Here is a 1,153,433-nt window from a genome sequence, read left to right on the forward strand (position 1 = left end):
AGATGGCCCAAGTTCTTGGGCCCCTGCACCCGCATGGGAGACCTGGAAAAAGCTCCCGGTTCCTGGTTTCGGATCAGTGCAGATCCGGCTGTTGTGGCCATCTGGGGAGTGAACCAGCGGATGGAAGACCTCTCTCTGTGTCTCTACCTCTCTCTGTAACTCTTTCAAATAAATAAAATAAATCTTTAAAAAAATTTAGAAGCAGCATTTCCTTAGGAGGACAGGAAGCACCAATATCTTTGAATGTTGATAGGTTGTTAAGTAAGTTGCAGCCTAGGTACCTGCCCGTGTCTTGTGTGCCACTAAGTAGTCTGAGAGGAAGGTCAGCTCAGCCAAACGGACTGAGGACATGTCTTCAGACAAAAAAAAATGTGCAAGGGAAAGGGAACAGAGTTGCATTTTTATCTACTCTCTACCCTAAGATTTTCCCCTGGGAATTTCAAATTCTTCTCCTGGCTAATTGGCTTTACCAGGAATGATATAGGACTGGCATGCCTATTCCCACCTACTTGGGGTTTCCCTGTTTGCTCCTTTAGTCCCTTTGTCACAGATATTCTTGACTTTGGCTGCAATCAACAGCACTGAGAAACTGACATTAACATTGTCTCTGGACCAAATTTTGTGGGCACCCTTCCCTCTCTGAAAGACACTCCCACTGGCTTTTGCTTTGACTGGCTCCTAGGCTGGAAGATCATATCCAGTCACGGGCATCCTGTGGAGTGTGCAGCCTCAATCCCTGGGGCCACAGCTGAGGTTCTTTCCCCTGTGTTTGCCCTTGGTGAGGGAGAACATCCACCTTCACAAGAAATCATTGGCCACAGTGAAAAAAGGAGACTCCAATTTGTATTGCAGAAGCCGGTTCTCATCAGTCTTACTGAGATGCAGACTAGCTGGAGATCTTGGAGTCACGTGAGAGAGGGCTTCTGAGCTCTTGTGACATCTGTTGCTGTATCAAGGGCACCAGATGAACATCTCCAAGTGTGTTGACCGGAGCTATACATCATCAAGGAAGAGAAGCCAAAAATAGACATGTAGACACCTTTAAATGCTGCCTGTTGACCTTGTGTTTTGGGCTGCAGGTGTAAAAGAGTGAAGGTAAAAACACAGTTTAGCCTGCTCTTGTTACAAAAAAAAAAAAAAAAAGCTTACAAAATAAAACTAAAGAACAAAAGTGGCCCCTACAAACATAGTATTTGAAATACAGACACATGACTGCCTTCTCTTGTAGTCAGGTTAAGCAGGAAAGTTGTTGCAGTATAAGAGTACGGTACAATTATTCTAAAACTTCAGAGCTAATAGGAAAAAAATTGCAAACGAGAAACTCCATCACAATTTTGAGAGATGTATGAAAAAGGCCTCCCCCCAGCCCAAGCACTTGGGTCATCTTCTTTTGCTTTCCCAGGATCAGAAGTGGTGCAGCTGGGACTCAAACCAGTGCTCATATGGGATGCCAGTATCACAGGTGGCAACTTAACCTGTGCCATGACATGTGCCTCATACAACAGCATATGTTTTATAAAGAATCAAAAGAGAGGTTGCCTGAAGACTTCAAACATTAAGAAATGATGAAGAAAGAGAAATGCTAATTACCCAATTTGATCAATACATGTTTTGTACATGTGTTGAAATATATTCTGTACCCATAAAAATGTGCAAGTATTCATGTTATTTTTAAAAAGTTGATTACATCTGAAACTCTTTCAAATAAAATTGGAAATATTAAGAGAAAAGTAGCAATACTTCATTTAGTTATTAAATCACTTAAAACAATAGTAAATCAATATTGATAAAATAACATAAATAATATGGTTTATTAAAATAAGTTCTATTTTCCAAATAAGAAGTATAGTGGAAAGAGTAGCATTGTTTCACAGTTTTCCAAATCTTTTTAACATCTGGCTTAATAGAAGATAACTTGCTGGATTCTCCTATCGGCTTTCACCTTCACATTGTGATTTCACGTCATGTAGCATCTGGAAAATCTCACTGTTCACTCATGAGGCTAATGGTGGTGGAAAAGGCAGGTAACATCTTAGGAATGCTATGATAATAATTTTTATCTGGTGAACCTGCAAAAGTCTTGGAGAAGTACCTGAGACACACTCTGGGAACCACAGTGACTCTTAAACACACATAGTACAAGGGTGATTTTCTGTGTATTATACAGATGCTCATTTTTGTTGTGTTTTTTGATGTTAATACATATTAATAATTATGTTCTCTTTTTTGGCAATTGATATAATTTTATTTATATTTGATGGTAAAAATGTTACCTTAACAATAAATTTATTTGGATTTTTAAAATGATCAGTATGTACTTTCATTTATATGAAGTTTGGGAATGGACAGTGTTAGGAAAATACCAGGCTGGTGTTTCCTTAGGGTGGAGATAGGGATTAACATGAAGGAACTCTCACAGATGATATAGGTTGGGCATTCCTAACCTGCACTCTGAGATCTGAAACACCCAAAATTCAAAACAGTTGAGCACAATATGGTACCACCCACAGAAAATCTCCCACCATGCGACTTTCTGTTTCATGCACTAAATTATTAAGCATACTGTCTAAAATTACCTTCAGGCTAAGGGAATAAGGTATATATGAGACATAAATGAATTTTGTGTGTACACTGGGTCCTGTCCTTAAGATAGCTCATTATGTATATGCAAATATTCCAAAATATGAAAAAATACAATGTCTGGAACATTTCTGGTTTGAAGTATTTCAGATAATGAATAATCAACTTGTAGTAATCTTCATTATTTTTGATAGAAGATTGGGTCAAAGCTCATCAAATAGTATACTTCTGAGTTTCACGTTCATCTTATGTAAATTTTACAAAAACATTGTAAAATATATTCATTTCTGGCCAATGATATGCATGCTGAAGTAGAATCGGGGAAGTGTATGGTTATCTACAACTCACTTATAAATGCACCAGAAATAAGATGAATTGTTGGAAAAACAGCAGATGGATAGATGTGATAAAGTGAATATTCATATAATAAAATGTTAAAGATGGAATCTAGACAGTATGGGAACTTTGTATTAAATTCTTTCACCTTTTTACTATGAAAACTTTTATAGTGAAATATTAGGAGAAATTGACTAGATGTGAAGAAAGCTAATGGTCGATGATGGCTGGGACAAGCATGATGAGACTTGAAGAAAAGGCGGGGAAGCAGGGATTTAATGAGCAAGTGCTGTGCTTCTCCCCCGCCACATATCCCCATGGTAATGTGCCAGGTCACTTGTGGATAAGGAGGGTTTAGTGTGTGGTAGTGCTTGTGCTTGGTGCTGGGGACAAGGAACAGACAGGATACAACATAGTCTAACAGGTATGATACAGTATAATCTAGCAGATGTATAATATGTTCTAACAGATATGATATAACATGTTCTCTAACAGATATGATATAATGTGGTCTACCAGGCATGAATATAACAAGGACCTCTCTCTCACAGAGCTGACCATTGAGCAGGACAGCCAAGGGGCCAGAAAAGTAGCAACTATCTTGTGAGTGTTCACTTGAATCCTTATAACAACATTTCAAGGTGGGTTTTACCACTCCTGTGTAACAGCTGGAGAAATAGGCTCAGAATAGCTCATAAGTAATGATCCCATGGTAAGCAAGTGATGGAGCTGGATTTGAACTCATGATTTGATGGCTCCTCTATGTAGCTGACTGCTTACTGAACTAATTGTAATGAAAGGCAGCATTAGCTAGCAGGCTAAATAGTGGTCTAAGAGAGTTGGTGTGAAAGTACAGAGAGAAGGGAAGTAGATTCTGACTTCAAGCAGGAAGGTTTATGTAAGTGGAGCCTTGAAGAAAAAGCATCATTTTAATAAATGGAGAAAAGGATTAGGGAAAAACTGGTCATATAGCATCATGCTTGGCAGCTATTGAACCTAGGTGCCCTGAAGAGTGATCCTCTCCCCCCATATGAATCCCAGCTCCACCCCTTTCCAGCTCTGTGACCTTGGGAACTTGCCCCAGCTTTAGTTTCCTTATCTGCAAATTCTGGTGATAACAAGAAGACTTAAAATGGTTGTTATGGGAATTCAGTGAAATGATGCATGAAAAGTATTTAGTTCAATGCTTTTTAAGGGCTCATTGAATATGAGCTATTATTATTTCAGTTGTAGGCAAGAAAGGGCATGTCGTGTTGTGATGTTTTTTTCCTGTTCTATTAATTTTAGCCCAAATGTATAGAACATTTTGGTCCACGAAGTGGAAGAAGAATACATGAGCTGCTTTCCCCGAGTCCCATAGGAAATGTTTTGATCATCAGCCTCAAGGGGACTCTCGAAGGCGTAGCTTTTGTCTTTGTGTTCTGACTCCTCTGGTAGCCAGCACAGTGCTCTTTCTAAGTAGAAGCTTTAAAATGATTATAGAATTCTATTGTGAATTCCAAATCCCTTCTAGTCAGCCTAGGCTCAAACTCTAGAAGGTAAGAGCTATTTTCAGGCTCTTTTTATCTTTACTCATAGTTCTCTCGCTGTTCATCTCCTGTTAGGGTCCTGCCCCAACTCTCTGAATCTTCCCATTGCTTTTATAACTCCTCCCTAACCCTCACCCTACTCAAAATTCTGTCCTTTCTTGAAGCTAGTCATACTTTAACCCAGATGACCCCTCTTGCCTTCCTCATTGCCCCTTTCCCTTGATGGGCATGGATGGGAAAAGAAGCTTGGGGCTGGTGTCTCCTGGTTGGTGGTTGAAGTGGGGGCTCACTGACTCAAATAAATGATGGATGGAGAAGAACAAGAAATCCGCTGGACTGTCCAGCTGGTGACTGAAGGCAAAAGTTAAGGCAGAGTATGAAGTCAGTCTGGGTGACTGAGAAATGGATGCAGATGCATCTGTAATAAATGAGGGCAAAGGGATGTTGAGGGCAGAGACTGGATAGCATTACATCATTTCACTTCTGTCAAACACTTGAGCTGTGGTCCTGGCAGGTACTACATTGAGGAAAGAACTGAGCAATAAATCAGACAGACCCAGTGTCTTCTTCATGGAGCTTATCCCCGAGTGGAAAGCTCTGGATGCACAAAAGGAAAAGAAAGTGTTCAGGCTGATTCTCAGAGAGCGATGAGTTAGGGAAGGGAGGAAGATGTGTTTAAGAGAGCCTGCAAGGGAAAGCAGATCTTACAGTGGATGTTGCACGTGGTGAGAGGACGGGAAGGAGTGATCTCACTTTAACGGAGAAGAATTGCTTGCATAGAGACTTGTGAAAGCACAGATCCTGAAAAGGTGACAAAATTAACATTTTCAAAGAAGAGCAAGAAGGTGTGATTGATGCATCTGGATTTTGTTGGATGTCCTGCACAGAACCCATTTCCGGATTTTTAGGTGGGTTACCTTTTGATGAGAGGCAGGACCCACTTTTCACTAAGAAAGTATAAATGGGATGATAATTGCCACCTCAGCAGCCCTTGTTAAGAATGTGATTTAGAACCTTCCAGCCCAGAGGGGTACCCCTGATGGGACACTGAGCTTTGGGCAAGTTATTCAAAGATGAAAAGTCAGGAAGATTAGAATCTACCCAACTTGTCACTTGTGAAAGCATATTGAATACAAATGCATGGAAAACTCGACCTTTAAACTACAGACAGCAATGGACATCCCAGGCACCTGAGCTGGTCTGGGTGGCAAAATCGTTTCTCCCGCAGATCAAACCCCATGGGAATGAACTTTATCCCTTTAGACTGGGACATGCTTTGGCTTATTATTCAGACACCTGGTGTCTAGGGATGTGCTGTGGTTTAATGAGTATCTTATGTTGCACATTGTAGCAAGTAAAGGATACAGCGAACCCTAAGTAGCTATGTTGCAATAAGCAGTATCTTGTCAGGATTCTGCTTGCTTTTTGTTTACTAACTTTTATATTAGAACTCATTTACCAGTGTCAATACTTGGTGTGATATGGAGACTCAGCTCCCATGTTTATGGACTAGTGATCCTCCAATTAAAAGATATGATAATCTCTCCTGCAATTTACGGGTTTGTTGCCAGTAATTTCACTTCTTGGGTTGTTAGATATAAATATTTTATACATAGCTAAATTAGTAAATTTAAAAATAAGTATAAATTTTAAATTTGTTCACTCCCTGAAGACGATGCACAGGTGGAAATATGCATGTAAAATCATGCTTTACATCATTAGTCATTAAGAAAATGCAAATTAAAATGAGATACTACTATCTATACTACTATATACCTCTTCACTATATAGCTATTATTAACACAGCCAAAGCCAAATCTATGACACTGACAGCATCCAGTTCTGGCAAGTATGTGGAACAATAGGCACTCTGTTCTGTTCAATGATGGGGAATGCAAAATGACACAGCCACTTCGGAAAACAGTTTTGTAGTTTCTTTCTTTCTTTTTTTAAAGATTTCATTTATTTATTTGAGACGTAAAGTTACAGACAGACAGAGGGAGAGAGAGAGAGAGAGAGAGAGAGAGAGAGAGAGAAGTCTTCCATCCACTGGTTCATTCCCCAAAATGACTGCAATGGTCGGAGCTGAGCCGATCCAAAGCCAGGACCCAGGAGCTTCTTTTGGGTCCCTGATGCAGGTGCAGTGGCCCAAGGCCTTGGGCCATCCTCCACTGTTTACCCAGGCATAATCAAGAGCTGGATCAGAAATGGAACAGCCAGGATACAAATCAGCACCCATATGGGTTGCCAGAGCCACAAGCAGAGGCTTAGCCTACTATGCCACAGCGCTGGCCCCTGGTACTTTCTTACAATACTAAATATACACTTATTATTTTTGTAAGCTACAGTAATCAATCTCTTCGATATCTACCCACACAAATTGAAAACTTATATCCCCACAAAACCCTATATGCGATGTTTACAGGTGCTTTATTCACAATTACCAAATCTTGGAATAATCAAGATGTCCTTTGGTGAATGAGGAACTAAACTAGTACATCTAGAAAATTGAATTTTATTCAGTGCTGAAAACACAGGTGCCCTCAAGGAGTACACACTGTTACTTAGGGCAATGCACTACTCTTAAATGAAAGAAGCCAATGGAGACGGTTAAAACAACAGTGGTTTCCAGAGAGGAAGAAGGGATTAATAGGTGGAGAACCATGGAGTTTTAGGACAAAAAATATTCTGTGTAAGTTATTACAGAAATGGGGGCCAGTGCTGTGGCACAGCAGGTAAAAGCACTGGCCTACAGTGCCAGAGTCTCATATGGCACCAGCTGCTCCACTTCCAATCCAACTTCCTACTAATGCACCTGGGTAAGCTGCGAGGGATGGCCCAAGTCTTTGGGCCCCTGCACTCACCTGGGAGACCCCGAAGTAACTCCTGGCTCCTGGCTCCTGGCTTCAGATTAGCTCAACTCTGGCTATTGTAGAGCCATTTGGGGGGTGAACCGGCAGATGGAAGACGGCTCTTTCTGTGTCTCTGCTTCTCTCTGTAACTCTTTCAAGTAAATAAAATAAATATTTTTTAAAAATGATATTACATGGGGGCTGGTGCCGTGGTGCAGTAGGTTAATCCTCCGCCTGTGGCACCGGCATCCCATATGGGCGCCGGTTCTACTCTCGGCTGCCCCTCTTCCAATCTAGCTCTCTGCTGTGGCCTGGGAAAGCAGTAAAAGATGGCCCAAGTGTTTGGGCCCCTGTACCCATGTGGGAGACTGGGAAGATATGCACCTGGCTCCTGGCTTCAGATTGGTGCAGCTCCGGCTGTTGCGGCCATCTGGGGAGTGAACCAACTGAAGGAAGACCTTTCTCTTTGTCTCTCCCTCTCACTGTCCATACTCTATCTCTCAAATAAATAAAATCTTTAAAAAATGATATTACAGAAATGGATACATGAACTTACCTGGGTCTCCCATGTGGCTGGCAGGGGCTCAAGTACTTGGACCATCTTCCACAACTTCCACAAATGCTTTAGCAGGGAACTAGATGAGGAGCATAGCAGCTGGGACTTGAACCAAAGCAAAGCTCCAATATGGGATGCTGACATGTCAGAGGGCAGCTTATGCTGCTGTGCCACAAGGCTGGTCCTTAGAATTAACCCTTCTGTAAGAATAAAGTTTCTATGTACATTTTAAAATATGCTGTAAATAAAGAGTAACAAACAAATATAGATAAAAATAATAGACTTTTAAAATGCGGTTATGATTCTAGTGAGTTTTTTTAGATTCATCTAAAAGGCTTGATGTTTGGTTATCATGAGGATGCCCCAGAGTGAGTGTCAGGGCTTGTGGGGATCTGACAGGGGTGGGGGGTCCTCCAGGAGATCCTCTGTAGGCGTTCATTTGATCTCACTGGGATGAATGAGCACTAGCAGTGTCTTAACAGTTGGAGTAAAGAAAATGTCTCTCCCTATGGCACAAAATTATTTCTGCTTTTGGATTGGGGAGCCCATCATTTCTGTTGTAACAAGACAGCAGCTCAGGAAGAGATAGACAGTATCATTTGAAATTGCAACCACATTTAGTGTATTTAATGAACACTGCCCTCCACACTCGACCTTAACCCAGCAATTCTTATCAATGCCAGAAACCTGGCTCATTAATTAAAGCTGCCCTTGGACTGAGCTGCATCCCAAATGATGACTTGCTAGAGAAAAAAACAAAAAATAAAATAAAAAGAACTGGTGAGGAAATAGAATGCTTGAAAGGACTTTTAGGAGCTAACAGCTTTGGTGCAGCCTGTCAGTTGAGGGATTCTGGGGCTCCAGGCTGGTTCCAAGGACAAATTTCACAAAAGATTATTAAGTATAATACCCAGATATGTAAAACTCTCCTGTAAATACCAGACAGAGTCCATGTCTCTCAAGCAAAACAGAGGTGAGAGCCTCACATCTTGGGAAAGTGAGGTTATAATATTTCAAGTTTGGCCAGCACTTTGCTGTTTGGAGACTCTGCACTTGGAGATCAAGGTCATACAGGGAACAAGTAGTGAAATCACAATTTGTATGCAGGTCTGTGTGACTTGATAATGTGTGTTATGTCAGCACAACACTGACACTTATTTAATGCTCATTAAAAAGTATGTATTGGTGAGAACCTAGCAAGTGATGAGAATGAATGCTACAGTACCTGTTAATATGACTGTTACTAGTATAAAATATGGAAAATAGAAATAATATTCTTTTGGCCAGAACTTAGTGTTTCTTTCCTCATGAATGAGATGAATTTATAGGAGTTTTCATTGGGTTATTCTCATTATCCATCTCCTATGAAATACTTTTCTTCTTAAGGTTCTATGTTGCTCAGTGCTAGTTCTCCCCACTTGGGATTTTTAGAAACTTAACACTTGGAATTGGGCGAGGTTTGATCTTCAAATGAATAAAAATGAGCCAGCCCCACCATCTAGTAGATTTTAGTAACACCATTCTGAGAGATTTAGCTGGAGCAAATCTCAAAAGTGATTTTTTTTTTCTTCCTCAAATATCATCAGCAGGTTATTTCCGCCTTTCAGGAAGCTATAATTGCATTTTTCTTTGGAAATGTCAAATCAGGCTATGAATACAGGATAATTACTGCACAGGGAGGAAACTGAACAGGTGATGACTGGTGTTAGAAAGAGAACTTGAAAGAATTTGAAGGCATAACTTTTCCCAAAGAGTCAGATATACCATGAAGTTAGCTGGCTTGGGGGCGCACCGGCTGGCTGGCCAGTGCGCATGACAGGTAAGGAAGGCAGAGGAGGCCAAGAACAGCAGGTGCTCTAGGACGTGGTATATGTGTTTCAGGAGAGGCAGCCAGGTGGAGGCACAGCCTCAGCATTTGTGCAGAGCTGTCTTGATAAAGCGAGTAATGCCTAGGCTGAATGAAAACCAAGGGATGGGGTATAAGAAGTGAAAGAAGCAGAATCATCTCTGTCAGGGGTGAAGTTTGCACACATAGATCCAAATAAAGTATTGCTATTGAGACTGAAGTTTTTGCAAAGGTGGTTTTTGATTGTGAAATAACATCCACACTATGTTGACTGCTTCATATCATTTTTTATCTAAATGGCTTTTGAAACTTATACTGATCAACAAAATTTCTACTGGAAACAGAAAGGCTGCCATATGTGTACATATGTGTGTATATGTTTATATATATATGTACATATACACATGTGTGTATGTATGTATATATAACAATCATAATTTTTAGTTTTATCTTTACCAAGGTTTTTTTAAAAAAATTAAATAGTTGGGGCGTTGACTTGGATCTGGGTACATATCTCTACAATCCATTCCCCTTTATAGTATACAGAAATTAAAACAAAGGACTACTTCAATTTTTCTTAGTAGATGTATATCCACTCATTTATTTTATCTGGTAATTTGACTACCCATTACTAATTCAATATATTTTTGTTTAGTTCTTCCTGCTTGGAAATTTAGCAATTCTTCCCACATTTAATTGTAATTTTTACCTTCTATTTCTAAGTCACTAATACACAATATTATAACTGATTATATAATTACCTACCTACACAACACATTGTGTCATCTTCTAAAATAAGAAATGTCTGATCAGATTTCCACATAGTCTGCTACATGCTGACACAGAGTAGATGCTCGTAGACGTTTGTGAGAATAAATGAACAAATGAATGGGTGAATTAAAGAACGTATAGCAATAGGGGTGATTGCACACCTGAAGACAAAACTGTTGTCTCATGCCCTTTCCCTATTGTTTGGAGTGTCTGCCATGTGCTAGGTATACTTTGAACTCTTGAGAATAGAGTGGTGGGGAAGGAGAACCAAGGTTTTAGCTCTCATAGGGATAATAATCTATTGGACAAGACAGAAAAGAAATGAACATATACATGCTATTTAGCTTTTTTAACCACGAGGCGAAATAAGTCAGTTATTTCACAGAGAGAATAGGGGGGAGAGAGAGAGAGAGAGAGAGAGAGAGAGAGAGAGATGAAATGGGAGGAAAGGTGGCTTTTTAAGCTGAGACCAGAAAGTATCTTGGGGAAGAGTTCAGTAATTGGAGAGGCCATTCTGGGGACATCCAGATGGCCAGTGTAAGTGGAGAATGGAGGGTGAGGGTGAGAATGGGAATGTGCTGGGAAATGAGGCGGTAAATGGATGAGAAGAGATGGTGTATGCTACTAGAGGCCATTACAAGGAGCTTGGATCTTTATTCTCAGCTGTGATAAGAGCCACTGGAGGGTTCCAACCTTGGGGCTTCTTTCTAGAAAAATGTTAACACAGACTAAGCTTTTAATTAATTACCATGAATTTTAAAGATCTTTAGTTGAAAGAGAATAAGCTAAGTAAGAAAGACCTAATTTACTATCAATCCTTACCCTAGGCTTGCTTATGTATTTACTGACTTAATAGCATTTTCTATTAATCTTATTTGATAATTTAGGATTTAAAATGTTCAGTTTTATTTTTCATCATGATCTTGTTCAGTTAAAGCTATTTATGGATTTTTACAGGGTAAAGGGAAGAATATATATAATAAATATATATTTTTTAAAGATTTATCTATTTATTTGAAAGGCAGAATTAATGAGAAGAGGAGAGACAGAGATATCTTCCATCCATAGGTTTACTCCTCAGATAGCTGCAACGGCCAGGGCTGGGCCAGGCTAAAGCCAGGAATCCCCAGGTCTCCTACATGGAGGTCAGGGGCCCAAATACTTGAGCCATCTTCTACTAATTTTCCCATTAGCAGGGAGCTGGAGCTGGATAAGAAGTGGAGCAGTTGGGGCATGAACCATCACCCATATAGGATGCTGACAATGCAGGCAGTTGTTTTACCCACTATGCCACAATGCTGGCCCCTTAACAAATATTTTTGTCACAGAGATGTCAGGCTTTGGTAATTCGCTGGATGTGCAGATTGAAGTAGAAAGTGATACAAAGAGCACACTAGGCTTTCAGCTCTTCCCTCCATTGTAGCATCCTCTGGTTTTACTGATACTAAGCTTTTCTCATGGCTTGTGTTCCCAAACTAGATAAAGAGCTCACTCAGTAATAAGCCCACTACAGTGTCTCCTAGGAAGGAAAACCTATACATTTAGTCAATTACCTAGGAACCTGAGCATCTGCTTTTCCTGTCTTAGGTTTAAAAGCCCCTGGAGGAACAATGAAAATTTACATTTGGTTCAGATACTCACCTTTGAACCAATCATGGTAGTTGGGAGAGTAATTGAGTTTTCACTATGTCCTGCCCACTGTCTTGATTAAGGAAAAATGAGGTCTGTATGAAGGTGGCATCCCAATTTAAATAGCACATTGGAGTCAGATTACAGTTTTGTGTATAAAAAATGCTAGACATCCACCTTACCTCTCTTTTGAGCTCTCCAAAGATCAAGTAGAACTTTCTATTATGCATCTCCCTTGAATAGATTTCACACTTCAAACTCAATTGTTTTTCATTACACTGTTCCCAGAATGAATACTTCACAGTGTATGGCTCTGCCATATATCTAGATGTTCAAATCAGACACCTAGGAATTATCCTTTACCCCTTCTCTCTCATTCCTTATGCTTTTACAGTTTCTGATTCAGGTATATGATTTTGCCCCATTTCCCGCTGCTAATACCTCATTTAAGCCAGAATCATTTCTTTCCTGAAATAGTTAATCTACTTGCATCCTAACATTCACTTTTACCTATCTCCATTCTGTACCTGGACTGTCCAAAGCAGCAACCACTAGCTACATGTGGCTATCAGTTTCTCAGTTGTACTGGTCATATTCCAAGTGGTCATTCAATATCTCTCTGTGTTGGGGCTGCCATATAGAGACCCCGTAGAGAACATCTAGTTGGAGGTGTTGCATGGAAAGTCTCAGCCGCAGGTGTTGTGCTGAGAAGACATGCAATTAGACAATCAGACATCAGAAGTTTGCTTTACCCTTGCAAAAAAGCCCCCCCCCCCTTTTTTTTTGACAGGCAGAGTTAGAGAGAGAGAGACAGAGAGAAAGGTCTTCCTTCCGTTGGTTCACTCCCCAAATGGCCGCCACGGTTGGAGATATGCCTTCGGTCAACCCGAAGCCAGGAGCCAGGCACTTCCTCCTGGTCTCCCACGTGGGTGCAGGGCCCAAGGACCTAGGCCATCCTCCACTGCCTTCCTGGGCCACAGCAGAGAGATGGACTGGAAGAAGAGCAACCGGGACAGGATCTGGCGCCCCAACTGGGACTAGAACCTGGGGTGCTGGTGCCGCAGGCGGAGGATTAGCCTAGTGAGCCATAGTGCCGGCCATAAGTCCATTTAACACTTCATCCTGCATCTTCCAGTATCACTGAGTTCTTCCATTACCACAATGTGACATGTTCTTCTCACCTCGTCTTGGCCAGCACCTGAACTTTTAACTTATAGATATTTTGGCTTATGATTTTCTACTTTACAATGGTGTGAAAATAATATGCATTCAGAAGAAATACACTTGGAATTTTGAGTTCTGGGAGCTCGCATCTGGGCAGAGTGTGTTAAGCTGCCCCTGACATGGGCAACCCATCTCAGAGCACAGGTTTGAGTCCTGAATGCCCTGTTTCAGATCCAGCTCCCTGCTAATGGGTCTGGGAAAGCAGCGCAAGGTGGTCCAAGAACTTGGGCTACTGTCACTCATGTGAGAGACCTGGAAGGGGTTCCAGGCTCCTGGCTTTGGGTTGACCCAGCCTTGGTCTTTGTGAATAGTTGGAGAAGGAACCAGCAGATGGAAGATCTCTTTCACTCTTTGTCACTGTTTCTGTCTCTGTCACTTGCCTGTCAAATTAATGAAAGAATTAAAAAAGAAATATTGAATTCTGATCTTCTTACAGGCTAACAGTATGCTCTCTGAGTGTCTCTCTTTTGAAGTTGGCAGTGGCAGTGGGTTGCAGCTCCCAGTTGACTGTGCGATCATGGAAGAAAACATAAGATTCTCTCTCTCTCTTTTTTTTTTTAAAGATTTATTTATTTGAAAGTTCGAGTTACACAGAGAGAGGAGGAGAGGTAGAGAGAGAAAGGTCTTCCATCCGCTGGTTCACTCCCCAATTGGCTGCAATGGCTGGAACTGTGCCAATCCGAAGCCAGGAGCCAGGAGCTTCTTCCAGGTCTCCTATGCAGGTTCAGAGGCCCAATTTCTTGGGCCATCTTCCACTGCTTTCCTAGGCCATAGCAGAGAGCTGGATCGGAAGAGGAGCAGCCGGTACTAAAACCAACATCCATATAGGATGCCAGCACCACTGGTGGAGGATTAACCCACTGCACCACAGCACCAGCCCCATGATTCTCTACAATGTACTGAATTATTAAGCTAAGATATTTAGTGGGTTAGGTGTATTAACTGTATTTTCAACTTAGAATATTCTCAATTTGCAACAAATTTGTCAAGATATATTTCCATTTTAAGTTGAGGAGCATCTGTACCATAAACTAAGTGGTTTATAAACAAGAGTTCTTTGGAGATTAGAATTTTTACTAAGAATTTGGGGTGAGGGGGAGGCACAAACATTCACACCATAACAAAGCTCAAGGACTTCACAAACACAAGGCTTACTTTTCCTTATTCTTTTACCATCATTCCCGGGTGAACTATCAGGGTTTGAGCACCTAAAGTCCCACATACCATGAAGCCCCTCAGTCCCAGGCAATCTGAAACCCATATTTAACTTGGTCATCTACTACTTATCCTTGAAGTTTCAGCTTAAGTGTCCTCCAGGACTTTGGTTCTTAAATATGGTCCTTGGGCTGCCATCTCCATTCTTCTAACTCTGGAGTTTACCACAATTGCAGAGTGATTCAGATGAACAATAAAGGGTTAAAGACTTCAGGGAACGTGTCATCTCAGACTAGTGCATATACCACTATCCTCCCCAATAGATGAGGGCGCGGGCATGTTTGCTTTGTGTCTTAATATAGTCGTGAGTGTCACAAAAGGTTTAATAAGCCTTTGTGTGGAAGAAAGAATGGATGGATGAATGAATGAAACTAGATTATACAAGGTGAAAGGCCTTGGCAGATGCAGTTGATGCTCAGCTGATAGCCCCTTGATCCAGCTGTGTTCATCTGAAGTTGCAGTGGGCACATTTCAGGAAAGTCTCCACTTCCTACCTCAAATCCTGGTCTCTCTTCTGCCCGAGAGCTTTCTAATTACTGTAGCTCTCAGCCTTCAGTGGGCATCCAAATACCCTGGAAAACTTGTTAAAACACAAATTGGGGTGGGTGTTTGGTGCTGGTTAGGATGCCCACATCTCACATCAGAGTACCTGGGTATGACTCCTGGCTCGAGCTCTGCCTGCTGACTCCAGCTCGCAGCTTTCAGACCCTGGGAGGCAGCACTGTTGGTTAAAATAAATGGATTCCTGCTGTCCATGTGGAAAACCTGGTTTGAGTTCCTGGCTCTCAGATTTATTCCTGTTCTCACCTGTTGCAGGCATCTGGGGAGTGAACCAGCAGATGAGACCTCTTTCTCTCTGTATCTCTCCTACCATTCCTCTTTCTGTCTCTCTGCCTTTCAAATAAATTAAATAATTACTTTTTTTTTTTTTAAAAACTGAGAATGCTGGGCTCTGCCCTTAGATATGGTGACTCAGTAGGTCTCAGAAAGGATCTGAGGATTGCACTTTAAGTTCCCAGGTGATGGTAACAGTGGTGCTGCGAGTCCAGGAGTCACTGTTCCAATAAAGTAGCTCCAATGTGTGGGGAAGTTAGGTGGGAACCCTTTATTGGTGGGAAATTACTCATTGGATAAATGCTTTTGCTTCCCCATGGGATGATTCTAAAGCGTGTCTCACAGTTTCCTAAGGGTCTCCAGTGGTATTGAGCTGCAGCCCTTCAGTCACGTTCCCTTCATTGAACTTTTTCCCTGTCTCATTTCTTCATGGGGTTTCCTCGCACGTAAGTTATCTGCACTCAAGTTCTTATCTTAGGCTTTTTTTTTTTTTTTTGAGGGAAATCCAAACTAAGTTGAAGTCTTATATCGAAATCCTTCAAGGTCCCTTGACTCTGATCACTGATTTTTTCCTTGTTATATTCCCACTCCATCTTGTACAGAGCTCAGAGAGATAAAATCCGCTCAACTGAGACAAAGGAAAGTGCAGGTACTGTGTGCTCACAACATTGATCACTCCTCTTTTGTGCCATTTGTCAAAATTCTATTTTTAATGAGTTGTGTAATTATGTGTTGAATATCTGTCTTCCCTGCTAGAGTTTGAAGGCTGGATCTTTCTTGCTTGCTATAATCTCTTTTATGTCTAAAACCATACTTTGAAAATAGTAGATACTCATTGAACATTGCAAAGTGAATGACCTACTGAACCACTTCTTCATACATGAGCTAGTGTTAGAACTTCGTGTTTGTAAGGCTGTTTACAAAGAACTTTGCTATTCACTTTCATTTTATTCTTCAAAAACAAAAGAAGAAAAATGTACATTTTTGTTGATTTTTTTTCTAGAATTACAAGGATTATAGGAGTGGGGAACATCTGGCTTATGGGCCATTTAGAGTCTGCAAAATCATTAGGTCTGGCCCTGCAAGGCAACTAAAGGTGAGAGTCAACATACAATAAATCCATAGCTGGCTAATTTTTAAATTAATAATTTTGTATTATCTGTGAATGACATCATAAATATCCAAACAGCCCTAGGCAAAAAAAAAAAAAAGCCAACTTCCTTGCCCTGGTTCTATGCTCTTTCCTAGGGTGTTGGGTGCAGAGGTGTATGAGATAGAGCTTCACAAATTCCAATGCACGTTCAAGTCGTCCTACAATCTGGTTAACCTGCAGGCTCTGATCCAGTGTGTCCGACATGGAATCTGAGACTCTACAGTTTTTTTTTTTTTTTTTTTTTTTTTTTTTTTTTTTTTTTTTGACAGGCAGAGTGGATAGAGAGAGACAGAGAGAAAGGTCTTCCTTTTTGCCGTTGGTTCACCCTCCAATGGCCGCTGCGGCTGGCGCATCTCACTGATCCAAAGCCAGGAGCCAGGTGCTTCTCCTGGTCTCCCATGCGGGTGCAGGGCCCAAGCACTTGGGCCATCCTCCACCGCCTTTCTGGGCCATAGCAGAGAGCTGGCCTGGAAGAGGGGCAACCGGGATAGAATCCGGTGCCCTGACCGGGACTAGAACCCGGTGTGCCGGCCCCGCAAGACGGAGGATTAGCCTGTTAAGCCACGGCGCCGGCCATGAGACTCTATGTTTTTAACAAGTTCTCAGGCGGTGCTTGTGCTGTACTTCTTGTGATGCACATTGAGAAGAATGTAGAGCAGTGGATTCTCTGGGAACTTTGAAAATAATGACCTCAAAATCTCATGCTTAGGTGACCCTCCCCTGCTATTTAATTGCCATGGGATCTAATGTTTGTCCAACTCGTCAAGGAGACTGGTTCTGGTACTTCATTGTGTGCCTGCCTCCCTTTGAGGACGTTTTAACACACATATTGCTGGACCTCAACCTCAGTGTGCCTGGCTCAGTGAGTATGAAGTATACCCTGAAAATCCATGTTGCTAACAGTTTCCAAGTGATGCAAGGCTGTTGGTCTGTGGGAGCACACACTGAGAACCACTAGGCTAGAAGCAAAGACAAGCATATAAATAGACGTGCAGTAAAAGGTGAGAAGTTCAGCATAGAATTATACAAGGGCATAGCAAAAAAGAGAGACCCGGGTTAAAAAGGGCTCCATGCAGATGACTTTTGATTTGGGTTTTGAATAACAGCGAGTATGAGGAGCCATGAAAGAAAGAGCATCAGCCAGAGAGAACATGTTCCAGAGTATGCAGAGATGAAAATAAAGGGGCACATTTTGGGGAAGTTTGATATTCTAAGAGCATAAACTTAGAGCAAAGCAGTTACTGTAGGAAACAAGACACGATCAATAGACTGGGACAAAGCCATTAAGGACATGCCATACTATTGTTACACTTTATTCTCAAACCAGTGAGGAGCCAGTAAAAGTGGAGCTAGGGGACACAAAGTTGTGTGTTTTTTTTAAAGATTTATTTATTTGTTTGAAAGTCAGAGTTACAGAGAGACAGAGACAGAGAGAGAGAGAGAGAGAGAGCAAGAGAGGGAGAGAGAGAGAGAGAGAGAGAGAGAGAGAGAGAGGTCTTCCTTCCACTGGTTCACTCTCCAAATGGCTGCATTGACCGGAGCTGGGTTGATCCAAAGTCAGGAGCTTGGAACTTCTTCCAGGTCTCCCAAGTGGATGCCGGGGCCCAAGGGCTTGAGCCATCCTCTGCTACTTTCCCAGGCACATTAGTAGGGAGCTGGATTGGAAATAGAACAGCTGGGACTTGAACTGGTGCCCATATGGGATGCCAACACTGCAGGTAGTGGCTTTACCCACTGTACTACAGTGCCATCCCTGCTAAGTTATTCTTGATAATAACTTGCAGGATAGTGATGGTGTCTTGGGAATAACAGATGCAACCAGAAATATTTGGATCATCTCAAGATGATGGCACTGAAGCACAAACCAGTGGAGGCCAGAGAGTGCAAAGAGAAAGACAGAAACTAGAGGTGTCAATCTGACAGCAGCACCAAACTATTGTTGGTCAGGGAATGTTGACTTAATCATCCACATTGGTGAAAGGCCCAAATAAACGTGGAAAAAGGCAGTTTGGAGTGGGGTAAGGATGGGAATGGGTTAGAGGATGTGATAAAGATTTGTTGGGCATATTGGAGCAATTAGATTTATGTCTCTGTAGCTTAACAGGGACTCCAAGTAGATAGTGATTTTAATAATGGGATCAGATTATACAGAAAGATAAGAAGATTCAGGAAGTAGTTGAAGCCTTTTCTCCAAATACTGCTGATACATGAAAAGCACCCCCAAATTTGAGGCTTACAGAAACAAGGATCACTAATTGTGTTCACAAATCTGCCATTTGAGGGGAGCATGTAAGAGAGAACTCACCTCTACAAACGTTCTGATGGTACAGTGTGGCTGAAGGGAAGGGATCCACTTCTAAGATGGATTTGACAAGAGGTGGTGGTGGTCAACGGAGCTCTTCAGGATGTTTGGGCTTCCTTCCAAGATGGCAGCTGTGCTCAGAGTGAGTGTCCCAGGAGAACCATGCTTAAACTGCGTCCCCGTCTATGGCCCACTCTTAGAAGCTACCACGTCATCGGCATTCCTAAGTCCAGTCCGATTTAAGGGGAGGCAGCACGGGTCCTGCTTCTCAATGAGAGGAGAGTCAGTCATACTGCAAGAATAACTTGTGGATGGGAGCTATTATGTTTGCAAAGTACAGCTCCCATGTCCTGTGTCTGAGGGAGGCAGTGGGGGTGAGGGGGCAGAGCCTGAGAGACAGAATCAGTCCAGGTGTTCTGACTTGGAGCCTAATGCTCTTTCCTTTGTGCATAGCATCAGCTTCATCCTGTGCTTGTTAGAAATGCAGCATCCAATCCCAGCCCTGGGAACTGAATGCTAATACAATGCCTAGGTAAGGCATTTGCACAGAAGTTGTGAGAAACAGTTTTCTATACCATGCAGGCTCCTCTGACTGCTAATGCCCAGGGCGTCATCACAGCTCTCAGCTGCTGCATGACATACCCTTGTGCCTCCTCTCCAAGTCCAGTACACACAATGTGTCAAAATTATGCTCCACAGAGACACCTCAGAGGCAGGTGCAAGGGTTTATAAAGCAGTGTGTACACACTTTCTCTCGCAAGCTAATCACTGGCACGGTTTTGTAGGGAAGGCATTTTTTGAGGACACGGCAAACATCCTCTGACAACAGGCTAGTCCCAGCTGACTGGCAGACGGGCACTCGGAGAGAGCTGTTCAGTTCATTACCTTCCTGCTCAACGGCTCGGCTCTCGGGAAAACAGAACATACTCAAAGTGCCTATGGAAGTCCCATTAACCCTCATGGGCTGGCACGCAGGCCCTTAGGCCATCTGCCCCTGGCAACAGATTAAAAAATAGCTTCTGTTGTCATTTGTCAGAGCTCTGTGCATGCAGCAAGGGAAGTGGAAATGGGCCTTTTAGAAAAAAAAAAAAACACAGCCCTTCTGCATACATATGAAGGCCACTAGTCAATTATGGACATTCAAGACTGATGCCACCAAAAATTGGACATCCTATTCTGTGTGTCCTTGTATGCATCAAGGAGTTTTGAGCTCTGATGCCATGCATGGTACTGCAGTTGCAATTGTGTGCAGATCACCTCGCTGTATGGGGCAGGGATGGATATAGAAGCAGGAAGTCCTATATTAGGGGTATGAAACCAGGAGGGTTGCAATCGGCCTCACCAGCCCATTCTAAGCCCGAGTTCTTTAGATTCGTCATAATTTGCCCCCCTGCCTTCCCACCCTCACCTCAGCCCCGACTCTGCAAATGTGCAACTGTGAATGGCAGATGACTAAGGTTTAAGAATCTTGGGCTCTGAAATGGGAGCCTGTGCTGGCCAGTGTTTGCCACCCTCATGCTGATGGAGGAAGGAAAGGCCAGCACCTGCTTAAGGGACAGCTCCTTTGCTGGCAAAGAGGCCAGGGCTCAGGCTGCAGCTACCTACAATTCACATTACTGCAGTACATTATTTATAACTTTCAAATTCCTTACTCAGGGGAAAGGTCCCTTCAATAAAGGAAACTTTTGAATAATAAGAACAGTTTTATGGACAAAGGAGCTGGTGCTCCGAGACTCAAATACCTCCCAAAGCTGCACCACTGAGCACTGTTTACCCTATGCCTACTTCTCCCACTTCAGTGAACTGCAGGCATCTTTGGATCTTGCTACAAAACTGAATGTGCTTTGGGAGGGTTTTGTGGTGGGGTTGGAGCCAGTATTTCTCACAGGCTCCTGTGGAATGTTGAATCATTACAAGGGTCTAGAGCTAGAGCTTACAACTACAGTTTTTGTGGAAGCTTGCTGCACATACCCTATGCTGTTGTCTGGGGCTACATAATGGCAGGACTGAGTAGTTGAGACAGAGACTGTATGGTACTCAATGTCTAAAATGTTTAATATTTTTTTGTTTTCTGGCCTTTTACAGATGAAGTTTGAAGACCTACTCTTGCTTTTGAGTCAGGCCAAGCTATTGATTGAAATCACTTGGAAAGCTCTCAGACGCAGGCTACCTAGACACAGCCCATAGTGATTCTGATTTAATTGCTCTGGGGTGCAGCCAGGGTAGTGGGATGTTTGAATGCAATGCATATGGGCTGTAGGCCCTAATGGGTTAACTGAAACATTGTTCGCTGCCCTCACCTCCCTTCTCTCCCTGCCATGTGACTTTCATTTTTAGATTTGGAATTTGCAGTTGATTCCTGCAGCTGCTTTGGGGACAGATTTTAAGGAGAAAGTTAGAATGCATGGCTGAGTATGATGGCTCCCCCACCTCCAGCACATTTATATGCAAATAACCAAGAGTCTTGTTTTTGGAACCACTAAAATGGAATCAGAATCCAGAGATCTTCTTATGTTGCTTAACCTTCCTTGCTTTTCCCCTTAGCTTTTCTGGGCACATTTCTGTGTACCTTTTGTTTTCCCACTTGCATCCTCCAGTGCATGGTCAGACTTTTGCTGCCTTCTTATTAGTCAAAGCAGATTAAGCCTGATTTTCTTATAGCTGTATTTTCTGAAAGAGGTTGGTATCTGGTGTTTGCCAATTTCCACAGGGAAGAGTGCATCCCACTGTGTTACAATAAGATAAAATTATTTGAAGAAGGAACATCCCCAAACTGACAGTGGAGGATCCCATAGTGTGTTTAAGTTTTGTGTCTTCTTAGTCTCCTTTAATCAGAGCCGATTCCTCAGTCTTTCTTTGTCTTTCATGACCTTGACACCTTGGAAGAGCATGAGATAGGTAATTGTGTAGAATGTCCTTTCATTTGGTTTTGGGCAGGGCAGCACAGATGCTCCCTAGATGATTCTAATGTGCCCTAAAGATTGAGGACACTGATTCAAGATAGCTTTGGGCAAGATCAACATGCTTAGTAAGTTACCCCTTAGGGTTATGAGAAAATGGGTAGGAACTGGATAGAAGAGTAAGGACCAAGAGAGTCTGTGTGTCTCTCAGGTGTTACCTCCCTCGGTCCTTCTCTTAGACTCCCGCTCTTCATTCTGTTTTTGTTTCTACCTCTGCATCCAGCTCCCAGATGAGAGACTTTATTTTGTATCAGCCCAACTGACATGGAGTCACTCTCAAAGTTGGTTCATGTCCTCTCTCTACTTAAAATCTCGTGAATGTAAATCTATCATCCTATCAGACTATCAGACCAGACATCACGTGACTGGTGTCTGATCTGGTCTCCTCTCTTCCATCCCCCTTTCCTCGTAGTCTCACCGCCTGTTCTTGGAGACTGAGCGTGAACTGACCTCCAGGACTTGGCACCTGCTGTTCCCTCTGCTAGAAGCCTTGCTTTCAAATGGCCACACAAACAGTGTCCTCATTTCACCCTCTGGGCCGTCTTCTCTCTACCTCCACGGTCTTCACGCAGTCCTCCCATACTCCATGAGGAGGTGATCTTTCACTTTCGGTTCCCTCTGTATTTTCAGAATCTGGGGTAGTGGTTGATCCAAATCAAGAGCTTCACACGAATTTGTTGAATAAATGGAAAGCATAGTAAAGACAATTTTAAAAATCAGTTTAATTATTGGCTGAGAGGAGAGAGAGCCCCATGGTTACACTGAGTACATTTATTTCAAATTATCTCTTTTGCTTTGCCAGTTGTCCAGACTCTGATTACACAAATGGACCTTTCCTTTCTGTCACCTCACATTTCCCAGGTCACCTGGATCTTCTGCACACACAAAAATGGCCCCTACAATGAGTCAGCCAATAAGTCCCTCTCCCTTCAACGGGACTGGGAAGAGAGCAGATTGTCAAATCTGCGTGCTTTCTCCTCTATTCTTGTCATAGTTGTAAGCTCTGAAGAAACTCTGGATACCTGGTGTGACCCTGGCAACTCTTCCTGTGGTGACTTCTCAAAGTTAAATTCCTTTGCTGGTGTCAGAGAGGGAGGAAGGAAACCATGTACCCTTTCCTTGTGAAAATAATTAACCACCACCATTTTTGTGTACAGACAATGGGTATGTGTGTGTGTGCACACATATAAAGTTTATCTTTGTTAGTGTCCTAAATGTTAAATAGTTATCCTCACTATTTTATGGATGTGACAACTGAGGCTTGGGAGTTTACAGCCAGCTGGTAAACCACAAAGCTGAGATTTAAAAGGAAATTTTTGATGCGCCAACCAATATTCTTAACACTATTCAATATTTGAAGAGCTGACTTGAAACTTGACAGAAAGAGGAAGCTGTTGGCATGAAACACCAGCTTTGGATTGCTTCAGGAGCTGGAAGAACACAGATATACCGACTTTAACAACTGAGCATTAGTTGCATATCCCCAGGTCTGTTTACCCGTCCTCATCTTCTTGAGAACACACCTGCCAATCATTTTGGTGCAATGCTATCGTTCTCAAAGTGTGGTCCCAGGATGGCAATAGTAGCCACATCAGCTGAAGTTTCACAACAATGTTATAAACCTACAGTAAACAAAAAAACAGGGTGTGGTGCCAGAGAAAGCAAAGGGAGACGCATCCAAGAAAACCGATCCTTAGATGTATCTTGATTGAGAAACTGAATGAGGTTGAGATCTAGGATATCTGTGATTGGTCAAGGCCTCCAGATGGATTCTGGCACTGGTCAAGTTTGAGATCTCATAATACAGTGGTTAGGAGAGCAACCTGTGGCTCAAGACTTCTCAGGCTCAGATGACATGCTTGCTGCTTACTGGCTAGTGGTCTTGTGCAAACTACTTAGCCTCTTGGTGCCTCAGTTTGTTTACCTATAAAGTGAGGACAATAATAGTACCTACCTCATTGTTGTCAAGATTGACATCCTCAAAAAGTTCAGGGAAAATACATACTATGAGAAGCTATCCATGAATGTCAATTTTTTTGCATTGCAACAAACTTGTAATTCCATTGTCCATGAATTTTTTTTTTTTTTGACAGGCAGAGTGGACAGTGAGAGAGAGAGAAAGAAAGGTCTTCCTTTGCCGTTGCTTCACCCTCCAATGGCCGCTGCGGCTGGCACACTGCGCTGATCTGAAGCCAGGAGTCAGGTGCTTCTCCTGGTCTAACCATGCGGGTGCAGGGCCCAAGAACTTGGGCCATCCTCCACTGCACTCCCGGGCCACAGCAGAGAGCTGGCCTGGAAGAGGGGCAACCAGGACAGAATCCGGTGCCCCGACCAGGGCTAGAACCCAGTGTACTGGCACCGCAAGGCAGAGGATTAGCCTATTGAGCCACGGCGCCGGCCTGTCCATGAATTTTTGAAGTATCCTTGTACAAAAAAGCAATATGAATACATAGTGCTATTGATCCTTTCTGCCCATATTTATTATGCATTCTTTTTACCAAAAACAGAAAGGAAAACAATATTTTTTTTCTCTTGGCTGGCCTGGATCCTTTCAGGAAAACCCAGAATCCCTGAGGAAGCATTTGTGTAGACTTTGCTAAACCAGGCTGTTGAGTCTAGGCTGAGCTGTAGAAAGTCAGCAACTAGTATAAGGTGAAATGGAATCAAAAGACATTTCAGTTTCCTTCAGGACTAACTCAGAGCTATGCAGTAGTAGCAGGAATCATTTGATAACAAAAGGCTGTGCTCCTGTGTCTTAAGCTCCACAGATAAAGAGTCTTGTGGACCAGCTGTGTTGAGCCCTTTAGCACTTGTTTGCAAAATGGATGATTACTTAAAGAGGATGGTCACTCAGGACACAGTGACATTTACCTAGCTTTTGCCTCCTGACTCACACGGCAGAACCAGATGACTCAGATGAGACTGATGGCGCTGGAGGCCAAGACAGTCAGGAAGAGGCTTCAGAACAGAATGTTTTTTAAACTGATTATCATTCAGACCATTGCCTAGCCTTCTCGGGAGGCTGGGAATGGACAGAAACGTTGGAAAATTTCAGGAAGCTGCATTTATATCGGATGCTGTCTCCCCTTAATGTCTGAACCAAGCATGGGCAGGTGAAACTGTCTGAATCACCCATTTTCCTGTGAATGTTGACACAATATTGTGAAATCGGAAAAGGTAGAGTGTCTATGGGGTAGAAGTATGATAATAAACATTTTGAAGGATTATCTGGAACACTAGACAGTAAGCAATAGCCAAGAACATTTATAAATGAAGAAAGGTAGAGTCATTGAATTGACCTTAGTAGACATCAGTGATGTAGGCAGGCAGATAGGATAAAATTGATTAGGTTTATGAGCCGGAAGACCACGCCTTCACCATGCCCCTGTGTGATCTCATGCCCCTACATGACCACACCTATACTCCCAGCTGCCAATCAGACTAATTAGCCACGCCCCTCTGGAAGTAGATAAAGGATCTGCAGGATGGTGGGCCTCTCCCTTATTTTCCCCCTTGCTGCCCTTGTTGCTCCCTGCCTCTGGGGTGGGTGACATTTGGGCCCTCCAAGCTCTCTGCCTTCGTTTCGCTACCTGTGCTAACCTACTTGTAGCTGCTCATTCTTAAACATTTATTTTATTTTATTTGAAAGGCAGAATTGAGAGACAGAGAGAGAGAGAGAGAGAGAGAGAGCAAGAGAGAGAGATATATATAGATAGCTATCATCTCTTGGTTCACTGCCTAAACGTCTGTAACAGCCAGGGCTGGGTCAGGCTGAAGCCAAGAGCTTGGAACTTCATCCAGGTCTCCCATGTGGGTGGCAGGGGCCCAAGTGCTTGGGTCATTTTCTGCCGCTTTCCCAGGCATACTAGCATGGAGGTGGCTTGGAAGTGGAACAGCCTGGACAAAAACTGGTGCCCATGTGGGATGTTGGCATCACAAATACTGGCCTGTAGTTCTATTTTCAAAGCTAAATTAAATCAAATTACTCCTCATTAAATGGCAAGTACCAAAATAAATTCAAGGTGCATTATAGATGTAGTTGTGAAAATGGAATTACACATTCAAACACAAGAATAAAGAAAAGGAAAAGAGAAGAAAAAAGAAAACATAGGTGAACATCTGGAACTTTACCCTATTGCTAGATAGGAAAAGACTTTTGAAGTTCAAAAACCACACATTCCAAGACTTAGAAAAACCAGATATACACACATCCTCTGAACCAGATCTTCTCTTGATTTTCATAATAACAAATGAAAAGTCAGTTCCGAGGCAGCAGCAATAGGGGCCCAGCACAGGCAATATTCTACTATGTCCTCAAGTCTTTATCGAAGATAACTCAGTACACTATTCAGATTATTTCTACCTATTATGCCCTCTGTCCAGTGTAAGATGGCTTTGATCACCTCAGATATGCAGTTGACACTCCTTCTCTAAGTTGATATGGTTCAGTGTGTTATTGAGAGTTGAAACTGAGAGTTTGTCCACAGTACGGAGCTAGATCTCAAAGGAAGGAAGACAGAAGGAATGCTAGGAAACCATCAAACACATATCATTTTCCTGTTGGCACTTGGCCTAACTACATTTTCCAGGAATTACAGTGTGGCCAGTGAACTGAGTTTTGGCCAATGAAATATGAGCAGTGTTGATGTGCAATCTCTTCCGTGTGTAGCTCTTAGAAATTTTCATTTTCCCTCTTTGTTCTGTAGTGACCTTGGAAGCCATAATGCTGGAAATGACAGCCCCATAGTGTGAAAGCCTGTAGGAAAGACACCACCTCACAAGGGGCTGTGATGTAGGTGAAGAGTCAGGCTTCGTTGTACTCATCTATAGGCATCTAATTCCTTCTGACAGGAGTCTGGTCAGTCCTACCTGAACAGTTGATTGTTGTCATCTATCAGAGAAAAAAAGATGGGCTAGGAAAAGGTAACACGAAAGTACAGTGAAAAGGCCCACCTCTCCTCTACCCCATTTATGAATTAAATAAAGAGTAGCTGTAATTTCTGAACCAAAGGCAAGATGTTACCCTAATTTTGCAAATATTATTTGTTCTTCCATTGTTCTACTATTTGTCTTCTGGGACAGGATGTGGAGTGAGCCTTCTGTTAACTTGCTTCGAAGTCACAGTTTAATTCTATCTCACCTCCATATTTTTCCCCAAAAAAGAAGAGACTCCAGTCAGGTGGTCATCAGTCTCTTAGAAAGGAATTTACTCAGGGTTCCCCAAAACAGAGTATTGAACGAATTCCTTTATTTATCCAACTAATGTTTATTGAGAACCTAATGTATATTGGGTATTGTTCTGATGCTTGGTATACTCCAGTGAGCAAAATAAAAAAATCCCTGACTTCATGGATTTCCTCATGGAACAAGGGGACGTTTTGATTTATAGTTTTGTACCGAAGTAATGAATAAATGCGTTATATAAGTGCCACAGAAAAGGGAAGAAAATAGAATCTTTAAGGAGGGCTGCAGCTGGTGCACTTGAGAGGATGGTTGTGGCAATTATCACTCAGAAAGTTTTGAGCAGGGCCGGCACTGTGGTGCAGTGGGTTAAGTCACTGCCTGCAGTGCTGGCATCCCATCCGCACCCTGGTTCAAGTGCAGGCTGATCCACTTCCCATCCAGCTTCTGATAGCGTGCTAGCATAGGATGATGGCCCACGTCCTTGGGCTCCTGCCACCCACATGGAGACCTGGAAAAAGCTCTTGGCTTTGTGGCCATCTGGGGAGTGAAACAGCGGATGAAAGATCTCTCCCTCTCTGTCTCACCTCTCTCTTCTCTCTCTCACTCCAAATAAAATAAAATAAAATAAAATAAAATAAAATAAACCTTAAAAAATACTCCAAAGAAATGAGTACAGTAGCTATATGTGTGAATATGCAGAGGAGGAGAATTCTAGAAGAGCTAATGGGAAGCTCTAATGTGAGAACTTGCTGGCCTTTTTGACACCAGTGTGGCAGGAGTAGAGAAGTCCATGGGAAGAATATGAGGAGATGAATTTGCAGAAAGAGGTATAACAGAGAGAGGGCCCTCAGGACACCCTAAGAATTTTATTCTTTACTTTGAAAGAACTGGAGAGTCATTCAGTTATATGCGCCTTAAAAAGAATTGAGTGGCCGATGCTGTGGTGTTGCGGATAAAGCCGTAACCTGCAGTGCCCGTATCCCATATGGGCGATGGTTCAAGTTCCTGCTGCTCAACTTCTGATCCAGCTTTCTGTTATGGCCTGGGAAAGCAGTAGAGCATGGCCAAGTCCTTGAGCCCCTACAAGCGTGTGGGAGACCCGGAGAAAGCTCCTGGCTTTGGATCAGCGTAGCTCCGGCCGTTGTGGCCAATTGGGGAGTGAACCAGAGGATGAAAGACCTTTCTTTCTGCCTCTGCCTGTCTGTAACTCTGCCTTTCAAATAAATAAATAAATAAATATTTTTAAAAAGTGAATTGACTGACTCATTTAACAGAGTCAGAAAAAAGGAGGACAAATCAAAGTTTCGATGCTCACTGTGACTTGTGAATCTCTTGGTCCCAAATACTACCTGTCAAATATAAGGAAAGATACTGATTGGTCCAGCGTGGGTCATATGATCTTTCTAATCCAATCAGTGAGAACTAGGAGATAAAGCACCATGATTGGTCAGCCTGGAGCCCATGCTTGTGTCTTTTAGCCAGAGGGCGGTGATTGAGGCCACTTCCAGAAAATGCATACGAGAGGTCTTTTAAAAGTTCCTGGAAAATGCATACTATGAAAAAATTAAATGGATTTTTTTTTTTTTTACAAAATAAAGTTACCTTTTAATAATAGTTCTTACAAACTTTGCAAAGCACCCTTGTACAAGCTTTCTGCTAGGATGAAGGGCTTCATCACCCGAGGAACTGGGAATGCATGCTCAGCAGGCAAAAACAATAAATGTCAACTACAAAAGTGATGAAAGCCAGCAGAAAAGGAAAGAGAGGCTTGATTGCATAAGAGCATAAAAAGATGTCTGTGTGTCAGAAAGTATCACTATCACAATTATAAGACAAAGCACAAGTAGAAAACTGTATGCAAGGAATATGACAAAAAGATAATAATCTCAGGATATAAAGACTCTTGCATACTAGTAAAGAAAAACAACCCAAAATCCCAGTTGATAAATGACCAAAGAACATGAACATATTAGTTCTCCCCTCAAGAAATGTACGCAGCTCACAGAAATATGTCCACTTTCATCAGTAAATAAAGAAGTACTAATTAAAATAATAATGATAAGACGTTTCTTACACTGATGTGGTTTAGTGTTATGTTTTCAGGGCCCTCAACTCAGTGAGGGTTCTATAACATAGAAGTTCTCATTTTGTAGTTGTTAGCAGGAAGACTTTGCAAAGTAATTTGGTGGTAAGTATTAAGTGTTCAAATCCTGGAATTCCTCCTCTGGAAATATACTTTGAGGGAAACAGAAATTTGTAGCCAAAAGCATTCTTTCTAGTGTCCTTAAAAATAGGAAAACCCTTCTAATAATCTAAGTATCACAGAAAAAGGAAGTGGTTACATAATTTACAGCCATATGATGAATACTTGTAAATGACTTAGCAAAATCTTTGACAGACAAGAAAATGCTTGCAATACAACGCAGTAAAAAAGCAGTGTACTCAAATTACATGAAGTATGATTTAGTTACCAAAATAGTATGTCATGAAAACAAGTCAAGACTATTATCTGTGATTATTCCTGTTTTTCATAATTTTACATATTATTTTGATATAGATGATACATGAAATAAATGAAGAGTCTTCAGAAAGTTTTTTAGAAAATATGTATTATAAACTAACTGCATTGTTTTCAAAATTTGTTACAACAAAATAAACATCTTTCAATTACTTTTTCTGTAAACTTTTTGAAGTTCTCTTGAAGATAATTATCATTGGTAAGTTTTTACTATCTTTTCTCATTTCTGCCATAAATTTGTCTTATGTGGCTCTTTCACTTCATATTATATTGTTCGGTAAATTTTATTTTTTAAAAAATTTTGGACTTGGATTAGTTATTGATTAAATAGTCATGCATAAACTTTAGATTTATTGTGCTCATACTTCAAATTTCTATATTGCTATGCTTTTAAATTTATTCATGATAGTAGTTGGATATTTATGTTTTAATGGATTTTCAAAAAGGTAGCAGATTTATCTCCTTTTTATATTAATTTTTTCAAAAAATGAAAAATATACACATATACATGTATATATATATATGTATGCACGTTTATATGTATGTACATATATATGTCTTAATTTTCTTGAGTGCCTTTAGTATATTTTTTCATTTTTAATGGAAATATGCTTTGATACAATTAGAGCACTGATAGCTAAATTTTCCTCTAAGAACAGCTTTGACTTCACCTCCCATTTTTTTTTTAAGATTTATTTATTTATTTGAAAGTCAGAGTTACCCAGAGGGAGAAGGAGAGGTAGAGAAAGAGGTCTTCCATCCACTGGTTCACTTCCCAGTTGGCCACAATGGCTGGAGCTGTGCCAATCCGAAGCCATGAGCCAAGAGCTTCTGCCAGGTCTCCCACGTGGGTGCAGGGGCCCAAGAACTTGGGCCATCTCCTACGCTTTCCCAGGCCATAACAGAGAGGTGGCTTGGAAGTGGAACAGCCGGGACTTGAACCGGAGCATATATAGGATGCTGGCACTGCAGGTGGTGGCTTTACCAGATATGCCACAATGCCAGCCCCACCTCCCATTTTTAGTATTGTTAATCTTAGTCTGTTTTGTGCAGCTACAACAAAATACCATAGATTGAGTGATTTATAAACAACAGAAAATATTGCTCAGCATTCTGGAGGCTGGCAAGGCCAATGTCAAGGCACCAGCAGATTCTGTATCTTTTGAGGGCTCGCTAGCAGAACGGGATGGGCAACTCCCTTTAACCTCTAATCAGATACATGGGAACAGAGCCCTCCTGCTTTATGACTGCTCCCCTTAATACTGTCACACTGGATATTGGGCTCCAGCCTAGGAGCTGGAGGGGATAATAACATTCAGACTGTAGCAGATTCTTCTTTTGTTGCTTTTTCAACAATCCATCATTTAAATCTTAATATCCTTCTTAACAAAACACTTAGAATATTATTCTTTAAATACTGTAGTATCTGTTGTTTTTATCTTTATATTTATTGGCTACTTCACAGTTTTATCATACAATGATTAGAAACCAAGGCTTTTAATCTAAGCACACAAAAATTTGAATGGCCTCAGTCAGGAATTTAAACCTTGAATCTGATTACATCTTTGTCCTGGAATGAAAAGTTTACCCTGGAAAAGGCTGAAATAACTTTACTCAATAGATTTAAGGTTTTTTCTCCATAATCTTCTCTGATCAACTGGATAGAATCTTGGGAATCAGACCAGTACAGCTATTGGGCTAGAAAAAGAGCTACCTAATTTTGCATGTCTGAGTTGTGACTGACAAATTTCTGCTCCTGTTCTATAAACAGACTGTATAAATTATTACAAATGTTCTGAAGTGGCAAATATGAGGTCAGATAGGCAAACACAATTTGTGAAGGGGGATCTACTGTGAAATTGGGTTGTCAGGAAAGCATCTCAAGGAAGTGACATGACAGCTGAGACCTTAAAGATGACAAGCTACCAGTCTAGTGGGCATGGGAATAAAGACCTTTAAAGTTCAAAGACCTCAAGACTGGAAAGAACTTGGACTGTTTTAGGAATAGACAGAAGGTCAATATGCTGACAGGACTGTAAACCAAGTTGTAAATTATAGAAGATGAGGTTGGGTGAGCAGATCATATTGATTTTGGATTTTTTTTTTTAAGATTTATGTATATGAGAGGTAGAGTTACAGATAGAGAGAGGGAGAGGGGGGGAGTCTTCTATCAGCTGGTTCACTCCCCAGAGCTGGGCTGATCCAAAGCCAGGAGCTTCTTTCAGGTCTCCCACATAGGTGCAGGGGCCCAAGCACTTGGGCCATCTTGTGCTGCTTTCCCAGGCCATTATCAGGGAGCTGGATTAAATGGAGTAGCCGGGGCTCGAACTGGAGCCCATATAGGACACCAGTGCTGCAGACAGAGGCTTAACTTACTATGCCACAGCATCGGCCCCTGATTTTGGATTTTTAAAAATTTCATTTATTTATTTGAGAAGGAGGGAGAGAGGGAGAGAGGGAGAGAGGGGGAGAGGGGGAGAGAGAGAGAGAGAGAGACAGACAGACAGAGAGAGAGAGATTCTATTTGTTTGTTAACTTCCCAAATATCTGCAATTGTTAGGGCTGGTTTCAGGCCAAAGCTGGGAGCCAGGAACTCCAACCAGGTCTCACAGGTGGGTGGCAGGAATCCAATTACTTGTACCATCACAACTACCTCGTAGAGTGTGCATTAGCAGGAAGCTGGAGTCAGGAGCTGGAACTGGGTTTTGAACCCAGGTACTCCAATATGAGATGCAGGCATCTAGTCCAGTCTTTAACCACTAGACTAAAAGCCAAAAAAAAAAAAATGTGTTGATGCCATATGTATCAATAAGTATAGGCTAGGATACACTAGAGTAACAAATGACCCCAGATCTCAAACCATAATTTTATTTCCCACTCATGTTACCTTCTCAATGGGGGTTGCTTGAAACTCAAAGCTCCGTCTTCACTGCAGGGTCTATGCTGACACAGCAGCCTGTCTGGGATGGTGCTGATCACGGCAGAAGGGAGAAGAGTGAGTTCTCACGGTTCTACTCGAAGTGACACATGTCATTGCTGCCCACAGATCATTGGACAAAGCAAGTCACATTGCCACATTCAATTTAGGTAGAGTGAGCAAACGTGTGTCTTCCTTAGAGAAGCAAATTATCTCCAGCTATATTCCCTGCATACATACCAAGAGGTAGAGAGCTGCACTTTCCTTTCCTTTACTTCATATTCATCACAGTTACTGTCAGAGATGACTTTAACAAGTGTCAGTGTTTTGTGTGTATGTGTTTTACAAATGTCTTAATTCTCTAAATTTCTGAAAAATAATCTTCTCTTGTCCTCATGGGTCTTCATATGGGGGCAAAGTTTAAATCCACTTTGATAGAACTGGATTTCCTGTTTATTTCCTAATTGTAAGCACTACTGATTCTTTTGGTAAAGAGGCCCGAGGTGGAAAAAAGACCATTTGCCTACAGTATCAAACTGCAAGAATCTTAGCCCAATCATTTACCAAGTGCTTTCCCAGTTGACACAGTCTAATATGTTGACATGTATCCATGCTAAATTTGTAAGAGAGTTCAGGTACGTACTACTGTTTCCATCTTCCAAAACAAGTAACAGAGGTGCTATGTTTTTCAGTCTCACAACTGAGCCGTAGTCTTGGCACAAAGAACTTAAATAGGTATCATTATCCCTTTTAGCCCTGGGAGCTATCACTCAGGAAAAGTTTTGTGGCATCTTTGGTCAATGTAATGCAAAGAAAGGGACAGAAGTGTTGAGTGAGAAACACAAGAATGACAGGCAAAGAGATGAAAAATTGAGTGTAGATGAAAAATGGTATCCAGAAGTGCTAGATTCATGTCAAATTATCTTTTCTGTCACTCTGAAGAATTTGTGTTGAGGTTGCCCATTGCAGCATGAGACTATCCTGCCTACAATTTTCCCTCATCAAACTATCTTTACTACTGGAAAAAATGCTCCTAACCTATCCTCCTTAAACATTAAATCTCTGGCTTTTTTGATGATAGGGTTGACTTTCTTGATTGCCTTCTAGAACAATAACTGTGGAAGCACCTCTTCTGCAGGAGATAAAGGGAGTTAAATTTGATGGAATACATGCATTTTTCCACTTCCAAAAGAACACTGAGTTTTTCCCATAGTGATTTTTGGTGGCCCATTGCCAGCTTTTAGCAAATGTGCAATTCTATTGTAATTCTGTCAGCAGTAGACTGAGCAGGACCATGGCCACCCCGACTCCATGGCCATTATACTGCCTGGTTCATAAAAGTGGTTCAGAAAGAATCCTATAAATGGATGATGGGCCCCAAAGATTGAACCAATGCTCTTGGAACTACTGACTTTAAATCTCAACAAGGACTTGGACCATCTTCTGCTACTTCTTAAACTATTTCACAGCTTGAATGTTGACGCACATGGCCAGAACCCTAACCAGTGTTAGCACTAACCACTGTTAATTTAAGGTTGATTTACATGGGCAATTTTAAACACACATAATTACAATGATTATAATTTTAAACATACACAGTTAAAACCAAACAGTATTATATGAACTTTTCAAGTTATTAATCACTTGTGGCTAAAGAATAAATTTCACATAACACAAATAATTCCACATTATCCTCTCAAACAATTTTATTTGTACTCTGCTCTAACAAATATAGTATGAAGGCAACAGCTGTTTAAGTTTCTTAGTGTATGGCACAGATGAAAAGAAATAAAAAGATTTAGAAGCAGGCCAGCATTTAAGTGCTGGTTCAACAAAAGAGGCACATATTATCCTATTTAGCAGTTTATACCAGATATCAGAAGACTTTTTTTTTTCCTTGCAAGCAACAGACTACATTTATTTGTATTAAGTAAAAACATATCTTGATCAAGAAAATTACTTTTTTTCTGGTTTTCCTTTATATCACAAATGTCAGGGTAAGGCAAATCCTCCATGAGTCATATGATAAAAACCCTATTCCCCAAGAAAATATATTGAACGTATTCTGCTAACTTTGTTATTTTTCAAAGCAAAGCTGACATGCACCACATACAGAGAAATGTCTTTTCAAATCGAGTGCATCAAGCAGAACTGTATTAATTCACAAAGAGGCTTTTCAGTGTTTCATAGAAAGATTTACAATTAGCTACGGTGATTAATATGTGACCCAGTATCACAGACAGTGTTTCAGATGCCTCCTTTGTAAGCTTTTATGAAAGAAGACTTGTCCATCATCTGAATAGTTACCAGCTAGAGGAAAAGCCCCTTTGTCTCTCCTTTAGTGAGTACCTTTTTAATTAGAACTATTATGTTGAAGACCTACTTCGATCCTCTGTATGCAAACATGACTAATGCAGAACAATTTTCTTCCCTCCTTCCTGTAACCCTTTCCACCACACAGTGTGGTAGAAGTGTGGTTGGAAACTTACACCCACAATTCATGTGGGGGGAACTCAATCAACTTTTCAAATTTATTCCATTATGCGGCCTGTGCAATGACAGTGCCAGTGAATACAAGTTTTCTCTCTTGAGGTGTCTTCAATCTGGCCAATAACTAGATTTTTAATTTTTCACTATTGAAATGTGAATTTTTACTACTTGTTTTAAAGCATTAAATCATAGAGCCAAATAGAGTTCAAAAAGCATAAGGAAGGGAAAAAAATTGAAAAATGCATTGTAATCACTAATTGAAGTTTAAATAAATTCAGGCATGGGGCTGATGATATTTATTCTTCATCCTTAGTTTTCTGGATACAAAACTCACTTTCCTTTCTCTTTAGTTTTCAGGCAAAAAATGCCCTTCTCCCATTCCTAAGCCACCCACATTTAAGATGAATGAATAAAGTGGCTGTCAATGATAAGTAGGGGGTCAGGGTGGGAACAATTCCCATCTCTGCGGTTCCTAGCAGGGACGTTCATCTTTGTCCATTAGACAACCTCTGTCCATCTTATCTGCCTGTGTTTTCCACTGTAACTCATTACTGAGGCTGAGTGGCACTAACATTTAGGAGTCATAGGAAAATGAGCTCCTAGCAGATTGCGCTTGTCAAGTACTTCACAAGAATGATGGCAACTTTCAATTGAGTTATAAAGATGGCATGAAATATAGGCGCGATCAGTATTTGGATGGCATTATTTCGGGGATTATTTAAAATCAGCCTCTTCCTAGCTTTTCTAGGAGGTAAAGTCTAATGGCAGTCAAGGATGTATGTGCTTCTATATCAAATTGTAGAATAATGAGGGGGAGAAGGAGAAAGGCCAGACTCCAGAATCATGAGGTCACTTAAATATCACTGCTGCTATGTTGATGAGCAGCTCAAAAAAAATAAATAAATAAAGGATGTTAAAACATGCTACCTGTGGTGAATTATAACTTGCTGCTATCCCAACATACAAAATGAGCCATTTCAATGGGGCAAAAAATTCAGAAAGGCTAAAATGAAAATCATAAAAGATAAAAGTGAATTTTCCACAAGGGAAAGGGAAAAACTGAAGAATTTTATGGGATATTTAGAAAGTAGAATGTACTTATATGTTTGAAATATCCAATTTGATATGCTAATTTCCCCCATTAAGAAAAATAATATAAATAATGGATGATTTTAAGACAATGCGCAACAAAATGATGATCAGTTTCCATGGAAAACAAAGGGATGGTCTTGGGACCCAAAGGAGACTGGGGAGCAGCCATCTTTACCATGGGTGGCTGTGGGACAGACATCTATAATGACATCTGGCCCCAGGATCTCTTTGCCCACCATACCAGTGACATCTGGGGTTGTTAGTACTTCTGTTTTCCTTAAAGGACACACTCATTGGTTTTCTGGGTGAGGGAGCTAGCCACTAAGTCAGCCTTGGACTTTGGGTGAGCAAATCAGACCAGTTAAATGCAGACCACAAGGCAAACACTGCTGGCTACAGCTCTGACTGCCTCTCATTTCAAATGAGAAACCTTGTCGACCGTAAGACCTTGGGTCAAGGTGGGTTGACCTTCCATGAAAAGCATGAATATCAAGAGACATTCAAGTGGAGCTTTTAATATTCCTAGGCATCTGCTTGGGTCCTAACAACAACAGCCCCTTTTCTTAGCAGGTAACGCCAGCACCTATCCACGTGACAACCCCTGTGGTTGTAGAGTGAAGACTTACATCTCACTGGGGGGCTCTGTGTGAAGACTGCGGTGACGACCTCACGGACCAAGGAAACTCTACTCGAAGTCAGCGTCCAAGTAGAGTGCACCTGCCATCCCGGCTAGGGAGGAAGGATCTCTGAGAGCCAGGGCCCGCCTCCACATTGTGCCTTGCATTCTGCTCTGCTTTAAACCCTGCTCCCGTATTCCTCACTGCCTGCCTGAAACACACCGGATCTTGGGAATCCCTGATTAAAGTATGTTCAACCCCTCGTAGAGAACTCTTCAAGTGGTTTCTGAGGATTTGGCCCATTTCTTCCTCAGCCTTCACTGTCTGTGGATTGTGCTCATGTTGCATTTGCTGATGCCTGAAAGTTAGCCCGCAGCTTATCAAACAGTCGTCTTCCTTCTCTTTCTCTGAAGAAACCACTGTACAACCAGCTTTGTGAAATAACTGAGAGAGCGGACAGGGGCCAGGACACGCACACTAGTGTTAATCCACGCCACCGTGACTGTGGAGGCAAAGTTGTGAGCGAAAACACAGAAATGACAAGGATAGTGCCTGAAAGATGCATTAACAAGAGGCCTCCCACTAAAATAAAGAAAATGTTTTGTTCCCCTTTCTTTTTCTGCAGGTAAACAGAACAAAATGCAGCTGGAGAAATTAGAGCAAAGGATTCCCCATTCTTTCATGGGACTTGCCTTCCCCACCCCACCCCCACCCACCCTCCTCCTCAGCGTATGCCACCAGTCTTCCTGAAGTCCTGCAGAACCAGGAGAGGCCTTGCAGAGCTGAACATACTCATTTAGGTTCATTTCATTGTTCCTTTGCTTCCTCTTGTGCCCCTGTCGAAGACAAAGAGAAGCCACCTGTTAGGTGAAAGATCAGGCATTTTCCTAAGCTTAGCAAGGAAGGTCTTTATAACACAGCCATTTCAATGTTTCCCACCTAGGAAACTCTTACTGGAGAATCAGAGAGCTTTGGATAGCTGAGCTGTAATTGCTAGCACGTCGTGTCTTCCAAGAGCATGTAAGTCACTGCTAACAAATGTCTGCCAATTTGAGTGCCTGCTTCGGCTGATGGGGAAGATTAACTCAATTCTTCAAAGTGTTCTCTGAAAAATCTAATCTTGAATTGATGTGTACTCCCTTTGGGGGTCCGTGCACACACTCCAGTTTCCAGGGAACGGCATGTACATTGTAAATAACAATTTAGACAGTGTCAATTTGCAAAAGTCATTGATGAGTATGCCACACCTTGGGACCTTTTTTGTTTGTTTGCTAAATATCTGCTGTGTTCTCTGCTCATGAGGGCAATCTAGGCCAGTACTGCATCCTAGAAGACCCTATGTCCTGTACTTATTAAGATGCACGGCCAGTGTGGTTGCGTAGCTGGTAAAGCGGCTGCCTGTGATGCCGGCATCCCATATGGGCACCAGTTTGAATCCCAGATGCTCCACATCCAATCCAGCTCCCTGTTAACATGCCTGGGAGAGCAGAGGAGGACAGTCCAACCGCTTGGGCCCCTGCAACCCCATGGGAAATCTGGATGAAGTTCCAGGCTCCTGGCTTCAACCTGGCCCTGCCCCAGCCATTGAGGCCTTTGGGGAGTGAATCAGCTGATGGAATAACTCTCTATATCTTTCCCCCCCACCCCCTGTAACTCTACCTTTCAAATAAATAAAATAAATCTTTAAAAAAAGGGGGGGGAGGAGAAAAATTGATATGCAATCAAGGGACATGCACAGAACTGTAAGCATGGATTCATTATTTTGTGACACATTTGGCTTGTGTCAAGTTTGGGGCTTTTGTGAGTTAAATCGCTATGAATACTCATGTCCAAAGTTTTTGTGGGTATTAGTTTTAATTTCTCCAAGGCAAAAACTTGAGCATGGAATTTTTGAGTTGTAGGGTAGATATATGCTTCAGTTTATAACAAACCAACTGTTTTCTTTCTTTTTTTTTTTTTTTTATGTCAGCAGGTGCTGTGTAACTACTGCACAAACCAACTGTTTTCTAACGTGGTTGTGTCATTTGTATTGTCCCAGTCATATGTGGAAGTTCAGGTGCTCCCCATCTCCTGTAACAGTGGATGTTAAGTTTGTAATTCAGTACTAATGGGGGTTGTGGGTCTGTATTTTGTGTTCACAATCCCTGGTTTTCAGTGACATCAATCCAAATCAAATTAAACCTGTACAGTTCAGTGGGCACCAACCAGGTGCACCTTGCCTTTTGAGAGAACAGCAGCGTAAGTTGCAGATTATAAATACATTTTAACAGCTGTTTGATCCTAATTAATAGCTACTTTCTTTGGTTCCAATAGGGAGAGAATCTACTATAACAGGAATAGAGGGCAAAGATAGTCCAACTTCCTTTATCTTTGCTGTGAGAAGCAAAGGATGCCCTTTGTATTATGACGCATACTAGGCTGGGGAGATGTGGGAATGCAGTAGGAACCGCCACTAGTGTTCCAAAACCTAGAGTGAAGTATCCATTGGGTATTGGCAAAGTGGAAGAGGCCCTGGACTCAGAAACCTCTTGTTTTAATGCTGAATGTGAATGCAGGCAGGTCAGTAAGTTGCTCAAGATCCCAGATCAATCACCTTACAAGGAGAATTAGAGGAGATGATCACTGAGCTTTCTTCTCTGAAGACTACGAATCTTATAGAAGACAATCTTCAGGGTGTGTGAGCATACATACAAGCAATATCATGCTTATTGGAGACAATATTGAAAGTATTCAAAGTGGAAGCAATAATCCTGCAAATTCCTTTCACTGACAATGGCTTCTGTAGTTAGTATTACAGAGTATCTCCTTGTAGCGTCTAGCTCTTTCCATATATATGCACACAATCATATTTTTGAATTTTAATAATGAAAATTTCCAACATGAAGAAAAGTACAGACAACAAACCTATCCAGATACATGTTATTATTTTTAAATTTCCTTGTAATATTTAATGTTATACACCATTTACATATACGTTAATATGATTTACAGATAAATTAAAATTATTTCTCTCCAGTATTAACCAAAATCCTGACATTTATGTATGTCAGCAACTTGCATGTTTTTATACTTTCATAGTCATATATATTGACAAATACATATACACACAGTATAATGGGGAGTATATAATATTATTTTGTGTACTACAAAATGTACATAAACAGTAATTTTGCTTTAGTCTTTTTTAAACATGCCAATTAATTATTAGAATAGTCCTTTTTTATCCACAGTTTTGTTTTCCGTGGTTTCAATGACCAGTATTATGTAGAAAGTTCCAGAAATAAGTCAAATGTTTTAAATTACATTCCACTCTGAGCAGCATGATGAAATCTCAGCCATCCTTTCCATCCTGCCTGGGATGGAGATCTTCAATTTGTCCACTTTATCAATGCTGTGCATGCTATCTGTCCATCAGTCAGGCAGTAGCCATATTACCTATTGGGTCTACTGGTATTACAGTGTTAATGTTCAAATAACCCTTTTCAAACTTAGTTATGGCCCAAAAGAACAAAAATAGTGATGCAAGGAGGCACCAAGGCATAAAACACAAATGGACAGATTGATTCTGGTACTATGTGGTAACACTGAAGGATAGATAGGAAAAAACATGGTGTATACAGGGTTTGGTACTCTCCACCACTTCAGGCATCCACTGGGGGTCTTGGAACACATCCTCCTCTGCACACAGGGAAATTGTTGTATTATAATTTCCACAGTCTATTTTGATTCACTTTTATCATGTTTTAGCTTTCAACAGTCATGTACCCTACTCCTTCTGGGTTCAATTTCCTTTTTATTGTTGTGCATCCTTAAGTAGTTTTTAAAAAGTAGGTATGTGAGCAACAAACATTTTTTTCTGAAAATGATATATGTAATTGTTTAAATGATAGTGAAGCTGGTAGAGAAATTTATATTGGTAATTATTTTCTCTAGGTTTTAAGGCTTAGTGTTATTCCACTATCTTCTGACCTAAATTCTTGATGGCAAGAAGCCTGCTGTTTGAGCAGTGCTTCTTTCTTTATAGAAAAACTGCTCTTTCTCTCTGATTGCTTTATGTTTTTTCTTGGTCATTGGTTTTCTGCAGTGTTCCAATGTGGATTTAAGTATGTTCTTTTATGGCTTATTGTACTTCTGCTAACTTAAAATTCATGATTTTTTTAAAACTCTGATCAATTCTCAGCCTTTATCTTTCAAATATTGATGATCTATTCACTTTTAGAGCTCTAACTGAACAAAACATGTCTTGGATATTCTATTTCTATCCTTTGTGTCCTTTCATGTGCTTTTTGCACTATTACATTCTTATTTGTTGTTGCCAGGTTGTTAACTTTTCATACTCTTGTACTTTCCATTTTTTTTTTTAACTTGAGAGTCGGGGGAGGGGTGGGTGGAGAGTGTTCTCATCTACTGGTTCACTTCCCTAAATGCCTGCAAAGCTGAGCATGGGCCTTCCTGAAGCTGAGAGCTGAGAACTCAATTCAGTTTTCCCACGTGGGCAGAGACCCAACTTCTTGAACCATTACCTGTTGACTCCCAGAATCTGGGAACTAGCACTGGGAGTGGAGCCAGGATTCAAACCCAGGCACTTTAATATAGGATGCAGGCATATTAACTGTAATGCCAAATACCCACCCTTTCTTATTTTTTATGTCAGCTTTTATCTGTCCTGTTATTTAAATTCAGCTATTTCAGAAAGTCTTCAAAGCTTTCTGTCCTTTCAAGTTCTCATAGTCTAATCATCATTGAAATGTATATATATCTCATTCAGGATGCATCATTTCCTTATGTGTTTTGCAAGTCTTCGGATTGTGAACTCATACTGAGAATTTTACACTGGTATTTAATCATTTAGTGATTTTTTTCCAGTTATATTTGTGTGTCAGTTTATCTCTTAGTGTATCTTTGTGTATTACTGCATAACTTTGGATGGCATAAATTTGTATTTGAAACTCATGGTGTATTTGTGGTTTCTATTTACCAAGGGAGTCCTTTGTTTCTCCATGCAGTGCCCTGAGCAGACACAAATCTTGTTAATTTCTTGAGCTGAGAGTCCCAGACTTACTTATGCAGAGGTATCAGTTCCAACTCTTTACCTTGAGTGGCTCAAGGTCCCAGGTGGACATTAAAACCCAACTCCCTAGCCATAGAGCCTATCTCTGTATCATAATCTGAAACCCCAGATTTAGTGCCTTAAACTTTAATAATTTTTTTCTCATGATTCTATAATCAGCCTGGACTCAGATGGGTACTTCATCTGCTCCAGTTACTATCTGCTGGGGCCAGAACATTAGAAATGGCTTCTCAGTTTCTGGGACATCTTTCCACATGGTCTCCCTCATTCTATGTTAAACACCATGAGCTTTTTACAAGGTGTCTGGATCTCAGATGAAACGTATGTGAGTACAAACTTGGAACTTATTCCGTCTCTTGAAGCTCAACCCAGAAGTCATGTCCAGCCTGTCATGTTTGTTCTGACCCCATGGTTCAGATTATAGCTATCTTTACCATCTTTACCACCACCAAATACTTGTTGAAAATACTTTTGGGGGCTGGCGCTGTGGCTCACTTGGCTAATCCTCTACCTGCGGCACCAGCATCCCATATGGGCACCAGGTTCTAGTCCCGGCTGCTCCTCTTCCAGTCCAGCTCTCTGCTGTGGCCTGGGAGGGCAGTGGAGGATGGCCAAGTGTTTGGGTCCCTGCACCTGCATGGGAGACCAGGAGGAAGCACCTGGCTCCTGGCTTCAGATCAGTGCAGTGCTGGCCATGGCGGTAATCACATGCCCTACTATTGTCATTTATGGTATCCCTAAGTTTTTCCAGTTATCAGTTGCACAGCTTTCAATGTTCTTATATTATGTCCTTGAACTCTATAATTCTAATACCACTTCACTTTACTTCTTTAATTTCCTTGAAGGTATGAGTCATAGAACTAAACCTTCATTCTTTTGATTGAATTGCCAAATAATATCTGCAAACTCCTGTGAGACCGCTGAAGCTCCACAGGTTACGCTGTCCCTGGGATAACTCACTGTTGTTTAGGGAGTGGTATGGTATCATCAAACATTTTTGAATTGGGAATATTTACAATTCTATTTATTAGTCACTAAGCAAGGCACTTTTCCTGCTTGGAATTCAATTTCCTTCAGTTAATTTTGGGGAATTTAAGCTTTGACAACTTATTCATTTGGGTTAATGGATGGGCTTATGCCAAAGGATATTGTAACATTTCTTGACATTAACCAATTTTGACATTAATCAAGAAAATATATTTTTCTGGTACTTTATCTGGATATGGACCACAGAGAAAAATGAGAGGATCCATAGGAAAAAAAATTCTAAATAAAACGTCTATAGATTTTTGGCAACAAAAGGGGAAAAGGCTAGCATTCAAATTGTCCAGGGTCAGTCTTCATTTATCTCGTTTAATGGAAACATTTCAGCTATATCATCTTTATTGTTTCTGTAGCTTAGGATATTTAACATATATGAACAATGTTAAAAAAGGAAGAAGTATTTATAAGATTATGTTTGTATGAGCACATTTAAAATTTTATTTATTTATGAGGCAGTCAGTGAGAGCTCCCATCTGCTGGTTCACTCTCCAAATGCCTGTAATGGCCCCGCTAGGAGCTGGAGAATGCAATCCAGGTCTCTCACAGGGAACATGGGATGATGAAGGGACTCAACCACTTGAGACATCACCATTGCTTCCAAAGGTCCACATTAGCAGAAGCTGTAATCAAGAACCATAGCTGGGAATCTAACCCAGGCACTCTGATATGCGATATGAGCATCTTCACTGCCAGACTAAATACCAGCTCCTGACTTTATTTTTTTCAGCAGCCCTATGTCATGTGTGTATTACACAGATGGTACTGTATTTAGTTTTAAGTGATGTTGAAACCATCATGGAGGGGCAGATGCACACGTTTTCAACCTTTGCTTTACCTCAATGATGTTGGTGCAATGGCCTCCTGGGAGAGTGCAGGGACCTACAGAGAGGGTGCAGGGGTTGCAAGAGGTGCTGCTCTGCAGTGGTGTCCACACATCATTTGTGTTTTACACTGTAGGGCCCACAATGCATTTATTCATTAGAATTTTTTTTAAACTAAATATTTTAGGCTAGGAATTGGAACAGTTACAGCAGTGAGGCTGACTTCTTTCTTATAATTTTGCTTACCAGTCCTCACAGAAAAGTAAAGGGTTACAGACCACTCATCATTCCAGATATCCTTCAATCTCTGATGGGATTTTGAATGCTAGTCTGGAAAAGCTCCTAAACCTGGTCTGGTTCAGACTTTTTATCATCCTTGGGAGTTTCGAGAGGCTCCTTCAACTCAATAAACCTTTGTGCAGACGCATAGGTCTGCAGGTAGTAGGGGAGAAGACAGGACCCAAGGAAGGCTTGTTTCTATCCAAACATACTCTTGTGCTGTACACATTCTCCAGGGCAAAGATTTAGTGTTATACTTAAAAACAGATACACCAAACAACACAGCAGGTAACTTCTGGAAAAGCAATGCTTCAGAATAAGCTTAGAGTTGTTGAAATAATTTGATCCCTCCAGGAGGCTAGGTGGTGAGACAGATGGAAAAATTGTGTTTTAGCTGTCAAAGCACAGAAAGCCACGGTATTGTATGATTTGAATATGCTGTGGTTTGGCTTTTTCCCTTGTAGATGGCACGCTTCAGGGCAGGCATCTGGCTTAGCAGTTAAAAGAGCGGTCAGGATGCCTGTGCGATACTGTGCCTACTTGGGTTTGAGTCCCAGCTCGATTCCTGATTCCCAATTCCCACTAATAGACCCCAGGAGGCACCGGATGATAGCTCAGGTAGTTGGGTGTCTGTCACCCATAAGGGTGACCTGGATTAAGTTTCTGGCTCCTGGCTTAATCCACCTAGTTCCAACTGTTGTAGGCATTTGGGGGAATGAACCAGTGGCTGGGAGTGCATGCTCTCCCTCTTTTTCTTTGCCTCTTGAATAATAAAGAAGAAAATATGGCAAGTTTCTGGGGGGGGGTAATTCTTCTTTTTCATACAGTGTATTTGGTTTAAAGATTTTACAAGTTTAGCCCATGACATGCTGTGGTACATGGTTAAACCAAAGGAAATCCAATTAGTCATTTGCAAACAGTTCCTATGGTCAGTTAATCAACTTAAAATTCCACTACAGGGGCATCTTACCTGTCAGTTAATCTTCTGGCTGACATTCTGTGGGGTCATTACCGCTGTCAACCTGACTACTCATTTCAACTGTAACCAAAAAAGAAAATAGAAAAGGTTAAATATGTATTAAACCCATGTATTGTAAATACATTAAAATGGCTTATGATTTTGTTTTTTAAGTTATGTCTTCTCTCAGTGTGTTTTCATTCCTTCAAGATTTGAGGATCATTTTTATGGATTTTTACTGGTAGGTATTGGGTGGGCATTTTTTCTCTTCACTGAATTCAGAAACACAGTTTTCATTTTATATCAGGGTTTTGGGTGGACAATCTGGATGTATTTATTTCCATCCTTTGATAAATTCAAAGGCTTTGCAGATATCTATGAAAACAAAGGGAGGGACAAAAAAAGCCAAACAGGTCATTAACATGCAGAATAGTAAGCAGGTCCCTCCAAAATGGCAATGTCAACAGATCTGTTTCATTTGCCATGTTTTCAATTTCAGAATTCAAAACAGACTTGAAAATATGCCAGTGGGGGCAGCAGCAGTAGATACCATGAAATGGAAAAGCAGAAACCTCTAACCAGATTATACAGCCATGAGCCGATGTGTGCTTCTACTTGACCGTGTGTATTCTACACAAGCATTTGCATAATAGCAGAAGGCATAATTACTGCTATTCTCCAGAAGTAGCCCAGGGCAGGCATAGCAGTCACTTGGAAATGTCCAAGGGTCAGCAGGTTTCATGAGACTGATATTTTTAGAGCATCAAAGCCCACATTATAAGCTGAGAGACTGAATGTACCCATGGACAATGGCCAGATCATGTGTAACAATCAAACTCTGACTTTAAAAGCCCTCTAGCAATCAGCTGGGGCAACCACGCCACAGCCTCTGTAGGAATTGGCTCAGGATGGTCAGGACTTGGTCAGTGACTGTCAGCTGCCCTATTGTTGTTTCTACCAGGGCCCAACCATGAAAAGCCAAATATGCTCCCCAGTCCAATCACCTAAGATGGTCCTCTTCTGGTTAGTATTTTCCAGCTTCCACTGTGCCAACAACCTCCAATCATAGGATGCTGAATTCTTCCATCTTTCTCTTTTGTTATCTATAAAGGTTTCCCACTCCCTTGCCTATTTTTGAGTCTGCCGAACACAAGTGATAATGGCTGATAGCAGCACTACAGTAACCCCTGAATAAGTAACCTCTGTTTATTCTCATTTGAGCGGTTTCAATTATTTGCACAAAACCAACTATCTAAATCTGTTTTTCGTGAACGTGAAAGCTTGATTATAGTAAAATAGTGGCAGATGCTTGTTGCACACACCAAAGAGCCTTGAAAGAGGGAATGACATTGTTTAGCATCCCACCCAACTCTCTCCCGACGAGGAAGGTTTCAAGAGTAGATCTTGTTCTCACCTGAAGACTAACTTAAGTTCCTAATGACATGTGATCTCATTTTAAACTCCCATATGTAAACTGACCTGGTGTATGTAAAGAGAGTCATTCATACAAGTTATTTCAAGTTCACACATTTCTTCTTTCAACTAAGGGACAGTAACTTCAAAGTCTATTAATAAACATCGCTATAAAAATCATTCCATGATCAAATAACTCTGAAAGAAGCAATGATAAACTATGTTAAATAAGGGTGTTTTTTTTTTTTTTTTTTTTTTTTACTGCCAAAACTTCTGAGAACCCATAATCCTCCCTGCACGCGGTGAATCTAAAATACAGACTAAAAGTTAGTATTTTACATACTGTTTCTCTTTTACTTAGGGAGTATTGTATGGGCCTGATATTCCTCAGAATGTGTTGTTAATTACCTAGTTAAGTACTATGTCTATAGCATCACAATCAGGCTGACTTAGTTCAAGTGAGCATGACTAACAGTTTTAACGGATGGTGTTTTAGAAACATTATTCTCTAGGTAATGCATGTCCATGAGTAGAAAATCAGTTTGTTCAGTGGGACTTATGATTCATGGAGGCAATTCAGGTGATGGGAAGCATATAGGAGGGAGAAAGACTTCATGTAAGAAACTCTGTTTAAGGCCACCATGTAATTTCCACCACTGGCTGGAGTTTTCCCAAAGTCATTATTAACTCCCAGAATACATTTTACTTCTTTGGCGAAAATGACCCAAATAACAAGATATATAAACCGTTGGTCACCTGCCCAATTCTGGATTTCCTAAGCTCTATGAGTCAGAGGAATAAAATATTAAATAATGTGTGTTCAAATGGGTGCTTTTCTAATGCAAGTAATGGTATTTCAAAGGGTTCTGAGAATTCTTTTCCAGGACAAGAGGACATTAGCATTTTTGAGGCTCAAAATCTTTAGATGCCTTCAAAATTAGATGTGAATAATGAAAGCTTTTTGTAAATTTATTTTTAAAATTCTTTCAAAGACATGGCATTTTGGCAGAGACATAAGATGTAATAAGGCAAGGTGAAGTAATGCAGGCCCTTGAATGCTATTAGCCTAAACTCAAGCTAGGGCTCCCCTGAATGTTGAGTAGATTGGGGACTGCAGTAGGGGAACTTTTTGCAGAAGTAAGTGATATTTCCAAAGTTCACCAGCTAGACTTCAGTTCAGTTTAGACTTGGAATGACCCACTGCGGGCTCAGTAAAGTATGTTTAAACTGAAGCACGTGGTTTATTAAAACATCTAGCATCAGTTAAAATAAAAAGAGGCTGCCATTCCTATTAGCTCCTTGAATACAGCTTTTGAAATGTGTCTTGTTCTAACTGAATATGTTGATTCTTGGAACAGAAAACTCCTTTAATCCTAGCTGACACTCAGCCAAGGGCCCCGTGCACAGTTTTCCTGAGCTCAGCTTCCTCAGAACCTTACCCTCAGGACCTGTCACATTGTCTGTGTCACCGGAGGCTTCACTTTTCACAGCCACCCTTGGTGTGTCCTCATCTTGAGCTGCAAGAGAGAAAGCAGACCGTCTCTGATGAATAGAGAACAGATAACAGCCCGAGTCCAAGCACTCTGCCCCTCCGCACTACCCTCTTCTATTTAAACAGACTCCTGCGATTCAGCTTCTGCAGGAAAGGAGACAGGAGGAAACAGCCGACTGAGCTACCTGTGTACTCTATGCTGTCTCCTACACTCTCTTTAATTTGGGAGATAATCATGCACATACATATGCAATCTCTCAAACCAGAAATCTGGTACCATGATAAGGAAAACAGAACAACCTACAATTTTAATTTAGGGAAGTGTGTGTGTGTATGTGTGTGTGTGTGTTTAACCTTTGAAGAAAAAAAAAAGAAAATCTATCTTGCCTTAGGCACACCTGAAAACTGAAAGATACATTCTCTTGACAGTGAGTTTTTTTTTTTCTTTTATTGTTTAAACACAAATGATTGGCTTTATTGCCTCCCAAGGAGACGATCTCGTGTTGGCATTTTGGGTTGCTGAGAAGTCAGTTTTAAGTTGATTTCCACTGTGGCTCTTTGTTTCCATAGCTTCAAATGACGCATTATCCATTTGTTTTTGTTGAAGTTGTATAACATGTTTAGATGTAGTAGAAATAGAATTGTTTTATGTATTGTGAGAAAATTTCCAGATGTTTCAAAGGACAATACTCTCTTCTTTCTTAAATATCTATTACATGTTCCAATTTTGAATAGCAAGGATATTTGTAAATACAAATGCAGATACAGGTAAAGTGCTAGAAAACACCTAATTTTAAAGGTTTATTTAAAATCGTGTATGTACTTTTTTTAAAGCAGAAGATTAAATTCATTTTTTTTTTAAATTTTTGACAGGCAGAGTGGACACTGAGAGAGAGAGAGAGACAGAGAAAGGTCTTCCTTTGCTGTTGGTTCACCCTCCAATGGCCGCCGCGGCCGGCGTGCTGAGGCTGGCGTGCTGAGGCCGGCACACCACGCTGATCCGAAGGCAGGAGCCAGGTGCTTCTCCTGGTCTCCCATGGGGTGCAGGGCCCAAGCACTTGGGCCATCCTCCACTGCACTCCCGGGCCACAGCAGAGAGCTGGCCTGGAAGAGGGGCAACCAGGACAGAATCCGGTGCCCTGACTGGGACTAGAACCCAGTGTGCCAGCGCCGCAAGGCAGAGGATTAGCCTGTTGAGCCATGGCGCCAGCCTAAATTCATTTTTATTACATGAGTACTGATTGAGCCCAGAGTGTGTTAAACTTTGTGTCTCTTGGTGAGGATGAAGCCAGGAAGGAAAAGCTCCAGTTCCTCATCTCTTCAAAGGAAGAGAACAGCAGAGGTATACTTTGCACTCTTGTTAATGATTTACTGAAGATGACAATGGAGAAGTATGATTCTGGGCAGGCATTTGGTGCAGTGGTTAAGATGCCCTGTGGGGCACCCACAACATCCCATATCACATTGCCAGGGTTGAGTCCTGGCTCCAGGTCCTGATTCCGGCTTCCTGCTAATATGCACTTTGGGAGGCAGCTGGTGCTGGTTCATGTACTTGGGTCCTGGGAGACATGGATTGAGTATCTCCTCCTGTCTTTCTTTTCTCTCTCTGCCTTTCAAATGAATAAATAAATGGAAGTCTTTAAAAATGGTTTATGATTAAAAGATGACAGAACTCTGATTCTGGGTGGACAGATAGTAAGGAGGACAGCACTTGAAAACACAGAACATAAGCAGAATGGGGAAAGATGAACAATCATTTTAGATTTAAGTTCCTAAGCCTAAGATCACCCAAGAGAAGATGCCAACAAGCTCCGTGGTGGAACTGTGAAGTAAATATGTGGGTGTCCGGGAAACACCACTATAGACTAATATTGACTTTGAGAGAATCCAGGGAAAGTCTAGCACAAGCAAGGGAAAAGTAACTCCTGGTTTCTCAAGTTCTTTAAGGATATCATGAAAGTCACTGTGTCCATGAGTTATTTCCATTAGTTCCTGAAGTCAAGGCTGGGCAAAGGAAAACAAAACTTGAAACTCACAGCATGACTTATTAACACTATATCATACACTTACTCTGTCAGTTCTGGGAGGTATACCATTTCTCAAGTGCTCATCAACATACTCTTTGAACACAGAATCACAGAAGAAATCATTAATGGTTTTTTGTAGGCCTGGCAGCAGGAAAAAATTTTCTATCTAATCCTCAAACATAGAAGTAGTAAGGAAAAATGGAAATGTCTGACTATAAGCAAAAAGGTTTGGAGGGAAAAAATACCATAAGGAATATAGAAAAATGAAAAGTAACAAGTTGAAGGAAAATGTTTTCACCATTCATCACAGGTAAAAGTTTAAAAATATCTTTAATACATAAAAGGTTTTTACAAATATGAATCTCAAGAACCCAATAGAAAAATGGGCAGAAGATTTGAGCCATTCATAAAAGAAGAAATAAAAAAGAGCTACCATCATATACAAAAGGATTCATTTTGTTGATAATGAAATAAATGCAAATTAAAATTACAGTGATAAAGGGGTTTCTACCAAGAACAGATGGAAACACTGAACAGATTATTTCAAAAAATATTTTAAGGTAATAGAAGAGTGCAACACCAACTCAAGAAGGCACAAAATAGTGAGCCTAACACTCTGAACACCCAACAAGTCCAACAGAGCCTCCAGGCATCTAATAAGGGTAGATGAGACGTGCAAACCTTGCATGGGTTAAAAAAAACAAAACCTATCTATTTGCTGCCTACAAGAAACACATATCAACAAAAAAGATACATGCAGAATGAAACTGAAAGGATGGAAAAATATTCCATGCTAACAGAAATGAAAAAAAGAGCTGGTATAGCCATCCTAGTATCACAAAAATGGAATTTAATACAAAAACTGTTAAAGGAGACAAAGAAGGGAACCATGTAATGATTAAGGGATCATTCAACAGGAGGAAGATGTGACTATAATAAATGTATATGCACCTAATTACAGGGCACCTGGCTATTTAATAGAAACATTAATGGATCAAAAGGGAGATATAGATCTACTCCAATACAATAGTAATGGGGAACTTTAATACTCCACGTTCAGCAATAAACAGATCAACCAGACAGAAAATCAACAAGGAAATAGCAGAGTTAATCAACATTATATGGACATAACAGAAACCTACAGAACTTTTCAACCTACAGATGTTGAATGCACATTCTTCTCAGCAGCGCATGGAACTTTCTCTAGGATAGACCACATGCTAGGCTATAGAACAAGTCTCAGGAAATTCAAACATATCAAAATCATACCATGCATATTCTCTGACCACAACAGAATGAAGTTCGGAATCAACAATTCAAGAATCTCCAGAACATATGTAAACACATGGAGACTGAACAACATGCTCTTGAAAAATAGTGGGTCATTAAAGACACATAAAGGAAAATTTTAAAAAATTCTGGAAACGAATGAAGATGAAAATACAACATCAAAACTTAGGAGATACAGCAAAAGCAGTGATAAGAGGACAGTTTATAGCAATTGTTGCCTACATCAAGAAATTGGAAAGGCACCAAATAAATGAGCTATCAATACATCTCAAGGATCTAGAAAAACAACAGCAAACCAAACCCAAAACTAGCAGAGAAGAGAGATAATTAAAATTAGAGAAGAAATCAACAAAACTGAATAAAAAAAAATACAAAAGATCAGCAAATGAAGAGCTGGTTTTTCGAAAAAATTAATAAAATTGACACATCATTGGCTCAACTAATCAAAAGAAGGAGACAGAAGACCCAAATCAATAAATTAGAGATGAAAAAGGAAATGTAATAACAAACACCATGGAAATAAAACGAATCATCAGAAATTACCACAAAGAGCTGTATACCAAAAAACTAGGAAGCCTAGAAGAAATGGATCGATTCCTGGACATATACAACTTACCTAAGTTGAGCCATGAAGACATAGAAAACCTAAACAGACCCATAACCAAGATGGAAATTGAATCAGTAATAAAGACCCTACCAGCAAAGAAAAGCCCAGGACCTAATGCCTTCATTGCTGAATTCTACCAGACATTTAAAGAACTAACTCCAATTCTTCTGATGCTATTCAAAACAATTGAAAGGGAGGGAATCCTCCCAAATTTTTTCTATGAAGCCAGCATCACCTTAACTCCTAAACCTGAAAAAGATACAACAGAGAAAGAGAACTCCAAACCAATTTCACTGATGAATATAGATGCAGAAATCCTCAACAGAATTCTAGCCAATTGATCCAAAAACACATCAGAAAGATCATTCACCCAGAACAAATTGGATTTATCCCTGATATACAGGGATGGTTCAACATTCACAAATCAATCAATGTGGTACATCACATTAACAAACTGAAGAACAAAAACCATATGATTATCTCAACAGATGCAGAGAAAGCATTAGATAAAATGCAACACCCTTTCATGATGAAAACTTTAAGTAAATTGATTATAAAAGGAACATTTCTCAACACAATCAAGGCAATTTATGACAAACCCACAGCCAGTGTCTTATTGAATGGGGTCAAGAGGGAAGCATTCCCTCTGAGATCCAGAACCAGAAAAGGATGCTCACTCTCACCGTTGCTATTCAATATAGTCCTGGAAGTTTTAGCCAGAGCCATTAGGCAAGAAAAAGAAATCAAAGGAATACAAATTAGGAAGGAGAAAGTCAAATTATCCCTATTTGCAGATGACATGATTCTGTATATAGGGGATCCAAAAGACTCCACGAAGAGACTGTTAAAACTCATAGAAGAGTTTGGTAAAATGGCAGGATATAAAATCAACACAAAAAAATAAATAGCCTTTGTATACACAGACAATGCCTTAACTGAGAAGGATTTCTAAGCTCAATCTCATTCACAATAGCTACAAAAAATTAAATAACTTGGAATAAATATAACCAAGGATGTCAGAGATCTCTATGATGAGAATTACAAAGCATTAAAGAAAGAAACAAAAATAGACACAAAAAAAATGGAAAAATCTTTCGTGTTCATGGATTGGAAGAATCAATATAAACAAAATGTCCATACTACTGAGAGCAATTCACAGATTCAATGCAGTACCAATCAGAATACCAAGGACATTCTTCTCAGATATAGAAAAAATGCTGCTGAAATTCATATGGAAACACAGGAGACTCTGAATAGCTAAACCAATCTCATATAACAAAAACAAAGCAGGAGGCATCACAATACCAGATTTCAAGATATACTACAGGGTAATTTTGATCAAAACAGCCTGGTACTGATATAAAAACAGATGGATAGCCCAATGGACTTGGATAGAAATGCCAGAAATCAATTTAAGCAACTACAACCAACTTACATTTGACAAAGGAGCTAAAAATCAATCTTTGGAGCAAAGACAGTCTCTTCAACAAATGGTGCTGGGATACTGGATCTCCAATTGCAGAAGTATGAAGCAAGACCCCTACCTTACACCTTACACAAAAATCCACTCAACATGGATTAAAGACAAATCTATGACCCACTACTATCAAATTATTAGAGAACATTGGGGAAAACTCAGTAAGACATTGGCATTGAAAAAGAGTTCTTGGAAAAGAGCCCAGAAGCACAGACAATCAGAGTCAAAATTGATAAATTATATTACATCAAATTGAGAAGCTTCTGCACTGCAAAAGAAACAGTCAGGAAAGTGAAGAGGCAACTGACAGAATTAGAGAAAATATTTGCAAACTATGCAACTGATAAAGGATTAATAGCCAAATTCTATGAAGAGCTCAAGAAACTCAACAACAAAACAACCCAGTTAAGAAACAGGCAAATGACTTAAACAGGAATTTTTTTCAGAAGAGAAAATCCAAATAGCCTACACACACATGAAAAAATGCTTATGATCAGTAGCTATCAGAGAAATGCAAATCAAAACCACAATGAGGTTTCACCTCACCCAGTTAGAAAAACTTTCGTACAGTAATCAACAAACAACAAATGCTGGTGAGGATATGGGGAAAAAGGTACCCTAATCCACTGTTGGTGAGATTTAAACTGGTACAGCCACTGTGGGAGACAGTATGGAGATATCTTAAAAATCTGAATATAGACCATATGACCCAGCCATCCCACTTCTGGGAATTTACCCAAAAATGAAATCAGCATATGAAAGAGTTATCTGTACCCCCATGTTTATTGCAGCTCAATTTACAATAGCTAAGATATGGAATCAACACAAGTGCCTGCCTGTCAACTGAAGACTGGATAAAGAAATTATGGGATATATACATCATGGAATACTACACAGAGGTAAAAAAAAAATGAAATCCTGTCATTTGCAACAAAATGGATGAAACTAGAAAACACCATACTTAGTGAAATAAGCCAGTCTCAAAGGTACAAATACCATATGTTCTTCCTGAACCGTGATACCTAATAGAGCACCTAAAAGGTAATATATAGAAGTGAAATTAACACTTCAAGATGCAATGACTTTGTACAGCCCTTGTCTCAACTGCTGAGGAGCAGTTTTTTTTTTTTTTCATACAATTTGTTGAACTCTTAGTATAGCGTTAATTATATGTGTATAAAGCTAATTGAAAAGAGATCTCAATAAAAAATAAGAATAGGAATAGGAGAGGGAGGAGGGGGAGGGGAGAGGAGGATAGGAGGATGGGTACGGTGGGAAGAATCACTATATTCCTGAATTTGTGTTTATAAGATGCATGCAGTTTGTATTCCTTAAATAAAACGTTTCTGGGGAAGAAAAGAAAACCTTGGCGGTCGTGGCCCACTAAGGAAGAGGTACACAGGTTTACTGTGGAGTACCCTGAAGGGTCCCCGAGGGCAAGGCTGAACTTAAAAATGATTATAAAATGTTCTGACTCCTTGTCTGAGTCTTCTGGCATACCATCATAACTAATTAAAAACATAACATTACTGTTATTTTTAGGAGAAGTGATTACTTTGGAAGGAAAATTAATAGACCTAACTCTACTTAACCACCACTATTTTGACTTGGTTCCTAGGGTCCTTGTTTGTGATGGGATGTACAGGTACCTGCAGCTGATTCTTTTAGGTAATCACTTTCAAAGTTATTACTGTCCATGGAATTAGCCATGATGACATTGATACGGAAAAGCTCCTCTAGCATCGTGGATAATTTTCTAATAGACATCATGCTCATCTATTAAGTAATGCTCAGTGAGAATGAAGGGGGATGCAAACCAATTTTAAGAGCTGGATACAAGGGGCCAGTGTTGTGGTATAGCAGTTAAAGCTACCACCTGCAATACTCTACTTCCAATCAGCTCCCTGCTAATGGCCTAGGGAAAGCAGTGAAAGGTGGTCCAAGTGGTTGGACCCCTGCCACCCACGTGAGAGTCCTGGATGAAGCTCTTGGATCCTGGTTTCACCTTGAGTTAGTTGGCTGCTGCAGCTATCTGGGGAATGAACCAGAAGATGGAAGAGCTCTCCCTCTCTGTCTCTCCTTCTCTCACTCTGTAACTCTGACTTTCAAATAAATAAATACTTTTTTTTAAAAAAGGGCTGGATAAGAGAGGAAGGAAAAAAAGGTGAATAAAGCATTGCTGAAAATCCAAATCAGGAAATAGTAAGCATTGTTTGCCCTGTTTGTCCTTTGAACCTCAATATTTTACAATAGAATGTGTGAGAAGTCTCATGTTGTACCACTTTACTGGCTTAGGTTATTTTGGGATGCAATGACAGGTTCAAAAATCTCAGAGAAGCACATAAATTAAAGTTGTACCTCTACATAGCACTACATTCTTGGAACAGGAGGAGGCACTGTAAAATCTGCTTTCAACAACTCTAAAGGTAAGTATGATGGATGTTTTCTATTTATTTAATATTTAATATCATGAGTGTACATGAGAGGTCATGTATGTTTATGTGTACATGTGACATATGTGAATATATGACTGATTATGTGTGCAATGGCATGCGCATGCCTACATGAATTTGTACGCTTACGTGTGTATATGCAAGCACATGTTTGCATGGGTGTTTGCTGGATATTTAGAAAGAAGAACAACAGACATTCATCACTCTGGCCTGCTGTGGAACTGATATCCTAATGGCTTCTATCCTGCAGGGCAACGGACTAGAACGTTCCAGAGAAATGAATCCATTTCATAGAGGCAATAGAATCTGATCAAAATAAAAATTTCCTCTGCAGAATATTTATTCCAGTTTGCCTATTCTTTTCTCCACTTTGATTGCTGCTGCTTGGAACACAAACAGGGGGTACATTTCTGGGCGCATAGCAGGAGATAAAAGACGCTGAAATAGGAAGAGTCTGGGACATTCAGTACCATTTTCATTTTCAATTACCAACCACAACTGTACTCTTCAAAGCCTTGATTATAGCAACCTTTTGTAGGTCAGTGGCATTACATAAAAAGTAATAAGTGAAGCAGTTTTCACCATAGAAGAAAAGATACTGAGATGCATACAGAATGCACAATGCAGTTAACCAGATTTTAAAATACATAATGTTGGAGGAGCTGCCAAACTTTTCTTTTGATATTTGTATTGACAGCAAGTCCCAAATAACAAGTAGAATTACAAATAATTCTATCTCATAGGTGATGTGACAGGTACAGAGAGTGGGGCATGCTGAGATTCACCTGTATCAAATTAAAGTAGTGTTGGCCTAACGCAAACATTCATGAACCATCCTGACAAGTTTCAGGATAATCACGTTCTAATTTTGCTATTAATGTAACACATTAGATAATCAGAAATGTTCAACTTTTAGCTGCCGCCTTCGTAGGCATCTATTTCAGTTTCCTTTGAGATTGGGCTTGGCCATGACATTGGCTTTGGTCAATGGGATACTATCATGAATGGGTTAAGTGGAGCCTTTAAATACATTTGTACAGGTGAGGCTTTCCCTTTCATGTTGCTGCCTTTCATCCAGGAAATTGTTTAGGGAGCAGCTGGTCCAAGGTGGAATGAGACCAGGACTCCACTCACTGCCCATATTAGTTATAGATGATCCAACTACAAAAGAATGGATGAGTGTTATTCTAAACCCCTTTGATTGAATATGGTTTGACATGTAGCATTATTTGTAGTGGTAGATAACTAATATGCCCAATAATTTAAACAGACTCAGTCCTGACATATTTTCTCAATTCTGTCCTACAGAAATTATAGCTATTAAATCTTGAACTTGATTTTTTTCCCAAATTTTTGGAACTCGATAATAAGTACATTTATTTCCGAATCATCTAAAGTCATCTAACAAACTATAAATGGAGCATGTATGAATCTTTCAGAAACACTGAGTGAATGTTTACAGAGGGGAAATTTCTGAACAGGTGGAACTCTGCTGACTTTGTAACAGTACTAAAACAGAAGAGAAGTGGTCTTAGAGTTGACAGCATCTGTCATATTCAATTCTCAAGCTCAAAAGGAAGAAAAGTATTATCCTATATGTGTACAGACCAATTTAGAGTTGTGTGGGGGCTGGCATGGTGGCACGGCGGGTTAAAGTCCTGGCCTGCAGTGCCAGCATCCCACATGGGCACCGATTCTAGTCCTGGCTGCTTCTCTTCCAATCCAGCTCTCTGCTGTGGCCTGGGAAAGCCGTAGAAGATGGCCCAAGTGCTTGGGCCCCTGCACCTACATGGGAGACCTGGAGGGAGCTCTTGGCTCCTGACTTTGGATCTGCTCAGCTCTGGCCATTGCGGCCAATTGAGGAGTGAACCAGCGGATAGAAGACCTCTCTCTCTCTGTAACTCTGCCTTTCAAATAAATAAAAATAAATTTAAAAAATAAATCTTAAAAAAATTAAATGGCTTGTGTGCCCTTCACGTTACTGATGTTAGGGAAGAGGAACTCAATTAGATCTTACCTTACCCTACATCTCCAAGTTGACTACCTAGGTCTAGAAGTCAAGTGTAACTTAGTGAAAGGAGATCAAAGACCAACTCAAGAATGAAGGAGAGTCAGTGTCAACATGAGCCCTGAGGAGAAGTTGAGTCTCTCCGATACACTGTGTTACAGTGAAGCTTTCTCACAAACTTCTCTCTGAAGTCAAGTCACCAGCACTACTTTAAATTATCTTAAAAGTCACACTGAAGCTAAATTAATTCTCAGAAAACAAGGCGCTGTTGCTTTTCAGCATCGTATTTATCTTTTATTACTTCTTCTCCTCTGTAATTAGCTTTCTTGAATTTTAGATGAAGAACAAATAAGTATCAAAAATAAAATGTCACATATTTCTTTCTTTCTGGCTTTGGAACAAAACTCACTCTTTCAATTTGCTAAAGGTAAATTGGTCCAGACATTTTCATTTTTTAAAAAAATCAAACTTCAGATATAAATTTTATTAATACATGTCAGTTTTTCTTTCAGTCTTTAAGTTTTGGATTGGTAATGGGCTATTTTAATTAACAATGTTTGTATGTCAAAAGCTAATGTTGAAAACAAATTCCTCATTCAGAATAAGCCAGATGCTTTTAATCCATGGGTGCTGCATTTCAAAGGTGTTTTGTGTTTTTCCCTCTTGGCATGGGAGGTGAACAGATTCTTCCCTCCTCTCCTGTCCTCCTTCTTCATTCCCTTTCCCTTCTTTTCTTTTTTTTTTTTAATTTAATGAATATAAATTTCCAAAGTACAGCTTATGAATTACAAAGGCTTCCCCCCCCACAACTTCCCCCCACCCGCAACCCTCCCCTTTCCCACTCCCTCTCCCCTTCCATTCCCATCAAGATTCACTTTCAATTCTCTTTATATACAGAAAATCAGTTTAGTATATATAAAGATTTCAACAGTTTGCCCTCACATAGCAACACAAAGTGAAAAAATACTGTTGGATTACTAGTTATAGTATTAAATAACAGTGTACATCACATTAATGACAGAGATCCTGCATGATATTTTTTTAAAAAGATTGATTACTTTTCTATGTAATTTCCAATTTAACACCAAGGTTTTTTTTTTTTTTCATTTTCAATTATCTTTATATACAGAAGATCACTTCAGTATATACTAAGTAAGGATTTCATCAGTTTGCACCCACACATAACCACAAAGTGTAAATATACTGTTTCAGTACTAGCTATATCATTACTTCACCTTGGACAACCTATTATGGACAGATCCCACATGGGACATAAGTACACAGTGACTCCTGATGTTGATTTAACAATTTAACACTCTTGTTTATGGCGTCAGTAATCTCCCTAGGCTCTAGCCATGAGTTGCCGAGGCTATGGAAGCCTTTAGGGTTCACCGACTTCGATCCTATTCCGACAGGGCCATAGTCAAATCCCTCCTCCTTCCCTCCTCTCCCTCTCCCCCCTTCTTTTCTTTCTTTTTTGTGGAATTTAAGATTGGTTATTATGGAGAGTTATTATTTTAGGAAGACTTAATTAACTGAAACGAACTATAATTTAGTGGGATATGTACTAATATTTTTAAAGTAGCATATATTTATTTATAAATAAAAATAAAGAAAAATTCCAAAAGCCTAAACCTTAAATAAATCTAGTGATATTAAAAACACAAAAACAGGGGCAAGTATTTACCCTAGTGCTTAAGAGACTGCTTGGGATACCTGTATCCCATATCTGAGTTCCTGGGTTTTGAACCTGGCTCTGCTCCTAATTCTGGCTTCCTGCTGATGCACACTCTGTGATGTCTTAAGTAGCTGGGCCCGTGCCACCCACTTGGGAGACCTGGATCAAGTTTCCAGTTTCTAGATCCTGGCTTTGTCCTGGCCCAGCCCTGTCCATTGTGGGTAACTGGGGAGTGAATCAAAAGATGGGAAATTTCCATCTCCGTCTCTGTCTCTGTCTCTCTCTGCTTCTCAAATAAATACAAATTTAAAAACTCACGAAGAACATTTATATGTGATTATAACTTTTAAACTGCTCAGAAAAATGCTGATGAAAAATTACCCTAAATAACTCTGTTACAATTTTCCTATGATACCCCCAGAAAAAATACTGCACATAATCCAATCTCTCCTACTCTGATTGCCTGCCTCTTTCTTGACCTCCCGTCTCTCCTCTTTTTTATTCATATAAAACATAGATGATATTTCATTTTCTGTGCAGTATAGCCTTCTCCTATTATACACAAATATATTTGTTTATAGTATAAATACTCCAGTATTTAATATGTATTAATGTGTACATGAACTAGTATTGTATTTTAATGTATACATTGATTTTAATGCATATTTTATAGATAAATTTGCTATACACCAGTGAGTATTCCATTGTAATATAAGGGAACTTCAAGAAGTTCATGGAAAATGGAATTAATGGAATTAAAAGTTTATTTTTGTCCATAGTTTTTCAAATCCATGCATAGTTTTTCATAATATTCATTTCCTGAGAACTCTGAATATCTCTGGAGGTATTAATATAGCATTGCACAAATGTGGATATATCATAATTTCTTTAACAAGGCGCCTGCTGGATATGTTTCTACACCATTGATTTATAAGTAGCTGCAGTGAATATTCTTGTGTCTTGGCAAAATTTTGTGACTATTTCCCTAGGAAAAATTCTTAGTGGATTTCTCAATCAAATATATGTGCACTTTTAATTTTCATAAATGTTGCAAAATTGCCTTCCAGAAATGTCAGATCAATCTGTGGCCCAATTAGCGGAGTATGAAAATGATTTCCCCATTTTCTCCCAGTGCTGAGTATCCTCAAACTTCCAAAGGAGAAAAATGGTCTGTCTTTATTGTTTTGACTTGCATTAGATTATGAGTAAGGTTATTCTTCCTTTAACTTTTCCTGCCTCTCTCCTTCCCTTCCTTCCTTTTGTCTATTTTTACAAAACTTTTATCAATTTTCTTACCTAGTCATTCATTTTTTTTCCCTCATTGATATTTACATATTCCTCATAAATTAAGAAAATTAACCATCTCTCTCTGTGATTTAAAGAAATCAACCCTCACTCTACTATGTTGCAACTATTTTCTCCTGGGTTGTCACTTGTTCGTTTATTTTAAACTCAACCATGTTTTCTTCTAAAAGCTTTAAATATTTCTTGAAGTGACATGTTATGGGCCAACATCACTGTGAAATTCAAAGATGTGTCTTGGGTGAGATTCCTACATAGATTTTTTTTGAATATCATTTGCTCATTGGATCATAAATTCGTTTTCCCTTCAGTTTGGGGAGTTCTAATTTTCTTGTGTTGTGTCTTTCTTCTTCCATAATAGACTGTTCGTCTGTCTGTGGCTGGCTGGCCTGCTAACTTCCATGCTTTCTTCCTTTCCTCTGCGCAGGCAGGTGCACATTAGCATGCTACTCCCCTCTTAGTCCTCCAGGAGCTATCTAGAAGGAACTCTTTCTTCAGGATTTTCAACAGAGAGTATCTACCACGTTAGCTGCGTTGACTCTGAGCAAGTGTGCAGTATGTCCCATTCCTTGCCCGGGTACATTCCACTTTGCCTGCTATTGGGGGGGGGGGGGGGGGGCTTGGATCATTTTTTCTAATTCAACACGTGATTTCCCAAGAGCTGTTGTCTTCTGCTGTTTTCCCTCTCACCCTTCCAAGCCACAAGGTGAAAAGCCTTCCACAGACCCCTCAGGGAAGGAAAGGAGCAATGCCTCGGGCTCTCCGGCTCCTCCTCCTCCTCCTCTCCTTCCTTGCTCAAGCTAAAGATCTTACCTTATATATTTCCTCTTTTGTTTTGTATTTGGTGAAATTCTTGATTTTTTACTAGAGCAATTTGTTCTAGGCACTTGTTATTCTCCAGCTTTCCTTTCCCATTGTCCACCCAGTGGGGGATATAGAAATAGAGAATTACAGTGGGGTTTTCCTATCTCCTGGGGCATTGGAGGATTCAAAAAGTATTCATGGTTGACCTGTGTTCTTGTGGAAATTCCCCCAGGCTACTCCTCTGTTAGGTGAGGAGGTGAATGGTCACTAATGAGAGAATACTCAGGGTTATTTCCGAGCCTGAGGGTTAGGAGGGAGGTTGGGGTAACACCAGGTGCTTTGCTTCCACGTTAATGGGAATATTCTTTCCTTTTGCTGGCTGCTAGCACCCCTTATTTTTTGTTTTATTATTGTTTTCTAAAGATTTATTTATTTATTTGAAAGGGTAAAGTTACAGAGAGACAGGGAGAGATAGGAGAGAGAGAGAGAGAGAGAGAGAGAGAGAGAGAGAGAGAGAGAGAGAGAAATCTTTCATTCACTGGCTCATTCACCAAATGGCCAAATGGGGCTGACCAAATGGGGCTGGACCAGGATGAAGCCAGGAACCCAGAACTCTGTCTAGGTCTCAGGGACCCAAATATTCAGGCCATCTTCTGTTGCCTTCCCAGGAGCATTAGCTGGGATCTGGTTGGGAAGCGAAGCAGCTGGAACTTGAACTGGTACTCATGTGGGATGCCAGTGTTGCAGGCAGCAGCTTAACCCTCTGCCACAATGCCAGCCCCTGATTACTAATTTGGTTAATGTTATTTGCTTGTTTGTTTTATTCATCCACCTTCATATTATTATGTTTGGGGAAGAGTGAAGTTTTGAAATCTGAATATTCCTTGTCAAACCCAGGATCAGAAATACACATGCTTTTGATTTTGGTTATCTGTGACTAGTAATCCACGCACCTGGCCCTAGCCAGCAGCTGGTTTAAAAAAATATTTTTCAAATGATGGCTCTGATCAGACTTGCGATGATTATGGATTGAATGTTTGTGTCTCCCTCAACTTCATGTGTAGAAGACCTAGTCCCTAAATCGCTGTATTTGGAGACAAGACTTTTCCAAAGGTAATGAAGGTTAAATGAGGTCATAAGAGTAAGGCCCTAATCGGGTAAGACCATTGCCTTGTAAGAGGAAGTGTGAGATCTCTCTGTCTCCACTCCCTCTTCTCTCTTCCTCTCCCTCTCTCCCTCTGCCTCTTTTTTCTCTTAGGAGAGAACACAGTGGGAAGGTCTATGGATCAGGGAGTGGGGCCCTCACCACACATCAAGTCAGCTAGCATCTCGATCTTGGACTTCCAGCATCCAGAACTGTGAGAAACAAGTGTCTATTGTTGAAGCCCAGTCTCTAATATTTTGTTGCCCTAGTAGATGGATACACTAGATTCATGCTTGGTCTATGCTTCTTTGTGGCAAAGGCACCAACTAATTGTAAGCTGTTGCTCCCCTATTCTATTCTCTCCCTAAAAACCCACATCCTAAAGCTGCCACTTGATCTCTGAACCTTTCCTAATCACTCAGTCACTGTAGACGAAGTCAGATAATAAAGATTAAGCCAGCAGGAACATCCTTGTGGAAGATGTGTGTGTGTTTCCACAAAAGGACCTTTCCATGACACACCTCTTCATGTATTAATCGGAAATACTTATCCTCAATCACAACCTGTAGCTGTCTGGGTGGGCATGAGATCCCAATATAGCTACATCCTTCTTTTAAATCTAACCAGACAGTATGCATCTCTATAGTTGCTTTGAGAATGGTTTGGAAATTTTTCACCAGAATAACCACTCTACAGAAAATCCCAATATTCAAGAAGAAGAGGAAAAAAAGGCCATCAGGTATTTTTAGTACCTGTCATATGGCTGGGGTACAAGATGAATGCAGCATCCAGTTGTCCTCATGGAGTTCACCAGCCAGCCAAGACACAGAGGAAGTTAACCACAAGGCCAAATGGCAAGGGGCTGTGAAGTGAACTGCACAGCTACAAAGGAGAGGATGAGTCACCTTTCCTGAGTGGGGATGAAGAGAAATCTTTGAGGACAAGGAGATAACATTTAAGTCGGAGCTAAATGGATGAGTCAGTTTCCAATGTTTTGAGCCCATGCCAAGCATTTGGATAGGTGGAAATATCTCCTGAGTGTCAAACATCAGGAGGATCCTGTGTCCAACATTTTCTAACTGAGTCCTGGTCCTTCTAGCTCCTCTCTGGTCCCCACGCCAACCCCTGACCCCTGGCTGGGTTGTGCAGCTTCCACTGATGTCAAAGGCCATTTCAGCACCTCTGTAAGTGGTCAGTGCGGCAGCAGCCTTCCCATGTGCTGTCATGTTTGGCCCAATGGAGCTGGATTCTGATCACATTCTATGTGTCTGGCTTTTTCTTTGCCTTTTCCAGGCCCCAATTAAGCATCTAATTCTCATTCAGCCTTATTCTGCATTCACCACTCCCCCCCAGAGCTTGGCAAGAATTAAGACTACAAGGAGGCCCTGCTCAGCTGGGGCCTGCTAGCCCTATCGCAGATCAGGGTCTTTCCAGAAGGAACAATACAAATTGGGTGTCTCTGAAACTGCCCCCCCCCCCAACACGTTTGTTCCACATCCTTTGTGGCTGTTGTTTCTCTACAACAACCAGCTCAATCTGTTCACAGCAAGGTCCTAGTGAACAGAGAGATAGGTCTTTTTTTTCCAGGGGAGTTTCTTGATTCTCTCACTCTAATAGGGTTTTAACTGTGTGAGGAGCCACAGTAGGAGCTGCTTGGGCCTTTTCAATGGTTCTTTATGTGAAATCTTTCACAAGGAAGGAACTTACTGCAGGAAATAACCGAGGCCCAGTTCTCTGAGACTTCATCACTCAAGGATCCCAAAACAAAGCAACTCTGACTGCTGTGATTGAAATCCTGAGTGATTATGTAGATAGTGCTTTAGCCAAAGAATAACTTAATCCTCCAAACTCTGAATTATGAATGCCCTTAATTATTTACACTAGATGCTACCCTTTTTATATACTATGTTTTCCTAAATAGCACAATTTATTATTGAATATTTAGCAGACTCCCATGCATCACCCTTGTCTATGACCAAAGTACTAAAAAATCTATATCCATGAAGAAAGCTGCATCCCAGAAACAACCTGTGGATTTATGAAGCACCAGAGGACAATGGTCAGAGGGCTCAGAACTGGAAGTAAGAGCATTCTGCTCTGCTAAGTTAATTCCACTCTGGTCTCAGCCCCTCAACACCAACTCTTTCAGCTTCAAGGCAAATGATAGAATTTTCCCAACCTGGAGTTTTCAAACACATCTGATATTAAACTAAAGCCCATTTTCCATTCTGTGTGTCTTTACAAAGCCCCATCACAGATACCTGGGTCTTAGTCTTTGAACTTCTTTGGATTTAACCACTTTAATGCCATCTGGAGACACTTAAAGACATACCTGGAAGACTGTCTAAGCCACCTTCACCAAACATGTTACTAAAACTGCTGGCAAAATTCAACCAGATGGCTTATGTGAAAGAGAATTTGAAGTTGCTTATGAGAAGCTGATGCTGTGTTTGGCAAAGCCCTCTGCATAGGGGCTTTCTCCCCTTTTTTACACTACAGGTTTAGGAACAAGTGTCCACATTGTATTTTATTGTCTCAATGAGGCTGCTCAGAGCAAGAAACAGAAAACTATTTACAACTATCTTCCAGTCCAGACACTCCATTTCACAGATATAAATACTGGGCCCCAGCTGCCCCATGTCCCCAAGTGATGAGGTTGGAAATGAAAGTTCCCTTAACTCCACTTCTGGGCAATTTCTGGAACCCTCAGAGAGAGGTGAAATGCAGGTGGAATCAGGGTGGTGGCTCTAGTCTTCTTTTGCTGACCTGCTAGGGATCAAGGTCTAATCCATGAGAAAGCAATGGGCTTGAATGTCTTCCCCATGCCTGAGATGGGTGGGGGAAGCAGAGCTGAGTGAATGCATTCAGAACGGAGACAGTAAGTTCTGTTATGTGTCTGGGATGTCCTGTGGTCTGGACCATCAGGGGCAGGTGGAACAGTCAAATGGAAGCATGATCAGGTTCTTCCTTCCCACAGGATCTAAGGACCCTGGAGCTGGACCCCTTTCCTTGTCAGATAATTTAGTAGTAATGTTTGATGGTGAGATTCTCCTAAGATGGACTCACTTTGTGGCTGTAATCTGGAAAAAAACAGGCAAATATCACATTGGAACTCTTATCACTGGGATCTGAAGTACCTTATGGCAAGATCTGTAAAGTCAGCAAAGAAATCTGTTAAATGAGGTAGTTCGTGGTTTCATGGCTTCCTGGGGCAGCAGGAGGTTGCAGGGGCCCCAGGAGCAAAGATGGCGGTCAACACACAGAAGCTGGGTCTGCGATGGTGTCACCTGCCTTGGGCCTCAGGAGTCTTCCTGAATTCATGGAGCCGCACCAGCCCCTCACAGGGCTGACATAGCTGGCTTGCTCAGTGCTTGTCCAGAATCCCTGTGTGTTGTCTATTTTAGTCTGTTCCTTTGAGATTCGTGGACTTCTGACTGCTGAATTTTGCTTTTGTTCTGACTACTTCTATCTGCAGGTACCCTGGTCTTTCCCATAATCATGAATCCTTTACTTGTTCCAGAAGTTTGACAGCCAATGAGTCCTTAGCCCTCTGTTTGGGCTTTGCCTCTGCCTCTTCTCTCAGACTGTCATGAATACTCCTGCAGCTGTCAAGCTGGTTTCATTCTCTGTGTGAAAACAGTGTCTCCAGTGAGAGAATAGGTTCTGGCAGCACTAAATAAAGGTCCCTGCACCTGCTTTATCTCTTGACATTTAATCTCTTGTTCTAGGAGACAATTCAGAAAGCTATCCCCATAATAGAAAAAAATAGCATCCAAAATTCTCCTTTCAGCCAAAGAAATCTTAATCCTTTTTTTTCTTCATGTATTTTACCAAACTAGAGATCCTGTCCCATAACCTCTTCAGCAAGATAACAATTCACCTTTGAGGAAAAGGCAATTCAATTTTGATTTATTGATCGCAGGACACAATTTTTTTTTTAAGTGTAGGACAGTCTATATGTGATTGTCAAATAAAAGCCTGAAGACCAGGCTTTATAAAGGAGAGAACCCAATAGAGTTTAATTTTTCTTTGTTACAGAATTACATAGATATTTTTGCCTGTAAAAAAAAATCTCTGAAAGTTCATAATAATGCAGCTAGAAGCAGGGACCCTTTGCACAAAGGGGAGGAGTTACAGTAAAGGCTACCCTTGAATTTCAGCTTTCTCATTCTGCTGCATTTAATCTGGTTGGTATTTAGCTGATTTCAGAGGAGCATGGACTATGTGTGTGGTTGAAAACCTTGGAGAAAGAAAAAAGACAGGTTCTCATATGCCAGTAAGTGTCCTCTGTTACCAAGAGACTATTAGATATGTGCTGGTTCACATGCCCACATTCACGTGTTGAGAGAAGGGAAAGAAGTACTCTAAGTTTTTATTATGTAGGAATAATAATAAAATGTGTATCTATTTTGTAGTTAAAACTGTCACTGTGGTGTTTCATTGATTTGAAGACACTTTTTTTCCCCCCCACGTTTTAACAGCAGGAAATTTGAGATAAATTGAACAGTCAATGACTCCACAATTGTTGCTAACCTGGATTGAAGCCAATTTCAGACAGAGGATTTGCACTTGTTTGCCAGTAACTGTACAGCACTACCAATCCCAGATCTCTTAAGTTCCCAGACCAAGCTCTCTATAGACCTCACTGCTATATGCATTCAGGATATAAACCTACATAATTAAGGCCAGCCTGTGGTATAAATTCTTGAGGGAGAAATTTTGTTTTTAAACCTCATTCATCAATGCCAAAGTTAAGACACCAAGTCTCTCTCTCTCTCTCTCTCTTCTTTTTTTTTTTTTTTTGCAGGAGTATTGTTGATGCTTGGGCCTCCATCCCTGAGGCCTGGTTGTGGGTCCCCTGCTGCTTCAGTGAATAGTACCTGTGTGCTCTGACAGCTCTCACCACCAGCACTTGCCTCTCCCTGCTTTTCTACTACCAGCACAGAGTAACTTGTCTAGTCCAGGTAGAGGACAGCCTGAGGTGATGAGCTCACAGAAATTTGAGAATCATTTGCTCCGTGACTGCTCTTCAGTAAAAATGCTGCAGATAGACCACCCACCGTGGGCAAACTTCAATCAGTGAGGAGAGGGCATCATTGGATGACACTCCAGCTTCCCCATAATGGAGGGAGCAATTCCCCTTGTGTGTTCTACATGACTCCTCATTGTGATTATCTGATCACTAGCAAACGTCCCTCCCCTGTTTCTTTTCCCTGCTATGGTCTCAAGCCAAAACACTGTTCCTTATATGTCCTTCTACCTCACTGGAGGGCCTAACTCTTTGTTGTCTTATACTGAATTCTCTATACTGAGATTATTTTTTCCTTTCACAGTGATATAGAAAAGTCATTCCTTACAGTGGAATAATATCTTAATGTCAATAGCATAAAATTAATTTAAAAGCTTGATTGTAATGACATAAACACATTAAAAACATAAAATGAATCACCAGTTCTTCCCCTAAAAATCAATGGTGCAGTGTTAAGTAGCTGTGAAAAGCTGTATCCACCTTGATCCAACTAAGGTGAGTTGGCACACATGCATCATGCGACAGGTCTCAGGTCTCGTCAGACAGTTCTACAAATCATTAAAGGAAATAACAGACATCAAAGAGTTTTATGCCAGTGGTGACTTTACCTTTCAGAAAAGCTTTATGTGTTTCAAGATTTCTCCTACGTGACATGGAGACTGATTAGCCCATTAACAGCCCTGCTGATCTACCTGAGTTCTTGAAAAGGCTCCATGGATTAACTGCCTTGGACTCACTCAGGTTGATTATAAAATGTAGATTTCCAGGCTTCCTACCAGATCTATGGAATAAGACTCAGTGGTTTGCAGGCCATGGCAATCTGCCCTAGTGATTCCTGTGCACATGGAAGCTTGGAAGTCATCTGTTTATCCACTGCTTTTCATTCAAACAGCAACTTTAAGGTTTCTGGGCCTCTCTCATGCGTATGCTTAATGTTCTATCTGCTAGAAATGTTATTCATAGTATGAAATATAGCTAACATGTTAAATGGAAAAATTCAGAATAGCATGATCTCAATAACTTTTTTTTTTTGCTAAACAACCACAATATCCATCATTCCATATAAATTCTGAAAAAGTACTTCCTTCAATAATTCACTAACTCAGCAAAATCTTATTCAAGAATGTTTAAGTTGTCCGACTAACTCAAAATAAATGACATTATTAAGGAAAAGTGGAGTTAGGGTGAACATGAGCTTAAGGAGTGAATCCTGACTCGGGCACATTGTTTAATCTCACTGTGACTGAAGTTCCTGATATGTAAAAAGCAGAGAATAGCATCTGTCTCACAAATGCTCAATGCATAAAATAAGGTAATACATTCTGAGTGGAGTGTTTGACCCATACTAGGCAGTTACAAAATGCTATGTTTTGGTGTTAGTAAAATGTGTTATTTATCAGGGCAAGAAAAAAGACACAGTACGAGGCAGTGGTTATGTACCTGGGTTCTGGAGCCAGATTTGCCTGGTTTCCATCCTGGCTTTGCCACTTCCTAGCAGTGTGATGCTGGGAAAGTGACACCACCTTTGTCTGCCCCTACACAACTTAGCTTCTGCCCCTTTGCTTATTTCTCACGAAGCCTTTTGCTCTCCTGACTCTAAGTGTCTACTTCCTGGAGAACCCAACCTGCTCAGCGGTTGTGTGGGCATGTTTGTAACGATGGAAGCAGAAATCATGCTGACTCTGTGAGGGGACAGTGAGTAGAGAGGGAGAGACGGCCAGAACTGTGAAGTCCAGCAGAGAAGGGGCTCATGACATCATTGAGGATGTAGGCAAGGGGGAAGACCTGGGGAAGACCAGGTCCTAAGTACCCGAACCAGTTTAGCTTTTGGAGGCTAAACTGACTTATTTTCATCTCCTGGTGGAAGGATGCTGTCATACTTTCTAAGTGAACATCTTCTGAGTTTACCATTTTCAACTAAGAATCAGTCCACCAGGATGAGTCAGAGCAGATCACTGACAGGAAAAGGGGACTGATTCATCTGACGGATGATTAAGCTACCGAGAGATCTTTGTTGACCTATTCGCAGCAGTAAGCTTTATTTTCTGTTTGCTAAACAATGTAATTTGATTACACTTGAAATACCACACTTCCTTATTTTCCTATTTATTATGTAAATTACACATGTAAATTCATGTGGGAAGAAGATGTGCAGACTTTTGTCTGTGGAAATGATGGGCTGACTGTGACCACAGCTGGGCTCTGAGTGGATCTGCTAGTGATGGGGCTGGGTCTCCTTCTCCCAGTCCCTCTCACAGAGCCAGCACTTTATGGTCAGTGGTGAAGGTCTTGCCTGTCGTTAAGCTGTGGTGCTCAGTTAAGTCCAACCTGGACTTGATCTCAAATTCTAGCCAAACTACAATGCAGTTATCATCCTCATCCATAAGCACCCATTGAACGTCTATTATTATTACTTTGCACTCATTACTTACCAGATATTCACTGAGCATTTACCATGTGCCAGGTTCTTTGTGGGCAACAAAGAACCTGCTAACTGTAAGATACTGCTGCCCACCTTCCAGAGACTTCTGTGATTAAAATTCAAAGTGTCTCAGAATGATTCTGGATAGGAGGAAATCTAATCTAATCTAGGCACGGGGCAGAATGGAGGTAGGGAGATATTCTCAGGCAAAGTTGCCCTCCTGGCTTAGCCCTGAGCAATGAAAGTGAGTGGTGGTGAGGAAAGGATCCTGGGAGGAGCAGCCAGTGCAGAGGGTCACAGAGGAGGCACATGGCTGGCTGGAGGATCGGCCAGTTGTTGCTGCACTAGTTTAATGGAGCTGGAGATTAGGGTTTGGGATGGGGCAGAGGGCAAACCTCAAAGCCAGACAGGCAACAGCCCTTGGAGGACTAAGAAATATCATCTGGGAAGTTATGAGGCTATGGAGCCCTTGCTCGGCAAGTGGCAGAACAGAGTTGCATTTTAGGAAGATAGGCTGACTGCTGGGGGAGAAGGGATTTGAGGGGCAGAGACTAAAAGCGGGAGGAACAGCTATGAGGGGAGATCTTTTCTTCCCGAGCACAGAACTCAGCTGTCTCTCGGCTTCCCATACAGGTAGGCGGGACTTTGGGCAGAGCAGCAGCCGGAGACCATGAGCAGAGGTGATGGTGCAACTTCTGGAACACATACTTTCCAAACCCTCTGGTGAGATCTCCGTGGGCCCTGCTCTCCTCTGCCAGGGCTTTGGCAAGGGGTTGTCAAACTTGAATGAGCACCAGAATCACCTAGCCAGCTTTGAAATACCTACCCTTCTGGAGGGCAGGCATTTGTCCCACTGGTTTAGATGCCACTTGGGATGCCCCCTTCCCATATCAGAGCACCTGGATTCTAGACCTAGCTATGCTCCCAATTCTACTTTCCTGCTAATGGAACCCAGGAAGGCAACAATGATTGCTCAAGTTGTTGGATTCCTACCACCCATATGGGAGACCTGGATTGAATTCCTGGCCCTGGATTTGAGCCTGGCCCATCTGTGAGCTGTTGTGTGCACTTAGAAGAGAAATATGTGAACGGAAGATCTCTCTCTCTCTCTCTCTCTCTCTGCCTCTCCCTCTTCTCTTTGCCTTTCAAAAACCCATACATACAAAACATTTTTAAAGGACATTCTAGTTACTATCCCAGAGCCTCTGATTTAGCTGGTCTATGATGGAGCCCAAGAATGTGCATTTTGCAAATTCAAGTTGATGCTATGTCTGCTGGACTAGGTGCCACATTTTGGACACTGAGGCCCTAAGAAATGCAAATGCACAAGATACACAGGGTGGAATAATTCTGGGTTCCTGAATAATAGTGTGGAACAGTTCGAGTCAAGCACCTCCAAATCAGAACCAATTTGGAGTGTGAAGCAAGCAAAGAAGGGTATATTTCTCAAGTGAAGGCACTAAGATTTTGAGGTTGTTTGTTTTTGTAGGTAATCTACTCATATTAATACAGGACACAAAAGGGACATCCAAGGATATCTGAAAAAGTTCTTAGAAAAGGAATGAGGGGCCGGTGCTGTGGCACAGCAGGTTAATGCCCTGGCCTGAAGTGCTGGCATCCCATATGGGCGCCGGTTCGACGAGACCCAGCTGCTCCACTTCCCATTCAGTTCTCTGCTATGGCCTGGGAAAGCAGCAGAAGATGGCCCAAGTCCTTGGGCCCCTGCACCCACGTGGAAGACCTGGAGGAAGCCCCTGGCTCCTGGCTTTGGATCGGCGCAGCTCCAGCCGTTGCGGCCATCTGGAGAGTGAACCAGCGGATGGAAGACCTCTCTCTCTCTCTCTCTCTCTCTCTCTCTCTCTCTGCTTCTCCTTCTCTCTCTGTGTAACTCTGACTTTCAAATAAATAAATAAATCTTTTAAAAAGAAAGAAAATGGAATGAAAGGATAAGTTTATTTTGGCAAAATTTTTTAAATGTATGCTTAGTTTTTTCATAATACACATTTTCAGCAACTTTTTGAAGATCCCGCATATGCATGGATTTCAAACTTTTTGCACTAAAATAAACATAGTTAAATTTCACTTCCCATGAACCTTTTATAGTACCCTTAGATTTGATAAATTCATAATATTAGTGATTGAACAGTGTGCATCTGGAAAAATGACAGTTTGATCAGAACTGGATCAAGTGTTAGAGTTTGTTTAAGGCTCAGCATACCTGCCTATCTCTGTCTACCCCAGTCCAGAGCTTTCTCTTTCATTTCACAGTGGACCTACTATGTTCATTCCAACGGCCTTCCCCCACTAAGCTAGGGACTCTTCAGCTAGGAGTTCTACTTCATATCCTGACAGTACCTGAAGAGTTAAAGAAACAGGGTACTCAAATACTGGGGGGGGGGGGGGGGGTGGCACTGTGGCACACTAGGTTAATCCTCCGCCTGCAGTGCCGGCATCCCATGTGGGTGCTTGTTCAAGTTCTGGCTGCTTCACTTCTAATCCAGCTCTCTGCTATGGCCTGGGAAAGCAGTAGAAGATGGCCCAAGTCCTTGGGCCCTTGTATCTGCATGGGAGACCAGGAGGAGGCTCCTGGCTCCTGGCTTCATTGCAGCCATTTGGGGAGTGAACCAATGGAAGAAAGACCTTTCTCTCTGTCTCTCTCACTGCCTGTAACTCTACCTGTCAAATCAATAAATAAAATCTTTTAAAAAAAATACTGGGTATATATCTAGAAGAAATGAAATCAGTATGTCCAAAAAAATTACCTGAACTTCCATATTTATTCTAACAATATTTAGACTGATCAAAATTTGGAAGGACTCTAAATCTCTGTAATGGATGAATGGATAAATAAAATACAGTATATATACCCAACGGAATACTATTCAATCATAAAAAATAAAATCTTGTCATTTTTGTCAATAGGGATAAGACTAGAAAATATTTTGTATTCCATGAAGTAAATGAGGTAAAGAAAATGATGAGAAATATTCAAAAAGTTCATGAAAATACATATATGAAAAAATTATGTATGAAATTCAATTTTTTGCACCAAAGCAAACATATATTGAAATTAAAATTTTCCATAAGATTTGATTTCTGTTTGAATCTAAAGTTGATCTTATAGAAGTAGAGAGATGGGGTTGGGCTGGGCAATGGGTACAAAGTTTCAGTCAGATTGGAGGAATAAGTTTTAGTGCTTGCTCCATTGCACAGTAAGGTGACTATAGTTAACTATATATATCGTATGTTTCAGAACAGTTATAAGGGAGGATTTTGAATGCTGTCACAGCAAAAAACAATTATAAATGCTTGATGTGCTGCAAATGCTAATGCTAATTACTCTTATTTGATCATTATAAAATGTATAAAGGTATCAGACACCATACCATTCCCTAAAGTACAATTATTATGTGCCAATTAAGCATAAAACTTTAGGGTTCCACATTGTGGCACGGCAGGTTAAACCACGACCTGCAGCACTGGCATCCCATATGGACACTGATTCAAGTCCCAGCTGCTTTTGATCCAGCTTGCTGCTAATGGCCTGGGAAAAGCAGCAGAAGATGGCTCAAGTGCTTGGGCCCCTGCACCCACATGGGAGACCCTGATAAAGCTTCTGGCTCTTGACTTTGAATGACCCAGTCCTGGCCATTGCAGGTGAACCAGCAGGTAGCAAATCTCTGTCTCTGTCTCTCTCTGTCTCTGCTTCTCCCTGTCTCTCTGTAACTCTGCCTTTCAAATAAGTAAATAAATTAAAAAAAAAAGAGTCCAACTTTAAAAAGAGAGATAATTGTTACTCCTCTTGATAATGTGTCAGTAGAAACGCAGGGGAGAATGTGAAGAGGAGCACCATGCAAGGAGCTCTTTCTCCTTGCCACATTCAGTCTACCTTTACTCTACCCAGGTAGCTGACTCAGCTCATGCCCTGGTCCCAGCTTAGCCATCACTTTCACCAGAGTGGCTATGCAGATGAAATCCTGACTAGTTGTCTATCTACTGCCTTCTGAAGTACATTTCATGCACACACAAATGCGCACACTCAAAAAACTATTTTATAACCTATTATTCTAAGTTAGTTTGTTCTTTTTAAACTTTTTCCAAGTTTTAGTTCTCTTTGCAGCTCTGTAAGAATCATATCGATGTTTGACTCAATATTCATCCAATAAGTGCAGTGTTCTATTTCCATGAACCATTCAAATATTTAATGAACGATGCCCAAATATTGTCTAACCCTCAGTATGCGCTAAGTGATCTTGGAAATTGATTTATTGCTTTACTGAAGAGATAAAAGTGGAAAAAAATTCCATGGAAGACTTTTTAAATTAAAAAAAGAGGAGTGCTTGGGATGTCCAATGTCAGCATAGCCGTCACCTGAAGCAGGAGTGGTACTCTATGACAGTGCAGGAACTAGATGTTAAAAACAAGAAAAAACAAACAAACAAAAAAAACAAAGATAATATGTTGTGTCAGTGCTGTGGCGTAGTGGGTTAAGCCTCCACCTGCAGGGCCGGCATCCCATATAGGCGCTGGTTTGTGTTCTGGGTGCTCTTCTTCCGATCCAGCTCTCTGCTATAGCCTGGGAAAGCAGTGGCAGATGGCCCAAGTCCTTGGGCTCCTGCATCCACGTGGGAGACCTGGAGGAAGCACCTGGCTCCTGGCTTTGGATCGGCTCAGCTCTGGTCACTGCAGCCATCTGGGGAGTGAATCAGCAGGTGGAAGACCTTTCTCTTTGTCTCTCCCTCTCTCTGTCTGTAACTTTACCTCTCAAATAAATAAATAAAATCTTTAAAAAGGTAATATGTTGTACATATAAGAGAGTTAACTATAAAGGAAAATATGGTGTCTTTCTTGTTGGCCACAATAGCAGACAGAAACGGCTGAGTATATTTGAAGCCAGCGGGAGGGACTGGTGGAGAGATCATATGCAAAAGATGGAAAATAGGAAATAATTTAAACAGTGTGCTGGATCACAATAAATAAACAGTGAGTTGGATCATAAAAGAGAGAAAAGGATCCAGATTCAATGTTAAGATCAACTTTTGGAGAGTTATTATGCTGAGATAGAAGAGGGAGAGGAGAGGTTGTGGGTCTGGTCAAAGATAATTTTGGTGGAGAAGGTGGGAAGTTAGTGGATTTACCCTCTAATGACTCTGATTTTCTCAGCCAATTCAGATAGGACTATCTGCAAAGATAAAGGCTTTGGAGGCAGAAAAAGAAAAAGAAATAGGTAGATTTAGAACAGCTACTGTGAGGACACATAGGCAATCAAAAAGATGACATACTTCCAGGAACCATTAAAGATATATCAATAAAAATTTCATTGTAGGCACAAAAAGGACCAGGTAAATTTTTAGCATCAGAGGCTTGGTATTACTCAATGTGAGTATTCTGATTCACGATTTCACTCCTACATTTCTCCTCCCTATGAGGGCTAATTCTAGGCACTAAATTTCTCCAGATCTTAGCTCTGCTTTGTACTCTTTCTCTTAGGGGCTCCACAGGCTTTCTCATAATATTCATCTTTGCTTCCTGTGATTCAGACTCCCCACCCCCCACCAAGTAAAATGAAATTTGGTGAAGAGGGCGCCTGGCCTTTCTGTAGCTTCATGAGAGTTCAGCAACTATCTCTGGAATTCCACTAAGTGACAGAAGCTGTGGGAGATGATGAGGAAAGTGGCCGAATTAAACATTTTTCTTCTCTCAGAGGTTTCCACAGATTACTGGAGACAGCCCCACAAACACATCATTTCAGCACCATGTGGCTTGTGCTCTCATGGAGGCATAAGTCTTAGGATCTTTAGCAGCTAGATTAATAGCATTCACTATTTATCATTCCACATATTTTGTGAGCACCCCCTAAGTGTCATGGAATGTGAGCCTGTGGCAACACAGTGGTAGAGGTCTTTGCTCTTTGGATATGTGCTTTGAGGACAATAATAGTGAGGTATGCTAGAAATATAGGAAAGGGTGGGTAGCTGTTTAGTTTGTGTGATTGGAGAATGGGAGAGCTTCAAACTGAGACTTGAGTGAGGAGTCAGCTATGCAAAGATCCAAGACCAGATGTCCATGGTCCCAAGGGAACCTCCAGCAAAGTTGCTGAAAGGCAGAGGCTCGTTCTTGGCCTGTTCAAGAATGGAAAGGAGGCCAGTGTGGCTGGAGAATAGCAAAGGAGGGTGAGAGAGGAGTGAGACTGATAGGACCAGAAATTTGAGTTTTATTCTAAGGCAGTGATTTAGTATCTGAGCAGTAACATCTTAGCTCTAGAAACTCAACCAGTTCTTCAAAGACCACATCATGCTGCAAAATATTTATTCTACCACCAAGAAATAATTTTTGGTGAGTATGGTTCATTCCGTCATTCAACAATCTCTTATCACCTGCTTAGTAAGACACTGTTCTAGGTCCTGAGCATACAGCAGCCACGAGGCAGGAAAAAAACCCTAGTAGTCATACTACTTATAGCTGAGTATTGTGGTGATGAGCATTTCAGGCACAGGAGTAGTAAGTACAAAGGCCGTGAGGTAAGAGTGTACTTAAAATGTTTGAAGAAAAACAAAGGCATGCATGGAATAAAGGAAACTGATGTCAGGGGAAAAATAACCCTACGGGAAAGGGAGGGTGGATCAAGATCACATAGGTCATTATATGGATGTTGGATTATAGTCTCCATGAGACTGGGCATCATTGGAGCATTTTGAGGATCAGTGGGACATTATACACTTATTTTATAAGAGAATCCTCTAGCTGCAGAGACAATAAACTAAGGAGCTGAAGATGAAAGTGGGAAACTGAACAAGAGATTATGACGGTAATTGATGTAAAAGGTAGCTTTGAGGTGAATGCTGGGAGTGGAGATGGGAGAAGTGATCATATATGGGTATATTTTGAAAATAGACAGATGGGATTTGGTTATTAATTAGATTGGGAGTTTGGGATAAAGAGAAAAGCCAAGGACAGCTTGAAAAGCTTGGATCTGGCCATCAGGAAAACTGGAATTGCCATTTGTTCAGATGAGGGAGACTAACAATTGCTGGCAGGGGAGTAGATATTAAAAGCTCAGTTTTGAAAAGATTAAATTGGAGATGTGAATGAGACATCCAAGTGGAAATGTTTAGTAGAAAAGTCTGGAGTTCAGAGGAGGTATCTGAAATTCAGATAAGACTGGGGAGTTGGTAACTCTTGATGATTCATTTCCTGAGCTGGGAAACCAAATTATTGCAAATTTGAATCAAATCAAGTAACCCAGTAATGTTTAATTTAAGAGGAAAAAGGGAAAAACGAATGCAAGGAGGCAAGAGGCTGGGAAAGAAACCTCTAAAAGGACCCAAGAGACCTACTTTTAGTCTTGATTATCCACTAAGTTTCTGTGTGATTCTGGAAAAGTCACTCACCTCAATTTATTCATCTGTAGGAAAAAGGAGTGGGATAGGATAAACTCTTAATTCTCTCCCTCGGTATGCCATTCGCCTGCGGAGCCTGCCAGACCCCTGGCTCTAGGAGGCTGCTCAGCCAGCGCTGTCAAGTGGCCCCAGGTGCTAGCTAGAGGCAGCGGCCAGCCTCAGGAGCACACCTGCGGGCGTCCCTGGGCAAAAAAAAAAAAAAAAAAAATTCTCTCCCTCCTCTAAACTAAAGTTGTAAAAGCAATAGCTATAATATATAAAGGGCTCTTATAAACCAAGAAGAAAAAGAAAATTACATTAGAAATATGGACAAAATATAATACACAATTCTAAAAGATAACAATAGCAATAAATGATGGAAAATAGTTCTGACACTCAGCTTCAATTATATCACTAAATTTTAAAAACTCAATTATGCAATATGAATAGTAATAATAAAACACATTTTTAAAATAATCTCAACAAAAAATAGAAAAGATTTACATAAATGAAAATGGCAAATGCTAGAGAAAAATTCAGAAGAGAGGTTGTTTGGTTTGTGTACCTTTTATCAGTGCTAGAGTTAGAGCATTAAACTTATTCTTGTATTTTCATCTTCTACCCAGATTTCTGGGAGAGGGAAGTAGAAGAAGAAAAGGAGAGGAAATGAAGACTCATAAGAATGGCCTAAGTTTAGTTCAGTTGAATTCCAATAAAATATCAATCAGGATTTTTTTTTTTTTTTTTTTGGTACAGCAGGTGCTTAGGCTGGGGGAAAATGGAAGTTATAAAATTTGTATGGAAAAATAAACATCCAACAGAAAAATTTCATTAGTGAGTTCATTCAACATAGAACTGCTTTGGTTTAAAGTGGATAAACAGAGATAACATCTGGATGAGAACTGGGTGAGATAGTTTAATAATGAGCAGTTGGATAGGGACTCTACCTTCCATTCCCTTGGTCACTACTGTCTTATTCTCTGCAGAGATAGAACAGCAACAATAAAAAAAACCAGGAAAACCCTGCATGGGCACCACTGATATTAACTTACTCGGGATTTTACTTCTATGAAGAGTATTTCAGCTTGGTGTGCACTTAACCCATGATATTCAGTTGTGTCTAAATTGCTTAGTGCTAATGATTAAATCAACAGCAAGTTACTATATGACAGCATGGTTGAATTAAAAACAAAAGACCATGCTTCTAAACACGTAGACACATCTTTCTTTTCCAGTTATGAAGGTGTTAACAGCAACAAAAAAATAAAATTAAAAGAAAGAGCAAAGAGGAATGAAGGAATATTGCTTCCACACTACAAAAATAAAAAACAAATAAATCATAGCCATTAAGATGCACCTCTCCTTTTCTTCTTCTACTTCCCTCTCCCAGAAATCTGGGTAAAAGATGAAAATACAAGAATAAGTTTAACGCTCTAACTCTAGCACTGATAAAAGGTACACAAACCAAGGAATGCCAAATGGGGATTGCTGGTTACCCTGGGAGGTGAAGGAGGGCCTTTACTTAGCCAAAGGGAGACTTGTCCCATGGATATCCTGTACCAAAGGACACGTATGGAATGTCACGTGTCCTGAACACAACAGCAGAAGCTTAGATTGGGGAAAATTTTCTAGGATATGAAAGGGATGTGGCCCAGTGATATTTAATTTGCTGTCTTTTATATTTCTTGGCTTCTGTTGGACCCAGATGGCAATTAGGGTTTTCCATAGCGCGTGCATGCACACACACACACATTATGTGTGAGCAGAAGGCTAGTTAAGGGAAATGAGAAAATTTGACCTAGTCATCTGCAAACCCACATGGGACTTGTGGGCTGGTGATAACACATCTCCCAATCTAGAGAGTGTGGTTACAAGGCTGTTAATGCTAACAAATACTTGCTCAGTGTATCCACCGTTGCCATTTATTGAGACTCTTTAGGGACTAGAGAGCACACATACCTCAGATTCTCATAATAGTAGTGGACATTCAATCTGTCTTAAAGGTGAGAAACCAAGGCGGGAAGAAATTAAGTAACATTCACAAATCATCCAGCCAAAAAGTGAGAGTCCTAGAATTCTAATCCATTCTATTTGGAGATAAGGCATGTTGCTTTACAGGCATAATAGGCAGACCTATATTTTAAAGTTAAGTAGAGGTGGTAGGAAAATAAATTAGGAAAGCTCAGATGCAAATACTGACACTTCCTATGCTCAAAGAAACCCTTGGTGTGCAAAGTATTAATACTTGGTGGGGGCCGGCGCCACAGCTCACTTGGCTAATCCTCCGCCTGCGGCGCCAGCACCCCAGGTTCTAGTCCTGGTTGGGGCGCCAGATTCTGTCCCGGTTGCCCCTCTTCCAGGCCAGCTCTCTGCTGTGGCCTGGGAGTGCAGTGGAGGATGGCCCAAGTGCTTGGGCCCTGCACCTGCATGGGAGCCTAGGAGGAGGCACCTGGCTCTTGGCTTTGGATAGGCTCAGCGCTCTGGCCCATGTGGCCATTTGGGGGGTGAAACAATGGAAAAGAAAGACCTTTCTCTCTGTCTCTCTTTCTCTCTGTCTAACTCTGCCTGTCAAAAAGAAAAAAAAAATACTTGATGGGAATCTGAGTCAGTGGATCCTCTCACTGCAGATTCTAAGAAGTGGAATGCCACAGATAAGGATGCAGAACCAGCTGACAATAGGGACAGCAGGATGGGGGATCAGAGATGCTCTAGTCCATCCAGTATGCTATCCATATAGGGTTTATCTCAACAGATGATTCTCAGAATAGCTAATTGCACCTGGAATATAGACCGAAACCACCTGCTAAGGCCTTCTGGCACCAACAAAACATCATAACTTTTAGTGATGGTCAGAAAAGAATGTGCAAGGTGGTAAACTGAAATGCTACTCCATAAATGTGAGTTCTCCATTTCTCTCCTGAGAGTTCTAGAAAAACTCAAGAGACTATAAACAAAGCAACGTGGCAGTGGGCCATTTACTTACTAAAACTGAAGGAGCTGGCCATGGAGAATTAGAGCACCAATCCCACAGGCATTTAACACTGCTGCCATGAGGGCGCCACTACCGCATTCCCATATGGCACAGTTAGTGCCAACAAAACTACTTCGATTTGGGCGGTTTTTCCAAACCATCCCTTGATGTGCACCACTGTATGGAATCCCGAATTCTGGATGTTTTAAATCTGTAATTTGTATTAGAAATATGCGCAAGTACAGACCTCTTTCCTCTCCTAAATCCATCCCTAAAAGATAGCCTTTATGATTTCTGCTTTTTGTTCTTCTGGTGGTCACCTTACAGTTAAGCAACATGGAATTGAGTTGTTAATTTATTCATCTGCTTCAGGTGACAAGAATGTCGAAGGGTGATAAATATATCACTTACACTACTCTCTTCCTAGATTTTGATAGCTAACCTAATTTTCTAGTGTTTCTATCAGTTACCTGTAATTCTTCAACTGACCTGATAGATAAAAGTTTTTCAAATTGCCCCTCTGGCCTTCCTTATTCTCAGTATATATCCTACTGCCCATTTTATACATACCCTGTCAAGAATATTAGTTTATATTCTGCTCTATAAACATAATGAACCAAAACTGTTCATTCTAAACATTAAACCTAAAAAATAGCATGTGTACTATAAAGTGTAATCAGATAATGTATTTAAAATATCATTCTTATTGTATCTTGGTCCTCTGGCCTACACATCACATTCCCTAAGCAACAAATTGCCATTTTAGCACCAGGAAGTGAGAGAGGGCAATGGTACCCCAAGAAAAGGAAGGGAGGAACACAGAGCAAGACTTCCCAACCTTGACTACATACTGGAAATACTTAGAGAAGTTAATTAAAAAATAGCCTGATGCCTGGTGCCCAGCTCCAGCAAGTCTGATTTAATTGGTCTAGAGCATGGCTTGATGGGATTTTGAAAGTTCTCTATTTATAGTCAAAGCTGAGAACCACTGAGGTAGAGGAAGTGCCATTCAGAACAAGAGAGCAAATGGTACCCCTAATGGTAACTCCTTCAAATCTGGGACAGAGCCAGGAACCAGAGGAAGGAGGCACACTGAGGTTGAGGGGAAAACCAAAAGTTGTGGAGGAGCTCACTCACACACTTCTTATTTCAGATTCAGAACATCCATCCTACAAGAGTGACTCCCCCAAACCCTCACACACACAACTCCAATAAGCTCACAAACACTGATGTCTCGGCCTGATGAGGTTTAGCTCCTCACAATCTCTTCATGGCCTGATGGTGACCACAAGCTCCCATGTGCCTCAGTGCAGGACCAAGAATGCAGTCTGTGATGATCCATCACGTGCCACCATGCAGAGCGTGTCTCCAAGGGGCAGCCTTCACGGACACTGTGCCCCCATGGAGTTGCGAGTTGATCGTGGAATTGTAAAGAGCGAGATGAAGGACTCTGTGGGCCCCTTCACTACAGGCCACCCTTCCCACAGGCTGTTCCCAGTCAAGGACTGAGTGTCGGCTGTTCTTGGCTGGGTTTGCCTCAGAGGCATCTGCGTGCTGTGCCAAAGCTTCCTTAGGCTGAACACCTCCCAACTTTCCTTCCTGCCTCCTTCTCTTGGGGGTTGTAATTGCAGCATGGGTTGATGACTCTCCCAGTCTGCTGTGGCACTACACAAACATATACCTTAATAAATCCCTCGCATTATCCAAATAAATCCCATGTTAGCATGCACTCCCTATAAGGACGAGACTAACAGTCTGCACCGCAGAACAGCTTGTAGTACTAAGAAGCACAAGAACCTGCCAGCATTTCAGCCTCTGGTTCAACCCTGGAGAACTGGTAACATGCATCTATCTCAGAAATTTCAGATAGAAGTCACTTTCAGCCAGAGGGAATGGGTCTCTGGTCCATTCTCAGGCAACGGGTATGGTTTTGGCCTTGTAAATTCGGACCATGTGTAGCTGGTGCCATTTTATCCCATCAGTGACACTGACATTGACAAGTGTCATAATGTCAGTACTATTCCACAGGGAGAGAGCTGCCAGGCTCTGGTCTAAGGTGCACTTCTCAGATTCCCAGTTCCCAGCACTTCCCATTATGCCAACATTCTCTGCCTCTTCACCACCAGCCTGACTTGACCCAAACCATCTTTCGCTTTCCATTTGTGATCGCATATTCCTTTGCAGGCGTTTTGAGCTTAATCTGTTCAGGAAAGCTTTTCCTCACAGGCTGTCAAATATCTGCAATGCATTTCCTCCATTTGTAAAGCACTGGCTTGCTTTCAAAAAGAGAGAGTGACACTTGGGGAGAAAGGTCTTGATTTTAATAGATCATATAACATGGTATGTTGAGAGAGTCTTAGTCTCTGGGTTCCCAAGTCCACGTTCCCTCTTCAGTCCACTTTTGTCCCAGTTAATGATTTGTTGAAATCCAAGTCACAAAATGCGAATGGGGACTGATGCCCAGAGATTTCTAAGTCTGTTCCCTAAGAGGGCTGGAGGGGATGCTCAGTCTCCTGAAAGGATTCCTACACTCTAAGCCCCCAAAGATCCTGAGGACTCTGACCCAGGAACAGCACACCACAGGTTGGAGATCCATGGCTGGGCTGCTTGTGAGGACAATCAGAAACCTCACCATAGTGGAACACACGGACTCGCTTTAAAAAGAGTAAAAGCCAATGCAGTTTGATATAAGGTTGTGGCATCACTGTGCTATTTTCTCCGTAGTCTCTAGAACTGCCTTTATTGTTACAATATGGATTGTACAAAATATGGATTCTAGGGGAAAAATAAGATAAAATGGTAAAAAGACAAAGTACTATTCTTTTCTGTGCTGGTCTCTGTGGCTGTAATCACTGGCCTATGCTGAGATAAGAGGTGAGTGCCTGTAGGACTTTGTCCCCAACACAAAATGTCACAAGACGCTGATCCTGTGGGAGCCCTGCCACCAGGGGCTTTTGAAGGTCAGCTCTCTACAGCTGGGCTGTGTGATGTGGTCTAGGTGACCCACATGGGCCAGGATGTACACCACGAGCTTAGCTGGCTCCCACATTCGCTCTCTTCTCTTATTTCTCTTGTCTTTTTCTAAGGTGTGGTTTTCATAATCATTAATGATCTTAATCATGATTAAGACTCCAACGATAATAAAGTTTATTTGAAATAAGACCTTCAACCTTGGCATTTAAAATCAAGTACAGTGGGAGAAAAAAGTTGGACTTCTGCCATTATCATCGAAGATTAAACCCATCACGAATGACCTACAAGGATTATAAAGAAGGACCATTATCTCTCTCAGCAGTTTCTTCCAGTTACTCATTTGACAGGATGTAAGTGCCTGTTTGTCTTCAATCCAGTGCTTCTCTGAGAACGTGGCTCCTTTGGGGATGTTGAGTTCTTTATAGGATGGTTGGTAGACTGAGATGGAGCAAGGAGGGGGATGTTGTTTTTACCTCCTGCTCCATGAAATAATAGGGTTTGATTCCAATAGGAACAGCTAGAGGAAATTCTAGTAAATACAAAACCCCATAACTGGGAACATGCATAAGGGAATGGAATTAGTGATAAATCTTAAAACTTTAAATCTCCAACGTGAAGGGTAGCTGTTTCCATGCTCCTGAGCCTCTGTTTGGCCAGGTTTTGCTACAAATGTCAACCACAATTATCACAGTAATGTTGTACATGCCACAGAATTTACTATTTGGGGTTTAACTAAGAATAAAATCAGCGGGAGGACAGTGATCCAGCCCATCAACATTTTATTCCCTAAGTGAGTGGGCCCTTTTTGGCTAGATTTGGGAGTCATTTGCATGTCCCTCTCATTTCTGCATGAAGACAGAGCCGGCTGTGACAGGTGCAATTGCATGATGTAGAACATCTGCCAAAAATCCAAGGGCTGGGGGGAATTTTTCTCCATCAGCCACACCCCTTGCATGAGGTCTCTTTCTATCAAAGACATCAAGTTAATGGAGAACTACTGGACCTCTAGCTTGGCCACAGTCAGAGGATTAAAGTGGGTGGTCCACCTTCCTGGGCAACCCCAACATTACACATCGTGCTTATAGGAATCAAGAAAGTAGATGAGCCAAGTAACTGCAGAGCAGAAGGTAACATTTGCTCCAGTGCAGAAGTTAACCTTTGCTTCAGTGTTCCTGTCATTCTTAAGTGTCTCTCCACTCTTCACAAAAATAAGAGGATTTTCCTTGGTTTGTAGTATGGGCTTCTCCTCAGAATATTAATAACCACAGTAATTAATACTGATTGCTAGGCACTATTGCTAGAATGTTACACACATTGAATCATAGGAGAGTACTTCAAAAAGTTCACAGAAGAATAAAATTAAAAGTTTAGTGAGAAAGTTTTAAAATCCTTGCATAATTTTTTCATAGTAGACATTTTCCATGAAGTTCTTGAAGATCCGTTATAAGCATGGATTTCATTTTTTTTTGCACGAAAATAAACCTATATTTTAGTTCCAGTTTCCACAAGCTTTTTGAAGTATCCTTGTATAATCTCTATAAATAACCTCCAGAGGTAGGTACTATTATTGCCCCTATTTGAAGATAAGGAAACCAAGTTAAATAACTTGTTCAAGCCGCACTAAGAGTCTTCCTGCAAACACAGCAGGTCTGGCTTCAGCATCTGGCTGGCTCTTGGCCTCACTGCCAGGATAGTTCTAACCTCACCCAGGGAGAACTTCACACACTGAATTGGCAGAACTTGAACCAATTTCTTTTAAAAATAAGACTCTAGTCTTTGATTAAACAAATAAAAGTCTGGATCATTGTGTGCAATTCTATATCTGTGTTTTGAGAGAGAAGTTGGCAAATCTACATTGCTCAGAACTATGCAATCAGGATCATAAAAAGTTTGAGAACTGTGTAATATGAGGGGTATTTGGAATAAGTCAGACTTAATTAAAGTAGTAAACAGAAGAGAATAGAGGAGATGGTTTGTAAGGACTCTAGCTCCAGACACTCAAGGGGCTTTTGCCGTGTGGGCCAGGTTTATTTCACTTCTCTCTGCAGGCAGACCTGGGATGAATCAGCAGAAGGTTCATGAGGATCAAGTTCATTTCTGAACACTACTCAAAATCATCTGATAATGGAAGAGCCGGTGTGAAAGGTAATGAGCCCTCCACCACGTACTCTCCTTGTGAGAGGCTACAGCATCAGCTGGGAAGGAAAACATTAGGGGTTAGTGCATTAGATTGGGAGGTTGAACGAAGTGACCTTCAGGATCAAGTTCAACTCCAAGATTTATAGCTAGGTGGTTTTACCATTTCAAAAGGAGCTAAATTATAATGTAGCGCAGGCCTTCAGAATATCATACTCTGCAGGTAGGCCTCTTACGGCAGCTTATAGGGAGAAAGGGTGGAAAAAAGCTGAACTACGTGTTAGACCATGTATATCAAATGCTACCTCCATCCGCTGAACGTATGACCCTGGCCAGGTACACTTACCTTCTCATACCCTTATAACTCCAAACTGCCAGAAAGTTCCATTGCTTTGGAAAAATTACCAATACAAATTACTGCCTCCCAAAAGTTTTCTGATGAAGCACCGGTTATTTGGAAAGCAGAATGGACCAGAGTTATTCTGCTCAGCACTGTGTCAATAGTGAAACTGTAGTGGAAGGAGCTCCACAGAGGTCCTTTCTGCACATTTTCTGGATGTTGTGGTATCAGGTTAGCTGGAAGTCCATCCTTACCATCTCTTCAAAGAATAGAGTGATGGTCATGTCAGAAGTTTCTTTCTCTTTTCTTTTCATTTTACCAATTTTGCACCAATGCTGCTTGTTTCTATTATTCAGAACTGTCTCCCTGGCTGGGAGAGTCTAGTTTCTTTAGGCCTACTCTAGTCAAAGCAATAACAATGCAGCCTTACTGTAATTTGTCATTCTTCTGTGCCCAACATTTATGAAAAGCAGCTAGAAAAGACCATGTTCTTATTTTCTTACCCACAGAGACATGTTCTTATTTTCTTGCCCTGCTTATGTCTTTTTATAAGCCTATTTGTACCTCAAACATGATGTCATGTTTTCCAGACAGCAATAAATTAATTTGTAATTAATTATTGTCTGCTAAGCAAGCCAACCCCTTGTCATACCAGTGCTTAGAACATACTTTGCATGTTCTAAAAGGAATATTCCTCTAAGTTATGATGGCAATATCCTCCAAAGGTGTAGTATACATATATAATCTTTATTATGTAGGCACATCCCCCATATCTATGCATCACTATTCATAGAGAAATTAATTAGTGCACTTGAGACAAAATAAAAGTAATTCCAACCTAATGTAGGTGTTGGTTCCTTTTATCTGAAAAAGACAGCAGTTGGTTCACAAGGAAAAACTCCCCTTTTGCTTCAGTCTTGGTAATACAGACACACTGACTCATCCTACTACCAACACCTGAGGCCCCCTATCCCCATGCATGGGAGAAATGCACCTTGCAGGATTCAAGGCAAGCCTACCCTCTCTCCTAATATTGCACTAGCAATCTGTGCCTCACACACTTAAGCACTACTCCACTCTATTTCCATAAAAATAGAGCTCAGCTTTGTCTCAAAATTTTGTTTTCCCCTAAGATAGGGGAAAGCAGTTTGTGAGGGGAGGATCAACTGCTGCAATACTTGTAGCTGCTTAGAAATCAAGGGGGTCACCGGTCAGTCAATGGTAGGGTGCAAATCTGTGCTCCAGTTAATTAAGTTAGCCTTCATAGCAACTGCTCCAACTACAAAGAAACCTTGCCAGCTAGTTCCCAACAATCACAGGACAAAAAAAAATATGAATGAAACGGCTAAGAGATTTGGCAAACAAATTGTTGGCCATTTGGGAGTAACTTAAGGCAACCTGAAAAGAGCCCCTTGATTGAAATCAATTAAAAGGGACCAGACAGTGACCAGCTGAAGAATGAGATCTTAAATATCCCTCCTACCCAATAACGGTCCAAATAGTGCCCTAAAGCCCTGGGAGCTTCATGAATATTCTGAGATTTTTAAAAGCCTAAACAAGGAGGGGTGGGAGGAGGGGAAGCGCGGTCTTTGCTGCTAAATAATGGTGGCTCTCCTGTGGCTCTGCGTAGCCTTCCAGGATTCCCTTTTCAAGCTCTTTATTGAAATTGCTCAGGTCTTTAACGGATCTCCCGTGAGGACTCAAAAGCCTTAAGCTAATTACTCTTGGCTGAGATATGCCTGATGAGATGGGAAAAAACATAAAGCTTTTGAAAGGGTGAAAAATCTCCAACCATCTGCTGGTGGTGTTACTAAATGTACAATAGAGGGAGAAAGAGAGGGCAGCTAGCCTGAGTGGAAAGGTGCAGGATTTCTTTAATTACTGGGTCAATGAGACCATTACTGCTTGGAATGCTGGGAAAGGCAGGCCAAATCAGCTTAGAGCTCTGAGCATCAACAACAGCATTTTTAGTGTATAAGCAAAGACACGGGTGACCAGAAAGAAGACGAATTTTGAGGGAGGAAAGGAAAATTGTATAAAAGCTTGCTTTAGAAAAGTATGATTAATTACAAGTCGCAGGTATTTTATGGCACGGAGAGAAAGAAATGATCCTATGTGGGAGCTCCATTGCAGAACAACCTGTGTATTATTTTTTTTCTAATTACCTTTGGTCCTCAAAGGCAGTCACAGATGGAGCCTTGGTGAAGCCCATTGTCTCTGATGTCAGACCATTGCTTCTGTTATACGCGCCCATCTAGGTGAACAGCCTGTGTTTAGCTTTCAAATCAATACCCCAGGTGTTGATTCAATATGGCAAACAGATTATGCATGTTGTGCTCAGCTTCTCCTTTTTTCTTTTCTTTTTAGAAGCAACTAATCCCCTCGAATTCAGCTGAGAAAATGTTAGATTTTGGAAGACAAACTGACTTAAATCAGATAGGAGGTTTCGAAATCCAAGTTTATTTTTACTTTTATGTAGGGTAACTCCTGCAAGTTAAGCAGGAGTTATGTCCTAAATCCTATTTTTGTTCTTTTGTCAACCTTTGCAGAGGGAATGCCATTTTCTATCACATTTTCTCCTTGCTTCTGTGTCTGAGGATGGGCAAAAACTATGAAAATTATGGGGAAGGGGGGATTAACACCCTGGCCTGAAGCGCCAGCATCCCATGTGGGCACCGGTTCGAGATCCGGCTGCTCCACTTCTCTAGGCCTGGGAAAAGAGTAGAAGATAGCCCAGGTCCTTGGGCCCCTGCATCCGAGTGGGAGACCTGGAAGAAGCTCCTGGCTCCTGGCTTCGGATCAGTGCAGCTCCAGCCGTTGCGGCCAACTGGGGAGTGAACCATCGAATGGAAGACCTCTCTCTCTCTCTGCCTATCCTCTCCCTGTGTAACTCTTTCAAATAAATAAATAAACCTTAAAAAAATTATAAGGAAGTTATTTTTTCTTCATCCAACTCTCTCCGACCCCTTTACTATTCATTGAAAATAGGGAAAAATGACCTTTGGTAGTGAACATTGCTTTTCTTTTTGAGGATACACAACTCAAAATGTGTATACCCTGGATGCTCTCGGAGCATCCCTGGGCTGCTCTGCAACAAGCATACACTATCCTTAGTCCTATGCCCCTAACCTGGACATGCAGTCTGCATTTCCCCTTCCCTTTCACCTGCGATGGGGGGAGGGACACGCATCCATTGATCACAAAGAGGCTCCCGTGAGGGAAGAGATATTTCTAAGTGTTGGTCTCAGACATACTGTGGGTTCATGTGGAGGAAAGATTCCCATCTGTACCGCAGGTACCCTATTGTGTTCTGGCTGCAGGTCCTGGGATTCCTTGATGATGCTAGGGTATCTCTTTCCACAGTGCCTGAAGTGAATCAGCTGGTTAGGAACATGAGTGAGGTCCTTATCAGTGCTCTTCAAGGTGTGGTCCCTGGACCAGCTGCATCAGCATCACCTGGAAACTTGTTAAAAATGCGAAACTCTCGACTTCCCATCACCCTCAGTTTACTGAATCAGTAACTTGAGGGATAGGATGCAGCAGTCTTTGCTTAAACAAATAGGTGATTTGGACCACACTTAGGTGGAAAAGGTCTGCTCCTCAACTTTAGGACTATGCCTGGCAGAGTTATTGTCTCTGGCAAGCCAAGCAGGATTAGGCAGCATATTGCCAAGAAAACATTCCCCATAAACCTTCAAACTCTGCTTCTTTCACTGTCTGGTTGCTAGACTATATGAATGAATTCCTAGCTATAACATAAGAAATACACACACACACACACAGACACACAAAGCTCAAGACTTAATAACGTCCTAATAGTCTAATTGAGAAGTCAAACAATACTAATTATCATGTAACGAATCTGCTTGGGATGGAACTCAGGAACTTGCATGTCCAGCAAGGTCCCAGATGATGCTAATGCTGCTGGTCCAAGGAATACATTTTGAGAAATACCATGTTCATGAAATGGTTTCTGCTAATGGACACTCCTCCTCAAGAGTGGTGAATGTCTAATTGTCTATTTTATGTTTGCTTATGCTCTAGTCCTCAGGACAGTGTCTTGTATATCTAAATGTGAGATATTTAAATATTTATTTTATTTATTCGCTAAATTTTATTTATTTGAAATGCAGAGGGAGAGATAGAAAGAGGAAATCTTCCAACTACCGGTTTACCCCTCCACTGTTGCAACAGCCAAGGCTGGACCAGGCTGAAGCCAGGACCCAGGAACCCCATCCAGGTCTCCCATAAGGGTGGCGGGAACCCTAGTACTTGAGCCATCACCTGCTGCCTCCCACAGCGTGTATTAGCATGAAACTAGAGGAAGCAGAGGCAGCACCTGACCTCAGGCACTCCAATATGGGACATGAGCATCTCAAGTGGGTTGCTTAACAATGATTTTTTTTAAATAAATGTTGTTGAAAGTACAACTGAGATAACTGAGAAGGAAGCTACTCTGTGCTATCTACCTCCGTTTACTTCTCTGTCATTCATCATTAGGTTCTTCAAACACTGCCAATCAAAGTAAGACAGTGGAAAAGCTCTGAGGGATTTTCAAAAGCAATGTTCTAATTTTGGGTGTAAAACACTAGACTAGTGGCGCTGTTCAAAATGTGGGCAGACCAGCAGCCTACCACAACCCAGGAGCTTCTTAAAAGCTCTTATAAGTGCAGATTCCCAATCTCTTGAGGGTGGGAGGGTGCACACCAATCTGTATTTTAACAAATCAAAGGCTGTGGGTGTGTTTTGTTTTGTTTTGTTTTGTTTTGTTTTGTTTTTGGTGAGGGAGGGAGGGAGAGAGGGAGGAAGAGAGAGAGAGAGAGAGAGAGAGAGAGAGAGAGAGAGAGAGAAATCCTATCCCTAGGATCACTTTCCAAATGCCCCATTGGCAGGCCAGGGACTAAAGCTTGGAGCTGAAGCAGGGAGCTAAGATCTCAATCCACAAGAATAACAGGAACCCAACTACTTGAGCCATCATAGCTGCTTCTCAGGGCCTGTATTAGCAATAAACTGGAGTTAGGAGTCAACACTGGGTATCAAATATAGGCACTCAGTTGGGGGTATCTTAATTGCTAGGCCAAATGCCCACCTCCAAATTAATTCATATGCGTATCTAAGTTTGAGAGCCACTGTGATAGAATAAAATAGCAACTATGTTTGTGATTAGTTATTAGAGTCAGGTTCCGTACTCCCATTTTGAGAAGTTTCTTGCATGTTAATTTATATCTTCTCCCTTGCTGAGAATATTGGTTTGATTCTTGCTATTTCTTCCTGATGGGAAAATAGAAGCCAACTATTTTACTTCCATTTTCCTTCCTTTCTTTTCATAATTTCCTTGTTTCTCCTTCCCTCCTGCCTTCTTTTGTTTCCCAAATGCCTTTAATTTCTTTTCTTCTCATCTTCTAGAGATGCATAAGTATTCTACTGGCATTCACTATGACCGCAGAAATTAAATTTACTTGAACTAATTTCCAATTGTGCAACCAACAGAGACTGACATTACAAAGTGATAGGCCATAATAAAAAAAAAATCTGTCTAATTTAGCATAGATTATAGGCAGGATAATTTTATGGTAATTCCCAAGTTAAGACATGGAAGGATATTGAGGTCTGTCTTTATTCTGGGTAACTATTATGAGTTTTTCAATAAGGATAATGTATTAGGTTTTCTTTTTCTTTCTTTGTTTTTGCTGTTGTAAGTTACCTAGACTTAGTAGCTTAACATAGCCCAAATGTATTATCTCTTATAGCTCTGGATGGAGGCCAGATGTCTAGGGCTAAAATCAAAGCATCAGCTGAGCTGCCTCCCTGCTCATGGCTCCAGGGAGGAATCCATTCATTTCCTTGCCTATCCCAGTTTCTAGAGAACACCTGTATTCCTTGTCGCATGGCTCCTTCCTCCAACTGCAAAGCCAGCAGCATGGTTTCTTCAAATCTCAATCTCTGTCTCTTTTCTCATCTAACACGTATCTTTCTATAATTTTCCTGCCTCTGCGTTTTTCTTACAAATATATCTGTGATTATACTGGGGCCACCTGAGTAGTCTAGATTAATCTCTTGTTGAGATCCCTAACTTAATCATACCTGCAAATATGTCACAGAGCCACAGGTTGCAGGGATAAGGACATGGAAGACTTTGGAGTGACTTTACTGTGTCTACTTCAGGTAATTATAAAATAACTGCAAACCTTGATGTTCCCTTCACTCCCACATTTTATTTGGTGCCTGTCCTAGAATTTCTATTCCTTATCATTTGTGATGAAATAGTAATATATCTTTTGGATATCTTCTTGTATTGTCAGAATTAACTGTAAGGTCCCACTGATGCCTTCTGAAGTAAGAACCAAAAGTTTGGAAATATGAAACACATCTATATATGTAATTATATATAAGTTTATTTACAAACACATATATAAATACATATATGATATATACAATATAATATGAATCTATATCATTTCTAACTATGACATTTTATGCAAATTTTATTTTTTGATCACAAAATGTTCTATATTTTTAATGGGAAAAACAAGAGCAATATAACACAGTAAGAAATCCTGACTATATCCATTTTGAAAAAATACTCTCAACATTGAAATTGTATGTCTATACCTTAATATATTATGAATCATGTATCTCAATCCTGAATGTTATTACACTGTGAACTGTGCTTGTCAGTGTATGAAACATGACTAGTTAAAGTAAATTATATTTAATAATTGAAGAACAACACAAATATAATAAACTGAAAACAGCATTCTCCTTTCAATATGTTTTAAGGAGAAATGTCTTGTTTCCCCCTTTACTATTTCTTTGCTGCTTTTTAAAATTCAGTTTCAATTAAAACAAGGCAAATAAACTATGAGAATATAGCTGAAAATGAACTGATGTACTTTTAATGTCAAAAGTGTGAGTTTAACAATGGGATGATATTTACTGGTTAGAAGCATGACTGATTCATCTTGACACCACTTCCTTTGAAGATTCACAATGAAGTAAAGCAATCACATGCAATCAACCCAAACCCTTTGCTATTGTTAAGATGTTTACCTATCTTTTTCTTTTTTTTAAGTTATTGCAGCAGATGTCATAAAATAAATGTGGTGAAACATTCAAGCAACAAGTTCCCTAATTGTTTCCATCTTGATTATAAAAACAGATCGAAAGGTAAATCCTCACAGTGAAATAAATGCAAAAAATAATTAACATTCAAAGTACTCCTTATACCACCTGCTCTTTACATACTGTGCTGAAACAAAGGCACCTGATGTATGAAGAGTAATGAAAAGAAAATGAGTTTCCCTCCAAAGCAGAGAGAAAAGTAGCACTAACATTTGAAAGACAAATCAGAATGACTATATCTTTGGTACACTCATTAGGGCCTGGTAGTTCCTGTATCTGATGGCTCAAGTTCAGTGTAAATGCAAATGCAGTAAATATTTTATCAAAGGTAGGACATAATACTTTATGGCTATTTGTTTACTAAAAGTATCAAACAGCAACCTTTTAATTGAAATAATTATTGAATTTCTACTCCAACCAGTATCTGAATTAAGGCTAAACTTTTCAAATTGTATACAAATTCAGGTTAAACTCGACTTATAATAGTTTCCTTTTGCTTGTAAAAACATTTCCACTTATTTAGTTGAGAGGCAGAGAGACAGACAAGTGGGAGAGAGAATGACTGCCCATATGTTGATTAGTTCTCCAAATGCCCACAATGGCCAGAACTGGGCAAGGCCATGAACTGGGCTCTAGAAACTCAATCCAGATTTTCCCACAAGAACAGCAGGAGCCCAGCTACCTGAGCCATCATCACTGCCTCTCAGGATTTGCCCCAACAGGAAGTTGGAATCAGGAGCCCAAGCCAGGAATTGAAGTCAGGTACTCCACTGTGGAACAAATGAATCCTAACTGCTAGGCTAAGCAGCTACTCCAGAGAATATTTTTATTTATAATAAAACAATATGTTATCATATTTTATATTCATATTATTACAGTAATAGTTTCACCTACAGCTGTGATTGTTAGTTCCTTCACCTAGATGACCTTTCTGTACAAAGGGTTATGATTAGGAACTTTAGTTGACAGTCAAAATGCAAATAAGGAGAAAGCTACAATCACTTCACTGGGAAGTAGGTGAACCCTCCCTTTTATCGACAGGAACAAAAAATGGGTTTAAAGAAAATTAAAATTTTTAATCTAAGAAAGAAAGAGCCAAGCAAACTAGATTAACCAGATAGCAAAGCCAAATCACAAAGTAAGGAAGTAGGCTTCTAAATAGGGGGTTATAGAAATTATTTGATTCTACATATGGAGACACACTGCTTTGGGATCTCTCTCATGCATCAGAGGGAGCAATTTTTTTCAGCTTACAGGCTTGGGAAGGGGTATGGACAGACTAATGACTGTTCCTACAGGAGAGTAGGGCACTATGACAATAAACCCATTTCCAGGGATGCATCTCAAGGGTATGGTTGATAAAGACTTTATAATTTGGGAGTTCTTGTATTAAAAAGAGGACATTCAGATTCAAGGTAATTCATATAGGTGTTACAGAGTGAGGTTCAGCAAAATTCTCTTAACAGGTCATGTAATAAATGTTTCAGGTTTTGCATGTTCTAATAAATTTTATTTGTAGGCTCTGACATTTGAATTTTATATAATTCCACATGGATACTAAACCAAAGCCCAGAAGAATGTACTAAATGCTGTATTTTATAGTCCTTATTAGCTAAAGCTTTTAATTTAACATGAACAACACAAAAATCAATGATGAATCCATTTAATCCCCACACTTGTCTTGGGCTTTCACTCCATCACTTCTGCTTTGATAACTATACTATGCCACCATGATTTTCACTGACAACTTGGGAAGCCAGGAGAGCAGAGTTGGTTATATTTAAAGTAGACATTAATTCAAAAATGGTCAAAAGAAAAAGATGATTATATAATGATACAGGGATCAAAACATCAGGAAAACACAAGAACTGCAAATATTTATTCACCAAACATCAGAGCATCTAGTTAGGCAATGGAAATACTAACAGAGCTGTGGGGTTCTTAATGGCCCACTCTCAACAATGGATAGATAGTCCAGAAAGAATATCAAAAAGGAAACAATGGATTTGAACAACACTATGGACTAACTGGACTTTTATAGGACACTTGATCTGGCAGAGGCAGAATACATATTCTTCTCCAATGTGCATAGAACATTCTCCAGGATAGATCATGTTAGGCCACAAATAGCTGTTAATAAGTTCAAGATTGAAATCATATAAGGCGCGGCTGGCGCAGTGGTGCAGTAGTTTAATCCTCCACCTGCGGCGCCGGCATCCATAATGGGCACCAGTTCTAGTCCCGGCTGCTCCTCTTCCAATCCCAGCTCTATGGTGTGGTCTGGGAAAGCAGTAGAAGATGGCCCAAATCCTTGGGCCCCTGCACCCACATGGGAGACAAGGAAGAAGCACCTGGCTCCTGGCTCCAGATCGGCTCAGCTCTGGCTGTTGCAGTCATTTGGGGAGTGAACCAATGAACAGAAGGCCTTTCTCTCTGTCTCTCCCTCTCACTGACTGTAACTCTACCTCTCAAACAAATAAATAAAATCTTTTTTTAAAGATTTATTTATTTACTTGAAAGTCAGAGTTACACAGAGAGGGAAAGAGAGGCAGAGAGGCGGGGGGGGGGGGGGGGGGGAGTCTTCCACCTGGTGGTTTACTGCCTAGATGGCTGCAACAGCTAGAACTACGTCAATCTGAAGTCAGGAGCCAGGAGCCTCCTCCGGGTCTCCCACACGGGTTCAGGGGCCTAAGGACTTGGGCCATCCTCCGCTGTTTTCCCAGGCCGCAGCAGAAAGCTGGATCAGAAGTGGAGCAGCTGGGACTTGAACCAGCACCCATATGAGATGCCGGCAGGTGGAGGCTTTGCCCACTACACCACAGTGCTGGCCCCAATAAATAAAATCTCTTAAAAAAATCATATAGTGTATATATTTTAATCACAAGAATATGAAAGTAGAGACAAATAATAGGGGAACTTTCAGAAAATTCAAAAATATGTGGAAATTAAAAAGCATGCTCCTGAATTTCAAGGAAGAAATAAAAAAAGAAATAAAAAAATCTTGAAACAAACAGAAAAGGAAACATAGCAAATCAAAACTTATGGTATGCAGCAAAGCCTATATTAAGAAAAGTACGGGGGCCAGCACAGGTTAAGCATCAGCCTGCAGCACTGGCATTCAATATAGGCACCAGTTCATGTCCTGGCTGCTCCACTTCCAATCCAGATTCCTGCCATGGCCTAGGAAAGCAGTGGAAGATGGCTCAAGTGCTTGGGCCCCTGCACCCCTGTGGGAGACACTGAAGAAGCTCCAGTCTCCTGGGTTTGGATTAGCCTAGTTCTGCCCACTGTAGACATTTGGGGAGTGAATAAGCAGATGGAAGACCTCTCTCTCTGTCTCTGTCTCTCTCTGTCTCTCTCTGTAACTCTACCTGTCAAGTAAATATATCTTCAAAAAAACAAGTATGAAATAAACAACTCAATTTTAAATCTTGACCAACTAGGGAAAGAAGAAAAAAACTGAACTCAAAGTGAGCATCAGGAAGGAAAGAAGATTAAAGAAGAAATCTCTGATCACTAATGAAATAGAGACTAGAAAAACAATTTTTAAAGTTAAGAAAAATAACAGTTGGTTTTTTGAAAAGATAAACAAAATTGATGAAACTGTAGCTAGACTAATGATGAAACTAGAGAGGGAAGCCAAATAAAATTATCAACGAAAGAGGAGAATTATAACTATTACCAGAGAAATGCAAAGGATTATAAGATACTGCTATGAAAAAATTACATACTAAAAAATTGAAAAACATTAAATAAATGGAACATTTCTAGAAACATACAGTCTAACTAGACTGAAACATGAAGAAATAGAAAATCTCAATAGACCAAAACTGAGTACAGAGATTGAATTAGCAACCAAGAATCTCCCAGGAAAGAAGACCTCAGGACCAAGGAAGAAGTAATGGAAATTCTTCTTAAACCATTCCAAAAAATTAAGAGGGAAGGAACACTTCCAAACGTGTATGAAAAATAAACTTTTATTTTTATTCTGCTTTCCATGAACTTCTTGAAGCACCTTTGCAGTTCTACATAATTCCAAGATAGACAAGTTTTAAAAGACTTAAAAACCATTGAGTTTTAAATCCTTTATGAATTTTCTTAAATTCTTAACTTTACAGATTTTATTGAGAGAAAAGACCATATTATATTAAAATCATAATACTGATGACTCTGATTGAAAGAAATTCAGAAGTAGGACCCTAAGCCAGATGAAGTGTTAGTAATATACTAACTCATTGATTTACACTAAATTTTTGAATATAAGGTTCCATGTCTTGTTTCAATAAATGTAAGACAGAAAACCTAAATGATAAGAAATTATTATCTTACTTTAGCCAGATTTTAAAAATTTATTAATATACAAAGTGATGACGTATCGCACAGTTGAGCCATCCAATAAGTACAACTATATTTTAACACATGTGCATCTCCAGTATATGTAGAACAGTAGTCCCTGGCACAAAATGATACTGAATAAATTACAACCTCAAATGTAATTGGAGGCTACTGCTGTATCCCAATACTACATCAGTATTTTATTACTTCCTGTTAACACCAAGTGTCTAATAGTTAACACTGATGAAGACAGTGAAGTGGGTAAAAGGCTAAAAACGGCAGTTTCACTTTCAATATACTGTCAAGAAAAATTGTTCAAGGCTTGACAATAGACAAAGGCAATGCATGAGTATTATGTCCACGCAATGCTGGGAGTTGCCTAGTATATTCTATGGGTTATCTGACTAATCAAAATATTATTCCTTTGACTTTCTAGACAGTAGATTAATTTATAGGCACATCTGCAGAGATAGAAGTTAACTTGTAGAACACTTTTGGTAATGAAGATGAGATTTGTTTATAGCAATGAAATTGAATTTTGTGATGGAAATAAGGGGTACATCTTAGTCATGTATGATATTATCCAGTTCTGAAAATTCCAGTGCTCTTGAATGGTGTGTGCTTGTACTGACACTTTCAGTATTTCTGTGTGTGTATTATGACATATGTGTACATCTACAATCCCTAATCCAGATATACGGAGATGGATTACACACATATGCACACATGGTTCAAATTCTCCTTTGAACTGATTTTAACATCATTCCCTCATTAATGATTTAAATAAAGTATTTTACATGCATTAATTCTATCTTTATGAGAGCCATGATTGTTTTTAACCTAGAAAACTTTTATTTAAGGTATACAAACTTCATGCCTTTCATATATACAAATTTAGGAGCACAGTGTGAGTCGTTTTATCTTTCTAAAATAATAATTTGGCATTATATATGTCTTGGGAAAGAAATTGAATGCAATGAATAAGTCATCAAATGTTAGTAATTATATTGCCTTTGAAGAAGTTAATTTTCTGAAACATTTAAGAATCATATATCTTTAAATATTTATTTATAAAATATTAAAATGTAAAATAATTTAAAATATGTAAAACTTAAATGTAAAATAACATATGTAGATGCAAGTAAAAACTAATTTTATAGTAGTTGTGATCAGAATTTAGGTATTTCACCCACAGAGACTGGCAGAATTCTAATGTAGCAGAGAGGAAGAAGTTCAACATATGGGAGAATTCTTTTTGTTTTTGCAAATTGCTTTTAAGAAACCACATGGTCACAGAACCATATGGCTCAGGGCATGCCCAGACTGACCTAGGCTTGATACAATGGTATACTAAATTAAATTGAGGAGTTAGGGATGGGAGTAAATCATGACAAAAGAATTTCAGGATGCGACTGGATGATGGATGTTTATTATAAGAGATGGTTTCTGAAAATTCCCCAGATGAAGATGGGCTAATAACCAATTACAAGTTGCAGTTCTAACATTTACCTAAACCTACAAACATACGTGGGTTTGTGGTACTTCAGGGAACGGAGGGATGAGAGCCGTCGCAGTAGGAGGTACTCTGAGGACCAGAGAGACCGTGTGCAAAGAAGGAAAGATAGAGGTTGAGGTGAGAAGTTGCCACAAACAAAGCTTTCAACTTGAGATGAGAACAAGTGGTTCTTAAGCCAAAGAATTCTCAGAGATACTGGAAAGGACCATGGTATCCTCTAACATGTAAAATGGCATTCAGGATAATTTTTTTCTAGCTCTTAGAAGTTTGATGATAATGGTAAGCTAGAGAATTCAGATAAATTTAAGAGGCCTGAAAAACTTTTCTAATTGGGTAGCTACACATGACCTTTTTACATGCATAGTCCAAATTTGTACATGTACATATATACATATTATACAAACTGATCATACTGTAGCAGCAAATATACTTTTCATTTTCACTCTTCTTTTTAACTTTAAAATTATTGGTCAGTTACACTTTTGTTTGAGAAATACAGATAAAGATCAACATTCTAAAAATAAATTTTAAAAAAATCTTACCTTATACAGTGCTAATTTGAATGAACTGGTTCCATATGTAAATTGCACTCATAAATATATGTAGAAAACCTAAACAATTTATAAGGTAATCATTCTACCTTCAGTGTAAGAAATATCCTGAAGCATTTTAAAGTATTTATAAGATCCAATTAAGGGCCAGCGCTGTAGGGTAGTGGATAAAGCTGCCGCCTGTGGTGCCAGCATCCTATATGGGCGCCAGTTCAAGACACAGTCACTCTACTTCTGATTCAGCTCTCTGTTATGGCCTGGGAAAGCAGTAGAAGATGGCCCAAGTTCTTGGGCCCCTGCACCCATGTGGGAGACCTGGAAGAAGCTCCTGGCTCCTGGCTTCGGATCAGTGCAGTTCCAGCCCTTGAGGCCAATTAGGGAGTGAGCCGGTGGATAGAAGACCTCTCTCTCTCTCTCTCTCTCTCTCTTGGCCTCTCCTTCTCTCTGTGTAATTCTGACTTTCAAACAAATAAATTAATTAATCTTAAAAAAAATCCAATTAAGGACTGGCAGTTTGAATTTCATTTATATCTTAAAAATAAAGATTGGGTTGATAAATTCTAATTATAAAATATGATTAGGAAAGAAGGCCAGTAACAAAAGAAAGCCATTTGAAAGTAAAACTTCCTTAGAAAGCGAATAGTGCTGCTAATGTGAAAAATACAGTATCAGTAAAGTTGATGTCAGTTGAAAAGATGATGTACAAAGATTTTCTGAAAATAGAAAGTTCCAGGAAGTTGCTTTATTTCTCAAGATGCAAGCTGATATACTATTTTGCATGAATCAAAAATATGCCCAGCTACGATTCTCGGTAGCAAAGAACACCAGCTGGATATGAAAGCCTGAATGTTATTGATTCTGTGTATGGCTACATTGCTGGCATGGGGTCTGCTTTTCCAGGAGTGGTAAAAGGGCTCTGTCAGCGATATCAGAATTCCATTAATAATGGAAAAAACACCAAGGGCTGTGTAGTGATGCTTTGTAGTCGAGATAAATCCCTAATGGATTTGACTGGTAGGAGCAGAAAAGAAAGCGGCTCACTTACTATGAGTTCTCTCCAAGATGAAACAGGAGCCAGAGGAGCTGCAAGAAAAGATGTTTCCCATGTGGACTAAGAAAGATAGTGATGGAAATCAAGCCTGGTTCTAAGCAGACTGTGTGTAAACCTAATTTGAGCTAAATGGCTTTTTTCTTCCTTTAAAGTATCCTCAGGGAACAATTAGCTGTCCAATTATTGGTACGTTGTAATATAAAATACTGTTAATTTGGCTGATCTTTTTGCTCAGTCGAGGGTGCCTCGGCATTTTTTGTCAATAGAATAAATAAAGCTGGGAAAGATCTTCGAGTGTTCGGTGTCCTTGTGACCACTGGCTTCCGGGTCCTCATCGCTGTTTCATCCAGAAAGTGGCACTCAGAGTTGTCCTACTAAGCAAAGTTACAAACTGGAGAAAACTATGACTGCTTACCTGAGTTTATACCTCACACTACTGCCCTAGAAACTGGGACTCTTGAACTTTAAGGGATTGCCAGGGACCCCAGAGTTAGAGGTGGAAGCCACACTCCCCTGGACACTTCGTACACACGCCAGTCAATCAGCAAACCATGAACCCATGGATGTGACATTTTATACTTGTTGCTGATGTGCACTGTACTCTTGGCTTATGGGTCTGCCTACATTCATCTTTTCCCAGGAAAAAGCAAAATATACCCTGAGCTATCACCAATATTTTCATCAATCTTAGGTAAACAGTTAAAGGGGTACTATCCCATTCTATTTTTATTCATTGATGTAAGAAAAATAACAGGGACCACATATATGCATTCTGTATAATTCTGGAGAAGTCTAATATAACTAAAAATTAAATAGGAGTGGAGATTTTGGGAACCAATAAGGACATAATGTTGATTTGCTTGATATTTTACATCAAATATTTCTAAATTCAACCAGACATAAATCTTATGGGACATGTTTAAATGCTTGCTATATATCTTATGCTGAAACATGGGATCCTTTCGACAGAAATTTTTTTATTACATTACTCTGATGTTCAGTTATTAACCTAAATGATGTTATTCTACCGGCTTTCACATGTGTTGCAGATCCAGCTGGGAAAGCATACAACTGGACTCATTTAGGAAGAGACAATGAGGCTATAGGAGAAAAGCTACCATATGTGAAACCTCACTCTATGCCAGTTGAAATTTTTGTATTCCAGATCTCCCACGGGCATGGCCATTGTGTTATTGTGTAATTTTATCAGCATGAACTTCTGCTGAATATTTTCCCACCTTTTCAAAATCCATATTTTGGGAGAGCTAACTTCAAAACTTAATGTTGCAACATCTGTGCCCATACACCTGGGAACCATAGAAGATGTGTCTTAAAGATTATCTACATTTTCTAATCTTAAAAAATGCCACAAAATGAGAGAAAAAAAGGTGATACATTTTCCAGGTTTGGATTTTTTTTTTTCTTTAAAGGAACCACTTTCTGCCTGTTTAAAAAGATTCTTACAATAGGGCCGGCGCCGTGGCTCACTTGGTTAATCCTCCGCCTGCAGCACCGGCATCCCATATAGGCGCCGGGTTCTGGTCCTGGTTGCTCCTCTTCCAGTCCAGCTCTCTGCTGTGGCCCAGGTGCTTGGACCCTGCACCCGCATGGGAGAGCAGAAAGAAACACCTGGCTCCTGGCTTCGGATTGGCGCAGTGCACCGGCCGCAGCATGCTGGCCGTAGCAGCCACTTGGTGGGTGAACCAAAGGAAGGAAGATCTTTCTCTCTGTCTCTCTCTCTCACTGTCTAGCTCTGTCAAATAAAAAAAAAAGATTCTTACAATATAGGACAAATAATATATCTATAGCTACAAAGAATATCTCTACAAATGTAATAGAATACTCATTTGGATTTGTTTACATATAATTCCTATTACATATGTGTAGCTTTTTGTTAGGACATTATTTTGTAAATGTACACCAAACCTGGAGCTATAATCTCAAAATTTGTCCAAACAAGACTCTTTAATAATCACATTAAGCAAAGTAGAGGGAAAAAATATTCTAGTACTTTGAAATTCTTTTTTGTCTACTTTTTGTTCTGTGGATGTATGAAGAGCATAGTGGTATCTTTTTTAAAAAACAGAAATTATGGTTTTATCATAATTTCTCAAACAGAAGATTGAGATCTTCACAATAATAAAAGGAATATATGAATGGAGAGAAGTGCCTCCTACCCTACCTTCCACTGATTGTTCTTTTTATATACAATAAAATACAAGTTCATGAAATTTTGCTTGATGTTGTCATAATGAAGTAGACAGGCATATAGGTTAAAATTCATTAGGTTTGTGAGCTGGAAGACCATGCCTTCACCACACCCCTGTGTGACCTCATGCCTTACCTGATACCTTAGCCATGCCCCTGTGTGACCTCATCCCCTTACCTGGCCACACCTGGGTGCCCATCAGCTAATCAGGCTAATTAACCACTCCCCTTTGGAAGTGGGTTAATAGCCTGGGACACGTGTGTCCGGCCCTTCTCTCTTCCCAGGCCTTTTGCTGGGAGGGGACTTGCTGTAGCCCTGTGCCTCCCGAAGGCCACGCACCCTGGGTTTCCTGGCCAAGATGCTCCTCCACGTGGCTGGTTCCTGGTACTTGGTATGAACCCAGATTTACCTCTCTTTCTTAAATAAAGCTCTCACTCTCCTATGCATCTTTCTCACTAAATAAAGGCTTAAAATGTACCATGCTGTCTCTTTTATCTGTGTCGGTATTTAGAATTCTTCTCTAAATGTTAGGCAGGAACCCTCTTGGGCTTATTAATATTGGGGATTTAGTAATAAGCATATGGTGAAATCATATGCCACCCCAAATTCCGGTAGCACATGTGGCACCCCAGATAGCACTTCTGGGGTACTCTAAAGGGCCACAATTTTGTATAAATTTTAGGGGGTCATCTCTGATTTCAATTCCATTTTTCCGTGAACTCTTTGAAGCCCCCCATACACGGTAAGATAGGGTTTAGAGCCATATGAAAACTGTTAGCATGAGATGATGTTGCCATTCAAATGTGCAGAACCATTTGTTGTTGAAGGATAATACAAAATATGTGAAGTTTTTGTGGATTTCATATTGGATATTGGGGAACTCACATGTGGAATCTCTTGACTTTGTCATCAATTTATTAAGTTAAGATTGTTGCTGAGTGCTTATGGACTGTTTTCTATGTGCCAAGTATTACTATAATGCTTTATATGTGCTATTCACCAAAACTGTAAGTGGCAAGTGCTTCCATTATCACCATCTTACAGATGAGAAATTTGAAGCAGAGAAACCACACAACTTGCCCAAGGTCACCCAGCTTCACATGGTGGAGAAGTACTACTGCAGAGCCCCCACTAATCTGCACAACCCTCTCTTGCTTTGGGTACTTTTCCTACATGTAATAAAATAACTTTTTTTTTTTAAAGAAAAGTAGGATTTATTCAAGTTGGAAACCTCCTACTGAAGCAGCAAAGAGGAGGGTTCTAAGGGCTGGTGGTAGTGGGGCTTTTTAAACACAATCTTAGGGAAGAAAAAGTCAGTCAATACAAGGTGGGACAAACCCATCAAAAGACCTGATTTATATTTTAATTATTTTACCCTGTCTGTCTTGCTCCTGATAAAACAAAGAGCCATCAGAAGAGTGGCTAATTTACAATAGACTGGGAGCTCAGAAGGATAAAATCACCACTCTCCTACTCAGAATAGCTTTCAAGGTGGGTTGATGCAAAGAACAAGGTGAAAAGGTGAGGCATGTAAACTGATTTCAAATTTCAACACTGGAAATAATCAAGGCAGGGCCAACATAAGCATAATAAAACTTTAAAGGAAAATGTGGCTAATGTAAGCCCACTGGCATTGTCCTTTCACAGTGAAACAAGACTAGTGTCTGCTAATACTAACTGATAGAACCAAAAAGGGAGAGAATGATCCAATATGGGAAGAGGGATACACAGCAGACTCATAGAATGGCAGATGTCCTAAACAGCACTCTGGCCTCAGAATCAGCCCTTAAGGCATTTGGATCTGGCTGAAGAGCCCATGAAAGTATTTTAGGCATGGAAAGCCAAGACACTCTGGCAAAAACAACAACAACAAACAAACAAAAAACCTAAATGAAAGAACTGTATGAGTGAGATCCCAGTGGAAAGGTGGAAAGAACGAACGGTCCATCAAAGAAGGAGGTACCTTTCTCTGAAGGGAGGAGTGAACTTCCACTTTGACTATGACCTTGTCTAAATAAGATCGAAGTCGGAGAACTCAAAAGGCTTCCATAGCCTTGGCAACTCATGAGAAGAGCCTAGGGAGATTACTGACATCATAAACAATAGTGTCAATTTGTTAAGACTACAACAGGAGTCATTGTGCACTTACTCCTCATGTAGGATCTCTGTCCTTAATGTGTTGTTCAATGTGAATTAATGCTATAACTAACACTCAAACAGTATTTTACACTTTATGTTCTGTGTGGGTGCAAACTGTTGAAATCTTTACTTAATATATACTAAATTGATCTTCTGTATATAAAGATAATTGAAAATGAATCTTGATGTGAATGGAATGGGAGAGGGAGCAGGAATTGGGAGGGTTGTGAGTGGGAGGGAAATTATGGGGGGGAGCCATTGTAATCCATAAGCTATACTTTGGAAATTTATATTTACTAAACAAAAGTTTAAAAAAATGAAATTTAATGTCAGAGTTGCTATAGGCATATAACAGAATCTGATCTTGCTACTTCCCTATAAGTTGTTTCATCATTTATGGAAGAAGACTAGCATACCTATAAGGAAGAGAGGAAGAGTATTTAACTCCTAAGTAATTAGGAATGGGTTTAACTCTAGGGAAGGTACTGGAGGTAGGACAGCGAATCAATGCATGCTGAACACGTGCTTTTCCTTTATGGGTGAAGTTAAAAAAGAAAACATACCATCTGTTTCATGTTTTTTTTTTTTTTTTTCTCATAGCAAATAATTTCTGTTATGGAGAAATTAAGCAAATAGGTATGACATTATGCATTTTTCATTTTAGGAATACAGTTGAAGGAAGCAATTCCATAATTCCATGTATCTGAATCTGAGTAAGCATTGTATCAATTCTTTACTATCATTGTCAGGCATGAAATATTCTAAGTGTACCATTCACTTGACTTACCAGGAACATGGCATCATGAGTCTGAACTAGGATTTGCAACTGAGAAAGGATTATTAGATGCATAAAGAAGGAAAAATATTGTGCTATAAAAGCAGTGGAAAGTCAAAATCCCTAACATAGGTTAGCAGTTACATTGTGTCAATGTCCCTGCTGAGAAGAGTTCATAATTTGGAAGCTGTAGTTGCTATTGACCTGATTTTACAGTTGAGATGATGTCTGCATTTAATTTGGCAGGAAAATTGATCACTGTGTTCTATAAACAAGGCCTATCATGTCATTACCCTGAAACTGCTTTGCAAATACCTATTCATTTAAGAGCAGTCTGATTTATAATATAGTGTAACAGACAAATTATTTCATGAGCTATTTTAAAGAGATTGCTTTATATTGGAAAATTGGATTTGCCAATTTCTTCAATAAACACTAAATGTCTTTGATAATAGCTATTTTATAAAGATTTTTTTTCAAAAAGGTTTCTTTCTTCACTTCAATATATTGGCTTCTTGACCCAAATGCTGCTTAATATTTACAAAGTGTTCATTCTCCCTTTAACTTCACAAGTCATTATGGAGTCCACTTATTTTTAAAATACTATTCAATATTATTGTATCCTAATATTAGCAGAAAAAGTTTCCAATTTAGAAGGTTCATATAATGTGCATATTTTATATAAATTGCTTATTTAATCACTACCACATGAAGGAAGACAAAATGAAATCAATACAAAAGTATTACCTTACTCGTTTCAAAGCCATTTCAGATTTTCTATGACTTTTACCTCCTCCAGTCTATGATTTTATTTCTTTTCTAGAGCTATAAATTAAGAACTTTAAACTGAACCTAAGCGGGAAAAACATCTTCACGCTATTAGAAATGAAAAGTTACAGTGTCTTTGTTTTTCTACTTCTAGATTTTACTTCACTTTCGCAATGAGGGTCCACTGTATGTGGATGATTTTGGTGGTTCAACCCCAAGCAGGGATCCAGAGAATCTCTGCAACCTTGATGGGTTAATTTAAGAACACTCTTACCTTTTTCACCTTTTTCTTCTTGGTCATCTGTTAGTGGAATCACTTCTGGTTGCTCCACAACTGTGGCTTCTTCTTGGTTTGATGAAAGCTCTAAATAGAATGACACAGAGGATACCGAGGGATGTTTTAGTTGGCACCATTGAGAAAACAGTGACTACAGCACAAATAGTCAAAGTTCCCTTCGACAAAGCAGAACACTATTGCCATCCTCCAGTCGTCATTACCTAACACACACACACACACACACGCACACACAAACGCGTGTGCCATCCACACAGTTAATTCAGAAGTCATGGTTTATAGTTTCATCTCATTCTCTGATAACAATATATTCTGGTTTCAGTACCTTCTGTTTCCATACACGAGCTCTGGGATTCTGTCTCAATTTTTATTTCATTCTTCGTTGAATCATTCTCTTGTCCTGTTAAGAACAGCAATGGAAAAATAGAAGAAATGTGATATGCCTGACCATAGCTCTATTCTGAGTTTTACAAAAAGCAAAACTTTCAGAAACCATGCTTCAATCATGCATGGAGAGATAGAAGATGGTCCTGAACCAAAGTGAAGGGCAAAGATATGATTTTTCAAATCTTCAAATTCATATCAATTATTTTGTGAGAAATGTTCAGAAAAAGAATATTTTCTTTGAACTGATCGGTAGAATTGGTATTTAGATTATCAATGTTCTGGATATGAGTGGCCACACCCTGGAAGTTTTGAAAATGTAAAATAATTTCGGGGCTGTATGGGATAACTACATTTAATTTCCTTTTACTATATATTTATTTCCCATATTGAGGATTCAAAAAAAGTTAAAGCACTCTTCCATTATACAGCATAAAAATCTCGACTGACATGAGTATACAGGGATTGAACGGCATTACAGCTCAACCGTTCTCTCAAGACACCTATTAGATATAGCCAAGGTCAGGAGAGAATTCAACCAACTCTTGATTACTCTGAGGCTGATTATCTAGTAATGGCTTTTCTCCCACAACCCCTGGCTTCTCCCCCATTCTCCCCTGTAGAGTTTTGAACATTTAAGTGCTCATTAATAAAGGAAATTGAAATCGGCCCATTTTGCCTTATGCTAATGAAAGACGTTGTGCTCAGGATATTTAACTGTTCAAAGAAAAACTTCAGAGCTAGGGTTGGTTATAATCACGAAGGGGATGCAGAAGATTGGGCTCTTTGCCTGGGGCATGTGTGCGGGAGATAGTATTATTGCTCCAAACTGTCCCTACTTCTTCCTGCAAGAGGGCTATCTATTTTCTCTAGCTGGTCCCTGTGGGACAAGTATAGGTTCTCTCCCCATTGACAACAGGCTTGTACATGTGACTTGCTTTAGAGAACCGCACTGGAACAGACATTATGCTCATTGCATTTGAGCAGAACCTTTAAGACCCATTGCATGCTTCCTTCAACTCCTCTGTTTGTGATAGAGAATGCTACTTCAGCCTAGATCCTGGAATAAAAACAGAATGGAGCAGAGCCAAGCAGAGACTAAGCAAGCCTTTGTTATTGAAATCAGTGAGACTTTGGAGGTTGTCTGTTACTGCAGCCATATTGACTCACATTCCCTCACCTTCAAGCTTTCCATTTGGCATAACTGTTCTTAAACCGCTCACTGTCCTACTTCTACTTGATACAGATGGGGAAAAATAAATATTTTATACCATTCATTTCTCCTGAGCTCAATCTTAATAAAAGAATCTGGTAAAATAATTAAAACTACAGCATATTTATTTATCTGATCACTGAAGGTAGAATCCTCAAGCTGTCTGTGACAATTTTTTTTAGTCTTACAACAAAATGCCAAGTCGTGATGAGTTTGCAAATGGTGTTTCTTTTCCCACGTTCCATTCTCCTGCCCCCTTTCTTCATTCAGGGAAGCATCATCTGTCTCTTGGGTTTCTGTTTTCGTCTCTTGTAGTAGAGTTTGTGAATTGCTAGCAAAAATCTCTTTTCAAACATGGATTTGATGAAGAGCTTTCCCTTGCTTGTAATTCCCATTTATTGAATTATTTGCCATTGCTACTCAAAGTATTGCTCGTAGACAGGTAAAGTTGGACTTACTTGGGAGCTTTTAAAAATGTGGAATTCTAGGCCTCATTCCAGACCCGTAGAATCAGAGCCTGCATTTTAACCAGATCTCCATCTGATTTGTATATACATAAAAGCTTGAGCAGCATTGGCCTAGAGGATATAAATGTATCTGCAAATTATTGATCCCATAAAAAATGCCAGACTTTGCCTAGACACTTTATATATATTATCTCTAATCATCCCATTATCCTTGAAAAATAAGTATTATGATCCCCATTCTGCTTTCAAAATTTATAACTAGGTATGCTACAAATCCATTTTTGCTTTCTGTTTTGCCGTGGAATATTATTATCTTGCCCTTTAACTTTTTACATGAAAGTCTAACTTGCATTTAGTACAATGTGTGAATTATAAGTGTACAGTTTGATGACTGTTTGCATATGCACACATGTCTTCCTGTGTGATCAATATCCAGATCAAAACAGTTCTAGCATCAGTCTTTCTCTTGTCATCCCCAACATGTGTGAGTTTGACATTCACATATATGGAGCATACAGTATATGCTCTTTTATATCTTACTCTATCCCATCTATGAGATTAATCCAAGTTGCTGAATACATCACTTGTTCAACCTTTTTCATGGATAGTTTGTCACTGTATCCATACTGAATACAGTATGCCATATGAGCATTGAACAGATTTCAGTTTGGGGCTATTATGAGTAATAGTGATAGAAACATTCTTGTACATATCTTTTTATCTTTTTTAAAAAGATTTTTTGTTTATTTATTTGAGAGGTAGAATTACAGACAGAGAGAGACAGAGAGAAAGGTCTTCTATCCACAGGTTTACTCCCCCAGTGGCTGCAGCTGCTGGAGCTGAGCTGATCCAAAGCCAGGAACCAGGAGCTTCCTACAGGTCTCCCATGTGGGTGCAGGGGCCCAAACACCTGGACCATCCTCCACTTTCCCAGCCCATAGCAGAGAGCTGGATCTGAAGGGGAGATGTTGGTGACACAGGTAGAGGCTTAACCCACTATGCCACAGCCCCAGCCCCTCCTGTACATGTCTTTTCATGGACTTATATCACTTGGGTATGAACCCAGAAGTGAAATCGCATCCTTATCACTTTTGTGTACTATACAGAGTGATGACAATTGTCCTACCGTCACTCATTCTACAATGTACTGTCACTAAATCATGGCTATGTCAGGTGCTGGGAATAGTCCTTAAGTACGATAAAGAACTGGGGCTGGTGCTGTTGCGTAGCCAATAAAGCCAGCGCCTACAGTGCCGGCATCTCATATGGGCAGCTGTTCGAGTCCCAGCTGCTCCAATTCTGATCCAGCTCTCTGCTATGGCCTGGGAAAGCAGTAGAAGATGGCCCAAGTCCTTGGGCCCCTGCACCCACATGGGAGTCCTGAAAGAAGCCCCTGGCTCCTGGCTTCAGATTGGTGCAGCTCCAGCCGTTGCAACCAATTGGTGAGTGAACCAACGGATGGAAGACCTCTACCTCTCTCTGCCTCTTCTTCTCTGTGTAACTCTGACTTTCAAATAAGGAAATAAATCTTTTTTAAAAAAAGACAAAGAACTTGTCCTCAAAATGCACAGAGTTATAGGGATACAGATGTTATATGTGGAGATACTTCTTTCTTATGAGATGTGAAACAGAATTGGTCACAAGGAATGGGGTTGATGATATTAACTTTATTGCTGATAAAAGTATAGCTGTGTGGTTTGTATCTGAGATCATCTTTAGAGAAATACTAGATGGACACCAAAATGGCTGGATGGAGAAGATTCTTTTATGAATCACAATGACAGTAGAGGGAATATTTTCAACATGTTTTGGCAAACATCTTACCCAGATAACTCCAAAAAGGGAATTTAAAAATGGAGACAGAAGCAAATAATACTAAGGGAAATACTTTAAAAGTATACTCATAACACAAGAATATAGGGGCCAGCGTTGTGACATAATGGGTTAAGCCACTGCCTACAATGCTGGCATCCCACATAGGCACCAGTTCAAGTCCTGGCTGCTCCACTTTTGATCCAGCTCCCTGCTAATGTGCCTGGGAATGCAGTGGAAGATGGCCCAAGTGCTTGGGCCCCTGCATCCACATAGGAGATCAGGATGAAGCTTCTGGCTCCTGGCTTTGATCTGAACCAGCCATAGCCATTGCAGCTATTTGGGGAATGAACCAAAGGATAGGAGATCTCTTTGTCTTCTGCCTCTCTCTCTCTAACTCTACTTTTCAAATTCATTAAATAAAAAAAACTTCAAAATATAGAAAGTTTACTTGTGTTTACAAGGACATATAAGAACATATGGATAAAAAATGAATTAAGCAGGAAATTGAGATAATATGGGGAAAAAAGCTACAATGGCAAAACCACAATGATGGTATTAACCACTGCAATGGATTCATAAAGAGAATAAATACTATAAGCAAATTAACATTACACATATCAAACTTTTGAATGAAAATACACTAAGATATCAAAGGTAGTGAGTAAAATGAAATGATGAAGTGCAAAATGATGATAGATAATATAGAAGAGAAAACAGCAATAGAATTTCTACTATAAGAAGGTGGAGGTCTAAGCAACAGTATTTTATCTACATGATGCAACCATTAATTAACATTTTATGAAATTAAAAATACTGTAGAAGGTAGCATATAATTTCATTTTATTTAATTATACATTCCAAGCTGGCAATGTGGTATAATGTATAAAGCTACCACCTGCAGTGCCCACATCCCATATGGGTGCCTCCCTGGCTGCTCTATTTCCAGTCCAGCTCTCTGCTAATGGCCTGGGAAAAGCTGTGCAAGATGGCCCTAGTGTTTGAGCCCTGACACCATACTGGACATTGGGATGAAGCTCCTGGTTCCTGGGTTTGGCATGGCCCAGACCTGGCCATTGCGACCATTTGGGGAGTGAACTAGCAGATGGAAAGTCTCTTCCCTCTCTCTCTCCCACTCTGTTATCTCTCTTTCTGTAACTCTGGCTTTCAAATAAATAAATAAATCTTAAAAAACAATTACAATCAATGTATATTTATGTTAGTGGGGAATATTGATAAATACAAATACTGAAAAATTGTACCTCAAATGGTAACACTGATTATTTTTGAATGGTAGATGGAATTTCAATTTATAGGATTTTATTCTAGTAACATGTATATTTGTTTTATAAAAATTGTATATTTCACAATTTAATAATTCCAGTGAAAACATTAAAAATAAATTCCATCAATGATATCATAGAAGAAAAACTTCTAGCTAAAAGGTGTGTGCCTGTGTGTATATGAGTGTATGTGCATGTAGTCAAATACAATTACTTTTTGAGTCCATAACCTATTTGTATTCTAAGTCACTTGAGAAATACAACTTTTTTAGGTGACTTTTAAAAAAATACTCTTCTTTTTTGTCTTCTGGCCAAATCATCCAGCATTCCCTGTGGTCCTTATAATACCAACCTATTCACAATTTTCTAAATGCATTATTTTATTTTTTATATTCATTTAGTTACATATATATATAACTAGTATATTTATATATTCCCAGTGGCTGAAATATCCTATTCTTTCTTACATAGGGCAGTTCTCATTTTTCAAAGGAAAGCCATCACTTTATCTTTATTGTACAGAGTTCTCTGAATTGAGTTCCTTTGCTCATTTGTCAATTTATTATCCTCCTTATCACAGTTCAATATAGTTGTATGTTTTTCATATTAGATTATATGCATTACAGAGAGAGAAATTTTATTTATGCATATCCTCCTTCCCAGTTGTTAAAATAAAGACACATCAATAAATGTCTACTGATTGGCCCTATGATCGAATACTCATCAAAGTTTACCAACACTCATTAGAGATTTTTAAAGTACTTTCTCTTTCATCCTTTAACAACAATATAATTACGGTGTGCTCCTAAGTACTCCATATGCCATATTTATTGCAAAGAACCCAGGAATGAGAATAAAGATAATTAGATGTTTTAGGGAAACCGTGACTTCCTTGGATTTCAATTTCGTCATTTATGGAATTAAATCTATGGAAATCAAAAGCCAAGGGAAAGATCATATCACACTGGAGGATCTGAGCATCCTCCAACCAGCACACCAGGGACATTTAACTCCTGAATTGTGATCCAGCTTTGTCTGCATTCCTATGTGTCCCCTAGTCCCAGTGCTCCACCTGATTCGTTTTCAGAATAATTCACTCATGGATGGGAAGATTGTAATTCAACAGGGCCCAGGGCACCGCTGAAGAGGTGGTGCTGCTTGAGGTGGCAACCTGAGGCTGTTGATTTATGCGAGGGGTTTTTATAAGCCTTCACATTTCACCTGGAGGATGGAAGAGTTTTCCACAGTTCTCTTGAAGTGTTTCTCTCCCTTGCCCTGTTTTCTTGCTTCTACTTCTGATCTGATCACCTGTGTGCTTTATACATTTTGGCAATGTTTTCTTGCACTACAAATACACACATTTTCTTTTCTGCCAATTTTCTGAAATAAAGTCAGTAAAAAATGTGGGAAGGAAATGAAGTGCCCAGGTTTGGAATTCAAGAATGCCATGTTTGCTCATTCTGAAGCCTAGCCAGGATTTGGCCTATCACACAAGGGTAAGGGGTGTGTGAGCTTCTGGCCCAGTACTCAGGGCTGCCTTGTATCCATCAGGACTCAGGCTCTCCCTCCATCCCTGCACCTCCCCGCCCATCTGCTTCTCTGCTGGGTGCACTCAGTACACATTCCATTGTGCTTTCTTGGCCCCATGGGGGCAAGCTTTATGTTTGCCTTTCTACATTCCAGCCAGTTGAATTCCCCACTCTGTCCTTCGCGTTAATCCCTCCCCACAGAGGAAACAAAAGCACACAAAGGGTTCCACGGTTTAAATATATATATATATATTTTTCTTGCAGTGAACTCAATCATCCTTACTAATGGGAGGGTACCATTAGAACAGATAATCCAAAATCCGTTCACTTTTCTTTAGAAAGAGATCATGGGATTGTTTCTAGGATCCCTGGTAATTAAGTTTGGCTCAAGCCAACACTTTAGCTTTACTTAATTTGCATAAAAATTGGTCTGGGGACATCTGGAATTACGAATTTCTGAGGGATAAGCCTAAACTCATTTTGTAAATGGACTACTGTTGAAAAAAGCAACAACCATATAGTTTTATTGTTTTCAGGTTATTAAATGCTCACATTTTCAAAAGAGCCAAGACTTTCTTTCTTTGGTCCTTATCTAAAAGAGATAATGGAAATTGTATGTTTTTGTTAAATTTGAAAGTTGGTTGCTGCTAATTTTCAAAATTTTACTTTTGCCATGTCCCAAAATATCTCAAATTAAGAGTAAGATTTAAATCTAAATTAGTATGGATTTGATTACCTACTAGATACATTTGGTTTTATCTTATGGCCAGAAAACTTACTTGTCTAGTATAAACTATTTTTTCTTATATTGGAGTTACAAAAGAAATGCAATTTTCTTATAGATAGACTTAAAATCCACAAAAGTATTGACAATTATGGATACTTTTACAATTCCAGGATGGTCACTTTTAACACTGTGAGTTGTCATCTTGAAATCTCTATGTGAATGACACACATACATAGATACACAAATAAATGAATATATCCTGGAAATGAAACATTTCCACACTTCGGATTCCTGCTTTTTCATTTCATATTTTTATCAGCATCATCAACTGCCACCATAATTTCTTTAGAAATCTTATTTTGGAAAGGTGCATAATATTCTACATTTCTGGCTGTGTCTTGATTGTTTTCTGTCGGTAAGCACAATGTTGCAATGATCATTTTTGTGATTAGATCTCTCCCTCTTCTTGGTGAATGCTACTTTACAATAAATCCCTGAAGCATGATTCTTTCCTCAAAGTATGAACATTGACTAATTTTAGATTTTGCCAAAATTGCTAGCAAGATTATATCCCGTAGTCTCAAACTATGTGTGTGTGTGTGTGTGTGTCTTTGGAAACCCTACTCCTACTGATTTTATACATTTTCAATTCTACTTAAACTTATCTGCTATTCAAAAATACGTACTTCAGCCTTGTTTTATTTGCATTTCTTTAATAATAAAGGGATGGGATGTCTTTTCATATTTATAATGAATGCATTTCTGCTCTTGAGAATTATAATAATTGAATCCTTTGTCCATTTTTCTCTTGAGCTGTTTACTTTTTTCTCAGGGCTTTAATAAGAAAAATGAACTCTTTTGTTCCTTAGGTGAGAATATTTTCCCCAGTTTTCTTTACAAGTTGATTATAATTTTTATTTACTATGTCACAGTATATTCAGATTTAGTCATTTCCCTCTTCTGACACACAATGATGTACACTTACACACATAGAGTACAGACGCGCATGTGTACGTCTGTACTTTATAACACCTGTTCTACACATGCTTCAAAAAGCAAACTTTCTTCTCTAAAATTAGATTTCATTTTTTAATACACTTTGGGCTCACAGAAAAATTGAAAAGCACAGAGGCATCCATATGGCCTCTCACTCCACAGAAGCACTGTCTCCCTCATTATCAAGTTTCCCCTCATCAGAGCTCTACAATGAACCCTCATTGTCATGCCATTATTTCCCACAATTAATAGCTTATGTTAAGGCTCACTCTTTTTTTTTTTTTTTTAAAAAAGATTTATTTGTTTATTTGAAAAGCAAAGTTACAGAGAGGCAGAGGCAGGCAGAGAGAGAGGTCTTCCATCCAATGGTTCACTCCCCCAGATGGCTGCAAAGGCCAGAGCTGTGCTGATCTGAAGCCAGGAGCCAGAAGACTCCTCAGGGTCTCCTACGCGGGTGCAGAGACCCAAGATCTTAAGCCATCTTCCACTCTTTCACTGCTGTCCCAGGCCATAGCAGAGAGCTGGACTGGAAGTGGAACAGCCAGGACCTGAACCGGTATCCATATGGGATGCCAGCAGTGCAGGTGGCGGCTTTACCCGCTAACGCCACAGCACCAGCCCCAAGGGCTCACTCTTGATTCTGTATATTCTCTGGCTTTTGACAAATGTCCAACAACATATCCCCACCACTGAGTCTCATGCGAAGTATTTTAACTCTGCTAAAAATCCTCTGTGCTCTTCTTACCTGTCACTCCTCTTCAACCCATGGAAATGGATCTTTGTGTTGTTTCTATAGTTTTGACTTTTCTAGAATGTCATATAATTGGAATCACATAAGATGCAGTCTTTTCAGTTTGGATTCTTTTTCTTAGTAATGTACATTTAAGTTTCCTCCATCTCTTTAAGTAGCTTGATAGCTCATTTCATTTTAGTGCTGAGTTTTATAACCTTTGGTTCTTTAACTCTAGTATTTTTATAGTTCATTTTTCATTTCATCTTTGCTCCTCTTGGAATTTATGTTGGTATAAGGAATGAGATAGGGATTCAGCTTATTTTTCCAAATGGCCAACCGGTTGTCTTAATGCCATTTATTGAGTCATCTATCTTTGCAATGTCAGCCAGAATATATACTGCAATCCAGATCCACTTGGGTCTATTTCTAAACTATTTAGTCTATTTCATTGATCAGCCTGTCTATTCTTGCAGCAGGATTACCCTGCTAATCACATTTTTCAAACATTCCATGTCATTTTTAGTCTATTCATTCTGTCACTGACGGATAATATTCTATCTATGAATTCCCCATTGCATTTCCAACAGGTTTTTATTTGTATTGCACCTTGTCATATCATCTGACACATAAAGACTCATTGTTAATATATTTAATTAGAGATTTTTTTTTTCAATAAAAATGACCAAGTCCCAAGTCTTTCTCAGTGGAGACTTTTGGCCAGTATTATAACCACAGATATTCTAAAGTAGTTTTTCATGCTTACTGTGGATGTTCATTTCCCAAATATACCTTTTTCTAAACCTCTACTTTTAAACCTCTATAATTTTATTGCATTTAACTCTATTAGAATTGTTTTTACACTTAATAAAGTAACCTAATTACACTTACTGTCATAACTACTTGCTTGTGCTTCTGTCATCTTATTTGGCACACTATGCTTTGTTACACTGCTAGCTTATTTTTAATGTGCTCTACCGAATTTATTCTTATGTTATGATGTTTTGGTGAAATTTAGAAAGCAAGATATCTTTTTTTAATCCTACTGGAATTTAATTCCATTTATGATTACCACAAAATTTTTCAAAGATATCTTTAAAGGTCACATATTGGCAGAATCCACAGCACAGAAGGAGTTTTAGTTTGGTTTTGAGCTCTCTCTCTGCTGCCCACCATAATCATAATCCCTGACACTGAACCCTCCTTTCTACCTTCCTTCATTTTCTTTCTTCCTCTTTTAACCATATTATGAATGCTGCAACACACATGTAGGAAAAGACACATAAAATACACAGGGCTTAATTAAATGACCCAAAGCAATCCAAAGCCTATCTAATTTAGTAATAACCACTCAGCCCTAAACTCTCCTCATGGCCACATCCAGGAGTTCCTCCTTTGAAAACACCAAGGTGTATTCGACATCTTGAGTGTAATAGCAGTCAACTGTCTCTAGTTTTCACTACCTAGACATTCCCTTCTAAATGTTAGTCATTTCCCCCTGCATTTTGAATTTACAATGTAAATGAAACTGTAAAACATATAAGCTTTCATACTTCTTTAGTTTAACCTGACCTTTCTGAGAGCCATCCACATTTTGCATGTAGTTGTAGTTTCTGATGAGAAATTTCATCCTTCCAACTGTTCATTTCTCAGTCTTATTTTATGCTCCTTTCTAAATTTATTGTTTCTGCACAGGTTTCCTGTTAGTTTATTCAGGAAGGATACCTGGGTAGCATATTTTCTTAATCTTTGCATTCCAGAGAAAATACGAATCTTGATTTGGTAAATGAATAGTAACTTTGCTAACTTTAGAAAGCCTGTCTTAGTGCTTTGGAAATGTTGCCCTAATTTGACTGTGGTGATGTTGCTTATAACTTGATTTTGACTTTCTTCTGTGTTAAAAGCCTTTCCTTATCACTGATCTTCAAAAATTTCGTGGGGTTATGTTGGTTTTATTTTCATCTGAATATGCATTATCTTTGCTTATAAATATTATGTGTACTCTTATGTTTTGGGCAGAGAAATTGTTTGCATTAGGAAAACATTTTTTCTGTTACTTTTCTGAAGATTACTTCATTCCTGTTTATTCTGTTCTCCCTTCTTGGTATTCCAAGCCTACATAGATTTCATTCCCTGGGTTTATTTTCCATATGTCTCATATTTATTTTCATTGTTATCATGTATTCATTTCAGTAGCTGCAAATACAATGCTTATGGAATTCATGCAGCAAACTAAATAATAATAGCAAACTAAATAATAATAATAACAGCAAACTAAATAAATGAAACCAAACCTGTACAAAAATAATGAGTAATGACTATCTTGGAGAACAAAAGCCTTATCTAAAGATGGCAACTAGAGGGCAGGAGTCTGGTATAGCAGTTAAGCCATTACTTGCAATGTCTATACTCCCATATCAGAGTGCCTGGGCTTGAGTGCCTGTTCCACTTGCAATACAACCATCCTGCTAAGGCAGACTGTGGGAGGCAGCAGAGGTGGCTCTAAGAGTTGGGTTCCTGCCATTTGTATGGGAAATATGGATTGACTTCCCAGCTTCTGGCTTTGGCCTGGCCCAGCCTCGGCTGTCATGGACACTTAGGAAATGAACCAGCTGAGGGGCGCTCTCTGCCTATGTATCTGTTTCTGTCTCTTGGCCTTTCAAAAAAACATAATTAAATAAAAAGATGGCAGCTACCAATCAGTTGGCATTCAACACTAGCAAAATATTATTGGAATTCAGTTTTCTCCAGAAAGTGTTAAATTTTTAAAATGCAATATTCTCTAGCAGGAAATAAAAAAGAATTGAAAATTGATCTCACAACTCACCACTGGGATGCTCGTGGTCACACACAGAATGATCTGTTATTTCATTGTCTTTTGTGATGTTTTCATCCTTTGCAGAATCTAAAAACAAACAAGCAAAATCTTGAGTCAGCAATTTTAACAGGGAATTAGAGCAGCTTCCTGCACCAGGGGGATAGATTTATGTTTGAAAGAACAGACTTTAATTTTTAGAAATAACCACTAGAATGCTTAAACACTTTTATCAGTAAATAAGCTCTTCTTAAAGTATAGCATAAAGTATCTGTACAAAGCATACAAAGGCAGAGATAGAGTTGGAACACCTTATTATGATGAAGAAAATATAAGCAAACTTTATGCATTGTAACAGTCTTAAAATTGTGGGAAAGGATATGAAAGGGAGGCAGAATAGAGAAGATTAAGGGCATATCTAATTTTAAGGTTTTCCCTGCTTCTTTATTTGTGATTGCTCACATATGGGATCTTTGAGTCCTTGGAAAAGTAAGACCTAGAGTTTTGAAATCTAGTGGTCTTTCTCTGCAACCATACTGGCTGAACAAGAGTGATGAGGGAATGCAAACTTTCTGTTTTCTGTAACATCATTCCCTCCTTCATATAGCACAGGTTAATGTCAAATCAGCACACATTCATCTTTTATATTCTAAAATTTCTTTTCAAGAAATGACATGGCTACAATAATTCCATGATTATGGACTTTTGCAGTTCCTTCTGATTGAAAATGAAAGTTTCTCTGGGGGTTCCTTTAAAAGGCACTGAGGGGCAGGCACTGTGGCGTAGCCGGTAAAGCCGCCGGCTGCCTATAGCGCCGGCATCCCATATGGGTACTGGTTCCATTTCTCCACTTCTGATCCAGCTCTCTGCTGTGGCCTGGGAAAGCATTGGAAGATGGCCCAAGTCCTTGGGCCCTGGTTCTCATGTGGGAGACCAGGAAAAAGCTCCTGGCTCCTTGTGGCCAAATGGGGAGTGAACCAGTGGATGGAAGACCTCTTGCTCTCTCTATCTCTCCCTCTCTCTCTGTGTAACTCTGACTTTCAAATAAATAAACAATTCTTAAAAAAAAAAAAGGTGTTGAAAGAGGGGGCCAGCATTGTGGAGAAGTAGTTTAAGTCACTGCTTGTGATGTCACAGTGTCAATTTGAGTCCCAGATGCCCTCGCTTTGATCCAGCTTCCGGTTGATGTGTCTGGGAAAGCAACAGCAGATAGCTCACATGCCTGGGCCCCCGTCACCAACGGGAGAGACCCAGATGGACTTCCTGTCTCCTAGCCTCAGCCTAGCCCAGACCTGTCTATTGCAGCCATTTGGGGGGTCAACCAGCAGATGGCATAGCTCTCTCTCTCTCTCTCTCCTTTTCTCTCTGTTGTTTGTCTTTCAAATAAATAAATAAATAAATACATCTTTACTAAAAAAGCCCCAAAGGCACTGAAAGAGCCTTTTAAAAAGGTCAGTAGGAGGACAAATGGGGCCAGTTCTATGTCAACACAGTCCCTGATACTGAAGACCTAATAGAATGAAATATCAAATCTCTGCCATCATGGAATTTACCATTCAGTAGATTTCTCTCTTTTTCTTCCTTCCTTCCTTCCTTCCTTCCTTCCTTCCTTCCTTCCTTCCTTCCTCCCTCCCTCCCTCCCTCCCTTCCCCCCCCCTCTCTTTCTTTCTTTCTAGAATAATCTAAAGATTTCTAAAAGTCACATGCTACTCTTGTCAACATAAGGCCTTAGAAGTGAGGATGGTAGGACAAAATCTTTATTACTTACAAATTGATTCTCTACTGAGTTTGTATCTCTCAGTTGAGTTCTAACTTCCTAACAGAGCTGAATCAGATGGACTCTGAAATAAATCATCCTTTCTCTATTTCCCTCTGCTTCTCTCCCCCTCCCTCCCTAAGGCATCCTCAATACTGGGAAATAACTTTGAACAATATGATTTGTTGGTAATATTATGAGAAAGTTTATTTCTTGAAACCGCCATGAGCAATATTTGATGGGCACGTGAGAAACCTGGGTAGTTAACATATGATTCAGATTTAATAATCACCGAAGCAAGTGTATACCCAAAGTTGTGGTTTTAATTAACTGCAAATAATTCCCCCAAGGCAAATGTTTAATTATCTGCACTACTTCTTATTTCTTTCTGAGACTAACAATAAGTTTAAAAGTCCAAATTTTGAAGCAAAACCGAACAAAGCCACATTTTCCAAACTGCTGTCTCATTCATGTCAAATTATTTTAAACCAGATCCCATTAAAATATGCCTTTTCTAGGGGTGAGTATTGAGCCTAGCTGTTAATACACAAGTTAAGATTGTTGCAATACTCATCAGAGGACCTGGGTTTGAATCCTGGCTCTGGCTCCTGATTCCAGCTTTCTATTAATGTACATCCTGGGAGGCAGCATTGATGGCTCAAGTAATTGGATTCCACCACCCATCTGGCAGATCCAGATTGCATTCTGGGTTCCTGGTTCCAGCCATGGCCCAGCCCTTGCCCAGTTCTGGCACAGTTCTGGCTGAGACCAGGTCATTGTGGGCATTTGGGGAGCGAACCAGCAGATGAGGTCTCTCTTTCTCTCTCTCACTCTCTCTACACACACACACACACACACGTTAAACATTAAGTTAACTGAATTAAATATAATCATGATAAAAGATAAGGCAAATAGCTAGTGTAGGGCCATGAGCTGGATGCCATTCCTCTCATTCCCCATGTAATCTTATCTTCCTACCTGTCAATCAAATGACCACTCCCCAGGATGTACTTCCCTGACCACTCCCCTTTCCAAGTTCATAGGAAGCTTGGTAACAAGGACTGGAGTTCTCCCTTCTCATGGACATTGAAGAGCATGGTACTGTGTGTATGTACGTGTGTGTGGGTGTATACATACATACATACATATATATGTATATATATATAAATTTGCCTCTCAAATAAATAAGTAAAAATAAGCCTTTGGGGCTGGCAATGTGGCATAGTGGGTAAAGCCACTTCTATTTGAGGTAATGAAAGCTGCACTGTATACAAGGGTAATTCAAAAAGCTCACAGAGGGGCTGGCATTGTGGCACTATTGGTTAAGCTGCTGCCTGGGATGCTGGCCTCCCATGTTGGGTTTGAGTTCCTGCAACTCTGCTTCTGATCTCACTCCCAGTTAATGTCCCAGGGGAAGCAGTAGATGATGGCCTAAGTGTTTGAGCCCCTGCCACCCATATGGTAGCCCCAGATGGAGTTCCAGGTTCCTGGCTTCAGCCTGGCTTAGCAAAGGTCATTGTAGCCATTTAGGGGAATGAACCAGTGGATATGTCTCTCTGTAGCTCCCTCTCTGTCATTCTGCCATTCAAATAAATAAATAATTCACAGAAAAATTGAATTAAGAAATACATTTAGCTTGGTGCAGAATATTTTGAAATCCATGCATTGTTTCTTCATGATGTACATTTTGTGTAGCAAAATCAATACTTTTTAGTTTAATATCTATGAACTTTTTGCAGTATCTTCCTATAGATACAATGACATTATTTATAACAAGAGAAAGAGAAAACATATCCATTTGTTATGATCTGAATGCTTTTGTCTCCTTCATGGATCCACGTGCAGAAATCCTATCCCCAAGGTGATGGCATGTGGGAGCCTGGTAGACAGGATTAGTGCCCATACACAAGAGGCCTGAAAGAGCATCCTTATCTCTTTCTCCATGGTCACAGTGAGCATAATGGTATTTCAAAAACTTTATGGAAAATGGAATTAAAACACAGGCTTATTTTGGTGTGAGAAAAGTCAAAATCCATGAATAGTTTTTTTTTTACTAATAAGCATTTTCCATGAACATTCTAAATATCCCTCACATGAATCAGAAAGTATGTACACTAAATTCACTGGAACTTTGGTCTTGGGCTTCCCAGCCTACAGAACTGTGAGAAATTAAATTTTTTTTTGTAATATCCAATTTATGCTATTTTATTGTAAACACATAGACAAAGCATTAGTTTATAAGGTCGCTAAGTGGGCTTCCTATTTCTATACAAGTTCTGTAAACTATCATGAAAAATGTAGTTGTATATACAGAATTCTTCCAGCACCTTAGATTTGCATTTTATTTAATTTCAAAAAGCAGTGCTCAAAATATGTAAAATAGTTATCACTTAGTTCTGAGATTCAGTCAATGTTATTTTAATAGCAGAGAACAGGAATTAAATTTATATGTAGATTCTGACTTTCAACATCTTTAAGGTCAATGTCATATTTAAAGAATTTTTTCAAATGCAAATATTAGATCAAATATTCAAGCCAAAGGTCTATAGATAGATGTGCTTTTAAGATTAATAAGAATAAAAAAGAAACACTTCCATAAATTAAAGAATCCTCATTTAAAAAGTTGAAAAAGGTTTAAAAGAATATTTAAAATAGATTAAAATAAAATGAAAAATCCCATAAAACAGAAATTTCAAAAAGTAGATCATTTTTAATGCACTTACATATATCTACATTGAAGAGTCCACATATAGAGTTATAATGACAAATGATGAAACTATTGAATTTTTTATAAGCATATCTAAACTATAAATCAAAATAACTACTATCTCTAAGATGTTCCCTTGGAACAAAAGTTCTGTACCCTAGAGAATCCCTGAGTATACCCTGGGGATTTACAAATCCTTTGGAAAGATACACAAAATGCATGTGTATTTGCATGGGTTCATACTTCTGGGAGGTGAGGGTTTCCTGTATATTGTCACAGATATCCATGAACCCAGCAAGACTAAAAATAATTTAAAAACTTAGATCCCAACGCCTGTGACACTGCCATTTACAACAGATGTTTAGCATGATTTCTGAGTAATCAGCTCTTGAACTTCACAGCCACTCCATATCAAAGATGGCAAATCTTTTTTTTTTTTTTTTAAGATTTATTTATGGTTTTGAAAGGTAGAGTTACAGAAAGAGAGACAGAGAGAGAGGGAGACGGAGAGATCTTCCATCCCCTGGTTCACTTCCCAAATGCTGCAAAAACCAGGGCTGGACCAGGCCGAAGCTAGGAGTCAGGAGCTTCCTCCAGGTCTCCCACATGGGTGTAGGGGCTCAAGGACATGGAACATCTGCTGCTGCTTTCCCAGGCATATTAGCAGGGAGCTGGATTGGAAGTAGAGCAGCCAGGACTTGAAGTGATGCGCACATGGGATGCCAGCACTTTAAGTGTTGACTTCACCCACTATGCCATACTGCTGGCTCCAAAGATGGCAAATCTTAAATTTTAAAGGCAGATTTTACTTGAAGAAACAGAAAAAAAAGTGTATTTAATGAATGAGGAGAGCAATCTCGCTTGCAAACAACATTTTGTACCAGAGGTGAAAATAAAGTATGAAATTGAAAGAGGTTCTTAGCCAGAAGTTCCCCAAAATGCATCCAGTAAGAGAAGCAGCAGGTGGTCCTTTTGACATGGGTGTCTTAATGAATCTGAACAAAATAAATGCTATACACAAAAATCTACACAAAGATTTTCATTCTCTGATATGTGTAAATATCTAGAAATGAGTACCAGAGTTCTTTGCAACAGTCGTACAGGAACACAATCACCTGGATTTCCCTTGATTCCTGTAAACCGATTTGATTATACCATAGAGAAAGTATTTATCCTGGCGTGCTTGTTCAAATCGCTGGTTTATTATATGAAGCAATTAGGAAAAAGCATTTTTTTCCCTCCATCTGAACACTGTGCTTATGCACGGTACAGTCTGTACAATCAATTTTACGGCCTCCATGAAACTTTGCAGCTCCTATTCCTATCCATAGGAAAAAAATATCTCCTGCAGTACATCCCTGAGTATTCAAATGTCGATGCTCTAACTGCTTGGTCCCAGTGACGCTGGACATAAAAGGATAAACTCTATTTACCTGAGAGGTGCTAGGTGCACAGACAGGACATGGCTCTGGGTTTCGGGAGGCCCAGCTGAGCTATGGTTGGTCATTTGTCTTCATTATTCTCTCATTAACCCCCATGACAAGGTGGTCAATTACTCCCAGAGGTATGGAGTTGAGGCCACTAACAGTCTTCGCGGCATGGCTGGGATAAACTACCATCATGGACAACTAACCTGGTTTCTCTTAGAAAACACATTCCAAGTTCCAAAGAGTTAACTTTGGTAAATCAGCTGGAGCATTCCTACACTGCAAGCGATACTCTTCTGCAGGCTGTTATTGAAAATATGAGCAAATAAGAAAGTGGATAATTAGGGTGGGATGGAAGCTATCTGGGGGCTGTGATTCAGGATGTGGAACTGCTAGTTTCATACTTCAAAGGAGATCCACCCACCATTTTCCCCCAGGTGATCTAAGAAACCTCACAAAGCTAATTTGCCAAATGGCTTAAATAATCTCTTTGTTCCAAACAATAGTTCCCTGTCAATATTCCTAGTCTTCCTTCTTACCCAAGTACTCAGGTGGGACAGGTCACCCTGAGATTTTTCCAGTGTATTTACAGAACAAAGATCAATAGTGAAGGAAGAGCTGCGGCGTACCACTGGGGCCACACTGGCCATCTTTAACTCAGCGACCCAACAAAGAATCATCACATTGTAAAACAGAACAGCTGGATATGAAGCCTGGTTGGACCATAGTGAAAAAAGAAATGCTTAATTACCCTTTCCATCAACTTAATTTTTCCCCTTTGGCAGTGTAAACAAAGGCAAATCTGCTCTTATTTTTGGTTGTCTGTGTCCGGGCTGCTTCAGTATCCTTGACCTCCTCCTGATTCTTTTCTGATCTTGCCTCTCTTTATCCACAAACCCTCACATGGCAGGCTCTCTTGACCCCTTTATAAAACCAACAAATAAAAAAGTGACCAGGTTGTAGATATTAAAAATAACTATGATTCTAAGTATGAAAAGCCTTGAAATTCCGTTAAATAGTTCACCTATGTCACAAGATACATTGTACAACATGGCATATACAGTTAATAATAACACTGTACTGTATACAGCTTGCTCTCACTCTCTCTCTCTTATATATATATGCAGGGGATTTGTTCCTGGGCCTTCTGTGGATACTGAAAGCAATGGATGCTCAAGTCCCTTATATAAAATGGGGACAGGATTTGCATCCTCCTATATACTTTAAATCATCTTGAGATTACTTATAATAATTGACACAATGCAACTTCTGAGTAAAAAGCTGTGAAACTGTATTGTTCAGGGAACCATGACAAGGAGAAAAGTATGTACGTGTTAAGTACAGACACGGTATTTTTTTCCAAATATTTTTTATCTCGGTTGAATTCATGGATGTGGAACCCTCAAATTGGGAGGTCCAAACGTACTTATAAATTGCTAGGTGAGTAGATTTCAAGTGTTACCACAAAAACTTGGTAAGTATATAAGGAATGCACATATTAGCAGCTTGAGTTAGCCATTCCGCAATATGTACACACTAAAGTTATTCAAGAAGTTCATGGGGAAATGTGTAGTAGGAAAAACTATGCATGGATTTCAACCATTTCCATGCCAACATAAACGTATTTAGATTTTTAAACATTTATTTTCATTTTTTAAAATTTCAAAGTGACACACACACACACACACACACACAGAGAGAGAGAGAGAGAGAGAGAGAGAGAGAGAGAGATCCAGAGAAAGATCTTCCACCTGCGGTTCCACTCTCCAGATGTCCACAGTTGCCAGGATTGGGCCACGCTGAAGCCTGAAGCCTGAACTCAGTCTGGGTGTGGCCTGTGGGTGGCGGGAATCAAAGCACCTGAGCTGTCAGTGCTGATCCTAGAGGATCAGGAGGGAAGGGGAACGGGAAGCAGAGCTGCAACTCACACCAAGGCTCCTCGGTATGGGTATGGGACATGGGCATCTCAAGCTGCTGTATCAGATGCCTGCCCCCAGATAAACATATTCAGTTCTTCGGAGAATTTGTTGAAGTATTCTCATAGTACAAATCATTCCTGTTGTGTATATATATGCAGATATAAGACTTCTTTACTCTTTGATTTATTCTGACAATAAATGTTTATTATGACTGTGTGACTGAAAGTCCCTTTCTCATAGGAGAAATGATAACAGTTTTTGCAGCTCTCACAAGCAAAATTGCTGCCTGGCAGCAGGTCACTAGTTAGCACTACTTAGTTCTTTTATTGCAAGGAGAAATTGAGGCAGCAGACAGAATTTAGGCCTGGATTTAACTGTGGGCCCTGGGTAGTTTTCTGTCAGGTACCTGCAGAGTGTGATTGTGAGGCCGGGATACTCTTGGCTGCTAAGATCCCAAGATTTCAAAGATTAAGCCTATAAGGACTATGTCATAACCTAACCTGTTGGATCATGACATCATTTTCCCCGAATGATAAAAAAGCCAAAGTTTGGAGACTAAAAACGAGCATCTGTACCTTTTCTTGAGAGTTACTAATTCAAAGTGAGCTTCAAAGCCCTGGCTAATTTCTCCTGAACACCTGTTTGTTCTCACACCTTGCAGTCCATCAAGCTGAAAAAACAATAGAGTTCTAATCAGGAGTCTCCAGCTTCCCATGTGCTTGATTTTTTGCAGTTCATTTTTCTTCAACTTTCCCCCAAGCCATTGCATGCAATTCTAAAAATACAGGTGAGTGCACAGGAGTTCATTAAGCAAATCTACCACAATCTAGTTTAATACTGCTTTCATTGTTGGACATTCACATTAAATCTCATTTTTGGTCACTCTGAAAGAACCCCACATTGGTGTAGTGGATGTCTGAAGGTTGAATTCATCGCTCTTTCCTCTCTTACTCCTATTATCACACTCTCACCTCTGACATCCGGACAGGATGGATCTCTCTGGAGCTGGAGGAGTCAGAATTGAAACAGCCCATATCAGCTAAGCTTGCAGCACACATGCCTGTCTCATGTCTGTTTGCCTGATGCTGGGGCTGCAACAAATGGTTTCAGTAGATGAGCTGCTTTCTGAGGCCATGACCTGGGGCATTTTTGCCTGGGATGGTCAAGGCAAGAAGTACCCGGGGGTCAATGTCCACATCTTTGTTCTTAAAGGCTTCGGAAGATAAACAGTTTCTTCACCCAGCAGGAGACAATTCTAAATGCATTTCTACATGTCTCTTGTGAACATGGAGCCCCAGTTCCTTTGGCAGTATCCAAATCATCAATATCCTCCATTGACTATCATCCCTTCCATATCAGATATCCTCACGCTTCACCATGCTTCGGGGACCACTTTCCAAACAAACCACCTGAACACTGTTCTTGTGTCAGGATTTATTTTGGGGGAGCCCAAACTAAGACAGTCAAGTACCAAAATGTGAATGCCCAACCTGTGTATACTCACCTGGCGTCTGGTGTATACTCTGTTACTCCCTTATACAAATGCTCTCTTTAGTTAGGAACTTTGGGAAGAGTGCCTGCCACCTAACTAGGGAATGCTGGGGAAAGAAGTTGCCGGGCTTCGCTTGTGTACCCTGACAGCAGAGCCTCAGAAGACTGGAGAGGGAAAGACCCTGGGCAACTAAGGTAGATCGGACAATAGCCATCAAGGTGGCCTGACACCAGGAGGGAAATACTCCACCCACCAGGAGATGAATCACATTAGATTATGATGGAAGGAATTCGGTAGTTCCTTCAGTGGCTGACTGTTGAGGTTGTTGAGTCTCCAAGGGGACTGCTCAGACAACAGTCGTCTCCTCATTCATCTACCTCTTGGGCTAAGGGAATAGTTTCCTCACTCCCTGACTGTTACAGCAACAGCGGCAACTCAATAGGACTTAAAGAGTCTCACTCACTTTGTTGTTCTTTCAAGTTCATTATCTCATTTTAATCTCTCTCTATATATATACTTCAAGCATTTATAAAATATTTTTACAAATATTATTTTAAGAAACTTGATATTATTTTAGACTCATTTTAAACCATATTCTCCTTTGATTTCAAAAGTACAATGCTCTCCTAAAATTTATACACAGGTTGAAAAAATACCAGACCAATAAACTCAGAGAAAGTTAAAGAGCATAACAGTTGGTCATGCAGAATAGAACAAGTTCAATAAATTTCATTTTCAAATATGACCCCAGTGGTAGAAAAAAAATCCAGTGACATTTGATATTACAGGAAATGTGGTGTGTGTAGAGGTATTTATAGATTAGAACAACATTTTACCTCATAAACCAAGAAAAATGTGTTAAAACAAAATACTGTAAGATGTTATGAGGGCCTTGGTTTTGTTTCAATTTGCTACTATGTTATAGTAGGTTTAGCTATGATCCTAGGAATAATTAAATAGGTTTTCCATGCAATGACTGAATTGGTCTGTTTAAACTGTCATAATAAAATATCTCAGACTTGGTGACTTAAAGAATTCACATGTATTTCTCAAAGTTCTGGAGACTGGGAAGCCCATGACCAAGGTTCTAGACAATTCGGTTTCTAGTGAGGGCCAATACCCAGCTTGCAGATGGTAGCCTTCTGGTTGTGATCTCACATACCATTTCCTCAGTGTGTGTGTGTGTGTGTGCGCGTGTGTGTGTGTCTTGGAGAGAAACAGATCTCACTCTCTTCTCCTTTTGTGAACATGAATCCCACCATGAGGGCCTCCGCTAACCAGAATTACTTAACAAAGGACTCATCTCCAAATACCATTGCATTGGGGTTAGGTGTGAATTTTGGGGAGGACTCGAACATTCTATCCATAACACTGGCATCCATTCGTGTGTTTGGGCTACTTGAATGATTCACAGCTTTCGAATATGAGCTACTCAAACCAAGTTTTCTGCTACACATTGGAACAGAATCCCAAAATAGATTTAGAAATGGAATCTTCCTATACTGTGAGCTTCTCCTTGTCTGTTCTAGTTCCCTGGGATCACATTTTCATTGATTTTTAAACTTCATCAAGTAGTTAGTATTTGTACAACATGGATAAAATAGTGATAAGGGAGTCTTGAGTGAGACTCAACACATTTTTTGGCATTGGTATCGGCCAATAAGAATGAACACGTCCACAGCATTGGAGCAAAGCCCTGAAGTTGCTCTGCTATTCCTGACATGGCAGGGTGGTGGTGGAAAGGGTTATTTGCAAAAAGGAGAGGTATGTTATTGTTTGTTAGATACTGTATATGTATTTTAATATTTTAAAAATATTTACAGCAGTGCCCAGTTGTACTGGTAAGATATCAGTTGTTTTTCATAGAAAAAAATCTACTAATGAATTTTTCCAAAAGTTAACAAGAGTAGTTTATTAAGCAACAGCTGCTGTTGTTTTAGATATTGATGGTAAGAGTGGGCAGGCGCCGTGGCTTAACAGGCTAATCCTCTGCCTTGCGGCACCGGCACACCGGGTTCTAGTCCCGGTTGGGGTGCCAGATTCTATCCCGGTTGCCCCTCTTCCAGGCCAGCTCTCTGCTATGGCCCGGGAAGGCAGTGGAGGATGGCCCAAGTCCTTGGGCCCTGCACCTGCATGGGAGACCAGGAGAAGCACCTGGCTCCTGGCTTCGGATCAGCGAGATGCGCCGGCTGCAGCGGCCATTGGAGGGTGAACCAACAGCAAAAAGGAAGACCTTTCTCTCTGTCTCTCTCTCTCTCACTATCACTCTGCCTGTCAAAAAAAAAAAAAAAAAAAAAAAAGAGTGAATAATTACCCTAAGAGTCCACAGTGCGAAGACTGGATAATCCTCAAGCACACATTTTGTGATCACCTCTTGTTTTGTAGTCTTTACCTGATGAAGCATGATTGCAAATGGAATCAGCAAAAACTTTTGCTGCTTTTGTCTGGAGCCCCACGTGTCTTTATTCTGCTACTCCCTACATCACACAGAGAAACTGCCTTAGTCACTGAAGCTGATGACCACCATGTTGGAAGATAAAAGGAGACCAGGTAACACCATCTGTTCCAAACTATCCACCTTGCCCTCTCAGCTCCAGGGCAGTATTTCCTTTTTGGTAATTTCAACAGCTGTCTCTGGGGACTTTGCAGATGTCTTTGGAAAGATCCCACTTGAAGCTATTGAGTGCAACCACTTAATAATCAAGTGCTAGGGTTTGGTTTGAAGGCAGCCGAGAACAATGGAAGGAGGGCACTGAGTAGTGACCAAGAGGGAGCAAAGGACCTTTACTGAACAGAGGACCTGAGAGAACATGAAGGCAATATGTTTTTACCCTAAAATCTGGAGAAATTCTAATTGGAGCCTCTTTAAAGGGAAATCTATTTGTTATTTCTGGGTAGAGGGAAGAGGGAACACTGTGAAAGAGAGGACTTGTTAGTAAACAATTTTCCTTAAAAAATTGTGCTATATCTTTAGCAGAAAAAAACCTTGAATTCTTAGCTTTTCATTTAATACCAACATATGGAAAGAAAAGTATAAATTTCCTAAGTATACAATTTGATGGATTATCACAAACTGAAACTGTATAACCAGGACAGCTCAAAAAATAGAATGTCTAGCATCCTGGAAGTCCCTCTCCTCCTGCCTTACAGTCCTATTGTCACTCCAGAAATCACTGTTCTGACTACCAACAGGATTTGTCAGTTTCAGGATATGACTTAAATTGAGTTACACAGAATATGTGCTCTCTGTGCCTAACTGCTTTTGTGAAATTTATTCATCATGTTGCATGTGAAAGCAAATTTTAATTGTGCAATGAAGATTGACCATGTTAATAAATCCTGTGGTGAATATTTCAAGAGTGAAATAGTTATTATTTTTTATTTGCAAGAGAGAGAGAGAGAGAGAGAGGACCCAAGTACTTACCGCATAATCACTGCTACTTAGAGTCTACAGTAGCAGGAAGCTAGTCTCAGGAGTTAGATCCAAGTTTTGAGTCCAGGTGCTTGGGCTCAAATCACGGGACATGGGAATATTTTATTTTTTATTTTTTAAATTTTTTGCCAGGCAGAGTTAGACAGTGAGAGAGACAGAGAGAGAGAGTTATAGACAGTGAGAGAGAGAGACAGAGATGAAGGTCTTCCTTCCTTTGGTTCACTCCCCAAATGGTTGCTGATCCGAAGCCAGGAGCCAGGTACTTCCTCCTGGTCTCCCATGCAAGTGCAGGGACCCAAGCACTTGGGCCATCCTCCTCTGCCCTCCCAGGCCATATCAGAGAGCTGGACTGGAAGAGGAGCAACCGGGACTAGTACCCAGCACCCCAACCGTGACTAGAACCCGGGGTGCTGGCGCTGCAGGCGGAGGATTAGCCAAGTGAGCCACGGCGCCAGCCTGGGACATGGAGATCGTAATTGCTGTCTTAACCAATAAAGTACATAAGTACATGCTCATCCCTGAAAAAAATTTTTCAAACATCAAACATTCATTGTTCTCTCATACTCTACCCCAAACTTATTATTTCATTACTGCAATGTTCTTTTTTTAAAATTTTTTTTTAAATTTTTTACTACAATGGTTCTTAAGTGTTAGCACACAGTGGGATCTCCTGAGGACTTCTTAGCATATAGACTTTGGGACTTCAGAGTTTCAGATTCCCTATGTCCTGGTGTGTGTGTAGCAAATTTAGGAGTTATGGTTTAGTTACGTTTGTCCCCCAATGGTTCACGTACTATTAGCTTGATCCCCAGTGTAACAGTTTGAGAGGTGGTGGGGCCTTTAAGAGATAATTAAATCATATGACCCCACCCCCATGAAGGGATTAATGCAGTTCCTGCAATCATAGGTAGGTAGCACTAGAGTGGGTGGTTTAGCTTAAAGTAAGTGACATCTTTGGCTTGCTCTCCTTTCCACTCTCACACATGCCTTCTTCCTCATGTACCTGCTTTTCTTCTACTTCTCCACCATGCATGAATGGTATGAGGCCCTCACCAGAAGTCAAGGAAATGTTGCTGCCACATCCCTGGACCTCCCTGCCTCCACAACTGTAAGCTGACATAAACCTCCTTCCTTTATAAATCACCTAGTCTCAGGTGTTCTGTTATAGTAACACAACATGGACTAAGACAATAGGTGCTGCCAAGGTTACTGCTCTAGGAACCACTCTTATTGAACTATTGCCTTAGAATATTGATAGCACAATTAAAATTCGCTTTCATATGCAACACGATGAATGAATTTCACATAGTGTTGAACAACAGCAATCAGATACAGAGAGCACATATTCTGTGTAACTCAATTTAAGTCACATCCTGAAACTTATAAATGCTGTCCAACAAAGTATCTGTTGCTTTTATTTCCTGTATCTACTCCACCTTTCCTTAAAGTAAGATGTTTTGATAAGTATCCTCATCATATTTAGCCTGCAGATTTTCAACAGCAGGGGGAGAAGCATCTCATCTGTGGGGAGGAAGGATACACAGCTCTGTAAGCAGCTGCATCTCTGAGTTCCATACTATGTGAAGATGGGAGAGTCAATTTCAGAGTATCCCTTTCTTAACAGTAGCTACACTGGATCTTAGTGTTGAAAAATCTGAAGCTCCTTGCAGCTTGGCATGCATCCAGACAAAAACATGCTCAAGAATCAAAAAGGCCCAAGTTTACCATGACTGATTACATCAAACCCTGCAGGCAAGAGAGCTCCTTACAATAAAAGCTTAAAGGCTAAAAGAAATAGACCATCCACACAACATTTGTTTCTCAAGCTAATTCTAGACAGAGAAAAAAGACACAGAGTGGGCTCCCATCTATTGGATGGGGAAGGCTGAAGCCGGGAGCAGGAAACTCATTCCAGGTCTCTCATGTTGGTGACAAGGACCTAACTACTAGAATCATCACTACTGTCTCCCAGGGCTGCATTGGCAGGAAGCTGGAGTCAGGAGCCAAAGTTGGGGTAGAATGCCAACACTCCAGTATGACATAAGAGGGTCTTAACTGGTATTGTAACTTCTAGGCCAAACATTTGCTCTCAGATGACTGAAGATTTTTGCCTTACATTGATTTGACCCCAATTTTTGTTTGATAGTCACAGTTCTCTACTTCATCAATTAATCAATGAATGGATGATGTAAGCCAAGTGGTTAACTCAATGTACCTAAAATGGGGTTTTTGATGTTCCACTTCAACCTGTCATGGATACTCTTCTTCTCAACTAGAATAGGCTTCCATTTCCACATCTTTCATATCCTACCTTGAATCTCACACTCACTACCCACACTCCACAGAGAACTGCAAGCCATAGATGCTCCTCAACCCCAAGCTCCCTCAATACCTTTTGGTGTTGGCACTGATTCTTGCACCTGTCATGCTCTGGCTGGTTTTTAGTTATTTTATATCTAATACATGTGGCTGAAGGTCTTTGCTTCACTTTCATTGTCTCTCAATTGGGACACTGCATTTATATCACAGAGGAGATTGGAGAGAATGAAAACACCCTTATTGGTGTACAATAAGGAATAGACAAGTATTAATTGTGGATATTGTTGCTAGCATTACCTTTCAAACACATGTCTAAGTACCTCATTTTCCCATATAGATTATGAATTTCTTTGTATAGGATAATGACTTACAAAGAGTTAAGCCTCAATAAATATCTTTGGATTTTTTTTTGCCTTAACAGACAGCAATAAATTTTAATCAGTATCTTCTTTCTGTGAGTCAGACTGTATAATAATCACTAGGGATAAAATAATGTTCAACAAAGATACCATCTCTCCTCTTATAAAACTTAAGTTACAGTGGGAAGAGATGGACAAAAGGAAAAGCATTCAAAGAAGAAAATTATATAGTTAGAGACAGCAGTATGTCATAAAGAAACAAACAGGGGACTGAGGCAGATTTAGTGCAGCTGAACCCTATCTAAAAAAATGAACACAGAGTGGGAGTTTTGATTAGCAGTTAAGATGACCCCATCCCATATCAGAGTGCCTGAGTTCAACACCTCATTCTGGATCCTGATTCCAGCTTCCTGCTACTGCAGACCTTGGGAGGCAGTTGTGGTGACTCAAGTGGTTGGGTTCCTGCCACACATGATGGAGATCTTGATTGAGTTCCAAGTTTCTAGTACTTGGCTTTGGCATGGCCTATCTCTGTTGTGGGCATTTGGAGAGTGGACAAATGGATAGAGATCTCTCTCTCTCTCTCCCTAACCACCCTCTTCCTTTAAAAAAAATGATCTAAGAAGACAAAATAAGACTGAACACAATAAAAGGCAAGAAGTGAAGTGAGATAATACTTGAGAGACAGGAAGAGTGTGCAATGTCATGATGCACCCTTATAGTTGGCTGTTTGCATTTTACTTTGAGGCAGATAGGAAAGTACTATAGAAATTCAAGAAGGAAAGTGGTGTGATCTCTTTATTTCCTGTACTGGTGATGGCATTAGGCCTTAGGAGCTTAGGATATGAAATCATCATCAAGTGCAATAATTAATTTGACCATGAACTTTGACCTATGCATGTCTATAGACTTATATAGAGTTCAAACATACACATGACCTTGGACTCATTAAAACTGTATGTCTGATATATGGGCATGTGGAAACCCAAGACCAGATATCAAGTAAGATATTTACCAGTAGGGCATTTGCTGAGAATGTTCATGAGTCAGGGTTCTGTATGAGCTTCTAGCATGAATCACTTTCACTTATTAGCTTAATATAACGATGTATTCATGGTATGTATCTCACTTATACATACCATGTATCATGATGCGTTCTCATTTATTAGCTTACATATACACCCATGGCTTTATGATAGGTCTCTCTTTTGAAGAAACTGCTTCAAATATGATTTTGGAATATGGAAGGATATAAATAATAAAAAATAATAAAATATATATAGTGGGTCTGCTACAAACAAAGCATGAAAAAAATTTAAACATGTTATAATTTAGTTCTGTGAATCATTGACTTGAAAAACAGCAGACAACTTGAAATGTTCTATTTGTCTAGATACGAGAAATGTGAGAAAATCAGCTACTTATTACTCATTTTTTTTCTTTGTAGGAGTAGTTGAGATTCAATGAAGCTGTAATGGGCAGTATATGTGTGTGTTGTTACTGTTTTTTAATATAAAGCAAATTAATTATATAAGGTGAACAAGAACAACTCATAAAAATGGCTTTTCAAAATGTGTCAAGTCTTTTCTATAAATTTATTATTTTTTAGTTTTAAATTTAACAATTTTTAACATTTTTCCCATTCATTTCATATGCAGATATTATAACCCTCAATGCTTATGTGACCTTGGGCAAGTTATCCAACCTACATTTTGGTTGCCTCATTTGTAAAATTAGGGAAATGTTATCACCCATCCCTGGAAGATATTGGGCAGTTAGCTGTTCCAACAAATCCATTTCCCTTCTCTTAATCGCACAGGAAGGAGAAATCTGCAGATTCAGGAATTCCCTCCTTGCACATTTATGGGGCCATGTGATCATGTGACAGCCTGAAGGCTGATGGAAAGAGAATAGATGAGACAGCTGCCACTTTCAGGTGCACATCTGGTGCAAACGTTTTCTCTCTCTCTTCCCCATTTGCTGAATGGATGTTAAGATTCAGTACAGTTTTGGGGACCATCGGCTGAACAGTAATGCACCTAAATTAGCTTACATTCCTGGTTATAGCTACATGGTACATAACCTGTCATGGTGAATTTCATGTGCATAAAGACATGCCTTTCTCTGTGTTTTGTGTTTTTGTTACAGCAGCTAGCATTACGTAAATCATATTGCATCTCAAAGAATCATTGAAAGAATCAAGATAATATTTGGGCACTATGAATCATTCTTAATTTATTATTTTTCAAGTTCAATCAACTAGAATCTACTCATAAAGCTCTTTAGGGCACATATTTCATCATTATTGCTGAAAGTATTTTCAAAATAACAAAAGCAATTAGTAAACATGACATGACAGACAATACAGTGAAGATATTTGGGGTAAGGGAGTGGAGTATAACTACATTTTTAATGAGTCTCCATTTTTTTTTTTCTCATGACAAACTAGAAAAATACTTGTAGTAACAACAATCAAGTCTAGTTTCCTATGAGATAGTCTGTGCTCACATGGAAGTTATTTTTTTTCCTCCCAGAAATCATGCTATGTGGTCTGTCAAGAAGATAAAATCTCTGTGTTAGAGTTGTACTTAAAAACCCAGTGCATATGGTTACCATATGGACCACAAGCAAATTCCTGGATTTCTTTACACTTGATGAAAAAGGGAGATTGTTGAGTAGGAAGCACAGTTCAGAGAGGAGACCTACAAAGTAAGAGGAAGGGGAAGGGATTATCGGAAATGGAAGAATTGATACTTGTAAATCTAGGAGACGCACTTTAGGGAATAAAGTGGGAGCAGAGTTTGGTGTGCTCTGCTAGCTCCACCTTGGGCGGATCTCTGGGGAAGAATTTGTGGTGGGCTTCGATCCCAAAGAATTTTGTTCTGGAGAGGAATGGTTATGCATGGAACGGTAACTTGAGCCAAGTGCTCCTCCTGCTGATACTGGTATATATCACTGTTAGATAATACATCAAGCAGCTGTATATACAAGTTTGCTAGGCTAGTGTGCCCCAGAACTTCTGGTTGAAAGAATGCCCTATAAAGCAGACACAGGGAACAGGAAGTTACAGGGCTAAGCAAAACAAAACAAAACAAAAAACAAACAAAACCCAGCTTCTTATTTTCCTGACATCATGAAGAAAGTTTCAGAGAAAACCTGTGCCTGGTGCCGGATGTGATCTCAAGTCCTTAAATATCAAGCAGGAGGAAGAGGTTGTCAGAGAAAAAGAAAAAAGAAGTTGTCTCCCTACATGTTTAAGCCGGAGCTAGCCAGTGAATGTTGAGTGATTGACTCCCTCTCACTGCCTGTTGAGGGGAGAAGCGGTTAGCACAGACAATATTCATGGATGGCTGTAGTAAACTGAAGCAGTGTAAAGGTTTTACACCCTTTTCTGAATCCACTAGGATTCAAACACCATAGATCGAGCTCGGAGAAATGCTGCCTTGCAGAGACTTGTTAAGTCTCAAAACTCTGAGCCTGATACAAACACAGCATTTATATGAATGTCACTGTCTATTCTGCCCAAAGAGACTAACCTGCTTGCCTTTCCACTCTAATTTGACACATCTGTTGCAAAATATCAGGGCTAATTACAAAATGAAATAGGAAGACAAACTTTCCATTAAATGCCATCAATGCTTGTTAGGAAGCCTTGTCTTTGTATTTGATCAGAAAATGTTCCAGTCTTTGCCACTAGCTAGCCAATTATTCCTCTTCCTTAATAAGCAATGCAGCAGTTCTGAGACATTCACACCCTCTCTGTCCCTCTCCCCCTCCTCTTTCATCTCTCTCTCCTTGCTCTTTCCTTCCCTCTCTCAATATGTTCCTCTGAAACAGTGGCTGGTAGAATAGATGACAACAAACATCAGTAGGAACAGGAAAGGGAAACACGTTTCTGCACACGAAAATCTGTTGTCAAAAACTGGTAGGTTGCATCCTTTTCTGAAACTTGAGAGAATGTTTCCTCAAGTACCACTGTACCAACAAGAATTTAGGACCAAAGATCCTATTTTTCAAAAGTAACTGTACCATTGCTTATTTGGTATTATAACAGTGAGTATGATTCCTTGAAATCAAAGCTTTAAACCATGTACTTTACTTCTTCTAAATGAGATGTGCGATTATCTCTCAAATTCTGTTTTGTGGGATTTATTTTAAAAAGTCATACCAAGGCTGGCGCCGCGGCTCACCAGGCTAATTCTCCGCCTGCGGCGCTGGTACTCCAGGTTCTAGTCCCGGTTGGGGCACCGGTTCTGTCTCAGTTGCTTCTCTTCTAGTCCAGCGCTCTCCTGTGGCCTGGGAGTGCAGTGGAGGATGGCCCAAGTGCTTGGGCCCTGCACCCGCAAGGGAGACCAGGAGGAAGCAGCCATTTGGGGGGTGAACCAACGGAAGGAAGACCTTTCTCTCTGTCTCTCTCTCTCTGTCTAACTCTGCCCGTCAAAAAAAAAAAAAAAAAAAAGTCATACCAAAAAGGAACAAACGAAATTTTAAAAAATAAGATTTGGTCAATTAGTGTGAGATGTGAGAAATGCCAGGTACTTCAGTCTCCTCTGAGCTTCTCCATACGTGTTGGCATGTTGGATGCTCTGAAAACTTCTGCTCCATGGAAGCTACTTAACTTTCTTTAGCATTGTTTTTTCCAAATTATTTTGGCTGCTGAAGTCATTTATCAAGGAACAGTTAATAACATCTTCAAGGATGCTTTACAAGTCTAAGCATGGGGGCGTCCATGCAGGAACCCCACCATGTTGCCCATAAATTTGAAGTAAATTCTTTCACAATGTCTTTCTCAGTTGCTTTTACCCAGTCACAATAGGATCATGTTCCTTTCTACATGGACTGGCATTAGAACTTCTGCTTTTCCGTGGAGTCCTATCTTATATAGTGGCAAAAATGTGCATCTTCACAGCTAACTCTGGAAATCATTTAAAATGCCCTTAAAGTACTATATTTATTTTTTAATTTGAACATTTATGTGTATTTGAGTTCTATTTGTATTAAAGGTTGAGAATCATGGAGGTAGTCTAAAAGACATTTTGTAGAAAAATAGAGTGCACCTAATTAGCAAGTGAACTTCATCCAGACTGGCTAGACATACCACTTTTTCTAAGGATATTCTAAAGAGGCACTCCAAGTGTTATTTTTATATTAATTACCAAAAGAGATGGGAGCCGGCGCCATGGTCCACTTGGTTAATCCTTGGCCTGCGACACCTGCATCCCATATGTGTGCCTGGTTCTAGTCCCAGTTGCTCCTCTTCCAGTCCAGCTCTCTGCTGTGGCCTGGGAGGGCAGTGGAGGATGGCCCAAGTGTTTGGGCCCTGCACCCGCATGGGAGACCAGGAGGAAGCACCTGGCTCCTGGCTTCGGATCAGCGCAGCGCCGGCTATAGCAGCTATTTGGGAGGTGAACCAACGGAAAGAAGACCTTTCTCTGTCTCTCTCTCACTGTCTAACTCTATCTGTCAAATAATAGATGCAGCCAGCACTGCTCTCTTAATCATCGCTGGTATAACATTCTCTTCTAGCTTTAAAAAAAAAAAAAAGAAAAACAAAGAAAAATTATACTCTAAGAATAGTATAATTTTAGGAGTCAAAGTTAAAGATTTTTCATTATCAGTGAGAAATATCATGATTTTAATTTGTAGAAAGAAAAGAATTCTTGTATTTTAGGTTGGGAGACTGTACATCACGGATTTTTTCTGTTCTGGTTGTCATGCTATACTGTTAACAACACTGCTTATCTTTCACGAAAGTATTCTGGTTTTGAAATCACATGGTATTTTTATTAGGTCATACTCACAAAAGCATTCTAAAACATGGGCTATGGACCTTCCAATCTAGTTCTTATCTATAATAGAATAAACCACAAAGTTGGTATTAAAATATAGAGATTAACAAAAATCTATGTATGCTATTTAGCCAGGACATGCTGTCAAATTTCTACTAGTCAATGGCAAGTTGGTAGAGAGAGTTCTGTAATGTTCTTGCTTGTCTGTGTTATTTACTCCATGCCAATATTCAACTGGTGCACACCAGTATGGGTCTGTTCACCCTGATGGTCAGCTATTGGACCATACCTGCTGTTAAATAGGAGGCTACTTCAAAAGGCTAATAAAAGCTGGATGAAAAAGGTAAGTTCATTTTGGTGCAATAAATTTGGAATCTATGCTAAGTTTTTTCATAATATTCATTTTACACAAACTTTTTGAAGAAACCTCCTATTTTGAATATTTCCTGTTATTGACCTCTTTTTTTTTTAATAAAAATTTATTTTATTTATTTGAAAGGCAGAGTTACAGAGGGAGAGGGAAAGGCAAAGGGAGAGGTCTTCCATCTGCTGGTTCATTCCCCAAATGGCTACACAGCCAGAGTGGGCCAAGCTGAAGCCAGGAGTGAAGAGCTTCTTCCAGGTGTCTCACATGGGTGCAGGGGCCCAAGCACTTGAGCCATCCTCTAAATAGTGCCCATATGGGACACTGAAGCGGTGGCTTATCCCACTACACTGCAACGCAGGTCCCCAATACTGATCTCTCTAGTATGCATTAATACGTGAATAGATTTCTTAACGTGGTGATGATCCAATCAGATTTTGGAGTCCTACAAATTAGTAACGATAATTATAAAAGACTGTTGCCAAGACCTGTTGAAAGTGTGCTGCATTTGACAAGTAACTAACTTCTAATTCTTACAGATGGTCCTGGTTCCACATGAAATATTTTATCTTTTTAAAAAGATTTATTTTATTTATTTGAAAGGCAGAGTGACAGACAGAGGGAGAGACAGAGAGAAAGAGATCTTCCTACCGCTGCTTCATTCCCCAAATAGCCACAATGGAGGCAGCTCTGTCAGATCATCTGGGAGTGTTGAACTCCATCTGTGTCTCTTACATGGGTGGCTGGGGCCCAAGCACTTGAACCGTCATCTGCTGTCCCCCAGGGTACACATTAGCAGGGAGCTGGATTAGAAGTGGAGCAGCTGGGGCTCAAAGCAGCACCCCAGTATGGGATGCTAGTATCACAAGCAGCGACTTCCCACACTGTGCCACAATGCCAGCCCCCAGATTTTTCATCTTTACAATATTGTAAAGGCAATAGGCATTTGGTAGGAACTGTATTTCAACTTTTGAACTTGGGCCTTTCTCTAAGCTAGTGATACAAAGTCCAATGCTTCCTTGCCTTTTTGAGCAGTGAAAGCTATCACAGTTTCCAGGGAGCCCTGTGATTGCTAGCAGGGGTGGAGAACATCTGGCCCACAGGCCACATCAGGCCCACAAACTCATCTGGTCCGGCACTGCCAAGGCAACTGCAAGTGGGACTTGAAATTGAATACATCTGCAGCAGGTTTATGTTTAAACTGATAATTTTGTCTGGCGTGTGGATGATGTTATAAATATCCAACTGTCCCTTGGCGGGAAAACTGTTCCCCACTCCTGCAGGCTAGGGAAACGCACCACTGCTGTGCAGGGGGCTTGGTTTCTAAACTAAGATGTTTGTTAGGTTAGTTCAGATTAAATGCCTTGTCCGTTTAATAAGTTTTCAACTTACAATGGGGTCATCAGGACATAACTCCATCAGAAGGTAAGGAGCTTCTGTAAAATACTATAGGTTAAGCATCCTTAGCTGAAAAACTTGGGACAAAAAGCCTTTGGGATTTGGGAATATTTGCATATACACAATGAGATAACTTGAAGATGGGACCCAGGTCTGAACACATAATTAATTTGTGTTTTATGCACACCTTAAACACATAGCTTGAAAGTGATTTTATACAATAGTCTTACTGTATCTGTATCTTGACTATAACTTGCCATATGTGGTCTGATGTGGAATTTTCCACCTGTGGTATGATGTTTGCACTCAAAAATTTTGGATTTAGAGTGAACAATCTTCATTATTATCTGCATTTTATGGATAAGAAATTTGAGACACAAGCTAAGAGGTATCTAAGGTAACACAGAGGTGGTGATTTGAATAACAAATAAACTGAGGTTCACAAAGGATGCATGGTTTGGTCAAAGAACTGAAAGAAAAAGTCATTGTATTGAAAATGACCACAACAATTCTTATGCACATTGAGAACAAGGTGAACTTAAATTAAGGTCCAAAATGGTATTTTGGACAAAGGGAATGAACGCACACTCAAATAATCCCTGTGTCCTGGTCTGGGATGATTCTGTTTCCAAGTTTCATTCACTGGATCTTGAGAAATATGTCCCCAAAAATCATAAAACTGACTGGTTATTACAAATCATAAAACTGAACTGGTTATAACAAATATATTGTTACAGCCACCCTTAGCAAGAAAAAATAATATATAATATATTGATTTTTAATTGCCACTTGCCTTCTAATTTCAATTTAAGAATATATTAAACTGGGGCCAACATTGTAGTGTAGCAGGTAAAGCCACTGCATACAATGCCTGCATACCATATGGGAACTGGTTCATGTCCCAGCTACTCCACTTCCAATCCACCTCCTGCTAACGGCCTGGGAAAGGTAGCTCAAGACAGCTCCAGTGTTTTGGCCTATGACACTCACATGGGAGACCCAGATGAAGCTCCTGGCTCCTCTCTATGTGTAACTATGACTTTCAAATAAATAAACAATTTTTAAAAGAAACAATTGAGGCACCATTTCAAAAGATACTTAAAAGATACATTCTAGGGGCTGATGCTGTGGCATAACAGGTAAAGACATCACCTGCAATGCCAGCATCTCATATGAACACCGGTTCGAGTCCCAGCTGCCCCACTTCTGATCCAGCTCTCTGCTATGGCCTGGGAAAGCAGTAAAAGATGGTCCAAGTCCTTGGGCCCCTGCATCAGTGTGGGAGACTTGGAAGACGCTCCTGGCTCCTGGCTTCGGATTGGCACAGCTCTGGCAGTTGTGGCCAAAGTGAACCAGCAGATGGAAGACCCCTCTCTCTCTCTTTCTCTGCCTCTCCTTCTCTCTTTGGGTAACTCTTTCAAATAAATAAATAAATCTATTTTTTTTTAAAATATATATTCTGTGAGTTATACATGTCAGGTAACTAATACTGATAGAAGGTACATGAAAACATTTGAAATTCCATAAAATATTTTAAAAAACAGAATAGTGTTCTATTGTAAGGGCTGAATTACAATAAGGATAAGAGAAATCAAGAAAGGTGAAAATGGGGCTGGCGCTGTGACTCACTTGGTTAATCCTCCACCTGCAGTGCCGGCATCCCATATGGGCGCCGGTTTGGGTCCCGGCTGCTCCTCTTCCAGTCCAGCTCTCTGCTGTGGCCTGGGAGGGCAGTGGAGGATGACCCAGGTGCTTGGGCCCCTGCACCAGTGTGGGAGACTTGGAAGACGCTCCTGGCTCCTGGCTTTGGATCGGCGCAGTGTGCTGGCTTTAGTGGCTATTTGGGGGGTGTGCCAAAGGAGGCAGGACCTTTCTCTCTGTCTCTCTCTCTCTCTCTGTCTCTCTCACTGTCTAACTCTGCCTGTCAAATAATAATAAAAAATAATAAATAAAAAATAATAAAAAAAACCTCCTGCATACTCTGCTAAAATTTCTGTCATTAAAATATTTATTTTTTATTTATTTATTTTTTTTAATTTATTTTTTTGACAGGCAGAGTGGACAGTGAGAGACAGAGACAGAGAGAAAGGTCTTCCTTTTGCCGTTGGTTCACCCTCCAATGGCCGCCGCGGTAGCGTGCTGCGGCCGGCGCACCGCGCTGATCCGATGGCAGGAGCCAGGTGTTTATCCTGGTCTCCCATGGGGTGCAGGGCCCAAGGGCTTGGGCCATCCTCCACTGCACTCCCTGGCCACGCAGAGAGCTGGCCTGGAAGAGGGGCAACCGGGACAGGATCGGTGCCCCGACCGGGACTAGAACCCGGTGTGCCGGCGCCGCTAGGTGGAGGATTAGCCTATTGAGCCGCAGCGCCGGCCAAAATATTTATTAAGATAATTTGCTAAAGATGGTAGGAAGGTAGGAAGAAAGGAAGGGCAGAAATAAGAAATAAGTGAACAGAGCACATGAGGGCACTTCAAAAACACTTAATAGATTCAAAAGATGAATTTATTATGGTGTGAAATTTCTGAAATCTATGCATAGATTTTTCTAAGACCCTTTTAATACTTTCTTGTACAGGATACAAGGAAGCATAAAAGAACCATTAATGTCATACAGTCTGATTTCTTTTGGGGCCAGCATTTTGGCATAGCCAGTTTAGTTGCCAAGTGTAATGCCAGAATCCCACACGGAAGTGCCAGTTGGGTTGCAGGTGCTTCACTTCTGATCCAGCCTCCTGCTTATGCACCTGGGAAGGCAGTGGAACATGGTCCTAGTACTTGGACCCTTGCCATCCATGTGGGAGAACCAGCTGGAATTCCTGGCTCCTTGGCCTTAACGTGGGTTGCTGTGATCATTTGGGAAGAGAACCAGTAGATGAAAGATTTCTCGGGGCTGGCACTGTGGCACTGTGGCATAGTGGGTAAAGCCGCTGCCTGCAGTGGCAGCATCAAATAGGAGAGCTAGTTCAAGTCCTGGCTGCTCCACTTCTGATCTGGCTCTCCGCTATGGCCTGGGAAAGCAGTGGAATATGGCCCAAGTCCTTGAGCCCCTGCACCTGTGTGGGAGACCTGGAGGAGGCTCCTGGCTCCTGGCTTTGGATCAGCGCAGCTCCAGCAGATGCGGCCAACTGGGGAGTGAACCAGTGGATGGAAGACCTCTCTCTCTGCCTCTCCTTCTCTCTCTGTGTAACTCTGACTTTCAAATAAATAAATAAATCCTTATAAAACAAGATTTCTCACTCTCCCCCCACCCCCATTCTGACTTTCAAATGAATAAGTCTTTAATATACAAAAGAGCTTAGGCTTTATTTCTGTGTGCTTGTTTAATTAACAGGTTCCAGGTTGGTAACAGGGTTGACACATGGACCAAGGAGCTGACTCCAAACTGCCCTCCCTATTGCCTCGGTTTCACTCCCTGCTCACCTTGCACAGGTGTCAGCTTCCCTATGCTGCCCTCTGAGTGCTCTGTACCTATTTGCATCCTACTCCCTCCAGGCAAGGACCATCCCTGGGTTCCAAAAGCATGATTTGGGAGACAGCCTAGTAGACAGAAAAAGCAGGGGTTTTGTGTTCAGGCAGAATTGGTATTGAAATTATGGTCTCACTTTTTAGGTAACTGAAATTGAATCAAATTCAGATTTTCTGAGCCCCAGCTACCTGCAAAATTGAGATAGTAATACCGAGTTTTTAAACATAACAATGAAATATTCCTTTATACTCATGGAGTTGGCAAAAATTAGAAAGAACAAAATTAACAGTTGCCAATATAAGTATGAATCGTTATAGCCATTTGGGAAAGCAGGATGGCAATTTCTATTAAAAGCACATTCTCCTTAAAGCAGGACTCACATTCCTGGAATCTTTCCCATACAAATAAAAGCACCAGCTTATAAGGATATATGGGCAAGGACGTCTATCGCAGCATTGTTTGTATGGCAATAAAATGGAAAGAAAGTGCTTGCTCATCATAGGAGAATGGTTGAATAAATTATAGTACATCTAAACTACAGAATACCATGCAAGCTTTAAAATGGATGAATTATGTCTACACAAAATGACTTTGAATGTTTTTTGCATTGTTTTGCTCCCTGTATAACAGCAAGATTCATAGAAGTGTATAGAATGTGGTATAATATCTGAAAGGTAAGCATATATAAGAGTTGGTAGGAAAATAGAATTAAAGGCTAAATAAAATAATATAAATTAAAAGATAAAATATTTCAAAATATTTTGCACCAAAATAAGCATATCTTTTAACATTTAATAATGGCTAAAAATACCTAAGCCTCCTACTGTATATCAGACATGACTTGAAATGTTTTCAGGTAATTGGTATATTTGAATGCTCAGTATTCTGTAAGGCTATGTGCATTATTCATGTCATTTTACATGCAAGAAACTGAGGTGCAGAGAGACTGAGCAAAATCACCCAATTGTGTCAGTGGGAAAGTTGGACTCTGGACCTGGGAAGGTGGAGCCAGAGTCGAGATTCTTGACTGGTAACTGGGAGATGGGAAGTAACTGAGTGACAGCAGAAAACTGTTTAAGTCATCCATTATGCATGTGTTTATATGAAACTGTGTGTGTTCTTATATACAGAGATAGACGTATGGAAGGATGACGCATCCCCGTCCCCACCCCACACAAATGCGAATGGTAGCTACGCCAGGGTGAAGTGGTTGCATGCGGCTTTTTATTTTACTCTCTTGCATCATTTGAATTTTCTACAATGAGCATTCATGATTTGAAGAATGAGAAAATGAGATAGATTATTCATTATAGATCCCCCCAAATTTATACACATTTCCATTATTGGAATTTTCTTATAGGAATGATCAAGGGGGCAGGTTTCCGGCTCAGCCATTGGGGCACTGTTTGGATGACTTCATGCTATGTTGGAGGGCATAGCTCTGCTCTCCATAGCAGCCTCCTTCTCATGTGCACTCCGAAAGGCAGCAAGTAATGGATCAAGTGCCTGGGTCCTTGCCATCCTCATAGGAGACTCAGAATAAGATCTGGGCTCCAGGTTCAGAACGGACCCAGCCCTGTCTGTTTCAGGCATTTGGATTGTGAGTCTGGGAGTGCAAGTGCCCTTCTCTCTCTTTCTCTCTCTCTCTCTCTCTCTCTCCTTCCCTCCCTCTATCCCTCCCTTTCCCTTTCGAATAAATAAAAGAAGTAAACAGATTACAATACTTAAAGAGCAAAGAAATGATCATGAACGTTGATAAACCTAAACAGATATCCCTAGCCCATATAGAATTTAAAACTGAAACCAGAAAAACAAGCAGAAATGGAAAAACATTCATTTACTGGAGCGTATAATTAAATGATGTTAGACTATCAAAAGGCATGGGGAAATATTCCAAGTCTATTGTTATATTTAAAAGACCATTCCAAACTGGCTTGCATTTCAGAATAACCTGCAAATACATGTGAGCAAAATAAAGTTTTAACCTTTTCCCTAGTAAATCAACAGAAAATTGGGAATTTACCCAGAGGAAGTGATCATAGATACACACAAAGATTTATTTACAAGTATGCACTGCATTGCCCCATTATTTAGAACAGGGAGAAAACTATAAACAACTAAATAATCTAACACTAGGGCCCTGGCTATGTAAATTGTGGGACAACCAGATGATGAAATATTATACCTCCAATAAAAATCATGCCTGTGAGGAATATTTAAAGACATGGCAAAACATTCATGGTATACTGCTAACTGAAACAATAGGAAAAAAAACCTTTTTTTTACAATTTAATTCTTAAAGAGGAAATGATTATATACTTTCATATTTTTCTAGATTTTAATATATTTAAAATAAATTTGTATTTTTTTCTGTAAGCAGAAAAATAAATTTTATATTACATTAGCATAAAATATTATCTTTTTTAGGGATTGCATAAGCTCATGCAGGAATTAACTCTGATAGTTAATATGAATAAAGTCATCCCCCCCCAACCCATTCCTCCTTCACCAAACCTTTGTCCTTCCCTGATTCTCAGGTTAGCCTGAAGGATACATGTACATAAATGTAAGGCACTGAGCATAGGAGACTCTCCATATGTCTTAGCTCTTTCTCCACTGCACAACCAGCGGACAGCTGCTTTCATTCACCACTTGAGACTCTCAAAACCACAGAGTGATAATTCTGGGGTGCAAAAATGCATTCAGTGTGTCAATGCAGGTCCAGGAAAAGGGACAGTTTTGTCCCTGCTGTAATGGGGTGAGATGCCCAATGCACATACAGTGTGCACTGAGAGTAGGAAAAGGACCAAGACAACCGAGACTGGAGAAGCTGGAGGGGGTTTCTAACGGGAGGTGCAATGTTCGGATTATCTTCAACAGTTTAGGAAAGGAATGGAAAACAGTATTCAGAACAATTCTAGCCCAAAACCACGGACCCAGACTACCAGTGCTGATGGCTGGAATACTCGTGCCCCTGTCGTGCACACTCCTGAATCGGCCTCCTCATCCATAACCTTGTCTCTCACTCTGGTCTATGGCAAGGCTGACCATTGCTCTAGCTTCCTCCTGTTTTTGCATTGATTATGACTTCCAGGACGTGTGAGACTAGATTAAGGGTTAAGAAATCTTTTGCCCGGTGACATCGCACTTCACAAATGCCAGACAACCGTGATGTGACTTACACAGAGTTCCAGAGGAATACAAGCCCGGGTGTGCACCTGAGTATTAACTGATTTTGTGTTTAATATTAATGAGCCTATGATTTGGTCTGGTTGACCTTCAGATTCAAATTAGGTACTGATTAAATAATAAGACAGATGAAGCAGGATGTGTTTCAGAAGCACGTTTTACTCCCCCTGTAAGGTGCCTCAGCCTTGGCTGTGGGTGAGGGTAAACTAAGGAAAGTGTTGGAATAGCCAGAAAATGGAGTTCTCCTTGACTTAAAGAGATTGACTGCATCTTAAATAATAATGGTAATAACTTGGCAGAAGCTTCAATCAGATTATCTGATATTTCTATGGATGTTGCATTTGTTTATATGTTCCCCTCAAGTACTTGTATATTAGGTAATTTAAATGGCCTTAACCCTCATGCAGAATTTAAAGTGTAAAGCACAATTGAATTAATAGATTATTTTGACCATTTGTAAAATGTTCTATCTTACAAATAATCTCAGAATTCCTATCATCCCACAGACATTTTCCCAGGCCGGCTTTACCTTGTGGTGAATTTCAGTCCAGTCTTTGTTGCTACATCCCTGGCACGCATACCACATGGATGAATTATGCATTAGTATTCCTCTTCCTGAAATCCCATCCTCCCAATTCAACTCCTACCCAACCCGATGGCTGAAATGACTCACTGGGAGCAGGTGTTTCAGTGTGTGGATCACAGTCTAGCTCTGGATCCACGAACTAGTCAGTTGTACCTCCTTCTATTAGTGGCCCACACAGTTAATTCTTCTGTGGAATAAGCACTTAGCACTGGTTCTGGGTTCCCAGTGTGAAACATGTCTAGAACATTTGTACAAAATCACCGGCCCAGTAGACACCAGGATGATAACGCTTCTTTGGAAATTCTTCACATTTCACATAACTGTTTCCAATGTTTTTTTAAAAAAAATTCTTATCTCTAAACAAAGTGACATTAACCATCTCATTTTTGACTTGTTTGTTTTCAGTCCTTGCACTCTGGAAACCAAAGTTTGTAACAAATGCAAAGCTAGATAACCAACAAGAAAGCTGGAATTAACTGAATGGATCTCAAAATCCTTGGGAGTTCTATTGGAATGAGAATAAGAAGCCAGACCAGAATGTAGGTGATTCCAAAACCTAGGAAGATGCTTGGGCAGGATCAAAGACTGACAACAAAGTGAGGATGGCAAGGGCTCCTCGAGGACCTTTGATCAGCGAAAACGCTCAGCCACTTAGCTGGAGAGTGTAATAAGCATTTATATAAGTGATCTTATTACTGCAGAGCTCTAAAATAAGCCCTGATGTCACTGAGGAGAGATATTTCTGCATGAAAGCTAATATTGGAGAATATTTGAAATGAATTCTCAACGCATTTGACTGCCTTTTAACCTCATCGTGACCTCAATCTTAGAGGATTTCAATGGAAAAATTCTTTTTTTTTTTTTCCATTTTAAAGGCATGCATCTATCCGTTAACAGGGCAGTCCCACAAGCATTAGACACTTGATCTAATCTTTGAATTAATAATCAATTAAAAATACATGCTAGTTGGGAAGAAAAAGGCAAAAATCTTATCTTTCATGTTCTGTTTTTTAATTGAAACTAGATAACATGCTAATGTGAATTTCAAAACACTTATTTTTCCTTCAACAAATAGGTTAATGGATATTAACTATTTAAGTAAAATCCTGAAAACTTTACATTTAGTCTTTGAGGGAATTGCATTTGAAATACATGATAGAATTGCTTGGTGGAGTTACCACCATTAAAATTTTTATATAAAAAACCCTGTAAGTAGTCTAAAAAGATCCTGACAAGAGAAATTAATAGTGTGAGATCCTAAAAGCATCAAGAAAACTCTCAAGCCGGTTGTTTGTGTGAAGGTGTGATATCGCCCAACTAAACAACACAACAGGAAAGCTCTCAGCTTGAAGCACACAAATTAGATGATCTCTCTTTCCTTTTTCATAAACACAGCCGTTCAACTTCATGACACTTTAAAATTTTTATCACAAACTAAATGATTGGAATGTTCAAATTTTTTACTTCCTGTCATTTCAGTGTGATTCAGTCAGGTTTATTACTCTTGCTTTTTCTCAGTTGACAAAGAATTTCTTACCAGAACCTGTGTGGATAAATGAAATCCTTTTCATTTTAATTTTTTAAACACATAGCAGATATCATTTTCTTAATTTTTTTGTCTATTTATTTGAAAGGAAGAAAAAGAGAGGGAGAGAGGGAACACCTATCTGCTGATCTGCTCCCCAAATGCCTGCAACATCTGGGGCTGCACCAGACCAAATTCAGGAGCCTGCATCTCAATCCAACTCTCCCACATGGGGGACAGGGATCCGACTACTTGAGCCATCACCTGCTGCCAGAGTGTGCATCAGCAGGAACCTGGAATCCAGAACAGATTCAGGACTTGAACCCAAGTGTTTCAATATGAGATTCTGGCATCCAAAGCAGCCTCTTCCTGCTGTGCCAAAAATCTGCCACATCACTTATATTTTATATATACTAAATGGTTTTAGAACCAAAGACATAAGAAAATACATTTTAATAATATAAAAGAGGTATCAAGACATTCATTTGAGAAGTGGCAATGAACATGAAAAGGTCTACTCCAGTTGCAATAGTATGGTGGATGCTGTGTTAGGTCTCTGGACGAACCTTCAAGAATGAATTTCTTATCTCAGGTGCTATACTCCTTTCTGGCTCAACAGAAGAGAATCATCTCACCCAAATTCACCTCCCTTTCCCAGGCAGCCAGTGTGTAAATGACTTATCCCTGGGAGATTTCAATGGCCTGACTCTCACTCTGACCATGGACAGCTCAGTGAAGGTTGTACCATCTTCAGATCTTCCATAGGGGGTCAACTGACTTCTTCTGAGAATGCATTGCAGCTCAGCTTCCCTCTCCACCGAGTTCTACTTCTTTTTTTTTTCCTCTCTTACAGATTTTGATCCCAAGAGCTTTCCCTCATAAACGTTTGTGTGCTAATCTCCATCTCTCGGGAAGCTGGATTTGCACGTGTGCCGGAGTATTCTATGAGGTAGATTCTGTTCTTGTCTCCATTCTACAGAGGAGAAAGCTGAAGTGTACTTTACCTGTTATCCCTTGTTAATTCTTTGAATTACCTGTCAAAGGTCACCAGAATTCCAGAGCCAGGATTTAAACCCCAATCTTCTGAACCTCAAGTCCACATTCTTGGTGAGTACCTCACCACACAGGACATTTCAGTAAAAAAACAAAACAAAACAAAAACTACCAGGAAATGTAAACTGGAGCAGCTAATGATGCAAATGGTGAGTATAGAAATATCAAAATCACTTTGATTTCCTAGACGCCGATTCAAAGAGAAGCAAATATGAATAGAAAATGGAATGTATTGTGAATCATTCCAAATTGAAGAAATGCATTCAACATGTTGAACTAGAAGTTTCAAGAAGTTACACAAGTTATCAGATGTCCATCTGTACAAACACAGCCATCCATTCTGTCATTCACAGAAGGACTTTTAGTAGTTACCAATGACAGGCATAAAATAATAATGCCTCGATGTGTGGGGCTAAACAGTTCACTGGGATGGGGAGAAACGAAGGGACTATGTTATTTTCTCTGAGATATATACTTTTAAAGTTCTAACAGCATCACATCAATGTCTCCACTGCTTTTCCTTCCAAGAAGAGTAAAACTTTTCTTTTAGTTATTTCCTCTTCTAGGGACACTTGTGTCAGTGACATTGTCTCCTAGTAACTGTCTACTGAATAAAGAATTATGCTTTTGCCAAAGACTTACTTCTCAGGATACCTTTCAAACATATTTTTCTGGGATGATGAAACTCTGGTAGGTGGTCCTCACAGACTGCTCTTCCTAACTTGCTCCTGATAATTAACTGGGAATAGCAGAACCAACTCACTGTGCTGTCTTAAATAACCCTTTTCCCTAAACATCATTTGTCTGATCATTCTCTTCTTTCATAAACATTTATTTTTCAGCAGAACACATGTAACCGTATATATACATTCTAGAAAGGCTAGGCAAGAATACAATGCAGTGGGTGGGATATTTGAATGGGGCAGAAATAGAGAAGCTTAAAGAGAATTATTTAGATTTGCTGGCTGTCCCATTTTTCCCCCCTCATAAACAAAGCTGAAGTAGTTTTCTTTGGAAAGTGTGCGTGATTTTTAGAGATAGGAAGTGGCCTCATACCTTGTTCTTTGCAGACTTCAACTCCTTCCTGTGATGCAGGGCTGGGCACAGTGGTGGTGTTGACAGCATCTGTAGAGACAGAAACAAGGCCTCAGACTCTACTGTCAACTGATGCTTTCCTGTGCCCACACCACCCTCCCCACTGCACCGCAGAAAGAGTGAGCCCGTTTCATGCTATAAGACACAGAATCGTTTTTGAAGGAGTTCGTATTTGTGATTCCTTTAATAATAAAACAGAAACCTTCAGTGAAAACAGAGACCCATGGACCACAGGCTATATTTTTGGTGAAGAATACTTCAAGGGAACTTCAAAAAGCTCAAGAAAAATGGAATTAAAAATATGTTGTTGTTGTTGTTGTTTGCAAAAAAATTTGAAATCTGGGGCTGTCGCTGTGGCTTAGCAGGTAAAGCCGCCTCCTGCAGTGCCAGCACTCCATATGGGAGGTGGTTTGAGCCCCGGCTGATCCACTTCCGATCTTGCTCTCTGCTATGGGCTGGGAAAGCAGTGGAAGATGGCCCAAGTCCTTAGGTCCCTGTACCCACAGGGGTGACATGGAAGAAGCTCCTGGCTCCTGGCTTCAGATCAGCCCAGCTCTGGCCATTGGGGCTGTTTAGGGAGTGAACCAGCAGATGTAAGACTTTCTCTCTGCCTCTCTATAACTCTGCCTTTCAAATAAATAAATGAATCTTTTAAAAAAGTTGGAATCTGTACATAGAGGGGTCCTTTAGAAAGTTCATGGAGATTATGTATCATGAAAAAAACTGTCTGGATTTAAAAAAAAATATTTTTGCACCAAAATGAACCAATTTTTAAATTCCACTTTTCCAGGAACCTTTTTGAAGTGCCCTTGTATTTGTTGATAGTAGTATGTAAACTACTATAACATTTTGCTTCTTGCACATATCTGAAAGAACAGTATATTCTTCTTCTGGGTAACAGATTGTGAGAGAAATCATATTTCTTGCAAGTTTCTACAAAGTGTTTTTATGTGTGTGTTTTTAAAAAGTTGGGTTTTTCTTAGCATAGCACTTCTGCTGCATTATGCCAAGCTGTCAAACTGCAGGGAGCAGCTCCGTGGCTGTCAGTGCAGGGGCCTGGGAGAAGGGGACCATTCCAAGGAAGGCACTGGGAGCCATATGGAGGTATCTAGATGTGTCTCCAGCATGTGGCACACATAAGTCCATTCTGTCTCCATTTCCAGAAACTACCGCCATTGCTTTCCTGCAGTAGTCTTCTAACATTGCTTCTTTTGACCCATTTTCTTCTTTTTTTCCTCAGAAACCTTTTATTTAAGGTATGCAAACTTCATGCATTTTAGAAATACAACTTTAGGAACACAGTGATTCTTCCCACTGTACTCACCTCCCACCTGCATTCCCATCCTTCTTCCTCCTCCCTCTCCTATTCCCAATATAATTTTTTACTAAGGTCTATTTTAAATTAACTTTATACAAATAAGATTAATCTTACACTAAGTACAGAATTCAGCAAATAGTGTGAAAAAAAAAACTTACTTTAACATTTGAAACAAGGGTTGTTTAAAGTCACTACATCTCAAAGTATCAATTTCATTTCTATAGATTATCTTTTAGGTGCTCTATTAGTTACCACATATCAGGGAGAACATATTGTATGTGTTTCCTTGGGACTGGTTTATTTCACTGAGTATAATCGTTTGCAGTTGCATCCATTTTGTTGCAAACAACAGGATTTCATTTTTTTTTTACCACTCTGTAGTACATGGTGTAAATATCTCATAATTTCTTTATCCAGTCTTCAGTTGATGCATGCTTGGGTTGATTGTATATCTTAGCTATTGTGAATTGAGCTACAATAAATATGGGATACATATAACTCTTTCATATGCTGATTTCATTTCCTTTGGGTAAATTCTTAGGAGTAAGATTGCTGGGTCATATGGTAGGTCTATATTCAGATTTCCAAGGTATCTCCATACTGTCTTCCACAGTGGCTGTACCAGGTTACATTACCACCAACAGTGGATTAGGGTGCCCTTTTTCGCACATCCTCACCAGCATTTGTTGTTTGTTGATTTCTGTATGATAGTCATTCTAACTGGGGTGAGGTGAAACCTCATTGTGGTTCTGATTTGCATTTCCCTGATGGCTAGTAATCCTGGGCATTTTTTCATGTGTCTGTTGGCCATTTAGCTTTCCTTTTTTGAAAAATGTCTGTTTAAGTTCTTTGCCCATTTCTTAACCGATTGTTTGTTTTTCTGTTGTTGAGTTTCTTAAGCTCTTTATAGATTCTGAATATTAATCCTTTATCAGTTTCATAGTTTGCAAATATTTTCTCCCATTTTGTTGGTTGCCTCTTTGCTGAATGTTTCTTTTGCAATTCAGAAGCTTCTCAATTTGATGTAATCCCATTTGTCAATTTTGGCTTTGATTGCATGTGCTTCTGGGGTCTTTTTCAAGAACTCTTTGCTGATGCTAATGTCTAATAGGGTTTCACCAATGCTCCCTAATAATTTGATGGCATTGGGTCATGGATTTAGGTCTTTGTTCCATTTTGAGTTGATTTTTGTGAAGGTGTTAGGTAGGGGTCTAGATTCATACTTATGCATGTGGAGATCCAGTTTTCCCAATACCATTTGTTGAAGAGAATGTCCTTGCTTCCTGGGATTGGTTTTAGCTCCTTTGTCAAAGATAAGTTGACTGTAGATGTGTGGATTGTTTTCTGGAGTTTCTATCCTACCCCATTGGTCTAGCCATCTGTTTTTGTGCCAGTAGCAAGCTGTTTTGATTATAACTACTTGGTAGTTTGTCTTGAAATCTAGAATTGTGATGCCTCTGGTTTTGTTTGTGTTACATAAAATTGCTTTACCTATTTGGGGTTTTCTGTGTTGCTATATGAATTTCAGCATTGTGTTTTCTATATCTGAGAAGAATGTCCTTGGTAATTGATTGGTATTACATTGAATATGTAAATTGCTTTTGATGTATGGACACTTTGATAATATTGGCTCTCCCAGTCCATGAACATGGAAGATTTCTCCATTTTTTGTATCTTTTTCTATCTTTCTTTAATGTTTTGTAATTCTCATCATAGAGATCTTTGATGTCCTTGTTTAAATTTATTTGAAGGTATTTGATTTTTTTGTAGCTACTGTGAATCGGATTGATCTTAGAAGTCCTTTCTCATGCATGGCATTATCTGTGTATACAAAGGCTGTTGATTTTTGCACATTGACTTTATATCCTGCTACTTGACCAAACTCTTCCATGAATTCCAATAGTCTCTTAGTGGAGTCTTTTGGATCCCCTATTTATAGAATCATGTGGTCTGCACATAGGGATAGTTCAACTTCCTCCTTCCTAATTTGTATCCCTTTGTTTTCTTTTTCTTGCCTAATGGCTCTGGTTAAAATTTCTAGGGCTATATTGAACACCAATGGTGACAGTGGGCATCCTTGACTGGTTTCAGGTCATAGTGGGAATGCCTGTTGCTTTTCCCCATTCAATAGGATGCTGACCATGGGTTTGTCATGACCTGTCTTGATTGTGTTGAAGAATGTTCCTTCTGTACCCAATTTGCTTAAGGTTTTCATCATGAAAGGGTGTTGTATTTTATCTAATGCTTCTCTGTATCAATTGAAATTATCATATGGTTTTTGTTCTTCAATTTGTGAATGTGATGTACCACATTGATTGATTTGTGAATGCTGAACCATCCCTGCATATCAGGGATAAATCCAATTTGGTCCATGTAAATGATCTTTCTGATGTGTTGTTGGATTCATTTGGCTAATATTTTGTTGAGGATTTTTGCATCTATGTTCATCAGGGAAATTTTGAACCATTTTCACTCACAGGCAAAGTGAGCTTTATTAACACTTAAGTCATGTTTCTCTGATACTTAGAACTTTCTGTTAACTTCATTTTAGTAGCTCTAATAAAAGTAAGTCTTATTTAGCCATAAATTATCTGGCTCTACGATCTCTTATTAAATCTGACAGCATGCTACCCTCATGTCAATCCTGCACCCATCACCCTGGCCTTTCTCCAAAATGCTAACCCCCAGTCTGCTGTGAGGTATTTGCATAAAATGTTCCCTCTATCTAAAATATTCTTCCATCATCTCATCATGGAAATCTCAATTTAATGATCACTCTGATGGAGAGTCCTCCTCTAATCAAACCAACAGAGAGTTGTCTTCTAGATATTCCTATGTTACCTTACTTCCCTGTAAGACATTGATAATGGTCTGAAATTTTTATCATTGTTTCATTTGCTTATTGTTTGGGCTCCTCCCGCTAGAAGATAGACTTTAGGGAAGCTGGGATGTTGTCTTTATTATTTGCTTCTACATTCATGGTGCTCAGAACAGTACTTGGCACAAAGCACATTCTTGTTATGTATTTGTTGAATGACTTATCAGTAAATCATATATACAACCTTGAATTGATTTGATCATACACATCAAAACTTCTGAACTGTTTTGAGATTCATAGTCAAAAGTAGAGCTAGAAGTTATAATTCAATGAAAAGAAGATTTTTAAAAGGATTTATTTATTTATTTGAAAAACAGCATGACAGAGAGAGAAGGAGAGACAGAGTGTGACAAAAGTGATAGAGGCAAAGATCAGTCTCCCTTCTGCTGATTTACTGCCTGGACAGCCACGACATCCAGGGATGGGTCAGGCCAAAGCCAGGAGCCAAGACTTCATCTGGGTCTCTCACCTGGGTAGCAGGGGCCCAAGTACTTGTGCCAACCTCTGCTGCTTTCCCAGACACATTATCAGGGAGATCAGTCAGAGGCGTGACAGCTGGGACTCGCTCTGGCACTCTGATACAGGATGCCAGCTTTGCGAGTGGCAGCTTAACCCACTGTGCCACAACGCTGGCCCAGCAAACAAGTTACTTTTACTTCAGAAAAATGACAGCTGGTTCAAGGGGATTTAATTCTGTATCTCTGCACCCTGATTAGGGGACTATGGGGGTAGGTAGAGAGAACATAACAATGTATGTTGACATGGGCCAAGATCATAAACACATGTGGCCACTAGACTCCATACTAATCAGCTGGTTTACTTGGAATAGCAACAGGAACCACTCAGAGATGTAGTCAGGGCTCTCTGTTACATCGAGAGGTTCCCACAATGCTCTGAAGAGGTGGAGAAGAGGGCTTACATTCTCTCACTCTGCCCATAGGCAAGGTGATTGCAAATCCCTCCAAAACCTATCTGCTCTTAACTGATTAAGAGAAAAGGGATTGATTTTTAAAAGATAAAGCTCAGGAAAATCAGTTTGCATCAGTGTGTATGAGCGTGTATTTGAATATGGGTATGTGTATGTATAGAGGTAGGGAAAAATCTATGTTGAAAAAGACAGCTTGGGATAGAGCATTGAGAGAATAAAACCCATGAGACCACAGCAGTCATAGAACGGCCTCAGCTGTCAGCAGTTGGTTGACTAATACCTGTCAGCCTGCGACAGTAAAAGCAGTGACAGCTTTTCGCATAAGACTCATCTTCCACAGAGCATAATGATGTGTGGGCTGGGACCGAGGGCAGGGAGGGGTGGTTTGGATAACAACAGCTTGCTGTATCAGAAATGCATTTCCTCACAAGGACTGTGTTTCAGTAAAGGGAGCCAGCTGACCCAGTAACAGGTACACAAGGTCCTCTCTGCCTTGCTTCAGTGCTTTCTCTGATTGGCCTTCTTCAATTCCATCTTCCAGGTTAATAATAAAAGCTTTCTAGTTCCCTAGCAAAAGTTCCAAGGTTAATGTAGGAAGTTTTTAGTGAAAAACTTATCGTACTTCTTGGTTTAATTCCAAGAGTTCAGCATATGGTCGAGGACGTGTCTGGCGCATATTAGAGCCCACTATTTCTAAAAGGCCCCTCCATGGGTCTCATTAGGAGTGGGAGAATGACTTAGAAACCGAGGGGATGAAGGATATTTTTATTTTTGGGGTTATGTTGCTAACTGTGTGACTGTGCCTATCTTTCTTTTAAAGGAGAGCACACTTGAGTACAAAATTGGGTAGGAAGAGATGATAAATCAAAGATGATTTCCATCTCTTTTGAGCTGTAAGTGCTATTTTATTTAAAAATGCTCAATTTATAATCTACCGTGCAGAATCTATAGCGTTCAATTGACACATCTGTCCTTTAGCAAATAGAGGGGATGACAGGAAGGTTTGCAGTCTCACTTAGAGCTCTGTGTAGTGGGTAGTCAGCCTCCATAGCATCACACAAGGTGCAGAGACATAACCAGAAGACTCCTCACAGTTTAATGCAAAACAGCAAAGAACATTCCACTCACTGTACCTCTTCTTCATTTCCTTTGAACAATTTCATTTCATTTTTTCAAACAAATCCGCTAGTTTTGACCTGACTTTAGCCAGCCAAGATGACGAGGCACTTCCAACCACTGCTTGCTTCTCTTAGAGTATCAGCAAGCAACCGGTGTTATAGGAAGTAAAATGGCTTCGGTGCATGAAACATGAGATTGTACCATTCTGTCCGGAAGCACGCTCAAGTCATGGTTAACAGAGCTGGAGACCAGAATGAAGAGTGGAGGTAACCTGCTGAGTAGGTATAAGCATTTTCAGACAACAGCAGTGAGTAAAGTTATTGTTCACCTCTGTGGATGAGACCTAGGAGACTCCTCAAAAGAAATCTGAGCCCACCTGCTTCTTGGCTCTGCCCTTCCATTTCCTCCGCACCTTGCTTTTCCTCGGGACCGTTCTCATCTTTCAAGAAAACCACAGAGGGGAAAAAAATACATCAAGTCAATTTATGAAATATCTCTTTATGGCTAATATGCAGCGCTGAAATTAATTGTAACCAATGTAGCATGACTCTCCATAAAGCAAGTCAGAGAGATGAATCAGAGGCATGAAACAGAAAAATTACCTACATAAATAGGTACATTTATGCTGGTCCCTTCTCACATGATTTGCTGGATGAAATGTCGAACTGCAGTAAACAAAATTCACTCAGCAGTCCTGGTAATGCCTCTCTCCTGGCTTGGCATTTCCCAAACTGCAATACAGATTTCAATTCCAATCTGTTTTTCTCCTTTGACTTCAGTAACATGGACTGTGCAAAGAAGCTTGGCTGATTGAGTTTCTATGCCTTTTATTTTTCTGTTTGAAGTATGTTGCAAAAAAAAATCTATTTTCACTTAACTTGTACATGACAGTTTAACATACCTATGCAATGAAATATTTGGCCTTGAACAGAATATGTTGGTCCAGTTTAGGGCATAGTATTTAACTGTGGAAAACAAATGGCTGGACAGTTACAATGAAGGCTCTATACTAGCAACCACCTAAAATTATCTTTTAAAATATGTACTAAATCTGTGGATTTTACATGTAGAAAAAGCTCAACTTTCTAAAGGCAAGTAGAGGCATGGGTTTATAACTCTTTGCCTGGATGGTTTTCAAACTGCTTTTTGTTTCGAAAAAAAAAAAAAGAAAAGAAATTGTAAATATGTGTATGGACACAGAAATAAAAACATAAAGCATGCAACTGAACACTGAGAACAGAGAAGCACAAGTTATCAGCACAGATTAATATGGTTTAAAGATGTTCACATATCCTTTGTTTCTCGAGAAGATCGGTCTATTCCCCTTTGTGTTTAAATTCTGATTGGGTCTGTGACTTGTTTAGACCAATGGAATGTGATGGAAGTGATGTTCTGGGACTTCCAAGCTGCCCTTAGGGGACTGGCAGCTTCTGCTTCCTCCCTCTGGAAGCCAGACACAAAAAAAAACTTAAGAAATTCAGGCCAGTTCATTGACTGGAAAGAGTCACGTGAGGAAGAGAAGGGCCATGTTAACAAGCATGGAGGGTCAGATATGCGATGAAACCTTCTTGCACTTTTCAACCCAGCCCAGGTGCCTACCGAGTGCAGCTGGGTGATAACTTCAGCCAATGCCGGAAGAAAGCAGAAGAATCTTCCAGCTGAACCCCATTTAAACTCCTGACCCACGAGCAGGCCCAAATCACTTAGCCTTGTTATACTTAAGTGCTGTGGCCCACCATCTGCTCCTACCGCAGAGCCAAGAGCCCAGAGGAAGCTTTTACCAGTAAAGCCGAAAGAAGAACTTCAAAGCAATGGGGAAGCAATTTTACCAAGCAGCTCAGAAAAATAACCCACGGAAGAGAGTTTCGGTTGGGAAAACATTTGGATTTGACCCAGTGAAGGTAAAATATTGTTTATAATAGGAAAATGAAAGAGAGAGAATGAGAGAGAGAGAGAGAGAGAGAGAGAGGTGGGGGGGAGAGAGGAGCTGAAGCTGGGGAGGGCTCCAGTCAATGAATACACAAAAATGTGCAGAATCCCCCCTCTATTTGCTTATCAAGGTGCCCTTTGATATGGGAGACACAGTGTAATTTTTAACGAGATCCTGAGGATGGGGTGGGGGGGAGGAGTCAGGAGTCGAAGGTTCTAAATGGCATCTAATTATGTGACTTTGTTTCACTTCTGGTGCTCCCTGTGGGGATGGGGTTGGCTTTTCATCTACAAGGGAGGTAGCCTTCACAGCTGTTCTGCTCCCTTAATGAGGCCAAATTGGTGCAGGAGCATACCCCCAAAGCTTCACCAATATTTCCTCCCTTCCTTGGGAGAAATCTGCCAGTGTTTCTGTCTCCCCAGACAGATCTTATAATTCAGATTTCGAATCTTATAATTCAGAAGTGTTCAGGTGACAGGCTGCCTTTAAAATGAGTCTGGTTACCACCTCTGTTACAGAGTGGAGATAGCTCTGTTATGAAGAGGGGAAGATAAGAAGAAGAGCAATTAAGTCTAGGAATGTGAGAGATTGGTTCCTGCAGTTTTAAATGCACAAAAAGGAATTTCACAGTCAGACTTCAAATCCAAGGTTCTAATATCAACAACTGGCCTGGCACTTTACCTCATCTAGTGCTCTTGGATTTTCACCCTCAGTCCCCATGCAGGCCACGCCTCTCCCTGACACAGGCAGCTGGGGTGTCCTTTTGTTGTTCTCTTGGACTCTTGGCTGCACAGTTCTCTATTTGCAGTTTTTCTGCCCTTGGGAAGCAAACTCAAGCAGCGTTTGGCATGTTTATCGTGGAATAAATGCCTTCTAGAAGAATGCTGGATTTGCCATTTGAGCAACATGCCCTCGGATGAAAAGGTTCAAGTGGATCGTTTTCATAAATTTCCAAGACACTGCATCCTCAAATCCAGCAGGGGGAACCAATGTAGAAGTCATGCTTTCAAAGCCAAGCAAATGCATTCTTGGGCAATTAGATTAGCATTCACTTCCCTTGCTTTTAGAAGGGCATTTTGGTGGCTTATAACTTTCCATCCATTGAAAATGACTCAAATGGGTGACTTCTTAGAGGAACAGTGGGTTTCCACTGGTAGGAAAAAAAGGTCACATTACACAGCTCCCTTAAGTAGCTGATAATAACAGGTTTCTTTTTATCAGCCTTATCTGTCTAGCTACCTTCACAGGAAGCACATAAACAGTAAAAAGCTTAGTAGAGTGGGGATGTAAACTTGTGGTTTTTAGAAGTGATTTTAGAAGGTTTACAAAATCATTGTGAAACAAATGATACAGAGAAATGCCAGGCTATTTTGTTAGCTTGAGACTGTTGCACAGAAGTCAAAATCTCATGGCCAATACACCTTTTGAGATCCCATGCTTACTTCAGAGAATACATTTCCATAGCATTCATCTTGACTTTTATATGACATTTAGTTTCCCATGCCAGAAAGCATAGTGACTTGAGAGAAGCCAACTGGTTATATCTTTCTCATTTGTCTAGTGTTCAAACTCTGTCTCTCACTCACCCAACTTCTATTTGTTGGACATGTACTTTATGTAACAATATCTTGTAAATTTTATGGGAACAAAATTAAGAGGCTCCTGCTACAAAGTGAATGTAATTGGAAGTAATAACATCGGTAGGACTAGGATAAGAACGTGGCTCATGTTTAACTCCACTTGGGAGAGTTTCTCAAGGACAAAATCTCAACACCCTAGCCATGAATTGCTATCCTGATGTTTTCAGTTTCTTTTGTGAACTGTACAAGAGGATGGGAAGAAAAAGGGGAAGCAAATTGGGAAACAATCTCCTACTGCCTTTTCTTTTTTTTCCCTTAATTTTTATTTATTAATTTTTATCTGAGCAGAGAATGAGGGAAGAGAACTCCCATCTGATAGTTTACTTCCCATATGCCCCTAGCAATCAAGGCTGGCTCAGGTTGAAGCCAGGAATTGAGATCTCAGTCCATATCTCTAACATACATGGCAGGGATCTGCTTAGTAGAGCTATCACCTGCTGCCTCCCAGGTGATAGGGAGCTAGGCCTGGGAATAGAGCTTAAACTAGAATCCAGACAGTGTGATATGGGATTCAGGTGTCCCAACTGGCTGAGCCAAATGTCTGTTCCCTCCCTCTAGTTTTTCTTACATAGGTTTCAAATGTTTTGGATGCAATGTATAGGCAATTTAAATACAGAGGTTTGCAGATTGGATTATTGGTTTAATTCTTCAGTCTCTTATAACAGAATCATAGATCTAGTGTCCTCTCACTGTTGACAGAAAATATTTGCATCCTATTGATGTTGGGTTTGGATTTGTGTCATTATTTGGACAATGAAATGCTAGGTGACATGATATGAGCAAAAGGTTAAAATGTGCTCTTTAAATGGATCTGTTCCTTATTCTTCTGAGATTTGCCATGGCAAGCAGATGCCCTGATAGCTGCTGCTTTAAGGAGAATGAGATATGTGGAGACGACTTGAACCCAAACTATGGTTTAGAACCATGTACAGGTAACTCACATCTTGAAATAGAACAGGGGCTGGCACTGTGGAGTAGCAGGTAAAGCTGCTGCCTGCAGTGCTGGCATCCCACGTGGTTGTTGGTTCCAGTCCTGGCTGCCTCCACTTCCAATCCAGCTCTCTGCTTATGGCCTGGGAAAGCAGTAGAAAATGGCCCAAGTCCTTAGGACCCTCTGTCTGCATGAGAGACCTGATTCCTGACTCCTGGCTTCAGATCTGCCTGGCTCTGGCCATTGCGGCCATCTGGGGAGTGAATCAGTGGATGGAAGATTTCTCTCTCTCTCTCTGTCTCTCTCTCTGCCTCTGCCTCTCTGTAACTCTGCCTTTCATATAAATAAATAAATCTTTAAAAAAAACAGGAATGGAACAGCCCAGCTGAGCCCAGCCTACCTCAGCTGAGCCACAGTCAACTTGCAGATCTGAATGAGAAAGACTGCATCTGGGGGTAACTTGTTACACAGCATTATTATGACAATAGCTGACTAATAAAGCTGATATATTTATTTATTATTTTTTAGTTCAGGAAGACTTGAAGGGTTTTTTTCTTAAGTTAGCATTCTTTTACTTATAAGGAGTTTAGTCTTTAATGTTGTATTTTCCATTACATTTTAAACTTACACATTCTACAATTCTCTAGAAGGCACTCATTTGAAGAATAAAATTATTTTATATATGATTGGACTGCTCTTAAAAACTCAGCATCCTTATAATGATGCTTATGTTTTATTTAACTACAGAGCTATGTGGGCAGCAGAATAATGCTAGTTATTGCTAGCTAGTTCATTTAGCTAATAAAACATTTACTGAATACTCCCTCTATTCCACTCAGTATAGAAGTGTTTTGGATAGATAAGCAAATTTAACTGTCATAACAATCCCATGCGGTTGATATTGTTACAGGAGATGTATGAAATAGAAGTTCTTCTCTTCCTCTAAGACAGTAATTTCAGACATGAGTCAGAGTAGCGGTAAGCAAGGTAGCCAGGTTGAATGAAGTACGGTATCCACCAGAACAAATGGGCACCTCTCCAGCTGGAGTGGAGGGAGAGCGCAGCCAGTCATTCAGGCAGAGGTAAAGCGTGGTTACAAAGTTCAATGAAAACAATACACCTGACAGGCCTGCTCAGCTAAGACCCAAGAGCTGAGAGCTAAGGGTACAACTGTGTTCAGACTGGGGTTTAGAATGGAATGGGGTCCAGTTTTTCTTGCCATTTCTCCTTCCCTCCACTGTTCTCTTCTGAACAAAGGGTTTACTAGATGTGAAATAGGTAAAATTCCTCCCAAAGTTTTATTACTGGATGTTATCAGATTGGGTATCCTCTTGGTGCTGGGCAAAGAGGATTCTTCTAGGGTGCTTTCCTTGGGGGGAACCACTGGGACCACCTATCCAATTACTGAGGTATGGGCATGATTTTGTAGTGTAAAATGCTGGACTGCATCCAAGGTGTGCTTCTGAGGCTGCTACATTCCTTTCCTTGGGTGCTTTGTTTTCCTTTGGCCTCTTCCTCACACATAGGCTCACTTCCATTTCCCACCTAACAGTATTAGTAATCCATGTTTCATGGATTGGAAAACTGGAACACAGAGATGTTAAGTAATTTACTTATGATTGTGCAACCATCAAGTGATGGTGGGGAGGGATTGGCAGTTTCAATTCTGTCAGCTGATGCCAGAGCCCACCACTGCCTCCATGGAAAAAAAAAAAAAACTAATATTTGTTATCTGGGCAAGATAGATAAATTATGGGTCCAAAAATGTGGGAAGTAACAACAAAATGAGAATTGATAAGGGTAAGGGGCTGGGAGACAGAGGGAGGTTGGATAAAGGTTCCAAAATACAGTGATGGAAGGAGCAAGTTCTGATGTTCTACAGCACAGTGCAATGATCACTGTGATTATAGATTTTATGAATCATTAGAAGAGAGGAGCTCAAAGACTCCAAAAATACATAATGACAAGGAGACGGAAATACTAAGTATCCTGATTCGATTGGTACACATTGTATACTAAAATTCAAATATCACATTGTATGTGTCCCTAGAAATAGGTACTATTATTATGTTAATAAAATAATTGGGCTGACACTGTGGAGTAGCAAGTTAAATTGCTGCTGATGATGCTGGCATCCCATACTGGAGTGCCAATTCAAGTCCTGGCTGCTCTGCTTGCCTTTCAGTTTCCTGCTAATGTACCTGGGAAGGCAGAAGATGATGGCCTACTCACTGCACCCACGTGGGAGACCTGGATGGAGTTCTTGGCCCCTGGCTTCATGCTGGGTTAGCCCTGGATTTTGCAGACATTTAGGGAGTGAACCAGGGAATGGAAGAACGCCCCTCTCTCCCATCCTGTCTTTCTCTCTGTCTCTTCTAAGCTCTGTCTTTCAAAAAAATCTTTAAAAAATAAATTAAAAAATTTTAAGGAAATGGAAAAGCTAAACCCAGATTTAATCAATACACATTGCCTAAATGTATTGAAGTATTGCATTGTACCACATACATGTACAATAACAATTTTAAAAATAAAGTTACGACAATAAGAGGAGGCAAAGCACTAAGGTATAATCTCAGACGCGCTGATTAACATGGAGCACAAAGAGTACCAATAATCAAACCCTTTAACATTTCAAATCAGGTGCATGCAATGCTACAATTGCAAACTGTTTTTTCCTACCTCTAATGACAAATGTCTTACATTGGAATGATTTTAAACAAGAAGAAGTACAAGAACTATAGAAGAATTATTTCAACCTGAACCATTCATCACGTGAATACCTGAGTGTGTATTTTCTACAAACAAGGAAACTCATCCATAAACACAAGCCAACATCTGGATCAGGAGATTACAGATTTATTTATTTATTTATTTATTTTTTTTTTTTGACAGGCAGAGTGGACAGTAGAGGGAGACAGAGAGAAAGGTCTTCTTTTTGCCATTGGTTCACCCTCCAATGGCTGCCGCGGTAGGCGCGCTGCGGCCGGCGCACCACGCTGATCCGATGGCAGGAGCCAGGTGCTTCTCCTGGTCTCCCATGGGGTGCAGGGCCCAAGGACTTGGGCCATCCTCCACTGCACTCCCTGGCCACAGCAGAGAGCTGGCCTGGAAGAGGGGCAACCGGGACAGGATCGGTGCCCCGCCCAGGACTAGAACCCGGTGTGCCGGCGCCGCAAGGCGGAGGATTAGCCTAGTGAGCCGCGGCGCCGGCCAAGATTACAGATTATATTCCTACTATTTAAATCAGACTCAAGTTTTACCCTGTCCTTCAAAGAAATCTAGAAGCATACAATGCCTTTAGTTGTGTTTCTTTTTCCTACAGTCTTGCACCAAGACGCCCACCTGACCCTGTGGAAGCTGGAGACTGTTTGTACCCATCCTGCCACACTTCCTTCACTGTGAATGCACATCTTGTTCAGCCCTACTTGGTGGCTGCAGGAAGGAGAGAAGGAAAAGCAGGAAAAGTGGAGGGAAGGTTAGTTCTGAGCCTTTAACTTTCCTTTTTCTTTTTGTCTTGCGGCATCATCAGCTGATTGCTTTATTTTAATAGTTTACTCTTAGAAAAGCTTCCAAGTTGGCTGCCTTATTGTTTTAATGAAAAGGCCCCCATGCCTCTTTCAGTGCAGATAAATTTGTCCAGTAGAGTACTCAGCACCTTAAAAGAGTAGTAGCTGCCACTCACTAGGTGCCTCCTTTCCCCCAGGCATTTAACGTGCTTCTGTGCCACACAGGTAACTACGAATCCCACAACAGTCCTACTAAGTCAGATTTTCATCTCCACTTTCATGGATGCAGAAATCAGGTCACTTTCCTGAAGTCACACAGTTAGTAGTACAGCTGGGACTTAAACCCTAGACCAGTTGACACCAATGCCTGAGGATTCTCTTTCTTGGCTTGCAGATTTCCTGTGACTTTTCCTCAGCTGCAATAACTAAATTTTAACTTCTTTGCACACAGAGAGATGCCACTTGTTGTTCCAGAAGTGCCTATAGCACCCAGCGTGGTGCCCAATATCTGTTCTGTGTTCCATAAACACTAGCTAAGGCGCCGCAGCTCAATAGGCTAATCCTCCACCTGTGGCGCCAGCACCCCAGGTTCTAGTCCCGGTTGGGGTGCCGGATTCTGTCCCGGTTGCTCCTCTTCCATTCCAGCTCTCTGCTGTGGCCCGGGAGTGCAGTGGAGGATGGCCCAATCCTTGGGCCCTGCACCCGCAAGGGAGACCAGGAGAAACACCTGGCTCCTGGCTACAGATCAGCACAGTACACCAGCCGCAGCGGCCATTGTGGGGTGAACCAACAGAAAAGGAAGACCTTTCTCTCTTTCTCTCTCTCTCTCACTGTCTACTCTGCCTGTCAAAAAACAAAAAACAAACAAAAAAAAAACCACACTTGATTGTCTCTCTAGACAGTAAATTTTATTTTTTGCTTGAACTACACATATGTCTGTTCTCTATGTAGGAAAGGTATGATGTTTACTTGAGCTTCTGCTTGAATTTCATGACATTGAATATTAGTTTAAGAACTGCGTGTCTCTTCAATCTCAAATGATGGTCCCTAAAAACTGAATGTGGTGGAGTAGAGGATGCACAAGTAGTGCTCTCTGTTGCTGGTAGAAATGGTTTCCCAATGCATCTTTCTGCTTCAGCGCTTGTCCTCAAGGCCCACGTGCCACCTAAGATGACAGTCTGATTTATGATGTAAGTACTCTTAGGGCAGTGAGCCTTCTGTGGTGGAGACACCGATTGTTTATCTGTCCTCACTCCCATCTAGTGTCATCTCTGATCACTTGACTCCAGCCATGCTGGCCACTTAATGTTCCTTAGGTAGCCTTTTATGGCCTGATCTCCCTGCCCAAAGTACTTTAGACCCAGGTTCTTGAAGTTTTTGCACAAATGTGCCCTTTCCAAAGAAATCTGTGCTGAAAATTCCATTTAAAATTGCAACATCTTTTCACTCCCATACAGTCTTTCTTATCCAGATATACTTCTTCTCTTTTTTTCAATCACCCATCATCTTTTAATACTATGAAGATATTATGCTCACATTCATGTGTACCTGTCCCACACTCAGTAGAAACTCCTCCGAGGCAAGATTGTTGCTTCCTTAACTGATGTCTCCTGAGTACTTGGAATGAGTTCATGGCAGGTGTTTAATAGACACTTAGGAATTAATGAGATATGCTCCTGCCTTATCTGGACTTGCTTGGCTAGTTCACAAATTAATCAGGAAAAATTATCTTCTATTTTAAGATCTTGGAGTTACTTATGAGATAAGTTGTCCATACATGGTATAGGGCAGACTTTTTCAAGGAAGATGGTCCAGTTCTAAGAGTCCAGGCAGCTGTTATAACTTGTCTATCACCATATTGTATCCTCAGTGCAACAGTTCACTGAGAGAAGGGATCCATTTCTCAGGCCAGTAGAGATTTTGTGTGACAACACAGTTCTCCAGAATAATGGCTCAAAGCCTTCTGGGAAAGGGGCATCTGTAGCCAGTAAGGGAAATACTAAGCAGTGATCTCTTTGCTGCCAGTACAAGTTCTACCATGAATACACTCAAATAGTATTACAACTATTCACAGAAGCGGTGTCAGACCAACAGGCTGCTCTTCAGTTATAGGGCAGAGCAGAAAACCATCTCAGCCCCATCTGTTTATGAGCATTTCTCAAAAGAGTAACTATGTAGAAGGAGAAAAGAAAAAGAAAACTGTTAGTTCCAAAAATCTGTGTCTGTTGAGGGAGACCTACGTTGTGACCTGGGTTTAAGGAGAAGTAGCAAATGAAACCATGGTATGCAATTTTGCTCTCCATAGATTTTGTATGAATGGTAAATGACATGCCAAGTGTTCAATAACGGGCTCAACAAATATCTACTTCAGGATTGCACTCCATGGCACTTCAGCATTGAAGGTACAGCCCTGGCATACCTAACTTACTGTGGCATGTCGTGGTATAAAAATAGCACAAGTCAATGTACCGGAGATCTATTTTCAATAGCAGACATACTCTCTTAATAGATTACATATGGTTCTCCCATATGGTATGCTAATACAAATACTTTTACTCTGATATGGTTAGTTTTTAATCCAAGATTTCCAAGTACTTTACAAATGCTGTTCATTAATATAGGCTTCCCTAGGGAAGTTGCAGCGCCTTGCAGAGATACAAAACACACTCTATACAATCAATAACCATTAAGGATCAGCAATAATAAGAAATATATTAATGTGTTTTTTTTAAAGAAACCAACAAATTGGAATTAAGCAACTTTCCTGAAGTCTTCCAATGACTTCATGGTGCAGCTGAGATCAGAAATCAATCATACTGACACTTAATGGTAATTCTACTACTTGATCTATGCTGGTGAATTGACTATAAATCACATCAGTTCTTAGGTATGCACATAACCTAGTGTATACCCCATAGCTGGGAAAAGTATGACCAAAGTGAGGTTCTCATAATAGCATTATGATGATTCTCTCTACATCTCTATTTAACAAACCAAAAGTTGTGTTTTTCCATTAACTTTAAGCCTTGAGGTTAAATTTCCCTCTAAAAACTACATTTTTTCTGCATTGTCATTTATATTCTCGAATCAAGATAACCAGCATGCCTACACATTTGTCTAAAACAGGCATACTTTGTGCTCTGTGCAGATGTTAAGTACAGTACTGGCAAGATAAAATGCATTTTTATTTTTTTGCTGAAGAATGGAAAGTATATAAAGATGTTCTCTAAATAGAAAAATCATCCCATGAATAAATTCAAAAGCCGTTAAATATCTTTGTCATCAATTAATGTTTGTTGGGTACCTACAGGGTTCAAGATGCTGCAGAGGGAATATATTAGACTGTTTGGAAAAGTCTTTCTCTTTAGGAGTTAACAAATACAGAGAGCCAGAAAAGGTTCATGAGCCATATCTGCTTGTGTGAGCTGAGACTGAGGGTAGGGATGATTATCCTAAGAAAAAAAATATAAAACTTGATCTTGGCCAGCGCCGTGGCTCAATAGGCTAATCCTTTGCCTGCGGCGCTGGCACACCAGGTTCTAGTCCCGCTTGGGGCGCCAGATTCTGTCCCGGTTGCCCCTCTTCCAGTCCAGTTCTCTGCTAGGGCCCAGGAGTGCAGTGGAGGATGGCCCAAGTGCTTGGGCCTTGCACCCGCAAGGGAGACCAGGAGGAAGCACCTTGCTCCTGCCTTCGGATCAGCTGCGGTGCGCCGGCTGCAGTGGCCATTGGAGGGTGAACCAACGGTAAAGGAAGACCTTTCTCTCTCTCTCTCTCAGTGTCCACTCTGCTTGTCAAAAACAAAAACAAAAACAAAAACAAAAACTTGATCTTATACATGTAGGTATGAATAAATGTTGGTCATTTGAGCTGAATGACATGAGGAATTATGTAAGTGCCTCAATTCTCCACCTGATGTTGTCCACCTGCTCTTTGTGCAGACACCATTTGAAGATATTCATGTGTGAAGGCAGTGTTCCTCTGGGGTAACTCCAACAGAGGAAGTCCGTTGCTTTCCAAATAGCCTAGCTTATTCCTTCTCCAATGTATGGCTGAATAACGTTCATGAGCATCTGAGATCGTGTGCAGCCCCATATTAAAATGGGAATTAAAAAGCTTCCTTTCATATTTTTACCATTTTCTTCGTTTAAAATGTGTGTTCTTTTCATATAGAAATACACTATGTTAAGTGGTGAAACTAAAAATTTCAAAATGTTGATTTGGAATGTGAAGTTTAGGTTGAAAACAACCCAAAGTGAGGACGTCCCATGATTCTCTATGAACTTTTCATAATGATGTGCCCTCATCTGAATGATAATCCTGTAGATGAGAAAACTCAGCAACCAACAAAGCTGGCCAGTAAGTAATAATTAAAAAAGGAGTGCTCTCCATTTGCATGTTATCACAACTTAAAATAAAATAAAATTGTAAGAATGACTTTGTTTCACCAAATGCTTACTTAATAAATTTCAACATATTATTGCCTTTACTTCACATAAATAGTAATTTGCAAGTGGAGAAACTATACACATTTAGGAAGTAGAGCAATTGCTTTGTTTGTGTGGAGTTCTAGGCTCAATGAGTTGTTTTCCTGGAATCTTATGCTTTTCTTCTAAAAGAATGACTAGGAAGCTACTCTATTAGGAATCGTAGCATATAAACTAAACTGCGCGTTGTACTGTGTTATTAAAATACAGTTTGGAGACTTTTGACTCAGTAGAGTAGGACAGGGCCTGCACATTGATATCTGTTAACGTGCTCCGTTGATATTCTTGCTGTCGTCTGAGTACCAGGCTTTGAGAAACATTGGTTAAGATAGTAGTGTATTAACTAGCAAGACTGTAAAGTATATCACTGGGGCTGGTGCTGTGGCATGATGGGTAAAGCCACCATCTGCAGTGCTGGCATCCCATATGGGCACCAGTTTGAGTCCCGGCTGCTCCGCTTCTGATCCAGCTCTCTGCTATGGCCTGGGAAAGTCATAGAAGATGGCCCAAGTCCTTGTGCCCCTGCACACACATGGGAGACTTGGAAGAAACTCCTGGCTCCTGGCTTCGGATTGGCACAGCTCGAGCCATTGTGGCCAATTGAGGAGTAAACCAGTGATTGGAAGACCTCTCTCTCTCTCTCTCTCTCTCTCTCTCTGCCTCTCCTCTCTCTCTGTATAACTCTGATTTTCAAATAAATATATAAATCTTTTAAAAAAGGTATATCATTTATTTTTATTGATTACATACAAGTAGCTATAAACAGCCCACTCTTAGATTCATTATTGCATTGCTCATTTTCTAACTTCTGAATCTCTGCAGCCACAAATTAAATAATCCCTTGAGGCTACAGCAATATTTCTTAGAAAGAAAAAAAAAGTTAGACTTTCCATAAAATCAACATAAAAATTTTATCTTTTAACTCAATTAAATTACTTTATCTTAAAATGTATTTATCATTTAATAACTTTTTTTGCAGAGGTTTCCTCTGTTTTGAGAACTGTCTTGGGAGCTGCAGACATAGGAATGAGCAAAGTGGAGGAGCTCAGTCCTCCCACCTCCCAGAAGCTTATTGGGAAGAAATATGAGCAAACACACAGCTCCAGTTAAATACAATAAACACTTTGTTGGGGGAAGCAGAGATGATTGTAGGTGCCCTTAGGGTAAGCACCCAACTCAAGTCTTGAGAGCCAGCACTGCCAAACTGAGACCTTTGTCATTGAGCAAACATCTGTTGAGCATCCAATCTCTACCAGGCTCTGTCCTTTAGGCAGTGTTCCTGATGTGTTATCTAGTACCCATTACCTACTTGTCACATGGTTATTGAGCACTTTCAAAGAGTGTGAAAAAATAAACACTTCATTAACAATTTTAATATTGATTACATGTTAAAATGATAGTATTTTGGATATACCACATGCTGTACAATACAGAGGTAATATTAATTTCATTTGTTTCTCTTTTGCAATGTGGCTCCTCAAACAATTAAAATGATTTATGTTTTAAAAATTTTTTTAAGGAATACAAAATTCATAAGTACAACTTTAGGAATATAGTTATTCTTCCCACCATACCTGCCTTCCCACCCATACTCCCACCCTTCCTCCTCCTCCCTCTCCCCTTCATAATCCCATTCTCTATTAAGATTCATTTTCAATTTTGTTTGTACACAGAAGACCAACTCTATACTAATTAAAGAGTTCAATAATTTGCACGCAAATGCACACACAGAAAAAGCTGTTTGAGAACTAGTTGTATAGTGAGCTCTCATAATACAGCTCATTGAGGGCAGAGGTTTTGCAAGGGGAGTTAGTGCACAGTGACTCCTGTTCTTTAACAATTAACACTCATATATGATGTCAGTGACCACTGGAAGCTCTTGACATAAGCTGCCTAGGCTACAAAAGCCTTTTGAGTCCACAAACTCTGTCAATATTTAGACAAGGCCATAAGCAAAGTAGAAGTTCTCTCCTCCCTTTAGAGAAAAGTACATCCTCTTTGATGGTCACTTCTTTACACTGGGGTCTCACTCACAGAGATCTTTCATGTAGAACATTTTTTGCCATAGTGTCTTGGCTTTCCATGCCTTAAATGCTCTCATGGGCTTCTCAGCCAGACCAGGAAGACTTAAGGGCTGATTCTGAGGTCAGAGTGTTACTTAAAGCAATTGTCATTCTATGAGTCTGATGTGTGGATTGCTTCCCACGTTGGAACATTCTCTCCTTTTTAATTCTATTATTATTACCAGACACTTTATCCTATTTATGTGATCATTTTAACACTTAATTCTATCTACATATTCATTTTAACACTTAATATGATCATTTTAACAATTAAGATGTCATTTTTATCATCAAGCTTGATGGGATGTGGTGACCCACGACAAGTTTTTAAACTCTACTATTAGAAGTATGTAGGAATGTCTGCAGAACTATACAGATTTACAGTTACAAACTTCTTCCTCCCTCTCTTATTATCATGCTTATTTTTTACTGAAATCCATCCTCAATTGAGTATATACATATGATTAACTCTATGTTAAATAAAGAGTTCAACAAATAGTTTGAAGAGAACAAAACAAACAAACAAAAAAAACCCAAAAAACTGAAACTGTTCTTCAATAGTCAAGACAAGAGCAGCTCCAACCATCCCTTCTCAAAGTGTCAATTTCACCTCTATAGATTTTATTTTAAGTGCTCTAATAGTTCTTACAGATCAGGGAGAATATATTATACTTGTCCCTTTGGGACTGGCTTATTTCACTAAATATAATGTTCAGATTCATCCATTTTGTTGCAAATGACTGGATTTCATTCATTTTCCCTGCTATGTAGTATTCCATAGCATATATCCCATAATTTCTTTATCCAGCCTTCAGGTGATGGGCATTTAGGTTGATTTCATGTCTTAGCTATTGTGAACTGAGCTGCAATAAACACATAGGTGCAGATAGCTCTTTTATTTAATGATTTCATTTCCCTTGGGTAAATTCCCAGGAGACAGATGGCTGGATAAATTTGTAGGTCTATATTCAGAGTTTTGAGGTATCTCCATACTGTCTTGGCTTTACAGTTTTCATTCACACCAACAATGGATTAGGGTACATTTTCTCCCACATCCTTGCCAGCATTTGTTGCTTGTTGATTTCTGTATGAGAGCCATTGTAACTGGGGTGAGATGAAACCTCATTGTGGTTTTGATTTACATTTCCCTGCTGGCTAGTGATCCTGAGCATTTTTTAATGTGTCTGTTGGCTATTTGGATTTCTTCTTTTGAAAAATGTCTATTTAGGTCCTTGGCCCATCTCTTAACCAGGCCATTTGTTTTGTTGTTGTGGAGTTTCTTGATATCTTTGTAGACTCTGGTTATTAATCCTTTATCAGTTGCATAGTTTGCAAATAGTTTCTCCCATTCTGCCTCTTCACTTTCCTGACTGCTTCTTTTGCTGTACAGAAGCTTCTCAATTTGAAGTAATCCCAATTGTTAATTTTGGCTTTGACTGCCTGTACCTCTGGGATCTTTCTCAAAAACTCTTTGCATGTGCCAATGTCTTGCACGGTTTCACCAATGTTCTCAATTACTTTGATGGTGTCAGGTTGTAGATTTAGATCTTTAATCAATGTTAAGTGGATTTTTGTCTAAGGTATAAGGTGGAGGCCTTGCTTCATACTTCTGCATGTGGAAATCCAGTTTTCCCAGCACCATTTGTTGAAGAGACTGTCCTTGCTCCATGGTTTGGTTTTAGCTCCTATATCAGATATAAGTTGGCTGTAGATGTTTGCGTTGATTTCTGGTGTTTCTATTCTATTCCATTGCTGTATCTGTTTATGTACCAGTACCAGGCTGTTTTGATTATAACTGCCATGTGTTATGTCTTGAAATCTGGTATTGTGATGCCTCCGGCTTTGTTTTTGTTGTATATAATTGCTTTAGCTATTTGAGGTCTTTTGCACCTCCATGTGAATTTCAAAATCATTTTTTCTAGATCTGAGAAGAATTACTTTGGCATTTTGATTGGTGTCACATTGAATCTGTAAATTGCTTTTGGAAGAATGTACATTTTGATGATATTGATTCTTCAAATCCATGAACATAGATGATTTTTCCAATTTTTTTGTATCTTCTTCTATTTCTTTCTTTAAAGTTTTGTAATTCTCATCGTAGAGATCTTTGACATCCTTGGCTAAATTTATTCTGAGGTATCTGATTTTTTTAGCTATTGTGAATGGGATTGATCTTAGAAGCTCAATCTCAGCCTTGACTTGTCTGTGTATACAAAGGCTGTTGATTTTTGTGTATTGACTTTATATCCTGCTACTTTACCAAATTCTTCTTTGAGTTCCAAAAGTCTCTTTGCAGAGTCTTTTAGATCCCCCATATATGGAATCCTGTCATCTGCAAATAGGGATAATTTGACTTCCTCCTTCCTAATTTGTATCCTTTTGATTTCTATTTCTTGCCTAATGGCTCTGTCTAAAATGTCCAGAACTGTTCTGAACTGCAATGGTGAGAGTGAGCATCCTTTGTCTGGTTCTGGATCTCAGTAGGAATGTTTCCAACTATTCTCCATTCAATAGGACACTGGTTGCGGGTTTTTCATAAATTGCTTTGGTTGTGTTAAGGAATGTTCTATCTATACCTCATTTGCTTAAAGTTTTCCTCATGAAAGGTTGTTGTATTTTATCAAATTCTTTCTCTGCATCTATTGAAATAATCATAAGTTTTTTGTTCTACAGTTTGTTAATGTGATGTATCACATTGATTGATTTGTGAATGTTAAATCATCCCTGTATACCAGGGTAATCCCACTTGTTCTGGATGGATGATCTTTCTGATGTGTTGTTTGATTTGATTAGCTAGAATTTTGTTGAAGATTTTTGCATCTATTTTTATCAGGGAAAGTAGTCTGTAATTCTCTTTTCCTGTTGCATCTTTTTCAGGTTCAGGAATTAAGGTGGTGTTGGTTTCATAGAATTTGGAAGGATTCTCTCCCTTTCAATTGTTTTAAATAACCTTAGCAGAATTGGAGTTAGTTCTTCTTTAAATGTCTCATAGAATTCAGCAGTGAAGCCATCCAGTCCTGAGCTTTTTTTTTTTGTTGGGAGGGCCCTTATTACTGATTCAATTTCTGTCTTGGTTATGAGTCTGTTTAGGTTTTCTACATCTTCATGGCTCAATGTAGGTAAGTTGTTTGTGTCCAGGAATCTATCCATTTCTTCTAGATTTCTGAGTTTGTTGGCCTAAAACTCTTTTTAGTAATTTCTGATGATTCTTTCTATTTCTGTGGTGTCTGTTGTTACATTTCCTTTTTCATCTCTAATTTTATTGACTTGGGTTTTCCCTATCCTTTTTTTTTTTTTTTTTTTTTTTTAGTTAGGCCAATGGTTGTCAATTTTGTTTATTTTTTCAAAAACCCAGCTCTTCATTTTGCTTATCTTTTTTTTTGATTCATTTTTGTTGATTTCTTCTCTAATTTTCATTATTTCTTTTCTACTACTAATTTTACATTTGGTTTGCTGTTGTTTTTCTAGATTCTTGAGATGCATTGAAAGCTCACTTACTGGTGCCTTTCTAATTTCTTGATGTAGGCACCAATTGCTATACCTTTCCTCTTAACACTGTTTTTGTTGTATCCCATAAGTTTTATGTTGTGTTGTCATCTTCATTTGTTTCCAGAAATTATTTGATTTCTTCTATGATCCACTGTTCTTTCAGGAGCATGTTGTTCAGTCTCCATGTGTTTGCATATGCTCTAGAGATTCCTGAATTGCTTATTTCCAACTTCTTTCCACTGTGGTCTGAGAAGATGCATGGTACAATTTCCATTTTTTAAAATTTGCTGAGACTTGCTTTATGGCCCAGCATGTGGTCAATCCTAGAGAAAGTTCCATGCACTGCTGAGAAGAATGTGTATTTTGCAACTCTAGGATGTAAAGTTCTGTAGATATCTGTTAGATCCGTTTGGTCTATAGCGTCAATTAAATCTGCTGTTTCCTTGTTGATATTCTGTCTGGTTGATCTATCTATTGCTGAAAGTGGGGTATTGAAATCCTCCAATACTATTGTATTGGAGTCTATATCTCCCTTTAGATCCCTTAACATTTCTTCTAAATAGCCAGATGCCCTGTAATTAGGTGCATATACATTTATAATAGTTACATCTTCCTGTTGAATTGATCCCTTAATTATTACATAATAGTGCCCTTCTTTGTCTCTTTTAACAGTTTTTGTGTTAAAGTCTATTTTGTCTGATATTAAGATGGCTACACCAGCTCTTTTTGGTTTCTGTTGGCATGAAATATCTTTTTCCATCTTTTCACTTTCAGTCTGTGTGCATCTTTCTTGTAGGCAGCAAATAGATGGATTTTGTTTTTGAATCCATTCAGCCAGTCTGTGTCTTAACTGGAGAGTTGAAACCATTTACATTTCTGGTAACTATTGATTAGGAAACACTTGGCCCTGCCATTTTTCCAAAAATATTCCTACTTTTTACTTTGAATTTCCATTGACCTTTTACTGAGAGATTTTTTTTCCTTTATCTTCTTTCACAGTGATGACCATGTTTCTGTGTTTCTGTGCACAGCACATCCTTAAGCATCTTTTGGAGGCTGGGCAATTGGTGACAAATTCTTTCAAGTTTGTTTGTTATGGAAAGTCTTTATTTCACCTTCGTTCATAAATAAGAGCTTTGAAGGGTATAGTATTCTGGGTTGACAGTTTTTTTCTCTTAAGACTTGGAATATATCTTACCATTCTCTCCTAGCCTGCAGGGTTTCTGATGAAAAGTCTACTGTGAGTCTAATTGGAGATCCTCTAAAGGTAATTTGGTGTTTCTCCTGTACACATTTTAGAATCTTTTCCTTATGTTTTACTGTGGTGAGTTTGATTACAACGTGTCATGGTGAAGATCTTTCCTGGTCTTTTCTATTAGGAGTTATATGTGCTTCCTGCACTTGCATGTCCCTTTCTCTCTCAAAATTTAGGAAGTTTTCTGTTATTATTTCATTAAAAAGTCTGTATAATTCTTTCTCTCTTTACATGCCTTCAGGAACTCCTAGAACCCGTATGTTGGTCATTTTAGTATCCTGTAGATTCCCTACAGTGTTTTTTAGTTTCCTAATTTCCTCTTCTTGTTATTGGTTTGACTGTATAATTTCCTGTGCTTTGTCTTCTAAGTTGGATATTCTTTCTTCTGCTTTACCGATTCTGTTGTTAAGGCTTTCCATTGCATTTTTATTTGTTCTATTGAATTCTTCATTTCATTTTATTTTCCCTTTAAGATCTCAATTTCATGGGAGAAATTTTCTTTCATGTCCTGTATGGATTTCAGAAGTTCGCGCATTTGCTTCTTATTACTTCTATGTAATCTTATGATCACTTTTTTGAATTCAATTTCTTGCATTTCTTCAATCTCATCATATTCACAACCTAGTATTGAAGTGTTATGTTGTTTTGGGGGCATCATGTTTTCTTCCTTATTCTTGTTTCTTGAATTGGTACATTTGTTATCTGCATTTGTGGAGATACTCATTTGTTTTTTTTTTTTTTTTCCCTGTGCTGGCTCTCTTATATTTGTACTATGCCTTTTACTTTCCAATGCTGGTGCATAGGCTCCTGGCTGCTGGAGTCCCGAGTTGTGGGCATCCACATCCTCCATGTAGGTCTACCATGTCCCTCTAATTTGCATAGAGTTTCCTCTGCCATTTTCTCCCTAACTCTTCCTTGAGACTGCACTCTTTCCCTTTGTTTATACTATGTTCTCCTAAACTAGAGCAGCAGTTTCCCTCCCTACTCCGCCATCTTTGAACTCCCTCCTGATGTATATTTTTTGACAGTTATATTATGATTAGACAGCACTGCTCTGGAAATATCTGGTGAAGAAAGGAGTCATGGAAAGCAGAGTGCAGTGGGGTACATGGATATTGTTTCCAAAGCTGTCAAACCTCCATCTGTTGAACCTTAACACTCACCTCTGACATGTGTGTGCCACTGGATTTTCCTTGTGAACATGCTGCCCAAGTGCTTTTTCAAGATGTTGTTCTTGCCAGTACTGAAATGCTGGGGATTAAATACCCCAGAAGCAGCCCTCAATCAATGATGGGTAGGATTGACTGATTAATGCCCATACCCTGGCTTTCTTGTCCATTAAAGGGGACAACTCCGAGGCACATCCACGTGGTCTCCCATTGTTTCTCTACAGGACTGAATCCCACCTGCCCACAGGACAATCTATGTGTTCACATGCACTTATGTTTTTTTTTTTTCCTTCTCTTTCAGCCTCACTTCACTACTTCCCAGTGGGTATATCCTGGGATCATTCCTCACAATAACTCCTACTATGAGTTGAATTATTGTCTTAGGGTGTATTTCTGGGAAACCTCATATAAGAATTTTTTTTTTTTGACAGGCAGAGTGGACAGTGAGAGAGAGACAGGGAGAAAGGTCTTCCTTTGCCGTTGGTTCACCCTCCAATGGCCACCGCGGTAGCGCGCTGTGGCCGGCGCACCGCGCTGATCCGATGGCAGGAGCCAGGTGCTTCTCCTGGTCTCCCATGGAGTGCAGGGCCCAAGCACTTGGGCCATCCTCCACTGCACTCCCTGGCCACGGTAGAGAGCTGGCCTGGAAGAGGGGCAACCGGGACAGGATCGGTGCCCCGACCGGGACTAGAATCATATAAGAAATTTTAAGCCCCCAAATTTACAAATATATTATCTCCAATCATAATAAATGTGAATGAAAGGTAATGTAGGTTGGTGAAGATGGCTTCTAACAAGGTCATCAGAGGGGCCTCCCTGTAGTAGTGCCATTTGAGCTAACAAGTCAAAGGCATTTGCCAAGTGAAATTAATCAATTGGACTTAACAAAGTAAAAGGGGAAAGATGGGTAAGTATTCCAGGTGGAGTGATAAACATGTTGAGTTGTGCTGAGGTGGGAAAGACCTTAGTATCTTTGAAGACTTAGGAGGGGCCAGTGGGATTGAGTGCAAATGGGTTATGCTACAGTGAGAAATTTTTAGTTAAATGGAGTAGCACATGTTGAGAGGAGAGGCATTGTTCCCTAGGTTGGAGAATAAGACCTGGAGATGAGAGGGCCATGCATGCTTGGGGAGTCACAGTACTCTAGCATGGCTGGAGCACTGAGAGCAAAGGGAATGGAAGCAGCAGCAAAGTCAGAAGAAACAAGAAGCAGTAGTATCAGGAAGGTCATTACATCCTTTGCTAGGAATGAGACAATTCTGGAGAATAGAAGGGATCCATGGAAGGGACCTCTCTGACATGGCTACTCTGTGGGGCATGTACTGGGCTGAGCAATTCAGGATGAACATCAGTTAGCAGCCCACGTGGAATTGATTAAAATACTCCAGATAAGAGATGACAGAATTCTGAGATTCAGGGTTGGTATGTCAGGAGATAGAGAACTGGACGAACTGAGGAGCTACCCAAGGAATAGAGTCAATAGCTTTGGTGCATGGTTGAATGGAAGGTGTGAAAGATGAGGAATGACACCAATCTCTACTGTAAAACTTCTGAATTATTCTGATTATCACTCATAGAAACTTCATCCTAACCTATGGTAGATGTTCTATTCATAGGTGGAGAACTGATACTTCTAATTTCAGTAATTCTCCAGAGCCCTGGCTAGCAGAGGATGAAATAGGATTTGAAATTTGGCCATTTGGCTCCAATGTGTGAGCTGTTCATCTTTATGCTACCATGGTACCCTCACTTCTATCCCACTTGAAGGACACTGGGAAGCCTGGGAACATTGGGGACATGTGATTTTAAGGTGATCATGAGATAGGCAGCAGACATATTTCAGTAGAAAGGAAGGAAGGCTAAATGGATGGAGACAAAATATAGCCTAGCAGAAATCCCTATAAAATAATATCTAGAAAATTTGTATGAGATTTTTTAAAAGCCAAGTATGTATACAACAGCCCTTTTGTGGATAGCTATGCTATTTCCTGATATTCCTGTTGAGCTTTTTGTTTGTTCCTTTTGTGACCTTGTCTAGGTTGTACATTTTGATAGTCTGAGACAGTCATTTTTAGATCTGTTCTCTTAATGTCACAAATAGGAATATATCCTACTTACTCCCTCGGGGTCAGCCTAAGCAACAGGAGAGCTCTAGGGTCCTTTCTCCCATTTCTGCATATAAACTGGGTTTTCCAGACCTACTGCAATCCCTTCTTCTCCTACAAGTTTCCAATATCCTAATTATTTCTTTCTCTTCAAACCACACATTAAGAAGGTGTCAGTTGCCACTTTCAATTTAGTTCAAATTACTTTTATTTAGTAAGGAACTTTTCACCTCTTCCAAGAGTACCAATAACACTCTAATTAGCTAGTCTTCCTATTTATAACATTAATTTTACAATTACTATATTGAACAGAGAATGGTAATTCCTCCTAGTCTTTAATTTATCTAAAAATTTCCAGTATACATATTCCACAAAGAATGTATTTGCACCTTACTTCACTTTGGATGATGCATATAATAACTTCTAGAGATTTTCTTTTTTTTTATGTTCACTTCATGCTTTCCCCCTGTTCCTGGGCAATATTATCTGATAGCAATAGATCATCTTGAGATAAAGATCTTACTCTTTTTTATTTTTTAAAATAAGTATTTATTTTTAATTTGCATTTCATTTGAAAGGCAAAGAGACACAGAAGCAGAGAGAGAGAGAGAGAGAGAGAGAGACAGAGACAGAGAGAGAGAGATCTTCCATAGGTTGGTTCACTCCTCAAATTCTCACAAGAGCCAGGACAGGCTGAAGCCAGGAGCCTAGAACTCAAATTGGATCTCCCACATGGGTGGCAGGGACCCAAGTATTTGAGCCATTTTCCCTGTCTCCCAGGTGCTCATCAGCTGGCTCAAAGCATAGTAGTTGGGACTTGATTCCAGGCTCTCCAATATGGAATGCCAGTGTTCTAAGCAGTGACTTAACCACTAAGTCAAATGTCTGCCTCTAGGGCTGGCACTGTGGCATAGCAAGTAAAGCTGCCACCTGCAGTGCTAGCATCTCTTATGAGCACTGGTTCAAATACTGGCTGCTCTACTACCGACCCAGCTCTCCACTATGGCCTGGGAAAGCAGTAGAAGATGGCCTAAGTGCTTGGGCCCCTGAACCCATGTGGGAGACATGGAAGAAGCTCCTGGCTCCTGGCTCCTAGTTTCAGATCAGCCCAGCTCTGGCTGTTGCGGCCAACTGGGGAGTGAACCAGTGGATGGAAGCCCTCTCTCTTTCTCTCTTTCTCTCTGCCTCTCCTTTTCTTTCTGTGTAACTGACTTTCAAATAAATAAATAAATAAATCTTAAAAAAAATATGCCTGCCTCAATCTCATTCTTGATAGCCACCTGGAATAATCGGTCAACAGAATAAAGGACTAGAAAAATTGTTGAGGGTGGCTGATGCTGTTCTAGGCAAGTCAATATAAATATCAGAAGCCACATCAAAGGACAGATAGGAACATCTGTTTCTTCTTTCCTGGCAGCAGAGTATGCTATGGACAATTATGCATTGCCAGGATGTACAATGCTATAGACATAAAACAACATATGAATCACTAACTGAGTATTCTGACATATTCTTTGTTCTCTCTGCCAAATTGGTCAATTTTCAGAAATCTGTCCTTATCTAATGCACTTTTTTGGATAATGATAAAGAAATCCCAGCTGTCTCTTCACCACAGAATTATGCTTGTTTTTTAAAAAAATATGAGATAGCCATGTGATCATTGAAAAGAGAAATCTCTACAAGCGATTGTACTCATTCAAAATGGGAATCAACCTGCCCAGGGGATGTTGGTCTATTCTCTCCCATGGGTTCTGGGACCATCATTTAATATGTAGAGCCCCCTCCTACTCAAATAGATGACACCCCTTGAGGAGGCAGTAGATACGGGAGGGAGCAATTGGCAGAAGAAGTATGGTGGTGAGGGATGGTAGAGTATTACCAATATTAGGCCACAGAAGAACAATCCTACCACCACAGCTTGAGAAAGGCTGTTAGGGCTTTCTTCTTGGCAGCTTGCTTATGAGAAGAAATCACTCTACCTCTTTCAGTTATCATCATTCATGTCAGATAATCCAGAGCCTGGTGGAAATGTTTCCTTTTTCCCCTGCTGTATGTACCACCCCCACCCCCATCCTGAAGATCTGTAGTCTTCCAGGAATGTCAAATTTGCTTTGGTTGTTATCATTGATGCTGAGAATAAGATTTTCTTACAAAACCCTCAAATAATACTGTTATGAAAGCTGTCTTGTGACTGTAAATGCTAATAAAAAACATGTCAAATTAGATCAAAAGTTTGCTCACATGACAATATTAAAAACATTCAAATATATAAATATATCATTTGAACCATTTCAATGAATGGTGAGTGGATAATTTCCTCAACAACCGGCTAATAAGTTTATAACTGGAATCATTTACAAGAACAAAAAATTACAGGAAGAAACATTAGGTTTTCAAAATGAAAGATGACCCTCAATGTCTGTCCTATTAACGTTAATCTAATTATGGCTGGTCAGTTCTAATTGCAACTAACCATGATTCCTAAAAGGTACACTTTAAAAAAAGAGGGTTAAAAAAGATTTAAAACCATAATTAGGAAACACAGACAGATCACAGATTCATTGACCCTTTAAACATTTCTTTTATTCATACTCCAAACTCCTTACTCTTGCAAGTTTGTCAGTCTATGCATGATTTTTACATAGTACATCTAGTTAGCTATTTGGTAATGCTACAGGTCTGGCCATGGGAGTACAATAAGAAAATGGCCTTAAAAAACTGAGGCTGTGAAACTTTAAATATGACGTGTATCTTTCAATTTCTTCCTTAAGTTTTTTTGGTTTCATTTTTGCCTTTCTGGAATGGATTCAATAATTAATTGTTACATGTTCGTGCATTTCTTTTTGTTGATTCACAGGTTAACTAATATATTTACTAGTGCTCTGATAGGATTGAAATGTAAACTTGTATTTGCTTTTAACAATTATTTTCTGAGGATTTTGCTTCCAATGGTCAATAAAGATAAAGAATGTCTCTTTTTTTTGGTGGGGGGAGGCACTTTTGATGAAATGGATGAGGCACACTGATGTTAGACAAAACAGTGAAGATATAAATCATAAAATACAAGAATTCAAAAAGTCTGAAGAAAACGGAATTGGAAGATAAATGTATTTTGGTGCCCCAAATCATTGAAATCCATGCCTATGAGGGGTCTTCCAAAATTTATAGAAATGTAGACTTTGAAGAACCTAAGCATGGATCTCAAAAAACATTTTTTGGAACAAAATAAGCTTATTTTTTAAAAAATCAATTTTTCCACAAACATTATGAAATACCCTCATATGAAATTGTACTATTTCTTCTGTTACGGACAAAATATCAGAGAAATTGCTGTAGAAAGCATTCTTGGTATCACATCGAATGAGCAGGAAGGAACACCTACTGGCTGTCCATGTGTTCTTCATTCTGGTTGCCACGAAGGTCATTGTTATTCACATAATGGATAGAAATGCAAAATGAGTTTCTGAGAGATCATCACCTGCAGGTCTATAATTCGACGCTTAGGGCACCGAATTAGTCATTTTAGTGATTTCATTTTTTGATCATTTTTCTCACTTCCTGAAGTCACGGAAGAAATCCCACATAAAACGCATCTAGCCTATAAAGATTCCTGTCAGGTCATTACCCCAAGTAAAATAAATTAGATCACTTTTCAGAAATGTGAGGCTTGGAAAGGAGACCACCTTACGGTGGCTGGGTGATAGGGAAGAACATATACAAACAGTTTCAAAGAGACAATGAGCATCTCTCTACAGGGCCTAGAGTCTTGGCCTGCAGGCTTGTCTTTGTGCAATCAGCACATAAGAATTTTTTTTTTTACCTTTTTAAAGATTTGTAATAAAAACAAAGAAAACTACATGACAGAGACCATATGTGGCCTGTGAAACTGAAAACTGAAAAAAACTGAAAAACTGAAACTGAAACTGGTCCTTTCCAGAGGTGTACTGAGCCCTGTTTTAGAGCAACCCAATTGAATAGCAGGAAGTACTTCAGCTTAGAAAATCACAAGTCTGAACTTCTTGTTGAAGATGGAGTATCTGTGTGGGGTAGCAATCAGCTTGAACCTCTCTGAAGATTACCCCCAGCCGTCTCCTCTCTACCACACACGTCACTTTCTGCAAGACAGCAAACTGTCATTCTCTGCCATGTTCTTGCAATTTCAAGATATTAAGTGGTATGGGAAGGGAATTTTGAGCTTAAGTCAAAGGATTTAATATTTTAGGAGTTCTCAAAGAATTGAAGGACAGACATATAGCCAGGACATGACGTAAGAAGTCTTGGAGCTGGAAATCAGAAAACTATTTGAGATTACAGTGGTTTTAAAAATGTTCCCTTAAATTCTTAGATACTCCTTCCTTGAAGAGATAGAGCTTAATTCGCACCCCCTTCAGTGTCTATTGGATTTAGGGACTTGGTTCTAATTAACAGAATATGACTTGTCAGCTTTGGAGCTGGATTTTTTTTTTTTTTTTTTTTTTTTTTTTTTTTTTTTAGTTTTTGACAGGCAGAGTGGACAGTGAGAGAGAGAGACAGAGAGAAAGGTCTTCCTTTGCCATTGGTTCACCCTCCAATGGCCGCCGCGGTAGGCGTGCTGCGGCCGGCGCACCGCGCTGATCCGATGGCAGGAGCCAGGTGCTTCTCCTGGTCTCCCATGGGGTGCAGGGCCCAAGCACTTGGGCCATCCTCCACTGCACTCCCTGGCCACAGCAGAGAGCTGGCCTGGAAGAGGGGCAACCGGGACAGAATCCGGTGCCCCGACCGGGACTAGAACCCGGTGTGCCGGCGCCGCTAGGTGGAGGATTAGCCTATTGAGCCACGGCGCCGGCCTGGAGCTGGATTATTAAAGGACTGCTGCTTCTGTCTGGGATATGCTCTCATTCTCTTCAACCTCTTGCTTTGGGGACATACTCCAGCTTATAGAGACACCCACTTGACAAGGGACTTAGTCCTCTGACTTACAACCAATAACAAAGTGCCCAGGGCCAGCCTCCTCCAAAATAGCACATGGGGACACCGGGTTGAGTAGGCTTCAAAAATATCATGTTACACAGATTTAGCCCACCTTCTAATGAGCTGAGAGTATGAAGAACCCAACAGGAGTTGAGCTAGTTTTAGTGCACTTTTGTCCTTTTCTCTGTGCATCCTCCATTTATCTTCCTAGACTGTAGCTCTTCCTGACCTGGCTTAGTCCACCTAGCCCGCCCCCTTTTGTGGAAACTCATTTTAACTTTCTAAGTCCATGACCTTAGGTTGGCTTCCAAGAAATTCTGATATTGCTCAGAGAGAATTACCTTCTGGGAGTCAAGCTGCTCAACCATGCACTCTCCCTTGTGCTTTTCTCTCCCTCCTCTCCATCCGTACCTCCTTCTGCCTTAGCGGTGCCTCTTCTACCCAATCCTTGTGTTCCCTGCCCTATGCTGTCAGAGACATCACAGCCAGCAGAAAGCATCCCAGCCCGCCTCCCCACCGCAACATCCCCATGCCTTTAGCTCAAAGAGCCATGAGTGTGAAATGCAATTCCCTTCAGGTCTGATATAGTAATCTTATATTTTCACAGGAGGGAACTGCAACTGCGCAAGAGGAGTTTCAGGAATCAACCTTGCTGACACTTGGCATCAAAATGTGTAGAGGTTGGTTTGAACCCCATTTGTGTTACATTTGCTGAGCAGTGACTATGGCTTCATGTGATGCTATGCTACGGTAAGAACTATGTACTTGGTCTTCATCTCCAATTCCTGGCATAGAGCTGCTAATACTCTTTAATTTTCTGAGTTATAGTGGCATTTTTTTTTAGGATGAGAACTGGTTGCTGGAGAAGCCGATCATATTGTTAGAACTCAGCTTGCCCTGGGGGAGGGATACAGCGATTGAGTTCATCATCAATGGCCAGTGACTTAATCATTTGTTCCTGCATAATGGGGCCTCCACAAAGCCCCTAAACAACAGGGTTCAGAGAGCCTCCAGCCTCCACATGCTGCACCCCAACTGTGTTTGGTTTCAAAAACTCTGAGTTTGAGACCTTTCTGGATTTTATGCTATATATTGCTGCAACTGGCTGCTCATTGGTATCCTTTGTAATAGCCTTTAAAATAAAGTGGTTCTGGTAAGTGAACTGTGTTACTTGAGTTCTGTGAGCCACACCAGTGCATTTTCAAGGCAAGAGGGGGTGGTAATTAGGACTCTCTAAGCATATCTTTGGTCTGTGAGGAGTACAAGTGGCCTGGACTCTCTACAATTGGTGCCAGTTGAATTAAATTGTAGAACACCTAGTTGCTATCCATAGAGCTGGAGAATTCATTGCTATAACTGGGAAAAATCATGCATTTAGTGTCAAAAATATTATGGGTAGAAACAGATCGTGGTGGTAGTAAGGGTTAGGCATTGCACTAAATGTTTTACATGTATTACCTCACCTAAATCCTCACCCAAAATACTTTGAGATGGGAGCTATCCTTGCCTCATTTTTAATGCAGTTACAGTTTCTCATTAAATAATGTATCCAAATTCCCTCCTGATTAAGTGAAGATTTAAACCTCAGTCTAACTGCTCTAAGATTATGCCCATTTTCTGATTCTCATCTCACTTTCTGCATTCAGAAAACATCCTAACAAATTCATTGCTGTTTAGCACTGGGCTGAAATGACCTTCTTCCAAAGATCTTTGTTAGAAAGGATAACAAAAATTGCTGTGGGGTAGATTGAGCTGTGGTCAAATAGCCAAAGGGCTGAGATTCTGAGCCCTATTCTGCTGAGGAAATGGAAGATTTCAAAACTTCAATTACACACAAGGCAGCCAATCCTAGAAAAGAAAAGGATTGGAAGGCTTTTTGTAACTACCACATTCAGCTTTGTAGCAAGGTTTTATTACGACATTCACTAGTCTCTCAGTTCCTTAAACAATGTTTTATCTTAATTTACCCCATTATATCCTCAAGAAAACAAGCAGGACACTCTATTTAAGAGAAATGATTTGTAGGCATTGTAAAGCCCCTTTGTTTATTTGCTTACCGATTTATTCATTCATTTGGCCACCTGCAAATATCTACTGAGGACCAAGCATTAAAAAACTGTGGTTTCTCTAAAATGCTATAAGCCCTTTCACTTTCGGAGACTTTATGGCTCCAATTGTGTGTGTGTGTGTGTGTGTGTGTGTGTATATATATATATATATATATATATATACATATATATATATATATATATATATTCTCTTCTTTGACCAGAATTGAAGTTTTGTAGTAGAAATCTATTACCCTGGAGATAAAAAAGTAGCTAACATCCAGGAATAATTGATAGGTTTTCAACATAAAGATAAAGAGTGTTGTATAAAGCAAGCAAGAAAGACACAAACAAACAGGCACATTCCAAACATATCTATGTTATAATTTTCAGGAAACTGGCTTTTTATTTCTTTTCTCAGCTGAAACTTCACTGTTAGCTCATAAGGATTTATGATTCTTTTGGTTGGCACCTGTTGAAAAAATAATGACAGACTTACTGAAGGGACAACAACAGATAGATGGCTAGGAACGTTTCTACAAAGGATAAAGCAAAGGTCAAAAAGTTTTTAAGGAGGAAAAACACATACAGCAGGGGAAAAGTAGTTTGACCATACTTTGGGAAATTAGCAAGACCTTTTTCCTGTCCTGGACATAATTTTGTATACTCAGGCTATTATTTATTTACTTTCTTTTTCTGAGAAGCAGAGAAAGAGAGACAGAATATATAGAGAGAAACAGGAAGGGACGGGGAGAGAGACATTGTCCTCATCTGCTGGCCCACTCCTTAAATGCAACTGGGGCAGAGTCAGGCTGAAGCCGGGAGTCAGGAACCTAACCTAGGTTTCCCAGGTGGGTGGTGGCGATCCAAGTACTGGAGCCATCATCTGCTGCCTCCCAGGTGCACATCAGGAATGGAACCAGAATTGAAACCCAGACATTCTGACATGGGATGCAGGCATCCCAGGTGGAATCTTTTCTTGTTTGTTTTTAAAAGAGGTAAGCCTTTATTTCCTTGTTTTGCAAAGAAAGTTGGCTGTATTGGTTGCTTTATGGGCATAGGCTTAACCTACTATGCTACAGTACTGGCCCCCCAAAAAATAGAATTGCAACTGCTATGCCATATACCTACCCCATCAGATATTTTATAGAGCATTTGTATCTGGAATTTTTCTTACAGGGAGGAGTTGAAAAGTGGGTATCAATAACCCAGAAGAAATAACAATAATTATAATAAAAGTGATATGCTACTATTTTTAGTGACATATATAGTTTTACGTGTTAGCCACTATGCTTATTATTTTATTGACCATTGTTTAAATCCTAAGGAGTAAGGATTATAATTCCCATTTTACAGATGAAAAAACTGAGATTTTGAGAGATTTCTCAGACTCTACATGGTAGAACTAGGATTCACACCCATATTTGGTTGCCACTGTAGCCTATGCCTTTTCTATTATGAAACACTGTAGGGTGCCTCTCAGGCTGACCTTATACCAGAAAACCTTCCAAGTTTATGATATAAAATATTCATTGTCACATAATTAAAGAATTACATTTTAATTAGAAATAATTAAATTCCTGGGCATAGCATTCAATGTGCCTTCATTAGCATCTTTTGTTGGTCTGCTTTATATTCCCTGTCCCAATAAACATCCTCTTTGCATTTCAGTATCCTCTTCTGAAGACATCTTGTGCTAGTTTGGAGACGTGCTGTTTAAATCATGATTCATTGATCACTAACTTTTATGGTCAGTGGAGTTACGATGCTTCAAACTTGTCTTTAACACATGTAGTATTTGGAAATCTTAATACTGTGTAGTATCAATGAGAAAAACTCAGGATTCAGCCTCCTATACTGCATGTCAAAAGTTGGATCTTAAACTGACAAAGTCACTCTTCCCTTCTAAGATATATTTTCTAAAATGCATCCAGAGGAAACCATGACCTGGAAAACTGCACTGAAGGGCACCAGTTATTGAAACGTTGCTGGTAAAGTTGTTAGCAGACAATGAGGTCTAAAAGTCTCTAATTTAATAGGCAGTGGATTAGGAAATCTGGCAGAAATTGAACAGGAAGAGGTAAGTAATTCCCTGTGGCTGCCAATATATAAACAGGCTGCTAGAGACAAAGTTACCACTCAATCCAAAAAATTTCTAAGCATAAACAGAAGCTCAAATTCCCCCTTTGCCTGGGGCTGCCATTGAAAATGGAGCACTTTTGGCATTCCTTTGACCCACCGTTAAAAAGCTTGGAAATAAAGAATGACATATTAAAAAGTGAACAACCAAATTTCAAAAGTCCAGTTCCTCATTGCCTTCTAACACATACCCTTAGATTAATGCTACTATTTACTTCCCATAGTCCCTATTTTTCTTAGTCATTGAATCCCATTGTTTCCTATGGATTCATGCCAACGACCATATACAGTCATGACATGCTTCTCTTCTGGTTTACCTTTATTTCACCCTCTGGTGTTTTATCATTTCTCCTACCATATGCATTTTCATGTTATTTATCTTTGCTCCAATCTCTTTCACTTGCTAATGCTTACTTGTCAATCCTTTACATTTACCTCTGATTGGATACACATTTTCTCTAGCTTCTCTCAACCCTTCCAGGCTTCAAGAAAAAATGTTTAGTTAACATCAACACACCCCTGAACAAAAATCTTGTCATCCTTTGGAATGAAGCAAGAGTGGGAAGGGAAGAACTGATTAAAACAATTGTATTATTATCCATAACATTTTGCTCCCATATCTTTTGTTGTTTCTATATCCTAAAATATCTACATAAGGTCCAAGAATTCAACTATCCAGTAATACTTACTGATGATGGACTTTGATAGGATTCACACCATCCATTTCTGCTGTTGAAAGTTCCCCTGTTTCCTTTGGGGATCTACTTAGCTCTTAGTTATTAGGTTTCAACTGTAGTTTATTGTGTCCGCTCTCCTGACCCCAAGTCCCAGAACTTCCATGTGACATAGGCCTAGTCAGAGCGTTACACATCCTGGACCACATTGATTGGTTCTGGGTAGACACATAACCCCAATATGACTAATCAGAGACCATGAAACTCAATTTCAGATCTTATATCAGATCTGCTGAGAAAGAAGTACATCCTTTTCACTGGAGTGGACAAGAGGGAAAAATACCTGAAACAGAACCAACAAGAGAAGGTGCAGAACACAGCGACAGAGAGAGAGAGTTGTTTAATTTTCTGGTTCTGTGCCACCTGGAATTTTCTGATATGGGTTTGAGATGGTTTTCCTGAGTACGAGAGAGCAGGCAGGCCTCTACAAAGTGGGTTACTTATGGTTCTTGCATTTGTTTTCACAATAGTAACACCTGAGAGTCTTAAAAATTACTATTTAAAAATATCCATGGAAGTGAGCATTTGCCCTAGTGGTTACCATGCCACTTGGGATGCTTGTATCCCATACTGGAGTGCCTGGGTAGAAGTTCCACCTCTGCTCCTGATTCCAGCTGCTTGCTAATGTGCACCCTAGCAGACAACAGTAATGGCTCCAGTAGCTGGGTGCTTACCCCTGTCCCTCCTCCCCCATCCCCACAGGAGACCTGGATTGAATTCCAATCCAGCCATGTTCCACTGAGGATACTTGGGGCATAAGCCAGTGGATGAAAACTCTGTTGCCCTTTCTCTCTCTCTCTCTCTCTCTCTCTCTCTCTCTCTTTCCCTCTCCCCATCCCTTCCTTCCTGTCTCTCAAATAAACTTTATATATATCCATGAATTGATTTGTGCAGTCTCATCATTTCAGGGCTTCAGCCATGCTAAGTTCTTTTGTGACCTTTATCAGAAAGTACCTAAGTGTATCATTGCGTATAAAGATGGCTTTCCAAAGAGACTGCTTTTCACTTTATTTCCCATTTCTTTTATGTCCCCCACCCAATGGATTCCGTGCTCTTCTGCCTCCATCTACCAGAAAAGTTGTCTCTTAAGAACAGTGCCAGTTTGATACACACACACACACACACCCATGCTAGTATATATATGTATGTATAATCTTCCAACTTGGCTGCAGCACAATCCCCAATTTTCTATTACTTCTCGGATGGCACACATTCAAAATGCAAATTTTCATACACAAAAGAAGAATAACTCTTGAAATAACGCTTGGTGCCGTTGAGGACGTGAATCTCACACTTGATTTAGTGGAGCTGCATAGACAGCAGAGTGTGGCTGTCCGCTCAGCAAAAGCTATGGGGTTTAGAGTCAGCAAGTTTTGTGGGAGAGTGACTTTAAACAGGAAAAAGAGTGGTGTGTATATGACGGTAGAACTGAACTTCAACTTTTCACGAAACCAAGGTTTTGGAAGAGAGCATAAAGATCAGATAGACACTTGCAAAGGGCACTTAGCATAGACAAGAAGCCAGAATTTCTGTTTCCTGAGGGTGCCCACTCTGGATCTCCATACTCCTGAATCTTGATTTAAGAATACATGATTATACTGAGTCAATATTAAGATGCTCATATTCACATTTTCCTGTCTTGCTTGCTTTCTATTAGTTTTCTTTTTTTCTCATTCACATTCTACAAAGTTACAAAAATTAATTTATTTACTATGTACACATGTATGTATGTATGTATTTACTTATGTGTATATATATATATGTGTGTGTGTGTGTGTGTGTCAGCAGATTATGTTTTCCAAAAATGGCTGTACAAATACATACCCTATCCCATGTTCAGTTTCCTGTGTTTTTTTTTTTTTAAGATTTTTTTAATTTATTTATTTGACAGGTAGAGTTTCAGAGAGAGACAGAGAGAAAGGTCTTCCTTTTTCTGTTGGTTCACCCCCCAAATGGCCGTTACGGCCAGTGTGCTGCACTGATCCGAAGCCAGGAGCCAGGTGCTTCCTCCTGGTCTCCCATGCGAGTGCAGGGCCCAAGCACTTGGACCATCCTCCTCTGCCCTCCCGGGCCACAGCAGAGAGTTGGACTGCAAGAGGAGCAACCGGGACTAGAACCCAGAGCCCATATGGGATTCCGGCACCACAGGCGGAGGATTAGCCAAGTGAGCCATGGCGCCGGCCCTTCCTGTGTTTTTGAATTTTTCTTTTTATCATTTTATTTGAAAATCCAAGAATGGAGAGAGTCAGAGAGTGCCAGAGGAGGGATGGGTGAAGGAATTTTTTGTACAGGTTCACTTCCCAAATACCTTCAAACAGCCAAGGCTGGGACAGGCTGAAGCCAGGAGCCCTGAACTCATTCCAGTTCTCCTATGTGGGAGGCAGGGACCTATATACTTGATCCATTATCTGCTGCCTCCCGAGATTAACATTATCAGGAAACTGGATAGGCAGCAGAGTAGCCAGAACTTGAACCAGACACTTTGATATGGGATTTGGGCATCCTAAGTGGCAACATCACTGCTGCCCTAAACATCTGCCCCTATTTTTGTTTTCTTTTCTCCCTCCTCCTCCTCCTCCTCCTCCTTCTTCTATAAAGTGACATTGACACTCTCCATTTAAAAGTTGGGTTTATGTACTCTCTCCTTGAACACAGGAGTTTGTTGTTGTTGTTTTTTTTTTTTTTAACTGCTTTAACCAATAGAAGCTTGTCAAAATGACATTGAAGGATTTTGAAGCTTAAATCATGGAAGAGGATAAGGACTCCATATGGCTCTTTTCTCTTGAAGTGAGTGCCTTGTGACGTATGTAGAATGTCAGGCTGCCCTTCCGTGTCTCACACAGTTTGATGGCAGGAAGAAACTATATCAAGCTAGAGAAGATGTGGAAGAACAATAAATGCTGTTATTTTAAAACAACAAGTTTTAGGGTAATTGGCTATGCATCCAAGAGTAGGCATTCTCTACTCCTGCCAGCTAAGATCACTAGTTGTATGGAGAGAGTATTCAAGAGTCTGCCTATCTCTGGGTGATTCCAATGTTCATAAAATTGAGAAAGAGAAACTGGAGGCACACAAGAGCTTAAGAATTCATAGCTTATTTTCTAACTGCAAGTCCATGAAATGCAATGCAAATGCAACAGCAAGAGGAAAAACAAGAGAAATAAACAAAACCAAACCACCAGCGGAAAGCTGCATTTCAAAGGGTAAATGTTGAAGTTGAGTAACAACTCAAAGAGGAGGAAGACTCAAAAGAGGGAAGAGAAAGGAGTAAAGACAGAATGTGACAGAAGTGAAATGGTCTAACTGCAAGACCGGTCTTGGAAGAAAGCAGCCAGCATCCCAGCATGTTCAAAAACATGTGATGAGTTTCATGAAAGGATACTTTAAAATATGTAGGCAGAACCTAGGGAACCAATAAGGGATAGTGGAGATCCCCTGGGCTAGCAACGGATGGGGTCCAGTCCATCTAAGTGCTGTGTTCTTGGGTAGAAGAACATAGTCAGTTCTGTCTGGCAGCACAAGTCAAAGAGAACAAATGTTTTTAATGCTTTTCTATACACCCTTCAATCTCCTGTGAGCACCTTCCACTGATCTAGCCTATGCCTTCTCAATATGGGTCAGACTTTTTTTTTCTTAGCAGGGCAAAACTGACTATTTAACTAACTCAGCTATTACAACGGTCTATGTTCTCCAAAAGGCCATAGTACACAAATAGATATAAAGTATATTTATGGCATTAAACTTACATGGTGAGAGGAGACACTTAGGAATAATATACCTCTTTAGGGAGCATGATAATTTAAAAGAAAGTTTGAAAAATTTTGGTTAACCAATCCAAATCTCAAAGACAACCAAGTTCAGGAAACATAGCCTGTTTTAAGGGAGAGTCTCTGGGTTAAAAGTGGAATAAAGAATAATGTGGAGGGGCAGGCAGAGGTGATTGAGCATGTAGGACTTATTAAGATTCTTCCTGACTTCTACCCTTTAGATCTCTGAATCTATGCATAGGAACAGATGGTAGATATGTGGCCAATCCAGGGAAATCATCCATCCCAGCAGAAGGATGAATGAGAGGAATTAACCAAATGACTGCTCACACCATACAGAACCTTGCCATCACTGTAAAAATGACCTCTGTCATCCTTTCAAAAGGAGTAGTTAACAATTCAAGGGCAAGACTGTATATGTGTGTTAACATTTGGTCAGTTTGTTAATTTGATACTGCACAACAAACAAGAAAAACTTGACAACATGGCTAGATGAAGACTTTGAGCAACTCTATATGTGAGATAGAATTCAGTGCTTTCCCACACTCTCACCTAGTGCTGGGCTGAAATACACCACAGAAGGCTTACGCAAACTTGGGCAGTTTGTTTCCTTGATCATCACTGCCATGGAAGACATTGGACAGACTGTTCTGGCAATTAGAGGAAGTCTTTGAGAAAGCCTGATCCTGTGACTTGGCTCCCCACATTAAACCATCTAGACAATCCAATTACTATTTTAGGTAATGCTTCTGTAAAAAATATGATCAACACAAGTAGACTCAGATAAGCATTTCTACATGTTATCCACCATTAACGAGAACCAAAGTTGCTAGAACAAATGGTGGATGCCAGGTCCAAAGCATTACTCTTATCCATTGAATGGAGTAGGAGACCTTGAGTCCATAATGACATAAATATGTAAATGAGTAAATTAAAAGTATGATGAGCCACATGATGCTTCCATAGTTTCAACATGTCTTCCCAAAAGACACTCATTAAATTTCAGCTGCACAGTTGAGGAGCCTATTGGACTAATCAAATAATTGAAATGAACACTATCCTAATAGGATATCTGAGTTCATTGATACCTCATAGTGTGCTGTGAAAACAACACAACTGTCACTTCTTTGACATTCCTGCAAAGACTGGAATCCAGTTACGAGGAAACATCAGACAAACTCAAATGGGAAATATTCTACAATATAACTGCCCTATAATCTTCAAACACGTCAAGAACACTAAAGTCAAATTAAGGCATCAGAATCTTTCTAGACTGGAGGTGACTACAGAGATGTGACCTGAAAATGGAGCATTTGATTTTGAACTAGATCTTTTTGTAATAAAGTACATTATTGAGGAAATTGAGAAAACTTCACAGAGACTAAAAATCAGATGCTAGTAATGTATCAGTGTTTGTGTTCTTATTTTGAACTTTTTTATGCTCATGGAATTAGGAATGACCATGGTTGTAGAAATGCTCAATGGAATATTTGGGGGTGAAGGACAACAGATTAGCACCTAAATGTAAGGCAGGTCAGGCAAAAAATATTTTTGTAAGCTTGCTATAAATTTGAGATTATTTAAAATAAACAATGGCAACAGAAATGATGCCCCAAAGATTGCACTGCATCTAGTTAAAATGCCATTTTCTGGTTTGCCAAAAGGCTGGAATAAGGTGTAGGAAACTGCATTTTCAGCATTCAACCACAAGTGGTTGCTTTAGACTGAGGATAGAAGTTCCCCTAAGAGAAGTAATTTGCAACTGTTCATCAAGCATTGGGCAAAACCGCCCCACTTTCAGCCCACATCTAGAGCCAGCCTCCTCATGCATCCATCCCTTTTCCCCCTTCCTCTCATACCACGGATCCACTTTCCTTCTACCAGCAGCAAAGACTGTTAGAGGCCAGTGGGGAATTCTCAGGATGGAGAACTGAGGAATGATTCAAGTGTATCTGTTAATGTTTTTGTCCAAGGAGAATACAATACCCTGGTTTTCTGTGTACCATTCCTCAGGCAGGGTGATCCCTGGAGGTGAAATCATTTCCTAAGACTGCCTCTGATGGCTCCACAGTGACAAAGAGTTAGGAGAGAACAGGCACACTTGGGCTAGACATTAGGAGAGTGTGGCATGCATCCAGGTAATTCTAGTGTAGGTGGACAGTTTTAAAGCTCTCTCTGGTATAGTAGCAAAGCACAACTTTGTTACACGAGAAAATTGAAATTTTGAAATATAATGGTAAAACTCCAATGTGAAAATCCAATACTGTTCAAAAAGCCATACTTCTCCTTAAAGACAAAACAAAGCAAAAGCTTTCTTTGCTCAAAAATCAGTACCTAATATTATAAGCCTTCAAATGTTCTATTGGCATGGTGCCACCATCAAAAAAAAAAAATCGCTCTAATACCTCAACTCTATAAACTGAGTTTTCAATAAAACAAAGGTGAGTGCAGCTGACTAACTCATTCTTTAACCTAAGCATTAGACATCAAAATAGTTAAACAGTGCAATAATATAGTGTGAATTACTCAGACACCTGTAAGATTTAAAGAAACACACCTTCAAAAACATTATTAAAGGATTCACTATTGATAAATGGATCTTTTCCTTTGCTTTTAAAAGAGTTGACTTAGTGTCAATTTCAAAAGTCTCCAAGACAATTTTGGAAGAGATTTAAAAGAAAGTTTCCCCATCTGTGAATTGACAGTGTTGCCCTAGATGTTCTCAGAGGCCCACCTGGCTATTAAAAGCTAGGATTCAGAGTTTAAGAATTAAGAATGGAAATATTTACTGGGCATGCAGGAAAGCACTCGTAAAGAATCAATTTCACGAATAGTAGGCTTATGTGGACTCATGGAATTTGATAGCTAAGCAGGGCCTCAGAAATATTAGGTGAGTGATTAGATCATACACCTATGATTCTGTGAAAATGGAATTCAGGTGTGGTGAGTGCATTTTCACAGTTCTTTCCACTGGATTGCTAGTATAGTTTTCCTTCCCTCTTTCCCTTCTCACTTTCTTTTTCTTTCTGTCATTCCTCCCTTCCCTCTTCCTTTCTTTGCTCCTTCTGTCCTGACCTGGGGCAATCATAAATGATAGCCATCCCATGATCAGCTTTTAACTGGGAAATTGTTGATTGAAAGACCAACAAAATATTAATAGTGTACAGAGGAGAACATTTTGGAATTCACAATATCTAAAACATATAAAATATTCTTTTTATTCACTTACATTCTTTGTTATATACTTTTGTACTTTCATGTGTTTGTTATTATTTATGAGAATTTTCCTTAACCCTGAAAATTTTGCTTTTTTAAATGGAAATTAATTTTCACCATAAAGTTTGAATTAAGTGGGTACTTCACAAAGATTGTGAAAAATGAAATGAGAAGGTAACATATTTTTTGTGTAAAGATTTTGAAATCATGTATCCATTATAAGCATTTTTGCATGAGCTATTGGAAGACCCCTCATAAACATGGATTTCAAAATTTTTCAAAACAAAACAAACTAACCTTTCAATTCAATTTCATTGACTTCTTAAAGTATTTCTTTTTTTGAAAACTTTTATTTAATAAATATAAATTTCCAAAGTATAATTTTTGGATTATAGTAGGATTTCCCCCTATAACCACCCTTCCTCTTGCAAACCATTCTATCTCCTACTCCCTTTCCCATCCCATTCTTCATTAAGATTCATTTTTAATTATCTTTATATACAGAAGATCAACTTAGTGTATACTAAGTTAAGATTTCAAGAGTTTGCACCCACAGAGACACACAAAGTATAAAGTACTGTTTGAAGACTAGTTTTACCTTTAATTTGCATAGTACAACACATTAAGTACAGAGGTCCTACACGGGGAGTAAGCACACAGTAACTCCTTTTGTTGATTTAACAATTGACACTCTTATTTATGATGTCAGTAATCACCTGAGGCTCTTGTCATGAGCTGCCAAGGCTATGGAAACCTCTTGAGTTCACAAACTCTGACCTTATTTAGACAAGATCATAATCAAAGTAGAAGTTCTCTCCTCCCTTCAGAGAAAGGTACCTCCTTCTTCTTTGATGGCCTGTTCTTTCCACTGGGATTTCACTCAAAGAGATCTTTTATTTAGGTCATTTTTTTTTTTTTGCCACAGTGTCTTGGCTTTCCATGCCTGAGAAACTCTCGTGGGCTTTGTAGCCAGATCTGAATGCCTTAAGGGCTGATTCTGAGGCCAGAGTGCTATTTAGGGCATTTGTCATTCTATGAGTCTGCTGTGTATCCTGCTTGAAGTACTCTTACATACAAACAGTACAACTTGTATTGTAGATTTGGTATCTGTAGAGAGGATGAAAGGACTAATTCTTGCCTCTTCTCTTTCTATCATATGCCACATCCATCATGCCCATGAAATCTGTTGGCTTTTTCATTAAAATCTCTCAAAAATCACAGTAATTCTCTCTTCTTTTTCTGCTACTTGGGTCAAGTCATAAGTGTCTCTTGCTCCAATAACCTATATCCTATTTCTGCCCTTAGCCCTCCACAGCCTATTCTTTTTTTTTTTTTTTTTTTTTTTTTTTACTTTTTGACAGGCAGAGTGGACAGTGAGCAAGAGAGAGAGACAGAGAGAAAGGTCTTCCTTTTGCTGTTGGTTCACCCTCCAATGGCCGCCGCAGCTGGTGTGCTGCGGCTGGCACACCGCGCTGTTCCTAAGGCAGGAGCCAGGTGCTTCTCCTGGTCTCCCATGGGGTGCAGGACCCAACCACTTGGGCCATCCTCCACTGCACTCCCTGGCCACAGCAGAGAGCTGGCCTGGAAGAGGGGCAACCGGGACAGAATCCAGCACCCCGACCGGGACTAGAACCTGGTGTGCCGGCAGCGCTAGGCGGAGGATTAGCCTGTTGAGCCACGGCGCTGGCCCACAGCCTATTCTAAGCACAAAAACCCAAAAGTTCCTTTGAAATTGTAAGTTAGAGCATACTCCTTGTCATCTCAGAATGTTCCATTTTCACTTCCCTGGGAGAGAAAGCCTGCAATGCCCTATGCAGCAATTCTTCAAGTACAGTCCCCAGCACAGAGGATCAGCATAACCTGGAAGATCAATAGAAAGCCAAATTCTTGGGTCTCCCAACCTACTGAATTTGAGGCTTGAGGGTGGGGCCTGGAAACTCATGTTTAACACCACCCTCAGGGGATTCTGATGTGGTGTGGGATGTACCTACATCCATCAACCTGCAGTGGCTCTCCAGTTACTCTCTCCCATGCCCAGGCTGCTGCTGTCATGTTGACCTTCTTGCTGTTCTTAGAATAGTCAGACTTCTCTCTCATTAAGGTGTCAGCACTTACTGTTTCCTCTGCCAGGGCTTTTCCCAGATAGCAGCTTGGCTTACTGCTTCATGGTCTTCAAGTTTCTTCCCAAATATCAATGTAAGAGTCACTTAGGTCTAACATAGCTGAAACTATAACTCATCTGTCTTCCGGTTCTCTCTCCTACCCTCCTGCCCCACCACCACAAATGGGAATTCCCTATCTTTTCTCTTTTCACTTAATTTTTCTTCATGACATTTAGCTTGGGGTCTCTAAGATATCGGGTAGGCAAAATTTGCGTGAAGACTTGCCTGGGACTGGAAAACCTGATTCCAGCATGTCTTGGTGGTTGGGAGCTACGCTAATGTGATTGGAGGTAGGAAGTTGTCAGAATCTCTACAGTGTCATTACTTCGTGGAACTCTGGAGGGCTCATTCACATTCTAAGTGAGTGGAGACTTCTGGGAGCACATCGCCATGTGACACACACACACATATATATCTATATGTAGATATATATAGTCTATATATATATATATATATATATATATATATATATATGACTTGAAGATCAGGAGAACTGTGATCAGAAAGAAAAAGCTAGAGAAAGCCCATTTGGGACAGGAATTAATGTTGTTGGGGAGAGGAACAAGACAGGAAAAGTGTGCTGGGTGAAACCTAGGCAAAAGAGAAAAAAATCCTGGAAAGAAGTGAGATTTATTCAGTGCATCTTAAATCTTATCTCTGTTTGAAAATTATTTTGTTCACCTTAAAAGGAATTTCGAGTGTTGATAAACAAGGTAAGTCAGCTTTTGTTGGAAGAGAGCATTTCCTTTTTCAAATTCAATACACTTTGGCTCTGTTGTCCAGAGAAATGCACCAGGTGGCCTCCTTAGATCATCTTGTTTAAACCTCTCTCCAGTTCCACACAATAGACTTCTGCCTCCATCTAATAGATGAAGAAACTGAATTTTAGATTAGAAAACCACTGCCCAAGCAGGAAGCAGAATTCGGATAACAGAGAGTTCTGCCCACACTTGTACTAAGCTGTTTCACTGTGGGTGTAATGATCCCCACGCAAAGCAAGACACCTCCAAGAGTAAAAGAGAGCATTGCTAACAGATGATAATGAGAATAGGGATAAACTGTGATCATCTTTGGTCCACAGGACCTGTGGTTACTCTGCCACAGTAGGTTTAGTCCTTCTCACTATGGAAAAATGCTTCCATGCTCACATTCCCTAAGTCCCATTAAAAATCCTAGTGCTGAAGTGAAACAAGACCCTATGGTCCTGATCACAGTTTCTCTTTAATGAGAAAACGTGGCAAACACAACTGTAAATGAAATAGTGTTGGGTCCTCACACTAATTTACAAAATGGGGACAGCTCAGAATGGCCCTGAATTAAACAGGATGTAAAGAGTATAACTGGAGTGGGCATTCAGCCTTGTGGTTAAGATGCCAGCGCCATACAGGGTAGTGCTTGAGTTCAGCTCTTCGTTGTGGTTTTCTGCCTCAACTTCTTGCCAGTGCAGAACCTGGGAGGCAGCTGTGGTGGCTCAAGCAGTTAGGTCCCTGCCTCCTACAAGGGGGACTTGGATTTGAGTTCCTGGCTCCCTGCTTCGGTCCTTGCCCAATCTCAGCTGTTGCAGGCATGTGGGAAGCAAAGCAGTGGAAGAGAGCTTGCTCTTTTTCTCTCTCTGCCCCCCAAATCAGTAAATTTTTAATGGTATAATTGAAGCAACATGGAAGAACAGGCATTTATTGAATTTGGATTTTCATAATAGAAATTTATATCATGCATACATTCTTGATATTTTGAGGTCTAGAGGATAAAACAGACCTTTTCTTCATGCGAAATTAGCTTTTTCTCCCTTTTCCTTTTTTTTTTTTGTCAATACCTGGTCAATCACTGTATTCGTTTGAGTGATGGCAAGGTCAAAATTATGACTGCCTGATTTTATCCTCCACTGCACTTGTCAAAAAAATTAAATTAAAGATCATGCTTATGAATATAATGCATGAACTGCTCCATGGCATTTTGAAAGATAGAATGTCCCTTCTGCCCAGCCACTCACAAAACAGCATGTCACACCATACTTTAATATGCACAGAAAATCATAAAGCAGTGAGAAAATTCTGCCTCTCTGGAAATATGAGGCACATTCCACAAATGGTTCATGTATTCATAAAAATGATTTTATTAAAAATAATAACAACTCTAGCAATAACATTAGTTTCTTCAAACCTACAGAGTGCTTCCCAGTTTCCAAAATGTTTCCATGTATAATTTCATCTGACAAAAAAGATCATTGATATTTTACAGTGAAGTATAGGGCTGCTTGATTTAGTATCACAAGGGCTAGGTTTCCCAGAGGATGAGCATCCCAGACATGCTTGTCAAATGTTCTGTGCAAAGACAATTTAAGACCAGAAGTCAAAGTGCCACCACTTTCCATAAAAATATTATGGAAAAATGCTATTCATCACCAAAAGCCATTGAAGGTTTTGGAGATGTATGTACAGAGAAAATTATTGTTCTAAACATGTTACCTAAAATAGCAGCATGCAGTTTTTATTAAAATATGTTTTGTTTTATAAATATTAAAGAACTCATTATATAGTTTATAGTATTCCTAATTTGGCAGTATGTTTAGGTATTCCAAAAACCAAATGCAAGTAAACAAACTCATAAACCAACTTCAAAAATTACCACAAACAAATATCTGAGAAACATGTCACAAGGATAAAATATATAAAGAATTAAAAATTAACATATCTTTCCAACAAGAAACGGCATAGACTACTGTTTCTGAAATCTCACAAACATATTATTTAAAAAGATAACTTATGGGCCAATTAAATAAAGGAATGGGTAAATATATTTGAGAAGGATCCAAATAAATTCTTGTAAAAATGAAAACTATAATGATGGAAGTTTTGAAATTAGTGAAGCATTAAAATTCAGATGAAAGAGAAATGAATAAAAATTAGCAAATTTCATGGCAGATTTAAAAAATTAACTAGGAAGTGCTAGAGAGACAATCAATATAGTGGGAAGAAAAGGCCATGTGGATTAAATGCCATGAAGGACAGAAAAAGAAAGAAGAGATGGTCGTTGGAAAGTAATATTTGATGAAGCAGTAGGTGAGGATTGTTCAAAAATCATTAAGGATGCCCATTCCCAGGTCCTAGAAGAACAGAAAATCCTCAGAATGATAAGTAAAAAGAAATCCATATCTATGGCTAAAAGCAGCAGCAAATGCCAGAGAAATTACACTTCTCAATGACTGCAGAACTGACGAGATTGTGGGAAAACATCTTCAAATGTTACAAGAAAACAATAACCAGCCTGCATATTGCATTTAAAAGATTTTTTTTTAAAGAGAAACAAAATAATAACATTTTCAGACAAATAAAGCCTGGGAGACTTTCAAGGAACTTCTAGAAGATTTTGCTCCGAAGTGTGGAAGAAAGAGGTTGGAAAGAGATTTCTTTATTGAAGGAGCTAAGTGTTCTATCATGACATTTTTGCCCCATTTTTTGAATAAGAAAAATAAAGCTAGTTGAAATTATTGAATTAATGCAACTGACACTTACCAGGTTTTTCTCAAACAATTCTGTCTATAGATAGCATTATCATTGCAGCTTCATAGATAACGTTATCAATTGTATCAGATGCCAGTCAATCAATTAGTTGACTGAAATTACTGAAAATTTCTCTATTGGCATGGTGTTAGAGCAAGTCAAATCAAAGAGCATTGCATTATATGAGGCTTCTATCAAAATAATAATAAAAAATTCTACATCAAAAAGTTCACAATATAAAATGTAATAAACATACTTAGAAATTGTTTTTAAATTTTGATGTCCAATTTTTAAAAATTTATTTGACAGGTAGAGTCACAGACAAAATATTTACTAATCCTCAATCAAGTTTATAGCATTGGCAATAATTCCTTTTTTAAAAGAAGATTTGTTTGTTTATTTCAAAAGCAAAGTGACAGAAACAGAGAAAGAGATCTTTTGTACCCCCAACTGGCCACAATGACCAGGGCTGGGCCAGGCCAAAGCCATGGTCCAGGAGCTCCATCATGTGTGTGGCAGGGGCCCAAGTACTTGCTCCATCATCCCCTGCCTTCCCAGGCACAACAGTCGGGAACTGGATCAGAAGCAGAGCAGCCAGGACTTGAACTGGTGCCCAGATAGGGGATGCCAGTGTTGTAGGTGGCAGATTAACCCACTGAGCCCCAACATATCCTCCTTCAAAAAACTAGTTCTCAAAAGGGAAAAAACGATTACAGAAGATGTGTTGTGTCTAGACAAAAAAAAATAAAAAAAAGGTGGGGGGAGATGTGACATTAACAAACTTCATGGACTTGAGCAAATTAAATCATTTTCAGTTGTGTGTGTGTGTGTGTGTATGTGTTTCTTTTATTTGTAGAATGAGAAAATGTGGCCATATGCTCTCCAAATTCTTCTTCTGGATCAGAATACAGCTATGGCTACATATGCTGGGAAATCTAGGTGAGTGCGCTGTGTAGCGTCCTTTTGGAGACTGTGCTGTAAGGTGAACTGAGGCAACCACTAACTAGCACAAGTAGGACAGCAATCCCAAGGGAGTAGAGAAGTAGGATGGCGCCAAGTCATGGGGTATTAAATTGAGTGACCTATAAATAAAAATACCATAAGCTCTTGAGAGAGAGAGAGACAGAGACAGAGAGAGACAGAGAGACAGAGAAGAGAGAGGAGCAAGCTAGAAAAGGATTGATAAAGCTGATGGGAGAAAACTCCAGAGAGAAGGGTTGAGATCCACATTGAAATGTATCGGCCACCCAGTGATTCAGAACTGTACGTGCATATCCGTAGGGAAGAATGATTGGAACCCTATTCTGACAGCCAGTGAAACTTAGGCCACAGCATCAGGCAGAAATCCTGGTACACTCGCTCATTTTGTCAAAATAGAAACACTGATAAACAGCAAGCACGGCATCATGGAACTATCTGCCACTGCCTGTCAGATGGGGCTTCCTTTCTCATTTTCCCCAGCGATTTTTACTTACTTGTCTTTGAAGCCATCTTAGGAGCACATGAACAATTTCCCTGTTTCTGGAGAATGACTAATGTGTATGTTTCATTGGGACGCTACAGACAGAATGTCCCTGGTATCAGATCCACAGTCACACATTTTCCTCTTAGATGTCAGGACTCAGAGCTGATGCTCAGGTGCCCTGTTTGGAGGCAGTGAAGCTGTGTTATTGAGTCCTATTAAGCTGAAGGGATGGGAACTGTGCTGTGACACAGCAGGCTAAAACCCTGGCTTGCAGCGCCAGCATCCCATGAGGGTGCCCATTCAAGTCCCAGTTGCCCCACTTCCGATCCAACTTCCAGTAATGTGCCTGGGAAAGTTGCACAGGATGGCCCAAGTCCTTGGGCCCCTGCATCCACGTACGAGACCTGGAAGAAGCTCCTGGCTCCTGGCTTCGGATTGGCTCAGCTCTGGCCGTTTCCACCATTTGGAGAGTGAACCAGCAGATGGAGGACCTATGTGTCTACCTCTCTATGACTCTGCCTTTCAACTAAATAAAATAAGTTTAAAAAAAAAGAGAGAGAAATGAGGGGGTGATGTTCCTAAACAAAGCAACTTAATCTAGGAAGTAAACGAAGGTTTTACACGTTGGAAGGAGAAGCTTGCAAGGACACACTTCTTAATTAAAAGTGACATTATTGCTACAGTTTATTACCCACTGCATAAGTCCCAGAAAGGACCACACACTCAGGCTCTGGAAAACAACCGGTGAGGGAAGTCATGCCTTTGATGGAACCATTCAGTGAGGTAGAACCTCTCTAGGGGAAAGGCAAGCATCGTTTTGCTCCTAACTCATTTCCTGATCATGGCCTTAAGAGATTGCCCAGGAAATGACCTAAATAACAGTGAGACAGAAGCCCTGGCTACTCTGCCCATTAGAGACACTAACGGAGATCAATACCTTGAACCAGACAGAGCTGCTGGCTTTCTCCATGGTTCCAAGTGTTCTCCGAATGAGTTCATATTTTTAAGAGCATTTCAGTGAATTAGGGTAATGTGCAGTCTTATTACAGACCTCCTTATGATGGTAAAGATAATAACAGCCACTACTAACAGAATGCCAGACCTTTACATACGCAATTTCCATTCTTTACTGCTAGTAGGAAATGTTCATTCCTTTCTTATTGCCCATGGGGGAGGGAACATTTGCTTCTGTACCCTTTGTACCTCTCCTCGCTGACAGTGAGCCCAGGAGGAGGAACAGGCACATGGCAAGTCTCTCTCAGATCCACCTGCCTACAGAGAAGGTGTGCCCGGGTCTGCTCTCCAAATCATAAGCTCACCAGGACAGACTGTCCAGGTAACCAAGGCTAGCTGCACTTGCTTGTGATGAGGCAAAAGTTAAGTCTCTCACATTTAGAAGTGAAGCTGAGGGGCCAGCGTTGTGGTATAGCTGGTAAAGCTGCTGCCTGCAGTGTTGGCATCCCATATGGGCACCAGTTTGAGACCTGGCTGCTCCACTTCCTATCCAGCTCTCTGCTTTGGCCTGGGAAAACAGTGGAAGTTGGCCCAAGTCCTTGGGCCCCTACACCCTCATGGCAGACCGGGAAGAAGCTCCTGGCTCCTGGCTTCAGATCGGCGCAGGGGCAGCCATCTGGGGAGTGAACCAGCGGATGGAAGACCTCTCTCTTTCTCTTTCTTGGGCCATCTTCCAATGCTATCCCAGGCCATAGCAGAGAGCTGGATAGGAAGTGGAGCAGCCGGGTCTCGAATTGGCACCCATATGGGATGCCAACACTGCATCTCCTATCCTCAAGGTCCAAAATGACACAACTCATATCACTGATACTCTTCATTTCATGGTGGAGAAAGTAGGGATCAGGCAAGAAAGTAGATAGCATACATATGTTCTCCCTTTTAGGAACTTAATGCACAGTCTTAGTTTTGAGCTTCACCTTCACAAAAATGCCCTGTGTACATTTCAAAAGAAAATTCGAATGACTTGTACGTTGCATTGGTGTTACAGAACACAGTATCCTTTCTTCATAAAACTGAGCTCAGTCAGACTGGCCCATTCAATGCAAAGATATATTGGCTTCTAGAAAATGGAAGATGACAGTAAAGACAGCACCCCTTGATGAGGTTTGGTTCTAGAATCATTTAAAAATGTGTTAATGAGAAAAGTAGGTTATACCAAAAAAGTTAACAGCTACAGTGTTGACCAACATGCATAGATCTTGACCTCCACCTTACATGGCTTCAGAACCCCTAATTGTAAGCACCATCCATGATGTTCCACTTTGCAGGCATGGAAAATACATCACATTGAGAAAATTGATTTTTTTTATTTGACAGGTAGAGTTACAGACAGTGAGAGAGAGAAAGGTCCTCCTTCTGTTGGTTCACTCCCCAAATGGTCGCTATGGCTGGCCTCCACTACCCTCCCGGGCCACAGCAGAGAGCTAGACTGGAAGAGGAGCAACTGGGACTAGAACCTGGTACCCATATGGGATGCCGGTGCTGCAGGTGGAGGATTAACCAAGTGAGCCACTGCACTGGCCTCTGAGAAAATGGATTTTTAAAATCTCTACCCTGGCAAACAAAACTTGAATCTGATTTTCTGCCCTAACATGCAGGGGACAGTTAACATTTTAGGAAAGGATAAAAGAATTGCTCTGTGGTATTTTAACCCTTTAGCATATAAGTACATGATGGTATACATATCACTTAAAAATCAAATAGAAGCTGTTTTCTCATGGCACAGTTTCCTAAAGGAAGAAGGGATAGGTCTTACTCTCACTAGAATCTGTCAAACATTCTGGCTTTTTGTTTTGTTTTGTTTTGTTTTCACGCTCTTCTTAGGGGTGGAGAGAGGGCTTTTGGCTCTCACTCCTTTGAAAGTATAGGATGTAGTACATTCTTATTTAAATATTTACCAGTAGGGTTCAAAATCATGTTGAAGTTTAAAGATGTTTTCTCCTTGGTAAACCCACACACACACTGAATCTTAATTACAGATTCATCTGTCATCACGGCTGAGCTAAATTTTGACAAGGATCTGATTCAACAACGTACGTAGGCTTACACTTAAGGTTTAAGCTGAAACATTTTCTGTAGACATCGTCAATGATTTGAACAAATGTTAAATCTTAAACAAGTTTTTTTTTTTAATTTTAAAATTCTTCATAAGATAATCAAGAATCATTTTTTCCAGCTGTTTGATTGAAAACTTCATGGATTAATTGACAGTTGCCATAATGTACTTTCATTTCAGTCCTCAAAATATCACTAGATGAAATGCAGTGTCATCTCATCTTTGAAGGGTGAAGGGGAGCTTGAGATTATCATGCTTCTATTTTTTTTAAAGATTTATTTTATTTATTTGAAAGAGTTACAGAGTGGCAGAGGCAGAGAGAGGTCTTCCATCTGCTGGTTCACTCCCCAGATGACTGCAATGGCCAGAGCTGTGCCGATCTGAAGCCAGGAGCCAGGAGCTTCTTCCTGGTCTCCTACATGGGTGCAGGGGCCCAAGCACTTGGGCCATCTTCTACTGTTTTCCCAGGCCAAAGCAGAGAGCTGGATTGGAAAAAGAGCAGCAGGGACTAGAACCATATGGGATGCCAGCACTGAAGGCCAGGGCTTTAACCTGCTGCACCATAGCACAGGCCCCTCTACTTCTATTTAACAGACTTCTATAATAACCCAAATTCTAAAGAACTTCCATATGTTTTCAAGTAAATCCTTGTGCATTGCATTTTTTCTCAGTGTCCTTCCTAGCCGATCCAAGGGGAATGGTAAGTTAAATTGTGAAGAGAGTTTGTGGAACGTGTGTCTGAATTCACCCCATTTTGATCAATACTTTGGTAGGCACTCATTTATACATCCAGTCCAGATGTTTCCACTGAGCTTCTATCTTCATTTGCTTGCATGGCATCTTGCTTTGAATTTAGAACTGATTCTTCCATTTGTCCCTCCATATCCACTCCCCATTTTTTTCTTTTTAAAATATTTTTCATGTTAACATGATATTAATACAAAGAGAACAAATTTCAATGTAGTTCATAGATACAATTCTAAGTATATGATGATATTTCCTTTCTCCCCCCACTGTCTCCCTCCCTTTCCCCTCTTTTTTCTTTTCCTTCATTTTTTCCTTTGATTTTTCTCCCTTCCTTCCTTTTTAAAAGCTTTGAGATAATAGATTTTTAATTTACATTACAGTCAAAGGCTTAATGCTCTACTAAATGAGGAGTCCAACAAGTAAAGAAAGGCCTTAGTTCAGTGTTCAGTGGGAATACATGCAAGGGCTACAAATAATAAGCAGATGAAAAGATAGCCATTTCACTCATACGCAGTGAATTTTAAAACAATCACAGATCATTAAACGTAGATTCTTAACCATTGTGCACTCTTCCATTCTTTTTTAACCACCCCCAAACACACTCCAGGAGGATGGACCCTGTGGACCCCATCAAATAATTCCCTGATTCTCTGACTTCCTAGTAGAGTTGGCCAATAGGGAGGCTACTGCTTAGGCTTCTGGTGAGTAGTCTCCAAGGGAGAGTTGAGTCCCTCAATCCAAGCTTACAGCCCTTACCAGTGGGCCTCCTCCATAATGCCCCCTTCACCTCTTGGGTCCTGCAACTGCCCCTTCCTCATTGTCCCTTCAGTGTTGAAATTTAACTGTGCCACTCCCCTCACCATAATGGTTTCCCTTCACTCAACTCACATCAGGTATTACAAATTTTTGAAATGATCTTGTTAGGAATATCAAACTCAAATCCAGCCAGAACAAGGCACTGCTACTGACAGGTCTGTTCTCTCCAAAGTATTCCTCCTTTCAAGATATTGCAGATCACTTACCCAATAAATTAAACCCCAAATTGAGATGCCAGCCTTAATATTTCTCTTCATTTACTTTTCCAATCCCAGCAATCACATGTTCTATCAACCCTGCTATAAAATACCCCACAAATATCCACTATGCTCCTTCTTTATAATCATCACACTAGTCTATGCCAGCAACATCTCTTGCCTGGGTTTTCACAATAATCTTTCAAGTTGTAACTTCTTGCCTTCTAATCTCCCTACCTCTACTCTCTACTCCCATAACCTAACCTGCACATACAAATGAGTGTCATCTTTTAAAGCATCAACCAGATTGTGTTGCTCATCTGTTTAAAAACTATTTCTTAGAACAAGTTCCAAACCCAATTCCATGGCTTAGCACAGTATGGCATTTAGCCCACATGGATGGCTTTAATGTCATCTTCCGCCTGTTCTTTGGCTCTAGTTTGATTGTGTCCCTCATCATTGCTAAGCTGGTTCCTTCCTCAGGACCTCTGCAGCTGCTGTGGTTTCCTCCCACTGCTCCAGAACACATATATTCATATGTCTTCCTGTTTCTCATCCTTTGAATCGCAGATCAAATTCAACTCCCAAGAAAATCCTTCTGTTACCACCTAATCTAAATGGTCCCCATAAGGAAAATCTCTCTCAAATGTCACTTGTATCTAAAATTATTTGCTCTATCACTTATTTCCTTATTGTATGTTCCCATATATCCATCCCATCCCATAAAAATGTAAGTTCCATGAAAAAGGGGCACTTTTCTTTCCTAATCTCTCTTGTCTCCTTGGTACCTAGAGCTGCTGCAAGAATTTCATTTCAATTCTATTTTATTTCTGCTTCTTCTAGACCTTCCTTTAAGGCCAAGATATAAAGGAACCCGCGCCTAATTTTCTCTCTCTTAGCAGCTGTTGCCACATGCCAATTTTCTAAAATTATACAACAGAGCTATGGCGACTCATTTTTCTTTTCCTATTTATTTAAACAGGAACAGAACCTTAAAAAAAGCCTACATTTGATAGATGTGCTATTAAAAACATTGGCATTATAGACCACAAAGGTTTTGAGCATGATGCCAAGTTTTCTGTGGTTGCGAGTCAGTCACATCTAAGGTTAATACCATGGCCAGCATGAAAAATTTTGCCAATGACTAGATTATCAACTCTCCCCCAAACTTCTGTCACCAGGTATGAGATGGATGTTGACCCTTGGAATGGGTTCAGTAAAAACAGAAATGAGATGCTTGGAACAGCTCACTGCTTGCAAACACAGGGCTCCCAGGGACTCATCAAATGGGCAAAGCAGCATTTGCAAGCTCACTGGGAGGAGACTCCAACCTTTTCATGCCCCTGAAAAGTGCTGTCCACAACTGGGGCAAAGATGAGAGTTTCTGAGGCCAGTGTTGTGGTATAGCAGGTTAAGCTGCCACCTGCAGCACCGCCATCCCATATGAGTGCCAGTTCATGTCCTAACTGCTCCATTTCTGGTTCAGCTCCCTGCTAATGTGCCTGGAAATGTAGCAGAAGATGGGACCCTATACCCATGTGGGAGAACAGGAAGAAGCTCTTGGCTCCCAGCTTCAGCCTGGCACAGACCTGGCTGTTGCAGCCATTTGGGAGATAAATCAGTGGCTGGAAGACCGTCCTCTCTCTATATTTGTCTGTCCCTCTCTCTCCCTGTAACTCTGCCTTCCAAATAAAATACATAAGAAAGAAAGAAAGAGAGAGAGAGAGAGAGAGAGAGAGAGAGAGAGAGAGAAAGGAAGGAAGGAAGGAAGGAAGGAAGGAAGGAAGGAAGGAAGGAAGGAAGGAAGATTTTCAATGCTGGAAATTCAAGTCCAAATTAGCATTTCTTCAGAGAGGGTTTTTGCAAAAAATTTTTAATTCTATTTTTTAAGATTTATTTATCTATTTTAAAGGCAGAGTTACAGAGAGAGAGAGAGATATCTTTCATCTGCTGGTTCACTCTCCAAATGTCTGGGGCTGGGTGAGGCTGAACCCAGGAGCCAGAAGCTTCCTCTGGGTCTCCCCAGAAGTGGGTGCAGGGGTCCAAGGACTTGGGCCACCTTCTGCTTTCACAGGCACATTAGCAGGGAACTGGATTGGAAGTGGAACATCTGGGAGTCAAACTGGTGTCCAAATGGGATGACAGCGCTGCAGATGGAAGCTTAACCTGCTGTGCCATAGCACTAGCCCCAAATCTCTAAGTCTTGATTTTTCCACTTGAACAGCAATTCTTGAGGAATGGGTAGGATTTAAAAGATATATATTTGCCCACATTTTGAGACACTTAAACATCCACAAAGTATTAACATTTCATGTTTTAAAAAAAAACTTGTAGAGCACTCCTTGAGTAGGCATGGATATATATTATGAACAGTGATGAAAGTATGGTTGGTAGAGACTTTGGGGCATTCAGATGCAAGTCTCTGAAATACATGGCTTCTGGGCCCAAGTTTCTACTTGTGGCTCAGCAGGAACAACTCCCTTACTTGGTTTTGGGGAGCTAAAGGGGGCATTGTCTCTGCTCCTCCACAATAGCACACTGCTGCTCGACCTTGAGAATATATCCTGCTTTCTAGGCTGCCCCTGTTTCTGGCAGGAGGTGGAAACCTGGAGTTTGGCCATTAGCGTGGCCTTACTCCCCACCCCCAACCCTGAGGAACTCAACTATGTATCTAGCTTTGATGTGGTTGGGTTGCCAGGAACAGTTGCTGATTTTTGTTTGCTGGCTCAGATTTAGGTCCACTTTCAACAATGCATAATCATGAAAATGAAAAAACACAGGGAAAAATTTATCATGGATTAAATTTATCAGGATTAAAGATGATCAAAAGGAATTATAGACATGTGCATCAATCTGTTTCTTCATTTTTCTCTTTAAGGCAGATCCTCACCTTGGGGATGACCTTGTCTGATATCATCAGAGACATTCCTACCTCTACCTACTACAAGACTTTCAGGACAAGAGAAGAAAGTTGAGAACATTAACTTTGAGGTCATGCAAACCTGGATTCAAATTCTGGCTCTGTTATTTAAGCAAGGAACTAATCCCTCCTAAACCTCAATAATAACAGTCTCTGCTTCATAGACTTCTGTTTATTAAAAGAGTTCAATCATGTCAAGTGGATGGCAAAAAGTACATGCCCAATTAATGCCTGGCTCAGCAGAGGTGTGTGGGGGTGGCCAGCTCATCCCAACTAATTGTAACATCGAACTCTCACATTCATTGACCTCTTACTTGATATCTTGATAAAGACTGTGGCAGGTGTGCTTACACCATGAAAATCTGCAAACTCTTCACACTGAAGCTATCCCTATCCAGAAAGTCAATTTACCAGCACCTCACTGGATTTAGGTAATCAAGCGATTATTCATTATTCATTATTACTCGACAGCATGTTTCGGCAGGTGAGTCACTTAAGCAGGCCTTCGCACGTTTCAATTGCATTCTTAAAAGTTGCTCCAGCTCTTTTGTTGGTGTGAGAGGAGGTGATGTGGGGAGGGGGAGGGCAGCAGGTAATGGTCTGGGAAGGCTGACTCAGACTCATCTTGGTGACCAATATGCTCTAGTCTATAAGATCTGAATGAAGCCAGTCACACAGCAACGTCTGTCAAGGCCAGCTGCACACCATGGAACTATCCAGCATACAAACCCCCATGATTTCAGCACTCAAATGTTAGGAAACAAGAGTAGCTTCCCACGCTCATTCTGCCCTAGTGGCCAAGAAACCTTGGCCCCTTGAGTGTGATTTGAACATCTGCATCCAGCTGTGGGAGATGACATTCTCAGGAAACCTAGTGGGACTAGAATCAGAAGGATGATCCAATTAATGCCCAGAAACCTCAAATGCTGATTCCAATCTTGTAGACTCTGCATTAGCATTAATAATCATTTCCTTAAAATCACTCAGTAAGTTGGATACTTAGCAGGATCACATTAAGAAGTCAACTCCCTCTGCCTAGAAATATGCACTTAGACAAATGACCCATGGCAAGATAAGATCTTTACACTGGATGGATAAAAGGGCAGAATCCCCCACAGCTGAAGATATTCCAAGGACACTTCATGAGAGTTCGATGAATGAGAATAAACGAGAACAGAAAGCATTAAATTCATAGGTATTAATCCAAGAAAGTGTGACCCATTTAATGTCTTTTTGTCAACATACGGTCCTTTTTCACAGTAAGACATTCTATGTGAGTTTAGGAACTGACATTTTAATTGAAGTTTTACCTTGGGACTTTGTTTTACCAAAAGCCATCAGACAATCAGGTTGGATTCTCTCAGAAGCAGACACAAAGAAAAGGATTTGAGTGTAAGTATTTAATTTGAGACATTATCCCAGGAAGAACCAAATGAGTACTAGGCAAGTAGGATAGGAAGAGGATAGCAGCCAATACTGGGTATGTTAAAGAACAAGCTCCACTGTGGGCAACAAGGTCTCAATTCTACTGGGCACTTCTGGGGAATGTTTTAGAATTGAGCTGTCCATGACAGTAGCCACTAGTCAATATTGCCAATGAATAGTTAAAATGTGATTAATCTGAACTGAGATGTGAATGAAAAATACGCACCGATTTCAAAGTCAGTAAAAGAAAAAGAAAAGAATGGAGAGTATCTAATAAAATTACTTTAAAAAAATCGTTTCTTGAAGCTGAATGGTTTATTTGTAACTGGTTTATTCACTAACACTGGTCCTTTTCTTGTGGAACTGGTATGCACCTTAACTTCTGACAGTGGGAGGCATATACATGGCAAGTGTATTTCCCAAAGATGGCAACAGCGATCATTTAGGTCTTACATAATCTGCACAACCACCCCCCACCGAGAGACTTAGTCCATTCTCATGTCCCCAGGACTTGGGTGAGGTTGTGGCTGTTTCAAAGAATAGAGTTTGGTGGAAGTGATGCCATTGGACTGCTAAGCCTGGTCCTTAAGAAGGGTAGAGCTTCTTCTGAGTTCACTCACTTTTGTAAAAGAAACTCATTTGGAAGCTGGGCACCAGGCTGTGAGGAAGCCCAGGCCAAAGAAAAAGGCTGTGTCCGAGTATTTCGGAAAATCATCCCAGCTAAGTTGTCAACAGCCAGGCAGTATCAGTCAAGACAGGAAAACAAATGAGTTTTCAAGTCATCCCAGCTCCCTAGCTGTTGAATCCTTCTGCTGGACCCCAGATAGTGAGAAACAGAATGATTACATTTTCTCTACCATGCTCTGCCTCACCCACAGAATACATGAGCAAAATAAATGATTCTTTTAAGCTTAAAACTTTTGGAGGTGATTTCCACACAGCTCTATTAGCTGCAATGTCATGTTCCATTTTTACGTCAGCTCTCAGGAAACTCAAAGTGATATTTAATACATTTACTAATAATATAGCAAATGTTAGCCTTAGGAGTTAGTACAACTACCTCCTTATTTTATGACATTTAGCATATATTTCCATTTCATTTACCTTATTTTGAAAAAACATGGGAAGTCAACACAGATAAGATTACGTTTTTTCCCCCAAGTAATAAAATAAATAATATAATACCTGAATCTTCTTTCATGTCAACATCTTCTTCTTCATTATTGTCATCTATTAAAAAATAGGAGAAGACAAAGAAAAGGTCATGTGAAAGATGGAAATACCAAAACACCAGAATCCTTCCATTTAATGCTATGGCTTGAATGTCCCCTACAAAACACAGTTGAAACTTAGTAGTCATTGTGACAGTGTTAAGAGATGGGACGTTTGATAGGTGGTTAGATCAAGAATGATCCCCATGAGTGGATCAGTGCCATTAACTCAGACATGAGTTAGGTATTACAGGAGTGGGTTTCTCATTAAAGAAAGAGAGAGAGGGAGAGAGAGAGGGAGAGGAAGAGAAAGCTGAGTTTGGCTCAGTCTTCCTCTGTCAGCTCCACATGTGCTTTCTTGACCTTCTGCCATGTTATGGTGCACAGGAAGGCCCTTACAAAATGCTGACACTGCACTTTTGGATTTAGCAGCTTCCAGACCCATGGACCAAATAAACTTCTACTGTTTATAATTTCTCCAGTCTGTGGTATCCTGCGACATGGAGGGAAAAACCAGCTAGAGCCAAATAAAAGCCAAAAACTAAAGAAAAAAAGGAAAAGCTCAGTAGAAAAGAAAATACTTTACTATCATGCTGAGTGGAAAATGTACCCATTAGAGTGCAGCTTAACAATTAGGTTTTACTTTTCCTTTTTAACAATTATTATATTATGAACTACATGATGATTCTTTGCTTTATTTATTAGAGTTATATTTGATAACTCTGGCCATTTCCATTACTCAAAATTAAAAATCACTGATTTCAAATGACACATTTTCTACAGTCATTAAGGTATGCATGCTTACCACAAGTATTAGAAAACTGTGGACCTCAAAATTGGTTGTAGGCCAACAACACACACAAAATCCCCTGCATTGCACCATGAAAATTGCTGCCTCGATACACATGTAAATCCAAACCATTAACTGTGTATGTTCAGGGACTCCCACCAATGGCACCCTTCCCATTTAACTCCCTTCATCTCCCAATATAATCCTTTCTGATTAGACAAGCGTATGTGATTTCCTCTGCTTTGTAGATGACACACTTGCTTGTTTGAACTTTGACACATTATCATCTCTCCCCTTGAATGCTCTTCCATCCAGCACCGTGGTCTGAATGTGTCCCCCCCTCCAAGTTCAGACGTTGAAATCCTAACCCCTAAGGTGACTGGGAGATGGGGAGACCTGTGGAGTCATTAGATCATAAGGGTGGTGACATCATGAGCAGGATTAGTGTCCTAACAAAAGGGCCCCAAAAAGAACCTTTGCACATCCATCATGGGATGACACAAGGGGAAGAACAGATATCTATGAGGAAGAGAGCCCTCATCAGACACCACAGCTCTAAGCACCTCGATCTTGGACTTTGATCCTCCAAAACTGTGACAAATGAATTTCCATTATTTATAAGCCACTTGGTCCATGGTTGTTCTATGATTGTTACAACTGCCTGGATAGACTACAATGTAAGTCAATGCCAGATCTTACCTTGTTTCCACATTTCCCCCTCTCTACTCTCATTACTGCAGTCGAGTACAAATTCAGACTTTCAATAATCCTTTGCCTTAGCTAGTTTTTGGTAACTATTTCCTAACTACTCCTCTTCTCCTCCCAATACCATTCCTTTTACATGTGACTGTCAGAACAATCTTAAAATCCAGCTTTCATCTGATCTACTACTGTTCAGTGACTGCCCTCTGGTCATGAGAAGAGCCTAGACTCTTCCCAGGGAAGACTTAAGGCCAATGATATCTAGTCCCAACTGTATTTTTGTTTCACCACCTCTATTATACTGATGCTGGGGATGACAACACACTGACTCTTTCTTCTGTTTTCTCAAAGCCCCCTTCAGCCTTATCCATGTCTTAGTCCAGTTACAACTGTCCTCCCCAGCTCTATTCACTCTCATCCTTCAAGGCCACATTCAGACACCATAGCAACTGCTTGACTCAAGTTTGGATGAACAACATTCTCTTTACCATATCACATCTTTACTGTCTTCTGAGTAGGAAATTTAAGGATGTTTTGGGCTTAAAATCTGTCTATCTGTCTATTGGCTGCTTCACTCACCCATTTATTAGGCATGTGATTTTGGAGAAATGGTCTATTCTCCCTAACCTTCAGGTTCATCAACTATGAAGTGAGATACTAATAACCTTACTACCTAGAGCCGTTACAAAGATTAGATCAGCTAATGCCATGTAAAAAACTAGGATAACTATTGAGATATCACTAAATACTAAATATGAGCTATTATTACTATAAACTCCCTTGGTCTAATTACTCATTCATATATATGTTTTCTCTATGGACATCTCCTGATCCTAAATTCTGTGACTACAAAGACCATGTCTCAGGGTCCTTTGCATTCTTTGACACCGAATGCCATTCATTTTATATAGTAGAATCAATAAAGAAATTTCCACTGGATTACATTTCTATTGTTTCCTAGGTATTTCACACATATTATGACATTATGCATCTATACGATGCTTTGCATGTAATGAGACCTCAGTGAAGATTTGCAACTGCCTCCCAGATACTGCTTTATAACTTAGTCATCTCTTAGATTTATTCAATCTGGCACTCTGCTAAGTGTTGGTTTTTGATGAAGATCAGATATATATTAGTGGAAATGGAAAAATTCCTTTCATCTGAGCTTTAGAAATTCTTACTGACTATTGTTAACTTTCAAGAAGTAAACTTTTCACTAAATTGATCTTCTGTATATAAAGAGAATTGAAAATGAATCTTGAAGCAAATGGAAGGGGAGAGGGAGTGGGAGAGGGGAGGGTTGCGGGTGGGAGGGAAGTTATGGGAGGGGGAAGCCATTGTAATCCATAAGCTGTACACTGGAAATTTATATTCATTAAATAAAAGTTAAAAAAAAGAAGTAAACTTTTCTAATCATTCAAATGTGTTAGAAATTTTAGTGATTGTCTATATTTCTATGAATGAAATTTCAGAAGGAAGAATATTTGTCTTATAAATACAATTTCTTAGCAAATTATTATCTCTCATCACTGATTATTCACCTGAACTTACAACATTTAGTCAGAATTTTATTCTTCACAGTGATCTACAATCTCTATGACAACAGACTGTTTGGAATCTCAGTGGGGAATGAAAAGCTCTCCATGGTTTCTGGGGAAAAATAAAGGAAGAGTCAAATTCTTTTTTGTTTTTCACCCACATCTTCATTTTCTTCCATCCAGCAAACCCTCATTGGCAGCCTACTGTATACAAGGCTTTGGGTTTGGAGCTGGAGGAAACACTAAGATGAATCAGGCACTTCAGCAATTATCTGGAATTTTACTAGTCATAAGTAAACTACTACATGTTTGTGAATTCCAACATGTGATATAAAGCAGTCAGGGGCCTTATAAAGGTTTCAGAAAGAGGATTTATGCTTCCAGTTAGACTTCTGGGAAGTCTTCTTCGAAAAAATGACATAACAACATCATCCTTAGAATCACTCCTACATGTAGAAGAATGAAACTTGGTATCATCACTCATTCATTCCATTCCTTGACTAATTTATCTACACAGTGGCTAAGTGTCTGGACTTAGGCTGTGAAATTTACTTTCAGGTCCAACCATACATAACTATGTAACCTTGGGCAAACAATGTGAGACCTATACCTTAGTTTCTTCATTTGAAAATAGGAATAATAGAATTATCAACTTTCTATGGTTGGAAATATGCAAAGTACATATACATAATAAACATTCTATACTTATTATTGTTATGATGTCATTATTAGTACTATTTTTAAAACTATTTATTTATTTAAAAGGCAGAGTTACATAAAGACTGAGAGACAGAGAGAGATCTTCCAACTGCTGGTTCACTCCCCAGATTGCTAGGGCCAGGATGAAGCTAGGAGCTTGGAACTCCATCTGGGTTTCCCACATGCATGGTATGAACCCAGGCATTTGGGCCATCTGCTGCTTTCTCAGGGGCATTAGCAGGGAGCTGGATTGGAAATAGAGCAGTTGTGATTTGAACGGGTGCTTATATGAAATGCTGGTGTGACAGGTAGAAACTTAACTCACTGTGACACAATATCGGCCGTATTATTAAAGTAGTACTTTTGTTACTTATTGAGCTCTACCACATACAAAAACCTTGTTAGGCTTTAAAAATACAAGTTAGAAATCCCCACCCTCTAGGAGCTCATAAAGCAGGTAAAATAACAGAGCAGAAGCCAACAGATTCTCCGATGGAAGTCAGTAAAGGTTCTGGTGGGAAACAGTCGCGAGGCAGCTAAGTTAGAGAGAAGGTCTGTGGAAGCTTTCCAGAAGAGGCAAGAATTAGGCAGAACCCTAAAGGGTGAACTGAAATTGGCTATGGGGATAAGATCGGTTGCAGTGGCTGTCCTACAGGTGTGGATGCCCTGCCCAGAGCCTGACACTGCGGTGCACGCCAGCTTGACTTCCAGTCTCTAGCTCCCGGGTCTTTTTGTTTAAAGTCTTTCTTTCTCTCATTGCTGGATCTCACTCAAGAAGTAGTTGAGAATTAATACCGTCCATAGATCAGCATGTCACAAATGACTGACAAGATTTTCCTTTAAGTACCCCCAGCTCCTTTAAAGTCACAAGCAGGTTTGACATAGCTTCCTGAGCCTACCCCACCCTCCCTCTTGGGAATCAGGAACAGATGTCCAGTGGTAGCTGACCTAACTAAACCTGTTTGCCTTCCTTCCCCTCCCTCTCTCATTTTTCTACTTCCCTATGGTGTTTCCTGGGATTACCTCCAAAATAAATCACTTCTGCTTGAATCTTTGTTTTAAGCTTTGCTTCTGGAGGAATTCAAACTACGTGTGATCACACTCAAGCAGAGGGAAAAACATTTGGCTAAACACATGCATGAGAACCATCAGGATGCTCTCCAAAAAAAAAAAAAAAAAAAACAACAACAACAACAACAAAACTAGCTCTCAATGACAAGAGTGAGGTGTTTGCAGGAGAAACTGCAGACCGAGACCGAATGACCTTTACTGGTAGATCATAAAGAAGCTTCAAAGCTAGGTGTGGTGCTTGGTTTTATGTGTTAACATGCCCAGACCATGGGAGACCCAGACATGATTCTTGGTGTGCTTGCTTATAAGTGTATTTCTGGATGACCTAACGTCTGAACGGGTACACGGAGTAAAGAAGCTTGTCCTCTGTAATGTAGGGGCCCTCATCCAATCAGTGGAAGGCCCACATGAAGCAAACAGGCTGACCTTTCCCAGAGACGGAGATGCCTCCTGCCAAGTGCCCTCTTGCTGGGACTTCCGTTGTTTCTGCCTTCAAAGCCGCACGGAAACACCGGGTCCGGCTCTATCTCCAGCCTAGAGGTGTGCCATCACTTCACTGCTTTTGGGTCTTTCTACTCGTCACCAAACTACATGTCTGCTCTCCTAGGTCTCCAGTTTTCTGAGTGTAGTTCTTTGGACTTGTCAGCTTCCATAGTCACAGGAGCCATTCCTTATTACATCTCTCTCTCTCTCTCGCTCTCGCTCTCTCTCTCTCTCACACACACATACACACATTTAAGGATGCTTCAAAAAATGAAAAAAAACTGCATGTATTTCAACATCTTTTTTTATTCAAAAATAAACTTTTAATTCAATTTTCCACCAACTTTCTGAAATACATCTATATAGAAATGTCACTGTGGTTCTATTTCTCTGGAGGATCCCAACTGACACACCACCTTTAGGCAATTAAACTTCATCCTGAAATTGATAGAGGGATTAAACAACTCTAGTCAAAGAAGTGACACATCTTCTTTTGAAAGTAAACTTAGGGCTGGTGCTATGGTGTAGCGGGTAAGGCTGCCACCGGCAGTGCCAGCATCCCATATGGGCGCCAGTTTAAGTCCGGCTGCTCCGCTGCCGACCCAGTTCTCTGCTGTAGCCTGGGAAAGTCGTAGAAGATGGCCCGAGTCCTTGGGCCCCTGCACCCACGTGGGAGGCCTGGAGGAGGCTCCTGGCTCCTGGCTTTGGATTGGTACAGCTCCGGCCATTGCGGCCAATTGGGCAGTGAACCAGCGGTTGGAAGACCTCTCTCTCTCTCTCTCTCTCTCTCTCTGCCTCTCCTTCACACTCCATGTAACTCTGACTTTCAAATAAATAAGTAAATCTTTAAAAAAAGAAAAATTTTTATGATAGAAATTTTCTTAGAAATTATAAAATTTCTTAATATTTTGTCTTAATATTTTATTATTCTTTCAAAATTATTTCCTTTTTTATTTATATTTGTTTTTTTAAAGATTTATTTTATTTATTTGAAAGACAGAGTTAGAGAGAGGAGATTCTTCTGGGTCTCCCACTTGGGTGCAGGGGCCCAAGCACTTGGGCCATCTTCTACTGCTTTCCCAAGCCATAGCAGAGAGCTGGATCAGAAGTGGAGCAGCCAGGACTAGAACCGGCACCCATTTAGGATGCCGGCGCTTCAGGCCAGGGTGTTAACCTGCTGCGCAACAGTGCTGGCCCCTTTTATCTATATTTGAAAGGTAATCAGACAGATACAAAACCAATAGAGAGAGCTCTTCTATCCACTGGTTCATTCCCAAATGTCAGGCCAAAGCCATGAGCTCAGAATTCAGACGGATCCCTCCATGTAGTTGATATGGACCTAAGTACTTGAGCCATGACCTGCTGCTTCCCAGGTTATGCATCAGCAGCATACTGGAATCAGAAGCAAAGTTGGAACTTGAACCCAGACACTCTGACATAGGAGACAAGTATTCCAAAGAACATCTAAACCATAGTGCCAAAAACCTGCCCCTGCCTTAATATTTTAGCAATATGTGTATTAAAATCAAGGGCATGGATTCTTATCTGCAGAGCATCTAATGTGCTGTTACATATTAGTGAAATCTCTTTTAGTTCAACATTATTTCATATAATATGGTTGCTTAAATCATATTTACACAGCAAATTTCTAGCAAGAATTTGTTCCAGCAAAACCAGGAAACAAAAAGATAATATTTTTAAAAGATGTTACCCAATGGAGATAGAGAGAGTTCTATCATCCAAAGCTTGGAAGCGGTTAGGAAACTGATGGAATGTGGGCACAGAGCTGCTGCCCTTTTAAGCAGTTCTTCAAGCATCATGCTTCTTTGTTAGAGGACAAAAATGAAATAAAAGGTTTCTAGCCACAGTGATACAAATACCATTTCAAAATAGAGAGCCATCCATCAGATGGTATTGTTCTGTGTGTTCAGAAATGCCAATTCCAGAAAATCCCCTTCCCTTCCCACACACAGATCATACAGAGGCTAAAAGCTTCATTTAATCTTAAGGGGCCTCTTTGATGTTAATTTCATAACAGATGCTGATTTTATGCAGGGCATGTCTCTCTGTCCGATTACCGTGCTGAGTTCTGCATAAAATATACAAATATGACTAAAGTTCTTATTTTGATAAAAATGTATGTGAAAACCAATTAGTTTCTCATAATAGTCAGTTTTTGGTAGCAGCTGGCTATAGCTTGTATATATGTAAAAGTACTGAATAAAATAAATATAAATCCAAAGTCCCGTCACAAGAAACTGTCTAACCTACTGTGAGGTCAAATCAATAATATCTATTTCACCCACTTTTATGGGAGACAGAGTTAATATAAGTGACTTTTGTGTTAATCACTCTACCTATCTTTTGAAAAGCAACTAATTTCTCAATAAATAGTATAGAGCAGACTTCTTTGAAAAATGAAATAGATCATGGGTTTTGGAAAGATAAGATTTGTCTTTTTTATGTAGAAGCCCCATAAATAATCTATTTCTAGGGATATAGAACAAAAACAAAAAAAAAAAAACAAAAAACCCTACAGAAGTTGTCAACATATAGTGTCTGAATCAAGTGCATCATCGTCCCCTGGGAACTTGCTAGAAATGCAATTCTCAGGCCTTACTCAGCATCTATATTGCCCATTTCCCTCAAAAATGTGTGTTGTATCCAGTCCTTCAAGTGACGTTCATGCTCATGGAAGCTTGAGGCCCACTGGTCTAAGGTATATAGACCGGTGTGTTGGAAGAAAATCTTCCAAAAATGCAGATATCTCTCTTTTGTTATGGTAAGCTGAGCTAACAGGAGATGTGTCACTAATACTTACGCTACTTATGTGGTGAGGGGTACCCAAATCACATGGCTGCTGGGCCTGAGCAAGAACGATGCTCTTCATAGGCTGTTGGATGCTTTCTTGTGTGCTTGAACTCACCCAGCTCCGAGGCAGTTGGCTGGCAAGGTTGTCACGGTTCATGGCCAGGATTTGGAGATTGCCTAGGAGTTATGCACATGGATTCAGACTAGCATCCGTGTGCTGTATGGGAAGATGAGGATGCTGGGAAGGAGAAACTTACCCTACAGAGTTGCTAAGGCGTCTTCCCCACCTCCAAGGGAAACCAGACACCTGACATAGTTCATCCTGCCCTAGTCAACATTTCAGGGACATCCACAGATATGGGCCTTGTCTGGCAGGAACACCAATTCTCTGACCGTGTTTCATGGACTTCGAAGTCCTCTCCTGTAAAACTGATTTCTCACTGCAGGCTTCTTGCTCTTGCTTTATCTTTTTGATATTTCAATATTAAGGGCTTTTGGAAATTACTACCTGTAAATATTTTTAGCAAATGAAGCTGTTTATCAAAATTTGCATGCAACAGGGAAGATGAAAGAATCCTCATACCTTCTTATGAGATTTGACAAAGACTTGCCCACCATTAAGTTAGTGTGCCCACTAAATGTAACAAATTGCTAGATACACTTTAAGATGGATAAAAAGGTGGGAGGAACTAAAGTCCTTGGCCACAATGAGCACTCCAATATCATTAATTAATAAATAAATTAATCAATAAATGGCACAGTTTAGAAATCTGCATGGTCCTCCTTCTGTTTTGGCTGACCGTGCACATGACAACACCAATGACCGAGACACAGGATTCGGAAAGAGGAGGAACAGACAGTTCAGGGACAGCCTTTGAACTCAGTATTGGATGTGTTGAGTTGAAAGTGCCTGAGAGACGTCCAAGTGGAGATGGCCAGTGTGCCAGTGAATACACCAGAGAGAGCTGGTTCAGACACAGCTGGGCAGGAGCAGACGTAGAAGACAGAGCCCTTGCCAGGACAAAGGCTGCCCGGTCCAGTACAGTCAGGGCTCCAAAGGGTCATGTGAAATGAACTCACGTGCTCAAATAGGCTCTGGTTTCTGGAACCATGCTCAGCCCCTCAAAGAGTTTTTAGTAACGTCATCAAGGACAGCGACAGTAGAAGAGACAGAGACTGTCATGTGGTTGCTGTGGATTATGGAGTGAACAAGTGACTGAGGCTAACAGCTCTTCAAAGACAGGTGGTTGAGGGCAGAATGAGGTCCAAAGATAACACGGAATGTTGATTGAAAAACTTCTAGTTTCTCCACCTTTTTTTTTAATTCTTGTGTGCCTTATTAGGAATTATTTCACTCATCTATGATACCTCAAAAAAAATGCTTCCTTTGCAGTTGCCTCAATGTTTTCAATTAAACTAAAGGACAGAAACCAGTCTACCCAGTATGTCTGCAGGATTTTTGAATAGCAACCTGTTGGGGGCTCTCCAAAGATGCCTACAACATCCTCCCTTCTCCAAGTAGCATTTAGTCGCGTCTGTTTCAGCAGAACTTCCTAATGAGATCTAACTGGGCTTAGTCAAGGCTGGAGTTCCTAGGCCTTTATTTGTTCTGCTGTTTATCCAGATTTGCTACACTCACTGCATACTCACTCCTTTTGAAGGGAGAGATTGCTTTCTGTCTCTGCTCGCTGCTTGTTGCTATATTCAGGTTGCTTGGTTACAGCAACACTTCACTGGATTTTCATTGAAGACAAAATGTGTTTGTAGCATTGGAGGCCCATGAAGTGGAAATGGTTAGCATCCATTTCCTAAGAAGACAGTTAACTCATTTATGTCACATTACAGAGAGCATGTCTTGTAGCATTCTGAACATCAATGTGATTTGCACATTAAACATGCACAAATGTGCCATGTCCTGTAAATATTCATAATTATGGCAAACTCTGACATTTTTTTTTTGCTTTGTAGTTTTTCTGTACACTGAATATGCCATTTAGAAAATTTAAAGTATACAATTCAGACATGGTCAACAGTTTTTCTTGTGTTTCTTTTACTTATTTGAGGACAATTTATGGATTCGTTTTCTAATGCTGCTGCAATGAATTTGTAACCTAGTGACTCAACAGAACACAAATTCATTATTCTTCAGTTCTCTAAGTCAGGAGTCCCGCATGGGTCCAACTGGTTTAAACCCAACTCGTTGGCAGGGCTGCACATTCCCTTCTGGAGGCTCCATGGCAGAACATTTCCTTGGTTTTCTAGCTTCTGGAGACTGTCCACATGCCGCAACTCACAAGCCCTCCCTCTGTCTTGAAAGAGAACGATGTTGCACGTCATTGAACATTCTTCATTGGTCACATCTGTCTCAGCCTCTCTTCTCTTCCTTCCTCACTCTTCCAATTGTAGGGACTCTCCTGATTATAGTGGCCACATCCACATAAGCTCATTGCAACTGCATCTGAAACCTTATTTCCCCTTTGCAAAGACACCTGGCATCTTCACAGATTCTTGGGTTTAGGATGTAGACATCTTTAGGAATCAATTTTTTGCCTACCAGGGCGGGTAAGTCAGGAAGCAGATTGCTTGGCATAAAAGTGTCTGAGGAGTAAAACTGAGAACAAGTCTGTTTAGAAATAAGTTGGGTTTCCTGTGGGATCAAGCCCACAGGCTTAAAATGAAGGTCCTTTATGAGTCTTTGGTTTTTAACTTCATTATTCCATAAAAGGGTTTCTTTTACCTTTCTTTTTTAATACTTCTCTATTTTCATCTTTCTTTCCTTCCTTCCTCCCTCTCTGCTTTCTTTCTCCCATTCTTTTCAAAAATAGTTTCCTTCACTTTTCTTTGTCTTTCTACTTCTTACTGTTTTGGTTATAAAACCAAAATATTACAAAATCAACTGATGAACTGGGGAACTATTAGCAGCATGTATTAAAAGGAACAATAACCTTAATGTAAAGAGAATCCTTACAAATCAATAAGAAAGATGAAATAGTCAATAAAATATACAAGGAATATGATTAGCAATATCATCTAAAAATTCTGAGTTAAAATATGTAGCTGGAAAGAAAGGATAATCTACACTAATAATAACAATGCACATTGTTACTGGTTAGTTATTTATTTCTTGTGTAAAAGTGATGGCCTGGAAACATGATAATATGACTCACTGATATGAGTGGGAGAAAAATAAACTTTCATATACTTTTCATGGGAATGTAAATTAAGATTGCATACTATCAGGAGTTGGTGTTTGTGTTTTTGTCTCTGTGAATGGTAATCTCCACAATAATGTAGTTGATGACATTTATTTGCACTGAAATACACTGACTGATTTCATAATAACCAGCAAAAGCATCTTGATTTTTCTATGCATTTTGAAAAAGTAATTCTATAGGGGCCAGCACTGTGGCATAGTAGCCTAACCCTCTGCCTGTAGTGCCAGAATCCCATATGGGTGCTGATTCATGTCCTGGCTGCTACGCTTTTGAGTCAGCTCTCTGGAATGGCTTAGGGAAGTAGTAGATGATGGCCCAAGTGGTTGGGCCCCTGCACCCACATGGGAGACCCAGAAGAAGCTCCTGGCTCCTGGTTTGGGGTTGGCTCAGCTCCAGCCATTGAGGCCATTTGGGGAATGAACCAGCTGATGGAGGATCTCTTTGTCTGTTTCTCTTTCTCACTCTCTCTCTCTCTCTCTGTAACTCAAACTAGCAAATAAAGAAATAAATCTTTTTTTTAAAAAAGTAATTCTTTTTAAAAAATGTAAATGGTGATGACTTAAATGTTTGTTTATATAGCTTCCCAAAATCATTATTTATAAAGAAATATAGAATAAGTTGCAAAGATGATTCCAAAGTTTAATGATAAGGTTTTGAGTTAACCATAGTTAATTAAAATTATGTTATGTAAGGAAACATAATGACATGATAAAAATGTTCATGATTTGTGTTAAGTGACAAACAGCAAGTTATAAGACTGATTTTCTGATTGTTTGTATTTTCTATTTCTAGAGACCAAAAGGATAAGTAGCAAAATCAAATTCATCTCTGGATTGAAGGACAATGAATGGTTTGCATTTTCTTCTTTTTCACTTATCTGATTTTTACTATAAACCTGTATTTTTTTTGTAATAAGAGGTTGTGTTTTTAAAAGGATAATGACAAAAACTGAATTACTTTTATATTTATTTTTCATAAGAAATAAACATAGATTTTTAAAATTTATGATGCTTGGTGGAGATTTCTATCTGAATATTAATTTATGTTGCTACTCATTATATTTGGAATTGGCCTATTATGATATTTGCACATAAAATTGAAGCAAAGAAAATTTAAGTAACATACCAAGATACACAATTCTTAGGTTGTTATAAGATGATTAGAGATCATCTCTTGTGATGACAGATTCAGTGGTTAATTTTTCACTAAACTGTAGATGCCTTTGATTCTGTCAAGTTCTCCATTAGCTGTCAGTTTCCTCTGCCAGAAATTCACCACCCCTGCTACACATATTGCCTTCAGGCTGCTGCCTTCCAACTATCATGTTGACATGACAAAAGGAAAGAAAACCTTCGGGACTCCTGTTATTGTTCTTGACCAGGGAGTAGGTGAGAAGGGAAAGGAGAGAGGATTGAGGATATGTCCCGTGATTGGAGGAGCACTAGCTTTTCAGGAAGCTGGGACTATTACTGCAAACAGAACATTTGTGGCCTTGCTGGCACAGAAGTAGCATCAAAATATTGTCCATGCTTTCAGGACTGCTGTGAGAAAAAGCGTTGCTTAGAGGAGACGAAAGGCTTTGAAATCGAACACTTGCAACCATGTGGCTTTAGCCACTTGACCTTTGTCTGCATCGGTTCACTCCTTTTCCCCTGAAAGTGGATGATGAACCTGTGTCATAGGATTGTTGTTGGAAGGTCAATCTCAAAGTCATGGACTGAATTGCTTCTTCTAAAATACAAAGGAATGTAGACTTACAATGAAGTTATATTCTGATAAGCCCATCATAAATTGAAAGTATCATTAAGTCAAAAATACACTTATTCCCTCAAACCTACAAAATCTCACAGCCTAGGATACAACACATTGGAGTGACAGTGATTTCCTTTTGTGGTCCCAGGACTGACTGGGAACTACACTTGCTCCTGCTGCTCAGCATCATGAGAGTGGGTTGTACCACATAACACTATCTCACAAGAAAAATGAAAACTCAAAATGAGGTTTCTATGAGTGTGCATAGCCTTCTCACCATTATAAATCTGAAAAATCTAAAGTCTAACTACTGTACATAAGGAGCCATCTACATACAATATATCATATTATTTTCCCACTTAAAAACTTAGTCTTAGCTCCAGTTTCTTTTCATAGGAGGAAGAATATGAACATTTCTCAATCAGGGATTCACAAACTGCAAAGAAGCATCCCATTTTGTTTCATAATCTCTCCAATCTGTCTTCTGATGCGTTGCTGACGCGATTCCCAACATGACTTCTCCACTCCTGCTCATCTTTTAAAGACCACTGCAAGTGCCACATTCTTCATGAAGCTGGCTCCAACCAACCTCAGCTGCATATGTATTTGCCTCCGAATTTCTGGATGATATAACCACACACATGTTATAACTGATTACTTGCTAATATTGTGTTCCAAATGTTTGGCATAGTATTTGTCTCCTTAGGCAGACTATGATTTTATCTTAAATGTAGCAGTGACAAAAGCCTTGGGAACACAGTATGAATATAACAAATATTTGTCAGTTGATAGAAAGATAAATGATAATGGATGAGATAAACATGAAATCAATGAATAAAGGGGATGAAAAAGAAATAAAATGAATATTTCCTCTTGATTGCTTATTAAAGAGAACACCCAGATAATTTACCAAAAAAAAGACTATTTGCAGAGAATATAATTTTTCAAATTGTTTTGAGGGAAGGCATTCTTTCCTTAAAATGGAGGTTGAAAAACATGTGAAAGATAATATCATATTCTATGTAGCTATGTCAATAATTCTTACGGTTTCTGGGGGAAAATGACTTTTTACAGGTAGAGTTAGACAGTGGCTACTGTCTCACTGTACTAATGGTGTTTTGTCTAGGCTCATGGTAGGATTTTATTTACTTTATAATTTCTACTACACACACACACACATATATGTGTGTATATATATATATATATATATATATATAATTGTGTGGTTCTGGATTGGTAATGACATACAAGGAATACTCTCTTTTCTCTACAAACTTACTTTTTCACTGGCGACACAAAACAATAAGAAATAATAATAATATAAATCTCAACCAGTCTTAGAAAAATGCATGAAATTTAGATAAACAGAAATAAATAACAGAAACACATGGGTAGGAACATAAATAAAAGACATATCCATATCAACAATATTTGCTACATGTTTCAAAGACTATAAAAAGGCCAAAGTTACTGGGAAACATTAAAAAATCATTAAGAATTTTCTTGATTTGTTTATAGAATAATGGGCATGTATTAGAGATAGGAAAATTTTCATAAAAATCTAAATTTAGAATTGTCATTATCATGATTATGCAAAAATAGACTTTCTCAGCATTATATCTTTGGGTTAAGCTAAAATATGTCAAATCTAAGTATGTTGATCAGAGTGGGAGGGGCCAAGATGGCAGTATAGCAACAGGGTGTTCCAAGTTGCACAGGGGAAAATAGATGGTTAATAAGTAGAGGGGATACAAGCTGGCGATGGAATCACAGGAAGTTTGTGCAGAGTAGCCCAGGAGTCCACCAGAGATTGCTCAAGTCCACACTAAGGGAGCAAAGAGAAAGGAGAAGTGACAGAGGCGCAGGCAGCTGAGAGACCTAATGAGGAGATTGGTGCCACCCCAAGTCGCCAGTGAAAGAGATGAGAGGTCATGAGCCCATGGAGCTTGGATAGCAGCAGGTGGAAAATCTTGGTAAACTGTGCTTGAAGCTTCAAGGGGGAAGAAAGAATCCATCCATGTCTCCCCTCTTCCCCTAAACCAGACCTGCAGCAGGCAAGGAGAAGACATATTGATTGTTTATATTTTTGAGTGTAAGCAGGGGCCTGCTGCGTCTGCCTCCTGTACATACACCCATCAATTGTGGAGGCCACTTCACAACACCCCCCCCCCCAACCTGGGGACAAGGATCACATTTCAGAGTGATTTCCTCCCCACAACACAAGCTGTACAATAAGCAGTAGTCCTAAACAGCAAAAACCTGAGCTTGTCTCATGCACCAGTGAGAAGCCACCTGGCTCCACAGTAGGTGGGGCTTAGTGCACCAAAGCCCTGGTACTCACTTCCATCATGATCTAGAAGTAAACAGGGCTCGAGGAGGTGGGACTGTGTACTTCCACTTGCAATACACAGACACATAGCAGCTCACAGAAGGAAATCACACCACAGACACAGTCACAGTTTAAAAATAAAATCAACCAGAAATGCTGAAGAACAAAGGAAAAATGATGAATAAGAATTAGGAAGACTCTATGAACTCTTCAAAGGAACAATACAATTCAATAAAGGAGGCTGAAGAAGGAGATTGAGGGTATGCCAAAAATGAATTCAGAAAATTAACAGATTACTTAGAAGCAATCAGAAACAAATTCATGACCTAAATGAAAAGTGCTCCAGAGAAATTGAGGTTTTTAAAGAAAAGACAGAATGAAATACTGGAAATGAAGAATTCAATAGACCAAATAAAAAATCCAGTGGAAAGTCTTAGCAACAGAATAGATGAGACAGAGTAAAGAATATCAGAACTGGAAGACAAATTACCAGAAATAATACAGTCAGACCAAATACAAGAAGAAGAAATCAGAAAATTAAAAATCACTATTAGAGATTTGCAAGATTCTGTCAAATGACTCAACTAATGGAACCTAGGAATTACGGAAGGTGTGAAAAGAGAGAAAGGATTAGAAGGCCTTTTAAATGAAATAATAACAGAGAACTTTCCTAATCTGAGAATGAAAGAGACATACAAGTATAAGAAGTACACAGAACTTGCAATAGATGGGGCCAGAAAAGAACTTCACCATCACATATTGTAGCAAAACTTACTTCAGTGAAACACTAAGAAGAGACCTTAAAATGTGCACAAGAGAAATGACAAATCAGACTCAGAGGAAACTCAGTTAGACTCACTCCAGACTTCTCATCACAAACACTATAGGCATGAAACAATGGCAAGACATATTTCAAGTCCTAAGAGAAAAAAACTGTCAAGCCAGAATACTGTATCCTGCATAACTCTCATTTACAAATGAAGGAGAAACAAGGATCTTCCACAACAAGCAGAAATTGAAAGAATTTGTACCTACTCTCCCAGCCCTACAAAAGATGCTCGAGGATGTGCTACACACAGAAACAGGGACATCACTACAAAAGAAGATGAAGAAAATGACCCAGCAGAAGTTCAAATGAAAACCAAAATACATAAACGGACTATTTAAGGAAACATAGCAGGACAAAGACAGTATTTAACAATAGACACACTGAATGTAAATGGTCTCAGTTCACCAGTTAAAAGACACAGGTTGGCCGAATGGATTAAAAAACAAAACCCATCTCTTTGCTATCTAAAAGAAACACTCCTTACCAACAAAGACACATGCAGACTGAAAGTGAAAGGATGGAAAAAGGTAATCCATGCTAACAGAAACCAAAAAAGAGCTGGTGTGGCCATCCTAATATCAGACAAAATAGACTTTATCACGAAAACTACTGAAAATGACAAAGAAGGACACTATATAGTGATTAAAGGATCAATTCAACAGGACGATGTGACCATTATAAATGAATATGTACCTCATTACAGGGCACATGGCTATTTAAAGAATTGCTATGGGATTTAAAGGGAGGTATAGACTCAAATGTAATAGTAACAGGGGACTTCAATACCCACTTTCAGCAATGGACAGATCAATCATACAGAAAATCAACAAGGGAAAAACAAAGTTAACTGACACCATAGACCAAATAGACCTATCAGATATATACAAAGCCTTCCACCCTACACCCACAGAGTAAACATTTTTTTCTCAAGTGCATGGAGCTTTCTCTAGGATTGGCCATATGCTAGGCCATAAAGTGAGCCTCAGCAAATTAAAAAAATAATTGAAATCATACCATCCACCTTCTCAGATCACAATGTAATGAAACTGGAAATCAACAACTCAAGAATCTTTGTATCATATGCAAACACATGGAGAATGAACAACAGGTTTCTGAATGTACAGTGAGTCATAGAAGAAGTCAAAAGAGAAGTCAAAAAATTTCTGGAAACAAATAAAACAATACAAATACAAAAATTTGTGGGATGCAGCAAAGACAGTGTTAAGAGGAAAGTTTACAGGAATAGGTGCCTACATCAAGAAACTGGAAAGGCACAAATAAATGAACTATCTATGCACCTCAAGGATCTATAAAAACAACAGCAAACCAAATGCAAAACAGGCAGAAGAAAAGAAATAATTGAAATCAGAGAAGAAATCAACAAAATTGAATCCAAAAAAATCACAAATGATCAGCAAAAAAAGAGCTGGTTCTCTGGGAAAAAATTGACACACCATTGGACCAACTAACAAAAAGAAGGAGAAAGAAGACCCAATTCAATAAAATCAGAGATGAAAAAGGAAATGTAACAGACAAAAATTGACACACCATTTGGTCCAACTAACAAAAAGAAAGAAAAAAAAGATCCAATTCAATAAAGTTAGAGATGAAAAAGGAAATGTAACAACAGACACCACAGAAATAAAAAGAATCATCAGAAACCACTACAAAAAGCTGTATGCCAACAAACTGGGAAACCTAGAAAAAATGGATAGATTCCTGGACACATATAACCTATCTAAATTTAACAAGGAAGACATAGAAAAAAATACAGACTCATAACCAAGGCAGAAACTGAATCAGTAATAAATGCCCTCTCAACAAAGAAAATCCAAGGATTGGATGGTTTCACTGCTGAACTAAGATGAACTAACTCCAATTCTTCTCAAACTATTCAAAACAATTGAAAGTGAAGGAATCCTCTCAAATTCTTTCTGTGAAGTCAGCATCACCTTAATTCCTAAACTCATAAAAGATGCAACAGAGAAAGAGAACTACAGACCAATTTCCCTGATGAACATAGATGTAAAAATCCTCAATGAAATTAAGATCACTCACCTGGATAAAGTGCTGCTACACAGGGATGGTTCAACATTCACAAATCAATCAATGTGATACATCATGTTAACAAACTGAAGCATAAAAACCATATGATTATCTCAATAGATACAGAGAAGCATTAGATAAAATATAATACCCTTTCACGATGAAAACTCTAAGCAAATTGGGTTTAGAAGGGACATTTCTCAACACAATCAAGGCAATTTATGACAAACCCATGGCCAGCATCATATTCAATATGCAAAAGTTGGAAGCATTCCCACTGAGATCTGGTACCAGACAGGGATGCCCACTCTCACCGCTGTTGTTCAATATAGTCCTGGAAGATTTAGCCAAAGCCATTAGGCAAGAAAAAGAAATCAAAGGGATACAAATTGGGAAGGAGGAAGTCAAACTATCCCTATTTGCAGATGACATGATTCTATATATAGGGATCCAAAAAACTCCACTAAGAGACTGTTGGAACTCACAGAATAGTTTGGTAAAGTAGCAGGATATAAAGTCAACACACAATAATCAACAGCCTTTGTATACACAGGCAATGCCACGGCTGAGAAAGAACTTCTAAGATCAATCCCATTCACAATAGCTACAAAAACAATCAAATACCTTGGAATAAATTTAATCAAGGATGTCAAAGATCTCTATGATGAGAATTACAAAACATTGAAGAAAGAAATAGAAGAAGATACAAAAAAATGGAAAAATCTTCCATGCTCATGAATTGGAAGAATCAATATCAAAATGTCCATATACTGAAAGCAATTTATAGATTCAATGTGATACCAATCAAAATATCAGTCATTCGTCTCAGATCTAGAAAAAAATGATGCTGAAATTGACATGGAGGCACAGGAGATCTCGGATAGATAAAACAATTTTATATAACAAAAACAAAGCTGGAGGCATCACAATACCAGATTTCAAGACATAACACAAGGCAGTTATAATCAAAAATGCTTGGTAGTGGTACAAAAATAGATGGATAGACCAATGAAACAGAATAGAAACACCAGAAATCAATCCAAAGACCTACAATTACCTTATATTTAACAAAGGAGCTAAAATCGATCCCCAGAGCAAAGAAAGTCTCTTCAACAAATGGTGCTAGTTTAATTGGATTTCCACATGCAGAAGTATGAAGCAAGACCCCTACCTTACACTTTATACAAAAATTCACTAAACATGGATTAAAGACCTAAATCAGTGACTTGACATCATAAAAGTAATTAAGAACATTGGGGAAACCCTGCAAGGCATTGGCACAAGCAAAGAATTCTTGGGAAAGATCTCAGAAGTACAGGCAGTCAAAGCCAAAATTAACAAATGGGATTACTTCAAATTGAGAAGCTTCTGTACAGCAAAAGAAGCAGTCAGGAAAGTGAAGAGGCAACTGACAGAATGGGAGAAACTATTTGCAAACTATGCAACTGATAAAGGATTAATAACCAGAGTCTACAAAGATATCACGAAACTCCATAACAACAAAACAAACGACCCAGTTAAGAGATGGGTAAAGGACTTAAACAGACATTTTTCAAAAGAGTAAATCCAAATGGCCAACAGACACATGAAAAAATGTTCAGAACCACTAGCTGTCAGGAAAATGTAAATCAAAACCACAATGAGGTTTCACCTCACCCCAGTTACAATGGCTCTCATACAGAAATCAACAAGCAACAAATGCTGGCAAGGATGTGGGGAAAAAGGCACTGTAATCCACTGTTGGTGGGAATGTAAACTGGTAAATCCCCTATGGAATACAATATGGAGATACCTCAAAACTCTGAATATAGACCTACAAAATGACCCAGCCATCCGACTCCTGGGAATTTACCCTAGAGAAATGAAATCTGTAAACAAAAGAGCTATCTGCACCTCCATGTTTATTACAGCTCAATTCACATAGGTAAGACATGGATTCAACCTAAATGTCCACCAACTGAAGGCTGGATAAAAAAATTACGGGATATGTACACTATGGAATACTACCTAGCAGTGAAAAAAAATCAGGTCATTTGCAACAAGGTGGATCAATCTGGAAAACCTCATACTTAATGAAATAAGCCAGTCCCAAAGGGACAAATACTATATGTTCTCCCTGATTTGTGAGAACTAATAGCACACCTAAAATGAAAGCTGTAGAAGTGAAATTGACACTTTGAGAAACAATGACTTGAACAGCCCTTGTCTTGATTGTTGAGGAACAGTTTATTATTTTTTATTTATTTATTTTCTTTTCTTCATACTGTATGTTAACTCTTTACTTAACAAAGAGTTACTCATCTGTATATAAAGTCAACTGAAAATAGATCTCAGTAAAAAATAAGAGGAGGATTAAGAGAGGAGGAAATTTATAACTATAAAAGTGTATAGTTCTGCATATAGTCCTATGGACTTACTTCTAAGTGTATAGTTTAAAAACTTGTCATAGGACTTCAAATTCCATTAAAATTGGGGGTAAGATGGGGCCAGCATTGTGGCATAGCAGGTAAAGCCACTGCCTGCAGTGCCAGCATCCCATATGGGTGCCAGTTTGAGTCCCACTGCTCCACTTTCTATCCCACTCTCTGCTATGGCCTGGGAAAGTAGTAGAAGATGGTCCAAGCCCTTAGCCCCCTGCACCAGTGTGGGAGACCCAGAAGAAGCTCCTGGCTCCTGGCTTCAGATGGTCTCAGCTCTGGCTATTGTGGCCAATTAGGGAGTGAACCAGCGGATGGAAGATCTCTCTCTGCCTCTCCTTCTCTGTGTAACTCTGAATTTCAAGTAAAATAAATATTTTTCTTAAAATTAGGGGGTAAGAATGCTATCTTAATTGTTAAAGTGACAATATTGAGTGTGGAAGTGAACACATAGGTAGGACTAAGTGTTAAAGAGATCATATAAATAGCATCAAGTGCCTGGTAATAATAGAATTAAAAAGGAGAGAATGTCTAACATAGGAAGCAGTCCACACACTAGATTTATAGAAAGACAATTGCTTTAAGTAACACTTTGATCCCAGAATCAGCTCTTAAGGCATGTGGATGTGGCTGAAAAGCCTATGAAAGCATTTCAGGCATGGAAACCAAGCCAAGTTACCATGGCAAAAAAATATCCTACATGAAGGATGTTTGTGAGTGAGACCCCAGTGGAAAGAAGAGGCCACTAAAGAAGGATGTACTTTTCTCTGAAGGGAGGTGAGAACTTCCACTTCGCTTATGGCCTTGACTTAATACTGATGGAGTTTGCGGTAACAAAGGGCTTCCATAACAACAGAAGTCACTGTGCACTTATTCCCCATGTAGGACTTCTGTCCTTAATGAATTGTACTATGAGAATTAACTGCAAAAATTTTTCTCAAACAGTACTTCATACATTGTGTGTGTGTGTGTGTGTGTGTGTGGTTGCAACCTGTTGAAATCTTTTCTTAGTATAGAGTTTGTCTTTTGTATATAAAGTTAATTAAAAATGAATCTTAATGAAGAATAGGATGGGAGAGTGAGTAGGAAGTGGGGTGGGAGTGGGGGTGGGAGAGCAGGTATGGGAGGAAGAACCACTATATTCCTTGTTTTAAAAAACTATTATGGCTGGCACCGTGGCTCACTGGGCTAATCCTCTGCCTGTGGTGTCAGTACTCCGGGTTCTAGTCCCGGTTGGGGCACTGGGTTCTGTCCCAGTTTCTCCTCTTACAGTCCAGCTCTCTGCTGTGGCCCAGGAAGGCAGTGGAGGATGGCCCAAGTACTTGGGCCCCGCACCCGCATGGGAGACCAGGAGGAAGCATGTGTCTCCTGGCTTCGGATTGGCACAGTGTGCTGGCTGTGGCGGCCATTTGTGGGGTGAACCAGTGGAAGAAAGACCTTTCTCTCTGTCTGTCTCTCTCACTGTCTAACTCTGCCTGTCCAAAATAACAAAAACAAAAACAAAAAAAAAACAAAAACAAAAGAAACCTTTCATTTAATAAATATAAATTTTGAAAGTACAACTTTTGGATTATAGTGGTTTTTCCCCCATAACCACCCTCCCACCCACAACCATCCCATCTCTTACTCCCTTTCCCATCCCATTCTTCATTAAGATTCATTTTTTTTTACTTGTTTATTTATGTACTCCTTTTTTTATACTTTTATCTAGTAAATATAAATTTCCAAAGTACAGCTTATGGATTAAAATGGCTTCCCTCCCCCATAACTTCCCTCCCACCCATAAACCTCCCAACTCCCCCTCCCAAAATATTCATGTGTCAATTGGCTTATTAATATGATGTGTTCTATCAAGATCAAAAGGAAATTTTAAAAATAATTAAGTAATTATCAGAAAGATCAATGCATTTTTCTGTATAAAATAAATCTTTTTACAGACAGGTGCCAGGTTTGAGATGAGAGAGCATTTATATTTTGGAACTCATTTCCTATCTCGTTGCTTTTCCCAGGTAGTTACTATTTAAAAGTTACATAATAGTTCTATTTACTAAAAAGTTGACACAAATTTTTCTATAAGCTATATAAATTTCCTAGCTAGAATAATTGTGAATTCTATTGCTTTCAGGCTTAAAAAATTAATGAATGGATTTTTCCAATCATGAGTGTTTTCATTGTGAATCAATCAATTGAGCTCATAAATGAATCAGTAGGAGGTTGAAGTTTTCTAAAATTCAGACATTTGTGTGAGATCGCAGGGTAATTTTATGAACAATTTTCAATGATGAAAATGAAAACCATTAATCAAAGGAGCAATGAACTTTGCTTCAGGTATGTAGAAAAGAGTAATTAATGAATTTGTTCTTTTCTGCTTTAGTAGCCTTTACCTCCACATTTATTCATTAGCTGTATAAAGCCTATAAAACACTTCATCATACATTCTGAGATTATTACACTAGAGGAATGGACCACAACAAAATGAATGACATCAAGAATACGTTGGAGCTTGAAGAACTGGGCAGGTGTTTGGGGTTGGGGCATGCAGATGGTTCACAGAGGTCAATACATAGAAATTTAAGGATATAGAGTAATGGGGGAAAAAGTATAAATCCAGAAGTCTAGACTACAAGGGCATCATGTATGAATCCAGGACACGAAGGTCAGGCTGAGAGGATGGGTTCCAAATCCAGCCAGAGAAATTTGCACAAAGCATCAGCATGCAGAAACCTATCTGCATGCCCCATCTGCAGGCAAAGACTGTTTCAATGTCTTAAGCAGTTAAGAGAAGAGTGAATCCACAGAGGTTCTCGGTCTACACACTATTGACATATGTAGCTGAATCATTCTTTTTTTGCAGGAAACCATCCTGTGCATTGGAGAATGCTCAACAGCAACCACTACCTCCACCACTACATGCCAGAGGGGCTTCCCTTCCCCAAGTTGTGAAAAGCAAACATGTCTGGAAGGTAAAATCATCCCTAATTGAAAACCGCCATTCTATAAATCAGGCTTTTACTAAAGAGGATCTTTCAAGCTTCCAACATCAGGATTCTTGGATAGAATTAAAACATTCTCAATTACTACTCTATTGTGAGGCAAACTAATATCTATAAGTTCCCTATTGGGACTTAGACCCTAATAACATAATTTGTTTCCATATTCTGGATTAGGAATTGTGCTTTTTTTTGCATTCAATGAAAACTACACATAATAAATTCTACACACTGAAAACTACAAACCTTTTCTATAAAGAACAAAGAGCTACTTGAATTGAATCACACAAATATCATTTGCCATAGGCCATGTAAGGGTGCACTGTAACTATAAATTATTTGCAGCCAAAGTGTATGGTAATTCCATAAAGCTGCCATACTCTACTCACAAATAATACATTTGGAAGGAAAAAGTCAAATGTGTTTCACCCCACAATAAGATAAAAAAAAACTTTTAAAAAGTCATTGCTGATTTGTTTCTTTTCTTCTTTTTTGTTTTTGAGGTCTTTATTGCTTTCCATTATGGGTTGCCTTTCCATTATGGCTGCAACTAAGTTGTGTTCCTTTTCCCACCCTGAAGGAACCATTGAAGTCCTAATTCCCAGTACCTCCTATTATGACCGCTTTTCGATAGGACCATTAAATAGAAAGTTACATTAAAGTGAGGTCATAAGAGTGAGTACTTATCCAAATTGATTAGTGTCCTGATAAGAGGAAAGGAGGAAGGACAACCCAGAGAGAAGACTACCAAGGGAATCAGAAGATGATCATCAATAAGGCAAAGCGAGACCTCACAGGAAACCTGGACGCCCAGCACCCAGAACTCTGAGACAAGTACGTTTCTAGTTTTGATGCCATCCACTTTGTGGTATTCCATCTTTTCTTCGGTTTTGCTAAGTTATTATAGGGGACTTTTAGTCTTCTCCTGTAGCTCCTATATGAGAACTTTGACCCTCCCCATTACTTAGTTGCTCATCTAGTATCGCACATCCTGGATGATTGGATGCCACTGAATTTTGAGATCTGTGATAAAAGTTCCATTTGAATCAAGTCAGAAGATTTCCATGAGGACATTTACAGGTATTAGAAGAAAGGGGAGCATGGCAGTTCTAAAAAACGAAATTGGAAGTGGACCCCAGAAGCTGACCTTGGCCTTTCCTGAAGGTGCACTGCGGCCACTGACCTATTATTCCTTGTGCAATGATAGATGCCCTTTGCTGTTTCAAAATAGTGAAATATCTCTCTATCACTCTTTCTCCTCCTCTCCTCACACCCCTCTGTCTACCTTTCCTCACCTATTCTGCTGTCTCTAGGCTTCCCCTGGGTCTCCTAACAGCACCTCCAACCTCTCGCAGACCTGTGGGTAATACATTTATTCTGTATCATGCATTTAGGTTTCACTTCCTCATTGTGTCTCCCCTCCCCTGCCACACACATCCAAACAGGATTATACACATCTGTCAGACCCTCGTGGAGAGTGGCTAAAAGAGTGGCTCTCTGGGCATAAGGCTACTCTTGAGGGAAAAACCTCATCATCCAAATAGATAGAAAACTTCAAGACGGAAATCACAACACGGGGTAGATATAGTGCCTACTTTCTTAGACTTATGAAAATTAACTGGTACACTCCATTTAAAAAATAACAGGGGCTGGTGTTGTGGTGTGGCAGGTAAAGCTGCTCCAGTCCTGTCTGCTGCACCTCTGATCCAGCTGCCTGCTAATGCACCTGGGAAAGCAGCAGAAGATGGCCCAAGTGCTTGGGACCCTGCCACCCATGTGGGGAGACCTGGAAGAAGCTCCTGGCTCCTGGCTTTGGTCTGGCCATTGAGGTCATTTGGGGAGTGCAACAGTGGATAGAAGATTTCTCCTCTCTCTCTCTCTCTCTCCTTCTATTTCTCCCTCTTTCTCTTTAACTTTGCTTTTTAAATAAATAGAATAAGTCTTTAAAAAAGAATGATGTGTCTGGCTAATAAAAGCATTCTTAAATATTAGCTGTTACTCCTATAATTAATATTAGGTAGTACTTATGCTGTCATAATTTCGTTTGGTCTCTTCTAGTCTAACTTTTATTGTTTTTGCATATAACACATTTTTTCCTCAAATTTCTAATTAAGAAATTTATAAACATGGAATTAAGATACCCCAAAAATGAAGAGATTTGATTTTATGTAAAATTGACCTTTTTTTCCAAACTATTATCACTATTACACTGGTAAGAAATATGAACATTAGTTAAAGATATTCTAAATAAATCAGACTGGGGATATAGAATGCAAATAAGAAAAATTATATTCTAATCAAAGATGGTATGGTTATGAATTAATCATAAATTCAAATTAAGGAAAATAATGTATATCATCTATATTAGCAGTCACACATTCCATTAGAATCGCCTTTGTTTCATATTGTATACTTAAAATTTGCAAATGGATAATCTTGTAACAGTGAAGAAATACTCTACAACTTTGGGTCTAAAATGTATTTATCATTATAAATATGTACTGAAAATAACTGCGTGACCGGATCATGTCTCAAAGCATTGCTGAGAAACTGAGAACGATTTTTTTATTATTTCACTGGGGTATTGAGATGTATTTTTGAATTCATTTAAAGTAGCAATTTTTCAAACAGTAATTTATTTGCATGGTTATTAATATATTCTATATCCCTAAAACTGTCTTCATTTTTTAAAAATCTGCAGGGCAATTTTTGGTTCTATATCATTGGAAATACCTGCTGATGGGTAGATTTGTACCAATGCATCATAATTATGCAATTATTTTTATTATAAGTTAGAATAACACATTTTCCTTTTAGAAGATAGGAAAAATGAATATGATGTCATTATTTCCAAATGTCTCAAGTGCTAGGTTTGAGGATTTTGAGGGTTCAAAGAAGGCAAGAAGGCGGACAGTTAAAGTGGAAAAGACTTTATTTTGTGCCAGTTGTGGAAGGGGACAGATTAGAAGGTCAAGAGAGTGGGGGTTCAGCCTGCACAGACAGAGGCAGGGGATTTGAAGGCAGGCTTAATTCTGCTTGGCTAGCAGGCAGAGTCCCTTAAAGCTGCTTGTTGGGGAAGGTGCAGAACACCACATGGGACATGATAAGGAGGCTGGGGATGTGCAGTTACATTCAGGCTCCTTGGGGAAGTTTACAGAGACTGCCTCAGAGGTTTGGAATGTCCCAGGAGAGGGGCTTTCCTGAGCAGTAATCATCCCACTACCCTGTGGGTATCTCTGCCCAGATTCACTGGGCTTGGCGGTTTAGGCCTCTCCATGGCCCAACTGTTTCAAACATCAAGGAATTGATTGATGTTTGATTAAGTTGGTTAAGTCTTATAAACTATGGAATACTACTCAGCTATAAAAAAGAACGAAGTCTTATCTTTTGCAACAAAATGGATGTAACTGAAAACTATTAATGAAATAATCCAGTCCCCCAAATAAATAACATATGTTCTTGTTGATTTGTGGTAATTAATATACAGAGCATAAACAATCTATATAAGAGAAATTGAGATTTGATTATTATTTATAGCCCTTGTCTATACTCTTGAGCAACAGTGGTTTTTCTTTTTTTCTTTGATAGGTAGAGTCATAGACAGTGAGAGAGAGACAGAGAGATAGGTCTTCCTTTCGTTGGTTCAATCCCCAAATGGCTGCTATGGCTGGCGCTGTGCCGATCTGAAGCCAGGAGCCAGGTGCTTCTTCCTGATCTCCCATGTGGGTGCATGTGCCCAAGCACTTGGGCCATCCTCCACTGCCCTCCTGGGCCACAGCAGAGAGCTGGACTGGAAGAGGAGCAGCCAGGATTAGAACCTGGCGCCCATATGGGATGCCAGCCCCACAGGTGGAGGATTAACCAAGTGAGCCATGGTGCCGGACCCCAACAGTGGCTTTTCTACTTACTACTTGTTGAATTCTTACTTGGAGAATTAAGCTTGTGATTATAAAATAAACTATAAATATGTCATTGAAAAAATTAAAAGAAAAAATAAGAAAGGGAGGAGAGAGGATGGGAACAGTAGTGGAAGGGAGGGTAGGGTGGGAAGTATCATTGTGCTTTAAATCTGTAGACATGAAATGCATGACATTTATTCACCTTATTTAAATAAAAAGTTATATATAAAAACATCTCACAACCTATATTGTGATACTGACAAGAAATGAGAAAACATGCAGCACACAATGTGGAAAGTCCCAGTTTTTAGGTAATGAACACTTTCTTTTAAGAATACTTAAAAATGTAAGCACTAATCAGCTCACTATAATTCTAAATGATGTCTAGAGAAAAAATGAGACAAAGAGATTGAAACAGAAAGCCATCAGATAGGGTAAGAATTTATTAAACTCGCCAGCGCCGTGGCTCAATAGGCTAATCCTCCGCCTTGCGGCGCTAGCACACTGGGTTCTAGTCCCGGTCGGGGCGCTGGATTCTATCCCAGTTGCCCCTCTTCCAGGCCAGCTCTCTGCTGTGGCCAGGGAGTGCAGTGGAGAATGGCTCAAGTGCTTGGGCCCTGCACCTGCATGGGAGACCAGGAGAAGCACCTGGCTCCTGGCTTCGGATCAGCGCGGTGCGCTGGCCGCAGCGTGTTGGCCACGGCAGCCATTGGAGGGTGAACCAATGGCAAAGGAAGACCTTTCTCTCTGTCTCTCTCTCTCTCACTGTCCACTCTGCCTGTCAAAAAAAATTTTATTAAACTCAACTCTTCTCAACAACTACTTATCGTAGAACGATCCTGTGCTTTACGCTCTGTAAAGCATGAGTATACTTTGAAAAATGAAGAAAGGTGGGGCTGGCTTTGTGGCACAGGAGGTTAATCCTCCGCCTGTGGCACCGGCATCCCATATGGGCACCGGTTCTAGTCCCAGCTGCTCCTCTTTCAATCCAGCTCTCTGCTGTAGCCTAGGAAAGCAGTAGAAGATGGCCCAAGTGCTTGGGCCCCCGAATGGGAGACCAGGAGGAAGAACCTGGCTCTTGGCTTTGGATCGGCACAGCTCAAGCCATTGCAGCCATCTGGGGAGTGAACCAACAAGGAAGACCTTTCTCTCTGTCTCTCCCTCTCACTGTCTGTAACTCTACCTCTCAAATAAGTAAATAAAATATTTAAAAAAATGAAGAAAGGTGAGAAAAGAAGGAAGAGGAAAAGATTATAACTATAACTCCATTCTTCATCACATGGGAGTCTTTGAGGAATTAACATTATGTTTCAGTTAGGGAAATGTTTTCAATTCCTGAATCAAATACATCTAGTAGCTTCACCTGTCAATTATAAAATTAAGGAGAAGGGCTTCAAATTTCACAGAAGGACGTGGTCCACTTGGAGCTCTGGCACACAGCTGACTACCATCATTAGGTTTTCTGCTGTCATTCTCCACAGGACCCATGTCTTTCCCTGATCTATGGGAAGGGATTCCGTTTTATTGTTTGGCTCTGATGCACCCTTCAATCACTCCTTCTCGCCTGCTGGAGTTACCCATTACATGAAAAGTAACTTCAAATTGAGATGGAAATCTCAAAAGAAAGCTCTCTGAAAGGCAAACACCAACAATGCTCACAGTAGCTTGAAATTTCCTGGAAGCAATTCTCACCATGGCTAAGGACCACACTCTGGGCACTGTGACTTTAATGGCACCATAAAAATAACAAGGCATTAAACAAGCCTCAATCTTAATAGACTGGAAGAAGGAGGGTGAGGGTAAATATTCAAATCACCCACATCTAACTAATGGCGCATTCGATGGATGGAAACCCATTATTCAGAGTTCTGTAGTAATCCCGTGGTTCCTCCTACTTCTAAAAGGAAGTGTGAAATAAGACAAATGACTACCATTCTTAGATTTCCTACAAAGCTCTGAGAAAAGTCATTGCAATTTTGGGCATCAAAACTTAGTGGGGAGGATAGGGATGGAATGCAGGCACAGTTTGAATTCAGACCACAAAACGAAATGGGCTCCTCATACTTTCCAACAAAGGTGTTTATTGTGGATAATGTGAGGCATGAAGCCTGACAACCTTAGAAGTTAGAGAATGAAGCAAAGACCATGCAAATTAGAGCCAGAGGAAGCTTCTTTAGATGACTTTTGGGCCAACGCTTAGATTCTGATGTGAGAATGTGAGACTCGGATGAAATGGCTTCCCCAAGACAACACCATGACCTCGCGGGACAGCAAGGTCTCCAGCCTACGTTTGTCAGCACCTCGTTGAGTTCTTTCGAGCTGTGATGCATGTCCACATGGGTGACTGTGGTGTGGGAATCAGACTTGGAACAATCCTGAAAGTGTAAACTGAACCAAATGACCTCCACTTCTGCAGTCCTCAAGTCCAAAGACAAACAAATGACTTTACTCACCTACAGGGAAAAACTCGCTCATTTTCTTTTTGTAGATTTTGAAGTCAACTTCCAAGAAGACACAGAAGATGACCCGATCCACCTAGAGGCAAACAATAAATACTCAAAATGAAGAGAAATATGGGAATTGCTTTCCAAGAACATGATTTTTTTCCTAGAAAACAGATTTTTAGTGCTATAATGATAACCACATCACAGTATTGAGTGATATTCAAGGGTGTGTGTGTGTGTGTGTGTGCCCATGTGTACTCAATTCATGGGTTTCTTGGTTGAAACAGGTTACATAAATCAAATAAGAAATAAATGACAATAAGCCACTTTGCAGCAAGCTATAAATAAGATCTGAGATTCCAATAGTATACCTAGACTTTATGACAATAAATAAGATCTGAGATTCTAATAGTATACCTTGACTTTATGAACTATAAGATAGCTGCAGGAGAGGTATACAGCAGAATGACAATAAACTATGTCAGTAAACAAAGAGCTTTGTTCTACTCTTCTTATCAGACCTGTTATTATTTGAACAGGGCCTTAAATGCTTCTATGCAGTTTAATTTGTGACAAGTCACTTGCTTTAGCCTTAACATGCTTGGAAAATGCATAAGAAATAAAAAACAATTAGTTGCTGGTAACAAGAGGTCAACATGACATTTAATTTGGTAGATATTACTGAACAAGTAAACTCTGCCTCAGAAATAAAATGTGTGTGTTGTTCGTTTTTCTGAGAGTGCTTGCTTCTGCATCTAAGGAGTTCCTTTGAAACATTCAGAGAGTAACATGGTAAACAAGATGGATAGAAGACACATTATTGCTCACATATATCTGATAGTAAATCAGAAACCCGATTCTATGTCCTGAGAAAAAGGTACTTCTTTAGTAACTCTATTTTAGCAGCATAAAATAAATGTAACTACAACTGGTAAACTGAATAGAGCATCAAGTGAGCCATTTCTTCTGGCAGTAGTGAAATGAAAGTGGGGCATGCACATAGCGGGACAAGAAAGAACCAAAGAACCAGGTGGATGTCACCCATTTAACCCTTCAGCCTGCCCACCCTGTGGCATAAAGATTCTGCTAGCCAAGTAGGACAGTTCCCAGTAGGACAGAAAATCTACAGGGACAGAGCGTGGGAGCTGGGTTTGTAAGGATCACCAGGGTTCCCTGATGCAAAAGCAGATTTGGCTCCCTAATCTCTGCCCACGTCTTGACCTCGTTGAGAGTGGGTTGTCTTCTGGGTAGCCAGTGGATTTCTATGTTGCAATCGCCACAGACCATGCAGTCCCTGTAAGTACCTTTGTGGGATAGAGTGTATTCACCTTTGTGTGCAGTGCCCAATCCTGCCTGCCTAGTATCAATAATTTCTATGATTGCAAAAGCTGTCAGCATCCAGTCACTCCACAGTCCAACTATAAGCTTAATGAATAAACAGTGAACTTGTGCAATGGTGAAGGCACAGCTCCGGGCTCCTCAGGGAGTCTCATGCCCCATGGCTGAAGCTTGAAATCATAATGCCCAGTGGCAGAAACAACTTGCAAAAGGACACATCCTCTATGGTAGCACTATTACAAACTCCTCAACCACGAAATCACAGCAGTGTGGGGACCCATTTGTAGGCACTGCGACAATAAACAGCTGAGGGGCTGAGGTGGCTCCAGAGTCTCAGATTCCTACATCAGTAAACTGAATGTAAAGAAGTTTTTTAAAAAAATGAAACTTAAACTTGATCATCCAGAAACCGGCAACTAAACTCTTACTAAGGATTTCCCAGTAGAAGGACCCAAATAGAGCTTATTTTCTGCTCCACTTTAACTGATCAAATAGTTCCTTGACTTTGCTTCCGCACTCATCAAATAAAAGGCTTCCCCCTCCTACCCTTTCAGAGGAGCCCACAACCACCTACCATCTAGAGCTGCCGGATTCATGAATCAGTGCCATCTCAAGCCAACTGTTTAAAATTTGCGTATGCCTCTGTTTATCTTTGTAAAAGTACTGAGACACAAAAAATGCAAGGGAACATCACACACAACTTCAGGATGAAGATCTTCTGGGGAGTCAGGGGAGATAACAGAAGAGGTAGGTGGAGATGTAATTGGAAAGTTAATATTTTGTTATTTAGAAAGAAGATTTGCGAAAAAAACATGGTAAAAACATTTAATAGCTATTGCCTATGGTGGTATGTACAAATATTTCATATTATTTTCTTTATATTTGAAATATTTCACAACCAAAAGTCCTATAATGGATAACAGAACTCTATTCAGCTATACTATCTTCCTTTACACACACATGGAGCTACTTGGAATTTCCAAACACCATAGCGATTCTTACTTCTGTACCTATTAGTATTGGCATTTCTTTTTCCCCTGGCTTCATATTTGCAATCAAAACTCAAAACAACAAAATTTGGCTTAATGCAGTTCTAGTAAGACTGAGATGAACAGTCTTATTTTTACCATTCCCCTCCCTTTATCTTCAAAATGATTATACAGGGAGTCAGCATTGTGGCATAGCAGGTTCGTCCAGTACCTGAGATGCCAGCATCCCATATGGGTACTGGTTAGAGTCCCGGCTGCTCCACTTCCCATACAGCTCCTGGCTGATGTGCTTCAGGAAGCAGTGGAAGATGACTCAAACACATGGGCCCCTGCCACCCACAGGGGAGACCCGATGGAATTCCAGTCTCCTGACTTCAGCCTGGTCTAGCCTTGGCCACTGTGGACATTTGGGTAGTGAACCAGTAGATGAAAGAGCTCTTTCTCTGTCTTTCCTTCTCTCTAACTTTGCCTTTCAAATAAGTAAAATAATCTCTTTTAAAAATAAGGTGATTATTTAGTATAAGTTAAGGGATTTTTTTAAGCATTCATGCATGGTGTGGAGGTGTGTGAATATGTGTATGAATGTGTATATGTGAGTATGTTTGTGTTTAGGAGTGTTACTGATAATGTTATTCAATGCAGCTAAGTGCACTTTTAAAATCTATACAGACCTTCCTTTTTTTTAAAAAAAGATTTATTGATTTTTTATTTGAAAGGCAGAGTTACAGAGAGAGAAAGAGAGGTTTTCCATCTGCTGGTTCACTCCCTAAATGGCCACGATGGCCTAGGCTAGAGCAGGAGCCAGGAGCTTCTTCCAGGTCTCCCACGTGGGAGCAGGGGCCCAAGCACTTGGGTCATCTTCTACTGCTATCCCAGGCCATAGCAGAGAGCTGGATTAGAAGTGGAGCAGCTGGAACTTAAACCAGTGCCCATATGAGATGCTGACACTGCAGGCATTGGCTTTACCTGCCATGCCACAAAGCCAGCCTGCCCCCCCATATAGACTTTAAACAATTTTTTTTAAACATTGCAAGGAATTATAATCCACCATTTAGCTCATAAGCTCTGTTACCATGGAAATGGTTTAGGTCCAAATTTCAACAGCCCAATTTATTTTCCCTGAGAAAAAATTGATTATTAGAGTGAAGCATTTTTATTTTAAAATATTTAGAGCTGGCACTGTAGCACAGTGGTTAAAGCCCCGACCTGCACTGGCATCCCATATGGGCGCCAATTCGAACTGTGGCTGCTCCTCTTCCAATCCAGCTCTCTGCTATGGCCTGGGAAAGCAGTAAAAGAAGACCCAAGTGTGTGGGCCCCTGCATCCACATGGGAGACCCAGAAGAAGCTACAGGCTTCTGGCTTCGGATTGGCACAGCTCCAACCATTGTGGCCAATTGGGGAGTGAACAAGTCGGTGGAAGACCTCTCTCTCTCTCTGGTTCTCTCTGTAATGCTGTCTTTCAAATAAATAAAATAAATCTTTATTTTTTTTTTGACAAGCGGAGTTAGACAGTGAGAGAGAGACAGAGAAAAGGTCTTCCTTCCGTTGGTTCACCCCCTAAATGGCTGCTATGGCCGGCTCGCTGTGCGGATCGGAAGCCAGGAGCCAGGTGTTTCCTCCTGGTCTCCCATGAGGGTGCAGAGCCCAAGCACTTGGGCCATCCTCCACTGCCTTCCTGGGTCACAGCAGAGAGCTGGACTGGAAGAGAAGCACCCGGGACAGAATCAGGCGCCCCAACTGGGACTAGAACCTGATGTGCCAGCACCACAGACGGAGGATTAGCCTAGTGAGCCATGGCGCCGGCCAATAAAATAAATCTTAAAATCAATAAATAAAATAATTGAGTGGCCCAGTTGTCTGGCCACGCCCTTAGGCATGACACTGAAAATATAGAAAATATAATCCATGAGTTAACCTTAATCACTAAGTACTTAATTTGTATGTAAAAATGTACAGAATTACATGAATGTGCACATAGATATATGCTGTGGTTGTGGTTGGACAAAAGCTCATTTGGCTGACAACTTGTGTTGACACACTCATCATGCATCTTGATCATTGCTGCTGTCAGACTTTTCCAAGAATGTATAATGTATGCAATGAGCTTTCCCTCCCATAGCTCTTTTTTTTTTTTTTTTTTTTTTTGACAGGCAGAGTGGACAGTGAGAGAGAGAGAGAGACAGAGAGAAAGGTCTTGGCATGCTGCAGCCGGCGCACTGCGCTGATCCGAAGCCAGGAGCCAGATGCTTCTCCTGGTCTCCCATGGGGTGCAGGGCCCAAGCACTTGGGCCATCCTCCACTGCACTCCTGGGCCACAGCAGAAGAGGCCTGGAAGAGGGGCAACCGGGACAGAATCCGGCGCCCCGACCGGGACTAGAACCTGGTGTGCCGGCGCCACTAGGCAGAGGATTAGCCTGTTGAGCCATGGCGCTGGCCCCCATAGTGCTTCTTACCATGCTAGGATGATACTGCCTTCTTTGAGAGGTCTGAGGTGTATCTCTTCCTATGGAATCTGAGATGCCTGTGACTATGGCAGAAATAATGTTATGTGACTTCCATATCAGAAATCAGAAATATTCATATCAGAATATCATCAATATTTCTGCTGGTCTTCTTAAGAGACTCGCTCTTACAGGCAGACATCACGCCATGAGGAAGAGCGCGTGGTGAATCCAGGTGCAGCTGTTCTAACAAAGCCCTAGCCCAAGCAGGTAACCTTCAGATGATTGCAGCTCCAGACCTTTGAGTTAACCCAGAAGAGGCCACGTGGCACAGAGATGAGTCTTACTGAACACTAACTGCAAATTCATAGGCAAATCATAGAAATGCATGGTTAGGCCCCTGACAGTATTCCAGCTTCTTCTTGTCACCACTTTTGGGACCTCTTGATTCTCCAACTTTGTAGTATTTGGCTCCAGGTGAAAAACGCAGACTGAATGGATCAGGTGGAAGCCACACTAGGGTGATATGAAGAAGATAGATGTTCTAATTGCTACAAGGCTGAGAGATTGTGCCAAGGGAGAAGGGCCCCAGGTGACCCATCCCAGCTCCAGATAAGTCAGGAGAACCTACAGGAACACCTCACTACGGGGGCCTGGGAGCATGGCTTCTTTATTTTATTTTTTAGAAGTTAAGCAGTAGAATAATTTTGTGAAATGTTGGTTCTTGAGAGGCCATATTCATCAGATATTAAGTGTGCACTTTCAATTAGCCCCAGCTCATCTGCCATTCCCTTACTAGAAAACATGAATTCAGAAATTGAGTGATTTTTCTCCTCAAGGCCCAAAAAAATTAGTGGTAGGAGCTCAGGTGTCTTAATTTTGCATCCGGAATCCATTCTGTGATTGCACCCTGGTGGAGACACATGGGATTGAGTTTCTAGGCTTGTCACTAGCTCTGTGGCACAGGATAGAGCATTGTTATTCTGTGTCCTAGTTTTCACATCTGTATAATTTAAAAAAATGAATTATAGCATTTATATACATATATATTTCCTTTCTATACCTCTGCTGTATCTCTGTGGAAATCGTTTTATACTGTGTCAATTTAATTAACCTGGCACCACAATTCTCTGAATGGTTTTGAGTTAGGGTTGGCCACAGAGAAATTTCTAGGAGGCTGAAAAGACAGAAATTCAGCTGCAGCCACTGAGCTCGGATGGTGCTAAAGGGCCCTGGCAGGACCATTCCTGCTGTTGCTCATCACTTAGTATTGGGTGCAGGTGGATCCCGAGCGTCTCGGAGCCCTGCTGCTTCTCCTGTGGCAGAGGCTTAGCATCAAGTTTGGGCACACGTCCTGCTCCAACAGCAGGGGCAGTGGTTCCTGCCACAGGGTAACTCAGGCTCGGGGTTCAAGGCAGTGAGAAGCAGATACGCATGCCAGTGTGTCCATATGGGTTCTAGCTGATCCACGTGGCTTCTCTCCCTCTTACCACTTATCCCACTCTCCCTTGTACCGTCTGCCTTGCTGACCAATGCCAAGCCTGTCAGGAAGCTGAAGCAATGGCCTTCTATGGGCATCTGCACAAGCTACATTCAATGGACCCGTGAGAAGGTTCTCTCTGCTCAACCATGCCCCTCTGGAAATTTTCTTTCCAGGTTTCTTGCACCATTGTGTAAGATTTAACACTCATAATGAATCCTTTATTCCATATCACTCTTAGGGTTCTGCTTCCCTGATTAAATGCTGAGTGATGTCATTTTTCATATAATTTTGCTAAATATAATGTGGAGAAATGCAGTGAAGTGAAAAAATAACAAAGTTCCTTTATAGAGGTATGTTAGCTGTCCAGGCTGCTCGAATTCCAATCACTCCTTTCAAAGTAAACTTTTGTCAGTCTTAGTCCATCATTTCAGTGAACTTCCTAAAGTGTGCATCTACTTCTTTGTAATTAACTTAATATATTTAAAATCGGTTTTTATATATATATTAAGTACATATATGTGCTTATATGTGCTTACATGTACATATATATGTAGTATTTTTTTCACAAACATGTCAATAAACTCAGATGGATACCCAGCCTAAAATATTATATCAAATAATACAAAAGGCAACATTTTTGGAATGTCTTCCTTATACCTTAACCTAGAACCTTACAAAGTATACTGTGGTACATATCTTCGATTCCCAATGCAAGGCATATATACTGACTCATAACAGGAGCTCTGCAAATACTCACAGAGACTATGTTTAGAATATGGCTAAAATGTAGATATGTGGCAGGTATTTTCCAAAGGTGCTTAGTTGTAGAACCAAAACTAATTATATTTAGGAGAACTTTTTCTAGGTTTGCCAGAAGCCAGAGAACAAAATTATAGAGAATTCTGGATGGCTTTGCAAAGTAGAAAAAGCACTACATAAATAGTAGGAGTTATTAATTGTCACTTGTTGTGGACACATCCAATGATGCTATGTTGCATATAACAGTTCTTCAGCTCAGTACTAATGTTTTCATGTAAAGTGACTATTAGTTTCACAATAGCAACAATAATGCCTTGTAACTAGTATGCACTAAAAATAAAAGCTTTTTTTCAAATGAAAAGATCATATCAAGGTTTGGTACAACTGTAGATTGGCAAGAACTTTCATATACTGCTTTGTGGTATATAAAATTAACTGAACAGGCACATATCCTATGACCTAACTGCTTTACATCCAAGTAAGTATCTAGCAGAATGTACATATGTATCACAAAAGGACACATCCCAGAATCTTCAGTCAAGTTATTTGTAATACCTCCAAACTGGAAACTGCTAAAATGTCCATAAGTGGTGGAGTGGATAAACACATTTGTGATGTACTGATACAATGTAATATTACAAAGCAGTAAGAATGAAAAAATTTACAACTACACACAAAGGTAAATCTGTGGGTAAATCTCCCAGATAGAATGTTATATAAAATAATCCAGATAAAACATAGTGCACACATTGGAGGATTCTATTTCTTTAGGGTTCAAAAACATGATAGAAATAGGCAAAATCACCTATGGTGTTCAAAGTTAGTGTAGCAATTATTCTGAGGTGAGAGTTGGTGACAAGGGACCAAGGGGAATGCCTGGGATCTTGATTCTTTGATCTGGATGCTGTTTCCTTGGCTGTGTTCAGTTTGTGAAAATTCATCAAGCTGTGCACTCTGGATCTGTGTTCTTTTCTGTGTGTATGTTACACTTCAATAGGGATTTTTTTTTAAAGGTTGAAAGTCTTATGTTACAGTTGTCTCGGTCAACAATCAAAAAATCTATTTTCATGGACTTGGAGGTCAAAAAGCCCTTTAAAAGCTGACCTTCTAAAGGCAGTCTCTCCATATATTTCCACTGATGCCAACTGAGGCTCACCCATCAAGGCATAAAGGAGTAAAGATGTATTTCTTCTACCAAGACATCCATTAATCTGCAGTTGGGGGTTTTATGCCCCATAAACATGAAGACATAAGTCTTATTAATCTTTTCTAGCAACATACTCGCTGCTCCTAAAGAGGGTAACACGGTGAAACAGGTTTGGAATGTCTGCAGTCAACCTCCATTTTTCACGGCTACCAGTTACAGGCCAGCTGACACAGCCAAGATTATCCTGTGTTCAGCGATACTGGGAGAATGAATGGATTCTGATGAATGTAATTTGCTTCCCCAATGACAAACATTCATAGATCTGGTATGCATGTAAGTACTTCTTTAACTGAGGACTGATGGAGGGCTAGCCAGTGTAAATATAGCCTGATGGACATCTGGGGGTGAAATCCCAGTCTTTCTGAAAGAAAAACCAACAACCTCAGCAGGGAAGGCCTGGGTATGGTCAATCCACATTAAGTAGTGGCTGCTGATAATAGCAAATTAAACTGCAGGACTTAAGTAGCAAATTTGTAGAAAGATAGTTTGGAAATGGTAGAGGACCAGAATGACTGGAACTTCTCTGATGTGATGAATAAATCAGTGATAAACAGAGTAACCAAAATAAGGACAGTATTGATTAACAGAACAGAATAAGAAGGTAGTGTGCCTGGGTCCTAGTCCCGCCTCCCCCACCAACTGGAGTAAACTAGGACAAACTGTCATTCTCTTGGGGTATTAGTTTTCTGCTGCTGTGTAACAAATCATGACAAACACAATATCCCAACACAACAATGCTTTATATCTCAGTATCATGGTAGGTGGAAAATTCAGGCCCAAACTAGTTAGCTCCTCTGCCCAGAGTCACAAAAGTCACAATTCAGTTGTCAGTTGTGTTGCAATCTCCACGAGATGGTTTTGGTCCTTGTCCAAGTGCAATTAGGCTATTGATAGATTTGATTCCCTGCAATTGTACAACTGAGGTCCCTGGATTCTTGCTAGCTTTTGATTGGGGACAGTTGCTACCTACTAGAGGCCACCTGCAACTCCTTGCTTTATGAACCACAGAACAGTTCAGGACATGCTGTTTTCTTTCTTCTAGGCTAGCGAGAGGAATATGTTTCTATTACTTGCTCCATTTCCAACCTCTAGACTCCTTTTAAAATCTCTCAATTAGGTCAGGCCCACTAAGACACTTTCCCTTTTAGTTAACCCAACCAATTAAATCTCTTAATTACATGTGCAAAAATCTATTTTCCTAATCAAAGGAACCACATTCCCATAGTATTTTCAGGGTACACCCTCCTTGAAGGAGAGAAGATTCAGTGAGGTGTACACATCCACAGAAGGACAGTGCCCATCTGGAAGCTGTTGTCTTAGTGTTCCAACTTGACTGATGCATTTATTGGCTCTTGACCTTGAGCAAGTTGCTTAACCTTGGTAAGTCTCAGTCTCTTCATCTCTAAAGTGGAAACACTGAACTCTTGGATTAGGAGTTAATGGCTTAAAACAACACATATTCTTTGGCTCACAATTTTGTAGGTTCTATGTGCAGCACCATATTCAGGGTATCATCAGACTGAAGTCAAGGTATCAGCCGAACTAAGCTCTTGTCTGAAAGCTCTGGAGAGTAATCCACTTGTAAGCTCATGTTTGGTGGTTATAAAATTCAGTTCCTTCCAGTTGGAGGACTAGGATCCCTATTTCCTTGTTGGCTAGCTGCTGGGGGTCACTCTGAGCTCCTGGAGGTCTCTTGCATTCCTTGCCATATATCTGCTTCTATCTTCAAGTAATTCAAATGAATGTCAAATCCTCCTTGATTTTCAATCTCTGACTTCATTTTTTTATACTCTCCTGAACCAGATTTAAAGGACTAATGTGATGGGGTCAAGCCCACCCAATTAATCACCCTATCTTAAGGTCAACTGATTTGGGACCTTAATTACATCTGCAAAATCCTTTCAGAGTCAAATGTAGATCATGGTTTTGATAATTGGGAACTTTGTGTACCCCGTGGGTCAGGAATCTCAGAGCTCATCTCAGAATGCTGCCTGTACAACTCATTACAATGACCTCATGAAGTACTCAATGTCACGCCTTGGGCAGGGGACCTCACATACATGGGGGACTTGCAAAAGTTCATTGAAAAGTAGAATTAAAAGAGAAGTGCTTATGATAGAAAATTATGAAATTTTTTCACGCATATTATTTTTAGAAGACACATTTTCCTTGAACTTTCTGAAGATACTCCATATAGTAAATGACCCATAAACAAAGTTCTTATTCATTAGGCACTGAAACAGTGTAGCACTGGCAAACAGTTATAATCAGTATTCACATGGTGAGTCCTTTATTTCTACCCGATCTTTTAAAATACACCAAGACAAGCTATCAGCTTGTTGAAAATATCAGGGCATTTTTTTTTTCCTTCTGATACAGCAAAAGCTATTTTGTTCCAATTTCTGTGAAATTCCATCTTAAAAGTAACATTGATGAAAATGACCCATATTATATGTAAGGAGCTCTATTTTTGTCTGGCCATGTCGACCAATGACAGAAAGAGAAATTGGGTAAGCTGATATTCAAGCTTCTGTCATGGAAAATGTTTTACAAGACCGCAGAGGAGTCCCTGTTCTGGTATTTTAATGTCCTTGTCAAGTGTTGCCGAGTATCGCTTTTCTGCTTCTTCAAGGTGCTAAGTATGTTCTCACTGGTGCTCACCGTCACAGAAACTAGTATTTCAATCTCCAAATTATAGAATGGGAAAATTTTTCTCTCCTTGTTCCCAGAGATACTTGGATCAGTTGGCGAGCATTTATAGCCCATAAACACTCAAAGGGCATTTTTGCATTTTGATATTGCTTCTGTGTGCATAAAAAGGATCTTTTATTTTGGGGGCTTTTCTGCAAACCCAGTACATCTGTCATTACTCCCTGGAAGCACAATTTAGAGTCTTCCTGTTTTGTTTTGATAAATTGCTCTTTCTGACTTTTCTTCAACTCTCCAAGAAAAATGGCCATGTATCTAAAGAACCAAGAGTTATTTAGGTTTGGGCTGGAGGCTCCTTTGAACAAGTTAATTCATAAAGTCTGCCTCATATTGATCAAAATGGACAGTCTCGCCAATGACACATCTGTCGTGGTCCTTGAGGCTGTTCCAAATGTGTGGCAGAGGACAGACACATACACACAAGAAGAGGCTGAAGAGCTACAGTTCTGTATTCTAGCATAGCAAGCCTGCTGCCCATGTAACCCAAGATACGCACCTGGGAGATACTGGGCAAAAGCCGGGCAAAGACAAATAATAGGTTTGTTTCATTTTCTTTTCTTTTTAAAAGTTAAATTTATTTGAAAGGCAGAGTGAGAGGAAAAGACAGAGAGAGCAAGAGATCTTCCATCTGCTGGTACACTCCCCAAATGGGCCAGGTTGAAGCCAGGAGCAGGAGCTTCATCCAGGTCTCCCACATCAGTGGGAGGGGTCCAAGCACTTGGGTCATCGTCTACTGCTTTCCCAGGCTCATATATTGAAAGTGAGCAGCCGGACATGGGCTGCTGCTGTCAGAATTAGCAGTTTAACCCAATGCACCTCAATGCTGGCCCTATGAATAGGGGTTTTTCATAGCTGGACAGGAAGTTTTGCTGAGGCCACTCACAACCGCCCATTCCTCCAGGCCTAATACAGATCATTCTTCCTGGTGGAGGGGTGCTGGGGGGTGCTGGCCCCTGACAGCTATGAGGAGTCCCACTTAGAGACTTTGCCAAAGAGAGTGCCTCATGCATGCTGACCAGTTCCTCCTGGACTCAGGCAGCAGCCCGATGGCCGAACTCCCTCCTCTTGATTGCGTGCAACCCAGAGGGGCCATCTGTTAAGGACGTGTCCCCTTATTTTCACATGCAGGAAAGTTTTAACTCCCAGAATCTCAGAGGATGGTTGCATTTGGAGATAAAGCTTTAAAGAGAATATAAGGTTACAGTGAGGCATAGAGTTCCTTCCTGTACTTTGCCGTCACTCCCACAGTACCCTTAGCCCCCTTAAACTAAGAAGACAGTGCCAGGAATAGGTCTTTTGATTCCAATGTCTTCACCAGCTAGTCTGTGACATGAAATTACACTGCCGATGATAGAGCTATTGTGCATCAAGCATTTATGCCGTGCTCCTGTCAACCCCCAGCCCAGCTGCAACACTATTGTACATTTCATACTCCTGCTTCCCAGAACCCTGTTTCCGCTTTCTTTTATCTGATGGGGAACATCTGCAGAGGTGGTTCAGATACAAAAGTTAATAATTACGCTTTCTTTGTCCTAGTAATTAAAAATTTCAAGGAAGGATTGTCATTCATTGCTGCTGATGAAGATAGTGCTTTAAAAAGCCAACAGATCATGACCTTAAAAATGTCATCACTGATACATAGAAATATCAACTCAACTCAAGACGAGAGAATGCTATGCCAAGTCACTGGTGACCTGAAATCTGGTCAGGTGCTCACAGGAATGCTCCCCCCCCCCCCGCCCCACATACCTGCAAACTCTCCCACACAGCCTCATTTTCTCAACATTTCATTAGTATCTGACACACAAGTAGATGCCATTCACAGCTCAAAGGAAGCTCATTAACATGTCTTCCAGAAGAGCATTTTATGTGGACAAACGCTGTTTTTCTAACTGGTGTCCCTCCCACTCTTATAAAAAAGAATCTTGTTCTTCAAAAGGCAAATCTCAAGAGAACAATCTCCCTCGGGTGAATTTCCATAGGCTTACATCTGATACAATGTGAAGTAGTGGACCAAAATGGTTCCATTCCCAAGGTGTCTGAGGCTGTGTGGATGTGTATGTGCCTGTGTGCTTGAGCATGTGTGTGGCGATTTGTGTGTGTGTGTGTGTGTGTGTGTGTGGTGTATAGGAGAGAGAAAGGAAGAAAACAGGTGCATTGTATCTCTTCTCTAAGACACTGCCTCTTCACTGTCTCCTCCAACGTTCACTCTGTATCCAAGCCATTGGTTGTTTACTTTGTGTTTTTATCTACTTGTCACTGTCTCATGTCATTTCTCTCTTTTAAAGCCATATCAAAAAGCATGTACCTTAACTAACTTCTGAATCCCTCGGTGAGACTCTGCCTTTTTGCTTTAATCATCTTTCTACCTGGCAATCAAAGGCTCATTTGAACTGTTACATCTGACCAGTAGGGCTTACAGGACCTGACTCCAACATCTCCCCCGCTCAATCAGCCCCCCAAAGGAAAAATCATTTACAACAAAGGTGAAAACGTTGGCCTACGGTGCTGCTGTCCGTGACGGAAGGTGCCTTTATCTCCTCACTCCTCACCCTGTTTCTAAAGCACTTCATCATTGCCCTGAGACAGTTAAGTAAGGCTGATCTCCCATCCATATTTGTCAACCAAACCATCAGATTTCAGGGGTTTTATTAATTAAATGCTTTTCAAATGTTTCTCAGAGGATATGTCTCTCTCAGGGAATGGGACGATGGCCACAGTATTCCTGCAAAACTAAGTTTTTTTTTAATATGGTCTTTTATTTCATATATTATATAAAAGGTTTATGCATGTATGTGATTAAAAACAGTGATTTTATTTGCAGTCTGTACTGATCTGGAAGATGGGCTTAGCTTGTACAGTGGCTTCACTGCTTCCTAACACACTACAGTGGACCTTCTATAGGGGGAGTGGAACCCCCCCATCCAGAAAAATCATGATTTATGGCATAGACCAGCACACTTGGTACACATTTGTATGATAGATAGATATTCATGGAGAAAAAAACAAGATATCTGGGCTTCCAAATATACTTCTTCTTCATATACTATAATCCTCAGGTATAATACAGTCTTCTGAACTTTACATTTTAAAATCAAATCTACTATGAATATCAAAATCTTCTCACAGAAAGGGATGGGAAGAGAATGGGACTAGTAGTTGTTGAACACTTTGATGCTAGACTCTGATGTATGTGCTGTCACACGTGTTAGCTCAGTTCATCCAGATCATGCCCTGTAAATAATTATTACACTAATTTTGTAGTGACATCATCTCCTTTTTTTAGAAAAGTAACTAAGACAACAGCAAAAGAATACCTAACCAAATGAAAACAAGCACAAAAAGTAAAAGGAAGACAACTAAAGTCTACAAATGTCAACCTCGAGTCAATGTTTTTCTCTTCTGGAGAGAGAAGGGGAAAAAAAGCAACACCAGTCAGGAATACACTAGGTTATTTCAATAGAGGGCAACAGAATGATGACTTTCTGAACCTAGCCAACAGATGTCCCACCCATTATACTGATCTTGTTATATAATGTCTGCTGCTGTAATCCCTTAAAAATCCATTTTCTAAACTCAATTCCTCTCCAGCGTCTGCGAGGCTAACTGCTGCAGTGGCTGTTTCCTGGTCTGCACTGATGATTCCCATGCCAGTTACAGGTCAGAATTTAAGGGCAGTCAAAATAAAGCCTTGGTTTGCTTTTTCAGCAGGAAGACGATGATGCTTTTTTGCATCTGTGCTGCATCCAACAATGTTCCATCCAATCACCCTTCAGCAGGAGAGGAAGTGTCCAAATTACAGAAATGTACAAGTGGAATTGGCATATTGGCACAATTTAGAGTAACTACTCAATTGCTCAGAGGGACACATTCCTAAAATAATATTGCCGAAGTCCATGCTAAACTTTCTATCTGAAGTGTGGATTTGTTCCGTTGGACTTAACTGGATGATTTATTCTTTAAAACCAAACAAATCCACAATGATATACTTTTGGGAGGTTTTGGGGGGAGAAGCCAAAATATAAGTCTATGAACAGATGTGAAAAATATTTGGAAAGAAACAGTGATGATGTATTCATTGGAAAACTTTATCCAGGATTCTATTTTTCTATTTAGCTTATTTTCTGGGTTGTGAAACATATACACATATTCTGGGAAACAAATTATTTGAAGTATATTTAATTCCTAAGCCAAATCTTTGAGAAACCAGATATGGAACAGTCATAAATTTCTGAACTATGTTGAAGGTCCACTTTGAAAAAGTTCTATTTTTTAGGGAATTATCTTGATTTTTTTTTCTTGTGATGTCAGGGGTTTTACTGCTACCAATTTAATTACCACATGTTTTAGTCATGTGAGAGCCCATGTACTTTTTCTTAACTTTTGTTTGTTTATTTAATTTAAAAGGCAGAGAGACAGATGGACAGAGATCTCCCATCCATTGATTCACTAACCGGATTCTCGAAACATCTGGGGCTGGACCAAGGCCAAAGCCAGGAATAAGGAACTCAGTCTGGATCTTCCATGTGGGTGACAGGGACCCAACCACTTGCCCCATCACGTGCTGCCTCCCAGGGTGCACAATTACAGGAAGCTGCAATCACTCTGAGATGCAATGCAGGCATCCAAAGTAACATCTTAACCACTGTGCCAAACAGCTTCCTCCAGAACATGTTTTTTTTTTAATCTTAGCAAGCAACTCAACCCTGTAGCCACGCTTCTTCAGCCAGTGTGTGTGAGAGTCAGGCCCACTCTAGACTACATGGCCCATGAGGTTCCATACAACTTGCTATGGTACACTCTTGATGGCCACTCAGCAGTGCAAAGAGCATTTTTACTCTTCAGGGCTCAACTAGGAAATTGCTTTGTTCTGCCAAAATGGACCAAAACCACACGCTGATTGCCATTTACAGGGAAAACACAGTGGAAAAAAAGGTCAAGGGGCTCAGATTAGAGAAAATTGCTACTTCATCAAGCAAATAACTATCATGAATGCCTCTATTTTGCAGAATACACTAATACACTTGGCAAACTAATATAGAAATCAATTGAAAAGGATTGATTAAAACAAACTAATGAAACTGTGAAATCCCAGGCAGTCCAGTGTGAAGCAAAACCCACCGAGGGAGTCTATGAGATTATTTAATAATGTTTACCATGAAGTAGCCCAGAAGCTGGGAATTCTGAGAATGCTAAGAATTCTCAATGGGGATCATGCCACCCTCTGGCTCACTAACGATGGCCTGAGAAATTATGATAAAGTGTAAATTTTCTTCTTTTATCTTAAAACTACAGTTAATTTTTAAAGATTCTACTCAATCCTATGGTCATGTCTATTTTGGTATATAAAATGCTTCTTTCTTTAAATGTTTATATAACATTCTGACTTCTTGAAGAGATAGTACTTCCACCCTTTGTCTTCAGGCCCTCCCAGACCATGTTGCAAGCCTCAATTTTAGACAGGCCATGTGTATTTTTCAAGAGAGGTGCTCTATTCTTGAACCTGTGGTAGAGTGAATCAGGTATCAACAGAGAAACTTCAAGTTCAAGTGGTCCAGATTTTTTTGGTGTAGGTTTGGCCACTTACTTTGTCATTTCTAGTAAATTGTCCAGTTTCTCTAAATTCAGCACTTTTATCAGTAAAATAAGGCTAACAGAAGGACCCATGCCACACTGGAGCAATGTCTAGATTATACAAGGGATGGTGTGTGTTAAGTAATTATCATAACTATTGAAAATAGGCAAGCTAGTACTCTTTTTTTTAAAAGATTTATTTATTTATTTGAAAGTCAGAGTTATACACAGAGAGAAGGAGAGGCAGAGAGAAAGAGAGAGAGAGAGAGAGAGAGATCTTCCATCTGCTGGTTCACTTCCCAATTGGCCACAACAGCCAGAGCTGCGCTGATCTGAAGCCAGGAGCCAGGTGCTTCTTCTGGGTCCCCAACATGGGTGCAGGGGCCCAAAGACTCGGGCCATCTCCTACTTCTTTCCCAGGCCATAGCAGAGAGCTGGATCAGAAGTGGAGCAGCCGGGACTCAAACTGGAGCCCATGTGGGATGCTGGCACAGCAGGCAGTGGCTTAACCTGTTTTGCCACAGCACCGGCCCCAGAGCCAGCATTCTTCACAAGGTTTCATTTGGACTACTTTTGAACATCTTTAGAATATTTAGTGTGTACTGAAGTTGGAGGCAGAATTCTGTGAATTTCCTATCACACTAATCTAATGTATTCACAGTCATAATGGCCCCTTTTCTCTCTACTTCAATACAAGGTTATTGCCACAAGTAAGATTATTGCTTGCTATGTTACTTTACGTGACTTTGGCTCCTTAAAAGGAAGTCAGGCTAGTAGAAGCAGGAACTATGTCTTAAAAACCTTTACACCTCTAAAAACTGCAGTATTCAAATGTTAGTGAGCATAATCCTTCCAGGGTTCTTAATAAAAATGTTAGTTACTGACAGCCTCCACAGATACTAGGATTTGGTGGCTAGAGTGGTACCCAGGAATCAGTAGTTCTTATGGGAATTTGCCACCCCTGTGCTTTTCAATGTAGGTGGCTAGTTGTGCTTCATATGATCTTATAAGCACACCAGTGACTTCAAGGCCCACCCTAACCCAGAATTACCTCATTTTAACTAATTACATCTACAAAGACTCTACTCCAAAAAAGGACACATGATGATATTTCAGGTAGAAATGAATTTGAGGGAGGCTGGCATTGTGGCACAGTGGGTTACTAATAATGCCAGCATTCCATAAGGGTATCAGTTACAGTGCAGGCTGCCCCATTTCTGATCCAGCTCCCTGCTAATGTGCCTGGGAAAGCAGTGGAGGATTGTCTGAGTGCTTGGGCTGCTGCAGGCATATGGGAGACCTGAATGGAGTTCCGGGCTCCTAGCTTCAGCCTGGCTCAGCCCTGCCCATTGTAGATATTTGGGGAATGAGCCTGTGGATGGAAGACCTCTTTCTCTCTCTCTCTCTTTCTGTAACTCTGCCTTTCAAATAAATAAATAAATTGTAAAAAAAGAAGTGAATTTCAGGGAAGGGGAAATATCCAACTTGGAACATATCCCTACTCCCAATTTTGACTTTGAGAACAGTTATATCACTAGCTAATTATACTACATTGTAAATGAATGCCATGAAGTGTGATGCTACTTATTAAGGTTCTAGTTAATTAAAGGAATACTATTTAGTGCTATTTTCATAAAATATTCTCCTTGCAACATATATTTATGCTTCCTTGCAAATAAATCCTTTTCTTGGGTGTCATTATGGCACAGTAGTTATGATGCTGCTTGTGAAACCAACTGGCATCTCATATTGGAGTGCCAAGCTTCAAATCCTGGCTCTGCTTCTGGCTTTAGCTTCCTGCTAATAAGCACCTTGGAAGGCAGTAGATGATGGCTCAAGTACTTGGTTATCTGCCACCCAAGGAAGAGACCTGTTTGACTTCTCAGCTCCTGGCTTCAGCCTGGCCCAGCCCCAAGTATTGCAGGCATGTTGGAATCTCAATCACTGGACAGAAGATATCTCTCACTCATTCCCTCTCTCTGCTGTTAAAAATAAATGAAAATAAATTAATTAATTTAAAAAATAATATTTCTCACCAGGATATTTCTTACATTAAAATCTGCTGCTGACATGTATCCTACTGTTTTTTTATTGACAGGCAGAGTTAGACAGTGAGAGAGAGACACACAGAGAAAGGTCTTCCTTTTTCCGTTGGTTCACCCCCCAAATGGCTGCCACGGCCGGCACGCCGCGCTGATCTGAAGCCAGGAGCCAGGTACTTCCTCCGGGTCTCCCATGCAGGTGCAGGGCCCAAGCACTTGGGCCATCCTCCACTGCCTTCCCAGGCCACAGCAGAGAGCTGGACTGGAAGAGGAGCAACCAGGACAGAACCCGGGCCCCAACCAGGACTAGAACGCAGGGTGCCGGTGCTGCAGGCGGAGGATTAGCCTAATGAGCCATGGTTCCAGCCATGTATCCTGATTTTTAATGAGACTTTTTCATTCTGCCATCTAATTTTTCTTAGCTTTTTCCATGCCACTGTGTATCAGATATAGAGCTGACACTAAATAATTATTGTTACATATTTATATTCATCCTAAAAACACGGTGTGCATTGTGGAGGACACAGGAAGTGTGAGACACAAATTTTCCTGTTTTCAATGAGGTTTTATTAGAGAAGAATCAATCCTCACACAAATAGTACAAGCCAGGTGGACAGCATCTGCTTCCAAATCCTGCTGTCGCCCCCTGACAAATTGCATAACCTTAGAAAAGTCACTTAATCTCACTGCAGCTCAGTTTTCATGTCCATAAAATGGGGATTAAACTTACACCTACCTCACTAGGCTGCCTGAAGGAATAAATAAATTAAGAATCTGAGGGAAGTGTTGAGCTCACAGGAAGTGCTCCATACACTATGACAATTACAGGGAGTCAGCGGAAGACTGGATGTTTGGTAGGCTGACAATGACATTTTTCTGTGTTTATCCCGTTTCCTGACTGGGTTGTGAGTTTCCTGACTGCAGGGACCTCCCTCATAATTACACTGTCACAATTTCTCTCATAACTCCTGGCAGGTCTGTTCCTCATAGAGTATTTGTATAATTCACCCAGTGCAGTCCTGGCCAATGGATTCTTTGAATGATCCTGTTGGTCCCTTTACTGGAAGCACTAGCAAAACTTTCTGTTCTATGTTCCTGCTCCTATGTATGGTTTTTTTTTTTCTTTAGGCAATGCAAAATTCTGTTGCTAAAATATCTACAGGCAGATGGGAAGAGGTGGTAGATTGACAGTTGTCAAGAGAAGGAGAATGAACACCTGAGTGAAATGGGTTATGGGAGGTTAGGGTTGAGATCATTCATACAAAGCAAGAATGGAGATCGGTGAACTGTGAAAGTGGATGCTCCACGTTTGTAACTTTAAAGCCATGAAACCACAACCATTACTGATGCTCAAATTATATAGGTTGCAGCATGATTTGCCATAAAACTCCAGGTGCTTCAGGGAGCAATGCAAATTGCAGACGCTAATTACATGTCTCTCATTTTCCTGGAGTGACCGGACTTTCCTCTCAGTCACCACTTTCTCCATGCACATAATCCTTTGTTATTTTTGCTTTGATGTAATTATTATGATATTGATTTTTTAAAATGGGCCCATGGTAGAAATTCTACGCATATGCCAAAGAAAATTCTACCATGACTTTTACATTTGTACTTCAGAAATTATCCTAAATATCCGTCTGGAGCCTTGAAGTTAATGGATTTTCAGCTAGTTAATTTGGTCTGCAACACCAAAATACCTCCCACATAAATTCACTGAAGTATTGATTATTATGAACAGGTCTGCTTATTTAGCAGGAGTCACTTGATTATGCTGTTTTAGAAGCAAAAGCACTGGAGGGAAAACATCACACAGAATTCACATAAGGGTACTAACATATGAGTATGGATGGGTAGACGTGCTACATGAAGAATGTTCCTCTGCTCACAGTGTGCATTTAGAAAGAGCAGCGGTCAAACTTTACCTAAATAATAGTCAACATCATTAGTGCCAGTTCGAGTTCTGGCTGCTCCTCTTCCAATCCAGTTCTCTGCTATGGCCTGGGAAAGCAGTAGAAGATGGCCCAGGTCCTTGGGCCCCTGCACCCACATGGGAGACCCTGAAGAAACTCCTGGCTCCTGGCTTTGAATCAGTGCAGCTCCAGACATTGTGGCCATCTGGGGAGTGGACCAGTGGAAGAAAGACCTCTCTCTCTTTTACAAATAAAATAAAATAAATCTTTAAAAAAAAAAAAAAGAACAATGCCAGTTGGCACGAGCATGGGAATGTTTCATTGTCAGAGTTTTTCCTGTTGAACACCTCATGAAAGTCACTATTCCACTTAGGCTGGCCAGAGTGGAAGTGTGATGAATGACCCTGAAACATAGAGAGGACACAATGTGCTCAGTGCTACCAGCTGGTGGGGGGGGGGGTCAAGATTAAAATCTAGTCCCTGTTTCCTGTCTCTCTTCACTGTGCTTACTCCACTAAATAATTCTGCTTCAAAATTTAGCTCATCTGTAGTCAGATTATTTTGGGCAATGCATCTTCAGATATAAGCATAAATCACCTAAGTGTATCGAGTAAGACCAGATGTTCACTTCTTGACAGATGAAGCAAACCCCTAGGGCAAAGGAGATAGAGTATTATATGTCTCACACAGCCATGGGAGGTGCAGTTTGTTCATATCACTTATGATTCAGTTTTGTGTATTATCTTTCTGTGTCTATAAATGTATATCTGGGTCTATCTGTCCACCTAACTACCCAGCCACCCATCTCATATCTATGCTGTGAGAATGACTAACAATAGAATTTAAATGGTGATGTTCAAAATACAATTACGTGATGATTTTTGTGTATTTCTTTTACTCCCATTAATATGATAAGGAAGATAATTTGAAAAGAAATCATTAAAATTGGTCATTTTCTTCAATGTTTTCCAGGGAAACAAATTCTGGGTCTTGGTTGTTAACAAATTATAGAGACATTCAGCACCTCTATTTTCTTTTTTTTTAGAGAAAACTTTCATTTAATAAATATAAATTTTCAAAGTGCAACTTTTGGATTATAGCAGTTTTTCCCCCATAACTACCCTCCCACCCACAAACCATCCCATCTCCTACTTCCTTTCCCATTCCATTTTTCACTAAGATTCATTTTTAATTATCTTTAGATACAGAAGATCAACTCTATACTAGGTAAAGATTTTAAAAATTTGCACCCACACAGACACACAAAGTATAAAATACTGTTTGAGTACTAGTTTTACCATTAATTCGCATAGTACAACACATTAAGGTCAGAGGTCTTACATGGGGAGTAGTGCACAGTGACTCCTGTTGTTGATTTAACAATTGAAACTCTTATTTATTTATTTATTTACTTTTGACAGGCAGAGTGGACAGTGAGAGAGAGAGAGACAGAGAGAAAGGTCTTCCTTCGCCGTTGGTTCACCCTCCAATGGCCGCTGCGGCTGGCACCCTCCGGCCAGCGCACCGCGCCGATCCGATGGCAGGAGCCAGGTGCCTATCCTGGTCTCCCATGGGGTGCAGGGCCCAACCACTTGGGCCATCCTCCACTGCACTCCCTGGCCACAGCGGAGAGCTGGCCTGGAAGAGGGGCAACCAGGACAGAATCCGGCGCCCCGACCAGGACTAGAACCCGGTGTGCCGGCGCCGCAAGGCAGAGGATTAGCCTGTTGAGCCACAGCGCCGGCTTGAAACTCTTATTTATGACGTCAGTGATCTCCCAAGGCTCTTGTCATGAGTTGCCAAGGCTATGGAAGCCTCTTGAGTTCAGAAACTCTGACCTGATTAAGACAGGGCCATATCAAAGTGGAAGTTCTCTCCTCCCTTCAGAGAAAGGTACCTCCTTCTTTGATGGCCCACTCTTTCCGCTGGGATCTCACTCACAGAGAGCTTTCATTTAGGTCCTTTTTTTTGCCACAGTGTCTTCACTTTCCATGCCTGAAATACTCTCATGGGCTTTTTAGCCAGATCTGAATGCCTTAAGGGCTGATTCTGAGGCCAGAAGTCCCTCTATTTTCTCATATTTGAAACAAATGGGCTTAAATAGAAAGTTTCAAAGTCCCTGCTTCCTTTTAAATTCTCAATGTTACCCCTTTTCCAATATCTCTGTCAGTGCATACTCCAGGCATCCCAAATGAATGAAAGCTGGGCTCTGTAGATCCAGTCCTTAAATCAGGAAGTCACAAAGCCCTCCCAGTCAGGATCCTAACACTTACAGGTAGGATCAAGAAAGAATAAACTTGTCTTGCATCATTGCAGTGCTACAGTGTATTACCATGACATTGGCTCTAGAGTTTTGTTTCAGACTCTTCACCCTACCCTTCTCTTGGGTCCCTAGTATCCACTGTCTTTTCAGCCTCTCCCTCCAACTGGCCCAAAAGACCCACCTAACTCCTGTCAATTTCTAGCCCCTTGCTCTTGGCTTCCCTTTTCCTTCTTGAAATCAGTTCCAGTCTCACTTCTATTTGCTGAATCTCCTTGTTTAGTGTTTGGCATCCCTATTTGCTAGGGCTGTACATTCAGCTAGACACATTAAAAATCTCTTCTCCCTCTCTCTGTCTCTCTCTCTCACTGTCCACTCTGCCTGTCAAAAAAAAAAAAAATCTCTTCTCCCTTAGCAAACATATCTTTATCAGAACCCAGTAAAAGCACCAATGCCCTGGCCTCTTGTAGTCATTCTAAACCTCCCTGCTCATACTGGACCAACCCTGCATCGTGATTGGATTCTGACGCTGAAAAAGATGGTAAAGTCCATTTCAATGTCCTTGGCCACACAGCCCTTGATCTGCCTTTGCATTAATAGCCCTTTACCAAGAGTACTACCCTATGCACAAGTCATTCACTTTTCACAAGTGTGGGTCTTCCCACCACCAAGGTCAACATGTGAAGTTAAGATAAAGTCATTCCAACTCACCAGGTTAATGTGAGGATAAAAGGAGATTGCAAGGATGCTTTGAAAAGTTTAAAAGTGACATAACAAGCATGGTGTGTTATGATGCTATGAAGCAATGCCAAGAAAAAGTGATTTAAAAGGTTAAAATTTCGACAGACTTTTTTTTTGCTTGAAATCTGCTTTATAAGAACAACTGAAACCTCTATTCAATTTAGCATGCATAGACTCTTATAATTTAACGCATGTGGTTAGCATTTGATAGGATTTAGAGTCTTTCAAGACTTGCTTTGGAAAAGTATATTGCTTTATTTTTTTTATAGTCCTCAATTGTGATTTCAGTAGAATTAATCAATATATTTATATTTTACTTGATATTACTTGAAGAAGTTTATGCAGGCAACAGCCATTTGTCCAGGCATGGAATTCTTTCATTTCACAATCTGTAAAGTTTTAAGATGTAGCAATGCCTGTGGGACAGTAATAGTTTGTTCTTTAAGTATGGGTTCAATTCTGTGGAAGTGGACATATTTGAACTCAGTATAACGACTGATACCCTTTGAAACCATAGCTTATTCGCAAGGACATATTAAAATGAAAAGGAGCATTATTTTCAAGTGTGTGAAATGCCAATATTATTTTTCTGAGTTAAAAGGGAGAATGCTTTTTGGTTCACGCCACTGCTTAAGAGGGCAGGAGAAACTGAAAATAATGTTATTGAGCAACCACATATGGTTTTGCAAAGCACATTAGGAAAGGGAAGAATTATGGAATTGATTTCTGACTGGCTCAACATAAAATGGAAAGTAAAGATATGGTGAGAAATATTAAGATATTTGTCTTTGTTTTCTGCCCATGAATAAAGCAGTTCTTTTTAATCCAGCAGGGCAAAAGTCATAGCTGTAGCCTTTCAAATGTACAGGAAGATCTGGGAGGAAATTTTGTAGCGATCTGAGCCATTTTCACATACAAAGCGCCAGACTTTTCTGGGAGCATGACTGCACAGTGGTCCCATAGACTATTTTGGGAATAAAGTTGGAATAATGATAAAATAAACATTGAGTCCTGGCTGTTCCACTTACAATCCAGTTCCCAGCTAATGCACCTTGGAAAGCAGTGGAAGAAGGCCCAAGTGCTTGGATCTTTGCACCCACGTTGGAGACCTGAAAGAAGTTTCTGGCTCCTGGCTTCAGTCTGGTCCAGCCCTGGCTTTTGCTGCTATTTGGGGAGTAAACTAGGAGATGGAAGACCTCTCTGTCACTCTGTAACTCTGCTTTTCAAATTAATGAAATGAATCTTTAAAATAAATAAATAAAGATGGTTACCATTCATTTATCAGTTTCTATTTTTCAGCCACTAGTGTAAATAATTTAGTTTAAATTAACATTAAACTCTATAATTCTCTGAATTATCAGACTGTTATTTCTATTTCATAGATGACTTAATTGGGGCAGAGAAAATGTATGTAAGTTACCTAAAGTTCCACAGATTGCAAGTGGTTGCATTGGTTACCTATTGCTGCATAACATGTGGTCACAAGCTGCCAGTATAATATCACACTGAATAATTATTATTACAGGAATTGTGCACAAATATATGAAATACACACAGCCATATATTTTGTATGTATTGTAAATTCCAAAGCAGTCTTCCAAGCTGTCTAGGATTTTCTTCACACTTCTTTTCTTTTTGTTTGAAAGATTTATCTACTTATTTGGAAGGCAGCCACACATGAGAGGGGAAAAAGAAAGAAAGAAAAAGAGAGAAATGCAGAGAGAGATCTTCCACCCACAAAGTGCCTGGGGCTGGGCCAAGATGAATCCAGAAGCCAGGAACTCCATTTGGGTCTCCCACATGAGTGGCAGGGACCCAAGTACTTAGGCCACCTTCTTCTGCATTACTATGCACATTAGCGAGAAGCTGGATTGGATGTGGAGCAGCTGAGACTAAAGCAATGCTCACATGGGAAGTCGGCATGGCCCGTGGCAGTGGCTTAACCCAGTGCACCACAAAGCTCGCCTCTCCATCACATTCCTTACAGAGGTGTGGCCCAAGAGAGTCAGCAAATCTAGGTTTGAGATGGAGAGGAGTCTCTGGGCAAAGCTCTGTTTTTATCATAGTTTGGCTAGGACCATTCTGCTTCACATGTTTCTTATTCTTGCTGGACCAATGAGCTACTTAGAGAATGTGCTTGTGGTAGTTGCCAGAGAAGGAAGTGGAACCACACAAAGTTTTATAAGGGCTAGCCTTGAAACAAACACAATCACTTCATGTGTCCCTCCACGGCCCCAAAGAAAAGCCACATGACCAAGGTAAGCGTTAAGGATTTGGGACACACTTCTTCTCTCACGTGAGACATGACAAGAATGTAGACACAAGGAGTGGTTGGAAACTGGGACCATTGATTCAATCTATTGAAAGAGAGAGATTTGACCTTGGGCAGTCTGACCCATGGTACTCTGCTCTTAAGGGTAACACTGCACTTTCTGTCAAGAGATGTTTACTTTTCTTCATAGAGGGACATGTTTATGAGAAGAAGCCTCCCCTGAGGGATGAGGGATGAAAAAATTAGACCTCTGCCAATATTTGAGATGTAACCTGAAATAGGAGTTATACACTCAGAACGAGGAAAACATCACACACACACACATACCAGGAAATAATTTAGTTAAATGATAGTGTATATATTTGTACTATATCCATAACTAATTTGTATGTATATGTATGTATATTCATGTGTGTATAAACATCCATGAATACACTGACACGTGCGTGTGTGTGTGTAATATGTATGTATTCAGTACTACCCACAACAGTCCTCCATACTGTTTGGACTTTCATTGTAATTCTTACACTAGGAAAGCATTCTGACTTTTACAAATGCTTTATCAAATAAAACCAGACAGTAAGTTCACAATTGTATTTGTACATTTTACTGATGTATTTGTTGAAAAGATTCAATCTGTCTTAAATCAGAACAATTCTGAATGTAAAATGATGCTTATCACTTTTATTTTCATATGCTACTTTTGTGTGTATGAGATCCAAGAACTCATCAAAAGACTAGCTGGGCTGTACAGGATTTTATCTCATAGTTATTGTGATGTGGCTACACTACGCAATCTCTTCTCATCAAACCATGATTGCCATGGAAATAGCTAAGTGGATGAAATACAATTGCTGAAGAATAATAAAATGAAATGAACCCTCAAAGCCTTCTTTCCAATATAAATCACAAAGTTAAGTTGCAATGATCTGAAAACAGAATTTAAGGATGTGTGCAATCCAGAAAAAGCTAAATGATGCTTAATTTTTGCATCACATCTGGTAAGGATGTAATTAAGGGCTCCACAAGATGGAAACATTAAATATTTTGTATAGAAAGATAAGAAATGAGAAGATCAGTATTAGGATGAAAGAACTTCCTTTTCTTCCTTGGTAATGTGAAGTAATTTCTGTTAAAGACTCTTGGTAACTTCTATATTTATTCTTGTTTCTTATTAGAAAGGATGTTAGAGGGTTCTTAGATTAAAAATAAAAGAGTACCTTTTAGCCTTACAGACAAAAGGAGCTTGATATTATATTATAGGTCAAAAAATGTTCTACCTTGGTATGAAAATTAACTTGTATAGTAACTGAGTGAAGCACTATAAAATGTGTTATTCTCAAAATCTTCCATCCTGCAGATTCATGAGGTTTAGCTAAGGTGACAGCTCCTACTTGGTACTACACTAACTCAACCACCAATAGTCCAAATGATTCAGTTGCTGTTGACTCAAATATCTTTGAGATTTTCCATTTATATGGCATGTTCAGAGAAGGTGGGGTAAGAAACCAAGCCGTACATGATGGGTTAGGAATTCCACAAAAATTTTACAAAATCAGATGAGTCCTGTTAAGGTCCATATTCCTTGTGGTTGTCCAAACCTCGCCCCTTCCCACTTGTCTCTCCTGTGAACATGGCTACTATTGGAACTATAAAGATGTGGTGATCATGGAAGATGACTGTAAGCAGAGTTCTGGCCAGTGTTTTGTCTGTTTAAAAGGTCTATGCAAAAGCTTTGTGATGAATAAAGGAGATCAAGCTTTAAAAAAAAAATCAAATTATAGGAAGGCTAAACAGAGTCTAGAATCAACAACCAGAGGTATGGATCTGCTTCTTTTGTACAATGTTATAAAAAGAACTGACATTTTGTAACCAGAAGAATCAAAGATATCCATAGTCAGAAGCCACTCAGAGGCTAACACACATGTGAACCAAACTCTTTTTGTTAAATACTTGGGGCAAATTAAGTTTCCAGAGACTTAAGGTAGGTAGAAACGAAAGGCTGAGCCTTGGTGATCTGAGAAGGAATGGGTGTAGGATGTAGCCAGTTGGAAAGAACAGATCAGTGAAGCTACTGACCAAAGGACAGTCATGTACACACAGGGTTTGTTCAGCTGAGACCTCGAATTCTTGTGATGACTACAGCAGTTCATGACAGAGGTGGGTGAGAATCAAAGAGAATGGGCAGTTGGCTAAGGAGAAAGCTGAAGAAGCAGAATATTCTGGTCTAAAGGAAAAAGGGTCCTATTCAACAGGATTTTCTGTATTACTTTAGAAAATTTCACTTCTCAGGTTTAAGATACGATTATCCAAGCAAGATCTACAGAGCAAATTATTATATTTTTGAATGGTTGTGATAGTTAAAAATGCTGGGAAACACTGGGTACTTAACCTTCTTTAAAATTACAAATGTTTCCATCATGTCGACTCTTCTTGATGGTAGAGCACTGCCCATCAAAACCTACTATCTCAGCAATCTAAGGAGGAGCCTGTAGAACAAGTATATATGTGGGTTAGTGTGCACAGTCTAGTTTATAAAAGAAAAAGAGGATATCTTAACTCAGGCCAAGCCCCCTTATTTTTCTGATTCAAGAATAGACATAGAGTACACTGGTCCTTGTGGTTTCCATTTATTAAGGTAACCCTGAGGGGCCGGCGCCGTGGCTCACTTGGTTGATCCTCCACCTGAGGCACCCGCATCCCATATGGGTGCCGGGTTCTATTCCCAGTTGCTCCTCTTCCAGTCCAGCTCTCTGCTGTGGCCCAGGAAGGCAGTGGAGGATGGCCCAAGTGCTTGGGCCCTGCACCCATGTGGGAGACCAGGAGGAAGCACCTGGCTCCTGGCTTTGGATCGGCGCAGTGCACCAACTGTAGTGGCCATTTGGGGGGAGAACCAACGGAAGGAAGACCTTTCTCTCTGTCTCTCCCTCTCATTGTCTGTAACTCTAACTCTCAAATAAAATAAATAAAATCTTAAAAAAAAAGATAACCCTCACAGACATAATCTCTGTAATACACAACTGGATTTTCTAAAAAAAAAAAAAATAGCCATGCTGAGTTTCTGCCCAATTGGGTGCATAGTGCATCCTTGAAAACTCTTGAGGTTTACCATAATTAGGCATTGCTATTCTTTCTGTTCAGCCCAAAAGATTCATTGCTAGATCACATTAATGTGGTAAGTCCACCAGTCACTTGCATGCTAAAGTTATTATGGATAGTCAATCATCTTTCAATGTGTCACTTATCCTCTAAAAGCAATTTGTAAAATGAATAAAAATAGCATTGCACTTTACAACATGATCATAGAAATTATTTAAAAACCAAGATACATTTCCAGGTAAATGAATATTTTTGCTGGTCAACCACCTGAAATGAAATCAGTCTCAATAGATTTATGTGGTGAATTTTTTCCCTCTTTAAAAAGATCAAGCTTTGATTGTGAATAATGGAGAAATAACTTCTTCATAGACAATAACTTTCATGATTATGTTCTAGGTAACTAACCACTGATTTGCAGTAATGAAATTGCTTCTGCAGAAGATAAAAGTTTTAAAGAAGGAGCCTGTGTATCATTCATAGGAGGTTTGCTCCCACAAGTATTTTCCAATTCTCATTTTCTGGTCAATGAGATTCCCATCTGCATCCAACATATTTACCATTTCTAGTGTTTATTAGACAGCTACTATGCATTTTAGAAAGGGGAAAGGGACAGAGTTGAAATGATGTTTCTTCCACAAGAGACAGAAGAGTCTCCCAGATGCATGCTTGCCAGAGCCGCGATGTTGTCCGGAAACATATTCATTCTGTTTTCCCACCTGGGGTGGCTGCTGCTAACTGTGCCTAATGACCTGGGTTCCTGGGCGCTTCCTAGACTCACTCCACTAGAAACAGAGCAGATTGTGAGAATCAGGGAGAAAGAAGAACATTTGTTGCTTGTGAATTTTCTATACATTTTGTAAGCAACTTTACAGGCCTTCTTTCATTTAATTCTCATGACAGCAGTGTGGGTTCAACACTGCTAGCTCAGTTGTGCAAATGAGAAAACTCAAACTCTAGTGCTAGTTTTCTGCTGTTTAAGACAGATCTTGTGTAGAGTAATGGATTGTTACCCTACTAGCTGTTTAATTTTGAACAATTTAACTACTCTAAGCTTGTTTCCTTATCATTCAAATAAAGATAATACTGTATCACTGGTATATATCATAATTAATAGTAACTATTGTTCGCACTGTCATCAAAATATGTTTCAATAATATAACAATTATTATATTAGTGGCATACCCAGCATTTGTATATGTTAATTATTAATAATATAGTAATTATTTCAATGTTTGTAATGTATCAATAAAATCAATAATTGATAGTATTGATGAAAGAGTATTAATATTGATCCTAATGATCAGTCATGATCTCAATGGAAAACTCTGTTTTTACTTCACAATTTTGCTTCCAATGGAAAAGGGGAGGAGGACAATATTGGCATTAGCTATTATCACATAATAAATTTTTTCAACATTTAGTAGCTTGAAGCAATAACGATTATTTATTATGTCTCAGTTTATATGGGAATTTGGGAGTGGCTTGGTGAATAGATTCTAGCTGTGGGGGCTTTCATGAAGTCTCAGTCAGACACTGGGGCTACATGTGCAGAACTGACTGAGACTGCGATCTTTGTTTCTAATGTGCCACTCCCACAACATGGGGTTTGTGATTTGCAGGAGGCCCTAGTTTTTTCTGCATGCAACTCTACCGTGTTTCTTGAGTGTCTTGTTGGCTTGCTGGCTGTATTCTTCCACAACCAAAACAGAAGCCGCAAGACCTTTCATGGCCCAGCATCAGAACTCACCCATCAAATCCCGTGAGCCTTAAGTCAGCCTGGATTCAGTATGGGAGGGGACTACACAAGGCCATGAAGATTAAGCAGAGAGGATCACAGAATTCATCTTTGAGACTGCTTGCCATAAAATACAATATTTAGCTAAGCAAAGAAACCTATAACCATTTAATTTAGTCATTCCTAATGTCTATGATGTGCGGACCTCCTGGGACACAAAAATGTTCCGACAAAATCATCATCTTTGAAGAAATCTAAGTCAAACAGAGGAGTTCATAGCAAACAAAAATGACTTGAAACTGGAAAAAATTGGAAAAGCTAGTATATGATGAGACTCATCATTTGGATTTGAGTAAAGGTATAAATCTTGGAAGATATGTAGCAAATAACTGGCTATGATTGATAGCAAAAGGTGGAGACAAGATCTGATTTACCTTTACAGAACACAGGTAGGTTTTTATGTTATAGACTCATTGAAAGGTATGCTCCAAAGGGCCTTGTAGATCATCTAATTTCAATCCTCTCATTTGGGTGAGGAGCGAGAAGAACAGAGACTTGGCAGGATTGCACAAGGTTTTTTGAAGAGGGAGGGTACTGGAAATACAACACAACTTATTGTGAATTCCAGCCTCCTCTTAGTTTGTATCAAACCATGAAAGCAGTGATGAGAAGAATGATTGTCTCAAGGATGATTGTTTCTTATCAATCACTGGACATGTTTTTAAAGGGACAAATATGAGGAACAGCGGCACACAAATCTATTTATAATGAAATGGATTTCTTATATTAAAATGCAAATTAGCTATTGGGGCTATTCAATGATAAAGATGAGTCAATTCTTTTCGGTAAATCAAGTACTTGGTGCCTCTAAGCCTGTTTCTCAATAAAAAGTAGCAGCCCTGTTTGAATATGTCTTTCTTTGCTACGCTCATTCCACATTCTTGTTTTTCCCTTTTGGTTTACGTATAAATTCAAAAACTTTCAATTACACAAGTCCCAATCACTTTTAGTAGGACTAACTAAATCCAATACAGAATATTCCTCTAAGGCATGTCAAGCTGATTTTCTGTAGAATTCCACCAGATTAAATTGGCATGTTCATATCTGCTTCCCATGCCCTTACACACATAAAACATATCCATACATAAAAACTGCTATGACTACTAATTAGGGGAGGCAGTTTAAAACCTCAATAGTTAATGAAATGCAGTTTAGAACAAGGGAAAAAAGTCAGTGTATAGAGCATCTGGCTACCATACCCATGAGTTGCACAATTCACAATTAGTGTGCATGCAGTTTTGGATATTATTGTCATTTGAGGGTTTTATTTTCAGCTATCAGTTACAGACATTAATAGTGATGAATCCTGGAAAGTACTGTACTGTGTTGTGGAACTGATTTTAAGTAATTGCACCTCACTTTATTTTTATGGGGTTGGATTACTATGGGTGCCATTTTAATGGTTCCTAAGTGGTTGTACAAATGGAAGAAATGTTTTTATTAAATATCAATTTGCCATATAACCTATGTATTTTATATATCATATTCAGTTTAAAAGTTAGGGAAAGACAAAGGCCAACAAAACTCAAGGACCATCAGAACTGATGTAACCTTTTATGAGGGCATGGAAATTCTAGAGATTGCCATGTTATGGAAAGATTAGCAAACTTCAGTATACCAAAGAGTCTTCAGAACGATTTTTCGGAAACACAGATTTCAGGCTTCTCCCTGAGAGACTATACTTTATAGATGCCATTTGCCTGGTCACCTCCCCATTTGCCCTCATCTCAGCCTCCTGGTCTGCTCTGTGTCAGAGGGACCCTCCCACAAATTCCTGGCTATTCTGTTGTATAAGGTTCAGGAGAATTACTGACAGAAGATTGCTCACATGAGACTGAGAGAAGCTTTGGGTATTTCTTCCCCTCTTTTTGCTGTGTCAGGGGCATCTCTTACAGGGTCTGTGTGCTTCTGAAGTTCCAGCCCAAACAGAACAACCCATGTTCCCAAGGTCCCAGCTTCTGTCTAATGACACCAGTTTGAGCTTTTGGGTTCCTTCCAGTGCATGGTTGGCAATGGTTTTCTACTACTGACAATATTTAGTTGCCTCCTGGACTCTGACTGGCTGTCTCCTTGAACTCTTCCAGGAAGATATGAGCAACACATCATAGCATCTACAGAAAGCAATGTGCCCACCAAGAAGAGACCTTTTCTCTCTCATCTCTAGCATGGTGCTCCTTCAGAACTCATCCCTCACCCCTCACACACATAAAAAATTCACCGAGGACAGCATAGAAAATGAAAATACAACCCTCACATATTGTTTGGTTACTGACATCAGTATTGTCAATATTGGAACCCTTTTCTAGTTTGAACCCCTGGGTAAAATCAAATCATGCAGCTCTAACACAGGACACAGGTGGGTAGAAGCAATCTGGATTCTCAGCATTAGTCTCAGTTTAAGGCTTAGATAGTAAGTCTGACAAACCCCTGAGACAGCAGCATGACATTTATATAACATTTTCCATGAGAGTTGGGTAAACAACACAAACATATCAGCGCATGGAATCGACAGTCAAGGATTGGTCGCCTGGAGATGGGTTTTATTATTTTATTTAGCCAGATTGCTTCCAGGACAAAGGATTTGGACTCCAGACTGACTGACTTAGCTGCAGTCTGAAGCTCCTCTGGCAGAATCTGAGAAGTGATGGGTCACATCAGACAGGGCTATCCATGGGGTCCTGAGGACAAGAGGGAGAAGACAAGATCCTGGGTACAATCCAAGCTATGTCAAGGGAAAATAGAAGATAAAGTCGTGAGTGTGGAGTTCAGAGGAAGAACATATTAAAACCTTCAAGTAGGATAGAAGTTGGAGCAAACAGCAGGATGGCCCATGAATCCATCTGTTTGGCACAAAGCAAATGCAGATGGAGGGAGAATTGGCTCAGGTCACCCCTGGGTCAGGACAGCAATGCTATATTTTGCATACATCACTTTCATGTGCGAGTCAAGCCAAGGGAGGTACATGCAAGCTTTGGTCTCTTCCCTTCAGATACTGCTCTAACTCTTCACACATTTAAGTTTCTCAATGTGGCTCTTGCAAGCAAGCCCATTTCTTTAGCTAAAGTAGGGAACTTTTCTTTAGCTACACAAGCAGAAGGTCAAATCCCAAAAGTTTAAGAGACGCAGGAGTGACCCCTTCCTTGAGAAAACTTTGGTCAAGGCACACAGTAAAGTTCAATCTCATAGTCTGTCTTTGCAATTGGAGTCCTTATGGCTTAAGGTTATCAGGATCCATGAGAAAATATCACTAGGGGAGCTTTAGGATCACTGTCACTAAAGTCAGGGTGTTAATACTAAATCTTTTTTTAACAACATTCATCATTGTAGATGTTGGCTTAATATCATCAGAATTTTTCATATTTCAAAAATTCCCATTATGAATTCATCATGTTGGTCAAAAATAATATGAATTCTCTGATCCTTCAAACCTAGTCAAGCAGCCTGACTACATAGCCCAACAGAGGCTGCATGTTAAACAGAAAAAAAGTAGGCTATGTTACTGTCTCACTTTAAATATTCCAAGAAATCAACTCCTGTGTATACATAAACCTCTGTATTTATAACATGCACAGATGATAATAATCTTAATTAGTAGAGTACTTTTGGTTTTATCCACATACTTTGATATACATTAGTTCATTTGATGGCTGTTATCTTATTTCCTTTTCATGATAACACTTTGAAATTTAGAAACAGAGGCTCCGAGAAGTCCATATGCGATAACGGACAGCAGAGGTCCAGGTCTTCTGGTCTCAGATTGAATGCTTTTATTTTACAAACCTGCACATAACAGAGGGGCCCTCCAAGGTCAGTGAGGGAAAAAAAAATCCTTTATGGAATACTCATTCACAATTTTGGGTACTTCCTGTCTTCATTTTATATCACTTAGTGCTTCCTTATTCTCTTCTGCCAAATAGTTTGACACATGGGGCTTAATGCATTGTAACTTCTCAGGAATCTATCTGATGTGAATGAATATCATTGGGACAAAAACAAAACCCACAAAGCCCTGGCTATTTGATTTTATATAACAACACCAGCTTGAATATTTGGAAAGCTTTGAGGCAGATCAGAGTATGTTTGCTGGCAGTATATTGTGCATGTCTCTCCTTGCCCTATTTAAGTGGATTCTCATTGACTTGCAACAGCTTTCATTTGGAACATGGAAGCCTGGGGGAGTGACACTTTTCCCCTGGCATGATCTCTACCCATGTTATCCACTGTGGCAATGGTTTCCATAGTTTTTGTATGGCTGCCCATCATCCTCACTCTCATGAGAATATAACGCCCATAATTGTCTGGCACCATTCACTGATCTCCTTCCTTCTGTTGTGCACTCCAGTTAATACACGTCTGCCTGCATGCTGTGTTTTTGCCTTATTACTGAGCCAAGGCTGCTTCCTGATTCTGAACAGTCCTTTCTTCCCATCATTCTTCAAAACTGCCTCTTTCAATAGTCCTTCAAGACTCACCTCCTGCTTTTACTATGCTCCTCTAGGCTGCATTGGCTTCTCCATGTCCACAGTGCCTTCGAATAGTTGTGAGCCTTACCATCTCATCTTGCAATTTTTCATTCACTAATTGATGTCCACTGCTCACCACCCTCAACTAAAGGGACTTGGAATGTGATTCTGTGGGTTTCTTTTTTTCCCTCTGTGTCTCTGGAACTTCACAAGGCCTTTTGAATGAATGAAAGAATGAACGAGTGGATGAATGTTTGTTAAATACAGAAACTAATTTAAAAAGTATCAAAGATAAAACTGTCTCCAGTTTTGGCTTATGAATGAGGCAAGCAACTGGAATCCACTTCAGAATCTTTGAACAACATCTTCAGGACAGCTTGTTGGCCACAGGGTTGGTTGGGGGGTAACAGTCATCACGTGATGTTATGTTTTCTACAGCCAGTGGGGATGATGCTGTGTCTTGTTTTGGTCTCTTTCTAAGTTCATGTTTTTCTTGAATAATTCTCGTGAGCTTGTAGCTTGGGACTAATTAAAATATGAACTGATAAGACGACACAGAATATTCCATATTTTAATGACTAGTTGCTGCAATGGATTGCTTGGGACAGAAGAATAGGAACATATTTTGCAGTCAAGCGATATAGTACAAGTTAAGTTTAGGATGAAAAGAAATTTGTAGGCAATAGTTTTCAGTACTAAGGCTGAATCTTTGGAATGCTTTCTGAAAGAAAAGTAATATCCTTTTCCTTTCAGTGCGTTTCTACTTTGACGCCACATTCAGCTCCAGAGTTCTTCCTTTTCTTTACAATAATCACATGAATTCTGGAACTATCTATTCCACTCAACTACTGCCTTGGGGAAAAAAGTAAATTTTTTAGTGAATAATTAAGCATAACACAAAAGAATCCCTTTTAAATAACAGGCAAGTGAAGCATCAGTTTGTTAAAATAATTCTTACCCTTCTCTAAAAAAGTTTAATATTTATAAATTGAAATATCATAGCTCATAGGACTATCTCTGAATTTAATGTACGTACTGAGATAAAAGCATATAATGCAGTCGTCGTTATTTATTCCACAGATATTTAAGTGCCTACTAAGTGCTAACCACTTTTCCAATGAAAGCATACACAGATATGCTGAACACAGGTAATATAAAAAGTATAAAAATGTAAGCTAGAAAACACATTTTAATGGCTATTTGGAATGTACCCAACGTCCTCAATGTACAAATGGGTATATTGCAGTATAGGAAAGGAAAAATCAGTATGAAAATATTTCATCTTTTGCATGTGGAATTACAGACTCATCCAACAAACTGATCTTAATTCTGACATTTGTTCATGGCTTTAAATAGGTAGAAATCTAATTTTCTTCCATTCAAGAGTAAATGTCAGGACATTTGTTACTTTGTACCTATGAACTGAAGTAGAGTGTAATCTGAGGATTTGGAGTGGAGGAAGTGGTATTCTGCCACAAAAGGGAGATAAGTTTAAATCTGACCATCCACATTTCTTCTACTTTAATATGGATATAAACACTTACAGCCAAAAAGAAATCAAGACAAAGTAAAATGACCCCACTTGTCCTAAGCTAGGTAGGTGTTGCTCATATATTTAAATCTTTAAGTGACATGATAAATTGATACATTTAGGGGTGTACAACATGATGTTTTGATATATATATATATATAATATATATATATATATACTATGAAATGATTACATAACTCTAACTGACATTCATCACCTACCATCCTTATTTTTTGTGATGACAACATTTTAAAACCTATTCAACAATTTTCAAGCATAGCATTATATACATTTACATATATATTATGTACACATTATTAACTTCAATTTCCATGGTCTATAGTAATCTCCAGAACTTATTCTTTTCTACAACTGAAACTTCACGCTTTTAATCTTCCACCAAAAGGTCACTGTTCTAGTGGGGGATTAATGTAAGTGAGAGAGCAGGTGTAGGTGGATCACCCAGATGAAATTCCTCTGAGAAGTCACCAGAAGACAACCAACCCAGAATCAGCAGCTCTGTCTGCCATTCGGGTAGATGAGCTTGCTACCCCAACACTGTGATGCTCATTTCAGAGACGTGCATACCACACTGCCTTATGCAAAATGCTACTGTAGTCTTAGCAGATAATTACAATCAAAGGTAGCCAATGCATTCACAAGTCTTGCTGAGATTTTACTCTGTTTCACACAACTTTAACCCTACGAGCAGAAGAATGAAAGGCAAAGACTGATGAAATTATATTTGTTCTTCTTTTAGAGAGAAATTCATACACAGAGCACCAAATTCCCTCCTCCATTGAGTTGATAATGCTCCCAGGCAAACCCAATCAGTCCTTAACATAAATTTTGTAAACTGTTCCCAAAATTTTCATCTTATTTCATACAGAGGCTAGGATTGTGCAGAACATTTTGTTTCTTTAATAGCTGTGTCATGGAAAAATGTATCAGAAGTGTTTAATGATCTTCTCATCCAAATAATATCCTGAGTATAATAATCTCCATTAATACTTAATGAAAAATCAAAGTCTCCTTTTGAACTGGGTATAAGTTATGCATATCCTTACTCTGAAAAATTAGTCTGAGGCCAACTGACATTCACTGAAACAGTGCCATGGCTTTTCTTCTAATCTTTGAAGAATTCTGTTATAACTCCAATGACTGCCACAATGAAGGTTATATCTATGAGGAAGATGGTAGGTTTTGAAATACCTCACCCCAGTTAGAATGGCTCTCACACAGAACCAACAAAAAATAAATGCTGGTCCATGGATGTGGGGGGAAAGGGATAATAATCTGTAAACTGGTGCAGCCATTGTGGGAAGACAGCATGGAGATACCTCAGAAAGCTGAAAACAGATCCAGAATTCTGACTTCAGGAAATTTACAAAGGGAAATGAAATCAGCATATGAAAAAATTATCTGTACCCCCATGATCATTGCAACTCAATTCACAACCCAGGTATCCATCAACTGATGACTGGGTAAAGAAATTATGGCATATATACACTATGGGATACTACTCAGTGGTTAAAAAATATTAAATTCTGTCTTTTGCAACAAAATGGATGCAACTGAAAACCATTATACATAGTGAAATTAGCACTCCCCAAAAAGACAAATACCATATGTTTTCCCTGAACTATGGTAACTATTTAATAGAGTATCTAAAATGGAATACACAGGAGTGAATTGACAATTTGAGATTTGATGATTGCTTACAGCCCTTGTCTCTATTGTTGAGGAACAGTTTTTTTTTTCTTTTTAAGCTTATTTATAACTACTGCAGGGTTAATCTTATGAGTGTAAAGCAAACTGAAAACAGACCTTTATAAAATTTAAGAGTGAGAATAGGAGAGAGAGGAGGAAGAAAGGTGAGAGCATGGGTGGGAGGGAGGATATAGTGAGAAGAATCACCATGTTCCTAAATTTTTATACATGAAATGTATGAAACTGTATACATTGAATAAAATTTTAAAAAAGAAAAATAAAGAAAATGGTTCCTAAAGAGGAAAATGACTTTCAAGAAACAGCCAAAAGAGGAAGAAGTTCTACCTTTTTGACAATTAGTTTACGATTTACAATAATTCAGAGCTCCAGACCCTTATTAATGATGGCAAACAAAAATTACTTCACTTAATATTCCATAAAAACTCATTAGTATTAGAATGTTAATGATATAAGAACTAAAGTTCCTATGTCTGCCACATTCCTTGCTATTAAAAATGCTGAGAACTTCAGAAGGAAGCTGACAAACACAGAAGGCGTAACTCAAAGCTATACTATTTCATTTTCTTTAAGATTTATTTATTTATGTGAAAGGCAGAGTTACAGAGAGGCAGAGGTAGAGAGAGAGAGAGACAGAGAAAGAGAGAGAAAGACAGAGAGAAAGGTCTTCCATCTGCTGGTTGACTCTCCAAATGGGCACAACGGCTGGAGTTGGGCACATCCAAATCCAGGAGCCAGGAGCTCCTTCCAGGTCTCCCATGCAGATGCAGTGGTCCAACGACTTGGGGCTTCTTTTGCTGCTTTCCCAGGCCATAGTAGAGAGCTAGATCAGAAGTGTAGCAACCGGGACTCTAATCGACGTCCCTATGGGATGCTGGCACTGCAGGTGGTGGATTTACCCACTATGCCACATCGTTGGCCCCCATATTATTTCAAGAATAAGATTTGTAACATATTATTTTGTACTTATATTCTTCCCAATGTCCTTTGTACTGACTATTTTTCCTCTTTATATTTTGCAGAAATGTAATTTATAAGGTGTTATACTAAGTATCTTTGTGACAAAATTGGTTTAGTGAAAGACTTTCAGTCATACTTTTGCTCATGCTTTTTATAGAAAACATATCCATTGATTTTGGAATAAAGTAATTTCTCAGCTATAATCCTTTAAGGTGGGTAAGATTTATTCCCCATTCAAAGTGAGAAAAGCTTTAGAGTAAGACAACGTTTACTCATAAAATGTTATTCTGACATGCATCATTAACAAATTCCAGTGTTATTTTTTAAATTGAAAAATGACCCAAATCTGTATAATACTTCTCATTAATATCAAAGCTTTATAATATTGTATTTGCTAGTAAGTGCAGATGTTTAAAGATAGATTATGATGCCTTATGATGAATCAATTGTTTTTACTTGAACTGTTGAAGCAGAAGTTGGCTAATTGATTATAGCCCTGGTAGAGGCAGGAATTCTGCAGAGGATGTAACATTGGATTCGGGCAGAGAATTTGAATGTCATATATAAAGTGCATTAAAACACTGGGTGATATACATAAATGCCAACTTTAATAAATCTAATTTAAGACATACATCTATATATATACCACTGCTCTCTAATCTGGTCATCAGATCTTAAAGAAAGGATATTTTAACACCCAAAACTTAGGAAGTTTAGAATTTCAGAAGAGGCAATTCTCAGGAAATGGGTGCAGATAATTCTTGCACAGGTGAATATATACTATTGTAGGTATTTAGGAATTGCTAGGAATAAACCAAGCCCAAATGTAGTAACTTAAAACAACCACTAAACTATGTGTACAATCGTGAGGGTTGACGAAGCTCAGCTTAAGTCTCAGTGTAAGCCAGCTGGAAGTTGGCTGAGAGCTCAATTTGGCCCTTGGCCAGAGAGACTATGTGTGGCCTCTCCTTATGGTTTGAGCTTTCCAAGTATGGTGACTGTGTTCTGGAATGAGGGTAGCAAGAGCAAGCATTCCAACACTGGAGGCAGATGCTTATAGTCCTACAGTCTAGGCTTAAAAAGGACATGACAGACACAGATACAAGGAGAAAGGAAGATACTCCACTTTCTCAGTGGGGTTCCTGACAGGGAATTTGGGGGCATCTTTAATATCACAAACCCATTATTCTTAAGTCTTTCTCATTTTGGTTTGGCCTGGTGAAGATGCTGCCAGAGAGTAGCATCTAACTATGGACCATTGGTGGAAAATTATAGGTGGACTAGCGTCAAAAATCTCTTTCAACTCGTAAACTTATTCTTTTCTTAAAAATATTCAAAAAAAATGCAACCGTTACCTACCCTTGTGGCATGAACTTTTCAAAGGCAAGTCTCTTTTGAGAACACATTACTTTACTTATGCAATGAACATTTCTTCAGTTGCTATTCCAGGCATGGTTGAGTGGCAGACGCAATGAATTAAGTTCACACAGTAGTCCTGGCCAAGAAGAACTTACATAAGTGAATAGATCTTTCCTTCAAAGGGAAATTGCCATAGTGTAGGGGAAAACTGGAATACTCATTGGCTCCATAATTGCTCCCCAAAATGTTGGAGCAATCTTTTAGTTCTTGACACTATGCTACACTGATGCCAAGCTCTTCTCACAGGCCACCAGGCAGAGTAGAATATCTGGCATTGCTATGCCAAGAATAGGCTAAGGATCATGTGAGTTTCTCAGATCGGGCATAAAAAGTTGAAGGAAGAAGAGGTTTCTTTTCCTCCCCTCTGAAGAGACAATTTTCATTCAAGCTTGTATTTCCTTTCCCATTCTAGAAAATAACTGATTTCCCTATGCATCTCTAAAACAGAATTTCCTAATGAAACTTACTCTGCCCAAGTAAAAGAGTCATATCTGAAAAAAGCATTACACATCACTAATGTCTCATAAATATATTGCAATTGAGAAAATGACAAGCAAACACACACACACACACACAGGCTCCTAAGATGTGTGATTCATCTATGGGTTCAGTGAAATCATCAAAATTAAATCAGTTCTCCTCGATGCTCTGCTTGGTCCTAGCGAATTGTACAATCGATCAGGAAGCTCTACAGTCAATTCAAGTCCGTTACTGACAGCTGAGCTTCTCTAGTGAGCCCACCACAGCCACCAATTGCTCAGCAATTAATTGGATCTCTCTGTGGTTGCTCCAATTACATCATTAAGAAATAACCAGACCAACCATTTTACAGTCTGGTTACTCCAGTTGTCTTAATGACTGAATTGGATTGGGCTGTCCAGTGACCCTATTGATGGCTTCACAGTTGGCCTGCAAATGACCAAGACAGCCAGTCATCCATGGCCAGTGTAATTTCACTAATAAAGTGGAGCTGTCTCCTCATATGCTGCAGACGCACTAACAGGATTGTTTTCACTGTAAACCATGCTCCCATCTGACACGAGGACATTTTCTGACAATTACGCAGCCATATGTACATTTGACTGGTCTGCCCGTAGCTTAGACTAACTACTGCCTCTACTATGGAATCTGTGGTGTTACTAAAGATACAAATCTGATTATGTAAATTTCAGCTGCAAACCAGGCATGTTGATAAATAGTTGGAAACTTCTATGAATGTCCTGATCACTGCTATTTAATGTAAATCTGTTTTTTCCCCTCTGCTTTCAAAAGAAATAAATGACCATTTTATTCCTTGGCTGACATAGTTGATCAAAGAATGAAATGAAAACATTGGAGATGCAGTGCTTTTAAAAACCAATCTAGTCATTCTCGGACTATAAAAACCTAAATTACAACCCCAGATTTTTCTGGCAGATGTGTCTGTGGAATGCAGCTTTCTTCTATTCAGCAGATATGGGTCTTTGCAAAGATGATTTGCTTCACATAGACAGCCGCGTACACACACACACACACACATACACTTTTATACACACATGCACCGTGAAGAGCTCACCCGCTATTATCTTAGGTTTCCCCCTCTCTCTTAGTTAATTTTGCTTCAAGGGTGCAGGTTTCAAAGCAGTCATTACAGATATTTTACTGTTCACTTTTGCTGTGTCACTAGCAATACTCTTTCAAATATTTATCCATGTTGTTGCTAAATAAAACACTCAAGCAAACATTTATGAGGCATTTGTGAATATATTTAAAAGAGAAGTTGTTGTCCGCGGGCCATAAGCCATTCTTTGTACAACAGATTTTAACTCAGCCATTTATTTGAAGATGTTAAGAGTCGAAACAAATGCACTGGCTAGTTCATGGCATATAGGAGCACTAGCAGAACCCTGTTTAATGAGCATCATAGAACATGAAAGTTACTATAATTCAGCAAGTTAGTTGTCACTAGAGCAAATGCAACAACTCTCCCTTCCTCATTTGTTATGTCTTCTGTATTATTCCTATTTCATAGCCATCATCTGTTCTCTAAAATCTCCTTCCCTCCTCCTCTTTGAAAGAGGCCAGACTGAAAATGCCATGGGATATTGATAAGTAATTTCAAATATATATTATGTAGCTGACTATATTAATAATAGATGTGGATCAATTTAGCAAAATTAAATTTATTTCAATAATATTAATTCAATAATGTTTTAATGATTTTCTTTCACATATGCAAAAAAGAAAAGCTCCTTTTGAAAATTTTTAATCAGTTCTAGAAGTATTATATAAATGCACTAAAAGAAAGCAGAAAATTGCACAGTAACTTTCAATTTCATTCCTTCATGTTGTAAATTCTTGTGAATAAGTAGAATTTAAATAGCATCAAACATGGCATGTTTAGCCATAACATTCCAAAAAGTATCCAAGCAAGAAATTTAAAAATCTAATTATTCAACAGAAATTCAGAATCAGTCACATCATTTGATCTAGAGAGCATTAATGAAAATAAATGTATAAAAATTTAAAATGTATTCTTATGTTAATATATTATTATTATTAAAATATTCACATCCAATTTTGGATCTGTTCTCTGTTAAGTAAATACCACGCAAATGCAGGACAGACCTCCCAGAAATCAAGCTGTATGATTTTTCTCATGGCTGGACCTCGATTTAATTTGTATCATTATCTTGGCCAATTGACTTGACCTACCTGTCCCCAGTTTCCTGATTCCTAAAGTGCATTCTGATGTTTTTGATGATTAATGAGGCTACTCATTTATTCAATGCTTCTTGAGTAAAAGTGACAAGGCACTCATGCAATAATTATTTGACAGAATTTCAATGTGCTTCATGTACTTTCCAATACCTCGGACCAAGTTGTTTAACTAAATGTTATCCAGTTCAAGTCCTGACATCACATTGAAAGACGCAAAGCTATAAACTAAGGCAATTTTCACAATCTTCATATGGTATGCATACTAGTATGTCCAGTCCATTTCAATAAGCAAACTAAGAATTAATCCTTCCAAATGGAAACCTGAATTTTGTTTAATGAAAGATATCACGGTGGTGTCAAAGTAAAACATGTATTATTAGCACCTAGAATATTTTCTTTTCATCAAAGCTAGATTTTAAAGTACCTCATAATTTTATAATAAATATTAAATTAAAATATTCATTATAACCAAGAAATTTTTAATATCCTAGAGGATGAGCTACCAATAGAATAAAGGAGAAAACTTGCTAGACATTTAGAAACTACCTTTTAAATAATCAAATAAAATGAATAAATAGTTTTAAATAACGTATGCAAATGATATAATGTATACTGTGCAGTGGTTTGAATGGTGTTTGTCCCCACCAAAACTCACATTGCGGCTTAGTTCTCCAACGTAACTGTATTGAGGTGGTGGGCTGTTAAGAAAGGAAATTAAGTCTGGTCGTGCTACCCTCAGAGGAGGTCAATGCTGTCTTACGGGAATATGAGCTCTCTTGGGACTGGATCAGTACTCTCAGCCTGATACCATCCTGGAATCCTTCTTCCAAATACAATGCTGCTCTCAGCCATGCTCCTGCCTTGAGTTGCTATCTGCCACATCATGACACAGCCTGAGGCCCTTGCCAGGTGCTGTGGCCCAGTGGTGACCTTGCCTACATCCAGAATTGTGAACTGAATAAACCTCTGCTCTCTGTAACTTACCAATCCTCAGGTACCTTGTATTAGCAACAGAAAATGGACTAAGATATGATGTAATGATATGAAGACAAGTAAGTAATGCTTTAAGGGTGCGTGTGTATATTTGTGTGTGTGTGTGTAAGTATATATATGTATATATTAACTGTAAAGAAAAAGAATAAATATAGTTTATATATACATATAAACTATAAAGGAAAAGAATTGGATTTAATTAAAATTAAGAACCAATGCTTAGTAAGACATCGCTAACAGAATAAAAAGGCAAACAAAATAGAAAATATTTGAAATGTAATAAAGGTTTCATGTTGGTTGATCCACTTGATGACAAGCATTTTTGTATAGGTAAATGCTAGCTTTTCTGAAAGGTGATCCATTGTGTAACACAAGCAGGAGGAGTCTGTCTCAATGCTGACCACAGTGCATTCAGACGAAATTGCATTTGGGTGTTTGGGGGCTCTGGAGTGTAAAACCATGGAACTCTTTCTTTTTTATGTTGGCATTGCATGAATATGAATGACCAGATATGCATTACAATGGTACAAATGACTTATTAAAGAAATAAAAGCAATAGAAAATGCCATTAAGAAATAAAAACCAGCAGTCCTTACTGGGGGGGGGGGGGGGAGGGTTCTCTTGCCAGCAAAATTCTTGGGGGTTGGGGAAGCCGACGATAGCAGTGAGCACACTGAAGGAAATACATGTCAAACTTGTTCTAAGGCTTATCTACAGTTGTAACAGGCAATGAGAATAAGTAAAATTTAAGTATACATCATCCAGTGAGGTTTTTAACTACAGTCACAGAGCATCTTCATATAACATTTAAACCATTGTACTAAAAACGGGAAATAGGGTGAAAGAATGGCTGGTGGATGTACTTTTTAGCTTTAGCCATTTAGGTTTCAGCCTCCTAAGACATTCACCAAGGTATGGACATCATAATACACTTGAGGTCCAAAGAGCTATTTCTTTTTAAAAGTAGATCATATTATTTATAGTTGAGGTTTACAACACGATGTTATGGGATGCACACAGAGTCAAAGGGCAGATAGTGAAGCAACTTCACTATCATCTCACATAGTTACTTTTTATTTATTTATTTATTTTTTATTTTGGACAGGCAGAGTGGACAGTGAGAGAGAGAGAGAGACAGAGAGAAAGGTCTTCCTTTGCCGTTGGTTCACCCTCTAATGGCCGCCGCGGTAGCGCGCTGCGGCCGGCGCACCGCGCTGTTCCGATGGCAGGAGCCAGGTGCTTATCCTGGTCTCCCATGGGGTGCAGAGCCCAAACACTTGGGCCATCCTCCACTGCACTCCCTGGCCACAGCAGAGAGCTGGCCTGGAAGAGGGGCAACCGGGACAGGATCGGTGCCCCGACCGGGACTAGAACCCTGTGTGCCGGCGCCGCAAGGTGGAGGATTAGCCTGTTGAGCCACGGCGCCGGCCCATAGTTACTTTTTAAAACTGCAAAAGCAGCTAAACTCTACTAATTTAGCTCAATCCCAAATACAGTGCAATTCTATTAATTATAGACTTCATGTTGTGCTTCAGATCTCCAGGCTTCTTCTTTCTACATTTCTGGTAACCTCTGACCTACATCTCATTCCACACCTCTACCCCTGGTAACCATAATTTTATTCTCTATATCTATCTATCTATCTATCTATCTATCTATCTATCTATATATGTATATATATATATATAGATATCTCCACCTCTCTCTCTCTCTCTCTCTCTCTCTCTCTCTCTCTCATTCAAGATTCCACATCTAAATGAGAACCTGTAATATGTTTCTTTCTGTGCTTGGCTTATTTCATATATCATAATGTTCTCAAGTTTCATCCACATTGTGGTAAATGGCGAGATTTCCTTTTCAAAGCCTAAATAATATTGCAGTGTGTGTGTGTGTGTGTGTACACTGCATTTTCCTTATCCATCTATTTATCTCCTGTCAATTAGTTTGTTTCCATTTCTTGGCCATTGTGAATAATATTGCAGAGAATGTGAGAGTGCAGGTATCTCTATGAAGTGGTGATTTCAGCTCCTTTGGGCATATGCCCAGGATGGGTGTTGTTGGGTCAGGTGGTCCCAAAGAGCTGCTGTTGGACTCATTGCTTCTCCAATTGCTATTGTGTGATCTTTGACTTCACCTGTCCTGTGAAAGCTGGCTGAATTGGCTCAGAGCACTAGCTGCTGGGAATGCATAGCCGAAACAAGTCACAGCTTCTGACTTCACAGTGGGAGAAACAGATAGGATGAGGGTTTCTGTCATTAGTGCATAATCAGGACTGTGGTAGACTGCGTCCGTCCAGGTGGCTCAGGAGCACATCACTAAGGTACTGAAATCTCTAGGTACCAAGGAAAGCCACCAGAGGATGGCACAAATCAGGCGATCTGATTCCTGAGGAAGGAGCAGGGCTTTGCCAAGGAATGAAGGGCCAGAAGAGAAGACTCGGAAATAAAAGCCCTTGAGGGAGAAGAAAGCAGAGCTCTGCGGGAAGGACATGTGTTTCTACAGTGATTCACTACGTGAAGTATAAACTGCTTAGCAGGGGGGCTGGAGAGTGGGGGCTGGGCCATGCCTGGGCACCCGAGGCTGCTTCTAAACTTTTTCTGAGACCAACAAGGAACGTTAGGCCAATTTCAAATCTTAAACCTCACTGGGACTTCACAGGGCAAGATGGAAGGGATGGTGGGGGCAAAGATCAGGCCTGGACATTAGTTAGAAGGGGCACAGTGGTCCAAGAGATAGCGATGGTGGCACTGGGGGTACAGAGAAGACTGGAGGTTTCAGGGCCATTAGGGAGAGAAGGGATTAACTGATGAGGTGCGAGCCCTGGTGAGAAATGGGGTGTCAGAAAGGAGACCTGAATTTTTAGTCTGGGTATCCTGCAGTGTGAACCCAATAGAAAGCATTTGAACTTGAACAACAGGTTTCAGGAGCTAGCACCACTTTTCACAGCAAAACTGGCTACAGCAGAATCTGCTCTGAAGAAATAACTTCTCAGTAGGCACATTCAGGGAGGCTGATCAATTGTGAGAAAAATTCTAATATATTTTTTTAATGCACCTAACAAGAACATTCTATCAGAGGGAGAAAAGGCTATTCCAAATAAACACAGCTTATCTCTTTCATTCTTACTGCTGAGTAATGAGCTTTATAAATTGGTTTGAAGAAAAAAAAATTTTTTTATTAGAAGTCTGTCTTTGCTTTGATTAAAAGAGGATTGAATACTTGAAGCACTCCCTCTGCAGCTGACTTTGTGGCTTTAGCATGCGGATGGATAACCAGATCAAAAACCAATCAATAAAAGTTCTATAATAAGAAATGCTAATTGAGCCCACAACCTGTGAGAAGAATTTTGGGAAATACAGAGACTTGGTCTCTGTTCTCAATGAACTCCCTAGGATAAGGTAATGAGCATGTTTCTCTGTGAGTGGACAAGCAGGTATTGAATACCCACTGGCAGGAAACATGACACCTCCTCAGCATCACTGCTTACCAGTTTATCACTATTAGACTTTGTGAGCTTCTATCTATTTCACAAAGTTTTCTTGGACTCTGTACTGGTCAACATCCTCTCTCCAGCAAGGCCATACATAGGAAGTAATGTCAAAAAGTTCATGGAAAATGGGATTAAAAGGTAAGTTTACAGTGGTGGTGAAAAAATTTTCAAAATTCATGTATGCTTCTTGCCTAATATGCATTTCCATGAACTTTTTGAAGACCTCTCATATACAGTGAATAGGCATCCTGTCACATCCTTTCTTTACTTCTGGATTTACTATCCCGATACCTAGGGAAGACTGGGGTTCCAGATGTCTGCGTGGCTGGAGTTGAACTGATGGGACAGCAGATCACGAACTGCCAGGCAAACAATGAACAGAACAAAGAAGGTGCTGGAGTTATGAGAGTCTTCATGACAAGCTCAAGGGTCTATGATTATGAGTCTGTTTGCATGCAGGAAGCTTAGCTTAGTGATTGCAACTGTGTATTCCCATAACTTACAGATAACAAGGATCCAAAAGTTATTGTTAGAATTAGAAATCGATGAGTTTCAAGACAATGTCCTTTGTGGATGGGTGAATGTTTCATGTTTTCCAGAAGAATTCTGTTGCAATAGGCTGGTTTAAAGCATTCATGGGGAAGTTTGTTTCAAGTGCAATCTTGGAGTCCAGTGATTCTGACCTAGCATATAAAAGTTGTTCAGGCCAGCTTTTGAGCACAGATCACTTATAAGAAACATTACCTGCTAATTGGAACAATTACTGAATTATCTACCAGGTAGTTTACTATATATCAATAATTGATTTTTCTATCATGAGCTCTTCCAACATCATTTCCATTAGGTCTAATGAGCAGAGTTTTACTGGCTAAATAAAACCACTAGTATATATGTATGAATGGAAATAATAGATTTATCCTAGCAGTTGAATGGCCAGACTGGAGTAACTAGATTTGAGCTGTTTCCAACAATGACTTTATGCTAAGGTGCACCCTTTGAGGCTTAAGAGGTAAGTTCTCGCTACCTCTGTAGGAGACTTGGATTGTGTTCCTGGATTCTGTCTTTGTCCTGCACTGGCCCAACTCCAACCATTGTGGACATCAGAGGAGTTAATCAGAGGATGAGGACTCTGTCTGTCTCTCTCTCTTTCTCTGTCTTCTGTCTCTGTTCTACCTCTTAAATTGAAAAAAAAAAATGGAGAAGGAAATTTTGAAATTCATGCTTGTTTTCATAAAATGCATTTCTCTTTAATTTTTTGAACACCCCTGATATAGAAAGGAAGTTCAAAAAGTTAATGGAAAGTAGAATTAAAATGTAATATTTATACATATAGAGAGACAGAGACAGGCAGATTGAAACAGAGAGACAGACATATACACACACGCACAAACACGGAAAGGGAAATAGTGGGTGAGTGTTGTGTTGCATAGGGTGAAGCTGTTGTTTGCAACATTGGTTAAGCTGTTGTTTGCAACACTGCATCCCAAACCAGTATGCTTGCTCAAGTCCCAGCTACTGTGTTCCAATACAGCTTCCTGCTAATGCACATAGAAAGGCAGCAGATGATGGCCCAAGAATTTGGGACCCTGCCATCATGAAGGGGACCAGGATGGAGTTCCTGGCTCCTGGCTTTGGCCTGGCCCATATCTGACTGTTGTGGCCATTTGGGGTGTGAATCAGAAGATGGAAAATTTCTCTCTCTCTCTCCTTCTGTTGATGTAACTATGACTTTCAAATAAATAAATCTTAATAAAAAGAATAAAAAGGAACAGCTTTCTTAATGATTAAGTCATATTAGTTTAAAATATGAATAATTCCTCAGTGTTCATTTCAATTAAGTAATTATTTACATCATCTTCAGATTTAAAAGTTTTGAACTTTAACCACCAACCTAGTGGAAAAAAAACAAGCCCTGTCTTATTGTAGAATCTCATCCTTCTCGTGAGAAACAATAAGCTGACTAAAGAAAGGAAGAAAAGTTACAGAACTTGACTGAAAGTCGAAAGCCAGACTCATATAACTTTAACATGAAAATGATAATTTAGGCAATTTTTTCCAGGAAAGCATTGCCTCAATTATCCAGACATCATGGTAAAAATTTTGTGAAGGCTTAAATTATATGTACAGTTTCATAATATTTCATTTTACTATGATGATGAACAGATCACTTAGGTAGAAGTGGTCTTGGTCATTTGTTTTGATTTATTTTTTTTAAAACTGATTTTCCTAATTTCTCATGTACTCAGGCAACACTGAGACTGAGATAAAAGTAGAGATTTAACAAAATCATATGAACACCAGCTGTTGCACATAGGTATGCAGTTCCATTTCATTTCAGACTTCAAAAAATAACTATTGTTTTGCCATTAAGAAAAAAAAAAACTCTGTTGAAATATGTCACAAAGTTTGAGACTTGGGGGAAATAGCCAAATGAAAACCCATGGATTTCTTTATCCTTTAAGCTTTAAGGTGTTTTTGAGAAGTGTCTATAAAATAAATTATATGCACTTTACAGAACTCGGGCAAGCTCTCATGTTGCTGCACTCTGAGTGATAAAATCTTCCCTCTCTCATATTCACATATTTTTAAGAATTGAGTCACTGCACATTCAGCTTCCATGTCCAATAGTTGAAACCAAATCCTTCTCATTTAAAAAGGAGTGAGGTATCCCGAGTGATTGATATGGCAACTTAGCTTCTGTGATGAATTATTCCCAGATGCTAAGGCTGATAAAGTGCCCCTCTTTCCTCTGAAATACCTGTGTAAGCAGGTGGATTTCAACCAGATGACTTCAAGCAGTACGTATTCCACCATTACTCTGGATATGATTAAAAGTTGGATAAAGACCTTTCCACTGCCAAGGGCATAATCATCACACTTCATCTGATAAACATTTACTAGGCATGTGTACCCAGCACTGTGCTAAAAAGCACAGTGAGTCTATACTCAGAAATATTTATGACACACCTGTGATGGCCATTGAGCACAGCAGAGGGACCCTGGTAAATGCAATGTCATCAAAAATTGGTATAAGTCATAAATAAAATAGAAGTTGCTATAATTCTAATGAATGAAGACCAAAGACAAACTCCTATGAGGCTGGCGCTGCGGTTCACTAAGCTAATCCTAGTACCTGCGGTGCTGGTAGCCCGGGTTCTAGTCCCGGTTGGGGCGCCAGTTCTGTCCCGGTTGCTTCTCTTCCGGTCCAGCTCTCTGCTGTGGCCTGGGAAGGCAGTGGAGGATGGCCCAAGTGCTTGGGCCTTGCACTCGCATGGGAGACCAGAAGAAGCACCTGGCTCCTGGCTTCAGATCAGCGCGGTGTGCCGGCTGTAGCGGCCATTTGGGAGGTGAACCAACGGAAAAAGGAAGACCTTTCTCTTTGTTTCTCTCTCTCACTATCTAACTCTGCCTGTCAAAACAAGAACAACAACAACAACAACAACAAACCCTCCTATGAATAGAAATAAAGTGAAGCCTTACTTGGGTTCCAGAAGGGGCAGAGCCTGGGACTAGAATTTGAGTTTTAATGGCTGATCTGGGAGATGATCCCAGAAAAAATGGACAAAGTGGTGAAATGATACAGAGGAGAAAAGACAGTCAATAAATGGTGAGGTTTTTAAGCCAGAAGCTACCGTGGACTGCTGGAGTTTGATGCTGCAGGGAAACTCTGAGACAAGATGCCTCAGGGGCCGGCGTTGTGGCACCTTGTACTAAGCCTGCAATGCAGGCTTCCCCTAAGAGCAACAGTAAGAGTTCCTGTTGCTTTTTTGCTCTACTTCTGATCCAACGTCTGCTAACATGCCTGGGAAAGCAGTGGAAGATGACTCAAGTACTTGAGCCCTTGCCACCCAAGTGGGAGAACCAGTTGGAGTTCCAGGCTCTTGGCTTCAGCCTGATCCACCCACAGCCATTACAGCCATATGGGAAATGACCCAGCTGGTAGAAAGTCAATTTCTCTCTCTTTCCCTCTCTCTCTCTCTCTGATTTTCAAGTAAAGAAATAAATTTTAAAATAATAGATGCCCTAGAGTTATGGCACCCGAGAGAGGAGCTGGGGGTATTTACAGACTGAAGAATCATTGCTTGAGGACAAGGTTCCAAGGAGGTATAGATTCATGGCACTGGTAGCCCACTGAGGGCAGAGTAGCCTTCTGTTGGTGGATATTTCCACTGTAATGGAAAAAAGCTCTCAGACAAAGAGGTGCAAAGGCTGGTAGCTGAAAATCCTCTGGAACAAATAAAAATGTGAAGGCCTAAGGAATAGGAACAGGGCATGGGCCACATCTCCTATAGTAATGTTATCTTACTCCTTTGTAGCTCCTCTTTTCTTTCTTTGTCCTCTTTTCCTTTTCCCATCCCTGTCCTCATTTTATTAATTTTCTATGGTTAAATATCAGTGTATCAGGGCAGAGACACTTAACTCTTTTCTAATCACTTTTTTTTTCCTTGAAAAAATTCCTTCATATCCACTTGGTGATATTAGTTTAAAATATATTGCCAAAAATATGAATAAGGGAGACAAAAATTTGTTTTATAGGATTGGGAAATATGTGTGCCATTTAGTGCCTTATCTGCACACATATCACACTAACATTATTAAAACACACCTGAAGCTCAGAGTGTTTTAATATTCAAGGTTTGATAATTTATTTAATTTTATTCTGGTGGCATCTCACAAAGAACAAATCTTCCTTCTGTCTCAACCTCACTATGTCAAGGGTTATCCATAGAAAATTTCAGACTTATCAGGACTGCCTTATTTTAGCTTTTATATGAACATTCAGCATTTTAAACCAGTGAGATTAAAAAGTGGTGAGTCTTGTAAGCAATCATGTTGTCAGATGAAGCAGTGGCTACATAGATGTTCTAGAAATGTCCAATGGCTTTGTGTTGTGAGTTACGATTCAAGTTGAGTTTCTATAAATGAGCTTTAGTTTGTGGGTGCATGCTAATGATTAAGGGACTATGTTCCACACTGAAATAAAACATGAGAAACAGCATAGTAAAAAATATAGCCTTCCACCATAAAGAAAAAGAACCAACCACCTAAAAGAATGTTTTCAGATATTTCTAGAGAATCTAAGCCTATTCGTTTGCATTCCAAATGGGTATATCGAACACCATTATTAACACTACATAATTTCTCCATTTTATTCACATTTCTCTATTGTAACAGTCAGAAAGAAATTCTAAGGCTGTTTGTTTCAGTCTGCTGTAAATAATGTGATTTGGGGTGGTAATTTATGAAATGACGTACAATTAAGGGACCATTTGTCCTTCAAAAACTGAAAAGCAAAGCAAAAAATTTACCTGGCTCAACACAAGAATTCTGATCACCGAGTCTTGGTTTCTATTTGAAAAGCCATTCAAACAGACATCTTTGAATATCTTGTTAAAATCATTTCTAAGGATGACTAATATCTGGGAAATTATAATAGACATTTCAGAATCGATGATTCCCACAAAGATGCAGACTTTCTGGGTGAATTTGACTTTAAAAAAAAAAAAAGTCCACTATGCCAAGACTTTATTTGACTTCCTTTTTTGTTTCAACTTGAGGAAAAAAATGGTTTCCACATCCCTGAAAGGTCTCTCCTGGGCCTTCTTTATTGTTATGGTGGTATTTTTCCACAGTGAAAGGCTTTGGAGCATGTCAATTTATTGTGCATGACCATCCTTCATATTAATTCAGAGTAGCTATTATGGGAAATCAATGGAGCATGAGTTATTCTTACATTTTGTATGATGTCTCAGAATAATCTAGACAGCCCCAAATATCAGTTCAATAATGGCCTCAACAGACATTTTCTGGGAGCCTACCTCATAGAAGACATTGTGTTATATGTGAAAGACAATTCATAAGGTGGGAGATAGCCCCCAGTTTCTTTCAGTTTGCAATCTCAAGAGGATCTTGAGCATTAACATGGGGTCTGCAAGCTGACATTCAAGGCATGCCCTTCTTTCTGCAGTTCAGTTGAACTTGTTGTAATTCTCCAGGCATGACAGCCTCTTCCTAGCCACCAGACCCTTGCTCTTTTGCCTTGAAGGTAAACCTTTTGTTGATTGCCTCTCCAACTTCTGCTTATCGGCAGGTGCCAGCCATCCTGCTGTATCCTTCAGAGAACTTTCCTAATCACCTAATCTGTAACAGATGTGACCGTTTTCCTCCTCTGGAACTCTGAATTACTCCTGCCTTGGCACCTATCGAAATGTATGCTGTTCCATTCATTCATCAAGCTGGTCAGCAAGCCAGAATTCAATAACTGAGGACCTTTGATGTGTTTTGGAAATCATCAAAATAAAAGAAAGATGGCATGTATTATCAATTCTGGTGAGAAGATATAGGCAATAAACTAAATAAAATTAAAATAAAGATGGTTTGGATTTTTTAAGCACTATAAAGAAAATTAAGTAGGTAAATGAGATATATGGTCACTATCAGGAGTATACAGGAGCTACTTAAGATAAGGTGGCCTGGAACATAACTCAGAGGTGTCCCGAGGGCTGATATGTCTCCTATTTTCCATAGTCCTAAGCCTTGAGAAAGGGTTTCAGGCAGAGGGATGACAGAGGCAGAGACTCCGAGGCTTCAGCCAGCTGGAGAATTTAGTCTGAAAGAGAGGAATGATAACAGAGCAAAGATGGAGAAGGCAACAGAGGCTACATCATGAGGGATGTTGTGAGTTATGGTAAAATTTTATTCCAAGCGCACTGGAAGTTTCCTCTAGGATGTTAAGCCCTGGAAGATGACAGGATAAAAAAATGATGATTTATTTTTAAAAAAAAATCATCATTGTATTTCATAGAATATATCAACTTTATAAAACAATGTAGATTAATCTGGATCAGAGTAATGTTGGTAATCAGGTGGTAATTTTGGGCTTAGTAATTCATGTATCTTCACTACGGTATATTATCTTAAGAAGAGGATATCTACTTTGTAGATATGTCTTTATATCACCATAGTTGAGGATTGTGGATTATTTACTTTATTTTTTAAAGTTATCAACTTATGGGAAGTGGCTACTTCCAGATGGAGTTAACAATGTGAGCATTCCAAAATCTATTCTTTCCTCTCCCCACTCTGGTGCCAAGTCACTGAACATTCAATGAATCTGTTCTCACCAATTCACGCTTTTAACCAAGCTCATGCTTTATGGTAGAGATACTTAAATAAGAGATTCTTAATTTATTAAAAACACATTTCTATTATATACTCCCAGGATGTTGCAAAGATGTTTTCAAAAACTAGTATTAACATTCTTAGGAGATCGATCCTTTATTTATCAATATGTATCATTAAAAACTGACAACTAAAGAGCATCAAATGATAATTTTGGGATTTTTGAAACAAAATTTGTTGAAAATTTATTGGTATAAATAATAGTTTTAATAAATATCTTTGTAAATAAAATACTAAGAATAAAAATGCTAGTTTTTCAGTTTATAAGAAAATAAATATAGCCTTAACATTTTATACACATATGTACAACTCAGACATATGTGAATATTAGCTTATGAAATAATATTTGTAAGTAGTAGACCTCATTAATTAGATGAGTTTATTTGCATCACTTTTACATCAGATTCACAGATGTGATGCTGTTTGTTCAACTAAAAGAGATGACACAAATCACAAGTAAGATACTCAGTTTCTTCAATTTATGAAATAGTGAAGGAGGGGAAAATCAGTTCTTGCACGTAGGTTACTTTTTCCAATAATAATAGAAATATTTTTCCAATAGAATTATGTTAGTAACATATGTAATTTAAATTTACTAACACCTGCTTTAAAAGTAAAAAGACGGCCAGTGCCGCAGCTCACTAGGCTTATCCACCGCCTGAGGCACTAGCACCCCGGGTTCTGGTCCCTGTTGGGGTGCCGGATTCTGTCCCGGTTGCTCCTCTTCCAGGCCAGCTCTCTGCTATGGCTCGGGAAGGCAGTGGAGGATGGCCCAAGTGCTTGGGCCCTGCACCCGCATGGGAGACCAGGGGAAGCACCTGGTTCCTGGTTTCGGATTGGCACAGCGCGCAGGCCGTAACGGCCATTTTGGGGGTGAACCAACGGAAGGAAGACCTTTCTCTCTATCTCTCTCTCTCACTGTCTAATTCTGCCTGTCAAAAAAAAAAAAAAAAGTAAAAAGAAACGTGAAGTTCATTTTATATTTTACTTAATATATCCACACATTATCATGTCAACCTATTGTCAATATAAAATATTAATGAGATAATTTATATTTTCTTTGAATTAAGTTTTGGAAATCTGTGTATTTTACAACTCATCTCAGTTTGCTTTCATAACATTTCCACTGGTCAATGAACAAACATGGTTAGGGGTGACTGTACTGGACAGTACAGTCATGTATGTTCATCTTACACAGTCTACCATGGAAGTATATGTGTTCCAGTGTGAAAGAGGTGACAAAATATAACCCATAATAAATTCAGAAATTAGTTTTCCTTCTAAACTTACATAGTGTTTATTCTAGTCACCAAAACTGTTGTCCAGTTAAGGCCATCCTTTGGTCATTTAGATTCTCAAGCTAACTTCTTCTAGCTGTTGCTACTGCTTTAAAAACTGAAGTGGGGGGCTGGCGCTGTGGCGCAGCGGGATAACACCCTAGCCTGAAGCGCCGGCATCCCACATGGGCTCCGGTTCTAGTCCTGGCTGCTCCTCTTCCATTCCAACTCTCTGCTGTGGGCTAGGAAAGCAGTAGAAGATGGCCCAAGTCCTTGGGCCCCTGCACTCACATGGGAGACCCGGAAGATGCTCCTGGCTCCTGGCTTCAGATCGGTGCAGCTCTGGCCGTTGAGGCCATCTGGGGAGTGAACCAGTGGATGAAAGACTTCTTTCTCTGTCTCTACCTTTCTCTGTAACTCTGTCTTTCAAATACATAAAATAAATCTTTAAAAAAAAAGTGGGTCATTAATGGAATAATATGTTATTAATCTGAATTTTTTATAAAGGTCAGTTTGCAGATGGTACCGACATCTGACATGACACAATGTTGCACCTTATCTGGTTGCTTTATCTATGATTTCCAAAACCCTACTCTTATCTGTAGTGTGGTTATTGAAGGGAGTCAGTCTGACTGGCAATATCCTCAAGTAGAAGAGATTATATTAAGAAACCTCATCATGGTGGATAGACCATTTCCTTTTAATCACAGAGTTTCTGGAAATATGTGTATAGATCTGTGCAGGTAGAATACTGGAAATTCTCTCCTTAGGAAAAGATTAAATGTAATGTCATGATCTCTTCCACTTGGAGATCAGTCACTTATTTGAGGCCAGTGTGTAAATACATCTTTGTCACATTTCTGGAAAGGAAATAGCTCAAAGCTGTCACCCTAGGAAATTATCATACTTTGTTTTTTTTTCATAAATTTTTCTAAATATCTCTTTCTATGCTTTTCAGAGCCTTTTATCTGTGATGGAAGAATTAAGATTGTTGAGTTTCTCCTTCACCTAGCTTATTCAAATAATGATATAGTGTCCGGTAGCAGTTTTCAAATGGGACAAAATCACATCATTTCAAGATTGAATGCTCTTTCCTGCACACTGGATATTTTATAAGTAAGCTGAAAAGCAAAATTAAAATAGTAAAAGACACTGATAATTATCTGGTGAAAAGTTTCATTTAGATCTCAGAGCTCTAGTCTTCAAAAAGCATTATGAAGTCCAGCTGTGAAATTTCCCCTCCGTTATCAACATTTAAGACTGCTATATTTTCTTTTTAGTAAAAAAAGAGAGAGAGAGAAGAAGAAGAAGAAATAAATAAATAAGTAATCATAGACACATAATAAACAAACATAAATTCCGGGCAGCTGTGACAATCAGAGAAGTAAGGTGTAAAGAGAATTCTATTAGCTTTCAGACACTTGAAAGGTGTTAAGTGGCTTGAAAAGCTGTGTTAAGTGATAGCTGGTGAAAGCCTGCCTTCACTTCCACTATCTGGCAGGGAACATTTCCGTATCTTCATTGAAGAAGTGTAAATGAGGCTGCCACTGGCTGTGATGTTGAGAGAGGGCCACCCATTGTTAAACAGATCCTGGCTCTGTCATATTAAAAATGTAGCTCTGATCACTCATTAGAAGGTCTATTGTTAAGAAAAGCCTATATTTTTCCTCACAAAGAGAAAAGACATGTTTGAGGATTTCCGTGCAGGGAAAAGAGAGATAAGAAATTTTATGTGTATTGCAGTCTGGAGAAAAAATCCATAAACTCATATGAAATACTGACTGTATCTCCAAAGGCTTCACAGGGCCTGTTCTTTTGGAGAAATGAGTCCCATTCTGATGAACTATAAGGTTGCTTTAGGAAATTCTCAAGTCCAGTAAATATTACCCTGTAAGCAGAGGCTACAAATTAGACATAGATCAAAATGGCTAAGGGCACTGCTTTACTCCCTGTGCTCCAGGAGGGCTATTTTCGCTTCCTCCTCCTCTTTACTTTTCCATTACCAACTCTATGAACAGAAAATCCTACTAATTCTCCATCTTGAGTTTTAGATATATTCTTTATGTTCACTTTAACCTCCTTCCCTCTCAAATCCAAACTCTGTTTACCTGCCCCTGGGTAAACATTAAAATCGTGGTAAATTTGATTCTCCAGGCTGCAGGCTCTTTCTAGCCACCCCTCTCCTTGATGCAAAGGATAAAATACACGGGAACTCAGATCAATTTCTTCCAACAACACACCACCCCTCGTTCAACAGCCTGTACTGATTCTATATCATTGCCTATTCTATTCACTGATTGAGCTGATGAGATTCCCATAGCTGCAACTAAATAATACTGTGCCTTTTTGGGACTCAGTTATAATGTGTCTTAAATTCGGTTTCTCCAGAAACAGGCTCCAGAGACACAGCTTTAAGTGTGAATAGTTTATCTGGGAAGTGATCCTAAGAAGTAGCAGTAAAGAAGCTGGAAATTGGGGTAGAGAAGGAAGTTAATAGGGATGCATTGTAGAGAGGCAAACTGCTGTGGGTAACTGGAGTGCAGTGTGGCTGGAGGGTTCCGAGATAGTGTAAGAAATGCATTGTAGTTAGCCCACTAGGAGATGCTTTACAAACATGCCTTGAAATCACACCACTGGTGGCCAAAGAACTGGGGATATAAAGGAATCAACCCTCAGTGATCACTGGTTGAGTGCCTCTCCTGGGAGAGAGGGAGCATCAAATACTTGTCCCTTCCTGCCTACGCCACCCCACACAGGAGCTAAATAGGTTGGAATAGGGAAAGCAGTCCTCTGACAAATAATCACAGGTATTTGCAGCCGGAAATCACTGGACTAGCATTCATAGCATTCATAAGGGATACACATATCATGTGAGCATTGACATCTTTCTCCAGTCTCAGACCTAGATCCTCAATGTGATAGAGTCCCAACCACCCTGCACTCTCAGCATGTCCAGCTGTGTGCCTTTTCACAGTGAACAGGCTGAGCAAACACATGCAGTGTCTCTGACTAGATTACCACCCACAGTTAGGCTTTAGTAAACTCTTTTCTTCAGCTAATCCAGTATGTTTAACCTCTGATTGACAATATGATCATTCTTGTCTCATAACGATTTCCTATAGATGTCCTGTCATTTTGTCACTTGAAATGATTTAAGAATCTAATGAAGACTCTCCCTTCTGCTGGAATTAATTCAATGAGATACAACCTTGGCATAAGCACACTATGCAATTGGTTATTTTACTATCATTGAGTAATTTAAACATATTATTCTGTAAATAAAGCTGTAATTTGGAAAAAGCATCAACTTTGAGGGCAAGGAGATCTGAGTTGTAGTCCCAGTTTGAGCACTTGCTAGGATAAAATTTTAAGTGCAGAAAACTTAGTCTCGGGACCAGTGTTGTGGCACAGTGGATTAAGCCCTCACCTGCAATGCTGGTATCCCAAACTGGAATGCTGGTTTGAGTCTTGATGCTCCACTTCCTATTCAGCTTCCTACTAACATGCCTGGAAAGTTAGTGGAAGATGCCCACATACTTGGATCCTGCTACCTACATAGGAGACTTGGATGGATTTCCAGGCTCCTGGCTTTTGCAACCATTTGGGGAGTGAACTAGAAGACGATTCTCTTGCTCTCTCTCACACACACTCACTCTGCCTTTCAAATCAATAAAATTAATCTTAAAAGAAGAAAGAAGCATAGTTTTTGTGGACTTCTTTTATTAATCTATGAATTAGAAATGACAGACTACATCCCAGGACTGTTGCGAAAATTAAATGAGATACTACCTGTGACAGTACATACATGGTAATTAATAAATATTAACTGGTAATATTATTGCTATTACGTTAGGCATACACTGAAGCTAATGATTGTGTGTTCTGCTTCTTGGGTATCCTCTTTACATTTTCCTTTTCAGACAGACCTTACCTACAACAAGCAGTTAGTAAACACTGTGTTTAAAAAGGAGGGAGGAATTCTCCAAAATAACAGATGCATGTAAAACTTGTCATAACTCTGGAGAGCGTCACTTTGATTTAGGTCAAAGTATTGGTTTTCTGGGTATACTTGGGAAAGGAAACTTGGACTATTTGCTTGTCAGCAGTCATCTTTCAACTGTAGAGAATATATTTTTAACAATGCAAGTGTCCCAAAATCAGTTCTTATTATCACACTGTAAGTCACTTCCCATTTCATAGAAAAATATACTATCAAATGATATTCAAAAGAATGTGTGTCATGGTTTACAGTATTAGTCAATATTTGTACCTAGAGGGGGTCATTGATCTAAAGGATTATGATGACCTCTTTTGTTGGACCATGATTCAGTGACCATGACAATTATTGAGACCCCCTGATCAGCTAATTCAACACTTCCCAAAGACATTGTCCCAGTACACCTCATAATAGTTCCATGTGTCAGATGATAACTTCAAGTTATCTATAAGTAGGGTCTATTCTGACAGAATAGAGCTTCTTAAGGTCATGGTTCTAGGTCACTGAATCAAAACAACTCAAGACAACTGAAACAGAGAGTTGGCAAAATACCAAATGCATTAGACTGGGCTAGTTCATTATATCGGATGCAAATATGTATTCCAAAATTCTCAAATGAGGCTTACATTTTTTTAGAAGCTAAAATCTCCCAGCACCAAAACTGACTTTGGTTTAACTGTTTACAGGAAGGTTTAGGAGAGCATTCAAAAGTAATCAGTATATTGTTAAGGACAACTTATCTTTGGTTTTTCATTTGAACAATTATTGCTGTTCTTTTCTTCCTATCTCTATCACCATGTCAAAGTTCAGTGTAATTTGCTCTGGTGAGTATGGTGGATTGAAAAGTCTCGTCTATGCTTTGCTATAACTGGTACAACCAGAAGAACAAGAGGGTCCTTGATCTTAGCAGGACAGTTGGTCCCTAGGAGAGATGGCTAGTGGAAAGAGAGAAAATGGCAGTATCATCCCAGACAGTGCACCATAGAGATTTTCTAAATGGTTAGATGTTATATAAGAACCCCTTCAACACAGTAACCATCATCATTTTTCAATGTGATCACCCATTCTCAACAGATCCACTTTGTTACTCTCAATACTCTATTCCCCAAATCCAGTGAAATCCATGGTGTCCCATTCTTGCATCACTAAGCATTAAGCACTTCTTGCCTGAAATACACTTTCTCCTCCTTTCCACCCATCTTCCTTATATCCTTTCTTCTTTCAAAGGTAAAATTAATAAATTCCTCTATTAGGATGCTTTTTTGGTTATTCAGCATAGAAGAATCTCAGTGTCATTTTTAAAAAATATTTACTTATTTGAAAGGCAAAGATACAGAGAAAGAAGGAGAGAGAGAGGAGAGAGAGAAAAAAAAGAGAGAGTGAGAAAGAGGAGAGAGAGAGAGAGAGAGAGAGAGAGAGAGAGAGAGAGAGAGAGAGAATGTCTTTCACCCATTGGTTCACTCTCAAATGGCAGCAATGGCCAGGGCTGGGCAAGGATGAAGCCAGGAGCCAGGAACTTCTTCTGGGTCTCCCATGAGGGTACAGGGGCCCAAGTACTTGGGCCATCTTATGCTGCTTTCCCAGGAGCATTAGGAGGGAGCCAGATTAGAAGTGAAGCAGCTGGGACTAGAAACAGCACCCATGTATGATGTCAACACTGCAGGTGAAGGCTTAACTTTCTAGGCCACAGCACCAGCCCCTCTCAGTGTCATTTTAAAGCCATCAAAATGTGTTTCTATTAGCATACTATCTGTATCTCTCTATTGATATTTATCTTTTTAAAAAAATATAGGTCCAACTTCTGAAAGATCATAAGCTCTTTGAGAGGAGAGTAGTGTCTTGGGCTTGGGAGCTCTTGGCATTACTTTTACACTCAAAGGAAAATTAAGGCTTTGGGGCTAGAGTTGTGGTTCATTGAGTTAAGCCACCACCTGGCATCCCATATGAGTGCAAATTCAAAATCTGGCTGCTCCATTTCTGGTCTAGCTTCCTGCTAATGCACTTGGGAAAGCAGTGGAAGATGGCCCAAGGACTTGGGCCCCTGGCACCCACACAAGAGCTCAGGATGGAGTTCCTGGCTCCTAGCTTCATTCTTGCCCAGCCATTTGGAGAATGAACCAGAAGATGGAAGATCTCTCTCTCTCTCTCTCTCTCTCTCCCTCACTCTCACATTTTCTCTCTTTCTTTGTGCAACTCTGCCTTTCAACTAATAAATAACATATAACTTTAAAAAATCAGGGCTTTGCTAAATAGTGATGTTGAATGATGGATGATATCCATTGAGGACTTAGCTTTTGTTCATTTATTTTTATTCTAACTCTCAGAGCTGTGCAGGATCCTGCAGAAACAGGAAATCAATAAGATCTTAGTGAGTTAATAGGAATTTAGGACATGAGAAGGCAGTAGTACTGGCCAGGTCAAACTTAGTGGTCATCCCCAGAAATGGTCCCATTTCATGCTCTGTTGGACCCACCTTTTATGCTTTGAAACTAAGATGCAGGAGGCTACCAATGAGGACTTCTCAAATCTTAAAGATCCCTCAGAGAGGAGAGCTGTAATATGATAGACACCAGTACATGTCTGCTTGTGATAACAGATGTATTTTCCAAAGATGATCACAAAAATATTACCCAACCTACACGCCCAACCAAATACAATGTCATTCTGTCATTCCCTAAAATAGATGAAGTCTAATGCTTCTTTTATATTTGAATGGGCTTTAGACTCATTTGTTATCTGTAGAAGGAGATGCAAATATTTCTCATGACTTGCAAGCTTAGTTTAATAAAATTCATAAAGTCCTCTGGTTTTCTTGGAAGTCTCTATTTTAGAACCCAACCAAAATGATGAGAGAATCCCAGTCACAAGGAAAGATAATATATATCTGTTTCAGTCCAAGAGCAGAGCAGGTCTATATGGTCATCCCAGCCTAACTGCCAGATATAAGTATGAATGAAAGAACCTCTAGAAAATTAACTCCTCAAGCACTCAAGTCATCCCATTATTAGAACCTTCACAATGGAAGCCCAACACAGCGTGGGTCTCTTCAATAACCTATTGTGCTCTTTCATAGTCCACTGAATCAATGAATATAACATAGAATGCTTTGCTATGCTTCCTCAATAACTGGAACACCACTCAATATTTGTTCCTGTTGTCCTTTGTACCAAAGCTAGACCACATCTCTTTTGTACATAAAGTCATACTGAAGCATGGCCATGCATATTAATTCATGCATTGTCTATGGCTGTTTTTACACAATAATTTCTGACATAGACTGTATAACTTAAAAAGTGCAAAATATTTACTATCTGATCCTCTACAGAAGTTTGTGACTTAGCACAGGGATTTTCAAAGCGTGATCCCCAGAGCAGCAGCATCAGCATCAGCATCAACTTGGGAACCTGTTAGAAGTGGAAATTCTTGACCCCTATTCCAAATATATTCTGGGAGGGGACCCAGAAACTTTTGCTACAGTAAAGTCTTTAGGTGATTTTTGATGCTAATCAAAGTTTGAGGCCCACTGTTGTATGTCACAAGAACCCTATATTTTGTGATAACAGCACCTCTATACTTTGCTGATAGACAATGATTAGTCTACCCAGGACAATCCTACTCCCTGCTCTTCTAATTTCCTTTACAGCAACTCATGGGGTATGGGACAATTCTGGCTAATGAAGTATAGAAGGAACTCTGCTGTGGGTACTTTTTGGAAAGTTTTTGGTTTGCTTATAAAAACAGTAGATCATTTGGTGATGATCTTTCATCCCTTCTTTTGGTCTGTGATGCTGGGGGAGACCTGGATATCTCAGTACTTTGTGACTATGGGGCAATTAGTGTAAGTATGGAAGCCCAAAAGAGTAAAATACTAGAAAAAATGACAGAAACAGCTGGTTCCTCAGGAACATTTTTGAGTTCCTGAGTCAAGGACAACAACCTCCTACCTTATTATTTGGCACATATCAAAATACACTGCTGTATAGACAAAGCAACTGTTAGTTGCAACCAAATACATCCCTGACTCAGATAATAAGTATATACATCTATAAGAAATCTTTGATATTTCAAAAACATGAATCTGGGAAAGCAAACCTGGCCTTGAAGGGACTTTGTAGGCTGTGTGAAAGGTCAAGTTCTTTTACTTTTGGATGGAATCATATCCACTCAGTCTTTTAACAGGAATTATTTATAAATTATGTTTGGCTGTACTTGACATGGAAAGAATGTTGAGGAAATGATAATTTTATCTAAGTGTTAATGAGCATTTGCCAAACGCTTGGCACTCTGCTGTGTGACTTCATATACTTTTTATCCTAATCCACATTTCTGAGGTGAAGAGTCTAAAGAATGCTGAGAGGTGACTTTTTCATTTGGTGTATCGCTCATGTCAATCCAATGAGTCCTATCTCAGAGCCCCTCTTCCAACTAATATGAAACTCTTCTATGATTAAATAACTTCTGTATTACGTTGCATAATAAGATTCATTTATTACTAAGTCATATACAAAGTTTTTTAAAGGTACAGTCTAACAAAAAATGTGTAGATCAACAGGAAAAGAATTATATCATGGCTTTCGTGGATAAGAAAATTTTTGAAGTTAAGATATTGAGAGACAAGCTTCATATTCACCTGAGCCTTAACACATGTCTATCTGTCTTATAGCTTAGCAAGAAGCACAGCTGCAGGGGTTAAGAAGAGATTTCTCCAGTGTAAACATGGCTGCTCACAGTCAATACCAGTGTGGAAAATTTCTCATAGAAGGCAGGATGTCCATAAACCATTTTTTTTTTTTTTACATTTCTTTTTAGGACCACCTTCTAAGAATGTCCATGTCTGGTTTCCCAAACTGTTCCCTTTTCAATGTCTGGAGGTATTTGGGTGCATCATGGACTCTTAACAGACATCCCTCCCACTGAGATGGTGCCCTTAAGAGAGTTCAGAGTACCCTTTTGTGTCTACAGGTTGAGAAATGTCTCTCTGAAGATCTCCCAGCCTCTTATGACCACAGCACATGAGAATAGAAATGCTAATGTGGCATTATGAGTGAGAGGTAAGGACTGTCCGGTCTTTTGTGGACAGGAGGCCTTTTGGGCTGATTGAAATGTGTGCATACAGTAGAGCAAATGCCATTGGTGGATGTTCCCACAGTCAGCACTCAGAGATAGCCCAGGCATTGGTGAGCCTTTTATCTAGGTTCAGTTCTGAAAGACAACTTGACATTCTTATAATGTCATGCAAATGTATTCTCCTATACAATGCCAGTGATTACTCAGACTCCCAAGACAAGCCACACATATCTTAATAAATTGGGACTACAGATTAAACAATTTAGAAAAGAATGGTCTTTCACTCAGAGAGAAGCCATGGTATGTGTCCTTCAAATTACAAGAGAAAGTGTTTACATTGTTCTCAGTTAACATTCACCCCAGACAATTGTGAGTAGTTGCAGCATTCTTGTTGTTTCCAACCACCATGCCCAACCCTTCCACTCGCCTCCAAACTATGACTCATTCTGAAATGCCCATATCAAACATTATCTTCTCTCTGAAGTCTTTCTTCATTCCTCCATCTGCCCCAGGCAGAACTCACTGCACCCTCTTTGCTGATCCTGCACCCCTTTATTCAGAGAGCTACAGTTACACAAACATAATCGGATTTATGAGTTATATGGTAAGCTGTGGCTGGCTGTATCTCTTCCCCAGTCTCTGGCCTTTCTCCCAATTATGAGCTCTAAAAGGGCACAAATGATGTCTCATAACTCATCATGGTGACCACTTAGCTTCTTCAGCCCAGCTGAGTTCCATGTATGGCTGGGAAGGTTGTAATTACACAACTCTCTGGGGTACTATCCACATTCTAAAGTATATGAAGGGCAACTTTCAGAACAGTGCACCAAGGATATCTTTTCTTAGTACTTATCTAGTCTATAAGAGATGCTCATCAAGTTCTTGTTAAATTAACTAATGGCAGACTTGTTGGTGTATGGGTAGGAAAGAGGAAGACATTAATTTATTTAATATTAGAGAGAAGCAGACACAAAGATTAGTTCTTTTCAATGATATGCCTATCAGTCTAATCATAGCTAATCAGGCTTAGTGGCATTTGGTTTCAAAGAATGTTTTCTGTTCCAGATGTCACTTAAAAAAGAAGAAGAAGAATTTTAAAGCTTCAGTTGATGCAAACTAGCTGTTTAACTTGAGGCCATAAGGAGATGGTGACAGACAAGCTTTATATCCCCTACTTGCAATCAATTTGCTCCTGACCGTGATTCCAAGTATTAACCTTGTTCTATCAAACCCCTGGAGTGTAAGGCTGGGAAGACAAGAGCATGCACAGCGGAAGCTGAGATCAGCCAGAATAGCTAATGAACCACTAGATTTGATCTTTAGGGGAAAGGGAAAATGGCCTTGGTATGGAAAACAAAACACAACAATCCCTTCCCCTGGTAACCTGACCACGACTTGCTTTGCTGCTGACATGGTCTAGTGCAATGCCTGTTTACTCAGGTTTTCTGCCCCAGCTGAAGACAGGAGGGTTGTCAAGACAAGGATACGGTTTTTTAGCTAGTTTACGTTTGATCCCATATGTTATTCAATGCTCCTAAGGGAACTATACAGTTAATGAAAAACAATTTAAATAAAACAAAAATAATGCTAAGAGAAAGTTATAGGAATATGGTCCATGAAAAGAGAAAGGGGAATGTGATAGAATTGGACAATCCATTGTTGTTGTATATGTTTATAAAATTGAGATACAGAAGAAGCAATACAATTGTCAAGATGTTTTAACAAAAATACAATTAAGATGTAGTATTCTAAAACCATGAGTTTCTTCCAGAGTCTGTCATCTTGTCTGTCATCCTGAATGGTGCCCTATTATATCAACTGTTTGCTGTGTGATTGTCATTCTTATTCTACAGAAAGTAACAATGACTATTTTGTGCTTTTTTATCTTCTACATTAATTTGGCACTAATTTTATATAAAAATATGTGCTCCCCAATGTTCTTAAAATATTTTCACTTCTTGGAGTACTTTCCAGGGGAATTTAACTTCTGAGTTCAAATAGAGGTACAATCAATATATCTAGAAAGAATAAACGTGGGAAAGACTTAATATTCCATGAGCTCATTAAAATTTGTTTATTTTATCTTTTTGAAGATTTATTTATTTGAAAGTCAAAGTTGTAGAGAGAGAGAGAAAGAGAGAGAGAGAGATCTTCCATCTACTCATTCACTCCCCTAAATAGCCACAATTTAGGAACTGGGAATGGGCCAGGCCAAAGCCACAAACCAGGAGCTTCTTCTGGATTCTCCAACATGGATAGCAGAGGTCCAAGCACTGGAGCCATCTTCCACTGCTTTTCCCAGGCATTGAATAACACATGAAATCAAACATCGGAAATGGAGCAGCTATAATGTTAATTGGTGTCCACATGGGATGCCAGTATTGCAGATGGTGACTTTACCTGCCACGCCACATTGCTGGCCCATCTTAGATCTGCTGGTTCACTCCTCAATGTGTCGTTGTCCATTAGGAGAACTGGCATATCCTTTACCTCAAAAATTTGTCATTTCTTTGTGTTGTGAACATTTATAAACTCTTTTTGGCTAACAATTATCTATTTTTTAAGCAATTTGGACTTTTTCCTTAGGTTAAGTGTATTTTGTTCTTACTGGCTTGTGTGAATTTTTGCAAATTAATAAATTAATCTTGACTTCTCATATATTTTACTATATTTTATTATCAGGTTAGGTTTTTCTTTTAGTTGGTTACAACTTTATAGATTTGTTAATGATCTTCTTATTGGGACTCTGTGTATAGTATTCTACATGGAAAGACTTTCCATTGATTCCCAATTTCTAAATAAATTCACTCTTTTTTCTCTGCCATGTTTTAATTTCTACTTTTCATAACTTACTTTTTCATAGCTTAAAAGAAAAGAGACCAGAAAATAACTTTTGTTTTTTCATAGTTAGTCTCTTGTATCAACACTACTTAGTAAACAATCTTTCTTTTTACAATGATCTGGATACCACCATTATCTCTGGATCTGGAAAATTGATCAGGGTTCTTTCATTATGTATTGCATCTTTATTTGACTCAAGAATCTATAGAAAATATGCAAACACATGGAAATTGAACAACATGTCCAGAAATAGTGGTTCATAGAAGAAATTGAAAGGAAAATTTAAAAATTTCCAGAAACAAATCAAGATGACAATACAACATATCAGAACTTATGGGATACAGCAAAGCAGTATTAAGAGGATAGTTCATAGAAATTGGTACCTACTTAACAAATTGAAAAGGCATCAAATAAATGGCTATCAATATAGCTGAAGGGCCTAGAAAAACAACAACAAATCAAACCCCGAATTAGTAGGGGAAAAGAAATAATTAAAAATAGAGAAGAAACAAACAAAAGTGAAATAAAAAAAATACAAACCATCAGTGCAATGAAAAGCTTAATTTTTGGGAAAAATAAACAAAATTTATACACCAATGGCTCAACTTACCAAAAGAGAGCGAAAGAGAGAGAGAGAGAGAAAGAAAGAGAGAGAGAGAAAGAAAGAGAACACCCAAATTAATAAAATCAGAGATGAAACAGGAGATGCAACAACAGATACCAAAGAAGTCAAAAGAATCATCAGGAATTACTACAGACAGTTATATGACAACAAATGGGAAAATCTAAAAGAAATGGATATATTCCTGGACATATATAATCTACCAAAATTGAGTCATAAGACATAGAAAATTTAAACAAACCAAAAACCAAGATAAAGATTGAATCAGTAATATTGACCCTCCTAACAAAGAAAAACCCAGGACTGGATGGCTTCACTGCTTAATTCTACAAGACTTTTAAACAAGAACTAATTCCAATTCTTCTCAAGCTATTCAAAACAATTGAAAGGGAGGGAATCCTCCCAAACTCCTTCTATGAGGCCACCATTACCTTAACTACAAAATTAGAAAAAGGTACAATAACAAGAACTATAGCCCAATATCACAGATGAACATAGATGCAGAAATTCTCAGCAAAATACTTGCTAATTGAAACCAACAACATATTAAAAAGATAACTCACCCAAACCAAGTGAATTTATCCCTGGTATCCAGGGATGTTTCAGCGTATGCAAATCAATAAATATGAAACATCACATTAACAAATTGAAGAATAAAAAACAAATGATAATCACAATAGATGCAGAGAAAGCATTTGATAAAATACATCATTCTTTCATGATGAAAATATTAAGCAAATTGGGAATAGAAGGAACATTCCTCAACACAAACAAGGCAATTTATGACAAACCCACAGCCTGCATCTTATTGAATAGGGAAAAGTTGGAAGCATTTCCACTAAGATCCCAAACCAAACAAGGATACCCACTTTCACTATTGCCTTTCAATTTATAGAAATTGGCCCCTACTTAACAAATTGAAAAGGCATCAAATAAATGGTTATCAATACAGCTGGAACTTTTAGCCAGAGCCATAGGCAAGGAAAAGAAATCAAATGGATACAAATTTGACAGGAGGAAGTCAAATTATTCCTAGTTTCAGATGATATGATTCTATATTCAGGGAAACCAAAAAACTAAACAAAGAGACTATTGGAACTCATAAAAGAGTTGGTAAAGTTTCAGGATATAAAAAATAAAATATAAAATTAACACAAAGCACAATAGTCTTTGTATACACAAACAATGCCATTGCAGAGAAAGAACTTCTGAAATAAGTCCCATTCACAAGATCTACAAAAAAATTAAATATGTTGGAATAAATTTAACTAATGAAGTGAAAGATCTCTATGATGCAAATTACAAAACACAAAAGAATGAAAGAGAAGAAGACACAAAAAGATGGAAAAATATTCCATATTCATGGATTGGAAGAGCTAAAATCATCAAAATGTCCATACTACCAAAAGCAATTTATAGATTCAATGAGTTCCAATCAAAATACAAGGACTATCTTCGCAGATCTAGAAAAAAAAAAGATGCTAAAATTCATATGGAAACATAAGAGACCCTGAATAGGTAAAGCAATCTTGAACAATAGAAACAAAGTCAGAGACATCACAATACCAGATTTCAAAATGTACTACAGGGCAGTTATAATCAAAACAGCCTGTTACTGGCACAAAAATATACATGTAGATCAACAGAACAGAATATAAACTCCAGAAATCAATCTATGCATGTACAATCAACTAATCTTTGGCAAAGGAGCTAAAATTATCCCTGCAGAAAGCAAAGTGTCTTCAACAATGGTGCTGGGAAAATTACATCTCCATATGTAGAGTATGAAACAAGACCCTTACCTCACACCTTATATAAATTAAATCAATCAGTCTAGTGCTGTGGAACAACATGTTAAGCTGCTGTCTACCATACTGACAACCCATATGGGTAGCAGTTGGAGTCCTGGTTGTTCCACTTCTGATTCAGCTCCCTGGATCAGAGGGCTTCGGAAGATAGCTCAAGTAATTGGATCCCTGTATGCACATGGGAAACCCAGATGGAGCTCATGGCACCTTTATTCGACTTGGGCTCCTTCTTGCTGTTGTGGCCATTTGGGGAGTGAGCCACGGATGGAAGCTCACTCTTTCTCCTCTCTCCCTGTAATTCTGACTTATAAATTTTATAAATAAATAACTCTTTTTAAAAAACTCAAAATGGATAAAGGATCTAAATCTACATCCTGGTTCCATCAAATTACTAGAGGAAAACATTGGAGAAACTCTACAAATCATTGGCATAGGCAAAGACTTCTTAGAAAAGACTCCCAAAGCATAGGCAATCAAAACTGAGATAGATAAATGGGATTACATCAAACTGAAAAACTTCTGCCCTGCAAAGGGAACACTCAACAAAGTGAAGAGGCAACCCACAGAACAGGAGAAAATATTCGCAAACTATGTAATTGATAAAACATTCATATACAGAATCTATAAAGAACTCAAGACATTCAACAACAACAAAACATACAATCCAGTTAAGAAATAGGAAAAGGACTTGAATAGGCATTTTCAAGAGATTAATTGAAATGGCCAACAGACATGAAAAAATGCTCAGGATCACTAATCATCATGTAAATGCCAATATAAACCACAATGAGGTTTCACCTGACCACAGTTAGAAATCAACAAACAATAAATGCTGTAGAGGATGTGGGGGAAAAGGTACCTTAATCCATTGTTAGAAGGAATATAATCCTGTACAGCCACTGTGGAAAATAGTATGGGGATAATTCAGAAAGCTGAAAATAGATATACCATATGACTAAGTCATCCAACCCCTGGGAATTTACCCAAATGAAATGAAATCAGCATATGAAAGTTATCTGTATTCCCATGTTGGTTGAAGTTCAATTCACAATAGCTAAGATATGGAATCAACCCAGATGTCCACCAACTTATGACTGGATAATGGCCTGGGAAAACCAAGTGCTTGGGACCCTGCACTCATGTGGGAGACCCTGGCTCCTGGCTCCTGGCTTCTGGCTTCTGGCTTTGGAATGGCTCAGCTCTGGCTGTTGCAGTGATTTGGGGAGTGAACCAGCAGATGAAATATATTTCTCTCATCTCTCCCTTTCTATGTATTTCTACCACTCAAATAAATAAATAAAATCTTAAAAAAAAAAATAGAATGCTTGGGGCTGGTGCTATCGCACAGTGGGTTAACACCCTGGCCTGAAGTGCTGGCATCCCATATGGGCACCAGTTTAAGTCTTGGCTACTCCACTTCCAATCCAGCTCTCTGCTATGGCCTAGGAAAGCAGTAGAAGATGGCCCAAGTCCTTGGGCCCCTGCATCCACGTAGGAGACCCAGAAGTTCCTGGCTCCTGGCTTAGGATCAGCACAGCTCTGGCTGTTGCAGCCAATTGAGGAGTGAACCAGCGGATGGAGGACCTCTCTCTCTCTTTGTCTCTCCTCTCTGTATAACTCTGACTTTCAAATAAATAAATAAATCTTTAAAAAAATAGAATGATAATTCTAACAAAATTTAAATATTAAATTCTGGAAATGTCCTGATTAATGGAGAGGCCGAAGCAAAAATTTTGGAAAGACTGCTGAATAAATCTATGGAAACCAAATAAAAGGTGACAAAAAAGACTTTTTAAAATCACAAGTAAATAGACTTGATTAATAAGTTTAAGAACTTTAAAAACAGCATGAACAATAATAAAATATTTCTCCTTTATTGTTTCATGTATTTTTAAACAAACAATAAACAAAAATTGCTTTGTATTGCCTTATGCTGTTTTGAAAGTTCTTAGACTTACCAAGAACACAAATACACACATAAGATTAAGATAATGGGCAATTACAGAAAATCAGAAAATAAAATTAATGACGTTAATACTTTATAAAAATCATATAAATATAATGGAACATCTATTTTTATATATAGTTAAATTGAGGAAAAAGAAAAGATGAAAAATTAAAGGTGATAATTTACTCCTACTTACTTTTACAAATTAATTGATGGTTATATAAACTTTTCAGTTTGGATTTATGAGGTAGATAATTATATTAACAGCAACTAAAAATTTTTTGTCTGCTTCTTACCAGTATTTATACCTTAAATTTTCATATCTCAAGATAAATTTTAATGTGCTACTTGTAGGCTGGGATAATAGGCATTCTCATCTTATTTTTTATGTAAATATAGAATTTTCAATGTTTGGGGGCTGGCATTGTGGAGCACCACGTTAAGCTGCCTCCTGTGACACAGGCATCGTACATGGGAGGGTGATTTGAGGCCTGGCTATTCCACATCCTATCCTGCTCTTTGCTGATGTGCCTGAGAAAGCAGGGGATGATGGCTTAACTTCTTGTCACCCTGTCACCCATGTAGGCGACACGGATGGAGTTCTGGGCTCCAGGTTTCAGCCTGGACCAGCGTGGATGTTTCACCTATTTGGGGAGTGAACCAGTGGATGGAAGATTTTCTCTGTCTCTCCCCCTGTCCCTTCCACTCTTTCAAATAAATCTTAAATTTTTTTTCAGTTTGAGCACTAAACGTGATGCTGTATGCTTATTTGGTGAATATATATTCTTGGTTAATGATATAAAATTCTTTTAATGTCCACTATTGCGTTTGAGAACATTTAATGGTTTTTTTTGCTCCACTGTTGATTAGAATAATTACACTAAGATTATAATAAGTAAAAAACATTGTATTTCAGCATCTCTAGCAAATTTCTATTTAACTGCTAACTTTGTACAAATAAATTGGAAGGTTGCATTATTTCTCTATGCTTTGAGAATATAAGTAATTTATAAATTAGCTCTTTCTGCAAAGTTTAGAATTTCCCTTTGAAAAGCATTTGAAACTGGAAATTTTTTTTATGGCTTTTTAAAAAAGATTTATTTATTTACATGAAAGTCAATTACAGAGAGAAAGGAAGAGACAGCGACAGAGAGACAGAGACAAACAGAAAGAGATCTTCTATCTGCTGGTTCAATTTCCAGACAGCCAGCTGCAACAGCCAGAGGCCAGGAGCTTCATCTAGGCCTCCCCTGGGGGTGGTGTCTCCCCAACATCTGAGCCTCCTTCTGCTACTTTCCTAGGCCATTAGCAGGGAGCTGGGTTGGAAGCGGAGCATCAGAGACTGGCACTGGTACCCATATGTGATGCCCACAATGTGGGCTGTGCCTTTCCTTGCTACACCACTACACTGGTCCCTGTTATAACATTTAAGTAGGTTTCTAAATACTTTCCATAGCTATTTATCAACTTAAGGAAGAATTTCATCTTTTCTTGGGGTTGCTTCTGTTAACTTTTGGGATCCTAAAAATTTGAGAATAGTGAAATATGTTTTTATAAAGATGCATAGTGTTATTTATTCTTTTCATTTCAATATCTTTCATTTTCTTTATGCTATTTTAAATTATGTGCATTTGAATTTCATTCTTCGAGTTCTCAAAGTACTGAGAATAATTAACCAAGTTGAAATTATTTTTGTTTTTTAATTCATTATTTTATCTGCTATCTCTTTCATATTCAGATTATTTTTTCAAGTTTTCTATTTACAATCTCTTTTTTTGAATGCTTAATAGTTTTTTATGGACCAGGGTATTTCAGAAACTTTATTTTAGGAACTCTTTTTGGTGTTTCTTTAACATTTTTGAATTCTGTCAATAATGACAAATCCTTCTCCTTTTTGTTCAGACCGTACTATAAGAAGAGCAACTGAATATTATCTCAGACAGGGCTCGCTTGATGTGGCAGTCCACCAGCTTGTTCCTACAATTTCATGTGAAAATCATGTGCCTCTGTGATTCAATGAGACATTGTTTCTTGTGCATCTCTTACACTGACTCCGAAGGCAATGCAAAAGATGGTTCTGAGCAAGTTTGCATCCAACGCTATTCTTTAAGAACCAGTGCTTGTGGATGTGTAAGCACTGCTTGTTCTTCTCAGGCTCATTATCAAGTCGTCAGACGCAAGTTCACTGTGACTAGAAATCAGAAAGGCAGATAAACCAGGAATGCAAAGCAAGGACTCCGCAAGGGTGAGGCCGGTAGAAGTCCTGAGCTGATCTTTTTCATTCTGCACTCTGAAATACAACGTTGTTCGATTCAACCGAAGAAGTGTTTGCACTTACTTATAGCTGTAAGACAAATATGCACAGCAAAAATGTTTTTCTAAGTGAAGAATGGTGCATAAGCTGGTATAAATACTTCGAAATAAAATACGCTTTTGATAAAGGGTAATGAAGAGAGGAACTACAACAAAGGATACTGGTAAACATGAAGTTTTATGTATCCTTACGCCAATGCTAGGCTTCCAAACATCCTCATAATATCCTCATATTATAGTTCCTGTCATTTTAATTTGAGTAGTTAATGTCATTTATGAAGAAAGCAGTCACACTTCCTGGATAATTACTGTATATCTATTAAAATGAATTATATCTCTCTTTAAAATGTGCATTTATTCCATTCCCATTCTGTTAATGCATATCTTTTCCTTCATTACATCTGCAAAATGTCAACCCTGCTATGCTGGAGAAATCAATAATTAAATAGCTTTACAGTAATTACCTCCCAGTACCACATTTTTCCACCTTAACAACACAAACCAAATCTACTAACATCAAGATGCACAAATATATTGGCAAGAGGGTCATCATGCAAAAATTTAACTCGATTTGCAAGTATTTTGAACCACACTTTAAACACCAACCCTTAGTAGAAAATACCGAATAAGCCTCTTGAGCATCCCCCATGAACTGCACTTCTTTTCTACAAAGAGCAGCAGTCTAGGCTTGAGTGATGGGGAATTTGGAGTTAGCATTAAAATTCACAAAGAAAAAAGAAGGTAACAATTTTAGCGATGACAATAGATGTAGCATTTCTCATACATTTCCCAAGTAAGCTACCAGACACTAACAGGAATTGACCCCTCCAGCGATTTTTCCTATCTTAATGACTAACATAGATGACCATCTAGTCAAAACAACTGGTCCTGTACAAGTGAGCTGTCCATAGAGATGAAAAGACCAGAGTTCTTTTTGAAGTCATTTCTATGCCTTTTTTTAACACAGGACCTTTTAAAAAAATATGACTATAGATTTTGAAAAAATGACATATACTTTAAAAATCAATTCAGAAAAGTATAATATAAAAAAGTCAATTCCCCTAAACTCATAACAAAAAAAACAACTTGCCATTCTTTGGTAAACAGCATTTCATACAGCTCTAGACTTATTCACAAGAAAGAAAGATTTAACTGAAATTTAATGATAAAAATGTTACTTGAAAGACTCACTGAATGAACTTCACATGAGGTTTACATAGCACAAAAAATTAATTCCTAAGACATATCTTTAAATTGGAAAAAAGGAAAATATTAGAATCTTTAATAATTTGGATATGTACTTCAAAAGCAGTAGAAACTACTTTTTTATTCCTCCTCTGAGGGATTCAGATTTTCCATTCTCTGGTTAACTCCCCAAATAGCTACAGCAGCCAGGGCTGGGCCAGGTCATAGCCAGGAACCTAGAACTCAATCTAGGTTTCTCATACGGGTGGCCAGGGCCTGACCCTTGGGTCATCTTTTCTGATTTCCCAGGCATATAAGCAGGGAGCTGGATCAGAAATGGAGCTACTGGGACTCAAACTGGTGCATATATGGGTGCCAGTGTTACAGATAGTAGCCTAACCTGCTGAATCACAGTGCTGGCCTCAAACATTTACACTTTGTATTCTATTTCCATTACTTAACTTTTGTGATTTGTATTGTCATTTCTTTGTCAAAGTGTAAAATGTTTATATTCAGTTGGTAATTACAATCCCCACAGTTGTTTTCTCTGCTTTCTGTATTTAAAGATGTTTATTGAGTTACATTGTCCCTCTACCTTTCTTATTCCTTCATTCTCAACACTTAAATTGCATCAGTTGGCTGAATTTCATATCCTTGTGTCCCTTGTTCTTCTCAAGCTGGCACACAATTGCTTTATTCCTTCTGCTCTGTGTTCCTGAGATGACTTGTTCTTTGATTTTATACTCAAAGGAAAAAGGGGCATATTATCTTTTTTTCCTCCATAGTTTCTTTCCTTTCAGCCTTGTAGGCCACTGACCAACCATCTTCAGGTATCAGACATGACATCAAGAATTACATGTAACTTACTTTTTCTGCTTAATCAGAAAGGTGGATTTTTTTCTTCATTCCTGCAGTTCACTAACTTTAATAATGTTATTATATCTTGCTATTGAAAAATATATAACCTGTCCTGGCATATACTCTGTACCTTTTCATTCCCTTATTAGTGAGGCTCTCCTTTCCAACTCATAGTTTTCATTCTGTCTTTAAATGCCATTTGTTTTCTTGTCCTCTTGTTCTCAGCGGCATTAATTATACATACATAGGATGTCTTTTGACCATCTCCTGTATCTGTCTTGTAATATAGACTTTTTTTTCCCACTTTACTGGTTTAACGTTTGCATTTTGCTGAGAATTCCTTAAACTTATCTTGCTGGTCTTGTCTAATTTTAGTCCAACTTATTTCCCTTTTATTTTTAATGTGTCTTATCTCTAATGCTTGTATGATTTAATATGCTGTCACTTTTTATTGGAGCCTTTGCATGTCAACTTGGAGCTCTTGTTTTTGATAAAACACGCTAACTAACTCTTTGAGGATATAAAGAAGCATTTTATTAAATCTTCCTGTGTCTCTTGGAGTATTATTTCTGTGATTCATGACTTCCATCTGTTTTATACTAAGACTCTTGAATTCTGTTTCTACTCTTTTTATGCCCTCTTTTATCTTTTAGATGGGCCTCATAATATTACCCTTTAAAAAAATGGGGTGACTCTTTTGCACAGGAGTGTCAGGAATGAAGGGGCAGTATGGTGGGGTGGGGGTGCTGGAGCACCCACAGCTGCTGTTTGGGTGTGCTAGACCCCAGGGCTCTGTGCTGTTGAAGCTGACAGCCACAAGCCTTCAGCTTAGGACCCTCTTTCGCTTTGCTCTGACACTAGTTGTCCCCTTTCTTCCCTGCATACCCGTTCACCTCAGGGAGCACTGCTCAGCTTCAGGATGTGATGAGTATTCACAGAACTTAGCTACACAGTTCCCCAGTAAACATGCTCACCTTTGCGATTGATTTTGCCTCAATTCATTTTTTTCCCTCTCCTACCACGTCACAGTTGTGACCTAAAATTTTGTAAAATTCTATGGAAAGCATATTTAGATACGTCTTTCAGGATCCTGCCAGTCACTGGGAGGGAGAGGGAATCTGTATCCTCCAGGGGTACCAAGATGACAGCAGGTCCATATGGACTACATGGCATAGGACAGGCGTGACAGTTTCAGATTCCAAGCTCTATTAATTTGCTTGGAATATTTTCTCTGATGCCTTTTAGTGGATCTTCTGGGGTCAGAGAGAGGACAGCGTAAAAGAAATTTCCTTTACTCCATGATTTTTAATTGAAAACAGTAAGCAATCATTTTTCATTGTTTTATTATGTAAATTCTCACACAATCAGGAAAGTTGGAAGAATTTTACTGTAGATCTCCATATATATACCATCAAGACTGTACCATTAAGATTTTATTGTTTCTGCTTAGTCATATATCTCTCCACTTATCTATCCCTCTGTCCATTCATCAATGACATAATCATTTTGATTATTTTTTTATTTTATGTAAAAAACAGGAGCAATTATCCAGGGAAAGATGATTCGGAAGCAGTAAAACTTCATTTACAGTGGCATTCAGTTTAAAAATAAGAGGTATAATAAAGCCTTTCTGTAGCCCTTTGATAAAAATGAGTAATGTTTTTCAAGTGAATTATTTTATGTGTAACTATTATAGGGACCAAATGTGCATTAATGACCAGATTCATAAATTTCTTTCCCCTGTGGCTCAGCCCTTTGGATCATCTGGCTTCAAACAAAATGCAAGTTTACTTGGATATCATTCATACCATACAGAATTAAAGCAGAACTATTCTTCCTTAGATGTAATCTTTCTTAATTCTGGTACCATGAACTATCAGGGACCAATTATAAAGTATCTTACTATTTTTTAACAGTTTATTATTTTGCTTTGTAATAGATTTTTATTTAATCTGAAAGGCATATACACATACAGACTTCAGAGACAGGGTAAGATTTTCCCATCCATTGGTTCATTCCCCAAATGCCCACAATATCAGGGTTGAACCAGGTTGCAGCCAGGAACCAGAATTAAATATGAGTCTCCCACAAGAGTGGCAAGAACCCAAGTACTTGAGCCATCACCTTCTACCTCCACAGTGCATGTTAGCAGGCAGCTGGAATTGGAAATAGAGCTGCGACTCAACCCAGACACTCTGATACATGATATGGATGTTCCAAATGGCATTGTAACCATTGTGCCAAATCCTCTCCCTAAAGTACCTTGCTATTACGTCAATGAGGATCGTGTTTTTTAATGTGTATGTGATGGGGATTGGGTGATACTACATATTAAAAACACCTACATCCTTTGTTTCCAACAGTGGAGTCACACATCCAACCAACTAGAATTTTTCTAGCTGCCATAGATTTGACTTTGAAACTGCTACATGAAAGCTCAACTAACAGCTAAATTTACTTCAGGGGAATATGGGAGGAATTGTTGGGAAATGGAAGTGTAACATAGTAAATGCCCTCAAATTTTGAAGGAGTCAGGAATGAAGCATAAGTAGCCAGCTTGGATCTCTTTCCTCATCAAGAATCATCAGTATTAACTGAGAAGAAAAGCATGCAAGTCTTTTAAGTATGTTTTTGTTTCCAGCATAGTTTCTACTAGGAATATCATTGGTAGTAATCTTCACCAATCTAGAGATGGGGGCTTGGCAATGTGGAGAGGATGGGTACTGAATACACATCGGCTTCCATGGTTCCAGGGATGGCATCACTTGGGCCACTTCCTATTTCCTTATTCTGAGGTAGTTCCCATTTACTGTCATATTTATTATTAAACGTTATTGTATTAACAATGTCCCTTTATCCTGCAATATATCCTAGTTTGGAAAATAAACTGTATCGTTACTGAAGACAAAGATGGTGGAATCTTTTCTCCCATGATTTTTAATTGATTTAGATGACTAAAGCGGGAGGAGCCTTTTCAAGAACGAGACAAAAACCTTTCCAATGGAACTGGGAACTCCCTACACTTGTAGACAGAAACTCCATCGAGATGGTAAGAATCATAAGGTGTTTCTAGAAATAAGGTTAGGTAAAAGCTTGATTCTTTTTTTGCAAAAAACAAAAAGACAAAAAAAATCAAAGACAAAAATTTTGCAGAGAATCTCAGTTGGGTTTTAGCTGCCTTTCCATTTTGCTGTTCATTAACTACCAGAGCAGGGCCGGTGCTGTGGCATAGTGGATAAAGCTGCTGCCTGCGGTGCCAGGCATCCCATATAGGCACCTGTTCAAATCCTGGCTGCTCCGCTTCCTTTTTTAATTTTTTTAATTTTTTTGTGACAGGCAGAGTGGACAGTGAGAGAAAGAGACAGAGAGAAAGGTCTTCCTTTTCCATTGGTTCACCCCTCAATGGCCGCTGTGGCCTGCGCACCTCACTGATTCGAAGCCAGGAGCCAGGTGCTTCTCCTACTGGGTGTGCCCCTACTGGGACTAGAACTCAGTGTGCTGGCGCCACAGGCAGAGGAATAGGCTATTGAGCCATGGCACTGGCCATGGTCCACTTCCGATCCAGCTCTCTGCTATGGCCTGGAAAAGCAGTAGAAGATGGCCCAAGTCCTTGGGCCTCTGCACCCACGTAGAAGACCTGGAAGAAGCCCCTGGCTCCTGGCTTCAGATTGGTGCAGCTCCGGCTGTTGTGGCCATTTGGGGAGTGAACCAGTGGATGGAAGATCTCTCCCTCTGCCTCTGCCTCTCTCTAACTCTGCCTTTCAAATAAATAAATAAATATTTTTTAACAATAATAAACTACCAGAGCCCAGTCCTTCACTTTAAGAGTAAAAGATGCCCAGGGGTCTTTTGGCTCAGCTGATTCAACTATTATCTGGGACACATGCACCCCCATTGTGGATCACCTAGTCCCCTGGAAAAGTCCTGGCTGTTCCCCTTCTGATCCACCTTCTGGCCAATGCTCCTGGAAAGGCTGCAGAAAGCAGTTCAAACACTTGGGCCCTTGCAATCCATATGGGAGATCAGGATGGAGTTCCTGGCTCCAGGCTTCTGCCTGGCCCAGACCTGGCTGTTATAGTCATTTGGGGGAATGAATCAGCAGATAGATGATTTCTCTCCCTGTCTTTCCCTATCTCTGACACTCTGTCTTTCACATAAATAAATAAATAAATAAATAAATAAATAAATAAATATTTTTAGAAGCTAAAGATGCCCAAAAAATGAGGAAAACTCAACCTGCCAGGCCTCTAGGAGAATCTAGCCAAACTCTCTAAATACAAGACATGGATGGGACCAGCATTGTGGCACAGTGTGTTAAGTCATTGCTTGCCGGCATCCCATATTGTGGTGCTGCTTGAGCCGTGGCTGCTCTGTTTCTGATCCAGCTCCCTGCTAATGGTTGGAAAAAGCAGTGGAAGATAGCCCAAGTGCTTGGGCCCCTGCACCCATGTGGGAGACCCAGAAGAAGATCCTGGCTCCTATCTTTGGATCAGCCCAGCTCCAACCATTGCAGCCATTTGGGGAGTGAACCAGCAGATGGAAGATCTCTTTCTCTCTGTCTCTCCCTCTGTGTAACTCTGCTTTTCAAATAAATAACTAAATATTTTAAAAAAGACATAAATGAGCTACATAGGCCTGACATCTTCACGAGGCAATCAAGATAAATTAGCAAATCATATACAGGCATGCACAAGTACACACACTCAGCCACTGAAAAAATAAATTAGAAGATAAATGAGAAGCAGAATTTTGAAGAATATTTACTTTGGGGAAATGAAGAACATTTCTGATAGTGTTTTGTATTCTCTGGGAAATTATGGGGAGAAAAATCCAAAACACGGTCCCAGTGAAACATAAGAAAGTAAAATATCATGTGAGGAATGAAAGAAATTTGCAGAGCCAGAGAATGAAATTGATATTTTTTGATTAAACAAATGTCATTTAAAATACTAAGTGGTTAGTAGACATTCTTAATAATTGTGGTACATGTCTCCAAATATGGTCAACAATTCCTTCCAACCCTGTACCTGTATGCTGTCTCTTCACATCACAGCAGGTCTGTCTAAATGCCCTATCCTAGAGTTTGGGCTAGCCTTGAGGCAGACTTTGACCAATCAGAAAGAGAGAGCAGTGTGGTGAATGGGCTTGTATGTATTAGGTAGGTAGTGGATAATTAGTAGTTTCCACTTTTTCCCTCTTACAGCCCAGCTGCTGTGCTACCTAGGATGCACCACTTCAAGGCTGATAGGAATGTCTCTTGCCCACAGCTGCAGTTGTTTCTAGATATCTCATGTAGCAGGCCCTGGGTTGGATTTTCTATAATAGTTTGCATCACAGATAGCAATTTTTTCATCCGGCAAAGAGGCAGGTTCTCATAGGAAGAAGTACCAGAAGAGATGACTACTCTCTGTTTTTCTTATCTTTTTGAACCCTTCGAACCATCAGCTCTGGAGGAGAAGAGATCCACATTCCTTGAGTTAGTAGTGTCGTTAGCTGTTAAGCAGCCAGTGTTCCAGACTTAGTACTCATCTAGGTGTGTTGAATGCAGACAATACTTTTCTGCTGCCATCTGACAGCTGGACACGTACACAGCTTTCAGACTGTTGTTGGGTGCAGTTTCACATCCTACTACAGGGAACTATACAATGCAAACATCTCAGTGCACAGCTCACATTGCCTCTCTTTACCCTTGAACCAGGAATTCCTGGGTGAACCAGTTGAATCAAAGTTGTGACTGAGATACCTAACACAGAAGCTTGTTTGACTGAATCAAGATTCAAGTGCATCTCTAATTTAGTTGTTTGGCAATCTAATACATACAAGGATATAACAGCTTTTTACAGCATCAACATCAAGGTGTATGCAAACAACTCCAGGGAGAATTTCAACAATAAGGAGAGTGTTAATTCCAAATGTTCTTTGAATAATAATGTCAAGTCTCTAGGTAACCCTGGGATCCCTGTGGGATAAGGCTGTTAAAGGATCAGGCTTAAATGGAATCGCTGGTGTAAATTCCTGTGCCATTCCTACTTGTTTGTTTCTTCCACTCCTCCCCAACCTTTCTTTGCTTTTACTTTGGTCTTTTTTCTTTCACTTGTAAGCCCTTAATCTTTGTTTCCTTTAGATTGCATAGAATTCCCAGCATCTATAACTTGTATGTTATTGCAGAAAATCAAGGTCCTTAGTGCATGGCTTTTCTTTCTATTCTCTCATTGGTGGTCAGTTTCTTTAGTTGGAAATGCTTGTTGAAGACATCCAATGAAATTTGCATCCAGAGAAATGAGTGCATACTACAGAACAGGGATCTGAGATTTTCACTTTATGTGACTCTGAATATAGACATGCCAGGGAGTCCCAGAATTCATAAGACATATAGCACAGGTGGGGATTTAAGATGGAGGGAAGCTGTACATCTCAATTTTAGGCACCTGGTATATCACTTATCTCCTTATTTTCATACTTATAGAACAAAGTGGTAATGTCAGTGGTCCTCATGGAAAAATGAATATTTATTTATCTACATTTTTAGGCTTCCCAAGTGTGTTGATTATTATTTAGTTGTTGCCCAATGAAGGAAGATTGGACAACATCATTATCTGGCTTTTTGGAAAACATGTTGAATGGCAATGAGAGAATTAAAGTCTTTTCCATCTTCTCGATTGGTAATACTAGTCACATTAATAACTTAGTGAATGCCTAATATGTGTCAAGAGTATTATGCATGATTTAGGTGTAGTGATTCATTGGATTCTCACACTAGTGAGAGGGAGATAACTAATTTTAATGCAAAAATTTTATTAACATAGAAAAGTAGATATTATTGTTATTCCATTTTACAGATAAGGAGAATGTAGTATAAACAGACCAAGTAACAGCCTCAAGTTCCTACATGTGAATGTCTCTTTGATATAGTAACAGATGACCAGACATTCTGCAGCTGTATGCCTTTGAAAAGTTACTAAACTCTGAGCCTTTCCTTATGTATAAAGTAGAAGCAAGATATCACTTTTACAGAATTCAAATATCATTCATCTCATATAAAATGAAAGTAGAAAAATGTTACATGTGTAAAGTTCCTCTCATCGCTCATTTATTTACCCTTTAATCAGCAAACATCACATAAGAATGTACTACATGAAAGATACCACACCAACTTTAGAGATGAAAAGCATGAATGAAAATTTGTTCCAAGAAATTTGTAGTCTAATGACTGCAGATTGGATGATCCAGTAAATTAAACTGAAATATAACAGGAGTTATATATGTTCCTATAAGATGCAGAGCTCATATATGCTCCTAAGATGGGAAGAGTTGATTAGCTGAATAGTAGGTCTCAGGACTGGGTTTTGATGAAAGGATATAAATACTCCAGGTGGCCATGGCCATGACTTTAGGAATCAAGACATATTGACAATGGCATGTGAGATAGTAAAGGAGCATGGGATTACAATCAGGAGACTCTAAGAAACTCAGTGTGGTTGGATATTAAGCTTCATAGAATGGATTGGTTTTAGAGGAACTTGGAGAGGTGGAAACCACAATGCCCTTGTTGGACATGTTAAGAATCCTGGACTTTTTCTTCTACCTGATGCAGAACCAGAGAATAAACCTCATCTTATTTGCATAATAGAAAAGTCACTTTGGTAGCAATATGTAAGATCATTTGCAGGATGCAGACAACAAATCTGAGAGAACAGGGGAAAGTGTATTTCAAAACCCAAGCATGAAATACTGAAAGAGTAGCTTTCCAAATCAGATTCATCTTCTCATTACTCTTGAGAACAATGTAACAATGTCATTAATTTGAATATTGAATATTGTTTACATTGGTAGTTTCAAATGAATTCAGTTATTGTTTAAGTTTTCCAGGAGAGAGAGAGAGGGAGAGAGAATGAGAGAGAGAGAGAGAAACATTCTAAGGTAAAACTTAAGTTTGTAACTTCAGCATTGAGAAAGTGGTGGCGTTAGCAGGTCACACGGGAAGTACATGAGAACTGTACCTTTTAGGTGTGGTAGTTCAGTTAGGTTCCAGAAATGGTACCTTCAAGGATTTGTTGGAGCACTCAAATGGAACTATAACATCAATGGCTGGAAACCTTCAGCTCAGTGAAGGGACATGAGGTGGAGATACAAATCTGTAGGTTATGAGCACATGTTTGGTGTTGAAAAGCATGAAGGAAGGTAAGTTTGTGAAGAAACATAATCTGAGAGAAGAATGAGGATGAGATAGGGAAAAGATCATGGAGAAAAGACAGAAATTCCGGTTTCAAAGGGGGAGAACAAAGTGGATCCTCCAGAAGAAGTGGAACTGGAGACTAGATACAGGAAACGTGGCCAAAGAGTCGGCCAAAGGGCACAGCACTATGTAAGATTGTTCTCACGATGTATCTCTGAAAACAAATCCACTAGAAGTGGACAATGTCCTAGCCCATGCTAAATTGATGCCCACCTAAGATAAAATTTTCTTCATTTCTACCTTTCTATATTTTATAACTTTTACCCTAAGTAAAACATTTAGGGATGAAAGATCTTTTGCTAAGTTACAGCCTAAACGAACAAGTAAAATTCAACCAAGACTTAAAATAATCTCATCAAATAGTTCCATGGCTTCCAAAACTTTGAAGCAAGAATGGCTCTGATGCCAACTTGGAACTAGTTATGACTATTTTCCTTTAATAATAGAGTTACACAGAACATTTAATAAATACATGATGCGCAAATACATTTTTTGCATATTATTGTATGCTGTGTATAGAAATGCAGGCAAAGTTTGATTTTATGGTTGATTATTATATACCGGAAAAAACTGGGTATGAGGACAGCAATGTGTTGAATAGTGACACCAGAATATGATTTAAACTTTAGTTTTTATTCTGCACTTTCTATCTGTGTTATTTTGGCCAAATTACTTTTCTTCTCATATCTGACATGGATACTATTGATTTCATAAGGTTAGTGGGATTGTTAACAGAAAATGCATTCCTAGAAATCACCTAATTTGCTGGCGCCGCGGCTCACTAGGCTAATCCTCCGCCTTGCGGCGCCAGCACACTGGGTTCTAGTCCCGGTCGGGGCACCGATCCTGTCCCGGTTGCCCCTCTTCCAGGCCAGCTCTCTGCTGTGGCCAGGGAGTGCAGTGGAGGACGGCCCACTCCTTGGGCCCTGCACCCCATGGGAGACCAGGATGAGCACCTGGCTCCTGCCTTAGGATCAGCGCGGTGCGCCGGCCGCAGCGCGCCTACCGCGGCGGCCATTGGAGGGTGAACCAACGGCATAGAAAATATTAGACCAGGAGCTGTGAAACTTGTGTTTGAGTCATAGTTGTGCCACCAATCAACAATGTGACTGAAAAGATATCATGTCTCTTAGCTCACTTATGTAGAAAATAGGAAAACTAGACTCAATCAGCATGTTTTTAAATTTTGATTAACCATGTCAGAATTTTCTTATTCATACAATCTTACATGCAATGTATACTTGTAAGCAACTGAGAGGTCTTATAGAGTTCATGAAAAAATTCCTAATATGAAAAAAACTGCATGAATTTTGAACAATTTTTGGGCCAAAATAAACTGATTTTTAAATTTTCTTTGTCTATTAACTTTTTGAAGTTACCTCATATACACATGTATGAATATTATGCCATAATTCCAGAAGGCAATTGTATTCCTAGATTCCTATAACCTCCAAAAGTAACCACACCAGCAAAACACGCTCAGCATATCTTCCAGGCAGTTCCTTAAGCAGCAACTGCTTTTTTTTTTTTTTAAAACAGAATCTAACATTGAATCACAATGAGCTAAATTTCAACTTTCATTCATAGTTAATGGACAATAGACAAACTAATCTATACTAAAGAGGTTTCTTTTCCTCTCAACAGTCCTTTCCTTTCATGTAAGCAATGCAATGCTAAGTACTTATAGTGATTGCAATCTCTTCCAAGAAAATCTTCTATGGCACTTAAATATAATCACTACCTAGCTCAGGACATTTGTGTCATCAATACACTTTCTTGTTGAGTAATCAAGACATGAAGTTTAGTCTTTCTTTGTTTATTTTTCCCCTGTACTATAAAACAGAAATTTATTTTTGGAGTGAATATTCTGCTTTTGGGAAGATTTTAAAATATTAATGTTAGAGAAATATTCTTATTATCATTTAGTTTAGAAAGAGAACACTCTATGTGGGTGTGTTTGCCAATACCATCAGTGTATGGCATCATGGCCTAGCAACTGAATTGTTGATTATTATAGTAGTTGACCTAAATGATAACCAAGTTGAAATCTGGGTAGTCTGGAGCAAGGGCAAGATGACAGCCTGAGATCCACAACTGGAAGAAGCCAACACTGACTAAGGCAGAGGACTGATATAAGGAGAAGCTGGTGTCAGCCAACAGAGGCACCCAGACAGATGGCACCAGTCTTGGGGATGAGAGAAGGCTCCAAGGGAAACATAACCCGTAAATCCAGGGGACATTTTGAGACAGGACAGAGACCTGCACAATAAAACAAAAACCATGGCTGCTCATCAGATCAAGGGAATAAGTGCAGAATACTGAGAATTGGACACATGAGAGTGAGTCTATATGGGTGTTGGGGGGTGGGCTTTGGCTAGGGATAGGATGTGACTATACAGCTTGATGAGTGCATGGTAACACCAAAGGAATTAGCTGTCATTCAGTTCTTGGGTATATGTGTGCAGGTTACCCAAGAGAAGCCAGAAATCTGTATCTTTATGTCAAATCCTCAAATGTTAAACATTATCAATAATTTCACTTGTATTTCAAAATTATGTGAAAATGGAGGCAACTCTAGGCTGGCCAAGTAAAATATATCTGTCCTAGGGCTTCGAGTTTGAGATTTCAGGACTGGAATTCCATACTTGGGCAATATATGCCTATAAAGCTGACTCTAATTCAAGGTGAAACACCCAGTGGTATTATTCCAGTGTTATAATTCTGTCTTTGCATTTGAGTAAGCCTGATCATCAAACTACCATAATATTTACAGAAGGCCAATTTTATTCTTACTTTCAGATTCCAAAGAAACATCATGAAACTCAAGAGATATGGCTGTTTGTTCATGGTTAGTCTCATCTTCCTCTAGCCTGAACTCAAGATATCCCATAATGAATTCTCTGACACTCATCCCAGCATCTCCATTCTTTCACAAATTTAATGTTTGATAATCTAGCAAAAATATTTCACCAAATACTCATGTAGTCTATAAAACATCCCTAGGGGGCACAAACCAATTTAAATGTGACTAGGGCCAAATCAAAGTTGATTTAAGTTTGTCACATTTATGGTGACATAGCGTTTCATTAATACAGTTTTTTGGTTTCTGTAGAAAGGAATGGATGGGAAAATATAGCTGCTTTCATGCAAACACACTTGTCTTCCTTTGGATCTTTATCTTCTTAGCAATTCTTCATGAGGTGACGGCAATGTCCAAGTGAAGCAGGCTCCTGCGCTCCTCTCTTCTGTCTGCCTCCCTGCTAATGCATCTGCGAAAGCAGCAGAAGATGACCAAATGTTGGTCTCTGCACCCACATGGGAGATCCAGATGAAGCTCCTGGCTCTTGGCTTTGGCCTAACTTTTGGAACCATTTCGGGAGTGAACCCGTGGATGGAAGATCTCTCCTCTCTCTCTCTCTCTCTCTCTCTCTCTTTCTGTAACTTGGCCTTTCAAATAAATACATAAGTTCTCCCTTCCTTTCAGCCAGGATCTGTTCTGAATTGAAAGACTCTCCCCTTCCTTCCCTGCTCAGCATGAAGGAAGGAACATGAACTTTCCTTGGCTCCCAGGGGAATCCTGACTCCTCAGACTCTCCAGGAAGTGTTCAGTAGACAGTGAGTCTCCCCCAGGGACAGCCTTTGAGATTTCAAAGAAAGAAAATGGAAAACTCTAAACGGCATGGTACAAACAGGAAAAGAAATGAAATAAGAGTGGCTGAGAAAAAAAAAGTGAGCTCAGGAGGCCTAGGGCTCTGTCTACAGGGGAGCATTTTGAAATAGCAACTAACATAGCTCTTTTGAATTGCTTAGAGTTTATATAGCTACTCTCCCACAATGTCCCTGCTTTTACATACAGATAACTTGCCCCCTTTAGGTGCCAGTTTATACCACCCATTAAAAATCCCCCAAACAAGAAGCAAGTTTTACAATAGTCAGCGACAACCATCTCAGAGCACAGGAAGAAGAAATGGCAGAATCCTTTGACCTCCAAGGGAAGCTATTTTATTACATTCAAGAAACACAGGAAGAGAGAAACAGAGAAAATATTTTCCTTTTCAGCAGCCATGAAATCATACAGATTTTACTATGTGCAAAAGGTATATCACCATTGCTTTCCTTTGATGGAAGACATTTGACTCATTGCTCCAAGGGAGAGATTAAAAACAAAACAGCAGGAAAACACTGAGAAAGGAAATTAAATGGAAACTGCATCTCCCCTTCATCTTCCGTATTCTGCAAACTTTGCTTTAAGACCCAGTGGTGACTTCTATATTAAAGACAGTGCTATTTATAAGATCTGTTCGTGATTTTATATTATTGGTCACTTGGGGGTTATAGTTAGCACCTCCTCAAAGAATGTCTTTTAGCAGAAGTCTGCAGGGGAAAAAAATCACTATTTTTGATGTTTAGGTTGTCAAGCCTATGATGGAAATGCTATGTGGTTCTACTAAATACCCAAACAAATCACTACGATATACTTGAACACAGGAGCTTGGGTTATTTGAATGAATTAATTAGTCATATGGACCTGGACTAAAACAGTGTCTTTCCAAAGAACTCCTTGTGCCTTCATTATCATCATCTTACTTTTGCTTAGACAATTCACAGACTGTCTTGGGCCCAAAGCACATGACTAAGTTGCAGCACAATAAAGTTTTAAATCCCTATCTTCTCCAGTTTAGGAATACTCATATGTTCTAAACACCGGATAATCATATTTTTCTAATTAAAAAAATAATATTCCTGCTTTACAGCTTAATATCTGTGTCATTCTAAAATTGCATCGCTTCTTGGGGGTCAAGTGGAACTACAAAACAAAACCAATTATTTCTAGATGAGATAATTATTACATAATCAACTCAGGGATGAAATTCAAAGGAATAAAAGCAGATGTAACTGAAACTGTGAAAAGGGGTAATAGCAATTTCATGATTACCTTGTAAGACTTTTACTAGCTCTCCAGCAAAGAAGGGATTTGAATGCTTAGAGAGATGAAAGGGACCAGCAGTGTGGCACAATGGGTTAAGCTGCCACCTGGGATGCCAGCATACCATATGGGCACTGGTTCTTGTCCTGACGGGTCCAGTTCTGATCTGGATCCCTGCTAATGCACCTGGGAAAGCAGTAGGAGATGGCCCAAACATTTGGTCCTCTGCATCCACGTGGGAGACCAAGATCAAGTTCGTGGCTGCTGGCTGTGGCCTAGCAGGTGTGATGATTTGGAGAATGAACCTGTGGATGGGCATCTCTCCTTCTCTCTTTCTTTCTGTCTCTCTTTCTCTGTAATTCTGCCTTTCAAATAAATATATAAATCTTTAAAAAAGAGAAATAACATTCTGTCACACATTAAATATTAGAATCAAATCATAAGAATAGCCAAAATAGTTTCGGGGATTTTGTGAGTCTATGATTCCCTAACCTCCTTACCAGTCAGGAAGGAGTTAAATGACCCAGAACCTTCGTTCTGTTATGACCTTAGCCCTATGAACTTGGACAATCTTATAATCCTTTCAGGCTCCAGTTTTGCCATTTTCAAAATGATAACAACTCCATTTGATGTGAGGATGCAATCAATGTGGGTATATTTGGTCCTTTATATCTGAGGTTCCAAATATATGAATTCAACCAAGAAAGGATTGACAATTTCAAAAGAAAATTGTATCTGTACTGAACATATACATAGCATTTACATTGCATGGGATATTGTGAGTAAGCTAGAGACCATTTAAAGTACATAGGGAGGGGCAGGTGTTGTGGCACAGCAGGGTAATTGTCTCCCAGGCTATCCACACCACATGTCAAAGTACTGATTTGAGTCCCAGCTCTCTGGCTTCTGATCCAGCTCCATGCTAATATGCCTGGGAATCAGCAGATGATTGCTCAAGTACTTGAGTTCCTACCACCCACATGAGAAACCAAGATGGAGTTCTTGCTCCTGGATTTGCCCTGGCCCAGCCCTGGCCATTGTGGCCATTTGGGAAGTGAATCAGCAGAGGATCTCTCTCTCCCTCTCTCTCTCTCTCTCTCTCTCTCTCTCTCTCTCTCTCTCTTTCCCTCTCTCTTCCTCTCTCTCTCTCTCACTTTCCCTTTTAAATAAATAAATAGATCTTTAAAATAAAGCATATAGGAGGAGGAGGATTTTTTTTAAAAAAATGTAAAGTGTGTTATTGGATGTCACTGAGTTTAGGGGGAATCTGTTATACAACATTGTTGTGCCAGTGGTTGACAGATATACAACATTACTGATTTCTTTATCTCTGTTTCCTTCTGTTTCTGAGTTTGTCTTTTAAGTTCCTGGTGAGAGACAGGAATATGACATAAAGAGAAAAACTGCTACAGAGTCAGAAATGCCTGAAACTGGGAAAGATCTCTAGTATCGTTCAACTCAAACCTGTCAAATTTCCAGAGAAATGAAGCCAATCTTGGAAGCTGAGTTGGTATCTGGTGTCTTTAGACCTAACTGAATGATCTTTGCATCCATCACAATTCTTCCTTAAGCTCAAAAGGGCTAAGAATGCCCACTCAGTGCTTGGTTTAGGGAACATCTCTTTCTACTTTTCTCATGGGATTTACATAAGCAGATATAAAACTAGAAATTTGTGTGAAATTTAACACATCTGTGTGTGTGGTCTGTATGTCTGCAAGCATATACATATGAACGCACACAGAGGTACATGTGTTCACCTGGGAACTAAGGAAAGTGAGCTGATTACTTCTAAAAAAATAGATCTAATACAAACAGTCCCTTCTCAGGATGAGATGAGCAAGCTTAAATCTTTTCTGACCTTCCTTATATCTTATTTACTCCCTCTCAAAGCAAATTGTTAGAGTCCTTAAAGTTCTTCGAAAGGAAGACAATATACAGACTCAATGTTAGCTTTTGTAATAACTTTAATGTTATCTATTGATCATTTTATTTTATTTATTTGATTATGTGTTGCATTTTTCTTATTGTGATAGTTTTGATACTATATATAAATACATATGGATGCATACACATATATATTTTAAAAATTTCCTACCTGTGGCTTAATTTTATTTTGCAATTGATTCTAATATATTCTAATAATAGAATATAAACAATGGCTGCTTGTGGATTTTTAAAAATGTTCCATGTTGTCAATTTAAAGGATGAAAACTCTTGCTTAAAGCAGAAATAAACCAGCACTGATGATTTTGAGTACTTTTGGTAATCAAGGGTCAGAAAGATTAGCAGAGATTCACTAAGAGGAAGAAAACCAATTACACTATAAAACTGAGAAAGAAAAAAATTAGTGAAGAACTTCAAACAAAATGTAATCCAGAGAGAAACAATACAAAAGATTTGGAAAACCAAACAAAATAGAGGGTAAGATTTAACTTTCTGAAATTTTTGGCATGTAAATATAAACATGAACAGAACCAACGAATAGGAATTAAGACTAATGTGACACTACATAAGTTCAGAGTTGGTGAACTCAAGAGGCTTCCATAGCCTTGACAGCTAATGGCAAGAGCCTCCAGTGATTACTGATAGCATAAATAAGAGTGTCGGTTGTTAAATCAACAATGGGAGTCACTGTGCACCTGCTCCCCATGTACGATCTCTGTCCTTAACGTGTTCTACTATGAAAATTTAAAAAATACTAGTTGAACAGTACTCTATATCTTGTGCAGTTGTGTGGGTACAGTCTGTTGAAATCATTGCTTAGTATATACTAAGTTGGTCTTCTGTACATAAAGATAATTGAAAATGAATCTTGATGAAGAGTGGGATGGGAGAGGGAGTGGGAGATGGGATGGCTGTGGGTGGGAGGGAGGTTATGGAGGAAAAAGCCACAATGCAAAAGTTGTACTTTGTAAATTTACATTTATTAAATAAAAAAATAAACAATAAAAAGGATAAATAGTAAAAAAAAAAGAAAAGAAAACAAGAGAGAAGCACTTCAAGGAAGAAGGAGAAGAGATGAAGAACTAAAGATAACTGATGCAAGATGGGGAATTATTTGTCATTTGTTACATGAAAGTCTTTCTTCACTTGAGGACTGGCTTGTCAACAGAAGTTGTAAGCCAAACAGTGATTTTTGTAAGGATTAAAAAATAAAGGGTCTTCCCTTAGGCAATGTAACTATTATTTGTCAAGAATTTATTGCAATCAGTATATAAAGCTACTAGGACCATGGTGTGAATGGCCTCTTCTGGACTGTACAATGCACAGTATTCAGTCTTCAGTAGCTGTCTCGCCATGAGTAAATTATCACTGAAGCTCTCTGAAGGTGGCATGGCACGAGGGTTCTGCTTTTCCTTCCAATATGATGATCCACACAAGTTGTAAGGAAAGGTGAAGAGGAAATGTAAAACATAGTTATCCATTGTTCAGAGAAGTTAAGCCCCTGTATGACTTGGTAACTTTAATAATAAACCTTAATAATAAAGGAAAGTCCAGCATCTCTTTTCAGTGTTAGTGCTAGGGTGCCAAGACATATACAAATCCTTCACAGTTCCTCCCCCAGAGGTGAAGAGCTCCTTCCTTGAATCTGGGCTTGGACATGCGATTGGCATCAGCCAGTGAAACAGCAGTAGATGTGGCACAGTCAGAGACTTGGACAATGTTTCTGCTGTGGGGCTCACCCTCTTTGGTGTTGGTCCCTTCTGTTGCCATGTGAACAAACCTGTTCTGGCCAGCTGGAGACGGAGACACCACCTGGAAAACTCCCCAGCCAAAGCCTCGTGAAATATGGTATTTTTTGTTTGTTTGTTTTCATCCCTTATACTATGGGGTGGCTAGTTACATGGCAAAAGCTAACTATGATAGTATCTCCAAGAAGAAAAAGATTTTTGCAATTATATATTATCAAATTAATTATCTAAATAAAGGATGGACTGATCATCTCCTGTCTTTAGGAGTCTTCTTATGTAAAGTACATAAATTATGTGTGAAGACATTTCTCTCTCTCTCTCTCTCTCTCTCTCTCTCCCTCTCTCTCTCTCTCCCTCCTCTCTTCCTCCCCGCCCCCCTCTTTCTTTTTGACTATCCTTCCCAGACAGGGTTTTGGGTTTGAAAGTTTAAACTTCTTAAAGGTGTGTGTGCTAGCCATCAACTTTGGTGGAAAATAAAAGAGGTTTATCTTATTTTTTTTATTTTTTTATTATTTTATTTTTTTATTTTTTTGACAGGCAGAGTGGACAGTGAGAGAGAGACAGAGAGAAAGGTCTTCCCTTGCCGTTGGTTCACCCTTCAATGGCCGCCGCAGCCGGCACGCTGCGGCCAGCGCACCGCGCCGATCCGATGGCAGGAGCCAGGTGCCGTATCTTTTACAATTAAGTGTTGTTTCACTATTGATGAAATAAACAACCAATTACTCAGTTAAGGCCCTGAAAAAAGAAGAGAGACTCCCTTACTTTCTGAAGAGGAACATTAAGTCCCTTGTTCAGAGGACAATAGTTAGTCTTTGGGAAAAGACAGCTTGTTTCTATTCTGAAGCAAGAGTGCAAGGAGTTAAACAGGGAAGCGGAATCCATAAGAAGGAATGGAATTGATGGAGACAGCTTGTGAGGGACAGAGCTTTGCTTCCCAGAAATAAATCTCCAGTTCAGAATTGTCATTAGGAATTGCCAAAGGGAACACCTGGAGACCCACACTAAGAAGTATGCCTGACTGTGAGGAAAATAGGAAACATCCATTTCCCCATCTACACACAAGAATGGAGAGACGTAAATAAGTTGGTGGAAAATGGAATTAAAATATTTATTTTGGTGCAAAAACATTTCAAAGTCCAGTCGTAGGTTTTTCATAAGGAGTATTTCCCATAAACTTTCTGAAGACCTTTGTAGGCATAGATTTCAACATTTTTTGACCAAAAGAAATTTAAGTTTTAATTGCAGTTTCCATAAACTTTTCGAAGTGCTCTTGTATGTGTATGTCTATGATATGTCTATCTTGATATAATTCTGTTGTGATGCTATGTGTGTATTCAGATTATCTCATTAAAGATCTCATTAGTTTTGTATTTCTCTCTTTTGTCAGTAGAAACACACAGATATGTATAAACAGTATACGGAGACTAGTCAAACACAGAATGCAAGGGTTGAAAAATATAAAATCTTTCCCATCACAATCAATTTGCATGTATAATTTACATGTGTACTTCCACTTTTTATGCATTTATAAACCCAAACAATACACAGGGCCATAATGAATGTTTCTCTAATGCAAATTAGATCACACATCACAGGTAAATAGAGGAGTCATCCGGATAATACGGAAGTCTCATTGGTCCATATGTGAGCTGTTTATAGGCAAGGGAGCCAGCAGAGTGAGAGTAGAATAATAAATCTGAGCAGAAAAGATCGGAGTCCTGAGCTCAGTGCTCAAACTGGAAAGACGAGTCATTCTGTCTGCATTAAAAACAACAATGACTAGGAGCTAGCAATTGCATCTGAATTCCCTTCCTTGAGAAGAGCAAGATGGCAAGTTGTATTGCAGTGAAGGTCAAGAGTAACAGTTTACAGAGAGTGGTGGGCTACGCCGCTGGAGAAAGTCGCTCTGAAGAGGAAGAAACCCAGAAGATGTGAGCGAGCAGGCAGGAAAGAGAGGAGGGATGGTATTCCAGACATACCAAACAGCAAGTGAACAAGCATGGGTGTTTGGGTAACAGCAGAATGGCCAGAAGGAGTGGGGTTAGCAGGGCAGAAAGCAGGAGAAAACATGGAATGCATTAGCAGGTACTGAATCGTAAAGGTCACTTTGAGATAAGAAATTGGGAATTTATTCACAGAGTTCCAGGAAACCACTGGTGGGCTCTGAGCAAGGACGTGATATAATCTGATTTCTATTTGAAAACTCACTTGGGAGGGTGTAGGGGAATTCAATATTGTAAGAAAGAGGCACTTCAGGGAAACCCACCAGGAAGCTATCACAGCAGCTTGGATGAAAGATAAAGGGGTCTGAGACTATGACAGTAGCACTGAGAGAAGATACTGTTTAACAATAAGGCTGGCACACTATTTAGGAGGGAAGGAGAGAAATCAGGAGGATGTTTAGGGTTGGATCTTAGCAAATGGATACAGGCTGAGGACATGTACGATGGTGAAAGCAGGTTATGTAGATGGGGAAAAGTCAAGAGTTCTACTTAGACATTTGATTTTAAGATGCCAACTAGACATGCATGTAGAGAACTGAGAATTCCAAGATGGTATCAAATGGATGGATACGGAAAAAAATAAATATTATTTATATCAGACAAGTAAACGAGGACTTGTCAGTGATTCCTTATGTCAGTGTTCATTTTAACCAGACCAATATAAAAAAACATGAATGGTCATAACATAGAAGACATAGAAGAACATGGGCATAAACCTTAGTTTATGTCTAATTTGGTCACAAGTCAAATAAGACAAAAAGGCAGATGATGTCCCATGGTACAGTAACCTTTTAGTTCCACACCCCTCTTTGGAATGTCAGGGCTTTGGTTTCTATTGGCTGACCACTGCTGGCCTTTCTTCTAGGGAAAACATCTGCAGATTCCTCCTCCCATCACCAAGGAGGAAACACATATTTTGCTCTAAACTCAAGAATCTTCCCATTTAAAAATGCAACTCTATTGTGTCACTGAAATTGCACAAATCTTGCAAAAAATAGAGCTCAAATAAAATATAACCATGTTATTTCTCACTTTGATATTAAAAAATTAGGTTATGTTTCATTTCATAGATTTCCCACTAACAGGTATATTTAATTTACATATTATAAAAGTGATTTTTTTGCAAACATTATTTAAAAGGAATCAATTGACCATAACAGCGCAGAGCCTTTGAATACATTGGCTTGTATTCATTTATGACTATTGACCCAAATCCAATTTCCTCGGTCAGATTAACATGGAGCATGTTAATGTAGAACATTGAGACAAAATTTTGTATTTGGTAGGCAAGGTTATTTGGATCTGGTTTGTGTCAAAATTAAGCCAGCTATCTACCTCATCTTATATACTCAGTCATAGTCTAAGAATGTAGCTATGACTATCAAATAATCACGTCAAGTGTCAGATGGGTCAATAGACCCAAAGCCAAAATTATAAAGAATTCTCACCTAATCTTCCAGTGCCTTGTGACATTTTATGTGTGTTTATGTGCTGAATGTGCTTGAATGCATGTGTATGTTTTTTTATTCTTTTACATTTAGCTTTTTCCTGTTGTCTTATATCATACAATGACATGATACCACTTGATAGCAACCTTGGACGTTGCAGAGTTAACAGTTCGCAGTTACTCATCCCTGCTGATCTTGCTCAGTCAAAATCACCTCCAGTGTTTCTGTAGCTGAGCACAACCAGGATGGAATGTGACAGAGCAGCACTGAACCGTCACTGCCCCAGGGGTCAACATGCCCCCCTCTTACTGAGATGTGTCGTTGGTACACACAGGGCCCCTTTCAGTGTCAGTTTTCAGGTAAAATTCATCAAAGACTAAAACTAGAGCTAAGCAGCTGAATAGTGTTAAAACATCCCGTTGGCTTTTTAATGAAGGAACTGAGAAGGTTCAGAATGGTTAGATTTCTAAAGGAAAAAAAAAAACAAAACATTAAAACTCTCTTTTGATAATAGTAAATGTGTTCTTATCCACTGGTTTTCTTGGAAGTATTTCTCAAGACGTCTACTGAATTTCATTGTATAAATGTTGTGTATTTGTACATATACCCATTCATTTGGCACATGCTCTTTAAATGAGATCTTAAAAAAGATATCTGAGCTAAAAGACAAATCCTTGAAAATATCTCAGTCCGACATAAAAAAGAAAAAAATTAGAAAAACTTAATATAGTTTCAAGATTTGTAGAATACTATCAAATGACCAAATGTATGTATCTTAGGAGTTCCTAAAGGCACAGAATGACAGCATGGATTAGAAGGTCAATTCAGTGAAATAACAGCAAAAAAATTCCCCTAATAGTCAAAATTTCAACAGTAAAACATAAAGAGGACAATCTAGGGGCCAATGTGGTGGCATAAAGTGTTAAGCTGCTGCCTGCCATGCTGGCATCCCTTATGGGCATTGGTTGGGGTAAGGACTGTTCCACTTCCAACCTAAACCCCTGTTAGCACACCTGGGGAAGCAGTAGAAGATGTCTCAAGTCCCTGGGCCCCTGCACCCAGATGGGAGACTTGAATGAATTTCCTGGCCCCTGGCTTTGCCTGGCCCAGCCTCAGCCAGTGTGGCCATTTGGGGAGTGAACCAGCAGATGGAAGATCTCACTCTTGCTTGCTGTCTCTCCTTCTATCTGTAACTCTGTCTTTCTAATAAAATAAATAAATCTTTTTTAAAAAAGGATTCTAAAATGTTCATGAGAGAAATAGCAGATTACCTTCAGAGGAACCCCTATTAGACTAACAGCTGATACACCATTGGCCCAGCTAACAGAAGGAAAGGAAAAAAAAAAAAAAAACAGGGAGAAGACCCAAATCAATAGAAACAGAGATGAAAAAGGAGATGTAACAAGATAAACCACAGAAATAAAAAGGATCATCAGGAATTACTACAAACAGCTATATTACAACAAATTGGAAAATCTAGAAGAAATGAATAGATTCCTGAATACATACAATCTACCAAAATTGTATCATGAAGACAGAGAAAATCTATAAGCAAGATAGAGATTGAATCGGTAATATAGACCCTCCCAAAAAAGAAAAGCCCAGGACCAGATGGCTTCACTGCTGAATTCTACAAGATTTTTAAAGAAGAACTAATTCCAATTCTTTTTAAAATATTCAAAACAATTGAAAGGGAGAAAATCCTCCCAAACTCTTTCTATGAAGCCAGTATCACCTTAATTACAAAGCCAGGAAAAGATACGATGGAGAAAGAGAACTAGAGACCAATATTACTGATGAACACAGAGGAAAAATCTCTACAACAAAATACTCACTAATCGACTCCAACAACACATAAGAAACATCATTCACCCAGACCAAGTGAGCTTTATTCCTGGTATCCAGGGATGGTTCAGCATATGCAAATCCGTAAATGTGATACATCACATTAACAAATTGAAGAATAAACAACCGCACAATTATCCCAATAGATGCAGAGAAGCATTTGATAAAATACAATGTCCTTTCATGGTGAAAACCTTAAGCAAATTGGGTATAGATGGAATATTCCTCAACATATCAACACAATTTATGACAAAAACACAGCAAACATCACATTGAATGGGGAAAGGTTGGAAGCATTTCCACTAAGATCCAGAACTGGAAAAGGTTGTCCACTTTCAACATTGCTGTTCAATATAGTTCAGGAAGTTTTAGCCAGAGCCATAGGCAAAGAAAAGAAATGAAATGGATACAAATTGGAAAGGAGGGAGTCAAACTACCCTTGTTTGAAGGTGACAGTATTCTATATATAGGGGAACCAAAAGACTCCATTAATAGACTATTGGAATTCGTAAAAGAGTTTGGTAAAGTGACAGGGATATAAAATCAACACACAGAAATCAATATCCTTTGTATACAGAGACAATACATGGCAGAGAAAGAACTTGTAAGATCAGTGCCATTCACAATAGCTACAAAGAATTTAAATACCTTGGAATATATTTAGCCAAGGAGTTGGAAGATCTCTATGATGAAATTTACAAAACACTGACGAAACAAATAGATGATACACACACACACACAAAATGGAAAAATTTCCATGGTCATGGATTGGAAGAACCAATATCATCAAAATATCCATTACTGAAAACAATTTACAGGTTCAATGTGATCCCAATCAAAATACCAAAGACATTCTTCTCAGATCTAGAAAAAAACAATGCTAAAATTCATGTGGAAATACAAGGGACCTCAACTAGCTAAAGCAATTTTAAACAACAAAAACAAAGCTGGAAGCACAATAATACCAGGTTTTGATACAATACAAGGCAGTCATAATCCAAACAACTTGGTACTGGCACAAAAATAGACATGTAGGCATATAATAGAAACCCCAGAAACTGATCCACACATCTATAACCAACTAATTTTTGACAAAGGAGGTAAAATCAATCCCTGGACACAGGACAATCTCTTCAACAAATGGTGCTGGGAAAATTGGGTCCCCATGTGCAGAAGTCTGTAACAAGACCTATACCTTATACCTTTTACAAAACTCAACCTAACGTGGATCAAGGATCTAAATCTACAACCTGATACCGTTAAATTACTAGAGGATAACATGGGGAAACTTTGGGAGACATTTCATAGGAAAAGACCCCAGAAGCACAGGCAATCAAAGCCAAAATTGACAAATGGGATTACATCAAACTGAGAAGCAAGGGAACTTTGCTGCAAGGGAACACTCAACAAAGTCAAGAGGCAACTCACAGAACAGGAGAAAATATTCGCAAACTATGAACTGATAAATCATTAATATCCAGAATCTATAAAGAATTAAAGAAACTCAACAACAACAAAACATACAATCCAGTTAAGAAATAGGCAAGGAACTTGAACAGGCATTTTTCAAGAGAGGAAATTCCAGTGGCCAACAGACACAAGAAAATTGCTCAGGATCACTAGCCATCAGGGAAATGCAAATAAAAGCAACAATGAGGTTTCACCTAACCCCAGTTAGAATCGCTTTTATGCAGAAATCAACAAACAACAAATACTGGTGAGGATGTGGAGGGAAAAGGTACTCCAATCTACTGTTGGTGGGAATGTAAACCAGTGCAGCTGTTGTGGAAGACAGTTTGGAGATTGCTCAGAAAGCTGAAAATGGATCTACCATTTTATCCAGCTATCCCACCACTGGGAATTTACCCAAATGAAACAAAATCAGAATATGAGTCATATGTACCCCCATGTTTATTGCAGCTCGATTCACAATAGCCAAGATAATCAATCCAGATGTTCATCAAGTGATGATAAAAAAAAAAGTGGATAATATACAATATGGAATACTACTAAGCCACAAAAAATGAAATCTTGTCTGTTGCAACAAAATGGATGCAAATGGAAACCATTGTACTTGGTGACATAAGCCTGTCCCAAAAAGACAAATATCAGTTTCCCTATTCTGTGGTAACTACATGAACATATATGAGCAAAATTGACAGGGCACAAGAAGACAGGCAGGCCGGCGCCACGGCTTAGTAGGTTAATCCTCTGCCTGCGGCATTGTCACCCCGGGTTCTAGTCCCGGTCGGGGTGCCGGATTCTGTTACAGTTGCTCCTCTTCCATTCCAACTCTCTGCTGTGGCCTGGGAAGGTCCTGCACCCACAAGGGAGACCAGGAGGAAGCACCTGGCTCCTGGCTTTGGATCAGTGCAGCACGCCGGCCGTGGCAGCCATTTGGGGGCTGAATGGAGGGAAGACCTTTCTCTCTGACTCTCTCTCACTGTCTATAACTCTCTCTCTCTGTCTAACTCTGCCTGGCAAAAAAAAAGAAGAAGAAGAAGAAGAAGAAGAAGAAGACAGGCAGATACCAGTGATAATGCAAGCCTGGGCTGAGAGCTACTAGGAGGTTGTCATCTCTGTTTCGTCCTATTGGCCCAAGCAAGTCACATGACCAACCTGAATATAACATGGGTGGGGAAATAGACTTGCTCCTTTAATGGGAGGAGCTCCAAAGTCACACAGCAATGGATACAGTTAGAGGGGAAGTTTCAGAATCTTGGCCAATAATACTATCTAGAGCCCTTCTTTGTATCTTTAAATCTGGAGGGGTAGTAATAGCATAGGGCTCTTACAAATACAGATTTGAGGACACACAGAGACCTGGATACAAGTCCTTCCCAACTATGGCCCTTGAGTAATCTCTTTAACAGATTTTGTCCTTACTTTCTACATAAGTAAAATGGAATATAATAACAAAGTAACATTTGTCTGAGTATTTCTGTGATTATTCAAAGATATAATTTATGAACAGTAATTAAGCATAGTATTGAAAGCATCAACAGCACTTACTATCATTGTTACTGTCATTTCTGCTGTTGCTGTTCAAATTTAGAAATAGCTGGGGCTTTTATTCTGTCACTGAAAGTCACACATTCAATTTTTCTCCAAATTATGCTTTCAAATGTGAATCATGCCACCTCTGCCCACTAAAAGAAACCACACAAACCAAACCAAATGAGAGTCAGACTCTGTGGCCTTCTGCATGTTTGTAGCCTACACAGCTGGGGAAAACAGACCGGTGATGACGTGAAAGTGGGGAAGGAGGAAATTTTGAAGAAATTCTTGGAACAATGAATTCAGAAAGGGAAACCAAAGCTCTGTTGCAGTCGTCTGCTGGGCAAATGAGTTGTTTTGCTTTTGGAGACTTTTTTTTTTTTTCTTTTGAAAACATTTGGCAAGTAGGTTGAATGGTTAGCCAGAACTGGGCCACGTTCTGGGTAGCAGATCTGCGGTTTTTCCTGGATTGGATCTGCTTTGAAATATGGGTTCCCACAGGGCAGCCCCAACTCTCTCCTTTTCCCTTGTTTCCCACATGGTGATCTGCCTGCAGTTCTGCTGATGTTTTGTCTATGAGAAGATACAGACGGTCCCAGAACGAGCTGGATGTGGGTGCTCTGCCTGTGCTATGGATATGGACATAATAAAAATCTTTGAGTTGGTTAAAACATGCCTCATAACCTTTTCCCCACTCAATTGATCAGGTAATTAAAGCTTCTTTTATTTCTTACACAATTAAAACTATCTACTAAGCTGCAGATTCACTTTCTAAAATCAATATATACCTTTTTTCGATAACATGGATTTTCATGAACTTCTTGAACTTATTTTTTTAATTCCATTTTTCCCAACTTTTTGAAGTGCCTACATAATTTTTTAAGAAAGGACAATTCAGAAAATTCAAAATTTTTATGTAAATGATTACACATCATAAATGTAATTACTACTACTGACATTCTTGATTGTTTCAGTATGTGGAGAAAGAGCCTGAAATTTTTCTCTAGTCTTCAGTTAAACTCAGATTTGTGAATGTAGCACTTTTGTCTTCTCTCCTTCCTTGATAATAATCCTTCTTGGCTTTTTCCGTATCTGATTTTCACTTCCAAATCCTTATTTTCCGCATTACTGAATTAGAATCACAAAACTAACCTCTTCAGAAACAAGGTCTCTATGTCCAGCCATACAAGGTCACATGGAAAATATTGGCTGAAAATCAGAGGGGCAGAGAATGTCCAGGCAATAGAAGGCACTCACATGCAGACGCCTGAAGTAAAAGCAAAAATCTCCACTGTTACCCACACTTCCCTTCCTGGCCTCTCTGCTTGCACTCTCCCCCCTAGAAATGCAAGACTGGTTCCACAGTGGGGAGTGAAGAGAGGATGCTTGGAATCTCCATGGAGATCTCCATGGAAGGCCTGGATTTCTGGGACCAGTGCCTGAGAGCCACCTTCTGGGATTGCAGCAACACTTCCACCTTAAATCCCCCAGGGCTGGGAAGACGGGTGTCACCACGCTGTGCTGCCTTCAGCTGTCTGAAGCTGCACTTCTAAACATAGCAAGGCCCCCTCCTTGTAATTCTGTTCCCAGCTGGGAGAGCCCACCTGGCTCCTTTGAGGACCTGGCTGAGGAGCAGCTGAGATGCCCCTGCAGCGGTTGGCAGCTGCTGCCGTCTTCAGTTTCTCTGGCTTCAGCGGGCAGCCCTAGGTCATGGTCACACAGCCCATGCGCTCCTCAAGATGACTCAATCCAAAGGCTCAGCTGTGACCCCGAGGTCCCTGTTTGATCCCGTGAGTGTCTGAACATGCATTCCAGGAAGACGCTTTGTGATCGGCTTACAGGGGTTGATCTTTGTCCGGTCCCAGCTCATGAATTTCTCAAAGGGAGAATGGGGCTGTTCTATGCTTGTACTGTGAGCACGATATTGTTATTATTTGCACTTTTCTCAAATTTTTACTGCGGCCAAGGCATAGTCCGCCTCTTGGGAAAAGCAGCTTTCCTTTAAAGCAAGAGTTGTAGCTTTTCCCTAATATAAACGCAACTACAAGTTCTGTAATATAAAACTCCTGCAGGCATTCGCTGATGTTTCCCTTCTGGCCTAAACTGCTGGGTGTGACTACTTTCAAAGCTGTCAAAATGACATAAAACAGTTATTAAAACCACTGGCTGCCTTACTGCCAGAGGGCAATATTGTTCCATAAATAGTCTGCAGCAATAGGCCTCATAGCAAGACTGAGCTATCAGACCCCAGGGCAGAAAGCATTTTAAACACATGGCAAAGTGCAGTCATATGTACAGTCCCAAACAGAAGTGAATGGACAGTTTTTTGTTTTTTGTTTTTTGTTTTTTGTTTTTTTGCAGCAATTTGGGCAATAGGTGCAAATGACACCAAGGCAATTCCAGTGTCTGTCTGAGCACCTAAGTGAACATGTAATTGCACAACAAGCCCTTCACAGCAACTCAATTAAACATGTAAATTATTGTCAAATGTTCCCAGCAGCCACAGAATGTTTTCGGTGTCCAACGTCATTATCCTCTATCAGGCATTTGTGCACTGGAGTACACATTTCTGTAATTAAATAGCAATTATTTTTACTTGCAGTCCCATTAGTAATATTTAGAACTGGAAGCACTAGATTGCCTCTATTGTTTGTTGGCATGAGTTCATTGTAGTTTTAGTGAACTTACCCTTGACGGAATTAGTGGCTTCCTCCAGAGGCATCTTTCAGCATCTTTGTCTTTGGAAAGCTTAGGTGACTGTGATGAGGTCCTTTTAAAAGTGTAATTGCATCAATGTGTTACTTTAAGATGTCTTTCTGAGGTGTGCACCCACAGTACATACTTGGAGATCAGCTACTGGTAATTTATGCAAAATAATTTTAACCTTAAGAAATTAACAGGGGGCAGGATTGTGGCATAGCAGGTAAAGTGCCACCTGCGACACTGACATCCTATACAGGTGCCGGTTCCTGTCCTGGCTGCTCTTCATCCGAATCAGCTCTCTGCTAACAGCCTGCGAAAAGTGGCAGAAGATGTCTCAAATATCTGGGCCCCTGCCACCCATGTGGGAGAACCGGATGAAGTTTCTGGCTTTGGCCTGGCCCAGCACTGGCCCTTGTAGTCATATGGGGTGTGAACCAGTAGATACAAGATTCTGTCTCTCTCTCTCTCTCTCCTACTTTCTCTGTAACTGCCACTTTCTAAATAAATATATCTTTAAAAAAATTAACAACCACAGTTATTAGCTTATAATGTATTTTAAGCATCAGCCTATCCTAAGCAGCTGGTGGTAATTATTTCTCTTGCTTAACTTATGGTGTTGCTTGTAAAATTGAAGACAAGACGATGCAATGGAAAGATATGGAGTGAGACTGAAAACCCCCTTGCTGTAGACTGACTATCTGTGTGCCATGAATTCTTATGTTGAAGGCCAACCCCTAATGTGATGGTATCTGGAGGTAGAGCTTTTGGAAAATAATTAAATTTAGATGAGGTTTTTAAGAATCTTCTCCATCACCTCCACCCCAAACCCCCAAGATGGAATTTACATGCTGATAAGAAAAATAAAAGAGATTAGAATTCTTTTTCTCCTCCATGTGCAGATACAGTGAGGAAGCTGCCCCCCCTCCCCAAGTCACCCAATCTCCTGGCATCTTGGTCTTGTACTTCTCAGCCTCCAGAATTGTGACAAAGAAATTGTTGTTTAAGCTACCCAGACTACATATTTCGTAATAGCAGACCAATCTAAGACTCCCTTAGAGGTATTTCTTGCAGTAAACTGTAGAAAATCCAGAATTAGACTGGTCAGTTTTGGATTTTTCCAAGAAAATTTTAAAAAATGAAGTATCAAAATACTCATGATAAGAAAAAGAATCTTCTAAGATAGGGGATGGTATTATTGCCAACATCTTGTGGGTTTTGTACCGTCAGGGAGCAAAAACCCAACAGAATGAGGAGAAAGTTTCCTGTACTAAATATGAGTGCCTTAGCCAAATGAGATGGAGCTGAGGCAGGGAATTCAACTGATTTACTTAAAACTCTCCTTCTACTGAGAAAAAACTATTACTGTTTGTACTACAGTACTTATTTTAGTAACTTACTTGAATGCTGCAGAGACTTCCAAAAATATGAAATATACAGATTTCCACAGGGTGCTCCTTTCATTCTGTTTTGTTTTGGTTTTACTTTCAAAAAATTATGCAAAGGGATGTGTTCTGAAGTTCCAAATGACTTCAAAAATCAAACCAATCCAATCAATTTCTCAGTAATTGGCTTTGAAGAAACCAAGACAAGAGCAATGCAAACAAAGTGCTTTTAAATAAATCATAATTACCCATGCAAATGTCTCCAATAATTTGAGGGTTTAATCAGATGACTAACAATTTGGAGGCAGGTTTGCATTTGGTAATGTGACTGGGAGTAGAAATGGGGAGAAAGGGATCTGGTAGGGGGTGGGGAGAAGCCAGGTTAACAGAAAATTCTCAAGATTTGGAAGAGTACCATACCAGGAGGTTGTTTATGCACTCACCTTGCCAACTTGTTCTTAAACCTGGAATAGTTGCAGATTTTTCTCTACCCTCTTTACATGATGAAAGCATTTTTTCGTGTGCAACAAAGAGCAGGTGTTGTTGGTTATTCAAATTCAGAGCATGTTACCAACTTCCCTCCACTACCCCTCTCTCTGCCCCCACTGCATGTCTTCTGCCACCCAATCTTCTACATTCTAATTACAGGAAACCTTTTCAAGGGGTGCACTTGGGTAGCTCTAGTTGAAGCAACCTTTAGCAATGTTATTTTACTCCTGCTTGGGGGGTTAAAAATCAATACGATATGTGACCTCCTTGTGATTTTCTTTTTTGAAACCAAGAAGCAAAGTACTCCACTTAGTGCAGTTTTAATTAAACCGAATACATTATAAAACACTCTCCTAATTTGCTTTGCCTAGAAAATGTTTTTTAAAGTGTTACAAATCAATCAACTAATTGAGCTATGTAGTAGGAAATGCAGATGGCATCCAGCTCCTCTGTTTTCACTCTGCCAACCAAGTGCCTCTTCACAGACAGGGTTTGTGTTCATGCTTGCAATTCATATCCCATGGCACCTGCATGGGATTATGGGAAGTCGTGCCTGAGTGATACCAAAGAACAACAACATAAAAGGCACTGACCCGGCCGGCGCCATGGCTTAACAGGCTAATCCTCCGCCTTGCGGCGCCGGCACCCTGGGTTCTAGTCCTGGTTGGGGCGCCAGATTCTATCCCGGTTGCCCCTCTTCCAGGCCAGCTCTCTGCTATGGCCCAGGAAGGCAGTGGGGGATGGCCCAAGTGCTTGGGCCCTGCACCCACAAGGGAGACCAGGAGAAGCACCTGGTTCCTGGCTTCGGATCTGCGAGATGCGCCGGCCGCAGCAGCCATTGGAGGGTGAACCAACGGCAAAAAGGAAGACCTTTCTCTCTGTCTCTCTCTCTCACTATCCACTCTGCCTGTCAAAAAAAAAAAAAAAAAAAAAAAAAAGGCACTGACCCAAAACAGGGATGGTGAGTAGAGAAGATGGAATAACCAGGACCCCAGAATAGCTCCTTGCAGCCCTAGTTACCAGGTACTCCACAAAGGACTAAGAGTGCTTGGTTTTATCTGCTCTGATGCAGAGTGGTTCAACAGGGAACAAGGTCTTGCCTACTTTGAGGACTTCTTTTTCCCAAACATCTAATGTTTCTTTGCTTTTTACATGTTATTTTATCTTCTGATGTTCTGAGTGATGGATGGAGTGAGATAGTTGCTCTTGAGGGACTTTCATATAACAAGTACTTATTGAGTTGAGTGCCTCTGTTCTCAGGCACAATGTTGAGCACCCGATAAACAGGAAAATAAAGTGTCTCTGCCCTCAAAGCTCTTCTAGCTTAGTAGGAACAGTACTGTGCCAACAGTAGTCACAGCACAGTGTTGTTTGTGTTATTCATGAATGAGACAAGTGTGGGAAAGGAACTAACTGCCTCTGGGTGAGGCTGAATCCTTTATAGAGGAAACAGAGGAAGGAGAATATTCTTGTGTAAAGGTATGTGGACTTAGGGTATTGGGGAAAGATTAGCATCACCCCAGCTGTGAAATCTTTTTTTTTTTTTTTCCTGGTAGCTACCCAACAAACGTCTCCTGTAGTTTACCTTCTGACTCTGCTCTCCAATACTAAGCTTCATATTTAAACTTCTCATATTTGAGGTCGTTCTAGGTTAAAGATATTTGCCACAGAGTCAGGACTGCTGTTATGTCTATCTGCATCTGAAATGCATATGGTAAATCTAATGACTGCACAGCCACAGGCTCATCTGCTTTAGAACCATTTCCAAATCGTGGTCCCCAGACCAGAAACATCACTGTCTACAAATGCAAATTCCTGAGCTCCAACTCAGATCTGCTTGATCAGAAACTCTGAGAATGAGCCCAACAATCCCTTTTGAAGAAGTTCTCTAGACAATTCAAATATAGGCTAACATTTGAAAACTACTTTAAGTCATACACAATGCCTGATGAGTTAAATGCTTGTAGAATTGGTTCTCCTCAGATGGTTCAGAAAAAAAAATATGAGATATACTTTCTACCGCAAGAATATTAAGCTGAATATGAAATACTATTGTACTAATTTTGTTGATTTTTTTTAATGAAAAGACCATGACTTTTGTCAACATGTAAAAAGAAAAGAAACAAAAACTAACTTTGCTTGGAGTCACGAAGAAAACATATCTTGGCTGGTCATCATCGGTTTTCAAGAAGTAATATTTTATATTTAAATATTTATTATCTGCTATTTTTATAACACTCAGATAGGTGCAATGATTTGATTTACACTATTTATTACAGACATTAAGTGACTATACATTTCACACGTATGTTCTCTCTTACACCTTTTTTTTTTTTCCTGTTTGACCTAGTAGATTTTGGAAGAGATGTACTAAAATATACCACATTGATGGTAGATTTGTCAACTTTCCACTATGGCTCTATCTAAATTTTTTTACTTTTATTTTACATGATTTAAATTCAAATTATTTTGTACATGCATTTTTTTGCCTCTCACATGTTTCTTATAAATTTCTGTCATCTAAGAGAAATGCCTCAAAATACACACATGGTAAATTATACTTATTTTGCAGAAATATATTAATTTTCTTCCCATGTATAAAGCATATAACACACACACATACCTTCCAATTTAGCATCATTCTCTCTATGCCAAATCTTAATCTCATAGATCATCCTTTCACATTTAACTTTCACTCAGCACACTGCAGGGGTACAATGTGCACACCATAATTAAATAGGAACAATTATGAGAGAAACAGAACTTTAATGAATTGTGGATTAGGTAAGCTTCCCTGGAAAAGTACTAAGTCAAAAAATATGCAAGAAAGCCCAATAAAATGGAATACCTCATAACCAAAGAATAGCTACAAAGTTTAATGCAATAAATGATATTTGGGTTTGGTCCAGCTCAGACACAAAGGTGATTTCATTGAACAAACCATATAATGGAAAAGATCAGATTGCATAATATCACCTGCCTTTGAAGTCAGGGCCTTTTGGAGAGAGAAGTTGGTGGTAAGACTGGACAGGATATATAACTATAAGCTGTATAATCTGTGATCTCTACACTCATACAGGAAGAGAAATTCATGTGTGTGTACATGCAGGAACATGTATGCAGGTACCTGACATGTGATCCTTTGCCTGCAATTGTTATGATAGAAATCATGGCAAAAGGGAAGCATATCAAGGTACTTCAAAAGGTTCATGAAAAAAATGAATTAAAAGAACAGATTATTTTGGTTCAAAACAGTCCTGAAATCCATGCATTTGAGAGAGGCTTCTAAAAGTTCATGAAAGATGTGTGTTATGAAAAGCCTGTGCACGGATTTCAAAAAATTCTTGCCCCAAAATAAACTTATTTTTAACTCAATTTTCCATGAATTTTCTTAAGTACTCTCCTATTTGTCTTGATAGTTGTGGATTTTCATGATTTTGTCCAATTGATGATCAGACCATTTCCAATTTTTTTTAAATGCTTAAACTAATGCTATCATCAGGTAAAACAAAGAGGTTCCTAAAGGGAAACAGCATATTTTCTTTGAGGTTGAAAGTATTAAAATGTCTATAATCTAAGCTGATTTGAATTCATTCTTCAGAAAGAAGGCTTGTCTAAAAGAAATACCTAATAACAAGGATGAGATGCACCCAAACTCTTAAGGAAGAATAAGTCTTGACTTCCCAGTGCGCTAGTACCTGGTCTTGCTCAAGATGCAAGGCAGACAGCTAAGTGTTGTTAGGGCGTTGAGAAAGATTTGCCACCTTGGAGATCAACAATGGAAGAGCTGGTACTGAAGATGTAGATTTTGCAAAGATCCTTGCAAACTGTAAAATTCTAATCCAAATATTAAATACCTTTACCTACAGATGTTGATTTATTTTATAATCAATGTGACAAAATGTAACTAAAGAGTATACCCCAATGATGACATTCTGGCTCCAGGACAGTGGGGACTCATGGAATCTTGTTGTGCAGTCAGTTTCTCTGCTTCAGGATTGATAGGAATAGAAATGGGAAGCATGCTCCCATGTGCCCCTGCCACATGATACATTTTGTCTACATTGATGGTGAAAAGCTCTCACAAATACAGATAACACAAATACAAGCTGCTGCCTAGATAAGATGGGTTGTGATTCTCCCTATTTGTGTAGCACTTCCTGTTTATCATCCCCAGATCTTCAGAATGTCAGCAGAGAATTGCTGGACAAAGATGATGATTCCACAGTGTATTTTCTTCCTTAGGTACATCTTCCAAAGCTAGATTTTTCTATTACACTTTAGAAATTCATGCTGAAGGAATGAACTATCTGCCAAATGGGGAGGTCCTGGAACAACATTAGAACATGCTAAGGAAGCATCTCCTGCATTTGTCCACAAGAAAACAGTTGAATGTAACAAAAGGTTTAAAATCTTACAACACTAAATATATTATCCTTCAATCTACAAATGATTCATGGCTTTGAAAAAAGAGTTCAGCTCATACTTTTTAGTCACCTAGTGTTATTTTTGTCCTTATTTCAAATATGAGTATATCACATATTACGACAAAGCAATAAAAGTCTCACTTTTGCTGTGGGAAAACATTAATACTATAATGATGTTATTATTTGAGTTTAATAAACAAAAGCCTTAGGTACAATCATCTCTCATTTTATAAGGAGAGCATATTTTTAAAAAAAGATCTACTTGGGGCTGGCTTCGTGGCTCACTTGGTTAATCCTCCACCTGCGGCACCAGCATCCCATATGGGCACCGGGTTCTAGTCCTCGTTGCTCCTCTTCCAGTCCAACTCTCTGCTGTGGCCTGGGAGAGCAGTGAAGGATGGCCCAAGTGCTTGGGCCGCTGCACCTGCATCGGAGACCAAGAGGAGGCACCTGGCTCCTGGCTTTGGATCGGCGTAGCTCCGCCAAGGTGTCATTTGAGGGGTGAACCAACAGAAGGAAGACCTTTCTCTCTGTCTCTCTCTCTCTCTCTCACTGTCTAACTCTATCTGTTAAAAAAAAAAAAAAAAGATCAGAGTGGGAGAGACAGAGAGAGAAAGAGATCATTCAGGTCTCACACATGGGTACAGGGGCCCAAACACTTGGGTCATCTTCCATTGCTCTTCCAGACAAACTAGCAGGGAGCTGGATTAGAAATGGAGCAGCTAGGACTCAAACCTGCACCAATATGGGATGCCAGTTGCTTTACCTGCTACGCCACAATGCTGGCTCCAAGGAGAATATTTTACCCTATTTTAAAGGTAATGACTATTCTCTCTGGCCTCAGAATCAGCCCTTAAGGCAATTGGATCTGGCTGAAGAACCTATGAGAGTATTTTAGGCATGGAAAGCCAAGACACGCTGGGAAAAAAAAAAAAAAGATGAAGAAGAAGAAGAAGACCTAAATGAAGGATCTCAGTGAGTGTGATCCCAGTGGAAAGAACAGGGCCATCAAAGTAGGAGGTGCCTTTCTCTGAAGGGAGGAGAGAACTTCCACTTTGACTATGGCCTTGTCGGAATGGGATTGAAGACGGCGAACCCTAAAGGCTTCCATAGCCTCGGCAACTCATGGCTAGAGCCTAGGGAGATTACTGATGCCATAAACAAGAGTGTTAAATTGTTAAAACAACATCAGGAGTCACTGTGTACTTACGTCCCATGTGGGATCTGTCCTTAATAGGTTGTCGAAGGTGAAGTAATGATATAGCTAGTACTTAAACAGTATTCTTACACTTTGTGGTTATGTGTGGGTGCAAACTGATGAAATCTTTACTTAGTATATACTGAAGCAATCTTCTGTATATAAAGATAATTGAAAATGAAAAAAAAAACATGGTTTTTAAATTGGAAATTACATAAAAAAATCAATCTTTTTTTAAAAAAAATATCTTGCAGAATCTTGGTCATTAATGTGATGTACACTGTTATTTAATGCTATAACTAGTACTCCAACAGTATTTTTTTCACTTTGTGTTGCTATGGGAGGGCAAACTGTTGAAATCTATATATATACTAAACTGATTTTCTATATATAAAGAGAATTGAAAATGAATCTTGATGGGAATGGAAGGGGAGAGTGAGTGGGAAAGGGGAGGGTTGTGTGTGGGGGGGGAGTTGTGGGAGGGGAAGCCTTTGTAATCCATAAGCTGTACTTTGGAAATTTATATTCACTAAATAAAAAAAAATTAAAAAAAATAATAATTAGAAACAAACAACAACAAAAAAAGGTAATGACTATTCTTCCTAACCCTTTGGGTGAAAGTTTGAGAAAATTTATGTTTTCAAGGAGTAAAATTATTATCTATATTCAGAATAAATATCTTCCAGGAGTAAAGAAGGTGATGTATTAATATCTCCTAAGGATTACACAAATCAATGATATGCCAATGTCATGAACACGCTCACTCATATTCCTCTAAAAATCCACTCATATCCTTAATTCAACAAATACTCATTAAGCACCTACTTTGTAACAAGTGTTGTCCTAAACGGGAAGGGTAGAAATTTACATTCTATTTGGGGAAAAACAGAAAATACAAGTAACATGTAATGGAATGATATCTTGCAGAGAGTGGCAAGTGCTATGAAGAAAATAAAAAGTGCTTCACTGACAGTGAGTGAATGAATCAGAATCTTTGCACATGATCATTCATATTTTTTCCTAATAGACCAACAGCTGTCTAGATGTACTGAATAAAGTAAAAAAAGAACTAATAAGCAGCTACTCTAAATAGGTAGTAAATACATAGGATTGCTAAAAAGGGATTTGAAATGAACCGTAGCCCTCAAAAAAGCAAAATGTTAAGACAGACAAGTTATTAATTCAAGAGTTAATACTTCAAGTCAAGAGTACATAAAGATACCAGAAAGACATGAAATAATAATTCTAAGAGTTATCACTTATATGCCAGGGAGATATTTTTTAATCTGTTGACACAAACTCCCACATCCCACAAACAAGAGATGAGGATATCAAGGTTTGAATAAGTTCACTGGTCCATCCAAAGCTAGCAAGCGAAGGCTTAGCCTTTTGCTTACACTATGGCAATACATGATTAAAGGCCTGACTGTTACTTTCATTCTTTCAACTTGGCTTGTGTTCTTTGACCACTCTAGTATCTGGCAGCTCGGCTCTTAGCTCAGCTCAGCTCTTTGCAAGCACATGGGCAGATTGGGAAAAAGAGGACAATCTCAGGAGGTGCAGAAAGTGTATGTGATAAAATTCAAGCAATCTTGATATCTAAAACCCTTCGCCGACCAGGATGGCAGGGAATGCATCCAGAAATCAACATTGTTTACTAAGTTCATAGTGTAATGTCTTCCTTAATTTTGAATATTATAAAGTAATAAAAGTTCTGATTTCTTATTATAAACTGAGTGCGAAACTACCTACCATGCTAAACTCTGTCTCCACTGAGGAATTGGAAATCATAACAGTGCCATAGGCCAGAAAAAATGAACAGTTTCATGATTAGAAAGGGAGAAACACATAGTCATTTTTCAAAGTTTATCTGATTTATTCATAAATACCCAAAATTATCTATAGAAAAATTAATCATGTTTATAAGAATGTTTTGTATACAAAAATCATACAAAGTTGATATATGAGGATAACAAATATTTAGAAAACTGTAAAAAGATACCACATATGATAGTATCAAAAATTGTCTATTATCTGATCATAATGCTCACAAAATATATACAAAGTGTTTACAAAGAAAATTATGTTATTAGGAGTGACCTACATAAGTAATGTACACTGTTTGCCTCATTTTAAAAATTGTCCCCCAATTGGTATTCAGACTTGATTCAATCCTAATTAAAACACCAGAAAGATTTGTGTGTGAAACAAATTGAATCAGAGATTTATGTGGCAATAAAATAGGCCAAGAGTGGCTGACATTGTGGCATAATGGGTTAAGCCACTGTCTTTAATGCTGGCATTCCATATGGGCGCCTGTTAGAGTCCTGGCTGTTCCACTTCTGATCCAGCTCCCTGCTAATGTCCTTGGGAAAGCAGTGGGACTTTGCCCAAGTACTTGGGCCTGTGCATCAGTGTGGGAGACCCAGATGAAGCTCCTGGCTCCTGCCTCCTGGCTCCTGGCTCCTGGCTTTGGCCTGGCCCAGCCCCAGCTTTGGAGGCCATCTGGGGAATGAACCAGCAGATAGAAGATCTCTCTTTGTATTTTCTGCTCCCTTTCTGTAACTCTGCCTTTCAAATAAATAAAATAAAATCTTCTAAAAATAGGTTAAGAATAGCAAGCATGGTTTTGAAAAACAGAAAGAAAAATTGAGAAGATTTACTATGCCAAATACTGAGATACATTCTTAAACCATAACAATCAACACAGTGTAGAAACTATACAAGTAGCAACAAACATATCAGTGGACAGGAACAACATATATATGAGTCTTAAATAAATGACAGTATATATAAGATGATCGGGAGAAGACAATCTTTTCAATAAAGTACAAGGCACTTCAAAAGGTTCATGTAAAACAGAATTAAAAGGTAAGTTTAATTTGGTGCAAAAAAATGGAAACAAATATGCATGAGGGATCTTTAAAAAGTTCATGAAAAATACCTCTTATGAAAACACCATAAGTGAATTTCAAAATTTTTGCACCAAAATAATCTTCATTCTATTTCCATAAATCTTTTGAAGAATGTCATGTGCTAGAAAAAAAACCTGAATTTTATGAGAAAATAAAGTTTTACCACTATCTCCATATACTTTGGTATAGATTCCAAATGGATTATCTTCCTACAAAATTTAAAAGGCAATATTGGGGGGCCGCCACTGTGGTGTAGTGGGTAAGGCTGCCACTGTGGCGTAGTGGTAAGACCGCCACCTGTAGTGCCGGCATCCCATATGGGTGCCAGTTCAAGTCCCAGCTGCTCCACTTCCAATCCAGCTCTCTGCTATGGCCTGGGAAAGCAGTAGAGGATGGACCAAGTCCTTGGGCCCCTGCACCCTTGTGGGAGACCTGGAGGAAGTTCCTGTCTCAGATCTTTGGATCAGCACAGCTCCAATGGTTGCAGCCAATTGGGGAGTGAAAACTCAGATGGAAGACCTCTCTCTCTCTGCATTTCCTTCTCTCTGTAACTCTAACTTTCAAATAAATAAATAAATCTTTAAAAAAGGCAATATTGGAGAATATTTTCATGTATTTAGATAGTGAAAGACTTTTCATTGTTAACCATAAATATTAATAAATTTAGTTAATTTTAACTAAGAGCATCCCTTATAAAAGAAACTAAAAAAAAGTGAGAAAATCAGAGGCAACGTTTATAAAGATAAAATTGACTAGACTAGTTTCAAGAATTCTTGCCTAGGAATAAGGAAAAAATGTTGACCATCCAAAAGAAAATGAACAAGAGTTTGAAAAGGCACTTCTCTCAGGAGCAAACCCAAATGCCTAGAAACCATAGAAAAATATGTTTGCTTCAGAGTAATTGAGACATGCAATGAGATGATCACCATCTTACAAAAAAATTGAAGTCTGGCAATAGCAGGTAAGCTTAATCTATGACCCAACAACTCCACTTTGGCATATGTGCCCTATACAAATGTGTGATTATTTGCAAAAGGCTGCATGTTGAAGAATATTCACAGAAAGGATATTTATATTTGACAAAAATTAAAGCACTCTAAATATGCATCAAGAAAAACAATGAATAGATAAATGGTGATACATCTATATGATGTAAAATAATGCAGCAATAAAAACAATCATATCATAGCTGCCACTGAAAAGATAATGAAAGAGTGTTAGTAATGTTGATGGGGAAGAAGACCCCAAATGCATATCATGCCGGGGTGTTTTAAAATCTTTAATATTTAGTTTTATATATTTTATAGAAAATGCAAAATTCAAAATTTTATGTAAAGTTTAAAAAGAGATAAACTTACACTATGTCATTAAGGGATTCAGACACAGAGGGAAGGGATTAGCTCTGGTGGAAGGAAGGGGCTGTCGATTGGACACGTGGGGCTTTTGGGATGCAGCCAATGTTCCAGTTGCTCTCCTGGGGTGGCTGCAGAGGAATTCACTTTAGAATAATTCACCAACCTATAAATTTAACTTGAGACTTACTTCTCTGTGTGAGGAAGGGACAGGGTAAAGGAAGGGAAGAATGGAGAAAGGAGAAACAAGAGTTCAAAGTTGAAAGCGATTACATGTGCTAAAAGCCAGGGCTTCCCTGCAAAGGGTTCTGAGCCGGACTGAGAAGTCTGAATTCGATTTTCTTAAACAGAAATGCAGGTAGGGCATTCCAGACAAAGCAAAGAATATGTGCAGAGACTTGGAAGTACAGAAGTACAAGGATTTTTCAGGGATCAGAAATTAAATTTGCTAATTTTGGCAGAAATGTCATAATGGGGAGAGGTGTGACAGAGGACCAGAATGTAGATTAGAGTGAAGTCAGGCAGAACCTCCAAAGCCTAAATGAAAAACTGAGCTCTTGACCACTGGAGACATGGACATAGAAACATTTTGGCATTTCAGTAACCACTTATTTTTTTTTATGGTCTGTACCAAAATAGATGAAACCCCCTTTTCTATTTATATCATTTCCTGGAATCTTAGCATCTTTCTTCTTAATTTTAGATGCTTCCAATGAGTCCACAAATTGTAGACAAAGGAAAGCATTTGAGAAAGCGAAGAATTGACATGCACATATGGAAAGCGGATGTCAGCTGAGACCCTCGTGGGGATTCTGTCATCTGCCCCAGAGATGTTCAAATACAGGGGAGATGAAGGTCTGGCTGTGCACAGAAGAGCCCATTGCTCAGCAAACACAGCATTCCAACACTCTTGCCCAGGTCCTCCTTGGCTTGTCATATATTCCATGTGGTTGGAGTTGGTGGAACTCAGTGCAAAACAGGGAGGGTAGTTGAAATATCAAATCCTAATGAGAAACATTTTTGGGGAAAAAAGGGTAAAGATATCAAACAAGCCCACTGATTTGATAAGGACTTAATAAAGCACTCTGAAGCAGTGGACCTGTGTACAAATTCTTCAAGATCATACTTCTGTCTGACAAATCCTCAGAAGCTGGCTTTCAGGTAAAACCAGAGAGCCCACACTTGTGCCAACTGTGTCTGCATTGACACGGGAATGAATGTGTAATGATTACTACCCTGTTTTATTTACCCCCTGGCTTTTGAAAGATGGATCTAAAGTAGCAGCTAAAAGACATTCAAACTGAAGAGTTGTTTTCGTTACGATCAAAAGGCAGGCAGGTGTCAAAGCACATCTTCAGTAAATCAGTTGTTAATTTTCAAAAATTCCTTAGAAAATCTTTATGTTCTTTCTATCTCCTCTGGCAACAAAGTTTAGTGAAAGTGGAAGTCAGAGATGTACATACCCTGAATGGTGAGTTACGTCTGACTCCCGTGTTACTCAGATAATTTAGGTCAAATTTTAAGTCCTCCAGAAGCATCCAGATTGAGGCGAGCATGTTTTCTATGGTTCATATAACCCTGATAATTGCCTTAATTCTCCATCTCGTTTTGCTTCCGTAGACAGCTTAATGGCAGTTAAGTTTTTTGGATCTCGCAGCATAAGAATAAACACTCAATTAAGGCTTTTTCAGATGAGTCAGAGGGAGAAAAATTACTGTGGCTGTCAGTGATGCCTGCACCCCACTTCCAATCATTTGCTGGCCTGTAAGTTTGCAGACACAGTTTAAAACACAGAGAATATCTATCACGACAAAGTAAAGAGAATCCATCAGTAATTCATGAAAAGTGGAATTTCTTCCTCACCAACGTGTTCAATCAATGTTCAGTTGCTGTCTGCATTATGGGACTGAGACCAAAATGATCAGAATCATCTGCAAAATGTAGATGAGAATGGATGCCTATGACAAAATGTTGGAGGCATGGGGGGGGGGGCTCAAGACAAAATCAATCAACCAGCCAATCAATGTGTTCATTTACATATTCATGGGTTCACATAATGCATATTGACTGAACTTCTACTGTGTACCAGATGTGGACTCCTGACTTCATGGAGTTTAACATTCTAGTGAGGGTGGGGGAAGCAGACTGAACAATGATTTAGCAATAATAAATAGCTAAATTATGAATGTGTGTGTGTGTGCATAAAAGTATTATGAGAAATGAAGAAGTAGAGCAGGCTAGGGGATTAGGGAGCTACTGTGTAGCGGATCCTGCTTTTTCCAAGATGGTATTCAAGGGGAAAAGCTCATAGACTGTTTAAAATGTGACAACTGCACAAACATTTGAAGGGAGTGATAGTCATTCACATGGATATCTGGGGACAGAGTTTCACGATATAAAAGCATATTGCACAAAGATTGCATAATAGGGATATGTACATATAAATATATTTTTATATATACATACATACATACATACATGCATATGAGTATGTGTGTTATGGGTGAAGAATGGCAATAAGGCCTAGTTTGGGAGTGCAATGTCAATCGCAGGTAGTAAGTAGGATATGGGAAATGAGAGTACTGTGTCCCATGAGAAGGATCCCTTGTGCACTTATTTTTGAAAGCTCTGAGCAAAGGCCTGATACCATATTGGTTGTGTTCTTCAAAGATCACTCTGCTTACTGAGTCAGAAAGAGGATGTGCAGGGGTGAGGGGGCAGTGATGACTGGTTTTTGAATATATTTTGAAGGTCGATTTAACAGGATTTTCTGATTGATTGGTTCCTGAGTATGAAAGAGAGAAATCAAGGGTGACTCCAAGTCATTCATCTGAGTACCTGGAAACAAGGTATTGCCATCAGCTGGAATTCTTAAACGGCTCGATGGGCGAGTGGTTTGTAGAGTAGTTAAGCCACTCCTTGGGATGCTGGCATTCCATATTGGAGGGACTGAGTTTAAGTTCTGGCTCCACTTCCGATTCCAGTTTCCTGTTAGGGCACATCCTGACAGGAAGCAGAAGCTAGTTCAAGTTCCTGGGGGCTCTGCCTCCCACGTGGGAGACCTGGATTGAGTTCTGGGATCCTGGCTTCAGCCTGGCCCAGTCCTAGCCATTGTAGGCATTTGAGGAGTCAACTAGTAGATGAAACATCTCTCTTTGTCTCAGTCCCTTTGCCTTTCAAATAAATAATAAAATAAAACAAAGCAAAATAAAGGCTCCAAGTAAAGCACATTTTGGTGGGGTTAAGATCAGTTCAGTTTTTTTTTAAAGATTGATTTATTTGTTTGAAAGGCAGAGTTACAGAGAAAGCGAGAAATAGATATCTTCTATCCAATGTTTCACTCCCTAAATGGCCGCAATGGCCAGGGCTGGACTAGGCTGAAGCCAGGAGCCACGACCTTCCTCCAGGTCTCCCATGTGGATGCAGGTATCCAAGAACTTAGGCCTTGTTCCACTGCTTTCCCAGGCACATTAGCAGGGAGCTGGATTGGAAGTAGAGCAACCTGGACTTGAACTGGCTCCCATATGGCATGCTGGCACTGCAGATGGTGGCGTAACCCGCTATGGCACAGTGCTGGTCCCATCAGTTCAGTTTTTGATATACTAAGATTGAGATGTTTATATACCCCCAAAATACAGAACAGCAGTTGACTGTACAGGTCAGAAATACAGGGGAAGTCTGGGAAATAAGCTTGGAATGTCAGTGTCCTCCTAACTCTTCCTAATGCTTTTGGTTTTTCTGGAGAAAGCAATGTTTCTTCCCCAACTTTTTAGGTTTTACATTTCATGTGGCCATGGGCATAAGTTTCCCAGCCCTAGTGTCTACTAAAAACATATCTTTTATCTCATCTCAACTTGGTAGGGAATTGCTTTGACTAGGACCCTGCTGAAGACAACAATAATAGTAATCATAATAGCTGTTACAGAAATTGCTACCGATTTTATCAAAACTCATTTCTTTCCTTCTGGGGCTCAGAGTTAGAGTGTATTTCCCAGCATCCTCTGCTGCTTGGCGAAATCATGTGACTGACTTCTGACCAAAGAAACACAAACACCACCTACAGCACTTTCAAGCCATAACTCTTCCACATGTTCTTTCATACCCTCAGTATTTCCTGGGCTCATATTTAGTCCTAGAGGATCCACTGGACTGTTCATTGGCCTGAGGAATGGCCACAGAATGGCTGTAAAGAGACCGAGAGTGCAAGGGCAAGAGTATAGGGGAGTGTTCCCACAGCAATCTACACTGGGCTGTGATTTGAAGGGAAATAACCCTTGTTATGATAAGCTGCTCAAATGATGAGGTTGTTTATAATAGTTTGCCTGTCTTGACTAATAGAGAAGCTGAATGTTTACTACATGTCAGGCAGTGTGCTAAGCTCTTGAAATATAATGCCATTGCCATGCCAACTCGACACTGCTCGCTGGCAGCAGCAGGTGGAACAGGCGGATGATTTAATATTTCCAAGTCTGCATTCAACTTCTTTCAAACAGTCTTTATCTTCCCCTATGCCATTTTCTATCCTTATATCACCTCCATCATGTGATGTTTTTTCTTGTGGTTTGCATTCTGTATTTGTTTCTTAGCTGAGTACTGATTTTTTTGTTTTAGGTTTTTACATTTTTTTTTTTTTACATTTTAATGTTCATTTTCTCTTGCTGATTATCTTCTGCTAAGCCTACTTTCAATTCTTATTACATTACTAAAAATGTCCTTATTAAGATTCACTTCAGGGGCCAGCGTTGTGGGACAGTGGGTTAAATCGCAGCCTGCAACACTGGCATCCTATATGAGTGCCACTTCAAATCTCAGCTGTTCCATTTCCAATCCAGCCCCCTGCTAATGTGCCTGAAGGCACTGGAGGATGGCCCAAGTGCTTGGGACCCCGACATCCATGTGGAGACCATGATGGGTCTCCAGGCTCTTGGCTTGGGCCTAGTGCAGCTCTGGCTGTTGTAACCATTTGTGGAGTGAACCAGCAGATGGAAGTTCTCTGTCTCTCCCTTTCTTTCTGTAACTTTGCCTTTCAAATAAATAAAATAAATCTTTTAAAAAAATGTTAACTTCAGTGGTTCCAACTTCCTTCAATGTCTTTCTGCCCTGAAATGTCCTGTCTCTTGGGTTCTACAAGACTTTCTGCTTTTTTTTTTTTTTTTCATTTTTATGTACCTCTTCTACGTCTCCTTAACCCTTAACTATGGTTACATCACTGTGTGCTAGGGGTTGTATTTACAAATTGATCATCCCCCAATCCAGATTGTCACATGTTTCTCTCATACGAACTCCAAATTAGTATTCATAATCATAAAGATCATCTCTCACTTAATGGGCTATTTTGAAAGTACTTCTGACTTAACATTATCCAAACTCCATTCATCGTCTTGCCTCCAACCAACACAGACAAACTCACACTTTCCCTTCTGATACTGCTGTGCAGACTAAGCACCCAGTGGTGATGGAGACCTCACAGTCAGTTTGTCACAAAGTCCCACCAATCCTACATATCTTCTTCATCGGTTTCCCTCTATCCGCACAGCACTAAGCTAACTTAAAAGCCTACTATCGGCCAGCGCTGCAGCTCACTAAACTAATCCTCCACCTGCGGCGCCAGCACACCTGGTTCTAGTCACAGTTGGGGTGCCAGATTCTGTCCCGGTTGCCCCTCTTCCAGGCCAGCCCTCTGCTGTGGCCCAGGAGTGCAGTGGAGGATGGCCCAGGTGCTTGGGCCCTGCACTCGCATGGGAGACCAGGAGAAGCACCTGGCTCCTGGCTTCAGATCGGCGCAGCACGCCGGCTATAGCGGCCATTTAGGGGGTGAACCAATGGAAAAGGAAAACATTTCTCTCTCTCTCTCTCTCTCTCTCTCTCTCACTAACTCTGCCTGTCAAAAACAAAAACAAAACAAAAGCCTATTATCTTTGGCCAAGATCTGCATTCGTTTCCTAACCAGTGTCTTTCCCCCAGATTTTACCCACAAGTAATTTACCTCTCACCCAGCTACTGAAGTAATTTTTAAAATCAAAACTAAATACAACACAGGCTGATATTTCAAACTTTCTATGATCAAGACTCTCACATGGAATACTGGGGTGGATGAGTCTTCTCCCCACTAGGGTATTGGTTTCTCTGTTCTCTGCTTGACCTCAGGATCTGCTCCTGTGACACACTCATTGTGTGGTTCTAGCAGTGTGTCTTGACTTCTGGGATTCAGTATCCCTTCCCAATTATACTCGAACCAGCTTTCCAATTATATCCATTTCTCTTTCCCATAATCAGTTTATCATTTGTTGTATATCAGTTGTATCAGCTGTATAAGGCTTTAAGTCATCTTGTGACTTTTCTTCTTGTGAATATTTTTCATATCCTTATGAGTATTCTTTTAACTCTGTCTTGTTCAACTATTCTTTGAAAAAAATTTTTAAAGAGTTATTCATTTATTTGAGAGGCAGAATTACAGAGAGAGGGATAGACAGAGACAAAGATCTTTGATCTACTGGTTTACTCCCCAGATGGCCATATTGGCTAAAGCTGGGCCAATCTGAAGCCAGGAATCAGGAGTTTCTTCTGGGTCTTCAATGAGAATACAGGCGCTCAAGCACTTGGGACGTCTTTCATTGCTTTCCCAGATCATCAGCAGGGACCTGGATCAGATGTGAAGTAGCTGGGACTTGAACCAGAGCCAACATGGGATGCTGCTGCCACAGGTGGAAGTTTAGCCCACTATGCCACAGCACTGGCCTTTCTTTGAAAATAATTTAGCTTTCAATTTTTAACCTAAGTCTCTGGAACTATCAACATCGTTAAACTCAATGAAAAGTATTCTTTCATAACTTTTTCTTCCCTTACCTTCAGTAGCACTGTCCCAATTGGCTCCCTTCCTACTCTTCAAATTCTATAATCTTTTCTTTCCTTTCTGTCTGCTTGTCCATTCACTCATCCACATATCCTTCCACACATTCACCCATCCATTCACTGATTTATTTAAATCTACTGGATACTTGAAGTTCCAACTATAAGCATTTAAATACCAAGGTTCAGTTTTTAGCTCTTTTGCTATCTCCCTAACTTCTCTCTAAAGCAAAGGTTTTAATCCAGTGGGTTAAAGTGTAATATTAATAGTAACAATAGTAATATTGAATAACTATTCAATAAGTTGTTAATATTTGTTAAATCATTTCTTTTTTTTTTTTTACAGGCAGAGTGGACAATGAGAGAGAGAGACAGAGAGAAACATCTTCCTTTTCCGTTGATTCACCCCTCAATGGCTGCTGCAGCCGGCGCGCTGCGGCCGGCGCACTGTGCTGATCCGAAGCCAGGTGCCAGGTGCTTCCTCCTGGTCTCCCATGCGAGTGCAGGGCCCAAGCACTTGGGCCATCCTCCACTGCATTCCCGGGCCACAGCAGAGAACTGGACTGGAATAGGAGCAACCGGGACAGAATCTGGCACCCCAACCGGGACTAGAACCCTGGGGTGCCAGCGCCGCAGGCGGAGGATTAGCCTAGTGAGCCTTGGTGCCGGCCAATTTATTTTCTTAATAAATTAGGGCAGATTTAAAATGAGTTTAACAGCATACCACTGTTCCCCATTTCCATGAAACAGACATTATTGAGATACAGGGTGTTATGGTAGCAAATAGAACTGAACATTATCATGCATATGAACTATCCTGCAGTGATAGCTCTATGACAGCAGAGACTTCCTGGGTGCTTCCCACCATATTCTTTTCTTTTTTTAAAGATATTATTTGCGAGTTAGAGTTACAGACAGTAAGAGGGAGAGACAGAGAGAAAGGTCTTCCTTCCGTTGGTTCACCCCCCAAATGGCTGCAACGGCTGGAGCTGTGCCAATCCGAAGCCAGGAGCCAGGTGCCTCCTCCCAGTCTCCCATGCCAGTGCAGGGGCCCAAGCACCTGGGCCATCCTCCACTGCCCTCCCTGGCCACAGCAGAGAGCTGGACTGGAAGAGGAAGCAACTGGGACTAGAACCCAGGGCCCATATGAGATGCTGGCACTGCAGGCAGAGATTTAACCTACTGCGCCACAGTGCAGACCATCCTACCATATTCTTAATACACAGAAGGATGGCCGACAGGCAACAAATGCATTAGTTTCTCAATTTTTATTTGATGTTGGATGACTTATTTTACAACAAGACACATAGTTAAGAAACACTGAATTGTAACACTCAGTTGTTTTTAGATGCTTAATAACTCCATGAGGATGTGTGACTCACGTCCTGATTTCCTGATGTCTCTCCTCACTTTCTCTTCCCACACGCCAACCACTGACTAAAGCCTTCTACTTGGACATCTTGTAAACAAATTAGGCATATCTAAAAAACCCACTTTATCTTCCAAAATTATTTCAAACTCCTTTCATTTTCCCAATTAACAAGTCCTCAATATTTGGATCCATCTTAGTTTTTTCTTTCTTTGCCACTAACTTATACAGTCATGAACCAAAACCATTTAACTCTTCCTCATCAAAGTCTTAAATCTCCTTCTTCCACTGCTCCTGCCTAATTCATTCAAAACTGAATTACTGAAATTGTGGTCATTTAAACATTTACTCATTCTGTATTTTAAAGCTAGGTTAGGATTCCTAAAAACAACAACAACAACAAAAAAAAACTAGCCTTGATTCAGAAATCTTTGTGACACCTACTTGAGTAACATCTTGATTGCTCAGCCAAACATCTATCTCAATAAAAAATTTTAAATTCTACAAACTATCTTAATATATCTTTTTAAAAATACTTATTCATTCATTTGAAAGATAGAGCAGAGAGATAGAAAGAGGAGGAGAGACACACAGAGAGAGATATCTTCTGTCCACTGGTTCACTCGCTAAATGGCTGCAACAATTGGGGCTTGGGCCAGGCCAAAGCCAAGAGCCAGGAGCATCTTCCAGATTTCCCACATGGGTGCTGGGGCCCACGTTCTTGAGCCATCTTCTGTTGCTTTCCCAGGTACATTAGTAGGAAGCTGGATTGCAAGTGGGGCAGCCAGGTCATGAAGGAATGCCTGTATGGGATGCCAGTATCACAGGCAGTGGCTTTACCCACTATGCTGCAACACCGCTCCCTTAGTATATCTTTTTTTTTTTTTTGACAGGCAGAGTGGACAGTGAGAGAGAGAGAGACAGACAGAAAGGTCTTCCTTTTCCGTTGGTTCACCCCCCAATGGCTGCTGAGGCCAGTGCGCTGTGGCCGGCGCACCGCGCTGATCCGAAGCCAGGAGCCAGGTGCTTCTCCTGGTCTCCCTTGCGGGTGCAGAGCCCAAGCACTTGGGCCATCCTCCACGGCCCTCTAGGGCCATAGCAGAGAGCTGGCCTGAAAGAGGAGCAACCGGGACAGAATCTGGCGCCCTGACCTGGACTAGAACCCCAGGGTGCCGGCGCCGCAGGTGGAGGATTGGCCTATTGAGCTGCGGCGCCGGCCCCTTAGTATATCTTTAAAATTGTTTCTGCTGCCCATATAGCTACCTAAATTATCTGGTCTAGTCAAATTAGTATACTCTTATTTCTTGTAAAGTGACATGTGTGGTCTGCTCACACTCTTTACCCAACCAGGACTTTCCTCTTTTGCCTCCATGCACATCGGGCATCCAGCAACTCCATGAAGCCTCATTTGGCCACCTCGGCTCCAAGAAAAAGCAATTTTCTTCATCTTGATGATCTATAAGTCTTCCTTTCCTGATAATCTCACAATTAATTAAAATGTCACTCTTCCCTAGAGTCCTTTGAATTTGTGTCTGTGTCTGTGTTTTTATAGTCACCCCTTTGTGGCAATGAACTTATACAATACAAGGAGAGGACAACAGGTATTTTTCTTTTTTTACTTTTTCTTTAAGATTTTTCTATTCATTTATTTGGAAGGAAGAGTGACAGAGAAAGAGAGAGAAAGATCTCCCATCTACTAATTCACTCTCCAGAGGCCTTTAACAGCCAAAGCTAAGCCAAACTAAAGCCGGGACCCTCGAACTCTATTGAGATCTGCCACGTTGGTGGCAGGGACTCAAGTACTTCAGCCATCATCTGATGTCTTCGCAGGTGCATTAGCATGAAGTTGGATTGGAAACAGAGGAACTGGGTCTTGAACTGGCACTCTGATATGGGATGCAGGCATCTCAAATGGTAGCTTAACCACTGTGCCACAACTCCCACCCAGCCAACAGATATTGAGCATCTAGTGTTCAAATATTTTTGTGTTATTTTCTTTAGCCTCTATATACATTAATATTAAATTTGACGTTTAATAGAAGCCAAGGCTTAGATAAGTTTTATCTAGTAAAAGGCTACTATGCCAGTTACTGTAGAGCCTAGGCCCTTTCTTTCTACCATGGTGTCATATCTCTTACACACACACACACACACACATAAACATTCCTGAAGAGTCTGGCATAGTTTTCAGCACACAGTAGGCATTCAATAAATATATATTAAATAGATGTGAAGATTTGGGACATTCCTTTGGGGACCATGCAAGATGCATACTTTATACTGATTTATCCTCTGACTAAGGTACTGAGATCCAATGACTTTATGTAATGAAAAATAACATAAAAGGGACCTGGGTAGTCATTTTGTTCCTTAAATTGGTTCCATAACTCTTTCAGGTGAACAAAGCAAATATATCATCAAAGCTGGGAAATAAAAACTTCCACTGGAATTCTTCACCAACTCATGTCAATATGAGAGGGAAAAGGGTGACAGTTTTGCCAGGGGCATATCATGATGCAGAATGTCATTGTCCTAGGTTTAAAACAATCAATTCCAATGATTGAGTTGACTAACAAAATTTAACGTCATTCCAAATGAAACTGAGCATGTTAACAACGTCCTGATTTCCCAATGCAAAGAGATGAAATATGGCACGGAACTTCTGAAAGAACTGACTCCTGTCAGTTCTCTTCCAGAAAAGTTGCCAATACAGAGGCTTCTGTTAAACTTAATTAAAGGGATTTTAATCCTTATTAAAAGTAATTCATCTTCATTAAATTTTTTTTCCATTTTCATTATGAGCCATAGAAGCAAATAAATTAACCATTAGTGGTGACATCATGGGCTTTTGTGCATAAATATTTCAATTTAAGAACTCAGAGAGCTCAGTTAAAATCTCTCATTTTTATCATTATTAAAATTCAAAATAGTTATTGGAGTATTTCCCCAGAATTGAGTTGTGTTTCTATCATAATTGAAAGCATTATGAAAAATTAGTAGAGCAGAATTTATTTGAGTCATAGAAAAAAGTAAGTGTATATTTAAAGTTATAAATATCTGGCTTCACAATTGGTTAATTAAAGAGAATTTTTATGCATAGAGTTACATCCCAGGAATTATATAAAAAGAACAAGAACTGAGTATCAGACATCTTGTTAAAGATGATTTTTGTTTTCTGGGGGGGCATCCTATTTATTTACCATATTTCCAGGGAGCAAAATACTGTGATAACCCAAGGGAGCTTCCAAAAGTTCACAGAGTGGTGGGTGTTTGGAATAGTAGTTAAGTAGCTGATTGGGACACTCATATTTATCTTGAAGTGTCTGGGTTCAAGTCCTAGATCTTCTCCTGAGTCTAGCCCTGTTTATGTGCACCCTAGGAGGCAACAGGATGACTCAAACAATTTGTTTCCTGTTTCTCACATGGAGACTTGGATTCAGTTCCTAGCCCCTGACTTCTCCCTGGCCAATGCCCAAGCATCCATTGTGAGCATCTGGTGAGTAAATCAGTGGATGGGAGCTCTCTTTCTTTCTCAAAAAAAAAATAAAAATAAAATAAAAATAAAAATAAACAACTACGTATATGTAAATTCTTAAAGCTTATGGAAAATGGAATGAAAAATAAGTTTATTTTGGTGTTAAAAGTTTTTAAAACTATGGATAGAACTTTCACAATACATATTTTTCACAGTCTTTTTGAAAATACTTGATATGCGTGGCCTTCAAAAAGTTCTTACATCGGGGCCGATGATGTGACTCAGTGGATTAACTCCCTGGCTTGAAGCGCTGGCATCCCAAAGGGCGTTGGTTCTAGTCCCGGCTGTTCCTCTTCTGATCCAGCTCTCTGCTATGGCCTGGGAAGGCAGTAGAAGATGGCCCAAGTTCTTGGGCCCCTGCCCCCACGTGGGATACCCAGAGGAAGCGCCTGTCTCCTGGCTTTGGCATAGCTCCGGATGTTGCGGCCAATTGGGGAGTGAGCCATCGGATGGTAGACCTCTCTCTCTCTGCCTCTCCTCTCTCTCTGTGTAACTCTGACTTTCAAATAAATAAATAACTCTTCAAAAAGTTTTTACATCAAAATAAAAGAAATTGTTTAATTTCATTTTTCATACCCTTTTTTGCAGTACCCTCATATTTGTGTCAGAAAAATATCTCAGACATTGTCTGCTGTTTTACCTTGAAGCCTCACTGTTTTCCCAGAAGTTGGACTTCACTCTTTCTGGGACAAAGTGAAAATACAGGAGAATAGACTGAATTCTCAGCTGCTCTATATCAGTCTCCTGTTTTCCTGACTTCCCCACATATCACACTGTCACATGGCTTGTCAATTTTATCAATTATGGCGGTTCTTTTGAATAATGGCTGTCTGACCCTTGGATTATGTCTCCAAGCTCAGCAGAACTCTTATTTGCATGCTATGTGTGGACCCTAACCTACTACGCTGTTCTTTGCTCTTGCATCATTCTTCAAATGAACCCTTTGCTGGGATACAACACACCATCCTCTCTTAATTTTGTAGCATTTTCATAGAGAACGAGCACTCCATGTCTGACCTTTTCACATGTCAAACTTCTATCCATCCTTCAAAGCACCCTCTGCAAAATTTGTCTAATATTCCACTCCTGTTTCCCAGATTCACAATCAGAGTTACCTACACCTTCTCCATTTTCCTGCAGGACTCTGCAAACATCTTCGGTTTAACACAAATTTCCTCGCACATATTTATTCATTCTTGCATCTCCCTTACCATACAACACGGCTTGAAAGCTATGTCCTATTCATCATGCTAATAGCCTCAATGGCTGGCACATGTGAGTATCCTTTTTATCGCTGGCTCCCTCCAATGTCTCAAGGTGACAGAATTTGAATTCAAATAAGGAAATAAGATAAAAATCCAGATAATAAAAATGAAATATACACCTCTCCTCCAATTGAGTTCAAAGTCATCATAGTTATTTGTACACATGGGGGTGTATGTGTGGAATGTACAGTGTTATTGGTGGACTGGAACTGGCTTGCCTAAATATGCCATAAAACGGCAGTTAAGGAGACATACCTTAGCACCAGCCTATCTGGGCTATCTGGGTCTTAACTCTAGGTAGCTATTACTAACAGGGTGACCATGACAAATCACTTAACCTCTGTATCTCTTTGCCCCCGAGCCTGCAATTTGAAGAGAATAAGGGGCCAGCATTGTGGAGTAGCAAATAAAGCCAATGCCTGCAACATCAGCGTCCCTTCCAGTCTGGGCTGATCCACTTCTGATCCAGCTTCCTGCTAATGGCCTCCACAAAGCAGCGGAGGATGGCCCAGGAGCTCCTGGTTCCTGTCTTTGGTCTGGCCCAGCCGTAATCATTGAGGCCATCTGGGGAGTAAAACAGCGGATGGAAGAAGATACCTCTCTCTGTGTCTCTCCCTTTCTATCTTTCTCTCTCTCCTCTCTCTTTCCCTCTCTCTCTCTCTCTCACCTCTCCATTTTGGATAAGTTGATTTTTTTTTTTTCACAAATGGAGAGAATAAAAGTCTCAATTCCATAGGATTGCTGTGAGGGTTAAATGAGAAGTTTATGTGAAAAATTTAAAACCATGCTGGCACATAGCTACCACAACACCAGTGCAAGCACTGTAGTTATCATCATCATTTTTTGTTATTGTTAAAATTTCTTTCCTAGAGCTGGGGCACATGAGCATGTTATCTTCACCATTTTTCTTTGGCTTTTAGGAAGCCTACCATAGCTTGAGAACAAAAGAGAGTAGAAACCATTGTTACTCTCTTTTGAAATTTTATATTTCTTATCAGGTATGCCTAGAAAGTAGGCTAAGAAAAGGTCAATATGCTATCCACTTCTGAATTTGTTAGACCTTGGCTTTTCTCAGAAGAGGTCTTGGCTAAAGGAAGATATGTGGTTGCCACATTGTTCGAGACATGGAGAATGCAGCTGAACTTGAGATGTCCTCAAAAATTTCTATTCCACTGGTCTTACTCATACCTCCCTATGTATCTGTAGCCTCAGTTGTGGTTTTATCAATTGCAGGATATATCAACCAACTGTTCTCAGGTTTACCCTTTATATTGAGTTACTTATTTGGAGTTGGGCTTCTGAAAGGTGAGAAAGAAATGCACGAGTTCAGACTCATCTTTGGAATTATCTTTCTACTTCCCTAGAAAGTTCAAATATTAAAGGATTAAAAAGATATATATGTGAACACACTGCTTGTCAGTCCAACATCTGAGTCTGTTCCTTTGTGAAACAGCAAGGATATCTCTGTGACAGGTATCACACAACTGAAGGAGAGCCTAGGTGAGTACAAGGTTAGGAATGGTAGACATCAATTCCCTAAAGCCACACCCACCCAATAATTAACTTGCTCAATGACCAATTATGTAATTTAATAGGAAATTTATTTTGAAGCTTCCATTTTTTCAATGTCCATGCTCATGTTCCAGAGACTAATAGACAAATACAGTAAGCCATTTCCAGGATAATTCACCAAAATTGCTTTGCTGGCAATGGCAGGGCAGAGACCAGAACAGATTTGGCAAATAAGTTTCTTAAAATAAAAATGATAGAAAAATTAACACAGAATGAACAATTTTTTCAAGCTAACATGGAAAATTTTCAAGATACATCATATTCTGGAATATTAAACATTTCTTAACTTACTAAAATATAGAAATCATACTACCTACATTTAAATTGAATTAGAAGCCAGTAATGAAAAGATAATTTGAAAATTCTAAAATGAATGGAAATTAAGGATTTATAAATAACACATGGGTCAAAAAAGAAATCTGAAGTGAAATTAAAAAGTATTTTGAAATCAATAAAAATAAAACATTATCAAAATTTATGGGACACAGGAAAATTAGTACAGAGAGGGAAATTTGTAGCATCGAATGTATATATTAGACAAAAAGAAAGATAAGTAAAAAAACATAATCTATCTACCTTAGAAAACTAGAAAAATAAGAATTAATTAAACCCAAATCCAAAATAAGCAGAAGATACACAAAAAATAAGAGCAGAAATCAGTGCAATTGAAAACAGAAAATTAAAAAGGGGAAACAAAAAAAAAATCAATGAAACCAAAAGCTAGTTCTTTGAAATGATCTACAAAAGTGATGTCTTCATTAGCTGGGCTAATGAAGAAAAATGAAGACATAACTACAAATATGAAAACTGAAAGAGGAGACATCACTACAGATAGCACAGACATTAAAAAGATAATCAAGAAAAACTACGGGCAACACAACTACCATATATAAGAAAAAATAGGTAATCTGAATAAGCCTATTTCTACTAAGTAGATCAAGTCAACAGAAAAGCATCAGGTCCAGATGAATTACTGGTAAGTTCTAGCAAATGTTAAAGAATGAAACATTTATTATATTAATTCATATTATATTAATTCACTATAATCTTTTTCATAATATAGCAAGGACTAACCTATCATCAGAACCAGATAAAATAAATATTACAGTCTATTATCTCTTATGAACACAGATGTAGAATTGCCTAATAAAGTATTTTAAAATTTCAACTAATTATGTATAAATATATACATATATATCATACTGTGATATAAAATTTATCACAGGTATACAAGGCTAGTTCAACATGCAAATTTAAAATAATAAATCAATTACATCAATAAGTTAGAAAAGAAAACCATATTAATAGATGTATCAAAAGCATTTGACAACTCTAATACTAGTTCATAATTTTAAAATTCTCAGGAAACTAGGAATGGAGGGGGAACTTTATATCTTGATTTTTTAGAAGATATATAAGTATTTATTATAATAACCCTTCAGTATTTTCAGTATGTACTAAAATCTTAAAAGGACAAAGGAATTTTAATATTTCCTTTAAGAATTAAGTAATTTCAAAATAATGCAACCTGTTTAAAAAATCTACAGAAGTACTCTAGCTACAATCACACTTGGTAAGAAATTAGAGTTTCCCCACTAAGATCAGGAAAAAGCCAAGAATATTTCCTCTCACTACTCCTTTTCAGCATTATACTAGAAGTCCTATCTAATGCAAAAAAAAAAAAAAGATAAAATAAAATAAAAAAGGAAAGCAAATTGTATACAGACACATTCAAAAAATTGACACAGAACTTCTGGAACTAATTAGCGATCACAGCAAATCTGCAGGGTAGAAGGTTAGTAGGTATATAAACTAAATTGATTTCCCATTTGCCAACAGTGAATAAGTGGAATTTTATATTAAAACCCATATCTTCAAATTAGCAGCCCCCAAATGAGATAGTTACATGTAAGCCTAACAAAATATGTACAATACCTACATGAAGAAAAATTAAAAAAAAAAATCTCTGATAAAAAAATTAAAGAAGGGTTATATAAATGGAGAGATACACTGTGTTCATGAGTAGGAAAATTCAATATTGTCAAGAGGTCAGTTCATTTAAACTTGAGCCACAGATTCAAGGAACTCACAATTAATACCCAAGTAAGTTATTTTGTGTATATCAACAAAATGATTGTAAACTTTATATTTTGACAGGCAAAAGACCCACAATAGTCAACACAATATCAAAGGGGAAGAACAAAGTTGAAAGACACATTCTCCAACTTGAAGATTTAGCATAAATAGCTTAAATCTATAAAAAAATAAAGTGTGGCATTGGTGACAGAACACATAAGTATATTAATTAAGGAAAAAATAAATAATGCAGAAATCAGAAATAGACCCACATGAATATAGTCAAGTGGTCATTGACAAAGAAGCAAAAACCATACCATGGAACAAAGATATTCTTTTAAACATATAGTGCTGAAACTATTGGACATTTATATGAAAAAAGTCTGGAAACAAAATTCACAGCCTTCATAAAATTTAACCCCAAGTGAATCATAGACCTAAAAGTAAAAGTCAAAACTGTAAAACTCCTCAAAGGTAACATGGGAGAAAACAGATAACTTTGGTTATGGCCATGACTTCTTAGCTGTAACACCAAAAGCTTGATCCATGAAAGAAATATTTGAAAAGCTGGACTTCATTAAAACTTCTGTTCTGAAAAAACAAATTCAAGACCAGTCACAGACTGGGACAATATATTTGATAAAGTATTGTTATCCGAAATACACAAAGAGCTCTAAAAACTCAACAATAACAACAAATAGCCTCATTTAAAAAAAAAAAAAAAAAGGACCAAAGACCTTAGCAGACATCTCACCAAAGAAGGTATAAGGGTGAGAAATAGCATATGAATGAATGCACTATATTATAAGGAAAATTTAAATCCAAGCAATAAGATGGCTTAATAATCTTAGAATGGCTAAAATGCAGACCACTGATATCAAATCCTGAGACAGTATGGAGTAATTTCATTCACTGTTGGTGGGAATAAAAAAAATGGTACATTACTTTGGAAGACAGTTTGACAATTTCTTATAAAAACTAAATACATCCGTATCAGCTGACAGAGCTATCACACTCTGTGACATCTATCCCAAGGAATTGAAAACTTATATTCAAATAAAAAGGGTCCCACAAATGTTTACAGCTGCCTTGTTCTTAACACAGAAAACTCAGAAGCAACCAAGATGTTCTTCAACAGGTGAATGGCTAAATAAACTATAACATATTCAGACAATGGAATATTAGCCTGTGCTGAAAAGATATGATTAGGTCATGCGAAAACATGGAGGAACTCTTAAATATTTTAAGGGAAAGGAGTCAATCTGAAAATTTACACACTATGATTTTAACTATATTACATTTTAGAAAGGGCAAAATTATGCAGATGGTAAAATATTCATGGTCACTCAGGAGCTGGGAAAGGGAGAGGGATGAATAGACAGAGAACAGAAGGTTTTTAGGGGATTGAAAATATTCTAAGACACTAATGGTAGATATATATTATTAGACATTTGTCCAAACTCACAGGATGTACAACAAGGGTGAACCTAATGTATAATATGGACTTTGGATGACTGTAAAGTTAGCCATGTTGGTTCATCCATTGTAACTAAGATAGAATTCCAGTGTGAGATGTTGCTAACTGGGGGTGCTGTGCATATGCTGGGGCAGTGAGTGCATGAAAAATCTCTGTAATTTTTTCTCAGTTTTGCTGCGAAAATAAAGTGGCTCTAAAAAAGTAAAGTATTTATTGTTAAACTCATAGAAGAGAAAAATCAGTTGCTTCACTTCTAAAGATCGTAGGTTAAGGATATATTGATATACGGATTGACACAGAGAGCCCACATCCGACCCGCACACATGCAGGCATTTGATACATCCAACATTTGGAAGATGGTTCCACGAGGTCAGTGATTGACAGGCCAATTGCTATTTGAGGAAAAACATTCCCTTGGATGTTCATGTATTACAAGACTACAGAAACACAGATCGTTACAATCAGTCTGAAAAGCATATCTACAGGCTGATGTGAAGAATGTGCTTCTAAAGACGGTGGCATGCTCGTGGCTGGCCCATGACGATGCTTTCTTCAGAGGAATCTGCCAGACTTTATGTAGGCTACAAGGCATCACAGGGATTTTCCAAAAGTTTCTAGAGAGATGAGTTTGGAGGTTTCAAAGACATGTTTAGACTTTTCTCTTAACATCTGACAGAAGCTCAGTAGAGAGACTCAGCACTAAGGAAGGAGGAACAGAACCTCATCATTACTGAGCTCCAGAGGAGAAAAGCTAAGCAATGGTTTTGGCTGCTTTTGACAGCTGTACTCTCCCTGCTGCGGACATCTCACTTAGCTGCATTAGCTATTAGGGAAGTTAAAGCAAAACCCATCTCTTTATAACGATCATGTTTTTACAACAGGCATTAATTAGGACTTGCTAGGGTTTTTGTCTCTTCAATGAGAAAAGGAGAATAATAAATGGGAAGAGGAATCCCTCAGATGCACGCCTCGCTGCCCACAGTTCCAGGAGAACCAAACCAGAGAGAGTTGATGAAATCGGCCAGTGGTGTGGCAGTAGGCTGATGACTGGAAGGCTGATCAAGCACTGTGCTGAAAGCAAAGATGCACCAACTAGTTCTACCAGTTAAAACCCTGGCTAAGGGCAGTTTGTAGTACATGCAAATGATGGAGGACAGGGAGGTAGTCAGGTGATTTCAAAAATGTAATTGGCAAAATGCAGAGACATGTTTGTTCAAGTAGTGAAGACATGACTACTTCATAAATACCCAGGCAAGCCAGCATTTATTTTTAGTGATATTTTTGAAATTATTAAGTGTTTCATTTCAGTGCAGCTTGGTTGAAATTGGTCATTACTGAGATTAAAAACCAGCTTTGGGGGGCTGTGATACTGGCATCTCATATCAGAATGCCAGTTCAAGTCCTGGCTGTTCCACTTTTGATTCAGCTCCCTGTAAAAGTACCTGGGAAGGCAATGGATGATGGTCCAAGTGCTTGGGCCTCTGTCACCCATTTGGGAGACCCAGATGGTTCTTGGCTCCTGGCTTCAGCCTGGCTCAGTCCATTTGGGAGTGATCCAGCAAATGGAAGCTATTTGGGGTGTGATCCAGCAAATGGAAGATCTCTCTCTCTTTCTCTCTCTCCCTCTCCCTCTCCTCCCTTTCCCTCTCTTTTTATCTGATGCTCTGCCTTTCAAATAAAATAAATAAGGACCAGAGATATAGTTCTGTGTGTTAAGGGGCTGCTTGGTGCTCCAGCATCCCATATCACAGTGCTGGTTTGAGTCCCAATTACTTGCTTCCAATCTTGCTCCATGTTAATTAATATGCCTTGGAAGGCAGTGGAAGATGGTCCCAGTGCTTTGGACCCTGCCACCCACAGGGAAGATCCAGAAAGAGGTCCTGACTCCTGGCCCAGCCCTGGCTATTGTCCCATTTGGGGAGTGAACCAACAGATGGAACATCTCTGTCTCTCTCTCTCCTCTCTCTTGTTCTGCCTTTCAAATAAATAAATAAATTTTTGAAAGAATAACCATTTAAAAATCAGCCTTGGGGAGTGGGGCTCAACCTCTAACCATAGAGATAATTAAGTGGATTTTTCTTGATGGGAAAAAAAATATAGCTAATCACCAAACAGATGACTCTGCAGACTTCTTAGACAGAAAAGAACAGAAACTCCAGAGTCTCCTCAAACATATCGTGGCACACTGAGATCCAGTGAGTTTGTGGTATCCTGCTGCAGCACCTCTATCCAGTTGGCAAAGTGCATAAATTCTCCTGCAAGAGTCTCCGCCTCAGAGCTTGTTCAAAACCCCTTATAATAGAACTGCCAGTCATTTCTGAGCCTATAGTGCTGATTTCTTCAGAAATCGTCATCCATAAATTTCTGATATTTACAGCCTGAACATGAAATAAATATAGAGTTTTGTTCAGTAGCATTCATGAATAAGCAGCGCTATTTCTCTTTGTGTGTGCAGAATTAAATGCTTTAGGAAAGACTCATCATTGCAAAAGGATAATTTGAAGAACTGCATTGAAGAAAATTCAGGCCGGTTAGGATTATAAAACTGTTTAATAATCAGCAGTGATGCTGGCTTCAACAAGGATAATTAGAACCTTTAATGTTCAGATTGCTTTTTGAAAGTCCTTGTGACGGTTAATACCACCATCTTCACATCCAAAGAAGGGCCTCTGGGTTGTCAGATGAAAAACAAGAACCTTATTTTAAGGTCATGTGGAAAACTGAAGGAGAGATTCAGTTCTCTCTCATTAGATTTGCTATTACCCTACAGTACATTTTGGGGGTATAATTTCCCCCGCAAACATCATGAATTTAAGATAATGACTCCTATTTTTGAAATCTCCATGAGATTCTGGAATGATAGCTGAAGGCGAATACTTCCTGCCTGCTTGTTCTGGGTATCTGAGACTGAGGGGTGGCTGGGAGGAGGAAGATTTGCTAGTCCACAATCAGCCCTTAGATTCCTTGATAAGGGGAAGACAAAGATGTCCACTCAGGAACACAGGGTTTGGGTTACAGCTCTTGGAACACACACACACACACACCACAATTTTTTGAGCTCCAAAAGATTGCCATGTTCCCAACATTACTTCTATGTAAAAATGGTGCACAATGAAAGAAATACAAAAGCCACTTAAAATTCATTAGTCATTGTTTATCTATAGTTAGGAGCTAACGTTTATGGTAGAAACTAAGCCGTATTTTAGCATGATGAAATATATTAAATAATAATTTGCTCATATAATAAGAAAAAAAAAGATGAACATGGACATTGTATTATTAGGGGATTTCAGGACCACTAGGTCAAGCCTTCCCCGGGCTATTGTCACCTTGCTACATGCACCTGAGTACTCTGTTGACCCCATTTTTGCAGATAGTTATTTTTTCATTTGACTAAACACAGATATGGCAAAACTCCTTGAAGATGTTGTCTATACCCAATGCTTCCATTTATTCTCCAAATCTCTCTTGAGTCTACTCTAATCAGGCTTCTTTCTTTATAATTGCACCAAAATAGCTGTTCCCAAGGTCCTCCATGAACCCAGTACAATGGTCAGCTCTCAAGCCCTACCTGACCAGCAGTGTGGACCTCTCCTACTTCTCCTCCGAGCTGCTGGACTGCTACTTCTCAGCTCTCCCTGGCAGGTCCATTCTCACCTCGTGGGCCTAGCCTGGGGCTGTGAGCTCACACCTGCTTTGTTTTTCAACCAGCAGGGCAGTGATAGCCACACGTGCTTGAAGGACTTACACATTTGAAAGCAAAACGTGGGCCCAACCAATTTAATGTTTTATATTTTCCCACTTATCTCTGGAAATCTTGGGTTTACATCAATAAGTAATTCTATCTTCACTATCTTTCACAAATAGTAATTTATGATTTTATTTCCTTCAGTGGGTAAGCCTGCAACTTGAACAGGCAGCAGACACCTTTCATTTAACTAGTGACCCAGCTGTGGGTTTTGGCTGGCCTTCGTTTATTAGTCTTTTTAAATTTTTTTTTTTTATTTGGGAGAAAATGAAATCAAATTGACTGCTCTTACAATGAAAAAAAAAATTACAAATCCAGTTATTAGCCCTGGCATCTTCTCCAAAACTAAAGAAATATGTTAGAAACTACTGTAATATTTCGGAGGATACATTTACTACTGAAATAAGAAAGAAACGGTGATGACCCACTGAGAGGCAGTCTCCTCAGCTTGTGCTGGTTCACGGCTGATCATATTAATACCCTTTAACCAACAGAGGGACATTTGAGGACATGAGAAAGAAATGTCCACAAGGAGCAGTCAGTGTGAGCAGCAGGTCTTGGAAAACAACGGTGCGGCCAGCAGAGTGACTTGTCTTCTCTCTGCCATTGTATTTTCATTTCCTATTACACCTCTCAGCATTTTCAATTCCCATCCTTTCTTAATCACGTAAAGTTTCTTTTTCTTCCTTCTTTTCACTTAGGGCCTGTTATAAAGGATAATGCCTCAAAAAGTGGTGCCCGGGAAAGAAAATCTGTTGATGGCTTTCACTATTAGTTTTTATCCTTTTCTGTTCCTTTTGTTGTTTCTTGTTAAAAGTAGGGCCAGCCGCTTTGTGGTGAGAAGGAAAAAAAAAAAAAAAAGGTGACTCAACAAAACACCAAGGTTTTTAAAATGCCCGTAAATAGAATTGATGCTAAAGTATAAAGCTTGTGGACCTTAAAACTCTCATAGTCTTGAGTACAAAAGGCAGTGCTCGGCTGCCTGCTAACCTCCTGAGAATTAACCCCTTAGAATGGTCTGCAGCTGCTCCATGCCTTTGCAGTACCTCTGAGAAATAAGAGGATGGATCTGGAACATTTGTTCTTAATCAAAACGTGAACACATATCTACACTTCACCATGTTGTAAGCAACGTTAACTGCCTTAAAAAAATCCATGTATTTGGAGGACACATTCCCTATTGAATAAAACCAAGCATAGAAGAGATTTTTCTTTAATTGTTAGTGAAAGAGGCCTTTTGGCTGCAGAATAAATGCTATTCAAATCAGCATTCTTTCTGAGATGCTATGTGGGACAGAATTTTGTGTATTATTTTTTGGTGGTGGTCACTCCTATGGGCTAGTTGAAAGAGAATTAGCAGATGACTTCTTCTTGTACAGTATCTATAATAAATAATGATAAATTACTTAATACTTTTATTTACCTTCTGCACTACTACACTGAAAAATTCCAGATCGCCTTGCATAATTTGGAGTAAAAATAATGACATCCTGGGTAGGGAAGTATTTTAAAAAATGTTTATATAATCTTAAATTCTTCATTATTGTAGACATGTAAACTTGAGTAATGCATAGCAAGTCTTTAATCTTTTTCATCCACAAAATGGAGTTAATAAAATGGTCTGCTCCTAAAGATTTTGAAGACTAAATGATAACACACAAAAACACCAATCATATAGCCTAGGGTCTGGCATTAAAATAAGCTCTCAATAAATGGTACCTGTTCCAATTGTCAACAGTATGTAATTAAGATATGTGTTATATAAAATTAGTAGACATCTCCTGAAAAAGTGATGATTGGGTGACATTTAGCCAATTAAAATATATTTAATATGTCTACTACATGCTAATATTTTTGATATATTAACAAACTTTATCCCTTAGGAAAAACACCAGGCACTGTTCAGTTCTTATCTAAAGGACTAAAATTTAGCAGAGATGGAATTCTGATTACATGTATCTTATTATGCAATAAAATCCTTATATGTAAACATAAACACATATATAAATAATATGTGCATTTTAATATCATACATATTTATTGATTTATATTTTTGCATTAATGTATTTTTATCTCATTTAGGCAAGAATAGGATAAAAAAATCTTCAAGGTAAGACCAAAATTGCAAGGGAAATAATTATTCTTTTTGACAGAGCCTACCCTGGATATATACATTTGTCAACATGACTTGAAGACAGCAACCTATCATATTCTTAACTAATACAAGAGAGTAATTCCCAAATTAACTTCTTAAAATCACAACAAAAAATAATCCAAAGTGGACTTGGTTTTCTTCTTAATTTTTATTAAAATGCTTTGGGGACCAGCGCTGTGGCGCAGTGGGTTAATGCCCTGGCCTGAAGCACCCACATGCCATATGGGCACCGGTTCTACTCCCAGCTGCTTCTCTTCCGATCCAGCTCTCTGCTATGGCCTGGGAAAGCAGACGATGGCCCAAGTCCTTGGGCCCCTGCACCAGTGTGGGAGACTCGGAAGAAGCTCCTGGCTCCTGCCTTCAGATCTGCACAGCTCCAGCTGTTGTGGCCATCTGGGGAGTGAACCAGCAAATGGAAGACCTCTCTGTCTCTACCTTTCTCTGTAACACTGTCTTTCAAATAAATAAAATAAATCTTTAAAAATTATGATTTGACATGGTAGCATTTTATACATAAAATTAAATCTCAATGAAGAAGCCAAAGTCATGAATTAATTTATAATATAAACCTGTAAACTCCTTGTGTTGCTTATAAACAACATTTTAACTGAAATTTTTCTGCAACAGTGTAATGCTGTATATGTGATTACAATTCCAAAACATCATTGAATAGTGTGCAATTCTAATTACCAGATGATTTCTTGATCTTTCTAAAATTTATGAATAGTTCTTTGAAAAAAACTTGGGGGTGTTAAATAAGATAAACTTAATTTAAACATTATATACACATACATATGTATGTGTGTGTATGTGTGTTAAGCATTTTTGACTTTTGACCAATTATTCCTATTTTCTTAAAATCACTTTCTGCTTCAAACATTTAAAAAGTAGCTGCTGGAACAGGGTGACTAAAATGCCCTCTTGGCAGAGGATTTAAGTGAATTATATGGGGAAGGGTAGGGGGCAGAAGCTAAGGGCTTTTGGATGGAACAACAAAAAAATTCATTTGCAATGAATCTCTCTATTCAAGACAAAAGGGGAGGGAAGAAAACTCTTGCAGATCTTCTTAAGCCAACTCTTATTTCTGTTTAGCACTTGCCAAACACAGCAGTCAGACCAGCTAGCTTGTGTTGGCTGGTTTTGTTTGTTTGTTTGCTCTTTTGTTTCTACTATGTGTAGTTGAATATGCTCATTAAGGCCACTAGAATGCTTTAGTGGCACGTGGTTATAACCTACCATAATTACTTCTTGTCCTTTTATTTGTACCTCATGAGCGTGTCTGCGCATGCATGGTTTTTACTAGCACCTGGCTCCTAGCTCTGCATTACAACTTCATCACCTTCCTAATCTTAATAACCTTCAGCTTTTCTTCTTGTCGCTCGGAATTCATGGACTATGAGTCTTTCACTGTTGCCATTTACTCCTCTGTTTGCCTTCTTATGTTGCTTAGATGAGGTCTTTCCAGTCTCTAGTCTCCTGTAACCTACCCCTGACCAGGCTAGATTCTCATTCCAAGGGTTCAAAAAGTATGGACCATTAACCATTTTCTAAGAGCACGGGGTGGGGTGGGGGGCAGCTGATCAGAGCACCCCTGGATCTGTTGTTGGTCTTTGTAACTTTAAGAAATGGATATGTTTGAAAATTCTTAACTGAGGTCTGCGTCGCTCGCTACCATGAGCCTGGTGGTCAGCACCATACATTCTGAACACCTGTCGTCTGGATGCTGTTTAGTGGCTTTCCCCTTTTCTTCAGAGATTGGTTGCTGGCCTTGAAGTAGGCAGGCATACAGGTTAAAATTGATTGGGTTTGTGAGCTGGAAGACCACGCCTTCGCCATGCCCCTGTGTGACCTCACGCCCTACCTGGCCACATCTGAGTGCCCACCGCCAATCAGGCTAATTAGCCACTCCCCTTTGAGAGTGGATTAAAAGCCTGGGATAGGTGTGTCCACCCTTTCCTCCTTTCTCTTCGCCCTGGCCTCTTGCCTGTAGGGGGCTGGCTGTAGCCACCTGCCCCATGCTTCTTGGCCTAGATGCTCTTCCAAATGACTGGTTCCTGGTACTCGGTATAAACCCTGATTTACCCCTCGCTTGTAGATAGAGCTCTCACTCTCCTATGCATCTTTCGGACTAAATAAAAGCTTAAAATATACCATGCTGCCTTGTATTTAGAATTCTTCTCTAAATATTTGTCAAGAACCCACTTGGGCTTATTAATATTGGGGATTTATTAATAAGCATATGGTGATATAATATGGCACCCTGAATTCCAATAACATATGTGGCACCCAAGATGGGACTTCTGGGGAACTTTAAGGGGCCACATTTCGTATATATTCTAGGGGCCAAATTCTGATATCAGCCTTTTACAAAACCGACAATGTATCCCAGGGAAGATATGAAACTGGAAGGGTTGAAGCCATATCCTCTGAAACAGGACTGACGGATAGTGCAAGGCTCTTAATGATAAGTCAAACACTGTGAGAAGCAAAATGCATATTTACAACAGCAGAAATCACTGGGCTGCTGTTGGTAGGATGACGTTGAGGTCTCCGTAACATCACCACCAACTGAAAGCAGAAGGAATCCAGTTTTGCCTAAAGTTCCAGGAGTCACTGGGGGCCGGCACCGTGGCTCACTAAGTTAATGCTCTGCCTGCGGCGCTAGCATCCCATATGGGCGCAGGGTTCTAGTCCCGGTTGATCCTTTTCCAGTCCAGCTCTCTGCTGTGGCCCTGGAGTGCAGTGGAGGATGGCCCGAGTGCTTGGGGCCCTGCACCCCCATGGGAGACCAGGAGGAAGCACGTGGCTTCTGGCTTAGGATCTGCACAGCGCTGGCCGAGGCGGCCATTTGGGGAGTGAACCAACAGAAGGAAGCCTTCTCTCTCTCTCTCTCTCTGTGTCTATAACTCTACCTGTCAAATAAAAAAAAAAGTTCCAAGAGTCATCTTCAAAGTCAAGGGTCAGCAAAATAGTGGCTTTAGGACCACTCTAGTTCATTGTGTGTTTTTGTGAATAAAGTTTTATTGGAACACAGCCAATTTTTTTTTTAACATTTGAACACAACTGCTATTATAGTGCAACAGAGTCAAGCAGATGTAACAAATACCACGTATCCAAAAAGGCTAAAAAATATGTACTCTCTAGTAATTTTGGAAAAAGTTAAAATATGCCTGTTCTGTGTCTTTAAATAAGAACAAGTATTAGAAGCCTCATTCTGATCGTCAGATCACTTTAAATTAGGTATCACCAAGGAAAGGGGCTGGGGTACTCTCTGGAATACAATGTTTGCTTTGCCCTCTTTTTTTTTTTTTTTTTTTTTGAGTAACCAAGGATCAGTGAAAGAAGCAACAGTTTCTTTACCACACATTTTAAGAGATGAAGAAACATTCAAATAAGATGCTTGAAAGCCTGGCGGCCCCAGGGGGAGAAAATGCTAGTAAGATTTAGAAAATGTTGTCAGGTGCCCACCCACTCACAGTCACTCTTCTTTTCATCAGTAACACACAAGCATCCAGAAAAATCAGAAACGTCATGGTCTCTGCCTAAGAAACCTCAAGAAAGGATGACAATATTCTGAAGCACACACTGATTCAAGCCAGTTGTCAGAAGCGGATCGAAAAGTGTTTGCCATGGTACGTAGTATATACCAGCACCCAGGAATAAATATTCTGAGAACTACAAGCGCACAAAGATGGCCTGTAGTACAAGGAAAAGCGCATTCCATTGCCTGAGGCCAGGGCTAGCCACCGCAGGCTCACTGTGCTCTATAGGCAATCACCTTATCCTGAAGGGCTCTCACAGAAGAGAGAATCAAAGACACTGATCTCACAGCCAGACAGAACTTCATATACTGAGAAGTGTGTCACTGACAGTGAGATCCTTCCATCTGCACACGGCGCCTCCCTCACTTTTCATTTTCTAATCCATCACGAGGAAAAGATGGCTCGGAATCGTCTCTCCTTGCTGTAACTGACCAGAAGCATGCAACCCAGTGTCCCCTGCTGTCTAAAGCAAAGTAAGAGATCAATGGGAAAATAAACCTTCACTCATCTCACCTCCCACTCACCGCCCTCCCCCTACTGTCCCTGGAAAACCTCTTTACTGGTCACCTTCCTTCAACACCTCTGATAGACTTGGAGAACAGGAGACAGAGGGACAAAGGATTAGGAAACATGAATCACTGGGGATACAAGCACAAGATATTAAAACAATAAAATATGAGTGAATTATTTTTTTCTCCTTGTTATTTCCAATACAATTTAATTCTGTTTAAAAAAAAAACTTCAGGAAAAGAAAACTTTGCTTGTGTGTTAGCTGAAGCTGGAGTCCTCCCTCCCACCCGCAGTGGTCTCCAGGGAACAATGCATCACTGTCCTTGAGACCCCCAGGAGGTCAAAGCTGAAGGCTGCTTAGAAACCTGTAACCCAGAGATCACTTGGGGACAAATTCAGCCAAAAACAGCAGTGCTGGGTGAACGTGTGTTATGAAAGCAGTGCATTGCTGCTTTCTTGTTGATGTGGTCTGGGTGATTTCAAAAGAAATGTTTTGCGTGTAAAATAACACAATAAAAGAAAATCCTGCTACTTGACAGGGTTTCCTTTAATGGAGAGGCTTTTTCACGCCCATAAACATTTGATGCCTACATCTGTTAGAGATAAAAGGAGACATAACTTCCCTTTTGGATGCAGATATTCGGAGTTCTCAGAGACCATATAGCATGCTTAATGGAGACAGCAAAAATGCTGTAGATAGTTTCTCTGATTAAATTACTACTACTGAAATTGAAGGTTTTATGAACTGCTTCAGGTACTCTTCTGTTTATATGGGCTTGGTATTTATATTTTAATTCTGGGAAATAGCTTGTTATTGTCATTTTAGGAAGGCAAAAGGGCTCCTAGATTTAAGGATAATAAAAATATTTTCTCAACATAACAATGGTTAACAATGCTATTTGCACCTTAAAGAACAGGCACCTATAAGAGCCAGCCTGCCTTTCCCTTTCTTTCTTTTTTTTGGAAAGCTTTATTTAATAAATATAAATATATTATAGTGGTTCTTCCCCCCATAACCACCCTCCCTCCCCCACTCCCGACCCACCTCCTACTCCCTCTCCCATCCCATCTCATTCTTCATTAGGATTCATTTTTAATTATCTTTATATAGAGAAATCAACTCTATACTAAGTAAATATTTCAACAGTTTGCACCCACACAGACACACAAAGTGTGAAGTACTGTTTGAGTATTAGTTTTACTGTTAATTCTCATAGTACAACACATTAAGGACAGAGGTCCTACATGTGAAGCAAGTGCACAGTGACTCCTGTTGTTCATTTAACAATTGACACACTCTTATGTATGACATCAGTAATCACCCAAGGCTCTTGTCATGAGCTGCCAGGCTATGGAAGCCCCTTGAGTTTACAAACTCCGACATTATTTCATCACCACCCACAGGACCACTGAGGCCTGACTCTGGGAATGGGGACTCCATGCCTGGGTCTTACTACAGGTGCTTTTCCTATCTGCAGGAAGTCCCTCATTTCTTTCTGATGCAAATCATGAGATCATAGCAAAGCATTCTAATGCTGACTTCTCCCTTCTCCGAGAAAGAGCCAACAGCCTGGCCTCACTGAATGTAAGGTGGTTCCCACCACCTCTCTGGAGTCCCGCTCTTCTCACTCACTCTGCTTCAGCCACATCCTGGCTGTTTCTCCAGCCTGTCTTTGAGCTTCTGCTCCAACTGCCAGAATGCCCCTTCTCAGAGATCTGCAAGGCCAGTCCCATCACGGCCTTCACCTGGCTACTGTGGCACCTTCTCTGTGAGGCTGTCCTTGATCTCCCTGTCCCCATAATCCTACTCCTCATCTCCTGACTTTGTTTTCCTTCTATTGTGCCTGTCTTCATAAAATTTGCTTATTATCATGGGCATTACTTATTGTCTGTGTCCCCTACCAAGACATCAACTTCACCAGGCCAGCGGACTATGCCTGGAGTAGTGCATGACACGTGATGGTCTTCAGTCTATATTTTCATGGAAAAAAGAATAAATGAATGAATTTGTGCATGAGTGAAAGAACTATTTCAAAGGCCTGCTGCTAGTACCAGCCCTCTCCCTACATCGCCCTGTCAGGACCAGTGCATTCTTGGCTCTCTCTACTTGAAACACATTTTCCCTCTCAACACTCAAATCTCAAGTCAAATGTTACCACCTGTAAGAGAACAGCTCCAAACGGCCTGACTACCCAGCCCCACAGTCTTTACCCTACATTCCCTGTTCCCATCTTCCTCACCACCTTTGCAAATACCAAATGTGACCTTGCCTTCTTTGTTGTGAAGTGTGTAAGCACATTTTGGTTTCTTTCTCTGGCTACCAGATGAAACATGGTCAGTCTTGTTCATCATTATGTTCCCAGTGCCTGGAAAGTGCCTAGCCTACAACCAAGCCATAATAATGAATTGTGGATTTTTGTGGACTACCTAATAATGAACACAGTGAAGAAGACACTAGCTGCATACCTTCTGGGCATGTAACTTCATCATCTCTGGTAAAATGTTCCTAAGTTAACTGATTGATTTCTGGGTAGTACTTTGAAAATGATTATTTTCGGTCCTTACAGCCAATTTCTATACTCAGGATTAAGTGAGTGCACGGTACAAGTCTTATGTATACTTTCCTGTGTATGGTCATATGTGTGCATGTATATGCATGACAATGCTGTGTTACTGTGTAATTCACTATCCAAGGGTACCACAGCCAAGGCCAGTTGTGAAAAAGCTTTCTGATAGGCCAGGGATTTTTAAAGGAGCCTAAGTCTTAGATTCACTTCCTCCTCACTTTTCAAACCTTTTAAAAAAAGATTTATGCATTTTTTTTGGAAAGGCAGAATCACAGAGAAAGAAGGAGAGATAGGGAGATCCTCCATCCAATGGTCTAGTTCTCAAATGGCTTCGATGGCCAGGGCAGGGCCAGACAGAAGCAAGGAGCCAAGAGCACCATCCAGGTCTTCCATGTGGTTGGGTGGCAGGGGCCGAGGTACTTGGGCCATCCTCTGCTACCTTCCCATGCACATTAGTAGGAAGCTGGCTCAGAAGTGCTGAGCTGGGCTGAACCTGCTTCGCCACAACGCTAGCCTCCACTACCTTCTCAATGCAGAAGGAAGTGTTGAACTATGATGGTGATAAAGACCTTTTTTGGTTGGCATAAAAGGACAGCAGGTCATGTGAGCTAGTGCAGGCCCCAGCGTTCTCATCTGTAATTCAAAGTGGTTGAAATTAATGATATATTTCCTTTCTGTGAGAGAATCAAAGTCACAGCAATCAATTTATTTTGTTATCTGATTTTTCATGGGCAAAATTTAAGAATCTAGTGACTTTTTTCCTGACCACTTGAAAAAATTCTCCTATACTATAGAGTCATTCAATTTTTGAGTTCCATAAGAATTATTTTAAATCAGTTCACACAGCGTGTAAACCCAAGGCACTCAAAGGACCTTAGTCCTCACTCCATCCCTTTCTAGCAACAAGAATTTTATATGCTTTCTTTTTCAACTCCTTCCTCTCACAAATGAATATTGGAGACCAACACAAGTTAAAAGACTTGCCAAAGATCACACAGCTAGTACGAGACAAAGCTTCAAGAAAATGGCAGGTGTTCTGACTCTATGTTTAGGTTTCTATCAACTGTTCTAGGCTGTTTTATTCTGTCTTTTGCAGTTTCAGAAATCGTGTAAGCAAGAGAAGTGCCATTATTTACTCTGAGCTAAAACATTCCTAAGTGAAATAGAAATGCTTTTCATGATGTGAGCATTTATGAGGTAGGCATGCAACAATCTCTTATTTAGAACTAAGACTGACTTTAACTAACAGATACAAAATATTGCGAGATGTCTTCATGTTTATAAAATGGCTAGAATAATTTGGCAAAATGAACTGACACGTTTGCTAAAGAAAACACACATAAATCAACATGTCTGTGTAATTAAGAAACCATGCTGATTTAAGGAAAAGTTAGATTGCTGTAGAATTACAAAAATTACTATAGTTTATCTATACTTATTCATAAATTGAAGCAAGTACATCCTGTAGGAAAAAATATGAAGTATTTTTTGCATTTCTCTACTGCTCTCCATTGATATCTCCAAATTATGTATTGTAAAATATGCATTTTGGCATAGTAATTAAAAAGTATAATCATTCTACTGTAAAATCTAGTGGGATATGAATTAAACTGGTGGTCCTCAGCTTTCAATTTATATCAGAATTATCCAGGGAGTTTCAAAATATATGGAGACCTGGGCTCATCCTCAAAGATTCTGGTTTAATTGTTCCAGCCTGTGATCTGAGAATCCTTTTTTAAAAATTTCAATTTGCTCATGTTAATTTGCCTAGAAGTTAAAACTACTAAATTTTAGTTATGTACAATAATAGTATAATATATAATAGCATGATAGTATAATAGCATATAATGAACAAAACAAATTCATATTTATCATAGAAAGATGTTTCAAGGTCCTTATAATTAAAATGGAAATATATTGGGAAGAGAAAATCTCGGGAAGTAATGATTGGAATTCAAGGACTGGCTGGAAATTAGTAGCAGAGTACTCAAGCAGTATATATTTATTGAATAGGAAAAGGGACTATATTTCAATTCTATGGGTGACACAAACATTCACAATCTAAAATAATCTGTAATCAAGACTAGGGAAGTAAGACATAAATATAATGAACAACATTATAAAAGTATATATAGACACATAGACAACTGATGATTCTAATTGCTTATGCCTTTCAATTCTAGGGAGTAAGGGGCTGGTGCTGTGCCATAGTAGGCTAAACCTCCATCTGTGATTCTATCATCCTATATGGGTACCAGTTCATGTCCCGGCTACTTCTCTTCTGACCCAGCTTTCTTCTATGGACTGGAAAAAGCCGCAGAAGATGGCACAAGAAGTTGGGCCCCTGCACCTACATGGGAGACCCAGAAGAAGCTCCTGGCTGCCTGCTTAGGATCACCCCATCTCTGCGTGTTGCAACATTTTGGGGAGTGAACCAGCGGATGGAAGACCTTTCCCTCTGTCTCACCATTTCTGTCTATAACTCTGCCTCTCAAAGAAATAAATAAAAAAATCTTAAAAAAATTTTTAGGGATCAAACACAGCCACATTTTTTTTCACTACTTTTTAAAAATCTTTTTGCAATGTTTATTGCATTTCATGCTCATCTTCTAAACCTTTGCAGCTCAAAGGTGTTCTGTGTGCCAACAACACAAGCCTCACCTGAGAGACTGTTAGAAAGGAAAATCACAGGCCCACCCTTTACCTACTGAATCTCAGTCTGCATTTAATTAGATCCTTACATGATTTGGTTTAAGGAGTGGTGCCCTGGCAGTCATTAGTCTCTTAAATATATCAATTACACCTCGCTAATATTACTCATAGTATGTGAAAGACTATAATACCATTCAATCTCTAATTGAGGGCCTTTTTTCAAGTCTCTGCAGATTTTTATAGTAGTATTAAAGTATTTCTTTGCTTAGGTAGAACTGAGCCATTTGGATTGCTTCATCTGCAAGTAGGAATTATTTCCTACTATGGATAATGGTTAAAATGTAAAATGTGTGACATTGATTATGAGGCCATAGGATAACAAAGGAGGATACAATTTTCTTCTGTTTAAAAGATTCAGAGAAAGTATCAAAAAGATGATGGGGACAAGATGAGCAGTAAGAGATGATGGTTAGGTTCAGGAAACAGAAAAAAAACAAAAGAGGTCATTCCAGATAGACAGAAAATCGTGAAGACAAAGGTTCTACCTAGAGGGGGAGAGGGTTAATCCTTTGGGGTATCCAGGCTCCAAGATGGGGCTCCTGTAATGCTGAGCTCCTGCTAGTCACATTCCCATGTTGTTCTCTCTCATTTTGATTAGGACTGGCCTCTCTCATATTCTCTCTCATTGTCTTTCAAGTCAATAAAAATAAATGAAGATTTAAAAAAAAATATGTAGGGAAACAAGATCTTTAAAAGAAATAAAGATATCATAACTAGGCTGTTGAATTGTTGAAGGTAGAATCCCTCAATTAAGACTGTCTTATACTTTGTCTTTAAATCTCACCACGTTTTCAGTGCTATGTTAGAATGTAAACCCCACGGGGATATGCCTATGTCAAACTTTTGTACAATTTTATCCTGATAACCTAGAATACAAGGGTTAGACATTATTTTAGGTTCTGTAGCCATAATTCCTATTGCAACTGTTCAACTCTGCTGTTGTAGCCCAATAGTAGCTATGGACAAGATACAAGTAAATGAGTGTGTAGAACTCCAATAAAACTTAGCTTATGCAGATAGGAATGGTCCAGGGGCTATTGTCTGCCAAAGCTTGGCAGTCATTTTCAAGGTGTGTTTTCTGATTAGTCAAATTTGTTAAAAAGCTGAAATGGAGAGGCCAGCATTGTGGTATTGTAAGTTAAGCCTTTGCCTACATGCTGGCATGCCATATGGATGCCAGTTCATATCCTGGCCACTCCACTTTCAACCCACTCTCCACTAGTGACCTGGGAAAGCAAGAAAAGATGCCCAAGTCCTTGGGCCATTACACCATATGGGAGACCTGGAAGAAGCTCCTGGTTCCTGGCTTCAGACTGACCCAGCTCCATCTGTTGCAGCCATTTGGGGAGTGAATCAGTGGAATGAAGACCTCTCTCTCTCATTTGCTCTCTCTCTTGCTCTGTGTGTGTGTGTGTGTGTGTGTCTCCCTCTCTCTGTATAACACACTGCCTCTCAAATAAATAAATAAATCTTTAAATAGAAAAAAAGCTTAATGGGGCCCAGTCATGTGTGATTTAATAGAGCCTGGATGAATCTGATGAATGCTGGTTAAAAAGCATCTTTGTAGATGCTGAGTAATGCTTACCTGTGAATTAATGAATGACTTATGTCCCCCTAGGTGTTATGTTTTGCCTCAAGTATAATCATATATCAGATAATACTTGGGATGCCATATAATCAGACAAGATCGGGCGCGTTCAGGGTGGTATGGCCCTAGACAAAGGGATGCCATATAATCATAGGTTTGGTTGTTCTAAGTCTAGCTTTGGGTATGATTATTTATCCCATGGCATCCCGCAAAGCATACCACAAATTGCAGACACTGCACCACCTAAAGGATTTTAAAAGCTACAAATCTCATGAAGTTGCCTTTTTTTTTCCAGGAAAAAAAAATAACTTGATTAATCAACTTGACCAAAGTAGCACGTAAGTACTGAGAGACTTAAGAAAAAAAACTACTCATCTTTTTTTTTTTTTTAATTTTTTTTTTTGACAGGCAGAGTGGACAGTAGAGGGAGACAGAGAGAAAGGTCTTCCTTTTTGCCGTTGGTTCACCCTCCAATGGCCGCTGCGGTAGGCGCGCTGCGGCCGGAGCACCGTGCTGATCCGAAGCCAGGAGCCAGGTGCTTATCCTGGTCTCCCATGGGGTGCAGGGCCCAAGAACTTGGGCCATCCTCCACTGCACTCCCTGGCCACAGCAGAGAGCTGGCCTGGAAGAGGGGCAACCGGGACAGAATCCGGCGCCCCGACTGGGACTAGAACCCGGTGTGCCGGCGCCGCAAGGCGGAGGATTAGCCTGTGAAGCCACGGCGCTGGCACTACTCATCTTTAAATAAATAAATCTGCCTCATAAATAATATTGTGGGTTTGGGACTTGCTGGAGGAAGCAATCACACCAACATGATCTGGTAGGAATGAAAACAGTGATAGTATCTTAAGTTTAACAATGGCATCTCAGTTACATCTATTCAGTTGTCTATAGTTACTGATGACTGGATGGAGTTGAGGGATTCTGATTTTGCTCAGCTTCCTAGAGTGAGCAGCCAGCAGTAAGGGTGAGAAAAGACTGAAATGGGAAAATGGAAAAATGGAAATTTCCATCAGCTGTCAACCGTCAGGTCCCATCCTCATGAATGGTTCTATAAACTGAACCATGGAAGGAATGAATCAGCAGGTGGCAAACAGCAGGACACTCGCAGAAGACGATATTTCTTGGCGTGAAGCTCAGAGAGATAAGAGAAAACTACTGGACTCCATTTCACAGAGAAACCAATGGTTTCATGCACGATGTTTGTTTAGCCAAAAAGCCAGAAATCCTCATTAAACATTTCTGGAAAATGTGGGTTTGAATCAAAGAGAAGAGAGGTTTCCAGCTGATATATGCAATGACCTGCAGGGTGAGAAAATTAAGTGAAATGATAGGCATCAAGTATGAAATGCAGTGTCTGCTGAATAATAAGTGAATCCTATTACTATTACTATTGTCATTATGATGCAGGGGCCGGTGCTCCCTCACCAGCAGCAGGAACCAAGTGAGTCTCACCACCCCACACCTCCCCTTACCTCCTTTCCTATGCCTTTCCAGTTCTCCAGAGGTGAGAGGAAGCATTGCTCCCAGGAATATAATGCATTTGAGACTTCTGCTCTTGAATTTTCCCAGCAGCTAGAGAGATAGAGTCCTTTTCTCTTATTACCCCTTTCAATTCTCCCTCTGGGACTCAGAACAGGTTGAAGAAGTTCAAAGCTATTGTTGATATAGAAACATTGGTGACAGGAAGGCTAGCTCCTAGGATGCATAGCAGCGTAGCATTCTTCATCCCCTGGTGAATTAATCACTGGAATTCTGATTTTGCCATGGGGCTTGGAGAAGTCTCAACTCATCAATCAGTAGACATTCATTGAGTACCTACTATGTGCCAGGCGCTGGCATTATCTAAATTCAGGAAGTGAATGTGTTCAGTCAGAATGAGAGTTCCTTAACTTATAATGAGCAAGAGCTGTCACAAGGACTGGAATAATCAAAGTTCCTCTGATCAGCATATTCGCTCCATGTGGTCAAGCTACACGGGAAACCAAATTATAATTAGAGAATCTCTATATGAACCTATAATGAGAAATAACTAAGAAGTGAGGCTGAGTACTTGAAGCCTAGAAGATCGGAATGTTCTCTCCAGGTGGGCAGGTCTATATGAGAGGTGAATTCATGATTAGAAGGTGTTTGGTGAGAACGGATTCAGAAAGAGAGCAGTTGGATTCATCTGACATTCAATGACACAGTATAAAGCAGCCAGAGACTATCTTATAATTTAGCCAGCGGGATGAAAGAACCCCATAAGCCGAGGCTTACTCTGGGTGGGGCGATGAACAAGTAGCCCTGGACTTCTGCTGTCTGCTTTTCATCTCTCCTTTGTCCAGGATTGCATGGCTTGGTAGTGGGTGTCAAGCACGTTGCTAAACACATTTTGTGCATAATCTCATTTAATACTTGTCTAAGTCCCTGCTCAGAGAGGCCTCTCCTTAACTTCTCAGGATATTCAACACTGCTGCATTTTCCTCATAGCTATGGTCACCATGTAATTCTCCAGTCTGTACTAATTTGTTGATTAGTCACTGACTGGCTCCTGCAAATGACACAGGTCCAACAAGTGCAGCACTTACATTTTTTTTCCCTGCATGGATGCATTCCCAGTACCTAAAATGACACTTGGCACAAAGTTGGAGCTCACTCTATGTATTTTTGGAGGATGACTGAATGCTTGGAATTTGAGTGAAAATATAGGTAAATGCATGGATGTATGACTTTTAATAATTTGAGAAATATTAGCACCCCATTCTGAAGCATGAGAAATCAAGGTTATGATGGTTATATTGTTTCTAAGGTTACCCAGTTAGCAAGAGATCAGGTATTTGTCCCAATTCCTATAGAAACCTAGTGCTCTTTCTCTCAATTGCCACTCTATTTCTTTGGAAAAGTTGATATATCCAGGAAAGATTCATTTAAAACTTAACCCTTTGGTCTTTGGAATCGAAGAAGTTTCTCACAACTCATCTTATTCACTACTTTTGTGACCCTGACCTGAGAAGTCAGATTAGCATTTTTGGGGCCCACATTATCACATGCTAAAAGTAGGAATAAAAATAGCTTCTTAAAGAGTTACTCAGTCCATGAAACGAGAAGCTATAAACAATCTCTCCGATTTCAAGGATTGTTGTAAGGGCAAAAAAGAAAAAATGAGGTAACAAACAAAAAGTTCCCTGCAGATTCTAATACTAGCATGAGTTATTATTAAGGCTTGAAGAAAAAAAGGGGAGATGGAATCTCAATTGCATAACCTGGACTATTTTAGATTCTCAGTTCCCAAAAAGTATAGACCGAAGTTGCTTAATTAACTATTACAGAACATCCTTCTAGTACACAGGTGCCTTAAGCTGAAGAAAGAACTGAGTTCATGGTGTTCAAACATCCACAGTAATATGTTATTATTAAAAAAGAAAGTATTCTCTATAAACTTTTATTCAGCCATTGGCATTAAATATAATCCATACATCCATGTCTTTCAAATATATTTTACCAGCCCAGTTTTGTCTCTTGACTTCCAGATCTCTAAGATAGTTCCCACATCTTGTCTTCATATACCAATTTGGTCCCTACCCAAGCCATCTTAGACCTATCCCATACCTGGTGTGGCCAAGATGGACTTTTATCTTTTTTCTTCCTCATCTTTATCTTAGTAAATCATTCTAGTACACTACTATATTAATAAGTTTTTTTATTGTACAAAAGAGTGCATAGGACAAGCTACTTATGATAGAGTTCTATCATATTTATTTTGGCTCATAGTTCAGGAGGTTCATAGTCCAAGACCAGATGAGCCCAGTGGATGGACATCTAGAGAGGGTGTTCTTGCTGGCAGAGACCAGAGGTGTTGTAGAGCAACACATGGCAAGACCAAGTGTGTGTGGAGGAGGAGGCACACAATTATCCAGGAATCGAGAGAGTGGCCAGACCCCACTCAGGTCTTTTAACCAAACCTCTCATGAAAACCCCCTGCTGAGACAAATGTAAATATCGAGGAGAGTGGCAAGATGGCGAAATAGGAAGGGAGCACACTATTAGTCCAGGGGAGAGACAGGTTAATAAAAGTGGAGATACTGAAGGGTCAAGGAAGAGTAGGGGAAGAAACAGCAGAGGAAACTCTTCTGGAACTAGTGATTCACAGTGGACCTGCGTGGAGAGCGTGGGAGCCCAAGTTCGGGACACCAGCAGCAGACTCAACACACCAGCACTGGAATGCGAGGTGAGCCGAACCTCAATAGCCCAAGACAACAACGGGCAAGTGGAAAGAGGAGACTAGAGGGAACGAGGCTTGAAACTCCGTGGGGAAAAGTTCACCAGGCTAACTAGAAGAGAGAGAGGAAAAAAAAAAGTGACCGATACAGACACGAGTTTCTCTCTCTCCGCTCACCTCTCAAAGGCGAGCAAGACAAAGAGCAGGCGCCATTTTGGACCTACGTCATAAGCAGGGCGACCTCAGGTCTGCACCAGCCCTGAGCCTAGCAGAAAAACCTGACTCTGGGGGGAGGGGTGAAATAACAGGAGATTAGCATCTAACTTGACAACCCAGTGGGAGACTGCAGGAGAATTGGAGCCCACACTGAGGGCAGCACAGATTCCCTGTGTGGTCCTTGGGAAAGAGCTTCCAATCTGTGGCTCCTGTGGGTATATCATTTGCCTGCTAACTACCTCCAATTACGTTCAGCTGTGCAGAATTACTTCCCTTTTGAATCAAAAAAAGAAAGAAAGAAAGAGAGATTTACCACACCTAACCTGGGAGGGTCATCTTTGACACACCCTCAACCCTGAGGAACCAAACACAGCTCTCAGGCCACACCCATCTCAAGACTCTAAGGCTCCACCGAAAGCAGACAGTCCACTTAATATAGATCCATAGTGTAACAAGAAAAAACACCATAGTGAAGAAACCAAATATCTCCAACATGCCAAACAACAAACGCAAAAACTGAGGTAACAAGAACAAGGAAGACACTATGACGCCCCCAAATGCAAAAGACACCCCAATTCAAGATTATGAAGATGATGAGATTGAAGAAATGCAAGAAGCAGATCTCAAAAAATTGATAAGAACATTAAGAAGTTCTCAAAAACAAATTCTTGAACTACAGAAATCCTTAATGGACAAGATAGAAAATCTCTCTCGTGAAAATGAAATATTAAGGAGGAATCAAAATGAAATGAAACAACTAGTAGAACAAGAAACTGTGATAGTGATGAGAAATCATAATGAAATGAAGAATTCAATAGATCAAATGACAAACACATTAGAGAGCCTTAAAAACAGAATGGGCGAAGCAGAAGAGAGAATATCAAACTTAGAAGACAGAGAACAGGAAAGGAAACAGGCAAACCAAAGAAAAGAAGAGGAAATTAGAAATATAAAAAATATTGTCGGGAATCTACAGGATACTATTAAAAAACCCAACATTCGGGTTCTAGGAGTTCCTGAAGGCATGGAGAGGGAGAAAGGATTAGAAGGCATTTTCAGTGACATACTAGCAGAAAATTTCCCAGGTTTGGAGAAGGACAGAGGCATCTTGGTACAGGAAGCTTATAGAACCCCTAATAAACATGACCAAAAGAGATCCTCACCACGACATGTTGTAATCAAACTCACCACAGTGAAACATAAAGAAAAGATCCTAAAATGTGCAAGAGAGAAACGTCAGATTACTCTTAGAGGATCTCCAATTAGACTCACAGCAGACTTCTCATCAGAAACCCTACAAGCTAGAAGGGAATGGCGAGACATAGCCCAGGTACTAAGAGAGAAAAACTGCCAGCCCAGAATATTATATCCTGCAAAGCTCTCATTTGTGAATGAAGGTGAAAGAAAGACTTTTCATAGCAAACAGAAATTGAAAGAATTTGTTGCCACTCGTCCTGCCCTGCAAAAGATGCTTAAAGATGTGTTACACACAGAAACACAGAAACATGGTCACCAATAGGAAAGATGGTAAAGGAAGGAAACCTCACAGCAAAAGATCACAGGAAGCTCAATTTCTCTTTGACATAGAATTAAAATCTGATGCTCTGTTAAAGCAATGTGTTAAAGTAATCTATTATGTTCTCTTGATGTCTGTTAAATTCTAATTGTTCAAAAACAGTTGAATTTTTATTAAGAGCTATGGGTTATTTAAATATGTGCTTTTTTCAAAGATTTGAATAATCACCTTGTAACAATGATCAGATTTGGTCTATGTTATGTCATGATTTTAAGGAATCTTATTTCAACCAGATATTTTAGATTTTGAGCCTTCTTGGCATTCTTGACAGGCATTCAAAAAATCAAAGTTTCAAACAATCTGGTCTCTAAAATTTCCAGTAAATCCTGGACTTTGGTTTTTCCAGTTTGGGCCCAACTGAAAAAATCGAAGGACCTATGTCTCTCATCTTATAGAGACACCAACTAATCAGGCTATTTGGATTATATTAGAAGGACTGTCAAGATGTGATGTGGTACCAAACTTTAAGTTTCTATAATGGAAAATGCTATTAATACAAATGTTTGAGAATTAAAAAGTCTAATGATCTTGTGTTACTACATATGATAGTTATCTTAATGAGAAAGCCCCAGAGGCCTAAAGGGTTAAATACTTGTAAAATCCTACAGGTGCTTTCAAAAATACTGTGAAGTAAGCAAGTGCCTCTTTTTGGTTGATGAGTTTATAATTTTAAACATGGCAACTTAAAGTCTTTTGTCATCCACAGTTATATATGATTGCTGCTCATAAAACTAAAGTGTTGTTGGTTCTGTGTTTAGCTGTCCTCCTATAGGTTCCTATGGACTTTTTCCAGCCACTTCTATTGTATTCAGAACTTTGGGATGGCTCTGTAAACAGATGAAGCCAATAATGTATTAACAGTACCAACTGAGAGAAAGTATGGTTAACTGAGGTTACTAAAAACAAAAAGCAATTCAAATCAATTGGCAATCTACAAAAAGAGTTAAAGATTTTAAAAGCTATTATTAAAATTGCTATATTGGTCTATTATGCTATGTTATATGTGTGTACATATTGTATGTCCACACGGGGAAATTTTATTAAGAGTTTTATTTTAAATGGCTTATAGATAAGATTGTCCATAAATTTAAGCTGCTAAAATCAATCAAAGATACATTTTAATTTGTGTGACCTGAATCTGTGTATCATATGTTTTAAACGTGTTGGTAGAAATAAACTAAAAACATTTTATATGGTTGTGCTTAAGTTTACTGGTTAAACAAACTACACCATGTTAGATATTTAAGAGGTGTTTTCAAATACATGATTCTTAAAGTTTATAGAAGGCATTGGACCTTCTGGTAAATGTTTTCTTAAGTTGTTATCTAATGGTTGAAACGGTTTGCTAAGTATTCATGTGATATTGCTATTGTCAGCAAGCGATCTAGGACTTGCTCCCTCATTTCTCTATTCTAAGCCCAACTTGTTCTTTCATCTCTCTATTCTCTTCAAGGTTGGAAACTAATTCTATTATGAAGGAATCTGTAGGACACACAATTTAATCTTTAGACCTTATAAAAGAGATGGCTAACATTTTTCTGCAATAGCACAGCCAAAATAAGAACTTAAATAATAATCTCATAGCTAGATTCACTTCGCCATCAGCGAAGTATACAGTAAGTAGAAAAAACCTCCCTTTCAGACCAAAGGGAAAGAAAGTTTTAAAGTGAGAATATAATTTTCTTCATGGGCATTGTCTACCTTAGAAAAACTACTACAGAACATGCCTGTGACTATAGACTTGTAGTTCAGGCCACCGAAGATTAGAGATGGGACTTGGGCACTCCCTTGACTTGTATCCTCTGGTCTGCTTTAACACAAACCAGGAGGAAAAGAAAGCTAGGCATCAGAAGCAATGGGTGGCAGGTCTATTAATGGCTGATGTGTACAGTGATCTGCCCTCAAGGAGACCCAACAGGCCAGTCCACTGCAGTGGCTTTCAATGTGGTAAGCCTGGGCTTCAGCAGAAGTCAGCTTGTGAAGAGCCCTGGCAGCTCTGCCAAGAGTTGGATCACTTGAAATGGACCTGCCCTGGAGTCGAAGGATGCCCAGGTCAGAGCCACAGATCTTATTGGCTCTAAGCTGAAAAGCCCTTCACTCAGCCCAACTTCCAAAGTGACCACTGCAGCTGAGGGGATGGTCAAGTAGGGTCAGCAACATTGCAGGCAGAACTGTAAATTTCTTGTTAGAGATGCCCCCTGCCTTTACCAGGCCAGCTCTCCTCCCAGCCCAGCCAAGTCATGAAAGTCAACAGAGTGCCTTCCCCTAGGAGGTTCACACCTCCCTTAGGATGTACCCCATGTGAAGAGATAGATAGGTCTGAGCCTCTTAACTTACAAGGCCTAAAGCCCAACAGATTATTATCAAGCCCCTTCTATCAGGTTCTATTTGCCTCTCAATCAGAAAACTTAATTGTAGCTTAGACAGCACCTTTCTTAGCTCCTCTAATAATGACTCTGTCCTTTGTTCTAGACCCTGTCTAGTGCACTTGGGCCTCATTCCTTTGTAATCATAACCTCTACTCTACCACCAATGGCTCTACTCCCAACCTGTGTGTACTGATGGTCCTCTTCCCCACTTAATGCTGTATAATTGTTCAAACCTGGTAAATGCCACTCTTAGGATCATTGGTTACTATCCTCACTCTGTCTTTTATGACCTTGTCTAAATATGAGCAGAGTCAGCAAACTTGGAAGGCTTCCATAGCCTTGGCAACTCATGACGAGAGCCTAGGGTGGTTACTGGCGCCATAAACTAGAGTGTCAATTTGTTGGGTCAACAACAGGAGCCACTGTGCACTTGCTCCTCATGTGGGATCTCTGTCCTTAATGTGCTGTACATTGTGATTTAATGCTATAACTAGTACTCAAACAGTATGTTTCACTTTGTGTTTCTATATGGGTGCAAACTGTTGAAATCTTTATACAAAATTGATCTTCTTTATATAAAGAGAATTGAAAATGAATCTTGATGCAAATTGAAGGGGAGAGGGAGCGGGAGAGGGGAGGGTTGCGAGTGGGAGGGAAGTTATGGGAGGGGGAAGCCATTGTAATCCATAAGCTGTACACTGGAAATTTATATTTATTAAATAAAAGTTAAAAAAAAAACCTGCTGAGATCACACACATCCCCCCCGCCCCGCAAAGACATAAGGACTTCTTACTAAATGTACCTCCTGAAAACCATAATTGAATCACATTTCCACACTCAGCGCCATCAATATATGACTTTGCAATTTAGATGTCTGCATGAAGTTAGGAGCCATATCCTATTAAAATTATGGCGAGTACATTCTGTTTGTAAACTCAAACTCCTAAGAATAATGTTTGGTTTCTTCATTCCTTTTGTCCTTCTTCACTCTCAATCCACCTGCAAAATCTGTTTCTACTACCTGAACAATCCATCCCCACTGTGTGTGCTACTTATTACAACTATTTATTCATAGCCTGCTCTCAACAACCACCTGCCTCACCTGTGCTACTGCAATGCCTCCTTACTAGGCTGCCATGCTTATATCCTTTCTCCACACTCCCTAAACCATTCTCCCTACAGAGGACACACAGAGATCTTTTAAAAATGTAAACCTGGTATTCACTCCTCTGTTTAAAATCATTCGGTGACTTTCCACTTCACTCAAAGCCAGAGGCTTTCCTTACCATAGTTTGATGGACAGGCTCTAGCTGATTCTCACAGCTGGGCTACGGTGGTGGTGATGCTGGGAGTGATGTTGCATAGAAGGCTTTGTTTGGAATGGAGGTGTTTGCCACAGAGGAAGCATTTGCTCTGCAGGCCCCACAGATTGACCTCTGATGGCAATGCTGTGGATCTCACAGTGCTTCCTCCAACATCTTTTCTTCACAGTCATCAACCACTAGAAATTCCACTTGTGGAGAATGTGCTTAGAGGGGGCAGTGTCTCCCACTTCTCCCAACTATATTCCACCTAAGGCCCCTGAGTCTGCTCCTTGCCTACCTCTACAGTGTCCTTCCAGAATGCTGCTTTTCAGGTGGGGCTGGCAATGCAGGCTTCCATACAGTCCTTGAATTTCCAGGGCTATCTCCACCTCAGGAAACTTTTACTAATGTTACCTCTGCTGGAATGTTTCTCCCTGATTCATCATGGGACCAACTCCTTGTGCACAGCTTGTACTTTAAATATTCCCTTTCCTCTAGACATCCTTGCTGATTACCTGGCCTAAATGAAGTTCTTGTGTTTTTCTTCTATCACAATGCTGATTTGTTTACCCCACCAATTTCATCACAACCTGTTACCATATTTAATGTTTGTCTGCATTTATTGTGGGAGCCTATAGTGTAGGAGCTAAGGCTCAAGTAGCAAGGTCTAATTTACTTCTTGAACAATGTCCCCCTGCTATCTGATACAAAGACTGGCATATGTGAAGTGAGGATAAATATATGTCATTTTTTTTCTAATTTTTTAACTTTTATTTAATGAATATAAATTTCCAGTGTACAGCTTATGGATTACAATGGCTTCCCCCTCCCATAACTTCCCTCCCACCCACAACCCTCCCCTCTCCCGCCCCCTCTCCTCTTCCATTCACATCAAGATTCATTTTCAATTCTCTTTATATACAGAAGATCAATTCAGTATAAAGATTGCAACAGTTTGCACCCACATAGAAACACAAAGTGAAACATACTGTTTGAGTACTAGTTATAGCATTAAATCACAATGTACAGCATATTAAGGACAGAGATCCCACATGAGGAGCAAGTGCACAGTGACTCCTGTTGTTGACCCAACAAATTGACACTCTAGTTTATGGCGCCAGTAACCACCCTAGGCTCTCGTCATGAGTTGCCAAGGCTATGGAAGCCTTCCAAGTTTGCTGACTCTGCTCATATTTAGACAAGGTCATAAAAGACAGAGTGAGGATAGTAACCAATGATCCTAAGAGTGGCATTTACCAGGTTTGAACAATTATACAGCATTAAGTGGGGAAGAGGACCATCAGTACACACAGGTTGGGAGTAGAGCCATTGGTGGTAGAGTAGAGGTTATGATTACAAAGGAATGAGGCCCAAGTGCACTAGACAGGGCCTAGAACAAAGGACAGAGTCATTATTAGAGGAGCTAAGAAAGGTGCTGTCTAAGCTACAATTAAGTTTTCTGATTGAGAGGCAAATAGAACCTGATAGAAGGGGCTTGATAATAATCTGTTGGGCTTTAGGCCTTGTAAGTTAAGAGGCTCAGACCTATCTATCTCTTCACATGGGGTACATCCTAAGGGAGGTGTGAACCTCCTAGGGGAAGGCACTCTGTTGACTTTCATGACTTGGCTGGGCTGGGAGGAGAGCTGGCCTGGTAAAGGCAGGGGGCATCTCTAACAAGAAATTTACAGTTCTGCCTGCAATGTTGCTGACCCTACTTGACCATCCCCTCAGCTGCAGTGGTCACTTTGGAAGTTGGGCTGAGTGAAGGGCTTTTCAGCTTAGAGCCAATAAGATCTGTGGCTCTGACCTGGGCATCCTTCGACTCCAGGGCAGGTCCATTTCAAGTGATCCAACTCTTGGCAGAGCTGCCAGGGCTCTTCACAAGCTGACTTCTGCTGAAGCCCAGACTTACCACATTGAAAGCCACTGCAGTGCACTGGCCTGTTGGGTCTCCTTGAGGGCAGATCACTGTACACATCAGCCATTAATAGGCCTGCCACCCATTGCTTCTGATGCCTAGCTTTCTTTTCCTCCTGGTTTGTGTCATTCTTAACAACTCATCACATGGAATTGTCAGTGGTTTGTATGACCAGTTCACTAAAAAACAGTATTAATTATTATTAGGTTTTCTCATTATATTTTTCATATTTCCGTGATCAAAGAGGCCCCTTTTTTGTTTATGAAAAAACTCATTCCATTACCCCCTTTTTTCTTTACTTTCACATACAATAGAATCCATTGAGAAAGAAAAGGCAATTTATTTTAGCAGATGTGGGTCAAATTCAATTTCAGAAAATTTCTGCATATTGTGAGCATCAAAATAGTGTAAAGGGCATTTTTATTATTTCCCATACATGAGGCATTTTCTACTTCACTTATATTTGGAGGAATACAGGATCGCATTCAAGATTCTTCACATATTGAAACCAATCCAGCGCCTTGGAAATGCACACTCTAAACACACCTGAGCAACTCAAAGCATGTTACCAGCTATGCTTTTGCTCAAGTATTCCCTCCCTGATAACCCTGCCTATCCATACCACAAGGTTCAAGGTTCCTTCAAGACTTAACTCAGATCTTCATGCTAGAGTGAAGGCTTCTGTCTCAGTTTTTTTTTTTTGTTTGTTTGTTTGTTTGTTTTTTTTTTTTTTTGGTACCTCCCAGATCTCTTACAGCAGCTAGATGCTCACATGGCTATGCAGCAAGAAAACAATTTTACATTTACTCTTAGTTGTGTTCCTTTTCAATAATTTTTTTTAACTTTTAAATAAAACAGTGGTAATGATCGAGGCCTTCAGAAATGGTCACGGTAGTTATATTAGAACAGAAAGCAAATAGTAGAAAATTCTTGCTCAAATTTCTAAATTGAATTTTATTCTAAGGATTATTTACTTGAAAGTCAGAGTTACAGAGAGAGAGAGAATCTTCCATTGCTGCTTTACTCTCCAGATGGTAGCAACCAGATGGCAGCAATGGCCAGGGCTGGGCCAGGCCAAAGTCAGGAGTCAGAGCTTCATCTGGGTCTCCCACATGGGTAGCAGGGTCTCAGACACTTGGGTCATTTCTGATGCTTTTCTCAGGTCATTAGCAGGGAGCTGGATAGGAAGGGAAGCAGCCAGGATACAAACTGGCACCCATATGGGATGCTGGCTTCATAGGCAGTGGCTTTACCTGCTATGCCACAACACCAGCCCCATAAATTGACTTTTGAAATTCCAGAGAGATAGAGAGAGTTAAGTCAAGAAAAAAGGGTCTTGGGTCTCAAAAACCGAAGTGAACAAACAGTGGACAACCAACCAGCTTTTCCAAACTTGACAAAACTGAAGAAGAACTGAAGAGGAGAGGAAAGGAACCCATTGTGGCTCCTGCCATCCTGCTCCCTCAACCTTCTACCCCCATGGCTACCCTCTGGTCATCATTTTGTGGAGTGGGGGCATTAAATCCCGTGATGAGTTTGAGGTAATTGGAGAGGAGCAGAATCTAATAGGTTGAAACTTGAAAACCTAGGAGCTCTAACTACTCCTCTATCTCAAGGCTATTGTGATCCCAGGGAATATCAGCTGACCTGTTGAGTCTTTGCCTTTTCTTTAGGAGGGAGACTCAGAGCTTGGCATTGCAGAAACCTCAGCAGATGTCAATGGGAATACATGATAATGACCAAAGACCAGTTAACGTCCATATGGAAAGTCAATGTCAGGGGTCCAGATACTCCATGGCAGGGTGTATGCCTCTTTAATTTTGGGCCTTACAGTGATGATGTGATGTTGTTAATTATGAAGATAGCAGTAGTAGGAGAAGCAGCAGGAGCTAGTAATACATGTCACATGCTCACTGTATTGTTGGCACTGAGTGCTTTACATATAAACCGTACTTAATTCTCATTGGAATTTTCTGAGATAGATATTACTGTCAAATCCACACCATAGGTGGGACACAGAGGCACAAATGTTTTATAGAAGTTGCTGAAGACACATTAATATTAAGTAGTAGCTGTTCCTTCGAGTGGAGTCTCAGCGAGAAGATTAAGAGAAGAAAATTTGAAGAGACTTCATTTAAGCCTGAAGTGACTTGGAAAATCTTGTGCTTGATTAGATTTTGTGCTTTGCTTTGCCATCACATAAAGGGAACTTGAGGTAGGAACTAGCTTCAGAAATATAAGAGTACAGAAGTTCCATTTTTATTCACCAGTTCACAACCCAGCAATCCCTCCACTGTGCCTGTTTTCCCTGTTAAATTTGAATTAATGGATAGAAGAAACTGTGCCTTATCCATCATCCTATTCTCAGTACCTACCACAGAATCCAGACTCACTTAATCAATGTGTTAAATTTAATTAACACAACATCCAGAATATTAATTTATTAAAATTTCAAAGCATCAAATAAGAATACAGACCACATTAAGTTTGGGGGTAGTTTTGTCAAACAGTAGGCTAAGGGGCCACCTGTGGCACTGGCATACCATATCGGAATGATAGTTCAAGTCCAGGCTGCTCCACTTCTGATCCAGCTCCCTATTAATACACCTGGGAAAGTAATGTAGGATGGCCTAAGTGCTTAGGTCCCCATCACCAACATTGGAGACCTGGAATTCTGGTCTCCTGCTTTTAGCTTGGCCCAGCCTCGGCCATTGCTATTTGGAGAGTAAACCAGCAGATGGAAAATCTCTCCCTCTCCCTCTCCCTCTCCCTCTCCTTCTCCCTCCCTCTCTTCTCTCTCTCTCTCTCTCTCTCTCTCTCTCTCTCTCTCTCCCCTCTATCCCCCCATCACTCTCTATCTCTTTTGCTCTCTCTCTTTGGGTATCACTATCTTTCAAATAAATAAATAATATTTAAAATAAGTAAGCTAATTTGACTTTTATTCGAATGCTACTATGAGATGGCAGTGACACAGTATGATGCCATATATACCATCGTTTCCATTGTGCTACCTCTCTAAGAATCCCTCTTGATTCTAGGGTCAGAGGCTTTAGTATGGTCTACATTTTATTTTTAGGGTAAAACATCATCAAAATTTATGCATGAGCTCCATCAGTCAATTATGATGTGTACAATTAATTTTAATCACTTTAATTGACAAATAATTGTTACTTTTGGTAAAAACTCCCTTCCTTGTACTTATTCAGTTTTCAGCTGGCCTATCCATTGTTTTATATGTAATGGTTGGCAGATACATCAAGCCTATTTAAGTGAACTTTATCTGTTGCAATATCATTCTATTGGCCTGTGAAATCCCTGTTTGGAATTTCTTTTCTAAGGTTATTTTCAGTGGCTGGCACTGTGGCATAGTGGGGTAAAGCCACTGCGTGCAGTGCTGGCATCCCATATGGGTGCCAGTTCGAGTCCCGGTTGCTCCACTTCTGATCCAGCTCTCTGCTGTGGCCTGGGAAAACAGAAGATGGCCCAAGTCTTTGGGCCCCTGCACCTACGTGGAAGAGCCAGAAGAAGCTCCTGTCTCTTCAACTCCAGCCACTGAAGCCATCAGGGGAGTGAACCAACAGATGGAAGACCTCTCTCTCTCTCTCTCTCTCTCTCTCTTTCTCTGCCACTGCCTCTCTGTAACTCTGCATTTCAAATAGATAAATAAATCTTTTTAAAAAATTATTTTCACTAGCTTATAAAATTCTAAAAATCATTTTATGTTGAAGGATGATGCATCCATTGAACACCAAAACTCTGAAATTTCTTCTTTTACAGGTATCTAACAAATGATCGCTGGAAAATATATTGGAGTTATCCTATTTTTCTGTGTTCAAATAGTGTAAATCTTTCAATCCTAAATCCACTGAAGAAATTTATGACATATTTCATGTTTGGAAGAGAACAACATGGAAGCAAAAGTTTAGCCCCACTGGTGTCCTCATTGTCTTTGGGTCAATTATTTCTGTGATTTTTTTCATAGTGATCATGCTCTTCACATTTTTTGCTTAATTCCTTCGCTCACCAATAATCAGGATTTATTGAGAACTAATATATGGCAGGCTCTGAGCAAAGAGTAATGGGAAAAGTGGTAAATAAGACAAATGCACTGGGCCATGGAGGGGCCAGCCATCCACTGGAGGAAACCAAGATCTAAACACTTTCAATATGGAGAATCAAATGCTTTGATGTGAATAGCACATACAGATTTCTTGGAAGTTCAAAAAATAGCAATAAAATCAAATTGTCAGCGATCTGGGAAAGATCATAGGAAACATTCTGAAGAGAACCCAACTTGACTGAGAACTGATTGCAGTCATTATGCAGGCAAAGGTGGAAGGTAAAGCAGATTCCAAGCGAAATCCAGAGGCTAGAAGGTCACAGTTCACTAGGAGAGGTTAAAAAATCAACACAGCCACAGGAAAAGATATAGTGAGAGATGGATCTTTGCCCTTCTCTGAATTCATTCTAGATTCTTTGGAACAGCACAAGCCAGGCCTCCTCTATGGAACCCTCTTCATCTCAGCTGTCAAATATCTTTCAGGTCTACAACCTCTCTCAGGCTTTTTGCACCTTTTGTTGCCTTCAGATTTCTAATTTCATCTCCTAGTCCAGCAGAGAAAGTTACAGCCATCTCTGTATTTTTTTGAACTTTTAGTAGCACACAGATAAAAGGAATAAAAAAAAATCATGCCTTTATGCCCCATCCTCACCCCATCCTCTCCTTTAAATGAAGACAATCAAATGCTCATGGTGTAGATTCAATTAGTCTCTTCCATGTGCAAGTGGCTTCTAATCATGTAGAATCCATTTCATAAATCTAGGCATTTCATTCTATGCAGACAATGTATAACATATTTATAGTTTTATATTAGAACACATATCTTAAAGACTCTTTTATTAATGACACGTATATCACCAGTGAGAATAATAATAATAATATTACTCTTTATGATTTACTTCTAAAAATCTGCTATTTTTCTTGGGGGATTTGCATAAACTCTGAAGCTCATTTTGTTAAATATTTCATATAGCTTATGAGTTAGTGTCCCAGAAGACTTGAGTGATTTCCTCTGTTTTCACCAAAATGGATGATTTTTATTCTTCTCACCAAAATAATAATTTACACATGCCATAACATTATATGTATATATATATATATGTGCTTAATTTATCCTCCTATGTCAAGAAATATAATGCTCCCATCTTAATTTTTGATATATATATATATTATTTTCAACATTATACTGGAGTCTCTTGGTAGAAATCTTTCTCTTTCAATATACAAAAGAAAATTTCCAATCAACAAGTTCTTCTAGTTCAGATCAACAGGGAAATTTTCTATGGACAACTCATCTTGAAAAACCCTTAACTGAATTGTTCAACTTTGTGGGTTGGCCTTTTACTGAGTCAACAAGGATCAAAACTCAGAATGAATGTCTGCTTTAAATGAACTTTGATCTGCAGTTTTTGAAGAGGGAGTGCCTGTACCAGACACTGTTCACAGATGGTTATGGTAGTCATCCTAGCCTGTTCACTTCAAGCTGATGCTGCTGCTCTCCTTTACTCAGATCTCTCTCTCATCATGTGAAAGAGTCCCTAGGGAATTTTCTTTAGAAGTAGCATTTTGCACCATCCGATTGAGCCTATATTTTGTCTGGTCATTGACTGTCTTGGGATTTAAGTGTTTCCCTAGACAAGCAGATTTCAGCTATACAATCTCTGTGACAGAGTGAGAGATGGCATATGACTGTAGTAAGGATTAGAGACAGCTCTTTTATACAGGAGGAATCACAACTTACTCGGATAGACCATAATTCTTGGAATCTCACAATAAGAGGTCATTATAATTTAATAGGAGGGAATGGGGTAGAGAGGAAATAAGAATGAAAAGGGATTTAAAATAGGAAGAGGGATAGTTTAAAATGGATGTTACCTGGAGCTCATAAAATTAATGTTTTCATTTTAGTGCTTAAAATAATGATGGCAATAAGATGAGGGATGGTAAATGACTTGCTCAGGGTCACTCACATAGGTGGCAACGTTGAGACAGGAATCAGCTTGTTGCCAGCACAGCATTCTTTTAACTTTCCAATAATTTTATATTGTTTTGAAAATATTTTCTATTTTCCAGAGAGCTATAAAGAAAGATATTTAATGAGAATTACCATCTTGGTTATTTCTGAAATAATTTTCAGCACGTTATCAGAAAAGAGATTGACCAATTCATTCTTGCAACGCTTTGTGGAGGAAAGGAGCTTAAATGCTGTATTTTAATACAAAAGATTGCCTAGAGAGGCGTTGCATTATACAGTGAGTGCCATGAGAAGATTAACTGCCATGCAGGCTGCACCTCGAGCAGGGAAACTCAATAATTTCTATATAAAGCTCATAAATGAAAGTGTTCATTTATTCATGATATTCTAACATATTCTGTACTGTTTTCCTAAGACAAGCAATGCATAGCCTTTTGCTTTTATGCCATTACTTAAAATATTTGAAGAAAATTGTTCATCAATCTCCAATTCTGTTATCACACTCAAGAGTAGGTTAATTACTATCTCCTGGGTCATTTTTTATAGGAGATAGTTAGTGGATTGTTACAGGACAAGATATTATGAAAGGGAAGACATGACTTGGAGTTTCTAAAGGATGGCTAAAATGAATCATTTCCAGAAAACAAAATGGCAAATAAAGAGTACAGAGTCAAGTTGTACTTGTCAAGTTATACTCATTTTCAACAACAATGTGTTATTTTGCAAGAATGATCTGTTTTTAAAGTACACAAGTAACAGAAAGCCATTAGCTTATAACACAAACAGAAGAGGATCAGGTTTTTGATAGACAAATAGGATAAGAAAGTAAAATTTTAAACTTGTTGTTTGGTATAACTCCGCTTGTATGACCAACCAAGCTTTGTGTGAAATGAGAAAAGGTAGTCCTTTCACTGGTTTTAAATACTAAAAAAACAAACAAGCAAACAAACAAACAAACAAAAAAAAACCAAGTGAAATGGAACTTTGGTGAATCCAGAAGTTTCCATTTAAAAAAAAATGAAGAAAAATATCTTTGCATTTTGACAATGGCTTTTCTTCTTATACCACCTACTAATCATCACTACATGATTGTAGTATTACTACAGTATTGAGTGTTATATCAATCTGATTATTTTTACAACCTCTGTGGAGTTTCTATAGATCTATCTGAACACTTAGTATTTCCCCATGAGCTGCCCCAGCTCCACAAAACCAAATGGAGCACCATAGTATGATTTTCCATTATCTTCTTACTTTGTTCAAGTAAAGTCTAAAACTGTTTCCCTTTAAATCCTGAAGTACAAGAAGAAATGGCTGATATATGAGTTCGTTTTCTTGAGTTTCTCTAAATGGTGCCTCAGAACTTAGCTTTTTCTTGACCCCAGAGCAACTCAGTCTTGCCTGATAAAGCCAACTGTTACCCATCTTTCATTTGGAAATGCCACAAGAATTGCACTTCTTATCTAGTCCCATAAGTGGTACTATGTGCTATGACAGTTATGTGTTATCATTAAAGCCAAAATTCATAATAAAACAATTCCGCAGACTAAGAGCCAAAAGTGCCAAGATTTTGGAAGTGCTGTTTGAAGGAGGGTTACCACAATCCATCCCCTTGTGACTCCTGAAAACAGTCAGGCAAATGGCCCAAGTCTAGGTACACAACAGTGACTAAATATCTTAATATCCAAAAGCCACTCCACCATCTCTACTAATAGAAAAGAAGCAGGTCGGCAATCAGACAGCAGTCCTTGTAACTCCATCTTGATTCCATTACACACCTCATGTAACATTCAAATTTACTTAGGAGACGTTACAATGGAACTCTGATTATTTTAAATGAGAACAAAAGATGTAATTAAATGGTTTCAGAAAGGCATGTCCTTATCATCACAGGAAAATAATATTGGCAGTCTGATAGCCATCTTATCTCTTTGGCTCTTCACCTGCTGTTAAGGAGGATACTTCTATCTTCATAGAAATGAGTACTGACTCAAACACCCAGAGCAATCTAGAAACCAGGTCACATATAATACCTATGATACAACTGGTTTAAATGAATGGAAAGGTGCAACTTTTCCTCATTCCCTTTTTGTTTGGTTTTCCTGGAAGAACTACAAAATCAGGCCTAAAGGCCTAAATTATCTGGGTTACCTATTGAAACCTACCTTTTTCTTCTAAATAGCACTTTATCAATCACTTCTATAAACATACTTGTATCCTGAATTCATATTTTTCAGCATTAAAAATGCTGTAAGTTATGTGATAAGAAAGAGAAAAATCATCCACAAATTACATATGAAGATAACTAAGCTGGAAGAAATGACCAATCTACAAACCAAGCTTTAAACCTAGAATTTGAGACTAGTGCTACACTATTAACTGTATCTTGATCAACAGACAAGAGTAGATGCAAATTCAGTTTTTTCTCAAAGAGTTAAGAATATCTTGAAACATTATATTGAAACTCTGCTGAACTTAGATAGCAGCCTGTTTATGGGACTTGTCTTGTCTTTCTCCTAAACATGGATAGCAAGAAACATCCAAATATTTAATTAAATGGCAATTTGATCAAAGTCTAAAATAGTTTCCGCTTAAGTTGTTGTTGTCTTTAATAAAATTAATCTCTGTCTTGTTTTCAACCTTTTTACTGCTCTGAAATCACCAAAATGTCATGCTATTATGAGGTTATCAATCATCCCCCTAGTCATTAAATTCTAATATCTGGTTTATATGCAATTATGTCATGACCAAAATATCAACATCTTGTTGACATTGAGAAAATCTATGATGATATCATTAAAATCAGATACTACATTTTTAAGTGGATGTATTCATAACTATGGATGATTGCCAATGTCTGGATTCATAACTGCTACCTCCAAGGTCTCAGTTTATAAGTAGTGGTCAATCAAGGTTGTGCAGCAGTTTAATCCATCATAGACAAGGGGTAACTTTACTTTTCTCTCAATTATATGCCTTCACAATATTCCATCAAGTCAGTTCAAGGGGACTTAAAAGTAATTGGCCACCACAGTAAAGGAGAAAGTGGTTGGAGACCTCACGTGCCACTTGTTGGACATATTCCTCTTATCAATGTATTCCTTCCGTACCCATCCCCTTGCTCTTCTTTCACTAGGCCATATTTGTGCACCCTGCTCAGTGGTGAGTGGAAACCAGTTTATGGGAGTGGATTCTGTACATGTTTTTCAACTTTGCATTCTGTGATCTCATTTTGGAAGCTTGAAATTTGGCACTGGTGGGAATAATTCCACCATAAAAATTATAAAACACTCCAAATTGGAGTTTGTTTCTGTTGCTGTCCCTGTTGGCACTGTTGTGTATTTTTAATTGCTTGCAAGTTTTCTTTTTTAAAAAATATTTTATTTATTTGAGAGGTAGAGCTATAGACAGAGAGGGAGAGACAGAATGAAAGGTCTTCCATCTGCTAGTTCACTCCTCAAATGGCCGCAAAAGCCAGAGCTGGGCAGATCTGAAGCCAGGAGCTGGGAGCTTTATCAGGGTCTCTCACATGAGTGCAGGGGGCCCAAGGACTTGGATCATCTTCTACTGTTTTCCCAGGCCATAGCAGAGAGCTGGATTGGAAGAGGAGCAGCCGGGACATGAACTGGAGCCCATATAGGATGCAGGCGCTGCAGGCAGAGGCTCAGCTCGCTATCCCACAGCACCAGCCCCTCAATTGCCAGTTTTCTAACACAGCACTATGGCCACTTGCCCACTCTTTTCCATCTTTATGCTAGGCACCTTTCTAGCTCTTAATTATGCTCATAAGGGATCCCTTGATCCTTCCACTACAGGCAGGATCTTGATATGATGAATTAAGCATGGGTTTTATTTCCAGACTAATTTGTTGTCAAATCCTATTCCTATTTGTGTGCTCAGATGATAGTTATTTAACCAATCTTATGTGAAATATGGACCAATAATATAGGTATGAATATGAAGTAACTTAGAATTTATATTTAAAAGATAAAAAAAAGAATCACTAGGGCTCAATACTGTTAGGTCTGAGAATTTCCCTAGGGATGTTTTCCTCAGGGGCTTAAAGCACTATAGGAGACAATGTGTCAGAGGGTTGGGCTGGGGTTCTGACCAGGACAGAGTATCCAGTGTTCTCTATCTGTTGCTAGCAGCAGGAGCCAAAGGCAGGCCAGTGCCAGGGCTTCTCCAGCACTGTCTGGACACATCTTCGTGGGTACGCTGGGTAAGCCATGGCGGCACATGCTGAAGCTAACAGGCTACTCTCCATGCCTGTGGTTCCACCACTATCGATTCATGTCAGCAAGTCAGAGAATCTCACCAGGGTTGCCCTCGAAACTTCCTAGATGCTCTCATCCCAGAACAGTAGGAAAGGGAGCCCATGAAGTTTGGCTTGTCTGGGATAAAATTTAAACATTTGAAAGGGATTACTCCAAGAGTCCACAAGGAAAAGTAATTCTTCAAAGCAAATCCTGAGATTTTAATAATAATGTACTGATACATCATATAAAAATGCATTTGTAAAATTCACGTAATCTCTATGTATGGCCAGTAATTATCTTTCAAGCTAATAATTCTAACCCTGAAGAACCAGGATGGCAAAAATACTCCAGAGACATCAATTTATATTTTATATGATGCAAATAGTTACTATTTATTCAAAAGGGTGACCTGGATTGCACCTCTATCAAGGAGATGCACCTGATACATTTCCCTCTCATTATTGTTGCTGCCAATACCAGGGATTGACTCTTTATTTTTCAGTGTTAGAATTTGCCAGTCAGTAGAACAGTAGATACAGACGTCTAATCATGATGAATAGGTAAGGTCTGCAGCATCTCAAATTATAAACTTATGACTCTGATACACAGGCTTGTAAAATGCTGAACATAAGCCAAAAAATGTCATTTTGAAATGACTTGTTTTCAAGGAAACTGCTTGCATTTAACAAGATGCATAGAATACTCACAGTGAATGCAGTGATGAAAGTTAAAATACAATAAAATAAAATGAAATGTGTAGCTTCAACTGTTCCACAAATGTAAGAGAGTTGTGGTTTTGATTATTTTGACTGGATGTGGGTGGGAGGGAAGATATGTTAAGTATCTAAATTAAATTTCAGTCTCATGGGCATTTTGAAAATATATGGCTAACCCGTAAATGGATTTGGTTTTCAGTTATACTCTTTAACAAAGGAGGAAAGAAAAACAAATTTTTTTAAAAAAAATTAGCCCATGATATTAATCTAACTTGTTAGAAATGCACAGGGTTTATAATCAATATTTGCATGGGCATTGCCTGTCTAAATTGATTTTTAAGTGGAATGTTCAAATGCATGACTCAAATCACTCTTAATCATTGTTAAAATTAAAGCCAGGGACATTAGTTAGAGGGCCATGGTGTCATATTTTTACAGCTTTTATAGAAGCATATAAGAAGCAGATTCCTTAAATAAAGGAATAAAAAAAATGTACAAGCAGGTAAGATAAGCTTTAAAGTGAAAGAAAATAGAACCTTGAAGTTTTCATGTGTAATTCTACACCCACATGCTCAAGAATGAACATAGGAAATAAAATAAAAAGCCAGAAAATTGCTTCCTTAATTGAATAACATATGCAATAGATTACTACTTATTGACATACAATAAAGCAAAAGGGTAGACATATATATGAGTGCTTTATTAACCTAATTAAACTTTTGTGGATATTTGCCTTTCTGAAGACTCGGGTTTCCAGGTTCTGTTGTGATAGTGAACACAAAACCAGGCCTGACCACTTAAAAATGTCTTTGTTGCCACATGTCCTCAGTGAAATTGCCTCAGTTATGTAAAAAAGCTAAGTTCCACTCTAACAGTCACCCACACACTTAAAATAATGGGCCTTCCAAGGCTGCTGTTGATTGATCTGCTATAATTTCCAAACCTTTGGCAAACCTTAGTCTTCTTTGTTTTTAATAAAGTGTTTTACTCACATATTGTGTCAGGAAGCAAATGTATGAATCATCCTACATGACACACTTTCTTATTAGCTGATACAATAATTCCCCCAACCTTACAATTTTTGATATTGCTTTTAAAGGAATGGCCAGTGCTAAACTGTTCAAGATATGCCTTGGAAAATTCCATCATGAGTAAATGTGTTGAAGAACTTTGAAAATTCAAGGTAAAGTTGGCGTTCTGGCTTTTTGTGTCAAAGATAAAAGTAGATTAATAGTTTAATTAAACATGGCAGAAACTCTGAGTACTTTAGTTATTATACCTTTGACCTCATGGGAGGCCATCAGAAATGGAGGGAGTGTGTGTGCTGAGGTTACTTATTTATGATGCACAGCTGACTTGAAAAAGTGTACCAAGCTAGACAGAACTTGTAATTAACCCAAAAGATCCAGTAAATTATGAGATCAATAAAATTTCCTTGGTGCCATAGTTTTCAGAACTAGTTAGCACATTCCTAATTTATTGGCAAAAAACTTCATGGACCTGCATGGATATAAAAATAAATATGTACGGTTGACAAATCAGAAATACACTGTTTACGGTTAATGAGGAGGTGACTGTGCATGTTGTTGCATGTTTTATATCGAGAGTAGGGAAGAACATTAAAACCAATATAACTGATAACCTCAGTGCAAACAGCATAAGCCTACATTCCCCATAATTCCCCAGAGACGAAATTAATTAGTGCTTGTTAAAAGTCGAGCAATCTCCTGCTGTAAAACTAAAAGTAATGGAGAGGCCATGAATGGGTTGGCTCTACTCCAAAAAATTTTCTCCTCTATTTGCGAGGAAAATGCTGCATATATCTATTTATGCAGGGTATATACTTCCTCTGTCCTACAGACCTCAAACATTCACACATTCACATACCCACACATGCACACACACACACACACACGGATGATATTTTTGGCTGTAGTTCAATGCATATTTATGAAATGCCCTCCATTTTCATTATGAGGAAATATGGCTTGGGTGATACGGACTTAGAAGGAGGCACCTATCTGAAGCTAAAAGGGAGGTCAATGGGAGAAATGGACAAGTTAGTGACCTCTAGAGGTAGTAACACTTTTATTACAGACCAACAGTCTGTTTCACATCCTCCTTACGAGAGTAATTTACAGGGCCTTCACCCCCCCCCACTGTCCCCTCTTGGCTCCTCCTCACCCCTGTATCTTAACTACCCAACTGCAGGCTGAAGGTTTCAGCTCGTGGGCCCCCTCTCCAATGAGGCCTTTTATGATTTTCTTCCAATTCAAATTTATTTCCAAACCCTTCTCCTCCCTCTCTCTTACAGAATCCTATTCCCCATAAAGGTCTTACCATATTTTTAAATTACTATCCATTACCTTGCATTTGTGATTTGGTTTTGGCTACTAAAAGTGTGGTTCATGGACCAAACATGTCAGAATCACCTGTGGACCTGTTAGAAATACAGAGCATCTATCTCCACCCCGGACCCAGTTGAATAGAATCCATAGTTTAATAAGATCTAAAGGTTATAAATACGCACAATAATGCTTACGAAGAAATAACCTAGATCTAGAATCCTTCAGATGTCAATATAGTAGCCACAAGTCACGCAAGATAACTCAAATAAAAATTAATTACAATTAAAAAGCTAATTGTTCACTACAACATTTCACATGCTTAATATCCACATAGAGCTAGTGGTTAATATATTGGGCAGTGGGCATATGGAATATTTTCATAAGGGCAGAATGCATTATAGGATGTGCTACATCCTAAGTTCCTTGACAGCATTTTTCCCCCTGGCTACTGAGCACCCAGCAATCTACAGCGCCTCGGAAGACACTTGAAGGCACAGAGAGTAGAAGTTTTTCTTAAATAATAATAAATAAAGCCATGCTAGTGTCCGACCCACAAAGGTGTGAAATAAGTGCTGTTTCCCTTCTCTGTTAGATGCAATCTTCCAAATATCGATAGGACATGACCATGAACAGCTATCAAGCAAGTTACATCATAAACTAGGATATAACTTTTTCTTCTATCTCTGTCTGTCTCTTTCTCTGTGTCTCTCCTCTCTCTTTAATGAAAACCCTTTGGGTTTCCTCTCCTGGAAACTGGGATTTAGTAGGACCACAGGACTGAACTTCTAATATGAGTTAGCTACCTTTTCTTTTTTTTTTTTTAAAGATTTTATTTATTATTTGACAGGTAGATTTACAGTGAGACAGAGAGACACACAGAGAAAGGTCTTCTTTCCGGTGATTCACTCTCCAAATGGCTGCAGCGGCCAAAGCTGCAGGAGCCAGGAGTCAGGAGCCAGGAGCCAGGTGCTTCTTCCTGGTCTCCCATGCAGGTGCAGGGGCCCAAGCACTTGGACCATACTCCACTGTTTTCCAAGGCCACAGCAGAGAGCTGGACTGGAAGAGGAAAAGCCGGGACTAGAACCAGCACCCATATGGGGTGCCGGCGCCGCAGGCAGAGGATTAACCTAGTGCGCCATGGCACCGGCCCCGCTACTTTTCTTAAATTAGATAGTCTGAAGAGTCAAAATTCTATCCTTTCCCCTAGAACTGATTTGATTTCCTTATCTGATGAACACCTAATAAAAAGTTAGAACTTGTTTTTAAATGAAATATCAGAAGTTTTAGGAGCAAGCTTCAGAAAATAAAGAAAACAAAACATAATAATGAGAATGAACCATGTATCTGAAAAGGCTAGTGTAGGTTAGAATCCGATCAGTAGGATCTGATCTCTTCCCATGTTTTCTTTTAAGGCACATCAGGGGGAAAGGGTAGATGACTTCCATCTCCAAATTTTCAGTGAAAGCTACATTGCACGTTATTGGTTTTAACTGGAGAGCATGATTAATCATAGTGTCAGCACATGTTTTGTTAACTGGCCAGACCTGAGTTATATGCTCATCCCCAAGCCCAATCCATCTGAAGAACTTGGAATAAAAGAAAAAGGGAAGGTATGGTTGTGATTCTTCCAAAATTAGGTCAGGAGACTAATGAGTGAATTCTCAGTGACAAAAACAACTACCTTCTGCCTAAAATTAATTTAAAAAATTAAAACTAATCACACTCTGAGTATATTTGTCAAATAAAACAGACTTCTATGTTGAGCCAAAATGTTCAGAGTACTAATCACTATTTGGGGATATGCAAGTCCTTGACATGGGGAATGAAGAATTTCTAACCTGGATCTAAAACCAATTATAAATATTGATAGCCATTGAAATGTCTAATCTTTCACCTGGGCAGAGATTACTCATCAGCACAAATCTGAAACCTGCTACAGGCTCCAAGGAGACTTGGCTTCACGTTGACAGTGTGTAGGCTTTACTAGTTCCTCTACGCTTAAGCAGCTTAGTCAGCCTTGGGTCCTTCTCAGCATCCTGTGTCCGTGTGCAATAGCTGGCCAGAGACTCGGGTTACTAACAAGGTTTCCTCCCTGCAGGAATGACTTCTTTATGAAATGTTGTTGTATTCTCTCTCTGCGACAATATCTTCAATTGAGAAGGCACTCTGGGACAACAAGAAATAATTCGGTCCCATAATTCAATGTAAGACTACAAGCCAAGACTCCAGCAATGGCTGCAAATTTTCAGAATCTAATTTTAAAGCAAGGAGTTCATAGGCTCAACTCACTTTTATTGGTGCTTACAGAGTGTGGGGGCAATGAACTCCACTGTTGAAGCAGGGGGCCTCACCCATTGGGTATTTCATTCAAATAAATGAGCCCTTGACTCCACCTTATTTTGTTGCTGAAGACTCTCGAGGTGCCACTTGGTAGGCAGGTGATATTTTTGACCGTCACAGGATGCTCGAGCTGGAAGGAGCTCTGGGCACCAGATACTCGGTGTTTTCAAACTATTCCACCAAAAGGTTCCGTGGATACAGCACATGTTAGCGGTCCCCAGTTAGGCGAAGGGCCACCAAACAGTTCCTTACCCTCCCATAAACTACAGCATTTGATGCCTGATCATTTTACTTCTGGACTTTCCTCCGAAATCTTCATAAGGAGTTCAGCAATTATGAAAGTGTACAGAGATGTGTAGCCTTTAAAAATAATAAGGTAGATCTACATATGCTTATACTCAACAATGTCCCAAATCCATTGCCAAATGAAACAAACAGGTATAGAAAGTTTTGAATATATGCGAGGCTTATCTCAAAAACAAACCAAAGAACCATGCATGGATAGAATAATTCTAGAAATACATTGAAGAAACCGGGAGCAATTGTCTGGGCTGGGGCCCTGGAAGATGTGTCAGTGGTAAATTGGATATTTATTTTCATTTATATACTTCTGTACTCTTTGAGTAACTTGCTTACATGAATATTGCCTCCATTTCTTTTTTAAGTGTGTTTCTAAGATACTTCAAAACTACTGATGTGGCTTAGCCAACCCCTTTTACAGATGGTGTGTCAGGCCTTGCTGAAGTCTGCTCCAGGAAGAGCCTCTATGGGGAGGAAGGTCCCACGAGGATGGCAACTGGCCACTGGGCCTGGGCCATGGAGCTGGCTACAGGGCAAAGTCTGCCACCCATGGCAGCATAGACATGGCTGTGACTTCCTTTTGGCAAAGTAGGGAGGGTAGAGTATGGAAAATGACTGTGTCATCATCTAGAATAGACTGCTAACCATCACCCTGAATCTGAGGGTGGCCCTGGGAAAAATCCAAGTCAGACTCGGGGAAGCTGTGCTGTTCTCACGGCCTTTATGATGCTGAGTAATACTTTTCTTGTCTTGGAAGATTGTACAAGTAGCCACTATCTTCCCATCTCTTGCATTCATATTCTTGCAAAGTGATGTTACAGATCTTTCCATCAACAAGTGGCATCAGTATCCTGATATCTTCAATCTGGGCCAACAGCTCATTAGCAAACATGATGAAAGCAAGATATTTGAAAAGTGTTGAGCAATGGGTTTTGCCCTCTTGCTGTTTTAGGCTCTCAGACACCACGTGAATAAGTCTAAGCTAGTCTCCTGGATACTAGAGGCCATGTGAAAGAGAAACAATTTGCTACAAGAAACACCATGGTGCCCAGCTGATGCCATCCTAGATCATCCGGCACCAGCTAAGCAATAGGCTGACTCTACCTCATGGCAGATGCAAATGAAATACACAGCACCACCCAGAAAGTTTACCCACCAAAAACATTTGATTTAAATTCATTCAAGCCTCCAGATGTAAATTCTACTTTCCAAAGTATAGAGATTATAAAGATGATATTGCCAGCTTTTTAAAACATCAGAAAAATCTAGAATATTGCCATTTATAAAAAAAAAACAGAATGGTACTGTCCTACATTAAAAGAAATTATGAAGATATCAAAATTATTTCAGTGATTAAGCCATAATTAGATGATGATTTCAACAACAATAACAAAAAGCTCTATGAGGTTTGAGGATCAATCAAGAAAATTCAAATCTTGCTAGATATAAGATGATATGAAACTTTTGCACAGCTTAAGGATGTTATAATGTTTTCATTGTGTTGTAGAATATCTTCATCCTTTGGAGATGCAAGCTATAGCGTTTGGGTGAATTGTCATGAGTTTTCCAACTTGTTCTCATATGACAGAGATAGATGATTGATAGATGATGGATAGATAAATAGATGATAGTTGTGTAGATGGATGAACAAACAGAAAAGGGAAATGAACATAGAAATTCTCAATTCTTGAACCTAGATGGAGGTTAACTGCCTTATTCTTTCAACTTTTCTTAATAGTTGAACATTTTTATAATTAATAAATTGGGATAATTATGCACTTGCCCATGAGGAAATACCCGGCTGTAAAGGGGACTGAGTCTCTTTAACAACGCAGAGCTGTCCTGTTTGGTCACGATCCCTCCCATCACTGTCACTCTTTGTGGAGAATTCCTTGTCCTACACTAGGCTGTGACCTTGAGGGCGGGGCTAAGTCTGTGACCTGCACATAGTGAACACATCACAAATATTGGTTGAATTTAACTGAAACTTATATACTGACTGAATAACCACATAAGCTGATTTAGTTAAAAACATGCTTACACTTTTACAGACAGTGATAAAAGCTAACATTGTTAGCGTTAATGCTCAGAATAAACTGAAGTCAAAAGTAGAGTTAGAAAAAGTAACAAATAAGTCTTTACCAGGGGCAAATAATTTTCTCAAAATGTGACATCGGAATTCCCCTCTGGGAGGAAATGTGTCTTCCTTGAGAGGTGGATTCTGATGCATAATGTGTGTGGAAGAGAATCACGCTCCAGCAGGCTGCAGAAGAATAAAGCAAAGATAAAGGAGGAGGGCTGCATCCCTCAGCATAGGAGATGGGGGGAATTAATAGATGGCCTGATTATTTATCTAGGTTTCTCCTCCTCCTCTCTGGAGTTGCCAGAGGGAGGCGAGTAATTTTTTCTTTAAATAAGAGATGTCTCACCCTTTGTTTCAGATTGTTTGTCTTTCTGAGATGTAAGCTGCTGTGAGTGTTCTGAAACTTCTAGCCCAGTAACGTGATAGAATACTGATCAGTTTAAAAAAGGTTTACAGAAACCAGATGACAGCAGATAAAACCTCAGTTAAAACATAGTTTAACTATCTTGTTAATTACAAGGCTGCCTGTTTACTTTTCCACCTATCTTTATAGTCTTTAAATTTACCTACCACTCTTTTATTATTATCTTCATGGCATGAGATGTCAAACATGTCTCAAAGGGAAAATGGATGTGAAGAGCTGGGGGCCAGCTCACCAATGAGGTGGAGCTTCATCAGATGGCCTGACTTTGAGGTCTCTCTGTGGACTTTGGGTTTGTGAGGAAATCCAGGTGAGGTGAGGATGCTTAGGGAACGAGTCTCACATATTAAATACGAATGTCAGATTTGTATTCACAATCACAGGACTCTCTGATCAGAATAACCACAGCTGCCACCCTGCTTCCCTGAATATGAAGTCTCGGTGTTCAAGCCCCAGATCAGAGCGTTGCCCAACACACAGGAAAATAGGATGCTCCAAACTGCGGGAATGGCTTGATGGCCCATATCCTCCCTGGAGCTCATTTTCCTCTCTGGAGACTGAAGTATATTTTCTGCTGAGCTTAGGATACAGATGGAGAAACACTGACAAATTCTTACTCTTTGTTAACCATCCTCTGCAGATGGAGTACAACCCAACTGACTTATATTAGCTTCCATTGACCATCACATGCTTCCCCTACGCTCCACATCCCCTTAGAAATTGCCAAGTACGCTCACGCAAATTGCCATAAACAGTTCTCTGAGTTATCACGGAGTGACTAGCAACTTTGTATGGGTATATACAGTTTAAACATAAAATTCTAGTTTTGTCTTCTTGTTACCAAGTTGTTTGTTGAGTATGTGAGTGAACCCGTGACACTATAATGTATGGCTGCCCATAGGTTTCCTTCTTGGCTCCCAAAGCAAATTAAAATAGGGGGAAGAAATAATCTCTGTAGAGGAAGCTTCACAGCTGGCGTATAGACTTTTGATGTAGCTTGACTGAATTAACATTCACGCAAATGCTCACCAAACATTTAGAAGAAAAATAGAAAAGACTGGGCCAGCAAATATAGCTAACTGCACCCTTTCTGTTCCTTTCTAAGTCTTGACTTCTACCAAGAAGAAAGTCTCTGTATAAACCTTTAACATCTATCTAGTGCATTATGTGATTCAAGTCTTTAACATCACATCTGCAGGACTCATACAGTCATCCACAGATACCCTCTCTCACTTGGAAACATAGCAAATGTATATTGAATTCGTTCCTTCAATTCTTTGTCCCTTTCGTGTGTTCTGTCTCTTTACCTTGTGGCTTTACTATTCCTCCCACTAAAGACAGAGCATACTTGCCACAAGCTGACTTTGGCTTTGACTGTGGCCATTGGGATGATAGCAGATAGGAAACAAGCAGAGGCTGGAAATGTGCCTGTGCCATTGGATGTGTCTTTTGTGCTCCCGCCTGCACGTGGAAAAGAGCTTGCTTGTAATGGTTTTCTGTTGGTCCTCAGCCTGAGATGCCAGAGTCAGAACATGAGGATCAGATCTGAGCGCAACACACGGTGAACAGCTAAGACAGTTGGACACAAAGTTTGAAGCAGAGCCACTGAAAGAAGCCCAGGCTAGATTAATCAATCCCAGCTACATGAGTGGGAATAAGTGGTTGGAATTTTAAGCCTTTGATGTTAAGAGAAGTATGATGCAGCATTAGCAGATTGATGCACTCACTAAAGAAATGACCGGAATTTGGGGATCTCAATCACCTACTGCAAGAGATATATTTGTATTCTGCTTGAACCACATCCTAACCATACAGTATCCACTTTGCTCACTCAGTAAGCTGAACCTGCTCTTGTTCCCTTTGATCATTTCATCCAAACTTCTCTGTCAATTCTTCTCCAGGGGTCCCATTCCTTTTTGCCACCCTCCTTTTTCTTGTCCTTCAACAAAATGAGATTTCTCTGAATCTTCCCAGAACCCTTGGCCATATTTATTGGACAGTCATACTGCTTATTGTCGGTGCAGACTCAAGCTGAGGGTGATTTCTTTAATTTAGTACGTGGTCTACTACTTATCTAAATTACCGAGGCATCAGAGTTGTGACTTATGATGCATCAAGATTGACCAGCTGATTTATACCCTGTTCCTCACTGTAGACTATGAGTTATGTTTTACAGGGACACCACCAAGATTTCCAGAAACAAAGACATCTGTGGAGCCAGTATTATATGCACCACTGTGATTAAACTTCAGCTAATATGGAAGCAACAAATACGCTTTTGTTTTATTTCTATTTTTGCATTTGGTAATTATGAATGACAGCCTTTTTGGGAAGAAAAAGACCCAATAGGATTAGTGTTCAGAGGGAAGAAAATATTAATTGCGCTGTTCTTTTCTTAAATATAAGTGTTTTTTGCACAAGATATGCTTTTGTTCAGAAAAGCTTAAGAAAGAATCATTAGTCTGAACAAAGATCATTAACATATTTTATTTAGCCTGTAAACATCCCAATAAAGTATTTTAAGTCTGTTTTGATAAGCTTTTAATTGTTCTGACTTTTGAATCAGTGGCCAACATTTTCATATAAAAAATCTAAATTCTGATTTCCCTTGAAGAACACAAAGATCTAGCAATGCTGAGGTCTCTTTCATTCATTCATTCCCCATTTCACTTCTACTGTCAGCTTATCAGAGAACCAGTATCATCTTTAAAAGGGATGACAGTTAAGTAACTGATTTGTTTTACACTCACTCTATTTGTCTGCCTTTATCTTTCAAAAATTATTATTTATTTATTTTATTTAAGAGATAGAGAGATGGAGAGAGTTCCTATCCACTGATTCATTCCCCCAAATGCTTGCAAGAGCTGGGGCTAGGCCAGGTTGAAGCTGGGAACACTGAACTCAATCCAAGTCTCTCACATGATGGCAGGGACACATGATATAAGCCATCACCTGCTGCTTTCCAGGATCACATTAGCAGAAAGTTAGAATTAGGAGTGGAGTCTGATACATACTCTGGTAGGGGATGCAGGCATCCCAAATAGCATCTTGATCAGTAAGCCAAACACACACTCCACTTTCTCTTTTGTATGGCCCATTTAAGTATCTGTGGTATTAACTATGTATTAAAAGGAAAAAATGATTAAGATCAATGAATTTTGATCACAGAAGCATTTGAAGACTTTACCAATAATGGGGTATATGAGTAGATAAAAGAAGAGGGAACAAGAGTCAGGGGTGGAATGGGGTTTTGCTTATTATTCGTTTATTTTTTTTTTCAAAGTGTACTACTATTTATTGAGAGTCTACCACATGCAGATGCAATGCTAAGCACCAAGGACAGAAAGGGAGGCAGGACTTACTCTTGGTAGCTCTGGAGCTCAGTTGACTATGATGCTCTCATGCTTTACTATGGATGCAAATGAGTCCAGGAGCCACACACTCATATAGGCTGATGGAGAAGATATTGGGTAGAGTCCAGAAATATGAATTTTTAATGAAGATAATTTGAATGCATGATGCAGAGGCTATTCACTTGAAAGAAACAGATGATTTCAGTAAAATGGAGCTGAGTTCTGAAACAGGGTGAGCCAGAGGATTAGAGGAGCCTTTGGGTAGTTTCAGACCAGCTTAGCAGCTGGAGGTGAAGACATCTAACTTCAAAGGCAGTAAGCAGTAGGATGTTAGCAAGATGAGAGTAGGTATCAAGCAGAAAATTTTAAAGAATTCTCGAGAATTTAAGAGAAAGTCAGAAAAGACGAATCTTGGGAGGTATGGGTTGGGTATTCAAGGGCTTAATAATGTGACCCTATTTATAACAATAGCTAACACACTCATGAACTATTTACTAGCCTAGGGAATGTTGCCTGCATGGTTTCATTTTAACAGCACTGTTCCAATGTGGATGGCATCACTAATTTTTCAGGGGGAGAAACCAGAGGTTTCGATTTTCAGGGGGAGATTCCCATCTTGGCTGCTAGTGGACTATGGAGCAGTGAACTGTTTGATGTGGGGACTGCCCTGTGTATTGTAGAATGTTTAGGAGCATTCCTATTCTCTACCCAGTAGATGTGAGTAATGTCTCATCCCCTAAATGTGTCAAACAAAAATGTCATCAGACATTGCCAAATGCCTCCTAGGAAGGGAAAATTTCTATTAGTTGAAAACCATTGGTTTAAGCAATCCCTTACAAGCAGTAGGATCTCACAAGTATTAAGTCACCAGCTGGATCTTTGTATCATTCTATTAACTGCATTGTACAAGCTCTGAAGCATCTACTAAGGAAATTAGCACAAAAAAGGATGAAGGCTATCAGATCAAAACCGTTTCATAAAAAGAAAGCGCCCTTCTGTTAAAAAAAAAAAAGTAAAGAAAAAACAACCTAAAGGCTTTTAATACAAGAATAAAAAAATCCAATTAAAGATGCCATATTTCAAACTTTTAATTTCCTTGAAATGACATGGGTCTGAATGTATGGCTTGAGTTGTTAATGGAGGTCTGGAGTTGGGGGAAAAGAAGTCACACAAATACACACCTTGGCCGTGCCTGTGGTTCCTGTAATTTTACCCCATGATGCCTTAAAGTAAATGTGACATTACACACATTTTAGCATCTATTTTCCCAGCAGGAAGTGTAAGATAAAGAGGCTCAATCAGTATGTTAAAATAAGATCTGATGCAGGGGAAGGAGAAAAGCTTTCAGATCATAAGGAATATCATCTCGAGGAAATTAAAAGCCTGAAATATGGCATATGATTACTGACACCAAAGTCTTGCTGTTGTGCTGTTGAAGGACTTTTAAAGAAGCTTTCTCTTTGCTCAATAAATCTATAAGACTGCATGGCTTTCCCAGGTGTCAATGTGCTCCAGTGGGAAAATTTGCGTGCATGGATATCAACACCATACTTTCTTCACTGAGGATTTATTGGCGAAAAATGAGTTGCTTTAATTAACGTATGTCAAACAGTCTTGATGATTACTTTTTTCAGGCTTCTGTTTCTATCTATTCTTTCCAAGTAAATAGATGATAAAATTGTACCACATGGATATTAACTTGTTTAAAAGTAATCAACATGTCCATCATATGGATAACTTTTCTTCCTCACTGCTTCCCTCTCTTCCCTCCTTCCTTCCTTCCTTCCTTCCTTCCTTCCTTCCTTCCTTCCTTCTCTCTCCTTCCCTTCTTTTTCCTTTTCCTGTCCTACTCCCCTCCTTTTCTTCTTTTCCTACCTTTTTTCTCCTCCTCCTTCTTCTTGTCTGCTCTCTCGCTCTCTCTCTCTCATATTTCTTCCTTCCGGCATGCCTTTATTCCTTCAGTTATTCACTAATTCAGTCATCTACTTAATACATATTTACTAAGTGTTCACTTCACACCACTCTATGAAGCCCTGGGGATATAGGAGAGACCCAGAATAGATCCTGACCAAGCCCTCATGAAACTCACAGTCCAGAGGGTGTAGCAGACAGAAATCAAAGCATAATTCAAGCAAATCAAAACTATAATTCTAAAGCTATGATAGATGAGCAACTGTTCCAAGGAGAGGCTGTGCTGACTTTAACCTCATCAGGAGGTCAGGGAAAACTTCCCTGAAATAAAATCTGAAGAAAAGGAAGGAGGCAATCAGGTAAGGAATAGGAAAAATTTCCAGATAGACCAGACCACATGCAAAGAAATAAAAAGCTTCTGGTTGGTATAGACAGGAAAAAAATGACAAACTAAAAGAAGATGGATTTAAGTAGAAGAAATAGAGCAAAGACAAGGACCATGAAATAGATGGAGTAAGGCTTTGTTTATCATCTGGTCTAGACCAGGGACAGACTTTTGTCCTAACCCTAACAACAATGATCAAAAGAAATCCTTTGCTATTTTGCAAATTTTTGATTTGTTTCTGTAACAGACAGACAGACATGCATAAAGGCAATGCATTCCATGGTTTTTGGATCTGACGTATGATCATATGATCTGATCTTAAAAATAACCAAGGTATCATATGCCTACAAACCAAGACCTGAACAATCCATCTTGAAAGTAGCATTTTAAAGTTGATTTCCAACATTATTCACAGTGAGAAACAACTTGAATATTGTATCACTTTTTTTCAGTTTCTTCTGCCCAGGAAAACCAATGGAATCTTGACAGGATGGGTGTGGACCTTTGGTGATATTCTACCTTAAGATGTGCTGAATCACCCCTGAATTAAGGTTCTTCAGCAAAACTACCTGCCTCTTGAGAACACACAGACCACTGGTTTGGAAACTGTAGGAGAGGTTATCCACAAGGAACACTTAACTTGTCAAAGGAATGCAATATAGTTTGTCTTCAGGTTCCTGGACAGGAAATCCTAACTCCAACTTCCGAACAGGTGGGACTAACATTTTTATGTTTACCTAAGCTGTCCTGGGGGCTATTGAGAAGGCATATAAAATGTATCAAGCATATTTCCTACAGAGCTGAACCCTGCAATGCACACCTCACCTGGAAAAGGAAAGTTTCTTTTTGGAAGCAGTTCATGTCCATAGCCTGAAGTGCCCAATGGTCTGGGCAGCCATGGTCAGTTGATGACCAATGAAACTAATTGCTGGGAGAAGTTGCTCAATGACAGCTGGTCTCTCTATAGGCCATTAGCACAACACTTCCTTGTGTTAACCCTTCTGATCACCCTTACTCCTCTCCCACCTCTAGACACAGATCTCTGAACCATAGTCTCTGGACAGGACCACACATAGAAGACCCCCAAACACTAAGGCTCACTCAGCAGACACTTCCAATCTTATCCAGTAGGTGGTTCCAGTCCACAGCCAGAAAGCTAGGAAAAGGATGGACAAAAAATAAGAACACACAAGGAAAACAGCGACACGTTTAAGGACTTTTGTGAAAACACCCACTAGTTTCCCCCAGGACTCTGTAAGCACAATCACACAGCGAGCTGGGTGCTTCCACGCTAAATTCAGGCAGCAGGTTTTATGGAATTTGGCAAGTTTCACAAAATAAAATGGAAATGCTTAAGTAAATACAAAATGCTTTTGTTTTTTTCCAATGCTTCATTTTTAAAAAGCAATTTCAAACATCATTTTAAATTTATTTCTAAGGAGTCGCAAATTGTTCACATTTAGTTGTAAATCTCAAGAGAGCAAAGTCTTCTCTTAGTTCCTTCAGACAACTGAGGAAATAAAGTAGTGAAAAATCTAGCTATCATCCTTGACCTATCTATGATCACGATACTAATTAATAGGACTGTTAAACAGAGCCTGAATTCCAATCTAACATTCTGTGTCCTACATAAACACATCTTTCTGTAACTCATTTAATCATTAAGTACAATATCTATACCTATACCTATACCTATATCTATATTCATGAGGAGAAAGAAAGTTATCTGTTCAACTTTTTTGCTATGAAAAAGAATGTGAAAAACCTAAACAGCTTGAAATGGTATTTATTTATGGAAATACGATTTCATGAAAACAGCTACAGTCACTTGGGACTGCTTTCTCTCACCTCTTAGCAACAGGTAGCCAAATCAGACTTCTGTGTGTGTCTTCTCTTTAGTAGTTAGCCCTATGATCTAAAGCTCATAAATGAATAGGAAGCAAGAGAAACAAAGGAATCAAATGAATCAGAAGAGACAATGAATATGCTGTGATTTAAAAAAAAATGCCATCTCATTTGCCAGATCATTGGGGGATCATCTAATGTAAGGGAAATGTGCTTGCTTGCTGGACATCATTGATTTTACTTGCCATAGGATAATTTACAAATTCTCCCCAATGTTATTCAGGTCTACTCATTTATGCTCTCAGCCTCCCGCACCTCGTCTTATTCCTACTCTTTCAAAAAATGTTATTACTATCTGTCTGAAATTTGGCTTCCTTTTATTTTTTCTCCCACTCCTTTGTTTTCTCTATGTCCATCATAGAAACCAGAAAATGGAAGAGACAAATTTTTATACATCAAATAATAAAAAACACAATACTGGAAGCACTTCAAAAAGTTCATGGAAAAATGGAATGAAATCTATGGGTAGTTTTTTTCATAGCAGACATTTTTCATAAATTTTTCGAAAAACATCTCATATTACAATTTTTAAAAAGAAAATAGCAAATTTTTAACAAATATTTTCTTTTATTTCCTAACACCCTGAGAATTTCTTCTTCCTTTTGTCAAAACTTGTTAGCAAGATCCATTTTTGGGAGGAGGACTGGAGCCATTCTGCTGAATTGATTAGTTCATCTGTGCTTCACAGTTCTTTGTGAAGATGGGTTAACCATTTGGGAGCAACTGCGTGCTACAGGGTTCTGTTGCATTTAGCCTATAGCCAGGCATGGAAAACTCCCTCTGGCTCTTTTTTCGCTTTCATACAGAGCCGTGGCTCTAGACAGCTGATGTTCATTTACACTAAACCTTTTCACTTATTGGACTCCTATAAAAGGGGCCGCTGTGCCAAATCTGGGGCTTGGCACAAACGATTCTAATTGTTCCCTTATCCAATATTCAGAGATAGGGCTCAGCCTTTAGGCCCTGGAAAAGCAATATACAAACACCGGTTTGATGGACAAGGTTAGTAATGAGATACAGCTTCCCTTCGAATGTCATACTTGAGAGATGCAGAAAAAGATAGCCATCCCTATTCTTGTTCTCACACATTTTATAGCTGGTACATGTTTATACTTCCTGTTAAAGACTGCTGAGCATAAGCTAAAGGAATTCAAGACTCTGTAATTCATACAGCCTGACTCTTTCATGTGTTTCTTCAAGAACCAGTTACCCCTTTTACACAAAGAAGGAGCGCCCTGATTTCAACAGGCTGCTGAGTTAAAATTAGGAAATTAACTAGAATGAGATGTCTCAATACTGAAACCCCACCTCTACCAAGCATTAAGATTTTATCCCTGCCCCACAAAAGCACTTCCTGCGTTAGAAAGACTCTTGTGTATGAAATAAGCATAACAGAGCAGTTAATTAAACTACACAGAATTACCAGATGAATGGAGAAGTTTCTTTCTAAAATGGACATGGTACCTGTAAAATTATCTTGGAAACATTCAAGATTATGACTATATAATAATAAAGATTTAATCCTCACAAAGAAGAGCTATGACACATAAGTCAAAGATGGAGAAGTGGATTACCTATTCTTTTTAGTTACTTACTTAGTTTTATTTATGAAGATGTGTGCCATATTCAGCAAGTGTTCCAGATCCCAACTATGCACTTTGGGCAAGAAAAGTATTTGTGTTTGTGTGTGTGTGTGTGTGTGTGGTATATACACAGTCAGTGGGGATATCTAAAAAGTTTCAAGCATATATTTTTCTTGACAGATGAAATAATAATAGAAAATTCTGACATTAAAAGATACATCATTCTATGTTGACGTGATTTTTCATACACACACACACACACATTTTCCTATTGTGGGAGGTGATGTAATTTTACACTTTTTAAAAAGTGCAATGCAGGATGTGAATAACTTCTTTCAAATCCTTATATCAGGATAGCAGCTTTTCAAATGTTATTCTGAAGCCCAGGATTTCTGCTCCCCATACCTAAACCCCAAACCACTTGTGAAAATTCGGTTTTTCAAACAAAGCCAGCTGTATTACTTCCAGCTGTCTTTATCTTGCCAAATGTCCTGACATACAACTATTCCATCTGTAAATCAAAAGAGAAAGGGAGGGATACAAAAATAATAAAAGGGTGCTACTCAAATAAATGTGTCAATATCTGTGCTTTTAAAATACACAGAGGGAATGTCAAAAATTTTGTGAAAACATGGAATTAAAAAGATAACTTTATTTGGGTGCAAACAATTTTGAAATCCAGGCATAAAAGAAGTCTTCCCAAAGTCCATAGAAAATACGTATCATAACACACCAAAACTATGCATGAATTTCCAGTGTTCTTTTGTACCCAAACTTATCTTTTAATTCCATTCCCAATGAACTTTTTGAAGCATGCTTATATGTGCACATATCCAGTTAGTATTCTATATTTATCAAGGTTATCCCTTTGTATATCAAAGAATTAAACTCTCTTCCATTCTCCTTTAGAATTTGACTTGTTGTTGTTATGGTTGTTGAGTGGCTACTGCATGCTGTTTATTCACAACACAAAAATGAATGTCTACAATGTTTCAAGTATTTATGCTAAGTTCCAAGGGGGTATAGACTAATTCGCAAAAAGAATAACTCAGGTTCGGATCAAACAGTCGAAGGAAGACTTCTTTGGGGGTGAGATCACCAGGATGAACAGGAACAGCCAGTGAAGGGTGTAAGAGTTGCAGGCAGAGGACAGAGGTATGTGAAGGTGACCCAGAGGCAAAAGTCTTTCTTTGGATTCTTTACATGCAGGTCCTTAGGGATTATCCACCCAGGTCAACTCTACCCTTTCCTTTGTAAGGGTCATTCTTTCCAATTTATTTATATGTGACCTTTGGGTGAGAAGCTGTTTTATATACACAACAAAACAATACACAAGAACATACACAACACATATACATACATACATGTACAGCATATACATACATATACATGTACATACATATACATACATACACATATACATACATACATGCATGTACAGCACACACACAGGTATGCATTCTTTGAAGACACATCCTTCATGTGACTGAAATGATCTTTTTGCTTCTGATCTCTAACGATTTCTACTAACTGTTATCTGACTTGAGTCATGATACTGAAGTTTGTGCACTACATTTGGGAACTGATACTCAAGCCCCTTGGGCAGCTTCCATCTTCATTTCTACAGAGATATCTACCTGGGAGCCTTCAGAATTCAGTTCTCTACATGCAAAAAAGCATGGTCTCCATCTCACAGGGACAAAGTGAGGGCTACTTGGCATTTTCCTACTTCAATAGGTTATTTAAGTTACTAAGAGCATTAACTGACACCCTCAAAAGCTATGACAATTGTGATTTGCTGCCAGAGGTCAGAAAGCAGATGTGTAGCTGCCTTTTCCACCGTAAGTAACATAAAACAGATGCCACAGGAATCATCTCCATCCTAACTCTGACAACTCTGGGCCACTTTACATGACGGATTAAACCAACTCCCCATCCTTTTGAATATGGTATTTTGGATTTATTAGAATATGGAGTAGAAAAAGGTCACTTAAAGTAAAGGGTTACTGGGGGAAGAGGAAAGAGAGATCTACATTGGTATGGAATTTTGCATATACAATTCTGAACTCCAAAATCCAATGAACCTATGCCTGCCAGACAACCATTTTCTCAAAGGCTGTGGAAGGTAACTGATAGTAGCACATTTTAAGCTATAGGGGGCACCCATGGCATCCATACATCTACTCCATTTCTAAGGTTGGAATTTACGGTATAGACTTCACTACTCCGCTGTAAAAACAAAAAACAAACAAACAAAAATATGGGAACCATGTCTTTTGCAACAAAATGAATACAACTGGAAATCATTATACTTAGTGAAATAAGCCAGTCCCCAAAAGACAGATGTCATATGTTTTCCCTCACCTGGGGTAATTAATGTAATGTATTGGAGTGAAATGAGCATTCTGAGATTGAATAATTGTTAATAGCTCCTCTCTTTACTGTTGAGGGACAGTGTCTTTTTTTTCAGCATACTATTTGTTGAACTCTTTACTTAGTATAGGGTTAACCTATGAGAATAAAGTACACTGAAAATAGATCTTTGTAAAAATTAACAATGGGAATAGGAGAGGGAGGAGGAAGGGTTAGAATGTGAGTGGGGGCCGGCGCCGCGGCTCACTAGGCTAATCCTCCGCCTTGCGGCGCCGGCACACCGGGTTCTAGTCCCGGTCGGGGCACCGATCCTGTCCCGGTTGCCCCTCTTCCAGGCCAGCTCTCTGCTGTGGCCAGGGAGTGCAGTGGAGGATGGCCCAAGTCCTTGGGCCCTGCACCCCATGGGAGACCAGGATTAGCACCTGGCTCCTGCCATCGGATCAGCGCGGTGCGCCGGCCGCAGCGCGCCTACCGCGGCGGCCATTGGAGGGTGAACCAACGGCAAAAGGAAAACCTTTCTGTCTGTCTCTCTCTCACTGTCCACTCTGCCTGTCAAAAATAAAATAAATAAATAATAATAAAAAAAAAAAAAAGAATGTGAGTGGGAGGGAGAGTAGAGTGGGAAATACCACTATGTTCCTAAATCTGTGTATATGGGATACATGAAACTTATATACCTTAAATAAAGTTAAAAAAAAATAAAGAAGGGTATACACATGGAACTTGTTTGAACATCTCTCTGCTCATGACTTTTCTGGTTCTTTCTTGATACTTTCTCTGAACTCCTTACTTGTAAGTGCTTTTATAACTTCTATTAAACTGGCCTTCTCCTCATAATAGTTGACAGCAAAGGTAGGCCCAAGAACAGCTTGCTGTTTTGGAAGGAACTTACCCTGTGAGATTTCAAAAGTGCAATATAACCAGAGAATGAAACCTAGAATTGGATGTTTAGCCTAGATTTGCCTGAATCTCAGGAAGATCGGTCTTTTCCTTTTTTCCATGTCTTCCTCTTTACTTCTTTCTCTTACTTCCAAGTGGGAAAATCAAGAGAATCTAGAAAAGAGCTGACCTTAATTCCAATTCCTAATCCTTAAATACCACAAGGAAACTGAGGTTCATAAAAGTTTTCCAGTTGTCCAGAATGAATGCAAGATAGGGTTCTGTAGTCCATGTCAGAAGAGGATATCTGTTTATGTAGGTTGCTGTTTTTATACTCTAACAACCCAGTGTGCTGGTGAGTGCTGATAAATGATTCGAAGATGTGGAATCTCATTTTTTAAAATATTTATTTATTTATTTGAAAGCTAGATTTATAGGCAGAGGCAGAGAGAGAGAGAGAGAGAGAGAGAGAGAGAGAGGTGTCTTCTATCTGCTGGTTCACCCCCTAAATGGTCACAGTAGCTGAAGCTGGGCTGATCTGTAGCCAGGAGCCAGGAGGTCTTCTGAGTCTCCCACGTGGGTGCAGGAGCCCAAGCAATTGAGCTATCTTCTATTGCTTTCCCAGGCCATAGCAGAGAGCTGGATTGGAAGTGGAGCAGCTAGGAATTGAACTGCTGCCCATATGGGATGCCAGCACTGCATGCGGTGGCTTTACCTGTTATGCCATTGTGCCAGCCCCAATCCTCCTGAGTCATGACAGAGAACTGACCAGCAGTAGTTATAGCCTGCTAGGCCAAGAATGCTGGTGTCTAATCACTCTGAAGTTCCACATGGCTGCCTACTGTGAGTTTAGACTGATTTATAGAGATAATAAACAGTTTTATGATTGAGCCAAACAGATGATGGAATGGTAGAATCCAGAAAGAGTGATTGTCCTAACTGCATCTAAGTGATTGATGGTCCACTGATACTGAGGATAACCAAAATATTCACCTACAACATGACAACTGATTCTACCAATATTTGTAGATATACTACATTTTACTTTACTATATGTATATGCATTTTTTTCTTTCTTTATGACAATAGAAATAATGTACTTCTCATCTTTGTGTTATTCTGTGCCACAAATAGTGTAAGTGGTCAAACGTGATTTATTGAATAAAAGACACAAAAATTTATGTACATAAATAAAAACTGCACTGATCTTTATGAACATACCTACTCATACAGATGGTAAATACTTCTAGAAGATTCACTGCAAGCATAAGAAATAGGACTCCATTAGCTTAGGAACTGAACAATATGTAGGGCCTGGGGCAAGAGCTTAAATTATGATTTTTTTCTAGCTGTGTTTTCACTAGTTTATTTTCTTTTGGGTCCTTCCAACCTGAATAATTTTCTGCCCCAACATTGTACCAAAGGAGATGACAATTAACAATGATACAATAATTATGGTAGTGAATTTTTGTTCCATTAGTGTTATAACAATAACTGGAACTTCTGTGTACTTTTCTATGCATTTAGCTCATATTAATGTGTGTAATCCCCACAACAACCCTATGGAAGATAATATTTGAATACATCATGAGTTAACTCATTTTACTTTTTTTTTCTTTTTTACAGGCAGAGTGGACAGTGAGAGAGAGAGAGACAGAGAGAAAGGTCTTCCTTTTGCCGTTGGTTCACCCTCCAATGGCCGCCACGGTAGGCGCGTTGAGGCCGGCGCACCGCGCTGATCTGATAGCAGGAGCCAGGTGCTTATCCTGGTCTCCAATGGGGTTGCAGGGCGCAAGGACTTGGGCCATCCTCCACTGCACTACCTGGCCACAGCAGAGAGCTGGCCTGGAAGAGGGGCAACCGGGACAGGATCGGTGCCCCACCGGGACTAGAACCCGGTGTGCCGGTGCCGCGAGGCAGAGGATTAGAGTTAACTCATTTTATAAATGGGGACACTTGGTCAGAAAAAGGGGCAGATGAATCATTCAAGTTAACTAAGTAGGAACAGCTTGGGACCCTGAAGCTCAATGTCGATAAAATAGTCCACTGACATTCAGACATACAGCAATTTTGGGTTTCCATCTTATTAACACCCTGAAAGTCCATGATGAAAGGAGGTATAGTTTGGCTGATGCCTAATTGCTCAATGTGAGACTGACATACAAATAAGTCACCCAAATAGTTAGTGAACCTAATCATTAAATCAGCAGTCACATCTCAGTATCCCTTCTTTAACCCTCTTTTTAGTTTTTCCTATTTCACTAATTAATGGCAAAGTAAACTTTCCCATTTTCATAAAGCACTAAATAAGAGATAATCTTAGTGAAAGATGAAAACAGAGGTTGACTTGTGGTGTGAACATATGTATGCAAAGAACAAAATTCATGGAAAATATAAACCAAAATAAGCCAGAGCTAATATTAATACTTCCAAACTCTCAAACTTGAGATTCATTGAAGTTTATGAGAATTAGCCTATGTGACTACAACTAAACGGCAGCCTCATTGAGAGAAAGTTATTTTATAAATAATTATGATGCATATAAGACTAACAAGTGTTTATTTTTGCTACAACTATCTAAAAATCAGAACAATGACTTACATGAAAAATACTGTGAAAACAGTTCTTGACCAAGTACAAGAAAGAAGTAAGCAAAACAAAACTTCTAATGACCATGTGATAAGACTGGTACCAACCAGTCTCCATTAAAATTAAATTCTCCATTAAAATTAAATTCTCCATCAACCATTAAAATTCACTGGTTTATGTTAAGGCTCAGTTTTTATAACTGCCCTACTAAAATACAATGAATTATATATGCTAAACAACCAAGTAAGCCATTCCTATAACTATTTTTTTTTCCTGATCATCAGTGTTCCACAGAAAATGAAATACTAAATACTAAAGGCCATTTGGGGGGTGAACCAAAGGAAGGAAGACCTTTCTCTCTGTCTCTGTCTCTCACTGTCTGTCAAATAAATAAAAAATAAGAAAGAGAGAGAGAGAGAGAGAGAGAGAGAGAGAGAGGGAGGAGGGATGAGCTATGTGAAGATAGTCACACATACAGAAAAACCTATAATGGAGGTCCTAGGGAGGAGCCTTACAGTTGCTTTGGCTGAAATAGAAATGGACATGATAGAAGGGCTGACTGAACAGAAAGTGGAATCCTTGAAGGAATCAGGTCCAGGGGCCACCTCTCTGCATCACATTGGCCTTGCTAAACTTTGTATATGAGGCAGGTAGAACTAACAGATACATCTGAGGGTCTGAGTTTAGAAGCATAAACTCATAAAGCCAAATTTAATAAAGCAAACTTTTGCCAAAGACTCTGGTGTTTGGTATGAACCTGATAGCTCTCCTGGTGCACGTTCTGGGTCACAGAGCACATGTTGGCTAGAATCAAGACCCCTTCTGCTCTCATTCCCAATTAATTATAGATGTTGGGTCTATAAGATTCTTTGTTAGAAATAATTAAATAATAAATGTCTATAAAGCAGTTTGCATGTTGAGCCTAATGAGAATGAACTCCACAGAAATCCAATTTAAACACTTATTGCTTTTCTGAGCCAGAATTAAATTGGATTTGTGTTTCTGAACTCTTTGGCACAAGGATCGACCATTCGCATGGGTGGATTTGGCACAATGACTGCCTTTGGGGCCAGCTGCACAGAAATATTGTTTGCCTCACAAGTTGGTATTCCTCAAACAAGGCCTCAGAAACAAACCATGGAGCCCACCATTTTCAGATTTCCAAAGGGTGTCATGAAATTCTCAAAAATATGCTCTAAGCAAAAATAACTTTCACATACTTCAATTTCAAAAAGTAATAAACAGAGCCCTCCAAGAGAAGAGATAGGGTGTGACAAAGGCAAATAGAAAGCTTAGGATATTTGGTTGTGTAAGGATGGGACATCATTGTCAGATGTATGGATGACACCAACATGGTCAGCAGAGTAGAGCTTTCAGAGGAAAGAGACAGAATAGTGAGAAGAAGGTGTCCTTAAATTTCATATGTTATACCTTGCTTCCCATAATTCCACATCTTTTTAAAGAAAGTTTACAGTTTAATTCATTGGACAACAAACACAAAACTTTTTAAGCTAGCAAACGTCAGTACTGACTGTTGACCAGCACTAACTTGGAGATTTAAAATCATGTTTATTTTATAATAAGTGAATAGAAACCAAAAAAAGGAAAGTGTATGTTTCTTCTTCTTCAACTCAGACAAAAGATTATCATTTTCAGATGTGCCTAAAGCAAAGAATTTGCTCCAATTAGAAGTTCATTGTACTGACTAGTTGGCTCTGTATGTGTTTGCCAAGTGAAAGAATGTAATTACGGAAGATATTAAACATGTGAGAGAAATGACAAAGAGAAAGAGATGATAATTATGGAGAAAACTGAGAGATCAGATATTGGAAAATTGCAAAAAAAATTTTTTTAGAGACTCAAAAGAAAAGAGGTGTCTTGCTCCATGTAACAGTTGATATAATCTGTTAATCACTGTCCTTTGCCAACAGAAAAGGAAGGTTAATGTTCAGCTTTTCCCATGATCATATTTTTGAGAGAAAATAGATTAGATTCCATTAAAGTTGGTATTACTATGCCCACCAAGGACAGCCCACCTATTCCTTAATTAAATCATTTTTGTAAACCAAAAGTAGCAAATTTTCCCTTAGTTATAAATCATGATTCTTTTTGAAATAATGCTCACATCAAATAAGAAAAAAGGAACTATAATTTAAGGGAAGATATTGTTTTAAAATATTAATTTTCACTTTCTAAGGTTAGTAGTGACTTATTGTTCTTAGATAGTCATTTATATAATTCACATCATTCAGTGGGAGAAGAGTTTAGTTAAAATATCTATAGCATAAGTAAGGATTTTAAAATATGTTTAACAATTTTAGGATAAAACTTAATGCCCAAGGTTTGTCTGTGGCATCTGCATATGCATTGTAGAAGACATTCTTGACAAAGGGGCGAGCAATGACTTTTGAGTAAAGAAACCTGGATTTTTTTCCTAAGCCTATAGAAGAAGTTGTACCTTCCTCCTCCAATATCTATTCCACCCCTTTCATTATGCAGCACTCGTGAAAGTTAGCCTTATTGACTCCATCTTCAGCTTTAAAAATGTGCCCTACTTTCTCTAAGTCAGTTGGAGTAGTCCTATCTTTCTTGACACAGACACTGGGTTAAGGAATGCTAAATCTAAATTGATCAACAAATAGCAGCCCAATAACTTCTGTGACTGATTCAGTGGTGCCCCAATAAATTCAAAGCTTAGAACTTGCACTGAGATCTTGGAAACAGATATTGACACCCCTTCTGAACAGTGAGGGTTGGCACTATGAAGCTTGAAACAGCTGCAGCCATTTTGACACCAGGAGGGAAATCAGCCTTTCAGAGTTCAGTCATAAAGAATAAAATGAGTGCCAGCGCCTCGGCTCACTAGGCTAATCCTCTGCCTGCGGTGCTGGCACCCTGGGGTTATAGTCCCGGTTGGGGTGCAGGATTCTGTCCTGGCTGCTCTTCTTCCAGTCCAGCTCTCTGCTGTGGCCCGGGAAGGCAGTGGAGGATGGCCCAAGTGCTTGGGCCCTGCACCCACATGGGAGACCAGGAGGAAGTACCTGGCTCCTGGCTTCAGATCGGTGCAGCACGCCGGCCGTAGTGGTCATTTTGGGGGTGAACCAGCGGAAGGAAGACCTTTCTCTCTGTCTCTCTCTCTCTCACTGCCTAACTCTGCCTGTCAAAAAAAAATATAAAATGAGTGACCTCTGTCATCATTCACTGTCCTAGAACTTGAATGACCTTTACTGTGTTTATTCTTTGAATGTGATTAAAATTTTAGACTTGCCAATTGACTACTCGACTATACACGTGTTTATTAATAAGTGCTATGTTCTTATAACTGTACATAAGCCGATATGTGCATCAATGTGGAGATTCCTTATCAACTTAATAAAATGTTTAAACACTGAAAAAACAAAACAGAGCTGAGACAGATTCAGCCTTGGAGATATTCTTGAGCCTCTAAATCAGACTATACTATGGATCTGAATAAATATATTCCATCTATTGCATCTGGCAATTTGAATGACTTTTCCTTTTTATAAGCTGTGCAAAGATTTTTTGACTGATAAGATATATTAGACAAGTTTTTAATACTTTCTAATTTAGACAGGTTTCTAATACTTTTAGGATATCTTTTTTGTCATCTTCAATGGAAAATATTTTCTTATAAGTTCATCAAGGCGTGAAGTTTAAAAGAGTTACTGTTTCATCCATCCATCCATCCATCCATTCAGTATCTGGTCATTCTTTTATTTAATAAAAATTTACTGAGCATAATCTATGTGTCAGACACTGCTGCATGAGAAAGATAACAATGAAGACAAATCACAAAATCCCTAATGTCATGCTGTTAGACAATAAATAAGTGTTTGCAGAGTTGATCTGATGTTAATACTATGAAGAAAATTAAGATTGATGGCAAGACTGAGGAACTACTGGGATTGATAAAGAGCACTGATGATGAGATAGGATCATCAAGAAAGTTTCCACTGGGAAAAAATAGGCACAGAGATGAGCAATGGTTGTGGAGGTTAGCTGGGAAAAGAAGCCAGGAATAGATAAAGGACCAAGTTCCTGTGGGATCTACACTGGGCATACTCAAGTATAACCAGTAGCCTATGAAAGGAAATCATATAGAATAAGAGGGTTAAACATCATGGCCAATCTATCATCAAGCCCTATTGATTCAATGACTTAATTTATTTTATTCCATTTTTCCCCTGATTTCCACATCCTTGGCTTATATCTTCATCAGTGCTAAGTTCCCTGGTGGCAACCATCTCCTCAATACATTGCCTTCTCTGAGTCTTATTCCTCTACCATCATACTTCATACTGGTTTGATTTAAAATATATATATATATATATATATATATATATATTATATATTATATATATATTTATTTAATTTATTTGGAAGGCAGAGTTAGAGAGAGAAAGAGAAAGATAGAGATATCATCTATCTACTGGTTTGCCCCCCAAATGACTACAATGGCTATGGCTGGGTCAGGCCAAAGCCAGGAGCCAGAAGCTTCATCTAGGTCTCCCACAGGGATGGTAGGGGCCCAAGCACATGGGTCATCCTCTTCTGCTTTCCTAGGCCATTATCAGGGAGCTGGACAGAAAATAGAGCAGCTGGGACCTGAACCAGCACCCATATGGGATGCCAGCATTATAGGCAGCAGCTTTACCCACTTCACCACAATGATGGTCCCCTTCATACTGCTTTCAGAATGATTAACTGGGGCTGGTGTTGTGGCATAGCAGGTTAATCTGCCACCTGTAATGCTGGCATCCAATGTGGGCATGGGCTCAAGTCCTAGCTCTTCCACTTCTGATCCAGCTCTCTGCAAATGGCTTGGGAAAAGAAGCAGAAGATGGCCCAAGTACTTGGGCCTCTGCTACCCATATGGGAGACCTGGAAGAAGCTCCTGGATCCTGTCTTCAACTTGGCCTAGCCCTGGCCATTGCAGTCATCTTGGGAGTGAACCAGAAGATGAAAAATTCCTCTCTCTCTCTCTAACTCTTTCAAATAATAAATATAAATATAAATATACATATTTTTTTTAAAAAAAAACCTAAAAAAAGAATTATCTATAAATACATGTGCCAAGAAAGTGCCCAGTTGAAGTTACTTATTGTCGCTCCACTCCATTACTTATTGCTGTGACCTCCAAAATTAATATCGATCCTGACCCTATTGGTAAGAAAATTTTAGCATGTACCTCTTCCACCTGAGTTATAATTCTATATTATTAGAACCTGTATGCGATCTTTATTTGGAAACTTTATAAAAAATTTGAACAAGAGAGAAATAAATTTTATTTTATTTTTTTTGCACCTCAATGGATCATCTTGTACATCCTAATGCTGATGACTCCTTGGCATAGTGTAAACTCCAGACCCTTGCCAATTTTATAACTTCATCTTTTGCCCTCTTATTTATGATATAATAAAACTGAACTGTTTTTAGCTCTCTATATATTCCATCTGTATTCTGTGCCTTCATTCCTTTGCTCAAGCTATTCTTTCCACTTGTCATTTCCTCTTTCCTTTTTATCTAGGTAATTTCTTCTTAACCTTTTAATTTTTATTTTTTTATTTTTATTTTTTAAAGATTTATTTATTTGAGGGTGGAGTTACAGACAGTGAGAGGGAGAGGCAGAGAGAAAGGTCTTCCTTCCATTGGTTCACTCCCCAAATGGCCGCAACAGTCAGAGCTTTGCTAATCTGAAGTCAGAAGCCAGGAGCTTCTTCTGGGTCTCCCATATTGGTACAGGGGCTCAAGGACTTGAGCCACCCTCCACTGCTTTCCCAGGCCATACAGAGAGCTGGATTGGAAGAGGAGCAGCCTGGACTAGAACCAGCGCCCCTATGGGATGCTGGCGCCACAGGGGGAGGATTAACCTATTGCGCCACATTGCTGGCCCCCAACCTTTTATAGTCTGCTTAGCTGATACCTGCTCCATAAATTATTCCAGGACAAGTGTACCCTCAGGCTGAGTGAGGAGAACTGTAAGCTTCCATAGTATTTCTAGTATTTCTCTCACTCTCCTTTTCTACACTATATTCTCATCAACTGTTATGTATCTCACTCTTTCTAATCTTTGAGTTCCTTGAAGGCAAAGATAGTATAATTTTTCATCTACATATGATCGGTACCTAGGACAGAACTTTGCATGGAGTAGCATCCACTGAATGTTCTTTGGGTAAAAATGAATAGATGATACCACAACGAGAAACAATATGGCAAGTTAAAGGAGACAGTATAGATTCTGGAGCCAGAAAGCATGAGTTCCAAATCTAGTTCCACCAGGTCCTTGCTGTGTAATGCTGTCCAGAAGCCTCGATTTCTCAAGATTCAGTTACCTAATCTAGAAAATAGGGGTCATAGGTGCTGGCGCTGTGGTGCAGTAGGTTAATTCTTGGCCTGCAGTGCCAGCATCCCATATGGGCACCCATTCTAGTCCCGGCTGCCCCTCTTCTGATCCAGCTCTCTGCTATGGCCTGGAAAAGCAGTAGAAGATGGCCCAAGTCCTTGGGTCCCTGCATCCACATGGGGGTCCCAGAAGAAGCTCCTGGCTCCTGGCTTTGGATCCGCACAGCTCTAGCTGTTGTAGCCATTTGGGCAGTGAATCAGCGGACAGAAGACCTTTCTCTCTGTCTTTCCATCTCACTGTCTTTAACTCTACTTCTCAAATAAATAAATAAATAATCTTAAAAAATAGGGGTCATAAAATAATATGTAGATCACAGGATTGCTTTAAGGAGTAAAGGAGCCAAAATATGAAGAATTCCCACCACAAAGTGCCATGTTAATAAATTTCAGTTAATCTTCAACAATAAATGCTAAATGTCTCCTCTAACTATTTATGACAGAGAGAAATTCAGTCTTGGTATTTATGGGAGGGTTTAGTTCTTGTTGTGATAATGTGCTATCATTGTAATACCAGTGTGGGTCCCCAAACCAGCTTTTTGAAGTGATAAGCTTGTGTGTCTACAGTGAGTTATTACATAATCATGGTGACTTTCCCTTTGACCTGCTCCAGGCATGCGCAGAGTAAAAGGACTCTAAGAGCTCAGAACAGGGAGGTAGTTTACTGTGATTCACAAAAAAAAAAAAAAAAAAAAAAAAAAAATGCAGAGGGGGAGCAGGTTTTGGGATAGTACACACCCAGTGCCATTAAAAACATTTTGTTGATTTGTTTTTTATTTGAAAGTCACAGAGAGAAAGACAGAGATAAACACACACACACACACACACACATACACACACACACTCACTCACAGAGAGAGAAAGAGAGAGATCTTCTACTGGTTTACTTCCCAAATCCCCACTATAGCCAAACTAGGGCCAGGCCATATTCAGGAGCCAGGAACTCAATTCATGGCCCATATGTGTGCCACAGGGACTCAATCACTTGAAACACCACTTGCTACCTCCCAAAGGGTACATTGTTAGGGATCTGAATAGGAAGCACAGCTAAGCCTCAAAAGCCTCAACTGCCACACCAAATGCCCACTCTGATAAGAAGACATTGACTGGAAAAGAATATCAGGCATTGCTTTGAAATTTACATAATGTAGACTTGTGAACAGCAAATAATATCTCTGAAAGCCATGTCTACAAGTGTACAGCATGTGTATGTGATTTTGAAATTAGCTTGCCTGCTAAGTTACTTCTTAATCCAGTGGAGTGTAACAAAGCTGAAGGAGGAAGTACGATGCATTAAATACATGTTTCTCAAAAATAAAGCCCTAACCATGCATTTAGTCCATTCTCAACACCACATATTATATATTTATATGGTTTGCCTTATTAGTTCCGGCTTACTTATTTTAACTAAGAAGAACTTCACTTCTGAGAGGCATTTTCTTATGGAACTCATGAAATTACTTCCCACCTATTTTACCTCTGACAAAAACATTTTCTTCAAAGGAGATTTTCTATCATATTTGTATTTCCTCTGCCAGATTTTTGTTCTCTTTTTCTGTTTCATAAAAATGCAGTGTGGATTATTTATATGCAAGATGATGAGGTGAGATTTTCTGATTTTTTTTTTTTTTAGGGAAAATGATTTGTTTTGCAGAGAAACTCCCTCCTCAATTCATTTATTTGAAGTACCTTCATCGTATAACTCACTAACCCCAGAATTCCTGGAAATGCTGAGATGACTGTAGAAATGACATAGCAGGATACATTTTCATGACATGATATGTAGATAGTTATTAGATAAGAAGCAATGGGAAAATACCACATTCCTTTCTATAGTAATTGATAGGTCCAGGCTCTGTAATGATATGGGGGCCATCTTGTCTTGGGGTAACTTGCGATCATTCTGCACTAATAGGAGAAAACTGTCCTCCAGGCCTTCATTAGCTTGCATAAGCTACTCTGCTTTTTAGGGAGAAGGCATGCATGGTCAAAGTCAAGTCCTTGACAAGCCATTTCTATCCCAAGTACTCTATTACCCCACTGACTACCAGGAAGGGTATCTAGGATGATAATTTTGGGAAGAATTGAGGATTTTCCTTGTGTTGCATATTGAACTCATTCTTGCCTGCTCTGCAGAGACAGAATTAGAATAACTCAGTATAGAGAAATTGAGTCTGTGGTCAAATCAGTATACTCTGTAATCTTCAGCCAAATTCAGGCTACCAAGCCTTAGGTACAAGAATCATAACAGAGTTTGCTTAAAACAACAAAGTAAGACACACACACTTCCATCTAATTCAAAGACAGTCACTTGTTTTGAGTCATCTGGGTGCATTTTATTTTTTTTAATTTTTATTTATTTATTTTTTTGACAGGTAGAGTTATAGACAGTGAGAGAGAGAGAGAGAGAGAGAGAGAGAGAGACAGAGAGAAAGGTCTTCCTTCCATTGCTTCACCCCCCAGATGGCCGCTATGGCTGACACCATGCTGATCCGAAGCCAGGAGCCAGGTGCTTCTTCCTGGTCTCCCATGTGGGTGGCAAGCGCCCAAGCACTTGGGCCATCCTCCACTGCACTCCTGGGCCACAGCACAGAGCTGGACTGGAAGAGAATCAATGAGGACTAGAACCCGGTGCCCATATGGGATGCTGTCACCGCAGGCGGAGGGTTAACCAAGTGAGCCATGGTGCCGGCTCCTGGGTGCGTTTTAAATGTAAGAAGAAAGTGGAGATGATAGCACCAAAAACAAGATAGTTCCTATATTTGAGAAAGCTTTTTTTTTCAAGAATTAACTTTGGAGTCAAATTCTATTCTGGATTTACCTAGAAAAAAATTTTAACCTTTTAAAATCTGTAAGATTACCTTTGTTTCAAGCTGATTCAATAGTAGTTTAGCCTTATTTGCTTGTGAGAACAGAATAAACTACTTTTTATAAAAATAAAACAGTAGAGCACATAGTAATAAAAACAAATATACAATAGACACAATTATTATTGTCACGAGCATTGTTATGATAAAGGAGTATGTATATATATGTGTGTGTGTGTGTGTGCTCTTGAGTGCCAGGAGAATGCAGACTCCATACAAGTCTGTCTGACAATTACAAGGATCCTTTCTGGATTTTGAGAATATGATAAACAGGAAAGAAGATTTCAACCCTGGCTTTGTACTCCTCTAAGAAGCCCCATATAGGGTCTTGGAGAGCAATTACATTTCTGCTTGTGTGTGGGAGGTGCAGATGTGCTTTGAAGTGGCGGGGGTAGGGGTGTATAGTGACAGTCAACCTGGGTTTCTATCTCAGTTCTGTAATCTACACATGACTTTCGGGGAAGCACTTTCTCTCTGTGAGATTCAATGCGGATGCAGGAGAGAGGGCTAGTTCCTTTCCCTCTTGGCAATAGAATCTCACTTCTGAATTGGGTAAGCCCATTATTCTCCTAGGTTGTTTGCCCACTTCTTTTATAAGTCAATATAGTATGGTGTTAAATATGACCAATGAGACACACTAGGAGGGCTTATCAGGAAACCTCTTAAAGGGAGAGGGGTATCCTCTATTTTCATTCCCTCCTCCATTCTCTTGCCTAGAAACAGAATTCTTTATTAGACCCCTAATAGCCATCTGGAGCCAGGAGGATGGTTTAACAGATGACAACTAAAACCCTCATACCAGTCCTGAAACTCTTTTACATGAGAGGAATAAAAAAATTCTATCCTGATTAAGCCACAGCTATTGAAATTTTCTGTTCTGACAAAGGCAAATAAACTATGGATCCCTATCCAATAAGATTTCTGCAGTGATTTAAAAGCTAAGCCAGGTACATGGTTAGCACATGATCTGGTTTCATGCACTCATATACACATTCGCTCATTAAATATTTATTGCATCTACTCTGTTTCAAACCTTCCCCTTAGCATTGAGAAGCCAATCATGAATGAGACTGTGAGGTTTAGAGCACCAAGAAATCACATTTCAGAGATGTGACAGACAATACATATACAGGGAAATAAGTCAATCTGACACCAAATGATACCTCAATGAAGAAAGCTAAGTGGAGCTACAGTGAATAAAGTAGCAGCACAAAGGAGGGTAGTGACAGTGGCCAAAGGTCTTTGAGGAAATGGTATTTGAACTGATACCTGCAGGAGAAGAAGTGAGTCACAGATTTTCGGAGAAGCACAAGCCAAGTGATGGGAAGAGTAAATGGGAAGACCCTGAAATAGGAGGATGATTAGTGTGGGAGCAAAAGAAGTCTTCCTGGCAGTAGCATGGGGAAGAAGGTTGAGGGTGGGAGTTGAGACTGAAGTGTGCACAGGTCAGATTATAGAGGACCTTGAGCAACTGGTAGGCAAAATGTCCATAAATACACAGCATGAGAGTAGAGCTGTAAAGTCCAGGTCACCTCAAACTTCATGGTACAGTTAGACACAGAGATGTTACTCCATCTGCTTCTCGCAGTTCTGAGAATCCTCTTCCCTAGTTAAAGAACAGTGGATAAATACTCCAACAAGATGTCTGATTGCTACGGCTGCCATTGTGGCATAGTGGGTAAAGCTGCTGCCTGCAGTGCTGGCAACCCAGATATGGATGCCAGTCTATGTCCAGGCTGCTCCACTTCTGATCCAGCTCCCTACTAAAGGCCTATTAAAAGCAGTGGAGCCCCTGCCACCCATGTGGGAGATATGGATGAAGTTCCTGCTCCTGGCTTCAGCATGGCCCACCTTGGCCACTGTGTCCATCTGGGAGTGAAGCAGCAGGTGGAAGACCTCTCTCTCTCTTCCTCTCTGCCTCTCTCCCACTCTCTTTCTCCCCCACCTTCTTCCTCTTCCTCTCTCTTTTTAGCTTTCAAAAATAAATATTTTCTTAAAAAATCTTTGATTGCTGGCAAACTTTCCAAATGTATAGAAGCCAATGCTTGGCAGTACCCAATAAGAAGTCAGTCTCTAAGCTCTAGTGATGGGTGGTTGTCTGAAGCACTTAGTGATAGGCAACTAACCTTGACCTTGGAGTCTAAACAGAATCCCACAAATGTGTATGTGTATATGGGGGGATAGATACAAGATGCTTCATTGAGGCAAATGGAGGCTGAACATGCACACATACATTTGTGAATACACGAATGCATGTACACACACAAAGACACACGTATGCACATACACACATACACAGGACGGGATGGAGGTCCTACGCACCCAGCAGTTGTTCTGGGGAGAAACGTTCTGGCAAAGAAGATGTAGTTTTTATTCTCTGTTTTGCCTTTTAGTTTCTCATGTGTATGTGAGATAGGCAAGTACATGGATGCACAGTTCCCTCCTTCTTCCCTCTTTAGTCTACTGCAAACCAGAGGCAAACAATTTAATGATGTGATATTCTGCTTTATAGAGGGGGAAATGGGCACAGACATCCCTTATCTGAGGAAATTGATACTGTACCATTAAGGACACTCACAGAAGGTTGAATCTGCAAACCACCTAATAGGCAAAGTTAAAGAAGAGTGGGAATGTGAAATGGCTGCTGGGATCGATTCCAGACCTGCTTGCTTTATGATGCTTGTAATTGTTTGTTCAAGGGTTCCTGTATGGATTGTTTTTCCGTGATACCATCTATTCTTTCTGAAATAAATGAGGACAGAATGCTGAACTATTGCCACAGTTCCCTCCATTGTCCAGAAATGAGCTGCACTGATTTCAAAACTTCTATTACTTTGCGGTTTGCACAATCACCAGATCCATGGGATCTTTTGTAAGCTTGAGGAAGCTTTTCTCTCTTTATGTTCTTCTTCCTTGGCTTCTACAAATACTGAGCAGACAGGAAAGAAAATAGGTTTTCTCAAGTTAGCTCTGGGTTCTCAGGGCTTCCTTATGCCCAAAAGACACTGTTTGCAGCAAAGCCACCTTCAGGCCACTTAGAAAAGGAGCAGACTTTGAAGTATATATATCCTTTTATTCCTTAGTGTGAGTTCTACTGTTTCTTGGTTCATACAGAGTTTTTAAAAACAATATTTTATAAAGGATTTTGGCAAAGAACTGATACATGGAGAAGTTTTTCATTTGGCAATGGGTGGGGCTATTTTTGGTTGGGAAACAAAAGACATTTCTTTGGCAATGTAATAAAACGCTAAGCAGGGTATATCTTCCCTCCAAGCAGACTGATAATTTACTCACTGGAGTTGACTCCGATGTATATATGTTTCATAGGAAAAGGCAAGGAGGTTTGAAAGGTTTGTTTGTCAGGAGACAAAGGAAGACTCTGCCAAAATGCATACTGTCACTGTTTTAATTTTTGCTATATATTTTCATCACTAATAATTGAGCCCTGCTGTATTACATAACAGCTTCTCAGAGAGCAAAGTAGTTCGTCCTTCTGAGTGATGAAGAAAGACACACAACGTTAACGAAGGCCCTGGGATTTCCAGAAATTCATCAAGGCCTATTCTCCACAGAGGCATGGATGCCCCCCCCCCCAGTTCCTCATATTCCTTCTATTAATCGATATAATTCATTTTCACTAGATTTTGCTGTATCTATGATCAAATGCCAACACATTCTGATCTAGTCTGCCTCAAAACAGCACCAAAGCCCAAGCTACTTAGATGCCAGACTGAAAGTCTAGAAGCAGCAGTTGGATATGAGAGAAGAAAAGAATGAGAATAAAAGTAGGAATGAGGCGAGAATGGGCAGGGTGATCAAAGGACCTAGATTTCTAACTGGAGTAATAGGACATTTCTGTAAAATGAGAAAGAGCCCCACCACTGCAAGCCCCCACAATGGGCAACTCCAATAGATTCTTCTATTTTTTCAATGCACCTGCTCTGGCTGGATTACTTGTAAAATAATGTGCATGTGTAAGAGGGAGACACCACCACTTCCATATCATCTCACCCATCAGTCTAAGGGAATGTGGTTAAAGTCTAGTATGTGAGGCTTAGTAAAATTTAAAGGAAAACTGCTATTAAGTCTAGCTGAGATGCTGGTAGTGATGTCATAGGTAGCAGAGGCCCTTCTTGTCCATCTCTGTATCACTGTGAGGCAAGGAGGACAACCCACCCAATGCCTGTTTGCTCATGGGGCTCAGAGGCTGCCTTGGGATGAACCACCCTAAGGGGAAGAGAACAGAGTTCTCCCAAGCTCAATTCTAAGCACAACACAGTGCCTTTCCTTCAAGGGTAATTTGAATTCCTTGAATATAAGCTGGGGATTGGAGTGAGGGTGGGGAGGTTTTAAGAAAAAAAATAAATAAAGAAAACCAGAGAGGGCATTTAGTCCCTTTTCTGCATAGCAGTGCTGTCTCTTAGCTTGTGCAATGGCAGCTAACAGGAAGGCAGTGAGGAGCCTCTGAATTTGCTATAGCAGTGGGACATGAACATGGGGTTGGAGTCCTGCCAATCATTCTCTCAGGAGCAGAGACTCCCTGTAAGCGTCATGTGAGTCTCCCTCCAACCTCTTCCCAAGTGTGTGTGCTTCTCCACGTGTCTCACCATCTCTGTATCGACCTCCATCTCCATCGGAGTCTCCCTCTCATTACCCACCTGTCTATCTCCCTCTGTCTCTCTCATCTGTCTTGTCTTCATCTCACAATCTCCTGCTTCCTGTCTCATGTCCTCACTGTTTCTATCTCTCATTGTGTCTGTGTCTGTTGCACACTGGTGTTGTCTTTTTCTCTTTCTCTTTCTGTCTCCTTCTCATTTCTCACTGTCCTTCAAACTCATTGATGGTGGATGGGACGGCCTTGAGGTTCCCCTGGACAAACATGAATGGAGGACAGTGCCTGCTGGGGCCCACTGTCAGAGGAGGGCCGCACAGGCTGGGGAGATACTTCCAAACCTGGCTCTGGCAGGTCTACTGTGCCTGGGGGCTATGTGCCTGTGGAGACTGAGGGCTGTGCCTGGCTCTGCGCGAATGGGCACAGACAGCTGCTTCCCTGGTATCTCTGTAGATGGTTGCATTGAGCTCAGAGTGTCCCTACCCTGGAAGTGGGCTGGGGAGAGTTGGGAGTAGAAGGTACAGGTAGTCCCAATGTACAGCTGACCTCCAACTTGAGAAAAGAGGATCCTGTCATTGCACTTTCAACTAACTGTCTTCTGGAGACTCAGGGTTTTCTAGGATTAAGTAATACAAGTTGTGAGCAGTTCTGGTTATGAATTCTTCAATTTGTTTCAAACCCTCCCTACCATCTCATTTTCCTCAGGAATACTTTTCTTTCATATCATTCAAATCCCTATCAGATTTGGTCTTTATTGTATTTTTCATTATTCTTTTTACTCTGCATCAGCCCCTCTGCTGTGAGCGATTTCCTTTGAAGTCGCGTCTTCTTTGAAACAACTCTTTTGTACCAGTGTTCCTGCTACTGTGCCCAGCATTCACCCATAACACAGCCCGACACAAGCACTGAACCTGCTCACTGATGTCTTCCTTGGATTCTGAATGCCATTGTACCAGTCCATTCCAGAAAGCATTTATTTTGGGCCCTTTGGTAAACAGCAATGATGCATCTGAGCCACTGAGCTTGTTGCCCAGCTGTCCACTCCCATCCCGCCGGCCGGAAGGTCTTTAAACCTGGTTTTTGATGGAATCAAGAATTCCCAAATAGTCATTAAAATGCCCTTCTCACTGGCCCATAATTCATATTCTCATTACTGACTCCTGAACCATGAAAAGTTAACCACCTAGCCCCCTCTGCCCCAGTCCGCACGCCATTCTTTCTTGTGTAATTATCAGCTCTTAATAGAATCCTCATTTTGTAATGTTCTACTATCATATGAATTCAAGAGCACTGGGCCACAGTGATTATTGTTTGCAATCTGGATTTGTCAAAAAAGGAATCCAAGAGCTTAATTAAGTTCCTGGAGGCCACTCAGCAAGGCAACACTCAACACAAAGGCAGGCCAGTGCCCGAAGCCCTGAGCTACACTGCCTCCCTCCAAGATGATTGTTGGCCTTGTCTAATGACCTGGAATCTTTTTCTGATGCATTTAGAAATCATGGCCAAAGACTTTGTCCCTCTGTGAATATTTTTAACTTTTAAAAAGTGGCCATTTCCCTCCTATTCCAAGCCCTCTTCCGCTTCTATTTGGTATGGTTCAATGAGCAACATACCCTGCTAGGGGAAGAGAAAAACACTGGCTTCCATCTCTGTTGAGTTATTTTTATTTCTCCCTCTCCTGGAAGGAATAGAGACACAGGGGGTTGGCAGGAGGGAGGCAAGTAACGCGTCTGCAGTTGCCATGTTTCCATGAGTGTGGAATGCAGCCCCATTTCCCTAATGCTGAGGGTTTCTTCATGTTGGAGCCAAATTCTTCATGTTTGTTTCATCGCCAGGTGGCATGGGAGAATACATGGCTTGTTCCAAGGGAGCTCAGTGAGAGCACATGCTTTCACTCAATCGACAGAAACCTAATAAAAAAATATCTGGGCCTTGCCATACTCTTTTCTCACTAAAGGACTTTACAGCCCACAACACGGCTTTTAATTAAATTGGGACATCATACATACAATAGGGAAACAACCAAAGTAAGCTAAACCTTTATGTTAACTTCAATTACTTATCATGTAAAGGCAGAAAGACAAACAATATTCATATTCTGGGTTAGAGCTTAAGAAAGGATGAATGAGATTTTGGATAGATGATGAGGTTAAAAATGTATTCATCTGGATCTGACAGCCGTAAAGGTGGAGGAGGGAGGTGTGATCAGGGCGGTGGCACCAGCCTCAAACTATGGACAGAATAGAGGACGCGGAAGGGTACAGGCTCCTCTTCTGACCAGAGCTATGCACATGATTTTCCTCCCTTACTCTCTCCCTCCCTCTCTCTCTCCATCCTCTCTCTCTTTTCTTTACTCTTTTTTCTTTCTCCAATGACATGAGTCTATATTATGTCCTTATTCTATGAAATACAGCAACTGTTGAGCACTTTCAGATGTGTGCTTTGATAACCCTTCAGACTGTCTCCCAAGCACTGAGAAAGCCAGTCTGAACCAGGAGAAGCACTTGGCTCCTGCCTTCGGATCAGCGTGGTTCGCCAGCTGCAGCATGCCAGCCGCGGTGGCCATTGGAGGGTGAACCAATGGCAAAGGAAGACTTTTCTCTCTGTCTCTCTCTCTCACTGTCCACTCTGCCTGTCAAAAAATAAAAAAAAAGAAAAAAGAAAGCCAGTCCGAAACAACCCTCTGGCTGGACCAAATAGTGCTGAAAGATGGCCACAGATTCTTGAGTTCTCCTGGTGCTTAACGCTGTAGAAGATTTAGGGTGCAGAAACCCTTTGCGACTCCCTCACATCAACTGCTTAAGAACTCTGATGTCAATCACTATACAATCAGTACGAATGAGAAGATGAGTCCACTGTACATGGATTGAATTATTTGATTTCACATGTTCCTCTGTGAGGAAGTCACTGTGCTTTCTCCTACTTCACAGAAGGAGAAACTGAAGTTTAGAATTAAAACATTAAGAAAATGGCAGGGCCAGAGTTTCAACCTCAGTTGTCTCCTGAGTAATGGCTTCAAGTGATGGTATTCCAGCACTCAGATCCCTGGGTCAGGAAGGAAATGAGCAGCCTCGTTGTGGGGGAGATGCTGTACACCTTCAGGGATGAGAATGAATTCACACTTTTTTATAAGGCTGAGATTCCTATCCAGTACTCCTCTTTAACAGCTGGCCTACCTCTGCACAAGCACCTGCAGCAGTGGAATAGCATCCTGGAGCAGTCGCTCTCATTCTGGCTAGTTCTTCCTGGAAAACTCCTTACCTGTCTGTACCTTCCTCACACTAGTTTTGGATAGATTCCAGCCTTTTACACCTGACAGCTCATCCCCCCTTTCTTGGCTCCCAGAGTTGTACCTTCGCTGGTAAAACATTTGGTCTTCCACCTGGGTGTCACGTGACCCTGCCCCTGCTGAGGCTTCTTGTATGCTGACCACAGTCTATGGCTGTAAAGGCCTGTGCTCTTGACTGAGGCAACTGCCCTCTGGATTCTTTGTGGGCAATGGGTAGAGCAGAGCGGCACTGCTGTATCACCCACCCATCCTTTGCCTTTTGTTTTCAACTAGCCTAGAGAATGTTGAGAGACCCAATCAAACGATGCAGTTTTGTCTTTTTAGAGTTGGCTTTAGTCTCTGAAAGAGTTAGAAACAGAAACACTTTCTAAAATATATAGAAAGTTGAGGGGTTTGGAACATGAAGCCCAACCTCTCAAGGCAATGACCATCCCCTTTAGTGTGGTGGTGATGGACACAAAAAAAGAGTGGATGAACAAGTGGCATGGGCTAAAGAATCACACTAATCTTAGGGGATTTGAGTCTATGCCTGGGCATCACAGGTATTAATTGCTCTAGTGATATTGCTATCCCAAAGTCAAGGGTACACATACACTGTTCACCTACTATTCATGTGTTCTTTTTATGTATACTTTTTTTTTATTAAACTTTTATTTATGTATATATTTTAAAATTTATTTATTTATTTACTTGAGAGGGAGAGTGGGGGGAGGGGGGAGAGAGAGAGAGCGAGAGAGCGAGAGCTCCCATACACTGGTTCACTCTTCAAATGGCAGCTGGAGTTGGGACAGGTCTAAGACTAGAACCATGAGGTCAATTCTGTGGCATAATGAGTAAAGCCATTGCCTGCAGGCTGGCATCCCATATGGGTGCCGGTTGAAGTCCCGGCTGCACCACTGCACATCCAGCTGCCTGCTAATGCACCTGGGAAAGCAGCAGCAGATGACCCAAGTCCTTCATGTGGGAGGTCAAGAAGAAGCTCCTGGCTCCTGGCTTTAGATTGGCCCAGCTCCAGCCATTGTAGTTGTTTGGGGAATGAACCAGCAGATGGAAGATCTCTCTCTCTCTCTCTCTCTCTCTACCTCTGCCTCTCTGTAAATCTTCCTTTCAAATAAATTAATATATCAGTTTTTTAAAGACAGAACCAGGAATTCACTCTAGATTTCTCACATGGGTAGCAAAAATCCAATTACTGAGCCATCACCACTTCTTCCCAGAGTGTGTATTAACAGGAAGTTGGATATCAAACCTAAGTATTCAAATGTGGAATGTGAAAGTCTTAACTACTTGGCTAAACACCTGTTTAAGCCCTAGCATGTGTTAAGTCAATCTTATGTTTAGATTTTGTAAACTGTCTCTTAAAATTTTTTAAAGTTTTTAATAGAAACAGACATATGAATATTTCTGCCATTTGTGCATTACTTTTGTAGACAGATGGACCCAAACCCTGGCTCTGCCCATTCACTAGCATTATGACCTTGTACAAGACACTCGATCTCACTGAAACTCAGTTTGTTTAGCATTTAGTATTCCACAAACTATAACTCTTTGGTTTCTGTGGTTATTCCTGTTTTAAAATCAGTTAAGATCGATTTCAGGCAATAGAAACCCAGTAGGATGGAATTTAATGCAGGAGATTAATTGCTACGAGATTCCCAGATGTGATGGTAGATCAGGAGACAGGGGCTTTTCTCTGAACAAATGAGTACAGGGTCATACAACTGTAGCTACTGTAACCTGAGGAAGCTAATGCTGTGGTTGCCACAGCTGCTTCCAGACATCTAGGAAGTGAAGCCTGACAGGCACAAAAACATTCAATTCTGTAATCATCCTTAAAACAGCAGGAGTGGCGCCAGGAACTTGTCTTCTGCCCCAGTTGCATTCGAATTTCATTCAGCTGCATTTAACTGGTATAATATAATTTGCATCCAGAACCCTAGCTGCAAAGGAGTCTGAAAAGCTGCCTTTTACCTGCAAGTCCCTGTGGCCCAGGGAGGCACATAAACAGGTAGAAATTGATGATGAGCATTATTTGAAAATACGGATCGTGTTCATCCTGGCTACCATCTCTACCATCAACAGGACATGCATTTGTCTCCATTGTCACAGCCTTGGGAATGATTTGGCAGAGTTTGTAGCAATTTTATCCCCCATAAGGTTAACCAAATTGGGTTTCTGGTACCACAATCTATAACCCTTTACAGACTTTTTCTTTGTTCGACACTAATTGGGCCACAAGAGATAAGATGCATGACCTTTTCTGGTTAATATCCTAATTCAAACAGCAGAGTTTATCAGCCCTGAGTAGAGAGTCATTTTCAAAATTGAAGCAAACACATGGTATCAGACTGGAGAAGTTTTATGAATAATAAGGACATTTCTGATTAAATAAATCATTCAGTGCTTGAATCACAATTCAAACAGAAAATCGACTCTTACATCTGTTCTTTATGATAAGCATATGGAAACACACCCGATGAATGTCCAATTAGCCACTCCAATAATAGATTATGTCAAATGGTTGGACCACATATAAAACAAAATTACAAATGTTTCAGTATAGCTTTTTACCCTTCTCTGAGGGTCCAAGGACCTAGGAAACCCATGAGTGCCATTTACCTGTGCACTCACTCTTTGTTCTTTTTTTTTTTTTTTTTCTCTGAAAAAAAGAATCCAGCTATGAGAGGTAGCCAATGTAGGGGCAGGGGAGTAGAAGCTAAATTAGAGAAAGAGGCATAAGTAATTAAAGTGAACCTTTTGGATTTAAAAAGCCAATGGAAAGAAGTATTCTCACTGAATTCTAACTCATCAGAGATGCTAAAGAATTTGAATTGTATCTTATAGTAGATTCATACAAAACCATATACTGAGTAAATACTCTTAAACTATTTTAATTAGAGGAATATCTAACTGTATTTGGCTACACAAAGTAATAAGAAGTAAACATTCATTTGAAATACCATTAACTTAATTATGCTAATAGATTCAATGTAAACCCAGAAAATTATGAGCTAGTGATATTATGCTTGTTCAATTTTAAAATAATGTGTTTGACTATTAATAGCAACATAGTCCTAGTAATAACCAGATCATGACAGTGGAATGCTAAATACACATGAAGGAACTCCCCAAAATTCAGAGGATGTTGCCAAAAAGGTGAATAAGACTTGTTGTTAAAATAACTCTATCTTGGCTGGCGCCATGGCTCACTTAGCTAATTCTCCACCTGTGGCGCTGGCACACCGGGTTCTAGTCCCAGTCAGGTCACCGGATTCTGTCCCGGTTGCTCCTCTTCCAGGCCAGCTCTCTACTGTGGCCCAGGAAGGCAGTGGAGGATGGTCCAAGTGCTTGGGCCCTGCACCCCATGGGAGACCAGGAGGAAGCACCTGGCTCCTGGCTTCGGATCTTCGCAGCGCACTGGCCGTAGCAGCCATTTGGGGAGTGAACCAACAGAAGGAAGACCTTTCTTTCTCTGTCTCTCTCTCTCACTGTCTAACTCTGCCTGTCCAGAAAAAAAAAAAAAGCTCTATCTTGCTAAAAATAAATTAATCCCAACACTTGCCATGTATTAATACTTCTCCTTAACACAAAAGCCAAATCAATGATAAAGCCTACACTTTGGAATTATGAATGTCATTTTCATGTTCGAGGAGCGAATTTGTTACTACCCACTAGTCGTTCTGATGAAGCCCACAGTAGGATTCAAGAGCAGTGGCAGCAGCAGCACTTCTAGCATCATTCCTTACTTCTTTGCTGGAAAATAGATGTTTTCTTAGGGAATTTACCTTAAGATCCAGTTTTGAGAATATGGCAAATTGAGGTAAATTGTGAACACTGACATTAATTGTTAATTCATTATTGTTTTCTTTTAGATATAATTTTGAAATCATAAAAAGTAGTCACCTTTATTTCAATATTTCAACACACCCATACTTCTTCAAATGGGAGAAGAGAAAAAATTACATAAGTATGAGGTGCAAAAAACACATCAGCAGTATGTGATTTAGAAACTACATGGTAAATTGAAAAATGAAGTTGATGGCTAAGTCACTCTGGTCCTCAAAAATGTATTACTTAAACAATAAAATCAATGTTGTAGAGGCCTCTGTAAGTAAGATATGAGAGTATAGGTATGCAGGGATGAAAGTAAGGAAGGATAGAAGGAAGGAAAAGTAACTATGAGTTTATGCTGTACCATTACTAAGATAGATGCATTCACAGAAGTTGTTTATTTCCATAAAATTCCAACTTATTACAACAATATAGAAATTACTTTATGTTGGTTGGAGCTCCATCCTACTTTCCAAGTCCTGTGTTCTTTCTCTGAGCCTTATAGTTTCAGAAATGCCAATCATTTACTAGTTCATATATTGAAAACTCATCTGTAAAATATTTCTTATTCTCCTTCTCCTGTACTTTTCTCCACTTTAGGTTAATTTCTAATTTTGTATCCATTGTACTGTTTTGTGTTTAATTGAGTTGTAATTGCTTTGCATTTATTTGTCCATTTAACTTGACCCCTGTCTAATAAATTGTGAGCTCTCTAAGGGTAGGAATATATTTTATTACTTATTTTTTTCATTATCAGAGCATATGGCTTTATGCAGAGCATGTGGTCTACATATAAATATTTAAAATGAGTGAAACTGACACATTATTTTAGTTGACCCTTTAAAAAGCCTTGCCTATTATATTCTTCAGCATAGGACAAGAAATCCTTTTAAGAACCCCATGTCCTTGGAGAGCGCTGGTGTCTACCGACCGGGTCACTCCCCAAATGCCTGCATCAGGAACTCCAATGGATTCTTGCTGAAAGCACACCAAAGCCCTTTGTTCCTGTTCCCTCTGCAGCGCCCAGGTCCTCTCACCACAGCTGCACTGCCTTTAGCCCCGACCAGCTGGGGATGCTGAAAGCTGTTTTAGAAACCACCCCCTGCCCAGATTGGAGCCGAGTAAAAGAGTTAGTGTCCGAGCTTCATCTGGATGTGTATGTGATCAAGACATGGTTTAAGAATCAGCGAATTAGGGGAAAAAATAAAATAAAATAAAAAAGAACCCCATGTCCAGATCACCTCTCAGACTAATGAAATCAAAAGGGTTGGGTGTAAGAGCTGGACACCCAGTTTCGGAAGATCTCCAAGTTCCTCCATTGTGCAGCAAAATTTGGGAACCAGTGGCTTCCTTCCCAGCACCACTTCATGCTTTGTAGTGTGAAGGGGCTAGTTCCTTGCCAACTCGATTCCTCCAAATGGAGAGCACATAGGATAAAGGTGCAAGACAGAAAAATTTAACAGTTTCCTTACCCTAAAATTCCTACCAAAGGGTTTCATCCCAGGCTTTGGACAATATCCTTATCTATTCTGTCATAATAGTCTTTAAAACTTATCTCTCGGGTTTTGAAATAAGATAGCAAGGCGTGATGGGATTAAAAATCATCTTTCCTAGATAAAAAAAATAATAAAGGCTTCTACCATTGTTCATTAAAGAAATAACTATGCGAAATTCTGATTCTAGGGCTTAATTTTGTTCTAGTATCAATAGCTGAACACATATTTCACATTCATTAGTCCAGCGGAACACGAGATGAATATGTTTTATTGAAGCATCTCATAAGGGCATGTTGAAATTACTGAAAGTGCCTGGTAGTATCTCTCTTCCCTCCTGCACTCCTGGATGGAGCTCTCTTTGCACAGAATGTCCCTCCTGTTTGGTTAGTTTGGAACTGGAGGCACAGTGGATTACAGTTTGGCCTTAAATGCAGTTTTACTCCATAAACCAATTTTTAGTTAAGTACTCAGAAAGGCAGATCTGCCTATAAATATGCTTTTATGTGGAATTTGCAATTATATCCACAATGATCTGTTGAGCAGATGCCTCTGTGTTCAACAGATGAAGCTCAACCATGATAAACTTGGAGTTCTGTTGGCATTGATTATATTGTGTCCGCACTTCAAACTCCCTGCCCCAGTTTGGATCCTCTAATTTGGTGGTTTGAAGCCAAGGCTGAGAAGTAATCTATAAGATGGCAAACAAATAGCATCCTGCCCTTGAGGTGAGAACTTAGTTGATGGTAATTCACAAAGAGTTAGAAAAAGATCACTCTGTTACTTGCATTTTGTGCATGGCCAAAGGGTACTGCATCGACGTTTGCTGTTGGTGCTTTTCGTGAACATTAAACTTACTTGCAGAATTTATTCTCCATTCCCCATTAGGAGAGTTATGCAACCTGAATCCTTAATGGACTTAATCAGCGGGATAACATGACATTTTCCCACCCTGTGCTAAGTACAAGGCAGAATACAAAGACGTATTAGAGACATCTCTGCCCTTGAGGATTTTATAATCTAGTTTTAGAGATGAGAGGGTCACAAAACTACTATAATGCATGACATGTCACTAAAGGGAGCATTCAAGTCAGGCCTCATTTATTTGCAAGGAACTGAAATACATTCAAAGTTGTTCAAGTTAGGATACAGAACATTTCTGTAGAAAGTCCACGGTAAGTTAAACCACCAGCTTCCTGGAAGGACAGATGAAGAAAGCAGAGAAGCCTTGTCTCTTGCTGTATCATTTTGCCTGTTTCATTCATCCTTGCTTGCCTGGCTTCCTCTAAATCTGTGCTCTAAGGGTCACTGTATGTCAAACTTTCTAGAAAGTTTCATACTCAAGAATATATTACAGGAGTAGATATTATTATTTCTTCTATTGCCAACATGAGCATTGGCAGCAGCCACAGCAAGAGCAGGAGCAGCACCACTATGAGCTTGTTGCTGCACAAAGTGATTGTCCCATATTATCTAGTCTTACTGTAGCCTGGAAATAAAGAAAATGGAAGGAAAATAAAAGGGGAGGGTGCAGAGGCTTGACAAAGTAAAATCAAAATACTTTGACTATTTCCATATTACAAAATTGCATCAAAGGGGGCTGGTGTATTGCTGCTTGTGACACTGGGATCCCATATGACCACCAGTTTGAATCTCCAGTGCTCTACTTCCCATCCATCTTCCTACTGATGCAGCTGGGAAAGCAGCAGCAAATGGCCCAAGTGCTTGGGGCCTTGCAACTACACTGAAATCCAGATGGAGTTCCAGGCTTCTGGCGTCTACTTGGCCCAGCCCCGCCCACTTCAGTCATTTGGGGAATGAACCAGTGGATGGAAGATATCTCTCTGTGTGTCTCTCCCTCTCTCTGTCACTCTGCTTTTCAAATAAATAAGCAAATCTTTTTTTTTTTTTTTTAAAGCCACAGCATTCATTCTAAGCAGAACCATTTGCAGTCATGGCTCTTTTGTATCTGCATTTTGAAAAGCTGTTGTTCACACGTATAGGTCATATTTTCTTTGATTTCCCTGGCAACTGAGTCCAAGTTTATTCTTATTAGTTAAAAAATAAACATATTGGAACTAAATATGAAGAAATCCAAAATATCTAAAATTCTGCAATCTTTCATTTGAAAGTATTTTTGCAATATTTAATTGCAGTATGAAGGATATTGAGTTTAATGGTCCGACAAAAGAACTGATACAACAAAAGGTAATGAACGTCATTGGTAGAGAGATTGATGGTAAATATCAGGAAACGTCTTTTGAATTTAAGGTCCATTTGAATGATTTCTTTAGAAGTTTCAGTAGAGTTTTGAAAAATATATGCCACCAATCCCTATGAAACAAGGAAAGATTTCAATGTGATAATATGACAAGCATCTACAATAATCTGTAAGTTGAAGATGATAAAGTGGGACAGAGTTAAGTCAGACTTGAATACCCTCTATCCAGGTTTGGGTCAATATACAACAAAATAATTCCTTCAAAAAAGCTAAATATATCAAATTTTAAAAATGCTACACAATCATTAGATATGGAACCATGTTCTCAATACTGCTGATGAGAGTATAAATTTTTGCAAGAAAATATGGAAAACTGGTAAGTATGGCATGAATATATCCTATGACCCAGTAATTCTACTGCTATCTCATGGCCCAGTATTTCTACTACTAGACATATATCCAATAAAAATATGAACATATTGTACTTAAAGGCATACAGATGAGTATTCATACAAATGTACTCATTAAAGCTCAAATTGATAATTACTCAAATGTCCACTAATTGCAGAATGAGTGATTCAATCATGGTGTAGAAATACAATGTGATACTACAGTACAATGGGAATGAATTAACTAGAACTGCATGTTGCAACATAGATGACTCTTGCAAACGTAATGCTGAAGACAACAAAAGATACAAACAAGTACACGTTGTATGATTCCATTCGTATAAAGTTCAAAAACAAATTTAAAAAATCCCCTGTGTGCCTGAGACCCCCTTGCAGGAGGTGCCATATGCAGGGCTCTGGTCGCCAGGGCAGCTGAACCCAGACTCTGAGTCACCCCCATGAAGGCACCAGATGTCGGAATGAAGCTGCCTTTGCGCCTTGTAGACCAGCCCATTTGCCAACTGAATACCACTGAGTATTCTCTGTCAATGTCTTGTATAATAGAAGACTTGTTCAGCCAAGCTTGTCCAAGTTCCTTATCGACAAAATCATGAGCTGCAATAAAATGACTGTTGTTTTAAGTCACTGAGCCTTGGGTAGTTCATTATGCAGCAGTGCATAACTGGAACACCTCCCAATCCACTAGGGTGGAATTCACATTGGTTTCTCACTTACCCTTTTCCCTCCATGCTTCAGTTAGAGAAGAGGTGCTTGTGGCTAGAAACATGGGTGTTGGGACCAGACACCCTGGGTACAAAGTCTGAATTAGCAGATTATTAGCAATGTGGCTTCAGGCTAGTGACTCGATAAGTCTCATCCTATACATATGCAAAATGGGAATGAAAGTTGACCTACTTATTCAGCTGATGTGAGATTTAAATATGTATATGCATATCTATGTCTACACAATGTAGTAGATATATATATAATATATAGTAGATATATATTTATATGGTATATTATATAGAAGATATATGTATTTATAAGGAATTAGAAAATTGAGGAATGCCATTTTATGATAAATACTTGGTATATTGTATTTTGTTTATTTGATAGGTAGAGATATAGACAGTGAGAGAGAGAGACAGAGAGAAAGGTCTTCCTTCCATTGGTTCACTCCCCAAATGGCCACTATGGTTGGCGCTGTGCTGATCTGAAGCCAGAAGCCAGGTGCTTCTTCCTTGTCTCCCATGCGGGTGCAGGGGCCCAAGCACTTGAGCCATCCTTCACTGCCCTCCCAGGCCATAGCAGAGAGCTGGACTGGAAGAGGAGCAACAGGGACTAGAACCCAGCACCCATGTGGGATGTTGGTGCTGCAGGTGGAGGATTAGCCAAGTGAGCCACGGCGCCGGCCCCTTGGTATATTGTAAATACACAATACATAAAGCCAATTAATCAATCAGTGCTGTGGATTATATCCTCACCCTTTCCCTCCCACATATATTCTTTGTATATTATATATGATATATATATAGATATATAGATATAGATATATCTATATATATATGTTCTTTCCATTTTAGCTGTTATCTCCCAGTTACGTTAGTCAGGGTTTCTCATATAAGCTCTGCCATGACCTTCAAACTTTCCTTTCCACCTTTTGCTCTCTCATTGGTGACAACACATGTCCAACAGGGTTACCATACTAATCCTCCTAAAGCAAACTTCAAACTCAGCATTATGGCCTTCCCCAGGATGACCCCAGCTTTCTTTTGTAGTCTTTTCCTATTATCTCTTCCCTGTTTGTGCTATAGTTTCCTATATGAAAGAATGGCTTGCTGCTCCCCTGAATATGACCCAAACCACCGTTCAGGCCACCTTGTCTGCCCCAAATAGTCCTATCTCTTCCTATTAAAATCCTATTCACCCTTCAAGACTCTTTCAAACCTCAACCTATCAACTAACTCTTTGGTAATTGTTTCTCCTCTTGCTTCCTTATTTCTCATCAGTTGAAATTCATCAGTCGTATTCCTTAGAAAAGCCCACAGCAATTAATCTGAATAGCCATTGCAACAAAAATCTAAACTAATCATGTACTACAGTTGTTTGAAATTGTATAAATCTTCCTACATAATACAAACTCCTCCTCCAGCCTAATGGTTTACACCTAGTGAATACTTAAAAATATATCTGTTGAACTGTATCAAAAAACTAGAAATAAGTTAAATATATTGTCAATACTGGCAGGACCTTGTCAAGAGTTTGCATGTCAAACAAAATTTATGTGCATCTAATCCATTTTTAAAGCTATTTGCATTTCAACTGATGAGAAATCACTTCTATTTTTATAAAACTCTAAGAAAAGATATGTTACTGTTTCTTTCAGTAACATATCTCAGTATGTAATAAGCTCTAAAGTCAAAATAATCTTATTTCTCTCTAACCTAAATTCTTCATTTGCAGACTGAGCTATTTTTTCAGAATTTTTCTAAGTGAAGATGAAAAATGCAAGTGATTCAGCAGTCACTTAGAATTTTCTGCCTATTTACTCTTTGCTATTAAAATGTTTCTGCCCTCATTGCTAGGGATAGAGTGGGTACATAGTAACATCACCACTGCTATGTGACCTCTTTCCTTGGACAAGAGTGACTGGTCCGATAGAAAGTGCTTGAGCCAGGGATGGCTAATAAATCACTTCTTCAGAATTTTCACTTCCCTGGGGTAATAAGGAATGGTTCAGAATAACCCTTTTACTAGTGGCCAAGGGTATCTGACATAAATTTCAAAAGCTGCCATGCTTAAATCTTTAGGGAGGAGGCAGACTGGAAGTAGAAAGAAGAAAGTTTGCATATGTGAGCTGGAGAAGGAATTCAGACAGAATCCAGGAGCCTTCCTCCAATCATTTCCAACGTAAATCTTTGACCTTGTTTTCTGGACCTTAGCTGCTCAACTCCTCCTTGGATCCCACAAGCCATAAAGACAGTTAGACTTAGCTAATTCTTGTATTGTTGTCATTTGTAAGCCATTTTTACCAAACTATACACTATCTTATAGGTGTCTTAACCAATCAAGTGTTTATTTCTTATATAATGGATAAAAATGGTAGAGGGGCAGGCGTGACACAGCAGGATTAGTTGCAGCTTGGGATGGGACAACCATATCTCATATTGGAGTGTCTGGAATAGAATCCCTCCTCCTCTCTGATATAGCTTCCTGATAATGCACCAGATAATGCATCTGATAAGGCATCAGATGATGGTGCAAGTACTTGTGTTACTGCTTCCCATGTGAGCAAATTGGATGGAGTTCTCAGCTCCTGGTTTTGGCCTGGCCAAACCCAGCCCTTGTGGGTATTCAGAAAGTGAATCAGTGGATAGATTTCTCTCTCTCTCTCTCGTAAATAAATAAAACTGCTTGGAAATGTTAAAAAAATTATAATGAAACCCTTCTTTCTCTTTTCCAAGACAAATGAACTCAGTCTCATTACTTTTACAGAAAGTTTTCCATCTCCTTATCCATCACTGCTGACCTTTACACAGGTACATCTTTAATTCCCCAGAGCTGAACACCAACATGAGATGTATCTGAACAGCTTATAGCACACTAAGGCAACAGCCCCCTGCAGGCAACACATTCTGCGCTTTTGTGTACCCCTCAGATACTCATTTCATAGTCATCTATGATCCTCTCTGCACTTGGGCACTTCTCTTGAGCAGAGCATTTGACATTTCCACCTTTTCTTTCTACCTATCGTTGCTTTGTCTGAAACAGTGTAAGCCCATGTATAAAAGATCCATTTCTTAGATTCAACTACTGCTAACACGACAGTTTCCATGATGCTCCACATATCTAAACAGAGAGAGGGAAGGAAAGAGAGTAAAATGAAACTCCTTGAGTTTCTCTGAGAAGTTCAGCCTCAGTATCCCACAACTGTTGGTGGCGTGACAGGGCACCTTATACTAACCGTCTTCATCCTCCCTGCCTCATTTCTTCACTCTCTTTCCTTTACTGCCCAAATAAACTATCACAGTTGAATGTTTGTCTTGAGTCTCTTTGCTGGAGCCCCCAAAGACAAAGCCATAAAGTCAGCCCTTCTTACTGCAGAAACCAAAGCACAGTTATTACATGTATCCATGCAATCTACACCTACTTTTAATCCTATCTAAAATTAGCGTAGAGGTCTTGGGGAGTCACCTAGAAAACCTAATTAAAGCCTACAGTATCCATATAGACTTTGAAGACTCTTACTTCTGCATTAAATGTATGGTCTGTGCAGCATAGCACAGTCTCTGAATCTTGGTAATATTTCCATTCTGTTTTTTCTATTTAACCAGAAAGGAGTACAGCAATCTATCTTGGCACCATGTGTATTATTGAACCAACAACACCACTATTTTAGAGCCAAATTCCAAAGACATTGCATTTATAATTTCTTCCTCTAATTACAAATTATTCTCTTCCAACTTTAAATAAATTAACCAGTTGCAGTGTTATAACTGGAGGGGAATTAATTGTGCACCACAAATTTTATAGACATTTGGCAAAGTCACCTTGTCAAACTGCTTAGAGGGATTGTTTATTTTTAAAAATAAATAGTTTTTTTAAGGGGAAAATCTATGTTTTTCTTTTTCCCTCCCTTCCTCCTCCCTTCCTCAATCCCTTTTCTTCCTACCTTTTTTCTTTAATTTTTGCTGAGACATAATTTTAATCTACTCTACAATCACAGGCTTAATTTACCACTTACCATAATATTCAACAAGTAAAAATTAGGAAGATCACAGTTCCACAAGAATTTAAACAAGGGATAAAAATGACGATCATATCACAAGATGTCTATTTCATTTCTTTACATTTTTTTTGTATTCTAAATGAACTGCCACATATCAGAGAAACCATATGTGTTCATCATTTTGAGACTGACTTATTTCACTAAGCATAATGGTTTCCAGTTGCATCCATTTTGTTTCAAAATACAGGATTTTATTCTTTTTCTGTCTGGGTAGTAATCCACAGTAGCTTGTACATCCTGGGCAAAGTTTCCTGGAAGAAATGGGGGGAATTCTGAGAAAGCCCTGGAGATTGTTCAGGATGAGAAAGCCACACCTGGCCAGTATAGCCATGGCACAGTAGGAACTTAGGAATCTGACTTCGTTTGAGGCTAACATCCAAAGCTGAGGCTGTTTCATACAGATAGGAAAAAAATAAGTTGAAATAGAGAGAAGATATTGAGCATGACTCAATGAGAGCTCAGAGCAATGTACTAAAATTTCCTACCCAAAATAATCTGAAAGCAGTCTGGGAGTTCAACCAAGCACCCTTCTAGACTTCTAGAATAGCAATAACACGATGACATCCCCAGGTATCCTCCTGACCTGTTTACAACCCAGAATCTTCACAGGCCAGATGCCTCCTACAGCCACATGCCCAGGCCATTATTACCAGACACGCCACACAATTCATCAAAAACTGTCTGGTGATGTTGATAGTTTTTTGTGCACCTGTGCTGAGGGACTCCACTGGTAACTCATAAAAGTAGGCCCTCTCTGGAGTCTTTGGGGAACTCTGTAGGCACCATGACTAAAATTCAGAAATAAAACACATGAATAGTCCAGGTTCTTCCCCCAACCTCAACAAATCAATAACACTATTAATAGTAACCAGTAGCCACTGTACATTGTGCAGGTGTCATTTTTTAAAACCTATTATTATCTAATTTTCACCCTGTTATCCTCTGAGGTGGGAACATGATGATTCAACTCATAGATGAAGAAGCCAGGTGCAGGCAGGCACAGGTGCAGTGATAAGATGCTGCCTCTGGCCTTTTTCTCATCACAGTGATCTGAATATCCACCCTGGGCAACGTTCTCCTGTGCTGCGGAAGCAAAGCGATTCCCACGTCTGTGATGTACCCGGATCCTCAGCCTCAATACAAAGAGCCACAGCACAAACCCAGTCAGATCAAAACTCATTTTTCTTGATCCCAAACTCATTTATTCTTCCTTAACTAGTGAACGGTTCTCAACTCACCTCGTTTACCAAGCCCGAGCTGGGACTTAACCAAAACACTTTGCTTTTCTTTACACCCATCTGCCCACAGGTACCCAGTCTACTCTGAATCCCTTCTTGCTCCGAGTGGACTCAGCCCCACCATCATTCATACCTGGATCACAACTGCAGTCTCCTCTCCATCTCCCTACCTCTGCATGAAGGCTATTCCCTGTTTATGGTTACTGATGTCTGTCTAGAAACTTCAGAGATGTAATCTGAATATCTTAAAAGATATATATATATATATATATATATATATATATATATATGAATTGTACTGCAGTGGGTTAAACCACTGTTTGAGTTGCCTACATCTCAAAACTGAGATGCATTTCATAACTGAGTGTCAGGTTCACGTCCTGGCCACTTGATGCTTTCTATCTAGCTTACTTTCAATGAGCCTGGGAGGAAGTGAAAAACGACTCAAGTACTTGGGTTCCTGCCACACAGTTGTAGACCCAGATGGAGTTCCTGGCCCCTGGCTTCAGCCTGGCCTAGCATTGGCTATTGTGGGCGTTTGAGGAATGAACCAGCAGATGGAAGGTATCTCTCTCATTTTGTCCCTCTCTCTGATACTCTGTTTTTCAAAGAGTTATATTACCCTACCTACTTACCTACCTGCTAGTTTTCACTAACCCTTTTTCTCACACCTATATGTACAAGCAATATTGCTTGTTGATTGCATCAACTGGTCTCCCTGAAGCACTGTCCTTATCTCTCTGTATTCTGTTTAGGTATGGCCGTTTCCAGAAAGCCTTCTCTGACTTTCTCTCCAACTCCCACCCCTATCCCACTCAACACAATCAGGACAGGTGGTCGTCACTGCTCTAAACACCCTGGAGAGAGTGAGCTGTTCTCTTTCCTAATGAGAGACCCAAATACATGACTCCTTTCTCTGTAATACCAAGGCTTATCACAGTGCCTGGCACATAGTTGACATACTTGCTATCTGTAGAATAACTGGATGATGAAAAAGACTGAATTCTCCTGCCACAAATACATGGCAGATGTACACTTTGCATTTTCCTAAACAGTTGAAAAACTGTTATGTTCACCTGTCACCATAAATACATTCATATTTACTGGTTCAATTGAATCTCTGCTTTTGTTTTGAAAAATATGATAACCACTATCTTTTCATGCATCAGCCATTGGTGGATAAGCTTGGAATCCAAATGTTGCAATGGGACTTAGTTCATAAACCTTATTTGCTGGGACAATTTTAACAAATTATTATAAATCCTCCTTGTTTATCTTGGAAAAACTTATTCTGTGTTCCCCAAGCTCCAAACAAAATATATATTTTTCTCATCCTTCTGTATGGTCTAATCATGTCTGTGCTGTCCCTGAGCTGTCAAACCAAGTTTGAATCATGCACACCAGTCTGACTGAGCCTCAATATACGCTGGTAGAAAACAATAGATAAAACAAATGCTGCTAGAAAAAAAAAAAGGCCAGAAAAAACCGAAAAGAACACAAAGCCTGGTACTTTGAAGCTGAAAAACAGCCCAGCAGGAATGATCCTGCAAAACAGGATCTTGGTAAATGGTAAATGGAACATTAGTCCCAACCCAGAGAGATCCCTGGAGAAGACACTTTTCTACCATAGCTTGGGAGATGGAGACTCAGAAACTGGATATGAGATTGGAAATGCCCTGCCTGAACAGAAGGGAGAGCATTAGCAGTCATGGAAAAGTGGACTTCGGAAATTAAAGTCCATGTGGGTACACCACTCCAGTAACCATGTGTGACATGAAAAACCCTGTAAAACGGAACCATTGCAAATGACGGAGGCAACCAATTTCAGATTGCTTGGTGAGAAAGCCCAGACAGCCATGTAGATCTTTTGATAGAAGAGCTGGGAAAGAGAAGGTTGTATAGAGGTAAGACAGGAAACTCAGTCAGGGATGAGATTAGTTAGAACCACACAATTAGCAGGGGGAAAGAATAATTTGTGGGGTGAAGCAGAGGAGACGGTACAGTCAGATCCTGAAGAAGCTGTCAGAGCAAAAGGTCTGTGGAAGGTGAACAGCAGAGGTCATAGTTCAACATGAGGAAGCAACCAGGCAAATATCCTAGAATAAATTTCAGCCTATATGCAAAGAGGTTTTTCTTAGATCTCTAGGTTGTCATAAAGAATGGGGATCGAATGTAATGGCAAACAAACTACATGCAGAGAAGGTGCACACCAGAGAGGCTGCCTTCAACTCACGGTGGATAACAGCCTTGCTGTTTGGTCTGCCTGAAATGGACAATGCATTTACATCTCGTTTAGTGACAAGCTTTCAGGCATTTCTAGCTTTAAAACAATCTCTCCTGGAAAAGTTTCACACAGATTCAGTAATATTATCTTTTAAAAATTTTGGTTTTTTTATGTATATGAAAAGCCGAGAGAGAGAGAGAGAGAGAGAGAGAGAGAGAGAGAGAGAGAATGTCTTCCATCCATTGGTTTACTCCCCACTCCCCAAATGCACACAATTTCAAGTACTGGGCCAGGATGAAACCAGGAGAGCCTGGAACTCAATCCAAGTCTTCCACATGGGTGGCATATACCTAAATAATTGAACCATCACTTGCTGCCTCCCAGAACACACATTAGAAGGATGCTGAGTTGGAAACAAGGCAGGGACTCAAACTTAGGAACTTCGAAGTGGAATGCGGCTATCCCAAGGAGCATCTTTTTTTTAATTTTTTTTTTAAATTTTTGACAGGCAGAGTGGACAGTGAGAGAGAGACAGAGAGAAAGGTCTTCCTTTGCCGTTGGTTCACCCTCCAATGGCCGCCGCGGCCAGCGCACCGCACTGATCCGAAGCCAGGAGCCAGGTGCTTCTCCTGGTCTCCCATGCGGGTGCAGGGCCCAAGGACTTGGGCCATCCTCCACTGCCTTCCCGGGCCATAGCAGAGAGCTGGTCTGGAAGAGGGGAAACCGGGATAGAATCCGGTGCCCCGACCAGGACTAGAACCTGGTGTTTCGGCGCCGCAAGGCAGAGGATTAGCCTGTTGAGCCACCGCGCCGGCCCCAAGGAGCATCTTAACCACTGTGCCAAACACTTGCCACAGACATTATTATTATATTTTTACATGGAAACTCGGAATTTTCATTTTAGGGTTCCCTCACACTTCTCACAGGTACCTTTTTGCTTTCCTCTCTGGCTCCTGGTTTGGGGAAGTTTCTAATTTCCTGGAGGATTTTTGTGTGCGTCACTTGGCAGAGGTAGGAGGGACAAAGTTACCTGTCCATGTGTGCAGACTTCCCGATGGAAAGTGGTCAATTTCTCTAGTTGTATGTAAGAGATGTACAGCAGTTGATGGGGTAGCTGGGCTGTGGTCACTTCTTTGCTGACCTTGACTTCCTCTGCTGCTGCTTTCAGTGGTCTGGTCTCTTACTGGTAGGATCAAGTACTGGTTCAACTCCAGGAGATCTCTGGGGACCACCTGGGAATCTCCTCTTCCACTTCTCTGTGGAAGTCCATCCTTGGGCTCTGTGAAGGTATCCTCCATCTCACTCTGAGGCAGCAAGGTGATCCTGGGAGGTGGCTGTGCCGTATTTACCTCTTGTGAGAATTCCAGAATTTTCCTGGAAAACTAGGAATTCTTACTACCCCCCTCCTCCCAACTTGGCAACCTAGAACTGATTTTGCTTTTACTTGCCTCAATCATGCTTCTCAGTTCTCCATTCATTTCTAGTCCTACATTATGCCCTAAGTTTCTCCTTCTCTACACAGGGAGATAAAGGATCACTCCAGTTGGGAAAGAGCTCTTAGACTCCTCCTTCTAAAGCTGTCTCTTCGTGGTCTCCATACATTCTAGTGGTATGGGCACCCTTGTCTCTGGAGTACAACAGGAAACATATTGGGTGGTTTTGTCTCCTTAGAACTCTGAAGCCATAGACATGGCTGCCCTTTGCACGTGGGAAAAAGTAGCAAGACAGGTAGCAGGGCCAGCATTGTGGTGTAGTGGGTAAATTTGCTACCTGCAATGACAGCATCCTATATTGGCACCAGTTGCTCTACCTCTGTCCTGGCTCCCTGCTAATGGCCTGGGAAAAGCCACAGAAGATGGCCCAAGTGTTTAGGCCCCTGCCATCCACGTGGGAAACTTGGATGAAGTGCCTGGCTCCTGGCTTTGGCCTGGCCCAGTGCTGGCCATGGTGGCTGTCTAGTGAGTGAACCAATGAATGGATGATCTCTCTCTCTCTTTCACTCTCTCTGTAACTCTTCCAAAATAAACAAATAAATAGATAAATCTTTCATTAAAAAAAAAGGACAGGGGAGCAAGTAAAGCATGTTTGGGGGAGAATCCTTACTTTCTGCACACATGACAAAAAGGCACCAAAAAACTATCAGCAAAGCAAAGAGCAAATGTTATCCAACAAAAATAGGGCTGCATTGAAAACAGAAGCATAGGAAACTTTATTTTTAAATAAACAAGAATTACGTGGCAAGAATTTTTATTTTTCTCCTCTTGCATTGAGACATGGAATATCAATTTGGAAAAGACCTAAGAAACTTAATAAAAAGTTAACACTCATTATTCTGCCTGTTATCAAAACCCAGAGTCCCTCAATTTTGGTTCTTTCAGATGTATCAGTTTCCTCAAGCCTTGGGATTGTTGGCTCTTTTCCAACAATAAGGTCATTTTTACTACCTTTAATTACACTGCCAGGCATCTGACAATCCACTTTGAATATGTACAAAACTTTTTTTTTTGTTTTAATGTTGCAAAAGATATATTTAGTGACAATTAGTGATTCCAATTTAAGCTGAAATCCTACTATAGGTTTTACAGCCAATGCAAATAGCTCACCTGTGTTAACAATCAGAGGAACAGATAGATACCTTGAACACATGGCTTAGTGCACATCTTCACAGGTGATGCCATTCTGGGCAGCTGGCATATTTCCCTTTATTCCAATTATAAAATGAATTACAGTTTCAGAATTTTTCAAATGTGGGAAAAATATGGGTTTCAGCTAATACAGTGAGAAACAAGAGTGACTGAGGGAGCTGGGTGAGAGAAGAAATGATCAGAGAAGAGTAATACTTATTTTTAGCCACAAGAATAAAAGAATGAACAAATAATGGAAAATAAGAACCGAATCATCCACATCCACCATTTGCTGAATGCTTCCTATTTACTTGCATTATATTAGGTGCTTTGTGTTCATTTTTATTTCATTTTCATCAAACGGAATATGGGAATAAAGAAGACACACTCAAGGTCATGCAGTGGGAAAGAACTGACATCAACAGTGGCTTTCTGTGGACAACTGAAAAGCAGCAACTTGTGCCTATTTATCTGGCTTATTGCTGCAATCTAAGGGTATTTGAAAATGAAGGTTTATTCCTTTTATCCATCTCTCATTCATGCCTCCCCTATGCATGGGTTTAAGGTATAGCTAGAAATAGCAAGTACCGCAACAAAGCAAGAAAAGCAGCTGGCCAAAAATCTATGCAAAAAGAGATTCCATTCGGATTATCAACCTCTCTGCCTGCCTGTTCAGTCAACCTCATCTGTTTTAAAGGAAAATAGTCAGGCTTTCCAGCCTTAGTCCTCTTTACAATAGTATCAGTAAGAGCTGGTCTCCACTATGTGCAGAGAGCCTTAGAGTGAATGGAATCAAAGGTTTCAAAGTCAGAACAAACTGGATTCAAATCTCATCTATGTAGCCTCATGCCAGATTTACATCTGGAAGCCTCCATTCTTCTTATCTGTGGAATGGGTCATTGCAAAGAACTGCTAGTTGAGAAGCTTCATTGGGATAATATAGTATCTTCAATGGGATAATAGTTCTTAACGTGATGGTTCAAAGAAAAGATACCATATAATAGTGAGGTATCTTTTTGTTTAAATTCAGATTCTAGGAAGGAAAAAAAATGGATGTCTAAGCATTAGACTACTATCTACCTCTCTACAAATTCTTTATTGAAGAAAGAGAGAGGGGGAGGGAGAGAGGAAGAGAGGAAGAGAGGAAGGGAGGGAGGGAGAGGTAGAGATAGAGGGAAGGAGGGAGGGAGAGAGAGAGAGCGAGCGAGTTTGGGTGGAATCAGAACTATGACCTGGGAACTCAATCCCGTTGGGTGGGAGGAGCCCAATTATGTCAGTCAGGATTACTGCCTTCCAGGGTTCACATTACATTAGCAGGAAGCAAGAACAGGAGCAGAGCTGGGTATCAAATTCTGACACTCTGATATGGGATGCAGGTGTCCTAACCACTAGACCAAATGCCTGTCCCCACTATCTACCCTTTTAAAGACAGAAAGTACAGAAAGTACCCTTTTAAAGTACAGAAAGTAAATTTTAAGTAAAGTGATTTCTTTGGTGTTATATAGAAAAGCCAAAATATAATGCCCTACTGCTGATATATCAATGAAAGACCAAAATAAGGAGAGAGAGAAAATGTCATAATAAGTGGACAAAGCTTTTGGTAATTTTAGCAACTGTATGAAAGTATGAACATATGCAGAACTATGAAGTCATGACTTCTGATTGTCGGTCGACACAAAGAGCTCAATAGGGTCAATGTGTATCATTTTAGCACTGTCAACTGGCTAGGATGCTGTCATGCTAACAAAGAAAGTGCAGTTTAATTATCTTAAAATGTTCATTTTCATATGATTTTTTAAGAGAAGCAGGTGGATTTTTTTTCTCTTTTTACCACGGGGAAAATGGTTTCTCATCCATTTGTTAATGACAAGTTCTTGGATATTGCACACAGTCTGGAGTTTGAGATTGCATTCTGCCCAAGTACCTAACAGATCATGGTGGGGCTCTATCTTGGTACCAAGAGGGCTGTTTCTCAGGTGTCTTGTCTGTCTGTCTGTCCTGTTTTATTAGTAAGTGATGAGAAAATGTTATTTGAATATCCTTTTCTCAAAATGCAATCCTTTTTTTATAGCCAGAAGTGTAGGATATTTAAAAGAAATTTCTATTCTTTTATCTTTTCCACATTCATTCCTTTTAGTCTACGGGCACATTCTATTGACCATTTTTAAAATGACTTCAAGGAAACAACAGAGCTATCACTTCTATTCATTTTCTTCTACAATATTGGAACTTTTGTAACTATAATTTCATTGCCCCGATGAACAGCTAAAGCTACAGCAGCAGAACATTTCTTGTGTAGATTGTAGAAGTCTGCAGTATAGTTTATTTTGCTATATAAGAATATATATATACATGTTTAAAATGTTGCTTTTGAAAGAGCCTCATTGCAAAACATATTTCTAGACTAATCTTGGGCTTAATCAATTGCTCATGATTTTTTTCAGGTCCTAATGGGAGAAGACATAGATAATGCAATGCACATTATGCAAAGTTAACCAAAAGTGAGGCTGTGGAACAGCATCAGGGACCATTATCCCTTATAGGAGTCGACACAACAGAGGCAGACAATTACATTAGAGCATTTCCCTAACCAGGCCAGAAGGAAAATCTTGGGGACAAGATAAGATTCAGATTTGGGCAACAGCCAAGAAACAAGAATCATAAGCCCATGTGGCAAACACTTGCTATTGCAGAACTTGCTATGCTTTAGAATAAGACTGACTCTTTTTGGAATAAAACCTACAGTCATATTTTAAATTAAAGTTGCAAATGAAACCATAATGTGTCATGGTCTAGATCTTAGAGATATTCTTTTTTTTTCTTTTCTCCTCAAAAGCTCAATAGACATATACTCAGCCCTTTAGTCACCATTAAGTTAGTCCCCCATGGGAAGTATTGCAATATATGTGTTGACAGGAGAGCTAGAAGAGGTGAAGAGTAGATAGGCTGGGACTGAAATATAAGAAGAAAAAGCCATGACCTATATCACTCTGAACAGTGACCTGTGATCTGTGTTACTCTGAACAGAAACATACACACATGCATGCTGACATAGAATGTATATAATGCCACGATGTGCCCAACTCCTAGACAGTAGCTCATGGTCTTATAAACATTGCCTAGTGGCTGCTTAAGCTGTCAGATTTAGTGTTTGGTCTATAACAGATACAGAAATTAAACTTTTATAAGCAATTATACAGCAATATCTCAACAAGAACAAATGACAAAGCAGAATCTCACCATGTATGTGCCAAGGGTGTCACAATGAGGGAATGACCAGAGTTGGATGGAATTAATCACAACAGAATCTGAGAGATGTTGGCCTGTGTCTATTCTACCAAAATATCTGCGTGGAATTTTGTGTATACTAACTCAGAAGAGCAGAATAGACAAGGAATCAGTGGGTATAGGATACCTTTTAACAACATTGTTGGGGAAACTGTAGGTATGAAAAATAGCCAGAGCATAGATGCCAATCTACCAAGTGATTAAATAATGTCACACAGAGGAGGCTGAATCCAGTGGAAAAAGAATGGGTGACAAAAATCAAAAGACAAACTTCTAAATATGACTCTGCCATTCACTAACTGGGTTGCCTTTGGGAACTTTCTTATTTTTGGAACGTCTTTGACAGTCAGTTACTTCTTGTATAAAATGAGATACTGATATCCACTGCGAACATTTGGTACAAAGAGTAAATAAGGTGCCATTTGTATTATATGAAGTGTCTGGCCCACAGTGGGCTCCCACCTAATGTCCAATGTGCTCTTACATGTACAGATTGATAGAATTCTCTTTGAACTGATATACAGGGACTACTATGCAATGCAAGTAGGAGACTGAGGGGGCAGAGTGATCACTGCTCACTGGAAATGGAAAGAGCATTTGAATAAAAGAGAAAAAGGTAAGATGGAACAGGCTGGTGGTGGTCTTAATGACCTACATAGCCCTGAAATTGGAAGGAGCATCTGATTTCTATTCTGCCTCCTGGAGTAAGCCAAGACCAGACCAAAAAAGCTACCATTTCTGTTGGTCTGGAGTTCCACTGCCAACACTGGTTCCTTCTGGTGGAGAATGGGCTGCATTTAAGCGAGAAAGTATTTCTTCTGGTTTCCTTCAGACTCAAAACATGTGGTAATTGCAGAGAAATACTGATAGCTGTAGACAATGAGCCTACCTACAAGGTGTATGTCATCACTTGAATGCCGTCCATCAGACGATATGTCCACTTGTAGAAACTGTGATTTGGGACCATCTTTAGAAAAATAAGTCTTTTTAGATATAATTGAGTTTAAGGATCTTCAAGTGAGAACATCCTAGATTACCTGGGCGGTACATAAATCAAATTGTGTATGACTTTAGAGAAGACAAAAAAGGAAAAGAAACAGAAGACAAGACCATGTGAGGTCAAAAGCAGAGGTGGGACTTCAACAGCTACAAGTTTAGGGATACAACTGGCAGCCATCAGAAACTAGGAGAGAGGCATGGATCAGAATTTTGTGGATGGGGGGGTTGCATATAGGAGAGACCAACTCTGCCAAACACCTTGATTTTGGACTTATGGTCCCTTGAACTGTGAGAAAATAAATTCCTGTTGCTTGAAACCTTTCAGTGTGTGATGCTCTAGGAAAGCAAGACAGTGCCCACCTAGGAAAAAGAATAAGTGACAGTGGTTGTGGGAGAAGGAGATGGGGCACATACTGAGATAGCTCAGGAAATCAACGTTCAATCTACCCAATATGTGCTTGGACTGTGAGCCAGGGAGTAGTTTATGTTAAGTCAAATTCTTAACATAGTTGCCTTGTGTTTCAGCTACTCCCAGGTGTGCTAGAAAAAGGGAGACAGAAGAAATACTCTACATGGCCTTATTCCATGCAATTCATTATCTAAGGGAATCTGTAGAAGATGGCACAGATAATGATGCTGTAGATGGCAGTAATAGCACTCTCTGGGACTTGGTGGCTATGGCTAAGTATGTGGTGGTCCATCAGAATCTCATAACGTAGCTGGTAAGAGACTGAGGGGCCTCTGTATCTGTTTGTCAAGACTATGATTATGTAATTTATACTGCAAAAGCCTACCTTCTGCTAATCCTTCAGAAAGGTTTTGGAACTGGATTTCATAAAGCAGTCTTTAAGCCAATAAGAAGAGAAGTGGTCAGGAGTTTCAAGATTCTATATCCCCCATTCTTCCCTCCCAGTCCAACGTGACTTAGTCCTAAGGCATTCTTGAATGCATGTAAGTGGTGGCATGAATCACCTTTTCCATTCTCATGAGCAGGATTTTAGGATTGTTCATGGAGACATTTGCATACTGAACACTCCGTATTCCAAATTAACTCGGAGAAGCATATGGATGGCTGTATTGAGCTGCCTCTAGGCATTTTAGGCTGATAATGTGTTCAGGTTGAGTCAAATACATCCCCAACATTGCTCTGAGCTAATGGAGGGAAATCCCACACACTTTCAAAATCCTACATATTTTTGGCAAGACAAATAGGAGCTTGTTTCTCAGTTCTGATACAGCAGATTGTACTGTATGCCTTATTTTCTCAACTCTCATTTCAGAAAACAGACACCATTTACAAGCTTTCAATGGTCTTTCCTTCCCTCAACTGCACCATCCCACCTCCTCTTCCTCTTTGCTTCCCTCAACTCAAAGACAGAGCAGCTTGCGCAGAATGTAATTAATGAATTCCATCTCTGAGCATCTGGTGGTATGTGGACCACTGGAGGCAAAAAAAAAAAAAAAAAAAAAAGCAAGTAGGATTACCAATGGTGAAGATTTCAGAGAATTTTTGAAATCTGACATTCTTCTTCTGGAGGGTCAGAGTGGTTCAAAGAACAGTAGGATGTGGTTGGGCCATCACCACAAGGACCAGGTATATGGAGAAACAAAAAGAAGAGCCTAGAATGGTAGCAGCAGGCACATTTGGAAATAGAAGTGAGAATAAAGAAGTTTAGCAGACAGCAGAGGAAAAAGTCAAAAATGAAATGAAACATGAAAATGAACACTTCCAGAAAAGTACAACGTCAAGTAAAGGGGAAAGAAAAGGAAAAAGAAGAGAAGTGACTTGAAAGAACACAAGTCAATGTATCTAAAATCAAACAGATTTCAAACAACCTAAGACAGCACAAAGGGGAAGGAGGTGAGGACCAGGAAGTGAAGCAAGTTTGCAAGTTTCTAACGTGTTCAATTATGCAAGAAGATTTAAGGGTTTTGTAAATGGACAACCTGTGAGGGAATTGATTAAGTTATCTGTTTCTTTAAAACATATCACTCAGAAGTCAGTGTCTCAAAAATAACAATTGTTTATTGTCACCTTTGTGGGTCATGTAGTAGTTGGTTGATATGAGCTGGGCTTGTCTGGGAAATTCTCTTTCAAACTAAGAATTATACGTAGGTTTGGCTTCTGCATTCAGATTGGTCACAGGTTTTTCTACATTGCTTCTTCTCGGACCAAGAGGGAAAAGGATAAAGCTACTCAGATAAAGCGCTTTCTATAGTAATGTTGAGGTTCATGAGGTCAAAATATTTCAAGTCTGTGTTTGAGCTACATCTGCAAACATCCCATTGTCCGAATTATGTCCTATGGCCAACCACAAGATTAATGGTACTGGAAACATATTCGTCCCACAGAAGTAGCAGAGGAGGAATGGATCTTCGAATAATATTCTAATACATCACAGGAGTTTTTTTTTTTTAAAGGTGAAGCATTAGGAATTTGTCACCAGTGTGTGGCAATAACGCACACATATATTGCATATCAGCAAAATCAGAGAATACCACGACCTGTACTTGCACGTGAGAGGATTCTTAGTATTCCTTCCACCTTGGGCTAGAAATAGAAACATGTGGCTATAATTAGATGGGCCAAATCATGGCTAGGTCACACCAGAACACCAATTAAACTATTTCTTCCTCATTCATATTGACATTTCTTTGATTTAATCTCCAGATTGATTTTAAGCAGCAAATACATTTATAATATTATGTAAATTAATCATTAGACTTATAATGAACAGTTTGGCACATAGAAATATTTTAATGGACATAATGCATGAGGTTTTTAAGACTGCCAAACAAGCTATTGTTGAGTATAATCTAGAGCAGAATAGATGCAAGAGGAAATGGCCAATGGCTGGAAAATATCAACCTCTTGGGTCACTGTGCACAGGAAAGAAAAGAGAACATCTTTGTAATTTTCCCAAATAAACCTAATTAGAGAAAATTAATATAATGAAATTATACTAATGTTTCTCATGAATATGCCAAATTATATTACTCAAAATAAAATGTGTCAGAAGGCAATGGGGGATATCTGGAACCTGGTTTCACTTCAGCTTCAAAATTAACATTTAGCCTCTGGTGTATCAGTTCAGAATCTTATGCCTTAGTTTCCCAGTTTTTATAAAAAAAGATTTATTTATTTGTTTAAAAGGCTAAATTACAGAAAGAGAGAAAGAGTGAGATGGAGTGGGAGAGAGAAAGAGAGAGAGAGAGATAGAGAGAGAGAGAGAGAGAGGGAGAGAGAACCTTCCATCTGCTGGTTCACTCTCCAATGGCGGAGACTAGGCCAAGCCAAAGTAGGAGCCAGGTGTTTCATCCAGGTCTCCCATGTAGGTGCAGGGGCCCATGCATTTGGGCCATCTTCCACTGGTTTCCCAGGTGTATTAGCAGGGAGCTGGATTGGAAATGGAGCAACTGGGACTAGAACTTGCATTCATACAGGACGCCAGCATTGATTGGTGGCAGCTTAACCCACTGTACCACAGAGCCAGCCCCTAGTTTCTCAATTTTTTAAAAAACATTTATTCTCTACTTAATCTATAAGGCTCTATCTGGCTTAAGAATTCAATTTTTTTAAAAAAAATTATTTAAAGGCAGAGTTATAGAGGGAGAGGAAGGGAGAAGCAGAGAACTTCCATCCCCTGGTTCAGTCCCCAGTTGACTGCAAAAGCAAGGGCTGGGTCAAGCTGAAGGGCCAGGAGCCTGGACCTCCATCTGCCTCTCCCACATGGATGGCAGGGGCCCAACTATTCAGGCCACCTTTTATTGCTTTCCCAAATACATCAGCAAGAGCTGGATAGGAAGTAGAGTAGCTGGGATCCGAACTGGCACCCATACCAAGATGCCAACATCATAGGCAGCAGCTTAACCTGCTGCACCATAACCCCAGCCCTCGGAATTCAAAGTTTTTTTCTTTATTATGCCTACACTTATGGTTCAATGTTGGAAGTGTGAAGATGAAATTGTCATGGCTGTGCCCTCAAGGACAACAAAACCAGTGGGTTGGGACTCAAATATCCTGTGCATTTAACATGGTAAGTACTGTGTAGAGAAATCTTTAGGAGGTCCTGGGAGGTAAGAGAAGCAAGGAATGCAAAGCTGAAGCCCATGTTGCGTCCAGAAAAGTTGAATGACAAGTAATCAATTGAAGAAGGAAAAGAAGTACAACCCAGCTGGAGGCAAAAAACAAGCTAGGAGTGGGAGCTGGAAAATGCCTGAAGGGTGTGAGGAATCAAATTCCTATAGACTGAACCAGCAGTGGTAAGATTAGCATTGGGAAGCAAAGCAGGAGTGAAGGCATCCAATGCCTACGTACTCCACTAAAGAGGCAACAGGAGACACTGAAGAATTTTAAGTAAAAATTTTCCTGGCAAATTTGCATTTTTAGATGGCTCACGCCAGTGGAGGGTAAATTTTGAATGTATAAAACTAAAGACAGTGAAATCATGTCAGAAGCAATTGTAGCTTAGCAAATATGAGGTTATAGGAATCTAACCAAAAGCATCAAAAACAGGGATAGGGAGAGGAGGCGGGTTGATTAATATCTAGGACATAAAATTAAGGGAGATAATCAGTTCACTCTGGTACATGCTGAATTGGCATGGGAGTGGGACAGCCAAGAAGAGACATCAGCAAGCATTATGACTTATCTGTAACTAAGAAATAGGAATACTGCATAATGTTGGATGACACCAAGAAGGTCTGACATAAGACCCAGGGAATGCTGCCATTAGTGGACCTCATGGAAGTGGGTTCCAAAAAGCTCTGTAATATTTTCATTGTGAGATACAGATAAGACTTACCTACTTATTATACAGAGGATTCAACAGAACCGTTGCTTTTTTTTTTTTTTGACAGGCAGAGTGCACAGTGAGAGAGAGAGAGACAGAGAGAAAGGTCTTCCTTTTGCCGTTGGTTCACCCTCCAATGGCTGCCATGGCCAGCGCGCTGCGGCTGGCGCACTGCGCTGATCCGAAGCCAGGAGCCAGGTGCTTCTCCTGGTCTCCCATGGGGTGCAGGGCCCAAGCACTTGGGCCATCCTCCACTGCACTCCCGGGCCACAGCAGAGAGCTGGACTGGAAGAGGGGCAACTGGGACAGAATCCGGTGCCCCGACTAGGACTAGAACCCAGTGTGCTGGTGCCGCAAGGCAGAGGATTAGCCTAGTGAGCCTCGGCGCCGGCCCCATTGCTTTTAACTCACAACAAAGTTAATATCAGATTTACCCAAATTCATATTTTCAAATAAAAATTTTTAAAAAACTTGAACTTTGTGTGAGCTCATGCAACATCAGAATAATTGCTATTAGTTAGTGAGTAATTGGCAGTTTACTTTCTTTCATTTTATTTTTTCTATTTTGTTTTGCTGTTTGAGTCCAATGTTGATTTAGTCCCATGGAAGTATCAGGGCAATACACACACACACACACACACACAGAGAGAGAGAGAGAGAGAGAGAGAGAGAGAGAGAGAGAAATACACCCACTCACTCACTCATTCACATCCTGAAGTAATCTGTAATAATCTATGCTCCAAAGAAAAATAATCAATACCATCTTTTCATTTTGCATTTGTCTCTGGAAACTCTGGGAAGATATGAAAAAAAAAATCTTTATTGCAATGAGTGCTGCCCCAAGACAACAGAGGTGTCAAGAATGCCCAAAGTGAGAAGGACTCCCAGGTTTCCACTCAGGCACATCTAAATACAAAGGAAATGCATGAGAGTGGGCCATGGGTTACCTGTAAGTCACCTTGCAGGGAGATGAGAAAAGAAGGGAGTTGAAGGATTTAAGAGATCTGGTAAGGATCTGAAAAGACCTCTTAGTAATCATTTGGCATTTGCTCTGTCATTTCTAAAAGGAAATTTTTACCTGAAAGAACATATGGGAATTTGAAAAATGTATTTTTCCAAAAAACTCCATTCACAGTGTATGTATTTATAGCTTTGCTTCCCAAAGGCAGATTTGGGTTAGAAATTTTGAAGGGTCACTTCCTAAAAATTAACACTGCCAAAGGATTAGAATGATGGTTATATATAAAATGTGTCATGAAATTACTTCATCATATTTTTTGAGATTTATAATAAATAAATCATAGTAAGTGGTGACTAAAGAGCTACAGTAAAGACTTTGCTATGTTGTAGAGAAGTAAAGTTCTGAGCAAAGAATCTGAAGTCACGTTTCACCAAGAATGTTCCCACACTTTCGGGCGTGTCTTCCTCCCTCTGCACACTGTGGCGTTCTTAGAAAGTTGGTAGTGAAGATGAGAGGCGGGGCACAAACACTGCAGCACAGCTGGTGGAGATGGACGGCAGCTGGTGGGCGAGCCTACTACTAGGTATGACCCGTTGCTTCCTTTTGGCCACTCTCCCTTTCCTTCCAGGTGGGGAGTGTGCGTCTCAAATCTGGCCAAGCGACAGAATGGCCTGTGGTGATTTTCACAAATAAAGCTGTTCAGGCTCCATTCCCAGAAATGGTTTCAGTGCATGGGCCCACTCATTCTCAAATAAATAAATAAATAAATGGGAAAAAAAAAAAAACTCAAACTCAATTGGTAATTTTATTGCACAAAGCCAGAGTTAGAAAAGAAGAAAGGGAGGTAGGAAAGAAGGATGTAAGAAGGGAATCAAATACACCCATTTGACCAATTCTTACCACTCTGTGTCGAAGCTGTGGATGCCAAGATTCTGTGAAACACTCTTTGTAAGGGGCAGTCTCTTTCCTTACCCATGCCTCAACAGAAGCCCATGTGGTACACATACCTCCACAGTGGAGCTGAGGTGGCGCATCTTGCCAATTTAGTAGAAGCAGTGGGATGCAGAAAGCTATTCTATACACAGGTCATCACAGAAAGCTGTTGCCTAATTCTGAACTCTACTGGAGTGAAGAATTCTATGCCAAGCCAGGGAATAAAATGGAATAGAACTTGAACAGTGATTTTACACAGATAGTGGTAAGTTATTCCGGAGCACAACTCCAGAGGAACGTGTTGCTGAATTAACTTTTAGAACAATTAATGATACTCTATTTTGAGGAAAGCGCTCATGACCCGACATTATTTCACATCTTCTAAAGGCTTTCATGTCGAACACTTATTAACTAGTCATCTTTAGTGACTGGGATTACTCTGCCAGTTCACAGCATTGTTGAAATTCTCTTCTATTTTCCTTCTATGCTAACTGGTTTATTGATTTTTCTTACCGTGCTGAATAAACTGGCTCTCACAAATGGTAAAACCTGAAAAATTTCACGGCTTCTGCATCTCATGAAATATTTAACGGCCTTCAGTGGTTGTCTTACTCCTTCCTCATTTCTCCATCCAGATTGCAATCTATATGTGGATGGCTGTGTTGATTTTCCTTCCCAAGGTCTTGATTTGATAGTTTAGATATGAATAATAACATTAATGAGTGCTTCAGAAATCTAAGGAAGGAAGTGCCACAGTTAATATTCATGTTTCCTTTATCTAATCATATTTCCTATTGTGTTATAGTTTGAAGGGCTGTAGGCTCTGAAAGAAAGAATATAAATAAAGCATTCCCTTACCACACAGTATATCCACATTCACACTAGGGTAATTTTTAGACTGCAACACAATTGGAAAACAGAACAAGGGTTTTTTTGTTTGTTTTTGTTTTTAAATAAGAAAGAGAACATTGGCTAAATGTTCAGGGATACACTTTTCAAAGTAATCTGTAATGACTACCAAATATTGGTCATTAGTAGGCAATGCATTCTACTGCAGAAAATAAAATGACAGATTCCCTAATATAATTAAGTAGCTACAAGCAAATGTATTATGTGCGTATGAATTTTCCTACTGTTCTCATCTCAGCCCTCATTACATAGGTGCTTTTATCCTAGACTCTCTTTCTCTCATGAAGCTCTATCTTCTCTCATCTTTCCTCAAGAGAATTCTACTTTCTAGATTAAACTATTTAAAAAAGTTGCATGGGGGATTTAAAACTTTGGAGGTAGAAGAACATTATTTAGTAGTATTGTTCTTTGTAGCTCCTAGACTGAGACAAATTGCACTAGGTATATACTAGACCCAAAGCCTGAAACGAAATGAAATAGCTGTAAAATTTTGGGTTCCTCTAAATTCAAGATCTGTACACACAAGAATGAGGGAATGCTTTTGAGGGCAACCTCCATGGACGGGGAGGGAAGAAGCAAAATTGGGTAGAAGGTTGAAGTCAAGCTGCGACATTCTAAAGAAGGCCAAAGCCAACGTTATCAGGTGTCTAGAACAGTAGGACCTTTCAGAGTAGCGCCAAGGTGTTTGTTCCCTGGGGTTGAGAGGCCATTAGGTGGAGGTTACCTGGAATAGAGGCCTGAACTTGCACTCTCTTAAACTGAGGTCATTCCTACAGAGGCTGACAGTGCAGGTTTTCTGCTGAATGGCATGCCCACCACTGTGGGGCAGTGGATTATGCATTCTTCCATGGGAGATCTGGGCAGACATCCTGGGATCTAATACACTTAGTGATCCTGTAATGATTGAAGAACTCAAACAGGTTAGGTTCATCTATGAGCAAGTCTACTATGCTTTACACTAACTAAAAGGATAGCTGAGTCATATGTGAGGATCAGACTATTTATAAATGTTACCCAGAGGGTCAGAGCCATCAATTAACAGTGAAATGATTATCTATCAATAGATAACAGGTCCTGAAGAACGCTTGTCCAGGCATAGGAGAGTATCAAGGTCTGACAGATAATTATTGAGTTGTATTTCTTATTACCATCTCCTTCAGAAAAAGATGGAGCTGGCGCTGCGGCTCACTAGGCTAATCCCCGCCTGTGGCACTGGCACCCCGGGTTCTAGTCCCGGTTGCTCCTCTTCCAGTCCAGCTCTCTACTGTGGCCCGGGAAGGCAGTGGAGGATGGCCCAACTGCTTGGGCCCCTGCACCTGCATGGGAGACCAGGGAGAAGCACCTGGCCCCTGGCTTCGCATCGGTACAGCACCAGCCGTGGCAGCCATTTGGGATGTGAACCAACGGAAGGAAGACTTTTCTCTCTCTCTCTCACTGTCTATATCTCTACCTGTCAAATAAATACAAACAAACAAACAAACAAAAAAATTCTTGAGCTTTCTGTAGGAGGAAGGAATTAAATTAATCAGAAACATCCACAGAGTAGCTACTGAGAGGCATGAAAAGATGAATCCCATGTGACTTAGACAGTCCAATGGATAGCTCATCTTTGTCAGTGATGGAGGTTGACGACTGGAAACTCAGTGGAGTTGATGAAGTTATTAATGAAAATGTGCAGTGTGTACCTGACAGCGGTGCAGGTAACAAATACGGACAATGGATTGAATTATCTTCACATGTTTCATTCCTGATTTGAATTTTTGAAAATTATTAATGTGCATGGGGTTTTCAAAAGTTCATGGAAAATATTTACTATGAAAAAACTCTGCATGGTTTGCAAAATATTTTTGTAACAAAATAAGCTTATCATTTCATTTTCCTACAAACATTTTGGGGTCTACTCATAGATGTCTGGCTGGTCCTGTCATGATGTGGTTATTAATGAGGGGTTGCCTGGCTGATTTGCCATGTGATGGAGCCTTACGAAGAGAAATCTTAAGATGACAGTTTGAATAAATTTATTACAGGAAGGATAATCAGCTGCGAAAACCAGACCCTTCTAGCATTTCCCTTCTAGCTGCACCATAAAAGATGGTCCGAATGTCAAGGTTTTCCTAGCAGTAATATTTTTTCTGAGCTCCTGTGTTTATCCGTAAGCTCTCCTTTGCCACTGCATTTTTTTTTTCCTGCAGATATCAGCATATTCTCACAAACCTTCTGATTGCTCACATTAGCCTGTGGTATTCATCTCAAGTGCTCATCAAACACCATTTGTCTCCTGATTTTTAAAATTCCTTTACCTTTCTCCCCAGGGTCTTAACTAAAGGCTTTTCTGTAAGACATTTTTTTTTTCCATGATGTCGGACATCACACAACAATTTTACCTCTTTGGTTAGATTTCCTGAAGCTGTCTGGGTAGTCACTTGTCATTAATAGAGCAAGCAGAAGTGGGGGTGGGGGATCGGGAAAATAAGAAGGTTTTTGTTCCCCTCCCTGGGCTTTACAAGTAACTTTTTGAGGAAGATCATAAGAAAATGAGGAAAAGAGAACTGACGATGAGCAATACAAAATTAAGATTGAATGGGCTTTTTTTTATGAGTGGAAAGCTCGGAAGACAAAATACAACAGCAAAAATAGATGAATTAAAAATGAAGTAAAAACAGAGGCTACCAGAAACTTGGAAGAAGCAAAGACAGAATGAGTGCTGAAGCCGGTGACAATGAACTTCAGGAATTCCTGCATTGGGATCCTGATGCGCAGGAAGAAACAAGGCTGCCATCACGCTGGTGGCCCTGCCTGCCCTGGCCCCAGGAGCAGGGGAAGCACCAAGGCCTCAGGAATCATGGTTGGTGATCACCTGCATGACTGTGAAGTGAGGTGAAGGAGATGCCATAGAGGGCTGCATATTGAAATCTGATTTGCAGATTTTCTTCATCGGCTCTTTCTTGTTTATTCCCTTTCATGTTTGAGCTATTTCTCAATTTGTGGGCACTACCTCAGAGCTAGCATCCAAAGGCAGAGACAGAGGCACTGAAAATGTCTGAGTGTTGGAGTGGGTGTTGTGGACAGTTGGTTAAAACACGGCTTGCGACATCTATATCCCTTACAAGAGTTCCTGGCTTATGTCCTTGATGCTCTGAGCATTAGATCCAGCTTTCTGTGAATGTACCTGGGAAGCAGTGGATTATGGGTTTCTGCCACTCATGTAGGAGACCCAGATGGAGTTCCTGGCTCCTTGCTTTGGCCTGACCCAATCCTGGCTGTTGCAGGCCTTTGAGGAGTGAACCAGTGGAGGCAAGATCTATCTCTGTCTCTCTATTCCTCTCTGCCACTCTACCTTTTAAAAAAAGAAATGAATCATAAAATACAAAAAAAATAAGAAAGAAAAAAAATTGACTGCTTAGAGGAGGTTCTCGCAAAATCTTCAATGGGAAAGTCATCTGAATCAGCTAACTAGAATATGTGAGTGTGCTGTGGTTCCAGGATTCTTCGCTAATCCTGAGTTTATCAGGGAATTATGTCCTATAGAGTTGGATGTTACTTCCAAAAATAAACTTTTTAAAGATTTATTTATTTATTTGAAAGGCAGAGTGACAGACAGAAAGAGAGAGAGATCGATCTTTCATCTACTTGTTCACTCCCCAATGGAACAATTGCCTGGGCTGGACCAGGCCAAAACAAGAGCCCCTAACTCCATCAGAGTCTCTCCTACATGGGTGGTTGGAGCTTAAGTACTTGGGTTGTCTCCTGTTGCTTTCCTAGGCACAGTAGCAGGGAGCTGGATCAGAAACAGCAGTGTGGACTCCAACCAGCATTCAGATATGGGATGCCAGCTTTGCAGACAGCAGCTTAACTTCCTGTTCCAAACTGTTGGGCCCCCCAAAAATCATTTTCATTCATTTTTTCTATGAAAACAGAATTGAGACAGAAATTTAAAATACAAACATATTTATTCTTACACTACTGCCGAGATTAATGACATTTATGAGGACTTTTGTGGTGCTGTAATTGATTTTCCTTAATTAACTTATCTGCTTTTCATTAGCAGTTTGGCGATCACAATTTACAGGTGGTTAGACAGAGGACTCAGAGAGTTAAGTGGCTTGTCCAAGACCACACTGCTCAGCAGAAAAGTTATCCAGATTTGTTTTAGTACCACCTTATGTGGGGGTACAGGGTAAAGGGATCACAGGCCTAATATTCTGAGATAGCCTCAATTTAAACAATTTTGACTGCTCCTTCATGCTGCTATCAAGGTAAGAGACAAGGTGTGTCACATTTTGATTTGAAAATCTGGGTCTTTGCAGATAGAGATGGTTCCATCTCTAGGAATTCCGGAAGAAGCAATGGTCTACTTATATGTAAGAGAAGGAGAGGGTTCACTTAGGTTGCCAGTTGAAATACAGGATGCCCTGTGGACTCCAAATTCCAGAGGAACAACCAATAATTTTTAGTACAAATCTTCCCCCATGTAATATGCTTATACTAAAATATAGGATGTCTTGTATTTTTTAACTAATGGCAGGGTTCGTCTGACAACCATAGTAAGTGACACTAACTGCAAACCTTCTTTTCAGTTAGCAATGAAAGTATTTCCCTTCTGGCCCTATGGTGCTATAAAGGATACCCATTTTGGGTTGATTCTCTAGCTGGCTGCCCTGACCCATGCCATACAAGTCTGCCACATCCACTTTGTAAAATATATGTTCCAGGTACCTGGTGGCTCTGTGGAGCCTTCGGATCTTGCCTTCCAAATATCATTAGCACCATGCTCTGAAAGTGATCTGCACGCTGAGATAATGACCAGAACTGCAGGCTGGAGGGTTGGCAGGACAAAGTGAGCAGCTTCTTCATGAGCGTGTCACCACTATTGACAGACATACTCATGGCATGAAAGCAAAGCAGATTAATTTTTGTCTCCCATGAACTCCTGAAAAATGTGTTTTTTGAAAGGTTTGTTTATTTATTTGAGAGGCAGAGTTACAGAGACGGAGAGAAATCTTCCATCAGCTGGTTAACTCCCCAGTTGGCTTCAACAGCTGGAACTGGGCCAATCCAAAGCCAGGAGACAAGAGCTTTTTCCTGGCCTCCCATGTGGCAGGCAGGGGCCAAGGTACTTGGGCCATTTTCTGCTGCTTTCCCAGGAGCATTAACAGGGAGTTGAAATGGAAGTGGAACACCTGGGACTTGGAGAGGTGCCCATATGGGAAGCTGGCACTGCAGGCAGTGACTTTACCCGCTATGTTACAGTGCCAGCCCTGAAAAACTCTGTTGAGAGAAGGACACTCTTCCCTGCTCTTTAAAGGAGTCCTGAGATATCTATGACTTTACCAGTAATGCTTAGGAAATAAAATGTTCTGAGGCTGCCACTGTGGCATAGCAGATTAAACCACTGCTTATGACAATGGCATGCCGTATTAGAGCACCAGTTCAAGTCTCAACCGCCCTGCTTCCCATTCACCTCCCAGCTATAACCCATGAAAGCAGCAGAGGATTGCCCAAGTACTTGGATTCCTTACACCCATGTGTGACACCCACATAGAGTACTGGGCTCCTAGCTTCAACCTGATCAGCTCTGGTTGTTGTGGCTATTTGGGGGAGTGAACCAGCTGATGGAAGATCTCTCCTTCTCTCTTTGTCTTTCACTCTGCCTTTCAAATAAATAAACAAGTAAAATTTTACAAAATTAATAACATGTCTTACAATAGTTTAACTCACTTAAAACAGTATTATTTCATGAAATGTAGAGGTTGATTACTACATAACAATCAACATTTCAAACATGTCCCTCAATTCCTCTACTTGGAGAAAAGGGATGATGTTCACTACATATTCACAGCAATCTTTAGAAATTTTGCTCTCGAAAGAAGCAAAACACCCGCTCCCCAACCAAAAACAGCTTTCCATAAACCTTTTAAACTAATAGTATGGAGAAGGGACTTGAGAGGTCTTTGAAAGACCCTGTTTAACAGTTTTGTAGGGTGGTCTCCATGGGAAGTAGTGTACATTGTCTTACTTCTCAGTCAAAATTAAGAGAGAACGAGGAACATTTTAACATCTTATCACTCTAGGAAACTTTTTACTGCCTTTAAGAGAATACACATGTTTAGAGTCCACCATGAACCTGTAGAACTCAGGCCCCTGTTGAAACCTTCAAGGAACTCAAGAATATTTGACCAAGATGAGGCTGTGTGTCTCTTACATTCCTGATGAGTAATGTTCTGGCTTCATAATTTTTCCTATGTAATGTATGAGCTCTTTCAGATGTAGAATGCACATATAATGAACCAAGCCACTTAAAAGTCCTTCTATAAAAATGCACTACAGGGGCCGGTGCTGTGGCATAGCAGGTAAAGCTGCCACCTGCAGTGCTGGCATCCCACATAGGCGCTGGTTCAAGCCCTGGCTGCTTCACTTCCAATCCAGCTTTCTGCTATGGCCTGAGGAAGCAGTAGAATACGGCCCAAGTCCTTCGGCTTCTGTACCCATGTGGGAGACCCAGAAGAAGCTCCTGGCTCCTGGCTTTTGATAGGCCCAGCTCTGGCTGTTGTAGCCATTTGAGGAGTGAACTAGTGAATGGAAGACTGACTCCTTCTCTCTCTCTCCCTTTCTCTTTGCCTCTGCCTCTCTGTAACTATGCCTTTCAAATAAATAAATAAATCTTAAAACAAAAAAGTGCACTGCAAATCATTTCTAGAGACTGGGGGGCTCAAGAAGTCATTTCTAGTCATGGCTTTCAGTAGCACTTGTAACTTCAATTAGCTCTCAGAGCATTCTGCATATCCCAAACAATACATCTTATAAATGACTTCCTGTGGAAAGTGTTGACTAAGTCCAGCACATTGTAATCGATGAGTCAATATGACTGTAAGGAATGATCATGGACCTCGGAGTATATTCTCAGGGTGGCTGCCAAGCACCTAGACTTTAACCAGCTGGCATGTAGAATGGGTAACCTCATTGCCTCACTGTTTACCGAACTAGCTGTAGGCCGCAGAACAAAAGCATTACAATGCCCACCATGACAGAAATTCTGATCAGTCATCCTGCAGAGCTGTTTGCTCAACCATGTACATGGAGGGATTAAACCTCGGCATCAGCAGCTAGCTCTCTGCAGAACTGACTCAGCAGCTAGCTCTCTGCAGAACTGACGCAGAGACAAGTCAACAAAGTGACCAAAACATCTTAGCCATGCTGACCAGCTTTCCTTGCTCTCTTTCATTCAATTACTTTGGAATTGGTAAACAGCAGGAGTTAATGTCAGAAAGTTCTGGATTCGTGTATCATGGCTCCTTAGCTTTCTTTCTATGTGTGAATACCAAGTTTCATTTTTCCCATCAAGGAATTAGAATAGTAGCAGAATCTATCTCACAGGTTGATTCGGAGAACTGAGTATGGCGATGCATGTGGATAGCTCAGGAAATTGTTTATTACATGCTATTCTTCTTTGCTATTAAGATGGGCTATTATGTCAGGACAATTGAAGTCTTCCCTTCTGAATAACTTATAACCACTGCCTGTATGATTGTGCCACATTACAGTTTAAAAACAAGTTACACAACACATCGTAGGTAATACCACTACTGACAGATTATCACTGCTCTTACGTTAGTGTATTCCTTCCATTTTAATCTCTGCTTGTATGTGTATGTATTTTTAAAGAATTGGAATCATGGAATTCACAATTATGCCTTTTATTTTTACTTGCAAAATTATAATTTAAATATTCTTCACATTATTGAATCTGATTCAAAACAAGTTCTTGATGACTGCAGTTTCCTTCCTGTGGGAGTATCAGCCTTAATTGTAGTTACTCCTCTAGTTGGTCATTCAGATTAAGTACTTTGTATATCATAAATAATGCTGCACTGAACAAAACCTAAATGAGGCCGGCGCCGTGGCTCAACAGGCTAATCCTCCGCCTTGTGGCGCCGGCACACCGGGTTCTAGTCCCGGTCGGGGCACCGATCCTGTCCCGGTTGCCCCTCTTCCGGGCCAGCTCTCTGCTGTGGCCAGGGAGTGCAGTGGAGGATGGCCCAAGTGCTTGGGCCCTGCACCCCATGGGAGACCAGGAGAAGCACCTGGCTCCTGCCATCGGAACAGCGCGGTGCGCCGGCCGCAGCGCGCTACCGCGGCGGCCATTAGAGGGTGAACCAACGGCAAAGGAAGACCTTTCTCTCTGTCTCTCTCTCTCTCTCTCACTGTCCACTCTGCCTGTCAAAAATAAAAAAAAATAAAAAAAAACCTAAATGATTCTCTGACCGCATTTCTCATTTTGCCCTTAGAACACATCTAGAAGACATATGGGTGTACTTAGGAATCTTGATACGTTGTAAAGTTATTTTCTAAAAATGATATTCTATTTTTTGCATAAGACTCCTTAAATTCACTTCCTTAATTAATGACAAGATCTAATTTTTAATTGTGATGAAATATGCATAACATAATTTATCATCTTAACCATTTTAAGTGCACTATTTCATAATCTTAAGTTTATTCAAATTTTTATGACAGATATCCTGAACTTTTTCATCTTGTAAAGCCAAACTCTGTACCCATTAAACAATAATCTCCAATTCCTACCTCCTTCTCCTGACAGTTGTCATTCTACTTTCTGTTTTTGTGAATTTGACTATTTTGAATTTGACATATAAGTGGAATCTTCCTTCTTGACTGGCTTATTTACTTCACACAATCCATTAATCTAATTTTAACTTTTCAAACTCTGTCTTACAATACCCCTTCAGGAAATAATATTGACTCAAGACAGTGTGGCCAGACAGGGGAAATGTGTTTATGTTCTGCGTTCCCATACATTGTGACAGCTGTTTGGAGCAGAGGAGTGTTTACTTTTTCTTCTGATTGTCTGAGTGTGCCATTGTGATGTGTTTGTAGCTGCCAAAAGGAAGCCAACAGCAGAAAGAAAGTAGGAGGCTATGAAGATGGGGAGAGACAAGGAAATTAAAGTGTTTCTGGATGTTGACACAATGACAAATGGACATGGGCTTTCCGATTCTTCCCACAATATCAACCCTGAAAGAACTGGAGAGATGTAAGTAAAGCATAGATCTCAGACACTTCCATTTTTAAAATGTGTCATCTGGGGAAGATTAAGGGCTATTGGGAGTGGGTGTGTATGCCCTGGTGGGTGCATGCAGCTGGGGAGGGAACTACTGCATCCTAAGAGTGTGGTGGTGCAGCCATAGCACAGCTCTCATGTTATGTGCGTGTTTCTCCTGTGTGATGCCAAGAAAACTTTTGTTTCCCATGACAGACCATGCTAACTAGATGTCAAAGGGACACAACTGCCAGGAAACCAAGATAACACACTGAACAGTCTACACCACCTGAAGCAAAGTTACTGGGCAGAGAGACCAAGCATTTAAATTAAGCATAAGAAATAAGGGCTGGGTGTTTGTCATAGCAGTTATGATTGGCATTCCTTTGGGCAGGCTCTGTGGCGCAGTGGGTTAAAGCCCTGGCCTGCAACGCCAGCATCCATACGGGCACCAGTTCAAGTCTCGGCTGCTCCACTTCTGATCTGGCTCTCTGCTATGGCCTGGGAAAGCAGCAGAAGATGGTCCAAGTCCTTGGGCCCCGGCACCCATGAGAGAGACCTGGAAGGACAGCTCAGCTCTGGTCGTTGTGGCCATCTGGGGAGTGAACCAGCAGATTCACTGGAAGACTTTGCTCTCTCTCTGGCTCTACCTCTCTGTAACTCTGTCTTTCAAATAAATAAAATAAATCTTAAAAAAAAAAAAAAAAGACTGGCATCCCATATTGAATTGCCTCTGTTTGAATTCTGGCTTTGCTTCCAATTCCAGCTTCCAGCTAATGTACACTCTGAGTCCCTGCACCCACAAGCATGATCCAAATTGATTTCCTGGCTTCTGGCTGCAGATTGGTCCATCCCCAGCTGTTTTGGGAATTTGAGGAGTGAATATCCAATGGAAGCTATTTCCCTCTCTCTCTTTCTCCCTTCATTACCCTTTTAAATAATAAAATAAAATAAATGAATTAATTAAGAAAAGGAAGAAATGAAATGAAAAATAAAAAGGAAAACAACATGAACTGAAAATAATCATAAGCTAAGTGGGCATGATAGATGCTACAGATAATTAACTAATTGAGATTCAGAACACAGAGGTTGTGATAAGGAGATGAGTCTCATGGTAAAACAAGTTGGTAATCTGGGAAACAGATTTAGGAAGTTCTTCCAGTTACCCTAGGAAAGAATAAAAGGAACATGTAACAGAAAAACTAAGTAATGGTAATGATAGAGCAGAAAAAGAAATAGACTGACATAAACAACACTTGAAACTCTCAAAACAAGAGAGTAATGTTCTGAAAGAATGAAACAAATAAAATTTTAAGGAATCAAAGAAGTTATAATAGACTGGGGAAAAAAGGAGCTTTTGGTGTCATTAATACCCGCATAGAGAAAAGTAAACTGGACTAATAACATCTACAGAGGTGAACTCTGGATGGATTAAAGAACTAATGTAAAAGTCAAACTATAAATTTAGAAGTTGAGTTAGAGATGAAAAAGGTGCTTTAAAAACTCAAAAGCACAATTAAAAATGTTTCAGATTATTTGGTTGCATCAAAGTTTGAAGTTATTAACTCCATAATGCATACTATGAAAAAATAAACAGAGAGTTAAGAGAGTGATGCTTAAATTTATTGGTCTTATGGAAATGGAAGTTAAAATAGCAATGAGATATTTTTTATGCTCAGAAATTTGGAAGCGATGCTTAGTAATGGTAGGAGTGTGGGGATACAGGTCACTGAAACTCTGATATCTCTGATATGTTATCCATGGGGGCAAGGATTGGTGGAGCAAATCAGGAGGTCAGCTCAGTAATCCTATCCCTGAGGGCAGAACAGAGGAATTCCCACACAAGGATGGGGTGTGTGTAAGATCAACATTCTCAGGCCGGCGCCGTGCCTTAACAGGCTAATCTTCCGCCTTGTGGCGCTGGCACACCGGGTTCTAGTCCCGGTCAGGGCGCCAGATTCTATCCCGGTTGCCCCTCTTCCAGGCCAGCTCTCTGCTGTGGCCCGGGAGTGCAGTGGAGGATGGCCCAAGTGCTTGGGCCCTGCACCCGCATGGGAGACCAGGAGAAGCACCTGGCTCCTGGCTTCTGATCGGCGTGATGCGCCGGCCACAGCGGCCATTGGAGGGTGAACCAACAGCAAAAAGGAAGACCTTACTCTCTGTCTCTCTCTCTCACTATCCACTCTGCCTGTCAAAAAAAAAAAAAAAAAAATCAACATTCTCACAACAATCCTGTTTGTGGTAGGGGGAAGATGGAATCAATGGACCCGACCTCAGTGTCTGCCTTGGGAGAAGTAGCTAAGTCAGGTGTCATGCAATGTAATCCCATGGAGGAGGGAGCAGCAAAGTGTTAAATTTATATCCAGCAATATGAATAAGACTTTCAAATATCAGGTTAACCAATGTAGCAGGCCGGGGTCGGGGTGGGGGGGTGGTGGGGGGGTGGGGTGGGAATGGAAAAGGAAAGGGAAAAAAGAGAGAGAGAAAAGGGTAAGATTTAACACAATGAGCTTTGTGCAAACTAAAGTCATATTCACAAAATAAAAGAATACTTTCAAATAAAATATAGCAATGCACAATTATATCATGGTGTGGGTGTGGATTGGAAAATGAGAGTTGGTTGTGGGATAAGAGGGAATTGGATAATGAATTAAGCTAGAAGTTCTTTTATAAAACAAGGGCTAATAATGAACCAGGAAATCAAGAGCCCAGTGACTCAGACCTCAGAATTACCAGACCGAGAACAGAAGAAGAGACAAATGAATAAGAGGTAACACTTACTGAGATGGTCTACTCTTTAGACTGTATTCTGAAACCTTCACATTCAGCAATTTATCTATTTCCTATGATTATTGAAGGAGAAATTTCTGGTTTTTCTCATTTCCCAATGCAGTAAATGCAACATGGCTGGTGAGATGTCGCTTCAGATACGGTAGTCCATGTCCAAATGCCCACGCTCTGGGCACTGTTTTGCAATGTCTTGCCGAAATCTTCTCTCAGGGATACAGCGCTGACCACAGAAGAGCACATGGATAGATGTGGGTATTGCGTGACCACGATGCCACAGCTGGGGCACAATTAGACCTGGGTTCTTTCTGTGGGCTGTGCCACCCTATACTTCACCCCAGAAATCACATGCTGGAGCCAAAGAGGGCCCAGCCATGCACAGCAGCAGGAAAGGGCTTCTTCCAGCCTTTTTTGAAGGATGCCAGATGCCTCCTGTTGTGTGTGGTACAAACAAGCTGATGTGATACAAAATATTTTAAAAGTGAGCATGCTGATCCATGCTCTAAATAAAGTCTGCTCTCAGAAATAATGAAAATAAAGGATCTGAGAAATGGCTATTCATATGAAAGTGAAATACTGACACGATGCCAATTTCAACTTAAGAAAACAGACCACCTCTTAGAGGGTGAAATTCCCATGCCCGCAGGCATCTCTCCAACAAAGTGAGCGTGAACCTGAAGCATGTGGTCTTAATAAACATGATTCCATATCCCTGGGTAGATTACTATTAAAATAGGGTTACAAGAAGTACCTCTTATGAACAAAGGGACTATTTCATGTAATTTTAAGGAAAAACAATAATGTCTGCTTTTGCTAAGAGAGTAGTTTACAATTAGCAGTGAATGCCATTGTGCCATTATTTGCAGCAGGGGACCAGGCACTAGAGAATCTGAGATACAAATCAAATTTCATCAGCAGAGAAAGGAAAAGGCAGTACCTCATGTTGTCAGTACTTGTCCTTAATAATGCAGGCACACACCAGAGTCTCATCCTATGAAAGGGAAGATTAAGCCAGAGCTCCTTATCCATCTGCTACGAGAGATGGAAGGTGTCAGAATGAAGTCCTGAGGGTCACAGCATGAGATGGAGATCATGTGCAAAGACAGCCCAGGCATCAATATTCCAAAAAGCAAGTAGATAATTGCTTCATATCACATCTAACGCACAATGATAAAGAATGTCAGTGTAATTACTCATAGGATACCAGGGTCTGCCACGCTGCAATTAGCATCCTGGCCTAGGTTGGTTTGTGTGTGCGTGTGTGTTTTGCTGCAGCTAGATTACTTCCTTGCAGGCATGTCACTCAGATTGGGAGAGATATTTCGGGAGGAGGGGGGCATGAGGGTGCCTTCCAACCTACAAAGATGGAAGTACACCAATTTAATATTTGCTTTTTTTTTTTTTTTTTTTTTTGACAGGCAGAGTGGATAGTGAGAAACAGAGACAGAGAGTAAGGTCTTCCTTTTTGCCGTTGGTTCACCCTCCAATGGCCGCTGCGGCCAGCGCATCTCGCTGATCCGAAGCCAGGAGCCAGGTGCTTCTCCTGGTCTCCCATGCGGGTACAGGGCCCAAGCACTTGGGCCATCCTCCACTGCACTCCCGGGCCATAGCAGAGAGCTGGCCTGGAAGAGGGGCAACCGGGATAGAATCCGGCGCCCCAACCGGGACTAGAACCCGGTGTGCCGGCGCCACAAGGCGGAGGATTAGCCTGTTAAGCCATGGCGTCGGCCTAATATTTGCTTTTTACTGGTAGAAGCTTGCAGCCATTTTACAAAGGCTGACAAGAAGGGGAAGATTTGAAAAACAAACCTAGGCCTGAGAATCCTCTTTGGACGTTTTCATCATCCTGCAGTTTTTCCAGTATATCTTATTCCTGAGATTTCAAATAATAAAGCCATTGGAGACAAACTCTCTAAATAAAGAATGTTTTTAGCTTTTTCATGGACATATAAATAAAACTTAAGGGAATTAGGCAGTTTTCATTTACTTCATTTTCTTGCTTTCATAATTTTCTCTGAAGGGATCTCACGATGTGTTGAACTCATTACTGAGGGCATCTACAAGACCTACACAGAGGAAAGTAAAAACAAGAGCAGCAAGTAGAATCTTTGATGACTAGGAGCTGTAAATTAGCATCTCTGGGCAGAAGGAGAAGTCAGGAGAAAACATAAGAGCTTGTGGCACATGCCAGACCATATGTTGCAGGCCTTTCTTCCTAATTTCAGGCTAAGGGCCAACCTGGCCTCTACTGTTTTCAGTGGCAGCAGAAACTTGCAACTCCTTGAAATGCTCATCTCTTACCTGAAATTGACAACGAATGGCTGTCAAAAAACATTGGCCCCCATCTACAAGTTCTGGCCCTCTCTTAATTATAATAATAATAGTGATTATTTACAAAGCAATTACTGTGTTCCAGGCACTGAAGTGCTTTACTCATGTCTACACATATCATCTCATTGATTCTCCACCATTCCATGAGGTCTTATTGTTATCCTCATTTTATAAGCAAGGACACTGAAACACTGGATGGTTCAGTACCCAAGAGAAGTTCCATAGCTACCAAATAGCAACGTCAGGATTTGTATCTCAGAAGTCAGATTAGAGAGCATAGGGGAAACCCTTCAAGATATTGGAACAGGCGAAGAATTCCTGGAGAAGACCCCAGAGGCACGGGTAATCAGAGATAAAATAAACAAATGTGATTACCTCAAATTGAAGAGTTTCTTTACAGCAAAGGAAACAGTCAAGAAAGTGAAGAGGCAACCAACACAATGGGAGACGTTATTCGCAAATTACACAACAGATAAAGGATTAACAACTAGAATCTATAAAATGATCAAAAAACACCACAGAATCAAAACAAACAACCCAATAAAAAATGGGCCAAGGACCTTAACAGACATTTTTCAAAAGAGGAAATACAAATGGCCAACAGACACATGAAAAAATGTTCAGGATCACTAGCCATCAGGAAAATGCAGATCAAAACCACAATGAGGTTTCACCTCACCCCAGTTAGATTGGCTTACATACAGAAATCAACCAACAACAGATGCTGGCAAGGATGCGGGGAAAAAGGGACACTAATCCACTGTTGGTGGGAATGCAAACTGGTAATGCCACTATGGAAGACAGTTTGGAGAGTCCTCAGAAACCTGAATATAGCACTACCACAGGACCCAGCCATCCCACTCCTTGGAATTTACCCAAATGGAGTTAAAGGGGAGAAAAAAAGAGCCATTTGCACCTCGATATTTGTTGCAGCTCAATTCACAATAGCTAAGACATGGAATCAACCTAAATGTCCATCAACGGATGACTGGATAAAGAAACTATGGGATATGTACTCTATGGAACACTAAACAGCAGTAAAAAACAATGAAATCTGGGCATTTACAACAAAATGGAGGAAGCTGGAAAACATCATGCTGAGTGAAATAAGTCAGTCCAAAAGGGACAATTATCATATGTTCTCCCTGATCGATGGCAACTAAACGAGCATCTAAAATGATACGCATTGAAGTGAAATGGACACTATGAGAGACAATGACAGGACCAGCCCTTGTCTAGACTGTTGAGGAACAACTTACTATTTTATTCCTTTTAGTATTCTTGTTGTTGGTGGTATTGTTGTTGTTGCTCTGTTTGTTCTACATAAGACCACTGGTTGAACTCTGTAATCAATGCACATTCTTAGGCGTTTAAAATTAACAGAAAAGTGATCTCTGTTAAACATAGGAGTGGGAATAAGAGAGGGAGGAGATATATAGGTTGGCACATTCTCACTCGGACTTACCTCCAATGGTGGAGCTAGAAATGTGCCAGGGGATTTCAACTCAATCATACCAAGGAGGCAGGTACCAATGCCAGCGCACTTGGTAAAGTGATAAGTATAAATACACAACCGATCAAAAAGATAGGGTATGCGTCGAAGAGATTTCACAAATAAGACCAGTGTAAGCAAATAATGAAGGATAGAATTAAAAGGGAGAGAATGATCCTGCGGGGGAAGCAGGACACACAGCAGACTCATAGAATGGCAAACGCCAAAACAGCACTCCGGCCTCAGAATCAACCCTTGGGGCATTCGGATCTGGCTAAAAGGTCCATGAGAGTCTCACAGGCATGGAAAGCCATGACATGGTGGCAAAAAACAATCTAAATGAAAGATCCTGGTGAACAAGACCCCATCAGAAGGAACAGGCCATCAAGGAGAGAGGCGCCTTTCTCTGAAGGGAGGAAGGAACCTCCACTGTGACACGGCCTTGACTAAACAAATTCAGAGTCGGTGAACTCAAGGGGCTTCCATAGCCTAGACAGCTCATAGCAAGAGTCTCGGGTGATTGCTGATGTCATAAATAAGAGTGCCAATTGTTAAATCAACAACAGGAGTCACTGGGTACATGCTCCCCACGTAGGATCTCTGTCCTTAATGTGTTTTACTATGAAACGTAAAAACACTACTAGTCGAACAATACCCTATACCTTGTGCGGTTGTGTGAGTGCAGCCTGTTGAAACCCTTGCTTAGTATATACTAAGTTGATCTTCAGTATATGAAGGTAATTGAAAATGAAACTCGATAAAGGGTGGGATGGGAGAGGGAAAGGAAGAGGGGAGGGCCACGGGAGGGAGGGAGGTTGGGGGAGGAAGCCACAACAATACAAAAGTTGCACTTTGTAAATTCACATTTATTAAATAAAAAAAAAAAGTCAGATTAGAGAAACCTCATACTTGACCCGGATGTTAGAAGAGCCTACCATTGTGACTATAATGAATCAGCTAACAATTGGCAATTGACAACCAATGGACGAACTCTGATGACCTCCTTTCAAACCTTCCTTGAGAGTTTTCTAGTTCACAGCCTAAAAGTGCTGCACCAAATTCACCTTGACTCACAATTCATGCTGTCATAATTAAAAAAAAACAGAAAGGGTGAGTGGAATAAGGTTATGCAGAGCCTACGGATAAATGGAAGCTTAAGCTTCCTCTCATACAGATAATTAGGCACCAAATAGGTCCCTGAGGTAATTAAAATCATAATAAATCTAATGAAATAAGGGATGTATCCTGGTTAGAGAGGAAAAAATAAAAATCATAAATCACCAGCAAATCACAAATTCCCTCAACAGGTGGAGTGAGGTTGGATTGTATTACTCAAGAGTCAGCAGTTGAGTTCTCAGTCAGCTCCGAATGAGCTCAGTACCCCTGTGAATGCCAACGCGTCTGTTATCACCTCCTCATGGGACAGAGAGTCGGTGACAAGCCCTGCACGCTGAGGAACTGAAGCGCCAAGTCAGGTTTCTAGCATCTTGGAGCTGCACTTGAGATGAAATGAGCCGAAGGAATGCCCAGTCTGGTGGGAACAGATGTGTCTCATTGCCTTGCCCATTTCCAGGAGGTAAGGGAGAGGTCCCAGGGATAGGAGTTCCTGAAGCTCCCATTATCACTCTCCCTGCATTTGCTCAGATATGGCCATGCCATCTCCTTGCCTGAGGCCTAGGGAAATATACTGGGGAGGCAGAGCTCAAAGGCCTCTTAGCTAGTAACTCAGACTATTAGTTTTCTGGACTTCACTGAATGGCAAAAAAAATAAATAAATATCCTATAAAAGCAAATAGTTACAAATCTTTTCTTAAAAAGCAATTATGTGATCTAAGTTGCTAATTAGAAACTCACTCTGGAGGCTGGCTCTGTGGTGCGGTAGGTTAATCCTCCACCTGCGGCACCGGTTCTTGTCCCAACTGTTCCATTTTTGATCCAGCTCTCTGCTGTGGCCTGGGAAAGCAGTGGAAGACGGCCCAACTCCTTGGGCTCCTGCACTTGAGTGGAAAACCTGGAAGAAGCTCCTGGCTCCTGGCTTCAGATCAACCCAGCTCCAGACATTGCGGCCATTTGGGTAGTGAGCCAGCAGATGGAAGACCTTTCTCTCTGTCTCTCCCTCTCACTGTCTGTAATTCTACCTCTCAAATAAATAAATAAAATATTAAAAAAAAAAAAAACTCATGCTGACTACACCAGAAAGGAAGGACTCAGAAAAGATAAGGATGATGGACAAAAAATTCACAAATGATAAAGGAAATGGACAGAGGTTCCCTTTCGTGAGACTGGAATCTTGGCAAAGAGAAAGGGTTTCCAGGTAGAGTCTGAAGGCCAGGGCTTTATTTCTGTCTGAACTACTTACTGCCATGCAGCTGGAGAGAAGATACCTGATATCTGTGGGCCTCTGTTGTCCACAGTTTTAAAGCACATATAAATGCTTTTTTTTGTGTGTGGATTTTTGAGAATAAACAAGTCAACACCTGTGGAAATGCCTATCACACAATTAGCAAGCCATGAGTTCTACATAAATACTGGATGAGGATGCATTGAAAGCAGTGTCCAAAGTAACAAAATTAACAACACAAATGATCGCAGATTTCCTGTTGCATCACTTCTTGAAGAATTAAAACGTCAGGACAGTTGTTTGGCTTAGTGGTTAGGCTGCCAATTGGGATGTCTGCAGCCCTGGGCTTGGGTTCCGGCTCTGCTCCTGTTGCCAGATTCCCGGTATTGCAGACCCTAGGAGACATGGGTGATGGCTTACATAGCTGTGCCCCTGCCACCCATGTGGGAGATCTAAATTGAGTTGCCATCCTGTATATTTGGCCTGGTCCAGCCCTGGCCATTGTGGGCATTTGGGGAGTGAACTAGTGGATGAGAACTGGGACATTCTCATTTTTTTCTCTCTCCCTCTCTCTCTCTCTCCCTCCCTCCCTCCCTCCTTCCCCCCTCCCTCGGTCTCTTTCTGTCTGCCTCTCAAATTTAATTTTTAAAAAATAATTAAAATGTCAACTTTATAGTGTTTACATGTATTGAGAGCTACTTGTGGATTTTCTGTGTCTGTTTATAATCTCATACCGCAGTATTCATTATGGCTTTATAGTATGTTTTAATGTCATTACATTTTAACATTAAATGACTTTACAGAATGCTCATGTCTTTTCCTATTAGTTAATGTAGAATGCCACTGGCTAAGCTTGTTATTTTATTTTTCCATGTGTATTCTAAAAATAACACTTTTAGGTAAAAAATTCACATCGGCCCTAAATAAGGGGGGTGATTATGAAGCCATGAGGAGATATGGGTGGATTTCAAATGCAAATTACTAAGTTATAGAAGCCAATCTGAATAGGCTACATACTGTATGGAAATAACTGTGTGATTGTCTGGAAAAGACAAAATTACACAGATAGTTAAGAGATCAGGATTGCTAGTGATTAGGGGATGAGAGGGTGGCTAGGTGGAGCACAGGAGATTTTTAGGGCAATGGAGATACTCTGTTTGACACTTTAATGATGAACAGGTAACAGTAGACATTTTTGTGTAGCTGTAGGATACACAAGACAATTGTTGAGTCCTAAGGTAAACTATGGGAATTGGGTGGTGAGGATGCCTCAACGTATGTTCTTCAGTTGTAACAAAGACCCGACTCAGGTGATGAATGATGATAATGAGAGAGGTACACAAGGGTGGGACAGGAGTATGCAGGAAATTTCTGTATCTTTTGCTCAGTTTTGCTGTGACCATAAAACTACTCTAAAACTAAAGTCTCTTAATAATGGATTTTTTTTTTGGACAGGCAGAGTGGACCTGAGAGAGAGAGACAGAGAGAAAGGTCTTCCTTTGCCATTGGTTCACCCCCTAACCGTGCTGACCTGAAGCTAGGAGCCAGGTGCTTCTCCTGGTCTCCCATGTGGGTGCAGGGCCCAAGTACTTGGGCCATCCTCCACTGCACTCCCAGGCCACAGCAGAGAGCTGGCCTGGAAGAGGAGCAACCGGGACAGAATCCGGCGCCCCGACCGAGACTAGAACCCGGTGTGCTGGCGCTGCAGGCAGAGGATTAGCCTATTGAGCCATGATGCCGGCCAATAATAGATTATTAATAGATGGAGTTCCTGGTTCCTGGCTTCAGCCTCATCCAACCCCAGCTGGTACAGGCATTTGAAGAGTGGCCCAACAGATTGAAGATATTCTCATTCTCATTCTCTCTCTCTCTCTTTGCTTCACAAATTTTTAAAAATATTTTATTTACATAAGTCAAAGTATATAAAACAATATATGCATTTTCCTTAATATGATGAAATACAGAATACATTGATCTCAACACAAATGCCGACATCATGAGGATGAGAAGGAAAGGGGAGGGGGGAGTGGAAGCAGACAGTGTAGGCAATCACAACAGCCAGCCCCACTGTACCCGATACCCTGACATGAAGCTGCCATTTCCTGAAGCACAGGTGAACAGGATGATGGTAACTGTACCTAGTATGATGTGATTGTCGTAACAGGAGTATCTGGACATGAAGGGATATGGTACAATCTATTCATATCTTTCTCAGCTTCTGTTTTGTTAGGATTTTTCTTTAAACATTAAATTTACTCTTCTTTAGTTTCATCCTCAGGTACTATCAATGAATCATTAGTTTGAGATACCCTTTTCATTTTTCTAAAGCACATGAAAATAAATGCATAATTGTTTCCAAGAAGGCATTCCATAATTGCTCAGATACCTCGAGGGGGTAAGTAGGCACTATTTTGGCAATCCATGATCTATAATTTGCTTGCTTTCTATGATGTCAAAGAACTATATCATGGATCTGAGGTCCTTGAGTTTTAGTTTAAGTAATAAAGGATTATGGAATTTTCTAAAAATGCACATAGACCAGGCATTCACTCCCACGAACTGATTTATAAAGGCCTCCAGTAATATCCAGGAGACTGCATTTTTAACAAGGACCCCAGGCAAATACAATGACGTTGCCTCAAAACACATAGAGGAACAATTATAAGGAATACAACCTTTACAGTAGTTCATGGAGTCTTTAAGGTAATATTCAGACAGAAAATTGTTCTTGACCTTTAAAACTTAATCACGGTAGTATCCCCTTACGAAAGGTTTTGCTTGCAGGGGTTTCCATTAACTACGATCAACCATTGTCCAAAAATATTAAATGGAAATTTCCAGAAATAAGCAAGTCATAAGTTTTATCTTACACATCATTCTGAGTAGCAGCATGAAATCTGTGTCATCCATCTCTGTCCCACTCCAGATGTGAATCATCCCTTTGTCCTGCATATCCATGCTATAACACCACTCGCCCATTTGTCACTTGGTTGCCATCTGTATTCTCAGAAAACTGTAAAGGGTTGACAATGCATGTGTTCAAGTAACCTTTATGTAGTAGCCTAATGCTATCTCACAATGCCTACATTGATCATCCCACTTCATGTCATTGCACAGGCATTGTTTTATCTTACATTACCACAAGAAGAAGAAGAAGGAAGAGGATAGTACAATGAGATGAGAAAGAGAATACTTTCACATAGATTTTATGTATATATTGTTATGATTATTCTATTTTGTTCTATTTTATTACTGGTTATTGTTGTTAATCTCTTACTGTGCCTAATTTATATGTTAAACTTTATCAAAGCTGTGTGTGTATAGGGAAATGCATGGTGCATATTGGGTATATATTAGTACCATCTGTGGTTTCAAGCATTCAGTGAAGTTCTTCCAACAGATCCCGAACAAATAAGAGGTAACTACAGTAGGTATTTAAAAACTAGAGAGGCAGAGGAAGAGTTTTACTCATGGAGTGGTGTGTGTGTTTGTGCATGGTGCATGCACCCATGTGCATATATATGAGGAATGGCACGATCACAAACGCCCGAGATATAAAGGATGCAAAGAGAGGACTCCCTGTAGCCCCAGAGGGCTCAGAAATGAGGCACAGGGAAGAAGAAACAAGGGAGTCTTAGGATTAAGTGGGAAATTAAATGATATACGGGTTCTAAATTAAATGATACACCCTCCCACCAGGTCAGAGTCACTGTGTAGAAAATGGAACAACACTGCTTTTACCTATTCTCTCTCTGTCAAGTTTCTGTGGTGATGCTGAGACTAGATGAAAACGAAGACATGAGAGACTTTAGCACTGACATGTAACTTGTATGTTAAGTGGGCTTCCTGTATTTTCTCTGATAGTCACATTTCATTATGTGGGAATGACCATGAAGAAAAGAGACCATGGAACTGTGGTTCCATAGGGGTGCTAGGGGTATGTATCGTTGAAGGCAGAAAGGAGCTTTGAGTTAAGGACAAGGGTCCAGGAAAATATGGCACTGACATGCTCCTAAGTCTGGGAAGAAAAACACATTCAGAGAGATTTTTCAACATGCACTGGTGGGAATACCACACTTATTTCTCTTTTCCCTTCCTTTCTATTTTTTCAAGAAATGCCTTTTTTTTTTTTAACCTTAACATCTCATCAAATCAGCAACAATGTCTTCTAGGGTGGGTTTTCTAAGCTTGCAGGGGAAGTCAGGCAAAAGTTGAAGTTATTTCCAGCAGTCAGAACACTGGGAGATATTTTCCACTGGGTCACAAACATCTCTCAACCTTGACAGAACTTGATTACAATAGTTTAGTACTAAATACAATATCAGGACAAATCTGTCTCTTGAGGTCACAGAGAGGTGAAGTTGAACTGCAGCTTGTGGGTCTTGGTGCTAAGGGATTATAGAACATGCCTTCTCTCCCAACCCCATCTCCACACTGAGGCAAGATGGAACCATTTACTCTCTAAATAAACAGAAAGCCCATTTCTCAGGTTACAGCACGGAGTTTGGGTTTCAAAATGTACATGGGAGGTAGGATTCTAGCAGGAAGATTAGAGACAGAGACACTGGAAATCATCTAATTCTATCCTGTGAATAATTATACATCTCTTGACAAAGATGCATATGCACTTGTATGTTTATATAATCTGTATTTTGAAAGCAAACTCTGTACAGGGTTGGCATTGTGGAACAGTAGGTTAATCTGCTGACTGTGACACCAGCACCCATATGAACAGTGGCTGGAGTCTCAGCTGCTCCACTTCCAGTTCAGCTTCCTGCTAGTATGCTTAGGAAAGCAATGGAGTATGGGCCAGGTCCCTGGGCCCCTGTAAAACATAAGGAAGACCCAAATGGAGTTACAGGCTCCTGGCTTTGGCCTTGCCCTGCCCCAGTGATTATGGTCATTTGCGGAGCAACCCAGCAGAAGAAGGATTTCTTTTTGTGTCTATAACTCTTTTTCAAATACATTTTTTTAAAAGTTAGCTCTCTCAGTAATGTATATGTATGAGAATTCATATTTGTCTACCTGTGAGGTCGAGGGACATGTCAAGGTTCAGGAGGACAGAGTGTATGTATACCCGGCACCTGTGACAGGCCTTTCAAGGTCTGGCTGAGTGTACTCACAGACCACATGTTCAATGACTTCTTATCTGATTACATGATTGGCTGGTTGACTGAGTACATGGAGGCAACAAAAACAAGATAGAATCAATGACAACCCTGATTTCAACCCAAATCAAAGAATAATTTTTGAATTGCCAGAGAAAAAAAGTAGGAAAAGACCAAGATCTTGTTCTTGTTTGTAGGTAATCTATTTCAATAAATGTATATTGAGTGACTCTATGCTGAGAGTATCAGCCACGACTTCAAACACCCTGACTATTGTAGTGAAAGGGCTAGAAAACACACATATCAACAAATGAAAGATTTCTCACACTAGCAAATGCTCTGAAATGAACTTAATGGGGAAATGGAGTGACAGATGAGAAAGAATAGTTTTCCTATGATAATCAAGGAGGTGAAATTTAAGTGGAAACTCAAATAACAGGTACAAGTGAACCATGCACACAGCTGAAGGTAGACAATTACAGATAAAGGTACACTAAATATAAAACACAAAAGCCATCTAGTCTGAGATAGAGTGAAAAGTTATAGACAAACAGAACTGATTATATATAGCAAGGGATGGAAAACTATCAACCACAATCAGATCTGATCCATGGCCCATTTTTGTGAATAAAATTTATTGAATCCTTGCCTTCCCATTTATTTATGTAGTGTCAATGGAACTGTTCACACCACACTGGCAAAGCTGAGTGCTTGTGACAGAGACACAAGCACTGGTCTGATAAGTCTGAAATACTTACCACCTATCCCTTTACAGAAAGCTTGTTGACTGCTAATATTAGGGCCTAGGGCAATATGGCAGGGAGAATGGATTTTATTTTCGCACTTAAGGAGTAGCTCCTAGAAGATTCTGAGCAGGCTCCTGATGTGATCTGCTTGAATCTTTGAAGTTGTTTGTACGCTATGTGGTAAATGGATTGACGGGTCACACGTAAGGAAGAAGGGAATCTATTTCAAAGTTTCTTGGACTATTTTAGAAAAAAAACAAAAGATGGTGACTGTTATAATTGCAGCAATGGAGATATATAAAAACTAAGTGGGTTACAAATGCACTTTAGAGATTGAGTTTATAAGAATAATTTGTAAGACTTACTAACTATGAGTTTGTAAAATTACTTTAAGTTTGGGGCTGAGGAAATGACCTAGGATGTGGTATTATTGAGAAGATGGCAGGAAGGGCAGATTTGGGATGGATTGGAGATGTATCACAGACTCTGGGCCTATGAGAGAGTCAGAGCTGGAGGTTTAAATTTAGGAATCATCATTGTATAAATGTGCAAAAGCCATATGACTGGACAGGAGGCCTTAAGGAAAGCAGGTCCAGCATCCAGCCCCAAAGCCCTTAGACATTTAAATAACAAGAGATAAGGGTGGGTGTTTGATGCAGTGGGTGAGATGCTGCCTGCAATACCTCACACCTCATATCAGAAAGTCCTGACCCCACTTCCAATTACAGCTTGCTGCTAATGTATGCCCTGGGAAGCAGCAGGCAATGGCTCAAGTACTACATGTTCCTTGGAGACCTGGATTGAGTTCTGGGCTTCTGCCTTTGGCCTGGCCCAGCCTAGGCTATTACAGGCATTTGGGGAATGAACCAGCAGGTAAAAGTTCTCTCTTGCATTCTCATTTCAAATAAATGAAAATTTTTAAAAAATCATCAGGTGACACAGAGCCAGAAAAGAGCATGACAAGGAGCAACAAGTGAGGGAGGACACTGTTCCTAGTCAAGATACTCATCTCATCTTCAAACTCACTCTTCTACACTTTGCTTTGAGGTGTGGGCTAAGACCTCACGGTGTTGCTTTGCACTCTGGTCATAGGGGATACTAGAGGGAGAGGGTAAAGTAGAGGAGACAAAAAGTGGCTTATATTTTCTTTTCTCTTGAGCTTCTTTCCAGTCCACGTTCACCTTGGCAGTGATGATATCTTTTCTTAGCAGCAGTTAATTTCACTCTGTTATTTGCCCCATTCTCAAACGGTAAGTCTTATAGCACCCCTTTCATTGACACCAGCAAGACCTGCAAGCAGAAGACTGCATTTGGGCCCTCAGGCTCCTTCTCTGAACCCACAAACAGTTCCACTTAAGCAGCAGCCCCTCCACAGAGGTGTTTCAACTCCCCACAGCCTCTCTTCCAAATTTCTAAATGTGCTCATCTCAACCTCTTTCTTGCCCTTGCTCCATCCAGTCTGAAACACCTTAAAGGCCTCTTTTCATGCTTTCCAGCTACCTGCTTAACATATTCTTTATGTACTGATAGATAATTTTAAGTGCTCCTTGCAGCCACCTATTGAGCATTCTTTTTGTTGAATTTAAATAATTGAAGGATGTGTTTCCAGAGAAGCTTAGAGGAAAAAAAAAAGTTTCCATAAGAGAAGTGAAGTAAGAAAAGGTCAGATAATTGACAAGCGATTAGATTTAGCCAACGGAAGATTTAGGTGGCAATGACAAGATGTCTGTGTGCTGATGGAGCTGGGAGCCCACTGGAGATGGTGAAAAGGGGTTGGATTGCATACATATTTTAGATGCTGAGTTTAAAAGAAACTTTAAAAGTTTGAGTGCATAATGGCTCCAGTGTTTTAATAGTAGGTACAAGTGCCATTTATAGAAGTCTGATGAATTTGGAAGCCCAAAGGGAGCTAGCTGAGGATAAAAAGGAAAGAAAGTGGAGACAATTAACTTAGCTAAGTCTTTGAGGATTTTTTCAGTGAATCACACCACTGTGGGTTTGGTCTCTTCAATATCAGAGCTGTTAAGGCATGTGTTATAGACTAACAGGGGCAAACAGCACAGATAGCAGGCACGTGAAGTGTCATAGAGTCAGGTTCTTGAGTGGTATAAGAGTGGGTGGGATCCTGAGCACAACATATTCAGTGGTACTGCTCTAAATTATCCCATGAAGTAGGCAGAACTTGGTGATAAGGAAACAAGGTGATTTCTACCTTTTTTTTTTTTGTTTTGTTTTTTGAAGGTAGAGAAAGAGATAGATACATAGAGATAGAGATATAGAGATAAACTCCCATCCACTGATTCACTCTCCAAATGCCTACAATGGCCAGGGTTGGGCCTGGGCCAAAGCCAGGGTCTAAGAACTCAATCCAGGTCTCCCACATGGGTGGCAGGGACACAATTATTTTAGCACATTAGCAGGAAGTTGCAGTCAGGAGTGGGAGCAGAGAATTAAACCCAGCATTCCCAAAGTGGGATACAGGCATCTGAACCACAAGGACAAATGCCCACCAGTAAGGTTTTTTCTTTTATCTTTTTTTTTACCTTATGTTTAAAATCTTAAACACCTGTGGCTACAGAACCTTCCAAACAACGTATATTGCAAAATGACTATTGTCACTCGTAGAATTACCAGAAAAATCACTTTTGATTCACAGTGATCACAGAAATCAAGATTCAGGATACACAAGTGACAAAAATTATCTTCTCCATGTGGAGAATAAAGATTAAGGACACTCACATGCTGGAAATGATGGGAGCATCCATAATTACCACCATAAATTTGCTGAGTGCTAAAAATAATTCTGTATTTTCCTGTAGGATTTGCAGGTTAATAATAAGCAATGTCCAGCTGAGTGCTGAGACAGCAAAAAAGAGAGTCTAACATCCTTGTAATTTCATTTTCCATATCCAAATTCACATTAGAAAATACTGATTAAGACTCATGTGCTAAACCAATTTTTCATTGTGAAAAATCTCTCCATTAGTTGACCTTTATGAAGTCTGACTATATGTCGGACTTTAACCGAAAGATTATCAAATAGTTTACTGTGTAGGCTTTTTAAAGTGCACATGTGTAACTGTGAAGCAAATCGAGCATTGCTGTTTTCTGACAGTGCAGAGTCCACAGACACATCCCGAGGGCTCCCCTCGCTCTCGCAGCTAAAGCCACGCCAATCAGCAGGCGTCACTCTGTGAAGCACTGGCCCAGCTCACTTCATTCTGCTCCACAAAATGAGCGTGATTGCTTGAGCACGAGTAAATCAAATACCTATTTCGTGGGTCTATTTTCTCTAACTTCAAATGTTCTTCTGAGCACTTGAAATGTCACCACCCAAAGAAAGCAGATAACTCTTTGGCCATGAATTCACTGTTGCTTCTTGGAGAGGTATTGTGAAAAGAGAATTACTCTTCAGGTCAACTTGATAAGTTTAGCTTGCTGCTGGGTGGGGTCCCACTGCCTCAGAGTGTCTCAGACATCTCATAACTCATTTCGAAGTGTTCAGCAGCTCTGCTTGGTTCTAGGCAGGAAAGACAGGGCTAATGGTGCTTCGGCTGCAACTCCAGTATTTTCCCCAAAAAACAACACAGAAAGCAAGGTGAATATCTGCCTCAACTTGGATATAGAGAAACTGTTTTAAAAACATGAAGAAGAGTCCAACAAAAGCAATTCAAAATATATAGAGTACTTGTTTTGAATTAATGTTATTTTGATCTCTAGTGTCCTACATTTTAACAGGAAAGCAACAATTCAAATTGATAATAATGACTAGCATTACACACCTATTTATCTATCCATGTATCTATCTACCTATCTATGTTACTACACACCAGGTGCCATATCATCAAGAATAAGATTAATGAATTTTTAAAAATATTTATTTATTTGAAAGGCAGAGCAACAGGCAGAGAGAGAAAAGGAGAGATTGATGTTTCATCTACTGGTTAATTCCCCAAATGACTGCAACAGCCAGAGCTTGGCCAGGCCAAAGTCAGGAGCCATCCTGATCTCCCATATGGGTAGTAGGGCCCCCAGCATTTGAGCCTTCATCCATTACCTTCCCAGGCACATCAATAGGAAGCTGGAGCAGAGACTCGAACTGGCACTGAAAAGAGATGCTGGCATCACAAACTGTGGCTTAACCAGATTAATGTGTCTTTTGGTTTGATTGTTTTTTTTTTTAATTTACCTTTTCACTAATGTATAAAGTACATGAATAAAGGTGCATAGTCAGAAATGTACAGACTGATGGATTTTCTGAAACTCAAAACACTCATGTATCAAAGAACATTATCAACACCCTAGGCGCCCCTTTGTCCCCCTTCCAGTCACTACCATCCCAAAGGCAGCCTCTCTCCTGACCTCTAATGACATAGATTCACTTTCCCACTATTGTTCTGTATGTAAATCGAATCTCTGAGTGTATAGTCCCTGGGTCTGGCATTTCGTTTGATCTGTTAACTACAACTGGAAGCTACTGCATCATTATCACATTCAATCCTCACAACCAACATTCACCCCATGATTAGGTGCTATGGTTATCTTCTTTTGGGTAGGTGAAGATATTTGAAGCTTAGTACTGTTAATATCTACTATGTCCCCTAAGAATAAATGCTGGAGCCAGGTTTCATGATTTTTGTATCTTGCTCCAAAGTACAAGTATTTCCCACATAGACTTTCAGGAATGTAAACAAGGCCAAATGCTCCCAAGTCATTAAAATCCATGTAAGACCTGAGAGCTCAGGAAATACTGTCCCTCAGATAGCATGTCTATTTACTTGACATTGATCATGCACTCACTGATCATGCCAACTCATGCCTCCCAGATTGATAGGAGCAGGAGCTACTTTCCTGGCAGTATACTTTGTTGTCAGATAAACTGGAAAACAATATGCAAGCATGTGGTTCAAGCATCTTTAGTTTTATTAACTGAAAGCGAAACACACTTGCCTAGAGATTCAGTCATCATAAATAAATCCTGCATTGTTCATTGTTTCACTCACCAAGAAATTGTTAATGTCTGCTTTTTTTTAAAAAAAAATTCATTTGAGAGGAGAGACAGAGAAAGAGACAGAACTCCTAACCACTTGTATGATTCTTAAATGCATGCAATGGCCAGGACCAAGACAGTTTGAAGAGCAGAACTGGGTGACAGAGCACATGGGTGACAGGGACTTAACTACTTTAGCCATCATCCACTGTCTCTCATGTTGCTCATTATCAGAAAGCTGGAATTAGGTGTGAAATTGGGACTCAAAATCAGGTACTCCAATATGGAATGTGGACATTACAACCAGTGGCTAAACCACTATTCCAAACAAATGCTCCTGTGAATATATAAAGGTATGGATGAACTTATTCTCTGTGATTGTTTAAATTTGATTTACATTTAGTAAGGATGGTTCATAATTAATAATGAAAAGGAAATAATAAAATGAATAACAGTAATCTATTCTATGAGATTTGAAATAATCAAGGTGAAAAGAGAATGAGGGAGATTTACAGACACTGTAATGGAAAAGTCTTGGTTGGGGACAAGTGTTGCATGATACAAGCCGATTTATAAATATGAGTGTACATACACTGGTCTATATGGCAGACAGTCTGGAGGGAACACCCACACACACAAGAATATACACTCATGAAGAGGGAAAACAGAAAAGATGCGCACCAAGATGTTACACATGGTTGTTTTTCTACTATTTATACAGGAAAAAAAGAGTTAATTAGGGAAATTTGTATTGGCAGAGTATTTAATGATATAAAGAAATTATTAATGACTGCTAGCTATGGTTATAGCATTATAGGTAAACTTTTAAAAAATTATTATATTTTAGAAACACATACACCTTGGAATTATGGATGAAGTAGCATGATGTCTGGATTCACTGGAAAATAACCACTGTGAGGTGGAGATGAGGCTAGAGATCGCCTGAGAATGGACATGAGATGATGATGTGTATACCTGGTGATGGGTGCATTTGGTCCACTGAACTACTTTCTCTGATATTTTTGTACATTTGCAATTTTCTCATTAAACAAAGTTTTTAAAAAGTAATCTTTCTGGGAACATGGGAGTAAAGTTTTTCAGTGTTTTTTCTTGCTTGATTGTATTTTCTTCTCTGCATAGAATATATTTTGCATTTATAATATGATATAATAATAAAAGGTTAATAAGCCCGTTTTGCAAGTAAGACTCACCTTTCTTGTATAGGAAAATGTATTAACTGTTTCCATTCCAAGGTATCATTGACAACACAGAAACAGTTTGTTGATGGCTGCTGTGCATACAACAGCTAAAGCTAATGAATTTCCTTCCAACATATCACTTCCTTCACTATTATCAGTGTCAGTACAACGTGGTAAGGAACTCCCCATTCAAGATAACATGAGGTAGTTGAGAGCGGATTAATTGTGGGAAAAATAAATATTTTCTTAGAGAACTAGAATTCTGAAAAACTCAAAAGGATATTTTTGCATTTCAGAGTGCATCTGCCAGCTGCTCCTAATTCAGCTCTGGGTAAGTTTTTCCCCATTCTATCTTGGGATATGGTAAATTCACAGTGGAAGGTTCCAAGTGATTCTCACCTAAAGGTGAAAAATATCTCTGCTCATCAGCCCAAATGACCCAACCTCTGGGAAGAAAAAGGACATCTTGTGCAGGAAACAAGTTGGTCTGGTGGAAAACTGGTTTTTGGGCGCCAGAAAAATATCTTTTTAAATATCGACAGAAAAATTCTGGCCTTTTGCGATTGAAAAATGAAATGGATTTCATATAACTTAGATAGAAGTTTAAATAGAAGGTGAAATGGGAAATTTGCAGCGAGAAATGTCGCCTCATTACTGCTTTGAAACCCAAAAAGCTCCATCAGAAGTTGCACAAACTTAGAAGTCTGAGAAAAACATGACTACCATGACTTAGTACAAAGCAGTTTTGGGAGTGATGTTATTGTCTAGAGTCCAACAAGAGGTAATTACATTAATCTGCCTGAATCAAAATTCATGGTACCATGCACCAAAAAAGGAGGAAAACCAAAATAAATGATTTATAGTGCATGCAAATTTAGAAACAATAAACAATTTAAAGCTCCAAAATATTCCAAACATCATGGTGGTTTATTGATTAGCAGATGTTTTTCAATGGATACAAAGTGGATGAATGAATGGATGAAACCATGAATGAACAAAATTAGTATTCTAAAACTGAAGATAGAATAAATTATTGAAATGACAAAATATAAAAAGCTAAAATTAGTTTATGTTCTAAGAAATCAGCATAGTAACTTTGGGGAAGAGGAACTTACGAATGAAGGAGATACAGGGGACCTTTGAGATGCTAGATATTTTATGGATTGTTGTGGCTTCTGGTTACACAGAAGAGCTTGGTTTGTGAAAGTCATCCAGCCACACACACAAGTGCTCTTTCCTCTATGTTTGTTATGTTTCCATTAAATGTTTTTATAAATCATTAAAATAATTTCAAAGTCTACTGTATCTTTAAAAAACATATTACAGGTGCAGGTGATGTGACACAGCAGGTTAAGCTGTTACTTGTGATACCCACATGCCATATCAGAGTGCAAAGGTTCATGTCTAACCTCTGTTTCCAATCCATCTTCATGTTAATGTTCACTCTTGGAGGCAGCAGATGATGACTTAAATACTAAAGACCCCATACCCCTCTGGGAGACCTGGATAGAGTTTTAGGCTCCTGGCTTCTGCGTGATCCAACCCTGGCTAGAGCAGGTATCTGGGAAGCAAACCTGTGGATGGAAGATTTCTCCCTTTGTGTGGCTGTCTCTCTTTCTGTTGTTCTACCTTTCAAATAATTAAAACTACATAAACTTTTTACAGAATATGTTTTACAAATGCCTTTTACCATTCAGTTATAGGTAACAATTTCCTTGCCTGATGACCCAATCAGGTAATGAGAATTAAGTAGTACATTGTTTCTTCTTTCTGTCTTTGACACCCTGAGGCTCTGAGTAAAATACCCTACTTTGCTCAAGGACCTTGCTTATTCACCTGGTACATTTTTATCTTTGGTGAATCCTGTATAATAAGCATAAATCCTAAGTTCAAAATTAGAAAGTAGACTCTTATTTCATAACTTTAGAAGCACGCCACTGAACTAAAGAAAACTTCATTAAAACAAAATGCTATTGATGATCACTACTCCATAAACAGTACAATTTTTCCATTGAGAGACAATAGTTATGCATGAGAGTTTATATCCAAGAAGGCTAAAAAACATGTTATAGGTGTCTAATATAAGAAAATTATAAGAACCCCTTCCCCCTAGACATGAGAGGAACAATTCATACCTTAGACTCTGGAGTTCAGTGATAAAATAAATAACAGCTGAGTCTAATTTCATACATGAGCCTTGTTAAATAAGAAGAAAATGGAGTGACTAGCAAAAGAATCTAAAACAAATGCAGCCATTTGCTGATGCCCGATAACTGGATTTTCCAGTTATGAAATTCATTTCATTTTCAGATTTCAAGAATATCGAGAACAGTCCACTGCAGCTTGAATCCATACCTCAATACAATGAATATACAGTTTGCTTTTTTGGAAGAAAAACAAAAAAATATTAGGACTGATGCAATAAAGTCCAAGCCCTATATGGTTTGGGCTGCCTTGAAGTTGAAGGAGTATAAATTTAAACCAGGATATTCTAAAATGATTGCCAAAGCTAGAAACCTAAAGAATTCCTCTCCTTTCATGGCATGTCACTTTATGGTAGTCAGACTAAGGAAATCACCTTCAGAGCTTGCCTACATTCTTCATATAAAGAGTCGGAATCCCGTTCTTAATGCTTATTTATTTCTCTATATATTTGAAAGGCAGAATGATGAAGGTGGGGGGAGAGAGAAAGAGAGGGCAAGAGAGAGTTATTTGTCATCTGCTGGTTCTCTCTCACAATGCCTGCAACAGCCAGTGCTGGACCAGCCAGAATTCAGGAACTCAGAATTGCACCCAAGTACAGGGACACAACTTCTTGGGTCATCATTTCTTTCCTCGCAGGTGCATTTGAATCAAAAGCAGAGGAAGGGATTGAAACCAGACACTCTGATATGGGATGCTTGAGTCCTAAGTGGCAACTTAACACACTGAGCCACAACACCTGCCCCAAGATTAAGAAACTTGATCTTCAAATTCAGGTAAAATATACTCTCATGAAGAAACCAACTTTATACAGCCCTACTTTACAAAATAGAGGTGGGAGTTGGAAGGAGAGAGAGAGAGAGAAAGAGAGAGAGAGAGGACTCTTTGGAATATATCCTAAACTATAGATGATTCCCAGGTTGTCCTAGGAGTTGGTCTTTGATAGTAAAGTGAATTACAATCTGATATTTCTCCTACTTTGTTGTTTCACTAGGATTTTGCATGTTTTTCTGGGGAAAGGAAATCATTATGAAAGTCTATGTATCCAGCATTGGTCCAATGTTGGTGAATACCACTTGATGTCTGCGAATGCTTTGAATTTTAAGAACTGCATTGTGATGTTTTTTGGTCAATCATGCCCAAATATTAGTGGTTAGAGCAGCACTGCCAAAGCATCTGTTGAAAAAGTGTATGCATTGTCCCCTCATGTTGTTCCAGTGCTTAAGCTTTGTAGTTATTGGAAATGTTTCACAGAAAACCACATTGAGCAGCATCTTTTTGGATTAGTTGAGATTCAGGAGGAGCATAAATGAACCTTTTATGGATTTATATTTTAAATGTTATTCTGAGAAGCAGGTGGGAGGGTGAAATTTTCACAAGTCTGTGTCTATAAAACGTGGACAAGGCAGAGTTCCAGTTATAGTCAGGTACAGCATTCCAAGGGCCACAGTTTCTTACAGCAGGAGATGGACAAGGATGTGTGAGGGAGAAAAGCAAGGATGTAGGAAGGGGGCGAAGGGAGACTGAGAATGAGGACATTCATGAGCGGACTATTGGACAAAGGCCCAAGGAACTGAAGGGTGGGGGTGGGGGAGAGGTAAAAGCATTCTCGTGCATTTCAGCTTATTTAGCAGAAAAGCCTTCTTTACTGGAATTATGTAATCTTGCTGGATTTTACAATTTCTTGACTATTCTAAAAAATGACTACTTATAAAAGATTCCTTGAGCTTTCTCATTCTAGATTGTCTTTTTCTAAGGAAAAACTGCTTATTTTCCCATGGAATATTTATAACAGGCCACAGTAGTTTTGTGCGTGCACTTACACAAAGAGCTGCAACAACTATTCCTACAATAAGCCTGCTTTTATTCTCAGGAGGGAAAAAAGACAAAAGCAAAAGCTTGTTTTAATTAAGAAAAAAATACTTTTCTGTTTTGGCATGGAAGCAAATTATGCTGTTATTAAAGAATGATGCTCACTTGGTTTTAAAATGACATGGAAAATGCATATAGTCTATGAACAAATAAGATGGAATGAACTATGCTGACACACTGAAGCTGTTTTGGTAGTACAATTTCCTACTTTTCAGCGTCTTGCTTTGCAAATTGTCTACAGTTAGTCTTTTTTGCTTTTTGGATAACATTGCTCTGAAAAGTACTCTTGTCACTTTTATATTGGTTACCTTTCGATTTATTGGTAATAAGAACACTGTTAGCTATATTTTTGTAAAAGTGTAATGTGCATATGTTATCCTTATTTAGAATTGGAGTGTCGTGTAGTTAAAAATTGATTTTCTTGCATTTACAAGATCCTCAGATGAGTTCCTCCTGAGGCTACATCTTTCTCAGACTTTGCACGTTGCTTTCCATAGTCTGCTGACTGGAAATATATATTCCATCAATTTTAGGAAATTGGTGCTGAGTTTTTTTAAGCAGTATCACTTCTGAGATGCAAATACAAAATTAGAAGGGGTTTCTAGGCATTTATGAAAAAAAAATCATTCTTAAACTAAATACTAAAACTTAAAATAAATACATATATAAAATCATTAGCACAAGTAGTAGATTTTAAAGTTACATTAAAATCATTCTGCTATTAGTATAAATTAACCAAGTAAACTATATATAAAGCAATATTTTCACATTCAGCTCTTCTGAGAAAATAGATAAATTAGCCAGTACTTGCTATCACAGTGAATAAGCCTTAGATAGATTACAGTGAATATCACTGGCTTTTTTTTCTTCTCATATTCTGCTTTCTCAAGGATTAACTGTGAAAATTATACGTGAGAAAGGTTAATTTTAAAGAACATTTCATTGCAACTTTGAGACTAAAACAGAAGCCATTCTCTCTCATTGGCTAATGAATTTATGGTATACAACAATGAACCATGATTTATGCAACAGCTTGGCAAGTGTTCATGCTGCGTTTCCAGGAAAGAAACCCTTTCCTCTTCCCTGGGAAATCTGAGTGAATACATAATTTCGAACGGCAACTTTAGAGTGAAAAGCTCCCTTTCCTATTGATTAAACTAGAAAGAGTTTCAATTTTGTGGAAAGGATACTTTCCAGATACACACTGGGTTCTCTTTTTATTTTTATTTATTTATTTTTATTTATTTATTTTTTATTTGACAGGTAGAGTTATAGACAGTGAGAGAGAGAGAGAGAGAGAGACAGAGACAGAGACAGAGAAAAAGGTCTTCCTTCCTCAAATGGCCACCACGGCCAGCGCTGCACTGATCCGAAGCCAGGAGCTATTTCCTGGTCTCCCACGTGAGTACAGGGGCCCACGTACCCGGGCCATCCTCCACTGCCCTCCCAGGCCACAGCAGAGCGCTGGACTGGAAGAGGAGCAAATGGGACTAGAAACTGGTGCCTATATGGGATGCCAGCGCCGCAGGTGGAGGATTAACTCACTGCACCACGGTGTCGGCCCTGGGTTCTTTTTTTAAATGTTGATTTATTTTCATCTACTTGAAAGTGTGTGAGAGGGAGACACAGAGAGAGAATGTTCCATTTGCTGGTTCACTCCCGAAATGCCCTGCAACAGCCTGGATTTGGCCATGCCAAAACCTGGAGCCCAGAATTTCATCAGGGTCTCCCATGTGCATATGGCAGGGGCTCAACTACTTGATCCATCACCTGCTGCCTCCCAGAATGCATTAGCAAGAAGGTAGTTCAGAAGCACGGGGATAGCTGGGACTTCAACCGACATGAGATGCAGCAGTTCCAAGCAGTAGCTCAAGCTGGTGTACCACAATGCCCACTCCCCCATCACAGATTCTTTTAAGTCACTGTGAAGAAGTTGACATATTTTTCACACACTTTTTCCTATTATTCCACAGAATACTAACAGCTGTTCAACAAAAAGAACATTATGCTTGAGGCAGGCATTGTCGCATAGTGGGTTAAGCTGACGCTAGAGACATCAACATTCCATATAGGACTGTCTATTGGCTACTCTGCTTAAGATCCAGCTTCCTGACAACAACATGCTTGGGAAGGCAGCTACAGATGATAGAACATAGATCTCTCCCTCTCTCTCTGTCATCCTGCCTTTCAAATATATAAATAGATCTTAAAAATAAAAATACTACACTCAGAGTAAGTTCAAGATACATGTTTTTTTTAAAAAAGATTAATTAATTTATTTGAAAGTCAGAGTTACACAGAGAAAGGATAAGAAGAGAGTCTTCCATCCGCTGGTTCACTCCCCAGTTGGCCTCAACAGCCAGAGCTGTGCTGATCTAAAACCAGGAGCTAGGATCTTCTTCTGGGTCTCCCAGGAGGATGCAGGGGCCTGAGGACTTGGGCCATCTTCTACTGCTTTCCCAGGCCATAGCTGGGAGCTGGATCAGAAGTGGAGCAGCCAGGACTTGAACTGGTGCTTATATGGGATGCCAGCACTGCAGACGGTGGCTTTACCTGATACACCACAGCGCTGGTCTCAGAAATACCATTTTAAAGTTGAACACATTTTTGTGGTTTTGTTTGTGTTTTTTTGATAGTTTTTTGTTTTGTTGTTTTCACTATGGGACCTTTTTATTGGTAAGATTAAATATGACGGGGCTGGCACTGTGGCGCATTTGGAACCTCCCAGACCAATGCCTTCCATAGTCTGCTAAAAATAAACACAACAAACCATGTTTCATTTTTCCCTAATATGAGGTCTTACAGAATCTAAATAGCTTGCTAAATTCTTTTTCCTTACTTTAAATACATATAACTACAACCTTTATAACTAAGACAAAAGTGGAGATGTGCTAGGCAATTGGTATGGCGCATTTTCCCAACAAAGTAAAAACTTCATTTTCCAATAAACTAGGAAAGTTATCATTTTCATGAGGAGCATATCTGCAAATGGAGTATACCTATAAAATGAAACAAAAAAGTTTGGGGGGAGATATCTAGAGAATAAGCATTTCTATCTCAACCTACTTGTATAAACCCAAATAGAAATCTACAGATTATAGACTATGTGATTAATATTATTTTTTATTTTAAAGACATGCAGACTGTTTTCAGCTAGCTGTCGGCTGCCATATATACAAGCAGCATGTATGTTAAATATTGGCTTGAGTATAAAATATATCCCATATTAAATATTCAGATCTACAAGTATAGATCAGAATATATATTCCAATTTCTTAAGCAGAACGTTACCTAACAAAGATTATGAAGACAGTATGTGGTCAGCAGGTACAAGAAAAATATGGTGATAAATGGTAGAAATAAAAATATATCAGTATTAAGTAAACACTCCACTTTTTGGTGTGATACAAACTAATCATTATATCCCATACTATAGCAATGAGTTCAGGGATGGGCATATTAACTACGTTGGTCCAATTAAATTGAATCTCATGATTTTTGAGGAAGCAAGAAGTAATTTTCATTCATTTCTTTTTCCTAAACTTGAATCTGAGAAGTGAAGAAGGTAGAGCTCCCATCCTGAATCAGCTGAAGTGCTAAGAACCAACATGTAGTGGCTAAAAAATAAAGCACTGGAAAATAATAGTGTAGTGAAGACGAAAGCGTGAGTGCTGGTGGCATGGGCTGAGTGCTGAATCCCACTGTCAGTGGAGTCAATCCTTCCCCTGGATTTCTAGCTGCTAAAGCAAATCAATTCCTTTTCTTACTTGGGCCAGGTTGTGTTGGGTTTTCAGTTGTTCGTAATGAAAAGACATACGTGTGAGTTGTAGTCATTCTAATCATTTTTCCAACAAGAGTGATTCCTATATTTATAATTCTACCAAAATGTGCTTATTAGAGACTTTCTTTTTTTTTTTTTTTTTTTTTTTTTTTTAATTTTATTTTTGACAGACAGAGTGGACAGTGAGAGAGAGAGAGAGACAGAGAGAAAGGTCTTCCTTTGCCGTTGGTTCACCCTCTAATGGCCGCCGCGGTAGCGCGCTGCGGCCGGCGCACCGCGCTGTTCCGATGGCAGGAGCCAGGTGCTTCTCCTGGTCTCCCATGGGGTGCAGGGCCCAAGCACTTGGGCCATCCTCCACTGCACTCCCTGGCCACAGCAGAGAGCTGGCCTGGAAGAGGGGCAACCGGGACAGGATCGGTGCCCCGACCGGGACTAGAACCCGGTGTGCCGGCGCCGCAAGGCGGAGGATTAGCCTGTTGAGCCACGGCGCCGGCCTAGAGACTTTCTATTGAGATCCATTGCAACTCTTCTTCAATGTGCAAACCTTTATACATAGTTTCCATATACCATGGTAGTATTAGCAGGAGGTTTATACTTCTATTCCTCGGATGTGGAATTAGGAATAGAGCCATCCAGTGTGGGAGTTAGCCAGAACGTATTTCCTCATCCTTCTCTACTGGGTTTTGAGAATTTTTGATGAGGTCAAGTTGTGTTCAAAAGATTTTCCTCCTTTCTCCAAGGCTGTGATCATTACATGACAGTGAAAAAGGAATAATATCGCTAGATAAACACATCCTTTGGACTTTTGAATTCTAAAATGCTAGGGCTCCAAAGCTCCAAACTTTACTCATGAGATTCAACTACAAGATTTTTTTGGATCATTTTAGAGTGAAAACACCTGCAATTGCTTACAAGTGGGAGCCCCAGACCTGAGTATGACTGTGAGGAAAGTATCTCAGTGGAACTGGTAAGGCTCCACAGTACCTAATGTTTCCCAGCCCTCTTTGTATTTCATTTGCAAGGTTCAGAATACTTCAACAAGTTCATGGAAAAACAGAATTAAAAGATAAGTTTATTTTGGTGCAAAAAATTTTGAAATCCATGTGTAGTTTTTCCATAAAATTTTGAAGACTCTTAATGCACATGGATTTCACTATTTTTCTCACCAAGATAGGACTTCTTAAACTCTATTTTCCATAGACTTTTTTGATATACATTCATAGATGAGTAGCTCTGATCAAACAATCATGTAGAACTAATATATATATATATATATATATAAAACTTCTGCACAACACTGATATCTCCTCACCATTGTATTCTTCTTAAGTTACAGAGTCTCTAGAAGCCATATTCTGAGACAGCAATATCACAAAGAAATGGGCCATTTGTCAATCTGGGTCAATGTGTATGAACAGTGTTGAGATACAATGTTGGACAGATAGTGAGAGCAAGAGAGAGTTTCTTGTGTTAAATCACTGAGCATCCAGCATTAGTTGGTCATGTGGCATAAGCTCACCTATTCTGACTAATGCATCAACCTAAACAGGAGAACATGTGTCATATATGGAGGTATATCTTTTACCTTAAAAGCTCAAACCATAGAAATCTCTATTTGGTTGGGAAAGAAATACAAAGGGTGAGAGGAATGAGATTTCTCTGCAATTCTAAATAGAAGTTTTAAAGTGCATGCAAAACATTGTTCTAATAGGGCATCGGTAGAGATAGGAAGCAGCAAACCCACAGGAAAGGAGGGGCCTTTATTAGATAACAGTTTATAGCCAGGGCTCTCAGGACTTGTGTCTCATATCAAATGTAAGTCAACAAGAAATTTAACTGCCCAAGTACATTAATATCTCTCTTTGGATTCTATTCCAGATCTTATGAAATGGTGAACTGTGGACTTACTTATTTACCTTAGCCAGCACAGGCTTTTAAAAGTGGAATTAAATTTGCTAATATTTAAGATTTAGAAGATTTCACTCAAAAACCTGGAGTTTCAGCTTCTCCTGAAACAAGGGAAGAAGTGATTAACTGGGCCCACATTCATTTTTTAAAAAGATTTATGTATTTATTCGACAGGCAGAGTTATAGAGGGGGAGGGGATCTTCTATCCAGTGCTTCACTCCCCAAATGAAGCCAGGAGCTTCATCTGAGTCTTCCACATGATTGGGTGGGGCCCAAGCGCTTGGACCGTCATCTGTTGCTTTCCCAGGTACATGAGCAGCGATCTGGATGGAAACTGGAGCAGCCAGGACTTGAACCAGCATTATAGGCAGCGACTTAACCTGCTATAACACAACACCAGCCCCTGAGACCACATTTCTGACCTCAGGACCACTAACTGGAAAAGAGGATTGGCTGACCCTTTCATGGGACAATAGTCTTTCCCTCTCCTTATGCTCCCCTTTGCAAACACCATTCATGTATTGCCATCTGGCCCTTGTAAGTGTTTCAGTTCATGACTTTGAAACAGACTCTCCAGGATATAATTCACTGATACTTAAAAATTACCAGAGAATTCCAGCAGCCACAGTAGGATCTTTCAGTCACCACTGGAGGAACCCTTAATGAACCACAGAAGTAAACACGGAAAGGTATGCAGGAGCCTTGGGAGGGTGAAGGCACATGGACAATGTTCTTGATTTACTCCCAGGGAGCGGTTTATGTACTGTGATCATCTGCTTCAAACTTGAATATGTTCATGGGAGTTATTTGGGTTCATTGTTGTTCCCAGGTGTTGGGAGTTCTCTTCATCCCATCTGTGGACAACAAGGAGTCCATAGCTGTGGCTTTACCACAGCCTCCTATGCCTGACAAATGAACATACTGATTATCTACATCAGCTGAGTATATTATTCTCACTTTTCAAGTATTTGAGTGGATTCTCCATGAATGAAAGAGAACAATATTTTTATATAATCCATAAAATGGAAACATCTTGATTAAATTGTACTCCCATTCATGGAAAAGTTAAAAATATTTACTTTCACTGTGAATTGAAATTAAGTATCTTTTAACTAGAGGCAGTATATTTAAATACATTTCTGAATAGAAACATACCAATTATTTAAAACAGAAGAGTATAAGAGTATAAAATGATCAAACTGTATTTCCTTCATCATTAATCCACTTAGAAAAATGCCAAAAGCATTTTTTAAAACAAGGTTTGTTTGACTTAGAATTTGTATTTATTATTTCCATGATAAGAGTAATTTGAGATATAAGATATGCTTTAGTTTCCCAAACAGGTAAGTGTAAGCAGACAATATTTTTATATAATGCTGATAGCTGTGAAAGGAAATTGTGAAAGTATAGTAAATTACTTGACAATTGGAAGAAAACTACTTTGAGTGTTAGAGCAGACACACAGATAAACAGGTGAAGGCTTTGAGATAAGTTCCAGAGTGCTACTTATTCACACAAGCGATTAACTGAAGGGTGTTTTATTGGACTAAGCGGTAAGACAGAAATGATGTCAAGGGAAACTACTGGGAATGTCAAGAGGTATTCTACTCTCTTTTAAATGGCAATGAATACAAAGGTAGGATAGAGATAGCAGGAAGGCATGAGATTGGAAAAAGTGCTGAACCTACAATGAGTGAAGTCAGTTTCAAGCTGGGCTCCTTTTTCTGATGATGTTTCACTAACGAGCAAATTGGATATCAACTGAATCCATTATTTTGAAGAATGAGCTGGGATGTGCCAGGAACTTAGTAAATGAACAGTGTTTGGTTCTCCACCTTGAAGCCAGTCTTAAGATGTCCAATTTATTTGCACACAATCACAGTGCCAAAAGATTCTCAGAGATCACCTTGCTGAGTCGTTTTATTTTTACAGAGTAGCCAAATGAGGTCACAGGGCTAATAGTCATAAAAGGCCAGGATTGGTGCTCTATTTTCTAACTCCAAACCTAGAGTGGCATGCCTTAAGTAGATCACTGGTTGTTCCCCTTAAGGCACTACTAAAAGAATACCAAGTAACACCCATGACTGATTTACTGCTGAGCTGACAATTCTGTTTGTTTTTCAAGAAACTACATTCAAAAGTATCCTCTGGGCGGAAGATGTCTCGCACTGTTTAATATGCTATTTAATGTGTTAAAAATAATTATCTCAGGTGAAGACACACACTCTTCATCCCAGATATTCCAACTACAGATATAAAAAAATGCCATTAGGTAATCACCACAGATCCATGAAGTTTGCAGGACCTCATTTATGGTTACAGCCCTGTTTATAATTAAATCTGCATATTCAATAAAAAACAACTTTAGACTGCTTGTATGATTAGCTCTTTAGGCTCTCAGCAATCTCTAGGGATTTATTTTCAGATGAATATTTGCATTTGAAATGCTTTCTGTTGGAGATCTTTAAGATGCAAGTTAGTTACCAGAAAACCACAAACACTTTCAACAGATAACTCCTGATGGTTGGCTTGATGAGGTGGCTGCCCCCGCTATCTTTACAGCATTTTAAAAAGCACCTTCCTGATAGCCCAGAGTAATGGGATACTACAACTGAGTGCATTGAGTCCTGCAGCTTATGGGGAAAATTGGCAAAATTTGAAGAATTGTGAATATGACAACAGTATTTTATAAACTCTAATTTCCTGACATGATAATTTGTCTGAAGTTACCTAAGATGATATTCTTCTACCTAGATAATATAAAATTACTTAAAAGTGGCAAAATGTGAACAATGAATTGTGAGCTCATTCAAGAGGAAAATATATATGCATTTACATATAGATCCTGATACAATCATATGGAAAAATGTTAAAAATGTTAACAATTTTGACAGTTGATGAATCTGGCAAATGTATTCTAGAGTTGCTTTCACCATTCTCGCAGCTTTTCTGTAAGATTGAAATTATTTTTAAACAAAACGGGGAAACACATGTTTATGAAGCTATTTTATTTGTACTCAAATCACGATTTTGAGGGTGCATTTTATTTGCACCTCAAATCACGCTTTTCCTTGCTTGTTAGTCTTGTTCTGTTTTCCCTATTTGCTGATATGGTACCTACAGTTGCCTGTGAACATGCTATTAAACTCGGCTGCAAAATATGCTATAAGTAATGTCAGAGGTACCATAAAAAAGATAGAAAGTGGGTAGTAGCATAAAGATACAGTTTTCAACTTACACATGAAATCAGAAAAGCAGAGCATATAGAATTTTTAAACAGATATTAGCAAACAATTTTTTCATTGTGTAAAAATATATTGTCCCTAACATACAACTGAAAAGTGACCTGCAGGCATTCGGCTGTCAAAAAGATATCAATATCACCCTGTGTATAGCAATCTAGGCCGATAGCAACAAAAATAAGTGAAGGTTCTTCTATGTGCTATCTGAAAGTGAGGCTGGTTTGGGGCTGGATTTTAATATACTTACCCAAGTTATCTTCACTTTCAGAGTAACGGTGATGGCAACTGACAGTGTAATTATCTTTCAAGGACTGAATGGGTCTAAGAAATATCCTTCTAGCGTGTCACACGCTGTTGATATTAAACTGGCGACATGAGAAACCATCTGGAAAAAATCTGGGTATAAGGAAGTTTAGGGGATCTAATCCAAGCTGGGTTTTGGCTGATTTACTTCAGTTCACTCAAATCTCATTTAATAACATGAAATAACACACTCGGAAAAAGGAAAGAAAAACACTGTCCTTTGTTCCAGGGTTGATTAAATGGAATCATATGCATGGAAAACAGTTTAAGGATCCCCTCGTCCTTCCCCAGCTTTTATTGATCAGTTCGTTTCCCTTGCTAGTTAAGACAAACAATGTGCTATATCCCTGTCTTTCAAATTCCTTTGTGAAAGGTTTTTATAGACAGGTATTTCCAGCAAAGCACTAGAAGTGCAGAATAAAATCTATCATTTTATTTCTTTGATCAATCCGTAGCACACTTTCTTCATTCTTTTATCCTGCTTAGAAAATGTATTTTTTTCTTGCAAATTCAGAGAGATATTCTCAGCTGTCTACTAAAGTAAAATATATGCCTTAATATTTTTTATTACCAAAATATATTGTAGTCTTTCATTTAACATGATTTGTTACATACATTTCCTTGTGCTTAGTGTTTGCAAATCCCAGAGAAGGAAGCCTGAATGTAAACGTGAAGGGCAGATAAACATTTAGAGAAAGGCTTTCTGAGGCCACAATAGCATAGCACAAGGACCGAGGCCTATTAACAGTGTGGCCCTTCTGCACTGGATATACACAGATGGACAAGGTGTAAGGCACAGAGAAAGTGAAGTGTCTTCTGATTTCTGGGAGGTAGGATGTCTGATTAAAAGAACAGGGGCAGGATAGAGGGATGCATATGAAGCCAGCCTGGTATCAGCCTTTTCCGTCTTCTCTGATTGACACTGATAGCAGGGCATGACAAGTACATCCACCTAATCCTTTGGGTCCACCGGAGATACTATTGTTAAGGGCATCAACGTTCCAGCCTCATCTGTGAATAGGCATTTACAGATAGCATGCACACAGGCATGGTTGGAAGATTCTGTTCACCTGCCAGAGTGTCAGCAACAAAAGGAAGCTGGTGATTCTCTTTTCTCATTTCCTACACCTCCCATGACTATAAATTCTATTCACACTGTACATGTTTCTCCTCAAATATAATATACTTAATGGGATGTTCCCATTTGCTCCGTGTTACTGGCTTTCACTAACTTCATCTGAAGGCATCTACTTCCTTTTAAGGCCATTTTCTCAAATTGAGCTGGTCCATTTGATTTTACTCAATCCAAAGATACTTTGTTTTCTGCCACAGAAATAGTTTACATCAAAGATATATAGAGAAAGTGCCAATTTGACATTTGTCTTACTCCGAAGCTACTGCATCCAACTGGGCTTCAGGAAGGACTGTTTTAAATAAGCACTACAACAATGAATGATTTCAGAAAAGTAGCTGCTTCTTAAAACATTTAGAAGCAAACACAACATCTTGATGTTCAGAAAATATGATAATACACTCCATTGAGTCTACCAGATATACACACACCCAAAAGCACACACATACACACACAAAAGCACACACATAAAATATCTTCCAAGACTAATTCCCTTTTTGTCATGCATCTATAATATCACAGAATGGGATATTCTGAAATCTCTAGGCTTGGATCTGGTTAAAAAATATTAGGAGACCTGGAAAGCTTAAGTGTTCCTAATCATAGCTGCTGGCAAGAAATGTGGTGGAAAATGGGACTTTTCATACTAATTAACTCTGTATTCACACATGGATTTCATTTTCAACATCACATACTTATATGAAGGGCCCACATCACCAAGGGGTCAGGATCCCATCAAAGACAAAGACAGCTGTCAAAGTCTTATGCATTTGATTCAAGACAGAGCCAGAAATACACCAAACTGGGGGTGGCAAGGTATAAGGGTACGGTAGTGGGCAGCAGTTATAGGGAAAATGAGTACTGAAATAGGAAAAGTAAATTTTAAGTTCTTTCCCAGCATAAATGACCTATATGTAAAATAAATTTTCTGTATTTAAAACTCATTAGGACCATCTTATTTCCAATGATAATAGAGAGGATGGTGTCTTCCAGGAACAAGGCAGGCCTGGTTTTTATACTTATTCAGCAGAATCTTGACACATGAAGTAGCCAAGACTCCTCTGCCAGGAAAAGTACATGTGTAAGTGTTGGGATGTACTAAATAGTCTCCTGTTCAACATGGGGTTCAAGCAGAGATGTTGCAGTAGCACAGATAAAACAGCAGTGTGCTCTGTTCTTATTTTAATTCCCTTGGCATCCCCCAGGTTCATATGGCTATAGGAAAAAACAACAGCTTTTCACCACGGGATAGTTTGTCTAATGGTAATTACTGATAAATAACTTAGCAAAAAATAACAGCCAAAGTCACTATCTACAATTCCTACCCAGGACTTTATGTTGCTTCTCATTTCATCTCTGTCACTTATTCATTCATTTTTTAAAAATGTATTATTTATTTTCATCTAATTTGAAAGACACATACAGAGAGAGAGAGAGAGAGAGAGAGAGAGAAAGAGAGAGATGCTTCCATTTGCTAGTTTTTGCTCCAAAAGCCTACAAAATCCAGGGATGGGCTAGGATAAAGCCAGGAGTCAGGAACTCCATTTGATTCTCCAACATGGCTGACAGGGTACCAAATACTTCAGTCGTATTTGCTGCACCCAGGATGCACAATTAGCCAGAACCCGTGTTGGATCGGAAGTCGAACGGTTGAGGCTTGAATCCAGGCACTGAAATATGGGATACAGGTTTCCCAAGCAATGATATAACATCTATGTCAAATGCCCATCCTATTTATTTATTTATTGTAAGATTTATTTATTTATTTTAATGAGTTACTCAGAGAGAGAAAGAGAGGCAGAGAGAGGTCTTCCATCCGCTGGTTCACTCCCCAGTTGGCTACAATGGTCAGAGCTGTGCTGATCTGAAGCCAGGAGCCTCTTCTGGGTCTCTCAAGTGGGTGCAGGGGCCCAAGCACTTGGGCCATATTCCACTGCTTTCCCAGGCCATAGCAGAGAGCTGGATTGGAAGAGGGGCAGCCGGGACTTGAACTGTTGCCCGTATGGGATGCCAGCACTGCAGGCAGCAGCTTTACCCGCTACGCCACAGCGCCATCCCCTCATTGATTTATTTTTAAAAGTTGCTTGATTTTCTTAAAAGATAAGGGGTAATACCCTACGGGGGACACATAAAGCCCCAAAGTTATGGATTTTAAGTAGGATGGACAGGACAGTACTTAATTTCATCTAGTTGTTCAAATGACATAGAGAATCCCTAACAAAGTCAGAGTGAGTAACCATTCTACCAGGCCAGGCTCAGCCTCAAATGTGAAACTTAGCTATTAAGAAAGCTTAATGAAAACCCTCTGAAAATCACCAGAAAAATTCCAAAAGCTGAACAAATCTACAAATCCTGGAGAAAAGATTTTCTCTTATCTTTCTGGTTCACTTTGCACATGTTGTTGGAAAGAGGCAAAGCTAATTGCATAACTCATGCTTATTTCAGTCAAATGCATAATAAGAGTAAGCTCAATTTGCCAGCACTTTAAAGAATGAGGATGCTGGGGCCAGCATTGTGGCATAGCAGGTTAAGCCTCCATCTGCAATGCCGGCATCCCTTATGGGTACTGGTTCGTGTCCCAGCTAATCTACTTCTGATCCAGCTCCCTGCTAATGGCCTGGGAAAAGCAACAAAAGGTAGTCCATGTGCCTGGGCCCCTGCACCCACATGAGAGACCCAGAAGAAGCTCCTGGCTCCTGGGATCAGCCTCATGCAGTCACTGCGGCCATGTTGGGGAGTGAACCAGTGGATGGAAGACCTGTCTCTGCCTCTCCCTCTTTGTCTGTAACTCTGACTTTAAAATAAAATAAAATAAAATAAAATAAACCTTTAAAAATAAAAAGAATGAGGAGTTGAGACAAAGTGGGGGAAGGTGTTGTAAAAGGGCCCTCAATGAGGTTCCAGAGATGTCTCTCCCTTTAAATCCTCACTGCCTCTGTGTTAGGAAGAATGATGCTCTGATGTTTGCTCCCTGGCTACACTGAAATTATCACAGCATCTTCTATGTCTTGCCCCCTTAAGGTCCTTAGAACTTCTCCTTCTTTTTAGTAAACAATTTAAACAAGAGCTAATTTGTGGCCTTTTAGATCTAGCCATCTGGGAACAAGTTGACTTTGATCTAACTTATTCCTCACCCTCCGCCCAACTCTTTCTCCTTTCTGATTTAGACATAAGCCAGACTCATTGAAGGCAAAATTACACACCCAAGAATGAAAACATTATGGACATTTCCAGAAAGATCATAATCAGTCTTCACTTATTTTCAGGTTATTCTTCATGATAAAAAATGGTATCTAGCTCTAGCACTGTATCTGTTCTCAATAATTATTTTATCATCATTACAGTACAATGACCTCTGCAAGATAATGTATCTATTAACTCAGTCTTATGTAATATGCTAGAACCTTTTACATATTTTTCCTGATTTTACAGATGAGAGACATAACAACTTTAGAAATTAAGTTTTGTCAGGGAGCTAACTGTTGAGCTAGGAGACAAACTTCAGTCTCTAGATTTTTCTTCAACATGACATCTCTCACCTTCACTGTTCTTCAGCCAGCTACAAGCTAGGAGAACAGGTATAGAATGGTGGGGAAATATTGTTGTCTTTTTAAATTAGAAGAGACCTCCAAGGCCAGTTATTTTTCTTCAAAAATTGTAGATTTTGAGGCAGAAACCAATTTGCATAATGGCTATGATACCTTTAATTTTGACTAAATTAAAGATATTGAAGTTTAAAGATGATAAATCATCATATCCCTCTAATGTCCAAACCATGAATCAATTGAAAAATCATACAAAAGCCAGGGCTTAAGACATTGAATTTCTTATTGAAAACACTGGACTGCAAAATTTAGCTTGGCTACAAGGTCAAAAGTCTTTCTATTCATTGATATAACATTTAAACCCGAAACACACAGGTGCTGAGGACTGGGTTTTCAGTATAGATGCTTAAGCAAAGATCTTCACAGAAATTTTGATTTGCCTTGCCCCTTATCAAGCACTATGAGCCCAAGAACAATGATCACCCATGAACAATGATGTTTAGCACATTGATTTTTACTCAACAAAACAACATGAACCAATGGATGTCAGACTATTATATTAAATCAATTATTGTTCTTCCAAGGAGAAAAGACAGAGAACAATGGAGAGAATTCTCCTCTTAGTCCCCAATCTCTCAAAGTTGGAGGAAGTTCTCCTTTTATGGAATGACAAGAATGTAGAAAATGGGTGAGGTGTTGGGGCAAATAAAAATTACTTTGATCTTAAAAGAGACTATGGTTTCAGTGTGAAAACTAAAAAGTAGTATTAAATCTTTTTTACTCAATTAGCACTTGTTTGTGCATTTGGAGAGCTTACCCCAGAGATAGACCTGAGACTTTTTCTTCCATTTCCTATTGTTGCACAGTAGCTCTAAGCTCTTGTCCCTCTCCACAAATGATCGGTCCACCTGAGAATCTTAGTACATTATTCAAAAAGGAAAATGTGCTCCTATTATCATTACATACTATAAGGTTTAATAACAGCTTTAAAATAATTTAACAAAACCTTTATTTCGAGTCACTTAGGCTCTACTTTTCTTCATAAGAAATATACATGTGTATTTATGTGGTGTATATATGTGTACATATATATATATATAATTATTCTATAAAGTATTTAAGTAACTTCTTTTTTTGCATAGGAAAGAATTTCAGATCCAGAGTTATAGTTCACTGAATTTCCTGAACTTTGCTTTCCTAACCAAAACATATTGAGCTTAGCCAATGGGACAGTTATGTTGCTACAGTAACATAACTTTACAGATTCTAGTGAGGCCCCTAAAGATAAGGGAAAATTAAAACACATACACACACACACACACAAACACACACGTGAGATTATCAACTATTTCAATGGGACTAAAGAACTACTTTTATCAACATATGGATGAGAAGAAGTCCAGTACCTTTGGAAAGTGTTTTTCAGTGTGTTCTCTGTAGCCCATTGTTGAACAAAGCACAGTGCCTCATGCTTTAGTGCAGAAGTGAAGATGCCAGTGTAGCAGAGGCCACAGACTAGATGCTTGGCAGTTCAGGCATAGTGAATTGGGAGATCACAGTGTGCAACATATTAGCAGGATAATCAATGGAACAACCCACTAACCTCTTTGCAAGTGGTTAAGTGTTCATAGGCTAATGAGAGTCAAAATACCTGGGCAGCACAGGATGGTCTTGCTTGTTTTGTGTTGAGATCTGATAAACTTCCAAGGGAAACCATAACAAAATAAACTTGAATGTCTTAGTTAATCTGATTCCTCTCATCATTTTACATCTTAGTTAAGTTTACCACAAAGAATTGAATGGAGATTGCATGCAATATTTGAATATAGCTTATCACAGCACCTAATGCACTCAAACACTTACTGTAGGAGCCCATTCCAAACAAAAAAATGCTTTCTGAATGGTTGCTCACATAAGGAGGCAGGTGATGGCTCCTATATTATATGGCTAGGGATAAATAAAGAAGAAAAATGTATTTGGTTGTCCAATAGTGGTAATCTACTGGAGCTCAGAAAGACAAAATCCAAACAAATAGCTCAGAGACCAAGGGATATACTAACAGCTGCTCTAAATTAAGCCCAATTCCTCCTTCCGTGCTCTCTGCATTCCATCATGACTTTAGAAAGATAAAATCTGAGACCACTTCAGCTTATTCTCTATAGTAAACATATTTGACCATAACTTGGGATAAATATTCTATTGACCTTTTTTGCTCAATTCATATAATGTCTGACTTGACTGCCAGGGGCTCAAGTAACCTTATATTTTTAAAGTTCTGGTTTGGAGATGACCCAAGAGCCAACAGTAAACTTTTTAAGTCTTTGTGGCAGGGAAAAACCAAAAACTGACTCAGGTTACATTTCCTTTCTTTGGTTTGTATGTTTATCATTTCTTTTTTGTTGTTTTTAAAAGTCAAATGGAATGCCTTTTATTTTTTTCCAGTCTCTGTATCTGAAGTTCAGATACTCTCCATGCTGCTTCTCACTACTAGAATCAGAAGTCCTAATGCTACAGACGCTCCCTGACTGTCGACAGAGTTATGTCTGATCCTAACTTGAAAACATAAGTTAAAATGCATTTAACACACCTAAGCTCCGGAACATCAGAACTTAGCCACACCACACACACACACTGTAGAGCATCAGTTGTTGGCCTTCATGATCACACAGCTAACTGGGAGCTAGGGCTCACTGTCACTGCCCAGATTCATGGGAATATTGTAGGGCATATTGCTAGCCAGCCTGGGAAAAGATCAATATTTGAAGTATGGTTGCAACTGAACACCTATCTTTGCTATATCATAAAGTCTAAAAATTTTAATTCAAATAATTGTAAGTTGAAGACCACCAATATTATTTAATCTAAGAATTAAGAGAAAGAAGTAGGTGCCCTAACCTGTTTCTTCCTGTCCTGAATTGTATTTTATAGTTCTTGGCTGAATTTTACTAAGCAGAACTGTATCTAAGGGAAACGGACTTAATTATTTTAAGAAATTTAAAAAATTGCCTATCTAAAACATGCTGCCATATTGAATATTATCTTTGTCTTGATGTGAGTGGAAGGGGAGAGGAGTGGAAGAGGGGAGGGTTGCAGGTGGGAGGGAAGTTATGGGGGGGAAAAATCCATTGTAATTCATAAGCTGTATTTTGGAAATTTATATTCATTAAATAAAAGTTAAAAAAAGAATATTATCTTTGAATGAAAAATGTAGAGAAATAAAGTATATTTCAATAATGCATCCCCACTTATTTGCATATGAATTTTATGTTGCTGCCAATTCCTATTTTCTTTTGATTGTATGGTTGATCAATTCATGATTGATTGGCACTCATCCTTTTTGTAATGGTCAATCTTGAATGCTAAGCTGATTTGGGTTTCAGGTAAAATTGAAATTCATGGGAAAAGTCCCAAACAGTAAATGAAGTTGGGAACTGGATTTAATGGCAAGTTCTCTCTTTTTTCCTGACACATCCCAGTCTCATGGTGTGGTCTGGATTCAAATTCACTAGCTGGAGCAAGTTACTAACAATCAAGAGAGAAGTCAGCATGCAGTGAGTATCCATGGAGAAGAATGAACCCCACTATGTATTCGGTTTATACCCACATTTGGTGTTAATAAGAAAATTGTAGTTAGATGAGAAAACAAAAACAGAGACAGTGATTCTTCTTGGTAGTGTCACCCAAATGCTGTTCTTACATTCTAAAAAATGAATGGTACTCATGGAACTGGAATCCATTCTGATATGTAAAAACTACAATGCTAGCAGTTGTCCTCCAATATTTTTATCATTGAACCCCACTACTGTAAATAGAGCATGATATTTAACCAACAATATTTTAGAAAGCAGTAGATTCCTGGTTACCAAGAGCTGGGTACCATGAATACCCAAAGTTTCTTTTATCTCTTGGTAAATAGTTTTAGTTTAAGCAAAGATTTTGGGAAAAAATAAACCATATGTCTTAGTATAAATCAAGAGATCCCTGATTCTTTAAGTAAACACAGTGCCCCAAATCCATCATTTATATTGGTGCAACCAGCATTCAGGAAACACATATCATAAGTGAGTGAGCCTCCAGCACAACCCTGCTCTCTGAAAAGCCAGAAGGTTTAATCCCCAAATAGATTAAACTAGACAGATGGGTAAAACTGTTTACGATGTTCCCAGAATGGCTGTTTTTGTGACATGCCTCAAAGAGGACACAGATGCATATGACCCATTTTAATTTTCCTTCTCTAAGCCTCTCTGCCTCACTGAGCCAAGCACAGTTCAGAAGCAGGTCTGTAAGTCAGGAATGCATGTGTTCCAAAGAGCCCCATTTATGACCTGAGAGAGATAAAGATCAGGGCAATGAATCCTCAGTAAACTACTTCCAGTCCAAATAAACATGTTCTTCATTTGAAGATTTTGCCAAGCTATAAATGTCACACACTTTCAATCGCAGTTAATTTACAGTTATTTCTGATGTCAATTTTTCTTGATAGGTGAGATAAACTCAGGGTATAAATTTGAAAATTCACTGTCCCTACTGTCAACCCTACTGTCAACTGTTCCTCTAGACTTTTCACTGATCTGTTTTGGACTAGCAAGGAGCAGGTTTTACTCATCACTTCCCATGATCAGCAGTTACAGTATTTGCCCTTTTTATTTTCCTGGAAAAATGTTACATCATGCTGGAACTATGGCTTTAAAAGTGTATTAAACTATGTTGATAAAATAAAAAAACTAGTTGCAAGAAGAAACTCAAATGAAAATGCCTGAAACGAATGTCAGTCCACAGGCAGGATGAATTTCAAATCCCATTTACGGCCCTCCAACTCCCTATTCTAAGAGGGACAAGAATTGATGGAATTTGTCATTATGTTGGTTTGGAAACAGGCATCAGAGCAAGGAGAGCTGCTCTGTTAACAGGGCTGCAGTCGACTCTTGGTCTGTGAGCTTCTGCCTTCTGGCATCACTTATCCAACCACCTGGGCTCCCTGTACACACTCCCTTCTTTCCTCATTGATACACATATGCTTACCCCCTTCACACGCTGTCTTTAAAGATTTGCTACATCCTAACTGTCTAAAATCAAGAATAACTCAAATTCCACGGGCACAAATGTAGCTTCTGCATTTTAGTGGCGAAGCTACAAGAAGCAAGGGTTTCTTTCTTTTGAAGATTTGTATAGTTTGAAATGAATAAAAGATAAGGAGGCTATGAGCATCTCATGAGGTTCACAAGATTAGTATGCATGTAGCTGTTTATTCCCTCCAAGGCTAAACAGCTAAAGTCATTTCCTTCCAAACAAAGGTCCTTTAGGACGTTTTTATTCAGCATTCAGAATTTCCACTCATGCCTTCTCTAACTGGCCCAGCTTGCAACTTCAGCTCCATTTAACCTTCATACCCTTCCTCACATTTCTGAAAGAAGCAATTTCAAAAGATAAACTGTGCTTAAAGGGCTATGATCTGTTTCATTAAACTATTCTAACAAATAATCATTCTAAATACCCAAGTTGCATAATCACATTTTGTTTAAGAAATTGAATATTATATAATATACATTTTTGACAAATAGGATTACCACAATTACATATTTGTGTCTTAAAAATAAGATACTTGATAGAAAAATTAGCATACTACACTAAATATTCATTTAAGTTGAAGTACATTCAGCTTAATGACCTAGCTATATTCAAGTCAAATACTCTATATTAATCTTTGGGATAAATAAAAATCCTTTTATCAGAAAAGGGGGATGTAATACAGAAGAACCCTGGCAAAACTTTCTTCTCTCATTCCATCCTGAGTGAACTCCTCTCTCTTCACCTTCACCCCTAAACTTATCCGTTCTCCTGTAGCGCCAGATTTAGAAAGCTGTGCTGGCTAGTTACTGGCCTTTATGAGTACTGCCTCTCCATGGCCCCCTTCTCAGATCCAACAGGCATCAGGCCTCCTATATTTTAAGTCCTGCATCTTTTCACAGTCCAGCTGTGTTTGCACAGCTCCACAGCTAGTCTCTGATTTCAGTCACTGTCATGTCTCATGAGGATTACAGCAAAGCCTTCTAACTGGTTTTCCCAGCGCCTGTTTTGCTAGCCCTATTCCATTCATTGTAGCATTTGCAGAAGGAGCATGTGGAACTACTGAATTGATCATGCCCATCTAATGCCTAAAACATCTCATTGTCTGCTGATACTCTTATAATGAAGTACATACTCCTAAATAGTATTCACATCCCTACAAGCCCTGGCCCTTACGCATACCTCAGTCTCTCCTTCCTCTGCTTCATTTTGGTCTCAAGGACCGTTTTGAAGTCCCTGGAATATAAACTCATTCTTTAATGTACCTATTTTATGCAATAAATACTTCTCAAATTCCCAATGTTTGCCAGAGGTTGGGAAAGGGGGTGAACAAAGATGATTTTCTCTGGCCCCATATAGACTTGTAGGTAATGAGAATTATTCTATCTGATCAGATTATTGCAAACTTTAACACAGCACATCTGAGAAACATGGAGACAGTCATTGGCCTAGCAGTTTAAACACTGGTTGAGATGCCAGAATCTCATGCCAGAATGCCAGGGTTTGAGCTTGATCTACACTCCCCGCTCCAGCTTCCTGAAAGTGCATATGCATCACCTGCTGAGGTGATGGCTCCAGTAGTTGGGTCCCTGTCACCAGTGTGGGAGATGCACATTGAATTTAGAGTTGCTTAGCTTGTTCCAGCCTGGGCTGTTGCAGACATTGGGAAATGAATCAGTGGATGAGAGATCTCTGTCTCTCTGCCACTCAACTAAATAAAAACAAACAAACAAAAAAATTCAAATAAAAAATCCAATAGGGCTGGCACTGTGGTGTAGCGGGTAAAGCCACTGCCTGCAGTGCTGGCATCCCATATGGGCACTGGTTTGAGTCCCTGCTGCTTCACTTCCGATCCAGCTCTCTGTTATGGTCTGGGAAAGCAGTAGAAGAAGGCCCAAGTCCTTGGGCTCATGCACCCGTGTGGGAGACCCAGAGGAAGCTCCTGGCTTTGGATTGGCATTGTAGCCAATTGGGGAGTGAACCAGTGTCTGGAAGACCTCTCTCTCTCTCTGCCTCTCCTTCTCTCTGTGTAACTCTGACTTTCAAATAAATAAATCTTAAAAAGAAAATCAATAACTAAATCTTAGAGTGCTTATCGCTTTATTTCTAGTATTCCTTAATAGAAAATTAAGTGTTGCTGGATAATGAGAGATTTACAAAACAAAAACAAAACCAGAGTTGTCTGAAAAGCAGATCTAAAAGTTTGGTAATATAAAAAATGTTCATGGGTAGTAAACGACCATTCAAACATTTCACAGTGGTCTACAGAAAACAAAGGATTGTAGCTACACAAGCTTACAAACCATACGCAAACAACCTGAGGATTATGCTGAAGTCCCAGATGTAACTTCTGTCAAGGGAGTGCTAATCACTTTAAGTTATCTTCCAAGAGACAGAACTTCTAGCTAATCATGGGGAGATAAAAACACACATTTCGACTCTATATACTTACCAACCTTCCCCAGGTCTCATAAAGCTTGTCCCTTTTTGAAAAATGAAAAAGATTTATTTACTTATTTCAAAGGCAGAGTTGAGAGAGAGAGAGAAGCGAGAGAGAGAGAGAGAGAGAGAGAGAGAGAGAGATATTTTCTATCTGCTGGTTCACTCCCCAAATGGCTGTGATGGCCAGATCTAAGCTAGGCCAAAGCCGGGAGCCTGGAACTCCAACTGGGTCTCCCACATGGGACACAGGGGCCAAAGCATTGGGATCATCTTCTGCTGCTTTCCCAGATGCATTAGCAGGGAGCTGAATCAGAAGTGGGGCAGCAAGGACACAAGCCATGGGATGTCAACGTTGTAGGCAGTGGCTTAACTTGCTACACCACGGTGCCAACGCCAAGCATGCCTTTTTTGTATAAAGTAGTTAATAAAATATTTACTTGAAGAAAAAAAAATGTGTATCTGCAGAGGCAGGTGTTTGCCCAGCAGACTTGATGCCACTTAGGATATCCGCATCCCACATTGGATGCTTCAGTTAAAATTTCAGTTCCACTGCCAATTCCAGCTCCCTGACCAGGTACACGCTGAGGTAACATGTGGTGGCTCAAGTACTTGTATGGGAGACCAAGATAGAGTTCTGCACTCCTGGCTTTGACCTAGCTCAGCCCTGGCAGTTGTGGTATTTGGGGAGTGAACTAGTGATGGGAAACTGATTCATTTTCTCTCTCTCTCTCTCTCTCTCTCTCCATGTTTTTCAGATAAGTAATTAATTTTAAAAATTGTGCATGTATATAATATTTTAAGGAATATTTTTCTAATATGAAAATAAGAAATGCTTATTTAATTATATAAAATACTTACATAATTGTAGATAAGAATAAAACTATGGTCACATTGAAACAATGAAATGTGAATAAGGATTTAGGACATTTGTCTACAAAATTTAAGAATAAAATTATCTGAGGCCGGCACTGTGGCATGGTGGGTAAAGCCCCCGCATCCCATAGGGGTGCTGGTTTGAGTCCTAGCTGCTCCACTTCTGATCCAGCACTCTGCTAATGGCGTGGAAAATGGCCCAAGCCCTTGGACCTCTGCACCTGTGTGGGAGACCTGGAAGAAGCTCCTGGCTCCTAGTTTCAGATGAGCCTAGCTCCATCAGTTGTGGCCATTTCTGGAGTGAATCAGCAGATGGAAGGCCTCTCTCTTTCTCTCCCTCTCTCTCTCTCTTTGTGTGTGTGTGTGTCTCCCAACTCCCTCCCCTCTGCCCTATAACTTTGCCTTTCAAATAAATAAATAAATCTCTCTTAAAAAGGATAAAAATATCAAATATACAGCCATGAAGTCTATATATAGGCATATATTGCTTAAGAATGGGGAATATGTTGTGAAAAATGTGTTGTTAGGGGATTTTTGTCATTGTGTAAACATCAAAAAATGTGCCAAGATGGTTATGCTATCTCCAGGCAACATAATCTTATGGGAACATTGTCATACACATGAGCTGTCGCTGAGCAACTGTCATTATGTAGAGCATGACTGTATGTAGTCTCATCTCCAATGCTTTCTGAGAGTGCACTAAAGTGATAGCAAAATGGTAATGGTGGCAAATAAATAAAAGCTGGTAAGAACAAATACAATGTTAAGTGGGGTGACAAAAGACAAGTGAAAACTTCCAATATGATACTCTATACACATGTACAATTTTTACATGTCAATTAAAAAATAAATTTGTAAGTCACCTATTTATTAATAAATTTTAAATTAACAGTATTTGTACCATGCATGGGCTGCACCAACATTTTGATATATGCATACCAATTACACTGATAAAATCATAGCAATCAAAATTTTCCCTTCTTTGACATTACTTCATGATTAGAAGCTTAGAGCTCCTTTCTTCTTACTTGTTCATGAAATATGTAATAGGTTACAGGGGCTTCACATGGCCTCACACCTTCCCTGCACCCACATCTTCCCTCGCAGGAAACAGGACTAGAAGACATCAGTTTGCAACCAGACATAATGATGGACTCAGATGAGACTCATCAGCTTATGTGAAAAACCACCGAATGAGAAGCTGTTGCTAAACTGAATATTTATATAGTCTCAAAATATCATTTCATGATTACTTATAAATTATTAAAATGAAAACATGAATACAATGAAAAACATGAGGTTGTCACTTTATTCATATAGCTACACTTCACATAAAAACGGACTAATTTCCCAGAAATATGTATTAGGATACTTTAATAAGTTCATGGAGTACAATAGAACTATAAGTTTATTTTGATTCAAATATTTTTTGAAATTCATGTGTAGTTTTTCATAATATACCTTTCCACCAACTTCTTAAAGTACTCTCATACAATTATTACTTGTTAATCAAATTTTTAAGAATTGTTCAGAAGATGGAAATGATAACTCTTCCAAGTTGATAATCAAACATAGTATACATATAACTAGCTATCATAACTGAAGGTAAGAATGTCCTGATATAATGTAATGGGTGGAATGATATTTGTAAATATTTCTACCAAAAGTTTACAACCTGAATTTAATAATAAGGAAATAATGAGACAAATTCAAACTGTGAATCATTCTAAAAATAGTTGAGTCTTGACTTCAAAATTATCAATGTCACAAAACACATAAAAAGATGGGGAAAATTTTCCAGATTACAGGATGCTACTGAAATCTGACAAGTAAATGTGATATATGAGATGCTGTATTAGAAAAAAATAAACAAAATCTGAGAACAACATTGAGATACTGGAGAAATCTGAATATGGGCTGCATATTGGATATATTATTGCCTTAAAATCAAGTTTCTTGGCCGGCGCCGTGGCTCAACAGGCTAATCCTCCGCCTTGCAGCGCCGGCACACCGGGTTCTAGTCCCGGTCGGGGCACCGATCCTGTCCCGGTTGCCCCTCTTCCAGGCCAGCTCTCTGCTGTGGCCAGGGAGTGCAGTGGAGGATAGCCCAAGTGTTTGGGCTCTGCACCCCATGGGAGACCAGGAGAAGCACCTGGCTCCTGCCATCGGAACAGTGCGGTGCGCCGGCCGCAGCGCACTACCGCGGCGGCCATTGGAGGGTGAACCAACGGCAAAAGGAAGACCTTTCTCTCTGTCTCTCTCTCACTGTCCACTCTGCCTGTCAAAAATAAAAAAAAAAATCAAGTTTCTTGAGTATGATAATGCTTTTGTGTCTTTTTTCTGGGGTTGACACTGTGCCCTAGAGTGCTGGCATCCTCATCCCATGGGTGTGCTGATTTGAGTCTCGGCTGCTCCACTTTAGATCCAATTCCCTGCTAATGTGCCTGAGAAAGCAGTGGATGATGGTCCAGTCCCTGGGCCCCTGCCACCCATGTGGGAGACCCGGATGAAGCTGGATTTGGCTTGGCTCAGCCTCAGTCATTGTGGCCACCTTGGGAGTGAACCAGCAGATGGAAGATCTCACTGTTTCTCTTTCTCTCTCTCTCTGTAACTTTGCATTTCAAAGATATAAAAAATCTTTTAACTCATTTTTTTAGGAGGAATATGTTATATTTGTGAATGAAGTAGCAGTGTCTTCAACTTAATGCTTAATTGTTCATATAGTTCTGCCAAGGTAGTGTTGATAGGTACACAGATGGCATATGTACAGAAAATACCTGATATGAGTTAACATTCTCTGACTGTGAAAACACCACCCTGCATATGCTAATTGGGTGACTTATCAAGATTCAAGGGGAAGCTTCTTGGGTAAGAAGGCATGATGACTGAGACTGGGAAAGACACAAGTGGGCTCCTTCTAAGAAGGTCTGGAGAGCTGTGACAGCTGCTCTCAATTCCTTGCTGGAGGTGAATTTAAAGAGTTCAAATAAAAACCTTGATCTACGTTGAATTGCATTACCCAAACTCTTACAGAACACTTCTCAGAGTATGCAATCTTTAAATGTTGATTTACGTGTCATATACAATACAATGAATGTAAAGTAGGAGTAAACAGATTGGAGAGGATGATCTAAATATTATTTTTTTCTATTGGACTCCATAATTATGCAACTAAGAGATTTTATTTGTGTAAAAGTTATGATCTCCACATGCAAGAGTATGAAACTAGACTCATACCTTACACCTTAAACAAAATCCACTCAAAATGGATCAAAGACATAAATCTATGACCCAATGCCATCAAATTACTAGAGAACATTGAGAAAATTCTGTAAGATATGGGCGTAGGCAAAGACTTGTTGGAAAAGACCCCAGAAGCACAGTCAATCAAAACAAAATTGACAAACTAGATTACATCAAGCTGAGAAGCTTCTGAACTGCAAAAGAAACACTCAGAAAAGTGAAGAGGCAACCAACAGAATGGAAGAAAATATTTTCAAACTACATTAACTGATAAAGGGCTAACATCCAGAATCTATAAAGAGCTCAAAAAATTCAACAATAGCAAAATAAACAATCCTGCTAAGAAATGGGCAAAAGAATTGAATAGGCATTTTTTAAGATAGGAAATTCAAATAGTCAACAGACATTTGAAAAAATGCTCAGGATCACCAGCCATCAGGGAAATGCAAATCAAAAACACAATGAGGTTTCATCTCACCCCAGTTAGAATGGCTATCATACAGAAATCAACAAACCACAAATGCTGTCCAGGATATGAGGAAAACGGTACCCTGGTCCACTATTGGTGGGAATGTAAACTGGTGCAGCCACTGTGGAAGACAGCATGGAGATACCTTAAATCTGAATACAGACATACCATATGATCCAGCCATCTGACTCCTGGTAATTTACTCAAACAAAAAGAAATCAGCATATGAAAGAGTTATCTGTACTCCCATGTTAATTCCAGCACAATTCACAATAGCTAAGATAATGAATCAACCCAGATGTCCATCAACTGTTGACTAGACAAAGAAGTTATGGCATATATACACCATGGAGTATTATTCAGGTATAAGAAAATTAAAAAAAATTAAAAATAAAATCCTGTATTTTGCAACAAGATGGATGCAACCAGAAACCATTATACTTAGTGAAATAAACCAGTCCTAAAAAGACAGATATCATATGTTTTCCTTGATCTAAAGTAACTAATAGAGTACTTGAAATGTAATGTATTGGAGTGAATGTATTTGAGATTTGATGATTGTTTAAGGTCCTTGTCTCTTCCATTGAGGAGCAGTGTTTTGTTTTGTCTTGTTTTAGTTCTTCATACTATTTATTGAACTCCTTATTTAGTGTAGGGTTAACTATAGGATCATTAATTAATCTGAAATAGATCTTTTTTATAAATTAAGAATAGGAATGTGAAAGGGAGGAGGAAGAAGGGTCGGAGTGTGTGTGGGTGGGGGGGAAGTATCACTATGTTCCTAAATCTGTATATATGAAATACTTGACACTTGTATAACTTAAATAAAATTAAAAATAAAATAAAAAATATGATATCTTGAAGAAAACATTAAGACACAGTCATGCTTTTTAGATCTGTTTAGGCCTTAATTTCTATCTAGCAATAAAGTTTATAAAATAGTAGTTTAAAGCAGAAAGAGGAAACCTAGAAAAACAACTATCACATTCATTTATAAAAATGATAGGCTTTTCTTTGAAGTCCTCAGTAACTTGCTAGTTAAATATTGGTTTTATTTCTTATCATTGATGCATAACAAATTAACCTAAAGCTTAGCAGTTAAAATAATCACTTTACTATCACAGAGCCAGTGGGGAGGGGGTCAGGGAATCAGTGCCCAGCTGAAGAAGAGCTTGGCTGGACAGTTTTTGCCAAGGGTTTCTTATGAAGTTAGCTTTCAGCTGGGACTGAATTCATCTGAGGTGCCATGGCTCTGAATGCCGGCTCAAATGTAACCGACAGTAGATAATGGATGTTGGTCAGACTGCTGGCCAGACTATATAAGTTTCTCTAATACAGCATGGTGGTCTCAAAGGAACATAACTTTTTATATGGTTGCTGGTTTCTCCCAGAGAGAACTCCTAAGAACCTAAGAGAAGCTGCATGGCCTTTACTGCCCTAGCTTGGAAACTTCACAGCGTCACATCTGCTTAATTCGATTAATAAAAAGCACATCACTAAGATTCACCCAGACCCAAGGGGGAAGGAACATAGACTTTTCCCATCAAAGAGAGAAGTGTTAAAGATTCTGATATGTTTTCAAACTGTTATGTTTCAACTGTGGGATTTCAAGTACTTTTGATTAGCACTTTAAACAAGAAGGTCTTTACTGGATGAATTAGAAAAGATGAAAAGCTGTATTATCTTCAAATAATCAGGTAACAGGCTAAAGCTAAGTTCTGAGACTATCTCCAAAAGAAATATCAAATGACCAGATAATTGGACAGCTGGATGAATGGATGGCTGGGCATTAGATAGACGGATGGGTAGGGGGTGGATAAACAGATGGATATAAATAGACAGTAATGAGGTAAGAAATATTTGGATGAATTTAAAGCACAATGTGTGGAAATGCCCTAACTGCAACTGATACTGCAAACATCTTTTAAAGAATGCTTACGCTGTAATCACAGTTGGTTCAGAAACTATTACCAGATAGACTGAAATCAGGGCAGAGGGTAGATTTTGAGATGAAGAATGCTTAATAAGCATGATGAGGAAATGAAGATTCACATAGACAAAACTTCACTGGATCAACAGAGAAATCCATTAGTCTTGGCCAGCTGCTCAGTTCTGCTACAGAGTCAGGAGCACTATGGCAGCTCATGGCAGGAGACAGATTATCCTCTGAAAAAGGGAATCAAAAACTTTGGCATAGAACAATGAGATGATTTATTCCATCTTATACATTTTTGATCATATTGCATGTGTTCTTTAGGTTTTTTTTTTTGGGTCAAGGGAATTACGAGGATACAGAACTAAACTGAGATAAGTACTAAGATAATGGGTGGTAATATAAGAGGTACTATTCCACTTATTTAAAAATCTAAAGGCTACAACTGGGGTAGCCTTCCAGTTACAACATATGGCTTAGAGACATGATCCCTCATCAAGAAAATGGACTAGAACTTGTCATCATGGACAGATTGTTAGGGGAAAAATGAGAGCGATGGGCATATTATGAGATAAGAACAGCTAGTACTGCTACATTTGGAGTGCTCTAAAAGCTGCAGTAGCATTTGTTTTGCTCCCTGGATTGGTTCCATCTGTCTAGTACTGCTGAGAATATTTTGACAGTGGAAATTTGTGAGATGAGGCAACCTCCACCACGTACTGACATTTGTGAGTCAGACTGTTCATGATAAAGGGAGGGAGGAACTGCAGTGTTGGTTTCAGGAAACTGGAACCAAAATTTCCAGAAGCCCACATTCATGGGCTTTAAGTACACCTTGGTGACATCTATTTTGATACCAACTGCAGGAGTTTGAGATCGGAATAAGTCTTTGATTTTGACTCAACAGCAAGCTGTCGAGTTGGCTGACAGGTGAGATAATTGTTAGCACTCAGGTTTGCTAATTAAAGGAGATGGGGAGTAATAGGGACATTAATTTTGCTCACTCACCTGAATCTCCTTTGGAAAAGGGAATTCCTTTTGAATCCTGGAAGAGATCAATTCACTGCTTGACAAGCACCCAAATGAATATGAAAAATATGCCTTCAGGCTGAACGATATATGAATCAGATGTCAAGCTTCACGTGGTGAAATAGTGATATTACCTTTTAATTGCTCTGGGAGATAGAAAAGTCATCTATAGCAGCAGTGCTGCAACCCCTAAAGAACTAGCATCAAAAGGAATCAGATTTCAAAACATGAGGGAGCAAAAGGGAAGATCAAAAGCTCTTCCACCTCACTCACCTTTGCAATGATGTGCTTTGTGTGTCCATTTCAATATTTCTAACGCTTCCTTTTAAGTGAGCCCAAATTCATTTCTTTATTCTTAGGAGGTTTCCTACAGTGTTGCAGGATAAAAATTTTCATTTTTAATCCATTCTGAATTTTAGCTTAATGTGGAGAAACCCTGAAATCAACCTGCCCAGGTTGTCATTCAGATTCTGACACTTAATAGCTATGGAACTGTGAGACTGTTTTCTAATATCTGCAATGCAAATAATGTTATGAGACACTTCATGAGGCCGTTGAGAGGATTAAAGGAGAAAACTCATATATAACCATTTTGTACAGTACTGTATACAAAATTAAAATTCAAGGAGTTCTAAATAGACCAAAACTCAAGGCTATAGCAGAATAATTCCTTCCACATGAATGTAGCAAAGCAGAGTATGGAGAAGTAGCAACCTTGATGTGGGGAGCTGGCAGAACATGATATATTCACATTTGATGTGTCCCCATCTAACTTAGACCACAGTCTTTTGCCTGTATCTGAGCGGGACTTCTAGTGAAAATCACATTAACACACTTTACATGGAACTTGGTGTCACAGTCCTTGATATCAGATGCTAGGATTTGAACTTAGAGGTGAGAGTATTTCTTTGATTTTTACACTAAAACAATATATTTGAAACATTAAGAATGTAGTTCAGGGGCCGGCATTGTGGTGTAGCAAGTTAAGCTGCCACCTGCAATGCCTGTATTCCATAGAGACATCGGTTCAAGTCTCTGCTGCTCCACTTCTGAACCAGCTTCCTGCTAATATGCTTGTGAAAGCAGTGGAGGATGGCCAAGTCCTTGGGCACTTGCAGCCATGTGGAAGAACCAGATGAGGCTCTTGGCTCCTGGCTTCAACCTGGCCGATCCCTGGCCATTGTAGCCATTTGGGGAGTAAACAAGTGGATGGAAGGTATCTCCCTCTCTGTCTCTCCCTTCTTCTCTATAACTTTTTGTTTTAAATAAATAAAATCAAGAATTTTTAAAAAATGCTGTTCAGGGGCATACGTTTGTCAGTCACAACAGGTCAGTTGGGATGCCTGCATCCCAAACCCCAGCTCTGCTTCCAATTCTTGCTAATGTGCACCCTGGAGGTTACAGGTGATGGCTCAGATACTTGGGTCCTTGTCATCCATGTTGGAGACTTTGATTGAGTTTCCAGCTCCTGGCCTTACCCTGGCCAAACCCCACCTGTTGGTAGGCATTTGAGGGGGAGTGAATCAGTAGATACAAGGTCTCAATCTCTGTCTCTATGGCTTTCAAATAAATAATAAGTAATTGGCTGATTTTTAAAAATACTGTTTGAAAACAGGCAAAAAAGAGTGTGGCTGACATCTGTATGGGGATAGGGAAAATGTGACTTTGTCACATTTTTCCAACTCTTCATACATCATGGCGCTCTTGCTCCCACATTCTTTCCATCCATCCACCTCACAACCTTCAAATGGAAGAAATTATTCCGCTATAGCCTTGATTTCTGGTCTATACTGACCAGTTTTCTTGAAAAAAAATGGCAAATCCAGGGATTTATTAAATTGAGGGTTAAAAAATGGCAAAATGCAACTCCAAGCAGGGCTGTAAACTCTCTATCCCTTGAGTACAAAGAATTGTCCTGTGGTTACAAACGTTTCAGAAAATACAATGAAACAAGATTTATTTCCAATACTGTATATGGCTAAAGAGAAAACAAAAGCAAAAGAAGAGATTTTAAAGGTGACCCTATGATTCCAAAGAGGCCCATTTTTCATCCTCACAGTGTAACAGCCTCACTCCAAGATTACTGAGTGTGCAGTATCTGTTTTCTGTGGACTGCTGCCAGAAGATGGCTTATTTTGAGTGGAGAGAAATATCATTAAGGAACAAAGAGAAATTAGGACTAAATAGGAAGTTAAATATGTTCTTGGGATTACAACTGACGATCAAGGAGTTGCAAACTAGTGATTTGCAGCTTAATATTTTGCCTGCAGCCAATACCCACTATTTTAAGGAAACCTTAATGTTGAGAAGGCTGATCTTACACCATGCAATTTATTTGTCTTTCTGACTTGTCAGTGCCTTTGCAAAACATCATAATTTACCCACAAATCCTGAATTGCAAGATGAACAAATAATATTCATTTCCTCCATGGAGAAAACATGCTTTGATTGAATTGTCTCCTTCCATCCCAGTATTGCAGTGTGTGCTCCATGTCAGAGATGTGAAATGGAGTTGAGCCTACTTGAAAGCAGAGTATAAATTAGCTTCTAAATGAAAACAGTTAGAAGGAAAACATTTTCAAATGACAGCCAAACTCCATCAGCTCCTAAAGTACTAGAGGCCCCTCTGAGGAATGTAGCATGAAAATGAGGGCACATAAGCCCAGAATGTGACCCCATCACTGCGCAGTGGGTTAAGGAATTTCCCTAGGGGACCGAGGGCAGATGCAAGATATGTTTCCTCTAGAAACTAGCTGTCATGGATGACTATTTCAGCTACAAAAATCTATTATTTTACCTAATGATAATTAGATAAAATACAAATTAAAAACGATTCTCAACAAACAAATTGGAATATAAATTTGCTACATCAGAAAGGCTGACTTGCATACAGAGCTGGTTAAATTCTAGAAGGGGATGTTAGGATACCCTGAGCTTGTCAAACTGCCCAGCACTGTGTTGATGCAGTCACAGTCAAATTCACACTGAGCCTCCTGGACACAGGTCTGACTCTGTTTGCAGGTGAGGACAATGTCAGGAAATCTAACCCTGGGTGGCTCCCGTGTAGCTCAAAGGAAATTATTCTTGTACATATTTCCATGATATAAATTGGACCATCATGGAAATTTCTATTCAATTCTATTCTTCCTGGCTGTTAAATTATTGAAAACCATTTTAGGAATAATTGTGCATTGGCCAGAGAATCCATATTCTTCTTTTTTTTTAAGATTTATTTTTATTTATTTGGAAGGCACAGTTACAGAGAAAGAGAGACAGAGTGAGAAGGAGAGAGATTGATTCCATCTGCTGGTTCACTCCCCAAATAGCCACAACAGCTAGGGCTGGGCCAGGCCAAAACAAGGAGCCAGGAATTTCTTCCAGGTCTCCAAGGGCTTGAGCCATCTTCCAGATCTATTAGCAGAAAGCTGAATCTGAAGTAGAGCAGTCAGGAATCAAACTATTACCCATGTGGGATGGTTGTAGGTGGCTTTACCTGCTATGCCATAACACCAGCCTCTTTCATATGTATATATATATATATGAAATATATATGTATTTACATAAATATATATATATGAAATATATAAATAAGAACCCAGCCTTTTTTTTCAAGGTCAGTCTGTGGCTAAATGAGAACCACTGAGCCTTTCTGCTGTGCCATTATTGAAATCACAGCCAGGCACTAAAGTAAACTATATGAATGCAGGAGAAAGAATCAATATGAATGCAAAAGTTTATTTCCCAGAAGTTGGATGCTATGAGGCAACCAGCCTCCTGACTACATGTTACTCTATGAACGTGGAGGGTCACAGGGTTTCACACTTCTTCCTTCAATCTGTATCCACATCCTTTCCCATGGGATCCTGCAGTGCTTTCCTACACTGGGGAATTCGATCTGCCTGGTGCCTTGACTCTGTTCAGCCAATTGACTTGCTTCAGCAAAAGAGATTGTAGTAGAAGTGATGCAAGCAGAGTCTGGCAATGCATTCACGTGATCACACTTGCAAAGTCTTGGACTTCTGCAATTGCCATACAAAGATCACATCCAGGCAAGCTAGCCTGTCCCAAGAGAAAAATGGAGGACAGGTGGAAGAGATCTAGTTGACCTGACCAAACCTGTCTTAGATAATTCAATAGCCAGCTGACTCCTAGACATATGAGCAAGCACTAGCTAAAACCAGCAGAGCCACTCGGCCTGAATTGCTGTCTTACAGATTCATGTGCCAAACAAGTGAGTACTATGTTAGCAATTTACTTTTAAATTGTTTATTGTTTCAAGTGACTATTTAAAAATTGTGGCAATAGGAAATTAAGCATTTTTTTTTAATTAAGAGCTTTACCTTATTGCCTGTATGGATACGTTTTAGAAAAGTTTCCATTCTCTAGACCAGCATGTCCCATCATCCCACTGTCATTACTTAAAAGTCAAGAAAATGACCTTGCTGGCAGCAACAGAGGTTTAAGCCTTCCACGGGTGTGGAACTGATATCTTGAAGGTCTACCTAGAGAACCAGTAAAATAATGGTAACTCGACTTTATTGAGGGTCTATTGTGTCAAATACTCTTTGCAGTATACAGCCACATCCTTAATATTCACTGCAACGTATAAGTGGAGTGTTATTATCCACCCTCAATGACACATGAGAAAATTGACCCACTTAAAAATTAAGTAACTTGTTCAGAGACATACACTTAACAAATTTGAACCTGGGTTTCATGGACTCTAACGAACATTTAAACCCCTATGTCATACTTCTCCTAATCACTTTAAGACTCTAAACAAAGGATATTAGCAGCCAACTATTCTATATTAATCATGTTAGGAAGCCACAGATAGAGGTAAAAATTGTAATCAGTTCTCAGAATCTGTGCTCATCCATGTTTATCATAGTTTGCTGCAAGACGGGAGCAACAATCCAGAAACCCTATCCAGGAGGGAGCACTTCAGCACTTGCACATCTTCACCCTCTGCCTGTGGGCTGGACACGGAAGAAAGAGCCACTTGCTTGGCTTTGAAGAGTCGTGCTGCAAAGAAAATGGGCAAGGCCTTCACGGGAACTCCAATCACAACTCCTGGGCCCGCAAACAGAGTGGTATTATTCACCAAAGAATGATTAAGTTCCAAGCCAAAGGAAAGGCAAAGGTCAAGACCCCTATTTTTTAAGAAATCACTTGGCTGTTTGATGAAGCTTACAATAGTAAATATTGTGAGAACCAATGCTTTGGAGGAAATTGTATTGAGGAGCAGATTTGAGAGAAGTCAAAATCAGTCAAGTGCCTAAAATAATAGAGTTTTGACAGCACACTTTTACTTCGTCCTTTCAATTTTCTTTTAAGAATCCATCTTTGATGGATTTACCACCACCCAAAGAACTTTCTACACCAGCCCCTCCACTCTGACTATCCATGGCAATTGTGATTTCATTCTGCTTGGCTCTATTTCTAGAACGATTTTAGTAGGTCCACAGAATGCATAAGACCCTCAGATATTTAGTTAAATTGTGATGATAATTTTGACAATAATATCTACGATTTAAGGAACTTTTTCTATGTGCTTAACTGCTTAACTGTGCTCACATGAACTTTAGGAAGAAGGTACTATTTTAATCTCCATGTTAAAAACAAGAAAGGGGCCCATGAAAGTCAAATAACTTGCTCAAGGTCACACACAGAGGGGCTGAGCTGGGTTTTGAAGATAATGTGACTTTCATACTCTTGGCTTTTAACTGAATCCATAGAATGCATCCTCCAACTCTTATGCATAACCCCAAGTTGTCTCAAATGTTTACAGGCACAGCAAAAACTCTTGCCTGTTTGAATTACATACATCACAATCTGAAAGGTTTTCAACCATTACCATTGCTGGCCTAACCAAAGCATTCATACCCCTGGAAGAAAAGACTGGATACCCAACTTAGACTTATTTACTGGCAACACTTTCCTTCATTGAAAACATAAAATGTTCCTGTGTAGTGTAGAGGGCAAGGAAAAGCGTTACATGAATGTCTATATGCTACATGCAAATATGTGTTATGAATGATCTTACTATTATTGTTTTTAAATTTAAGAGGAGCAAGGGAGAAAGGGAGACAGAGAGAAAGTGAGAGAGAGAGAGAGAGAGAGAGAATGAGACAGAGTTATTGGAAAGAGAGAGAGAGAGAGAGAGAGCACCTCTATATAATGGTCCACTCCCCAAATGCCTACAACAAGTGGGATTGGGTCAGGTGAAAGTCCAGGACCAGGAACTCAATCCAGATCTCCAGTTTGGGGGAAAGGAACCCAATTATTTGAGCTGTTGCTTCTGCCTCCCAGAGTCCTCATTAGCAGGTAGATGGAACCAGGACCCAGAGCTAGATATGGAACCTAGGTGTTCCATGTGGGATGCTATCATCCTTACTGGCATCTTAAGCACTAGACCAAACCCCTACCCCTTGAAATCCTTTTCAAAGCCTATATCCTGAATATTTATACAACAAGCATTGAGGAACTGTGTTTATTTGGCAGTTAGAATGAATAAGCTACCATATTAGGCAATGAAGAGTTAGACATATGAAAACTAAATATTTTCTCAGAAATATTTCCCTTGGAAACAGAAAAATCTATTAAAGGATAACATATTAAGGAACTGGCTAAACGTTCCAGCTTTCTGAAGAAAACTGTGAGGCAAAACCTCAATATCACATAAGATGCTGCTTTGGGACATATGCATAAGTGTCAGTCACATTACAGAATCAAAATATTCTGAAGAAAATGGAAAGAACCAACTCTTTCCACCAAATGTGGGCTCTTTGCCCACTAGTCACAACTTATCACATGAATATCAAGCTGCTGAAATTCATCTGGGGAAGGTCTCTTATATTTGTCTACTTGGCTTATTCTTTCTGAATTTGTAAAATTTCTAATCAGTATCCAAATTTCCACTCATTTTAGTATAATTTACATAATTTTTAAATTAAACAAAGATGAATGAAGGATATTATAGTAGGCCATGTGGCCAAAGCCACTCTTTTGCAAGGCACTGACATATATGAATTTATTTCACATTCCTAAATATAGTTCTAAAGAAAACTGCTACTCAAATATCCTTTTAGTTATTCAAACTCATTGTCACTAATGATGAATTGCCAATTTCTTCCCATAAAAATTAGTTTATTTTCAAGTACCCCCATGATTAGCACACTAGTATAGCTGGAACTATGTCCCTAAAAATAGATATTTTGAAGTCTTAACATCTTGTAACTCAGAGTGTAATCCTATTTGAGACTATGGTCATTGCAAATATAATTAATTAAGGTGAGATCATAGTGGACTAGGGTGGCCCTTAGTCTGATGTGACTGGTGTCATTTTCTTTTTTAAAGGGTAAATTAGGAAACAAGCACGTACAGCAGGAGAACACAATGGGAAGATCAGGGCAGAAACTGGAGTGATGCTCTGTGAACTAAAGAGCACCAATAATCACCTGTAACTAGCAGAAACTAGGAGAAAGGTATAGGATAGATTCTCGCAAACCTAAAATGGATAAAGCCTGCTAACACTTTGCTTTTGAACCTCTAGCATTCAGATTGTGTGACAATAAAATTCATACTCCTTAAGCCACCTAGTTTGAGGCATTTTATTGAAGCCCTGGTAACGTAATACACACCCTATAAGCCCAATTACCCCAGTATTCTTTCCTATCTATCAACCCAAGACTTGCTTCTCTCCTCTCGTCTCTCTTCTCCCTCCCCTCTGTCTCTCTCTCTTACAGTCTCCTTTTCTTTTTCCTTCGCCACCCCTTCACTCCAGTCTGCAGGGTGTTCTCCAATAAACCCTTTCCCTTACTCTGGTGTCCAGTGTGCTTTGCGACAGCTAACATTAAGATATAACATGCATCCCATGGAAACGTGCCTGTCTGTCCCCATGCCCGCACCTGAGCCAGTGCATAGCCACTTTTATTGTGAAACATAAAAAAAAAAAGTCAATAAAACTTGAAAAACATAGGAAAAAAAATCAGTGTAATAAAACCCTGTGTGGAAACTAATAAAGACAATTAACATCTAAAAAAGAAAAAAAGAAATATATCTTATTTGGTTCCCTCTCCATATTCAGTATTACCCTTGTCTCAAGTGCTCTTTAGTCTCGTCTGATTTTTGCCCACAATCTCATTTGTTTACCTTTTTCTGTCTTCGGATTCCTTGCCTCACTATCAAAACCATCCTCACTGGGGCCAGGGTCATCTTTCTAAATTTTAAATATGGTCATGTTATTCTTTAAATTCTTTAAGTGAAAATCCTTGCACAGTATCTCAAAACCTTTGACATGCATCCTCAAAACCTTTGGCCATCTTAACTTTTAGCTTACTATTCAATGCTGGTCATGATTTGTTTCTAAATGGTCATGAAGTCCTTCATACTCCATATTTAAGCAATATTCCAGATCATTTAGCTCCCCCCACCATGCTGAACTGTTTATCATAATCTGAGAATCCATGCTCTCTGTCATTCTCATATCTTTAAATATTCCTCCTTATTCCCTACATCTAGAATTTCCTTACAGGCAGGACTCTCTCTTGTCATTGCTATCTCTTCTACCTGAAGTCTAGCAGAGTGCTCACCAGCAAGTAGCTTCTGAATATAAATGTGTTCAATGAATATGTGAGGTTAGAATTTCCTCTTGTTAAATATGAGCCAGCAGTACTATGGACAGCCAAGGAGATTAAAAAAAGAAAAAAAACCAAAAAACCTCAGTTTAGCCAGCAAGTCATTGAAAAACTCTTCAAACTTTATCTTATTAGATAATACTCCAGAACTAAAATAATAACTAATTGAACAACAAATTGCAATTGCTAGAGTAGAAACCAGAAAAGGAATAGTAGATCTGGTATGTTCCAGTATTGTTGAAAGCTCTGTCATGGTTTCATGTGATATAAAAGAGTTTGCAAGGCAAGGTGTTCTTAAATAATTCTGTGGCATTAATGCACACCTGTGTCTTTCCACAGCCACCAAAGTCCCACATGTTCCTCCTTGCCACTTATTTCAATCTTTTCTCATTTTAGAAAACACATTTTGCTCCCATAATATACCAAGGATTAATCTGGTTAGAGTTTCATGCCTTTCCTAGTCTCCTTGAGATTTTGAACCTTACTGCAAAAGTTGTTTTTTATCACTGTATTTGTTGTTAGGTACATTGTTAAGGATTGGTGGAAAGGAAAAAATGCAAGAGTCATCTATTAAGAAAAAGAAGTGAGGGAATCAACGCTATGGCATAGTAGGCTAAGCTTCCGCCTATGGCCCTGGGATCCCTTGTGGGCACTGGTTCGAGTTCCAACTGCTCCACTTCTGAGACAGCTCTTTGCTAATGGCCTGGGAAAGCAGCGGAAGATGGCCCAAGTGCTTGGGGCCCCACAACCACGATGGATACTTGGAATAAGCTCCTGGCTCCTGGCTTTGGATCGGTCCAGCTCTGGTCTTTGGCCATCTGCAGAGTAAATCAGCAGAAGGAAGACCTTTCTCTCCATCTCTCCCCTTCTCTGTCTGTAAGTTTACCCTTTAAATAAATAAATAAAACGTAAAAAAAAAAAAAGAAAAAGAGAAGAAACACAGAACAAACTTGTATATATTAAGAGGCAAAAATATATTTTATAGAATTTATATTTTTATAATTTTTGTATAACATAAACAGATATGTATGTCATAACATTATAATTGTATTTCTTTCTGTAATATTTCTTATAAAATTATCATAAGCAGAAAAGCTTTAGAATTGTAGATATCAATGCAATATATTGCCACTCAATAAGAATACTGTATTATTTATGTTTCATTTATTAGACTGTTATTTATAACTACTCTTTGTTTATTTTCAAACTATATTGTCTATAAAATACTTTTTCAGCATTTCTTTATAAAGAAAATCAATTGTGTTTAGTTACTCTCACTCAAAATTCTAAAGGTCAAAGAACAAAAGATTAGCTTTAAGAAAGTTAATTTTTAAAATTTTTTAGATGGACCCTACTGTCTTCTCAATTTTTAAGGGCCAATTTTTGAAATCAATCAGAAGCTCTGCACAGAACGATGGTGCTATGTTTCAAAAACTGTGAATGAAACAGTTTATTTGCTTGGAAATCTGATAACACTTCATGGTAAAAATTGAGTTCTCTACCTTTTGCCCTGTCTTGGTATTTTTCCTAAAGTCTCAGAAATGGAGTTACCAGAATCATCTACATTTGATCTTAGCCAAAAGATCAGAAGTGCTAGAATCACCTTATATATAGTCAATGAGCTACAAACTTCTTGAATTTCTTCTCTTCCTACATCAAATATTGTTCAGTGGGTCTTGTTGATTCTCCCTATAAAATGTCTTTGGAATCTATTTCTTAATGTTCATTTTCTGAAGAGAATCCTTGATTGCATCAGCATCTGCCATGCCATTTGACATATGCATTGTAGGCACTCAACAAATGTTTGAAAAGTGATTAAATAGATAACATTGATAGTATGGATCATTTTTTCCTTCCCGAATAACTATAATATTTCCATAGGAGAACTCTCTACTGTTAATCATTCATCTCCAATTTGAACTTCAAACTTACTACAAGTGCTTTTTTCCTAAAATATATCTTATCAAACCCATTATCCACTCAAAACAACTTTTATAGCTATTACTGACCATGATAAAACAAACAGGAACTCTAATCAGTAATAAAATGCATTGATGAAGACTTCTACATTGAAAGACAGGCATTCATCAAGCATTACTCTAAGGCAAATCCATAAGGTTTCAAAGCACGTGATAGGATATGATCCAGGATGGAGCCGGGAGTAAGAAATCCAGAGTAAGAGTTACAGGAGCTATGATATGAAAGGTCAGTGAAATTTCCCAGGCAAACTGAAAAGATTTCTACTGTTGAGTGAGCAACAGATTAGAAGCTATGCGTGGGCAGGAGGTTGGGGTCTTTGGTCATCTTAGATGAGGGCAGTGGGTTCATAACCAAGAAAGCAAGGGATGAACAGTGTACATTGGGGTCACAGAGGGTTAGCATTGGTTAGTTTATGCATCCTTTGCTGAACATACTAAGGACAATCCATTGAAGGATTACAAAGGAGAGCTGATGTGATAACTTTCACTGGTTTCTTTTTATTAAATTCTATAAAAACACTAAAATGAGAGAGGTACATATGAGGATGGAAAGGATTATATTAACATTTAGAACATAGGAAATCAGTCCAAGAGTAAGTACTAGAAATTACTATTCAAAAGTTGTTGGAGTGTGAATAAAAGGTTAATTTTATTCCACCATCAAATCTTTTGATGAGCATAACTCATAGCCTGGTGACTTCACTTTTGTTTCTTAATTCATATTAATAACAAATTAATATTTCCAATATGCCAAAATGGTCACTGCATTCTTTATAGTATCCTACTCTGCAAGTCAAAGATAGCAGTACAATTAATACATGTGATAAATGCAAGAATACTCTAGCTTTGTTTCTTACAAAAATCAACATTGGGCCTTTTAGCATGCAGCTTCCTTCTTTCTTGAAGGCTTCTAAAGATGTCCAGTCCCCAGGGCCCTGAGAATAATAGAATCTACTTTCCTTTGTTTCAGGAATTGAGGAATGATTGAACCCTCCCACCCTGCCCTATCTCTCTATTTGTGCCAAGAAGACAACCCATGTGAAGTGATAAGAAGAACTTCACCATTCCATGCTCAGGCCATCCAGTAGAGAACAAAACCAGGGGTGACATCCTTTTATCAACAACTGTCAGCTTGAAAACTGTTGTGTCCTGGGCAAATATATTAATCTGTGTTCTTGCTGAGGCTGCTCGTTAAGACTCAAGCCTCTGGAAATCAGAAGCGCTGACGAGGGGGAACAGTATTGTGAAGCAGACTGGCGAAACGGCATGGACCCTGCTGCCTGTTGCAGTTTTATTGTCCTTATAATTACAATAATAAATAAAACACTATGACCTTCGGTGTCCACCATGACACTTCACATTACTGCTTCAATTTCAGTCCAGTGACTCCTACTCTTCTGGGAGCATCCTCTCACGTCTTACTTATTAAGGTAGCACACCTGTGTTTTCCAGAAAAAAAAAAAATCTCCAGGTATTTACCAGTAGGCTTTCTGAAAGGATGTTTTTCAAGTTTTCTGACTGCCAATTTACACCTCATCCATAATTACCCAATGCAAACTTGCTTGAGATACTTAGGTGAACACCGTTTCTGAAAATAGATGTGGAAAGATGGAAATCCAGATGCAGGAGGCACACAGTTGGAAAATGTTCTACCAGGAAATGGAAGTAGGACCCACCCTGTTTGCTAACTTCAATAATCACCCGCTATGGCTCATGCTCTTCTGTTTATGGGTACCTTTCGTATGCAGTCAAGGCAGAGACTGAGTGCTGAAGGTCTCTTCCTAGTAATCTGAGAATTACACTGATATTTCTAACAGCTCCTTAATATCATACAGTATAAAGCAGAGTCCCCAAATGCTGAAGAGCTTATTCAAACACAAGTTTCTTGTTTTGTCCCCAGAATTTCTTTTATGAAAAGGTTTGTATTTATCTATTTGAAAGGGAGAAGGAGGAGAGAGAGAGAGAGTTTGAGAGAGAGAGAGAGAGAGAGAGAGAGAGAGAAGGACAGAGAGAGAGAGAGTTTGAGAGAGAGAGAGACTGATTTTCCATCAGTAGTGCACTACTTAAATACTCACTATAGCCAAGGCTGGGCCAGAGAGAAGGTTGCAATTGTGAATTCAGTCCAGGTCTTTAAGCTATGTTTATATGGATGATAGGGACTTAACCACTTGAATCATCACCTGCTGCCTCACAGGGAGAGTACTAGCAGGAAGCTGGGATTGGGAGTAGAGCCAGGATGTGAACCCAGTCACTCTGATATGGGCTGTGGGCATTCCAAGCAGCATCCTAAACACTACAACAAATGTCTCTCTCTGTCCCCAGAATATCTGATTCAGCAAGCCTGATGTGGGACCTGGGAATCTGCATTTCTAAGTTCCCAGGTAACACTAATTCTACTGGTCTGGGCAAATCATTTTAAGCAGCTCCAGATTGCAAATAAATGTAGTCCCTAGAAGCTAACAAAAACATATTACTCAAAACATTGGCATGAGGGGCAGACATTGAGTCAAGCTACCACTTGGGATGCCTGCATCCCGTATTGGAGCCAGTTCCAGTCTCAGGTACTCTGCCTCAGATCTAGCTTTGTGCTAATGCATCCTGGGAGGGGAAAGATGATGACTCAGGTGCTTGGATCCCTGCTACCCATGTGGAAGACCTGAACAGAGTTGTGGGCCCAGTCCTGACTTTCATTTGTGGATATTTGGGGAGTAAAGCAGCATGTAGAAGATTTCTCTCTCTGTCTCTCTGTCTCTGCCTCTCTCTTTCTGTCTCACTGACTGTCAAGTAGATAAAAATAATAAATTAAAAAAAAAACAGAACATACTGGCATGGAAATAATATGGTTGTATAAAATCAGTCAAAGAATAAGAATCTTCTAATTAGAAATTGCATTTAGAATTCATTTTAGAAGTTGAATTTGAAGTTGGCAAGAATTTAGAATACAGAGTTGAATTTAAAGTTGGCAGACACATAAAGCATAACAGTAGCACATCTCGGAATTCAAGTGACTTACTAAAGGTCACAAACCAGTTACCAATGGAGCTGAGGACATAACAGGTTCTGAATTCCTGTACATTGGTTTTATTTGATCTACCACTATCTTTGTAGCCAGGTCTGACACCAGGTCTATTTGATTCACTAAAAATTATACCATTGGTTATGACATTTGTGTGTTGGAATTTGAACTAAACTGGTAAACGTATGTATCAGCCTTCTGGGACTTCTTTCGATTATGAAAACTTCCAAGTTAGGAATGTATTACTTTTGCTCAGACAGGAAAGAAGCCTGTAAGGCAGGAAGAGTGAATGTAGACATACATAGATACCCAGAAAAGTTTTCTCAAGAGAAAAGCATTATATTATTTTAGAACCAACCAGTGAAATTGGATTAATCTGGGTATTTTAATATAAATAACTCATCATACTTTTTAATGTAATATACTTTTTTTAAAAAAAAATATGATTTGTTTCATTTATTTAAAAGGCACAGTGACTGAGAAAGAAGGAGAGACAGAGGGAGAGATATTTTCTGTCTGTTGGTTCATTCCTTAAATGGCTGTAACAGCTGAGGCTGGACCAGGTGAAAGCCAGGAATGTGATACTTCTTCTGGGTCTCCCATGTGAGTGGAAGGAGCCCAGTAGTTGAGCTATTTTCTGCTGCTTTTCCAGGTGCATTAGCAGGGGCTGGATCAGAAGCAGAGTAGCTGGGACTCGAACCAGCAGTCCTATTTGGATGCTGGAATTACAGTGAATGGCTTCTCCCACAATGCCACAATGCCTTCCTCTGTAATAATTTTGTCTTCCATTTTAATCATGTTTGATTTTATCTTCTAAATTAATTTGCATATGAAAACAGATTTAGTCATATATTTTAATAGTGTTTATAAAGCATTCACCTTGAATTACTACGTTCAGACTATGTGTCTGCATGCAGCCAACATAGTCACATGTGTTCCAGAAACTCAGTGCCTCACCCCAGGGAGGAGTTCACAGGTGCTGTGTCCTCTGCTGTGGTCCTCATCAGCATAGTATTAGGCATGATGCATGTGGATTTTCTAGCTGCACAAACCTGGGTTTGGATTCTGCCCATTATTTGGTAGCTTTTAACAAGTCAGTGAAATGCTTCATACCCTTGGGATTATCATCTGTACAACTGGGAAAAAAAAATCTCCCACATCACAGGCCATGCCAGAGCCACGAAGCAGCATGGGAAGGATTTAGCCTGTCCATAATTTCCTCCCCACCATTTAGCCTTTCATCCCAAGTGTCCACAAACAATCTAGGTAGCAAGTGTCAACTTGAAATGCAAATGTGGCTTCCAGATAAGTCTCCTACTCTATCATATCCCTCAGCAGCATCTAAGACAAGTTTCATCTTCCAGTCCCTGAAACAACGCCACTTCCAGTCCCCTTAGGTAGCAGAAATCTATCTTGTGCTGTCCTAACCCATGATGTGGCTATGATAAACACCAGTTACACCTGCAAAGTATATACACTACCACGTGCTCCTTTTCCTTCTGTAACTAGTCTTACCCTGGTCATCTAGCTGTTGTAGGGCTGAATTTCTTCTTAAGGAAAAAGAAGAAAAGTTGGTATCACAGTGCAGTTTAAGCTGTCATTTGCTATGTCTACTTGAAGTGTAGATTCAGGTCCTGGCTTCACCTCTTCTGATACAACTTTCTGCTAATATGCCTGGGAGAGCAGCAGATGATGGCCCACCAAAATTGTTCTTCTCAAGGAAAGTATTATTTTATTCTATTAAACTTTTAGAATGGGCCTCACAATTCTTTGGGAGAAATGCTCACTTGATTTAAAGGGCATATCCAGCATCTAAATGTACATATTGGTAACAGATTTCCTTTGAGTTTAATTCTGGATTATTGCTTTGCATGAATGACTTCATTATACCCATTAAAAGTGAAGACTAAATCCATTTGAATAACAAAGAATGACAACATAGAAATAGAGCAAATTAAATGAAGAGCAAACAAAAATTAACTAAGCAAGCACAGGACTTATGAGCACTGTGGATACATAATTATTGTCCAGGAATCTGAGGGTAAAATAACAGACTACTATACTCCCAAGTCTGGAAATGACCTTAGCTATCAATCTCTCAAGGCCTTACATTGACACACAAGAACCAGGAACCCTGGGAGAAGTTACAATACCTGCCCAGGTCATAAGAGCTCACAAGAACAATACTAAGACTAGAAGCAAGATTTCCCAAGACCCAAGCTAGTGTTTTTCTCAGAATAGTGGTCGATTCTGGAAGAAAAAAATTCAATATATAGTAGGTAGGGCTTTTGTGGCTTTCATTTTTTAAGGTTTAATTTTTTTGTTTATTTTTGCTTTTTTCAATTGAGCATGTATTATTTTTGTACATAGGGGACAAATTCAAATCAATGAGTAAAAAAATGAAAATGCTGTTAACAATTCAGTAATTTTAAAAACCTTACATTTCTATCTTCCTGGAGTGGTAATGTCGTGTGTGCTCAGTTGTTTCCAATGTATCAAACAAGTAGCTAATACTTGCAAAATAGCTTGTCTTAATCACTAGACTAGCATGAAATAAAAACGTAAAAAATATGAACCATGGCTGGTTTATGCCTGTGTCACTGGCATTTCTTGTGAGCAGTGATTCAAGTTGCGATTTCTCTACTTCCGATATAGTTTCCAGCTAAAGCATATAGGAAACTAGCAGAAGATGGCCACAGTGCTTGGGACCCTGCACCCACGTTGGAGTCCTGGATGGAGTTCTGGGCTCTTCACTTTGGCTTGGCCCAGTCCTGGCTGTTGAGGCCATTTGGGGGTGAACCTGTGAATAGGAAATGTTCTCTCTGTCTCTCTCTCTGTCTCTCTCTAACACTGCCTTTCCTATAAATAAATGAATCCTTTAAAAATTACAAATAAAAAATAGACAATTGAATACTTTAAATGTCATATTTTGTTACAGTTAAGAGATTTAACAAAGAAAAATACCAGATTTCCAGTTAAACTTGAATTTCAAGCAAACAAAAAGTCATTATTTTTAGTTCCATGTAATACTTAGGACATATTTATATTGAAATAGTTATTCATTGGACTTCTGAAATATAAGTTTAACTTAATATTTTATATTTCATCTGGTGGTCCCAGATATTTACATTTTTAAGTGTTTAATCAAAATATCACTTACTGGGCTGGCATTGTGGGTAAAACTACCATCTGCAGTGCCACATTCCATGTGGGCACCAATTCCTGTCCCAGGTTCTCCACTTCCAACCCAGCTTCCTGATAATGTCCTGAGAAAAGCAGATGATGATGGCACAAATGTTTGGACCCTCCTGCATTTGTGGCAGAATGAAATTCCTGGTTCCCGGCTTTCTCCTGTCTCAACCCTGGCCACAGTGGCTGACTGGAGACTGAGCCAGGGGATGGGAGATAACTCTCTCTCTCTAAGTTTTTATAATGTCAAACTAATTTACTCAAGAATACTACAAGAAGAAAAAAGCATTCAATATTCAATGTATATTAGCTACAGTGATTTATTTTCCAGGGACACAATGAAAGAACAACTTGTAAATGGGCACATAAACTTTATTAATGTATCCACAAAAATATATTCCATGTAACACAAGATAAACCAACCATAAGGACATAAAAACCTGTTATAGAATGCAATTAGTTGATAATTTGCATGCAACCAATATTCTTTTAAAATGAAATTTATGTGGTAAATAATAATTTTGCTAACTTTTGTTCTTGTGGATGACAGAAGATTTAAAAGCAAAGGATGAAAAGAGAATTAATAGCAACAAAGGATGTTTCACTGGACAATCACTAGATCAAGGTCTATGAGTCAATAGTCGATCTAGAGTTTATTGTGATCTTTAAAGACACGACAATATATCAATAGAACAGCAATAATATAGTACATAAATAAAAGTGTATTTTTAAATTTTATTTTGTATTTGAAAGGTAGGAAGATAAAGATAGAGAAGTACTTGAGCTGTCACCTGCTGTCTCCCCAAGGTGTACATTGGCAGGAAGCTGGAATTCAAGGTAGAGATGGAACTCAACCCCAAACGCTCTGATATGAGATGCAGGTGACCCATGTGTTGTCATACCGCTGTGCCAAATGCTTGCCCTGCTGTTGCTCTTATGGTTATTACTGTTATTGTTATTATTATTTATTTTGGCTCTTCATATATTCATATAGAAATGGTTTTATTCTCTTAAGGTATAACTGCTACTGAATCCTAAAGGCTAAACAGGTATTCATATATTTTTTCAAAGACATTCACGATAAAATGTTAGGGAGAAAAATATTAATAAAGAGAAAAAATTAACAGCTATATAATTAAAATAGTTTTGCTATATCAAAATATAGTGGGATTTACAGTAGGTCACAGTCTATTTTCCTTATTCAAAACATTAAAATTATTTTCATATATATATACAAAGTAGTGAACAAATATATTTATTAGTTTCATTTTAATATCTCTTTGCACTTGTGTGAATAAATGAGTTCAACACTTGATTTATTTTCAATGTTTGATATTTAAAAGAATATTTTAGTTCATCATTGATGAACAACTCCATTGGCAATTTTAATAAGACAAAATGAAGTCTTCACTTAGATAAATCATCTATGATAATTAAAGCATAATAAAATTTTGCTTTATTAAAAGGCATCTAAATTTAAAGAATAAGTATGCTGATAAATAATGCCAAATAACTGTTTTCTTTGATAAATATACTTCCTGATAGCCAACTTGGGTAATCTTTTCCGCAGAATATTTACTGGAACTATCACTCAATAGGATACTACGAAACCATGAAAAAGAGGTCTATACATGTATATGGAATGCAAAATTGTTCATAGTATTTTTTATTTATTCATCCCCAAATTTATTTATTTATTTATTGTTTGTTTGTTTGTTTACTTAAGAGAGAAAGAAAGAGACAGAAAAACCCATCCTCTGGTTAACTCCCCAAATGCCCACAACAGCCAGGGCTGGACCAGGTCCAAAGCTGAGAGCTGGGAACACAGTCTAGGTTTTCTGCATGGTTGTTCAGGAACCCAATTATTTGAGTCATAACTGATGCTTCCCAGGGTTGGCATTGGCAGGAAGATGGGATTAGTAGTCAGAGAAAGGAACTGAACCCAGGTAGTGGGCTGTTGGATGCGGGTGTTTTCACTATACTAGGCTACATGACCACTTTCATAATATTTTAAAAATAAAAAAAAAAAACAGCTTATAAAAATGTAGGGCTAGAAATTTGGCACAGTGGTTAAGATACCTTTTGAGATATTCTCAGTCAATATCAGAGTGACTGGGGTCGACTCCCAGCTTGGCTCCTGATTCAAAGACCCTATTAATGTGTTCTATGTGAGGCAGCAAATGAGGGCTTGGATCTCTGCCATCCATGTTATATAGATCCAGATTGAGTCCCTGGCTCCCAGCTTTAGCCTGGCCAAGCCCTAGCTACTGCTAGCATTTGAGGAGTGACCCTGTGGATGGCACATCTGTCTGTCTGTTTCTCTGACTCTCTGCCTTTCAGACAGAATATGAGAGTAAATAAATATAACCTTTAAAAAGTTATATATTATCTATATTGCTCAATAATCATGCTTTAGTAATCTTAGAACTATAGCATTAAAGAAATCTCTGAAAACTATCTCATATTTATAGTAACACTGTATAGGGATTATCTGAGATAAGCTCACTTAAACTTTTAGCCAAAAACTTTCTGTCCCTTCCATCAGTTTTACTCAACTATCCTATCAGGGTGAGCTTCCCCTAACCTGAACTGTCACTCACATTTGCCATGGGAAGTAAGGGAATAAGAGCTAATTCTAAGGGTCAAGGAAGGGAAGGGCTAATACACAACTAATAGGTAAAGAATAAAATGTTTTGGACACAAGTAACTCAGGTTTATGATCAGTGACTTCAATATATATTTCTCTCTTCAAATACAAGTTGTTTTATTCCCCCCCTTTTGTTGGTTTGCTAATAAATTTCCAAATTCCTTCTATCTGCTGATTTCAGCCTTTGGTCATCGATCTGCATCACTTTTCTCAATACACATTCATGCCCTTATTTGTTTGCCACCTTTGCTATTGTCTTGTTCACTTTCCATGTATTTTTCTGTCTCTTCTTTCAGCTTTTAAACTCAACTTTCATTTAATAATATTAAAGTGGTTAGTCAAGAGGGGAGAAAATCAGTCAATCCAGGAGTTATAACTCTGCAATGTCTACACCCTGATGAATCTTTTGAAAGATGAAAACAATGTTTTACAAAGATATATTATAAGAGACAATGCATAATTTTCAATTCACTTAAAAATCCAAAGATGGCTTTTAAAAGTTTTAATATACAGTATTTGTAGTTGTTTGTTATCTTGTTGTCTAAAAGAAATATCACCTATTTTCCATTTGGTAACCTCTACCCTTCATGGAAGGTCTTTACATATATGTTCAATTTGATAGTAAGTTTTAACAAACAGTTTTAAGAATTATTATACTAAAGTGGCCTACAAGAATATGCCATATATATTCCATGTTAAAATTGGAACAATACAGAGCAGCAAAATGATGAAAAATAAAAATCATTGTAATCCTACCTTTGGAAATAAGAACTGTCAACACATACACAAAAATATACACACATACAGAAACATATGTTATTTCTTCAGACATAACATAAATGTCCCTGAAGGGCACAGTTACCACTGGTTGAGAATCATTGCTCTATAGTATTCATTCTACAATTTTTTTTTTTTTGACAGGCAGAGTGGACAGTGAGAGAGAGACCGAGAGAAAGGTCTTCCTTTTGCCGTTGGTTCACCCTCCAATGGCCGCCGCGGTAGGCACGCTGCGGCCGGCGCACCGCGCTGATCCGATGGCAGGAGCCAGGTGCTTCTCCTGGTCTCCCATGGGGTGCAGGGCCCAAGGACTTGGGCCATCCTCCACTGCACTCCCTGGCCACAGCAGAGAGCTGGCCTGGAAGAGGGGCAACCGGGACAGGATCGGTGTCCCGATTGGGACTAGAACCCTGTGTACCGGCGCCGCAAGGCGGAGGATTAGCCTAGTGAGCCGCGGCGCCGGCCTTCATTCTACAAATTTTTAATGAATAATTACTGTGTTGGGCACTATTCATGGTAACGGAACTATAAAAGAGAGCACAATCATCCAAAATCCTTGTCCTCATAATTTTCTGGTGGGACTGCATAGGCAACAAACTAAAGAAAGAAAGGGTGTAGCTTGCTGAGTGTTGATAAATATTATGAAGAAAACTGGGAAAAGGACTGAAGGGACTGAAGGGGATCAGGAAAAGAGATTTGGAAAATACGGGGATGTAAAGCAGCTTTCCCAACTGATTCAGAAACGCTGCTCTCGTGTGTGTCAAACATCAAGTGCCTATCTGTCGCCTTTTGGAGAAACACTGCAGAGAGATTTCCTGAATAATTTGAATGGACTCCAAGGGAGAAATGAGGACGTTGGCACTGGACTTCAGACTGTTCTGAAGTCACATGCTTATGAGACTCAGAGATCAGGATGGGCCCTGAATAGTCACTAAGGGCAGGGTGGGGGTGGAGGGTACGTGACTGAGGGAGCAAAATGGCGGCAGCAACTCAGGAAGCCAGCAAGGGCTTGGACTTAGGGTGGCCGTGGCGATAGATTCAGCTGTATCAGTGGCTGTCAAATAGTGAAGGTATCCGCCACCTCTCCTTTTATTTATAACTCACTTTCTCCATCAAATATGGAACAATGACGCTTTCTAAAACTATGTGACAATAAATTTCCTTTGAGAGAATTCCCTATTTCATATGATCACATTATACTGCTGAACATAGTTGAATACTTTTAACTAAGCTTTAGTAACACTATTGTAGAAAAAAGAATGAGAAATCTTTTACTAGAGAAAAAAATCTATACAGAAAATTTGCACATATGACACAAGGAAATAAAAACACTTAAAAATGTTTACTGATATCTTTTCAGTGGGCTTAATTTGTTTTCTCTGGGGAACTCATGCCAGTGGTGGCACAGTGCTAAACATGTTTAAGTTATAACCTTGCAGAAGGTGGTAGGAGAGCTGAAATAGTGAGCTTTTCTTCCTCTTACTTAAAATTTTTGTTTTAAATAGTCCTTTAGCATTATCTAAAATCATCACCAAAATAAAGTGGTCATGTATCTCTGATTTACAATGTGTGGTAAGATATTGCTAGCAATATTTGGAAACACCAAGAAGATAAATTCATTGTGACTGTGAAATACTGATCATATAGGTGTTACCTATGTTTTCTGGACTAAAGACTGATTTTCTTCTATTTGCTACCTGGGAAGGTCAGTTTCAAGGAAGGAAGAGGGGATTCTTTAAAAGCCAGATCAACTGAGGCATCCTTGCTCTGCAGAAAAGTGTAACTACCATAGGCAGAGCTCCCACACGTTATCAATAGAGTTTACTCATTTCTAATTCGTTTCTTTCCTGACAAAATTAAGTTCACAGTTACAATTCCTGCATTATCATAGATAATTGTTCAAAAGCAAACTACCTATTCTCACTGAAAAAAAACCTGTTGATTTTTTCTTTGTTGCTGAGAAAAATTTGTTGAGAAAGAATTATTACTATGGTTAAAAACATTTGTACCATTTCCTGGCTTCTTTGCTAACATCCCACTCCAGCCTCCTTCTTCCCACCCCAGTGTTAATGACCTCCATTCCACTCTTATCTATTCATACCTTTCATTATCAATTTCCCTCACCTTCTTATAAGGTCTTTCCTAATCATTTTATTATTAAATAGTCTCTTCTTTCTCCAAATAGTTGAAGGATTTATGTTGCACTCAGATATTTCGGAACCAACTAGATTTTTTTCCATCTAGCTTATGAAGGACACAGTTCATTTGGTATAATACAGTGTGTGGTATGTTTTTTAAAGAACATTCTATGGATTGTCACCAAAAAGTCATCATCTTCACTTTTGCAGAACTTATAATAAAGCCATACAGCTTTATTTTTTAAAAATTAATACTTTTTAAACTTTGAGTATTGGAAAAAAAATTTTTCATTCATCCATTGTTTCACTTCTATTCATCATTCATTGATTTTCTCCACAAATTTTCAAATTTCAGGTTGGGTGTGATGCTCACCCATGGCATCCAGATATTGAACAGAGACCTCTGAGTACTCCAGACCACCCTAGAGCATATAGCTGTCTGGATTCCTGTGTGAGCAAGAGAGATTAAGCTTATGTAATGAGAGGCTAAATGTCTATAATATAAGTAAGGACAATAAGAGCAGAATTAACATAACCCAAACTGTCTTTTAATGTGATCTCAGAATCATTTTCTAATTGCTGGAATGTTTCCAACACCAATGACACTGGTCATTAGTGTTAATAGTAACAAGAACATTTTAATGCTGGATGCATAAGAAAATACTAGTTAGGTTGACCTTATTCATGTGGGCAGTTCTGCTTTTGATTGTTCTGGTTGCATTATTATACAAGAAATGAGGACCATGTGGTTTTGAATCTCACCATGACACATTATAAGATGATGGAAATTTTATTTCTCTGAGCAATGGCATTTTTAGTGGGAATTTAACACTGGGTGCTCTTCAAGAAAAATACTTCACCGGGGCTTAAGTTCATCTTGTAGTTGTGGCTATGTACTGTATGCTGGGAACTCTACAGGATGCCAGGGATGAAATGGTTAACACACTGATATCTGCTCTTGTGGCTCTAAGTGGGATTCTATCTAGTGGAGAAGAAGCATTCACTTTCCAGTCAAAAATAGAACTGTAACTATGGTAAATGGTCTGAAGGAGCATTTCAAAAGATAACATGAGTTCCCTTCTCTTTTGGTGACTAAACACATCATCATTATGAGTTGACAGCAAGGCACCTAGAAATGGCCCAACCCAGATATTTTTGGACTAATTCAGAGACAGAAGCAAAGGAACTCAATCCACTGAGGCAAACACAGCAGCTAATGCAAACATCTGGAAATGCCATCATAGACCCTTACGGGCGGGGGAGAGGGGCAGGTCCAAGAGAAGTAGCCCAGCACCGATAGAAGAACACTGGATATGACATTTACAGGGCCAAATCATCCAGTAATATTTGAGATAAAACATATCCAGAGATAGTGCAAGGTAGCATGTAATTCAAGGCATTTTGGTGAATATTGTGAAGACAGAGGATAAGGAAATAAGCCAGAATTCAATAGAGGTCTGGGAAAATAATAAGTTATATGGCCCTGATATAACTTGTATGGTATATAGGAGAGAAGCTTCCCTAGCTTTTTAAAGTACCAAAGTGCCAGGAAGTCTGTTGGCAAATTGGACTCCAAGAATTGAACTTATGAAATGCTCAGAACATTGGATGAAGAACGGCTCCAGATACCAAATCCATGGGCTTCTGAGATGAAAGATTTTTTTGAAAGATTTATTTTATTTATTTGGAAGACAGAGTTACAGAGAGGCAGAGAGAGAGCAAGGTCTTCCATCCACTGGTTCACTCCCCAGATGGCCGCAATGGCTGGAGCTGTGCCAATCCGAAGCAGGAGCCAGAAGCTTCTTCCTGGTCTCTCATGTGGGTACAGGAGCCCAAGGACTTGGGCCATCCTCCACTGCTTTCCCAGGCCGTAGCAGAGAGCTGGATCGGAAGTGGAACAGCCGGGACTCGAACCGGTGCCCATATGGGATGCCGGCGCTTTAGACTAGGGCTTTAACCTGCTGAGCCACAGCACCAGCCCCCAAAGGATTGTTTTATACATTCTCGCTTTATGACCACTGAATGTTGTCTCAGAGCACAGGTAACCCCTAGCCAGAAGGAAAGGAGGGTATATTCGAAAGAATTCATGGGGCAGGAAAGAAAATAGCATTATATTCATTCTGGATGCTTTATGTTCGTTAGTTCAGTGGCTCTCAGACTTTGGCACAAGGGAACCAAACCAGGAAACATCTTCCACAGGCTGACCAATGCCCCATGCTGATTACTGAATCAGGGTCTCTGAGATGAAGCCTATTAAGTTTTAGCAAATTCTCCAAGAGATTCTTACCCGCATGAGATGTTTGGGAACCCCTAAATTATGTCCTTAAATCTTTATATCCATTTACAGTTAGAGATAGTCAGGTTGAAAGAAGTTAAAGAACATTTTTTTCACAAGGTCCTCTGGGTTCCCTATATAGAAAAATTATTTTTCTGATTTAGCCATTGTAGTCACTCAAATCAACCTACCCTGGTTTTGTTCTCATCCAGAGAAACATTGCATTTTCCTATGGAGGAAAGAGAAGACTTAGCTTCTGTTCTGCACACAAAGGGACCTACTTGGCTGTCATGGAGGAAAGACAATTAGAATCTGAAGGCATGTAGTGCTTAGTTCCTCTGAGCCCTGTCAAGCAATAGCTCAGGATCTAAATAGGAGTCATTTTGCAGCAATTATTTTGGCATTAAATCAGTGGCTCCCAATCTTTGCTGCACAGTAGAGTTACTGACATCTAACTCCCACCCCAACATTTTGATTTAGTGAGCATATGACAATATAAGCACCTGAACATTTTAGAATTTTCTAAATTCTCTTAGTATTCAACAAAGTGTGGGAGACATTATGTTAAATGAAAAATATACAGATATAATAGTGTCATGAGATTGCTTTGAGTCACTTTTTCAGGAAACTCATGTGACTTCATAGCGGCTGTTTGTTACTGTGTGGTCATCATTGAGAGTTGTGTATGATTCTGCTCTGGTGACACAGCTCAATCATTGAGTGTCAGTATCCAGAATGTTTACAGAAGCACTCGAAAGTTTTCAGCCATATGTTCCTCCTGCCTACTGCTGTCTGGTCCCTCTCAGTTTCTGGAGTATCTACTTCAGTCTGTCAAAGTTACTTTATCAGGATGGATGTGAGCTAAGGTAAAGGCTGCTGGTTTCAAGATACACCCAAGTACATTTCCCACTTTGAGCATGTCACCTCTCAGTGCCATGGTTTCTACATCTACACCATGTGTATAAAGACAACACCTAAATCATGGGTTGGTGTGATGAAAATCACACGCAACAGGGTCAGCTATGTCGCAGGTGCTTGGAAAGAGTCGTTGAGATTACTCTAGATTTTAGAGGGTCCATCATCAGTAATGGAAACCAATTCTCTATGGAGAAAGTACAGAGATGAACCTTATCCAGAGACATGGGCAGATTTCCCCTTTCCCACTGAACCACAGCAGAAATCTAAGTTCAAGTATATACATCAAATGAGCAGTCCAAGGAAGTGAGTTATTAGAGAGTCATCAAAATCTCCCATTTCATTGACAGCAGAGGCACAGCCTGGGATGAATTTTGGAGTATCACAGACACAAATGCCATGTGTGCACAGTTGCTTTCCCTGCGGATATACAGGAAACCTAGTGAGAAAACAGTTTTCCCTGTACAAAAGAACACATCAGCCAAATATGTCCCAAAGCGGTCCTTCGTCTGACCCAGGCACGTTCCCTCCCAAAGCATTCTTAAGCTGCTGAACTTGACTGCAAGTTCAGAGTATAACATAAAATTTCTAAAACTAAGATAGCTCTAAAACACTCATCTTTTCTTTCCAGATTTATATTTTTAAAAGTACATTGTGTCTGAACTTAACTCAAATTATCTGCTACAACTCATGCGATAAAACACACAGCAACATCGTTCCCTCAAAAAAAAAAAATGTTCTTTGCTCTGAATAAATTTAACTTTTAAATCATGAGAAGTTAGGCAGTTCCTTAAGAATCCCATCAAAGGGTGCTGAAGACTGAACCAGAGATTGCTATAAATGGCTGATTTTATTATCCATCTCACTCATGTGAACTCTTAGCATCACTGGATGCTAAGAATGCCAGTCTGGTCACCTGCCTGCTTAAGCATCTTCCCCAGGCTACGCTGCAGTTGCCTAGATTTGTCCTTTCCATCCAGCAAGTTACAAGAAAGAAAAATATACTCTGCAGGTGTAGAACAATATTTAACTCCAATTTTTCCAACCCCATCTATTTTCTAGTACAAGGGGCCTTTACACTTATGGTGCTGGGCTGGTAGTCAAATTAAACAAACCAAGAGAAAATTATCTCTATTTTCACAAAGTTTATAGTTTGTATTTAGGGATAGCTTCAACACTAATTTAAAAGTTCGCTGTTGAAATACTACTACACATTATCTCATTTCATTTCTCCAAATATTACATACACATGTATAGCTTTCCAATGATAATAGCAGTACAGTTAATAACTATAATAATTATTTAGCATCATCTAACATTTGCATAGCCCTGCACATGTACATTTCCCTACTTTTTTTCTTATGTACTTCTTAAAAGATATCTAAAGTCCAACAGGATAGGGGCTGGCATTGTGGCGAAGCAGGAAAGCAGCTGCCTGCAACACCAGCATCGTGTATGGGTGCTCATTCAAGTCCTGGCTGCTCCTCTTCTAATCCAGCTCCCTGCTAATGCACCTGGGAAAGGAGCAGAAGATGGTTCAAGTGCTTGGGTCTCTGCACCCACGTGGGAGATCTGGAAAGGCTCCCTGCTCCTGGCCTTAGTCTGGCCCAGCCCTGTCTGTTGCAACCATTTGGGGAGTGAACCAGTGATTGGAAAATCTCTCTCTCTCTCTCTCTCTCTCTCTCTCTCTCTCTATCTCTCTCACTCTGCTTTCCAAATAAATAAAATGAATCTTCTAAAAAATTAAAAAAATAAAGTCCAACATGATAATCAGAATAAAAGCATAGTTTGTTCCTCATATGCTACAGGTACTATTACAGAGTTCTGTCTTTAATAGCATTAGGACCAGGGAGAGGTAAGAGAGCCAGGTGGGGTGCAGAATTTAAGGAGATCCTCACTATCAGGGTCATGCAAATATAGAGTTAGCACCTGACACAAGTCTCCTTAAATTGTCACCCCATGCACCTTGCTTGCTTCACTCCAGTCTGACATTGCTTGTGAACCTGTGTAACAACTTTGTGAATTACACAGCCATTTCCCTCACTTCAATGATGGGCAAATGATTTCTCAGAGATCCCAAGCAACTTGCCAAAGGTCTACAATTGGTAAACCTGACACCACCATGGTGTGCTTTATCCCACCCAAGGGCAGATGGCTCCAAATCACTGCCAAACAAACCACATGTAGGAACTGCACAGGAGTTGATTTGCTCCTTCAACCCTCATTTAAAATTCAGTGTAAACACCACTCCAAAGGAATCCACCTTTAATCCTTTACAGTTTGTAATATGAGAATGTTATTTATTTTGAGCACTGTTAATTTCTGCAATTAGAATATCCTAATTATGTATACTGTTGGATTTTTATTATCAATGATTTTGGCTTTTTTTTTTTTTTTTTTTTTGCGGGGGAGATGTAATGAGGTAGACAGATTAGCCAAGAAGTTGCAGAAAGTGAATTTTTGTCATACTTCCATATTCATTATTATACAGTTTCAGAGACTCTATCCCTTGGCTCCAAAGGCAGTTTTGGGGTATCTACCAAAAATTCTTATCACATCCATTACTTTAGCAATCTCCACAATAAAATCCTCAAGTTAACACTAATATAGCCCCAAAGTCACTAAAACACAAAAGCTTCAACTTTAAAACAACTTCATTTGCAAAGGACTGCATATTTTATTTCTTCCTAGTAGCTTTAAATCTACTCACAGTGGTCCCAGACAGAATTTATGGGAATACAATAATATGTCAATTAACTACAGTCAACCAATTCCTAATTCTACATCCCCAGAATGTCTCTATTATTAATGGAAATCCCTGCTATGCTCACTGAGAAACCAGAAGGCAAACTGAAAAGAAAACCAATGCACTCTTAATTATAACCATAATTGCTCTTGTAGATACTCAAATCCTCACCTAGAGCTTCAAGTTCATGGATCAAAATTCAGCCCAATTCTCTGGTGGGGGAAACTGCTGACACAATTAGGGCAAGTCACCCAGGAGAAAACCCACAGGCCCAGCCACAAAACATGGAGACAGAAAACATTTGTAATTATGTATTTGTTCTTGCTGTTCCTTCCCTGGGATTTAAACACCCACTTGTTACTGAAATGCGTCTGATGAGAAACAGAATGAAAGGCTGGCTGATATTGAAGGATTTGGCTCCACCATGAAGAATTCTAGTGAGTTCTAGGTTTGGCCTACAGCAAATCTTCAAATACCATCATCCAGAACCACTGGGAAGATGTTAAGACCCAGGTCCAGGGACTCTGAAGTGAAGGAACTTCATCAGAGAATATCTAATCTCTGACTTGAGTTTTCACATACACGTTTAGTCCTTATGGGGAACATGGTGTAGCAGGAGGCCATTGACTCCCAATAGTGCAATGGCGAGACTTGGGATGTCCCAGGCTCAGTGAGACATTTCAGTTCTTTGTTGACTCTGTTCTCACCTTTACACAGGCTCAACTGTCGTGGCAGCTGTGGGTCTGTGTTATTAGAGGGAAATTTTGAAGCACCTTCAATCTTAAAAATTGGGATCACACCTGTGTTAATGTGCTTTGACTTCTAGTGTTACATTAGGCACTATTACTGTCATCAGCCTGGATGCCAAAAAGAGACAGAAGAGGATCCTCTGCTCTCACTGTTATTGCTGTATTAACCTTGTGTCATCAGCACTTTGAGCCCACCCCAAAAACACTATTTATCATGTTGGAGAATGTCCCACTGCCATACTGCCTCCCTGTGAATATTTTCCCCAATCTAAACATGGCATACAATTACAAGATAGGTTCTTCCCTTAAATCCATATGGAACTTTCCCAATTTGCGTTTTACAAATGAAACCTTCATTAACCACCAAGTGACAATCTATAATAACAGACAAGAAATAGATCATTATCATCCAATAAGATGTTTGAAGAAATATTCACCTATTTTTGCCACGTAGCATTCTATTATTACGAGCTTTCCCCAGACCTCATTTGTTGGAATTGTTGGGAATGTTCTTTTCTGACTCACTGCTTGCCCTAACTCTAATAGAATATGCTCATCTGTGTTTCAGATAACTCTGGGCTTCACGTTGACTTTATCTCAAAAGCTATGGTTAGTTAGCCCTTGGCAATAACCTAACAGTGTTTTGGGTTTTGGAACCACTGCAGAGATCCACCGCATTTCTGCTCTATATCCCTACATTCCTTAATCTCTTCCTTCAAGAATGCTGCACATCAACCAAGCTTCTCTAGGTATAAGGTGCCTCATTCTCCAATCCCATTTTAACTGCTTTCCAAGGTGACATCACCTGTCACTTCACTCATTTTAGGAGTAAGACTCTATCTTTTCTCTTTCATAACTGATGCTAAAAGTTAATTTGATGTCAATGTTTATCTATCAGGTTTTCTTCACATTGCCTCAACTCCGCTTCTTACCAAATTTAATGTTGTTATAGAATCCTAGCTCTCATGCAGATGAAAAACTTCTTTAAAAATTATGGAGTTTTTGGCTGGCGCCACGGCTCAATATGCTAATCCTCCGCCTGTGGCGGCGCCAGCATACCAGGTTCTAGTCCTGGTCGGGGCGCTGGATTCTGTCCCAGTTGCCCCTCTTCCAGTCCAGCTCTCTGCTATGGCCCGGGAGTGCAGTGGAGGATGGCCCATGTCCTTGGACCCTGCACCCACATGGGAGACCAGGAGAAGCATCTGGCTCCTGGCTTCGGATCAGTGCGATGCGCCGGCTGCAGCGCGCCGGCCGCGGCGGTCATTGGAGGGTGAACCAACAGCAAAAGGAAGACCTTTCTCTCTGTCTCTCTCTCTCACTGTCCACTCTGCCTGTCAAAAAATTTTAAAAAATTATGGAGTTTTTAAGATTTACTTATTTATTTGAAAGGCAGATTCACACACACACACACACACACAGAGGGAGGGAGGGACAGAGAGAGAGAGAGAGAGAGAGAGAGAGAGAGAGAATCCTTCCATCTGCTGGTTCATTTTCCAAATGACCACAACAGCTATAGCTGGGTCAGGCTGAAGCCAGGAGCATGGAATTCCAGCCAGGTCTCCCAAATGGCCTGCAGAGGCCTGTCTTTTGCTTCATTTCCAGGTGTGTTAGCCAGGAGCTGGATCAGAAGCAGAGCAGCCAGGGCTTGAACTCGTGTTCTGCTATGAGATGCTGGTGTCACAAGGGTGGCCAAGCCCTCTGCGCTACAAAGACTGTCCCTAAAAAGCATTTTACAGAAATACTTGCTCTCAATAAAACAGGACTGCATATTTCAAGCTAGAATTTAACTCTCTCCATGCCTCAGTGTTCTTATTTAGGAAAAGCAAAGAAAGAAGTTCCAATCTCTCAGTGTTGTGGTGAGGATTTACATAGTAAACGGTAAGTGCTAACTTTTATTAAATAAAAGAAAAACCACTTAGTAAAATACCAATCTTGTGATAGGTTCTTCAAAAATGGTAGTAGTTATCAAATTATACTTATTAGTCATAGACTGGAAAGGGACAGAAGTGAGCCTGTCTAATATAGGTTATTAAGACGCTTGGAAGCTTCCTTCCACCTCTTTCTTCCCACCCATCATTTTATTCATTCCTAATGTCATCTCCCCCACTTTGTTCCTTCCTTCTCTCCATTTTCATTTCAAATCAAACATGCTGGACATTGAGGAAAAAGTACAAAGGAGCAGGGGCACTTAAAAATTAGGTCTAAAAAGAAGCAGTTATTGAAAAATAATTTGGCCTCTGCTTATAAGTATGAAATTGCCAAGACAGAGCCAAAAGAAATTTATGGCATTTTCCTGGTGGTTGGTATTTAATTAGCACACTGCTATTGTCAATGGGCTCTGCTGTCACAAGGATAAATCATCCACAAGCTATTTTGGAGACTTGTCCTGTTGCCATCACCATTTCATCAATCTTCTCATCAGCTTTGTCATTACAGATCTCAGTGATTTTTCACCTTTTCAGGAACTCTGCATGAATTTGACCTCGAGAAGTATTTGGCCACTATCATCTCAGCTATTAAATGTCAGATTCAGACATCTCAAACTGTGTGTCAAGACACTGTATTCTGGCAGCAATGAACCCATTAGTTTTTGTCTCCCTCATAAAGCATGCTCTTTGGGCCCCCAAAATTATGTGCTACAAGCTCTCTCAGGAATCTAGTTTTATTGTGGGTGCCTCTGCAAAGAATGTCTGTTGCCAGCTATATTAATTTCCAGAATTTTGATAGCCTGTACCTAGGCATTATGCAAGTAAAATTTTCTCATCTTCTAAGGATGAAAGGGGCATCTGGGTTAGGCAATAAGAAATAGCTAAACTATTTACTCCATTAGCATTTTTCAGGTTTGTCTGTTAATATCAATGAATTTTGGGGTTAGCACTCTGGCATAGTGGGTTAAGCCCCTGCCTGCAGCATCAGCTTCCCGTGTGGGTGCCAATTCAAGTCCTGGCTGCCTCACTTCCCATCCAGCTCCAAGCTAATGTGCTTGGGAAAGCAGCAGAAGATGTCCAAGTGCTTGGGCCACTGCACCCATGTGGGAGATCTAGAAGAAGCTCCTGGCTTCAGACTGGCCCAGCTCCAGCTGTCATGACCATTTGGGGAGTGAACCAGGGGATGGAAGACCTCTTTCTCTTTCTCTCTGCCTCTGCTTCTCCCTCTCTATAATTCCGCCTTTCAAGTAAATAAATAAATCTTAAAAAATTAATGAATTCTTTAAATTGTATTTTTTCTACTTTTATCAAAAAGGGATATATCCCATTCTGCTTTCTAACTTCTAAAGAGCCAGTAGAAGGCAGGAATACTGTCCTGTCCCGGTTGCCCCTCTTCCAGGCCAGCTCTCTGCTGTGGCCAGGGAGTGCAGTGGAGGATAGCCCAAGTGCTTGGGCCCTGCACCCCATGGGAGACCAGGAGAAGCACCTGGCTCCTGCCATCGGAACAGCACGGTGCGCCGGCCGCAGCGCGCCTACCGCAGCGGCCGTTGGAGGGTGAACCAAAGGCAAAAGGAAGACCTTTCTCTCTGTCTCCCTCTACTGTCCACTCTGCCTGTCAAAAATTAAAAAAAAAAAAAAAAAAAGAAGGCAGGAATACTGGTGGGCCCTGCCTACAGCACCAGCAGCCCTTTCAGTAAGAAATCCTCTGCACAGGCTGTCACCTCTGTAGCTTTGCCTTGTGTTGATTGCTACGGAGCATGTCCCTCTCTCTACTATCCTTAACATGCACTCATTGATTGTATTTTGTTCAGTGAGCATTTATTAATTTCCTCCTACATTCCTGGCACTGTTCAGTGCTCTGGGAATATGGAAGAGAACAAGTCTTTTGAAGTTTGTGCTCTGTTCTGATATAAATGCCACTTCAGTGGATGACAGCCTATGAACCAATAAACAAACACGCATCAAGTAGTGATGAATGTTATGCAAAAATCAAACAGTGAAGTTATGAAGGGTAAATAGCATGCCTCTGTGAAGCAGTGCTATTTGAGCTGAGCCCTAAATAATAGCCCAGTTGAGCAGAAGGCCTTAGGAAAAGCCTTCTACACGGAGGCAGCTACAAATAAGAAGGTAGCTTGAGGCATTAAAATGTTGAGTGGATTCAAAGATGCAGGTGAAGTTGGAGGGGAGTGAGCAAGGAGGAAAGTGTGTGAGGGACATACTGACTTTTCTTTAGTGACATGGCACCCTTTAGTAGCTGAGTAGAGCTTATGGGTCCTTCTTAGGTTATGGTTTTTATGTGAATAAAATTATAAAGGATTACAAAGGAAGCAATTTATTGAGATGATCGTTATAAGGGAAGAACGTGGTACTGCAGCATTGCTTCTTAAGAACACACTAAAATATGACCTACTGGGGATTCTATCCTAATCTGCAGGCATGAAGTACATGAGTGTGTCTTGAGATCCCAGCACAACTGTCATGTGATGAGAAGCAGCTGTGATTTCTTCTGATGACAAAGTCATAGAAACTACCTATTCCATTGTGGCTTGTAACTTCAGTCACAATGGAAGGAAGTGTTAAATTTCAATTGCAGCTTAGCAAAAATAATTGTAAACTTTTCCTAAACATCACGAACTCTCTGAGACCATATCTATCTATCTATCTATCTACCTATCTAGATATAAATTTTCCTTAAACTTCATGAACTCTCTGAGATCATATCTATCTATCTATCTATCTATCTATTTATCTATCTATCTAGGTAGGGTGAGGAGCCCATAGTGTAGGGCAGGCATTTGGATTTCACTCCCAGTGGAACGAGAAGCCCTATGAAGAACACACAGGCTGCAATCAACTATCCATTTAAGGAGGGAGCATCCAGGATGTCCCTTGCCTCTTTCCTCTGCACCCCCACCCCAGAACGCTAGGCATGCTCTTTCCTAGCACTTATTAAATACAACAGGAAGAACCCAACACCTGGGACATACCAACTATTCCTTAAACACTTGTCAAACAAATCAATGAGGACTGACAGCTTTTGAAAGAATTACATGTAAATCTAGTTGCCAACATTTTCCTGAAGGACATGTTTTCCTTTCCAAAAGGAGTTACACGTGGAAATAGCGCTTTAAAAAGTATTATCAGTCACATGTGCCTCTGTGGGAAAAGACCTGCAAGAGGCCAAGTAGGCGAAAGGGTTAATCAATGTGCATATGAGCAATGGAGTCACTGGTCAAGGACTCAGGCTTTGGGGTGATCTTCCAGCAATCTTGATTTTCTCCTTTGTCCATAGAAAAAACTTCTCAGTTTAGAGAACAAGCTGAGTGACTCCAACGCATGGCCACATCCGGAGTCTGACTAGAGTTCTGCACAGTAGGGCCGGCGTCCAGTCCTTCTGTTCATTTGAGGGTAGAGAGAGATGTATGCATGTATCTTAACTTTAAATCTACTGAAATAAAGATATAAACCTACTTAATATGCCCAAAATCTCATATTTAAAAGGCCTAAATGAAACCGATGTGGTGGCTTTATGTATGTCCACTCCATCACTGTAAGAAGAGATGTAAAACATTCATTCACTCATTCATTTATTCATGCATGCATGCATTTTTGCTGAGGCTTTCTACAGGTCAGGCCCTTTGGATTAAAAATGAAAACAGACAAGAAAAGCGACTCATTGGTGAGATCACACATCTCTTGTCCTCAGGTAAGCAGGAAAGCTAACAGGTAAACACATGACAATAGTAAAAGACAATGACAGTTGTAAGAGAAGTTCTTTTGTTGTTTCAAGAAGCCTGGTCTACACAAAGACAGGGCTGATCACTGAGAAATTGGAGCCAAAATTGAGGCCTGACTACTCTTGGGGTATTTTGAAATTTTACCGGACTTATTTATCATTTGATAGATTTGACTAATGAACTAATAATGGCAATAACCTTTAGTTCAGAAATGTTGGTGTGGAGTGAGTGTTTGGCATAGCAGTTAAGATGCCACTTGGGGATGCCTGCATTCCAAATTATAGCACCTGAATTCAAATCCTGATTCAAGGGACTGGCGCTGTTTCATAAAGGGTAAAGCTGCTGTCTGCAGTGCTGGCATCCTATATGAGCACTGATTCGAGTCCCATCTGCTTCACTTCCTATCCAACTCTCTGCTGTGGCCTGGGAAAGCAGTGGAAAATGGCCCAAGTCTTTGGGCCCCTATACCCACGTGGGAGACCTGGAAGAAGCTCCTGGCTTCAAATTGGTACAGCTCTAGCCATTGTGGCCAACTGAGGAGTAAACCAATAGATAGAAGATCTCTCTCTCTCTCTCTGACTCTCCTTCTCTTTTTGTGTAACTCTGACTTTCAAATAAATAAATAAACAAATCTTAAAAAAAAAAAAAACAACCTGATTTAAGCTTTCTTCTGGTGAATTGGGAGGCAGCAGGTGATGGCTCAAGAAGTTGAGTCCTTGACATCCACATGGGAAATCCAATTGTATTTCAGGCTTTTGGCTTGAGTCTGGCCCAGCCCTGGCTATTGTGGGCATTTGAGGAGTAAACCAGGGGATGGTAGGCTGAAAAGTTCATCTTTATTTGTATGGCAGCAGAGTACCACATACTTGTATATTCTCAAAATTAGGTATCTTGAATTCAATTTGGAGACATATGAAAAGAAGTAGGACTTAGGTTTTAGATGTCTTAATCTCTTGCTCTCTCTCTCTCTCTCTCTCGCACACACACACACACACATGACATTCATACATAATTAACCTCTGCTATACATATTGAAGATGTGTTACACTTCTGTTAATTCAAAGCTCTAGGTTTCCAGGTTTCTGGGTAAAGCAACAGCTCTTAAAAGTTTCTTGGGCAAGTTAATAACACATGTAGAGGTGGCAAGTGGAGGGCTGCCATTTAAATCCCATTCCTGCTGTGACCATCTCATGAAATTTCTTTAATTATATATTCAATAGGTCTAATACTACTTTTCAGAGAAAACATCTAGCCCCTTCCTCTGAAGAAAGCCATTAGTCAACTGTGCTTGGAAAATAGAGAATTCCCTTTCCCTTTCCTTTGCCTCCTGAACAAAACGTGACTGTTTTTGGGGGGTGGAGGGTGGGGGTGGTTCATTTGCAGCTGGAAGATGGCCATTTCCTGACTCCAGACAGAAAGGCTTAAAAGAACTTAGAGAAAGCAGTGGAAATCCTCTGCAGACATCTAATAACTTACAAAGAAAAGAATGTTTTGATGAGTTAGTGCAAATGAATCAGGAACATATGGACCCTATTTCCCATGAGTTTAAATTTGCGGAGAGAAAAACTCCTTAGAAAAATGAACTTTGTAGATGTCATTGAACCCAAGGGAAAAACATATGCGATGATTATTCAACTTAATACATTCCTAAGCTGCCCCGTGCTTAGCTGAAGCGCACTTGGGTCATTTGTAGCTCAATTTGAACTGTCAAACACACACCCCATCAGGCTCTAATTGTTTTCAGGGTGAAGTTCTGAACAGCAGAAAATATTATCGTGGTTAACATTTTCAGCAAAGGACTTTATTTTTGAGGTTCATTTTCTATTTCCTTAAAGAAATTTAATTGTGTCAGTGGCAGGAGATTCAAGAAATGTTCCAGTAACACACATATTTCTGCATCCAGGGACTGATCCACAGGTAGGTGGTATAAACACATCATGGTAAAGGGCGATAGGGCCGAACTAGAAAACCGTCTCTGGCAAACCATGCTAAATGGCATTTTCATGTCCAGGAAGAATTAATTTGCTTCACACGATCAAGCTTTTATCCTGAGCTTTTTTCAAACATGAATATAATTATACAAGATCCAAGAGGTAGACCTGTTGTCTTTATTCTAAAATTTGACTATAATAAGTCCTCAAAGAATGATTCAATTGTAAGTGCTGATGACATTCACTTATTAAATGCATCTCTTGTGTGCAGGCTTCTGAGTACACAGCCAGGGACAATGATCACTACAAACAGAATATAGGAAATATACTAAAATGCTTTCTGAAGGAGGACGAAGGCGCCTCCTGTGCATGTGCAGCATGTCACAGAAACCTAACAACTCCTATAGATATTAAATAAGAGTTGAAGTAACATGTTGTATGTAAACATCATCAGTCTCATTTGTTTGTAAAACCATGTCAAAGCAGACTATGGGACTGGAGAAACGTGTTCATTAGTAGGATACAAGTGCTGGCCACTCTGATGTTGTAAAGACAATATACTCCCAACTCCAGGCTCCTGAGTTCTTGTTGGAAGGCCAGTCATAAACTGGTGAACAGGAGGATTTACTCTCATAGTCCTCATTTAGCAGAGCCTTTCCACACTGAGGAAAATTAAAATGAGTTTGTCTTAGTGTGTTTCAGCTGGATAAGACTCTTCAGAAAATGTGCTTTAATCATTTTCAACCACTAGCTGCAGAAATCAGAAATTTAAAAAAAATGAAAGAAAGAAAAAGAAAAAGAGGCAGCTGGGGATGGTACAATTCCATATATTTTGATGCAGTATATTTAAGCTATGGCTTTGGTATATGAGTTAATATTTTCATAGGTCGGTTTCAACTTATGTTGCAGATGAAGAAGGGGTTCAGCATAGTTGTAGCATCTTCCAAATTCTCCCTAATCCCGAGTCGCATCACATTAACAAACTTAAGAACAAAAACCATATGATTATCTCAATAGATACAGAGAAAGCATTTGATAAAATACAACATCTTCTCATGATGAAAACTCTAAGCAAATTGGGTTTAGAAGGAACATTCCTCAACATAATAAAGGAAATTTATGACAAACTTGTGTCCAGTGACCTACTGAATGAGGAAAAGTTGTAAGCATTCCCCCTGAGATCCAGAACCAGACAAGGATGCCCACTCTCATCATTGCTATTCAATATAGTCCTGCACGTTTCAGCCAGAGCCATTAGACAAGAAAAAGAAATCAAAGGGGCACAAATTGGGAAAGAGGAAGTCAAACTATCCCTATTTGCAGATGACATAATTCTATATATAGGGGATCCAAAAAATTCCACTAAGAGACTATTGGAATTCATAGAAGAGTCTGGTAAAATAGCAGGATATAAAATAAACACAAAAAACAAGAGCCTTTGTATATACAGACACTGCCATGGCTGATAAAGACCTTCTAAGTTCAATCCCACTCACAACAGCTACAAAAAATTTAAATTGAATGGAATAAATTTAACCAGGGATGTCAAAGATCTCTACAATGAGAATTATAAAACATTAAAGAAAGAAATAGAAGAAGATACAAAAAAATGGAAAAATCTTCCGTGTTCATGGATTGGAAGAATCAATATAATCAAAATGTCCATTCCTTTGAAAGAAATTTACAGATTTAATGTGATCCCAATCCAAATACCAAAGATATTCTCCTCAGATATAGAAAAAAATGATGCTGAAATTCATATGGAGACACAGGAGACCTCAAATAGCTAAAGCAATCTTATACAACAAAAACAATGCCAGAGGCATAACAATAACAGATTTCAAAATCTACTACAAGGCAATTATCATCAAAACAGATTGTTACTGGTAAAAAAAGAGATGGGTAGACCAATGGAACAGAAAAGAAACACTAAACACTAGAAATCAATCCAAACACCTACAACCAACTAGAGAGCTAAAATCAATCCCTGGAGCAAGGACAGTCTCTTCAATAAATGGCTAGGAAAACTGGATTTCCACAAGCAGAAGTATGAAGCAAGACCCCTACCTTACACCTTATACAAAAATCCACTCAAAATGGATTAAAGATCTAAATCTATGACTTAAAATCATCAAATCATCAGAGAACACTGGTAATACCCTGCAAGACATTGGCACAGGCAAAGAGTTCTTGGAAAAGATTCCAGAGGCACAGGCAGTCAAAGCCAAAATTAACAAATTGGATTACATCAAATTGAGAAGTTTCTGTACTGCAAAAGAAACACTCATCAAAGTGAAGAGGCAACCGACAGAATGGGAGAAATTATTTGTGAACTATGCAACTGATAAAGGATTAATAACCAGAATATACAAAGAAATCAAGAAATTCCACAACAAGAAAACAAACAACCCAGTTAAAGGAGGGGCAAAGGACTTAAACAGATGTTTTTCAAAAGAGGAAATCTTAATGGTCAAAAGACACATGAAAAAATTTTCAGGCTCATTAGCCATTAGGGAAATGCAAATCAAAACCACAATTATGTTTCTCCTCACCCCAGTTAGAATGGCTTTCATACAGAAAGCATTGATTTCTAAGCCCAACTTTTCAAAGAGCTTTATTCAATTTCAAATATGCTAATCTCAACCCTAGGAGCATCCTGAGTACATCATCTGAGTAAACCTCTTCCTCCATTATTTTAAAGATATGCATCCTCCGGTTTAACTGTCAGAAGTCTCTATCTCACCTGTATTTACTTCTTAGCTTGTACTCAATATCAGCTTCTGTTAAGACTTCAGTTTCCTATCTCCAAGTTACAGAGGAGAAAAATACAAGCAATAGAAAAATTAATTAATCAATTATATTTATTCTCCTCAAGTATAAAGGTAATTATTTAAAGACTAAATTTTTAAAGCATCTTACTCATTTACTATTTAAGACACTGAATCTCAAATATTTTTCTTCCCCAATACATCTGAAGGATGAATACCATTCTCATTAAAGCAGTGGTTCAACAAAGCAGTATAATAACTATTTTAGACATAGAGTAATTGTAGTTTGAAAAGGAAGTCTCCAAAACAATTCTCAACCTTTACTCTAGCTGATAACTATTAGCTTGGGTTGATAAAATTGAGCGATCATTCCCTTTTGCTAAAATATACTATATTTTACCTTAGTTTCAATTCTTCACTCAAGCCCAACAGAATGGACTTTATGACTCTGTGAACCATTCAACAGTCTGACATCATTAGTAAGTTTTCTTCCTGAAGCAGAACCTCAATCTCCTCCCATTCCCAAAAGTGTCAGGGAATTTGGCAATTTTACCAATGTTTTCCTTTCCCAACTCTGGGTAGCAATGCCAGTGAAATACCCACATCATCAACCTATTTTGGGGGCTGTAAGTTGGCGTGGTTGGGAACTTGTTTATCCAGACATCCATTACTGGCAGGAAAGAACAAATCATTACACTTTGATAGGCTCCCCACACAGAGTAAGAGCAGAGGGAGACAACACTTCTGCAACATTCCCTCAATGCATAAAGGTATCTGAATAATGCCCTCTCAGGCATACTGATTAACTGGCAATGGACTCATTAATTGAAGTAGCAAAATTTATATTATCTCATACATTGTGGTTCTCGCTTACCAGAGCAGGGTTTGTGGAGTATGAAAACACTCTCGCAGGATGTGAATTTCTAGCTACAAAACATGAATGTGGCTATTAAGAGTATAGATGGTAAAGCTAAGGAGAAAGTAGATTTGTACACTTGGGAAGTTCTTACGTGGGGCAATCCCATGATGACACAAGCATTGGAACATTCTCACCAAGATGGGAGAAGTTTCCCTTGGGACTTGGCTTTCGTTTTAACAATTAGAATTTAGAATTATAACATGAAGAAATAGAATTGGTTTCTGACCACTAAAGGAACTGGTCGTCACAAAATTCAACCAAGACAGCTTGAGAGTGGGGAAATATTATATGTAAGCGTGTATTTTGGAAGGTTCAGGGAAGAGAGTAGAGGAAGAAGGCAGGAGTGGAAGACAAGAGGGAAGGAGGGAAGAAGCATGAAAAGATACATGTAGGGTGAGGGAAAACAGAAAATGCTTGCAAGGCCTCAGGGCTTTTGAAGAATAAAAGCAACGTGGCATATCTGCAATGTCTGGGAATAATTTTCTTCAATTATGTCACAGCCTATGAGCATCATGGCTTCCACCTGAAGATCATGCTTGGGCTAGTCAAAGTATACATTTTTATAGCAACATGGTATGATGATTAACCACATTCCTTCATAGGATGTGAGTATTTCAAAGATAGAATTTATTTTTCCAAACATACATACCTTAACCTTACATTGCACCAAAATACTGAGGCCAGCACATATACTCAAATGCCTGCGGACATATAAGGACCTTCCTGAGGAAGAACATTGAACGTTGCATTTGTTCCTCCCAGGTATCTGAGTGTTAACCAAACCCCTGTGTTGGCAGAACCAGAGGATGGTAGATTATAGCTTTGAGTTTTCTGTAAATAATCTTCCATGGGAATTGGAGCTTGGTACAAAGGATATATTTTTCTCATCATAAATGTAAGCATCATTTCATGTTTCATTTAAATTCCCATTTGAAGAACCACAAAGATCCTAAGCAGTTGCATGTCAGTGATGTAAGGCAGTTCCTACACTGTTGTGTGTGTGTGTTTTTTTTTTTTTTGGTGTGTGTGTATGTGTGTGATCCATAATGTGATTCCAAAACAAAAGTGACAAACAATTTTTAACTCTGCATATGTTCAAAGACTTCTGCCAAGAAAGGGAAAAATAGTTTTGGCACCAAAAGCTAAAGTGCAATAGTTCCTTTGAGATCCATAATGAGGAAATAAGTGGCTGTGTCCTCAACCTTGACAAGTTTGCATGAAAGTGATAAACATTTAGCATTATGGTTAAGAGGCCTATAACCACATCAGAGTACCTGGATTCAGCTGGATCAGAATATTTGGCTCCAGCTCCCGACTCTACTCCTGCTAATGCAGATCCTGAGAAGCAGCAGCAATTATTCAAGTGACTGGGCTCCTGTCACTCACATGGGAGACTTGGATGGACTTCCTGGTGTCTGTCATTGACCAGGGCCCAGTCCCAACCATCATGAATTACTGAGAGCTAAACCAGTGAATAGGAGTTCTTCTTGACTCTTGTTCTCTCTTTCTCTGTCTCCCTCTTTGTCTCCCAACAAATAGTCAAAAGTTTTAAACATAAAAAAGCCTATTTAAAAAAAAAAAACTAGATAAGGATACAAACCACTCAGGAGATTATTATTTTCTTCAACGCATTTCCAAATCTACTTTCTGGGATAGAGAAATATATTCTGCCTTTTCAAGACTTTTTTGGATTATGTGTCTGAATGCTGGAAGGCAGGGGAAGATGACAATGCTAACTACTTCCATGTCATCAAAACTGAGGTCTTCATTTCCAAAGGCCACCGTAATAAACACAAAAGAAGTGTTATTCTCTGGCTACCACCAGGTGACCTTGAGATCTTGACAGCACTCTGCAAGGTCCGGGACCATGGCTAGAAGCGAGCCATAGTTCTGGATGTCTTCTAAGATTAGCACTGCTACACAGAATCTCTGGGTACCCTGCCGTTATCTGTAGGCAACAGCCTTAGCACAGGTGCTGGTTTTCCCTCACAAGGAACAGAAAAAATGAAAAACCAGTTTAAATGATAAATATATGATATTTAACATTTTCAGTAACAACCTGTGTTAAAAGCACAGTTAAAAAAATTAAATGTTAGGCACAGACTCAAACTCTGCATGCAATGAGAGAAAACTTCCACCTTGCTCTTACATAGAAAACTGATTTTGGGTATGAAAATACAGAGCTGGTGTTTCTTTCCTGACAATAATTTCCAAGTCTAGCCAGGTGCTTACTAAAGGTCTTCAAAGATAAACCAAAGGTTCCCCCACTGAATTGTTCCTACCCCAGGACAGCAGGATCTATGAGTTGGGGAGAGGGGTGTTGGTTTGAGGGAGGAGATTCAGAATTCTCATGGAGTCACTCAGTGGAGGAAAGATCCCACCGGAGCAGTGTGCAGAGAGGAAGCTGGGGTAGGCCTCCGCTGAGCTGAGCTTTCTTCTCTGGAAGGCTGCATGTGTCCACGGCTTAGAGTACAGCCTTCTAGAATGCTCTGCACTTGTTCATCTGCAGCTTTCTAATTGCCATTGGGAGGAGGGGAATTCAACTTTTCTTCATGATACAACTGAGCCCTGATTAGTATTTCTGGGCTTCTATCCACGTTTCAAAGTTCCCAGGAAATCCAAAGGCCCTCCAAATTAGAATCTTTATCCTGGATACCTTATCCTCTGATGAAGAGAACTCCCCAGAAGATTTAAGATATGTGCTACGTGCTGTAGGATGCTTGCTCCCTTCTGGTGTTTGAAACACTGAGAATGACAGCATAACTTAGAAATATCTCTTAATATTAGCTGTTTGTAGCTTTTTAGGGTGAGAGAGATCCTGTTCGTCTGCTTTTATGGGAAAAAAACTGCAAAAAGTTAGATTGCCCCCAGAGACCAACAGCTAAATGTCATGTGAGTCCCTGTGAGTAGAACAATAGAAGAGGCACTAAAAACATTTCTTCCTGATGTGTACAGGGTGCCTCAGAGCAGTGGAGTGGGGGAATCATGGTTTCAAAAGGCATGATATTTTTAGACTGCATGAAAAATGAGGAATGCATGAAGCTATGTGTGATAACACAGAGCAGCCACTCCAATTTCAGTGTCTGAGCCACGTGTCCTGTGTTCATTTCCATAACAGCCCCTTGTTTTCCCCACCTATCTCCACAATACAGCTACTACTAGAGAAAAATAGGGCATGTCTGCAAAGCTTATCATGCTATCTACTATCAAGTTTTTTATAGCCAACTCTGATGTTCTTTTGGTTTTTCTGAACTCAGAAGTTCTGAACACCTAATTTAGCTGAAAATGCCAGTGAGTTATCTTCATCCCTTGCCCACTTCATATTTGATCTCTGGGTTTCTCTGCCTCGTATCTCATCTCTTCAGTCATGATTTCCTTTTCTATGTACTTCTGTTCTGTGCTTGAGATAATTCCTCTATCTGTTATTCTCACAGCAACAATTCAGTTCTCAGTAGAAAAAAAAAATCTTTTTTTAATTAAATTTTCAATTCAGGAGTCACTGTAAATTTTAGTTCTGACATGTCATTTTTTTTTGCCCTAATTATTTCTCCTCCACCTCCTCCTTCCCTTCCTCCTTCTCTTCCTCCTTCTTCCTCTTTTTGTTAAGAGTCCTGTTTTATCTCTTCCACTAGATTTGCTGCAATCAAAGCCAACAGCGCTATTTGTTCAGCTGGGCTCCCTCCCTCAAGTTTCTGAATCCTCTTAAACAAGTGGTGATAACAGTCTCCTTAGACATAGCATTTTTCCTATCTGCTGGGTCCTAGGGCTCCATTCAGGCCCTTCTCTGGGCATGGAAATCATCTACCACATTAGCTGGCATGGATTTGCAAAATTGCATAATAAAATCAACTATTGTGTTGGGGAAAATGATGTGTCCATTGCAAATGATTTAGAAATGAGAGGATAACTAAACAATGATATATGAATGCTCAAAGGTTACATGATAACATTGATGATTTGTGGCATGTGAGAACAAAATTCCACAAAAAATGTGTACCATGGAATGATACACAAACCTGCCCAAGGGAAGGAAGGCCACTGATAAGAGAATCACATGACATGAGTCTCTAGTTTCTAAGAGGAATATCTCAGGGGTACCTTATCAGCTAAGAGTCAGAGAGATTCAACCTTACCTACCAAACTCAACTCCAGTCTTGCCTCACACAGGGTTGATTTACTGATGAGTGCAATAGCATAGTCATGATGGAGCCATATGTAAGCAAGTGTGTATGGAAGATAATGTGCAAACTAATAATAAAATTTAAAAAAAGAAATAAGGGAAAGAGAGAGAGAGGGAAGGAGGAAGGGAAGGAGAAAGAGAGAGAGGAGAGAGAATGAATATGAAAATGAGCTGCCCTGCTCTTGTTGAATTTGTAGCTTGGGTTTCCAATAATTGATGAGACTGAGCTTATTTCTGGCCCTCAAATATATTTCACTTGAATATATTTCATTGAGTATATTCTCCTTTATTTAATTAATTTGACTGAATTTGTGTTTTTGTCAGCAAGCTCAAACTAAGATCCAAATCATAATTGAAGTTATGGTTATCTGACCAATTTCATCAATTTCTTACTTTAAGGTTCAGACTCAAAAAATCCAAATGTCTATTTAAAACCTTCATAGAATATCTAAAATGGTCTGTCTTAACTATCTGTAACATACTTCTTGTTCTATTTATATGTTTCAAAGAAACACATTTATACCAATTTTTTCTTCATCTTACTAAATGTGCCAAAATTTACCTAGGTGCTCAGGCCAAAAGTTTAGTTATCATTTTTGACTCTTGTTTAGTTATATCTCATATTTGATTTCTCTCTAGCACAGACATTACTACCCTTTGCCAATATTAACTTTTATTCTAATCTCAGCATACAAAAGGACTGCATATCCTTCTACTCTAGAACTTAGTTCCAGGGTGGATTCTTTCGACAATGAAATGCAAGAAGTTATATGCATCATTCCTTTGTGTAAAGAATTCCACAAATGAATTGAATGTGAGGGGAAGTTGTATGCGACATTCCCTTTGTGGAAGGATTTTTACAAAGAAATCGATTATCTTTTCCTGTCATATGATAGATGACATTCTACACAGTAGAATACTCACAGCATGGGTTCCTGACTAAGCTAGAGTCCTCTGCTGACTCAACATATAAAATGAGTGCGAGTAAGAAATAAACATTTGATGCTTTATGATACTGCGATCCAGGGTGGTTTTTAATAGCAGCATAGTCTGTCCTACTAAAAACAAGCCTCAAGACAAGCTGGCTCTGTTGTCAAAGTATACTGGAAACTGAATGCTGGTTACTTCTTTTTCTACTATCCCTGCTTTCCAAAGCACCCGCATCCGTTGCCTAGATTTCCCAAAGGAAATTCTTAAGCGGTTTTTGTTTCCTATTTTCCTCTTTCCAAAGTCCATTTTTCCACAGAGCAGCACAACTTGTTTTTAGAGGTGAATTAAATTATGGTGTTTCCTTACATAAAACCCTCCAACAACTCCTCTTTAGACTTGGAATAAAACTCAGAATCTCTCTGTGAACCACAACTCTATATTCTGACCTCTACTGTTTTTCCTAAATTTATATCCTGCTATTCTTCTATATCTTTCTGCTCCAAACAAACTGTTTCTCATGCCATTGTCTGCTAACAGTAAACTCACTGCCTGTCAAGGTTTTTTTTTTTTTTTCCTTCTTGCTATTCCTTCTGTGTGGAATGTTGTATCTCAAACCTCTGTGTGGCTTGACTTAATCCCTCCCATTTCACAAATCTTTATTCCAAGATTATATCCTCAGAGAATACCTACATTATCTAAAAAACACACCCCTCAATAACTCACTATAAAATTACTCTGCTTCATTTTGTAAAGCACTCTTTGAAATCTTTCAATTAATTAATTATTTATTTGCTTAAATGTTTCTTCCTAGACCATGAATCCCACAAGGCAAGGATTTTGTTATTCAGTGTTATATCTTTGCTATATTAGAAAAATACCTGGTGCTTACAAGGATTCAATAAATATTTATCAAATGAGTGAATTAATAAATAAATCACTTAAACAATAGGGATGTCAATACTGCAGTGAAGAGACAGCTGAATTACAAGCAATGTTCTTTCTTAAGTCCTTACCTAGTTTGTTTATTTTAACAGAAGAAAAATCAAAACACTGCTAGATAATCAACTTGTATAGCTTTTTATCTATGATTTACCACATATAATTCATTTAATAAATACCACTGATTCATTCAACTTGCTTAAACTAGACAATGCACATTAAAACAATGTGCCTTTTAAAAGAGGAATCAACACACAATATGTTCAAACTTACAGTAGCAATAAGCAACATTTTCCCAGTCCAAATTATCTAAATTTTCTAAAATGAGTCCATGAAATGGGCAAGAAAAAGGCTAAAAAGCAGAAGAATGGATTTGAAGGCAGAATAGACAAGTGAATTAAATAAGAAACACTAGGTTAAGAAATTTCAATAGAAAATAACTTTCTGAACAGTTTAAAAAGAAAGAATCCATTAGTAGAGTGTGTTAATGAGGTGTAAATGTGACCAACACACTCTTCATCATCATCTCCTCAACAGTATGTGTTTATATGGACCTCCATCACATGACATGATGACACATGTGAACCTCCCCAACTCGGGCATAGCCTTGGATTAGTGTTCCATTGGAAATGATGGATCTGTATTGTACACTTGCCCAGTTATCAACTTTCACTCGCGAATCATACTACACATTGGCAAAGCAGATGGTCCAGGAGAGGAGCATTTACCATGACCAAGATCCACTGAGGATAACTGACTTTCAAAGGAGAAGAGCTTCTCTCCCTGGCCTCCATGTCATTCTGATGAAGAACGGCTGTTATAGTCCCGAGAAGCGGGTCAGAATCTTGACTCTTGACTTTCCAATTTTGAGTATGTTATTTTATCTTTTGATGCTGGGTGAGAATGAGGATAGCAATATCTCTCCTATATGTTTCCTGACATTGTTGTGAAAGTAAGGTAACACATATAGAAGATTTGTTTTGTAAACTGGCAATTTTTTGTTTTTATTCTTTGTTTTTATTTTTTGAGGTAATTTAAGGATATCCTCTAAACTGAAATTGTCATATTTAAACATTTTTTTTAAAAAAGGAAAAAAAAAAACAGCAAGCACCAAACTGAATATGTTTGGTCATGTATCATCACTTCTACTTGAGGTTAACAATCTTCATACCTCGTTGAAAAATCTTTACAGTAATTAGAAAAGTACACCGCTGTTTCTTCAAACATAAAAGGCACCAAGAGCTATCTCTCAGTAGGAAACCACCATAGTATATTTGACACCCATCCATTTTCAAGTAATCTCTCATCCAAGGAGAAAAATAAATTCATGGTTAGTCATAAAAACAAAGCAAAATTTTGATAGCATTTATAAGAATATCTAAAAATAAACACAAAATAATGTACTGTTTGAAACCTATTTGCTTTTATAGTATTTAAATCAACAAACCTCTGCAATCTAAGCTCCATGATCTCTAGTTATTTTATTGCTTTACTTACTTGAGCAATTCTCCTGTTTCTCACTGAGTATATCCCAAAGATCTTAATTAATAAGCAGAATAGGAGGTGTGATGAATACTCTGATGGAAGCATTTAGTTTCATAAAAAAAATCTTTATCATAAAAATTTAGCTATCAATTATCCAAGCCCACTCAATCCCACACTCAGAAGTCACTTTAGGAAAGTGATTATTTAGAAGTAAAGAGAGCATACATAACCAAAAATTGTGGTATACCAGGAATCTCCTTTCAACAGAGCTAATTTAGCTCTTCAAGGAAAAGAGCACAGGAAGCCCTCTTATTATTTATGAAACACATCATGTTCTCTATTTCACATATACAATTCATATTATCTAAAGATATAAAAATGAAATTGTGGCTAAAAGAATCTGATTTTACCCATTTTCACCATCAAGCTGATCCATATAGTTGCCAATTATCAGAAAATATTTAAACATCCAAGTAAAGTGAATGAGGAATGATTAGCTAGCTTTTGCTCAAAGACTAAATCTAGTTATGAAAATTATCAACTTTTTCCAGAAAAGAGGATCAAATGATGCCACTGTGATTGTTTGCTGATTGTGCCATTTCTCTTACCTCATGGTGATTCTTGGCCAGCCATTCCTTTATGGTGCTGAGGGCAATGACTGCAGCAGGCTCATTTGGAAAACCTAAGTGAAGAACAGAATAAAAAGAAATGAAAAAAAACATAAGATGAAGGCAATAAGGAGGTCAATCATGGGATGAGACTGCAGTCTCTCATTTAAAGAGTTCTCCATGAAACCAGTAACTACTGAGCAAGGAAGACCTCTGCAAGACGGATAGAGTGGTGAATTCTGTGACCCCATACACAAAGCATTAAGAGGCTGGTCCTATACCAGGTTAGAGTTAAAAAGGGCTGCCATTGCAGAGCAGTGGGTCAAGCCACTACTTGCAATTCCAGCATACCGTATTGGAGTGCTTATCTGAGTTCCAGTTGCTTGTTTCTGATCCAGCTCCCTGCTAATGTGCCAAGGGGGAAGTAAAAGATGGCCCAAGTACTTGAACCTGTGCCATTCACAAGAGAGATCTGGATGGAGTTCAGGTTCCTGGCTTTAGCCTGTCTGATTTCCGTCTATTGTGGCCATTTGTGCTGTGAACCAGTGATATGGAAGATCTCCCTCCTTCTCTGTCACTGTGCATTTCAAGTAAATAAATAGATAAATATTTACAAAAGTAAATAAAAGGTTTATTTCCTCAACACATTAAATACACTGAATAATTTACAATGTACTTTCCTATACTTTTTCTCATAACAGGTGCTCAGATTAAGGTTTATTATTCTCAGTTTACAAGTCAAGTAAATGTGGTTCAGAGAAAACATATTTGGCCCAGGATCACTACATCAGAAGGATTCCATCAATGAACTCCCACAAGGCAGGTCAGATAATGAGCCAAACAGCCATACCACAGAAACCAGGTGTCAGAATACAAAGAAGATAACTCCTGCTCCATTTAGGGCTGTCAGAGGTGATGCTTGGGTTAGTACAACATAAACTTACCTGATTCTATAGTTTGGTTTTGGTTTTAGAAGAACTGTAAAAATGAGACTTAACTTCATCCCAGTGAGCTGGACACTCACGGGTTATCTTTTTTAATTTATATAAAGTGAACACATTTCCTGCAGAATTGTATGATATTCTTCTAATAAGATAGAAGTATGTGGAGGAATACTTCATAAATTTATATATTTATGAGGCATAAAAAAGAGGACAGTGACTATTTGATTCTGTTGTCTTTAGTCTCACTACTGGTTTCCTAATTACTAAATCCCATCGCCTTTCCATGAGTCTTCAACACATCTGGTATTACATGTGCTTGATTTGTTTTTCATGATTCAATATCTCTGCCTTTCTGGCATTTTCTTTTTTTTTTAATTTAATTTTTAATTGTTTCAAGTAATACAATTTAGTAGTTTTAAAAAATATGTTCATACAGTTTTGTAACCATATTCACTAATTCTGGAATGCTTTGATCATTCTCAAAAGAAACTCTCTACCCTTTAATAGTCTCCAAACTTCATTCCACCCTCCTCCTTGTCCCCAGTCCTTGGTAACTATTTATCTACTTTCTATCTTTGTGAATTTTCAGTCTCTTCTGGGGTTTTCGATACTATACTGCCTTTTTCCATGTCTTCAGCTATCTGTTTGATCAGCTCTCTTCTGATTCCTTTTTGAGGAGCATCAATGGTAATGCAAGGCCAAGCTCCATTTACCTCAATTTATAAAGCAGAGGGAGGGAATATGGAAAATGTGCACAAGTTCTTGAACACTTGGGTGTAACACAGAGATTGTGAATTTCTTATAAAGTAGGAAGCTGGATCAGAAACAGGACAGTCAGAACTCAGCCCAACACGCTGATATAGGATGCTGGCATCACAAGGGAAGGCTCAACCTGCTATGCCAAATGCTGTGAATTATTTAATTCTATTTATTTTCTTTAAATAAGTGCATCAAAATGTAAAACTCTAAAAATGAGGAATAAACTGTTAATTAAATCGTTAGTTGATTCCTGTCTCCTAAAAGCTTGAATTGTCATCCAGACAATTGTAGCTGACTCTTAAATGCATTCCTTTTGTCTTCTTTGCTGCTTTCTGCAATTTACCCAGTGCAACACTTCTAAGTGATTCTTCCTAAAGCAGTCAGTCCACAAAGCGTTCACAAAACTATGGCAGCCCTTGTTGACTTTCCAGGAACTTCAAAATAAATATGAGCACCTTAGCTTAGCACTACATATTCCAGGGGGCCCCTAAGGGTTTTCCTAGACTTAAGTCTTAATTTTCCCTATGTATTCTTTTCCCATAAAATTCTTCCCAAGTTTTTAAGTGTGTTTAATAAGTACCTACATAAGTACTTACATCATAAAATTGTAAGGTTCATATAAAGCTAATAACCACTGTAATCATGCTCAATGACAATGGTCACTTGTATTAGCATTCACCTTTAAAAGACATAATTCTCCACAGAGAAATTATAGATGTTCTTAAAGAATCCTGGCAACTATAATCTGTTCTACATGATTTGTGACCTCCTGGTTACTCCCTCACACTCATCAACTTGTCTGGCATGGAGTCATGCATTTCAACTTTGCCTTAAAGTTTGCAATAACCTCGGATGATTTCATCATCCAAGAGGATGACCGTCTCAACAGCTGCTCAGCCAATTCCTTGACCAGCTCATCTTCTACAACAGTCTCCTCCACGCCAACTCACCCATCAATGCTCTCTTTCCTGTATTTCTAAGCTCATACCATGCCATATCATTCTTTGCTTTCTCTATTCCAGATAGACTGGCATCATCCTTTCTACTCTTTAAATGTGATATGTTCCATTTTGACTTCCTCCTATAAACCCTTGCTCATGCTATCTCATCTTACTGAAATGCTATTCCTGTCCTTTTTTTAATCTTAATTTATCTGTCTTCTCAGTTTTAATTCCTCCAGTAAACACTTTGCTTATTTTATTTTTTATTTGTCTTATTTTATGATGCTTAATGATGTCTTATTTTATGCTTTCCTAATACCATATATCTTTCCGTCATAGACTTATCAAAGTTTGACTCCACTTTTTTCATGCAAATATGTGATTAATAATTTTAGTAGAGTGAAAACTTCAAAGAAACAGATAAAATATCTTTCTTTACTTATCATTGGATAACAACATTACAAGAACATAAGTGACTATCAATAAATAAGCACTGAAGGAGTAAATGGATTGTAGATTTGTGGTTCTCTGTATTGACAAGAAGAAAAGGCTCACTGCTAGGAGCACAAGGGATTATAGCAATAGATGTAAAGATATATGGATCATATTAGTATATGTACATATATATGTATGTATATACTAATACACACACACACACACGCATGGGGGGGATAGATATATTAGTACAGATGAATGGATTCTGAGAAAGTTCCCAGATTGTTATAGCCACAAAATTAATAATCACATATTTCATCTCCAAGGGAAAAATTTTGAGAAGATGCATATCAAGAAAATAGTTCTTAGAAGACATTCAGTTAATTAATTATAAGGGGATATCAATACAAATATCCCTGAAAATATGCCTATTTCATTATGTATGTATTTTCAAGAAAAACTATGATGTTCAGGATACAGAGCAACAGGACAGTTCCTAGTCCACTTAACTGCAAGCTCCCAAGGGTTAGAAATAAGAAAAATGGATAGACAAGGCCAGTTCCAGATCTTAGCCTGAGGATGTTTTCCCAAAGACCACAAGCCCTGAATGAGGAGATTGCAATGTATTCTGGTCTCCAGGGGATAGTCCACAATAGAAGTCTGACCAACCAGAGGGAATGCTACAGACAAGGTTTGGCTGAATCACTGTATTAGGTGACATATAAAGTTTCTTCCAAATATGAGGGTCAATGAGGCTACACAGTCATAAATAATTTAGGTCCAGACATGTGTGTGCATACCAAAGAGTGAAGAGAATTTGTGCTTCTGTTGTCATCCCAAAGCTTAGCTGTCTTTTCATTGAGATGGATTATTAAAATTAAATTTTGTCGTAAATGTGGAAGCTGATTTACACAATATGTAAATGATTTTTCTCTTTTTATTTATTTTTACTTTTAAAGTGTTTTACTTTTAAAGTGTGTCCAGATTTTTACATAAATGTAAATATGTACACATATATATTTATACACACTCCTAGACACATGAACACACACACACACACACATGCACACATAACTCTCATCCAGCTCAAGAAGTAAAGGTTTACAACATACCAGAAAACTTCCTTGACCCAAGTCAACATCTACCCCTTGAAGTAGTCTCTAGTCAGACTTCCATTACCATAGGTTTGTTTGTTTCTTTTAAAACTTCATATTCATGTAACTATATAATGTGTATTCTACTGTGCCTGTATTCTGTTCAACATTATGCTGCCTGGTTCATCCATGTTATTACAATTAACATTAAGATATTCCTTTTCATTATAATGTTAGATTTCACTGTATGACTTTTTCACAATTTGTTTCTTCACTCTAGTGTTGTTGGACAATTGGATTATTTTCACTTTGGGTATATCAGGAATAAAGCTGTTATAGCATTGTCACACATATCTTGGTAGATATAAGCACCTGTTCCTGAATATTATATACCCCCGAGGTGGGACTGCTGGTCCACAGGTTATGCAGATGTTTCACTGTGATAGATTCTGCCAAACAGATTTCAAAAGCAGCTGTGTCCATTTATACTCCTATAATAATTAGGTGAACTTTTAAAATAATGTAATTTTCATTTATTAGTTATTTATTTATTTTTTGACAGGCAGAGTGGACAGTGAGAGAGAGAGACAGAGAGAAAGGTCTTCCTTTTTTCCATTGGTTCACCCCCCAATGGCCACTGTGGCCAGCGAGCTGCGGCCGTTGCACCACGCTGATCTGAAGCCAGGAGCCAAGTGCTTCTCCTGGTCTCCCATGCGGGTGTAGGGCCCAAGCACTTGGGCCATCCTCCACTGCCTTCCTGGGCCACAGCAGAGAGCTGGCCTGGAAGAGGGGCAACCGGGACAGAATCTGGCGCCCTGAATGGGACTAGAACCGGGGTGCCGGCGCCACAGGTGGAGGATTAGCCTAGTGAGCTGTGGCGCTGACCATCTATTTATTTATTTAACATGTTTAACATATTATATGTTTAACATATTATATATAACATATTAACATATTCAACATTTATTAACTTAATATATCTTCTAATTATATTTTCTTGATCACAATTAAAGTCAACAAAGATAGCTTTAGGCCATACAATACTTTTTTTTAAAACTACAGGTTCAGATTAGTTTTATTATTTGCCTGTATTCTCATACAGAGCAGTGATGTTCTTAAACCCAGAAAAGAAAACTCTGTCAACAGAACAAATATTTTAAATAAATGGGAGAAAAAGTGAAAACAGCAAGTTGTATTTGCAATGGTTTTCACCTATAGTACATCAAATAATCATGGATTTTTCCTTTTACTCAGCTTTTAAGTTGATATGTCAGTTCATCAAATTTCACCATGGGAATATACAATAAAGAGTCTCTGAAGATTATATGCTACTTCTATACTATTTGTTGCATTTCTTGAAAACCCAGGATGTTTGTGACACAGCACCAGTGAATCTGGTTTTGACTTTGTCCTCCCTAGGTGTAACAAATAATTGCTGTTATTGATAATTCCCAATGTCTTTAACTTCATAGGATACCATGTATGAAACTAATTTTGATTATATGATATAAAAATCAAACATAGTCTATAAAAATTGTAGCATATAACACCAAAATATAGATAGATATGACATACTCTTTCAGTAAAACTGTCCTCTTTGGAGTTAGAAGCAACAAATCAATTTTGTTTTAAGTTTCCAAGTGAGAGTTTGCTTACAATCACAGATTACTATATTGTGGAGAGGCATATAATTATACCTTAAATCAAGGATTTCAAAGAGACTCCTACTACAAAAGTAAATAAATAAATAAAATGGAATAAAACATTAGATATAATTAAGCCACAGTTTAGAACATTTATCTCAATTGCCATTTACAATGTGTCCAGATTTCCTCTCCCCTGCATTTTCCCCCAACTTTGCCTTCTTGACCTGCTGCCAGGATTCACTCCTAGCAAGTTGTAAGAAGAAAGTAATCCAGAGACCAATTTCCAGGCAAAACTCATAAATCTAAAAATTATTATTTATACTGAATTCCTTTATTTCCAGCTGAACAATGTCTTCTGGCATGTTTTTCACCTCAAAGACTTCAGTTCATATCTTACCCTACCCTGCAGGCACTTGGTCCAAATCTGTGACAAAATACTAGCAATTTTGAACACTGTGTATTACATAGAAATTAGTTGCCCTACTAACCAACCCTAGAGCAACTATGGCACCAAACTGATCCTGAATTGCTATTGATATCCAGAAGTTAGAAACAGCTTTCTCTTTAAAGATTTATCTTATTTATTTGAAAGACAGAGTTACGGAAAAAGGTAGAGACAGAGAGAAAGTTCTTCCATCCACTGGTCCACTCCCCAGATGGCCGCAACAGTCGGAGCTGCACCAATCCAAAGCCAGGAGCCAGGATCTTCTTCCAGGTCTCCCACAGGGGTGCAGGGGCCCAAGGACTTGGGCTATCTTCTATTGCTTTCCCAGGCCACAGCAGAGAGATGGATTGAAAGTGGACCAGCCGGGACTAGAACCGGCGCCCATATGGGATGCCAGTGCTTCAGTGCCATAGCGCCGGTCCCATGAAGCAGTTGTTTAAAAGCAATCAAGTTCCCATGAAATCTGTACAATAAATGAACATACAACTTTGAACCCATCCTCCATGCCAAGTCTCTGATGAGGAAAAAATGGCACCATTTGTCTTTCTTTACACACACTTGAACTCAAGTAAAATAAAAATAGTCTAAAAGTATTAATGAAAACCTCTGGCTGTCCCAAATAAGAGGGATACATCACTGGGTTGATTGAAATGTCTACACTAGGTGAACAGGGATTGTCACCATTGACTATCAATGCACAATTACTCTTTACACAATTTTTTAGAGCATAACCATAATATTTTTCCATCTTAGCCCAGGATTTCTGTTGTAGGGACTTATGGGACATAAAAACACTATATTTCAAGCTCAGGTAAAAGGAGATAAAATTGTGAGATGTGTTACAGATTTTCTTTCTCCATTTCTGATTTAACGCTCCTGAAAATACACAGACACACACACACGCGCGCACACACACACCCCTATCCTGGGAGGGAAGAAGGGATTGAGGTAGGCAAGGGGAAGCATCAGGCAGTACTTTTTTTGTCTTAGAACTGCCTTTGTCAGTCCCCTCCCCAGGCCTCCTTCCAAACCATAGATGCAATTCTGAGAGCAAGATGAAATCAAATTACTTGAGAGAAATGAGCTGAAGGAGCCTCACTGTTAAGCAATTGCTAGAGCAGCCACTCAGACAATTCTAGCTGAAGGCTGAGTTTCACAAAAGATAAAACAGGTGAAGTAATAAGAGTGACATTAGCCCTGGTAACTGCAGTGAGTACGGCAACAGAATGCTAAAGACTGTGTCATCGGCTTTGCGCTGGAGCATAACAGGCCACCACAGATGGCAAGAGTGAGGCCACGGACAGCCTATTGTTAAGCTACTGGACTTCTAGTGGGTTTTGCTAGATGGATATATATTTAACATGGCATATTAATAAGTTGAATAATCACAGCAGACACTGATGACACCTTTCATATATCCTCTTGGCATATGCCATCTTCCTGCACACTAGCTTGGCTTACAACTGCCAGCAACTTCTACCTACGAGTTCCTGCCAGTGGCCAGTGCTAACTCTGTATATCATAGGTGTGGCAGGTCCACAGAGTCCGAGAATCAATCCCCTCTGCAAGTGCTCTTCAATCAGTGATTAATGAGAGTTATTAGATGCATAGAATAGCTCACTCCCCTCTCAAGGGTGATAATGCTGAGGGGTCTGCCGTACACAATTGCCATCCCAGATTTGCTCAGTGGAATTATGCTTTAGGTGCCTGTGGTGGCGAATTCCTTGATAAGGCACTCTTCATTTTCTGTCTTTCCTTGCTTATCTCTCTTCCCAATTCCCTTTCCTGAAGTTGTTCCCCAAACTAACTAGTTGCATCCAAAGCCCAGTCTCTAGATGGACCTTGGGAGGAAGCCAAACTGACAGCCATCAAAATGTATTAATGAACTTGAGACAAAGAGGTGTCCTGGTTGATATTGAAAGCAACTTTGCTCCAGTGTTTTCTAGTTGTTATTTCTGGTACAGAGACATGAGAGAAATATTTTGTTCATTAGCAAATTAAGTGGGAGGAAGCAGTTGAAAGCCCAGTGATGTTTTACTTTGAGAACTGTTGAAGTCATTTAGGTAGGCCCACATTGACATGCAAATCTTGTCCACTAGTCAGTAATCTTAAACCAATCATAAATTGTTGCTGCTGCTGTTGCTCTTCGCCTTTATTGAGCAATTAATATGTACAGGTCATTCTTCTTAGCATTTGCATGTATTTATATGCTTTATCTCAGCTAAGAAGGAATATGAGTTGGCTTGTGAAGAGACAGCACCTGTAGTGTATTAAGGGAGGGGAATAAAGATAATGAATCAGAATTTATAATAAATACTGCCAAGAGGTACACAAAGCCTCAAAAACTCAGTATATCTCATTACTGCAGTTTAGATGACTATCTGCTTGCTGAGGAAGCGATGACACAGCATGCAGCATGGTGGGCATGGGGTAGGATCTGGGCTTTTCTGAGAGCCTTAGCCACCTGATGTTTCCATATGAAATAGGCCAAATCTTTAAAACTCCCTTCATGATGCCTACCTTTCCCCCCTTCCCCAGTTAATAAAAGAGAAAATATGAATTTCAGGGAACTCAAGCAAGGGCAGGGCCATACACAAGCCTGAATCTGCCTGGCTTCCCTGCACTCACACCCTAGCCTGCTTTCTGCCATGGTGTTGCTCCTTAGCACACTACAGGATGGAAGGGACTTGCCATAAAGCCTCCAGGATGGAGACTCCAGTCCAAGTGCTACATCATTTCAAACTTCACATTGGAAGCTCTTATGGGCAGAAAGGTTGCTACAGAAGGCTAGGAACAGGACCTCCTGCAAAGGTCAACACCAGTGCACAGAGGGAACGCGTATGCTGCCTTCTTTCTCCATGGCAGCACTCATCTAATATTTAATGTCGTAACTGCAGAGCATGGATGGGGCTAAGAAGTCCCCTGCCCCTCATCATATTCCAGAAATGTAGAAAAGCTTGCAGTTCTGATGGTATAGTTCCTCCTGAACATTTTTAGATACCTTCATTGCAGACAGGATTTGAATCTGTATAATTTGAAAACAACTAACTCACCATCATCCTGCCATAGTCCTTTATTTTACTCAGTGTAGTACTGATTTTCCTAGCAGGGCCTCTGAAATTAGTCTCAATAAAAAAAGGATAAATTCTCTACTTTTATTGTGTTAATCTCTTCAGACCCATTCTTTCATTTCATTTGACATTATGTGTGCCTACAGCAAAAGATACACCATAAATTATAATATTCAGAGCCTCAGATATGAGTTACTTTTGATTTCATATGTTTAAAACATTGTGAAACATGAAATTTTTCTGTCAAGTTGCCTTTCCTGCTCTCTGCAAAACAGGTATGAAAGAACTGCATTTTTATGGGACACAAGATTACAATCTATGCAAGCTTCATCAGCTTCTAAAACTTATGAGCTCCAGTGTCTATTTCTGAGAGTATTTTTAAAATCATCTTTTGCCTAAGGAATTATAATAATGACTGGAGAAATGGCTCGTGAAACAAATTCTATTCTACACAAGCTGTTCCTACCATCCCTGGATAAGTCTCCTGTGAAAAGAGATGAAAAAACTCATAGAATCTCCTGAAACAGAAATTTTTTAAAATTTATTTTTTAAAGGAACATTTTTCCTAGAGGGGTGATCAAGGGAGTTCATTGGGGACATTACATTTGAGTAGAAAAGACTTATATGGAGATCTACTGAGAGATGAAAATGGAGTTTCTTCTTTTTGAACTGTGGCATTTTGATGGTACACAGTGCTCATAATCATCCATCATTCTAAACATAAAACACACCACATCCTGTCCATGTTAGGAGCTTCCGTTGGGCTCCCTCCACACTTAGAACCAAACAAACTCCTCTTCTTCACTTGGAGAACCAAGTTACTGCCTTTACCAATATACTAATGATGTCTTTGTCACTTGCATGGTTACTGTGTGCCTACTTTACTGGAAGATAAGCTCCACTAGGCAGAGCCCTGTCTCCTTTGTCCACCTCGCCAAATCAGGACTCAAAGCAAAATAGGTGCTTAACAAGGCAGCATGCCATAGTCTGAAACATGAGAGGGGCCGGCACTGTGGCGCAGTGGGTAAAGCTGCCGCCTGCGGTGCTGGCATCACATATGGGTGCCCGTTTGAGTCCCGGCTGCTTTCTGTTGTGGTCTGGGAAAGCAGTGGAAGATGGCCCAAGTCCTTGGGCCCCTGCATCCATGTGGGAGGCCCAGAAGAAGCTCCTGACTCCTGGCTTTGGATCAGCACAGTTCTGGTTGTTGCGGCCAATTGGGGAACGAACCAGCGGATGGAAACCCTCCCTCCCCACCTCTCCTTCTTGCTCTGTGTAACTCTGACTTTCAAATAAATAAGTAAATAAATCTTTAAATAAAAAATAAACATGAGAAACATATAGCTGCATCAGTGTCCGATGAGTCTCCCTCACATCCTGCAGTGAACAATTCTGTGCCACCTGGGCCTATGAAAATGAGCCCTCTTACAGGAGGGCAGCAGGCAAACTCTACACTATCTTCAGCTGCCTGATAGCTTGGATAGCTATACTGTGACCTTCACACAACCACAGCCGTGACCTGGGAGAACGAGAGCTATAAGCTCCAATAAATGGGTCCCATGGTCCTGTAACCCTAGGCCAGAGCGGAGTGCAGGATCTCTTTTAGTACACTAGCTTATGAGGTTTCTTACCTTTGTTTGTCATTGACTCTTGGACATGTAAGCCACTTCTATACTACGAGGGTTTTGTGCTCCCACCTACAGACAGGTGCAACATGTTCCAGAGGGGTCATGGTGAACACTGTCATCACTTTCCCAGCAGCATTATCTCTTATCACCACAGTGTGGAAGAAAGCTAGATAGTTCCATCTCTCCTGATCATTAACTTTTGCTGTAAAATGATTACTTAAGCTCCCAGTAGGTGTGAGTTTAAAGCTACTTTCAAAATTCTAGAAATTCCTCTGAAAGGCTTCTCAGTGTCCAATTCCCCTAAGGTGGACATCAGCATAAATAATCCCTTCTCTTCATGTTTGAATTTTAAAATAGACATTGGCTAGTAATCTATATTCCAAGATTTGTCTCAATGAGTCTGTGGAAAGCACATGGAATTTGGCTAAATAGGGTTTATTCAATTGGTAAGAATTCTAGTCCGTGGTCTGTATATTATTTATAAGGACAGTCACTCTGTTGCTGATTGAAACAGAGTGAGCAAATTTAGGGACTAAGATTGTGATTAAAAATAGCATATGATTTGACATAATTTTTTTGACAGGCAGAGTGGACAGTGAGAGAGAGAGACAGAGAGAAAAGTCTTTCTTTGCCATTGGTTCACCCTCCAATGGCTGCTGCGGCTGGCGCGCTGCAGCCGGCACACCGCGCTGATCTGAAGCCAAGAGCCAGGTGCTTCTCCTGGTCTCCCATGGGGTGCAGGGCCCAAGGACTTGGGCCGTCCTCCACTGCACTCCCGGGCCATAGCAGAGAGCTGGACTGGAAAAGGAGCGACTGGGACTAGAACCCGGGGTGCCAGCCTGCAGGCGGAGGATTAGCCTATTGAGCTGTGGCGCCGGCCCATAATTTTTGTCATTAAAATATATTATACAATATGATTAAAATCTGCTGGGGGGGACATATCCTGAAAATCATTTTCAAAGACATTCCATTAGATATCAAGTGAGGAGTCCTTAAAATTTCATTGTTGTCAGAAGATATAGCTTAAAGTTTGACTGCCTTTCTCTTTTTTATGAGAAATTTTATTTTATTTATTTGAAAGACAGAGTGAAAGAGACAGAAGGAGACATACAGAGGAAAACAGATCTTGTAACCATTAGTTCACTCCCTACCTGGCCACAATGGCCAGGGGTAGCCCAGGCTACAGCCTGGAGCCAGGAACTCCATTCAGGTCTCTCATACTGGTGGTGGGGGTCCAAGTACTTGGGACATCTTCCTGTGCCTTCCCAGGTGTTTTTGTCAGAAGCTGGATTGCAAATGGAGCAGCCAGGACTTGAACTGGCATTCCAATATGAATGCCAGCATTCCAGACAGTGGTTTACCACTGTGCATTATGCCAGAACATACTGTGTCTATTTTTGATAATTCAGCTGCTGAGGGTGCTGGATTGGATTAGTGTCACCAATTCTTCATTCTTGTTTGCCGTCTGACTTTGCAGAGTCTGCCACAGAGAGTCAGGTATCCTCCCTTACCCCACTGAGTTCAGTTACCTGACTTTAGCCAGTGGGACATGAGCAGATGTAAGGTTTTAAAAGTCTTTCTGGCATGGAAATAGGATGCCCTGTACAGACACTGCCCTTTCAGATTGGCAACTGAAATGAGACAGGTGGAAAAATCCCTTACCTCTGACAGAAGCCTAGTTTTCACTTTAATTATGCCAAGCCTAGCCTTAATCAGTTAAATCACAGCCAACCTTGAGACTCATGCCCAAGAGAATTAGCACCATTGCTATCAGCCACTGGATGTGTGAGGTTGTTTGGAACACAGGAAAATCCAAGTGAGAACCCAAGGACTAGAACAGGAACTTATGGTGCTGATGAGCATGAGTTTTTTCAGAAATCCCAGTATGCACGCACAGATCTCAAGAATAGTTTCTTATCCTTATCTTGGTCTTTGCCATCTTTGCAATCTGGCTTCACTTAATGACTGTATCCATGGTAAAAAAACAAAAATAATACATAGATAATAGTTCTTGCACAGTTCAAGGAATGCAAAGAGGATTAGGAATTAGTTTAAGGGAATCCCTGGAATAAGGAAAAGAGTATGGGTTACGAAATGAAAACTTCGAGCCTCATTTTATCTCTCACCTGAAAACACAATTTGTGTAAGCAAAACAGGTCTCTATCCCTCAATGTCTTCACCTATAACATGTCTAAGCGGGTACAAGGCTACCTTCTAATTTTGAAGATCAAATAGTATAAATCACAGATTTTTTTTTTTTTTTACAACACATGCCTTCTTGTTGGTCCTCTTTTCCTACATTTGTCTTCTTTGCATAACAATGGAAGAAAGCCTAAAAGTACTTTAATGTGATTGAGCACATGGGGCCTGGAAACGCAGCTTGGAATTCCATGTTCTCCACTGTGTCACGCAGTAACACCTTGAAGTGTAGGCGTTTAATTTTCAAGATAAAAAATCGTTCACTATTTCCCTTGAGAACTTGGAAGTAGACTTAAATCACCTATTTTTTTTTTTTTTTTTAGAATCACTTCCTGGTGCTAGAAAATATCATTTGGGTCAGAAGGAGCAGGAAGTAGGTGAACAGATTTTAATGGAATAACCTCATTTGTAACTAAATCTCTGAAGTAAATATATCATACTTGCTGTGGTCTAAAGTATCAAGTCCCCCAAATAGCTTACTAATAAGAATCCACCAAGTTTCTATATTCTGGATTTTACAACCTCCTGATAATATGAATGCATTAATTAAAATCATCTAACATGAATTTTAGAGTGACCTGAATAATCAACTGTGATTCACACAGTAATAGCATACATGTTCTCTTATTAGTCAACTTAAAACATCCCCTTGACTGGTTTTGAATTTCTATGTTTTACACAAACATAAGATGCCGCTCCTGAAAATGCCTAGAGAGATGTAATTGGAAGTGATGCATGTACCATTTTCCTCCAATGGACAGAATCTGGCTCATTTCTCTTAACCGCAGTGAGGCACCTCGGGGACAGTCAGTGTTTGAGGAATGAGAGAAGAATGAAGAGACAAAATAAGGTATAGAATTTTAAAGGAAGAAAACTGCATTTGAAAATGCAAATTTCCTACAGTGCTCCTCAGTGTTACTCTTAACAATGGATGATAGTGTTTCATAAACTATGAACTGTAGATTATATTTGGGGTAGAATAATGAAAATCTAGAATGGCTAAATCTCATAAAAATTTATTTGTTCTCCTACTTGAGCTGTAGTAAGCAGGCACAAGATAGCATGAGGTTATATCATGCCATGAAAACCTGCTAGAGAAAGAAAAGACATTTAGGATGTCTTTTCAGTCCAGTGAATATCCACTTCAACATAAATGTTGAAGATTTACTTTGATGGATCTCTTCAGGGAGTTGGAACTTTTAGGTATACTTAAGGTACTCCTCTGGGAAAAATAAAGTAGATGTTTACATAGTATTTCACTTATGGACACATTTTGTATTTTTCTTAGAAAGTAACAGCACTGCATTTTTGTCCCTAGGCTCAAAGAAAATCAATGATCAGGAGAATGCCAAAATGATAGCCAGATCAAGACCTTTCTCATTTTCTTAGTATCAAAGTAGGTGAGATTAATAAAGTGAAAAAAAATACAAAATGCTGGCTCTTCATGCAATGAATTTAGAAGTTTTCACTTCATCTTAACAAGTAAACACCTGAGCAAACTGAAAAAGTTAATTTTCCTTAGGTCAGTCAGAGAAATGAGGTCACAGGGCAAAATACTGTTCCTCAAGTTGGAGAGAAGACAAGTAGATACAGAGAATCACAAGTTACCTGAGCAGAAACCTACAAAGAAAGCAATATTGGGCCAGGAGAACCTATACTATAATTGATGAATTGCTGTAGTCTCAATGTGGACAAGTCTGAAAGACAGGAATCCGGGGAGACCTAGTCATTGTGGGTTCCTATGCTTTATGCATTATGCTTCTAGGAGATAGATGAGGTTCTCACTGTGAAAAATAATAATAAAAAAAGTCCTCTCATGTTTCAAGCAAGAGGAGGAGAAAAGGAATTTTTGTAAAATATGCCAGATTGTTCTGTTTTTCATAATAAGACCTGCCCTCAAGAGAAACTATTTTATAATAATTTAAAATATTGGGGTGTTATCAGCTCCTAATAAACTTAGGGGATGGGAAATACTCAATTCTAGTTTTTCTATCCAGGAGAAAAGAAACACCCATTCCATTGTAGTCTCACCTTCTTGTCCCACCTAAAAATATAGTGGTGGGTATTAAAAAGCATTTGTGATGTTTAGAGTTCACAGACACAGGCTCACTAAAGACTGACTATGTCAAATTCCCCTTCTCTTACATCTTATCATTGCATTAGTAAAGGTCTATATTTTACAGTCCCCTTTTTCCTTTAATTTAGTACATCATGTCTGGCTAGTATGAAAAAATGATACACATACTAAAAGGAAAAGGCACAGTTCAAAGACATAAGTCTGATAGTTGTGGCAACTATCAGATAATGGGTTTACCATCATACTGGAAGTCCTAGTTAATGTAATAGCACAAGAAAAGGAAAAAAAAATTACCTTGATTGGAAAGGAAGATGTAGAAATTTCTTGGTTTGCAAAATATATGATTGCCCATGTAGAAAAACCTATAAAATTGATAAATTTAGAAAGCTTTGAAATAAGAAGTTTTATAGCAAGACTGTAGGACACAAGATTAATGTATTAAAATAAAAAACCTTTTGTATATTAACAATGGACAAGAAGGATTTGAAGATAAAATGTCACTTATATTAGAACTCTAAAAATGATCCTAACTAATTTAAAGAGAAGAATACCCCCAACTCTTAGGTATAATCAAGAAAAATATGTATGAGAAAACCTACTCAACTGAGATGAAAGAAATGTGAGAACTAATAAGTAAGGACTTAACTTATGTTCATGGATAGAAAGCCTCAATATTGTCAAAATGTCAGTTCTTCCCAGCATGATCTAAAGCTTTAATTCAATCTCAATCTAAATCCCAAGAGGTTCTTTTGTGATGTTAAACTTTATGTAGCCATACCAGAGATTCAGAATAGGCAACATAATATGAAAGTACAAAGTTCTATTGCTTACACTACATGACTCACTATAAAAACCCAGTAATAAACACCATGTTATATTGAAAAGAGAATAAACAAATAGATCAACACAACAGAATAGAGTCCCCCAAAGTAGAGCCACAAATAGTGAAATGTTGGTAATGCAATAGAGCAAAGACTATCTTTTCAATAGATGGTCCTGGAATAACCAGATAGTCAAAAGAAAAAAGAAACGAATGTAAACACAGACCTCACATAGTTTCTGACTGAGAAAGGGACCTAAATGAAAGTGAAACAAAACCATAAAACACCTAGAAGACAATAGAAGGGAAAAATCTAACTATCCTTGGATATGGTGATGACTTTTTAGATGCAACACCACAGACATAATCAATGAAAGAAATAATTGATGAGCTGGATTTACTTAAAAATTTAAAATTTCTGCTCTGTAAAAACCACTGTATAAAGAATGAGAAGACAAGATACAGATTGGTAGAAAATATTTGCCAAAGATATGATTGATAAAGAACAATTCTCCAAAAAATTATGAAGAACACTTAAAACTCAGCAATAAGAAATCAAGCAACCCAATTAAAAATGGCCAAAAGAACTTAAAATACACCAAAGCAAATACACAGAGAAAAAATAAGCATATGAAAAGATGCTCCACAGACAAATCTTAAGAGAATGGAAAATTAAAACAACAATGTGATACTATTATACATGTATTAAAATGGCCAAAATCAAAAAGTCAGACAACACCAAATGCTATTGAGGATGTAGAGCAACAAAACCTTTCATTCCTTGCTGGTGGGGATGTAAATGGTATAGTTACTTAAGGACAGTTTTGAAGTATTTTTTAAAATTAAATATTGTCCTACCTTCCAGCAATCATGACCCTTTACAAAAATAAATTATAAGTTTACACTCACACATAAAACTACACATAGGTATCGAGAACAGCTTTATTCATAATTGTCAAAAATACGGAAACAATATCTCCTTCAGTCAATAAATAAACTGTGGCAAATCTAGGCAATGGGAAATTATTCAAAACTGAAATGAATTGAAATTTCAAGCTATTGAATGATATACGGAAGTGTAAATGCATATTACAAAGTAAGGAAATCAACATAGAACAACAAAAAAAAAAGATTCCAACTGTACAACTCTTTGGAAAAAGGAAAATAATGGAATCCATAAAAGGATCAGTGGTTGCCCAGCGTTTGGGGAGAGAGAGCATTGAGGATTTTTAGGGCATTGAAACTACTCTGTATCATGTTATAATGATGGATGCAACCTTACAGGTCTGTCAAAAGCCATAGAATGGAGAACATTATATTGATGTAAGGTCCTAATGTAAACTGTGTACTTTTAGTGAAGCTGTGTCAATGTAGGTTCACTGATTGGAACAATTGTACCACTCTGGGGCAAGGTTTGATAATAGATGGAGACAGGGAGTGGTAGGAAATGTGGGAACATTCTGCTTACTTTTGCTATAAACTTAAAACTTATCTGAAAAATAAAGTATTAAACAACAACAACAACAACAACAACAACAAAACAGAGAAAGAAAATCAGCCCTTTAACAGATGAGCATTTCTAACTGCTGGTTTGTTATAATATTTTCTAAATAAAGAGAGTTTATCTGCAAATGACTTAGGTGTTCTTTCAGAACCCCAAATTCAAGGGTGTATTTTTAGGAATTGAAACTGAGACAATGACTGTGTGAGAGTCAACACGGAAAACTCCAACTCTGTCAAGCACAGAAATCTGGGGACTATTCAGGAGTGTTTTAACAAAGGTAAAACTATCATTTTTGTTCTAACGTAAATAGTGAACACTTAAATGACACTTTGAAATTCTCTTTAGTATGGTCCATTGCTTTCTGTGTCTTAATAATATTTAGTTATATTTCTGACATAAAATAGACATCATATTGCCAAATAAATGAAAACAGATACTGATACATTCAACATAGATATAATTGAAAACAGTATTTTGAATGAAATAAGCATGACAGAGAGTAAATACTACAAGTTTCCATTTATATGATGTTCAAGAATAGCAAAATAAAATATATATACAGAGCCAGCATTGTGGTGCAGTAGGTTAAGCCACCACCTGCTATGGCATCCCATATGAACACAGGTTTGAGTCCCAACTACTCCACTGGATAATTTATGATGAGCAGATATTTATCGGCTCAGAGTTCTGGAGACTCAGAAGTCTAATGAATGTCAGCATTCATTGAAGACATTCTTAGTACATCATCACATGGCAGAAGGCAGAAGGGTAAAGAGAAAGAACTCACTCCCAAGAGCTTTCTATTTTTTCATAATGGCATAAGTTCACTCATGGAGAAGTAATCATTATGATCTGCACACCTCCTATTAGGCTTCATCTCCAAATACCAATATGTTAGCAATTAAATATCAGCATGAGAGGGGATTGGGCAGAAAAGGTAGAAGGCTGGGCAGCCACCACCCTGGTGGGGCTGAGTGCAGCTGTCCTAAGTGTTCACTGTTTATCCAGCTCTGTAGCATTAGAGATAGCAGACCAAGAGCCTTGACACATGTATAAGACTTTGTAGTTGAATAGTTCATATATTGAATTTTTATTTTATCATAATGATTACTATAGAAGCCATGGATTTCTTTTTAGATCCAAGAAGGGAGCAAGGAACTATAGAGACCATGGTGGTCTCCTCAGCCAGGCTCCTCAAGCAAGTGAGCTTGGAAAAGAGGCAGCGGTACTTTCAGAAGGAAGGAGAGGAGGTTGGTGGTTTACTCTACATGGCCTGAAATAACAAAGAAAATGAGAACCTGGCTGGGCACGTGGGGGCATGACAATTCATCCTTTGCTCTCCACCCCCTCAAACACCCAAAATCAAGAATGACACAATTGCCTCCTATTCCTATTGGATACCCTTTCACATTTTTTTATTAGAGACAAGATTGTTGGACCATTAGGTAGAAAATTGTCTTTAACTTCTTTCAGTCATTGAAGGAGTTATTCCTTAAGGAGAGTTCTACAGAAAAAAAAAAAAACTGAAAGAAGGAATTCAAGATATCATAATGGTTTGGTGACTACTGTCACATCACCAGTTAATTTGCCTTTTCTCAGAGAAGCTAGCCCTGACTCAGAAGTGATTTCTGCATAGTTACCTTCTCTTTTAACCCCAATTATTCAAGACCTTTATTTATACCCAAATTAAACTGCCCTTATTTGCATGCTACCTAGTAAATATTAGATTTTAAAGTGTTTATTTTCTGTAACTTGAACTATCTAACAAGGGTCTGAGAGTAGTCTGATCTCTGGTTTCCTTTTTTTAAAAATCACATTTATGCATTCTGCAGCTTTTGGTTAACATGTGCTGACGCAGTAACATTCATAGCACTCACAGCTCAGATTCTTTCTCTCTAGAATGTGTGTGTGTGTGTGTGTGTTTGAGCATACTTTAAAATGTTGTTAGGAATTCATATTAGGGAAAATACTATGCATTTAAAAAATTTTTGCACTGAAGAAAATTTAATTACATTTTTATGAACTTCTTTAAGTACCCTCATATACTTCAAACTTCTGCTATGAAGTTCCCTCATAGAAGAGGGAAGCAGTTAACAACACTGTAGGGGCAGGGGGAGAAATCACCCTTAGAGTGTTAACAGATATACAAGAACATAAAAACAATATGAAATGTATTTCATCTTAGGTTCTGTTACCAAGACTGAAATAAACTTGGTGAGCCTCTGCTTCCTGTTTAGAAAACACATTAGTCATCCCATTATTTCTAGGCTGGTAGGCACTGAACCAAGGCATTCAGAGACCGTCTTGGTATGCTAACACAGACATAGATCTTATCTTTACAGACATGCAAGCATGAGCACAAATCATAATGCTATCTTATATGGCACCTTCTATTTTTGTTTCTCTCAGAAATACTTTGAATAGCACACTAGCGAAATGACAACTATGGCATTTCAATATGTCTACATAAGTATCACATAATTAAATATTAAATCCATATCTTCCTTCACATTTGATGAATGCTACGGATAGGGAGAGCAACATTGAATGACGAGGGTCTAGGTAGGAAAGCGATGTATTTTGGATGGTTAAATATAGAAATTTGAAGAAGGGACTAATTATAGAGACATGGGCAGGATAAAAAGAGGCTATCAGTAGAGCAAAGCAGCTTACCTGCTAGGGACTAAGGGAAGAACTAGTGTTACCACAAGCCAGTGAGAGAGAGAGAGAGTAGAAGCCAAGGGACAGAGGCTGCCCAGTGAACCAAGGTCAAGGAACCAGGAAGCCATTGCCAGAAATATAGTACCGATACAGAAGGAGGTGGCCAGGTTAGGGAGAAGGGAGAACAGAGAAATGGGTATGGAAAGGTGGAAGCAGTAAAGAAACACCCTAGTCACTTCCTTCTCTCTTCTTATGTTGCAGGCAGCTCAAATCCTCCCCTCTGCTATGAGACAAACCCAACCAAAAGTGAGTCAGCAAAGTAGCTCTGGTAGCCATCCACAAGGTAGGACAGTGAAGAGAGGACAAAAGGAATAACAGGTGAGCAATTGTGCTATCATCAAACATAGATCGCTGAAAGGTAATTCACTAGGTTATCACCTACTTTAGACATAACTCCAAAGGTAGTGTAGCACATAGAAATGGTCCAGAATCCCAGGGGAGTAAATGGAACTACAAGCCACAGGCCCAGGAATAAGATTAAAGACGTGAGAATTGGTATTTCCCAGTTCATTTCTACATTTGCTCAATTTTAAGGGAGACTCAGGGTCTCAATCCAGTGGCCAGTTGGCTTTGGGTAGTTAGTCCATAGTTTCTATATTGGACCCCATCTGTTTCACATGACTGTTATTAACTCTTCACAAATATGCACTGGATAGAGATTGCCTTAAAGCCAATAAATATCAGGATTCCACACTAAATTCTAGGTCATTTGGGGACTAATCACATTCTGCCTTATACCAGAATCTTCAGTTACTGCTGTTTCTTTACAATTTATTTTAATATCATACTTTCCATTTATTATTTATTATTTTCAAATATCTTACCTAGAAAACGGTTCTCGAAACACAGCTCTATGGGCTTATGTATATATGCGTATTTCCATATATATATGTGTGTATATATATATATATATATATAAACAAGAACACACATACATATATATATGAACATATATATGTAACAACATATATATCTATATACACAAGTATGCATGGTCACATATATGAAACATTTCATATGTGTATGTATATGCATATATAAACAAGAGCCTTTCCAATATCATAGGGTCATTTTGTCAATGGGTGTCAGTCAATTTACTCAAGCACCATTCAAGGACATCAAATATTTGTCTGCTGTCTTCCAATCAGGAGTAGCAGCTGGCGCAGAAAAGAAAGACTATTTTCCAGGTTTCCTTAAAGAAGAGGCAGTCAGCCTTCATCGTAAATATGTTCTGAAGGTTAATGTAACTGGACAAGCCTGAAGCTCTGTTCGAATAAACAACAGATCTGCAAATGGCAGGGCTGCACTTGCTAAAGTTCACTGCAAAAAAATATAATGCCAGGGGTAAAAAGGAAAAAAGAAAAAAGAATCTGGTTCTTCACACATGCCCAAAAAAGCTAGGTCAAGTTAGATCCGTGGCAAAAGCAAGGCCACGCTGGTGTCCATCACACTATCGTATCTAAACCCTTGTCAGGAGAAAACCATCTTCCTGGTGTCGAGAAGGATTTGTGAGTGTTAATCTGATTTTCCTTTTTGGACCAGGGAGCCGAGCACTTTCTCAAAGGAAGTGTTTAGTGCTTTACCAATATGCTCAATTTTCTGCCAGACACATGAAATAGCTGTTTGACATCATTACCACCTGCAATGCTCGTCTCTTTTTGTATTGATTTATCTGCTAACCTTGACGAGGGAGTCTTAGAGTGCAGATCGGTCATGCAGCGGGAGAGGGCCATTTTGCTTAGTGACAACTTGCATTTGTGATTGACAGCCACCTTGCACCCAAACTGTTTAGTATCTGCAAAATCTCCTGACTCTGTTTCCAAGAAATAGCAACTTTCTCCTTTTTTGCACAGTCCTAATTTAGGAATTAGAGAAAACATCACTGTAAAAGAGCCAACTTCCTTATTTACTGTGACATCCACAGGCTGTCACGTTCTGTCACCCAATCAGTCAAGAAGCATTTTTCCTAGACACTAGCCTCTGTGCTGTGGCTTCTGGTGATGGTATAGAATTTCTAGCCTGAAAAAATAAGGCAAAGAAAGAACACACACACAGACACAAACTCCACAAGCACACACGTACTTACACACTATGGCAGGCAATGCCAATGCCTCATTCATATTCCCTTGGTCCACCAGGCATGTCCAGTTTTCTCCATGGCCAGTTAGTGGGCCAGCCTATGGTATTCTATTTCATGCACCTATGTCTGACTGACTGCGCTCTTTCTTTGGCATCTGAAGGGGGCTGGAGGCAGCTCAGCTTGAACGAATCCTAAGTGATGGAAAGTTGACTCCTCTGGGAACAATGCTCACCAAACGAGGAAAGGGAGTTGGAGAAATGCCTCTGTCCCCCTGACCGTCTGTGACACAATTACGAAGCACACAGCAAATCCCTGTATTGGTTTCCTACCACTGCTGTAACAAATCATCGCAGACTTCGTGGCTTCAAACCACACAAACGTGTTCCCTCCCAGTTCTGAAGGTGAAAGTTCTGAACCAAATTCCGTGGAGCTAAAATCAAAGTTTCTGCAGGACTGCATCCCTTCTGGGGTCCAAGGACAAATCCATTCCCTCGCTTTCTCAGGCTTCCGGAGGCAGTCTGAATTCCTTGGCTCCTGGTCCTTCCTCCAACCACTGTAGCATCTGATCTCACTGCCATCTCTCCTTTTTTCCTTCTGACTGTTGTTAGTACGACAGTCTCTAACTCTGACTCTTCTTCGTTCCTATTGTAAAGATTATTATTTTTTTTTTTGACAGGCAAAGTGGACAGTGAGAGAGAGACAGAGAGAAAGGTTTTCCTTTTGCCGTTGGTTCACCCTCCAATGGCCGCCGCGGTAGCGCGCTGCGGCCGGTGCACCGCACTGTTCCGATGGCAGGAGCCAGGTGCTTCTCCTGGTCGCCCATGGGGTGCAGAGCCCAAACACTTGGGCCATCCTCCACTGCACTCCCTGGCCACAGCAGAGAGCTGGCCTGGAAGAGGGGCAACCGGGACAGGATCGGTGCCCCGACCGGGACTAGAACCCGGTGTGCCGGCGCCGCAAGGCGGAGGATTAGCCTGTTGAGCCACGGCGCCGGCCTGTAAAGATTATTATGTTCTTATTGGGCCTAATTGTATAATCCAGAATTCCCTCATTTCTGTACCTTTAACTTCATATTGACAAAGTCCATTTTCCCATGTAGTAAAATGTGTTCATAGGTTCTGTGGATCAGGACATCCTACAAGTCTCCAATAAAATGAATCCCAGTTGTACACAACAGAAACCTTTTTTATTAATATGCTCTTTGTTCTGTCTCACTTTCCTATTGCCAATCGGCATCTTTGTGGTTGCTTTCTAAACTTTTTCTACTGCAGAATCTTATCTCAAATTAAAACACACATGCTCATCATTATTCTGTAATGTAAAAGTATCCAAAGATAGAATCTGATAACAAAACAAAAAATTCAAATATGCTATAGAAATTCAGACAGAGTAGATATAAATCCAAACTGAATTCTAGAAATTGCCACGGAGAAGGAGCGGTTTCCACTGGAACTCAAAGGATGATCATATTATATAGTTGACAGTCTAATGAGGAATCTGGAATTTTCCCACCACCTTTTCCAAATATATGTATTAGAGTCCGTTTAGGACCAAGAGAAACACCACCATCTTAAACCTAACATTTATCAAAACTCTTTCAAGCTCCCAAATAGAGGAATATGACCCAGATTTTTCTAACACCTGAAGACATATAATTTTATCTGCAGGACTCCAAAACTGGAAGAATGCTTTGCAGGGAGATGTTGCCAATTTTTCTTTCTGCTACTAAAGGAGGATGCAGCAATCCAACCATATGCATATGTATTAGGGATCCAAAAGAGCCAAACACAATTCTGCTGCCAGCTGAGGTAGACACCAAAACAAGGGTGTGACAACCGTACCATGCTCAAGGAGTTTGTAGGTTTGCCGAGGAAGCAGAACAAGAATGCAGCTTTAACACTGGAAAACAATATTTGTTTTTTTTTTTAATTTATTTATTTGACAGATAGAGTTAGACAGTGAGAGAGAGAGACAGAGAGAAAGGTCTTCCTTCCGTTAGTTCACTCTCCAGATGGCCACCACAGCCGGAGCTATGCCAATCCGAAGCCAGGAGCCAGGTGCTTCCTCCTGGTCTCCCATGCAGGTGCAGGGGCCCAAGCACTTGGGCCATCCTCCTCTGTCCTCCAGGGCCACAGCAGAGAGCTGGACTGGAAGAGGAGTAACCAGGACTAGAACCCGGTGCCCATATGGGATACCGGCGCCGCAGGCGGAGGATTAACCAAGTGAGCCATGGCGCCGGCCCCGTTACTTGTATTTTTGTTTTTCCTTGTTTTTGAGAACAGTCACTACATACCATTAATTGTCCTATCACAGAAGCTAATACCATTGGAAATAAAACATGAAGAACAATGCGTTTGAGAAACACATTGATTTGGAAGATTTGGACTCCCTGAAGGTTTGGGTGTACATCAGTTCATTTATTTCCCTTTTATTTTCCTTTTGTGTATGCAAATAAGTGATATTTCATAAAAACCTGTGTCTAAAATACATCCCAAAGTACTCATTTGATAAGTCTAAAATATAAATTCTAAAATTGAGTAAGGTATCATATCATATTTGAATGTATTCTAGGGAAATGCAAAATTACAGGGACATTGTATAATTGCTATAATTTTGAATTCAATAAGTTTCATAAAATGACAAATATGTCCAAAATCTAGACTATGACCTCTTAATTGCAATTCTTAACAGATGTATTTGCTCATCTTTGCTCTCCTAAGGTTCCTATTTTGCAAAGTATTTCCCTCAAAGAAAGATGCAGAGAGCATCTTATTCTGCCCATGTGACTTTATAGTGCGTGCAGAGGCCTGAAAAAATAAACATGAAAAGTGGGGCTGATTACGAATAGGGGGAGTGGATGCTTTCCACTGTCAGAATTACTCCTCAAATGTTTGGAGCCGTGTTTTCAGCAGGTTCTCTAGAGAGCTTCCAGCAGCCACACCGCTCATCTCCAAGAGTTACATAGCTGTCTGGGCAAGGACTCATCCCTGATCTCTTTACAAGTTACAGCACATGATGGTACAGACAGGGCACTGGGCTTCCCCCCCAGCCCCTGAGTGGCAGGCAGCCAGGGCTTCTCCTGCCAGCATGATGTATGACTGCTGGGTGCGGTTGATGCAGAGAGCAGGGGTTTGGGCAGGGAACATATTTATGGCAGCAAATGCTGAGAAATGCAGTTTTCTCTCTTTTTTTTTCCTCCTCTTCCCAAGGGTGCATTAAAATCTCTCCAAACCAAATGCAGTTTCCCTGAACACTATCATGCAGGTCGCTTGCAAAAGAATTGACCCTCTACTCTCATTCCTTCCCAAAAGAAAGCTTGCCATGTCATTGATGCCAGCAGGTAATGTTTCACCTGAATGCCTTCCAAAAGTTCGTGCAGATCCATCTCCCATTAGAAGCAACAGAGAGAGAGCCAGCATTTGGCCTTGTTGCTAAGATGCCAGCATACCATATTGGAGTGTTGTGGTCAATACTGCTCTGCTCCCGACTCCAGCCTTCTGCCAATGAAGATCCTGGAAGGCAGCAGGTGATGGCTCAAGTAATTGGATTCCTACCTCCCACATGGGAGACCTGGAGGGAGTTCCTGGCTCCCGGCTTCAGCCTTAGCCTAGTCATGACCATTGTGGACATTAAGAGAGTGAACCAGCAGCTGGGAGAGCCCCCTTCATCTCTCATCTCTCTTTCTCCCTCTCTCTCTCTCTCTCTCTCTCTCTCTCTCTCTTTCTCTGTGTGTGTGCATACTCTGTGTATGTGTGTATGTGTGTGTGTGTATATATATATATATATATGTGCCTTTTACATTTTTTTTCAAAAGCAACATAGTATTACTGTAATAACAAGAGAAACCATGCTATCTCCTGGAAGAGCACTGCTTTCCAGGGGGAGTGTGTGGAGGAGGTGGCCTGTATATGGCCTACCCTTGAGGAGGAACACCTGCAATGCTATGCTGAATCATGTGTATGCTGGACTGAAATCCAGCTGGGATCACCTGCTGATGTCTGTAATTCAGGTTCAAAGGTGACAGCCTCCCCACCCAATCCCTCAGGAAAGGACTACTCTCTTTTATACAAAAGGTCCTGAACTGCCAAGTTGTGTTCCCACTTGCAAGGCTGTCTCTGTTCACAGATGGTTGCCTTCCTTTAATTTCAGTGGATTCTCTCTGCAGGTTGGTAATTGGGCTGGAACTACGGGAGTTCTTCTTTGTTTGTATGTATGTAGCCAGTACCCTCAGGAGAATCAGCCAGTCACTGCTGTATCGATAGGAGTGTGTTAGGCACACTGACTCAGGAAAGTGAACAAAAGCTGACCAACACTGAATTAGATGTTAGAATATGTCTGCTGTTCAGCAGAGTAAGTGATGTTTTCATCTGTTCCCTCTTGTTCACAGTTTCCCAGCTGAGATGTCAAGAGTGGGCCAGGAGAATGGTTCAGACACTATGCCTTACCCATTGAGTGGAATTTTCATCCTAAGTGATAAAAAAAATAAACAAAAAAACAAATAACAAGAAATGTAGAATGATTAAATAAAAATATCATCTGGAAATGTAATGTACAGATTGATGCTTAAGCTGTTAATTATAAAAGATTTGTGATAAAATCTTAATAGCTAATATACATTGATTTCTTACTATGTGCTATTCACTGTGCTAAGAACATTTAATTGCTTTATATCATTTAAGTTCTCCCAGTGATACTATTTCAGTGGGAACATAATTAATTCTTGCCCCATTTTATAGGGAAGCAAACAGGCTCATAATAGCATAAGTTTGCCTGAACTTTGAAAGCTAATAGGAACTTGAACCAGGATTCAGATCTAGGTAGTCTGAATTCCCAAGCTGTACTCTGTAACACAGAGACCTTTTCCTATTGCAGAAAGCAAAAGGAAACATCATTAAGATAATTTTAGTTCCCTTAAGTCACAGAAAAATCACCATTGACCCTTGGGGAGCATGCTATTTAAAAACATGCAAATTTGATCAATAAACACAAGTAGTTGTCACTTGTGAAGGGAAAAGCAAACTGTCAGTAGAGAAAGGAAGGGAGCTTTAAAAAGCTAGATGTGTTCTATCAGCAGAGTTTGAAAGCTGAGGGAATTGGCAAAGTCACTGTAGCACAACCGATAGCTATTATTTTTGAAAATGCATGCAAGTGCAGAACTCCCTCAAGCTTGGGGAAAAGTAGATATGATGCTCAGCTCAGAAAATGGGACCAGGGATGCTGTGGCCACGACAATTGTTGAAATGCAATTTTAAAATGCTGCTTTCTATAGTCTTAAGGGGATGTCTTCAGGCAAACTCACTCCTTGATAGATGATAAATGAGTCAGACTTTTCCTCAGTCTAATTTTCATCTTCTCTGGCTCCTGGATGGAGGAAATTGGTGGCAGGTATTTTCCTCCTATAACTCTAGTCCCTTCACTGTGAAAATGTTTCTTAACTGCATATTCTATGCCATAGTCTGTTCTCACCAGCATCTCAATGACACCTAGAAAGACCTTTTTCCAGGCCAGTGCTGTGGCATCCCATATGGCCATCAGTTCATATCCTGGCTGTTCCAGCTTCAACCTAGCTTTCTTCTATTGGCCTTGGAAAGCAGCAGAGGAGGGCCCACGTACTTGGGATCCTGCACCCATGTGGGAGAACAGGAAAAAGCTCCTGGCTCCTGGCTCCTGGCTGCTGGCTTCAGATCAGCCCATGTCCAGCTGTTGTAGCCGTTTGGGGAGTGAACCAGCGGATGGAAGACCTTTCTCTGTCTGTCTGTCTCTCTCTCTCTGTAACTCTGCATATCAAGTAAATAGATAAATCTTCAAACAAAAAGAAAGATCATTTTCATTTAACATATATCTTAATGCAGACTGAAAGCCAAACACACTTCTTAGGAGCTATGTCATATGTTGTTTCTAATTCTTCCAATAAACCTAATGCCCAGGACTTATTACCCTAGTTGCTTAGATAAATAAGGTGAAGTCCACAAATGTTAGATAACTAGGACAAAGCCACATGGCTGGTAAATGATAAAAGTGGGTCAATGTAGGCAGAGTGGACTCAAAATTCCATTTTTAAAAATTTCTTCTATTATGGGTAAAATAATAAAGACAGGTAAGAAAGATGTCTTTTAAGAATTTAAATGTAAAAGAGGTCCTTATCAAATTAGGGAGAAAAAGCAGAGGCTGTTGGATAAAGAAACTTCCTAGAAGAAATGTACTTATGCTGATCCTCAAAGAATAATGGAATGCAAATAAGGAACAAGAGTCTTCAGGGTAACATAAGCAAAGTTATGGGGACTCAAATATCTAAGGCATGGACTTCACTGCAGTTTTGGGGAAAAGGATCAGTAGATAAGGTAATACCTTAATAAAGCAGGTACTAAAGTCATAGGAAATAAAATATATTTGGATGATATCTGGATGGGGAAAGGTAGGAGATATTCAAAATATATGGAAAAACCACTGGAAAATACTGGACAGCTAATCGCACATGGAAACAGACAAAGAACAAGAAATGTTATGAGTAACAGCAGATTTGACTCATGTATGCTACTATTAAGAGAGGAAAAATGAGAAGAAAAAGGAAAACAAGATAATTTATTTAAATTTAAACAAAATAAATCCAAGGCCAGTGAAAAAACTAGAAGATGTTCAAAGTGACATCAAATAAAAGTCAAAGTTTGGGATTAAGACTCCTGATTCCAACTTCCTGCTAACGTGCACCCTGGCGGCAGGAGATGATTGCTCAAGTACTGGCTTCCTGCCAATCCACAAGGAAGACACAATTGAGTCTGCGTCCTGGCCAAGGACAGCTGTTGCAGCCATTTGGAGAGTGAAACAGTAGATGGAAGATCTCTTTCTGTCTCTCCCTAGCTTTAAATTTAAAAAGTTCGTAAACAAATAATTAAAAAGTAAAAATCAGTGGATATAATTCATAAATTAAGCCTATAATTAATTAAGAATGTTAAGGACAGGGGCCAGCGCTGTGACACAGAAGGTTAAGCTTCTATCTGCAGCGCTGGAATCCCATATGGGTGCCTGTTCAAGTTCTGGCTCCTCTACTTCCCATCCAGCTCCCTGCTAATGCTCCTAGGAAAGCAGTGGAAGATGGCCCAAGTTCTTGGGCCCCCATATCCATGTGGCAGACTGAGAAGAAGCTTCTGTTTCCTGGCTTCTGCCTGGCCCAATCTCGGATATTGTGGCCATTTAGGGAGTGAACCAACGGATGAAAGATCTCTCTCTCTGTGCCTCTCCCTCTCACTCTGTGATTCTGACGTTCAAATAAACAAATATTTATGTATTTTTTAAAATAAGAATGTTAAGGACAAGGGATGAGAGTAAGGAGAGACCAAGATGGGTAAAGAGGAGCTGGGAAAGAAGTAAGCAGAGAGGTGAGAAGAGAAGCAGGGAAAGCCCTGTTCAAGAAGCGGTGGTGTCAAAGCATCAGAAAGCTTCAAAATTTCAAGAAAAATGGAGATCAAGGCTGTATGAATTGGTTCACTTACTTGGAGGTTGTTGATATTTAGGAGAAGACTTTCAGTACTGGATCAGTGAGAATGATGAAGCCACGTTGAAAGTGGTCTTGCTGTTATTGTGGACAGATAGTACCAGATGTAAATTCACAAGTCTCTTTATTCAAGGAATTTGATGGGAAAGTAGAAGATAAGCTTCTTTGGGATACCAATACCAATTGATGTTTGTGGTTTGTGTTTTAAATATTAGATTTGTTTGACATGGAGGAAAATACTTAGTTTGGAAGGGGAGATTAAGAGAGATCAAAAAGGGGGATTGCTGGTAGATCAATATCTGGAAAACTAAGAAGAATAGGAACTGATGTTAAGGGCAGACTAGTTGATTATCATGTTGGAGAAGAAGACAGTAGATGGAGATACAGGAGGAAAAAGTAGTGGAGGAGAAAAAGGAGGCCAAAGTCTATCAAATAGCATCTTTTACCTGATTTAAGGAAGAAACTATGTAACCAGAAGACCAGGCCTGGCAAGGTTAGGGTTAGAGATGGAGGTTTCATTGGGAAGTGAAGACCTACCATAGATGTGTGAGTCGAAAAATATGAAACAACTTTTGCAAGTTCTGGGCAAGTGAACCACCAGAGCCTCAGAGTTACCGTATGCACACTATGGGGATAACACTGCTAAGACTGAGATTTCAATAGATGGAATCATAGAAAACACCAAAATGGTTGGTATAAGTACTTTCCCCCCAGTTACCACGTCTTCAGAGGAGCAGGGATTATTGGTATTGGATAGAGAAGGTTGCAGTAAGTAACTGATTAGAGATAAGCCATAAGACTACCAATATGAGTCATGCACCCAGCTGATAAGCAACAACATGGATGTTTGGTGAGATAAATATGGCCAATCTGCCATCTGTATCCTGATAATCTTAGCAGAGAACTAAGAGACCAATAAAGACAGAAGTGAAAGGAGCAGCAAGTGAAGAGGAGAAGTGGGCATATACAAGTCCTTTGTTGATATGAACAAGGATCCAAGATAGGAGAGGGAACTGTAAAAACCTTCAACGGACTCAGAGAATAGATGAGGCCAGGAAGCACACCACACAATCACCAAAAGCCAGTGCTGAGAGAAGGCAAAGAGTACAACCAACGATGTAGACGAGTTTAAGATGTCAAAGGCTGAAAGGTTACACTCAGGAACAAGGAATTTTGTATCCAGAATCACAATGGTGTGGAAGTTTCAGGTGATGGCAAATTCTCACATAGCAGCTGAAACAGAGGGAGGAAGAGCAGCTGTTAGATCTGGGCGTGGCAATGCCAGAAAGGCAGATCCTGAGTGGAGAAGATGGTCAGAATGTTGCCTCTGGAAAATAGCCCTGGAGCACCACAGACAGAAGCAGTGAGGGCAGGGCAGGGGAGAGGGGATTGGTGGTGCCTCTGACAGACGAGGAAGTGGAGCTTGGAGAGTATATCATTCCCCCAACTCCTTCTCCAGAGGCAGGGAGATAGTGCATAAAGGAGTAGCTGCCCCCATTGAAATTTAGGAGGGGATGGTATCTTGGCTGCAGAGTTCATTATTGTAGCTCCTGAATATGTCCCATATTCTAGAGATCTCAGTAAAAATGAAGTGTCCTAAATAGAAATAAGTTTCAAAAATATCTACCAGGGGCTGGCATTGTGGCAGGTTAAGCTACTGCCTGTGAGACAAGCATTCTATGTGTGTACAAGTTCATGTCCCAGCTGCTCCACTTCCAGTCCATCAGCCTGCTAATGGCCATGGAAAATAGCAGAAGATGGCCGAAGTCCTTCGGTTGCCGCCACCTACATGGAAGACCTGGAAAAATCTCCTGATACCTGACTTTGTCCTGGCCTAGTCTTGGCCGTTGCAGTCATTTGGGGAATAATCCAGTGGGTGGAAGACAGCACTCACTCTTACTCTCTTTCTCTCTCTCCCTCTCAACTTTTCCCTCTCTCTGCATTTCTGTCTCTCAAGTAAATAAACAAATCTTAAAAATATCCACCAGTAGGGCAGGTATTGTGCACTTAAGCTATCAGTAATGAGGTTCACATCCCATATCAGAGCACCAGTTTGAGTCCCAGCAGCTCAACATTCAATCTCCATCTTACTCCCTCCTAAAGTACCTGAGAAAGCAGTGAAAGATGGCCCAAGTAATTGGAATCCTGCTTCCCACGTAGGTGAACCGGATGGAGTTCCTGCCTCCTGGCTTCAGCTTGGCCAAACCCAGACCTTAGAAGAAATCTGGGGAGTGAACCAGCAGATGGAAGGTCTCTGCCTCTCTCTGTGTCACCCTGCCTTTCAAATAAATAAATAAATACTTTAAAAAATATATCCACCAGTGACCAAAGTATCTGGAATTGATTTTTATGGCATCCTCTTTTGGTAGTGAATATTTTTCTATGATTTAGCACTTCCAAGAAAGTAAAAATTCTCCTTAGGGGAGGCAATATCTTGTCTTACTACCAGTAATACTTTGCATTGAACTTGAGAAGACAAGGAGAAAGACTAGGGCAGATAGCTGAGAGCAAAGCACCATGATCTTTTGGTACATGAATCTATCTTAGTAGAAAGGATAAAGAAAAGCAGAAAAGAAGATAAGGGAAAAAGAGAATGAAGCACACAAAAGCAAAGTTTGTGTAATTTATCATATTGATGCCAATTTATCATATTGATATTTAATTATATTCAGATAGTGGACATTAGCCACTACTCAAAGTCAGTGCAGTCGCAGATGCATTCATTATTTGCAAAGGTATTTATACTCCAGTAGGAACAAAATATTACATTGATCTACTCAGAATATACAAGAGAGTAACCAGTTCCTGCTTTCTGACATACAGCCATTTAACTGGCATCAGGAAAGATGCCTAGACGTCAGTTTGCTATTTATGGATATTTCTTGAATGGCAGCATAAGCTCCCATCATCACAGAAATGTTTAATACTACAGTAAGAATTTTTCACAAATTACAATGCATTCTGCTGTTTTCAGAGGATATCTTGTCATTTGCCACTATAGACTTAAGAGGGAACAGAGTGCCTGGCACTTGGTAGGAGAAAATAAATATTTACAAAATGAATAATCCAAGTTCTACCTCTCACATTTTTTACCATGTCTATACCAATTCAGATCAATAAATATTTGATTTATTATTCTGCTGCAAAATTCATTAAACACATGGCAGCACATTCATAGAAGACCATACCTTAACCATTCTCTTCACAACAAAATAGAAATGAAGGGGTATTTGGAATAAGAGAGCAAGCTAATTAACTTCTTGCATGTACACTTTGCTTATCTGTACAATGGGGATGACAACATTTTCCTTGGAGCGGTGATAAAAGTGAACTGAGTTGATGTTTGCAACATGCCCAAACTTTCCTTGGCTTCTCTGAAAATAGACCTACAGACAAGAACTTGATTGCAATTAATTTATTTGGAAGACAATTAACAGAAATTTATTTGGAAAACAATCTCGTTCCAATTGTTAGAAGCTGAGGTTAAAGACCCATTGGAGAATTTTGAAAAATGGTATAGAACACACACCATCAGTTATCGTGTTTTAGGAGCAAAGTAGTTGGTCATCGTCCATCAAGCTCCATCACTCACAGATTTATTACAGCTGATACTGGTGTGGAGGTTTTTGATTCCTTGGCATTCTGGCCTATCCATGTATTTGGCAGAGCAGATTCCAGAAGCCACGTGATGCTCCTTAAGAGAGACATGCAGTTTCCTGGGGAATGAATGAATGGCCGCATGGATATAATGAGTGCAGAGAAGAGGGCTTTGGGTAGGATGATGGCAGCATCTGCTGCAGTAACTGACTTTGTACTTGGCACTCAGCACATGTTCAATAAATAATTGCAAATTATTATTGCATCTATAAAGACTTACAGGTCTCTAACAAATGATCCTCAGAAATAAAATTTTAATTTTGATTTTTATAGGCTCAAGGGAGACCTTAGAAAGTCTTGAAGAACTTCACTAGCTATGAAATATACTCATTTTTCAGTATGAAAATGATTTGGAAAGGCTATTTACAGAAGCCAATGTCAGACAATGAATTTAAATAAATAAAATTCATTTTGTATTTATGATATAATCTATTTTCCTTCTATTTCTGTAAACCCTTGTTTTAAAGGTTTACACAGGAAGCATGTCAGAGGAAAAGAAAATCATCTGAATTCTTAAAGTAGCATAGAAAGAAGAGATGACAAACAATGTTGAGGACATTGGTACCAGTGATATACCCATGGGCCAAATCTCAGTGCGAGGAGTTTAACAATTTTGGACATTTTGCTATATTGTGATGCAGTTCATAAATATGCCAGACTTGACTTGTTGTAAGACTCTAGAAAATCATATCATCCTTTCTTCTTTCACCAACCCTTGTCCCATAGCACTGGTTGTGTTCGGACAGAATTGCCAACATGGTAGTTGAATGAATGAGAGAATTAATTAGTTCAAATGACTGAAAGTATATATCCTCAGGGCTACAATGACTTGGAAGGCTGGCCTTCTAGTGTACCATAATAATGCCTGCATCGAGCAAAGTAGATGAATGTTTTCGTGGTTACAGGATAAATGAACGGAAGCATGGGAGAATAATCACAGGAAGGCAAAGATCTGTACAAAATGCTGAGATCTGCATTCTTTCTGACCAGGAAAACCTTGGCTAGAACTTGAAGTAACCCCTCCTCACCACTGCCATCCCTTAATAGCTACACTGTATAAATGACTCAGTCTTACTTTTTTGCTGATTACATGGTACTTATTGACTGTTTGTCCACTTACTTTTTTTTACTTTCTGTCTCCTCATGAGAGTGAAAATTCTGTTGGAACTAGAGTCATGTGTCCACTGTGCCTACGACCCAGTGTGACACATCATATGGGTTCAGTGAATGTTTTTACACAGCATAAACAAAAGCAGTGACCACTGAAGCCATCTTCACTGTGTGCAAAAGAGAAACCACCAAAAGTATGGGGGGCTTGTGACAGTATTTGTGAGTACAGATGTCGAGAGCACATCATTCTGCAAAGTACTTTGATGCTGATGCAAGGACCACAGACTTCTGTTCAGCACCATGTCAGTGCTAATTCTTTCTTCCTGACCTGTGGAGGGTGTCCATTTACTCATGCCTCACCAACCAAAAGATGAACACAAGACAAGAACTCGCTTGCCTGTGTTCTATGGGCAGCCCTCAGTGCGAATTCCCTTCAAAGAGCCCAGAAAATATACATTCATCTGTTCCCAAAGTTATGTGGAGAAAAGTTCTACCTCTTCTGTGAAATCTATCCCAAGATTGCCAAGGACCTGTCTTATAGCCTGGGCAGCATCTTGATGGAGCCAGGGTAGTCAAAAGATCTTAACACAGGCAGAAGTATGGCACAAACACCACTGCACTCACTGCCTGTCCTGTCTTCTCTTGGGGGATATGTTTTTAGTTAGCTACACATTAGTTTTTCATTTTCATGTCAAATCAAAAACCATTCTCATGATATGATGGAACATGGCAGTAAAAGTAAAAAATTTACCAAAAGCCACAGTAGCACTTATACTTTGAATATCCCATAAAGAAGATCCATTCTCCTTATAAAGGGAATTGATTCTAAGGTATTTAAAAATACATATAAAATGTAACAAATATCATTCACCTCAATTTTCTTTGTTTATGATTCTACCTGCTTAAAGTACAAAAAATGTAATACAATGTCAAGAAAAATGGAGAAAGAAAGTATCAGACTAGCTTCCAGTGGGGCATCTGCTGAGGGTAGAGAACCAAAGAATCAAGTCCGTTCTCCCTCCTTGGGGAGTTAAGGATCCCACATGAGTGAAAGTCCTGATCAGTATTTCTGGCCATTTACCACGAGCCATTCGCAGTTCCAGGCATTGGAGACACAAGGGTGACTAAGACATGTTCCCCCTGCCCTCAAGGAACCCAGGTGAAAAATAGATTTTTCAAGAAGAGCAATGATGAAAGTAGAAACAAGCCATCCTGGAGGCAAGCAATTAATTATCAGGGGTGGCAAAGAGGTGATATCTTAAGATGGGGTTTGGAAAGATAATTACTGGTAGAATACACATAAGAGGGTCAGAGTGAGAGAGACAGAGAGAGAATAGTTTTCAGAAAATCAGGGCAATTCTAATGAGTTCATGATTGGGAGAAAACCATTCTAAACAATGAAAATTTTGATTGGATATATTTAACTTTTTTTTCCCAAAATGCTCAGGGTGGGATACAGCCAAGGTGGGAGGGCTTTAGGAGGAACCGGAAGATTCCTGGAATGGTGAATGCACATATTAAAAAGCATTGGAATATTTTTCCTCCAAAATTATTTCAAAATTCAGTAAGGAAGGAAGTTGTTTAGTTCATTTGGTGAGTGACTTTTCATTTCTATAAGTAGGAATATTGGATACATGAGGCAAAGTCATCTACCATGTGCTTTTCTTCATGTCCCCTCCCACTTCCATTTTTGTTTGCATGGTCTCAGCAACTGACTTGTCTTTTGTGAGCATTAGTCAGTTAGAATAAACTATGCACCTGCAAGGTGTGTGGAATGGCTGCGCTACTAGCAGGTATCAATTGATTGATAGCAAAGAGAAGGGACTAGAACATTTCGATATTCAATTTGTCTTAGAGAAAAACAGAGGCTGTCTTCAAGCCAGGAAAGCAGAAACAAGGTACTTAATAGCAGGATGAAATATTCAGAAATCTTAACTTGTTCTTACATGTATTTAGTGTTAAATGGTACTAATATTCTGGAGTAGTTTTAAATGTATTTTTAAATTAACTTCTTAGCTTAATCCTTCGTTATATAAATTAGTGACTATCTAATTATCTTTTCCCGGAGCAAGCTGAGTCAAGAGGTCCACATGGTCTAAATCAGGTTAAGGCAAACATTTGTTCTTCTATACTAAGTACCTTCTCCTTTTCTTGGTCAACTTCACAAATAGATACTGATTCTTTTGATATGAACCCAAAGTAGGCCTTAGAATCCTCTCAATTCAGCTCTTGAGGCATCCATTCCTCTCTATTACACAGACATCAACACGTGACACGTAGTCTATCGGCCAACCCTTATTGTGCCAAAGCTGCCGATCCATGAATTATCATCTTGTAGGGGACTTTCAGTACACTTTAGAGTTTTGGGGATTCACAAGGATATCAAGACTAACCTTTAGCATGAATGTTATCCTTCATGTGTGCATTTTCTTACTGGTTTACCAATGTAATATTTAGTTACAATTCCTAAAATGCCAACGACTTTTTAACATTACAAAATTCATAGCTGCTTTTGTGTGATGATGGGAAGCAAATTTGGGAACTTTATTTTGACATTACCAACAAATTTTTTATTTGGTAAATTTGGAAACCACCGGTTCTTATTCATAATCATCATGGATTAGGATGTCAATCCTGTGAAAGCTTGCCCAAGTGGCAGCTATAGCACCTTGAAGGCAGATATCACTCTCTTTTCTACAAAAACAGATTTGTGGAATAAATATATTACAAAGGGAAACAATTCACTCAATAACTATTGTTCTACTTTTGACCAAATGTGAGATATAAAGAAAAAGCACATGATGCTCAAATCAACACATACAAAGGACATTGTGGTTTAGCTGACAACTTGGTTTATTTAAAATGGCACAGCTATAACATCTACTTCCCTCTTTACTCAAATACAATAGTAAATAGCATGTGTCTTTCCCATCTTGTAAAGGCTTCTTTTTTTTCCTATTTTACTTCTTATTCCTTTTGAGATTCATAGAAGCAAGAGAGTATGACATGCTTTGAGAAGTAAACAAGCTATACAAATGTAAAAGGCTCTTATCACATTTGATTATATATTATTTGCAATTACCTTATATATTACAAAATGAAGTAAATTACCTTATATATTACAAAATGAAGTAAATACTTCATTTTGAAATATATTCCTCCAATTAAACTAATTTTTGGTGGTCTCTATTTTTCAGAAAAATGTAAACACAGTGACAAGTGACATTTTTACTAGATCTCCCTAAGGCACTAATAAAATATCCATATGAAAGCTATGCCTTCACACTTGACAAACATTCTCTTCAATAATTTTCTTTAAATAAATTTTCACTTCACCTAGATAGTTTCTAAGGTGAAACATTTTTACCCCTAAGGAGAACATTTTTAGGACATTCCCAAAATTGGCAGGATGGGAATTCTACCTGGAAACTAGATTTCATGTGGTTCTTTCAGACATATCATTTTCACCTAGCAGGATTCCAAAATAACTTGAGTGAAGTCTATGATTTTTGATTTGTTCCCAAAACAAAAGACCAAAGATCAACAGTTCCAATTAGGTTTAATAAAAGAAATCTAAATGAAGCTAATTAGTTGTAGTACTAAAAAAAATTCTATTTTTACACAGCAAAAAGAAGTCACTTTTTACAAAAAAAAAAAAAAGGCTGCATTTACACCTTGAATGCATAAACAAAATGTACAGCAATTTAGGAAAAATCCTAAGGTGGCTGTTTTAAGTCACCAAGTTTTGGGTGGTTTGTTATGGTACAACAGTAACTGGAACATTTCATTTTATTCAACAGGCATCTACTGGAGGCCAACTGAGTGGAAATACTAGACTGTATACAATGGGGAGGTTTCCAAAACAACTAATAATAAAAACAATCAGTATTTCACTTAAGCATCAAATGATCATGCAATTTGTGTAAGGCAGCTATTATTGTCTTTGTATTAAAATAAAACAGTTGGCTAAAGGAAGGTTACAGAAATTGTCCACAGTAATCCAGTGAGATTTTGAGCATGGAGGGACTCATTCTAAGGACTCCTACACCCTGGTTCAGTGCTCGTAAATGATACAGAGCTGTTTTTGCCTTCCTGGATAGGATAGTCCAACAGTGGGAACATAACCTATGTATTAAGAAAAATACAAACAAGGTTCATTAACAAAGAAGGAAGAATTTATTTCTGGTAGGGGTAGAGACAATGTGAATTGAATAGCTTGGCAATGTACCTTGTTACATCCCCCAAAAGTAAATCAATAGAAAGAAGAAAAGATCCTTTTAACACAAAAACTTATGAAAAAAACACAATATAGAAAAAATTAAAAGGAAGCTATTTGTGGTGAAGAAAAGTGGATTTTTTTTTTTTTTTTGCTTATCTTCCTCATTTCTCCATCAAAATCAGATGGTTCGCTCTGGGACATTCAGTGCCCATCTTGAAAATTGTTAATTTATTAGAAAATATCACCAATCATACACCAGTTTCAGCAAACCCAAGGTAGTTTGACAGAATTGGAATTCCTTCTTTTCAGTGCTATATCATTCAGGGTCAAAAAAGTCAAACAGAATCTACCATAGCCATTTAACAGAGAACATGACATAAGGCATGATTAAAGATGTTTGGGGGGACTGAAAAGGCCAAAAGAAAACTTTGAGATAAGATAGACAATCAAGCAACTGCCACACAAAGAGCTAGTGAAACAAATAGAAGAAATCCTCATTATTGCAACTTAGAAGCTTAGGGAATTACCACCCAGAGAGAGGAAGAGGCAGTGTTCAGTTGGCTTTGGGATTCCTGGAGCTTCCAAGAGTTGCCCAAGGAGCAAGGAACCAGACTTCTGAGGAAAGGGTATGACCTTCTGGTGCCAATATTGTTGAGAAGACACAACAAGCCTGGTTCCAGCGTGCCATGAACGCGGAACAACTGTGATTTCCTAAACGAAGCATGTTGCCAACTGGTCCTGGCAGGAACAAGAGCATAAATACTAACAAGTTTTGTGCCATGCACATCAATTCTCCTGCTCCACTGCTTCAACTTTTGCATGCTGTTAAAGTATTACAACCTCCAAACTAAAAGCAAAGAATTGTCCTCCCAAAGAAGCCAGTCCACTGAAGCAGCAATATTGAAAACACCCCAACCAATCAAATGTGGTCCAGTTTCTTCTAATACTAATTCAAATAGGAAGTTTTTCCACACTGCATTTTCCATTTGTGATGAGAGTCTACTTTCTACAAAGGCATTTACAACATAATACTTTTGTAGCTTGAAAGTACAAATTCCACTTCAGTATGGTCCACTTCCTACCATCAAGACTACACATGAACAATGACAATTATAACTACACTGACCCCTGACTTACAAAAAAATCTAAGCTACTATTGTAAGCAGAATTTTTAATGCATCATATTACAAGTGTTACAAGGTAAGAAAATATAGCTTGTATGCAACAAGGTACAATATATCATCATTCCTGGACAGTCCTACTAGATGTCAAAGCTTGTGTGTGTGCGTGCATATGCATGTATTTTTCTTTTTGATCTCAGTCGTACATTATGTTGTACATTATTTATGCAGGCAGGCATTTGGACTAGGTGTTAAGATGTCAGTAAATATACCTGCATCCCCTATCAACACCTGGTTCCTGAAGGTAGGGGTAATAGCACCTGGACCTGGACCTTAGAAGGTAGGGCTAATAGCTTAAGTAATTTGGTTTTCCCCCCTCATCTAGGAGACTTGTATTGAGTTAGGAGCTCTCTGGGGCACTCCTGCTATAGGGGGCATTTGGGGAGTGAACCAGTGAATAGGTGCATTCTCTATCAGTCATTTAGAGAGTGAGCTTGTGGGTAGGAGTTTCTTTCTCTCACTCTCTCTTTCTCTCTCTCTCCCCTCTCCCTCTCCCTCTCCCTTTCCTTCTTTCCCTCCCTTCCTCCCTCCCTCCCTGTCTCTTTCTGCTTCTGCCTCTCAAGTGAAATAAATAAATTTTAAAAAACCAGTTTGCTGAATCCAACTAAATGAAGTCTGTTAATATCCAAGTAAAAAAGAGACAAAATACAAGGTGAATCATCTATGCAGAGGTCATGTTCAGTATCATCTCCTTCTGACTATGAGGCGTAGTCAGTAGACATTGTCAGCCCATTTTAAAGTTGAGGAAGCTGGGCCCAGAGACATTAACTCTCCCAAGAACACATGCTCAGTAAATTATAGAGTCAGTCTAGGAAAGAAGTTGAATAAGAGGTATGAACGCTCTAGTGGCAGAACCAAACACTCCAGAGGGGACAAACCAGGAACTGTAGAATTAATCAAAGTCAAGAAACAGCCATCTCTATGGAGTAGTAAAACAGCTTGTACTATGAAGAACTTGAGCATCTTCAAAAAGAGTAAAAGGAAACTGCCTAAAAAAGGTTAAGATTGATAACAGGATATTGTTTAACTCCTTTGTTTTGATTCACAGAAGAAAAAGAACAAGTACTCGGAAAGTGTTTGTTTTCTGTTTATGGGGTTGAATGAGACCTCTATAATCAACTCACACAATTTTTTTTATGAAAGACAACATGCAGGCAAAAGAAGGAAATTTTCTTGAAATTCTCACAGACCTTATTTGCTTGTTTTGTCAAGCCTGTAAATAATCTTAAGGACAACAGAAAAAAATAATCATGAATCTTCAGTTTTATTCCTCTTATGCAACCAATGACTATCTTTGTTTCAGAAACTTCTCGATGCTTTTGTTTCTTCAAATTGAAAATCTTTTCATATCAATATGCACAGATATGATTTATTCCTTTTCATAAAAAACTCATATTATGTATGTACCATAATTTATGCATTTTGCTATCCATTGGAATTCAGATTGTTTAGATATTTGCCTGTTAACAAAGCTTCAACAGAAATACATACATATTCTTAAATGTTGATATTTTTATTCCTTTAAGAAAGACTTCCCAAAATGGCATTACTGATTTTAGGGACATGCAAATTTTAAATCCTAGAAGCTAGTGTTATATTACTTTCTAAAAACAGGTAATCAAAATTCATATTCCCATCTACATTATAGGAAAGTAAAAGTTTTTTCATACCTTCCCTAGTACTGGTTGTTATCAATCTTTTATCTCATTTTCTCTTTTTTGGGCCAGTCAACAGAATGGAATAGTTTGACTAAAAATTAAGACCTTAGCCAAAATGTTTTGGTTTTGTTTTTTCTTTAACATTGTAGAAAAAAAGTGATATAGGAGTTATACATGTAAAATTTCTTCAGATGGTGATTCTGTATCTCTAAGACTGTTTAACTTATAAACAATAAATAAACCAACACAAACTGACTAGAACAAGCAAGGAAGTCTACTGCCTCACATAGGGGCCCATAGGTATCACCTGGATCCAGTCTTTCTTCATAACTGTGGTCTTCCTACATCCATGTTGGAGCCCTCATGAGTTCAAATGATAAGTAGGATGGCTGCAAGCAGTTACAAACCTATTTTCTTTCTTTTTTTATTTTTTTTTTGACAGGCAGATTTAGACAGTGAGAGAGAGAGACAGAGAGAAAGGTCTTCCTTCCGTTGGTTCATCCCCGAAATGGCTGCTACTGCTGGCGTGCTGTGCCAATCCAAAGCCAGGAGCCAAGTGCTTCCTCCTGTACAAACCCATTTTCACCAAGGTTTAATTTAAGCAGATTTTTCCATTTTTTATGTCTTCTACTTCTTTCTTTAATATTTTGTAATTTTCATCATAGAGATCTTTGACTATCTTGATTAAATTTATTCTAGGGTATTTAATTCTTGTTGTAGCTATTTTGAATGGGAATGATCTTAAAAGAAGGAGGTACCTTTCTCTGAAGGGAGGGGAGAACTTCCACTTTGACTATGACCTTGTCTAAATAAGATCGGAGTTGGTAAACTCAAAAAGCTTCCATAGCCTTGGCAACTCATGACAAGAGCCTCGGCTGATTACTGACACCATAAACAAGAGTGTCAATTGTTAAATCAACAACAAGAGTCACTGTGCACTTACTCCCCATTTAGGATCTCTGTCCTTAATGTGTTGTACAATGTGAATTAACACTATAACTAGTACTCAAACAGAACTTTATACTTTTTGTTTCTGTGTGGGTGCAAACTGTTGAAATCTTTATTTAATATATACTTAGTTGATCTTCTGTATATAAAGATAATTGAAAATGAATCTTGATGTGAATGGAATGGGAGAGGGAGCAGGAGATGGGAGGGTTGCGGGTGAGAGGGAGGTTATGGGGGGAAAAAGCCACCGTAATCCAAAAGCTGTACTTTGGAAATTTATATTTATTAAATAAAAGTTAAAAAAAAGTTCTTTCTCAGCCATGGCATTGTTTATGTATTCAAAATCTATTGATTTTTCTGTGTTGATTTTATATCCTGCCACTTTACCAAACTTTTTTGAGTTCTAATAGCCTATCAGTGGAGTCTTTTGTATCCTCCAAATATAGAAACATGTCATCCGCAAATAGGGATGGCTTGACATTCTCCTTTCTAATCTGTACTCTTTGATTTCTTTTCTTGCCTAGTGGCTTTGGCTAAAACTTCCAGGGCTATATTAAATAGCAATGATGACAGTAGGCATCCTTGTCTGGTCCTGAATCTTAGGGAAAATGCTTCTAGTTTTTCCCTATTCAGTAGGATGCTGGCCATGGGTCTGTCATGAATTTCCTTGATTGTGTTGAGCAGTGTACTTATATACCCAACTTGCTTACAGTTTCATCACAAAAGGATGTTGTATTTTATCAAATGCTTTCTTGACATCAATTGAGATAATCAGATGTTTTTGGTCTTCAGTTTGTTAATGTGATGTATCACAATTATTGATTTGAAAATGTTGAACCATCTCTGCATACCAGAAATAAATCCCACTTGGTCTGGGAGAATGACCTTTCTGATGTGTTGTTGGATTCTATTGTTTAATATTTTTTGAGGATTTTTGCATTCATGTTCATCAGGGATATTGGTTTATAGCTCTCTTTCTCTGTTGTATCTTTTTTTTCAGAGTTAGGAATTAAGGTAATTCAGGCTGCATAGGAGTTTGGGAGGATTCTTTCCCTTTCAATTGTTTTGAATATCTCGAGAAGAATTGGAATTAGTTCTTTAAACGTCTGACAGCATTCAGTAGTGAAGCTATGTAATCCTTGGCTTTTCTTTCTTGGGAGGGACTTGATAACTGATTGAATCTCTGTATTGGTTATTGGTCCGTTTAGGTGCTCTATGTCTTCATGACTCAATTTTGGTAAATTGTATTGTCCAGGAATCTATCCATTTCTTCTACATTTCCCAGATGGTTGGCATACAACTCTATAGTAATTCCTGATGGTTCTTCATATTTTTATGGTATCTGTTGTTACATCTTTTTCTTAATCTCTGATTTTATGGATTCGGGTCTTCTCCCTCTTTTTTTGGTTAGTTAGGACAATGGTATATGAGTTTTATTCTTTCAAAAAAATCAGCTCTTCATTTCACTGATCTTTAGTATTTTTTGTTTAGATTTTGTTTATTTCTTCTCTAACCTTAATTATTTCTTTCCTTCTACTAATTTATGGTCTGGTCTGTTGTTATTTTTCTAGGTCCTTGAGATGTATTAAAGCTCATTTATTTGATATTTTTCTAATTTTTCATGTAGGCATCGGTTGCTATAAACGTCCCTCTTAATGCTGCTATCGCTGTATCAAATAAGTTTTGATGTGATGTACTGTCACCTTCATTACATTCCAGAAATTTTTTGATTTCTCTTTTGATTTTTTTCTATGACCCACAGTTCATTCAGGAGCATGGTGTTCAATTTCCAAATATTTGCATACATTCTAGAGATTCTTTAGTTGTTGATTTCCAGCTTCATTTCACTGTGGTCAGAAAAGATGCATGGTATAATTTTGATTTTTTGAATTTGCTGAGACTTGCTTTATTGCCTAGCATATGGTCTATCCTACAGAAAGCACCCATAAGAAGAATGTGTAATCTGCCACTGTGGGTGAAAAGTTCTGTAGATATCAGTTAGGACCATTTGGTCGATAGTGTTGATAAGCTCTTTTGTTTCTCTCTATTTTCTGTCAAATTGATCAATCTATTAATGATCATGAGGTACTGAAGTCCCCTGTTACTATTGTAACTTTTACCATCCTTTCACTTTCAGTCTGTATCTATCTTTGTTGGTGAGATGTGTGTCTTATAGGCAGCAAATAGATTGGTATTGTTTTTAAATCCATTCAGCCTGTCTGTATCTCTTAACTGGAGAGTTGAGGCCATTTACATTCAAGGTGACTATTGACAAGTAACAATTTGCCCCTGCCATTTTCCCATAAATATTCTTATTATTTACTTTGGATGTCCTTTGCACTTTTACTGGGAGATTTTCTGCCACCCTGCTCTTTCATAATGATGTTTATCTTTCTGTGTGTAGCACATCCTTAAGCATCTTTTGTAAGGCTGGACAAGTAGTGACAAATTCTTTCAATTTCTGTTTGTTTGTTATGAAGGTCTTTATTTCACCTTCATTCATAAATGAGAGATTTTCAGGGTACAGTGTTCTGGGTTGACAGCTTTATTAAGACTTGGACTATGTCTCGCCATTCTCTCTCTCTCTCTCTCTCTCTCTCTTTTTTTTTTTTTTTTGACAGGCAGAGTGGACAGAGAGAGAGAGAGACAGAGAGAAAGGTCTTCCTTTGCCGTTGGTTCACCCTCCAATGGCCACTGCAGCTGGCGCATCGCGCTGATCCGAAGGCAGGAGCCAGGTGCTTCTCCTGGTCTCCCATGGCGTGCAGGGCCCAAGCACTTGGGCCATCCTCCACTGCACTCCTGGGCCATAGCAGAAATCTGGCCTGGAAGAGGGGCAACTGGGACAGAATCCGGCACCCCGACCGGGACTAGAACCCAGTGTGCCGGCGCTGCAAGGCGGAGGATTAGCCTGTTGAGCCACAGCGCCGGCCGCCATTCTCTTCTAACCTGTAGCATTTCTGATGAGCAATCAGCTGTTAGTCTAATTGGAGATCCTCTAAAAATAATCTGATTTTTCTCTCATGCACATTTTAAAATCTTTTCTTTATGTTTTGCTGTTGAAACTTTGACTACAATGTGTCATGGTGAAGACTTTTCTGGTCATGTCTATTAGGAGTTCTATGTGCTTCCTCTACTTGGATGTCCCTTTCTTTCTTTAAATTGGGGAAGCTTTCTGTAAATACTTTACTAAATAGCCCTTCCAGTCCAATTTTTTGTTCCACAACTTCAGGAATTCCTAAGACCTTTGTGTTGCTTCGTTTGATAGTATCTCCAATACTGCTTTTAAGTTTTCAAATTCTTTTTTTTTCCCAAAGATTTGCCTTCTGGCTCAGGCTCAGATATTCTCAGATATTCTTTCTTCTGTCTCACCAAGTCTGTTGTTTCCATTGTAGTTTTTTATTTGATATATTGAATGCTTCATTTCTGATAATTTATTTCGATTTCTCTTTTGAATCTCAATTCCATAGGAAAAATTTTCATTCATGTCATGTATGATTTTCTTTAGCTTGTTAATTTGCTTCTGATTGTTTTTGAGTAATCCTATGATTAATATTTTTAATTTTGTTTCCAGGATTTCATCAGTCTTTTCATCTTCACAGTCTAATATTGAAATATTGTGTTCCTTTGGGGTAAGGGGGTAATTGTATCTTTCTTATTCTTATTACTCAAATTTCTGCATTTTTTTAGGCATTTATGGAGTTACTTGTTGGTCTTTTCCTCTGACGGCTTTTATGTTTGAACTATGCTTCTATGTCTTAGTAGAATGTGTGCGATTTCAGTGAATACCAAGAGGTGTGTTCTGGGTATGGCCAGGGAGGTCTGGTCAGGGAGGTCTGGTTGGGGTGGAGGAGGGGCATGAGTATCCAGGATAACACCTGAGTTGAGCATGATAGATTTCCTCTTGTTAACAGAAGGGGGGCGTGGTTACATCACATCTGTTGGTGTGATCATCCCCTTACCTCCTCTCCTCCAAGCTGAGCAATGCCCAAGTATTAGCCCCTAGTGGGTTCAACACTCATCTGTACCACCATACGTACTGTACAAAGAATCTGTGCAGTCCTCACTCTTTGCACAGTTCCCATTGCAATGACCCATTTGAGGCATTCATAGAGCTCCACACATGTGGAGGGACACCCAGTGATTGCCCAAAAATGCGACCACACCCTGCACCCTCTTGTGTAGCTACCAAATCTCCAGTCTCAGAACACAAGGCTCCCACAGTCACTGGGTTCAGATGTTCCACTCTTCTCTGCCAGCCTGTCCATTCCGCACAGAGACAGATTTTCCCAAACCAGCTCTTCTTAGGCTGCTTGAGTCCTGGAGTCTATGGTATGTTGGTAGGCTGGTGGTGCCTCACCAAAATACCCATATGGGTGCCCAGTCCCCTGACAATATTCCCAGTCAGGCCCAAAGTCAGAGGGGACTGTAGTTTTCCCTCTGCTAGAATCTCTGGATCAAATGTATGCATAAGAGCCACCAGTCAAATGTTACCCTCTCCCTGCCACTGCCACCAGCACTGCTGAGAAGATGGTGCCCTCTCTCAGCCAGTTGCTGTGCATGCACAAAGGCTTCTGCAGCTGCAACCCAACCCAAAATGGCATCTGCCCTCTCTCAGCCGGGCAGCAGGCACCATTGTGGGGAGGATGGAGATATACATGGCACTTTTACTTCTACTGAGTCTGCAAGTAATTATTAGTCCCTAGGGCTCCAGGCTGGACTTGTGCCATATTCTCCTTTCAACTCTATCACCATGGGTTGCTGCAGACTGGTCTTACAACTGCCACCAAGCTGCTGCCTGCTCTGACTCTCAGATGCTGCAGTTGTGTGTCGTTTCAAGTTTGTGCCGCATGTCTGCACCTTCCACACAGGTCCGTGCTGTTCATCTTCTTTTTGTAGAATTCCCAGTGTGGTTTTATCTAATTCTACCTTGAGAGAGCACTTCCTACACTTTTGTTTTTTTTTCTATTTATCCCTTGCCCAGCACAGTACCTCATTCCCTATACAGCCATCTTGGAATGGAAAAATTTTCCATGTTTGTGGATTGGAAGAATCAATATCATCAAAATGCCTATACTACCAAAAGCAATTTACAGATTCAATGCAATCCCAATCAAAATACCAATGATATTCTTCTGAGATCTAGAAAAATGGTGTTAAAATGCATATAGAAACAAAAGAGACCCTATATAGTGAAAGTAATCTTATACAACAAAAACAAAGTCAGAGTCATCACAATGCCAGATTTCTAGATATACAACAGGGCAGTTATAATAAAAACAGCCTTGTGCTGGCAGAGAAACAGATGTATAGACCAATACAACAGAAAAAAACTCTAGAAATCAATCCATGCATTTACAACCAACTTATCTCTGACAAAGCAGCTAAAATCAATCTCTGGAGCAAGGACAGTCTCTTCAACAAATGGTGCTGGGAAAACTGGATCTCCACATGCCAAAGTATAAAACTAGACTCCTTCCTTACATTTTACACAAAAATCCACTCAAAATGGATCAAAGACCTAAATCTAGGACCCAGTACCATCAAATTACTGGAGAAGATTAGAGAAACTCTGCAAGACGTTGGCATAGGCCAAGAAATCTTGGAAAAGACCCCAGAAGTACAGGTAATCAAGGCCAAAATTGACGAATGGGATTACTTCAAGCTGAGAAGCTTCTGAACTGCAAAACACTCAGTGAAGAAGGAATTGACAGAATGGGGAAAAATATTCGCAAGCTACACAATAGATAAAAAAATTAACATCCAGAATCTATAAAGAGGTTAAGAAATTCAAAAACAACAAAACAAACAATCCAGTTAAGAAATGGGCAATGGACTTGAACAGGCATCTTTCAAGAGAAGAAATTCAAATGGCCAACAGATACTTGAGAAAATGCTCAGTATCACTACTCATCAGGGAAATGCAAATCAAAATCACAATGAGGTTTCATCTTACCCCAGTTAGAAAGGCTCTCATACAGAACTCAACAAACAACAAATGGTGGAGAGCATGTAGGAAAAAAGGTACCCTAATCCATTGTTGGTGGGAATGTAATCTGGTGCAGCCACTGTGGAAGACAGTATGGAGATACCTCAGATACCTAAAAATAGACCTACCTTTTGATCTAGCTACCTCACTCCTAGGAATTTACCAAAACCAAAAGAAATTAGCATATGAAAGAGTTATCTGTACACCCATATTTTTGCAGCTCAATTCACAATAGCTAAGATATGGAATCAACCCAGATGTCCATCAAACCTTGACTGTATAAAGAAATTATGGTATGGTATATATACACTATGGAGTACTACTTAGCTGTTAAAAAATGAAATCCTGTCTTTTGCAACAAAACGGGTGCAACTGGAAATCATTATACTTAGTGAAACAGGCTGTTTCCAACAATACAGATACCATATGTTTTCCCTCATCTGTCTAATAGAGTACCTAAAATGTAATGTATTGGAGTGAAATGGACACTTTGAGATTTAATGACTGTTTACAGCCCTTGTCTCTTCTGTTGAGGAATAGTATTTTCTTTTTCTTTATAATATTTGTTGAACTCTTTTACTTAATGTAGGGTTAACTTTATGATCATTATGTAAACTGAAAGTGTATCTTTGTGAACATTTAAAGTGGGAATGGGAGAAGGAAGAGGAAGTATAAGTATGAGTGAGGGGGGTGGAAGTGCCACTAGTTCCTAAATGTGTATATATGAAATAAATGAACCTTGCATAACTAAATACAATTTTAAAAAATAATTAAATAAATACATAATTTTAGCAGAAACAATTTTGGTTTATCTTTCCAGTGGCTTCCCAAAACTCATCAGCACAATAGAACTAATGAGCATGTGTCCATCTCTGATCAGTTTTTGTAACTATAAAAATAGAATTAATTTGTTTACCAGAACTGAGCCCTGAGTAATTTTACATCAGTAACTCTGGCCAGTGTTAGGTCACAAGCTACAACTTTATGGCTCAAGATGGAAATCCATGAGCACGATCTGGACTAGGGGCAGAGACAGTGTGACTACACACATACACACACAGACACACACACATTAAACAGATTATGTGATGCTATGTATTGTTGGAAGAAAGAAGAATAAATACTTAGACATCAAAATGCAAATACCTACCATAGGTATCATCTTTGTATTCTAATAATGACTTAAGAGTCCATGCTGTCCCTCTGGATACCCAGGACAGGGCAACTATGTAGAAAGAGAAGTTGCCAGGTCCCCTGATCTTGGAAAACCCTCATAAACTTCATACTCTAATTCCCACTCCCCTTACCAATATTATTATGTAATTTTAAAAATATTGGTAGAAATCTTTTAGTAGGTTCAGAAAATCAAGACTGAAAATTTCTATGATAATTATTAGTTAATATCGGGATGGAAAGTATGTTGTTTCAATGAGAAGATCAATAAATGTCTATGCCAGGATAGTGGGGGAGAAGAAGGCTGCATTAATGTGGCAGATGTTAAGAAGCTGTTTCTGATGTTAAATATGTGGCACAAAGCTGCTGTCCCCCTCTTCTGCTCTAAATTTCTTCGCCTTGGATAATTAAATCCTTCCTCCAAATAAGCATCCATAATACGTCAACACTCTAATGGAGTGAGTGGAGAGGGAGCAGTACATAGGAAACACTAGGGCAGATAGCAGAGATAATGCATAGATAGTAATGAATCAAAATTACAGGTAAGATATTATTCTTTCTACAAATATTCATCACTGAAAACAGTCAAAATTTCCTGCTCCAAATATTTGCAAACTTTTTGAGATAGTCTGCCCTAAAAACTTTTTTCTCCCTTGATTTTTTCTCAGAACTGGAATTACCTTCTGGTACTATTTCAGCCTCCATCCTTCCAATGAAATGGGGCCAGCAGATCTATTAACCTGTTGGAATGTACACATCAGGCTCTTAAGTGGAACTTAGAATTGTCCTTGAATTTGGCAAGCGGATCTTGGGTTTCTGCTGAAGGTCTGCACACTCTTCAGTGCTCACATAGTGTGTGCCACTGAGGGTCTACAAATGAAAGCCCAGGTGCAGACACTTTACAATTTGCCCCAAATTTCCCTTCTCCATCCTGGCAAAAGTCTGTTATGTCCATAAAATTCTCTTGCATACAAAGAGGTGGGTACGTGGTGAAGATCTTTTCAATTCAAAACAACTGAATGAATCTCATTGATGCTAATGTTGTGTAGTGTTTAGTGGACATCTACTGAATAAACGCACAATTTTTTAACAGTTTATAACCTTTATCTGTCCAGAGGATTCTTACAATATTGATATGCTTAGTGCTGCTCTCTGATTCAGTGCTACAAGTACTCAAAAAGAATGCAATTGTATTGAATAGGTATGTAATTTGGGGTATACCTCAATTTTAAGACCACACTTTAATCACTGATGATGACTTTTGGTTTGTTATTTCAGCATCTTTGTGAATGCAAAATTAACTTCCATGGGCATCCGAATGTTGTCTCCAGTTTGACCGTATTAAGGAGGGCATGGTCTCATTATTACAGGGAACTTCCTATGGGGGAGAAGGCCAAGGCTGTGTCCTTTGTACAAGTTAATTTCTGTTTGATTCATCTGAATGGAGTGTTCATCTTTGATCTGCAAAGAAATGGTGTCTGAAAACACACAGATTCTTTACTGTCCAAAATGGCTGTGAAAATGCTCAGAACAGTTTGAAACCAAGCCCTGTACAGCAGAATTCAGCATTTACAGCCCAAATTTCCTTTTACTGGTAGAAATAATTGGAAAAATGTAACCTGAGATTGAGGGTTTAGAAAATAGAACTAAATAATATCTACCATTTACTATGGAAGGATTCCCTATGAATCAGTTGCAGCCGTAGGCACTTAGACATGTTTTTCTCATTTAATGTGCACAGAAAGCAGCCCCATTTGGTTATATTCTATTATTTCTATTTTACAGAAGAAGAGAAACCACAGCTCATAGAGATGAAATTATTACAGTAAGAGATAGAATGTGAATCCTAAGCTAAACAACTTCAAAGGACTGAAAAATTACAGGGCACCAGGCACCTCCTAGGGACCTGACAGATATTAAGCTGCAGCTAAAGTATGTCTGCAAGTGGCCAAATAAATTAACACATTAGCTGTAAGATGGGGAAAAGACCAAAGGGGAGATTGCTACAACCAAAGGCAGAGAAGTTTGGTAACAAATTCTGCCACCAACATTGAAAGAGTCAAGTCATATTCTGGCTTGCGGTCACCATGACAGTACTGTAGTATAGCTCAAATTAAACTACATTTCAAAAGAAATGTTCTTTAAGCAAACAAACCTAGTTACCTTATACTTTCACTTGTAATATTTCATATACCCTGTAACAATGGGACCCAATTACATGAACTCAACTTGTAACATTGTGAGACTAAGCCCAACTGTAGAAACAGCTACCAGAAAGATGGTTAATTTGGCCTGGTTGATTCAAACAGCAGAAGATTTTATAGACTTCCATATAAATCTTTTTCAAAATGCAAACCTCTCAGATGCAGAGTGAGCAAGGCAGGAAATATTCATCGAATTCTAAATCCTCTAATAACACCAAAAGTAATAGAAACTTTACTCTGAACACAGGTAATTCAGGATGCATAAAGTAAATATAAGAACACCATAATCATTTTAGTAATTCTTATATCTGGCTCAAGTAATGTTCAAAATTTAGATGTTAAAACAGAAGGAAGGAAGGAAGGCAGGCAGGCAGACAAGGGGTATGGAGAGGAAAGGAGGGGAGGGGAGGGGAAAGAAGGGGATGGGGGAGGGTGATGAGAGGAGAGGAGAGGAGAAGAAAGGGAGAGGAGGGGAGGGGAGGGGAGAAGAAAGGGAGAGGAGAGGACAGGTGAGGGGAAGAGAGGAGTGGAAATGAATTCCATTCCCCTGTCACAGCTTCAGTATTTGCAGGTGCTGGCTTGTCAGTCTAAGAAATCATGTGAAGTCAGCTGCCCTTTGTAAAGAAGACTGAAAGCTGAAAATAAAACTATAATGCCTATGCAGGGACAAACAAATTTTACTTGCACATGCTCAGTGGATCTCAGCCTTCATTCCAGTATCCTGAAATCCCCCAGGATACTGGACACATTCTGATGCCCTAGTCACAACCAAGCGAAATTGTATTAGAAATTCTAGGGGTAGAATCCAGGCATTTATTTTTCTAAGTTTCCCAGGTGATTCCAAAGGGCAGCCAAAGTTGACACTCATGGTCCTAGGGAAAACGAGGGAAAAGAAGGCCAATATCAATCCTCTGGGGCTTCTACAAGGCTCTATCCAAGTTTGCTGACCTTGGCAGTATGAAACAGTAACTTTGCCTCGAGATGCATTTCAGGTCCACAGCATTTAGTTTAACCTTTCAGGTGCAAATATCATATCCCTGTTTTTGAAGATTGTCTATTCTGTTACAGGACATGATGTGCCACCCCCAAAATCTGACTGTGATCAAATGTGATGAGGGAAGTGTTGCCTGTGTCCCCAAATGGCAAACAGCAAAGAGCATAGGGGAAAAGTCTTACTCATGGCATGGTGTTCAGCAGAAGACAGATTCATCTCCACCCCCTCACTCTCATGGAAGAGATGGCATTGAAGGGAAGTTTCTCTCAATGGGAGGAACTCTGCACAACACTTGGAGGCTCAAAGTAAAGAAAATGGTTTAGGAAAAGTTGATGCTTCAAGCAGCCAGATCATGTGTGATGTCAGGAGAGTGAGATCAAGTGGTTCAAGGAGATTCTTCTCCAATTCTGATGTACACCCACAGTATGTGCCCTTAGGATTTCAGCTGTCCCAGTGATTCTTGTCAGATGCCATAATTATGACTTAACATGCATAGTCTCCCAAAAGGGAATGGCTAATAGTCTAGTTTGGAGAGATATCTTGCAGCAAGGTACTTGATGAAGTCAATAGAGTTATCCTCTAGGCTTGTCTAGGTCTCTATTAAGATCACAAAAGAGAGATTTTACAAAGCAGAAAATTCACTTTTATTTTACAGATTTATGAAGGGAGCCAGTCTGGCCTGTGAAAATGTCAATCAATTCCCGTCTTTAAAAATGAGTTGAAATGAGGGGTCAGTCCACAACGAGAAGGTTATAATTCATATAGGAAAACTGAGCATAGAGGTTACAATAGAGAGAAAAACTGGTAATGAAAGTGAATCTGCTGTAAAAGCTTAAGTAATTAATTCTCTCTCAAAATATGCATCGAATTTCACAACTATAATTTCATGGGCTGCCCCTTAAGAAAAGATTTTGACAGGCATGACAGCTATTTGCTCAAAGCCATATGATATTTCACAAGCAGAATTCTTAAATATAAAAGCCATCAGCATTTGGGGTAAGGGCTGAATTGTAGGTTTTATAGGAAGTGTAGTAACCCAAGGGTAGGCGCATAAATCACACATCTCAAAGACCCTGACAGTTCCATTTATCACTTGTTGAATGTTCTGGGCACTCAGATGCTAGACACACTTTTATTCCTGCCCCTGATTACCTATATCCAATAAAAGAGTGACAACTCATTAATCAGTCTCAAAATCACTGAACAAACTGCCACTACCTGGAATCTCCATTAAATCAGACGATGGAGTAAAGGGACCAATAGACACACTCACATCTACATTACAGCTAACATTGCTGCTTAAGAAGGAACCCTGGGTACTCTTCTTTTTTTCTGTTAAATGGGTCCATGGAAGCCAGTGAAACAGATCCCCACTGCCAGTCAGCCTGGTATCTTTGGAAATACATAAGAACAAAGTCCCTAAACAGCACTAAGGTATAATTCTTGCTTTTGACTAAGTTTATTACACGAAAAAACAAACAAACAAACAAACAAAAACAAATAAAAACAACTCAGACTTTTAATTCTCTTTTTTCAAAAACTTTGTGAGGTAGCCTATATACATGAAACACTTAACATAGACTAGGAAAAATGTCAGTTCTCAATAAATATCTTCCATCATTGTTAATACATTCTGCTTCATAACTTGGTTGCATCCATGGTTCAAAGAATTTCTTTATAGTGCTGGGAACTTGGCCTGGAAGTTTGGGCTCCTTCTCATTACATTAGAAAAGGAATCCTTAAGAATAAATGTAAGTCATATATACACATAGTGTATATACATATATATATATATTATGTGCATGTATAAATGCAAATATGCATTCTATACATATAAGTATATGTAAATAATCATGTGTGGTGGATAAATAAGATTCATACAGAGAAAAGACCTTGATGTCAATTCACCAATTTTCGTAATTTAGAAACTGCTAGGAAAAAACTTCACTTCTGTAACTAGCAATTGTAGGATGTGTGTGTGTATGTGTGTGTATTGTGTAAGTGTGTTGAAAAAGAGAGATTACATTGTGAGGAAAGGGCAGTGTTGAAAGAGATGAGAGAAAGTGATTCAGCTGACTTGAAAATTACTACATGATGCTTACCACCTAAAGCAAAGAATGGTTTTAAAACTGTTAACCTAGCAATGCTCTGTTCTTATTAAAGATACAGATGAGCAAACACATGGTTATTAAGCAGACAAAAAATGATTCAAAGGCTTTGGTCATAACTGTGTGTCAACTGAAAAACCTATTATAATTGCTTCATCTAAAGTTCACAGCCTGTATTTGCAATCTGCTGGGGACAGACCTTCATGGTCATTCTGCTTTCTCCATAAACCCAGCATTATTTGCAATGCACACTAATGACCTGATTCAGAAAGCTGGCACTATGCAGAAGACACAGTTCATAGTGAGAGCAGTCTAGGGACTCAGCATCAAAACTCCAGTACACCTGCCATAGATGCACATGGATCTCCCAGTTGTGGGGTTTGAAGCCCCTCAGCCCAGGAGATCTTTAGAGAGGCTGTAGCATCCTGCCTTGGAAAGGAGAATTTGAATTCTTCAGACAAGAAGCTTGTTGGGTAGACTTTGAGAAATGTACTGCGTCCATGACTGTAGACATTGTGGTCTTAAACCATGATTCTTTGTGGGATAGGAGGTACTTCCCTTAGTGCTGCTCATAGGCATGGCGAAGTCAGAAAAGCCTTCAGGTGCCCCTCAGGAGTTAACATCTGACTTCTTTTCCTACCTCTCTCCTTTCCAAAGTTTGCTATGGAATATCCTAGTCTCAGATCCCTCATGTACAATGACAATGGTGGGGGGGGATAGTATTGACCCATCAAGATTATTTTGAGAATTAGAAAATCGCATAAAGTGGCAGGTACAATTATAGGTGTCTAACAGAAAGTGGTTAACATTATTTAACTTTTTTTTTGAAAGGCAGAGTTAGAAAGAGAAAAGAAAGAAAGAGAGGGAGAGGGAGAGGGAGTGGGAGAGGGAGAGGGAGAGAGCAAGAGAAATTGATCTTCCACCCACTGGTTTACTCCCCAGATGGTCACAATAGCCGGAGCTTGTCAAATCCAAATCCAGGAGCCAAGAGCTTCTTCCAGTTCTCTCACATGAGTGTAGGCATCCAAGTACCTTGGGCCATCTTCTGCTGCTTTCCCAGACACATCAGCAGGGAGCTGGATAGGAAGCGGAGCAGCTGGGACATGAACCAGAACTCACATTGGATGCCAGCAGCACAGGCAGCAGCTTAACCAGCTACACTACAGTGCAAGCTTCAGTTAACATTATTAATATCAAAGCATGCTTCAATTCAGTCACTGCACAGATATTTTCAATGCAATGGGAACATAATTTAAACATAACATTAAGAATCAATCAAAATAACTGGAGGCTAGAAATTGCTAGATTTTTTTTTTTTAAATCTTATCTCAATAAGAAGATGGAAGGGTAAGGGACAAGGACACTGAAAAGTTAGAACAAAGAGCCCATTACCCAAGGAGCACTGGCATCTTCAAGCTTCTAGAGCAGGTTTAGGAAACTATTATGTACTTTTTCAGAGATGGAGAGAGTAAGGGATAAACAGCAATTCATTTATTTCCCCTAATAAAGGAACTAATCATTAGGAGAATGCCAATCTGTGTTCTTCGGAGAAAAGGTTAAACAGTAGGACATGGGTGCTGCATCCACAGTCTGGTTTCTATATGACTGAATAAGTCACTGCTACACTCAATTTGATTCCAGGACATATTTTTCCATAATCCGGACCTTATATAATTTCCATCAGCTTGACTGACAATCTCTAATCCGAAATACATTAGGAGGAAAGAGGCTTTCTGAGAAAAGTATCAGAGATGAGAGTGGTTTTAAATGATTTTAAAAATGTATGAAAGCCAACATTTTAATTATACTTCATTATATTCACTTGTCTGGGCAAGGTGAAATGGAAATTTTAGAGTAAATGATGCTATTCACTCCTAAAGTCTGAACTGTGATCATGCCTCCAGGAATTAAAATGTTCCATCATCTACTCACAAGCTCTGGTCTTGGTGACAACCAGAAGACAGGGCCATGAATGCCACTGCCCACTGTAAAAAGAAGTAAAGGTGGGGTGGTATTTGGCATAGTGTTCAAAATGGCATTTCAGGTGCCCACATCTCATATTCAAATGCCTGGGTTTGAGTCCCAGCTAGACTCCCAAATCCAGTTTGCTGCTATTGTATGCTCTAAGTGGTGGCAGTTGATAGCTTACATAATTGGGTCCCTCACCTGCATCCCTTATCACAGCGCCTGGGTTTGAGTCCCAGTTTGGCTCCTGATTCCAGTTTCCTGCTAATGCACACCATTGAAGGCAGCGCATGATGACTCTGGAAGTCGGGTTCTTGCCAACCATGTAGGAGATCTGCATTCAGTTCTTAGCCCCTGACTTCAACCTTGCTCAACCCAGTTGTTTAGGGCATTGAGGGAATGGGTCAGCAGATGGGAGCTCTCCGCATTTGCCCATCTGTACTTCTTTGTGTGTGTCTCTCTGCCTCTCAAATAAAATAACAATAATAATAATAGGATAGACACATATTCCTGGGAGTGATCTCAAAATGTTAATAAGGCAACAAAAACCAAACAGGATTTTACACATAAAATGTGTTCTTAACAATGTAATTTCATATGCTTTCAGAGTATGAAATTAAATGAAACAGTATGTGAACCATATTTTTAAAAAGGGAGACCCAGGCTGAGTTCCTGGCTCCTGGCTTTGACCTGGACAAGCCCTGGCTGTTGCATGCATTTGGTGGGTAAATTTTTGGATGGAATGTTCTTCCCTCCCTCCCTCCCTTCCTTCCTCTCTGTCTCTCTGCCTTCTAAGTGAAAATTTTTACATAATTCACAATTTGACTAAATATCACATCTTAAACATTACAAAGGTGATGTGAGGAAGTGAATAAAAACCTTCCCATCTAGAATCTAGTATGCTGGGTGGGCATTTCATCACACAGCTTGGCTATAAGCATTTCAAAATGTGGTTTTCTTTTCTGTTATACCGGGAGGGAAGGGGGGGGGGGACTGAGCTTTTTTTTTTTTTATCACATTTCACTATAACACCACATCTTACTGTCAGCATTTAACTCCTAAGCCCTTCCTCCCATCTCATTTGCTGTAAGCTTAGAAACATTTGTTAGAATTATGCCTAAGAGAAGAAAAGTGAGGGCCTGAGAATCTCTTCTGTGACTAAAGTTTACAAACTGTGTTAGAGAGATAGGGCATACACGAGGGCACAGTCAGTTTGTTAAAAAAAAAATGGATTTTTACAGGTAAGTTTATTTTGGTGCAAAAAATAATTGAAATCGATGCATGGGGGCGGTCTTCAAAAAGTTAATGGAAACTGAGTATCATGAGACAAACATGCAAGGATTTCAAATTCCGCACTTCAAATATTTTTTTTTTTGCACCAAAATATTTTCAATTCCATTTTCTTACAATCATATTGAAGTGCCCTGCTTTCCATGAAGGACTTGTTCAAAGATGCTTTCAGATTCTCGGGTACACGTTAAGAAGAGGAAATCACCCACCACCCACCCAACCAGTGAGGTCTAATAAGTAAAGAGAAGCAGCAAGATAACTCACTAAGCGGCTGATAGATGATAGAAAATGGAGAAGCAGCCAGCACACGGACAGACAGGCTCTCCCAATTGGAGACCACAACAGACCTCAACCAACTTCCATATGGTCAGATTCATCACCCTCCTGGGCTGCGCTGGGCAATGCTGTCCTCACCGATCTTAACATGCCACTGCCTGGCGACTCTTCCTCATCAGGACAAATCCCTTTCCCTCTCTCTGCAGCCCTGATTGATCAGACACCTGGCAGGCCCTGAGGAAGGCCTGATTGGATCAGCCAAGCCTGAGAGGCAGAGCGAGCTGTTTGTTTATGGGTGGTGGTAGTGACAGGCAAACCGCAGTGTCCCCTTGTTCAGTCTAATGGGGTGAGTTGAAAGATTCGGCTGTCAGAACAGCGTGAGGCCTCATTTTTCTTCCCTGCTGTGTAGGGCACCCCTTGCTGCAGCCAACATTTGATTGTGATTAATTTGTCAGGGATGGCTGTACAATGGAAATGGAGAAATGGATTGCCAATTACAGCTAGTCCTCGCGCTGGCTGCAGGTCTGATGGCTCCAGAACACACTGGATAAAGCCTGGGTGGGAAGGAACCCATTCTCAAGTGGGTTTTAAAGATGAAGAAGGGGTTGAAGGTGACTCGGTTTTTATTTACCACCCTTCAGGAGATTTGCTGGCATGTGTCCTGGGCTTCCAGGCAAGCTCCATGGGGGTGGGGGTAACCACTCTGAGGTTCGCTTTTTATTCTGTCGGTTTACAATGCTCTCTACTTCTGAGTTAAGTCTTAACAACACAAATGAAAGGTGTGAAAGAGCTCCTTCGATACTTCACACAGAAAAAGCCCAAAGGGAAGTGTCCCTCTGACTCTCTGAGATGCTCAGAACATGCTAATCTTGAAAATGCACACTGGCATGCCATTTTCTTTTCTCTTCCTTCCAAAGACAATATACAATTGAAGTCGATAGCTACTACGAAATAACTTGTATAAATTATCTCCTCATAGGAGAAATGACCTTTGTAAAAAAAAAATTAACAATGTCCCAAAGGAATAGAGTCATAAATGAGAGAATGTCTTTAGCTGTCAGGTTCTATGTGTCTCATAATTAGATCTGCTTTCAGATATGAGTGAGACGGATGCAATAACATTTTGAACTTGCAAAAAATCATTAGCGAACTGACATGGGCAGGTACAATTCGAAGAAATGTCCCTGCACTTCAGAAACACCTGAGATACAGGTGTTGAAGGGCTCTGTTATTAATTCATTCTCACATTACATGATTTGCTCATTTGTGGATGAGGAACTGGGTCAAACAGGTCTTGTTTTAGTCAAAGGAAAAAAAATCATTTTCATTATCATGTAACAAATAGAAAAGAAAATGAACACAATTATGCAATAGGAAGACGATTAAAAATGAAAATCTTAACATACTAAAACTTGCCTACAGGCTTTATTAAAACTGCTCAGTATTCAAAAATAGTCATGCTGCATCCTCTCACACCCGTGCACAAAAGGCTTATGTCTAATAAATGACACATTTTGTACTATAGGCAATGGGTATGGACATATAAACACAAAAATATGTATACTACTTAATATATATCTTTATGAATAATAGTAACAATGGGAAAGTATTACCTTTAAAATTTCAGGTCTAAAAAATTCAAAGACATGTATTACTTCGGGAAGAAATGGAGAGAGATAAATTAGATGTTTGGGTAAATTTATGTGTATCCCTCAAAACCTTTTTAAATAATTCAGTTTTTCAAGACAACATGTGAACATAGGAACAGTCATGTAATTTTACTAAAATTTTTAGAGTAAAATATATACAATTTCTCATTCTGTTGCTTAGACATATAAAGTCTTTATTATGTATATGTGTGTATGTATACATGTATGTGCATTTATGCACACATATAAAACTATACATAATAGAGTATACAATGCATACATATGTGCATATACATGTGTAAAATACATTTATATGTAGTCTTATGCATATACCTTTTTAAAGATTTTATTTATTTATTTGAGAGAATTACAGGCAGAGAAAGGGAGAGACATAGAGAAGGATCCTCCATCTGCTGTTTCACTCCCCAAAAGGCTACAATGGCCGGAGCTGAGCTCATCTGAATCCTGGAGACAGGAGCTTCCTCCAGGTCTTCCATGCAGGTGCAGGGTCCCAAGCACTTGAGCCATCTTCCACTGCTTTCCCAGGCCAGAGCAGAGAGCTGGATCGGAAAAGGAGCAGCTGGGACTAGAATCGGTGCCCATATGGGACGCCGGTTTTGCAGATGGAGGATCAACCTATTGCGCCACAGCGCCGGCTCCTTAAATACCCATTTTTATATAAAATGGTTTAACATATGTATGTATGTGTGTGTTTAAAATTTGACTAGGTAACTAGAAGAAAACTTGAGTGAATATTCAAAAATAATCTTGAGGGGTATGCATTTGGCCTAGCAGTTAAGCCACAAGTTGGGACACTTGCATCCCTGGAGGGACTTGGTTCAACTCCTGCTTCTATGTTCTGATCCATCTTCCTGCTAGTGTGAACCCTGGAAGGCAGCAGGTGATGGTTTAATTAGGTGAATCTTTGTCACCCAGAAGAGAGACCAGGATTCAGTTCCTTTCTACTGGCTTTGGACCTCCCTCAGGCCACTGTGGGCATTTGTGGAATGAACAAAGAAATAGAGGTTCTTTATCTGTCTCTGCCTCTTGAAAAAAATAGTATATAAAATAAAATCATTCAGAAATGGGAATGCTTTCCTTAGTTTAAAAACCAGGCAGAAGAAGACTGAAAATTTGATTTCATTTATTGAGTTATATATGAAATAAATTTTCATTCAAATTATGAGAAAATGAATAATTGGTGTCTCTTAAGCAGGATATTGGTAGTTTTAGTAGGAAAGAGGTTTTTTTTTTTTTTTTACAATTTTTCCACTTTTAAAAACTTATAATGCCTGTATTTGTATTTCTTTTTTAATCACGTTACTTTAACTTAAAAAAAAAAAAAAAGCACTTCCTTTTAAAAAATGCCCTCACTATCCTATTGGCCCTGGTAACATTAGTACTACATAAGTTTAGATGCTCTAGTCACATGTTTGTTTGCTTGATTTTTGCTAGGAGTTCTCTCAAGTCTGGGTGGTGATCCCAATTTACACTCAGTAATTAGTCAAGGCTAAGTGCACGATCATATCACTACCATCGGTATTTATCCACTGAGCATGCTCCATATAGCAGACACTACACTAGCAAAGAGCAGGCTTGCCACATGCTCCCAATTCACTGCCGTGTTTGGGGGTGGGAATGAAAAACTTAATGGGCACATATGGTAGTTGATTTTTTTTTTACAGACAAACCCTGAAGTACAAATGATCTGACCAGTCCTTAGGCAGCTTGATTTTCCGCTCTGAGTTATTCAAGAGTTTCAGAGTTCTCCAAGAGGAAAGGTGACCACAGAAATATTCGCTACCCTAGGATGACTACAAGGAGGATCAAAGTAAATTTTGATGCCCTGGCTCTTTGAAAAAATACTAATTTTGTTGCACATATTATAAGAAGCAAAATATCCTTAGAATGAAATATAGTCACTAACTTATATGTGAACCAAATTGCAAACTGTTGGTTTCCATTTGGTTATTTGAAACTTGTAATTTGTATTTTCACAAGATTATACTTCATACTCTACATTGTAATTTTGTTGTCAGGACAAGCCCATAAGTGATTGAATTTATAATGAACATAAGGCATAGAGTATCTTTTTGTATAGAAAAATTGTGTGCATTCATTTAAAAAGAGCTTCCTGGTTCTCTATCACTTGCCAAACACTGTTTTGGGGTCTGAAGGCCTGTCAGTGAGCAAAGACAGTCTCTGAAATTGATAAAAATAATCACCCAATAAACATTATGCTTTATTGTAATAAGGACTATGAAAGAGAGTCATGTTGTCTCAAGAGAGCTGAGAGTGAGAAGGTTTGATGTGATCAGGGAGGCAAGGGATGGTGTCCACCCGAGGCCATGATGATAGTGGTTAACCAGGTGAAAACAAGGTTGTAAGGGGTTTTCTGGGCCAATGAGTACATCCTGGTAGAAAGAACTGAACAACAGCCAGTGGTGCTGAGTACAAAGACTTAGAAAAGCCTGGCACAAGATTCAATCATGCTGGAGCTGGAAGACCACATTGATAGCTTTGTCTTCATTCTTTTTTTTTTTTAATTTTTTTTATTAAACTTTTATTTAATGAATATAAATTTCCCAAGTACAGCTTATGGGTTACAATGGCTTCCCCCCTCCCATAACTTCCCTCCCGCCCGCAACCCTCCCCTTTCCCGCTCCCTTTCCCCTTCCATTCATGTAAAGATTCATTTTCAATTCTCTTTGTATACAGAAGATCAGTTTAGTATATATTAGGTAAAGATTTCAACATTTTGCCCATATAGCAAATATGCTCAGAGTTTGAATTTGAGCTCCTGGAAACACATAGCAAATACTGAAAGCCGCTCCTACCATATATCTTTTGTGTAGGAGGAAGAGAATTATCCATAATATTCCATTACTAACAGTAGAATTCATAGACTATAACAAGGTATTCTGGAGAAAGAGAGGGGGAGAGTTGGGAATGGGGGCAGGAACATACAAGTTCTAGGTTTGGAAACTGGAGGAAGAAAGTCACGGCCTCTGATTAGTATAAATATGTATGCTCTACACAGTCCTGTACCTGTCTCTGTTCACCTCCCTTGTTTTCTTTCATAGCATTAGGAACAACGCTGCTGTCTTTTAGCATTGGTTGCTTCTCTGCTAAGTTTATTTTGTACCATACCCCAAAACAGATTTAAATAGTTTCATTGATATTGAATTTTATCTACTTTTTCTAACTTCTTAAGCAAGTACAACATTTCCTAAGGATGGATAATTCCAGGGTCAAGACAGTACACCGAGATGGGAAAGATCCAACACCAATTTTTTTTAGCATAGCAGTTCCACTGAGTGTGGAACCTCACTGCTGGAAAGGAAGCTATATGGAGATTGATGGGCTCATGCTGGGAAGTGAATTGGGGCTGGAGAAGTGGCGAAGACAGCCCTGGGACAGGAGGGGGCACTGGTAGAAAAGGAATTAGGGGATCTTTCATCGTTCATTATTCCACTCACCTACGCTATGCTAAATAAACTGGTGTTGGACCTTTCCCATCTCAGTGCACTGTCTTGTCCCTGGCATCGTGAAATTGGCACTACCTCAGGTGACACAGGCGTGAAGTGGAGAGAGCTAGTAAAGCGAAGAAGGTGCAACTATGCTAAGTGAAAACAGTAGGAACGCAGATGATGCTTCTGTGCCCAGCTGGGTCTGCATGTCCCAGCTCTTCCTCTTGGCAGTCTCAGCCGACCGACCTGGGAATATCTACCTAAGAATGAGGCAGCCAACTGCTTCAACTGCTCGGCATTGCTATCCTATTGCTCTCCTGCATTGTCTGCTACTGATTACCACATTTCTTATGACTTCTCTCTCCCTCTGGCTGGACAGGTGATTTGGAGTAAGCTCTGTCTGATGAAAGACTCAACTAGGGTTCTTTTTACTGCCCCCCTCCCACACACACACATCACTCTTAGGTCCCAGTATTGCCTTCAACATTTGCAGAGGAATCTTTAACAAGTATTTTAAGTCAAGTGTTTTTACATTTCCTGGATCCCCTGATGCATATCTCTGTTTCATCCTGGCAACAAGGCATATTTTCATTGTTTTATGAAGGATGGAAAAAAGCTGATGAGTCCTCATTTCCATCTATTTACAACATGGGAAAACAGCAATGCTGTGCACTTCTCTCTCTTTTTCAAAATAGATGAGAGGATAAAATATTTGCGATGTTGAAAAAAAAAAGTTGAAAGGCTATAATTTAGGATGCTAACCTTTCCCTATGGCAGTGCCAGCAGATCTTTCAAGCTTGCTAAGGGATTCAGGATTTGCAGAAGCTAGAAGCTCTGAGCTGCTGGTGATCACATTCACAGGTTCCTGTAATTATATGCAAGGGCTGGCATTTGCAAGGTTGGGCGAATGCCTGACTTTTCAAACCAGAGTATTGGCAGTGTGCCAGAGACACCATAAACCACAGGATGAGCACCTTCCTGAGGGTTAATCATACAAGAAGATTTATTGAAAGAGGGCTGTAAAATTACTTAACTGGTAAGTAATGCAAAGCATTTTGTTTTAAGAAGTAGATTGAAATGCACTTATGCTTTAGGATGGAATATGCAACTTTAACTGAGAAGAACCCTCACTCACATAGGCTGTGTCCTGGAACCCTGAGGATGCAGATGCATCAACATTATCTTTAAAGGAATTTTAATGACACAGAAGAAGCATTGATACGATGCACAGAAAGATGTGTGTGTAAGTACTTTTTATATTAACTCAGTCTTCTTAAGTTACCAATGGTGAATCCAATGGTTTGGCGGAATAGTCACTATAAACAGGATTTGGTTACTATAAACAGGATTTGGTTAGAAGAAGCTTAAGGAGAATAAGAGGAAGAGGTGGCAGTATGGGTCTTGGAAAGTATGGGAGCTGGAACTCTTACTGGCACAAATCTTTGGAACTCTACTCAGCTCTGGAAGATCCCCAGTTCAATTCCTTATTTTAATAGCAGGGGGTATATATTATACTATCCTCCACCTAACATAGGAGGAATCTTGGAACTAAAATTCAGTGAGGTGAGTAAACTGTGCTAGACTGATTCTGTCTGACTTTTAAACCATAGGCCCTGCTACTCTTCCCTGGCTGGACATGGTATTTTTTTAAAGACTTATTTATTTATTTGAGAAGCAGAGTTACACAAGGAGAGAAGGAGAGACAGAGAGAGAGAGAGTTCCTCGATCCACTGGTTCACTCCTTGAATGGCTGCAATGACCAGAGCTGGGCTGATCTGAAGCCAGAAGCCAGGAACTTTTTCTGGGTTTCCCACATGGGTACAGGGACCTAAGGACTTGGGACATCTTCCATTGCTTTTCCATGCCATCAACAGGGAGCTGGTTCAGAAGTTGAGCAGCCAAGACTCAAACTGTTGCCCACATTGATTGCCAGCACTATAGGCAAAGGCTAAACGTACTATGCCATGGCACTGGCCCCTGGACATTGTATTGACTTTAGTTCTTACATGAAGAAATTGGGTGTTTCTAGATGAATCACTTGGCAACTTTTGGTTTCATGTTTACCACCCAGGGAAATAAGGGTCGATTTCAGGAGGATTTCCAAAATGGCTTCAAGCCTCAAGTACCCATGATCTTAGAAATGAAAAACTGCAAGCTTTTGGAGTGTACTGGGAAACATTAAGTAAGCATTGGACTTCCCCTCTCATTGAACCAAGAGGTGGGGTAACTGTTATGTACTTCCAAAAGCTTCCTAGGAAGGGTGCTTAAAAACCTATTGTACAGAAACATGATTTGGCTTTGTCTGTTAGAATCTTCTGTCTTGCAACATGGAGCTTGACTTGTGAGACAACTAGCTACAATGATACTTTCTTACTGAAAGCATTTGTTTAAAGATAAAATTCAAATTTTCCCTTATTCTTTGAGTACAGATAAACTTTAGGGAGCTTGGGAGTGCTTAAGCATGTTGACTTCATCTTTTGAACAGCAGCTTGGCCACATGTGATGTATAGAGTATGGTATGATGCTATTATAGTCCTTACCACAGGGCTGAGAAGTGGGTGAGAGGAGACAGATGGCTTTCAAAGAGGCAGCAAGAGCAAGCCAACAGAAAGTTGGGAAGCTTTCATAATAAAGGACTGCTAACTGGCATCATTCAGAGCATAAATAATGCCTCCTGCAAATAAATTATTTCCTGAATGATGGAGGAGACATCATTCTAAAATCTAGATTACTATAGTGGATAAAGTTCAGAACGACTATAGGAACTCAGATTCCAGTAATAGGATAGTAATAGTGTAATAGTGCAATAAAGTAAAGTTATGGCAATAAAAGCCAAAAATAATATTACTATTGGCAATGATAGTTGTTAAATGTATACCTTTAAAATTGTATTTACTTATTTATTTTGTTTATTTGCAGACAAACAGACAGACATCTTTCCTCTGCAATTTCAGTCCCCAAATGCCCACAATGGAGGGGTTCCAGCCAAACTCTGGAACTCAGAACTTCATCCAGATCTCCAGTGTGGGCATCATAACCCCAAGTATTTGAGTCATCACCAGCTGCCTTCCAGAGTGTGGATCAGTAGAAAGGCTGATTGGAAGGAGAGTTGGGACTCACATCCAGGCCCTGCTATATGGGATGGCATCCTCAGGGCGTCTTAAATGTTACACCAAGCAGCAACTCCAAATGTGTATTGTGTGAGTCTGAAACCATGATAAACACTTTAATACTATATCCAGTTTATCTTTACACCAATCCTATGTTATAAAGATGACTATTCACACTTGACAATTGAGATTACTGAGATCCAGAACGATTAATTAATTGCCTGAAGTCACATGGCTGGTCAGAGAGATTCAGAAGCAAAACATATATCTGAAACTTATGCCCACAGTCTTTGATACTTCTTCAGTGTTCATTAGCACCCTTAAAGAACTCTAATGAAATAATACACTAAGACTGATTATACACAGTGACGCAAATCATGCTTAAGGACAACTACATCTCCATATAGTTCAGCAGGACATCAGAACTGTCATGCAAAGATAGCTTTTAAGGAGGCAAAGCATGGGAACATGATTTGTTTCAGGAACTTTAAAAATTAATCACAGAATATCACTGCATCATAGAATTTATATATGTAGACATAAAATTATGCCTACAGGGAAGGTGTTTATGGCATAGCCAGTTAAGTCACTGCTTGGGACACCTGCAACCCATATCAAAGTGCTGTTTTGCAGCCCAGCTAATCTACTTCTGATCTAGATTCCTGTTAATGTGCCTGAAAGACAGTGAGTGATGGCCCAAGTACTTGTGTCCTTGACACCCATATGAAGACACAGATGGAGTTCCTGGCTTCTGGCTTCAATCTGGCCCAGCCCCATCTGTTGTGGGCATTTGGGCAATGAAGCAGCAGATGGAAGCATTCTTTCTCTCCTCCCCTTCCCTCTCTGTCTCCCTCTCCCTCTTTCTCTTCCTCTTCCTCTCCCTCTTCTTCTCCCTCTCCCACTCTCTCATTCTCTCTGCCTTTTAAATAAATAAATAATTTTTTAAAAAAATTAAATTATGCCCAAATGACAGGCAAAGAATAATAAACAGCCCATATTACCAACTGGTTAATAAATGAACAGCATAGACACAAAGAAATATTAGTAAAAATAATAGATTACTTGCACATGCTGTAACATGGATGAGTCTCTAAAATATTTTGCCAAGTTAAAGAGACAAATCACAAAGACTCCATATTTTCTAATTCAATTTATATGAAATATTTACAATAGGCAAATCTGTAGAGACCAAGAATAGATTAATAATTGCCTAAGGCTGGGGACATGGGGGTAAATAATAACAACTTATATGGGGTTTCATTTGAGGGTGATGGACACTTTCTAAAATTGACTATGATAATGGATGTCTAGCATTGTGAATATACTAAAACCATTTGGAAAGAACAAATTTTAGGTTGTGTGAATTATATTTTAATAAAACTACATTAAAATTGGGCTCTGGCATTATTAACTGGCTCTTTTGTTATCCTCTTAAAAATCTAAATGAAACCATTCCTTATAGTAACTGAAAAATAGAAACCAGGGTATGATGGATGCAATGATTATTGGACCCTTAGTCTGGTCTCTGGAGTGGAGAAGAAAAGACCACTAGCCTCCCTTATAAACAGAGAGCTACCTGTTTATTTCTTAGCTGTTAAAGAAACATTTACAATGCATCTAGCTATGTGATAGCTGCTGGGATTTATAAAGGACAGAGCCAAGAGTCTTATTTTGTAAGCTGGGTCCCAAACACCTGAATGCAAATCTGAAGTAAACTGAAAGTGAGTTTTAGCAAAAATGTACATGTTGAAGAAGATGATTTAGGAACATTAATTCAGACTAGATTCATTTGGAACATTTAGGAAAGAACTCAGGTCAACAAATCATAGATGTAAGGCTATTTCATGCTGATTTTGTTAATTTCAGTTCAATCTGCTGAGACTTGTAAGGTACTCTCCCTGTAGGCCATGACTGAAATGGAAGACAGGGGATAAATGATTATCTTTATGTCTAAAGATTCTAAGATGATTTCCAGGATATTTATACTTATATTGTCTTTCATCACCCTTTTTCTCTCTTTTCCTCTCTCTCCCTGTCTTTAACATTCTACCCTACTAAACTCATACTCTGCCCTAAGCTCACATCTTCCCAGAACTTCTCAGGACCCCAGGTATGTTTATAGACAGTGATAGCCTAAGGGACTTTGGGTATCTATAGAAACAAATTGCAATTTATTCCTCCAAGGATTTCTATGGAAATGGGCCAGAATTAGGGTGTAATAAATGATGTCATTATTTAGTGACTCTCAGAATAGCCATTTCAATTTCCACTGATGCATCTGAAAATTTTTCAAGGAGTATGGTAAAAAAAAATTACATAAAATTGAGGTGAGGCTTAATTGTTTAAATATACAGATTGGTAACTAATGATAAATCAACTACCTGAAACCTTAATGATCACATATTTTAAAATTTTTGAGGATTATAAAGACATTTTAAAAAGTACATGCTATCAAAATTATGAAATTTTCTTGCAAAATAAGCAATTGTTCTAGGTAAGTGACACTTCCCTAAACTAAATAATGTAATACACACACATGTGCAATTTAATTTCCTACTATTTCCCTCTTGAGTGGTAAAATCTAGAAGTATCAAAATGTGATGCCTCCTTCTTTCCACATAATAGAACTGTAGTCGGTCAGGAATGTGAATTCTAAGCTAGATTAAGCTTTTCAATCTCCTTGCAGTTGGATTGGTTATAAAACTAATTCCTCTCTTATGGAAGTTGAGTGGAAGAAATGAATTCTACTCTTGGCCCAGGGAACATAAGAGATTGAGTGTGCCCACGACATCGTACTTCTTTTGCCAAAACCAAGGCAGTTAAGTATATGAGATTACTTGACACCCTGATAAATTCTTTTTTTTTATTATTTGACAGGTAGAATTATAGACAGAGAGAGAGAGAGATAGAGAGAGAGAGAGAGAGAGAAAGAGAGAGAGAGAGAGAGAGGTCTTCCTTCCATTGGTTTACTCCCAAAATAGCTGCTATGGCCAATGATGTGCCAATCCGAAGCCAGGAGCCAGGTGCTTCCTCCTGGTCTCCCACGTCGGTGCAAGGGCCCAAGCACTTGGGCCATCCTCCACTGCCTTCCCAGGCCACAGCAGAGAGCTGGACTGGAAGAGGAGCAACCAGGACTAGAACCTGCACCCATATGGGATGCCGGCGCTGCAGGCAGAGGATTAACCAAGTGAGCCACGGAGCCAGCCCCCTGATAGATTCTTGACTCCCTGAATAATAGAATAGAAAACATCCTCCAACAAAAAGACAGAAATACAGGCAAACATTTACATTCACTAATTCACTTTAGTTTGTTGTCTTTTGTAATAGTAGCTCAGTTTTTTTTAATTTTTAAAAAAGATTTATTTACTTATTTGAAAGTCAGAGTTACACAGAGAGAGGAGAGGCAGAGAGAGAGAGAGGAAGAGGGAGAGAGAGGTCTTCCATCCACTGGTTCACCCCCCAATTGGCCGTAATGGCCAAAGCTGCACCAATCCGAAGCCAGGAGCCTGGAGCTTCTTCCAGGTCTCCTATGTGGGTGTAGAGGCCCAAGGACTTGGGCCATCTTCTAATGTTTTCCCAGGCCATAGCAGAGAGCTGGATCTGAAATGGAGCAGCCGGGCCTCGAACTGGTGCCATATGGGATGCCGGCACTTCAGGCCAGGGTGTTAACCTGCTGTGCCACAGTGCCGGCCCTAGTAGCTCAGTTTTAACCTAACATAGTCTCTGTTAAATGCATTTCAAGATGCATATTAAAAATGGAATCAATGAGGAAAAAGGAGTTGACATGAAAATCATTGTCCTAAAGAGCTAAACATACTTGACTTCTGTTAAGAACAATCAAAATTATTTTTGACGTATTTTCCAAAGAGAGCTGAGCTGTGTTCATTTAAACTCATCCTTTAGGTACAAGAATGTACAAAGAGCAAGAAAGAAGAATGCCATTTAAGATAGGATGAGGGCAATGAGCAAGCACACAGACATTAGTTTGGTGATCACACTGAAAATGTGGCCAATTCTTAAACACTTGCAAACAGTTCTTTAGGGAGAGCTTCCTAATAGTGCTCCTATTTTTCAAGGTGTCTGGAAGATATCCCTGGAGTTACTGCTAAATGGATAGGTCCTGTAATTTACTGATGTAGTTTTCCTATTTCATTAAAAGGCTTAATGTCAAATGCTTCTTCTATAAGGAAAGACGTTTAAAAACGTATAGCATCCCAATAAGTAGCAGCATCTAAGGAAGGAGTAAGTTGGAATTCATTTATGCTTTTCGAGTCCTTAGTCAAATTTTAACCTTGACACAATTGCAAGGGACTGCATATTCAAACCTAAGAAACAGTAATAAAGTTGTAATCTTTATTACTTTCTGAAACCTTAATCTTTTAATTAAGTCCCCAAATTGTTCAGTTTGAACAGAACACCAGGGAGACTGACATTGGCTTCTTGCTGCATCTGCAGAACCAGAATGCTAAGCTTCCAGGATTTTCATTTCTTTTGGCAGATCCCCTGGGGGAACTCTGCCCGTGGGTATTGCTGTCATTTTTATGTAGGCTGAACTAGCATATATTGTTGGACACTTGAGACCACCTTCCTTCCAAAGTGAAGGTAGTACTTTGGGTTTCTTAGTTTGATGTCTTTTTAATATTAAAGACCCATGTAGCTTAAAGAGAGAGAGAGAGGGAGAGAGAGAGAGAGAGAGAGAGAGAGAGAGAGAGAAAGGCTCATGGGGGGGAGTTTGTACCATGTTTTGTGGGATGTACACACAAATGTGTATGTGCACAAGTATAATGGCTAAAACTTTCTATTCAAATGGGAAGTATTCAGAGGGCTAGAAACACTTTAATAGCCAGAAATGTGCTATCTGTCAAGCTGTCAAACTCTCTGTAGTGCTTCATAGGAGCCAATTGATAAAATACTATTCAAATGTGCTATAATTTAGATGAATTTGACCCCAGCACTGCATTTTCCCAAGAGAAGTAAGTTGCACTGATTCCAATGTTACTTTTCTTTGCAAGCCAGCAATTAACTCAAGGATTGCCAACAATGATGATGTTTCATATGTGAGAACAATCTGACAAGGGCAAAAAACACAGGATGCCAAAGAAGAATTTTTACGGGAGAGATAGGAGTCATTATTGGACCATCTTAAAGGAAATTTTCAAAGCAAATGGAGATTTCAAAGAGAATAGAAGAAAGCAAGAAGGGGGGAAGCTATTAGAGGGATGAAAGGAAGGGGTGCATATTTTGTCAATTTTGCTTTGGTTCCCAAATGCATTATATAAGATAACCCTTCTAGCAGGTCTAGAATTGCAAAGCAATACTTGTTATAGCTTCTCTAATCCGTCAGCACTTAAAGCTCAGGGTGGAGGGCTTGCCCTTCAAATGGGCAGTGGGGAATATTCTAATTTCTTTTCAAGTCACGTCTGTGGACCAGACAGAGGTACTGATAAAAATATTTGCCACGTAGATTTAAGGCTAACAAAACATCACTTTGGTGTATTCTCTCTCTCTCTCTCTCTCTCTCTCTCTCTCTCTCTTTCTTTTTACCTGTTAGAAGCTGAAGGGCAAACTTGAATGCAAATGAGGCCCTCATTTGGAAAGTTGTGGCCTGGTGAAATTTGTTGGAAGCAGAGAGAGGCCCAATGATTTGATGGAAACAGGCGCTCCACATTAGTAACAGAAATAAAAATGAATAACTGTGGGAGTTGATTCAGCTAAGTTATGCTACACTTAAATATTTCCTAAGATTTCCAGCCAATAACTCAATGTCTGAAACTCTTCCTTCTCTAAAAAGGCTATGCCTATGCCATACCTGGAAAGGAAATTTCAAGTTGTTTTACTTTTTTTTTCTTTTTCTCCAAAGACAATCTTTCCCCCATTTTCAAGTACTCAAGGGATGCACTTTTCTGCCTGGACTTCATTTTTGTTAACTGTATTGACTCTCATAAAATGGACTGAAATTATGTTAGCCATTCACCTCTCGGTAAAAATTCCATTGCCATGTATCATGTCTAGCCTCCTTTGTTAAACTTATTAGCACCAGAGTGTCCAAACCAGGCTCACAGGCCAGGAGGCACACATGAGGTCTGCTATGTCCATCAGGGAAGTTCAGATCTGTCCCTCGGAGACTGGTTTAGAGGCCAGTTCTGATTTTTAACAGGAATCCGTAGGTTTAAGGCCCCCGTAAGCGTCATCTGGATCTATTTTTCCAAAAGGAATACAGGCCTTTCTTTGGTGTTTTACCAAATGTGGCTTTTCATCCTGAGTGTAAGCAGGCAGGCTGCGCCCTGTGGAACCATCCTGGAAACACTACACTTGGAGTAGTCATGGGGCTGCTCCAAGTCGGAATGGAAAGTCTGGTTCTTCTTCCAAGGTACTTCAAAGGAGGCACAGCCTGCTCCCTTGGAGTTTCTACCTTAAATTGGATTGAGTCACCTGGTGGATGGTCTTCAGTCTGTATCTCATGGAAAGGTTCTGTTTATTTTGCTGTTTTGTAGGCTTTGCCCCCAGAAGACTGAGGAGTGGGAGAAAGGCTGGGGGGGTCTGTCAGCCTCAGATGTGAGCCTGAGGATCCCCAAAGTGCTGGAGTGTGCCAAGTCTTCCAGCACACTTAATGTGGTACTGATGCCTGAGTTTCCATGAAATGGGACTGTCCGCTGCTCAAGTTATCCTGGAAGGAGACTTTACCGGTGAGAAAGTAAACCCTTTCAAATGAAGATTCTGTTACACTTAAACTTTTGTTCTGGCAGAACTAGGGTTACCCTGGATTTGTGGACCATAAATAACGTGAAGGTAAATTCAAAGCAAGCAGGTGCCTGAAAAGTTACAGCTGCTGGAGAGCTGGATCTAGGGCATGCTGGGAAAAGCCACATAAGGCTTCACGGCCAGCTACATGACCTGTATGTTCCTGGATGGCCACTGATCTACGGACCATAGTACATCACAAAGGAAGTTTTCTCCCTTCAATGAAGGGAATGGGTGCTCCAACTCAGTTCTCCAGTTTCCACTTTACCTTGGTCAGGGTAGGCAACGCCATGCCCACAAATGCTACTTCCAGTTTGAGAATGTTTTTAAGAAACTGCAAATGTTTCCACATTGAGAAAATGCTAACTGGGTAGCTTTTTGCTACATGTTGGTAGCCTTCAACAATTCTCTTTTCTATGACTGCATTTAGGCCGCCATTTGGGTTACAATCATTGTTTTTTCATCAACAGAAAATATTTGCTAAGCTTCTCCTATAGACACAGTTCTTGGCTGGGCACTCGGTGTGCAAAGCCTGCTCTTTAAAGAATCCCACACTGTCTGTGAGCACCAAATATAAGAAAAAGTAGAAGCAATAATGGGGAGCCATTGATGCTTGAGCAGATACAAGTGTTGAAGGATTTCAGGAAGTAAAACAACCTCCAAATGTTGACACACTCAAGGGAGATTTCCTGTTTAATTATGCATGGTGTGCTTTTGTTTAGGGTGTGAGGTGGACAGAAGTGGTGGTTTTAGTTTGGGGCGTATTAATTTGGGGGTGCACAGCATGTGGTATAAGGGGGTTCACTTTAGGAAAGGATCTAGGATGGAAGTTATTATGTAACTTACATATTCTGAGATTTATCAAATCAGATCATGCATGGGTCACAAGAGACAGGTAGGTGCCAAAAAATGACTAAAACTATATTCTGGGGAAAACATTCAGTCAGATAGAGAAAGGTTGAAAGCACCATAATGTCTATGCTCAAATAACTTTGGTAAAGGCTGCAGAGCAAATCCCCCTTTAAAGATGCAAAGGCTTGTGTGTGTGTCTCTCTGTGTGTGTGTATTAATGTACATATACATTTCTTAGCATACCGATTCATTTACATGCTTTAAGAGAGATCCCCACCCTTCTCCTCCGCACATGTTTTGGAAGCACTAGCATAGGGAGATGCATAACATATCCACTGTTCAGGCTAAAAGCTTGTGCATTAACCTGCAAGTAATGGAGTATGATCAAAATCTCCTGAGCAGATGGGAAACATGTACCAAGTGGTATTTCAGGGAAAAAAAAAATAGCAAATTTGTAATTAAAAACAAGAAGAGTAGAGTGCAACCAAGAAGTTATTCCAAAAACTTTTTTTGCCCTAAATCCATTCTAATGCAATATTGGGAGTTCTGATTTCTTGCTTTCTGAAATGTTTCTGTTTTTTTCTCTGGACCATTGTCTTTAATATTGTATAAAGGGGGCAGACACCGTGGCATAATAGGCTAAGCCTCCGCCTGTGGCAACAGCATCCCATAAGGGCACCAGTTCGTGCCCTGGCTGCTCCTTTTCCATTCCAGCTCTCTACCTACAGCCTGGGAAAGCAGTGGTAGATGGCTCAAGTGCCTGGGCCCCTGCATTTGTGTAGGAGACTGGGTAGAAGCTTCTGGATCCTGGCTTCGGATCAGCCCAGATCCAGCCATCGCAGCCATTTGGGGAGTGAACCAGAGGATGGAAGATCTTTCTCTATGTCTCTCCCTCTTTCTGTCTGTAACTCTACTTCTCAAATAAATAAAATCTTTAAAAAATAAATAAATATTGTATAAAATCCTAATAAGTAAAAATAAAAGGAAATTTGATCTGTAATGAAGAATAAGCAGCAGGACTTTGAATAAGAGCAAGAAAAGAAGTGGTCTAAAAGATAGGGGTCTTCAGAAACAACCAAGGACAAATCAGAGGTTTTAACTTCACAAGGGATGTACAAAATAATTTTCATGTTGTATAATGCTGAATGGACCATAAACTCATGCAAAAGCTTCTAAACTAAGAAATCATGGAGTTAAAAAGATACCTTGGCCTTAAGTGCCAGTGGGTTAACCAAAGGCAACATGGCACTTGAACTCTGTGAGCTTTCACTCCTGCTTTTAAATTTACTCAATCATAAAGGAATAAGAGATGAGTAGTCAGGACTTCAGAACTGTATGCTGTGAACTGGTTATGGTTGTTCACTCTCTTTATGCTCTATCAACGGTGTTTAATATTTCTCCCTCCCTCACCACAGTGGGTACTGAGCCACTGTTATATGCATTTTGAGCAATATCAAATGTAGGAAGAAATGTTTATCCTTCAGGGGTTAGAACTGATTATGATTCACTTTAGATTTGATATAGCTCTTACTCTCCACTTGGGGTCCTCTAATTCTTTTTTAAAAAAAAATATTTATTTATTTATTTACTTGAAAGGCAGAGTTACAGAGAAGCAGAGGCAGGGAGAGAGTCTTCTATATGCTGGTTCACTGCCCTAATGGCTACAACTGCTGGAGCTGGGCCAATCCGAAGCCAGGAGCTGCTTCTGTGTCTGCCACGCGGCTCTAGGGGACCAAGGACTTGGGCTACCTTTTACTGCTTTCCCAGGCCATAGCAGGGAGCTGGATCTAAAGTGGAGCAGCCAAAACTTGAACTGGCATGCTTATGGGATGCCAGCACTGCAGGCATAGTTTTACCCGTTATGCCACAGTGTCAGTCCCAAGCAATCCAATAATTCTACGGTCATTCTTCATTTTATTTTACTTTTGTTTTACTTTCCTGCTACTCCCCCTGTTTTTATTGTCATGTTAGAGAAATTCCCTTTTTGAAGCTGCTTGCAAATTACCATAAGATTCTCAGAAGCAACACAGAGTTCAACAATTTGACAATGAAATATACAAGAAAACTATATGCACAGTATTAGTTTAGGCAGTTGGAGTTTTGTGTGCTTGTTTTCATCAAGGAATATCAAGATTGCAATGCAAGAATATTCTCAAAATGAAACCTATTTCTGGCAAAGGAGTTTAGCTTGATTTTAGAGAAGATTAAATATAGATTTGGACTATTTACCAAGTGCAGCTTTGTATATAATGCTTCCTTTAAGTAAATTTCCTTTAAGCAAATATTTCAGATTTATAATTAGGAATTTGTGAGACAGAAAGAATGGCCACAATGAGGAAAATTGTGCAACGGGCCTGGTTTACTTCTCTCCAATCATTGCCCATTTAGCTTCCACAGAGAAAGACCCTAGTGGAATGTAAAAGGAAGGAGGCATACCCTGAAGTTTTAATAGTGTGACCAAATCCTTCCCCACTTACCCTGATTCAGGTCTACATTTTGCATTATAATTATAGATACTTTCAAAAGAAATACCAGAATAAGAAAAAAAAAAAAAAGTCCAGTCTTTGATATCTACCTAGGTTCTCTACCTCTCTGCCACAATAATGAATTTAAACAATTTTTAGATTTTTTTGAGGTACTTTATTTTTCAGTTAAGAGCTTCCATGGAAAGTGTAATCTACTTCACTTGTGTCAGAAAGCCCTCAAATAGTAAACACACTCCATGTTACTTTAATATAATAAAATAGACTATTAATGATATAAAAAATTTTAAAATCATTGTAGATGGCTATTTAGAGAGCTTTATACTAGTGAAAGCAAGTGGTTAAAATATATTTTGCTTCCATTTGTAAATGAAACAGTAACTACTTAAAACAATCCATCAGTAGCAGAAAAATATTTTCAGTTTATTAAAATTCTTTGCTTTTATTAAGAGTCCCTTAGAATTTTTTTTTAAAAATTGAAGATACATATACACATATATGCATTTTGAATGTCTCTACTACCTTGTAATTTGCAATAAAATAAGGATAATGTTAGGCTTTATTTGCATTATGCTTTTTCTGAGGGAAAACATGACTTTATTAAAGAAAACAATATTAGAGAACAATCCTGCTTCTACAAATTTCTTAACAAAAGACTTCAACCCACAATGTATCAATCAAATCATTTTGGGTGGTATCCAACACAATGAAATTCAAGAACACAGAATTTGAATCGCTTCTTGAGCTTCCTTAACAAGATTTGACCTGGATTTTGAGTCTCTTTAAATCACACACACAAAAAATACATTCATCAAGGAACCTTTAATTTTTCCGGTTAACCTCCCCTGCCAACCCCATTTAACAACAAAATAAATACAAACATCATAAAAAGCGAGATCACTTACCATAAATGCCTGTTGAGATGCAGGGAAATGCCTGTGAATAAACCACAAAAAGTAACAATAAATTGCAAAGGAATGACTCTGCCCAGTATCATCTATTTGGACATTGATTTTGCTTGAAATGAGATGTCCTCTATTTACATACTCAGAGCTGGGAGTTGGAGGAGGAGACATTTGATTAACTGAAAACTCTTTCTTACCGGCAATTTTAACAGCTCAAGAGAACCAACTGTCAAATTGTTATGAATCTTAGGAGCTCATTTTTAATTAGTTAATATTAAAAAATTAAGTCACATAAACCTACAATGAAATAAATTCTATCAAAGAAAAGACAACCAACCAAAAGTACTCATCAGGTTTTCATTATTTTGCCACATTTTACTATTAGTTATGCTCTTGACATTACTGTATATATGTATATAATAATAATTATTATATATATGTTTATAATGTGAACTCCAAAAATATCTTCCCAGCTCTATGTTATATGATGTCATATTGGTGTTTTGAAGTCTGAAAACATTAATCAGTATTCATGACGCATATCATGGGATGTTTGAAACCACAACCGGGCTACAGATAAAATATTTTAGTAAAATTCAACAAAAGCGGCCGGTGCTGTGGCTCAATAGGCTAATCCTCCGCCTGCGGCGCTGGCACACCAGGTTCTAGTCCCAGTCGGGGCGCCAGATTCTGTCCCAGTTGCCCCTCTTCCAGGCCAGCTCTCTGCTATGGCCCAGGAGTGCAGTGGAGGATGGCCCAAGTGCTTGGGCCCTGCACCCCATGGGAGACCACGAGAAGCACCTGGCTCCTGCCTTCGAATCATTGCGCCGGTCATGGCGGCCATTGGAGGGTGAACCAACAGCAAAAAGGAAGACCTTTCTCTCTCTGTCTCTCTCTCTCTCACTGTCCACTCTGCCTGTCAAAAAAAAAAAAAAATTCTGTTGCTGTAAAACCAATGTTCAAAACAAACAAACAAACAAACAAAAATTCAACAAAAGCATTCTAAGAGAATCAACTGGTCATTTACAATAAAGAATGTCATATATTTTATCTTTCTATGTAAATTATGTGCTACAGATTCAATGTCACTATGACTTAAGATAAATAACCCATGCTCTTTTTTGAGAACTAGTTTTTAAATATTTATTGGCATATTACTGCTTATATTTATATCACATTTGACAAAGCAATGTTTACAGAATTTGATTGAAAACATGCATAAACAAACATAAATGTATATTTTATTTTAAATTAGACTTTATTAGTGTAGAAAGTTATCTGTGGCAACGACTTCTGCCCATATACTTCTGTAAATTCAATCAAGTTGTTTTATTTAATCTTTCCAGCTTTCTATTTTTCTGTTGTAAAATAAAGATGATAATGTCTACTACACAGAAATGTTTTATAGAATTAATGACAGAGTTTTTTTTTTTGTATCTCCATTATCTTTATTTTTTTTTATTATTTTTTTTAAACTTTTATTTAATGAATATAAATTTCCAGTGTACAGCTTATGGATTACAATGGCTTCACCCCCCCCATAACTTCCCTCCCACCCACATCCCTCCCCTCTCCCGCTCCCTCTCCCCTTCCATTTGCATCAAAATTCACTTAAGGGATTGGCATTGTGCTAGAATCTGAAAACCATTGCTGCTGTCAACCATAATAACTAATATTACTATTGGGTTCAATAATAATGAAATGTCTAAATCCTTTTCATTTATATCATTGGGTTAAATGTGTGCTACATTGCATTTCCCATAACACTTTCATAGATTATATGTTTACTCACTTTTAAATAATGCCCTATTAAAATGGTCAAAATTTATGTGATTTTGTTTTATAGAGCGTAATAACTGATTTGGTTAAGCCAACTACGTATTTGCAAATCGACAAATGCTTTTTCTGTGCTCTTGTGGAAACATTTACTAGTCGATGTTATGATAAGGAAAGCGAATAGTTTCTGGAACATAGAAGATGGTAATTTTTGATAGAACAAATGAGTTAATCCCTTGATTACTAGGGTTCTTGCGATGCCAATAAAATGTAAATAATGTTCTTGAATCCATTTCATCCAACAATGCAGAGGAAGCAATAGCATGAAGCAAAATTTCCTTTACATTACTCCCTTTACCAGCATTCCGTGAGACTACCAACAAGTGGAACGCCCAGTATGAAAATCAGCTGCAACCTTATGTAAGTATTTGCCATTAACAGCAAGGACTTGGAGTCAGGAATCAGGAGTGATCTACTTAAAAATACAAACCAAATAGGATTCAGGGTCATCTCTACGATTTGTGCCATACCACTCACGTTCCACTGTGTCTTTTAAGTTAGATAGAGGTGTATTTACAACTTGAGGCCCAGGAATTACAACGGAGCAAACCTGAACATGTGAGCGTCATCCATCTCATGTTTAGAGAAAAAGAAAGGTTTGAAACATCAAGGTGTGAGGGAGGCAAATTTTTCTGCTCTATTCTCTGAAGGGTTTTCAGCTAACATAAAACAGATCAAGAGAAGAGGACGTTTAGGTGATACAAGTTTTAGGTGGCATTGGAGCTCTCAGGAGGAAATGAAGACCTAAACAGGCAGTTAGAATTGAACATTGATACACCAAACTGAACAAAAAGCAGTAAATTGTCAAAGTACAAGAAGCAAAAGGGCTTTGGCTAAAGTAGTTAATGAAGAAGAGAAGTGATTGGGAAGATAAGAGTTAGTTGAAGAAGGTTTACTTTACAGATTTTTCTTGGACTCAGCTTCCCAACCTTGATGATAATGTCACTTACCTTCTGGAATAGGGAGGAAAACTTTCATGTGGAAATTTTGTCTCCTACCTCTAAGAAACAAAGTAAGAATATTCTTCTTGCAACTGTGCTTTTTTACAGTGTCTTTAACTCAAAATAATTAATATTCTAGTAAGGTATATTTTGGGGTGATATGTTCTAAACTTCTTCAGGGGAAAACCAGAAGATACCACAATGTCTTCAATAAACAGCCCCACAATGAATCTCACCTCTGTGTCCTTCATGGGGTTGGGTAATTTACTTAGCTGTCCTGAGAATCAGTTTCCTCATTAGTAAATGAAAGCTATGAGATCTCAAAGGGTCTGTAGGAGAAGTCAGAACAATAGGAAACACAGACCATTGTGCTTGGTTAATATAGATTTCTGGAGTGAACTCAGTGATCCCCACCAGATCATGTTTCAAGGAGGGCTTTGCTGTCCCAGGGCAAGTTTCCCAACTGCAGAACTTTTGACATTTTGGATTAGATAGTTCTTTCTCCTTGGGAGCTGTCCTGTGCCTTGTGGTATGTTTAGCAGCAACCCTGGATACTACCTCCTAGATGTCAATTGCATCCCTCTGGTAGTGACAAGCAAAAATATTTACAGACATTGTCAAATACCCCATAAGGCGGAAAATGCACCCCTGGTTGAGGACCACTGCTCAAGTCTAGGGTGTAGTGCGATGAGCAGACAGTCTTCAACTATCGACCTTCTCAGCAATTGCCTAAGCTGCAACTACTCAGCGGCCTTACCTAAGATCATGTCCCATCCTAGGATACCCACACAAGTACCTGATGAATGAAGCCATACAAGGGCTGGTCATCTTAGTTCAATGAGTTAAATGCTGAAAGGCTATTCCACTTTCCAGAGCTCCATGTGAAGCCAGCAGGAGCTGGCACTGGGCCAATACTTGCTTCCTCCTTCCCCATGTGTTGATTCCAAGGGTATTCTGTAGATATGCGACACTCAAAATTCTGTCTCAGAATTTGCTCCCTGGGGAACTGATCTGAACTAACTTCCTTCTGCTTCCCTTAGGTTCAGTCATTATGACTTGTTCTCCCATCAGCTCTAGTGGAAGAAAGAGCATCCTGAACAGTTAACGCTAACTGCTCCAGTTCTATCTTAGAATCAATCATGCTACTCAGTAATTGAGTCTGAATGCACCAATTGCCCTGTCTGTTTTAACAAGGACAAATAGCTTCATCTGAAAATGACATCGTTGCCTAGACTGTGAAAGCAAATGGTAATGTAATGGAAGATGACTTTGGTAATATTATTGCATTAACTTAAACAAAAAGGCAATGATAAAGCAGAGTTGGAAATACAATATCATGAAAACATTCATTTTTCATAAAATAGCTTTCCATAGAATTCATCCAAACTAACTCTCCTCCATTAATCATTTTTTATTACTTAAGAGAGAAGGGGACAGAGAAAGAGAGAGGAAGAGTGAGCAAATAAGGTTAACAAAGGGAATATTTTGCACCTAGTCTGTGTTCTTGGCCATAATAAATTTCTGGTGGAGTCACCAGAAGTAAATGGCATGGGATTTGTTTATTTCAAAGTTGTATTCCACGTAACTATTTTCCTGAGAAATCTTCTCCCATAGAAGAATGAACAGACTGCACCAAAATTCTGTCCAATTATCTTGGTTTGTTTGAAGTGCACATTAACTCAGCAGTCACCTAAAAAAATTGTGGAATGGCATCAGCAGTGCACTTTGTAAGGTTCCAGTCTCTCTTTCCAGCAAACTCTGGGAGCAAGAAGTGTCTGTGTTAATCAGATCTGAGCATGTGGCCATCAGAAATGTGCTTCATAGCACTTAACTTTTAGCTATCTTTTTCTCCAAACCAGCATACACTTGCTCTCTAGGGAGAAAAAAAGTAATGATTTGACATGGATTGGACAGACTTTTCTTTTGTGAAATTATAGATTGGGCCATCAACTGGAAAATACAATACTTCTTTAGTCCAGCATGTTCGTTTCCAGCACGTTAAAAAAAAAAAAAAAAAAAAAAAAAAAAGCTTGAAATCCTTAAGGCTGTAGACTCTGTTTCCCATCCTCTCAAAGTCTGAGTCCACCCTTTCTGAGTAATTTGAGAGCAAGGAAGGAAAGACCACTCAAACTGCTCTGTCTCGACCCTAACAATGGTTCAGAATATACAACAGAACTCTGATCCTCAGTTTGTGTGATCCTTCAAAGTGAGAATTTCTCTCTCTCCTCCTTATCTCTGGTCATGCAATCCTGGTAGGACAGACTGACTTATCAGCTCTGCGTGAAGGTGTTGAATGCCCTAAGTAACATAAAACTCCCTCAGCCATAAGGACAGAAAGATGGAGAGTTGTGATTCATCTGACCTATTGTCAAAAATTTAAATGTAAAATGCTAGAATCCTCTGGTGGTTTTGTCAGCAGATTCCTTAATGTTTAAGTAGTTCAATTTTCCATTATTTATAAGCAATGCCATTTTACACATTACAACTTCCACTTAAGTGTTTTTAATTATATGTCACATTTCACTGAACTGAGGAAACTGTCAATTGTAAGAAACACCATTACAAAACTCTATGAATTTAAAATATACAATCCTTGGGGCTGGCACTGTGGTGTAGTGGGTAAAGCTGCAGTTTGCAGTGCCAGCATCCCATATGGGTGCTGGTTTGAGTCTTGGCTGCCCCAGTGCCTATCTAATTCTCTACTAACAGCCTGGAAAAGCAGTAGAAGATGGCCCAAGTACTTGGGCCCGTACATCCATGTAGGCGATCTGAAAGAAGCTCCTGACTTCTGGCTTTGGATCAGCATAGCTCCAACCAATGCAGCCATCTGGGGAATGAGCCAGCAGATGGAAGACTCTCTCTCTCTCTGTGCCTCTGCCTCTCTGTAACTCTGCCTTTCAAATTAATAAATTTAAAAAATTAAAATATAGTATCCTTCCTTATTATTTAAGACTTTATTGCATACTTATTGGAGTTTCTATTTCTGATAGACTGATATTTTTCAAGCACTTCTCTCTTTAGAGTATTTATAGACAAGAGAGAAATTGGCTATTTCCTAAAACTTCCTTGCATTCAGTCAGGTACTTTTGAATCACTTTCCAACTCAGAGTCACAGATCAGAGTTCTCCACAGTTTAATTCATGTACTATCAAGAATGGCGCTGCGGGTCCAGTCTTAACAAGGGCTCCACTGTGGGCTCTAGACTTCTCTTCCAAATCTCCACCACCCTTCCGAAAGACTTTGACTTTCCTCTTTGCTCAGGCCAACACTGCCAATGAAGGGTTTCAAGCACAAACCTCTTCCTCAGAAACTGCCCCTCATTGGTTTACTTACTTAAAGTCAAGGGGTTACAACTGTCCTTTCAATTTACCAGGAATGACAACCTAGTGCACACATGTATAGGAAGGAAAACATGCTACAACTCTGCTTTCCTGAAAAGCATTCCAGGTGTGAAGTGGAGTGCTTACCATCAAAGAACTCAGAATATAAGAAAATGGGCATCTCAGAAACAATGCAACTCATTGAAATTTGTTTTTCTGCAGAGTGGGTTGTGTCCTGGCCCGCTTATCCAGGATGCAGCACACTTCAGTATTTCTCAAACCGGGGGATTCCTGATTGTGGGGTACATACTTCTAATGACTGTGGTCACTCACTAGCTGTAGACCTGAGGGAACATAACCTTAACACCTCGGTTTTCCTTTCTATAAGAGCAGAGTTAGACTTGATGATTCATTTACTGTTAAATTTTGTGATGCTATAAGACACTTTCTTACCTTTCTCAATAGCTCAGGATAAGGGTGACAGAGAGATGGGCAATTTCAGAGCATCCTGAATGCCTCAGAGTGTTTGGACATGGGAAGGAGCACCATGGCAACAGTAACAATTGTCATTTCCTGAACTACAACAATGTGCCAAGCACTGGGCTAAGCCTCTATGTGCATTATCTGATGAGTAAGCCTGTGATAAAGAACATAGTATCCTTTTTTTTTAAACAAACATGGAAGAGAGCAAAGCAAAGAAAGGGAACTTGTTCAAGATCATATATGAAATACTAAATGATTTTCTTTATTATCTAGTATAAACAATAGATTATTCTATTTTTTGTCTTTGAAATTTTTCTTAACATTATTTTTTATTTTAAGGACACACACACAGAGAGAGAGAGAGCTATCTTCCATCCGTTGGCTCAATCTTCAAAGGCCTGCAACAGCTGAAGCTGGGCCAAGCAGAAGCCACAAGACAGGAACTCAACCTGTGTCTCCTATGTAGGTGGTGTATGTGTACCTGAGCTGTCACCTGCTGCCTCCCAGGATGCACTAGTAAGACACTAGAGTTAGAAGTAGGACCATGGAGAAGTTGGAATTGGAAATTGAGCAAGGACTAGAGTCCAAACACTCTGAAATGGGATGATGGGATGTAGGCACCCGAATGGGCATCTTCATGCTGCATCAAACTCCTGTCTCTAATATTTCTTGATTCTCCAAATAATTCATGAACAGAAGACTCAAACAAAACATGCATAGTCAGAGAACAGTGCCTATAGCCCTATGCCTCTCTTCTTTTATTCAATTTGGATACCCACCTATCCAACACCCCTCTCCCCAAACAATTTTCTGATAAAAATCATTCCACCCATCCATTTACATGTTAAAGCCCATATAAGGTCATGTCCATTTCCTCACTTCGAACCTCTAATCGATTCTCATCAGACTTAAATAAAATTAAAACCTGTGGCGCCGGAGCCAAAGCTTCTCAGTGATGTGGCTCCCTTTCCTCACCGCCCTCTTTCCTTCTGCTTTCCCCTGCTCACCAAGTTCTAGCCACACTGGCCTCCTGTTGTTCTTCAAATGTACAAAGCATGGTCCTGCTTTCATGGTTTTGGACTTGCTATCTCCTCTGCCTTGAATATCCCACTTACCAGGAACTCGCCAGGGTTATTCTCTTATTCCCAGTAGCTTTCTGATCAAATGTTACCTCCTCCAAGCAACCTTCCTGACCTCTAACTAAATTACTCTCTGTTAACTTAGCTTGTTACATAGACCCTTACAACTTCTGTCACTACCTGAGATCTAGTTGTTTCTTAGTTCATTGTTTACCCAACTTCAGGTAACCACACTTGGATGAAAACTCCCACATTTGTTTTGCTACTTTTGTACAACCAACACCTAGAATGGTGAAAAGAACTCAATAGATAACAGTTGAATGGATGTGAATGAATAAGTTACTGGGTTATTTGACATATAACAAAATAGTTATATGCTATTTTTATATAAATAGTTAATAATTTCAATTTTTCTCCATAATAAAAGGTAAAATAGCAAAAAGATGTCATCTCCTTAAAAAACTGTCCTAAAAATGCAAACATCATCACAATCTACTATTCATTACCCAGACTAAATAATTTGAAAGTCAAGGTCACTTATAGGATACCTTGAATGAGATCACTTGGAAATAGCCAGTGAAGTGTTTGGAGAACACTGTGAAAGCTCACCCAGACAACATAATTATAAGCAGTAACTTGATTTCTTTTTGTTTTCTTCATTCTACCTTTGAAATAGCTGCCATAAAATCATTTATTGCCAGCTGCTTTCACATTTATAACTATACAACTGTATGCAGTATAAAACAAACTACTACATAGCCATGAATAGTAGCCGTCTTCTTCCAAACTTTACATTTTCCAAGAATACAGCTGGATTAGTTCCACCTGGAATTTATTAGGATGCAAAATATTGAAACTAGCGAAAGGAAGGTCTTTCTTTTTGCATGAGCTTATTCATGCAACTGGTAGGAATGTTTTCCTGTAAACTATACATACATGAAAATGAGAACACATCTCTATAAACCTGCTAAATCTAAATGTTCATTATGATCCAAAAGATTTGCATCTGTAAATGCCCCTTACATAGAAGAAAAGAAAGAATATAATGGTTAAGCAAATAAAAATTTGTTCAAATAGTAAATCAGTTATGCAATATAACAGCTCCTACTAAAACAAAATGTTCCTAAAATGTTGAATTTTCAATGGCCTTAATCATCTCCAATTTTGTGAGTATCGCTTCTCCATTTTCCTCATAATTAGGCAGATTTTGCATCCCTGGCACAAAGAGGCTGGAAGTAGAAGAAGATGCCCTTAGGTGATTCAGCTGATACAGAGTCCAGAAGGAGAGTGAGATAAGAGTCAATCATTTTGGATCCCCTAAGAAGTAAATTAGCCACTTGAGATTAAAAGGCCCACAGATCATAGCCAGTTCCTGGTCTAACTGAATCTTCATAGAGTGACCTCGCTGACTGAGGAAGGGACCAAAGTTACACAAGAAGCCCTAGGTACACAAGAACGAGCACAGGGCTTTATGCAGGAGCTCCGAGGGGCGGACAGATTGAAGCTTTCTTTGGTGTGGTTATGAGGGGTGTAGCTGGTGGTCACACACAGCAACAGTCACAGGACTACCTCCAGGATGCCAGAACCTGCTTCTTCAGTGCATACAAATGGGGCTGGCATTGTGGCCCAGTGAGCTGGACTGCTACTTGCAACAGTCAGCCTCCCATATCTGAGCACTGGTTTGCATTCCAGCTTCTCTGCTTCCAGTGCAACCCCCTGTGAATGGTCCTGGGAGGAAGCAGAAAACGGCCCAAGTACTTGGGCCCCTGCCACCCAGATGGGTGCCCAGATGGAGTTCCAGGCTGCTGGATTCTGCTGGACCAAGTCCTAACCATTGCAGCCATTTGGGGACTACACCACAAATGGAAGATCTCTCTCTCTCTCTCTCTCTCTCTCTCTCTCTCTCTCTCTCTCTCCTTCCTCCGTCCCTCCCTCCCTCCCTTCTTCTTTCAGTCACTATGCTTTTCGAATAAATAAAATAAGTCTTTTAAAAAAGAAGGGATTCAGTACACATCAAGAGCAAGGAACTTAGGAATCAAATCCTCTTCAGGGAATTCCTGGTGGGTGAGGCATGGGAGGATATAAATGAGCCCTCACCTTTGCCCTGATGGGGACAATGCTGAAGCATGGCCTTCACCATCTACCTAGCACTGCTGTGGGATGGGGCAGTCACCTGGGACTTGTCTTGACAGCCATCCTTCCCTTTCATGCTCGTTTCTTCACATTTCACCTACGTTTTTCTTTTTCTGGACCACTTCCTACTAAACCTCTTTTCCCCCAAATCCTCCTGTCAGTCCACTTCTGGGGAACAACCTATGATATCTTTTATTGTTATTTATCTTGGTGTGGCTGGCAGTAGAACTTTTAGAATGGATCTGGATTTCTGGGCTTATATTTTAGGAGAACTTCTCGGGAAATAGCACATTTGGTCATCCGGTCAAGAGGAAGGAAAGGCAGATAAATCCCTATAAACCCATAAAAAGGAAGAAAGGTTCAACTGAGACCTTACTGGAATCCAAGAATGTACAACTGGGAGAAAATTCAAGGATTAACCACTTAAGGAGAAAAGCTGTGTTCCTGAGAATTCTACTCATATGTCTTAGGCATCTAGTGGAAGATCCTACAGAGAATGGGCACCATGTAAAGTTTTGTGACACAAACTCCAGTGTAAGTTCTTATGTATTCACAGTTGAGAGTCAATCCCTGACTTTCTTAATAATAAGTTATACCTTCCTATCTCTCTTAATTAGAAAGATGAAGATCTGACTTCCAGAGGAAACATTTAAGAAAACTCATTAACAACAAATAACCACAAAGCAACAAACACAGATGGTCTCATAAAGAGGCTGTCCCACAGCCTCAAACGCTTGGTGGTTAGATGGTATTTTCTAGGACTCCATGGGCCAGGCATTACGGATATAGTAACACAACCTTTTTTCAACCACCCCTATGTCCCAAGTCTTTCTCTTGGCCTTACTAACAGTTTGCTAACAGACTGAATAGTTTTGAGAAGGGATCGAGAGAAGATACACTCAGCAAATATCTACCAAGTGGCCACAGAAATTACTAGAATACCAGGGTGCCCAGCAGCTTCAACTATCAGATGAAGAGTGCCCAAACCAGAATGGTTTTTAGAAGCATTAGAGAAAATACACAGTTGGCAAATATTTACTGAGAAACCACAGAGACGATCAGGGTAGCAGGGTACCAAGCAGTCTTAGTTATCATGAGAAGTCTCTTGGAGCTTCACCAAACAAGAATAAACACTCCACCTAAAAGAATTCTATAGCTTCCAGAATGTTTTCACGTGGGTTTCACTGTCTCTTGTAATAACCAAGATGGACCAAGGTGAGGCATTGTTAATATTATTATCCCTGGATGGTTTGAGGAACCTCCCAGTAGTCACATGGTGGTTAAGGGGAAAAGGCTCAGCCACAAGCACTGATCTCACGATTCAAAATTCTAACTACTTGTCACCGCAAAACAGAGTCAGTGAGGTCAAAGGCAGAAGGAGGAGAGGAAAAGAATCCATCTTGAGCATCCTCAGCTCTTGAGAAAGGACTTCTGAGAGATGAGAGTTCTTTTTTTCAGGACCAACATAGTAAGAAAACCCTTCTGTGCTTTGTGTAGCCGATTCGTACATTAAATCTGCGCTCAAAGTGAAGATTAGTGTGACTTTCTGCAAAATAAAGAGAGAGGGATAAGGAAAATATGCTCCGTTAATTGTCTCCAATGTAGTTGTATCTGCATCACCTGAGAGTCTACAGTGAGGCCCACACATCTGCATTTGTAATCAACAACTAGTTTATATTACCACTGCTGGACCCTGCTACTAGAACTGAGAACCACTTTTCTATTCTATTCTATTTTAATATTTTTATTCCTAATGCTGCATCAGATAATTATAGCTCAAACTTCATCCTGCACCCTCATCTCCAGCACAGGCTCTCTCCCTTGGGAGAACCTGAACCTAACATCATTTTCTGTATTTACTGTCATAGAACCACATAACCAAGGAGAGAGCAGATTGCTAGTTTTGCCAATGCATATGTAAATCTTACGCCTGCATAATTTTGGTATCCCTGATATATCTCTTAAAATATCACCATATTCTCTGCACAAACGGGAAATTTCATTCCAGCCCCTCTGTGGTTTCCAATATGAACTTGAAGATATTACCCAGAGAAATAAATGGGTTTCCAAGTGAATACAGCCACCTCTTAAACCAATCATATGTGCAAACAACTGACTCAGTACCCTATTTATGAGAATCAGGTGAAATTCTCCTGACAGTTATGTGAGCCCTAAACTTCAGCATGGTTCCTGAAGAATGAGGGCTTTAAATAAACGAGTTGTGATTATGCAGCGTGAGTCAATATGTAAAGGTAATAAATTCTTTTTTCCTTAGTCACAAAGGAAGACATTAGTCAAGCCTAATGCACACTTTATACTTAACAAGGGAATTAATTAGGAGATAATGACTAAGAAAGACATGTCTATAGGACACACCCTGTAGGAATGACTAAAGTAAAGGAACATAAGAAAGAAAAAGAAAAAGAAAAAGGAAGTTGATGGTAATCATATTTCTCAAGTTCAAGAATTAGAACCCATGATCCAAAAATGGCTGTGTTCTGTGGGCCATCAATCAATGAGAACAGGTTTATCTACAGGAGTCTATTATGAAAATGGGCACACAGAACAAGATGGGAAGCAGTTTACCCAGTAGGTCAAGGCCCAGGAGATGAGTTATTTGTACACATTTCTCAGTGTTCACTGCATTAATTCAATGAGCATTATCCCAGAACTACAAAGAGGAGAGTAAGCGACTGAACTTTCTCTATATAAAAGCATACTGAAGGTCAGTGTCAGCTCACCACACTGGGAGATGAGAAAATCATCAAGATGAGCACATAAAGTTTTGCAAGTTTGGCATGCCTATAACTCACTAAAACAGAGTTAAGACGAAATTTCCTTCTACTCTAGGATGCTAACTTATTCTTTGCACTAAATTGCCACTACTGTTAGATGAGAGATCATATATTGCATGGATGGAAGAATAATGATGGGAAGATGGGATGGAAGAATGGACAGATGGCTAGAGCAATTCTTGATGTAGAGACACTTATTTTTAGACACCAGTACTTCTGCTAGGCTGACTTCATTGACTTCTGAATTCATTTCACAAAAGAATTTAACATTTAATCATAATCTCACAATTGCATCTTGATTAAAGACAAACAAAAAAAGAATCATCCATAACAAACTGTAAGTCTCTCTCAGATTAAAATTATTACAGATGAGAGCTCTATTCCTTTAAAGTATGTGGGAGAATTCCTCCCACTATTTCTCTTCTTACTTCATGTCATTGTTTCTTCTTATTGGGATTCTCTCAAAGTGGGACACATCCCTCACCATGAAAAATGATAGTTTTATTAGCAGCAGACAAGGCTTAATGCAATTGAGGGAGGTTTTTGAGGACAAGTAAGAAGCCAATGATTAGACAAGGCTTCTGTGCTCGAGATTTATTTCCCATAAGCTCTAAAGAGCTATCCAAGTTTCCCCCACTCTGCAAAATGTGTTTCTGAACCAACATTTCTTCAAAGGATCCTTAGCTTATATCCAAATGCAAAAACTATAAATATTCCCTCTAGCCACATTTTACATTACTTTATCTTTGATTTCAACGTTCTGCCAGAAGCAGATAGAGCTGGGAGTTGCAACTGCCCCTGGAAGTGTTTTCTTCTAACTATCCTACACTAGGCTTGGCTCTTCTCACTACCATCTACTTGGGGGGCTCACCCTGGCTTCATCTGACCTTCTCCAGGGATGGGGAGCTCCCTGGCTCAAAAGTGCCATGGACCAGTGCTTCTCACATTGCAATATGTATCCAATCATGTGGGCAACTTTCTGAAAATAAAATTCTGATTCAATATATCTGGGTTAGGCTACAGTTAACTATTCCTAACAGGGTCCCTGGTATTGACCATGTTCCTGTTCTGCAGACATGTATAGTAGCAAGTAATCAGACAATAATATTACATTAACCTCAACCTGGAGAAACCAAGAAAAGAATTATTGTTCCCACCTAATACACTGATACCTGAAGTGGAAGAAGACCTTTGGAAACTATCCAAAATTGATGATACACCTGAAAGAGGCAAGATAATAAAGCCCAGGCTTCTCCCTTGACAACTGTATTTTCTCACAACGCGGCAAAAATAAACACCTAATGCCTCTCATCTTGATAAGTACTCTTGTCCTTCTTCTCGCATGAAATAATGGACCAAGCTCAATTATTTCCTGGCAGAACGTTTTTCTGCTTTCCACCTGCCCATGTCACTTCTATGTGTTGGATCCACTGTTAATGGATTCCAAAATTTTGGACTGTAATAATTCTCAAATATTAATGTGCAGGCATGTCACTGGGGGCCAACTTCTAAAACTCAGATTCTGATTCTGTAGGTCTGAGTTGGGGCCTGAAATTCTGCATTATTAACAAGGACCCAGATGATGCCAATGCTGCTGGTCTTGAATATACACTTTGAGTGGTAAGAATGTACATATGATTACTCATCAATCAAAGAACTTTCATACTTCTAATTGCCTTACTCATATTCACCCCTATGTCAAAACAGCTTTTAACCAGACAAATGACAGAAAGTTTAGCTGTATGTGACATTCAAGATGAAATAAATGTATAGTCTATTTTAATTTAAAAATATCTAGTGATATGCAAAACTTTAAGTGAGGCTTGTTCCAGCTGTCCAGTACTGTCACCAATTACTATATAGAGAGAATATTTCACTGAAGTCACACGGCTAGTATGAAACACATCTGTGTGCACTTGCAGTAGTGAAAACTTGCTACCTGCTAAGAAAGTCAGGTAATCAGTTGGCTGTGGTATTTTTGTGCTTCTTATTAAGATAAAAGCTGAAATATCCCTTCTTGTAAGAGTTGCGAGTAGACTTTCTTAATTTGAGAGGTAGGCCCTATGGAATGAGTTCTGAGAACCACTTCCACTCTGATGATTCAGGGATCTGATAGGCTTCCAAGAAGTTATTTATTATGAGAAGACACAGATTATAAGCACAAAACACACACACACACACACACACACAAATTTTCTTCTCCTGCATTCAGATTGAACCACAAATCTCTAGAATATTTACAGTGTTTTAAAAACCTGATTAAAGATTCTTTGAATTCACAGTCAGTATTTAATAACTCTCCCCAATCAAATATTGCTTTTCTCTCTTGTGTTGCATTTAACTTAGGGGAACTCCTACTTCTTCCTCTTCTACTATCTCTACTTCTACTCTTTCCTTATTTTAATTTGATAAGATGAAGTCATTCCTAATGATGCACATTGAATCATCTTCATAAGATTGGCATTCCAGGGCCGGCACCACGGCTCAATAGGCTAATCCTCCACCTGCAGCCCTGGCACCCTGGGTTCTAGTCCCAGTCAGGGTGCCAGATTCTGTCCCACTTGCTCCTCTTGCACTCCAGCTCTCTGCTGTGGCCTGAGAGTGCAGTGGAGGATGGCCCAGGTCCTTGGACCCTGCACCCGCATGGGAGACCAGGAGAAGCACCTGGCTCCTGGCTTTGGATCAGTGACAGCCGCAGCGGCCATTGAGGGGGTGAACCAATGGAAAAGGAAGACTTTTCTCTCTGTCTCTCTCTCTCTCTCACTGTCCACTCTGCCTGTCAAAAAAAAAAAATTGGCACTCCTAGTAACTTCAGAAAACATAATGAAGGGGAAGGAAAGAAAAGAGTTCCTGTTTTCCTTAGGTAAGGTGTATTCTGTAATCTGGTCACTCCAGCCCTTCCATCTGGAATTCTTAAGTGCCTGGAATCTCAACCCTGATTCTCACTCACTTTTTATGTGCAACAAAACTTGCTGGGAAAAGTTTCATATTTCTATAAAGAAATGCCATGACATTTTGCATTCTGCAGTGAATGTGCAAGCTTGCAAGATTATGTTGATGTGATGGTAACTCTGCTATCATATCCAGGAATTAAAAAGGCAGAAGAAAAATGCAAATATTTTTATTTAATGCAAGCAAGGAAAAGTACTTATTTATGCTTATGGATCTTTATTTTCTCCTCTCTCTTGAATAATATGCAGTATTTCCTAGTTATTTATGGTAAAGGATATTCTTGGAAAATTATTAGCAATGCCAAAATGACCATCATTGGGCACTTTTTTATTAGAGAGATTTTTAAGGATGTAATGACTCGCCTGTGATAGTTTATGAGCTTTCATAAATGGGTCATTTGTCCAGATAAGAAATTCAGTTGTAGAATGAACATGGAGTTATATTTAGATCTTAATTACATGGGCCAGACCCACCGGCAAAATCATTAGCCATAATAATTCTTAAGCTTCCCAGAAAAATGGATTGATCATTGGGGATCTCACTGGGGCTATTTCCTGGCTCTAAGAATCCTGAAATGGTGCCCTGAAGAATCTAAATAATTTCAGTGGTGCCACATTTTGTGCCAAGATTCCAAAGGACTGTCAATTTCCAGGTGAAAAACATGGTGTTGGTCTACAGAGACTCCAACTTTGAAAAACTGGTGCAATTATCTTACAAGTAAATCAAAATGGCAGTCATTTTAGACAAGGGTTTTCTTTAACCTACAATGTGCTGATGTTCTGTTCCGCCTCTAAGTTTTAGTTATAACTTAAGAACAATTGCCAAGAAACAGCATAATTAAAGGCAGAAAATAAAGGATAGCAAATACTCTATTAAGTGGATTGTTCTTCTAACCTTCTTGATCATCTTTTCTCCCACCCATTCCACCTTCTTTTTAAAAAAAAAAAAAAAAAAGAAGTACATGTGCAAAATTTACAATGTTGAACTTTGTTTTGTAGGTGCTCATGTGTCTTATTAACACAAATAATATTATAGGGTGTTTTGAGGTCCCAACTGCTAGCAACAAATAATATTATTTACAACTCTTTCTCCAATATTGCTTGCAACTTTTTGGAAAAATGAGAAACTAATTACCAACAATTTCGCATCTAAGCTCTTCAGGAACTTTTTGTTGCCCAATAGAGAGCGAGTATTGGGAACAATGGAGAAGGTAGGGAGAAGGGAGTTAGGAGGTTCATCAAGGGGCTCAAGGGTTCCCACAGCAACAGCTGGAACAGGATCTCTTCCACCATTCGTTGCCACGATTCTATGCTGTACCTAGGGTTCACTCTCCCATGCCTGACTTCTTGCAGACTAAGATTCAGCTTCTGCAAGTAGCAAAGGGGCTTTATTTGTTGGAAGCTGAAGAACAAGCTTGCAAGAAAGCATTGTGTTCCCATTAGGTCATATGTTTCTCCCAACTGCATACAAAGTCTAAAAATTCAATTATAGACACAGCAAAACAAAGTGTTATATTTCTTACATATGATATGCTGTGTTAGCGAAGTAATTTGGGGACAATTCTAATACCAACTTTAATAGGCTAAACATCACATGTCAAAGTTTCAGTAAGATTTATTCAAATCTATGCAGTTATGGTGTTATCTGTAGGATAAAGTATAGCTTTCAGGGACATATGAGAAAATTTAATAAAACTTCCCACAGCAGGACAGAGCTTTTCAAAATTTACCTGGGAATGAGTAATGAAGTAAAAGGATGAGTAACAGGATTTTGAAAGTATGATTTCTAATTTTTTTAAAAAAAAGCATACAAAATATGTTCTGGAAAATTCTTAAAGCCATTAAACAAAGTAAAAGCAGCAATACTACATGTGAAGAAGATTAAAATTACCTTTCCCATAACTTCAGAGTAATCATAATAGAAAGTTTAAAATTAATGCAATATTTGCTCAGGAAAGGCAAAACATGATTTTTTTTAAAGAACTTCATTATTGGTTAGCTGGGTTGTGATTTAGTCTTAAAAATGTGGGTGGGGGGGCATGGGGAGCACTGTGGCACCTACAGTGCCCACATCCCATAGGCACCTGTTAGAGTCCCAGTTGCTGCATTTCTGATCTAGCTCCCTACTAATGGGCCTGGGAAGGCAGTAGAAGATGGCCCAAGTCCTTGGGCCACTGCACCCATGTGGGAGACCTGGAGGAAGCACCTGGCTTCAGATCTGCACAGCTCTGGCCATTGTGGACATCTGGGGAGTGAACTAGCAGATGGAAGTCCTCCTCTCTCTGTTTCTGCCTCTGCCTCCCTGTATCTCTGTCTTTCAAAGAAATAATTAAATAAATAAATCTTTTAAAAATGGTGTGTATTTGTGTAATGTGTGTGTGTGTGTGTCCTGGAGGCAACTAATTAACTTGAAGTACCCAAATCAGGTATTCATACTCCGAAGATGACTACATCAACTATCATTATTAAACATTAGAGGGTTGGTTAATAAGCAAATGAGTAGTGGTGTTCAACATACTTTGTTGCCTAGAAAGGTTGTATGAACATCACATTCCTTGCCTGTTAGATGTATGAGAATCTTGAGAGTCTGGTGTGTCCAGTCACCTAAGACTTTGGAGCCAAGCCCATAGCTATGCCTGGTCCCATGAGCACACACTGAACAGATAACTCCTTAACCTGATTTTCGTTCATGTGTGTCTATTCAAAATATCCTTTTCGTGTAGGGTGTTTCTAAGAGTATCTGCAGATAGACAGATATCACTACATTTGCTGGATAAGACTGGGTAACTATTGTTTACACCTACTTAATGGATTTTTGTATGTGTGACAGAATTCTGAAAACTGCTAATATTATAACATAGTTGGATCTGTGAGTTATGAGTAGAATTTTACTCTAATTTCACTCCTTCCAGAGGCTACTAATACTTGCCAAATGGATTTGATTATTGTTGTGGGTAGAAACAAAGGAGGAATAGGTTGTTGAAGAGACCCACTCAGGAGCATGAGAGAGCAGGTATTTCCCACAAAAACCCAAGGAAGATTGCCAATCAACAAAGGGAGATGTGATGATTTTCTCAACCTGATGACAAAAATAGAATACCAGCTTAAAAAAAATGCTGCCATATGATATGTTTTTCTCAGTCAAGATCAGATAGATAGCAACAAGTACTAGATAGCTAGAGCTGGACAACAGTTCTAGAGGTTCGGCTCTTTCGCAGCTGAAACATTTTCTTTTACTACATCCATTCAGGTCAGTTGAGTAAGAATTTCCCCTGCTTACATGTGTATTTATTATTTTGGAGTCATGTTTATCTATTTAGCCTCAAAAAAATCTTACAGAACATACAATGTATTGTTTCAAAAGAAAAGAATGAAATGAGAGGCATAGACCCAATCCAAAGGAGAAAAGAAGGAGGCCAGATGTTGGCAGCCAGTTTAATGTTCAGATTCTCAGCTTGCACCTGGGTGTGCTTACTTAGCTCAATCAGTCTTATTTATCACTCTAATCTTGTGTATAGCAAATGCTGCTGATGTCCCACCTGTGGCTCTTTGATGTTCACTACACACACACACACACACACACACCACTTTCTTCTCATTGAAAGCCCTTCTGACTCCCTGTCTGCCTGGGTGATGAGGTGGAAGTGGTGTATGTAAGGTGGGACAACTCTGAGATGTGTTCCATGGGCACTATCAGAGTCCCAGCGGAACCAAGTCCTTCTCTGATAACCCATTGACCAACACAAGTGCATTGATTTCAATCCCCTCTCATTATCACTTGTCCATTTTCAAGTACAGCCATGCATCACCTCCAAAGTCAATCACATTTACTTTGTTAGTCTGTGTGTGTGAGATCATGGACAAATCCAGCCTGGAACAGGTAAATGTGTTCATATTGGTACCTGTGAATATTCTAAATCATCTTCTCCCAGGGAAACAAATAGCCTCTTCCTTTTATTGCTATTTTTACATTCTATTACTGTGTTCCAGTTCACCTGCTTGAAAGAATTATAAACTGCCAGCATTGTGAATCCTGGAACCTCATTTAATCATTAATCTAGAAGAAAAAATGAATTACAAACTAAAAACCTTCCATGCAACCTAATATAGAGAAAATAGAGGTAAAAAATTAGAGAAGTGAAATCTTAAGCAAGCTTGATGCCCAATCACTATAAATTAACAATGAAGATGATGAGGGAGAGCTTTAGGGTATGTACCCTGCATCATTTGGTCCTGAGTAGAGGTTACTTTATTGTACAAAGTTTCAAAGTTTGTCTATTAGTACACAGCTGATCTATAACCAACAAAAAATGGTTTCTATAGAAGATTTAACATAATAAAAAATTGATTCTTATCACAGATGTAATTAGCAATTATAGTTACAGAACAGTAAAGATGAAAACATACTCATATCAGACTTCTTGGGATTAGACCAAAGGAATAATAACCATCCCAACTACTTACTGTAAAATCAAAGAGCTTTCCCTGAAGTACAATAGATCAAATGATCCCATTTTGACAAATCAACATGCTTCACCCTTTAAGAGATTCTATCCAAATTTTGTTTGCCAGACTTACTCAAAGATAAATAGAAACATGACTCTTGGACAAATATTTACAAGTGAGGGCACTACAGAGCTCTTTCCTTTCCATAACGTTTTGTGTATTTATACAGTGGCACACTTGCTGTTGCTGAAAGATGCTTTCTCTGGAGAGTAAGGGCCTGAGGGTCATCCATAATGCACTTTGATTCCACTGATCTCAGGGGCAGAATGAAAGGGAGAACTTGCACTGAGTGAAGGCTTTGCTCTGATTCACTTCTGGCATCATCCTGTGCTTTACCCTACCATTACTTAAGGCCGAAAGTAAGAAGAGATGTGACTAGCATGGAACAGTGGATAAAAAAAATGAGGACACTTAAAGTAGAGGACTCTTAAGTAAACATATTTTTAAAAATTAAAGATTTATTTATTTATTTGAAAGGCAGAGTTAGAGAGAGAAAGAGAAGAGACAGAGAGGGTGAGAAAGAGAGAAAGAGAGAGAGAGAGGCAGAAAGAGAGAGAGAGAAGGAGGGAGAGAGAGAGAGAGAGTTCATGCATCTACTGTTTCACTCCCTCAAATGGTTGCAATAGCCAGGACTCGGCCAGGCCAAAGCCAGAAGCTTCGCTCGGGTCTTTCACATGGATGCAGGGGCCAAGCAAGCATCTGCTGTTTTCACAGGCCATTAGCAGAGAGCTGGATTGGAAGTGGAGTGGTCGAGACCCCAACCGGTGCCTGTACTGGGTGTTGGTGCAGCTGGCCACAGCTTTAACCTGCTGATCCACAGCGCTAGTCCCAGAAACATGCATTTTAATTTCACTAAATCTAGCACAAACTTCCATAAGCAAGTGAATACAAGCAAGGCTGTGAGCTATAATCAGATACATGCTGTCAAATACTCTACAGACTGCATTCTGCATGGCCAGAACCATCATCCATCAACACTGGGAGGTTAAGCTGAGATTTCTAAAAGAATCTGCAGACGAGGGTATTTGTGAACAACATTCTACTTATGGCATTGCAGAGTTGTTCTTTTTTATAATTAGTATTCTTCCTAAATGTCTCTGGTCCCAAATTCATGAAATCCTTGAGATCTTATATAATGCGTACACATTTCCTGTCTTGCATTGCCTAGGATTTTTTTTTTTGATAGGCAGAGTGGACAGTGAGAGAGAGAGAGAGAGAGACAGAGAGAAAAGTCTTCCTTTTCCATTGGTTCACCCCACAATGGCCGCTGTGGCCGGCGCGCTGTGGCCGGCACACCACGCTGATCCGAAGCCAGGAGCCAGGTGCTTCTCCTGGTCTCCCATGCGGGTGCAGGGTCCAAGCAATTGGGCCATCCTCCACTGCACTCCCAGTCCACAGCAGAGAGCTGAACTGGAAGAGGAGCAACCGGGACAGAACCTGCATCCCAACCGGGACTAGAACCCGGGGTGCCGGTGCTGCAGGAGGAGGATTAGCCTATTGAGCCATGGCGCCAGCCTGGATTTTTTTTTTTTTTATAAGCAAATTGAAATGACCACATTGGGTCTTCTTTCTTAATAAATCTTTAGATGTAGAACTCTTCTAAAGCTGAATTTTGAGGTCTAGAGAGCACTGGGTTATGAGATCTTCAGGTCTTGCTCCGTGTCACCCTGAAGAATCTAATTCATGGTTCCCAGGTCCACAATTGCCCCATGGAAAGTGAAGAGATCACAGTGACTAATCTGTAAACTTTCTCCCCAGTCTGATGTTCCATGATTCTAATAATCATGTTACTTGAGTACTTAACATGTGCTAGCCTGTGTTCCACAAGCATTAGATGTTTAGTAATTCCTTGATACCTACAGGGGTCTGAAAGGCAAGGGTAAAATAGTGGCAACATCTGCTTCACATGGTTAGTTAGTGCAGGAGTTAGGGCTCCAATGATTTGGCTCCAGTCCTTAGTCTCTAAACAGGCAAACCATCCCATGCTGACAAATGCATAGGTTCAGAAATTACCGAAGGGAAAGACATCCTTGCTCAAATCTTCCTCCACGAGTCTCCGTGCCAACCAGGCTTTGGCCTGGTGTAAGGGAAGAATCCTTAACTGCTCTCTTGTTTGGATTAATTTTGGATTCGATGCATCCCATGATTTATAAGAGGCCCAGGATGCTTAATGAGCTTGATCTGTGCCTTGATCTAGCTACACCTCCCTGTGCGCAGTTGTTATCGATTAAAAATAAACATTGGCTTTGTTTATTCTGGACAATTTGCTTGCCTTCTCTGCAAATGTTCTATTAGCTATGAGTCTTATCTTGGAGTTCAACTGCCAAGCCTGGTAAAGTTTTATAAAAGCAAAATGATACATGTCTGTCATATATACTCAAGTTGAAGGCATTTAAAAATATTTTAAGCAAAACTTATCATCTTCTTTTAATTAAAGAATAAAATCCACTTTGGTTTTATTACTCCGTAAGATAACATTTCAACCACTAAAAGACTTTCCCCAAGGACTCTAATAAAAAGAACAAATATATTATTATATTATGATTAATCCATATTAGAGGTCCTGTTATTAAAGAAGGTCCACTAGTCTCATTTGGTAGCATGCTTAGCTTTGTGCCAGGAGGTCAGGAGTTGTTAATATTTGACATTTATAGACCTGGCAGTAGAATATGATGAAGTATTTGAATGAGCAAACTGGACATGACCTAACAACCCAATAAAACAATGCTGGACAGTTGCACTGAGCCCGGCAATCATCCAGACATTGTATTCTCGTGTTACATTGCAGGTGATTTGAATGTAAGTGCCAACTGCTTCAAACTACCTCACTGGGTACTTCTGAGGATAAGATGACCAAATTATTAAAACTTAGGGGAGGGAGGAGACATAAGTGAAGGTGAATAGACCTCTCAAAGCAAGACAAGACAGATCGCTCCTCCCAGAAGTCTCTTTCTCCATATTGGCTGTGTAGCTAGAGAGGCATCAGACCACCATTCCTCTTCTCTCCGTCACCTGGGCTTTTTGTACTCTCTAAGCCCTTACTGCGAACCAGGCACTAAGAAGTTCTGATGTTATTTTGGTGAACAAAAGCAGGCAGGTTATCTGTCCTCCACAACAACTTCAAAATCTGGCAAGAAAAGAAAAGTGGCTAAAAGAAATCATGCCGGTGTGAAAGTGCACCCGTACAAGTGGCTGAGAAGGAGAATTGCAAGATAACAGAATGACACACGGTTGGTGATTTGTCCTGACTGTGAAAGTCAGGGTAAGATGATTTCTCTGATGCAATGGCATGTGAGATAAAATCCAAATGATGAAAAGGAATTAACTAGGCAAGACATGTAAGGGAACAGCATCCCCAATAAGGGAACACAAGTGCCATGTCCCTGAGTTGGGGCAGGATACTTGGGATGGGCTAGAATTATAACTCAGACCCCAAGGGAAGCAAGAAACAAGATAAGACTAGAAAGACCTAACTAGAGATTTATTTTCCTATGTAGCTCCTCACCTGAGAGCATCTTACTGACCTTCTGGGATGCTGGCCCACAATGTGTGCTGCTAAAACGGTAAGTCCCTTTTGTACAGTGTGAGATACTTGAGAGTGGTCACAAAGAGTTATTTGCTTTTGCCTCCTCCAAACTTGGCACCATAACTGGCTCAATCAGGCTCATTTGCTCATTGGAACAGAGTTCACATACCAAAATATGCATTTTAAAGTATAAAGTATATTCATATAGTTGCACAATTAAATCACTAATTCCATTACACTTTCACAACTCCAAAAAGAAACCCCATACCCTTTAGCATTCACTCCTCATTCTCTATTGCCCTCGATCCTGACAATCACTAATATGAGTGCACATTCTATCTCTATAGAATTGCCTGTTTTAGACATTCCCTTAAAATTCTGCCTTTTGTAAGTTACATCTTTCATTTAGAATAATGTTTTCAAGAGTCACCCATAGTATAACATGTCAGATGTTCAATCATTTTGATGGCTGGATAATATCCCTTTGATACATTCCATGTGTGTTTTATCTATTCATCAGCTGATAGGATTAGAATTGTTCCTATTTTTTTGCTATTATGAATACTAGTTCTGTGATAATGTATTCATAAGCTTTGTGTATTTTCAAAAGCTTTGTTTATTTTGAAAGAGTTAGGAAGAGGGAAAAGGAGATAAAGGGAGAGCTTCCAACCACTGGTTCATTCCCCAGATGGCTGCAATGGCCAGGACTGAGATAGGCTGAAGCCAGGAGCCCAGAGCCAGGAGCTTCATCCTGTTCTCCCACATGGATGCAGGGGCCCAAGCACTTGGACCATCTTCCACTGCTTTCCCTAGGCCATTAGCAGGGGGCTGCATGGAAAGTGAAGCAGCCAGGACACAAACTGGCACCTATATGGGAAGCTGGTGTTGCAGGCAGCAGCTTTACCTGCTATAGCACAACAGTGGCCATATATGAGCATATTTTTTAATTACCTTAATTATATGGAGATATTTCAAAAAGTTTGTGGAATTTGAAGGTTAGGTTGTTTCAGTGCAAACAATGTTTAGAAATACATGCACAGTTTTTTTCATAATACATATTTTTCATGAACTTTTTGAAGCCCTCCTCATAGGTAAGGGTAGAATTGCTGTATCTCATGATAACTGCTTAAATTTTTAGGTAATTCCCCATCATATCTATGGACTTCCAGCATCTTAACCTTCACTCTGTGATGGTTAAAATTGTGTGTGAATTTGGCTAGGCCATGGAGACAGATATTTGGTCAAACATTATTCTAGATGTTTCAGGGAGGTGCTTTTAGAATGGAGTAGACTTTAAGTAAGAATACCCTAGCATAATGTAGGTAGGCTTCATGGATTTAATAGACAACAGAGTGATTCATCTAAAGAAGAATTAATTAAACCTGCAGTCTTCTTGTGTGTGTGTGTGTCTATGACTTTCTCTCTCTCTCATTCTCTCTCTCTCTCTCTCTCTCTCTCCCGCTCTCCGTGTGTGTGTGTGTGTGTGCGTATGCATTTATAGGAGAGATTTATTTTAAGTACATGGCTCATGTGATTGTGGAAACTGGCAAATCTAAAATATGGATGGTAGGCCAGCAGGCTGGAGACCCAGAAAGGATCTGATGTTGCAGCTCCAGTCTAAACGCAGACTTCAAACAGACACACACACAAACACATGCAGGATGGCATCAAGAAATTCATGGAAAATATGTATCATGAAAAAAAAAACTGTGTAGATTTCAATACATCTTTGCACCAAAATAAACATATTTTCATTCCATTTTCCAAGGTTTCTGAATGATGCATGTTTGTACTATTTATCTCTGTGTCTGTATATGTATGCATGTTAGTTCTGCTTTCCTGACGAGACCTAAAACATTTTTGTTAATGTAGAAGTACTAGCTGTATTCCCCAAAATCTAATGTTCATATTAGATCACAGACCCTTTGCCTACTTAAAGATATGCAAGCATTTTTCTCTTTTTCTACTATATATTAATTTTGTTCTGCCTTGCTTTGATACCAGACAATGGATATCACCAAGTATAACTTACATATCATACTTTAAAAATAGTAAATTCCAGATCTAGGAAAGAAAATGTACAAGGTAATCCTACAATGACTGGCCAACACAGAGAGAAGACAGCTATCAAAAACTATTATCCAAGCTGGCGCCGCGGCTCAATAGGCTAATCCTCTGCCTGCGGCGCCAGCACCCTGGGTTCTAGTCCCGTTCAGAGCGCTAGATTCTGTTCCGGTTGCTCCTCTTTCAGTCCAGCTCTCTACTGTGGCCCGAGAGTGCAGTGGCGGATGGCCCAAGTCCTTGGACCCTGCACCCGCATGGGAGACCAGGAGAAGCACCTGGCTCTTAGCTTCAGGTCAGCGCGGTGCGCTGGCCACAGAGCTCCGGCGGCAGCGGCCATTGAGGGGTGAACCAACGGAAAAAGGAAGACCTTTCTCTCTGTTTCTCTCACTGTCCACTCTGCCTGTCAAAAAACAAAAACAACAACAAAAAAACTATTAGCTGGGCCGGCACCGTGGCTCACTTGGTTAATCGTCTGCCTGCAGCACTGGCATCACATATGGGCGCCGGGTTCTAGTCCCGGTTGCTCCTCTTCCAGTCCAGCTTTCTGTTGTGGCCCTGGAGGGCAGTGGAGGATGGCCCAAGTGCTTGGGCGCCTGCACCCGCGTGGGAGACCAGGAAAAGCACCTGGCTCCTGGCTTCGGATTGGCGCAGCATGGGCAGTAGCGGCCATTTGAGGAGTGAACCAACAGATCTTTCTCTCTGTCTCTCTCTTTCTCACTGTCTATAACTCTACCTGTCAAAAAAAAAAAAAAAACTATTAGCATTAGATGTATGGGTAAGCAAGATGGCTTAGTACACTTCATTCTGCAAAGAAAAGGACCAATACTAGGGGACAAAACAACAGCTACTCCACTGGAATGTTTGAGGCCGAGTGCTGGAGTACAGTTTGGATGACTAGAAATGTTACAGAGCCCAGAAATACACGATGACCTTATTGAAAAAGGGAACTAGGCACACATCACCTGCTATTCTGTTTCTAAAGGCCAATCGTAAACCAAGAGGGAGCCCACTCATGCCATGTACACCTAAGGTATCTGTTATAGATAAACCTCTGACCCTCTTAGGCCCTGAACCCAGTCTGAGGAGCTCTCAAGTTATTTGCAGCTACATTGCCTCAGGGAAAATCTGAATGGGGGAGGGATGTCCATTTTGTGTCCTTCCCTGCTCAGGCTCCTTGCTGTGTAGGGACATCTTGAAACCCTGCCCACCCAAGGTCCTGTGAAGTAGCCAGGCAGCTGCATTAGCAGCTTTACTGACCCAGCCCTGTGAACCAAATGGCCCTAGACAGTTTCATGAAGTCCCAGAAAGAAGCTGGGAAGCCCACTATGAGTGACGTAGACAGTAGAGGACCTCAGGAAGTAATCAGGCAATGCTGTTCACCCTCTCTCTGCCCTGGAAGTAGCCAGGTGGCCCTGATCTTCCCTCTGCAGCCTGAAAAGTAGCTAGGAAGCCCACCCTGAGTGGTTTAACATACCAAGGCTTTAGAAAGCACATTGGTGTCCGCACTTACCACCCACATCTCAAGAAGAAAGAAAACAACTTCACTTACTGGTTTGGCGGGCTGAGGCAACCCCAGAGAGCCACTGAGTGGCCCTACCCACTCTCCTACAGCCCCTGAGGCAGGTGAGCATCCTGTTCTCAGAGGTTTTGCTATCTGAGGCCCTTAGAAACAGAAAGTCAATCCCACCAACCCACTCTCAGCCCCAGGAAGCTGCTGTGAAGTCCATCATGACCTTTGAGACCACATGGCTCTCAGACAGTGACAGGTGACCCCTCTGGATCAATTAGTGTTGTACAGCTCCCATGTGGCTCCGAGACACTGAGAAGCACACTACTCTATCATCAGGCATGCTGCCCCACACCCACCTGGGCCCACCATAATGATCTCTCCATTGTATGATTCACAGCAACTGAACCATAGCCAACCATAGCCATAGCTGAGTGCACCACACAGGTGCACTACCTGTCAGTGGACCTCTGTAACCTACTTCACTGAGAACCATAGGCATCACTAATGTTGATTGTAGGCTTAAGATGCCACACCAACACTATGCTAAAGAATTTTCTGGAAACAAAAATCAATAAAAACTACTCAACCAACACTTTAGGGCACATCACTAGAAGAATGAGTTTCACCATAAAACCATCCTGTAAAACTGGTAGAAGCAAATGACCTACCAGACACGCAGATAACAATACAGGAACACAAGTAATATAAATTACAAGATAACATGACACCTCCAAAGGAATACAATGATTCTCTAGGAACAGACCCCAAAGAAAAAGAAATTGAGAAAAATTCAAAATAATGATTTTTAAGGAAACATAATGAGATACAAGAGAATACAAACAGTTTTATAAATTAGAAAGACAATTCACACTATGAAAAAGAAATTTAGCAAACAGAGCTCATTAAAACATGAGAAATCTTGGAGTTACAGAGCTCAGTAAATGAAATAAAAAGTATAGTGGATAGTCTCAATAGCAGAATAGATCAGGCTAGAGAAAGACATCTAAGCTTGAAGATAGATCATTTGAAATAACCCAGTCAGATTTAAAATGGTAAGCAAAAAAAAAAAGCAATTCTTTGCGATCTGTAGGGCACCATTAATAATCAATTATTGCACTGTGGGGGACCCAGGAGAAGACAAAAGGAAAGGCACTGAAAAACTATTCAATGAAACGTTTTGATGAAAAGTTTCCAAATCATGGGAAAGATAGACAACTTCAAAGATCCAGGAACCTCAAAGGACTCCTAATAGATTTGATCAAAAAAAAAAAAATCCTTTCCTATGCATACTACAAACTGCCAGAAGTACACACAACAAAAAAATTTTTCTTGATGCAAGACAAAAGCATCAAATTGTATGTAAAGGATTCTCATTATACTAACAGCAAAATTCTCAGGCAAAACTGGATAGGAAGCAAAGAGATGATCTATTCAAAACCCTGAAAGAAAAATGTTGCCAACTGAGAATACTAAATCCAGCAAAACTATTCTTCAGAAATAAAGAAGAAATAAAGTCTTTGCAAACAAAAACTAAGGGAATCAATCACCACAAGACTGGCCCTAAAAGAAATGCTTAATGGAGTTATACACTAAAGAAAAAAAGATGATAATTTCCACAGAACAGAAAACAAAACCAAACAAAAAACAAAACCTCAGTGTTAGGTCAGATACACAAAAGAGAAGGAGAAGAGTACAAAAGCCATTCAGTACAGAAAACCACTGAATCACAAATATAAACAAGAGAGGAAGAGAGGAACAATAGATATACAAAATAACTAGAAAAAATAGCAGAACAGGAGGTGCATTTCTACATTTATCAGTAATAATTTTGATTCTAAATTGATTAAATTCCCCAGTTAAATAGAGAGTGACTCAATGGATAAATAAACAAGAACCAAAGATATATTACACATAAGAAACTCATTTCACCAGAAATACTCATAGACTAAAAATGAAGGAATTAATAGTATAGCAGGAATGGTTATAGTTTTTATCAGATAAATTAGGCTTATACTTCAAAAACTAAAAGGAGACAAAGTCACCAGTTAGTGTTAAAGGAATCAACTCAACAAGGAGAAATGACTATTGTAAATATGTGCCCAATGCTAGGGCACCCAATTATACAAAGAAAGCGTTATGAAATATAAAAGGAGAGATAGACTCTATAAAAAAATATTTGTGGACCTCAGTATCCTGTTTTAATTGTTTTTAATTAATGGATAGGTCATCCATATAAAAATAGTCAACATGGGGTCAGCATCATGGCGTAGCTCATAAAGCCACCACCTAAATTGCTGGTATCCCATATAGGCACCAGTTCAAATGTCAGCTGTTCTGCTTCCAATCTCTTCTGAAGCCTGAGAAAAGCAGTGGAGGATGGCCCTGGCATTTGGGCCCCAGCCACCCATGTGAGAGATCCAGATGAAGTGTCTGACTCATGGCTTCTGCCTGGCCCATTGCTGGCGGTTGTAGCTCTTTGGGAGTGGATGGAAGATCTCTCTTTCTCGCTGTCTCCCCCTCTCTCTGTAACTCTTTCACATAATTTTTTTAAAAAAATAGTCAACAGAGAAAAAGCAGAGTTAAACTCTACTACCGACCAAATGAAACAGACATTTATAGGCTATTTCATCCAATATCTCTAGAACATCTTATGAGAACATGGAATATTCTCCAGGCCTTAGGCCACAAAACAAATCTCAACCAAAAAACTGAAATTATAGTATATATCTTTATTAACCATATGAAATAAAACTAGAAATCCACAGAAGAGGAAATTAGGAATTGTACAACTATATAAAAGTTAGCCAAAATTCTCTCGAATGACCAATGTGTTGGTGAAGAAATCAGAAGCTTATTGTAACACATGAAAATTAAAACACAACTTACCAAAACTTATCAGACACAGCAAAAGTAGCACTAGGAGGGAATTTTTATAGCGATATGTGCCTATGCAAAGAAATAAAAGATTTCAAACAAACACCCTAATGATACAACTGAAGGAATTAGAAGACAAAAAAAAATGTCAAAATTAGTAAAAGGAAATAAAAAACAAAGAGCAGAATAGAAGTAAGTGAAATAGAGATTTGCAAAACCACACAACAGATAAAAAAAAAAAGAAATTTTTTTAAAAGATAAGCAAAATTGAAAAACCCTTGCTGGATTAATCAATTAAAATAGAAGATTCAAATGAATAAAATCAGAGATTGAAAATGAGATATTACAACTGGTGCACAGCAATACTGTCACTAGGGACTCTTACAAACAAATATATACCCACAAATTGGAAAAACAAGAAGAAATGGATAAATTTCTGGACATATAAAACCTACCAAAATTGAGCCATGAAGACACAGAAAACATGGAAATACATATAACAAGTAGTGGGATTAAATAAGCATTAAATATCTCACAACAAATAAATACACAGGACTGGATTGTTTTACTAATGAATTTTACCAGACTTTAAAGAGGAAAGAACACCAATTCTTCTCAAACTATTCCCAGCTATTGAAAGGGAGGGATAGGGCCAGGGCTGTGATGCAGCGGTTTATAGCTTTGGCCTGCAGTTCTGGCATCTCATGTGGGCTCCTGTTCAAGTCTCAGCTGCTCCACCTCCAATCCAGCTCCCTGCTAATGAGCCTGAGAAAGCAGCAGAGGATGGCCCAAGTGCTTGGACCCCTACACCCATGTGGGAGACTCAGAGGAATCTCCTGGCTCCTGGCTTCAGATAGGCTCAGCTCCAGCTGTTGCGGCCATTTGGGAAGTGAACCAGCAGATGGAAGACAACTATCTCTGTCTCTCTGTAACTCTGTTTCTCAAATAAATAAAATAAATATTAAAAAATAAGAAAGAAAGGGAGGGAACCCTTCTAAACTTATTCATTGAAATCTGCATTACCCTTATACAAAAATCAAAGACAAAAGGAAACTATAGACCATTATCCCTAATGAACGTAAGTACAAAGGCCTACACACAATAACAGCAAACCGAACACACACAAGAGTCTACATTAAGATCAAATAGAATTTATCCTAGGGATGTGTTTAACATATGCCAATTGAATTGATAAATGTAATACATTATATCAGCAGAATGAAGGGTAAAAACTATATGATCTCGTTGTAGATGTATAAAAAGCATTCAGTAAAAGTCAACATTCTTCCAGGATAAAAAATTTCAAAAAATCCAATACAGAAGCAATGTATCTGAACAAAACAGGGCCATGTATAACAAACTCATATCCTGCATCATAATGCATGGGAAAATGTTGAAACTGTTTCCTCCAAGATCAGGAAAAAGACAAGGTTGTCCATTCTAACTACTCATTATATATTGTTACTGGGAATCTTAACTAGAGCAATAAGGCAAGAGAAAAAATTAAAGGGTTTCCAAATAGGAAAAAAGGAAAACAAATTATCCCTGTTTTTAGATAATGTTTCTGTGTATGGAAACATTTAAACACTCCAATAAAATCTCTTATGACTAATAAGTAAATTTATTAAGGATGCAGGATGCAAAATTGTATTTAAATAAACAAACAGAAAACAAATGAGATAACTTTAGAAATATGAATCACAACTAAATATTTGCCTATATTAATGTGCTATGGTTGTATTTCTTAGCAGAGTTCTTATTTTTTTGGAAATACATTCTGAACCGTTTATGGATGGAATGACATGATGGCCAGCAAATAAGAGGCAGCATATGTGGAGATTTAAATCACTCAGGGAGACAGAAAGGTCTGAAATAGAGAGGAAGGCTCTGGGTCTTGGCCCAAGTTTTCAGTCAAGCTGAGTGTAGAGAAATTGATATATTACAAAGGAGTTAATTCAAGGGCAAAACCTCAAAGCATACTGAATTTTTACAAGCAGGCCGAGCAGAGGCTCTCTGAAACAGCCAAGATACATAAACCTCACATCTTGAATCAAAAGGTGCATGTAGGCCGGCGCTGTGGCTCAACAGGATAATCCTCCGCCTTGTGGCGCCGGCACACCAGGTTCTAGTCCCGGTCGGGGCACCGGATTCTGTCCCGGTTGCCCCTCTTCCAGGCCAGCTCTCTGCTGTGGCCCGTGAGTGCAGAGGAGGATGGCCCAAGTGCTTGGGCCCTGCACCCGCATGGGAGACCAGGAGAAGCACCTGGCTCCTGCCTTTGGATCAGCGCGGTGTGCCGGCAGCAGCACGCTGGCCACGGCGGCCATTGGAGGGTGAACCAACGGCAAAGGAAGACCTTTCTCTCTGTCTCTCTCTCTCACTGTCCACTCTGCCTGTCCAAAAAAAAAAAAAAGGTGCATGTAAACATACCAGTTGGTAACTGTATATCTGAATGTATACTGACACACATGTCCTATGTAACTTCTTAAATGTTAAATATTTACTTATTAATTACAGTTTGTTTAAAAATTTGTGCTCTTATCTATATAGTAGCATTGAAAATGGTTGCTAGAAATAAATTTTCTTTAAGTACAACATGAAATAGTAAATCAGATACTTTAAATGTCCATTGAATAAAATCAAAATCCTGTTAATAACTTTATATCAAGAACAACAACAAAAAACTGGAGTTACTCTAAAAGTAAATATACCAGAATCATGAAAAAAAAAATAGTCCATCTACAATAGTTTCAAACTATGATATTTTAGTAAGGACTGGAATTCCCTGAAAGTTTCTAAATAACCAGTACCACCAAATGGCCATCAAATCTAAGACTTGCCAATTTAAGGTAAATGTTTAACAAATGAAAACTTCTTGCTTCCTGTCTTAAGCTATAAATCCACACACTCTTTTGTAGGTACCATGATTATTAATATAGTGACTTAAACAAATATGCATTTATTTTTCTCCAGCAGCTGAAGGCACACCTTCACAAACTCATCAATGCCCAGACTTGTTATTCCTGTCTGCCAGTCATAGGGTAGGTCTTCCATGCCAATGTTCTCCAGCCTCAGGGTCCAGGTTCCAAGTAAGAAGAGGGAAGCAGTGATAAGGAAACAGGGGCATTTCCCATATGAAACAGTTCTCTTCACAAAATCCCAGAAAACTTCCCCCTCAGACTGCATTTTTCAGAACCAAAAGAAACAATCACACCTAGCTGCAAAGAATTCCAGAAAACATGTTTTTAAAAAAACTATCTGGATACATTTGTGTACCAAATAAAACTGGTGATGCATGATTAAGAAGTAAAAGCAAGATATTACATAGAAAATGAATATTGTCTATCACAGTTTTATAACATACACACACACATACACACACTACCAGGTATTTGGATATATAAATATATTAAATACTGAATTGTGGGAAATATGATAACAAATACTAGTTCTCTTTTTGCTTCTATGTACAAGTATTACAAACATTTTAATATGGCCTGCCTTAAGATCTGCTATGGCTTTACTATGGTCTATCCCCTCCAAAAGTCATGAACATATATGACCACCACTGGAGTGGTGTTGGGACGTATGGCCTACAAGATGTGATTAGGTCATTAAGAGAGATTAATGTATTTCTCATAGGAGTGGTTTTTTTTCTTTTGAGAATGGATTGTTTTGTCTCTTTTGCATGCACTAGACTCCCCTTCTGACTTCTGTAGTGTTATGAAGTAGCCTTTAAAGATTCAAGACATTCACAAATTAATAGGCAATTTTTCATAATTCTATTAAAATATTTACAGTTCCAAATTAAGCAAAGGCCCTCACAAGATGCATATGCTTGGGGCCAGTGCTGTGGCATAGCAGGTTAAGTCGACGCCTGCAGTGCTGGCATCCCATATGGGCACAAGTTCGAGACCCGGCTGTTCCACTTCCGATCCAGCTCTCTGCTATGGCCTGGGAAGGTAGTAGAAGATGGCCCAAGTCCTTGGACTCCTGCACCTGCGTAGGAGACCCGGAAGAAGCTCCTGGTTCCTGGCTTTGGATTGGCGCAGCTCTGGCAGTTGCTGCCTACTGGGGAGTGAAACAGGGGATGGAAGACCTCTCTCTCTCTCTAACTCTGACTTTTAAATAAATAAATAAATCTAAAAAAAAAAAAGATGCAGGTGCCATATCTTGAACTCTGAACAAACCAAACTAAATCCCTCTCTGTTTTTTTAATATAAATAACCTTGTCTACTGACTAAGACAGTATAATAAGTTTATTATTGCACCTGCATTTCTCTCAGCATATTTAAATGGCTCATGCCTTTAGTGCACATAGGGAATTAGTCCAAATTTTCAGGGACTGAGATAACTAATTAATGCAAAGATCTTTACTCCACCACATCAAAACACACCATTTGGGAGAAAAAAAAATAAAAAAGAATGCACAGCAAGAAGGAACACACAAGTATTAGCAGTGTCAAATTAGATCTATTTCTGCATTTCTTTCTTCCTTGCTCTTCCCTCAATTCCTAAGCACATCTTCCCAGAAGGACTATGCGGCACTGTCTTCTGGGCTTCCTTCCTTAAAACTGCTCACATTTTCACTCTTCAATCTTGGAGCCTTTTGAGACAACCATGAAAAATATTTTATCTCAAAGAGATGAGAGGAAAGATTTCATATTTGGCCATCCCTTTGAATCCCCCAGCCTTTAAAGATTTAAGACATTCCCTGGGCATTAATAGAGAATTTTCCCCATTTTTATTATTTAAAATATTTATAGTTCTCAATTATGCAAGTAATGGGCAATTTCATTGCATTTATTATAGCTGTAATTCTTGCCAGTCAGCATGCTTACTATTTAGGCAGTTTATAAAATGGAAAGGGTATCCACAGTTGGCTTTAGCTTTGACTTTCTCCTGCTTTTTGCAGAACCTTCAACCAGCCAGGCTGAAGTGTGTGCCATCTGCACAATACCGCTGCCCATTGAAGAGAACCTCAGGAGATGTAATTGATCTCTCTTGACCCACAACATCTTTGTGATTTGGACCACTGCTGAGATCCTGAGCTACATTTCTCTTGTCAAAGAAGGTTTCCGAGACCTGGGAAATGCCTCAAAGGAGTGTGAGGTGATGAAAAGTGCAGAGGGGACGCACAGCTTGGAAAATGTCACAGCAGCACACAGGCAGATCTCCTATCTCAAAAGGAATAAATCATATTTAGGAGATGTAAGGGTCTTGGCATTCTGAAATTTTATAAATCCATGGCTACATTAGGGATTACAGAATGCCCATCCTCATTTGTTGATCTGCATCTCAAGTACTCATCTTGAGACCCTGCCCCCAAGGTCTCCATCTGTCTTTTCGGTCACCTTTGTCCAACTCACAGCTTTATCAGTGGGTCCTACAACTACATTTTCTCTAACATTATTTATCCTCAGCCTCAATGCCCTGGTTTATTCTTGCTTGTTCATTTATTAATGAGCATGTATACTACTACATTCACAACTGCTATTCTAAGTACTTTATAATTATTAAGAAATAAATCCTCATAGCAATCCTGTGAAGTAGATGCCATTATCTTCACATTTTCAGATGAGAGACTGGATAATTTTTCCCAGCTAGTAACCATGGGTCTGGGATTGCAAACAGGATTTTTGGCTCTAGGCTTTAACCACTGAGTAATCAAATTCAATCTCATTGGAGTAAGGGACCTTATCTGTGAGGGTCTTATTGTCAAATCTTACTGATTAAGAAATTTGTAGGAAAGTCCCTAAGAAAGAGGCTTGTTCAGCTTTGACTTGGATGCCTTCCTTCCTAAAGGACAAATGTGAATCTAACTCGATGTGGCTATTTCATGTCCAACAAAGAGGACAAGTGGATGCCAGCTCTCTACATATGAGACTGCTGTTATTTCTTTTTCCTGTTTCCTGGGGCACAAAGGAGAGATCTGCAATTTTGCCTGTCCTGGCAAAGAAATGGAGCCAAACTAGAGAAGATCCAGAGCCAATAAACCCAGAAGTCTTCTTTTTTTTGTTGTTGTTGAAGGTTTTTATTTAATGAATACAAGCTTTCATATGTACAGCTTTTAAGGATATAGTGTTTCATCCACCCATTCCCGCCCTCTGACCCCCACTCCTATCCCATCTCCCACCCCCTCTCCCATTCCATTTTCCATTAAGATTTGTTTTTAACTGAATTTATATACAGAAGACCAACTCTATACTAAATAGCAATTTCAACTATTTGCACCCACACAGACACACAAAGTATAAAGTACAGTTTGAAGACAAGTTTTGCCATTAAGTCTCATAGTACAACTCATTAAGGACAGATGTCCAACATGGGGAGCAGGTGCACAGTGACTCCTGTTGTTGATTTAACAACTGACACTCTTATTTATGAGGTCAGTAATCACCCGAGGCTCTTGACATGAGCTGCCAAGGCTATGGAAGCCTTCTGAGTCCACAAACTCCGGCAGTATTTAGACAAGGCCATAAGCGAAGTGGAAGTTCTGTCCTCCCTTCAGAGAAAAGTACATCCATCTTTGATGGCTCTTTCTTTCCACTGGAGTATCACTAACAGAGATCCTTCATGTAGAATATTTTTTTGCCATAGTGTTTTGGCTTTCCATGCCTGAAATGCTCTCATGGTATTTTCAGTCAGATCTGAATTCCTTAGGGGCTGATTCTGAGGTCAGGGTGGTGTTTAGGGTGTTTGTTACTCTATGAGTCTGCTGTGTGGACTGCTTCCTGTGTTAGAACTATAGAAATCTTCTTATCTCTTGTTTTAATCCCATTGACTACTAGACTTCCTTCACAAAACCAATTTCAATCCAAAGAGGTGTATTGAATTCCCTTTGGACAGAAGTTGTATCACTAAGAAGCATTCACAAAGGAAAGTTTATTCCCTAAACAGTGATGAGTTCTAAGAAAAAATAAAATAAACGTTGGAACTTCCAGAAGTGTCAAGGAACTAAGATATGATGTCATGGATACTTCCAGGAATTAAGGAGTTTCTACACAAAAGCCAAATGAAGAAGGAGGTTGTCCTAAAGCCCAGTATTCCCAGTAGAAACTAGTTCCCAACACAAGAGATAAATTGGGGGCAGCTACCACACTAGTACAGAGTGAGAAAGCACTTGTATGTTCTTTTTACATGGGTTGTTTCAATACAGTTGTTTAAATTTAAGGGGCAAATGTAGAATTACTCTAAGGTTTAAACAGAAAAACTAAGTGAAAGAAAACTTATTTTCAACTTCTTTTATAGTGGATTTTCTTAGAGGACAATGAATGTGAGTCTGCCAAGGTTGTGTCTAGGCTGAACTGGTCTATCTCTTGTTGGTACAATGAAATATCTGAAAATGGGTACTTTACAAAGAGGTTTGTTTAGGTTACAGTTTGGGGCTGAAATTCCAAATAGCATGGGCTTTCACTAAGTAGCCCTCTCTCCCCCAGCCTCACTACCTCCTGGCTGCATAGGAAGCTAAGGATACCAGGGAGAGGCTAGACTTACTCTTTTTTTTTTTTTTTAATCAGATAATATTTTATTTTTTGTGTGTACCTAAATTTTATTTTATTTATTTTTAAAGCTTTTATTTTATGAATGTATTTTTCATAGGTACAACTTTAGGAATATAGTGGTTCCTTCCTTCCTCCATACCCATCCTCCCACTCCAACTCCCATCTACCTCCTACTCCCTCTCCTGTTCCATTTTTCATTACAATCCCTTCACAAGAATGAACTGGGTCCCTCAAGAACTACCTTAGTCTCTTCAGCGCCCTAAATAATGCCCTAAGTGGATTAATTACCTTGCAATAGGCTCCATCCCATAAAAGTCCCATCCCTCTGACAAGCTTTCAATATATCAATCTTTCGGGTACACACTGAAGCCGTATCCAAGCTATATCACTGCTGCCAGTACTCAGTGGGGGCGGCTTCTATAGCTGCTAGTTCACCACAGCAAATGGGATGTGTAACAACGACACCTCTTGCAGGGAAGAAGGGGAGAGGAAAGGAAGATAAGGGAGAGAGAGCCATGTGCTCAGCGAAGTTGAGCTATTACTAACTCAGATTTTCTTTCTTCTCCTGAGAAGACGCCTCTGATTCCATTTCTTTTCTGTTTTTTTTTTTTTTTGAAGATTTATTTATTTATTTGAGAGGCAGAGTTACAGACAGAGAGACAGAGGTCAGGGAGGGAGGTCTTCCCTCTGCTGGTTCACTCCCCAAATGGATAATCTGAAGCCAGAAGCCAGGACCCTTCTGGGTCTCCAATGTGGGTGCAGGGGCCCACCTCTTGGGCCATCTTCCACTGCTTTCCCAAAAGCAGAGAGCTGGATAGGAAGAGAAGCAGCCAGGACATATACTGGTACCCATGCGGGATGTTCGCACCACTGGTGGAGGCTTAACCTACTATACCACAGCACTGTCCCCTTTCTTTTCTTTTTTAAAGATTTAACTTTTTTATTTGAAAGTCAGAATTACAGAGAGAGAAAGGAAGACACACAGAGATCTTCTGTCCACTAGCTTACTCCCCACATGGCCACAACAACCAGGGTTGGGCCAGGTTGAAGCCAGGAACCAGGAGCCAGGAGCTTCATCCTGGTATCCCACATGGGTAGCAGACACAAACACCTGGATCATCCTCCACTGCTTTTCCCTGGCCATGAGCTGGGAGCTGGATCACAAGTGGAGCAGCCAGGACCTGGAGTAGTGGCCATAGCTATGAGACAACACTGACGCTCTCTGATACCTTTTTAACTTAAACAGTACATCTATGCCTTTGTGGAATGAACATATTATTCGTATCTCATTGCAGGAAAAGTCAGTCACGATAAGGTCTAAATCTGGAATGACATTATGCAATCAGCCTCCATTTCAGAAACAACCACTTAGATTATTAATATGCTTTCTCTCATTTAAAATATCTGTTCTTTTTTTAAAAAATTACTTAAGGTATATAAATTCCATGTATTTCCTATATATAGTTTTAGGAACATAGTGAAACGTCCCACCCTACCCACCCTCCTTCCCATGCTCCCTCACTTCTTCCAGAGAGAAAAAGAAGAATCTGTCATTTGGATAGCTCATATGTAGGTATGCTAAAAGACTAGATAAAAAACACGAATGAAAGGAAATGACCTCTAAAATCATCTAAGTCATACAGAAATCACCAAATCCAGAGGAATGCTCGGGAAATGATCCAGGAAACAGAATAGGAAAAATAGAATCGTATTCCATGATAGACTCTCTACTAAGTGAGACTTCCAGGGTCAGGTTTATTTTTCTTTGTAAAACATCGCAGGAGTGTGAGCAATGCATCATGCAGTAAATCAGTGTCTGACACCTTCTTTTGAAGAGCAGCTACCTTTTATTTCCCTAAACCTTGACAAAATCACTGAGGAGTGAGATCAGAGTGCATAGTGATGACCATGAAACCTCTGGACTAGGGTACAGAGGGGGCATTGACAACATCCTTTATGAACAGTGCCAACAATGCAGATTGCTCATTTAATGTCTGATCACCACTTTCCGTGCCTAGTAGAAACCCGGTTTGTTAAGAGTGACAATGGGTCCAGCCCCAAGGAAAATAACCACTCCCATAATACTGGGGTGACCATGTAACACAGCCACAATGAGTGAGGTGGAAACAGAAGACTATCACGTTCTCTAGGTAAACATTTGCTTTTCCTCTTTAAAACAAAGATACTGTTGTGATAACTGTAACTGCAGCAGTCATACTGTACCCATGAAGCTACAATCAATCCACTAAAGATAGCAGGAAAGAAACAAAGAAGACGCTAAATTTTTTTTTAACAATGCTAAGCAGATATAACAAATCTTGATAAGTAAACTCAGACACAGTTATAAAATTGTTACAGGTAAACAACTCATAACTGACATAAAAACCTAACTATTTATATCCTCCTAAGAATATGCCAGGAGAGATGAATGATATCCTTTACCCTTCATCAATACTGTTAATATGACCAACATTCTCTCAACCGTACCTGTCCCTCCATCCCCAAGGGAACAACTTGATGCAATCAAAAGAATATTCTACCTGGAACAAGAAGACCTAGGTTCAAATTCCAGCTGTATCATAACATTATCATGTGAAACTGAGCCTTCTGTATCTCAATTTCTCCTGTAAAATTCAACAATGATATGAGTTAACTGTACATTTGCAGAATAACACAACCAATTAGTGGTTGCCTTAAAATCTCAACAATTCATAATGAAGATGGGGCAGAAATCTCAAGAAATCAAAAAGCTGATGGATTAGAGAGTAAACAGCCATTGTTATTGCTCTTCCTGGTTCAGTATCAAAGTCAATCAATTTGTGCAACCACATTCTGAAATTCCAGAATATTCAGCTTTCTTGTGCCCTTGGCACTAGGAATCAAGTGACCTTCCATATTGGTAACAAACTAAAATTGTCTGTCCTCTACACAATTCTTGCAGGAACAAGTTCTAGCTTTCCTTTGTTTTAAGTGTACTAAATTTACCTATATAGAAAAATTTGACATGTAGCTTACTTATTGGAGGGACAATTTTTCTGTGCACATTTTCTTTTCAAAGAAAATGATACCAGCAGTAGGGTTGGTGAAGTTATCCCTGGTGTTTAATTCTTGTTAAATGTAAACCAAACCTCTTGAGAAGACTGTGGTAGGAAAAGTTCCCAACATCATGTGCAGATTGAAGCTGTGAATTTCCATTAGCTTTATGACAATAAACTATCAGTTTCCTGTATCTCAAAGCTATATGGAATAATCCTTCACTTCTAAGATCCACTTTGGCTGTAAAAAGTTCTTATAAAAATTTACACATAGAAAATGCTAAAGGCTAAAATAGCATCTAAGGACTTGCTGTGTGATGGTAATTTTTTTGTTTTTTACAATTACGGCTGTTTTTAATTGAACAATAAGTGTGTTCACAGTGGTTGCTCTAACTCACTGGCATTTGCTACCAAAAGAAGACTGTCCAGGAAAGCCTTGCCTTGAGCCATCTGACTGGGAAATTCCTTACATTCTTTATAAAACAGACAGCTATCTTTTGCCTCTATGATGTTTTGTTGGGGCTTCCAGCTACCCTTTGGGAAATTCAGAGAAAGCATTGTCAGCCACCAATGTTTAGATGTGAGATTTTAATGAAGGAATGTATTGTTCTGCTCTCCCATTCAATAAAGCACCTTGTGTGGGTTTGCCTCATGAAGACGCAATCACCCAGTGAATGAGGGCCAATGAAGTGCCCCCAGTAGGCCCATGATTAATGATGAGTGGAAACATAAAAGAGAGAAGTCGCACGCGTTATAGACTTTCACAGACTAATGTCCCAGCAGGAAAGAATCATTTTCTAATGAATTCATGTTCTCTTTATTGCTATTTTGTGAAGAGGCTATGTGGTACTAAAGAATAAAACAAACAAAAACAAATAAAACAAAATAGAAACATCATTAAGATAATTTTATTTCCAGCAGTTTGCAGCTATTTTGTCAAATCTAAAACACCCTCAGAGCCTCAGTTTACTTGTTCTTAAAATAAAATTACATGAAGCAATCTTTAATTTTCCTTCCTCTTAGAATAGTCTATTACAGAACTCAACTATCTCTAATTTAGAGATCTGTTTCTTCAGTTACAGTACTAAGGCTGCGTGTCACTTGTACTTGTCACTTGTACTTGCATTAGAGTTCTGTGGCTTTTACCACATTCTCTAGCCTCTCTCAGCTATAGACTCCTTATCTATGGAATGGGAATATAAATAATGGCACTTGATTCACAGTTTATTGTGGAGCTTGAAGCAAATTTTGAAAGTTCTAGGAAATGTCTGTTGTGATATCGACTCAGTACATGTTGATTTTTCTTCATTAGGCAGAGGAAAAAAATCTGTGGTCATTTCTTTGTGGAACTGATATGGTTTCACGAAACTGCCAGCACAGAAAGGTCTCATGTCTCCCTCTGCCAGGAATTTTACAAGTTGAGGTCGATGTCTGTGAATTCAAAATACCTCCTTTTAATGCATCAGTATTCCAGAAGGATGGGCAAATTAAGCTACTGCCAGTGGTTCACTTTTCAATGTATATTATTTTATTATGTCTTCTGGCTAGTTGAGGACTATGCACTGAGTTAGTAAGTTGCTTTAGGGGAGGAATGGAAGAGAATTTATGTCATACAAAGGCCCTCTGAATGGCATATCAGAGTGGGCAATGCTAGGTCTGAGATACCAGCAGGGAAAAGAGCAACAGAGAGACAGAAGGAGACCAGAAATGAGTGTTGAAAGCTAGCCTGGTTTCTAGAAACATTAACTTATTAGTGCACTGAGGCAGGAGACAAGTTCTATTCATCTGTGTTCACTGAACCATGCATGGTCAAGAGAATATAGGAGGTATCTTATGTGTTGGACTGGGGCTCCGAAAGCAACAGCCCACTTCCTGGTTTATGTAAGAAATCATTGGAACACAGCCAAACCAATTTGTTTACCTATGATGTATGTCTACTTCACTCTCAAGAGCAGTTTGAATGATTGTGACAGAAACTTTATAAATATGTAAAGTATATATGTATATATACTCAATATATAGTATATAATTATATACTTCATATATATTAAGTATTGATAAAAATATTAATTATATACTTAGTACTTTTTACCACCTAGATCTTCACAGTCTGCTGACCCTTATGTTAAACGGTGAATGAGTGAACATAATTATAGAATTTAAGAAAAATATTTCATGAAACAAAAATGACTCATTTTTGCTTTAGGACAAAAAGATGACTAGAATGGATAATGTAGAACAATCATTGTCATGCAGTGGGTAAAGTTGCCACCTGTAACACTGGCGTCCCATTTTGAAAGACTGGTTGGAGTGCCATCTACTCAACTTCTGGCCATCTCTCTGTTAAAAGAGCCTGGGAAGGCAGCAGAAGATGGCCCAAGTGCTTGGGTCCTTGCCACCCACGTGGGAGACCCAGACGAAATTACAGGTTTCTGACTTCGCCTGGCTCATCTCTGACCACAATAAGACATTTGGGGAGTGAGCCAGTGGATGGAAGATATCTTTCTCTCTGCCTCTTGCTCTCTCTCTCTCTCTATGCCTCTTGCTCTCTGTCACTCTGGCTTTCAAATAAACAAATTTTAATAATAGATAATACAAAGATAAATAGTGCACTGTTCCTATATAATGGACCATATTCAAATGCATCCTCTTTAGCACATTCTTCTGGTGTTCTGCTTATGTTCAAAACCTATATTAAAAACATTCTACATTGGGTGAACGTGGTAGAAGATGAAGAGTGGGGGTTAGTGCTGTGGCCCAGCAGCTTCACGCCCTGGCCTGAAGTACCGGCATCCCATATGGGCACCAGTTCGAGACCTAGCTGTTCCACTTCCAATCCAGCTCTCTGCTATGACCTGGGAAAACAGCACAAGATGGCCCAAGTCTTTGGGCCCCTGCACCCATGTGGGAGACCCAGAAGAAGCTCCTGGCTCTTGGCTTCGGATCAGTGCAGCCTCAGCTGTTGCGGCCAATTGGGGAGCAAACCAGTGGATAGAAGACCTCTCTCTCCCTCTTCCTCTCTCTCTCCCTCTGCCTCTCCTCTCTCTGTAAAACTCTGACTTTCAAACAAATATATAAATATTTTTAAAAAAAGAAGGTGAAGAGTGGCAAGGGTAATAGTCAGTGATCAATAAGATGACGTCTTCTCTAATGATTTTATTATGAAATCAATCACAGGGCAAAGAATGTATCTTTTATTTACCTTCTCTCCTTTGTGCTTTGCCCATTCAAAGGAGGGAGGAGTGGAAACTGTAATTAGTATCCATGATTCACTTGGAGGACATGCATCACTTTGTAAATACTCCTTAATTGGGTGTTTGTTAGTAAGTTCTATTCTGGTTGATCCTTATGACCCTTTAGGGAAATGGCTCTGGTATCTAAACTATAAAATACTCTTTGAGTTTAACCTGCAGTGGACTTTCAGGTTTCTCTATCCGAGTTCTCTATCAGAACCAGAGAAAACAAACCAGAATATGTCACCAGCAGGTAGACGAGGTGACTTGCAGGAGTATTTCAGGACTTGAAAGAGACCCAACAAAGTGATAGAGGAGAATATACATGTGAGATGCTCTGTGAACGAGAGTTTGGACTGACTTTGAAGATCTGAGCTAATGTTCTCTAAAGCAACCCCAAAGAGCAAACGGCATTCTTTCAGAACAACTTATATTGAAAAATTGTGGATGATCACAAGTAAAGGCTGCTCTATTTGGCCTCTTTATCTTTTTAAAGTTTTATTCAGACTGTGCTTACAGGAATAATTGAAGCCAGTAAGCAAGATGGATCATGCTCTTCTGCTGAGTTAATACTCTAAGAAGCTCATCTTCTGGGGAAGAGGTGGAAGACAGGAGGCCACAGAAACCTGGGAGTTCTATCAGAGCCTGGAGAATAAGCAATGGAAGAATGACAATCTCTTACTGAAGGATCAAGCCACTGTTCTTGCTTCCAAGCCAGGTCAAAGAGACCTAACAATGAGCATTTGGCTCTTTCCTCTTCCAATCAATGTCCCTAGCTCAAAGAGTGAAAATGTTTCATAATTAATTCCTAATATATTGGTATTGATTATATATTACAATTATTTTTACTCTGTAAAAAAAGTTGGCCTGATTTAAGTCATTTTAGAAATTTCCACTTTGAACGTGGTCTAGTCTTTTTTTAATTTATTTTTTTTGTTGCCATCAGAATATTACCAGGAATTTATAATTCAGAGAGTAATATGAAGAGGATATCATGTGTATGGACAAGTACATGGAGGAGAGGCAACCATACATTATTAGAGTATGGATGGTTCTAAAGGCCTTGTGAGTGAAGGTCATGAAAGTTCATATATTGCAGGCTGAGGAATTGTTACTGTACTCTATATCCAATAGAAAACCACTATATAATTTGGAACAATAGATAACCTGGTCATCATCACTGATTAAAGTAACAGTGGACTTTGGACTGGGATTGAGGAAGAAAATCCAGAGACAGGGCAAACGGGAAGGAAAAAAAAAAAAAACTTTCTACAGTTGGAGGGCTGGTGGTTCAGAGGCTCACAAAGACCCAGAACAGAGTGGGAAAGATGGATTGCTCAAACATAATAAAGGGAACGTTTATGGGCCTGACTAGGGAAGGGAAGGAAAGTAGAAGAGCCAAAGATAACTTCGCTACTTTGAGCCTAGGCGACAAGAAGAAAGATGGCACCTAAGAGGGATGGGAAGGTCTAGGGAGAGAGTCAGGCTGGAGAAAAGGGAGTTAGATTTCAGACAGGGAGAATTCCCCCTTTGTCCTCTGCTGTTTTGCAGTCACACACAAAGTCCTGTCATTGACAGCCGCAGCACCCAGCACCGCTGTGTCCTCAGTGTGCTGGGGAGAGGCCACACCTCTCTTCTGCTTCACAACCACGTCAGGGGTCCAGGTTGCACCCCTTGCCACCAAGTCAGAGGGGGCAGTCCCAGGGAACTCCAACTGAAGTCTTGCTTCCAGGAAAGGAAAGAGACTGATGGTCAGAGGACAAGAGTTCCTCACTGGGTGCTTTTCCAGCCGTGCTGTCAAGGGCTCCAACCCTGTCTTTCCCAAGTGCTCTTAGCTCTGTGAACTGAGAGTGAGGGAAGACATGTCCCAGGGAGCATTTGCTGGAAAACATACGGTCACTTGGCAAGACCTAAGTTCTTCTGCTAAAAGAGCTGGAACTTGTTTTCTACAGTACATTCCCTAGAAGATGAGGAGAAAAGGAAAGGAGAGAAAAAAGAAGGAAGTAGGCAAGGAGGAAAGGAGAAAAGCAGGGAGGAGCAAACAAGTAAGGGAGGACAGGAGGAAGAGAGATCCAGGAAGAAGGAACAAATAGTGGGAAGGAGAAACGAAAGCAGCACAGCTCAAAACAGAGGATCTTTCCAGAATTAGGCACATGACTTACTATCTCTGAGCTGTCAGTTACCCTGTTGATAAGGAGGTGTAAGGAAGCTTTGTTATCTACCTAAGAGACAGCATGAGGTAAAATGATACTAAATGTACTAAAACAGAACAGAAAAAAAGTCTACCATGAAATGTGAACATTAAAAATATGAAATGATCGATCACATTAAATAAGATATCACTGTCACACTATTGGCTTTTTCTTACATTAATACGGAGCATATTCAAACACTGACTATTAATATTGCCTATTAGAAAGCAAATCATAATAAAAGTCAATGATGGTGCATATTAGGTATTAATGAACCCAAGCCAAACTAACTAGAATATGGCCCTGCTTTTTCAAAACATGAAAAGATATTTTTTCTTGTACATCTTCTAACTAACAAAACCTCATTGTGATAAGTATCTTAGACCAGCCGTTATGTTTATGGCTGGCTCTGTGTGCACTGAATTTGACAAATGGCAAAAATAATTAAATACACTGTCACAAATATCTCTCCTACCCTTTTATGTATTTTCTATCACTTAAAATGAACAAAGAAATAAACTCAGAACCAACATACTGAGACTGTGACATAAGCAAAGTCTGGAGGCTTAACTTACATTGAATAACCTCCGGGCTTCATTTTGTTTTGTTCATTATCAGAAGTTCACATGGAACCCCAACTCTTTTCTTACTTATCAGTAGCTTTTATAAATTAAGGTCGAGCCCTTCAAAACAGTGGCCTAAATTGAAAGCTCTGGAGGTGGTGAAGGCCTTTCCACTTTTCATGGACAGAGATTCAAGACAAATGAATGTGGTTCCCAACAAGAGCTTGCACAAGCAAAGAAAAGATCCAAAGGGATTAGAAAAAAATAAAGAAGAAATGGGCATTTCGGGGCTAATGGAAGACTTTGGTGACTCCCCCCGCATCCCTCTAAAATCTCTTTTTCTAATTGCCATCCAGCTTTGTGGCAGAACGAGTGCTCCACAGTCCACGAACTTAAGACTGGGTGTGAGACTTTCCTTCCTCTGGCAAAGGCAGTGCCACCCCTGGAGACCTCGAGTGAGTTCTACAGGGCTCTGAGCACCTGTGTAAGGGCTTAGAAATCCTAACTGAAAATTTGAAATCAGCTGCGATGTAACAAAATCATCAAACCCCAGAGCACAACTTTGTATCCCCAGGATTATTGCTTTCCCATTTTTTGCTGCCATTAAATATTTTCGCTTTTTAAAAGGCAACACATCAAAGCACATACAGTGATTGAGCAGATGTTTGGGCTAAACTGTCTAGGAGGATCCCTAGATGTTGCTTTAAAAACATCAGAATGTTCATCCAAACCCCATCTGTCTGCAGGCGTCTTTTAGCAGGTCCAGCCCTGCATTTGTTGGCTCATTTTTATTTACTAGCACTAGAGTTCATCTGCCATTAACTTCTCCAGTTACCTCCAACTATTTTATTAGGTGCCTCAGTCAGTTCTCACGTGATTTCTCTCTGTTTTCATGAAATGATGGGGTACTGAGCCTCTCCCCTGCCAGGATATCTGGACTCACAGACATTGGTATCATCTTCATCTTCCACATGAACAAAACATCAGTGAACAGCACAGATCAGGAAGTGCAGTGATAGAGAGATCTGGCTGCTGCACTCCTATTTTTCAGTTCCCTGACTTAAACAGATCTGTTTTATAAAAGGTTGAATTTATATGGCCAGTCCACTAGGAGTTCATTTCCAAATGTCTGCTTATCCAAATGTCTTGCTTGGGATTCTATATAAAATGTAGAACTTCTGAAATTTATAAATGAGTTATATTCCAATAGATTTTTATAGTGCTTGTTAAAACATAAAACATATTTTTCCAAAGAAATGGTTTTATAAATGATGGATAGGAGTCAAGGTCAGGACACAGAGAGTCATGCAATTCAAGGAAAGTTTGGTATTTTTACTCCCACTACTGCATTTACTATGCAACAAATGGCTATTAACCACTTACTGTGTGACAAGCACTATTCCAGATTCTAAGAACTACAAGGTACTACTTCTCAGGAGATTTAGATTCTAGTTGTAAAACAAAAAATAAATCAAGGAAACAATGATTAATTAACATTATTTTAGATAGTAAAGACCATCAAGAGAAATTTAAACTGGAGAACATAAAGGAGTTGGATTTGAATGGTTGGGGCAAGTGGCTTAGATCCCACCGTGAAGCTGATGTTTGAGCTGAGGTCTGACTGACAGAAGGATCAGGCCATGAGATGTTCCAGGAAAGGAGTATTTTCAATGGAAGGAGCAGCTAATACAAAGGCCCTGTTTTGGCATCTTCTGATATATTAATAGACCAGATAGAGGACCAGTGTGGCTAGAATAACATGAACAGGGCAGAGGGTGTAGATGAGTTTAGAGAGTTAAGACCTTTGAGCATGGTCATATATTTGCATTCTATCCTAATTCTCACTAGTACCCAAATCACAACACATATCCCAGAAATTACCTCTACTACCATTCTTCAGGGACTAAATTATAATGCTCATTGGGAAGACAGCTGCAGAGATGTTTCCTTGGATTTCTAGGACTACATGTCCCCTTGGAGCCTGGAGACAAATGTGCCCTGTCACTTCTTTTCTTTCCTTCTTCAGTCCTCAGGGTAGAGTGATAGAACCAGAGATCAAGGTGTGATCTGATTGAATTGGATTCTGGTCTCCTGATTGAACCCAGAGAGAACCATGCCTGAAAACAGGAGGAGAGGACTCTATAGGAATGTTCACCCCCGTTATTGTGAATGAGAGAGTGCCAGATAGCTTCTTTATTGTGTTCATCTTGGGATGTTTTAAGTGTCTGAATTAAGGCCCTGCAAGAGTTACCAGAGCCCATGGCCTAGGGCTAACATTGTCCTGATCCTCCAGAAAGACAGGACTAACCATTGAATGCTCATTGGTAACCTTCTCCAGTGGTTGGTAAATAACTGCTTTCGCAAGTTCTGGATGTTTCCCTCATACATTTTTGGCCATGTGAGACCCTTACCTGAATGCTCATGATCAACTCTGACCAAGCAACTAACGGGACTTCTACAGTCTGAAACTGTTCTAGCACTTTAGCATATATACCTTCTGACTGAGCAGTGCCTGAGCCAGGGCCGCTATTAAACATTTTGAATATCAAATATTTTAATATGGGGAAAGACTTATTTGCTTCACCAGGCAACAGATGCCATCCTCATAGCTCCCTGGAGAAGAGCTCACATCTTACCATTTAATACCATGTTCTGGTCATGAAATAGTCCCTTTGGGATTTTAATAATAATAATAATAATAATAATGTCTTTTTAGTTCCTCTTTTCATCCTTTTTCTGTTTCCTTTTGTTTGCTTGTTTTTTGTACCTCTACTACCTCTCCTCTAAAAAATCTATAACACGGCCGGCGCCATGGCTTAACAGGCTAATCCTCCACCTTGCGGCGCCGGCACACCAGGTTCTAGTCCCGGTTGGGGCGCCGGATTCTATCCCAGTTGCCCCTCTTCCAGGCCAGCTCTCTGCTATGGCCCAGGAAGGCAGTGGAGGATGGCCCAAGTCCTTGGGCCCTGCACCCACATGGGAGACCAGGAGAAGCACCTGGCTCCTGGCTTCGGATCAGCGAGATGCGCTGGCCGCAGCGGCCATTGGAGGGTGAACCAATGGCAAAAGGAAGACCTTACTCTCTGTCTCTCTCTCTCACTATCCACTCTGCCTGACAAAAAATAAATTTAAAAAAAAAATCTATAACACACATAAAACTAGGTGACCTCATAGGTTATTCTTGGCACCTGAGAAATACTCAGACACAATCTGACTCTTTTACAAAAAACTAATTAAAAACAATCCACATTTTACTATCTTAAATTTCCAGAGAGGAAGCACATTCTTTGTGCTTGGCGCCTCACCTTCCGTTCTCTCTCAATGTCACACAGTATTGGTCACTGCCCCACAGTTTCTTTCCTCCTTCGTTTCGTGCTAAATGACTCGGTGAAAACAAATTTCTCTGGGACATTTCCGAGTTTTTCTCCCTCGCTTTTCCATTTCGCCTTGAGAACCAATTCCTTTGTCTTTCCATCAGTTTCTGCTCCATTCCCAATCTAAAACCTCAGGCCTCCCTGGCTTCTTCATTTTGCTTTGTTTCCATATATTGCCCTGATTTTGCAAAAAAAAAAAAAAAAAAAAAAAAAAAAAAAGTTGGTACCAAGAACATCTCAGGCAATACAGAACTCTCTGTAGCATACTGAGAATGAGCAGTTTTATTTTTGACTGTCATACATTTATGAGATAATTAATGTTATTGCTTCATCTTCCCTAGGGCCAAGGTGGGAAATGAGTATATTCTTATTGCCTTATTATCAATTGCAAAATTTGAAAAGCTCTGAAAACCAAGGGTTCTTTTTGTTTTAAAATAACTTGTTGGTTGAGAAACCAAATCTCAACTGAATGAAACTATTTTATAGTCTCTATACTAATTTGTAAAAATATTCATGTGTTTTTCAGCAAAAAAATTAATATATTCGATTATGAGGTTTCCAAAGAACCCTCAAAGGGGTGTTAATAGAATACGTGTGCTACACTACTAGTCTAAGGAAAATTTTGAGATGTGTCAGGCTCCAAGGGTTTCAGATGAGAGACTGTAAACCTAGAGCTAAATTCTTTTGCTTTCTGTAACAGTTCTTTCAACTTGACCCTTCTCTCTGTTCCCTTCTTCTTCATACATAGACTTCACCCTGCAACTTCCCATCTTTGAGTTATTCCCTTCAAGTACAGTATTACCTCCTCCTCCTTCCTCCACAGACAGCAATATTCATAGTCATTGTTTATCTGAAATTCAAAGTTAACTAGGTATCCTGAATTTGTTCGCCAAATCTGGTCATCCTTGGTTCTTGAAAGGCGTATGAGGGTACCATATCTCTACTCCTTTAACTTGTTGCACCCAAAATTAACATTTTTTAAGCAAAAGGGAGGGAGGGTGGGAAAAATGAGAGAGAGCGAGAGCAAGAGAGAGAGAGAGAGAGAGCAAGAGCCCGCAAGCTCCCATCTGCTGATTCACTCTCCAAATGCCCACTGTGGCTGAAGGCAGTAGACAGGAAATGAATCAGGGACCCAATTATTTAAACTTTCATCTGCTGCCTTTCAGCATCTGCATCAGAAGGGAGTGGGAATTGGAAATCAGGAGCCCACACTAGGAATTGAACCCCAGATACTCTGATGTGTGATTCAAGTGTCTTAACCAGCTTCTTAACCACTAGGCCAAATGTCTGCCCTCCAATTAACCTTTTAACTAACTAAAATCGTGCTAATACTGCCATCTCCCCTCTTGAAGCCACAGGGGTTACTTTAAAAGTGAATACTAATGGGCATTTGCACCCCACTGGCTTCCCTAAGGTCTTCCGCATTGTTGACTACTTCCTCCTTTCTGAAATGCACTCTTCCCTTGGTTTCCATGCCATCCCATTCTCCAAAGTCTACTTCCCATGAACAAAGTCCTTCTTGGATACTCTCCTTGCTGTGCTCTCCCTTAAACTTCATTGTTCCTTAGGGATCCACTCTGAATTCTCTTTCACTTTACTCATCGTTCTTGGATCACACTGCACGGTGCTTTCAACTACTACCAACGATTTATAAATATTTATAATCAACTGGATTCACTGCCAATCAGAATTCCCTGGTACTGTCTTGTATATATCTTTGGCTTACTCAGTGATTCATTCACTAAACTTTTAATAACTGCCTTGTTCTTGGTACTTAGAGATGCCAATATAGCAAAGTATATAAACATACAGAATTGGTTATATTGAATTTCAGGTAATTAGTGGGTATTTTTCAGCATAAGCATGCAAGAAATATTGCCTTGTGCATTCTAAAAATTTGTTTCATTTTTCTGAAATTCAAAGGTAATCTATCAAACCTATCATAACTATGATAAGGCACTATATATGCAGAGAATGATACTATGGTTTCGTTTCTAAGACATTCACTATATTTGAGGGAAACAGATCAACATAAAGACCTGAAATCCAAATACCAAGCATTTATAATTTGTTGAATCCTGATGGTGCTTCTCTCTCTCTCTCCACATTATTTTTACATATTGATGACCACGACAGGAACCTCCTCTCTCCCGTTTCAGTCTTTCCCCTCACATCCCGCACACCCAACTCCCACCTTTATGGCTTACTCTCACTTAGAACAATCTCTTCTCTGATAACATTGTAAAACATCCGTGAGTTTTACTATATAACACACATTTTTTTTAGCAGCATTGTCAGTTGCTTTTGCCTGGAAGGTGTGAGTTGGGGATCTGATTGTGCTATGCTAGTAGTCACCAGGACGTGGTGTACAGGATGGAATAAAAGAAGATGTTGAAAAAAATGCTAGTGAGAGGAAGTCAGGGAAAAGAAGGGAGGAAAAGAACAAAATGATGGAATTCAGGTTCAATGTGGAGGGAGAAATGAAGGCAGGGAAGAGAAAATGTGGGATGGAGAAAAAACAAGAGAAAGAAGAAATGGTGGAGGGATAGAAGGAGAAAGAATGGAAGAAAGGGAGGAAGGAAGATGGAGGGATGCAGAGAGAGAAGAAAGGGAGAGGAATGGAAGCAGAGAAGGAAGAGAGGAACACAGGGGAGGAGAGAGGGAGGGAAAGGGGAGTAAAGTGGAATACATGATTGATTTAGGTGACCTTTTAAGAAACAACAGAAAACCAGCTGACTTAAGGCTCAGCTACATGCTAGCATTAACTTCTCACCTCACAGTCATCAGATTTCTTTCCTAATAACATTTTTATGAGAAATGACTGCATTCTAAGTCTTTCCTAAGTCTGACTGTATTATTTCTGCCAGTTTGGCTTTGTTTTCTTCACACTTACTGTGAATTTTGATTAGTTAGAGAAAGAGGCTTTACTCTAGTAATAGTTGGGCTGATTTTTCTCCTATCTCCCTGTGCTGAATGCTTTTTTCTTTCCTTTTCCTTTAATGATTTTATTTGGAAGGATAGCAGGAGAAATGGGGGCAGGGGAGCAGAGGGATTTGGAAATGAGGTTTTCTGTAGGAGCCACAGACGAGTCAGCCAAGGATCAAAGATTACAAGAACTTTAAAAGAGTAGATGTTATGAGGCATAAATTAAATACTTTCCGAACTATTTTGTTCATCTCTAACTCAATAGCAATTGACTTTCCAATGGTTTGGTCAATATGCCTGAAGCACCACTTTTATTGTCCAAAGGGGATAAAAATGAGTGGGGTACTAGCCCCTCCTCTGGAAGCAGCCTACTGTATTGTGTTACTAACATTCTATTTCAGGCAGTGACTAGGACACGACACATTTCAAGGGGTCAGAAAATTTAATGTAATTATTGGCTAGGCTATTTCAGTGTCAGGGGAACTTTCAACAGACCTGGGCCCAGTAGCTCAGTATCATTCACTGACACTGGAGTCCTAAATATCTCAGTGGTACTTTTAGTGACGTCCATGGATATCATAATGGGATTTCCCAAATGGTCTCTTAAAAGTTTTATTGCTACAAGTGGTTTAACCTTGGCAGATAACTTACCTTCTCTGGGTCTTATTTTCTTTATATTTAAAGGGAATAAGTTGTATAAAATTATTTTTAAGGTCTCTCCAAATGTTAAAATTCTGAAATCCATATGGAATAGAACTTAAGAATGCAGAAGAAAAAAGAGTTAATATATATTACTAGGAATCCTACAGATCTAATAGCACTCAGGGTAAAGATGGTAAAGTCTGTTATTTACCTATAACTCTGATGTATAACCTATCTTAATTTTTCAATTTTTTCTTTCTTGGAGAGGTAAAAAAAGAGAGACAGGAACAGACACACACAGATAAAAGGGAGAGATGGAGGAGAATTCTCCCATTTTCTGGTTCATTTTCCCAAATGCCCACAACAGCTAGGGCTGAATCCAAGAGCCTGGAGGACACCCCATGGGTGACAGGTACTCAATTATTTGATCCATCACATCTATTGATGTGGGTACCCATCAGCAGAAGCTGGCGTCAGGAGTCAGAGTCTGGAGTCAAACCCAAGTACAATGGTGTGGTGCATGGGCATCTTAAATGGCATCTTAATTGCTATACTAAAGGTCCACACTCATATTTAATCTGTTTTGCTTATAATAATCATGCCATGGGTATCACAGAAGAAAAACAGATGATTCATCAGTTCATGGACACTTTCTTGATCATATTCTGACAGCTGTCATCAACTTGCATGAGGTACTCACTTCTGGAATCTCAACATCTTAATAGTTGTCAGTGGGACTGAAACAGAGCAGCCTTTTAGACACTCAAGTATCAGTTTTCAAAAACCACCAAAGATTCTGGCATTCGTGACCCAGTAACCTTACAGAACAGACTGTCATTTATAGAAAACCCACGTCTAAGAACTGTTATTTTATGTCCAATTAAGGGAAATTTCTCTTTGGCATTTTCAGGAAAAGAGGCTCCTGAGGATACATGAAAATTTACTTAAAGAAATAATTTTAGGATTAAATAGATTCAAAGAACAGTTGGCTGAATTCATTGTAACACATAAATTTAAGTAAGAGTGGATTTCTCTTTAATGGAAAGAGACCAAGAATAACTGATGGGAAACAAATAAAGCCATAATAATTCACAGAATATTAATGGACCTGTCTAGGGAGAAGTTAATAATTTATGTCCGTGCTTGTATCCACTCTCAAGAGGATGTTAAGACAAGTCTCAGGGTAGTCGTTAGACACTAATGTCAAGAACACGTAGGAAAATAAACAGACAAGTATATCCCCATAGTTTGCTCAAATAATCCAGACCACACTAAATTATCCAATCATGTCACTCAGTATTCATACAGTTTAAATATGACTTCGCCTCAGGCCTTCTGTGGGATACCATTTTGAAATAATTTTATGTATTTCCTGCTAAAGACAAATGGATATATTTTATTTTCAGGAAAATTCATTCTATGCTTTGAGTCCAAAGAATTGTCATATTATTTCAAAATTTACTGACCTTCATTCTGTATATGAGGTCAAAGTTCTCTCTTGTTAAAAATCACTCAAGAAGTTTCTCTGTCTTCAGGGCATTGGCATGGATTTGGCTCACCACGTGATGATATCATCTTCTCTGCCTTCCTTCTCTGCTCCAAGCTACCTACCCCTGCCCACTGTGTGCATCTGGGAATGATCTGCTATGGATATGACTCTCAAGACCCTACTGATTACAGAGCTCTACAGTGGTAGCATCAGCATCTTCTTTGTCTTTATTTCATTCTGATATAGACATTTGATGATGTCCTTGAGATATTATCACTTCTTTGTGGCCACTTGTCAAGTGAAAGGGCCACTAAAGGAAGATGTCTTATTATGTCTCATTAAAATCCAAAGTTAAATATCCCAGTTTTAGAAGGGCTCCTTTTGCCTGTTTTCCAGGATGCAAGTAAGAATGGTTTATCTGGTTTATTTCTGCATAACCTTTTCAAGGAGAGACATGCATGGGGCCAAAAGAGTTGTGTTTCATATTTTACTTGTAAAAACACACTGATAACTTATGATCTGAAAGATACTATATAACCATACAATTTTCACACACTTTGGGGTTCTGTCTTAATAGCAGAGGCTCAATGGATACTTTCTGGATGAGTGAGTAATGCTTGGGGTACATAAAGGGTTACAAGTTTCAGCCTTTGCATTCAAGAGGCCCTCAGTTTCAAGAGCTTTCATATGGTTAGTTAGAAATATTTTTAATTAAAAGTCAGTTAATCATCTTAAAATCAAAGGAGATAACCTTGGATCTGTCTTAAACCTTTCCAGAAAAAAATAAAGATATAAATTACCAACTGTGCTACCTGGAAGGCTATACAGTGTGGATTAATGCTGATTAAGAAATGAGTTGAAACTGTGGTGCTGAGATCAGGCCAACATGTCATTAAGAAGGTCACACAGTCCCAAAGTCTCCATTCCAAATGTGACTGAATACACGAAATATATTGAGTGTTATTAAATGTTCCCATGCAGTTTTGAAAAATAAGAGTTTTTGATAAAGCAAAAGAATAAAATCATTTACCAGGTTTCCCATTATCAGAGAAATATGGTTGAGTTGCTCCCTGAGTTAATTAATAGGCACTCTTTGAGATCAGAATTTAAGTAGAGAAGCATTAATAATACAAAATCCACTAAAGAGAATGACTTGGATTGCAGAAATCAACATATTATTATACGTCCTTTTATGATGAATAGATAAATGACATCCAAAATGGAATGTTTCTGTCAATGTGAAACTTATTGTTTTCAAAGAGAACACACACTGTATTTTGATTCTGGGAAGTGCACCATGACAACCGAAACCAGAAGCTTTCCTGTAGATCAATGTTGTAAGTCTGCAAACAGAGAACTAAAAATAATAGGAACAAGAAAATCCAATTGTTTGATGCTTATGGAAGCCAGCAAAATATGATCAGTCTCATCCATTTTGCCCTTTAATAGCATTAAATCCAAAAGGAACGTCATGTTAAAGTTGAAACCCATACTGGGAACCAAGTGCTGTTGTGGAAAGAGCCTGCACTACAAAGTTAGCTCCATCTGTGCTGGAACTTCTTAACTGAGGGAATGTTGGCAAGCTTCAACCTACCCAAGTCTTGCAACTGGAAAAACAGTATCTTCTTCCCAAGGCTGCTTTAAGGATTAAACATGCAGCATCTGGCTTATTAAAAGTACTCAATACTTGTAGCCAATACTGGCTCATTCTGATAGGAATAATAAATTTCTTACTTACCAATTATATCTTTAACCCATTATGTCTCATCAAGCTATATATATAGAACCTTTACAGACACTTAAATTAAAAAGTAAATATACTATTCATGGTAACTTTGACATGAATATTATGTTATTGAAAATATTCACAGCATTGATAACTTGGGATTTAATGGGTAAAGTATTAAGTGAAATTTTTTGAAAAATATTTGGGATGAATGTTTCTGAACAAGTAGCATTAAATTTAAATTCTTTTCATACAATGGTGTTCAAATTTCAACTTAATAAAATTTAGTTTGTGAAGAGTTTTTATTCATCCACTGAAACTAAGCTCTTCTTGGAGTTTTCAGTTTATTAATTTTAGATGCAGATTTCAAGCAGCTTTAGTTTTTGCACTTTGTTTTGGAATTATAGGGAGAGGGACACATGGACATAAGAATTTAGGGGTTCTTTGTTAATGTCTATCCTCTCTGATGTCTTATTTGCCCTTAAATAGCCTCAGTGTACTTCTAAATTTATGTTTCTCATTTTTACTTTGCCTCCAGTCTCGGAAAATTTTTCAGATACCTTATACTTTCTCTCCCTTCAGCAATTTATAAAGCCTTTTTTTAGACCCTAGTACCCTATTCAAACTATTGATTGCACATTTCATTTGTATGTACGGTGTGTGTGTGTATCTGTTTGTAAAAATCACTCCTCCATTCTACTAATCAAAACTCATAAATTAGTTTCCCACATGAAAATGGCTCATTCACATTTTATCATAGTTGCCCTTCTTCTACTAGTCACTCAGAATTAAATCTTTTCATTCTTTCTCTCCTTCTTACCAAGAGAAAATTTTTATAGAAGCAATTTATGAATTTCAAATATGGCTGTAGAGCAACAGGATGATCTGAGTCATGTGGGGCAAAATAAATAGTTAAAAAGGAGAGAGGATACATACCAGAGATAGAATTATGGGAAATTTGCAACAAGAAGCCCAGGAGTCCAATAGAGACTGTACAGGTCCACGCTGAAGGAGCAAATAAAAAAGGGAAGCAGTGGGGGCACAGGGAGGCTGGCGCCAGTCCCCAGTGGACCAGGTTAGAGGGAAATTATGGGTCCATGGAGCTGAATATAGCAGCAGGATGGGGAGCTTGGCAAACTGCGTTTGAAGATCCATGCAGGAAAAAAGAGAAGGTATAGAGGAACAAACCTAGAGGTCCAGCACCCCCCCTGCCCATCTAAGTGCCCCCTGTCCCTGAAACCGAACATGCAGCTGGCTGGGAGAAGCCATACTGATTGTTTACATTTTCAAACATAAACAGGGGGCTACTGCCTTTGTCTCACGTGCACATGTCCATCAACTGCAAGGGCCACCTCACCACAACCCCCACCCAGGAACAAGGACCACAACATTTCAGAGTAGTTTCTTCCCTTTCCCACAAGCTGTACAAGGAGAAGTCCTGAATATTCAAAACCTATGCTCGTTCCACGCACCAGTAAGAAGAGACCTGGGCACAAGTAGGTGGGGCTCAGTGCCCCAGACCTGGTACCCGCCCCACCATGATTGAGAAGAGAGTTGGGCTCAAGGAAGTAGGGTTGCATGCTTCCACTTGCAACACGCAGACACATAGCAGCTCATTTAAGAGGGAAACCTCATCACAAGCACAAAGACACAGGTTAAAGAGACAAGCAAACAGACAAAAAAAAAAAAAAAAAGAAAAGAAAAGAAAAGAAAAGAAAAGAAAAAAATACATACAAATCCAAAAAGCAAAGGAAAAACCCTAACTAATAATAAGGAAGACACTATGAGACACCCAAAGGAACACTACAACTGTTCAGTAATAGAAGGTGAAGATGAAGATTGAGGATAGGCCAGAAACAGAATTCAGAACATTAATAGTCAGATTACTTAGAAGCAATCAGAAACAGATTCACAAACTAAATGAAGAGCACTCCCAAGAAATTGAGATATTAAATAGAAGTCGGAATGAAATACTAGAAATGAAGAATTCAACAGATCAAATAAAAAATGCAGTACAAAGCCTTAAAAGCAGAAGAGGTGAGACAGAAGAAAGAATATCAGAACTAGAAGATACATTTCTGGAAATATTATAGACAGACTAAATTAAAAAAGAAGAAATTAGAAAACTAAGAAAAAACATGGTTGTAGATCTACAAGATTCTATGAAATGACCCAATATATGGACCCTAGGAATTCTGGAAGGCATGGAAAGAGAGAAAGGATTAGAAGGCCTTCTTAATAAAGAAAGAAAGAGACATCCAATTATAGGAAGTACACAGGACTCCCAATAGACACGAACAGAAAAGATGTTCATCACCACACACTGTAGTGAAACTCTTCACAGTAAAACATAAAGAAAAGATCTTAAAATGTTCACAAGAGAAATCACATTCAGAGGAAATCCAGTGAGATTCACTGCAGACGTCTCATCAGAAACTGTTCAGGCAAGAAGAGAATGGTAAGATACATTCCAAGCCCTAAGAGAAAAAAAACACTGTCAGCTCAGAATACTATACACTGAAAAGCTCTCATTTATGAATGAAGGAGAAATAATGATCTTCCATAACAGAAACTGAAAGAATTTGTAACCACTCACCCAGCCCTACAAAAGATGCTCAAGGATGCCCTACACAGAAACACAGAAACAGGAACATCACTATGAAAGAGCATGAATGCAAAAAATGACCAAGCAAAAGTACAAAGGGAATACAAAATACAAAAACAGGACTATTTATGGAAACATAGCAGGGCAAAGTCGATACTTAACAATAGTCACCTCGAATATAAATGGTCTCTACTCCCCAGTTAAAAGTCAGACACATAATGGGGCCTATACTGTGGCATAGTGGGTAAAGCCGCTGCCTGCGGTGCTGGCATCCCATGTGGGCGTGGGTTCAAGTCCCAGATGCTCCACCTTTGATCTCTCTGTTATGGCCTGGGAAAGCAGTGGAAAATGGCCAAAGTCCTGGGGCCCCTGCACCCGCGTGGGTGACCTGGAGGAGGCTCCTGGCTCCTTGCTTTGGATAGGCACAGCTTCTGCCATTGCAACCATTTGGAGAGTGAACCAATGGATGGAAAACTTGTCTCTCCCTCTCTGCCTCTCCCTCTCTCTCTGTGTAACTCTGACTTTCAAATAAATAAATAAATCTTTATAAACAAACAGACACATACTGGCTGAATGGATTAAAAAAAGAAAACCCATCTATCTGCTGCCTACAAGAAACACATCTTACCAACAAAGATACACAGAGACTGAAATTGAAAGGATGGAAAAAGATAACCCAAGCCAACAGAAATCACAAAGAGCTGGCCTGGCCATCCTAATAACAGACAAAATAGACTTTAACAGAAAAACTATTAAAAGGGAAAAGAAGGACACTATATAATGATGAAAGGATCAATTCAAAAGGAAGATGTGACTATTATAAATGTATACACACCGCTGTGGCACAGCGGGTTAAAGCCATGGCCTGAAGCGTCGGCATCCCATATGGGTGCCGGTTCTAGTCCTGGCTGCTGCTCTTCCATTCCATCTCTCTGCTATGTTCTAGGATAGCAGTGGAAGATGGCCCAAGTCCTTGGGCCCCTGCACCCATGTGGGAGACCCGGAGGAAAAGCCTGGCTCCTGGCTTCAGATTGGCGCAGTTCTGGCCATTGTGGCCATCTGGGGAGTGAACCAGCAGATGGAAGACCTCTCTCTCTGTCTCTACCTATCTAACTCTGACTTTCAAATAAAATAAATCTTTAAATGTATACACACCTAATTACGGGGCACATGGCTATTTACAAGAAATGTTAATGTATTAAAAGGGAAATATAGACTCAAATACAATAGGAATGGGGAAATTCAATACCCCACTTTCAGTGATGGGCAGATCAACCAGACAAAAAAACAACAAGAAACAACAGAGTTAAAAGATAACCACAGGCCAGCACCCTGGCTTAGCCGGCACACCGGGTTCTAGTCCCGGTTGGGGCGCCGGATTCTGTCCCGGTTGCCCCTCTTCCAGGCCAGCTCTCTGCTGTGGCCCGGGAAGGCAGTGGAGGATGGCCAAGTCCTTGGGCCCTGCACCCGCATGGGAGACCAGGAGAAGCACCTGGCTCCTGGCTTCGGATCGGCGTGATGCGCCGGCCGCAGCAGCTATTGGAGGGTGAACCAACAGCAAAAAGGAAAACCTTTCTCTCTGTCTCTCTCTCTCACTATCCACTCTGCTGCCTGTCAAAAAAAAAAAAAAAAAAAAAAAAAAAAAAAAAAAAAAAAAGATAACCACAGACCAAATAGATTTAGCAGATATCTACAGAACTTTCCATCCTACAGTTCCAGAATACAGATTCTTCTCACGTGCATGGAACTTTCTCTAGACTGACCACATGCTAGGCCATAAAGCAAGTCTCAGATGGCAGACCAATGGAACAGAATAGAAATGTCAGAAATCAATCCAAGCATCTACAAACAACTTATATTTGACCAAGGAGCTAAAACCAATCCCTGGAGCAAGGACAGTCTCTTCAACAAATGGTGCTGGGAAAACTGGATTTTTACGTGCAAAAGTATGTAGCAGGACCCCTACCTTATACCACACAAAAATCCAGTCAAAATGGATTAAAGACTTAAATCTACAACCTGATACCATCAAATTATTAGAGAGCATTGGAGAAACCCTGCAAGCCATTGGCACAAAGAGTTCCTGGAAAAGACCCCAGAAGCACAGGCAATAAAAGTCAAACTTAACAAATGGGATTACATCAAATTGAGAAGCTTCTGTACTGCAAAAGAAACAGGGAAATGAAAAGGCAACTGGCAGATTGGGAGAAATTATTTGAAAAATATACAACTGATAAAGGATAATAACCAGTACATATAGAGAGCTCAAACTCCACAACAACAAAACAAACAACCCAGTTAAGAAATGGGTAAAAGACTTAAACAGATATTTTCTAAAAGAGGAAATCCAAATGGCCAACAGACACAAGAAAAAATGCTTAGGATCACTTGCCTTCAGGGAAATGCAAATCAAAACCACAATGAATTTACATCTTACCCCAGTTATTATGGCTTTCATTCAGAAATCAACAAACAACAAATGCTGGTGAGGATATGGGGGATAAAGTTACCCTAATCCATTGTTGGTGAGAATTTAAACTGGTAAAACCACTATGGAAGACTGGAGATACCTCAGAAATATGAATATAGTCCTCCATATGACCCAGTTATCCCACTCTTGGGAATTTACCCAAGGAAAATGAAATCAGCAAATAAAAGATTTCTCTGCACCTCATGTTTATTGCAGCTCAATTCACAATAGCTAAGACATGGAATCAACCTAAATGCTTGCCAATTATAGACTAGATATAAGAAATTATGGGATATGTACTCTATGGAATACTACATAGAGTTAAAAAAAATGAGATCCAGTCATTTGCAACAAAATGGAAGAATCTGGAAAACATCATACTTAGTGAAATAAGCCAGTCCCAAAGGGACAAATATCATATGTTCTCCCTGCTCTGTGATAATTAACAGAAGACCTAAAAGGAAACCTGTAGAAGTGAAATTGACTCTATGAGAAGCAATGACTTGAACAACCCTTGTCCTTTTTTTTTTAAAGACTTTATTTATTTATTTATTTATTTGACAGGTAGAGTTACAGACAGTGAGACAGAGAGAGACAGAGAGAAATGTCTTCCTTCCACTGGTTCACTCCCCAAATGGCCACAACGGCTAGAGCTGCGCTGATTCGAAGCTAGGAGCCAGGTGCTTCTTTCTGGTCTCCCATGAAGGTTCAGGGTCCCAAGCACTTGGGCCATCTTCTACTGCTATCCCAGGCCACCACAGAGAGCTGGACTGAAGAACAACTGAGACTAGAACTGGCACCCAGGTAGAAGATTAACCTAGTGCACCATGGCGCCAAACCCACAACCCTTGCCTTGCTGTCAAGGAACACTATTTTTTTTTCCTGTTCCTTCTTAATATCATTGGTTGAACTATTTACTTAACACAGAATTAATCATTTGTGTATAAAGTCAATTGAAAATAGATCCCAATAAAAAATAAGAGTGAGAATAAGAGAGGGAGGAGCTATATAGTTCTGCACACATTCCTACAGACTTACTTCTAAGGTAAAGCTAAAAACTTGCATGGGATTCCAAATCCCATTACACTGAGTGGTAATATTGCCATCTTAAGTGTTAAAATGATCATATTAAGTGTTTAATTGATCACATAGATAGGATTAAGTGTTAAAAGGATCATACAAATAAGATCAAGTGTCTGGTAATAATAGATAGAATTAAAAAGGAGAGAATGTTCCAACATGGGAAGCAGTCCATACAGCAGACTCATAGAAGGCCTTCTTTGTCATAGAATGACAAAGGCTCTAAACAGCACTCTGACCTCAGAATATGCCTTTAAAGCATTCTGGTCTGGCTGAAAAGCCCATGAGAGCATTTCAGGCATTGAAACCCAAGACGCTGTGGAAAAAAAAAAAAAAATTCCTACATGAAGGATCTCTGTGAGTGAGACCCCAAGGGAAAGTAGGGGCCATCAAAGAAGGATGTACTTTTCTCCGAAGGGAAGAGAGAACCACTTTGCTTATAGCCTTGTCTAAATATTGATGGAGATTGTGGACTCAAAAGACTTCCATAGCTTTGACAGCTCATGTGAAGAACCTTGGGTGATCACTGACATCATACATAAGAGTGTTAATTGTTAACAATATGAGTCACTGTGCACTTACTCCCCATGCAGGACCTTTGTCCTTAATGAGTTGTACTATAAAAATTAACTGTAAAACTTGTTCTCAGTTTTTTTAAATATATATTTTGTGTGTGGGGGTGTGCAAATTGTTGAAATCCTTATTAGTATAGAGTTGGTCTTCTGTGTATGTTAATAAAAATGAATTTTAATGGAGAATGGGATGGGTGAGGGAAAAGGAGGTAGGATGGGACTGGGGGTGGGAGGGCAGGTATGGGGGGAACAACCACTATATTCCTAAAGTTGTACTTATGAAATTTATATTCATGAAATAAAAGGTTTATTTGGAAAAAATACTATATGAGCAAGAAAAAAAAAACATATGGCAATAAAGCAATGCAACAACAACAAAAAAACAATTTGTTTATGAAGTGTGATGGAAGTTCGGTGCACTGGTTAAGCTGTCACTTGGAATGCCACATTCCATTTAAAGTGCCTGGCTCTGAAGTGCCAATCTCCATTTCAGCTTCCTGTAAATGCACAACCTGATAGGTAGCAGGTGATGGCTCAAGTATTTGGGTTCCTATCATTTATGTGGGAGATCTGGATTGAGTTCCCAGCTCCTGGCTCCATCTATTCCAGCCCTGGCTGCTGTGGAGTGAATTAGCCCTGGCATTTGAGGAGTGAATAGGAGCTATATATAAGTGTATGAGTGTGTGTGTGTGTGTCTTTGTCTTAAAATAAAATATTTAAAAAGTCAATTTCTATACAAGGGCCCTTCAAAAAGTTTATAGAAAATGAAACTAAAATATAGAATTTTAGTGCAAAAACATCTTTAAATCCGTACATAGATTTTTCACAATACTCTTATTCTACAAACTTTTTGAAGACCCTTCTATGCATGGATTTCAAACAAATATTTGTGGCATAATGAACTTCTCTTTTAATTCCAGTTTCTACAAACTTTTGAAGTACCTCACAGACAGCTGCTTTGAACCATCTTTATCAAGTGCTGAAAGAAGAGTCAGTGAGCCATCATTCATTGATTCATACAGTTGATCAGTCAACAAATATTCACTGGGTGCCTCCTCTGCTTCATTTCCCCGCTCTATTAAAACTATTAATTTAGAGGGAAATAGATAAACTAGTTCATTGACCAAGCGTGATTGACTAGGTTTAACCATAAGGCAATCTGCTTTTTGCCTTCCAATGCCTCCGTCAATTCATTTGATGGGAGCTAGGTTCTCCTTTGCTCCTGAGATATCCAACGTAATGTCTAATTGTGAACGTGATTAAACGTTGAGGAATCTTTTTCACCACTGCCAGACATGTTACAGGTGGGAAGCCTGTTGCTAGGGAAGGAGAAGGTGGTTGGATGGCTTCTCTGTTTCTTTTTTTCCAAATTCTTCTTCTCCTCCCCCTTCACCTTCTCCCACAAATTGTTAATCAGCTAAGATATATAAAGAAATGAAGCAGCAAAGTAATAATGTTACCAATACTGTCCCAAACTGGCAATATTCTATCTTCTTAAAACAGCTCCATGATGATCCCCTCTCTTCTGAGCCTATTAAAGGGTTCTTCAGAGAGTCCCCATTTCAGGTGGGGACTACAAACCTGGAATATCTGTTACGAAATACATACTCAGAAATTTGTTTTGTTTTGTTTTGTTTTGGCTCTACATAACCAGGAGTCATTTCTAGACTCTTCAATTCCATGTATTTTATTTACTCCTCTGGGTAGATTCCTTGTAAGAATCTGCCTATGGGTGGGATGCAGTTTTGCCATCAAAGTTCATGAACTGGTAGCTTGGTCCCTAGGCTAACAGTATTGAGAAGTAATGGAGCCACTGGAAGGAAGCACCTAGTCAAGGGTATTTAGACCATTGGGAACACTGCCTGCAGAAGAAATGAATGCTGTTCTTCTGAATCACTTCTTGAGAGAGCAAGTTACAAAGGAGCAAGGCTGACCACTGTCCAGTCTCTCGCTTCCTCTCTCACTGTGGGACTTCCACTGTACGTGTCCATACCATTGTATTGTCATTTATATATATATATATATATATATATATACATATATATATAATATAGTATAATATATATAACATATAATAGCATATTATATATGTAATATAATATACTATATATTATATTTGTAACACATTGAGATATACTTTTTCACACAAACCAATCAAATTATTAGAGTTCAACACCTTTAAATCATTTATTTTAACACTGTACTTTGGCTTAAAATCATTTCTTCAAATTCATGAGGACTGATTGGGATTCACACACCTCAGCGGCAGCAGGGCACTGAGAAATGAGAATCACCATGCAGTGCCATCCTCACAGCTTTCTATCTGACATGTGTTGTGCTGGATTGTTCTGTTTCAGTTTTATTTTCATTCAAACTTTAAATATATAAAAATCAATTATCACGTAGACTCTGTTAAGTGTGGAAGTGATGGTGTGTGTATCATTAACCTTGGTGATAAATAAGCTTTTGGCTTAGAAGAATTTGCCTGCCATAGTCTATTTCTTTCTTCCAGAAATAAATTACCTTCTCAAAGCAATGAGAGACTATAAAAAATTCAATCGATGACATAATAGATTTCATTAGAACACAAATAAATGGATAACATATAAATGCAAGGTACACTGTAAGTATCAGTTTCCCTGTGTTCCGTCATAAATCTCAAGTTTTCCTTTCAAGCTTCTTTAGCATTTACCCCCACTTTGCCTGTCTCTCACCATCCCTCTAGCCTAGCATCTTTTCTTCATGCTTGCACTACCACAGCTGCCCTCTGCTGGTTCTCTCCACCAGCTACTTTTCTTGCCTTCTGGAATCCTGCCATTCCCACCTTCAGGAGCTTGTTGTGGTCATCAGTGACTAAGGATACCTTATGCTTGGCTCCCTATGGCATTGCAAAGGCATTCAGTCAATTGTATATAAAGCAGTTAAACGAAAAGCACTGTATTAGGCTCTAAGTTTCAGGCCAGTTAGGTCAGGGCTTCTTTCTTTACCTAGGAGAACAACACATTGGTGAAAATATTCCCAATCTGGAAACATGTGGACATTGCTTGTGGTATCACCTAAATGGATTAAATATTTAAATTCACACAGGGAGCTCTTGGGAAATGGAAGACAAATGAGAAGCGCTAATTCCTTCATAATGAAAAAAGTCATGAGTTAAATAGTTTTCAGATTTCAGTTTTCAATTTTATATAGAGATAAATAGCTGAAAATGAAGCAATATATACTTTTCCTCTCTCCCCCTTTCTCCCTTGTACCCTCAGCCTTTCATTTTTCCCTGTGGAAAGCAATGAGTAGAAAGGGATGCTAAAATCAAGAACTTTTTTTTAACAAAGATAATTTTTTATATTGTTCAAATGCAATGCACTTAAACATGACCACTGAGAACCAAAATTAGGGATAGATGTTTAGCACAGAGGCATCCCAAGTCAGAGTGTCTGCGATCAAGTCCTAGCTCTATTCTTGATTCCAGCTCCTTGCTAATGTGCACTGGTTGAGGCAGCAACTGATGGCCCAAGTAATTGGGTCCCTGCCATCTGTGAGAGAGAGACTGAATTCCGAGCTCTTGATTTTAACCCAGTCAACCCCTGGCTTTTACAGGCATTTAGGGAGTGAACTAGCAGATAGGAGCTCTCTCTTTCTCTTTCTCTATCTTTCTTTCAAACAAATAAAGTATATAATTATTTTTTTAAAAATTACAGATAATTAGGAGTTAGCATGATAGAATAGATATATCATTTAGCTGGAAGGCAGATAATCTGTTTCTGTTTGTCTTATTGGTAGCTAGTTGTCTGACTTTGAACTAGTTAATCCATTTCTCTATTTCAGTTTCCATATCTGTAAAATAGAAGCCGTCTCAAAGGTCTTATATAGCATTCACGTTTATAATTCCCTAATCTCTCATTTTCTGGAGACAAGCAGTTTCATAGTAGCCGGTTAGACAACATTAGATTTTTAAAAAAGATTTATTTATTTACTTGAAAGGCAGAGTTACAGAGAGGGAGATTGAGAGAGATTGATCTTCCATCCACTGATTTACTTGACAAATGGATACAACAGCTGGAGCTGAGTCAGGCCGAAGCCAGGAGCTTCACCTCGGTCTTCCCCAAGGGTACAGGTGCCCAAGGACTCGGGCCATCTTCTGCTGTTTCCCCAGGCTTTTAGCAGGGAGCTAGATTGGAAGTGGAGCAGCTGGGATTCAAACTAGTGCCTACATGGGACACTGACGCCACATAGCAGCTTTACCTGCTGCACCAGAACACCTGCTCCAACATTAGATTTTTATAAAAACCTCCTCACAATCTTGGTGGTAAGAGTAAGCCAGCAATACGGTCTTTATTAAAGTAGTGGCATCCTTTGTAATTCTCATTAGAGTAACAGAGTACAAAAATAGGTATTTTGATTAAAATTCTTCACTTTTTTCCAGCAGTAAATATGAGTATGTCTATTGGCTTCTCTGATTTTTCATTTTTTATCAATTAAATGTAATGACAACTTTTTGTCTCATATGCCCCCAAATCTGTCTCAGCTTTCTCCTTAATGATCTATAGACTCTCCGAAATTTTATTATATGATCTGATGCACACAGGTGTTGTGCTGAGTCACACATATCTCCCCATTTTTTGGCATGGACAGACTTCTAGGTGGACTTTATGATCCCCACCTCCTTGTGTTTATTTCCTTGTGCAACCTCATGCCTGTGAGTGTTGGCATGATCTTCTACTTGCTTCTAGTCAATAGTGTACAGCAAAGGTAATCAGATGTTCCTCTATGATTATGTTATGTTAATGGCAAAGGTGATGGAATATGATTATGTCACACAAAAATACATCTGGCTAGAAGACCTGTCTAGAATCTTTCTCTCCTTGCTGGCTTTAAAGAGGCAAGCTTCCCTAGTCTCACAACTCTAAGGAAATCAATTCTGCCAAAAATCTGGACGAGCATGGAGGCAGGCACTTCCCCAGTCAGACTTCCAGAGGAGAACCAAATCCCAGTCAACATCTTGAATACAGCCTTGCAGAGGACTCTGTTAAATTATGCCTGGTCTCATTATATACAGAAATTGTGAAATAAAAAGTATGGATTAGTTAAGCTGCTAGGTTTATGCTGCCTTGTTACAAGGCAATAGGAAACTAATACAGAAACTGAAGAATGTATTCCCACAATTGCTAGGAAGGCTGTTGATTGACAGCTGTCAGCCACCACCCATCTTCAGGAATCGCTTTAGCTAAAGCAAGCCACTTAATCTTGAATCATTCTTTCTTCTAGGAGACGCCCACATCCATTGATCAGTCAGTGTAGAGATTTACAAAAAAAGTCCTGTCCCTTTGCCCCATCTTGGGACATCCACCCAGCTCCAGAGCTCCTGAGAGTCCCAATTTCTCTCCCTGTCGAGTTCTGCTGCTTTTCCCTTGCTTCACTGTTATCCAGATCTTTCTGAGCTTACAGGTATCAAAAGAGACATAAAGTTACCTAACATTATTTAAGTCTATCTTCCGTTCATTACCTCCTAAACCAAGTCATGGCTGCAACACAAAGAATCCAGAAGAAAGTACCAATAACAATTACTGACAATATTGATTATAATTTACCTTACCCACTATTTATCAGAGACACTTAGACATGCCAGAAATATTTAATAGACATGACCGACATGATCTCAAAAAAGTTCCCAAATAAACTGGATAATAATACTTAAAGCTTCAGTATGGAGACAGCATTGAGCTGATACATGTAAGTACCATTATTACTGTTGGTATAAGTGAAGTAAGCAGCCTTTTCAAAAAGACAGAGCTAGCTTTGAATGGTTACTAGCTGTGTAACCTTGAGAAATGTATTTACTTCTCTGAGGCACAGCTTTACTAGATATAAATACGCATAACATTTTCCTTACAACATCATGAGAATTTAAGTTAAATGAGCTATAGTATGAAAAGTCTTTTAGTCTATAGGCAATATGCCATGGGTATACAATGAAAGAGCTCCATCTCTTCCTTATTTTAATAACATCTCTCTACATTTTATTTATTTTTCCTTTTAAAAAAATAAACGAAAACAGAAAGCTAACTCTGATCAACCTCTGGTTAACTTAAAGTTCAGAAACAGAGTCACCCTGCTCCAGGCACTTTTACCTGAGTAGTCTTTCTTAATAACCTCACAAATTACTATTTGGCTCAGATTCTGGTTCTGCAATGGGTGAATCTTGGCATGGTGAGATTTTTCCCAAGGTTGTTCTCACTCTTGATTTGTAATTAGCAGCTGCCTTACCAAATTACCACACAATTACAACACCTGAGTCTGTCTTGGAGCTCTTTCAATTAAACCACAACATGGGACTGGCAAGGCTTCATTTTCTTCACCTTGTTGTTCCAAATCAACAGTGTTATTATCCGGTGCCATATAGGGATTGATAGTTCCAAGTCCCAGGTATCCCATGAGTTTATCTATAATCTGTATGGCTTTATTATGTCAGAGTGTTATGCTACTGGGTTGACCAATAGATTTTAGATAATGATAAATTGAGAAGAACTTGCTGGATGACTTTCTCAGAAAATACAGTGATAGTAAGATGAATGATTTATACGCATATTTGAAACATATATAAAATAGAAGTAAAGACCAACATACTTTTTTTTTTTTAAATTTGACAGGTAGAGTTACAGACAATGAGAGAAAGAGAGACAGAGAAAGGTCTTCCTTCCGTTGGTTCACTCTCCAGATGGCCGCAACGGGCGGAACGTGGTGCCGATCCAAAGCCAGGAGCCAGGTGCTTCCTCCTGGTCTCCCATGCGGGTGCAGGGGCCCAAGCGCTTGGGCCATCCTCCACTGCTCACCCAGACCACAGCAGAGAGCTGGACTGGAAGAGGGGCAACCAGGACTAGATCCCAGCGCCCATATGGGATGTCGGTGCCACAGTCGAAGGATTAACCTTGCACCCCATGGCGCCGGCCCGAGACTGACATACTTTTGCAAAATAAAAGTAGAGGCAGCAACTAATGGAAGTTGATCTAATATCAGCCCATTTCCTGAAAAAACAAATCCCTTCTTTTAAGCTGTGAATAACTTATGCCGAATCAATCTATCCTCAACAATGTACAACTGTTTGGTTTCTGTTGTACACTCTTTATGGGGCAAAATTACATGTTTTACATGGTAACTAATCTGCTCAAGGCAGTTAAATTCTTTGCCTCTTTAGCACTAACTGCAGAAGTGATTGATAAACAGTCTAGTCAATTCTCTGAGTTGATGGCTCATATTTGTAAGTGCAATGCAGTACATATGTTTATGTACTGTTATGGAAGGAGAGTGGGTAGGTTCAAAACATGGAATTCTAAATATGCCTTGCTTACTCAAGAATAGTGTTTCTCTATTATTTGGGGAGTAAGATTTCCAAAGATGAATTGTATAAACTATTTGTAAAATCTTAAAGAATAACTATGTAAAGGAAACATATGTAGATTCAGAAGAGAAGAAGCTGGACCCCTGGTAAGCCATGATTCCCCTTTCCAAATGAAACTTAAGTGGGAGGCATATAGGTGCAGATTTAAATAACAACACTGTGGTTGAAAGTGGGTTTGGTATAGTTGGAACTTTAAAAGTGAATTTGCAGACCATGAAATATCACAAAGATACACACACACACACACACGTATATGACTATACTACATAAATATTCTTTTAAGAATTCTTTCAAGAATTTCAAGACTCTATCAGGAGTTCCAGAAAGAATAAAAGAATAGAGAGAATGGGAGAAAGACAATGATGATCATATATATTCCAGAACTGAAGAAAGATTTCAGTCCTCTTCATGAGTAAAACAAAAACAAGACAAACAGGAAACAACGGACACTAGAATAGAATTCTATTAACTATCAGAAAACTCCACATCAAAATGGAGTTACAACACATACATGGAAAAGATGAAAATGTTAAAAGCTACCAAGGAAAATACTGCAAATATTTACACAAGAAAATATAGAAATACAAATAAGTATCCAATGTTCATGAATTTGGAGCATTCAGTTTCAGTAGGCTTCAATTCTCTCCAAAGTAATGTATAAACTTAATGGTACTTCAAAAAACACATTCCAACAGACACTCTTTGAAAAACGACAAGTGATTCTATAATTCATCGGGAAGAGAAAGGGTCAAGAATACACCAATCTTTTTTTGTCTTCAGTGTTTTCCCTACCTGTGTTCTCTGCATAAAACACTGTTCTCCATGCTCATCCCTGTTATTTCATTTTCAACTGAAATGCCACCTCAGAAAAGCCAGCCTTCTTCGTCCTCCCTATTTAAACTCCATTTCCAATCACTAAAATATTTTTGTTTATATACTTCATTGCACAATCACTATTTGAAATTAACTTACTTGTTTCTTGTTTCTAGTTGTTTACGCCTATATCGGCCCCTTCTATCAGCTTTCTGAGGGCAGGATACTAGCCTATAGAATTAATGCTGGTGAATAGTAAACTCTTCTTCTTCTTTTTTTTTTTTTTAAACAGGCAGAGTGGACAGTGAGAGAGAGAGACAGAGAGAAAGGTCTTCCTTTGCCATTGGTTCACCCTCCAATGGCATCACTGAAACACTAAATTTGGAGTAAAAGTCAGACCAATGTATACAAAATAAATAATATAGAGTGGTACATCTATAGAAACAGGATCTATCAAAAAATGTGAAGTGAATTAATGACTTAAATATGAACAGTAAAATTCAATATTTTTATAATTATATGATTGATGGAATAATTTTATGAAGTTTTAATGGAAAAGGGTTTTTAAATTAAATATAAATTTCAGAAATCAGAAAAATATCACAAAAAAATTTAAACATGACAAAAGTCTTCATGGATCAACTTGATAGAGCAGGTTTAGTCCAGGAAAAAATTATTGGAAACACAACTGACAAAAAGTGATTGCACCGATATATAAAGGACTCTATATTACAATAAGAAAAAGACATTCACTGTTTAGGAATAACAAAATAGTACACAGTTAGGGAAACTCATGGAAACAAACTCAATGGACAGCAACTTGAAAATATACTCAATCTTATTAGAAATCAATGAAATGCATATTAAAGCAGCAATGTGATGCTATTTTATACTCAATGAACTATAAAAGTTAAAGTCTAAATATATCATTATAGGATGCAGAAAGACAAAAGCCTTTATACAACACCAGAGAGCATAAGCCAGTGCAGACATTTTGGATAATAACTTGATATTTATGAAAACAATTGAAGAGCAGACATTCTGTGAGTCTCAAATATACTTCTAGTTATGCCTGGCCTAAATCAACCTTTGAAAACATGTGCAAGGATTTTCCCTGCCAGGATGCTTGTCATGGTGAGTGAGTAGAATGAATTTTAACATATTTCCATAGAGATGAAGTGGATTGATTAAATGTGACATATTCATAAGATGGAATTGCATTCGTAATTAAAATGAATGAACTACAATCTATATGTATCAACATGGAAATAAAAAATAAAATGTCATGTGAGAAAGCAAAAAGTCAAAGATATCTATAATAAATATCTACAAAAATATTCCCAAACATGCAATCAATACAACACATATTTTAAAGGAAATCTCTACACTTGTAGAAAAATAAAGATATGGAAATCATATGCACCAAATTAAATAGAATAGTGCATTTGAACAAGGAACAAGGGATATAGGTTTGAGAGGGACTTGAAAAGGGATTTAATTCTTTCTTATCATATTGTATTTATTCTCTGAACCAAGGGATTAATGTTAACCTTGGGTAGTTTTTTTTGTTTGTTTGTTTTTTTTTTTTTTTAAATTCTGTATACCTTTCTGAAATTTAATGATAGTACAAGAACCAAAGAAAACTCTTGGCCATTCATCCAGATAAATTGCATATAAAACATATAGGATTTTGTTTTATTTCAGAAGGTTCCTAACATTTTGAAAACTGCATCAATCTGAGTTAGGATCCCTAGGCTAGAAGCTTCACAAATTTCACCCCCTAGGGTCATCTATAAGTTCCTTTCACTGCAGCACTGTGGGTAGTCTTTACCCAGTGATTATCAGACTGTTTTCAACAGCACATTGTTTCAAAGCAAATCAAAATATAAACCAACAGTGTAAAACAGGAAGAAGCTAACCTGCTCTGTATGAAGCTGCTCCAGGCAAATCAGTTTCCTCTTACCCTGAATGTCGTCTCTGAACCTTCTGAAAGGATTCCGGGGATGCAAGATTTGAAAGGTACCAGTCTAGGGGCCAGCCCTGTGGCGTAGTGGGCTAAGCCTCCACCTGCAGCTCCGGCATGCCATGAGGACACCCGTTTGAGTGTCGGTTGCTCCACTTCAAATCCAGCTCCTTGATATGATCTGGGAAAGCAGTGAAAGACGGTCCAAGTGCTTGGGCCCCTGCACCCTTGTGGGAGACCTGGAAGAAGCTCCTGGCTCCTGGCTTCGGATCAGCGAAGCTCTGGCCATTGTGGCCATTTGGAGAGTGAACCAGCAGTTGAAGCCCTCTTTCTCTGTCTCTCCCTCTCTCTATCTGTAATTCTACCTCTAAAATAAAAGAAAGAAAGAAAGAAAGAGAGAGAGAGAGAGAGGGAGGGAGGGAGGGAGGAAGGAAGGAAGGAAGGAAGGAAGGAAGGAAGGAAGGAAGGAAGGAAGGAAGGAGTTGAATATCGTACATTGAAAATCAAGCTGGGGCCGGCACTGTGGCGTAGCAGGTAAAGCTGCCTTCTGTGATACTAGCATTCAATATGGGCACTGGTTCCAGGTTCAGGCTGCCTCATTTCTCATGCAGCACCTTGCAAAGGTGCCTAGGAAAGCACCGGAACGTGGCCGAAGTGCTTGGGCCCCATAAGCACGTGGGAGACCCGGAAGAAGCTCTTGGCTCCCGACTTCCAATCATCCCAGCTCTGGTGGTTTGTGGTCATATAGGAAGTGAACCAGTGGGTGGGAGATTCTCTCTCTCTCTCTCTCTCTCTCTCTCTTTCTCTCTCTCTCTCTTCTCCCTCTTCCTCTTTCTATGTAACTCCGCCTTTCAAATAAATAAATAAATCTTTAAAAAAAAAAAAAAGCAAGCTGGAATGAGGAGCCCAGCCAGTCACCAAGCTATCCTATTCTACTCAGGATTGCAACATTAATAAACATTCTGAACAGCAAAATAAAAAGATGAAAACCAAGTGCTAGCATTTTGTTTGCTTGGTTATTTTTTTTTAATGTTTCATAATGTTTTTTAAAAGATTTATTTATTTATTTGAAAGTCAGAGTTACACAGAAAGAGGAGAGGCAGAGAGAGAGGCCTTCCATCAGCTGGTTTACTCTCCAATTGGCCGCAATGGCCGGAGCTGCGCTGTTCTGAAGCCAGCAGCCAGGAGCTTCTTCCGTGTCTCTTACATGGGTGCAGGGGCCCAAGGACTTGGGCCATCTTCTACTGCTTTCCCAGGCCATAGTGGAGAGCTGGATTGAAAGTGGAGCAGCCAGGACTCGAAACGGTGCCCATAAGGGTTGGGCATTACTGGCGGCAGCTTTAATCGCTACACCATAGCACTGGCCCCTGGTTTGGTTTTGAGTGACTTCAGAATATAATAAGGGGCCGGCGCTGTGGCATAGCGGGTAAAGTCACCACCTGCAATGCTGGTAACGCATATGGGTGCTGGTTCGATTCCCAGCTGCTCCACTTCAGATTCAGTTCCCTGCTAATGTGTTTGGGAAAGCAGTGGAAGGTGGCACTAATGCTTGGGCCCCTGCCATCTACATGGGAGACCCAGAAGATGCTTCTGGGTCCTTGCTTCTACCTATCCCATCACTAGCCGTTGTGGCCATTTGGGCCATGAATTGGAAGATAAAATATCTCTCGGGCCGGCTCCACGGCTCAATAGGCTAATCCTCTGCCTGCGGTGCCGGCACACTGGGTTCTAGTCCCGGTCGGGGCGCCGGATTCTGTCCTGGTTGCTCCTCTTCCAGTCCAGCTCTCTGCTGTGGCCTGGGAGTGCAGTGGAGGATGGCCCAAGTCTTTGGGCCCTGCACCCGCATGTGAGACCAGGAGAAGCACCTGGCTCCTAGCTTTGGATCAGCGCGGTGTGCCAGCCACAGCGGTCATTGGGAGTGAACCAACAGAAAATGAAGACTTTCTCTCTGTCTCTCTCTCTCTCACTGTCCACTCTGCCTGTCAAAAGAAAAAAAGAAAGAAAGAAAGAAAGAAAGAAAGAAAGAAAGAAAGAAAGAAAGATCTCTTTCTCTCTGTCTGTTTCTCCCTCTCTCTCTGTAAAACTCTGCTTTCAAATAAAATAAATAAATCTTTAAAAAGAATAACATAAAGGTACTGAGAGATTTAGAAATGACATAGGAATTGACAGTTGAACCAGGTGACCTATGTTTGAGAATCATCAGCAAACACTAAATGTACGTCTATTCTGTATATGAGGAAGTCCAGCAAAAACATTCACTACACAGTATTTATGGTTAAAATGTAAGGAGGCATGGGCATACAGATTTCATTTGCTTTTGTCCCCAGGTAGCTTAAAACTTAACTTTCTGAAGATTATAATAAATTATAAGCCTCTTGCTTACCATTTGGCATTCTTTCTGTTTTTATTTTTTAGGGGTTGGGGAAATGTATAGGTTGTGGTTTTCCATCTCCATTCAAAATTTTAAAACAATCAAGACAGTCTTAATGCAAACAGCTTCAAATTCTTTTCAGAAAATGGATAACAGTATAAACAAATAAAACATTTACGTTTATTAGATTCGAAAAGTTCATTCTAGTCTTATACATTTGCTGTCTGACCTATTTCAGTGAATTTGTCATTTACCGCTTCATCTATATCAATTGCGAATTTTTGTGATGTATGTTTTTAATGACATACAATTTTTGTTTTCTTACTAGATAAACAGACAACAATAGTAGTTACTAATGTGTTAAGAAAATGAAGCACAATTAGGCAGTAAACTCCAGGAGATTTAAAGTCCCTTCACCTTTCAATCAACTACCATCAGGAAAATATTAGTTCCTACTTCAACATCTACATGAAAACAATCAGTTAGAATATGCCTTATTTTTCATAAATGACAGTTAATGACATTCAGAGCTATAGTTTTCAAAGCTTAAAGGGAGATTCCAGTTTTAATTCTTTTGGAAATTCAGACATAAAAATTCTATAATAAATAAAGACCATATAAGAGCTCACAAGTGAAAGGAAGTATAAAATTTTAAACCAAAGAATAATTTCAGATAATCATAATGACTTTACTGTCTATTCATCCCAAGTATTTTATCCTTGGTATTTGATCATTCTTGATAATAGAAATACAAAATTATTCAGCCATAGGGCCAAACGTCTAGCTTTATTATGAAATTCCTAGTAGATACACTAAACAGTTTCACCTTAGTGTACATCTTCTTTTCCTAAAAACCAAAATGAGTGAATTTAGGCTGCAATCAGCAAAACAGAGGTCAGAGATTTTTAGAATTAATTTGCATTTCATTATGAAGTGATTCCAGGTGCTAGAATTAAAATGCCTCATTTTGCTCTACAATCTTTACTTAAAATTCCATTTCTATTTTCATTCCTGCTGAAATGACATCCTACACTCATTTATGTTTTGTTTGTTTGAGGAAAAAAGAAAGTCTGAACTCAGTCTACTGGGATCTAATTATCTGAACCTAATTCTAATTACAATCTTTTAAATCAACGCTGCAGGCTTTCCTCCTCGCCACTTCTTTTTTGCAAAACTCCCCTTTATATTGTTCAGAACTCTTTCCACACTAGACACCTCTATTTATAGATATCATTTACCAAGGGTTTTGTAGCTATGTAATCTCAGTTTGCCAAACAACTTTATGCTCATTTGAACTAAGGAATTTCTTTGTAATTTAAGCGCATGGGATAACAGACACACCGATATAAAACATATACAAATCAAGACTTTCTTGTTGGGATAAAAAAATAACATTTTTCCTCAAAAATGAAAATTTGCTAAAGGTACAAAGAGAGCTACTAATGGAGCATGCTGACTGTAGATCTTTAAATAAAACACACAAAGCTTGATCACTATCATTAAACTGTCAGAAGTCTACTATCAAAATGGTATTTTCCCATTAACCCCTGAACTGGTAACAAATAACAGGCAAGTAATTCAACTTGCAACATTGCAGCCAATATGAGATAGTTATTTCTAATTTTTCATTTTATGATTTTTATCTTCTCAATTTGTAACATGGTTATTTTCTTTTTTTGTTGTTGGCTAATAAATAGTCCAAAAACTTAAATTTCTTTCCTTTAGAATCTCTTCATTGAATAGCAACACTTAATTCTTACTCAGACATGTTTTCCTGTCTAACATGATCCAGTTGAAAATTGAAGCCCTCCTATCAGTCTTGGTTACACAACAGCCATTATAATGGCACGTTTTCTGCCAGACACTCACTGGACTCACATAAGAGATTTGCAGGGCAGTCAAACACTGGAGGATAACAACGGTGAATTAACTCTGCAAGCAATGAAGACGACTGCTACAGACTACAACACAGCTATGGTTCTTGCCACGAAACATATCAAATGCTGGTGAACACAAGCCATTTTATAGACAATACCGATAGAAACTAAAATTTGCATTTTGAGACTAGATTCAGAAGGCTGAATCTCTATAGAAATGTGCGTATTTGGTGGATTGTATTCTATTGTCAATATTTTGTTTTTTTTTTTAAGATTTATTTATTTATTTGAAAGTCAGAGTTAAACAGAGAGAGGAGAAGCAGAGAGAGAGAGCGAGAGAGAGAGAGGTCTTCCATTTGCTGGTTCACTTCCAAATTGGCCACATCGGCTGGAGCTGTGCCAATTCAGAGCCAGGATCCAGGAATTTCTTCCAGGTCTCCCACGCGGGTGTAAGGGCCCAAGGACTCAGGCCATGTTCTACTGCTTTCCCAGGCCATAGCAGAGAGCTGGATTGGAAGTGGAGCAGCTGGGTCTCAAACCAGCGCCCATATGTGATGCCGGTGCTTCAGGTCAGGGCATTAACCTGCTGTGCCACAGTGCTGACCCCAATTGTAAATATTTTGGATAAACCAATTTTAGAGACTTTTAGTTGTTGTTTTAGCATGTGATTGTTCTTTCCTGAGAAAATCTTCTCCAAACCATTAATAAAGTATCAGCATTAATAAGTTACCAAGGGGCCGGCACTGTGACATAGTAGGCTAAGCCTCTGCCTGTGGCACTGGAATCCCATATGGGCAGCAGTTCATGTCCCTGCTGCTCCAGTTCTGATCCAGCTCTCTGCATATGGCCTAGGAAAGCAGTGGAGAATGACTAAAGAGCTTGGGCCGCTGCACCCACGTGGAAGACCTGGTAGAAGCTCCTAGTTTCCCGCTTTAGATCGACCCAGCTCCTGCTCTTGTGGCCATTTGGGGAGTGAACCAGCAGGTGGAAGAACTTTTTCTCTTTTTCTCCCTCTATCAGTCTGTACCTTTAATTCTGAAATTAAAAAAACAAATAAATCATGGGGAAAAAAAGGTTACCAAGAAGAAGCTTAAGTAGTGGTTCCCATTCTAGGGCCTAGCAGTTTCCTGGAGGGTCTGTGAAACAGGTTACTGGGTGTGCCTGCAGAGTTTTCTTAGGCAGCAGGCTTGCAGTGGCTCTGAGATATACATTTCCAATGAGACATCCGCTGATGTGAATCCCTGTGGCCCAGCAACAACATTTTGAGGACAGTGAGTTTAAGAATATGTATTGTTAATTTATCATGTTTTTCTTTTCCTTATAGCAATTTCATCTTAAGATACTAGTATTCCTTACAATATATTTCGACAAATATGTTCTGTGGCACTCTAGCTGGAAGAAAACTTTAAGTTGGAAAAATATTCTGGACACAAATGAAGATGAAAGTGATTCCTTCAATTCCAATACGACATTTTAGAAATGACTCTTAGGCCTCTGAAAATAAAAAAAAAAAATGGCACACAGTTTATGAAGATATTTATCTTCTCAGTGCAATCTATGACAAGTGATAATACTGAAATTACTTCTGATATATACAGTGTAGTATTTTAACGCATAAGAATTAAGGTAAAATGAAAAATAGATAATATCAGAAAATGTCAAATTCCTTAGGTCCATGACATATAATCATTCTTTTTGCAGTTTTATAATCAGGGACTTCCACAAGAGTATGAGGAATAAAGATTATTTTTTTAAGATTTTATTTATTTACTTGAGAGGCAGAGTTACAGACAGAAAAAGGGAAAGACAGAGAGAAAGGTCTTCCATCTGCTGGTTCACTCTCCAGATGGTAACAACGGCTGAAGCTGGGCCTGTTGGAAGCTAGGAGCCAGGAGGTTCTTTCTGGTCTCCCCTGTTGGCACAAGTACTTGGGCCATTTTCTACTGCTTTCTTTGGCCATAAGCAGAGAGGTGGATCAGAAGTGAAGCCACCAGGAGAGAACCCTTTGCCTACATGGGATTCTGGAGCTGCAGGTGGAAGCTTAGCTGACCATGCCACAGCATCAGCAGAGATAAAAACAAAAAAGAACTGGGACTGGTGTTGTAGCCGGTAATGCCACCACCTGCAACACCAGCACCTCATATGGCTGAGCATTCGAGTCCCGGTTGTTCCACTCCCATCCAGCTCCCTGCTAATGTGCCTGGAAAAGAAGCAGAGTATAGCCCAAGTCCTTGGGCCCCTGCACCCATATGGGAGACCCAGAAGAACCTCCTGGCTCCTGGCTTGGGTCTGGCCCAGCCCTGGCCATTGTGGCCACTTGGGGAGTGAACCAGAGGATGGAAGATTTCTCTCCTTCTGTCTCTCCTTCTCTCTAACTCTGCCTTTCAAATAAATAAAATAAATCTTTAAAAAAAATACTGCTAATCTTAAAAGATCCTAGATTTTTGTTTCCTTGGTGGTGATCGTTGAAATATTTACAGATGCCTTGGACTTTTCTGTTAAGGTATTTGCAATTTTGTTTTTCTAAAAACTCTTATGTTGGTAAACATTTAGTAGCTCTATAAATTAATATAATTTTAGAAGATAAAGTAATGAGAAAACATTCATATGCTCTAACTCTCAAAGTTTATTACTATGAGATAATTTAAAAGAAGTTAAACTTTATGTCTAGAAACATAGAAACATGTTCCCAATATTATTTCTACCATTATTTAAAATTTAAATAAGCTAGACATCTGCAAACTGAGAAAGTATACTAAATGGATGGGAGAGCATGTCAGGATTAAACATCAATTTTGGTACATGAGAAGTACATACATAAAAATACTATTTGCAGGGGCCGGCGCTGTGGCGTAGCAGGTAAAGCTGCTGCCTGCAGTGCTGGCAACCCATATGGGCGCCAGTTCCAGTCCTGGCTGCTTCACTTCTGATCCAGCTCTCTGCTGTGGCCTGGGAAAGCAGCAGAACATAGCCCAAGTCCTTGGGCCCCTGCACCCACGTGGGAGACCCAGAAGAAGCTCCTGGCTCCCGACTTCAGATTGACACAGCTCCAGCTGTTGTGGCCAATTAGGGAGTGAACCAGCAGATGGAAGACCTCTCTTCTCTCTCTCTCTGCCTCTCCTTCTCTCTCTATGTAACTCTGACTTTCAAGTAAATAAATAAATCTTAAAAAAATAAAGATACTATGTGCAAAGATATCCTGAATTACTTCTCAGCTCAGATAATACTACAAGAAAAATGAAGCTTCACAGAGAAAGGAAACAGTTGAATTAAGGTACTGAGAATACAGATTTATGTTTAATGTGTCAAGGGCAGACATTTGGCTTACTGGTTAGGATTCCCACATTCCTTACTGGAGTACCTAGGTACAATAACCACCTTTGCTCCTGACTTTCTTCCTAGTATTGCAGACCCTGGGAGTAAGTGGTGATGAATTAATAAGAGATTGGATTCCCTCTATGTGGGAGATCTTGACTGAGTTTCTGGCTTCTAGCTTTGGCACCATCAAGTCCCAGCCAAAACTAGCAGATGAAAAAGGAGAAAGTTCGCTTTCTCTCTCTTCCTCTCTCTCAAATTAATAATTTCTATAAGTTCAACATTATATTAACAATCTGTGAACATTTTAAAATGTCACTATCAATATGTTAATTTCTCCCAGAAAAGCATCTCTTTAATTTTCTGGCAGTTGATTTTGACACCTTGAAGTCCAGAACCTGGTGGAAGTTTCCAGAATAAATTGTTAAAATGCGAGTAGAAAAAAAGAATACTCAAAGATTGGCACTGGAAGTTTCCATAAGCTGAAGTTTCTTGATCTCTTACATGAGGGCTCACTGAACACTTAAGGTGTATCCAAGTTGGAAAATATTCAGGAGTGAAAAGATGGATTTTCTGTGCAACAGATTTCAAATTAAGACCAACAAGCAAAAGCCAAAAAACACCTTGTCTACCTGCCTGTTCTTTTCTTCTGCCTCCACCATTAGCTGCTGTATTGCTATTACTTGAGTAGTTTCCTCTTGAGTTTTAAGTAAAGGTTTTTGTTTGAAGTTAACAATCACTTTTATACCTTGGCATTTCAATTATTTTCCCTTATATTCTAGTTCTCAAAATAAACCAAAGTGAGGAGAAATATAATCAAAGATGTTTTCATTGTTTGTTTTAGTAAGCATGGCTTCAGATCACTTTGTTCTAGCTAAAACTGCAACCTGGTTATATGTTTAACTGTGTGATGAACTTGCTCTTTTTAAAAGAAATGCAAATTGTCTCATCGAATATAAAAACTCCCTTTGATGTAATTAAAAGTATAAACTCGGAAATATTGTTGATTATGAACAATATTTTCCATCCGATACTTTTATTAAAACAGCTTGGGATTTTAAAGTTTGGAAAGAGAGCTTCTGAATTTGTTACTGAACAGGAACTAGTTTTTCATGTTTTTTTTTTTTTCCTTATTACACCATCCTTACATGGATCTTCCAATATTCAGAAAAACAACTATATTCCCCACAAAACCACAACTTTGATTTAAAACATCTGTGTTAAATTTCTGACCCTCAAAGAACAATTTAGAAGTATAGAACATTTTTTCCTAGTTATTTAAAAACTGATGTGTGATACAATTATAAAGTGGCTCTAAAAAGCAAGTCTCAGCATATTCTTAATCAGAGTAAAATGTGATTCTTTCCAACAAATGCACTGCTGAATTTCTTTCTGCCTTTGTCAGTAAAACAGCTGTGAACAGATTAAACTTTGTGATTTTTTTTTTTAAACTTATCTCTCATGACTCACTTAAGACTTCCTTTTTCCTGTTCTATTACTACGAGAATTTAAGAGGAAACAGACTAGATCAAACATGTTTTACAGGTCATACAATTTTATGTCACTTTGTCTACGCTAGGTTTTAATATGAAAGGTGGTACTTCTGCCACCTAACTTCAAGGGAAGATCCCTGTCAGAGCTCTGTTTTCTGACTGCAGGCACTGCCATGTGCTGGGCCTTGCCCCTGATGCTTCCTTTAACCTGTCTCACTAGGGCAAGGGTGGACAGCATGCAGATGCTCATGGTGGCAAGGATATGATGAAAAGAAGATCTGAGAAACCATTCATGCTCCTCTTGGTCCTTACTTTGCTGTTAAATAAACCTCCAGAAATTCCTAAATTCTCCTCCTGTGAGAATGAAGGCTTTGATCCAGGTTGATGGTGGGGTAATCAGTAAGAACAAGAGTAACAGAACCATAGGAAACCAGGTCCCCAACACCGGAGGCCTAATAAATTAGACAGTCTTGACATAGGGAAGGACAGTGGGGGCCTACCAGGGCCCGTGCAAAGAAACAAGGCACATGTGCTGTCTGCTACGGGTGAGTTCACAGGAACAATGGGCAGGAAGCCTCAGAGTCCAGCTACTTTGTAGTAAACTGGACAGATGGCCGCTATACATAAAGCTTTCAGATGCACTGGAGCAGTGGAATTCAGTGCTTCTTTAAGTAGCAAGGGGGCTGGGAGAGGCAGCAACAGTAAAAATGTCTGGAAACCTTTAAAGAATAATAAGGACAATCGCAAAAGCCACACTACTCACTGTTTCATAAAGAATGTAAGAATAAAAATCTCTTAGTTTAACCCAGCTCTCGTGCTTACGTTCTGTGCAGTAGTGTATTTCCATGAAGTCAAGGTTCTCGTGGAAATTTAAAATCCAAGTAATTTAAGCACATCCACTAAACTTATATTATTACCAAAAGATCCCCCCCAAGCAACCCTACTGTAAAGAAAGAAACAGAGGTTAGTTCCTGGGAACAATCAGAAATAAAAATGTAAAGGGAGCACAATTAATGGATTCGCTAACTGCTATTCCTTACAGTCTGCAATATTTCTATTCACTGCCCCCCTCCCCCCACAGATACATTAGGCTGGACTATGAGGCCGTTTGCAAAATATAAAGTGCTATAAAAATACTGGCTAATAATGATAATTCATCTTGCCTTCCATCTCTACAGCATTTATTTATATTACATTAAATTTGAGCTTTTATTGCTCCCAAATGAATCTGTGGCTCCATATTTCTTTCTCTTCCTCTTGCAGTAATACAATCCAAGCATGTCAGACAGGTCAGGGCTGGACGGAGGCTGTGTTTGTCTGCAGTTGAGTTTGTACAGTGAGAGTCAAATGACCCCACCACACAGCTGGATTTTGTGATCAACAACAGTGGGCACTGTCTTATTTCCTCTACTTGGTGAAAACTGATGGAGTGAGAAATGCTTCGCAGCTGGTCACTTCTGCCACCAATTCATGGTGTTGTTCTGTATCACCACTGTGTCTTTGGAGACTTTTTCTTACAGGTTTCTGATGTCTTTATTCTACCATGCATAGGTGTACATGTGGTGATATTATTTTTCCCTCTTTGTCTGCTTTCCTATTGCTCCAGCCTTTTCTCTCTATTTATAATAAAACTCCTAGATCTTCCTAGATGGTTCCATCTACACATCATACCATTTTTTTGTGTTGCCAGAAAATAATGGTAACTTATCTCCTACCTCTGGATTCCATGGAAGTTCTCAAGTTAGGGAGCACCCAAATTTACAAATAAAAAAGTGGTGGTGATGGAAAATAGAGGAAAAATTTTATGAGAGAGTATTGTAGTTGAATAAAAACTAAGTCAGCCTGACTATATACTACCATAAATTCCCACATCTTGCTCCCTCTCTCTCTGTGTTTCTTTTTCTTTTTATCATACAACACTGTATCAGATTCCACAGTTTTGATACCTCTTTTTTACATATATTCATTCCCTATGTAGTCAAAATCTTAGCTGATCATAAGATAAAACAGTTTTTATTATGTAAGACTAATTTCTAATAATTAATTGAATAACTATTAAAATATTATTTTGAGCCAATCAATATAATCACCATATTAATAGGCTAAAAGACAACATGAACGATATTGATTGATGCATAAAAAGAAACAGAATTCAACAATCATTCATTTTTTTAAAAAAATACTCTCAGGGACAGTTTTGTGGTAAAATGGATTAAGCACTGCCTGTGATGTTGGCATCCCATACTAGTACTGGTTTCAACACAGGCTGCTCTCTGCGGAAGTGCCTGTGAAAGCGATGAATGATGGTCCAAGTACCTACATGCCTGCCACCTTGTGGGTCACCCTGATGGAGTTCCATGCTTCTGACTTCAGCCTGGTCTAGCCCCAGCTAGCCCTAGTAGTTGCAGTGATTTGCGAAGTGAACCAGCAGACAAAAGATCTCTCTCTCTATCTCCTTCTCTCTCTGTCTCCCCACTCCATGATGCTGTCTCTCAAACAAAATAAATAAATCTTTTAAAAATACTCTCAGAAAACTAAATATAAGGGCAAACTTTTTCAACTTGATAAAATGACCTTGGCAATAAGTTAAAATAATACTATAAACGGCAAACAGATCTGCCTTAGTCCATTATCTGTTGCAGGGGAATTTACAAAGAAAAGACTTATTTTGACTTGCAGTTCTGGAGGTTCAAGAACAAGGCATATGGCTTCTAGTGCAGGGCACATGCTACTCACAGCATGATAGAGAAGGGAAAGGAGAATGAGGCACACGTGAGGAGATATCACTGAGGCTGACACACTTTACAACAACCACACACTCCTGTGGTAATGAATCTAGTCCCTTGTGACCTAATTCACTCTTAGAAAACCTAATCCAGTCTCAAAAGAACTAACCCAGTCCCTCAGCCATTAATAAATTCACAAAGGGAGTGTTCAATGATCTAATTATCTTCCACCAGGCAATATACCTTAAAGATTCCACCACTTCCCAATACAATTACACTGTGGCCCAAGCTTCCAGCAGATGAACCTTTGGGGGCCAAATTTTAACCAAAATACTAAGATCAGACAGGAAGAGAAAATTGTACTTATTTATAAATAACATTATGGTCTATATAGAAAATCCTAGGGAATCTTAAAAAATTTCCTAGAATAGGCGAGTTCATTAAAATCACAGGATGCAAGTTAAATATATACAAATCTATCAAGATTAAAAACTTCAACATGATAAGGATGTCAATTTTCTTCTGGATGACACAGAAGTTGAATACAATACCAATAAAAAAATCCCCAGCAAGATTTTTGTGTAGATATAGAAAATTTTATTGCAAATTTATAAGACAAGGGAACTAGAGTTGCTAATCAATTTTGAAATAGAGAAGTAAAGTGGCAGGAACCACTCCACCTAATTTTAAATCTTATGATACGTTAATCAAGACTGTATGGTATTCGTAGAGAGACTGACACAGAGATTAATGAATCAGAATAATGAACCCCAAAGTGGAACCACACATATATGACCAAAATATTTTTGTCCAAGGTGAAAAAGCAGTTCAGTGGAACAAGAACATCCTCTTCAGCAAATGTTGCTAAAGTAATTGGATATCTGTAGGTAAAATAAATAATCTCAACCTAAACCTAACACCATGTATGAAAGTTAAATCAAAGGTATTATAGACTTACATGTAAAACACAACATTTTAAAACTTTCAGGAAAACTGGGATAGAAAACCATCATGTGGAAGGCTCATGAAAATTTTTTAGTCATGATAACAAAAGTACAATCCATAAAAAAAAAATCAACAAACTAGATTTAATTAAAATTAAAAATGTGCACTATGAAAGACCATGTTAGGGGTTAGAGAGACAACATGCAACATTGGAGAAAATATTTGCAAATCTTTCCTTTGAAGAAGGTCCTGTATATAGAATACTTAAAGAAGCCCAAAAGTTCAACATTAAAAATACATACACTGTGATTGGGAAATAGCCATATAGTATAAAGGGATATTTCCATGAAAAACATATCTGGATGGAAAATAAATGCAAGAAAATATGCTTAACATCACTAGCAACTCATGAAACACAGAATAAAACTATAAGGAGATATCATTACATACTTATTATAGCCACTAGGGGCAAAAAAGTGACAATGCCAAATCCAGGCAAGGATGTGGAGAAACTGGAGCACTCATGCTTTGCTGGTGGAAATACAGAATTGTATATGGACCCTGGAAAACTGTTTTGCAGTTTCTTAAAAAAATAAAACCCTCAATATTATATTACCATATAAACCAGCAATTACACTCTTGGGCATAAATGAAAATTTACATCATCACAAAAGTCTGCACATGGTTGGTCACAGATTTATTTGTAATAGCCAAAAAGTGTAAACAAAACCAAACTGCACCTCAATAGATGAATGTAAGCTAATGTATTTCCATAGCATGGACTACTACGCTGTAATCAAAAGAACAGATTATTAGGGCCAGCACTCGTCATAATAGGCTAAGCCTATGCCTGCAGTGCCAGCATCCCATATGGGTGGCAGTCCGTGTCCCAGCTGCTCTTCTTCCTTATCCAGCTCTCTGGTTATGTCCTGGGAAAGCAGTGGAAGATGGTCCAAGTGCTTGGACCCCTGCAACCACGTGGGAGACCCAGAACAATCTCCTGGCTTTGGATCTGCCCAGCTCTGACCATTAAGGCCATTTGGGGAATGAACCAGAAGATGGAAGGCCTCTCTGTCTCTCCCTCTCTATCTGTAACTCCACATCTCAAACAAACAAATAGATAAATCTTAAAAAAAAAAAAAGAACAAATTATTGATACAGGCAACAGCTTGGACATATCCCAAGGGCATTATGCTAGGTGGAAATAACTCAGTCTCAAAAGATCACCTACTGTGATTCCATTTATGCAAAACCCTCAAAATGGCAAGATTCTAGATGTGATGAATATTCCTGTGGTTGCCAGGTGATAGGGATGCTAGGGGTAGAATTGACTGTAAGTGGGTGGCATGAGCTAGATATGTGTGTTTGTGGCAGTGTAATAGCTCTGTAGCTGTAGTAGTAGTTACAGGAATCTGTACATGGGATCAGATGGCATGGAACTATGTACATACTTTTTCCAATGTCAGTGTTCTAGAACAGATGTTGTAATACAGTTAATTAAATTAAATCATTAGTGGTAATTAAGTGAAAGGCATGTAGGGCCTCTATATCATAGTTTTGCAACTTCTTGGAAGTCCCTGACAAAGAACAAAGGAGAAAAAGATACTGACGCATACCTACAAGCACGTATATGAAATAAAGAGCTGTTTGAAAACATCAAAACATTGGGCAGGAGTGGTTGTGCCGTAGGTTAAGCTGCAACTTTGGATGCCTCCATCCTGTATTCGAGTGTGTGGTTTGAATCACAGCTACTGTATGCTTCCAAACCAGTTTCCTGCTAATGCTCCAGGCATTAGGGATACAGTAAATGATGGTCAAAATATGTGGGTTCTTTCCACCAATAAGGGAGATCCTGATGAAATTTTACCCCCCCTGAATTGGCCTGGTCCTTGGCTTTAGTCTGGCCCAGCTCTGGCTGTTGTAGTCATATTTTTGGGAATGAAGCAGTGAATGGAAGGTCTTTCTCTTCTCCTCCCACCCATACCTCTACCTTGTCACTATGCCTGTCAATTAAAAATAAATAAATCTTTAAAGGAAAGAAAGAAAATATAAACAAAATTTATAAATGCTTAGCTAGGTTAACCAAGAAAAAAGAGAGCATACTCAAATAAATACAATTTAAAAGAGGGCCAACACAAAGAATCATCAGAAATTATTATTGATAATCAGACATTAACAAATCAAAAATCCAAGAAAAATTGCATATGTTTCTGGACACATTTAATTTACCAAAATTAAATCATGAGGACATAGAAAAGCTAAACAGACAATAACAGGTAATGAAAGTCAGTAATAAAACAGCTCACAAGAAATAAAATAAAAACAGGACTGGAGGGTATCACTGTTGAATTTCATAACCTTTTAAAGAAGAATTAACACCAAGTCTTCTGAAACCATTCCGCAGTACGGCAAGGCAGGGAACCCTTCCAAACTCACTCCATGAGACCAATATTAACTGCAAACCAAAACCAGACAAGGACACAAGAAGCAAAGGAACCTATGGACCAATATCCTTGATGAACATAGATGTAAAACTTCTCAGTAAAATAAAGGAAGTCAATTCCAGCAGTAAACAAATAAGATTATACTCCATTATCAAGAGGGATTTTTCCCATGGAAACAGGATGGCTCAATGCAAACAAATCAATAAACGTAACACATTATATCAACAGAACAGAGGATGGGATCCATATGTTCATCTCCATAGATGAAAAAAAAAACAATAAAATTCAACATCCTTTAATGATAAAAAAAAAAAACCTCAAAAACCAAAGTGTAGAAGGAACGCACCTCAAGCATTAAGGCTACATATGACCTACACATTAGTGTTTATCATGCTGAATGGGGAAAAGCTGAAAATGTCCCCTCTGAGATTAACAACATGACAAGGATGCTCGTTCACTTTTCCTGGTCTTATACAATATAGTATTGGAAGTCTTAGTAACTATGCAAGAGAGAAAAATGAGGAAAGTGTTGTGGCACAGCTGCTTAAGCTGCCACCTGCAACGTGAGCATCCCATACTGGAATGCCAGTTTGAGTTCCACCTTCTGCTTCGAATCCAGCACTTCTGCTAATGCACCTGCAAAGGCAGTAGAGGATGTTCCAAGTCCGTGGGCCCCTGCCATCCATGTGGGAGATCTGAATGGAATTCCAAGCTCCTGGCATTGTCCTGGCCCAGTCCTGGCCATTGAGGCTGCTCAGGGAATGTACCAGAAGATGGAAGATCTCTCTCTCTCTCCCTCTGTCACTCCTTCAAACAAATCTTTTGAAAAAGTGAGAAATAAATAAAGGGCATACAAATAGAAAAGGAGAAGCTCAAATTATCCCTGTTTGCACATGGCATGACTTTATATATAGAAAAATCTGAAGACGCCATCAAAAAACTGCTAGAGAAGTAATAAACTCAGTAAGGTCAGAGGATATAAAACTAACATAAATAATCAGCAGCTGTTTTGTATACCATGAACAAAATTGCTGAGAAAGAAATCAAGAAACCAATCCTATACCCAGTAGCTCCAACCACAAAAATATATAAAATAAAATGTCTAGGAATAAATTTCTCAAGAAAATCAATGTTCTCTGTAATGAAAATTATAAAGCACTGATGAAAAAGTGAACAAGACACAAAAATGGAAAAAAAATTTTGAAATTCCTTTCAAAATACCAACTATCGTTTTCATAGAACTAGAACAATATCACAAAATTCTTATGGAATCCCAAGAAGCATTGCAAACACTTCAAAACCTACCATAAAGTTATGGTAATAAAACAGCATGGTTCTCCCATAAAAAAAGATTGATATAGGCCAACAGAATAGAACAGAGAACCCAGAAAAAAACCACATAGAAATTGCCAACTGATTTTCAATAAAAGAGGCAAGTATAAAAAAATCTCTTTAATAAATGGTGCTTGGATAACTGGGTATCCATATGTAAATGAAGGAAATGAGACCCATCTCTCTAACCAGTTGCAGTTATCAGCTTATCTTAAACATAAGACCTGAAACTTTGAAACCACTAGAATATGGAGGAAACATTTTAGGACAACATCATACTGAATGAAACAAGACAGATAACTAAAGACAGATATCACATGTTTTATCTCATATATAGGAGTTAATTTATATATAGACAATATAAGAATTGTGTGGATGTCGTGTTCTCTGGTATATAGATAGATACATTCTCTTCACTGAATTATACAAACTACATAGCAAACTACACTCCTTCCCTCACTTTTTTTTAATTTTTATTTTTATTTTATTTTTTTTTTAAATTTTTGACAGGCAGAGTGGACAGTGAGAGAGAGAGACAGAAAGGTGTTCCTTTGCCGTTGGTTCACCCTCCAATGGCCGCCGCAGCTGGTGCGCTGCGGCCCACGCAGCGCACTGATCCAAAGGCAGGAGCCAGGTGCTTCTCCTGGTCTCCCATGGGGTGCAGAGCCCAAGCACTTGGGCCATCCTCCACTGCACTCCCGGGCCACAGCAGAGAGCTGGCCTGGAAGAGGAGCAACCGGAACAGAATCCGGTGCCCCGACCGGGACTAGAACCCGGTGTGCCGGCACTGCAAGGCAGAGGATTAGCCTGTTGAGCCACGGCGCCGGCCCCTCACTTTGTGAGTACTGCCATGAATCCCATATTATATGATACTAATGTCTCTGTTTTCACGTAAAAATATTAAAATGCATGTATATAAAATATCTGGATATGAAATGAATATGAAAAATATGAATATGAAAAATTGTCAGGTCTTAAATTAACATCTAAAATGCTTCTAGGAGCACAAGGGAAACATTATACTGTACCTCAGAAATATGTATAATTATTATTAATAAAATATTTTTAATTAACAGATTACTTATATATGACCCTGGAAACATAGGAAACAGAAGTAAATTTAAGAAATGGGATTAAATCAAATTTGCAAGCTTCTATACAGCAAAGGAAGCAACTAACAGAGTGACAAGATAATGACAAAATGGGAAAAAATATTTGCAAACTCTTCATCTGACAAGGGATTAATTTCCAAAATATGGGAGAGGACTTCAAAATTTTCAGGAAAAAATGGAATCAAAAGACAAGTTTATTTTGATGCAAAAAATTTGAAATCCAGGTATAAGAAAGGTCTTCAAATTTCATGAAAGTCCGTGATATGAAAAATTATGCAGGGATTTTAAAAATTTTTTGCACCAAAATAAATTTATCCTTTTTTTTTTTTTTTTTGACAGGCAGAGTGGACAGTGAGAGAGAGAGAGAGACAGACCTTTGGCTCACCCCACAATGACTGCTGCAGCTGGTGTGCTGCGGCCGGCGCACCGTGCTGATCCAAAGCCAGGAGCCAGGTGCTTCTCCTGGTCTCCCATGGGGTGCAGGGCCCAAAGACCTGTGCTATCCTAAACTGCACTCCCGGGCCACAGCAGAGAGCTGGACTGGAAGAGGAGCAACCAGGACAGAATCCGGCACCCGACTGGGACTAGAACCTGGTGTGCCAAGGCCGCAAGTGGAGGATTAGCCTAGTGAGCCGCAGCGCCGGCCAAATTTTTATCTTTTAATTCCACTTTTTTCATAAAGTTTTTGAAGTACCATCATAAAAAGAATCCAAACAATTCAACAGCAATATTACTCATAGCAAAAATCTGATGTGATATGTGTTGTATCACCTGAATAGACATTTCTCAAAGGAGGTTACATAAATGGCCAACAAGGGCATGAAGCAGTTCTTAATACCAGTAGCCATCAAGGAAATGCAAATCAAAAATCCCAGTTGGGATGGCTGCTGTCAAAAAGACACAGAGGTAACAAATGCTGGTGAGGCTGTGGAGAGAAGGGACTTCTCATCCACTGTTGTTGGGAATAAATTAGTACAGCCGTTACTAAAAATAAAAAAAAAAATGGAAATGGAACTAATATATGAACCATCAATCCTACTGCTGAGTATATATCCAAAGGGAATGAAATCAGTATGCCAAAGACGCTTCTGCACTTGCATGTTTACTGCAACAGAACTCACATGAATCAAGATATGGGATAACCTAGCTGCCCATTAAGAGATAAATATAGAAGAAAATATAGTGTGTACATGTATATGAATAACGAGATATTATTCAGTCATAAAGAAAGAAAATTTTGTCATTTGTAACAACATAGACAGGACTGATTTGTAGTAATATAGACAGGACTGGAGGGCATTATGTTACTTGAAGTTATTCAGGCACAGAAAGACAAATATCCCATGTTCTCACTTATATATGGAAGCTAAAATTGGTCTCAAAGAAATACAGAACAAAATAATAGGGGCATTAGGAGGTAATTAGAATTGGATTAAGTCATGAGCATGAGACCCTCATGATGGAATTAATGATCTCAGAAGAAGAAACACAAGAGCACTCTCTCTGTACCACATGGAAAATACAGGGAGAAGCCGTACATCTACAGGTCAGAAAGACAGTCCTCACCAAGAACTGACTGCTAGCATCATCAGCTTAGACTTCTTAGCCTTCAGAACTGTGAAAAAATAAATCTGTTTTTTAAGCCATCCATCCCATAGTATTTTGCTATAGCAACTCAAACTAAGTAATATTTAAGCAATTTGTGTCTATTGCAGAAGAATATATATGAAGGGACTCCAAAAGGTTCATGGATAAATGGAATTAATAGACAAATTTATCCTGATGCAAAAAATATTTTGAAATCTATGCACAGCTTTTTTCATAATACGAATTTTTCATGGGCATTTTGAAGGTACCTCACATGAACAAAATTATGCTAAACTGTGAAGCGATTTCTTTAGCCACTACATTCAGAAATACTGACAATATATCCATTTGTTGGTGAAACATACCTTTAAAAATGTTGAAAACTCTCAAAATATTGATGAAACAATTATCTAAGAACAGCTAGACAATGTCATTGAAAAAGTTCATTTACCTAATCAGCTATTCAATAATCTAGATATCTTTTCTGATCACTAAGACCCCTAAAATTTCTTTCATTATCAAACATCTAAAAGATCTCTATATTTTCTCACACCTTCAATGCATTGTGTCTTTGATTAGAGTCCGGTGAACACATTTATTTATGGCTCCTGCTAAATGGTAGTGTCTGTGCTCCTTACCTTCACAAAGGACTAACTAGTATTGTTCTTTGAAAAAAAAAAAAGATCTATTTATTTATTTGAGAGTCAGAGTTACACAATGAGAGGAGCGGCAGAGGCAGAGGCAGAGAGAGAAAGAGATCTTCTAACTGATGGTTAATTCCCCAATTGGCCGCAATGGCCGGAGCTGCGCCGATTGCAAACCAGAAGCCAGGAGTTTCTTCCATGTCTCTTGTGCAGGTGCAGGGCCCCAAGGACCATCTTCTACTGCTTTCTCAGGCCATGGTAGAGAGCTGGATCAGGAGAGAAGCAGCCAGGACTAGAACCAGCGCCCATATGGGATGCTTGCACTTCAGGCCAGGGCGTTAACCTGAGCCACAACGTGAACCCCTAATGTAGTTCTTCGCTCATCTCTGGAACATTTGCTTAGATTAACTGAATGAATGAATGAATGAATGAGACAATGTGTTCAGCATTTTTACCTCTATAGATAAATGTAGATCAACATCAAAAATATATTTATGTTTATAACTATCATATTTACATTATATCTATACTAAATCTTATTAAAATTACTTATGGGGTCATTGTTATGGTAGAAATGTAGCCAGTTAAGATGCCTCATGTGATACCACAACCAACATGGGAAAACAGTGAAAGATGGCCCAAATGCTCAGGCCCCTGCCATCCACAGGGGAGACCCAGATGAAGCTTCTGGCTTTGGCCTGGGCCAGCTCTTGTTGTTACAGCAATTTGGGGACTGAACCAGCAGATAGATGATCTCTCTCTCTCTCTCTCTCTCTCTCTTTGTAACTTTGCCCTTTAAATAAATAAATAGATTGTTTTAGAAAAACTTATTAGTCTAAGAATTGCATATATTATAAACAGTGTAGATAAGAAGAAATAAAAGTATGAAGACAATGTAAATTATAAGTGTAGTGCCTGATAAACACATAATACATGTAGGAATTGTTATTAATTACCTGAATGTTGATAATATTAACATTCGTGATTAATTATATCTGTATTATAAGTGCTGTTGGTAGCTCTGGATGAAGTGAAGAAAGTTAAAAATAGCATACATACCATAATGGCAACACTTGCTATTGTAGGCCAAAGTTTCAAAAAACAAAAGGAATGTTAAAAATGAAATTCCAAGGCAGGTGTTTTACCCAGCAGTTAAGATGTTGGTTGGGATGCCTGCATCCCATACTGGAGCACCTAAATTCAATCTTCCCTCCAGTTCCTAACGTCAATTTCCTGCTAAAGCTGACACTGAGAGGCAGCCACAGTGGTTCAGGGGTTGGATTCCTGCCACCCACATGGGAGACCTAGATTGAGTTCCCCACTTTCATCTTCACATACCTCCACTTGTTTTGGGCATTTGGAGAGTGAAGTGTTGGAAGGGAGCATTCTCTCTTGTCTCTCTCTGTCTCTGTCTCTGTCTCTCTCATATAAATAAAGTAAAACATTCCTACAAAGTTCCCCATGTTCACGTCTTCTTAAAAATTAATTTTAAAAGCCAACTATTTATAATTTATGTTTATTTATTCATCTGAGAGACAGAGAAAATCAGACAGATTAACACAGAGAGAGAGCATCCATCAGCTGGTGAACTCCCCAATTCACACAACCAGAGAGAGGGGATGAAGTCAGGAGCTGCGAACTCAATCCAGACCTGAGTGTGTGGTGGCCACTCTCCTATGCTAAATCTCATGTTACCATCAGGCTAGTACCAGGACCCCAAACAAATAGCGATTGCCTCCTAGGAACCAAGAGTAAAGATCATACCTTCCAATTGCACAAATTCTTACTATATATTTTAAAAACAGAAGTTACTAACAAAATTAAGCTGACATCTGTGAAAATATTTTATTCACATTATTTCAATTAATCCCTACATCAATCTGAAAAAATAAATATTTTTGTATTATATACACAAATAAAATAAAGGTCATAGGAGTCAATTTCATAGTCATGTAGCTAGCAAGTGCCAAAATAGGATTCAGCTGCCAGTCTACCACTCTCTAAAAGGAGTTCTTTTCCCTCACTTTTGGCCATCTTATGGAAACAACTAGCCTTATGTCACGGTATAGCTCTCAATGAGTTACCATCTCCATGGATAGTATATTCCTTTTCTTGACACAAAGCCAAAAAGGGAGAAAAATGTCCTCTGCTAACAGCAGAAATTACTCCTATTAATGTTTTTCAGAATATTTATAAATAGACAAATACATAAAACTTACAGGTATAATTATTTTTATTATTCTAATTGTTGCATTCATGAAAATGAAAGTGTTTTGGTATTAGTAGAAATCCATCAGAGTCAATGCATGAAACAAATTGAGGAAGAAAAATTATTTCCAGTTCAATTGGTAAAGGAGAAATGTAAATAATAACAATCTTAACTATTATAAACATTGATTTCTCAATGATATCAGGAATCTGTAACAAGTGTAACATATTTCAATGAAAACTACTCCAAAATTCCTAGAATACCAGTTTTTGACACATAAGAATATTTTAACATGCTGCCCACAGGCACATACAGATTTCAAAACAAGGCTTCTGGAATAATATATAATTAAGTAAATTCATTTCATAGTGTTTTGATGACTAAATATTCACATTAATCTGCATAGTGCTCAAATCCTAGCATGTGATCCCATTTGACATTGAGAACTTTGAATTTCCCATCTGAGTAAACACCAATTTGCATTTGTGATTAAAGGTTATGGGAATATTTAATATCGGGCTGGTTTTCCCCTTCCACTCATTGCTTCCTCCCATTTACCTTCATTCATGTAAGAACTAAAATTTGACTCTATTTAGGGGAGTTCATCTGCAATTCAATTTTAAAAGTCACAATGGAAAGTCAACTATAAACATAGTTAATCACTAGTACTTTCTACCTGAGTGTCTCCAGCCCTAATAGCCTGAATAAATGAGTTCTTACAGAATAGCTGTGAACATCAGCATATGGTCATTGCAGCCTTGTTGAAGACCAGTAGCCAAAACTATAACAATGTAGGAACACAGGCCAAAAGCAAGCAGTACCAAGCTTCTGATAGTCAAAATCTCTCTCTCTCTCTCTCTCTCTCTCTCTCTCTCTAGTAATTAAACTTCAAGTTCATCAAAGTCAGTGTCTTTATACTTTTATTTGAATATACTTCTTAAAACTTAAGATCCTGTCCCAGTTGCTCCTCTTCCAGTCCAGCTCTCTGCTGTAGCCCGGGAGTGCAGCGGAGGATGGCCCAAGTCCTTGGGCCCTGCACCCACATAAGGAGACCAGGAGAAGTACCGGCTCCTGGCTTCGGATCAGCATGGTGCGCCGGCCTCAGTGGCCATTGTGGGGTGGGCCAACAGAAAAGGAAGACCTTTCTCTCTGTCTCTCTCTCTCACTGACCACTCTGCCTGTAAAAAAAAACAAAAACAAAAACAAAAACAAACAAACAAACAAACAAACAAAAAAAACCTAAGCTGAAAAATCCTATGCATCAGGTATTGGATAAATGTTCTTCACATATATGGGTGAGAAGGCCTTGGTAGACTCTCATCTGTCAGCAATTGAAACTCTGCCTCCAGATGGAGGAGGATGGAGTCAGGTTTTGAAGAGAAGAGAGAAACTTCCATCAAATCTCTTGACCAGCCAAGACGAGGCCACACAAAGAAACACCCAGCACAAGGAAAAAAAAAGAAAAAAACTTGGAAAACTTTTCTCTTAGACCATTTCATTATCTGTAGTTAAGACCTGTTACTTTGCCATGGTTTTTCTTTATGTCTTCTAAGAAAGACATATCTAGAACTAAAAATTCCAAAATGTAATGGAAGAGAAAAACTCGAAAAGATAAGTATCCCTAAAAACACAGTGTGCCAGCTTACTTAGGTAGTAACATATGGCCCATAAATTATATTCCATTTATGATGGATAAACATTAAATACTCCACCAAACCAAAAAGGAAAAATTTACAGCAAATATGCTGAAAAAAAAGATGATCTTTTTTGGGTTCTCTCGTGGGAGCAACTTTTGAATTGAGAGTTGACACAAACATTCAATTAATTTAAAATGTTTCTACAACAAAACACACTGGGTGGCTTTTGGAAGAACTGTAAAGGCAAAGTTAGAAAAAAAAAAACTGGATATATGCTAAAATTCTCCAGAGACTAATACTTCTCTCCTGTGAAAGAGATTAAACCAATAAAAGAAAAAGTGAAAGTATGTCAGTTAACTGATTAGAATATTTGTCTCCATCTTTGAAAGTCTTTTTTTTTTTTTTAATTCCTCATACTGACACATTGGACTGTGATGAGAAAAAAAAAAAAAATCTGATGCTGAAAGTGAACAAAAGATTAGCTGCTGCTATAATAGATCAAAGCCCAAATCTCAGAAGATGAACACAACACATACTTCTCTCTAGAATTACTATGACAATGCCCATGTTGAAATCCAATTGTGAGTTTAGGAGTAGGGACAGTGTTCCCAGTTGGGTGGTTCTTCTCAGGGGCTTAGAACTTTCCTTCTTGTGCACTTTGCCACCTTCAACCCACAGGTCTAAGTATGTCCTGGTTATTGGCTTCATCTGAAATTATTGCAGGAAGACAAACATGAGGAACAATGGCCCCGACCTGGAAGCATTATCCTCATTTTGATCCACATTTCATTTCACAGAGCGTTGTGGAATGTCACAGTGGATGGATGGGAAAGACAGTCTTCTTGCCAAGCAAGAGAGAAAATGGGATTGGAACACAGTGGTCTTTGCCACTTTCCATAGGAAAATACTAAAAGTTCTCACAGAAGGTGCCACCTACAGGGATTGGAATCTAAAAGATTCATTCATGCTTTCATTCAACATATATGTATTGAGTGCTTCTACATATCAGTAGTTTAAGTTAGAAGATATATTACTGGAGATAACAGGAATTCCTTCTTGAATGGTGATTGTGTTTTAATGGAAGTGATAAGACAATAAAACAAACAAAATTATATTATATTGAAGCAATTATGACTGGAGCAAGGGGTAGAAGACAGAAGAGCCGGCGCCGCGGCTCAATAGGCTAATCCTCCGCCTAGCGGCGCCGGCACACCGGGTTCTAGTCCCGGTCGGGGCACCGATCCTGTCCCGGTTGCCCCTCTTCCAGGCCAGCTCTCTGCTGTGGCCAGGGAGTGCAGTGGAGGATGGCCCAAGCCCTTGGGTCCTGCACCCCATGGGAGACCATGAGAAGCACCTGGCTCCTGCCATCGGAACAGCGCGGTGCGCCGGCCGCAGTGCGCTACCGCGGCGGCCATTGGAGGGTGAACCAACGGCAAAAGGAAGATCTTTCTCTCTGTCTCTGTCTCTCACTGTCCACTCTGCCTGTCAAAAAAAAAAAAAAAAAAAAAAAAAAAAAAAAGACAGAAGAGAGGCAAGAAATTCCAGTGTATGGGGAAAGGTATTGCAAATTTAAATAAGTTGGTCATGACTTAAAAGTAAGTGATATGTGTGCCATAGGAAAACATATTTAGAAATTAATTAAGTGGTTTGCATTTAAACTTTTCCCAATATAAATTTATGAACTCTTGAATATGGCTTCTCAAATATAACCATATCTCTGAGGTTCTAACATCCATCATTCCTACATCAACCTTGGTGATAATCTATTGGCCTTCAAAATGAACTTAAAAATGCCTTTTTCCATCTCTAACAAAGGAAGATACCTATTATTCAGGAAAAAAATACCTTCGAACTCATGTACTCCAATTGAATCCTTTTATATGTGAAGGTATTTATGTCGAGGTATGTTAAATGTCTTGGCCAGTAAGGCTATAAAATGGCACAATCAGAACAAGAGTCCACTTAAAACCAAAAGATTTTTTGAGAAAAAATTGCAAATAGTTTGAGAGCTCCAAGTTCCAAATTACTTGTGGTCTTAAGAGCATTGAAAATGACCCAGTATTGAATCATCTTGCATAGAACTGGTCCAGTAAAAAATTGTCAAGACAACACACAGAGAGGAGATGACTTTTCAGGGTTCCACAAATCTAAACCTTTACTTTTCTCTTGAACACCTGGCCATGCACTCAGCTGCTCTTGTCTTCTTTCTCCACTGAGTTTTGAATGTCAGGTTCTCAGTCCCAGAGATCTGAGACTCTCCTGAGTCAGCAGACCACAGGATTCCACCTTTATCAGGCTTAATTTTGATTGATGTCATGAAATTAAACCTGAAGACAATCATCATAAATGGGGAAAAATAACTACTGGTAGTTTAATCTACCTTGAAAGGAATTACAATTCATTTACATTGAAGCATTTTCCAAGAATTGGTGTATTTCTTCTAAATAACTTCAAAAAGAAATACCAAATCACGAAAAATGCTAAGAACACATGTTACTTCTCCTCTCCATTCTTTTCCTGGCAAGAGATTAAAAACCTGGTTCCCACTTCCTGGACCAGCCGGTTCCATGTAAGAAGAATGGAAGAACCGCCTATAGCTGCTTGCACTCAATTTGTGAAGTTGGCAGTCATTAAATTTTAGATTAAAATTAATTAAAGTAAATAAGATAAAAATCAACTCTTCCCTAACAATTTTTCAAGTTCTCAATGTCATATATGTCTAGTGGCTACCATATTGGACAGTTAGAGACTATTTCCATCAGCACTGAAAGTTTTAATGGATAGAACTGATCTAGAACCTAGCAATGAAATGTTAAATAGCACAGATATGGGCAAGAAGAGCCAGGCCTGATTCAAAGATATCGCTAACAGAAGTGAACTGAGCATCCACTATGCTGATTCTTTCCCTAACAAAATTAATATTCTAAAAAGCTACAGCATGATATAAAGGATGATAATTCCAGATAAGGATCATTAGTTATTTGTTCACTAATAAATACAACAGACTTGGGGGAGGGAGACATTCAGTGCAGTGGTTAAGACATCAGTTGGGAGATCTGTATCCCATATTGCAGTGCCCTGTTTGAATTTCAACTCCTATAATTCAGATCTAGCTTCTGCTAATGTGCATCTTGAAAGGCAACAAATGATAGCTCAAATACTTGAGTTTTTGCTGCGAACGTGAGACCTGGGTTGAGTTCCAGGATCCTGGCTTCAATCATAGTAAACGAACATTAAATGAATGAACTGAGATGGGTATTTGACACAGCTGTTAAGAAGCAACTTGGAGTGTCTGGATTCGAGTCCCAGATACACTTACGATTCCAGCTTCTTCATAATGCATACCCTGAGGAGCAGTGGATGATGGTTCAATTAATTGGGTTCCTGTCACACAAGCAGCAGACCCAAACTGAGATCCAAGCTCCTGGCTTTGGCCTGCCCCTGGTATTGCAAGCATTTGGGAAGTAAACCAAATAGATGGACGATATCTCCCTCTGTTGCTTCCTCTCTCTCTCTCTCTCTCTCTCTCTCCCTCTCCCTCTCCCTCGCTCTCTCTCTCCATTCTCCCTCCTCTTCCTTTGCCTTTCAAAGAAAAATAAATTGAAAAATTAAAATGAACAGACACACATTGTCTAGCTAATTATAGGATGCTATGGAGTGAATGCTATGTCTTTCCAAAATTCATTCATTGAAACTCTATCCTCCATGCAATAATATCAGAACGTGTGATCTTTGGGAACTGATCAGTATTAGATGAAATCTTAGAGAGGGAGCTCTCATAAATGAAGTTGGTACCCTTATAAAAGATACCACAGGGAATAACTCCAAAGATTTTTTCTGCCGTTTGAGGATACAATGAAACATCAGCACTCTGAAACTGGGAAGAGGGCTCTACAAGAACTCAGTCATACTGGTATCCTGACCTGAGGCTTCTAACCTTCAGAACTGTAAAATAAATTTCTGTTATTTATAAGCTTCCCAGCTTACAGCAGCCTAACTGACTGAGACACAAGGGGATCGTACACAGGAATAGGAATCATTTTCTAGAGTCTATTTCAGGACACATTAAAGAACTTCCTAAATGTTCCAATACTTTTTCTATGACCACCAATTTTCTAATTATTAATGTCTCATCTTGGATCCATTAACACTAAAAACATGTGAACAGACATGGACATTATGGCTCTGAACTTGGATTGATTACACTATATTTGAATAAAAAGGCACATGGGGCCAGTGCTGTGGCATAGCAGGTAAAGCTGCTGCCTGCGGCGCCGGCATCTCATATGGGCACTGGTTTGAGTTCTGGCTGCTCCACTTGCGATTCAGCTCTCTGCTATGGCCTGGGAAAGCAGTAGAAGATGACTCAAGTGCTTGGGCCCCTGTATCCATGTGGGAGACCAGGAAGAAGCTGCTGGCTGCAGGCTTAGGATCGGCACAGCTCCAGCCGTTGTGGCCAACTGGGGAGAGAACCAGCTGATGGAGGCGCTCTCTCTCTCTCTCTCTCTCTCTCTCTCTCCCACCCCACCTCTCCTTCTCTCTCTATGTAACTCTGACTTTCAAATAAATAAATAAATCTTAAAAAAAAAAAGAAGAAAAGGGAAAGTGCTAGTAAAAAGATTAGAGTTCAGACCCTCCAAAGTGGGCAAAAGAGGTGGTATTGGGGGAGAAGGAAGATAAAGAAAGAAAAAGATTGGGAATTATAGTTCATTATTTATTATTGAGGTTGGGTCTACATTTGAGAGTAAACTGGAGGATTTTTGCTATCATTTGAGCAATTCAGTGCCGGAAAAATATCTTTTGAACTATATACACTTTAATAACTACAACTGTACTGATGCATTTAAATCTGACCAAACAAGTAAGATAAACATGATTTTCCAACATTTTTATTCATTTGAGCAACCTTCATCCTCAATTAGGGTAATGCTTTTTTTGTTTGTTTGTTTGTTTGAAAAGGCTCGTAGTTGGCACTTTGGTTTTCTCTGGTTACAAACATGTTTAAACCCCCCCCCCCCCAAAATGAACACACAAAATGTCAAAAGACTGTTGTAATAGATGCACACACAAGTCAATCAGCATTAGATAATTCTTTCAAACCTGTGACCCTGATTCACCATGATGTGAGTGGCAGGCCTGGCTGATCTGGGGCCTGAAAAGGATTCTTGACAACATACCTTTTGCTTTGAACCTTGAATGCTGTAACTCCTAAGTACATCTGAGTTAGCACCGAAGTAATACTTTCTATTTCCAAAGCACTTCATAATCGTTGATGATTTAAGCCATCCCATAACCCTCAAAGGGAGGTCATTAGCAAACACAAGGAACACAGATGAAGAAATCGCAAGATGTTAAATGATGTGGTAGTAACTTCATAGAGAAAAAGAAATATTAAAGCAAAGAGCCCTCCACTCTACTTTGTCAAGGTGGGTGTATGATGGAAATACTGTTCTAAAATGCACACATAAATTCCCCCATCACTGATAAAATTCTCCTCCTTCACAAACTCCCTTCCCTGTCTCCATATTTTTCTTACTTTCTCATTAATCCCTTCAATGATTAAAATCACATTTTCATTATGTTAAAGTGATTTAGCCCTCTGTTATTTGCAATTCAATCAGATATCTTTGGCTGTAGCCTCACAGAAATTAAACACTTAAATCATACCATTGGCTTGTCCCACCCACATACAATTCTGTTCATCCAGGAACTGCCTCAGATTCAAATCCCTACTATAGAGATGCTTGGTACTCTAGGCATTTCATTCGCAGTGCCATGCCTAGTTCCCAAACCCTAACTTCAGAATCTGATGGATCCTAGTTTGAGATGCTGCTTGGGACTCTTGAAACCCATGAACCCTGTTAAGAAACTCTGTTCAGATTTCTGGAGGTAATTTACCAGCTGATAAATCTATACAACTTGCTTTTATCTGAACAAAGATGTGCTTCTGGAAGGCTTAATGTTCACCATAATATTATAAAATTATGTATGTTTCTATTAATTCACTTTATAATAAATTAGATTTTTTTTTTTAGGTTAAGGTACCTCAAACTGTCAATCACTCTTAATGCCTTCATTATAAATGTCTCTACATTTCTCCTTCCCTTCTTTTATTTTTCAGCAAGTATTTACCAGTCAATGTTAGGGAAGTATAGAGTTTTAGAGATGGATACTTTTGTATGCTGAAGAAATGTTTTCAGTAAAGTGAATAAGTCCTTATTTCACCCTAGAGATCTGCTGTCAATGCACTTAACAGCTGTCAAAGCCATTATTTAAAACAGGAAACTTCTTCAAATGTTGCCTTTGGGCAATACTTTGGCCATCGTGATGCCAAAATGTAGCAAACTTTATGGAGATTTCTTACACTACTGTCTTGGTTGCACCTAAATAATTTTCTCATGGGAAAATCTTGAACTCATCAGAATAATACTACATGAAGATAACTTACTAGATATTGTAATATTAATGTGGTAATAAGTTAATTGATTTTCAAATAATAGTTATTATAATACAAATTGACACTGGTGTTTTCATGAGTAGAATTTTAATTTTAAAAAGTAAATCATACAGTAGAAATATGCAAACTATTTGTCAGTAGTTTACAAACCATTTTATGATCCAAAGAAAACATGAATGAGTGTGGAAGTAGATGACTCTGCAGGATGTGCATAAATGCAGTGGGTCCAGTAATTACATGATTTGCTGTTTGATGGTCATCATGCGTCATTGTAGAATAAAACAAATGCCCTTTCTCCAATAATAAGTAAGAGACTAGCCATCTATAGAAAGAGCCCATGTTTTGTAAATTAGTAGTTCAAGATTTTTTCATTGTCAACTCACTAGTCTATATAATTTTGGAATATTTTTGCACATTAGGAAAATAACATGATTTTAGATTTCATGAAAAAGAAAACTAAAACATTGTATTTTTAAGAAAGATCATGAGAACAGAAGGCATGGGGGTGGACTGGGGAGGGAATGTGTTTGGGGATGGAGGGGTAGTCAGAGAGCAAGGTTTTTTAGCTTTTACAGAGTGCAATCAGGAAAGACGGACACTGTCCTGGAATGATATAAAAAGTCAGAGTCTAGAAATATATGTTCTGTAGTGAGGTAGGGAGAGGTTAGCTTGGAGGGAAAGACCTTTAGGACATTTGATTGTGTTTTCACAATCTGCTATTCACCAAGTAATCTTCAATTGCTACTCCATCATTCCTGAGGCTCTGACTTCAGGAAACTCAAACAGAGTACAGTTGCAGTCTCATCAAAATTCAATAAGGAAATGTGGGTCTACCCAAAGGAGAGATAAAGTTGACAAAGCAGGAAAAGGCAAATTTGAGGACCTAGAGGAAGGGTGAGAAATCTAATCCCAAATTCTACTTATTTTTATCAAGATAATGGGAACCAGTCAGGCCATGCTGACTTTCCTATATGATTTTTTTTTCTCTGTGGCTAGAAGAATAGGAAATGTTAGTCAATAATCCACTCATGTTTGTTTTATTAAAACTATGCTGCAATAGAAGAGAAATAACAAGATATATTCTTTTCTTCTTCTTTTTTTTTCCCCACAGAATTAGGCCAAATAACAGCATGAAATGTAGTTGCATTTTACCTTCAGCATTGCCAGCAAAACCACAATGAATAATCTTTGGATCAGAAAATAAATATTTCCAATAAATTTTCTAAGTGTTTCATAAATAGAAACTGGTTCAAAAATATTCAGTAATAGGCAAGTTATTATAAATTGGCCTACAAACATGAGTCTGACTTGTTCAGAAGCCATCTCAACAAAACAGATCTCTCTTGGGCTATGCAAATTCACTGATAAGTACAAGATAAGTGACTACAGAAAAATTTTTCCAGTCATGCTCAGGATCCCCGATCACGCTGGGCTTCAAGTGCTAGAAACGATTTCGCAGCCAGTTCTTCCATCTGCCCTACAGTAGGCAAGCAGCCAGCGACCAGGATGATCAACAGCCTCTGGGTCTGATGACTTACCAGCCAATGAGTCATAGATTTTGTTGTTTGGTGCTTTGTTGATTGATTTCTTAGAGTGAAAACTGCCAAAGCTGCAACCCACCTGCCAATACTTTCATCTCTGCCAAATTATTTTAAAAACATAACTTGAACATCACAGTACACACAACCCAATACCTAAACAATGTTCCATGAAACCCTATCAACACTATATACTAAGTGCTTTAGTATCTGAAAATGAATTTAAAAGGTATTTATCATCTAACTATCTAGCCATACATACATATATGTACACATACTTAAAATGCTTCTTCTGAGTTTTTGATCACAGTGTACCTTCTTTAATTCAGTATCTTTCCTCCTAATGACATATTTGCTAGAGATCAGCTATAATGGATTATACTGGTTTATTTGAAGGAGCCAATAAAGCCAGTTGTTGATACTAACAAGCTTCAATGCATGCTGAATGAAATGCTCCAAATATACAGAGTTTACCATTCAAAGAATATTATCTAAATTGTGAACATTGTGCTTATAAACTGAAAAAATGGTGTCATATTTTAAAAAGAAACCTAATGCTTGTGTTTACAATCAGAGATTGCGAAAAAGAGAATGTGCATGCTTGTATAATCCACTATTTGACAGAGTGATTAAGAACTGAAATTCTGGACACTGGGTCTCTGTGTCTACAACCCAGGCTCCACCTTGTACTAAAACACTTCAAGCCTTTGTTCTCCTATTAGGAAAATGGGAATAATAAAAATAATACTGTATTGAATTATTCAGATGACTAAATAATTCTCAAAAATTCCTTAGAAAAGTGCCTAGCATATATTAAAACTCTATATTAATAACTCTATGGTTATTATTGACTTGAACTTTAAGTTGCCATTTCTCATCACCTCTTCTTGGACTGAGGGATAATGAGACCTAAGGAGAAAAGAATCCCAAATCCCCCAGATCCCTTGCAAAAAGACTGCTGGTTATTCTGTCATGTCTGCAGAGCACTTTGAAGTGGAAGCCTCGGGGACAGAAGTAGCAGTAAAGATCTGGATACTTCTGCATATTTTTCAGGAAAAAAAAATTCATCAGTATATGAAGGAAAAACATATGAGGGATGCTAACAGAGGAAAACTGAATGATAGAAATAAGACAGTATATTTAAGTAATGTCTTGTAAATCATAATGGGTAGAATAAAAATGGTACTGTAATATTACATCTTAACTGGATTTTGTTTTTGTGTGTAGGAAAAAAAGAGAGAGGCAGATAGAGAGAAACAAGTTTTACAACTATAAATATCTTAGCTAACCTAAGAGAATGTATATTAAAAAATGAATAAATAAAAATGAAAGCCACCATTTAGCTGTACGAAGGACAACATCCTATAGTCATATAACCAAAACTTAAATTCATCCTGATTTTGCTGAACACCTGATCTTAAACATTGACAAAACACAAATATAAATCTAACCTACCTGTCCTTATAACATAATCCAGTGAAATTAATTCAATTCAGCTATAGACAAATTACTTTACACAGCTCTATTTACCTAAAAAAAAAAAAAACCAATAATATGTAACAGTCACTTAAGACAGAGTTCAAAAACTTTCCTTCTTTATGTTTTATAAACTCTGCTGCAACCGCTATGAAGTCGAGACTTCCTGCAATGTTTCTGTGTTGCAGGCTCCTGGTTTTCAAACTATTCTCTTTTTTCTCTATTTTACTGCATTATTTCATGGTGACTATCATTAATAACAATGCACTGTATTCTTGAAAATAACTGATAGTAAATTTTAAGTGTTCTCATCATAGCAATGTGGTATTTTTTTTTTTTTATTATTTATTTGACAGGTAGAGTTATAGGCAGTGAGAGAGAGACAGAGAGAAAGTCTTCCTTCCGTTGGTTCACTCCCCAAATGGCCACTATGGCTGACACTACGCCCATCTGAAGCCAGGAGCCAGGTGCTTCCTCCTGGTCTCCCATGAGGGTGCAGGGGCCCAAGCACTTGGGCCATTCTCCACTGCCTTCCCGGGCCACAGCAGAGAGCTGGACTGGAAGAGGAGCAACCGGGACTAGAACCCGGTGCCCATATGGGATGCCGGCGCCACAGGCGGAGGATTAACCAAGTGAGCCGCAGTGCCAGACCTTATATTTTGAGGCCTCAAAAAGTTTGTGGGAAATGGAATAAAGGATAAACTCATTTTGGTGCAAAAGCATTTTGAAATCCATATATACTTTTTTGATAATACAAGTCTGCCATGAAATTTTTAGCAACATACATTTATGTTAAGTAACTCAATTAAGCCATTCCACAATGAACACATATTTCAAAACACCACACTGTAGACAATAAATGCATGTAATTCTTATTCATTAATTAAAATAATGAAAACTTCATAGAGACATTAAAGAAGATTTAATGAAAAAAATTAAGCAGCCCTAAAAATGTGTGAAAACCACTTCCTTTACAGACATATATACTTCCTGAATTAATCTCCACTAACTAGAAGTAATTCTGAGCTCAGGACCTAGACTTCTGTCCCAAAGCTCAGGGATTATCTGAGGGCTATTAATCTTTCTTCAGGAAAAGGATTAAAAAAAAAAATCTGTTCTCTTGTATACAAAATAAACTTCTAAAACTTCATCTTGATCTAATTTTATTTTTGAGTGTACTTAGTATTTTTGGCAAATTTCTTCAAAGCCATTGAAGAGTTGTAGGCATTATTTAGTGGCCTTAAGACCTACCAAATACAGAATTGCACAATACTGATACAGAAGGTTGAGGGGATGAAGTTCAAGGTCAAATATATTATAGATGTTTCTGAAAGAAGAAATAGGTGAGAAAACTAAGTTGAAGAGATGGGTGGAAGTAAACAGAGCTTTGTTCAATCATAATCCTCTTACTCAAGAAAATAGCTGCATTCAATTCTTCAAGTTCTCTCAGACTAGCTGCTAACTGGGTGAAAGACAAGTCTACCTGCGAGCCACAAACAAATTCACATATACATGTGTGAGCACACTATCTTAGGAAGTTATCAAATCAAAAATCTGTTGAAAATCAACTTTTAAAATCAACACTGTTGGGCACGGAACTGTGGCACTGCGGTTAAGCCACAGACTGCATCCCAGATAGGCACTGGTTGAATCCCTGCTGCCCCACTTCCCATCCAGCTCCCTGCTAATGTGCCTGGGAAAGCAGCGGGCCCAGCACCCATGTGGGAGACTTGGATGATGTTCTTGGCTCCTGGCTCCAGCCTGGCCCATTTCTGGTCTTTGCAGCCATTTGGGGAGTGAGCTTGTAGATTGAAGACCTCTCTCCTCTCTCTGTCTCACCCTCTCTTGCTATAACTCTAACTTTCAAATAAATACATAAATGCAATAAATAAATCATTTTTAACAACAACAACAAAAAAAATCAATGCTGTTAAGGTTAAAAGAAGAAATGGGATGTGCAAGAGAGAGCAAGTGCCAAGCTGGAAGCCAGAGGCCATGCTGACAGTTGAACTTGCAAAGTCAGGCAGGTGCTCAGAGATCCAGTCAGAATGCACAGAGATCAAGATTTAATTGAGAAGAAACAAGACTTCTGAAATGTCACCACATTCTCCCCAAAACTTCTAAGAAGAAAAATATACAAACACATTGAAAGGGCAGAGGGAGGCCTAGAGAAATTTCTGTTAGAACAGAAAAAATCTCTTCTGCCCGATCTAAGTGTGATGCAGAAAGAGATGAGAGGGTGAAGATAGAACATGGGTAGAAGATATACCCAAAACTACCAATTCTGGGAGAACCTTAAAAGGGGAGCATGTTTATGGCAAGCAACTCCACACCTTTTACTTTTTGCTGGTTGAAAATATATGGTTAGTCTTAGATTGCAACTTTCTCTTAGTGAACCAATATTGTCCGCTTACCCTAAAATGTATGCACTAACATACTCTATTTATATATACATTAAGTTAATGCATTTACTAAGCCTTCATCGACCATGTTTTATCCAGAGACAGGGGACTGGGTATAGAGGAATTGACAGTGATTTGCAAATCAGAGAGGCCTGGGTTTCAAATTCCTTGTTGCTAAAAGGGAGTCAAGATTTCAACTTTTAAATAAAAGCCATGCATAATTTTACAAAGAAGGATGTTCAACCAGTGCTCAAGGAGTACAAAAGGGAACTGCACTTGGGGCTCTGCCTGGCCTAGACTGGTCTGAGATGGTATTAGCAGGTAGTGTTTCAACCATGTTGGTGAATGGGTGGGGCTGAGATAGGTGCAGCTGTTAGAAGAAGGGATCCTTAAGTGAGGGACAAGCTGTGAGCAGAGGTCAAGGCATTTTCCAGAAAATAAAAATAGACCAGCTGAGTCTTCACAATGGTCAACAAAGGGGAACAGAATCTAAGGTCTGTGTACCGTTGTATGCATAGATGAGGGTTTTCATAGTACCCAGGCTCCTCACAGGCACTAAATAAATGTTAACTATCATTAGTGTTTAATAACTAACATTTGAATGATTCTTTGCAGTTTATTTTTAAAAATTACTTTTTCTCTGTTTGATTTTTCTCATCTTCCCTCTGAGGAGGTATTATTATCCCAGTTGAACAACTGACCTAAGTGAGAAAATTGATCCAGCAGGATGTCTTTTCTAATTCAAAAAATTTAATTAGAGGTAGAATCAGAACCATCTCATCTGGCTCCAAATCTCCTGCTGTTTCCACTATACCACATCCTCTTTTACATTTTGCCAGTAGTACAGAGACAAGGTAATAAAGAAAAGTCTATATCGGTGAGTCAAAATGGCTTTCTTATTGGCCAATGAAACTTTGAGTGACTGGGGAAAAAACTCAAGAAAGTTATTAAAGAAATCTCCACTGGATATTTTTTCAAGGGCTGAGGCATTTATATTCTAAAACTCATACACAGGGGAAAAAAACATTCAACATCCTTAACATGCAAGTTTTAAAATGAAGAACCCATGCACTAGGAAGAAAGAACAACCGAGTTAATGAGGGAACTAGGGACAGAGAACTTGTGTGCCTCTGTTTTGAGATGAACTTGTCAGACACCTTCAGCAGAGAGAATAACTGAAAACTCACAAAATCTTTGTAAGAACAGAACAATCCATTTGACTTGGACTGCAGATGTCTTTTTAAGCTTGCTCTAATTAGAAATGCATTTTCCTTATGAAACCCCCTTGAACAGTTGTGATCCATGTGGTCTAGTCTCAGAAGCCATTGCTTTTAAAAGCAAAGAAATCAAACTAGTAATAAAAACAAGTAATTTCCAAAGCACTGATATTCTTGGATTGTTTGTCAAAGCACCATGAAGACAATATACTGAAGACAGCAGTGATCACTAACAGATATTGAACACTGTTCCATAGCCTTTATATAAATGCACTACTTTAACCTTATATTATCCCATATGAGATCATTACTGCTATGTTATCATGGTTTCATACATGAGAACACTGAGTCTTAACGCACCAAAGTTATACATTTTGTAACTGACAGAGCTGCGATTTAAACACAGAGACGACATCAAGGAAGCTTTCCTGTTTGGAGAAGGAAAGACGGACCTGAGTGACAGCTTTTCATTTGGAAGCAGAACCCAACAGAGGTGAGGTACTCTTTAAAGAGCACTGATTTCCGAAAACAAAATAGAGGGGGCAGAGCCAAGATGGCGGATAGTGAGGACGTGCACCTTAGCTTGGGAAAATAAAATTTCATAAAAGTAGAATTACTGTAGCCTCAGGAAAAGACTCAAGAAAAAAACTGCAGGGGAAACGCTTCCGGATCTAGTGGATGTAAAACAGAGGACTTACAGGGAGCCCACCGCGTGGAAAACCAAACGAGACGAGCCGAGCGGCGGGAGACGAGCCAGAGCCACAGAATCTCGCCAGCGCAGGAACCAACGGAGGAGGGTAAGACAAAGACCTCAGAAACCCAAGACATTGGGGGGGGGGGGGACAGAGGCCTCTCCCTTCACTCACCAAGCAAAACAAAGAGCACCGCGATTTTACATATGTAAAGCGCAGCCAAACTCAGTAACTTTAGCGAAACTCGAGAACACATTGAGGGCTGCATAAACTCTTTGTGTGGTCCCAGGGGTAGATCAAACAAATACTCACAGAGGCCAGATTTCAACTACCCTCAACTCCACTCCCAACTGAGTCAAAAAAAAAAAAAAAAAAGAGAGAGAGAGAGAGAGAGCGAGCCAGCAAGGAGCAAGTGAGTGAGCAATCTGGGAGAGTCACTCTTTACACAGCTTTAAACCTGAAAAATCAAGCATAGCTCTCTGGCCACACCCATCACAGCCCCTAAGGATTCAACAAAGCAGACAGCTCACTTAGAGGCATAGTATAGCGAGAAAAAAAACACCACAGCAAAAAAAAAAAAAAAAAAAAAAAAAACCATAAATTATCTCCAACATGCCAAACAACAAACATAGAAGACACTATGATGCCCCCAAGTGAACAAGACACGCCAATGCAAGATTATGAAGATGAAGAGATAGAGGAAATGCAAGAAGCAGATCTCAAAAAAATGATAAGAACATTAAGAAGTTCTCAAAAACAAATTCTTGAACTACAGAAATCCTTAATGGACAAGATAGAAAATCTCTCCTGTGAAAATGAAATATTAAGGAGGAATCAAAATGAAATGAAACAACTAGTAGAACAGGAAACTGAGATAGTGACCAAAAACCACAATGAAATGAAGAACTCAATAGATCAAATGGCAAACACATTAGAGAGCCTTAAAAACAGAATGGGTGAAGCAGAAGAGAGAATATCGGAATTAGAAGACAGAGAACAGGAAAGGAAACAGTCAAATCAAAGAAAAGAAGAAATCAGAAATCTAAAAAATACTGTCAGGAATCTACAGGATACTATTAAAAAACCCAACATTCGGGTTCTAGGAGTTCCTGAAGGCATGGAAAGGGAGAAAGGATTAGAAGGCCTTTTTAGTGAGATACTAGCAGAAAATTTCTCAGGTTTGGAGAAGGACAGAGACATCCTAGTACAGGAAGCTCATAGAACCCCTAATAAACATGATCAAAAGAGATCCTCACCACGACACGTCGTAATCAAACTCACCACAGTGAAACACAAAGAAAAGATCCTAAAATGTGCAAGAGAGAAATGCCAGATTACTCTCAGAGGATCTCCAATTAGACTTACAGCTGACTTCTCATCAGAAACCCTACAAGCCAGGAGAGAATGGCGAGATATAGCCCAGGTACTAAGAGAGAAAAACTGCCAGCCCAGAATATTATATCCTGCAAAGCTCTCATTTGTGAATGAAGGTGAAATAAAGACCTTTCACAGCAAACAGAAATTGAAAGAATTTGTCGCCACTCGTCCAGCCCTGCAAAAGATGCTTAAAGATGTCTTACATACAGAAACACAGAAACACGGTAACCAATATGAAAGAAGGTAAAGGAAGGAAACCTCACAGCAAAAGACCACAAGAATCTCAAACCAGATATTAGAAAATATCTTTGACAAATGGCAGGGCAAAGTTACTCCTTCACAATAGTCACATTGAATGTTAATGGCTTGAACTGTCCAGTTAAAAGACACCGATTGGCTGATTGGGTTAAGGAACAAAACCCATCTTTTTGCTGCTTACAAGAAACTCATCTTTCCAACAATGATCCATACAGACTGAAAGTGAAAGGCTGGAAAAAGATATACCATGCCAACAGAAATGAAAAAAGAGCGGGCGTAGCCATCTTAATATCGGACAACATAAACTTTACCACAAAAACTGTCAGGAGAGACAAAGAGGGGCACTATTTAATGATTAAGGGATCCATTCAACAGGAAGATATAACAATTATCAATGTATATGCACCTAATCACAGGGCACCAGCTTATTTAAAAGACTTGTTAAGGGACTTAAAGGGAGACTTAGACCCCAATACAATAGTACTGGGGGACTTCAATACTCCACTCTCAGAGATAGACAGATCAACAGGACAGAAGATCAACAAGGAGACAGCAGATTTAAATGACACTATAGCCCAAATGGATCTAACAGATATCTACAGAACATTTCATCCTACATCTAAGGACTTCACATTCTTCTCAGTAGTATATGGAACCTTCTCTAGGATTGACCACATACTAGGCCATAAAGCAAGTCTCAGCAAATTCAAAAGAATTAGAATCATACCATGCAGCTTCTCAGACCACAAAGGAATGAAATTGGAAATTAGCAACTCGGGAATCCCCAGATCACATGCAAACACATGGAGATTGAACAACATGCTCCTGAATGAACAATGGGTCATAGAAGAAATTAAAAGAGAAATCAAAAATTTTCTGGAAGTAAATGAGGATAACAGCACAACATACCAAAACCTATGGGATACAACAAAAGCAGTGTTAAGAGGAAAATTTATATCAATAGGTGCCTACATCAAGAAATTGGAGAGGCACCAAATAGATGAGCTTTCAAGTCATCTCAAGGATCTAGAAAATCTGCAGCAAACCAAACCCAAACCCAGTAGAAGAAGGGAAATAATTAAAATCAGAGAAGAAATCAATAGGATTGAATCCAAAAAAACATTACAAAAAATCAGCCAAACAAGGAGCTGGTTTTTTGAAAAAATAAACAAAATTGACACCCCATTGGCCCAACTAACTAAAAAAAGAAGAGAAAAGACCCAAATCAATAGGATCAGAGATGAAAAAGGAAACATAACAACAGACACCACAGAAATAAAAAGAATCATCAGAGATTACTACAAGGACTTGTATGCCAGCAAACAGGGAAATCTATCACAAATGGACAGATTCTTGGACACATACAACCTCCCTAAATTGAGCTAGGAAGACATAGAAAACCTAAACAGACCCATAACTGACACAGAAATTGAAACAGTAATAAAGGCCCTCCCAACAAAGAAAAGCCCAGGACCAGATGGATTCACTGCTGAGTTCTACCAGACATTTAGAGAAGAACTAACTCCAATTCTTCTCAAACTATTCAGAACAATCGAAAAAGAGGGAATCCTCCCAAATTCTTTCTATGAAGCCAGCATCACCTTAATTCCTAAGCCAGAAAAAGATGCAGCATTGAAAGAGAATTACAGACCAATATCCCTGATGAACATAGATGCAAAAATACTCAATAAAATTCTGGCCAATAGAATGCAACAACACATCAGAAAGATCATCCACCCAGACCAAGTGGGATTTATCCCTGGTATGCAAGGATGGTTCAACGTCCACAAAACAATCAACGTAATACACTACATTAACAGACTGCAGAAGAAAAACCATATGATTCTCTCAATAGACGCAGAGAAAGCATTTGATAAAATACAACACCCTTTCATGATGAAAACTATAAGCAAACTGGGTATGGAAGGAACATTCCTCAATACAATCAAAGCAATATATGAAAAACCCACAGCCAACATCCTATTGAATGGGGAAAAGTTGGAAGCATTTCCGCTGAGATCTGGTACCAGACAGGGATGCCCACTCTCATCACTGCTATTCAATATAGTTCTGGAAGTTTTAGCCAGAGCTATTAGGCAAGAAAAAGAAATTAAAGGGATACAAATCGGGAAGGAAGAACTCAAACTATCCCTCTTTGCAGATGATATGATTCTTTATTTAGGGGACCCAAAGAACTCTACTAAGAGACTACTGGAACTCATCGAAGAGTTTGGCAAAGTAGCAGGATATAAAATCAATGCACAAAAATCAACAGCCTTTGTATACACAGGCAATGCCACGGCTGAGGAAGAACTTCTAAGATCAATCCCATTCACAATAGCTACAAAAACAATCAAATACCTTGGAATAAACTTAACCAAGGACGTTAAAGATCTCTACGATGAAAACTACAAAACCTTACAGAAAGAAATAGAAGAGGATACCAAAAAATGGAGAAATCTTCCATGCTCATGGATTGGAAGAATCAATATCATCAAAATGTCTATTCTCCCAAAAGCAATTTATACATTCAATGCAATACCAATCAAGATACCGAAGACATTCTTCTCAGATCTGGGAAAAATAATGCTGAAATTCATATGGAGACACAGAAGACCTCGAATAGCCAAAGCAATCTTGTACAACAAAAACAAAGCCGGAGGCATCACAATCCCAGATTTCAGGGCATACTACAGGGCAGTTGTCATCAAAACAGCATGGTACTGGTACAGAAACAGATGGATAGACCAATGGAACAGAATAGAAACACCAGAAATCAATCCAAACATCTACAGCCAACTTATATTTGATCAAAGATCCAAAACTAATCCCTGGAATAAGGACAGCCTATTCAATAAATGGTGCTGGGAAAATTGGATTTCCATGTGCAGAAGCTTGAAGCAAGACCCATACCTTTCACCTTACACAAAAATTCACTCAACATGGATTAAAGACTTAAATCTACGACCCGAAACCATCAAATTATTAGAGAGCATTGGAGAAACCCTGCAAGATATAGGCACAGGCAAAGACTTCTTGGAAAAGACCCCAGGAGCACAGGCAGTCAAAACCAATATTAACATTTGGGATTGCATCAAATTGAGAAGTTTCTGTACTTCAAAAGAAACAGTCAGGAAAGTGAAGAGGCAACCGACAGAATGGGAAAAAATATTTGCAAACTATACTACAGATAAAGGGTTGATAACCAGAATCTACAAAGAAATCAAGAAAATCCACAACAACAGAACAAACAACCCACTCAAGAGATGGGCCAAGGAACTCAATAGACATTTTTCAAAAGAGGAAATCCAAATGGCCAACAGACACATGAAAAAATGTTCAAGATCACTAGCAATCAGAGAAATGCAAATCAAAACCACAGTGAGGTTTCACCTCACCCCTGTGAGAATGGCTCACATCCAGAAATCTACCAACAACAGATGCTGGAGAGGATGTGGGGAAAAAGGGACACTAACCCACTGTTGGTGGGAATGCAAACTGGTTAAGCCACTATGGAAGTGAGTCTGGAGATTCCTCAGAAACCTGAACATAACCCTACCATACAACCCAGCCATCCCACTCCTTGGAATTTACCCAAAGGAAATTAATTTGGCTAATAAAAAAGCCATCTGCACATTAATGTTTATTGCAGCTCAATTCACAATAGCTAAGACCTGGAACCAACCCAAATGCCCATCAACAGTAGACTGGATAAAGAAATTATGGGACATGTACTCCATAGAATACTATACAGCAGTAAGGAACAATGAAACCCAGTCATTTGCAACAAGATGGAAGGATCTGGAAAGCATCATGCTGAGTGAATTAAGCCAGTCCCAAAGGGACAAATATCATTTGTTTTCCCTGATCGGTGACAACTGAGCACCAAAGGGGAAACCTGTTAAGTGAAATGGACACTGTAAGAAACAATGCCCTGATCAGCTTTTGTCCTGACTCTAGATGTACAATGTAATACTTTATCCTTTTTAGTATTTGTTGTTGTTGTTGTTGTTCTAGTACTAGTGGTTGAACTCTGTAATTAACACACAATTATTCTTAGGTGTTTAAATTTTAACTGAAAAGTGATCCCTGTTAAATTTCAGAGTGGAAAAAGAGAGGGAGGAGATGCACAATTTGGGACATGCACAATCAGTCTTGCCCCAAATGATGGAGTTAGAAATGTGCCAGGGGATTCCAATACAATCCCATCAAGGTGGCATGTACCAATGCCATCTCACTAGTCCAAGTGATCAATTTCAGCTCACATTCGATGGCCTGGATAGGTCTAAGAAACAAAGGGATCACACAAACAAGACAAGTGTCTGCTAATACTAACTGATAGACTCAAAAAGGGAGAGAAAGATCCAGCATGGGAAGTGGGATACACAGCAGACTCATAGAATGGCAGATGTCCTAAACAACACTCTGGCCTCAGAATCAGCCCTTAAGGCATTCAGACCTGGCTGAAGAGCCCATGAGAGTATTGTAGGCATGGAAAGCCAAGATACCATGGAAAAGAAAAAAAGAATAAGACCTAAATGAAAGATCTCTGTGAGTGAGATCCCAGTGGAAAGATCGGGGCCATCAAAGAAGGAGGTACCTTTCTCTGAAGGGAGGAGAGAACTTCCACTTTGACTGTGACCCTATCGGAATAAGATCAAAGTCAGCGAACCCTAAAGGCTTCCATAGCCCTGGCAACTCATGACTAGAGCCTAGGGAGATTACTGACGCCATGAACAGGAGTGTCAAATTGTTAAATCAGCAACAGGAGTCACTGTGTACTTACATCCCATGTGGGATCTGTCCTTAATGTGTTGTCTAATGTGCAGTGATGCTATAACTAGTACTGAAACAGTATTTTTACACTTTGTGTGTCTGCGTGGGTACAAACTGATGAGATCTTTACTAATTATATACTGAATTGATCTTCTGTATATAAAGATAATTGGAAATGAAAAAAAAACAAACCTGGTGTTAAATTGGAAACGGCATAGAAAATTAATTTTTAAAAAATATTATGTAGGATCTCTGCCTTTAATGTGCTGTACACTCTTATTTAATGCTATAACTAGTATTCCAACAGTATTTTTTTTTCACTTTGTGTTGCTATATGGGGGCAAACTGTTGAAATCGTTACCTAATATATACTAAACTGATCTTTTGTATATAAAGAGAATTGAAAATGAATCATGATGTGATTGGAAGGGGAGAGGGAGCGGGAAAGGGGAGGGTTATGGGTGGGAGGGAAGTTTTGGGAGGGGGAAGCCATTATAACCCATAAGCTGTACTTTGGAAATTTATATTCATTAAATAAAAGTTTAATTAAAAAAAAGAAACAACAACAAAAAAAAAAGAGCACTGATTTCCAAACTGAACCGTGCATCAGAATCATCTGGAGGGTTTACTAAGCACAAACTGCTAGGCAGCATATGAACTTTCCCCTTCAGTTGGCCAGTGGTGAGTGCAAAATACTGATAATGTGCACTTCTGTGAAGATCCACGTTGATGCTGATGATGCTGGTCTGACCATTACATCTGAGGACCCATTGCTCAAGGTCAGTAGCTTTTTATTTCTACATGTACTTTAAGGTTCTTCCATATTACTCAACCCTGAAGAGCATGTACCCATCGAGCTGAACTATCTATAGCCACACATCACTGTTCCAAGCTACCTAAGTAAGCTGAGCCCCACATCCCTGCAAAGATCAGGTTTCTCAGTTTCCTTGCTTTGTTGGAGGCCTACCTCTTCCTGTTAATGACATGAGTTACTGGGCCAAAAAATGCATCAGGAAAGGACACTGACTATTCACAGAAAGACCCAAGAGAGACAGTGTCTTTCATAAACTGATAGGAAAAAAAATATATCAAAACAAGGGAGAGTTGAAAAGCTGATCAAATAAAAAGGCAAAAAAGGGCTAAAATACAAAACAATAATAATGATAATGACATTCAAGTCAAAATTCCTCTGATGAAGAGCATCAACCTCTTTCCTTAGTAAAAACATGAATACACTGTATCAAGAAACCTATATTTAAAGCTCATTTTCACCTAAATTAATTATAAATTAACTACATGCATTCACTGCATACATTTTAATTTTAATGTTGGCCTGTGGAGGCCCAAATTCAAACCTCTGTTTTGTACCTTAGGACAAATTGTACTTGTGCTGAATTTTTAGAGCATAAAATCTTCTTGCTCCCAAGTGCACAGAATTATAGATCTACAGTAAATAGAAGTTTAGATTGATTAAGCTGAAAGAACATAAGCATTATTTTATTATGTGCAGTTCCAAAATAATTTAAATGGATTTATCCAACTATGTTAAATAATGCATTACTTTAGCAGCAAATGCAATTTTGCCTATTTTGCATACAAAAGAAAACTTAAAATATTGTCTTAACTCAAACAAAAATGAGATGCCCATGTCAACAGCACTGAAGTGTAGCCACTCAATCAGTTCAATCTTTTCCAATTTCCAACAAAATCATAACCCATCTCTTCAGTATTTTAAATTCATCTTGATTAAGATCTTTGCATTTACCCATCAAATATAATTTCCATTTCTTTTCATGATAAAGGAATCAGACACCTTTGGGAACAGGGTAGATACCTAGTCTAGTCCAGAATTATTATTTGCTTTTTAATTAGCACTGCAGGAGTAACACGTTTTTAAAAAAATCATGGACAGAGTCAGTAGCACAGGAAAATGTTCACTATTTTGCCATCTGAAAATGGCACTAAAGCTGAATGTGCATTTTGCATGTATGTATATGTATTTGTATGTACACATGCATAAATGTATTTGCAAACTGATGGTTTCAAGTTTGAAATATTAACCACAGAAGTTTCTGAAAATATCCTGAGAAGATTTATTTTCAAAGCAAGAAGATGGTCCTATTCAAAATTATTTTGAGCAGTTATCAAATATTTTAGATGGCTTATAGATTATGATTTGGGGACTGGGCATTCGTTATTATTATTAAAGCAAGTTATTTTGCTTTCTTTTTCTAATTATAAGTTAAAATTCCAAAGACATCTCTGAAATCAAGTGTTTCCATTAAACTAGAACATTTTCACAAATTACTTTATTTAAAAATTTTCATGTACATGATAAAATCATAAATACTATACTCTGATTTATGAAATAATTACATCACCTTTAGTTCACTTGTGGTCCACTTGTAATTTGACCATGGAGATTTTGTTATATTCAAGGGAACAGATGTTTAAATATCAAAGATAAAATCTATAGTGGTCAAATACTGCTTTGTGTAAAAGGTATTCTTAATGTTACAAGTCCACTTAATTTTTAATAAGCAGATTTTATCAATTACTTATGTAGAGTTCTACAAAATAACTAAAATATATTTGGAAGGTAGTGGGCAAGTGTAAGTCAACTGTACTCCCCGTTCCAAATCTATGGGCATTTTCCCATGTGTTACTGCATCTGGTTTAGATAATTAAATATTAACAGTCTTGCCTGGTTTTTCATATTAAGGAGACATCAAAATTCTCTATTCCTGTGTAGCATCAAAGCTGAAATATTTTGCCTCCATTCTCAAAGAAAAGAAAAATGATAGCAGTTCACATAGAGCCTTTTATGTGAACCACGGGTTGGAGATAACCAGGGGCAGAAAACACATGGGCCCATCAGAGAAATTACTTCAGGGCAGGAGGAAACTTGCTGGGAAGTGTAGTTTTATATTTTTGGCTCTAAACTTGGGGTGTCTTCTGAGCTTGGAAAGCCTGATGATTCAACAATATCACACAGGATGATTTAACAGCCCCCTTTGAGTTTTATTCCTCTAATCCCTTAGTCAGAAGTGCAAAGGAGGTCTTCCATTCCACCTTGTGAAACTGATGCCCCCATCCCAGTCAATGTGGCAAATCTCGGAATTAGCTTGCTTTCCTGGCGCTTTTTCCTCCTTGCTGTGATCATCTCACATCAGTTTGGGTTCACTGGAAATTGAACCTGAAATGGGAAATAGGCCTGTATTTTCCACTGCCCTTCAGTGAGTTGATTATTATCTTCCCTATGGCCCTCCTCCAAATGCCCACTCACTAATCTATGCCTTCAATGGGACACATTTCTTTTTCTGATGGAGAAGGTCCTTCTGCATTTTCCTTTTATTTATTTATTTATTTATTTATTTATTTATTTTTGACAGGCAGAGTTAGGAAGTGAGAGAGACAGAGACAGAGACGGAGAGAAAGGTCTTCCTTCCATTGGTTCACCCCGCAAATGGCCACTATGGCAGGCGCGCTGCGCCGATCCAAAGCCAGGAACCAGGTGCTTCCTTCTGGTCTCCCATGCAGGTGCAGGCCACAAGCTCTTGGGCCATCCTCCACTGCTGCAGGCGGAGGATTAGCCTATTGAGCCACGGTGCCGGCCCTTCTGCATTTTCTATCAGCTCCATAGAAAGACTTCTGCAGCCAGGGCTTCACAAGGAGCCTACGGCAAAGCAAATTTGCTGTTGCTGAATACTTGACACCCATCAGGACTTGAAAAATTTAGGCTCGCATTGCCTGAGAATCACCCAGAAAGCTTCTTAAAACACAGATTGTTGAGCCTCATCTCCCAGGTTTCTATTTTGTTGTGTTTGGAGAATCCTAGAATTTATGTTTCTAACAAGTTTCTAGGCTGTTTTTGAGAACTACTGACATGGAGGGTAGGTTTTAAAATAGGAAGGGAGATGAGTATTATTCAGGTACCTTGTTAGTTCAATATTTTGTTTGAAAATGTTGCATTTCCATTAAAATCTGTTTTTAATTGTGTTTTATTAATTTGAGAGGCAGGGAAATGGAGAGAACTCCCATCCACTGGTTCATTTCCCAAATGCCCACAACCGCAGGGCTGGAATGGGCTGAAGTTGGTAGTCCAGAAGTCAATCCAGGACTCCCATGTAGGTAGCAGAAACAGAATCACTTGAGCCATCACCACTGTCTGCATTAGCAGGAAGCTGGAGTCAGGGGGTGTGGCCTGGCATCAAATCCAAGCATTCCAATATAGAATACAGGCATCCTCACTGCCCTCTTAGCTGTGTGCCAAATGCACCCCCTGCCACCATGGTGATCTTTTTAAATGAAATGGACATTTCTTTAGGCTGAACCACCTGAGCAAATATAACCCATCAGACTGCCAGACAAGCAATGCCTACATGAAGATAGAGAGACTTAGACTTCAAATAGCATCCTCAGTCATTTGTAGACACACTGTGTGACTATGTACAAGCTCATAGAACCTGTACCATACACTATGAACTCGACATTGGAATCTGTTCTTTTTTGCTTTCTGGAGGTAACATTACAAAATAATTTCAAAATGAGGAGTAGGGAAATGGTAAATATAGAAAAGTATAAAGAACAATATTTTGCATAATTGTGCAGTCTCCATTAGCATCTGTTGCATTTCCTTCCAGATTTTTGTTTTAGGATTTATTTATTTATTTGAAAGTTAGAGTTACAGAGAAGGAAGTAGAGACAGACAGAAAAATCTTCTACCTGCTGGTTCACTACCCAGATGACCACAACAGCCAGGGCTGGGTCAGACAGAAGCCAGGAAGTTCATTCTGGGCTCCCAAATAGATGGCAGGGACCCAAACACTTGGGACATCTTCCACTGCTTTTCTCAGACCTTTAGCAGGGAGTTGTATTGAAAGTGGAGCAGCTAGGACAGGAACTGTTACCCATATGAGATGCTGGCATCACAGGCAGCACAGCCACAATGCCAGCCCCACAGAATTTTTTATAGTTTTGTATCTTTTATTTGTATTTTCATAAAAATATCCCTATAATTAAAATTATTTTCAATATAATATATATAATGCATATAATGTAACACTTCATGAATATACCACAATATATGTCTCTTAACCATTTCTCAACTGTTAAATATTTAGATTGTTTCTGAATTATCACTATTTTATAAACACATGTGAATACACATATATATGCTATTACACTTTGGTTAATCTATGTGGCCATACTGATTCTCTAAAGTTCGGATGATTTCATTTGGGGAAATTTCTAGAGGCATACTTGTTATATGACAGTATAAGAATATCTTTAGGAGTCTCGATACATAGAGTTAAATTACACCATAACCTAATCTAAGATATAACAAGTCATAACCAGAGATTTCAACTGGATATAATGTGAGGTGTTACTGTAAGGCTAAGGGAAAGAGCAGGGCAGACCAGCTGATGTAGACAGCAGGAAGGCCCCCTGGTTCACTTGTATGATGCCATCTACCCCTGTCCAGACTATGGTTTGACACAACCAGGACGTGCTTGATCACTCTGATGTCAGTATTTATGGGGCTAATTCTCATTGCTATGCTTGACTGGGAATTCCTGAAGGACAGCAATGATGTAATAAACTGATTCTGTCTATGTCTATTCTCAATCAACTGCCAGAAAGATCCTTTTAAAAACATACACCAGAGAGTTGATCTTCTTTGCACCAAATCCTGAAACTGCTTTTCACGTCAAAAGTCAGGGTCATTGCATGGTCCTACCTGATCAGATTCTGTTTTACTTTGCTGACCTCCGGCCCTACCTTCTCCCACAGGGGCACTGTGTCCAGCCACACCAGCCCGCTTGCTGTGGCTCTGTAGTCACTGCTCCTGCTTCCTGGAATGCTCCTCCCCAAGGTATCTACTTAGCAGAATCCCTCACTTTTCAAGAGTTAATCTAAATATTATCAGATTTTGGCCGGCTTAACAGGCTAATCCTCCGCCTTGCGGCGCCGACACACCGGGTTCTAGTCCCGGTCGGGCCGCCGGATTCTGTCCTGGTTGCCCCTCTTCCAGTCCAGCTCTCTGCTGTGGCCCAGGAAGGCAGTGGAGGATGGCCCAAGTGCTTGGGCCCTGCACCCCATGGGAGACCAGGAGAAGTACCTGGCTCCTGGCTTTGGATTAGCGAGATGTGCCGGCCGCAGCAGCCTTTGGAGGGTGAACCAACAGCAAAAAGGAAGACTTTTCTCTCTGTCTCTCTCTCTCTCTCACTGTCCACTCTGCCTGTCAAAAAAAAATATATTATCAGATTTTAAAATTTTATTTATTTTTTTACTTATTTGAAAGGTAGCGATAGAGTGAGAAGGAAGGAAAGAAGGAAGGAAAGGAGGGAGGGAGGGAGGGAGGGAGGGGAGAAGATGCCTCCTATCTGCTAATTCACTCTCCAGATGCCTTTAAGCTCCACTCACGTCTCCCCTGTGGGTGACAGAGCCCCAAGTACTTCAGCAATTACCTGATGCTTTCCAGGGTGCATGTTAACAGGAAGCTAGGATCGGAAACAGGGCCAACACTCAAACCCAATCACTCTGATCAGAGATGTGAGATCCCAAGCAGCAATTCCATCACTGCACCAAATGCCTAAACCCAAATATTGCCTTCTTAATGAAGCCTATTCTAACCACACCACTAAATATCGTGATCTGGGGGCCGGCGCTGTGGCACAGCAGATAAAAGCCACTGCCTGCAGTGCTGACATCCCATATGGGTGCTGGTTCAAGCCCAGGCTGCTCCACTTCTAATCCAGCTACCTGCCATGACCAGGGAAAGCAGTGAAAGATGGCTCAAATCCTTGGGTCCCTATATCCACAGGGGAGACCTGGAAGAAACTCCTGGCTCCTGGCTTCAGATCAGCCAACCTCTGGCCATTGCAGCCATCTGGGGAGTGAACCAGCAAATGGAAAATACCTCTCTCTCTCTTTCTCTCTCTTTATTTCTGCTTCTCTATAACTCTGCCTTTCAAATGAATAAATGATTTTTTTAAAAGAACACTGATCTGACTTCCCCACTCTATCTCAGGACCAACCATTTCGAACTTCTGTTGTTTCTCCTCTCTCTCTCTCTCTCTCTCTCTGTCTCCCTCTCTATCTCTCTAATTCTTAGCCATTTTTATTTTCTTTGAAAGGCAGGGAGGGGCAGCATTGTGGCTAAGCCTCCACCTGCAGCGCCGACACCCTATATGAATGCTGGTTTGTGATCTGGCTGCTGCTCTTCCAATCCAGCTCTCTGCTGATAGCCTGGGAAAGCAATGGCAGATGGCCCAAGTGCTTAGGTCCCTGTATCCATGTAGGAGACTCGAAGAAGAACCTGGCTCATGGCTTCGGTTTGGGTTAGCACCAGCCATTGTGGCCATTTGTGGAGTGAACCAGCAGATGGAAGACCTTTCTCTGTCTCTCCCTCTCTGTCTGTAACTCTACCTCTCAAATAAATAAAATCTTTAAAAAAAAGGCAGAGAGAGAGAGAGAGAGGTAGACAGAAATTTTCCATCCATTTGTCTACTCCCCAAATGCCCCCCACAGCTAGGATTGTGAGGAGCCAGCACTCAATCATGGCCTCCTGTGTGGATGGTAGAGACTCAAGAAAGGAAGCCATCATGCACTGCCTCACAATCTGCACATCCACAGGATGCTGAAGTCAAAAGTGTAGTCAGGACTCCAACCCAGGACTTCCAATATGGTGGCAGGTAACTGAACTGCTGCATCAAATGCTTGCCCCTATTCTCTTTAATTAAGAAAAAAAATGTACAAATTAACTTTTTTTTTTTTTGACAGGCAGAGTGGACAGTGAGAGAACGAGACAGAGAGAAAGATCTTCCTTTTCCGTTGGTTCACCCTCCAATGGCCACTGCGGCCGGCGCACCGCGCTGATCCGAAGCCAGGAGCCAGGTGCTTATCCTGGTCTCCCATATGGGTGCAGGGCCTAAGCACTTGGGCCATCCTCCACTGCACTCCCGGGCCACAGCAGAGAGCTGGACTGGAACAGGGACAACCAGGACAGAATCTGGCGCCCCAACTGGGACTAGAACTCAGTGTGCCGGCGCCACAGGCGGAGAATTAGCCTATTGAGCTGCTGCGCCAGGCCATTAACTTTTTAACATATCTTTTTTTAAGATTGATTTTATTTATTTGAAAGGCAGAGTGACAGAAAGAATAAGCTGGTATTCTCCCTAAATAGCTGCCAATAGCCAGGTCTGGGCCAGGCCAAAGCCAGAAGCCAGGAGGTTCTTTTGGGTCTCCCACATGGGTACAGGGGCTCAAGTACTTGAGTTACCTTAAGGTGCTTTCCCAGAAGCATTAGCAGGGGGCTGCATGGGAAACAGAGTAGCCAGGACTCGAACCAGCACCCATATAGGATGCTGGCATTGAGGCAGTGGCTTAACCCATTGCACCACAGCACTGGCTCCTTAATGTATCTTTTTACTACTATATAATTTATCATATTCACTATCATCTGTAAACTCCAATAATATGTGTTGTTTATAACTTACCTGTCCCTGCCATCTACAACAGTCCCTGACACATAGTAGGAACACAGAAATATTATTTTAATGTTACAGCTTGAGTGAAAGGGCTGGACAGAAAATATTACACAATCATCCACAGTGTTATAGTAATGGTGGTCAGGACAGACTACCTCAGTATACACGGCTGAAACAGGAAGGCCACACTCATCCTCTCTCACCCTTCTGAGATCATAACACTCTCATGTGAAGGGTGCCCTCATTGTCCCCAGAGGAAAGGGATACCCACAGAACACAAAGAAAAATCTGGACAAATAGCCTTTGCTAAGCTTCCCGCAGTTTATTATCATCAGGTCATATCCTTTTGTTCTGCAGTCCTAGTTTGCCATGACTACACACTCTTCATCAAAACTAGCATGACAATGCATTAAGTTTAATCAGTTTTTCAGCTCTTCATTCCCTCATTAAGGCTTCCATTTCACATAGTTTGTAGTAATAATATTTACATGTTTTCTCATTTTAATCTTTTTGCAATAAGAGCCTCAATATGAACATAGGGTGGATAGAGAAAAAAGATATTTTCATCCCCTACATTATTTGAGGTCAGGTTGCTGTTGTCATAATCTTTTGGAGGATTCACCATATAATAAACTTGTTCTCCAAATCACTGAACCATTGTACCTCACCCAGTGGTGTGTAGTTGTCCCCATACTGTCATGCACCCCTGGGTGCCTCCGGATCTTCTTCTCAGACCACTTGTGGCCATTTCTGCACATATCTGGTCTTATAGGTGGGAATGCAAGTGAGGAAAGTTCTCCCTCAACCTCATAATACACACGGCCATCTCTTGAATACTTCTTAGCGTCCCATTCTTTCCCTGCTTAAATGTGCCTTCAGTTTTTAGTCTTGAATCCCAGCAATTCTCTTTGAAGATAGAGGGATGGAAGATGGCAGAATCCCATATTGAAAAGCATATATTACTTTTTTAAATGGTTACAGGAAATATTTATTTGAGAACAAATGGGGGATTGCAGGGAGAAAAGAAAGTACTGTAAGTTGATATGCAATTTAAAATAATATAAAGTCATTGTTTATCAAACTTAAAATTGTGTGAAGTAGATACAATATCTTTTATATCAGCTTTTCCAGTAAGGTAAAAATTAACATCTTAGCATTATTTTAGATGTAGCGTTGGTCCTCTATATCTATGGGTTCTGTGTCCATGAATTCAGCCAACCACAGGTCACAAATATTCAGGAAGAATTTCACCTGTTCTATACATATGCAGACTTTTTTGGGGGATCATTATTCTCTAAGCAGTACAGTATAACAACTATTTACTGATAAGAACAGATACTACACTTGATCTTAGCCAAAAGGCCGAAAGTGATATAACAACTATTTACATACCGTTTATTAGGTATTGTAAGCAAAATAGAGATGATTTGAAGTACATAGAAAGATGTGTGTAGTTTGTATGCAAATGCAATGCCCTTTTCTATAAGACATTCAAATAACCAATGGGTTTTGGTATCCACAGGGATTTCTAGAACCAATTCCTCATAGATCCTGAAGAACAAGTAATTTTAATAGATCTATGTATGTCTTGGGAAGAAAGGGAGCTGTGTATGGAGCTGGAATATTTAGTCATTAAAAATTCCAATTTTAAAATAAACATTTTTACATGCGACTAGTAAAGACAAATGCTGTTATCAAGATAAGTATCTGTGAAGAAATTTCCAAAGTAAACAAACTTAAAAGATTTTTTGCCAAAATAACTTTTTCATTTTGTTCTGAAAACAAATCCAGCAGCTCTAAAAATATGAAAAATAGTCCTTATGGCCTTTCTCATTCATCACTTTTTCAATTAAGTAAAGATAATTCCTTCCTCTTTCCTACTTGTTCTTCAGACACATAGAAGGAGGCCAAGATAAAGAAGCCAATCAAGGTATTTGGACCTGAATATGATAGATTTAAAAACATCAAAGGGTATATCAAGAACCTAAATATAATTACAGCTACATGTCACTTAAAGGTGGGGGATAGATTTTGAGGAAGAGACAATTAGGCAGTTTCGTCCCTGTGTGAGCATTTTAGCATGCTTGCACAAACTAAGAAGCTTACAATGCCACTAGAAGCTATCATCTTATGGAACTATTGTGTATATGCAATCCACTCTTTTTAAAAATATTTATTTATTTATTTCAAAGGTACAGTTAGAGAGAGATGGGGGGGGGGGAGAGAATCTTCTATCTGCTGGTTCATGTCCCAGATGGCCAAAAGAGCCAGGGCTAGGCCAGGCGGAAGCTAGGAGCCAGGAGCTTCATCCTGGTCTCCTATGTGGGTGGCATGGGCCCAAGTACTTGGACCATATTCCATTCTTTTTCCATACCATTAGTAGGAAGCTGGACTGAAAGTGGAGCAGCTTCCAGGACACAAACCAGCACCCATATGGGTGGCAGCTTTACCATCTATACCACAATGCCAGCCCAGTAACCCACTTTTTTTAAGATTTGTTTTATTTATTTGGAAGAGTTACAGAGAGGGAGAGATGAGAGAGAGAGAGAAAGGTGGTGGTGGGGGGATCTAAATCCACTGGTTCATTCCCAAAATGGCTGTAATGGCATGGGCTGGGCCAGACTGAACTCAGGAGCCAGGAACTGCTTCTAGGACTCCCACATGGGCACAGGGGCCCAAAAACTTGGGCCATCCTCTGTAGCTTTTCCAGACATATTAGCAGGGAGCTGGGTTGGAAGTGGAGCAGCTGGTGCTCAAAAGGCCTGTTGGTGCTGCAGGCAGTGGCTTAACCTACTGTGCTGTAGTGCCAGCCCCAGCAATCCATTCTTGACTGACATATCATACGGCCCACAACTATACTAAGAAGGAAATGGGGGAGATATCAATTGCTTGGGGAAAAGTTTACTAAAATCTAAGTCATTAAAGCAGCTCTTCTATGATTAGGACAAATGTTGAAAACATCTTTCAAAACACCCAAAAGTTGAAGCAGGCCACCATATGTCATGCTAATGAAACCCCTGTTCCCCTGTTACCTGCACTAGCTCTGATTAATGAAGGACATGCCATGAATGATACAAGTGATTACACTGCATAAGGCAGGACACAGACAGGCCATGGCTTGATTAGATTCAGGAACAAACACCTCCTCTCTCCAGGGGCACGGCTGTCCGCCGCACAGCAGTCATCTGTTAAGCAGTGGCATATTTCACCATGAAAGTTACCTAGTGCCAGCTTAGAATTTAACACTTGCCATCCCAAAGCTGCCTTAAAATCTACCCCACCACCACCTCAAATAAAAAGTGGGAACAAAGGTGTAAAGGGCAAAGCAAACTGTAAAAGTAAAAAGGAAGGATGTAATGTCATGGAGAGGCCCAAATGTTAATACACCATGGACAAACACAGATATGTTTCTAGCATTGGTGGTGACAAGGTTCTGCATTTTGGGCTTTGTAAATATTCCTAACTAAAGAACCTGTGGGGCCAGTGCTATGGTGTAGCAGGTAAAGCTGCCACCTGCAGTGCTGGCATCCCATACAGGGGCCAGTTCAAGTCCCGGCTGCTCCACTTCCTATCCAGCTTTCTGCTATGGCCTGGGAAAGAAGTGGAGGATGGCCCAAGTCCTTGGGCCCCTGCATCAGCATGGGAGACCCAGAAGAAGCTCCTGACTCCTGGCTTCGGATTGGCACAGATCCAGCTGCTGCAGCCATTTGGGGTGTGAACCAGTGGATGGAAGACTTGTTTCTCTCTGCCTTTGCCTCTACCTCTCTGTAACTTTGCCTTTAAATAAATAAATAAATCTTAAGGAAAAAAAAACTGTATGTATGAGATACATGAAATTTGCCCCACCCCCAAAAAAGCAAAATAAAAAAATAAAAAAGAACCTGTTCTTCTGTGTCTTAGAAGGTCACCTACTTGAGCCAAATATTCAGATTTGCAAGGTTCAGCTGCGCAATGTTGGTAGAAGAAGGTAGGGAATACACTCCTAGTTATTCAAAGCTACTGAGCAAAACTGACGGGGTAAAATATCTTATGAAATCATACTCTCTTATCTTTAACCATCATCTATTGTTAGTTTTGGGGGATGCAATCTGTATTTATGTTTGTCCTATTTCAGCTATTACAACGGAGGGCCAACATTTTATCAACAAACCCATGGACTAACAATTTGCCTGCCTGGAAAGAAAGTCTTACGAATGCCCCTTTACATGCAGCCAGAAATAATTCTTAAGGACAGCCTTGAATACTCTTTGCAGGAAAAGTCAGGCTTGGAAAAGTGGGAACTATCTGATCCTTCTTTTCCAAGTGTAGTAAGATTTATCCATATTACCTTCAGGCTTGATCTGCCAGGGATTCAGCTATTAGATTCTGTAAATGTGGCTGAAGATCAACAGCACTTTTCCTACTTCTGTTGTGGTTAATTATGCTAAGAGTGAGATTTATAAAAAAAATTCCTAGTGTAAAAGCAACATCTTCAGAAGGCACCAGTCTCCCTGTGGGTGCTGTTAGTACCCTGATTAATATCAGTGAATGTGGCCGGCGCCGCGGCTTACTAGGCTAATCCTCTGCCTTGCGGCGCCGGCACACGGGGTTCTAGTCCCGGTCGGGGCACCGATCCTGTCCCGGTTGCCCCTCTTCCAGGCCAGCTCTCTGCTGTGGCCAGGGAGTGCAGTGGAGGATGGCCCAAGTGCTTGGGCCCTGCACCCCATGGGAGACCAGGAGAAGCACCTGGCTCCTGCCATCGGATCAGCGCGGTGCGCCGGCCGCAGTGCGCTACCGCGGCGGCCATTGGAGGGTGAACCAACGGCAAAAGGAAGACCTTTCTCTCTGTCTCTCTCTCACTGTCCACTCTGCCTGTCAAAAATTAAATATATATATATATATATATATATATATATATATATCAGTGAATGTGATGGCACAAAAATGGTAGAGGCTCTGGAGAATTTGTTTCAGTTGGAGCCCGCTATATCTGGACTCTCAATTAAACAAAGTAGACGTAGGATCTGTGCCACCAGAGTTTCTGGTGTTTTTAGAAAATCAAGACAAGCATAGGGAAAGTGCACCCAACAGCAATTAGTTGCCTAACATATGCAACAACAAGTAAAATACTAGGCGTTCACAGCAAAATGACTGGATAAAGGTGCTGTGGGCAGGTCCAAGAGGAGAAACTAGATTTCAACTTGCTATTGAGTATCAGAAGATTTTGTACAAAATCAAAGCTTAAGAATGAGGCAGAGGAATTCAGCTTATAACTAAATCTCTGCCTGTAGGTCATGAGATCTCAATGTGATTAAAACTGTACATAAGTGAGGCCGACGCTGTGGCTTAGCAGGTAAAGCCGCTGCCTCTAGTGCTGGCATCCCATATGGGTGCTGGTTCAAGATCCAGCTGCTCCACTTCTGATCCAGCTCTCTGCTATGGCCTGGGAAAGTAGTGGAAGATGGCCCAAGTCTTTCAGCCCCTGCACCTGCGTAGGAGACCTGGAAGAAACTCCTGACTTCTGGCTTCCAATCAACACAGCTCTGGCGGTTGTGGCCATCTGGAGAGTGAACCAGGAAATAGAAGACCTCTCTCTCTCTCTCTCTCTCTCTCTCTTCCTCTCTCCCCCTCTCTCCCTCTCTTCCTGCCTTGGCCTCTCTGCAACTCTGCCTTTCAAATAAATAAATAAATTTTTAAAAAAATTGTACATAAATAAAAATGAAGTTTTTTGAACAAGAAAAAAGATATTTTTCAAGAAATATTTCAGTTTATAGAACATTATGCTAGAGCAATTAAAATGAACTCTAATTTTTTTAAAAAAGAGGTAATTATTTCTTGGAACTTTAGTACAATTCATTGTATAGATTTCATCCTTAGTAATGCTAAGCAGAAGAAACACAAGCATGCACAGCACAAAAAGAGTTCTAAAACCCAATTCAGGTAGCTTTTGCAACAAAGTTGCAGGGATGAACAGGAAATGCACCAGAATTAGACATACAGGTCTATGTTGCTTTTTGTGCTCTATCTTCAGATGTGGTTTGGAAGTGAGGGTACATGGGGGAGAATGATGCAATTTGAAATTTGGGCCACTATCTGGGGACATGTGATGAAAATGCATACAGAGAATCGATAAGATTTATAGAATCAGTTAGGTAGAATGAAAGATGATGGAGGGACATAGGAAAAGACAACAAAGATGGTGACTCACAGGTGTATGGCTTGGGCCAGACACTGCAAGGTGGCATCATTCACCAAGACAAGAAATATTTGCCAAGGAACAGTAATTGGTGGTACTGAAACTAATTCAGTTTTAGACCCCTTGGGCTGAAAGTGTGTATGAGTTTCTGTACTTGTAGAAATGTAGTTTTCAGGAGAAATAAAATCAAAAAGTCTGAAAAGTTTTGACCACTTCAACATGGACAGATAAAGCACATTACATGCAGTTTTACTGTAAATGTTGAATATTGAATGTTTGCTCCTTTAAGTATTATAGGTTTTACTTTTAAGAATGAAATGCTATTGCAAGCCAATGGTCTTGTCAAACCCATCTGTCAGTGATTACAAGAAAATCAAGAACAAAGGTTCCAAGCTGCTAAAAATTTGGCTGTTTGACAAGCAGAAACAAAAGGTGCAATCTCAAATTACTGCCCCCTGCACTAAATGAGTGGCAAAGGCAAATTACTGTATATTCTACTATTATATAATTGGCAAAATGTCAACAGCAACATGTAACATTACTCTAGGTGAAAACTGAAGCCCAGGGCCTTCCTTCAGAATTGAAGTCATTGAGGACCATGGAGTGTGACCTGGACATATCATAGGGCTCATTGGTAGAAAAGCAGGACTAGACTTTAGAACTAATTTCCTAAATAAAATTCTTCCCTTAATACCAAACCCCATTTCTTATAAATAGTTTCATGGATTCAAAGGTCACATTCCTAATAGGCATAGTCTATCCTTGCTTCAATTATAAAATGGTCATCTATAACAAAACAGAGGATCCCTGCGGTTTTCACAACTATAAAGCCAATCTGTCACTAAATAGAAGACAAATGTGATTCATACTCTATACAAATAAGTAACCAAAAACTGCAGATAGAAATCATCATTAAAATCTAACTTACTTTATTTTAAAATGCTCACTCATTTCTATAAATAAATTTCTATAAATGAACTTAGACTAAATGGGGTGCAGAGATGTGGAATTTGGCTTTCAATTATTCTTTCACTTAATTATCTTGGGACAAAGCGATTACAAAAACAAATTCATATTTTCCCTAAAGTTTATTTGAATTTGATCAATTTTATATTATTTTGTCATTGTCAGAAATGTCATTGTCAGAAAAAACATTTTTAGCCTTTGTGGATCAATTTCTGTTTCCACTACACAGTCCACCACACACACACTGTTTTCAGTCTACACCATGCATATTATGTGTATGGTAAATATTCCTCACCAACATAGACTCCAAACTCTTCTCTACAATACATTCAAGGCAGTAATTATCAATCCATTAGCATGTAAAATTAAGCCTTTTGCTATCTTTGAGTTGTATCCACTGGCAATTGTTTTGTATATTAAAAAAAACACATATCTAGGGCTCAGTGAACCACAAGATTATTTGAAGAAATTGAAACAGAGACACCAACAACAGATTAGAATAAACTTCAGCCCCTAAAATTCCAAGATAATGTGTAGTGCCCTAATATAACAACTAGTGCATGTGAAAAATGGAGAAGTGTACCTCTTTTTTTTAAGATTTATTTTTTATTTGAAAGTCAGAGTTATACAGACAGAGAGGCAGAGAGAAAGAGAAAGAGAAAGAGAGAGAGAGAGAGATCTTCCATCCAATGGTTTACTCCCCAATTGGCCACAGAAGCCAGGAACTTCTTCTGGATCTTCCACGCAGGTGCAGGGGCCCAAGGACTGGGGCCATCTTCTACTGCTTTCCCAGGCCATAGCAGAGAGCTGGATAGGAAGTGGAGCAGCCGGGTCTCGAACCAGCACTCATATGGGATGCCAGCACTTCAGTCCAGGGCGTTAACCAGCTGCGCCACAGCGCTGGCCCCAAAGTGTACCTCTTAAAGTCACAGAATATACATGATACATGCAAACTGATTCACATTTTCCCTTGAATGAAGAAAAAAGAATGTTTTCCCAATGTCTATAAAACTTAATGTACATCACAAACACTTCTCGATCTATAAGTAATACAATGAAGGAGGACATTTAATTAACAATTAGTCTGATTGGCATTCCTTGGAGACTAATTTGTTTTATCAGACGGCCTTCTTAGAAATAATTCTTAGAGGATCTCTTCAATAACCAGATAAGCTAATTATAAGATTCAGGAAGACATAGACATTTTATGAATTATACCAAGAATAAATGTATGTTTTGGAGATGTGAATGGGAAGTGAAGAACAGCAAATGGGAGTTTGTAAGTAATTATACTGGGACAGTTAGGAAAATCCAGAGACTGCATCAGATAAGAGCTAGAAATGAGGAAGCTGTGTAAGAGAGACTTCCAAAGAAGACATTGGGAAACCAAATTGTACCAAAGTCAAAGGAAGTTCTAAAGCACAAAAGAAGGAAAGAGCAAGCAGGCCCAGATCACAGAGAGGATTCTGCTGGAAGTCTGCCTGGCAACCGCACCATCCGACTTTGCCACAGTACCACAACTAACGGTCTATTCCTGCGGCTGGCAAGCGTTTTGAGAAACCTTTCCAGAAGCTGCGACGGGTTCTTCCCTAAGGCACAAAGAAGGGAGTTCATACTTATCGAGCGCCTACTTTCATCACCTGCTGAACTAGTAAACTCATATATGTTATCTTCAGAGGTTTGTTTTCAAAACCTTTTTGTATTTAATTTTCTTCCTGAAACACACGGTATGGAAACATACAGTATATATTTATCAGCCTCTACTCTAGCTAGGTATGATGATGATATTGTGTGTGGTTGGGAGGAAAGTGATTTATCCCACTATCTAATCCTATCTGATAAAAATTTCCCATAGTGATCCACCATGGCTTTCTCCACTAGCTGACTGACCAGTTCATACCTCAAGAACCTACAAAGTGGGTCCCTGATGATTATGGATGTTTATTCATGAATACCTACAATGGACTACCATATTAGAAGGAAATAAACATTTATTGTGTTAAACCACAGACATGTATATATGGAGATGTATGCCACTGAAGCTAGTACATCCTTGAGTAATACATGTTTATTTAATTTAATCCCTGCAACAATTTGTTACAGCACTGTTTTTTACTAACTTATCAAATGGTAAAATAAAGGAACTGGGATTTTTCAAACCAGATATCTCAGACCCTGAGATATAATCCCTTTCACCGAGTATTTTGGGAAAAAGAATACAAATCAAGAAAGATATGTTTTGTTTTGTTTTCTTTGAGATGAGATTCAATGATATAAATGAACAATTCTGAGTGAACAAATCAGTAGGTGGCATTTTATACATTCAAACTGTTGTATAACCCCAGATCTCTTTCCTGTATATTTTCATCACCCTAAGAAGAAGCCCATACCCATAAAATAAATCATTCTAAATTTCTCCCTCCTCCAGTCCTCTAGCAACCAACAATCAGATTTCTATCTCTATAGATTTACCTATTCTAGATATTTCATATAAGTATGATGTACTATGTCTGACTTCATCTACTTAACATGATTTGGGGGAAGTTCAACAATAATGTAGCATGTATCAGTATTTTGTCCTTTAATGAAAAAAATATATTGTTTTATACCACAATTCGTTTATCCATTCATCCATTTCCACTTTTTGGTTATTGTTAATAGTCCTTCAATGCACATGTATTGTTGGAGTAATTACTTGTCCATTTTGGGGGGTTATCTACCTAGAAGTGGAAATGCGGGGTCATAAGGTAATGCTGTATTTAGTCACTTTAGGAACCGCCAAACCGCTTTACACAGAGGCTTGAGCAATTTTACATTCTCATCAGCAATGTGCAAATGTTGCAGTTTCTCCACCTCCTCACCAATACTTCTTATTTTCAGTTTTTGTTTTAAATTAAGCTTGTACCAATAGCTATAAAATCATGTGTTATTTTGGTTTTGATTTACATTTCTCTAATGTCTAAGAATGCTGAAAATCTTTTCAATTTTCTAAGAATGTTGAAAATCTTGGAAACTAGTACATTATCTTTAATGAAATGTCTGTTTACATCCTTTACCCATTTTAATTGGATTATCTGTCTTTGTTATTGAGGTATAAGTGTTTTTTCATATTTAGATAGTAGACTCATCAGATATGCTTTTAGCAAATATTCTCTTCCATTCTGTGTTCTGTCTTCCCATTTTCTTAATGCCCTTTAATGCAAAGAAAAATGTTTAATTTTAACAAAATGTAAATTTTCTTTGCTGCTTTGTGCATTTATTATCATATATAAGAATCCATTACCAAACCTCAGATCATGAAGTTTTACCTTAAGTTTTCTTCAAAGACTTTTATAGTTTTACCTCTCAAATTTATATTTTTGATTCATTTTGAGTTAATGTTTGCATGTGGTGTGAAGTAGGCCTCTGACTTAGTTGTTTTACAATTAAAACTAGATATCCAGTAGTGCCAGAGCCATATGTCAAAGAGACTATTCTCTCATCACGGAGTCGTACCAGCACTCTTGTCGAAAGTTAGTTAATCATAGACATTTGGGTTTATTTCTAAACTCTCTAATCTATTCCATTGATTTATCTTTCTCCATGTATCTTTCTTCATTCCAGTACCACAATGCTTTGCATTAGTGTATTTTTGAAGTAAATTTTGAGATGTGAAACTGTGAGTTCATCCACATTGTCCTTTTTCAATACTGTTTATGCTGGTCAAGGTCCCTTGAATTCCCATATATATTTTAAAATTGACTTTTTTACTTCTGAAAAGTGGGTAACACTCATTTTGGTAGGGATTGCACTGAATCTATGGGTAGTTTCAAATAGTTTTGCCATCTTAACAATATTAAGCCTTCAATTCATAAATGTGATATGCATACTCTTTTCCTTATATCTTCTTTAATTACTTCCAGTAATATTTCTTAGTTTTCAGTGTATACTTTATTAGTTAAATTTATTCCTGGATATTCCATTACTTTGATTGCTATTTTAAATGAAATTATTTTCTTGATTTCATTTTCAGCTTGTTCACTATTGCTATAAAGAAACAACTATTTTTATAGATTCATATAGTGCCCTGTAACTATTCTAATTTGTTTATTAAGGCTAGCAGTTTTATTTCTTATGGAGTTTTGTAGTAGTTTTCAATATTTAGAAGCATACTATCTGTAATTAGAGATAGTTATACTTCTCCCTTTCTAATTTCTATGCTTCTCATTTCTTTTTCTTGCCTACATTTTCTACCTTTATTTTTTTTCTAAGATTTGTTTATTTATTTGAAAGGCAGAGTCAGAGAGAGAGAGAGAGAGACAGAAAGAGACAGAGACAGAGACAGAGAATGAATTTCTTCCATTTGCTGGATCACTCTCCAAATGTCCACAACTGCAGTGGTCTGGTAATCCAGGATACTGGAACTCCATCTGGGTCTTCTAAGTGGGTGGCAGGTGCCCAAGCACTTGGACCATCTTCCTCTGTTTCCCCAGGTGTGCTAACAGGGAGATAAATTTACAGTGGAGCAGGTGGGACTCAATCTGGCGCCCATATGGCATGCCTGCATTGCAGGTGGTGGCTTAACCCTACTGCACCCACATCAGCCCAGAGAACTTTATTTTCATGTAGGTCTTGAGTTCCTGGATCCTGACTTTGTCCTGACCCAGCCCTGGCTTTTACATGTGTTTGAGGAGTGAACCAGTGGATAAGAAATTCCTTTCTTCCTCGCTCCCTTTCTTTCTTGCTCCCACTCTCTCTCTCTCTCTGCTTTTCAAAAACATAAAATAAATAATTTTTAAATAAAAGAATGAACTCTATCAATAGCTGATGTCCTTGTTTTTCTATTATGAAAGCTCTTGACTTAAAGTTCAGTGTGTATGATATTAGTATATCTACCCCAGCTTTCTTTTGCTTACAGTTTACAGTGCAATACCTTCATAGATGTTTAGTTGGCCTCACTTTGAGACTATATGTGTTTTTGGTTCTAAAGTGAGTCCCTGCGATAATATAGTTTTTTAAAATTTTTTTAACAGGAAGAGTTATAGACAGTGAGAGAGACAGACAAAGAGAAAGGTCTTCCTTCCGTTGATGAGTCCCTGAGATAATATAGTTTTATCTATGTTGACCAACTTTGCCTTTTTGGATGTTTAATCCACAAACATTTGTAGTAATTACAAAAATATGTTATAATTATTACTGATAAGGAAGGACTTAGTTCTGTCATTTTGATTTTTTTTCTGTATATCTCAATCCTTTTAGGCTCCCCTTTTTCTTTCTTTTACAGCTTCCTTTTAGTTTAACTGACTTTTATAGAGTGTGCTATTTTCATTCTCTTCTTTCTCTTCTAATGTTATTTTATGCATTTTAAAAAGATATTTTAAAATAGGAATTAATATCTTAACCATGTTACACACTATTTGGAATTGGTAGAAATTTGGCTTCAATGGCATATAAACAGTTTGCTCCAATATAGTTCCAAACCCCTGTAATATAGTGATCACTATAAATTATACATTGTGTTATAAATTATACATTGTGTTCCTATTAACATGTATTTATCAGTTTTGTGCATTTGTACTTTAAATCCTATATTAATGAGTTTCATACTTATGCATATAGTTACCTTTCCCTGAATTCCTTATTTCTTCATATAATATCAATTTACTATTTAATGTCCTTTCATTTCAGCCTGAAGACCTCCATTTAACATTTCCTGTAGGAAAGGTCTACTAGCTATGATCTCAGCTTTTGTTTAGCAGAGAATACTTTAACTCCTCTATTTTAAGGGATAATTTTGTTAGATACACTATTCTTATTTCATAGTTTTGTTTATCACTTTAAATATGTCATTTAACTTATTTCTGAAATTTAGGGAAATTAATAAGAAATATGCTGATCCCTTGTATACAACAAATCTCTCCACTCTTCTTGCTTTTAAGGTTTTTGTCTTTAAGGGCTGGCACTGTGGGTAAAGCTTCAGTCCACGATGCCAGCATCCCATATGGGTGTCGGTTTGAGTCCCAGTTGCTCCACTTCTGATCCAGCTCCACGCAAATTCTCCATGGAAGGCAATAGAAGATGACATGGGTCCTTGGGCCCCTGCACTCACTTGGGATACTGGGAGGAAGCTCCTGGCCCCTGGCTTTGGATCAGCCCAGCTCCAGCCATTTTGACCATTTGGGAAGTAAAGTAACAGATGGAAGATGTCCTTCTCTCTGTCTCTGCCTCTCTGTAACTTTGCCTTTTAAATAAATAAATAATTTGTAAAAAATATTTTGTCTTTAACCAATTTGACAATAATAAGTCCTTGGTGTGAGTCTCCTGTGTTTATGTTTCTTGGAGTTCACTGAAGTCTTTGAATATGTGGACTATATATTTTATCAAATGTGGAGAGTTGAAGCCATTATTATTTTCAATATTCTTTCTCTTCCTTCTTCAGCAATTGCCATGGTTGGTGTGCTTGATGGTTTCCCACAGATTCCTTAGGCTGCTTCATTTTTGTTCATTCTTTCTTCAGACTGTGTCTCAAGTAGGATACTTTCAATTGACTATCTTCAAGATTTGGGATTGTTTCTTCTGTCTACTTAAATTTGTCATGAAATGCTCTCCTGCTGTTGGCTCTGTGTTGCAGAACTCCATCAATGGTTAGGCACACTCAGCACACTGCCTTAACCTTTTCTACTTGCTTGCACTGAGACCAGAGATCACCCAGAGTTGATGGTTTAGAGTCTGTTCAGATCTTTTATGAGCATGTACCCTACACTGGGTATGCATAAGGCTTCCTTATTTCCTCACAGGCATTATTGACTGCTCTAGTTTTCCAAAGAAACTCTCTTTTCTGCTCTTTCTACCAGACCTTAAGTGCTCTGTTTTTGGACTTGACCAAATTCTTCTACCTTAGATGGCTGTAAGTTGTTTATTCACTTTACTGTTTTTGAGAAATGCCCACCACTTTTCCATCTTGAGTTCCAGGTGAAGCAAAAAAAAAAAAAAAAAAAAGACAATCACCTGCATCAACCCTTCAGTAAGTGAAAGACATTTGAATAGACAAACACATTTCTTCCAGAATAAGATCTTATTTTCTCCCTCCATAATCAGGGAGTAGGATCCCATTCTGTGAACATGGGCTTCAGTAATTTCACCAAGCTGTGGAGAAGAGTGTAGCAAGGGCAAGTAAAAATACACTGAAGATTTTCTGTCTATTTCTTCCTTGGCTCAGCATTCATTCATACTGTTTCTGTAAAGAGTGGACTGTTTTTCAGAATTCTGACAAAGTGGACTCTGATCATTTTTGCTTGATTTTTCAATGTTTCTTTGAAGAACACAACCCTCAAGCTATCTTTTTCCCCATTTTCACTAATATAACTGAGCTTACAGTTTTTGACATGACACTAGGCAAAAACCTATTGATCTTAAGAAATATTCCTCTCTTGTACTTGATAGCACTCATATTGCTACTTTAGATAATGTATCACAGACATCAATAAGCTTCCCTCTAAATAAATGAATTGTAGTAATAAAATAATAACACAATTATGGTACAGGCATGCAGAAGATTTTTAGTCATGAAAAGAAAAATTAAATTTCAAAGTGCTATTAAAAATGTATTGATCTGCTCAAATTAATTCTGGGGCACGTCCAGGAATTTGAGCTTTAGAATATCAACTATAATCAACCCAACATACATACATACATGCATTTGTCTCCTCCACACTCTGCCACCCCACTCCACCTAGTGAAGTGTAGTGAGCAACTTTACACACCTTATTCTTTGATATTTTCATTAAGAAGAAAAATCCTGGAGAAGGCAAGAGCTCTATGAGGGATCCCACATACATGAAAGAGACATTCTAGATATTACTATAGTAAGAAATTTACTTCAGTAAGTGCATTTCATTTTTTAAAAGGCAAAGTTTATCCATTTGTATCAATAAAAACTTATTTTAGGGGTCAGCGCTCTGGCGTAGAGTGTAAAGTTGCCACCTGCAGTGCTGGCATCACATATGGGCATCAGTTCGAGTCCCTGCTGCTCTACTTCTGATCCTGCTCCCTGCTGATATGCCTGGGAAAGCAGTAGAAGATGGCACAAGTGCTTGGGTCTCTGCACCCGAGTGGGAGACCCAGAAGAAGATCCTGGCTCCTGGCTTCGGATCAGCCCAGCTCTCGCTGTTCGGCCGTTTGGGGAGTGAACCAGTGGATGGAAGACTGGTTCTCTCTCTCTCTCTCTCTCTCTCTCCCTGCCTTTCAAATAATAAATAAATGAATATTTTAAAATATTTTACTTTTTTAAGAAAATTAAATTCTGACTGATGTACTAAGGAGAAAACTATCAAACCATAGTATAAAATTATTTCTGGTCTTATTTATGTCAATGTTTTATACACATACATTCTACTATATGTGAGTATATTCACAACTGCATATATACAAATACATTATATACTATCAGTATAGATACATAAATATATGTGCTAAATAAAATCAGTAAATGAATATCTTGAATAATTTTTTGTGAATGCCTGTGTCTTTGTTTTCTTGGTATCAATGTATAATACATGGACTTTGGCAACCTTAGCCAGTGTGGATGTTTAAGGAGTGAACTAGTAAATGGGAGTATGTGTTTCTCTCTCTCTCTCTCTCTCTCTCATTCTTTCTTTCATTTCTTGGTCACTTGATACAGCTAAGTATCACCATCACTCCTTCACAAAGTAGCAATGATTTCTAAATATCCAATATTCAAATACCAGTGTTCAGATTTCTCCAATTTTTTGAGAAGTGTGAGTATGCACATATGTTGTTATGGGAAGGTAAAATATGACTATGGCACATTTCTGTAGTGTGTCATAAATAGCTCAGATATTCCCACTGGTTTATACATTTTTCTTTTGTTTTTAAGATTTATTTATTTATTTGAAAGTCAGAGTTACACAGAGAGAGAGGAGAAGCAGAGAGAAAAGAGAGGTCTTCCATCCGATGGTTCACTCTCAACTTGGCTGCAACAGCTGGAGCTGCACTGAAACCAGGAGCCAGGAGCTTCTTCCGGGTCTCCCACATGGGTGCAGGGGCCCAAGCACTTGGGCCATCTTTTACTGGTTTCTCAGGCCACAGCAGAGAGCTGGACCAGAAGAGGAGCAGCCGGGACCTGAACCAGTGCCCATAGGGGATGCCGGCGCTTCAGTCCAGGGCATTAATCCGCTGTGCCACAGCGTCGGCCCATATACATTTTTCTTTAACCATTACACTTTCCATAATATTTTGACTTATGTGTAATCACCTAATCTACATTAATGCTTATTCATTTTGGTTTACTTAAATTATTTGGTGGTATTTTCCTTGGACACTAGAATATTTTTTGTCCAAAACATGATTTTGAATTGCCACATACAACGCCACCGAATGAGGAAACAGTATTTTGTTGAGATGTTTTCCTTTCATTCACATGTGCAATAGGCATTTATTTTCTGGTTGCGCTTTGGTTTTGTTTTTGCTGTTAAACATCACCACTCTGCTCATCCTTAATATCCTGCCATACTACTGGCTCACTATTTTTTTCATAATTTTCACCTGTATCTAAAAATATATATAACAACATTTAAAGATATGGGTTTTTCTTTCCTACCTGAGTTTTTCATCATTTCCTTCCAAGTATTTGGCCTAATGTTTTATTACTATCCCCTTTTGTACTTTGGACGTCTCTTTTATCTTTTTGTTTTTATTGGGCAGTAAAACATATAGAAAGTGAAACCACGTTGGCCATTATTTATCAAAATATCCTATTATCTCCCTGAATGCCTTTGGTCACATAAACTACGTGGGGATTCTCTTGGAATATATCACAGAAGGGGATCGTGACAGTTAGCCTTCTGTTCTGACTGAGAGTTCCTTTGTGCTGTCCAAGGGGAGGTGTGGGGGAGGGACATTCACCAAGGCCTTCCTGGTTGACTGCATTCCGCCTTTGCCTTATCTGAGGATCTTTTTGTTTCTGCAAGATCTTGGAATCACTGAGGATCTCACTCAATTTGTTTAACACATTTCTGTACTTCAAGTTCATGCATGTGTGTGTAAGGCAATAGGCATTTTCTCACCCCTCAGTTCCTGAATGCTGATTAACACTTCCAAAAGTTGCTGCTGAAGAATTTTGCATCTGTGTGATTTGCTTATTATAGTGATTTTTCTTACCATAGTCATGTCTCTAAATAACCCTTTATTCAGCTATCAGATATACATTTAGCTGTGATTGGCAGCCTTCAAGGAAATGGGATTTATTTTGGTTGGAATGAAACCAAATGAGTGGATTTTTGGAGCTTGAGGCAAATCTGACTTGTTTAAAGAAATATGATCACACAGCATGAAATACATACTCCAAGGAAAAATATTTTAGGACTTCAATGTCGGGCCCAAATTCTGCTGCTAGCCACACCAAGTCACCTTTCTTTCTTTTTTTTTTTAGCTACTTTTTTAAACTTTTATTTAATAAATATAAATTTCAAAAGTACAACTTTTGATTATAGCAGTTTTTCGCCCCATAACCACCCTCCCACCTGCAAAACATTCCATCTCCTACTCCCTCTCCCATCCCATTCTTCATTAAGATTCATTTTTAATTATCTTTATATACAGAAGATCAACTTAGTATTTACTAAGTAAAGATTTCAATAGATTACATCCACACAGATATACAAAGTATAAAGTACTGTTTGAATACTACTTTTACTGTTAATTTGCATAATACAACACATTAAGGACAGAGATCCTACATAGGGACTAAGTGCTCAGTGACTCCTGTTGTTGATTTAACAATTGACACTCCTATTTATGACATCAGTAATCACCCAAGGCTCCTGTCATGAGCTGCCAAGGCTATGGAAGCCTCTTGAGTTCACAAACTCTGACCTTATTTAGACAAGCCCATAGTCAAAGTGGAAGTTCTCTCCTCCCTTCAGAGAAAGGTACCTCCTTCTTTGATGGCCCATTCTTTCCACCGGGATCTCACTCACAGAGATCTTTCATTTGGGTGATCTTTTTGCCACAGTGTCTTGGCTTTCCATGCATGAGAAACTCATGGGCTTTTTAGCCAGGTCTGAATGCCGTAAGGGCTGATTCTGAGGCCAGAGTGCTGTTTAGGACATTTGCCATTCTATGAGTCTGCTGTGTATCCCGCTTCCCATGTTGGATCATTCTCTCCTTTTTAATTCTATCAGTTAATATTTGCAGACACTGGTCTTATTTCTGTGATCCCTTTGACACTTAAGTCTATCTTTATGATCAATTATGAACTTAAACTGATCACTTTAACTAGTGAGATGGCATTGGTACATGCCAACTTCATGGGATTTGGAGTCCCATGGCATGTTTCTAGCTCTACCATTAGGGGTAAGTCTGCAACTCACCTTTCTTACCTCTCCACCAGGAAAAGAAAGTAGAAAAAGTATGGCCAAAAATAAATAAATAAATAACTCTTTCCTAGGCTCTGTATCAAGTACTTTATAAACTTTCTCACTGATTCCTGAACAAATTCTTGGAGAACTGAATATTATCCCTGTTTTACAGATGAAATAATAGAAGCTTAGAAATATTAAATAATTTAATCTGGACACACAGTACTAGCAAGACAAAGAAACAAGATTGAAATTCAACTTAGTCTGGATTCTGAGCCACATTGGACTTCAAAGCTTTACCTGAACATGCAATACTTTTACATCCCTCCAAACTTGTCTGTATGCTTTGCTCTTGTTCTGAAGTCCCTATCCACTTCTCGTCCTGGTGAACTCCTCTCACTGTTCAATACCCAGTACAATTATCGCTTTCCTTAGATGCCCTCCCTTATTTCTGCAGGTATATCTACTGTTTTTTCTTCCATTACTTTATTATATCATTTACATATTAAAACCTGTTGTTTGTTATTGTATTCCCAGTCTAAAGCATAGCTCTTAATACCAAGTGAAAACAAAACAAAATTAAATCACCAACCCATTAATAAGTCCATCAAGTTATAAAATGACTAGTGCTAGCATGAGAAGTCCTGGTCATGTCACTATGACTCCAAGGTTGGCACTTTCCTGAAAACTTCAGAGCAGTTGGTGAGACCTGAGTGGGGACCTTGAATCTGGGGCTGGAAAGAGCGACAGTGAGTTATGTGTACTAGGTAAAGGTAATCTTGAGAGTACAGCCAACAAGGAATGGCTATCTATATTTCTTTTATATGTCTCATTGAAAACTTTTTGAGAAATTCAGCTGGACTTATTCCTGGCACCTAAATGTTTGATATTTGATGAGTAAGTGGAATTTAACTATGAACAAGCCATTGAAAGAGTGTAAATTCCAATTTGAATGGCCTTCATTTTTAATATTTGAAAGTTTTGAACATTTTTCACAAAGCAAAATTTTCCCTTGGATACAAAAAATATTAAGTTTGAAAGTTATATTTTTCTTATATATTTACCTTTAATCTCAGTACTAAAAACTATCATAATGCCACTTCGCAAAGTTGAATAACAGCTTAAATAAGTTTAATGATGACCTCTTCAAAATGGTACTGAAGTGAACAAATGATAAAATTTTTATTATTAAAAAAATCCCTTTGTAAGTAAAAGTAGCAAAGCAAAATCATCAATTGCTGCTAAAATTAATTGAGTAAAAAGTTTGAAGATAAACAGGATATCTATATTAACTCCATTCTTTCTTCAAAAGCACATGTTCAGCACAAACCTAAAATAATAGCTTTATAAAAGGAGATCTGGCAGAAATCATATCAACCTGATCTTAATCAGACAAACATCATATACCTCTGATATGACCCACCAACAACACAATATCACTGTGTGAAATTCCTAGTAAAAATATATCCCTTGAATCTAACCATGAGAAAACAGCAGACAAACCAAAATTAAAGACATTCCAGAAAATATTCATCAAAAATTTCAAAATCACTAAAGAAAAATAGACTGAAGAAGTTTTCTAGATTTTAGGAAACTAAAGTAAATTACAATAATACATAATGTGTGATTTTGAAGTAGATTCCAGACCAGAAAAAGAAAATTATTATTATTTTTTTTTGACAGGCAGAGTGGACAGTGAGAGAGAGAGACAGAGTGAGAAAGGTCTTCCTTTGCCGTTGGTTCACCCTCCAATGGCCGCCACGGCCGGCACGCAGCTGCCGGTGCACCACGCTGATCCGATGGCAGGAGCCAGGTGCTTCTCCTGGTCTCCCATGGGGTGCAGGGCCCAAGCACTTGGGCCATCCTCCACTGCACTCCCTGGCCACAGCAGAGAGCTGGCCTAGAAGAGAGGCAACCGGGACAGAATCCGGTGCCCTGACCGGGACTATAACCCAGTGTGCTGGCACTGCAAGGTGGAGGATTAGCCTATTGAGCCGCGGCACCGGCCAGAAAATTATTTTATTATTAAAGCCATTGGTAGGACAGTTAGTAAAATTTGAATCAGGTATATAGATAATAGTACTGTTATCAATATTTGTATTCTGATATTAACAAATACACTATGATTATATAAGAGAATGTCTGATTTTTGGAAATAAAAAATTAAATATTTAGGGGTAAAGGTGAACTGTTTATTTTATTCCCTGTCTTATTCTCAAAAATTAAAAAACAAAAATAATTAATAATTATATGTAACAAGCACACACGCATATATAGGCATGTGTGCTGGAAGAAAACAGAGGTGGAAACTAAGAAAGTAAACAATGGAAAAGTGTAAACATTTGGGGATTCCATGTGGATAATGAATGCAAATAAAAATTCTTTGTACCATTTTTGATATATTTTTTAAGTCTGAATTGTTTCAAAATGCAAATGTTCCTCAGTGGCCAAGTGGTGCAAGCCTCATGCTCTATTGGAAGAAAGCATGATCACGCAGGTGATCCGTGGCAAATGTATATTTTGAGAGTCTAAGGCAGGCTTCCCTAATACAGCCTGTGTTTCTGCACTGACATGAATGTTGTCTCAGTTCTGCACAGATTTGCTCATTTGAACACGTTACTTGGTTCCAAAGTTGTAACAGATGAGTGCTTGCTTTGCTGCTCCTGCGTCTTTTGAGAAATAGCCAGACCTTGATTACACTCTTGCCCTGGGACACAGACAAATCATTTCTTTCCCTGCTCCACTTTTCACACACCTGGGGAGATGAGGAGCTAAACAGACTCTATGAGAGGTCTCCTGTCCTCTTAGCAGTCAAGTTGAACAGCATCGCTCCTAGCTTGGGTTATGTGTGTTCAAATTTTACTTCTGACACTTTAATTCCTATGAGACTTCAGGCAAATTATTTGGCCCTTATCTTTAGAAAGAGGGTATAAAACAGTATTAGCCTTTATAACAACTAGAAGGATTAAATGAGATAACTTATGTAAAATACTTTGTATAGGGCTCAGCACACAGTAAGCAGTCAGAATATGTGAAATATTGTGTTTATGACTAAAAAGAGCAACTGATAGATATCCAATATTAGACTGTCATTTCTGAAAACTTGAACTGCACAATAATTCCATTAGTGGAGGATTTTGCACATATGTACAGAGTCAACTCTCAAATACCTATGAGTAGTTAGCATTTTGGCCAGATACACAGACATGCAATAGCTATTTTACCCCATCTTCTTTATCTAGGAAACTGATCATTAAACCAAAAAGAGAATTCCCTCACCAGGAAACCAGTTAAATATTGTATGATACTCTCTTTCATTAGAATGATAGCAAGCAATTAAGAGGAATGAGGCAAATGCAAATGTACTAGAATGGATGGATATCCAATTCACATTGTGAAGTGAGGGGAAAGAGCAAATACAAAAATTGAGTTTATAGTATGTTTGTAATTTCCTTAAATATGCACAATTAAAGAGAAGAAAATTAGACAATTATATTTAAAACAAGGAATAACTGGGAATTAGATTGGAAAGGGAATGGGAAATGTTCAAATTAGACCTTATGCATTACTGTCTGTAGTTGTTTATTTTGACATCTTAATAATAATGATTATTCATACATCTATAATATGGCCATATACACACTGCTGGAAATCTCTTAAATATTTATACTAGAAATCTGTTAATTCAGCAATGTAATAGCTGTAACTGGCTCTCAATGAAACTGTCAGAGCTACTGGCTTATGGATCCAGCCATTGTTACTAAAGGTTCATCTCATGTTGTAAATTAGCCTCACTGAATATGCAATCAGTTATGATAGAATTTAGTAACCAATAGCAACAAACAATGCTTATGCACTGCTGTACTTTCTTAACTTTGTTGCTCCATTAGCAAAATAACCATGATAAAAACTTACAAGATTTCATAATAGTATTGGGACTCAGATAATTATGGACTATTGGTTAAAATCTGAACCAATTAGGAAAAGATGATTGTGTAAGTAAACAAAGTAATATTCAAGAGGTGCAATGCTTCTTGGATTCCATGTTTTAAATATGAGGTCCATGGAGAAAAAAAATAAAATAAAAATAGCCCTTGGCAAATGAAAGGCGTGAAATGAGAACATGGGACCAAAAAGTCAATTGACTAGCTCAGAGTCACACAGGGAGTTAGTGCAGTGGTTGGGAATGCAGATGCCTGCACAGGTCATGTACTTAATACCTTTGGATATGAGTCTCAGGTAGGGCTACAGCAAGGATAAGAGCCTGTACCAGACCAAGGGAAGCTATGGGTCATCATCTCCATTCATTGCAATACCCAAGAATGCAGACCTAAACTTGATGATATTCCTTCTTCTCTCAGAAGTCAGATGCTTATAAGAAACACCCTGATTGGTAAATGTTGACTCACTAGTACAACATGTATTCATACGCCACTTGGTTCCTTTGCCAAACTTTTCTTTTGCAGGTAGGTTCCATTTTTCACCAATATTCAGCCATTATCAGACATTTATTTTAAATTATAATTTAAAAAAAAATCAAAGAAGGAGCACTTACAAGTCACCTTGTAAGAAATGCAGCAAGGAAAGAAAATATAATTACCAACAAGAAGCACATTTTTCCTTTAAAGATTCATAGAATCTAAAGGGGGAATTATAATAATTACGATTACAAAAAAATTAAATTCGACGATGGGAAACTGCTGAAATAATTGACTCATTTGAGCTGGGTGAATGGATAATTACCCAGATATCAATAGAAGAAAGGTTCTTAAAAATAAATTGCATTTCAACAGGCAGAATAAGAAGAGGCATTTTAGACTGTCAGTCCCACCGTTCAAAAACACTGGAGTGTACCCAAGCCTGGTGTATTGCTGAAGGAGAAAATTGGTCTGGTAGAAAAGTAGGGTGTATGAAGGAATGGAGACAGAGTCCACCAAGGACAAGGTGAATGTCATTCTCCAGGAGAAGGACCGATACATGGTCTTGAGGGGATGACTTAATTCTGCTACTGTTTTAGAAGATTCTACTGCCATGTAACAAATGAAATAAAAAAGTAAAAGGTTGGCAAAGGAAAGACTGATTAACTGGCTATTTTAACTGTGGTTCAAGGGAGTGAACCTGAGGAGAAACATGGGGGGCTGAGAAGAAAAGAGGAGCTGTATATAACAGTCTACATAGAGGTGAGATGTATGGTGCTTCACCCCTGAAGTGCATGTCTAAGGCAAGGCAGCATGATGCCTTTGAGAGTTTTATTTCAAAGTTCTGGAGGGAATGGGTGTTTTTAGGAACACTGGGAGCACATGTGAGAAGAGGATGAGATCTCATATTAGGAGGCTGTGGTTGCATATTTGAGGGATTAGCAGGTTACTAAACTGCTGATTCTGAACTTGAAACACAAATCAGCATTATAAGTACAAAGTTCTCTCAGCAGAACAGAGACTGTAAAAATGAAATTACAGAAGTGATCGTGACTGTGCAGAGGGAGAGAGTGCAAAATATCAAGGAGAAGGCATTTTACAATAAAATTTTGGAAAATGCCCATAACTAAAGATATGAGGAATAAGATTAAGGAAAAGACAATTCAAAACAATTATACCAGTTAATATTTATCAAGTAATTCATTTGTGCCAGGCTTTGGGCAAAGCTTTCACATCAACATTTTTTATTTAATCTTAATAAAACCCTGGAAGCAGATGAAGCTCAGAGAGGTAAAGTAACCTGAGTAAAATGATAGAAATATCCAGCCTCACGGATCACAACACCCACCACTTGGCACTCCTCCGTTCCATACTAGAATGTCTGAGATGGAATTCCACTTTCTCTCCTGAATCCAGCTTCCTTGCTGATGTTCCTGGGAGGCAGCAGATGATGGCCCAAGTGCATGGGTCCCACCTGCCCACAAGGGAGACCTAGGTAGAGTTCTTGGCTCCTGGGTTTGGCCTGGTCCAGCCCCAGCTGTTGCACCACTCCAGGGAGTGAACCAACAAATGGAAGATGTTCCTCTTTCTCCTCTCTCCATCTGTCCCAGCCCTATGTGTGTTTGTGTGTATTTGTGTTTGCCACTCTTTCAAATAGTTTTTTTTTAAAAAAAATCAAAATAGCTAATAAACATTCTTACAAGAACCTTAACTTCTGTAGTACTTTGAATAGATATACTAGGCTTGTAAAAATTAAGATAGGCGCTGGGGCTGGCACTGTGGCATAGCAGGTAAAGCCGCTGCCTGCAGTTCTGGCATCTCATACAGGCACCTGTTCAAGTCCCCGCTACTCCACTTCCGATCCAGCTCTCTGATATAGACTGGGAAAGCAGTAGAAGATGGCCCAAGTCCTTAGACCTCTGCAGTGGCATGGCAGAACCTGAAAGAAGCTCCTGGCTCCTGGCTTTGGATTGGCGCAGCTCCAACCATTCTGGCCATTTAGGGGAGTGAACCATTGGATGGAAGACCTCCCTCCCTCTCTCTCTCTCTCTCTCTCTCCCTCTCTCTGTCTGTCTCTCTTTCTTTCTGCCTCTCTGTAACTCTGCCTTTTCCATAAATAAATAAATCTTAAAAAAAAAAAAAGGGCCAGCACTGTGATGGGCTCCATTTTGTATCCTTGTTGGTCCACTTCGGATCCAGCTCCCTGTTAATGGCCTAAGAAAATCAGTAGAAGACGACCCTTGTCACCCACATGGGTTACCTGAATGAAGTTCATGGCTCCCAGTTTCAGCCTGATCCAGCACTGGTCATTGTGACTATCTTGGAGTATACCAGTTGATGGAAGATTCTATGTGTGTGTGTGTGTGTTTCCTTCTCCCTTTGTAACTCTTCCAAAATTAATAAATCTTTTTTTAAAAAGAGAAAGGACTATAATATTTCAGGTAAGAACTACTCACACACTTCCACTGCAATGTGAAGTGATACAGTGCATTTTTAGAGGCCATCTGGCAATATCTATTAAAATTATATATACATGCAAAATGTAAATTAAATATACACATTCCTTTTGATCCAGCAAATCCCCAAATGGGAATTTGAGCCTTAATACGAAATCACGGGCACAAAGTAGAAAATGTCTGAAAATAAATGGAATATCCATCAATAAAGGAATGGATGAATAATTTCTGGTATAGCCATAATATTTAAAGGAATGAGTTAGTTCTACACCAGCTCATTTGGGGAGACTTCTACAATGAACTGTTAAATGAGTTAGGCAAGAAGCAGAGAAGAATATAAAATACGATCCCATTTCTATAAAGCAAAATAAAAAACACACATGTCCTATGCACACTTGGATGTATGTGTATGCGTGTTTGTGTGGTTTATATGCCCAAGGTCACATTACAGGTAGTGTAGTGGGGATTTCAGTTGAGAAATGATTGTAAAGTTCATAAACCTGACCACTGAAGGGAAAACATGAAATATAGTCAACCATGATAAATGCCCTCAGAAAGAGATTAAATGAGTAGAAGCTAAGAAAAGGCTTTTGAATTTGGCAATGAGGAGGCCACATGTGCCCTTTGAAAGAGCACTTGGGGAGTAGCCAGATGGCTGGAGACGAAGAGCAAGGGTGTGGTAAGGAAATATGTCTGTGAGTGCTGACAATACTTGAGGGGGGAATTTGACAATAAGCAGATTGCGGAATTGCCAGAAGAAAAGCAAGCCAAGACTGGGTTTTCTTATATTTGTGTGTTTTATGTTGGTGGCTGTTGTTTAGATTTCTCTATTGTTCTGTCTCCACTGAGTTTAAGACAGACATAGCATAGGTGTAAATGAAGAAAGATAGGATCCAAGAGAATGACCAGATTACAGAACAGTGGGTGTTGGGAAAGCTGAACAGCTGCTTATTGTACTTTCTCTTATGGACTCTCTAGGGTCTTTAAAATCAGATGAGGAGACTTTAAAAAGCTAATGGAAGGGCAAGTATTGTGGCATAATGGGTTTAGCTGCCACTTGGAATGCCTGTACCCCATACCTGAGTGCCTGGTTTGGATCTTCCTTCTGCTTCAGATCCAGTGTCCTGCCAACATGTCCCTGTGGGGCAACAGATGATGACTCACGTTCTTGGGCCCATCCCACCCAGATGGGAGACCTAGATGGAGTTCCAGTTTCCTGGGTTTGGCCTGGACCAACCCTGGCTATTGCAAGCATTTAGAGAGTGAACCAGCCAATAAAATTTCTTCTCTCTCTTTTTCTCTCTCTCTCACTCTCATTCTGCTTTTCAAGTAAACAAAAATATAAACTTTTTTAAAAGTTCAAAACAAACACATATATGAAAAAATTATGCATATATTAAAAAAAAAAACTCTTTTCACCAAAAAATTTTATCTTTTAATTTTGTTTTCCACAAACTTTTTAGACGTATCCTTGAAACTTCAAGATTCCTGAGTGGAAAACAAAAGGTAGCCACAGACCAGAAGAGGACAACTTATCATCCCTCACTAACTTCCACACAGGTATAAGATCCTTAAATACAGTCAGTCCTCTGAGTCTATGGATCCAACTAAACATGAATTTAAATATTAAGAAAAAAAAGTTGGAATCTGTATTAAAAATGCACAATGCTCTCTTGTCATTTTCCCTAAAAGTAGTTTATAAGAATTGTTTACATGGCATTTACATTGTACTATAAGTAATGTAGAGATGATTTAAAATATACAGAAGGGTGTGCATAGGTTACATGTAAACATTACACCATTTCCTAAACTACTCCCTAGAAATCATATTTATTTATTTGTTTATTTATTTATATGTTTATTTGAGAGGTGGGGGGGATTGAGAGAGAGAGAGAGAAAGAGAGAGATCCATTCCATCCTCTGGTTAACTCCACAAACACCCAGAACTGCCAGGGCTGAGCCAATACTGAAGCCAGCATCCAGGCCTCCCATATGGGTCACAAGAATCAGTTACTTGAGCCATCACCATTGACTCTCAGAATCTGCATCAGTAGGCAGCTGGAGTCAAGAGCCAGAGGCAGGTATTGAATCTAGGAATTCCAATATGGTAAGCAAGCATCTTAACCATTAGGCAAAATGCCTGTTCCCACTATGCCGTTTTATCTAAGGGACTTGAGCATCACTACTTGTATCCACAAGGGGTCCTAGAATCAAACCCCAAAGGTACCTGAGGAGGATTACACCTGTGGTGACCTGTCTGAAAGTCAGAATACCCGAAGCAATCCCAAGTCCTTAAGTAAAAGAAGACCCTGGGGGAGTAAGCATCACTTAGAGTCAATGCCAATTTGATGACTGTGACTACAGGATGCTCTGTAGGCTGCCCTCTGCTACTCTATGGACCTGTCAGCCTTGTGCTGGCTTGCCTTTCTGTCTCATGCTTTCTTTTTACCAGGCTTGATTCTCCTCTGAGACATGCTGACCAGGACTGCTTGGAAGCCTGCCAGATATATGTTCCCTAGTCATAATCAACCAAAAAGGATGTGGGAAATGATTCATACCTGCCTCTTACATTTCTACCTTAGCTCCTAAAATAAAACACCTGCCAGGAAACTATATGTGCTTCCTCCCAGTGGAAGGAGTGACTCAGCAGGCCAGTGAGATGAGTGAGGGGGTCACTGTGCAGCACAGATAGCTGCCATTTTGCTAACACCCTGATCTAAAACTGTTCTGAAGTGGAACATGTTCTCTCTGCTAGTGCTACCACAAGTGGCCTAAGTTCAGCAGGGCAGGACATCCCAATCCCACAAGAAAGGCCACTGTCCTCAACCTTCTCTGGAGACCAGCTAGCTAGCTGGAAAAAGAGGAGTAAGTCAACTCAAGGACAAGGAACAGGTGATTTCATGCTAGTCTCCAATCCAAATTCCATGCATTTCCAAACACTGCTTCTCCAGGAAAAAGATAAAACTATGTATCCTATTCTCCATCTAATGTCTACCTGAATCCAGAATCAGAAAGAGTAGAAGGGACTGAATAATTGGACCCACAAAGCTCAGTGTCTAATACTGACAACACCAGGTTGTCACCAACCAGCCTTAACCCTATGCATTTGGCTGTGCCGCAATACATTTACCATGCAGACTGTGCCCCAATACATTTACCACGCAGACCTGAGGAATACTTATGAGATTGTAGCTCCTTCCTGAAGCCTCCCCCAAAATGGAATTTGATAAAAATTTAAAATTGAAGTCTTTGGGACTGGCATTCTGGTGCAGCCAATTAAACTACCACTTGCAATCTCACCATTCTATTTCAGAGTGTGAGTGTCACTTCAAATCTGGCTGTTTCATTTCGGATGCAGCTCCATGCTAATATACCTGGGAAAGTCCCAGGTGATGGCCCAAGCACTTGGGCTCCTGCCACTCACATGGGAGAACTTGGATGGTGGTCTTGGGTTCAGGCTTTAATCTGGCATAGCCCCGGATATTGCAGTATTTTGAAGAGTGAACCAGCAGATGGAAGATCTCTCTCTCCCGCTCCCCCATCACTGTGCCTTTCAAATCAATAAGTCTTTATTTGAAATTTCAAATCTTTTAATTAAAATTGTATCAATATATCTCTAATGTGCCTATGAGTCATCTGGCCATCTGGTCATCTTTTTTTTTTAAGATTTTATTTATTTATTTGAGAGGTAGAGTTACAGACATTGAGAGGCAGAGGCAGAGAGTGAGGTATTCCTCTCGCTGGTTCACTTCCCAAATGGCCAATCTGAAGCCAGGAGCCAGGAGCATCTTCCAGGTCTCCCACGCAGGTGCAGGGGCCCAAACGCTTGGGCCATCTTCCACTGCTTTCCCAGGCCATAGCAGAGAACAGGATTGGAAGAGGAGCAGCCAGGACTAGAACCGGAGCCCATATGGGATGCTGGCACCACAGGTGGAAGATTAACCTATTGCGGCACAGTGCCGGCCCTGTGGCCATCTTTTGAAAATGCCGTCAGGTTCAGGAGATGGGGGAGGGGGAGACAAGCATCTGCCTCTCCTGTAAACTCCAAAGAGGTGCCAGTGCCAGGGATTTTACTTTGAGTTGAAAGGTGAGTCCGATGAAGAAACTGGGCTTTGGAGCTTTGGAACAGGACAAACTCCTCAGTTTATGAATGTCAAGTCAGGGGCTGGTGTTGTGGCATAAAGGGTTAAGCCACTGCCTGTGACACTGACATCCCATATGGGTGCTGGTTTGTGTTCTGGCTGCTCCACTTCTGCCCAAGCTCCCAGGTAATGAGCCTGGAAATCAGTGGAAGATGACCCAAGTACTTGGGCCCATGCACCCCTGTGGGAGTCTGCGATAAAGTTTCTAGCTGCTGCATTAGGCCAGGCTCAGTCCCAACTTTTGCTGCCATTTGGTCAGTGATCCAGTAGATAGAATCAATCTCTCTCTCTCTCTCTCTCTCTGTCTCTTCCTCTCTCTGTAACTCTGTCTTTAAATAAATAAACCTTAAAAAATAAAATTTGCAACCCATGCCACACCTTAGACGAATTAAATCACTATCTCTAGCAGTGGGTCACAGTAAACACTATTTTAAAACTTCCCAAGGGATTCAGCATGCAACCAAATTTGGAACCAAGTTTGAGATAATGAGCATTTTTGCAAAGGCTAAATATGAATTACAAATGCCTGGCTGTTTCAGCTAACTGAAACTCTGTGGAGCCAAGGTCATAAACTACATTAATGAAAGTATATTCTCTGAGTAAAATAATAATAATAATTGGCACCATAATATGGGTGAGATGATATCAAGTTACCTTTTGAGAGGCAGCAAGACAGAGACAGATGGAGAGTACCCATCTGTTGGTTCACTCCCCGAAAGCCTAGTGACTGGGACTGGGTCAGGCCAAAGGCAAGCCAAGAACTTTACCCAGGTCTCCCACATGGTCAGCAATCACTTGAGCAATCACTTCTGTCTCCCAGGGTCAGCATTAGCAGGATGCTTAAGAGCCAGAGCTGGGTATTAAATCAGGAACTCCAATGTGAGACAAGGAAACCTTAATCATTAGACCAAACACCCATACTAGGGGACTATATTTAAGAGAAACAGTGCTATCATGGACTATGCCAATAGAAGAGCCAGCCATGTCACAGAAAGAAAGGGCTAGAAGAGAGAGCTTCAAAAAAATCTAAGACCCGTCACAAAGAAAAACTAGACTTTACTACTTAAAGCTCCCCTTTTCTCTCAGTTGAATAGGATTTGATACTTACACACCCCAATCTAGACTGTTTGGATAAATTTTCTCCCATACATTTCCAGACCCAGAAGGGGAAGGACTGAATCTCAAACTAGGTCCAAATACATGTGCTGTGCCTTTTCTCTGTAATTACTTCTTTCTGTTGTATAGGTACGTATATAAAATATACAGAAAACATCAGCAGGGATATGACTGGGTGAAGATACTATTGAGAGACCATTTGTAGTGATGATAGTACAGATAGTCACAGAAGCATAAATCTTAGTCCAGGCACCTTTAAACGCAAATGCATATTTTTGTCAATGTTGATTCCTCTAGGAAAAGCTGATCTAGAGAGGCAAAAATACATGAAAATACGATGGGCATTAAAATGACTTCCTCAGGGTCTGTTTCTATCTACGAAACCGTAATTTCTCTTTGTTGAATTAGGAAGCATTCGCAATCTGCCCATGCTTTGTTTATACTGTGTTTAAGATTTAATGAAGATTTGTTACTGGTAGCCAGAAACAAGAAAACTTAAATGCTCTCTGCCTAAGAGATTTTAAATGACCCTGACGGTTTTGTTTTATAAGTAGCTGCATCTCTAAATAATGACTCTTGAGATACTTTCACACTGGAGGTTAGAAACTGCACAATTAGGGATGCAAATAAATGAGGGTAGAATTTAGCTGTGCGTGTATACACACACACACACACCATACATTATCAGCCTGCTATATAGTTTGAACATTGCTTGTCTCCTGAAGATTCATGTGCTGTAAGCTTGGTCCCCAGTGTATTAGCATGTTTTAAAGGATAGCAATGAAGGTAATTAGGTCACTGGGATTGCTGCTATGGGGACAGGGAATGAACGCCTTTCTGAGAGACTAGGTGAACCTGATCCATGATGAATCTGGCTTCTTGTCTCACTAATGACTTCTTCTGTCTGTGATTTCACCACTGTGATGCTGTCTGCCATAAGGCCTTCTCCAGAGGCCGAATGCTTGCAGCAACCCAATGTCAGACATTCAGCTTCCAAAACTTTGAGCTAAATAGATCTCTTCCATTCATATGTTATCTAGACTCAGGTTCATTATAGCAATGGTAAATGGACTAAGACACCTACCTTTGTCTCTGAGGAAATACTGTCAGAAAAAATAACCGAAGAATAAACCCTAGTTAAAGTCTGATTGAGTTTCTTAATCAATTACTTCCAGTTATTAGCAATGTCACAATGTCATCTCATCCATTATTTTCATAGCTGGCATGTGATGAGTTTAAGGTCAGAAGACACATTTATGGAGGAGACCTTGAATTTGAATTCTCATCCTTGTCATTTAATAGCTATGTGAACTGGGGGAAGTTACTGAATCTCTGGGCTCTCTGCTTCTTTATCAATAAAATGAGGACAACAGTACTTTGCAAGATTCTGAATGGATTAAAATATAATGCTATATTGGATGTACTCAATAACTGGTAGGTATTGTCATGAGTGTGTTACATAATTATTCTTTTAACATATAAAAGGAAACCTTGGGATTGACATGGTGTGCAGCAGGTTAAGACACTGTCTGTGACACTGACATCCCATATGGGCACTGATTCAAGTCTCAAATGCTCCACTTCCAATCCAGCTCCCTGTTAATGCACCTGGGAAAACAGCAGAAGATGGCCCAAGACCTGGTTCACTTCTGCTCATATGGAAAACCCAGATGGAGTCCCAGACTCCTGGCTTCAGCTTCAGCCATTGCGGCCATCTGAAGAGCAAACCTGGGTATGGAAGATCTCTCCCTCTGTTTTTCCCTCTCTCTCTGTAACTCAGCCTTTCAAATAGATAAATAAATAGTTTATAAAAAACAAAGCCTTGTAAGACTTTGTCTAAATTTGAAATCTTAAATAATTTATTAAAAACACAAACTTGACCTGTGTCTTGAATTCTTAGACTCTTTATTTTACCCTTGGTGGCGGTTTGGTGGTCACATCTCGAAGGCAACCATGCTGAACATAAACCTTAGTCTTCTTTCCATTTCTCCTTCCTCCACATCCCCCTACCATTGTTCTCTCTCCTGGTACCTCATCAAAGAGTACAGAGCAGTATGGGTAGCAAGCTGCTAATCTTGTTCTCACCACCTTTGTCTTTACCTAGAGTGCCTGCAACAGGAATAAGAAGTGAAGAACCCAAGGTGGACATTTGGCATAGCAGTTAAGATAACAGTTAACACATCTCATATTGGAGTCTCTGAGTTCTATAGCATGCTCTACTCCTGACTCCAGCTTCCGGATAATGCAAACCTGGGGAAGCTGTGGTGATGGCGTAAATGAATGGATTCCTGCCACCCATATGGTAGACCTGGATTGAGTTCCTGACTCCTGGCTCCAGCCCAGCCCAGGCACTGCCACGGTGGGTTTGGGGAAAACAATCAGTGGATAGGAGCTTTGTCTCATATTCATTCATTCTCTCTCTCTCTCTCTCTCTGTCACAAATAGATAATTTTTTTTTTTTTAAAAAAAGGCACTGGCATATACTCTGTATGTATTATCTAATTTGTTTTTCATACAATTTCTGTAAGCTTGAGCATCACTGGCCTCATTTTATACAGAAATTAACCAAGGTTCAGAGAGTTTCCTAGACTTGTCCAAGATAACAACATGAGTAATAAAGGCTCTCAGAATCCAAAGCCTGATCCTCAACCCATATTCTTGGGGAACCAGATTCTAGGGGTACCCTTCACCTGGTCTCCATTTGTTAGGAGAAATTGATCAGCGCTTACTCTGGGAATCTCTCTGAATGGTCATTTTCTCGGAGAATATCCAGCACAATGTTTCTGGTTTTACTCAGCAATTGCGTTCCCTTCATTTCTGGGCAGATTTTTCCAAGAGGAAAAATTATATAAAATAAAATGTTTAAAAAGCATTTCACACTGTGATTAAGTCATTAAAAAGGAGAGTCATTAATAATGTATTGACTTTGATTATACTTTCAGTCACTGGAGCTGTCAATGAGGAATTACTATTCTCTTCTGACGAAGTCAAAGTCATATAACGCACAGCATTGTTCTAGCACTGTAAAAGTAGGAAATTGTTCTCTCATGGAAAATACATTTCAAGGCCATGGGGCACCATTAACAATCTGGAAGTGTTGTAGTCCAAGGTTGTGATGGGTTGCAGGAATGGATAGAGAGGTTGGAATCTAAAATAAATGAGAAACATCCAGCCAGTTAAAGATGCTTTCGATGATCCCTCCCCTCCCCTGCCTTTGTCAATGCAGCAAAATTCTTTCTCCCATATCATTCTAGTATGGCCTTCCGTGCTAGCAAATTCTCTATCGATTTCTGTGGTCTGCTTAATTAAAAAGAAAGATGGGATGTAAATGTGGATAGCTTTTGGATCTTGGGATGCACACCTTTTTCTTTTCTAAAAATACAAAGCCACGGCAACAATCGGATTCTGAAATTGACTCAGGTATTCTGGGCCCTGAGCCAAAGTCCATATGTGTGTAGCAAGAAACACTCAGCATTTATTTGGGTAAGTGTATCAACAGGCAGTAACTCTCCCAACCCTTCCCTGGGATAGAGTTTACAGACTACTTAGAAGGGCAAAAAGAAACAATCTGTAATAAACATTTAAAGTGATGCAGGGGCCTTCAATTTCCAGAGGCAGCAAAGAATGAGAGCAGAAATCACGGGTCCCTTCTCCTGGGTAAGTCATCAAGCATGTCAATCCACGGGATATCTGACCATGGGGCTCACTAGGCCTACAGGAGATCTGGCAAATAAAGGCCAAAAAAACTGACTACACCAGGAAAAATCATCACCCCAACTGAGGCTACCTTCCTTCTGGTCTTCATGCTGATGTTTTCATCTGTTAGCTTTCAGCATTAAAGCACAAATTCTATTTTTTTTTTAAACTGAGCTCTGCAGGGATATACTGTGCCAGCACCTCAAATTCATTAAAATTTCATTAGCATCCACTTATGGAGTTGCCATTTATTTGCTGCAAAGCATTTTCTGATAATGCTGCAGAAAGAGATAAATGAGATTTTCTTCTTTGGAACCAGAAACAGCCACATTCCTTTCCAAGCGTGGTAGTGACAGTCTTACCAGGCCAGAATATCAGACTCTAAATGTCCTGGGGGCAGGGGAGGGGTTTCACTGAAACCCAGGCCAGCGGTGAATCAGATGATTATAGGCATTCACTGCTGCTACTTTGATTGTATGAGTGGGCAAGGCCATCCAGACTCTCTTCTCTGGTTTTCGACTTTCAATGTGAAATATTTCCAACATCTACAAAATTAAAGAACGTCACTTTTTGTCTCTACCTACTTCCCTCTCTCCAAATTTTCAACCAAATTTCAGTCATTATATCATGCCACCCATAAATATCCCAAGAATAGTTTTCTAAATGATGAGAAATCTTTTCTTATTTTAGGGATGGATAGGGCCATAAATACAATACTATCACCACCTCTTTAAGGAATTAAGAATAAATAATTCCTTACTATCATTAGACACCTAAGTAGGGTTCGAATTATATTACAGAATTCGTAATTGCATCCATTTTATGTGTGTAGGAAACAAAATGTAAATTTGAATTTTGATTGGAAGTTCTTGGTAGGTCTTTCATGTATATTTTGTTTTGATTATGAGAAACAGAGATATGAAAACCAAACTACATAAATGTGGGGAATAAATCTGTGGAATACCTTTGTAGCCAACAAGCAGAACTGACAAGTGATATCTTATTATATTTCCATAGATTGACGTCTTTTAAGTCTCTTTTTTGTACACTTCCAGCCCCCCACCTTGTCCTCACTCTTTCTCATTTCTAATTTATATGTTGGAAAAGCTGCATCATTTGGTCAGTAGATTTTTCCCAGGAGAGATTTTGCTGGCTATGTGACATGGTTTAACATATCTTACTCATCTCTGAATTTCCTATAAAGTATTTGTTATATCTGAAAGATTGATTAGATTTGGGTTCAGTTTTTGATGGGAAGCAGTAAGCAGCTAATTACCGTGTAAGTGGTGATGTGTAAGAAGCCATAGTGCCTGGTGGGTTTTGTGTGAATGTGCTGTTGGTGGCCATTGAAGAGAAGGGCCCAGATCCTTTAATTCACCAGGACTGCACAATGGTGATTGGCTTATTCCATCACTGTTTTGCACTTATTTGTATAAAGAGACACTTCCCTCAATCTACTCTTTGCTTACCAGATTAGGCAGCTGTTTTTAAACTCCAAATACATTCCCTCTCTCATTCCCATTTCAACAAACTGTCACTCAAGAAGAAGGGAAAAGGAAAACTTTTCAATTTTTGTTGTTTCAAACTATATTACACATGGAAAAGTTATAAACAGTAATTTGATAAATCATCTGATATCTGAGAAACTCCCCATTATAATTTTTACTTGCATTTACCAGGTTAGAGATGGTTTACTTGGATTCTGGTTTTCTGTTACTAAACACCAAGCATACCGGCTCCCACATCGGCATGTAAAAAAAAGGGGCAAAGCTTACAGCCAGTTAACCTATTGCATCTCATCCTTGCTGCAGCCCAGAGTGGGTGTTGTTAGAAATGAGTGTGTCTCTTTGAGAACATGGTTTGTCAGAAACATGATGGGAAAAAATCTGGAAACCTCCTGCCCTGTAGGTGAGAAGGCGGTGGTGAGAAATCTCAACATCTGTCAGAGGAGGGGGTGTGAGCACCAAAGCAGCCCTGTGTAGTTTGAAGAATTACACCTGAGAAAGTTTGCTCGTGTGCATGTGTGCTATGGGGGAATGAGTAGAGAAGTAAAGAAAACAGGAGGCTGAGAAGATGAAAAAAATGAGACAGAAATGATAAAGGCAGGCACAGCCTCCAGAAACCCAAGGACTGGCTTCTCACTGGCCCACAAGAATGGGGCTGACAATAGGAGTGGAAGCAGCGGGACTAGTATGCTATGAACAGGAAGAACGAGAAGGCGTGGAGGCTGAGCTTCCACTGATGTCCCACCCCAACAGTTTTACCATATGACTCTTGATCAGTGGGAATTCAGGCCCAGCACTGCACAGTTTCCATCTCTTCAACACAGGATAGAAATCTAGACTTCATGTAAAGTCCCTTGGATTTTGAAAGCAGTCACATTTTGTATTGCATCATCCCATCTGCAGTCAAACTGGCCTTCTTAGGCCTCCAGGTTGCTCTAGGAATTAAATGTAAGTGTGTTTCCCTGAGCTTCTAGATGGGGCCTGGAGACTTGCCACCCATTCCCCTTCCCCCATAATCACACTCTTTTATTAGGAATGAGTTATTTCCATTTCAGGTGCCTTCAGACACAGTTGCAAAGATGTTTTCTACTTTTGACATTGAGTGAACAAGCTTCAACCAGTTTGCTGTTTGGTTGCTATTGGTTTAGGTTTTTTTTTTCCCCTCGCATTCATCAGAGGGGTCCAAAGTACTGAAGAATAATAGGAGCTAGAACATGAGGGTCTTGTAGCTACAGAGAAAAAAAGAGAAATATTCTATATTCAAGTAATAAATGCAGATACAAAATTTCCTAAGATTCAGCTCATTCTAAGATGAGACAGTGTGTCCTAATACCACACTAATTATAAAACTTTGAGTACAAAATATACTTCTGAAACACTTAAAGAATTGCATAGGGTGATGAACAAAGATTCTGGGGCTATGTATGTTACTTATTATAAAATTTCTGATGAGCCACCATATGTCAGAGCATATCACTCTATGTAACCCTTAAAGATGGAATTTTGGGGCAATCACTAAGAAACACATCTCAGGATTAAATAGCAGCAAGAATCTCCTGTTAGTAGTTCTTGAGCATAAAAACATGGCTTCAGGGAGCAGTGAGTTCCCTGTCACCGAAGGCATTCACGTGATTTCTGCCATGGTGTGGGAGCAAGCAGTGGTGGCATCAGGGCCCTCACTCCATCAGACAACAGGCAAGATCTCTTCCGACACTGACATTAATGATCAAAGAAATCAAAATTCATTAACAAAGGTGGAACTATGTCCCATTAGAATTAATAAAAAATGATGAATTAGAAAAGAAATGCAATTGGATCAAAGATCAAATCAAGAAAAAAAAGTAAACTGACTAACTTGATAACATATATTAAACAATTAATATATTTTATAATAATAATACAGTGTTTTATAACTGTAACAAATTGTATAACCAAGGGCACTGAGGTCAAGTGACTTCCCTAAGGTCATAAAATAGTTAATATTTTCATCAAGAATTAAAAGTCAGAGCTTTGACTCTGAGCCATGTTCTTTTCATTATGCATCTGAATTGCTCCAAGTACCAAATCTTGTGTATAAAAGATGGAATTTGTTTATTAATCAAAATACATTGCAAAAGCCCATACTGAGTAAAGGATAAGCAACAGAAAATGTAAGTGGAATAAAGATTTACTAAATACTCCTCATGGTGGGTCATGTGCTAGATCACCTTTGCTTATAATGTCTCATTTTATTCTTAAAATAACTGCATGAATACATATTAATATTGTTAAATTACATGTTTATGGACACACAATTCAGGAGGATCAGAGTGAAACTTTTCACCTGGATTATGAAAATAGCCCAAATTATTTCAATTAAGATATCAGTAACAGTCATAAGCTACTTAGACCCCGGAGACCTGGTATTTAATCCAAAGACCACAGTGATGTTTTTCCAATTTATGTGGCTTCATTTGGCTGTTTACAATTACAGCTTTATCTGAATCCCAACAAACTGATTTTAATAGTAGTAACCAAACTGATAATATTTAATTCATAAGCATTCTACTATACTCTTATTTTTAAAAACAAAGATGACTTAATATATAATAAATGAGATTAGAAATTAATTTTTGATATATACCAGGTGTAACCATGTCTTCCATAAGTTTTCGCTTTTTTGCTCATGAAACTGTCATGATTTTTGTTAAACTAAGAATAATACTTCATTTCCTGTGCACCTGCAAAAGAAAGCCTGACCATTTTTATAAATGAATCCATATTGTAGACATGGGACAAAATAGAATTAAGATATGGAAGAAAATACAATTTTTAAAAAGAATTAGGGTGCAATTAACATTTCTCTTTTGTCAATTTTGTATATTTTTCCAAGCTAGTAATCAGTCAGTGGATAATATCTACTGCTTTTTTTTAGGCTAGGTATTTCACTGGATGATTTAGGTATAGGAAGTATATTATCTGGACCACTCATAGGATAACAGCAAAGGGCAGCCTACTGGTATTCTACTATGCATCACTGGTAATTCTCATTAGCTTTCATCTCTCAAGTCTTTTGGGATTTATGTGGGTCTTTACATCAGACACCTTGTAAAGTAACTAAACATTTTGCTTAATTTGTCCTTAAATCAGAAATTCTGGAGACAGAAATGAAGAGGCTGGCTGATGGAATCTGCCAGCACTAAAGACTCCCAGGGAGCTCAATTCACAACTTAATTTGCAGTACAATGCTCTCTTATTAATTTGACTTCTTGGAAAGGTCTCTCTTGCTCTTATTCTCAGCAGTTACCTCTTTATCCCACTGCCATGTCTTCTCAGCAGCATCCAAAACACTGTGCTTAGCTTATCATTTCACATTTTATTTTATTGCAAATATGTTTTATGTATCTGTTTTTCTCCAATTAGACTCTGTAGAGATAATATGTTACTTTCTTTAGCATCTGCCCCAGAACCTAGGAATTGAAATGGATGGCGGATGAATAGGTGGCCAGCTGGATGGCTGGGTGGAAATATGGTTTTAGAATCTCTATCCTACTCAAATGACAGCTCTTTCTTTTGTGCAGTGAGGCTGGAAAAAGTAAAATGTGACAACGGAGCAGATGAGACCTAGATTTGTAATGCTGGCTTCTATCTAGCTGGTATTTTGTCCCATAAATGAACCTGTTGTGATTTCACTGCTTTGTGGCATCCTTAACAGCCTTTCAATACCTTCGTTTTAATGGCTCAAAGGAAGTTGTTACAATATTTGCAATGAATGCAAATTATGGATCCATAATCCTGAGTGTCTCATAAAGAACCTCACTAAATAGTTATTGTACCCATACAATAGTGTCTCTTATGAAATGCCAATGAATCAGCTTTAAACAAAATCATTGTCGCCCAAGTCTGCAGTGTGAAATTTTATGAGAAATGCAACTGGCTTTTACATTTGTCCCCTCCCCACATCCCAAAATACGGCATAATGAAAGAAAAGCCTGAATATAGAAAACAAGGCTGCTAAAGACTTGCACTTTGAGATAAATAAGTAAGATAGACATCTGGTTTAATTTATTCTATCAAACAGGTACTACTTCTTAAGGGGAGAAAATTGCAGCTTCATGAATCAAAACAACTGAAAATATGTTACACATATTTTAAAATAAATCCTTGCCCTAATTTTATATTTCAAAGTTTACAAGCCCTTCTTGTGTTTGTGTTATTTCATTTCACCCTTATAATAGTGCAATGATGCTTCCTTCTTGTGTTATTGTCATGTTACATATGAGATTCAGGGAGTAGAGTCTGGCTCAGGAACTGATATCATTCTCTTACCAATAACTTGGGCTGGAAACTTGCAAGTTTTATCTATTTATCTATTTATCACAGCTATGTGACATCGAATCAGTGACTCTTTCCTAAATTGCTTTCATATCTGTCTTCTTTTTCTTATCCCCATTGTCATTTTCTTAGACTTTGTCTCACACAGTACCCAGTGCAGAGGCAGTCGATAAATACTGAATGAGCGAGATAGTGAGTGAGTGAATGGTGAGTGAATGTTGAGTGAGTGCTCTGAATCTGTGGAGGTTACAATCACGTGTTACTGGGCATATGCCTTCTAATGGAAGAATCTTTTTAGCAATTCTCCACATCCACAAGAGTGCTCTTTTTAGTGTATAGATTTGATATATATTATCTTTCTGATCAACATCACCAATCTCACAGAAAAAAATTAAAAAATAATAATGACCTTTTCAGCTCCATTTTTAGTCACTTCCCTTGCTCTGTATGATTGCTCATAGTGAAGTGGCTAAGACTCTAGTCTTGATGTGCACAGTTTTCTGAGGCATCCATCTATGCTGTTTTCATTAAGTGGAAATCAAACATCAGTGTAAGTTTCTTCTTTAAAGGCTTCCATGACTCTCAAATCTAGAAGATCCCTCTCCGGAAGATCACCGACTTTGAAAACATGACCTCATTGAATTATCTGTTTTAATTATCAATGTATATATTCGAAAGGCAGAGAGACTGAGACAGATCTCTTCCATCCATTGGTTCACTCCACAAATTCCTACAATAGCCAGGCTGGACCAGACTGAAGCCAGAAGTCAGGAACTCAATCTGGGTTTCCTAAATATATGTCAGGGATCCAAATACTTGAGCCATCACCTGTTGCCTACCAGGGTGCACATCAGTAGGAAGATGGAATTGGAGGCAGAGCTGTGACTTCATCCCAGGCACTTAGATATACAGGCATCCCAAGTGGTGTCTTAACCACTGTGCCAAATGCCCACCCCTGTCTTTCTGTTTTCTGTGTTTCTTACATGACCATTTCACTATGGAATTAAGATTTCTAGAGGTTAGGGTCTCTCTTTTAAAAATTCTTTTATCGTTACTAACATAGCACTTAATATAGCATAAAGGCAGGACTGATTTTTAAAAGCAGTTACAGAAGAATGGACAAGGTCAAGCAGTAGATCCTTGTCACTTGACCACTTAAACCCCCTCCTTCAGGAAACCATTTCTTCTCTATTTCACATTCATTCTCTTTAGACCATGTGACTCAGCATTGGTACCATGGGTGTCTTAGGCATGGCCAACCAGCATATGATGTTTTCTCTTCCTAGATACAGGTTTCAGTTATAAAATGGGAAGTTGGCCCAAGCAGAACCAATCAGAACTCTTGCATGTATTGTAGTCAAACATAGTATTTTGTATATATTGTGGTCAAACATACCTAAAATAGTCTCCATCATTGAAGTAGTCATGGTTGTCCAGAAAAACAGAACCATTATAATGGATGAGCAGAAGATAGATAGAAAGACAGACACAGACAAACAGATAGACAGATAGATAGATGAGAAGGAACTTGCTAGGGGAATTAGCTCACATGGTCATGGAAGCTAAGAAACCCTACAACCTGCCATCAGCAAGCTGGAAAACCAAAGAAGCCAGTAAAGTGGTTTTGTTCAAGTCTAAAGGGACTCAGAATTGAGGATGCTGGGGACTGGTGTAAATCCTGGAGCTCAATGGCTTAAGAATCTGGAGTGCTGGTGCTCAAGAAAGAAGATGGCTATCCCAGCTCCAGAATAGAGAAAGAAGATGTTTATTTGCCTTTCCCTTTCTGTTAATCCAGGGCACTCAGCTGACTGTATACTAACTGCCCACTTTGGTTAAGGGTGAATCTTCCTTACTTGGTCCACTCATTCATGTGACAATCTCTTCCGAAAACATCCTCACAGACATACCTAAAATTCATACTTTGCCAGCTATCTGCATGTCCCTTCGCAGGTCAAGTTGACACATGCAACTAACCATTATGGTTATCTTTTAGGATCACCCGCTATCAAAAGCAGTGAGTCAGGAGCTGTCATCTGCCCACCATGTGGAGAGATTGCCTCGAAATTAAGAAAACACCAAGGAAAGCAAAGCTGAAACGTGGATAGACTGATGCAGACAGCTCCGTTGCGGCAAGCCGCTCTTGAGTTCCTTGCCGGCAGTGTTTGCAATTTTAACTACATGAGTCAACATAGCCCCTTTTCTTGTCTTAAGCTACTTTGAGTTGGATTTCAGTCACCTGTAACAGAAAAGACCTTGACTAACACAGTGATCAAGTTCAAAATTTATTAGCAAAAGAGACAAACATCAAGCCAAGTCACCTAACTCTGTAAGTGTCCTTTCCATTCCATACTTGCAACTTTCTATTTCAACAAATTGGGATAACAATATTTATAATACAAAAAGTTCTTTATCTTTTGTTACCCTAAAACAAAGTCTTGAATGATTTTGCTGAACATGTCAAGGAGTTCAAGGAAATACTGGCAGAAGAATGATGGTTTAAATGGCAGATAGTAACAGCTACTTAATTGTAAAAAGTATCATTGCATATTTCATAATAAAGCACATCTAATAAGATGGAATTAATAAGAGTGCATGCTCTACTTTAAATTTAAGCAAGAACTAGGATCTATCTAGCTGGTGCAAGAAAGAGCAGGCAAGAGAGGAAAAGAAACCCACAAATCTCCTCTATCCTCTTGGGTAACTTCCCATCTCAGCTTTCTGCTTCCACTGCAGACTTCTCTGTCTATCACTAGCGGAGAGTCAATGGGAATTTATGTCCATCATAAAATGCTGTCCAATAGGTAGTTTTATAAGATTTATATACATACATTAAGTCACTCTGTCCTTTGCCATGTACCTCCTATAAAACTTGTGGTTCTCCCTCATCATTTCATGCCAAATGAAAAGTGGTAATATTACCAGATTTTCAGTTAATTATCATGAAATATGACTCCTAATGATTTAAAAATCTTTGTAAAGAAGCTGTGGTAACATGGAGCACAATGCTGGGAAACATCATTAAAGCCATCATTTACCCATGACATTTACATTTTGTTCGTAGTAAAAAAAAAAAAGTTAATTGATAAAGCACATCTATACAATATTTATTGAGAAAATAGCCCTCCCTCTCTTGCTGTTAGTTTAGTATGTTAAAGCTTTATTTATAGGATCGAACTTTTTTTTTAATTCTTTTTAATGACCTTGAAAATGAGTTATGCTTCCTTCTCTTTAAGTTGAATTTATGGGAAAATAACCCTGTCTTGACAAAGCTGATAAAACAGAATTGCTTCTCATTCTGTTTGCCTGATGAGTGAACATGTATAGGAGGATCCCATGGAACTGTATACATCTAGCCTAGGAAAATTTCATGTAACTTCTTTCTCCTTCTAAATAAAAAAGTACTTTTAGACAGGGCTCACGGGAGTGCTCGTGTCTGTAATATATATCTCTAAGCCATATTCACCCTCAAAAAAATGTTTCTGAGCTCTACAATTCTATCAGACATTTAATTCCAGAACTATCTTCTGAAGGATGCAAATAGTGAAAGATTCACTGGACCAGCAGAGTCCAGATTAAAGATTCTTTTACTCAATCTGATGTTTACTTAGATGTGCCCTAGTCTGATGAATTTTTTCTACCTGGCTAGCATGAACTTCACCATTTACTAAACGGCGAGCCTGCTTCATCTCACTATGTGAAATGATACCCACTTGTCTCTCCAGACCACTCAACTGCTTTTTTTTTTTTTTTTTTTTTTTACAGGCAGAGTGGACAGTGAGAGAGAGAGAGAGAGAGAGAAAGGTCTTCCTTTGCCGTTGGTTCACCCTCCAATGGCCGCCGCGGGCAGCACACTGCAGCTGGTGCATTGCGCTGATCCGAAGGCAGGAGCCAGGTGCTTCTTCCTGGTCTCCCATGCAGGTGCAGAGGCCCAAGCACTTGGGCCATCCTTCATTGCCTTCCCGGGCCACAGCAGAGAGCTGGACTGAAAGAGGAGCAGTCGAGACTAGAACCCGGCACCCATATGGGATGCTGGTGCTGCAGGCCAAGGATTAACCAAGTGAGCCAGGGTGCCGGCCCCTAGATTTATTTTCTTTGCTTATGTTCTGCTCTTCTCCTGACCTCCAATGAGAATGTAAGTTCTTTGAGGGTAAATTCTTTGCCTTTGTGTGCATTCCCAGACTCTACAACAGAGCCTTTTTCATATAATTAGTGCCCAATTAGTATTTACAGAATAAATATGTGATCTAATAAACATGGAGAATTATGAAGTTAGTTTCTAAGTACTTCTTTATTCAAAAATTATGGTTCAGGAGACAAATCATATTTATAAGATAATTTTGTGATAATCCTAGTCTATGCTCAAGTTTCTCAAACTACCTTAAAACAGGTCTAATACTTGCTTACTAAATTGTTCCATAAATTTCCTTTCACCTTTCAATCACAACCCTCAGATGCTCTCTTCTCAAAAACCCTGCAAAACTTCTCCTCTTCCTCTTCCTTGACTATGATTGATGCCTACCCTTCATATTTCCTCATTCTTTCTCTCTCAGGATTTTAAAACATAGTTGAATTTAATACTTTGTTTTCCAAGCAAAAATTGTTCCTTCTTTTTATGCAAATTAAATGGTTTCAGGTGGTATGGAAATTACAGAGTAGACATTGAAAAGTTGACAAAATAATTTATGGTATTTTCTCATTAATAATTTAGAATTGTCAAACATATTTATGTGTATTTCCAACTCCTTTCAAAATTGGGCCAGCACCGTGGCTCAACAGGCTAATCCTCCGCCCTGCAGTGCCGGCACATTGAGTTCTAGTCCCGGTGGGGGCGCCGGATTCTGTCCCGGTTGCCCCTCTTCCAGGCCAGCTCTCTGCTATGGCCCGGGAGTGCAGTGGAGGATGGCCCAAGTGCTTGGGCCCTGCATCCCATGGGAGACCAGAATAAGCACCTGGCTCCTGCCTTTGGATCAGCGCGGTGCGCCAGCTGCAACGCGCTGGCCGTGGCGGCCATTGGGGGGTGAACCAACGGCAAAGAAAGACCTTTCTCTCTGTCTCTCTCTCTCACTGTCCACTCTGCCTGTCAAAAAAAAAAAAAAAAATCGAAGACTCTGCCTTAAAGCACTTTAAAAGTAAAGAGTTGGATATGGTGTTATAATCTACATAAGGGTAACCTAAGGAAGACCTTTCTCTCTGTCTCTCTCTCTCACTGTCCACTCTGCCTGTCAAAAAAAAAAAAAAAAATTGAAGACTCTGCTTTAAAGCACTTTAAAAGTAAAGAGTTGGATATGGTGTTATAATCTACATAAGGGTAACCTATCACCACCCACTATCTGGGAGTTTATAAGATAGGTTCTTTCCATGTGAAGGGGTACTCCACTTCCAATCAGTTTTGTTCCAGTTTTGCTTATGTGGATTTACAAACATGTTTCAGAACTCAATGACTTCTGAGAATAATTGACCATAGAGGGGACACAGCCATTGGCTGTGACCGAGAGTACTCCAGCTCATGAAACAAATTCACTAGATGAGATAGAGATTTCCAGACTGAGGACAGACAGGGCCTGTGCCCTTGATCTGTAGGAAGTAGCTACAGAAGGTGTGATGATTCTACACTCCCTCAACATCACCTTAAGAGTAAAGCTTGGAATCTCTGAGGGGGGAATGATAGCGGCAGGCAGATAGGAATGGATTGATTAGATTTGCGAGCTGGAGACCATGCCTTCACCCTGCCCACTGTGTGATCTGATCTCATGCTCCTATTCAACCTCAACTGTATGCCCACCTGCCAATCAGACAACATAACCATTCCGCTTTGGAAGTGAATAAAAAGCCTAGAGCACGGTGGGCCCTTCCCTTTCTGTCCTGCGCCTTTGGGCACGTGGCCCTTTGGCTACATGTCTGACAGTGCCACGCTACCTGTGGCTGTTCCTAACTGCATGCTTTGCTCCAAGTGGCTCCTGGCCTGCTCTCTGCCTGGTATGGACCCAGCTCATGCTTCTAGACTTCTTTCTCCCCTAAATACGGCCCTCACTTTCCTGTGTATTTCTTTCACTGAATAAATGTTAAAAACTTAAAAAATAAACAAAAATTAATACAAATAAAGAATTAGGAGTGGAAATTAGTATCTCACGTTAGGGTACCTGGGCTTGAGACCTGGATCCATTTCTGATTCCAGTTTCTTGCTAATGCACATCCTGGGAATGAGCAGTGACAGTACTTGGGTACCTGCTGCCCACATGCGAGACCCAGGATGAGTTCTGGGTTGTTGGCTTCAGCCTGGCCCAGCCCTCACTGAAGTAAATATTTAGGTAATGAACCAGCAGATGGAAGATATCTGTCTCTCTGACTTTCAAATTTTAAAAAATTGAAAATTAAAACTAAAGATTCGTAGTGAACTCTCAAAAAGGAAATCTTCGTCTTTCTTAAAGAACATATTGACAAACTCAAAATATCATAATATATGACCAGTGTAATTTGCTTAAAATCCAGTGACTCCATGATACCACACCTAAGGCCATTTGAAATTAGTAAGAATATTTAGTTTTTGGCTATATTCTTAAAACCAATATAAGTTCCAGCTGTCAATGTTAATGAGGTGCACTAAGTATCCTCCCATGAGTTATAGAGAAATGGTATCGGTGTACTTAAAATCCATAATGAATATCAAATTGGCCAGTAAGTTCACTATTGAGATAGAAAGCTTAGCATTAAAACATCATTTCCAAAAAGCTGAACACATTGCTCTCATACAAATACAACATGAACATATGTCAAAATTTTATTTAACTCATTAATGAAGGAAAGAGCATGATGACAAAGCCAGTTCAAATAAAATTTAAGACAGTGGGTATATACTGGCACTGAAAGAGTTCTGCAATTAGATTGTTTAGACAGATAAAAATTCATTGTTGCTCTAAGGGACAGCTTTTGAGGGTATCTTTCATGTCAGACAAATTTCACCGTTAGGCAAGAATCATGTATCATGCTCAAGTTTCCACAAGCCTATAAAATTAATGTATCCACATTTATCAGATAAAAAGAAAATAGTAAAGAACACACGCCCATAGAAAATAAAGTTACCCCTGTTACATAAAACTCCATTGTGACATTGAGAAGATATGTAGTCATTCTTTTACCTATTTTCAGATTTTGGATATATTTTGTTAAATTGATAATAAAAATTTTACAAAAAGTAGACCAAAACTGCTATTAGCAAACTAGTCTCAAACTGTGAGAGACTATACTTCATATTCTATAAGCTTCCCCTCTCTTTCAATATATTATCAAAATTAATCAAACTAGTTAAATATCAATAATTCAGCTACCTATTATTAAGCATATTTATAATAGATTCTCAAAATATACCTGCAGCTGCTTATGCCCACTTTACAGATGATGAAAATGGCAGTCATGGGGCTCCATGAGCTCAAGTCACACAGCCAGTAGTGGAATCACTACCCTACCTTCTAGCTACTACTACACACAGATACATACAGCCCTACATCGGCATGTCAATACTCCAGAGACCCGAGAGGATTCTCGCTTAATTCAGTCAGAAAAATGACTGGGCAAACTACAGCAAATATACTGTAGAAAAGCCAGCAAAGTTTTCTCATTAAAATGAAGGCTGTAGCATATTGATTCCTACTCAGCCAGCAGCCAGAGAGAAAATTTCACCCCAGATCTCAAAATGCAAAGAGAAAAGGACGGCAGGAACAAAGACTTGAAATATCACAAAGAGGAAAACACTGGGCTTCATATAGTTTCCTCACAGAACACATCTTCATCTATGAGGTTCTCTTACAAAATAAGAACACAAAACATATTTTTAAACCTCACTTGAGGGGCTGGTACTGTGTTATAGTGGGTGAAGCTGCCGCCCCACAGTGACGGCATCCCACATGGGTGCCGGTTCAAGTCCTGGTTGTTCCACTTCCGATCCAGCTCTCTGCTATAGCCTAAGAAAGCAGTAGAAGATGGTACAAGTGCTTGGGCCCCTGCACCCACATGGGAGACCCAGAGGAAGCTCCTGGCTCCTGGCTTTGGATTGGCAAAGCTCCGGCCGTTGCGGCCATTTGGGTAGTGAACCAGTGGATGAAAGACCTCTCTTTCTCTTTGCCTCCCCATATCTCTCTGTGTGACTCTGACTTTCAAATAAATAAATAAATCTTAAAAAAAAAAAAAAAAAAAAAAAAACCTTGGCCTGCGCCATGGCTCAATAGGCTAATCCTCCGCCTTGCGGCGCCAGCACACAGTGTTCTAGTCCCGGTCGGGGCGCCGGATTCTGTCCTGGTTGCCCCTCTTCCAGTCCAGCTCTCTGCTGTAGCCCAGGAGTGCAGTGGAGGATGGCCCAAGTGCTTGGGCCCTGCACCCTGTGGGAGACCAGGAGAAGCACCTGGCTCCTGGCTTCGGATCAGCGCGGTGTGCCAGCCACAGCGGCCATTGGAGGGCGAACCAACGGCAAAGGAAGACCTTTCTCTCTGTCTCTCTCTCTCTCACTGTCTACTTTGCCTGTCAAAAAAACAAACAAACAACAACAACAAAAAACCCTCACTTGAATCTGATCAGTCCTCTAATTATAAAACTACTAATTTAAGCAAAATTCAACAGTCATGGGAACATATCCAGTGACATCAAGGGTTGCAATTAGCTAAATCTAAATGGAGGGACTACAGATGTAATTCTTAAGTCTGTATAGAGAAAATACTGCAGGACAATAACCCAGTTTGATTAGTAAATAAATAGTAAGGAGGGTGGTAAAGAGAGAAAGAAACTCAGAGAAAGCTGTAAATTTAAAGGGACACAAGAGGGGCAAATGGTATCAGAGGGAATGCTTTGGCTGCAAGGAACGTCCCAAGTGAGGCTGGCTTCAACATTAAATAAAATTTGTTTATTACAAAGAACAAAGAAGTCTGAGATTTGGTCAGTATAGACAATTTATTTTTTTTACCATCCACCATTTTTAGACAGTTAGGTTTGATCCTAATGACCATCCATTATGGTTGCAAGATGGCAGCCATCATTTCTGGTTTTGTTTTTTTTTTTTTTTTAATTTTTTTTTGACAGGCAGAGTTAGACAGTGAGAGAGAGACAGAGAGAAAGGTCTTCCCTTTTTTGTTGGTTCACCCCCCAAGTGGCCACTACAGCCAGCGCACTGCGCCTATCCGAAGCCAAGAGCCAGATGCTTCCTCCTGGTCTCCCATGCGGGTGCAGGGCCCAAGGACCTGGGCCATCCTCCACTCCTTCCCAGACCACAGCAGAGAGCTGGACAGGAAGAGGAGCAACCGGGACAGAATCTGGTGCCCCAACCGGGACTAGAACCTGGGGTGCCAGCGCCACAGGCGGAGGATTAGCCTAGTGAGTTGCGGCGCTGGTCCATTTCCGGTATCTTAAGACCCCATCAAGTCTAGTGGTAGAAAAGAAACTATTTCATACTGGGTGACTCATCCCTGAAGTTCCCAGAAGATCCCTGTGATACCTGATTGGGGAAAAAAAAAAAAAAAAACTGGATCAAAAGCCCACTCAATCCATTTATCAGCAAAATAAGTGAAACCTCTCTGATTGGAGGACTGGTGTTGACAAATGAGGTTTCAACCTTGGGTAATGCAGGCAATGGGTGATCAGAGTCCTGCTGTACAGAAAGGAAAGTTGAATAGCTTGTGTATCTACTGAATAGGCTCCTACAATCAAGACCAGTGTTTCTCAAACTTTGGTGTTTAGAATTGCTGGTGGTCCTGTCAAAATGCAAGTTCTGGTTCAGAAGGTCTGGGAGAGTGCTTAGACTTTGCGTTTCTAACAAGCTCTCTGTTGGGTCTGATGTTACCAACCCACAGACAACACTCTGGGTGAGGATCTGGGCTCTAGACAACCAGATCAAAGGCAGTCTAATATACCAACCTGGATTAGATTTCCAGCTGCGTGATGTGGTTTATGTTCCTTGGATTCCCTAAGAATCAGGCACAGGAAAGAAAGGAGGCAGGGCAGGAGGGAGCAGAGGGATTTTCTGCTCTCCGTTCTAACTTGCCAAGGTCACTTTGTAGTGACAAATTTAGGAACTTGGCAGAAATAAACAGAATGGTGCTTAATAAGGGCATTTGGGAGGAAAATAAAAGTGTGCCAATAAAATCCTTGGAACGGTGACAAATGTGTGTGTGTGTGTGTGTCTAAAACACAAAATAAAGGACTTCAGAGTCCTGGTGACAGTAGCTATATTGAAATACCAGAGTGATACTGGCGTTAAAAAAATGTACTGTGCCTTTGAAATGCTTCATGATGTGTGTGCTGAGTTCTAGGTTACGGAGTTCTGAAGAACAAAGATTTTTGACCCTTTCTTGTATCCAGAAGGGATCTGTGGCAGACTTAAGGACAAGCTCACGGGGACAGAACGAAGGAAGAGGAATCCTCTCCTAAGAATGAGAATACTAAAGGGCACTTCTAGCCCGGCTTCAAGGGAGGACATGCAGAACTCAAGGAAGGACAACTGGCTGTTTCTAGTCTTGACAGATGTGACAGGGAAAGCAGTGAATTGGATTCAGTAGGAAGAATGATGTGTAAACAGATCAAGGCAGGACACGAGTCTAGATCCCACTCAGTCCTGGGCACTAACTGTTCTCCAATTTTCAAGTCCCTTGTCTGTAAAATGAAGAAAATATCTTCCTTTTAGAAAGCATAAAATGTGGAAAAAATAGGAAAGGTGTCTGGTACAGACTAGGCATTTAATAAATGGAAACATTATAGTAATTCATGATAAAAGATTAAATTAGAAGGAGGTTCTTGGGCTATATACAACAGGTATTCTTTAAGAGCTTCAAGGCCCATTATCTCATCTATACCTCCTTCCCAATCATAATATTGATGACAAATATATCCCATCCCGGGGCAAAGGCTTGCATTCTATGAACACTGATGATTTCATTACTCCTGTCGCCTCCCAGCCCACCAACTCCTCCCTATCATTTCCACTGGAAGGATTGGAACACTAGAAGCACAGTTAGCACAAATTATTTCATTGGTCTTCATCAGGCACAAAATTCAGCAAAGTGATGAGTCTTATTCCAAAACCCTTTTACTGTTAAGAGTCCTTTCCTTAGACCTTGTTTTCCAACATGTCCCAGTGTTCTGCAATTGTTTTTTTTCCTAAATGTAACATGATAGCACAGAGTTCTCTTGTTTTTTCCCCGCATTCTGGCTATTTTACAATTCTGCACACTTGGAAGTACATTTTAAAAAGGTAATATCTCTGATGAAATTGGGTTCTATTTCCTTCAGTGGTATTAAAGGGACTTTAACATTTTTTTGTCTAAAACCTGTAATAAGGAGTAGAAACTTCTTTCCTTGAAGGCAGGAGCTATAAGAAACCTTAAAACATATTTTCTTCTGGTCATTAACAGCTTGTGTTTGGGCCTTCCTGCAGGGTAGAAGAAACTTCCAAATAGTCCCAAGACACACATGAAAAGAAAGGGCATGGCATTTTGAACCTTCACTTCTGCCTTCTTTATGATTACCCATATGACCTTTGGAGAGGCAGTTCAGGGAACACCTGGGATTTGCTGGAAAGTGGGACTGCCAGTCTTGGTCACTTTCTGCAGATGCCATGAGTGCTAAAGTGGACTCTCAGCCATCCCCAGGTTGGGAAGTTAAGGTTTCACCTAAGAATACAACTTTCAGGGCCAAAGTCCAATGAACTGTCCAGTTATTACACAATAATTAATACTGCAAGACCATAAGAATATAATACAGCAGTATTTTTTCTCATATTTATTGACTGTTGGCGGGAAATTGATCGAAATGATACTTCTACTGGGGATTATTCATTTGAATCGCTTGAGAACATTACTTCTTTAAAAAAAAATATTGTATTTATTTTAGAAATCTCCCACCTGCTGGCTCAGTTCCCAAATGCACACAACAGTCAAAACTATGCCAGGCTGAGGTTAGAATTCCAGAACTCAATTTGGTTTGGAACTGGAACCCAGGTACTCTGATAGGGGATGCAATGTCCAAGCAATGTCTTAATCCCATTATGTCCAATTACCCTAAACATAGTACACCTATACAGACTTAAATTGAGCAATACATAAATGAACTATGGTAACTTTGAAATAAAAATGGGTTAACTGCCTAGGATATACCTTATCCCACCCTTCCCCCATAGGCCCACTTATACCTCAACATCTTCATTTCCAATATTACTACTTTATATTTATCCCAACTTCTCAGAAAATGGCAAAGGCTCTGTTACAGACTAGAACAGGGGCAGAGCTTTGGCACTGTAATTAAGTTGCCACTTAGGACGTCCACGTCCAGAATCAGATTGCCTGGGTTTGAATCCAACCCTGTTTCCAATTCCAGATTCCTGCTACTGCACACCCTTGGAGGCAGTGGTAATGGCTCAAATACTCGGGTACTTGCCACCCTACTGTAGGAGACCCAGATTAAGTTCCTGGATCCTAGCTTTGGCTTAGCTCACTCCCAGCTATTGCAGGCTTTTGAGGACTGAACAGAAGACCCTCTACTGTCTGTCTCTGTATGTGTCTCTCTTCTTTTAAAGTAAATAAAAATAGGGGCCAGCACTGTGGTATAGCAGGTAAAGCTGCCGCCTGCGGTACCAGCATCCCATATGGGCGCTGGTTCGAGTCCTGGCTGCTCCACGTCCAATCCCACTCTCTGCTATGGCCTTAGAGAGCAGTGGAAGATGGCCCAAGTTCTTGAGCCCCTGCACCCATGTGGGAGACCCAGAAAAAGCTTCTGACTCCTGGCTTTGGATTGGCGCAGTTCAGTTCTGCCATTGTGGCCAATTAGGGAGTGAACCAGTGGGTGGAAGACCTCTCTCTCTCTCTCTCTCTCTCTCTCTCTCTCTCTCTCTGCCTCTCCTCTCTCTGTGTAACTCTGACTTTCAAATAAATAAATCTTTAAAAAAAAGAAAGCAAATAAGAATAAAATTTTTGAGAGTTAGAACATCCTTTATTTCAGTTATCACAATTTGCAATTACAATGTTATTTCTGAGACTATTTGGTTCATGATTAACTTTTTCAGATGAACGTGAACTAAGTAGGGCCTATAGTTTTTGTGCTCATCATTTCATTTCTGCATATAGGAAACCATCCAGCAGATAGTAAGTGTTCAGCACTTGTTCACTGAATGAATGAATGAGACCCAATTATTCCTTCTGGAACCATGACTTCAGAGAAATGGGAGGAAGAATTATATTCAGATCCTTCATACTAGAGTCAGCTTGGTAATATTCCAACTACATTTGTTAAGTTTAAATGGTTAGAGAAATAGAAATGAGGCGGGAAGTAGGATGTCCAGTAATATTATTGTCTTGACAATAGGGACTATGAGAAAGGTCAGAACGACTTTAGCAAAAGAACTGGGTCTGTCAGTGTGTTCATTGATAATGAAAAACAATAGTCTTCAGTGCATTGAGATACAGGAGTCAAATTATAGTGGGTGCAAAACACATCCTTAATCAAGCCAGACTCTTTCATTAAAGAAATGGAAGCTTTATCTCCACCTATTACAAATATATCCTAATGGCTTGCTTATCCTCCTTTCCAAAGATAAAATAGCAACTCTTTATCCCTTCCCCTGTCCATGTTAGTTCCTGAGATGATAAATACTTTTACCGTTCACAAGGCAAATCCTCCTCAATAAGCCCTTCGAACTGTTTTATCTCACCTTATCCATAATAGAAGGCTAAAGACCTTGCATACAGTCATCATTATAATAGTTACTGCTTATTCAGTGCTTATGTGCTAATCAAACACTATGGCAAGTGCTTGGTATATATTATCTTCAATCCTCACAACCTGGCCAAGTAGGTATTCTTACTCTTACTTGGATGTTCAAGAAACCAAAGCTCAGAGAAATTGAATAAATTATGTACTTTTAGCTATTAGGTGAGGAAGGCAGAATTGGACGGTATTTTTTTTTCCTTCGGTCAGACTACGATCTAAATTCTCTCACTATTAACTATACTTAAAGAACTCGAAAACAGAGCATGCATTTCCAGAGTCAATAATTGTACCCAGATATTCTAAGTGGCAGGGGAGAATAAAACCACCTTACGTACCCATACAACCCCTCCTGTCCCTAAGTCTGTAGGATAAATTGCCATTCCCTCAACTTGAGATCTTTGATGACTTCAGAGCTGTTTTCTTAAAAAGCCAAAATCTCACCTTCTTTTTTGGCTTTCATTTTCTTTATAATTCACTGTAGAAAATGCATGACCTTGCGTAAGGAAGTTTAAGTTTTGTACACGATACTGTGGATCACCTTTAAGTGATTTCAAGGTCAAGGGAATACCATGAGTGAAGACAAAAGCTTCTCAACTAAAACATTTTGACAGGTCTACACTTTCTAGGAATAGGAACAATTGAGTCACAGTAAAGTTCATCACATAGGAAGGTTGATTGACAACTGTAAATATTTCATATAAAAAATGTACTTTATTTGGAAGGACCTAAATAGACTGCCTTATTTCCCAAATTGGAAAAGTTAATTGCTCTCACTATGACCTGGAAATTGGCAATTTCCACTTTGCAGTTTGCATATCTCACTCGGAAGTTATTCGCTCTGCCTTCAGGACCATGATTTCTGATTAATCACAGGATAATAAGTAATAACTATGAGCAGTACTGAAAAGTAACAAAAGAGCAGCTCTTTAACACTGATTTTTGTGTCAAACACATTTCTGTCTATGTCAAATGCTACATAAACTGATTATTATATCATAAAATGATTATTATAAATAGCAAAAAAAAAAAAAAGCTCCAAAAAACAATTTGCTTGTAGTTGATTCATGACAGAGTAACACTGACCCTATAAATTAAGATAATTACTCCCCTGGGGCTGGTGTTGTGCCATAGCAGGTAAGGCCACTGACTGCAAAACCAGCAACCCATATGGATATAGGTTTGAGATCCCGCTGCTCCACTTCTGATCCAGCTCCCATTTAATGGGTCTGTGAAAGCAGCAGAGGATGGTCCAAGTGCTTGGGCTCCTGTACCCATATGGGAAACCTCAGGGCTCCTGGCTTCGGCCTGGCCCCAGCCCTGGCTGTTGTGGCCATTTGGGAAGTGAACCAGAGTATGTTAAATCTCTCAGTGTGTGTCTCTCCCTTTCTCTCTCTGTAACTCTGACTTTTAAATAAACAGATATGTCTTTTTTTAAAAAAAGATAATTATTCTACTCTGTGTATCTTTTGAATAACTTTCAAGGAAATAGTCTCTTAGAAAATACAATTCCAACTATGATTTGAATAAATAAATCCAATATTATGTTTGATATATACCAGGAGGTAGGTGGGGTGGAGGTTGGGAAAATTTCCAATGCTTTTCTGAAAAATCCTTTAATGAACACAATGAATCATGTGATACTAATACATTGGGACAGCACTACAACCTGAAAATAGAAATTTATTTTGAACCCACAGTATTATACACCCTCGCTGATTTTCAAATTTCCTTTTTTCAGCACGTAATTATTTTCCTAATTAACTAATTAGACATTTTAGCAGGCTTAAAGATTACAAAGGTTAAATACATAACTATTTAATGGTTACTGTTACTAAAGATATGATGTTAATAAGGGTTGAGTTCCCAAACGTGTTTTTCATTTTTCCTTAAGAATATAATTCCATGTTAGGCGATGTTTTATTATAAATGTTAGGGGTGGGTGGAGTGGGAACAGGTCCCAGGTCTCTACTTTGAAGTCTAGAATTTTATAGACAAAAGTGTAGTATTTCCACATAAGTGCATCGATATTAACAAAAGTCTGTTTATTAACCACACACATATGGCATGTGCCTTATCTACTGCAGGATTGGCTCACTCATGCTGAGTATTGCTGGTCTTGAGGAGGAATCAGTTTGTCTGGAACTATAGGTGAATAGGAGAGGATAAGGCATATAGGACATTTTGCTCTGCAGAAATTTAGGGTTCACTTGTGTTTCACATTCATTCATTCACTCATTCATTCATTTATCAAAGTAATCTTTTTTAAAAAGATTTATTTATTATTTATTTGAAAGTCAGAGTTACAGAGAGAGAGGGAAGAGACAAAGAGAGAGAGAGAGTGAGAGAGAGGTCTTTCATCTGCTAGTTCACTCTCTAGATGGCCTCAATGGTCAGAGCTGGGCCAGGTTGAAGCCAGGAGCCAGGAGCTTTTTCCAGGTCTCCCTTGTGGGTTTTAGGGCCCTAAGCACCTGGGCCATCTTCCACTGCTTTTCCCAGACAACTGGATCAGAAGTGGAATAGCTAGGACACGAACTGGCACCCATATAGGATGCTGGCATTGCAGGTGGCAGCTTTAATGGCTATGCCACAACACCAGCGCCAAAGTAATCATTCTTTCAGCATATAGTTATTAAATCCACACAATGTGCCAGGAAAAGAGCTAGGTACATTATATGTGTTATTAATCTATTAAACATCCAGTAAATATTTATTGATCTCTTAGTATGTGCCTGTGCTATATTAGAAACTGACAATTAATCATAGGATAGGCATAGCTTTTTTTTTTTTAATTTAACAAATAGAGTTAGACAGTGAGAAAGAGAGACAAAGAGAAAGGTCTTCCTTCTGTTGGTTCACCCCACAAACGGCCGCCACAGCCAGAGCTACGCCAATCCAAAGCCAGGAGCCAGGTGCTTCTTCCTGGTCTCCCATGTGGGTGCAGGAGCCCAAGCACTGCCATTCTCCACTGCCTTCCTGGGCCACAGCAGAGAGCTGAACTGGAAAAGGAGCAGCCGGGATTAGAACCCAGTGCTCATATGGGATGCCGGCGCTGCAGGCAGAGGATTAACCAAGTGAGCCAGTCCCCAGGCATAGCTTTTGATCTCACAGCTTTCCTGGGGTTTTTGAGGGGGAGAGCCGACCATGGTCTGAATGTTTGAGTCCTCCCCAAGTTCATGTGTTGAAATGCAATCACCAAGATGATGGTGTCACAAGGTGGAGCCTCTGGGTTGAGGAGGTCATGAGGGAAGAACTCTCATGAATGAGATGGGTGTGCTTTGAAAAGGAGCACCAGAGAAATGCTTTACTCCTTCCACCATGTAGGCACAGAGGAAAAATGCATTCTACAGACCAGAGAACAGGCTCTCGCCAGACACCACATCTGCAGGCAACTTGATCTGGGACTTCACTATCTCCAGAACTGGGAACATAAACCTTGGTAGGTTACAGGCCTCCCAGCTTAGGTATTCAGTTATAGCAGCCAGAATGGACTAAGACAGCGATCAGTCATGCAGAGGTCCAAATTGTGTGGGACCCGCAACTTAGGCAATTTTGGAAGTCCTAGTTGCCAAAAAGAAGATTTATTACAAACCCAGACCTATGCACGTGTAAGGCCCTGATGCTGAACATTTACGAACCTCAGGGGTTGTGTCTGCCGTGAGCTCTTTCATAGTCTACATCTGTGTCTCCCAATTGGTGGGTCCCCAACCACTGGAAATCTACTTCTTTGGGGACTGAAAAACATTTAAGTCTTCCAGTGTCTTTTAATACATGCAAATTCCCCTAAATGAGATCACAGCTTAAGGTGTTATTATCCCACAGGGGGCCAAGTAGGTGTCAAATAAATATTGAATTCATTAATTAAAGGGGTAAATGGAAACCTTGCTATGAGGCACAGAGTAGAAAAACGTAGGGTGAGGGAGTTTCAGGGACGCTAACTGAAAACAAAAAGTACAGGGAAGGCAGGGGCATTCTTTTTTTTTAATATTTTATTTATTTATTTATTTGAGAGGTGGAGTTATAGACAGAGAGAGGGAGAGACAGAGAGAAAGGTCTTCCATCCACTGGTTCACTCCCCAAATGGTAGCACTGGCTGGAGCTAGGCTGATCCCAGGCCACGAGCCTGAAGCTTCTTTTGGGTCTCCCACGCGGGTGCAGGGGCCCAAGTGCTTGAGCCATCTTCTACTGCTTTCCGGGGCCATGGATGAGAGCTGGATAGGAAGAGGAGCAGCCGGGACTAGAAGCTGCTGCCACAGGCAGAGGATTAACCTACTGTGCCACAGCGCCAGCCCCTGGGCAGGGGCATTCTAAGTATGGCACCTTCCTCTGTAAGGCCTACCTGCTGAAGGTGAGGAAGTTCCATTAAGGTCCTCAGTAATTTTGTCACGTTGCTAGAGCAAAGCCCCTAGGACACGGGGGTCGCCCCAGCATATGTGATCAGATCTCCCCAGGGGACAACTTGCAGAAGAGATCATAATCTATTCATTAATTATCCACTCTTGACTAGAACCTCACCCCCAAAGAATTCTCATTATGTTCAAATAATATTTATAGTAGCGAGTCATTTCAATGTGCTTTGTTTCTATTTTTTCAATAGAAACAACACATGTTATGTTAGTCAGCCAAAGGCCAGCCATAGGGAGACAAAAGGGTCAGTGAAGCTGAGGGGCATGGATGCCAGCAACTAAGGAATGAGTGGATAGAAGCCCAGGAGAGAATGAGCTAAGGCCAAATTCAAAGAGAAGGCTGTGCTCAATTATAGGAAGAGAAAGTGTGGCTGGGCCACAATGGCTTGGCCAGCCTGGGCTGTGTGAGAAGAGGTCCCTGGACATGCTCCCTGAGAGGCTCATGGTGCTGAACACTGCTTACCTAACAGGGATTCTGTATGGTTCATGGAGAATTGTAATGTAATGATTTTTAATCCCATGAAATAATTTAAAGATAGAAATACAACCCCCATCAAAACCACACATTCAGTCAAGAAGATCTGGGACTAATGTTAGAAATTTTGCCATCTATTTGGAGGAGGCTGATGGAAATCCTGTGGCTCTGGAATTTTAAGGGAGATAATGCAGAAGGCATGTCTGTACTGAAAAGGAAAAAAAGGTAGAAAGAAAAAAAAAAAACAATATTTAGTGGTCCTGTGCTTACTGTACCCCAAGGTGTGACAGGAAGCCTTGTTGTTGTTGTTTTTTTTTTTTTCATAGTTTTTAGGGGAGATTTCAGCTGTTCTCTTAGTCATGACTCTGAGGGAATGTGGTCATTCGTCTATTTGTCCATTACTTCATTTGTTCATAATTCTTAAGCAACCTAGGTTCTCATAGTCTGATCTCCCTACTCACATCAAGAAACACACTTCAATGTCATTAAGAAAAGGAGGTAGGAAGGAAGGGAATTCCAAGTTATTTTTAAGATTATTTATTTGAAAGGGAGAGAGAGAAAAATCTTCCAGAGGTCTGCAACTGCCAGGGCTGTTGGGTCTCCCATCTTGGTCTCCCATGTGGGTGGCAGGCACTCAAGCATTTGATTCATCATTAGCTGCTTCTCAAGCACATTCATGAAGCTGAAAACAAAGTGGTATGGCCAGAGGAGCCAGGAGACAGGCATCCCAAGCAGTGGTTTAACCCGCTGTATCACAATGCCTGCCCCAAGAATTCCTATTTTTAAGATGTTACTTAAGAGTTATCACCAAAACCAAGATTATAAATTATAATCATCTTGTATTCTATTTCATCCTTTCCCTGCTGCAGTTCTATGAAATCGTTTTCCTTCCTTAATTTATAAATAAAAGAGGTTTATTAATCACACAGTTTTTGAGGTTGAAAGTTCAAGATTGTATGGCCTCATCGGTTCAGCTTCTGGTGAGGGCCTCCCGGCTGGGTCACCACAAGGCTGACAGCACCACAGCAAAGCATGTGCCAGTGGGAGAGATCATGTGACAGAAAACCGGAGGCAACAGTGAGTGTCTAGTCTTGCTCTTTTATAAAACCTTCTTGCAGAAACTATCTTAATTTCTTCTGAGGGTGGTCCACTAGGCCCCCACATCTAAAAGGTCTCAATATCTCTTAACATCACCATTCTGGGGACCAAGCTTCCAACACATGAACCCTTGGGATACAAAGTACATGCACAGCATTTCACACCTGGCCTTCAGGCTTCACGTCCTTCTCACAATGCAAAGTGCATTCACCCATGCCCTATGTCCCTAATTAATCCAGCATAACTCAACCTGCACCACTCTTAGCTATCGCCTTCTCAAAGAAAATAGTTCAAATCAAATAAACTACAAGTTCCCCCTTATCTCTCCTCATACCTCAGTGTGTTCCTCTCTCTTGTGTTGAAAACACAATGTTATTCTGACCTCCCTCAGTAACTCCCCACTTTGCCTCCCACATGCTGAAGGAGGTCCTTTCCTTTTCTACCTTGTATTTAAATCTACAGGAGAAAAGTCTAGAAATCTTCTGTGGAGAAGAACAGATGATTGAAAGGACAGTCACCTCTACCTAGGTTTGGGACACTTACAAATGAATGGCTGATGCCTGAATCAATCCCATGTTCATTCTAGGTATGGATAGTGAGCTTCTATTGTGCGCCAGACACCACACCAGGTTCTGTGGACTCAGAAGTGGGTAAGACATCATACCTGCCCTCCAGAAGTTGAGCAGATTGGTGCATTAGGCAAAGAAGCAAACAATTAATTACAATGCTGTGTGATAAGCACCCTTCCAGATATGTGCACAGACCTCTAAGGGACCTTGGCTGGAGCAGGGGAGGTGAGCTATTGTGAAAATTGGGGGAATATTCTAGGGAGAGGCGTCCTCTAAAACAAAGTTATTAGGGATTAGTCGGTTTGGAATAGCGATGCACAGAGAGGATTGGAATGACCGTTTTCCAAGTTGATGTATAGGGGACACTGCAGAACAGAGACATTTTCACTGTGGCCCTTGCAGGTCCTTGTCCCTACAGCTTTCCCTTTCTTCTGACCTTCTCTTGCACACAGCATTTTAACTCCCAGCTGCCTCGCTCCACCTCTCCTGATAAAATCCAGATAGTTCAATGTCTGCTAATCCACAAGAATAATTCCTCCATTTTCCTGCTAAAACCTATCACCATTCCACCCTCTTCATCAGTTAGAATGCCCTACAAAGTTTTCTCATGACTTGGCCTTCTAGAATAGAGGTTCATAATAAGGATGTCTGATCTATTTTGCTACATCAAGGTGGAAGCAGACCATTTCATTTGGGTAACTACATGGTTCTGCATAGCTGAGTATGAAAATATGGAGTGGGGACAAGAGCAGTAGGGAACAGGATCATTGAGGTAACCAAGAGAAATACAATTTATGGCAGGACTTGAAAATAATCTTCAACATTAGGACTTCGTCCTGAAGATGATCAGGATCCACGAAGCAGGAGAGTGGCTTGGAACTGAGACTGTTAATTTATGATCAGAAAATGGGGAGAAAGAATAATGGGAGCAAGGACAACATTTAGGAGGTAACTGCAGCTCACCAGGTGAGAGAAGAAGAGATCCACTGGAGATGCTGGCTCAGGCCTGATTATACTACTCCGGAGGACTCCATCCTCTCTCCTTTAACTGCACAATTCTGACTACAGTGAAGAGCCACTTGGTATCTTCAGTACAATCAATGCCACATAATTGGTATTCTGTAATAATTCATTGCTTTGAATGGAAATGTTTTAGAAGTAACCATGTCCAGGCTTACATAAGTGAGGGATGGCGCAAGAACATACTGCCCTAAAAACCAGAAGAAAAGTTGTATTTTTCATTTTCTATGGTGTGATCTAAAAACATTGCAATAATAGAACTTATCAAATGACTGTTTACTCTTGTGTCTGTTGTAGCTTACAATTGTGACTTATGGATATTTTATTAAGAGACATATAAAAACAATACCCACATTTTGTAGTTTTACCACCATCTAGGCAAAAAAAATTGTAAATATTTGCAAGTAAATTCTTCAGGTGAGACTGATGGTCTGTAGTATTTCAAAACCTGATGGGCTAGCCCTTCAGAATTGCCTGTTGTTTCTCTACATTGTGTTCACTAACAAAGCCTTTGAACATCTATGTAGCACACTTATAGGGTGTTAGCAGATGCTAAGACACTTTATTAGCTGATTTATTGAGCCATTGAGGGTCATTCTTTGAAAAATTGATAGAGAAATCCAGACACAGCAGAAGTTGGAGAAATCAGACATCAAGCTTTGGAACAATGGTAGCTAGTAACCTTCTCTTTTTGTGAACATACCAACCTAATTCAAAACAGAGCAATGTCTGTGTGAGTGGTTACAGTTTATTTTCTTTTCAGTGAAAGAAATTTCAGGAAAAGTATGAAAGAGAGAGAGAGGAAAAAGGGAAGAGAAAAAGACAAAGAGAGGAATGCAAGTTCAATTTGTGTGTTATAGGAAATACAAATGTACTTGGTACATTCTTGCAATTTGTCCCTCTTTAGATCTTTTGTTAAGAAGTAACTTTATTTTTGTATGCAGCTAAAGTTTATATATATATATATATGTAATATGCATATATATGCATATCACATAAGTATATACATATAAAATGAGTCACAAGATAATAACCTCCTCTAAACATCTGGAAGGAAGGTTGAATTTGTCAGGAGAAAAAAAAAAGGAAAAAGAAAAAGCTTTTTAGTTAGGTGGAGTAGGAAGTATAAATAGATGGCTGGATTAGAGGGGCACTTGGAAGATCTTCCTCTCAAAACCACATTTGATGACTAGAACTTGGCATCTGTTCCTTTCAGCAATGCATTTTCCTTTTCGGGGTTTTATGTTGAGTGCAAATAGCCCTGGAAGAGTGAATGGAAAAAAGCCACTACCTATTCAGTGTGAATGTGTTTTAATATGTCCTCCTTAGGACAGACAGACTAAAGTAGAATGATAAAACTGGGAGGGCAGGACAAAAAAGACAGAGGGCTTACAAGGTGATCAAATAGCCATTGCTCGGCACCCCTTCATTGCCGCTCTGTAGTTAAACAAGACTAGATTACCGCATTGCTACTAGTTGTTTGGATATCCCCCAAAGATGTGTTAAAGGCTTAATCCCCAAAGTCTTATGTTAAGAATTAACAGATTAATGCTAATGATTAACAGATTAAAGGAGAAAACTGAATTGAATTTATGGTGCCAGAAGGAGGAGCCTTGGGGAAATAGTTTGGATTACGCTACTGGTGAGGAGACTTCATGATGGAATCAAGGGTTCTTTATAAGGGAGAACACAGTGACATGGATGATGACAAGCATGCTCTTTGCATCTCTGCTTCCTGGCTCATCGTGTGATCCCTTCCCTCACCCATGATCCTCCACTGCCATCCTCCATCCTTGGCAGATGAATGAGACAAAGGGGCCTACCCACCTTGAATATTAACCTCCAAAACCTTGAGCCAAAACAAACCTGTGGCTTCACAAGTTAGCTTACCTTAGATATTTTATTGTAGTTGCAAAAGCCTGCCTAACACACTAATTTTACAGTTTTCTCCATGTGCTACCGTGTTGCTAAAAGAACATCACACCTGATTGTTAGTTCATAGAATGATTTTCTCTTACAATCTACTGCTTTAATAACCAGGAGGAACCCAACCTACTAACGCTTTAGAATCCTATCAGATCATGAATTATCAGACATCTGATTGAAATTGTCCATGTTCTGGATCTTCTCAAAATTTGTTTTGAATTTATATTTAAGGAGAAATCACCCATTGGTTTGCACAATGCAAAAAGTCACAATCAAGGGAAATAAGAAAACAGTGGCAGAAATGCTGTCAGTCATTGGCCAACATTTGACTTTATTGTGCAAAGAATGGTGTCAGAAATATGAATGGAAGGGGAGAGGGAGCGGGAGAGGGGAGGGTTGCGGGTGGGAGGGAAGTTATGGGAGGGGGAAGCCATTGTAATCCATAAGCTGTACACTGGAAATTTATATTCATTAAATAAAAGTTTAAAAAAAATATGATTTTTTTGGATGCCAACTGCTACAAGTCATTGCCATTTAACAAAACATGATGGGCAGTTCACATTGCTCATTAATACCATAGCAACTGGGTTTCAAGGTCTGATTAAAGCCAAGTGGCTAGATTTGCATACAATAAATGAAAAAAGTGACTTCCAACCCCAATCTCACAGGCCTAATCATCCTCACAATACAATATCATAAGAGTTGCATGCTAATTATACTTAATTGTTCCATGCAAACAGAAGCCACTTTTTCCAGAAGGTAGAAATTTTCCAAAAGCTGAAGTGTTGCTATTTATCTAAAAAAGACTCAAGAAACTTAGGTCACCTAGAAAGTAAGATTGAGAAAATACAAGAAAAATCTCCCAGGAGTTTGTTTTTGTTTTGTTTTGCTTTTCTAAATTATGAAAAGGTCCAACTTTCTTTATTGAAAGAGTTCAGTCCTTCAGTAAAGAAAGACAGTTAATTTATCCTGCTTATTAATTCTACTCATTGACAAAATGAGAAACTGCACAATTAAAAATAAATAAAATGTGTTCATCGTATTTTCGGTTCAAACATATTATTAATAGCATTAAATCCCAAAGTGGCCTTTTTGAATTGTTCTGTAATTAATCCTAGAGGGTCACATGGAAAGTGAAATATGGGACCTGTTTTATGAGAATACCAAACTAATCTATGCAAAATACTATAAATCCAGTGATCAATTGCCAATAGTCAAATAGGGGAAAAAATGGCTAAAATGAATACCATGAATAAATGGACTGCTAGAACAACATCTTATTTATTTATTATTTATTTATTTATTTATTTATTTGAAATGCAGAGCTACAGGGAAACAGAGGCAGAGAGAGAGAGGGCTTCCATTCCACTGGTTCACTCCTCAAATGGCCACAACGACCTGAGCTGCGCCGATCTGAAGCCAGGAGCCAGGAGCCAGGTGTTTCTTCCTGGTCTCCCATGTGGGTGCAGGGGCCCAAGGACTTGGGCCACCTTTCACTGCTTTTCCAGACCATACCAGAGAGCTGGATTGGAAGAGGAGCAGCCAGGACTTGAACAGGCGCCCATATGGGATGCCAGTGCCACAGGTGGAGGATTAACCTACTGTGCCACAGTGCTGGCCCCGATCTCATTTATTTTGTATTTAGAGCTATCCTGATTAGATGCTGCCTTAATCTAGGCCTGGAAATTTGTAATCACAACAACTTATGAGGCAGGACCAAAGGTTTGTGGTGTAGTCATATTTTACTACCTCTTGGGAAACAATACTACAAAGTTTGAAATAACCTCAAGGCCTATAGTCTATTACCCTCTGAGAAAACTAAGCTAGACTAATAAAATAATATTTTAAACTAATAAACATTTCTGGATGTGGGTTGTTTTGAAAAAGGGAAATTAATATCAAAGAGAAAAGTGAAACTAAATAAATGATATAATTTTAAAAGCAGGAAGGGTTTAGACTAGAAAATGTATTTCAGAAGAAATTCCACCCCACTCTGTTTTGCTCTATTCTGTTCCATTACCTTTCAAGCCTGAAACCTATGAATAAAACACCATATATGGAGGTGCTGCTGCTTTTAGATATATCTTGCTCAAAGAGACTTACATTGTGATCTCTCTCAGATTTCATTCCAGGTCTTGGGAAAAATGAGAAAGAAATGGAGAAGGAAAACGAAAGAAGAGGAAAAGGGACAATGAGGGTGAAGAATTTCAGACATTTGGCCCAAAATTAGAGGTCCTGCTCAGTTTTAATGCTAAGCAGATCAAAATATTCACTGTATTATCTTCTGCTTTCATCATCTTTCACATTTCCTTCATTAAGACTTTAAATTTCCAGACATCAATGGTATCCCTTTAAAAACAACTGATGCAGGGTAGGTGCTTAGCCTAGCAGTCAAGGTGCCATTTAAGCCACCCATGTGTCATATTGAAGTATCTGGGTTTGATTCCCAACTCCAAATCCTAACTCCAGCTTCCTGTGAATACAGACCTTGTGAGGTGGGGTTGTGATGGCTTAAGTAATTGGCTCCCCAGTCCCCATGTAGGATACCTGGATTAAGTTATTTCACTCTAGGTTTCAGCTCTACCCAGTCTCAGCTGTTGAGGGCATTTGGGTATTAAATTAGTAGATGAGATACCAATCTTACAATCTCAATCTCTCTCCTTCTCCTATTTCCAACATAAATAAAAAATAATTGATTCATAACTCCTCATCAGCACATAAACAATTTGATTTTTTAAAATTAATTTACTTATTTGAAAGGCAGTTACACAGGCAGAGAGAGACAGAGAGAGAGAAAGAGAGAGGTCTTCCATCTGTAGGTTCACTCACTCCCTAAATGGATGCAGCAGCCAGAGCTGTGCCGATCCAGAGCCAGGAGCCAGGAGATTCTTCCAGGTCTCCCACACATGTGCAGGGGTCCAACAACTTGGGCCATCCTTTGCTAGTCCATAGTAGAGAGCTGGATCAGAAGTGGAGCAGCCAGGACTCGAACCGGCACCCATAAGGGAGGCTGGCACTGCAGGAGATAGCTTTACCTGCTATGCCACAGTGCCAGCCTGAAACAATTTGATTTTTATGACTTTTTAGCAAGCATGACTTCCATAGCAAATGAAAAAACATAACAAGAATGGGTCTCATTAATTGGCCTCTGATCATAGGGATTCATCTGCATAAACTCATGTATAAAATAGTTCACGAAATGGTTCTTGAGATTTAATTATTCTTTCCCTTCCTTCTACCTATTCCCTAACTCTACCACCACCAAGTCTCCCTACAAAAAAATTGTCTTACTAGAAATTTCCTCTTCATCATTAATAGAAGACCTACCCTGCTGTTTTCTCACTTAAATTTACCTAACTTGAAACTTAACTATTTTTTCTTTCTCTCATGTGTTATTGTTCCTGAATTTTGCTTTTTATTTAAAAATTGTACAAAACTTGAAAATTTGGCAAAAAGACAGCACATGTTGCAATGAGCCAAAGCACCATCCATAAATTATGCATGGGAATATACTCTGTTCAACACGCTGATGACTACTGATAAAAGGCCCCAAATTTAGTGAGGCTACATGCCATTTTACAGATTTTTATTCAAGAGAGACACAAATAATTTAAATGATCTTTCCAAAAACTGCTTTTTTTTTGTCCTGCAGGGAATGAGCTAGTTTGATATTTAATTTAGCAACCTTATCTTCATACCCCTTTATTAAGTTTCCAGTAAATATCGAGCTCTTCAAATATTCCTTGAATTGGTTCTATCACCTTACAGGTTCTCTCATTTATGAATGAGTTGAACAAAATCTTTGACACATTTACTGTACTCTTGTGTGAGAGTTATAGTTTTAACTTTATTGAAAATTACACTTTGTTGATAACATTTTTTCCTTAGAGATTTCTATCACCTATCATATTGTTTAATTAACTGGTTTTACTTTTCAATTACATGTGAAACTTTCAGAATAGGAGCCTTTCTTTTCTGTATCAAAGCATCCTTCATGAGTGCCTGCACTTCCTAAGTAGTGCTCAAAAAATGTGGTTAGCATATTGTGGAACTCAATTTTGTGACTCTGCACTTTTCATTAATCAAGGATGCACAGTCACTTCCATTTGCCCCCCCAAAGGCTTCCATTTGTCTCTCAGGTTGGCATCAGTGTGACTAAAGAGGCTTTGTTAAAATTTGTCTTAAGGGGCCTGCAGCGCCGACATCCCACATGGGTGCTGGTTCGAGTCCTGGCTGCTCCTCTTCCAACCCAGCTCTCTGTTGTGGCCTGGGAGAGCAGTGGAGAATGGCCCAAATCCTTGGGCCCCTGCACCTGTGTGGGAGACCCGAAGGAAGCTCCTGGCTCCTAGCTTTGGATCAGCTCAGCTCTGGAGGTTGCAGTCATTTGGGGAGTGGACCAGCAGATGGAAGATCTCTTTTTCTCTCTGGCTCTACCTCTCTCTGTAACTCTGTCTTTCAAATAAATAGAAATAAATATTTAAAAAAAAACTCATCTTAAATAACATCAATTAGATCATTGCCTGTCTTACCTAGCATTTCCACAGATGTGTACATCCTAAGAAAGATGAGTATCTGTAAGCATGCTTCTATTGTTTTCATACTTAATAAAAGACATACATATTAATATCTACACTCTAGTTAACAGTAGGAAATTCCACTAATGGAAATCCAACAGGCAACCTTGTCATCTATACTATGGTTTCTGTGAATTCTACCAGCATAAATATTGTTAATGTAACAGTAAAACTTGCTTCTTGGTGTATAAAGACGCTGAATAATTTTTTTTTTACTGAAAACAGTTTTTTTCTGGGCCAGGTGCCAATGATTTCTAGTACTAAATATGTAACTGAAGGGAAAAAATAGAAAGAAAAACAAGCATTGATAGCAGTAACCAAGACAGGCTTCAAATATTGTTAGGGAATTTCTGTCATTTCAAAATAAATCCAAGTCTACAATACCCACATAGCTTCACTGAAAAGCCCATGATTAACAAGACTTCAAAAACTTTGTTTGATCAGTTTCTCATATTCCCTTACCATACATAATTACTAGGACACTTTTTTTTTTTGGCCGGCGTAACATATATTTTATTTTTCAATTGGTTTAAATTACTATAAACAGCTGAAAGATTAGAGTAATATGGGTCAGATTACTTTTTTTTATTCCAGTCTGGTAGCTACTATACAATTAGGACCTTTTTATTATTCCCTAACTGCTAGTTGCAGATGTAAAACAATAAGTATCTTATCTTGTTCAGTAACTGTACCTTGTATTCCGCAGTAAATCCTTATGATGATCTCAGGCTACTGACTTCAATAATATAACAGATTAAGGACTCTAGAACAAGGCAGTGTCTTTTCAAAGTATGTATGGAATTGCCAGACACTTTAAATGCCATAGTTTTTAAAAATGTGTCCAAGTAGCATCACTTTATAAACTTTTAAACACAAAAGAAGAAGTTACAAAGAGCTGCAATGTACACAAGGTAAGTAAACCACAAGAGGTACTTTGTATAATTGTTTAAAAAAAATCTCTTTAGGGATGGCTCTTTGGTGGAGTAGTTAAGACACCACATAGAGAGCCTGCATTCCATACTGGAATGTCTTGGTCCAAGTGCCAGGCTGTAGTCCAGATTCATGCTTTCTGCTAACGTGCACCCTGGGAGGTAGCAGGTGATGATGCAAATACCTGGGTCTCTGCACCCAAGTGGGAGACATGGAGGGAGTTCATGGGTCCTGGCTTCAGTCTGCTCCAGTCTCAACTGTTATGGGCATTTGAGGAAGGAGCCAGCAAATGGGAAATCAATCAATCACTCTCTCTCTCTTCCTCCTTCCCTCTCTTTCTCTCTACATTTCAAATGAATAATGAGTAAAAAACTTTTTAAAAATTCTTAAAAGAAAAAGAATGTTTAAATCCTTTTTTACAAGGACTTATAATTTCATCACCCCCAGTGTAGTAAATGCATACATACTTGATGCTTACCAATATTGGTAACATGACATTAGGAACATCTCTGGGAATTAAGCAAGAAAAAAGATGTCTCTGATGTTTAAAATGAATGTCAGAATCTCAAACAAAAATGTGGGGAAATTAGGTACAGAAAGCAATTCAAAGATGGCGCCTGCAGGGAAATTAGGCACACGTGGCAATTCAAAGATGGTGCCCAAAGGAAGTAAGGTGGGCAGTACCCAAAGTCGTTTACCACCAAAGTTGATTGGCCGCGCAGCATCAGGGGAGGTGACGACAACTTATGATGAGTGTACAGACATATGGCTGGTCCTGTAAAAAGTCACCCCATAAAATGACCTTTTAAGTAACTGGTTGGTCCTTATGCCCTGCCCCAGTAATCCTGCGGTCTTGTGCTTTAAAAGGCTTTGCTACACGTGCAATAAACCGAGTTCTTGCTTGCTTGACTTGACTCCCCACTGCGTCTGACTGCCTCCGGGATTGGAAGGCTGGGGAACTGGTGAGTGGCGCACTTAACGTTCTTCAGACCCAGTCCATCCTCGTTTGGGTGGACTAAGACCCTGCACAAAAACCCATACATGTGAGTCAGTTTCTGAGGCTCCTGCTTAGCTTCGACTCTTGCTCACGCATAGTTCTGGTTATCAAGCTCTCCACTCATAGCACAAAAAAGCACTAAGTCAGAGAGGCAAGTGATACACCAAAGCAACATGCTTTCTTGTCCATGTACTATATAATTCTGGGTCCAAACATACTTGCCTATTTTAATATTGGAACTAGGCAAAAGATAACTAAGCTTCTTACTCAAGGAAATATATATTCTTGTAGAATGTATCTGTGAATTAACTGAACATCTTGCTTATTAGCATGAATAACTTGATCATCAAGGATAGTTTTAAATATCTCACATCACTGTGTTCAGCAATACATAGCTCTTATGACATTAACTGAACCCAATCCCAATCACTCCCTACCTTCAAGATCTTACCTTAAAATCACCGAATCCATACCCTATACTAAAAATATCACCTACCTTAACTTTGAAATACTACCAATACTGTCAAAGTGATAATATCCATTCTATAATAGGTTTAAAGATTAGGCTATAGATTACACCTTTGCTTGAACAATAGATTTTTCTGGTGGCCTTCTGAAAGATTGACAGTCCAAACAGGCAAAGTGACAATAAGAAGAAGTAGAAGCCACTGGGACAGGAAACATATAAAACTCTGCAAGTCAAGCACAGGAAATTAAAAATTCATAGCAGTCCTGGTCTGTAGTGTCTTCCTTTATTTCAGGAACCTCTCAGAATGGCTTTTAAGTGGCCAAATTAGTAATGTATTGTTAAATCATGTTCAATGTAGTCTGTTTATGAAGAAATGTATAATATATTTTGCCGAGGATCCTATACATATTAATATCCTATAATAATATTTGTAAAGTTTTGGGAAATATGAAAAACTCTCTGGAAAACTTAAATGTCTAGAAAGATGTATTCCCAAGATCTCCAGATAAGATACCACCATGTTGTTTTCATTCAATTACTAGTTTTTCAATTGCAAAGGAATGTTGCTCTTTGGTCTTAAATGGTTCACAATTCAAGGAATTTATCTTTGACTAATGGCAGGTAAATCTACAGGCTTGAATTTTGTAATCTGAGTTCTCTCTAGCTCTACAATATTCTAGGTATGTGACACAGCAAGTTATTTAACTGTTCTGGTCCTCAGTTTTTTTGTTTTTTTGTTTTTTTAATTTGTTAAGAAACAAAAAATAATTATATCAACTTCACCAAACTAATGTAATAATTATATGTGGGGCACGAGCGCGGCCAGGCCAGGCCAGGCCAGGGGGGCTCCGCATGCGCAGCTGCCCCCGGGTACCCCTGCCCGAGCTGGAGCCAAGTAAGATGGCGCCCAGAGGAAGTAAGATGGGCGGAATCCAAAGTTGTTTACCACTAAAACTAATTGGCTGCGCAACATCAGGGGAGGTAACAAAACTAGTAACAAGTGTATAGACATAGGCCTAGTCCTATAGAAATCCCCTCATAAGGTGATTTTTTAAGTGATTGGTTGGTCCTTAGCCCTGCCCCAATGACTCTGCAGTTTTGTGCTATAAAAGGTACTATTATGCAAAAAGTAAGTGAGTCCTTGCTAGACTTGGCTCCCCGCTGTGTCTGATTGTCTCCGGGATCGGGAGGCTGGGGAACGGGCGATCGGCACACTTACCTTTCCTCGGACCCAGTCCATCCTTGTACGGGTGGACTAAGACCCAGCAATTATAAACACCTTGTTTGTTAGATGAATGAAGGAACTAATTAATGTATAGACTCAGGCACTTTTATAAGTATTTGACATGCATTAAGTCACTTAACATGGGGGCCGGTGTTGTGAGGCAGTGGGTAAAGCTGCCTGCAGTGCCAGCATCCCATATGGGCTCCCGTTCGAGTCCCAGCTGCTCTACTTTCAATCCAGCTCTCTGCTATGGCCTGGGAAAGCAAGCCCTTGGGCCTCTGTACCCGCATGGGAGACCCAGAAGAAGCTCCTGGCTCCTGGATCTGTATTGGCACAGCTCCAGCCATTGAGGCCAATTGGGGAGTGAACCATCAGATGGAAGACCTCTCTCTCTCTCTCTGTCTCTCTCTCTCTCTGCCTCTCCTCTCTCTGTGTAATTCTGACTTTCAAATAAATAAATAAATCTTTTTAAAAAGTCACTTAACACAAAATTGTGCTGAGGTAGGAGCTATTAATATCATTATCCTACAGATTAGAAAACTGAGGCACAGAGTATTAAATAATTTCCTAAAGTGACAGAGCTAGCAAATAAGGAGCTGAACTCAAATCAAGTTAGCTGGATAGCTCTTCTCTTTCTCACTATGCTGCTAGGACAGAAATGATTAAAAAAATTTAAAAAAGCAATGCAAAGTTCAAGAGATCACTTTGCCTTTGGAAAACTACCAAGAATTATTTATTATTCAAGAGAACATGGGTTGATTCTTCTGTATAGTGAAAAGTCCTGGAGATAGTTATGAATTTCTTTATAATTTTTTTGAATTTCAGGAAAAACTTAATCTTGTTCAATTATCTCTTATTCTGACAAAATTCCATACTTATGTTTCACAAACATGGAGAAATTGCTTCATAAAAGGTAAAAATGATGCATTGAAAGCTTAATTAGTGACTGTGTTTCCTGCAGCATCATGAAGAGACATTTTAAGATATGATCCTCCAAGTTGGATCTAACCAAATGGCAATGTGGCTGAAGAGAAAATACTGTTAATATCCCACAGGTCATACCAAGGAAAATACATCTGTAGGGATACATGGTTGGAGACAGAATGAGATCTATAAAACTTGAAGATAAGATTACTTTTGAGAATAAAATTACATAAAAATAACCAAAAGTAAATGAGATCAGTCTTTGATAAAATATTTTTAAATCCTTGCTAAATTGTAATCTTTGCCTGGGTAGCTGAAAATTTTTCATACTCATATTCTAAGCATGGTGAATAATATGTGGATATAAGTTAGTCATTCTTTACAACCAGCAAGAATAAAGACTGCAACATTCTGCATTTTAAAAATGGGAGTCTGGGGCCGGGGCTGTGGTGCAGCAGGTTAACACCCTGGCCTGAAGCCCCGGCATCAAATATGGGCGCTGGTTTGAGACCCGGCTGCTCCACTTCCGATCCAGCTCTCTGCTATGGCCTGGGAAAGCAGTAGAGGATGGCCTAAGACTTTGGGCCCCTGCATCCAACATGGGAGACCTGGAAGAAGCTCCTGGTTCCTGGCTCCTGGCTTCAGATCAGCTCAGCTCTGGCTGTTGCGGCCGTCTGGGGAGTGAACCAGCAGATGGAAGACCTCTCTCTCTCTCTCTCTCTCTGCCTCTGCCTCTCTATAACACTGCCTTCCAAATAAATAAATAAATCTTTAAAAAAAGAAAAGTAAAGGTAAGTGATAAGTAGAAGCTTTAAGAATCAACTTCTCTTTCATTTCTATGATGGATAATAGTGCCAGATAAAGGCAGCTGTCAGCAAGTCCCAGAGTGAAGGCGATGGGTATAGACCCACAGATGCTTACATGGACATGGGTAGAAACTAAACCTTTGTGGTTGTAAGCCACTGAAAGGTTGAGGACACATGTTAGATCTCCATGGCCTAAGCTATCCTGATTGATCAATAGAATTGAACTAAATGCTCCTTCTACATGAGCTCAAGTGCTCTGGTTTGTAATAGCTTTGAGACATCATTTTAATAAGTCATATGCATGCAATTTCACATTTTAAATGCCCATAGATAAAAAATCATAAGCTTAATATATATGTTGAAAATTAATTCATAGAAACGTATCTAACAAAACAATATTTACATTAGCCCTTTGTTCACATGGTACTTAAAATCTATATCATATGAAACACCTCAAATGATTGAATCTTGATAAAAACACACTGAATTGAAAAGTGAGTTAGGGCTACACACACCATTTATGTCCCTCCTTAAAAAACACTAGCTAATTATTTTTCCTTTCTACAATCTTCCTAATATAATTTCCTCAGCTCTGAGCTGAGGAAGTCAGACTACTCTGAACAGTAGTAATTCAGAAAATTAATTAGTTGTGTAGTAGGTAGTTGTATTTTGGGAGGCTGTTATATGGAACTTTCTCAATGTAAAATTTAGAACAGTATTTTGATACCTAAAGATCAGTTTCCTAAAATTGAAAAATAAATAAGATGTTAGAACTGACATTTTTTCCCTTTTAAACCAGTCACTCAGGAAAAATATTAAAAAGAAAAAGAAGATTGGAGGAAGGCAAGGAGAAGAAAGGAGTGTTAATAAAGCATCACGGAGAACAAGGAGATTATGGACAAATACGACTTTCCCAAACCTTTGCAATGAATGGCAAATCTCTGAAGTTGGTGCAACAGCTTTTCATTTTCCTTCAAAGTCTGCCAATAAGGGTTAGAGGGGACACAATTTGCTTCATGGGAATTTGGCTGCTGTTGTTTTCCTGACTCGTCATCCTAAAACGCTCGGCAATGCCAAACATGTTGCAATGCCGTGAGCAGCGTGCTATGAAGCAATGCATTGTTTGTTCAGTGAGCGTCTACCCAGGTGAGTGTTGAAGGCTGAGGTGTGAACAAGGACATGGCGTTATGATTTTTCTAACTTCGTCACTTTCCAGGAGAGGAAAGCATGGCAGCTTTTTAATGGAAGGGAACCCATTTTCAAATGAAACACTGCAAATGGCTAAAAAAGAAAAAGCAGATCTTGACTGCTGCATTCAGCCCCATTTTGATTATTTGACCTCTATCCCTTTTTGAAGAAACCTAAAATGGTTTGCAACTCAAAATTAAAATTCCAGTGCCTGCCCTCCCTTGCCTAAATGCCTTCTGTTCTCACAATGTAGGCAACCTTCCACCCTCTCTAGGAGACTGTTTCTTGTCACTTCAGAATGTTCATCAGGTCTTGATACCAACACACAAAGCTTTCATTGACTGAACATTCATTGAATCATCCCATATCCATTCTACAAGTATTTACTGAATTATTTGTTGCATGTTGAGCAATATGCTCAATTACGGATGGAATAGTCAGCAAGAAAGACCTTGTCTTTATCCTCATAGAGCTCGTAAACTAGGGATGAAGAAGAAAACACATAAATAATCATGTAAATGTAAAACTACTTCCTTAAGAGGAAAAGACAGAGCTCAGATCCAAAGGATAAGTGACCTAACTAACTTAGGTGATGAGGGAGGGACATTTCATCTACACAGAGATAGCATATGAAAAGTTCCTGTGGTTGGGGCTGGTGCTGTGGCATAGCAGGTAAAGCCACTGCCTGCAGTGCTGGCATCCCTTATGTGAGCTGGTTCGAGTCCCGGCTGTTCCACTTCCAATCAGCTCTCTGCTATGACATGGGAAAGCAGTGGAAGATGGCTCAAGTCCTTGGGTCCTTGCAGCCACATGGGAGACCTGGAAGAAGCCCCTGGCGCCTGGCTTTGGATTAGTGCAGCTCCAGCTGATGTGGTCATCTGGGGAGTCAACCAGCAGATCGAAGAATGAACTGTCTCTCTGCCCCTTTGTAACTCTGCCTTTCAAATAAATTAAAAAAAAAAAAAAAGTTTCTGTGGCTTATTGGAGCAAAGTTACTGAGGCATGAAAAACTTAAAATATAACCAGGAAGAAGCTTATTTTGTATTCATTCTTTTTTTTTTTTTTTTTTTTTGGACAGGCAGAGTGGACAGAGAGAGAAGAGAGAGAGACAGAGAGAAAGGTCTTCCTTTTCCGTTGGTTCACCCTCCAATGGCCGCTGTAGCTGGCGCGTTGTGGCCGGTGCGCTGCGCCGATCCGAAGCCAGGAGCCAGGTGCTTTTCCTGGTCTCCCATGGGGTGCAAGGCCCAAGGACCTGGGCCATCCTCCACTGCACTCCCAGGCCACAGCAGAGAGCTGGACTGGAAGAGGAGCAACTGGGATAGAATCTGGTGCCCCAACCGGGACTAGAACCCCAGGGTGCCGGCGCTGCAGGCGGAGGATTAGCCTATTGAGCTACAGCACCAGCCCTATTTTGTATTCATTCTTGCATTCATCTCCATATTTTGATTTTCTCATTCACTGTTTTTGGAGAATCTGTAATATGTTAGGCAGTTTAACTAAGTAATCACAAGTTAAATTAACAGTATCTCAACAACAACAACAAAAAAAAAAACCAGCAAGATCAAAGTGAATGAACTGATTGTGCCCATGAAGTTCACAGAAACCATAGACTTCTGTGGCAGACAGACAAGTAAATCGCCAGTGGAGATCTAGAAGAAACAGCGCTACACAAGAGTGAGAATTAAGAGTTTGTAGGGACATGTGACCTTCTAAATTATAGCTGAGGCAAAATCCCCCATCAGAGGAGACTGGTTCTAACAGAAGTGTTTCTGAAGCTGGTGGTGAAGGGCTGGTGAAGGGGTTGGGGGAACAGGAAAGGTAATATTGGCAGAGGGAACAGCACAGGCTAGGGTGGAAAAGCATGGCCTTTCTTTACCTTCCAGGAAGAAAAAAAAATGCACATGAAAGTGACAGCAGGTGACCTTATCCTAGGGCCAAAGACAGAGGTCCCCAGATTTCTGAGTTCATGGAACTCAGCCTTTCATTCATTTCTTTTAATGCTGCTTGTAGGCCCAAAGAAGAACCTAAGGATTTGTTTTATTAAGTAGCTATCTTTGTTCATTTTCTGTTATAGAAAAATTCTTGAGACCAGGTAATTTATAAAGAATAGAGGATTATATGTAGTGTACAGTTCTGGAAGGTAAGAAGTCCAGGAAGATAGAGCTGGTGTTTTCTAAGCATCTAGTGTGGCCTTCTTGCTGAATCGTTATCTGGGGGAGGGTGTTGCATGGTGAGACAGATTAAGCTTGAGTCTCTCTTCTTCTTACAAAGCCATCACTGTCATCATGGGACCTTATCCTTCTGTGCTCATCTAATCCCAGGTACCCACCCAAGGCCCCATCTCCAAAGACAGGTACCATATGACTCTTGGTATTGTTTTGAATAAATGAATTCATTCAAACTATGGCAGCAGTGGAGTCTAAACTGCTTAATATATTATTATGTATGTACTAATAACTCAGTGGCCATTTGAAAAAAATAAGTTTTACATGCAAGTTGAAATGAAAAATGTTATTTCTATTTTTTTCAAATATAAGGAGAATAGAGTATTTCAAGGGTAATCCTCTAAAAATATAACTGTACTTATTATTTCTGCTTCACTTTTACATATACTTGATTATTTGCTGTATGCTGTTCTTGTAGGCACTGCATGACTCCTCAAACCTTGGAACTAGACAGAATTCAGCCCCATGTTTCCAGTTCCACCTGGATTGTCACTCGGTGTTAGCTTTTTTATCATAGCAACAGTGAAAAATTCAACTTGGAAGTAATACAGCAATACAGAAAGGAATGTTGTATGATCTAATTTTGAAACTGTGAACTACCTTGAAACCAAGAGTCTACAGTTTCCAACACATGCCAAAAGCTTGTGTTTTTTACAAAATTTTGCAGTATCCTGATCCACCTCTGTGAGTTTTCTATGGATCCCTGGGTGTCTCCGCATATAGTTTAGGAAGCACAGGTTAAGGAAATTGGGCTGTATCCTGAAAACAATAGGAATCTCCTAAATGTCTCCAACTGTAGGAAGGGGTATATGCTGTTGTCCTGTGTGTGTGTGTGTGTCATTCTGATAGGATTGTAAAAAATTAAAATTAAATTTAAAAATATTTGAAACTTGAAGAAGACTATTTCAATACTTGAGCTGAGAAGTAGTAGGCGATTGTAGCTGGGCTGGGTGGAAAGGACAGGACAGCCAAGAGGACTCCCTTCTCCCCCGGCCCTCACAAAGGTGGCCTGACGACAACTCCCTTCCACGGTGACAGTCTGCTGAATCTCCACTGACCACAAACTCTGGCTGCTCAGTGGAATGAGCTACACAAAGCCAGCAAGAGGCAGCCTTCCATCAAGGAAGTGCAGGGTTGGTATATAGATACCTCATTGTCCCTGCTTGTATGTGGGACACTTCTGATGTGGGCCCCACAGGCCTTCTTATAGCTTCCCCAAGGTAAGACTGTGCCCCAGTTTCCATTACTAACAATCTGCGTATTAACACTTCCTTCATTAGTTTTCTTCCTTTCCTGTATCACTTTCTTACTCCCCCTAATGGTGCTCCGGGGGAAAATAAATTGCCCATAAATTCTTTGTACCCAAGTACTTGTTTCAGGCTGCTTTAGCTAGAAAACAAAGACAGAAGGATATGAGAGACACTAAGGAGAACAAATGGATTGCAAGAGATAACCAGATGGAAGGAGAAAGCAAGGCAGAGAAATCTAGACTGGCTGCTGGATTTCTGGCTGCATGACAGGGTTTATGTGAGTGACATTCTCAAAGCATTGGCTACCATAGTACAAGGCTAGACACACTGAGATAGAAGGGACTGTGGGACATGCAATGATGTGTTCCATCAGGCACCTGGACATTCAGTTATAGAGATTAACAGAGGATTTAGGGACCAGTGTTTTGATGCAGTTAAGTTGCTGCCTGAAATGCCAACCTCCCTGATCAGAGTACTGGTTCAAGTCTCTGTTGCCCTGTTTCCAATCTGGCTATTTGCCAATACACCAGAAAGGACATCAGATGATGTCCCAAGTACTTGCCACCCACATGGGAGACTCAGCAGAGGTTTAGGCTCCTGGTTTTGGCTTGGGCAAACCTAGGCCGTTGTGGCCATTTAGGGAGTGAACCGGCAGAAAGAAGATTCATTCTCTCTCTCTCTCTCTCTCTCTCTCTGCCTTTCCAATAAATAAATAAGTATTTTAAAAGAAAGAGAGGGGTCTTAGAGGTGGGTGAGAGGGACGGGAAAAGGTTAATTATTGGATACAAGTTTTAGCTCAATAGGAAACCCAAAGTTTTGGTGTTCTATTGCACAGTAAGGTGACTGGAGATAACTATAATGTATAGTATACTTTAAAAAAAAAAAGGATGAAAGGACAATGAATTTTTTACATCATAAAGAAATGATAAATATTTGAGGAGATAGATATATTTATTCTGATTTGAACACTATACAAGGTATACATGCATCAAAACATTGCATGGTACACAAATGTGTAAAAATTTGTGTATCAATTACAAATAAAAAAATTAAAGAGTCTTATATAGATCTATGATTTTGGAGAAGGTGCCTGAAAGTAATAATTCAAGACCCAGGCCACTGCAGCATTGGAATTTGGCTGACAATGTTAAGGAAAGACACTGCTTCTGTCTAAGAGTTAGTCAGGACAAATAAGAGATATCACTGAGGGCATAAGCCAAAGAGGTGGCCACATAGACTACTGAGAATGAATGGCCACATGGGAAGGAAAGTGAGCCGAGTAGACTTCCAGAAGCTTAAGCAGGGCCAGAATCCTGGGGGAATTTTCAAAGCATCCAGTACTACAGGAAGCTAAAGTTAGAGAAGCAGAAAAAAGGGCAGGGAGGACGGTGCCACAAACACAACAGGGAAGCTACAGACAGCAGACCCGACCAGAGAGTTTAGGGAGGACATTCTGCACTGTCCTAAGGGCACCAGGATGAATTATCCTCAAGTTCTGCCTCTGCGTAGAGCCCTGGGGAGATCTTGTATCTCTCTGCATTTAAACAAGAAGGGAGAACCATGTGAGGGTCCCAGAGGGTGATGTGTGAAATCTCTGCATAGCCTGTAGAGTTTGCTTAGAATTCCAAACAGAATATTGGTTAAAAAAAAAAAACCTCTGTCAGAGCTCATCTGGTATTAGCTGAGTATTCACTAAATACTGGGCACTGCAGAGAAATGGAGATAGATCAGATAAATCTATTGTCCTGGATTTTGCACCCTGGAAGGTTATTTATCAAACTACCATTATTAATAGGTAAAGTAAATTAGACAATGGCAAATCCTAACAGAAAGTTCTCTTTATTGACATCTGCCCTAAATCTTTTATTTTTAAAAAAATCCTTCTTTGTGCAATTTATAACTCTTCCATAAGCTCTTGACTGCAAGTATCCTAAATGACATTAGCATTTCGCATGATTTTTCCCATGACCAGACATGAAAATGACTTTCATGTGAATTTTCTTTTCCTAGTTACAGGTACAAGCTTATGCTTTCTACAGAGTAGAATGGATACCTGAATATGACTTATGTTCTAAAGAACTTACTAGTGGGATCTGTGCTGTGGCACAGTGAGTTAAACTGCTGCTTGAGATTCCTTATATCCCACATCGGAGTACCAATTCCAGCTGCAGTTACTTTCCTGTTACTCTGCTTCTGATCTAGCTTCTGGCTAATGCAACTGTGAGGCAGCAGAGGATGGGCCAAGAACTTGGGTCCCTGCCACTCACATGGGAGAACCAGATGGAGTTCTTGGCTCCTGGCTTCAATAGTGCCCAGTCCTGGCTATTGCATGCATTTGGGGAGTGAACCAGCAAGCAAAAGAGTTCTCCTTTCTCTCTCTCTCTCTCTCTCTCTCTCTCTCATTTCCTCTTCTTCTGTCACTCTTTCAAATGAATAAATATATAAATCTTTAAAAAATAAAGCTTACTGGTTTTATGTGGTTCCCACAACAATCTTCTGGCATAAAGATTATTTTATCATTTTTTAATAGAGCTAGAAGTCATATAACATAAATAAATGTACCATTTAATGGTACACAAATCAGTGTTGTTTTTTTTTTTTAATTTTTGACAGGCAGAGTGGACAGTGAGAGAGAGAGAGAGACAGAGAGAAAGGTCTTCCTTTGCCGTTGGTTCACCCTCCAATGGCCGCCGCGGTAGGCGCGCTGCGGCCGGCGCACCGCGCTGTTCCGATGGCAGGAGCCAGGTGCCTCTCCTGGTCTCCCATGGGGTGCAGGGCCCAAGCACTTGGGCCATCCTCCACTGCACTCCCTGGCCACAGCAGAGAGCTGGCCTGGAAGAGGGGCAACCGGGACAGGATCGGTGCCCTGACCGGGACTAGAACCTGGTGTGCCGGCGCCGCAAGGTGGAGGATTAGCCTACTGAGCCACGGCGCCGGCTCAAATCAGTGTTTTTTAGTATATTTATACTAATATGTAATCATTATCACCTTTTAATTTCAGAACATTCTCATCACCCCAAAATGAAATTCCAACAGTGGTCATCCATCCATTTTTCTCCTATATCCTACTCCTAGCCTCTGGCAACCACTGATCTACTTCAGTATCTACAGATGTTTCCTATTCCAAATATATCATATCAATGGAATCAGAACATATAACCTTTTATGGGTGGCTTATTTTACTTAGCACAGCATTTTCAAAGTCCATACATATGGTAGCATGTATCACTACTTCATTACATTTTATTGCTTAGTGTTATTCCATCACACAGATTTATCCATCCATCAGTTGATGGACAACTGGGTTGTTTCTATGTTGTGACTGTTACACACAATACTGCTATAAACACTGGCATACTAGCTGATGTGTGGACATGTACTTTTAATTGTTGGGTATATATCTAGGAATGGGGTTAAGGAGCTGCTGGACTGTTTTGCATAGTGATTACGCTATTTTTATACCCACTGTTATGTACAAGGGTTCCAAGTTTTCCATATCCTCACCTGTGCTTGTCATTCAGAGTGTGATTTGGTTAAGTAAGCTCAGTAAACTATCTGTCATTCACAATGTGATTTGGTTAAGGATTAAGATTATTCTCATTCCACTGATAAAGAAAGATAGTCCTAGCAGCCATTAACCTGGACTCAAATATTAGCTTTTAAAACTTTGTCAGCTGTTCTCCTCGGATACCATAAAATCTGTTCTAAAACCATATCAATATCAAGGTGTAATGCTGCCCCCAAAATTTAGAAGCAACAACTCAAGGAAGTGATGTAGATTTGCAATTCACATACACATACACACAGTCATCTTCACCTTTATGCACATGCCCCCCATTTGCTATGTTCTTGGTTTATGCCAGTGTACTAATGACACATTTCCAAAGAGGTTAAACTTACAGTAATAGCTTTGAGAGGAGGGAAAATGATTTATTAGCGTGAAATGCATATGGTTGTATAGTTCTCCAGATTGATAGCTGACAGAATTCTAGTCCATGGCTCACTAGATTTGGACCCCTCTCTTCATGTCATAACATCTTGGTTATTTTACAAAGCAGCACAGTATTGACTAAAGATGATATTTCCAATTGTTTAAACTGCTTTTTAATTTGTCTCGAAGAATAACACTGTATCTTTAAATTCGTTCATAGAATAATCCCTTAGAAAATTGCACATTTGTAACTTGGGCATCATTTGACTATTAGTCAAGCCAAATTTGTCAAAATTGGAAATGCTGTCACCCAAAATTATGTGACTAGAACAATAAAATCACCAGTGCCTGGTCCCAAATTAGTTCCTGACATTTTTTCTAATGGGAAAAAAATGTTAATACGTTTTGAGTGCCATAACAGCATCCCACTCACTCGTAGGAAATGGAGTAAATATATTTTCTCATGTAAAGCAATAGAAAGGTATTGATGTCATCTGTCAAAATCTTTGCATTGTGTCAAGATTCGTAATCTGGAAGAAATCAACAATCAACCCCACGAAAAGATGGTTAGAACTGAATTTGAGTGTTGCTCTGTATTTAAACCAAAACAGTATAATGTGGAAAATATATGAAGGCATGAGTGGAATTATTCATTTCAGATGCTTATATTTATGTACCACATTAATATTATCACAGTGAATAGTTAGAACACATCTCTGGATTATTTACAGTAAGGCTATGATGTCATATTTTAGTAATAATGTCACAGGTGTATAATGCTGTAGATAGTTTACTGAGCTTGAGCTTGAAACAACTGTGTTAAGTTCTGACTTATTTCAAATGTGAGCAGGTAAACCAGTAGCCTGGTTAGAGATGCTGGCAAATGCTTAATTTGTACATTTTGACGGCTATATTAGGCTTGAGATAGTGTAAATAAAGAAATGTTTGCAGAGTGTGCCTTTATCACCAAATAAAAGACTCACTTAAAGGTAACATTGTTGACATAAAAGCAGGTAAAGTCATCTCTATGAAGACTGAGAGGCCAATTTCAAAGCCCATGGCTCACTTCCTTAATCTACTTTGCCTGAACCATCAATGCTAGGTGATCCAATAGGCACAGAAGCATGTACTTGACAGCCAGAAAAGCAGGGACATGGGCTCTGTATTTGTGAATGAGTGGGCCTTTTGGAAATTTTACTTATTGATAATCCATTCAAAAAGAAAATAATTGTTACCGGGAGAAAATCAGAATATTATTGGGCTTCCTTGCATTTTTTCACTCTTCAGTACTGTTCTTAATTTGAATTACCTGTGCTACATTTAGAATCTCCAAAAACTCTGTCCATAAAACTTTGTTTCTAAGCCCAGTGTTGTGGAATAGCGTGTAAAGCCACCACCTGCAGTGCTGGCATCTCACAAGTATGCCGCTTTGTGTCCCTGCTACCCTACTTCTGATCTAGCTCCCTGCTAATGGCCTGGGGAAAGTAGGCAAAGATGGCCCAAGTAGTTTGGCCCCAGCCACCCACATGGGAGACCCATTAGAAGCTCCTGGCTCTTGGCTTCAAACTGGACATGGGCTGGGGAGTGAACCAGTAGATGGAAGAGCTCTATTTCTCTCTGTATCTCTGTCTCTTTCTGTCTCTCTCTGCCTTTCTTTCTCTGTAACTCTGATAGAATTGATAAATAAATCTTTTTTAAAAAAGACTTCATTTCCAAAATTTGGAAGTCCTGAATAGATTTTTAAAATAATGTTAGGAGGCCGGCGCCGTGGCTCAACAGGCTAATCCTCCGCCTTGCGGCGCCGGCACACCAGGTTCTAGTCCCGGTCGGGGCACCGATCCTGTCCCGGTTGCCCCTCTTCCAGGCCAGCTCTCTGCTGTGGCTAGGGAGTGCAGTGGAGGATGGCCCAAGTGCTTGGGCCCTGCACCCCATGGGAGACCAGGAGAAGCACCTGGCTCCTGCCATCGGAACAGCGCGGTGCGCCGGCCGCAGCGCGCTACCGCGGTGGCCATTGGAGGGTGAACCAACGGCAAAAGGAAGACCTTCCTCTCTGTCTCTCTCTCTCACTGTCCACTCTGCCTGTCAAAAAAAAAAAAAAAAAAAAAAACAGAAAAAAAAATAATGTTAGGAAGTATTTCTAAGATTCCTCTAAAATATATACATACTTACAAGCATACATATGGAGCTAAAAAATATGAACCCACATTGTTACTAAAATTAACAAATAGAAACAGTTCTAACATCAACATTCATAGATATGTTCATTTATATAAATAAGATAATAACAAAATAATAAAAATATTTATCATTATTTCATTTGTCAGTGAGCTGGAGCAGTAGCTTTGTTGAATAAAATAAAGTTTGCAAATAGTAGGAGAATATTTCCATGGTTTTCTGCAATATCTTCAATGTAACAACTTTGGACATAAGTACAATTTTATGTTCAGTTTTTTTCCTTAACATTTCACCATCACTTTCTGAAGTCCAGACAATCAAGAACATAGTAACATTCTGATCTGTAGCACTTGCTGATGGCAGTGATGTAAACAGTCTCTTCCTGACAAATTTCACGCTATCTGCATAATGTCACTGAGCTTGGAACGAGCAAGAAATGCACAGAAGCCTACCACTGTATAGTATTCCCACCATGCAGCTCTACTAGACATAAATAAACCCAAGGTCACAGCCAAGAGTGAAATTTAGGAAAGTAACTAGCAAGTGAAATGGTTTCAGTATTTATTACCTTTGCGTTCAATATAATTTATTAAATTGTAAGTGTAGATTATTTAGTTGTTAACAAAGGCTGTGCTTTAACAATTAGCCCACAGAATTCTTTAAATGTTAGCCATCAGTTCTCACAACTCCATTTGAGCTTTATATAACAACTAATTTAGATGCACACATGTCAGTAAGTGTGTGTATGTTTTATTCTTTTTTTTTTTTTTTTTTTTGGACAGGCAGAGTGGACAGAGAGAGAGAGAGACAGACAGACAGAGAGAAAGGTCTTCCTTTTTCAGTTGGTTCACCCCCCAATGGCCGCCACGGCCAGCGCACTGTGCTGATCCAAAGCCAGGAGCCAGGTGCTTCTCCTGGTCTCCCATGCGGGTGCAGGGCCCAAGCACTTGGGCCATCCTCCACTGCCCTCCCAGGCCACAGCAGAGAGCTGGACTGGAAGAGGAGCAACCGGGACAGAACCCGGCACCCCGACAGGGACTAGAACCTGGAGTGCCGGCGCCGCAGGCAGAGGATTAGCCTAGTGAGCCATGGTGCCAGCTAATGTATGTTTTATTCTTACAAATGAGCCAGACAACTAAGAAAAAATCAAATTGAAGAAATATAAGAGTGTGTATTGGAAAAGAACTGGGTCATTTCTGAGGAAACTCTTTCTTACAGTTCTGCCACTATCTGGCTCTGTTCTGATTAGCAAATACAGAATCTACCACCCTTTCCAATTGCTTTCTTAAAAAGAGGTGAAATATGTTTTCTGACTCATGTTTTCTTAGAGTTATTAACTTAAAAAAAATCCTTCCCTAGAGAGAATACATAACTGTTGAATAAACCGGGCTTTGGGCCAGGACAAACTCATCAGTTTAAGAATCCCAATCCAGGGGCCAGTGTTGTGGTGTGATAGGTAAAGCTACCACCTGCGATGCCAACATCCCATATGGGTGCTAGGTTGTGTCCTTGCTGCTCCACTTCCAATCAAGCTTCCTGCTAATGCACCTGGGAAAAGCAGTGGAAGACAGATCAAGTGTTTGGGCCCCTGTCACCCATGTAGGAGACCCAGATGAAGCTCCTGCCTCCTGGCTTCAGCTCAGCCCATCGCTGGCCATGGCAGCCATCTGCGGAGTGAATCAGGTGGATGGATCTCTCTTCCTCTCTCTCTATAACTCTGTATGTATATATATACATACATACATACAAACATAAGAAAGAATCCCAGTCCACGCTGGTGCTTGGTGTAATGGACGCTGTGAGACCCTACACAGAGGCTGCAGGAAAGACATTTCTCTAGCTGCTTGCAATGTTGTCAGTGGAAAGCCTCCAGCTGTCAACCCTCTCCAGAAATGGCCTGTAACTGAGGAAAGCAAGGTACCTCACCATGACATCCCTTCTTGGGTGCAGCCTGGATCTGATGAGTGAATGCATGAGAATGTAAGGCCTGGATTCCTCACACCACGTTGAGGCAATTCTGAAGGGCTACCTCAGCTTTAGAGTTCCTAATGGAGTAAGCAGAAAATCTATTCCAGATGCCTCCCTGCTTGATTTCTCCTTTCCACTTTGCCTCTTCTTCCTTTAAGCAAATATTGATTGTAAAAATACTCCCATATCAATCTCCTGTTTGCTAAAGTCACTCTCAGACTGTGTCCTGGGGGACACAAATTGTGACATTTGGAAAAGCAACTGTGGATTAATAAAACCTGTAGATAAATATCTGTAATTAAGAAAAGCAAAATATATATTCTTTGAGTTTCTACTTTTCTTCATTTTTTACTAAGATAGTACTATTTCATATTTATTGTCATTTCTTAGATACCACAAGTATGAGCTAAATAAATATATTTTCAGGCAGTATATTCAAAGCCATTAAGTGTAGTTTCAAACATTCAAAGAATTAATACTAACATTTTACAAACTCTTCCCCCCAAAATAGAAATTAACAATTCTTAAAGCATTCTATGAAAACAAACGTGAAAGACATCACAAGAAAGAAAAATGAAAAACTAGTATCTCTTACAAAACAGTTCCCACCCTCCCCCCCAAAAAACCCTCAATAAGTGGTTAGCAAAATGAATCCAACAAAATGTTAAGATCAAGACTACATGCGGTTTCTCCCAGGAATCCAAGGCTGTTTTAACACTTCAAAAACAACTGGTGGAATATACCTTATCAATATAAAAAGAGATAACCTTAACCTTGCCTTTTGTTTAATGACATATAATTTTGAAGAGTATTGATTATTTCATTAAATGTCCCTCCTGTGCAATAGTATATTGTCCTTCTTAGTCCATCATATCAACAGCTTCATGATACTGATGTATCACTTGATTTAAGAACAGTTCTTCATGATACTGATGTATCACTTGATTAAAGAACGGTCTGCTTGGTTTCTCCATTATGAAGTTAGCATCTTCCCCTTTATACTTCATACATATCTTGGGGCATATAATGGTCATTTTGTTGGCATTAGAAAAAATACAGCTCAGCATCTTTCATGAAGCATGCACCTGATGGAGAAATGGTTCTATTTTAAGTAGTAGAACATGTCACCTAGTTCTCAGTGTGGCTAACCATATGTTCCTGTCAGATCTTATCTTTCTGTGGTAGCCAAGTATTACAAAACAAATTTCAAGGACTTATCGTTGATTCTATGTATTCCTTTTAATTAGGATAACACCCTCAATATCTAATTTTCACACAGAAAAAAATGCAACACACATGAGTATTTTCATTGTTCTAAGGTTTTGCTTCACTTGTCCCTCCAGACTCTTTTCTGACAAATTCATCAGACTGCCCAGTACAACCTGATCCTAAGAAATCACTGTTGTGCTTTCTTTACAGGACTGGCCACATAATCACCTATCTTTATGGATGTATAAAGAGGCTTCAAAGGTTTATGGAAAATGAAATCAAAGATAACATGCATCTTCCATAAACTTCTTGAGTCTCCTTAATATGTTATCACCACTTTAAAGAACTGCTGTTTGCTTAATCTATACCCAACTCATTACCTTCTTAGCATTTCAAAGACTTAGGAATAACAGAAATAGGCAAAAAATACAATAATAATATGTTTCAAGAATGTAATAAGAAATCACACCACCTAGAAATGCTACAGAGCCATCTAATAATAAAAGATGGAAATTGTTGTCTGTAGAATGTAAGAGTTTCAAAGGAAGACATATCCCAATTACTCTGAAAAGTGGAACATAGTAGCTGTTTAGTACACACTTTTTTTTGATAAATTTCCATTAATGAATATTATTATGTAGTCTATGAGAACTTTATAAATATTGCTTCATTAACCTCATGAAAATTCTAGGAAGTATATACTGTTATCATTTATCATTCTCTTTTCTATTTTAAAACTTATTTTTCATGGAAAATTTCAAGCATATAAAAATAAATAGTATAATGAGTTGGTAGTATACCTATTATTGATCCACTCAGGATCCCATAATGAAATATCATTGACATGGTGACTTAAACAACAGAAATTCATTATTTCTCATAGTTCTGGAGATTGAGATGTCCAAGATCAAGGCTCCAGAAGATTTTTTTTTTTTTTTTTTTTGCGACAGGTAGAGTGGATAGTGAGAGAGAGAGACAGAGAGAAAGGTCTTCCTTTTTGCCATTGGTTCACCCTCCAATGGCCACTGCGGCCAGTGCATTGAGCTAATCCGAAGCCAGGAGCCAAGTGCTTCTCCTGGTCTCCCATGCGGGTGCAGCTTGGGCCATCCTCCACTGCCTTCCCGGGCCATAGCAGAGAACTGGCCTGGAAGAGGAGCAACCGGGATAGAATCCGGCGCCCCGACCGGGACTAGAACCCGGTGTGCCGGCGCCGCAAGGCGGAGGATTAGGCTGTTAAGCCACGGCGCCGGCCTTCCAGAAGATTTTGTTTCCTTGTGAGTCTCCCTTCCTGAATCTCAGATGGCTGCTCTCTAGCTATATTCTCACAAGGCAAGGAGACAATGAGAAGAAGCAAGCTTTCTCTCTCTTCTCATACAGGTACTACTCATATCTTCATGGCCCTGGCATCATCACCACTTCTACATATATTTACCTCTCACTGTGGGTTAGGACTGCAATACATATATGTGTTTTGGGGGAACACAACTTAGTCCATGGCACCATGACTCATCACTCAGTTGCAATAATCATTTACTATTTGTCATTCCATCATATACAACAAGTGTAATGTGCCTGTTGTGTTATTTTAGAGTATTAAGTTATAAAGAGAAAATACATAATTTTATAGGAAACATTAACTAAATATTATTAATAACTAAGCAAGTAGGTTGTGAAATATAGGCACAATTCAAGAATATGTTAATATTTGTACTAAGCTAATAACCTCTAAGAAATGCTGTGTGATAAGTAGGGTGGAACAAGCAAGAATTTTATCTCTAAATAGAAAGGTATCGAGGCTGGCGTTGTGGTGCAGCAGGCTGAAGCCCTGGCCTGAAGCGCCGGCATCCCATATGGGCACTGGTTCTAGTCCCAGCTGCTCTTCTTCCTATCCAGCTCTCTGCTATGGCCTGGGATAGCAGTAGAAGATGACCCAAGCCCTTGGGCCCCTGCACCCACATGGGAGACCCGGAGGAATCTCCTGGCTTCAGATCGGTGTAGCTCCGGCTGTTGCAGCCATCTGGGGAGTGACCCAGCCAATGGAAGACCTCTCTCTCTGTCTCTACCTCTCTCTGTAACTCTGTCTTTCAAATAAATAAAATAAATCTTTAAAAAAAAGAAAGATATGATAATGCCAAGTCTTAAGTATGACTCATGTCACCTTCAGGATAACATCCCTTAACTAACCTCCTATTATATATAAAAATATGTGATATATATATATTTATATATACTCATTATAGTCTCACTGGCTGTGTAACTGCTCTGGCAAAGAAATAAAGGTTAAAATATCCATTGCTATTCAGCAACTAATTGATGAGCTGCTAGCCAGGTATACTTGTCTTGTGTCTTTCTGATAGATCAATTATGTATTATTGGCCACAGGTACTCACTGTACATGCTCCTTTGCTCAAACACCAATTCTGGTTGTTATCACCACATCATCATCAAGAAGGCTGAGATGAGACAGAGCAAGGGCATGTGAACACAGTGTCACCATGAGTGAGGAAGCCAATCTTCCTCATTCCTCACCTAGCCTAAGTGTGTTAACCTACCTCAATCTTCTTCATGTCTTCTTTCCCTTTGGTTCAATAAAGTATGAAAGTCATGACTCCTAATTTAATCAACAAGACTTCCTAGGGTCAGTGTTGTGCAGTGGGTTAAGCTGCCACCTGCAAAGCCAGCAACTTATGTGGCTGCTGGTTCAAGTTCCAGTTGCTCCACTTCCAATCCAGCTCCCTGCTAATGCACCTGGAGGAGCAGTGGAAGATGGCCCAAAGACTTGGGCCCCTGCACCCACATGGGAAACCCAGATGGAGTTCCTAGCTCCTGATTTTAGCTTGGCCCAACTGCAGCTGTTGTGGTCATTTGGGAGTGAGTCAGCAGATGGAAGAGCTCCCTCTCCTCCCCTCCCCTCCTCTCCTCTCTCCTCTCCCCTCCTCTCCCCTCCCCTTCCTTCCTCTCCTCTCCTCTCTTCTCCTCTCCTCTCCTCTCCTCTCTCTCCCCTTCCTTCCTCTCCTCTCCTCTCTTCTCCTCTCCTCTCCTCTCTCCCCTCTCCTCTCTCCCCTCCCCTCCTCTCTCCTCCCTTCCCCTCCCCTCCACTCTCCTCTCCTCTCCCTCTATAACTGCCTTTCAAATAAATCCATACATATTTAAATAAAAGGGACAAATGTAAAAGATCTCCTATTGTGTATCCTGTGGGATAATTTATGTTCTAGTATACTTGCAGCATGGAAATTTCTAGAGGCTGGGCTCAGAAGAGGAGATACTACACTAAAAGCATCTAGGTGGTTAATATATACTGAATTTAATTCAGAATTACAAATGCAACACTTCCTTGAAAACCAACCCATGTCCTTGAAAACCAAGCCAATATTTCACCTTTTATACTTTTTAGAAGCTGATGTGTGTGTTTGTGTGTACATGCTATAAACAAAGATAGCCAGTGTAGCCTAAAACCAATCTATGACATGCTTTCATTTTAGAAAAAATACAAACAAAACAAAACCTCTTTGCAGCTCCATTGAATTGCTCATAAACAAGTCCAAAGAGCTTTCTTGCCACTGACAGATTTATTTTTATTTCCAACATTTTATTAGTTTTATTTGTTTTTGCTCCTTTGGTCTCTTGATCTCTCAGTTCAATAGCTTACAAATGGCTTAAATTCTATACATTGAAATGGCTTTCCTAAAAAAAAAATCTGAACATTTATAAGAAAAAATGGACAATTTAAAGCCATAGTTTTTGCTCCAGACTATTAACCCTCTAGATATATGCCAAAATTGCTCAGTTGTTCAAATCTAACGGCAGGCTTGGGCCTCTGTGCTCCGTGCTTTGAATTGACTATTTCCTCATGATGCACTGATCTAATAACTGCTGCTCAGGTCAGGGAAAAATAAAGCACTCAAGATGAAAGCTTGCATTGCAAATCTGTTTACAGTTTCTATACAAATTTCACTGTAATATACTTTCTTTGACAGTGTACTAGGCCAGTATTTCTCCTCTGGAAGACGTTGTTGTAGAAATCCGTAATGATTTACCTGTGAATGCTCCCTAGCCTGATAAAAGGACTGAAAATAATTAAGCTGACAAATCTAGCCAAATATAAGACCTTTTGCATTTTAAATAGTTTTCTTGGTCTTTGCTAGTAGACTTGCATCTGAAGAACATGCAAGTTACTAAAAATAATTCTTTCAAATTATAGACAAGATGAAACAAAATTTTCAGACACTCCTACAAAAAGAATTGAAGAATCATTCTAAGATTTTTGTAGGGAATATATTTCCTAAAACTTCAAAAGAAGACACAATTTGAAGAATTCCTATATTGTGATAAAAAGAAAGGTAACTTCCTAACCAAATGCTTATTTTTAGTATCTGTCTTCTGTTTGATGAATGATTTTACATACAAAGGTTCTTCAGAAAATTTATGGAAAATGTAATTAAAATATGTTTGTTTTGAAAAAATTCAAAATATTCATAATACACATTTTCCATGAACATCTTTAAGATTTATTTTTATTTATTTGAAATGCAAAGGGACAGAGACAGAGATCTTCCATCTGTTGGATTACTCCCCATATGGCTGTAAGAGCCAGGGATGGGCCAGGCCAAAGTCAGAAGCCTGGAACTATGAACTCTATCCAGTTCTCCCATGTAGGTTATAGCAGCCTAAGCACTTGGGCATCTTCTACGGCCTTCCCAGGCACATTAGCAGGGAGCTAATGCATCTGGGACCCAAACAAGTGCTCATATAGATATAGGCATCCCAGGTGGCAGCTTAAGCCACGGAGCCGCAATGCTGCCCCTATGAATGTTCTGAAGGCTCTTGTGTATGAACCTTGGGTAGCTGACTCTGCAATTTGCATGATGAATGAAACTTTAATGTGAAATCTTGAAAAAAAAAATCAACTAAGGTGACACAATATTGTGATACATTTTATTCACTAGCTAAGCATTACATTCACTTTCATAACTCCATGCATTCTATAGGTTATAACACCTGTCACATTCATTACCATCCTTGTGACATCTATACCACACTATACTTAAATCAAAGAAGCAGATAATTTGAGTGGCTGAGTTCAAGAATAAAAATCTTTGGGCAACCCGTGGTTAGCATATTGAATATATCTTTGCCCTTAATAGAAACTCTGCTTAACTTGAACCAGTGGTTCTTGAATTGTGTTGGAACCAGTGGGCATGGTCACTATTGTTGTCTAACCAGCACTACCTCTGCCTTACAGAACTCTAGCCCAAGGATAAGGAGAGGAAGTGAAGAGGTTTCTATGCTTATACAAAGCAGATCGTCCTCACCCAGGAAGCAACTGGCTACAAAAGCCACTCACAAGAGTACATCCTTGCGTAGAAGGGTAAAGAATCTAATTGGTTCAGGGCAGGTAGTGTGGTGCTCCATGAAATAGGACTTTATCCGCTGAACTTCTGTATTGCAAAATCTTCCCCCAGCCTCTGGGAAGAGATTACTCAGGACCTCAAAACAGATCAGTGCTTTCAGAGCACAGCTATTAATGCTTTACATGAGGCAAATGAAGCCTACCTGGTTCGCCTTAGTGAAGATACCAACCTTTGTGTTGTCCATTTCAAACACGTAACAATTGTGCACAAAGATCTCCAGATAGCCCACCATATATGTAGAGAATATGCTATGAATACACTATGGTAGGAAATATTGCATTAAATAAAAAAAAACTTTTTTCCTTACAAGGAGAAAACCAGGGGACAGAAATCAGGAATTGATAATTTTTCCATTTTAATTTGTGAGTTTTTAATAGAAATGTGAGAATGTCAAGTCATTAATGCAAATCAAGATGTTTTAGCAGTACAAATTTATAACAATTATAATACATATAAATATATAATAAATACATAAATTTACATTTATATTTATATTATTATTTATATAAATATATAACAAATATATAAATTTATGTTTATATTATTTACATAAATATATAACAAATATATAATCCATTAAATTGTTCTGAACAATGAGAAATTTGTTTTTTTAACAAGCAAAAATTGTAATGGCATAAAATACATGGTATTTGTAGCATTTTATCATACAGTATGTTCATCCATTCACCATAGTTTTTGAGTTTTCCTACATGTAAGTATATGTTTTTAATGTTGTTGTCTGTCTTCTGTAACTTTCCTGTAACTTTGCTGTTAAAATATACTAAATTATCTTTCTCTTATACGTGGTAGTTAATACAAAATACAAATATGAGATTTTGAAAAAAATACAAAAAATGTCGGAATGATATGGACATCATGAGATTTAAGTGTACTTTTTAATGCTTGTTCATACTTCTGTGGAACTATGGTCTTTCTACTTTTCATTTATTGAATATTATGTTTAGTTGTATATTAAGCCTATGATTATATAGTGGATGAAATTATATAGTGGAAATTGTGTTTTGGAAAAATTAAAGAGAAAAAGAAAGAAAAGAAGAAGGGGGTTGAGGGAGGAAGACAGGAAGGGAGGGCAGTATGGTTATTTTCTTAGAATACATATGAAATACATGAAATTTGTTCTTTATATTAATAAAAATTGAAAAATAATAAAAATCAGACCCGACACTCTCTTTTAATAACAAATATTTTGTAAAGACCACTTAAAATGGCATCTATAAATTGTAAAACTCCCACATACATGATGAAGCAGAAAGTGTCAATATGCCACCCTTATCTGATGAGGATTTATTGTTGCAGTACTTACCTACCCACCACATCCTTCAGCAAATAGTCTTGATACCACTTTTTGCATAGCACTGTCTCTCTCAGCCTACACTAAGGGCAGACCAGAAATGCTGAGTACTAAATACCTCAAGAGCAGTCCTTAGGCAACCAATGGGGTAGAAACTCAATAGCCCAACTTTCCTTCTACTACAGATGTGCCAACTCCCAGAATGTTCTACATGCTACCCTGATTTCCCAGAAGGACCACCCACAGGGTAACTTGCTTGATAACCTGCTCCACCCCTCTCTCGGCTGCCTTTCCTTTCCTTTTTCTCTTCTACACTTCTTCTTTGGTAATTCTGGACACTGCCACCTAATTAAAATATTTGTACACAAATCCACATCGTGGGGTCTGCTTCAAGAGGGACACTAGAATTTTTTTTAAAAAATCAATGAAGTGCCATAGATTAATGTGAAAGAGATATTAAAAGGAAGGTGATTATCATAAAATTCCATTTTTTTTTTGACAGGCAGAGTGGACAGTGAGAGAGAGACAGAGAGAAAGGTGTTCCTTTTTTCCTGTTGGTTTACCCCCAATGGCCGCTGCAGCCGGCGCACTGTGCTGATCCGAAGGCAGGAGCCAGGTGCTTATCCTGGTCTCCCATGTGGGTGCAGGGCCCAAGCACGTGGGCCATCCTCCACTGCACTCCCGGGCCACAGCAGAGAGCTGGACTGGAAGAGGAGCAACCGGGACAGAATCCGGCGCCCCAACCGGGACTAGAACCTGGTGTGCTGGCGCCACAGGCGGAGGATTGGCCTATTGAGCTACGGCAGCGCCAGCTATAAAATTCCATTTTCAACATGTAAAGACAGGTATGACTACACTAGAACATGTAGTGAAGAAGTCAGATATTTACTTCCCTTCACAGAAGAACTAAGAAAAAAATAATTGAGGAAGCATTAAAGTAGTTAGTGAAGCCAGGGTCTGTAATGTTGGCATCCATATGAGCACCAGTTCTACATCCGACTGCTCCACTAGCTACTAGCTAATACTCCTGAGAAAGCAGCAAAATATGATCCAAATATTTGGGCCCTTGCTACCTATGTGGGAGACCTCAATGGATTTCCATTTCCCGGCTTTGGCCTGGCCCAGTCCTGGCTGTTGTAGCCACTTGGAGAGTAAACGAGCAGATGGAAGATTCTCTCTCTCTCTCTCTCTCTCTCTCTCTCTCTTTTTCTCTCTCTCTCTCGTTTCCTCTCACTCTTTCTGTGTTTGTCTATGTTTGTGTGGGTATCCCTCTTTCTCTCTCTGCAACTCTGCCTTTAAAATAAGTCACATCAATCTTTAAAAAGAAAAATAAAACAACTAAAAATGCTGTCTCAAACAGGTGCAACGAGTTGGGGACTCAACTGCCCTGCCTCAAGTAGCCAGCAATTGACATCATTTTCTCAGGCACTTTAGTAAAGCTCTAAGCAAACTAAGTTCAACCTTTCCATAATTTTTATGGTAGTTCTGTTTATATTGAAAGAAAAAGAAAGGCTTTGTTTTGCAGTATGTTATTCGTAAGAGCGTTTTCACTTATATGACTGTCTAGCAAGACCTTAAAACAATGTCTGGGATGGAGTGCTTAGCCAGCCCAGATGTTGCAGCATTCCTGTCACTGCCTACAAACTGCTAGTGACATCCCCCAGTTGGGCCATTGCCCAAAATCAGCCTCACAAACAGTTCCCTAGAGGGCCATAGTACCACTGAGAATTGCTGGCTTAGACAAGCCACACAACAACAGAGGAACGTGAGCAGGAATAGCACAGTGGCTAAGGCCACTAGATTTAGACTACTTCAGTTTAAATCCTACCTACATTTTTTATGCTTGAGGTAAGACCTTAGGCCATTTTCCTTACTGTCCTCCTGGTTCATTGTCCTCACCTGTAAAATGGAAGAAACATCTCTTTCTAGCTCAAGATTGTTTTGAGGCTTAAATGAAAAATACATAGTGCATGGCACAGAGTGAGGACTCAAAACCATTAGCTATTCTTCTTATATTCCTTAGATAGATGACTGATCTTATCCCTGTAACTCAAATCATCTCTGGTGTGGCTACTGTAAGATACTACATCTACAATAGCTGCAAATTCGGGTGTGGGTGCATAACTATCTGTTACCCAAGCATCATTCTGTGCATTTACCATCACTCTTTTCTTTTTTGCCTCCTCATCCCTGATGCATATTCTGGGTCACTCCTAGTAATAATAACTCCCTCAGAGTACAACTACCAATAGATTCTAGGCCCAAATATGGGATCTTACCAATGGTGGTGCAGAAGGAAGTAGGAAAGAAAACATCCCAATTTCACTTCCCTGTTGAGCTAATCAAAGAAACAGGGGCAGCCAGCCAGAGAATCTGAATAACAAATGAGATGATATATATGCATGTATTGTTGTAAACTGTAAAGTGAGGTCCAAATGTAAAAATGCATGTGTTGTTGGTAGTTATTAATAGGATCATTAGCCATATAGCTGTTCAAATCTCAACTAGGACAGACCCAGAGATGTGGGATCATCCTTTATAAATAAGACATCTGAGAACCAAGACGAGATGTTACCTAAAAAGAAACTAGAAAAGATGATCAAACAGAGTGCTCAGCAGAAGAGGGTCCTTTGAGAAGAGCTGGCTGGGAAACAGTGACGTCAAGGTAGGCAGAGGAGCAGACACCAAATTAAAGGGTCAGCTTTGTAAGTCTCCTTGAATAAGCGACTGCTTTGATTGATGTGGCCTATTATGGAAACTCAGATAATGAAATAAAACCAACATTTAAGAATTTCTGGCTGAGAACTCATTGCCATGGAAACCCTCTTCGAAGAGAACTTATATAAGAAAATAAGATTCACTTGACTACGCCTTAAAATGAAAACCTACCCTATAGTGAAACAATTAAGTGTAGAATTCCAAAATTGCTTATCGTCATAATGTCTGGAGGTAGCACTGAATTTGCAAGTCCGCCGTCTTTTCCACTAGAAGTGATACTTCTCAAGGTCTATGACTCATGGAGGGAACATCATCTATCTTTGAGGGATCTATATTAGTACTGAGTAGTTCTCTTTTTGCTTTATGCTTTATTTACTTATTCAAAAGACAGAGCAGCAGAGACAGGAGAGAGAGGAGAGAAAGAGAGAGAGAGAGAGAAAGAGAGAGAGAGAGAGAGAGAGAGAGAGAGAGAGAGAGAGAGGAGAGAGAGAGACAGTGTGGCAGCTGCAGCCTCCTGGGATCAAGACACGTAGGTGGAGCTGCCTCAGGGAACATCTGCCTCTCTGTTGACTGGTCAAGCTGGCAGGGCAGAGACTGTGGGAACTTTCAGTGCTGAGACTGTGGGGACTTGTTGGTTATGTGAGACGGTACAGGGTGAAGCTGGGTATTGAGCTGTACCATGCCCAATTTGGGTGTTACCTTGGATATTCATCCCCCTCTGGAGCACTGACCATAGCTTCCTGGCCATACCCACAACACACCTCTTGGTATTCACTGAAAGTGCAAATATTCCACTAAGCCACAGCTCAGATAAAAGCAATCAGAGGAAAGAAACAAAAACCAACCCCACAAATGCCTGAGCACAAATTCAAGAAGAACAAGGAAGATACCATACTGCCTCTCATCTCAATAATCCAAAGGAACACAAAACATTTCAGTATTAGAATGGGAAAATTAAGAGATTTAGGAAATGCTGGAAATGGAATTCAAAAATTTAATGAAAGGATGAATCAAAAGCATTTAGGAACAAATCCATGAACTAAAGAAAGCCCTACATGATATAAATGAAATTCTTCCCATGAAATTGAGATTCTAGAGAGAAATCAAAATGAAATATTACAAATGATGAATTCAACAGACCAAATAAAAAGAGATGGAAAGCCTTAACAACAGAGTTAATGAGGCAGAAGAAAGAATATGCAAACTAGAAGACAAAATTTGGAAATATTACATTCAGATAAAAAATAACAAGAAGAAAATAGAAAATTTTAAAAAGTTTTGGAAATTTATGGGATACTATCAAATGACCCAATGACAAGTTTCAGGAGATCCTAAAACTGTGGAAAGAGAATGGACTAGCAGGCCTATTTAGTGAAATAATTACAGAAAACTTCCACAATTTGGAGAAAGAAAGGAAGGTCTAAATAGAGGAAGCATATAGAACTCCTGACATGACCAGAAAGGATCTTTACCAAGACACATTGTAGTCAAACTTTCCACAGACATAAATAAAAGATTCTAAAATGTGCACTAGAGGAAAGAATGGGGCCATCAAAGAAGGAGGTACCTTTCTCTGAAGGGAGGAGAGAACTTCCACTTTGACTATGACCCTGTCGGAATAAGATCAAAGTCGACGAACCCTAAAGGCTTCCATAGCCTCGGCAACTCATGACTAGAGCCTAGGGAGATTACTGACGCCATAAACAAGAGTGTCAAATTGTTAAATCAACAACAGGAGTCACTGTGTATTTACGTCTCATGTGGGTTCTGTCCTTAATGTGTTGTCCAATGTGAAGTAATGCTATAACTAGTACTGAAACAGTATGTTTACACCTTGTGTTTCTGTGTGGGTGCAAACTGATGAAATCTTTACTTAGTATATACTGAATCGATCTTCTGTATATAAAGATAATTGAAAATGAAAAAAAAACTTGGTGGTAAATTGGAAATTGCATAGAAAATTAATCAATTCTTAAAAAAATATCATGTAAGATCTCTGTCCTTAATGTGCTGTACATTATAATTTAATGCTATAACTAGTACTCCAACAGTATTTTTCACTTGGTGTTGCTATGTGAGGGCAAACTGTTGAAATCTTTACTTAATATATACTAAACTGATCTTCTGTATATAAAGAGAATTGAAAATGAATCTTGATGTGAATGGAAGGGGAGAGGGAGCGGGAAAGGGGAGGGTTGTGGGTGGGAGGGAAGTTATGGGGGGGGGAAGCCATTATAATCCATAAGCTGTACTTTGGAAATTTATATTCATTAAATAAAAGTTAAAAAAAATTTAAAAATGTGCACTAGAGAAACACTAGATTACTTTCAGAGGAACTCCAATTAGACTCACAGCTGACTTCTCATCAGAAACCCTATAGACTAGAAGAGAAATGCTAGACATACTCCAAGTCTTAAGAAAAAAAAAGTCAACCTAGAATACTGTACACTGAAAAGCTCTCATTTATGAATGAAGGTGAACTAAAGACCTTCTATAACAAACAGAAATTGAAATAATTTGTCACTAAACATGAAGCCTTACAAAAAATGCTTACAGAAAGATAGCCATCATTATGAAAGAATGAGAAGGCAGAAAATCAGTAAAAGTACAAAAGAAATTCAAAGTAAACAATAGGGATATTTACGGAAAAATGCCAGGGCCAAGTCCTTACTTATCAATAGTCATCTTAAATGTAAATGGCCTCAATTCTCCAGTTTAAAGATACAGACTGGCTGAATGGATTAAAATATAAAACCCATCTATTTGCTGCCTATAAGAAACACATCTCACCAACAAAGATAGACACAGACTGAAAGTGAAAGGATGGAAAAAGTATTCCATGCTAAGAGAAACCAATGAAAAGCTGGTGTTGCCAGCCTAATATCAGACAAAATAGACGTAAACATAAAAACTGTTAAAAGAGATGAAGAAGGGCACTATGTAATGATGAAAGGATCAATTCAACAGGAAGATATAACTAATTACAATTATAATTATAGGGCACCTGGCAATTTAACAGAAATGTTAATGTATCTAAAGGGAGATACAGACTCCAGTACAATATAGTAATGGGGGGGCCTCAATACCCCACTTTCAGCAATGGCCAGATCAGCCAGACAGAAAATCGGCAAGGAAACAACAGTTAATTGACACTATAGACCAAATAGACTTAATGGATATCTGCAGAACTTTTCACCCCACAATGGCAGAACACATTCTTCTCATGAGTGCATGGAACTTTCTCTAAATTAGATCATATGCTAAGCCATAAAGCAAGTCTCAGCAAATCCAAAAAAATCAAAGTCATACCATGCATCTTCTCCAACCACAATGGAATGAAGCTGGAAGTCAACAACTCAGGAATCTAGATCACATGCAAAGACATGGAGGCTGAACAACATGCTCCTGAATGAACAGTAGGTCATAGAAGAAGTCAAAAGAGAAATAAAAAAATTTCTGGACTTATGGGAAGGGGCTGGCACTGTGGCGTAGAGGGTAAAGCCACCACATGCAGTGCCAGCATCCCATGTGGGCATCGGTTCAAGACCCGCCTACTCCACGCCTGATCCAACTCTCTGCTCTCTGCTGTGGCCTGAGAAAGCAGTGGAGGATGGCCCAAGTTCTTGGGACCTGGAACCCACAAGGGAGACCCGGAGGAAACTCCTGGCTCCTGGCTTCAGATCAGCGCAGTTCCTGCCCTTGTGGCCAACTGGGGAGTGAACCAGTGGATGGAAGATTCTCTCTCTCTCTCTCTCTTTCTCTCTCTCTTTCTCTCTGCCTCTCCTTCTCTCTGTGTGTAACTCTGACTTTCAAATAAATAAATATTTTTAAAAAATAAAAATTGTGGGGCTGATGCTGTGGCATAGCAGGTAAAGCTGCCACCTGTGGTGCTGGCATCCCATATGGGCCCTGGTTCGAGTCCTGGCTACTCCACTTCCAATACAGCTCTCTCTGTTATGGCTTGGGAAAACAGTAGAAGATGGCCCAAGTCCTTGGACCCCTGCACCCACGTGGGAGACTCAGAGGGAGCTTCTGGCTCCTGGTTTTGGATTGGCGCAGCTCCAGCCATTACAGCCAACTGGGGAGTGAACCAGCAGATGGAAGACCTTTCTCACTCTCACTGCCTTTCCTACTCCCTCTGTGTTACTCTGATTTTCAAATAAATAAATATATCTTATTAAAAAATGAAAATAGCACAAACTAAGTCTGGATAGCACAATAGATGGATCCATATTTTTTTTTCTTTATGGTAAAACTGGAAGAATAATCTTGATTAAAATGCTCAATTAAAACAGTCCCTGTGGGCAGGCATTGTGACACAGAAGATGAAGCCACTGCTTGGTATGCTGGCATCCATACTGGAGTTCCTAGGATCATGTCCTGTCTCTATTTCCAAGTCAGCTTCCTATTAATGTGCATGGGAGACAGTAGATGATGGCCCTAATACTTGGGTTACTGCCACTCACATGGGAAACCCAAATGAAGTTCCTGGCTCCTAACTTCAGCTTCAGCCTGCCCTGGCTGATACAGGCATTTGGGGAGTGAAACAGCAGATAGAAGACCTCTTCCTCTCTCTATCTTTCTTCATCTGTGTCTCTCCCACTCTCTCTCACTCTGCCATACTAATAAATAAATAAGTCTTAAAGAAAAAATAATCCCGGATAAAAATAAGGCTGTGTCAAATAGTCATTAATAGAAGAGAAATGCCAATGCAAAAAGAAACATTAGATTTATTAGCTAATTTTTCTTGTCTTTTGTTACCTAAATCAAACATGCAAGTAGATATTAGAAAAATAAAAGCCTTTACAAAGGATGGATAAAGGAGCAAAATGTGTTGGGACATTTTCCTAAATTAATAAGAGGAACAGTAATTTTTCATTATGAAAAGTTTTATCAACAACATATTCAGAACCCAAATCTCTACTTTCCTTTCTAGATAATTATGAGTGACTGTAACATTTCCCTCCCATCTGTTTAAAAAAATGTTTTCCCTCTAGCAAAACTGAGAGGTAATTGAAATTTATCTATAATCTCTGTTTTCTGTTTCTCTCTACCTCCCTTCAGACCCTCTTCCAATTCTCCTCCCCCTAGGCTGAGGAGAGCTCAGTACTTTTATCATTTTCTAAATTACCCTGCTCAGAAGTGAAAAGTAATTTGATAAATTCCTTCATATTAAGGTACTATGAAATTAATTATCTACTGATCTCAGGAGTATTTGCATTTTAAAGGGAAATCACAATGAAGGAATAATGCCTGGCCATTATCCATTACTAATGAATTACAGAGTTTCAGGCATCTGTGGGAAGATGCTTAAAAGTAATGAAAAAAAAAAAAAACTTGCAGAATATTCTCACATTATACAATGAATATGATGATCTTGGCTATTTACTCATCTGATGGTTATGAGATACAGATAAATTATACGGCCAAAGGCAATCACTATATCCTCATGTGTTAGATGACAGCTAGTCACATCTTGGAAGGTCTTATTAGTATTTATTAAATGAATGTCCATTACATTTTCCAGTAAAAACCTAAAGGACCTATTCCTTTAGAAAAATTAGACTAAAAACCAGTATCTTGTTCTGTCTTTCATCATCCCCAAAACCCTTTAACTTTAACAGAAAAGGGGTGTTTATCTTTTTATTTTAGTTTTGCATTTTTTATATATTTTTTAATTTATTTGACAGGTAGAGTCATAGACAGTGAGAGAGAGACAGAGAGAAAGGTCTTCCTTCTGTTGATTCACTCTCCAAATGGCCTCAGTGGCCAGCACTGCATCGATCTGAAGCCAGGAGCCAGGTGCTTTTTCCTGGTCTCCCATGCGGGTGCAGGGGCCCAAGCACTTGGGCCATCCTCCACTGCACTCCCGGGCCACAGCAGAGAGCTGGACTGGAAGAGGAGCAACCGGGACTAGAACCCGGAGCCCATATGGGATGCCGGCGCTGCAGGCGGAGGATTAACCAAGTGAGCCACGCTGCCAGCCCCAGGGGTCTTTATCAAACATTTAACTTATTTGTGGGCATCTCCCTAGCACTTAAGTAGGACTACCTGAATGGATTTAGCCAATGAAATGGAAGCAGAAATGATGTGTCCCTTCTACACAGAGGCAACTAAATGCTCATGCATGATTTTGCAAATTCTCTGTTCTTTACTGAGGAAGTTGTGAGGCCCAAGTTGTACAGTTACAAGGTGAAGGACTGTCCATAAGCTAAGGATTCTGCAATTGAGAAACTGGCATTGTAATTTTATTTGTAGCTACAAAACAGTATAGTTGATCCACACCAAAAAACTAATGCGCCTGCATTATAGTATTTGTCATATTACCTTCCAGCTATGTTCTTACATATCTGTTACCCAATTTAACTATTTATTCTGCACTCACTTTTTGTAGCTTGACGTTAAACAGTGCAGGGAGGAGAAGCCATATTAATAAGAGAATATATTTAGGTTAAAATTTAGACTATACATTTAAAACAGTTATAGATGGTGACAGAATATAATTTAATTTAATGCATCTACTAAACAATAAAATTCTATGCAGTGTTCTGTGGTCAACATAGAAATAACTTGGTAGTATTATCAATTATGCTATTAATGATTACAAATAAGATAGCATTAGTAACATTAGCTCTAGTTTTAATTGCTTAAATAAATGTATTAATTGCATACTTTATAATAATTTGTTCTGGTTTAAAAACATCAATAAATAATGCAGAAAATATCCGGAGGTCTGTGTCTCTGTGTCTAGAACATATTTCAAAGTAAAATGATATCCATCTATTAAATTACCAAATCATAAAGCATGAAGGCAAACACTAAGGCACTCTAGTCAAAGACTTTATGAGAAATTTTTTGCACATAGCACATACATACAGATTGGGTCAAGTTAATTTTCATCTTCATAAGCAATTTTTTATATCAACCACCCTACCCATCTATTGTGATGTTACAATAAATTTAGAAGTTTAAACCTGTACCAGAAAATATATCTCCACTCATAATCATATTTCTAAGAATATCCAATCCCCCCCCCAAAATCAACTCTTTATGTCTTTAGCATTATTACTTATTTAATAGTGGTCAAGAACATGGTTTACTGTATAAAACAGAAATCTTCATCTCCTCCTTCAAAGAAAGGGAAAGAGGGAAACAAGGAAAAAAAAAAAGCAAAGAAAAGAGATTTTTGATTCACATGAATAAGAGACAACACTTGATGGCCACTCTAGCGAATCATGCAATAACAGCGATTAATTTAGCTGGCCATTTTTCTTCTTAGTTCTTATATATTTTCTATTTTTTATTTATTAATATTGAAATGAATGCAGTTCAGCACTATCTGCTAATTGTATTCAAATAGCATATAAGTGACCCTTTGGAATCATCATCAAATATGTTAAAAGGAGACCTAACCAAGATGAATAGAGTATTTGATAAAAGTTAGCTTAGTCTATAATTCTTCTACTCCTTATCTGATGGCAGAAAATAGCACTAACAGCAGATAAGACTGTTTTAAGATCATCATAATCGGGGGTGCTTACTTCCTGATGAAAAGGGCAAGTGCTGCTTTTACACTTTTTCTAGTGGGTATCTGCTCATGTTATCTGGCCTTTTAAAAATAAATCATTAGAGATGCCATTGAATTCATTAGCAAATTCTCTTCAGGTCTCAAAATCCATATTCTCCAAGTTGGAAACTCCTATACACATCCATTTTCCAAGCACTTCAACCCCTTGCCTTTTTAAATCAATAAGCCATATTGACAAAATTTTAATTATTCCCTGAATGTGTTCACCTGTTTCGATTTTCCTTATTTTCCTATAGAGAACAAAATTAACCAACTGGCTTCACAGTTTACTTTGCTCAACTCTATTTGAACTTCAGCTTTTTCCTCTAAGACAAGAATAGGATCTTACATATTAACGATTTGCAAATAGAAACTTTTAAAAAATCAAAGAATGAAATGAAACATCCAGCTCTGTTAATAATTATGCAAATATTAAAATGGTTGTGAACTTGACTCACAAAAGCTTTTTTTTTCTTATTTCAGGCAAACTCATCCATGTTGCAATGAAAACAGCACTTCATGATTATAATGATGCATGAAAAGCATAGCAATCATCCAGTGTTATCTAAATATGTCTGATTCTCAATGTTCCTTCATGCAAATAATAAAACTACCACTTTGTGAATTCCCAAGGAATCGTCATCTATTCAGTCTGCTAAGAAGTCAAGTATTTAATTATCTTTCTACCCTACAATTTCAACAAAGTTATAAACTGTGTAGGGGGAAAACTGGGGGGAGGGGGAGAATTCCAGCCAATTTAACTTATTATTTGATATTTACAATCTACTACTCTCAAAATTTTATTTTCCTAGGATAACTGCGATGCAATAAAGGTAGGGCATGCTACAAAAGAAAAACAGGTGGATAAATACCCTCCAAATCCAGCCAGAAGAGAATTCCTTTCATGTTAGCCTACTTGTGAGGAAACAGATTAGAGCCACATTTTCTGAACTCTGTCTAAACTAATAAAACTTAGAAGGCATGTGGCATACCCAGCTAGAGAATGTAAGTTTAAGGAGAATAAAATAAACCTAAGAGTAACAACTTTCTGGTTAATAGATACACATGGAATAAATTTCTGCAAAATGAGCCATTCCCAAAGACATATATTTGTGTGTGTGTGTTGTATACACACATTCACAATGTAAACAGAGATTAAACTGAGCTCTAAAATGCATAAACATATCAGCAGTAAGTAATAATTGTGCAATATTATAATAAACTCAGAACTTGCTATTTTTCTTCTTTAAATCTATTGGCCACCATAATATTTGCTTTTTTCCAAAAAAGTAAATGGCAAAATGAAAAGAAAAAAGTACATGAGATGACTCCAATTCTATGATTCTATAATTTTAAATCCTGGAACACCATGACAATTCAAAAAATATTTGAGGAACACAACAAAATAGGCTACATAATTTACTAGGATCCTTAGACTTCCGTTAGATATTTTGGAAATGGTTTACTACCTCTTTGTGGACAAGATTGATTTCCAAACCATAAAGGCTAAAAAGAATCAGTAATTTGGAACATGAAAGTACTTACAACTGATCGGATGTTGTTTTCTTTCACCAGCTTCAGAGATGATTTATAGCAATTTGCAAGGTCTTCCTTGTGGGAACCATTAATATGCCCTCTGGCTATTGGTCCTACAGTATGGATGACATCTGTAAGTTAAAAAAGAAGGAAAAATAGGATAAGCAAGGCATCTTTCAGTTTTCACATAATTGGTGCTGTATTTATTTTAGGTATTTGTGTTGGAGTCTGGAGACAAGCAAGTTAAGAAATATTGATGATGTAAATGTTTCCCTGCTAAAAGATTTTGTATAGCACAGCCTTCTAATGCGGGCAATTTCTCAGGAAGGTGGTAATTGTGAAAAAGAATTCCCTACCAGTGAATTGCTCCATCATTATTGGTCAGATCTAACTCAGACAGATTATAGTTATAAGATGTGCATAATGGGCACTCTGGAAAAAGACAAATCCTTGGTGGGAAATAAACCCAGAAATAATTGCCTGCAAGATGAGCATCTGGATTGACATGGGAAACAAGAACCAATGCTAGACATGACTTTATTTATAAATATAACAAGTTTCAAGCATTGTGCATAATAAAGAAGAATATGTTCCTGAAAAAAAATGTCAAGAGGATTTATAACAATCAGTAATAACCCTAAAAGGGATGATTTCAAAATATTTCTGCCAATTTTAATGTGCACATTAAAAATCCTCTCTTACATGACGAATGTTAAAAGTAACAGTTCATCCCCATGTTAATAAGTTGACAGTTAATTAGCTACTTTCTACTGTATTAAAACTTCTCATCTCTATTTATGTTGAAAAACACACAATTTTGCTTTATTGTATATAAAACCAGCAATGTTTATTTTATTCTTTGCACATATATAAATCTTTGAATTTAGAAACAGCAAAATAAGACTGTTCTTATTTTAAAGTCAACAAAAATTAGAAGAAACAACCCAAATTTTAATCCAAATGACTTGAAAATGCCTTTAGCTTTTGCTTCCCAGTCTTATCTCTGGGTTGGATTAATTTCCATTTTATTAATGTAAGTTATAACAACTCATCAAGTTTGATCATGACAAATTCAACCAAATATCATTGAAATATCATAATAAAATTAAATCATTTGTTTTGGCTAATCAGTACTACTTAATTTCAACCACAATAACAAAACAATAAGAGTATTTTACCAAAAAAAAATATGGCACAGTTTAAAATTGCACATGAAATTTAATAACAGCAAATACATTATTAAAGGAAGTCTTTGTTGATTGCCTGTTAAATGCTAACACTACTATTTGATATTTGAGAAAAGTCCTCAAAGCATTGGTTTCAATGATTAATTCTCATATAGCATTTAAACCCTTGTCAGACAATATTTAAGACAATATTGTTTGATCAAAAGAGGCATAAAACCATTTCTAGTGCGTTCATGCACATTTTACTCCACAATTAAGTCCAGCTTTAAAGTAAGAACTGATACAATATGGAAGTAGGAGATAAAGGGACATGACTCAATCTGGTTAAGTCAATCCAGTTACCTTAGGATAGGACTTCTCTGAGCATTTAGTGTGCTACAGTGAGTGGCGAGTTTCCAGGAGGGGTACACCAAGTGCTCACAGCATTTCCTAACTACACTTGACTGTTGAAAACCCGTGTTTATCAGAGTACCTCATGGGACTAAGTTTTCATAAATCAATCTTTGGAAAATGTTCAGGACAATTCTGGCACCCTCATTCCTACTGTGGAACGAGTAGTCTGTGTTTTTTTTTTTTTTTCTCTTTCTCCCATTCTTTCTGTATTCCTTAACATATAGAGAAGCAATAGGGCATGATCATGGTTCCCCTATTTTGTGTATGAAGAAAATCAACAAAAAGTACCTTTATCTTGGGTCATAAAAGATGGGCCTACTTGAGATAAGCAAAGAGAAAGCTATAAGGCATCAATGGAAAGGATGGGTGGGACTAAAAGAACAGGAAATAATGACATAATTTTTAAAATTTTTCTTTGCTTTCTTTTAGCCATCATCTACATACCTTAAAAGGAATTTAAGAAAAATTATTTCTTGCACTTATTCATTTCTTCATTTCATTTTGAGGTCTGGGGATGAACAGCCAATAACTGAGACTCCTCCACATCAAATATTGATCTCTGCATCTTATGCTCTATATTAAATTTTCAGCATTCAAGATCAAGTGTTATTATTGAGCAATGTGATGACCTTTCAAATCTTCAAAGCTGGAGGTGAATCAATATGAAGCTTGAAAGGAAATTTCCTTCACTACTTTAATTGTTTATAGTACTTATGAGTAACTACCCTACATTAAGCTCTTTTCTGTTCTAAAATTCAGACAGGAGACCTGGCTTCTAAATACTGTTCAATCCCTGAGAAATCACTTCATTGGTCACTTCCAAAATCCTTATGTATAAACCAAATCAGCTACTGGATGATCCTGTGGTCTCTTTTGTGCTGTGTGGCATCATTAATACTTAACTTTATAGTGGAGATGGCTGGAGTACAGAATGGCATTGTCTGGGCAATTGAAGGAGGCTTCAAACGTGTTTTAGTGACTCACAAACTTTGAATAAAAAGATTTTTTTCATTATCATAGATTAGTTTTTCCCAATAGTAGTTTCAAAATCCATTGATTAAGAAAATGCTTTAGACAAGCAGCTATCATAATTTCAATTATGTTTCCTATTAATTTACATTTTGCTAAGCACAATAGCTTCTTCATAGTGGACATCTGAGTATACATGTGAAGTGTATTCTTGCAAACTCCATGGAAATGCTTTATCTTGCAAATGGGGTTTTTCATGAGGCATGTAAAAACCAGGGCAGATAATATAAATAGGAGTGTTACATGCAATGCCTGGTACATAAAAAGGTTGAAGAAATGGTAGCTATTATTATTAACAACACTGGCATAAGCAGCAACCACGGTATACAAGGGATCTTTGGCACACAGAAAGCAATGATGGCCAGTTATTGCTTCTGTTGCCTTTAATTGCCAGGAACTGGATCAGCATCATAACTTCCTGAAACCAGTAAAGGTGATATTATTTCCAGGGTGCAATACCACATTCAAAAAAGGAAAAGTGCCACCATGCTTTGAAATCTCTTCTTCCACCACTCAGAAAAGCCAAGAAAACAGCAACACAATCTGTATATTTAATCAACATTTCAGATGCAACTCTTGAAGATGTATGGAAAATGCGATGGTAGGGTCTTTTGTTCATCAGATGAAAGTGTGGTAAGACCAATGGCAGACATGTTTTTGCACATCTACTTATGAAGTGAATCAGTGGATAAGTCAGCTCTTTTGTTTTGAAGCTCTAGCACCACCTTGTACTCCTGCATCTCTGTTTATCAAAGGAAATTAGTCTGAACTCCCCAGAAAAGGCGGAGAGGATAGAAGGTTTTCTTGAAAGGGGCACAGGGGAGAGGAGAGAGTTCACTTTCATTTCCAAAAATATAAGTTGAAAAATGTGTGATTAGAATGCCAAATAAATATTGAAAGCTGCAGAATTATTTACAAAGATTCAATCAGACTTATCATCAGCAAAACAAATATGGCAAAACCATTCTGAGAAAACATTAGCATAATGAATTTTAAAACAAATGAGAGAGCACATATAGGTTCCTCTCATCGTTTTTCCATTTGAGAAGTGACTGTGCTACATTCGGTTAATGAACAGTCAGACCAAGTGTAGAATCAATTACATGTTGCTTTCATTCACTGCACTCTTGTATTCATAAGCATAATCGGTCCATCTAACAGACTGCATAATGATGCCATGTCCTGTCAATCATATTCATATTGCATGAATTTTAAGGAGAAGACCAATGCATGGAATTAAATTGATTTTCTTTTCTGGAGATACAACTGCAAAACCAAGCACTAAAGGTATTATTTGCAAATCTTATTGGCCAATTTATATGATAAGCACCACCGATCTATGACCTGAAACAGAATACTTGAAGTTCAGTTAACAGGAAATTGAATTACCACCTGATAGCATTACAAAGTAAATGCTGCCTTTTCTTTGCATATAGGTCAATGTTTTCATACACATTTTCAAAGCTTGTTTTTATTGTATTTCAAGAAACAATTGTCCATAATATGTTCCTTTTCCATCTGCAGCAGACATCTGTTACAATGCACTTCAGATATCACCCTGCAGCATGTTTCTAAGTTTGGTTATTCTCTCATACACGTCTTCAGCTGCATGACGGATTTCTTCCTGTATCCAGGAATACTATAGCCATCCAATTATTTGCAGGGATTTGAGATAAATTAGCATTTACAATGTTAGTTTCTAATCCAGTTTCCTTGGGGTCTGTGAGTTGACCCTTAATTTTTCTCTCCCACAAAGAACTTTTTGGTTTACCCCTTTGAGAACCCCTGGTTCTCTAAATAACACATCAATGTCTAAGATTAAATATACAACAGCTAAATAACACTTAGCATTTTGAAACTGATAAAGGCACACAAAAAGTATTGCTAAAGTTTGAATGCATACATGCAGTTCAATTTGAAGGTGGATCCCATTTTTAGTTGAGGATGTGAAAATGTTGCCATGTTTTAGATAGTGTGTGCTGACAATGCTTTGTGTAATATCTATTAACTTCAAAATTGTGAAGTTTTAAGCTCAATTTTTGAAATATTATCTGATCAATTTCTACCAAAATGCCCTCTTCTTTATTGAAAAAAAGGAAAGGGCAAAGCTTATTATGAGCTTTATTTTTTTTAAAATTAGCTCTCTTTTCTGCCAAAGAACTCTTTATGATTGACTTTGTTGATGTGACTGTGTCCTGCTTCAAATTGGATCCTTATATGTATTCATTTTTAATAACACAGATTGTAATTCATGTAAAGGGGATATCCTGTGGTCAGCCATTTATAGAGTCTCAGATTCCATAGGGTATTGGGGCATCTGCATCACAATAGTGTTAATTTCCAACAGAGAGAGGTCTCAGAAGGACTGTGGGAAGCAGAATTATCCATAAAATTCCATCATTTTAGAATGAATTCAAAGAGAAAGAGAACACATCCTAGAAGGAAGTGAGTCAAATGCATGGTATTTCTACCCCTTCAATAGCAGGGGTGAAAGGAGGTGGCGGTCCAAATAGACAATATGACTTTTTCAAGGAAGATGATAATAAGATCTTTGTTCTGGTTGAAGAGATGGCTACAATTTGTAGCCTTTTCACAGAGATGCAAAACCAGTGCTTTATTAAGATGTAAGGGTTTGGAAAATAGGCTTTAAAAATTCTATGTAATGGGTGAAAATGAATGAATGTTAGTCCTCACTGCAAGGGTAATTCTACAAATGCAGACTCCAGGCTGGGCTGAAGTGTGCAGAGAGGTCAGTGTGAGGACACAGGCTGGTGTTGTGATTGCATGTGTTTGTTTGTCTTCCTTTACAGCTCCCTCATCACCACAAGACTGGAACCATTCACTCAATCATTAACTCTCTCCCCTGTTTAATAAATATTTAATGAGAATTCACAATACCACAGGTACATAGGGAATTTGTTTCATTTACTGTCAGTAAACATGCCTTGTGTTTTTCTAATTCCAGAACTTTCCTGATATCTAGAGAGCCCCTCTCCCATTCCATTTATTCAATATGAAAACTCTATGAGGGGCTGGTGCTGTGGCGTAGCAGGTAAAACCGCTGCCTGCAGTGTCAGCATCCCATATGGGCTCCCATTCAAGCCCCATCCCGGCTGTTCCGCTTCCAATCCAGCTCTCTGCTATGGCCTGGGAAAGCAATAGAAAAGGCCCAAGTCCTTGGGCCCCTGCACCTGCCTGGGAGACCCAGAAGAAGCTCCTGGCTCCTGGCTTCAAATCAGCACAGCTCCGACCGTTGTGGCCAATTGAGGAGAGAAGCAGTGCATAGAAGATCTCTCTCTTTCCCTCTGCCTCTCCTCTCTCTGTGTAACTCTGACTTTCAAATACAAAAATACATCTTAAAAAAAAAAAAAACTCTATGAGACCCAAAGAGAATTTAGCTTCCTTGAAAATGGGATCCATGAATCCTATCACATAAATGAATTTTGGACTGATTCCTCTTTCTCTTTTGTTTTCCAAGATCTCTTGTGCTTGACCATTAATATGACGTTTTTAAACACTAATGTTTCTGGAAGTTTCCATAGGTCAGAATGCTCCAATAACATTGTGCCTGAAGAAGCAAGGCATTTCATATCATTGAATGCAATCAAACATGACTATATTTGCTCGCGATTCTTTCTTTTTCTGAAATGTTCTGATTCTTCAGTTCCTGGCGTCCTGTGTTGACTATGCATCCACCACAGGAGACATGACAAATCCATGTCTGTGCCTCTTCCAAAGCCAAGAATCCTATGGGAACAGTTGCTTAATGGATAATTAGTGAGTTTGTGGATGATTAAATAAAAGTTGGCCCAATATAATCAATGTAGTCAGAGATGATATACTAGATTATAGAAAACAATGAGGGTGAATAGATAGTCTAGACCAGACAAGCAATGGAATCTAGTTATACCGGTTTAGATCATTCAACATCACTTTTTATAGAACTAAGAAGTGTTTTGTTTTTTTTTTTCGCAGATTCATCAGAACCTAATCAAAGACTTCTAACAACTGCACTACAGATGATTAAAAAAAAGTCCAACACTATTACACTTCTTTACAAAAAGCTATGAAATTCTTTGTCAAAAGAAAAAAAAAGTGTGCTGAATCCTTTGCCTTTTTTTGCAAGAGATAATTGAGTAAGTACATTTTCTAAATGTGTCATTCCCCTCATCTGCATACAGCTTGTTTTAGAATGAAGCTGCTTTGTTTTAGAGACTGGTTTTGGCTCTCATACCACAAAATGGAACACAGCAGACATTCTTCATATCTTCCCAAAGAATTAATGAGATTATTCATCATATTTCTTTAAAAAGTGACATGCGATATACAGAAACTACCTCTCCATTAAAATAAAGCAAATTTTATTTCTCTCAAAGATCAGCCATTCATAAGAGAACAATGGACTATATATATCCTAGACTTTTAGACCTATACTCTAATTTGTGTCTATTTTCATGGTGTATACCTCCAAACCAGGCATTTCAGTTTCTTAAGGAATATTTATATTTAGAAGATGCACATTAGCAGGACAATATATTTTGAATAATTAGATTAGCCCAAATGCTAACAGAATGAATATGTGGAAATTTTTATGCTGTGAAGTTGCATTATTCATGAATTCAACTTATACAAATTCAATCTAGGAACAAGGCATGGGCAGTACAGATGTTAAAGCACTTAAATAATAAAGGCAATGTCATTAAATGTTTCCACAATGGCCTTTTGCTTTATCAGGAGCAGGTTGGCTTGCTATATTGCTGGACACTAGGTCTGTCTACCTACCTTTCAGAAATAAGTTCATGGTTAACTAGAGCCGGTTTCAAACTTTTTGGTCACATTGTGAGAACTACTGTGCTAGATCATCTCCTGTGCAGGCCTCATAGTTAAATATCATTATTTACTTTTCAAATACAAAATGGACACCATTATCAGGTTCTAGGGTTTGAAAGAAAAAAAACAATGGTCTCTTTCAACTCTATAGGAAATACCAGATGTATCAGACTTGTTACGAAATGTTATTTCTCAAATTTCATTTTCATGTGGGTTAAGGGATCTTTAAGAGTAACTTTGATGAAATACAACCATTGCTTTTTGTTCAATCTTCAGAATCTAGAGCAATTTTTCTTCCCTCTTTTTTGACATAGTTGTCAGAATATTTCTACTCATCAATCTCTTGAGAATGGAGAAGAATTTCTCAAACAGTTTGCAAGGACTCAGTGAGGAGAGGTGACTTTTATTGGCTCAGTTGCTTCCAGTAGAGAAGAGAAAGTGGAAGTAGCTTTCTAAGCAATAATTCTAGAAGATCTTATGGGTATAGTCAACAGGGACTCTTCAGAATGATGAATTCCCTATGTAAGTCAGGACTTTGGTTTTATTTCCTCATGCATCCTTCTTTACAGAATCAATTAGAAGCTATGAATGTGAAGGCTAACCAACATTAAGCCAGAGTGGCAGAACTGAAAGGAGTGAATAATTCAAAATCTTAAAGGTAAATTGGCAGACTATGATGACTATACTATCATAGGTAGAGAAAGAGTAAGAGTCAAAATTGTCTTCAAAGAACTTGACTCTGGGTGAATGAGGGGATAACAGGAATAGGGAAATAGAATGGTGATTAGGATCTGAAGTGTTGTAGTGCTTATTAGACTTTTTAAGAGCCTCTCCTCAACATGAAAATAAAATGAAGAAATAGGGTAAGAATTGGAGAAGGGTTAATAAAAGAGAAAAAAAGTACAATCAAATGTAACTTATTTTCCAGTATCAAGACATATTTTCTTTTTTAACTTTTCTCTTTCTTTGCCTATTTTGGGCCTGACAGAATCACTGAGGGGAAGAGAATATATCAGTGAGCCTTTCAAACATGATTCATTTTAAGACTAAGATTCAAAGAGGCCAACATGTACCTCTGCAAAATTATTTAGTAGGAATCAGTGATGTAAAACCATTCAAGGAAAACCAAAAGATCTTTTCACAGCAATTCAGAAGCCAAGAACTAAATGCTTTCATGGAAGTCTTTAAGATTAAGTAGTAAATATCAAGTTTTAAACAAAAGAAATACCTGGAAACAAATAAATAACATCTGGTGACTGATTCTCTAGTAATATACTATTGTGTTGTCCAATGAAATTTCTGACTTTTATTAAGAAATAGGATCATGGTTGAGATAATAGGACGATAAATCAAAAGACGCGTTATGCTGAAAGAAATTAACAGAATTAAAGAATGGGAAGATTTGGTATCAGTATGAAATTGATTATGTTATAAAGTAGTATCTAGAGATATCAGAAAAAGGTCATCACTAGGATGTATAATTATAATTAAGACAAGATGTATCAGGAAAGAGCAAGGAAACAAGTTTTGATATCTCAATGACATATCCCACTCAATATCTGGGTGAACTTCAGCAGATTACTTTTCCTCATCTATACAAACAGGATAATATCTACTTGTCATTTTTGTTATGGGGAATAAATTCTGTTTTTATGTGTGACAGCACCATCATCCAGTGTTCTTGGAAGGCGGGAGGTATGAGCCCAAACTTCATTAATTACCATTAGTACTTATAAATAGTTGCATTACCAATATGTATCAGTTTGATAACAATTTTTTTTTGACAGGCAGAGTGGACAGTGAGAGAGAGAGACAGAGAGAAAGGTCTTCCTTTGCCATTGGTTCACCCTCCAATGGCCGCCACAGCCAGCGCATCGTGCTGATCCACAGGCAGGAGCCAGGTGCTTATCCTGGTCTCCCATGGGGTGCAGGACCCAAGCACTTGGGCCATCCTCCACTGCACTCCCGGGCCACAGCAGAGAGCTGGCCTGGAAGAGGAGCAACTCGGACAGAATCCGGCACCCTGACTGGGACTAGAACCCGGTGTGCCGGCGCCACAAGACGGAGGATAAGCCTATTGAGCCGCGGTGCCAGCCCTTGATAACAATATTTTTATTTAGCCATTATTTCATCATTACTTTACTGAAATTCATGACCAAACATATGAACCAATTATGTCAGAATTTACATTTTCTTGGGTTACTTGCTTTCACTGTTTACTGAATTGTTGGTCTTCCTTAAGCTCCTATTTTTTAAAATGTTGTAGTATATTACTGAGTCATTCTTTCAGAAATGCTTTGTGGGTAGGAATTTTCTACATTCCTGGATTTTCAAATGTTTTTAGCTTGCTCTCTTTTCTGAATGTTGTATTGCTGATATGTATAAGGAGTTTTCAAAAAAAACTCATGAAAAATAAATTTATAAAACTATACAAGGATTTTTTTTAATTTGTAAAAAGAAAAAAAACAACTTATCTTTTAATTGTATTATTCTACAACCTTTTTGAAGTTCCCTCATACAATGCTAGGTTCAGAATTTCTCTCAGAAATGTTGATAATCTGTTTCACTTCAATCTACTTCACTTCATTCTGTGATAAAAGGGCAGTTTGATTTTTATACCTATGTTGGCAAGATGGATTTTTATTTCCTCTCTACAAGTTTTGGGAACTTGTAATTCTTTTTTATTATTATTTTAAAAAAGATTTATTTCATTTCTTTGAAAGTTAGAGTTACAGAGAAAGAGAGAAAGGGAAGTCAGAGAGAGAGGTCATCCATTCACTGGTTCACTCCCCAGATGGTTGCAACAGCTGGGGCTGGGCCAGGCCAAAGCCAGGAGCTAGGAGCTAGGAGCTTCTTCCAGGTCTCCCTGGTGAGTAGCAGAGACTCAAGGACTTGGGGCATCCTATGCTTTCTTTCTAGGTGCGTAGCAGAGCCCTGGATAGGAAGCAGAGCAGCCGGGACTCGAACTAGAGCCCATATAGGATGCCAGCATCACGGGTAGTGGCTTTACTTGCTATATCACAACACTGGGTTCAGGAAAGTTATTTTTGATCACAAAGTAAAATCTCATTAGATTTGGTCTGATTCGTTACTTAGGCATAAATTTACTCTGCTTGCAAGTGGGAACTTTGAGTTCTGAACTTCCAATGTGTCTGTCAATGTTCTTTCAGGACAGGGGCTTATTTTTCCCTTCTAATTATGAAATTTTACTACTCTATCTTTTCCTCCTTTCCTTCCAGGACACTTAACAGGTAGGTTTGTATGGATGGGAGAGATCTCCATTTTTTTTTCTCTTGAATGTTTTCATCTGCTGTACACTTTAGAATATTTCTTACATTTATTCTTCTGAACTGGTAAGTCATCAGCTATTGCCTTTCCATAATGCATCCTATCATCTGAAACTATTGTTTTTGCTTTGATTTCCAAGTATTTTTATGCTCTGGTTGTTCTGTCTCTCTCTTTTGCTGGAATATCTTTTCCTAACTTCTGTATATTTCATACATCATTCATACATCATTCTTTTCTTTACCAAACTTTTTACTGGATATAAATCCTTTTGTTTCCTAGGATAATACTTGGTAACCAATAGCTCTTAGTATATTTTAATTCACCTGAAGTACAACTTCATACTTTCTTCTGATACTTTGATATGCAGCCCTGCACATACTTCATGTATTTTCATCAAGTTTTTATTTGTAATGCAAATAATCAATCCTGTGGCAGGGTTTCTCAAATAAGAAAAAAATTAGTAATGTAAATTCCTCACCAAATTATGCAAATAGATATTTTAACAAGAAATAGACTCCTCATGTTGCTAACAACTAAATTACAGAAATTGCTAAGATCTTCAGAGTTTTTTAATGCTAAAAGATATGATTACATTTTCCAACATCACAATGAATATGTTACCCAGTTGAAAATATCTGTGCACAAAACACATGAGGAGGAAAAGGAGAGGGGAAGAATAGTCAATATTTTCATGACTCAGAGCATATCCATCCAAAAAGTTCTAGCTATTTCACCAAGCTTCTTTTAGAACTGATGACAGTATTGTTCCAAAGCAGACTTGTTTTATAGCTCATTTTTATAAATATAACACACTTCAAATAAACATGGATTTGCACGTTTACCAGAAGGGTATAGTTCAATTTTAAATAGTTGTTTTTAGATATCTAATTATTATGCATTAATGAAAGATCCTATTTAAAGACTTAAACTAGAAAGGATATGTATTTTTACCCTAAACTTTAGATTTATATGCCTTGTTACAAACTTAGCTGCCTGGAGATATTTTAAAGCAGAAACACATCAAGCAGCTGGACAATTTTTCCAAAGCATCTTTGCTGTGCAGCATTTTCAGTGCATAGTAGATAACATCAATAACACAGATAGAATTTTAGCAGTATCTTTAGTTTGTTCTGATGAACCAATAGTTAGGATATCCATAATTCTCTCTAATAAATCACAAGTGTGTGTTTTTGTCATTGCCCTTTGGTAAAGACCCTAAAGAATGATGAAGTCAACCTTTCTAAATGGAATTGTCAGATAATTTTATTGATATAATAATGAGAAAGTTTCCATAAGATTAAAGCGAATTTTATAATTCCTGCCTTTTAATATTAAACAGAGGAAATGTAATCATATTGAAGACACAAATGCAATCAATTTATAGAATTTCATGATGACTAATTTGGCCCTTTTCCACATGTATCCTTTGGGCCCAAGATTCTGGCATGGGTTAGGAATCCATGGACTTGGAGTCCTCACTCAGTTCTTCGCTCACAGGTTCTAAGAAGACAGTGAAATGCCCAACTCCTGCATTTTCTGGAAGCATATTGTCTCATTCTTCTAAGTGACTCAAGTTATCATCATCCTTACATGGCCAGAGAAGAGTGAAATCATACTTGGTCCTAGCCTGGGAGCTTCATATCATAGTGACATGGTGCATACTTTTTTGAAGGGGAAAAGGAACTGCAGAAAGCACAGAGGCCAGAGAGAAATAAAAGACTGCTCCTATTATTAGGGAAAAAAAAGTGACCTGTACTTCTGCTATGATAGAACAAGACTCATCCATCCCAAGATGTGGCTGGTTTTATTTTCATCTTCTGATAAAACTTGGCTTTCTGTAATCATTCCAGTGAAAGCTTATGGGCCCACTAGAAGTACAGCCACTCTCACAAACTACTTACTTTTCCATACGTTTTCTGCTTTCTTCTTTACAACATGCTTTTTCCAAGTTGTAAAATTGCTTTAACTCAAGGCATAAGATTAAAATCAGATGAGTCCATACTGCATTTCCTAACATACCCTAGTTCCACCCATGTTAAGTCACTGGTCTTCCTTCTCCTTGATGGATTTGGCTGTCCTGTGTTTCAACTTCCCAGAATGAATTCAATCTGAGTTAGACCTCTTGACTGGAAAAGAAAAAGCCTCTGAAGACAAGTCTTTGGTAAGAAGACTTCCCTTTAGATCTTGCTAAAGGACTTCCACAATCAGCAGAGAAAAAAAAAAAAAAAGCCCCTCCTCCTTCTAACTGAGTAAATTAATGTACATAGAATGAGGTTGATACTCTACACTGAGTAAATTAGTTCAAGGGGCAAGAAACAACCATGTCTTTTAACAACCAGAGTACCTGCTATCCTAAGGATAACAACTTGAAGACCTCAAATAAGAACTCAGGCCGCTCTCTAAAGAACTTTTCTTTAAACTTCCCTACACCAGAGTAACCAGGTGTCCCATTAAGTAGGTTAAAGTTCTACTATTAAGTAGGCATCACTGCCCTAGTCCAGCAACTGGTTATTGAGCAAATGTCAGAGCCTGCCAACTATGATAACAGCCATATAGCATGGGCCATATAAAATTTGACTTTACAGAAATGTCATTGTCACGTGCCTTCACTTAATCCTAAACTCCTGTTCTGTCCCCAGCCGTCTTCTATTGCACCTCATTAGAAGTCTGCAACAGTGATTCTCAAACTTGTTGATCAAAACTATCTGGAGGCATTGGTAAAAGATAATTGCTGGTTCACACACTCAAAGTTTCTGATTCAGAAGGCCTAAAATGGGTACTACAAATTCGCATTTCAAGCAATACAAAGTTGCTGCTGACCTGGAACCACATGTTGAAAATGACCTCTCAAAACCATTAGTGGCAGCCTGCAACTCTCTTGCCAAAATGCTGCCTATGATTTGATATTTCAGTTTTGATCTGGCACCCAAGATTTTGACTTTGGTTCTTTCCCACTGAATTGTCACACCAACTGTACTCCTAGCTATGATCCTTGGCTTAGATGTTTTGTTAATGGCCTTTTTCTATTCATCTGTATAGCCTTCCTAGTCCCTGCAAACACACTCTATTGTCACACCTCTTAATGATAATCTATAGGTTTAAATGCCCCATATTTTTCCGATCTCTACTTCAGTGCTCATAAAATATAGCAAAAAGCCACAAACATCTTAGACAAATATTGCTGCGGAAAGTGGTGCCCTTCAAGATGCCAGTGTCTCATGTTTGAGTACCTGAGTTTATGTGGATTGAATTCCTGACTCCTGGATCTGGCCTGGCCAAGTACCAAATACTGTAGGCATTTGAGGAGTAAACCAGTGGATGAAAGCTCTCTATTTCCCCTTAATTAATAATAATGATAAAATAGTACAGAAGGTGGAGCTGATTTTGGATTGTTAATTGAACCATGGATTAATATAATTTAAATTATTTGTAATAATCATGCCATGCGTTCACACTCATTGTAAGCCAATCCAAGAAAAATAGAAATCTTAAGAAAAGCATGCTTCTAAGTCATAGAGCAAACATGACAAAATGAAGAAGAAAAGCTAAGCATCTAATTTGACTTCAAACAGACTTAAAGAGATATCAAGGAAAGAATTAAGAAATGATTGGAAAGAAGATAAATGAATGACCAGTAAGTACCTAAAATGATACTCAACATCCTTATTCATCAGAAAAATGCAAATCAAAAGCACTACAATATACCACTTCACAACACCAGAATGACTACAATCAAAAAGGTAGGTAAACCCAAGTGTTAGTGAGTATGTGGAGAAATTAGAACCTTCATACTGGTGATGTAAATTCAAATACTACTTTGGAAATGCTGACTTCCTTAAATGTTAAACATAGTTACTATATGACTCAACAATTTTGCTGCAAGATAATATCTACCCATATGAAAACTTGTGTGTAAATATCAATAGCTACATTTATCATAACCCCAAAGTGGAAGCAACCCAAATGCTCATCAACTGATTAATAGATATCAAAATTTATAATTATTTAACCAAATGTATATCTGTATTCAATGGAATATTGTTCAACTATAATAAGGAATGAAATATATACATACTACATCCTGGACAAAGCTTTAAAACATAATGCTAATTTAAAGAAAACAGACACAAAAGGCTATTTATTACATGACTCCTTTTATGTAACAAGTCCAGAATAGACAAACCCATAGAGAAAAAAAAAGCAGCTTAATTGCTGTCAATAATGGGATTAGGAGCTGGCGAGAATCTATTGATGATAGGTTTTTTTGGTGTGTTTTCTTAGGTGATGAAGATATTCTGGGAATTATATAGTGATGGTGATAGCTGTACAGCTCTAAATATACCAAAATCAATTAATTGTACATTTCAAGAAAACACAAAATAAAAATAAGCTTAAAAAGTGTGTGGGGTGATCAATGATGTCATACAACAGAGTGGTAATTGTTAAATTAAAATCAAGAGCCACTGTGTACTTCTCATGTAGGACCTCTGTCCTCAATGAGTTTTATTATCAGAATTAGCTATAAAACTTACTCTCAAACAGTTGGTGTTTGTGTGTTTGTGCAAATTGTTGAAATATTTACTTAGTATAGAGCTGGTCTTGGTGTATAAAGTTAACTGAAAATGAATCTTTATGGGGAATGGGACTGGAAATGGGAGAGGGAGGAAGAGCTGGGGTGGGAGGGCAGGTAAAGTGGGAAGAATCACTGTATTCCTAAAGTTGTGCTTATGAAATTCATACTCCTTAAATTAAAGGTTTCTTTGGGAAAAAATTTAAAAATTAAAAAGTATTTATATGAAAAAAATAAAAAAAATGTGTGGGGACATGCTAGAAATTTCAGGGACATAGTACTCAATATATATTTGATAAATGACTGCCAGAATAGATGAAACAGTTAAGTAATTATTATTGATTATGTCAAGAATATGCAAAACCTGAAAAGAAACACTCTAAAATAAATCAAGAGGGAATTTGCCATTCCATGAAATCTGTCCAGGAAGTGTTTCCAATACAACTAGAAAAGGTTCAGGAAGAGTTTTTCCAATAAAGTCCACTGGGACAGACCTTCTGTGACCACCTTTTCTGCCAATAATTGAATAAAACACACAATATAGGGACCTAGATACCATGCAGAACTGCATGTAAATCTGAGGATTGAGAGTCACTTCTGTTTTTCACAAGGCTTGCTTGGATATTTTAGCACAAACTATCCACTGATCAAGCATTCAAAATGCCCAGCGTGGTCATAAATAATAAGGAGAGGGAGACAAATGACAGTGATACTTGGAAGACGCACAACTCCATCAAGAGATGTGAAGCCCTTAGATGTGGCTATGGTAGCTGATCACAGGGCTTTTCATCAGGAATAGAATTACAAAGACTAGACATAAAAAGCACAATGTTTTGTTTTACAAATAAACTCTATGGGGAACCATCTGAGCATGAGAAAATATTAGGTCAAACAATTATGGACAAAAATTACCATCTTCTTAGGAATCGAAGAAGATCCTTTCCCATGTCCTTCCTGAAATATTTTAATGCTGTGTATTTTGGCCCTAAGTTTATTTTCCTTCATCAATATGTAAAAGTTGGAAGTTTTATGTGTGTTGATAAGCATATACTTCAAAAAGTTTGTGTAAAATGGAAATAAAAGGTAAGCTTATTTTGGTGCAATTTTTTTTTAAATCCACGCATAGTTATTTCATAATATGCATTTTCCTTGAATTTTTGAAGACCTTTTGAATGTACGGATTTAAAACTTGTTTGCAAAAAATTAAACTTATATTTTTACTCTATTTTCCAAGAACTTTACAAAGTACTATGTACACATTCATGTATAATCAACCTTATGTATGCTCAGGCTAGAGAAGCTACCTCTCAGTCATGTTAAGAAATGTCGACGAGGTCCTTGCATCCACAACTGAGATAAGGGGTTTCATACATGTCCCTCCCTACCCCTCCTCCAAACCTGGATGCAACTTGTCCTTTAAAAGAAAATTATACTTTCAGAGATACCAGGATTGTACAAAGAGAGTAAGCTAATTTTCATTGGGGACTTACTAAGTGGCAAATACTGTTCTATGTCTAAGGTTATTTTCATCTTTCCTTAATTTTAGCACTCAATATTAACTAGTATTCAACATATCCATAAAAAAGCAAAGAATACCTACCACAGGACCAAGATTTCACCCATGGACTTTTTCCTCTTTCTCTTGATAAGTTTACCTAAAACCCTGCAAATCACACATAGAGCAAGTATAAGAAGACTCTGAAAGGTGCAAAGAAGAAGGCACAACATGGAACAACATGGAAATTAGTTCCCTGGATTTTGCTTCATGTATCCCAACCCAAGCACCAGAGAAGCCAGACACTCCAGTACGCCAATAACAGCAGACAAAAGAAAATCTGTTCTCTTTAGCCAAAATACCAAGGAAGTAGCAACCTAGCAAGACAGAAAGGTAACAACTGCCCTACTCCAATCAAATACACAAACTAACCCAAGATCCTCTCCATTCCCTATTAACAATAAATCAAACAGGGAGGTTGGAATTGTATCCCAACTTTACCACTGACACGTGTCCTGGGTATCAGAGAAAACTGAGTAGGGCAAAAACTTCCATCTCTACCTAGTGGCAATGAGCTCCCTCCCCTTTAGTGTCAGAAGAGACCATGTCAAGATTTAGACTCCCACCCTCTCCTGTTGGGCTGTGTCCCTGCAGATCATATGGGAAACCTGAACTTTCACCACTACTACCCAGAAGGTTTGCCCATTGGTTGTGTCTCTGGAAGCAAACAGGGAAGCAGTAAAAAAGATAAACTGCCCCCCTTGCAGCCAGCGTGGCATCTGCTGATGTCTAGCAAGGAACTGGAAATCCTGTTTCATCGAGGAGAAGCTAGATGCCCCTCCTTCCATGGATGCATCAAAGGAGGTTAAATGAGGAACTTGGACTTTCAAAATTTCCTGGCAGTAAGGAGGTAGCGTCCCCTTTCCCTGTGGGTATGATGCAATGTCATAGAAGTCCTTCTAAGACACAAGATTTAAATAAAACCAAAGTCTTATAAAATATAGGATACAAAAGAAAATCACTGACTATAGTAATAACCAGGAAAATCTCAGCTAGCTTTAGAAGAAACAATTAATGTACCCAACACAGAGATAACACAGATGTTAAAACTACAAATTAAAAGCAATCATCATAAAAATGCTTCAACAAAAAACCTGGAACATGCTTGAAACAAATGATACATAAAAAGTCTCAGCAAAGCACTGTAGATATAAAGTAGAACCAAGTGAAAATTTTAGAAATGAAAAATATAATACTATAATATAATAATATAATATAATAAAATATCCAGTGGCTGGATCCAGTAGCATACTGGCCAGTACAGAGGAAAGAATGAGTGAACTTGAAGACAGAACAACAGATATGATTCCATATGAATGACAAGGAAAAAAAAAGAAAATAATGATTAGAGCCTCAAGGAGCTGTGAGAATATTACAAATGATTTAACATTCACATCACTGAAGCTCAGAAGGAGAGTAGAAGAAAAAAAGGGACTGAAAAATATGAAACGAAATTCTGATGGCAAATTTTCCAAGTTTGATAAAAGAATATAAATGAACCTATAATCTCAAAAATTGGGTGAACTAAAAATCAAATAACCAAAAGAAATTCACGCTAAGACATGACATAATCAAATACCTGAAAAATAGGTCAGAAAAATTTTGAAAGAAGCAAGACATAGGGGTCAGCACCGTGGTGCAGTAGGTTAATCTTCCACCCCCAGTGCCGGTATCCCATATGGGCACCAGTTCTAGTCCAGGCAGCCCCTCTTCCAATCCAGCTCTCTACTATGACCTGGGAAAGCAGTAGAAGATGGCCCAACTCCTTGGGCCCCTGTACCCGCATGGGAGACCAAGAAGAACCATCTGGCTCCTGGCTTCGATCCGCACAGCTCTAGCTGTTGCAGCCATTTGGGGAGTGAACCAATGGAATGAAGACCTTTCTCTCTGTAGCTCCCTCTCACTGTCTGTAACTCTACCTCTCAAATAAGGAGGTACCCTTCTCCGAAGGGAGGAGAGAACCTCCACTTTGACTATGACCCTATCGGAATAAGATCAAAGTCAGCGAACTCTAAAGGCTTCCATAGCCCTGGCAACTCATGACTAGAGCCTAGGGAGATTACTGACGCCATGAACAGGAGTGTCAAATTGTTAAGTCAGCAACAGGAGTCACTGTGTACTTACACCCCATGTGGGATCTGTCCCTAATGTGTCGTCTAAAGCCAAGTGATGCTATGACTGGTACTGAAACAGTATTTTTATACTTTGCGTTTCTGTGTGGGCACAGACTGATGAGGTCTTTGCTAATTATATACTGAAGTGATCTTCTGTATATAAAGAGAATTGGAAATGAAAAAAAAAAAACAACCTGGTGTTAAAATGGAAATGGCATAGAAAATTAATTAATTTGAAAAAAAAAAATTATGTAGGATCTCTGTCTTTAATGTGCTGTACATTGCTATTTAATGCTATAATTAGTAATCCAATGGTAGTTTTTTCACTTGATGTTGCTATATGGGCAAAATGTTGAAATCTTTACCAAATATATACTAAACTGATCTTCTGTATACAAAGAGAATTGAAAATGAATCTTTACATGAATGGAAGGGGAAAGGGAGCGGGAGAGGGGAGGGTTGCAGGCGGGAGGGAAGTTATGGGAGGGGGGAAGCCATTGTAACCCATAAGCTATACTTTGGAAATTTATATTCATTAAATAAAAGTTTAATAAATAAAAAAAATAAATAAAAAAAAAGAAGAAGCAAGACATAAATGAAACCTTATCTATACAGGAGAAAATAATTTGAATGACAATGGATTTCTCATCAGAAACCATAGAGGCCAGGAGGAAGTGGTACAACATTTTTCAAGTGAAAAAAGGAAAGAATCACCAAATCTAGAATCCAGCAAGATTAGCTTTCTGGAATAAAGGTAGGAAACAAAGACATTCTCAAAGAACAATTAAGAGCATTTATCACTAGCAGGGCAGACCTACCCAACAAAATGGCTATAGGAAGTTCTTGAGATGGAGAGGAAATGATAAAGACAAGGAGTCTGCAGCAGGAAAAGGAGAAAGACTGACAAAGAGTTTATGATTTGAAAATGGATAAACTAGGTGTTCTTCATACACAGAAATACTACTGACCACTGAAGAACAACAAACTATTGGTACATGTGACAATACGGATGAATACCATGTTCTTTATGGTAAACAACGAATGCTGGCACAAAGGAGAACATACCATATGTTCTGTTTATATTAGAAAAACATAAAACTAATAGATGGTGATAGAAGTCAGAACACTGTTTTCCTTTGCAAGGTGAGGATTCCCTGAATTGCACTTGGGAAAGATAAAACAATAGAAATTACTCAATATGAAATACTTCCTGGTGTGATGGGACATTCTCTATATTGACTGGTGTGTATTCATTGTCAGAACTCTGAATTATATGCAGGTGTTTCTGGAATATGAGAGGGATGAATCACCCCCAAAAATCTTAAGTTGAATAAAGCAAAAAATACATTTAATACACTAATCCACAGAACATAACTAAGTAATGTATTAAGCATAATTTTTTACCCGGGTGGCTTTTAGACTGGGAGCTAAGATTGCTGCCTTCACCTGCCATGACAAGAAGGTATCATACTATATTCTAACTCAGGAAACAATCCACATTCAAAACTGAAGTATTATTTCTATTGAATGCAAATTGCTTTTAGCTCCATGATAAAAGTGAAAAATGTAAGTCTAGCCATTTTCTATCAGGAGTTGTTCAAATTTAAGACTTGTACATAAGTACATTATTGCTAAATTTTTAAAAGGAAAAGATTATGATAATATAGAAGATGATAACTGCATGTATGTCATACATATCAATGTATGCTTTTCAAAGCAGACAGAATGTAAGTAATAGACACTTATGAGTAGTAGTTTCTTATTCAAATATAGCTTATGGTTCCAATTTCATATGGCACAGCAAATTTAAGATCAATATTTGCAGAAAGAGGGAAAGAGACACAGGGCTCCTATTTGCTGGTTCCTTGCTCAAATACTGAAACAGGGCTGAACTGTAACTGGCTCACAAGCAGAGCCATAAGCTGAGAACACAAACCACATCTCCAATTACCAGCAGTGCTTCCCAGGATCTACATTGGCAGGACACTGGAGTTAGAAGTCAGAGCCCCAGATTAAATCTAGGCTCTCTGATGAGGGAGAGTGGCATCTTAACCAGTAGGTTACATACTTGCTCTATACTCTTATTGTTGGTATTGGTAGTGAATCTAAAGTCTATAACAAAATATGTATACCTACTCTTCAAAAAGAACCAAACATTTTAAATAAGTTTTATGCTTGCTTTTCATCAAACACACAAAGCAAAGATACATACTTTCATGAAAGTAATCTTCAGAGGAGTGTTTAAGACAATAATTTATACCTACTGGAGGGCCTGTTTTCTTCCAAATTGCTTTACTGCCTAGCAAGCAATAACATGAGGTTGACTCATTCCCTGTGGTAGACTGTATCATCCTAAGATGGCCACAATAATATCTCCCAGCCTACCTGCTCTGCTGCAATGTGACCTTGGCACTCTTTCATCGACTGCTAGCATATAAATTCCTTCTCAAAGAAATGTACATGGCTGTAGTGACTTGCTTATCACCAATAAAATGCGTTGAAATGATATTGTGGGAATTCCCAAAATAGGTTATAAGACTTACAGGTTCTGCCTTGATGTCTTAGAATATTTACTGTCTGGATGCTCCTTCCAGGAAGTAGTGCCAAACTATGAGGTGCCTAAAGCACAAGTGTAGGTACTCTGGTGAGTCATCCTATCCCAGGTCTTGTGGGTGAAGACACCTCCAGATGACTGCAGTCCCCAGTCACTCAAATCGTTAACAATAAGAACTCAAATATTGTGAAGCAGAGACAAGCCACTTGAATTTCCGTCATAAAAATTTGCATGCTGGGGCCAGTACTGTGCTATAGTGGACTAAGCCTTGGCCTGTGGTGTCCAGATCTCGTAGGGGCAGCCAGTTTACATCCTGGCTGCTCCTCTTTTGATCCAGCTCTCTACTAGGGCCTATGAAAACAGTGGAAGATGGTCCAAGTGTATGGGCCCCTACACCCACATGGGAGACCCAGAAGCTCCTGGCTTCTGCCTTTGTATCAGCTCAGCTCCACCCAATGTAGCCATTTGCAGAGTAAACCAGTAGATGGAAGACCTTTCTCTCTGTCTCTCCCTCTCTCTGGCTATAATTGTACCTCTCAAATAAATAAATAAAATCTTTTTAAAAAATCTGCACACCTAATAAAATAGTTGTTGATTGGCTCCATCCACAACAGTGGATGATAGACTTTTTCTTTCAAGTTGCTTAACTGCCGGAAAAAGATCATATGAAGTTGATTCATTCTTTAAGATGGATTATAACCACTTCTGACCATATTATCCTAAAAGAAATAGAAACACCTGAAATTTCATTTAACTTTGAGGTTGACATGGAGTCACACGTTAACAATACGAGAAGTCCTTTTTCCAAAGTTTACTGTTACTAATTCTGAAGGTACCTGTCTGACTAAATCATGGTATACTATGTGTTGAAAGCTGCATAGAACTACAGGAGTCTTGTGTGTTGTTGTTTGAAGCTTTTTCATATGCCATCTGATGATCCTGGGTGATGTTTTGAGCCTTGTCTGTAAAATGAACACACTGAAACTTAATTTATAAGAATCTTTGAGATTACTTGAAGTAGTGATTAAAGTTCAGTGCTTGCTGATTCAGTTTACAAATCCTCAGATTTGCATCCATTATTGTTAGATGCACTCCTTCATACATCTGGAACATTAGTTTATTTGTAGACATTAAATGTTTAAGTTCCTCTTCTGTAGCAGGACTTTCCTGTTTCCTACATGCAAGATATATGAGTGTTCAGCACTTCAGTTGCTGGTGCTCCTTCAGTCATTACTCAGGGTGCCTGGAAGATTCTACATCATTATTCAGCAGATGCTGTCTCTTTCCCTTGCCTTTAGAATAGCCCTTATAGGACAGAAACTCTCTGCGAAAGGCCTCCAGGAATACCCATTAAAAAAGTCCAATAAATGTTTTCCAAGTGACACATTATGTTCTCAATTTATAGGAACAATCTGAGCAAAAAAGGTCTTGGCAGTCATTTAAGGAATTATTATGGAGGCAAATTCATATGTAGATTATTGGACAGTATTCATTTCATCATACAGGAACATTTTAAAATTAGTTTCAGAAAGAGGGCACTCTGTAATAAACTTTTAATTTCAAGAGTTGCACAAGGTAAGGGTTGAAAATTATCATAGGCAAGGTACCATGTCATCTCTGATATACTACAACACTTCTTTATGAGCACATTACAATTCAGAGAGCTAATAATAAAAATAAGTGATGCTGAGATGATGAATTGATGCTATGCAATTAGACTTATTAGAATTCACAAGAGTCGACAGGCAATAATCAAACCCCTTTCAGGCTGCCCATTGCAATTATCTTTGCACTTAAGAATCAACAAAGCACATAATGACTTGCACTCGATTAAGGAATTCATGAGAAATGGAATTTTAATTAGTGTGTAGAAAATTTGGGTCATTTATTACTTTACAGGACAACAAATTGTGAAAACTAGTTGAGAAGTTAAAAACAGGAATGATAGATGCTTGGCTGGTCATGTTGAGGAATGTGGACAATGAAAATTTCCAATAGTTACCCTCTCACCATGAAATGATGATTAATATGGCGAAACCTACTATTGGGGACAGAAGCAGGAAGTACATTGTTGATATCATGGTTGACTGATAAATGGACATTAAATTCACTCTCAAATTCCATTTTCCCCAAACATAGTGCTTCATACTATTCACATGCATACACACAAATATATTTATTTACTCATAAACTATGTCAGAATTAATATCTATGAGTTGTCATCTGTGTGTAAAAATAAAGTATATATTCTTAGAAGAAGTGAGGTTCTTAATTCAATATGGAATTTTTTTAAAAAAATCATTGAGTGAAGATTATGCTTATTCAACTTGCATTTTAAGCTTAGTTATGAAAAACTGTCCTGCAATAATGCTTTGTGTTTATTAATGTTTATCCATAATCCTCATTGTCTTCTAATGCACTTGACCTTAGACAAGAAGATTAAATTATCTTAGTTTAGTACATCTTGGTTATAAATAATAATATCTGGCATTTAACACATAAATTAATGGAAGTGCATGTTTGTCAAAAGTTTCTTGGATATTGGGTAAAAGGTACCATGATTATAAATAGAGAATGTCAAATGCCACTTTGTAATGCAATCAATTTAATAACATTTCGCCTAAAATACAAATAGTAAGGAAATACCCACAATTATTGTTACATTCTATGAATAAATGGAAGCAAAACAAAAACTGAAAACAATGACCCTTCCCACTAGTTCATAAAACAGCCAGGAAAGGAAATCAATATTTATGAAAATAAATCATCGATTAAATTCCCAAACAAAGCCAGACTGTTCATGAACAATTCTGTACTCATTATCTGCATCGCATTTTAAAATCTTATTTATTTTGTTGCTGAAAATCATGCAAATTTGAGATGTACAATTTCAGTGTTTAAAAAGTGGAAAGTATTTGAATAAAATTCTATCCAGGTTGGCACCAGATATTTTAAAACTTTATGACAACTTTAGAAATTGAGTTTATTTCTACTCTAGTGAAAATTAAAAACTCCCCATTGCAGCACTATAAAGAATTTGTAGTAAGGACTGAAGTGCCCCACCTTGACCTCTTCTCCCTCTTCCTTTGAAATAACCAAAACTCAGTATTTAGCTGAGTTTGCTGCAGCTGGGATTAAAATATTATATTTCCCAGCAGCCTCTGCCAGTAGATAATGATCACATGGCCAAGTGTTCTGTAGAACCTCTAGGAAGGCTACAAAACCAAAAAGATCCCATTTGCTTCTCTGATTTTTTTTTTATTCTGTCTGCACTAACATCAACTAACTGAATAATGGCAGCAATGCCAGCAGCCATCTTAAACCATGAGGTGAATAAAATAAAATAGCTTTAAAGTATAGGAAGCTTTATAATTTGCAAAATTCTACCATATGTATTATTTTCCCACTTGTGTAATAAGAATTCTGCAAGATGCTTTATATGGTTGGTTTTTTTTTTTTTATTTCTTTTACAAGTACACACTGCTGTTGATTCCTGGATCAATAAATAATTTTAAATCACATTTAAAAATATGTGAGCTTAGAGGTACAATTCAAACAAAGTAGCTAAGAAGAGGAAGCAGTGATACCCAGAGACCTTGGGCCATGTCAAGTACTGTAGCTGAATACTAAATTTGGTGCTCATCTTCTAGGCAGCTGAAATATACAAGGCTGTCTGAAGAGAAAAATCTGCTTTTCTCTTACCCCACTGGTGACTTTAAAGAAGACTGCTTTGGTTAATTCTCATAAAAAAGATACTGTATGATACAGTTGAGGCATTAAACATTAGTTGTTTAAACATTAAACATTAGAAACATTCTGTATATAGACATAATGCTATTTTCAAATAATCAGAGGAAATGATTGTCTTGATTGTCACAAGATTTTCTCCACACAGCTAAAATGATATGACTCCAACATAATCTACTTTTTATATGGTAATATTTTAGAGCATCTAGAAGAATAAATATTTCATATGTCTCTCCCAAATATCAGGCGCCTTGAATGATCTTGTGATAACTCATCTCAGATATCAGTTCACTTATGACCACCAAAATGGTACTTTCCTATACCCAAGTCAAAGGAGCCCCTTCCCTGGATGCTGAAATTTGGGGTTCCCCTATATCACAAATGTACAAGATGGTTGACTTTTGTCACTTGGGATCCAGTTGTTAGGCCTGGTAGGCTGCAATGTAAAATTCTTAATATCTGATATCATCATTAATACGGTAATGCATCTCCATATCATTTATCATATATCTCAAAATAAAAGGAGAATGCCGATGCATGTCATGAAGAGTTGTGAACTGTACAACTACTGTCATCAGAAATGGACACCATTTCAGAAAGGAGGGAGGATCTAGCAAAATAAGTTCTGAGGTGAGGGGGGGAAAATTGAGTACCTTGTCATATCTTTCCTCTAAAACTATGAGTGCAATAGAGTCTTTTTTTGACAGGCAGAGTGGACAGTGAGAGAGAGACAGAGAGAAAGGTCTTCCTTTGCCGTTGGTTCACCCTCCAATGGCCGCCGTGGCCGGCGCACTGCGCTGATCCGAAGGCAGGAGCCAGGTGCTTCCTCCTGGTCTCCTATGGGGTGCAGGGCCCAAGCACTTGGACCATCCTCCACTGCACTCCCGGGCCACAGCAGAGAGCTGGCCTGGAAGAGGGGCAACCGGGATAGAATCCGGTGCCCTGACCGGGACTAGAACCTGGTGTGCCAGCGCCGCAAGGCAGAGGATTAGCCTATTGAGCCACGGTGCCGGCCACAATAGAGTCTTAATATAGTGTTGTTTTCTAGGGGAAACAAGGATACTTGTTTCCTTTTTCTATTAGATGGTATCCTTTTTCTATTGCTTCCTATATCAAATTGTGGCTTTGAGAAGTGTTCATGAATCAGCAGTGAACTTGTGACAGCTGCATATCCTGGCTAAGGGACATATTGTGATAAACAATTCATATCATTGTTACCTTGCTGTGTATAACCTTGAAATGTTTACCTACTTGACACAAGGTCTCCATTTCTACTCTGGCTCAGGGTGCTGCAAATGTTAGGAGTGACTTGGCTCAAAGAGTTAAAATGCATGTGTCAAATTAAAAAGGGATATCTTTGTTTCACAGGCTAGATATGAGATGGTTGGTGGGATGTGGGATCGCATTCATCATTTGTTCCAAAGAAACTATAATCCATACAAGAGATCTGTGCCAGAGAACCCAGTTCCCTTCGAGACACTCGAAGAGATTTTCCACCAAGCCATGTTTCATCTCACTATAATTAACTTTTGTTTTATATCACAACAAAAGGGAGATTGAGTACTTCTACACTGATGCTTCTCAGATTATGATGCACGCATCAGCAAGCAACATCCGCAGCATCTAGGAGCTTGTTAGCAATATAGAACCTTGGGGCCCCACCCTGAACCTCCTAAATCAGAATCTCTGGGAGTAAGACCAGGACTCTGTGTTTAATGAGCTGTCTAGCAAACACTTCATACAATCCCAACTCATAATTTGTTTCTAAGTCCTTGTCTCTCAAAGTGGAGTCCATGGACTAGCAACAGTGGCATCACCTGAGAGGCAAACAGAAATGCAGAATCTCAGGCCCTACCGTACCTACTGAATTGGAATCTACATTTTAACAAGATTTCCAAGGGATATGAATAAATATTAAAGTTTGAGAAGTTCTGCTCTGAACACACCTGTAGCTTAAATACCAGTTGGAATGTTTAGAGTACAATCACATAAAGTCAGTCTCTGAACTACAAATTGTGATTATTCACTGTGCTGTTTCATAAATTTTTAACATACACAGTGAAATAAACTATAATGAATACTAGCAAATAACATACGCCTGTGTTCCTATTGACCTCCTTATTTAGTTAATATGGTTTCACTTAGTATCATGTTACACAGGCTGTCTTTGCCATAGGCCAGTTTTACAAAGCAAATTGTACACATTTTAGGACTTCTTTTCAGAGAATGGTATAATTTGCTTAGCTATTCAAAAATTTAAATGTGTTACAACCATACTGGTAAATGAGAGTCATTTAAAAGTTCCAGCCAACCCTGTAGTCAGTTACTAACACTGTTTTGATCTTTTCTCACCTTTAGCCACCAACACAATGTGTTAATTGGGAGAAATGGTCAGACATTGCAAACAAAACCAGATGGAAAAGTGAGCAGGGCAACTGGACCAACTAGCTTATTGAATATACAATCATAGAAATAGTTTGTAAAATTTCAGTACTTGAATCAGTTGTTGTTGAATTCCAGAATAGAAAAGTAATGAAGGCCATGTGAAACCAAAATGCTATTTTATTCAGGTTTTCTTTCAAATCCAGCAGACTTGTGATCCAGTAAGCTAATGAAACAAGGTCTTACCTAAAAACTCTGAAGCCTATACTAAAGGCGAAGATAAGTTTGGAGAAAGGTTTTTGATAAAAAAATAACTTTTCTCCTGTTTTCCCCCCAATTCTTATTTACTGCAATAAATTTTGTAGTGCTTTGATTTGGAAAGAGCTACAATATGATTTGGCATAATTACAGATTATATTTCCAGACATGTCTTTGTCGACTTGGGACTTTGTGCTTGTTTATTGAAAAGCAGGTTGAGCATGCCTTCACATTCCTGTCCCCTGATGCTAGTCATGGTGAAGAGCAAGTGATTATAGGATGTTCAAAGAACTATAGCTACTTCCTCTTCTGATAAATGCTAGGACAACTGTTTTAGTCTTCATTTTGACAAAATGGAATCATAATTAAAATAAAGTAACAAACATTAAAACAGCAATTAGCAACCTAGGATGAACTTCTATGAGCAAACAGGACAAAAGATTAATATGTTTAATCTATAAATAGCTTGTCAATCCATAGAAAACCCCTATGTTGGCAATTGATACTTGACAAAATAGTAATTTCAATGCAAGTAACAATCATAATAAATACACTTAATGAATGTTTGTCATATCCCAGGAATCTGGCTAACTATTATGCTTACATTATCTCATTTAACCCTCACAATTCTGTGAGGGTTTTACCAGCACTCCCATTTTACAAATGAGAAAACTGAAGTCAGGGAGGAAGTTAAATAAATGATTTAGAGTCACACATGCATACACGTGCACAGTGAAGATCAAGGCAGATATGTACAGCTTTTACTGTTTAAAAAGACACGGGTGACATACAAAAAAAGAAAAAGTTAATTCTGGAAGCTAATTAGCATGCTTTATTCTTCCTTTTTAAAAAGTATTTATTTGTTCATTTTCTCGTTTCTAAAATGTATTCTATTCTATTCTGGATTGCATTCAAGACTTTCAGTTTTAGCATTGGCCCAGCCTAGACTGTGAGGTCACTGGGGGTGAAAAGGCACCAAGTCTGCAAGTGAGCACAAATAATTCATAAATTAATAATACACAAAAATGATAAATGATGGATTGCTTTTTAAATCTATGATAAACATAGTGGTTATTTATTATTTTAGTCTTAAATACATTTTTTATTTCAAAATGATTTTAAAGCTAATTACATTTTTTAAAATGCTCAGCTAAGCCACTATTGTTCACATATGTGATCATAAATTAGACATTCGTATACACTTGGGGGATCACATATCAAGACTTTCAGCTATGCTGTTAGTCCTCACCTTTTTTGAGTAGTCTATTCTATGGAAGTAATTTTTAAACTGCCAGTAGTAAGGTTAATAAAAATTGCCTTCACAGGATTCTACACAATACAGAAAACTGTGAAAAAAAAAACACACTCCAACAAGAAAATAAATGACTTACAGTACACTAACCCAAAGTAATATTACATTATTACTGAATATTAACTATGAGAAAATTTAATTGCACAGGTGAAGAGTGATGGTACAGTATTTTACTAAAAATATGAAGACACAATTGTATACACAATGATTTCTTATATAAAAGCATAAAAAAGACAGAAAGAGGTAGAAAAATGTCAAATGTCAAATGTGAATAGTAAGGGCCGGTGCTGTGGTGCAGCAGGTGAATTCCCTGGCCTGAAGTGCCGGCATCCCATTTGGGCACTGGTACTAGTCCCAACTGCTCCACTTCTGAGCCAGCTCTATGCTATGGCCTGGGAAAGCAGTAGAAGATGGCCCAAGTCCTTGGAACCCCCTGCACCCACGTGGGAGACCTGGAAGAAGCTTCTGGTTCCTGGCTTCAGATCAGCACAACTCCAGCCATTGCAGCCATCTTGGGAGTGAACCAGCGGATGGAAGACCTCTCTCTCTCTCTCTCTGCCTCTCCTCTCTCTGTGTAACTCTGACTTTAAATAAATAAATAAATCTTTAAAAAATGTGAATACTAATTATCTCTGGGTAGTGAGGTTTATGATTAATTTTTTTCTGTGCCTTCTAATAAATACACTCACTTAGAAACTGACTTGCCTGCAAGGTTTATAATTTGATAATTAAGAACCAGTAGATGACTGCAATCCACATCATAGTACTTGGAATTAATTCTCAGCTCTAGTTCCTGCCTAGCTTCCTGACATTGTAGACCCTCATGGGAGGTGCTGATGACACAAGTCAATGGGTTCCAGGGACCCATATGGAGATGTGGATTGCATTCCAGACTTTCTTTTTTTTTTTTTTTTTTTTTTTTTATTTTTGACAGGCAGAGTGGACAGTAGAGAGAGAGAGAGAGAGAAAGGTCTTCCTTTGCCGTTGGTTCACCCTCCAAATGCGGCCGGCGCACCGCGCTGATCCGATGGCAGGAGCCAGGTGCTTCTCCTGGTCTCCCATGGGGTGCAGGGCCCAAGCACTTGGGCCATCCTCCACTGCACTCCCTGGCCACAGCAGAGAGCTGGCCTGGAAGAGGGGCAACCGAGACAGGATCGGTGCCCCGACCGGGACTAGAACCCGGTGTGCCAGGGCCGCAAGGCGGAGGATTAGCCTGTTGAGCCGCGGCGCCGGCCAGACTTTCAGTTTTAGCATTGGCCCAGCCTAGACTGTGAGGTCACTGGGGGTGAAAAGGCACCAAGTCTGCAAGTTAGCACAAATAATTCATAAATTAATAATACACAAAAATGATAAATGATGGATTGCTTTTTAAATCTATGATAAACATAGTGGCTAGAGAATTGCTGAAGGGTATGCAAAAAATCTTTGTACTATTTTTACAACTTTTCTGTGAGTCCAAAATTATTTCAAAGTAAAAGCTTAAAAACACCACATAAATAAGAATCATTTCACAAATGTATGTAATCAGGGTTCTCTGTAAAATTATTAATAAAGCTTTTTATTTAACATTTTATGGTTGATGAAATTATTTGCACTTTATTGTTTGGTTTATTCCTTGTCTTATTTGAAAAGCAGTGAGAGAGATAAAGACAGAAAATGAGAGAAAGACAAAGAAAGATGTTCCATCTGCTGGTCACCCCTGAAATGGCCACAACAGCTGGTACTGAACCAGGCCAAAGCCAAAAGCCAGCAACTCCACCCAGTTCTCCCACATGGGTGTCAGGGTTTTAAGCACTTGGGCCATCTTCCACTGTTTCCCTCAGGAGAATTAGCAGGAAGCTGGATCAGAAGCAGCGCAACCAGGACTCAAATCAGCACTGCAAAATGGCATGCTGGTATCACAAGTTTTTTTTTTTTTTTTTAAGATTTATTTATTTATTTGAAGGTCAGAGTTACACAGAGAGAGGAGAGAGAGAGAGAGAGAGAGAGAGAGAGAGAGAGAGGTCTTCCATCCAATGGTTCACTCCCAAATTGGCCGCAACGACCGGAGCTACCCTGATCCGAAGCCAGGAGCCAGTAACTTCTTCCAGGTCTCCAATGTGAGTGCAGGGGCCCAAGGACTTGGGCCATCTCCTACTGCTTTCCCAGGCCATAGCATAGAGCTGGATCAGAAGTGGAGCAGCCAGGACTAGAACCAGCGCCCATATGGGATGCCAGCGCTTCAGGCCAGGGCGTTAACCCACCAGCCCCTATCACAAGTATTGACTTAACCAGCTGCACCACAATCCCAATCCCATCTGGCTTGTTTCTTATAAGCCTTCATGTTGTATGTATTTTTTTTCCTCTTAGTTGAAGCATGGAAAGATTCAGTGACTATCATCATCTGAATGCTAAGCCACAGAATTTGCCATTATCTGATAAAATTATACATTTATATTCACATGGGATTGGTTTCTGGACCATGTGAAGACATGAAAATCCAAAGATGTTCAAGTTTCTTACAGAAAACAGTGCAGTATTTGCATTCACTCATGCATCACCTCCCATATACTTCAAATGATCTTGACACTACTTACAATACCAAGCACCATGTAAATGCTATGTACATAATTACTGCATTGTGACATTTGGGGAACAATGACAAGAAAAGGCATTGTTATATGTTTGGTGCCATTGCTATTTAAAAAAAAAATATTTATGACCTTTGGGTTTGTTGAGTTGACAGATATAGAACCTGTGTACACAGAGGATCAAGTGCACTTCTTTTTACTAAAAATGCTAGATTGAAGATTTTCTGATTTACTTCTTGGGATACAGGAGAGCAGTGAGAATAAGAGAAAGGAGGGACAGTGGAATTGCAGGGATGATTGGATGGGTATATGAGTCCACGTGCCTGATTATAGATCTTGTATTGACTATCCATGTGCCATTTGTATCCATCTCATCAGCTCCCATTCTTTTCTCTGAAACCTGTCTTGACATAACAAGACAGTTCACGAAGAAAGAACCGTTGGGGTAGAAGCAACATGACTCCATCAGCCAAGTCCTTTCGAAAGAACTTCCCCTGAAGTAAAATTCTAATACACATTTTTTGTGGACTCATGAAAACTGTAAAATGACAAGATGGAGAGAAATGAAGAGAAAGAAGGAAGGGGAAGAGCAGTGAGAGAAGATAGGAGGTAACTAGACAAACAGGCCTGCCCACGCTTCATTGGTGTCCAGGGGACTTATTGTTATGCACATCCGAAAGCTCCAATCTGTGTCTTTAGCGCTGCTGGCTTTCAACCAAGCCACTAAGACAGCACAAGGATGACAGCTCTGTCCCTGTTAATATAGACTCAGAAATAGCTTAGCAGCGTGTTTTGACACCAAAAATTCACTGTGGAGTTAGGGACCAGTTTGTTAGAAACGTTGCAAACTATAAAAATCTAAAAGGTTTTTAAATATTAATAGCACTTGAATGATTTTCTCCCAGATGGCCACACAGCTGACTACACATCTCTCCTAGAGCCCTCTGCTGTTTATCCTCTAAATGTCCCCAGTATAAAGCAAGTTTTCATCTTTTGTTGCTGCTGTAAAACTTGATATACTGTGAGACAACATAATTAAGTGTCAGAGTATGAATGTATGGACTGAGAAGCGGACAGAATAATCCAGGATGTATGTCACTAATAACTCAGTTTATGGCTTAATGATAATGAAATTCCTGATGATTAGCAGATTGCCTGGCACTAGAGGTATCTTGAAACCCAGGTGTGTGGACACGCCAGGTGGTAGTACTGGTGTTGGTAGGAGCCTGCAAACCTCACCCTTTGCCTATCTACTCTGGTCCATTCATTTACTGACCGCCTATGTCATTCTCACACTACAGTTTCAATATGAAGCCAACTAGAACAAAGCAACAGTTTAATTTAAAGTTTTCTTATTCTCTTGTAATTATTCTGACAAAATTTATGAAAAGATGGTGACTTGAAATGGAATTCACCTAATAGTTCCTGTATTTTTTAAAATATTTATTTATTTATTTATTTGAAAATCAGATTACAGGGAAAGAGAGGGAAAGACAGAGAGAGAACAAGATTATCCATCCACTGGTTCACTTTCCAGACGACTGAAACAGCCTGGCAAAGCCCTGGCCAAAGTCAGGATCCAGGAGCTTCATCCAGGTCTCCCACATGGGTGCAGGGGCCCAAGCACTTGGGCCATCTTTTGCTGCTTTCCCATTAGAAGAGAGCTGAATCAGAAGTGGATCAGCTGAGACTGGAACTGGCACCCATATGGGATGCCAGCATCAGAGGTGACAGCTTTATCTGCTAGGCCACAATTCTGACTCTGAGTTACAGTTTTCTGGAAGTGCTGGAAGATGAACTCAGAAGATTCTCCTGATCAAACCATGAGAGTTAGGAAGGTAAATGAAAAGGCAAAGAGGAAGAACTTCAGTTAGGAGAGACAGAGACCAGGAAGAATAAGAACAGTGAGAAGGAATATGATTAGGAGTGGATAGGAGGGGAAGAAAGACAAGAAAGACAAGAAATAAGAAAGGAAAGTAATAATTGAACAAGGACAAGAAGGAATGAAATATGAAGAAAGGAGGTTGTGATGTGACTTAAACAGGTCATGACTCTGGCAAAAGCTCATCTCCGGAGTAGAGAGATCTCTTTTCCTCAACTGTCCTTGGTCCGGGGCTTCATTTGCCCTAGATGGTGTTCAGAAGGACATAAGTAGTCCTTACCTCATTCATGTTCCTTTTTTTCCTGCTTTCATAACTGACAAAAAAATATTTCTGCTTTGGAGAAGATTGTTCTCTTTTAGACAGGTAGAATGGCTTATCGTCTTCCAGTCTGGGATGCATTTGTCTGATGGCTGCTCTGGTCCTTGATGTGTTGTTCATCTCATAGCTTATAGAACAAACAGTCGGTTTATTTCATGCTTATCAATTGGGTGTGGGTGTGATATGTCATGGTGTAACACATGAGGTAAACAGTTTTATGGGTCCCAATGGTTTCCCACCTCAAACACACATCAGCTGTTCTGTGTCAGGAGTTTCTTAAAACCTTGGGCACAGTCTAAGTGTACAAACTCATCCCAGAAGTGCAAAAACATGAGTGCCCTTAGAGGCAACCCACAACCACCTGGGGCCGGAACCAATCTGAGGTCCCTTCTACATAGCTGCTTAAAGGAACTCCAGTTAAAGCAGACTCTAGATGTCAACAGCTTTTCTTCCTTTCTGCCTCATTCTCTCTCTCAAATAAAATGAGAATTAAAAAAAATAAATAAACCCCAGAGCCTGCTGAAATTATGCAAACTAACTCAATTATATTATTATTGTTTTCCTGTGGAAATCACAATAATGGATTCCTTCACATGCTTCCCCTCACTCCTTCTGCCTCCTCTCTGTCTTCAGTGTGTCCCTAGTGGTCCTTCATGGGCATGGGTGCCCCCTGCTCTTGGAACTGTGAGTAACAACCTACCTTTTCAATGGCAGTCATGTCCTGATCTGCTAACCTGACCAAAACCAATTGCTTAATCTCGGGTTCTTCTTTGAGAAGAACCCAAAGAGTTATTATTACATATGAATATTTTCTAAGTGAGTGGCTGCTAAACAGCTGCTAGAGAGGAAATTCTATAGAGGATGAAGAGGAAGAGCATCCAATTAAATGGCTTTCAATGAAGTTTCTAAGAATGGAGGGTGACTATGGAGCACTGTGCCACTCAACTACAAATCTCACAGCCTAGTAGCATCCACTTTCCTAGTGACCATGCCGTCTTTCCTTGAGATATCTTGGAGAACTGGGAACAGTAAGTAGCTTGCAATACAAGACACTAGAAGCAGAAAATGAGGCAAAAATTAAGTTTAAAAAATCTACATGAAATAAGAAACACATACTGTCCTTGTTAGGGAATAGATTTTTCCCAGGTTTATTTTTAAACTGAGCAGATATTATGTTTTAAATATACATAACTAGAGGATAAAGAACGAAAGTCAACACAAGTTAAAGAGAAGAAGGAAGCAGTACATATTTCAGCTTCTCTGTGAGAAGAGAGGCCATTTTTCATCTTGGGCCCCAGGGTATCTGTTAGTGCACTGGGAGAGGTAATTCATTAAGTGAACCTAAGGTTAATGCACCTTCAAAAGAGAGCAATTTATCTCTTGTTCTTCAATAGGATCAGGCCAGGAGGCTCTACGGGTGGGAAAAAAAATGTACCCTGCTGAGATACCCCTGTAATATCTCAGGTCCCCTGAATTCCATCTTTCTCATTCATTACACCCACATAACTAATGTACTGCATGGAAAGATACTGTTTTTTTCTCCTCAGGGTGTGAGTCCTGAATTTCTTTCTTGAGCACCAGGAAATTTTTGGAATTGTCTTTACCTAACTTCTCACACCTCCTGAGTCCTTGTATTTCAGCCTGACCAAACCATGGCCATAGAGGCATCAAAGAGGAAAGATATGCTAGTTTGGATGACTTACTTAGAAATTGTAAGAGCCTATTTTGGGATAAAGTCAATAAGAGCAGCTTCAATGTTATTATAAAACCTGCTGAGTTAACCAAGTGAAACCAGTGGAAACAAACAAAAACCATAAGTGAAATCTTTCACACTAGATTGCCCAAATTCCAGTTTCTTTTCAGAAAAAAACTCATTTATCCATTCAGCCTTTCTGTCTCTTTCTCTGTATACAGATGCACACATACGTACTATATGTATATATATACACAGCCCTGTACATATTTATATAAATAAAATAGAACTTCAACAATATTCTAAGCACTGTGTTTGCCATGGAAATGAAATTAATAATAGGTGATGCTTCCTGCCCTTGAGAAAGAACTGTCTTAAAGGGGAGACAGATGTATATACTTATAAAAAGAACTACAACAAGATATTCAGTTCTGTAACAATAAGTGTTAGATGAAGTGTTATGAAGAATTTCAGAGAGAGAGAGGAAAGGGGGAGAGGGGGAGGGAGAGGAAGAGGGAGGGGAGAATGAGAAGGAGAGGGAGAAGGGGAGGGAGAGAGAGAGAGAGGGGATGGGGAGGGAGAGGAAGGGAGAGAAGGAATAAATAATTCTGCCTGGCCAGACATCAATGTCACACTGAAGACAAAGACAGAAGAAAGCCCAAAATGAGTAGATTGTTTGAGCTCCATGGGAATTTTTAAAAGTGTCCATATCTGGGTGCTACCTGTGGAGACTTAGATTCATGTGGTCTAGGGCGGACTGATTCTCAATTCTATCTTTTTTCCCTATACCTATATTGCCTGGCACACAAGGTCCTTGATCCATATTGGCAGACTGAACACATTCATCCCTACATATTGGGAGAAAAAGCTGGAAGGTAACAACCCACTTTTAGACTGGCATATTTCCTGAATGTCAGAGCTAGTTGGGTAACTAGAAAGGGAAGCCCCTGGCTCCCTTGCTAAGCCTCTAGGAGCATCTCTGTGGAGGACATTGTGTGTAGATAAAGCAATTGGACCTCTTTCCACTAGACGGCCTCTGCTGTTGAAAACGGGATGAAAGAAAAGGCCGACACTGTTGCTGCAGAGTGGGACAGCGACTTTTTCTTCCCAAAGTCAGATGTGACGCATAAGCTACTTCAGGAAATATATATATTTGTCGGGTCGGTGCTATGGCATAGAGGATAAAAGCTGCTGCCGGCAGTGCTGGCATCCTATGTTGTCACCAGTTCGAGACCTGGATGCTCCTCTGCCAATCCAGTTCTCTGCTACGGCCTGGGAAAGCAGTAGAAGATGGCCCAAGTCCTTGGGCCCCTACATCTGTGTGGAAGATCCGGAAGAAGCTCCTGGCTCCTGGCTTCGGATAGGCACAGCTCCGGCCACTCCAGCCATCTGGGGAGTGAATCAATGAGCGAACCAGCAGATGGAAGGCCTCTCTTTCTCTCTCTGCCTCTCTAACTCTGCTTTTCAAATACATAAATAAATATGTTTTAAAAAAGAAAGAATATACGCATGCATTCACATATACTCACTTACCCACCCACCCAAACACACACACACAAAATTGTACTCTATCAATATGAGGTACATTATGCTGTGTCAACAAATCTCAGTGGCTTACTACCATAAAAGTGTGTTTTTCTCTCATGGTATTTGTTCAACACAGGTCAGCAAAAGCTTCATTCAGGCATTTAGGCTGACAGAGGACCAAGTTGACCAGGAATTTCATTATTGGTTTATCCAGAAGAAGGTGGACATGGTAAATCATGTATCAGCCCTTAATACTTCCAGTTCGAAGTGAAACATATCTCTTCCTCTCACATTTCATTGGCCAGATCACATCACAGGTTCATGCAGACCCTTAAAGGGAGGAGGAAAGTACAATCTCTAAACAGTAGGAAACTGCAGCTATTTGATAAATAGCACTGATGTCTATGACATTTACCAATCAACAACATTGAAATTCAATCTCCCTCAGAGTTTACGTAGCTTCAGGTGAGTCCTACTTTGTTACCCAGGCCTGAATATAGTTCCAAAAAGAGTAAGAATAAGTTCTTACTACTTTAGGGGAAAATGATTATAAATTGTCAAACAGGTTTGCTACATGAAGTTCAAGGTAAAAAAACCCATATTCCCTTAGGAACAATGCCTTCTAAATAAAGTCATTGTCATAGATGACAGCCCAGTTAGAGAATCACACATCAACCACAGAGTTTTCATCACTGGAGTTTCACATAGTAATAAATGTTTCTCAATGCACTTGAGGCATCGTCGTATGACCTGGGCTTACAATGAGAAAAGCATATCTTTGAGAAGGGCATGGGCTTTCACAGTGTTGCATCCACAAAACAGCCTGACTTCAATGGAAAGTGCCAGCACAATAAACAGGGGGCCTTTGACCAGAGAATAAACCTGGCCGAAATCAGCTATCCCTAAGAGATTAATACTCATATGCTAACTTGGGCTACTCAAGTCTTAGTAGATAAGGACAGACAGTAGATTAAGTAGATAAGGTTGAACACAGACATTTACAGGTATCATATATTGTCATTTCAGCTAAAAGTAGATCTTCACCATTTTTATCTTGCTTCTTTCACCTCTGGCTTCTTTTTAGCATTGAAGGGATAGGGGTAGGGAATCAGAAACCAGCTTTGAAACAGAAGTGAAGCAAGTGGTCAGTTCTGCTTTATCAAGAAGAGCCAGCCTAGACAGCTGAGATCAAATAAGACTGGAACAGTTTATGTGAGAAAGGGAGGATTTTGTGTAAAAAGGTGCCCATATAATCAATCAGAGAATATGCTTTTCCTATACTGACATGTTATATTTTATATAACAATCCATCAAGTTCCTGAAAGCATCCATAGTGAGAAGGGGGTGGTTGGTGGTGGGAAGTAGTGGGGGCACCTGAAGAGCCAGAGGGAAAGGAGGGGGAACAATTTTTTTTTCAGTCTCCCTGGTGATACAATAACAAAAAAAATGAACCACTGTACAATCAATTTCTGAGAATGTAGAACAAACTGCTTACTCATGGATAATTAGGAGACAAATGAACAAATAGCAAGCTTTGAGATTATGATAAGCCCTTAAAGGAGAAATGTAATTAATGATGATAATAAAAATGCTAAGTATTTATAATAATAATTACAACATGTCTGTCTCTAGAGGTCTCGGTTTTTAATGTTCCTTTTCAGAAAACATCATCAGAGCTTAATCAAAGGCACTGGAGGAAAATATGGCTAATTTCTTCCTTAACTGGACTGAATGTAAAAGCTGCTGATTATCATTGTGAGATGCCCCAGGGTCCACTGAAAAGTCCCCTGTTGTGGACAGGGACAGTCATCTCATTGTTAAAGAGCTTTAAATATTGGGAATGCACAGAGCTCCCTTCCCTCCTGTACAAACCTTAGCTGATCTGTAATAGATCTATCAGCCATGGATTTATCTAAACCATTTTAAAACTGATTTATACTGTGAGCCTATTCTGCTTTTTTTATGGGTTTGAGTGCTTTATGAGTTTATTGCCTTTGGTGTAAAGCATATTTTAACCTGTCTGGAAACAGGTATCACAGAACTCACAGCTGGAAAAGACCTCCTGCCATCAAAAAGAGGCAATGCAATTCACCTAAAGTCACACAGCCAGTACAACGAAAAGCCAAGACTCAAAAACCTGGCCTGTGGACTCCAAAGCAGCGTCTGTACACTGGCTCATGTGTCCCTTAGATCTAAAGCAGGGACTCTGTCTTCATCGCTGCCACTGGTTCGTTGGCAGTCTGGAGGAGCTATGGATCCTTCTCATAGTAATGTTTCCCAATGAATACAATGCAATATATAGGATTACAAAGAAAACTAATTACAATCGAAATATGCTTCTCCAAAATAAATAGGTATATATTTTTAATGTTTTGTAAAATGCTTATATGCATCATGATTAGCACTTAAAATGACAAAGTCTGGTTGAAGTTTGCATAACTAGCACAGATTTGATGCAGGGAGGAACATAAATGTGATTTTCTAAAGATATCCACAACAAGTGCAATGTGATATCAAAATATCTAAGGTTTCCATAGATGACCAAGTTTTAGGCACTGCTGTGAGTTGTGTGGTTGATTCCCACATTTACCATGAAAGACATATAAATTCCACTTAGAAGCTAGTGAACAGTTGGAGTCTCATTTTTTTTCCTTATTCCAGTGCTTGGGACAATGATTTCTAATTCCTGACCAGAGACTTAACAGATTAACAACCCCTGTTAAAATCTTCATACATATACCATTATAAGTGGGTGTACTACCAGCAAGAAGTATCTATTTAGCACTTTCTGTCAGCTTATCACCGTGTTGGTTCAAAAAGAAGTATGTGAATTTTAGACTCTAAAATGAAGCTTAGTGTTTAATTAGGATGACAAGACTCATGCATGTTCATGCTTTAAAATATTAGTTAAAAGAAGAAAGTAGAGCTTAGAACCTCGAAGAGCAAGGCTGCATAAACTCTGATGCTTACTGAATGGCCAAGGCAGATGTACAGAATGTAGGCGCTGGTCTGTTTGCTGACTGCCTAAGACATCAGGAATAGTGGAGGAAGGAACGAAGAAGTGATTCAAATAACTTGTAAATCTAAGTAGCAGGATACACATTCAAAGCAGGTCCCCTAAACCTGTGAAGCCATTTATTACTGAGGTACAGACTAAACAGAGAAAGTTCCAGGGGCTTTACAAGAAAAGGTGTTTTCACTACATGCTCAGCATAAAGGGAGGTCCTTGGGCAAAGACTCCATTGTCCTTGGTTTATGTTCTCTTTCCATCCATCTGCAAAAACATACACATGCCCCAGTCTTTTGCTGACATAAATGGTTCCAAATTTCATTCCTAGGCTGGCAAACAAGGAGTCATTTCTTATGAGTGAGTGATATATGATACCACATTCCTAAACTTTTTTGCCCCCAAATTTCCAACAGAAGTTGAATGGCCACTTTGAAAGTTAATGATAAATGGTGGAAACTCATTTCCTTCTGGTATTGGTGTTAGAATAAGACTCATTTAGCAAACAACAGATTGTCGACTCTGAACTAAACATGAGAACGGCATCTGGTTCATGGTTTAGAAACTGAGATTTCTTTTGCTTCTACTGAATATGTTGAATGATAAAAAGGAAGAAGAGTGGGCCTAGATAATTTTAACTTTATTGTCAGGACATCTAAATGACTACATTTATAAATAAATTACATAGTAAATTTAATAATAGGTAGTAGATTTTTGAAACTGATTTCCTTTAGACAATTCCTAAGCTAATAATTACCATAGTAGCCAAGAATATAACATAATTGCCTTGAAACTTAATCTGATCCACTTTAGCCCAGATAAATGATCCAGCATGTTGCTTAAATGAAATCAATATTTGTTACATAGTCAGGAAACTGTAATTTAAGGTTAAATATTGTGAATTATTTGAATACTTTATATTTGATCATAGAATGAGCCACCACAGAAATTTTGGTGCAGAAATAAAACAACTGAAAAAAATATTATATTGTCATGTAACAAATGCTTCAACCATTAAAAGCTGATTAAGACTAATTTTTTTCTCTTTGAATTAGCAGTCTGTATTCATACTGTTCTTATCAGAAACCCATTCATCACTGTGACAAATGTTTATAGGCACCCCTAGATGGTAAGTAGTAGGGAGGATACATAAGATGAATAAAGCATTATCTATATACTCAAGGATCCTACAGTACAGAAATGAGATAAAGTGTGCACGCAATCAGCCAAATGTCAAGCTCCACACGGTCAAAGAACATTTCTTCAACTCTGTCCCCACTGTACTTAGTAGTCCATTAAAGCTTCCATCACATTATAATATAGTTGCTTGAATGTCTGCCTCCCGACTGAACCATTAGCTCCTAAGGATATGGAAAAGTATCTTATCCGTGTGTCCCCAGTGTCTACTATATGACTGACAGGAATATTTAAAACATGTATAAACTGGATGGATGAATAGGCTTATTCCTAATTAGTATAATCAGGGTGTATTATGGATCAGTTAGGTTTTTCACCTGACTTTTGAAAGCTTATATGATACTTTCCTCCTGGGGAATCAGGAGGAAATCCCCAGAATTGCCCATACTTGATTGGAATCAGGTGACTGAGGCTGAACAATGTGGATGAAGGCTCTGAAGGCTACTTCCAGGCCTTGAAACACCCCATGGTATCTTCCATATTCTCTCTCATCTGTCCACGTGACTAGAAATGGAGCACATGAGATGGCAGAACCCCAGGTGGGGAGGAACCTAACTCCCTGAGTTTACTACACACGAGAGTCTCCCAACTAGGAATATGCACAATGGTATTTGTGAAAATGAGAAATAAACCTCTGTTGAGTCAAAGGCTGAGAATCTAGTATCATTTGTTACAGCAGCTAACTTATTCTGTCTAACATAACTGGGTACAGGATAAATGGAAATAGGGTGGCAGTTGGAGAAGGAGGTCATTCCTTTTGGGAGACGACTAGAGTTAGATCCACAAATCCACAGGAAAGAGAATCAGTCCCAGTATTTTCCCTGAAAATACAGTTGTTCACTTAGGTCATTTTCAATGAGAATATCATAAAACAGAGCTAAATTTGTTCTTTAGGATGTTATGTTCAGCCAAGATAGTACTATTAGTCCACATAGTTTTATAAGAAGTTAAATTTCTTGTTGTCAATAATTTTTTAAAGGAAGAAGGGAAATTTTCCTCTTTAGAAATTAACTCTCTTAAATAATTTGTGCTGATATTATCTGGTCCTTTTTTTTTAAGATTCATTTTACTTATTTGAAAGACAGAATTAGAGAAAGGTAGAGACAGAGAGAGGTCTTCCATCCGCTGGTTCACTCCCCAAATGGCTGCAGAGCTGATCTGAAGCCAGGAGCATCTTCCAGGTCTTCCACGTGGGTGCAGGGGCTCAAGGACTTGGGTTATCCTCTGCGGCTCTCCCAGGCACATTAGCAGGGAGCTGGATCGGAAGTGGAGCAGCAGGGACTAGAACTGGCACCCATATGGGATGCCAGTGCTGCAGGTTGGGGCTTTAACCTGCTTTGCCACAGCATCAGCCCCTATCTGCCATTTTATAGAGGGCCTGCGTTCTTGAATTTTAAACTGTCTCGACTACTCCTCACTGCTTCTCAGCCTAGTTCTAGCAAACATCTGAGTTTGACAGCCTTTGCTCGTTTACACCCTTGAGGATTAGAGTTCCAGGCTCTCATCTTGTTCCAGGAAGTGTTTATATCAGTTCCATACAAATAAGCAGACTTTTAAAATTTTTAATGGTGAAATAAAATAAGGGTGTTTGTTCAAGGATCTGACTGGGAACATCGCAAGCCTGTTACCCCGTATCCTGCTACTCTGGACGCTGCCCACTGTTTTGGCCTAAGACAGTAAAGCAAGCCTATCGTTTGGAATGGAAACCAGGCCATTTTACCATCTGCCCTCTTTATTTCTGCATAAAAGATAATTATCTCAGAACAGATAGTTTTGCTTGAGTGTGTGTTGGAATTACGGGTTACATGGGAAGGACAATCCAGAAAAAGTGTCTGGATGCAATTTAGTAAATTAGATACCATTTTTAATTGCTGGGAAATGGGAATACCCAGAAAAACAATTTCAAACCTGAGGAAAACATGTTCCAAAGTCTCTAAATTTGTTTGTTTGTTTGTTTGTTTCATTTATCACAAGTGGTAAACCTGTATTATAAATTCCCGAGATCTGGTCATTCTCCCATGTGATGTAATCAACCAAGAAATGCAACCAAGAAAAGAAACTTCATAGTTTGTACTAAAAATGAGAACAGGAGGAAAGAAGGCAATTTGTGCAAAAGCAGCTGTAATTTTACAGCAAAGTAAACCAACATAAAATTCTAACTAGAAAAAAATGTTCCTACCATGTAGCTTATAATGACATTTTAATTTGCATCATTGTCTACTACTACCTATCTGCATGTGTTTAGGCAAGTTTAAGATGTACCTTTCCGCTAACAAGCCATAAATATAGCCTTGATATATACCCATCTCCATGTTCAATACTGAGTGATTAGCTAAATGAGTAAATGAATGCTGCATAAATGAGTGAACTTTATAAAAGTACCAGCCACCCTATACAACTCTATATGTCTTTAGCTTTTCCTCCCACATCCAACCAGGAAGTTTCCTAAATTATTGATGGAAAGAGATGCCTAGGGGGATACACCTGCATGCCTCTAAGTTATAAATAATGCCACTTTGGTCTGAGTGCTAGGAAAGATAAGTCCTCATTGATAGAAATTATTCTTCCCTCATTATGATCTAATGAAGCAAGATTAGAAAAACCTGGAATCAAGGTCATCTATCCCAGGAAAACCAATTAGGTATGTGTCTAAGCTTAAAACCCTATTCAGCTGCTTTCTTGGCTTATATTTTCACACCACCATTTTTCACAGCTAAATATATTGTATATGTTAAGATGCAACTGCAGTCTTTTATGCCAGAGAGTAGTCATTATACTTACTGGTAGCTTCTTCATTTCAACAGCCCATTTGATTTTAGATTCCCCCACAATCATTCTCTTATCTCCCACTTAACTAATTCATAGTTTTCTTACTATGGACAGAAAGCTTAGGAAGACAGAGGGATGATGGAAGGAAAATAAAGAAGTGATAAAAATGAGATGCAGAATTTTATTCAGACTACTTCATTTCAGGGTCTATTCTTTTGCTAATCCACAAATCTGGCTTAAGGTTTTCATTCTATTCAATTATACAGTAGAACAGATGTAGAGAGTCCAATTCTCCAAGGGGATGTTATGACCACCTAATATTTTTGTCTGCACAGCCATATCTATATTTTAATTATTCCCTAAAGTCCAACCCCAAGAAATCTATGGAACAGGAGGCCTGCAAGGGCTGAAGTCAGGAGTTAGCTGGGCAGAATTCAAACATCATGGGAGAAAGACAGCCATCAGGCAGGACAGCGTGAAGACCAGCAGGGCGGGCAGAAGCAGGGGCATCAGTCCCTTGGGATCTGGCGCTTTAACACTTGTGGTTCCTCCTGCACTGCAGGGGACTTATGTTGTCCATCCTGTTCATTTTATGTGCCTGTTCTAAGTACAGCTTCTTGGAGAATTCCAGGATCTAGTCTTCGTGGGGCTGGATGGGCTCCTAGAACACAATCCAGATAAACTTCTCATCACGGGGTGGGATGGTAAGGGAGCCCAGGTCGCTAAAGTTGGTGTTTCAGTTTCTCCTCCTCAGTGAGCAGGTCCAGCAGGCTGCTTGAGTCCACTGTTGTGTTCATTCCAGGGGAGGGGAGAGCAGACAGGGCCTTCACCAGGATTTGGGAGACCTCTTTCACCTTGGGTCCAGCCTCCACCAGGGAGGCCAGCGTTGTGATCTTGTCTTCAGTGTTCTGAGCATTGCTCTTCTTCCTTGAAGTCCTATTCTCTTTCTCATGTACTATATGCCTCTCCGTGGCATGGAGTTTCCCAGCAAGGCTGTGCTTGGGTTCCCTGTTGAACTCCCGGTGCCAGTGTGTGTACACCTGTGTGGCTCAGTACTCGGTCCTCCTCCAGCCACAGAGACCTCGTTCCCCACTGAGCACCTATTGTTTTGGAGAGTCTGCTTTTGCTTCTGTTGATAGCCAGGGAAGAAGGGTCCTGAGCTGTGGTTCAGCTTCACCTAGGGACTGGTAGTTTCCACCCTACTGGTCTGGCCCTTTGGGGTGACAAAACCCAGTCACTATATATTCCTTGTTCCACAAGCAAGGGTGGTCAGAGAAGGCACCTAGAATCTCGTAGCGGCAGTGTGATTCTTTCTCAAGCCCTTGATCTTCGGCTAGAAAGTGCTGCCACAAAACTATCTGCACTGGCCACAGGCATGCCGCATCAAGGGCCAGGAGTGCAAACAGCTGCAGCATAGTGCACTGGAGAGAAGACAACACCCAGCCAGGGATAGCAGCAAGGAGACCACGGGGGCAGAGGGGTGGCCTTCTATGTTGTTGTAAATTATTCTTTGATAGTGATAAACTGACTTTCAAGAAAAGGGAACAACCTTGATCACAGTATTCACTTGATTTGGGAAATCACAACCTCAAAGGAGGAAAAGAGTCTCTTCAAGGATGCAAACACAGAGCCTTATGATTTCCAAAAGGAATCATACTTAGCTCTCATTATTGTGCTATGGGAACCATTCTGGTGCTGCAAAGCCTGAGGATGGAAATGTTAGATGTATGAAATAAGGAAATGGGAAGAATGTATCACAGAGACTGAATGTGAAAATTTACATTAAAAAGCATTTCTAGAAAGCACTAAAATAAAGAACACTATCTACACTAATCAAAGCATGTCATTCTAGGCAATGAAAAGGTTCTCACTAGTTAGTCTTAGAAACAGAAGAGGTTGTCTACCACATAGCATGCCAGAGGAAAGGAGAGAATACTTCATGATCTGTGTTGCTTAACATTTAAGCCTCAAGAGTGAACCTGCTGTCTCAACACACTGCTGTTGGCCTTTGGCAGAAGTACTTTGGGTGAACATTATGTCAATATCAATCCATAGTAATAATCACGGGTCCCATTCCTAGGTCTGATTCCTGTGATTTTATTGTATGAACTAACAGGCTTTATTAGGAAGAAGACATTTCTTTCATTATCACATATAATTGCAAATACTTAAAAACAGCCCAATTGTGCCATAAGAAAATGGTAACTTTTGATTAAATTAATGGGATCGCTATATATCAGGTCATTATAAAATCAATATAAAAATTTGGGAAATATTTGTGACACAGTTAATGAAAAATTAAACTTTCATATTGCATTTACAATAGGATGACTATGACTACGAAAAACCTATCACATTTTCACAATTTTATGAGGCTATCCATTTAGAGGTATTGATTTAATAAATATACATAGCCAGAAGAGCATCTACTATGCCATTCATTAGTTTCTAATAAAATAAAATGTAACTTGTTTATTTATTATTATGTTTAAATTCAATTAAAAGGCCCCTTCCTAAATATATCACAAGAGTTCAATAACCAAACTTTCAACATGATGTATAGTTGACTAAAATTTTGGAAGACTGTCTTTGAAATCTGTTAATAGGAGAGAGAACAGATTTACCTTCACTCACAATTTTTATAACCACTTGTAGAATATGTACTCTTATAAGAAAATATTTTGTAAATCAATACTAAGAAACACCTATAGCCGGTGCCGTGGCTCACTAGGCTAATCCTCCACCTGCGGCGCTGGCACCCCAGGTTCTAGTCCTGGTTGGGGCACCGGATTCTGTCCTAGTTGCTCCTTTTCCAGTCCAGCTCTCTGCTGTGGCCCGGGAAGGCAGTGGTGGATGGCCCAGGTCCTTTTGCCCTGCACCCGCATGGGAAACCAGGAGGAAGCACCTGGCTCCTGGCTTCGGATCAGCGTGGTGCGCTGGCCATAGCGGCCACTTGGAGGGTGAACCAACGGAAAAAGGAAGACCTTTCTCTCTGTCTCTCTCTCTCTCACTGTCTAACTCTGTCTGTCAAAAAAAGAAAAAAGAAAAAAAAAAGAAAAGAAAAGAAATAAACACCTACAACTCTTATAGTCATTCCCTATCTGTCAATAATCAATGCCAACATTTTTAGATTTATGGAAGAGTTTCTCTTTGTGTTCAGTGAAAACACTGGATGCCAATGTGTTTATTGGCTGAGTGAAACAAGTGATATAATAATCCCCACATGAACCTTGAGGGAACATGGATAATTTTCAAGAAGATGGAAGAAAAGCAAACCAGTCCATCAGTTTTTAGGAAATATTGACTGCTTCTTCCCTGCTTGGGTGGGCAGAGAGCTCTGATGGATCTTTGTGTTTGGTGTAGTTGATTTCTTAGGATAATCAATCAACTGGCTGATCTCTCCAGAGTGTCAGCCTTCAGGGCCTTCCAAGATGTCCATGATTCCTGTGTCTCCCCCAGAACTCTTAAAAGGGCTGGATAAAGCCTTCTTCCACAGAACATACAAGCCAACAGGGGACATCATCCTGATGAGACATTGCCAGTGAGACCTCTTGCTAATGTAGGTAGTAGGAGTATGAAAACACAAAAGCTGGAGTCCACACCCTGAGCAAAGATGCAATATAGTACAAAGACAAATGCAAATAAATTATTAAAAAGCAAGACCACTGGGCCTATGATCAGAATGGGCATATATCATAGACCAGAAAAGAATTCAGAAGAGAGATATCCCTATCAGCTATAGGGATATCAATGTTCCAGGAGAAGGAACAACAAATACAAAGGCTCAGTGACATGATTATGCATGACATGTTTAAGGAACTAAAAGTGGCTTCTGAGGCAAACAGCTGTGAGTGAAGGAAAGAGTTCATTTCTGAAATTCTAAAATTTTATGTGATGTTAATTTTCTACTTATCCTTGATTTACCATACAGAAGTTTAATTCCATACCATAATTTGTCTAGATGCAAGGACACCATAATTAGCTCACACCACATGCCATCTAACTTTTTACTAATTCAGTTGGATTGAGCAATGAGTAGAAGAAATATAAAAGGCATTTTCCTTATAATTAACAGAGTTGTTTTAGTTAGTTGCAACAAACCAGATCTCTAGAGACTGAACTATGTCCCATTCAAAATTAATATGTGGAATTTCCTAAGACAAAAATAAAGGTATTTGGAGATAAGCACCTTTAAAGAGGTAAGTAAATTAAAATGAGATTATTGGGAGGTGGGGGTCCTAATCCAATCTGATTGGTGTTTTTATCAGAGGAGGAAGTTGGGATACATAAGAGAAAGATGCCAGGAGCCCAAGTACACAGAGGAGTGGTCGTGTGAAGAGTCAGTGAGAGGGTGGCCATTTACAAGCCAAGGAGAGAAGCCACAATGGACATCCAACCTGCCAATACTGTGAGCTTGGACTTCTAGCCTCTAGAATTTTCAGAAAACAATTTCCATGGTTTAGGCCGCCTGGCCTGTGATATTGTGCCATAGTAGTCCCAACAAACTCACACACAGATATGCAATCAAGAAACCTCTAAATTGTCCAAGAATATCAAAATGCGAGAAGCCCCAGGTGTTGATTGTTAAGAACGACCTTGGCAGTGTGGAACAACACTTCGTAGCGTCACTTGGAGAGGACAGAATTCACAGGTAGACAGGTAAACAAATACCCAGAGTCCCCATTCTCTCATGGAGGGATGTGCCGAGGAACTCGCTCAGCTGGATGCCCCAGAAGTTGTTCTGGTAGAGTGACTTGGGAACTGTCTTTAAGCAAGGTATAAACAGTCTGGAAATGAGTGCAAAACATTCTGCACTCAGATGCCACATTTTGGGGCTGATGTCTAGGAGTATCAGCTGCTGGTATCTGGCAGCTTGTGAACGTTGGGCTCAGGTGCAGACACTCCTCCTGGAAGGAGGGGACAACTGATTCCAAGTAGCTTGTAACTAGGCAACACAGGGACACTCTATGGTAATTTACTAGACAATATGGCTTGTCTCTCACAGGTAGAGTTGTTATATATTTGTCAATTAACAACAATGAAAAGCAGACACCATATGCAATGTACAATTTGCTAACTTTCTAAATATGTTAACTTTCTTTATATTTTACACGGGGGTAGCCACCACCCTAATCAAGATCTAGATCATTTTTAGTACTACAGAAGGCTCCTTCATGCCACCTCCAAGTGAATATTGTCACCAATCATGAGTAACTACTATTCTGAGTTTTTGTATGGAATTCTGATTATCTTAATCTAAGTTACAAAAGAGCCCACAGTTCCTGTGGGCTGACCTAGGAATTTTGGCAGCTGCATTGTGTGGTCAGGTGGCTGCATTATGTCTGCATCCATCCTGTCCTGAAATACCTCTATCATCTCTAATAGTCTTATCTTCTCTTGTATTCTATTCTTCACTGTTCTTCCTGCCCCTGCTCAGCAGTTGACAGGACCACCATCCTGTGGTCATCACACATTGCTATAAAGCATGGAAAGCCATGGTTACAGATGAGCTGTTCTCGGATCAAATACTTCAATGCCAAGGAATTTTCTGGCAAATTGGCAGCTTGGCCTGCTATAGTGCTTATCTGTAATTTTTTTTTCTACTATGCACATTTTCCCCTCTGAGCCTGCCTCTTGCCAGATGTTTTAGCTAAATGTCTGTGGTCCTGGTTACTTTGCCATGGGAGGATCTGCAGAACGAAAGCTGTCTCCACCTGGGAACAGAAATTGATGTAGGATGCGCAAGGACTCAAGCAGAAGCATCAGACCATTTTTAGGACTGATGGTTATTAGGAGAGAGAAGGTATCTTGCTCCTTCTGAGCTCTTAAGCACTAGAGTAGTAGCTTAGGTGCTGGAGCCAAACTGTTTAGTCAAATCCAGTTCCACTCCTTATGAAATTTTTACTCAGACAAATAACATAATCTCATAGAGTGACAGAGAGTAATAACTAAGACAATACCTGATAAGTGGGAGGAAGAAAGCCAAACACATAGAAAGAACTTGCAGGATAGTAGTCATTACTAAGGCTATTACAGGCTGCATTGCGAGAGGCATCTTTGCTTCCAGTTAAGGAGTACTTGCTTGAGACAGAGCCACAAAGTAACACAATGTCAAGAGAAGGCAGGAGAGAAAGAACTGGAGAAATGATAGCATCATTCAATGCCTGGATGCAGCTTTGACTGAAGTCTTGGTCATTGCCTGGGCTTTCAAGTGACTTGAGGCAGGACATCCACACTCACCTTTCTCTCTCACTAGAAGGGAGTACATTTCTGGATTCACAGTGGAATGAGTTCTGACTACTGTGCCTACATAGAAAGTTCACAACTCTGATGCAGTATTTTTATATTTCCATAGTTACCAAAGCTCACAATTTTCACTTATGGCTCACTCCAGGGAAAATGCATGGCATTTTCTTCAATATGTAGGATATGATGGGATGCTAGGGTGAGAAAATTCCAGAAGATTCTATTCTATCTTCAATTTCTACACTTTTAATGGTAACCATGACTTTGATTCAATGAGTTATTCTCATTTTCTTTCACAGTTTAAGAAGTAGAACTGAGTTGAAGAAGTAAAACATGGCCATAGGAGAAAAAAAATATTTCTTTGTGCTGTTGATTCTGTTCTTCTGTCTTCCTAGAACAAGGAAGCAAAGTGTAGATGCAGCTTTATTTATTTATTTACAAGAAAATGTCACATTCATTAGTGAAACCCTCAATACAGAGTGAAGTGTATGATTGGGAGGATGGAAAAATGCAGTGTTCAGTCTCACAGTTCCTGTCAGGATACAATCCAAAAATAAATTTAGGTTCAGTGGGGTTGAATGAGTCAAAGATGGCTTTCAGCAGCAGCACTGACACAGCTTTCCGCAGAGTGGCAGATTTGTATTTTTCAATTTGGAACATCAGAGCGTAGAGGTGCAAACCAAATGCACAAACACTGACAAGCTCTGCTTTCCCCTTCCCCTCTCTATTCTGTCTCCAACAGTCAGGGAGAGAGGCGAGAAATCTGCCTGGACCAATAGGGATTATCGATCTTCTTGAATAAGCTTTGGTTTCCTCAAAATTCAAATGTATTAAAATAAAATGTGAAAAATTCTAACATGATTTACTAGAGTATCTGTTTGCTTGAACTTTCTAAAAATGGTTTCATCTCTCAAATGACCAGACCCAAGGATTTGAGATGTCATCAATTTTCCCTTAGCTAAGTCTGTAGTCTAAGTCTACCATTACCACTCAATAATTAAACACGTTATGCACTGTAATTGTACAATAAAGTTGTACAGTAGAATGACTATCATGGTTCCTATAACTATTCTGAAAATTTCCAGTAAGTGTTTTTTTATGTCCATATGTTTTACTTAAAAGAAGTCTATCCTGGATTATAATCTTCACTACTTTAAAATTCTTCTAAAATATAATGGCTACAAGTAATATGCTATTATAAATGGAAAAAATATTTTGTTATGGAACTGATATGAAGAATCCATATTTTCAAAGATTTGTGTTGTTTAAAATGAGACCATATACTTAAATGTAACAAAGACAAAATTTTTCATTTTATAAACTTCATAGTCCAAAACTACACCATTTAAATTCAGATTAAGAATCAGTAATCATGATTTAAAATATTACATATATATGATTATGTTGTAGTCATTGAAGCAAATTTTCTGAAAAAAGTTATTCTACATTCAGAAGTAGACTTATAATATATACTTCTATCACTGATTAGAAAATACAGACATTTGTAAATTAAAGGACAAAACATGTTATCCCAAACTTCATGCTTCAGGAGATGTATAGGCAAGAAAGAGAAAGTCAATGAAGCAACATGTCACTGAATACCATTAACTACTAACTTGAGTTTATGAAGGGGAAAAAATAGAGTAATACTAAGATTATACTAGGAATCCATATGAGTGTTTCAATTAAAAATATGCAACTGTGATATCATCAAGCTAAAAATTGGTTCTGCATAACTGAAGCTGAGGCTTACTGCACTGACTGTATTTATACCCAATTATCGAGCTCTGACCCTTGACTTCCCTTTAAGGCTATCTGCCAAAAAAACAGAATTAAAACACAGCTTGGAGTTCAGCCAATTTCCAGAATTTGCTTTAATGGAATGGATTCTCTACGCTACGTGGGACAAGAGTAATATGTGACGAAGTTCTTTGCATTGGTATTCAGGGATCACAGCCTCTCTCTCTCTAAAATAAGACCTTTCTTGGGCTTGCCCAACTGCTCACTCCCAATTAGAAGCAGACCAAGAAAAAAAAAAAATCTCATCCCTTTGATCTGATAGTGAATGTATTATCTTGGGCTGAAACACAGAAGTGCTTTGGACAGCTTCTTTGCATACATCTATTTAACAAATACACACCAGAAGGTCTTCTATTTCTTATCTGAGGAAAAACTGAAAGAGATGTTTTTAAGAAACTATAACTTAAACCTGTAGCAGATTATTTTGAAATAAATGCACAATATGAATTACATAGCTGATGAAATCAAGATGTATGGTAATGGATGGTTTCTTTGATTCTAAGATTAACCGCATTTTCATAGTTTTATTAGTATTTAAATTATGAAAATTTTAAAATCTCCCAAAAAGTAAAATAAAAAATATGCAAAAATTCTTTACCCTGTACATGTGTATTTAAGATATTCTTTTAAGTTGTTATTCATTTTGGTTTTTTTTTAACTTTTATTTAAAGTTGTTCATTTTGAATTCTTCTGATGTCACTTGAAAAACTGCAAATAACATGCATGATATGCATGAAATCTTTTGAGCATTTTATTTTGTGGGTTAGTAAAAACATTAGTAAATTATCTGCGAACCATATATGAGCAATGATTTCATAATTAATTAGAATTTGCATTTTAGTAATGGCTGTATTGCAGATTGATAATAAATTAGCAATAATTATAATGTGCCTTTGAGTATCCTACAAATACTTTTTAAGACCAAAAATAAGAAACTCACTATATCAAGATTTACTAGTTTAACAAGTTCTGATTTAATTTCTCCCATCAATAAATCTCATGTTCCTTCTCCAATTTTTTTGCCACATTCTCAGATTCCTTGTCGCCAACAACTGACTCATATCAGACTTATTCTTTTCTATTAAAGTCCCTGAGGCTGCAGGATTTACAGGTTTTCCTGGCTAGTGTTTTCCTATACTGTGGTATCCTCTTTGGGAACCCTGATATCCAAGACAGTATCTGTCATATAGAATCTTCTTACTGGCAGCTTTATGAGTGCTTCCCTATCTTACAATGGATTTCAAAAATGAAAAACAGAAAACCATATTTGGCTTAGGCATTTTTAAGAAAAATATTTAATTATAATATCTTCATTTAATATTTCCTTTCTGAAAAGTTAAAACTGGGCTATACTCATTCATTTGCTTCTTGCGAAGAGTATAATAAATACCTCCTACGTGTCAGGTATTATGTTTGCTGTTGGGTATACACAGATGAATAAAGGGACGAGGCTAGTTCTTAGGGAGCTTAAATTCAGTGTGTGGAGAAGTGAAGACCCCCCAAAAAGTATCATTTTAAGTTGTGATAGTGCCATGGAAGATGTAAGAAATACAGTGATTGAGAAGAATGGGATAGAAGGAGGAGGACATGCTTCACTTATAGTGGTTTCAGAGGAAGTCTCTCTAGAAAGATGACTATTAGCTGAGACCTAAAGTGTAAGGAGGGGGGAGAGGGAAAAGGAAAGGGAGAGCGAGACAAGGAGGATGGAGAGAGAGGAGTGGAAGGAGAGAGATGGAAAAGGAGAGATGGTGGTTAAATGGAGAGGAGTGATGGAGGAAGAGGGATAGAGGGAAAAACAAAAGGAGAAAGATGGAAGGCGAGAGATGGAGGAAGAGAGTAAAGGAATAATGATAATGTGATTAACATGACCTGATTATGGCATCTGAGAGGTGGATCTGATGGGAGGTCTTTAAGTCATTAGAGGTATATCCTCGGAGGTTAGATCTCACAAGAGAGTTGATTAAATTCAGTTTCAGCCTGACTTTTCACCCTCTGCTTTGTGGCTCTCCATAGGGTTATTCCTCTACATGGGCTATGACAGCATCTATCAGATTATGGGGCTGCCCAAGCGTGAACTATTACCTCTGATCTATAAACTGAAGTAAGCAAGCCCCTTCTCTCCCAAGAAGCTCCTACTGAGTTTTTCGCTAAAATAATGAAAAGTGGACTGACACACTGGGTCAACATGGCTATGGTGGAACTGTGTTTCCCAGAATCTCCTTCCGCCAACGGCTTGGGTTCAAGTTGACCATAAGAGGAATTTGTGGGAATTTTCAAGGTGCACTGATGGTGCCATTCTTGCTGTCTTCAGTCATCCTGGCTGTGGCTGGGGATAGTGAAGAGCCAGCATGTCCTAACCTTCCTGCCTGTAAGATCACCTCTGCTGACTACCCACACTGATTAACAGCAGGTGCACCAGGCCAACTATCACAGGCAGATGCAACTATTTCCCTTAGCATTCCCTTCCGAGGCTGTTCTACCTGATTTCCTGTCTTTACTTACAAGCTTCAGAGCTTCACGATGGTATGTGCTAATTTCTCTTTAATACTCTATTCTACCTTTTGATCTCTACTTCTCCACTTTCTCCAAATTCCTTATTGCACAATACTTTTGTGCTTTTGTTTTTTATTGGACACACACTGATACATAATCTGTCATCCCGAAGAAAAGAAATTTAGCTTTATCTTCCACTTGGTGATTGAAACAAACTAATTATCTCACAAATTAGAGAGCTAACTTGAAAAATAGTGGAGTTTTGGATAAATCACAAGAATGAATCAACTATATTTCCAGTTATGTTAACTGCTTTTAATGATCATCTTGTCACTGGGATCTCACTTGCAGAGATCTTTCACTTAGGATTTTTTGTTGTTGTTTTTGTTTTTTGCCAGAGTGTCTTGGCTTTCCATGCCTGAAATACTCTCATGGGCTCTTCAGCCAGATCTGAATGCCTTAAGGGCTGACACTGAGGCCAGAGTGTTGTTTAGGACATCTACCATTCTATGAGTCTGCTGTGTATCCCACTTCCCATGTTGGATCATTCTCACCCTTTTTAATTCTTTTTTTTTTAACTTTTATTTAATGAATATAAATTTCCAGTGTACAGCTTATGGATTACAATGGTTTCCCCCTCCCATAACTTCCCTCCCACCCGCAACCCTCCCCTCTCCCGCTCCCTCTTGCCTTCCATTCACATCAAGATTCATTTTCAATTCTCCTTATATACAGAAGATCAATTTAGTATAAAGATTTCAACAGTTTGCACCCACATAGAAACACAAAGTGAAACACACTGTTTGAGTACTAGTTATAGCATCAAATCAAAATGTACAGCACATTAAGGACAGAGATCCCACATGAGGAGCAAGTGCACAGTGACTCCTATTGTTGACCCAACAAATTGACACTCGAGTTTATGGCAGCAGTAACCACCCTAGGCTGTCATCATGAGTTGCCAAGGCTATGGACACCTTCCAAGTTTGCCGACTCTGATCATATTTAGACAAGCTCATAAAAGACAGGGTGAGGATAGTAACCAATGATCCTAAGAGTGGCATTTACCAGGTTTGAACAATTATACAGCATTAAGTGGGGAAGAGGACCATCAGTACACACAGGTTGGGAGTAGAGCCATTAGAGGTAGAGTAGAGGTTATGATTACAAAGGAATGAGGCCCAAGTGCGCTAGACAGGGTCTAGAACAAAGGACAGAGTCATTAATAGAGGAGCTAAGAAAGGTGCTAAGCTACAATTAAGTTTTCTGATTGAGAGGCAAGTAGAACCTGACAGAAGAGGCTTGATAATAATCTGGTGGGCTTTAGGCCTTGTAAGTTAAGAGGCCCAGACCTATCTATCTCTTCACATGGGGTATATCCTAAGGGAGGTATGAACCTCCTAGGGGAAGGCACTCTGTTGACTTTCATTACTTGGCTGGCCTGGGAGGAGAGCTGGCCAAGTAAAGGCAGGTGGAATCTCTAACAAGAAATTTACAGTTCTGCCTGCAATGTTGATGACCTTACTTGACCATCCCCTCAGCTGCAGTGGTCACTTTGGAAGTTGGGCTGAGTGAAGGGCTTTTTAGCTTAGAGCCAGTAAGATCTGTGGCTCTGACCTGGGCATCCTTCAACTCCAGGGCAGGTCCATTTCCAGTGATCCAACTCTTGGCAGAGCTGCCAGGGCTCTTCACAAGCTGACTTCTGCTGAAGCCCAGGCTTACCACATTGAAAGCCACTGCAGTAGGCTGGCCTGTTGGGTCTCCTTGAGGGCAGATCACTGTACAGATCAGCCATTAATAGGCCTGCCACCCATTGCTTCTGATGCCTAGTTTTCTTCTCCTCCTGGTTTGTGTTAAAGCAGACCAGAGGATGCAAGTCAAGGGAGTGCCCATGTCCCATCTCTAATCTTCGGTGGCCTGAACTATAAGTCTATAGTCACAGGCATGTTCTGTAGTAGTTTTTCTAAGGTAGACAATGCCCATGAGGAAAATTATATTCTCACGTTAAAACTTTCTTTCCCTTTGGTCTGAAAGGGAGGTTTTTTCTACTTACTGTATACTAGGCTGATGGCGAAGTAAATCTAGCTATGAGATTATTATTTAAGTTCTTATTTTGGCTATGAGATCCCAGTGGAAAGAACGGGCCATCAAAGGAGGAGGTACCTTTCTCTGAAGGGAGGAGAGAACTTCCACTTTGACTATGATCTTGTCTAAATAAGATCAAAGTTAGCGAACTCAAGAGGCTTCCATAGCCTTGGAAACTCATGACAAGAGCCTAGGGAGATTACTGACGCCATAAACAAGAGTGTCAAATTGTTAAGTCAACAACAGGAGTCACTGTGTACTTATTCCTCATGTGGGATCTGTGTCCTTAATGTGTTGTCCAATGTGAATTAATGCTATAACTAGTACTGAAACAGTATTTTACACTTTATGTTCTGTGTGGGTGCAAACTGATGAAATCTTTACTTAATATATACTAAATCATTCTTCTGTTTATAAAGATAATTGAAAATGAATCTTGATGTGAATGGAATGGGAGAGGGAGTGGGAGATGGGAGGGGTGCGGGTGGGAGGGAAGTTATGGGGGGAAAAGCCATTGTAATCCATAAACTGTACTTTGGTAATTATATCTACTAAATAAAAGTTTAAAAAAAAAGAAAAAAAAATGATCATCTTGTTTGTGAGGCAGCATGACTGTATTCTTCATGCTATTTTCTTTAGACAGGAAAAGTAAATAAGTAGGAGAAAAGTAGTTTGATACTGACCCCAGTATTTCAGCAAAGAGGAGTTTGACTAAAACTCAGAAATGGAATCATGCAATATTTGCCTTTCTGAATTTGGTTTGTTTCACTAAGCATGTTTTCAAGATCCATACATGTCATAGCATATATCAGAATGTTACTTTCAGAGGATTTATGTATGTATTTGAAAAGCAGAATTAGAAAGAGAGACAGACAGAGAGAGAGAGAGAGAGAGAGAGAGAAGGAGAGAGGGAGAAGTCTTCCATCCACAGGTTCATTCCCAAAATGGCCACAGCAGCTGGGCCTGGAACCAAGAGCCAGCAGCTTTTTCTGGGTCTCCCACATGGGTGCAGGGTCCCAGGCAGTTAGGCCATCTTCCGCTGCTTTCCCAGGCACACTAGCCGGGAGCTGGATCAGAAGTTGGAGCAGCCGTGACTCAGATTAGCTCCAATATGGGATGCTGGCATTGCAGGTGGTGGTTTAACCCACTGCACCACAGTGCCAGCCCTCAGAATGTTACTTTTAATGGCTAAATCATATTCTGCTGTATATATCTACCACATTTTGCTTAGCCATTTATCTGTCAATGGATATTTTGGTTGTTTCTACCTTTCGGTCTTTGAGAATAATGATGGCGTACAATTATGTATGAGTCTCTGCTTTCAATTATATCTTCTTGAGTTTTAAAATGATAAAAATATTTCATGTCAATGAAATTCATGTCAAACACATGTAACGCACAAATGTGTGCACAGAAACTATGTGGAAAAAGAAAGCTGATAAGGTTGGCAGGCCTGTGGCAGCACAGGAAGTTAATTCTCCCTAGACTGGATCATAGCATCACAGAATACTCTCAATTTATATGTACTGAAATCCAGAGGTCCAGAGAACAGAGGTGACTTGCCCAATGTCACAGGTAATCAATGCTAACTCCAGGGCTATAGCTGTCCACAATCTGTGGACCTCTACCCCAGTGATCACTGTACCACACAGTGCTGATTTACAACATTTATTCTTTGTTCTTGCAGACCTTGAACTATGAGCTTTGCTGTGAGCACAATTACTGGTTATACATGCCCCATGGTCTTTCTGGCTTTTGTTAGAATTCTGGATTTTAAATGCTTAAATCCCTGTGGAATAACTGGACTATTGCAGAGGTGTGTTAACTCTTTTTCTGGTCAAGATATTTATTACTTATTCATTTTGTGAAACAGTTTTATTTTATTTTACAGCTCAGGGAGGTCTGAGGGTAGGGAAAAGATAAATTTTATACACTCATTGTACATATTCCACATATATTTTGCCATTTCATTTTCCAGATACTGTGGTCCTTGCATAGGAAAAAATGTCCCATCTCTCAAGAAGTCTACAATTTGGACTTTGTGATGTGGACTTCTTTTCTGATTAAAATAGTTGACTTCTTTAAAAAAGAAAAAAAAGACTTGTTTTTAGTTTGTTTGAAAGGCAGAGTGGGGGTGGGGGGAGAGAATATCTTCCATCTACTGGTTCACTCCCCAAACTACTGCAATGGATAGGAAGGTTGAACTTCCTATGCTGCCACAAGTTTGACAACACAGCTTTCTTTCTCCAGATGGTATGCGTGCGCTCGTATTTGTGTAACATGTATTGACATGAACCATGCATTGAAATGAAATGTTTCCATCATTTCAAAACTAAGGAAAATAGAACTGAGAGCAGAGACTCAAGCATATTTGAGCATGTTTGACCATCATTATTCACAAAGTCTAGAATTCAACTCAGGACTCCCATCTGTGTGACAGAGATGCAAATACCTGGGCCATCTTCCACTGTCTTCCCAGGTGCATTAGCAGGAATGCTGAATCAGAAGTGGAGTAGTCAGGAATACAACTGGAGCACCCATATGGGATGTCAGCATCCCAGGTAGCGGCTTAAGCCACGGTACCACAAAACTAAGTCTGGCCTATTTAGTTCAACATTTCTATGATTTATAGAAATCAAATTTTGGAACTGGTGTTTTTGTATTAGAAGGACCTGGATGGATGGAGTGAGGAGAATAAATGGAGGAATGAATCCCAATTTTTGCACTTCCAATTTTCAGTCTATGAAGAATTTGGAATCATTTCATACCTAAAGGGTCTGTTCTGACCTCCAATATAGAATTTCACGAAATACACTATGATTATAGTCAGATAATGAGTGCAGAGGAGACTTCTGAAGAGCAATTTCTAAAAAGCATATTTTTTTCCGGTAGTTTTTGAAAGATAAATGTAAACCTCTTACTTCCTAATTTCCTGCTGATCTCTTTTGGGATGTATAGCTGAACAAAATGAGAGGGACAAAGAATAAAATGTTCCCTGAAACCAGGCCACTCTACCTAACACTGCCTTGCAGAGAGCAAGATTATCTTAAGTCTCAAATGCTAAACAACAGATATAGCTCATATGGAGGGGAAAAAAAAATTGATAAAGAAGTAGTTGCCTGAGACAATATGATGCTTTGGTTATATCCAGGCATGGTTTAAAATTTTCTTTACTTTTATACACTTTTTTATATTTTGATTGATTAATTGAGAGGTGAGTGACAGAGAGTTCCTGTCTACTGGTTTATTCACCAAATTCCTGCAACATTTGGTGCCAAAGTCAGGAGTCAGGAACTCAATCTAGGTCTTTCACCTAGAGGACAGAAACTCACCCATTTTTGAGTCATCTTTGCTGCCTCCCACTGTGCACAGCGGCAGGAAATAAAATCAGGAGCCAAAGTCAAGATCTGAACCCTGCATGTCAATGTGGCTTGCAGGCATGCCAACCAGCGTCTTAACTTCTAGTCCAGATGCCTTCCCCACGTCATGTATGTGTAAAAGTTTACTTATACAACTTCTTATGATAGTATACAGAAATTCAATATTTTTTTTATTTTAAATGAACAACTTCATTGAACTTTCTTAATTCCACTAATTTTTCTTTTTTAAATTTCTCTATGTCAATGATGATTTCATCTGAGAATAATTATAGTATTTCTCCATGCCAATTCCTAAATTCTTCATTTCTGATTTTTTTAAAGATTTATTTACTTGAAAGTCAGAGTTTCACAGAGAGAGGAGAGGCAGAGAGAGAGAGAGAGAGAGAGAGAGAGAGAGAGAGAAATGTCTTCCATCCACTGGTTCACTCCCCAATTGGCTGCAGTGGCTGGAGCTGTGCCAATCCGAAGCCAGGATCCAGGAGCTTCTTCCAGGTCTCCCACATGAATGCAGGGGCCCGAGGACCTGGGCCATAGCAGAGAGCTGGGTCAGAAGCGGAGCAGCCAGAACTCAAACTGATGCCTATATGGGATGCTGGCACTGCAGGAGGTAGCTTAATCCACTATACCACAGCACCGGCCCCATTTTTAATTCTTGAAATTGTTTTCTGGCTAGGGCTCATATTCTTTTTTAAGTTTTATTTATTTGAAAGTGTGTGAGAGAGAAAGAGCAAGAGAAAGAGATATCTTCCATCAACTGGTTCATTCCTCAAATGCCTGCAACAGCCAGGCTAGGCCAAGTTGAAGCTAAGAGTCCAGAACTCTATCTGGATCTCCCTCATGGGTGACAGGGACCCAAGTACTTGATTCATTACCTGCTGCCTCCCAGGGTACACATTAGCAAGAAAAGGGACCAGAAGCAAGCCCCAATATGGAATGGGGCCATCTCAAGTGGTATATACACCACTGCACTGAATGACCACCCTCTAGGACCCATATTGTAAGGTTGACTGGAACTCAGCATCTTAACCTATTTCTGATTTTTAAAGGGAAGTCCTCTAATGTTTCAACAATGAATATGATTTAACAGTAAGCAAATATCCCTACTTAAGTTAATGAAGTTTTGTTTTATCTCTAATTTGGTTGAATTTTTTTTTAAAAGACATATATAGATTGTTGTATTTCATACAATTTTTCCTGTTTCCATTGGGATGATTTTCTGCTTTTTCTCCTTTAGATTATTTTAAAAGTTTTAATACAGCTGCTATAAAAAGTACCCTAGACCACATGACTTACAGGCAATAGAAATTTCTCTTTTGTAGTTCTGGTGGCTGACAGTCTGATGGCAGCATGTTCAGGTTCTGGTGAGGGCCCTCGTTGTGGCTGTAGGTTGCTGACTTCATCTTGCATCCCCATCACATTGCAAAAGAAAAGACAGCCCTTTGGGATCTCCTTTATAAAAGCACTAATCTCATTCCCGAAAGCTGCAATCTCATGACTTAATCACCTCCCAAAGGCCTCATCTCCTGATACGACCTTATTGGGGCTTAGAAATTCAACATATGAATTTAAAGTGGGGAGGGTCACAAATACTCACTGTGTAACAGTAAAAGTTGGTGATTTTTGATAAAGTTACAGTTATACAAACATTTTGGCTTTAAGGCACTTTCATCATCCCAAGCAATCTTTTTATGCTTGTTCACAATCAATCCTATTCCCACACCCAACTGCATGCAAGAAACCACTAATCTGCTTTGTGTGGTTTGTGGATATTTCACATAAATAGAATCATGCAGTATATATAGTCTCTTGCATCTGGATTCTTTCACTTAGCATAATATTCTCGAGGTTTATCCATGTTGAATCATATATCTGTAGTTTATTCCTTCTCATTGAATTTACCAGTTGATGGACATTTGAATTGCTTCCAGCGTGGCAAATTATTTTGAATGTTTGATAGACTGAAATTCACTAATACATTTCTTAAACAAACCTTGAATTCTTGTACTCTTCATTTCTTGCACTGCCTTTGTTGGGTTTCAGCATTAAAATTATATTTGTCTCCTAACCTATTTAGAAATGTACATATTTTTCAAAAGTTTGGAAGAAATTTATTAAATAATTATGGAATTATTTTGAAAGTTTGGTAGAAATCATATATATATATATGTGTGTGTGTGTGGATATGTGTGTGTATGGTGTATATGTGTGTATGTGTGTATGGGGGATCTCATTTACTTTCTTACAATTTCAGAGTCTGTCACTATGGCCAGCATTGTGGTACAGTGGGTTAAGCCACTGCCTTCCATGCCAGCATCCCATATCAGATTGCTGGTTTGAGTCCTGGCTTTTCTGCTTTGGATACAGCTCCCTGCTGATGCACTAGAGAAGTACTCAAGCCCCTGACACCCACATGGGAGAACAGCAAGTAATTCCTGGCTCTTCCCTTCAGCTTGGTCCAGACCTTGCTGTTGCGGCCATTTGATGGGTGGACCAAAGAAAAAGGATCTCTCCCTCTCTGTCTCTCCAGCTCTATTTATTTCTCTTCAAATAGATAAACAAATCATCTTTTTAAAAAATTTGTCACTATCCAACATCTATGTAATTTTTCAGTTGAAGGATTCTTTCATACAGTTACAATCTTAATGTGTATTTTAAACATCTTTATTTTATTCCTGAATAAAATTTTTAAAACTAGCCTTTCTAAACCACTTTTAAGATCACAAAATAGTGTATCAGATTTTGGACATAAAAAATTGTGTTTGCTTCAACTCTCATTCATTCAATATGAAATTCCAAAATGCAGTGATATATATATATATATATATATATATATGTATATGTATATATGTATACATATATATAAATTTAAGATTTCATTTTAATTTTCACTTTGATTTTTCTGAATGTTAAAAGATTAACTCTACACTTTATTGGAACATTGTTGAGGGAGCTATTTAAGTATCTAGTAGAAATTAAGCATAGCTCTAAACTGGATTTTTAGAAGAAACAATGTATTTTCTTCTTTTAACTGAATATACCCTTGTCTACTGAGAGAATAAAATGTAAATTAGTGAGATAATGCAGATAACCAACTACCATATGGTTTTTAGGAAAAAATAGTATTTTTTTCTTAAATAGTATTAATTTTCCTCTTGACCAGGCCATATTGCTATTTCATCCTCTTTTTACGTTACGAATAACTCATTTAAAAGGATAAATAAGGGTGGATCTCATGAAATTCCTGTTTGCTAAGCTCTGACAGAAAGCATGAAGATGGTGTCTCTTAACCTGGCAGTCAGTTAATATATCATTAATTTAGTAAATTAATGTGATTTACTTAAGTCCAGTTAATGCCATTCCTGAATATTTGTAAATGACTTTTTTCTTAGTACATATTACATGCCATCAACTATGCTAGCCATGTTCACATATATTTGACTTGTCCAAGTACATTCATATGTACAAACTCATAGAGTAATGAACTACTGAGTTCAGTCTATATGGAAAAACAAGGATTTTTTAGGAATGCTACGTAACAAAAGCTTCTGCTTCTTAAACTGTATTATACTTTATTTGTAGAGCAGTATGTCTGTGCATGCATGGCAATGCCCCTTTATATCATCCGCTCCCTGGTCAATGTTGACTCCCTGAAAAATTTCTCACTCTTTGGTAAGAAAAATAATCAAAATATTCTATAAACATAGATTCTAGGAACATAGGATAACCTATCACTTGCTCAAATTACACATATGTAAATCAATAATTATTTCCTAGAATTGTCACAGCTCAGAAATTAGCAACTAATTATTTATTTAGCAGAATATGTATTTAATTTCAAAGACATGAAGAAAAACGCTATCAGATCAAAGGGTTTAATGGGTTAAATCAATTGTTTCATTCTTTTTCTTTAGGTGAACCAGAAAGCACATGGATTGGGAATAGAGGTAAAAGACTAAGAGGAGATGAGATTGTACATAGTTGTTTTTTTTTTTTCCCTTGTGTATGGCTTCTATAAGTAGGAATACATTGTTTTTGTAATAAACAAGTGATTCATAGCTGTGACACTGAATGAGGTCCTCTATAGAACAATGCGGTCACAGGACAAATATGACTGGCATGTCTTCAGAAAATGTGTATTTATTATAATTTTCAAATAAATCAAACTTGGAAAACTGTCTGAACCTGCAACAGAGTGGTTTTTCAGGATGTTTTTAATGGATTCGTTAGCCTTTTCCAGATGATTTGGTTGATACTCCATTGCCTCCTGAAGATCTAGCCAGAAAGTCTTCAGGCCTGGAAGCACCAGGCTTACCAACTGTACTCCTTTTATGTACAGGGAGGTAAGGATCACAAATATGAGTATCTGATGTACTCAGACTTACAACACCCCTAATTTCCTCATGTCTCATTTCTGGAAAGAATAAAACTTTCACTAATAATTCATGAATAAAATTCAGGATGAGAAGTAATAAACAATTGACTGTATTACAGTCATTTTGAACCACAAAAACATCTATTTTGGGTGGAACCAGAAAATCTCTATTTCAGGACATTTTCAATTCAGAGGTATGAAAAGATGATGGGTCAGTTGAGAATCACTTATAGAAACAGGCAAACTTTGGCAGGATATTTAAATCGCCCTCCCTCATCAGAAATGTGAGCGGGAAAGATGCAGAATTTCCCATCTGTAACACAATAAGAAATGCATACTTGGTCTCTGCCTCAGTTCCTGACACACATCTCTTAAAGCCCTTGTAATTCCCCAAGTGTTACAGGTTCTAGGAGAATTTTATGATTTAATATTTGGTCTTTGACCCTAACAAAGAGCTCTTAAAATCCTTATAATCTCCTGACTGATGACAATAATAGAAGCTTCTTGCACACAGTTCTTAAATACCTTGGAATTTCCTTGGTGATAGGAAAAGCTTTGATTTGAATAAGGCACTTCGTGGTCAGCTCCCAGAAAGTCCAAACAATGAGTAGAAGTGTAGAACTTTCAGTCCCACACTATATTGTTGGGGTGGAGGCAAGAACTAGAAACTGAATTAATAAATTGACCGCATCTATGTGGTGAAGCCTCCACTAAAATCCCTAACCTACAGGGTTCAGAGATGTGGGCTGGTGAAGACACCCACATGCTAGGAGGGGATGCACCCCAGTTCCATGAGGACAGAAGCTCCTACACTTTAATGTCTTCCATACCTCCCCCTCTATACCTGTTCACCTGCCAGCTTATCTCTATTTTTTATCCCTTATAATAAACCAGCAAATTTAAAGAAAGTGTTTCTCTGAGTTCCATGAGCTGCTATAGCTAATTATTAAATCTTAATTGCTGACTGTGAGAACCTATTTGGTATCCACAGAGAACTGGAGGATTGTTTGGTGTGCTGTGGAAAATCCACACAGTTGGTATCAGAAGTGTTGTGAGTACAGAAACGCTTTTTTTGCTTTTATCATTGCAACTAAACACTAAACTATATGACTAATTTGAGTATCATAATCACTCAGAATTAAAAGACTTCCTGGATTGCTTCTATAGTGCTTTCCTGGATCTCAGAGTAACAACAAAAGTGGTTTTGTTAGATGGTGGGCAGGAGGAAATGGGTGGAAAGGCCGGGAGCAGCCAAGGCCATGAAGGAGATGATCACTAAGTTTGCAAAATCCTTCTTAAAGAGGTTGAGTGTAACCACAAGAGCCTCAACTGGGGACAGATAAGCCAGCATTCACTCCACTGGTAACCCTTCAAAATGTCCCAGTTGCTTGGCATAACTTGATATGATGAAAGTATATAATTAAGTATATCCAGCACTGATTTCTATGAAACAATGACTGACTCCTGCTAACATGACACTTGGCTGAGTTTATCTACTTCTGTCAGAGGCAGTGGGCATGGTAAGTAGAAGATTTCTGTGACACTATGCTCCAAATGTTGTATTTATCAAATGCATAAAAGATATACAAACTTCATTTGCATCATTAGTGTCCTAAAGCCTTTTTTTAAAGGAAAAATTTTCAGTGGCTCATAATACTAAAAAGTGAACTAATTTTAAATAGCCTAGTCTAATAGATTTTTTTTTTTTTAATTTTTGACAGGCAGAGTGGACAGTGAGAGAGAGACAGAGAGAAAGGTCTTCCTTTTGCCGTTGGTTCACCCTCCAATGGCCGCCGCGGTAGGCGCGCTGCGGCTGGCGCACCACGCTGATCTGATGGCAGGAGCCAGGTGCTTCTCCTGGTCTCCCATGGGGTGCAGGGCCCAAGCACTTAGGCCATCCTCCACTGCACTCCCTGGCCACAGCAGAGAGCTGGCCTGGAAGCAGGGCAACCGGGACAGGATCCAGCACCCCAACCGGGACTAGAACCCGGTGTGCCGGCACCGCGAGGCGGAGGATTAGCCTAGTGAGCCGCGGCGCCGGCCTCTAATAGATTTTTTATTCTGAGTGGAGAAAATTAAAATTAAAGGCTCTAATGAGTAACAAAATACTTGCCTATAGAACTTTGCATATGTTTAAGGTATGCTTGTTATGTGAAAATATTATTTTTCCTTCTTCTTAAACAAAAATCTGAAATTTTTCAGTGTCTGCTAGTCCTCTTAGCATGAAGACCCTCATTCTGAACTTGGCTGACTATATACTCTATGAGGTAGTGTCCATCAAAACTTGCTGTCATCCTCATTCTAGTCTCTGCTTACTTTTTTGACTTATCTCTTAACTTTTTTTTTTTAATGCAACTTTCTGATTCTCCCAAGTCACTGGCATTGTGTTTCTTAGTCTCTGAAAACACCCAAAGTAGTCCTACCTACATTTCTTTGTTGATTTATTTCATCTCATTGAAATACCTCTCTTCCCCCAATATTTTCCCTGAAAATGAAATTCAGATGTCCTGGGATCTAATCCTTTCCTTTCACCTAGAATGCAGCATCTTCATCTTTTGCTCTCCATAGAGCTTTAGTTGTACTTTACTAATGTTACATATCATTATATTTGTGTGTGTATTAAATCCTTTCTGCTATATTCTATATCAGATTCTTTCAAAATAGAGAGAATAGTTCACCCAGTGCCTTGAACACAGCAGAAACAAAATTCAGTTTCCTATGCCAACAAATCAATCAACCAGCAAATTAATCAATATCCTTATATAATCAGATTTTGTAAAAAAAAAAAATATTATTTTTCCCTTCTATTTGGTCTCCCTCAAAATAAAGCAAACCAAACTTTTCTTACCTTCCAAAAAATGAATCACAAAATAATCCTCAACTTTATTCTCTGGCAAATAGGATATTTCAACCCCTACACTTTTCCATCAACTCATAAAATTATGTATTTTTAAAAATTCAAGTTCTAAAGTTCTAAGATTCTTCATTTAACATTTCTTTGAAATTTCCCCAGAGAGTTTGACTTTGTCAAAATTGGCTTTACACAGACAAAGGGAAAGAATGAAGCCACATCAGGGGAAAAGGGAGGAGGAATTTTTCCAAAAGTTCATAATTTCATCATATAACAAAAGGTACATTCTCTGCTTGCCACAAAAAATGTAGCATTTTGTTTTATGAAAAATAAGAGAAAATGCAGATGTTTCACCTTCTTAATTTGAAAATAAGTCTTATATTCTATGATTAATCGATTTCACATATAACAAAATTAAATCTTTCAAGTATAATTCAAATTCTGTGTTTAATCTCTAAATACAAAGCACGTTAAAACAATAAAGAAACTTCCTTTTTAACTTTGTGGGTAGAATGTGTCACAGACAGTGGACTAAACATGATAGAGAGAAAAATGGATTAGATTAGTAAGAGAGAAAGATAAAAGGAAAGGAAAAGAACTAAGGTCAACATCTTCAGATTTCCTGCTGATAAATGTGAATTCAATATACAACTCCTTGTCATCCTATAAGTGAGAAGTCCAAGTTCTCTAGTCACTTTATATTCCATTAGCATCTATTTTGCAGTCTACTCAACAATCTAATGATCTTATCATAGGACTTCAGAATTATAGATTCAGGTAAACAGAGAAACCAGCAGTTGTCCTTTAAGAAAGTGACAAATATTGCAAGAACTGAGTATAGGATTTCCATTTGCTTTACAAACAGATGACTAACAAGCCAGGGCATTTAATAAAATAAATACAAATTGAAGGTAATATCATTGACCTCTTAATCTTTCTATTTTCACGGCCACATTTCTTCTGTTGAGGTAGAGTTAAAAGATATTACTTGAGAGATTCTACATCTTGCTTTTTGCTAAATTTTGAGGTGCATGAGGAGATTATAGTCACTCTGTGGAACTCAATTTCTCCTCTGTGAAATTAAGAAAAAAATGTCAACTATCATGTGTGGTTTTTGCATATGCAAAAACACTTGTCAGACTGCATGCATGCTAATTACTATTACTACTAGTACTATTCGTATAATTAGGATCATAATTATTGTCTTATAATTTGAATAACTCTTGACAAAGAGGAACAGATGCCTACTTAGAGAGTCTGAGAAAAGAAACCTGCCTTTGCTTGCAACACTGGCATCCCATACCAGAGTGCCATCTTAAGTTCCAGGTACTCAGCTTCTGATCTACATTCCAGCTACTAATTTGCCTGGGAAAGAGCAACTGACAGCCCTAATATTTGGGCCCCTGCAACCCACATGGGACATATTAGATAGAATTTCAGGCTCCTGGTTTCAACCTGGACAAGACCCAGCCACTGTGGCCACTGAACAGTGAACCAGAATATGGACGATCTATTGTCTATCTCTGTCTCTATGTTACTCTGCCATTCAAATAAATGAATTCATCATTAAAAAAGAAAATTTACATGTAAATTAACAGCCATACTTTTCAAAATCATATTCAATATCCACTTGAAGCCATTTCCACAAGAGTGTACAATATACTCCACTTGATGCCACTACCAAGATATCCTTGTTTGAAACCAATTAAGGTGATGAGACATCTGCATTCACTTTGTAATTCAAATTTTACATGCTGTGTTCCTAATAGGAGGAGACAGGGAGTTGCTACACTGCAATGGTAACTGAAGAGAACTTAGTGATGGCGCTCTTTGCAAAAGTATGGGTAATCCAGTTACCTGAGGTTTGTACCTACCTACCAGGAGATCTTACCAATCCTAAACCTGTAGGGGTGAGAGGAGGAAATGGTTACCGGGAAGCAGTGAGAACAATAGTAAGGCCGCTTCCAAAGAGGAATATAGCTACCATTAGCCTGCCTCTGCACATGCAATAATAAACACCTTGACCGCTCCTTCATCTTGTGTACAGGTCTCCTGGCACAGCCATTTCCTGAGGTAGCCCACACAATGCAATTCAGTGCCAAAGAGCAGGGAATGCCATTAAGGAACAAATGTTACTATTCAGTATTGGCTGTTGAGCTTCTTTTGATTCTCATCAAAATGGAGCAAATAAAGCCCACACTTACATAACTAAAGAACCAATCAAAGTCAACCATGTTCACCATGACCTTTGTTATGGTCTGGTTTGGGTCCACCCAGAAAATCCTATATGGAAACCCTAGTCCCTTCTATGATGGTATTTAGAGGGGGAACCTTGGGGAAGTAACTGGGATTTGGTTAAGTCATAAAAGTGGAACCCTTATAAGGGGATTAGTGACCTTCCAAAAAGATCTCTCTTCTTTTCTCCTTTCCTCCCTTTCTCCCATAAACGTGCATTCAAGAAAATTCATTTGTGCACACAGTGAGAAGGGAGGTGTGTCTAAAGCACCAGAAAAAGGCCCTCACTAGATAATGAATGAATCCATCTACATTTTTACCTTACAATTCCTAGCCTCCAAAACTCTGAGAAATATGTTTAGGCCATCCAGGCCATGGTATTTTGACAAAGCAGTCAAAGCTAACAAGACACTAAGACGACTTTCAGAAATCTGACTAAATAACAGAGAAAGATAAACAGACTAGGAAAGTAGAACATATTTGACCAATTTGATCACTTCAGTGCTATAAATACATAAAGCTCACAAAAGAATAGAGTTAATTAGATGCAGGTAGAATGCTGGGAACTTTTGTCATCTTACTTTTTTGATTTTATTTGACTCTAGAAGTGAGCAAAAAGCAGAGAAAAAGGTATTTGTATAAATGATTTAGGAAATATTGCTATTAAGCCAAATCTAGGTTAACTTAGCATCTATGAGGAAGAAGGCTTCAAGGGGCAGAAAGGAGCAAAGCAGCAAGTTGATAATTTTCATTGACAACACTTGACCTTCCATTACATCCTCAAGGTATCCTGAGAAGGAAGCTGAGATGGCTCCCCAAGGCCTAGACTGGTTGTTCTAGAAATTCTACTTAGGATGGACTTGGGGAAGGAAATCTGGTAGAAAAGGGACATTTGGGAAGTTGACTTGAATAAGCAAAGCACCATAGGTTATATCAGAGAGTGTCTTAAATTGGGATGATTTGAGGGGTCACATGACATCAATTATAAGTGAATGGGGAAACAACCAATCTTTCCTACAGAGAAAATCTAAGGGCAAGAAAAGCAAGAACATTGAGAAAGCAAATGTTTGTGTTGCTAAGGTGAAAAGTATTATATTTTTGAAGACTTTTTCAAGCCCCTGATAACTCCACTCAAATTAAAGTGGAAAGTTGAGTGATGAATTGGAGACATTACTCTGATAGTGAAGCCTAGGTATTTTTACTATGGAAAGCAGTGCCTAAACCTGAAACATTCCTTGCCTAATTGTTCATAATACTGCCTGAATATCACCTTCTTGGTCATAGCTCAAAGTGAAGGCAAGAAGTACGGACATTGCAGAGTTGCAAGGAAGATAAAGCAAAAAACTTGGATCTTATTTGACCTGTGTTGAGCAGCATTATCAGGAAATTGTCTGAGCTACAAATGACACAGCTTGCCACCTGGGGAAGAGGAAACACACTACTCAGAATCCACATACCAGGATGTCTGACTCGGTTGACTGGCATTGTTGGCACGTCACAAAAGGAAAGCCCAAGCTTTGCACACTTTAAACACACAAACACAGTAACAGCAACTCAAAGCCATTGGGTAGCTTTAGCTTTATTTTGTTTTGTTTTAGTTTGTTTTCAGTATTTCTCATGCTTTAAACTGAGATGCCTGATGTTAATACAAGTACTGCAATTCTAAGGAAGATTACCACATATGTCTTATTGTCACATTTGCTCAGCCACTCATTTACTCAAAAATTAATAAAGGATGGTTTTAAGCATTGAGGATTCTGTGGTGAGACAGTCACTGTTCCTATACTCATAGAGCTACTGGTCTAATAGAAACATGGGATAGGCAGACAGGTGCTCCTGAACATGAAACCCCACAGGAAGAATATTACACTTAGTCCAGGGTCAGCAGAAATATCAGCCAGCTCCTCAAGATGATGACTCTGAGAAAAGAAAGAAAGACATGTCTCAAGTACAGAGGAGAAGGGTTCAGGGTGGGCATTTGACGCAGTGGTTAAGAGGAGCAGGGTGGGCAGACAAAGGGGATAGGCTCCGCAAAGTCATGGAGAATCTAGGAGCTTATTAGGGAAGTTCCAAACCTAGGGGCACCACCAGTGTATAAAAGACAAGAGGGAATAGTGAGAGATGAAGCTGGACAGGAGGACAAGATTGTAAGGTTATTGCAAGCTGCATGTGACATTGGACAGTAGATCAAATTTTCTGAGGAACTTGAAAAAATTTTTGAGGGCTGTTTAGATGATCAGACTCATCTAGAAACTGACATTCATTAGGCAACATCTGTTGTTTATCTGTTGTGAATATAGGACTCTACCATACATGTTAATAGCATTTTCCATTTTAATATATCCTCCACTATACTAAATAAGATAAGTCATACTATATCCTATCTATTGCTGTTATTTTCCTAAAATTTTTTTAACTGGAAGAAGTATAAGGACGTAAACTTTCAAATCATTCAGCCTAGGCTGTGGCTATTATCTGAACATAGGGAGTTCGGCTGTGCAGCTCACACTTCTCCACGTTGTACCATCCACACTAACTCAAGGAAAGAATTCACCTTAACATTTCTAGGAGCAGGAATTGCTTTCCTGTCAAAGATGCACGCTTTCTTTTGAGAGGGCTGCAACCTGATTGAATGCTTATGTCCCCCCCCCCCCCCCCCGCAATTCATGTTCAAATCCTAATCAGTACATATTAGGAGTTAGGGCCTTTGGGAGGTGATTAAGTGGTGAAGATGAAATGTGAGGGGATTAGTGACCTTAATAACAGGACCCCCAAGAGCTCTCTCACCCTCTTGCCACTGCATAAAGACACAAGAAGTTGGCATCTGTAACTTGGAAAAGGGCTTTCACCAAAACCTGACCCTACTGGCACCCTGATATTAAACTCTAGAACTGTGAGAAATAAATTTCTATTATTTATAAGTCACCAGTTTATGGTACTTGGTTACAGTATTTGATTAGAAAAAAAAGTGGTTTAGCTTAATCTGTCTTTAAAGTGACAATGTATGGCACTCGCTTGCACAAAGTAGGTAGACAGGTTTCACTTGGGGAGTTAGCAGAACTTCTCAATCCATTGTCAGCCTCTCTCCATTCAGACCTCTCTGCCTATCATCAGCCATTCTATGCATCATAGTCTGACATATTAGTCACTGACAATTCTATGGAAAGGTGCCAGCTAGTGCCTCTCCTAATCATATCTCTAAGTGAAGGTGAGGAATGAAGAGAGCGACTTGTCTCATAGGGAAGAAGTACCCAACAGCGTGAGAGGGGCCATAGTGCTTCCCGCCATGTCCTGTGAGCTGGTGAGATACTGCGTTCTGAATTCACTGGTAGAAAGTCGGGTTATTCATGACCAGAGGTACACTAAGCACAAAAGGAGCAAAGGGATTACTTGTAGTCAAGCTCAGGATATTCTTGAACTTCAGTGAAGACCGGGAGCTATGCCTAAAATAGCTTGAAAAATGCACCCTTCAACAGCAAGTGTTCCATTACAAAAGTTTGCAATTCCTATAGCTCACAATAAGACTAAATCCTTTTAACATTTAAGTTATGGAGAAGCACACAGAAGTGTAGCTAAATGAGTTTTCACCAACTGACCTCATTCCTGCAATCTGCATCTGGAAAAGCAAACAAGACGTGACTGACACCCCAGAATCTCCTCATTCACCTTCCAGGTCTTCTTAACATGAGGGAACTACTAAGCCCTTGGATTCTGACTTGTGTTCATAGTGATCAATTTTATTTGTTTGAGGACTTCACACAATTGTAATTATTCAGTGTGTTCTCTCTTTGATATCTGGCTTGATTCATTTAACATGATGATTCTGAGACGGGTCCACATTGTCATGTGTAACTATCTCATTGTTGTATAATATTTCTATATGTTTATACCTTGAATTATTTGTCATTGTAGTAATTTTTATGATATTGGCCAGTATAGAACCATTTTCAGATTACTTAGGTAGAGACAATGAGTAGGCTTTGGTCACTATGAGATATGAGTTCAAGGACATTGTTTCAACCTTTTTGCAATCTGAGAAAATACAAAGCATAACAAAAATTTACCGGAGTAACAAGGGATGAGAAGTTACATAAAAAGAGAGGTTGCTAGAAAAAATGAAATAGGAAAAAATGTTGACATGATGCTTATTTGCAATAAAAAACACACTTAAGGAAAAAAAAAAAAACAGGTGATGAACCTATTTTACACGCACACACACACACACACACTCCCCCTTTCCTTTGTCATAATAATGTATTGACCGAAATTTCAAAATATCCTCTGTGAAACATTCCTCACAAAATTTGAACTTTCAATCAAACCCAGTCTATAGATATAGAGATAAGGAAAATTATGCAATAGCAATTTAGCACTCAATCTCTGTCATTTCAAGATGACAGCACTGGTTAAAAAGAAGGGGAAAAAAATGCATGAATTAGATTTCTGAAATAAAGGTATTTGGTTCATCCTGACTACTCCATTTGGAACATGAGCCCCCAGGGTTATACTCTCTCTCTCTCCCACTGATTTATAGCTTGTTCCCCCCGAGGGATGCTCTGATTTCAAGGGCCGTATATATGATTTATATACATAAGGCCAATCGTGGGTTATCCCGTTCTCAAAAATTACAGACCAGCACTGCTCCATAAATGGAACAAAAATGTTAATCACGTTAAAAATGGTTCTCAGTGATTGAAACAGTAAGGCTGAAAATCAGAATGATTAACATGATGACAAAACCAGAAACAAATTTATACTCCAAAGAGCAGATTATTAGCACTATTTGCTTGTCTTCTCAGAGACAAATTAGTAGAAATGATGCCTCAAGATGCCCCGTCTTGGTCTTTTTTGGTTTCAAAAGAAAAGATAAATGAATGTCTTTTCCTCTTTCTTCTCCATATATATATATTTTTTGAATAAAGGAATGAAAAATCAAGTGGACAGATGAACTTTGTCATGAAAAGAGAAGGTCAGGAAAAGAGATGTAAAAATGTTAAAACTTGATGCAGTTTGTTTGGTTACAACATGTTTCAGCTGACAAAAATATGAGAGATTCTGCTGGATCCCGCCCTCCTGTAAATGTGCTACTTTGGGCAGATTCTGAACTTCTAAAGTAAGAACATGATTGAATTAATTTTATATCCCTCAAATAGTATTTACCTTTATTTCATTTCTTTACTGTATGCAAAACCAGTAATCTAGGGATTAAAATAAACCACAACAAAGAAACTAAGCCTTGATTCCCATTTTCACTACTGCAATTAGAATTCCAAAAAATAAATAAGAATCAGCGCACTCAACACAAATACCGTATATGATACAAAGATTGCAGTAATTACTAAGATTCACAGACATCCCATGTTCCTTATCATGAAGCATTTAATTCTTCATGGGAAAATAGGAGAAATAAAAATAAATAACCGAGGGGGAAGATTAAACAAAGAGTAGAAAATGTTATTTATATGGAAAAAAATTCTCGGTAAAACAGGCTAAATTTTTTTTTGCAAGTGGCTAAATGTTTCAAAGCTATTGTATATTGAAAGCTCAAAGATTGAGAGTGAGCATGAACAATTTTAAAATGTCTTAAATCATACATCGTGTTCTCTATACATAATTACACTATTGCCAGCAAGTAGATTTTTGTAACATGCTTTATATTATCAGGTATTTCGATGTATGAAAGCACTTATTATAAACAAACTGTCATATTTCTCAAAATAATCATTACTTTATAATATTGATGATATTATTCAAATTTTCACTTCTTCAGAGCTACTTAATGAACAAAGTATACACACAAATATTATCTTTCAGCTAAATATTAAAACAGTAAACACAAATTTATATAAAAACAAAATATTGAAAAAATGGCTTCAAACTAGTCAAGGGAATCTATTCTTCACCTATTTTCAAACCACAATGTAGATGTCATGGTGATAGTTGCCTTGAGTTATTTCAAGTTCATTATTCAGTTGATTTTTTCCATTGAGACTTCATTTGTATTCTTCATTGGAGAAGCCCAGTTTAAAATTAATCATCAGAAATAAGAAAAATTTACTGTTTCTTTCAGATATTAGGTATTTTTGGAATGAAGTGTTTCTGTCAAAAAGTGATGGGTTCAGGCTATTCAGAATACCAAATACATTGCAGGGGATGTCATTTTATCAAGTGATATGCAGGAGAAATATTATTTATTTGTATTAGTGTAGTATGACAAAATATACCTTGTAAAAATATGTGATGAGTTTTCTCTCTACCAGATGGTGAATTTTCTGGAAATATAGTCTTTAAAAGAATGAGATCTTTACTTAATATATACTAAGTCAATCTGCTGTATATAAAGATAATTGAAAATGAATCTTGATGTGAATGGAATGGGAGAGGGAGTGGGAGATAGGAGGGGTGCGAGTAGGAGGGAAGTTATGGGGGGGGGGGAGAAAAAGCCATTATAATCCATAAACTGTACTTTGGAAATTTATATTTACTCAAAAAAAAATATGGGACTACTAATAGCCAATAAAAAAAAAAGAAAAAAATAATTGCAAAGCCTTGCATCTATGGTTATAGTTGTTTTAGTTATGTCCTTCCTCACCAAGTCAGTATTAGGAAGCCTGGTACTGATCATCCAATACTGTTTGTGAATATGGCAGTGTAAGGATTTCCTTTTTGTACACACTGGTGCTGTATCTGCCTTCACCACACGGTGTCTTTACCAGGCTATATCATGGAATCAAGATAGCTACTAAAGGTGAGTTAAAAATAATCTCTAATTCCTGGAGTAACAAATAGGACAAATAGTTCCTGTTTATCTCTCCCTCGTATATGCTGCACACAAGTGTGCCAAATATTGATTTATACCCTGTACTTAGGTAGCATGATCCAGAGTAAAACACCTGCCAGCTTTAGCCAGGATAATCATTGGTTTTCCATAGTGAAGACAGAATCTAGGGCCGGCGCCGCGGCTCAACAGGCTAATCCTCCGCCTTGCAGCGCCCGCACACAGCATTCTAGTCCCGGTCAGGGCGCCAGATTCTGTCCCGGTTGCCCCTCTTCCAGGCCAGCTCTCTGCTGTGGCCCGGGAGTGCAGTGGAGGATGGCCAAAGTGCTTGGGCCCTGCACTCCATGGGAGACCAGGATAAGCACCTGGCTCCTGCCATCGGATCAGCGTGGTGCGCCGGCTGCAGTGGTCATTGGAGGGTGAACCAACGGCAAAGGAAGGCAAAGGAAGACCTTTCTCTCTGTCTCTCTTTCTCACTGTCCATTCTGCCTGTCAAAACAAAACAAAAAAAAAAAAAAAACAGAATCTAGGGGTATCCACTTGGTTTAGTGATATTGCCAAAAGCTTATTATGTTTTCTCTTTGGATATAAAAGTTTTCATTAAACTTGTGACTGGTTTTATAACCAGCTCAGTAACAATGTGACATTTATCAGACTTTAAAAAAAAAAAAAAAAAAAAACAAAGAGTACAAAGTTGAATTATGTTGCTGTGACTTGGGTGATTTCCCCATCTTTTGCAACAAAGTACATTAATTTTGATGAGGAAAGTATTATTTTACTTTCCAGAGAAATTTAATTGGATCAGCAAAAAGGTCATTCATTGTGTTTTGTTTGAAAGCTGCAAGAAAGTTTCAAAGGATTCGTGTCACTATGTGACACATTTATTATAATTGGATTGGGGTAAAAAAGGAAATTAAAAACAATTAACACCATACTTCCTGTTCAAGCTTCTTTTGTGGCTGTTTCAATGAAATCATAACAGTCTCCCAATACACATAGATGATACTCTACACTTGCATTCGTGTCCTGATCACCACTTCCATTTTTCACACTAATCTGAATTGCAGGATGTGCATGACAATTGTTATCAAAACATCTTTGAGAGTGTTTTTTGAGCTCCTGCTCTTTTTATTGTGAACAGGGGGAGTGACTTTCTCAAATACTAATAGTAGCATGTTAAAAATGACAGATATAAATAATTTGAAGAAATTACAGGAAATTATATATTTTGAGGGAAATTATACCATTAAGTGAATATTGGCTGAGATGACACTGCCAAAGAAGTCTTTGCAATGCATTCATACCTTGAAGGGTATAACAGGACTAAATAAGACAACCAAATGCCCTGAAAACTGTATTTAAACTTGTATTTCAAAAAATTTTTGATTTGTACATATGAACATAATTCCTGAAGATTTTGGGCAATGCATGCACAGAAAAACTGGTTCATCATTTTAGACCGCTGGTAAATATTGGTATGTAGTCATTTGTTTTTGTCAAAAACACTAATCCTCAACAAATTCCTTTCAAGATTTTAGCAATTCTTTTAGCATAGCATTAATCGTTGTCCTAATTCTATATGTATTCATTGAACTAAGGTATTGTGTTATGAGGTACTGTGTTAGATGCTAGAAATCAAACAAAAACTAAAAGACACGTTCTCCAGCTTCTAGGAGTTTAAACTCATGAGGAACTACAGGGATGTACAGACAGCCGTAATTCAAGATAGGCCATTGATAAGGTTATACTCAAATGTTAAAATGCAGTGTGTTCAAATCAACCAAAACGGATTTCTATGACCACCAAGGACCCTGAGCAAAAATGCATTTCCAGTGAACCTTCAATGAGCCTGGAAAACAAGAAGACCATGAAGAAGTTACAAGGTTTGAGAAACACAGGTAGAATCCTATTTGCCTGGAAGAGATTATATAAAAGAAAGGCAAGAAACTATGGCTGGGCGAGATTTAATATGCTCTTGAATGCCATACTATGATGCACTCACTTTTCACCCAGTGGAAGATCTATCAAAGTTTCTGATGAATGGGAATGAAGACATTAGGTCTATGGTTTAAGAAAATCACTTAGACTGTGCTAAAAAAAAAAAAAAAAAACAAGAGGAAGAATTTCAAGAAGTAGATTCATTCAGAAGTAGAAAAAACGCATGGAAAAAATTATCCAGACATCTAAATTTTCCCTTGCATTGGGAAGTGAGGAATTAACACGTATGAAGGAAGGATGAGCCGGTACACCTTCTGAGGGCACTTGGAGTCAGAAAGAAAAGGGTAGATGTCTCTTCCCTTCCCACCACTACGGGCAGGAGAGGGAGTAATCTATGTGCAGGGAAGGATAGAAATTTTGGTGCTAGATCATTTGATTTCAAAGCCTATACTTCTATTTGTACAGACATATAATTACATATATTACACACAGACACACATACACCATATGTATGTATGTATGAATATGTATGTATCGCTTAACGATAGAGATATGTCTGAGGAAGTGCATTGCTGGCAAGTTCATTATTATGTGGACATAATAGCATACATAACAGCATGTACAGATGGTACAGTCTACCACATATCCAGGGTATACAATGTAGCTTATTGTTCCCAGACTACAAACCTGTATAGCAGTTTACTGTACTGAATATTGGAGGAAATTTAAACACCATTGTATTTGTGCATCTAAACATAAAAGTGTACAAAAAATACCAGGCAATAGGTATTTTTCAGTCGCATTGTAATCTTATGAAATACTATCTTATTATGCAATCCTTGCTGTATCATAACGATGTGGCACTTGACTGTATGGATGCAAGTAAATAGAATCTGGGTGGGTATGAACATAATACTGCATGGATCAAAATTTGGTCAATATAGTGAGTACTGTGACTAAAAGCTGGTTCACAAAATATTATTCCAAAAGGCAATATCTGTTAATATAGGTTTTCACAATTGATTTATGATTAATGAGGGCAATGGAAGCATTCATCAGTTTAGGTAGATGTATTACAAACGCCCTGAATTAAGCTCCCTGTGGGTTGTCTCTGATTTTTCCATACAGCCAATTCCCATTCTCTAGCACCTTGGTTCTCCTCCTTTCACTTCACCTATTTCCTCCCCAGACCATTTTCCCACTATTTCTACCCCACGCTAGCTTCTGAACGGAGAGTATCATGGTCACTGAAATTATTTTACTACAGGTATTAGTGCAGAGGAATTAGGTTTATGGAATAATAAGTAAACTAATGATCTCATAAAATTAATGAGCCTCCCCAAAGTATATCAAGTCCTTCCAAATAAAACACTACATTTTCCAAGAAATATGATTGCTGCTCCCCTGGCAAACATTTCCATCTCTGTTACCTGCATTATGACATTATACTTGCCCTTAAAGAACTAGAAATAGGTAAAAGGAAGCTTTGGAATATTTTGAAGGGCAATAATATCCCAAAGGATTGAAAAATATGTCTTTCCCTGTGCATCTTTGGTCCCCATGGCCCTCCCCTTGATGTATCCAGGTCATTCTGCTTTCACTGACTCAGGAAAAGGTGGTGTGATAGGAAACATGTAGCACAACTGGGACACAAATGAGAGGAAAGGGAGAGGACCAGATCAATAGTTATAACCTTGGGCTGTTCTGGGCATATCTAGATGCATGGTCCCTCCAGGTCTGGAGTACCACATGAGGAAAATTTGTAGACAATTATAATTGTGCTTCTTGTACAAGAAACTAAACCAACACCCTCTTTCATAACAAAATGAGGAAATGGTTATTTATCAAGCTTGCCACCTCAGTGAAAAGGTGTCAAGGAACTGTTTTTCCTTTGTAATGTTTAAGTGGTCCCATTTTTTTTAAAAAAGAAAGATTTGTTTATTTGAAAGGTAGAATGACAGAGAAAGATGGGGAGACACAGAGATAGAGAAATCTTCCATCTGTTGGGTCACTTTGTATAATGAATCACAATCTCTTGTGAGTAAATCCCTGACCAAAAAAGGGTCAGCTGCAACCCATTCACTAGATGCTATTTACACATGTCAGGGTCAGATAACTGGGAATGACTACATGTTATGTTGAGTTACAAGTCTCTTCACAAATTTCTCCAAACAGCCTTAGATATGCCAAGATGTATTAACACAGCTATTTAGTCAAACTTATCCAACACCTGCTCTCTTAAGTCCTGAATAGACAGGACCATTAATTTCAGAGTTATGTTTTTATGAGCACCAATATTGGGAAAAGCCACAAGACTCTTTTCCACTAATATGAGTACCTTCTGTTTTGAACACAAAAAATAAAAACAAAATTCTCTGAGCTGAGATAGCTCCTGCATTCTTCGCTCATCCCAAGGTATAAGCCAGGATAATTATAGAGAAACATATGTTGATGGCAATAAAGCAGTTAAGTATGTTCACTACCTGATTTGAAGATTAACTGTCTACCACATTGTGGTATTTAAGCAAGAGACCATTTCAGATTTAATATACATTCCCCAACCCCCCTCTCCACCATAAAACATAGTCTAGGAAAAAATAGAATTTGCATAACTTACAACTTGAGGATTTCACTAATATAAACAATTCTGGTGCACAACAGTTGGTACCCAAAAAGACAATTTATATACTCCTTGCTCTTCCCTGCTGCCAAATCCAGGGTGACATGTTCATTGTTTTCCTCATAAAGTCTACAATTGCTTCTGCAAGAATAAGAACAAGGACTGACTTTTTATTTCATTTTTATAAGCATGGATAAGCAGATGAAATTCAGAGGGGCCACAATGAATACAAAGCTTCAGTCTGTCAGATCCCAAAATGGCAAAGACAGTAACCCTCCATCTCACATCTGCTAATGGAATCACTATAACACTGTCAAGCGTTAGGGGTGCTTTAGTAGGAGTGCTTTTAAAATTCAAACTCTGACACATGCAAACTCCTTCTATGATTTTACTAAGGTTAAAGAGAAAGCTACAACCCCCTGCTCCTGCACAAACCCCTGAATAATGATTAGCACTTAAGTAAATGCAAATAAACAAACAAACGAAAATAATCCAGATAACTGAAATTCAAGTTCATAGAAACTGGAGACAAAGCTCTTCTCTATTAAGAAATGAATGACTCATTTCAACTCACTCATAACTATTCCCAAGTCATTCATTTTTAACACTGAAATATGATTTTATGCAAATAATTTCATGTAATTCAGCCACTCCTTTAATAACATGCTCTACATAAAATAAACACATTAAATGGCATGCTTGCAGAGACCCTCAAAACGCACTGCAACAATGGAATTTACAATATGAAGGGATTTCTTCTGAAGACTGAGTAGACCAAAAATTAAATTATTGCTTTAAAAAATCTTTTAGGACAGTCTAGCTGAGCAAATAACACTCCTGTAAAGATTAAAGAGTCTATAGAACAAGAAACACAGAACATTCATTTGAAATGGCTTCTACGCTTTGAATTTTGCACTGGAGACCTCAAAAAAGAATAGCTTAAGTCTGTAATAGTCCATTATGAGACATTTTACATGCATAAATTCTCAATATTTCATAAATATTGTAACTGTGAAAAAATCATCCATGCCTTACGCTTAGAAAATGGACCCTTGTGGAATATTGCCTTTTTCAACCTCAGCAAACATAAGTTAAATATTTATAAAACAAAATATATTGAAACTATTGTAATTCTTGTGGGAGTGGAATAGACACTTAAAAAGAATCAGCCTGAACTTGGTAGTCTTATGTATATTAATACTGAATATGCATATTCAACAACCCTCAACAGAAATATTAAAACTGATAGAGCTCATAACAGAATATGTAAACATAGGCATTAGTCAAGCCTATCAGAATTATCTTACCAACTTATTGAAATTGTTGGTATTGCTTAGTTTTTTGCTTTTTTTAAAAATTTATTTATTTTTTTGACAGGCAGAGTGGACAGTGAGAGAGAGAGACAGAGAGAAAGGTCTTCCTTTGCCGTTGGTTCACCCTCCAATGGCCGCCGCAGCCAGCGCACTGCGGGCGGCGCACCGCGCTGATCTAAAGCCAGGAGCCAGGTGCTTCTCCTGGTCTCCCATGGGGTGCAGGGCCCAAGCACTTGGGCCATCCTCCACTGCACTCCCGGGCCACAGCAGAGAGCTGTCCTGGAAGAGGGGCAACCGGGACAGAATCCGGCGCCCCAACTGGGACTAGAACCCGGTGTGCGGGCGCCGCTAGGTGGAGGATTAGCCTGTTGAGCTACGGCCGGTATTGCTTAGTTTAAGTATTTAACAAATACAGGAAGAAAACAAAAAATAACTGCTGTTTAGAGAACCTCAGTTGATATATGCAAGAATGAGATGGTTGAAACAACACAGAAACAAAATGAACAGAGGAATTCTCCCTCACTCAACCAACCAATCCCACCAACTTTCTACAAAGAAACTTCTAGTAACTTTTCCTTCTGTTTCCTTCTGAAAAAGGGGAGAAAATTTGTATTAATATAACAATAAATAAAAGAATGAAAATTTGCATTTAACATTTCTATGTATTGTCTTTAAATTAATAATCATATACACTAGGGACAGAGGTTTGACCTAGGTATGAAGACAACCGTTACGTTGCCAGCATCCTTTATGGGAGTATCTGAGAGTGATACCCAGCTCTGCTCCTGACACCAACTTCTTGCTAGTCAGTTCTTGCCACCAGTGGTAGACTCAGATTGGCTCAGTCTCGGCCATTTCAGACATTTGTAAAGTGAACCGACACGTAGAAGCTCTGTCTCTCTTCCTCTCTTTGCTTCTCAAATACATTAGAAATTAATATTTACATAATTACGTAAACTAAAGCAATTTACCTTTTAGTAAAACACGTATAGTTCTTAATCACATTATGTTAACTAATCCTATACTGAACAATCCTTCAGTTGCTTTTAGTTTTTTGAGGTGGGACATGTAAATAAAGCTGCCATGCGCATTACTAGGCAAACATGTTAGTGAGCTTCTGCAAGTACATGTATAGCGTAAACTATCAATGATAACACTGGGATTAAAGGGTGTGAACATTTAGGTTTCTGATAAATATGTTCAAACCTCCCAAGATAGGTATCAACACTTGAGAGCCTCAGAATTGAGACTCTTTTTATCTGTATTTCCACTCTGAGTATTTTCATATTTATTTATCAATCAGGTAAGTACAAAAAATTAATATTGGATTTTTTTTAGGTTTGAATGTATCTATTTTTAGTTTTATTCCTGAAGGAAATAAACAACAATTTGTGTGCTAAATATTCATTTAGTTTTCTTTATTTATAAATTCAATATCTTTTGTACATTTTTCTATTACATTGGTTGTCTTATCTATCAAATGTTTAATAATTAAGAAAAATGAGTCTCGATCTCACTTTTGTGGATATTTTTCTTCAGTCTACCATCTGCTGCTTGTCCCTTCTCATACTGTTTTCTCCTCAAAGATCTGCTCTTTGATGTGTTCTATGTTATCATACATTGTAAATTCTGGATATTATGTTCTTTTAGGGAATAAGCTCTGCAAGATCATAAATACACTCAGTCACACTTTATGAAAAATTTGACATTTTTAAATCTTTTTTTATGTTTAATACTTTACCCCATCTGGTGAAGTAGAAAATAAGGTAGAGATCCAGTTTTCCCTATTTTATTCAACAATTAACCAGTTATTTTATACTATTTGTTGAATAATGTCTTTTCTTGGTGATTTAAAAGAATTGTATTGTCACAAATGTCAGACACATGCACATCTTCCTGTGGCCTCTCTTTTTTCATCTTCTCTGGAACCAGTTCAGCTTAATTATTGTAACTTTATGTACTCTAAATCCTGGCAAAGCTAAAGCCTTCCTTACTATTTTTCTTTTTCAGAACGGTCAAGGATATTCTCAGATGTTTCTTTTCCAGGTGAATTTCATAACAAAATGATGTTGAATTCTGTTGAATGTTTGCTTTCTATATATTTTATAAATTTCTTTTTAATTTTCTTTGGTGACTTACTGATTACTTGAGAATTTTTAAGGTGACTGGGGGTTATGTTTTTGTGCATTAAGCTTAATATGATTTCCTTGTGAGCAATGATGTAATTCATATTACTTTATCTGTTTGTGCTGTATTAAAGTCACCCATGAGATCTAGTGTATGCCCCATTTTTTTATATGGTACACGGTATCAACATAAGGATTCATTTTCTTAAGATAAACATCATACATTTCTTTATCCATTCACTCAACCATCCAGCTATCTAATTATTTATCTCTACATCTAAATATATAATTAAACCTCTTAATCATTTTACTCAGACTCTTTACACTGTAGCTAACATTTCTGTTGACATGAATTTTAATGATGACGTCATTTAACTTCTATTGCCATCACTATGTTTTTGTTAAATTTTCTTTGCATTTCCTATAGCTCTATGTTTTTTATTTATTTTATTCTTTTTATATGTATTCAGACCTTAAAGATGAAAAAAATCATACATTTACATTGTTATTTACAACTTTTATCATACACTGAATTTCTTCATCTCATTTAAACTGTTTTGACTTAAAAGATCTGAAATTAATGTGCATCTCAGTTTTATTTTTATTAGCATTTACCTGTTATCACATTCCCATCCTTTTAAGCTAACATTTTTATAATTCTCTCTCATATAGAGTATATATGTTGGATATTTTTCTCATGATAATTCAGTATATGAATAATAATTCTTTTCCTCATAATAAAAATTCAGTATATGAATTTTTTCTCATGCATATTACATATATATCCTTATATTAACTGGTACCATATAATTTCTATTATTGACATTGCAAATTCAATCAACTTCTCACATATTTTCTAAATTAAAGTTTCTTTTGTTTTGAAACCTTTTTCTCTCTTTTAGATGATTAAGCATGTTTCCCTCTCTGATGAGTTAAAACCCTTAAAGTATATTTTTTGTTATTTACACTACAGTCTTCAACTTATAGCAAGAAAGTTAAGCAATTTACACTTCCATTGGCAATACTCTTCTTCAAAATATTTAGGGTTTTTGTTTTTTGTAACCTTTTTTTAAAAAGATTTATTTATTTATTTGTTTGTTTTATCCAGTATTTTATTTTATTTTTTTATTAAACTTTTATTTAATGAATATAAATTTCCAAAGTATAGCTTGTGGGTTACAATGGCTTCCCCCCTCCCATAACTTCCCTCCCGCCCGCAACCCTCCCCCCTCCCGCTCCCTTTCCCCTTCCATTCATGTAAAGATTCATTTTCAATTCTCTTTGTATACAGAAGATCAATTTAGTATATATTAGGTAAAGATTTCAACATTTTGCCCATATAGCAACATCAAGTGAAAAAACTACCATTGGATTACTAATTATAGCATTAAATAGCAATGTACAGCACATTAAAGACAGAGATCCTACATAATATTTTTTTTTCAAAATAATTAATTTTCTATGCCATTTCCATTTTAACACCAGGTTGTTTTTTTTTTTTCATTTCCCATTCTCTTTATATACAGAAGATCACTTCAGTATATAATTAGCAAAGAGTTACACAGAGAGAGAGGCAGAGAGAGAGAAAGAGGTCTTCCATCCGATAGTTCACTCCCCAACTGGCATCAATGGCCGGAGCTGCGCCAATCTGAAGCCAGGAGCCAGGAGCTTCTTCCAGGTCTCCCATGCGGGTGCAGGGGCCCAAGGACTTGGACCATCCTCCACTGCTTTCCCAGGCCATAGCAGAGAGCTGGATCAGAAGAGGAGCAGCCGGGACTAGAACCGGCGCCCATATGGGTTGTCAGCACTGCAGGCCAGGGCATTAACTCGCTGCGTCACAGCGCTGGTCCCAGGTTTTTGTTTTTTGAAGGTTTACTTGTTAAGCCACATGACAGAGAAGGAGAACAGAAGGAGAAAGTGAGAGAATGTGTGTGTGTGTGTGTGTGTGTGAGAGAGAGAGAGAGAGAGAGAGAGAGAGAGAGAGAGAGAGAGAGACCTTCTGTCTGCTAGTTTACTTTCCAAATGACCACAACAGGCAGGTTTGTGGCACATGGAAGTGTCAGGAGCCCAAGTGTCCATCCTCTGCTACCTTCGCAGGACATTAGCAGGAGGCTGGATCAAAAGTGGAACAGCTGGGACTCAAACAAGTGCTCTAATATGGGATGGCAGCACAATAAGTGGTGACTTGGTCTGCTGCACCACAACATGTGGCCCCTGTTTATTTTTATAAGTTTGTATGTTTTCAAAATCTACAATATTTACTTTCTATAATTCTTAATCTTTTAATTGCTTCACTTTCTTCTAATTACAGGAGTGGGGCCATTTGGATAATTATAACATTATTTGTGGGCCATACAAAATTATCATCTTAAAAGTTAGTCTAGAGGCCTGTGCTGTGTCATGGCAGGTTAAGGCCCTGGCCTGAAACACAAATCAAAACTACAATGAAGTTTCACCTCACACCAGATAGAATGGCTTTCACACAGGAACCAACAAACAAGAAATTCAGGTGAGGACTGGGGAAAAAGGTACTCTAATCCACTGTTGGTGGGAATGTAAACTGGTAAAATCACTATGGAAGGCAGTTTGGAGATACCTCAGAAATCTGAATATAGAGCTACCATATGACCCAGCCATCCCAAACTTGAGAATTTACCCCAGGGAAATTAAATCAGCATATGAAAGAGTTATCTGTACCCCTATGTTTACTGCAGCGCAACGCACAATAGCTAAGATATGGAGTCAGCCCAAATGCCTAACTGAAGACTGGATAAAGAAATTATGGGATATGTACACTATGGAATACTACACAGCAGTAAAACAAATGAAATCCTGATGGTCACAATAAAATAGATGAAACTGGAAAACATCATTCTATGAAATAAGACAGCCCCAAAAGGACAAATACCATATGTTTTCCCTGATCTGTGATAACTAATAGAGCACTTAAAGATAATCTATACAAGTGAAATTAACACTTCAAGATGAAATACTTTGAACAGCCTTTGTCTGGACTGTTGAGGAACAGCTTTTTTTTTTTCATACAATTTGTTGAACACTTCACTTAGTATAGTGTTAATCATATTTGTATAAAGTTAGTTGAAAATAGGTCTTAGTAAAAAATAAAATGGTAACAGGAGAGGAAGGAGGAAGATGAGTGGGAATGTGGGTAGGAGGGCAGGTATGGTGGAAAGAATCACTATATTCCTAAATTTGTACTTATGAAAAGCATGAAGTTTATATTCTTTTTTTTTTTTTTTGACAGGCGGAGTGGACAGTGAGAAAGAGAGACAGAGAGAGAGAGAGAGAGAAAGGTCTTCCTTTTCCATTGGTTCACCCTCCAATGGCCGCCGTGGCTGGCGCACCGCACTGATCCGAAGGCAGGAGCCAGGTGCTTCTCCTGGTCTCCCATGGGGTGCAGGGCCCAAGCACTTGGGCCATCCTCCACTGCACTCCCTGGCCACAGCAGAGAGCTGGCCTGGAAGAGGGGCAACTGGGACAGGATCGGTGCCCCGACCGGGACTAGAACCCAGTGTGCTGGCGCCGCAAGGCGGAGGATTAGCCTAGTGAGCCGCGGCGCCAGCCTAAGTTTGTATTCTTAAATAAAAGGTTTCTGGGGGGAAAAAAGAAAAAGAAACATCACCTCGGGATTCTAGCACAGGTTGAACATGCCTAATCCAAAAATCCTAAATCTGTAATATTTCAAATTTCAAAATATTCTAAGTGCTGTAAGACATCACAAGTGGAAAATTCCACACCTAACCCCAGAGGATAGGTCACAGTTCAAACACAGGGACAGAAAAAAATATTGTACAAAGTTACCTTCAGGCTGTGAGTATAGGGAATACATGAAATATAAATGAATTTTGTGTTTTCATTTGAATTACATCTCCAAATATCTCATTTGTATATATGCAAATATTCCAAAATCTGAATAAATCCCAAATATGAAATACTTCTGACCCCATGCATTTTGGATAAGGAATTCTCAACCCATGTATCCTTCCCTTACCATTGCAACTCTTCATCTCACTTATTTCCTCTTTTGTCTGATCAACTAAAACCTCGTTTGTTGCTTAAGATAATTAGCTCTGAGTGTTTTTGATCATTCTGTTTTTTATTACCTACTTTCATGCCAGCAGGGAGACACCAAGGTGGAGCACTCCAGAAATTATTATTCTGTCTCTGAGTGAGAAAACTGCTACCCTTTTGGAAATTTCCGTGTTCCTTCACTCAGGGCTGCTCCATTAACTTTGCTATAGTTAGGATGGAAGTGGGATATTATCCATGATGTTATTTTATTTAAATATCCCTATTTAGTTTATGCAGAGAGCAGTTAGAAGTGCATGGCAGATTGCTACAGCCATTCATGCAGGCTCTGGGACTCAGGTCTGATTGCTTTGCTCAATAATGATATTTCTTCTCGGCAACTATTGGGAGGCTTTAAGATGGATGAGTGGGTGGGTGGATGGGTGGATGGATGGATTGAGTCAATTTTTAATTTTTTGTTGTTTATGATATTTGGTTTAAAGAGAGTAATATTTTGAGATTCAGCTTCATTTTGACATTTTAAACCAAATCTTGTTCTAAATTATTAACCTACCAATAACATATACTTATATTGACTTTTAGAAGTGTTATTTTGAAATCAATATGAATCTTATCCAACTTGGTTTAACTGACTGATTTTCATGGATAATGGAAATGAAACTTAAACAGGTGCTGAGTGACGAGCAAGTGTGGGAACAGGCATAGAAGATACATCGATCTTTCTGAAGAATCTCCTTTCTGTCCCTGTTTACATGACAGAAATTATTTCTATGATCTCTGTCCACCTGACTGCCCCACATTATCCAGGCACTGATGGACATGGAACAAAAGCAATTGAAGGACAGAGGCATAAAAGGAGGACTAAGAACCATTCAAGTCCAGTATCTGTTTCACCAGATCCATTCTGGCTTCTGGACACTGAAAGCCTGATTTCCCTAAGTTGCAAAGTAAAAAGGCAACCCTAGTAATGAGTCATAGTGAGGAACATAGGCCTGAGATCCAGCAATGCCTGCTTTGGGGATTCAGTGTGAATAAGAGCAATTTGGGATGATTAAATACAGCTGATGTATAAAACCTAATTTTGTTTTGAAACAATAATCATGAAAAAAAAATTACCTAGAAATTAATTTAACTAGTCCATTCTACTCGGTATTTAAAATAGAACTTGATTTTCTTATTGAATTAAAATAGAAAAAACAGTACAATTTTCAGGACTCTTTCTACTACTCCTTTTTTTTTTTTTTTTTTTTTTTTTGACAGGCAGAGTGGACAGTGAGAGAGAGAGAGAGAGAGAGAGAGGTCTTCCTTTTGCTGTTGGTTCACCCTCCACACACCGCCACGGCCAGTGCGCTGCAGCCGGCGCATCGCGCTGATCCGAAGTCAGGAGCCAGGTGCTTTTCCTGGTCTCCTATGCGGGTGCAGGGCCCAAGCACTTGAGCCATCCTCCACTGCACTCCCGGGCCACAGCAGGGAGCTGGCCTGGAAGAGGGGCAACCGGGACAGAATCCTGTGCCCCGACTGGGACTAGAACCTGGTGTGCCGGCGCCGCTGGCGGAGGATTAGCCTGTTGAGCCACGGCGCCAGCCTCTACTACTTCTAAAGTTGTTCTGTGTTATGAGCCATGCCATATAAATCTGTACATGGTATTGGGGTGGGTGGGAAGACAAAAGAAAGAAAACCCCATTGTGTCAGCTCCAGTTCGTTCATTAATTACATACTAGAGGGAAGAATTTCTAAGATTCCAAAAATTAAAGACAAATTAATTAGTTAACTAAAGTTAACTTTAGTAACTGTTAAAGAAACAAGATAATGGGGGCCAGCACTGTAGTGTAGAAGGTTAAGCCTCCACTTGCAGTGCTGGCATCCCATGTGGGTGCCAGTTTGAGTTCCAGTTCCTGGTAAAGCAGTGTAAGGTGGCCTAAGTGCTTGGGCCCCTGCACCCACGTGGGAGACCTAGAAGAAGACCCTGGCTCCTGGTTTTGGATTGGCCCAGCTCTGGCCCTTGCTGCCATTTGGGGAGTTAACCAGTGGGTGGAAGATCTCTCTGTGTCTCTCCCTCTCTCTGTAACTCTGCCTCCCAAACAAATAAATAAATCCTTAATAAAAAAAGAACAAGATAATGGTGAATTTCAAAAGAATACAAGTACAATAAACAGATATTCATCTCTCATTTTCCATTTGCTTCAATTGTTAAACACAAACTTTATCTTTTAAAACCTTTTCCCAAAATAATAAAAATTAATGTCAGTTTATCAATGTTTCTATTAAAAAATATATACATAGCTTTTCCTCTGATGCCTTTATCTTCTTTCTTAAATGTTGAAAAACAACAGGAGAGATAAACTAATTTACAAATTAAATTTAACAGGTATATAGTCTCAACTTCCACACTCCCTACTTCTGTAATTGATATCAAAGAAGCATAAAAATGAACACAAAATATTTATGATAGCAGATTTTACTTTGTAATGTTTTAATTAAACACATTTTAATGAGAAGGAAACCAAAACTAGATGACAACATCCTAAACTCAAGATATAAACTGACCACTCTTCAGATATGGTGAGGTTGAAATGACTACACATGACAAAGAGTCTGTGACTAAATCTATATTAATAGCAGGACATGGGATATAATCTACAGTACTCTAAGGTTCAAATGTATCATTACTTTTCAGAATCAAATTCAAACCTAATTTTGTCTTAGAATGATTACTTCCAAAAGCAAATTACAATGCAAATGATTCTACATGTAATCTGAGCCTATTAGCCATTGCACCTAAAATTTCTTTATGGACAACTACAATATATGACGAAGGCAACCTGATCCTACCTCAGAGTATTAAAATATAATTTCTCATACTTCATGCTTGTGTGATGAGAAAAAAGATTTATCCATGGAAAGCACTAAAGGACACATACACTAAAAATAATTTAGTCTCTCAAGTAATGAAACATTGTAAATGTTTATGCTCTATCCTCTTTCTAGGATAACTGAGAAATTTGGAAAGACTGTTTTTCTTCAGGTAGAAGAAAATTATTATCCAAAACACCATCCATAAGATAGTAAGACTAAAAAAAAAAAAAAACTATAAAAACAAGGTAAAAAAATACATGATTTTATAGCCTTGTGGCACCCATTTCATATGTTTCAAGAAAGTTCAGGTTTTCTTAGAACTAAAACAACCTAGAAAGAAAAATTGGATGGGCCAGTGCTGTGATCTGGTGGGTAAAGACACCACCTGCAGTGCTAACATCTTATGTGGGCACTAGTTCAAGTCTCAGCTGTTCCACTTCTGATCCAGCTCCCTGCTAATGCACCTGTGAGAGAGGCAGAAGATGGCCTAAGTCCTTGGGCCCCTGCACACATTTGGGATACCAGGAAGAAGCTGCTGGCTTCAGCCTGACCCAGACTGGCTGTTGTTGTGGCCATCTGGGGAGTGAACCAGCAGATAGATGGTATCTCTCTGTCTTTGCCTGTGCCTCTCTCTAAGTTTGTCTTTCAAATAAATAAATAAAAACTTTAAAAGAAAAGAAAGGAAAAGAAAAACTGGACAGTTGAATTATGGGTAGCCTATCTTTTTAAATATATGGTGACTTGAATAACAAAGAGTCAATTCACCTTGAGCCAAACAATACTTACGGGCTTTAATTCTTAACTCAGAAAATTAGTAATACAGCAATGAGCAACATTCTTTAATGAATGGGAAATTCTAATAAACAAACATCTAATCTTATAAATTACTGTAACTTCAGGGAGGTCTATGTGATTGTTGGCCTGCAACATTACCCCTGATGATAATGTCTCCCCACTCCTGGTATTCACTCTCCATGTAGTCTCTTCCTAGTCTGGGTGACCAGTAAAATCTGTCATGAAGGGATAGTATGTAACCACTGGGAAAAATTACAGAGGTCATTGTGACTTCCATATTGATATTCTCTTCCTGGCACTACTGCTCCACCTCACCCAGCCCTCAGCTCACTGCCCGCCGCATGTCCCTCACTGGAAAGGATGCCATATTGTCAGTAGTCTCATGTAGAGGTCCATGAGGGCAAAAACTGAAACCTGGGGGATGTGACACAGCAGGTTAAGCACCACTTGTGATGTGGCTTCCTATATGGGAACCCTGGTTTGAGTCCTGGCCATCCAGGTTCCTGCTAACGCACCTGGGAAAACAGTAAAGAAGGGCAAAGTACTCAGGACCCTCCTACCAAAATGGGAGAACAGGATGTAGTTCCTGGCTCACAGCCCAACCCAGACCCAACTGTTGCAGCCATCTGGGGAATGAACCAGCTGACAAATTCTCTCTCTCTCTCTCTCTCTCTCTCTCTCAATCTCTCTCTCTCTCTCTCCATCTCCTTTTCTCCCCCTCTCTCTCTGTCACTCAACCTTTCAAATTAATAAATCTTAAAAAAAAAACCTAAAACCTCCTGCCAACAACCACATAAGTAAATCTGGAAGATCCTCTGCCCCAAATACTCAAACGACTCCTGATCCCATCACAGCTTCACTGGAACCTCTGACAGAGGTCCTGTCCCAGGTTCACTCAGTTAAGATATTCCTACACAACCAAATGTCAAAAAACTGCATGAAACAATAAATCTTTATTATTTTAAAAACAAGTCTGGCACTCACTTGTTATACAGCAATAGTTAACTATGACAGATAATTCTTAGAATATATTTCACACAACATTTTTCTTATTATCCTGGGAATACATCTGGTTGACTCTGAGGTAATCTCAGAGTATACTCAGCATTTCCCTTCTATTTCTTCTGTACCAGTCTCTTCTATTGTTCTTTGGTGAAAAGGTGGGTTATGATTGGGAACCAAATTGGGCAAGTTTTGTTCATTGCCAAGATGCTTCCCATGTAAAACATTAAGCTTTCCCTTTGGAAACAGAGAAGTCTCCAGAACTAACCTATACTCATAGAGGTAAAGCAAGAGCAGGGTGGTGGGGGGTGATGTGTCCTAGATATAGGTAATAAGAAAAATTATTGTACATAGAAAAGCTAGAAATGAACATAAAATTGAGCAAATGTAGGGCTGCTTATTATCAACATATGCTGTAATTTTAAACAATTCCTATACTCCCAAATCTCTTGTTGATCAAGTTTCAAAAAAATTCTAGCAGTTACTACACTTCCACTTAGAAATCTGAAAAATATATATTCTTTTACTTGTCAAGTGAATTATAAATCTCAATGATATAGTCAATCCAAGGCACATAAGGATTTATGCACATGCACTTATTTTCAGAGTACATTCATAATTATTTGTTTGTCTAAAAAACACTGTCATGGAAAGGAAGTGAAGAGAGAAAGAGAGAAAGAGAGAAAGAGAGAGAGAGAGAGAGAGAGAGAGAGAAATCTTTCCTCTGCTGGTTCACTCCCTAAATGCACACAACAGGTCTGGGTCGGGCTGAAGCCAGGAGCCAGGGTCTCCGTTCTGGTCTCCCACATGGATGGTAGGGGCGCAAGTCCTTCAGCCATCATCTGCTTCCAGGCACAGAAGCAAGAAGCTGGATTGGTGCGGCACCGGCACACCGGGTTCTAGTCCCGGTCGGGGCACCGATCCTGTCCCGGTTGCCCCTCTTCCAGGCCAGCTCTCTGCTGTGGCCAGGGAGTGCAGTGGAGGATGGCCCAAGTTCTTGGGCCCTGCACCCCATGGGAGAACAGGATAGGCACCTGGCTCCTGCCATCGGAACAGCGCGGTGCGCCGGCCGCAGCGCGCCTACCGTGGCGGCCATTGGAGGGTGAACCAACGGCAAAAAGGAAGACCTTTCTCTCTGTCTCCCTCTACTGTCCACTCTGCCTGTCAAAAATAAAAAAAATAATTTAAAAAAATAAAAGAAGCTGGATTGGAAATGCCACAATCAGTACTGAACAGGCACTCTGACAGGGGACACCAGCATCATAAGTAGGCTTCACCTACTACTTACAATACCAGCCCCTCCTAACTTTTTTATAAAAATTCAAGTTTGTTTCAAGGAACAGTTTTGTCATTGTGGACCTACATATTTCTACTTTTAACTGTAAGAATCTTAGTAAACAATCAGGGCATGTAATTGGAAAGACAAAATTTAGTTATTTCAATTATGTCTACTTGAATTCTTGTAGATTTTTTTTGAGTTTTATACTTTAAAGATGTTCTAATGTAAGCTGTGGGATTTAATAATTTTCATTAAAATGCAAATCTTAATTCATATATAAAATACTTTACTGAATGTTATAATTTTTCTTTTTTAAAAACGTTTACTGTTTCTCAAGAAGAAATCAACTACTTCTTACCTACTAGGAAAGTTATAATAAAAATACAAATTTTGGTATGGACAAATTAAAATCTCCATACATTGGTGTGTGTGAATGTAAAATGAAACCACTACTGTGGAAAGCAGTGTAGTAGTTCCTTAAATGTGTACACTGTTCATAATAAAAAAAAATGAAACCCAAAATCCATTTACTCATAAATGGCTTTATATTCATAAGATGGAATATTATTTAGCCATAAAGAGGAATGAAGTACTGACACATACTACAACATGAGTGGATCTTGAAAATATTACACTAGAAATGAAAGAAAGCAGACCCAAACTCCACATATTGCATGACTGCATGTACATGCAATAGTCTTCCTGGGTAAATCCATTGGAATAGAATGTTGATTGCTAAGGGATAGGAAAAGGAAATGGGAATGCCTACTAATGAGAATAGGGCTTATTTTGAGGGGTTATGAAACGTTCTGTGATTTAGTGGTGATGACGATTTTATACTCTTCGGGATGTATGAACAACCATTGAACTGTATACTTTAAAAGTAGTGAATATTATGACATGTAAATTATATTTCAATTTAAAAAGAAAAATCAAGACAATTATGGTCATTATTGATTATTACAGAAAATTATTTCATCATGTAGAGTAGGGTATTGAAAAATGATCCACTTAGAGTGTCAAATACATGAGATATGACATGGTAATAGCCCCCTTCCCTCACTCTGCTGGAAGAAATGTTCCCAAACTTTCTTATTGGGAGTACAGCCTCGTTATGATAAAATTCAATTGGATATTTAAATGAATTAGTGAATTCTGCATGTTTCTCCAACTTAGTTCTGTGAAGTTTTTGTCCCTCTGATAAGAGGGGCATATATTCTAGGGACACCTGAGTAAGTTACAACTTTTCTGCTTGCTAAAGATTAACATATGCTTGCTCAGGAGAACTTTGGAGACTATGTTTATTTTGGGAAAAAGAGTTGAAGGACAATGTTTAAAATCAATTTGTTTAATATACTCATTGAAGTGGATTCAAAATGATGATCAGAGATTTTCCAAATAAGAATCCAATGGGGGTTTAATATATAAAGATTAAATGCAACTATTCAATTTGAAACCCTTTTATGCTCCAAATTGTATATATTTCATGAAAGCTATAGAATCGTAAAAGGTTGAATACCATGATTTAGCTATATAATTTCCTCTTCAGTCACAGAATTGTTTCCTCATTTGCTAACTCTAATGATATCCTTATCAATGATAAGCTTATTGCAATTCTTGAAAATTAACATGAATAATAGCATATAATGGACTCATGTTCTTCAAATATCACACTGTTTTTATTGTACTCAGTAGTCTTTATACTCCATATACAAGAAATCAGAACATACACATTATACTGCTCTCCTTGCCAGCAGATAGCTGTTTCAACACAAAGAAAGAAGGAATATGCAAAGGACTGAAAGGGGAAAGGCCACACTTTTCAATAACTCTTAATATCCCAAAGGGCAGCAAAACATATTATATTAAAATAAAAACACATATTGTCTGGTAACACTAACTGATAGAATAAAAAGGGGAGAGAACGATCCAACATGGGAAGTGGGATACACAGCAGACTCATAGAATAGCAGGTGTCCTAAACAGCACTCTGGCCTCAGAATCAGCCCTTAAGGCATTCAGATCTGGCTGAAGAGCCCATGAGAGTATTTCAGGCATGGAAAGCCAAGACACCATGGAAAAGAAAAAAAAAAAGGACCTAAATGAAATATCACTGCCAGTGAGATCCCAGTAGAAAGAACAGGCCATCAAAGAAAGAGGTGCCCTTCTCTGAAGAGAGGAGAGAACTTCCACTTTGACTATGACCTTGTCTAAATAAGATCAAAGTCAGCGGACTCAAGAGGTTTCCATAGCTTTAGCTTTAGGAACTCATGACTAGAGCCTAGGGAGATTTTTTATGCCATAAACAAGAATGTCAAATTGTTAAGTCAACAACAGGAGTCACTGTGTACTTACTCCTCATGTGGGATCTCTGTCCTTAATGGGTTGTCCAATGTGAATTAATGCTAAAACTAGTACTCAAACAGTATTTTACACTTTATGTTCTGTGTGGGTGCAAACTGATGAAATCTTTACTTAATACATACTAAATCGATCTTCTGTACATAAAGAGAATTGAAAATGAATCTTGATGTGAATGGAATGGGAGAGGGAGCGGGAGATGGGAGGGGTGCGGGTGGGACGGAAGTTATGGGGGAGAAAAAGCCATTGTAATCCATAAACTGTACTTTGGAAATTATATTTACTAAATAAAAGTTTTTTTTAAAAAATTAAAAATAAAAAAATAAAAACACATATTGTAATCTGATTTATATTTAAATTTTAACTTTTATAGGAAAAAAGATTAGTTATTTTTAGAAGTAATTTGATAAGGTAGAAAGTCTGTCTACTTTACTTTTAGTGGTCATACCCAGCTTCCACTAACTTCTATGCATTTCAAGAAGACATGTCTTTCATTCTATAAGCTGATAACTCAATGACTTTTATCCCTAATTTAAAGATTATCATGTTATCTTTGCCTTCTAAAAAATTTAGAAATCAGATGTGCAGGTTTAAAGCTTCAATAAAATAATTTTATAAAATAACTGGTAATGGCCTACTTTCCTATAATATGAAACCTTACTCTCCAATATTTGAAAATACATCCTGTCTTCTGACTAGATGGTTTTCTTTTTCTTTTCCATTGCTACTAATTCTTCAAAATCCAATAATTACTGCACACTTTACAGCATATTTCAATTTGAACAAGCCAAAGTTTAACTGCTCAGTAGGCACAAATGGCTAATGGTCATGGTATTGGTCAGCAAAAGTCTAGAAATAAGGGAGACTTTTGGCAAGTGTTAATGTAGCAGCTCTAAGTTACTACCCAAAACAAGATTTCTTCCTTCTTGTCTCTCTACTATTCTTTGTGTCTGCTTCTTCCTAAGGCTGGTTTTCCTTATGGCCCCAAGATGGTTGTTAGCAGCTTTCAAGAACTGCAGCTTCTGATGTATGCACAGCAGGAGAGGACAATCCTCGGGTGGAAATACTAGGTAACGTTTTAAGTCTCACTGACCTAAATTGCGTCACATGTTACTACTGAGAACTTAAAATACAAGGGTAGTTCAAAACAATCGCGGAAAAAAATTGTTTTGAAAGATAAGTTCAGGGGCTCCCATTGTGGTACAGTGGATTAAGCTCCTGCCTGCAACACTGGGATCCCAAAAGGCACCAGTTCTAATCCTAGCTGCTCCACATTCAGTCCAGCTCCCTGCAAATGCACTTAGAAAAGCAGAGGAAGATAGCTCAAGCCCTTGGGCCCCTGCAGCCATTGGGAGTCCCAGATGGAATTCCAGGCTCCTGGCTTTGGGCTGGCCCAGTCCCCTGGCCATTGTGACCATTTGGGGAGTGAACCACCAGATGGAAGTTCTTTTTTTTTTTTTTTTTTTTTTTGACAGGCAGAGTGGACAGTGAGAGAGAGACAGAGAGAAAGGTCTTCCTTTGCCGTTGGTTCACCCTCCAATGGCCGCCGCGGTAGCGCGGCTGCGGCCGGCGCACCGCGCTGTTCCGATGGCAGGAGCCAGGTGCTTCTCCTGGTCTCCCATGCGGGTGCAGGGCCCAACCACTTGGGCCATCCTCCACTGCACTCCCTGGCCACAGCAGAGAGCTGTCCTGGAAGAGGGGCAACCGGGACAGGATCGGTGCCCCGACCGGGACTAGAACCTGGTGTGCCGGCGCCGCAAGGCAGAGGATTAGCCTAGTGAGCCGCGGCGCCGGCCTCAGATGGAAGTTCTATTTCTCTCCCTCTCTGTTACTCTGCCTTTCAAGTAAACAAATAATTGATAGGGTCATTTTGGTGCAAAATTTTTTGAAATCCATGCAGTTTTTCCTAACATGTATTTTCCAAGAACTTCTTTGAAGACCTATTGCATAGTTATTGCTTCTGAAAAATTGAATTTTTAATTTTATTACTTATTCAATAATTCTTAATTTAAGAAAACAATGTGTCACTTGGTTTTATCCTGTTGGGAAGCACAGCTCTAAAGTATATGGAGAAATGAACTTAATATAAATACAATATTCCCTACTCACAGTCATCAGAACGTTGGCAGGTGGGTTACAGTTTGTCTAGGTCATCTGATGATCTACACTCCAGCAGCCTACTTGCCCCCTAGTTTATTAGTCAATAGATGTGCCTCAAGTGTGGCTTTGCAGTTCAGAGACAGTACAGGAAGCTGTGTTTTTCACTCTCCTAAGGTGAGGAGTGTCCATTACTTACCCTGTTTAGTTTTGGATTGAGTAGAAGGTGCTGTCTTTCTGCTTTGGGGAGTAACAGGAGATAAACGCAGAATGCAAAATGTAAAAAGCTCTGCATTAATGGAAAAGGATGGAAATCTGAATAAAATAATGAACATCACTGGCACCATGAGCTGTGGGTGACTAAAAGGATTACACCTGAAGCAAAAAATAAAACAAAATGCTTATTTCTGGTCTACAATGCTATTTAATCAAATAATTCCTAAGCAAGTACAGGAGCACCTCTCTGTTGACTTTTCCTGCCAGTAGATAGTCCAAAATGTCAAGGCAACAAACATTCTGCTTGGTTAATTTGCCACAGTGGGCATGTTCCTGAATAACTTTTCATGTAATACAGCAGAAGAAACAACTGGCTTTATTCCCAAAGTTCACTGAGGCTCATCCTTCATTGCTAGTGAGGCACCAATAATGGTGGAATGTGTCTTCAAACAAATAGCAATGCATCCAGATGATAGAGCAAATTGTATTACAGAACCTAATGTCCGTGAACCAATAACCATTTTGAAACATTTGCATGCCAGGACCACAAAGAAGCCTATTATGTTCATGGAAAAGAAAACCAGCTTGCAAGGAGACTTAAGTTTTCTCTGTCCTTTTATTTGTCTTAGCACAAAGAAAATATTGTTTTAACCTATCATTAATGTATTAAGAAAGTCACATTACAAGCAATGAGAAACTAAAATACACAAACATTAGTGTACCTAAATATGTATCTTGGAGTCTTAGAAATTGAATATGAGTTACTTCCTCCCCCAACATATATATTTCTTCCTCTTCATGAGGAAAAAAGAATCAATGACAGCATTACACCTGATGTACCAATAGTATAATTTTTTAAGTTGTCATTCTAGTTGGAGAGATGTTATTATTCTGAACCCTTATTCATTTTCTCTTTTAATAATCCTGGCTTCTTTTTTTTTTTTTTTTTTTTTTTGACAGGCAGAGTGGATAGTGAGAGAGAGAGAGACAGAGAGAAAGGTCTTCCTTTTTGCCATTGGTTCACCCTCCAATGGCCACTGCCGGCGCATCTTGCTGATCCGAAGCCAGGAGCCAGGTGCTTCTCCTGGTCTCCCATGCAGGTGCAGGGCCCAAGGACTTGGGCCATCCTCCACTGCCTTCCTGGGCCACAGCAGAGAGCTGGCCTGGAAGAGGGGCAACCAGGATAGAATCCAGCGCCCCAACCGTGACTAGAACCCGGTGTGCTGGCGCCGCAAGGCGGAGGATTAGCCTGTTAAGCCACAGTGCCGGCCGCTCCAATCCTGGCTTTCAAAATAACCTAGAAAGCTTTTTCAATAGGATGAATGCCTAAAGTATCATCATTTGTAAAATAGGGGAAAAAAAGCAAAGAGGTAGTGGTAAGGATTAAAAGAGATGGCAGACGACAGGCACTTAAGAAAACTTAGCATAGACATAGAGTAGACTCCAGGGGACACAACTGTTCAACTCACAGGGATCATCAAAGCATTTTCTACTCCATGCATTATGTCTTTCCAAAAGACAGAAATAGATATAATTTGTTTTGGTTTTAAATAATAACTTCTGCTTTTCTTTGTAGAATATTGATGTCAAATAGAAAGAATGGAGAAGTGGAGGAGGATAAAGAGGAGGAGAAGGAGGCAATAATGCAGGTAACTGAGAAAGGGGAAAGAGAGGTCCAAGAGGAGGCAGAAAAAAAAAAAAGTCCACAAGAGCAGAACCGGCATTCAGACAGTTTCCATAAAGGATTGCTGTTAATGGCTGGTGCTGGTTGACAGCCAGCAAGGTAGGAGAGACCACACTGTTAAATGTTTCAAGTGTTAAAGAAGATATGGTCTGAAGAAAGTTCACTGGAATAAGTCATCCAGTAGCCATTGGTGTTCCATTATTTCAGGAAGAAACTAGATGGTAAAACGTTAAAAAATACATGAGGGGAGTGGATTGCAGGGGCCAGTGAATGCAAATATATTTACAGATGATGACAAAGAAACATGAAGAATGATAGAACAGTAACCGGAAGGGTCTAGGAATGGATTAAATATATCTTTGATCTTATGTTAATATATTCATCTGTATATAGGACCAACCTATTATTTTTTCAGCCTATTCAGGAAACTAGTTGAATAAAAAAGTATTTGCAGAGTAACTATAATAAATATTATGCATCACATAAGAAAATTCAAGATGACATGAATGCAGTCCTGATTATAAATAAAGCAGCATCTAAAAATACAAAGCAGTGGAACAGATTTTGTGTATTTCTTCATTAATTGGTTGGTTTTTCTTACTGCAGTCTCAAATAACCTTCAAAATGAACTATCAAAAAGTGACCTCAAAACTCCCACAAATGGAAACAGTAGTGTGTATGTGCATGTGAGTGTATGCATATGTATATCCACGCACACACATTCACACACACACACACACGCACGTACATACACTTGTCTAAGAAATTCATTTGAAGGCAGAGTTAAAGTACGCTGATGACAAATATAGCATACGCCATCATTTGAACCTTTTCAGGGACAAGTGTAATAATGCTCCTATCTTTTCTTTTTCTTGCTGAGCTCTAAAGCAAGCAAACCATTCTTAGTTAATTTAGGATGTGTCTGTCATCAAAACAAATCTAAAATGCAAGCAGCAGCAACTTTATTAGCACTTACTGATCCCACGGGTGATAAATACGTTTGTTTACTTACATGTGCAAGCAAAGCTGTTGGCAAAAGAGCAACTGCTCAGACTGTTAAGTAGATAAAATCCACATTAAATATAACATCATGGTATAATCCAAGTAATTGTTAGAATCTACATCAGCAATGGTCACCTCATTGTCAACTTGTGAGAAACCTCAAGGTTACTGACAATTTTCATTAGTTTGCAAATATTAATGTATGCTTTGCATTTATGTATTTTAAAACTTTAGCTGCCCTAATATTAACTTAGTACCCTGTCATTATCTCACATTTGCCTGACATTTTAGAGCATGTTATTCTTTTTTTGAGTTTTTATTCCTTCTCTAAAGAATTGCTATACACTTGACCATAATAGGTAGAATGAGCACTAAGATGTTTCCCCATGGGACATCACTGGCTGGAAGCTTTAATCTTAAATCTGTTTTCTTTTTATATTCTCTACAATGTGCTTTCTAGCCATGTGCTTGCAGTGAGTAAAGTAAAATCTCTGCAATCTTGTCCCTTGGGATGCTGTGTCATCCTTACAACTGTGTCTATTGACAATGCTACGTCTAAAGATCACAGCACTGTTTGCACCTCTGTAGAACAGCAGAGCCAGCTGGGTGTAGATGTACTCACGACATAAATTGTCTCACTGGTGAGAGAAGTTGGGTTTTTATACACAGGAATTAAAAAAAAGGACAAAACAGAAGAGGTTGCCAAAACCTAACCCCATGGAAAAGATGTGTGATAAAGGAGAGAGGGGTAGAGAACAGTGGAAATAGCCAGGCAAAGTTTGCAAAATAGGCTGGCAATAGACCACTCACTCCTGTTGACATACCAAGTAGAATGGGCCATGACAGCTTCCAAATGGTACAAAAGGGTGACGTACTCCCAGGCACTGACATTTTTCATATGTAATAAAGGGATTAATTAGTTTCTAAAGATTTTAAACATAGGCAACCTTTCATGTAGGGCAGAAGTTAACATGTATGTACACTAACACACATGCTCCACATCAAACATGCACACATGCATTTTTTTCCATGCCAAGAATGAAAGTGTGACTATTCTCTCAAGTTAGTACATCTTCTTCTAAAGAAATAAAAGTCTCAGTAAATAATGGGGTCCTCTTCTCTGCTAAAATTGATACCAAATTCTCTCTGAAAGTGGCTGCACTTCCAACAAAGCATTAAAGTAGGTAAAAAACATAGGAAGAAATTAACACTCGAAAGAGTAAACTCTGTCAGCATTCTTGAAGAAAAGATCAACATGGTTCCTCAAAAAACATTAGTACAAGCCAAATATCCTTTACTTGCCTTATACCTTAAACCCTCCATACAGTGAATCACAATTCCTGATGATAATAATACTACTCCATTTTGGAAACAAAACATGTTTGAGATTTTCCTCAGAACTAATTTCCTTGGTAAACTGAGGACAAAAGCCTTTGGAGAATTCTCATTGGTTTAGGAGATTCTAAATATAGTAGGCAGGGTCAGTGCTTCCCACAAAGTCCGGTGAGTAGTAGTTCCAGTCACACATTCACTTTAGATGTATGTCTTGGCTTAAAAAATTGGGTTTCAATGAATAGTTTTTTGGATGGTGATTCTAGAAAGGCAGATGGGATTTACACTAGAATATCTTCAATTTTAGTATAATATAATATGGCCTCTATGAAATCCTGAGAGACTTGGACATGTGGAAGTAGTACTTTTCAGTGAACTTGCAGAAAAATTTAAAAGGCATTCTCTGTAGGGTGGTTTTCCAGTACTTGAAGAGGACAGAGTTTCACTCTGGGGTCCTTATTTTGGGTCTATTAGAAACAAAGTCTCAGAAAGCAACAGTTTCGATCTCCAAGCACAAAAGATCATCATTCCATTGGGGCAGAGCAAGTTGTACTGTTTCAATGGAGCCCATTCTCAGATGTGTGAAATCAGTGGAGATAAGAAACTATTGGTCAAATCCAGCTCTCTTCTGTGGCCTGGAAAAGTAGTGAAAGATGGACCAAGTCCTTGGGCCCCTGCACCCACATGGGAGACTCAGAGGAAGTACCTGGCTCCTGGCTTCAGATCGGCACAGCTCCGGCCATTGCAGCCAATTTGGGAGTGAAGCAGCTGATGGAAGACCTCTCTCTCTCTCTCTCTCTCTCTCTCTCTCTCTCTGCCTCTCCTCTCTTTGTGTAACTCTGACTTTCAAATAAATAAATAACTTTTAAAAAAAGAAACTATTGGTCAAATATTGAATAAGGACACAAATAACATTTCTAAACTAAAAGCATTCTGTTTCTGTTTATTGGATCCTTAGTATTTCAGATATCATGCAGGATATGAAGATGATATGCAAGTCCCCAAATGCCAATCCCTAGTGACTTTGTCTATGTCTTGGTATACAGCACTAAAGACAGTTGAAGGGAAATGAGGATTATGTTTCACTGGACATCTTCAACTACTATTAGGTAACATATCTTGGCTACATTAAAAGTAATGTACTTCATTAGGACTTCATTTCTTCACATGATTAATTATAAGTTTATGATAACTCCCAAGTGCATTGGAAGATGAGAACACATCTAGTTACTGATGCCAGAGGTGGTGTCTGGGGATTTAGAGCATGGTGGGTGGCACACAGAACATATACTTAAGACCCAAACACATCTTTCTGACAAAATGAAATGGGAAAAAGACATAATTTTCCTGAGAAGAAAAAATCTGAAAGAAAAGTAAAGGATTGTCCATTTGAAATCTTGACATTCCTAAGCACTAAGACAGATTTAGTTTTAGTTTACCTTAGGATGTGTGTGAAAGGTGTAATCTTGGCTTCCAAGATACAGGGTAGGGAGGGAGCTTACTGCTCTAATCTAGAATGTAATTCAAAAAAAGTGGAGAGAGTGCAGTTTCAGCAAAGAGTTAGGGAGAAAATGGCAGAGGAAACTCTATGCCAATTAGAGGAGCACAGTGGACCTATGTGGAGGGCATGAATGCCCACAACTCAGGATTTCAGGAGCCGAGAGTCTATGTACCATCATTGGAGAGTGAGGTGAGACCAGACTACAGCATCCCAAGCCACTGGTGATAAAGCTGCAGAAAGAGCCTAGAAGGAACCCAGCTTGGAGCCCCATGGGGTTAGTGTACCTGCCAAACTAAGGGAGGAAACAAAAAAAAGGAAGGACCTTTTTCTCCTTGATCACCTTATAATAGCGTCCTGTAACAAGCCAAGAGACTGGGTGCCATTTCCAACATATGAAACAGCTGTACCAGCTCACGTCCACTCCCAGCAATCAGCCGAGTAGAGACTCCTGACTCTGGTAGAGAGAATTAACAGGGGTCTGGGTGCTTGTGACTGTGAGAAACTTGGGTGCCAGGACTGTGAAAAAAATTGAGGCTGTGTAAGAGGACTCAGTGTAGCTGGGATTTTGCTAGTCATTGTGGGAGACTCCACACACTCAGAGCTTCCTAGTTACATGGTGAGGGACACTGCTAGGGAATCTGAGCTTATACTGAGAATTGCACAGATCCTTTATATGGTCTTTAGGGCAGAATGGCTGAATAATATACCCACTAGGGCTAGCACTCAGGCACTGAACTCCTTTGAGGAGAGGAGCTCAGCTAAGCAGAATAAACTTCCCTTCTGATTAAAAAAAAGAGAGAGATTTACCATGTCAAAACTGGGTGTATCACATTAGACACACTCTTCACCCTGGAGAACTGAACAGATACCCCTGGCCACACCCTCCAAATGCCTCTAGATATTCAGTGAAAGAAGACACTCTACTTATCTACAGAGACATTGTACAGAGATAAATGCCACCAGAGTGGAAAAAAAAAAAGAAGAAGAAACTATCCAGTACCTCCACAAATGTCAAATTACAAAGCACCAATTCAGGAAACAAGAATAAGGAAGACAACAAAAAAATTGATCATAAGATTACATAGACGTGGGCCTGGCACTGTGACTCACTTGGTTAATCCTCCGCCTGCGGTGCCAGCATCCCATATGGGCGCCGGGTTCTAGTCCCGGTTGCTTCTCTTCCAGTCCACCTCTCTGCTGTGGCCCGGGAAGGCAGTGGAGGATGGCTCAGGTCCTTGGGCCCTGCACCCGCATGGGAGACCAGGAGGAAGCACCTGGCTCCTGGCTTCGGATCAGCACAGCGCTGGCCATGGGGCCATTTTGGGGGTGAACCAACGGAAGGAAGACCTTTCTCTCTGACTCTCTCTATATATCTATGACTCTACCTGTCCAAAAAGAAAAAGATGCATGAACTACTGAAATCCGTAAATAACATGAAAGAAAATTTCTCCCATGAAATTGAGATCTTGAAGAGAAATCAAAACAAAATGAAGAATTCAATAGAACAAATAAAAATGCAGTGGAAAGCCTTAACAACAGAAGTGGTGAAGCAGAAGAAAGAATAACCAACTTAGAAGACAAAGCACTGAAAATTATAGAATCAAACCAAAAACAAGAAGAGTAAATTAGAAAACTAAAAAACACTGTTGGGAATCTACAAGATACTGTCAAATGACCCAACATACAGGTCCTAGGAACTCCTGAACGCATGGAAAGACAGGCTTAGAAGGCCTTTTTAGTGAAATAATGACAGAAAACTTCCCTAATTTGGAGAAAGAACTGGATATACAAGTACAGGAAGCACATAAAACTTCTAATAGACATGACCAGAAAAGATATTGACCATGGTGCGTTCTAATCAAATTTACCACAGTAAAACATAAAGAGAAGATTCTAAAATGTGCATAAAAGAAATGCCAGATTACTTCTAGAGGATCTCCAATTAGACTCAGAGTGAACGTCACGTCAGAAACCCTATAGGCTAGGTTACAATGCTGAGATGTATTCCAAGTTTTATGAGAAAATAACTGTGAACCAAGAATACTATACCCTGCAAAGCTCTCATTTATGAATGAAGGTGAAATAAAGACCTTCCATAACAAACAGAAATGGAAAGAATTTGTCACCACCCATCCAGCCCTACAGAAGATGCTTAAGATGTGCTGCACACAGAAACACAAAAATGTGATCATCACTAGGAAAGATGGTAAAGGAAGGAAATCCTCCAGTAAAAGTTCAAAGGAAACCCAAAGTAAAAAGCAGGAATATATTGGAAAAAAATGGCAGGACAAAGTTGTTACTTATCAATAGTCACCTTAAATGTAAGTGGCCTCAGTACTCCAGTTAGAAGACACAGATTGGCTGAATGAATCAAAAAACAAAACCCATCTATTTGCTGCTTATAAGAAACACATCTCACCAACAAAGATGCACACAAACTGAAAGTGAAAGGTTCGAAAAGATATCCCATGCCAACAGAAATCAAAAAAGAGCTGGTGTAGCCATTCTAATATTAGATAAAATAGATTTTAACATAAAATCTATTAAAAGAGACAAAGAAGGGCACTATGAAATTATTAAAGGATCAATTCAACAGGAAAATGTAGCTATTACAAATATACATGCACCTAAGTACAGAGTACCTGGCTATTTAAAGAAATGCTAAGAGATCTAAAGGGAGACATAGACTCCAATATAATACCAATGGGGGACTTCAATACCTCACTTTCAGCAACGAACAGAGCAACCAGACAAAAAACTAGCAAGGAAACAGCAGAATTAATCAACACTATAGACCAAATAGATCTAATAGATATCTATAGAATTTTTCTTCCTACAGTTCCAGAATACATTCTTCTTTCCAGTACATGGAACTTTCTCGAGGATTGAGCACATGTTAGGCCATAAAGCAAGTCTTAAATTTTTTTTAAAAAAAATGAATTCATACTATGCATCTTTTTGGACCACAATGGAATGAAGCTGGAAATCAGCAACTCAGGAATCTCTAGAACATATGCAAACACAGGCAAATAACATGCTCCTGAATGGACAGTGGGCCATAGAAGAAATCAAAAGAGAAATAAAAAAATTTCTGGAAACAAATGAAACAATACAACATATCAAAACTTAGTGAACACAGAAAAAGCAGTTTTAATAGGAAAGTTTATAGCAATTGGTGCTTACATCAAAATTGGAAAGGCACCAAATAAAATGCTATCAGTGCATCTCAAGGATCTAGAAAAACAACAACAAATCAAACCCAAAACTAGTAGGAGAAGAGAAATAATTAATATTAGAAAATAAATTTTAAAAAATTGAAATCCAAAAAAAAAAATTGCAAAAGAGCAATAAAACAAAGAGCTGTTTTTTTGACAAAATAAATAAAATTGACACACCAGTGGTCGAACTAATCAAAAAAGGAGAGCAAAGACCCAAATCAATAAAATTAGAGATTAAAAAAGAAATGTAATAACAGACATGAAAGAAATAAAAAGAATCACCAGAAATTACTACAAAGAGATGTATGCCAACAAACTGGGAAGCCTAAAAGAAATGGATAGATTCCAAAAGACTCCACCAAGAGACTATTGGAATTCATAGAAGAGTTTGGTAAAGTAGCAGGATATAAAGTCAACACACAAAAATCAATAGCCTTTGTATTCACAGACAAGCCAAGGCTGAGATTGAACTTCTAAGATCAATCCTATTCAAAATGGTTACCAAAATAATCAAATACCTTGGAATAAATTTAACCAACAATGTCAAAGATCTCTAACATGAGAATCACAAAACATTTAAGAACAAAATAGAAGAAGATAGAAAAAAATGAAAAAAAAATCTTCCATGTTCATGGATTGGAAGAATAATATCAAAATGTCCATTCTCCCAAAAGCAATTTACAGATTCAATGCGATACCAATCAAAATACCAAACACATTCTTCTCAGATCTAGAAAAAAGGATCCTGAAATTCATATGGAGGAACAGGAGACCTCAACTAGCTAAAGCAATCTTAAACAACAAAAACAAAGCTGCAGGCATCACAATACCAGATTTGAATGCACACTACAAAGCAGTTATAATCAAAACTACCTGGAACTGGTACAAAAACTAATGAATAGACCAATGAAACAGAATATAAATGCCAGAAATAAATCCAAGTATCTATAATGAACTTATATTTGAACAAGGAGCTAAAGCCAATCCCTACAGTAAAGATAGTCTCTTCAAAAATGGTACTGAGAAAACTGTATTTCCACATGTGGAAGCATGAAGCAAGACCCCTACCTTACACCTTACACAGAAATCTACTCATAATGGATTAAATATCTAAATCTACAGCCCGAAACCACCATCAAATTAGAAGAGAACATTGGAGAAATCCTGCAAGACACTGGCACAGGCAAAGAATTCTTGAAAAAGACCCCAAGGCACAGACAGTCAAAGCCAAAATTAAGCCGGCGCCGTGGCTCAACAGGCTAATCCTCCGCCTTGCGGCGCCGGCACACTGGGTTCTAGTCCCGGTTGGGGCACCGATCCTGTCCCGGTTGCCCCTCTTCCAGGCCAGCTCTCTGCTGTGGCTAGGGAGTGCAGAGGAGGATGGCCCAAGTCCTTGGGTCCTGCACCCCATGGGAGACCAGGAGAAGCACCTGGCTCCTGCCATCGGAACAGCGCGGTGCGCCGGCCGCAGCGCGCTACCGTGGCGGCTATTGGAGGGTGAACCAACGGCAAAGGAAGACCTTTCTCTCTGTCTCTCTCTCTCACTGTCCACTCTGCCTGTCAAAAAAAAAAAAAAAATAAGACAAAATTAAAAAAAGGGATTACATCCAATTGAGGAGTTTCTGTCCTGCAAAAGAAACACTCAGGAAAGTGAAAAGGCAACCAACAGAATGGGAGAAATTACTTGTAAACAATAAAACTGATAAAGAATTAATAACCAGAATCTACAAAGAGATCAAGAAACTCCATGACAAAAAAACAAACAACCAAACAGATGTTTTTCAAAAGAGGAAATCCAAATGGCCAACAGACATATGAAAAAATGCTCAGGAGCACTAGCCATCAAGGAAATGCAAATCAAAACAACAATGAGGTTTCACCTCACCCCAGTTAGAATGGCTTTCATACAGAAATCAACAAACAACAAATGCTGGAAAGGATGTGGGAAAAAAGGTATCCTAATTCACTGTTGGTGGGAATGTAAACTGGTAAAACCACTACGGAAGACAGAATGGAGATACCTCAGAAATCTGAATATAGACCTACCATATGACCCAGCCATCTCATTCCTGGGAATTTACCCAAGGGAAATGAAATCAGTAAATAAAAGAGTTATCTGCACCCCCATGGTTATTTAAGCTCAATTCACAATAGCTAAGACGTGGAATCAACCTAAATTCTCATCAACCGAAGACTGGATAAACAAATTATGGGATATGTACACTATGGAATACTACATAGAGGTTAAAAAAAAAAAAAGAAATCTGGTCATTTACAACAAAATGGATGAATCTAGAAAACACCACACTTGGCTTAATAAGCCATTCCCAAAGGAACAGATTCCTTATGTTCTTCCTGATTTGTGAGAACTAATAAAGCACCTAAAATGAAATCTGAAGAAGTGAAATTGACACTTCTCAAAGGGATAACCTGAGCTGTCTTTGTGTTGACTGTTGGGGTAGAGTTTCATTTTTTTATACTATTTTTTGAACTCTTAACATAGAGTTAAGAGTATAAAGTCAATGGAGAATAGAGCTCAGTAAATGTAAGAGTGTGAATAAGAGAGGGAGGAGGAAGTTTGTAACTGTAAAGTTGTATAATTCTGCATGCATTCATATTTACTTACTTCTAAGGGTACATTTTAAAAATTTATCCAAATCTCATTAAGCAGGGTGGTAAAAATACCATCTTAAGTGTTAAAGTGATCATATGAAGTGTTTAACTGATCATATACATAGGATTAAGTGTTAAAGGGATCATAGAAATAGGATCAAGTGTCTGGTAATAATAATAGATAGAATTAAAAAGGAGAGAATGTTCCAACATGGGAAACAGTCAACACAGCAGACTCATAGAATGACAATCACTTTAAGTAACACTCTGACCTCAGAATCAGCCCTTAAGACTTCCTGGTCTGGCTGAAAAGCCCATGATAACATTTCAAGCAAAGAAAGCCAAGACAAAGTGGCAAAAAATGTTCTACATGAAGGATCTCTGTGAGACCCCAGTGGAAAGAAGTGGTCATTAAAGAAGGATATACTTTATCTAAACAGAGGAGAGAACTTCCACTTTGCTTGTGGCCTTATTTTAATACTGACAGACTCTGTGGACTCAAAAGGCTTCCATAGCCTAGGCAGCTCATATCAAGTGCCTTGGGTAGTCACTGATGTCATACATAAGAGTGTTAATTGCTAAATTAACAACAGGAGACACTGTGCACTAACTCACCATGCAGGACCTATGTCCTCAATGAGTTGTATTAGGAGAGTTTACTTTAAAACTAGTTCTCAAAGTTTTTTTGTGTGTATGTGTGATTGTGTGTGTTCAAATTGTTGAAATCTTTACGTAGTATAGAGTTGGTCTTCTGTGCACAAAGTTAATTAAAAATGAATCTTAATGGAGAATTGGACTGAGAAGGGGAGAGGGAAGAGGAGGAGGAGTGGGAGTGTGGTGAAAGGATGAGTATGGTGGAAAGAATAACTATATTCCTAAAGTTGTACTTATGAAATTTGTATTTCTTAAAAAATAAATTTAAAAAGAATTAAAACAATCCAAAAGTAATCTTGTTTCAAAGGAAACATTATAAAAACATCAACTCATTTTTCCAGCAACCCTAATACAAAACCTCAACTATGTTTTCATAACCAGAAAATTGACAATATAGCACCTTATAGTGCAGCTAAAAATGACCCTAGAGCATGGCAAAACCCATTAAAGTTTCAGAAAATCTACTCTTCAGCTGCTGATTTTCTTTTCTGTGTTTTCTCTACATTTTCCCTTTAATATGCTTCATTGTCTACCATAGGCCTGCACTTATCCTAGACTTGTTTGCAACTTCAACAATGTTGAATATTGTTTATATGTTTTTAAATCTCATCTATGCATTAGCAAATGATTTGTCAAGACAGTTTTAATACAATCATTCTTAAGAGAACAGTGAAAATTTTCCCCTGTTCAAATTCAACAAATTACATAAGGAAAAATAAGCTTTCCTCAGACTTGATACAGTATTTTGGTCATGGCAAGAGAAATATTAATATCCTGGTTTTAAATGTTTTATATCATTCTTTGTAAAGGATATAATCTGAATTTCTATGAATCATGACTAAATACAAAATGGGAACTTAATGGGAAATTCTATGTAAACTTTTACCATGAAGGAAACATCTATATACAACATCTATATACCAACAGGTATTTTTTAAATTATAATTCCAATTCTATTTTTCAATTCTTATTTTTAATTTTATTCTAGAGCTTTCATTTACATCAAGATTCATCCTTTTTCTTTGATGTTTCAGACCAGGAAATAGACATCTTTACAGACTTTCCTATGAAGATCAAGAAAGCCTGGTCTTCCTTTTTCCATCTAAGAAATAAAAAAAAAACCTGCTGCTGGGCACCATTCTGTTCTCCTTCTTTTCCAAGATTTTTTAAACTTATGGTTTCATCTCTACACCTAATATAAATCTTGTGGATTTATGCTTTCTAAGTATATTCTTTGTGAGACCTAACCAAGAATATGGACCTACTTAAAATTAAGATGGTAACTTCACAATTTTCCTGTGTCATTTCCAGTCTTCTGATTCTAAAATTCTATTATTTCAATCATAAAAATTCTCCTTTAAAACTTGGGTGTTTTGGGACCAACATCATCATGAGTGATCGGTGTAGTGAAAGGTTTTATAAAGAAGAAAATTGTAATAACCCAGAGAGACAAGGAACGTGTGAGGAGATTATGAAAGGACTATATGTATCTATGGGAGTTCTTTGCAACCAAGAGATTTAGAGTCTGGGTAATTCAAGCAGCAGAAGTTTTTATTTGAATGATGTAGTGGAACTCAAAGAATGAAAGAGGAAGTTGAGGTGTAGGCATTGGCAAGGACAAGAACCAGGAACTCTCCTGAAGAACCAGTGGCCAGGATTTTCCCAGACAATGCTGCTGGCATAGATTAGCTCTGTGTCCAGATTATTTGTTCTATTTTAGATCATATGTTTTTCCTTTGGCTGGGGGAAACTAAGGTACCTGCACTGATAGTCCCATTAGACAGAATTCACAGAAGGAAATACATAACAAAACAATATCAATATGAAAGGAACAGACAGAGAAAGCAAAGTAGTACTGGAGGTGTGCCCAATTATGTTAATATTTTGTTGCTAGGTGAAAAACTATCACAAAGAAGTTTAGAAAAAACATTAATTATGTCCTAGTTTCCATGAATCAGGAATATAACCATATCTTATCTATGTCCTTTGCTCAGAGACCTACAGGCTACATGACATTGTGTAGGCTGTGTTCCTTTCTGAAGCATGGATTCCTTTTCTAAGCTCACATGGTTGTTGGCATAATCCATTCTTTGGGGTTGTAGGACTGAGTGATACCCTCATTTTCTTCCTGGCTGCCAAGCAAGGACCCCTCTTAGTCTGTTTTTTCCTGACCAGATGGCCCTCTCACATCACCTTGCACATTATGGCAGCTATAAGAGCAGCCAATGAATCTTTCCTGTGGTTGGCTAAGATGCAGTCTTTTTTTTTTTTTTTTTTTTTTTTTTTTTTTTTTTTTTTTTTTACAGGCAGAGTGGACAGTGAGAGAGAGAGACAGAAAGAAAGGTCTTCCTTTGCCATTGGTTCACCCTCCAATGGCCACCGCGGCCGCTGCACTGCAGCAGGCCCATCGCACTGATCCTAAGGCAGGAGCCAGGTGCTTCTCCTGGTCTCCCATGCAGGTGCAGGGCCCAAGGACTTGGGCCATCCTCCACCGCACTCCCTGGCCACAGCAGAGAGCTGGACTGGAAGAGGGGCAACCCGGACAGAATCTGGCACCCCGACCGGGACTAGAACCCACTGTGCCGGCGCCGCAAGGGGGAGGATTAGCCTATTGAGCCCCGGCGCCAACCAAGATGCAGTCTTATATAATGTAACATGATCAAGGAAGTGACTATTCCGTCACCCTAGCTAGCAGAAAAAACACAGGTTCAGCTCACATTCAAGGAGAAAGGAATATACAATGAGCCTGACTCACTCTGGGTTCATTTTCATTTCCAAATAAAATTTTGTAAGTTATGTTTTCTTTATGTTTCACATAATACTCATCTTGTGATTTATCCTTTCTCTGTATTTGTGTGAAAAGATTGATGTTGGCCATCAATTAGGGTATGTGAGCAAATTGATGTTCACCATGAAAGTGAGAGAGGGTACTGACAGGATATCTAAACCAACAACTATGATCCTGCAGACAATGCACCTTCACCCCTCTCAAAGCATATCTTGTCCAGCCATGAGTCGCAATTTGATGAATCCTTGGGCAGTGAGGATCAATGACTTTTGGCTAGAAGGAGGCTTGCCAGATTTCAAAGATTAGACACCAGATTTAGGTCCTGGGTAGCAGCAGCATTTTCATGCTTCTTTAGGAATTATACTAACAGTTCTGAAGCAGAAGGAGATTGCCAAACAAAATAATTTGGAGATATCTCATCTCACGAAAATAAGTATAACTGAACATTTTTGGTACACACATACATAAAAAAAGACATACACCTCAAGACTAAATAATCCTGTATGTATTCATATGTTTTTGATTCAATTCATGGTGAAAATTTGAATGACATAAATAGGCAAAATATACAATGTGATGATGAACAAATACCACTTTGTGCTGGAGGTGTTGGAGTTGAGGCAGATTACACACACTATTCACTTATCATACCCCATCATTAAACACACTATGGTATGTGTGCCTGGCAGAAAACAAAAGTAAAGTATTTTACAAATAGTTGAACTTCTAAATGCTGGCATTATCTCATTTGTTTGACACACTGAAAATCCTGAAATTTCAGCATGAAGTATATTGAAAAGTTAAACATGCCCCTTTAGTCTTCTGAGCAACAAGGGAAGCATGCTATTTGCTAACCATCACAATCCAAATGACATCAATGTGGGTCAAATTGATATGCAATGGAAGCATCAGATCAGGTGCATACAGCATTGCTTCACTACCAGTGCTATTGCTCCCCGCTTGTCTATTTCAAGGCAACTCTAGTGCCATCAAAAGAGCATACAAATGTAAAATTATTTTTTTTCTTTTTGACAGGCAGAGTGGATAGTGAGAGAGAGAGAGACAGAGAGAAAGGTCTTCCTTTTTGCCGTTGGTTCACCCTCCAATGGCCACTGCGGCCGGCGCATCTCGCTGATCCGAAGGCAGGAGCCAGGTGCTTCTCCTAGTCTCCCATGCGGGTGCAAGGCCCAAGGACTTGGGCCATCCTCCACTGCCTTCCCGGGCCATAGCAGAGAGCTGGCCTGGAAGAGGGGCAACCGGGATAGAATCCGGCACCCCGACCGGGACTAGAACCTGGTGTGCCAGCGCCGCAAGGCGGAGGATTAGCCTGTTAAGCCACGGCGCTGGCCACAAATGTAAAATTATATAGCCACTATGGAAGACAATGTGGGAACCCTTTTAAAAATTAAAAATAGAATTATAATATGGTTCAGCAATTTCACTCTTGAACATATACACAAAATAATTGAAATAGCAGTACAGGGGCTGATATTGTGGCATAATTGGTAAACCTGCTACCTGCAATGCCAGTATCCCATATGGGTGCCTGTCCCAGTTCCAGCTGCTCCACTTCCAATACACCTCCCTATTAATGGCCTAGGAAAAACAGCAGAAGATGGCCCAAGTGTTTGTGACCCTGCCATCCACTTGGGAGACCTGGATGAAGCTCCTTGCTTCTGGCTTTCACGTGACCTAGCCTGGCCACAGCAGTCATCTGGGAAGTGAACCAGTGGATAGAAGATCTGTTTTTTCCTCTCTTTCTCCCTCTATAACTCTGACTTTTGAAATAAACAAGCCTTTAAAAAAAAACAAAAACAGAAAAGAAAAAGCAGCACTATTCACAACAACCAAAACATAGAAACACAAGTGTTAACATATGAATGAATAAACACAATATGAGATACATACACACACATACACAGTGAAATATTATTCAGTCTTAAAAAGGAATGAAATTCTGACACATGCTTGTCAGACAAATACTATATGATTCCATTTATGATATATCTAGAAAAGGCAAATTCATGTAGACAAAAAGCAAAATGGTGGTTGCCAGAGGATAGGAGAAGGGACAATTTGTTTTATGGGTAAAGAATTTCAACTTGGGAAGCTAGAAAAGGCTCTAGAGTGGAGCAACAGGTTAAACCACCACCTGTGATGCCAGTATCCCATATGAGCCCCTGTTGGAGTCTTGGGTACTCTACTTCCAATCCAGCTCCCTGCTAATGCACCTGGGGAAGGAAGTGTAAGATGGTCAAAAGTGCCATTTGGGGAGTAAGTCAGGACATGGAAGCTCTCTCTCTCTCTCTTTCTGTCTCTCATCTGTCTCTGCAAATGCCTTACAAGTACATATCTTTTTGAAAAATAAAAGCTTTTGGAGCTGTATGGTGGTGATGGTTGCACAATAATGTGGAGGTACTTGATGCCATAAAGGTGTATACTTAAAATTGGATAAAACAGTAAATTTTGTGTTACATATATTTTACCATAATCAAAACTTTTTTTTCAGAAAGAACACAGGATTTGGGATCACTTTGATATTTCTTGGTTCTAAGATAACTCTCATATTTTCTCTTTGCTAAAATGAATGTGACACTTTTCAAAAAAGATTTATTTATTGACTTGAAAGCAGGGTTACAGAGAGGCAGAGGTGGGTGGGGATGGAGGGGGTCTTCCATCTGCTGGTTCACTCCTTAAATGGCCACAACAGCTGGAGCTGGGCTGATCCAAAGCCAGGAGCCCAGAGTTTCTTCCAGGTCTCCTATGTGGGTGCAGGAGCCCAAGGACTTGGACCATCTTCTACAGATTTCCAGGCCATTTTAGAGAGCTGGATTGGAAGTGGAGCAGCCGGAACTCCAGTTGGAGCCCATGTGGGATGTCAGCACTGCAGACAGAGGCTTTACCTGCTATGCCACAATGCCGGCCCCATGAATGTTAAATTTGACCAATGTTCTTCACAGGGAAGTAAGAAAGAAAAATCTAAACTTTGGAAATTGTATCAAGCCAAAGAATCTGCTATATGATGATTTCAACAAGATCAGGGACTTTATTCTAATACAGTGTGGTAGCCCTAACACCTAGGAGTGCTTATTCAAGGAAAGTCCTTTGATAAAAATAAGTGTCTACTAAATTACACATTTTATTTTTGTTAATATCCCTATTAGAATGCTAAATGCATTTTTTGAGCTAGAAGACTTCTCCATTTCACCCAGTCTTTCCAGGAACTTAATGAGTTCTCTAAGTACCCCAACACTATGTCTCAGCCCAATTCCACACTTTTATACCTCTGAACCCTCTTAACACCAACTATACAGTGATTAAGAAGACACTCTATTTCAATTCACAGGTCTGAGAAATTTTACCAGCATATCTGAAACAATGAATGGATGAATTCAGCAATAAAACAAAACCTTTCAGTCATATCCCCTATCACACTGGTGTAAGATCCCACCATGACAGCCAAGACGGGTGATCACATATTAGCTTTCAATATGGTCTCATCGTGGTACCATGGACTCTGGGCCACAGTTTAACCTGTCCCTTGACCTATGTTAAAAACAGAGAATGAATGCAGGAAGGAGTTATCTTTTTGAGTTTTCAAGAGTTTAGGTTAGGCAGGGGGCTGAATAGAGGTCCCTCAATAGCAACTGGTATCTGATAGTCCAAAGACAGCTTGAGACGGGTATCTTCCAATTGAGATTTTTCTACAGAGACTGGTCTTTCTTTATAAAGGATGGCTCATGTCTTGCACATGATCACTGAAAGTTTTACAGGTTGTTCCTTAAGTCGGCAGTGAAAGCAGTGATATTTATATGTGAAGCTTATCCAATTTCCATGGCCTCTTCCATAGTACATAATGGAAATGGAAGCTGTCTTGCATTACACAGATAAATCTGGTAAAAATCAAATGCATTGCAGACTCAGATTCCACTTACAGTGGGCTGATATTCTATTACTCTAATTAATTCTGCTGTAGTTAGTTGTCATCAAGTATTTATCTCAGTCACAGAATTCCTTTATTTTATATATGTTTGTGTGTTTGTGTGTGTGTATGTTTTAAAAGACAGACTAAGAGTAAAAAAAAAATCTGGAATATGGCAGATTTAAGTTTGAGTATATGTATGCATTAAACACCTTTCCAAGTGTCTTGGGGAAAATTAGCTTTATATTCTGTGACTCAATTTATCATCTGAAAATTGATAAAATGGCACTCAATTCTCAGAATTGTTATGAGAATTACATAAGCAATGGATATTAGGACTGAGCATCGTGTCTGAGTAAGCACTCAGTAAATGATGTTGTTATCAGAATAATGAAAAGTATTATTAACAAAGCCAATGAAGTTTGATTGCTGATGCAGAAATGGAACTTCCTCTCAGCCCTAGGGAGATTAATTCACCACTCAAACCCAACCAAAAGCTGCAGGAGAGTGCATGGGAGACCATGCAGGAGTCTTGTTGCCTGTGCATTCAGACACACATGCAGGGTGTCTTGCTTAAATTTTTATTTGAAATGCAGAGACAAGGACAGAAGGAGAGATATACAGAGAAATATCTGGGCATAGGGCAACAGCATGCTACTGGGAGATTGTCCTGAGCTTTGGTTCTCCTCAAAATACGTGGATGTAGCCACCACTCTAAAGCAACTTATTCTGCAGACAATGGAGTCTGGTCACACAAATTTGGGATCATTGCCCTAATTCTACTTGTTTCTCCACATCATCTTCTCTCACCTCTCACCCAGATTCTGGCCTGGATGTTGCCTCAATTAGTGGAAATGATTCATCAAATTGGCCATAATTGTGTTTTGCTTCTTATTCCTCAAACAAGTCTTGATTCGTCTTAGTGTTCCCAATTCCAGGGTAGGGCACCTAGCAGACCCTTGACCAAAGTTAACTATATCGTGAATGAAGGAATCATTGAGATCATGTTTCAATTTCATTTCTTCATCCAACGTATCCACAGATCTCCCAAAGTCCTTTGTAGCTTCTCTTTGGACACCACTTCACAGGGGCGTCAGCAAGATGAGCCCAGATCACACACATCATTCCCTCAAAGAAAATTAGATGATAGCAGTTGGAAGCTGCACTTACTCTCTTAGGCCACTGGGATGTCCTTTTGTAATTTTTCTTAGTCTGGGCTCTTTGAAAGAAGAACCACACTTAAGTCTAAGGCTTAGTCATCATTCTGAAGAGGGTGGATTTCAGCTCTCAACCAGACATCATAACAATCTCAACTTGTTGCTTCTGTTCTGTAGTGTCCCAAATGCAAAAGTGCCCTCCAAAGAACGAGAGTTTGCTTTTGTAAGAAATTTATTCATGCTAAGTTCTTTTCTGAATTTTGACATTTTAAATTTAATAAACTGGTCAATTTTTCTGAATGATTGGATAGTTCAATTTTTCCCTCCAAGTAGGTCAACTGCAAACTTTCTGAGTGCATCCAGCAGGTGATTGTGCACATATTTATGCAAATATCCAGTCATTTCAGGCTCAGAGCATTTTCTACTCCAGTTTTCTTTCTTAAAATTCATTTTCTTTGTTCAGCTGCTTTTCCTAATCCCCTACCTTAGCATTGTGAATTCTGCCATTTATTTCACAGTTTCTGCCTCTACAAATGACATATTCCATTTTGTTTGCAATCATCAGTTCTTTCTTGGGCACAATCAGGTAGAGGAGGCCTGCCATCTCTTTAGCTTTCTACCCTTTCCACATTAAATGCTGTCAGCAACCCTTTAAAAATAATGGAGTGGACAGTCTATATCCTGTCAAGCTGTTTTCCCAATAGATATTTAGGTAATTAAAATCACCTACTATATTCAAGTCTTAATATTTGAGTCATTCTTCTGTTATTGAGGCAACATTTCATCTACTTTCATTAAAGTGGCAAAAGACTCTCATCACAGAGTTTCTTGTTGCAAACACCCTGGATCTATATTTTTTTCACTGTTTTGAATCTATGTATGATCTATATCAGGGACCAGCAAATTTCTTCTGTAAAAGGCCAGAGATAAAATATTTTGAATTTTGTGGGCTAGATAGATGACCCTTTGATTCATGTAATCATTGTATATTTCTGGACTATGGAGCAGACATAAGGTTAAAGGATAAGCTTCTGATTCTGTCACTCACTGGCTCTGTAATATTAGCCTAATTATTTAACCCTCCTGAACTCCCAAATTCCCTCTTCTGCACAACCTATCTTGAAAGACACAGAAGAAAAGTTAAGAAAGGCCAAATCATGGTAGGGCTAACACTCTTTTCTGATCTGTTGGCGCTGTACTGTGAAAGGTTTTACCTAGAGAGTTACATCTTTTGAATAGTGCTTTATGAAAATACTCTGATTCAGAATAGAGATAATAAGTTTAATGTCCTTTACTAAAAGAAAAGATACGCAGGCCACACTGTGGCATAGTGGGCTAAGCTTCTGCCTGCAGCTCTGGCATCCTATTTGGGAGCTGGTTTGTGTATGGCTGCTCCACTTCCAATCCAGCTCTCTGCTATGGCCTAGAAAAGCAGTAGAAGATGTCCCAAGTCCTTGGTCCCCTGCACCCGTGTGGGAGATCCAGAACTAAAGAAGCTCCTGGCTCCTGGCTTTGGACTGGCCCAAGTTCCAGCCTTTGTGGCCATTTGGGATAGTGAACCAGTGGATGAAAGACCTCTGTCTGTCTGTCTCTATCTCTCTCTCTGTACCTCTGTCTTTCAAATAAATAAATCATAAAAAAAAATAAGAAAACAAAAAGAAGAAAAGATATCCAATAGGATAGTATGGTGCAGCCAGTTAAAAATGTTGAAGCTCTGATCTAGGGTGGTGGCAATGAAACTGGGAAAGAGTGGAATCTAAGAAAATCTAGAAGGAAATTGGCACTAAAATGAGGCATGGGCAGGGCAGCTCTCACTATGTATATAACTAGGTAACCTGTATGAATTACAAACAATATGGCATGTGCATAGAGAATGCACAGGTTAAACATTTTATGAGGCCAAAATTGAAGCATTAAGAAGTCTCATCCACCATCATGCTTCCACAAAAGAATTCCTACCCTGTTAATGCTTGCCAAAGCATGAGAAGACAACATAGCAACAAAAAAAACCAGCATTAGCAAACCTTTACTGTTGCTTAGTATGAGTCAGGCCTTACTACACATAATCTTTACCTAAACTCTAAGAGCTCATTCTTGTCACCGTCATCTCATGGATGAGCACTGGAAAACAGAGAGAAGTTAAGTGATTTGCCCAAGGATCACATAGCTAAGAAGTGAGACGGAAGAATTAAATTCTAAGGATGGTCTGCTTGGGTATAAATCTGTGTTCTTAACCACTACCTTCTACTACTTTCCAGTAAGTCGCTGATAAAATGAGCTTGTTTTCAAGAGTCCAGGGGACTTGCTGACTTGACTCACCGCTGCTTCTGAAATCCTGGGAGCTCAACCTGCTCACCAATTAGTTTCATGTCTTATCTCCTGGACTCTATTTCACCAATTGTAGTCCTCTTGCTATTCTGAACAGTAAAACCCCTCACATTTACAGCATTAAAGACAACAACAACAACAAAACTCTGGTACATAGTAGGAAAATCGGTATTAGGTCATTTATCTCGTTGTTACATTGAAACAGAAAATGGAAACAAGAATGCAAAAAAAAAAATTTAGGAAGTAGCAATCATCACTTTCAGCCTCAGAAAAGTCTTATGAGAAAACAATAGCCTCAGAAAACACTAAGTCAGAGGGTCAGTATTCCTAGATTATAGACTATTTTTGCCCCATTACCATGATCAGAGTTCTGCTTTGAAAAAAAAAAAGAAACCATAATCAAGAAGGCCAGACTGCATGTTTAAGAAACCATGACTCACAAAGAATTATACATTATTGTAAAGTTCTGAAAATGGAAATTAAAGATTTATAACTCTCGAGGCTTTCTCAATATCCTTTTTTGCAAACCTGCTTTTAGCAAAATTAAAAGAGCTTGACAACAAATGGTACTTTTTTTTTTTCCCAGCTACCAATTGGTTACATGTCAGCTCAGCTTTCTAGAACTAAATTACTTTTTGAAAAATAGAATTACATATTTTTGTGACTCGCAAAGAAAATGTTGGCCAGAAATTTAAATATAATTCACTTCATATGTGTGTTTGTTTTTAAAGTCATAAAGCAGGGTTAGAGGAGGTGGAGGTCAGGAGGTAAATTGCTCATTTTTTATGGTTTTGTAAAATCCTGGCATGTGAATTAAAACCTCAGGAAAGGGTCTAGGCTACAAAACTTTGTTTAGAAACAAAAGACTTGCACGTTATGAGATATAAAACAATCTACATATATATATATACATATAAGAGATTATATTGCATGATGTATTATATATACACATACATAAATTATGCTTTAGGTGATAACAAATATATGTCTGTATGTATTATGCGATATTTAATGCATTGATATTTTCTAAAATATAATAGGTTTCAGATAATTTTTTTAAAACTTTTATTTAATGAATATAAATTTCCAAAGTACAGTTTATGGGTTACAATGGCTTCCCCCCCTCCCAAAACTTCCCTCCCACCCGCAACCCTCCCCTTTCCCGCTCCCTCTCCCCTTCCATTCACATAAAGATTCATTTTCAATTCTCTTTATATACAGAAGATCAGTTTAGTATATATTAAGTAAGGATTTCAACAGTTTGCCCCCATATAGCAACACAAAGTGAAAAAAATACTGTTGGAGTACTAGTTATAGCATTAAATAACAGTGTACAGCACATTAAAGACAGAGATCCTACATATTATTTTTTAAAAAATTAATTAATTTTCTATGCCATTTCCAATTTAACACCAGGTTTTTTTTTTTCATTTCCAATTATCTTTATATACAGAAGATCGATTCAGTATATAATTAGTAAAGATTTCATCAGTTTGTACCCACACAGAAACACAAAGTGTAAAAATACTGTTTCAGTACTAGTTATAGCATCACTGCACATTAGACAACTAGTGGTTGAACTCTGTAAGTAACACACAATTATTCTTAGGTGTTTAAATTTTAACTGAAAAGTGATCCCTGTTAAATATAAAAGTGGAAAAAGAGAGGGAGGAGATGTACAATTTGGGACATGCTCAATCGGACTTGCCCCAAATGGTGGAGTTAGAAATGTGCCAGGGGATTCCAATACAATCCCATCAAGGTGGCATGTACCAATGCCATCTCACTAGTCCAAGTGATCAATTTCAGTTCACAATTGATGGCTCTCATAGGTCTAAGAGTCAAAGGGATCACACAAACAAGACAAGTGTCTGCTAATACTAACTGATAGAATCAAAAAGGTTTCAGATAAATTTAACCAATTGTTAAATGTGAAACGCTATCGATATGTCAAATATCTATGACCACTTGCACTAATATGGCAGTTAATTTAATTCAAGAGATATTTACTGGGTATCTAACATGTGTCTGGTGGGAGCTGTGTGTGTGGGAGAAGCAAATGGCAAGGATACATGATGGCTCCTCTCAAGGGCAGCACAATCCAGGAGATTTATACATGATGTGGCCCCCAGAACCACAATCTGGTATGATGGCTACAGTTACCAGACGGATCCAGGATTGGAGAGGAATCAGGGAAGAGATGTTTAGAATCACCTGCAGGAAGTAGCTTGCTAAACACCACAATTCATAGTTTCTTCTGAGGTTTCAGGACTGGACTGGACTGAGATGAGGTGGTAGACTGCATGTTCCTACTTGTGATTACGATCAAACGATCCTGGAATGGTGTAGCCAAGTAATTCCACATTGCCCCTTTTCCTTTATATACAATAGGCACTCACTCTGGTCTTTGTGAAATGAAAGCTTACAGAGAAACTACTAATTTTCTTTATAGGCTCTTATAAAGTAGTAAAGTTTACACTGTAGCATATGTCTCCATCTTATAGTAAATGCCACAAAACTTACTGCACAAAGTTGAAATTGTGAAAACAAAATTAAACCAATCATTTGGCCCAATGAGTGAGTTAATGTCAAGAGCTGTGCTTAGCAATGCAATGAGATGCTTGGTGAGGTAAGAATATGGGCTTCACACTCAGAAAGCCCTGGATTCAAACAAGTGCTACAGCACTTTCTATTTCATGACCTCAGACAAATTCCCACCTAAGGCTGTTTCCTCACTTGAAAAAATATGAGGGGGTCTTCAAAAACTCATAAGGAATGTGTATCATTCAAAAACTGAGCTGATTTCAACATTATTGCACAAACATAAACTTACTTTTTAAATTTATTTTTCCATAGATCTTTTCCTTGTAGGACTAACAATAAAATATTTATGAGTAGTTAATGAATAGTGTGCATAAATCACTTGGTATGGGGTAGGCAATTGCCTTCTATCCTCTCTGAGTGTGAAGCTGCCTTTAGTGCTTCAATTTCAGAAGGAAAATATTAAGAAGCTCCCTGAACCATTTATTCCCACAAAGGAAAATAAACTTAAGTTTTTTATTATTTGTTTGCTTTTTTATTCATTTTTATTTTGTGCCTAATGTATTCTGTATATTAATACCTGTTCATACAGTGTAAATATCTTCTACCTTTCTGTGGCTTAACTTTTCATTTCACTTATGATTTACTTTAAGATCTGGGGTTTTGGGTGAATTTTTACAATCTGTGATGATTACTCCTTTTTTAGTGGGGTTCTTCATTATTTATAGGAAAACATCTCAGTAGATTCAGCAGTTAATAAATGTGAGTTACTTAAATTAAAAGAAAAAAGGTAGATAAATGCAGCAATTTGAGCAAGGAAAAAGTAAATAGTAACAAAGTTCACATGAAATAATCAATATTTAAAATAATATAACATTGAACAGAACTTTCAGAAAATCTATGTATTAGAAAGTTATAAATTACCCCAATTAAAATCAGAACACTAGTCAGTCATCCATAATCTGAAATATCCTTAAATGTGAATTAAAAAAATATAGTCTAATACTAAAGAATTTTCAAGGGTGGGAATTCCTTGCTGGTATTGTGTACATAAAAAGCTTCCAGACACCAAATCTTAAATTTCGTTGAGAAGTAAAATGTTTCACTGTCACTAATTACTCTAGAACTTTTAACTTTTTACTTTTAAACAAACATCTAGACTGTGCTATGCTATCCAATAAGCAATAATAAATCACATAGGCAATGATTTTTGTACTGCATTACAAAAAAAATGTAAAGGAAAGTAACTTGGCATTCTGCATTAGAATGCTGACTTCCATGGATTCAAATAAATCAAAAATGGGAGAATCTACAAAGGAATTAATCTCAACTTTGTGACCTTATAGACTCATAGAGGGAACTGAATAATTTCAACAGCAGAACGTCTTGTTTGCACAATGAAAGCAGAATCTCCATACATGTAGCTACATGAGATGATAAAACAGAACCCAGAAAACTTGGATACAGCCATTTCACTATCTCCTCCAGAACACCGTGAATATTTTAATTCAATCACTTTTGTCCACTCACAATACTTGTATGTACACAGCAAAGATTACTATCATACAATATGCCCTATCAGTTCATTTACAATGAAAAAAAAAAAAAAGCAAAAGCAGTATCTCAGACAGCAAATTCTCACATTTTAAAGGGAAAAGAAAAACCTGTATGGTTGAAGCAAGATAACTTTTTTTCCTCTTTACCTATGGAGAATCATTGTTAGCAGTTCCTTTTTTATTTCCCCTACTCTTTTCCCTTCTCAAAGTATGTAACCAAATAGCATTTTATAGGCCTAAGGGAAAGTCAGTTTCTTGGCTTCCTTTTCTATACTTCAGTTGGAAATGATATGTTAGTTACAATTCTGGAATTTACTATTCCAACCAATGAGTCAGCATTTGCTTTCACAACACTTCAATTTATAGAATGTTCCAGGGAGATTAGCTCTTTGGATGACTTCGGCTTCAATACTTCAAATACTTATTGACCTACAAAGCAAAGGCACAAGCTACTACTTTTCTCTACTTCTCCCAATGAACTCCTGAGAGGCCATCTGTTGGGTGAGGGACTGTAGATACAATAATAGCATTCTGCTTGTGTGGTATTCTGCGTTGGCCAACTCTGCTGCTTGGTCTAAGTGAGGTGCTTATTTGTACAGGGACTTTTCCCCTTTTTCTTGTATATCTTGTTGCCAAGTTTTGGGTTCTACAAAGAATGCTATTTCTTCAAGTTTCTATATTGAATGCTGGGGACTCTTAAAACACTACTATATAATGATGTATATATTTATCTGCTCAAGTGGCTTAAATAATAGACATGCATTTCTCACAATTCTTCAAACTGGAATGTGCAAAACTGGCAGATTGAGTTCCTCTCAAGGATCTTTATCCTGGCTTGAAGATGGCAGCCATCTTGCTCTGTCTTCACGAGTGGAGAGAAGAAGCTCTGAGCTCTTTCTCTTTTTATAAAGACCCTAATCTTATCATGAAGACTACACCCTTACAATCTCTTCTAAACCTAGTTACTTCCCAAAGGCCTTATCCTTACAATCTCTTCTAAACCTAGTTACTTCCCAAAGGCCTTATCTCTAAACACCAAACAACACATTGGGGGTTAGAGGTTTTTTTTCTTTTCTTCTTTTTTTTTTTTTTTATTGACAGGCGAGTTAGACAGTGAGAGAGACACAGAAAGGTCTTCTTTCCATTGGTTCACCCCCCAAATGGCTGCTATGGCTGGCATGCTGTGACCAGTGCGCTGCGCCAATCCAAAGCCAGGAGCCAGGTGCTTCCTCCTGGTCTCCCATGTGGGTGCAGGGCCCAAGTACTTGGGCCATCCTCCACTGCCTTCCTGGGCCACAGCAGAGAGCTGGACTAGAAGAGGAGCAATCAGGACAGGACCAGCACCCTGACCAGGACTAGAACCCGGGGTGCCAGCACCACAGGTGGAGGATTAGCCTAGTGAGCCATGGCGCCGGCCAGAGGTTAGAGCTTTAACACATGAATTTTGGGAGGACATAATATCCTTCTCCCAGACACCCAAAAGTCATGTACTTCTCATATTTGTAGCACATTAATCCCACTCTAATAGTCTGCAAAGGCTTAATTTGTTCCAATATCAACTCTAAATACTAGTATCCCAATTTTCACTTATATATCCTCTAAATTATCTAGGAATGAGACATGAGATATGATTCATCCTAAAGTAAAATTCTTCTCCAGCTGCCAAACCATGAAATCAGATAAAAAATTATGTGCTTCCAAAATATAATGGTGGAACAGGAATAGGATAGTCATTGTGATTCCAAATGGGAGGAATCAGAAAGAAGAAAGGGTTGTTGGGTCTCAAGCAGTCTAAAATCCAGCGAAGTGGATATCATTAGATATTAAAGCTAATGAATAATTCTCTTGGGATCAATGCTCTGCTTTCTGGATGCTCGGGAGAGGTGGTCCCAGCCCTACAGCATTGTTGGGCAGAGGCCCTGTCCCTAAGTCTCTGGGCAGCCCCAACTCTCTTGCTTCCAGAGAACACAGTTGGGCATATTGAATCTAAGATGATGCCCTCCCCACTAGGAAATCGAGAAGACAACCCTAATGATCTCTGAATCACTTTCAGTATCATTCTCTCCTCATCCTGAAGAATAGTGTGCATTAACAGTTGAATATTTCTGTGGTCCAGTCATACGGGATTTAAGATGTCTAATAGCTTTCCTTCATTTCAAACCATAGTGTTCCTGCAGGGGTGGCTGATTAGGTCTATGATTCACACTCAGACAACCTTCTTACAAAATGACTCTTGTTGGTCATTTGACAGCATTCTTTTCTGAACAAGCTTTTACATTTCTTGATAGACAGTTTGAGGATTTTCCAGATCCCTAAGTGTTAGTTCCTTTTTTGTTAACAATTACTTTTTAAATTTATTTCTCTTTTCTAATATCTTATAATTAACAGTCATTAGGGACCAAGCTGCTCCAATATCTTGTTTAGAAATCTCCTCAGTTAAAAAAAAAAAAATTTATCATTTTCAAGTTCTACCTTGTGCAAAGCACTAGAGCACAAACATAAATCAGCCAAGTTCTTTGTCACTTAACAGTAAGTTTTTTTTTCTTTTCTCCAGTGTCCAATAACATGTTCATTTCCATCTGAGATCTCATTATAATGGCCTTTACCATTCATATTTATACCAATGTCCTATTCATGATTATTTATATATTCTAAGAAGATGGAAACTTTCTGTACAGTTTTTCTCTCTTCTCTCTGAGCCCTCATTATAATTACTTATAACAGCCTTCTATAGTTTGAAAATGATTTGGCTCCTCAACTTATGCAAATGCTTCAACCCCTAGTAGTGCTTTCTGAAGGTGGGGACTTCAGGAGGTGATGGGATTGGGTCGTTTGCAGGGGTGCAGACCCATCATCAGATCATGGCACTTTCGTAAGACCAGACCATAAATGAGTGTGCTGCAGCTCTGTTTCCTGGTTTCCCGTATGATCCTCCCTCTGCATGCATCCCAGCATTCATAGCCCTCATCAGATGCCAGGCTCATGGGGTTGTCCAATCTTGAACTGTGAACCTCCAAGACTGTTAGTCAAAATAAATCATTTTTCCTCCCTAAATAACTCCTTTTCAGTATTTGTTTTAGTGACAAAAAGGCTGATAAATACACATTCTCTTCAAGGAAATCTTAGCTTTGTCTAGATTATTCCTCAAAACTCTTTCAAACTTTACTCACTGCCCACTTGCAAAGCTTCCTCTACATTTTTCAGGCATTTGTTACAGAAGCACCCCACTTCTTAGTATCAATTACTGTCAACCTCAGCTTGTATTGCTATAATAAAATACCATAGATTGAGTAGCTTAAAACATAGACTTTTATCTCTTACAGTCTTGGAGGCTAGAAATCCAGGATCAAGAATCAGATTGTATCCTTGGTGAGGACTCCTATCCTGACATGTAGACAGTTAGCTTCTCACTGTTAGCTCACATGACCTTTTCATGGTGCCCGTGTGTGGAGGGGCAGAGATCTCTCTTTTCTTCCTCTTCTTATAAAGAAACTAATCCCATAATGGGGGCCCTGCTCTCATCTAAAGTTATTACCTCCCAAAGCCCCCAATTCTAAATACCATTACATCGAAGTTAGGGCTTCGACATAAGAATTTTGAGGAGTTACAAACATTCAGTGCACAACAGTACATGATTTTCTCAATTTACATAACACGTTTTGGCCTCAAGTTAACAATATTTTTTTGGTTTCCAAGGACCAAAATGGAATCTCCAATGTGTACATGGATGTCACATATTAAATACTGTTCCAGTTCAGGCTACAGGTACTTTGTGAATAAAAATATGGCTAGAGGCAGGCTCTTCTGTGATGGCCTCTCAGTTTAAAGGCCTGCTGATGCTGAACTTGCAGGGCCATAAAAGAATCTCTAACCAGTACTCACTATGAGTGCAGCCCTTGCAATTCTCTATGGGTGAAATTCTCCTGAAGATGGCAGCCTTTCACTTCCAGGCTTCAGTTCATGCTGTTCCCTCCCTAGGAAACTGCTTTTCCCTCCAAGTGGAAAAACATCTACCTGCAGTTAGATCTCTCTTTAAACATCACCTCCTCCTTGTTCTACCACCATCAGAGATCTTTTCATTTGGTCATTGGCTTGATCATCTATCTTTCAAAGTTTTAAGCTTAAAACAACAAGAACCACCTCTCCCTATTCTCAACTATATGTACACCCTTAAGCATGGCCAGCAAGGTATCAGAAAGGAGAGAATGACCATCTTGGTTCTACTGCATAACAGCATTTTAAGTGTATGTGGCAGTTATCTTGCAAGAACTGTGAAGCCCTGGAACTCAAAATTCTAGAAAGCAAATAATTCTTCATGACTGCTAATGCAGAGCTTGATATGAATATTTCAAATGTCATCATTTAAAAAGTGAATAATTCACATTCTCTTCCACAGACTTTTCAATACTAAAATGTCCATTCCCAGCTTATCTTTCATTGATCCTCATTAGCAACTAGCTCCATCTTTGTGACAGAAACTAAGCATAAACACTTTCGTTCTTGATCACCATAGCGGCTTTTCCACTGCACTGAACATAATATCCTGAAAGCACCTGCCTAATCTTTCAACAAAACATGATCTTGTATTTTTTAACTTAGTTTGATGTGTTAGTTTACTCTTCATTTCCTGCAAATGTACAAAGATCAACTCAATCTTATTCCTCTGTTCTGTTAACTTGTTCAATTAGGACACTTTATTTGGACATTGTTCTTACTAGTACCTTGCGTTAGTCTGTTCTATTAACTATTGGGAAATTTTGGAAATCATTGATTTTTCACATCTGAAAGACATTTTTATGCTATGTTAGTGACAATAAAATAGAAAACAACTCATAAAAGCAAAATGAAACAAAATACTACGATAAAAGTTATATTTTGGCAATAGTCTCATAAAATAGCTGACAGATGTTATATAAGCATTATATTTAGTGTGAAGATATTCATCATTTTTAAAAATTATTATGTATATATTTCATGGCATATAGAAAAAAATGATGATTCAGGATACCACACTTTGGCCAGAGCCAAAACCAAATTTTGCATATTGTCTTTCCATGGTGATGCATAGCTTGATCTACAGTCTCCAACTCAAATACCCAAGTGATGTTTGGCATGTGATTGATTCTTTCAAAGGTAAATGAATACTTTAAGGAATTAGCAAGGGATTTATGGCTAATATTGTTAAATAATTACGGAATCCCACAGGAAAAATAAACCTGAACAATAAATTCTTATTGGTCACTTATGAATTCATGTACCACAACTCATCTGAAAAAGGGAATGCAACCATATTCTGTACTTTTTAATGGCTCTAGGATCCTATAATCTGCTGCAGAGGGACTGATGATTCTACCTTGAGGAAGGCTGAAAGCTGGAAATCAAATCAGATTCTCTAGCACTCAGGGAGAAAGGAATCTGTGTTTGCTGTTGCTGGAAAACACCATTAGGAATGACCTGCAGACTTCTCATTTTGTAGAATTTAACTGTATTTAGATTTACTGACATTACTACATATTCACATAAAGAGAGTTAATTCTTCAAAAATGTGTCTGCTTGGTAGGAGAGACACTCATTTGTTAGCTAATCATAGAACTGCTGATACATCAGCTGCGAATTTTCATGGTATTAGAAATTCTTCATTGCTTCTAGGTCTTTTGGCTAAGATCAAGTGTAGAAATTCTTCAAATAAATCCCTCTTATAGACTCAGGATCCTGACTGTTTTCTAAATCTATTTTTATCTCTTTCTCTTTCTCATACAATAGACATACACACACACACACACGTGGACACACACGGCATGGTGTTAGCCAGATACAGAGAACAAAAGAAGCTTCTACAAATTTGCCAGGAGTCCCTGAAAAAAGCATGAAAAGCAAATGTGCAACCACAATGGTGGATTCAAGAAACATTAGTTAACTGGTTCAAAGGAGACCAGAGAGAAAAGATGTAACAGTGGTTGACTGCCATGGCCCATTTTACAAAGGAAGAAACTGAGATCCAGAAACCTGAGTGATTTACTCAGGGTCACACACAAACTCAGTGAAAGAGCTGGAACTCCATGTAGATCTCTCGCTAATCTATCCTGTTCTAGATCTATCACCAGAACCACAATATTTCTATGACAATTCTACAAGTGCCACTATCAATAATCATACACCAGGACATAATCATTATTTTTAAATAGCATTTTTTCTTAAAATATATGTATTTTATTAGAGAAGCAGAGTTACAGAGAGAGAGAGAGAGAGAGAGAGAGAGAGAGAGAGGCAGAGAGATATCTTCCATCTGCTAGTTCACTCCCTAAAGGGCCATAATGGTTGGGGCTGGGCCGAGCCAAAACCAGGAGCCTGGAAATCTACATGGGTATTACACGGGGGTGGCAGAGGGCCCAAGTACTTCGGCCATCTTTCACTGCTTTCCCAGGTGCATTTGCAGGAGCTGGATCAGAAGTGGAGCAGCTGGGAGACAAACTAGTGCTCTGATATAGGATGCAGGAGTTGCAGGCAGCAGCTTAACTCCATGTACTACAACACTGACTCCTGCTGCTGTGTTTTTAATTTTGTTTTGTTTTGTTTTAAGGAATAAAGAAGGAAGAATATCTTAAAACATACTCATAGGGAATAAGAGTCAAATCTAAGATGAGAAGACTTTACTTACTTTTGTATTTTGTCCAAACTGAATAGAAATGCATGATAAAACACACAAAAGAAATCAAAAGACAAATAAAACTTCAAAATAAAACCATTGTGGTAAAAAAATTACGAGATTCAAATTTACTTTTTAAATATTTAATTTCATTCTAAAATACTTAACTTCATTCTAAATATTTTGAAAGACTAAAGGCTTGACATATTTAAGTATGGAAATCACTTTTTTTTTTAATTTGACAGGTAGAGTTATAGACAGAGAGAGACAGAGAGAAAGGTCTTCCTTCTGTTGATTCACCCCCCCAAATGGTTGCTACGGCTGGTGCTGCGCCAATCTGAAGCCAGGAGCCAGGCACTTCTTCCTGGTCTACCATGTGAGTGCAGGGGCCCGAGCACTTGGGCCATCCCCCACTGCCCTCCAGGGCCACAGCAGAGAGCTGGACTGGAAGAGGAGCAACCGGGACTAGAACCCAGTGCCCATATGGGATGCTGGCGCTGCAGGCGGAGGATTAACCAAGTGAGCCATGGCGCCGGCCCCTGGAAATCACTTTAAGAAAAACTTTATTTGCCTATTTTCTAACTAAACTGTTTCTATAAATACATGCTCACAATAAGTGGCCCGTAAATACCTTTGATTAATTACTTTGTAAGAAAATATGTTAAACATAATTTTATGCATTACAAACTACAAAGTGTGAGCAAAAAGTACATCAAGGTATAATTATAACAGCTAAAGCTGTTAAAGGAAACATGAGGGGCCAAGGACAACATATATCTGATTAATACTGCAGCTGGAAGCTAAAGTATAGAGGAAGTGATATATTTGGTATTGCTAGGTCTGGATCAAGGATTAATATGAATTGATTTTAATTTAAAGGATACTAACCAATGTTCAGCAGATTGATTTGGCTCATGGACCATACTGAACAAATTGCCTAAAGATGTTCATAAAGAAGTCCAGGTGATTAGCCACCTGGGTTCAAAACCCTAGCTCTACCTCTTGGTAGGTATTGATGGAAGGCAAATCATTGAGCTTTCTCTGTACCCAATTTCTGCATCAATAAAACAAAAAAAAACACATTTTTTCTCCATACGTGGTAAGTTCTTAGAACAGCATTTAACACACACAAAGTGGTAGAAAAGGCTGTTGTTGCTCCCAACCCCTGCACAAATAGGGTTCTGTTGGCAAATAAAGTAGAAAGACATTTCATCCTAGATTCTTCTCCTGGATGTTTCTAATTTAAATTATGGTATTAAAAGGTTTGAAAATTTCTATAATAAAGAAAAGAATTTAAATTTATTTAACCAGTTTCCTCAAAATTACTGAAGTTATGAAAATAAATACATACTAAACTCAAAAGCTTAAATCTACTTACCACTCTATTCAAACAGACCGAAAGTTACTGTAGCCTTTTCATAATAAAACCTTCCCTGAGAATTGAGAGGCTGTTTGGTCAAAGACAAACAAGATAAAAAAAGGAAAAAATTATGGGGTGGGGAGAGCCAAACAAATAAGGAAGTAAACCCATACTAGTAACTTAGGGGAGATAATTAAATATTGGAGAAAAATGTGAGAAAAAAAGGAAAGGAGAAAAGTAAAATATGGATTCTTGAGATAATGAAAAGAACCCATGCCTAGCCATTGTTAGAGATTTCAGATTATATTATCAAAAGCCAGCTACGCTTCTCTGAATCTTGTTCTTCATAGATGGCAACAGCATTCCAGAACCCCCCATTATTTCTGAACATACAAGAGACTCCTTTTTCTTGTTCGTGAATTATCGTTTTCTAAAATAAAATCATAAATAAATAATCTTTTGAGGTGCATTTTGGGAAGGTATCAATTTTATTTTACTCTGGCTTCTATGAATAATTATATGAGGGTCATTCATGTGGCAGGATGGAGTATACTTTATTATGTAAAGCAGCCCCAAGTTTATTCCTATTATTTCACATATAATCATTAATTATATATTTATTTTAGTTGCCTAAATATTACTTCTGAGGATAGAAGTCTATCCCACTAGTGATATTTCTCAGAGGCCAGTGGCTTTCTAGCCTGGGGATACTAATGTCATCAATACTCCTGCCTTATGTAGCATCTTCTCCAGAGATGGACAGTTGTCCCCACTTAATTCTAGACTAATTTAGAGTCCTGATTTATTTTAATGGGGCAAATTTTAATCCAAAATTATGAACTTTGTTATTCTTGAAGATATGCTACTTATAAAACAAAGAGTTTCCTCCAAAATAATATTGTAGGATTATATTTTCCCTCCAAATTAGAGAATGCCTATAAATCTATAGCTGCTATTTTGATAAAAGAGCCAGACTACCAAGCAACTTCAATTTAGATTTCAAAATTTTTCAAAATTGTCCAATATTTCTAGAAGAGTAAGCCTAAATCATAACTCACTTGACATTATATTATGGAAGCATTTCTTTCCTAGGATCACAAGAAAATATAAGATGCTTTGGAGGGCCAGTTTGTATTTATGTAATACAAGGTTTACTGTTACTATTAATTAATTATACTTTAAACTGTATACAATTTCTTGCAACTCTTTGCCCATTTATACATAACTATATTTAATGCACATCATTTGATCTCTCAGTAACATTTGAAAATTTAATCCAATAACTACTAAAAAAAACTACCATCAGAAGTGTTGATCTATATCTACTTTCTCTTTAAATTTACAACCACTCCTCGATGGGTAACCAAAGCATACTTGCTTGGCTTTAATTATGGTGATGAAAAATTTTAATGAAAATTTTTATATTTAAGCTTACTAGAAGGAAGAAAGAAAAGACAGTGTAATCTGTTTCCAGATGATTCCAGTGTGAATATATAAAACCACCCTGTGCCTACACAGTGACTTCATTTCAGAGCCTCAGAAATATGATATTCTTTCCTAGCCCAAGCATTTATCATTCAATTACAAAGAACTCAGTATTTAAAGATATATAAACACAATGGCCAAGCATTGAATTGACACTTATGATAAAATACATTTGATTAAGACTTAATAAAGCACTGTGTGTAGTACTAGTGAATAATGCATTGCCAGATAAAGTTGGACACAAAGCAAATATAGTGTCAAAGTTAATCTGGCTGGGTATTATTCAGCCATATTACTTTCTTTATTACTAGATTAAAAAATGCATATTGTGTTTCAGCAGCTTTTTCATTATTTCAACACATTAGCCTTGTGCTTTTTAGAAAAGACCACCTAATTCCAAAAAGAACTACTGTAGCAGGAAACCACCGAGAAGCAGGCAATGGCTTTCTTGGTGACATGGGTTCCCATTATTACAGCTAATGTGGTTTGGTTGAAAGCATTATGGTTTTCAGAAACTACTTTTTAAAAATGCCCATTGTGTGTTTCTTTCCTTCACAAAGTACTAAACCAGAAAATTGGTAAATAACAATGTTGAGTAACCCTTTCTTTGAAGAAATTTAGTTAAGGGAAATAAAATAATCTTTTCAGTTATCAATATCTCAACCTCCCTTAGTCTGATCATATCTTTTAAAATGTGTTTGCTTTTTATTTTACAAGTTTTCAGCTGCCCATGTTGTACACATATTCCTACCTCAATTTGAATTTCCTCAAAGTAAGCTTCCAGATAAAGATTTGAGTATAGCAAAATTTGAGGAGATAGGATGCCAGACCACACTAGGGAGGCATGTGATAGGGAAAGGAAGTCAAATTGTAGACAGTGTTACCAAGTGTTGGTATTGTACATAAATGCAGTATAATTGCACTTGGTATCTCTGGGATCCAGTATTAGCACACACAAGGAGAGAGGAAGTGGACTTTTATACCCCTTTGGTTGGATACTGTAATTGCATGGGTTGGTGGGGAAGGAGAGTCAGCACTTGCCTGGTCTCTATTTCTGGACTACTATACTAGCTATAAGTAGACTCCCTGGATCAGAAAAAGCCCTTAGGCCAAGAAGTGCATGACAGCATAGCTAAGTCAGCCACTTACATGTTAATGGCAAGGTCCAAAGGTATAGGGGAAGGTCAGAGAGGCATCTCCTATAATCTCGATCTATTTCAGTAGGCTTCATGTTCTTGGTTTTCCAAAGTAGCTCTTTGTCTCCAAAACTCACTTAGCCCATGGCTGACCCTCATGCCTGGACTGCTTCTATGTTCTTTCTGGTGTCTTGGAGACTGCTTTATTTCTTTACCTTCCCAAGGGCACCTGGGCTTTTCTAAACTTTCTCAGTCATAACTAAAGTTAGAAAGGCCCTTTCAGCCTCACCCATGCATACAATTTTACCACTCTTCTTCCATCAGAAGAAGAAAAATTATATGCTTCAGTGTGTGTATACCACATTTATGTGGTTCATATATTGGCTGATTACAAGCAATTCGGTTTGGAGTATAATTTTGTTTTTGCAAGCAGTGAAAGAAGTAGAAGAAAAGAAGATAGGGCTTTGGAAAAATAATATTTTAGTGTATTAGACTGGTTTCTTGGATATAAAACAAAATGATCATCACCTTTGGGAAAGATAAATCGTATCAAGTAAAAGTATCATGGATGCAAATGGTAGTTTACAGCAAGCATACAGAGAAAAGAAGATAATTATCATTCTTAATTTTAAATATGCCATCATCACCATTGAATAATTCATTGCTACTGTTAAAGTTTATGAGAGGCTAGAGTTTTGGACTAGGCCTCAGCAAGCCAGACCAAATAAGAATGGAGTCACTTGTGCTAAGCACCATGTAATCAAGCTCCATTTTGAAACAGCTAATTAAACACACACATACACACACACACACACTACACAAAGGAGATTCCAGGCTACCTGAGTCAGCACAATAAGGAAGTCTTCTCTGTTTCAACCCTACAAGGAGAGTAGTGCTGAAGCAACCAATCTACTTTGTGTTTCTTATTTCTGCCTTCTTCAGCTCTTTTCTGTCAATAAAGTCAACTTCTCTGCTCAGCTCATGGGTACACTCCTATTTTATGAAGCAAGGTTTTTGCCTGATTGGAAAGTCACAAATAAAAACAAATCAAATGAAAAACTAAATTTGTCTTTTGACACTGCTTTCCATACATAAGCAGCACATTTGGCTAACTAAACTATTAAATGTATGTAACATATACTACTCCTCTATGAAGTCAATCTGTACCTCCTAGTTTTCTCTGCCAACTGAACACATCATGTCATGTGTGATTTATTTTCTCTTGCAAGTCTCAGCACATACTGTCTCAACTACTACCCTGACAGCTGATTCAGAGTGGTCCTATCATACTTAGTTTACGCTACTATTTCATATCGCTACACAGTTTTTCCAAGAATTCCTGGTTCATATCACTATGTTCCTAAATCTGTATATATGATATACCTGAAATTTGTTCACCTCCTATAAATAAAGAAAATGTAAAAAAGAAAATTCCTACAATGCTGAAGGCAAGAACTTTCCATGACTCACATTTCTCATGATGTCTGTGAAATTTAGCCATTAACATTTCCTTCACAGAGCCCTTGAAGCTTTTCAAAGTCTAGAAATGCCCTTGACAAATCACTAGTTAAACTGCAGATAAAGAAGTTAGTAAGGGGCAGGCACCGTGGTGTAGTGGGTAAAGCCACTTCCTGCAGTGCCAGCATCCCATATGGACACCAGTTCAAGTCCCAACTGCTCCACTTCCAATCCAGTTCCCTGATAATGCATCTGGGAAAAGCAGTGGAAGATGGCCCAAGTGCTTGGGCCGCTGCACCTACATGGGAGGCCCAGAAGAAGCTCCTGGCTCCTGACTTCAGATCAGCCCAGTTCCAGCCGTTGTGGATATTTAGGGACTGAACCAGCAGATGGAAGATCTATTTCTATCCCTCTCTTCTCTATGCCTTTCATAAAAATAAATAAACCTTTAAAAAAAAGAAGTTAGTAAACAGCTGAAAAGAAGGGAGATCCTTCAGCAAAGCAAGTCTTGGGAGCCAAGGGAGGTAAGGGGTAAAGCAGTTGATATGGGGTCCCAGATACTATTTGAGGAAAGGAGGCCAAAAGAGATGTCTTTGCTTTGTGCCATGAGCACAAAATAGTCTTTTATACATGAGAGAGTACAGAAAATTCCAAGGGGAAAAAATCAGATATAAGACATGACATGCTGGGTTTACAGTATTAACTACATATTCACGGAGGCCAAGTCTCAGCCTTTGGCAGATTTTACTTCCAGAACTTGGTACAATCAGTGCTGTTGAATTTTCTTAATTACACTTGGCAAGGCAATCATCAATTGCTCATTTTCCACTTTAAAACCTTTCTTCTGCCTAAGTGGGGATAAAGACACCCTTTCACCCATCCCTCTAGCTAAAAACCTCCAAATGATCCTTAATTAGAGTTAAGGTTCACAGGAGTAATAAGAAATAATGTGGCTGAATTTCATAAGAATCTGTGGATTATACCTTGTATTTTCTAGTTTGGACCACTGTAAGTCAATACTTGCATAGAATGACAGATCTCTGCAAGGCATTGCATCTTACTTAAGCTAATACATGATTATCCTCCTCAACCAAATTACAACCATTATGCTTGTAATGTTAGTGCCAATAACTGTTGTTTACTGACTGAATGTGGAAAAATGCCCTACTCTAATACATGGGCGTGAACAATTCTTTAAAGCAATAGATTTATTTTTGTCTCACACAAGTAATATATAACTAAACCTCATTATAAAGAATGAATGAAGTCAGAAATATATACAAATGAAAGCTAATGCTCTCTTTAACTCTCCTCCCTGATACCCCATCCTCCCAATAGGTTTCAAAATGAGCAGTTCAGCCTAAGCCCTTCCAGATCTGTGTTACATATGTAGATAGATAAAATGCACATAATCTGATCCCATCCTTATTAAATTTTAGAAGTACAAAGTTATTATATAATTATTATGACATGTGAAATAAATCAAAGATGTCTAACAAAAATTAAAAACACAAACAAACAAACAAACAAACAAAACCTATCATGTCTCTCATCAACTGTCTTTCCAGGCCAAGATCCAAACATAGGTGTAATTCATTTTCTAATTTGTTCACATTTCTTCTTTGTTCATAGATTCATAGATACATAGATACAGGTACACATATATCTTAATATTTTCTTACACATATAAAATAATATGCTTGTATTACCCAATAACTTACCCTGCCTTTAAAATAATACACATATATTTTATAGACATATATATTCATATATGTAGATATTCATATCTATATTTCAAGGGCTATTCTTCCAAGTCATCAGATATCAATCTAACAAATTCATGATAAACAACTTCATGATAGTCTACAGGGTGACTTGCCATAATTAATTCTGACATTCTGTTACTGAAAAATATTCACAGTTATTTCTGGGTGACTGCCATAATATATGTCATCAAAAGAGGAATCTCTGTGTTTTCACCCTTATAAATTCAGTCTTAATTTTTTCAGATCAATTCTCCAAAGCATGAATTTAGTGCTAGTACAATTCATTAATTTTACTAAACATTATCTGAAAAATTTGCAGTTTTGAAATGATTCATATTTCTTTAAAAATATAATGACTACTTCCCTACAACTTGCCATGGTATAAAATTAATATTTTTATTTTATCCCAGTCTATGTATGAAAAACACAATCTCACTATTGCTTTTGTTTTCATTTGTCTATCTACTAGAAAGACTGGGTGTATTTTTATATAATTATCAATGATTAAAGGTTTGTTATTTTGTGTATTACCGTGATAAAATCCTTTGCACATTCGTGGTAAGGAAAACTGCTCCTGTCCCCAGTAATTCTTTTTTCTCAGTGTTCTCCTTGTTATTCAAAGTGTCAGTAGACTTGCCAATAATAACCTAATTCTTTCATTGTATAGAGACCCTTTTGGTACCTTCTACCATGAGAGGATTGTGTTTGTCACCTCCAAAGGATGCAGGAACACGGCATCATCGTGGAAGTGGGAATAGCCTGGGCTTTCAGCAGACATCAAATCTACCAGTGCCTCGTTTGAGACTTTCTGCAGCTACAACTGTGAGAAACAAATTTCTATTCTTTCTAAGAAACTTAGTCTGTGGTATTTTGTTGTAGCAATACAAAAGGACAAAGACACATTGGAAATATAGAAATACCTAATGGCATCTAATTCAGTATATGGGAAATAGGAAGAGGAACAAGATGGATAAAATAAGATAGATTGATTTAACCTGAAACTAAACTAACAAAGAGTAAGAAATTCTGTGGAGGGACCTGTGAAGTGGTGAGTAGATTAGGCCTCCACCTGTGGTGCCTGCATCCCATAAGGGTGCCAGTTTATGTCCCAGCTGCTCCTCTTCTGATCCAGTTCTCTGTTATGGCCTGGGAAAGCTGTTAAGACAGCCCAAGTAGTTGGGCCCCTGCACACATGTGGGAGACCCAAAAGAAGCTCCTGGCCCATGGCTTTAGATTGGCTCAGATCTGGCCATTGTGGCCATTTAGAGAGTGAACCAGTGGATGGGAGATCTTTCTTTCTCTCCCTCTCTCTGGAGCTCTGCCTCTCAAATAAATTAATAAAAATCTTTTTTAAAAAAGAAATTCATTGGAAATATTCAATATTATTGATAATCACTGATGGTTTGAGTCTCAGCTCTGCTTTCTAACTTCCTGCTTATGTACACCCTAAGTGGCTGTCTGTGATAGCTCCAGTACTTGGGTCCCCACCACCCACAATTCAGATTGAGCTCCTAGCTCCGGGGTTCAGCCTAGCGCAGTCCTAGCAGTTGCATGCAAGGGGTGAGATCTCTGTATGTCTGTGTTTCTCTCTCTTCTGCCTTCCAAATGAATAAAATAAATGATTTTTTAAAGAAAAAACTACATAGCAACCAGGCTACAAATTCCAGTGCTTACAAAATTAAAATACCCTTAATTTATTTCTAACTCATATCATATGTTGTTGGCTGTGTATCAACTGTGGCTCTGTCCTTGTATTTTCCATAATGAAGATTCTAGAACAGTCATCAAGATGGATACAGTGATCTCATTGGTAAAAGGAACGTAAGAACACTAGAAGCAACTGGGTACTGTTTCTTAAGACATCTACTGGGTTTCAGTGTTCATCATTTCTGTTTGTAGTCCAAAATAGTCATGTGGTCAACGCTGCTTGTGAGGTTTTTTACAGGGTAGCATGACAATTAGACAGGAAAGAGAAATGCAGTTTCTTCTGTCTTCTCTGGACATATGGGCCACTTCAGAACACTGCAGCCTGCTTCCCCAGTGTTCACATTTAGTTTAAGATATCTCAGAAACTCTACGTGCCTAAACACTAGGAGTTATTTTTCTCCCAAACTTGGGTAATTCCATACTCAGAACATTCATTTTATTCTGTATTTAAAATCAGTAGGAATTCTAACAGTTTTTAAATTAAAATTAGTGCTATTTTGTGTATATTCAAATTCTTCAGCTTCTAGTAGGACTTATAAAACAGAAAGAAAATGGTCAAATATTATCCCTTTAATAAGACACTTAAGGAACTTGTGTGTGTCCTAAAAATTAAGATACCTGCATTCTATACCCCAGTGCCTGGGTTAAATTCCTAGCTCCAGTGCCTAATTATTGCCAGTGCAGATCACCTAGGAGACAGCAGGTGATGGCGCAAATGGACAGGTACCTCTCATGCATGTGGGGGACCTCAACTGCAAGCTCAGTCCTAGCTGTGGCAGGAATTTGGGGGGTGTTCCAGTAGATAGCTGAGAGCGCTCTCTCTCTCTCTCTCTCTCTCTCTCTCTCTCTCTCTCTCTCAAAAACTAATCACCAAACCTAATCTATCAACTGTGAAAGTGGCAAGCATAAACTTTACTCACTTGTACAAATTGAATGGTCTTAGCTTTTCTCAATCCCATTTCAGGTTGAGGTTCAGATGGACAGTCAGAGGATAGGAAGATCAAGCAAATGTGATCTTAAAAATCTGATGGTCTATGATTGAATAATCAAAGAATAAATATGAAATAAATTTAGCAGGTTCTGCTGCTAAGACTCCTATAAATATACAGTGAGGCTTTTCCTCTAGCTGTTCATGATACATGATTTCCTTTAACAGAGACATCAGGCAAATCATTACCTAGTACATGTGCCCTCATTAAAGATGGCTTTCTATTTTGCTACATGCTGTTGCTGTAACACCAAACATTTACATACAGCCTAGAGTTTTCCTAAGAAAATTAAATGAAGAATACTTTCTTGCTGATCCGGAGGAACAAAAGAACAGATTATAATTCTTATTAAAAGATAAAGGAAAAAGAAAGACAAGGGTACAGTCAGTTGATAAGATGCAGACTTGCCAGAGGAAAGTTGTGGCAAACAGGGAACTCTCTAAATCTATAATTTACTTCAAAGCTGAATAACATTTGCTGAAAATTAATAGGCCTATTGAGCAGTGCTTTAGTAAAAGGAGAAAGTATAGAATGATTGGTTAAAGATAAAAATAGGGTGCATGTTAGCTCACTTAAGCTGGACTTAATGTTTTTCAAAATTCTCTTCCTTGGATAATTCTGGGTGAGAGTTGGTCATTCCAGAGACTTAGTAGATTTTGACAATGGAGATGAAAGGGCAGTTATTACTTGTAGACAGTCAACATGATTAGGTGAGAGATAGAAAAGTGCTGCCCGGTTTCATCCGGTCCTCACTCTTCCACACTGGTGGAACAGCTCTTCCCCTTCTGATGGCTGGCCTACACCATCAGCTGCTCCAGTTTTAACCTCAAACACAGATATCAGCTCTCTTTTGCAGCCCCTCTGACAGCTGGACGTGCTTGCATTCTTGTTATCCCTTGAGAGCTCCTAAGTGTCCACTTAAACCATACAAGTTCAATAAGAGGACTGGTTACTGACTTTTCTGATTCTGAAATTCACAAAGACCTTCATTTATTTTCCCAGCTTTTTCTACAGTGTCATAAGACCTTAATCTTCTGGTCAATATCCTTATTCAATAATATTAAAAGGTTTGTTTCCCTGAATGAACCATCTGATGCTTCTAGAATTAGAAGAAATCTTAGAATCTTGGAAATTTTCAAGATTAGCTTTCTAAAGCAGAAGCAAAGAATATAAATACCAGGGGGACCTACTGGGAGATGAGAAATGAGAGCATTAATCCACTGGTTCATAACAACTTGACCATAAGAACTGGAACAACTTTATCATTTCTTTCTCTATATATGTTTCACAGTCTTGATTTATAAAAATTATAAAAATAATTTATGTTTTTTAAAATAAAAGTTACAAAATAAAATTTTTGCTATTTACTTTTATTATAAAAATAAATAGAATTGTTAAGCAAAAGTTACAAATTTTTAAAATTTATTTGTTGGGGGAGAGAGAGAGGGAGGAAGAGAAAGAGGTATCTCCCATCTGCTGGTTCATTTCCCAAATGCTGGCAATGGCCTTGAACTCAACCGAGGTCTCCCATACTGACTTCAATCTGATTATTCTAAAAATAACATAGACAAGGCCACTACATGGAGAATGTACACCCAAGGGATGAGAGTTCTCTCTTCTTCTCCTATAATTACATTTCTGTACTACATGATCCAAGAATCTGTGCGACAGCATCATGGAAGATTATAATGAGAAGGGATTTTTTTTTTTTTTAACATCAAACTTTTTATGGAGCAAACACTCGAAAGCCTGGTTTTTAAACTCTTCAGTGTTTACCCAAGTAAACACAGTGACTAATTATTAAGGGCATTTACTCTGTATGACCACTGGTCACTCTTTTGTCAGAAACCCATAAGGGAAGACATGGGTAAAATTATAGACTATTTTGAAAAAGAAGACAGTTTTTACAATTGATGGCTCTATGAGAGCTAGACTTCTCCTTAAAAAAGGCATATAATATGAGATTTCATGGTAAGCAAAGCCTCAGGATCATGCCACAATTGGATGGGACATCAGAAATAACATGATTTTACATCTGTGGTTAACAATCTCATAACCACAAAAGCTTATTTTTTACCCTTTGGCATTCAACTGTTTTTAGTCACACAAAAAGAATATCATTTCTATTGTAGAAAATTCATCCTATCAAGGAGAATTCTCAATGAGAGCATATGAGCAGAAAAGAAATGTCAGGATTATGAATAAAGCATTGTTATTCAGAGGAGAAAATGCTGGCAAAGAACAGCCCCAAAATTTTAAATGCTCCCTAATTTATAAAGGGTGAATCACAAGACTGTTAAAGTTCAATTCCCAAACTAATTTCTTGAATAGAAATGATCAATAAGGAAATAATGAAGCAAGTGTTTGGCACAGTAGTTAATATGCGTACATCCCTTATCTGAGTGCCTGGGTTCCAGTACAGGTTCCACTCCCAGTTCTAGTCTCCTTTTTTTTTTTTTTAACTTTTATTTAATGAATATAAATTTCCAGTGTACAGCTTATGGATTACAGTGGCTTCCCCCTCCCATAACTTCCCTCCCACCCGCAACCCTCCCCTCTCCCGCTCCCTCTCCCCTCCCTCTCAATGCACACCCTGGTAGGTAGCAGATGGTGGCTCAAGTACTTGGGTCCCTGTCACCCACGTGGGAGACACAGGCTGAGTTCCCATCTCCTAGTGGTAGCTCACTCTCTCTCCCTCTCCTCTCTCTCTCTTGCACATGCACATGCCTTGCTCTCTTTCTCTGCCTTTCAAGAAACATTTTTAATATAATAAGGAAATACCAGCTTTCATGGTGAAGTTACATTGCTATGATTTCCAAAACAATTCCATCTTCAGCTTGATTCTTAAAAAATATATATATATAGTGTGATATAAGGATGAAGAAATATTTCACTGACCCAGTGATTCATCCATGACTTCAAAAGCAGGAGACTAAGAAATTACTGATTTGAAGAATTGCCAATGCCTATACCACGTTCTAGCATTCCTGCTATCCCATGTAGCTCCTCCCAAGCCCCATTACAATACAAACTCGAAATTGCCATCAGTGAACTCCCTAAAACTTAACTCTGACCATACAAAATTATGTATGTATATATATGTGTGTGTGTGTGTGTGTGTGTGTGTGTATATAATGATCTTCAATGGCTTCCTTTCAGTGAGGGAAGATTCAGATCTAGCTTTTCATAATTTGCTCCTCCCCTCTCCTCCATAAATCTGATAAATCTGATATCTCAAAAGGCCATGATTTGCCTGATAAATTAGGAAGATCTTGCAACAAATAACCTCTCACTCTGGCTGGGTGGTCCCTAATTCTCACAATGAGGAAAGAGAGCCAAAATGAGGCAGACTCCACAGAGGCCATACTCTGCTGTTGTCAAGAAGGCTGGGGGTACAGTGGCAGCAGCTCCTGCCCAGGACACCTGTAAGATGGTTCATACCTCCCCAAGTATGATATCAATTTTCATACAACCAAGGCTACGACTCCTTCTAACATAACTGGCTTCAAAGCATATTATATGCTTTAGATCCATGGATTTAAAAAAACAAAAAATAACAGAAATCCTGCCCAAAGCACAGATGGTTTGAGGTGTCAGGTATTTAGACTGTAGTAAGCTGAGTGCCATTTATCAATGGAAAATTTTAATTTCCAGGGGGACTAAATCACAGGGATTGGGGATATCTTTAAAAGAACAAGAGGACCCATGTGGAAAACAACTGCTTGTTTTCCCTACTGGAGAATACACTCACTTTTCCTTGGGCCATATTCAATTCATATGATTCAGAGGGAATTAAACACACTCATTTCCCAGCTTCAGAGATAGTCACGGGGCTGGGTCTGGTTAGACCAATTAATTGTGGTCTAACCTTTTATCCGGAGTCAGTTTAATAATAGCCCCACAATTCAGGGCTACATGACTCAGTACACAGATTTTTACTAGACCTAGCAAGAAAAAAAAAATATTCTTCAACTACTATGAGAGAATATTAAGAAAAGGCAGAGGCCAGCAAACGTTGTCCTATAAAATGCCAGATAGTACATATTTTCAGCTTTGTGGTCTAAAGAAATCTTTCATCACAACTACTACTTCAGCTGTTGCATTGGGAAATAGCGGAGTGGGAAGGACAAGATCTCCCAAGGCAGCTGCAGGCAGGACTCAAAACTCAGTAAATCTATAGCAGACTAATTTTTAATGTGGAGAATTTTATATGGCCCATGAATGATGTTATAAATATCTAAGTGGCCCCTGGCAAAAAAAAAAAAAAAAAGATTTCCCCACCCCCTTAAAAACAAAAGGGTATGACTGTGTTCCAATCAAACTTTATTTATCAATACTGAAAATTGAGCTGCATGTAACTTTTTTTTTTTTACAAAATGTTATTCAAAATGTTTTTAGCCATTTGAAAATATAAAAACCATTCAGTGAAGGGCTAGATTTGACTAGTGAAGAATAAGTTCTCAACACTTACAACAAGTACTAGAAAAACAGTAGCAAATGACACATGTTCTTGAACTCTAAGAGCTTACTTTTTAGTAAAATAAATACATAAATAAAGGAGACTACATCTGAAAGGATAGTCAGATATATCTTATTTACTGACAGAGTGAATGTGGAGATTTAAGAAAGCAAAAAGAGAGGAAGAGAGACAGGGATGATGAGCCCAAGGTTTTCTCTGAAAAACCAGGTTAGTGAAAATACTAACTTTTTAAAATGAAAACATAGGCAATTGATGAATTTGTGATGAGATTCATAGTTCTTTTCTATATGTTATGTTTGCAATGCCTATTAGATTTTCAAGTAGAAATGATGACTAGACATGTGTAGGAAATGCGTCTGGAATATGAGAGAGAGGTTGGGACTGGATTCTTTTTCACATAAAACAACTGAAGTTACAGGCCAGGAATATCATTGTAAAAAGGAAAATAAGATAAAAAAGACAAAAAGGTCCTAGAACTGGGCCCTGGAGAACTCTAATGCTTAAGAAAAACATGTAAAGGAGGGACGATGCAGCTAACGAACTAGGAGAAAATAAGTGAAGGGTGTCTACCGAAAAAGAATGAGGTGTTTCAGAAAAGCAGATACGGCCACTACACCAAACACTGCTCCAAACATAACTGCTGTGATGTATTCTAAGATAAATGTCCTCCAACTAACCATTTGATCCGTTAAGAGGGAACTCATCATTAATTTTAAAAGTGTGTTTGATAAAGAACATTTGTAAGGAAGTGCAGTGATAATAGAATTTTTTTGAGCAAATTTTGCTCTAAAGGCCTGGGCAGGAGCTAAAGTAGGGATATAGGAGTGAATCTTCCCCCCCCCCCACAGGCAGAGTGGACAGTGAGAGAGAGAGAGAGAGAGAGAGAGAGAGAGAGAGAGAAAGGTCTTCCTTTACTGTTGGTTCACCCTCCAATGGTCACTACGGCCGGTGCGCTACGGCCGGTGCACCACGCTGATCCGAAGGCAGGAGCCAGGTGCTTCTGCTGGTCTCCCATGCAGGTGCAGGGCCCAAGGACTTGGGCCATCCTCGACTGCCTTCCCGGGCCACAGCAGAGAGATGGACTGGAAGAAGAGCAACCGGGACAAAGTGTAGGATGCTTGAAACTAACATTATGGAGCTGATGCACTTGTGGCGATGGCAAGCTCAAAGAGAGTGTGACCATGTAGCCAATGACTGAGGATGCATAAAGCCAAACAAGAATCAAAGGAGAGAAAGTCAAGAAAGGTCAAGGGCTCAGGTGATGGACAAGACAGCCAAATACCTTTGATTATTTGATGAAACCACTGTGAATTAAGATTGTAGTCATAGGGAAAAGGAAAAAAGAATTCCTGTGGGTGATTTGAGGAAGAAAATAGGTTAACTAGATGGTATAATCTGAGGATATGTAAATAAGCATGTTCCAGATAAACTGACTTCTTCCTTTTCAGAAGAGGAGGAACAGTAGTCTGAAAATGACTTTTTGGATCAAGAAGGTACTTTCCTTCCTTCCAGCACCTGTGGTACATGAAATGTGGGAGAAATAAACAGACCCAGTTGAGAAGGCTGCAAAGGGAGCAGATCCTCCAGAGACAACCTGGGCTCACTCCTGGCAAGAAAGAGAAGGAAGGGAATGTTCACAGGCATTAGAACTTGTGGCCCAAGAGGCTTCCGTTGCTCCCTGTAACACCTGATAATTTCTAATACAGTTACAAGAGAACATAGTCTGGTTTGGAAGGCACTGATATTTTCTAAAGCAGATTTTTAAAAATACATTCCTCAAATATCACTTGGCCAAATAATAACCTTTTTAGGGAAGACAACTAAATAGGAACCTATATTACCTACCATCACTTTTGCCATCCTGAGCAGTCAACTTCTACACCTACTCAGTTTCCACCTGTGCCTGATACAGAAACAACATCTGCCCCTTCACATCCCTGCTGCACGTGGACATCGTGAGGAAACTGTGGGGGGCTAACCATGTCCCTTGAATTCTTAAAAGAAAGTGTATCTTGAAACTCATGTAGAATACTACGGACATCCTAAGGAGCAAAAACTCAAAGCATGGTGGGGAATCTCGATATAACTTCTATTGTTGTCCGCAGCTCTTCAGCTGCTTTAACTTTTTTCCCAGCTGGCAGACTTCAGGTCCCATGGCTCTTTTCTGCTCCAGCTCCTGATTGATCCTTTTCTTACAATTCCCCAGGACCTGTTAAACTTCCCAAGTTCCCGTTTTATGGAGAGTGCTGGAATGTTCCATAATTAGTTTTCTCAAATAAAACTAAAGCATATAAACACTCAATGAAACCTGGAGAGGAAGGGCTTGGGTAGTGAGCTTTCCAGGCACCCTTTCCTCTCATTGAATCCTCTGAGTTTTCTGAAAACTCACCCTCCTGCCCCTATACCCTACAAAGCAACAGGGAATACTTCAGAGGTCATATAAGCCCTTCCAACAGTCCTAACAAAAGCCACTGGTGCAGGGGGCTCCCTGCTGGGGTCCCTTTAGTGTGTCCATCTGAAATTCAGTGATGAAAATGATAATTAAGAGAAAAACTAGTCAGCTGCACTGGGAGGGAATGACATCCATATATCTGAAACTTAACGTAGGCAAGACCTATAAAAATGCAATGTGAGCCTCCAGTCTCCCTCACCAGTGGCATAGGGATTAATCAAATCAAACCAGAAAAGTGCTTCAACCACTCTAGAGGAAGAAATCGGCCATTCTTGCAGTAAAACATATTTTTCTTCTATTCATCTACTTAAAAAATATAAATGGCCTACACCAACCTTCACAAAAATGATTTACCACGCTACTAATCCTAATCCTTTACATTTATATAGTGCTTTACACTTTCAAGAAGCTCTCACATACATTATCTCCTACAATATTGGATCCTGGGACTAAAATACAGTTCTACAAATGAAGCAACTTTTTTTCCCTAACACACTTACATTTGGATATACTGCCTTTTCTCCTTAATGTCATGAATTTGAATTATAAGCTTCTTTACCTGTGGATATTGAGCTTATACTATTAACTTATAAAGAAAAATGATGTAACTCCTTTTTTTTTTTTTTTTTACTTAACAAGAAAATAATGTGGCAAAGGGGGGAAATAAAGGTGAATTAACAAGAAGGGAAGTTAAAGGATGTGATTTGTCTTCTGCTAACCTTTTCAAGTAAACAGAGTTTAAGATAATTCAGAATCTGTTTTGTGTAAATTTCTTACTACCTTTAATAACTTAATAGCATAATTGTATGCACAATTGCTCCTTATTCTGGCTAACTGCCACAAGACTGAAATCCTTTGTCTCTTCTAAAACACTGTAAACATCATTAAAATGCCAAAACCTATAAAGTAATTTTATGATGTAATTTGCAAATTTTATGGACTTAATAAAGCCACAGTAAATTCTGTCCTCAAATACTGGATACTGTATTCTCATTCATTCATTCACCATTCATTATTTGACATGTGTTGAGGCTCCCACATGAAGGTTCACATGCTTAAATCCTAAACCAGAGTAGAAGTAAGAGCATGAAATGATAAGGAGTATATTTATAAAGTGGTAAAGAAAGAAATAACAGATAGAGGTTCCCACCTCTACTTTTCTTTAATGTGAAAAGGTTAAAGAAGAATGAAGCCAGTATGGTTATACAGAATATAAGTGATGGACATTAAAAAAAAAAAAGTGATGGACATTAATTTGTTGAGCCCCTTGGGAGACGAAAAGTGAGAAAGGGTGTTATTACTACCAAAAGGTAGTTGCCTAATAATAACACCAATACTTAGAACCTATAAAATCATTATACAAGTGGAGGTGTAATAAGAGGACAAGTTTAGTGTGACAATATTTATGAGACAGTGAACTTTTTCATATAGCTTGACTTAATTTTATGCAGATGCTCTTCAACTTACGATGGGGTTACATTCCAATATATCTATTATAAACTGAAAATATCATTAGGCCAATAATACCTCTAACCTACTGAACATCATAGCTTAGCAGCACAGTATAAGAACATTAGAAGAGTCAGCTCTTTGCTCCCATAATTGCATTGCTGACTGGAAGCTGAGTTTGGCTCATACATCTTTTTGGTGTTTTTTAAAGATTTATTTATTTATTTGAAAGCAGAGTTACACACAGAGAGAAGGAGAGGCAGAGAGAGAGAGAGATCTTCCATCCACTAGTTGACTCCCCTGAGGCTGCGATGGCCTGAGCTGCACCGATCCGAATCCAGGAAACAGGAGCTTCTTCCAGGTCTCCCACGTGGATGCAGGGGCCCAAGGACTTGGGCCATCCTCTACTGTTTTCCCAGGCCATAGCAGAGAGCTGGATTGGAAGCGGAGCATCTGGGACTCAAACCAACACCCATTTGGGATGCTGGCACAGCAGGCAGCAGCTCCATCCGCTACACCACGGCACTGGCCCCTGGGTCATACTTTATTATTATCCCAGAAAAAAGTACAAAAATCATAGCTTGGTTCTACTGAACATACCTAGTTTCATGCCATAGTAAAGTCATTAAAAATTATAAATTGAACCAGGGTAAGTCGGGGACTGTCTATACTAACTGAAAATCTTTTCTAAGGACATAATCAGGTTAGCATTTTGGCACAGCAAGTTAAGCTGCCAGTTGCAATGCTGGCATACCATCTTGGAGCTTGGGTTCAAGTCCTGGCTGTTGTGCTTCTGACCCAGCTACCTGCTAATGTGCCTGGGAAAGCAGCAGCAGAAGGCCCTGCCATCCATGTGGGAGACCTGGATGGAGCCCCTGGATCTTGGCTTCAGCCTGGTCCATCCGGAACTGTTGTGGCTATTTAGGAAGTAAACCAGAAGGTGGAAGATATCTCTCTTTCTCTGTCACTTTGCCTTTCAAATAAACTAAGTAAATCTTCATGAAAATGAACAATTTAAAAAAAATAATCAGAGATTAAGACAATGGTTATCATAAAAATGTTCACAACAGTCACAACAGTATTAGTAATAAAGCAATAGTATAAGACTAGCTACACAATTCTACTTTCATGTAGTGGGAACTTATGAAGACATAGGAACAAAATATATGGAGAAATCTTAATGACAAGAAAAATGTCGATGATATAATGGTAAGAAAAGCAAATTGAAGATTAAATTGTCAGTTTCATAACCAATCTAAACCTACACACATGAATAAATATTTGAAGGAACTGTCAGAAATATTAACCTTGATTATTTCTAAATGATAAATTATTAATTATTGGCCGGCGCTGCAGCTCACTTGGCTAATCCTCCGCCTGCGGCACCAGCACCCCGGGTTCTAGTCCCGGTTGGGGCACTAGATTCTGTCCCGGTTGGCCCTGTTCCAGGCCAGCTCTCTGCTGTGGCCCGGGAAGGCAGTGGAGTATGGCCCAAGTGCTTGGGCCCTGCACCCGCACGGGAGACCGGGAGGAAGCACCTGGCTCCTGGCTTCGGATCGGCACAGCGCGCTGGTGGCAGCAGCCATTTGGGGAGTGAACCAACAGAAAAAAGAAGACCTTTCTCTCTGTCTCTCTCTTAGTGTCTAACTCTGGCTGTCAAAAAGAATTTAAAAAATTTTTAAAAGGATTATTAATTATTGTTATTTTATTTGGCCTTTTTAATAGTTTCATACTGAATATGCATCGCTTTTATAATCATGGGGAAAAACTTATTTCATAAAGGTGATTTTTTTATAATATATATTCTGCCCCAAAACTTTTTCAAAAATTACCTGGCATACACTTTTTATGAAAAAATGCCTTCCACCAACCTTTCTGGAGGATTTCTTTGTCCTCATTCCCTTGCAGCTGTCACAGTGTGGCTGCCACTGCCACGTTCATGGGCCACTATTCTCTTACCCCCTACTAGAGCTGGATTTAGAACTAGGCACGTTTAAGTCACCTTGAGACAAAAGATATGAGGATTTTGCTCAGGGTAACTGGAAAAGTAAAGGCGGTCTTTCTTTTTTCTGCAATGGATGAGGACAAGACTAATGGCAGTCACCTTGTGAATGGAGGGAAACCAGCCTCGTGCTGGTGATGATGCCGTAGACAGCAGAGCAGGTGCTTGTATCCCTGAGAGAATTTTTGAGAAATTGTATCAACCAACCCAGATGTCTCTCCTGACTTTGGTTTTCCTGTTGTGAAAAATAATAACTTTCCTTATGTTTAAGCAAATCTCAGTTGGAAATTCTGATATTTGTTGATGGATGCACAGTGTAACCTATTCTCACGCATTAAGTAAATTCAGTCTTCTGATCAAATGAAGGAAAGAATAAAATAGAATTTTTCACGGAAGTTACATTGAGCTTTATTTTTCACTACATCTGCAAGAAAATTAAATGCCTCTCAGAGTAGTTTACTACTCTCCCCATGTCTAGTATTTTTTCAACATTGTATTATAAAACTGTTCAAACATACGGAAAAATTGAAAGAATTTTACAATGAACTCACATTGAGGCTACAATTATGCTACTATACTTGCTTTAGCAACATGTATCCATATCTATACTCTATGTACTTGTAAATTGATGTTTCGTTCTAGATTTTCAAAAACATTCTTCCACCTATTTACCATCAAAGTTGAACTCAAATTCTCCTGATGTACTTAAATATTCTATTACCATTTAACCTATGATGTATTCATACCTCATTTGCTGTGCTAAATGGTAAGATTTTTAAGGGGTGAGATACAATTTTATCAATATTTGTATTGCTTGCAGTTTCTAACATTCACTGTGAATGTCTGAAGTCAATATACACAATGATAAAGGAAAAACAAGAGTAGGTTTTTCCTATTCTCTATTCATCACAAAACACAGAATGTTTCAGGCACCACATATAGGGCTGGGCTTCCCAATACAACAAGCAACTAATTAGTTCTGTAGCATACACCAGTTTGGTGCCTTCAAACTCAGCTGAATTCTAATGTTATCTATCTGGAGAGGGCAATAGATCCCATGAGTGGAGGGCTCAGGCCCACAAGATTTCCTCCACTTCAGATGCCAGTTGGAAGTACAGGAAGTATTGCCTGTGCTTCTGATCTACCAGCTACAAACTAGGGTTCCAAAAGCCATCTCCTTGGTATCACAGAACTCAAGGAAATATTTACTGATTTATTGTATTGAATACAAGAGATGGATAAGGTAAAGTGTAGGGGTAGAGTAAGAAGCTTTCCTTTCTTTTGTGGGTACATGATACCCCATCCACCACAGCTATCCAGAAACTTGCCAAACTCAATCCTTTTGAGTTTTTATGAAAACTTCATTGCAAAGGCACGATTGATTAAATAATTGGCCAATAATCAACTTAATCTTGAGAACCTCTCCCCTCTCTGGAGTTCAGAGGGAAGGAGGTGAGGCTGAAAAATCTCAACCCTCTAATCATACTTTGGTCTTTCCTGTGACCAGTAATCAATCTGAAGATCCCTAGGGGCTTCCAGCTGCCAGTCAACTCAATAACACATAAAAACCTATTGTCCCAGCTCTCTGCTATAGCCTGGGAAAGCAGAAGACGGCCCAAGTCCTTGGACCCCTGCACCCATGTGGGAGACCTGGAAGAAGCTTCTGTTTCCTGGATTCGGATCGGTGCAGCTCCTACTGTTGTGGCCAACTGGGGAGTGCCTCTCCTCTCTCTGTGTAACTCTGACTTTCAAATAAATAAATAAATCTTTAAAAAAAAAGTATTGTCGCTTTAAAGAGTCCAAGGATTTTAAGACTCATATTCCAGGAAATAGGACAAAGACCAAATACATGTTTCACAATATCACAAGTATCACCACATGTGTAATTGAAATGAGCTTCAGCCACTGCAATACATTGGATTTTGGTGACTCATTGAATGTTCATGGTAAAACAAAGACCCAAATTGTATTTCAATAGACTATAAACTCTGAAAACATGCCATTTGTTGTAATTTTCCTGGTAATATTTTCTGCATGAAACTCTAGAAGCATATCTTTTTTTTTTTTTTTCTGTATGAATCTGATCTAGGCAGAAAACAAGTGTATCTCCCATCTCATCAGCTAAGGATATAAACACTAGGTCTTGGAAACAGAGGCTTCAGTTATATTTTACACTTTACTTTTTACAAAGTTTCTTTGCAGAATCTGATTTTAATTATATTTTACATCCATTTTTATTTCTTTGAAAGTCAGAAAGAGAGAGAGAGAGAGAGAGAGAATCTTCCATCTGATGACTCAGTCCCTAAATGTTCACTAGAGCCAAAACTGGGCCAAAACAAAACCAGGAACCAGGAATTTCCATCCAGGTTTCTTACAAGAGTGGCAGGGAGCCAAGTCCTTCATCCATCATCTGCTGCCCCCCAACGTGTACATTAGCAGGAAGCTGGAGGCAGAACTCTAACCCAGGCAGCCCAACATGGGATATGGGCCTGCCAAGTAGTAAATTAACCTACTGTTCCATAAGACCCATCCATATACAGTCTACTCCTCTGAATTAAGTTCCTCTTTAAAATATACTTTCACTTAAAGCATCTTCTCGTCAAGAGCTAGTGCTAAGACCTCACTTCAGTTCCACTGAATGAACTAAACAAAGTCTGAGACAGACTTGAGAAGATAAGAAATTTAAGGGCCAGTGCTGTGACACAGAAGGTTAAGCCTTTGCCTACAGTGCTGGCATTCCATATGGGCACCAGTTTGAGTCCTGGCTGCTCCACTTCCAGTTCAGCTCCCTGCTAATGCACCTGGGAAAAGCTGTGGAAGATAGCCCAAGTACTCGTGCCCCTGCACTCATGTAGGAGACCCAGAAGATGCTCCTGGCTTCACCATTTGGGGAGTGAACCAACAGACGGAAGAAATCTCTCCCCCCTCACCCTCTTCTCTCTCTCTCTCTCTGGATCAAAAGCAACTAGGCAGGACTCAGACTAAATCTCTGATATGAGATGCCAACATTGCAGGGGACAGCTTAACCTGCTACACCACAGCACAGATCTCACTCTTAAAAATTTTGAATACAGTAGAAAAAGACAATTACTAGGTAAGAACTAAGAACTGAGTGAAGGAGAATCACAACAGAGAAAATGGAGTCAACTACATACAGAAATATGTTCCCACAGAGTAGCCAATCACAAGCCTGTTTTATGGACCTTAAAACCTATGTTTTCAATTTTAAAGTTTAAAAACTTGAAGCACAGACTTTTTGTCAAAATAAAAAACACTGAATCATGCTTAGTTTACTTTCTAAGGTGTTAATTTTAATCCACTGCATTGTTTACCCATTTTTCGACAGGGCAGTATTTTTCTTAATGTCTAAAACCCATGGATTTAAAACAAATACAATCTAAGTTGAATCTTCAAAAATCAACAAAACTAGCAGTAATTTATTTGTATTTTAGCATGTGTAGATCAAAAAAAGACAAAAAGTGTTGGGTATAAAATACTTTCCATAAAACTTCACATAACATCATTAAGATTTACTTCTGTCTACTATCTTAAGATATTAAGATTGAACAACTACTTTATTGCCAGTTCTGTACTAAGGAAGGAAGGCTATGAGTATGACTTACAAGCAATCTTCAAAAAGTACATGGAAATTAGTATTATAAAGTAATACATTAATTTCTAAATTTTTTTGCATCAAACTTAACCTTTAAAATATCTAGAATGCTTTGTGTTGATTTTTTTTTTTTTATTTGGGGGGTGGAGGGAAACACATTCCCAAACGCCTGCAAAGCTCAAGACTAGGTCAAATTGAACCCAGGAGGCCAGAAATGCATCCAGGTCTTGCATGTACATAGCAGGGACTCAATTACTTGAGCCATCATCTGCTGCCTCCTAGAGTATGCAATAGCAGGAAGTTAGAATCAGGAATGGAGCTAACACTGGAACCCAGGTACTCTAATATGGGCCCTGGGCATCCTAACAGGCAGCATAACTGCTAGGCCAAACACTCACTCCCAGATTTATTTTTTAATTATATTTTTGACATTCTTTTGAAGTCCCCTGGTTGTTCCTATCATCGAGGAAATCACAGAGGAGGGCAACATGCATTCAGATAAATTATATGTCTCAAGATTCTCAAAGAATGTCTTCTGGCTTAAAAATGCCATCTGCTTTCAGGAAACTCTTGGCTGTTTTAATGGAATCAGATGTCCTCTTGAATTCCAACTCACTTTAATAAAATACAAATGGTCTAAGTGGTTTCTGTTCTTTTTATCTTCCAATCAAGTAAAAGCATGAAAGCAATGAGTAATCCATTAACAACTGTATAAAACTTCCACAATTGTATTTAAATTTCATTGTGTAATGGGTCCTTATTTTTCTTATCCTCTTTAAGATCCATAAGTTGTTTGAAAATGGGGTCAAAGCCTACTTTTATAATCATGTTTCAAAAACAGTGTTGTTGGCTGTAACAGTTTTACAAGTTGTATTACTTAACATCAAGATGGTAGCTTGCTGATCATTAAATTTTGGTATTCATAAGCTTATTAATAGGTTTATTTTTCTGAGGGGAAAAAAGAAAGTGAAAAGTGAGGGGATGTCTGCATTCTTGTATTTACACAGCTTTTATACATGTATTCTGTACACATTCATGGCTCCGGGTCACTACACTAATGAAAGCGTATCTATAACCATATGCAATACATAATGAAGTTGATCACAAGAAATCATGGGAGATATCTTAATAGTTATTTAAATAAAAATTATTCAGTGACCATCTGCAATCCCCAGGAAGGAAAAAAAGAACTACATGATACTAACAAAAGAGTAAAGGAAATCACAATGTGAATCTATTGAACAGTAGGGAAATATCCCTACAGTCTATTTTAGAATAGAAGATGCACAGTTAAAATTTAACATTTTGAATTAAAACAATTAATAGCTAAGGAATGAAAACACTATTAATACGAAGCTTTCTGCAACTGTACAGTCAGAACAGCAGAACAGTGCATGAAAAGAGTATAGGATTCACTTACTGGTTTTTATATATGGGAATACTGTTGACTACACCTATTCTTTCTTCATAAACAGCAAGTCCCTGGGCAAGTACTATTTGAGACTCACCTTTCTCATTAGGTGAAACAGTGTTATAAAACCACTCTGGGGGCAGGCACTTGGTCCACCACTCAGGATGCCTGTATCCCTTATCAGAGTTCTTGGGTTTGAATCCCAACTCTGCTTCCAGCTTCCTGCTAATGTGTACCATGCGAGACAGTAGGTAATGGTTCAAGTATTTAAGTCCCTGCTACCATGTGGGAGACTTGGAGTGAGTCCAGGCTTTTAGTTAAAGCCCGACTCAGCCCTGGTGTTGGGGGCATTTGCAAAATGAACCAGCACATTGAAAATCAATAAATCTGTCTCTCTCTTTCTCTCTGCCTTTCAAATAAATTGAAATAAATAAATTTAAAATATTTTGTAGAGGGTAGATTAATATTTTTTCTCATATATAATTATCACCTATCCCTATCCAATCTTCATCACCAATGGATAAATCAAAAAATCAATATGCCGGCCGGCACCATGGCTCAATAGGCTAATCCTCCACCTGCGGCACCAGCACTCTGGATTCTAGTCCCAGTCAGGGTGCCGGATTCTGTCCCAGTTGCTCCTCTTCCAGTCCAGCTCTCTGCTGTGGCCCGGGAAGGCAGTGGAGGATGGCCCAGGTCCTTGGGCCTTGCACCCGCATGGGAGACCAGGAGGAAGAACCTGGCTCCTGGCTTCGGATCAGCGCAGCACGCCGGTGGTAGCAGCCACTTGGGGGGTGAACCAACAGAAAAAGGAGGACCTTTCTCTCTGTCTCTCTCTCTCTCACTGTCTAACTTTGCCTGTCAAAAAAAAATCAATATGCCCAATATAGATGTATATGCGATATGTGTAAGAAACTACAAAGTAATCTAAAAGAACTTTCCATGATAAATTTCAAAAAAGACATTTTTAAATCCCACATATAATGATCAGTAAGTACAGAAACATGAAATTACATTTCAATATATTTAAATATCAATGTAATTTCATTAACTGAGTTTGAGCAACTTTCAATTTAACAAAGCATTAAAAATTAGTTACATCATTTGCTGATATTCTGCTTTAACTTCCTCCACACTATGAAAATGTTTCTGACTTTAAGAAGAAAATAAAAATAAAACATGAAATGAGATAAATTGGATAACAGTCTGACAAAGGTACTACTTTTGTTCTATTTTCTTTGTCTTTTGTTTTGATATTTGATGATAGCATGATTACTACATTAAAAAACATTTCCTGAACTTTAGATTTAAATAACAGATTCTGTTGTTCATTGCATTTTTAAAAGTTTTTTTTTTTTTAATTATTTCAAAGTTAGACAGAAAAAGGGAGAAAGGCAGAGAGAGAAGGTGATCCTGTTCACTGGTTTACTCCCCAAATGCCAGCAACAACCAAGACTGGGCCAGGAAGAAGCCAGGAGCTGGAAACACATCAAGGTTTCCATATGAATGGCAGGGACAACCAGAGTAGCCACTGCTGCTGCCTCCCAGGATGTGTATTAGCAGGAAGCTGGGACGGAATTGCAGCCATGACTTGAAACTACATGCAATGATATTGGATGCAGGCATACTGAGCAACATCTTAACTGCTATGTTAAATGTCCACCCTTAGTTGCATTTTTAAAGCAGAAGCATGGTTATATAAGTGTTTTTCCTAGTGTCATTGATGTTGGTCTGCTGGGTAAATTGATTTGTCCAGTGAAATGTGGACAGAAGTGACATTTTACAAGTTCAGGTCATTTTTTAATAAAAGAGAAATTTTTTTTTTTATTTGAAAGGCAGAGTTTCAGAGAGTGACATAGATGGAGAGAGAGAGAGAGAGAGAGAGAGAGAGAGAGAGAGAGAGGTCCTTCACCCACTAGTTCATCCCACAAACATCTGCAACAGCCTTCAAGGAGCCAGGAGCTTCAACCAGGTCTCCCGCGTGGATGGCAAGGGCCCAAAGTACTTAGGACATTTTCTGCTGCTTTACTCAGGCCATTAGAAGGGAGCTGAATCAGAAGTGGAACATCCAGGTCTGGAACCTGCCCCCATTTGGGTCGACATCCCAGATAGCAGCTTTCCCTGCTATGCCACAACTCCAGCCCCTAGCATTCAGGTCATAAAAGGCACCTCTTGTTTTCATTTTCCTATCTGGAAACTTCCAACTTCTGACATGAAAACACTGCCCTGGTTAACCACGGACCCCGAGCTGGGTCAGACTGTGGCACAGACCTATACCCTGTACTCAACCTCCAAGGCTGAAACAGAACCACATTAGCTTGGACAGCTAATGTATAAGTGAAAAAATGTTTAGTGATTTATGCCAATAGTCTTTTTATTATTTTCATATAGCAAGATCTAACTAATACAAAAGAATTATCTGAACTTTCTTCTCTGGAATATATCTGTTTCAAAATAATAGCGAACTTCAAGGAATTTGTGGAAAAACTGTGCATTGATTTTAAAAATTTTTGCTCAAATTTTTTGCATTTGGAAGTACCCCCATATAAGTATTCAAGAAAATTCATCTAAAAAGAATTCAAAGTAACTTTTATGGAATAAATATACTCTACTAGACTTATAAGAATATGTTATATGCTTAAATAAAAGAAAATAAAACTGTATATTAGTTTCTCTAATACAATACTACAAAAGAAAATTACCCTGATATAATTCAATGAAGACAAAAGTAATGCTACCTTTTGTTCAAGCAAATAGTGGGACCACACTATTAGCTGACTACCAAAGGAATGGATGTAGACATTGTATTATTTTCCCATTAAAAATATGAAAAGGTTTTCCAGTCATGCTGAGACAATAGGAATCACACGGTCCCACCTGAAACCAAATTACCAACCCTCTAAGATACTGTCAAGACCTGTCCTCATGCACAGAAATGTTGAGAGAAACATAACAATCTTCTTTTTTGTCATTTATGAACTACTCTAGTTGTAGTTTTAAGCAGCATAGGTGACTATTCATATAGTATGCATAGTAAACTTTATACCTTATGACACTGGATGCTCTATTAAAGTTTCTACTCTTGTCTCTGCTATGCCAGCATCATTCAGACTTAATTCAGAAGTGTTATGCCACAGCAACTCCATGGAATAATCATAAAATGTGGTCATAAGTGCATGTAACACAAAGGCCAAGTGTGCTGTTTTGCAGAGTATTGTAGAATCCCTGTAGCTTGGGATTTTGCTAAGCAAAAAGCACAGGTGCACATCTTTAAATGGATGGTTGCATTTGTCTGAGTTGAGGGAAAGGGAATGCTATGCATGGAGTGACTATTATTCAAGACCAACAAACATTAAAATGCTTAGGAAATGGCTATTAGCAGTGCAAATGAAAAATGGGAAACTATTTATCTCAGTGAATAGTTGTCAAAAGAATGAAACCCATTAGGAGTCACAAGGAGACCGCATTATAAGAGCATCAATGTGAAAGGTTTGAAAAGTAAATATAGTCAACCTAGAACATAACTGGGTAGGGCTTATGTAGCCGTCCAAAGTCCTAGTCACCAGATGCAGTGATTAAGAATTACACAAAGTACTCAGCATTTGAGCAGACTCAAATGCCCCTATGTGCATGGGGTGTTATGGGTAGTTATGGGGTGGCCTCACAGCTACTATCACCTCCACCCATCATCAGCACCCATACTTCTAGAGAGGAGGGCTGGAGGAGTAGGGCATTTTCTCACTTTGTCCTTTGAAGAAGGGGCCAGGGTGCCAGCTCTGGTTGGTCTCCTCCTGTGTGTTCTTGACACACAGGCTCTAATATACACACTTGCCCAGTAGAAGGGAGGCAGCAGGTAGAGTTGGCCGAACATTGGCCAAAGAGAATGTTACTATCCAGCCCTGCAGACTCACTTTCTCTGAGCCTCAGCTTTCTCATCTATATTTTAAGTGAAATTTGAACCAAAAGACCCTCTAGGCACTAGTGACATTATTTTCAACAGATTTTGTAAATGGAATCATGGCTACAGATCACAGAGGATGGAGTAGCTCATACCTGTTAATGACAGATGTGATTTTTCCTACTCCACGTGTGGTATAGCACTTAATTTTCTCCCTTAGTGAAAAGCTGAATAATATTACGGATTAGGGAGAAAATGCAAAGGAGTGTGTGTGTGTGTGTGTGTATATAGTTGACATTAAGTAGGGAACAACAAATTGTCATCCCATGAGGAGCATTCTGTATAAAAGGAATATTGCAGGTGTGGAAATTAATTCACACAAAATCATGATTTCTAAGATTAATGCATATATCTCCTTTGTGACGTATATTTGTTTGAAGGTATATCCAAACTGTATTAATAGTTTTCTCTTAGAATAAAACGTTGAATATTAATCACTTGGTTTTACAAGATGGCCAAATAGAGGTACCCAGTGTCTGCCTCTTACTCCAGAGAGAGAAGTCAAACAACAGATATAACTGTAGTTTGAGGTGAGTGTCTAAGCACTATGGGAACCCACTGGGAAACAGAAACATAGGACAGCTGGCAGCTTAGAGAGAGCAACAAAGCCAATCAGTAATTCCAAAAACTAAGGAAAATCCCCATTTCAGGAGCTAGGGCAAATGTGCAGAGTTCATCTGCACCTTAGCAGGCAATCCCTGATAGAGGAGAAATCCACAGTCACCACAATTCAGGAGTTCAATAATCAGAGCTATTTCAAGATATCATGGTTGATCACTTTTATTCAGAAAAGGATCTCATATTTTATTCTCTCCAATGCCAGGAACACAGGCTGTAGCAGTATGCATCATCTTAAGAAAGGAGTCACTGTTGTCATCCATATTGCCCTAAGGGACAGATATCTCTGCATAGCCCCAGGACAGGGAACCCACAGGTATTTTATCACATTAGCAAAGAAAGATTGCAGAGTCAGGAATTCAATTAGGCCAAGCAGAACAACAAGGAACATAGCACCCTAGCCTATATACTGTTTTGTTCTACAGGGGGTAGGGGATGCAGAACAGCAAAGGTATTCTGTACTCAAGACTCTAGACATAGGGGCGCCTGCACCTTTACATTTGGGTTCATTCTCCTTCTATTCCCTCTTCTGCCCATAGCACCTGAGACATCCTCGTGACTGCTGAGACCAGGCACATCAGGTCTCCCAATCAATGTTTCTGTAATCCCAGCCAGGCTTTCCAACACTGCTCAGAACTATGCACATACTTGGTAACATGCTCAGGACTGTGCAAACACCCACCTGCTTACAGCTCCAGTGTCACTTACATGACAGTGGGTCTTCGCATGGACAGTTGCTGGGAGGCTGTATGCTAGGGAACCAGAAAACCCCTCTCTGCACTAAGCATACCCTAAAACATTTCCACTGCCACTGTTCATGACAATGTATGCAGGTATGGGGAAACTATAATATGGAAACCAACTAAAAGCGAAGCCAAAGTGTCATACAAAATGGATATCTGAAGACATATCTTCAGTAAAAATAAAGTATTAAAGCTACAAAAGCCACCCTTGAAGAGTGCTAAAAACAGTGATCTGCCAGACACACAAATATCAACATAGGTATACAAGAAATATGAAGAAACAAAGCAACTATATCCCAAATGGAGTCCAAAAATGCTTTAGGATCAGATGACAAATAAAACAAAATTGATGAACTGCATGGTACAGAATTCAGAAGAATGGTTACAGGATACTCAAAGAGATAAAAGATAATACAAATAAACAGTGAAACCAAATTGGGAAATCAATGTGTCACTGAGAAATTCAGTAGAGATAAAGATCTTGAAAAAGAACCAAACAGAAATCTTATATATGAAGAATTTAATACATGAAATAAAAATACAATTGAAACTTGCAGCAACAGATTAGATGAAGCAGAAGAAATAATTCCTCAACTTAAAGACAGGTCTTTTGAAATATTCAGTAAGGAAAGGAAGGAAGGAAGGCAAGCAGGCAGGCAGGCATGAGGGAGGGAGGGAAAAGAATTTAAAAAGAATGAAAATTAAAAAAAAGAATAAAAATAGCCTCCAAGATCCAAGATCTCTGAACACCATTAAATGAATTAATATTCATATAATGGGATTTCCCGAGAGAGAGGAGAAAAATAAAGCCACACAAAAACTATTCAAGAATTAAAAAGGGGAGAATGATCCTACATGGGAAGCAGGATACACAGCAGACTCATAGAATGGCAAATGCCCTAAACAGCATTCTGGCCTCAGAATCAGCCCTTAAGGTATTCTGATCTGGCTAAAAAGCCCATCAGAGTTTCTCAGGCATGGAAAGACAAGACACTATGGCCAAAAAAGTGACCTAAATGAAAGATCTCTGTGAGTGAGACCCCAGTGGAAAGAACGGGCCATAAAAGAACAGGGTACCTTTCTCTGAAGGGAGGAGAGAACTTATAGTTTGAATATGGTCTTGTCCAAGTAAGATCAGAGTTGGTGAACTCAAGAGGCTTCCATAGCCTTGGCAGCTCATGACAAGAGCCTCGGGTGATTACTTACGTCATAAATAAGAGTATCAATTGTTAAATCAACAACAGGAGTCACTGTGCACTTACTCCCCATCTAGGACCTCTGTCCTTAATGTGTTGTACTATGCAAATTAATGGTAAAACTATTACTCAAACAGTACTCTATACTTTGTGTGTCTGTGTGGGTGCAGTCTGTTGAAATATTTACTTAGTATATATTAAGTTGATCTTCTGTATATAAAGATAATTGAAAATGAATCATGATGAAGAATGGGATGGGAGAGGGAGTGGGAGATGAGATGGTTGCGGATGGGATGGAGGTTATGGGGGGGAAAAGCTGCTATAATTCAAAAGTTGTACTTTAGAAATATATATTTATTAAATAAAAGTTGAAAAAAATGATAGCTGAAAACTTCCCTAATCTGAAAACAGATATGAACATCTATGTACAAGAGATCCAGAGGACTCCTATTAGGCATAGGCAGAAAACATCACCATGACATATTCTAGTCAAACTCTCAAAAGTATACAAGAAGAGAATTCTGAAGTTTTCAAAAAAAAAAAAAGAGTGCCAGGTTACTTTCAAGGAAACCTGCATTAAGTTAAAAACAGATTTTTCAAAAGAAACCTTGCAGATGAGGAGTGAATGGAATGATATATTTGTAGCTCTGAAAGAAAAGTACTATCAGCCAAGAATGCTTTACTGAGTGAAGCTATCTTTTATAAATGAAGGACAAAGTTTTTCCAAGAGAAGCAAAAACCAAAGGAATTCGCCACCACCAGACCAGCCTTTTTAAACAGGTAATGTCCTACATACAGAAACAAAAAAAGATAACTATCATTTTGAAAATATAAAATCCACTAGGAAAAGAATAAAGGATTTTCAAAACAAACAGAAGAAAATTTAAAGAAAAAAATGACAGCACCACGCTGAATATAAATGGATGAAATTCCCCAATTAAAATAGATTGTCTGAATGGATTCACCAGTAAAGATAGTCACAGACTGAAAGTGAAAGTATGGAAAAAATACTCTTTGAAAATGGAAATCAAAAGTGATAAGGAATATCAATATTTATAGTGGACAGAATAGATGTTTAGAGAAAAACTATAAAAAGAAACAAATACAGTCTCTTCATAATGATGAAGAGATCAATTCAACAAAAAGATATGATGGCTGCCAATGTATAGACACCTAAAGCTGGAGGATGCAATTTTTAAAAACAAGCATTAATGGAAATAAATGGAGAGCTAAGTTCCAGTACAACAATAGTGGGGGACTTCAACACTCAACTTTCATCAATAGACAGAACATTCAGACAGAAAATCAACAAAGAACTATCAGAGTTAAACTATACCATATATCAAATGGATCTAATAGACATTTACAGAATATTCCATCAACAGCTGCCAAGTGCATGCTCTTCTTCATCAGCACATGGAATATTCTCAAGAATGGATCATATATTAAGAAGTAAAACAAGTCTCAATAAATTCAAAAAATTAAAATCATATCTACTGACCCTAGTAGAATAAAATTAGAAGTCAACAATAAAAGAAATTCTAGAAATTATATATGTACATGGAGACAGAACAATATAATTTTGAATGAATAAATGCATTATTGAGGAAATAAAAAGAGAAATTTAAAAATTCCTTAAGGAGCAGGTATTTGGCCTACTGGTTAAGCTACCAGTCGAGACACCCACATACCATATCAGAGTGCCTAGATTCAAGCCTGGGCTCTGCTCCCAATTCCAGCTTTCTGCTAACGCATACCCTGAAAGGCAGCAGGTGACAGCTAAAGTGCTTGAGTTCCTGCCACCCCTGTGGGAAATGTGAATTGAGTTCTTGGCTCATGGCTTTGGCCTAATCCAGTCTGGGCCATTTGGGAAGTATATCAGCACATGAACGTTCTCTGAAAATCTCTCTCACCTCTCACTCTCACTCTCACCCTCTCTTTAAAATAAATAAATATTTTAAAACTTCCTTGGAATGAAAACAGAACTTACCAAAATGTATGGTATAAAGCAAAAATATTACCAAGAGGAAAGTTTTTGGTAATAAATGCCTTCATCAAAAAAATAGAAAGATATCCAGTAAACAACCTAACAATGTATCTCAAGGACTTTGAAAATCAAGAATAAACCAAACTCAAAGGTCGTAAAAGGAAAGAAATAATAAAGATCATAGCAGAAATAAAAGAAATAGTAACTAAGAAAACATTATAACTGATCAATAAAATGAATACTTGTGTTTTAACGATAAACTCAACAGACCTTTAGCTAATACAAGAGAGAAGACTCAGATAAATAAAATCAGAGATGAAAAAGGAGATATTATAAGCGATATCACAGAAATACAAAGGATCAGCATGGCCTATTAATGAATAACTATATGGCAACAAATTTGAAAACCTAGAAGAAATGGATAAATTTCTTCATGCACATAATTTACCAATAAAGAACCATGAAGACAAAGAAAATCTGAATGGATCAGTAACAACTAATGAGATAGAACCAGTAATAAAAAAATCTCCAAACAAAGAAAAGCCCAATACCATAGGTCTTCAATGCAAAATTCTGGCAAACTTTTAATAAAGAACTAACTTCAATTCTTCTCAAAATTAATCCAAAATATTTCAGGGAATCTTTCTGAATTCATTCTTCAAGGCCAGCATTGCCTTGGTTTTAAAATCAGAGAACACAACAAAAAAGAAAACTAGATACCATTGCCCTTAATGAACATAGATGTAAAATTTATCAGTAAAATACTAGCAAATTAAATTAAACAAAATTTCATAAAGATCATTGACTCTGACCAAAACTGGATTTATCCCAGGGATGCAGGATGGTTCAACAAATGCAAATCAATAAACATAAAACATCATACCTCCAGAAAATATCAAAAAAATCATGTGATCATCTCAATGAATGCAGAAATAGGATTAAATATTCAACAGTCATTTTCTATTAACAAAAATTTAACAAATTAGAAGAAACATACCTCAACATAACTAACACTACATATGACAAAACCACAGCCAATATAACATCAAATGAGTAAAAGCTGAAACCATTTCCTCTAAGATCTAGAACCAGAGAAGGATGTCCAATCTCAATGCTCTTATTCAGTATAACACTGGGACTTTTAGTGAAACCAGTTAGGCAGTAGAAATAAATAAAAGAAATACAAATATGAAAGGAAGAAGTCAAGTTGTCAGCATTTGTAAATGACACAATTTTATATAGAAAAAAAAAAAACAAAAGATTTCACCAGGAGACTATTACACAATTCAATAAAGTTCTAGGAAATAAAATCAAAGTCAAAATCAGCAGTAGTTTTATATTCCAATAACAAACTTGTTGAGAAAGAACATAAAAGAATAGTCCTATTCATACTTATTAAAAAATAAAATTCCTTAGGAAAAACCGTTTGTAAAAGATTTCTACAATGAAAATTGCAAAACATTTCTTTCAAGCTTTTGCTTATTTTGAGAGATAAAGTTATAGACACTGAGAGGGAGAGACAGAGCGAAAGGTCTTCCCTCCGCTGGTTCATTCCCCAAATGTCTGCAACACCCAGAAATGCGTCGATCCAAATACAGGAGCCAGGCGCTTCTTCCCAGTTTCCCATGTGGGTGCAGGGGCTCAAGGACCTGGGCCATCTTTGCTTTCCCAGTCCATAGCAGAGAGCTGGATCAGAAGTGGAGCAGCCAGGACTCGAAGCGGCGCCCAGTGCCCCAGGTAGAGGATTAACCCACTGCTCCATGGCACCAGTCCCACAAAACATTTATGAAAGAAATCGAGCAAGATACACAAGAAATTAAAAGACTTTCCATGCTCATGGATTGGGAGAAATAAAATCATTAAAATCTCCCCATTTTCCAAAGTTATTTACAGATTCAATGCAATCCCATTCAATTAAGAATTAATCTTGGACAAAAGAAACAAAGTTGGATGCACTTTAATACTATATGTCAAGACATCTACAGAGCTGCCGGCACCGCGGCTCAGTAGGCTAATCCTCCGCCTTGCGGCGCCAGCACACCGGGTTCTAGTCCTGGTCGGGGCACCGATCCTGTCCCGGTTGCCCCTCTTCCAGGCCAGCTCTCTGCTGTGGCCAGGGAATGCAGTGGAGGATGGCCCAAGTCCTTGGGCCCTGCACCCCATGGGAGACCATGAGAAGCACCTGGCTCCTGCCATCGGAACAGCGCGGTGCGGCGGCCGCAGCGCGCCTACCGCGGTGGCCATTGGAGGGTGAACCAACGGCAAAAGGAAGACATTTCTCTCTGTCTCCTTCTACTGTCCACTCTGCCTGTTAAAAAAAAAAAATTAAAAAAAAAAAGACATATACAGAGCTATTCAGAAAAAAAAACAGCATAGTACTGGCATAGAGACATACTTAGGTCAATGAAACAGCATAGAAATCTGAGAAATTAATACACATTTCTACAAACAATTTATCTTAGACAAATGAATCAAAAGCATATCCTGGAGCAAAGACAGTCGACAGTCACTTTAAAAATGGAGCAAGGGAAACAGATATCCACATACAAAAGACTGAAACAAGCCACAATCCCCATCTGTCACCTCATGCATCAGTTCAAAGTGGACCAAAGACCTAAATGTAATAGTGAAACTATTAGAAGAAAGAAAGAAAAACAACACATTGGCATAGGCAGTGTTTTTTGGTTGGTTGGTTGGTTGGTTGGTTGGTTAAGACCACAATAGCATAGGCTGCAAAAGCAAAAATAGACAAATGGAACTATATCAAACTACAAAGTTACTGCAGAGCAAAGGAAATAACCAACAGAATGAAGAGACATCCTACAAAATAAGGAAAAGCACTGCAGGCTGGCACTGTGTGTGGTGGGCTAAGCCTCCACCTGTGGCACCGGAATCCCATATGCGTGCCGGTTTAAGTTCCAGCTGTTCCTCTTCTGATCCAGCTCTCTGCTATGGCCCAGGAGGGCACTGGAAGATGGCCCAAGTGCTTTGGCTCCTGCACCTGCGTGGGAGACGCAGAGGAAGCCCCTGGCTCCTGGCTTCAGATCGTCTCAGCTCTGACCATTGAGGCCATCTGAGGAGTGAACCAGAGGATGGAAGACCTCTCTCTCTGTCTCTCCCTCTCTCTGTCTGTAAATCTACCTCTCAAATAAATAAATAAAATCTTAAGAAAAAGAAAAATATTTACAAATGATACATTTGGCAAAGTATTGATAACATATAAGAAATTCAAAAACCTCAAAACAACCAATCAAGAAATGGGCAAAAGATGTGAATGGACATTTCCCAGAAGAAATACAAATACATTTGGCACAGTAGTTAAGATGTAGCTTGTGACACCTGCATCCCATATCAGGGAGCCTGAGTTCAAGACCTGGCTATGCTCCACAGTCGGTTTCCTGCTTCAAGTAGTTGGGTTCCTGCTACCCATGTGGTAGACTCATGTTCAGTTCCTGGATCCTGGCTTCGACCTGACCTGGCTCTGGCTATTGTGGACATTTAGGGGAATGAACCAGCAGATGAGATCAATCAATTTCTCTCTCTCTCTCTCTCTCTCTCTCTCTCTCTCTCTCTCTCTCTTTCTGTCTCCTTCTCTGCTTTTCAAAGCAAATGAGACAAATTAACAAATATTTTGAAAGAGGAAATATAAATAATCAATAAAAATATAAATACTCAACATCACTAGCCATCAGAAAGTATAAATCAAAACCATAAAGAGGCACATCTTACTCTAGTTATGATGGTTATTTTTAAAAGGACAAAAAACAGTGGTGGAGCTGATGCTGTGGCATAGCAGGTAAAGCTATCAACTGCAGTGCCGGCATCCCATATGGGCACCATTCAAATCCTGGCTGCTCCACTTCTGACCTCCAGCTTTCTGCTGTGGTCTGGGAGAGCAATAGAAAATGGCCCAAAGTCCTTGGGCCCCTGCACCCATGTGGGAAACTCAGGGGAAGCTCCAGGCTCCTGGCTTCGGATCAGCCCAGCTCTAGCCATTGTGGCCATTTGGAGAGTGAACCAGCAGATGGAGGATCTCTCTCTCTCTCTCTCTCTCTCTCTCTCTCTCTCTCTCTTTCCCTTTCTCTCTGCCTCTGCCTCTCTGTAACTCTGCCTTTCAAATCAATAAGTAAATCTTAAAAAAAAAAAAAATGGCGACAAGGATGTGGAAAAGATGAGTCCTTATGCACTACTGATAGGAAGACAAACTAGTATAATGGAAGAGATGCTCAAAAAACTCTAAGCAGATCTACCACATGACTCAGCTAATCCTATTCTGGGTATATAACCCAAGAAAATGAAGTCAGTATAAGAAAAAAGTACCTGCACTTCCTCGTTCATTGCAGCATTATTCATCATAGCAAAGATACAGAATCAACATTCATGTGCATCAGTGGATGAATAAATAAGGAAAATGTAGTGTATGTTCACAATGGAATATTATCCACCAATAAAAAAGAATAAAGTGCTGACATTTGCAGCAAAACTAGCGAAACTGAAGATCATTACATTAAGTGAAATAAGTCAGAGACAGAAAGATGCATATTGCCTGTTCGCTCATACATGGAAGTTAAAAATTAACAATAGGTATTTTTAGAAATACATGTTAATATAATACATATCCAATGTGAATTTAAAATAAAACTTATTAGGAGCTGGGGAAGTTTTGGGAGGGTCAAGAAAAGCTTGGATAATGAGGATCAAAATGCATTGCGGTGTTGTGCTCTGTAGCATTGCATGATGACTATAATTCATGATAATGTTTGTCATCTGTACAAAGCACTTAAAACCCAAATGCAAGTTAAAAATAAGGAATGGGAAAGATTGGTTTCCAGAATGGTTTATATTGTGTCCCCATGTCCCCTAAAATGCATAAGTACTACAAGTTAATTCAACATTAAAAATAAGAAAATGAATACCCTCCCCAAAGGAGAATCAAGTTAAGAATGGTCGGTGAGGCAAAGCAGATAGACCTTTATCTCCCCAGCCAATCATATAATCCCAATGTCCTTTCATCTATGTTTGTTTTCATTTGTGTCCCTCACAGAGGGTGATTGAAAGATTTAGGGTACTAAAGAGGAAGCAAAATTGTAATTAAATTCCAGGAGAGGGAATTGAAGCATTTCCTGTTTCTTTTCATTTATTTATTTTCTTTAGAGCATCATTATGATATTATCACACTTAGCAGTTCTCAAAACTGATGCCTTTTCGTGTTGAGGGCCTTATACTTCCTTACGCCAGCATATTCCGATGCCTAGTCCCCTTCATCTGTGAGCCTTAACCCCTCAGAGGCAAAACTGGAGAAAAGGACTCACACACAAGTGGATTAATATGAGGAAGATCCCAACAGGGGAGTATGTGTGTGCATGCGGGGTAAGACAGAGAAGGAAGGGCAGTTGAAACAGGGCACTTTATGAAGCACATTACCCCCGTGAACATCCAGACCTCAATCCCACTGGGGAGCTGTGAGATAGGGTGTGGAACAGACCCTTCAGAGTCATCCCGACAGACCGGCATGGAAGAAATCCGAGTAGGCAAGCACTCTGACTCTTTGCTATCCTTGCGTGATGCCTCCAAGGGCATTAACATGGCAGTTCAGTTTTGCTTGTGTATAGGCAATAATAAGCCCCTAAGCAGAATCACAACTATTCTAGGAAGAGGCATTTGCAGGTGAATGCCGAGCGAGTGGGCAGGGTACGACAGCATCCTGCATGCAGAGAAATGAATGTTGGGGCCAGTGCTGTGGCATAGCAGGTAAAGCTGCTGCCTGCAGTGTCAGCATCCCATCTGGGCACCAGTTCTAATCCTGGCTGTTCTACTTCCAATCCAGCTCTGTGGGAAAGCACTAGAAGATGGCCCAAATCCTTGGGCCCCTGTACCAATGTGGGAGACCTGGAAGAAGCTCCTGGCTCATGGCTTCGGACCAGCGCAGCTCTGTTGAGGCCACCTGGGGAGTGAACCAGTGGATTGAAACTCTCTCTCTCTCTCTTTCTCTCCCTCTCTCTCTCTCTCCCTCATTCCCCCCCCCCCCCCCGCCTCTCCTCTCTCTGTGTAGCTCTTTCAAATAAATAAAGAAATCTTTAGGCCGGCGCCGCGGCTCACTAGGCTAATCCTCCGCCTTGCGGCGCCGGCACACCGGGTTCTAGTCCCGGTCGGGGCACCGATCCTGTCCCGGTTGCCCCTCTTCCAGGTCAGCTCTCTGCGTGGCCAGGGAGTGCAGTGGAGGATGGCCCAAGTCCTTGGGCCCTGCACCCCATGGGAGACCAGGAGAAGCACCGGGCTCCTGCCATCGGATCAGCGCGATGTGCAGGTCGCAGCGCGCCTACCGCGGCGGCCATTGGAGGGTGAACCAACGGCAAAAGGAAGACCTTTCTCTCTGTCTCTCTCTCTCTCACTATCCACTCTGCCTGTCAAAAAAAAAAAAAATAATAATAATAATAAATAAAAATAAATAAAGAAATCTTTTAAAAAAATTAAAAAAAGAAATGAATGTTGTCTTCAACCTTGATTCCACTGGTCCAAAGAAGGAAATAATCCTACACCCGCATGGGAGACCCGGAGGAAGCACCTGGCTCCTGGCTTTGGATCAGCGCAGCGCGCCAGCCGCAACACAGCGGCCGCAGCGGCCACTTGGGGGTTAAACCAACAGAAAAAGGAAGACCTTTCTCTCTGTCTCTCTCTCACTGTCTAACTCTGCCTGTCAAAAAAATTAAAAAAAGAAGAAGAAGAAGAAGAAGGAAATAATCAAGATGTCCTAGTACATGCCTTCAGAAGCACGAGAGCCTTTAGTACTCCAAGTAGCAAAAATATCCTGTCCTTATCCCATTAGTAATGTATACCATGTTGATGTTTATTATATTAATCTCTTTGAGCTTTTACTCATACAGCCTGCCTTCTACTTAATTTTAGCAGCAACACCCCCATACAAGTTAAAGCCACAGCATTTCAATGAGGTCAAGCTTGGTGAGTGGGCTTCACTGTGTGTGAGCTTCCTTCTCAGATGAGACTCTCACAGAGTTCCCATTACTCATGGGTATACTGCTAGTGTATCCTTGGTAGCTGTGCTCAAACACAAACGCATCAGCTCCTCAGGCTTAGCTTCAGCAAGGGCACACCTCTTGCGTAACAGAGTTAGCGATTTTGATGGTGGGCCTACTTCTAGAGGGACACTTCCATGTTCAGCTAAGCTGAGTACTCTCTGATCTTTAGCAAACGTAGCCATTGGATAAGGGATTTGTTGCAGTTATCAGGCCTTACACAATTGTGTGGGAAGCTAGAGAAATGGAAGCCCTGGAGAGAAAGTTGCAGGATCAGGGAACCAACATCCAATCAGTGCAACCAAGCATGTTCAGCTATCGCAAGAGAACTAAAGGGAAGGTACATGGTGAGGGGGGCTTGTCTCTGTGTGGCTTCATCTCTGTGGGTCGGCAGTCAAGCTTCCAGAGCTTGGTCATCGGGGTGGGTGGGCATGGAGGAGACCAAGCCAGAAAGTGGAGGAGCCTGAGGACAAGCTAGAACCAGCCAGCATCTCCACCATGATCACCACATTAGTCCACCATCAGAGAGTAATGGCTGCTGCTTCATGTCATGTTCTGAATTCCTCTAACCAGAACCCCTCAAAGAAGATTCTTGGAGATAGAAATTTCAGCTCAACTAAGCTGAAATATTATACAGTATAAGGAAAATGAATACTATGTACAGTGGACCTCCAATTTCCATGGTTTCACTTTCCACGGTTTGTTACCTGCAGGCCAAGATGGTCTGAAAATACTATATGGAAAATTCCAGAAATAATTTATTCCTGAGTGTCCCGTTGTGTGCAATTCTGAATAACTTGATGAAATCTCTGCTATTATCCTTCTGTCTTGCCTGGGATATGATTTTTTTTTTTTACCTTTTTCCAGAGTATCCATGTTGTATAGGTTTCCTGCCTATAAGCCACTTAATAGCTTATTTCGTTATCAGAACAACTGTCACAGTTGCACAGTGCTTGTGTCCAAATTACATTTTTTTTACTTATTAATGATCCCAAAATGCAAGAGTAGTGAAGGTGACAAATTTTTTACAGTTTGTTTTTACAATTGTTCTCTTTTATTATTAGCTATTGTGCTTAATTTTTTACTATGGTTAATTCATTCATTAAACTTTATCATGGTTATGTATGTATAGAAAAAAAAGTGTACATAGGGTTCAGCATCCACAAGGGGTCTTGCAGTGTATTCCCTGAAGATAAGGGGAAATTACAGTAACTGAACTGAGGACAGCAATGCTGGTTTCTATAAAGATGTGACATGAATTTTATCAAATAACATTTTAGATATGTATGCATTAATCTTTTTCTTCATATATTTGTACAGGAATATTTTACACTGTTGTTGGGGAGATGGCAGCAGTCATATTTAATATTTGCTTCTAATCTGTTACAGATAGGAAGAAGCTTTAATATTTCTAGTGTTATCTTTTTCTGACTCTAACATATCACAGGCTTTAGGGAGTCCTAATTTTAATTTATTGAAAATAAATTTCTTAGCTACATCCATTTACCTTCTTGGCTAGATGAAATCAGCTAGCTAAGAAACTGATGTTAGAGACAAAGAGCTTTAAAACTATTTCTCTTACTACATACTGTTCTCTGTTGCAAATTTTCTGTGTGACCTTGAGAAGTCAAATGAAATTCCTATCTGTTGAGTAAAAATATCCAACTTTCAATCTTGTGAGAAATAATGAATCAAACTGATTGGAATGGACTTTGCTCAGAACAAGCCTGATTGGAATAGGAAGAGAGGATAAACTATTTCACCCCAAGACACAGCTGCCCCTTTAATAGTCCTGAAAGAAACAAAATTCCCCTGCCCTCACAAGGAAAACAACAGTGTGCTCTAATAACCCCTGTTGCTAACTATTCACAGCTCATCTCAAAACACATCAGTTGTTGGAATCCACCTTATCATGATCACATCCAGGGTTCCTTTCATGGTGTGAATAATCCCAATACTGGACAGAGAGAGTAGTGATGGATTAGAAATATTAGAATTTAAGTTTGGGAAATTTATTAGAACATGGGACTACAGATAACCATAGGAGTCAGTCGATGCTATGGTTTGGTTTTGTTGTGGTTTGTCTCCCCCGTGGTTCATGTGCTGAAAACTGGGCCCCAGTATGGGAATGTGAAGAGGGGTGGGAGCTTTAAGAGACAGGGCTTGAGGAGTCATCCCTGGTCCCTCCATACACTCTGGCTTTCTATATCACCCTGTGGCCTTTCCTGCTTTATGCACTCCTGCCATGATGCCGTCCAACATGAATTGATGCAGTTAAGAGGGCCCTCACTAGAGCTGACATCCTGCTGTTCTAAACTGCAGCCTCCAAAACTGTGAATAATTAACCATTTTTTCTTTGAAGTACCCAGTCTCAGATGTTTTGCTACAGTTACAAAAATTGAACTACTACAATCATCAAATGTTCATGAACATCTATCATTTTCAAGCTGTTTTTCTAGATACTAACTGACATGTAGAAAGGGTTACTTCATAACCTCTGCTTCTGATGAGCTTATGCTCTACTTGACCCCAGAATTCTGTCAAAAGGAAGTACTGCACAGTTATTTTTCAATACACTAAATGTTTAACATTTGAATTGCATTTTTGGGCAGATGGATACATTTTTCCTCAAAAGATAGAAGTTTAAAATGTATAAACAGTTGTTCTGTAAAGGCCTTTTGAGAGGTTATATTTGTGAAAAGTTGTTTGACATAAAGAAAAAAATATGCTGGTACTAAAGGATAGCACGATAAAATAGCCACATTTGTTTGGCCAAAAAAAGAGACACTTTTCAAAAAATGCTATCCACATAGAATTGCCAGATTTTCCAAACAGAAACACAAAGACGTTCAGTTAAATTTGAACTTCAGCTAGAAAATAAATATTTACATTTACAAATGTTTCAATTATTTGGGGCATACTCGTGCTAAGTTGTATTCATTATTTATGTAATATTCCAATGTAATTGGCTGTCTTGGGCATTATTTGGTAACTATTGAAAATGAAATGAATGAGTGTTAGAATGCACCTGCTCAGGGGCTGGCAACAAGGAGTAGTGGGTAAAGCCTTCACCTGTGACACCAGCATTCGAGCACTGGCTGCTTCACTTCCCATCCAGCTCCCTGCTAATGGCCTGGGAAAACCGACAGAAGTTGGCCCAAGTGTTTGGATCCCTGTCATCTACCTGGGAGACCTGGATGAACCTTCTAACTTCAGCCTGAATCAGTCCTGGCTGTTGAGGCCATCTGGGGAATGAACCGGTGGATGAACAATCTCTTTCTCTCTGTCTCTCCCTCTCTTTTGCTGTAATTCTGACTTTCAAATAAATAAATTTTTAAACAACAAGAACAACAAAGAGAGTACAACTGTACAGGTCAAAAGAGCTGCAAGATCACTTATGGGGACCCCTGAAGAAACCATAAGAACATAAAATCAACCACCAACAGAAAGCTATTCTATATCCCTTAGCCCTCTAACCTCTTTCTTCTTCAATACAAACTGCAGATTTCAAGCTACCAAAGGAGAAAAATGTTAGTTATAAAAGTAAAATAGAAAAATATAGTCCCTCACTGTGGCAAAAAATGTTCTACATGAAGGATCTCTGTGAGTGAGACCCCAGTGGAAAGAACGGGCCATCAAAGAAGGATGTGCTTTTCTCTGAAGGAGAAGAAAACTTCCACTTTGCTTATGGCCTTGTCTAAATACTGATGGAGTTTGTGAACTCAAAAGGCTTCCATAGCCTTGGCAGCTCATGGCAAGAGCCTTGGGTGATCACTGACATCATAAATAAGAGTGTTAATTGTTAAATCAACAACAGGAGTCACTGTGCACTTACACTCCATGTTGGACCTCAGTCCTTAATGAGTTGTACTATGAGAATTAGCTGAAAAACTTGTTCTCAAACAGTTTATACATTGTGTGTGTGTGTGTCCAACCTGTTGAAATCTCTACCTAGTGGAGTTGGTCTTCTGTATATAAAGTTAATTAAAAACAAATCTTAATGAATGGGTTGGGAGAGGGAGAAGGAAGTGGGATGGGAGTAGGGATGGAAGGGTGGGTATGGGAGGAAGAACCACTATATTCCTAAAGTCGTACCTATGAAATTTACATCCATTAAATAAAAGCTTTAAAAAAAAAGAGAGAGAGAGAATACAGTCCCTACTCCCATTCCCAAGTAGGTGTAGCAGGTTACCAGTGAGACAAAAGAATGAATGGCAAACTCTAAATCAAATTCAGAGCCTTGATACATATGTCTTGGTATTGAAAATTCTGAAGTGAGATTGAGATTATCCTACTGAGTGATATTCAGATATATTATTTTTAAAGTCAACAGAAAACTCATGGGACAAACCAAGTTTATAAGGGGAAGAACTACCTCAGTGAAGAAAAGTTACAGAACAGGGAGAGATGAGAGATGAGAGAGAGAGAGAGAGAGAGAGAGAGAGAGAGACTTTCTGTCCCTTAAATCTATCAACATCGAGGTTATATGGTTTTAAGACTACAAAGAGACAGGAGATGTAGATAACATTGGCAGGGAGGAACAGTTAATGGACATGTAAATGTCCCAAGCACAGCCTTTGGAAGCAAGCTTGTCTCTACTGTGGAATGTCATGGCCTAGCCTAGTTTATTTGTTTCCCACAGCATAATCTATGCAAACCTGTATGATAAAAGATGGTTCCTATTATAGTATGGAATGGAATGGGAAATGGTTTGTAGTTACATGCAGGAGAGACCTCTTGAATAAGAGGCTGTTCATGCCTCCTGAGAAGTTGGCAAAGCCTTGAAGTACCGCTTATCCTATTCATTTGACAGGAATAACTCAAATAAGCAGGGGTATATCAGATGTCTGGGTTACACTGATGACAACAGGGAAGACAGCATTCCAATTAATGATGGGCTTCAGAACTTTCTAACAACCAAGCAGAAGTGTTTACTTCACAGTTGCTTTTCCTGCAAATATCCGTTAAAAGAGAAATTGACTTGAGAAAAGCAGTCTATCTCCTGGAATAAATGAGAGGAAATAAATTGACGTAGAACATGTATGTGCATCCTATTACGTGGGGAAATTTTACACTAACAAAATTAGGGTTGCATTATTTTAGAACTTGGCTAATGTGTATGTAACTTAATATTGCTGATATTATATCAAGCTAGCACATATAATTTTAAACTTTTATTTATTTGTTTTCATTTTAGCTGAAAGGCAAAGAGGCAGAGAAAGAGATGAAGAGGGGCCGGTATTGTGGCATGGCAGGTAAAGCCACTGCTGCCTGTGATGCTATCATCTCTTATGGGTTCTGGCTCCTGTCTTAGCTGCTTTATTTATGATCCAGCTCCCTGCTGATGGCCTGGGAAAGCAGCAGAGGATGACCAAAGTGCTTGGGCCTCTGCCACCCACGTGGGAGATCCAGATGAAGCTCCTAGCTTCAGCTTGGCCCAGTCCTGGCTATTGCAGCCATTTGGGAAGTGAATCAGCAGATGGAAGATATATATATATATCTGTAATGCTGACTTTCAAATAAATTAAATTAAAAAAAAATAAGATAAATGAATAGGAAGAGAGAGAGAGAGATCTTTATCCACTCAATACCTGCAATTGAAGCTAGGAGCCAGAAACTCAATGTAGTTCTCTCAGGTGAGTAGTAAAGAGTCAAGCACTCAAGCCATCATCTGCTGCATGCCAGGGTGTACACTGGCAGGAAACTGGATCAGATGGAGAGGATCTGGGTTTCAAACCAGACACTCTGATTTGGGATGCAGGTATTCTAAGAGGTGAATTAACTGCTATGCTAAATGCCTGCCCTCTGCACATGCTTTGTTTTAAAGATTTTATTAATTTACTAACTTATTTATTTATTTATTCATTTATTTCAAAGGCAGAGTTGTAGAGTTCCAGAGTTACAGAGAGAGAGAGAGAGGGAAAGACAGATCTTCCATCCATTGGTTCACTTCCCAAATGACTGAAACCACCAGAGCTGAGCCAATTTGAAGCCAGGAGCTTCTTCCGGTCTCCCATGTGGGTGCAGGGGCCCAAGCACTTGAGCCATCCTCTGCTGCTTTCCCAGGCACATCAGCAGGGAGCTGGATCGGAAGTGGAGCAGCTGGAACTTGAACCAGTGCTCATATGGGATCCAGCACTGCAGACGGTGGCTTGACCTGCTGTATCACAACACCAGCCTCTACACAAGCTTTTGGAAAAAAAAAAAAAAAGTGTGCTATGGCATACAATGAAACACACGAGTTTCCCACTCATACAAATCATACTCAATATCATTTAGCTCCCCAAAACCTCTTCTAATGGTGTCTGTTTGGGGTTGTTCTGGTAAACATATAAGTCTGTGGTGAACTTAAGATCTAATTTGCTATCTATCTTGGCTTTTATCAAAGAGAACAAACAACATGCATTTTAATTATCCAAATCATCACTCTCACTTCTTTTTTTGACAGTTGAAAGTTGCATGATTATTTCTGTTCTTCTTCGTTATGGTTATACATTTCAATTACTTATATACACTTAAACCTCTCTTTGCTGTTATATCAACTACCATGGTGTTTGGCACTGTCCCTCATAAGTTCTTTCAGTTTTATCATTTCTGATACACCTAAAAGACTTACATTCTGTCATACATCTAAGATTTAGTTTTACTTCGGTTATTCCTTGATTGATTCTAAAGAGCAAATTAAAAATAGTTACCAAAATTTACACACTGGGAGTTAAAATACATGCAAGGTTGAACAAAATACTGTAAGAAGAAGGTGAAAGACATGCACTCTCTCTCTCAAATCACCTAAGAGCTGTGTGCATCACTTCCGCCTACATGCTTCCAGCTAGAACCTAGTCACAGGCCATAGTCAGCTACAAGGGAGGTTGAGAAATTAAACGTTTATTCAAGGAAGTCATCAGTCTATTTAAGGAGGAATCTCACCAGGAGCTCTGATTACTGTGGCAAGACATGTCAACTGGAAGATTCCAGTTTATATGATGAAGATGTTGTCACACTGACGTTTCCCACAAATGCCAGCATGAGGAGAGATTAACTCTAGGTTGTTGGCATCCACTTAGAAGCCCTCCAGCTCATTTAGTTCTAATTTCTTTGATAGAAAGTTGCCTAATTTTTTTTACTTGGACATAAATATCAGACTTCACTTAACTCTGCATACTCAGAAGGCACAGAGGGACCAGTGCAAGGATGCTGTCTTTTAGCCATTATGTGGATCTTAAGAATTTTGTTTTCTGTTCTCTCAATCATTCCTACTCTCTAAAACTGGATATTTTTATAGCAGCCTTGGATTCATCCCCCTCTTATAGAGGTATATACTATGGGCTAAAGTTTATTTCACTCAGTGTTATCCATTAAAATATGACATACATCCTTTCTATCAAGAGTTTTATTCCTAATTCTGATTTGATGGTTCTCCCTCTCCATCCATGCCTCTCAATTCACTTTCCTGTCATGTATTTATTCCCCATTGTACTTCTTCACTTCCATTTCAATTGGGCTTATAAAGAAGGAGAACAAACTCGTGTATTCAGTCTTCTCGTAAACCACCAGTATTTCAGAAACAATAATCTCATTTAACCTTAATGCTATACTGATGAGAAAATCAAAACCCAAAAATTGATAGGTAACCTAGAACACAGTCAGTCATCCAGTTAAGTCTGAAATTGGAATAAAAAATCAGGAGTCTTCACTTTTCATTATTGTTTGTATTATATTGCCATTCCATTAACACTTATATTACATGTCTTATCAAAAGTTGTGGTTGTAGCTAGGTTAAGAATGCAAATGTTGGGGCAAGCATTGTGGCATAGTTGATTAAGCAATTGCCTGCAATCCCAGCTTCCCATATTGGCACTAGTTTGAGTCCCAGTAGCTCCACTTCCAATCCAGCCTCCTTCAATGTGCCAGAATGGCAGCAGAAAATGACCGAAGTCCTTGGGTTCCTGTACCCACATGGGAGACCAGGATGGAGTTCCAGGTGATAGGCTTCCACTTGGCCCATCTGCAGCTGTTGAGACCATTTGGGGGAGCAAACCAGTGAATAGACAATCTCTGTCTCTCTCTCTTTCTCTCTCTCTCTCTCTCTCTTTCTCCCCTCTCCCTCGCCCTCCCTCACTCCCTCCCTGTCTCTGTAACTCTGCCTTTCAAAAAAACAAATACACCTTAAAAAAATAAAAAAGTGAATGTGAGCCAACATCCATCAGCAGTGCTGAGAATAACATTACATACTACAGTGAAAGGAGACTATTCTACTAAGCGTTCAGTACGTGCTACTCATCACACCAGGCACTGGAGACAAAAAGATGTATAGCTTACTCCCTGGGACCTCACGGAACACACACAGTTGGAAGACCATGACAGATATTTAAACATCTAGTTTTAGTATAACATTTAAATTGCAGAATCTAGTGCCTGCAACAGTTCCAAATGAGCACAGAGAAGGAACTCAGGTGACTGAAGAAGGTTCCTTGAAGATCATAAGAAGGATGGTGTCACAGCTAATTGCTTGTGTCAATTTGGCTAGGTTACAGTACTCATGTTCAATTGAGACGTTGCTGTGAAGGTATTTTGTAGATTTGATTCATTGTCCACAACCAGTCCATTTAAAGTAAAGGACATTATCCTTGATAATCGAGGTGGGCCTCAAACAACCAGTTGAAAGGCTTTAAGGGCAAAACAAGTTTCCCTAAAGAAATTCCACCTATGGCTCCCAGAGTGCTTAGAATCTGCTCTAAGACATTCAATAGTCCCATGGACTTCTTATTTGCCAAAGTTCATAGTTACATCCTATATACATATATGCATATGCATATGTACATATATATACAAATTTACATATACATATACATGTACATATACATACACACATATGAAATATCTTACTAGTTTTTGGTTCTAAAAAATGGCTCTGTGAACCATGACTGATACAAATGGGGAAAAATTTAGCCATGCAAAGAAAAAACTGATAACAAGAAAAGTTCTAAAAATTGCTCTATTCATTTAGATGTAATTAATGCAGACAGCTATTTGCAGTCACAAACTAATTTCTCACCAACTAAACAGATTAAATCTAATAGTTACATTAGTTAAATCAGACAGAAAAGTGGGTTCTCTTTGGCAGGTTTTTAAAAACGGGTTTCAGTTATTATTAGAATCTTCAAAATTACCAAGTTTGGAAAAGAGATATTCAGACATATCAAAAAATGAAGTTTTCTCACCATATATAACCAAATGGAACAAAACTCTCTGTTCAAACATAATTTTACATTTAACAATGGAATCCTCCTGTAAAAAAGAAACTTCCAAATCTTCACCTTATTTGGGGTCAACTAAAAGTCATCTAGATTATTACTTACAAATAAATATGCACTCAATCTTACAACATTTTTCTTCAAATTTTCCCCATCCTTTGAGATATGATTAGTTTCACTAATTAAAGAAATCTAAGCTTCAAAACACTCTCTATAACCAGTAATTCTCTACTTAAAAACATGTGCAATCTGTACCTATCTATTCTTAGGTCATACTGAGGAAGAGAAAGGACTGGTACATAGGCAACAATGTAGAACTCAATGTCAATTTTCATACAGGAGTATTTTTACTTTTTTGATTGATCAAAATTTACATTGAACAGCTAATCAATTATGAAAAAAATGGTGAGATTTTGTTTTTTAAAATTCTTTAATAAAATAATTGTTTTTAAACCAATATGATGTGCTGTATTGAATTCTTTTTAGTCAGTACCACACAGAAGTCAAGCTGCTACCATGTTAACAGGCAAAATTCCATTTTGATGTCTGATATGGAAGGAGAGGGCAAATGAGAGTCACCAAAACCTCCTTTTATATGATGCTCAAATGCTATAGAGCACAAGACTGAACACAAACAAAATTATACTAAAATATTTTTCTTCAAAGATTTCCGCTAACTGAAGCTGTTTGTATTGGTTTTAAAAACCATAATTAGAGGAAGGAAGTTTTCCATGGTATGGAACACACTTAGATCACGCAGATATGTGGTTATGTTCTGTAAGATATTTTCAAACTCCGTGCTTCTATTGTACTTTTTATCTTAAAAGAAGGTAGTAAAATTTATCCTTTAAGTATATCCAGTTGCCCAATCTTCAAAAAACTTGGCTTATGCATTAAAGTTTTTTTTTCAGACTTTGCTTATGACTTTAAAAATCAAAACCAGGGCAGGCATTGTCAAATAGCGGGTTTAGGCCACTACTAGGAACATCAGAGAGCCAGAATTCAAGTTCTACTTCTGCTTCTGATCCAGCTTCCTACTGACTGGCAGGCACTCGGGGGTAGCAGATGAGGGCCCATGTACTTGGGTCTCTACCACTCACATGGGAGACCCAGACGCAGTTCTCGGCTCCTGGCCTTTGCCTGACCCATCCCTAGCTGTTGTGGACATTTGGGAAGTGAATCAAAGGATAGAAGGTCTTTGTCTGTCTCTTTCTCTCTGCATCACTCACCTTTCAAATAAAAAATAAACAATAAACAGCTCAAAAGGCAGTGGCACCTATAATAATCAAAATCATATATATAAATAGAGATTTCTGACTTATTTTGAAAAATCATATTTGCCAAAGATGGGACAGAATTGCTGCAGCAATACTAGACTTTAGTTGAGTAGCAGTGAGAACCTTTATAAAGGCTTGTACTTTCTAAATGGCCACAAGTCTCCCCTCCTCTTCTTTGCTCTTCCTCCCTCTCCCCTTCTCTTCTCTCTTCCTCTCAGTCTCCTTCCTCTTTCTTGCTCCTCTTCCTTCCCTCCAATGTCCTTCCTCGCACATATCTCTGATTTTATTCATTTATCTCTTTGGTCTCTATAAGCATCTTTGTTTGCCATCTCAGGTCAAAAATATTATCATCATTCTGTTTTTACTTCCTTCCACAGAGATAGCATCTTATGCTCTGCTATCAGCCTCTATAATATTCCTCTCTTTTATACATTTAAAAAGACAACTTAAGTTGTGATAAATGATAAGGGGAGTTCATTTTTTCAATTAAAGAAAAAAAGAACTCCTTGATTTAAAAAGAATGTCACAGTTAGTTCATTTATCCAACACAGTTTTGTGAAATCATTAAAAAGAAAAATGAGGAAAAGATTCAAAATATATCATCAGGTTAAAAAAATTAAAAACATTATAGGTGTATATATATTTCTATGACTATTCACAAGAAACTTGTAATAGCAGCTAATTCTGGAATTAGGAATATGGATGGTATGGAGGTATTGGGAAGGAAGATCTTTGCTTAATCTTTTACCCTCATTTGCTGCTTAGATTTACTATCAGTATAAATCACCTGTAAAATGAAGAATGGTTTTAAAGTTCCTAAAATGAACACCACTTAAAAATATTATTCTATATGCATGTATACCACCTTCACCTAATCTTGTATTCATGTCTCTGAGGTAGGTACTTGAGCATATATGCTTTTTTTTTTTCAGACAAGTAAAATTAAAAAAAAAAAATGAGATGGTTAAACAGCTTACATGAGAGAGCCAGAGAGATTCAGACACAGAATCATACCAAGTGTTCCTGTTAGGACAGATTAGGTTACATGGTGGCAACCAATACCCCTCACATAACAACCGCCTCAAACCACAAATATGTTTTTTTCAATGTAACATGTACAGTGAGAGTTAGTTTCAACTCTGCTCTACGTTTTCTGGACCTCCAGGCTGACAGATGAGCCACAATGCAGATCCTTGCTGGTGACTTTGGCAAAGGAACGATCTTACATTTTAATGAAAGCCTTATCTACTTCCACTTACAACTCTTTGGCCAAAATAGGTCATGTACTATAACTTCTCTAATCACCTCTACAGAAAGAGCAGTCTTAACCATATGCTTAGAATTGAAATTGGGGGTGGGGAGTCCAGAATCAGTAAACTTAATGCTAACATTCCAAACACTGTAGTTCAAGTCCTTTCATGATGAATCATTATACCTAGATAGATTTTCACTTTCCTCACATCCTGTGTTACACTTTCATTTTAAAATTCCTGATACTAATGAATTATAATATATATATGTGTGTGTGTGTGTGTGTGTAGGCAGTAAAAGCTCTATCCTTTGATAGGTAGGAAGACACAAAAAACAGTGAAGTTGAACATCTCAATGCCTATTTAGCCACATCAAGTTTGGAATATTAACAAAAGAGAAAGGCAGCTGCAGCCTGTAGACAGTATACCACGCTGCACGGAACACACAATAAACAAGTATTCTCCAAATGCTCACAGGCTCTTAGCCTCAATCACATACCCTTAATCAGACGTCAATTCAGAAGCAAATTTTTAAAATAATGATGATGTAACACCCATTAGTAAATAGGAGCCATCAATTACATTATATATCATGCCTGGACTGACAAATAATCATGAACAAAACACACTGATAAGCAGTGTGCTTTTCAGCCAAGGGCAACCAATGAAAGCAATGAGTTATCACAGAGACATATAAAAAGATGTTCTCTTGTAAGGAAAGTCACAGAAGCTGTTAATCATGTGCAGATAATTGAATTATGGTCAACAAAATGTTAAGAGTAGCAGAACTGAGAGTCCAGATTAATAAAGTCCTTTGTAGAAAGGAAGCATAGAAGGCTACTTCAAAAAGTTCATGGGGACAAAAAAGATTAAAAGGTAAGTTTATATGGGCACAAAAAAAAAAAAACACTGAATTTATTCATATCTGCTTTTGCACGATACACATTTCTCATTGAATTATTGAAGATCCCCTCCTTTGTCTAGGATAAGTCAAGAACAGCAAGTTATAAGGTGTAACATCTGCAATTGAGTAATTCACAACTCAGGTACAGAAAGAAGGGATAGGGCAATTAACTGGGCTGGCATTGTACCAGTCAAGGAGTGAGGGGCAATGGTGAGGGTTAAAAAGGAAAAAGACAACTGGGATGGAGAAAGAGTATTTCAAGAAAAAAACACAGGATTTGGAAACTGGATATGATCAGCCGGAGACAGAAGTGAGAGATTCATATAGAAAAGAACTAACTCCCTAAAATGGTGCAGTCTTATCTATGGCGCGATCTACACCCTGACACCATCCTAGTCTCAAGCCCTCTAGCCCCTGCCTCCATTGCTAGAAGCCAGGTAGCCACATGGCACAACCACCAGTGTCAGCCCCACCCCCATCCTAATGGGATTTGCTGCTCCTACTTCCCTGCCACCCTCCGGCAAAGTTTTAAAAGGACCTGTTCCTGAACACGTGTCTCTCTCTCTCTCTCTCTCTCTCTCTCTCCTGACCTCTGTCTCTGTCTTTCTCTCTCTCTTACACTCTCCTCCCTCTTTTCCTTCTTCGCTCCTTCCCTCCAGTCTGTCAGGTTTCCCCCAATAAACTCTCTCCCTAAAAAAAAAAAAAAAAAAAGAAAATAATTAACTCCCTTCCTGAGACGCCTGCATGTACATGTGCACATTCCTAGGCATATATATGCACGCATACATAATGAGAGTTGTTTACTAGGAGTACTTGTATCACAGCCAGAAATGGATGGTTGGGAGGGTTTTTGTTCTTCCATTCTGGTAGGACAAAGTTCTCAATGTGTTTGATCTCATTCATGTTGATTCAGAGTGATGGAAGGACATGTGCATGTCGCAGGGTTTGGGGAATCATTCTCTTTACAGGTCTGGTGCTCAAGGTAGGGCATGAGGTAAAAATCATAGTGTTAGAAGTTATCCACGTGGGAGGAGTGAGAGATGCATTTTTACACTTGATCTTATTCAAAAGGCCATGAAATGATCAGAGACACTTTTTTAAAGTATTCTTAAATATCTGTCTCTTACTACAAACCAGCATATTTCAATATCTTATATTTGAGGATTTAAAAATTTTTGCTTTATGAGACATTTATTCTATCTTGTTCTAGAAAGAGTTTGAGAAGGGCTAAAGCAGTAAAACCACATGAAACAGGAAGAGATAAAGGGGAAGATGTTTAAAATGTATAATTCATTCAAGTGAGTGACTAAAGAATTGAAAGTAAAGATGATCTCCCAAGGGAAGAACATCAAGGAAAAAGAGGGCTGGGCTGATGCAATGTGCTGTGGTTTAGGAAGTGTCATGAAAAATCAGAGCTAACAAAGATTACAGGTCAGAGAACAGGGCAGAAAGCCAGCAGAAGTGTGTCAGAAATGCTGCTCTACTGTTCTGATGACTGTTTTCCATATCTTAGACTATTTTTCCAAAAAAAAAAAAAAAACACTCCAATATAGTAAAGTTCTTTAAGTTCCTTCAGTTATAACAAGGTCATTTTTCACAGCTATTTTGATAGATATTACAAAAGTTTGTTGTTGTTATCACAAAGAAAAAAAAAAACTGATGCGGAGAAAAATAACCAAGGGAATATCAGAAAGAAATAACTGGTTTGAAGTAGTTTTATGAAAACAAATCTGGGGGTATTGGTGATCTTTCTTTACTTGGACATGACCTCATATTTCCCAAGTATCTGCATCATATAGCTGGAGTTTATGAACTTATGAATCAGAACATGATTTATGAATTTATTAAAAAGGTAAACCAACAAAGAAAGCCAAGTTTCACAGCAGCTTAATCAGACATATTGAACTTAGCGTTTCTGAACAACATGCAGAAATGCCTGTAAACACTCTTTTCCCTCTATGTCTAAGGTAAGTGTTGGCAAATCCTTCTCTCATCTTCTACAACAGCCACCAGCACAGATGGCACCTCCCAGTGTGATAGCTGTGTGAACCTGGGAGGAGAAAATGACAGACAAGGTTATGGCTCTCCTACAGAGGTGGGAAAGGTGCTTTGCTTCTTTTGGGTGTTTGGGATTCCCAAGCTGAGGCCCTTCACCTCAGACGTTGTTTAGAAGAACATTAAAAATTTAACTGACTGAGTGGAGTTGTGTGTTCTGATTAAGGTCTTCTGAACTCAGGTCACAGTGAGGCCCACGGTAAACTTCTTACTGACAAGTTTTCCACAGTTATTGGAGACCTTAAATAACCCCATTTCTTTGCTGTCTTATATCAGCTTTAATGGTATTAAGTTCTCTTAGAAAGTGGTGCACTAGGGACTCTTTGTGTGTTAAAAGGTTGTGATGTAGGAGTTAAAAAACATTCCAACCCAGTTACTCTTGAGTGTTTTGAAACACACATGACTCTCTATTTCAAAAAACTCTTAGATTGCTTCAGGTTCAAATACAGCATTTTAACATTGAATTAATATTTATATAAAGCTTAAAATCTGAGTAAATATGAAGAGTCTTCAAATAGTTCATAGGAAATATATGCTACAAGAAAATTGTGCATGTATTTCAAAAATAATTGCGCGAAAATAAATTTATATTTTAATTTCATTTTCCATGAACATTTTGAAGTACCCTTGTATTATTGCAAATGCCTATGGATAAACAACTACATGGAACATCATGTCAGTGAGAGTCTCAACAGGAAACAGATGGCACTTTCAGATGGTGGAATGTGAACATGTTGAATAGAGAGACTGTTTAGAAAGATGTGGGAAGGGTTTAGCAACCACCAGAGCTAATGCCATTCCCTGGTGCTAGTAAGCAGAATACTCTACCATATATAAGCACTGTGCCATATACAAGCCCAAAAGACATAAGCAAAAGAGTAGTGAAAGGAATGTGAAGAAAGCAACAGGAAGTAAATACCTCACCTTTATTCTCTTCCTTTCCTCAGACTTCCTGCTGGAACTGTCTTTTAAACAAACTCAACCACAAGCTGGAAGACAGGAAAACTCACTGAGAGTCCATACAGATGAGTGTCTCTGGGCAGAGAAAATGCGAAGTAGATGAGGGATCGTTTTGGAGGGCAAATGGAAGATTGCCCAGTATGGATGCACTTACTGGCTCAGCAGGGATATGCTTTAAGGCAGAATACAGGAATGGTCTTAATTAAAGCATTTTGAATTTCAAAAGTGATATTGTTATAGTATAAGAAATACATATTTGGTCCCTAATCCTGACATGGAATTCCTAAAACTGTTGTGGTTTTCTCAGTAATAAGAATAATAAGAGGGTTTTCTTTTGCCATTCATGGGAAGTCCGTTCAAACATGCCTGATGTTGCGCTAGTGTGTTGACCTGTTGACTAGGCCCTGAGTTCTGTGAGTCATTCAACAAATGATCAAAACTGAGGAGGATATTATAAGAACCCCTAATTAGCCAGTATGTCAGAAGTACTGGTCTGGATTTTTGATTTGTGCTGAAATTTGGGTGTCAGAATCAAGCATACAAAGTGTTAGAGAAGAGCATAGTGGAGGAAGCAAGCTCCCCTCCACCATCTCTAGAGGGTTCTTTCTGATTGCAGGAAAGAGGAAAGGGAAGGAGTGATGAGTGAAGGAAGATCTGTAGACCCAGGAGCAGAGGGCCTGCGCCAACCTTGCAAAAGGAGACACTCAGGAAAACACGAGATGCAGAGAGAGATTGTGAGTATGCAACACCAAAATGAAGTGCAGGAAACTCAAGTGTATGAAGGGAGTCAGGTGCAATGCAATGGGGAGAGAAAGGGGATGGTTTTCAAAACTGGAGAGATCATGCCCTAGTATAGCAGGCAGAACCAGCAAACTGGAGACTTTCAAGCAAGAATGCACACACTAAGTTATTGCACTTCGAATTCTTCAAGACAAACCAGAATAATAGATGATTCAAGTAAATTTAACAGATTCTTAGGCTATGTATGTTAAATAAAATGTTCCTGTGGATCTAATTCAGTCCACACAATGGTCATGGGAACATGGAGTATTCCATGCTTGTTGTGCCCTGAGTAAGGCACTGAAGCAGCAGGGAAATGTGCTAGATCTGAGGGTCTGCAAAGGCTGGAATGAAGGACACATCAAATTAGACTTAGGACTAATGAAAAAGTGAGTATTGCATTTATCCCTGACTCCACACAAGGTTCCTGGAACACTGATACAACCTAGGGAAAGGGAAAGGAATGCCCAAGCAATTGAGCTTAAGGTTTAATACCATACCAGAAGATTCAGCACCCAGGAAAGGAAGGATATTGTAGAGAATTAAAACCACCGAAACTCATCAATATTCCCTAGTTCCCTTCAGCAAAATTTGTCTCTAAACTTACAAGGCATGATCTAATCTTCCTGCCTATAAGTTCCAACATCCTGTTGAGAGATAAAAGCCAAGTTGGTCACTGGAATTTCCTGCTTCTCTTCTGTACAAACTGTAGCCCTGCTGAGCTTCTGCTGATGGAACTTCAGGAGCTCAGACAGGGGCCTTCCTGGTCCATTGCAATCCCAAGGCAGGGATCTGTGGGTCAAAGACAATTGAGATGATTCTACTTCCAGCTCTGGAGTTGTCATAATTCGCCGTGGCACCTACAGCAAGATATGCCTTCCCTGCTAGACACAAATAGTCTTGTCACAAATTGTGAGGGTGAAGGTCAGGCCCTATGTGAACACTGAGGCCAGTTATGGCATACTGTAAATGAATGAGCACCTCGTAGATGAGAAAGTTCATCATTGTTTTTATATTACTGATATTTTTCCACATAGATTTCATCTTCCTTTTTACAAAATGTGGTTAACTGTCTTATCTTTGCTGAGTAATTTTAGAAACTGTCAGAATTTATCCTTTTTTTATGCATTTCCCCTCTTTTTTAGCAGGGGAAAGATAGGTTATGAAAATAACCCACAAAATTTTCACTTTCTCTTTGTCATGGGTAAATTACACCCAAGGAAACAGCACTTTCTTGTTTTTTATTTTTCTTTTACACAGTAGAGTTTAAGATCACAAACCACATGTTTATTACTCATGATTGGATCTCTAAACTTTTCTGAAATCTTTCCACTAACTCTTCTGTCACTGAATGGCTTCAAGCTCTCCAACTTCCTTGAATCCTGCTTGGCATTCATGATATGCTTCTATACCATATGTTCTTCCATCTTTTGAAGACTTATTTCAGCCAATGGGGCTAAAAGATCTCTATGTTAAATTATACCATTCTGTATTATTGAACAATGCAATGGAACATTTCAATATTCAAACTCAAAGATATAATGATGGAGAAAGTAAGCAGTCAATGGTTAAGAAGGACACAGGTATAAATCTGAAGAAAAAATAGAAAAAAAATCAAAATCTAGAAATGATATCCTTTTCCTGAAGCTGGAAATGTGGTTAAAGGTAGGCATTTGAAATAGTGTCCAACATTGGTCAGGTGTTAGCATTAATCAGAGAATATTGTTATGGTCAAGAGAGATGATCTCCTCCAATGACTGGGTACTGTGTAAGAAACAAAAATGTTTCATGCCCTTTAAGGATTTAGAATTATAACATTAAAGAAACTGTTCCACTTCCTGAACTTTTCTCTCCAAAATGGAGATCACCTATCATCAGTTTCCAGTTTTTTAAAGCACATAAATCACTGATGTGGGTCAATACCAAAGCGCAAATAATAATGCAAATCAAAAAGTCAGAAATATATACGACAAGCCATATCAATAAATTACATGAAACGCAAAATTTTTCACCAAAATGTCAGTTCTAAAAGAATGAAAAAAAAATGACAGATTTCATCTACTTGAATGTATCATTAATACTTCTGACACACTTGATCTGTACCCAAGGAGCTAAATAACAGTTATAAACACATAGTTCAACTCAAGACCTGAACTTCATAATTGGATGAGAATGTTAAAAGCCAAGACTTCACAGTTACTTAAATATATTACAAATTGCCACAAAGAATAGTTCAGCCCCAAACATTAAACATAGCTAAGAGGATGCTCAGTAACAAAGAAAATATCATAGTATAAAGCAGTCTGTTGACCAATGTCCTGATAGGGTCAGAGAAAAACATTATTTTAAATCCAGAAGAGTTGGAAACCAAAATGTAGGAGTAGTAGAAATACCTGATGTGGGAAAAAAAATGAGATTTGGGTCCCTATAAGGGACCTTATCTTTTTCCTAATTGATCACCCTATGAGCATTCATTGCAATCCCATCAGTAGAAATATAGTCCTTCCAAAAACCTTCTGGAAAAAAAAACCTGGGATGCAGGATGAGGAATGGTGATAGATTAAACCCTATAATCTATAATTAAGCCATATAATCTATAATTCACTATAATTGAAGCAGTTTGGAAAGTAGGAATAGACCTGGCCAAATATATAGTTGAGAAAGGCTGCATTAGGGTATTTCTAAGTGATGAAACAACCACACCCTGACACAGTTCCCAGCAAACAGAATTGCTTTTCCCCCGAATATACAAAAAAAAAAAAAAAATGATTCACATGTTTTTAGTATAATAAATGGCACTAAAGAGCAACAGAAAGGACTCTGAGGTAACTACCTCTCAAGGAACTCTGAAAGCCTCCAGAACCTTACAACAGCTAGGTTCTGATAATAGCACTTTTATGTTAGACAAAGTATCCCTAGATGCAAGAAAGAAGAAAGGGACAATAGAAGCAAACCATGATACAGGTTGCTATACATAAATATAGGTAACTCCAGTGGATTCCTTATCCTGTACCTCATTCTTATCCTTAGCAAGTCATATGATAACTTTCTGCTTAGTTTTATGTCACACCTTTCTCCCTAAACTTTCTCCCTAACTCTCTTCCTCTATATCTCCTGAAATGGGACGCTATGGTTTGTTAAGTGATGATGGTACTCAGGAAACAATACCCTAAAGTATTACACATCAGCATGCTGAGTGTAGCTGATCCTCTCTATCAATGGGGTTCACATCCATAGAGTCAGCCAACCAAGAATTGAAAACATTTGAAGAAAATTTCATTTGTAGTGAACATCTACAGACTGTTTTGTTATCATAATCTCTAAACAACATAGTATAATAACTATTTATTTAGCATTTAGATCATATTAGTTGTAAGTAAGTTATAGATGATGTAAAGTATATGGGAGGAATGTAAAGGTTATACATCAACACTACACCATTTTATATAGGAAACTTAGACATCTGCAGATTTTAGTGTTTATGAGGATGAGAGTGTCTGGTACAATTCCCCAAGGACATCAAGTGACACCTGTACTCCGAAGTGAAGATTGGAGGGGCTTCAGAAACAAGGGCTAGGGAGCCATCCCCCACTTCCTTTTCTTTCCCAAGGCTTGTCATAGAACCTATAATTCCTCTCCCCTAAAGCAAGCTATGAAACCAGAAAAAGGTCACTTTCTGACTTACCTTCAGTGAAAGTAGGTTGTAAGACCCTTTTGTGACAGGTGTTCTGCCCCATACCTAGGAAGAAGGAATGCTACACAGATGCCATGAGGAATCTGAACAAACATGCCTTGCTAGCTTCTCTCTCACAGTTTATTAACATGACCACACTTCTAAATGTCCATTTTTTCATCAAAATGTAGCATAAAAATGCTTGCCCTTTGTCTTTGGGTCTTCATTTCCCAAGGCTCTCGGGTCGTATACAACTTTGTTAAGCAAGTTTGTTATGCTTTCTATTGTTAATCTGTCTTATAAAATGTATTTTTTATTTATTTTAAAATCCGATGGGGAGGGGAAAAGGGAGAGGGAAGAGGAAGAGAGAGAGAGAGAGAGAGAGAGAGAGAGAGAGATCCCATTCCCTGGCTTACTTCTTAAATATTGGCAAAGGCTAGGACCGGACTATACTGAACCCAGGAACTCAGTCTGGGGCTCCCAAATCAGTGGTAAGGATTCAAGTACTTAAATCAACACTTCTTCCACCCAGGGTGTGCATTATCAGGAAGATGGAATTCTTAGTGGAGCTAGAACTTTAACTCAGGCACTCCAACATGGGATGAGAGAATCCCAAGCTGCTTTTCAACCTTTGTGTCCAATGTTTACCTCTTATTCTGCCTTTTGTTATGAGATTTCACTCATGGACCTGGCAATGGGTGAAGCAAAAATATTATTTTATTGTTCTCATAGTGTCTTGCCTTTACATTTTCTTCAATAACTAGCTGAAGTATTTGATTAACACTTGAAATTCTTTGCATACTTCTGTGCATCAATCACATGCATGTAAAGAATGAAGTTATACTTCATATCATGTTTCCTAGCCTTTACCTCACCTGGTTCACACAGGTGATATCCTGAATACATCTCTTATCCAGGTCAAACTGCATCAAAAAGTATTTTAAGACCAATTAATGAGGGCCTGCGCTGTGGCATGGCAAGTAAAGCCGCCGCCTGCTGTGCCGGCATCCCATATGGGCACCGGTTCGAGACTCAGCTGCTCCACTTCCAATCCAGCTCTCTGCTATGGCCTGGGAAAGCAGTAGAGGATGGTCCAAGTCCCTGGGCCCCTGCACCCACATGGAAGACCTGGAAGAAGCTCCTGGCTCCTGGCTTCTGATTGTTGCAGCTCCGGATGTTGCAGCCAACTGGGGAGTGAACCAGCGTATGGAAGATCTCTCTCTCTCTCTCTCTCTCTCTCTCTCTCTCTCTCTCCCTCTCTTCTCTCTTTGTGTAACTCTGACTTTCAAATAAATAAATCTTAAAAAAAAAATTAATGGGACTGGCATTGTGGTGCAGTAGTTTAAGCCTATGATGCCAGCATCCCAGCTGCTCCACTTCCAATTCAGTTCCCTGGTAATGTACTTGAGAAAACAGCAGAATATGTATCAAGTGGTTGGACACCTGCTACCTATGTGGGAGATCCAGATGGAGTTCCAGGCTCCTGGCTTCAGCCTGCCAGGACATTGTGGACATTTGGAGAGTAAAGTAGCAGATGGAATATGGTACTGTGTGTGTGTGTGTGGTGTGTGTGTTTCTTTCTTTTTATGACTCTTTCAAATAATAAATCAAGATGAAGAAAGAAGAAGAACAATACACTATCACCACCACCAACAACAACCAATTAGGGACCATCATCTTGCCTCCAGATTGAGGCAGTCTTGAGCATGCCCTTATAAGGTATGCACTAGTTTTATGACACTGAACGTAGACTCCTATTATCACGTCTGGAACTACTTGGGTTTGCTGGTTATAATTTTTCACTTCAGCAATAGAAGAGTGGCCCTTGACCATTCAGACTAATGAAGCTTCTAAAAGGTTCATCCTACATTTTATAATATTACATGCTAATAACATTTTACTAGCTAGGAGGCATGTATTCTGAGCATTTACACACTTTCTACTCTTGGTAATGCTGTGAAGTAAGGATCACCATTTCCATTGTATAGATGGGGACACTGACTTACATATGATCATATAGCTAATAATTGTCATCATATCTGGCTAAAAGCAAAATAAAGGCATTAACATGAGGAGGTAAAAATAAATGAAATAAATGCAAGGGGTAGAATTGAAGAGGGAGTGACTAAAGGCAAGACAGCATTCTCATACTGTGTTCTCCCTCTCTTTTAGACTCTATTCCCAACAGCATATTTGAACAAATTTACACCTGACTGTCTAAAGAGTTGTATCACAAAGGTTCAGGGGAGGTTGTAATACTGGTTTCTGTTCTGGGTGAGTGACTTCATTTAAATTCTCTACTTGTGTTGTTTTCCTAGCAATGTTTCAAGGAAAGAATTCCAGGAAAGTATGTCTTTCGAAAATCATTCACAAATACCTACTGAAATAATCCATTTTCTTCATATGCCTCTTAAGTAAATGAAATCCTAAAAACAAATTAATTTCCCAAAGTGGCAATTGACTGGGATTTAAAAACATGAAGATGTTATATGTTGTAGTGTAATGCAACAAAATCACAAAGCTTTGGAGGGAAAAACAAATGTGATTAAGCAGGAGACTTTGATCTTTATAATTAATCTTATAAAAGGATTAATTACGATATTGTATAATTATGAACAATTATTTATAAAAGATTATGCAAAGATTATATTCATAAATATGTGAATTATTCTAAATTAATTTTGCTTTCCTACAAGCCAGATTTTTGGAATCCTTGGTAATAAAGGGGTACAGAAAGATGTTGACTTCTTACAGAGTTAAACAATACTTTCAGTGTATTGTTAAGATACACTTATCCCCAAGACACAATGGTGATTTGGAATCACCTACAGATTTTGGATATCCAAAAAGTACCCAAGAGCTGAATGAGGGCCTGAGTATGATACGGAGTGGTGGTCTCAAACTTTAGTGTATATTGGAATCATCTGAAGAGTTTGTTGAAATACAGATTGCTGGGCTCCATCTCAGAGTTTGATAGGGCTGGAGTTAGACCAACAATTTACCTTTTTAATAAGTTCCCAAGTGATATTGATTCTGCTGATCCAGGTATGACACTTTGAGAATCACTGATATACTCAAAGGCGAAATAGAATCATAGAATCTTGTGGTTATTATCTAGTGGTTACTAGAAACTATTATCATTCAAGACCTACTTGTGGTCCTTCCAGAGACAGTACCGACCCAGGAAGATGGATCATATCTGAATATGAAGGGGGGAAAAAGCTCCCTGCTAATGTGCCTGGGAAAGCAGCAGATGATGGCCCAAGTACTTGGGCCCCTGATATCCATGAGGGAATGCAGATGGAGTTCCTGGTTTCTGGCTTTAGCCTGGCCCAGCCCAGGCCATTGTGAACAGCTGGGGAGTAAACCAAAAGGTGGAAGATCTCTCTGTCTCTGTCTCCCACCCCCAACTTTACTTTTCAAATAAATAAATGAATCTTTAAATACATATACCAATGTCATTTTTGAGAAGCAAGTTCTAATGAAATAGAAAAAGCTGTTACAGCTAATAAGACTATTAAATTTATTTTCAATACATATAAAATAATACATATAGATCCAGAAAATTAACTGAGGTATTTATTTGTGTTTTCTTTCTATTTCTGTTCCCTCTGTTTCTTTTTTTTTTAAAAAAAGATTTTATTTATTTATTTGAGAGGTAGAGATACACACAGTGAGAGGGAGAGAGAGAGAAAGGTCCTCTATCCGCTGGTTCACTCCTTAGTTGGCTGCAACAGCCAGAGCTGAGCTGATCTGAAGCCAAGAGCCAGGAGCCTCCTCTGGGTCTCCCACGCAGGTGCAGGGGCCCAAGCGCTTGGGCTGTCCTCCACTGCTTTTCCCAGGCCACAGCAGAGAGCGGGATTGGAAGTGGAGCAGCCGAGACTGGAACCAGTGCCCATATGTGATGCCAGCGCCGCAGGTGGAGGATTAACCTACTACGCCACAGTGCCGGCCCCAATCCCTCTATTTCAATTAGGCAGCCAATTAATTCTATGTTCCCCTTAGACATAGGTGCTGTCTGAGAGCAGAAGTTGCCTGCAGATAGCTGACCTGTCTGGATTTGTGTTCACTGAAAGCTGATCTGTGAAAGAGAATTATACTAGTAAGATAAGAGGGAGCAAGGCTGGCAGTGCCAGGGAGGAAAAGACTCATAGCAAGGAAGGGAAAAGAAGATACAGTTGTCCAGAACTCCCTGGTAGGGAGAGAAGGAAAACCAGGAATAGAGTCTCTTAGCCTCTCTGTGGGCCCGGAGGCCTGTTGGCACGAGCACAGCAGGACTGCCCCCATCTTCCTGAGGCTGTGGGAATCTAACACTAACCCTCCCAGCAGCCTCCAGGGTGTACAAAGCTTTGCCCATTTTCTAAGGTATCAAGTAAGAGCCTCAGTGACCTTAGGGAGGGATCAGAAGTTCCATAAAGACTGGCAATTATGGTTTTCCTGAAAATTCAGAGAGCTGGTTGTCAGGTACTCTTAAAGGCAGAATGAAATTTGAATTAAAGAAATAAGATTAATTTTTGCATCCCCAAGTTTGATTGCAAATCTGTAATTATGGCACGTTTTTAAAAAATGAGTAAATTTCTGCTGTGATGAAATGACAATTCTATTCACAAGACAATAAAAATTACAAAATCTCTAGGAATAATTTTTTATAAATGGCCAAGGAAACTACAAAGCCCAAAGAAGGACACACACACTGAAAAGGAAGATTTGCATAGAGAAATACAGCCATTTGCTGTGTGGGAAAAGTTAACATTAGTGTGATGTCAACTCCCCTCTATATATTAATTTAATCCTTTGTAATCATTCCAATTACATTTGTTTGTGGAAGGAAACACTTGACAAAGAAACTCTAAGCTTTAATAAAATGAGATCATTAAATTAGCTAAGAATATTACAGGAATAAGGGATAAAACGATGGATCCGAATATGAATTGAGGGCCCAGCGCTGTGGCATAACAGGTAAAGCCACCACCTGCAGTGTCAGCATCCCATGTGGGTGCCAGTTCGAATGCCGACTGTTCCACTTCTGATCCATCTCTCAGCTATGGCTTGGGAAAGCACTGGAACATGGCCAAAGTCCCTAGGCCCCTGCCCCCTCCTCCCCTCAACCATGGGAGACCCAGAAGAAGCTCCTGGCTCCTGGCTTTGGATCAGCTCAGCTCCAGCCATTGCTGCCATCTGGGGAGTGAACCAGCAGATGGAAGACCTCTCTCTCTCTCTCTCTCTCTCTCTCTCTGCCTCTCTAACTCTGCCTTTCAAATAAATAAATACATTTTTAAAAAAAGAATGTGAACTAATATTACATGATCAGAATCAGAACATGAAGTTCTGAAAAATATACACATATATTAATAAATTTCAAACTAGAATCAATACATAATGAGCTAATAACTTGAAAAAAACATGAATCACCCCTATCCTAAGGTATACTAAAATAAACTTTATAAGAACCAAAAATACAAATGTACACTAGTGAAGCCTTTCTAAATGAAAATGAGATATGGCTTACAAATCTTAGCACTACAGATAAATAGAAGCCATAAAAACTTGATAATACCAAAAAATGTCATTTGTATAGGTAAAAGAAAAAACAAATTAAGAGAAAACCAAAAATAAAATGTGTGCAACACATGAGAGTGAACCTTTAATATATTTTATATATAAATGGCTCATAAATTAATAAGGAAATATAAGCACTAACTAGAATAGGTACTTCCTTTAAGAAACCATATAAATGTTGTCTACGGCCATACCACCCTGAACGCGCCCGATCTCGTCTGATCTCGGAAGCTAAGCAGGGTCAGGCCTGGTTAGTACTTGGATGGGAGAAACCATATAAATGTGAGATGTGCCTTGATAAGTTATTGAATTCAGCAAGAAATTATTATTCATGTAATAACATGTGGCAATTTTTCCATACCAAATTAATACAATTTTTTATTTTGATGATAATATTCAGTGGTGGTAAGAGCAAGAAAATGGGCTTCTTGGATCCTGCTGATGCAAGTTAAATGCATATTAAAAGGAAAATTTTACTGAAGCATAATTCCAGCAATTTTACTTTAAGACATTTGCCCTGATAAAATATTATACAACAGGATCTGGCTATAATGATCCTCTCAATAGTGCTGCTGATATAAATGGGAGGACTAGATTAAATATTTAACAATGATTTCAAGTGCTCACAACACAACATTCTTTTTAACTGCTAAATACATTATGAAATTATTTTTAGGTTCAAAATATATTACTAATTTCCATTAAGTGAAAAAAAGCAGGTTATAAAATACCATAAAGAATATATCCCGCTTCCATTCATTATTGCACCTGTGAATGCAGGTATTCATTTAAAGAAACTCAAAATATACAACAAAGAAGTCCAATGTTGTAACTTGCTGATGCTGATATAAAGTGTTTAACAATTTACATCCATTTGAAAACACTTCTCTTCCTTGTGAATAAATCACTTCCAAACTTTGTATTTTAGATTTTAAATCCCACCTCCGCATTTTGTCAACTATAGGTTGAACCTATTCAAAGCACTATATAAATTGAGTAGGGTAGGGAGAAAGTGAAGTTGTGGGGGTGGATTTCCAAAGTGTTCCAGAAAATTCTGCTGATTTTGCAGTCTTAAAATTCACTTCAGGATCGTAGCATAGACAATGATTTGCCTCACCTTGTAACACCTTGGAAACCTCATTACTAAAAATGATACCACACTTTCTTATGGAGCATGTACCTTGTGAGGACTGATGGAAAGTATATAGAATTACAACAGCCAAATTTGGTAGCAGTGCTGTTTGTTGTTTCTGCAAAATACTATAACGTCTTCCTAATTCCCTAGGCTGGCATAGCTCATGCTGCATCATTTATTTAAGGATATCTACATTTTCGAACACCGTTGGGTGAAAACCAGCCCCATCAATCACTATGACAGGTTACGTTCCTCTCAAGTTTATCTTCCTGTTCACTTTGTGCCAGATTTAGTTTGCGAACCTCCAAATGAGGGAAACATGAGTCTTGTTTAATCTCCTCAAATATAAAATGATGTTGTTAGACTATCATTTGCCGTCTGAACCCTCATTTGTTAACGAAACGTTGCTTAAACAACACCCTATCCACCTTCTAACTGCAATATCCCTTTGTGTCCTTTGAACCCTTAATGGATGACCTGTTTAAAAACGTGGGGTATATTTTATTCACGTTGCAATTTGTGTGAAACTTGTCACTGCGAAGCATCTTTTCTCTTCTTCACATGGACAGGTTTGTTTATTTTAATTTCCATTAGTGTCTTGGAAGACAAAAATGATGAATGATGATTCTGAAGCTACAGATTTCACAAGTTAGAGCATCATAGTGGATGTGCTTAGCTTGTCTTAAGTTGTTTTATCAGAAGCACAAAACATTGCACTCCTCTTCTCCTTGAAGACCACCTCGTTTCCGTTCATGTACTAGAACCCATTTCCAAGGTGACCTCGAGTGTACAAAGAGACAACACAGATAATTTGGTCACAAGCGGATAAAGCGGACAAGTCATGAACCAGGTAAAAAACTGGAGGAATAGTTAGCAGGACCCAGGACTCTGCAACATTACACTTTCTTAGTCTCCCTTCCTTTGCATTTCATGTGACCTGGGCAGGTTGAACAGGACAGTGAAAAAGTACAGCTTCTGAAAGCTCGCCAAAGAGGTCGAAGACTGGAATCCAGTGTTCATTTTCCATCCTTGGCGTCATTTTAAGAAGTCTATTTTAAACATTTTAAGAAGTCTATTTTAGTATGGACACACACTTTTTTTGTTTAATTTTGATAAAATATACATGATGTAAGGTGTATTACATTAACCATTTTAAGTGACATTAAGTCCATTTATGATTTTAAGAAACCCACATCACTACCAATTTCTACAACTTTTCCATGATCCCATGCTAAAACTCTTTATTAAACAGTAACACCCCACGTTCCCCTCCCCCAAGCCCTAAGAACACTGTAATCTACTTTCTGTCTTTATGAGTCTTCCTAGGTACCTCATATAAGTAGAATCATATAACATTTTTCTTTTTGTGCCTGGCTTATTTCACTTAGCATAATGTTTTCACGGTCCATCAATGTTGTAGCATATATTAGAATTGCATTATTTTTTAATTTAATCTAAGTGGTGTTTTGCTGCATATATCTACCATGTTTTGTTTATCTAGTCATCTGTTGAAGGACATTTGAGCTTTGCACACCTTTTGGCTACTGCAAATAATGCTGCAATGAGCATGAGTATGCAACTATCTGTGTGTATATTTGCTTTCAATTTATTTAGGTTGTATGCCTAGAAACGGAATTGGTAGATCATACAGTAATTCTATGATTAACTTTTTTAGCAACAGTCAAAATTTTCAACAGCAGCCCCTAAAGCTATACTTTTAAATTTACACTCACTTTCAGGTACAGAGAAGGCCAAAAATTGCATAAATATGGGGAGTTCTGAGAATCAGGTTGAAGAATTTCAAGCTGAAATCTAGAATTGAATCTCAGGGAATATTTGGTTCGCAGTTCCCTGATTCCCCCAATTCTGGACTGTTTGGCCGGTTGCCTATGGGATTATGCCAAGTGCAAACCTCTGGGACCTAGGATGAAGATCCTAGACTATAGGACTCCAGAGATAGATAGAAGGCTCAGGGCCAACTCCAGTTTTGTTGCCCAGGTCACTTTGGTTGGGAATTTGGTCCTTTGGGTTGTCTAGACTCTGTCATATTCTTCAGAATCTTCACCCTTACTGTGTATCTCTATACTTCTGGGTCTCCATCTTTATTTGCATGCCTTCAGATATAAGTGTATTATTCACAGGCTTCCGCTGAGGGTGACTGGGGCGTATTGTTGCTGGGAGTTTCTGAGAGAGAGCATAGACCATGTTTTAGAATTTGGCTGAGGAGAAAGTAAACCATGCCAGATATTACACAGCTCCCCAAAGTCACTGGCTGAGGACTGCTTAATTAATTCCCCAGCAATTGCAGGGTTGGGGAATGTCCAGATCATGGGCCGTATAAGGTACAAGAAATCATCTGGTCTGGCCCTGCCAAGGCAACTGCAGGTAGGACTTGAAATTCAATAAATCTACAGCAGGCTAATTTTTTAAAAGATTTATTTATTTACTTGAAAGGCAGAGTTACAGAGAGGCAGAGAGAGAGAGAGGTCTTCCATCTGCTGGTTTACTCCCCAAATGGCTGCAATGGCTGGAACTAGGCTCATCCAAAGATAGTAGCCAGGAGCTTCTTCCAGGTCTCCTATGTGTGTGCTGGGGCCCAAGGACTTGGACCATCTTCCAGTGCTTTCCCAGGCCACAGAACAGAGCTGGATCAGAAGTGGAACAGCCAGGACTCAAACCGGTGCCCATATGGGATGCCAGCATTGCAGGAAGTGGTTTTACCCACTATATCACAGTGATGGCCCATAAAAGACTAATGTTTAAGTTGATAATTTTGTATAGTTCATGAATGGTGTTATAAATCCAAATGGCCCTTGGCAGAAAAAAAAGGTTCCCCAATCTTGAGCCTGCCTTACATATAAAGGACCTTCCAAAACTCCAAAAGGACCCTCAGGTATGAAGACAGGGACTGCCAGTCAGAAGTACACTGAAATGTCTAAGACATATGGCCAGGGTAATGATGGCATCTATTATTGTCTCTTGATGTAATCCTTCAAGAAGCATTTATATTTGGTGCCACTATGTGTAAGGCACTTTATAAGGAGCTGAGAATTCACAATCAAATAAAGCTCTTTAGGGCCTAATAGACACCATGTTCATTTTACTTGCATATGTTCCAAGTTGTTTGCTCTTTCTCTTCATGCACCTGTAATTATGGAAATGGGTTCCAGTATGTGAACAGAAACGGGGTGGTCTTCCTGTGTAACGGGGTGGCGATGGGGTGGCAGGAAGCGATGATTTGTGCTCCTGATAAAATAACTGGAGAAAATTAAAGCACATCCATTGTAACTGACTTAGGAAACACCTTTCCACAAAGAGTTTATAGTCTACCAGATCAGTGGTTCTCAAAGTGTGACCTCCAAACCAGTGGCATCAGCTCCATTTTAGAACAAGGAAATAAAAATTGTGGGGCCAATACTGTGGTATAGTGTGCTAAGCTTCCGCCCGCCATGGCGGCATCCCATATGGGTACTGGTTCATATCCCAGCTGCTCCTCTCCTGATCCAACTCTACAAATGGCCTGGGAAAGCAGTTGAAGACAGGCCAAGTACTTGGGCCCCTGTGTCTGCATGGGAGTCCTGGAGAAAGCTCCTGGTTCCTGGCTTCAGATTGGCTCAGCTCTGGCCCTTGAGGCCATTTGGAGAATGAACCAGCAGATGGAAGACCTTCTTTTTCTGTCACTCCCTCAAAGAGAGTTACAGAAAGACTGTAACTCTACCTCTCAAATAAATAAATAAAATCTTTTAAATAAATAAATATGATAGAAAAGAAAGAGAAAGAGAAAGAGAGGAAGAAAGAAAGAGAAGGAAGGAAGGAAGGAAGGAAGGAAGGAAGGAAGGAAGGAAGGAAGGAAGGAAGGAAGGAAGGAAGGAAGGAAGGAAGAAAGGAAGGAAAATTGATTGTAACATCTTCGAATCAAAGACCCTGGGCTACAAGACCCAGCTATGGGTGCTTCAATAAGCCCTCCAGTTGACTCAAATTCATGATAAAGTTAAAAAACCACTCTACTAGGGAAACCAGTCAATAAATCGATCAGTTAACTGCTATAGCCTTCTGAAATACAGGAAACATGAGGAGTGTTTTCCGTATTAGAGTGAGAGTTTGGGAAGGCATTTCCAGAGCGAAAGGATGCCTCACTCTGAGTTCTAAGGTATGAGTGTACACAGTGTGGCTAAAAGTGGTGGAGGGATGAGTGAGGCAGGAGAATTACATTGGGAACTTCTAGAAACCAGCCTTTTGGTATTCTGGCATGCAAATCTCCCTGGGCCCATGCAAGAGTTTTCATCCTCTTTGCTACTTGCTTTCCCTGGCCTGTGAGCCTTCAGAACAATACTGCCCAACTGAAATCCCATTCATGTCTTGGCAACTACCTTTCCTTCCACCACTGGAGTCTCTGTATACGATGGATTTCATTCATCGTATGGAAAGAGACTATTACACTTCTGAAGCTGTCTTAAGAAAAGACTTTGGCCATTTATGATCTCATTCTTACCCATCTATCTATTCTCTTCATTTGCCCTAAGTACCCAACCCTGAACTATGAAAAGTGTTGAGATCCCCTAAGTACCATGCTCTTTCCAACCTCAGTGTAGTCAACCTGACATGTTGTTGCCTTAGAGTGAATTGTCCACCTTTACTGACTATCTGATAATTGAATTTTTATCCATTCTTTACATCTCAGCTCAGCCATGGCCTCCTTGTGCTCCCCAGGGAGATAAGGATTTCCAATTGTATTCTACCTAACAACAGCACATATCCCTATCACAGCAGGTAGTTCAAATACAGGTTCAGATGTCTATCAGAGAGTGATAGATCCTCAAGCACTGGTCATCTTCTGTTAATCATTACATCCTCCATGTTTAATGTTAACATCCAGTAGATACTTAAAAATAAAAGCGGGGCATGGTGTTGTGGTGTAGCAGGTTAAGCCTGTGATGCCGACATCCCAAACGGGTACTGGTTTAAGTCCTGAATGCTCCACCCCTGACTAGCTTCCTGCTAATGTTCCAAGAAAGTGGAAGATGGCCCAACTACTTAGGTCCCTTAAACCTACGTGGGAGACACAGATGGAATTCCAAGCTCTTGGCTTTGGCCTTTTGACCTGGCCCAAGAGTAAAACCATCGATGGAAGATCTCTCTCTCTCTCTCTCTCTCCTTCCCTCCCTTTCTGCCTCTCTGCCTCTCCCTTTCTCTGTCACTCTGCCTTTCTTTGCTTTTTTTTTTTTTTTAAGATTATTTCATTTACTTGAAAAGTAGACTGACACAGAGGAGGAGAGTGGAACTCCATCTGGATCTCCCACATGGGTGCCCGGGGCCCAAGCTCTGGCGTCATCTTACACTGCTTTCCCAGGCACATTATCATAGCTTGATCAGAAGTGGAGCATCCGGGATACAACTCCAGTCCCACTCTGTCTTTCAAATAAATAAATCTTTTAAAAAAATAAAATTAACATTTATTAAACCTTGTTTTAGGTACTTGAATTTCTTAACTCACTGGTGTGGGGTGTAATCCAGCATTGCTCATCACTCTGGGCTTCATAGGGCTTAGTGCTGGCCCTCCTTTGACTGTGCCCTTCCTCCTGTCGTGATGCCTACCTGGGGTGCAGGGGACTTGCCGTCCAGAGCCCATGTCTAGCCCTAGGACTCTATACTGGGTTCTCAGCTTCCCAGAATGGCCTTGAGGCTGCTTTCAGGGCCTTCCCAGGCATCTTGCACTGATTTTTTCCCTCCAGACCATAGTTATATATGCCGATAGGTCTTAGGAATGGCCTCAGCCTACCTTTTGCTGAGGACATGGGTAAAGCTTGGTTCTAAGGACTGCAGTGTTCTAAGAAACATCTTTAGCCCAATTAAAAATATAAGAATGAAAAGTAAAGGTCTGTTTCTGCTGAATCTTTCTGGGCTCCCCTCACCCCATCCTCCCTGTCCCTACATGTCTGAATCTGCCAAACAATATAAATCACTGTGCAAACCAAATAATTAGGGTTGCCAGGTGTTCAATTTTGAACCAGACAGCCTGGTATTTGAGTTTTCTGCCTAGGAAACAAATAGAGAAAATACCAGTGATTTTTAATTAAGTTTTGTTATTATCATGTAAAGATGAGCTTGTAGGAGAACATTCTCACGGGCTCTCCAGGCTACACTTTACTCTGAGCCTGCTTTCCACTTAGCTATCACCTCTATGTAGGCCAGGCTGCCTTGAAACGGAGAGCTCTAGCAAGCTGACGAGCTTGGCTCTGAGCTCCTATTGGCATTTTCTACTTATTGGTCAGGCCGCTCGCCATTGTGCTACATCATTTTCTTTTATTGATACCTCCAAAGCTCTTGTAGCAATTGGCAGTGTTCCCTGGGCATATTTTAAAATACTAATTTTTAAAATACATAAATAAATACTCAGAAGTACATTTTAATGGAGGCAAATGAGTCACTGATTAAGAGAAGCCTACGAGTTAAATATGTCCATAACTCTAACCGCAGTCATTGATTAGGTAAAGGCAGGGAAAAATTATATAATTTACACACAAAATTATTCTCAAATAATGTTCTATTTTGGTTTCAAGTAATCTGACTTCATTCAGTAAAATAATGCTAATACAAACATTTTAAGATGGTATGGGATCTATGATAAAAAGAAAAGCTGGAAATCCTTACATTTCAGGAGCCACCATTGTGGCGTAGCAGGTAAAGCTGCCACCTGTAGTGCCAACATCCTATATGAGTGCCAGTTCAAGTCCCAGCTGCTCCACTTCCAATCCAGCTCTCTATTATGGCCTGGGAAAGCACTGGAAGATGGCCCAGGTCCTTGCACCCCTGCACCCACATGGGAAGTCCCGGAGGAAGCTCTTGGCTCCTGGCTTCAGATCGCCTCAGCTCCAGCTGTTCTGGCCATTTGGGGAGTAAACCAGTGGATGGAAGACATTTCTCTCTCTCTCTCTCTCTCTCTCTCTAGCTCTCTCTCTCTCTAATTCTCTCTCTCTCTATCTCTGCCTCTGTAACTCTTTAAAATAAATAAATAAATCTTAAAAAATTACTCATCGTTAACTTTTAAAAAATAGAAATTCTTACATTTTAAGCATATGGTATTTATGCTATTTGTGGACTTTAAAAACTGTTGATAAACATTAAGGTTTGTATGAGGATTAGAAAAATATATTGTCTCTCTCTTTTTTTTTAAACTTTTATTTAATGAATGTAAATTTCCAAAGTACAGCTTATGGATTACAATGGCTTCCCCCCTCCATAACTTCCCTCCAAACCGCAACCCTCCCCTTTCCCGCTCCCTCTCCCCTTCCATTCACATCAAGATTCATTTTCAATTCTCTTTATATACAGAGGATCAGTTTAGTAAATATATTGTCTCTTTAAGGAAGTTCATTTAATCTTCAGCAATAGTAATGGGCTTACTTACCACTAGATGATCCAGACCCATTAATAGGCTACTGTACATTAAAACGAAAGAGACCAAGGAGCTCTTTGTGGGAATCAAGTAATGCCTTCAAGAATGACTGGGAAATACTAGTCTACCCCAGTGAACTTTGGAATTATAAATCCTTTGTGCTAGGAAACAGTATTTCAGTTATTTTTCTTGTGAGACATATTTCCATGTAACAGAGGAACATAAGAACAGAGCCATGCAAAAATATCAGTATGGATGATAGTACAATAGAATTTATTTTTGTGATTCTTTTCTATTTTTCTGCTTCTCACTAATGCCTCATTGTATAGATGGTACCTCTTGAAGTACTGGGAGAGTGAATTTTGACCCCACAGCAGTAGGTAGTGGCAATTAATGACCTCTAGAGACTGTTTTGTTTGGGAGGTGCTAATGGCATCCAGTGGATTGAGGTCAAGGATGCTACTAAATTTCCTCCATGCACAAGATAGTCTCTCAGCTCTCTACCAACAGGAAAGAAATACCAAGCCCAAAATATCCACATTGTGGAGACTGAAATTATTGCTTTACAAATCTTTGGAACAGAAAATTTAGCACATTTGGGTTATTAGAATTATCAGAAACAATAGTATAAATCCATTGGTGGATGTGTCCAGAGATCCTGAAAACTGGTAAGAGTACGTAGATAAGAGTTTGCTCTGTGGTCCATTTCCCCACCTATTCACAACACCAAGTAGCAGCCTTATCCTTGAAAATGCTCTAATTTAGGGAGATGACACTGCCTAGGCTTTGGGATCTGGCCAAATACCCTTGATAAGATCACCGAAACTGCCTCTTCTGAGGCAAAGAGGTTGCCCCATCTAGCCTGACATTGATAACACTGGTACCCTATACTGATTGACTCATATTGTATTTATTGATAGTCTACTGCATGATCTACTGGTGCAGAGATGGTGCTAGAAAGGAGAGCATGCACTCTGCTCTCAGGATACATTTCTGTCTGGCTGACTTGATGGGAGAAGCCCATGCCTTTAATTCCAAGACAAATAATCAATTTCACATATGACTTTTTCCCACTCAAATAGCCCAGTTATAAACTGACACCCAGGGGGAAAATTTTATAGGCAGTTTTATTTTATTTGACCAGCAGAGTGCTTTAAAAGCACTAATATTTAAAAATCAAGTAATAGGGGTGAGCGTTGTGGCACAGTGGATTAAACCATTTCTTGTCACACCTTCATCTCATATCAGAATGATGGTTTGAGTCCAGCTCCTCTGCTTCAGACCCAACTTCTTCCTTGTGCATCTGGGAAGGCAGCAGGTGATGGCCAAGTACATGGATCCCTACTACCCACATCAGAGATCAGGATTGGGTTCTGGGCTCATGGTTTCAGCTTGGTCCAATCCTGGTTGTTGCATTTCTTTGGGGAGTGAATCGGCTGATGGACAATATCTCTCTCTGTCCTTACCTCTCTCTCTCTCTCTCTCTCTGTTGCCCTGCTTTTCAAACACATAAATAAGTCTTTTTCAAAAAAAGCATATAATATAAAAATTCTGAGTTGAAAGCTTATTTGGAAAAATTGCAAACTTGGCAACACTAGGCATGCATGGCAGTAACCTCTCAGATCCTAATAATCACAGGTCTGGTCTGTGTCACTGGCTTAACATGTGTTGCCCTAATAAAAGATCAGTGTTAGAGAATCTCCACAGAGGCTCATCTAAGAAGAAGAAACTGTTTAAACAGGGAAGGAGGGTAAATAAGCTCAAAGATGAGTCCAGAGTTAGTCACTACAAGGGACGATCAATGCTCAGTTCTCAGGGCCTTTGAAGGAACCTTATGAAATGTGTCTTAGAACTGTCCACCCAGGGGAAGAGAGGCTGAAATGTTTACCCAACAAATCCTGGACCCACAGGTCAAAGGTGGTCCCACACATGTTAATACTACCAGTCATTCTATTGGTTCAATCTGGTTTATACATGTATGAGTGCTGAGTGATTTTCTGATGTCCCAATTACGGGGTTAGAAAAGTCTCTGGAGGAAGAAGTGAAACCGTGGGATTGTTGCTTGTCAGGATGTACCTGTGTGAAGCTGGTCAAAGTCCATGCATCTTGGTCTCCACGAAGTAGCAGGAATAAGGGTCGAGATCAAGATTGACAGACATCCAAAAGAGGCATTTCCTACTGTTGCTCATTTATGTTGCCTGCCTAGGCCTAACTAGAGCTGGGTAGAGTTTTCAAACAGTTCATTCTTTCTGCCTATAACAGTCTACCAGCTCTACTCACGCCCACACATATACAAAAACATACACTCAACACAGCTGTCACTTGTAGGTCTCCACAGAAGGTTCTACACTGTGTGCACTGCACAGAATGTCCTGGCCTGCATACAAAATGGAACTACATGTAATCCATTTTTCTGTCCAGATTGTATCTAACTGCCTTCTGCACTATAGCACCACATTCCAGCTCCATGGAAGAGAGATGTATTGATGTTTTTCTCAATCTGCATAAAAGTAATTTCTACTTTCCAAACCATGCTACCAGAAGGATAGGGTACATTTCTAATGTAACCAAAGATAAAACATGGAGAAGCAGCATTATGAACACCTTAAGTTCTTTCTCACTCACAAAAAGTCTTATAAATTATCTTTGTAACATAGCTCCAGAAACACAGGGTTTACACACATACTTATTAAAAATTTATATGAATGTTCCTCCTGAAATATCATCTACCCAGAGAAAACAACTTTTAACACTATGATGTGAATATCATTCTTTTTTCCTGATGCAAATTACATATACACATGTACATAGACAAAACACACATGTGCATACATAAACTTACATATAAACACATATAGTCATATGTACAAAATCCTTCTGAATCTCAATTTTCTTATCTGAGAATAATAATAATAATCACCTCACAGAATGTATAGACACATACATAATCATATACCACATCTCTCCCACAAACACAAATTTTCAAACCAGTATTCAATAAAAGTTTTAAATGTAGGTCTCAAATTCTCTAAGAATAACAAAGAATTTCTCATTGTGAAAATAATAGTCCCTTTGAGACGAATTACTCTTCATTTTATGTAGTCACATTTTTCTTGAAAGCCCCAAGTGTGTAAGCAAAAAGAAGCCCAACATTGGGGAATTGTCATTCCTGACAATTCAGGATATCATGTTCTCAGTGTTTTGCATTTAGCTAATGGTGAGAAATCTTTTGATGAAGAACAGTAATTCAAACCTGCAAGTTTTCCTTGTGGGGAGAGAAGGAAGCACCCCCTTCAAATTCTGTTCACGAGGAGGTTGCAGCCTTAGACTTGGGCTCTTTTCCTTTGAGGAAAAATAAATTCTTAATTGGTGGAAAGAGTTTTCAACAAACATCAACACCAAATCTGTTAAAACTGACTCAATATTCTGTTCTAATTCTTGTGTCAAATGGTAATGGAAAAACTTTGTTTGGTGCCAGGTATAACCCATGGAAACCATACAAGGGGTACAGAATGAATGAAGTATCATGTATTTGTTTACAAAAGCATGAATCATTGAACGCTGAAAATCATTTTAACATACAAAATGAAATACAGACTATCATCAAAAATTCTCCATAAGTGTTAATAAATATTTAAATTATGCTGTTTAATGTACTTGTTAATACCACTTATACCACTTGAAATTCTACAGGTCATTCAAAAATTAGATATAGAGTCAAATAAATCAAATGAATTTAGGGTTACCAATGGCTCTAAGAATGCATTATAGTTTTATTCTTTACTCTTTTGCTTCCTCCTTTCTCTTCTTCTTCATCTTCCTTTTTGTGCAATTTGTTAAGATGCACTGTTTTAAAGCCTCTCAATTCTCTTATCTGAATCATGGGTATAAAAGAGTAACCTCAAAGAGAAATGTTAAGGATAAATAATTTTATATATTGACCTAAATGAAAGATCTCCGCGAGTGAGATCCCAATGGAAAGAACAGGTCATCAAAGAAGGAGGTACCTTTCTCTGAAGGGAGGAGAGATCTTCCACTTTGACTACAACCTTGTCTAAATATGATAAGAGTTGGTGAACTCAAAAGGCTTCCATAGCCTTGGCAACTCATGACGACAGCCTAGGGTGGTTACTGGCGCCATAGAGTGTCAATTTGTTAGGTCAACAACAGGAGTCACTGTGCACTTACTCCTTATGTAGGACCTGTCCTTAATGTGCTGTACATTGTGATTTAATGCTATAACTAGTACTCAAACAGTATTTTTCACTTTGTGTTTCTATGTGGGTGCAAACTGTTGAAATCTTTACTTAATATATACTAAACTGATCTTCTGTATATAAAGAGAATTGAAAATGAATCTTGATGTGAATGGAAGGGGAGAGGGAGCAGGAAATGGGAGGGTTGCGGGTGGGAGGGAAGTTATTGGGGGGAAGCCATTGTAATCCATAAACTGTACTTTGGAAATTTATATGCATTAAATAAAAGTTAAAAAAAATAATTTTATATATGTGTATGTATATGTATATTTAATGTCTAGAATTGGCAGGCCTTCAATAAATATTATTTCATGCTAAACTAATTGTTTTGCAGTTTCAGTTCTTTTTACCAGAAAAATAAAGATTGGGAAAGGTAAATCTGGTTAAACTGTAACAGCAATGAAAGTCCCCACTACTGAGGGCCTATGTGGTACCAGGCAGAGAGCAAGGCAGTACACATAATTCTTTAATCACTGTGAAAATTCTAGACTGCGGGGCTGGCACCATGGTGCAGTAGGTTAATCCTCTGCCTGTGGCCAGCATCCCATTTGGGCGCCAGTTTTAGTCCAGCTGCTCCTCTTCCAATCCAGCTCTCTGCTTTGGCCTGGGAAAGCAGTAGAAGATGATCCAAGTGATTGGGCCCCTCCACCCTCATGGGAGACCGGGAAGAAGCACCTGGCTCCTGGCTTTGGATTGGCGCAGCTTCGGCCTTAGCGGCCATTTGGGGAGTGAACCAACAGAAGGAAGACCTTTCTCTCTGTGTCTCTCCCTCTTACTGTCTGTAATTCTACCTCTCAAATAAATAAATAAAATGTTTAAAAAAAGAAAATTCTAGACTGCAAAAATGATAATAACCAGTCATATTTACTGAACACTGGCATACTGAATCAGTTAATCCTCAGGACAGCCTTCAGGGCACCAGTATCACCTCCACTTGACCAGGGAAGAAATCACAGGTTAGGGAGTTTAGCCTGGGTGCTCCTGTGAAACTGTGAGAAGTGGTTATTAACATCTCCCTTCAGGCAATGAACAAGGAAAGCTGCTGGCCTATCCTATACACTTTTATGTTATAAGAGAAAGACATCCTCCCTAGACAGAAACATTCAAGAGATACAAGTGGTGGCTGAAGTATCCACCCCTAACATTTCTTCACGGGAGGTTCTGTAAATTATGGTCCTAAGTAAGCCTCCCTCAGTTCCCTGGAGATGTAAATGTGCAGTTAAGACTCAAAAGGATTTGAATGAGCTTATGATCTCTCCAAACCAGGCCTTTTCCTTCTTAATGCTATCTTCTATGCACTCTGTGCCTCCTATCAAATGATGGCTTTCTAAGATCAGAGTATACTTGAAGGTACTGAAATCTGACCTGGGCATGTAGTCATGCTTCAGGGTCCTGATAAAAGTGATTGGTTAATTATTGCTTTCTTTTCATTGTGCCGAACTAAGTTGCCTTGTCTTTTTTAGAAGATATCACCAGTGTCTGCAGGAATGCTCTGAATTTCTGCTAAGAATGTCTGATTCAGAGATTAAATGCAAACGAGACTGTCACATGAATACAAGATTTGTAAGTCATGTTCATAAATTGTACAGACGATTTTGCTTCAAATAATATCTTTCAACTGAAATTCCATCAAATAAGGCTTGCCCAACTGCAGTGATAGAAGATCATAGTCTATCATCAATAAAAACATTAAAAAATATTATTGGGAACAATGAGAAGAAGGCCTGGAAGTAGAGCTCTTCTGCCATTGGATCTTAAATACTTCAGACCATGAACTAATAGTTAATGTGCAGTTATCTACATTAGTAGAAACCCTGCAATTACAGGTTGATTAGCTAAAATATTTGTCATGTTTGTGTAACATGACACAGAGATAAAACCAATGTTGTATATGGCAATACATACTGAATAATAGTCTTGCAATTGCTAAGACTCTCCATATTCAAGATAATTATTTAATAACAGATATCACAAAAACATTATCAGAATAATCTAGAATTTATCACATAATGCAATAGTAATGATAACTGCTTGTTTGCATGCACAGCAGCAGATTTATGTGACTATCTAAGGGGATTTTCAAAACACTCACTGAAAGCAGAATTAAAAGATAGGTTTATGTTCTAGTGCTGTGCCACAAGATGGTAAGCTGCCACCTCCAACACAGGCATCCCTCAACACAAGTCAGTTCAAGTCCTGGCTGCTCTGCTTCTGATCCACTTTCCTGCAAATACACCTGGGAAAGCAGTGAGAGAGGATCCCAGTTCTTGGGCCCCTGTGACTCACATGAGATCTGGATGCAGTTCTGGGTTCCTGGCTTCAGCTCAGACCAGCTGTAGCTGTTGTAGCCATTTGGGGGAGTAAATCAGTAGATGGAAGATCTCTCTCTCCTCACTCCGCCTTTCAAATAAAAAATCTTTAAAAAAAATAAATTTAGTAGTTGGTGCTGTAGTACACTAGGTTAAAGTATACCTGCATTGCAGGCAATCCTACAATATAGCACCAGTTTGAGACCCAGCTGCTCTGCTTCTGATCCACTTCCCTACTAATGCACCTAGGAAAGAAATGAAGGGTGGACCCCTGCCACCCATGTGAGAGAACCAGATGGAGTTTCAGGCTCTTGGCTTTGTTCTGGCCTAGTCCTAGTCATTGTAGTCATTTGGGGAATGAATCAGCAGATGGAAGGTCTCTTTCTCTCTCTGTTTCTCTCAATCACCTCCTTTCATATAAACAAACCCTTGTAAAAATTTTTAAATAAAAATTTAAAAAGAAAAGCTTATTTTGGTAAAAGACAAATTTTGAAGTTTACTATAAAGTTGTTTCAAATACTAATTTTCAATGAACATATTGAAAATCCCTCCTACATGTCTCAGACTAGCATTGTGAACCAAAAGGTGTTTGGAAATATCAACAACTGCTATCTTAAGACCCCCCACATGGCCTATGGCCTTGAGCTTGGCCATAGTTTGATGCCTTACCATATTCCCTTCATATTCCCCCCAAAACAGGCTCTGAAAAAACTCTCTCTCTTCACAAGCTGAACCCTAGATTGCCTGCATTCGTCATCAATCCTTTTAAGAATGCAGAGCCTAACACTACACCTTTGACCTGGTTCCTTAGTGACTGCTCACAATGGCGGTCAGAAAGGTTAGTTGTTCAGTTCTTTTTGTCAGTACCTCCTGATGCAATTGAGTTTTCCTCAGGAACCAGCCCCACTCCCCAAGTATTTTCTTTTATTAAAATTTTTTATTGACACACAATAATTGCACACATTTATGGGGCACAATGTAAATACTTTGACACATGCACACATTTTACTGATCAAATTTGGATAATTAGCATCCATCACTTCATATATTAAAAATTTCTTTGTAGTATGAACATTCAAAAGTCTTTCTTCTAGCTATTTAGAAATATACAATATGTTATTTGTTAACTATTGTTAGCATACTGTGCAATAAAACACCAGGAGGATTTTTTTAACTTTTATTTAATAAATATAAATTTATAAAATACAACTTTTGGATTATAGCGGCTTCCCCCCCCCCATAACCTCCCTCCCACGCACAACCATCCCATCTCCCACTCCCTCTCCTATCCCACTCTTCATCAAGATTCATTTTCAATTATCTTTATATACAGAAGATCAATTTAGTATATACTAAGTAAATATTTCAACCGACTGCACCCACACAGATACACAAAGTATAAAGTACTGTTTGAGTAGTAGCTGTACCGTTAATTTTCATAGTATAACACATTAAGGACAGAGGTCCTACATGGGGAGTAAGTGCACAGTGACTCCCGTTGTTGATTTAACAATTGACACTCTTATTTATGACGTCAGTAATCACCTGAGGCTCTTGTCATGAGTTGCCAAGGCTATGGAAGCCTCTTGAGTTCACAGACTCTGACCTTATTTAGATAAGGCCATAATCAAAGTGGAAGTTCTCTCCTCCCTTCAGAGAAAAGTACATCCTTCTTAATGACCACTTCTTTCCACTGGGGTCTCACTCACAGAGGTCCTTCATGTAGGACACGTTTTGCCATAGTGTCTTAGCTTTCCATGCCTAAAATAGTCTTATGTGCTTTTCAGCCAGACCAAAATTCCTTATGGGCTGATTCTGAGGTCAGAGTGCTACTTAAAGTGATTTTCATTCTATGAGTCAGCTGTATGGGCTGCTTCCCATGTTGGAGCATTCACTCCTTTTTAATTCTATCTATTCTATCTATTTAAAAAAAATTCTATTTTTATTACCAAACACTAAATCCTATTTATATCATCACTTTAACACTTAATCCTATCTATATGATCACTTTAACACTTAATCCTATCCATATGCTATTTTTACCACTCAGCTTACAGGGATTTGGGGTCCCATGGCAAGTTTTTAAACTATAACCTTAGAAGTCCAGAGGAATGCATGCAGAATTATATAGTTTTACAGTTACAAACTTCACACACTTCACAATTAGAACCTTAGGGACATGGTGATGCTTCCCACTATGCATACCCTCACACCCCCCTTCTACCCCCTCTCTTATTCCCTATTCTTGTTTTTTACTAAGATCTATTTTCAATTAACTGTATACACATATGATTATCTCCATGTTGAGTAAAGAGTTCAACAAATAGTATGAAGAAAAAAGAAAAAAACAGAAACTGTTCCTCAACAGTCAAGACAAGGGCTGTCCAAAGTCATTGCTTCTCAAAGTGTCAATTTTGCTTTGATAAATTGCCTTTTATGTGCTCTATTAGTTATCACAGATCAGGGAGAACACGGTTTTTGTCCCTTTGGGACTCGCTTATTTCACTTAGTATGCTGTTTTCCAATTTCATCCATTTTGTTACTAATGACCAGATTGCATTTTTTTTACAACTGTGTAGTATTCCATGGTATGTATACCCCAGAATTTCTTTATACAGTCTTCAGTTGACAGGCATTTGGGCATTTGGTTCCTGGCTTTTTTTTTTTTGGGGGGGGGGGGATGGGGGCTTTATTACTGATTCAATTTCTATCTTTGTTATGGGTCTCTTTAGGTTTTGTGTGTCTTCTTGGCTCAATTTAGGTAGGTTGCATGTGTCCAGGAATCTATCCATTTCTTCTAGGTTTCTCAGTTTGTTGGTATACAGCTTTTTGTACTAATTTATGATGATTCTTTGCCCCCCTCCAAGTGTTTTTAATCTGAGTTTTATTCAGGGTTAATCTAGAGGTTCTCTGAATTCAGTTAGAACCACACTGAGCCATTTTTTGCTGGAATGTCTAGCTTTCAGTGTGTGATGTCTTAACTTGCCCGAGTCACCTGGAGCACAGCCTTGGCAGTTCATCCCTGTAGCCCTGCACCATTTGACCCCATGCACACTCCCTTAACTTTGGAGAACCCTGAGGGTCTAAACTAAGATCTTCTTCATTCTGGGGAGTGCCTCAATCTATCCACCAATACTATAAAGGAATTGTCACCTATATTAACAGATTTATTAATAAAAGGTTTCAGATCCTCATGGGAGGGTAATGGCCTTTGATCCATTTTGATTAAAAGAGAACTGTCCTATTGCCAGTGCTGTGGCACAGCAGGTTAACGCCCTGGCCTGAAGCGTCAGTATCCCATATGGGTGCCGGTTCTAGTTCCAGCTGCTCCTCTTCCAATCCAGCTCTCTGCTATGGCCTGGGAAATCAGTAGAAGATGGGCCAAGTCCTTGGGCCCCTGTACCCACGTGGGAGACCCAGAAGAAGCTCCTGGCTCCTGGCTCCTGGCTTTGGATCGGCACAGCTCCAGCCATTATGGCCAATTGGCCTCTCCTCTCTCTGTATAACTCTGACTTTCAAATAAATAAATAAATCTTAAAAAAAAAGAACTGTCCTTGTACTTAAGGTCAGGCAAAAGGTGCCTAAAACAGCAGTGAATGCTCTCCTTGTCATGTCTAGCTTCCATCCTTCCAGTCAATGAGGAGAGAGGGTCCAATGGGTCCTTGTCATGAATATAAGTTTCTGTGTGTGTGTATATATAATATATATGATGCTGTACTTTTTCAGTTTAATTTTAGATATAAGCATTTTGATATTTACATATTTATATATTAATGTTCTGCTTTTTAGATGTATTTATATGTAATCTACGCTTATTTAAAAGTATATACAATGGGGCTTCAAAGAGTGAACCAATTTCATCCTTTGAAAAATGCCTTAACCCATTTCTTAATGCATTCATATCTTTAGTCCATTTCTTAACTGGATTATTTGTTGTGTTGTTGTTGAGTTTCTTTAGCTCCTTATATGTCCTGCATATTAATCCTTTATCAGATGTATAATTTGCAATACTTTCTTCTTTTCTCTCAGTTGCTTCTTTACTTTAGTGAGTGTTTCCTTTACTGTGCATATGTGAGCAAACTTGACACTTTGAGATTTGATTATTGTTTATAGCCCTTGTCTATATTCTTGAGGAACAGTGTTTTTTCTACTTACTACTCGTTAAATTCTTTATTTAATGGAGGGTTAAGCTTGTGATTATAAAGTAAATTGAAAGTATGTCATCGTAAAGTTAAAAGAAAAATAAAGGAAGAAGGAGAAAGGGTAGGGGTGAGTAAGGGAGGGAGGGTAAGGTGAGAAGTATCATTATGCTCTTAAAACTGTATATATGAAATACATGAAATTTGCTCCCTTTATAGAAATACTTATTTTTTAAAAGTTAATGGAAAATGCAAAATATCTTTTTACTCTATTTTTCTGTAAACTTTTTGGAGGCCCCTCATATATATATATATATATATATATATATATATATATATATATATATATGATTTTTAATTAATAGACTTTTCTTTGTAGTTCTTAGCTTTTTAGAGAACTTGAGTAGAGAGTACAGAGTTCTGATATCCCTTTTACCAGCCCCCCCACCTTGTTATAGTACATTTTTTATAATTAATAAACCAATACTGATACATTATTACCAGCTGAAATCTTTCATTTGACATCAGGGACACTTGTACATCATGCAGTTTGAGGAGGTTTGTCAAATGTATAACATCACATATCCATCATTGCAGTGTCACATAAAGTAGCTCACCATTCTAAAAGTACCCTGTGATCCATTTGTCTATTCCTTTCCTTGTCCAACCCCTGGGAACTCCTGATCTTGATTATTTCTCTGTAGTTTTTACCTACTAGAATGTTATGTAACTGGGATCATACAGTTTGTAGCCTTTTCAGATGGGCTCCTTCCACTTAGCAATATGGCAACTATTTTCTTGACTTTGCTTTTGTTGAAGATATGGGATATGGAAAACAAATATGGTCATAATGTAGAGCAATTTTCAAAATCTGCATGAATTTCTCAGATGGATCTTAAATTTCACTTAGAGTGTACAAATTCTCCTCTCTTCCAGGGTACCAGGTTATTAAATGATATGGTATGCTCATCACCCACAATAGAAGTTCATAGCACTGTGTGATTGAAATGCCTTAGGTCTCAGTAGGAACCTAATGTTTTAATGTTTCCTTTCTTTCATCTGCCCTTCCTTTCTTTCATGAGAAGCATTTGTGTGTGTGCATGTGTGTGTGTGCATATCTAACAGAGAAGAGAATTGGGCCTCTTGACTTGGAAAACAGCACGCTCACAAAGGGGTGGATATACAGTTCAGAAATGGAAAGACAAGCTCAGGGCACTTGCAGCATGAAGAGAGGACTCTGAAAGTTATTCTGAGCTGAGAATGATGCACTCCATCCTGCCACCCTCTACCCTTCTCCTCCATCTACTTCCTAATGCTAGAGAACTCAGTCAACAGCTAAACTTATAAACACCTTTAATCCTTTTGTAATCATAATAGCAAGACTAATACTTCAAAAAATCATGGAAATGATATAAAAACTATGCACAGATTTAAATATTTGACACTAAGATAAATTTATCATTTTACTCTATTTTCCATGAACTTTTTGAAGTTCCCTCATACTCATATATGGCAAGTCACTTGTGTAAAAAACACACCTAAAGAACAGTATCAGAAAATGGCATGCATTTGAAAATAAAATGTAATTTCTCTTTATGACAATAGTTAGCATAGTTCAGGCCAGTAACAAAGTTCTAATTTTCAGGATTCTTAGTGACATGTGATTTTATTTTAATTATTTTTTCCATGATTGTTTGACATTCTATATACCCTCAGGAGGTATTCCATATAGGAAGATGTTGATTAACACCCAAGCTGTAAATAGTTCTTGTTCTCTATTATCCAGGAGCAAGAATCTGCATGCTTTAATTCTTGCAGATATAAATAAGACTCGATCTCTGATTTTTTTTTCCTCAGAAAGATCTATACCTTGGAGGAGGCAGAGATTTCAATGTACTCAGAGCGGAAAAATGAAAAGGCTGACTCAGGTTTTGTTTCTGCCAAATAGAGAATGATTCCAAGGAGCTTCTGTTTTCTAAACTTTGTGCTTAAAGGCCTTTTTGTCTGGTTTACAATCTTGGCTCCTTTCACCCCAATCCAGGCCTGTCCAAGGATATCCAAGAGCAGAACTACATGCTCAAATAACCATCTCGATGCTCATGCACATTTTTCCTATAAGCATTTTGTTTTAGCTCCTATTACACTTCTAACAAGAAATTTATCAATAGAATGGAACTGGTTCAATAACAGTCTGACCTCATGAACATCAGTTACTGGATCTCTGCTTTTCAAACTCGAAGGTACACAGAAAGCCACAATATGTACAGTCCCCTTTGGCAATCTTGACCTACTAAACATTAATAAACTTATTAACTTACATTAACTTTCACAATTAGGTGTATAGGAAGTGAACTGGACAGGAAATTACATTTTGTATGCTTTTGATTGTTGAGAAAATTTTGATTGTTGAGATGTAGGCTCTACCCAAAAATGTAGTTAAAAAATTAAAAAATTAAGACAATTTACCATCAGATTATGGGGAGCTCCAAAAAATCTTATTTCAGTTTTAAGCACTAATAATTTTAGAATTATAAAAAGTATAAATTCATAAAATTACAATTCAAAAGTTCAATTAAATGTTTACAGAGTTCAATGAATCTGGAGTAAAGAATTTATAATTCAAAATTTTTGGTTACATTCCCTCTGAAGAAGCTAATGGTTGAATTAAACAAAAAAAATTAATTTAGAAAAATAAAAAAAATTAATTTAAAAATTTACACTAACAATCCAAAAACTAAATTAATACGGAAGTTTTCATTAAACATTCATATTTCTATAAGTTTATAGTATTTATGTTTCTGAAACTTAAAGTATAAAATTGCTACAAATTTTTGTACTTACCTTCTCTTTTTTTTTTTTTTTTTTTGACAGGCAGAGGGGATAGTGAGAGAGAGAGACAGAGAAAAAGGTCTTCCTTTTTGCCGTTGGTTCACCCTCCAATGGCCGCTGCGGCCGGCACATCGCGCTGATCCGAAGCTAGGAGCCAGGTGCTTCTCCTGGACCCCCATGCAGGTGCAGGGCCCAAGGACTTGGACCATCCTCCATTGCCTTCTCGGGCCATAGCAGAGAGGTGGCCTGGAAGAGGGGCAACTGGGATAGAATCCAGTGCCCCAACCGGGACTAGAACCCGGTGTGCCGGCGCTGAAAGGCGGAGGATTAGCCTGATAAGCCATGGCGCCAGCCCTTACTTACTCATGCTAAATAACAGTCATGAGAGTGCACATATAACCTAGTGGTTAAGACATTTGGGGCTGACACTGTTGACAAAGCAGCTTAAGCCATAGCTTGTGACGCAGACACTTAATATTCAGTTCCAGTCTGGGTGCTGGCTGATCTACTTCCAATCCAGTTTCCTACTAAAGTGCCTCAGAGGCAAAAGAAGGTGGCCCGAGTGCTTGGGCCCCTGCCAACCAGGTTGGAGACAATGCAGTTCCAGCTTCCTACATTAGCCTGGCCCAAGTATAGCTGTTGTGGCCATTTAGGGAGTGAACCAACTAATGGAAGATAGATTGATCTCTCTTCCTCTGTCTCTCCCTCTCTGTAACCCACTCACTCTCTCTTTCTCTCTTTCTCTGCCTGTCAAATAAACAAGTAAACAGACAAGTAAACATCCAACATCAGAGTGTCTGGGGTTGATTTCTGACTCTGAAGCCTGACTCCAGCATTCCCACCAATGCAGACACCAAGACAGCTCAAGTAACGGAAACCCTGCTGTACATGTGGGACCCAGATTGAATTTCCAGTTCTCAGTAAAGGCCTATCCTAGTAATATCTATTGGGGGCATTTGGGGAGTTAACCAGCATATGGGAGCTTTCTCTCTCTCTCTCTCTCGCTCTCAAATAAAAAGTAAATAAATTTTAAAACTATATATTCATGGAGCAACTCAACATATGGTGCTATAGACTGGGACTTAAAAATGAATGGGAATTACTTTTGCTTTGAAGGAACAGAAATTGCACAAAATTATTTAGCAGAGCACGATGAATACTTATTTATGTAAGGTAGAATCTCATCAAAGGAGAAGCTTATGGGGTACTTAGACTTCATATATTTTATGAAATATATAAAATTATGTATTGGAATTAGGCCTTGGGATTGGTAAATATGTAATAAATTGCATAACAGTACTGAAATAGCTTAGATTTCTGCTTCTTACCAGTATTTGCATAACATAATCTTTCAGGAGCAATATGGAATACATGAATACATGTTGCACAAATACTTAACACTTACACACAACTGTTTGTTGGAGCATTGCCTATTTAGAGTTTAATTATTATTTTAGTGAGGTAGTAAAGAAAGAATAATACAAACCACAGGCTTAATTCAAGGCCACTGCCTTGATTTTGAGGGCATCCTTTCAACCTGTTATTAACTCTGAGCCCTGGTGATCATTTACTCTGGCTTCGGGTTATTAAAAGCATCTCGAACATATAATGCACATGATGTTTGTTTTTAATCATGGTGTATAATAGATTTCACATGGGGAAAATGTTAGCAAATGTTTTATAGACTATAAAAAATCTTGATAGTTGAATAAATGCTAGTGTGCTGCCATTTCCTTTCCGTCCTTATAAAAGCAAGACTCTGAAGGCAGTATTTTAATTTCCTGAGAATGCTGGAAGTGCTCTCCATTTGAAATGGGATGGGAAATACCACTTATGATAACATTTTAATTTTAAACTTGGTAAGACTTATGTCATTATAAAAGTAACTGCCATATACTTTCTTTAAAAGATGCCTCACATCAACACGAATGCAGGGAAGAGACTAAATGATAGTTTTAATGTCAAGTATCATTAAAAAGGTATCTGATGTTCCCAGGGAACTATAATATTCAGATTGTGCCTGGACAATTGAGTGAACAAACTGCGCAGTGAATGTTTTGTGACCTAAAAGGAAAGGGGTGTGGCCAAGGTTTTCACTGATGCTTGGATTCTCAGCTATGGTCAGGAGGGAATGTGATGATTTGTGTCATTTTATTAAGTCATGCTTCAGATTTTTGCTATCCCTGTGCTCACAGTGATCAGTCTTTACTTCAACCACTTAGTTCCACTTCCAGGGAAAAAATACAAACTTTAACTTGGAGTTGTAGCTTGGCACCCGAGAAAGCAAATTAATACACAGCAGTTTTCCTAGGGTCAGCTCTACAGAAAGGAAGGGGTAGATGCAGGAACTGGTGCAGGGAGCTGCAATGCAGCACCAGGCAAAGTCTCAGAGGACCCTGAGAGGAACACTGAATGTGGATTGGCCTTCCAAAGCAGTCTTGAGCTGCAGGACAAAAGGTCAGATCTGTATACCTCTGTTCAATCACTGGATGTGGTCCATGCTAGAAAGGTGGCCTGACTTGGGGCAAGACGCTCTCTCCAGCTGAGGCAATCCTCAAAGGGAGTTGATAGCTTGAAGGCTGTCTACCACCTTCATTCCACAGTTGCTGGGGCAATGTCTTTATTCTTGAAGTAGATTTGAGCTATTCATCAATTCATTTACCACACCTGACAAGTAAAGATATATTGGCCAGGGCCGGCGCCATGGCTCAACAGGCTAATCCTCTGCCTTGTGGTGCCGGCACACCAGGTTCTAGTCCCGGTCGGAGCGCCGGATTCTATCCTGGTTGCCCCTCTTCCAGGCCACCTCTCTGCTATGGCCCGAGAAGGCAGTGGAGGATGGTCCAAGTCCTTGGGCCCTGCACCCGCATGGGAAACCAGGAGAAGCACCTGGCTCCCGCCTTCGGATCAGCGAGATGCGCCGGCCGCAGCAGCCATTGGAGGGTGAACCAACGGCAAAAAGGAAGACCTTTCTCTCTGTCTCTCTCTCTCACTATCCACTCCGCCTGTCAAAATATATATATATATATATATATATATATATATATATATATATATATATATAGGCCAGAAAATGCTATTTTGTTCTTGCCCCAAATACTTCTCCATGAATATTCCTCTCTAATTAGAAAAGAGAATCTCCCCCATTTCTCAAAACTACATCTGGGTAAGGCACCTCAGGGATGTTTGTTGACTTAAGTCAGGTGTTTTCCTCTGACCCAAACGGAGTTGAGAGGAGGGAGTGCACAGTTCTCATTGGCCAGGCCCAGGTGACATATCTCATGAGGAAAGGGGATGCTATTCTGAGAGTCAGGTGAATGCACACTGGGCATCCAAAAAGACAATACATGCACACCAAATAACATGCATATTTTTTTTTTCCTTTTGTCATTGCTTAAGCACTTATCCCTATCTGGAGTGCTGTGTTTGTTCCTCCTAAGCCCTGGTACATGACAAGTTCTTACGTCATGTCTGCTCAGACTCTGCTAAGACTTATAGGCATACAGACCTCCAAGGGGTCATGGCCAAGGTGCACAGGAAACCCACCCAGGAGTTGCAATCAAGCTGTTATTGTGCTGCTGAACCTGGGACGGCTGAGCTCCAAGGCGGCTCTGGGGTGGAACAATGACCGGCTGTCGGCAGCTGTGCAGACAGCTGGAGATGAAGAAACGGGGCAGGGGGAGTGGAGTCAAGGCAGGTGGTGGCTTTTATCTCCTCCACGCCTGGCAGAGCCCATTACTGACTGGCTCAGTACGACAGAGCTAACTCCTCTCTCCTATTCAGAAGGGAAAAGAAAAATCATCAGGGTAAAGAGACTTCAGCACTGGCTGTATACATTAAAAAGGTTTACCCCTTCCTACCAGCTCCAAATGCTATTAGAGTCACTGGTTACTGACACAGGGGCTCTGGGGCTTTTCTGAACACTCTATTATTTTCATGCTTGGGCTTCTAAATTATGTCAGAGGTGTTTTCTTTGTTCTAGGTAGTTTGCTTGAATGAGTTGTTTACTGTAGCTCGGAGCCTGAATGTTCATTTACTCACAGACACATTTTTAAATTAAAACCAACAGTCATGATGCAGACTAGTATCGGTTTGCAGTTCAGAGGAAGGGAGAAATCTGGCCGATTCAATATAGAACTTCAGCAGGCCCATCATTTTATTCGTGATAGTGTGAAACTTTCACTGTTCATCAAAAATATGATTGAGATTTCCCTTGTACAGCACCCACCTCCCAATTAAGAATTAATGATAAAATAAATGCTGAAATGTAATCAAGTCATTACAAATCATTTGGGTTCCAAATAAGAAAAATCCAACTCAAATCAACTTAAATATTAAAAGGAACTTACTATCCCATGCATCTAAAATTTGCAGAAGTAGGTTGGGTTACAAGAAACAGCCAAAAAAGATTCTATTTCTTTCCACCCACCTCCTCTCTCTGCCTCTGCTTCACCTGCTTTATGCTGTTTTCTTTTACTTTTTGGATTATAAAACGGGTGCCTACAGAATTCGAGGCTCTATATTTCTTCATTTCATAACCAGAGATAGAGGTCGGAGCCTGGAAAGGGTGTGAAAAGCCCTGAGGTTCCTTTGCTAAAACCACATGACCAATGCTGAACCAAACACTATGTCCAAGGCAATGGGACGTCATGATTCACTTGAATACACTAAGGCCTCATTCCACAACTGAGGATGGTCAAATTTGATCCTCATGGCCAAATTTGGACATATTTCCAAAGGAGATTCTGTGTGTTATTACCACAAAGAATCCTTCTTCTACGAAGGACTAAATCACAAGAGAATTGAAGGCCCAAGCACTAATTTGACAGGTGACACTGTTTGCCCTCTGGAAAACCAGAGCTGCCCCTTTCCCGAGTGCCCTGATGGTATCATAGCCACGGAACTTGCTAAGAAAAAATGAGGGACACAAAAAGCATTGCATTTATTTCCCACACTGAGCCTTACAGGTACAAGCATACAAAACACACTAACTAACAATAAAGATAGGGTTTATCTGTTAAAATAGAAAGTCATTATCGTCTAAAAATACCAATTCAGAAGATATAGATGGCATTTCATAAGAGATTTTCTTTCGCTCCTCCCTCTCCCTCCACCACCAAGGAAATCCATTGCAGGACTTCACTGAATGGCAAAACTACTGACCCCAAATGACACTCTCTCAGATCAGAAAGTGGTGTCAACTCAAAGGTGGCAGAAGAGTCGGGAGGTCTGTGGACAAGCCACACGCACTGCTCTGTCAATCCTCATGAGAGACTCTAGGTGAAAGGGCCTGGCTTGAACATTAATCCATTTTGGATCTGTCTGCTGCACAAGGAACTGCCTGTCACTAGCATCAAACAGTACTGCTTCTTTCTAGCTTTTATTGGGTAGCTGTAGTCCTCAGCACACTTTGAGGTTGTCACTCCAAAATAAGTATGGTGAAGCCAGGTTCACTCAGTGACTTTGGAGAAAATACATGAGAGAAACACTTCTAAAAGAGGCACTTCCACCTCATCATGCTGTTAGGTGTGAAGTTTTCTGAGCTCTTGATACAAGCAAGGCACGAGCAAATACAGTGCCAGATTCACTGGCTCCTACTTTTAAAAAATAACACTGTAAGTTAATTCACTTGCTATTTTATTGTTAGCATCATAGTTTTGCTTTCATTGCATGGCTAAGCTAAAAAGACAATAAATGGAAACAGTGAGTATATTTGGACTAATAGGAACAAATGTATTGTTAGGCAATACCCAAACAAAGTAAAAAAAGAAGCAATCAAAAAGTGGATTTAATGCCAATCATGGTTTAAGTTATTTGTTTTCATCTGGCTGCGTTTATCTATAGACATATAACTAAAAGACTTGACATGTACATTTGTTTTAGGAGGAACTATTTGGGCTATAGCAATCTTGGAACTGTAATTTATTTTTCAAGTACAGAATAATGTGAAACTGCTTAGATGCTTTCTTTTCTTATGTGTTTCTGCTTTCGTACAAGACACAACAGCAATTTAGCAGCCCCTTTTAAAAGAAGAACTAACTTAAATCGTGGTATGGTGCCTTATACTTCTAGCTGGTTCTGGTTTTCTAAAATAAGGTTTTACCTAAGTTAGGGAGGATAGGTATCATTTTGTTTATTCCATCTTATGAGAAATTCAAAAGCCATAGTTTATTTTAAAAAAAAATAAATTTTATCTTTGCCATTTCTTACTATTTTTGTGGCAAGTCCTTCAGCAGTGTGTTGAATTTCTGTAGAGGAACATGTTGTTTTTGGATTTATAAATGTTGAGACTCTACAATCTTGGAGCAAAAGCATCAAGTGAGCTGTTTTTATAAAGTTGAGGTTAAAACAACAAAGGAAACATAATCTTGCCAACAGCACTAGAACTAGACACTTTATGTATCAGAGAAAGGAGAGAGAATAAAGGCACTTGCCTCTAAATTGAAATTCGGTGGGAAGTCAGGCGATACATTTTCAGGAAATAATCCATAACTAAGCTGAAACAACTTATTCAGTGTAAGAAAAACAGGGCTGGGAGTGGAGAGATCTCTGTGACTCAAAGGATAGAAAAAAAGTTATGGGAAAAAAATTAAAGAGGGGAGGAATTTTCTCTAGTTTATCTTCCATCTCAAGAGCTTAAAACCAAGAAAAAAAAAATGTGGCTTGAATATAATTAAAAACCCAAGCGAGATTTTTAGTCTCATGCTATAGTTTTGCTCTGAAGGACAAAAAGTTGCTCTCTACAATAATTTAGGTTAATAATGAATAATTCCTATAATCTGCCCCCTCTCATGTGAGTCTAGAATGGCAAGTGTGAGAAGACACACACCTGCAGTGATGATGGGTTTCCTTCCCCTGCCTCTTCATTAGTGCGAAACGTTGATCAGAGGGGCCAGGAGGCACCTGAGGAGCTTCTACAGTCCCACAGCAATCTTTAGAAAGGCTTTATAAATCTTACACAATGTCATGATGACAGATTTTGCCAAAAAGCCTGTATGTTTCAGGATTCTTTGGGGAAGGATCAACTTAAGGGGCATATTTTTAAACTTGTCTTGGTTGAGTGTCTAGACACATGAGATCAGCCTGACCTAGGCACTCCCCAGTGACCCAAACTGACATCCATAATGGATGGACCAAGATACAGGGGTACAACTGCAGCCTTTTCTTTCCTGAGCCTAGGTACCTCCTTTTGTTCTGGGGCTGTACAACCTACATTTTCAACAAGGATCCAAATATTTTTTCATCAAAGTCCACTCCACCAAATCCCAAAAGTTCTTCTATTTCTCTGTGTAAAAAAAAGTCATTTACACACAACTGCTACAATTTTTGGACAAATTAGGCAATTAAGTTCTCCAACTCTTCTTCCACCAAACAGAAAAGAAAAAAGAAAGGGGAAAAAATATCCAACCATAAAGCAAAGCATATAAGCTTTTTAAAATAAATGGCTATATCACTCTTAGGATAATTGGTTGCTATTCTCACCCTGTCTTTTATACTACCGTGTCTGTTTAAGTGTTTACAGGAGTTGATAATGGAACAAACCAAGGCCTTCAGCAACCAGGCGGTCAACCAAATGCTGCTACAGGGATATACTCGGCTTCCCATCCAGGAGACAGCATCTTCAGACATCACCCCATGCCAGTGAAGAGTACCTCATGACCCCATGTCAGCAGGAAGTAGCTCTAAAGACAGATCATCGTCCCTCTACCCTTCCTGGACTGTTGGGACTAACGTAATACCATACAACTCCTGCTTTATAAAAAAAAAAAAGGGGGGGGGGTGTTAGTAAAGCGGTGCAGTCTTATCTATGGCACAATCTACATCCTGACACCACCCTAGTCTCTTGCCCCCGCCGCCATTGCTGGAACCCAGGTAGCCACATGGCCCAACTACCGGTGTCAGCCCTGCCCCCATCCTAATGGGATTTGCTGCTCCTACTTCCCTGCTGCCCCCTGGCAAAGTTGTAAAATGACCTGTTCCTGAACACATGGCTCGCTCCACGTGCCTAAATTATTTCTTCCTTAAAATACAGTTTTCGGGTAACTAGTGTCGCCATGCTACACATTAGGTCTCCAGAATTTACACATGTTTATAACTGAAAGTTTGTACCTTTGACCAACATTTCCACAACCCCTGTTTCCTGGTAACCACTCTTCTAATTGCTGTTTCTCTGTATATGACTTTTTTTTTTTAGACTCCACATAGAAGTGAGATTATGCATTATTCCTGGATCTGGCTTATTTCACTTGACATAACATCCTCCATATTCATTCATGCTGCAATTGACAGGAATTTCTTCTTTTATAAGACTGAATAGCATTCCTTTGAATGTATGTGTACAATATTATTTGTGTGTTTTTAATGAGGAATGGAAATGACTTTTGTAAAACACCTACCATAGTGCCTAGTATACAACAGGCACTCAGTAATGCAACTATTTTATTTACAGAAATAAAGAATTGCAGCTAGAGATTATACATTAAGTTTCTGTATTTTAAAAGTCACATAATTGTATGATTCCAAATCATCTGTTTTAATTAAAGTATAAGAGGCAAAACCAAAGTTTTTTAAAGACTTATTTATTTATTTAAATGGCAGAGTTACAGAAAGAGAGGGAGAGACACAGAGAGAGGTCTTCCAACCTCTGGCTCACTCCCCAGATGCTGCAGCAGCCAGAGCTATGTGGGTCTGAAGCCAGAAACCTGGAGCTTCTTCCAAGTCTCCCAGGTGGGTACAGAGGACCAAGCACTTGGGTTATCTTCTACTGCTTTCCCAGGTGCCTTAGCAGGGAGTAGGATGGGAAGTGGAGCAACCGGGACTCAAACTGGCATCCGTGGCTTTATCCACTACACCAAAACGCCAGCCCCCAAATCAAACTCTTTAAATCAACCATAATTCAAGGAAGACCAATATGTTACACAACTATTAACCAAAACACTGAAGCTCAAAATGGTTCAACAAGGGGCTAGGCAGTTATCCAGGACAGCACCAAAGGAATAAAAGCGTGACTGATGGTTTGAGGCAAAGCAAAATTTCTGAGACTCTCTAGGAGCCTGGATATGAAAAAGAGCCTGTCATATGAAAAAGCACAGTAGGGCAGCCCACAAGTAAATTCTGCCTGAAGCTGAGAAAGTACCTAAAGATGGAAGTATCGCAATGTAGGGGATAAAGAAGATAAACTTCCAAGATTGCATCAAAGCAAGCTAGAGGCCATGTGAGCATAGCTTTAACACTAACTGAAGTTTACTCTTTGAAAATTAAAATGTATGGTATGTGCAGCAGCTGAACAAGAATATTCAGTTAAGTAGAACATACCATTCCTTGATTGTGTGAGATAAGCTGGAGTTTACTGTTCTTGCATTCATGAACTCCCACTTGAAACAAGTCTGTACACAAGACACTTGGAAGTTCCCATGAAACAAACAGACGCCTTGGGCTTTTGCAGGTAAATTTAATCATTACCATACTATTAGAATGATGAAAGACATGCTAAAAGTTGTATTCCTTAAAGCCAACCACAGTTCTAGGAAATTCTAGTCTCACAATAACATCTGCCATAAGATATTGAAGAGTTTATTTTTGACAGAAGATTTTAACTTTTTTTTTTTTCTTTTAGTGTTTGAAGGTGGCGATTTTATTTAGCAAAACAGCCAAGAGGTCTTTGGAGTTTCCTGTCTCATTAGTTCAACTGATACTTCATTACATCACTCATATCTAGATTTTTATCACAAATGAATATATTGTTCTTTCACCTAGAAAGACAAAACAACATTCCAAGAGCAATCTTTCACTTCCTCTTTACTCACTGCAAGATTATAACTTTAGGAAAACTGCAATAAGGAAAGTTTTGAAGATACACAGAAATCAAGAATCTCTTCTCCAAATCAGTATAGGTTCATACACCAGAGTTAGTGCTCATAAGGACACTCACAGAATCTGAGTGTTAGGAACTTTACTGCCTACTCTGGTAAATCAAATTACATTTAACATTAAATAAATAGTTTCAATGGTAATTCACTCAGCAATCCCAGTGTATCTAGTTACCATTTACATCAAAACCAAAGAGTTCTAGAATCAAAAACCAAATAATCACAAAGTGCCATCTTTGTGGCTACACCACACTTTGCAGGTGAAAAAAACAAGTGTCTGTTGCTGTTATTTAACTTGTAGCTAAAGTAAGATTGTCTTTAGTGGCAAAAGAAACAAAAAACTATGTAGGTGAATGTGTATGTGGGTAGGTATAGATAAATAGCTATGAGACAGTGCACCCATTTACAAGAAATAATTCTGCTAAATTAATGTAAAGAAAATGCTTTAAAAATATGTTAAAATCATTAGTTTACTAAGATCTCTTCCCTCTATCTCATGTTCCTATGAGAGTACTTCTTAAGAGGTTGAATGCCAGGTACTTTTCTGACTTATTTCTGCTTCCTATAGTCCAGATAGATATTATTTAATAAAAAGAGGAGCTAATTATTTCCTGATGCCTAAAAAAAAAAAAAAAAAAAAGAAAAGAAAAAAAAAAGAAGTCAACAAAGCCTCTATGGTCTGTAATTCTATCATACAAAATGGTGCCTATTACTGTTACATTCTAATGATTTGTTCCCTCTCCCGGACCAGGGACTGCTTGACAATAGAAAATGTATTTGTTCATCTTTGAAACCCTAATCACCCTTGCAGGGTGAGAGCTAGAAGGTTCTCATTAGACACTAGTGTATGATTAAGTGAAAAACTGAATGCATGTAGTATTAAATGTCCATACCCCTCCCTTTCTTTTTTTTAATCAATCGTGTGTTCTATTTCCCGTTACAACATTGAAAAGCTGAGGTTCACAGATCCCTGCCAAAAGTAACCCTTAAAGCATTTCAATTTGGCCTATAGTATTAGCAATGCAGTGTATGTTTTTTTACTTTTCAACTGGATTGGCTATAAATTGGAAGATTTCATATTTTCAATGAGACATTTCAGGTTTAACAGAAGTGGACCCAAATTCCTGCATGGCTATAATCAGCTGGAGTGGCATGGAACTTGTCCAGTTTGGAGGGTTCTAGTGTGATAGTACTCCTTCCTATGGTCTTCAGGGCACAGAGAGAAATGTTCAGATTCCATTTATCAGGACACTTCCTCTGGCATTTTTCTTACAGCATGACCACTTTGCTCATTTAGGTTCACTCTCTTGTCATGGTAAGCATTTGAGTTTGCACCTACACTAGACCTAGCTTTTATTCCACCCTGTATCTAATATCAGGCTGAGTGTGTCAAATATAAAAGAATTGCTGGAGAAAAGTGATATGGTCATTGCTTATAATAACATGAAAACTAACCAATAAAGTGGCATTTCTAGACATCATTATCACTCTCCCCAAGACAAATCCCATTAGAAAAAAAAAGTTTAGACTTTTAAAACTTTTTTTTCCAAATTAACTAAACCGAAAATAGACAAAGCATTATGCATTGTGCCACAAGGCGATGACAATAAGGACAATAATATATTTTAAAATGTAACAGTCAAACACCTGGGATGTGATCCTGGGTCTTGACTATTTGACCCTGAACATTTTAGAAGATACCTGAACGGATGTCATCTTTCAGTCAACAGTAAACAACAAACATGACAGAACAGAGTGCTCTGCTACTCTGGTTCCTCAGACAGTGGCTCCTAAAAGGAACGAGAAAATTGAAGGCTTAGAGACTCTGTCTCTGAGTAATTGAGTGTTGAGTGGACTGCCCTTGGACGAAAGCACTTTTACAGGTGATCTGGTGGTTTATCAAATGAACATTTACTCACCAACAGCTGTAATACTAGGAGTGTTCTGGGTCCTTTCCTTTCTCAAACAGCCACTTTCTATTGCTGTTGAGACTTTTTATGTGCTATCAATTGAAACTTTTCTGTCCAGAAGCTCACCATTACTCTTCAGATTATAGGTGTAGAGGATTTTTTAATCAACAGCATTTACTAAGCTTTTAAAGTCTTCTCACTTCACAAGAATTTTTGCTAGTGTCTGATGAAAGGAAAATCCTGGTATAGTACAATTGAAGCAAGGTATGGGATTGTTTTGCAATTTACAAATTAGCAACCAATATGCAGACTAAGTAAAAATATTTTTACAAATTATAATCTCTTGAAATTATTAAATCATTCAAGTGCCAATGTACAGGAAGCATGCAGAATAACCTGTATATGCCCAAGTTTGTCAAATTTCAATGTTTTGCCATATCAGCTTCAGAAGTTTTCATTGACATATAACACATACAACAAAGCAGAACAATACTACATCGTATAGCTAGATGAACTTAGCATACAAAATGAACACTTTCCTGTTATCTACCCCATACAACAACTTATAGAACACAACCAGAATTCCAGAAGCCTCATTTATGCCCACTTCTAATCATTTATAATAAATCTTTATATTTAGTAGAAGTTTATCAAATTAGGTATTTTCTTCTTCAAAACTGGCTTTGCAATTCTTAGCTCCTGTATTTGCATATAATTTTTAGAATTATTTGCTACCACACACACACACACACACAGGTAGAAATTTTTATTGCATTGAATCTAAAAATAAGTTGTCTTGAATTTCTCTCTCAATGACTAATTTTCTGGTGCATAAATTTCTTCCCTTAGCTTTATTATTACATTTCTTCTAATTTTGTTGTAATATTTTCCTGCTTCTTGAGCTGACAGCTTAAATCATCAATTATTGGCTTTTCCTTCATTTATTTATTTATTTATTTATTTGAAAGTCAGAGTTACACAGAGTGAGAAGGAGAGGCAGAGAGAGAGAGAGAGGGAGGGAGAGAGAGAGAGAGGTCTTCCATCTGCTGGTTCACTCCCCAATTGGGCGCAACCGCCAGAGCTGCGTTGATCTGAAGCCAAGAGCCAGGAGCTTCTTCCGGGTCTTCCCATGTGGGTGCAGGGACCCAAGGACTTGAGCTATCTTGTACTGCTTTCCCAGGCAATAGCAGAGAGCTGGATCAGAAGTAGAGCAGCTGGGACTTAAGCTGGCGCCCATATGGGATCCTGGCATTGCAGGCGGTGGCTTTACCTGCTGTGCCAGAGCGCTCGCCCCTGTTCCTTCTTTTTTGTAAATTCACTTAAGGCTATAGATTTTGCTCTAATACATCTTTAACTGTAACTCATAAGCTTTGATTTCTAATAATTTCATTATCATTCATTTGAAAATATTTTCTAATGAAGATTATACAATTATAAAACCATGGACTATTTAAATACTTTCTTAATTTCTAATCATTTAGGTTTTTTAATATCTTGTTGTTAATTTTTAGTTTAATGCCACTGACTGAACACACTCTATATGGCTTTTTTGAGTATTATGTCCCTATGCATTTAACTCATGACATTTTATGACTTTTACATGTGGTCATTTATTTTATGTCTAAATTTATTTTATTTTTAAATTTAAATTTAAATTTAAATTTATTTTTAATATTTAAATTTAAATTTATTTTATTTTATGTCTAAATTCTTATCTACGTAATTGTTTTAAAAAGTTTAATTCATCTTATAACTTATTAAATAACTAACCTCATCTATATCTCTATAAGTTTTATTTGTAAATATGGATCCACAGGATGGGTAAAACCAAAATACAATAACTAATATTTCAAATTTTATCCCTACAATCATTTTGAAAATTGATAGTAATTTATCACATATATTTTGTCTATATAGATGGCTATTAAGAGTCCATATAGGGGCCGGCGCGGTGGTTCAGTGGGTTAAAGCCCTGGCCTGACACGCCGGCATCCCTTATGGGAGCTGGTTCTAGTCCTGATTGCTCCACTTCCAATCCAGCTCTCTGCTATGGCCTGGGAATGCAGTACAAGATGGCACAAGTCCTTGGGACCCTATACCCACATGGGAGACCCAGAAGAAGCTCCTTGCTCCTGGCTTCGAATGGGTGTAGCTCTGGCCATTGCAGCCAATTGGGGAGTGAACCATTGGATGGAAGACCTCTCTCTCTGCCTCTCTTCTCTCTGTGTAACTCTGACTTTCAAGTAAATAAATAAATCTTTATAAAAAAAGAGTCCATATACTTAGCATGTATTAAAAGAAACCAAATAATATTATTTAGGGTTTTTTAATTTAATATTTTAGAGAGAGGAGAGAAAGAGATCTCCCATCTGATGGTTTACTCCCCAAATGGCCACAACAACCAGGACTGGGCCATGCTAAAACCAGGAGCCAGGAGCATCCCTTGGGTCTCCCAAGTGGGTGCAGGGCCACAAGCACCCAGTCTATCACCCTCTGTTGCTTTCCCAGGCCACCAGCAAGGAACTGGCTCAGAAGTGGAGCAACTGGGACTCAAACCAAGGCCACATGGGACGCCAGCGCTACAGACGGTAGTCCAACCTACTGCACCACGCCCATATTATATTGTTTTATATTCATTATTTAGCTTATAATCAGAATTCTCATTTGAAAAAAAGAAAAACCAACATATGAATCATAAATTATAATTACTGGTCAAAAACAGTGGTTAAAACAGTTGAATCAATGGTACATTTGCACCCAGTTCAAATTAGAAAAACAGCCCTGAATAAATCAATGGGAGATACAGACATAGCTCACTTTCCCATGCTTCACTGTATCGTGCTTGGAAGATATTTCATTTTTGACACTGTAAAGGGTTGTTAAGCAACTCTGTTAGTGCCATTTTTCAACAGCATATGTTCACTTTGTGTCTCCATGTGCCATTTTAGCCATTGTCACACCGGTTCAATTTTTTTCATTATTATTACGTCTGTTTTGGAGCACCACAAACTACGCTCATATAAGAGAGTGAACTTAATCGATAAATGCTACTTGCATTCTTATCATTCACTGACCAGTCAGTCTCCATCTCTCACCCCTTCTTGGGTTTCCCTATTCATTAAGACACAATGATATTGAAATTAAACCAGTTAGTAACCCTATAATGCCCTCTAAGTATTCAAATGGAAAAAAGTAGTTGCATATCTCTTATTTTTAAATATAGAAGTGATTAAGCTTAACAAGAAAGCCATGTCAAAAGACCAGATGGACTTAAAACTAGGCCTTTTATATCAAATAATTAGCAATGTTGTGAATGTAAAGGGGAAAGATAGTTCTTGAAAGAAACTAAAAGCACTACTCCAGTGAATACATAAATAATAAAAAAAGAAAGAAAAACAGACATTGATTTAGTGGTCTGAATTGAAGACCAACCCAGCTACATTTCCTTAAGCCAAAGCCTAATGCAGAGCAAGGTCCTGACTCTCTGTCATTCTATGAAGGAGAAAGAAGTAGGAAAGCCGCTGAAGAACAATCTGAAGCCAGAAGAGGTTGGCTCATGAGCTTTAAGAAAAGAAGGCCGGTGCCATGGCTCACTAGGCTAATCCTCCGCCTTGTGGTGCCGGCACACCGGGTTCTAGTCCCGGTTGGGGCACCAGATTCTATCCCGGTTGCCCTCTTCCAGGCCAGCTCTCTGCTGTGGCCTGGGAGTGCAGTGGAGGATGGCCCAAGTTCTTGGGCCCTGCACCCGCATGAGAAACCAGGAGAAGCACCTGGCTCCTGCCTTCGGATCAGCACGATGTGCCGGCCGCAGTGCGCCTTGCCATGGTGGCCATTGGAGGGTGAACCAATGGCAAAGGAAGACCTTTCTCTCTGTCTCTCTCTCTCACTGTCCACTCTGCCTGTCAAAAAAAAAAAAAAAGATGTTTCTACAATACTCATGTACATGGTAAAGAAGCAAGTGCTGATATAGAAACTGCAGCAAATCATTCAGAAGACACAGTTAAGATAATTTATGAAGGCAGGCACGCTGAACAATAGATTTTCAATGCAGACAAGACAACTTTGTATTGGAAGAGATGCCACCTGTGAGTTCCATGGCTAGACGGAGAAATCAATGCCTTGCTTCAGAGGATAGGTTGACTTTGAGTTGAAGCCAACGCTCACCTACCATTGTGAAAATTACAGGGTCTTTAGGAGCTATATTAAATCAACTTTGTGCCCTGTAAATGGAACAACAGAGCTTGGATGATGGTATGTCTGTTTACAACACAGTTTACTGAATATTTGAAGCCCAGTTTGAGATTACTGTGCAGAAGAAAAAATATATACCTTCAAAATATTGCTGTTCATTGCCATATACCTGGTCACTTCAGAGCTCTGATGGAGTTATACAATGAGAGGAATGCTGCTCTAATGCCTGCTAACAAGACTCATTCTGCAGTCTGTGGATCGAGGACTAATTTGTCTTTCAAGTCCTATTACTTAAGAAATAATTCTGTAACGCAATAGCTGCCATAATGATCCCTTCAAAGTAGAAAGCCTCCTGGAAAAGATTCACCATTCTAGATGCCATTAAGAATATTCTTGATTCATGGGAAGAGGTTTAAAAAAAAAACATTAATAGGAGCTTGGATAAAGCTCATGGATGATTTTGAAGTGCTCAAAACTTCAGCAGTAGAAGTAACTGCAGATATGGAAATCCAAGAGAATTATAAGTAGAATCTGGGGGTCAGCATTATGACCTAGCAAGCCTCTGCCTGCAATGCCAGCATCCCATGGATGCCAGTTCAAAACCAAGCTGCTCCACTTCTGGTCTAACTCCCTGCTAATGCACCCAGGAAAGCTGCAGAAAATGGCTCAGATCCTTGGGCCCCTAAACCAACACTGGAGACCTTGGTGAACTCCTGGCTCCTGGCTTTGGTCTGGCCCACCCCTGGTCATTGTAGCCATCTGGGGAGTGAACCAGAGGATGGAAGGTCTCTCTCTCTCTCTCTCTCTCTCTCTCTCTGTGTGTGTGTCTGTAATTCCGCCTTTCAAATAAATAAAATAAATTTTAAAAAGGAAGTACAACCTGAATGTGAGAGTGAATTACATCAATCTCATGATAAAAATTTTACTTTTTTTAAGATTTATTTATTTATTTATTTGAAAGGCAAAGTTACAGAGGTAGAGAAAGAGAGAGAGAGAAGGAGAGAGAGAGAGAAGTCTTCCATCTGCTGATTCACTCTTAATTGGCCGAAACAGCAGGAGCTGAGCCAATCCAAAGCCAGGAGCCTGGAGTTTTTCCGGGTCTCCCATGCAGGCGCAGGGGCCTGAGCACTTCGGCTATCTTCTACTGCTTTCCTAGGACATAGCAGAGAGCTGGATCGGAAGTGGAGCAGCTGGAACACGAACCAGTGCCCATATGGGATGCTGATGCCACAGGCGGCAGCTTTACCCACTATGCCACAGTGCTGGCCCATTATGATAAAATTTTAATGGATGAGTTAGTTATTTCTTGTGGATTAGCAAAGAAATTGATTTCTTGAGATGGAATCTATTCCTGTTGAAGATACTGTGGACATTGCTGAAATGACAACAAAGGGTTTAGAATATTATATGAACTTAGTTAATAAAATAGCAGGAAGTTTTGAGAGGATTGACTAATTTTGAGAGCTCTACTATGAATAAAATGATATCATATAGCATTGCGTGCTATAGGCACATATTTCATGAAAGGAAGACTCAATGGATAAGGCAAACTTCACTGTTGTCTTATTTTAAGAAATTGCCACTTGCACCCCAATCTTCAGCATCTACTATGCTATACGAATCGGTCAGTATCCATAAGAATTGAAGCAAGATCCTCTACCAGCACAAAAATTATGCATAACTTGAAGGCTTAGATCATTAGTATTTGTTAGCGGCAAAATATTTTCAAATTAAAGTATGTACATTGGTTTTTTTAGATATAGTGATATTACAAATAGACTACATTCTAACCTATAAACCTAATTTCCTTATTTACTGCAAAGTCAAAAAGTTTGTGTGACTTGCTTTGTTGTGATGGTCTGGAATGAAATGTACAATATCTCTGTGGCATGCCTGTATTGGTATATTGGTTTTCCTCTGCTTCTCCATACTTTGCTGGCACGCTTTTTCGCCTGGGAAAGTTGGCCCCTACCTACTGTTTCAACCTGATCCCTTGACATCTGTCATTCTGTCAGATGAGTACAAGAGGCCATAGCAGAACAGGGGGTGAAAAGAGAGATCAAACATGTATTATGACTAGATAAAGAAAATGTGGCATATATACACTATGGAGTACTACTCAGCCATACGAAAGAATGAAATCCTGTCTTTGGCAACAAAATGGATGCAATTGAAAACTATTATGCTTAGAGAAATAACCCAGTCTCAAAAAGACAAATGTTTTCTTTGATATGCGGCAGTTAATATAGAACATAAAAAATGTATAGGAATGAAACAGATTTCTTGTGATATGATTGTCATTTCTAGCCCTTATTTATAGTCCTTTGGAACTTTGGTCTTCCTACATTTTGCTTGTTAAATATTATGGCTAGTAATGAATTGAGTCAGTGATTATAGAATGGATTAACATTATGCCTTTGCAAAAGTTAATGAAAAAAATAGAAAGGAAGGAAGGAGGGAGATTGGGGTATGGAGAGGGGAAGAGAGGGAAGTATGGTTATATTCTTAGAACTCTACCTAGGAAATACATGAAATCTGTTTCCTTTGTATGAATAAAAAATTTTTTAAACATAAAACATTTTTCCTCCTCTAACCCAACCTTCTCTTACTGATAATGATTTTGATAGCTATATTCCTTAAAGTCCACACCTCCTCGGGGCTGGTGCTGTGGCGCAGTGGGTTAAAGCCCCAGCACGAAGCGCCAGTATCCCATGAGGGCGCCAGTTCGAGTCCGGACTACTCCTATTCCCATCCAGCTCTCTGCTATGGCCTGGGAAAGCAGTAGAAGATAGCCCAAGTTCTTGGGCCCCTGCATCCGTGTGGGAGACCTGGAAGAATCTGGCTCCTGGCTTCGGATCAGCTCAGCTCTGGCCATTGCGGTCATTTGGGGAGTGAACCAGTGGAATGGAAGACCTCTCTCTCTCTCTGTCTCTACCTCTCTCTGTAACTCTGTCTTTCAAATAAATAAAATAATTCTTTAAAAAAAAAGTCCACACCTCCTTTTAGGCATCCCTTCTCATGCAGAAGGTCTTAAAGCACTTGTTCCTTTATTCATTCAATTGTTGATTATGTCCAGGTAGTACACTAAGTGCTATATGGTTAAGTGCTAAGAAAAAATAATACCATGTGTATTTGTGTGCATATTCATATACCGTGTATATGTATGTATAGAGGGGTACTTCAAAACATTCATGAAAAAATTGATTTAAAAGGTAAGCTCTATTTTTTAGCTAAAATTTTGAAATCCATGCAATGTTTTCATAATATGCATTTCCATGAATCTTTAGAAGTACTGTCATACATACATACATAGGTATTTGTGTATGCATATGTATATATGTGTGTGTTCTCTTTATTTAATACTGAAATGTCTTTTGGATGGTTTTCCTCTACCTATTGGAAAGGGCAGTCATGCTTTCTTGAAAAATTCAACAAGAGGTAGTTTTATTTATTTTTTTTTTGAAATGTACATGCAGTTAAGTTTTAAAGATTAAGTAATATTTTAATCACATTGAATACTGACTTAAAAAACTCTAAAGTGCATGTTGAATACCTGGATAAAACAAATAATTATTTCATAAAGATTAGTTAGAGCTTAATTTATCTGCTTTCTAAGGTAAGACTTGTGTATTTAGTTTTTCTTTCAGATCTTAAAGTTCAAACTTTACAAGTAACAAATCTTATTAAGCCTTCACTGCAGCCGTCAGTTAGGAAATGAGTCTTCCATTGTCAGCACACTAGAGCATTTAGTTGTTGTTTCACAGGTGACTTTATTATTTCAGATTTTTGTTTCTTATTAAATATCACATTTCTTTTCTGTTCCCTGGGCAGCATGACAGCAAATCTGTGAAGTTTAGGCACAATAGAAATATGAATGAACTTTTCAGTTTATAATTCTCCAACTAGATAAGTGACAAAATATTTTCGTGAAACATACTTTTTTGATCAGTATCACGTAAAGACACATGGAAAATGAAATAATCTTAATTACTGTACATAGAACTTATATTCTCATAGCTGGATGTTTATTGGTTGTGATAAAACATTTACCCCAATCAGGGGCACACTTCAGTGAAATCTGAGGGCAGCTGATATAAATATGGTAGCAAAGGCCCCTCCTTCATGATTTAAAAAAAAAAAAAAAGTTACCAAAGCAGATAACATCTGGTTGCATGTAATCTGAAGTCATCTGAAATCCCAATGTAAACAAGTTCACCAATAGCAAGGGGCAGTTAAACATTCCACTGGCTTTAGATAATTGAAACCATCTTCTAAAAAATTACCTTCAATTACTGGACTCCGGGAAAGAGACAGACAGCTTCTGGCAAAGTACCAGAGAGGGCAAGGGAACGAGGGAGGAAGACAGAGCGGGAGAGATCACAAAGTCTATTTTCCAGAATACAATAGAAGATCGTTAAATATTCTCCTGGATTTGTAAGATAAGATGGTTAAAGTTGTGCCCACCCAAAAGATATTTTTAGTGAGAACACAGAATTAGAGCCTAGCAAGTTAACATCATGGATTTTCATTTCAAATTCTTTCTTTCCAGCAGTAATATCTCTGAAACATCAAAGCAGGAAAGTTTTTTAAATCTAATTTTCAAAAAAAAAAATAAAAGAAAGGAACTTTTCCAAATTCTCAGTTCTTGACACTTTTTTCATTACTTGTAACTTACAAGCATGCACATGAACCATTATTTATAAATATTTAGCTATATACATTTATTTGCTGAAGTTATAAATGAAATACATGACTAAAAATTCAAAATTTTTCTGGTATATAGTATAAATTATATATACATGGTATCACAGCCTACTTAGGAAAAGGCTGTTAAATCAGTTCATCTTTTTAAAGTCTTATCCACAACATTTAAATCTCTGGAAACAGTGGGACAGAAGAATTTGCTTAAATCCTCTTACATCTTATATCACATTACTTTGGATTAATTATATATGGCAACAGTCAAGTATTCAGGCCCTGTGTCAACCTACTGCATTACTCTATTACCAATGATAATAAAGTTTTGATGGGAATTTGAACCATCTGCAAAAAAATACATCAAAGCAATTGAATTTTTGTGCTAGACAATCAAGTCTGCTTACTTCTAATTGAAATGTAAGAACAATATGCATTTTAACTAGCTTCTAGATAGATGCATTGCAACACCTAAATTCTACAGATAGAGACACCATTGTGTCTTGTTTATTGTGTGAGCAAGAATATTAAATCAGTTCTGACGCACTGCTGCAATCTTGCTATGAAGAATGGGAAATATGTGTTTTAAGGCATTTCATTTCAGAAAAGTGACCTTGAAGCAACTCCTAGGAAATGAGTTATATTCTCTACTGTATAGCCCTAAATAAACTCTAGATTTTCTTAAGTGGCTACCATATTTAACACACTTCTTACCATAATTTGCAATTATGTGTAAACATTGATACCTGTCTCTATTCTCCCACTCAACCTCTCAGGCAGCAGGGCAGGAATCATAAATAACTTGTACACAGAACCTTCAGTGTTAATCAAAGTGCTTGAGTTCCTAACCGGAGCTCCATAAATGTCTTTCAGATGGATGGATAAATGGATGAA

The 1,153,433-nt window shown here is 39.2% G+C and overlaps 1 protein-coding gene and 1 non-coding gene across 2 annotated transcripts; both read right to left on the reverse strand.

The window, feature by feature from the left end:
* Positions 1-37,334: 37,334 nt before the first annotated feature.
* Positions 37,335-911,347, reverse strand: LOC133767827 (ADP-ribose glycohydrolase MACROD2-like). The gene is made up of 13 exons (XM_062202273.1): positions 911,246-911,347; positions 679,471-679,501; positions 601,639-601,712; positions 245,527-245,608; positions 215,474-215,518; positions 158,937-158,999; positions 152,279-152,347; positions 118,453-118,530; positions 106,810-106,884; positions 106,464-106,553; positions 47,631-47,708; positions 44,791-44,859; positions 37,335-37,441 (listed from the first exon to the last, which is right to left on the reverse strand). The coding sequence occupies exons 4-12, from the start codon at positions 245,546-245,548 to the stop codon at positions 44,798-44,800; spliced, it is 582 nt and encodes a 193-aa protein (XP_062058257.1). The 5' UTR covers positions 245,549-245,608; positions 601,639-601,712; positions 679,471-679,501; positions 911,246-911,347; the 3' UTR covers positions 37,335-37,441; positions 44,791-44,797.
* Positions 806,634-806,820, reverse strand: LOC133769304 (U2 spliceosomal RNA). The gene has a single exon (XR_009867185.1). It is a non-coding gene; the product is annotated as a U2 spliceosomal RNA (small nuclear RNA).
* Positions 911,348-1,153,433: the final 242,086 nt, after the last annotated feature.

Source organism: Lepus europaeus, chromosome 10 (genome assembly GCF_033115175.1).
Source record: "Lepus europaeus isolate LE1 chromosome 10, mLepTim1.pri, whole genome shotgun sequence".
NCBI classification, from domain to species: domain Eukaryota; kingdom Metazoa; phylum Chordata; class Mammalia; order Lagomorpha; family Leporidae; genus Lepus; species Lepus europaeus.

Bases quoted from the DNA above. Each gene is read 5' to 3' on its own strand.
- LOC133767827 (XM_062202273.1), bottom strand. From the start codon at position 245,548: ATGAGCGAGTTTTTCCCTGTAG. The intron at 159,000-215,473 runs GTATTATATTAT...TTTTCTTGAAAG, and splicing joins TGACATGAAAGAAGATTCAG to ATGAGAACGGTCCCGAGGAA. The intron at 106,885-118,452 runs GTGAGTTGTGAG...TGTTCTTAACAG, and splicing joins TGACCACGAGCATCCCAGTG to GACAAGAGAATGATTCAACG.